A 1153433-nucleotide genomic window follows, 5' to 3' on the forward strand; every position below is an offset into this window, starting at 1 on the left:
TACAAAATTTCCAGAAGGGGCTTTTATTCAGTAGGAAATGATGTACTAATGTGCCAATTCTCAAATGCAACCCCTCTATACCCCGTTAGCATATTTTAATGATTGCAAGTGTCAGACTATTTTTATGCCGTTATAGCCTATCAACCCCTAGATGTGTTGATTTCTGGAGGAAAAAGAGATCAGCACCTTGAGACAGAGCATGAATGACCCGCAGGTGTTTCCCGTGATGAAGGAAGAGCCTAAATATAGAAAATTCAACTGTGAGAATGAATTCACACTGTTCGTGATCTGAACGTAAGCAGGTTTTCTTCCTGTGCCATTCTTCAAGCCCTGTGCCTGTGGAGCCGCACTATTTGGGTGGATGTCAGGATATAAGGTAGTTTTCCATTCTGTACGCCACTCGCCGCCTGCTTCTGGGTCATTTGACACCCGCATGCCCACACCATCCTGTTGGAAGGGGCCCAAGGGAAAGACCACGGTGGTTAAGGGCACAAAAGCTGTACTTTGCCAAGAGCAACACTCACGCCACTCCGACTTCACAGGATGGGACTCGATCCAAAGAGGCGGGCTCTTTCCCAAGGAAGCAGGCTCTCTCCCCTGGTAGAGAATGCAACTGAGAAAAGTAGAACTTGCCCAGGACCCGCTAAGACTTTCCTGGAACTTATAAAAATAACTTCCAAAGTTAGAAGGGACATTACTTCAGCTGTGTGTCCTATTCCCAATTGAAAATCAAACCACAGCCCAGAAAGTAATTTCCACCATGACTTTGAAGTGCTTCCTTGTACATTAATGACCCTTTTGCAGGTTTCAATGTATATAGGGGAAATAATTGTGTAATTGTAAAAAAAAAAAAAAAAAGGTTTAAGTTTAGACCTAAACAGCCCACCATCATTTAATTAAGAATTCTCATTTTTCCAACCCAAGGGGAGCAGTTCTAAACTTGCTTTAAACACTGTTGGCTAAGTTAGGCAGGATTTGGAGGCCCCAGGTATCTTTCTAAAGAATTGGGAGCTAATCTGGGGAAGGGAGGAGGGAAAGAGAGGATGGAACACCTGGGACTAACATCCTGAATGGCAGGGGGTGTGGCCTTTCAGAGGATGGGTCCGATTCCATCCTACACCTAAGTCATCCGACAACAACAATATGTCACCAATTGTCAAATGTCACCAAATGTCACCAAAATGTCACCAAATGTCACCAAAAACAAATGTGGCTTGAAATACAGGAAAGAGCGTGGTGTCCATTAGATGTCACATTTGGCTAAAAGTAAAGCATCTGGAAATTCTATTTTAACAACAAGTTCACTGCTGAGAAGGTAGCTGAAACTGTAAGAACTGGCATCCTAATGAGAGGCTAAGCCACAAAGAAGAGCTGATGAGTGGACACGCTTGGAATTGGGATACAGGCCATCTTGGGGTTCATGATTGCCAAGGAGGGGGATTTTGTGCAAAGCCAGGTCCACAGCTGATCTCAGCTCAAGAGCTGTGACAAGGACAAAGTCCCTAAAAGAGGAATACCCTCTTTTCACTCCCTGCAAATGAGTGAGGGGTTTCAGAGTTTTTTAATGTTGACTAGGACATCTCTACGTGAGCGAACCACTCCTTCCTTTCCTCCTTTGCATGTCTGCCCCATGTCACCTCCCGAGGCAGCCTCTTCTGACCACACCAAATCTTGCACCCTCCCAACCTGGCACTCCTGTCCCTATTTTACTTTTCTCTACGACACCTGTCGCCTGACATATGTACGTCTTACTTGCTTGTCTTCTGTCTCCCCGCCGGAGTGTTTGTTCCACGAGAGCAGGGACTTTGCCCACTGACATTTTCCCAGTGCCTCCATTTGAGGGTACATGGTAGGCCCTCAGTAAATACTTACTCCATCATTGGGTTAATTAACTGATGAATTAATTCCATTCCTATTATTCTGCTTTTTAGTGGAGCCATTTGTCACATCCTTCATCTCTAGATTATAGCTTCTTAAGGGCAAAGACTCTAAGGGAAACCTTTGGATTCCCTAACTACTTAGCCCATTGATGAATGAATGAATGAATGAATGAGTGAATGAGTGAATGAATCAATGAACCAACAAAGGAACAAATTATCTAGGGCCCAAAGGACAAATGACACATTAGAAGAAAAGGGGGAGCCATTAGGAAACCTTTGAATGGAGGCTTGGAATTTCTTCTTTAGCCCAATTCAAGCTTGTGTCTATACTGCTCGAAATGGAGTACACACACATAGAAATTTATTTCTATTTATTCAAAGCAAGTCAGAATTTTTCAAACCGAATGGGAATGTTTAAAGATGATTCTCCCTAGAGTCGAATAAATTTGGAAAACTCTTCATGTAACAATGTTAAACAGATTTCTTTATGGCAAAACTTTAATGTAGATGCTTTTAAAATGTTACTATTCATTCTGAGTGAATCACCAATATTCATGATTTTTTCCCCCAGTTTTGTTGTTGTCTTACTACCAGGTGCTCTGCCTGTGGACTAGCCATGAACGCCTCCCAGTGTTCCACAAAACAGTGTGGGAAATGTCGTCTCAACATATAGGTCAGAAATTAGCACTGGCACCTTTTTTCTCCATGGCCTTATTGATGGGAAAACCCGCTGCTCGCTTTTCTGTTTGCCGAAGAACTGACATGTTAAAGTAAAGACAGAAAGACCCAGAAGAGCTGAGCATGACTTCTGAGCCTGCCATGTGGTTAGGAAGGATCCAGCATTATTTTTAAATAATAATAGTAGTAAAGTTCTTAAAAGTCTGTAGACGTCAAGGTAAGGAAAAATGAGGAGGGTAGAGAAAGCTTGGGCCCCGGGAGGGCGAAAGAGACCCCTGTTTCCTTTGAGGGCAGAGCGTGTCTTGTGTGCTGGGGAATCCCTCTCTCTCTCACCCTCTTGGTCGCTCGCTCTTTTTCAGGCTCAAGCCACAGCTAAGGTGGAGGACAAGTTCCGTGCCCAGTGGACCCGGGCTGTGCTTCATGCCTCCTAGAGTCAGTCCTCAGAGCGCCCCCCCCCAGATCACCTCCAACACTCTGTGGCTTCCGAGGCATGGCTGGCCGAGCCCTGAGTTACAAAATGGCAACAGAAGGGCAAAAAGAAGGTCTCTCCTTCCAGCTTGACATGAAACAAGCAAACATGACGGTTCAAGGTCATGGACACCTTTTCTAATTTCATGAAGGACGTTTGTTTGCAGAAAGCTAGTTGGCTGCCAGCACAGGGCATGAGGCTGGAGCCGCCCGCTGCAGGCCTCTTCCCTAAAGGGTTTGAAATATCAGAGTCTGTCACTTCTATTCCTGTTGGCAAAGGAGACTTGGCTGGGTTGTTCTATCAAAAGCTTTCATCAAAATAGCCCATTCACATTACATAAGCACATGCAGGTTATATTTGAGAGAGAGAGAGAGACGTTGACGTTTGGGGACAAATGACAGAGCTTGCTGTATGTTGGGGACAAGTCTAAACCCCCTCGGGTGGGGAGGGCTGGCCACAGGCGTCCCTCTGCCCAGACTCCAAAGGCCCCATGGGACCAGAGAGTGTTTCTCAGGGTTGCTGTTTCCATCCGCAGTGATGGGGGGAGGTGAGCACAGAGGGGGTCTCTCCTTTGTCCTGCCCCCTCTCGGTGAGGACTATGATATATCTCCATAGTACTTTTGAGCCCAGGAGGGGGAGGCCTGTACTGGGTTGTCCTCTCTCTTCCTCACACTCAGGTAGGTCTTGGGTCCCTGGGTCCCTGGGTCCCTGAGGTTGCAGCCTTCTGCGGCATCTGGCCTATTTTTTCCCCAGAGATAGATTTCTTTCTTCTTCTTTCTTTCTTTCCTTTTCTTTTCTTTCTTTCTTTCTTCCTTCTTTTCCTCTCCTTTCCTTTCCTTCCTTCCCTCCCTCCACCCTCCTTCTTTTCCTTCCATTCTTCCTTCCTTCCTTCCCTCTTTCTTTCTTTCTTTCTTCCTTCCTTCCTTTCTTAAGATTTTATTTATTTGCCAGAGAGAGAGAGAGCCCAAGCAGGGGGAACAGCAGGCAGAGGGAGAAGCCAGCTCCCTACTGAGCAAGGAGCCCAAAGCAGGACTTCACCCCAGGACTCCGGGATCATGACCCCAGCCAGAGGCAGACACTTAACAAACTGAGCCACTCAGGTGTCCCCAACCCCCTGGAGATGTCTTAGGTTCTGAGTCTAGGAGGGCTTCTTGACCCTCTTCCCAGGCGTAGAAGGCTATTTTCTCCTGTTCCCTTCCTCCAGATATAGTGGGTCTTGAATTCTGCCCTGGGGAGCAACAAGGTTTGCTACCCCTACCCAAACAGCCTGAGACTCCTGTTTCCCACATGAACAGGTCCTGGGTGGGCTTCTGGGTCTCCTGTCAAGGCCACTGTGGCTGCCCTCCCAGGCCCACGTCCTTAGGAAGGTTTTCACCCTACCCCTCCGCACCCCAGTCTTTCCTGTGCTCCAGACATTGCTGAGTTCCGTGGAGCAGAGCCAGGCATGGGTGCCAACTCCCCTGGTGTCTGCCGCTCCCTGGGCTTCTGGGCTCTCAGAAGCGCCCACATTCAGCCTTGACAATTCATTAAAAGTTTGGGTGGAATCTTGCAACTGCTTGGAGGCGGACCCGGTCCTTCTCATGCTCTGTGCCCTGGATAAGCTGGACCTGGTACCCAGCTGCCTGTGGAGCCACCAGAGTCCCCCCAGATTCCAGGCCAGTGGCCACCTCTCTTGCTCTTAGCGTACAACCCTCTCTCCACCTTCCTGCGCCCTAAGCAGAATCGGAAGTCCTCCCCACCTCTTTCTGCAAAGAATCCAAGTGGTTAAAAGGATTACGTTTATTTTGAGTTTATTTTGTTTTGGTTTTGATACATGTAACAACACTGCAGGGTTTGAGTGCTTTGTTTTGTGTGATACTTTTACGTACATCAAACGGTACATCAAACGAAGCCCTGGAATTTCTGAGCAGTGTTTTACAATTCACAATAGGCATCCTTTCGGGGTGCATTACCTAATGACCTTCACAGTAACTCGAAACTCGTGCTTGGTATCTGGACTCACACGACCGTGAGCCACGGAGCTAAGGTGTTAACCTGGCTCTCGGGGCCAAATCTATGATTATTTTCTCTTTGACATGCTTACCCTTGTAGCAGTCCTGAGTTACACAAGCCAGATGCTCTTGTTCTTCTGTCATTTTAATTAAAAAGAAGCTTCGTTTTCGAACAGTTAGGGTCCTTGTTCAAAGAACAGAATGGAGCCTTCCAGCACAAGGCTGGCTCTTGAACCCCTCTCTCCAATCAGTTATGATGCACTGTGCACCCTGTGCCAGGCATCCTATCGGATTCAGGACTAGCAGTCATGAGACCCAGCCCTGAGTCGGGCTTTATTACCGACTTTATCCCACTTAATTCTTAGGACAGTGCCATGAGATGAGAGACCATTATATCCATTTAAAACATAATCTGGGAGGATTTTGGTGGCTCAGTCCGTTAAGTTGGCTCAGCTGGTTAAGTTGGCTCAGCCAAGTCTTGGTTTCAGCTCAAGTCATGATCTCGGGTCATGGGATCCAGCTCCGCCCACACCAGGCTCTGGGCTGGGCGTGGAGTCTGCTTGGGATTAAAAATAAATAAACTATATTTTTTAAAAAACATAATTTTGTAGTTTTTTAAATCTCTGAAGTAGTACTCATGGTTTTGTTTCTTAGAATCAAACTTTTTTTCTTTTTCTTTAAGATTTTATTTATATTTTTGCGGAAGAGCAAGAGAGCACCACCAGGAGGAGGGGCAGAGGGAAAGGGAGAAGCAGACTCCCCACTGAGAGCAGGGAGCCTGATGCAGGGCTCAGTTCTAGGACCCTGAGATCATGACCTGAGCTGAAGGCAGAGGCTTAACCCACTGAGGCACCCAGGTGCCCCATAAAAATCACACTTTATGGAAAAAATGAAGTAAAAAATAAGACTTCCATCCTCCATCCCAACACTTAGGCTCCATTAGTAACCACAAATAGGGTGTGTGTCTTATACAGGATTCTTACATATCTTTGTAGTTAATGTCTATACATACAGAAGCAGACTCCTACAGGATACATTTATAATAAAACTTTTTTCTGTCTATGTGGGCTGACACTATTTGCCACCTGATTTTTTGCACCAAATATATGTACGTATTATATATTTATATATAGTAAACACATCTATCTCTCTATATAGATATATATATCTGTATCTATAGAGATGTATATATCTTAAACATCTTTCCTTATCGGTAGGTAAATAAGCATCTACGTTAATATTCCAAGCATCTGTTCAGTATTGCCTTGAGTGACTGCTCTAAAATTTATTTATCCAGTTCCCTAATTGTGATCTATGCAAGTCGTGTTTTGATGTTGTGATTGTGTGTGTGCTGCAATAAATTAGCTTTGTGTTTTGCGGGTAAGATAATTCATCTCTATCTCAATATTCTCATCTGTGTAATGGAAATAAAAACAGTACCTCCCAGCCAGCTGTTGGGATGATAAAATGAGATCATAACGTAAAGCGCTGAGAAGAGTTCCTGGCATGTTGCAAACATTCAGCAATTGCTGAATATTATTATTATTCTAAATTTCTGTGTTCTTTTGCAAGAATAAACAATACATTTCTGTAAATGAAATTCATGTGGAAAAGAGTACAGGCATTTAGAGTTTTGAGAAACATAAGCAAATTACCTTCCTGCAATTTACTCTAAAAATGTTCAAATCACTCGTAAATAAAGGCTAGTCACAGCAACAGTGCAGTTCCATTTCTCACCCACCTAATCACCGAAGACTGAACAATTGGAAGGTAACTGTGCTGGTGAGCCTTTGGGAGAAGGTGTTCTCAGACTGACTGGAATCATCTTGAAGAGGTTCTCCTTATAATTTTGTCAGGCACACTTGGAATATCTGCAGTTTTTGTTGTTGTTGTTGTTTGTTTGTTTGTTTTTTAACAATTACATAAAGTCTAGTTTGGCCTTCAGTGACCCAGAAGCTGAGGGGTTATGGGGAGTGTCCCTCTGGTGAGAAAGTCCCTCCAGGTGTCGTGAGTCCACTCCTGGGCCCAGATGATTCCCAGGAAGAGGCTCCCACTGTATTTCAGCTCCTTGAAGTCATGGCATTAGCTCTCCAGCTGCTCCTAGGTCCATGAGCAGCAACCTAAAGGGATAGAATAAATTACCAAGCAGGAGGATGGGGACCCTTCATTTCAAGTCTCGGGGGCCAGTGCCAAGAGATTCGGCAGACTCCTTCCACCTCCCATTGTGTGAGCCAGAACAGGTTACTTGACCTCTCTCAACCTCTCTCTCCTCAGTAAAAGAATGCCAATGTCAGCTCCTATCTCCAGGGCTGGTATCTCCACAGCTATTGGCATAAGGAAGGCCTTAAGATGCTGAAGCACTCCTGTCCCCGTGGGTGACTAGCCCCTGTCCTCATCAATGTGCCTGAACTCTGCGTGTCAGCTCTTCCTGCCCATCCTCCCAGGCTCTGCCCCGTTCTCCCACAACTAAAGGGTTCATGCCTGGCTCATCAGTGGGCCTCGCTTTATCACCACAGCCGAGTTTGTTTTTGATCGACCGTCACTCATGCCCTAACAGAGTTGAATAATTTCAACGGCACTCTTGCCTGTCTCCCAGAGTCACCAGGGATATTTGGGATGACGCACAGGAATCCCCCAGCACCCAGTACACACTAACCACAAGTAATAACTTATGACCATAACTGACACTAAATTATCAGTGTCGAATGGAGAGAAGCAATCCTACCGCAGGGTCACCCTCGGTCTCCTCCCTGTCTCTGGCTCCCATGGGGAAGGGATTCTTGTTTGTGGTGTCTTGCAAAGAAGAACAAAGGAGGCCAAAAAGTAGAAGGTGGTCCCCATCATGTGGGACTAGCAAAGAAAGAGACGGGAACAGAGGCAGAAAAGCCTTGCTGGCCAAACGCCTGGGAGGGGCTGCTTTGGGAATGAGAGTGGAATGTGGGAGAAAACCATAGTCCGCTGAGGGGGCCAGCCAGAGGCTGACTCAGCTGAAGTCCATGAGTTTATGCTTTGGGGCCATTGGTTTGCAGGGGCTCCTTCTAAGACCCTGGGCAGGGCCAAGTGATACATTGACACAATCATATATGTTTTTGAAAACTTTGCAAAAGCAGGATGTTTTAACCACAGTTCCTTATAATTCTCTGTCTCTTTCCCTCCTTCCCCTCCATCACCTTTACCTCCTGTCGGGGGTGTTAGAGTGAAGTTCCTATAATATATTTAGTTGGGGTTTTTGTGGATATATTTATCTGGTTTGTGGTTACTTTTGTGCATAGTTATAATTCTAGCCAACCCAGCATGGAACAGCTGTCAGGAATAATGCTCTCCCTATTTCTGTGACTCCCCTGTTGCACTGCCTCAGTGACTGCTTCCTTGCATGAAGGTATCCTTTGGTTCTTAGCATCCCAAGGATGTATCTAAAGGAGCAACACTAGGTTTAAAATAAGAAGCAGGAGCTAGACTGCTACATCCTTCCAACATTATGTATATAAAATTACAAGCTGAGAATTCAGTTCTCATGGATGCCTTGCTAACAGGGGAGCCCTCTCCCTCCCATCAGGAGTAGATCTACAATGCCTCACAGACAGCTGTGCCTCGCCACAGCTTTTTCTTTAACACAGAATTGTGTAAATAGAATTTATCAGAGTTCCCATGTAAGTTGCACTAACCTGCAGCAGTAGTAGAAAGAGTAGGCACATCTGGGTATAAAGATAGATATTTTATCTGCCCCAAATCCTGGATCCTGTTTTCGTGTATTTGATGGATCAACTCCTTACAAAGTCTGAGGGTTCTAGGTGAAACGGCAGTGCAGAGTTGCTGTCCACACAGCAAAATGGCCTAAGTGAACCAGGTTCTCACTGAGAGCAGCACTTTTCTGTAAGTCAGCATTTGTGGGATGAGAGCAGCTCAATTACAAAATTATGTGCAATCAAAAATCGATAGCACTTTCTTTACTCTTTATAAACACTCATTTTTGCATCTAATTTTGTATTCATAATTTTGTATTCTTCTTCTTAATGAGGCCCTCCAAAATCATATAAGCCACAGGCTCCACAAAATCTGGATCTGTCCCTGCCTGAACTCACGGGAGAGAAAGGTTTTCCTTTTAAAGTCACTGAGTTCATTTCAGATGTAAATTGAAATTGTGAAAATAGGATACCCTGCTTCTAGCTCCTGTTAACACAACCTTAGTTGAATCAAGAACAGGAAATGAACTAAATTGTAGACCTTATGAGAATCTCACTGATTTTTCCTCTAATGCGCCTTTTCTGGTCCAAGGTCCCATCTGGGATTCCACACTGCATTTAGCGATTGGTTCCATTAGTGTCTCCAGTCTAAGACAGTTCCTAAGTCTTCCATCTCTCATGACTCTGACACTTTGGAAGGATGTTGCTCAGTAATTTTGTACAATGTTCCTCAGTTAAGGTTTGTCCAATGTTTCCTCAAAGTTGGAGCAAGGAGGTGCATGTTTAGCAAGAATAGGGCAAAAAGGACTTTACATCCTTTCAGTGCAACTTATCGAGAAGTTCATGAGGCCAACACATGTTATTAATTATGACAGTTCCCTTGATCATTTTGGTTAAGTTGGTGTGTCTGCTGGGTTTCTCCATCATAAATTTACTAACTTTCCCTTCTTGGTAGTAGATAAGAATCTCTGGGGAGATGCTTTGAGACTCTGCAGACCCTACTTCTCAAGCTTTCTCCCTCTAACTTTAGTATCAGGGATCTTGTCTGAGACAATTATTACTCAGATGTTTGCTTCATGGTTATTCTTTATTTCCCTCTTTTTTTTTTGTCTTTTTTTAGCAATCAAAATTCTATTTTGAGGAACCGCTGTCTCTTCTCCCCCCATTTACTTACTTATTGTTCAATTATTTATATATACCAGTACGAGATAATGGTGGCTTTTTATTTCATTCTTTATGTTAGATTTCAATACTATCATCATTTATTTTATTGCTCAAATGTTTCAGCTTTGGCCACTCTGGGTTCCTGCAGGTCAACTCCTGTGTTGTTTTGACAGGTTGTCATCTTTTTTTGAGTATTTCCTTACTTTTGGGCACCACAATATGTTCTTAGGTTCGTCTTGCATTTTCCCTTCCTCAGCACTGAGATCAACCACTTCCCCTTGGTTCCCTTTATTAGAGACCAAGACATGGGCAGCAGGTGTGCCCATTGTTACTGGGGTGTCACTGCTTCCAGGCTCTCTCAGAGGACAGAGCTAAGGAGTATATGATCAGACAACCTACTGAATGGGAGAAGATATTTGCAAAGGACATATAGGATAAAGGGTTAGTATCCAACATATACAAAGAATGGATACAACTCAACACCAAACCCCCCCCCAAATAATCCAACTAAAAAAAAATGGCAAAAGATATGAACTTCTCCAAAGAAGACCTCCAGATGGCCAACAGACATGTGAACAGATGCTCACCATCACTTATCAACAGGGAAATGCAAATCAAAACAACAATGAGGTATCACCTCACATCTGTCAGAATGGCCAAAATCAAAAACACAAGAAACAACAGGTGTTCACAAGGATGCAGAGAAAGGGGAACCCTTCATGCCCTATTGGTGGGAATGCAAACCGATGCAGCCACTGTGGAAAATAGTATGGACGTTCCTCAAAAAAAGTGAAAAATAGAACTATTCTATTATCCAGCAATCACATTACTGGATATTTACCCAAAGAATATCTGGGGTACATGCACCCCAATGTCTACAGCAGCACTGCTTACCAGAGCCAAGATATGGAAACAGCCAAGTGTCCATCAATTGATGAGCAGATAAAGAAGATGTGGAGTACACACACAAACACACACACACACACAACACACAGAGGAATATTGCTCAGCCACAAAAAGAATGAAATCTTGTCATTTGCAAGGACATGGATGGAGCTGGAGAGTATAATGCTAAGCAAAATAAATCAGCCAGAGAAGGACAAATGTCCTATGATTTCACTCACATGTGGAATTTAAGAAACAAAACAAGCAAATGGAAAAAAGAAGAGAGAGAGAGAGAGAGAGAGAAATCAAGAAACAGACTCTTAACTATAGAGAAAAAAAATGATGGTTTGGGGGAGGGGTGGCGGGGAGGAGTGCACCCGTCGTGATGAGCATTGGGTGTTGAATGGAAGTGATGAATCACTGTATTATATACCCAAAAGTAATACAGCACTATATGTTAACTAACTGGAATTAAAATAAAAACTTTTAAAAATTTTATGGAAATATAGTAACACGTGTGTGTGTGTGTATCTGTATTTCTTTATCTATCTTTGTCTACCTGTCTCTAGAAAATAGTAAGTTTCTACTAATACCTCTGATCCCAGTTTAGCACCTTCTTTAGGTAAATACATGGGAGAGGGAACTAGTGTCACAAAAATGGCAGCATAACCAATCCTCCAGAAACCCGTGGTCCATCCCATATCTGTGGGGTCTCATGGATACTTCTCAGGGGTATGCATTATTTGAGCTCCCCCCGTGCTGCCATGATTTAAAACAGACATAAGAGCTCACATCCACTGTGAATAAGTAAATCACCTTTGCCCTTCATAAAGCCAAGAACACAAAATAAAATTAAAATGACCTAATTCCAATTGCCAGTTCTCCAAATGTTATGACTGGCAAATATTCAGATAAATTAAGATGCTTGTATCCTGCTGATTTTATCTTTAAAATTATACTTTGTTGATGTTGGAACTCCACTGTCCACAACAAGTCATTGCATTTCAGGTAACAGAGCTGCGTATAATTCGAGTTAACACTTCAGTAAGGGTGACTGACGTCACGGCGTTTCGGTGCTCATGGGGCGTGATGCCTGCTGGGTAATGCAAGTTAACACAAGACTTACCAGCAATGACCCTAACGTAGAGCTAATACTCCCAAAGGCATTCAAGTCCTCCTCATTAATATAATAGGAATAGCATGCAGAAGTTTGTCTCTTGCTACACTGGTTTCCACAAGAGAAATATCCAAAGTATATAATTCTGGCTCCTTGTCCTACCTCCCACTTTTCTCAAGGAAGCTGGGGTCCAGGAGTGGATTGGGAGGTAAGGAAAGAACAGCCATGCACAGCCAGCCCATCCTCCTTCTGACAGCGAAAAGAAGAGGCTCGGTTTGCTCCTCCCAGCCCCAAGGGCTCCAAGGCCACAGCCACATAGGTGGAGGGATGATTCCTTGTCTCTGCCTGTGGTTGAGCAGGGCAGTCTCAGCCTGGTGCTGTTCCACAGCCTAAGCCATGATCTGGTCCAAGAGTTCATTTTGGGTTGCAAGTCGCTGGTCACTTGAGGCCAGAGGGAGAACAGGCCTTGCAGATTTTGAATATTAACAGTTTCAAGCAGACTCAAGACTACCCCAGTGAGATTTGATCTTAGTGAGTTATTGCAGTTTGGGGCAGTTCTGTAAAGGAAGGACAGCAGGCCCTGATCTTGCCCAGGCACAAGCTACCCACACCTTAGCAAACGCTCCCAGCCTCAGCCAACTCGGGGGGGTGGTGGGGTGGTAGGAGGCTACAAAGCACAGGCTTCAGCAAAGGCAGGTGCCACTGGGACCAAGTAGGTGCTTCAGCCAAACATGAGCTGCGCGGGAGGCTATGGGGTGCCAGCTGCTATGGCTTGACCTTGAGCTATGCAGACACAGCTGACATGTAAACATGCATGCCAGTATCACAGGTGAGGCTAAGGCTCGACCTTGACCTTGACTTCGGCAGGCAAAACGTTTTCGGCTTTTAAACTGAGAGGCAGCTGAGTTCTGCAGGGAGTTAGGTCTAGCTTTTACATGGGTGACAAGCCTGGGGAGACGGGCCACGAGAGACTGGCAGCCCGATTCCGTCCCATAAGCATGGCCAAGGAGGCAGCTGGAGGGACGAATCTTTAATCATATGGTTCCTCACTGGGCCCCGAGTTGGCTCTAGACAGGTTCATTACAAAAGCCCCGCTCTGGGTTTTAGACTTCAGGGACCCGAGCTGACTCACCTGCAAGACATGTGGATTTTTAGTTAAAAACAAATAAAAAGAAATAGGAGTCTCTCATGAAACAAAAGCTGTCATTTTGGGTTAAGGTAGAAACACAGATCAGTGAAACCGTTGCAAACCCAAAAGCTAGAAATGCCAGTGCCTCTAAGAAACACATTTGCTCAGAAAATCAAGTGGAAATCAGAATGACATTTAAAAAAAAAAAAAAAAAAAAAAGCTTTAGGCTTATAGTCAGAACAGTAGCTCTGGAAAAATCAAAATAAAATAAGGCAGACTGGGAGGATTAAACCAGAGAGAGAGCTTTCTTTAAGAGGCAAGAGAAAGGGCAGGATTTTAGCAGATGTCCAAAACTATACCGAAGGAATAAGTGTCAAGATCTAAGGCCGGGAGAGACAGATATAAACAGGAAAGAGCTAACTGCTCTCACAGGGAAATAGTGACCTTGGTTGCTCACAGATCAGAAACAGTGATGAAGGGGCGCCTGGGGGGCTCAGTGGGTTAAGCCTCTGCCTTAGGCTTAGGTCATGATCTCAGGGTCCTAGGATCGAACCCCACATCAGGCTCTCTGCTCAGCAGGGAGCCTGCTTCCCTCTCTCTCTCTGCCTGCCTCTCTACCTACTTGTGATCTCTCTCTCTCTCTCTGTCAAATAAATAAATAAAATCCTTAAAATTAACTAACTAAATAAATAAATAAAAAGAAATGGTGATGGAGTCCAGTGAAATCTGGCAGATCTGTCCTCTCAGGAGCTATGCCAGGCGGGCCTCCTGGAGGAGGTAAGGAAGAAGATATTTAGAGCATCAGAGTCAATGGTAAAATCAACTGGAAACCAGCAGGAGTGCATTCCAGGTGGTTGAAGAAAATCTGAACAGCTTCGAGAGAAGGTCACTCAGACCAGTGTGGAACACTCAAGGCGGCCTCCTCGGGTGCACTTCAGGGTGACATGGTTGGTGGGTTCCCTGTGCATCCTACCCTGAGAGGACAAGCCTCAGGAACGAGGATGCCAAGATGCCCTGAGCCAGGAGGACCGTGAAGGTGGAGTCCAGGCCCGGCTGAAATGCTCGCCTCATGGCAGAATGATCCAGCTCAGGGAGCGAGTTGTAAGGAGGTGGGCAGTGGGGGTTTGCCACAGACCTACAACGGTTGTTTTTCTTTCCTTCTTCTTACTCTGATAGCCTCACAAGTCTGTGTGGAGAAATATGTTTGAAAAATAAAAGCCACAAGGAAAGGGAAGAAGAAAAGGTACTCAGACTAAGCAACCAGTCATAAGCCAGGACCCCTGAGCCAAGGACAGGGAGCCAGTCAGCACACGGCTGAAGTTGCTGGAAACTCAAGGGGCCCCTGAAGAGTGGAACACCCAGAGCACCTGACGCTTCACCATCAGGCCCTGGAAAGGGAGTACTCCTAGTGGAGAAGCTCAGAGCATGAGCTCAAAGTACCAACCAAGCCCAGAGTTCTCCTCACGCAGAATGGGGATAAGCATCCAACAAGACCAGGAATGGGTCTCTATGGGACGAGGGATGTCTAAGGACTAGGGACTATGAAGTTCTAAGTCCTACAAGGAGGCAGCTGTGTCATGTCTCATGTGAGTAGGTGGATTCTTCCCAGATGAGATGAACACAGCACTTACATAAGAATGTTTCCATGACATATTTCTCCCAAGTTTAACTCAGAGGTCAAGGATTTGAGCCAACCAACACAGCCTGATGGGCACCTGTGGGGGGAAGGGGTGAAAGCAAGATCGTCTCCTTCCACACCATCTGTTCACATGCCCAGGTCACTGCAAGGCTGCGCAGTAGGTGTGACATGCGTGCTCCGTTATTCCTGTCCTCCTAGCTCTTGGATTATTTAAAAGAGGCACACACAAGAGACTCGGGCAACCTTCTGCATGTTAGAATCACCTGAGCAGCCCTGAGAAAGCACTGAGGCCTGGATCTCACCCCAGACATTCTGAGTGTACAGGTGTGGGAGCTATATGGACCCTCCAGGTATAACGGGATACCCAGAACTCAAAACATCACCTTATTTAGAAACAGGGTTTTTGTAGATGTCTTTAGTTAAAAATCATCAGGGTTTGCCCTAAATCCAATGACAGTGTCGTTTCAAGAGACAGATGGGACATGCAGAGCCCGGAGAAGTCGACGTGAAGATGGAGGCAGAGATGGGAAGGAGGAAGGGTCTACAGGTCAAGGAAGGCCAAGGATTCCCAGCAACCGCCAGGAGCTAGGAGAGGCATGGGAAGGTTTCTCCTTCAAGTTAGCAGAAGGAACCAACCCTGACAACATCTTGATTCTGAAGGTCTAGCCTTGAACACTGCAAGAGAATAGATTTCTGTGGTTTCAAGTCCCTCGATTTGTAGCATTTTGATACAGCAGCCCCAGGAAGCCAATGCACCAGGTGACTGTCCCACGTTCCCACGTCCCCACATTGGCCACTCTTGCCCTGTCCAGTGGAAGAGAGCCCGGCTGCACAGAGACGCCTCCATCTGCAGTGCTTCCCATCCAGACTGTGTCTGTCTGAGTCAGAGAGGAATTAGAAACGGGAGCTTGATTTCTGGTCTTTAACTTCTTTGACTTTTAACCTATAAGGGAGAAAAAAATTTTAATTCCAAGTTTTATTCCTTTGGATTCCCACTTCTTTGAAGTTTCACAGGCAAGAGGACCTCATCTGCTCATTTCATTTTATCGCCAGAAACTTCCTAACAAAGACAGGGTTTGTAATCACATAGAAGGATTTTTGGAGAACCTTTAGGATGTCCCTTGGTCATACTGCAGACGCTCTGACAGGCCATGTCAAAGAGCATGGCTGGACAGGATGCGACAGGGCACCGGAAGACTGAGTGCGCGTGCGGCCGTGGGGAAAACAGTGACCTTGAGCTGGTTGAACTCCGGCAGCATTCCCACTGAGTTCTGAGCTATGTGGGAGCAGAGGGTACTACACTCCAAGTCCCTAAGACAATCCGTTAAAGAGCAGAGCCTGGTTCTACGGGGAGCGGGGATGCAGGCCTGGCCTGATACACGTCTGGTGTCCTCCTAGGAAATGTGGGGCCTGGAGGACTGCTGTCCCACCAGGCAAGTCCTGTGGGTAATAAAGATACAAAGCTGGGAGTAGGGAAGCCACCCCTGAGCCCTTCAAGAGGGGTTTCCCCAGGACACTGCAGGTCCCTGGCCCACCTCACTACAGAAGGGCAAGATTTCTGTGGCCTTCATTGCTGGGTCTGTGCCCCCAGAGTCTATCTTTTTTCCTCTCTCTCCCTACCCAGACCTGGGCAAAGTATATCAACTGAGCGTGGGTTTGCTCTCTCCCTCTGCAGCCTGTGCCCAGGCTCACCTGCTGGCGGGACGCCAGAAGACCATATCTTGAACCTGGCCTTGTCAGTAATAAAGGTGACATTAAGGTTTCTGCCTCCTGATTGTCTGACTTAACCATTCGTCAGAAATCAGGAGGGAGGGGAGCACCCTTGGCTGACCCTGAAAGCAAAGGCCACTGGCCCTTACAGAGGCCTGGCCCTATGCTGGGGTCTATGTCTGGACCCTATAGGAATGTTACCATATTTCCGTAGGGAGTTTCCCCTACTGCTCTAGAAGGAAGACTACCTATTGTCCCATTTCACAGATGAGGATACTGAAGCACAGAGAGGCCGGGTGAGATTGCACAGGCTAGGAGTAGAAGAGCTGAGATCTGAAGGCAAGCAGTCTGATCCCCAAACCCTAAAGTTAACGAGAGAAAAGCAAACCTGGGTAGTACCAAAACCTATTCTGGCATTATATATCATATAACCTATATTAGATGGTATATAAAAATAGAAAATACACGTGGGTATTATATAATACATACGGATATCATTTGGGCATGATACTTATGAATACATATATATATACACTCACATATGAGCTTGTGAGTATATATATGAGCATATAGACACATAATTTTTTATATATATGTATTATATACAGCAAATATGCGTATCCAGCAATTTCTTTTACAAGAATCTATTCTAAGATAGAGTCAAAGAGCTATATAAACGCATATGGTAAGGCTGTTCAAAGCAGCTTCTTTTTAACAACAAAATGGAAACAATTTGAATATCCAAAATAAATGTAAATTAATTATATTATAATAAAGTCATGCAGGGGCACCAGGGTGGCCCAGGCAATTAAGCATCTTACTCTTGATTTTGGCTCAGGTCATGATCTTCAGGTTGTGGGATTGAACCCCACGTCGGGCCCCCCACTTAGTGCAGAGTCTGCTTGAGATTCTCTCACTCTGCCTCTGCCTCTCCCCGTGCTCTCTCTCTCTCTCTCTAAAAAATAAATAAAATCTTTAAGGAAATAGAGTCGTGGAACACTGGAAAGATATTTGGAAGGGTAAGGGAAGTCTCAGGGACAGCAGTAAGATTTGGAACTGGGGAGCAGACCAAAGGGTGACCAGCACCTAGCAAGGCTGAGACACCTTCAGGCAGTGAGAGCTGAGAACTAAGAAGCAGCGTCCCCAGAACATCTAGGAATTGAGGCACAGGATACATCCAGTAGTGGGGTCAGATCTACACCAAGGAGAGGAATGCGCCTCCCCCACCCCTGCACAAACTGGAAGTAGACCCTCTATAGGAAGTGAGGCCGCTGGCCTCTAGACTGGTCACCGCAGGCTTGCTCGAGGGCAGGGCTGCTTCTGAGGACAGGAAGGCTAAGGTGTTTACGTTCTGGATGCTGACACCCTGCGCCCCCTCTTCTAACAGCTCCTGGGCAGTGGCTGCAGGACCTCCCCTCCCGGCAGAATGCCAGTGGCATCTCCTCGGGAAAAGACCTAAAGACTTCAACATCAGCAATTTTCCTTTTTTTTTTCTTTTAAAGATTTTATTTATTTATTTGACAGAGAGACAGATCACAAGTAGACAGAGAGGCAGGCAGAGAGAGAGGGAGAAGCAGGCTTCCCACAGAGCAGAGAGCCTGACGTGGGGCTCCATCCCAGGACCCTGAGATCACGACCCAAGCCGAAGGCAGAGGCTTAACCCACTGAGCCACCAGGCACCCCAACATCAACAATTTTCAACGAAACGTCTAGCCATTGAAAGAGGTTAGCCAGGTGGGAAGATTGTGACCCTGTTGTGCAAACAGAACAAAGAGGTGACCTTGGAGGTAAGGCTCCTGGCTTGTGTGTCCCTCCTGGATGACCACCAGAATTGGCCAGTTTGAGGTTCCCAAACTGAACACAGTGAGAGCCAGATGGAGGAGACAGGATCAACGGAATGTTCCATAAACATGGGTGGAAATTACACCCTATCTGGGGACACAGCCCAGAGTCAGTGCTGCCAGGGAACGAAGATAAGAACAAAGCCATTGGTGTGTTGGCACAGGAAACAGCATGGTGCTGGTGACAAAGCCCCACAAGGACAGCAACCAGAATTCAGAACAAACATGGTGAGGGTGTGTGTTCACAGGGAAACTCATTTCATACCTCACAGGAGCTAAATACACCCAGGGTCCCAGTACTACCATTCATGAGCCCAAAGGCCAGTGGTTAGAAAGAACTGATGGTATGTGGATAAGAGGTAAAAATCGATCTTACTAGTTCCATTACCAGCTGTGGCCTTTTGCATTTGGTTTTCATGCATCAATGTGGGGGTTTTGTGACCAAATGAAAAACATTCATTACAACTATCGGTCTGCCATTAATGGCCACCCCTAGCACGAAATCATCCTCATGGTGCTCACAGTAAATATCCAGACAGTGGAAGCCAGGGTTAAAGTGTGTTGAGGGTTGAACTGTGGCCCCAGCAACGCTACCGCAAAAGATAGGTTGAAGTCCTTACCCTCAGTTACCTGTGACTGTGACTTTGTTTGCAAAGGGGATCTTTGAAGGCATCATTAAGACGTAAGTTAGGTTAAGGTCACACTGGAGCAGGTAGATCCTTTACCCAGCATGACTGGTGTCCTTACAAGAAGAGGACAAGAGGCACAGAGACATACACAGGGGAGAAGGTCACCTGTACACAGAAGTGGGGGGGATGGATATGTCCACAAGCCAAGGAACGCCAAGGATTGCTGGCCGAGCTCGGGAGGGGCATCAAGCTTTGACCTTTGAGCTGCCAGGAGGAAACAACCCCGCTGATGCCTTTGATTTGGGACTTCTGGCCTCCCTACTGTGAGACAAAGAATCTCGATTGTCTTACGTCACTCAGTTAGGGGTGCTTTGTCTCAGTAGCTGGAGGAAACCAACACAAACGGGCTCAAAGGTACACCCAGGGCTGGGATTGGAAACCACTCCCCTCCTGATGCTCTTCCCTCCACCTGCGTCTACTCATTTGGGAGCTCATTATCATACTCCTCGGGGGTGTGGGGGAAACAAAACAATTGATCCCCCCAAGAGAGAGGACGCTGAAACATATACAAACATGGAAATGGAGCCAGGCGCGGGGAGTCCAGCACCAACAAAGTGAGCAGCCTGGCTCCCGTTATAGATTTGTAGTCCTGGTAGTTCAATACAAGCCTAAAAGCCCTCCAACCTGATTTTCAAAATTCAATATTGGCAGAAAGGAAAATAAGCCTTTGTTTTTCATGCGTGAGGACCATTTCTCTGTTCTCAAGCTATCGAGGAAAACAAACGTGGAACCAGAAGATACCTCTTTCCCGAAGCCCTTTTTTCTGCCTCTCAACTGTGCTCTATGGTTTTTCAATAAAGGGCAATTAGGCCCGTGATGGCTATGTGGTCCCTACGTAGCCACAGGTCTGTGGAATTCGTGCACTGTGGAGCACAAATTGGTCTTCTTTAAATTCTTATTAATTAGATACCCCTTATCTGAATGCGACACCATTTCTGCCTGTTCCCATGGGGGTACCTTACGGCAGTGCTAAGCACGGCAGCATATCTGCCACCCACGCCTGCCCTCCACAGCTGGCACTCACCCAGCTGCACCTGCCAGCCAGGTAGGGCTCCTGCCGGGGGCGCTGGGGTACACTGTGTGAGGTTGGCTTCTGCCAAAGAGGGAACAGACTTCCCCAACAGCACCCAAACCCAAAAGAACCACATGGTGTGTTGTAGTACCTGCCAACCTTTTATATTTCTCTTTTTGCTCCCCTAACTGTTGTCCTTGAACTTGGCTCTACAGGATCTGAAGGAGTTCTGAGAAGAGAGCTAGGACACGTTAAAAGGTAGAAGGGGAGAAGGGAAGGGAAATCAAGGAAAATCCAAAGCTGTGAAAGGTATTCCCATGCCGTCGTATATGCTTGTTTCTTCACTGTTGTCTTAGAATTTCAGGGAGGGTCCCATTCCTGAGGGCAACGGTAACCTCAGGTTTTCACATAGACCTTCAAGACATATGCTCATGGGACTTATCCTGACTTGACCACCTAGGCTCTGCTCCTTAAACCTGATACCATGAGCAGGCTCTCCAGGCAAAGACTAGAGCGTATGGGAGGTAATTGTGGGAATAGAGAACAGTTGAACTGTGGGAATGGGGGAGTGCTAACCTCCAACTTAAGAAGCTCCAAGAGAATCTTCCTTACAGTATTGCTGCCTGTGTCTTTCTCCCACCTGGATGGGGACTGAGCCACAGAAACTCATGGCTACCCTGCTGCCCTGGGCTGGAGCTTAGAGGGCTGGGCTTGGGAGAACTGTGACCTGCTCCCCATGGGAGGCCCTGATGTGGGGAGCTGACTAGAACACGTATAATGGCAGACTAAGAGAGAGGCTACCTACCATACAGTTGCACAGACCCTCAACATTGGGGTGATACAAATTCATCAGTTTTCTTTGGGCCAAGTGGTAGCCTGATATAGCTGACTTTATGGGAACCCACCCAAGAAGGCAGCCTTTGAGGTCATGGTGACCTCAGCGGTAAGAGGCTGTGAGGTGGACCCCTGAGGCAAGAGCCAGAGCACAGGCCTTCGAAAGAGCTAATGCCTTGGATGCAACAAGAGAGCCAGCATTCAGACCCTCGTCATGACCAAGAGCTTTGGGAGAGGCTCAAGGTGGGTGAGGAATGACTGCTGTTTGGGGTGGGAGGACCCCCAGATGTAGAGCTCACATGCAGAAGCTAACCCTCCACCCATCACCATTTGCTCTGAGCTGGCTTCCCAGAGAACTTGGGACTAGCTGTGTGTGCACTTGTGGGTATGTGGACTCTAGTTCTTAAAATGACACAGCAGTCTTTCAACTCTTTTGCTATGGTCTCCGCCATCACCGTTAGCGTAGCTATTAGATGTTAACTATTAGGGTGAAACTAGATGGGAATGGGATATAAAAGTGTAGGAAATACCAAGGAATGAATTGCCATCTACTGTGCTAAGGCTGGCACATAGATGCTTCTGCTGAGTGAGCCTACGCTCTGCGATACCGTAAGGAGAGAAGCTCTCTGAAAGTTCTTTGCAGATACAGAGGCTCGGTATAATCAGTGGAGCCAACGGAGTGTCCCAAAATAGACTCCAATACACGCAGGAATCCAGCATATGATAAGGTGACATCTCAAATCAAGGGGAAAAGGTAGGTTCAGTAGATGATATTGGGGACAACTGGTTAGGCATTAGGGGGAGATGGGGAGCGATCCTTACGGCAATCTTAACACCAAAGTCAAGATGTATGGTTTGTAACAGTAGCCACTGGCCATGTGTGGCTATTTAAATCTAAACTAATTAAAATTAGGGGCACCTGGGTGACCCAGTCTGTTAAACATCCAACTTGGCTTGGGTCATGATCTCAGGGTCCTGGGTTCTAGCCCCGTGTTGGGCTCGGTGCTCAGCGGGGAATCTGCTTGAGATTCTCTCCTTCTCCCTCTGCACCTTCCGCAGCCCACACACACTTGCTCTCTCTGTCTAAAATAAATAAATAAATATATATATTTTTGAAATTGAGTAAAAGTAAGGACTCATTTATTCTCTCACATTAGCCACATTTAAAGTGGTGAAGAACCGCAGGGGGCTGGTGACCACCAGACTAGACAGCATAAAGCATAGCTGTCATCGCAGAAAGTACCATTGAACAAGGTTGTCTAGATGATTCAAACGTTTAAACATTACAACTTACCTTATTAAAGCACTAGAAGAAAAATAAACATAAATTTTAAATTATTGGAATGAAGGAGGGTCTCAAAATGATTAAAAAATGTAGATACCAGATAAAAATGGTTCCAATCCATAAGTAAAGAGTTAACATTTTCTCTGTACGAAAGATAACCTCAGTTTCACAGTGTGAAAAACCAGGGAAAGATTATAACTCATAAGCAGATAAAGAGCTAATCTCCTTAATCAAATCATAAGAAAAATACCAACAGAAAAACTTGCCAGGGGCCAGGCATGTCACAGAACCAAAGATGTAAATGGCCAAAGAATATATGAAAAGATGCTTAACCTCATTCACAGTTAAGGAAATCCAAATTAAATAATGATGACACCATCTGTTGTTAAATAACAGAAGAGGCCACTTTATAACTATCACTGATAAAAATGTAAAAGTTTGCAAAAACCATAAAAAGGTAACACCTCCCACCTATTGGAATGGCTAAAATAAAAGACAAGAAATAACAGGTGTTGGTGAGGGTTGTGGAAGAAAATGAATCTTTGTGCACTGTTGGTGGGAATGCACACTGGTGCAGCCACTCTGGAAAACAGTATGGAGGGTCCTCAAAAAATTAAAAGCAGAGCTATGATATGATCCAGCAAGTCCACTTCTGAGACTGTCCCCAAAGGAGAGGGAAACTTGGAAAGATAGCTGCACCCCCACGTTCCTTGCAGCATCATCTACAACAGCCAAGATGGCAAAACAAAATTAGGTGTCCACTAACAGATGAATGGGTAAAGAAACTATGATGTTATTCAGCCACGAAAAACAAGGAAATCCAGCCATTTGTGACAACACGGGTGGACCTTGAGGGCAATATGCTAAGTGAGATAAGTCAGACAGAGGAAGACAAATATTTTATGATCTCACTCAAATGTGAAATCTGAAACAACCAAAGTCATGGAAAAAGAGGTCATATCTGTGGTTACCAGGGTTGGGGAGGGAGGAACGGGGGAACTGAAAGAAGGTGGTCAAAAGAGGTATACTTCCAGATACAAGATAAATGGACCCTAGGGATGTAATGCACACCACGATGATGGTGCTCAGCGATGTCCTACCATAGACAGGAAAGCTGCGGAGGCAGTAGGTCCTAAAAGCTCTCATCACAAGGAGAATCTTTTTTCTTTCCTTCTTTTTTTTTTTTTCTTTTTATTCTATCTACATGAGATGACATGTGGTAACTAAAAGTTGCTGTGGCAAACTTTTTTTGATTTCACAAATCATGTAATTTAAACCCCTATGTGGTCCACATTAGACTTACACAGTGATGTGTATCCATTAAAACTCAGTAAAATTTTAAAAAATTTTAAAAAGTTTGCATGTATCATGAGCCAGAATGTGGGATTTCTGGTGGGTTCATACATGGTCGGTAGAAGAATAAACTAGAAAAACCTCTTGGGAGGCAGTTTGCCAGCAGAAATCTAAATTTCAAATGCACGTTCCCCTTGGCCCTGTATTTCCATCATTAAGAATTTACTCTGCAAATAAACTTGGAGATGCGTACAAAGTTATGTTCACAAAATGGTCACTTGCAGTGTTATTTGTTACAACAAAACAAAAATCCGAATGTCTGTTAAATGGTCTATTTCAATAAATCATGCTACAGTCGTGTAGAGAGATAATGGGCACCCACTAAAAAATATATGTGCTGATAAGTTAAGATCCCCGAGATACATAATTAAATGAAAAATGCAAGGCAAGAACAGTGCATGCTATGATCCTAACTGGGATTTTTTTCTATTTTCAGGTATACAAAATATACACACAGATTCTGCATACACACAAACAGGCACGGACACAAGGGGACGCAGGAGCCTGCTCATAAATTCTCCCAAAGAATAGAACTGGGGTGGGGAGGGACATCTTATTTTTTTCTCTTTAGATCTTTTCGTGCTTTGGAGTGTTTTGTTTAGTTTAGTTTTGTTTTGTTTTCCTTTGCAGTTTTTTTACCTTAAGCATTCATTTGTTTATATTAGAAAGGATTTAGTTTCAAAAAATGCTCAAAGCACTGCATAAATGGAAAACAGCCATCAACATCTTGCCTAAGTTTAATTCCCATAGGGAAGTATCCCCGCAGGTAATGTAGACAAAGGGACTGAAGTGAGTTTGGAGACTTAGTACAGGGTGGCGCATGCGCTGAATGCAGGAGCGGCGGCAGTCCGTCACCATGGAAGCGAAAGGACGCCCTTCCTGATATCTCAGCGCCAACGTGCCAGGCCAGGTATCACCTAACTCCAGCTACCCGATACCCGGTGAGAGGATCCAGCTCTGACTCGGGGAAGGATCTGGTTCCAGGGAATGTGGTCTTCAAGAGCAAATCATGCGACAACCCGGGAAGAGAACCAGCCGGCCCATGGAAATCCTTGGAAAATGGAAGTTGGTCCTGGCTCCGGGCTGCCCGGAGGATTTTCTGTTCCCCGGAGGTGAACCCAGCGGCCCGGTTAATGCAGAGGCGCAGAGCGGGTTCTTGGGGACAGCCGTAACCGTTCACACTGCGGTGGAGGACCCGGTTTGCGGACAAGCGGGTGTCGCTTGCAGCACACAGCCCCCCTGGGACTGAGGCTCAGAAGGCCTCTCGTGGGTCTGGAATGGCAGCCTGGAGGAGACAGGCTGGCGGCAGGCCCTGCTGGGGATGTCAGCTGACAAGTAGAAGCCTTGTTTTGTTCTCTGTAGGAACAATGGAGCTTCCACGACCCGGGGAAGTGTTCAAATGTCTCACATTCTCTAACATCCCACCACCCCCAGTTCACTCCTTTTATTTGGATAGACTTCCTATCTTCCCCGCCTTGGGTACATATTTTTCACAGTTCTCATTAAAACATAACCCCCAAAATAACATTTTCCCATTTTATTTTTTAAGGACTTATTTATTTATTTGAGAGAGAGGGAGAGTGAGCGAGAACAAGCAAGAGTGACCTGAGAGCAAGCACCAGCAAGTTGAGGGGCAGAGGAAGAGGGAGAAACAGGTTCCCTGCTGAGCAGCGAGTCCAACTCGGAGCTCCGTCCCAGGACCCTGAGATGGTGACCTGAGCCGTAGGCAGACACTGAACCAACAGAGCACCCAGGTGCCCCCCATTTTGCCATTTTAAGTCATCTAATGTTAAATGTATTTTCCACATCTCTGCATAGCACTCCTACTTATAGTTTCAGTGGACTGAAAGTCCCTTACTTCACCGAGATGACACCCTGTTCCTGTTCCTCTTTTGGGTGGCGGCACATTGCCGGATATTTCTTATTTGGTAACCAGAAAGATGAGACTCCAATGAGCATCTCCAACGTATCCAGTGCTTTCCTTCTATCAAATTACTTCCTAAAAGTGCTGAGGACTGAAATCACAGCACGAAAGACAAACTTTTTTTTTTTTAAAGACAGAGACAGCAAGAGAGGGAACACAAGCAGGAGGAGTGGGAGAGGGAGAAGCAGGCTCCCCACTGTGGCAGAGAGCCTGATGCGGGGCTCCATCCCAGGACCCTGGGATCATGACCCGAGCCGAAGGCAGAGGCTTAACGATGGAGCCACCCAGGTGCCCAGACATAAACACTTTTTCAACGTGTCGCCACATTGCTTTCCAGATGGGACAATGGTGAAAGCACAAAGCCAGGAAGGCCTTAGCATTCCTTGTCAGCTGGACTTCTATACCAAAATACCACAGGTGGATGGCTAACAAAAACAGCGATTTCTGCCAGTTCTAGAAACTGGAAGTCTGAGATCAAGGGGGCAGGGGGTGGTTGGGTTCTGGTGAGAGCTATCTTGTTGGTTCACAGATGGCCACCCTCTTGCTGTGTCCTCACACAGTGGAGAGAGAGAAATAGAACACTTCCTCTTCATATAAGGCCACCAATCCTATTGCATGAGGACCCCATCCTTATAATCGCATTTAACTTAATTACCTTCTAAAAACCCTAACTCCAAATACAGTTACCCTAGAGGTTAGGGCTTCAACACACGAATTTAGGGGGAATGCAATTCCGTTGGCAAGAGTAGCCCTGTCTCTAGGGGAGCTTCTTGACCATCCGAGCCCAGCTCCATCCAGAGATAGGTGGTTACACCAGCCACTTCTCTGGAGAAAAGCCAGGGTGTGGCATGTGGAAGCAGAATGTGAGCTCCGACCTTACAAGAGTCTGGGGTAAAGTCAACAAAACAGGGGAGAAGGGAAGGCTTTCCAATTTCCATAGCGAGACATGGAAAGTCATTCCACTTTTTTGTTTATAATCTATGATAATCATTGACTATGAGCTCAGCTGCAGTGAATTGGGAATGAGGCTATTACATTCTAGACCTGAACCTGCCCGGAAACCATCTGCTCTCAGGTTCTCCCACTGCCAATCTTTTGGGACCTTACTTCGACCGGATACCACCACCAGGACCTTCTCAGTGTCCCTGGCATGCTGGGGTAGCTTCATGAAGACAGGTGTATTTGCTTTAGAGGACCTTTAAAAACATGTGTGGCTTCTGGACACCACCAGCCCCCTGGAAACAGGTGGTGCACAAGCTCAGGCTGAGGTCAAAGACTAAGCATCACAGAGATGAATCCACACTGCATCGCCTTGCCCAGCCCGCGCCCACTTCAGTCCCCCTCCCTCCCATCATCCCACGGAAGGGCCTGTTCCTTTCAGAATAAGATGGGGAAGTGTGCCTGCAAATGAGCCATTTGCCACATCTTGTCCTCTGCTGGACCTCTGACACGTTATGGGTGTCAGCACTGGACAGCCCATATGGATTAAAACTCGGGTCATAAGGATTTTTCTGGAAAGAAAAGAGCTAGTGGCCAAGGCTGCAGAGCAGGCATGGCAGGACTAAGAACCTCTGTTCTTACTCTATCACACTCTCTGCCTAGGGGCAAACTTCAAGTGTTGCTGCCACTTCCCCACTCAGACTCATCGCTCCTTCCATCCTAAATAAAAACTCCATATCTGGGTCTAACACATGTGCAAGTAATGTAGATTTTACTGATTTTCCTTTGAAAGAAAAGAATGCCATATTTTTAAAAATAACATCTTATAATAAAATTTAACGAGACTTCCCGATTAGTCCTGTTGTTCTTCTCTATCTTTTTAATCAGACTGCCCATCACTGGGCTCCTCCCCGTCTCCCCATTTTTTCCACAGAACCTCAAAAAGTGACCTTCTATTGTCTGAGACTCTTCAACTCTATTCTTATGCAAACATTTACTCTCTCTCCAAAACAAACAATGCTATCATTTGCCAAAACTCGACCAGATTCTGCTCCTCGAGCCTGTCCCTGGGGCTTCAGCTCATATTGGCCATTAAGGCCAAGGTCAAAGACCAGTTCAGGAGCTACAGGGTAATAAACACATGAAGCTAGAGAAAGGAAAATGGAAATCTGGCCCAACCTTGGGTCCAGAAACACTGAAGCCGGTGGGAAGTGTCACTTACCACAGGTCCACCAGAGCAAATACTTGAAATGAGCTAAAAAGCCACAAGACAGTATTTAGTTACCTTCCACCACCTGGACAGCTCTGGGAAGGAAGTGACTGTTTTGTTTACCACAGTGTCCCAAGTCCGTGGCCCACTGCCTCCCACAGAGTGGGTACTCAATAAACATTTGTTGACTGGCTGATTGGCCCCATTTTTATGCTACCCCAACCGAGCTTATGAATGTGTAAATCCCCAAAAATAAAATAAAATTGCAGATGGCATATTTAACCTAAGCTCAGTTAGACACATGCTGAGTTTGAGAATATAAGAAATTGTTGTAATTTCACATGTGTACCTTAAATTAGCAACTGCTGTTTCTAATAAGATTGTGGGTGAAGTCAACTTCCAGGGGTGCCTGGGTGGCTCAGATCATTGAGCATCTGCCTTTGGTTCAGGTCATGATCTCAGGGTCCTGGGATCGAGCCCCATGTCCAGCTCCCAGCTTAGCAGGGGAGCCTGCTTCTCCCTCTGCCTGTGTGCTCTCTTTCTCTCTTATGAATAAATAAAATCTTTTTAAAAAGGATCAATTCCCAGAAAGGGAATGCTGATATCCTATGAGGGAGGTATGTTAGTAGTTCCGTTTTACAGATGAGGGAACCAAGGCCTGAAAACGACAGTAAGTTCGCCGGAGTCACACAGTGAACAATGGCAGAGCAAGATCTTGAACCAAAAGGGCTGACCTATACAAGGTTCTGTTTGTGGTCAGTTTTTGGGGTTGTCTGGAGAGTGTCCTGGACCAGACATTTTGTCCAACTGCTATCTCTGCCATTGACCTTCGGGTGACTGGAGGTTAGCTTTAAGCCACTGTTTTCTCATCCATAAAGAAGAGCCCTCTGGAGGTGCTGCGCCCAGGTCTGGCCTGCCGAAATCATAAGCACAAGACTGGTGGAGCCGATTACCACCTCCAGGAAGAGCAGTTTGGTCGAAAGCGAGCCAGGCCAGGATCCAGTCCGCTGTTGAGTCCGAGGCGGCTGACCTGCCCCGGGCCAGTGTTGCTGCCAGAAATCAAGGACTGAAAAGTTCTATTCCAGCTCTGGTGGGGGTGGGACTGGGGGAGGGGGAGAATTGGCTAGAATGCCCACCTCACTCCAATTAGGGCATTCTATGCTATAAAACTGGGAGCGACTTGATGTTTTTGATAACCAGGCAGGTGGCTTGGGATAATGACACAAGGAGGATGTCTGGAGTGCCAGAGAAATGCCCTGTGAGGAGAAGACTCACAGATTGAATTCATTGCTAAGAAACTTCTAGAAGCTGCTTTGGTTTTCAAAAATACTGTGACTTTCCTAAAATGAAGCTGTGGTCTAAAACATTATAGAGAGACATTTGATGGCAAGAATTGGAAGAGCAGCAACAAATATGTTCCCACTAAGAGCTGTGTACGTTGTCGGATCCTGTCCCCACACCATGCTGGTTCACCAGAGACTTTTGGTGGACAAAGCCTGGCTATTCCACGTGAGATGGGCAGACGAGCCTAGTGTCTTCTAGTGACGAATCTAAGGCCTTACCTGAGCCTACTGAGTCAGAACCTGGGATTTCAGGCTCCCGGTGGTCTGTGAGCACACAGAAGTCTCAGAGCCATGGGCCGTCAGGTCTTCTGTCCATCCCAGGTTTTTCAAGTTAGGAAATAGAAGTGCAGGTGAGGAAGTCACTTACTCTGGTGACAGGAAGTTGGTGGCTATGCTCAGGGAGCCCCTCACCCCTCGCTCCTGGCTGAGGCAGGATCGTTGCCACTTCCTGTGCCCCAGCACCTCCTTCTGGTTGTGAGACTGTCCCCCCCTTCCGGGAGCCCCGACAAGGATGGAGGTGGGACCAGTGGGGTGCCTCCTCAAGCAGCAGACTGAGAGGGACCCAAAACACTCCTGCAAACGAACCAAGGTGGGGATTCCCAGGATTCTCACCCAGTGCGTGGAGAGGGGTATGGAGAATGTAGCTGGTGCCTTCCCCTTCACCCCTAGGCTCACCACCAAAAACACACGGGTGGTTTTTCCCCATGGGAACCCAAGGGGTTTCTGTGATCACAGGAGTGTGCTAAGTTTGAAATGTCAGGGAACCAGGGCCTCAGAGAAAAACCCCCAGTCCGTGGATTGGTGAACAATTATCCCCACTTCCTCATCCTTTGGGGTGACCCAATGCAGTTCCCCAGAGGACCCAGGTGGACTGAACCCCAGTTGCCTATAGCAGCATCCTTCTTAGGAACACAGTCTACACTGGCTTCTTCCCCTTCCCCATCTCACTTCCCAGCAACACTCCCCCCCCCCGAGATTCCTGGGGTCACCTCTCAGATCAACTCCTTGGGCCCACATCCTCATCTCTGGGTCGGCTCCTGAAGGAGTCCCACTGGACTGCAGTGAGAAGCCCAAAGACAGTCAGACAGTTGGCGCACTGCTTTCTATGGAGGGTGATTTCTAGTACTTTCCAGAGCTGAATATTTTTTGCTGAATAGGTGATGTGGGTTTGGGGCAGAGCTGAACAGCTGTGGAGAATGGAGACAAGGGCTGGCTCACGATATCTCCATGGTATCTTTTTCTTTACCTCTCTGGGAAGTGCAGAAGCTTTGCATCTGTATACATTAACTGTTCAGTGAATGTTGGTTTGGATGGATTCAAGGTCACCATCAAGCTCTGTCCAGCTTTGCGTGATGCTCTTGGTTATACAACTGCTTCAAAGACCTGGTTGGTTAGCACATAGCTACTAAAATTCAGAAATGAGCTGCCCAAGTTTGCTGTATGTTGTTAGCAGACTCATGAAATCTCTATGTATTCACGACAGCATCAAAACAAAAGTTCTGTACTTACCCAGCTGGCCCTTCCTTAGGTATCCATAGGTTCCCCCATAGAAATATCCAAAACTCCAAGTGAGTGCAGATTAATGACTCCCTGACTTCCATTCCAGACCCTTCCTGTGATTTCCTGTGCTTTGTTACCATTAGAAGTTTGCTGTTAAGGGAATACCTTCTGAAGACCCCTCTAAAACCAGGCAGAACCCTCCAAAAGTGATGTGGGGGTCCACAAACGCTTTCTGCAGAGGGCCCGACCGTAAATAGGTTTTGCAGGCCTTAGGTCCCTGTCATAGCTCCTCACCCCTGGAGTGTGAGAGTGGCCATAGGTAGCATGTGAATGAATGGCTATGGATGTGTTCTTTTTTTTTTTTTTTTAAGATTTTATTTATTTGACAGAGAGAGAGATCACAAGTAGAGAGAGAGAGGAGGAAGCAGGCTCCCCACCTAGCAGAGAGCCCGATGTGGGACTCGATCCCAGAACCCTGAGATCAGGACCCGAGCTGAAGGCAAAGGCTTAACCCACTGAGCCACCCAGGCAGCCCCTATGGATGTGTTCTAGTAAAACTTTATTCAGACACTCAAAATTTAGATTTATATAACTTCTGCATGCTTTATGGAATAGTCTTCTTTTGACTTTTTAAAAGCCATTAACACGTGAACATGATTCTTACCTTCTAGGCCCCATAGAAACTGGCTGTGGCTGGAGTCTCGTCCATAGGCTAGAGTTTGCAGACCCGAAGCCTAGTGTTCCATCAGCACCTCTCCGCTGTCAGTGGAGGGAACTGTGGAAAGAAAGTAGAATCTGAGGGTGATATTAAAAAGAAAAGCGAAGAGGAGTGTTCTTCAGCAATTCCCTTCTGCCCACGTCATCCCTTTGCCTTCTCCTTCCATGATGAGCAGAGCAAAAATGCCCCGAGCAGATGATGCTCTCAGATGATAATGAAGAGGTGTCAATGATCCAGAAAATATTTAAATCCTTAGAAAGCATGTTGGTGCCCTGCGCTGGTGCTTCTCGCTTCTTAAGTTCTCCCCCAAAGTGAATCTAGTGGGGAACCTCATCTATGAAGATAAAGTGGAGCTTTTATGTGGAGGGAACCAGAATTGGGGATGGAGGGGTGGGATAACCCAGTGCACGCAGACCATTCTCCCACCCCTGCCAGTGGACTTCCTCGGGGGTTCCAAGGAACACCGTTTGACAACTGCTGGTCTCGGGAAAGGAGGAGGGGAGTCAAACAAATGGCTGCTGTTCCTTTCCAAAGGCAGTCCTATGATCTCGGGAGATACATGGAAAGTTGGCCTGCGTGCTGCACACCAGGTGTGCCCTGGACCCCAGCCAGGCACAGGCCAGCCCCTCCTTTGTAGTGTGTGCTCACACTCTGGGCAGTGTGACAGAGGGCACACAGTGACACAGTGGGAAGGGATCCTTGCAGTCCGCGCTCTGAGCTGGGTGGGGCGCGACTTAGCAAAGCCGCAGCTCCCAGGCCCCAAACATGCCCGGTGAGATGAGAGAGCAAGGTCAGAGTGAGAAAAACCTCCTAACTGTGCCTGTCAATCCTGACAGGTTTTTTAACGGGCTTGTCTTCCCTCCTGCGGAAAATGTCTCTGTGATCATGCTGGTGAGAATTCTGCTGTGTTTTTAAAATCCGGACCGACGCTGTGGTTAGGAAGGAAGGCACACATGCTCACACTCAGAACACAGAAAATCGGGTCTTTAACGCTGGGTGTGTCACTGCCTCCTGACCCAGCCCGCAAGGTCTGAGAAGGTTAAAAGAGATAACACCCAAACGTGCCAAGTACTTAGTGGTGATTCGATAAATATTTAAACGGAACTTATATTTGGAAACTGAGTGAAAATCGAACAACAGTAAAGCAATCCTTTTTTGGTCGATGTTGTTTTACGTACATTCAGAGAGCACGCGGAGAGGAACAGATTATCCAGTGTATGAGATCCTAAGTTTCCCACAACCCCCGAAGATATTGTAGCAGGTCATCTATCAAACCAAAAGCGTGAAGATGCTTTCAAAAATGCAGGGTGAGCGTGATGAGAGAGATACAGTTGGTAAACATCACAGAATCCGTCCTTTTAGCTGCCTCAGTAGATCCATTCTAAATCATTACTCGGTTTTCACATGATCTGGGAGACGATTATATAATTTCAAAAGTGTCTGTAAACTACTCATTTGCATCTGATTTCTCAATGTCTCATTTGTTCATCAGCCAAAGCCATGTGTATAAAACCAGCTATTTAATCTGTGCACAGAATGTGTATAAGCAAATTAATCTTCCATTTTATGAGAGAAAAATTCATACACTCTAAATTACCACACATTGCCCACATGATACACAGAAGAGATCCTTTACACGATTGTGTGAGCATGGTCTCCATAAACACCCACTTTAAAAACCACAGCAAATCTAAAGTCAGTGTGCAAAGCACAGATGCATTTTCACACCCCCGGTAACTGACATGAACACAGACTAGTGTTTCTGCAGCATGCGGAAGATGTTGAAGGCGTTGCTAGGAGAATAAGGCATCTTTGCTTATTACCTTCATCTGGGAAACAGAAAGCAGTCATAGCAGCTGGGGCCATGGAACCCATCCAGGACAACTGGCGTGTGGCTGCGTGGCCATCAGGGAAGGGGCAGGGGCATTTCTACTGAGCAGCGACTTCTGCCCGGGGGCCAGCACCCTCCTCTGCTCTGGGATCTCTGATTCCGAAAGCCTGCTGGGTCTGCAGCCCTGTTGATCCCCACCCCTGTGTGGGGCTGGGACCTGGAGGCTTTCCTGGGCTCAGTGCTGCTCCTGGGTCCGCGTCTAACAAGCAGTGAAGTTTGGGAATTGACTTCACCCATGCGGGCTCTCTCCTCTGTGCGTGAAAGGGACTCTGACATCCTGTGCGCAGCTCGATTCTGTGACACTTCAGCCTGCTGACTTTCAATTACTTCTCTTGCAACCCCTGGGAAGTGGGCTTGAGTTTTGCTTCGACCTGCTGTTGCAAGGACTTGGCTTGGCTACCAATCCCACGTCTGGATGAATACACCCAAAGGAAATGAGGGCGGGGGTCTCCAGGAGATGTTTGCGCACCCAAGTTCATAGTGTCATTATTCTCAGCGGTCAAAGGATGGAAACAACCTTTGTCTGCCAAAGGATGAAATGAATAAACAAATATGAGCTAAACAGTCTTGATATAAATTTATATCAATATATTATTTATATTTATTGATATAGATTTATATCAATAATTTATATATATTAATTTATATGTATAAATAAAATGGAATGTTCCTTAGCCTTAAAAAGGAAGGAAATGCTGCCATGTGCCACCACATGGGTAGACTTGGGGGACATCATGCTCAGCTAAATAACCCAGACACAGAAAGGCGTGTACTGCATGATCCCACTTAGAGCAGTCAAATTCATACAGACGGAAAGTAGAAAGGTGGTCGCTGGGGGCTGGGGGAGGGGGAGTGGGAAGTGTTGTTTAGTGGGTATATTATTCCAGTTTACAAAACGAGAGAGTTCTGTAGATTGGGTACACAGCTATATGATTACACGTAATGTCACTCAACTATACACTTAGAAATTGTTAAGATGGGGGGCGCCTGGGTGGCTCAGTGGGTTAAAGCCTCTGCCTTTGGCTCAGGTCATGATCCCAGAGTCCTGGGATCGAGCCCCGCATAGGGCTCTCTGCTCAGCAGGGAGCCTGCTTCCTCCTCTCTCTCTCTGCCTGCCTCCCTGCCTACTTGTGGTCTCTCTGTCAAATAAATAAATAAAATCTTAAAAAAAAACCAAAAACGGAAATTGTTAAGATGGTAAGTTTTTCATGATTTTTTTTTTTTTTGCCACAATTTAAAAACAATAAAATAAAGGCATACCTGGGTAGCTCAGTCAGTTGAGTGACTGATTCTTGATTTTGGCTCCTGTCATGATCTCGGGGTCACCCTGCACCCTGCATGGGAGTCTCTCTCTCCCTCTCCCTCTGTCCCTCCTCACCCACCCTGTCTCAAAAAATAAAATAATAAAGTAAACTGTAAAGTAAAGTAAAATAAAACAAATACAATAAAATAAAGGTCTTGCCTAAGAAAACTTAACCCTCTGCCAAGGCTGGACACCCTGGCTTGCCTGCTCTGTCCTGTCCTGAAAGCAGGAAGAGGGGAGGTCTGTGAATTTGGACAGGAAAGCACTGACATCCTTAATTTCACTAAGCTCTAAGTGAAATATAGTATCACCTTCCATCATGAACATAAACTAAAAAAATCACAGAAGAATTAGCAGTATCTGAAATTTTGCCACCAAGGGGAATCAGATATTTTCCTATAGCATTCAAATAATACAAATATCTTAAAATATTCTTCAGGTTTATCAGTAATTCAAAGTTATAGTAGTTACTAAACTGGCTGCTTTATCTTGTTAATTAGTGTGTTTATAAAGAAGTACATATATTCCTATAAACTGTTAAATATCTTGTTAACTGTATGTCAGTATAACTGGTTTCTTTCATAAGTTTATGTATTTTACTGAACAAATTTAAAAACATCAAATTAAATTTTAGATGAAAATGAGGAAAGCTGACAATGCTTCAGTTTCCCCCAGAGAGGTTGGCTTTCTATTAGCGTGTCACTAATTATGTGTTGATGTCCATACATCCAAGGGCCATCCCATGATTGTTTCAGTGAAATGTGCAAAGCCCATGTCTGTTTCCATGCATTTTCAGCGAAGAGGTCAGCAGAAAAAAGGCCCCAGAGATGCCTGTGTCCCAATGCCTGGCACCTGTGAAGACTGCCTGGCGTGACAGAAGGGATTTTGGAGGTGTGGCTAAATTAAGGATCCTGAGCTGGGGAGATTATCCTGGATCACCCCAGTGGGCCCAGTGTAACCACACAGTCCTTGTGAGAGGGACACAGGAGAGTCAGAGGGGGTTAGAAGACACTCCACACAGCTGGCTTTGGAGAGAGAGGAAGGGGCCACGAGCCAAGGAAGGCAGGAGGCCTCTTGCAGCTGGAAAAGGCAAGGAAACAGATTCTTCCCAGAAGCCTCCAGAAGGAACACAGCCTGGCTGAGCACCTGGATTTTAGCTGGTGAGGTCTCTTCCAGAGTTCTGTCTTTCAGAACTCTAAGAGAATAAATGGATGCTGTCTTACACTACCACGTTGGTGGTAATTTGTTACAGCCGCCATGGGAAGATGCCACAACACAGGGACTCCAGCATAGTTATGCTTAGCAAAGACATCCAAGGGGAAGGCAGGGTGGGAGTTTTGCTTACATGCTTGTCCTCTGAGAAACGCTACTTATTCTCTGCCTTTATACAATAACAAAAGTTTGTAGAATAATCATTACCCCCCAAAAGTACTCAGCCCCACTACCTGTGATACACCAACATTCTGGTCTGTTCTCTCCTATTCTTCATCAATAGAATTGATTTCTCAACCTATTGAAGAATCAAGAGCCATAGAAATCATCTCTGAGTGACAATTACTCCTTAATTTAGGAAAATAAGAGTGATGGACTCTTTTTTTTTTTTTTTTTTGGTGCCCTTTGTCTTTATCCAAAGGTAAAGCAAGTACCATAAAGTATCATGGCTCAGGGAAAATTCCATTCTGACAATTCAAGATGGCTGAGGAGAGGGGCAATGACCCCCATGACAAGGGAGGTCTCCCCAGTCATGAGCCCCATCCTGAGGGGAAAGGTCAAGGGTGAGGGATCCTGATTGCTACGACCAAGGAAGTTTTGAGAAGAGTAATGTATAGTGTACAGTTTTAATTTGTCCCATCTCCTTGAACTCTGATTTACTCCATCCCCACATCATTATCCCTAAAGCTTTCTAAGAGTCCTTAACAACCATACCCTTATTTTAGTGACACAGGAGCAATAAAACTTGGATTTCAAGTAGGAACTATTTGTACTTTCAGGGTGATTTTTAAAATCTGAATAAAATCCATATATCATTCATTAAATTAATTTTAGGGCTCTCCATTACACGTGAACATCTTTTTTTAATGACCTTAAGGGAAGTAATACTGATGCTCACTTTGTTTACTTTTCACAAGAGGGAGACATTCTTCTAATGCTCTTCTCTAAAAATAACTTCATTTATTTATTAAGTAGGCTCCATGCCTAGTGTGGGGCTCACACTCAAAACCCCAAGATCAAGAGTCACACGATCCATTGACTGAGCCAACCAGGAGCCCCAAGGTAGATATTCTTCTAAACCTATGAATAACTGCACACTGACCTAAATATGTCAAGGTAAGAGAAATAAAGGTGTGAGTCCTTAAAAGTGATGTTCATCTGTGGGCACCGGGATGGCTCAGTTGGTTGGGTGTTCAGCTCTTTGGCTCAGATCATGATCTCAGAGTAATGAATCAGGCCCTACGTTGGGCTCCATACCCAGCAGGGAGTCTGCTGGAGTCTCTCTCTCCCTCTCCCTCAGCCCCCTTCCCCAATCTCTCTCTTTCTCACTCTAATATCAATAAATCCATCCTTTAAAAAAATGTTATGTTCATCTTTATTTTGTTTTCCATCACCTTGGCTTGCGGGTCATGGGGTCCTGTGGTAGGATTCTGAATATGTTAGTAGCAGGTGGTGACTCACCAGCTTACACAAATCTCATGAGTTCCAGAAAGATACCTGGCATTGAGTAGTGTGGGTGGGTGCAAGGCTGATTCTGACAACTGAGGATTCCTTTTGAAAGCTCTTCTGGTTACTCATAGGTGTAGGTTCAAATGCAACAGCTACTACATATGACGGTGCCAAATAGTAAACCACCATATTACACACTGCATACTGGACTATGGCAGAATTTATTAACGTGTTATAGGCAGAATAATGAACCCCCTTTCCAAAGCTGTCCATATCCTAATGCCCAGACCCTGTGGATATGTTACCTAACATGTCAGTGAGGTATGAAGACTGCAGGGGGAATTGAGGTTACAAATAAGATGACCTTGAAATGGGGAAATTATCCTGGATTATTCAAGTGGGATCAGTAGAATCACATGTGTTCCAAAAATCAAGAGAAAGCAGCAAAAGAGGGGGTCAGGCAATGTGACAAGAGAAAAACTCAGCTCCCCATTGCTGGCTCTGAAGCGGATGCAGGAAGGGGCCACAAGCCCGGGGAGTGTGCAGGCGGCCTGGAGAGGCTGGAAAGGCAAGAAAGGACCCCACACAGATCCTACGGACATGAACGCAGCCACTGACATCTGAGTTTTAGTGTGGTGAGACCCGTGGCGGGCTTTAGACCTGAAGAACTGGAGGATGATACATTTGTGTTGTGTAAGCCCCTAAGTTTGTGGAGCAGTAGAAAACTAATAATGTTGCTTCAGAAGAGGGGTCATGGCCATCGGGTAAGAGCTGCGGGGAGTAGATAAGCAGAACCAATGTGGGGACTGGGCTCTCCTTCAAGGGGTCCCTTATTCAGGGCAAAGGCTCAATGAATGATGAACCAAGATACAAAAATGTCTTACACATGTGCTCTCACAGACATGCCACAATTCTCAGGCATTTTCACAGGGTGTAGGGATCATCTCTCCATCAGTACCTATTACTACAGTACAAATTACTCCAAAATGTAGTGGCTTGAGCAGCAGTCATCATTTATTATCTTTCCGAGTTTCTGTGAGTCAGGGATTCAGACAAAGCACAGAGGGGATGGGTTTTCTCACTGAACCATATCTGGGGCCTCAGCAGGAAGACTTGAAGCTGGGGAGCGGGCATCTTCTGAAGGATCTTTTATTCACATGTGGCCTCTCCATGTGGCTTAGGCTTCCTCCCAACATGGTGGCCAAGGACAAGTGGAAGGAGTAGGAAGAGGGTTGAAGAGGAAGAAAAGACAAGCAGAAGTGGTCTTGCTTTACATGACTCACCCTTAGACATCCTGTATCACTGCTTTTGCTGTTTGGATGGCTGGGAATTCGCACATGGAGAAAACGGGGATGCTGTCCCTCTATGCTTCCTTTAGAGAAGTGGAGTAAAACAGATTTGGATTCCATCACTTTTAGTAGCCATATGAACTTGGGAAAGTTGTGTTTTAGGTTATATAACTGATTTTTACAGATAAGAAAACCAAGGCTTAAAGATATCCTTCCTCCATTGACAAAGCATCAGACACACATCTTGTTCGATGTTTATGACCACCTGTGACATGTCACTGCTTTCTTCCTGGAGCCAAAGACTGAACAGCGAACACAAACTCAGCAGATTGGCTTGGTTGCATGGCCAAGGATGGCGTGACAGACCAGGGTAAGAGCCGACTATGTGCTACCTCCCAGCAGCTGGGTTATTTACCCACACCTGACCAGCAACTTCCCAGGGCCATCCCACTACGAGGAGCAGCTCTTCCTTCCCCTTACTCTCTGCTCAGTTTTGTGATTTACTTTGACCACAGGGATGTCTGCAGATGTGGAGTGCAGATGCTTGAAATATACTTGCCCACTGGGGATAGTTCTCATGAACCACCGCCATCACTAAGAAATGTGCATGCCTGATCTAGCCCACAGTGCCAGGTGGAGAATGAGAGCTACATGGGGTAAAGGTGAACGGCCATGGAGAGCCCAGTCAAGTCATTTCCCAGAAGGGAAAGTCCACCCAGGGGCAAATGCAAGATAAGGACATTTAATCTTGGCAACTTTCCAAATTCCCCCTCCTCCTGGTCCCTGCTCTTCTCTCCTACCCCTGTATGACCCTTCCCCACCGCCACCAGGAACCCAATGCCTTTAGGAGACACTGATTCTCCAAAACTACCTACTGCCTTCTGCAGATGACCCCATGAGATGAACTGACCTCTGTCATATTACCACCCATACACATGTCAAACAAAAATCTCAGAGCTCTTTAAAGATGGGTGTAATCTAATGAAATCAATGCAAGCTCAGGCAAATGGATAGAGTACACAAAAAATCCAAAGACACATAATGCTTCATGAATTTTCTTATTTATTTATTTGTTTATTTATTTGAGAGAATGAGAGAGAAAGAGAGAGAGAAAGCATGTGAACAGGGATAGGGGCAGAGGGAGAGGGAGATTAGCAGACTCACCAATGAGTGGGGAGCCTGACGTGGGACTCAATCCCAGGACCCTGTGATCATTACCTGAACTGAAACCAAGAGTAGGACGCTTAAACGATGGAGCCACCCAGGCACCCCTGCTTCATGAATTTTCTACAACACTTCTTAGAGATAATTTATGTGGAATAGTTATGTAGCTATGTATAAGGGCAGTTCTGTAGGTTTGGGGGATGGGGAGCATTTTGATGTTTAAAGTTATGGCTGTGAGATTATTCCTACAGACCACATAATTCACACTGCCGTGCCGCAGGAGAACATGTCTCTCTATGGCTACACACTAGCAGAACTGCTCTTAATTCACACTTTTAATTAAACATTATCAGAATTATTTACCCAACTCTAGCTCAGGTGCTGAATGTGTTCATGTGGGACCCCTGTGTCCATGTGTGTGTGTCTTTGAGTCTGCCTTCATCTGTAGCGATTCTTACTTACTCTCTGTTCATGATCTCAGACTTGGATTCAGATAGTGAACCCTAAAAGCAGTCCCTCTTCTACAGATAATCCCCTGGGACAAAAGCTCACGAAAGGTAGGTATCATCTTTTTTATCTTTGTGTTCCTAGATGTATGTAGCACCCTGCCGGGATAGAGTAGATAAAAAAAAAAAAAAAAAAGATTTGTTGAATGAATAAATGAGAAAATTAATGAATGAACAAATGGGTTGACCCTCAGATCTTACCTTGACTATTCGGCTCATGGGAGAAACTCACTACTTGGAGGGCCAGCTTGCTCTCAAAGTGAGGTTTTCACTCATACGTTGAAATCCTTAGAAGGACTAGCCATATCAAAAATGGCCAGAATTCTTGGTTGTATTCACATAAGATGAACCTATAGTAACCTTCTGGGGAGTGCCACTGGGTCTCATGTTGGTAGAAAAACTTTAATTTCAAAGCAGCTAACATTTATTGAATACCTACTACGTGCATGGTGCGGCAAGAGAAAAGTCTTACTATTTGAGAGATGTTTGTTCACTTATTAATTTATTGAATATTTCTTGCCCCTACAATGACCAAGCACTGTGCAGAAGAAAGATGGTCCTGTCTTCATGGAAATTACAATTTAATTGGGAAGCCATTCATTACACAAGCATTGACTGGGTATCTATTATGTCAAGCACTTCTTACAGGAGCTGCAAGTAGAATAGGGAACAAAACAGACAAAAATCCTGGCCTCTGTGGAGCTTATATTCTAGTGGAGGACACAGACTATACATAAGATAAACAAGGAAAGTATGTATTGTCTTAGAGAGAAGTGCTAAGAAGAAAACAAAGCAAGTGTGTTTTTTTTCCTACTGCTATTAGAACTTAGTGGTATAAACACAAATTTAGGATCTTATAATTCTGGAGGTTACAAGTCAGAAACAGGTCAATAAGACTGTGTTCCTTCAAATCATCTAGAAGAAGATCCATTTTCTTGGCCTTTCTAGCTTCTAGAGGCCACCTACATTCCTTGGCTCATAGCCCTTTCCTCCACCTTCAAAGACAGTGATGCGTAGCAATTACCAACCCCTCTCTCTCTCTCTCTCTCTCTCTCTCTGTCTCACTCCCACATCTGTCCTCCCATCTCCTTCTCTGACACTGACCTCCTTGCTTCCATCTTATGGGGACCCTTGGACCCTTGTGATTACATGGGATGCCCACAGATGGTACAGGAACATTTCCTCCTCTGAGTGTCCTTAAATTGATGACATCTGGAAAGCTCTTTGTCATGTAAGGGAACATATTTATAGATTTTAGGGGTTCGGATGGGGGTATCTTCTTCTTGCCACAGCAAGGAAGTGAAACATGAGGTATTGATGAAGAGGGATGCCATTTTATTTTACTTTTTGGAGAGAGAGAGGGAGAGCATGCATACAAATATACGCACAAGCAGGGGTTGTGAGGGAGGGGGGCAGAGGGAGAGGGAAAGAGTGAGAATCTTAAGCAGACTCCACACCCAGTGCAGAGCCCACTTGGGGCTCGATCTCATGGCCCTGAGATCGTGACCTGAGCCAAAATCAAGAGTCGAATGCTTAACCAACTGAGACACCCAGGTGCCCAGTAGGGATGCCATCTTAGGGTGTCCAGGAAGGCCTTCCTGAGAAGATGGATTTGGGATCAATATGCAAAGGAAGTGGCAGAATTGGTGGGCACGGTTGCTGGGGAAGCACATTCCTGGCGGAGGAAGCACCAAGTATAACACCAGAGGGGGGGCTGTGCCTGGCATGACAGCATGGGAGGCTCCACAGTGTGACTAAAGAGGAGAAACCATCTTTCATTGGTCTCTCATCTCTGAACATCTGTGGGCAGAGACATGGATAGTCTTTGCTCTGAACCATCTTTTTTTTTTTTTAAAGATTTATTTGTTCATTTTAGAGAGAGAGCAAGATAGTCTATGTGGGCACGTGAATCAGGGGAAGAGCAGAGGGAGAAGGAAAGAGAGAATCCCAAGGACAGGGCTCACCAAGTGTGGAGCCCAACATGGGACTCAGTCCTGATCCTAGGACCCTGAGAACACAACCTGAGCCAAAATCAAGAGCCAGCTGACTAACCCACTGAGCCATGCAGGTGCCCTGCTCTGGACCATCTCTTTAAGACCCTTTGTAGGGCAAATAACCTTGGGAGATGGAGATAGTGTTTCCTGTTCACAGTTAAGTGCAAATATGCTTACTGTCCATGATAATTAGGATAGGGTTTCCCTCCTGAGAGAACCCTTCCCATATAAAAGGTTGGGGTTCTCTAAGCTCAGGATTCCTCTCCTGTAGGGCAACCCACTATGTGTCCATGAGATCTGACCTCATGGTCCTGTGGAAACGGGGGCTCATTGATCTGGTGTATGAAAATGCTGATATTCTACCTACTGCTATTGCTGTCAAGGATAAAGTCCTTTGTTTCTGACCCAGGAGTCTCATGTCTTCTGGCAGCATCTGTGAACTTACAGCAGGCTAACTTGTTAGCTTATAAGTAGTGGGAATGCTCAGCCCCTGAACTGGTGCCTATATATGGCTTCAGAGGCCAGAGTAAGCTAGATTTCACTCTGAGTGGGATGGGAGTCACCGGAGGGTTTTGAGCTGAGGTGTCACATGACCTTAGGTTTTATAAAGGTTCACCAAAGCTGCCTTATTGAGAATATGCCGTAAGAAGCAGAAGATCAATGGTCAGGTCAATGACCTAGCAATAACCCAGAGGCAAGATGATCAGGGCTCAGCAGTGGTGGTAGAGCGGTGTGAGGAGTGGGATTCTGGATCCACTGGAGGTGAAGTTGACACTCTTCGGGGTATGAGATGAGAGGTGTCAAGTTGTTAGCTTGAGCAGACAGAAGCCAGAAGTTGCCCATAACTGGGATGGAGATGATTTCAGGGGGAGCCGGGGGAGGGGATAGCAAGAGTTCAGCTTGAGGATGTTGGATTTAAATTGCCAGGGGGCATCCAACAGATGTTGAGGCAGTTGGATATAAATTCATTATTCAGGGGTGAGGTCTGGTCTGGAGAAACAAATTTGAGGTTCATTAACCATATACGATATTCAAAGCCTAAAGACAGAGATCACTGCCTATAGAAAAGAGAAGAGGCCCAAGAATGAACATCCCCCACTCCCACCTTCCATATTTAAGAGGTTAGGGAAGTAAGCAGGAATCACAAAAGGGACTGAGAAGCCAGGAAGATAGTAGGGAAGCCTGATGAGCAGGTTATCCCAGCAGCCAGGAGAAGAAGGGGTTTCCAGGAGAGGGAGTGACCAAGGCCTGCTGATAGGTTAAGTAAAATGAGGCCACATGCCGGCATCTCAGTTATTATAGTTACTTACAATAAGTGTAAAGCCAGAGGCATATCACAGATGGAGCAATGAACTCTAAGTGTGTCAAGAACCCTGCTGGGACTTGGGGTTGGGGAGGAGGGCATGAGCAAAGGCTCAGAATGCTGAAGACGGTTTGTCTGGGGGAATTGTGAGCCCAGGGAGGGTAACGCAGCGAGGCTAGATATCAGGGTACAATACGCGGGGTGCAGGTGAACCCGGTGAAGGCTCAGCTGGCTTTGCTCAGGCATGCCTAGGCAGCGGATCTCTGTTTCCAAAAGACCCCTTGGTAGTGTGGGGGCAGGGACTCGGCCAGCGCACAAACCAGGCCCTTCGGGGCCGCCCATTGGCCCTGGTGTTCCACACATCTGCAACAATCCACTTGCTTAGAATCTGCGGGGAGAGCGGTCTGCGCGCGGAGGCGGATGCTGCAGTGCGGTCCAGCTCCGCGGGGTCCAGAGGCTGAGCTTACGCGGGGCTGGGGGCTGACGGGCAAGGGGCTGCGAACCCCCTTCGAGCGGGCGGTGTATGAGCTGTCTGATTCACACCTCAACCTTTTGATTTTAAAGGGAAAGGGTGCCTAGGAAGTCTCCGTGGTATTCCAACGCCCCTCACTTCCCCGTCTAAACTTCAGTTCACTCGTGGAGTGTGAACTCCACGCCCCCATGGCTAAGGAGGCTTTTCGCCTTCGCGAAGTAATTTCATTTAAGAGGAAGCACTCACGTCACTTTCGGAAGAGGCGAAAAGTTAAAAAATGCGGGTTGGGGGAGGCCGACCAAGTGTGGTCGTGGGACACTGGCGAGTCGCAGAGCCTCCTGCAGTCGGCCCTGGGGAAACAAACAAAAACGCGCGGGGGGGGGGGGGAGGTCGCTCCCCGCCTCCCGGTCCCGAGGCGCGGGGGCACAGGGGCCGCTCCAGGGCCCACGAAGAGGGCTGCGTGGGATGCGAGATTGTCCCGCGCCCTCGGCGCCTTGACCTGGGCCGTGCGCCCCCTCCCCGTGGTCCCGGGCGGGGCGGGCCGCGACGCGGCGCGGACTACAAGTCCCAGGAAGCCCAGAGGCGGGCGCGGGCGGAGCCTGGCGCAATTCCCCGGGATCCGGCGCGCAGGGAAGCGCCGCGGAGGACGCAGCTGCGGCGGCCGGAGGGCGGTGAGCGCGCGGGCGGGCGGGGCGCGGGCGGAGGCGGGGCTGACGTGGGCCGGGGCCCTGCGTGCCGGGGAGGGGGCCGGCCGGGCAGGCGGCGGGCGGCGCTCGGAGCGGGCTCCGCGGCTTGCGCGGCGCCTGCGGCTCGGTCCCGGCTCGGCGGGCGGCGCACGGCAGGCGCGGCTCGGGGGCCCCGGCGCGCCGGGCGGCGCAGCACGCAGAGCGCGGACCCACGCCGCGGCCGGGCGCCCAGAGCGGCACGGCCACTGCCCGGGGGCCGGCCCTCGGCCCCGGCGCTCGGAGCGCGGCGGCTGCCTGGCTTTAATGGCTGCTCGGCGGGGCAGCGCCTAGGGGTGGAAGGCGGTGAGGCGCAGGAAGGCGCCCGAGCGAGCCTCCTCCGGGGCCGGCCGCGCCTGCCGCGGCGCGCTCCATGGGGGCCCGCTGACCCGGGGCGCCGGGGCCCGCTCGCTCGCCGGCCGCGCGTCCCGGCCATGAACTGAGTCCGCGGGCCGGCCCGGCGCCTGCTCCGCCCGCTCCTTTCTTCTCGCGCCTCCTCCGCCCGCCGCCGGCGGGCCCGGCTCCCCGGGGGCTGCGGCGCCCCGGGCTCGGCGGCCCGCGGGCCCCGGGGCGCGGGGCGGCGGCGGCGGGGGGCGCGCGGCTCCGGGCGCGGCGCCTGCACCATGAACTACCAGCAGCAGCTGGCCAACTCGGCTGCCATCCGGGCCGAGATCCAGCGCTTCGAGTCGGTCCACCCCAACATCTACTCCATCTACGAGCTGCTGGAGCGCGTGGAGGAGCCGGTGCTGCAGAACCAGATCCGGGAGCACGTCATCGCCATCGAAGGTGAGGGCCGGGCCGCCGCGGGGCTTCTGGAAAGCGCGGGGGAGCGGGCGCCCCCGGCGCGGCAGGGTGCGCGCGCGCGCGTGTGTGTGCGTGCGTGTGTACACACGCGCGGGGCCGTGGCACGCGGCTGCCCCGCGGAGGGAGCTTTGCGGTGCTTCATGTCCTGCAAGGCCGGGCGACGGCGGAGGGGGAGGCCGAGGGCGCAGCCAGCTCTCCCGGGGAAGATGGGCGGGCAGCGTTAATTTGATCATGGGCAGTGGAGTGTCTCCTGTGCGAAGGTGGCTCGATGCTGCCGCGTCCCGGGCCGCCCTACTGACCCGAGCGGATGCCCGGGGACTGCTGGCGGGGTTGGTGCCACCGGACCCGTGACAGGTTACCGGGCCAGGGCTGGGCGTCTTGCTAGATGTTGAAGAGGTTTTGGGAAGTGCAGCTGCTGGGTTGGGGGCCCAGACCAGAGTACTTAGGCGGGGCAGGGCCGCCCCCTTCTCGTCTTTGCCCAGTTCAGGGAGCCCGGTGGAGACAGCTTTATGGAGCCCGTGCAGACAGCCAGCCGGGGCTGCAGGCTGTGTCATGTCCTCTTGCCTGTCCACCTGCCTCTGTGCAAAGGCTTGTCTCCCTAGTGTGTTTTCTACCAAAAGTCTGGGGCCAGATTAGAAGTAGAGCCTTCCCTACCAGGAGGACAGGGGGTCCCTCAGCCTCAGGGTCTCACTTTCACAGGCCAGAGGCCACCCCCTTCCAGCTTGTCCAGCGAGGCTGTGACCCTGCTGGAGAGGTGCTGCAGAGTTCGCCTCTCTTGGGCCTGTATTCTCTTGGGATTATGAGTGGCTCTTACCTCTCTGCTAGTGGGTTTCTGGTTGTCTCCTTGGTCTTTCCAGTTGGCCCCACCGAGATCCGCTTCGGGGACAAGGTGGGATGTCAGTATGGGCTGTGGTGTTCCACCCCAGCCAACACTCAGTCAGCAGTTTTTCCTCTCTGTTGACCAGAGATGGTACAAGGCCTGTGGGTGGGCCATGCTACGGACTGTCCTAACCAGACGCCACTGGGGCCGCTGTTGAGGAACATTGAGAATGTTCCAAGGCCTGGCAGGAGTTTGTCCAAAAGCGTGGGTACAGGCAGTCACCCAGCTCCCCTCCATCTGTGACGGCATCGGCCACAGGAAGGCTTTGCTTTGGCATCATGCAGTCCGAACTACTAACCCCAGAGCATCTTGGTTTGACACTTGGCCAGTTTAGATGGGGAGGATGGATGCTGTGGTGCTGATACTCTTGGCATTTGGCAGTGCCATGGACTTGAACCACGTCCCAGCCCGGCTGCCTGCCGATTGGCCAACTGCATCCACAGGGGACCTTCTGGTTCCCTGGGAGGATCCGAGCAGTGCTTCATCCTGTGTGGGACCTGGCTGTCAGAGCATGTGGCCGCCTTGTTGGCAATTAAGATGCTTCCAGATTCCTTGAGAGCTGGAGAGTCCCCGTGTACCTCCGACGAGACCTGTGGGAGGCCGTGGGGGCTGCACGCATCTGCTGATGGCCGCGTGATGTTGCATGAAGGTTCCCCCAGGGCCTGGGCACCGGCTTGGTTGTGGTCAGAGTGAAAGGGGTGCTGTGCCTGTTTCCCTTGTCTCTTTGCAGCTCTCTGGCTGTATCCATAGAAGTCTGATGAAACACTTGAAAAGCTAGTGGCAAGTGCTGGATGCCTTGGCTGAGAGCACCTTGTGGCCGTGCAGGGACCTCTTGCTGAGTGTGGTTCTTGACGCCTCGTTCTCATTTCTCATTCCGGAAGCCCAGCTCTGGGGTCTCCAGCACTTCCAGCAAAGCAGTCTGACTTTCTAGCAAGAGGCTGTGGTTACATTTTTCTTTTCTTTTCTTTCTCTCTTAAAAAAAGATGTTATATGGTTTCTAGATGAAGGTTTTTGGTAGCTTGATGTCTGCCTTTACTGTGTGACAAGTTAAGCTCTTTCTTGGCTGGAATCCTTGTCATTTTTAATAAGACTCAGAATCACTGAATATGAATCCTATTTGGGACTTTGATGATGCTATTATTTTTCTGTTAGAAAAAGGAATGTCTGTGTTGTGTGTGGCTGTTAATGAAGCTTAAGAACCATTCTCATATGTTTCTGTTCTTTGCTTTACTGTCAGCAGTGATATCTCCTTTCATTTGTATAGAACTTTAGCAGAAATACTCTTGCATTCATCATCTCATTGGGTGTCTGTACCAGCCCTGTGAGAATGTGGGATAGATTCACTATCTTCCTGTCGTAAAGGATGGCGGTTCAGGGAGGGATAATGACCTCCTGAACATTTGACTGAGGTCATTCCAAGTCTGTTCTGAAGCAGAGGGTCATTTGAATAGAGTGTAGATCTGTACCTCCCAAAGCACCTTACACCGCCCCTTCCAACGAAAGGTAAGTTCATCCATGATAATGAAATGTCCTTTCCCTCTGTGCTGATTTTAAGATACGGTTGTGATTTATGTCTGTACCGTTGATGTTTTGGAAATTGCTTGATTGTGGCGGGGGACATTTTTGCTATGAAAAGAACACTGTGCAGAAGCAATTTTGTGTGATTGTGTAGTGTGTGAGTTATTCACTCATATGGAACCCAAGCGTGTGGCCGTGGGGCCCAGAAACTGCAGGCGTCATTCGGAGGAGCCCAGGGCTGGAAGTGGGCACGTGCCCAGAGCATTAGCACCTTGCAAGTCAGGATGACACAGCGGCCAAGTAGAAGTCTTTCTGAATTTTAAAACAGAACCATCTGCAATCAGGAAAGCCTGTGCACATCAGGGCAGATAGTTGTTTAAAAATCATTTGTCCCACCAAACAGAAAACAGTCTGCATTTCAGAGGCTATCCAGCTCGTCTTTCCCTGCTTCTGTGAGTACATGTACAAAGTTGGATTCCTATGTACAGAGTTTCTCAGTTAGCATATTGTGAGCACTTTTCAGTGATAAAGAAAATTTTGGAGATATAATTTCTTACTTTGGCATAATAATCCAGCATTTGGCTCTGCCATAATTTATTTAAAATTTTTCTATTTTTTGGTGTTTTCAAGAATTTTTACTGTTGGTGTGAGGAGTGGCCTTGTTTGGCCAACATCTTTTCAAAACTCATTTCAAAGTGATTCTAAGTGGGTCTGGATTGGAAAATCTGTTGGTGATGGGCTAAATTGTGTTTATCTTATTTGAAAGAGTTCACTGAGAGTCCCAAATAAGAATGGGTCTGTGGACCCTGTTTGCAGGTATGGTAAATGTGATTTTGTTTTTGTTTTAAAATAATAACTTGTCAAAAAGTTTTTTGTTTTTTTTTTTTTTTCAAATTTTTATTTCAGACTTTGAGAGATTTATTTTTTTCTCCTAAATCTCTGGATTCTAAGGAAGCATTGCCTGCTGTTTTCAGATTGTCTTGGTCAGATTTCTGGGGTGTCCCACAGGGGTGTGGCATGCTCTGAAACGTAGATGGGTGGCATGGATGTTCTCCAGACCCAGACACAAGGGCAGGATCCGCTGCTTCTGGTGTGGACAGCTTGTCTGGGTTCCCCCCTTTGATTCTCTTTTAAAAAATCTGTCTGGGGTGGATGGGTCTGAGGTAAACGAAGTCAGCTGCCTTTCTTGTTAAATAAACTTGCTCTTCTCTTAGGGCTCATGTCTCTGTTGCGACTGCACAGTGTAATTCAGTTTGCCAGTAGCCGCACTGTGGTGGGAATAGCAGCACAGAGGGCCCACTTGCTGGGGTGGTGGCTGAGCCCCCAACCAGCTTTCAGGCCTCCACACCACCCCCCTCCCCCAGGTGGCCCATCAGGCTCCCTGCCAGCCCCACTGGTGGTTTGTGCAGCTTCCCCTGGAGAGAGAGGCGGGAGAGCTCAGTCACAGTCCTTAGCCGGAGAGCTCTGCCTGGCGTCTCTGGAAAGGGCACTTCGATGGGGTGGGGAGGAGGGGTGATTGGGCTGAGCCCCTGTAGCAGGGGACCTGGGAAGGTGGGGTAAGGGACCACTTAATCCCGTGATCCAGCTGCACTGTGGAGCATCTGCGGACAGCAGAGTGCTAAGTGCTTACCCTGCATCGTCTCAGTTCATCCTGCGGTGATCTCAGGATCTTGATGCCACCGCTGAGGTCCCGAACATGGAGGAGACTTGTTAGAGTTGGCCCCGGGCTGGACTGACCTGGGTGCTGGCTCCGCAGCTCGTTACAAGCCAGAGCAGAGCTCCTGGTCATTCACAGTCTCCGCAGGCTGGAAGTGCCACGGTCCCCAGCACAGCCTGCCTTTCCCCTGCCAGGAAGGGTCTGACGGTGCTGCTGGTAGCTGCGGATGTTGTTTCTCTGTAAAGCTGCTCATCATGGAAGAGCTTGTAAGAGTTGGTTTTCATATAGGACATTATTCAACCTGGTTGTTGCGTGTGTGTATGTGTCTAGGGAACAAACACCTTCTTCCTGCCATGGATGAGCACGATTTTCTTTGCCAGTATCGCCTGCATTTGTAATATTTCAGGTTTAATCGGAGGGTGCAGTTATGGGGCCTTCTAGTTATTGATATAAATGTTGCACTTTCTTCCTTCAAAATAATTCTCAGTTGGCGGTTCCTTGCTTCCAGGTTAAAGTTCATACCTTCCTGGCGTCCAGCTCCTCCACAGTTCAGACGTCCCTTCTGGCCTGGCTGATGGCAGTATCTTCCCATACCTCTCCCAGGCACAATTTTGGCCTGCCCGCTCCGTGTCCTTCGGCTCCTCTCTAGCCTGCAGGACTGGGAGCTTTCTGAGGGCAGAAATAAGGTCCTGTTCATTTTTTTTTTTAATGTCCTCAGCGATTCAGTGTGTCATGTCTGGCCCTTGGAGGAGGCCCAGGAATTGTTTGTTGACTGGCTCACTTGCCGGAGGGACTAACCTTTTCTCTGGAGTTTGAGTCTCTTTGCTCCTCATTGGTAATATAAATAGCGTTTATCCCCTGGCAGAAGTTGAGGGCGTTTTGAAACTTGTCAGGAGGGTACAAATGTTAGGGCTGGGCACCTTTTGGATCTGATGGGTTTCAGCCTGGGTGGAAACTAAACACCATGTGTTTGGGGTGGAAATGAGGCTTCTTTAGCGGGTGTAGGGGAAGGGAAGTCTCTGCTTGATGAATCTGAGAACCCTTTTCCGCCAGGCGCTCTGCACAGTGAGGGTGTTCCTTTGTGTTGGGTATGAGTGACTTTCCAGCAGAGAAGACTGACGTGATGTATCTTCACTGTAACACTGAGAGCCGTGGTTCCCCAAGTTCAAGTGCAGTTGGTTGACATGGAGGGAAGCAGACTGCTGGCCCCCAGCCCCCAAGTTCCTAGCTCTGTAGGTCTGGAGTGGGGCCCAAGAATGTGTTTTTGGAACGAGTTTCCAGAGGCTGCCAGAGCTGCTGGTCCAGGGACCACTCTCTGAGAAGTGTTGCTGTGGGTGGAGGAGCTCCGGCGGGCAGGACCTCTCTTGGCGTGGGCACGCATTCTTACGTGCAGGTGACAGGTGAGGGTGACAGGTGAGGGCCGGCCGCTGGGGAGTTCGTTAAGGCCTCACAACTTAGGCATCACGGAGAAGGGATCTAAATCCAGGTCCAAACGGGTTCACGTCACTGTTCAGGCTACATCCATGATGCTGAGTGCCTGTGAGGGAGGCAGTCACATGGGGGTGGACATGATCGGGGCATCCTGTAGGGAGCTGCTCCCGCTTTAAGGCCCCTCTGCTGTGACATTTGCTTTCCTTCCAGTCTTCTGGAGATTTTTGCGGCTTCGTTGAGTCCCCTGTGCATTTAGAAGGGGCTCGTCAAACTTCATTTGGCAGGGTGATTCTTCAGAGGATAACGTTTTGTTATCGCCAGTGTGGAGCTGGAAGAGCGTTTCAGTGAAGGAGGCGAGCTGCGTGTTATGAGCAGCCTGGGAGGGCTGATGGGGAGCCTGAAGGACGTGACTCAGAGACGAGAAGCTGCTCGAGCAGCTGAAGGAACCTTCACAACAAATCCTGGGGCCCTGTCACTACCACCTCTGGGTTTTTTTTTTTGTTGTTTGTTTGTTTTGTTTTGTTTTTCCAAACCAGACTTTTTATTTGGTTAAGACTAAAATCCCTTAGTTTGCATCCTTCTTTTTTTTTTTTTTAACCCCCTGTGTACCCTGCAGGTGTTTATAGTTTGTGAGTCTCGCTCTGGCTTGTTTTAACTACTGATTTGGTCTTGTCTCGTGTTTCTCAACATTCAAACAAACCCGTTCCCCCACCTCCCACCCCCCTTCTCTACGCTGCAGATCCTCTGAGTCCTTTGCTTAAGTGATTGAGTTTGGCAAAGCGGATCAGGCTTAGTTATTTTTAAAATCCAGGGTTCGGAGTTCTGATCTGGTGCTTAGCTGCATAATTCCTTCCCTTTGTTAAGTGCCTCTCTCCGAGGGGGAGGCCCTCTGCAGAAATTAAACCGCAGTCTCTGCAGCATCTGTTATTTTGGGACTGGGGATGAGGGCAAGGCTTTGTATGTGCCGCCGTGGGCCCCTCTTCCAGGAGTTCTGTGCTTCTGAGGGGGCTGAGAGGAATTGTGGGTTCTTTCTTTATGGAGTGGCTGCGAGTGAAGTGACTTTCCCAAGATGCAGTGATGACCCACCCAGGAGCAGGGTTGTTCTGGTCCAGTCCCTCCAGCCTCCCTGGGCCCCTGCTCTCAACTGCCAGAGGCCGGAAAGTGGTGTCTTGGTTGCCTCTGGGGGTTTCGAGGGAAGGAGAACAGTGCCACCCCCACAGAAGAGGTTGTTAATGGACCCTTTGAATAACCAGCCAAATAGTTTGTGTGCGAGGTTGGAACATTTTCCATAAAGAGCAGGCTAAATATAGGCTCCAGGGTGGGGACCCGGGTCCAAGAGGGGGCTGTCAGGCCTCAGATATTGTTTCTTCCACTGGTAATCAGAACTTGCCACCAGCCCGGAACAGGTGGCCACCCTGAGCTGTCTGGGAACAGATTGGTGTTTTTGTTTAACCAGGGCCTCATTTGCAAATTTCACACTTCTCCCGCTGTTTGGTGGGGATTGTCTTTTTTTGGGCTGCAGTGTTGGAGTATTTGTACAGTGTTTCTACACAAGCAACTGTCTCATCTTTAAAGCTGCTCATGCCGTCTGCTTGTCATTAGCATCGTGGTTTAGAAGCAGCTTTTTATTTTTCATTTTTTAAGGGTGGGAAACACTTTTCATGGTTCTGGGAGAAGAATTCAAATAATTACCGGCCATGTTCATGTTTGATTTATGTTTGGTCTTAGAAATGTCAACATTCAACAGGCTCCCGCAAACAGAACCATGTTGATTTCCAGCTTAGGACACAGCCTCACCGAAGCCACTGTTCCCATGTTCCCAGATAATAGTCTTCAAGGGAAAAGAGCGTCTTTTGGAAGTCAATTTAGTTTGAGTTCGAAGAGTTTTAGTTGACAGGGACATAACAATATTGATGAAAGGAAGAAGTTAGGATTTTTTTTTTTTTTTTTAAATCAATGTCTGCGACAAAACAAGACCCACCTCAGGTCCCTGGCAGAGTTTTACCTCTGAAGTGCAAGACCAGAAGCATGCCCTCTGCGTGAGGCCTTCAGCAAGATTTGGTGTTGCAGGTGAGCTGGTTACTTCCTGGTTTCTGTAATGAAAACGAAGTTGATTTGGAGAGAGCTGATGGCCCTGAGATTCAGCTGTTTGTGTTTCCGGTTGTCCTTTTCCGTGAGGGGAGAGCAGGCCTCTCTTCCAGGGAGGGCGCTTGGCTGAAGCCTGCCGACCCACCCTTCGTGGTGGTTCTTGAGGACCTGGGGTGCTGCAGTCAGGCATGGTTCCCTCTCCCGTTCTGACCCGGCTGCCATTAGTGCCGGCTGGTAAGCCTGATTTCAGACGAGCAAGAGTGTTGTCTCAGTTGTAGGCTCAACAACCACGTCTGGGTCTCTGCTTGTCCACGTGTTACTCTTTTGAGTTTGGGATTGCTGGGACTGGGACCACTTCAAGCTCCTGAATTTTTCTGAGCTCTTTTTTCACCTAGAGCATCATTACAGAAAGATGCCCGAGTCATCAGGGAGGAGGTTTTCACGGACTGAGCACGTGTGTGTCACTGGCATTCAGATGAACAGACAAGGCAGTCGGCACAGCCAGGACCCGTCTGGGCTCTGGGATGAGTTTAGTTATAGGAGGTTGCCTTGGTTTATTGGTGCTTTCTCCCATTGAGGGGCATTTGCATGGTTTCCTGTTTCTGGCTGCTACGAACAGCGCCGCTGAGAACATTCTCGTACTGGTCTTTTGGTTCCTATCAGGTACCTAGGAGTGGGGAGCTGTGTGGTGTTACCTGTGTGGACACAACCAACCATGAAACCAGACTGTTGGTGGGTAGGCAGCACCAGTCTGAAGAGACCTTTCATTGCTGTTCAATGTTCAGTTCATGGGGCTTAGGGACTGCCTTCTGCCTTTGATTTTAATTCTCTGCTTTGTTTGTTCATAAACAAATATTTAAGTGGCTAATAAATTTCCGGCACTGTCTTAGACTTTAGGATTTTTCTATGTACTGTTAAATCCTTGTTAGATGAATAATTACAGCTCTGTAAAGAGAAGCTGTGTGAGTGAAATCCTTCACCAGGAAGTACTTTCCTTTAAAATGTGGATGGCACAGTTCCCCTGAGGCCGGCATGAGCCCCTTTGGGCTCTCCCTGGCTCTTGGCAAATCAGTAATCAGCTGGGGTACTCATTCTGGAGGATCCCAGCCCAGTCCAGAATCCATCTCACCACCCCCATCCTGGATGTTAGGTAACCTTTGGATCTGTGTTGGCACTTGAAAGGAAACTCATTTTCAACTCTGGGCCTAAGCTGTTCTGTGGTCTTATAGTTACATATTAGCACTCCTCAGTTTCTGTTGTTTGTAGCAATTATTTGCAAGACAGGAAAGAAAAAAAGCTAAGTGTTGCCAACTCTGTTACTCTCAAGGGGTTATTTTCTTTGTTCCTTCTGTGGTGATCTGGAGCTGCCCATCCTCTCAACAAAGGCCACACTACTGACCGGGCCCAAACCTGGGAGCTCATGAGGGTGGGAGGGTGTGTGCGTGGGGGAGAGCTTCTCCAGTGGCTTCACACAAGTAAATGTTTATTTTGAGGGATGGGGGTGGGAGGGCCGCATTTATTGTCCCTGCTTAGCATGGGAAGTAGCTAGTGTGAGAATCAATAGCAAGGCTTTATGAAGCACCTACAGTGGGGCAAAGGGCAGTTTTAAAAATCTGGGGTGGGGGAGGGCAGGCAGATGTACGGGACCTGAGGCCTTCTGCCAGCACACCTTAGATCTAGCTCAGGAGGCCACAGGAATACAAACTGAGATAAGGGGCCATAGCAGTTCCAGGCTACGTGGGAGAGCCAGGGCTGCCTTGCAGGGAATGGGATTAACCCAGCTGGAGGGTGGGTGGGACTCAGGCAGTGGAGGGCTTTCCAGCTAGTGGGTAACAGGATGGATCCTCAGCATACAGAGACTCGAGGAGTCCTGGGTGACGGAGAAGAGCCTCTGCTCTCCCAGAGAGCAGATCAGGAGCACTTTTATTGGGGAACAGGAAACTATTGATTATGGATTTCCGTTTGGGGAGGGGAGCACTGTGATGCTCAGCTGTGGCCCTGTAGGCTAGAGGGGGCGTTGGTGGCTGCAGTCGTGGGGACTGGTGGGGAGGGCTCAAAACTGGGACCATCATCCAGGCTGTTATGGGGGAAGGTGGGAGCACAGACAGGCCCCAGGGGATGGTCAGGGAGGTGCAGGCCAGCAGTGTGGCCTGTGAGCCTCAGGATGGAGTGGGGGAGATGAGAGACTGAGGTTTGATCTTTGAGGTTTGTTGAAGGGATTCCAACTATGGATGTCCTGGGGTTTGGGCAGGGGGTGCTTGGCCATGCGCCACAGTTACCTGGTTTGCATATGTAGATCAGGGAATCAGCCTGTCTCTGGAGCAGGCCAACAGGCAGGCATCCGGGATGTATTGTGGCCTCTTCCTACCCTGCAGCCTTTAAATGGGTGTCCGAGGTGTGCAGATGAGAGTCCCTCCGGATCTGGCTGGTGTGCGTCTGTCCAGGAGCTGAATCTGCCCCAGGTGGGGGCTTACATGATTGAGTTGTTGCTCACAGCCCCTGGACTGTGGTGGCCCCTGAGGTCTAGCTTGACTGACCAGAGTCTCTCGGCCAGCTGTGCCTTTTTCAGAGCAGTGCCGAGGGCGTACCCCGGGATGCTTGACTGATGTATCCATCTCTGGCTACACCTGAACTTACATCTTTACGTTGGGCTCTCTACCCAAGTCTGTGGCTGTCCCGGTCTATTAGGTGTGTGTAGTTCCCACTTAATGGCTTGAATTCATAGATTTATAGAGCCAGGTGCTGGGAGTACAGAGGTGAATGGGCCATTTGCCAGGTGTGAACAGGACAGGTTTGTGCTTTGGGCCAGGTGTGTAGTGAGCTGGGGGGTATCGAGGGTGCCGTGAAGAGGCCCGGGAGCTCCTGGAGGATGCCTTGTTTGAGCCCCAAAAGGTAGAAAGCTAATGTCATGGGGGGTTGTTGACAGGGGACCCTGTCATCTATCAGGAGGCCTTGGAAAACTCTCATCTTTGCCCAAAGATGTCTCACTGTGTTCCTGCAGAAAAGTCAGTTTCCATTTTTTCACTTAGAAAATTTCAGTTTTACTGGGGTTTCTCAGTCTGTGTTTGCCTTTCTAGTCATCTCATGCTGGGGAATAGAAGAGTTACTTGTCTCTTTTCGTCCACAGTCTGAATCTACAGGTTTTTTCTTTTCCTTTCTTTCCTTCCCCCCTCCCCCGCTTTAGACTCCCCAAACCCTGCACTCTTTCCCTAGGTTCCCAGCTGGCCAGGAGACATCACCCGAGTGGTGCTAAAATCATGTGCAGTGGCATGTGGTTTGTTGTCCCCCCTGGCCCGCCCCCATGCCAAGGGAGGCCTGGAGGTGCTGGGAGGGCAACTTGTCCGGCAAGTGCTTCAGAATTCCAGAGTTCCAATTAAGAGTCTGTGTTCTTCTAGAATTCCACCTTCTCCTTCTGACGGGATGCAGGTTGCTGTGCACTCAGAGCTTTGCAGATTGCCTGCTTAGAGATAAAAGACGTAGAGTGGTACAGCTGTACTCTCGTCTGGGGAGATCGGCACCCCTCCACTTGCTGGCATTGATGCTGGGGTGTGTTGTGTTGAGCAGAGTGTGGTAAGAGGCAGCTGCGCATCTGAGTGGATGGAGCCCTCACCCACCTGTGGGGTCTCAGGCACCCCCCTTCTGGGTCTGCTTAGGGAGGGAGCAGTGTACTAGTCTAGGGCCTGGGAGTCATACAAACAAGGCGTTTTGTGACTAAGAGACAAAATTTGCAGATTAACTACAGCTTGAGCTTGAGGAGGCTTTCTTTTCCTCAGCGTTTTGTGAGGAAAATTGTCAAACACACAGAAGAGTTGAAAGAATGTTTAGAAGGGACTGTCCGTCCCCTTGCCTTCTTTCTCTCCTCGTTAGTGCTGCTTATCTCCCATCCAGCCGGAGGATTGTTATCTAGCATTTCCTCTAGATTTCAGAGTTTTCCAAGGCTCATCCGATTTTGTGATCCAAAGGATTACTGGAAATGGTGCTAGTCAGGGTGTTAGGGCACCTGGTTCGAGGTGCAGTGCCGGCAGAGAGAGGCAACGCACGGGCTGAGTGTGGGTCGCTTGTGAGGGGTCTCATTCTGCAGAGGAGTTGGTTTAATTTGGGATCTGGAAGGACAGCATTCTGTTGTGTTACTGTTGATTTAGTTCAGATGTGAACCCAGAAGGAAACTTGGACTGAATTCTGACTTGAATTCCCCATTTCAGGGTGTGTGTTTGGGAGGGCAGCCCCTCTTCGGTCCTCGGTAGTTTTGGGGATGGGGTGGCACAGAGGACTTTGGTTTTAGGAGTAGCCCATGTGTTGATATGGAAGACAGGCATTTTCTTGTTTAATAAGTTACATTGTGATCGCTTCCTGGAAGGGGAACGATGTCGTGGAGGCTGACAGCCATGGTGACTCTGTGTGGCCTCTAGCAGACAGATACCTCTTGCTTGGGGATCCAAGACAGGCTCCTGCCTCGTGACTTGCCATGGAATTCTTGGGACACACTTGTCCCTTTGGTCCTTCAATTTAGAAGGGGTTGAACTTTGATCTCAGGGTTCCCCCCGTCTCTGAAGTGACCACCACAACTGCCCCTTTCATTGCTCCTCATTCTCCAAAATGACCAAGTCTGGCAGAGGTGGGGATGGGTGGGGGGAGGAGGAGATGGTCAGATGAGGCCAGATTGCCCTAGGGCCTTGTGTTGAATTGTTTCATCCATAATTCTCCTCCCCCAACAAAGTCACGGAGTGAAATCCCACTCAGTAGAGCAGTGTCCAGTCAAGGGAAGGAAACATACTGCGTGTGTGGTGTGTAACCATGCGGTCCATGGAAGAAGTAGCACCGAAGTGGGTGCATCTCTTGAAAGCTTCCTTCTAACACCTGAGCGTGGGTTAGGGCGTGTGCGGAAGAGCCTCGTGGATGATAATCTCCAGCACTCTGCAGTACTCTGGTCCCCCAGACTTAGTCAGAGACAGTAAACAGCAGGTGTGCAGCTGTCTAACCTGGTGATGGTGTGTCATTGTCGTGGTAATGGGCATGTGTTGAAAGCAGCCAGTGTGATGAACACGTCTGTTACGTGTATGACTTATATGGCAGGTTTTAAGGCAGATCCTAGAAGTCTAATTAAGCTCTCAGTCACCTCGCTGGTTCACAAGTTTGAGGGAGCAGCCTCCAGAATGGCAGTCATCGTGGCCCTGAATGGGGAGCTGAATTACAGTGTGATTCTTGTCTCTGCAGTGTTAATCACAGTGTTAATTATAGAACCTGATTAGCCCCAAATTCCTGTTCTCCAGACTGGACCCAAATGGGGCATGTCTTCCGGGTTGTCCTTGAGCCAGCAGTGACTTCACAGTGGGCTGGTAGAGTCCCCAGCCTCCTCCTCATCTGCTCCCTGCAGTGCTCTCCGCATCCTGCCCAGAGCTGGCTGGACCGGAAGGCCTGGGGGGTGGTTACTGAGTCAGCAGATTCCCTCCCGGATCCTCTCTCAGAGCCCTCTCCGGGTGGGCCCCACTTCTGCTGGCTGGTCGGACTCTCCTCTTCCCTTCCCAGGACTTCCAGCATCTTTGCTCAGGGACCTGCCTTTGTTTCTTTGCCAGATTTCAGTTTGAATGGGTCTGTGTGTCCAAAATCTCTAGCAGAGCTCAGGCTTTAATTTCCATTTGGTCTCAGTCCTGTCTTCAGCGCAAGCAGGCTTTGAGCTAAGGGGAATTTATGGCAGAATGTGTCTCGGTTGTCACCTCTTTGTCACTCAGTGAGGGGTTGAGTTTCTGAAGAAAAGGTTGGTGGCTCCCTCTCTCCCCACTCCTTCCTTTCTCACAATGTGGGAAAGCTTCCCCGCCCTACCCCCCTCCCCAAGTGGGAAAGCTTAGCTTTTGAACATGTCCTCTGCGGTGGGACACGATGCTTTGGCCCTTCCAGCAGTTTATGAAAGCGCGATCCAGCCTCATTCATGAGTTATCATGACGTTCCCCAGAGACTGGCCTGTACAGTTCATCTGGTCATTTCCGTAACGGGCAACCCAAATTCTCCTTATAGCTTGGCTCCCCCGAGTAATGAAAGGCCTCTTGTTTCTGAGGCCTTATCTTAAATGCTGCTTGCCGGGGATCCAGGGCCATCTGCCCCTCCAGACTCCCAGCCATCCCTCCCGCTTCTCTTTCTGTCTCTGGTGTGTGTGTTTGTGGACGCATAGGGATGTCTTTCCCCCATTTTATCCCAAAAGCAGCCCAGCAGCCTTGGCCGTGATTTGTTCCCAGAAGGGTGGGCAGTGGAGACATGCGTGGACAATCTGCATGGGCGGGGGGGGGGGGGTCTGCACCTTCTCACGCCAGAGAACAACAGTTCCTCACCCTGCTGCACCCACCTGTGGCTTCTGAAAACAGTCCCTGCCTAAGAATTCTGTAGGAAGATACTGTGTAAGAGCTAATTGCAGTGAACTTTTCCAGAAACGTGTGTTTGGAAGATCCATGTTCCATGGTTACTGTTACCTTGGCTCTTGTTACATAACTCCTGTTAGATACGGGGGTTTTGGAGCTTGGGTTCCAATATTTGAAAAACATTACTTGAACTACAATGACTATGGTATTGCCTTTTGGGGCTTTCTGGACATAAAAACAGGAATTGTAATCAGAAACCTGAGTTTATTTGACCAAGAGTTTCTTTGAAAATATGCTGCTGGGACCACTCCTGACGAGGGGCTGTCAGAGGCTGCGTCCTCAGGAGAAGGGCCACCGAGCCTCCAGGCCACTACTGTTGGCCTCACGCTTAGGCTTGTTTTCCCTGACCCACGTCTGTGTTGCACTCCTCCCTCCACACGCCGCAGAGATGGGGAGGCAGGGGCTGGTGGGCAGGGGGCTGAAGGGACGGCATGTTAGACCGAGACCCCAGCCGTCTGCTTATGGAGTTGACTAGAGTCCGTCTTCTGATGGTTTCTCCACGAGCACTGTGATCTCAGGCTAGCTTCTGGCCTTTTCCCTGAGCCCGAGGGAAGCTGGAGCTGGAACAGCCCCTGGCTGGTTCTTTCTCTCTAAAGCCCCAGGCAGCCAGGTCCTACTTGGGCTGGGCTGACTCTCTTTCCTTGGGGAATTGGTTGGTGATCAGTCGTGACCTTTTCCATGCTGAGCTTCTGTACCTGGAAAGCCCCAGAGGGAGCAGCTGCTGGGAATCTGTTGGGCGGGTTTGGAGTGCTCCCGTGTTCCAGGCCCAGTGCTGCAGCCAACTGGCCCAGGGGCCTCCACGCTCTCCTCCCAGGTTGTTCCACCCCAGAACTTAGCTACGAGTTCATTTTGAGGAGGAGAAGACAGAAACCGCTCCCTGAGATTGCCCTGTGCCGTGCAGACCTCCAGGGAGAGGCTGGTGCAGGGATGTCCCCCTTGGGCCTGGGGTACAGTTCTGCTCCTGCAGCCAGGCAGGCAGCAGGTTTGCCTTGTAAATGACACCGTTTGTTGCCTGGAGGCGTCTCTGACAGCTGCTCCTGCTCCAGATTCCAGAAATTTCTACGAAACATTTCAGGAACACCCTCCCTCCCAGTTTCTTCCCTTTCTTCACTTGGTACAACCCATAACTGTTCCAGCTGTTTCCTGAGTGTGTGCTGTGCATGGGACCCTGTGGTGAGGGCTTAAACATGCTTTCTGTCCTTTTATGTAGGTTTCCCCAGGACAGATGTGGAAGGACCCTCATTTGACAGGTCAGGAGCCTGAGAGCTAGGGTTTGAACCCTTGCCTGACTCCACCCACACTTGGGAGCTGGCAGAGTTAGGGTTCAGACTCAGGAGTCACGGTCATGATGTTTTAGTGAAACAGAGAGGAAGCCTCTCCCATCAGACCAAGGCCTGCAGGTTCTAGTTGGTGATTGGAAGCTCATACCCACACCCAGTGTTTTACCTGTCGCTAAAGTTTTAAAGAAAAGCAAAGCTGCAGATCATGTTGACTGTGTCGCTGAGGTGTGATGCTGGGACGCTGAGTGCTGGTTTTGGTTGCACAAAGAGGAGACACGGTGGCAGGCTGGCTGCTTGCAGTGGCAGATCTGTGGTCTGGGACAGGGACAACTTCCAGATGGCGTGCCATTGAAAAGGCACCCAAGTCCAGAAAGTCTGCAGCACCTTTAATCTGGGTTGGTTGGAAGTATTGCTCTTAAACCGAAGCCACACGAATTATGTGACATGTTAATAATGGAGATGCTAGCAAGCAGTTAATTTTTAACACATATAAATAGAAGTTACTTTTCCTCTGCGCTATAATTAGCATAATAGGGAGAAATTGATACCCTGGGAATCAAGGGATTTGCCCGAGGTCACGCAAAGTGAGGCACTGAGCCTGGAGGTCGAATCGAGGCGCTCTCCTGGTGCTGCATTCATGGGGGAGTGGAGCCAGTTTTCCATTTGGGAAGCTTGGCACAGGGTTTACTTTTCAGCACAGGTGTGGGCTGGATGGGTCCTGGGCACGGCCCCTCTTTCCCACCGGGGCCTGGGCTGGAGGGCCTGCGCAGACTCTCCCAGGTTGTGCAGTGGTTGGTTTTCCAGAATGGGGTTCTCTGATTCCCGTCCGGGGCTCTGGCCACAGCATTCCTACCGTCAGCCTTTGGTGATGGTCTGGATTCTTACCTTTTCTGGTCCTGACCCCGTCCTGTGCAGGGAGCCAACCTCAGGGAGCTGACTACAGTGCCCTGCCTGGGGCTGCAGGCTCAGGGCCCCCCTTTTCCTCACTGGCGTTGTCATGGTTTGCAGGCTTGCGGTACTGCTAACTGGGAGTTCCCACCTGGACCGTCCATGCCGTCTGCGCCGTCCGCACAGCCCGTGCCGTTGTGTGAGGGGATGCTGTGGGCAGTTCCTGTTAAAGTTAAAGCTGGTGGGCGCCTGGGTGGCTCAGTTGGGTAAGTGTTCCACCCTTGACTTTGGCTCAGGTCAGGATCTCAGGGCGGTGAGATTGAGCCCCAAGCGGCTCCCATGCTCAGCAGGGCATCTGCTTGTGCTTCTGTCGTCCTCTGCCCATGCACATGCGCTCTTGCTCTCTCTCCAGCCCTCCTGCTGCCCCCCATCTGCTTGCACTGATGTGCTTTCTGTCACTGTGAGTTAGTTTGTGTTTTCTGGAATTTAATAGAAATGAAATAGTGCAGCAAAGCCCCCTTCTTTTCTGGCTTCACCCACTTCCTGTGGTGATTCTGAGGTTCATTCCGCTTGCTGGGTGTATTGGCAGTGAGTTCTTTTTCACTGCTGACTAATGTTCTATTGTGTGGCTCTGCCATGGTTAATCCTGTCGATGGACACTGATTGCCATGTTCATGGGTTTGGTTTGTGCAGATAAAGTGCCATGAGCATGTGGTTCTTCATGCGGCCATGTGCTCTCTTGGTAAATACCTAGGAGTGAGGTGCCCGGGACATGGGGTGGGTGTGTATCTGACTTTTAGAGAGGTGCCCAATTTTTCCAAGTCAGCCGTTTGGTTTTTCGCTCCTGCCAGCAGTGTGAGAGTCTCCGCTTGGGGCCGAGGCTCTGCAGGCTCCTGGCGGGGATGGCTTGGGGGTGGCACCTGTCCTGCAGAAGGAGGAGGGCACCTGGGGGGCTCATTTGGTGAAGCGTCTGCCTTTGGCTCAGGTCATGATCCCAGGGTCCTGGGATCAAGTCGCGCATTGGGCTCCTGGCTCAGCAGCGAGCCTGCTTCTCTGCCTGCTGCTCCCTCCTCTTGTGCTCTCTCTCTCTAATAAATAAATAAAGTCTTCTAAAAAGAGCATGTGCCACCTGTGTGTCATGGGCTGTGAGCTGTCTTGTACTAATGGGGGGTGTGGGGGTGAGGCCGAGGTCGGGGTAGAGGTGAAGTGGGAACCGGGTGAAGATGCCCAAGGGAGAGAGGCTGTGATTACACACAGTTGTGTTTGTAAAAACCAGACCCATTTGGGTGCTTCTGGGTAATGTCTGGTTATATACTGGGTGCTTCTGGGACCGTCTGGGTAATGTCAAGAGCTGCCTTTCAGGTCCTCCGCAGCCGGCACGAGGCGCAGGCACTGAGATGAGGTGGGCAGAAGGTGGTAGGCAGACATCGGTAGTCAGGCCTCCATCCTCTGCATTGCTTTGTGACCCCTGGCCTCGGTTTCCCTGCCTGTAACTTCAAGTGTTTGGCCAAGATTGGTGGTTTTTAATGGGGGGATGGGGCAGTTTTGCAGTGTTCGGGGAATTTTTAATTGTCACGACTTTGGCATCTGGTGGCCATCCTGCAGCCTGGCCTGCTACCCCTCTGTGGTTCCCTCCAGCCTCTGCTCTGCATGCAGGGCCCTGCGCTAAGCCTTACCTGGCACATGCCTTTCTCAGGGGACAGCCGCAGGTGTGTGTACCTGTGTGCTCACTGGGATCTCACCGGGATCAAGGACTTCTCAATGAGGAGGGCTGACAGGGGAATGGGAAGTAAATGGGAGCCTCTGTTGGCTCCTTCTCCCCAGAGTTTTCTAGGAAACCGACTCCCTGTGGGGATGTCTCTCTCCCATCCCGCCTCCAGTGCTGGAGTAGGCAAATTCCACCCTGCTCTTTATGACTAAGTGTCTGGCAGCCTGAGCCCAGGACAGTCTTTTTTTTTTTTTTTTTTAATTTATTTATTTAACAGATAGAGATCACAAGCAGGCAGAGAGGCAGGCAGAGAGAGCCCACCGATGGGGTCCAGGGAGAAAGCAGCAGAGAGCCCAACGTGGGGCTCGATCCCAGGACCCTGAATCATGACCAGAGCCGAAGGCAGAGGCTCAACCCACTGAGCCACCCAGGCACCCCCCCCTTCCCAGGACAGTCTTAATGAACCTCTCTGATTATTAACCTTTGCCTGGCTCAGGGAAATCACTCACTTGTTCTCTGGCCAAGAGTAAACCTGGAAACCTTTATTTGGAAGTCTTTTTGACAATTCCACTTTCTGGAGAGCTTAATTCCTTTATTTACGGGGTGAGGAGAAAACCCTGTGTGATTTCCTCAAAGAGTGGATTTGCTCCTGCGGAGTTTTACGCAAGTGCTCATGGCGCGTTCAGTGTGGGGAGGGAGATGACGGGGTGTCCACATCACTTCCTGCGCTGACGCCACATCAACAGAACACCGGAGAGGCAGATATTATCTCAGCTGGGGTCCTGGGTGTCTGTTTTTTAACTTTTGGAGGCACATCCCGAGGATGAGAAGTGGTTTTCTGGACATAGAAAAAGAATATAATCCACACACGTCCTTCTGAATTCCCGCCTTGCTTTCTGTAGTGCTCACTGCAGAACAGACCTCCGGACGGGGCCATTGCTGGCCTCACGGAGGTCCTGCCTGCCGTGCTCAGCAGCTCCCATGTCTCCGGAGAGCCACAAACTTCCGGGCCTGCCAGAGAGCCTGCCCTTTGCCTCCCTTTCCAGGAAATGAACATACATGAGTGAGAACGTTAGGAAGTGCTTTTGGATGTTCTAAGAAGAACGTACTATCCTGTTAGTAGGAGTGAGGGGTCCTCGCCGGCCTGGGTCCCTCTGCTGAGGGACTTGTCGGCCACGGTGGTCGAGGTGGGCACTCCTGGTCCCGCTCGGGACGCTCCTCTGGCCAGCTGCCATCGGGTTTGGTTGTCTGCGGTTTACTGGGCCCGTTGATGCTTCTCTAGTCCAGATGTGGCTTTGCTACTGGCATTTTCCCCACCCCATACAGTCAGAGCTCGTGTAGTTTGGAGGTGTGTGGGGTGTTGTTTTCTCCCTCCCCATGTTCCTGTCGCTGCATCAGGTGGCGGTGGGGGGGGAGTGCTGTTGACCTGCGGTGTGCTGGCCCATCAGCCCTCCCCTTGCCGTCTCCATCTCACTCACGTGCCATCCTGGAGGGGCCAGTCTTCAGGCCTTTCTTCCTTAAAAAGCCAAAAGCTCCCACAGTGTGCAGCCCCACCACGGTCAGCCTTCTAGACGATGTCGGGCTCTTCCAACCGAATAATGACCTTACAGGCTTCCCAGGTTTGGCAGTGTGATCACCCCCTGGGATTCTACTGGGATGTTTTATGGTCAGCCCGACATGTGCTTTCCCCTGCATGGTGGGTGTGCGTGTGTGTGTGACAAATGTGGGTCTCTTTTCCCTGTGATTAAGCACAGGCCGTCCAATCAAGTCTCCTCTCGGTGCGTGCCGGCTTTTCTGTGCATCTGTGCTGGATGTCCAAGGATGTTGTTGTGGTAATTCGCGTTTGACAGCTTGGCTCACCCAGAAATAGGTTCCAAAACAAATCTGGCCAGGCCCTGCCCTGCTTAAAAGCCTCTAATGGTTCAGCGGGTCTTCAGAAGGAAGTCAAGATTCCTTGACCTCATCCCTAACCCTGCTGAGAGCAAGTCATGGGGTAGATAAAGAAAAAGGAGTTACTTTGTTTAGCCCCCAGGGCCCTTTGCCACAGGCCTGCCTGGTCTTGCTCCTTAGCAGTTCCCTGGGGGCCACCCCATCCTCTTCAGACTCCCTGGCTGTCCATGTCCTGCATCCCTCAGATCCTGTGCCGCTGCTCCCCCGAGGTCATTCAGAAGGTTCCTGACCCCAGTGCCCGTGTGTGGCCTGTGCACTTTGTCTAATTGTGGGATCACCTGTCCTTCCCCAGCGTGGGCTCAGAGAGCTCTGGGGTTGTGCTCATCTGGCCTAGACCTGTGGTCATCCAGGGCCTGCTGAGTGGCGAGAGCTCCAGCCTGACCGCCTGCCAACAGAAGGACCTCAGAGGCCTTTCCCTTGACTGAGTCCATGGGTAGCAGCAAGGTGCATGCCTGCTGTGTGACATGTACGTTCTGGCATCCGGTTATCCCAGAAAAGAGGCCCTTGTCATGGTAATGAGTCGGCGAGGTGGTGCCTCCAGGAATTTGAGGTGGCCGTGGCTGCCATTTTGAGAATCGCAGAATTTAGGACACTAAAAAAAAAGTTCTTAAATTTCAGCAGTCTTTGCCCTAAGCAGATAGTCTTTGCTTTTTAGAATAGAAATTGCTTATTCTTTAATCTTGGCGGGGGGGTGAATGCTAAGTTAGTCCGTTCGGGTCTGTGGTTGAAAACATCAGAATCCCATTGTAGGTCCTGCAGGCACACGTGGCATTTCCCAGAAGGCTGTGGGGGCGCATCCACGTGGGAGGTCAGCCGGCGAGCCAGCCCTGGGGCTGGACTGAGCCAAGCCCACCGATGGGGTCCAGGGAGGAGGCACAAGTCCCGTGTCGTGGAGACACTGCTGTTTTCTTCTTGGCCACCACCCGGGCCTCCTGTTCCTGGAGAGCATTGGCCACCCCTTGGCTGCCTGGAGTGACAGCCCCACAGGGATGGTAGCAGAGAGGAGGGCCTGGCCCTGATGGCCTGTGGGGAAGCTGTCTCCAAGAGAATAGGCACAGGCTGTCAGTGGCAAGATGCTAGTCACACGTTGCAAGTGTGGTTTCAGGTCTCTGCTGAAGTCCACCACTTCCTTGTACTTCCGTTTGAGAAGCTCTGTTGAGCTGGACACTTTGTGGCTTCAAAAGAGAATGTGATGGGTTCGTTGGTGACTTCTGACACAGGTGCTCATCTTTAAGATGTACGGACATCACAGGCAAACTTACCAGCGGCTTCAGACATTTCGAGTGACTTCTTGCACATCTGAAGGATAGACATTAAACCTACAGGGAACTGGGAAGATGTGGTGGACCGCGTCGCCTTTTAAGCCTTAGTGGAAGTGAGGTACTTTTGAGAGCGGAGGTGCCTGCGGGACGTGGGGAGATGTTGCTGGGTTGCGTGTGGGCTTCGTGGACCAGGGGTCCCATGGACTGTGACAGGTGATGGGGCATGGTTTGTGCTGCTGCTTGGGACGACCGTGGAGTTTCCATGGGTGCACACTTGGCCACGCTTCCTTCCTCTCTAGACATCACTGCTGTTGCCGCATGTCTTCCCGTTCCTCAGGGCCCCCCTGTTTCTGGGCATGCCGAGCAGCACTGAATGTCCCGTGGAAGGAAGCCCTTTCCTGAGTGGTGCTCTGCTCCCCGCACAAACCAGAGATGCTCTGTGCCCTTTTCAGCTCCCAAACTCGGGAGTCTGTTGTTTGAACCTTCCTTAAGCTGTTTTCTGCTTCCCTGTCTCATAACTGCTGGTGGAGGGGCAGTCTGTGCAGGGTCGAATGGCAGGTCTCAGGAGTATGCTGCTGTTGCTGCTTTCTAGCTGTGTGCCTTGGGGCGGTCTTTTTAATTCCGAGCCTCGGTGTCTAACTGCTTTCTTCAGAGGATGTGAGTGTGAGTGCTTGGCACCCGGGCGAACGGCCTATGCTGTGGCTCTCCCTGACCGGTCCTCTTCCAACTGGCCTCCTGCCATATCTGGGCATGCATGGATGTCTGTCTGGTAGGTGTGCATTCGTTTGGCTCCCCTGGGAGACTTCAGCTCACCTCTACTGGGGATCGGCAGTGTGGACGCTCAGCCTGAGGGAGGGCACTCAGCAGGGAGGCCTTCCACCAGCTGGGTCTCCACGGTGGGATTCGCCCTCTAGTGTAATTGACCCAGCAGTTGGCCAGGCAGGTGCTGTGATGGGCACTTGCCGGCAGATGCATCCAGCATCCTGCGGGGTGAGATCTGACTGGCTGGGGTTGCTGTGGGGTGTGGGAAGGGCTTGGGGTCTGGATCTGTCTGCAGGCTGTCCTGTCGCAGACTGGCCGGCCCGAGCAACAGACGTTGACTATCTCAGTCCTAGAGGCTGGAAGTCTGAGATTGAGGTGGTGGCTGGTTTGGATTCTTCTGAGGTCTCTCTTCTTGACCTATGGACAGACACCTTCTCCTTGTGTCCCCTTGTGGCCTCTCCTGTGTGTGTGCATGCCTGGTGACTATCTTTTCTTAGGAGGATACCAGTTCCACTGGGTTAGAGCCTCACACTTAGGACCCTCATGAGTTTGCTTAGCCTTGGCCTCCCCTTGCTGCAGCTGGCTCCTGGGAGAGGTGGCCTGGTTCCCACTCCAGGATGGGAGCTGTCTGCTGTGCTCCCCTGCCCCATCTCTAGTCCTCTTCCCTGTGAAGCCAGTTTTGAGAAGTGTTTCATGCCGTCCACGAGGTGGGGCCCCATGTCTCCACGGCTGGACAAGGCCCAGGGCAGAGGACCCCTCACTGCAGGAGCAGCGAGCACGAAGAAGGGCTATCACACCAGCCTGGAAACCAAGTTAACCTGAGGATTACGGTTATGCCACCTCGTTGAGGGTGGCGGGATCGTCAGAGCCAAAACCTTGACGTGTTGGAAACTGGCACTGTTAATGAGTACAATTTTGCAGATTATGTGACATGAATCATGTTAATCAGCTTATATTCATTAATTGGTCTAATCCTCACAGCAACTCAGAGACAGATATAATTGCCAGTTTATAGATGTGGAACCTTGAGACCAAGGGTATTGAATGGTAGTTCACCACCTCCCGAAGGTGTAATGATATGCATAGAAAATACAGAATTTTGTGTGTGTGTTTGTGTTTTGTGTGTTATGTATGTATGAATGAAGTTAGAAGAAAGTCTAAAATGAACCTTTTGTGTGTTTTTTTTTTTTTATGTATGTATGTATGTATTTTAAGCTCCACGCTGGGGCTTGAACTCGCAGCCCTGAGATCAAGACCTGAGCTGAAATCAAGAGTCAGAAGCTTAATAGACTCAGCTAGTCAGGTGCCCTTGAGGTGTTATTTTCTAAAACTTATGAAAGAATTCAAACGTATGAAGAATGGGTGTAGACTACTGTAATCACCTCCTGGGTACCCTCAGGGAGCTTCAGTAATTACCAGCCCATGGCTGGTCTCACTTCCTCTGTATGCCCTGCCACCGATTAATGTTATTTTCAAGCAAGTCCAAGACACCCTATCATTTCACCCGTAAATATTTCAGTACCTGTCTCTAAAGTTGAGAACTTAAAACGTACACACTCGCCTGTGCATACACAACCATATTACCATTGTTACGCTTAACAAAGGAACTGTTCCTGGGTGCCTGACTGGCTCAGTCAGTTAAGCATCCGACTTTTGGTGTCGGCTCAGGTCATGATCTCAGGGTTTTGGGATTGAGCCCGTGTCAGGCTCTGCGCTCAGTGGGGAGTCTGCTTGTCTGCCTTTCTCTCTCTGTCCCCCTCGGATAGATAAATAAATCTACAAAAAAAAAAAAATAATAAAATAATAGTTCCTTAATGTCACCGAAAATCCCATTCATGTCCAGTTGGAAATTGGAGTACCATAATTTTTGTCTTTCACCTTGTTTGAATCAGGATCCATTAAATGTCTACCCAGTGCCACTGGGCTGATCTTCTAGGTCTCTTAATGCGTGGGTGCCATGGCTGGCTTTCCTTTCTTCCTGTGTGATATGCTTGCAAAGCTGGGTTGTGTGTTTTGTGGTGTTTCCTTAGTCTGGATTTTTTTTTTTTAACTGCATCCACTTGGAGTCATCTACATGCTCCCTTGCCTTCTCGGTTTCCCCATAAATTGATGGTTTTAGAGGCTTATTTTGGTGCCCCTTCTGGTTTGCTTGGTAGACTGTTTCCTGGGTGGTGGCTGGGCTTCATGAGGAGGAATGGACCTTCTGGTTGTCTTCCTATTGATGGTATCTGCCGCCGGTGGTCCCGGCCCAGATCCGGTAATGCTTAGAGGTTGCAGAATGGTAGTTTGTGACTCTGTCATTCATTCTGTTTGCTTGTTGGGAAGCTCTCATGGAGAAAAGCTTTCTTTATGCTGCTCTATGCCTTGTCCGCCTCTGGGGCATTTCAGGGGAAGGGAGCATTTTCCTCTAAGCCGGATGGATCCGTGCAGGGGACAAGACCCAGACCCATGGCGGATACCCCTTGCTGCAGCTGGCTCCTGGGAGAGGTGGCCTGGTTCCCACTCCAGGATGGGAGCTGTCTGCTGTGCTCCCCTGCCCCATCTCTAGTCCTCTTCCCTGTGAAGCCAGTTTTGAGAAGTGTTTCATGCCGTCCGTGGAGGTAACAGCCGGTGTTTATCTGGTCACAGAGCCCGCTGGACTGGGTGTCCGCAGGGAAGGAGCTGCTGGTTGAGATGGGGAGGTGGTGGTTTGAATGCCCCACTGGCCACTTAATGACCTCAGCAGATTGTGGGATTGGGCTCTGCTTCCCCTCTGTCCAGCGGGGATGACACCACCCATGTCCTCTGCGTTGTGTGGTGAGTGTTGAAGGGGGTGAAAAGCTCTGAGAGGGAACCACCTCCAAGCATGGGGCTCAGCACCATAGAGACGCCATGTGGTGTGTCCTTCCACTTCTCCTCGTTCCCCCAGTCATCGTGGGGGCACCCTTGTCACGTGGCATCTGTCTGGACTCAGGTCCCTGCAGCACGTGCAGCAGACCCTGAACCCAGCAATACCCACTGACACTGGGTCTGATTGCAGGTGCCGCCCGGAGCCAGTGGGCTTGCACTGGGATGTGGTGGTGGCTGGCCCGGGCCCCAGACACCCTGCCTGGCTGTCGGGTGTGACAGCACATGTACAGTGTGTGAGGAAGCTGCAGTGTTGTGTGTGTGGGAGTGAAAGTATACGTTTGTAGGAGGCTCTGACCTGATGGAAAGTTTTGAGCCTTCCAGCCAAGAATCAAGACAGGAGAGGGTGCAGGTGGACAGTTGCTCCAAACCTCTTTCTTTTAGAAGCCAGTGCCACTGTGGTTCTAACCAGGTCCCAGTGGACGTGCCCATCCTGCCCCCCTCCCCCACTCTGTTCCAGAGGCCCCTCCCAAGGGACAGGTTGACAGTACACACCTTGCTTTCCCGTAAGTGTTCTCGGTACATAAAGTAGGAAAACAGAAGGTTGTAATTGGAGAGGTTCCTGCCCCCTGAGCACAGGAGGTAACACGGATCAGAGGGAACAAGGCAGTGGGATGCATGTTGCCTTTCCCTTTACTTAGCAACCTCCTTGGACCCCACAGAATGGGGGGAGGCATTCTGTAAGGATCAGCTGGCAAACTAGATACTGAGTTCTAGATAAACTGGTGCTGCGTACAGATTCTGGGTACAATGTCTCTGTTGCAAAGTAGGATTTTTCATTAAAAAATAGGAGCTTTAAAATGCATCTTTCGTTTCTCCTGAGTCTGCAGAATGTGAATATCACCTAAAATGTCAAGGCTAAATTTCTTAAGGTGAGTGAGTGGAACAGGCTTGAAATTGAGCAAAGAACATTGAGGTGTTCATGGTAGGTCGTTGTTTCATGTTAAATTTGTATTTTATGTCCACGCCTCCTTTGAAGCTTGAGATGCTGATGTGATCGGGAGCAAACATCTCCATAACAAGACGGAGAGGACTGGTTTATGAAGGGGGCAGACAGAGTGAGAGCTAATGTTCACATGGCTGTTTTTCAAAGGCAGGACCACTCCGCCAGGTGAATGCAGGCACGTGTGGGTTCTTATGGTTGATGCAAACCTGTGGACCAGCTACGATGAGCGCCCCCGGAGCAGCCCTGTGGGAAGGCATTCGGTGTGGTTCAGATGCCTCCTCCCAGGGCAGGCCTCGGCGTGGCTGTTGCCTTTGCTGATAATCCATCTCTGTTTACTTGGAGACTGTGAGTTAGATTTTAATTTTTTCAGCAAGAAGATCATTTGAAAATATAGAACATTCCTCTTGTAATCCTGTTAAACAAAATGGTTTACGTCAAGAAAAGCCTCTTGTGGATAAGTGAGGGTAACAAGGAATGAATTAATACAAAGAAAAAAAAAACCTAAAAAAAAAAAAAGCGGTAGGACCTTTTTGAAATTGTTGTGCATAAATGAAAATCAGAAGCAGGTGCAGAAGTGGGTGTGAACAGTAGAAATGAGTGGGAAAGGCTGTCACCATCCTCAGGTTGGAAATCTGAGGCACGTGTTGTTTCTTGAGGTTGAGAATAGTTTTGATGCCTAATGAGCCTAAACGTTAAAGAAACACTTTTTTCTCTCAAATTGTAGGTGAAAGTGGGTGAGTGCTGGCAGCGTTTGTCCAAAACATTACGCAGGCAGACTTCTGTTGATGGAGTGAGACAGCGGGGCGGCGGTGGTGGCTGGCTCCTGCTGGGCCGTATCTCTCTTGTGGGCCGGGGGTGGTCTCTTGTTTCCTTCCTGGAGTGGAAATAACTGTCAAACCTGGAGTCTTCCTGAGACTGCATCTTGTGAAAGTGAAACAGTAATTCTTCTGTGTCGGCTTCGTGTTTTGTTCTGCGTGCCACAGTGATGGGCAGGGATGGGCCGTGGCTGAGAAGGGGGAAGTGGGACCTGGGCAGCTGCGTGTGGCCACAGCAGGACTCGGCTTGTCTAGCAGGCCACTGGCCGGGCATCGGTCCCAGTGTGGACTTGTGGTTTGTGTGTCCAAGTGGACCTCAATGAGGACATTACTAATAAGCAGGAAAATGCCTGAAAAATAGCCATCCTGTTACTTTTAAACAGACTCTTACTTTAGACATTTATGATTAGACATTATGATTAGACATTTGTGTGTTTATCATAGGATTATTCAAGTAGAAACAGAAAAACCCCAAACCTAGCACTGTAAGATGCTGTTTATAGGTTTTGCGTTTGTCATTTTGGGTGTGGTGTGCTTGCTTCTAGTCGCATCTTTGGACTGAGGCTCTTAGGACATTTTTCAGATGTGGTGGTCCTCCTGGCACGTATCCACCAGATTGCTTCTGTCATCCTTGCCAGCATGTGGATATTTCATAGATGGCCACTTCGTTGGACATTGAAGCTCCTTCTGGCTTTTCAGTATTCTGAACAACACAATACAGGATGTTTTCATAATAACTGCGTTGAATACTTCTTTGTGATGTTGCCCTAGATGGGTAACTGTTTTGCCAAAATTTTCTTCAATAAAAATAATGTTGTGTGGACTCTGGAAAGTTGGTACCAATTTACCCCTCCGCCTGCCAGGCATCGCATTGAGGGGGAGGTGGTGGCTGCAGGGGGAGTTAGTCCTTCCACCCTGCAAGCCCCAGGGTGAGGGGCGGACCTCCATCGTACACTCGGGGTCCCTCGCCCTGCCTCCCTCTCCCCCTCCAGCCCAGCCTTCAGTTTCTTAGGCTTCATAAGAATACTGATTATGAGGGGGACGGAGGGGGGCTCTGTCGGCTAAGTGTCCGCCTCTTGGTTTCTGCTTAGGTCAGGATCTCACGGTTGTGGGATGGAGCCCTGTGTTAGGCTCTGCGCTCAGCGTGGTGTCTGCTTCAGATTCTCTCTCCCTCCCCCTCCCCCTTCTCCTGTGCGCGCACGCACTCTCTCTCTCTGATAAATAAATAGATGAATAAAATCTTAAAAAAAAAAAGGAATATGGATTATGGACTTGTGGCTGACTTCAGGTGTGGCATTGGAGGGTGAGGTAGGGACAGGCTGCTGAGGAGCGATGGCCGAGACAGTTGGCGGAAGAGATGGGCTTTCCAGCACCTGCGGCCTGGCCGGCATCCTCCACACGGTGGCTTTGGAAAGATGCACGTGGCCACCCTTCTCGGGGAGCGTGGGTGTGCAGCGTGCTTGGGTGAGATGAACGCTTCCCATCACCGTCTGGCTGTGGCGTGTGACTTTCTCTTTCCTTCCTCGTCTGCAGGGCTATTCTGGCCGAGGGCTGCACCACACCAAGTTCTCTTGGCCAAGAGTCTGAACTCCATGTGGGGAGCGGCTCCAGGCCCCTGCTCTGCCGCTGGTGGCATATTGGGCCGCGCTGCCAGAAAGCCCCTGTGTTGCCTTGTCATAGGCAGAGCACAGATTCCTTCTGTTGCGGGAAGTGCTTGTTTTGAGTCCTCTGCAGGGAGCTGGTACTGGTGTAGTGTGTGCCAGAGGTGGTTCTGTGCCGATGGTGGTTGTGGCTGTGGTTAGTGGGCATCTCCTAAGTACCAAGAGTTCCGTGTATGTTGGCTACCTCTATGAATAAGCCACAAAATCCACATTATCATGTCATCGTAGGGATTAAGAAACTCAGAGAATACGAACCTCATGTGGAGTCCTTCCAGGGCAGGGTGGGGGTTGGAGAAGGCCGGGTTGGTGTCCAGGTGTCCAGGCCCCCTGACCCCAGAGCCTGTGGGTAGAGACTGAATGGGCAGGAGCTGCTGGTGGCTTGTGTCAGGTGTCCTTGAGGCAAGGGAGGGAGGTGCACTGCCAGCCTTGGACGGGACACTTCAGGGAGTTGGTACAGAAGCCGCAGGGCTCGGGCTAGAGGAGCTCAGCTCCTGTCCTGCGGAGCCTGAGAGCGCATGGGAGTAGCAGACATCTGCGTCCTGCGTGTTTTTATTCCTGTGTTAATCTGTCCCCAGCTGGGCAGGTCCCCTCAGGACGTTGTAAGGCAGACACACATGCACAGGAACCTTTGGGACCATCATCCTTTCCTTCCTGCAGCCTGGCCTGTGAGTCGGGGCTGTTGGCAGCATCGGGGCGGGAGGTGGGGCCGTGGAGGAGATGGGAGCAGGGCGGGCGGCACTGGGCCCGGGCCTGCCTGCCCTCCTGAGCCTTTGCGGAGGGCTGGCCGCTGTGACAGCGTGGCATCTGGGCCCAGGCCGTGTGCGCCTCCCTGAGAGATGGGTCTGGGTCCAGGATGCTTGTCTTCCAGGGCTAGGGGAATCGAGGTGGGGTATATTAGGTCCTTGCCGAGTCTTAAATCTCAGTGTGGCTTTGGGATCCCAGGAGTGGGGAGGCAGCACTTGGTGCCCGGGTGCGGAGAAGGCCCAGGGTGCCCCGCCCCTGTGTGCAGACACTGACCACGGAAGCTGACAGAGCTGGAAGCCCGAAGCTTCTGTTGAAGAACGGGTGCTAGCCAAGTGCCTGTGTGACTGCGGTGCCACAAGGGGCCCACAAGAGGCAGGTACATGAGATTCAGGCCAAATTATTGGCAGGTTCCTGAATGAGTGAATGCTGCCAGGGCTTGGCCTGTCAGTGTCCCCTAGTGAGGGTGTCCTTGTCCTGTTGGTTTGGCTCCTGCCATATGAAATCTGCCATTAGATTGTGTTCTGACTTCCTGCAGCAGGTAGTTCCCCGGGTCTGCACCAGGTTGCCGTGACCTTGGTGTCAGTTCCCTGCTGCTGCTGTAGCAAACTGCCCCCAACTTGGGGCACACATGTATTCTCTTGTGGTCCTCTCTGGAGGGCACGTGTTCTAAAGTGAAGGTGCTGGCAGGGCTGTGCTCCTTCTGGAGGCGCCACAGGACGGACCACCCCCCCGCCCCCCCCCCCTCCCTGCCATTTCTGGTGCACCCCTGTCCACCAGCCTCAAGGGCAGCAGGGTGGCTTTCCCCCAGGCTCTCTCTGACCTCTTCTTCCATCCACATGCTACCTCTCTCCCCTGCTTCCCTTTGCCAAATTGTTAGGACCCTCATGGTTGCCTTGGGCCCATCTGGACACTCTAGAACAAGAACCTTAACTCACACCTGCGAAGCCCCCTTGGTCATGGTAATGGTCACAGGATCTGGGGATTCTGATAGGCGCGTCTCTGCTGGGAGGGAGGCCTTTTTCTGGGGATCACAACAGTCCCTTCACTCTGTTTCTGAAGCTCCTGTGAGTCACACTTCCACCCAGCAGAGTAGGGGGCGTGCTTGTTGTCACTGGGGCTCAGCCTTCCCCTCAGGCTGGGGCGGGGGCCCTGCTGAGTCTGGGGCTGTCTGGTGCCATCTGCTAACTTAGGCTACAGTTTAGAAAGTACAGTTAGACTGTGAGGACCTGGATAATGATTTGGGGCACTTGGCACAGGCTGACTGATGTGTGGGCACCAGAGATCTTGACTCTGTACAGGGACGCTGAGTTTGGAACCCCAGCCCATTCTCCTGGTCCAGACTGCTGTCTGTGGGCATCCTTCACGGCCGGGCTCCCCGCCCCTTGTGCAGCCAGCCTCGCCCCTGCTCACTGCCACCGAGGAGCCTTGCTTCTTCTCCCCTGCATGGCATTTCAACCACGGCTGCTCCTGTCCCACTCCTTGTCCTTGGGGACACAACCTGCCTTTTGGCCCTGGTGTGGCCTGTCCTATCCCTTGGACACTTTTTGTGAATCCCGTGACTTGTGACTGACCCTGTCCCATGTCACCTGCCACTGTCTGCCTGGAAATGCGGTCATGACTTGTGCCTTCTTCATGTAGCGTCCCTTGGGGGATGAGGGGATTGGGAAACTGGGGTTCTCTGTCTGGCTTTGCTCCTACACTGCAGGCAGAACCCACAGCCCTGCAGGATGGGTGCCCCCACTAGCCTGGACAACTGGCAGATGCCTGTTTAGGCTTTAGACTTTAAACAGGAAAAAGAGAAGACAGGAGAAAAGGTAGAGTTGATCCCAAGAAGTGGCATTTGCCGGGAATAAATTCGACTCTTGTTCTGGTCACTAACCTATTACCTGCTCGATACAGAAAATGTGGGGCAGTGTAACGAAGGGGAAAAAATTGCCTGTAATTATTCCATCTACAGGCAACCGTGGTTACTTGGGGCGGGGGTGGGTCCTGTTTTCCCACCTTTCTGTTCTGTGAAGGTTCACATGTGTGGCGTGCTCAATGGTGTTTCCATTTTTTTGCTACTTCATCTTTGTTACACTGACATTTTCCCATCCTCACCTTCTAATTGATTATGTATCTTATGGCTGTGTGTGATATTTAATCATGGATGGATTGGAATGGACTCATCCCAAACTAGATTTCTTTTCTTTCTTTCTTTCTTTTTTTTTTTTAAAGATTTTATTTATTTATTTGATAGAGAGCAAGCGAGCTAAGCAAGGGGAGCAGTGGGCAGAGGGAGAGGGAGAGGGAGAAGCAGGCTCCTTGCTGAGCAGGGAGCCTGATAGGAGGCTCTATCCAAGGATCCTGGAGCATGACCTGAGGTGAAGGCAGCTGCCTAACCCACTGAGCAACCCAGGCAACCCTCCCAAAATAGATTTCTTTTTAGAACTTTTTGAGTGCTTCAAGTGAAAAAAAAAAAAGGACCGCAGTTAATGTTTTAAAACAGGTAAGAAGGAAACCAAATACCCTTCTCTCAGTACCCCCTGTCTCTTACCGTGTGAGGCAAGGCCCATGTGCTGTCTGCTCCTTCCTGGAGCAGGTGAGTGGTGGCTGTGGGCTCCCTTCCACGGGGCGGCTCTTCTAAGTTGGCAAGCACACGGTTTGCTCTTTGGTCTGTCTCCTCTGGTGCTTCTGACTGGGCATGGTTTGCTTTGCTCCTGAGCATAGAAAGGGACAACCCTTCCCCCAAACCTTATGTGTGGTGCCAGTCTGGTAAGAGTGAAGGGTTGCAGAGCAAACCACGACCAGGTTCATGAGCATCAGAGATTTGTAGGGATTATGGGCCCTGCTGTGGATGTTTTGTTCCAAAAAAGTTGTTTTTTCAATCTACTGGTAGTCCATTAAAAATAAAAAATGGTCAAGTTTATTAAAAACCACAGTCAGCCACCTTCTGATGAAAGAGGTTTTGACTTTTTGCTTTGTAGAATTAATGAAGATCCAGATGTTTGTGGTAGGCAGGAAATCAAGCAATTTTATAGGAAATTATGTAAGGAAGCTTAATGACTAATTTTTTTCTGGATTAGACAAGTGGAGAACAGTCTTAGGGAAATGTGTACATCCATTACTCATTAGTTTACTATATGATAATTAAAATTGTATAGAAGCATGTCAGATAATTAGAAACTGGGTGGCATTTTGTGCTAAGGGTCAAAACAGAGATTTTGCTTAGAATGTCGAGCAGAATTACACTCTGGCTCAGATTAAACACATGGCAGGCTTCCTATTCCAATTTTTGAAATCATCAGCCAGACTTTATTCTATTTTTTGGGTCTTTGTTCTTTTGTCCTTTGTGCTAATGAAAAGGAACGCTGGGAAAATGGCATTGGGAGGCCAGTATAAAATCGGTTGGGGTTTTTCTCCCTGGTGGGAACTGTGAGATCTGCCTGTCTGCTCCTTCCCCCTCAGCCACTCCTCTGTTCCTTGTTGGGCTGAGGTTTTTGTCTCCATAACCCAAGTTTACCTTTTTGTATAAATGAAACTTAACCGAATGAGTAGTTTATTTATACACATACATTCATGTATAATTTTTTACTCGTAATGTATGTCTACTACAGAGAGTTTCCTTATATTTCAGCGACACCCCGTGGCTCAGTTTCTTGGTCCAGTGACACTGGGATAGTGGTAGTGTGTCTTGAGCTGTGTTGGGAAGTATCAGCATAGTAATCCCTGGGAAGCCTTTGTAGATAAGTGCCCAGGAAGGTGGCAGCTTTCTCTCTCTCTCAAATGGTTGGGCATTTGCTTTCAACCTCATTCTGCCCTGTTCAGAGTTCCTTGGATGAGTTATCGTTCACAGCATTGACCTTTTCTCCAAAATAGTGTGGAGAAACCCCGGCAACAGTGGGAAGCAAACCCCATTCTAGAGCGATGAACATAGGGATGCTTGTTTCCGGCAGATGCCTTCTGTCTGGTTCCCCGCCTCCTCCCCTGTAATTCTGCTGGTGTGTCTGCAGATGGAGAAGGACCCACCCCCTGGCGAACATCCCCGCCTCCGGGAGCTGAGCCTCCTGCTGTCATGCCTGGTCCCTGCAGGAGCACCCCGCAGGGGGGCTGGGCGGACACCCTCAGTGCAACTCCCTGTCCCCAGACCATGCTTGGGAGGAACCTTCAGGGAGAAGTATGGTCAGGAATAGATGGAACTGTGTGTGAGTGGAGGTCCCAGGTGCCTGGTCCCCTTCTAGGCTGTTACTACAAAGGTAGTCAGAGCTCTGCAGCCTTCCATGTGGGGCCCAGGCGCAGAGCAGCCCTGGGGACGGCCTGTGCAAAGGCTGCCCTCTCTGGGGCTTGAATGTCTGCAGCCTTTAGAAAAGGTTGGTCTGCCTGATTAGTGAACTTGTGTGCACAGTGAGCTCTGAGCTCTGACAGTCCAGTGTGAGGCCAGCATGGTGTGGGGGAATGTTGCCCTGGCCGGCCCTTGCATGCTCCCACAGGCAGTGGTCCACTTTCTAGAACTTTCCCTGAGTGGGGGCACATGTGTTTGGAGCTCAGGGCCCTGGCTGGCTGGCTGGCTGGCTGGCTGGCTGGTCTTTTGAGCCCTCCAGGGTCGGCCATAGAGGCCATTCTGGCTTGCTGTGTAGGACTTAGGAGTTGGCTTCTCACCCTTGCTTGTTACTTGCTTGTCCCTGAAAGTGCTTCATCTTTTAGAGCTTATATTGCTAAATTGCATTGCATTTCCCCTTGCTCTGGTGTTTTTTCATCAAGAACAAAAAATTTCCATTTCCATTAGTGGAAGTCCGATAATCTTTCAAGGACAGATCAATGCATCTAGATGTCCAGTTTTTCTGTGAAAACTGTCTCCCTTTAGCTTCCCATGGGAGTTGGTATCTGCCTTCTTTGTGGTCCTCTCTCATTGCAGCATGATTACATGGAGCCCAGTGTGCGTGTGTGTGTATGTGTACCTGTGCATGCTTCTGCTGTGCGGTTTGTGTTCAGGTATGGGCATGTTTGTGCGTAGCTGTGTGCGTGTGTGAATGTGCACGCATATAGGCATGTTTGTGTGTGCATAGCTGTGTGTGTGTGAATGTGCATGCATGTGGGCATGTTTGTGCATAGCTGTGTGAGTGTGTGAACGTGCACGCACGTGCGCATGTTTGTGCATGTGGGCATGTTTGTGCATAGCTGTGTGCGTGTGTGAATGTGCTTGCACGTGGGCATGTTTGTGTGTGCATGTGAGCATCTTTGTGCATAGCTCTTTGTGTGAACGTGCACGCATGTGGGCATGTTTGTGTGTGCATAGCTGTGCGTGTGTGAATGAGCATGCACGTGGGTGTGGGTGTGTGAGTGCGTGTCCTGCAGGTACTGGCACTGTGTCTGGTTCTCTTGGTCCCTTGCACTGTGTAGATTGGTGGCACATGTGAACAGCACGGGTGGAGCTCCATCTGGGAGGAGAGTCTCACCAAGTTTCACAGATAAATATATATAAAGATTGATTTATGTGTTTTGGAGAGAGCGCACACACGAGTGGGGAGAATGGCAGAGAGAGAGAATCCCAAGTAGACTCCCCGTGGAGCCCAGAGCCTGATGCGGGGCTCCATCTCCCTGAGATCATGACCTGAGCTGAAAGGGAGGGTCGATGCCTAAACCGAGCCGCCCAGGCGTCCGTCCCCACATAGACGTATTTTTAACTGGGGGCCTGGTTTGGACAGCGCGTCGGCTTTTCTTAGGTTGTAGTGACTTTCTTTTCCTCCCTGTTGTCCTTCCCTCCAGCCTCTGCATAGAGCCTTGCTTTTTTGACAGGTGGGCAGCTTTGGGAGCCCAAATGGTTCCTTTGTGTATTTGTGTACTCACTCACTCCTTCACAGTTTAGCAGGTCCCTGTCGAGTGGCTCCCTGTGCTGACCCCATGCCCAGCACTGGGGATCTAGCTGTGAAGGGGACAGGTACAAACTGGCGTTCCTGGAGCCAGTCCCATTTGGACTAGGTGGAGGAGATAGATGAGAGACTGAGATGAGTACATTATAGTGCAATTTACAGGATAAGGACTGGAACACAGCAGGGAATAGTGGGGGGAGTGTAGGTCTGCAGTGGATGGCGTGAGGGTGCAGTGGAGTCCTGGAAAGAGGCGTGGCTGAGAGAGCACGTCTGACCGCAGACCTGGAGGAGGGGAGCAGGGGAGGATGGAGACCTCCAGCAGGGATGGTGGGAGCTCTGGGTAGAGCCCTGAGAAGGAGGGGCCTTGAAGCATTTTAGGACCATTTTAGGAGCCAGAGAGAGCTGTGCATGTTCTGAGAGCAATGTGAGTGGATAAAGAGGCCCCATGAAGGGTGAGTGAGCAGAAGGCAGTGGGTGGGTGGCCTTCAGTGGCCCTTGGGTAGCTGCTACTGAGCCAGTCATGGCCCCCTGCTGGTTCTGCAGACACCACCACCCCCCACGCCCAATAGCAGTCTTAGGGGCTTGCAGCTCTCTGAATGAAAACTGTCACTTTGATTCTAATGATCACTTTAAAGATGACTATTGTTGAACCTGTAGGAGCTTTCTAGTTCAGATGATGGAGCTCTGAATCCTGTCCAGTAGTTACCTCAACAATTGGGGTGTTTTGGCAGCGGGTTGGGGGTGTTTTAAGGCCCGAGTCAGTGCGTGATCTGGGGGGACGCACGCTGGAAGTCACTTGCACTTTTCTGTTTTTCTCCTGCCCTCCATTTTTTTTAGCGCAGTATTAAGTCAGCCTCATTTTAGACTTTGGGCCTCTGTCATCAGTAAAGCTGTCATGCTTTTCCCTAAAGACCAGGTTTGAAGCCTTTCTTCTAATGTTTTGTACCAGCCACACAAAGTGGCTTCATGTCCACTCTCCATTCATATTTTCTGCAGCAGCTAATATGCCTGGTGTGCTCATAATTGTTGCACATTCAAAATGCATGTGGGATCTCCGTGTATGCCCTGCTTTTCTCGGGATAAATTCAGAGAACAACTGTGAAGTCTAATCCATATCGTCATGTTGTTGAAAAGAAAGTGGGGTCAGAGGCTTATTTGGAGGCTTTGAGTGTTTGTGGTGACGCAGACGGGTGTTACTGACGGAGGACGTAAAATCTCGAGTTCCCGAGGCAGGGCAAGCTCAGTTTTCAGCTGAGGCATATTGCGTCATGGTGGTGCTGTTGAAGAAAAAGGAGCATCTGGGGCGCCTGCGGAGCTCGGTGGGTGGAGCCTCTGTCTTCGGCTCAGGTCATGATCTCAGGGTCCTGGGATCGAGCCCCTCATCGAACTCTTTGCTCAGTGAGGAGCCTGCTTCTCCCTCTCCCTCTGTCACTCCCCCTTCTTCTGTGCTCCTGCTCTCTCTAAAATCTTTAAAAAAGAAAAAAAAAGAAAAGGAAAAAAAAGGAGCGTCTTTTATGATTAGCATTATTTGGTCCCAGAGTCTGTTAGATTATATTCCGATTGTTGAGGATGCACTGCCCCCCGCCTCCACCCCGGTTTAGGAGGAAGACTCAGCCATTGTGTATGTATGTGTGCTTGCATGAACCTCTCTGCAGAGGATGGGGGTCTCCTGGAACCTTCTCTGTGCAAGGGTTTCCCACACCTTTGTTGCCTTCTTGTCGGATGCACGGAGCAGGTTGTCTGTCACTGGAGGCCTCTCCCACAGCAGGGGCCATCCCCGCCTCTGGGTCCACCCTGAGCCATCTCAGGGCCTTCATCCTCCTCCTAGGGCTCCCCTTCCCACCTTCTCCTCAGAGTTCCCTCCTCTGGATGCCTTTTCCTCTTTGAGGACAGTTTTGAAGTCTGTCGTCCAGCATAGGATTTGGTGCTCTGGAGGAGGGCCTGAAATATCAGTGGGGAAGAATTGGATTACCCTGGGAAAAAATAAGGGGAAGATGTTTTTATTTATTCATTTAATTAATTTTTTAAAAAAGATTATATTTATTTGAGAGAGGGAGAGAGAATGCATGTGTGCAAACATGAGGTGGGGTGGGGCAGAAGAAGGAGAAGCAGACTTCATGCTCAGCACAAAGCCAACGTGGGGCTCAGTCCCAGCACCTAGAGATCATGACCTGAGCTGAAGGCAGGTGCTTTGCTGACCGAGCCACCCAGGCGCCCCTTTTAAATTTTTCGTTAGTTGATTGTAGTGTTTTAACACCATTAAAATAAGTAGAAAACTGTTACTATTACTTTATTAGAGCACTTTAAACCATTTTTTCCCGGGTGGGTGGCAGAAAGAAAGCCTTGTCTTGTCTCAGCCACTTTTTAAAATGCAAGTTTTAAATTGTTTATTTTTTGTTGGCAGCACTGTGTTTTTTACACACAGAGTTCCGGACACTGTAAGAGAGCGCAGCAAATCGGTGTGTGCCTCTGCTTTCCCCACTGGCCAGTGGGGATCCCTGTGGGTCTGGAAGGATGCCTGTAGCACAGCAGTGCTTGGGGTGCAAACATCTGACTGCATCGAGTAGCGTACTCTGTGTGCACCTTCTCCTAGAGTCAGGAATGTTCCCTTCTGGGGCTGTGATTGGGGCTGCATTGAATCGTCTGTGTAGGAGATGACATGAGGGGCTCAGAGCAGGAGCAGTGCTTTGGAATCTTCTTCAGCTGGGCCAGGAGCTGATTTTTAGGGATTTCTATATTTAACCCCATGCTAATTCTTGAGATGTGGGGATGGGAGATGGATCTCGTCCCTCCCTGGGGCTACCTTTCGAGGGGCTCCTGGCCCAATTTGAGCAAAGGATGTTGGTCTCTCCTGCCTCCTGTTCTTGGTTCTTTTTAGGGTGCCGTGCTGCCATGAGTGGTTATTTCTCATGTTGCTCCTACTTTTGTAGGTTTTCTCTCTACCCTCCTTCCCGAGTTTTCCCCTGTCGCGTGGGAGGGAGGAGATCTGGGTGTGAGGTGGCACAGGTCAGAGCCCCTAGGGGCCCGCGCTAGGGGGCAGAAGCCAAGGAGATGCATTCCATCTTCACTTCTCCCTGAAGACAGTCCTCATTCATTTCTGAGGAGAGATCCTGCAAGATGCTGGTGTGAGGGATTGCGGGAGGGCCCCTGGGGCAAACGTGTTAGTATGGAGGCCCGTGTTGGGGCTGTGAGAGACTGTGGATGTGGAAGGAGAATGAAGAGCTACTAGGGGAATGTAGGTTTCCTTTCCGCCAGGGTTTTAGGCATCGGAAACTAAGCCCTTTTTTGGTCTGGGACAAGGAAGCAGCTAGTGCCTGCACCTGGGGGATCCACCTCGGCCTCCTGGGTCTCCGCTCCGGTTGCCAGTCCCTGGGTGGGTCCTGCTTCCTCCCACAGCATCCTTGGGAGTGGGGTGGGCCAGGTGATTGGCAACTGGGGGGGCGGGGACACTGGTTCTCATCCTATTTCTTCTCTACGTCTGTGTTGAGGGGAGAGTGTTATTTTTATTAAATAAGCTCAAAAGAGAAAAGAAACTGGTTATCAGGAAAGCAAATGATGTGTTTAAAGACTTCAGAAAGCTTCTCTTTGGAGGGAAAGAGAAGATGGGAAAAAAATCTCTACAAATTTTCTTACAGTGTCTAAGAGAGTAGACAGTAAGCAAATCTGCAATGAATTAAAATGGGATGCAGAGACCATTATGAAGGGATTAAACATATGGGAGAAACTGGAGCTGCTCTTAGAGAAAGGGCATTTATCTCCACCTGTTCCAGGACTGGGATGGCATAAGTGAGGAGGCAGCTCGGGGTGGCCACGTAACCTCATGGAGAAAGAAACGACTTCTGGTATTTCGGAAGGATGGAATAAAAAAGTTGCAGACCTGGAAGGATGTTTGCAGCCTTCTTTTGTTTATTTGTTTGTTTGTTTGTTTGTTTTTTTAAGATTTTATTTATTTATTTGAGAGAGAGACAGTGAGAGAGAGCATGAGCGAGGAGAAGGTCAGAGGGAGAAGCAGACTCCCCATGGAGCTGGGAGCCCGATGTGGGACTCGATCCCGGGACCCGGGGATCATGACCTGAGCCGAAGGCAGTCGTCCAACCAACTGAGCCACCCAGGCGTCCCGTTTGTTTGTTTTTTTAACCCAGCATGATTCTTTATGTGATTACTGAGCTCCTTGAACAGTCTAGATGGACATAGGTTTGAAGAGTATTTTTTTTTTTAAAGATTTTATTTATTTATTTGACAGACGGAGATCACAAATAGGCAGAGAGGCAGGCAGAGAGAGAGGAGGAAGCAGGCTCCCTGCTCAGCAGAGAGCCCGATGTGGGGCTCGATCCCAGGACCCTGGGATCATGACCTGAGCCGAAGGCAGAGGCTTTAACCCACTGAGCCACCCAGGCGCCCCTGAAGAGTATTAATTAAAAAAAAAAAAAGGTAATACATACTTGTGGATATATTGTTTTTTGTTTATTGTTTTTAAGGAGTATAGATACCAAAAGTAATTATAGGTAATTTTTCTTTGGAATATTCTGGAAATGTTTTTTCTGAATCTCTCACTTAAACAGTTGAGCACAGTTACCATGTTTAACGGTAACTGTGGGACAGGGTCCTGCATCGGGTCAGTCCAGACCGACCTCACACAAACATGAATAAACACAAGGCCTGTCTGCTTGAGGGCTGCTAACATGGACGCCTGCACTCCCACCGACTTGAAGAAACACACGCCCCCTTCTCCACTGATCCATCGTCCTCCCTCCTCCCCCAGTAACTACTGTCCTCAGCATTCTCTTCACTGTTCCTGTCATTCATTGACAGTGTTACGTGTAATAGATGTAGCCTAAAATAGCACGTTGTTGGTGTTGTCTGTCCTTGTAAGCTTTATGTAAATGGAATTTATGTGCATGTGGTGCCGCAGCCATTACGTTTGTTCCTAAGCTGTGGTAGCGGGCAGCTGTGGCTCCTTCGTTCCCACTCCGTCATGGAGAAGTCCATTCTGTGCATCGAGCAGAGTGACCAACTGTCTTCCTCTTTCTAATGGATGCATCGTTTTTTTCTTGCTGACGCTGGATGCTCTGTGGCATTTCGGGTGGATAAAGGACAGAGACCTGGAGCCATCGTTCTGTCCCAGGGAGGAGGTTGCTGTTCTTCGTGGCGCAAGGGTGACTGCTCTTCCAGCTTCAGCTGTGGGCGAGCTCTGTGTCTTTCACATTCACACATAACTGGTCTATAGAGCGGGACCCAGGGAGCGGAGTGCAGTTCAAACAACAGGGCCCTGTGGGCTGCTTGTCAGGGATCCTGAGGTCAGGCACCTGAAGCCAGAGTGCAGGGACCCATCCTGAGCACAAGGCCCAGTGCCAGGCACAGGTCGCGGCCTTGGCCTTCAGGGAGTCTTCCTTGTGTGGACATGGGGAGCACAAGTGAGTCCGTAGATGAAGAGGAAGCAATCCGTACAGCTCATTTCCTCCTGCGGTTTCAGGCAGCTTCTCTATCAGATCAGAAGAGACTAGCAGTCCCCAGCCTCCATCCCTGAAGAGTAAAATCTCGTCTTTCACTGTTGAAAACAATCACATGATGTCGGAAGATAGACCGATCCTTGAACCCCCCCCCCCCCCATAGTAACTAACACAGGAGTTTAATATGTCCATGCATGTTGTTAGAAATGATTATAAAACGTATATGTTTTACATGAGATGATCCTAAAAAGAAAGTTGATTTTCTTTCAGGCTTTTGGAAAAACCAGTTTGATGGATTCGCCGTACCTGCCTTTGTCTCCGTGAATGTCTATCTGGTCTGTCTCACTGAGCCGTTGGAGGCTGCTTAAGGGTACTTCGGCACCAGATGCTGTTGCCTGTGTGTCCTGAGAAACAAGGAAAGAATTCTCAGTAACCGCGGGGCGTGGAGCATTCTGCCAGTACCACCCCTACTTCTCCGGCCGTGTTTACGGCTCCCAGTTGTCCTATGAATGGCCCTCGTAGTCTTCTTGAAACTCTGAATTTTTATTTACCTCTGGGAGCTGGACCACCAGAATAGGGGGCACCAAACTGCAGCTGGGGTTTTGTCCTTCAGTTTTGGGATTTGGAGCTGTGCCTCTGTTGACTGAAGGCTGGGTTTTCTTTGGGATGGATGGGTGAGTGGTGGTATTGTCCTTCTCTGGGGATCGTCTGGCCCCTTCCCACATCCTGGAGTGAGTCTGTGGCAAGTCCCAGGGGTAGGCTGGGCCCTGAGAAGGAGGGCTGGCTGTCATTGCAGCCAAAGGGGCTCAGTGTCGCCTGCAGGTTCCAAGTGGGGAAGTGACTGAGCTGAGTTAATTACAGTGTAGCTATTCTGTAGGATAGAAGGTATCTGCTCATTGCTATTAAGTGTCCACTCTTGTAGAGCATGCTCAATAGGACATTGTTCAGTCGGCCTGGTGACATTCCCTGTCCCTGAGCCGGGGAAGGATTATTGGCTTTGCATCTTAACCAGGCAATGAAGGGCCCCTAGAGCGTCTAGGGGAGAAGTTGGAGGAAGATTGTTGAACTGAGCTTCAGACTGTAGCTGCCTGGGGTTGTTTTCAGGGCCTCACCCAGACCTGGAGCTGCGCCCTGGGGTCTGACAGCTTGAAGGCACGAGCAGCTCTGTCCCTCTGGGATCTCTGTGTCTGCTGGAGCTCTGCCTGGCAGGTTAAGTATGGGGTGAAGCCACACCCTGCCAGCAGCAGGAAGCTTCTCCAGGGCTGGCCTGGCCCTAGGCTGCCCTCCTGTTGGTTTCCCTTTCAAGTTTACTCTCTGTCCTGTCCTTCAAGTCTGAAGTACCTCCCTGTCTCCCCGCCCCCCAGGCTTCTTGGAGCATCCCTGCTTGGAAAGGTCATTTTTCCTGCTTTAGAAACAAAGTATCTATGTCTTAACTACCAGCCAGCTCCAGAGGGCGCAGACCATGTTACAATAGAAGGCACAGAACATGGCTGCCCCGGGGGAAGTCAGGGTGCCCCGGGGGAAGTCAGGGCCAGTCTCTGCTCCAAGACTGGGGTCTGGGTGTACCCAGACTCCTGTCTACCTCCTCCGTTGGATATCCACCCGCTCTCCCTGCCCTGGGAGGGGCTTCCCTCCTGGGTGTAGGCTCAGTTGGTACAATTTGACATCTTGTTTCCAAATAGATTGAGCAAGAGAAGATAGGGACTCCCTTTTCTGGATCTTTTTCTAGGAGTTCCTGGAGCACTTTTCAGGTGGATGGATGCTCCTGGGAAGAGAAAGAATTCTCTGGTGAAGGCAGAAAGCTATTTTTCTGATTAGATCCTATCAGGCTTCTCTAGTTCTTTTTCCAGTTCCTGTTAATTCATTTTCTTGCTCGATAGCCCTGGCAGAGCATTCACAGCTGGGACCTCAGCCTGGAGCACTGGCAGTGAGTTCAGGCTTCACGCCTTGATGGGAGCAGCGGCGGGAGCTGGGTGGTGTTCGGGAAAGCCCTTCTGAGCCCTCACCTGTGCTAGCAGGGTGCACTTCGAGATATCCAGTGATGGTGTGTGCCCTCCGGAAACACTGGCTCAGGAAGAACATCATGGGACGGATCTAAGGTGACGTCCCACCAGGGCCTGGCATCTGCTTTTGCCTGCTGCCACAGATGCGACTGTTCGTGTATCTGCCTCTGGCTCTGGTCATGCCCTTTCCTTGTGCACTGGCGGCTCTGTTGCTTCCCTCTCCCCCGTTCCAGGAAGAGCGTTTGAATGCCTGGTGACTGGGGGTGTCTTTTGATGAAGCTTACTCTCGAGTGTGATCAGTGCTTACCAAATATTTGACCTTCAGTGGCCATCTGTATGAGTGATGACTGATTGCTCAGATGTGGGTTCCACCTGTCCCAGGAATGTGATGGGAGTGAGTGGCAGAGGTCTGCAGGCCAGCTATCTGCCCAGTGGCCCATCAGGTATGGTGGGCAGGACAGAGGGACATAGGAAGCTGCAGTTTGCTTTTGTGAAGAATGTCCCTGAACCTGAGGGGCTTTGTGCTACCCTGTGGGGCTTAATGGGTCCTGGGTTCCACAGAAACTGTTTCCTCTCTAGATGAATCTGTGTGTAGTTTCTATTATGTAAGCTCAGAAGGAAAGGATGCTCTCTGGGGCTTGACCGGCTTCTGAAGGAAAGGATGCTCTCTGGGGCTTGACCGGCCTCTGTGGGGGAGAAATAGGATCCTTCCCAGAGTCATTGTGGCTGGAAATACGCTTTTGTTCACTGGAAGTCAAGCTCTCAAAGCTGAGGGTGAGCACGTGAGCCCTTTCCCTGTGAGTTTCGTCCTGTTGGCCACCGGGGTGGGGTGGTGTGTACCTGGCCTGGGGAAGGTGGGGGGCCTGCTGAACCCACCCCCATTAAGATGCCTAGAGCTCCTTATGACGTGAAGCCTTTTGCTTAAGGCCCTTGCATGCTGTAACTGTCAAACTTGAATTTCCAGTTGATTAAGGGGAATCTGTCTTCCTGTCGGAAGGTCGACTTTAAACCCTTTGTGTCAGGTTTCAGAATCGCTCTGTTTCCTGTGGGTGAGACTGGCTCAGCCAGGGTCACGTTGCCTTCTCCTCAATGGCCCTGTATTCTGTGGATGGAAGTTCTTTGTAGTTCAGTTTTTAAATTTTGGCTTGGGTTAAACGATATTCTAATGACACAAGCAGTCACTTCAACATACAGACAGATCTTTTACACCCCATGGAGTTGAATCACGATAGTCACAAGGCTGAGGTTTGGGAGAAACACTCCATCCTGGTGACTGTGTCACAGGGCCAGCGCAGGGAATCTGAGTTCGAGGTTTATTTAGAGGAAACTGGAGACAGAATTGAAACCTGTCTTGGTCTCTTGCAACCACGGATAATGAAGCAGGGGCAATAGGAGATGGGGTGTTCTGCTTCTGCTCCCAGCACCCGGTTAGACTGAGTCAGACCCAGTAACTGCGTCCTGAGGCCATTTACTCCCAAAGATGGGGGGTGTTGGGCTGTAGTGGGGGTGCATCCCTGTCGTCAGCGGCAGTCTGCCCTCCTCAACTGTGCGTGCAGATTCTGTTGGGGGAATGCAGTGCATGCCAGTTCCAGGCCCCCTGGGATGCTGGCCCTGATGGTTCCTGCCATGATCAACTCTTCTTCTGGCCCTGTCAAGAGACCGCTCTAAGATGGACAGTGCTGAGCTGTTTCTGCTCTGTTGGTGTCCAAAGCCCTTGAGGCTGGGGACCCTCATTGACACACCCTGTTATCTACCACAGCACTGAGCATTGGTTGGCACTTGCTGCCTCCTTGTCAGACACAGAGCCTGGGAAAGGTGGGGCTTCTGCTGCAGGGCAGGGCCCAGGGGACACCTCCTGACCCTGGAAGACAGGGTGGGCTGCAGACGGCAGGTGTCCCCCAGTTGGCAGAGCACGTCCCCTGCTTGAAGCTGTTTGCAACCCCTTTACACCCAGCCTTCTCAGTAGGGGTGAAAATCCGTTCCTGAGAGGGGAAAGAAATCCCAAATGCTGCAAAGGTGTGCGGCCCTCAAAAGCCACAGGACACAAACAGGTGTTCAGTGTATCTCTGCTGCTCAAGTTTCACAGGGGAGATGATGAGAATAATTCTGAAAAGGCTTTTTAGGTTGTGTAATAATGAGACACAGGTTTAGAAACACTGCTTTATGCTAAGTGTGGTTCTTACCTCCAGGCCTTTGTTCCTGGGGTCCTGTTCACCTGGATGGCCACCCCCCCCCCAACCCCCGAGGTCTTGGCCGGACCCTCCTCATTCTTGAAGATTCAGCACAGTCTTCACTTTCTCTCCGTGGTGATTTCCACACTGGGCTCTAATGGTCTGTCTGTGACAGAGGGCCCAGAGGGCAGGAATCTGGAGGCGTGGGGACAGCTGTCTCCCAGACCTCAGCTGACTTCTTGCCATCATGTGTGAATGTTGTCCTGAGCCAAGCTTGGGGCTGCAGGGAACGCCCCCGGCTGAGTGCCCAGCAGGCCCCCACCCCACCCTGATAGGAGCCATCTTGCTTCTTTCGATTATCCTGTGAAATGGAAATGAGATGCTTAAAAAATCTCTTTTCAGGGTCAGAGGGGACAAGCAAAGTGGAGGCTGCAGTCTGGAAGTAACCTGGGTTTCAGTTAGCCAGCTTGAACTCCTGGTGATGCTTGGCATTCTATCAGGAGAAGGAATCGTGGTTCCAGAAGCATGCCTGAGGTCTGCGCATCTGTCCTGGGGCTCTGTTGGGAAACAGGGCTGGGGCCCTTCCAAGATGACTTTGGTTTCTGTCCAAAACTGGGGTTATTTAGCAGCTGATGGCAATGATGGGGTGGGAGCTTATGTGGGGATTGGAGGGTGATCCTTGCGGGTGATGGTGATAGCTTGCCCCCTCCCCTGACTGGTCCTTGGCTCCCACCCGGCGAGAGGGCCCTCATGGAGACCCAAACAACGTCTTGCTGGCTGGAGACCTCTTGCTGTGCTCCACCTCACCCAGGAGCTTGCTTCACCCGTGTGTTCTTCAGTCTCTTGGCAGAATGAGAAAGTTTTATTTAGATGCTGCTGTGAATCTCGAAACAGATTAAAGAAAGTTATGGAAAATCCTGTCAGTGGAAGGAAAGCAAGCAGTTTGCGGAAGCAGAGTGAGAAGGTGGGCCATCTGTAGTCGTCAGCCTGTGGTCCACCTGCTGCTGCCCCATTAGCCGTGAGGCTGTGCAGAGGGGGACCCCGAAGGAGAAAGGGTACCTCATCTCTAGGAGGCTGTTCCCAGCTCACAGAAAACATACATTTTTGAGATTGTGGTGTAATATGGCACTGTGGAGGGATGGTTTTTACCCTCCGGTGGACAAGAGAAGTGACAGAGGCAGCAGGCTTGGGAGTCGAACCCCACGTGGTCAGCCTCAGGGAGCTAGCTTAGCCATTTGGTACCCACTGCCCAAGTTATGTACTTTCGCTTGTGCTTCTAGAACACTTTTAGAACTCTTTGAGGAAATCTTTGTTTTTTCCCTCCCCAGTACTTGAATAAAACTCCAGGGAGTTATATGCTGCTTTTAGTGACTTCTTGACTGTTTTCCCGAAGTCTTAGAAGCTCAAGAGAATGACCTTGGACTCACTGCAAGCCTCCTAGTCCTGGTTCTGTGAACACTGCTTTGCTGCTTGGAGCATGGTATAACACAGTATGAGAAACGAGTCCCGTTCTTCCAATGTTTTCCATCAGCTGCCCCAATAAAACTAAATACAGATGAGTGAGATCACAGACTTGTAGGCCACATTATCAGCCCCGCACAGGCACAACCTACCGGTGCTGTGAGATCCATTAACACAAGATTAGCGAACCCCAGGAGCACACCCGATTGAAGATGAGTGGGCCTCCGGTGTTCCTGTCTGCTGGGGTTCCCTTTGTCTGTGTTAATATGATTTCTAGGTCCTATCCCCCCCTTTTTATTTTACAGGATGTGTCTAGTGTGCTTGAGATTCAACACGGGGCTTGCCTGAAGCGATGCCATGGAGAACATGTACCTTTTGTGTTCGATTTGGAGAGGAGTCTCTTTCTCCTAGGAAATACTCAAATCCCTATGGTACCAACCTCCCAGATAACCTCAGCTTGTGTGAGTCCTTTCAGCCACGAGGATGGACTTATTTCATGCGGTTCCTGTGAGAAGCTATATTTGTGGGTGTGGGGGTAGGCTTGGGAGTGGAGGCAAAAGGCAGATGCTTGGGTGTCTGTGCTCCGAAAAGAAAAGACCCCCGTAAAATTCTCCACTGATCTGTGTGTAACACTTTGTTCTAGAAACTGTTTTATGGAAATGCATACACACCAGCAACAGGTATGATGAATTCCTGTCAGCCGGGCCTTGGGGGAGGTTAGCCTCTTGTTGCTATTTCTGTCCAAAGGTCAGGAGACATAGTTATATCCATTTTAGTGCGAGAAGACAGAGCGATTGCTCTGAGGTTCCTGCTAATTATGGGGCAGAGAGCAAAGCCCAGTGCTTTGGGCACTGATTCGGTACTTAAGACGACGGGCTCCTGTTACCCTGGTAATCATGGTGGTGACCCTTTTCCGGGTCTGGGGGCGCTCACCTGCTCTACCTCCGTGTTCCAGTTGTGAGATTCTGGTGGTGAAGCCCTGCAGGGTGGTACTGGGGGGCTCGACTCCTCGACTTGAAGATTTTTTTCCCCTCTCCCGCAGCTTACTTTCAGAAACACTGGGGTGTGCAGAAGGCCAGAAGCTCCTCAGTTTGGAGCAAAGCCTAGTTTGTCTAGCTGGGAGGCTGGTTCTGGTCTTTATGCAGATGAAAGGACCCATATTTCACTCCCACATTTTCTACATATCCAGCTAGGGGTGCTCTACCGCTGGGGTCAGCAAACACCCTCAGGCTGAGTCCAGCCCGCCATCCCTGTTTTTGTAAATAAAGTTTTTTTGAAACAGCCACACCCCTCTGTGTGCGCATTGCCTCTGGCTGTTTTGGCATCTGGCCCCCTGCAGAGGTGCCTTGACCCCCCCCCCTCCCACGCTAGAGGGACACCTGGATGTTTGCAGGAGTGTTCAGTACAGACTGAACTTGCTGCATTCTGGGGCTTGGGCAGAAAGGGAGAAACAGCCTCTAGGCATGTGGCACTCACCCAGGTGACTGAGTGTTTCACAGCTTCCCTGTTCCTCTGACATTGTGTCCCTCACGGTTCTTGGAGGATGGAATGCTAAAGAAATGAAGTTCTCCAGATCCTGGCATAGGCCTGTGTGGGCAGTCAGGTGGTGAGGGCTGGAGAAGACCAAGGCAGTTGGGGGAAATCAGTGAGCGCTGCCTGGCGGGAGGTCCATTTGCCAGCCACCTCGCTCAGGAAGGACAGCATCCGGGTTTGCAGACTGCATAAGCCTCAGGCTTGAGATCAGCCGTACCTCCAGCCACTTGTTTATAGAGCTGCCATAGAGGCTCAGAGGAGAGGCAGGGCATTCACCAGCCTGCGTGAAAGGCTCCCCATTCAGCTTCTATTTTTAGCTCTGCCAGCCTGTCCTAGCTTTCCTGGTACAAGTTGATTTTGTCTGTTAATTTTCTGCATGCCTTGTGGGCAGCTTTTGCTCCCTTTAAATTATTATTTTTTTAAAGCCCTTTTCCACCATCTAATTTTTTAAAAAATGAGCGTAATACTGTTCACATTTTAGCACCTGGGTATCATAGCGACAGTATTGATGTATCTGGGCACTCACGTGAGTCTGTTTGGTGAGCGCCCTGAGCAGTGTGTTCTATGTGGAAGCCCCATTTAAGCCACTCAGAATTGTTAGATTCCAGAAACAAGGTAGGATATATAGATAACACCCTGGCAGCAACTCACAGTGTCAGTGAAAGACCCCTGTCCCCTGGGAGCATGTTGGGGATGCGGGATGTGTGCCCCAGTCCTAAGTGCCTTTGGATCCGCACGTGACTGGTGGACATGTTATAGTTGAGAAGTTCTGGGCTGCCCCCCAATCCGTCCTCCTCCTGCTCCATACGTGGCTCCCACTGGGTGGAGGGAGTCAGGAAAGCAGGCAGTAGCAATCCAGTCCCCGGGGCAGTCACCCCAGAAGTGCAGCGTCACCTGTGCTGGAAGGCAGGGAGGGGCGCCATCCTGCCCAGTGTTGTAGACCGGCTGTGTGAGACGGAAGGCCTTTGTGGGCCCAGCGACGGGCCACGCGTTCTCCCCCTGCTGCCAAGACCCTCCCTTCTGCCGAGCTGCCTCATCAGAGGGATTCCTGACTGCACCCTGGGCCGCCACCTGCTGGGGGGACCTGCGGCCACCCTCCGGGGAAAGCCTGTTGTCAACCCCGGACGTGTGCTAGGGCCACGTCTTGGAGCCTCTGTGCCGACAGTGCTCTGCAGTCACTGTATACAGTACATTCGTGGCGAGCTCAGCCTCATGAAGTCACCTGGGTATGGTGGCTCCCGCAGTGGCACCTCTCCTTGGCTATAGCTTCTAAGGTTCTCAAACAGCCGCTGGAGCGGAAGGCCGGGGTTGCCCGGGTGTAGGCCCTGCAGGGCTGTTGGTATCTCAGGTGACCAGAGCTGACCTCTTCGGCAATGCAGGACCTCCACAATGCAGGAGGATTGGCCCTCGACTGCTGTGGACTCCTGTGGACTCGGCTCACTCTTCTGTGACCTGTTGTGTGTGAAATGACGAATATCCTGTGTGCGTCCTTGTGGTGTCAGGTGAATTTTTCGGGGTCTCTGGTGGTATTGGTGCTCTAGTGACCTGTTCCATGTCCACCTCTGGGTAGGCGTGAGAGCAGAGCTGTGGGTCGTTTTCAGGGGTGCCAGCGGGGAGCGGCTGGGGCCTGGGCAAGGAGGGGGGCCAGTATTGCCCCTGCAGGCCCGCACACTCCCAGCCTGTGCCCACAGCCTGCTGTGCAAGTGGAAGGTTGGCCCAAGGCTCTTGGTGCTCACGGTGCTCCAGGCAGCCCTGCCCGGTCAGGCTCTGTGCGCATGTTCCCACCTGAAGCTGGAGTCTCCCCTGTGTTCTTCCCTGCTTTTCTCTTAGAGCCCTCTGTAAAACTGAAGCCCTTTGCTACCTGCGGCTTCTCCCCCATCATCGTTCCGCAGAGGTCAGCCGAGAGGGCGAAGTGGCTTCTCTGCTCCTGATGGGGCTCTGCCTCTCCGTGGGCGCCAGTGGGAGCTGCCGGGAATGCCAGTGCACGGGCTCCCCCACCAGCGGGCCCCGGCCACCGGCTAGGTGAGTGCCCTGTGTGTCCGCCGTGGAGCTGTTGTGGGCTCCGCAAGGCTCTAGGGCCCACCGCCCTGGGTCCCGCGCCTGAGCAGTGGGAGCTGTAGACAGGATGCTGCAATGGGAGGGAGAACCTTGATCCCTCCGTGGATCTGAGTGTGAGCTCTTTGAGTCTGCTGATAGAACAGTGTTTTCTAAAAGTGGGCGTATGTCAGAGGGAAGGGGCAGGCTCAGCGGGGCGGGACTTGGCGGCTGGTACTCCGCGCACGGGCCTGACAGCATCGTGCCCCACCAGCCCCCTCCAGGGCAGCTGAGACCATTTGGTGGGGTCAGGCCCTGTCCTGCCTTCTCTCTCTCAGGAGCCCTATTTCCTTCTTTCCTGCTTCCTGGGAATGAAGCTTCCAGACCTCCCATCTCCCGCTTATTTTGAGCAGCTGAAGGGAGAGGAGCCAGACAGCTTCTGGGGCCCCCACGTGAGACTGATTTTCTTTCCTAGGCACAGTCTTGGACGGCATTTGCCAATGGTTTCTGAGTGGGGCATCTCGGAGAGAGAGAAGGTCAAACCCTGGGAGTTTTCTCTCGAATGTGGAGGGGGCTCACTTCTGCTCTTCCCTTGGCCAGTAGGTCCTGGAGGGGAGGGGGCGGGTCCTCCGATCAGGACTTGAAGAGGCACCCTGCACTTGGGGTGATGCAGAGAGCAGGGTAGCTGCTGCCCTTCCTCCAGCCCTGAGTGCGGGCTTTGGGGAGGGGGAGGACCTCTCGTGCACTCTTCTCCTGGTTTATTCTTCCAGCTTCTAAAAAGGTACAGGAAGTCTGCAAGTCTTCCTGGAGAACCTAGTGTGGAGGTATGGCATGACTGGTTTAAATCTGGCTACTGATACCCACTTGAGCAGGACTTGGGGACGCGTGACAGGGGTGAGTTTGAGGACCGTCTGTGTGGCTTTTAACCTCCCTTCTGGCCACACGCATCTGGGAGGCTCCACTTAGACCCACTTGAAGTTCTGCGTGTCGCTGGCACTGAGAAACACAGTTACTGCAGAGAGAAGAGAGAAGTTGAAGCCAAGAAATTTATCAAGGGACATTTTATAACTGGAAATAGTTTAGGAAACCAGGCTTGGAATGCTTCCCTGGTGTACTTATAATGCAAATGGGATTTCATTGTGTGTTTAATGCTTGCTGTTGTTGGAGGCCCAAAGACCAGTGGAATCGCCTGGTCAAATAGAACCATTGGTTCCTTGGAGACAGTGCAGAACCCTGGGGAATGGGCTTTCTGGAAAGTGTGGCATGCTTCCACTGCTCCTTCATTCGGTGAGTCATTTGCGCATCAGAAGCATCAGCGGAGCAGTTCGTGTTTGCCAGGCAGTGGGGATGTGGGGTGGGAGCAGCTCCTCCAGCTGCAGGGGTGGTGGGCCGGGGCCGGCACCTGCTGGAGGTCGGAGACAGGTGTGGCTGAGGCATGCAGAGCTGCTGTGGGTGCAGGGAGGCTTGGGCCCTGAGAATGGGGGCAGAGGAGACAAGGAGGGTTTGTGGTGGTGGGAGCAGCTGGAGAGAGCAGTGTCTGCAGTCCGGGAAGTGGAGTTGCAGGAACGCAGCTGCGGAATATAGTGCCGGAAGTGAGGGGCCTTGAGCCAGCTTCTCAGCGAGGGCCTTTCTGCGGACACAGGTGGTAGTATGGAGCGGCAGGGGCCACTTTGCTCCTAAGTGTGCGTGTGCGTACACACACAGACACACAGAGTTTATGTGGGTGTGAGTGTGACATCCCCCAGATGTGTAGTTTCTCTGAACCCCCAGTTAAATCGTATCAGCATGTAGCATTAGTGCTTCTCTTGTGGTGTTATTAGGATTGGTTAAGAGAAATAGATTCTAGAACGCTGGTATGTGGTAAGTAGTTCATAAATGATTACCGCTGTTACAGTCACCATCTTTGTCATCATTGTCATTGTCATTGGCTTTAAAAGGACTGGTTGAGCCTTGGTGTATGAGCACATCTCCCTGCCCTGTTTGGCGGGGTCATTTGGTGGCAGTGGGATCTGTGTGTGAGATGGCGGCCAGCAGTTTATATCTGGAGCCACACTAGGACGCCTCCCAGGGCTTTGGATCTGGAAGGACCTCCAACAGGTGTGCTGGGGACGCAGGTGGCAGAGCCTTCCAGGGTGCCTGTCAGCATGTTCGATGTTCCTACGTGGCTTGCCCTATGCTCTGCAGTAGAATCACCTTGAAAATGTCTCAGCTGAGGTCACTGGATGTGAGAAAGAAGCGCAGCTTGGGGATCAGAGAGCTCCTGTCCCTCCCGCAGCCCAGTCCCACTTGCCCTGCGGGCCTGTTACTGGGTGGACGAAAAGGCTTTTTTGCTCTTGATCCCTCTGGCCAGGAATTCATGGAAGCTTCCTGGTAGCAAACATTCAGTCCAGTCACTGCAAGAGACCTGCAGAAGGGCTCCTGGGAAGCGATTTTCCAAAAGTAGAAAGGTGGATAGCAAGGTAGGCTTTTCGGGAGGAGGAAGACGAGGAGGATGGAGCCTGTAAGACAGTACGTCAATCTGGCAGGTGATTAGGAACCCTGAACTTGAGCATCTCGTTTTAATTAGTGTGGGTCTGCCTGTGTGTTTATACCAAAGCAGAGTGTGGCGTGCTTAGCGGTTCCTCATGGTTTGTTTGGGTTTCTTATGTGGGAAGTCTGCTTGCAACCAGGGCTCCTGATTACATGCCCTGGGGTGGGAGAGGGGCACGGTCCTGGGAGTGCCTGGGGAGCGTGTGGACCTTCCTGGTAAGGAAAGCAAACTGGGAGGACCAGGCTGCCCCTCATAGCCCGCTAACCAGAAGCTAACCCGGGCCTCTGTTCCCCGTGCCTCTCAGGAGACCACCAGGGAGGCCTCCAGCTTCGGGGAAGGAGGGAAGAAAGTTCCACTGACAAGCCTGTGGTTGGAGGTTCCCAGAGCCTCATAAAAGTCTTGATGCCATTTGGAACCATTTTTTGAGTTTGCCAAACAAACTTTCTTTCTGGCCAATAATGTTGTAGGGAGGTCCAGGGAGGTGGTTTCCCATGGTGTGAGCACTAGGTGTCTTAGCATTTCAGAATCCCAGGGTAGCCCTGGGGTAGCCTGGGGGCTAGGGGTGTGGCGGGGGGGGGGGGGTGGTCTGGTGCCCCTAGGCAGAACTTCCAGGGCTCTGGGATTCTTTTCTCAGATGGATCATTTCCTTAAGAATTTGGGTTAATGAGGTAAGTATTTCTCATTAAAGGAGCCAGGGTCTTGCCTGCTCTGTACTAGCACTCTTTTGCCTGTGCCCATGTCTCAGTGACGCAGACTGCCAGCTGTCCTGCTCTGTGAGTCTCCCCACAGGCAGTGTGGGTCTGCTCAGCTGAGAATTGTCGGTGACACAGCCCCGAGGACCCAGCCGGCTGTCCACTTGTGCCCATTGGTCTGCATTTCCATTCTCTGAGTAAAAGCAGTCCCCACTTGAGCATCTGAAGCCTGGCTACATGCTCAGGGAGACCTCCGCTTGTGGTGTCCTGGGTCTGCTGAGTGTCAGGACTGCATGCTGTACAGGGGTGTCCCAGGTGGGACGGGGGCAGGGGGCTTGCCTCTGCAAGTAAAGGAGGTTTCTGCACAGTGCCCGCCGCCCCCTGCACCCCAGCTGGATAGCAGGAGGGATAGCGTGTTCAGAGTCTGGGCTGTGTACAGGCAGGTCTATCCTGGGGCCTTTTCATCAGATTGCTTTTGGCCGGATAGGAGGGAGCGACCCAAACGTGTGAACTTCTGCTTCGATCTTGGCAGCCTCACTCCTGAGTGAAGCCACAGTTGGCCAAAGTGCTGGGGGAAGAGAACCGGGATTCCCACCTAGCTCTGGGTGTCTGAGGTTGTAAGGCACTTGGCAGGCCGCATGCTGGTTGTCTGAGGCTTGTGGCTGGTGACTGATGCTCCTGTGGCTTCCATCAGGATGTAGGATTGGTTGGATGACGACTTGGTTGTTGGGTGTTTGGGCACCCGCTCTGTGGGTGTACCATGTGGGTAAGGCCACGGAGACTGAGAGCAGGCCTCCCAGGCCTGCCTCCCTCTGTCCTCCGGTTCAGTTGTGCGCCAGCTGGGCGCTGCTGGTTGGGGAGCTATGGAGTTGGGGAGAGGCTGCAGAGTTGCCCCGAGAGGAGGCAGGGGACGGAGACTGACGTGTGTATGGTGCGGGGCGCCCACTGGGGACCACACCTGCCCCCTGCCTGCTGACCAGCAGAGGAGCTGCCCCTTCCTCAGAGCTGCTGCCTGTGAGGCTGGTGTCACAGGAGTTGTGATGCCCAAGGTCCCCCTGTCCTTGGCCCGCACTTGCCTTCTGCATTTGAGGACTCAGCTGCTGCTCCGGCAGCCCCAGATGAGATAGGAGGGGTGCAGCCTCCACAGCCCAAGCCAGTGGGGCCTCGCCACCCGCACCCGGGCCTTGCAGGGTGGGCCATGGCTCAGGCAGTGGCTTAGGCAGTGGCTCATCCCTCCTGTGGATGGGCCACGTGGGAGTCTGGGGTGACATGACCCCGGAAGGGGGTTTAGTGGTGAGGCCACAGATACCAAATCCTGCACCCTTTCCCTGCTCAGACTGCCCCTGGGTGCCCAGGCCCTGAGTGACCCCTGCCTGGGGAGGGAGGGAGCCCAGAGCTTCCAACAGGGTTCAGTGGGAGGAGGCTTGTTTTTAATGCTTCTGTGTCCCTCCCTCCGTGTGTGCAGGTGTGTGTTTCAGTAAACGAACGTATACACGAACACGACGAGGATGCTGATGGACCCAGCTGCCTTAGAAAGTGCAGTGAGCTGCGCTTTGTCTGCCATGCCATGAGACCGTGACTCTAGAACCCCACTTGGTCATGCCGTTGAGCGGTGGCCTAGAAGTGGCAGTGAGGCGAGCCTCACGATGCGCTTGCCCTGTGCGGATGTGTGCTGACCCCCATGTGAGCGTGTTTCCAGAAGTTTGTCGTGGCTGAACTCCTGCCACAAGCTTGTGTGGTCCCCTGCTTCTGCAGCAGGAGCGTAGAAGTCAGACTGGGACTGAGGGCTGTATTAGTTTGGGCCCCACCACCCTGAGCATTCAGTAGGCTCGGTCGTGGCTGCTGGCTTCCTGGAGATGGCACGTGGAGGCAGGAAAGGCGGTCCTGGGTTTCCCAGCTGCCAGGGCTCTGGTGGGAAGGACCCCACTGCTGGTCTGCTTCCTGCTGGCTTTCAGAACGGAGGCTGTCAGGGCACGGTGCCCACGGGGGCCTGGCCGGGAGGGGTCTGCGGCACCTGCCACGGGGGCCGCACATGCCCTCCCAGGCCCCAACTCCTTCCTTGCGGTTCACAAGCGCCTCTTCCCCTGGGAAGCTGTCCTTCCGAGTGGTAATTTGCTGCTGGGGCTGCACAGCCTTGCTCGTGTACTGCAGTTGGCAAGGCCCGTGAGGGAGCTCTGAGAGCAAGAGACTCAGCAGGACGGGGTGTGGGTGGAGGCTTGGGGCCCTTTTGATTTGGGAAAGGAGTGAATCTGACCTCATTCCAGAGACTCTGGCTTGTGAGAACCAACAAAAGTGAGAACGAAGAAGTGTTGGGGCTAGCGGTGGGGTCTGTGTGCCCTGTTCCTCGTTGGCCTTTCCTCCGAGCCAGGAGCGCTAAGGGCTCCACCAGAAGGTGCCTACGACTCCCCCATGCCAGAACGTTCCCTGCTGCCCAGATGGAGAAACTGAGGCACGGAAACTTCTCAGACTCACACAGGACTGCAGTTCAGTTAGGGAGACTGGAGTGCATGCCCTGCCCCGTCCCCAGAGCAGCTGCGAGGCCACGTGCGTGCACGCGCGTGTATGCGCGTGTGTGTGCGTGCGCGCGCGCGCTCCCTGGGGCTGCGGGTGTGGGACTTGTGATGTGCAGGTAACCATTGATGCCGCACTGAGATTTGAGGTCTGTGTTGGTGCTTCCGTGGGCCCTTCCTCGTGTGAATGAGCTTTCAGTCATGAGTCACCTGCTTATAAGGTCATGGGTTTGGGTGATGGATGGGGCTGTGCTGTGGAGGCCAAGCTGCTGGGCCAAGTCCTCACATCACCTGTCCATGGGCTCTGTGCTCATGAGCCTCCAAGCGGGAGGAGAACGGTGGAGCCCACAGCAGCTGCCGGTGGAGGGATGCGTCCTTCCCTGCACAGACAGGGTGTGGCTCTGTCCACGGAGGTCACGCAGTAAATGTGCAGAGTGGTCATTATTCAGGTCCTTGGAGGCTGTGGGGCCTGTGTGTGGATGTGTGTGTGTGTGTGTGTCTGTGAGAGCCTGTGTGTGAGCAAGAGCCTGTGTGTGTGTGTGTCTGTGAGTGTGTATGTGAGCTGTGTGTGACCCTCTGTGTGTGTGTGTTTGTGAGAGAGCCTGGGGGTCTGTGTGGAGCGATGCCCCCAGGAGATGGACCCCCCTCCCGTCGTGGGAAGCACCACACTTTTGTGTACATGGGCTCTTTCACACGCACATTGCTTTATTCCCCTATTTCATGACTTCTTTCTCATCTGATTCTGTGTTGTCTTCATTGCATATCTGTGTACAGTGACTTTAGCCACTACTTTTCTCCTTATTTTAAGCCACTTTTTCTCCCTGAAAATCCTTTCTGTCACCTTTTCCTTGTTAACCATGAAAATATGCTACCATTTGTCTCTGACGGGCTTTTGTTCTCTGTGAGCCTCGGTGTGTCTCTGCCTCAGTTTCCCTCTCGTGGTACTTCTAATGCATGTGATGGGTTCTGAGAATGAAGCATGCCCAGGAAAATTATATATGTTGAAATCCAGCCTCTCAAGCCTTTAAAACTACTCAGAGCCCTTCCAGAATGTTCTCACATCTCCACCAACTTCCTTTCTCTTTCTGCTGTAACCCAGCTACCCTCCAGCCTTTGCCCTCAGGAGAAATAAGAGCACCCCGGAGATTCCAGCCCACTTTCCCTCGCACTGAGTTCCAGTAAGCATCCGCTGGTTTTCCCACAGGAACAATGTGATGATGGGATCAGGACCACATTCCTCACAGAGGACGCAGCCTTGAAAGATTTGATTGGAAAGATGCAACAACTTTGAACTGCTGTAATTTATAATAATGCAATTATGCTCTCAACCATAAATATACTGTACAAATTGACTTTTTGAGGGGCCCCCAGGTGCTATGGGTAGAAGTCGAGTGTATGTAGATGGGCTCTGGGAAATCATTACCGTAGCCTCAGACGGGTCTGTTTGTAATTAGGAAAAAGAAGTTTATTACACATTTCATTGAGGTTTCTTATAATTATTTGCCAGCTTAGAATTCGTGAGAATATGATTATGGGGGTTTGTGAGTGTCCTCAGACCGGCTGGAAGGGGTTGTGTCTTAGTTTGCGTCTTGTGCTTCTCTGTGGTCACAAATACAGGCTTTCCAGTGAGCACGACCTTGGACCAGTGGGCGCCGGCTGTGTGCTGGCGGCTTGATGAGGATGCTGGGAGTGCCCCTTGCTCTAAGCACTGCTCCCTGAGAGGATTTTAAATCACTGAGAAAACCAGAGAACACAGATGATGGAGCAGTGAAGGACAGTCCTCATCCCCGGTCCCCGGGGAGAAGCAGCGTGATGTTTCTTGGAGGTTGTTGTGCAAATTCTCTGCGCCCATGGAATTTAACATATAATTATTTTAAAACAATTTTTATTGAAATATAATTTGGATACCATAAAATGGGCCCCTTAAAATGTATGCTTGAGCACTTGAGATTCAACACCACCATCTAATTCCAGAACATTTTTGTCACCAAAGAGAGCTCTGTACCCATTAGCAGATGCTCTTAATTTCTCCCTCCTCTCAGGCCCTAGTAGCCTTTAATTTAATATCTGTCTCTGTGAATTTGCTTATTCTGGACATTTCTTATCAATAGAACCGTAGAGTATGTGGTCTGTTGTGGCCGGCTTCTTTCATGTAGCAACATGTGTTCAAGGTTCATCCGTGGTATGGCCTGTGTCAGTCCTTTTTTTTTTTAATTTTTTTAAAATTTATTTGACAGAGATCATAGGTAGGCAGAGAGGCAGGCAGAGAGAGAGGAAGGAAAGCAGGCTCCTTGCTGAGCAGAGAGCCCGATATGCGGGGCTCGATCCCAGGACCCTGAGATCATGACCTGAGCTGAAAGCAGAGGCTTTAACCCACTGAGCCACCCGGGGGCCCCTGTGTCAGTCCCTTCTTAAGACCAAATTCACATAGAGCGTGGGGGAGAAGGGGGGGGAGCTCACATTTGTTAAAATATTCATTCATGGATGGATGCTGGGTTGTTTCTGAATTTTGGAATCAGTTCTCACGGCCGTGTTTAAGGGTCCACATTTCTCTACATCCTTGCTAATACTTGTTATTATCTTTTTGATTACAGCTGTCTTAGTGGGTGTGAAGTGGTATCTCATTGCGGTTTTGATTTTTTTTTAAATTTTATTTATTTATCTATTTGACAGAGATCACAAGTAGGCAGAGAGGCAGGCAGAGAGAGAGGAGGAAGCAGGCTCCCTGCCGAGCAGAGAGCCTGATGCGGGGCTCGATCCCAGAACCCTGAGATCATGACCCGAGCCGAAGGCAGGGGCTTAACCCACTGAGCCACCCAGGCGCCCCGCAGTTTTGAGTTTTGTTTCCCTGATGTCTAGTAGTGTTGAGCATTTTTTCATGTACTTAGTTGCCATTTATATACCTTCTTAGGAGAAATGCCTATTTAGATCTTTTGCCCATATTTTAATTGGATTATTTGTCTTTTTATTGAGCTGTAAAAGTTCTTGTGTATTCTGGATTACGAGACTCTTAGGAGACATACGATTTGCAAATATATTCTCCCATTCCATGGCTTGTCTTCTCATGATGGTGTTCTTTGATGCACAGAAGTGTTTAAGGAAGTCCAGTTTACCTGTTTTTTATTTGGTTGTGTGGGCTCTTGGTGTCCTGTTTGAGAAATCACTGCCTAATTTCAGGTCATGAAGATTTATTCCTGTTTTCTTGTAAGCCTCTCCTGTTACACTTAGGTCGTCAATCTGTTTTGAGTTAATTTTTGTATGTGGTGTGAGATACAGGGTAATTCTTCACATTTTCCCTTCCCAGTGTGTTTGGATGTCTCTCTACATCGGTGTGTTCAGATCTCTCTTTTTAAGGGGGCCTGGGTCATTCCCTTGTATGGCTCTGCCGTCACGTGTTTACCGGGACTTCCATTCAGTGCTTGGCCTCCTCTCTGTTTTCCCCAGTTGTAAGCAGTGACATAGGGACTCTCCTTGCACGTATGTTAAAATACATTTTTATTTGTTTATTTTTAAAAGATTTATTTATTCTTTAGAGAGAGAGAGCATGGTGGGGAGAGGAAAGGGGGATAGGGAGAGAGAATCCCAAGTAGATTCCCTGCTGAGCTTGGAGCCCCATGTGGGGCTCGATCCCACGACCCCAAGATCACGACCTGGCCAAAACCAAGAGTTGGACACTCAACCGACTGTGCCACCCAGACGCCCCTGAAATGCATTTTTTGATCGGCCCCATCTTTCACTATTGTGGTAGGTAAAATGGTGACCTCCAAAGATGTCCATGGCCCGATCCCCAGAACCTGGGATTCTATTACCTTACACGGCACAAGGGACTGTGTAGGTGTGATTATGGTTAAGAACCTTGAGTTGGGGGAATTATCTTGGATTATCTCATGGGCCCTGTATTATCACAAGGGTCCTTAGTTGTAGAAGAGGAGAATCTAAGGGAGAGATGTAACTTTGGAAGAATGATCACATCAGATATGATGCTGCTGGCTTTGGAGAAGGGGCTACGAGCCAGAGTATGTGTGGCCCCTACAAGCTGTTGGAAAAGCCAAGGAGTGTGTCATCCCCCTGGAGCCTTCAGAAGGGAATGCAGCCGTCCCTCCCCCGTTGGACTTCTGACCTCCAGAAGTGAAAGATCCTAAGTCGTTGTTTTAAGCCTCTGAGTTTAGGAGCAGTGGGTAATGAACACATGTGGCTTCTCAAGTGCTTCAGATTTCAGGTGTGCGTTCTCGGCTAGACCAGGTGACGCTCCTGCAGGGTCGGGGCGCTGCTAGGCGCTTTGCCCACTGCCCGAGGCCTTGTGTTCTGATGAGAGGTCATTACGAAAAGCAGACCACTCTGTCTATGCAGACCCAGGCTTGCGTGTTGGGGGAAATGTGCATGCTGCCACCTTGACATCTGGGCCACGTGGAGAAGGCCCACGGGAGGAGGGGGTGGCCCCGAAGCTGGGAGTGGGGAGCCAGGAGCCGGCACACCTGTGTCTGGATCTGGAGCCGTTGTGTTGTGCTGCACTTACTGGTCTTGCAATGGCGCTGCCTCCTCAAGTCTGTTCTCTTTGCATGAACAGAGTTCCTGCCTCATCGAGGGCCACAGGGGCCTCAGTGGGCTGGCCGTGGACCTGGCCACCGTTGCCAGTGCTGTGCCCTGAATCCCAAACCACCGAAAAACCGGTGATCTTTAGAAGCTATGCCATTGGAGGGTGGCCAGGCCTTGTGCAGGAGGACAGGGAGAATTTACAGAGCCCTTCTGTTGCTTTGGGGACTGGGGCGGTCATGGCAGCTAGAGCCTTTCCCTAACATGTTGGAATTTTCCGGAATCCCTCCCAGATGGTTCAGGTGTGTAACCAGGTGTCTCCTTTCCTTGTGCTTCCTCTGGCTGCTAAGCTGGGGGTGCAGGGCTTGGACGGGCCTGCCTGGCCCCACCCTGGTGATGGGCCTACCTCGTCCCGGCCCCAGGCCAGTCTTCTCCAGGCTGCAGCCTTCTGCCTCTGAGGTGGGGATGTTGAGAGGATTAAGTAGCTAATTCAGTATTTGGAAAAAATATCTGAGTTTAAATAGAGGCTCATTAGATACCTTTTTTGGATTAGAACCGTAATTGACTTAACATTTAAGGCAGAAACAGGCCTTTGATTTAAAAACTGTTGACAGATTTGAGCCCAAGCTGCTTCTGTTTGCAGAGGAAAGCCACCGACTTCAGTCAAGTTGAAACATAACTTCCTCTATGTCCTCCCAAGTTTGACTTTTGTTGTGTTTTGTAAAACACAAGGCTTTTAATTGTAGCTCATGTTTATGGCTCCTTCCCGGCCTAGCTTGAGGGGTTTTCTTTCCTAAACAAACTAGCTAATACGTGACATGGTCGAAAGGGTTGGACATACAGAACTCTCAACAACAGATGAGAAATGTTTGAGCTTAGAGATTGAGGTGTGTATGGTGTTATGTTTTGCACGTAAAGGATGGTCTTCAGTGATCTTGAGGGGAATGGGTGGTTAACTTTTAAGGCCATTCCCCATGAGTGAAAGCGATTCCTTTATTCGTCTGTTACATTAGGCACCATTTAAACAATTCTTTCTTCTCTCATACCATAATAAGCAAGCAGTGTAGTCAAAGCATAACATATTATGGCCTGTAATCAAGTGATTATAGGGTATGAGTGTATTTTTTGCTTCTCTGGGGTTGAGGAATGAGGGAGGGATGCTAGGCATTTGTTGTACTGCTGATCGCTAATGGGTGTTGGGGGAGGGGTTAAGGCTGCCTCTTTTTGTGCATTCTGGAGCAAGGGGTGTTGTTCCTGCTGCCTCCCCCCGCTCCACCACATGTCCCCATCTGGGCTTCCAACTGTACCCCACCCTTAAACCCTGAAGTCCACCCTGCAGCTCCCAGCCATCTGCCTTCCCTCCGTGTGCCTGGAGCTTTCCAGGGGCCTTCTCATCGTCCGACCCAGGGCTGTCTTTCATCCCCTTTTCCTTAAAACCCTCCTCCCAGAGAAGCTCCCTGTAGCTTTGGTTGTGAAGATCCTCAGTCCTTAACCAAGAGTGAAGCCTCAGGAGCCAGACCACTTGGATTCTCGTCCTGGCTCTGCTGCTCTGCGGCCCGCTGACCTTGAGCCATCCCGGTGAACGGCTCCCCCATCTGTGAAATGGGGACGGCAGCAGAGCAGGCGCTCTACCTCTGGGGCTGCCGTGGAGATACGTAAGCGCGTGTGGTACGGGGTCTGCCTCACACCTCTGGCGTACTTCCCTACGTGTAGGCCGCGGGGCCCCCAACCGGCCCTCTGCCAACTGCCCTCAGCTGCTGGGCGCTGGCCCCCCACCCTGCGGGCCATAGAGCCACTCATCCCAGCACCGCAGGGTAGCCGTGGCCTGTCCCTTTTCTTCTGTGTCTGGGTCTGTTGCCTTTCCTGATGTCCCGTCGTGAATCGGCCGTGGTGCCCTCAGCTTTGGGCTGTGACTGCAGCCCACACTTGCCTAACTCCCCCTCCGGCGACGGCAGTGCCCCCCACCCCCAGCCCGGCTTCCTGAGCCCTGCTGATCAGCCCCGGTTTCCTCTGCAAGGCCACAAGCTCAGATGCACCAGCTCCTTCTGGGGAGGAAATTGGTGTGTTAATTGGATCCAGAGTCTTCGGCAAACACTGCTCTATTTTTACAATCAGACAGGAAGTTGTAGTTTTAAGATACTCTGTATCCATTAGATCCCTGGGGACTTGGAATGTTATAGTAAAATTATCCTATTCTTGGTGGGGTGGTTTTTTTTTTTTTTCCTCCTGATTTCTTGGCGAATTTGAGGACTTTGTCATATTCTCTTCATTTTAATTTATTTTGCCATGGGTTGGGAAGGGAGAGAGAGAGAGAGCAGGAGGCCAGCATCATGTGTCTGCTGTGTGTTGAGCACGGGGCCGGCTGCTTCAGTGTCCTTATTACAGCCCCTGGGAAGGAGGTGGTAGTGTCCCTGTCACAGATCAGGAAACTGAGGCTGGGGCCGGCTGGCACCTTGCTTAGGTCCCATGGCCAGAAAGAGAAGCTGGGAGATCAGTAGGACTCTCTGGTTTCCAAGCCCATGCGTCTTCATGGGAGAGAGTGTGTGTTGCTGTTGGTCTGTAGGTCTCTGCTGGGAGGAAATGACCTCTGGAGAAGTCAGTAGGTCTTCCTCTTGGCAATTACCTTTCATTCTGCATGCTTTTTTCAGCCCATACAACCTTTTAAAATCTATTTATGATCTTGACCCTGGCCTGTATTCATTGAATCTTAAAGTGGTCCAGCTACTAATGACCAAGATGTGACCTCATGTGATGCTTTCCTTGGACGGATGAATCAGGTTTCAGTTACAGCCTTGAGCCTTGCTTTGGAGCAGTCAGACTCTGGGGGATCCTGTTATTATTATGGAGCTTGTTTTCCACAGAAATTGATCTTGCCTGACATACAGTAGGCCAAGGAGGCCTCCTGGTGCCTCTGGTGGGGGAGGATTTTCATCCATTTGCTCAGACCCAGTACCTGAGACCAGCTTTCTGCAAATTCGGTGCAAGTGTTGGTACTTTTGAGAATGCCTTCTCTTCAGGGGCCACTGCTAAACTTCAGGTTCATGCACTGGTCACGCATGTGACATGGTGAGGGCCTGCCTGTTGTGAGCAGCCTTGAGAGCAGGTGTCTGCCTGGGTCCTCTCCGGGGGCCTGGCCTCAGCCCCCTGCTGGCATTTTAAGCCCTGGTGGAGGAGCCCTGCTGAGCTTTGTGGGGGAGGGGGGAGGATGGGGGGTAGGGGGGATGGGATTTGGTTAAAGGGAATGAAGGGGATCCTTTGAAAAGGCCCGTGTGTTTTGCCGGTTCCCATAGTGTCCTGCCTGCAGGTGCAGAGCTCCTGCCACCCTGAGTGCTCAGCGGTGTGACCTGCGGAAGGCGATTCTTCGAAGGAGCTAACCAGGCAGTCGGGTATTCGAACATTATTACACACTTTTCTTAGTTATTTCTGATGAAAATGTTCTTAAAAGGCCATGGGGAGCTATAAATACCAAAGCTTTTCATGTTTCTGCTATTTATAAACTTCCAAAGGATATTCTATGATGAACTATTTATTGCAGTGTTTTTTAATTACAATTTTCAAAACACAGAGAAACAGAAAGGATTTTACAGCAACTGCTGGTCTGCCTACTATGTGGATCCTGCAGTGCGCAGCTGACCGTGCGGACCCCCCGCCCCAGGGTCTTTGGGGTGGACTTCAGGGCCATTTGCAGACTTTGGAATGGATCGCTCAAGCATGGGGGGGGCGAGCGTAAGTTGAGCTCAGTATTGGTTACCGGATCCTTCTTTTGAGAAGAACCTTGATGAGCAGAGAAGTGCACAGATCCTGTGTGTGCCATTGGACGAGGGTTGGTGAACTCTTTGTTGCAGGGAAGAGAGGGCAGACTTGTCAGTGGGGATGCGCTGGGCTCCCCGTCTCTGTGTCTCCCGTTCAGGTGGTCTCCCACCTGGTGCCCACTCGCTCTGCTCCTGAGTCGTGTGTGTGGAGGGTGGAGGTCCTCGGCCGGCAGAGCCCAGGGGGGCTCTCAGAGATACTGTCCATCACCTGCTTGCTGAAAAGTCCAGCACCGTGTTGTGGGAGTGTCAAACTCTCTAAAGTCTCACCAGAGATCTGGGGGCCGGTGAGAAGGGAGCCGCAGGCCAGAGCGGAGAAATCTCTGGAAGGTTTCTTCAGGGCCAGCATGCTCACTGACGTTCGAGGAGGGCCGGGTAGATGCCCTCTGGGAGGTTGTCCCTCGACGTGTGGGCAGATGGGGTGATGACCTCACCAGTGCTGTTCCTCCTGTGGTGCTCTGAGTCTGCGGGGCGTCCGTAAGGACCTCTTTGTGATGGCTCTGGTGCCAGCAGGACCCCCAATGGCGTCCTGAGAAGGCTGCCTGCAGGCAGCACATTGTCAGGCTGGGGCCCATGTGGCATTCATCCCTGAGTGGGCCTTTGTCAAGGGTGAGGGCAGAGCGGCGGAGACAGATCCACGGGCAGCCCACAGGTTTTGGGCTCTGAGTGGGTGGCTGGCGGCATGCTTAGCACTCATCCCCCGTCCTCCAGGTCCATGGACACAGGAACCCATCTCAGTAGCACTCTTCCTGTTGAGAAGGAGGCTGAGGCTCACTGGCAAAGTTAAGGTGTGTCCAAAGCCGCTAGAACTTGGCACGTGATGGGCACCAGTGAGTCTGTGCTGGTTGAGTGTTATCTAAAGGCAGAGCTGTGGCTCCGACGCAGGATAGAGATGTTCTGTATGTGTGTTGGGCTCGGAGAGGATGTCGGTCCCCCCTATTGCTGAGCAGAGCACGAGAGGAAGACCATTGTGCATGCATTTCCGACGGCTGCTGTACCCAGTTATGGCACACGGTGACTTCAAACCACTCATGTTTATTCTTGAGGAGTTCTTGAGGTTGGAAGTCTTTAAATGTGTCCTCAAGGCTGCATTCCTTCTAGAGGCTCTAACGGGGTTGCTGTTCCCTTGTCTTTTCCAGGAAGCTCCCAGGCCCCTTCCTCCACCTTCAGAGCCAGCTGTGTCACGTCTTCCAGTCCATCTCTGTCTCTCTGTGGTCCCACAGCCCTTTCTTTGACCCGGGCTCTCCTGCTGCTCTTGAGTAGGGACGCTGGCGATAACACTGGGCCCACCTGGATAACCCAGACTGATTTGAAGATGCTTAATCAGACCTGCGAAGTCCCTTTGTCATGTGAAGTGACATACCCATACGTTCCAGGGACTAGGAGGTGGATGTTTCTGGGGCCCGTTATTCAGGGGACCGCGCACTGTGACAAAGGCTCTTAGAGCACTAAACACAACCACTTTTGGATACTTGCGGGGGGCCAGGCATCCCTTTATGTGTGCTGCACAGCGGCCTTGCAAAGTAGGCTTGTTATTCAGCTTTACAGGTAGGGAAATGGAGACTCAACTGCTGGGGCCCACAAGCAATAAGGACAGATGGAAAGAGAAGCTGGTGTGTCAGGCTTCTGAACCCAAAGTTCTGCCTTTCCCCCTGCATGAGAACAGTCTGGGAGCAAGCTGGGTGCACAGATTCAGGTGACTGAGACAAGGGAGGGTGCGGGAGGGTTGGACGTGGGCAGCAGGTGTGTGCTGGGCCCACACTCCCACCTGGGGGAGGCTCCCCCTGGCTTGCGGGTCACAGAAGGTGCTGGTCTTCTCTTGGCGCTGGTTCAGAGAGTGAGTCACGTACAGCACTTACTGCTTGGACTGCCTGTGTCCGGAATTCCCACTGCCAATCAATACCCCCAAATGGATATGATCATTTCTAAGACCCGTGCCTCCTTAATCTAGTAAGTGTAGATTTAAGGAGCTTGTAGAATTAAATATTAAAACCAGAACTGCGCATCTCAGGGGGAAGTGGTTTGCCTGCCCACGACTGAAGATACAGAGAGAACTGGTCCTCCTCTCCTTGTCTCTTTCAGGGCTTTGTCCCTCCCCTTCCTTGTTTCCATGTCATTGAAGTGTTTCGGTTTTTGAAGAGAAAGCCGATGGGGAACCATTTTCATTTTGTCCAGAACGAGTCTGCAGACTCCCCTTCCACTGAGCCTTTGCTTTATTGCGAGGCTGAGCCCGAGTAGAAGGGTTGGTGGTATTTGTGTTCTTCCGGGAGCAGTTTCTTCCAGTGTTCGTCCTGGGGGGTGGTGGTGCCGTCTGTCCAGTGCTTGTCCTGGGGGGTGATCTGTGCTGTTCGCCAAGTGCTCATCTTTGGGGAATGGTGGGTGCTGTTCGTCCAGTGCTCGTCCTGGGGAGTGATGGGTGCTGTTCGCACAGTGTTCCTCCTGGTGGGGGAGGGGTGATGCTTGTCCATTGTTTGTCCTGGGAAGTGATCCTCGAGGTTCATCCTGGTGGAGAAGGTGCATGCTCCCAACAGGCAGCTGTCAGGCTTATCAGCCCCAGCTCCATTTGAAAGCCATCTGTGTCTGCAGCCTGGGTGGGGATGGGACTTTTTTTCCAAGGCAGAGCCTCTCCATTAAGGCTGGTCTTCCTCTTCCTGGTCAAGAGGAATGTCAAAGTCAGACTATCCTTTTAAGAGTGTCTGAGAAAGCCCCTTCCTGAGAAAGACAAAGTCTAACCACACGATCTTGGGGGGGGGGGGGGTCCTTTTTGTGCTTTAAGAAGCACATTCTATGTAGCACACCGTATCATTATTACCTTGCAAAGATGTAGAGAAAGAAGTGACTCACTAACTGAAAATTCTTTTGATAATTTTCTAGGTGAGTTTGGTGGTGGTTTTATGGCCACTGATTATTAAGTGCTGATTTCTGGCTGTTATGTTAGACACTAGTTTTCAGGGTTACTTTTGTTGGGGTGTCTCATAGTTCTCTTAAGTTCAGAGATTGTTTCCAGCTTCACTGAACGTTGGATTCTTCTTCGCTAAAGTGGGGATAAGGGCAGTGCTCTGATAACATTTTTATCAGGATTAAGTGTGATAATGCTTGTCGATGGTTAGGACAGTACCTGGCAAAGCAGTATTACTAAGGAAATCTTACGTGTCTTATGTTTATGGTAACATATTTTAAATTATGTCTCTAACTAGCCCTGCATGCTCCAGTATGGTGGCCGTTGGCCACATGGAACTCTTTAAATATGAAGTGAACGAGAACTTGAGTTCCTCAGTGGCAGTGGTCACATTTTTACTTTCCCGTGGCCAAGTGTTGCTGGTAGCTGCCACGTTGGACCATGTGGATAAGGGACATGGCCGGCATTACAGAGCTCTGTTGACCAGGTTTGTCTGACTCAGGTTAAAGTATTAGCTACCTGAACTTTCTTTGTATATAAGCCAATTTCCGGGGCTCTTCTCCAGTATTTATTTTACTTGGAACAACCCTTTTTGTGTCACAGGGAGTTGTGAATTTTTGTTCTAAAGAGCTCTTTTAGAAGATAGAAGGCTGGGTTGGCTTCAAGAGGCGAACAGGGCCCTGGGGTGGTGTCAGCACTTGGTAAAGGAAAAGTGACCTCTCCTTGAGGCCTGGCAGCCCAGAGGTCCGTGGTCTACTCTCTGCGCTGATGCTGATGTGGGCTCAGCCTCTGTTTGCCTTTGAACTTCACTGCACTTTGTTCAACAGCTGCAGGGAAAAGACGTTAACCACACAGCATCCCTGAGAACCGCTGGTTTGGGGGTGGGGGAGGTCGCGCTTGGATGCTTCTCTGCTTTCCCTGCGGGTCCAGGTTCTGCCTCCTCCTCCTGGTGTCACCTGGCCCTTCCTCACAGCTGCCTGCAGCCGGCCGTGTGGGGAGACTCAGCCTTTCATAGTTCCTCCATTCTTGGAGCAGCATTCGAGGCATCGTCTGTAAATCGCTTTGGCTTAGCATCACCAGGTGTGTGCCCCTGACCGTGCAGCCCCACAGCACCTGTGGGGACACTGGGCCTGAGGCCTCCCCTGCAGGTGTCAGCGTCTCCATTACAGCACCACCTGTGTGGCTGCGTGACCCCAGGACCTGGGTCCTGCTTGCTACACGCAGGCTGGGGCGGTGCCCGGAGACTGGGGTGACGCCCATCAGCAGACCCCTTCCTGCCCTCCGACTTCCCTCCCTGCTCTGCACCGTTGGCCCCACGGTCCCAGCACCCCGGAACGTGCTGCTGTGCTCCCTCCCATGTATGCCTAATGCCCCCTTGTCTGTACCTCACTGCAGCCCGATCTCATCTCTTGGGTGAAACAGTGATATCTTTCCCCATCCGCTTGGCCACAAGGCATCTCTCAGCCTTCGAAGTGCTGCACAGCTTCCTCTCCAGAGCCAGACTGTCACAGGTATCATCCTTGGCTTTAGCCCTGCGAACAAGGACCTACTGTGTGCTAAATATGTGCTAGAAGCACACCAGACCCAAGCCTGGCCCCGCAGCGCCTCCCAGACTGGGTGTTGAGAGCCGTGAGCAGACGTTCCGGCTGACCTCCTTTTGGAACAGGAACAGATACGTGCAAATAAATAAGAAACCTTGTGCCGGCTGCTGCTAGACCTTCACCTTCCCCTCCTCCTGTCCTGCAGGTTGTCTTGCTCGTACTTACTTAAACCTTCCTTCCTTTCTTTCTTTTTAAAGCAGTTTGTCTTCAAGTCTTCCTAAAAGATTCAACTTAATTTTCATAGGAAAAAACCCTCTTACTTAAATTCTTATAATCAGTCTGTGTAATGTTTAATCAAATGATGTAATTATACTTACTCTTATTAAACGTCCATTGCATTGATGTGTGTAATACTGAATTAAGTGATGTAATTACAGTTACAAGTACAGTGGGGATACGGAGGTTTGGAGACAACAGTGAGGCTCTTGAGGACCACAGTCTCCACAGGTGGGTGTGGAAGGGTGTGGGCAGCCCGGCCACCAGTCCTTGGCATGGGTGGGCTTGGCGGGGGTTTTAGGAGGAAAGGACTTCAGTGAATCCCTAGAGTCAGGTTGGCATGGCTGGTCAAGATTGCTGTGGACACATGGAATGTGAGTTTCTGCAATCCTGTTCTCCCTGTGCCCCATCGCTGGGACGGGCCAGCCTAGAGGCTGGAGGCTGGGCTCTGGGCAGGGTCATCTGGCTGCTTGGTGCTCTGTTCCACTTTCCCCCATTCCTGGCACCACCTCTCCTCCTAGCTCAACCCTTCCCGTGTTGGCCAGGAGCCCCTGGCTTCACCAAGTCCCAAATGTCGGTCAGCTCCTCATGAAGAGAGGGCACCAGTAGCTTGGGGTCCTGCACACTGATTCGCACGTGGCCCTGGGCCTGGCCTCAGAGGTCTGGTGTCTGTAGGGACGTCCCTTCCAAGATGCAGTCGGCTTAGTGGCACTCAGCCCAAGCTGGGTTCAGCGTTGGCAGGAATGCACTCCCAGACCTAAAGAATTCAGGGCTGCATGGACTCTTTCCTGTTCTTCTGGAACATGACTGCCAGCTCTACCGTTGGGGAGTCATTCTCAAAACACCTCTTCACTCTCCACCCCCTGCCGTGGGCATTAGAAAAACCAGACATGTTCCTTTCCCTCAATGGAATGACACGAATGGAACGACTTAGTTGCATGTATCGTGCAGTTTTGTTTTGCTAAACACATAAACTGTTTCACAAAATGTGATTAGTTAAGATGCATCATCTGATAGAGAAAGTAAATGAAAGCCCCTTCTAAAGAACCTCTGACAGCGTGGTTTCTCCTTCTAATAGTCGTTATCAGATGATGCCTTCAGATCTCCTTAGAACTTCCCACCACTGGACACTGGTTTTCTGGTTTTGAAAGTTCTCATCAGGCTTTTGAGAAGGTGAAGAGTTCTCCTGTTAGGACTGTTTCGGCATGATGCTTCCCGAAGGCCCGTGCATGTGGCTTGATTCGGGGAAGGTCTGTTGCTTTCTGAGGAGACACGTCTGGAGCAGTGGCGAGCCAAGTCAGCCAGGAGGGAAGGAGCAGCAAGAAGGAAGAGTGAAATCAAACAAGATCGGATGACTGGTTTTGAATATTTTCTGAGATCTTTGATGTAGGATCTCAACTTCTGAGCTATTCTGCTCAGGAGATGAATAAGATGTGGCATGGATCATCATTCCCTACGCTGGTGTTCCGTGCGGTGCTCGCTGACGATCTGTGTTTGTATTGTCATGCATGTTAGAAAGACATCAAACGTTGGAGTTCGTGAGTGATTAGTACTTGGGATAGATCTCAGGTGTGAAAGATTTAAAGTTCCTGAAAGAGTGGGTGCGTAACAGGTGGAACTTGGCGGTGGCAGGAATCACAAACGTGGGAGATGTTGCCTGAGGTTGGGAGGCAAACCCAAGAAAGCATAGTCAAGGCTGAGCCTTTTAAGGACCAATCTGACGATAAATGATCAGAGTCCACCTCGTTGTCCCTGTCACTTCTCTGCATTGGCAAGAAGCATGCTCTGTGCGGCGGATGCTGAGGTTCTCAACCCTCGTGGTCCTCAGACCTGTCCTGCCCGGCCTTAGCTGTGTCCCTCTGCCCTGCCAGATGGAGCCGCCTTCGGGAGACGTGGAAATGCACAGGCTTGCATATTTACTGTTACGGAAGTTTTCTTCATTGCAAAGGTCTTTTTCTACTTTTCCTTTCCACATATATGTTATCTTAAGTGTCTTTCTGTTTCTGGTGTTCTTTGTGTCCTTTTTCTTTCTATTAAATACCAGCTACCTTGTTCCTGAGATCGTGGGGGAAGTCTGTCTCTTGAATGATCCCCTGTCCACATCAGATAAAACTCCCTTCTTTCTGTTGTCTTCGAAAGAGAAGCAGCTATGGAATGGTGGCATTTTTTATGAGGCACATAGCTTTCTTGGATGCCCTTCCTTTGTCCGAGGGACCCAAACTCTCTGGCTGTTACTCTTGGCCCATGCTGGCCTCCATGGTGGCTGAGACCAGGGGTGGGGGAAGTGTCTCCCCAGAGGCAGTTGTCTGGGCAGCTGCTGGGGCCTCGGGATCTAGCTTCCCTGCTCTTGCCTCGGGCTGTGGCTCTTGCTGACGGTGATGCTACGGGGAGGGGCTAGGCACGTGGCCAGGGGGACACTGTCCTGGGGATCTACAAGAAGCCGTCCTGGAGAATGAGCCTGCTGGCCAACGCTGGCAGTGAGCTAGGTCCCCAGGAAGAGGGTTAGGAGGGGCTCAGCAGGGCAGGGTTGCAGGCCACATGGGAGTGTGGCTGGATGCTTAGGTGCAAAATGGTTTAGGACAAGGATTGTGTAAAGCAGAGCCCATGGAAAACCAGCAAAGGCTTGCAAAAGAGGAAGAGGCTGAAGGAGGCCAGAAGGCTTGCTCATTCCTCCTGTGCGCCATCTGGGGGCTCACAGCCTGCCCGTGCCAGCTCCATCGGATGCGGGAAACGTGGGGTTTGGAAGAGTGATCTGGAAGGTCAGCAGCCGCATGCACAGCCTGGCCTTACCTCGCCGCTCAGGCAGGTGCCGTCAGCGGAAAGGAAGGACACTTGTGACATGTTTCACTTCACCTCTTTCCCTGTTTCTTTCCTCTCTGGTGGCCGGGCAAGCTGACATTTCGGGTTGTACCCCTTGCCACTGTTCCTTCACCTTCCTCGTAAAGAGGTGCCATCAGCGGCAGCTCCTGTGAGTCTGACTGCGACACTGAGATTTGTAAGAAATACGCACGTGGTCATTCAGATGACCGGAAATAAGTTTCTCATTAGCTTGCCAGGAGAACCAGCTAGGACTGGAGGGTTGGAACTTCTAGTCCCCTCTACACCACCTCTGGAGAGGGGAGAGGGGCTTGGAGGTTGGATCAGTCGCCAGTGGCCAGTGCGTTAATCAATCATGCTTTTGTAACAGACCCTCCATAAAATCCCAGTAGTACAAGGTACAGAGAGCTTCCAGGCCCGTGAATATATAGACACACCGGGAGGGTGACACCGTCCCCCCAGCTCCACTGAGACAGAAGCTCCTATGCTCCAGACCCTCTGTGACCTTGCCTTGTATGTCTGTCGTCTGGCTCTTCATGTGTATCCTTTGTCACATCCTTTAATAAACTGGAAAAGGTAAGTGTTTCTCTGAGTTCTGTGAGCCACTCTAGCCAATTAATCAAACCTGAGGAGGGGTGGTGGGGGCCTCTGATCTCTGTCAGTTTGGTCAGAAGCCCAGGTGACAGTGGGGGCTCACTGCTGGTGTCTGAAGTATGTGTATGCACCTGTGTGCATGTGTGTGTGTGTGTGTGCGTGGGGCGTGTGGTGTGTATGTGTGGAGTGTGCGCGACTGTGTGTGTGCATGGTTGTGTGTGCACAGTTGTATGCATGGTTCTGTGTATGTGTGTGGTATGTGTGTGTGTGCGCATGTGTGCGTGGTACATGTGGTATGTGTGGAGTGTGCACGACTGTGTGTGTGCGTGTATGGTTGTGTGTGTGTGTGAATGGTGTGTGTTGTGTGTGCACAGTTGTATGCATGGTTCTGTGTATGTGTGTGGTGTTGTGTGTGTGTGTGTGTGTGCGCGCAGGCAGGCATTCTGGGGGGACTGAGCCCTTGACTTGGGATCTGATGCTCTCCATGTAGATCAGAATTGAATTAAACTGTAGACACCCAGCTGGTATCACAGAGAATTATTAGATATGGGGAAGAACCTCCACACTTTTGGTGACCAGAAGTGTCAGCATTGAAGTCTTCTCTGTGAAGGTAAAGGAGACACACAGGGAAGAAAGACATAGTAGGGAAAATCTGCGTTATTTCCTACATAGAAGGAGGGGAAAATTGAGTTTTTTCCATTTCACCGATATTCCTTTAGAGGATACTCACAGAAGTGAGCCTTCTGTCCCACCCTCTGCCACATGCACGTACGACTCAGGCCCAAAGGTCCTGCCATCTCAGCCCGTCCTGGGGGATGCTCACGGAGGGGCTCCCACCAGCACAGCACTCCAGGACTCCCTGTGGGGCTGGGCTGTCCCTTAGGCTCTCCCTCTGGTCAGTCCTGCTTCCGCCTTCCTTCCACTGGCTCCCATCTCCCAACTGTAGCCTGAATGTCGGGCTCCACTTCCACATCTTCCCCAAGGAAAGATACAGTATTGTCAGAGTTGGGACTTTTTGGAGGTCACTTTGCAGAGCTGTCCAGTGGAAATAGAATGTGAGCCACACGAGCCCTTTAAAATTCTCCAGGAGACACATAAAGATGTAAAAGAAACCAGTGAAATTAATTTTACCAATACGTTCTGTTTAAGCCAGCATATCTGCTGTATTGGTGACCCTTCTGCTTGGCGAGTGTATGGAATGTATTAAGGAGTTGTGTTACATTCTTTTTTGGTCCTGAGCCTCTGGCATACAGTACATGTGGCTTGCTCACCGCACGTCTGCCCCGGTTTGCACCAGACATACCGCATTTGCTCAGAAGCCACCTGTGGCTGGTAGCCTCTGTGTCGCACAGCGTGGCCTTGGAGTTTTGATTTGGTCTTGTTCTTGTGTCCCTCTGCCCAGAGCCTTTGCCAGAAGCTATGCAGGTATTCAGCCCGTTGCTGAGTGTCAGCAGACTCCTGTGTTAGTAGGGAAGTCCATGGCTCCCAACCGCTGGCTGGGCTCAGTGGTGGCCCTGAGTCCTTGCTGCCCAGAGCGTGGCCGGTGGGCAGGCAGGCGATTTGCCACCCCCTTACCTCCACCCCCAGTTGTTTTTGTGGGGCCCGTTAACTGGGGACGTTCTGCTCGCTGATTGAGGCGGAAACAAAAAGTGCATTCAACACAGACGTGTCGGCTGCCTCCTCCAGGAAGGAGAGGAGGTTAGCTATTCCTGAAATGCAATCCCTCTTTCAGCCCTGCACAAAAGCCTCATGTCGACGGGCTTGGGACCTGATAGATTGCCTTTGTGCTGACTGGAAAAACCAAACACAGGCCTGGAGTGGATAGGGCTGTTAGGGGAGGCTCCTGGGGCAGGGGAAGGGGCAGGTAGTGTCTGCCGGGGCACCTGGCCTGCACCTGAGGCCGTCCCAGCTGCTGCCGTAGTGGGGACTTCAGGCTGGTCATCCCTCTTGTCTGGACTGGAGCTCCAAGGGCTCCAGCACGAGGAGCCCCGGTCCTGGGACCCCCCTCCGCCTGCATCCTCTAACCCGGGAACACTCAGGCCCTTGCCCCTTACTACTCCTGGTGTTTTGGTGAGAAGTCAGTGGTGGGATTGAGGATAGTGAGCACAACACGTGAATGCACTTACTGCCACTGGTCTGCACGCTTAAAAACGGTTAGAATGGCAGACGTCATGGTACCTGTATTTTTTCCCCAGTTTAAAGGAGGCTAGTCCTGTATGTTTAAAAGTACTTGTGTTAAAGCCCAGTCAGTTCTCAGTGTCTAGGGTCAGAATTATACACTTACTGTGTATTTGTTTCTATGTCTCTAACAGCTGTTTCTACAATGCCTCTATGTGTAGGTACAGATACGTAATTTATTTCTACTTCCTTTGACAGTCAGAGTGTTAGAGGGGCTGTATTAGTACTGGCCGAAGTTAAAAGGTATTCAGTTTAATAATCTTGGGAAGAAAATCAGGAAGCGAGATTGTCACCATGAAGCAGCTTTCCCCCCTCTTGTCACAGTGACGTGCTTCTGCTCCCGGCTCGTTGACCAAGAGGAACAACCTCAGTGCCACCTCCCCTCATCCCCTCCCGGGCCCGTGTGTGCAGCGAGGGCCTCAGCCGTGAAGGGCGTCCTCTGTTAGGGCCAGCTGGCTTCCGGCGAGCTGGGCTCTGTTTTCTGTGTGCGAGAAGCATCTGAAGGTCTTACTGTGCGGCCACACAAGGAGCGTTCTGGGGCCGTAGGGCCGCGGTCCTGAAGCAGCCATTGTTCACACTGGGAGGCTGGCTTCTAGGCTGGTGCCTCCTGTGGGAGGACCTTGCACCCCGGCGCCCCATGGCTGCAAACCTCTTCCCGTGAAGAGCCTTTGTCTGGCACAGCGCTCTGGGGACCCAGTCCAGCACGGGGCAGCCTCGCGGTGTCTGGGGCGGCCCTTCTGTTGTCGCCATCCAGTAAACGATGGATGCGGGACTGGCAGGATTTCAAATTCGCCATTTTAAAGTGAGCACTTCAGGGGCAGTGGGTCCACCGGAGTGCACGCCGTGTTGCTCCAGAGCAACGGCAGCCCCCCCGGAAACCCCGCACCCATCAGCTGTTAGCTGTCACCCCCTCCCCCCGCCCCTGGCCCCGGCAACCACCTATCTCCTCGGCCTTACCTCTTCTGGACGTTTCACGGGAATGCAGTCCTCCCGCACATGGACGCGGGTCTGTCTGCTTTCACTCGGCCTGATGTTTCCGAGTTTCCCAGGTCCCTCCATGTCCTTGTGTGTGTCATGTGTTGGGACTCTTCTGCTCCTTTTCAGGGCCGAGTCCTGGCACCACCCTGAGCCTGCACGTGCTCTGTCTTTCCCCCCAGTCTGCTGTTGGACGTTCGGGTGCTCTCTGCCTGTTAGGACGCGTGCTGCTGTGAACATGAGCGTGTGTGTGTCCTCGCGTTGTCTGTTCTCCTCTCTTCCCGATGTGTGCATCAGCACCGAGTCCCTGTCCCTGTGGGAAGTCTATGTTTAACTCTTGGAGGCGCCCCCAAACGTTTCCCCATTTTTTCTTTTTGTTTTTAATCAGTAGTGAGAATACAGAAATCCGGGCCACTTGCTTCTGTGGGGTTGAGCTGGTCCCTTATTTTTTTTTTTACCTCCATCATGGTGGCTTCTGTGTTGGTCCCCCTGGAGACAACAGGTGGATTTCCTCACTGTCTGGGGGTCTCCGAGGCAGCGTCAGACGAACCCAGAGGCCTCGGGGTGCTGTGTGGAAGTCTTGGATCACCACCTTGTACACCTGAACTAGTAGAACACTGAACTGTGCTGGAACGGAAATGCAAACACACGAACCCAAGGGTCCTTCACTCTTAGACTATGTGATACTTGTTTTGTAAAGGGATTTGTGTGGCCACATGTCTGGGCGTCCTCAAGTATGAGCGTCATTTGGGTGGGTCATTTGTCTAGGATGGCTTTGTTAATTGATAGCTTTCTTTTGTCTTTGTGGTCCCTTCTTTTTGGCTCCTCTGGCCTCTGCTGTTTTGCCGGTGGTCTTCCAGTAAGTGCCAGCAGTGGTAGCAGTGAAGAAAACCAAATAGGTGGCGCCTGGGTGGCTCAGTGGGTTAAGCCGCTGCCTTCGGCTCAGGTCATGATCTCAGGGTCCTGGGATCGAGCCCCGAGTCGGGCTCTCTGCTCGGCGGGGAGCCTGCTTCCTCCTCTCTCTCTGCCTGCCTCTCTGCCTACTTGTGATTTCTCTCTGTCAGATAAATAAATAAAATCTTTAAAAAAAAAAAAAAAAGAAAAAAAAGAAAACCAAATAGCTCACCTGGGGGGACAAGGGAAGAAATCAGGAGAAAACCCTTGCATCGACCTCCGGGTGCGAGGCAGCATCTCTCTGAGCAGCAGGTCCTTTGCCCCGGATGGGAGAGCGTGGCCCCATGCGGTTTAGGCGAACAGCCCTACGTGTAGCTTGTGTTCCCATATGTGCCAGTTCACACGGCACGTTTGCACACACTGTTCCGTGATCCGATCCTGATGACCACCCTGTGGGTGTGGGAGGTTTTCCTAAGAAATTGGCGCTCAGTGAGGTTGGACTTGGGGTGCACATGGGTGCTGGGACCTAAGCCTTAGGCTCTGACCCGAGAGTTACACAGAACTGGATCACGAAGCCGGGAGGTCGTCCGTGTTTTTAATGGATGGGGTGTGAGATTCAGAGAACTATGTTAATGGTCGTAGGTGGGTTTGGAGGACGGACCTGAAAAGATCCCACAGAAATGTGAATCCATTTTTACTAAATACACGATTTCCTTTCTAGAAGCTCAGCCATGTGCGGGTCTGTCACACACAGTTTCTGCTTGTTGGCCCCCCAGGTTGGAACTTACGCCGCGGGGTCAGTCCCTGTGTGTGCGCACCCGAAACAAAACCACTGCCCCAATTCCTGTTTCCTTGCAGACGTCTGGAGACCTGTGCACACAGGGTGCAGACCCCACAGCTGTGTGGAAGAGTTGGCTAAATCTGTGCTCCTTGAAGGGCAGCTCCCGGTGCACAGATGAGACATGGGGCTGGGGTGGGGGGCTTGCAGCTGTAGCTAGTCTCAGCTGCTGGTCACACACCTGTCGGGCAAGGTGGGCTGAGCAGAAACACCGGGAGAACAGCGCATGCAGGGATTTTAGCGGAGCTATGGGCGCCGTCTGAGTCAGCGTGCTGGCGTGGGTGCCTTGCACAGACACGCCCCACGAGCTGGGGTGCGGCGAGCCCTCAGGCCACCTTACAGGCATGTCACCTGGAAGAGAGATGGACGGTCACAGGGCTCAGCATGTGCCAGGCCAACCCACGGACGTGTGTGGACTTGCATCGGGAAGGCGGCAGGCAGACGCTGGATGGCAGGCCCAGCTGCGGGGCCCTGTGGGTGCTGGCCCGGGTCAGGAGAGGAGGTGGCGAGGCTGTGCTGGGGGACACGGAGGACCGGCTGTGGGGGGAGGCAGTAGAGGGCTGCTGCTGTGTGCTGCCCAGGTTGGGGTCCGCCGTGAAGTGTGTGGATGACAGGCTGGACCCGGACTTCACCGCACACTGGCCCTTCCCTGCAGAGGCCTCTTGGTGAGAACCGAGTGCCCCCCGAGTCCTGGCCTCACAGCCATTAGGATTCATGTTGTCCCTGTGAAGACCCCCCGCGACACTCTTACTGTTCCACAGAGTTCAGTTTTGTTACATGAACACAACAGATCACTAGGAGGCGAGACTGGCTTACCCTGTCCTCCCTGTCCCCAGTAGAAAAGGGGGGCCCGGGGGCTTGGCCAGAGGCCCAGGCTTCCAGGGGTTTCTGGGGGCATGTGCTCTGTGGCTGTGTTCCCATATGACGCCCAGTGTCACCCTGTGCAGCTTGGAGGCCTCCCGTGACAGAGCTCACGTGTGTGTGAGCAGTGATCGGATCAAGACCAGAGAACAACTGGGGTGGCGAGGTTGAGGTGGGGCAGTTCTGGGAAAACAGATGCAGGGACTCAGCCGGGCTCCAGCATCAGTTAATTCTCGCACAGTTTAATGAGCAAATGCTCACCAAATTCTTTTGTGAATGGATGGATGAGTCAGTGGCTTGAATAATTTCTGAGCAATTTGTAGGGAGAAGGTTCTACCCAAATAGAAACCTGGTGGTAATAATAGGAGTGCGTTTTTCGCTTGTTAAAGTGAGCAGACACCTCTTACCTCCTTGGTATGCACAGAGCCATCTACAAGGCACCAGCAGGTGGGAAAGGAGGAAAGCATCCCCATCACCAACAGCCAGAGGGAAAGAAAATGAGGAACAGAAGCTTTCTCTCCGCGCTGCGTCTTTCTTGGAATGATTATAGGTGTAAACACAGCTGAGGTTCTGAGCTCACCACTGCCCGATGTTCTTCAGAGTACTGGAAGGGTGTCATTTCCTTTGTCTGGCAGTCCTAACTCCCCCAAGATGGTGTCACGGAAGAGAAGAGAGGGCTGGAGGCTGTGGAAGGTACAGGAACCCACCCGAGGCCACCGTGGCCATCTACGCCGGGTCCTCCCGCTCACCCCGCAGCTGCCCAGTGTTTGGAGCCCAGTGTTCTGCTTGGAGGATTTAATTCGGCCACGCTAAATGCAAGTGATTATGGGGGTAGTGCTCAGAATTCCTTGTGGATGAAATATCGAATAAAGGGAAAACCTAGACTTTCTTCCCTTCCGGCACTTCCCTACAATTAAGGCCCTTGTACCCCATCCTTCATGTAATGCGGTCCCCCTACCCTTCACTCCGCCCCTTCTCAGTCCTCAGTGCTGACAGGCGGGAACCTGGGCCATGGTAGCACCCGTGGCTCACTCCTGCCGACACACGTGGTCATGCCTGGCCTCTGGGGAGTGAGATCCTAGTGAAAATAATCATCGGCTGGTAGTAGAGCTCAGAGATTATTCAGTTGCAGCAGCTGGGCTGCTGGACTATATTAGGTTATACCCTGTTCATTCAAATACCTAAAGTCCTCCTTGGGAAAATTTCCGGATTTCCTTAAATTCAGAGAGTGACCTAAGGTGTTATTTTTCTGTTTCTCTTTTAACCCACCTTTTTCTTGGAGGTCGTTAGTGTGAATTAAAGATCAAGCCCACTGTGTCATCACCAAGTTGAGGCTATTGACAGGCTCTGTGAATGCAGCTGGGCTCCCTGAACAGAGCTGCTGGGGATTGTCATTACTGATGGGACCCCCGAAAGACTCTTCCAGCAGGAGGGTCCTCCGTGGCCCATTTTCCTAGCTTATTTCAGAATTTTAACTAGCCTCTAGGTAATCAGCAGTCTGGATTTCTGGCTGTTCTTCACTGAAATATGGCTGTGTTTCCCTTACCTTGAGTATATTAGTCTCAGTGGGTCAGGGTTGCTGTCATACAAATACCACACTGGGCGGCTTACAGAACATTTCAGACGGTTCTGGAGGCTGAGAGGAAGGTACCAGCAGGTGTGGGGTCTGGTAGGGTCGGCTTCCAGGCTCATGGGTGGCTGCTTTCTCACTGTGCCCTCACAGGGCACAAAGGCCAGGAGTCTTCTTGGGTCTCTGATCCATTCACCAGGGCTCCCCATGTGGTGCATGATCGCCCCCTACAGGCCCTACCTCCTAACACCATTGCCCTGGGGGTTTGATTTCCAACGCAGGAGTTTTGTGTGGGACACATTCAGTCCACACTAATATCTCTGCCAGATTTTCCAAGGGCCCCTTTCTCCAAGAGGCCTGGGAAATGCCCTTTCCCAGCCCCTCTTGGGTGGAGCCCTCAAGGCCTCTGGAAGGCTGATGGACGTGTTGAGACTTTGAGAGACACCTTTCTTTCAGCGACTGAGTTTGAAATTCTCACTCCAGCTCAATTTTTTTTTTTTAAGATTTTATTTATTTGTTTTTCAGGGAGAGAGCGAGAGAGCGAGAGCGCACAAGCAGGCAAAGTGGCAGGCAGAGGCAGAGAGAGAAGCAGGCTCCCTGCGGGACTTGATCCCAGGAACCTGGGATCATGACCTGGGCTGAAGGCAGTGGCTTAACCGGCTGAGCCACCCAGGTGTCCCACAACTCAAGTTTTCAGAGGGTAGCTCTTGGCTCTTTACAGGTACGAGGACCAGGCCAGCTGATGGTGTCATGTGCCCTTTGGGAAAGCTGTATTTATATTTCGTTATTTTTCTGGAGTGAAGATGATGGGAGGAAGCAATGGTCATCTTGGTGTTTGTGCTGCTCCATATGGCCAGGAAGGAGAGGTCGGGTCCAGGTGGCACGCTCCTGAGGAGGGACCACTGAATTCTGGGGAGTCCAGAATGAAGAAAGAGGTGTGGCCCTAGGGTTTTGTTGGGGGATGGGGATTAGGAAGTATCTTTTCTTTCTTTCTTTTTTTTTTTTTAAATATTTTATTTATTTATTTGACAGAGAGAGATCACAAGTAGGCAGAGAGGCAGACAGAGAGAGAGAGAGGAGAAAGCAGGCTCCCTGCCAAGCAGAGAGCCCGATGTGGGACTCGATCCCAGGACCCTGAGATCATGACCTGAGCCGAAGGCAGAGGCTTATTAACCCACTGAGCCACCCAGGCGCCCCGGAAGCATCTTTTCTTTCTTTCTCTCTAACGTGCTGTCCTCCCCCACGTTTTACTCAAGGGAACTTTTTTAAGGTTTGAATTTTTAAAACTAGTTATTTTAATTTTTCTAATCATAAAAACATAAACAGAAAGCAACCGTAATCTCTCTGTACCGAGAGAGATTATTAACCCCCTGGTGTTCATCCTTCACGCTTTCCTGAATGCATTGTCTCCAGGGTCTGGCGCTCCCTGGGCATTTGCACATCCTGGTGATAAAGGAGGAACCCCCGAGTCCCTGGTGGGCGGGTCGGGTGCTGAAGCCAGTGATGAAGGGCCTTGGGCAAGATGGGCAGAGGCTGCTGGTGGAAAGACGAGACTGGTGGGCAAGGAGAGGAGCGTCAGCAAAGCCGAGCCTGGCCACGAAGCCAAAAGTAAATTTGGGAAACACATTTTATCTGTGTTTTGGGATGAGATGCAAAGGGAGCAGACCGCCTCCCCACCAGGGCTGTCATTTCTGCTTGGGCCCATGGGAAGGCAGGTGGGAGACGTGGGCGGGCCTGAGGGAGGCATCCCCCTTAGGTCACCACCACACTTCTCTTCCGTCCCCAGCCACAGCCTGTCCAGGGGACTCCTTTCTGGTAGGATCGGGCAGTTTCCTAGAATTCTGCAACAGATTGAAAGAGTGACTGTGTGATGGAGCTGATAGGAAATAACACGTCATCTTGGCCACGGCCATGCACTAAAGGCTGATGGGTTTGGGCTCACAGAGTCCCTCCTTTTCTTGGTGGATGTGACTCCAGAGGAGTGGTATGCCCCGTTTGCTGTGCCCCATTTACTGTGCCACGTACACAGCCTCGTGCACTGCCGCAAGTCGGAGGTGGGTTTCAATGGAACATTTGTGGTCCCAAGGAGCCTAGGCCACGCAGGACAGGGAGCTCTGTCCAGGGAGGGTCGTTGAGGTGGCTGGGAGCCATGTGTGTCATTCTTGTCCTGCAGCAAAGGAGCGAACGTTCATCCTGCACAGCTCTGACCGCTGGGATGGGGCATTTAACCTGCACACTGCACTCCTGAAGACCAGGAGATAGACCATTGCTTCTAGAATGAGCATGATGGGGGAGAGGCCTTGAAACCTCTTCACTGACTGTGAGGGCCTTTGCTCTGAAGACCCTGTCTTCCCGTGCTTTTGGAGGGCTGGGCTCTAGCAGAGGCTGGTTCTAGGCTGATAGTTTCAGAACAAGGACCCATGGTGAGTTTATGTCGGGTGGTGCAGGGCTCCAGAAGGAACCCGTGCAACGCCCTGCCCCCTGTTGGGTGCAAGTGATTGCCAGCAGGCCTCTAGTTTACAGGTATTTCATGCCCAGGAAGGATGCCAAACCCCGGTCATCATCGCAGAGCTGAGTCAGGGACATGCAAGCCTTGGTACCTTTCAGGGGTCCGACGAGAAGGCTGAATTTGGTGGAGGTTATTTAGGGAGGAGGCGGCTAGAAAGCCATGGTCTCTCAGGGCTGAAGGTACTAGGTAGGCTGTTTTCCTCGAGAAGAGGGGACCAGCTGGGAAATAGAAGGGGGTCTAACTCCTGTACTCTCCCGGGGGTACTGGGATCCCAAGAAGGCACATGGTCACTTGGTATAAGGAGAAGCAGGCTGTCTGCCAGTCAGTGAATGAACAGATGAAAAGGTCTGGGGACCGTGGCCAGTGGAGGGTGAGGAGGTGAGGGGGGTGACCTCCAGGGCCACTGAGCTTCTAGAACGAGTTTCAGGTGCCTCTTCACCTGGGCAGGTGTGTGATGGCTGATAGGCGGTGGGTGCAGGTTGTAGGTCTGTAGTTCTGTACTGACGTCAGCCACCCCCAACCCGTGGGTGACTTGGGGTTACCTGTATTTTTCAATCACTGTCAGGCCAGCTGTGTTCAGAGAGCCTTCCAGAAGATTCTGTTGTGTAGCTGATGGAAGCGATGGGTGGGTGAACGTGGACCCTCCTTGTGCAGGGATGGACCTTGTTCCCCACAAGTTCCTCCAAAGAGGCCCCGAAACGAGACTGACCACATGGGGAGCGACAGATTTCAAAATCTATTTTAGTTTTAGAATGAAGTTGAATGAGTTTATTAAACTTCTCTGGGTGCAGGGGGAGAAGTATGTTTGTTTTTGATCACATTTTTCCTTCTTGGTTTACATTTTACATGTTTCTGATGAACTTTGCTAAGAAATATTTTGGAGACTTTTACTGTCGCTAAGCAAACGATGTCTCACAGATGTATTTATAACATATTTTTCTGTGCATACAGACATATGCTTAAATATATATAGACCTGGTGTTTTGGCTCTGAGGTTTTCAAAAAATGTGTATTCAAGTAATATAAGAGAGTGCTACTGTTACATAAGGAAAAGGGTGAGCCACTAGGTCAGTTTATATATGATAGATACATGTGTTATATTAATTACAATTTTATTTCAATGGTAGGTTCACATGCAGTAAGAAATTTTTTCTTTTTCAGGTAATATAAGGGAAGTGGAGATTTGGAGATTGAGATACTTAAATGCAATCTGGTGTAATTTTAGTTCTCAAAGGGGCTTTTAATATCAGCTTCCTGCTGGAGAGCCCGGAGAACAACCTTCTCCATTGTCTTTAAGATGCTGCCCCCTTCTGGTGATGACGCTCACTCGGATACTGGCTGTTCTCAGCAAAATTGCATTCCTGTGTTCTTCCTATTTGAATATTATTTTTATGAGTAAACCTGAAAGGGAAAACTGGGATCAGCCATGGTGTGTCTTCCTCTGTCCCTCTCCTGCTCCATGAGACCTGGGAATAACTTTTTGGTCTACCATCCCGATTTCCAAAATGATTGTATTTTTTACTCCCGTGTTACTTCTTCCTTTAGCTGACATGTGAAGCACCTCTGTGGGCCAGGCACCATTATTGGCATCCCAGGAGATACGGCACTTTTGTTTTTGTAAAGAATTGGGAATATGGTGTGTAGTTTACCAGATCATTATTTCTTATGATATAAACATAATTATAAGAACATTAAAATAATTTATTTTTTTTTAAGATTTTATTTATTGATTTGAGAAAGAGAGAGAAACAGAGCACACATGCAGGGGGAGAGGCAGAGGGAGAAGGAGAAGCAGGCTCCGTGCTGAGCCAGCCGGGGGCCCAGTGTGGGACTCCGTCCTGGGACTGGAGATCACGGCCTGAGCCGAAGGCAGATGCCCAACCAGTCGTCTGAGCCACCCAGATGCCTCCATTAAAATAATTTTAAAGAAATATCCTCTCACTCTGTCCAAAGGAGGTGGCTGCAAGCAGGACCCCAGCTTTGGAGCACTTACAAGGAGGAAGAGGCACACCTATTTGCCCAAAGCTCTTGGGGGGTGAGGGATGGCCCCAGTGAGATGTGTGCGGAGCCCAGAGGAGAGCTCACTTGGATATTCCCAGAAAAGGAGTCTCAGAGAATGAGGGGCAGCCTCGAAGAAGTGCTTGGAAGAGGGGCAAAAGGGCAGCCCTGTACCCAGGGGAAGCAGGAAGTGGATGGGAAACCAGAGATTTCATGGTAGGGAGGGTAGAGCGGGGGTCAGCTAGCATGGGGATATTAACCCATGGCGCCCCGTGCCCTATGTGAATGCTGCAGTACATTCTCAGGACATATTACCAAAGTCTAGAATTCAGCTTGCTCCTCCACATGGGACCACTGTTGCCTTAAATTGCTCATATGGTTTCAGTTTTGTAAAGTAAGTATAGCACTCCAAATTGTGCTGTCTCTTGTAACTAAGTGAAGCAATGCTTTGTGGATTTGTCAGTGCCCATTATTTTATTTTATTTTATTTTTTAAAAGATTTTATTTATTTATTTGACACAGAGAAAGAGAGATCACAAGTAGACAGAGAGGCAGGCGGAGAGATAGGGGGAAGCAGACTCCCTGCTGAGCAGAGAGCCTGATGCGGGGCTTGATCCCAGGACTCTGAGATCGTGACCTGAGCCGAAGGCAGAGGCATAACCCACTGAGCCACCCAGGCGCCCAGTGCCCATTATTTTAAAACTTAAGCCTGGACTTTTTGGAGACTCCTTTTCAGCAGCAACCAGTAGATGGAGGGAGTGGGACGTATAAACAGGAAAGAGCCCATTCTGCTTGGGGACATCGTAAATCCATCTTGCTGTGGACGCTGTTGGTACTGTAGAGAGAGACTTGTAACTGATGATTTCTGTGAAATTGACAAAATCTAGCCATTGACAGCAACAGGAGGGGCCAAAGTCTGTTTTGGAAGATTTCTGGGGTTTTGTTTTGTTTAGTTTTGAAAATTAAAAATCTATACCTTTATTTGCCTTGCTAAGGACCATTTAAGAATAAGTAACATAGACCGAGGTGGGTTATTAGAATATTACGTAGAATTACAAGGTCAGGATGTTTTCTTTTCAGAAGGAAGCAATGGCGTGCTGCTCTGCATACATTGTCCATTGGGCTCAGGCATTTCTCAGGCTTGCGAGGTTGTGTTCTTGGAAGTGGTCATGTGTGTGCAGTGGTTTGCCCGCAAGGGCTCTGTGCTCTCGATGGGAGTGATGCCGTTCTTCCTTGGAAATTACCGACAAGCACAGCCTTTACTCTGATCTCACACTAAGTGCGAGTAGCACACAGCTATGCGTGAATCCCGTGAGCACCTCCGGTCTGTAGGGGATTGGACAGGAAGTCAGAACTCAGTACAGGTGCTCAAATGGAAGGCAGTGTTGGGGACAGGGTTCAGATGGCTGTGGGGCTATGGAATTTTGAGGAGTCCCAGGAGAAGGTCTGTGTCTCTGACTGGAAGCCAGGGACCTAGGAAGGAGCATCAGGGAGACCACGTATATAGCTGTTTACAATGGGATTGTATGAGTATGTATTGTATAAGTAGTGATATTTGGAATCATAGAATATTAGATCTCCAGGGAACCTTGGGAACTGGCTCCACTGCTTCTCTCCCTGTCCCAGTCCTAGAGACAGGAAAACCAGTGACGTCTGCTCAGGTTAGTGGTGTGCAGTGAATTGGATCCCTCAAATTCATACGTGGGAGCCCTAACCCCCACCATGATGGCATTAGGTCCTGAGGTTAGAGCCTGTGTGACAGGAATGGTGCCCAGAGAAGAGGTTATCAGAGGTTATCAGAGGCCTTGCTGTATCCCTCTCTCCTCCACACAAGGACCCAGCAAAAAGGTGTTGTCTGCAAGCCACGGAGGAGCTCTCCCCAGGAACAGAAACAGCAGGACCTTGGTCTTGGATTCCCAGTTTCCAGAACTCTGAAACATGAATTTCTGTTGTCGAGGCCACCCCATCTGTGGAATTTTGTCGCAGTGGTTCAAGCTGAATTGTACAGCAGGTCGATGGAACCAGGTGGGACAAGGATCAGGGTTCAAGACTCCAGGGCCAGAGGTCTTCCATTTGGAGTGATGCTTCTCCCGAAACCAGGCCTCAAGGCCAGGGGCCACTCCTGGTCATCGTCACGCCTCACCGCCAGCCCAGCAGTGGGGCATAGCATGGCTGTATGTACTAGGACTGCCTGCCCTCTTGGAACAAACACAGCTCCCAGAGATGAGGGTGAGGCTCACTTTGTCCTTGGGCCATGGAGCACTTTGTCCTGGGCCGTGACCCCCGTCACTACCCCATGAATAGTCCACACACAAGGACGCCTCCCAGCTGTGTACCCTGAACACCCAGCAGGCCCTCATTGGACGGCTGCTCTTTTGGTTCTTCCTGCTTTCCTACTGGTGGGGTGATTCCTCTGTCTCCTGGGACGAGAGCTCCAAACCCCAGAACATCAGTTCTAAGCACTACATCAAATAAGGAAAGCTTACCAGGGGAAGGTTCCCATGCTCCTTGCCCCACCCTGGGCTGGTACTGTTGTTTTATGGTTACTTAACATAGTGTGCAGGATGAGATCTAACCTTCTTACACTCATCACTCTTGCATAATCCAACTACAAGTTCACAATGACTAAACCACAGGCAATAACCTAAGGAACCACTTTAATTTAAATGTGACAGATGAGGTGCTTTTGCACAACTAAGCCAGCCTCTGGGTGTGATTTGCGGTAGTCAGAGGGAGGCCCGGGCTCTGTGTGTTTGGGGTGTCTTAGTTTCCAGATGCCTCTACTGTGCCCACAGCACAGCCTTTAGTTCTTTAAGATATTTACTCCAAGTGAAAATGCACATAACCCCTGAAGGTTGCTGAGGCTGAGTCTGGCTGCAGACCTTTTAGGCTGCCCGTTCGGGTGCTTCTCAGAGAGTATCGATCAGTCTTCAGTTCCCGTGCATTGCCCATTAAGATCAAGGCACCATGTTTAAAAAGCAGAGTTGGAGGAAACTCAGATTGGGCAGCCGGGGGCCTTGCTTTTGTGCAGAGAGCACCTTGCACAGGTGAATCCATCAGTAAAGATATGGGAGGCACAGCCCTGGTAGCTCGGTCAGAGGCCCAGGCAGATAGTGGGGGCTTTAAGAGGGTGTCACCATTGTAGACACGAGAGCAGGAGCTCTCTGCCTCCTCACCCGGAATTATGCAGTGCTTGAGGCAGGTGGGTCCAGTGGTCCAGAGTGGATGGGAGAGACTGATCAGAGGACCCTCATTGTTCCTAGAGAGTTGCTCCTCACTTATGAGCCCCAAATCCCTGGGGAGAGAGGAGTAATTGGTCATTTCTCATTTGTGAGCAGAGGGATGAACGAGGTCCCCATTCTCTTCTCACTTGCTGTGTGCACCAGATTAAGTGCCTTTATTTTAAAAGCATATGAAAAATGAATTCTTGGTTCAGTGATCCAAGTATTTGGGGCTGTGGATGGGCTCAGCTGCTTTAAATATTTGGCTGGTGCCGTGAGCCGGGAGTCTGTCTTCCTTTTGTTGATATTTCCCCGTGTGGTTGTATATACAGATGAGCTCATTGTTTTCCTCTGAGCAGGTAAAAGTGCATTTACTTAGATGCCTTTGGATACTTGTCCTAAATCCGTTTGAAATTCTTCCCCTGCTTTTATTTGTGGAAAACTTACTTGAAGCCAAGATGGAAACTGTGAGCTGCTTCTAGAAGACATCCTGGTTTACTGCAGCTGACCCCCTGTGCATATGCTGACAGAGCCCGTGCAGGTATATATTTTTAGCTGCCAAGGGTGTGTGGGCTGGATTAAGTTACCCTGTGTTTTCTTCTTCCTGTCCTAGTTTTGTAGATGGTGCAGCCATTATGGAAACCGGTGTGGAGGTTCCTCAAAAAATTAAAAAAACAGAACTACCATATGATCTAGTAATCCTACTTCTGAATATATACCTAAAGGAAATGAAAACAGGATCCCCATGTGCACTGCAGCATTATTTACAGTAGTCAACATATAGAAACAACCTGAATGTCCATGGGCAGATGAAAGGAAATGGGCATATATGTACACACAATGGAATATTATCCAGCCATAAAAAAAATAAGGAAGTTCTGCCTTATGTGAAAACATGGGTGGACTTTGAGGGCACTGTGCTAAGTGAAATAAGTCAGAGAGAGACAAATACTGATTCCACTGATGTGTGGATTCAAACACCAGACTTGTAGAAAAAGAAAAGTGGTGGCTGCTGGTGTTTGGGGGTGGGGACGGGGAGCTGTGGATCAAAGGGTACAGGCACTCACTGATGAGTAAGTTCTGGGGATCTAATGTGCCCCATGGTGACTGTAATTAACAGCACTCTATTGTATACTTGAAAGTTGTTAAGAGTGTAGATCTAAAATATTCTAAGCACAAAAAAGTTAATCATGTGAGGGAGTGAAGGTGTTAACTAAGCTCATGGTGGGGTCATTTCTCAGTGTATATGTGTCTCTGATCATCACGTTATAAACCTTAAACTTTTGTTACATGTCAGTTTTATCTCCGTGAAACCAGAATAGAGGGGGAAACCTGAGGGTTCCTTGTGAACCTACTCCTGCATTTCTCCCTTTAATGACCCCAGTGTGTGCTTGGGCCAGAACGCTTAGGAGCGCTTCCTCTGCGTGGAAAGGGACCAATGTTGAGGATGTTCAGAGAGAGCACCTGGCTGGTGACTGGCAGAACCTGTGCACTCACACCCGCTTGTGGTCAGGCTGGGAAGGTGCTTCGGGATCTCGGGCAAGGCAGTGCCTGTACCCAGGGCATGGAGGGTGCAGAAGCCATGGTGGGCTGTGACAGTGAGAATGATCATTCTGTGTAACTGACTTGAGGAAGCTCCCGTTTCCAGGTGGAACTTAAACTGTCCTTTGAAAGTAGGACAGTTTTCTTTAAGGATGAATAGGGATTAGGTGCACATTGCAGCTGCAATAAAGTGTTGTAACCCGAATATAACAGCCTTCAGGGAAGCTCCCGGGTCCTTAGTGGTTATTCATTCACCAAATGTGGAGTCAAGTCGCTAGTCCTATGTGCAGAAACTGGTGAGAAGGGGACTGTTCTGTAGGTCAGTTGGCAGCAGAGCCAGTGGGGAGGACCTAATAAGGTGGGTGGTTGTGGCTTCTCTTTATCCCCCCTGAGGGGAACATTGCCATGCTTCCCCGTGCAACCATCAATGTGCGCGACTCCAGGGGCTGCCTCTGAGGGACTGCACCGAATCGCCTTTCTCCAGTCTTAATGCCGCTCTGCTTGTGGTGATCTGCAGCCACATCAGCCTGAAGCGCGAGTCCCCTTCCTCCTGCCCCACCCAGCCCCACTTGCCCTACCTCCCCCACCTTGCCCCGCCCCGCCCCGCCCCACCTGCCCCCACTCCTCCTCGACTCAGCCCCGCCCCACCTACCTCGGGCCCGCCCCACCCGCCTCGACCCCGCCCCACCCTCCTCGACCCCTCCCCACCTCAGTTCCTCGCCACCTGCCCCTCTCTGCTTTTCCCATCTCATCTCGGTGGGCAGTGCCTGCATTTTTCCAGTTAGGCCCCAGAGCTAATACCGAGTCATCCTTGGAGAACGTGGGCTGTTTCTTCAACGGACCGCTGTACGGTCTGCCTGGAGTGCCCTTTCTCTGGTTTTCACTTCCTTCCAGTGCTTGCTGGGCTGGCCAACGTGCACTGCTGTGACGAGTCTTCGGTCCTCCCCACAGCTTTTCTTCTCTTCTTCCTTTCCCGAGTAGTCACCAACATTGAACGTGCTCATTATTACGTTGTTTTTTAGCTGCTCTCCGCTTGAGGACTGTACACTTCCGAGGATGGGGTCCTCGTCTCTTTGGGCCCCAGTGTATCCCAAGCCCTGCTTCATGGGGCTCTGGCCGAATGCGCTGGGTAATGTACCGCGTGGAGTAAAGATCAAGCACTGTGGGGGCTTGGGTTGGTGTGTGAGTCATAGATGGAAGGCTTCCAGACTGTCCTCGTAGTCTACCCCAGGGAAGGCAGTTTTTCCCAGATACCGCCTCGCACGGATAAAAACATGTTAGATTCTATACGTATGAAACTTGCGGTGATTTTTTGTTTTTAAGAACTAAAGTATCTTTTCCTCCGCACAGTGTGTCTGCATGCATGTGAAGTGTTATCCCGTATCTGCAAAGTCCAGCTTGCAGGTGCCTCGGCTGTAAAGAATTTCACAGGGGATTTGAGCACTAGGATTCTTTCGAGGTAGTGAATCAGTTTAGTTTAACACCATTTTGTCAGAAAGAGATGCATTGCACTGGTTTCCCATCTCTGAGTGAGACATGGTTGCTCGTGGGGAGTGTGGTAGTGCGCGCGTGCGTGTGGTGGTGTGCCCGCGCGTGTGGTGGTGTGCCCGCGCGTGTGGGAGTAGCGCACGCATGCACGTACACCCATCTGTGGGCAGGTGTTACTCTGGTTTCTTCTGGCATTCATGAGATCAGGCCCCCCTTCCAGTGCTCGTTCCCCATCTTGCTTTTTCTGTTGTTTTTGGAAGGTTTATTATTAGTAGATCCCTCATCTAAAAATGTAGATTACAAAACTTACATGTCAGATGCGTCTTGTTAAAAGCACCATAGCTATGCATTTCATTTGCTCACTTTTTTCCCTTAAGATACATAGAATCATTACCCTCAGAATTGAGGCGACCTCCAAAGGTGTAATTTGGCAACTCTAATGGAATTAAAAAATGTTTTTGTTCAGATTTGCCATTCCTTCTCTAGTTGTGTATGTAAAAGGAATATTGTCACTTTATTCTTTATGCCATTTTTTTGTGTCAGTTGCACATTTTTATTTCCTCTGGCAAATGATATTTAAAACTATGATAACAATAAAACTTAATAGGCAGGGCTAACATCAAGTGCTTTCCATGTTCTGTGCTATATGCATTTCACATACATCGCCTTTAATAGTATGGGTATTATAGGGACGCCTGGGTGGCTCAGCCTGTTAAGCCTGCCTTCAGCTCAGGTCATGATCCCAGGGTGTTGGGATCCAGCCCCACATTGGGCTCCCTGCTCAGTGGGGAGTCTGCTTTTCCCTCTCCATCTATCTGCTGCTCCCCCTGCTTGTGCTCTCTCTTTGTCTCTCAAACAAATAAAATCTTTAAAAAAATACCGGTATTATCACCACCCCTGTTTTACAGATGGGGATGGCCAGGCTCTAGCTCACACCCATGGGCACTGAATTTCACCACACGTAGTCTTATCCTAGTATCTGTTTTTAACCTTTTTAAAGGTAGCACTGCATCATTGAGCGTCCTATCATTTTTATCAATATCAGCTATTTTCTCTTTGCCGTGTTGTGAAATACGGATACCTAACAAGTAAAACAGGACACCCCAAGAGAGAACTTAAGGGAAGCAGCCTTTAAGAAATGGAAGCACATTTACAGAAATTTTAAAATTTTAGTCTCTACATCAGAAATTGGAAGTGTCTGAAGACACTGCTTTCCAAAAATGGCCAGCTCTGCCTGGTCGGCACATTTTTGTTGTGCAACATTTCTTCCCAACCAGCAATTAGTTGATGACTCTAGAATTTCTGCAGTGGATCTGAAGAGTTCCTGGAGGCAGCACACACCCTCTGTGCCCCGAGTTGCCATGGTAACGGGCACGCATATCCTCCTCCTGCTGCTCGGTTAGTCTCTGGGTTGGCCCATCATAAGCTCTGCAGACACAAAATGAGTTTGCCTCCTCCAATTAGATTTTTTTTCTTCTAGTTTTGAGCATTTTATAGACTTTCATAAGCATACGTTTTGTGATGAAAACAAAACAAGCAGATATGTGTCTATGTATGCAGAGGATTCTTTGGAGGCTAGTAAATATTGATGAGTGCTCCCCCAGGTCAACTGGGGCCAGTTGCTTACTTGCTGTGTCTGTCAGGCTCGGTGTTATTCAGATGTATTTACTGCTGTTCTGCTCATGGCCTCTTTCAGCCTCTTGGTGAATCTGGTACAGGAGGCAGGAGAGAGCAGGCTGCCGGAGGCTCAGGACTTGGTAGTGTGTCATTTTTCAACGAAAGCAAAAGTGGTTTGCCCCAGACGAACACAGTTCACCTGGTAGCTGTCCATCCTCTCCGGGATCTGGAGAGTGACTCTCGGTACGTAGTTCAGAGACCAAGACCTACTTTGATCTAGCCGTCAGTGGGGCTCAGCTTCCTGATGCCCAGTGTTGCATCCAGAATGAGCTGTTTAAAAAAAAAATTATGGTAATGGGGCATCACTCTGACCCCTCCATATCACCAAAGGGGCCGCACGAACCGTCCTTGGGGAATAACGGCAGAAGCAGTCCCTGGTCCATGGAGCTTGAGTGCGAGGAGCAGCACTTCTGACCCCAGATGATCATTGTTTACAAGCCCGTTTCACATGCATTATCTCATTTGTCCACTGAGGCTGGGAGGAAGGAAGAGTGGGTATGAAATCCTGTTTACATTCTGTGGATGAGAAAATGGGTCAGGTGGGTGAGGGGCTTTCCCATGTCCTCAAATCGCAGAGCTGGCACCAAAGTGAGTTCCCACGGCTCCAAGCCCAGAACCAACTCTCCCCAGACCCTGGGCTGTCCCCAAACCATGCAGGGGAGGGTTCTAGGTGGGAGACTGTATAGAAGGCCAGTGCATGATGAAGCCAGTCGACGCTTGGCTTCCCGTTACTCCAGCAGATCCCCAACACTTGCTTCGCCAGCTCCTGCTCACTCACGCCACGTGGCTAGCTGTGCAGTGGTCTTGCTGCTGTCCTGTGCGGTGTCCTTTCAGTGCTCCTGCAGGAATAGCACGCAGCGCCCAGGCCAGGAGGAGGGCCTGCTGGGTGTCGGGGGGAAATGAGGCTGACTTGGGGCCCCTCTCAGCCTTTGCTCCCCTCTTGCCGCCCAAAGGGCTGGACTCAGAGGCTTCTTTCAGCTGGCACACCATCGGGGGTCGATTTGGGCCCCCCAGAGCTCTGAAGATCCAGCTCCAAGGCGTCTTCCTGGAGATGCGGGAGCAGCAGGTAGAGGAGATGGCTGTGTAGCTGGAGGTTTGGGGCCTCAAGCCCTGAGACACGGTCCTGGGAACATTCTTTGAGTTTTTATTAGCATCTTAGAGTTTTAAAAGGATAGATAATATCTGGATGTCATGTCCCACCAAGATCTGTTGAAAGTATATTAGACCAAAAGTGCACCCACATCTTCTCAGCCTGATGTAGAAATGTGTTGCATGAATGCTGCTGTGTCCCAGATGCAGGGGAGCCGAGAAGAGCCGGCCAGGCCTATAGTCTGAGGGATGCCCTGGCCTATAGGGTGGGCGGGTGGGTCAGGCCTGGACTCCTGCCCCTGGACTGTGTAGCTCTTAGTTTGCCCACTTGTACTGTGTTTGTTTTGTTTGTTTTTGAGTTACTGATTTATTTTAGAGAGCGCGAGCATAGGGGGCAAGGGTAAGGAAAGGGAGAGAGAATCTCAAGCAGACTCCCAGCTGAGTGCAGAGCCAGACTCGGGGCTTGATCTCAGGATGAGCTGAAATCAGAGTTGGCCTGTTAGCTGACCGCGCCACTGAGGTGCCCCTGCTCGTGCGTACTTTGGACGTCATGGCCGCTGGGTTGGGAACATCCCCTGTGAGCCCCCGTGGTACTCTTCTGCCTGGTGCACCTCTGGTGCCTCCTCATTGTGCTGGGGAAAGGAGCACTGGCCAGGCATGCTGGGGACCTTCGGAACCAGAGCTCGCTGGCAGTATTCTGTAAAATTCCATGGTGTGTGTTTTTTCCCTTTGTAATCTGGCTCTGGAAACAGAGCTGCTGCTGATTGGAGTTCCCAGCTGGGAGGGCCTGGCAAGGCTTGCGCTGGGTGTGGTCCTCAGATGGAGGAGCTGTCTCGGGCCAGGGCCCCAGGGATGCTCGGGGAGAGGTGGCCTGGCCCTGGGTCTGCAGCAGCAGTAGCCGCTGCCCTACACAGCAGGCACTCCTGACCCCCCCAGTGGGGCTGGGCCTCCCACTGCCCTCCCCCAGGGATGCTGGCCCTGCCCTCTGATCAGTGGGGAGGACGTGGGGGGGCCGCCATGCTCAGAGAGGTTACTTGGTTAGATGGCTCCTCCATGGTCACAGACCAAGAGCAGTTTTCCACCACCAGTTTTCCACTGATACCTGGAAGTCAGTCTGTCGGAGGTCTGGAGGAGGCCAGGGACATGACTGAAGGGGATGCTAGAATGTAAGGGAAGGTTTGATCTGGCAAAACCCACTCTGGGGCATCCAGCCTCAGCTTTCTCTACTTTCCAGGTAACCCCCTTGCCCCTCCCCCCAACCCCTCATTACTCACATAGTAGTGCTAGTAGTAGTAGTAATAATAATAGAAGTAGTAGTGATATAATAGTAGTAGTAGTAGTAGTAGTAGTAATAGAAGTGGTAGTAGTAGCAATACTAGTAATATAATTGTATATAACATAGTAAGAATAGCTTCAGGAGACCCCAGAGGCAGGAAGCAGTGGTCACACAGGGTATAGAAGTAACATAGCACAGAGCTTGGTCGCTTTGAAGGGTGCTTATTACAGAAGGCTTGGTGGTTTCTTGTCCTTCTTTCTCGTCTTATTTTTGTTGGTTTTCTTTCTTGATGTGGGGGGTGTGGGTGGCAGGTTCGAAGCCAAGACTTACCATGCCTGTGTGTGTGCATGACTGGGGTACTCAGGCCTGGGATACAGATCAGCTGCAGAATCCCTCTCTGTGGTCTCCGGATGGGGGTCCCAAGCTCTTTGGGCCACCACGCTGATGAACAGGGGCTTGAGCATGTGGTAAAGAGCAGCCCTGTAGAAATTACAGTGAGACTAAAAGATATAGTCTGAGTTCTTGCTAGACTCATGATTTGGTTTGAAGGTCTTACTTTTTTTATTTTATTATTTATTTGAGATAGAGTGTGTGAGAGAGAGAGACCACAAGCAGGGAGAGGCAGACTCCCCGCTGAGCAGGGAACCTGACTCGGGGCTCAGTCCCAGGACTCTAAGATCATGACCTGAGCCGAAGGCAGACGCCTAACCCACTGAGCCACCATGCACCCCTGTCTTCATTTCTTTAAATAGCATTCATCAGGGATGCCTGGGTGGCTCAGTCGGTTAAGCATCAGCCTTCAGCTCAGGTCATGATCCTGGGGTCCTGGGATCGAGCCCCATATCGGGCTCCCTGCTCAGGGTGGAGTGTGCTTCTCCCTCTCCTGCTCCACCTGCTTATGCTCTCTCTCTGTGTCAAATAAATAAAACCTTTAAAAAAAAAATAAGAGCATTCATCAATTATAAATGTGATTTGAATTTTGTACCCTTGTAGGAGTTTTCACATAAATATGTGTACACAGTAGACAAAGAAACGCTTCCTTCTTCTGTCCCAGCTTTGGAACACACAGTTGCTGTTCTGTAACGTGTTTATGTGCCTGTGGGTCTGTCCTTCAGGGTCTGGGACTGCGTTTTAGGCCTGCTGGTCCGAAACCCCAGTACTGGGGACCTCCCTTGCCCTCCGTCAGTGTTGATGTTGATAATTATGTAAAATTATTCTGCTCTGCAGCCTGCCGACTCACTGGAGAACCATCAGACATGCTCGACTTTCTAATTATAATCATAATCTGAGCGTAATTTCAGGATTTTGTTTCCCAAATTGCTTATTGTTTCCTACTTCCCCTTGGCGCAGTGAAGCCTTCCACGCGGCTGCGGGAGCAGCGTTGGGCGGGTTTGCTGTGCTGGGAGGGAGGCTTGGGAGAATTTAATCCCAGTCCTCGCTTCTCATCTCTGTGGGACTACAGTGTGCGTGTTAATTGATTGCACCTTTCCCTCCTCTTGGAGCTGGTGCCTCTGGACAGTAGCCTGTTTAAAGTGGGGCTCAGATGCACCTTTTTGTGGGCAATGCTGTGCATAATCAGAGGGCCAGGGCTGCAGTGAATAATTCATGGCAGCCGGGGCTCCTGCCTCTAGTAATGAGATCTCAGGGGCAATGCCTTGAGTGCCCAGACCCCTCCAGATGATCTATGAATTGGTCTTTGCCTTTGTGCTTATTCAAACTGACAAATACACACTTAAGAACTAATCACATTCAGGGGCTAAGGGAAACGAGAACAACTCTGTGTGGGTTTCCTCAGACTCTTGAGAAACTGCCATCTTCAGAACCAGCGTAGGAAGAGTTGTGGGAGCCTGTGGACAGAATTTGGGAGTTCTCAGCCACCATATCCTGGGGCACTTGGTGGGGTGGAGGGGTGGTGGGCTAGAGGCAGTGGGGGTTGGGGGTCTGGCCTGGTGATTCTCCCCAGATGCACCCCCAACAGCATCTACCCGCCACTTCCTTGGGCTCGTCCTGCCCCCCAGCTCTGTGCTCCTGTGGATGGATAAACCAGTGTCTCTGGATTCCAGTTTCTGCCCCCACGCGATACTGCTAGCTCAGGGTTCCGTGGTCTTCACCTTCCCAGTATTCCGTGCTCTCTGCCCGACTAGGGGTGCTTTTCTTGTTGGGCCGTTCTGTGGAGCTGGGGCCCTGTTTCCCAAGGCGCCGTGAGCAGGTAAACTGCAGTGGTTTTGAAATGGCTTTACGTTTACTGTTCATCCACCTGAGAGGCTAGGGCAGACGGCCTCAGGAACACAAGCGCTTCGTAATTTGGCAGCTTACAAGAAAATGGGTCTTGCCTTGTAACCTCAACCTGTTTCCGTTCAGTGCGTATGTTAGAAGTGCCATCCCCCAAACTTTTCTGCTTCCTTTAATGAGAAGTGTTACATCTATTTGAATAGAAACTGGGGATTCAGAAACTAACATCACCACGTTCCTCTGCAGGAGAAGAAAGGCTAGGGAAAGAATTTTTAGCCAAACCTTAAAACATTCTTGCCGGTGGACGTTCCCTTTTCTCCTGCTCTCCCTTAAAAGCCACTAGATGAGGGAAAAGGAAAAATGAAAATACATCACGGGTGAAGGGGCCACGTTATTGCTTATTACTGCAGGTGACCTACCAGTAAGTTAAAAGAAGTATTTAAAATAAACTGGCAATCATTTAAGAATATTCCTTTGTGAATGTGCCTGATCGGCACATCCCTCCCCATAGGACGGTCGCTCCTCTCCTCAGGCCGTGGTGAGGAGAGGCAGTAATTAGCGGTAATTAGCATATCGCCAGGCTGGGCAGTCGGCGGTGTTCTTGCCATCTGCTGTGCAGGGGGCTGAGGTGACACCTGGCCAGCGGTGGCCCACAAGAGTTCTTTGTCATTTGGGAATTTATGGTTGAATCAAAATCTGTGCAAGGATTTTCTTCCTACAGTTAAAAAAAAATGTACATATAGATTTACACCCAAACACACATGGGTGTGTGTTCTGCCCAGATGGTTGTGAAAAGCCCCTCGATTTCCTTCATTGATGTCAGCTCCTTTATTCTTTCTTCTGGTATGTGTTGAACACCTGTAGACATACTGGGTAGACACCCTGGTGGTGCTGGCAAGCAAGCAAACAGGGTCTTCAGCCTTGGGGGTCTTTGGAGTCTAGAGGGGAAGGCACACTGGCCGTAGTCACCCTAGTAACCATAAAGTTAACAGTGTGGTCAGTGCTGCTCAGATGGGAGGTGGCTAGTGTGGGGTACGTGTGCCAGAAGTGGGATCAGGATGGGCTTCTGCAGACATGGGAGACCTTAGTGAGCTGCTGCTCTTTTCTGAGGTCTTAGCTGGGGGAGGAGTGTGTGTCATCCCAAAGGGGGCAGTGTGTGCAAAGGTCCTGTGGTAGAAGGGACGGATTTGAGGACGTGGAAAGGGGCTGTTGCAGCTGCTCTGTGGATAGGGAATGCAAGAAGCACGAAGTGTGGGCTTAGGGACTTACAAAGTCTGTAAGCAGAGAGAAGTCTTGATACCGAAGGCTTTCTGGTGCAAGGTGTTCCATCAGCTTCCCTTTGGGAGTGCTGAGGGTCCCTGCAGGAGCCTGGGCCTCCCAACCCCACCCCTGTGCAGCCTGGCATAGGATTTGGGACGTGCCAGGCACAGGGGCAGATGCAGGCAGACGTAAGCATCCGCGTGGTTGGGGAGGAGGCTGGATCTGCTGCCTTAGTACTCACCACGAGTTCTTCTGTGCAAAATACAACAAAACATCGGGTACCACGAGGTGCTTTTTCCATTTTCTCTGCCTCTTAGGAATAAACTTGGTTTTGTGGCTGTTCATTGTTTATCTGAGATGTTTTCTCTACTTAGAGCACATGCCACATGTGATAGTCTTACAACACATTCAGGCCCTCGGCCTCCGTAACCCTAGGAACAACCTCCAAACAACCAAGGCCAAGTCAGCATCTGCCTGTGGGTTGTGTGCTCAAACAGTGCTGTGCAAGATGAATGGTTTTCTGTGGGTTGTTTGGTAAAATGCAAATGACCGTGGCGTCTTGTGTAAAGGTGATGAGGGGGTGACATGGAGCTTCTGTGGCTCCATTTGGTCAGCGGCAGGTGTGGTCCCTCCACAGTCCAGCTGTGGGCAGTGGTGACCGGGCTCAGCTTGTGCAGGGCCACGTGACTGGGAGTCAGAGAAGCAGTCTCTGCAGGGCATCTGACAACAGCATCTGCCTCTTTCCACTCTCCCTTGGACTGTCTTGTAGCTGACCCCACAGAGGAGCCTGCCAGACTGTTAAAATTGGAATGATCGAAAATGACCTAAAATTGGAGGGATCCCATTCTTTACTCACAGCCCAAGATATTTTTTCAAAGGATTATCTCTCTAGTGTTTCTAGGCCGAGAATTTATTACATTTTTCCTAAATTTATCCATAAACATGGATCAGATGTACATTTGGCGTTACTCTCTTCCCTGAGCCATTGTGGCCCTATTTTTTATGCCAAGAGAAAGTATTCTCAGGCAGCAGGGTCAGCTGTGCTGTGGTCTCCTGACTTCACGGAATAACTATGCATTCTGCCTCTCTTGGGGAGCCCGGTTATTGTGAAACTAGGTCAAATTATTGTTTTTCTCTTTTTGCCTATTGCTATTCCAAAGACAGAATCCTTTCCTCAAAAACAAGGCTTGAAAGTCCGATATGCTTGGGATGGCCGTCAATGGCAGAAAATAAAAGCAGTTTGCCTTGACAGCCTCTGAGCAAGCGAGTGCTGTCTGAACAGGACAGAGACACTTTAACCAAAATTAAAAGGCAAATAAGAAACAAAATATTTACAACATATGGCAAAGGGTTGTCTTTTATATGTAAAGAGTTCTTATAAAGCAATAAGAAAAAGAAGTTCCCCAACGAAAGGAATGGGCATAGATTCATCAAAATAAATCAAGGAACAAATAGTATGTAAGCATATTTATTAGCTTTACTAAGGAACAATTTAAATGATGAGGTGATTTTTTTTTTCTTTTAAACCCAAAGTAGAATATTAAATCAGGGAAAGACTCTGTATTGGCAATGGTATATGGACCTGGATCTCTGTCTGGTCTGTTTTGGTGGTGATGACAAAACACCACTGGCTGGGTGGTTAAAAACAATAGAAGTTCAGATCTCAGGGTTGTGGAGACTGGAAGTGGAGGTCATGGCACCGGCGTGGTCCGGTGAAGGCCATCTCCTAGGTAGCCGACGGCTTGCTGTGTTTCACATGGCAGAAGGAGGTAAGGGGGGCTCTTGGACCTGTCTTAGAAGGGCATTAATCCTGTTCATGAGGGTCTGCTGTCATGACCTCATCACCTCCCAAAGGCTCTACCCCCTAAGAACACGTAATAGGTTAGTTTTCCGCTGACAAACTTTGGGGACACACATTCAGGCCATACCATTCACCTTTCGAATAAGTGGAAGGAATGTAAATTGGCATGGTCCCTTTTATATTACATTTGACACAATGTAATGAAAGCCTTTAAAGTGTATGTAGCCTTTGACCTAGCAGGTTCCACTTCTGCCTGCCAGTCCTTAACCCTGGATTCATTCAGCCCATTAAATAAAACACGTGGTGTTGATTGTATAGCAGACCTCATCCGTTTATGGCCCCAGCCCCACGTGGGGTCTCACCCTCCCAGCTGTGTCAGTGTGACATCACTCCGTGGAGGAGACCTTTAAGAAATGTGCTTGCCCTGAACAGATTCATAAGATTAACAGTAAAGAAAAAAAAAAATTTTTTTTTTTGAAATATACAATTTAAAAAAAATCCACTTTGCAGTTTAACAAAAGCTTGGGAAAGATGCCCTTTTTGTTGCATCTTTGAAGTGAGGGGGGATATGTTGTGTAATTTTTAAATGCCATTAACTTCCCTAGAGATGATTGTAAAATGAACAAATGTGAATGTGTAATTTTTTTTTTTTTTAACTTCAAGTGAATTAAAAAGTCAAAGTCACACAAGTTCTCCAGGGATTGGGCAGAACTCACATTTTATGAATTTGTAGTGCAGAAGGGAAACATTTGCTTTCATTTTTTGGCATGCTGAAGTGGCCTTACCAGGGGATTGTGACTTTTAATTTTAAGGATTAATTATAATGTGGGGAAAAAAATATTCCTAAAACCCAGAACAGATACGTGGGAGTAAGTGAGCAAGGGCAATCAAAGCAGTGATTTGTAAAAACAAGGTTCAAATGTCCGGAGAATCCAATTTTGTTCTGTCCAGAGCACAGCAAGTTACTCTTTGTACAGTTTTGCGGCACCGGAGTTTCAGAGGAAGGTAGGGTAGTGGTTGAAATTGTGAATCCGGAGTGTGCTGCTGCCTGCTGCTGCTTAGTTGTTCAGAACATTTGCTCTCGGGTAATCATCTCCAAATCGTGACCTGGCTCAAGGTTTTGGGTAGAAACGTACTTTACCTTCAAGGGGTTTGCTTATTTTTTAAACTCTTGCAAACCAGATTTTTTTTTTTTTTTTTAAATTTATGTAAGTGAGCACAGCAACTGGTTTTAGGATATGCGTGAACTTGCTTTCGGGTGGAAGTACTAAACTGATTTGGGAGCCTGAGTCTCTGGAGAGGGTGTGGGCAGCCGGTGGGCAGAGGGAGTCCCGTTTCCTGGATTAAGTAACTAACATTTCATGGAGCATCCAGCACATGTGACTTGTCTAACTTTGAGAAAACCAGCATTCGGAAGGCTCACAGTTTTGATTGCATGTATGCATTTTGAAGGGTTGTATGAATTCAGTCTTCAGGATGCCTGCAGGTTTTGCCCCTACCTGTTTTGTTTTGTTTTGTTTTGTTTGTTACTGCAGTTTCAATTTGTAAACTCATTGTATGTATTAGTATCTGTGGCTTTTGACTGTGTTCTGGTTGGGACCCAGAGCTCCAGATTGATAGGATACTGAGGATTTCTTTGTCATCATTACTGAGCCACAGGGGCTGACAATTTTCAGTAGGTTTTTGTGTGTGATTATCCAGAGCACTGGCTTTTGTGGGTCCCACCCCTACTCTGGGGAGCCGACACGTTGTGGGGCACCAGGTCTGTTCTTAAAATTTACGCCCGATCTGTCCAGCTTAATTGGCTCCCTGAAGCGTCTTTCCTTTTTTAACTTTGAATTTCCTATAGACCCATTTTACATTGCTGCAAAAATTTGGAGGCATGATTCAGGCACAGATTAACGAGCTTCAAGGTTAGGATTTATGGAGTAAAAGGGCTTTAATTATTTTTTTCTTTGTTTTCATTAAAAATCCATCATTAAGCTTATATTTAGACAACATACTGTAAATGTTTAAAATTGGAAGACTTAATTTTGATAGTGTCTATTAATTACTATTATTAAGCTCTAGATAGTAATATGTACATTTTATCAGGCTGTGGTTAAATGGCATGTGTAATTTCATTTACTATTCACCAAAACAAAACCAAAAACCAAAACCTGGGGGTATAAATATGGTAGAAAAATGGCCCCCAAGGGCGTCCACATCCTGATCCCCGAACCCTGCAAATATGTGTCCTGCATGGTAAAAAGACTTTGCAGATGTGATGAAATGGCCCTTTGGATGGGAGATTAGCCTGGGTTCGACAGGTGGGCCCTGTGTCATCACAAGGGACTTTGTAAGAGGGAGGCCTGAGCGTCAGAGTTCTCAGGAGGCGACGTGGGGGAGAAGCTGGGCTGAGGGGTAGAGCCAGGAGCCAAGGAATCGGCTTCTTCCCTGGAAGCTGGAAAAGACAGGGAAATGGCTTCTCCCTAGAACCTCCAGAAGGAGCACAGCCCTGTGGATACAGTGATTTTAGGCACAACTGATTGTGGGTGTGAGATAGGACATCTGTGTTGTCAGCTGCTGGTTGTTGATGAGTGTTCCAGCAGCGACAGAAGAGAGGTGCCATCCGCACAGGGACTTGTCCTCAGGCATCTTGCTTGGTGTACCCTTAACCCATGTCCATGGGCAGCATTTGGACATGGGCAAGTCCCCCTTTGCTATTGTGCTTTGTGTGGCTCTGTCCGGAATGTGTGCCCTGAGCGCGGGCCTTGGTTTTCCTGAGCCTGGGTGCCTGCCCGGCCCTTCTGATGTGGCCCGGCTGCCTTTGGTGACATGTGTCTTGGAGAGCTGTGTTGGATTCGCACTCCGTGAGGGATGCTGCCTTCTTGCACTTCTGCAGCACCTGCCCTTAGCCGCCTGGAGACCTCCTTCAGAACCCCATCTGAAGCCGCACCACGCTTCACACCGAGATCCCTCACCTTCCGGGAACCCGCTCTTGGAGTCCCGGTCCCGGACAGCAGCGTCACCCCAGCGGGTCCTGGGTACACCTTCTGGCCGCTTCCCCTGCCCCCCCCACCCACGGACACTGGGCTTCACACAGCAGCCAGGGGGGCGGGGGGGAGACGGCCCTCAGAACCCAAGTCAGGTGTGATCACCTCTGAACAGAACTTCCTAGAGTCGAGGTGCCCACATAGCCCTCTGGCTCTCCTGCCCCCACCCCCAGCCCTCTGGCTCCCCTTCCCCCATCTGCTGCTCTTGGCCTTGCTGGTCGTCCTGCTGTTCTTCAACACGCAGAGTCACTCTTCTGCCCGTTAGTGTTGTATACTGTTACTTTTTACTGGACAGCTTCCACCCAGTACCCTCGGGGTTTAGCCCCCCACTTTCTTCAGGCTTTACTCAGGGCTCACTGGAGAGGCCTCAGGGCCAACGCCCCAGCCACAGCCCTTCTCCCTCACCTGTCTCATGTCTCTCCATGGAGCGTAGCACCAACCCCCTGCTGCAGGCGTTGCCCTCTCTGCTCACTGCATGGAGTCTGAGAGCACTGGGGCTGTGCAGGGCTGCGGCCCCAGCCCCCAGGTGAGGGGCCAGCCCCTAGCAGGTGTTTTATCCATGTTTGATAGGTGTGCAGGTGAACGAAGCTTGCATTTTCTCCACTGTCCTCTCCCTGGTGGTAGGTGATTCTTGAACCGTAGCTCTTCGACCCTTATGGGTGACAAGTTGTTGGTACTCCTCCAACATGGAGTGGAGGTGGTGATGGAGAGGTGAAGAGGTGTGGGGGTCATTGTGAGTTCTGGAGCCCAGGGGCCCCATTTGAATCTCCGCTGGATTCCCTAGTTGGCTGGGTGACTTTGGAAAGTTGCTTAATTTCTTTGTGCCTCAGTTTGTTCCTCTGTCAGTAAAACAGGCATGTTCTAGTCCTTCCTTCTCACAGTGGGGGTGGGGGAGAATCAGTGATGTGAGTGCATAGAGCAGTGCCAGGTACACAGCGAGTGAAAACTGTCACTGCAGTCTTTCTTGCCATCCTGACTTTGGGCACCTCAGATTCTTATGTCTGCATCTGGGGAGCCCATCGACTCCTTAGGGATCTATCATGTCTCTGGTGTGGTTTCCTGGAAACCAGGGAAGGCCTCCTGCCCTTTGTGCCTTTCGAGGCGTCTCTGACTTCATGCCTGTGACCCCTCTGGTCTCTGACAGGAGGGTGGGTCATTCCCTGTGTCTGTGTTTGGAAGTGGAGTGCTTGCTCTTTGCCATGGGCTTGTGGCCCAAGTATCCGAAGAAGGAAGCTGTTCCTTCTGAGCTGTCCCGGTGTAGGAGGAGGGAGCACGGCTGGGACCACCAGGGACGGCTGGCACCATGTGGGTAGGGAGGGTGCTGCACACATGCCTCGTTCACCCCTAGGAATGGCGGTCTGCTCTGGGGACATTCCCTGGTGCCTCTTACAGACTCTGCCCCTTTTCTTGCAGCAGATGAAGCATAATTTAAACTACATATCCTGGGGTGCCTGGGTGGCTCAGTCAGCAAAGCATCTGCCTTCGGCTCAGGTCATGAGCTCCAGGTGCTGGGATTGAGTCCCCTGTCAGGCTCTCTGCTCAGCGGGCCACCTTCAGTCTCCCTCTCCCCCACCCCTGCTCATCTTCTGTCGCGCGTGCGCATGCACTTTCTCTCTCAAATAAATAAAATCTTAAAAAAAATAACTACACATCCTATCGAGTGTTGAGCCTGCTGCTGTCCAGCATTAAATCCTGTTTACCTACCCTAGAATGCCTTCACCTTCCCTTGGTGTGTGGTGAATAGGTCACACATAGACGGCCATCCAAAATGATTAGACATTCTTGGTGGTTGTTGTGTTGTTGTTTTTGTTTTGTTTTGTTTTGTTTTGCTGCACAAAATAAGATTTAGTAAAAGAACCGTGGTTAATAGCTGGTATTTCTTTTCATGATCTTCCCAGCCTTGAGAAAGGAACTTTCTGGAATGGTCAGTGTCTGCAGGCCACCCTGGCCCTCTTGCTGGCTTTCTGGTGTTGGCTGTGGTTTAGACTCTGGCATGAGCTAGTAAAGGATCTCTTGTACTTTCTGTCCAGTGAGTGGTCTGTGGCATTTTCCTCCGCCAGGGGCCCCTGAGCCTCGTGAGATGGGCCCTCTCCTCACATCTGTGTGCCCCTACATGCCTTGTTCCTGGACTCATGGTACAAAGCCAGGTGAGTGTGATCTGAAGACAGTTGTAGGAGAGGACAGTGTTGGTCCTTGCCCTGCTTTCTTTAACTGAACTCTGGTAGTCTAGTCGCTCTGATTCATGGACTTACGGCCAGTGTCAGTTTTGAAAACCAGTCCTGTAACCCCAGGAGCCCCTGGCCAGGACAGAAGCAAGCCACTCACACAGGTCTCATGAGTCAATTAGACCATAATGTTTATTGAGCGCTTACATGGGCCAGCCCCTGTTGTATGGTGAGCTTTCAGCAAATGCACACATCTCTTACACATATACACACACTGGCCCATCCTTGTAGTCCGTAAACTGTGATGTTTCTAGTCTGTTCTGCTGGTCAGGGGATATAGGACCTGGGAGGGCGTAGGTCTTGGTAGGCTGGGACTCATGCTCCTGGCACCTCCCACCCCGCACCTGTACCCTGGAGGGACGGGATGGGGGAATAGGGTGTGAGCAGTGATGCTGTCGGTTATGTGAGTATATTCTAGGGCTGCGCTCATTTTCCTGTTGATTGTCCTGTATTCTCCAGGCCACCACAGCTCTGATGTTTTCACGCATGTGGGCCTCTCCTTTCTGTTGGAACTTCCACTGAGCTGCAGAAAAGGTGTGTCCACGCTGATGGACCACTCCGCGGATGGATGCTTGTTCAGTGGTCTGTGCACGACCCAGAAATCTATGGGGTGGCAGCCTCTGGAGCAAGATTTGCTTTGCTTTATGCCAACTTGTGTAAACATTAGCAAAATATGTTTTGGGGACAGAACATGAGCTAATTTGGAAATGGTGGGTTATTAGACTCCATTTGTTCTGCACATGGTAGCATTGAAAGTTGCTGTTTCAGGCTTTCATGGTGTGGGGAGCTGTTCTGAGTCAAGACCTTTGTCTTGCCCCTTGGTCAGTGCACGTTGCGCTCCCGTCCATGTGCTGCCGGCTCCCACACTGGTGTGCGTGGGCCCCCCAGCATGGCTGTGCACAAATGGAAGGCTGGGATGTGGTGTTGGAGGGCTATGAGCTTGCACTTCTGGTTGCCTCTCAACCACATATCTAGGGTGTATTTTCTGACTTTGGGCTTTTTTTCCCCTGCTTCCCCTAATAACTCAAGACATTTTCTCTGAATGAATGACACATCTCTGCTTTCTGACAGCCTGGGTCATTCTTTCCTTTCCTGCTCCGTTTTTTGTTTTTTTTTTTTTTTTTTTAATTCTTTTTAGTATTGTAGTGTTTCTCAATATTTGTGAATCACTTAGTATTTGTAATATGACAAAAGGTCATATTTAATAAGGTATAGTACCCAAGAGGAAAATTTTGTTTCCGTTTTAAAGATGATTCCAGTGCAAGCTGCCTCATGGATAAGTTAGATCACACCGAGTGTGTCCATGAGCAGGGCCTGGGGGGGAATCTCTGACCACTAATTACTAACAGAAGAGCACTGAAATATGGCCAGCCCCTCTGCAGCCTGTGTCCCAAGTGAGGGTGCGCTGAAAAGAAACTTTTTCGCTGTTGAGAGAGACTCATGTTGTCATTTTTGAAAATGTTAACTGAGGGGCACCTCAGTGGCTCAGTGGAATAAGTGTCTGCCTTCAGCTCAGATCATGATCTCAGGGTCCTGGGATCGAGTCCTGCATTGGGCTCTCTGCTCAGCGGGAAGCCTGCTTCTCCCTCTGGCTCTGCTGCTCTCCCTGCTTGTGCTCACAGGACATACGCTCGCTCTCTCTCTCTCTCTTAAATAAATAAAATCTTTTAAAAAAAAGTGTTAAATGATTGAAATACTCAAATCCAGAGAGAAAACCGTGGTGTTACTGTGTATTTCCCTGATTTCAGATTTTACCATCTTTGCTTTCTGTGCAGAGGGTGTGTGTTTATGTTTCTGAAGTTACAGACGCCGGAAGGGCCATCGCTGGTCTGCCACACTGTTGATGGTGGCTATGTCCCTACCACCTACATCTCTTCAAACTGTGTTGCGTGTGACCTCAAACAGCATCTGGTATTCTGTGCGTATGGGATGTAAGACCCTACAGACGTAACATGCTGAAGATGCCCTTTTGCAGTTTGAGTGAAAGAAACTGTGTTATTGCATATTCTGTTTTTTTTTTTTAAATTTTACCCGCTATAGAGTATTCCATTTAGAAACTTAATTATTTCATAGATAAATATCTCTTTAAAGAGTTAAAAGTTTTATTTTACATATTTAAAAATACTTCCTTGCTGTGTATGCTTATGCTGTGAAGCCTGTGTGTGTGCTCCTGTGTTAGAATCGTGATTGCTTGTGTCGGTATGTTGAGAGTTGCCGAGGGGGCCCACATCCTGCCCAGCAGATGAGGCTGTAACCCCCACGACTGTTGTGGGCATATTTGATGGGAGGGCTCTGAGAATTGCTCCAGGTGCTGGGTCGAGACTTGGGGTGCCACTCTCTTCTCCATCACCTTGAGATCTCTGAATGTAGCAGCAAACCTCGGATACCTGGGCTGCCTGTCGGGATACTGTCCAGACAGCTCAGGTCTCAGGCTCTGGTACAGGTGCTTCTCTCACAGCAGGGAGCACAGGGTGCTTTGTGTGATGACCTGTGTGCCGAGGTGGTTTAGAACCTAGCTGGGGCAGCTGGAGGAAAGTTGCAGGTGTCCCGTGTGCCTGGGGTCAGGGCTGGCTCTGTGTATCTGGAAGAAGGGGAATTGTAAGCCTGAGGCCCTGGACAGCCTGTGACCCGTGTTTCAGAAATGTTCACATGTTTGACCGAGAAACTGCGTGGAGAGAGGTGCTAAAGCAAAGCAGAACATTGGCCAAGATAGTTGTCAGCAGAAAGCACAGGTGTCTGTTGCTGCGTTTTATAAGAGTGAAAACTTGGGAAAATCTGTGTGGGCAGATGTCTTTCTTTTGTGCGGCGGGCAGAAGTCACTGAGTACAGCGTGCATGCACTCCCTTGGAGGTTTGTTTGCTGGCTCCACGGGGAGACCCAGGTAGGGCCTGTGGTGTCGTGTCTGGCACTTGGCGAGTGCCACCATTGTTTTGTTGTTTTTTTTTTTTAAAGATTTTATTTATTTCATTAGAGAGAGAGACAGTGAGCGCGTGTGCTGGGGAGGGGCAGAGGGAGAGGAAGAGACTCTCAAGCAGACTCCCTGCTGAGCACAGGGCCTGACGCAGGGCTGATCCCACAACCCTAAGACCCTGACCTGAGCTGAAACTGAGAGTCGGCCACTTACCCGACTAAGCCACCCAGGCGCCCCGTTGCCATTCTTTTTAAAAAGCATCTTGTGCATATATAGAAATCCAGAAGGACATACACCAGAATATGAGTGATAGTGATGGTAGGTTTTATGGGTCTTTTTTCCCCTTTTTAATTTTAATTTTAATTTTTTAATTTTTATTTTTATTTATTTATTTTTTGTTTATTTGACAGAGAGAGAGAGAGAGAGAGATCACAAGTAGAGAGGCAGGCAGAGAGAGAGGAGGAAGCAGGCTCCCTGCTGAGCAGAGAGCCCCATGGGATTATGACCTGAGCCAAAGGCAGAGGCTTAACCCACTGAGCCACGCAGGCGCCCCCCCTTTTTAAATTTTTTTTTTTAAATCAAATATATATACTTTTCCTCAGTGAACACCTATTACTTATATACATGAAGTTACTTTTTTTTTTTTCCTTGGAATTCTGGCCAAAGGGAGATGAGGATGCGTTTGGAACTAGAAATGTATGCCCTGGAATCTCCTCCAGTGGGGGAAGAGGAGGGTCACCGGTAGTGAACTTGGGAAAGGAATGGCATGCTTGCTGGAGAAGAGGGAGGAGGTGAGCCAGGGAGGTACCTCATGTCCTTGAATGGCTCAGGACAGTGGCCTCATCCCCCACTCACTTGTGGGTGAGTCTCCCCCCTCACCAGGCAGGAAGGTGTCTGGAGGAGTAGGGAGCACAGGACCCTTGTGAGTGAGTCAGGGCCTGGACTGAGCTGGGTGAGTTCTTTGGGGTGGACGGAGGAAAGCACCCCAGGGCAGCAGCCTCAGGGGTTCACGGCAGGGGCGGAAAGGGGGAGTACTATGCATGGACTCCTGGATCGGCCTGCAGGTGAATGGGCCCAGAGGCCTTCAAGGGCAGGGCGTCTGAGGGAAGGAGGGAAGGAGGCACTGGAGGAATGGCTCTCAGGTGAGGTACAGTGTGACCTGACTTGGGGAGCCGGGAGGGCAAGGCCGTTTGGATGCTTTGGCCATGGCCAGACCTCCTAGACCAGGAGGAGAAGGAGGATGGGACAGACACGCAGGGGGAGTGTCTCCAGGCATGGGGACCAAGTGTCCAGCGAGGCGATCGTCACTGATAACGGGCACGAGGAACATCATGGAAGGCAGAAAATGACCCTGGGAGGATTGTTAACAACACTCCATTGATCAAGGTATCATCTTCTGAAGTATTCACCATTTTGTCACTTTATGTGGAATATTTCATTGCACCTGTTTGTCCCATTAGTGTTGTAATACATTAATGCAAAATTTTAAAACAGAGAAGTATAGAAGGGTTTTGTGCCAAATAAAACTGAAAGAAAAGTTACTTCTTTGAAAACTTGGAGTCTTGTCGTACATCCTTGTTAATATTTTGGTGAAATTTCTCCTAAACATTTCTCTCTATTGATTGATTGACTGGTGTTTGAGAGGGGGTTTGGGAGCCCGGCAGCCTGAGTGTCCAGACCTGTGCTGTCCAGCAAACCGTCCTTTGCGTGGTCTGAAGTTGACGAAGAGTGGGATGCGCGGGCTTCCTCTGTCCCCAGGTTCAGTAATGGTGCTTGTCCGGTGTTGGCGGGGCCTTATTTAGGCTCCCACTGGCGGAGGTGGGGGCGCGTTTGTCCTTCCTCCCACGTGGCCACCTTCCCTTGCCGCTGCCATGACAGTGCTGTGCCCCCACCTGCCTGCTTGTCTGTCCTTCTCCGACGGCTGGGACTGTGGCCCGTGTGCCGCCCCAGCCCGGTGCGGGGTCTGCATAATGGATGAGCCCGAGTGACAGAGTGACAGCCCGCACACAGCCTGATCAAAACAAAGAGCCCGCCGCAGAGAGACCGGCAGATTGCGGAAACATATTGTGAACACATTCCCTGCTAACTGAGAATCGTGTCATAAAACGGGTCTCTGGCCTGTCAAAAAATATTTTGACAGGGCCCTCTAGCCTCGCTCCTTCATATGCAAATGTGTCGGCAGTGCCCAGCTGGGGGGTGCCCCCCACACTGGAGGAGCCGTCCACCAAAGGGTGGCCCCATCGTCAGGGTTCACTGCTCCTGCAGATAAACACGCGGAAACTCTCTCTGAGTGTTTTCCCTCTAACGTATAAACCGCCAGCTGGGTGATGCCAGTGCTGTCGGGTCCTGGGGCTGCAGAACGGTTCCCTGAGGGTGTGAAGGGAGAAGCCACGCATGGAGCCTGGCATGAGGAGGGATGGTGGATGGGCCAGGCTGTGGGAAGTAGCCACACTGAGGCTGGGTGAAGGGGGAGCCGGGGTGGGGGGTTCACCCCCCAGGGAAACTATTGGTCAAGAGGGGGCCTGTGCCTCAGGAGCAAGCCATGGGGTCTTGGTTGTGGCTGGTGTGCCCTGCCTGGCTCACAGAGCACCCCTCTTGGGGACGCATGTCCCCCGTGCCTCTTCCTCCCAGGAGGGGCAGCCATCTTCCCCGGCCTACCGTAAGCCCTCCAGTGCCAGCCTCCCTGTGCTGGTGTCTGCAGGGGCCTGGTGAGGTGACGCAACCTCTCCCTTGGTGTCCTCCACTGGAGCGGCGGCGGGGAGGGCATATCCATGAAACGTGGTTGTCGTGGAAGTTCAGGGGTGCATGGGCAAATGCTTGGACGTGCAGGTGGCGCATGGGAAATGCTAATGAGGTGTCGGCTGTTGTCAGGGCTGGTCCTCCGCTGGGTTGTCCAGAATAAGCCTCTCGTGCTGGTAGGTGTAGAGTTATTATGTGGCCGCTTTTGGTAAATCTCATTACAAAAGAGTGGGTGGGTCCCTTTGCCCCCTCCCCCCTCCCCCATTTTTTCCCTTCTGTTGCCTCCCATGTGTATTGGACCACAACAGTGAGTCACATCGGCATGGAGACAGATCTGGGCTTTTGGAGCCACCAGCCATGTGGGACAGCCCCCCCTGGAGACATGACGGAGAAATACCTCTCAGTCTTGCTGAAGCCACTGATGGTTGAGGGTTCTCTGTCGCTGATGGTTGAAGGCCACATTGGTTCCTCTGCAGGCTGAGACTGTGTTGCCTGCCAGTTGAGAGCTAAGCCTCCTGGAAGGTCAGTGTCATCAGGTGAATTAACACAGTGGCTTTTGGATGCTGGCTCTTATCTCTGGAGCCACATTCCGGGGAGAGTGCGTGGCCGCTGCCCCAGTGCCCACTGGCCATGCTGCGGCTGAGGGGGAATGGTCAGGGCAGAGGCCTGTGGACTCTGGACCCCCCAGGATTCCTTCTGCTCCTCGTGCCGTCTGCAGCCCTGGGAACTCTGGGTGGGGTGCTGGCTGGCCAGGGACACCCCAGGGGCTGGTGGCCACGTGTCACCCAGCTGGTTTCCTGAGCTGGAATCCGGCAGGTGCTTGCAGCCGAGAACCTTCCTTGTCACCTTGGGCTTCTCTCTGGGGGGTCGAGGCTCTCTCCTCTGTTGGAACAATGCCCAGTCAGTCGGGATACATGCAGGCAGAGCCTGATGGCACATTGGTGTGCGGTTTATAACACGTGTCCTGTCACCTTGCTGTTCCTCTTGAGATTGATGGTTGTCTTAGTGCTCGGTGCAGGAGCTTGGTGGCTGGAAAGTGGAAAGGGCTGCAGTGGCCGACCTGGCTGGCCCTTCCTGTGCGGCATGGACAGCCCAGTGTCCTGTAAAACCAGAGCCCACTGTGGCGTCTTAGCCCTTCACAGTGGGGGAACTTGGGGGGGTCTCCTGAGTGTCGCTTTGCCTGAGCGCCGCCCGCCCCCCCCGCGGAGGTGCAGCCAGGTTCCCCGAGTTTCCGGAATCCTCGAGCATGGGGGACCCTCGCGCGTGGGCTGGATGCTGACGGAAGGCAGCAGCTGTGGATTTAAGACAGATGGTAGGGCTTTTCACTGGCTTGTCCCACAATCGGGGATCTCTCGAATTTCTTCTTTTTGGCGCTGGTAATAATTTATTGTCTGTGTTTGCCAATCCGTGCCTGAGTTTGCACAGGCACACCGCTCCAAGCCAGCTCCATGCCAGACAGGGTCACCGTCCTGTAGGGTCCCATTTCCCCTCCCCAGCCTTGGGAGTTTTAACCAGCAGTACCACCGCCATAGTAATTGTGGACCCCGCCTGTGGTGCTGCAGAAACAATAGAGCTCAGCCTTGGGAAGGCCTCCAGGGCATCCTCAGCCATCTTGATCTCTCCAGAAAAAGAGACTTCCCGGCTTCCCACGGAAACCAGAGCCCAGACATGGACCATCAGAAAGTTCAGTCTTGTGTCAAAATTGAGCATCTCAGGCTGTGACCTCATCCCATCCCTAATCAATTGCACCACCTTGTTCTGTGACCAGCTGTGTCCATGACACTGCAGATGGTCAGAGGAAGGCCGAACCTTCCGGGGTGGGGGGGGGGATGCAGGGCATCTTTCTGGTATGTTTGCAAGTGTCAGCAAGCCCTTCCTCAGCAAGCTTGCTCAGAGTGAGGCTTTCCTCTCCGATTTCCACACACTCCCACTTTCATTTGTGCAGCTGAAGCATAGAATGCTGGTTTTTGTGTGCATCAAAATAATATCATCCTTTGGTAGTGTTGGAATTGTTTGGCCGTTTGAACTGTCTGGTGGCGGTCAGCTGTGTGATCTCACACCTGCGTGGTTTTTCTGTGGCCCTTCCTCAGCTCGGGGACCAGCTTGCCCTCAGACGTGTGAACGTTTGTTCCCTGCTGGGGAACCTTGTGCAACCTTCTGCCCCAGGACCTGGTGGTCAGGAGGCACCTGAGGTGTGAGTAACGGGTGTCCAGAGTTTGAGCCTTGACCTCGTAACCCAGCTGTGTGGCATTAGGTGAGTGGTTACAGCTTTCTGAGCCTCTGCCTCCTTGTCTGTGAAAGGAAAGACAGTAGCTACCCAAATACCTACCCAAAGTGATTCTGGGAAGGAAGTGATACACTTCCATGAATGCACTGTGCTCACACAAGCTCCCGGAGCATGCTGCTGGTATCCCTTCCATTTCTCCTTTTCTCTGCTTCGTGGGATTTGCCTGTAGAACAACCTGGAAGAACAGGTTGCCCTGAATATTTGATAGTGCTCAGGTTTGTAAGGTGGATGAATTCTTTCATCCAAGTCATTCAGAAATTGCCCATTTCTGAGATTATTTAAATTCTTTGGCAAAGGTGGTTTAAGGCTCAGAGAAACAAGAAGATTGAAGAAAGGATGCACTTTGATTTTAGTTTTGGAAAGAATCAACTAGGTCAGCGACATTTTTTGTCCAAGTGGCAGCGTTGTCCGCAGGGCCTTTTGTAGAACTCCGCCCCTCGCTCCACCAGAGCTGTGCCCTGGGAGCCACTGCCCTGGGGGACGTGGGCTTGTGTGAGGTGGGGATAGTTGAAGGATGTTGTACTGGGTAGGACAGTTTTTTTTTCCTTTCCATGCTTTAAAATCTCATCTTCCAGAGAACAGGATTCTGGGGAGTGAGGCTAGTCTTCAAGGCTCTGTCCCCCCAGCTGTGGTTTTCTTTCCTTCAGTGAATGCATCTTGTGGGCATCTTTCCAGGACTTTGGCCTCATGCAGGGAACAGGGTAGTGTCCCGTGCCCTGTGCCTTTGGTGGTGACTACTAAAAGATAAACATAGTCCTCACCGAGTTGCTGTGGGGCTGCTGGACTCAGAGAAGGAAGAGGAAGGGAAAGCTCGTTGATTGAGGACATGACATGGTCGTGGCTGTGGGAAGGGCAGTGGATGGGCAGTTGTGAGCCCTCTGGGTAAATGTTGGGGATGTAAGAGGACTTGTGCAGAACCAAGAGGCATGTTCAAACTTTCCCCTTCTGGAGGCCCAAGTGCCCCCTCCTCTAGCCTGTGGGACGCTCCACATCAGAATCCCAGAACTCTGCTGGCTTAGTGGTGAGTCAGCCTCACCGAATCCTTGTCACGCTACTTGTGGTGGGCTGAGTTGTGTCCCCGTGGAATCCATATGCTGTTAAGTCCTGACCCCCACAGCCTCAGAATGTGATCTTTTGTAGAAGAGGCTTCATTGCAGATGTTGTTAGTTGAGATGAGGTGATACTGTAGTTGGGTGGGTCCTAATTTGGAGACAGATATGCCCCCGGGAGAACACCATGTGATAGTGAAGGCAGAGGAGCCCCAAAGATGGCCAGCGGGCCACCAGAGTCACCCTCTCAGCTTCAGAAGGAACTGACCCTGCCCACACCTTGGTCTGGGACTTCCAGCCTCCAGGACTCTTAGACCAGGGATTTCTGTGGCTTCCACTACCAGGCTGGGGCTGGGAGCTAAAACACCACCTGATTTACTGTGTGCCCATGTTGTTTGGCAGTTGTCCTTGACCTCCGTTTCTTTATCTGTACACTGAGGGTTAGACCTGCCTGATACGGTTGGAAGGTGCCCAGCACCTCCTGGTCTGTCAGAATGTAACTATGTTTCAAAGGAACGGGAAGCCAGGTGCTCTGGGCCAGCGGGCAGCATTTTCAGACCTTTACAGCTGGGAAGGTGAAGTAATGCCATGTTTCAGAGGTGTGGCCAGGAAGTACAGATGCAGCTGGTGGTGTCAGACGCTGGCGATATGGCCTGGTTGTGTCCCTCCTGCTTCCCTGGGCCAGGTGTCCTTGGCTGTAAAACAGGAAGTTAGACTAGATAACCGTGTTCAGCTCCAAGATTTTGCGACCTTGGCAGGTGAGTGTGACACTGTCACGGTTGTGGCTCTGGGAATGGGAGCCCCTGGAGGGTCCTGTCTTAGTCTGGTCTGATGCCCTGCACATGGTAGGTGTCTCATAAACATTGGCTCCAACCGAGAAGAAAACTGGAGCATGTCCCCAGGAAAAAATTGTGAAGAATGTAGAGATAAACATCAGAATGACGTGGGAAAATGCTAATATCACTTTGTTAAATTGAAAACGAGTTATAAGATGGTAGGTTAATTATTATCTCAATTTGGTTAAAAAATTACAAATAAAAAAATGGTCTGTGCATACACAGGTAAATGATGGAAGAGAAAAGGAGCACAGTATTGATAGTAGCTGTCAGTGATGGGAGCTCGCAAGTCATTGGCTTTGCTCTCTGGGATTGGGGGAAGAAGAACCTGGTGATTGTCTGGGTCTTGGAGTCAAATGTGTATCCTGGCTACCCCGTAGAGCACAGGCCGGGGGGGAAGGAGAGACCGGGAGCGTCGCGGGGAGACCGGCCAGGAAGGTCATAATCCAAGAGAGGGATGATGTTGGCCTAAAACGGGGTTTCTCGACTTGGGTACAATAGACATTTTGAGCAGGACAATTCTTTGTTGAGGGGACTGTTCTGTGTCTTGTTGGGATATGTGGCAGCCTCCCTGGCCGTGAGACCCATCAGAGGGCAGCAGGAACCTCTCCTCAGTGGTGACAACCAAACACGTCTCTAGGCAGTCCAGTCCAGTGTCCCCTGTGGGGCAGAATGGCTTGTTAGGAAACCATTGTCCTACGAAGAGCCGTGGTGGTGAAGGAGGGGGGTCAGTCTGGAGAGATCAGAGGGAGGTTGGAAGAACAGCACCTTCCCTCCTGGCCTGGGACCATGGTGGTTGGTAGGATTTGGGCTGGGAGTGAGGCTCAGGGCTGGATGGGTGACCCCGGGTGGCTCTCAGGTTCGGGGGTGGGTCTGGGGTGTGTTCTGCTTTGGCCATGCCATTGTTGAGTGTGGAGTGCCTGTGGGGGTGGCTCAGTGGGGTTGTTCCAGAAGGCTGTAGGGCCAGGGGCTGTTCGAGGCTCAGATCTGAGCAGGAGCATTCTGAGGTTATCTAGGGACTCGGGGCAAGCCTTGGGGGTGGATGAACTCATCCAGGAGGATTGTGTAGCCTGAGAAGTGGGCCTGAGATGGAGCCCGGGGAATCCCAGAGTTTCCAGGGTGGGCAGGGGTGAATCCCAGAGTTTCCAGAGTGGGCAGGGGACGAGGAGGCCGAGGGAGGAATTTGTTTCCCCGGCTGGACCTGTTGCTCAGCAACCGCTTGGCGGTGAGGCCGAGGCCCCAGGGCAGATGTGGCAGCGTGGTGGGATGACCTCATGTGCGGTGGGGTGTGCTCCCATCCCCGAAGTGCTCCTGGCCTTCGCTGGTTCCGCCGTCCATGTGTCTGGGCAGATAGGAGGTGTGTGTTGTTTGAGGAGGAGCCCGAGAGAGTCTCTCCCACTTTCTGAGCATGATGGAGCGGGGCCTGTTGTGCTGCTGTGTCTCCCAAGCCCAAAATAGCATGTTTGACCCCTGTTGCCAGTCTGTTCATTGCTGCTGATCAGAGCTGTGGGGAGATAACAGAACCAAACCAAATGGCTTTCAGGGCAGGTTGAACTGTTGTAGGACTTTTTTTTTTCTTTGATCATTTGTCAGGTGTTGAAATCTTCAGGACCTGGTAATGTCAGGAATAGGGAGTTTCCCTTTCAGGAAATTGGCATCTGTGTAGCTGTGATGGATCCCTTACGAGGTTCAGGGACCCAGGGTTGCTCAACAATCACTTGTGGTTGGGCGCCTGGGTGGCTCAGTGGGTTAAGCCGCTGCCTTCGGCTCAGGTCATGATCTCAGAGTCCTGGGATCGAGCCCCTCGTCGGGCTCTCTGCTCAGCGGGGAGCCTGCTTCCTCCTCTCTCTGCCTGCCTCTCTGCCTGCTTGTGATCTCTCTGTCAAATAAATAAATAAAATCTTTAAAAAAATGTATTAAAAAAAATCACTTGTGGTTTTCCTTGACATGAGGATCGCCTCAGGTGTTTGGTGTCCCCGTGGGATGTGGTCATCAGCCTCTAGGGCCACGAACTTCTGGTTCCCTGTTCACAGGCACTTCCCTCTTCCCTCCCGAGGTATGCCAACACCGTCACTCACTGGTGCCGTCCCCTGACTGAGGTGGCCGATTATGGACAGCCATACCACTCAGGGACCTGCTGTCTCTGCTGGATTCCCAGGTGAAACATGGACACTGTGCTGTGTGAGCCCGAGATTATCTGTCACATTTCCTGCCTTCTGTTTGGTCCAAGCTGGCCCATCTCCCAGGATTCTGACTGGTTTACTGTGTAGTTAAGAAGGAAAAATGGTGCCTAATGGCCATTATGGCCCCAGGACCGAAGGGAAGGTGGTATTCCTCCCCTCAGAAGTTCAAGGGTCGGGAGAGGCCAGCCCTACCCAGGCAGAAGGATTGTCTTCCAGAAAAGGAATGCACCAGGCGTTACCTCCCTGATCGCAAGTCACCATCTCAGGGCCCAGAGGCAAAGAAATCCTAAAACTCCCAAGTACCATTTTCCCGACCCGTGGACTGACAGGCTCAGCCTAATTAGAGGCCAGTAAGGAGTCGCGTTTCCCCCTCATCTGCCAATGGCTCTAGTCCATAAGCAGGGCGGGTCTGTAATTAAGCTGTCTAATTGGGCAGGACTGCAGAAGAAGTCGGGAACTGGCAGGCTCTGGTACCAGCCACCATGTCTGTCCCCTATCACCTTATTGAGAATGGCTTGGGGGCAAATTCTAAAGACCTTGCTGGGCATGCCCTTTGAACTTCCCTTTGGTCAGCTGGCCTGAGAAGGAGTGGGGGGAGGCGCATTCTTTCCTTTCCCAAGGAAGGTGAACTGGCTGGAAGTTTGGTGCACTGGGAGACCAGAGAGAGGAGTCCTGGGCTGTTTTTCTGGGGGTCAGGACAGGTGATGAAGCCTCCCCGTCTACCTCTGCTTGTTCTTGGGTCTGATCACACGGTCTCGGGCCTGGCATTTGCGTAATGACGAGCCTGTTGCCTCTGCCTGCAAGAGTGCTTTTCTTCCTGTGAGTTTCATTCGGGTCACGACTGGAAGGCATTTCCCATAAATCAGCCAGAGCACATGTCCTTGCCCACCAGCCAATTACAGAAATGCAGTGGGGCAGACCTGTACATTACCCAAAACAATGTATCACGGCACTTCTGAACTTTAAAAAATAGTCTCTAATCTTACCCTCAAATGTAGACAAGTCAAACTATACATAAGTATGGGTATGTCCCCAAAATGTGCATTTTTTTTAATGTGTTGTGGTTATATTTTAGGGAAACTTAAAATTAGACAAGAAACCCTGCGTGTGCGCGTGTGCATGTATGCATGTGTGCGTACACAGAATGCCTTCCTTTTCCTTCCAGCAGCATGTGGTAAATGTCAGAAAGTCGAGGTGCTGAGCTGTCGTGTCGGTGTTTCTCCGGGTGTATCCTGGGTCTCCTTTCCTCTCTCTCCATGGGGCTGCCAGCCGGGTGGCATCCCTCAGAGAACTGCTTGTCCTTTATCTGTCTAGAGCCTTCACTTTTCTCACTCAGCCTTTGAGTGACATCCTCTTCTCCGTGTAAAAAATATACATTTTATTCCGCAAACAGCTTTGCTACAACATTACCACCGTGTAGGATGTAATCAGTAAAGAAGATCCCCCACCCCCACCCAGTCTGATCTCACCAGTCTCACAGTTTACCTGTGTTCCTTTCTTCCTTTCCCCACATCCTGCTCTGACCTGGATCTGGGTGCAGAGATGGCTCCTATAATGCTGCTTAGAAACGATGGCTAGCGTGTTCTTCTGGGCAACTTAGCCTTCAGGCTCAGCATCTCCGTGGTGGCCCAGGGTCCTCTCCGCCTTGCTTCTGCCTGCATTTCTGTCTTCCCTTCCTTTCCACGAGCAGTTGGTTGCTTACTACTGACTGGCTGTTTCTGCCATCATCCACTGCCTTGTGTTTCCCCGTTGCTTCCCAGAGGGTCCCAGAGCACCCGTGTCTGAGGTGCGTGTCTCCCCACCCAGCTCAGCCATCCCAGCACCAGGGACTCCCATTCCAGGACCTGCTGGCCGCTTGCTACGGTGGGGTCTCTTTCTCAGGTGTGCGTTTCTTTCTTCCCTGAGGTCTGGGGCATTTGGTGGGGAGGATTTACAAGGAAACGTGGCTGGGGCCTTTCTGCATGTGCCTTCCCGGGGCTGTGACCGCTGGCATCACGGAATAGATTCTGGCCTAGGAGGGAAAGTCTGGCTTCGAGATCAGAAGAGCCTTCTGAGTTTCGCTGGAGGGACCGTCCCCGGTGTTCTCCAGGAGAGCCTTGGCACACCCTGGAGGCATCTGTGTCGGGATTCGAGCCTTGGTTTTTCCAGGAATTCAGTGCACAGTCGTGCTTGAACTTGCCCTCCCCACCCTCCATGTGTCCCAGCAGCTGCTGGCAAAGGCGTCCCCAGGGGGCCAGCTGTCTGAAGGCAGGCCCGCCGGTGAGGGCAGGGGAGCCCTGGCCTCCACTCAGCTGATTCACTGGGAGGTGAATCATTGTTCCTTTGGCTTCAGAAGTCACACGGCGGTGGAGAACTGTGTTTATGAGGAAGCACAGACGTAATTCTTGCTTTTAGAAGGAAGAAAATGTGAGTCGGGGATCAGTTTGGCTTTGCAGCAGATTCCCTCAGGAGGGCTGGGGAGCGATCTCAGTAACCGTCTTCTTCCTCTGCCTTCCAGCTGCAGGGGAGGGAACGGAGGCCTGGGGAGAGGGTGCCGGTGAACACATGGGGTCTCGGAAAGTATAGAGGACACTCGTGATTTTCTCTGAACTGTCTTTTAATTCAGGAAAGAGTGATCATCGTGACATGGAAGAAATGGAAGAAGCTAACTCTGTGTGTGGTGTAAAGGAAATCTACCTGTTTGGGGTTACCGAGTAAGACCCAAAACATCTTCCCTGGGGGTGCGCTGGGAATCGACCGTCTCCCATCTGCAGGGGCCCCAGGAGATCAGGTCATCATGTGGATCGTCTGTGCACAATCCTCTTTCCCTGACTTTGGACAGGAAGCCACAAAGTTAGAAGCACACCACTGAAACCTATCTTAGACATAAACTTTGGCAAACACGGCTTCTCTCCCCCTATACTGTCTCTTGAGTAGGGTCCCTAGTAGCAGAGCCAGCTGCGCATTTGGCCCTTCTGTGCCCTGTGATCCTCCCCGGAGGGAGAGCCCATCATCTAATCAGAGCTGGCAGAAGACAGAGCCCCGGGGTGTGCTGCCTGGTTTTGTGCCTGTGCTACAGGAGGTGTGGAAAGGGCAGGGAGGCAGCTCCCTGGCCACAACGTGGGGGTGCCGGGCTGCAGAGCAGAGTTCATGTTCTGGAAATGGGGAGCCTGTTAAGCCGTGCAGAGTGGACCTTGCAGGCGTCCCGGGGCTCTTTGAGCTGCTTCCACTGCAGGTGGTTGGGGAGGACTGGAGGGAATCCTTGGAGGCAAGATGAGAGGCTGGGAGCAGAAATCCTGGAGCCCAGTTAGATTTCTTCCGGATGAGATAATACCGAGGAGGAGCGAGATGAGGACACAGCACGCAGCCAGTGCGTTCTCTTTCCCTTGCACGGTCATGTGGCGTGCTCACGGATGTGTGTGTGTGTGTGTGTGTGTGTGTGTGCCCCTGGGGACTTCTGAGCGTTGGCTGTTGACGTTCATCTCTTGGACATGCTGGTGCTTACTCAGGTGGCTCCAAGGAGTCTACACCCTGCAGGCACAGAGGAGCGCCCCCGGTTATGGGAGGGGAACGCTTGATCAATCTCTGCTCTGGAATTCACGGGCTGTTCACAGAGCCTGAACCCCCTGAGCTGGGGACCGGCGGTAGTCTCTCCCCTGGGAGGGAGTCATTCAGCTGTCCATGAATGAGCGTGAGGCGAAGCTGGGTCAGACCCCCAGCACGCAAGGCAATCTCGGAGAAGAGGTTGGCTGAAGGGGCCCTGGGGTTTGACCCGTGACCCGAAATGCAGCTTGGCAGGATGGGTTGCCAAGGTCCTGCCACATGCTGTTGCACCCATCGGTGCCCTGGGACCTGTTGATTGAGGTTTCACATGGATTGACTTGCATGGGGATACTTTCCTGATAGTGCGTCATTGTTCTGTCTTCACAGAGGGACTCTGGCAGAGCAGACTGATGTGTGGGGGGCGCCGCTGGCAGGGGCGGGACTCCCCATCTGAGATGGGCACACTGCTGCCAGCCCCGCACGGTAGTGTTAAAAGCAAATACTGTGAGCTGTGCGTAAAATAGAAGGTGGGCTCACAAAACTGTGCCGAGATGCTCAGCGAGAAAGATTCAGCTAACATACGAGGAGCTGCGGGGCGTGAGTCCGTCTGTCCTGGTCAGCCCAGGGCCGGCGTCTGCGTGGTGCAGGTCACCTGGCAGTACGAAGGGTGGATGTGTGTTTGCCTTTTGAGGCACTGGCTGATGGTTTGGTCACAACTGTGTGCGGATGAGAATAATTATCACCTTGACAACCCTTCACAGTCTGTCTACCATTAAAGTGTCTAAGTGACTTTGCCGAGCAGGGGGCAAATACCTACCTGAGGCCACCTGAGTGATGGCGATGTGTCCGCTGTCATGGGAGGCCTCTGAACCTGCTTTATGGAGCTCCTCGGTGGAGGAATCCCGTCGTAGTGGTCTGCAAAAGAGATCCTGCTGTTCATGGAGTGGACTCTGACATCTGGAATGAAGTTCTTCCAGGGCTCTGTCCGATCTCATCGTTGTTTTGTGGACCAGGACCTGACAGTGTGGTAGTGGACGGCTGGCATCTCCCTGCCCCCCATTGTGGACCACACGGCCACTCACTTCCCCCTCAGGCCCCCTCAGTCTGGATTAGAGTACATTGTTGCCATTCAGTTAATGCCCCCCACCCAGTATGAGCAAAAAAGGTCAGGAGTACCGGGGTGACTGAGATTGACCCAGATGACTTCTTATCTTGAGGACAACTGCTCCCACATTATTCTTTGAAAATCCCACACGGTTGTGGGCCAGTATGGGGGAGGCTTTGGCCATGTGTCCGTGGTGTCCGCCACTTCGATCTGTTTCTGTCTTTCTGCAACTTTGGGGTCACCTCCAGCCACCCGCCTCTCCGCCTGCTCTGCAGGCCCCCCATCCCAGAGCGGTGATCTTCACATTGTTTTCTTTCCTTTTGCTCTGTTTTTGTCTAGGGTGGGTCCTGAAACTGTGCTAGTGTCCCCCTTCCCAGCATCGCCCAGGGATGGGCCATCAGGGGTTGGCCCTGTCCCTCTTCACAAGGAGATGCGCAGAGGCAGGACCAATGGAGAGTCTCGGAGGTTGGTTTGAAATTTGCCTGAATTAAAGTGCCTTAAGTGACGCTGCAAGCTCAGTGGGCGCGGTTCCTTCTCCCTCCCTTGGTGGCAAGGTTCCTCCCTGGGAAAGACAGTTTTCCATTTGCATTGTGAACTCAGCCACAGCCTAAGAAGCTGAGGTCGGGGAGGGACGTGCTGGCCTGTGCCTGTAGCCCTCCTCCTCCCCTCCTGGTTCATGTTTTCCATCGCCTCCATCAGGAGCCAGGGTTTTGCAGCCAGTCTGACCTGAGTTCAGATTCCTGTCCCTCCCCTCCTGCTCCGCTGTGCAATTTGAGTGACCCCTTCTAAGCCTCTAGCCGGTTGTCTGAAAAAGTTAGAGGGTAGAGGTACCCACTCTGTAAGTTGCCGGGGACCGAATACCAGTGGGTGTAACAGGCACACGGCCTGTGCCTGAGTTGCTCTGAGCGCCTGACCTGCATCAACTTTCCTGGTGTTACTGTTGGTCCCAGCCCTGGACACCCCTGCTGACACCAGGTCAGTGCAGTGGCTCCTCTGATGGGGTCTTAGAGGACACTCGGGACAGTGTTCCTTTTGTGAGAGTTCCAAAGGAGGGTAGTGAAACATTTTTAGAAGGTTTACTTAAAACCCCTGTGCTGGTTATGTATTGGAATTTAGTTGTATTGTTGTTTAGGGAGATGGGCAGAGGGCTCCCTGGAGGAGGTGGCCTCCTACCCTGGGAGGAGGTAAGTGTGGTTACTGGGCAGAGAGCTCCTGGAGGACTTGGTGGGGCATTGAGGACTGTCAGTTTTTCCTAAACCGGAGAGTGGGTCTAGCAGAGAAGTTTTATTTTTCTATGACAAACTAAGTCCCAGTGATCTTTTGGGTGCAGTTCTGTCTCTGCTTCCAAAGTTCTAATTTTTCCATTATTCCATCCTTGACTTTGTCACACTTTAAAAGCCTCTCACACTTTTATATGTCTTTTTAAAATGTGTTATTTTAATGATCCTTCAAATGGTGTGCCATTCTTCCAAAAATGAGGGAAATGAGGGAGGGAGGGTGGGGAAAAGAGAACATTTGGCTTTTTACTAAATCAGTCATTTTAAGACATTTGAGTCGATTGTTTATCTAAAATGTAATCTGTTACATCTGAAATGTCGGAAAAGATACCAACACTCTGTGCCCTAGTGTGGTGCTTTTGCACACCTGTGTAGAGATGCATGAGAGGGATCTGGGGGAGGCTTTTTGAAGCAGATTCCTGGCTCCTGCCCTCGGAGATTCTGATTCAGGGAGTCTGGGGTGGGGACCGAGACTCTGCATTTCTTTAAATAAAATTTTTTAAAGATTTGTTTATTTGAGAAAAAGAGAGGGTGACTGTGCACAAGAGTGGGGGGAGGGGCAGGGAGAGAGAATCTTCTAGCAGACTCCCCTCTGAGCTCAGAGTCTGATTCGGGGCTTGATCTCTGGATCCTGAAATCATGACCTGAGCCAAAACCCAACAGCTGGACACTCAACCAACTGAGCCACCCAGGTGCCCAAGACTCTGCATTTCTAACATTGGTGCCATGTATTTGCAGATGCTCCTGGTCCGGGCACCACATGCCAAAGAACACTGCCTAGAAGTTCCATGATTTCAAAGGGTACCATGCAATGTATCATGTGTCACTAGGCATCATGGGTTGATGAAAAGGAAATCAGTTAGAAATACTTCAGCCCTTCCATTAGATCATGGGTTAGCTTCTCTTGTTATTTATTCTGGAGTGCCTCTTATATCAAAGCAGTGGCTTTTTAATTTTGAGCTTGGGTTAATTTATGTAGTTTTCAAAGCAACAGAATTTAGTAAATCAAAGTGGATGACCGTGGTGGTAGGCAATCAGAAAAATGTCTTTTTGATTGGAGCATGATCTTTGGATGAAAAAGCTGAAAATAAGCATGGATCAGATCTTGGGGGAGTGAAAACATTGGGAAGGAGTCCCTTGCTGCCCTGGGAACTGGGTGGGTTTGTGTGTTCCTTCATTCACTCATTTCCCCCCCCACCTCCACACCTCCCCTGCTCTTTCCCCTCTTTCCCCATGTCCCATTGGCTGGCCCGCCCATCCATCCATCCATCCATCCATCCATCCATCCATCCATCCATCCCAGGTTCGCTGTTCTCCGTGGCAGCTCCAGGCACTGACGATGCACCAGAGGAAAAGGAACGTAAACTCTGCACATGCATACTGAAGCACGCAGCCAGCAGTGCCGTCTGAGGTCCTGGGGGTTCTTGCACGTGCAGTCACCCTCCACCCCTCCACCCTGCTGCTCTGAGGGACACCTGGCAAATAGCACACAGAAAACTCAATGTGAAAACAAGTACCAATTTTCAAAGTAGAAAAAAGCATGGTTTCTACAAATTGCAAATCTGTGAGCTTAGCTTCAGCTGCATCTAAAAGTCTAGAAAAACTTTATTTTAGCTTGTGCCCAGCTGACACAAGATGGAAACCACTGGACGGGTAATGCCGACAGGAGAGGGATTTGCTACCACTGAGGATACTCTGCCCTGGTTCTTCATATCAGCGATATTCTTAAAATTCTTTCTTTTTGATGGACTCTGATCCCCATTTTGACAAACTAAGGACAACATATTTGCAGTGAATGTTATAGATGAATGGAATGCACAAAACCCAGCTAATCTGAGATGTTGTTATTTGAGCAAATAAGCAAACATTAAAATCACTGATGACAATGACATAGAAACACCCATTTCTATGGTCTTAATTGTGGGCATCGGATGGGCTGTTACCAGAAGAAGCTTGTGTGTTGGTGGGCAAGGGTGCAGGGATGGGAAGCGTTGAACCCCCACGGTCCCAGTGATGAAGTTGAAATCATTTACCTTTTCTAGAAAGCAGTTTGGAAATGTTGAATCAATGAAAGGTTCCTACACCGTGACCTGGGAATTATGCTTCTAGGAATCTAGGCTAAATAAATAGAGATTTTCAAGTGATTGATGGGTTGGTTTATATTTTTACTCTGTCTTGTTCCAGAGAGGATATAAAATAGCCTACAGGGATGGGAGGGTGTTTAAAGGCAAGATACTGTTTCTGAAAATGTCTTATTTTGACAAAAATCAGTCTTACATCATGCCAGGTGTCTTCTAGGATGAAATGATTAAGGTTTAGTGTACCATGTTTATTTTTGGAACTTGATTTTTTAATGGTTATTTAACTGGGAAAGAGATACAGAGTGATGCTAACTGTACCCCATACTGAAGGCGGTCGGCTGACCTTCACACCTTGACTGGGCAAGAGACTCGCTGACCCGCTTTCCGGATGGCAGAGGAAAGGGTCTTGGTGAGTTCCCAGATAGACGCGCTTCAAGCTTGCCTCCTGGAAGCAGCACACCTGACCCCTATGGCTGGGCCCTGCTTCCACGGTTATCGGGGGCACCACCCAGGCCATCTGGTCACGCTCCAGCCTCTGTCTACCCCAGGCTGAGGTTCTGCCTCCCAGCCTCAGGCCCTCCCCTGAGTCCCTGTGTCCCTGAGACTCCCTGTCTCCTACTCTCACCCAACCTTGAGGAACTGCCATCAGCAAATGAGCTGATCAGGTGTCTGTGGGGTGACAACACCAATCACAACTGAAGGGAACAATGTTCTACTTGGGGTTGGGGGAGGGGCACCCATGGCAATGCCAGAGATCCCTAGTGTCATTTCATAGGCCTCATGGAACGCCGGGGATGAATCAGAGCAGGAAAGACCCCAATTCCTCCACCCGTAACAAGTGTGGGATGGCAGCACAGCACTGAGGAGGAGCAGAGCCTGAGTCCATCTCCCTCACTGTCCACGCACGAGCTCTCTGGCCCTGGGCAACTCCTTGACCTCTTGAAGCCCTTCCCTCCTCTGCAAGAAGGAAATCGGACCCAGCTGCTGCATGGGTCACCCTCTTGCTTTGTTACTTAAGGAAAAGAGGTATAGATTCACTGGTTTCTTCTATGTGATCCGTTCCAGCTTTGCATGTTATTGGATGGATTCAGTAGTAAAGGAGAAACTTTCCAAGAAGGATTTGAAAGGTGGTCACTATGAGCAGAACAGAGAGATAGCTTTTTAAGTCATTTATATTGTGTTCAGAGCATAAACAGAATTGTTGAAAAGCCAGCCTAAATCCAAGTTTAAAAATTAAAAATAACTTTCCTTGTAAAAAGCAATGTCAGTCAGTTTTCTTTTTTAATTTTTATCATGGAACCCAGGACGGAGCTTGAACTCTCACCCTAACTGATTAGCCACCCCAGGCGTCTCAACAACACAAGTCGAATTAGAAAATGCAGAGCAAGAATGAAGAGAAGTCCTCACAGTTACTGGGAGGAGGGTAGAATCCATATTCTCTAGCTGGGAATTTCAGTCTGGACTGCGAGGATGGCTTTTATTCATAACGTATATTTAATGTCATGCTAGCTCTTGTTTTTTCTGCTGCTGCTGCTTCTTCCCTGGGCCTCTGTGTGTAGCATATGAAATGGTTGACAGGAGCCCCAGATGATTCTTCTCTGCCCAATAATGTGATCATTGCGGTGGCATTTCCTGGACAGCTGGGGTTGCTTAACTTTGTAGCTACATGGTAAGATGAAGGAAACAGATTTTCCAATTGAATGTTTTAATACATGACGATTGAAAAGGGACACCATAAACCACATCACATACACTGCTGCTGATGTGATGTGATGTGATGAGAAGAAGGATTTTAATAGGTACGTCACTGTCAGTGTGGAGACCGGAATAAAGAGTGGTTCACCCAACTGAAGGTCATCCTTGGGCCTCCATGTGTGGGTTTAGCAGAGAGGAAGTGATCTCAGGACAGTGACACATAACAAGTGACAGGAGCTGGATATTGGTAGTCAGTCATGCCCCTGGCCAGTCCTGAAGGTGATGTGCTCTCATCTTAACCCCTGGGGCTTTCTGAGGACCTTCCCTTCTCCTTCCTTCCCACAGGACAGTGCTTGATGGTAATTTCATCTGAAAAGTCTCCATCATGGGTCTCTGCTATATTTTCACGGCGGCAAATGGTCTTAAGAAAATTAGAATAAAAATATCCAGCATATTCCAAGTCTCCGAGCTGCTGCTCGCCGCTTTATTGGGAGTAAGTTGAAACATTTATAAGGAGTGAGCAGTGCATTTTCAGTCCTTATGTTGTGTCTTTGTCACTGTGATTTGTATTCATATAGGAAACCCAGCAAACTTGGAAAGAAAATGACTTTCTGATTGAATCATATAATTTCAAACAAAGCTATTTCATGAATAAGGAATATTAATTATGGTACACGGAGTGATCCCCAGGTTGTTGTTGTTGTTGTTTTTCGTTTTGTTTTGTTTTGTTTTGTTTTTAGTTTTGTGTTAGCAGAAACATTTGTGCATTCCATACAAGGTCAGCATAGATTTAAAAGCAGACATACGCTTTGAAAATTTATTCATGCTGGAATCACAAACGTGGAATTAATTAAGTGTACAGAAGCTGGAAGATATAAGGGTCACTGCCTCCATTTTTGTTCTGTAAAGCGCTTTATTCCACTGGGAGATCATACTTGGCTGTCATGCATGGTGTATGGTTTCTTCATGGTGTGTATTAATAACCTGTAGGTGGAAACCATGACGGACACAAGACCGGAAAGTGACGTGCCCTGAATTTGTTTCTAGGAATGGTAATCCTAACAATGCCCGGGGATCTCTTGGGGAATCGTGGCATCATATCTCTCCTAGCCTTGATGTCTCACTTCTTTGTTACTTTTGTCCTTTTCCCTTTATTTCACCACTATCATACTCCCCACTCCCAGTTTCCAAAGGGAAAGCTGGTGGAGGTAATGGAACAGTCCTGAGTGCTTTTATCTGATCAACTAGTAACAGCTAGAGTGTTTCTCAGGGCGGGGCTGTGTGTGCATCTGGTGCTCGGCAGAGTGGCCTGTCTGAGAAGCCAGAGCACGTGGTTCTTGTGTTGTTGTCCCTGGTCTCCTTGGAGCAGAATTCCTTAGTTTGTGGTGAAGTCATCTACATTATCATATGGACGTATGTGTGTCATATCATATGTACATATGGTAGTATACATTATCATGTATCATACATATATAAGTATACATACTCATACACATATGTATGAGTACATATGTGTGTGTGTATTTGTGATACATTTCAAAAAGTATGCTTTATTCATGCTTGAGTTTGTTCAGTGGAAATTTCTAAGCTCCTTTTTTTTCCTGCCCCAGTGAGGCTCTGTCCTCCAGGCCATGGGGGTATCTCTGTTGAGAAAAGATCCTAGCCTTTGATCTGGAGATTTAAGGAAGGGGGTGGGGCCAATGCAGAATGAGACAAGGCCCTTGGAGCTTGGATACTTCCAGTAAGTGACCAGCAGGGCTGCACACACTTTGCTGGGCAAGTGAAGAAAGCATCCTGTTCCAGGAAGGCAGGTGCCTGGCATGTCTTTTCCTTCCCTGCAAAGATGAAGGAGTCGTTCTTTAAGACCCCAGCATGACCCAAGACTGCAGCCCCTGTTCCCACTGGCCTGGGGGGACGCTCCTGCTAATGACTGCTAGTGAGGATACCACGCAGGACAGAATATTGCTTTCATTTATCTGGGTGTCTTATTACCACCATGGAAACGGACATTCAGGTCTGAAGAAGACACACCTTCTTTGTAGGGCAGTCATCATATTCTTGTTTCTAGAGCTTCATTTAAGAGAAAGAAAAAGAAAAATCCAGAGAGTTTCAAGCCTAAAATCGTGACTTGTGTATGTTAGTAATGTGGTTTAACGTAATGGCATTAAGGAAATGGGAGCGTGGGGTTCAGCTTCTGCTAGAGCCCTCCAGTCAACATTGCTGACCACATACGAGGATGACGGTTTAATGGTTGCACAAGACGCGCCTGGTTTTAGGTGAATCCAGTAAGGTATTCCAGTGAAAGGCGGAAACCCAAACTGACCCCACCTCACACGTGTGCGGTTGATTCCTGGTTTCTATGAGAGGGGGGCAGGGAGGCTGAGCGGAGGCATCCCTGCTGTCAGCTGGATGTCAGGGCCGTACTTGGTCATCGGCACCCTTGAAGCAGAGCTGGCCTCCCAGTCCTGCACTTCTAACATCTAGGAACTGTTTTGTTGTTGTTGTTGTTTTTTTTAAGATTTTATTTATTTGACAGAGAGAGAGAGATCACAAGTAGGCAGAGAGGCAGGCAGAGAAAGAGAGGGGAGGAAGCAGGCTCCCTGCAGAGCAGAGAGCCCGATGCGGGGCTCGATCCCAGGACTCTGGGATCATGACCTGAGCCGAAGGCAGAGGCTTAACCCACTGAGCCACGCAGGCGCCCCTAGGAACTGTTCTTTCAGCTCGGCTGGCGGCCCGCAAGGCCTGTTGATGATGGGGCAGCTTTGAGATTTACTGGGGGGGAAAAAAAGTCTTTTGTAGATCCAGATGTGACTGTTACACACCAAATGCTCCCCTTTAAGAATTGCTATTTGCTAATCATGAAGTTTTCCCAGAATCCATATGTCCGACGAGCCCTAGCCCCCTCCCCCACTGCACGTCAGAGACTGTTTGGAGACAGGGTCTTTAAAGAAGTCAGGAAGTTAAATCAAGTCACTTGGAGGGGCCCTGGTCTAGTGTGACTGGTGTCCTTATAAGAGGACATTAGGACACAGGCACAAAGGCACCACCATGTGAAGACATTGGGGGAGACACCGTCTACAAGCTAGAGAGAGGCCACGGAAGAAGTCAGCCCTATGACACCTTGACTTCAGACTTCTACCCCCTAGAACTTGGAGAAAATAAATGCCTCTTGTTTAAACCCCCAGTCTGTGAGACTTTGTTATGGCAACGAGAGCAGACTGTGAACTTTGAAATATTTGTCTTGATAGTCAAGGTCATTAAAACCTTTGTGGCCAATGATACATTTATGGAAATTTCTCCTTTACACTTTTACCCCCTTTGAAAAACGTTTTTGCTTGTTTGTGCACACCTTGTCTATTAGCAGAATGTCTTTCGGTACTAGAAGTGACGAGGTTTTGCTTTAGAAATAATGCTGCTGGGGTGCCTGGGTGCCTCAGTGGGTTAAAAGCATCTGCCTTCAGCTCAGGTCATGATCCCAGGGTCCTGGGATCCAGCCCCGCATAGGGCTTTCTGCTCCACGGAGAACCTGCTTCCTCCTCTCTCTGCCTGCCTCCCTGCCTACTTATGATCTCTCTCTTTCTGTCAAATAAATAAATAAAATCTTAAAAAAAAAAAAGAATGAATGCTGCTGATGCTACATGTGGAGGTACTGAGTTGACAGACCTCCTAAGGTCTGCATGTCTTCGGAGCAGTGCTAAGTTTTCCAAGCACCCTGGCCTTTGGACTGATCTAATTATATCCAGAATGTGTCTGATGGTGAGAATTTATGGCTTATTTATAAGTGAGTATTTCCGCCTTAGGAAGGAGAGGTCCACAGTTGGCAGACTTCCCTGCGACCTTCCAGGGTCAGGATCAAGGGCAGGAGGGGGAGGGTTGAGAGGGCGCTGGGGGCACTGGGTGGGGAACCTGGAGAGGGCTCGCAGGCAGAGATGGGCTCAGCAGATGGGCTGGGAAGTAGATGTTGTGATTTGGAGCCACTCCGGTGTTTCTGCCACGGCTGGCGTCTCCGCTGGCTAGAGTCTCCGCTGGCGGGGATAGCAGAAGCCAAGTTAAAAGCCAGGGATGAGGGCTGAGGGGAAAGCTGAGGGTTTACTCATTTTTCCAGGGTGGGATTTGGGGATAATACTAACCTCAGGACTGGTAGCTGTCCTTGAGATCCAAATAAAAATAAAAAGATCCAAATAAAAAAGGAGCCTGTTTTAGCCTGGTCTGGTGTGTCTTGTGCTTCCAGTGCCCTATGCCTCGGAAGCAGGGCGAGGGGCTTGTGTGTGTGTGTGTGTGTGTGTGTGTGTGTGTGTGTGTATTTTAACCAGCATTTCTGCCTGCCTGGTCCCAAAACATTTTACACTTTGCTCTCTTTTGCCTTCCCCCTTCTGTCCCTCCCCCGCCCAAGCAGAGCGGAAGGACATGCCCCCGACATTCTCCAGCAAAGCTCTTTCACAGTTTTATTCCTGGCACTCTGCCTCTGTGGCCTCCCTCTGCATATCCAGAGACCTGGCTGGGCCCTCCTTGGAGGCAGGCCACATGGGGGGCTGTGGGTCAGAGGCCTGGGGAGCGGGGTTGCGGGGCTGCTGTCAGCCATTCCCCTTGCATGGACTTGGTGCTTTTCTGAGCGTCCCCAGGCAGCACTGGGCTCCAGTCTAGCTCCGGGCCTTACCCTGAGGTCCAGGATGCCTTTTCTACCGTCTGTGATGAAAACTTTCTGTATCTGTAAAAGATGTCTGATAATAATACCTACCTTATAGGAACACTGGAGAATAGAAACTGAATTAAATGAATTAATCCCTGAAGGCCCTTCAGCTGAGCCTGGCCTTGGCATGCCCTCCTCAGGCCTGGCCTCAGCCAGGGCTGGAAAGGGGGAGCTGAGGGTTGGTCTGGCTGAGCCTTGAGGCCCATTGAGGGGGGACCCTGGGCTGCAGAGGGAGGGTCAAGGCGAGCAAGCCCCTGGGGAGTCTAACAGAAGTACTAGAAGTTCTGGGGTCATGGTGGGGCTGCTGATGGCCTAGTGCCCTTTAAGCCAAGGCCAACCCTCTCTGGTCAGCGGTAGCCCTGCACAGCTAGGCTTTTTTGGGCCTTCGAGTCCTCAGTCAGTGTAAATCACTTCTGTTCTATTTCGCTCCTAAGCTCGTAGGAGAGCTGAAGGTGTGCTGCGTGCCCAGCTGGCAAAGCGTGGCCACTTTGTACATTGTTTCTCAGGAGGGAGGCTGCCTCTGGCCGGGCTGGCCAAGTGCGGACCCAGGTGACCTGCGTGGTGGGCAGGTGGTGTGAGCAGCTCAGGCCCCATGTTTATCCCCTTGGCTTGGCATTCAGTGGCACCCTGTGGATGGTGGAACATTCTAGAGCTGTGGTGTGCAGTAGTGGAGAGTCTCCGCAGCTTGCTTGGGTAAACGGCCATCTCGAGCGTTACATTTCCTTGCATATGAACTCCTGACTTCCTGACTTTTCTGGAGGAAAAGTCCTTTTGTGCAAACATCCTGTTGGCCAGTATCACGTCTTCCCCACCCAGAAGCATCCAGTGCCAGCTGTTGCTTCTCTGGAAATTCTTGGACAGTCGGTCCAGTGTAGTGGTATTTGCACACACAAATGTGGCCACCCTTGCGGGTGACTTCCCAGAGTGCATGCCCTGCACAGGGTCCCACTGCAGCTCCTGACAGCTTCCCTGAAGGTGCCCTTGGAAACACAAAAGCCAGGATTTTGAAAACTTCTCAGGTGTCACATGCCAGGGTCCAGGCCCTTAGGTCTTTGCACTGACTCTGGGTAGGCCCACAATCGTCTTCCTTTTCAGTAGTTCTAAGTTATTTCAAGTGTTCTGGTTCTTTTTGTGTTTTTTGTTTTTTGTTTCTTTTGAAGGTTTTTATTTATTTATTTGAGAGAGGGAGAGGGCGCTCACATGAACAGGAGGAGAGACAAGCAGACTCACTGAGCAGGGAGTCTGATGCAGGGCCCAATCCCAGGACCCTGGGATCATCACCTGAGCTGAAGGCAGACGCTTAGTCGACTGAACCACTGAGCCCACCAGGCGCCCCTCTAGTGTTCTGGTTTTCAGTGAGTATCTGAGCACTGAGATCAATAGCTTGCATTTCCTTCTATGTCAGTAAAAGCCCAGTACCCTGGGGGTAGTCCTGACTAGCTGAACCTTGGCCACCCTGCTGGCCTTCCTCATCCTGGGATGGCTGCTGCTTTCGCACAGTTAGCATGGCCCAGACTTGAGGGGGAGTAGGGGGGCCTTGGAGGGCTTCCTGGAGAATCCAAACCCTTCCCTTCTGACCAGTTCCCAAGTGAAGCCGCTGCTTCCCTAGGTAGTCATAGTCTAGAAACTCCCCACCCCCAAGCATGGCTTTGAGTCCTGGAAGGAGGGGCACGATCTTGTTGGGGGCAGCCACCCAGGATCAGCTGCACTGCAGGATTTTTGTGGCCAGGGGAAGAAGTGAATCGCCCTCCTCTCCGTGTCTTTCCCTAACTACTGGAGACCTTGTAGATAAGCTTTTCGGGGGTGGGGGGCTGCTGTGTGGTGTAGCAGTGTAAACGGGGGTGTCAGCCGACCTCTGCTATTACTTGCAATGTGAGCGAGGCGCAACTGCTCCCTTCCAGAATTAACCTTGAATCAGCCGCCTGGATTGGTAAAGTTAACCACCTGGCAGCATTTATTAAGTAGAACACTGATAATGCCTGGGGCTAGGAGATAAAGATGCTGGTCCTGTGTCTGTCTGTCTGTCTCTCTCTCTCTCTCTCACACCCACCCCCGTCTTCTGGGGGAAGCTGGTTATGTAAAGGGCACGCATCAGGACACAGCAGGGGGACTGATACCGAGAAGGGGTGGCCTAGGTGTGTCCCTGCAGGAGGGGGGAGGCCCAGGCCCCAGCTGTGAGTAGGACCTACCATACCAGCCCCAGCGGGAGGCTGTGGGGAGATGGGGTATGGTGTGGTCAGGACTGGACAGGAGTTGGCTCTGTTGGAATGAAGGGTCTTGGGAGGCAGCAGGCAGCCCATGTTTGTTAAGCACTGGGACACGTGCTTCATATATATCGTCACGTTTGATTGTCACATCTACCCTGTCATCACGGCCTTACTGCCAAGTGAAACTGGCTCAGAGACTTGAGATCCCTTTCCCGAAGTCACACAGGCTTTGCATCATTCTGGCCTCAGAGCTCAGCCCCTTAGCTGCTCTGCACAGCAGGGGTGGCGGGGGGCCATCCAGGGCCTGGCGTGTGGGGTATGGAGTGGGCATTCTGTCCTGCAGGTGACAGGGAGTCTCTGAGGGGAACTGTGGCCCACAGATTTCATCATGGCGGCAGAGAGGCTGGCTGTCTGCTACCTCTGGGACTCCGGTGAGGGATGAGGAGGATATAAAGGGAGGAAGGAGAGTGTGCTCTTCAGGAGGTGGGAGGAGCTTAGGAGGGGGCCAGAGGGCACACAGAGGGAGGATCAGCTTTTGTTTCTGTCTGTTATTAAGTGGGAGATAATTCAGTAATTTCCGCGCTGGCTGGATGAATGTGATGGATGGCCCACGGTCTGCTTGCCAGCTCTGAGCAGGAAAGGTGAGTGTGGCTGGGAGGCCCGGAGTGCGGCAGCTCTGCGGTGTGGTCCCTCCAGGTTCTCAGGGCAGGCTGCAGGCTAGGAGAGTTGGGATGGGTGTATGGGAGAACCAGTGCTGCAGGGAGAGCCTGTGGGGTGCTGGTGCCCAGCCTTCCCCCCCCACCCCAGTCGTGTGAGCATCTGCCTAGTGGGGCCCCGAGATGCAGACTCAGCGCTTCCACGCTTGAGCATGGGTCCAGCGGGCTTGAGTTTGGATGGAGCCACCTTTGGGGTGGGCCTGGGGGGGGGGTCTCAGAGTCATCAGGGGCCAGCAGAGCAGCGGGGGGCGAGGACAAGGGGTGTGCCTTGGCCTTGGCTGGATAGAGTAGGGCCTACAGATTGGAAAGGACTGGACGTGTCACGCGAGCCTGCAGAGAGCAGGAGCGGATGCGCTAGAAAGAGGACAGCTGTTTGGAGGCTTGTGGCCCGGTAGGAGACATTTGGAGGCTAAGATTGTGGGTTGTCACAGACCTAGGTAATTCAAGGGCGTAACCTTGGGAGGAGGCCCCAGGAGCTAGTGAAGAGAAAGACCACATGCATTCAGGAGACAGTGTGGCCTGGCTCTTCACAGGGATGCTGTACCCCTAGACACCTTTTTGGGGGGCATCTGGGAGGTAGTAACAGGAAGAAAAGGGGCCCGGGGCACGGCATGGACATCCCATTCTGTGTATGCACTCCCTGCCAGGCCACCTGGCGATGTCTTAGCTGGCACTAGGACTTTGTAGTTTGGCGTCTTTTGGGGGCTGCCTTTGATCCACTCACACTCAGGTCTGTAGCTGGGTGAACCTCCTTTTCCAGATTCGACAACTTTTGTGTTGGTAGACCAGCCACATGGCCATCTTCAGGAATATTCCCAAGAGCAGAGACGATGCTGGAGCCCTACGAATTGTCTGACTATGGCAGTGTTGTTTCTCATCCCTCCCCTTTGTCTCATGGAAGATTCTGGAGCAGGTGGTGATTTCAAGGATGTGCGCCTAGCACGGCATACACCTTAGCCCAGGGAGGCAGCTCCGGGGCAGCCTGGGCTCTCTGGCCCCCATGCCAGCGTCTTCCTGGCACTGGGCCTCCTCACCCCTGCTCCCCACAGGCCACTTGCTGATGAGCCGTGCGTGGCAAGCAGATGAGAGGACATGGGTGCTTTATTTCATCTTACGGTGTCAGAATGGGCCCCCGTGACCCACTTCCCTGCTTCCTCAGGAGCTCTTATGCAAATTGTAACTAGCAAGGCAGCCGCCACCGCTTCCGCCCCAAGTGGTGTGTTTGTCCTCTGCCCCCGGGAAGGCTGAGCCGGGGACATACTGGCTAATAGAGGCAGGAGGGTGGTCATGTGGCTCCTGCTGCTGACCAGGGGGAGTGTGTCTGGGCCATGAGCAGGCTTCTTAGCCATGTTGTTTTCCACATTTAGAGAGAAATACATCAAACCTTCGGGTCCCCCAGGCACAGAGAAAAGATCTCAGCAGACAAATCCCAAATGGGACACAGAAGTAATAACTGCCCAAATAGGCTCTTCTTGAGCCTTTAATGGTGTGGCCAGAAGTTCCCAGGGCGTGATTTGCAGATGGGATATTTTGTTTTCATGGAAGTCGTGGGCTTCACAAATCCTTGTTGGGGGTGGGGGGTTGTCAGTACAGCTAAAGACAGACTCGGTTAACATCCGCAAGTTGTCAGACTGAGGCCACTGTCCTTTGACAGCTCGTGGTATTTGTCTGAACTCGGGGGCCGTTCGGGGGTGAGGGGTGAGGTCCGTATCAGATGGTTCCCTGTGTTTTGGTTGTAAGGTTTGTAGGAAGATGCTAGCGCTGATCGTAGCATTAGAAGAATGTCTGCCAGTGGAGCCTGCAGAGGAAAATGCTACCGGACAGGCCTGGTCCCGTGCACCCTCGGAGACGGGGAAGATTAGGTAATCGGTAGGAATTCCTTGGTTCTTCTCCTCACGAATTCCGGAGCTTCTCTGCAGCTGTCCAAGGGACAGCTGCACAGTTGTGTTTTACCCTTGATTAAGTCCTTCTCATTCCTCATCTGTGTCTCCCCAGAGCGCTGAAGGCAGGAGAGGAAAGCAGGAACGTCCCCCGGGGAGCTCTGGGCTCGGCCAGTGCCCGGCACCTCAAGGGTGACTGTCACTTGTAGAGGCCGTGGTTGTGCCACGGACCACGAAGTGTGGTGGTCGCATTTGTTTCTGCAAAGTGACGCTTAACACATTTGGTTTGATTTTATCTGGTCACCTTTGCCTGGCATTTAGCAAGAAAGACCACCAAGAAATGTTTGATCTTTTCCTTTGTTTGGGAGTGAGAATCTACTCACCAGGGAGTCTTATTGGCATATTTCTAAAAATCAGGACTTTTTCTCCTTGGCCTATGTAAGTGGATGTGAGTTTTCAGCTTGGTTTCATACGCTCCCTCTTGGCTCACAGTACCAAAGTGTGGGGAGGAATTTCTCCCCTGTTCCCCATGGAGTAGACGTCTTTATTTGAAAAATGGGTTGGATCAAGGTTTCTTCTCGTCCTGGCTTGTGGTAATATAAATGAGTTCTCATTTTCCAAAGATGCAGTCTGTGTGTGAATAACGCCAGCCTGACCCAGTGCAGAGGGAACAAGGTGGGGGAGGGGACAGTGTCCTAAGGCAGCTCCAGCCCTGTGCACACGGGTGGGCAGGGGCTCATGGTGGGAGCTCCCTGGAGGTCCAGCCAGTGAGCTTCCCTGAGATTTCATAGTGTTCAGATGCTCTGAGGGGACCTGGTCAGTGCTGGCCTGCCTTCTCTGCATTCTTCTCATGACCCAAAGTCTTCAAGCACTGTGCTTAGATGAAAAACAACACAGCATTGTTTGAGATTTTAAATACTTAATATTGGCAAAACTGAGGTTTTTTTCCTCTTTCCCGCATTTTAATCATGTCTGTGATACTCACGGATTCAAACTAACTGTAATTGATGGCTTGTCTTTCACAGAATGAGGACTGGTAGTGGCCTCATCTGGAACTATTGCTGTTTTTCCAATTTTGGAAGGGTTACTGGAAATGATCGCTTCTTTTTGTTATAGAGGGACCATCTACATGTAGATGCCTTTTACATGTAGAGGCTAGAGAGGGTGGTTGCATCAATGAAATAATAAAATGAAAAGTTGCCAGGACACAGGAGCCACTCCTTCCTTCTTTCTGTGCACCTGCCTGTCCTGGTTCTCTGCTGGTGACATTTTGCTCCGCAGGAGACCCCAGGCAATATTTGTCTGCTGTTTGGGTGGTCCTAACTTGGGGAGGGGCATTCTGGCACGGCTAGGGAGAGGCCCCAGGGTACTGCTTAACATCCTCCGATGAGCAGGATGGACAATCAGCAAAGGAGGACCCAGCCCAGAGCATCCGTGGCGCTGGGGCTGCCCACCCTCCCCGGCCAAAAACCCAATTTCACCTCCTTCTTGAAGCTTTTTTTTTTCTTTAATCTTTCCCCTAGAAATAATCATCTTCCACCTTTTTCTTTCCCCCCACCTTCCCCTCACATGTAACGCTTTCTGCTGGACATTGGTCGTCTAGGACACTTGTCAGGCTTCTCAGCTCCCCGTTGCCCCATCCCTGGGCAGAGCGCTCTGGGCATAGTCAGGGTGCTCCACACTTCTGATGCCTGCTGGAGGGCGGAAAGTGGGTGAGTAGTGGGGGCTCTTGCTGTCCTGTTGAGGCCCCCAACTGCCAGGGCCCATGTTTCTGATGCACCTCGCAGACTCCTCGGCAAGCTGAGGGCCAGGCTCTGTGCCACGGCCCCACACAGGTGTGCTTGCACCGCTTGTTCTACTCCTCTGTCATCCAGAATTGGCAGGGGGCTGCCTGGAGAAGCCCTTTGTTGGCAGGACACTAAGCTGGATTTGGGGCATCATGGATCAGGGGTTGGGGGAGTGTTCTCTCACGCCTTCTCTGCCCCCCCTTCCCACAGAGGTGCCCACTCCTGGCCTCCTTGTACAAAACCTCCTGATTCTATGATCAGGGGATGCCTTTAGATGGGACGTGGACTTAAAAAAGCCCTTCCCTTCATGTAAAGTCTCACCAAAATTGGTTTTGATAAGTAGTTGCTGACCTTTTTCCTCTGACTCCTTCTGTCTGGGGCCTGCTGCTGTTGCCCATTGAGAGAACACTGTGGGGTCTCCTTTTAAAATTGAGGAGTCTGGAGGCTAGGTGCTGCCCTACAATGTCCGTGTGTACAGACATGTAGGACTGTGAAAGGTTCTCTTGGCAGTGGGAGCATTACTGGTCCTCGAGGGAGAATATAGGTGCTCAGGTGCTCAGGGGACCTCTTTCTCCCTCTTAGGTCAGAAATGTCCTTGGCCTTAGGGACCCAGCGCACTGCTCCCTCTGTGACTCATCAAGTCCTTATCTCTTTCATGGCTCCTCTTTTAACTTTCAGCTTATAAACTGAGGGAAACGGGGTCTCTAATGAGTTCAGCCCAGGCAGGGTTGGTTACAGAGTCGTCTGTCTGCAGAAACTGGACATCCTGGTGGGTCTTAGATCAGACAGCATCATTCCTGTAGTGATCAGACTGGAGTCTCATGCTGAAAGGTAAATCCAGGACAATGTTGGTTTAGCACAAATGCCTTTATTTTTGCTTCTATCTGTCTGTATCTTTCAGTCAACCCGCTGTTAGAAAATAGCCTTTTAAGGGCCCCATGCACTGGGGGAGGTGCTTTGTTGCCCCCCAGGTAGGTGTGCAGAACCTTGCAGGTTCAGTGGTTGGCCTGTGGTGGTGGCCCCCACACACGGTTCTGCTAAGGCCCTGTAAATGTGATCACTGGAGGGCAAGTTCTGTTACTGGGAAAGTCTCCTTGTGTAGCAGATGGCTCTGCTGACTACCAGCGATTTCCTTTCAGTAGGGCTTACCAGCTCTAGTAACACTCTTGAGAAATAATATTCTCATGGAGGATGTGTAATTTATAGATAGCTAGAAATGGCCCAGGACAGGGAAGTCGCAGGAGGGTGGCCAGATGATCCCATAAAACCAGAATGGGTGAGGAAAGCCAGCTGCAGGAGGCAATGGAATGGAGGGGTAGGTAGGGCTGTCCCCCACTCCTGGACCTCTCTGCAGCCCTTCCAGTCAGCACTGGAGCCCCTGCAGTGCTGAGCCTTTTCCTGCCTCCCTGTTATTTGTTTTTGATGGAGCAGTGAGATCAACCACAGGCTTGCTTTTTTTTTTTAAATAAGCCAAAATGGTGATATATTCGAAGGCACAGAAAAATTTAAGAAATGATTATTAAGAGGGGTCAGTTTCAAAAGCAGCAGAAAAAGCATAGTGCGCCTGAACGTATATAGTATGACTTCTATTTTTAAAAGGCAGGTCCGGCTGCGTGAAAGGGGATTTAGATTTTGAAGTGACAAGATCTGTCTCAGCCTCTGATTCTGTGCACTGGAAGAGCCCATGTATCCAGGGCAGCGGGGAGAGTCCTCTCCCGGTCTTTCAGCCTAAACTGTAAGGCCCGGTGTTGGAGCATTGCGATCTCGATCTCGGTGTGGAAGAGAAATGCGTGCTTGGGAGGGGAAAGCACTGAGGGGTAGTGAACCTCTCCGCTGTGGCTGGAAGAGCTTCCTTCATTCAACACCATCTGAGATTCCGAGGCATCTAAGGTGGATCAAATGGAATCTTCTACTCTGCAGCCTGCATCCTCCCACGGCAAAGTGCAAACCCTGGGCTGGATTCCAGACAACCCAACCGGCAGGAGTGGGAAGATGCCAGCAGTTCAAGATTCCAGCCCTTAAGGAATGCTATCCATGTTTCTTTATATCTTTGACTCAGATAACAAGCAAGATCTATGTCTTAATCATGGGCTGACTAATTTCATAGTAAACTTCATCGCAATATTTGAAGGTTGCCTTTGTCTTAAAAAGTGAGAGTGGATCCCAGGCTAAGTTATGAGCTCTGGGTTCTGATGGCACTCTGCATGGCGGAGTCCCTTGTCTCCACTTGAAGCCAGCTTGACCTTTCTGTCCACACAGCTGCAGGGATGAAACCATAGACCCCACCCAGTGCTTCTGGTGCTCACCCTGTAGACAGACAGACAGGTCCTCTCACCTCCCTCTCCTTCTTTATGTTAAATCACGGGCCTTGAAAACACCATTGTCTCACAACTTTGTGAGTTCTTTGAGGACAGAGACTCTGCCTTCCACTGAGTGCTGTGCAGTAGGCATCCAACATAGATTTGAAGAGTAAATGAACAAATAGAGAAGTGAATGAGTAATGGAAACTCACTAGAGTTTGGTATCTCATTAGAGTTGGTATCATTAGCATTTGATTAGTCCCAGGCTCAGTAATATTCATACATTTCTCTCTCTTCATGGTCATCAAAACAAATGCTGATGCTTATGAAGACAAAAAACACTACTGTGGCATGAGGATGGGCATAGGCAATGTGACTCCAGGCCTAGCTCTCAGCAGTGACCTGTGTAGTTTTGGGGAAAGCGCCCACCCTCTCTGAGCCCTAGGCATCCACATAACCTGATGGGCTCTGGGAACCTCATTCTGATAGCTCATTACTCTCCATTTCCCACTCTGGAAACAGCCGGTTCTTGGGTCTTATCCAAGTGGGCTTTTTATCCAAACTGAAGGTAAGACTGATCCATCCTGGGGTTCCCTAACATTGCACTTGAGGACACGTTAGAGGCACTGCTCTTGAACCCTTGAGGGCCAGGAGTAGGTGGACACATGACCCCATGATTGTGGCAGTCATGTCCAGGTGCAGCCACTGGGGGTGTTCAAATGCGTTTTAAACTTTTTTTTTTTTTTTTTTTAATGGACTTTATTTTTTAGAGCAGTTTTAGGTGAACGGCAGTATTGAGCAGAAGGTACAGATGGTTTCCCTATACCTCCTGCTCCTACACACGCATAGTATCCTCCACTACCGTCCACTACCCACAGTCCCTCCAGAGTGGTACATTTGTTATGATCAATAGATCGATGTTGGCATATTGTTATCACCCAGAGTCCAGAGTTTCCCGTAGGGGTTCACGCTTGGTGTTGTACATTCTGTGTGTCTGGGCAAATGTATAAGGACACATGTCCACCAGTATGGTGCCATTTAGACGGGTTCCCTGCTCTAAAAATCCTCTGCTTTAAAGTATCATCTTAAAAAGAAATGGCATTGGGGTGCCTGGGTGGCTCAGTGGGTTAAAACCTCTGCCTTCGGCTCAGGTCATGATCTCAGGGTCCTGGGATGGAGCCCCTCATCAGGCTCTCTGCTTGGCGGGGAGCCTGCTTCCTTTCCTCTCTCTGCCTGCCTCTCTGCCTGCTTGTGATCTCTGTCTGTCAAATAAATAAAACCTTAAAAAAAAAAAAAAAGAAATGGCTTTACCTAGGAAGCTTTCTGATCTGTCCCATTAAATCTGAATACTTAATTTCCCTTCAAGGTAAAAATCCAGATTTCCTGAGTCATGACCTCCTCCTTCAGACACCTCGCCATTCATCTTTGTGTCCCCTTCTGTGCTGTGAGCACAGTATTTGCTGAAAGGAGGGGAAAGCAGGACTTGGCGAACAGTCACAGAATCCCAGAATGATGCTTTCCCTCTAAACAGCTTCTCATGCGTCTTTGGCATTTCCAGGCCTAGAGAAGCCTGTATGAGCATGCAGCTTGATTACACAGTTGATTCATGACATTTATGACACTTTCCTATGGAAGCTTCTAAGCCACCAAACAGAAACCCCTATGTTCAGGACATCGTCAAGAACTAACAGGTTGATGGGGCGCCTCAGTGGCTCAGTCATTAAGCATCTGCCTTCTGCTCAGGTCATGGTCCCAGGGTCCTGGGATCAAGCCCTGCATCGGGCTCCCTGCTCTGCAGGAAGCCTGCTTCTCTCTCTCCCATTCCCCCTGCTTGTGTTCCTTCTTTCTCTCTCTCTCTCTCTCTCTCCCTCTCTGTCAAATAAATCTTAAAAAAAAAAAAAAAGAACTAACAGGTTGATAACTATGTGAGACTATTGTGCCACAACAGATCCTATCAAGAAACAGGATCTGGAGATCTAAGGGGTCTGTTTCAGCCCTCTACTCAGAGTTTGGGTCCAATTTTCTCCACTGCCATCTTCCAGGTGTAAAATCCGAGATGGAAGTGGACAGGCTTGGACAGGCAAGTCTTCCTTCTTCCTGCTTTGAACCACTGTGTTCTGTCTGTTACTATCAGGGGCCTTTTCCCACACCTAGGGATAATACTCCCAAAACAGCATTTTAGGAGTGGAACTGCCTGTCTTTTGCTGGAGGGCGGTGGTGTGAGTAGCACCATCACAGGGAAGCTGCCATCCTCGTCCCTCCCAAGCACAAGTGTAGTACCCAGTACATTTGTGAGGGGGTAACAAGTACTTGAGACACCTTGCTTTTTAAAGAAGTCATTGTTTGAGTTGCATCCTCTTCAGAGCTCCAAGCGAAGAGGTGAGACATGGCCCAGATTTAGTTTTGCAGGCCAAGCCCGGGATTGGAGGGCTAGGGTTCAGGCCAGGTGCCAGGCTGGCCCCCGGAGGCTCCGGTCCGCGCGGCGGCGATCCAGCCCGGTGCTTCTGCCTGCCCGCCAGGCCGCGCTCCCGCCGCCGCCGTCGCCGCGCTCCCGGGACTCGGCCGCCGGGCTGGGCGCGCGGCCCGCGGTCCCTGCACGTCGGCCCCCGCCCGCCCCGCCCCGCCCCGGCGCGCATTTCCATTTTAAACCGCCGCCCGCCCTCCCCTCGGCCGTGGCCGGCACAGCTGCCCGCGAGTCCCAGCTCAGGGAGTGGCGGAGGCTGCGGAGCTGCCGAACTGTGCAGAAAAGGCCTGAAGATGCGAGCGGGCCCCGCGCCGTAGACAATGAAGCCGCGGGCGCCGCCGCCCGCCCCGGGCTCCGCGCGCCGCGGCCGCACCTGCCGGCGAGACCGTCTCTGCGCCTGATCGCCCGCCGCTCCGCCCACCCGCCCCGCCGGCCCATGGCTCGGCGCCCCGGGCCCGGACCCCCGCACTCGGGCCGCGCCGCGCACGGGCCGGCGGGCGCCAGCGGTGTGGTCCCCGCAGCCTGAGCACAGCCCTCACGGCCAGCGGGGGGCGTGGGCCCACTGCGGGCGTGCCCGTTCTCCCGCCTCGCCCCGCGACAGCCCGACCGCGCGTCCCGGCCCGCGGCGCGCTGGATGCGGCGGGGCCCCGGCGGGCGGCGCGGTGGCCGCGGCCCCGGGCGACATGTACCTGCTGGACGGCAGCGGAGAGCCCGCGTCTCCGCCCGCGGATGCGATGCCGCGCGGGACACCCCCCAGGAAGACCGTCTACCGTATCTCCGTGACCATGGTCAGGAAGGACCAGCTGGCCGCGCCGGTCCCCGGCGGCCCCGACCCGCGGCCGGCTCGGAGGCCCCGGCCCACGCGCTCCCCGGACGCGCCCGGGCGGCTGGTGGAGGAGGCCGAGGAGGAGGCTGCGGGCGCTGAGGACCCCGAGGGCCGCCGGCCGCGCGCCTGGGACTTCCGCACCTTCCGCACCCGCAGCACCGGGCAGCTGGAGCTCGGGCGGCTCCGGCCTTGCGCACGCAGCCTCGAGCCCGCGGACCTGGCCGGCGGCCCTCCAGCCGTGGCGGAGGGGCCCGGCTCGCCCGCGCCGGGCAGCCCCGACGTGGAGGGGGTCCGGGCCGCGCCCCTGCGGCGGAGCCTCAGCTTCAGGCACTGGAGCGGTCCCGAGGCGTCGCAGAGTCGAGCCCTGGGCCGAGGGAGGCGCCACAGCAGCTCCGGGAGTCTGGCCTGGGCACCGGGTGGCGAGGCCGCGGCCGACCCGTTGACAGCGGTGGAGCCCGCGGCCCCCGCGCAGCCGGTCTCAGAGAAGCGCAACACCCTGGACGTGGGTGAGGTGCTCAGCAAGAACGACGCGCTCTCGGACCTGGAGCGCTGGGAGCGCAGTAAGAGCAAGAACCGCACGCTGGACAACAGCGACCTGCAGCGGCTGGAGCGCGCGCGGGCGGCGGCCGCGGGCCCTGGTGCCGCTTCCGAGCACCGGCTGCTGCGCTTCTTCAGCGGTATCTTCGCGCGCAGGGATGGCGCACCCGGCGGCGGGCCCTCTCCCCGGAGTGGCTCCTCGCGACCCCGCGGCTACTTCAGCAGCCTCCGGAGGGCCCCAGCCGAGGCTCACTCGTCCAGCGCTGAGAGCATCGACGGGTCCCCGCGCAGAGGTGGGCAGCGCGTCGAGGGAGGTGAGGGCATTGGTGGGAACTGGCCTGGTTCCGCAGCGGGTGCTTAGCAGAGTCCCCTGGGACTTGGAAGTAGCCAAGGGACCTGCCTTCCCGGGCCACCAGTCGGCAGGTGGCCACGCCGGATGTGAACTTGCTACTGCAGTCCGGAGGTTCTTGGCTGCCCTGCCTCCAGCTGTGTCTGGTGGTGCCCTTCGGAGTCTGTCTCCTCAGCCACTGTGAGCCTGTCTGGGGACAGATCACCTTGCCATGCGGCGTGTTTCTCCTTATGCGGAGCGGGGAGACTGGGGAACCTGTGGGCTTCCACACAGGTGGTGCTGCCTGGTCTGGAGCAGCAGCGTTTGTTTTGGTTAATCTCCACCACCCCCCCCCCCCCAGCTCCCCCAAGCCTGGTCTCCCTGTGGGCGCCGCCCTCTGCCAGTGAGGTGGTGTGGCCTCCCTGACTTGGCAACTCTCACCTATTGCGTTCCTGCTAAGGATGCTTCATCCTAGTGGGCAGAAAGACGGGCCTTTCCCCACAGCTTTCAGAATCTTAGCGGGAGAGCAAGTCTGGGTCAGGATTCTGTTTGCTAATGATGTATTGTACCATACCTGTAGGAAAATAACCCCCCACCCCCCACAGATAGTCTGTTCAGAAACTTTACTTCCCTGTTGCCTTGCACCCTCCCATTAGGGACCTCACAGGGAAGGTTGTGGAGGCAGATGTGACAGTATTTTCTTGCAAGAATCTGCTGGTGTTTGGAGATTAGGCTCCTCCAGAAGTTAGAAAACCCAGATCCCCTTCTCTCCCCATGTGGGGTCATCACCCTAAAGGGAAGAGAGAGGGGTGAGTGGAGGGGCTGGATTGTTACACTGTGCTCGCATTGGGGGTGGAGGAGGATGGCTAAAGATACTGTCCCCGTGTACTTCACCACCAAGAAATCATTAGTAACATCCTTGGTGCTGATTCCCAGACACTGCTGCTGGTGGAAATGAAGGGAGTTGAGGCTCTACAGTGTGGATGTTTAATTAGAGAGTGTCAGCTGGTAACTCAGCCCCCCTGGAGAGAATAGTCCTCCCTAGTGGACTTCACAGGTCAGCTGACTGCCTGGGGTAAGTATGCAAACAGCCAGCGCAAAGACATCCCCAACCTTGCTCAAGTATCTTTAAGGGAAACTGAAGATCAATGATGTCATGTTGTAAGATGCTTCTGATGACCCTCAAAATGCAATAAAGAATAGTTGAAATTAAGCACTTGCATATGCAGTAGAGTTTAAATCTGAATTTTCTTTTTATAGGTGAGGTTGTAACATAAAGTTATCTGTTGCCAGGCTTGTGTTAGTTAAACTTGCTGTGCACATCCTGTGGCTAACCTGCCCTGGAATATTCTAGAAGGGACTGTGTTTGACTCTGGCCACTATCCCATCCCTTCCTGCATGCTCTTCAGATTCTAAAAAATGGTGTGAGTTATTTTGTTTAAGTTGGTTGCTGTGAAGTTGCTCTTGCCCTTACTTGCATTCAGTGGAGGTTCATATCTGTAGGGTCAAGTTCTACCTGTAATAGCAGGCTTGCATCTTTGTTCTCCTGGGATTGCTGAAAATAGTAATTAGCTGCCTGGGTTCCAGACAAGTACCCATGGCTGGTGGGGAGGGGAGTAGAAATGAACACACCATTTAGAATGAACGCATTTCCTTGTGGTCCCTATTGATTCCAGTTAAAAGTATTGGGGTTTGGGTCTTGGTGATCCGGTCAGAGAGATCGATGCCTTTGGATAGTAGAGGTGTAAAGTGTGTTGGAATTTTTCCCTCTAGGGCAGTGTAAGATTAAAACAGTAACAATTATAGTAGCGCTTGGTTTGCTTGGTTTGTTTGTTTCTTGTGGCCAGCCCTTCTTAGGGTGGAATTACTTTGGTCTGAGACATCGGCCAGCACTGTGGGTTGTATGGAAGAACAGACTGTGAATGAGCTAGGTCACAGCACACATACTCCCAATTCCAGGTTCTCACTTGACTCTGAAGTTTGACGTAATCACAGAAAAAAGCCACAGTTCTCACCTGCCTTTGACTAAAAGGCCTGGAGCAGTGTCTGTGTTCTCGAGGTTTGGTAAAGTCAGTGGATCTTACGTAAAGGTGCAGCCCCTTTATTATGCTGTTCTACTTTCTACATATTTGCTGCTTCTGATGTAAATTGTTCAGAGTTAGCTGCTGTTTAAATGAGGTTTTGAATTTAGGGTAAAATGCTCTGAGGTAACATTCCGACGCAGTGGAACCCCGGCTCTATTTTCCTGGAAGTGTCTGAGCACAGGTGGGTGCACAGAGCCTTGCGGAAACCCTGGGGCCGGGGAGGTTGGCAAGACTTAGAACATTTGGATTTTAGGAAGGTCAAGTGCCATGTGTTACAGAACACCGTGTGTAGCGTGTATAGTGAAGGCGTACTGCATTCAGACACTAACAATGGCCAGGGAGCTGGAGACACTCCCATTCGGTGTGATAAATATGTTTACCATTAGAGTCTGCTAAGCTTTTGTGAGTAAAGCTTCCATCTTTAGCCCTTTTTGGATTTCAGGACTATGGATAAATGATCTTGGAACTGAAATGCAGTACACATCATGAACAGCATCTCTAGCTTTCTTTAAATCTTGGGCCACAGTGTATTAAAATTTGAAGTCCTTTCAAGTACGAAGGAAATTAGAGGACCCTTGTCATCGGGGCACATTTTCCTTTTGTTAGACTCAGCTATAAGTTTGTCAGTTGGCTCTGGGAAAATAACTTTTTTTTTTTTTAATATTTTATTTATTTATTTGACAGAGAGAGAGAGAGAGAGAGATCACACGTAGGCAGAGAGGCAGGCAGAGAGGGGGGGGGGGAAGCAGGCTCCCTGCTGAGCAGAGAGCCCCATGCAGGGCTCGATCCCAGGACCCTGAATCATGGCAGAGGCTTAACCCACTGAGCCACCCAGCTGCCCCAGAAAATAACTTTAAAAGACAAAGTCACTCTTAGGTTCCTTTAGTTAACTTAGAAATCTGCTTCCTCTTAGACAAGGCACCTAGGCTAATGGTAGGGAAGGAAGATGGTTGGTCTTTTGAAACACACACAGGCTCACACATCATGTGCCTATGGTTTTCCTGTATTCTTAAGGCATTCGGATGAAACGATCGGAGCACCTACTTTTGTAGGGTGGTTCTCTTGTACTTTCTAATCCCCATTGTGGCTTTTCTCTTCCTCTATTGCACACCTGCCTCCCAGAGACCCATGACCGATTCCTCTCTCTTAGGTTCATAACCATCAGGAGCCCCAGAAGGCTTCAGAGTGACCCTGTGTCAGATCAAGGGCAGTTTCCTATTACCTGCCAGCCCCATACCAGGGCAGAGTCTGTTGACATAAGTATAATTTAATGCAAAAAAAGATCGAATAATAAGTGATGAATTGCACTGTAGGGTGTCCCTTCCTGGCGCATGCTCTTTGCGTCCCGCCCTCCCTATAAGCAGCTGCAGGCAGTGCCCGCGCTGGGCTGGGCTGCCAGTGTCTTTGGGGTGTTCTGCTGCTGTCCACGAGGATTGATGACCGCAATAAAGTGATCACGGACAGCCCTGGCTGAGGTTAGCTTTTCAGATTAGTAATTTACAACTGATTTCTGACAGCATTGTTTTTATGAGTGGCTTTGTTCTTTAATTCCTGATTCCCTTGATGTGTATCACTCAATTTGTGCAGCTTGATAGACTGTTTCATAGTTAAAAAAAACAAAACAAAACAAGCCTTCAGTGGAGAAAGAGAGGAAGCAGTAATTAAATAAAATAAAATTACTGAAATAACTGAAAATTTTTTCACTTGATTTGTTGCTGAAAAGGACATACATGGTTTTAAAGGAGCAGTATAGTTCAGTTGCTCGTTTGAAACATTTTAAACTAATTATGTACTCCGTATTTGGGAAATCACTTGCTTTTTATAAATGACTCAAGATAGTGGTTTAGGAGAACCTTCACTGTTTTTGTTATAAGGTCGAATTGCTTTCTTGGAGAACAAGCAATCCACTTGGCATCCAGGCAGAGCTGCCCCTACGAAGGTCAGCTGGGGACGCTCTAGGCACCTGCTGAAGGCTTGGACTGTGTTTTGCTATGTTAATGTTCTCAATGTGGAGCCCCCGGTGTCAGCAGACTCACCCGTTAACACCTTCCTTTATGTCAGCCGGGGCCCTGAATATCATGCTATCAAAGGCATGTTCTCAAGTATGTCTGTCTGCCAAAGAGGCCTCAACAGTTTAAGCCTAGTCTGGCCCATTGCAGCAAAATCTGGTCGGTTATACAATTAACAAATACCTTTGTTTGGAAACAAAACTCAACTATAAAGCACTGATAGTATTTAACCCTTTTTTTAGTTTAATTGTTTTCCTGTTCATGGACAGATATTTATGGAGTTTCTGTGGTGTGTTCTGAGCAGGAGCAGGGAGCTAGAGCTAAGTCAGGCATCACGCCTGTCTTTGGAGGCCCCATAGTCTTTTGGGGGATGGGAAAGTTCCAAGGAATCACTGTTTAGGGGAAGGTACGACTCTATTTCTCTCTACAACATACTCCGTTAGAGCACTGCTAATCCCAATATGTAACAATAACCTGGTCTACATACTTGCCACTTCTCCCTCCTGGGCATGAAGCCTGTATTAGTCCTCTTCTTAGTACAGAGTTCAGAGTGCTGTTCTCGGCTCTTGGACTTTTAATAAATGTTTGTGGGAGGAATTAATGAGAGGACTGGAGACACAAAAAAGGGAGCAGATGTCCTTGAGCAGGAGAAGGAGTTAATGAAGACCTCACAGAGGGATAAAATGGTTCAGGTGTTGCAGGGTCACTAAGAGTTTGACAACTGGAAAAGAGATGATTTCCTTTCAGCAAGCTGGTTGGGATTTCTGTAGTTAACATCTAAGAAGTCATTCCTTCCTCTAATCTATGTGATTAGCACCAGCCTCAAGCATAAGAAAGGATGTTACAGCTTCCACAATGAGTTGGTTTATTTTGTTTTATTTTTAGCATAAGTTGTTTGTTTTTGATAGGAAATCTCCTTTAGGCTGTTATTTTTCTCTGTAATGATTTGAAAATCATTAATTTGAAATGAAGTCACAATGAGTAAAATAATGAAAAGTAAAGGTTTTATTTATTAAGGACAGCGATTGAGACAAAGTACATCCAGCTGCGGTCTCTCCCCAGGTGACGAACAGAATTGGGATTAAGGTCAACAGATTAGCAAAAAGAAGGGAGATTATTGTCTTTGCATCATTTTGAGAGAAGGACCATCTGCCCGCCATCGTTTTGCTCTGGGTTTTGTTCAGCTCAAATCCGAGTCGGCTCTGCTTGTTTGTAGGTAACAGCTCGAAATTCTGTTTCTCTTTAGGTTTTTCAGTTGTGGAGGCATTCACGTCAGTTTTCTTTTCTCCCGTTAAGTAGGAATTAACGTAGAGGCCTCTACAATTAAACGTATGTTAGTCCCCATTCATTTGGTTGGTTTTCTCATAATCTCTTGTTAACTTCCGTTTTTGTAGTTGGCTTTCCAATCCTAACATCATCGATGGATCTAAAGGCTCAGAGTTTATGGAGAAATCAGCTTTCCTGGGTTGGAAGGTGGATTCCTGCTCACTCATTCCAAATGGGGCCGCCTCAGTGGGAGGCTTGTGAAGGGATCCTTTGGCTTGTCCTTATCTAACAAATGCAGATAATTTTGAGAGGTGCATTTCAATTGGCAGGAGTGAAAGGGAAAGTGAGGGTCACTTTCCTACATAGTCCCTTGTCCAAGGGATCGTACTGAACGCAGAATCCATTTCTGGTGTGATAGCAGGTCCAAGACTTCGCATGACCCAGTGAGCCAGGCGTCTCTGGGGGCACACAGGACTGTTCCCTTTGTTCAGTGGGTTGTCTTTGAGTGGGACCCATGGGACACACATTCATTGAATGGATGCTCACTTGTTTGAGCTGGTTGGTCGTCAAAGGGAGTCTTGTGCTCCCTCTGTGCCTGTCATTGGCCGGGCTGCTTTCCGAGATCCTGCTGACCCACTCCAGAGAGAGGAGTCCCTGGACAATGCCGCCAGCCTTTCTGGGGCAGCTCACATTCTCTCTGGTTCCTACCCCAGATCAGAATCCCTCAGACGCCGCTTCTTCCGTGGATGAGGGTGGGGAATAGCGGCATTTATTCACTTTATACCTTCCTGCTCACTTAGCTTAGCAAGGGCTTTAAAACAACCAGAGACCTGTGAATTCTGGATTCTGGACTTAGGGATGCTTACCTGTGACTTGCTTTCCTGCAGCTTACATCCCGCTACCTTCACGGGCATAGTTCCTGCTGTGTGGGAGACCTGGAGCGAGGCTGCTTCTGTCTCCTTCTGCCCCATGCAGCAAGCTCCTCGATAGCTCCCTGGGACTTGGAGCTTGTTCTTCTGATTCGTTTAGTTCCCAAACTAGAATCCCCACCTTCAGAGAGTCTGATCTCTCTTGCATTCAAGAGCAGCTGCTGAATCTGCTTTCTTGATCTGGTTCATGGAAGATTCTGGAAGCTGAGTTCATTGAAGACACTGGAAATTTTTAGTTTGAAAGAGAAGCCTGGGAGCCTGGAGACTTGTCTGCCAGTATTTGAGAAGCAGACATAAGAAGGGCCCAGCAGTTAGCACCGATGAGGGAAACTCCTAGGGAAAGGGATTTTGCCTCAAAAGTAGGCAGTCACTTCTCAGAAGCCCTCACACTGTGAAACAGGCTGCCTTCTTATGTGGAAAGTTCCTGTGACTAGAGGTGTCCAAGCCCAGGCGAGTCTGGGAATGTTGGAAGGGGTGCTGTGTTTGTTGTCTGGGGGCTTAGAGTGGATGGTCTTAAAGCCTCCTCCCAGTTTTAAGGTCAGGAGTTCCCTTCAGACTGTAGGATTTTGATGATTTTGTATCTGGTGTTCTCTCAGAAAGTGGTTCCTCCCAAACTCCAAGGGAGATTTGTTTGTGTTTTCTTGGTCCTCTTGCCCGGCCCTCACCTGGCCCCTAGTGTGGCTCCCACTTTGTTCTACTGGTTCATCTGGGTTAGGGTAAGAGTTCTGCCTGCCAGCCAGAAGTAGTCTGCTTCCCCCACCTCCTGTCTCCCCAGCAGCTGCCCCCTCCAAGTTCCCCTCCAGTTAGCACTTCCCAAGCTCGTGTTGGGCCCATTGAGCCCCCAAGGTACGGATGCCATTTGGCACCAGGGCGGTGGGGGATGTCTGAGCATGACATCGTGGTGTTTCCTTCTTGCTCGCTTCCTCCTGGTGCTCCGACTCGGGGGTGTGAGTGATGCCACGACGCTGGCAAGAAGGAATGTTCCATGCATGGTGGGAGATACTAAGGTGCTGTGTGGGGAGAGCAGCGTGAGTTGGTGGGCGAGGTTTCGTTTTGGCTGCAGCACTCAGGCTCACACTGAGCCCTGACGTGTCACCGTGACAGCCTGAGCTCCGTCTCCCTCATGCACGTGAGGGGTTCGCTCCCCACCTGGCTGGTTCTCAGGAAGGCCCGAGGGGAGCGAGGACACCCCCTGAGCCGTGCAGCTCAGCCGTGTTGGCTTTGCTATATAGTCGCTGCCTCTGAGAGCTTTTGCAGAAGCTCCAGGGATAGAAAATACCAAGTAGGCGGCTGTTCTTGGATTTATGTGGGCTGGGAGGTGTGCCTCTGCCCCGGTGGGACGGGTGGCCTCCCCGCACTAGCTCGAGTGTAAGTCCCCCTTGCAGTTCGTTTTCAGTAAGTGACCCTGTATTTCTCATGATCTGCAGTTTTAACTGCTGCTTTTTAAGTTACTGACCATCAGACCCTCAAACCCTAAGCCGGGAGAGCAGTCCTTGTTTGTCTTGGGCGCCATCTCCCCGCCCTGGCCTTTCCTTATTCATGTCACTAGAAGATTCACTGTTCTTTGCAACATATGGGTTCATGGAGTTCCTGATCCAAGCCGAGGATGTGCTGATTCTAGAAAGCTGTCCCTAGCAGTGCCTTCCCTTACTGAGCTCCCCGGAGCGCGTCAGCTGCTGCCCCTGAAGGAAGAAGCCCCCGTCTATGTCAGTGGCTGATCGTCCTCTTGGCAGTGACTTGCAGCCTTCAGAGTAGTAAGCACTGGTAGGAGGTGTTACCAGGCTTGTTGGGTGGAGTAGTTTGTAATAAAGATCATTTGGAGCATTCCACTTATCTAATAGTATTTAGGTTTTCCAGTCTCATGACCTAGGTGGTGTCACTGGACCCACGTCGCTCCCAAGCCAGCATTCTGACTCTCTGTGGACAGAACTTCCTGGGCTTAACATGGGGTGAGGTGCTTATAAACCCATTGTAAGTTGAAAACGGCATAAGTCGAAAATGCCTTTGACAGACCTAACTTACTGGGCATCGTAGCTCAGCTCTGCCCACCTCCAGCATGCTCGGGACTCATCTGTGAGGCTGCAGCTGGGCAGACCTGTCGGACACAAAGCCTGTTGTGTGATGAAGTGCTGTCTCATGCAGTGTGGTGAGCACTGTGCTGAGAGTGACAGACCCGGGTCTGCGGACACAGAGCGCTTGTGAGTGGGTCGGCTGTTGACCCCGTGATGGCTCGCTGCCTGGGAGCCACGGCTGGCCTGCCCCCGAGAGGGGATTGGGCCGCATGTCACTAGCAAGCACGGTCTCTGCCAACCACGCTGGTTTCCGCAACCCCATGCCTTGGGTCTGTCCATACGGTGCACTGAGCTTGACTGTTGACTATGACGTAAAACGCCCATCGCTAGTGCCCGCGAGAAATCCTAGCGAGAGACCCTTTGGGTTGAACAGGAAGAGAACAGGGAGCAGACGCCGTGGCTGCTCCCTCACCCTTCAGGACTGAAGAGAGGTCAAGAGATACATGCATAAGATGGAGAACATGTGCACTGTCAGTGGACTGGGGCTCAAATGTTGGGAAACTGGGCAGCTTTGGTGGGGCTGTGAGGGAGGAGTTCGGGCTGAGCCCTGGGGTGTTGGGCTGGCATGGGGGTTTGAGCCTGAGTGCCAGTGTGTGGAGGCATCAGGAGGCATCAGGGGTCTGGGAGCCACTCTGGAAGCTATAGCTCCGGAGGGGCCCTGGGGCCTCTTTACCTCGTGATGTGTGATGGCTGCTCCTAGGCATGTCTTCTGGCCTTCCACGGGCTGGGGCAGAGGGACCCAGGTGGCCTCATCCAGTCCTCAGAGAGGCACTGAGGACAAAGTCTGGCCTACCCCGGGCCTTGTCTTTGTGTGGCAACAGGTGACGTCCGTTTAGACTGGTTCTGGTGCCCAGTGTGTCTTCTGGTAGCGCTCTGGCCCTTGTCCTCCCTCATTGGGAGCATTTGTTCTGATAGTTCTTCTGCAGAGTGTCCCTTTGGGCCTTGCTGAGAAAGGTGGGCAATTGGGACGAGAGGCTGCGGAGCCCCAGAGTCTCTGCTAAGGGCTCTTCTCCATCACCTTCTGCGTCACGCTCCAGAGGTACCGCCTGTCTATACGCCGGGCTGACCTGGGGCCACGGCACCAGGAAAGGTGATCAGCTCCCTTGACTGCGGTCTGGGACTCGGTGGCCACACACTCACCTTCTCCTTTCAGCGGTGCGGTCCGCTGCCTGGATGAGTCTGTGCTCCTTTCACACTCACTGTGGCCATCTGCGGGTCTTGCTGCAGGTGGAGAGCGTGCGCTGGTAGCACCTGGTTCCAGTCCCGTGCTGTGGTCCCCAGCTTGTTTCTGCCTCACTGCAGCTGCCGGCCATTCCCACCCCCTTCTCCCGACACAGCCAGACACATGCACACACAGACATGCAGAGCCACTCAGGAGGGTGTTTGTCTTTTTGTAGACCCGTTCAAGTTTGAAGACTTTGCCTATCCATTCTTAAACTAAGATCTCGAGTTTATGGCACAGGAGTGAACGTCAGGGGGCGCCGGGGCGGCCTGGTGGGTGAGCATCCAACTCTGGGTGCCAGCTCAGGTCATGATCCTCAGGGTCATGAGATCAAGCCCCGTGTTGGCCTCTGTGCTCAGCATGGAGTCTGCTTGAGATTCTCTCTGTCCCTCTGACCCTTCCCACCACACCTCCCCTCTCAAAATGAACAAATAAATCTTTTTTTTTTTTTTTTTCCCCGAAATGGGGAATCACATGCAACAGAACCTGAAAGCCTTATGCAGATAGCCAAATGTTGTACACCCGCATCGGCACCATGACTCACGTGTGGACACGAGTAGACTGCTACGTGTCTCCAGGACCGCTTGGTTTGGGACCTCAGGGAGGGGCAGGCGGACAGGCATGTGCGGGACACTGGGGTGTGTTTGTAAGTCCCCAGGAGCCGGGTGTCGGGGCACTGGGTTCGTCCCGTGCAGGTTCCCAAGCGCTTGGCTCTGTTTCACTGCTGCCCTCCCCACCTGCAGTCAACCTCTCAGACCTCCTGTTGGCGGGCCCCACTAGGATCTTCCCCAGCCAGCTGCCTCCCTCTCAGACCCGAGGAGGGACTGGTCACATTTCATGGTCCCGGGACCCGTGCTTTGCAGAGCAGTCCTGGAGCCAGCACGGCTGGTGACGGGTTGTCCCGCATGGCCGTGGGCGCCGCTGGAGACGGGGCTGGCGGGCTGGGCCACTGCAGTCCGAGCAGGTGGGCTGTGAGCTCACCCGTTGCCCTCCCTGCCAGGGGTTCTTGGAGCGGGGACTATCAGGCTGGATACTGTGCTTTTGGGACTGTTCCTGAACACTTAGGGACATGAAGTGGTACTTAGAGTGTTTTGGTTTTTTGTTAAAGTAGGGTTGACGTACAGTGTTGTTAGTTTCAGGCTTACAACATAGAGGTTGGAGAAGTCTCTACGTTACTCAGAACTCGCCATGATGAGTGTAGTTACCATGTGACCTTGTGACATTGTCACACTATTACTGACTGTGTTCCCTGTGCTGTACTTTTCATCCCTGTGACTTATACCTGGAAGTTTGTACCTCTTAATCCTTTTCCCTCCATCCATCCCACTGCCTCTGTCCCCTCTGGCCACCGCCAGTTCTCTATGCTTGTGAATCTGTTTTGTTTTGTGTTTGTTTTTTAAAGATTTTATTTGAGAGAGAGCATGAACAAACAAGTGTGTGCCCATGGGTGGCGAGGAGCAGAGGGAGAGGGAGAGAGAAAATTGCGACATAGAGCCCAACATGGGACTCCATCTCACAACCCTGAGATCATGACCTGAACCAAAATCAAGAGTCGGGCACTCAACTGACTGAGCCACCCAGGCACCCCTGTCTGTTTTGTTTTGTTTTAGATTCCACACCTAAGTGAAGTCATATGGTATTTGTCTTTTATGATTTGTTCAATATAACTGTTCCAGGGTCCATCCATATTGAAGCAGATAGCAGTATCTCATTCTTTTTTTATGGTTGAGTAATATTCCAGTGTGTGTGTGTGTGAGAGAGAGCAAGAGAGAGAGAGAATACAGACATGTGTGGACTTGGGTTGCATCCATGTCTTGGCTATTGTAAATAACTGTGACATAAACAGAGGGGTGTGTGTGTCCTTTTGAATTAGCGTTTTCATTTTCTTTGGGGAAATACCCAGTAGTGGAATTACCGGATCATATGGCATTTCTATTTTTAATTTTTTGAGAACCTGCATATTGTTTCCACAGTGGCTGCCCCAGTGACCATCCCCACCACCAGGGTGTGAAGGCTGCTTTTCCCCATGTGCTTGCCAACATGTGTTGTTTCTGGTGGTGTTGATTCTAGCTGTTCTGACAGGCATGAGATGATGCCTCACTGTGGCTTTGACTTGCATTTCTCTGATGAGTGATGTGGAGCGTTTTTCCATGTGTCTGGTGGCCATTTCTGTATGTCTTCTTTGGGGAAATATTTATTCAGGTCCTCTGCCCATTTTTAATCAGGTTATTTGTTTTTCTGGTGTCGAGTTGTGTAAGTTCTTTGTATGTTCTGTATACTCACCCCTTACTGGATATGTCGTTTGCAAATACCTTCTTCCTTTCAGGAGGTTGCCTTTTAGTTTTGTTGATGGTTTCCTTCCCCGTGCAAAGCTTTTTATGTTGGTATAATCCCAGGAGTTTATTTTTGCTTTTGTTTTCTTTGCCTGAGGAGACACAGCCATAAATACCTTGCTAAGGTCACTGTCAAGAGATTATTGCCTGTGTTGTCTTTTAAAGGTTCTTATGGCTTCAGGTCTCACATTTAGGTCTTTAATCCATTTTGAGTTTATTTTTGCATGTGGTGTAAGAAAGTGGTCCAGTTTCATTCTTTTGCGCGTAGCTGTCCAGTTTTCCCAGCACCATTTACTGGAGAGAGACTGTCTTTTCTCCGCCGTATAATCTTGTCTTTGTGTCGTATGGTAATTGACCATATAGGCTTGGGTTTATTTCTGGGCTCTCTGTTCTGTCCCACTGGTCTGTGTGTCTGCTTTTGTGCCAGTACATACCGTTTTGATGACTGCAGCTTTGTAGCACACCTTGGACTTGAGGATTGTGGTACTTAAGGTTTCCTCCTTCTTTCTCAGGATGGCTTTGGCTATTTGGAATGTTTGCTGTTGTTAAATTTTAGGGTTATTGTTCTATTTCTGTGAAAAATACCATTGGCATTTTGATAGGATTGCATTCAATCTGTAGATTGCTTTGGTAGTGTGGATGTTTTAAAAACACTGATTCTTCCAGTCCATGAGCAGGGAATCTCCTTCTGCTTATTGTTTGGTCTTCAGTTTCTTTCATCAGTGTCATAAATTTCAGAATACAGGTCTTCCATCTCCTTGGTGAATTTATTTTTAGGTATTTTATTTGGTACACAGTGTTTTTAAAAATGCTGCCCTGCTTGGTGTCCTCGGACTACTTTTATGTGATGGTGGATGTATCTCGTGCTCCATGTGTTTGAGGAGCATGATGACATCGTCATTGTGTGGGTGACAGGAGACCCCTCGGTTTCCTTCCTCACTGGCTTTCCGGCAGTATTGACACGCGACATGCATCCCTTCTCCCCGTCACTGATGGGCCCCAAGGTGCTTCTGTTATCTCGTCCTTGGGTGAGGAGGTGTCTTGCTGCCCGACCCACACCCGGAGCCAGTGCAGTGGCTTCACTTTTCCTGCTCAGGGGACTTCAGTGCCCATGTCTGAAACAAACAGCCTGGAAAGTTAAAGCTGGAAGGAACCTTGACCCTCCCACTTCCCAACCTTAATCCCTACACTTTTGAAGGAAAAAGCAATACCTGGCTTTTTAAAGACCCTTTTCAGGTGGGCTCCTGGGCTGCAGACAGATGCAGGAGGGGGCCTGTCCCACATGCCCTCCCCTCCCTCCCTCCCTCTCAGCCTCAGGCTTGTTTTGTTCCAGAGGCAGAACCCAAATCGGAACATTTGATAGTACTCTCTTGGGACATTTTAGGCGCAGGCTTAGTGGAAAATAAAAGTGATAACCAAGAAGCAAAGTGGTGTATTCTTAGCTGCTGACTGAAGCCCTTCCCTCAGTCCAGTAGTGAGATTGGGTCTGAGAAGTCCAAACCGATGGTTTTATTTTGAGAGTTCTAAATTCAGCCATGTAAACACTTCTGAGTCTGAGCGGGAGGGTTTGGCTTGGAGTCGAGGCTGCTATTTTAAATATGCCAGAAGCCTTCTTGGAAATCACTTGCTGCTGGTTTTCCTCTGATTAGGCTGTGAGCTTGAGATCTCAGGGGGCTCAGATTCGAAAGTTAGATCCCTGGGGTTATAACTTCCAATAAACAAATTAGAAGATTCCCCCCCACCACAGATCCCACTGCCCGGACCAGGCAGGGTCCAAGTGAGTGTTCCCCTTTCTGAGAGGGCCAGGCTGTGGGCTGCTCTGCTGCACCAGGGGAAGGGCCAGGGTCTTGGCAGATGGGTATGGCTGCTGCTAATCCAAGGAGGAGAGAGGTACGCCTTTTCAAAGGCCAGCGCTGGCCCATGACTGACTCCCAAGGCAGGAATTTCTACCCATTTCCATTACAGTAAACAAGAGTAAATTGAACACATCTTGAAAATCTGATTACAACCTCAAATTAAAGTTCATCATTCGAGATGTGTCAGCATTCTGTTGAGACATGGAAGGGTCTGTGGCTGGCCTTGGTTCCCCTCCTTCTCCTCCGTCCCCCCACCATAGAGCAACATTGGGTCTAAAATGGTCAGATCACCACGGTCAGTTGTGGGCAGGTGCTACACGGTAGATGCCAGGGGAAGACTCAGGAACAGTTACCTGTTGCTTTGGGATCCCCAGTGCAGAGTCCCCTTCCTCCCCCTTCTCTGTGTGGCCTCCATGGGGCCTCTTCCCTACCGTGCCCCCCATTCACCCATGGGGATGAAGCAGTCACCAGGCTTAGGGACAGTGGCTGATGACCTCCAGGAGGCTCGAGGCAAGGCGGGGATGCCAAAATAAATTTCCCACTACAAACAAACGTACATCGTCTTAGGAAGCTTCTCAGAGACTTGCATGCCATCATGATACCTAGTTGTAAGAGAGACCAAATTACCAAAAACCATAAAGCTGTATTCAGAGGCTGTAAATCAGTTAAACAGAATGAGTTCAGACACCAGATTTGCATATTGGCTTTGATTTTGTATATCCATCCAAGAAGCTTTGTCTTCTAGGCCAGTAACTGAGGGGCCTCCTTGGCAGGCTTCACGGGAAGCAGCCCCTGCATGGCCAGTGACCATCATAGGTAGGTGTAGACACGCACAGCTAGATCCCCCTCACCCCCACTACTGTGCCTCTAACCTCTCCCCGTGTCAGAGCTTAGTGTCTACCTTCCCTCTACTCCATCAGCTGGACCTTCTCTCTTATCTGGTCCCTCAGTGCACCCCGCCTAGGCCCCTGCGGTTCTGGGAGAGTTGATCTTCTCCTACCCCTTCCCTTCCCCAGCCCCCCACTCTCTCCCCCTTCACTCCTCTCCTGTCTGCTTTCCTCCTTCCATACCTCTACCCACTGGGTCCGCAGGAGCACGGGCCTTCCAGCCTGCCCGCTATGGCCAGGTCTCGCACATCAGCCAGAATGTGTGGCTTATGTCATCTTCTGACTTTAAAGCCATCAGGTGACTTCCACTGCCACCGTGGTACAATCTAATCTCTCTACGCCAACCATGTAATATCAATCTGCTCTTCATCCTGTTCCCCTTCATCACCCGCCTCACTGCCCTCCTGAGTGTGCCCAGCCCTTTGGAGAAGCCTTTATGACCAGCCCGCTCCCACCCAGCCTCTCCCACGTACCCTTTCGCAAGGTCTCTTGTATTCCTGCCCTGGTATCCTCATGGTCTGTCCTCCCAGACTTCTTTGTGGCCTTGTTGGTCATCTACTCTGGGCTGATGCTCCCCAAGGGTGGCATCAGCTTGGAGCTGGTCTTGGGTGCCTCCCTAATTCTTGTCATGGGGCCTGCCTGCAGGAACACTGGGTGAATGAATAAGTCAGGAAGGGCATAGTGCATGTCGTGGGCAGCTACATCAGGAAGCTGGCAGGGTGCTGTGATCCGGGGAGGTGCTGTTAACTGTCAGACTCATCTCCTCCCTTCGTGGTGTGAGGACCTTCCTGGTGGGAGCTCTGTGTACAATCTGCAGCGTTCCCCATGGGATACAGCCCTTGTGGGAGGTCAGCTGCTCTGGAAACTGGCTTGGGAAGGAGAGCAGTATGCAGGATGTTTCCTGAGTCCCGCTCTTGGGAGGATGGTGGTGTTGGGCTGCAGTGCAGCTATTAGAGGGGTTCTGGCACTGTGAGGAAGTGGGCAGAGTGGGACACTGGAGCTGGGACAGTTCTCAGAGTTGTCCCTAGTTAGGGACCATGCATTTATACCCATGACCAATCTGGGTGCCCTTCATGGGTCACGTCCTAGGGCTCCACCACTCTCTTCACTCCTGGACAGTTCCTGGAGGGGTCTCAGGTTGGAGTGGCCAGCCTCCAGTACTCCATGGACAGCCAGGTGCTTGGGGGGATGGAGGGACAGGGCGGCGCCCATATAGTCATGAGAAGATACTGCTGAGCACTCCTTAAAATCCCATTAGAAGTAGTACTTGCTTTCCTCCCAAGCTGAGAATCAATTGTAGTTAGCTTTTTGTGTGTGTGTGTGTGTGTTTTAAGATTTTATTTATTAGAGAGTGAGCAAGTGAGAGAGAGAGAGAGAGAGAGAACATGAGCAGGAGGAGGGGCAGAGGGAGAAGCAGAGTCCCTACTGAGCAGGGAGCCCAGTGCAGGGCTTGACCCCAGAACCCTGAGATCTTGACCCAAGCCGAAGGCAGATGCTTAACCTACTGAGCCACCCAGGCGTCCCTTAATTAGGTTTTTTACTTACACATATAAGATTGTCTATTTACAAGGAATATTCTTGGTTCCTTTCCAGTAAGAGCAGGTCCTGTGAGTTGCTCCCTAGCAGGTGGTAATTAATGGCTTTTCCTTTTGGAAAACATGAGAGAGTGGACACACTTATTTTGCAAAAACATATTGAACCTTTCATCAAAGGTGGAAGAGATCAGATCGCTGTCTGATATTGGAGTGTAGGTAACTGTCTGTTTAGCTTTAAGGTCAGTAGTGTAAAGAATAAGGAATACAAAGATTAGGCAGCCCAATTCTGTGCACCTGCTTGGATCCTGGTGTGATTAGACAGCAGACACATCTCAGACTTGGGACACATTACTAGGAAATTGTCGGCACCAGGAAGCGCGGGGACTCATTCCTTGTTCCCAGTTTCACCTGCATGGTGTGGCCTTTTGACTTCATAACCAGGTAAGAATCTCTGAGGACTAAGAATCACAGAAACAACGGGGACCTTCTCCTTATGTTCCCTTCTTAATTATGCTCTGTGATGCCCGGACACTCAGGCTGACCTTTGAAGCCTCCCTGGTTTGCATCCTTGGTCAGCAAGAGGGTTGACGTCTGACACTAGTTCTTGGAGGCATACAAAGGAGGTTCTCGGGAGAAGGTATTTCTGCCTTTTCCTACTACAGATTTAATATGTGCCCTCAGTGAGAACAGGATCCAGATCATTGAGAGAGATTACGCCTGTCTCCCTCGCCCCTGCCCCTCAGAGAGACCCCTGCTGTAAGGTCTCTGGCTAGACCTCCAGGGAGCCTTGCTTGGGGCTGTTTGCCTGCCGTCGAGCTCATTAAGGACCTGGTGATCGTCCATGAGCTCAGGTGATGTGTTCTGCAGCCCAGTTTTTACGCTCGGTGTGTTCTACTTAATCTGTAGTGGGACTTCTCCATGCACAGCCAGGGTGGGTCCAGGGTGTAGTGGTTTGTGGGGGTGAAGCCATTAGAGCAATGACCGGGGAGCCGTGCGGGGCGCCAGGTCAGGTGTGCTGGGGGCACCGTGCTGGGGGAAGGAGGTAAGAGGTGGGCCGTGACTCGAGCAGGTGGCCCCAGGTGAGCGCCTGTGTGCACAGGATTGTATGAGCACCGAGCCTGGGGACTAAGCCAAAAAGCAGGGTAGCGACTGTCCTTCCCAGGGGACTTCCTGAGTGGAGTGAGGTGGACGCTCGTAGATGCCACACGGCATCGTCAGCCCGAGATGCCAGTGATGCCCGTGACTGTCACCAGCCCCTCTGTGTGGACTTTGTGCTCTTGTCGCTTTCTGCTGAGAACTGAGGGGGGTTGAGAAGGAGTGTGCCCTGGGGCCCAGGATGGGCAGTGCAGTGGTGAGCACTCCCGTGACAATGAGGAGGGAGTTGGCACACTTGTTTTGTTTTCCAGTTTGTAATTCTGGCCCATGACCTGTACTGACCCCGATCGTCAGTGACTGAGGGGGACCTAGGAGTCCCACGGGGTCGTGGACTGCTCAGTGGGCATTGAGCATGACAAGGGAGGTAACCCTCGGGCTTCCATGTTCCGTGGCTGCCAGTGAGGTCCTGAATGCGAGGCTGGGACCAAGCCGGCGGAGAGGTGTGGTGGACCCATGCTTGCTGCTGGCGCAGCCCACGTGCTGCTGGGACCCTAATTCCATTGGTGGGCATCACGAGCTGACGTGTAGCGCAGCCACAGACCAGGTCGTGGCATTGGGACTTCGCTGTGCATTCCCTGTACGTGGGCTGCAGATGGATTCCCTGTTGGGGGAGGAATCAGTTAGGCGAACTCTCCAGATGAGCCCCGTCCCCACCCTACAAAGTGATGCTTCCTTTTTTTTTTCCTTAGTTTGTTTTGACTTGGCTTTATCAAAATTAAGTCGAGGGTTATTTTAGCCAAAGGCCGTGATGAGGCCGCGTGAAGGACTGGGGGTCTGTGAAGCCTCCCTGGGGTTCAGTGAGGGCCTGTGTCGGTGAGAGCAGCTGGGGAGAGCCCCGAGCATGCACGGCTGTGTGCCTACATGGATAGCTGTTCCTGGAAGAGAAGACTCCAGGGTGCGACAGCCGGAGGGGCGCCTGGCAGTGGGATTAAGGCCCAAAGAACCGAAATGACTTGCTGAAATTGCCCAGCTCTGGGGTGCAGAGCACCCCCGCAGCTCAGCTGTCCCGCTAGCTCCACTCCGGGAGTTCGCCCCCACGGAGCTGCCGCAGAAGCTGGCCAACCTGTGGGACTCCTCGCAGCCCCAGCGGGAGTGACGTGTCTCTGCGGGCAGTGGTGACAGACAGGGCGGCCTCTCTGCATCTTTCTCCCTGCTGTGGGGCAGCAGGACCCCGGCCCCCTGCTCTGCTGCCGGCAGTCCCCTGGCCAGTGAAGTCTGATGGCTCCTCCTCTCTTATCTTCAGGGTTCATTGTCCTCTGTCATCAAGCTGTCCCTTGTCATAAATAGCACATGCACCATGAATTTTAAAATGTTACTGTGTACAATTCTTTACCGAATTCAGACCACTTGGCTTAAGAATTCTGCATACGAGTTAACAGTCTTGGGTCCTGTCCTCCTGTTTCCTCAGCATTTGATTTAACCAGGGGCAGCTTTGCTTATTTCAGCTTTGTCTTAACTTCCACAGACCATGGGTGTTGCCGCCCTCCAGCACCTAAGCCGTGCGTGGAGAGTCCCTTGTCATACTTGGGTCCACGGAAACCTCCGTAAGACGAACAGCTGTGAACGATCTCAGAAAAACGGCTGTGAATGTAACCTACCAATTCTGTTTTATCTCGTAATTTCTGACTCCTACCATTTCATAAAATGTCCTTATTTCAGGGCGCCTGGGTGGCTCAGGGGGTTAAGCCTCTGCCTTCAGCTCAGGTCATGATCTTAGGATTCTGGGATCGAGCCCCGAGTCGGGCTCTCTGCTCAGCAGGGAGCCTGCTTCCCCCCCTCTCTCTGCCTGCCTCTCTGCCTACTTGTGATCTCTGTCAAATAAATAAAATCTTTAAAAGAGAATATTTAAAAAAATGGCCTTATTTCAACATCTTCCTTTTCAAGAATCCTGCAGGTTCATTTTAGGTGTTAAAATGTTTTAAAGAATCCTTAAAAGATCTTTTCATAGTTTTAAGTCTCATAAAATCTGAGGTCCTGACTGGTCTGAGAGACGAGGTTCTGCCGCTGCCTAGAAGTGCCAGTTGCCCCTGCATGAGACTGTGTGTCCCTGGCCGCAGCTGCCATGTTTGCAGGGGCCCGGGGGTCCCTAGGGTCCCTCTGTCAGGGATGCTTCCTGCCACAACCCACTGCACAGGGTTTACTCTTTCTAAACTCTTCATCACACCAGCCACACACTTCAAGTTCTTGTTAACCTTTCACATAACAGAAGCTGTTCCCTGAGGCCCAGCCAGCCACCAGTCCTGAAGGCCCGTTTGGAGCCTCCCTGTGCTGAGACCCTGGGGCGGCCATGGCCATAGAGAGGAGTTGGAGGGAGGCCTGTGCCTAAGGCTGGTCTGGGGGCCGTGCAGCAGGTGTTGGCAGCCTGGATCCCTGTGGGCATCCAGCAGGCTCTGACCCCTGGTTCACGTGGGAATGAAACAAGGAAAAAAGTCTGGTTCGGCAAGGTGTCCCAGAGAGCCCCGCACTCAAACTGGAGGTCTCCTAGGCCTGTGGTTTTACTGCCCGGGAGGGGGACAGGCAGAGTCCAGTGGGTTGGGGCCCAGGGCAAGCAAGACCAGGAGACCTCCTACAGACTTGGGCAGAGTTTCTGGTTTGGGGTTGTCTCGGTGTAGAAAGCCTGAAATGGTAGAGAAGGTTTGGGGTGGCAGCGGCTGGTGTAGCTGGGGAGATTGAGGCTGACTTTTCATAACAGTTTGGCTTGCTGCCTGATAAGATACTGGAAGTTGGAGGTATTTTTTTTTTCCTGAAAGTTTTGTGACCCTTTTGAATTCCCACTGATTAAAGAGGATCCCCAAATACTTAGTTGAGCCTCTCCTTTTTAAAACCCCTGGAGCATTTCCTGTTCAGAATTTCCTCTTTACAGCTGCGAAATAGGCTCTGGAAGGTGGACAGCCACGTCCCGATTGCGTTCTGCTACCACAGGGGTTGGCGTAATTCAGAGCCCAGCTTTGGAAGCAGTTTCTGTTTTCTGGACAGTGCCTTAACCACCTGCAAGGAACACCCTTCCTTCTCCGCAGACGGGGGAACAGACAAGGCCTTGTGAGGCCTGCTCGTCCTGCAAACATCTCACTCCCAGTGATGCTGTCTAAACTTGCCCTGACGCTATCGGGGTTGGGGAGTTAGAGCCGGACGTGAGACCCTGGTGAAGTCAGCAAACCCAGGGTGTGATGTTTTTCCAGAAAAGGCACGGGAGCAGCCGTAGGTATTTCTGGGGCCTGCGCGCGGGTGGTTCTTCCGGGGACGTCCGTGTTGAGAGGATTGGGGGCCCGTTTCTGCATGTGTGGCATTCTTGTGTTCTGTGTCTCAGGTTAACAAGAGCTGGGGGCCCAGTGCTGTCCCAGAAAGACACCTGCTCTTGTTCACAAATAAACCATGGGAGGCGGCCGGACAAGGGAAACAGGTGTCCTTCGGAAGGAAACGCAGGTCTTCAAAGGCCTGGAGCCACACCAAGAAGCCCTTTCTACTGGTTCTCCTGCTGTCCTTGAGGCTCTAGGTGGCCATCTCTTTCCCTGTTAGAAGAAGGAAAGTAGACTTCTTTCTCTGCTTTCTCATCCCCAGATCCCCACAGCCTCTCCTTTTCTGACCGTCGGACACAGTGTTCTAAGCTGTTGTTCCCACTCCTGCCACGGCACTGGTGTTCTCGGGGTTTGGGAACCAGGTGCGCAGCAGCCACTCAGGAACATCATTGAGGACAGTGTAGGGAAGGGAGCCATCATTCTCTGGAAAGTGAGAACCTTGTGGATTCCCCAGAGTTCATCTGGGCAGGCAGCATTTTGCCTTGGGGGCTCCTTAGGGGAGAGAGGAAAGGGTCCAACTCACTCCGAGCAGCGCAGCAAAGGGTTCTGGGTCCTGTCGGGGCCCCTCGGGGGAGATGCTGGGGGTTGCAATGCTGGCGTGAGTCTGGTGGTGGGATTGGGGCATCTTGGGGGCCCTGCTTGTCATCTCGCATTGGGAGGAGCTTAGGAATGGGGACGGTGGCGGGGGTGGGGGGGACTGTCTTGTGTGCGGATCTTTGAGGCCACTGAGAAGCAACGTGGACTTCCAGGGACCCCTGACATGAGTCTGGTATCCCGGTGGCTTATGCTTTATTCCATTTATTAAAGATTTCCTAGTGAAAACGAAGTCACACAGTGGCAGGTGGTACCCGTGAGCTTAAGTCCTCCTTTTGTGACTCATCAATGTATTAACCAGTTTGCAGTGGGCCTTTCTCCTGCTGTGTTGAAATGGATTTCCTTATTTTATTAAGGATGTGCATTTCCTTTCTCAGCACAGAAATGAGGCTGCAGTAGGAGCCATGGTGCCTGTTTCCTGTGGGTGCGCTTGCTTTTCCCCATTGCTTCCGTTTATATTTTGGGATTATGTGTGCATGCTCCTTCACATTTCTCTTGCTAAAAAGAATAGTTGTTTTGTTTTTTTAATAAAATCCTTGTGAAATTTAAGGTTTTTAAATAAGCATCTCAGTCCCTGAGATAATGCATTGTTTTAAAATTTTCACCTGCAATTTTAGGGTCCTTTTTTTTTTAACCCTTGTATATAATTTCACGAGTTTTGCTTGGAACCTGTATTTGTGGCCACTGGAGCCAAATGGGATCACAGAGGGGAGGAGAGACTATAAAGTCGTTCTAATTGTGGCTGCATGCTATGCTTCTGGTTGTCAATTAGGAAGAAGAAATCAGAGTCCATGGCTCTGCTGGGGATTGAGCCCACCAGCCAAAGGATGGGGGTTTAATGTAGTGAGAGATGAGTGAGTGAGATGCGGCTGTCTAATGAGATCGCTGGTGAGCCTCTGGCTGCAGGCTCTGCGCCCCGAGGAAGGGCTCGGGGCCAGGAGAGGAACTGGAGCCTCTGTGGAAGCTGGGCTGGCCTCCCTGGTCCTTGGGTAGCCAGAATCTGGGGAGGTGGGGATCCGGGAGGTGGGGCCTTGTTGCCGGTCTAGTCCCCTGGAAGAGCTCTTCTTGGTTTAAGCTTATTAGTTCTCTTGCTCTGTTCCTTTGATTAGGGGTATTTTCAGGATTTTAGAATTCTGCAGCATTCCTGTTCTATATTAGTAATCACTCATGTGGATATGATTTTTGCCTTTGCATTCTCATGTGCTGTAGGTTGAACCATAGGAAACTGTCATCTTTCAGCCACCTTTGACCTACAAAACATCAGTTACACCTGGTTGAACATAATATAAACTGAGATTGAAACTGACGATACTTTTAGCTGGTTTTACTCACGTGAGCCTTACGGGTTTCTTTGCCCTAGGAGAACTGGGGTGTGGTTTCTTGCCCAGGGCTTTTTTAGCCATATGTCACTTCGGGCTCCCCTGTGGCTCACTGTCCTTTGTGGGCCCAGGGCAGGTAGCATGTGTCTACCCCAGAAAGGGGACATCCGAATGTTCTTCATCACACCTCCAAAGGCAGCTGGGTGGTTCCTGCTGCAGGTAGTCCGGCCTGTCGCCAGGCACAGACTCTATCACGGCTTCAGGTCCTCGTGGAATCTGTGGGAAGGAAATACTTCCATTTTACCTGTGAGGACACTGAGGGTCAGACTCACAAAGTCACCCAAGGTTGAGGCCACCACCAGCTAGGACTCTGAGGCTCTGGCACTGAGTTCCTCACTACTTGGGTTGTGTCCCTGTCTTGGCTCTTGTAAATAACGCCACAGTAACCATAGGAGTGCATATGTCCTTTTGAATTAGTGTTTTCATTTTCTTTGGGAAATAACCCGTAGTGGAATTACTGGATCCTACAGTATTTTTATTTTTGATTTTTCGAGGAACCTTCGTACTGTTTTCCACAGTAGCTGCATCAGTGCACATTCCCAGCAACAGTGCATGAACGGTTCCCCTTTCTCCACATCCTCACCAACTTGTATTTCTTGTCAAGAGCCTGGATTTCTTACTAGGATTAGTCTGGGCTGAGGGGTCTGAGACAAAGTGTGGTGGGGAGTAGACTTGGAGGAACACAGAAAGGAAAGAGGGAGGGATTTAGAATCTGCTGGTGTGGATGTGACATTTGCTTGGTGTTCCCAGGAGCAGGGAAAACCCAGCCACCAACTGCTGTGGTGTTTAACAAGCACAGGGGTTGTGCATGCTCTGGAGACCATCTTCAGGGTCACGTGCTCGGTCACGAAACACGAGTGCAGCTCTCTCCTCTGTTTTCTCTGTGTGCTCCATTCGTTATGTATGTATGGACTTATTTCTGCTCATTAAACAGACTATGCTGAAGTCACATGTACTCTGGGCAATTTTCTTTCTTTCTTTCTTTTTTTTTTTTTTTAATTACTGAAATTATTTGTCTCCAAACCAAATTAGTTGTGATGGGAAAATTGCACTGTTTGCCTGGATAGCAAAGAAATTTAATTGCATTTTATAAAGAAGACATGTGCTTGTACTCATAATTTCTGTGCTCCTGGGAAGTCTTTCCCACTGGTGTTTGGGCTGAGAGGATATTGAGTCAATGGCAGAGGTGAGGGGCTAAGAGGACCAGGAGAAGACAAAATATATCCCTTTTTAACTTTAGCTTCCCCCACCGGATATGCTAATAAGATTATCCTTAATTATTTTAACTGAGATTTACTGTTATGCCAGTGGATTCGAGTGTTTATTCTTAGAGAGTGCTTATTTTCAGCAGGAAGGAAGTCACTCTCCAGCTCAATGCTTTTCTTTCTTTCTTTCTTTCTTTTTTTTTTTTTTTTTTTTTAAAGATTTATTTATTTATTTATTTGGCAGACAGAGATCACAAGGAGGCAGAGAGGCAGGCAGAGAGAGGGGGAAGCAGGCTTCCTGCTGAGCAGAGAGCCCGATTCGGGGCTTCATCCCAGGATCCTGAGATCATGACCAGAGCCGAAAGCAGAGGCTTTAACCCACTGAGCCACCCAGGCGCCCCCGCCTTGATGCTTTTCTGATGTCAAAGTATACCTGGTTGGTGCAGGCTGGGCAGAAAGGGGACATAATGAAGAGGTCTTTTCATTGGTCGATCTTACCCCTGGCATTCTGGGTTATTGCTGGAACCAAGAGGTTAATGCTCATGCCCTGCATTTAAATTAACTCAGAGGTTAATGCTGAAGGATAAGGTGTAATTTTCAGCTAGTTTGCAAAATTCTGTGAGTTTCAAGACTTGAATTTCTGCCTTTAATACATCAAGAGCATGGACGAGTCGTGCTGGAATGATAGAGAATACAAGGGCACGAAGGCAGAAACAGGTTTTCTGACGTCCGTGTGTTTGCTGGGCCTGTCTTCATGTGCGTTCCCACCACTGGGAGGTAGATGACCGGTGTACCCCCACCTACCCGTCCGTGTCCCGTCATGCCTCCACTTCTGCTCTTTGGCACATGGAGGGGGTGGGGGGTTGCCAAAGAGGAACATTTCTGGCTTAGAGGCTGGAGCGTGTTTTGTGTGGGTCGTGTAATGAGGGCCTTAAATTTCCTGGGTACACTTGTGGTTCACACAGGAATATTTTTGAGGGCAAACCTAGAGCCAAGTTCCTCAATTAATGTTAGTAGCAAGCGGAGAATGAAGGAAATTAGGAGTCACAACAAATTTCAAGAACATCCAGGCAAGGGAAACAATACTGTTCTTCTCAGAGTAAAAATTAAATTAAATTGGATAGCCTCACTTTTGTTTTCTTCTTGTTTCTCCCTGTACTCCCAGGCCCCGACCTTAGGTCCGTCCTCCTACCTGTCAGCATTAGTGGGTGTTTGCATTCCTTGGGGTCCAGAGTCTTGTCTCAGTGTGTGGCGGGAGGTGGGCCTGGAAGGGAGGGTTCTGGAAAAACAGCCTCCCTGTCCCTTTGCTTTTCTCTAGTGCTTTTCTTAGAAAAGCAGCTTGTACTCTGGGGAGAGGAGCTTTTCTCTGAGATTAAGTTTTCTGTAGCTGTGCCTCCTCTAAAAGAACAAGGACGGACTTCGGGATGCCTGGGGCAAGGGCTGTGGGCAACCGCTGAGAATGCTCTCCTGAGACCCACTGAGGGTCTTTGTGCATCCCCTGGAGAGGGTCTGTCTGTGTGTTTCAGACCCAGTGGGGTGCGTGCTATTGTGCTGTAATCGGGCTGCGGCCAGGCCATCGAGGCAGGCTGCTCTTGGGACCAGGAGAGCGGGGCAGCTACAAATGAGGGCTCCTTTCTCTGCCATGTGAATGGAGCCCCTTGTTTACATTTCGACGTTATCTGAGCTGGAGTTGGACTCAGCCTGCAGGTCAGTAGACCTGGCGGGCCAGCCCAGTACCTCAGGAGGAGGAAGCTAGATGGACGTGGGTCCTGGGGCACCACTGGCCTCTCTGCGCTTTCCTTAAAGGAGGGGGGCCTCCCTGGAGGAAGGGGAGGCAGGGGACTTTCAACTCAGTGTCTGTGTGATCCCCACGTTCCACCACACCAGCAGTGTGGGCTCAGAGCTGGAAAGTCCAGAGTCCTACTCGCCCTCAGAAGGACGAGCAGGAGTTTAGGGGTGCCGAGGAGGACTGACCACAGTGCCACGGGCACCACTCCCCATGAGGGTGCCAGGAGGATTGCAGGCACCCAGGCAGTGCCAGGACCAGCATTTTCCATGCTCCAGCCCCGAAGCCACTGTCCATGGACACGCTGAACATTCAGTGACCTCTATACTCAGGAGTGCGGGAGACCCAGATGGGAATGAACCTCGGTAGTAGTATCCATATGCACAAGTCTCAAGCCACCTCCCCCATCTTGGGAAAACAGTCTGGCCACAGAACCCCTTTCTTTTATTTTATTGCCTAAAGAGACTGTTAAAACTGATGACAGTTGATTGGGAAAAAATACAGGTTTGGGACGCCTTGGGGGCTCTGTGGGTTAAGCGTCTGCCTTTGGCTCAGGTCATGATCCCGTGGTCTTGGGATGGAGTCCCGTATTGGGCTCCCTGCTCAGCGGGGAGCCTGCTTCTCACTCTGCCTCTGCCTGCTGCTCCCCTGCTTGTGCTCGCATGCTCGCTCTCTCTCTGACAAATGAGAAAGTAAAATCTTAAAAAAAAAATACAGGCAAGCCAAAACCCAAAATTCCTGGTGGAAGCGACGCAGTGTCTGACTTCCCCGGGTCACTGGGGTCACCCTGCAGATCATATAAGGCCACGTTCCCATTTTTTCCCCAAGAGAGCTGTTGGTGACAGAAAATAAGTGTTTCGGTGACTTAATTCGCACTGCCATTCACTACGAAGGATGTTTGTTACCATTGCCCTGTTCTTACCGGGGCTCAGGCTCCCTGCTGACAGCGTCCCTGTTTACTGTTTACATGTGACATCATATCTGTGGCAAAGCAGGGGTTGCTGGGCTCACTGAAGAGCGGGTGCGCCCGACAGCCCCCAGCCTGCTGGCTTCAGTGGGGGGCAAAAGCTGCTCTTGGTCTTTGCTTTCACGAAGGTCTTTTTTCCTGCGTTCCTGCCAACGCCCCTCTGCCCACCAGCTCCACCCACCAGCCAGACCCTCGGCTCCCCAGAGCACAGACTCTTTGACATTCAGCACCAGTCCCTTCTGCAGCCAAGGTTTCGAGGTGACCAGACATGTCCGCATCAGCTGTGCCTCTGCCCTGGCTGCTAACGGCCTTCTGTCTTCTCGCAAACCCCTGACCCATCCTAAGCAGCGGAGTCCTCTGTGCTGGGCACCTCCCATGCCCCTCTACAGGGCCCAGGAGCTCATTTCTGCGTCCCCGTGGATCGTGCTCGCCTTGCTTCCTTCAGACATGTTTCTCATCCTTCCATGGGGTGGCCCCCAGTGGAACTCCACGGTCATGCCCTTTGCTTCCATTCCTGCCCCTGTGATCTAGAACATCATGTGTTTCTTTGTAAATGATGGGCATTCCTTGACTTTTGTGATTCACTTCACTTCTTCTTGATGTAATGCGGAGTGATGAAATTTCTGAATTTGTGGGAAAGAGATAGAAAGGGAATCCCATTTGGAATGAGAGGTGTTGGCCCTGGGCTGGTTGTGGTGGGAGCAGGTGGCCATGTCTTTGTGAGCTCGGCTCCATCTGTTCCTAAGTGCCTAGTACTGGCGGTGTTGTGGGGTCTCCCTGATGAGAAGGGGTGAGCGGGAGGTGTGGGGAATTGGGTTGTGGGGTCATCTGAATTGCGTGGGCCCACCTGACCCACACATATGAGGTGAGGGGCAGAGACGGCCGTCCGGGAAAGGCAGGCACCACGAGCCTGCTGGCTGGGATGGGGCTGGGCTCTGCAGAGCACCTCAAGGTGGCTGGGTGCCCCCTCCCCCATCTTTCTGGCATGTCTTCCGGTCCTGACTGCATCTTCAATGTATCATGTGTGTGTGAGCATCAGTGTTCCATTAAGTCTCCTGAACCATAAGTGGCTGTTGTGTGGGAAACATTGGGATTTTCAAAACTCATTCCCTCTGCGACTTTGTTGGTGGAATTTCAGACGAGACTCTCTTAGTGACAAACTGAGAAACAAGAAGTTGACTGACAGCTATGGGGTCAGTTCCCGGGAAGCCAGGGGCTTCCTTGATCGTCCTGCCTGTGAATGTGCAGGATCATGAGGGTCCTAGCTCACCCCCTGGACAACGCGGGCTGGTGGGGCTCAGGTGGGGATGTCTGAGGTGGGGACAGGTGGAGTTCCCGAGGCCCCTTGGTGTTGCTGGATGGAGTGTATATCATGGTTTAGGAGACAGACCCAGACTTGGGATAGGAATGGGGTAGGAGGAACATGCGGGGAGGGGGGCGTCTCCACCATCCTTGGTATTTTCCTGGTCTGGGAAGTGGCACTCTGGGGCATTCTGACTGCACTGAAGTGAGTTGTGGTGTCTGACTTTGCTTTACGTCCTGTTTTACAGATGCCTTTGTGAATAGCCAGGAATGGACGTTAAGTCGATCTGTGCCGGAGCTCAAAGTGGTGAGTGGTTCTTCTGGCCTCTGGTTGTGGTTCCTGCCCTGCAGGAGGTGGGCCTCTGTAAGGGGTGGGAGGTGGCCTGCACGCACACCCAGGCCTGCATTCGAGAGGGCCCGGCTGTCCCTGGGGCTTTGACGTGGGGCATACCTGGGTGTATCCCTGGGAAGGACCAGGTGTAGCTGACAGTTTGGGACCAGAGCCCTGAGTATATCCAGGATGGCCTTGCCAGCCAGCCCACCAGCATGGCCCTGTTCATGCCAGGCAGGGTCCATCCGCCATTTTCTCTCTCATGTCTGTGCGCTTGTGTGAGAGAGAGAGAGAGTCACACATACACGCACAGATGTGTCTGGCTTTATCCTTTGCCAGGATGCCATGGAAGGTTTCTGTGATGAGCTGTCAAGCTTTGGAATTCATCATTTAAAAAACGTGACTGGTCACTTAGCATGTTACATAGTAATAACATAAAAGATTTTGTTTTTATTAAAAAGTTTAAATACTCTTCCAGTGAGATTATTTAAAGCTTCAAGTTGCCTTATATAAAAAATGACTTGGGTCTGTTGCAACCACACCCTTGAGCACATCTCCACTGCATGTCCGCTGGCTTAGGGTGGAAGGAAGGGACCAGTATGACTTTTAAGTAAGTGTGTTCTTTGTCATGATGTCAGTGGCATTTGGGAGAAGTGTGTATATGTGTATTTATATGCATATGTATGTACACACATTTACGTGTGTGTGTATTTATGTGTGCATCTCTGTGGGATGTATGTGCTTATAGGTATACGTGTGCTATGCATATATGTGTGCGTGTATATATTTATATGCAAAATGTGTATATTTGATGTGTGTTTACATGTATACGTGTGTATGTGTATATACATATCTGTGGTGTGTACATATGTGTGCCTACACATGTGTGCATTTATATGCATAAGTAGGTGTGTATTGTGTGTGCTTACATATATACGTGTATATATGCACATACATGTGTGTATATTTATGGTGTGTATGTCTGTAGGTGTGCTTGTATATGGTGTGGGTATGTGTGGTGCATACGTATATATATTTATGTGTGTATATGTGTATACTTCTGTGGTGTGTATACATGTGTGTATACTTGGGTGTGGTGTGCATACATGTGTGTACACATGTGTTTACATGTGTGCATCGATGTGGCATCTGTACATGTGTGTGCACACTTGTGTGTGGCGTGTGTGCATTGTGTGTATACATGTGTGTACATTGTGTGCATATTTGTATGTATACTTGTGTATGGCGTGTGTGTGTGTTTGGGCTGCTCCGGTGGCGCGCCCTGACCGTAGGACGCAGGCAGACAGGCCACCCTTGTTTCCTTCCGCCAGTGACTTGCACACAGGCCTGCTCAGTTCTCCCCAGCCCCCCGCCTATCTCTGTGCGTACACAGCCTTTCCCCTGCATGAGCCCCTTCTTCCGAGGTTCGTGTTGCTGTTAGCCTCTCTGACCTTTCTGCCAGTAGCCCTCCCTGCCCCCACCCCCAGCTGCAGCCTCTGGTGTTTTGTGGGTGACCCGGCGTAGGGGCCAGACTTCAGGTTTCTCACCTCTGAGAAGAGGAGGTGGAGCCACAAGGAACGTCCAGCTTTGAAGAGAATATATGTGACTTCGGTCACCAGAAAAAACATGTTTTTAAACCTAAGAAATAAAGGTTGACGTGGGAAGAGACTCTGGGATCTGCAGGTGTGGTCATCAGGCCCTCCTGTCCTGTCTGATGTGCCCATCCCGCTGCCCTCACTGCGTGTCTTGTCGGGGCCTCCTTCCTGTTTCTCCTCGCCCTTCCTGCCGGAACCCTGACCTTTCTCTACCAGAATCCTGACCTTTCCCTGCAGCATTGCTGGAGGCTCCGTTCCTCACAGGAGATATGGGGTCTTCTGGTCCTGTGCCCCTGCCCGAAGCCGGGGTTCTGCACGACTGGCCTCGAGACAGCCACTTCTCTCCTTCGTGTTTTGTGCTGTCCTGGCACAGGATTGATCCTGTCAGGTGGGCACCTTCAGGAAACGCCTGTTGAAAAGGGGTAATGAAGATGTGGTCCTTACACAATGAAATATTACTCAGCCATCAGAAGGGATGAATACCCAGCTTTTGCATCAACATGGATGGCCTGGAGGAGATTATGTTGAGTGAAATAAGTCAAGCAGAGGAAGTCAATTATCCTATGGTTTCACTTGTGCAGCATAAGAAATAGCATGAAGGACATTGGGAGAAGGAAGGGAAAAAGGAAGAGGGAGAAATCGGAGGGGGAGACGAAGCATGAGAGACTCTGAACTCTGGGAAACAAACTTGAGGGTTTCAGAGGGGAGGGTGATGGGTGAGTCTGGTGATGGGTATTAAGGAGAGCATGGATTGCAAGGAGCACTGGGTGTTATATGCAGACAATGAATCACGGAACACTACATCAAAAACTAATTACGTACTGTATGGTGTCATAATTTAAAAAAAAAAAAAGGATACGCCTGTTGAATGAATGCTACAGAGTTGGCAACACTGTTACTAGGAGCTTTGCGGGAAGATTTACTGGTTGCAGATACGGCCTCAAACTTAAACCGATGAGGCGCCTTTCTGCCCTGCAGTCAGAGCAGAACAGCGGGCACGGTGTTGTGATGAGGCCGTGGACCACGGCCACTGTGCACGGCGGGTTGTGATTGTGTCACAGGAGCATCTCACTTCTGCTGCCCGTGAGCCACGTCCTGCTGTTACCCCCATTTCAGGAGGAGGAAGTACCCTCAGCGTCCTGGGAACTCCCCCGCAAGCCGCAGTCAGGGAGCGGCAGAGCTGGGACTTGAACCTGTGCCTGGCGTTTCTGCGTCAGCACTGCTGGCGGAGCTTCCTGCGCCCAGGGAGCCTCCTCTGTCTCGCCGCCCAGGCCACCAGCTGCTGGCCCCACGCGGCCACCGAGCGCTTGAAGGGCAGCCAGTGCGGCCGAGGAGCTGAGTATTAAACTTTCATTTAAGTTTAATGAACTGAATTTGAACGAGCCCCAGGAGGCCAGGGGCTCCCCTTCTGACGGTATTCCATTCTGTGACGGTTGAGTATCCAACCCTGTGATTCAGACTCAAGCTTGGTAGTTTGTCGGGGGTTCCACCACCAGCCACATGTGCAGATCAGCCGTGACTGAGGGAGCTCACTACTGAACACTGGTCTTCTGCGGGTATTTCAGAAGCGTGTCGTTTCCTGGAGGAATGCTCAGAGGGGTGGGAGGTGAGTCCATGAAGAGGTGGAGTGGATTTGTGTTCTCCACACGTAACGGTCTTGAGGTTTGCACATGTGCTGAAGGGTCGGCCACGTCCCGTGGATGCGGAAACGTGGTTCCGCATTTGTGCAGAGGAAGCTGTGTGTAATGGCCCTGACCTGCGTGTGGATGGATGGACCCCCCGACCGCGGAAGGGTGGGCGGCTCTTCCTCCCTGGCTGCCCCAGCAGGTCCCCCTTCGGCGCCGAGGACTTCTCAGCTTCTGCAGAAAGTGCTCCTTTGTTCCGAGACAGCCTGTGAGCTGCCATTGTTTGACATCCCCCCCCCCGAGACAGGTGGCCCCTTAGGTCAGTGCCTTCGGAATCCCTGACTCTGTCGCAAATGCAGTGGGCACATGACATAATCCCAAGCCTCAAGTGGGCTCTTTATGTTTGCGATAAATCTTCTGGAATCTGTCAGAGGAGAAATCTCGGCGTTCGTGTTCTTTCAAGAGTGGTGGGACCATGCCTTATGTTTTCTGAAGGCATGCCGTGATGAGATCATCGGTGACCAGTGGCTCTTGGACGGGGACGCCCCTCTTGGGCGGCGGGTGCTCGGTGCTGGTGTCTGGGCCAGCAGAGCCACCCTCCACGTCCTGCCTGTAGGGGGAGCCTCGGGTCACAGCCCATGTGTGGGTTTTCACTGAGTTCACTGGGATTTTTACAGACAGCCTTGGCTTCCTTTTCAGCAGACTGCACACATAGCAGGTAAGTGGTGAGGTGAGGATGACAGGAAAAGCAGTGTGAAAGGAGAGGGCACTCCTTTCCCCCGTGTGGCATGAGAATGCGAGCAGGGGCCCTGACGCTTCTCGGCCTTACCCCAAGGACACGGCCTGCAATCCAGGGACGGTGACTGCCTCTGGCCACTGAATGTTGGCTGGCCCATATGTGATTTTCCCGACTCTGCTCCCACACATCCTCCCACGAAGCTGGTAGATGATGGACGGGCTGGTTCCATTCTCACCTTTTTTATACCCAGTAGCTCTCACAGGTCTCAGTGGAGCTTTACAGCCTAAAGAGCATTTCTGTGCCTTATTGTATTCCTCCTTCCAGCTGGCTGGTAGTTTCTGCCGGTCTTTGAGATTAGCATAAGGCCTGTGGGGCTGAATATAAGATGGTCTGTGAGGCGGCCGTGCAGACCTGAGCTCAGGCCTTCCCCGGCTACCACCAGGATTGACGGATTCTCTCTTCCTGAAGGCCCGCTTCTCCACAGAGCATCGGTGTGTGCGGAATGGACGCTGTCCAGGCAGATACACAGGCCAAGCAGTGCTGGAGTCTGAGCATTTTCCTCCTTGGGAAAGAGATGCTCTAATCTTAATTAAAAATTTAATTCTGTGGCATACTGGTTTGGATTTTCTCAGCATGAAGCTGACAAACAGCAGGTGCCCTGGAGCAAAAGAATAATTAATAGGTAGAAACTCAGATTATAGAGGCCACAGGTAGAAGGAAGACATGAGTCCCCACGGGAAGGGAGATGGCTTTATTTAGGATCTGTCCATGTCGCCTGGCGTTGTGCTTCTGCAGCAAAGCCCCTCTGTTTGTACTTGTGCTTGGTCATTCACACGTTGGCTCGTTAGTGCGCCCAGGGCTGGTGGGAGGCTGTTCTTGCTGGGGTGACACTGGGACCCAGAGACAAGGTGACCCTGCCCCTGCCCATTGAGACTCGTCAGCATCGCTGGTCAGACCCATACAGCGATACTGGTAAGATAAAGGTCAGGAGACAGCATCGTGAGGAGGGCACGAAGCGGGGTTTGAGGAGAGGTGCCCAGTTGAGACTGTGTGTTAGGAAGTCTTCTCAGAGGAGGTGGCATCTGAACTGCTTGCTGACCCGTGAGCAGGAGCAGCATTTCAGGAAGTAATGGACGTGAGAAGGTCCAGGTGTCTGGAGACAGCAAGTCCTCTCAGGACGAGGCAGTTTCCAGGAGTCTCTTTGGTACTCTAGCGGTGAGGAGGGGAGTCTGTATGCAGAGAGGCCAGCTAACATCTGCCCTTGTGATCCAGTGGACAGCAGACCTGCCCCAGGAGTACTCCCAGGGAGTACGAGGAAGGTACTCCTGGGTACAGGGGCTCCATGGCCAGGAAGGGTGAGAATCTGGGATGACTTCCATGTTTCTGGTTTGAGAGGCAGGGTGGGGTGTGGCCACAGAGATGGATGAACAAACTGGGGGGAGTGATGAAGTCTGGGCGTGCTGGGGTCTGAGTACCAGCAGAGATGGTGTGGGGTGCATGTGGAGAACTTAATGGTTCTCCTGGTGGCGGCTAGAGGAGATTTGGGATCAGTAGCTTACTGGGGGTAGGAGGAACGTGGCCAGGCACACTGGGGACCAAGCATCTCGAAGAAACTAGGAGATCTGCAAGGATCTTGTGTGGGCCAAGAGGAAGTTCAGGGAGGAAGCCCAGGGCAGAAAGTCTGAAGAAAGCACAGCTCACCTCCAGCTTCTGGCGGTGGGCTGGGTCAGGAGCAAGAGAAAGGCCAGTGCTCCGAGAAACATAGTCCTTGCTGACCTCAGGGGCAGTGTCCTTGCAGCCCTTGGCTCAACACTTGAGATCTTAGGGGTCGAGGACAGGCCTGGGACGGCACGAGCGTGGCTGAGAGCCTGGCTCTCTGCTGGGAAGGGGACCTGGCTCTCACAGGAGGGGACTTGCGTCCAGAGGCAGGGCTCTTGTTTTGTTTGGGCATCTTGAATGCAGAGAGGAGAGTTCTGGTGGGGAAGGGAAAGGTAAATATACAGAAGGGGGTTCTCGCTGGGCCGCTTGCAGAGGAGGTGGAGAGAGTGAGGTCCCCGGCATAGGCGAAGGAAGGTTTTCAAGGGTCCCCCTCTGGGAGGGTCTGGCCGCCTTCAGGTCCATGTGTCAGGGCTGTGGTAAGAGCTTTTCCCGAAGAAAGCTCTGCACAGGCGACACTGCCCGCTGGGAGTAAGACGCGGCTGGTTCTGGCTGGAGCCTTGGTCCTCCTCGCTCTGGATGGGCATTTTAACCCAGTCCAGACACCTTTGCCGCCTCCACTGCGGGGCCCCTCCCTGCCCTGTATCCTGGTCCCGCCCCCCGGACCCGTGCTCCAGAGAAGCAGGCTTCCCCCTTTCCTCCCCGCCCTGCTCCCAGCCCCTGCAGCCCCCATGGTTCTTCCTCCATGTGGCTCTTTTTGTTGATCTCTCTCTGGGCTCTGGGACCAATGCCATAGTCCTGGTGGAATATACCAGAACACCCTTCTCATTCCCATATGAGTCCAGACTGCGCCGGGGCCCATGGAACCCCATGGACCTCGCTCAGGATGGTGAAGGTGTGTGGTCAGTGTTGATGGGCTGACCCGCTGTGCGCACTGCCGGTGGTGCCGCTGCCCACAGTGCCAGCACGACCACAACCAGTGTGTGCTCAGACGGCGCTGACGCGCTCAGAGCCTGCGAGACCGGTGAGGATAGGAGGCAGGGAGCTGGGCTCAAGAACCCCTTTGACTTCAGGAGAGTTTGACGAGCCAGGTTTGGTACTTCCTGCCGATGCTTGGGTGTCATCAGGCTTTGACTTACTGTACATGCTCACCTCTCTCTGTTTGCAGATTGACGAGTAGAGTGATGGAATGATAATGAATGGTCGTCCGATTCTGTGTTTCAGGGCATCGTGGGTAATTTGGCCAGCGGCAAGTCGGCCCTGGTGCACCGGTATCTGACCGGCACGTACGTCCAGGAGGAGTCTCCCGAAGGTATGCTGTCTGCCAGGCTGTCTCAAGCTCCAGAGCGTTTAGTTTATTAGATTTTCCTGTAGCATACTCTGAATCGTGACGATGATGCATCATCACATGTCGAAAAAAAGTAAAATGCCAAGCAGTAAAGATCCTTAGGTATGTTGTTTCTTCCGTAGTGTTTTTAGCTAACCGATTATACTTACTTTGGCATTTAGAATGGTAGAGTAGAGTCTTGAAATGCTGTTGAATTTATTTCTTACGTAATAGTCCTGGCGTTTCAAATGTCAGTCCGGTGTTGCCCCCTTTAAATACTGCTCGGACATTCCTCTGATCTGGGTATTGAGTTTATCCGTAACTTGTATGTACTGTTACCTGGTCCTGGATCAGAGCCTCTCACATGACCACCACATGTTTGAGTACATCCCCCCGTATATTGTATTATGAACATGTAAGAATCATTTTGCATGAGAATAAGAGATTTCTTTTGCCATTAGGCTTTTGCTTCTTCAGTTAACATATTCATATTTTATTTTTTGCTTTAAGTGAAATTATGGTAGCGGCAGGAAGCCACGCAGTCCCTGTGTCTTTAATCAATGTAGAGTTCACAGGCGGCTTTCTGAATGATATTTTCTCTCCATGTAACCTTTTACAATCCAACTCTGAGACACTGAATTTCTGGTTCCTTCTTTTTCTTACTGGCTGTTCCATTCTTTGCAGATATGGATGCAGGTAACTATACGTTTCCTTCATGGCAGCGCTTGTCTTGTTTGAAGAGAGAGGACAGGCTCGACTTCGCACTGTAGTGTTCCCTCCCTCCTCGTTCTGTGTGCCATTGATTCTGTTTCATTTTATCCTTTTGTTTAAGTTACACATTTCACCCTGTTTTGTCCCTTAGATGTGTTCTTAGCAGCAGTCCTGAATAGCTTCTCATGTTCCCTGTAACACCTGTTCTAGTATTTAACTCTTGTCCTGGAGACCGTGTAACCATTCCGAAGAGCACGGAAGGCTGGCGTCCTGGGGCTCTCTAGGGGCTCGGCCGTCATTCTGCAGGGTCTTGCAACCCTGTCCTCAAAGCCTCATGTGGTCACCTCAGGGAAAGGTCCACTTTTTCGTTATCCACATGGACATGAGAGTGTAGGGAGTTCAGACGCACAGGTTTCTAGCTGGGAGTTGAAGAGAAGCCCGCGTATCTGATGGACGGAGAATGTATACAGATGCTAGGAAAAGTACCATCTGGACAGGGTTTGGGGGAGAGAAGGTCCTGGGTCTTTCTGACGTCTTCCCTGGGACCTGTGCCTGGGCTGTGCTGGTGTTGCGTCTGTTCCTTGGTGTCTGAGCGTGGGTTTTAGCCATAGTCCTTTGTATTCCACTGAGGGGGCCTGAGCTCTTTTCTTGGGCTTTCTGCATCTTTGTTGGGGTTAGGGATTGTTGATGAGGCCAGCTGTTGAGGGACGGGCTAACCTGACCTCCCATGATCGCCTCGTGTAGTGAATCTGCACGCATTCTCGGGGGTCTGGGCCCCTGGTTTTCTGCCAGTGCTTGGGCTCTTCCTGAGTTCAGTTTGGCATCCAGTGTAGTCAGCGTGGGAGCCCCCGAGTCACGGACGCTGGTTCTTCCCCACGCGGTGCTGTGTTGTTGTTATATGGCTTTTGCTATTTTCCCATGTGCTGTTTTTGGTCTGTTCCATCACATTTGGGGCTGTGGTTTCTTTTCAAGGGACCCTTATATTTTGATGAGCATGAAGGCATTTTTCTTGAATGTTCATACTTCAGATAAAAATTATACTTAGAGGGATGACTCAAACGGTGGTCTCTGATGAACCCCCCTTCTTTGATTGTTTAACACATTTTACTCTATTGAAATTTCATGGCAGTGCATACAGTTTTAAAAATACCCCATTTTATAGGGTAGAAGCATGCATGAGCACACCAAAGGACATCCCTTTCCTCATCTGCAAAGTCTCATTCCCCACAGTGGGGTTTGTGCCCAAGGTGTCCTGGATCAGGGGAAAGACCATCCATGATCCTTTCTCTCTACTTCCAGGGACAGGCCACCTGCCTGTCCTCTCATGTGTGACTCAGGTCAGGGTAGGGCCCCCAGGTGTGCCTGAGTGGACGTGCATCGGGGCCTCTGGGTGCAGAAGGAACTGTGGGCAGGTGCTGCTGTGCGTTTGGGAACCCCATCCCCCCTCCCCTGCAATCTTTGCTTCCCAGGGGCTGTCCACTCCTGCCTTCCTGGAACCAGGCAGGTGGCCACGTCCTTGCCTTGTGGGGAGGCTGGGGTGCTGACTCCCACTTCCTGTCCCCTGGCCTGGGCGAGTCTCGTAGCAGCAGGAGAATCAGTTTGTTTCAGAAAGGGCGTGAATGACGGAAGCCTCGCTTTCTCACTGGCCACACTGGAGTTCTTTCTGGAACTGGAACTCTGCCAGGGACCCTGCAGCTGGAAAGTGATCTTGGTTGTTGTCGAATGTGAATGACATTGACGTATTAAATTATGCTTACTTCATTGAGAAGCCTTCCACCCAGAATGTTCTGGATTTGGAGTATAGCAAATCTCCGCCCAGGTTTGTGTGCCATGCAGGCGGCACGAGAAGCTGATCACAGCTCAGCCCCACCTGCGAGTACTCGCAGAGACAGAGGGTCGGGTTAGGGGCAGCAAGCTGAGGACGGATGTCTCCAGTGCCACCCTGGGGGGAGGGCACATCCCACAAGCTGTGCAGCCCTTCACTTCTTCTAACTCATCCTCCTTCCCTCCTGCAGCTGTTGGAGTGACCGGCTGCCCCCGGCCGTGCGTGGCAGTGACTTCAGGCACCAGCTTGCTGCTGCTGGTGGCCATGAAATCGGCCAGTATGCATGGCTCGCTGGAGCTCTCCTGTCCTCTCAGGGTTGTTTCTTGATTTCCTTAGCATGCAAATGTCCCTAGCGCCACTCTGACCCACCGCCGTGCGACCTTCACATTGCTGGCCTTTTTCGGTGGGGACAGCTTTCTCTTTGCAGGAGAGTTTCTTCTGCAGAAACCGGTGCGGGATGACCTGGAATTTTGGCCAAATATTCTTTTTATCAGATGGGCTGTAGCTGGGTCTCCGAGGAGAACAGCTGCTGTGTTTGAAATGGCTGATAGGTTCTCACGAATAGTCCTGTAGCAGAGGGTTGACAAACACGATTTCAGTGATTTTAAGGGTGCAGTTTAAATGAGGGATGGATTTAAATATTATGTGTGTTTTTTAATGAGTAAATGAGCAATGCAAAAGTGGGTAACTCAGAGGGGAGCCAGTGATTCCGTCCAAGTCATCTGAGGAATGAAATTTCTGTGTAAATACCCATTCAGTTGTGTGTGTGTGCATGCGTGTCAGAGTTCTAGGGCTGTCATAGCAAGTGACCACAGACAGCATGCTGTCGCCATGCTGGAGACCTGAAACCCGACAGGACGGTGTTGACCAGTGCATTCCTCTTGGAGGCTCTGACCACCGGTCTGTTCTGAGCCTCTGTCCTCACGCGGTGTTCTTCCAGTGTCCTTGTGTCCGTGTCCAGTGGCACTCTTCTCACGGGGCCGGTGGTCCCTGGATCTAGGGCCCACCCTGCTCTCGTCTGACCTCATCTTTGTCACCTCTGTAAAGACCCTGTTTCCAGATGAGGTCACATTATGGGTGTTAGGGGCGAGGACCCAAGCTTCTCTGTCACGGGAGGGAATCCCCCCACCAGCGCTGCTCCGTGTGTGATGCACAGCTGGTTTTGAAGCAGAAGCTGCACCTAGCATGGTTGTCTGCTCCCTGCGGGGGGTTGGGGGGGACCGTGAGCCGCTCTGCTGTTGCTGGAGGTGCTCACTGCTGGTGTCCTAGAGCTCTGCAGAGAGGAGATGAGCTTGCCTGTGACCTTCACACCTTTGATGGGGATTTCACAGCTGTCACTCAGTCTGTAAGGAGAAGCAGAGCAATCCGTGCCCCGTTAATGGAGCTCATTAGAATTGTGAACGATGTCGGCCATGTTGTCTGAGTGTCCACCTCACGTGCATGTTTCACGTTCACCGTGCACCCTCCCACCCCCCACCAACTGCAGACCCCCGGGACCGCCTCTTGGGTTTTTACTCTCTCCCCCTCAAAATCAAGAAAAAGAGAAAAGAAAGGAAACACAGCTGTCCAGTCTCCGCAGGAACATGTTGGACACCTGCCCTGAGCCGTGGTGCCCCTTGAGGACTGGGAGGTGGTGGACTATGGTGTTGTCGAGAGACTTCGAGCTTTAGAACGGGGTCAGTGCCCCGAGACTCTGTCTCTGTGACATCCCTGTGTTCTTCCTCTTCTCTCTCCTGCCGTGGGCCTTGCTGAACTGTGCAGAGAGCTCGGGCGGAAGGATCTGGAGCCTGGAGGAGCTCACACCGGGTAGCCGCCATGGTGGTAGTGCAGGGCAAGGGCCCAGGGGCTCCCCAGGATGAGACTCCACTGTCCCGTGGATTGAGGGGAAGATTTTACAGTCAGTGGAGGAGAGCTTAAGAATGTCCACAGACCTTTTCTCCTGTGATTATAAAACTAACTGCTCTTAGCTAATTTTCCAAGGAACTGTGGGAACAAAACGGGGAGAAAGGTGCCAGGCTGCCCCGTTCCTGGCCGCCGCTGTCCCATGTGGGTGGAGAGTTCTGTTTTCTCGGCTCCTGGAAGGAGCAAGGGCCTGCTGGCAGTGAGGTCCCTGCAGGCTGGCTATCCCTCCCCTGGTCTTGCTGTCGGCACCGCCAGCAGCTGTTTCCCAGCAGATACGTCTGTCTTGGGGTGGGAGGTGGTTCTCAGGAGCACATGGGTCTGAAATATTTTTTTTAATGAATGTTTGCTTAGTTGCTTAGAAACAAACCGTGTGGTAAACACTTAGCCATATTTTTTGGGACACATGAAGCGCACTTGAGCTGTCAGCCCCTGAAACCCTTTCCAAATCAAATAAACTTAAAAAAATTTTGTCAGCTACCACTGCTGAACAGATGTTAGGGCTTACTTCTAAACACGTCCTCTTGTGCTGTTTAAAGTCCCAATGAAAAAAAATCTGTAAACTCTAATAAAAGTTGAGTAGTTTTGAAATCCAGCCTTTTAAGTGTTTTAACACAATTTTGCCATGTTACTTGTAACTGAGTGGTTATGAGTACATGATAATTTTTTAATGAGGATTATCTGTAAACCTTGAGTTTACAAACAGCCTGCTGGTAGTTTGGTTTAAAAGATCAGGCACAAGTCCGGTCTTTTTCACGTTCTCAAATCCTTTCAAATCCGCCTCTGGCCATGGAAACATCACTAACCTCTCGCTTCCTTCCCCCTGCTCTTCACTCTGTCCTCTCATACGTAAGCCACGTAGAGGGCCAGGTGATACTGCCCAGAATAGGGGAGGGATCCTGAAATTATCCCTAGAGCCACAAAGAAACCATGAAAAAGCACGTTCTAATTGTTTTGAACAAGGACAAGAAGGCTGTAAAGTAAGAATGAGGAGGTCGTCATGTTTTTGGCATTGACAGAGCTGGCAGGACAAAATGTGTTTTTGAGTTGGTTGTTTGGAACTCAGAACACATCTTCCCATGTTGTTACAATTAGGTCAACAAGAAACTGAGGGCGTACTGAGAGCCGGGTACCTTCCAGAAAAGAGAAGAACCTTCTGTTGAGATAACTCTAGTTCAAGGCTGTGATTCACACCTGGCCGAAGGAGACTCTGTGAACGCTCGGAGGAGGGCTTGCTGGCTTCTGCCAGGAAGAGCGCCAGGTTCCCCCAGCGGCCCACAAATGCTCACTCTGGCCATGTGATGCAGAGCCCCCAAATAGCACGGTGCATGCTGTTGACACAGCTGTTGCTTTCCCAAGACCTCTTCGGACATCACACGTTGCTACAAAACCATTTCTTTAATAGGAAAAAGGAGATGAGGGTCCAGAAAGTTTCACCTTTGCAATTATAGGTCATTTTTTCCTGGAGAAATTTTAATACCAAAGGTGTGTTTTAGAGCTTCAAACGCGCAACCTCTGTATTGCAAATGGAAAAGTGGTCTTTGGAGAGTCCCCTGGTCTGTTGCTGCATCTGTCCCTGTGTCTGGCCTTGATTCTGTCATCTTGTTGGCAGCTGGCTCCCGTCTCAGGCAGTCTGAATGGCAGTAGAGCCGTCCACCACTGGTCCTGCAGCGGTTTGTTGTGATCTGGAAACCACAGGGTACACATGCATTGTGTCAGCCTAGACTGTTGGTGACCACCTTCAAGGAGTTTACGTAGAAAAGCAGGGATTTATGTAACTTGTGTGTGAGGAGCAGCTAAGAGGAAGGATTTTGTCTAGGAAACCTTGCTGATCCAAGTAAGCTCCTGAGGAATGGTCTGTCCCATTTCTTGCCTCAGTGGGCTTTGTGCTCAGCGAGGTCTCCCCACTTAGTGGCAGGCATTTCATTGGTGATCCTTAGTGTTCCCAGGAAATGGGGAGGAGAGTTGGCTATTTCTGTAGCTCCAGCAGAAGATCAGACATCTGTCTGGTTGCCTGGCTGCAGTCCCGTGCTCTTCTCTATCGTCACTGATGGGGGCTCGTAATGCAGAGCTCTTCCGTGACATGCAGACCCGTTGTCTGGCCTTGCGCCCTGAGGACCCACCCTGGCAGTCCTCCGGGTACCGTTTGACCTCACCCCTGTGCTGCTGCTGCCAAATGGCTCTGACTTCCGTGGCCCTGCTCTGGCTGTGGACCTTGGGCTTCTCAGGCATGTTTTCCTTCTTGATTTTCAAGGACAGCAAACTTTGGAATGTTATGCATTTGTTTGGATCTGAAAGTATCAACTCACAAAACTTTTTTTGCATCCCCCTCCCCACTGTTGTCTTTTTTTTTTTTTTTTAAAGATTTTATTTATTTATTTGACAGAGAGAGATCACAAGTAGAGAGAGAGGCAGGCGGAGAGAGAGGAGGGAGCAGGCTCCCTGCTGAGCAGAGAGCCCGATGCGGGACTTGATCCCAGGACCTAGAGATCATGACCCGAGCCGAAGGCAGCGGCTTAACCCACTGAGCCACCCAGGTGCCCCCCCCCCCCCCCACTGTTGTTTTAACTCACCACCCCTTCCTCCTGCTCAGGCTGCTTTACTGGTTCTAGGAAGTGGGAGACCTCAGATGCATGTGACCATGCCTTCGCTAGGTGAGAGGTTTTCTGTGGAAGGCAGCACAGAAAGGAAGAAATCCTGGGCTGAGGCCAGCCTTGGGGTGAAGAGAGGAGAGGGTGAGGGGCACGCCATGCCTGGTGCAGAGGGGAGGGTGCAGGGAGGAAGGCGTGGGTTGGGAGAAACTCCCTGTGTGGCTGTGGGTCAGGGTGGAGAGACTGACATTCCGGAGGAGGCTGGGTATCGTTTGAATGGAAGAGCTCACCTGGCAGGTATGGTTGATGAGAGATGCAGCGGTTGACATTGTCTGCAGAAAATGTTACCTCATGGGAGACCATGTTTACTAGACCGAGAACTCCCAAGTGCCAACTCTCCTTTGGGGTCATGGGCTCCAAGGACCATGAGGTGATGAGGGAGGTTAAAGTTAGCAGAAGTGAAACAGGCCAAGTGGCAGAACTACATGGGAGAATCCATGGTCAAATGAGAGTGCCTGGGTCTATGACTGTGCAGGAGTCCCCTGTCTCCAGCCTGGGGGCAGGACGTCCGCAGGTACTAGCCGTACCAGTCTCACCAGATGAGAAGCCTCGCCCAATCCTGTATGTGTGTGTGCATGCTTGCACACGTGTGGACCATGCAGATCTACCACTGATCCTACGGATGACGGTTTCATAGCATCCCCGTGAATTCTCTGGTGACTGACCCAGGCCAGAAGTAAAAGCCAGAGTCAACTTCAGTGTCATGTTTCGTGCATCCTGGGTGGCTTCCTGGAGGCAGTGTGTTGGGAGACTCTGAGGGAGGGTCTAGTCTGGGCGGAATATGAAGTGTGATGAGTAGGCAGCAGAGGCCTGTGTTCTGCTCACATGGCCCCGTGGAGCAGCATGTGTGGCCGGCATTTGTTACCCTTTTCCTGAGACCCATTTTTTCAAAGCTGTTTTGCTTATTTTTAAAAAAAATAACATCAGGGACAAAAGAAGAAAACAGCACTTGCTCTTTGAGGGCTGCTTGAGTAGTGGATGGCGTGGAGAGAGCCGGGGAGTGGGGCTTGGCGCACAGACCCGACCAGCTCGCAGCGTGCTCTTGTCTCTCCCCGGGGTTGGGGGGGGCAGGGAGCGGGCCTGGATTGGTGTGGGGGGACATGGGGGGCATGTGGACGAACTGTCCAAAACCACGTGCCGTGTAACCACGTAGCCTGGCAGGGGGGCGGGCCAGCTGCTCTGTGCGTCTTCCTTGCAGTCCAGGGAAGAAAGAGGCCTTCTTGGGCAGGGGGATGGCTAATGTAGACATGCTCTGACAGGAGTTGGGGGTCCGGCCTCTGACAGGATGTGGGGATAGGGAGGAGTCCTCGGACAACCTCTGGAGGTTGGAATGGATTCACATCCCAACAGAAGGAACTGCAGGAACCTGTTGACCTCCACACCCTCTACAGCCCCGTCAGGGATTCTGGCTGCTCGTTAGTTCTGAGAAACACTGGCCGCAGAGTGTGTTTGTGCCGTCTGGGCCCTGGGCCCCGTGCCCTGGTGTGCCCTCTAGCTTGGGCAGGCACCCGCCATGCACCAGGGAGCAATGCAAGCTGATCTTGTTCCAGAATGTTCCAGATGCAGGAGCTTCCCGCACCATGTGCAGGGTCAGGCTTAGCTGGAGAGGCAGTGACACACAGGTATGCATGCGCGTGCGCACACACACACACACACACCACACACACACACACACACACAGCACATACCCGTGAGGACACCCCAGGGGCAGTCCTGTCTCCTGCCAGCATTTTGCAGGCTCAGAGCTGTGCAGCTCACGCTCTGCGCTCCCCTCAGGTGTGCTCGCCGACCAAAGCTCCCTCTAGGATGGGGACAGAGACCTAGAGACGAAACCCGGATTCCTTCCAGTAAAGTAAATACACTGTTTCCACAGGACTGGAACAGTTACAGCGAGTCTCTAGAGGGAAGGTGGAAAACCATAATGTGCAGGCATTGGCATGAGAAATGTCAAAGGGGAGGCTGGGTCCTGCAGCGCCTGCCCCGCTCGGGCTGTGACTGCCCACGAGCTGGAAGAGTCACTGCATTTTTAAACATTTGTAAAAGTAAATAAACCAACCAAGAGGCACCCAGGGGGAAAGAAGAATACGGCCCATGGTGCCTAAACTATTTATTACTTGGTCCTTTAGTGACAGTTCACAGACCCCACGCTACAGTGTGTAGAAACGGCATCAACTCGTTAAAATGGATAGGATTTTTTGGTTTCTCTGTAGGGTTGGATCTAACAGTGAGCAGCCTTTTTTAATTTCTTAAAGCAGATACCTGATTTACACTCAGGGAATAGTGAGTGAGCAGTTGTTTTATTTGTTTTTTTGTTTTTTTTTTTTTTTGAGAGAGAGTGAGTGAGAGTGAGTTGGGGCAGAGAAGCAGAGGGGGAGAGAGAACCTCAAGCAGGGCTACCCGCTCAGCGTGGAGCCCGATGTGGGGCTCTATCCGGTGACGCCGAGTTCATGACTGAGCTGAAATCAAGAGCTGGACACTTAGCTGGCTGAGCCACCCAGGCGCCCCATGAGTGAGCAATTCTGAAAGCCATTACTTTTCCATATTTGATCCTAGGTTTGTGTATTTAAAAATAGAGTTTGTGCAACAGATTATTTTTTTAATGGAAAGTTACTTTCACGTGGATTGTGCTAGTTGAGAACCATAAATCTGGGGACTGAGGGACCACTCGCCAGCATGCCAGTAGCTGCGTAACCCGGTGTCCGGCTTCTGTTTGGAGCTTGTGGTCACGTGCCCACTACCATTCTGGCGCTGCGGCCCCGACACCTGGGTCAGGCCGCAGGCAGTGTCACTGGTCTGGGAAGCCTTGTCTCAGTATTCTGCGTGAGCCAGGTTCTTGGACCCCAGTTTGCAAAGCTCTTTGTAAGTTTACCTTTTTTGGTGCTTAAAATAAATGTGCAGAATACTAAATAAAACAACCATAAGTGTATTCTTTTCCCCCGAAGAAACTAGTCTGAGACTAAGTATATTTCGTTAAGTTCACCACACAGGTTATTTCAGGGATGGCAGTAGGTGCTGGAATGTTCAAGTCCAGCCACCGCCGTGGGCACTGGAATGTTTTCAATAAACAGTTCACTGATTTGGTTATGAATTAGATTTTACTGAGCGGGGGCCATCATTCTATGACTGTTTCCTCGAGAATGCAGTTCTGGGACTGCCCCCCCATCCACTCAGTGGGTTCTGGGGGCAGGTTCTGCACCTACTCTCGGTACCCTCCCTATCCCCCCCACCCCATCCAACACCAGGCCTGGCTCTTCTTCTCCTGCCCGCTGCCCTTGAAAACAAGCTGCATTTGGGTAGAGCTTCTGCCCGGTTCCCTCTATTCCCAGCACCAGCACTCTGCGTGGCACGGGGCAGGGCTTGCCAAACACGTGATTGGTGGTTCAGAAGGCCACGGTTAGGCGGACCCCAGTGCCAAATTGGCAGGAAGCACTTGGGAAAGGCTCACAGGTAGCAGCTCTCTTGCCTGTGCTGGGAAGAGCCGGATGGTGTCACCGGAGTGCAGATCAGATGCATTCTACCCCTTTGCTGGTGTGGAAGCCTGGCTGGTGGTGAGGAGCACACCGTGGGCTTGGGTAGGTTTGGAGAGGCTGTTAGCAGAGATTTGAGAACCTTCTCCGTGGAGCGGTTTACGAAGCACTGTGGAAGCCTTGCTATCTCATGAGCTGTTTTGACTTGGTCTCCTGGATCTTCCAGAACATGGGGAATTAGGACCAAATATTAGGCAAACTCTTGGTTTTCATGTAGGAATGGGGGCAGTGTTTTTTACTTTCTGGTTGCATCCTCCTGGATGTGCTCCCATATCACTGCCTTTGCAAGTGGAGACTCTCCCGCTAAGTGTGGGTTTGCATTTGGAAATCGCAAAATCGTCCTTGTAATGGAGCAGTCTCTAGCTGATTTCTGCCAGGTGCTTGTGACGTTTAAGGACCCGATGGGGAGCTGATGTAGGCCAGCTCCTGCCTGCTCACCTTGGTCACTTGAGTCAGGTGCTGTGATTACCTGAGTTCTCACATGAGGAAATGAATGCACCAGGAGGCACAGGTACCATCGAGGTTTGGGCCTGGGGTTGACGTTGGTGGGTGTGAGCCCAGGACTTACCCTTGGCAGGCGGGGCTGTGTCTTCCCCTTCAGTGCTGCCTGGAAGCACCACCACCCAGAATCACAACTTGACAGATCATCAGCTGGGCTCCAGGCACTTGGAAGGACCTTGGGCGGTCATGCGGTCTGAGTGTGGGCTCTGCTGCTGACTGCAGGGGTCTTGAGCCCTGGAACAGCTGCCAAGTTATTAGGGAAAATACTGAGTTCTGTGGGAGAGTGTAAGTGAGCTTTGAGGCTTTGGGTTCTAGCTTCGCAGAACAGTATTAACAGGAAAATCCTGAGTGTATGGAAGCATGAGGAAGCCTTGGCTCCTAATCCCAGAGGTAGGACCACACTGAGAGGCCTGGGTGGGAAGCCATTCGCATGCAGAGGTCTCTTTCTGGATGGCGTTCCCCTTATTTCAGGGGGGACCCCTGGACACCTTTGGGCTCTGTGGCCTCCCTGCCAGCCTGCCTTCTGGCGTTGATGACAACACAGAGGATATGTTATTCTTTGCAGTTGCTCTATTAGAGATAATTTTGGGAGGGATAATAGTATTTGAAGCAATTTTGGGGGGTTGGGGAACTCACGAAACTTAACGAGAGTGATATTGAGTCTATCAGTGGATGTTGAAAATTGAAGATTGGCTTGGATAAATCAGTCTACGTACCTGCCCAGAGTTGCTGGGTTTATTTTAGTCTTAAAAAGAGATGATTTGGGGGCACCTGGGTGGCTCAGAAGGTTAAGTGTCTTCCTTGGACTCAGGTCATGATCCCAGAGTCCTGGGATCAAGTCCCGCATCGGGCTCCCTACTCAGTGGGAAGCCACTTCCCCTCTGCCTTCCGCTCTGCCTGCTTGTGCACGCATGCTCTCTCTCTCTCTCTCTCCCTGTCTCTCAAACAAATAAAATATTCAATAAAAAAATGATTTGGAGGAGAGAACTCTCAGGATTTATGTATTAAACTGCTGGTTTGCGTATTCCTCAGTAAGATGTGAAGAAATCCTGACTATTGAGCAACAAGCCACTTCCTCGGATGTTTCGTTTTCCAGCTTCTGTTTGAGCAGCCGTTTCCTCCGACAGGCCTCTGGGACATCACAGTGCTCTCCACGGGCCATGCTCAGTGCTCGGGAGAGGCAGCCCCAAAGCTCTTTTGGGAACAGGGCCTGAGGCTCTCGGGTTCCAGTGTTATGTCTGCCTTTCTGTCCAGCTGGTTTTTGGTTTTGTTGGCTGGATGTCAGGAAACCTGAACTGCATGAGTGACACTTTAAATATATATATATATATCAGCCTGTTTGCTATTTCAAGGTGCCCTTCCACGAAATAGGTCCACAAGTGTGGAAGTAAAAGGAATGGCTGGACTTTCATAACTTCGTGTTGCGTTAATGAAAGAGCTGCTCTCCTTCCATGGAATTGTTCAGACAGGGGCCCCCCGAGTTGTGGTAAGCACTAAACGCACCATGACATCCCCAAGTTAGCGCGTGAACCGATTACTATTGCCCCACTGACCGACACACAGAAAGCTGCCCCCATACACGTGCCTGGCTTATCAGCCTTGAGAACATGGGGCACATCCTGTAGCCAGGTACTTGTCTGCATAGATTGTGGCTGGATTTCAGGTGCAGACACTCACAGGACAAGGGTTTTCAAAAGTCAAGTTCAAAGCCGCCACTCTGCTAACATTCCAGAAGGTGGGTTTCTGCGTTACGTAGGAGTTTACCTGACGAGGCCAAATCCACGTGTTCTTGGTCTCATTCAGTGCATCACTTACTTGGTTCGTTGTCACCTATAATTCACTCACCAAACCAGTTATCTGTATTTAAAAATGCTCAAATCAACCATTTTTAAAAGCCTTGAAGCCTCGCTGGAGGAAAGTTCTTTTGAGTAGCTTCGAAACCCTGCTGCCTGATAAGAAACCCCACTGTTGGTGGCAGGAGCAGTTTCCACCAGGGCCTCTGTTTTCTCTCCTTTAAAGTGGTTGAGAGTGTGTGTCACTGTTTCCTGGAACATCATGTAGTCTTTTGATCTGCAGATTCAGATCTCTCTGCATTTCTGGAAAATTCCTTTGTATTTTCTCTCTCAAGAGGCTTGTCATTCTTCGGGGGAGTTTGTTGTCAGCGACCCTGTTTACCCCCCCACCCTGTCAGCCTCATCTGTCGTCCTGTCCACTAACTCCTGCCTCGGGTTTGTCTCCATCTTTCTTATCTCACCAGCTGTTTATTTCAAGCTGTCCCTCTGTGTCAGACTCTCAGCTTGGAGCACTGTCTCTTCTGTTCCTGTTTTTCAAATTTTACTCATTTGTTCCAGAAGGTTGCTGTGGTTCTCCTTTCTTGGGGTTTGCACTTCATCTCCTATCTGAGATTCTCATCGCTGGCATTCTTGTTGTTTGGAAAGGTGTTCTTACATTGCATTAGAGAGGAAAGCACTTGTAAGGGATTTCCTTCTGCTTTTTGAGTTTTGTTTTCTTCTCCGTTGGCTCCTGTGTTCTTCGTGTGCTCCCTTCCTCTCTCCCTTCTTGCCTCTTACCGCTGCATCAGCACGCGGTGTCCTTACCATTTCTCTGCAGCATACCTCCTCTGTGGGCATCTGCCCACACCTTCTCTCTGACAAGACTGCTGCTGTCTTGATTCTGCTCTGGGGTCCCTCCGGGGTCGGCCACCAACACTAGCTGGGGCCACCAAGGAGGCTCCTCTTGCTCATCCCGAGTCCGGTACAGGCTGTGGAGAGCCCCCTGCCATCTGGTTTCCTGCAGGAGGCGATAGCCACGGTCTTGAGTGTCCTGGAGCAGAGGGCTGGACTGCTCCGCTCACACTGCTGTTCTCCAGCCCCCAGTCATGCACGCAGATTCCCTGCAGGGATGTGCTTGGGACATAGGACCTGAGGCTGGATATTCTTTTCCTGGAGAATGACTGTCCAAATGCATCATCATGCCCTACCCATCCCTGTCCTCTGCCCTCTGAGGGAACCGCCCCCAAACCACAGGGATCTGCTTTTTGTCATGGGCTGGGCTCTGTTTCTCTTGTGAATTTGAGAATGCCCAAGTATGGGGTTCCCTTCATTTATGGGGTGGGGGTTGGAATACAGACTGTCATTCCCCATTCTGGCGTTTTCTTTGCCTCCAGGGGGTCGAGGATAAGGCTCTGCTGCCTCTACCCTCTCTCCCTTCACCCTTTGGGGGCCGTTGTTAACCCCAGGGGGTGTGATTAGGGGCCCCGTCCAGTCCTCCAGTCGTGGAGTCTTCTTTTTATCCAAAGCCCACTGTGTTTGAGGATTTAGTCTGTGAAGCTTAATTCCTTTTCTCAGTGGATGATCAATTTTCTTCCTCCTGCTATTTACTTTCCCTCCTTTGTTTTATTAGGAATAAAGGAAAGGAAATTGAATTATAGTGAAGTTTGTATCTGCCATCTTAACCTGGAACTTTGATTTCTCTCCCGATCTTTGTTATTTTACTTCGATCTGGGTGAAATGAACTCATTAGAGTCCTCGGGCTGCTGGAGAAAATAGCATGTTGAACCCTCATCTCACTGAGTCGTAACCCTGAGTGCTTCACCCATGGGAGCACTTCGAGGTCGCTGCACATTAATCCTCTTCGCTGGTACAGTCTTACAGCTGTTACTGTTCCGGTTGGGGTTTAAAAAAATTGGCAAAGGAGATGAAGTCTGACTCTGTTAAATTTTGTAAACTAATACATTACCGATGAGACTTTTTTCCCAGTGAAAAAAATAGTATGTGGTCCAAAATTCCTTTTAAATGTCACAATACAGAACTTCTCCAAAACCTCTTTATTAATAAGTTATCAACTTTGGTATTTTTGTCAGACTTAAAAGGGCAAAATTCAAAAGTTTCTGGCACATTCACAATTAACTTTTTTATATTCTCCTAGGGAGAAATGAATTCATAGTTTTTTTTTTTTTTCAATGTATCCCTCTCATTCCACTTGCCTTAAATAATTAGGAAACAATAACATTTGCAGATACTCTGTTTTATCTAGTGGTTATGTGGAACAGAACATTTTGGGCAAATGTTAGAAGGGTTCTCATGGCCAGCATTGCGCAGGGAGCATAGGAGGCCCAGTCCCTGATGTATGTCCTCGCCTGAGCCACGGCTCGTGATCGCTGCCCGGTTCCGAGGCCGGCTTGCCCCCCGGAAAGCAGCGGGCCCAGCTTCATCAGCTGCTAGGACAGTGCCCCTCCCCTCTTACAGAAAAAGGAAATAATATGCTGTACAAATGCAGATTGAAACTCAAAAATAATTTTTATCCTTTGCCAGAGCATGAAAAAGTAAAGATGAAAATCCACAGTTTAAAAAAAAAAGGAGACAAAATGATAAGCAGGTTTCTTTTTAGTGATGATTTTGGAGCTGTGAGCAGAGCAAGGAAGAGGCTGGGTTCTCAGTCGGCCCCATGGGTGCTAGGAACTTCCCCGAAGGCTGTGAGGCTCATCTGTGGACAGGGCGGCATTGCGAGCACCTGTCCCAGCAGAGTCCCCTTGGGAGAAAGGAGGGCAGGGATCCGTGGGCACAACTGGGTTTGGGTCTCCTTCCTGCAGCGTGCTGGCGAGGGGTTTTCGGTCAGCGCCTGACCTCTTCCTCCCCAGGAGATGGGGATGTCGGTGACGATGTTTGCCTCACCCTGTATCGTGAGCAACAGCAGAGAGCATGTGGGGAGAACAGTGCTTTGTGAGCTCTCAAGGGTTCTAGGTCTGTTATTGGCCTTGCCTTCTCTTGCTCAGAGAAATGTTAACGATACATTAGTAGCTTTTAGTCCTATTCGCCAAAATGATAGAAACAGAAATGTCAAACATCTGTTGCAGTGCTCACTCCCAAGAAAGCTTTTTTCAAAGGAAAATCAATTTGCTTTTTTCCCCCTTAAAGCAGAAAGACAACACAGATGAGTGCTTAGCCCTCCGTGTGGGGATCGCCGTCCACAGTGGGTCGATCCCACCGACTGTGAGCCATGACAAGGAACGCACTTATTCTACTTAACCCAGCATCCCGACTTTAGAACTGGTTCCCAGGAGTGAGACCGAGACTCAGGATAGTAACCTCGACACCTTTAGAGTGTCTGATTATGGTTGGATGGTCAGAGACATTCTCCCGTCTTTCTGGAAGCTCCTTAGAAACCAGAACTGCCTTATCCTTCCCGGGTGTGCCGTTCACAACACCTGCATGTCAGCGTCCCTGTTCTCGTTAGGCGCACCCAGGTCTGCCTTTTACCCGTTTTGGGGGGAGAAATGAAGACTTCAGCTCCCTTCAGAATGCAAGCTCAAGTGCACACAAAGGTCAACAGGGGAGTTTCCTGGGAAGCCGGAAAACTTGCCTTTGGCTGAACTAGAAGTTGCATGTGAGGCTGAGTTCAGGCAGCAGAGCAGCCTATCTGTCTGTCTGTCTGCTGAGCGCCGAGTGTGATGCCGTTCCCCTCTGCTGGCCTCAGCGTGTCTTTGGAAGGACATAAGCTGAGAGGGACATCCGTTTTCCATTCCCACAGGGATGTCATCCCGGGCTCTGGACCCTGGTGCTAGGGTCGAGCCAGCAGGCCTGCAACTGCATGTGGGCCCCGTGGCCCTGGGGTCGGCACACCCCTGCCTGCTGTGCCCACTGTACCCCTGTACACAGGTGTGCTGGGCCAGCCAGTGCTGACGGTTTCCAAGACGAGGTCAGGTGTGGGGACACTTTCTAAAAGTAAAATCATCCCAGTAGTAATTTAATATTATGTAATAATAGCTGGCAGAGAAGGTTGAACGCCATTCATGTAACAAATTTACATGTTGGCCACGGGGAAGACTGGGCACTGTGTGCTGGGAACACAAAGTCGGGGAGAGTAGACCTGCAGGAAAACCATTGGAAATTGGATTATAAAATAGGCATCAGGGGCGCCTGGGTGGCTCAGTGGGTTAAGCCGCTGCCTTCGGCTCAGGTCATGATCTCAGGGTACTGGGATCAAGCCCCGCATCGGGCTCTCTGCTCAGCAGGGAGCCTGCTTCCTCCTCTCTCTCTGCCTGCCTCTCTGCCTACTTGTGATCTCTCTCTGTCAGATAAATAAATAAAATCTTAAAAATAAATAAATAAATAAATAAATAAATAAATAAATAAATAAATAAAATAGGCATAAAAAAAACCCTACATGAAAAGTGCGGTTGGATGCAGAGTTTGGTGGTGTCCTCTTAAATCTTAGGTAGGCAAAGACCTAATGCTTGGGATGGACTGGACGCTTGCTTTGAAGTCATGAGCCATGGCCTCCACTGAAGCCAGGCCAGCTTGGCGCTTCACAGGCTGTCCTCCTGAGGCTCTCCCCTTTGCATTTCTAAACTGCAGAAAACGAATTTTAAAGTCGTATTTTATTTATGTGCCAGACCATGTTTCTTCAGGACCCAGCAGTCCCATTCCAGTGGAGCCTGCTGGTGGTCAGTGGGAGTTTATTTATATATAACTCTTCTTTTTTTTTTTTTTTTTTTAAAGATTTTATTTATTTATTTGACAGAGAGAGATCACAAGTAGACAGAGAGGCAGGCAGAGAGAGAGAGGGAAGCAGGCTCCCTGCTGAGCAGAGAGCCCGATGTGGGACTCGATCCCAGGACCCTGAGATCATGACCTGAGCCGAAGGCAGCAGCTTAACCCACTGAGCCACCCAGGCGCCCTATATATAACTCTTCTTAATCTCTTTCTTTCTTCTCACACCCTGGATGCTTCAGTACCTGGCCAAATTTTATTTAATAAATCTTTGGGGTTCTTGGCAAATCCATAGGTCTATTTAATTTTTTACCTGTTGTGTATATAGTACCAGAAAAATCACATAAGCCAATTATAGGTGTCTAATATTAGTAATTGTAAGATATTGAAAAGACATGCTAATTATATACCTTGAGGGGAAATGTAAAGTGATTTTAGAATTGGGAGGGGCCTTTAGCGGTGGGAGAAAGGATCACCCCTCCTTTTAGAGGTGATGTAAATTAGGTCTGGATCCTTTGCTGAGGTTACAGAGCTGGAGATTGTAGAGGAGTAAGAAAAGAGGTCGTTGCTAACCTTCCTTGAGTTGAATACTGTGATTGAACCATCTGGAAGCAGAACTTGCCAGTAAGGCTCCACAAATATGCTAGAAAGGAAGAAAGTGAAAGAATGGTGGTTAAATTCATCCAGCACGGTCTGTGGGTAGAACATGCGAGGTGGAGGTGCTGAGCCCTATGCCATCCCGTTCCTGGAAGGCTGGGTGCTGACGCCTGCCCACTGGGCTCTTGCTCCCTGGAGGGGGACGGGGGGAATGCTGCTGGTTTGGGAGATCGGGTGGCCCCAGGGACAGGCTCCATTGCTCGCCTCCTGCTTGGAGGCCACCCGGACCGGTGAGGAATCGGGTGTGTGTGGCCATTGTGCCCAGGGCAGGTTTGTGTGCCCTCCGGTGCTGGCGCATCAGGGAGCTGCTGGGCCAGCTGGCAGGGACCCAGGGTCCCAGGGCAACGAAGAAGGGCGGGGACTCTGGGTCAGACCTGCGCCGTGGTGTGGAACTTGCAGATTGTGGATTGCCGTGGGGGTGGGCCTGCGGTGGAGGCGGGTGTGGGGCAGCCAGGAAACTCCTGCAGAAGCCTGGATGATTTAACAGATACCGACAGTCAGAATGGAAAGAGTAAAGGGGGTTTCAAAATGTTCTGGGGATAAGCTAGGTAGAGGGAGAGAAAGTAAGTGTGTGTGTGTGTGTGTGTGTGTGTGTGTGTGAGAGAGAGAGAGCGAGCGAGCGAGCGAGCTCACTCTAGGAGGGTCTTGAGGACCAAGACTGGATACCACTGTGTTAGTTTGCTCGGGCTGCTGTAACTGAGGGCTACCAACAGGGGGCGCTCCAAACAACGCAGATTGATTCTCCCACCATTCCCGAGGCCAGAAATCAGATCTAAGTGTGGGTAGGGTTGATTCCCCCTGAGCCTGTGGGAGTGGATCTCTTCCAGTCCTGTCTCAGGCTTCTCGCGGTTTGGGGGTATCTTCAGTGTTTCTTGGCGTATAAAGCTCCTGCATCCATCTTTACCAAAATTTCCCTTGTCCAGGGACTCCAGTCCCTGGATAAGGGGCCCATCCTACGCTAGTATGAGCTCATCTTAACTAATCACATCTGCAGTGAATTTATTAGCACATAAGATCCTTTTCTGATGTATTGGGCGTGAGGACCTCAGCATATGAATTTGGGGGGGAGGGGACCCAGTTCCGCCCATAACAGAGGTAATGGTGGGCCACTGCATGAAATTAACATTGCTCTTTTAGGATGTGATAATTAGCAACTTAACAGATTGAGGAGCACTTAATGATTACTGGGGTTTTTTAAATACCTGCTGGAACAACAGGGTTCCCACAGCCTCCCGAGGGCCCCAGACCTCAGCAACTTCCCTCCGTTTTCCCGAGCACAGGCAGGACTGTGTTGCTGAAAGGACATTTGTGAGGTGCTACCCAGACCAGTCCCTGCCACCAGAGGGCCCAGCAGTTGTGACATGTGAACTGCCTTGAAATCACTCAGAGCACCAGTATTTCATTTCCTGCGACGTGAGAGCTCTAAGTTCCACATCAGATCTCTCGATGGACGTGATCTGAAGTGCTGTGCTCCCTCGGCTTCTCTGTAGTGTCCATCACCCTAACTCAGGCGCTGAGATCCGGCGCTGAGATCGACCCATCGGGAGTCAGAGGGAGGAATCGTGAGCTTGTACACAGATTCCCGTGGCTTTTCCCTTGTCCCCCTCAGTGTGACCCGTCAGATCTCTACAAACAGGATGTGAGGGGAAAGGTTTTTCCCAAAGTAAAGAACAGATTTCCCATCTGACATTGGTTTTTCATGAGAAGTTGAATTCGGTTCATTCTCGCCAAGACATAGAAGGTTTCTAGCATCTCTCTCTCTCTCTCTTTTTTGAAGATTTTATTTATTTATTTGAGAGAGAGAGATCACAAGTAGGCAGAGAGGCAGGCAGGGAGCAGGCTCCCTACTGAGCAGAGAGCCCGATGCGGGGCTCGATCCCAGGACCCCGGGACCATGACCTGAGCCGAAGGCAGAGGCTTAACCCACTGAGCCACCCAGGTGCCCCAAGCATCTCTCTTTTTTAAAGGTTTCAAAAATGCGGAAGTGATCCTGATTTCTGTTGCAATAGCGATATAAGGAGGCTTATACATTAAGTGTATCTTTTATAAAAGCAAGTGATAACTCTTGGCAGAAATTTTGAATAGCACTAGTAATCCTTGCGAGTGATTGCTACCCTTCGAGTGGGGCAAGGGCCCCATTTTATAGAGGGGGACACTGGGGTAGAGAGAGTTGAATAAGACAGCGAAGTCCCTGGGGTGGCGTGTTGTGGCCCCGGGATCTGCACAGAGTGCTGGCCTGGCCTTGGAGTCTTGTGGCTGCGTCCCCATGGGGGCATGGGGACTCTGCTGGGCGCCCAAGGTTTCCTAGCTCATTTTACAATCGTGGCAGCCAGCAGGGACAGGGTGCTGTACTTTTCTCCTTATACGGAGTCTGTGATTCGGGGACCATAGGTCATCTGCCCGTCTTCTACAAGTGCAGAAAGTGGGCCGAGCTTGTCCGGATCCAGCAAGCAAACATGCCTGTCTCTGTGCTCTGCCCGCAGTCTTTGATAGTGGCCTTGCAGGGGTGGGGTGGGGGAGCAGAAGGCGCATCGGTCTGTGCTGTTGGAACATTGGAGAGTTGTCTTCGGTTTTTGTTACTGAGCAGACTGAACAGCAGATAGAGCGTGTGTGTTTTGCAGGCCCAGGAAGGAGAAGAGAGTGGGGGCGTGCATCTGCATATGTGCAGATGTGGGCCTGCTTCAAAAGGTTGGTCCCCCAGCTGGCCTGCCACTGTGCACATAGCAGGTGCCCGTCCGGAGCTGTCGGGGAGGCCCGGGAGACAGAGGGCCCACTTGCATCCTCCGGGGCTGGTGGGGACGCTCTGCCCGTGTGGTTCTCTGGGAAGTGGTCGTCCGGGGCTTAGGTGGTGTTTCTGGAAGGCATCTGTGCCGAGGACAGAATGAGAGCAGGTGCTGATGCATTCCTTTCTCAGAAACAATTCAGAATCCTGATGAGGACTGAAAGCCCAGAATCTCGAAAGTGCTTTGTCTTTGGAGGTGGCTGAGGGAACCAGAAGTGGACATCCTTCCCACGTCCAGGAGAAGCCTGGTGGGGTGGTCTGGGGTGCCACGAGGAGGTGCACAGGACAGTTGCGTGTCCCTCCCCAGCTAGGCATGTGCGGGGCTGAGATGAGAGGGCCAGCCCCCCTTCCCATGCGCACACACACACACAGCATCCCAGCAGGATCCCTGGTGGTTTCTCGCTAACACAGCGTGCTCTCTAACCCCTCCTCGCCAGCCAGCTGCCCCGCTCTGTCTCGACTTGTGCGAGAGGCCATCCGTAGTTCTGTCTAACACGTGTGTGCTAGTCGAGCGTCCTCCCCGTGCTCGTGCCCCGTGAATACGGAAACACCATTCCCATGATGTTCTGTGTTTTCCTTTCAAAAACTGGGTTTCTCTTGAGGAGAATACAGGTTCTCAGCCCTTGAATTTATCAAAATGTTGTAGATTAGGCACCTGTTGAACATGAAAAATTCATTTTAGTTTTGTGAACCCAACAAGAGAATGCTAATTCCTGTGCTGTTTCTGAACTCTGCATCAATGTGTTCCCAGGGAGAGCGAATTCCCGAATTTACAAACAAAGGCTACGATCAGATGCTTCCCTTCTCAGCCACAGGTGACCCCAGCATTGCCTGGGAGGCTGTGGACACAGGTCCTTAATGACAAATACTTAAAATCTGAGTTCAGTACTTCTTTTAAAATCCAGTGGTTGCTGGTCCTAAATACTGAGAGTTGCCTCCTGGGCGACAGCCTAGGGTGTATTTTTCCACAAGCGAAGCCCACGTCTGTTTGCCCTCCTCACACTCTGTCTTTCCTCTGTAACGAGATGTTTTGTGTGTGGCAGGTGGCAGGTTCAAGAAAGAGATCGTTGTTGATGGACAGAGCTACCTGCTGCTGATTAGAGATGAAGGGGGCCCCCCAGAGGCGCAGGTGAGTACTACAAGCAAAAAAATGGTAAGCAGCCTCTCACCTTTGCTCCCTTGTTAAGGTTCTTGTTCAACAGGTGATTCTGAAATCTGTCAGGTGTGTGCAAGAAAGGTGACTAGAGCCCCCACGAACACGTTCTGTCTAATAAACTAATTCTTTTGCTCCTTCAGACACAATCCTGGAGGGAAGTTAGGTCTGTGTGGCTGGTTTTCACTTTGTGTTTTTAAGATGGAGGGAACAGCAGAATTTGCACTGATTTGTTGACTGTTGATGTGACATCTGGAAATGTCCATAGTACTCTACCATTCTCTGTCAGCGGTTTATTCCCTAGAGCAACAGGATGATTGAGAAAGTTGTTGGTCTAAAGTCTGGAAATCCAATGGGGGCTGCCATGCTGCTTTCCAGCCTTCTTGGTGCAGGTTAACTCTACTGAAAACCAGTGTGCGGTATGGCGTGGTTTCCTTGGAGGTTCTCTCAAGGCTGGGCATCCTGGAGATCAAAAAGCTTAGATGTGGAAAACTTTTCCTTGGTTTACTCAATCTCCAGTTTATTATTTTATTATTTTACTTATGTAATAATTTACTAGCCAAGCACATATTACGACCTAAATCCAGTCAGCAGTGAGCGAATGCCTGCCCTGTGTGGGTTCGCTCCTGTCATCCTTGAGACGACCCCGGGGAGCATGCTCTTAGGAATCCTGTCTTCACGGAGGACCCTGATGCCTCCGTGGAGGGGCACAGACCAGGGGATGGAACCAGAACCCCCCGGAGATCTCTGTCTTGGCCTCTGGCCATGAGACTGTGTTGACCAATCCTTTCTTCTAGCTGTACTTTGTTCAGGAGCCTTCTTTAGCCCAGAAGCGTACCCTAGTTAAAGATTTCTACCGTTGGGGGATATCAACAAAAAGCCTTTCAAAATTAGGGACAGGATTTTGTACAAAATTAGGCAGAGTGTGTTTGAATATCCGGGGCTGGGGGGCATATCTGTTTTCCCATTACTCTTCTCAGGCACATGGAAGCCTGATCTTTGTTTTCATTGTTCCAGAATAGTTCATGCACCTCACCTAAGAGAACAGCTTCATGAACAGGATTGTAAGGCTTCTTTGTGGCTACTAGTGTCCTCTTAGGTTTGTGGAAAACCTGCCGGTTCACCGGCTTTTTGTGTGTGGCAGTTGGTGGGAGCAGCCATTGGGATGGGTGAGGGCTGGCTATGGAGTGCTCACCACCTGCTGGCTGCTGGGGCAGCCCGGCCATGACCACGGGAGAGTGGGATGTGGCTTGCTTTTCCTTTGCATGGGGGCTCACACAGCCTTGCTCCAGTCCTGGAGGACCACGAGAGCTCTCCGGGTGCTTGTGCTCGTGCGTGTGGGGAAGCTTCACTGCACTTCTCGGAAGAGAAAGGGAAAACATACCTTGAGGTGGAGAAAGGGGAAAGGAGAAGCCCCTGGTCCCCTGGGTCCTGGACCCTTTGCAGGGGCATCAGGCCTGTCCCAGGATTCATTCTTAACAAGATCCTGGTCTCATTTAATTCTGCTGTTATCATTTGGACTTCGTCTTAAATTTTATCATGTAGAATTTTCACTTATAGCTGAATCATTTTTCTGTTGCAAGTCAGAGCTTACCCCACAAAAAAATTCCCCCAGATATATCAGAGCTGATGCCTAGGCCAGTAAAAGCTTACCTAGGAACTGTGGCTTCGCAGAGAAAGTAAACAGGATTAATCTTATTTTTCATTTTCATGTAGAAAGAGCAGGGTCTTAGGTGGCAAATTGGCCTGCTCTGGATTCTGCTGTTGCAACCATGTGTGACGCTGGGGGGGCTGAGCCTCCAGGGCCCCCGTTCACCAGGCTCCAACCTTACGAGTGGTTTAAGTACTGAGTGGGCCAGTACATGCCTGGCTGTAGTCACTTGCCCCGAGTAGAAGTGATGGAGGCTTCACCTGGATGCAGGTAAAACAGGAACAAAATGGCAAGAGTCAGGCTGTTGTGGGATTTTAATGTTTTTCCCTGACTTTTGCTCGTTTTGTTGATTAGCTTTGTGTATTTCTCTAACCATGGTTTATCATATCCTCAGAGGGGGCTTTCAGAATTCACTGGCAGGGGTGCCTGGCTGACTCATTTGGTGGAACACATGACTCTTGATCTTGGGGTTGTGAGTTCAAGCCCCACGTTTGGGTATAGAGATTACTTTAAAAAAAAAAAAAAAAAAGGATTCAGTGGCAGCTGATATTTTCAGTAGAAAGACCTCTTCTTGTGAGAAGGAGTGGGCCACAGCCTGGGTAGAGGATTTCTGAGAGGCCACGGGAGCCCGGAGAGGAGGCCCCCCCGCCCCATCTCAGAGGGGTCCAGCCAGGCTCCTGGAGGTCCTGCAGAAGGGAGTTGGTGTGAAACAAAGCTCCAGCATCACTGTCAGCACCTGTCTGCCGATGTAGGGAAGGTTATTCTGTGAGCCTGGGTTTGCCTTGTGTTTGTGGGACTGTGGCTGGCTAGATCGGGGGCAGAGGGTAGACGTGCATGTGCAGGTTGTGTTTCTGGGAGTCCGGAGTGGCCTGGGTGGGAAGGGGGTGAAGGTCCACTTCCAGATGTGTCACGAGGAGGATGTTAGTGACACCAGAGCCACGTGTTATAGCCGAAGTCAGGCATCCATTGGACTTGGCCTGTGTGAGGGGACTGCCCGCCACGCACCCTGTCCTCCCGAAGACGCCGTCCCCACCCTTCCTCTCCGACAGACAGCCTTGTCACTCAGCTTCCTTTCTCTCTACCCTCTTTTCTCCCTAGTTTGCCATGTGGGTGGACGCTGTGATATTTGTCTTCAGCTTAGAGGATGAGATAAGCTTCCAGACCGTTTACCACTACTACAGTCGGATGGCCAACTATCGGAACACGAGCGAGATCCCTCTGGTTCTGGTGGGGACCCAGGGTGAGTGCCGCCCGCGCGCAGCTTGGGGGTGAGGGACCCCGGCAGTTGAACAGTGAGTGGACTCAGGGCCTGTGGTTTTGGCGTGGAGGAGTTTGAAAATGGTGTAAAGAAGAAATAATTTCCTCCTGAAGGCTTTTTCTGTGAGAATCCAGGAAACTGAAATTGTCCCATTTCCTGATTTGATTCTATGGAGAAATCACTCGGTCAGCACCTTCAGAGCAAAATCCTTTCCAAGTGCTCTCGAGAAAACAAAATCTATTTTCTCTTCCTGTCATGGGATCTCTTAATTCTTTTGGGTATGTCAGATAGTTGATAAGCAATTTAAAAGCATATTGATTTTAACTTTTGGTACATCTTTAAAATACTACTGATTTCTTTTATGCAGCAGAGTTTTGTTTTATTTTGCTCTCTTTGTTAATGTGTTATGACCTTTGTGTAATTTTTCACCTGGCAGGTACCTCAGTGTCTGGAATTACCTGTAAGAGTGCGTTTCTTGTCTTCTGCTAGGCCACTTAACACTTGGCCTCTTGCAAAGTGACAGCCCTGAAGTGTCCTTGTTCTGGATCAGATTCACTGATGGGCTGATGTCCACCATCTGGGTCTTAAGGCCACATAGAATGTTTTTAAAAATCAGATGCAGGTTGACTTTAAAGCTGCTTTGTCAGCAGTACGGTAACTTAAAAATGATCATGTCAAGACAAACTGGATTATGCCTTCATTTTGTTGTTGTTGCTGTTCATGTGCTATGTGTGTTAATTCCTTTAGAGCGTCCACATCTGGTCTGCCGTTCTGTGCCCTGATGTGAGACTTTTCTAAATGATAAACTGGCTGTGTGGCAGCAGGGACAGACGGCCAGCTGTGTGCATGGTACGGGGTCTCGTGTGCCAAGAGGGAGCTCAGGTGGGGAAGCAGCTGCCCTGCCACGGAGCGGTGTGGACCAGCCCCAGCGTGGGCGGGTGTGTCTCATGAGAACAGAAGTGGCATGGGATCCACGGAAAGCATCATCTCCGTGTGCTAGATACAAAATGTTCGAGTCGGGTTGTCGTGGGGAGAACCCCCGCCCTCTTTTAGGGAACGTGTAATGGCCAGGGGTCTCAGGACTGAAGCCTGGGAGCAAGTGCCAGGTGGATTCCACCTACAACCAGATCGGGAAGAGGTTCTTTGTGCCCAGGGCGCCCTCTAGTGGTCGCCGGGAAACCAGGGCGGGCCCTTGGGAAGCCCTGGGTTCTTGCTCTAATTCACCGAACGGCCTGTTGGAATGGGGCCTCCTGAAAATTCTGTGTTTTGTGGTGGGTGGCAGGATCTCCAGCAGGTCTGCTGAGAGCTGCCCTGAGGCTGGAGCGAGTCCTGCGGGCCAGCCTAGGGCATTTCTGAGCAAAGTCAGAAACTGGGTGCAACCGTCCCCCCGCGGCTGTCTGAGTTCAGGGCTTTGTGTCTTTGACTCACAAAGCCTTTTTTCTGTGGACTCACTGTGCTGGGCTCAGGGACTTCCTTGGTCTGGGCAGGGAGGCGATACGTGATCCACTTGTGGTCATATCGTCTTAGACAACCGTGGTTTCGGTAGTAGAGGGTGGAGTGTCTGGTCTTGGGTGTGGGGGCTGGCCAGCCCTGGCATCAGAGCATCCTGGCTCTGTGACCTGGACTGCTCCCTGCCCGGACTCTGGCTGGGCTGCAGTGCAGGAGCTCCCGTGAGGCTCCTGAAGCTCCCGTGGGCACATGAATATACTACAAGCAGTCACTTCGTTCTCTTTGTTAGATCCCGACAGATAGCTTTACTAGGTCGTGGCTAGGGTTCCAGAAGCGCGCCTCTCTGTTCCCTTCCCTGGAGATGAGCGTTGCTCTCTGTGTCCTACCACAGCTGCAGGAAGGCAGAACCATGCCTCCCCCCAGGATGGCCTACGTGTTTGTAGAGGAAGCCTGTGGAAGGCTCCATAAGACTCCGGGAAGCCCCATTGTGGTCCCCGAGGGGAATAACCCATCCCTTTTTCTTCCTGCTGGTCTTCTCAGCATTTGTGTGGAAAGGCCTCAGACGAGTGAGCACCTGAGCCAGGGAGCCTGGGTAGAGAGTGGATGCTGGCAGTCTCCTCACATTCACATTTGTCTGTGGGGCTTTGTTCATACGTCAGCACTGCCCCATCCCGAATGAACAGGACAGGTTACCAAGTAGGGACGTTCCTCACCTGAGGGGTCCTCTTGGTCAGACCTCTCATTTCCAGAGTGCCCTAGAAACCCCTGTGGCAAGAGGGTAGAGTGAGTGTAGGCTTCTAGATGGTTCTGCTCTTAGGTACTTGTTCACTGCTTGCAGCCTTGCTTTCTGTGAAGCCTGTGTATGCCTGGTACTTTTGCGTGGGCTTCATGGGATGCTGGAGGTAGAAGGTGGGTCAGGTCATAGATGGGGGACCCTGAGCTTTCCCCCACGCTAGGTGTTTGGGGTTGGAGGCCTTATCTAAGGGCAGGAGGAGTGTCTCTGCAAGACTGTGTGTTCTCTCCGGGTACAGTCAGGGAGGTGTACGAGGGTCCGCAAGTGGACAGGATACTTGTGAATGAGGCAGTTACGTGATGTTTGTTAAGCTCATTCTTTTTTAAAGGCTACAGATGATACCGATTTAAGGGAGGGGCACAAGCTGTGAACAGGTGCAGGGTTACAGGTGGAATGAGAGATGGGGCTGGTATAGCCCTCACTGATGTGTGGTGCAGGTACAACATGGCCACGGAGGAGATGTGTTGCTGCCCCTGGGAAGTCCAGATGAGACAGTGGGGCAGGCCTCTGGCTGAGGAAGGTGGGCTGCGGGACTGTTGGGGACCCCAGGTCAGGATAAGCTGGATTGATTCAATGGCATGTGTTTTCCACATTACACCAGAGCATTGAAAAATAACAGATTCTGACCTGAAAACTACCGTTTTCTTAAAAGATGCATGCACCGGGGCGCCTGGGTGGCTCAGTGGATTAAAGCCTCTGCCTTCGGCTCAGGTCGTGATCTTGGGGTCCTGGGATCAAGCCCCGCATTGGGCTCTCTGCTCAGCAGGGAGCCTGCTTCCTTTCCTCTCTCTCTCTACCTGCCTCTCTACTTGTGATCTCTGTCAAATAAATAAAATCTTTTAAAAAAAAATGCATGCACCTTTAAAAAATACTTTTTTTCCTTAAGTGTTGTGAAATACAGGTCAGATTTATTAGTCTGGAAGACAAGAAGACAGGATAGAGTGGTGTTTGAAGAAATCCTTGTAGGGGACCTTACCAGGGAGTGTTCTAGAACATTTATTGAGGTGGCACAGGCCATTGTCAGAGAAAGAGGCCTGAATCAGAGTTAGTCTTGATTTCTCTATGAGAAACTGTCAGGTCAGGCATAGCCCATGAGATAAAAATAAAACAGGAAGTAAGAGAAAAATGGGGGAAAAAATGAATAAATTATTCCCTCAAGATGACACTTTTTCATACTTACAAAATTAAATGTCACATGCATGTCCTGAGCCCAAAAACAAACACAATTTATTTATTTATTTATTTATTTATTTATTTTTAAAGATCTTATTTATTTATTTGATAGAGATCACAAGCAGGCAAAGAGGCAGGCAGAGAGAGAGGGGGAAGCAGGCTCCCTGCTGAGCAGAGAGCCCGATGTGGGGCTCCATCCCAGGACCCTGAGACCATGACCTGAGTCGAAAGCAGAGGCTTCACCCACTGAGCCACCCAGGCGCCCCAAACACAATTTAAAAAGTCGTTGCCGCCTCTATGACTTCTGCTGTGCTGCTGCTCTTCCTTTGACTAGTGGAGAAAAACCTGTCGGTGGATCTTTGTTTCAAGAGCCGTTGGCATTTTCCGTGGCGCAGGAGCCTCAAGCCTATGAAGAAAATGTCACAGGACAAAAAAGTCCCTGAAAAGTGACTGTTGTCTTACACCTTGCTCCTGACATCTTGACCTTTCTCTGTTGGCATGTGCCAGGCACGAGAACGTATGATGGGATGGGGTCGAGGCATCTTGGACACTTGAGCTAAGGAAGTCTGGTTTTTCTTTGTTTAGGGGACTGGTGGCAGATGCCCCACACCTGTTTGCTACTCAAATGTCCCCGTCTGTGTACAGATCCTGCAGGAAATGGGTACACCCAGGACTCGCTCTGTTAAGACCTCAGGTGGTTCGCAGCCCAGTGCTTGGGGCCCTCCACTGGCCCCTTCACTTCCACTCCTGTCTTGGTCTCCCGTAAACACACCAGGTGCTTGGTTGCCCCCTGCCCCAGGCTCTCCCCTTTCTCCCCCCCACCCCTCCCCGCCCCAAGTAGTGGCTGGTTGGCCTTTACCTCCTTCCTGCAGGTGGGGCTGCCCTGAACATCCACACTGAGTCCACTGACCATCGAGTGTCCTGCCCGCTTGACTCGGGTCTTACGGCCACACTGCATTCACAGCTGTTCACGTCCCTGTCTTGTTCTCTGCCTCTCCCCCAGCCAACCTGGTAGCCCTTCTGTGGGAGTGCCAAGTTTTGTCTCGATCACTGGGCATCCCTGAGCCTGGAACAGGACCAGATGCCCGAGGGCAGCTCTGTGGGCACGGACCGAACAGGTGTGTGTTTACACCTGCAGAGTGATGCTGCTGGAAGGCAGCGAGCAGGGTGCTGTGTGCACCAGACACCACCGGCCAAGAGGGAGCGTAGGCGTTCTTTTCTCCTTTTTGAAGTATTCTCCTCCAGAGTCACGTTTAACTCTCAACTCCTTTCCGGGCATCTGTTTGTCTCTGTTTCAGGAGCGGGGTCCTCTGAAACACGTGTTTACAAATGATGACTCTGCGGAATGTTTGAGATCATTACCTGGAGGATAAAGCAGGTTCTAAAAACTCCGGTTCTTAAACATGTTACCTCCCTGGGAGCAGGGCACAGGTTTTGAGCTACTTGGAGACTTGAAGCGGCTGGAGGTAAGCAGGGCTGCTTATGGTCTCCGTGTTGCTGTCTGTTCCAGATGCCATAAGTTCCACTAACCCACGGGTCATCGATGACGCCAGGGCACGGAAGCTGTCCAGCGACCTGAAGCGCTGTACCTACTACGAGACGTGCGCCACGTACGGGCTGAACGTGGAGCGGGTCTTTCAGGATGGTGAGTGCTCCCGGCATAGCCGGGTCCCCTTCCCATGGCGCGGGGTCCCGTCGGCGGGCACGCGGGCCTTGGTGTGAATCCGGGGGCCCCTCTGTGCCGAGGTGGTGCTCAGCGGCATGCAGCGGTCCACGGGGAATCCTATGTGGCACGCTCGTGATGGGACTTTCTGTGCACGGGGTGCGACACCGCCCATGCTTACTTCTGCACGTGATGGGTCACATGTATGCATTTGCCATTTCTTCTCCACCATAGCTGCTCATTCTTAACCCCAGCCCATCTCTAAAAACAGTCTGAAATATTTGCTGTTAGGCTTTGGGGAGAATAAACCAAAAGAGAGTCAAGTTTGAGCCAAAAATCCCCAAACAAACAAAAAACCCAGCACCATCCCCACATTAAGACTCATGGCTGAGAGCCAGCACCACAATTTAGGAATTGTTTCTTTGTTGCTGAATTCATTAGTGATCACCCGCCCCCAGAACAGCCGGGCAGCAGCCTGGAAGCCCTCCTGGAGAAGCATGGGGCTTTTACGGGGCAGAGACAGTCTTGTACAAGATCAAAGTGGCGGGCTGGGAAGTGGGAGGGGATGGATGAAGACATGGGGGAGGTGGTGGGAGGGAGGGAAGTGTTGGGAGGGAGGGCTGATCTCTGGTTTGGAGGGGTCCGGAAAGTCTGGGGGAAGGCAAGTCCCTAGGCCTGAAGGGACAGTACTCCCTGCAGAGGGTCCTGATGTCCACGGGGAGTTGTGGGGAGTCACTGCCAGGCCATCCCCCTGGCCCTCCATCTGGCTGACCTCTGTGGTGGCAGAGCAGACCACCCGAGCCGTGGGTCATCCCGGTCTTGCTGGCCTAGACCCCAACAAAGACATGTTTCTGCCAGGGCAAGCAGTAATTACATGCCTGCATCTCCGACTCCCCAAACCGGGCAATATATGCTCGTCTTCTGAATGTCCAGATGAGTTTTCAGATGGAATTGGAGAAATCCCATACTTGGACCATTTTTAGGACATTTCATAGATTGAGTCCTCTCCAAACCTTGCATTTTCTTCCCTTTTCCACAAGAGCTGGTCCCGTTCTCAGCTCGCAGCCTCTTTCCCTGGTCCTACCCCCTTCTCAGCCCGTGTGCCCTCTGGGTCCTCCCTGCCTCCCCAGCGCCTGTTCTGAAACAGCGGGGTCCTGCTGAGGAAAAGCACGAGGGCCTTCCTCTTTTTGGCACACATTTACAACCCCCTGGCCATCCCCCTCCCCATCCCCTCCCCTCGCTATCCGCCTCCCTGCTGGAGCCTGTGATGGCCCACGGGCACCCGTACTTATGTGAAGAGCTCTGCACGGAGGCACAGGGGGTTCCGAGGGTGGGGAGGGGGTACCCTGTGGGGCAGGCCCAAACCTTGTGGGGTTACCTCAGGTGATGGTCGCCATGCTGGGGCACACGGGCTGCTGCTGGCCAACCACCTGTGTCTGTGTCCACTGGGGCGCATGGGTGGGCTGCTCTGGTTGCCACAGAGGCCTGTGCACGTCGCCCCGCCAGGCCCGAAATAGCTCCTCTCTGGCCCTCTGCAGCAGCTTGCCCGCCCCTGCTGGCGGTTTTAGGAATTTTATCCCGTGAATGAGCTGATTCTCCATAGTGATTGCTTTACGTATGCGTTTATCGCAGACAGGAATTGTTCATCAATAAATGAGCTCATATGTAATAATTGTAAGAGTTGGTCCACACTAGGGGAGGCCCAGGTCCCGTGCTTCCCTGCCCTGCCCCCGCTGTCTGTGAGGGGGAGCACCAGCGAGGGGAGAAGAGGGAGGACCTTTCCAAACAGCATTACTGTATCCTCTCCCAGGGCTTTTCCTGCTGAGATTTGACAAAGCACCTGAGTTTTCACAGGCTCAGGAGATTTCCAATACATTTTGTTACTTCTTATTTTAGAATTAATGCATTGTTGTTAAATATTTGAACTGTACAGAGTCAGAAAAGGAAATAATATTCATGGTACTATGGTTTCTGTGACTATTATGATTTTGTCTTTAAAATATTTCTATTTATATGAAGATCAGTTTTAAAAATAAAATTAGGGCTTACTCTGTGTGTTTTGTAGGAGGATTATATCTTTTTGTGAAATCATGAGCTCTGTAATTGTTTTATCTGTGATAAAAGTTGTTGCTGACCAAGTGGGGACTATGCTCAGTATTTAGAAGCCATGAAAGTAACAGTCCATTTTAATCCTTAAGGAGAAAAGAAACCTCATAATGTTAAGAGTTTAAAGAAATCAAGGCTTAGAAAAATTACGGAGCTTAACCAGAGGCATCGGGTCTGGATGGGATGCCTGTCTTGGGACCAGGAGCCCAGAGCCTTAACCGTTCTGTCATTAAAGCCTCAGTGATGTGGGTCCTGCCTGGTCCCCTGGGGGAGCCTGGACAAGGGTGCACAGCGGGCTCCCCACCCACTCACAGACTCAGGCCATTCAGATTTCTTGGTGGACTTTTCTGGCTTCCTTTACGCCTTAGGACTTGCTTTTATTTATGTGCTTTTTGTATCTTCACATCATAGAAAGAGAAAGAACGAGCATATGGTTTCTACGTAACATTTAACTTACTCCTGAAAGGAGGACACAGGCCTGGCTCTTAGCCCAGCCAGATGCCCCTTCCTTGCCCCTGCCCCCGCCCACCAGACTTACTGGTCGACTGGCTCCCTGAGTTTATTTTTTAAGATGTCAGGGACTATAGTCTTTGCTTCTTTAACTCAGAGTTCTTAGTATCCTGAAACTGAAGACAAATTGTGAAATTAATGGCGAAAGAGAATGCCTATTATTCTCTCCAGGGTGTAGTTCTCACATGGCTCTTAGGAAGGAGTCCAGGACACAGGGTCTCCGTCAGCCCCGGGGGTGTCCAGAGGCCGTTCAGCAGGTGGATGCCCTCACCCAAGCAGCGGCCTTGTTCACACTGAGTCTCTGGTTCGGGGTCGAGATGAGGAGATGGTACAGGGGGAGGGCCCCTGCCTCGGCGAAGTGGAGGGCTAGTGCCCAGAGATGGAAGCTTGCCCCTTCCCCAAGGTTGGAAGGCAGGTTGTGAAGGACCAGGCTGCCTTGCTCCCAGTGATGCTGGATCATCGTTGATCCTGCTCCTAGCTAAGTGTGTGTGGCTTGTGGAGCAGAATGCCTGGCCTCCACAAGGGGGTTCCTGTAAATAAGATTCACCTGCTGAGAAATCACATACTCCCCAGTTCTCCTGCATCTGAGCTACCGGGCCTCACATGGGCGTGGTTACCCGTCTGTCTGTCTGTCTGTCTCTCTGTCTGGATTCGAGGAAGAGCCCTGCAGGGAGCTCCGGGCCTCACAGGCTGGACCAAGGGATTGAGGCAGCCAGGGCTGCGTATGGCCCCCCACCTGCCGTGTCTCTCCGTCTGTCCAGTTCTGTGCAGCTCTGGTCACCGTCGGCCATGTCTACAAGATTAGCTTCAGGCTTTTGTAGTTTTAACATTATAACGGTGATATCCGTGTTTGGCATGAAATTTTTCAAAAGTCACTGGTTATTTGTTCTCTTGGCCTGGATTCCTGAAGGCAGGATTACAGAAAAATGATGTTCACTCTCTGCAGATATTGTTTGTCTGGTGCTAAGATTTTTATTCAAGAGAAGGTCCTCTCGTTCTCTGAAGGAACCAGCCAAGTGGGAGAATCTCTTGCCGTGAGCATATGTTTCCTGCCACTTCAGTTGAGTATCTGGGTAGGGAAAGGCGGGTCATGTTGGTGATGGGCTGTTTCAGCCGAGATAGGGATAACCTAAAATGAATATAACTTAGTGACAGGAATAAATCCTTCCCCTAGACCAAGCCATGCTGAAGGGCAGTGAAGAGCCATGTGTGGAAGTGGTCGGAGAGCCCCTTGGACCATTTGTGTGTGCCATTTTGAGAGAAGAAAGGGGACACTGACTCCCCATATTCCTGAGGGAACATTTGGAGTTTTAGTTCCTTGAGGTTGGGTTCTGGAAGTGATGAATTCTCCTCTCTTTCCAAACACACTTAGATTTCTCAGCCTACACAGAGTGTCCCTGTTTATGGCCTATTTTGTTTTGATGGCAGTGATTGTACAATGGGTATATACGAGGAGCATAGTGATTTGGGTCATAGTGCAGTTCTCTTTTTCAAACTCAGCATGATGTAGAAGCAGTTTTTGGTGTATTATGACGTTTTGTGAAGTAGAACCAATAGACCCCCTAAGTGTTTGGGGAGGTATATTTTATAATTTTTAAATATTACATTATCTCACTGGTGTGTGATGTTTTAAAGATATCTGATATATAAAGAAAAGCGGTTTCCCTTTCATGTGGAATGAGTAAAACCTGATGGTGGTACAAAATATTTAATTTTCCCTTGTCCAAGCTCCTTTATGACTTTTTTCTCTAGCCCTCCCTCCCTCTCCTAAAATGAGCGGATAAATACTTGTATTGTAAAACAGCAGTGTTCTATATACAGGTCATTCCTGTTATGCATCCTGACGCCAGCTGTTTTTTTACAGAATGTAATACTCTTACACGTAAACTCTAAAACTGTCATCACTTGTTAAATCCGAACTGAAAACACCCTATTAGACATTAGAGCATGCTGCCTTGTAAAGCTTTAACTTCTTGTCTTAAGCTTGTTTTCATAGGATGGTAGGAAAACTGTATACAGCATTTCACTCTGACAGTAATTGTTCGGACCCAGTCAAGATCCGTATAAGCAAGATGTAAATCAATTACATGTCACTGTCTGTCTCCCTGACCCTCCCCGAGATGGCTGGGTCTGTTCTGTGTTGTTGAGAGTACTTGGGTCATTGAGTGATCTCCCGTGGAAGACCGCTCACCCTAGGGTAGATGTTCTACGTTACTTCCATTAAAAAGAGACCATTCGGTTTGAGGTGCATGAGGGTGGGGAGGCTGGCCAGTCGCCTCAGCAGGGTTCTGTGCACTGGTGGCTGCTGTCTGGGCTTCCTGGTGCAGTGTCCTGCAGTGCTGGTGTGGGCCCGTTTGAGGAGGATCCACAGCAGCCTCTTAGCATGGCCATACCAGCTCTTTACATGCGTGCTGTGGTTTACATTCTGGAAAGCACCTGCATAGAAACCATGCCTAGTGTCCCCCAACCTGCGATGGCTCACCCACACGTGGATGCCCTGTGCTGTCAGGGCTGAGCCTGGAGAGGCTGCGTGAGTGCCCCAGGGCTCTGTGGTACGTGGGGGAGCCTCAGTTTGCTTTCTGTCCTTCTCTTGCAAGGACTGATACCCTAATGTACAAAACATCCCATTTCACATTAAATTCTGCAGCTGCTTGGTCCTAATTACGGCCACGTCCCGCAGAAGAGTAGCTGTATTAATGAGCCCGGTTTGTACAACCTAATTGCTTGTGTTAGAGCATCATTAAGTGGGAGCAGTCTCCAGGGGTTTTGGTCCTGAGTGCTGCATCACCCTGTTCCTTTCCGTTTTGCTGACACCGCGGTCTTTGTTTGTGCTCTTAAAGGATACGACAATTAGGCCTCTTCTGTGCTTTCTCAGAACCAGCTTAATTTTCATTGTTGGGGTGGCCTATTTTATTATTTGTTTTGTTGCTGCTGTTTTTCTCTTTTTTGTGTTAGGGAGGAGACTGGAGCCTGTCGTTTGTTTTTATGTTTGTGTAATTCTTTTTTCAAAGGAGTTCTTTCAAAAATAAGATTTTCCGTGTTGAAAAGCAGTCCATATATATGTGTACATTGGGCACCTCATATATATAGATAGATAGATAGATAGATATAGATATAGCCAACGGAGTCATTTAGTATCTGTCAATTTATATTTTTTTATCATTTGTATATTTTTTTATGTATGTACATATGTATATGTATATTTTTTATCATTTGTAATAATGACTAATATTTATGTCACAGTTTAAGGGTTTCTAATGGACGATGGTAGATCTTAATAGGGCCTCTTTACAGCCAGCATCCAGCCTGCATGTCCTTTCTGTGCACGGTTTTCTCCACATGCCTGTGCCCGTCACCATCCCCATGCACCACCCCCCCATCGCCCTTGGCGTGGTGTGTGCTCATTCCTCCCTCCTCGTTGCACCGAAAGGTTGTACATTCAAGATTTCATGGGCAGATGGGGAGTTTATGTTATGACAGGGCAAACAGACTTTATTATGCTTAAATTACACTTTATTTGGTTAATATTTAAAAACTTCTAAGAACAAGGATGACACAAGCAAGTTGCCTCCATGTGGCAGAAGTAGGAGAAAGGCTCCTTTGACCGCTGTTGGTGAGTCGTGTAAGACGGGCTTGGCCCCGGTTTGTCAGCCACTCCGCGGTTGTCATTAAACACCAGTGTCAGTGGCTGTCACCACCGGGCGGCTTCTAACCTGGTCCCTTCCTGCAGAAATTAGAATCTGCACGTTGCCTCCAAAAGAACCGTCTGTCCCATTGTTTGTCGCCTCTCATTAAATTGAAAAGATACCTATCCGGTGTTGACGGTGTTGACTCTGTTAAGTAGACTTTGGGTTGAGCCCGTGGGTGGGGAGGGAGGGAGGGAGTGCGTGCAGGAGCAAGAAGGCCAGGGTCTGGGCGGGTCTTTCTATGCCTCGTAGCCGGTTTTTGTGTAGCTGGGAGAGTGCGGGCATGGTTCACCTTGGTTGTTTTTATAAAACATAATGTTGTCGGTGCCCTTTGTGTGTGCATCTTTAAACTCAGTGAACTTCTTAAACCGGAGAAACTTTCTCTATGAGCAGGGTTAGATCACAAAATGAAATAGTGAATTAATACCAAAGCTAAAATATCAGCATTAGCTGTAGTAAGCCATATTTCCAGAGGCTCAAAACCAAAAGAAAAACAAAAAACCCTCTTGAGTTGATATTTTTTAGGGAAAAAAAAAAAGGTTGGAGTTGAAAGCATCTTACAGATGAGCTGGCCCTCTGGTGGCCTCCCTGCTGCCCAGTGTTCTGAAGCACAGTTGACAAATGGGGGACGTGTTGAGGTGGGACTGACGGCCAGGCTGTACATGAACATTGTCAGGATTCATGTGAGAATTTGTTGAAAGTGATGACCCTGACATAATCCAAGTGTCTTAAGATATTATTATGAATTGGACACAAGCATGAAATCAGTTTGTTTCTTGTTGGAGTCTCTCTGTGTAGAAATTTCCCCTTTTGAGAGTTTCTCTCTCATCCATTGAACTGTTCAGTGGCCCCCAAAGCTGGCCGTTTATGAGGGTCTAACTCCTTTGGATGTGAGCCGATCTGCTTACCATCACCGACGCAGGTGAAAGCATTCGGCTAGGGGTATCTCGGTGGTGGGTGTGATTCAGACTTCGAGACTGCAGCTCCTGGCCCTGACAACTCAGATTCAGGTGTGAAACTGGGTAATTCTTAAACTAGTTTCTGGTGGGGCAGAGAGGACCCTGACATTTTTTACTCTTTCCAGAATAACATCCAAAGAAGTCATCTTAAAATCCTGATACCAAGGTTGTTTGTTATCACAAACAACAGGGGACAATGAATAGTCTTCCATTTCACAGTTTTGTAGACCGTTCTGTTAGGAGAGACTGTGACCGTCTCTGGAAGTTTCTTACCCCGCGTCGGAAAGGTTTCCTGCCGCGCTTCCCTTACTCCGACCGTGGGCAGGCACCACGGCTGGCCTGTTCCTGTAGATGCTGCTCTAACGCCCACCCCACCGACATGAGATCAGTAAACATACTATGCTCTGTTCTGATTTTCATGTGAAGACTCCTGTCTTCTGCTCATAGAATTAATGTTATCAGTGACACAGAAGACGGTGTGCTCATACTTTCCTGCGCTATAGCATTGTAGCCAGGCCTGCCCCAGGATTCTCTTAATGACTTGAGCCAGCTTGAATTAGCTTGATGTATCATTAATGCATACAAATGGCTCTTATTTTTGTTCATAATCTGTTCATAATGCCACGCCATTCTGCTCTTCTTAATGTTTTTAAAATGATTAAATGGTGATGTACTTTTTGACCTACTTAACCCTCCCCAGCCTCTGATCAACACAATATGAAAATATTCCTTAAATAGGATAATCAGAAATTGTTACACTTCATGGCTGTTGTTTTCAACCCAGTTTGAAGTCTTCTGTTTATAACATTTTCCCCCTAGAGAATACAGTCATAGCCAGATTCTTATGGCCTCCCCCTCACCGAGAACTGTCTGCCATTGACGGAGGTTAGCAGCACCATTAAGTTCAGTTCGTGAGAGACAAGGAAGAGTAACCCTCCAAGGAGGGAAGTCGTGAAAGTCCTTAACACTAGAAAGCATAGCTTTCCCCTATGGACACTGATGTTTTTGAACACTTCTTAGCAGTGCAGGGCTGGCCAGGAGCGTGTGGGCATCCCTGGAGACAGGCTCTGAGATCTGGCTTCGGCTTGTAGGGTTATAGGGTTAATGCAGAGTCACTGGAAGTTCTCTGAAGAGAAGATGAGCCCCCGAATGGCTGGATGGATCCTCCCTGATTTAGGGAGAAGGTAGCTGTGAGGGGTGTGGATCGCACACTTGTTTGTCTAAAGAAAAGAGCCTGTAAAAACTGCTGATGACAAAATGGGATTGTGTGAGATAGGCTAAAGAAGTTTACTTTAAAGAAGTTTAAAGAAGTAAAGAAGTTTACTAATTTGAGAGAGAGAGCACGCCTGGGGGTGGGAAGGGCGGAGAGAGAGGGAAAGAGAATCCCAAGCAGAGTCCCTGCTGAGTACAGAGCCTGATGCAGGGCTTGATCCCAGGACCCTGAGATCACAACCTGAGCTGAAACCAGGAGTTGGCACCTAACCAATGGAGCCAGCCAGGCACCCCTAAAGAGATGACTTTTAAAGGATGGATATGAAATAGGGAGGTAGAAACCACCCATCACACCACCCCCTACTGGCTGTTACTGTTAAGGTGTGGGCTGTGTGGCTGTGTCCATTATCCGCCCTTGTGACATGGCACAACCGCTTTTTCACATCAGTACTTTCTCTACTATGTATTTCCTCATTTTTGCATTTCGTTCCCTTGAGTGACCAGAAATACTTTTTTGGCCCAATCCTCTATTAGACATTGAGGGGATCCCCCCAGTTATGTGTTTGTTTTAGGATCAGTGCCCAAGTGGATGGCTCTTTACCTAAATATTTGTCTCCATCCTTTATTCTTTCTTCAGGATACAGCCCTGGAGGGGAAATTGCAGGTTCCATGGCCCGCGTGGCCTCACGGATTTTGGTCCTCGACCTGTAGGCATTCTTTGGGGTCATTCCTGCCCTCAGTTCTCCAGCGGGTGTCCTTTTTCTGTACCCTAGTCACACTGGATATTTTCAGTTTAAAAACTTTCATCATGTATAAAGAGAAAATAATCATAATTCTTAAATTTGTCTCAAGTATTATTTTCTACCTGTTAATATAAAAATAAGCTCATCGTCCGTAGTCAGGCATTTTGTTAAGAGATGGCAGTCAGTGCTTTCAGTGGGCCAGGGTCTGGCGTGTTGGGTGGCACATGGGAGCAGGTGGGCCTTGCTGCTCTTGCAGATGTGGCCTTGGTGCTTCTGGTAGGTTCTGCACAGCTGGAACACCCCAGCTCGCCATAGGGCAAAGGCCCAGAGACCTCCCCAGTTCCGTGTGTAGCCGTGACCTTGAAGTGGGGTTTCCTTGCACTTCATCCATCCCTTCTGACCCATGGTGCCACCAGCATGCTGCCTTGTGTCGCCTCCGAGGCAGACTCCTGCAGTGGGTGGGAAGCAGTGGCTTCTGGCGTTTGGACCTTCCCAGAGCTCCAGGTCATGTTGGTGCTCTAGAGGGCTCAAGGGACTCTGGAAACAGAAGCAGTTCCAGAGAGGGGCTGTGCCCTGCTTCCCGCCCCACCCCCTGCCCTGGTCATGGGGCCTCTGCTGCGGCTGGGGACTGTCCCTCCGCAGTGGGGTCCCGACGCTCAACGCACGTCACCCCTTTGGTGGATGTAAAAATCCTATTGCATTTATTTCCTGTTTGGACTGTCAAAATCTGGGAAGCACACAAAGTCTCTGAAAATCAAAGACCTAAAGCACAGGCGTGCATTCTCCCCCCTCCACTCCCACCCGCATGTCCTGAGTGGGCTCTCAGGCACAGGGGTCTCTGCCCAGGAAGGTGGGGCCCCAGCGTCAGTAACGGCGTGGTGGCCACGTTTTTCCAGGCTGCGTTCAGCCACAGCCCCGGGTAGTGGGGGCAGTCCTGTCTAAAAGAAAAGAGAACTGGAAAAGAGTTCGGTGGGGGACGTCTGGCTGGCTGCTGCACGATCAGGCCTGGTGCCGCGAGCGCGCTGGGTGGACTGCACCTCCGTGTCCCTTCCCCCCGCTGGGAGGTGGCGCTCCCTTGTGCGCGATGCGCCTGCAGGGGGCGCTGTGGTTCATCTCCCTCCGCCGAGCTGCCTGAACAGCCGCAGTTCAATAAGCATTTCTGTAGGTGATTTTTGGAATTTCAGGAAGCTTCCTCCCATTTTACTTTGTGCGTAAACCATAAGAACAGCGGTGTTGCAGTCACTTGGATGCTAGGAAGTTAACTCCGTTCCTGCACAAAGATCTCTATTAAATGACACACCGGGGTGTCTCTTGCATTTAAATTCCTTTCTCGCCTGAACTACAGACTTGTGGATTGTCCAGTCTGGAAGGGTGTGAGACCCCGGCTAGCTCGTGGTTTGTTTTCCAGCCCAGGCCAGCCCGCCAGAGAGCACGCTTAGTCGCAAAGCAGGAGCTGCACGGTCGTACCTTTGTCTGGAAATGTTGAAAGCCATGGACTGCATTTTAAAATCCAGTAGTGAGTGAAAATTCTCCTTTAAGTTAGAATTCTCTTAATAAAATTAAGCCAGGCCGCCACTGAGGGGTTTGGGGTTAAATGTGACGCTGTATTCAACATGTGAATTATTTCTGATTAGCTGTGGGCTAAACGCTCATCTGCGCACCTGGTCTTCTTCCAGGAGTAGAATATGTGGGTGTTGGAATGTTGGCTCTCTCAGATTCAGCGGAAATACCGCATAAAGGAAACGTTTGCTTTCAACCACTTGGTTTTGTAATTTAGTGAGAAGCCACTAGGGGGCATCAAAAGAGCGTGTGAGGGTGATTCTGGCCAGCGTATTTTTCCCTTTTGCTGTCACTGTGGAGAATACAGACATAATAAAACTAACATAGTGGTTTAAGAGATCATTTAGACCTGTAATAAGATACACTCCATAAAGCATCGAAGTTACTGGATCAGCAGTACAAGAACACAGAAGTAAAGTTTCATTCATGGGCATGGGGAGGAGGACAAAATAAAGATGAAATGATACATTCTGTGGTTACAGGGACTCACATCCCTTCTTGCTTTTTGCCTTGTGTGTAACTTTAGATAAGACTCAAAGAAAAAGTGACAAAAGATATGCTTTTTTAAGCTAGCATATGGTAATAAACAGACTTATTATTTAGTACATCATACTCTTTTCATAGAATTCACCAAGTTTTGCTGGCCTGATGACAGCCAGGGTGTCTCCGACGCCGGGGCTGAGCAGGTGGCCATTCAGCGCTGGGGTGGAGCCTCTGCCATCAGCCTCTCTGCCTGGCCTTCGCCTCTCCCTGCAGGGACACTGAGGGTTCTTCCTGTAGTCTGGTGTTGATGTGGAGGTCAGTGGTGAAATCAGGCTGATGCCCCTGGGCAGAGGGAAGGGAATTGATCAGTTTGAGGAAATGTAGAATTCTTATAGAGGCGAGCCGTGGCCCTGGGAGTGCTGCCCTGCAGAGGGTGCGGAGGCGAAGGTGTGGAGGACCCTTCAGAAGGCTCGTACCTGCGGCATCTCCGGGCTCCCAGCACTGAGCGAGGGGCACGTAGAGAGAAGAGTCCCATTGTTGGAGCTTGGGGTTTTTTTCTCCTCCTCTGTTTTCCTAAGGTTGAGGGCTTTTCTACTGTTTTCCATTGATTTATTTTTTGCTTTTACCCTTTATTTTCTCCCACTACATAAATTCCAGTAGAAATTAAAACATTTCAGATCATGACTTTTTTTTAAGATTTTAAGTAATTTCTACACCTAACACGGGGCTGAAACTTACACGACCGAGATCGAGAGTCACTTGCACCACTGACTGAGCCTCAGATCATGACATTTTCAGTTTCTTGATGTGGCCAGGGGGCCTTACTCCACTTCCGGTGTCTCAGGTGAGGAACACGTCAAGTCACAGTCTTTCTGTACAGATGGTTTCTTTTTTCGGATTACGTACAGCTGGAGCATTCAGAATCAGCAAGGAAGTAACATCTAGTTCAGGAGCGTTCCAGTTTCCAGCCCTGGGAATGGTGTCAGCACGGGCAGAACCCCTTGAGCACCGAGAGGACTGAGGCGCGCAGGGCGATTCCATCAGGTGAAGAGCAGCGTCCGCCGCTGGGGGGTGGCTCTCACAGACTGTGAGAAAGGTGTTTGCTCAGCCCCTGAAGATGCGAATGCTGGGGGCACACGTAGGTGGAGCAGTGGCCCGGGTTCTGGGTGCTTCGGCTGCGCTTAGTGGAGTCTGCATTCAGCCCTTCCACGGCGGTGGGTGCTCAGGACCCTCGGGAAGGGAGCCCAGTGCCGAAGTGAGGCGGCTGACTACCGCTGTGGGGGAGCCCTTACTCACCAGGGCTGCAGGATGGATTTTTCTTATTTTAAGAACAGGGAAAGCCTGCTCCTGCAGTCCAGTTTGAAAACCATTGCTCTCCTAAATATGTCCCTGATCACAGACCTCAGCACATAGCCCCACGAATCTAGTCAGTCAGAAGGGTGAGGGAAAATTCCCAGGAAATCAGAACTTGCTGGTGATGGGTCTGTTGCTGGGCATTCCCCTTCCCCAGGCCCCTTGGGCTGCTCCTGCTGGTCCCTTAGGGTTGGTGTTAGGGGGAGAGTGGGGGTGCTCCATGCCTTTGTTTTGTGCTTCTCCTAGACAGGCTGTGTTCCCAAATGGTGATTAAAGAAACGGAAGCAGGGGCGCCTGGGTGGCTCAGTGGGTTAAGCCGCTGCCTTCGGCTCAGGTCATGATCTCAGAGTCCTGGGATGGAGCCCCGCATCGGGCTCTCTGCTCGGCAGGGAGCCTGCTTCCTCCTCTCTCTCTGCCTGCCTCTCTGCCTGCTTGTGATCTCTCTGTCAAATAAATAAATAAAATCTTTAAAAAAAAAAAAAAAAAAAAAAAGAAACGCAAAGCAAAAGAAACGCAAGCAGGTAGTTCTCCCAGCTCACGAGCCTGTGCAGCATGGAAATAATTAGGAAGCCCTTGAAATGAACGGATATGTAAAGGAAATCTTTCAGCGTAATACACAGTGAACGTGACTGCTGTAAAATCCGATGGCTCTGGAGTGAGGGACAGTTGAAAAAGACCGATCAGATGAATACGGGCAGCTCCATGTGCCACTGCTCCCCGGGTCAGCTGACGGTGCCGAAGCCCAAGCAGAAGGTCTGTTCCCAGGCTTCCCGAGCTGGTCAGGGACGGAGGTGGGGAGGGAGCTTGTTTGCCGTGGCAGGGAACCAGCCCGGAGAGGCAGGAGGGCACTCGGCATTTTAGGGCCTTCGGCCGCTAAAATAACATCACATCCGGCATGGATTTTGCTTTTCAGAATTATGTTTCGTGTCTGTTTCTGTTAAAATACACGTTGATGTATATTTTATACGTTATCTATTTACGTGTACTTAAAGGTGTTTAGTTTTTCTCATTAGAATAACACCTGTTTATAAAAATAACAGAAAACTAGGGTGCCTGGGTGCACAATGGGTTAAGTGTCCGACTCTTGATTTCGGCTTGGGTCATGTGTGATCTCAGGGTCCTGAGATGGAGCCCCGCATTGGGCTCTGCGCGTTCAGTGGGGAGTCTGCCCGGGTTCCTCTCTCCCTCTGCCCCTCCCTCCACTCGCACACACATGAGCGCGCTTTCTTTTTTTCTTTAAAATAAATAAAATCTTTTAAAAAATACAGAAAACTATAAAGGAGCCAATTAAAATAAACTGTGATCCTGCTGCCTGGGAATAAACGTTTTATTGAATGTTGAATCGACTTTCAATACTTTTCAAATGGAATTGGGACTTTATTCTATGTCCTTTTAAATGGCCTGTTTTAAAAAGACCTAAGAATAGTTACTGTGTTATTTCATTTCGTCTAAAGCCTGCGTTTTTATGACCTCACTGCATTCCTTTTGGAAACTTGCATGTGCTAGCCTGGATTTACCAGTCCCAGAACTGGAAGGCTGGTCCCGAGACTCCCCTTCCCCAGATCTGTTCTGTAAGTAACACTTGAGTGCCTATGGGGTGGCAGAAATGCCCACTTCCTGCTGAGAGCATCTTAGATTCGTACCTTTTGGATCGGGTGTAGTCCGCTGGGACCTTCCCAACCAGAGCCCCTGGTGCACGGGGACACACTCCTGGGTAGGCCTCTGCTTCTCCCCGCCGTGTGCATGGGCCACCTCTCCTATCCCTCGTCACCAGTGACCTGGGGGCTACAGGCCAGCTCTGGGTAGACTTGACCACCAGAAGTCACTGGCCTGAAGACCTCGGGGGTCCATCTCTTTGGTGTAGATTCCTCATGGGAAAGAAAGAATTGATACCATTAAAAATGTATATTAGACAAAATTTACAACGGACCAGATAGGCCCTTTTTGCCCCACGCCCTTTTCTGGCAGATGAACAGAACTAGGCCAGATTCTGTAAAGATCCATCTCTAAATCATTTGTCCAAATATAAAGTCCTTTAAAATACAAGATTTAAAAATAAAATTGAGGCTTAAATTGAAGGGCAAATCTTAAAACGCTCAGAATCATTTCAGATTTATATTAAAACTACTTAGAAAAGCTGGTAGATTTGGTTTAAAAAAACAGCTTTGGTAGGTCGTCAGTCAGGGTGAGGATATTCGTGTTGGAGCCGTGGCCTGAAGTGGTGTGGGGGCTGGATAAGCCTGCGTCCCCCGCCCCCTCGCTACTAGCACAGCCTCATCCCTGGAGCCTGCAAACGGTCCTGAAGCAAGAACCAGGGACTTGCAGACGTGGTTAAGGGTCTTCCAGGGAGGGAGTGGCCCTGGATTACCGGGCTGGGCCTTGCAGGAGGGAGGCAGAGATGTGGCCGCCTACAGAGAGAGCACCCTGTGAAGGTGGGGACATGAGGATTGGGGTGCCCTGGCCCCCAGAAACTGGGTGAGGCGGCAGTAGGTTCTCGCCTCAAGCGTCTGGAGGGAGCACAGCCTTGCCAGCACCTCGATTCCAGCTGGCGATCCAGGTCTGGACTTGGTCCCCAGCCCTGGGCCAGAATGTCTCCTCCAGCCTGTGGGACCTGGCTCCAGCAGCCCCCTGAAGCTACCACACATGGAAGGAGGCAAGGTGACCCGGGAAGGAACAGGTGAAAGCTCAGGGGGAGAAATGAATCTCAGCTCTGCCCAAGGTGTGGGCTTGAGGGGCCACATGGCTGCCCTGGGCTCCAGGAGCTGCCCCCACCCCGGCTGTACCTGTGCACACCTGTAGCAGGTGCATCACCAGGAGCCCACGGGCCAGCCCTGTGCCGCAGCCTGGGTGACCACAGTCCCAGGACCACATGAGCGGCTTTCCAAGGCAGCTGCCCTCGACCCAGGGGAGCAGATGGCTGCGTGCTCACTGACAACAGGGAGGTGGGGTGAGAGCCCGCATCTGGTCCCTGCCGCAGGGAGCTCAGGCCAGGGACGTGGGCAGCCCATCCGCTGGCTGTTTACTGCAGCCCTAGTACCCTCATCTGGGTCTGTCACCCCTCGTGTGGCCAGGGGTCTCCGTGGTTTCTGCTCCCCACTCCTCACGCCACTCCACCCTCCCATCTCGCCATGCTCTTCAGTGACCTTTCTTCCTGAATCCAGAGGCCAAGTTCAGTTCCCATGCTGCCTTCACCTGGTGGCCTGGACTCACATGCACCCTTTCATCCTGTGACTCTGGACCCACCCGTTTTCATTTCATGACTCAGGGCGCCTGCTCTTCCCTGAGTTTCTTCTCTGTGCAGTCTCTCCGTGATGCCCTTCACTGAGACCTGGTCCCAGGCCACCACGCCCCTTGGCAGCGGCTCCAGACGGCATCCAGACTCATGTCGGTGACACGGGAGATGTAATTAAGGGGCAAGAAACGGGGGTTTCTGCCATGCAGCAGCAAGAAGTGGGGGTCAGGCAGAGCCCCGCGGCAGGTGTTTGCTGAGTACGGTGTGTCCATCAGCCTGCTCGCCGCATGATACCAGATTCCTGTCCGGGGCCCGGGTCTACCTGGCACCGACCAGCTAGAGCCAGGACCAGCCGTACGCTGCCCAGCAGCCTCCCCAGCGCCTAGCCCGAGACTGCCCCAGCTAGCCTTTTCAGATCAGAAAAAACATGTTTAAATTAGTGCAGCTGGTGTGGCAGGCTCTGTGGACCATTAGGAAAAAACATCCGCATATGAGTCTTAGAGTCAGAACACGTTCCCATTTGAGCTTTACTCTGTTTTGTATTTTATCATTCGGCCTTCCCGGTTTCAAAACCAGGGCCGTGGGAGATGAAGCCCGTATCCAAGGTGTCAAAGACAAACCATGAAGCCCAGGTGGGATTATTTAGCTCTTGTGTCGAGAAGGTAGTTGAAGTCAGTGACCATCCCAAGGCCCACATGTTTCTTGTAACTTTGCCAGCGACAAGACAAGCGGAGCTATTGCTAAGCAGGTGACTCACTGAGAAACTTCATTTCCTCTTAACCAACTTCCTATTTTAATTCTGGAGAGACAGCTGTTACGAGTAGGAGTAGCCGCCTGCCCCGAGGCACGTGAAGTCAGCGGACATGGGAACGAAATCTCATTTATTGCTGAGTCAGTCCCGGAGAGGCTATCGCCCCGGGTGCCCATGGACAAAGGTAAGGGCAGCGGCAGAGCCGGGCTCCATCTGGACGGGTCAGCAGCTCGCTTCCTCAGTGTTCCCAGCTGTGAAATCGGGATGCCTTCCCCCTTTCACTTCTAGGGATTCCCATAATAACCGAAATACAGCTGTCCCTTGCTTCAAGGACTTGGAAAGAAAATGCCAGCCTGTCATAAAGTAGCGGAAGGCCTGGAAAGGTGGCATGATTCTGAGCAGAAGCCTGTCCATCAGGAGATCCATTCCGCTTGGCATAGACTGAAGGAGGAGCCGGGAGGAGACGGGCAGAAGCCGCCCTCGGTCAGCTCCGCACCAAGGGCGGAGGTAGGACAGAAAGCACTGTTTGTAACCAGCTTTCCCCCTCGTGTTCCGGAAGCAGGTTAACTCGGTATCGACTCCAGCCTGACTGCCACATTCGGAACGGCTCCCCAGGACCTGTGAAGTGGATGGCGACTCCTGTTCTCCCCAGTGCCATTCCCTGAGATGGCCGGGTACTAAATGAGTACTGACCCTGGTTTCTTTTTTTGTACCTGCACCCCCCCTACCCCCGAAATGTCCTGGAAATATTACCAAAATGCTGCAGAGAGGTGTTTTTTTTTCCCCTGCTTGAAGATAAATATTTATCTCACCTGCTGGTCAGTTCCACCAAGCTCTGTTTCTGGGGGCTCTTTGCAAAGATAAGCAGCATTGACAGACTAGTTAACCGGTTAGTCCTCGAGCAAAACCTGATGTCCGTAGTCTGGCTCACGCTGATAGACAACCTTGCCATGAAGTATCCAGGTCCGTGAACTTCCTGCGTTAAGTCTCAAGAAGAAAATTCAAAGAATAGCTAGCTTTTCTGGAGATACTACGCACGTGTGTCCCTCCCACCCCCCGCAGAATATGGCATGTGTCTAATGAGGAACCCACGCCTGAAAAACCCGTAGAACAGAAATGCAGCCATCCTGAGAGTCTGTGGTATTACCCCATCCCTCCCTCCCCCCGCCCACCGCCACCACCACCTGGGAGAGGGCCGGGGTGCTTGTGGAGATGGGGACGGGCCGGTCCAGGGTGAGTGGTGCTGCAGACAGGGGCAGCGTGTGCGGGGTGGGCACCCTTCCCCCCCCAGCCCCGTGTTGTTCCAACGCCCGCACCCGGTCCACGCACAACACATAAGCCAGTGGGAACATAGGAACCCAACCCAGAGCCGTGAGGTGTGCAGCCTGAGAGCCGCTGATGGTGGAGCCACCGAGGACTGAGAAACGAAGCATTGAAAGTGGAAATAACGCCACTGCTCTGAGGTAGAGCCACTTTAAATGCAGTAATTAAAGTAGCTGCTAGGCTGCTCCCAGTTCCCTTCGCTGCAGTGGCCGCCTTTATCTTTGCGGCAGTGCTTTCATTCCAGTCGTGCGCTTCTGCGGTGTTTTCAGTGAAGTTTCACCGTAGAAAACAGGTGTAGCTTGAAAGTAATTATAACCATTTTTCATCCTGTGGAAAAGCAAGACTCGTGAGATGTGGGTGCCGCGGGAGAGAAACCCGGGAGGTGACGGAGCCGTGGGACAGTCCTTCGCGCCCCTTCCTCATGTCTCCCGGCTGGTTCTTGGGCCCTGGGAGCAAAGCCACCAGCACCTGGAGGAGGCCACGGTTCACGTGTGGGAAGACGCAGAGCTTCCGAGAGCCCGACTGGTTTTCTCATGGAAAGGATTCCTTTCATTAAAGGAATTAAATTTAATTCTGGGAAAGGCGGAGGGGAGGTTCAGGTAGTGGGGATGTGATGGTCCTATGTTAGTGCTGCAGGGGGTGGCAGAGGAGGCTGTGTCTTCTGCCAGCAGCCTCATGGGACAAACGAGGGAGGTCAGCGGGGTGCCGGAGCCCACACGCAGATACCCCCGCCCCAGTCGTCCTCCTCCGCCACCAGGCATGGGGGTGCCTGGTCACCCTCAGTGGGAGGAGACTGGCATCCATGTCCCCTTCGTTTGGTGTTCTGATGACTGACAACAGTCATGAGTGCATTTTAAGATACAGTTTTACTGGGAGAAGAGTGAAGACCATTCTTTAAAAACCATGGGTGTCATGACGTTCTTTACTCTGAAACAAGAAAAGCAGCATCTTCAGGACAGGATAAGCCACCGTGGAAAGTTCAGGAAGGCTGTCCTCCATCCGCCACCAGCACCGGGGTTCCTCCGTCCTCCAAGGGGCAAGTGCTTCCTAGTTCCCGAGCCAGCAGGGCTTTGTCACCCTGCTTTCTAAGAGCAAAAGTTCAAGGCTGTCTGCTCCAGCCAGATCTCCAGCCCACTGGCTGCACGTGGTGCATCCCAGATTTCCCAGGGACCTGGGATGATGGGTGAGCCATGGTTTGGGCCGAAATTATACATTGGTGTGATGAATCAAGAAATTAGTCTCCTGGAAGTATCTCAAAGACAGAATACTTTTAGAAATGAATTTTAGGAATTTGGGACATTAATTTTCTTCAAGGAGGTGCTGTCTGTCCTTTCGTGTATACAGACATACGACTCAATTTGAAGACCGCCTCTCGATTCTCTTCAGGCTTTCAGGTTTCCCAGTGCCTGGGATTGCTGCATGCGTCTGCTAACTCTGGTCCTTAAAGGTTCTCCTACGGTGTTTTCTGAGTTACTTGGAAAAGTATGAACACGGGGTCCTGGACCCTCAGGAGACTGGGTTTCGTTTTGTTTTGAGCACGTACTGGACTCGAGATCCTCCTTAGAGCTAATTTCACTTTCATAAGCTCTGCAGGAGCAGGGAGTGGATCTGTTTCGAAATCTGGGTCACAGAGTTTGGCATATGATGACTTCCGCACAGATATGATTTGGTGAAGAAGGAGACTGACAGGGGGGCTGGTTTGTAAACCCCATGGCGGTGGTGGTCTTGCTTCCAACCCACATTCTGAATTCAGGCAGGCCCTCCTACTCCCAGTCTCTCTGTGACCTAGATCAGCACTCAGATAATGACTATTTCCTGCTCAGAGGCCTAGGCGAGTTGCTGGCGCCTCCTACGGTGGTCTCCACGCCTGGCTGTGACTGGTTGTGACGGTGAGCTACTCTCTGGGAGGGGAGGATGGCCCGGACCCTGCAGAGAAACAAGGAAGTGAAGACAGATTTCCTGAGCTCTTCACATGGGAGAAGGCAGATGTGGAACAATCCAGAAACACTGTTGTGAGAGTTCTGCCCACCCTTGAGCCCCCAGCCCCCTCTTCTTCATCAGCAGATACCCTTGCTCCCATCTTTGGGGACACACAGAAGCTGCTGTTTCAGACGGGACGCTCCCCAGTGTCCTCCTCCAGCTCCACTGTGCCCTGAGCTGGTGGTTCCTCAGCCACTGGCTCCAACCCCTGACCGCACCCTGCCATGCCTGCTCTGCTGTGGCTGCTCTGTCGTTTTTTTTCCCTGCTGTGGCTGCCCTGCCGTGGTTGCTCTGTCGTTCCCCTTCCGTGGCTGCTCTGTCGTGGCTCCCCTTCAGTAGCTGCCCAGCAGTGCTGCTCTGCCATAGGTCACCTTGCCGGCCCAAGCCACTCCCACATGCAACTGCGGACACAGACCCTTCCTGAAGGTCGCCAGCGGCATCATGGTTGTGTAGACACCTGTCCTTTTGAGAAGGTACATGTTGGAATGTTCAGGGCTGGGGGAAATGACATCTCTGACTTAGTTCATTCAGTTAAAACAAGGCGAAATACTTGTGTGTGTCGGATGTCAATGGTGGTCATATAGCTTGGCTGTTCATTTGTATTACTACATTTTACCCTGTGCTTAAAAATGTTCCTAACGCAGCAGGGGCTTGAGGGCAGGGCTTTCCACGGACCCTCCTGGCTTTGTCCTCTGTTTGCGCTGACCCAGCCCAGCCAGCATCGCGTGGCTGTGTGACAGGCGTCTGGGTCCCTGCCAGTTGAGCTTGACACTTACTCGTCCACTGTCCACTTGGCATCCCGTGGGTATCTGAGGCACTTCTGGCTCAGCATGTGGCCCTTCCATGTACCCCGATGCTCAGACAGCTGGGGCACGTTCTGACTCCCCTCTCTGCCTTCCTCCCTGTGCCCTCCGGTCGTCAAAGTGTGTTGGTATAACTGCGTGGCTGTGTGGTCACATGTCCCGAGTGGCCCCATCCACCCTGCACCAGGGCTCCCACCAGTCTGTATACTTTGCAGGTGTCTGTCCCCCAGTCCTCCCAGTGTGGCCAGGGGGATTTTTTAATTTTTTTATTTATTTATTTTTTTTTTGAGAGAGAGAGAGCATGAGCCAGGGAGGGTCAAAAAGAGAAGCAGACTCCCCACTGATCAGGGAGCCTGATGTGGGACTTGATCCTGGGACTCTAGGATCATGCCCTAAACCAAAGGCGGTTGCTTTACCGACTGAGCTACCCAGGTGCCCCCAGGGGGGCTTTTTAAATTCAAGTGTAATTAGAGACCCTCCTGGTGTCTTTTCAGACTCCCCATTGTGCTGGGGAGACCCCAGTCTGTGTCGAGTCGAGTCGAGTCTGCATCCGGGCTCCTCTCCTTCCCTGGGGCCCTTGCTTTCCCTCAGCTCCAGTGCCACTTTCTCAGAAAGGGCTCTTTCCTCCCTCATTCAGCTCTTAGCTGGAAACCCCAAACACAGGGCAGCCTGCCCACTACCCCACCTCACCACCCTGGAGCTGGGCAAGGTGCAGTGTCCTCAGTAAATGAGGGGACAACAGGGCACCTGCTGTGAGTTGGTTATGCCTAGAGCAGGTCCTGACAACGGGATTAGGGGCTCAGCAAGCTTAGTGATGATCATGATCTGAGTGACATCCCCGTGGGAGTGGGAACTGTGTCCAGACTCGAATCCATAGCCCCAGCCCCACACCGTCTCCCCTGGCACCATGGTGGTCTCTCTGATGTGGCATATACAGATGAGGAAACTGAGTCACAGAATGGCTCGGTCTGTCTCCAGCGGTCCAGGCCACCAGTTGCAGAGCGGAGTTGGGGACTGAGGTATCTGGACACCTGTGTCCCTCCCTATTGCTCTCACCACCTTTGTTCAGGGATCAATAAATTCGAGAATCTGAATGGAGTCATTAGCAAAGAGTCCTCAGGGACTTGGTAAATTGTCGCAAGAGAACTCGGGAGAGGAAGTCCTTACAGAAACATGGAGCAGCCGGGGTTTTTTGAGTAACGGCTTAGCTGAAATGTAATTCACCCGCCGGCAGAGCTGCCTGTCAGAGTTGGGATTTCGTTTTTGGCTTCGCTTTTTGCCACAGCTTCCTTTGGGGCATTTGTAATCCGAAAGCTGATTAATACGCTTTACTCTTTGTGCCGCATGAGATAAATATTCCTCGTCCTAGCTTGTTCTCCTGAAGCTCATTAAGGAGTATTATCGGCTGCCCTTGACCCTTGTCAGAGCTCTGTGGCTTCCTGTGGTTCTCAAGCGCGCCTGAGCCGGAGCTGCTCGGGGGCCGCTAGGTGGCAGCACAGGCCCGGCCAGAGCGCCCACCGGGGGGCTTCCTCCAGGTGAGGAGATCTGCCTGGGAGCCTTGCAGTTGGAAGGTGGGGAGTTAATGTGCCTCATCAATTTTAGTTTGAAAGATACAATTAATTCGATTAGGCATAAAGTTGACGTGATAGGAAGCTGGAAGCCCAGGGCCGAGGCGTGGTCAGCTACGGGAGTGTCGACCTCCACTCTGCTTCGCCTCTGGGGCGAAGTCCTCACCAACTCTGCTCTGAGCGTATGGTTCATAAAGTTCCCACTGTTATGGAAAAATACTTGCATCATCGGTATTTCATTAAAGGTTTGGACTGCACAGTCTTGTTAGGGAAAACTTGATACACCTGTTCGCGTGAGGCTCAGAATAAAGATGTTGAGAGAAAAGGTAGCAGGTGCCTCCGGGGGCTGTCTGTCCGAACCCCCTCGCCTGCCGTTTCTTGGTACAGTTGTGCTCGATTTTATTTCAAGAAGATAGTTGGTGGTGGTGGTGGTGGTATATGTGTGTGTGTGTGTTTTTAACAGCTTTCAAAGTAAGTTGAAGAATTTAGGCCTACAAAAATTAATAGCTACAGGTAACCGCAAAAGATATTATTGGCAGATGCAGCAAAAAATATATTTCCACAGAAAATTGGATTTTGCACATAAAACTTAGTAATACTAATAAAGACAGGTCATTACCAGTTTTAAGCCAAATAAGCAAACTCAAAGAGATCCGCTGTCGGTGTGACTCTTGGTGGTTTTTTATTTTTTTTGAGAAGTGTAAATCAGCTTTAGTATAGCAAGTACACCGCGGATTTGCTCAAATCATTCCTACCCCTTCTGACGGTGGGGAGAGTTGCTCGCACCGAATAATTTACAGTCCTGTGGCAAGGTATGTTTATATTTAAGCTGTGCAACGGTGTAGCTAATGAGAAAGATAAGAAATTTATAGTCCTTGGTGATTGATAGGATTACTGCTTCGGCATTAATTGAAACCTGAGGGATCACAGCTGTGGGCTTAAGTTAGGAGGAAAAATTACTTCAAGTAAAGGAAAACTTTTAGCTATGCATTTGAACATTTTAAAGATAATTTTCCTGCTGACAGTATGGTTGGTGGTAGAAACAGTTGCTCCTTGCCAGGGCGTGGGTAATTACACAGAGATAATTATGGCATTTCCTTTGTGACCTCCCTATGGTATAGGTGGTTATAAGTGTGGAAAAAAAATTAAATACCGTGGAGTTTTTTAAATGGCTTTAAAATTTTACATGTATAATAATAAAATTCTCTATGGCTAACTCTTTGCTAAATATTCTCTGAAATATTTAAGATGGTAGGGAGAAAAAAAAAAGGCCCATACTAATAATGGTAGAGGCAAGTCTGTGCTATTAGTCATTGCCTTAAAATTTCCTCTGATTGTATTAAATCTGGGGATGTCCAAAGTAATCTCACAGAGCTTCCCTGCCTGCCACTTTTAAATGCACCATTCTTGTTTAAGCTCAGTCTTGTGAAAATGTCTAAATTTTCCCATTAAGTGCTTAAAAAGTAATAAAACTAAAGTCATTAGCCTTCACTCATCAGAGCTGTATCAGGAGAAATATTCTTTGGCGCAATAAATCTGACCAAGGGTTCGACATTCATATCCCTTGGATTCATTCCCTGGAAATGGCCATTTGAAGGTAAATTGCTTAAGTAGGGCAGTTTAAATTTTTAATACAATCTTATTGTAACTGTTAGCAAATGATTAAAGTGCAAAGGGGCCTTATATGTTCTGTAAGATTTATAATAAACGCTCTATGATGCCTTTTCTGGGCTGAGTTATAGATGTTATGACAGCTAAATGTGTAGAAAGGCCAGAAAGTCTCAAATGCAGAGTTGAGTCTTTACAGGCGACTAAATCATGCTTTCTGAATGCAGACATCTTTCCGGTGGACACTTGTTAGTTCCTGCGTTAGTTAGTGGTGCTCAGGCACCTTCCAGCTTGCTTAGGACAGGTAGCACACAGTGCCCCTTGGAATCCACTGCACAGCCAACGGCAGCGGCTTTGAAAATAAAAGAACAGCAAATTATTGTTCCCATCATCAGTTTGCTCGTGGGATGTAAATTAATCTTATCAGACGTCTCTTTCTCTGACGGAATGCCTTTAATTTATGATGCGTTCTGGCCTTTCTTTTGCACAATCAAGGAGGCCGCCAGCTACCTGTTCATGAATCGTGGCCACTGCGATGCCCTCCTTACTTTTTAGACCCGGGGATGCGATGAGATTCCTTGGACTGTCAGCTGTCCATCTGTCATGTGTGGATTTGACGTTGGAAGGCACGTGGCTGGACGGCCGGACTGGCTCTCTCTTGAGGGCCCAGCTGAAGCCCAGGAGAGCCCCGGGGGTGGGCAGGTGGCCTCGTGGACAGACACCAGGTCAAGGTGCAGAGCCGTGAGAGTGTCCCCTTCTGTTTCATGTGCATGTGAATCAAAGCCGATTTTGGGTGCACCTGTGATACATTGGCAGGGTAGCTTTTTTTAGCTACTATACATCTTATATTTTCCCTCCTCTTTTTTGATGTATTTTTGTGCATCAAAAGAGAAATCTGTTTTAAAGACGATGCTAGTATCTTTTCTCATTTGCATTATATGTTTTTGGGAGGAAGGTACTAAATAAATACCCAGATTTTCTCAACTTCCTTTCACGTGTTAATTTAGCATAGTAAATTTCCTGGGGAGAAATTTGTCTTTTACTGGGTGTCTCGTTCACAGGTGTATTTTGAGTGTCTGCAGTGAAGAGAGGACATTCCTTTTAAATTAATGTCCTTAATTACTGAGATAGATATTAATGATTTATTAACTCATACACATTTGAGTTCTTTTTATCTATCCATGTTGGGTTTTTTACCCCTTAGACTGAATTCCCAAGAGCTTCACTCGAAAAGTGTGTCTGTAAACAGATTTCTTGTTATCAGATAAAATGCGACGTGTAGCAGGATCAGTGGAGGAACTTGAGACCCCAGAGGAGAATTGACCTTCTTTAAAAAGTAGAAGTCACACTCACTTCCTTTCTCTTTAAATGGTATGGAAGCAGCAGTGTTGCAGATTTCATTTTCATAGTTTTTTGACCCTAAGATAAACCTGGTGCTGGGCTACGAAGTAGGGGAGCCTTTTGTTTCCATTCTTCAGGGCAGGTTCCGTGCCTCCCGCTGCCGTCAAACAGATGGGAGGGGACTGTGCTCAGCCGGGACTGCCGTCACTCATGTGAGTTGGTAATCGCTCTCTTAGACTTTTGGGATACAGATGATAACTTTTTGTGACCTGCCGGTTGCTGAGAGCTGAGTCTGTGAGTCTCTGACTTGTCTTCCGATGTGTCCACGGTGGGTTTTTCTGACACCATTTTCCTTGGTGAGTTTGAGCCGTGATGTATCCAGGACAGCACGCCGCAGGTTTTTGTGAGTGAAAGATGATGTGTTCTGAGGGTGGGCTAACACAGTACTTTTGAGTAAAGGAGAAAGGGCTTTGAACTTACGATCTAAAGGGTCATTTTATAACCTTTTGTCTATAGCTAATGCATATACCCCAGGTCAAACAGATTTAGAAATAGATTGGCTTTTCTAAAAATAATGGGTACTGAGTCCCTTTCTCATCCCTGGCAGGACCAGAGAAGTTGATGATAATTAGGTGTCATGTTCTCTGTGGTAGGAGATCCCCATCTTCTCTGGGAATCTGTGGAAGGCAGTGAAGGACTGTTGTGTTCCACTGGGATGAGAAGAAGACTTGGTAATGTCCCTCCCTTAGAACTCTAGGATTGTGGTGCACCAGTGATGAAGTTAGTTTGCAGACTTGTGATTGCGGACCTATCTACAAGACAGGACTGAGTGAAGAGCCAGGAAGTCGAGGATTCCGTTTACATCAAGTTCTACGAAAGGCAGAACTAACTGATGGCCAAAAAACCCAGAAGGGTGGATTCAGAGAAGAGTGAAGGACTGCTTAAGGTGGGGGGCACAAGGGAACTCCCTTGTGGGGATGGAAACTTCAGAATCTTCATGGTGATACGGGTTCCATGACTTGTCAAAACTCCCAGCAGAACTGTATAGCTAAGACTTTTGCATTTTATGGTATGTACATTTAATCTCCAAAAGAACCTTGAACAGTTAATGGGCTAATTATGCGCATGCTGAAATGTATCCCGTGAAGGGAACGGATATCTGCAGTGGGTTAGAAATGGATCAGAAGATAAGATGGATGTGGAGGGATGGGTATGTGATAAAGCTGCTCTAGCAACAACATGTCAGGAAACCTAGTGGTGTGTCAATGGGCACTGACTCATTCTTGCAACTTTTTGCACAGTTTTAAAAATTTCCATTATAAAAATTTCCATTATAATTATAATATAATTTCCATTATAAAAATTTAGGAGGAAAAATCAAAACAGTTCTTCCATTTAAAATCTTATTGTGGATATTTTACATTAAAACGGATACAGGGAAACTAAATCTCACGTCAACTACTTTCCCACTCACAGGGGGAAGTGTGCACTATTATTGGGAGCTCTATTTTTTTTTTTTTTTTAGATGAGGCTTTCTTGAATTAAAATGCACGCACGATTCTTTTAATAATTTCCATAATTCGTAGAAACTGGCAATAACAGATCGGGGAGCTTGACTTCCCCACCGTCACTAAATCACAACAGATTACAAATTCAAAATCAATCCGTATTCTCCGCTGGACTCTAATTAACACTTAAACGTTATTAGTCACAAACGTGAAATCTTGATTGGCGATGACCTCCGGTATTCTAAATGTAAATAAAATTAGATTTAGATCCTTTTTAATTACCTGAGGTGCTGTGAGTAATTACAATGGCAATTGATAAACTTCATTTCTTGTTAAAGGAAAAAAAAAAGCTTACAGAAAGTTTTTCTACACGATATATTTAACTCTTCAGTAACCACGGTCTATGGAAAAAAATTCTCCAGAGTTCGGTGTTGATGAAATGGAATTATTACATCATTTCTTCACTCGGGCCCTCGAGTGCACAGAACCACAATGCCTTGTAGTGCCATAATATCCCACAAGGCAAGACCTGCCCAGAGGAACCTTGCATGTTTGAAAGGGTGGGTTTCTGGATGTTACTGGTTACATAATAATAATTGATGGGCGGTGGGGAGAGCGTTACAATGACTTAATGCACAGAGCCCCGTTGAAGACCAAGTGGAAATCTGTTTTGTCATGTCATCCTTCTTCCTAATTGCATCACACTACATTGTATAATTCAGCCTGTGTGTCACTGTCACTTGTTTGAAGGCCTCTCGCACTGGGGCCACCACCGCTGGCTCATTATTAACGGAGCCGGGGGAGAGGAATAATTTTCTCCAGTCCCAGCCAAGACATCTTCTCTCCCACTTTAAGAGGGAAATGTCTTTTTATGGAGATTGTTGTAAGGATAATTATTTCTGGAAATAGGAAAACACCTTCAGTTGTGATAGATAAGTCCATTTTTCTCAAAAGTTAAAAGATCTCTGAAGGAGAATGTGCTTGTGGCAAACGGGGAGATTAGAGAAATGTGTAAGCTTTTTTTCTTAAATGTATATCTTCAAATAGGAAGCAAATAAGACCCAATGAATTGGGCTCAACCAATTATTAATCAAAGTCTATTTAAAAAAAAAAAAGGAAACCCAGTGACAACCCCTCACCGAATATGTCGGGTGCCCTGGTTCCAGAACCTGACAGCTCACTCATCCTCTTGTTTGGGGCCCTTTCTGCATGTTCCTTGCTGATCCTATCTCATCCTACTTTAAATTTTTGTGCAATTTCTTTGGTCTGAATAACTTAGCATAATCAGTTCTATGCATCTGTCATTTCTTCGAGGTGCCTTCCCCATTTCCATGTTTGAAGATCCTTCGTCAGTTCTGTGTTTGTGGGACCAAGCGTCCTGTGGTGTCCCCGCGCATCTGCACACTCACCTGGAGCGTGTCTGTCACCCCACCCATGAGCCCGGTTAGTAGGTTCCACCATCTGTGATTCACCTTCCAAGCAAGAGCAATGCAGAGGTCGAGTTCCGGGGCATGGCAGGAAGGGCGCAGAGCCTCGCCAGGCGTGGGGAAGAATCCAGGAAGGATGAGCTTTCACCTTCAGGGGGTGTCAGAGACATTTCTGCTCTGGAATCATCAGCTTTCTCCGCAAGACAGCTTGATGAGTTGAGAAGAAGTGACAGGCTCATTTTTCCCCTCTTTGTTTAAGCCATTCATCTTGCAGATCCCGCCTGCCATCCTAGTTGTGTTGCCCATTTATTGGGATAGTCACGTGCCTCGTCTTGAAAGACGCTGATTTGCATCCAACTTGAGAAGAAGTGAGGGAGAAAGTTAATCATCTCTTGGCCTTTTGAACGGATGTGCCCGGGGTTTGATTGCAGCATTTGGACCATTTGCTACTCAGGGTCTGTATCCAGCTCCATGTTAACCCAGGTCTTGGTGGGAATAGCCTAGGGACCCAGTACAGAAAGTGTCCCTCTTTGCAAGGTCTTTAATTTCTGCTTTCCGCACATCTTGTCTCCCTTTCAGATTAACATAACCCGCAGTAGCTCCTTTTTAGCTCTCCCAGCTACTGAGTATTTATTCAGTTACGTGGAATAATGGTACTGAATGCTAGGTGGACCCCGAGTACAGTGCTGCCCGGCCTTGTTAGCATACGGCAGCCTGTTAAGACAAGAGCACAATGTCTGACTTCTGAGCCAGCGAGCTCCTGAACGAGATGTCCTCTGTGCCCAGGTCTAGGGGACCAGCCGGCATCCCAGCCCCCACCCCGGTCTCCACACCTGCCAGAGGGACCAGCTTCTGCCACCCAGCATTCCGCTGCCCCCAGCTTGTACATGCTCAGACCGCCCACCTTCTCCTGGCTCAGAGCTGAGCGGAGACCCCGGAGACCAATGCAGCCGGACTCCGGTGCATCGGAAGGTGTGCTCGTTGTGCGCTGCTGATCGCCCACTCCGCGGGCACGACACTGCACATGTTTCATGCCTCCCTGGCCATCTTTTCCAAGTGCTTCCCATTTTTAAGGCTTCTTCAGTGTTCCCTCAAGATTTGTAATTTCTCAGTATTTCCCTTTGAGAATTATCCCAACTTACTTTTCCACCATAAACACACATGCCTTTCTTTGAAGCTATTCATGCTCCCACAGCTGGTCACGGACCTGGTGTACTGGTTCCCAGCATCTTGCCGGATTCTGATGAGGAGTGAGGAGCTTGGGGGCTCTAGGCCAAGACCGATGAGCACGGCTTCTTGACACCCTAATAAAATGTCATGGGAAGTGGCCTGACTTGTCTCCTCCACGGGACGCTCTGACAGAGGGCAGAAGCTGTGCTGGATGTCCTGGCTGCTTGCTTACCATGTGCGGTGGTGGGGACAGCAGCTTCTCACGCTCTCCCCTTGTCCAGTGGCTTGCCTGGCCCACACCAGCCACTCCATGACGTCATGAAAGAATAAGCAGGGAGTGAGTAGGGGTGCCTGATGAGGACGCTTCCCCAACACATGGACGGTAAAAGCGGCCAACCCCATGTAGTGGACATAGAGTGAGCAGCACTCAGGCATGACCAGGAGTGTTTCGGGGGCCCTTGGTACCTGTGGTGGGGAAAGTGGGGGGCAGAGCTAGGATGCCTCCTTCCTCCCTTCTGTTTCCTCGTGAGAGTCCCCATTCAGGTTCTTGGTGCCCATTCCTGTTTGGAGAGCCAGGGGACCTTTACGAGCTAGGCGGCATGGCAGGCACAAGTATACTGTGGGTGGTTGGGGCTTTCAGGAGCCTGAGCCTGGCCCAGCCTGGTGCCCTGCTTCTCTGGGCACGTACCAGTGCTGGGTGTGATGGTGTCCTCTCTAAACCTCATGTCCTAATCAGCAGTCAGAGACACAGAAGAGGTCCTTCCAGCTGGAGAGGGACTTGGATGTATACATATCGTATCCCCAAGCGTAGTGCAGACCTGGAGAATATTTAAACTGGGAACGTACACAGAGAGGAAAACCAGCCAGCAGCCGGCACAGTTAGGAGGGATGACGTGGTGAAGGTCTCCGACAGGGTGCCGGTAGGGTCCGCCAGTTGGAGAGAACGTGGCTGCAAGTGTGGAGCCAAGGGAAGACCAGACGGTGCATGGTGAGGGGAAGGCAGAGCAGCTGGAGGGTCCCCCAGAAGGTCAGGGAGTGACCATCCTGTCCTGTTGGCGCAGGGGGCAGACCGGAGCCTGAGATGCAGTCCTGCGGGGGACACCAGGCCGTGCTGTTTGCAGTGCCTTCCTTTTCTCCTGGGGGAGAGATGCTGATAGAAGCAGCTTTGAGCCCCAGCAGCCCCACGCTCACACAGGCTGTGGGCAGTACCAGCCAAAGAACACTTGACGATACGGTGTTGGGATATATTGACCCTTATTTTTCAGAGACATGAATGTATGCAGTTCTGTGGACCCGGGGACCTTATGCCCTTCGGAGCCTAGAACCAGCAAGTGGTCAGCACTGTGGTTCCCGCCACCCACTAGCCCAGCGTCCACAGCGACTGTGGGACCCATGTTCCTGTTGGCAACTGCACTTGGGACTCAACTTTAAGGGGCAATTGTGACAAGGGTAGAGCATGCATTTCCTCCAGGGGAATTTAACGTCCCCCCTTGGTCACAGATACTAACTTTATGTGAAAATTACGAGTGTGTATAAAAAACACCAAATAGACCACATTTATTTCAGCATGGGTTTCTCTAAATTTTATGTTCTTTCACTTTCTGTGAAGTGGGAAATCCAGCTGCCTTGGACATGGTAGAAATTTCCCCTCGTTCTGAAATTAATGTCGGCAGCCATGACTTTGCTCCGTCCTGAAGGTAACTGTTTATTACAGTCGGCATTTAAATCCCCCGATTAATAGGAGCAATTAAACAATAGCTTCATTTCCAGCAAATTAACAACCCTAATAGGTAATTGCGACATAAATGAAGATAAATTTGTTTTAATACAATGAGATAAAAAGAATACAGACAAGCACTGAATCTCAAATTAAGAATTCAGACTTCATTAGTTTATGGAAAACTTGAGAGCATCCCCAGAAGAGACGAAAGCTAGCTTGGCTTTTCAACCAGGGCCTGTTTTGGATTTGAGGTGGTTTTGTTGTTGTTGTTGTTGTTGTTTTGTTGTTGTTGTTGTTTTAATATAATAGAAATATTATGGTTTGTGCTTAGGTACACATAAGGTAAGTCATCAAAGGATCTCCCTGCGCCCCCCAACCCTCTCTTTGGAGGACTCCCTCGATTTTTATCCAAAGTTCGTCCGGTTTTCTGCAGAAAGCAGATGTATAGAAGAACATTGCCTTTGTACTCACCCCTAAGTTATCTTTGTTATCTTTATGATCTTTTAAGTTACAGGGTACCTTTCCTTTTTTATTAATATTTGTCATAATTAAGAAACTGTACTGGTGTTTTTTGGTTTGTTTTGTAGAGATGTGAAAACGAGCCAGGCCTGTTTATAGAACAATAAACATAGCATTGGTGGCAACGGTGGGGCTGGGATGTCCGCTTTGGACAGCAGCGGGGTGAGGTCACAGGTTGTGGCAGAGAGGGCAAGAACCTCACTAGATCCAGGATAAGGAGCTTCCCCTTGTGAGTCACTGTGCTCCTGGGAAGATCTAATGTACTTCAGAGAACAGGAACTGGGTCCAGACTGTCTCTCTCAAGAGGATCAACATACTCAGGTTTGGGGAACTGTAGCTTAGCCTGGTTCAAGTGTCCAAATCTGCTTGGAACATTTTTTAAACTGTGGAAGTTTACCTGAATCCCATCACTGAGGGTCAATCACTTCAGAAGAACGCCTTCTGGTAGCTTTGAACTGTAAAATGATGCATGGTCAGCCCAGAATTCTATCCCCTGTGGGAGTATTCATCAAGCACAAAGGAAGAGCAACAGTTCTAGAGACGAGTCTCAAAAGAGAAGGTCCAGGTGCTTCTCCGAGCCATAAGAGCCTGGCTCCAGCATCAAGGCCACAGCAGCTCCAGTACAGCCCCTCACCGCCTGCACCCCTGCCCCACACTCTCTCCCCCATCCAGATGGAGAGGACCTGCAGCTCCCATTCCACACCAGGTGTCCTTCCAAAGCCGAGGTCCTGTCACACCAGTCTGTGAGTGGTTTTGTCGGCCCCCATTGCCTCAAGGATCAAGCCCACACTGGCCGCCCTTCTTTGCATATGAGAGCCTTAAAAATGTGTTTCCAGGGCGCCTGGGTGGTTCAGTGGGTTAAAGCCTCTGCCTTCGGCTCAGGTCATGGTCCCAGGGTCCTGGGATCGAGCCCTGCATCGGGCTCTCTGCTCAGCAGGGAGCCTGCTTCCTCCTCTCTCTCTCTGCCTGCCTCTCTGCCTACTTGTGATCTCTATCTGTCAAATAAATAAATAAAAATCTTAAAAAAAAAATGTGTTTCCAGTTGCCATTTTAAGCTGCCTCTCCCACTTCCTCCTCTCCTAACCTTCCTATCTGCTCTGTGGCTTCATCTGTTCACTATGTGCCCACCTGCCCAGGACTCGCTGCGTGTCAGGCACACAGCAGTTCTAGGAAGGTAAATGAAGCTTGGCATCCAGCACTTCCAGAATGGCTTAGAGCTCCGCGGAGTTGACCCATTGTCCCAGAAGGTGAGCAAACCATACTTTCCAGTTGGCGGGATCTCCACAGTTGTGTAGGTCCCAGGCCAGGCCATGGATCCCTCTGGTTCACTAATGTCATCAAGCATCAGACAACCTGAGAGACCTTTATGAACACATCTCTCCTCACTGACTCTCTCTCTTTACCTGTTTTTTTCTGGCATTGTTCCCTCTATACCCAAAACTGATAATATAAAAATAAATCTAATAGATGGGGCTTGGGGTTCCAGCAGTGCCGAACATGCCTCCTTTCACATTGGCTCACTGAGATACTTGCGGTGAGGAAAATCCCACCTCAGATTGCTTGTCATTCCTAACGAAGTCACAAATTCAGAACTACATAGATAATTTGGTAATTAATTTCTTCTTAATTAATAAGATAGTTTAATGATCACTGAACTATAATTTAAAACTGAGTTGAGACATTAGAAGATCTTTTATTTGTTACTGGAAGATTTACAACCCCTGGTGGCTTCCGTTATTTATGGGAGTTCTCCCCATGGTTCCAGTGGAGGAGCCGTTGGATGAGAGGCGCCCCAAACGGCACCTTTGGGGGCAGCACCAAAGACAGGTGATGCATGCATGGCCTCGTCCTCTTTTGGTGCTTTGAAGATACTTCTGTGGAGTAAAATTAGAGTCTCAGTGCTAGTTGATTTTTACAAGCATGTCTGTTATAAACATTTTAAATACTCTTTTATTAGATTTATTCATACTTAAATTCCTGTCTCACATTACTTACGGTCTAGGCTTTCCATCCTTTCATTCCTCCCCTACCCCACATTCTTGGCCTCCACGTGCTGCATACAGTTTTCTGCAGTAGCTAAAAAATCATCTTCCTCAGATTTGGCTCAGTTCACACTAAACGTTCACTTGGCATCTAATTGTGGCTCTTCAGTGTCAGATCGATGTGCTCTCGGAGTGCTGTCCTTGGTTTCTCCCCGCTCCCTGCCAGTCCTCTGCTCCCCAGCACAGCCTGAGTGTGCGGGACACACCCCAGAGCCCCACTTACCCTGGAAGAGGCTGTCTGTGTACACAGTTGTGCTAAGGTAGAAGTTGACATTGTAAAGGATGTAATAATGTGGAAATCTGAATAGCAAGACATTGCACAATCTGTCCGTTAGTTACCTCTCTTGCACTGTGCAGGAGGTGGGAGTGAGGGGAGGTGAAGGGACCGGCCACCTTGGAGCCTGGTCACCTAGGACCCGTGTGGGGCGTCTGAGCAAATCACGAGGGGGAGGAGGGCTGCCCAGGGAGCCTTTCAGCAGTTCCAGCAGTTCCAGCAGCGGCCCCTTGGTCTCTGGTGGACAAGCTGGCGCTCTTGGGGTGCGAGCTTGTTGACCAGGTCATCCTTCTCTCCTCTCCTGCTTCTGGCCCTGCCTCTGCTGCCTCACAGAAGCCACGCCAAAAGTTCTCGCTAACTGATTAATTCAAGCAAATCATTTAAACCAGAGAAGATACTTCGCTGATTAAATTTACTAACGTTTATTGTACTATGCCAAAAATGTCATAATCCTTAATGAAACCAAAAAGCTTAATTTCAGATGTTGCGGAAGCCAGGCAGTGCCTTGCAAACAGCCGCTCAGAGGCAGCCCCCTGCCCCTGGCAGGAGGCCGGGCCCCCATGAAGCGTCATACGTCGGGCTTCGGGGTGTTGAGTACGTCGTCGTCTCTTGAGTGACTGCACGCCGGGCGCTATAGGAACCCAGAATCGCAGCCTTTCCACAGGGCCCCGAGCGCGTGCGTGCACGAGCGTGTGCGTGCGGCGTGCGCGTGCGTGCACGTTGCCCCCTGCGCGCGCCGCGGCGTGCCAGTGCGGCGTGAGGAGGCTCCGCGGTAGTCACCCTGGCAGCTGAGGGAACCAGGGTGCGGGGCCTCCCCTGAGGCTCCGGGCGGTGAGCGGAGGTGGGGCTCCGGGCGTGGCTTCCGGGACAGGGTGGGAGGGCGGCAGGGCTGTGCTCTGGGCCTCGGTGACCCCGCGCTCCGGGCTTCAGAACGACCACGCCACGTGACCTGTACGGCAGGCTGGCTGTGGCCGGGCCGCGAGGCTGGGGGGCTGCAGCGTGTGGTTCGGAAGGGATCCCTGCCCTCTCCGGGGTTCTGAACCGATTCAAAAATAAGACGTGGGGCTCGGGCCCCTGGAAGACCAAATTCCTGCTTTCTGTCGGTAAAGCTGTGCTACGAACTGAAGCTTGTCTGGGCTTCCCCCTTGGAAACCAGAGTCAGACAGCCTCGCCCCCCGCCCCGGCCCCCGAGCTCCAAGCATGCCGGCTCCCACTGCAGGGTTGAGAAGGGATAGCCTGTTGCGGGACAGGCCTCCCCGTGTGGTCCGGCGCCTTTATGGGGACGTTGGTAAAGAGGCCACGAGTGCTCGGGCGGTGGGAGTCTCTTTGTGGAAGGAGATTGCAGGAGTGGACGGTCTGTTTCGCTGCGGAGCTTCAGGTGTGATGTGTGTCTGCTGGGCGCCGCGAAAGAACTGTGAGCAGAACGGCGCTGTGGGGGGACTGGCCTGCAGCGGAATGGGCTTTGGGGGCTGCGGTGGACAGGACTGCTTTGGAAGCCAGTTCAGGAACCAGTCACGGAGGGCGAGGTCTTGGACCAAGGCAGTGGCCATGAAGATAAATTTGAGATTCTGGTAATAGGATCAGTCACCTATGTCCCCTGTGTCCGTCCCTGTTGGGGGTGGGTGGTGTCCCGTCATGGAGTTAGGTGGCAGGAGGGTGAGGCTCACTTGGGCCACATAGACTCTGAAGTACATCCCAGGGGAGATATGTGGTTCTGGAATGCAGAAGGGTTCAGAGCAAGGCTGTTCTATAGATCTGGGAGCCATTGGCATCGGGTGGATGAGACTGCCCAGGTGGGGGGCACGGAGGTAAAGGGAAGCTGAGGAGGGCTGTTTGGAAGCACCCAGACATAAAGAGCCAGAGCAGGGGGCTGAGCACCAGACGTTCTGGCTCGAGGAGGCAACTGGAAGTCAGTGTCAGGGAAGCACAAATGAATCAGGAAAGGAGGGAACCATCAGCCATGCCAAATGCTGCCCAGAGGTCAAGTGAGATGGTGGCCTCTAGTCAGTCACCAGTGGCCTTGGCAGTGGCAGGCTCCACCCTGGGGGTGGCAATGGTCAGGAGTGCAGTGGTCAGGAGAACAGAGGAATAGTCCAGAGAGTCCCCTGCTGGTAGAGGGCTGACTGGAAACGGAGGTTGGCCAACAGATGGACGGTACCAGTGTCGGCTGAGCATCTCCTGGGTGCCAGTCACCAAGCTGCCTCTCTTACCCGTTACCCAGATAGAATGTGAAGATCATGGAGAAAGTGAAGGTACAAAGCAAAAGGATACATAGTCCCTGTTCTGGAAGAGGTAGAATCTTACGGGGAGGCTGGTGGGGAAATGTCTTCTGTTGCCATGTGGCATTGTTGCCCCCGTAGCAGAGCCACACTGATGGCACCTGAATCCTGCTTCTGCCCCCAGTGCCCTATCTGCTCTGTCGACCTCGTCTGTGGCACCGGGAGCTGTGCGGGTGAAGTGAGTTGCTAGATGGGACTGTGTGGCCCAGATGTAAGCCACAACAACAAGGAGGGTACAGACTCGGGGGAGGCAGGAGAGGCAGGCCTGACTCCCACTGTCACCAGACATGTTCTTTCCCTTGTTCAGTGCAAATGATTTAAAAAATAAGGTCAGAGCAGAAATTGGGCATCACGCCAGGGTTTAATGAAGTCTTATTTGGGAATGATCAGAGAATCTTATTTTTATCACTAATTAAAGGGGGCTGTTTACAATAGAAAATCTTGTTTGTGGAGTAAGGAAATGTACAGCTCACTTTCCTTGTTGCTGAAGTTTTTGAATAAACTTCACCTTTTTTTTTTTTTTTTTTTTTTTTTTAGGGACACCTGGGGGGCTCAGATTTTAAGCATCTGCCTTTGGCTTAGGTCATTATCCCAGGGTCCTAGGATTGAGCCCTTGCGTCAGGCTTCCTGCTCAGCAGGAAGCCTGCTTCTCCCTCTCCCATTCCCATTTGTGTTCCCTCTCTCACTGTCTCTTTTCTCTCTGTCAAATAAATAAATAAGACCTTTAAAAATAAATAAGTAAATAATAAACTTCTTTTTACTGAAAGGATGGAAATAAGTATATGAAAGTATAATTGAGTGTGGTTTAAAAAATCATCTCAAAGTCATCACTTACATCAAGTAGGGGCCACCACCAGCCCCCTAGAAGTCCCTTAAGCCCTGATTATAGATAGATCTTTTATCTGTTATCCAAATAAAATTTCCCAATTATGGAGGAAGTGCCTTTTAAAACAGCATGGAGCATTAGTACAAAATATATGGACGCTAATGAAATTGGTTAGCAGTGTTGGGTAAAAGAGCAGACATTTCCGCATATGGTGATGACAGCATTTAGGACTTAGGTATAGTTCATGTCACCAAAACTGAGAAAACAGCACCTCCCGATGATAACGATTCCAGATTCTTAGCTCAAGTGATTGTGTTTGTGTTATTCATTTATTCACATCCATGTATTTATTTAAGACATGTAAGAGGGGCACGTGGGTGGCTCAGTGGGTTAAAGCCTCTGCCTTCGGCTCAGGTCATGATCCCAGGGTCCTGGGATCGAGCCCCAAATCAGGCTCTCTGCTCCGCAGGGAGTCTGCTTCCCCCCCTCTCTCTGCCTGCCGCTCTGCGTACTTGTGATCTCTGTCAAATAAGTAAATAAAATCTTAAAAAAAAAAAGACATGTAAGATACTTCACTTGTTGAATGAGCAAATGTAGACAAAAACTTGATAGTTAAAAACTGCCCAGCCCCTATAATCTGGGGTAATACTATGTTTTAAGTCTGTTAACATTCCAGTGTTATAAACATCATGAGTAGTTAATGATTGTAGCTCAGGAGAACAGTTCCTCTCTCTGGCATCCCACTGCCTGTGAGTTGTTGGGGAGGGAGACTCATCCATCTGTCCCACCATCTGTCCATCCATCCCTTCTTCCCTCCCTACCTACCTACCTCCATCCATCCATCCTTCCTCCCTTCCTCTGTCTCTTTCTCCTTTCCTTCCCTCCCTCCCTCCATCCTAGCTACCCTGGGGCTGGCTCCTATAAGTTCATTTGCTTTAGCCAAGTCATCCAAGGGATGGACCATGGCAGTATCTCAGCAGGCAGTGGTCACGCTAGCCTTTGCACACCTGAACGATTCACCTTGGAAGGTGTTGAAGTGAGGTACACAGAGACTCCACCTCTCAGGTCACATTGTTGGGGCATTCAGCAAGTAACAATAGCAGCACTTAACCAGAGGGGAGACACTGGTTTTCACTCTGGTGGGGAGGATGGCCACACCTTACTAGATAGTCAATTTGCCTTCTCTTTCCTGTCTTTCTATTCTTACTCTTGAGTCACATGCTTTCATTGCTCATCATTAAGTTTTCCCCAACTTTTATGGGTTATCCTACGGCTCTAAAGCAGTCTAATTTTTTTGTTCATTTGTTTTGAAGATTATTTATATCTTTTATTTGAGAGAGGGAACATGACCAGGGTGAGTGGCAGAGGGAGAGGGAGAACATCTTAAGCAGACCCCATGCCCAGCACGGAGCCTCGCAGTCTATATATTTTAGAACACAATATCTGTAAATCATTTCCTTTTGCCAATTGTTTATCGATGCAGGAAGACAAAAGTTATGGGGGAGATGGGAAAATGAGATGAATATGAGTAAAATTTCTAGTAAAGTAAAAACAAGATGCAACAGAAGTTGTCACTTTGGTTTATGTAAATAATGTGGTAGAACAATTAGAAGAATTTTAGTACTTAACAGGCACCACATGCTTCGTATAGCTGTCACTTGGGGAGAAGCCTCAGTGTAAAAACGTTCTTTTTGGCCATGAGTTCACTCCCTCCAGCCTCCAACCAGAAGAGGTGGAATGGAATGCTCATTTGCACTTGGAGTTTTGTAAAATGAGGATTTTATTTTATTTTATTAAAAGATTTTATTTAGGGGGCGCCTGGGTGGCTCAGTGGGTTAAGCCGCTGCCTTCGGCTCAGGTCATGATCCCAGGTCCTGGGATCGAGTCCCACATCGGGCTTTCTGCTCAGCAGGGAGCCTGCTTCCTCCTCTCTCTCTGCCTGCCTCTCTGCCTACTTGTGATTTCTCTCTGTCAAATAAATAAATAAAATCTTTAAAAAAAAAAAAAAAGATTTTATTTAGGGGCGCCTGGGTGGCTCAGTGGTTAAAGCCTCTGTCTTCGGCTCAGGTCATGATCTCAGGGTCCTGGGATCGAGTCCCACATCAGGCTCTCTGCTCAGCAGGGAGCCTGCCTCCTCCTCCTGTCTCTCTCTGCCTGCCTCTCTGCCTACTTGTGATCTGTCTGTCAAATAAATTTAAAAAAAAATCTTTAAAAAAAAAGATTTTATTTATTTGACACAGAGAGATCTCAAGTAGGCAGAGAGGCAGGCAGAGAGAGAGGGGGAAGCAGGCTCCCCGCTGAGCAAAGAGCCTGATGCAGGGCTTGATCCCAGGACCCTGAGATCATGACCTTAGTCAAAGGCAGACACTTAACCGACTGAGCCATCCAGGCACCCCAAAATGAGGAATTTATAACACATTTGGCTTGTCTTGGAAAGTTTCTCAGATCTTCCCTTCATGTAGAAAACTATAGAAAACACTTACAGAGCTCTCTGGACAGCCTAGCTGCATTCTGTTTGGGCTCTGCGTGCTTGCTCTCTGCAAGCTTGAAGATTCTAGCCTGCGTGGTCATCCTGTGGTATAGTGGCTCTGAGGCTGGGAGTAAAACAAAAGTGCCTCTGCACTGCTCGTCAAAACCCCCTTTCGCTACCTCCTCAGAAAAAAAAAAAAAGTACATTGGCAGTCACCCTGACAGTCGTGACTTTTGGTCTTTGGATTTCACTTTACCTGCATGACCTATGTTTTGCACCTTTGGAAGCTGAGCTTAGATTTTATTTCTGAGTTCACGTAATGATTTTTAAAATGTTCTGATATACGTCTTCAAAGACCCCAGATCGATACGCCAATGGTTTTGAAATGACAGAATGCTGCGATATTCCTCTGTAATTTAAACATGATTAGCTGATGAAGCTTGTGATCAATACACTGCGGGAAGATAAATTAATTGATATCATCCTTTCGGGATAAGAGGCCCATTGGAGGCGGGATGTAACTAATGAAGCTGCTGCTTCATCTCTGAGAGCCATTTTTTACACCCTCCATTTTCGCTTCATCATATTTACACGATCATTCATTTATAGGAAAGCCATAAGCTGTGGACAAAGCAGTTCCCTATTAAAATTTTGTTCATTTGGAAAAGAAACCATGGACACTGTGTGTGCTCCTTTAGTGTTAACAGCCTATCGCTGGGGATGATGGTGTGTTCCTTGGCACAGGCATCTTTAAAAATAGTAGCTCTCGGGACTGAGACAAGGATTGAACACCATTGAACTTCATTACAGCTTGTCCCCAAAGACACACATCTATTCAAACAAAAGCTGCAGTTCTTCTGCAGTGACACCTATTGGTGTGGGAAGAGTTTTCTTATTGTGGACTTCCTTTCCAATTAAAGGCAGCACGCTTTATCAGTGAGCCCATTTGCCAAGAGAAGTTATGGCTGGTTGAATTTAGATTTGTATTGATTAAGATAAACTTCCAATGTGTGTAGTAATGTATTTAAATAAAGTCTTTGATATAATTACATGTCCTTGGCTATAATTCTATGCAGTAGCTTATAAAGTTAAGAGTGATTCTTTAGGCTATGCAAAAAATAGATTTTTGATTTTCAAGGGGGAGAGGTTAGTTAAATTACCTTGTCTCATTTAGGATTATTTTTGCTGCAAGTAACAGGAAAAAAATCATAACATTAGAATAATTTGAACAGGACAGGTGTGTATTTTTTATTGTTTTGTTTGATGGTCAAGGCTGCTGAGGTGGTCTGGGCAGGGCTACCGAGGCTGGAGCCGGAGGGCCAGCTCCTTCTGTCTTGTGCCCCACTACGTGTGCCTCTCTCCCTAATATGGCTGCAGAGGCTACAGCTTATATCTGTACATTTTCAGCAGCAAGAAAGGAAAAGGTGGAAGGAAGAAATGGGCCAAGGGCAGCCCTCTCAAGGAAAATTCCTGGAAGCTGCTGCATGAGCCCTCTCGACAGTCATCCCCCCGGCCAGCGCTTGCCTATGTGGCTGCACTTAGCCAGGTTGCAGGAGAACAAGGAGGAGGAGGCTCTGGGAAATGCTATCTTTATTCTAGTGGTCCTGTGCCCAGCCCAGAGGTGGGAGCTCTTTTACTGCAGAGGAAGGAAGTAGTGGATCGTGGGGACAGCTGGTGGTCTCTGCCACATTCCCTGTATTTGGAAACCAGCCTCACCTGAATTCCTCTTGTCTCCCATCCACTAGTTGCCCAGAAGATTGTGGCCACAAGGAAGAAGCAGCAGCTGTCCATCGGGCCCTGCAAGTCGCTGCCCAACTCCCCCAGCCACTCGTCCGTCTGTTCGGCACAGGTGTCCGCTGTGCACATAAGCCAGGTATGTGGGGTGGAAAGGCACAGCAGAACCCGGGGAGCGGGCCAGTCCCAAGGGTACTCTTAGCCAGTTCTGAGCTGGATGTCTTTTATTTTTCCTTTTCCACTTTATAAATAACAGCATGTTGGTAATTGACTGTACATTTCCTTGAGAAACTGCTGTGGCCAAGTGGATTTTATGGGAATCATTCTTCAGTGTTTCCATCTTCGTGCTGCCTATGTTGTGAGGCATGCTGGTATGGGCAGAGGCTCCAGGTGTGCATTGCGCTCTTTGTTTTTTATTTAAATTACCCTGCGTTGGTCCTGGTTCTGGTCTGCTCGTGGGTTGAACAATTGCGGGTAAACCTCAGTGGCTAATCCCACCATATGCTTAAATTTGGTAGCACACCTCAACTATAATTACCATCTCCCTTGGTTACATCATTCCAGAGTAACATTCTGGCAGATTAATTACTTGGAAGCAAACAAAGTAATTTTCACTTTGAAGAACCAAATCCATAGTCTGCTAAGGAAACCATTGACTTGGTTTGCCTGTGTGTGTTTTTAACTAATATTTCTTGGGCATGTGTTATATTTGGACTTTTTTAAAAGGCTACAGCGAGAGGGTTTGGTATGCCACTTCCATTTTCCTTGGGGAAGTCAGTAAGTGATGGATTTACGGTAGGGGCCTATGAAGGTAGACTCAAGGATGTGGATGTCTCCACTGTAGGCATCTCATTTTCTGTGAATCTTTAAATGTCTTTGAAAGTATTTGGATTTTCAGAGTGTGCATTGGGTTCTGTCAAGACAAACCGCATTTTTTCTGCATCTGGTCTAGAGCCATGGAGTCTTAGGGTCCATTTAGTTCAGCCAACCCCTGCATCTTTCAAAGGAAATAGAACATAATTACATTTTAATCCCCCTTCCCATTTTCGAATCAAATAACAGAGACCTCTCTTTCTAAAGTCACTCTTCTTAGGAAAAAGTACTTTATGAGATGATTGGTATAGTCTACAACGAGGCCATGTTCTACTCGATGCTAATCAACTAGCTGAGTCAGAGCAGCTACCCCACCCGTCATGCAGGCTTCTCTTCAGTGTAACTTACTAACTTGTGGCTTACGACCCTGCAAAGGTGGTGACATTAGGTTCCTGGAGCGTGTCATTAGTAAAACCTTCGTTTTCCATTGTTTCAGACAAGTAATGGAGGCGGGAGCTTAAGCGACTACTCCTCCTCCGTCCCGTCAACGCCAAGCACCAGCCAGAAGGAACTGCGAATCGACGTCCCTCCCACTGCCAATACACCAACACCTGTCCGGAAGCAGTCCAAGCGCCGCTCCAATCTCTTCACCGTAAGTGTCTGCCCCAGAAGCTTGAGTGAAGAACTTCAATCACTATGCATTGATTAGTTGCTGGATGGTTTAGTGTTACTTGTAGAATCCAGACTCAGTTAACGAGACTAGCACTGATTTTTTTGGAGGTCTAACAAAATTACAAGAAGCAAGGGTTTGGGCACTGTGGAAAATGTGAATTTCTCTGTGTGCAAGGAGTTCAGATACATGTGTCAAAATGAAGAGTGAGGGGCTGTACGAAGGTATTTATTATCTCGTGGTTGTCCCGGTCTCTAGCGACAGACTTGTCACTCTGGGTATGAGATGACAAAACTGTGCCAGAATCCCCAGACGTGGGCCTCTAACCTTCCCTGTGGGATGCATCAGCGACTTCGGTGTATGGAACCCTCCCTTCTCGGGCTGGGGCTTCTGAGGATTTATCATGGGGATGAGGGGGTGGGGGTGGCTTCATCACCAGGAGGCTTCAGTGTTTCTCAGAGGCTCCTCGACAGGAAGCTCTCCATTGGAGTTTTCTTCAGAGTCATTTGTGGAGCATTTTAAACCTGAGGATCATCTCCATGGGCTTAGGTTTATGAACTCAGAATCTGTAAGTGGGCCCCAGGCATGTGCAGTTTTTAAAAGCTCCCTTGGGCAGTGGGGACACAGAGAAAATCCCTAAACTAGCGAGGAGGCAAAAGCACTCCCACCACATCCCTTCCTGTGCACCCAGCAGACATAACCAGTCAATCATGAGAGGCTCTGCAGCTGAACCTAGAGCTGCAGGCAGAACTGCTGGCTTGTGACTGGAGTCGTTTGACCTCAGAAAAACGTTTTCCCTCCCGAGACCAGGCGTGTGCATCATAAGTACATCCTTTCAACCAGTGCTTTTGCTCCCTGGGGACACTGGCAGTTTCTGGAGGAATTCTGAATTGTTACAACTGGTAGCCAGGTGGAGTCATGGGTAGCACCTGAGGTTGCTGCTAAGTATCGTACAAGCCCAGGTCAGCAGTACAGCACAGAGTTATGTGGTGCCCTGTTTTAAACCATTGGACTTCTCCTTTTGGGTAATTACCGCCGACTTAGATGCAGATGAGTCCAGGATTTCGTGTCTTGAACTAAGGGGGGCTCTGCAGGGGTGGCTGGGAGCCTAGCTGACCTGTTGCCTTATTCAGAGACAGCATTTCTGATGTTGCATGCAGCTGCCAAGCCTGGTAGACACCCATGCCTTTCCTACCACGTTTGAGGCAGTCTTCCTATTGGAGAGTTGTACTTGCCAAGATCTGCTGCCGACAGACCATCCCCTTTCCTTTGCTGCCTACCCTCTGCCACGTCAGTTCTGACGGACGCTGTTGCTATGAGTGCAGGATAAGGAGCAGACAGACCAGACCCAGACCCCAGCCTCTTGGGGTCCCTGCTTAGCCTTCCTGGGCCGGAAATGGCAGCATTCTCTGTGAGTCCTGCTGCTGGAAGAATCTCCCGTGGGGTGAGGGGTCTTAGTGGCATGGATTTCAATTTTGTGTCTCCACCCTTGCAGCTGTGAAAAGAATTATGACAGTGCTAATAAGCAAAAGCAGTTGTAGGACTGTGTGACCCACTGGGAGGGAGGTGTTCAGCCTTCTACAAGATGCAGGGGAATGCCTGATTTGGTTATAAACTCCTCTGTGATATAAGAGGCTTTCTTGTGAAATGTTTCACACACCAAGAATTAACAGCAGTTCCCAGTGTGCCCAACACTGGCAGCACTTGGCAACACCCAGGCCGGGGGAGAAAGAACGTGCAGGCTCACCACACTTTCCAGGGGCTGCATGTACTGGTCGTCAGCTTTGGTTTCCATTCTAAGGAAGACATGAGAAGCCAGGAAGTCTCTTTAAAAATAGGGCTGTTTTGGGGCGCCTGGGTGGCTCAGTGGGTTAAGCCACTGCCTTTGGCTCAGGTCATGGTCTCAGGGTCCTGGGATTGAGCCCCTCATCGGGCTCTCTGCTCGGCAGGGAGCCTGCTTCCCTCTCTTTCTCTGTCTCTGCCTGCCTCTCTGTCTACTTGTGATCTGTCAAATAAATAAATAAAAAATAAAAAAAAAAATAGGGCTGTTTGGAAAGACAGCTGTAGCATATACCCATTCCTACTCTTTAAAGAGTGGCTCTGGAATTGGAATGTGTCAGAAAACATTATCCTGGACCCTGCCCACTAGGTAACCATGACAATCCAGGTTGCATACAAAGGAAAAACTTTAAGGTAGGAAGAATCAAAAATATTAAGAACTCTGTTAATAAATACTTTCTTCCCCACTACTGTCTGCGGAGACTGGTTTTCTTGTCTGTCAGGAATATTTCTTGCCAGAGTCAACCCACATTCAAGACAAAGTGTTTTTGGAGAAGAAGGAGGGGCCAGAGGAGAACAGAAGTGAGGCATAAGGCCTTCCCCTCTTTCTCCAGGCCAAGCACGAGTGTACAAGCAGCGTGCAGGTATCCAAGAAGAGGCGAGGGCCCCCAGCAGCCCAGACTGGGCTGGGCGGGTGCGGAGCCAATAAAAACTCATCCTTACGGTTACTGAAAATCTCCATTAATTATGTTGTAATTAATGTGTCTAATAGTGGAAAAGCCTCCCTGTGAACCTGTACATGATCACTCCTTACTCTCTTTCCCTTTCAATGTTGGAAAACAGCTGGAGAGTAAACCATTTTAGAAATTGAGTCCAGCCGTGCAGCAATTCTTAAAGGGAATAGAAATTTGGGGTTATGAAGGAAGCAAATACTGCAGTGGATTTACACCATGGCATTTAAGGAAAAAGGTTAAAATCCCAGGGCGTGACCCAGGTGTTGATGTTGAACAAAACGGTGGTGGTGGTGGTGGTGATGGGGACTTGTGGGTATTTTTAAGTTCAAGATCTTAGAAATAGGAACTCCACTAGATGTCAGTGTCATCCAAGGAATGAGAAGAGGCAAATTAGTTTTGAAATTGTAGCAATTAAGAAACTAAATTCTCGTTATTACCAGTTTGCATCTACTCTTAAATATGTAAAATTCATAGACTCTTCATCCCTGGCAGTTGTTGGTAATTATTGCCTTTAATTGGGGAAATGTGTATTTATTCAAAACCATCTAGTAGGAGGACACATGTGCCCTCGGCCGAACAATCTTAGTGAGTAAAATTCCAGGCAGACTGCGGCTGTACCACCCAGATGAAGGAGCGCTATCCACCTTATTTATTAGACCGTCATAAAGAGGCCAGAGTTAATTAAGTAGTACACACATCGTTTTTCAAATACCACGCTTATAAATTTTATAAAGTAGACCTGTAATGTACCACTCTGGGCTCACATTTTGCAGTCCCAGATGTTTATTTGCATATACATGCGTTTTTAGACAAAAATCATATGCACTCTTAACAAATTATAGTAAATTTCAGATTGCTCCTCTGGTAGCAAATTGTTATATTTGTAGTAGGAATTAATCAAAAGCTTAGTTATATCTTATTTTGCTCTTTTCTTTGAAAAAAATCATTGTTTTGAGAAAAATTTTAAAAGGCTATGTCCATTCCATTTTTGGTTTTGTAACCTAAACCAAAGTGGGTTCTTAGGACAATTAATTTAGTGTAGTTGTCCTAATGTACATGTGGTTAAAATGTTTTATTAGAAAATATTTTTATGCAGAGACAGGAATAAAAAAAACATAGGCATGTACTTACATGGGGCTCATCAAACGCACACATTTTGCCGCGCCTGCCACGACTTTAAGAAATAGCACATCTTGGGTAAAAGTTGAAGCCCTGCAGGTGTGCCTCCTAGATATACACCTGCCCAGCTTCCTGCTGGAGGATCAGCATCATCTTGAATTTGGTGTTTATCATCCATCTGCACATCTTAAATTCACTCTAGTACATGTCCATCACTGGCACTGCCTTGCTGCTTTTCATACTTTAAAATAATGGTGTCCTTACATGATCCTTCTAAAAGCTCCCCATCCTGCCCGCGGACACCAGTAAATGGTGCCCAGCATACCCAGGAAGCACACTGTGAAAAGATCCCTAGAAACCCACTGTAAAAACGGGGCAGTGAAGTTGATGGTGCGAATAGCAGCATGTGTGTTTTGTCTGCTGTGGAGGGGAGCGTGGGTCCTGTCACAGTGTGTGCTAGTCAAAGTCTCACTGTGGGTTGAAGGGGGAAAGCAGGCTTCTGTGTTATAGCGCAGGCTCCTGGCAGCATTGCTTCCTGTCCCTGGACGCAGGTAGTTGATGGGGTGTCCCTCCGTGGCGTCTTGCGTCACATGAGGAAAGGTAAATATTTGTGTAAAGAAGGAGGTGATGACGAGACTATCTTTAGCCTTTCTTTCTTCACATTCGGGGCTGGCAAGGGTGACCGTCTCTCCAAGGGCACGCCGCTGACCCCTGTGCCGAGCATGGTCGACCCTTGTTAGCTTCCCGTTGTGCGTGTCTGGCTGGTCCCTGCACACTGTTATTTGTGATACGCGCAGCTGGTGCCCAGAGCCTCTTTGTATGGGAGGATTTCACGGAGCGGTTTCAGCGCGAGCAGAAGCATGTGCTGTGGCCATGCAGTCTCTGGGCCAGCAGAAGACTCGGGAGAGCTCCCTGCAGATGCTTGCGTGCCCAGGGGTCTGTCTCCGCACAGTTGTTGGGTGCCCGTTGCTTTAGCAGCCACGCAGCCTGGGGCGGGGGGAAGTAATCGTGGGGCGCGGCTGCAGCAGACCTTCTGCCCAGCAGCTGGTCAGAGCCTTAGAGTCATCGGGAATCTCTGTGCCACTTTGGTGGTGAAGTCTTCCTAACTTCCGGGGTCATTCATAGCAGCGTGTGTGATCAGACAGAGATGGGTTCTCTGGCAGCCTGCTCCCCTGAAATCCGGGCATCCGGCTTGGAGCACAGAGGGACTAGGGGGGCAGATGTGCTGCCTTGAGGAAGATGTTAATTTTTTTTTATGTTTGTTTTGTTAATTATTCTGGTTAATAGAGAATAATGAAGGTGGATTTTCAAATTTGGAAATTTAGAATTCATCAAACCCCAGAGTCCCATTAATGAGCTCTATTGATTTAAAAAAATATATATTTTTTAAAATATTATCATCAGGAGCTTTAAATCTTCTTTTACAAATGGAAACCTCAAGTGCCAACCTGCCTGTGCACTAAGATACAGCAAAAGGAGACTTGAGAGCCATTTCATAGCTCTAACTGAACATTACTAATTAAAGAATTAATTAAAGAGAAAAGTGAGCCCCTAGCCTGTAGCTGAAATTCATGACAAGGAATCAGTATTTCCTATTTCCTCCCAGCCCAAATGGACAAACTCTGTCTTACATTTTTCTGCAACTTTCAGTTTGTTACTTTTTCACTTCCCATTACCTCATTCCAGGCTTTTCTACCACCTTAAAGAAAAAAAGCACGCAGTGCCTAGCACATAGTAGGTGTTCAGTAAATGTCGGCTTCCACAGTCATCAAAGGGGCCTGTTTCCTAATGAGCACACATGCTCTTCAAAGTGCCACATCTGAGTTTACATCCTAGGGAGTTTTCTCACACCCGGTAACACTGCCCCTTTTAATATTAGAAAAAAACCTGGCTGCTCTCACACCCCTTTGAAACTGGATTTCATTAGCTCTTCGCTGCAGCACCGGACACCACGAAGTCTGTTCATTTCATATATCATCTCAGATTTGAAAAGCACATGAAAATATTTCTCCATTTTCAATATTGCGTGAGTAATGTTCCCATTGAAAAGTAATGGAGTGAAGTTGTCACTTGTCAGCACAGTTATTAAGGAGGACGAGTTTCAGATCTTTCTCTCATAATAAAATAAATCTGTCAGAAAATCATTGTGCTCACACTTCCTCATGCCATCCGGAGATGGAGACTGAGCTGTGGTGCTCCTTCCACTTCCCGAAGTCGCCTGTGCTCAGGGTTGTGGCTTCCCTGAGTGGCACGGGGCCACCTGCCCACTCCCAAGCAGGTCACACGGTGTCAACAATGCCGCCCAGGAGACAGTTCTGCTAACTTAGCAGACAGAGCTGCTCATTTTTCCCCAAGCACTGATGTGTTGTCAAAAAAGAGGTCTTCAACTTTGTTTCCCCTTTGTTATTTTTTGTGGTGTGGTGTGGTAACAGTAGTTAGACTTTGCTGCTTTCTAACTGTCCAGAAGCAGTTTAAAAAAAAAAAAAAAAAAAGTTCATGGCACCTTGATATGAATGAAGAGTGCACTATTAAATTGCTCCGCTCCATCGTTGGTAGAATTTCAAAATCCTCCTTCAGACATTAACTCAACATACACATTCATGTGGTAGGTTCCCCCAGCAAACCGCAAGGAGGCCTTTTCTCTTTGGCTGGATTAGCTGCAGCCCCAGAAAGCGCTTTCCTGTTGGGCGTTACTTTCCTATACGGTCCGTTGGTTTCTACTGATTGAATTCTGAGCTCTGTCTAAAAGAATTAAAAGGGAATTTTGCGGAGGAAAAGTAGGGGCAAAGTTTGGAGAATTCTCTGTAAAATGATGGGTTTGTGGGAGCGAAGTATTCGACAGCCCGCTTCTTGGGCTTGTGTGTGCTTGCGCCTGCGTTGTCCATGGCTTCTGGGTGCAAGAGCGAAGAAGCAGTCCGGGGAAGGTCAGGCCTGCAGATCCGCGAGCCACAGCCCTTACCCAGATGCTAACTTTATTTTTGCTTTGCAGTCTCGGAAAGGGAGTGACCCAGACAAAGAGAAAAAAGGCCTGGAGAGCCGCGCGGACAGCATCGGGAGCGGTCGAGCCATCCCAATTAAACAGGTACGCCGCTTCCCCCTTTTTTCCCTTCCTGGAGCTGGAGACACACCTCGCCTCTCCTTGCTATGATGCCAGCTCGTGCGCCAAGGTTTGTTTGATGTGCTCTGTTGATGAATGTAGAAGTCACTCACTTGACATCAATTAGAAGAGGTTCCTGTGTGTATTAAAATAGGATCATTAGAATAAGAAGAGGGAAAAATGTGACAACAGATCTAATGAAGTGCAGTCTGCCCGCTGCATATGGAGTGTGTTTCGAGGCTGAGCTGGCTTCAAAGGCTGCCTTTGTAGCTCGGCTTTGATTGGGCCGCGGGCCGCCAGTCGACAGGGGTAAATCAGATCGCCGTACAAGAGCCCCTTGTGATCACAGGAATAGCCCGATGTGGCCCTAATTTGCTCTCGCAGACGGACATCTGAACACTGTTTCAGGCTGGTTTGTAACAACGAGGCAATTAGTTGTGATAATCATAGCCGGTGTGTCAGCTGCGCGCTCTTGTTTGTAATTTGCTAATGAAGGAATTGTAACTTTGATTAGGTTCAGTTTCATTTAGACCTTATTATATAAAGGAACATTTACAGCTGTAATGTGGGGCCTTAATTAAACTTCCTCATTACACAACAGGACTTGAATTCAAGCATTTGTTTTGGCCTATGTCGCTAGCCTGGAATAGGTTTTCATTAGCCCAGAAACCGGGTACCAAATTACTTTATGTCTCAAGTAAAATGGAAGTTCACGTGACATATTTTGCTATTATAGTTCCAGAGAAAATAAAAATAAAGACTTCGACCCAGCACTGTGGCTCCTGGTAATAGCATCTTTTACTTTGTGAAAGAAGTCCAATTGATTTAGAGTGCATTCTGCTTGAGAGAGGGGGAAAAAAATCTGCAGGCAGGGTAATAGCTCTTCCTCTTATGAACATGGCTGTAACCACTTTGTTCCTCTGGGGGATTGCTCTTTGCCAGCCTCTTCCACGTGCACCCCATTTCCTGTGCCCTTCCGCAACTCCGGTTGGCTCCGGCCGCCCCTCCAGAGGGCAGAAGTCGGTGCACAAATGCAACTTCACCGTCTGAAGCAAGCCTGAAGGCCGCGTTAGCTGGCGGCCGGGCGGCCTCCGCGCGGACGGGTGGAAACAGGTCGGATAGGGGTTGAGCAGGGACTCTGGGAACATTCAGTTCCCAGGCCACGAATGTGTGGTCAGGCTCCCGGCACCATTGAGAAAAATCCTCTTCCCTCCCCTTTGCTGGCGGGCAGTGTCTTCACGCTCTAAAATGGTTTTGTTACTGTCGAGGTCCACACACGTCGTTGCTCATTCTTTTCTTTATATGCTTTTATTTAGACACTGAGCTGTCTACAGGAGGTGATTTTAATGCGTGATTTTTCTGTTGATTTTGTTCCAAGTAGGATTATGAAACTCCTTTTCATATCATTTAACTCCTTTTCTCTCATTTAAAAAATGGGTCCTGGGACTTTTCCTTTTGGGAATATTAAAACTTAATTCTCGACCATTTCCTTGATTCACGCTTCTTGTCTGTTGGGGGGGTGCCGCCCTCCACACGGGCTGGGCAGGCCCCTGGCGTAATTGGAACCTTCACTCAGTTTGTACCCTGCTCATCTGCAGAGGGGGCCCGCCATACAGACGAGGTTTTCAATCTGTGTGCCGATTGGAGTTGACCACCAAGCATAAAATGAGTATTATCCAGTCTTTGGAAGCCTTTCAGTTGTGAATGTTCTAAATAATGTCGTCGAAATCTAAATCATGGTCTGATTTCCCGATGAGTCATGGTTCAAGAGCGTGCTCAGATCCTTGTCCCTCATGGCTGCCAGGACGGCTCCTTCCTAGAAGTACACACCTGTCAGATCAGAGTCCCCCTGTGGCAGAAGCTTCCAGTCCTCAGATTCCTCATCTGTGAAATGGGCCTTGGATGATAATCAGAGCCCCTTGAAACACTGGGATGTGGAGATTCCAGAGAGAATTTTTTAAAATTCCAGCAAAACAGGATTTTCCAGTTAGTCATGCTCAGGGCACCTTTGTTGGAGCCTGTCTTTGGGTCACAGGGACTGATGTGGGTTTATAGCCGGTCCTACAGATTTATCTCACATGCCTGTGTGTGTTGTGTTTGTAAAGGATCCGAGATCATTAGAGACCCTCTGAATTCCTAACCCTTTCCGCACAGTGACTTCAGCCAGCAGAAATGAGGAGCAAGACTGCAGAGGAAGGAGCCAGGTGCTGGCATGTTCTTTCTAGATGCTCTCCAGACCTCTTGTCAAGGGAACGAACAGTTAGATGAGTCCTTAATATTGGTTAAGTGCTCATATAGTGTCCCCTTGAACCCCCCACACCGCCACAGGTGTAGCTGTACTATCCTTGCTTTAAATGAAACCCCGGGCAGTGCGAGCACTCCCCACCAAGCCACTTAGGGAAGTGATGGGGCCAGGATCCAGACGCCAGCCCCTCGCCCCAGTGCCTGTGCTTTCTCCACAGCTGGTTGGGGGAGAGCCTTCGGAAAGCTCAGAAAGCAAAGTTGTGTGTTTTAAGTAAAACAGGTGAGCCCTGACCTCAGACAGATACCTTCCGCCTATGTAGAAGAAACTTCTAAGACGGTCCCCACATTTGTCTGGGGACCACGCCACCACTCTCACATGCTCCAGGCGTGGAAGGTCTCCCTTTGCCCTGCCATGGTTTCATTTGCTACCCCACCCTTCTCCCCAGTGCAGGCCCTTGGCCTTGCCACACAGCCACGTTCAAGACTTGGTCTGGGCATGGGAGCCCCATATCCCAGTTTCTAGGCCAGTCACCCCACGGCAAAGAAACCGTCCTGGAATCTCAGTGACCCCCCCCATGGGGCTGGTGATGGTGACGGGTTTAGGACCAGCCAGTATTTTTGATCATTGCAAACTCTTTCTTCCCACTCCATACAGGAATCTTGTAGCAGCTGGTTTAGGGTACGAGCAAGGTGGTCTTCACCACGCTCTGCCACTAGACTCGCATTTGTCCAGATTGTGTTCCAGCGGATTATTTTAACCACACTTTGCTCACATTCTGCAGCTCGTTCATTTTGAGAATAGAGGCCTCTTCCCCCAGTGTGGGAGCTAGCTGGAGCATGCTAGACAAGGATTTCATCTCTTCTCCTTTCCCCCCAGTTAAAGATTCCTCATCAAGAGTATGACTGATTTTCTGCAAAATAATTTCATTTTTCGGACCTGCACGATTTCTTTTTTTGTCCTTTCTGGGACCTTAGAGGAGAATTGGGTCAGAGGGTTCTATTTTTCCTTCTTTTTTTTTTTTTTTTTTAAACTAATAAGATAAGGTCTGTTCGAATAAAAATTAAAAAGCAAAGCAAGAAAAATAAAAAAAAGCCAGAGGCCCAGCTCAGCGGCGAGTGGGCTTGTCACGTATTAATTTTTCATTGCTGTGGAGAGTTGTACATACATAATCACTTGATTGCAGTGGGAGTTAGGGAGCTCCTATGGTGTCATTTGCATAAATCTTGTTAAGTCAATGGCAGTTAATGAAGTACAAATGAGCCTGGAGAAGGTGACATGCAAATCGTGGGTGGCAGATGGGAGGTCTGTTTGGGGGACGGCAGCTGTGTGCTCTCCTTTCTTTCTTTCCCTTTGGCATTTTTTAATCTCTATATTATAGTACGGATACACAGCCTCAGCCCTGGCCTCTCCCCCTCCCGGCAGACTCCCGGCCAGAGCCTGGCCTCCTCCCGCCCCTGCCGCGCTCACTCTGCAGAAACAGACCTGATGGCCTCACCTCGCCTCCCGCTTCCTAACAAGCACTGGGGTGTTTTTGAATCTTTGAAATCTTGGTCGGCTTTTCTTATCATGCTTCCGTCATTGAGAATACATATTTCACTTGGTGAGGCAAACATGCGAGATCACTAAATGCTTGGAGAGAGTATGTTGTCTCCTGCAGGACTTTGAAGAATGAGAGTAAGAAACACTGTCTTTGCTTCATCATACTGCCATGTGGGAGTCTGGTGTTCCCCCTTGAGACAGGCCAGCGGTGTCTACCCAGCATTACCCACCTTCGCACGTGCGCCGTGGGCCTGGGGGGCAGCAGGCCTCCTGGGGCTGGTCAGGAACGAGAGGCTCTGGAGGTGGATGGGCTGCGGCAGAGACCCCTGCCCGTCAGTGCAGACCCCTCAGGCGGGCCCCCTTGGGCCTGTCTCAGTCATCTCTCTGGGTCCCTTGCCTGCTGGTTTGCGTTTTCAAGCTCTCAAGTGCCATCAGGCCTCACCATGAACTTTTAGAGATTTATGAGCAAAACATCTACTTCCTGCTTTCAGAAGTTGTTTTTTTTTTTTTTTTTTTTTTAATCTGCTTCATCAACTGGATCTTTTGAGAGAAACTGGTCTCTGTGGACTTTGAAGAGAGGCAGGCAGAGAGGCCTGTGTGGGTAGCCTGTGCCTGGAAGCCGCTGTCCTGCTCACCCAGGAGTTCCCAGGCCATTGGTCCTCGCACTGTGAGTCCAGCTGAGCACTTTCCCGGTGTGTGGGCCTGCGAGGTAGCGCCATAGGCCTAGGTCAACACAGGTTTGGGATGGGTGCCCCAGGGAGACATCAAAACCATGAAATGTCCTCCAAACACCTGACTTTAAGTCTTAATTTTGACCTTGAAGCTGGATATCATGGTCCCCTCAGTAGGAGAGCACTTTTCAACAGCCACCTGAAGCCACCAGGAAACCCTCCCCAAGCTCTCGTGGAAGGGCCGACCTGCATGGAACTTTCCAGTAGCACTCCACCACCGGGCCTGGGAACCGTTTGAAGCCATGTGCGGTTTTGATTCTCAGCTGAGTAGAAAGAAGCAATTGTCAATTAAGTGAAAGGCACCTCTGGAGTTAATCCTTTTGGTCAGCCTGCTGCAGGCCACTGACCCATGTTGTCTGGTACCTGGGATCGGCCTGAGGGGGTGGATTGTGTGGTGCTGGCAGAATAAAAGCCACCTAATGCCGCTCACTTTAACATCTCCAGGTTTGACACCAGTCACAGTTGGTCGGTCAGCTGCCGGCCAGTGCTCTTGTGCAGGAAGCAGAATTGAAGAGTGGGCTGAAACTTCTGGGGGGGTTGGGAGAGAGAGAGAGTGGCCGCACTCTTCCTCCCGGGAGTGCAGCAGAAGCCACCCAGGTCCATCCAGCCACATGCATGGCGCCTGCAAGGCGTCAGCGCTGCGGCTCCTGTCTGTCAGGCCTGACCACAGAGGGACCAAGGTGAGCAAGAGGTGGCCCTGAGAATCCGCTGTTCACCCATGTGGCAAATCAGCTCTGCCCGGGCATCGGGGGCCCATTTAGTTCCCCAGAAGCAGATAATTTACTGACGTGGACCCCAGTGCCCTGAAAGCTAATTTACCTCACTTGGGTGAACAACTCCCTGAGAGTGTTGCATCTGGCCTGGTTCACGACAGACTCAGCCAATTACAATTATTAATTTAATGGGTCAGGTGGGTGCATCACATGCTTTTAATTTGACTCCTCAAATATCAGACTGTCATTGGAAAAACCACTCAGACTTTCTGGATGCCTGGGTAGGAATTGACCGCCATCCATCTTGGACGGAAGAGGACACACACCCCGCCACCCCCAGACCCCTTTGGCTGCACGAGTGGACAACAGGGTGGTCTAAACAAAAATGCCTAAAAAGATTATGTTAACAAAAATACAGAACCCATCATTTAAATATAAATCTGCGAATTAATTTGAAATGCGACTCCCCTTAGTCCCGGGCTGCAGGGAAGTGACACAGAGCGGTGTGTGCACTCAGGTGCTTGGTACACTGTAAACTGCCGTGCAGACATGATGTGTCCTCTGTGGATCCATAATCCAGGAGCTGGGATAATAACTGACTAAGTGATTCATTTCAGCAAAATGTTGTTTATTTTCTTGAAAAGTTCAGCACTGATGGTGAAGCCCAATTCCCCACGAGCTCAGCAGCACAAGTTCATGCACAAATAGAGGAAAGTTCCCCAAAGCCAGCACTGGCATGAATCACCAGAGTTTATTTTTGTCCAGATGAATCAAGACGGTTTTTTTTCCGGGTGTTATTTCCTATCAGACACGATCAGCTTGGAACAGTCGTGTGCTCTTCCTGCACAGCTGTGCTCTGGGTACCCTGCTCAGAAGAGTCTACGAGCCAGCCAGGGCCCAGACCCCACCCTGTGTCCTCCAGGACTGGGGCGGACAAATGATGGAGTGGAGCTATGTGGCAGGGATCCTGGGAGCCCCAGGAGCTGAGGAACGGTAGATTCTCCTGAGCTGGAAAGGTGTGGGGTGAGCAGGGAGAAGGAAGTGGAGGTGGGGGACAGGCAGAGGCGGCTGCCCAAGGCAGGTGGGAAGGACTGGTGCTGAAAGAGGGTGTGAGGAGGGCAGCCTGGAAAGGCTGGGGTGTCCTGTGGCCAAAGGGTCTGGCCGGCCTTGAGGGGGTGTTGGGAGGGTTGTTGGTTTCTCAGAGTCAGCCGGGGCGGGGGTGGGGAGGCGCCATGCCATGTCTCCACAACGTGGCAGTTTGGGGGTATGAGACTGAGACAGTCTAGAGCTCAGGGCTCCATCTCCCCAAGGGACAGCTCCTGCAGGGCAGTGTCTCTGAGGACCAGAGCAGCCTTTCCTTTGGAGAGCAGCCCTTGGCCACTGATCTCCCTAATCCAAGGGTTTCTTCCCTCCTGCTGTTTTATCCCCTAGGGGTAATTACAATCCCTCAGAGTGTCAGCAGTTGCCAACACTTCCTGTTTATGCGCCAGAGATTGCCTCCCATTTAGCAGATGAGGAAGGGAGGGTTCAAGAAAAGGGAGCTTGCCCAGCGTCACACAGCACATCCATCAGCGAGAGCTGCCCTAACAGAACCGCAGACCAGGGCCTTCGGCAACACTGGTTTCTAGAGACTGGAAGTGTAGGCTCAAGGTGTTAGCAGGAGCAGTTTCCGATGAGGACTCCCCCTGGCTTGGTGTGGCTGCCTTCCCACTCTGCCCTCACATGGCTTCTGGGTGGAAGGGGTCCTGGCGTCTATTCCTCTCTTCCCCAACACCAGTCATCTTGGAAGGGGGCCCGCCCTTCTGACCTCAGTTCACCTTAATTACTTCTTTAAGGGCCCTGTCTCCAAGTATGGTCACACTGGGAGTGAGGGCTCCAGCATCTGGATTTGGGGGGCACGTAATTCAGCTTGTAACGTGGGACTGATTAATAACAGAGCTGGGGCACAAGGTCGAGTGTGTGTGTGACGGTAAGGGACACCCGCAGCTGTCTCCTGTAACAGTCTTCTGCCTTAGGCCTTCCGGACATTACAAGTTAAGGCCACTGTGTTCCTGTGCACATGTTTGAGAATTCAAAGAACCTACTTTGGGAGTTCGAAAAAACTCCATGTACTGGTTAATAAACATAGAGTAGTCAAAATATTCTGATTTGAAGGTTTTGACCTAAATCCTCCTAACTTCCAATAAAGTGAGAATTTGAAGTAAGCCTTGTGGGAACACATCCTTTCACGAAGCCTGGAGCGCCCTCTCTATGCAGCACATTTTATAAGTTAAGGCAGTAGAGACCCTTCAGGTCGTTCTAAAATAAAAGCTGCAATAATCTATGGTTTCAGTGGGCCCTTTCCCTGGCGAAGGTGGCTCCTCAGGACCGTGGGCACGTGTCAGGCCTGTAGCTGGAATGGCCAGGAAAAGCGTGTTTATTCAGCAAGTGCTTACAGTCCTGGGGTTCATCCTGCACATGTCTTCCCTTCTAGCCTTCCAGAAAAGCAAAAGCAAAAAAAAAAAATCCATTGTGTCCACAAATTACCTAACCTGTCACTGCGGTAAAGGCACAGTGCAGTGTTTTATCAGTTTATTGCAGGTAGAGGAGAAGACATCCAGAGAACACATGTCATTATTGAAGGAGAGGTGTGGCAGGAGCACAGGGACCTCACCGTGAAGGTGATGAGGGGCCATAAGGCTGCACTCATGGGCCACAGGTTTGCAGATACTACCTGCAAACCAAAGTCTACCAAGATGCCTGAGAAAATCATAGCACATCACAACCTCATTTCACTTCTGCTCCATCAAGCTGTTCCTGATGGAGGACTCTTATTTTTCCATGTGTAAGAACATAGAACATGGACTAGGACCTCTCCCAAGCTGGCTTTTGTCCTTTGTGAATAGGAAGTTTAGAGAATGAGTGAGCACCTCTCCTCCTGCAGGAAGAATCACACCGGCTGTTAGAAATCTAAGTTCTACATAAAAACAGCAGCAGTGGAACTCTGGGGCATTTGGCTGCTGGACCAGACCCTTTTCCAAAAAATGGAGATGGGCCCCCAGCTTTACCAGCTTTACTTGTGCCCTGGGCATCCCAGGCTTTACTTTACTTTACCCCAGCTTTACTTGTGCCCCGGGCATCCCGGGCGCTCCGTAGCCCCTGTGTAGGCCCTCTGTCCTCAGCAGGCTTGTACCTGTGCTTGCTCCAGAGCCTTTAGCCCAAAATTCTAGAGAAGGTGACCTTGTGAGTCTTTCCAGTCCCTGTCTCAGGAAAGACATCAGACCATGATGCTTTGGGTCTTTTTGTTGTTGGGTTTTTTTTTTTTTTTAAGATTTTATTTGAGAGAGAGAGAGCACAAGCAGGGGGAGCAGCAGAGGGAGAAGCAGGCTCCCTGATGAGCAGGGAGCCTGATGCAGGACTCGATCCCAGGACCCTGGGATCATGACGTGAGCTGAAGGCAGACATTTAACCAACTGAACCACCCAGGTGCCCCAGACAGTGATGCTTTTATCAGATAATTTTGAGCAGCAAAAACATCCTTTCCTTTCCTGCATCTCACAAGGGGACTTATTTCCAACTGACTTACTGATGGCCAGGTCTTTAAACCCTTGGTATCAAAGCTGATGCTATAATAACATATGTAGATATTTGGTGAAATTGTATAAAACGGACATGGGAAGGGCTCGGGCATGGGAAATATGTTCCTAGTTAGATCCTTTTATGAAGTACCTAGTAGCATAAGTATGTTTGTAGACTGGGAAAAGAGACACATTAAAAAAAAAAAATACTACTAATTCCTCAGGGCCTTCCCAAACCTTGTCTTCCCCAATTCAGGGAGACCTACACCCCACTGTACTTACTTGCTCACATTTCCGTCTGCTTAAAAAGTCTGCACAATGAACCAGATGGTGATTGTGTTATATTTATCATAGCAGTGCTGGCCCCCCTTTCCTCGGTGCCTGTTACTATTAGATGCTTCAATCCTACGAACTTATTTAATTCTCTGTCAAGCTAGGGCACAGCTTCTGCCAATGGGAGATGAGAAATCCAGGGTTCAGTGGGATTAAGTCCTCCAGCAGATGAGGTTCCCACACTAACCAGTGTCAGAGCTGGGATTCAAATGGAAGAGTCTTAGTGTGTTTCTAGAAAAGTTTTCCATGCCCCATTCCCCGATTTTATCCGTGCTTACAATGGCCATCTTTTCCACACCAGATCAAAAATCATGTAAATGATGTTCTCTCCTCATGGGGTTCCATGTGTCCTGTGGGGCCATCCTCAACAACCCTGTGCTGTCTGGCACCCGGACTGACCGTGGTACCAATGTGGCAGTGTGCCTCACAGCCCAGAGGTTGGCCAGACGGTCAGGGCTGTCTCATGAGAGATTTTGACCTGAACTAGCCACATGGGGCATGCGTGGCTCCTAGCTCTGGCTGATACTGGTCCCTTTAATCTGTGCTTGTCATAATCTTCCTGTCTTTGGGGCCCAAGTCAAATGCCTTCTGTTCCAGAAAAATCTTACCTTGTCCTCAAATAGGTGTGGTGTCTTTCCCCTTCCCCCTTCCCAGGACATTCCATCAAGTCTTGGGATCCTGCTGCCATCTTGTCTGACGCTCATCAGCACGTGCTTCCTTCGTGCATCCACATCCCCCCGCCCACTGCCATGTGCTCTCATGTTCCTGGAGGGGTGCTCGCTGGCAGAGCTCCTCCCCTGCCATGTCAAGTAGGGAGGCAAACAGTGGTCATAGATGAAGTAATGTTATATTTTGAAAAATGGAATAAATTTTAATTCAGTGTTCTTTACACTGAACTCTATTTCATGTACATAGAATACTGTATTTAGGTAAAAGAGAAGAGGTACATTTTTTAACTGTCAAAGAATCAAACCATCGTCCGTGACCAAAATCATTTGTGAAAACTGGTTTCTTCTAAAAGTTCTGAACTTTTCAATATTCATACATTAGAAATTCCATTTAAGTAAATATCTTCACTATGTAACTTTGTTTATAAGAATTGTTTCATGTCAAACCTGCAAATTTTAGAAACAGTGGGCTATTTTTTTAATTGCCAGATTTTTACCCCATTCTTCATTCTGTATCAGCCAGAGCCTTTGTGATTGTGATTAGTGCTAAAAACAGGAGTATGTGTGTTCTCAGTTATTTTGGAAAAATGATTGATGTGGTTTTTACTATACATTAAGTTTTATGGAAATATATAAATATATCTGCTACATAGATATACTGCTGGGGCTATAAGTGACCTAGAAGAGATGGTTTGGAAATGAAAAACAAATAAACATGGGTGGATATTTGGTTTTTCTTGTGGATGTCTAAAAAGCTTTGGAAACTTAAAACAATTAGAAATCATTTTATACTTAGGTTTGTGACTAACAAAGCATGATAGAATCCTTTTGGCAAAAGTTAAAAAGAAAGTTCTAGAAATGGATCGCTATGTCACTAAAAGTTGGCCTGGTGTTCTTGGAGGGTATAAAAAATTTTATTCACTTTTCCCCATTAATCTCTCTGCTAGAAATTTACCCCAAAGGAATAATTAACCAAGACAAAGGGGAAAAGTTTTTTAAGTATACAGAAATGTTCATAGCAGAATTATTTATAATATCAAAATCCTGAAAACTACTGATGTCCAACAAGCAAGGAATTAAATTAGTGATGGTCATTAAATAGTGCTAGAATCGGTAACCTCTAGAACTTTCATCTTGGAGACTATTTAGAGGTGTGAAAAGTGTTCATAAAACAGTAAGCGAAAGCATAAAACTATAATCAGGACATGAAAATAATTGTATATTTGGTTTAAAATTGGATGAACAGGAACACAAGACATGAGGTAGGGCTAAAGAAGAGCTTTAATATTTTTGACTCTCTTTAATATTTCTTGTGAAATAATTTTGCAAAAGCTGCAGAGCCAGTGAGAGCTCCACGTGCCCCATGCCCAGCTCCCCCGCAACACCAGCTGCTCCCTTGAGCTCAGCGCAGCGATGGCAGCCACCACACCTCAGCCATAAACCTCATTCCAACTCCATCTCCCAGTGTAGCCCAGGGTCCGTGCATGCGTGGGGGTCACTTCGTCCCCTTGGTCACCTGCACCCTGAGACTGCTCTGCGGTCTGTCTTACCCCCTGTGACTTTGATGCTGTTTGAGGAATGCTGCAGGAACCCTGCAGAACAGAGTGCCCCTCGGTGTACACTACCTGCTGTTGGTGCCCGGGTTGAGGTGATGCATTTGGGACTGGAGAACCACAGGGCTCTTCTGTTCTTCTTGGTGCCCTCAGCAGGGGGCACATGGTAATGGTGTATCTTACCCTTGGTAGCTTTGACTGTGGCCATTTGGTTCAAGTGGGGGGGTCTGCCTGATTTCTCTGTCGGAAGGGATTATTTTTCCCTTTGATGACAATGAATTGATGAATATCTTGGGGGAAATACTTAGAAACCATGCTGATAGTCTGTAAAAATATTTTTAATGATATAAATTGTATTCAATAAGTAGGTTTTAAAAAATGAAGACAATTTCCTTCTGATAAATGTGCATTGTCTTGAATAAAATGCCCTGGGTGCCGTGTGCACATTGTGTGTGTGTGTGTGTGTGTGTGTGTGTGTGTGTGTGTGTGTGTAGGTAGAGCAAAGCTAAATTTCCCTTCCTTTATACTGAGTGAATTAGAAGTCTAAATACCACGAAATGCCTCTCCTATTCAAGGAAATTTCAAGAGCAGTAGTTACATGTGCACTAGTACTTTTAAATACTTATTGGCCTTTTAGTAGTATCTACAATGTAAAAATATTTTACAGCCTGAAAGGACCACTAAAATTGTCCCAGTGTTCTTTTTACTTTCTTAATTTCTGTTTTTAAAATTTTCATTTAAATTGGATTTAACTAACATATAGTATATTATTAGTTTCAGGGGTAGAATGCTGTGGTTCATCAGTTGCATACAACACCCTCAAGTGCCCTCCTTAATGCCCAGTCACCCCATCCCCCAACCCCCCTCCCCTCTAGCAATTGTATTTCTTTCTTTTTTTTTTTTTTTTTTTTTTTTTTAATTTGACAGAGATCCACAAGTAGGCAGAGAGGCAGGCAGAGAGAGAGGGGGAAGCAGGCTCCCTGCCGAGCAGAGAGCCCAATGCGGGGCTCAATCCCAGGACCCTGAGATCATGACCTGAGCTGAAGACAGAGGCTTTAACCCACTGAGCCACCCAGGTGCCCCTGTATTTCTTTTTTTAATCTTACATTGGTTTACCATCTAAGAACAGTCAAGTGAGTGCTTCTTTCCTCCCTCCAGTGTTGGAGGGAAGGGGCAAGTGAGGATAATTTGGAGCTTACTGGGCCTTTGAGGAGGAGCTGAAGGGTCCTGGGTGGGGTAGGTGGAGGAGGGGAGGAGGAGCCTGGTTGGGGTGTGGGGAGGAGGCCTGAGGGGAGTTAGATGGGGTTGGAGATGAGGCGGAGTCTAAAGGCAGGGTGGGTGGGGAGGAGCCCTGAGGCAGGGATAGGAGATTTGAGAAGGAGCCCCAGGGGTACAGAGGAGCTGGAGCATTGGGAGTGTGAATGGACCTGGTGTGAATGGAGAGGCAGTTTGCAAACTCAGGGGGAACCAGAGGCTGTGAGCCTTGAAGGGTGGGCACATTGTAGGTTCTTGGCAGACCCTAAGAGCAACGAATGCTCAGAGCACTGCTGTGGCCTGGGTGCAGTGTCAGGTTGGTGTAAAGCAGGAGGGAAGCTTCACAGAGATTTGTTTGCAAACCAGGGTCTCTTGGGTTTGGTCTCAGATTTTTTTTTTTTTTTAATGAAAATTGAAGTTCTGCTTAAGATTTCACCTGTTTTTTAAATAATTTATCTTAGAGAATGGAGAATAAGTACATGGGTACACCTGTACGTATGTATTATATACTTGTATGTGTATGTGATACGTTAATATATAGGAATTTCATGAATTCACTGTAAGAGGGTTTTGTTTTGTTGTTTTTCCCTCCAAGCGTCCCGTTTTTGCCCAAACAGCATGTTCTGCTGGTGCTTGGGCTGTACTTGAGGCAGCCCTGGCATAGCAAACGCACTATTTCTAAAGCTGGAAAAGATCCGCATTTTGCACATGGAGAAACTGAACCCTGGGAAGGTGAAGTGACTTGCCCAGGCTTGCACCTGATGTGATGGGATCCAGGTCCCATCTTCTCTGATGCTCACTCCAGTGCTCCTTCCACTATTCACACCCATATCCTGGGCGTTTTCTTTTCCCTTGGGCTTAAAAAATATATAGAAATAAATAATGTATACATCTATCTTGGTTGTAATGTGAGTGGCCTTTTTTTCCTAAGTGGAACCTGTAAGCTTCATACTGTTTGATCCAGCTATTATAAAAGTGAGGAAGAGAATAAATAAAAATTACTACATTTGGAAGGATCTGGTTCCTAGGGGTGGATAAATCATTTGGGGGGCATTTCTCTATCCCATGGCCTCACTGAGGCCCCATCAACCCCCTGAGACTCTGTGTGCTCTCTTGTACATTTTACAGGTGAGAAAGCTGGGGCTCAGGCACCCGAGTTCATAAAGCCAGGAAGAGGCAAAGACAGGATTCAAACCCATGTTTGCCTCTTTCCAGAACATGCTGCCGCTGAGCCTCCAGCATGACTTCCCAGTTATAGTAAAAATTCAGGCACGGGCAACACCCAGACACTGCTGCAAACGACGCCCATACTGAGGGGTCTTCGGTTGGTGGCACCCGTGCTCTATGGCACAGCCAGGCCTCCCCTGCCAGAGCTCCTTCCCCCATTTCAGAAACCCTCTAAGTGTATTCCACAGCGGTTGTTTGTAATTGGAGTATCTGGAATTCACTGTGGTTTTAATTAGTTGATTACTAGTTCTTTAAAATGTACTGTACTCACTGTGGGTCTCTCAAATTGGTAACTGGTAGCTACCAGTATAATTAAATATTTCAGAGCACTTGGCTACAGTAGCATTGAACTGTGAAGAAATAATGTTGTATAGCCAATCAAAAAGAGATCCTTGTAAACTCATTTACAGCGGCAGTGTGCGTTAGGACCATCATAGAGATGCTTATCGCAGGAGAAATTAAAGATACAATTTTGTGCTAAGAGGCAATATAGAAATTAGTTCCTGAATTACTTGTTAATTGATTTGGTAATTCCCTTGGGTCTGCATGCTCTTTTTTCCCCCCTTTTTGTTGTTGCATTCAGTTAACAGTGACTGTTCCCAGAGCAATAAAAATATTTTTTACACTTAGATTAGATACGTCCTTACATCAGACTGCTAACATTCATATTTGCAGAACCAAAAAATATCTGCCTTAACTACAACCAGCATATTGTTGTTTTACGTGCACTCATCAAGGTAACCAGTGCATGCATTCGTGGGACTGGATAATTTCAGCAACACGGAAGTGTGTTTTTATGTCTTGTGTTTGAGGCGGTTTCTCTAATTTTTTTTTTTTCTTTTTCCTAATGGAAGCCCTCATTTTATTATCAACAGTGGAGCAGATTTGGCAGGCTTGATTTATGAAAGTCTTATTGTTTGCAATTCAGCAAGAATAACCGTACAAAAGACCATTTGTAGAGAAGCACAGATTGCTCCTAGAAATGATATTAGAAGAGAATGAGACCTGTTTCTCCTGTCGAGATTGAGTGTGGGTCCGAAAGGAGCACTGTGAACCCCAGGCTGGCAGGGGGAGCCTCAGGGACCGCTCCTTGTGTGGGGTCGGCCCCTCCCCTGCTGCTGGCTGACGGACGGGAAAGAACACTGGGATTCACACACATATTTCTGCTGCTTCTGTGAGGAGGCAGAAACTGTTGTCCTTTTGGATTTTTTTTTTTTTAAGATTTTATTTATTTATTTGACAGAGAGAGAGGGATCACAAGTAGACAGAGAGGCAGGCAGAGAGAGAGGAGGAAGCAGGCTCCCTGCTGAGCAGAGAGCCCGATGCGGGGCTCGATCCCAGGACCCTGAGATCATGACCTGAGCCGAAGGCAGCGGCTTAACCCACTGAGCCACCCAAGCGCCCCCCTTTTGGATTTTTGAAAGAAGAAACTGACTCCCATTTGGACAGCTACCAGCACGCTGGCCCCATTTTCATGGTGAAGAACACATTTCTCATCTTTCGGCTGTGCCTGTGGCCCAAGTGGGAACCTCGAAGACTTTGTGGAAACGTAATGACCTCAGTTTTAGACCAGTCTCTTATATTTTCTGTTGCCCTCCCCGCCCCATCCCCTACCTGTATAAATATCATTATGCTCTTGCTAAGTTCAAAGTAGTTGATTCATTTCAGTGTCTGCTCTTAAAAATATACAGTAAAAATTTATATTCAGTTAGGAAAAGTGGAAAATGTTTGCATTTAGCCTTATCTCTATTAAAAAGTACAAAGTTGTGGCAGTAAAAAGCCGTGTTTATCCTGAAATAAAAGGCATCCCAAATTTAGCTTCACACGGGAACAGAAGACGCATGCGAAATGGGGCTCCCATCGAGCAGGCCCTTTGATGAAAGAGTTATCTGGCTAGTTGTTGATTTCAGTGGACAGAGAAGGAATACTCTGTATGCTCTGTGCGCTAGACACATTCCTTCTCAGTGCCCAAAATGGGGTGGCTGGCATTTTCCTCATTCTCATGGTTTAGTCAGAGCCCATAAGACACAGTGCTGTCTCTGCCAGCAGATGCTGCTTGGGCACATGTGGTACTTGACCAAGGCTAACAGGTGCATTCCCAGCCTCATCCTCGTACACTGTGGTTTTAGTTCTAATTCTCTACCCGTTGCTTCGCTCCCGTCTACCTTATTTTAAAGGTTTTTCTCATAGAACTAGCTGTCTTGCAAGTTACTTCACAGAGGCTCCTGGGAAGGTACCTGTCTGTGTCACTTTCCTCCACTGATTATTTAAAAATGACCCAAATTTAGCTTAACCCCAGAAGCAATGGTTTTCTAACCCTTCTTCCCCAACGCTCCCAGCCTTGATGGAGTTAGATCAGCCTGCTTTCAGTTTTCAGGTGGTATGGATGGTTGGTTCCCTTGTTGGAGAATTCAGCACCAGGTCCCATCACTGACCCTAAAGTGGGCCATTGGGGGGTTTCACAACCTTGGGCAATTTTGTAGTCTTGAGTTGTGCTTCTCCCCAAATTGCAGAGGAGAGGAAATGTATCCCCTTGAGAGGTTGGAAGGACATAGCTCTAATTATTTTATTTTGTATTTTTTATTTATTTTCTGCTTCATAAGGGTATCTTATGCTGGAATATGTTTTCTGTTAGTTAAATTGCTGATTGTCTCCAAATATCGGAGCCAAGTTGGTGTTCCACTGAAGCTCGCCTTGCTTGTTTACTGGGGCCCTGACCTGAGCACCCCGGGTGTAGACCATAGGCTGCATCTCCTGCCGTGCAGGACTGAGAGTTTGGAAGCAGGAAGTGAGGGCTGACAGTGAAGCTCCAAGGTGATGAATATTTCTCCATGATATTTCTGCACTTTAATGACTATTTCTACTAATACTTGTACTAATAATTTTTAATGGTTCACACTGAGTAGGTGACATTTTGATACATTAATGAGCCTTATCAATGACTTTTAAAAGTTCTCTAGTTTGCCATGATGCTTTACCACAGCCCCCCAAAGGAAGGGTGAGAATGGAGTATCCAGAGTCATGACCCCCTGGCTATGCTCTCTGTGAGCTATAAAGAGTGGGTGTCCTACCAGCTGCTGGCTTTGAGAATAAGTCCATCACTACATTCTGTCAGAGGCGCTGAATTACTCTTCCAAGGTTTGTCATGGAGAATTTCCCTTGAAAATCATTTGCCTGTGAACTAAAAGGTATGTGCGAATCCTCAAGAAGAGTAAGCCTCAGGAATGGTTGGGGGTATTCAGCAGTGGCTGTGTCCCGCGCCAGGAGAGGGCCAGCTGGGGGACTGCTAGTGTGTATGGAAGGAGAGGCCATAAGGAGAAGCTGTAGGAGTTGAAAATGCTGGAGGTTTCGAGCAGGTAGGCTCTGGGAGAATCCTGCTGAGGGCAGGAGGCCTCCCCAGGACCGATGCTTGCCTGGGCCGCTGTGGGTCCCAATGATAGGGTGTGGGGCATTTTGACAGGATTGTGACAAATATCCCAAAGAAAGGTCAGTGTGGATAACCTTCCTGAATTTTGCTTTTGGGAGACAAGTGTTTTCTGGTTTGCTCTTGGGGTTCTGGAAAGCAATGGGCATAACTCAGGTACCTTCTCAGGCACCAGATTTGTCAGAAGTGGAAACACTTTGATGAGATAAGAACCCACTGGTGCTGTTCCCTATTCCAGGCCCGGGGGCTTACCCCCCAGTGGGCCGGCCCAGTACAATGTCAGCATCACATGGTCAGGAATTCCAAGTCTCTAGACCAGTAGGTACTTGGTAAATATTTATTGAGTGGGAAAAAAATCTCCATTCTTACAACCACCTTATAAGAATGATAGCATAATTCCCATTTTATAAACAGAACGAGTGCTCAGAGGAGTGAAGCTAGTTACTCAGTGTCATATAGTTTGGAAATGGTGTTACTTGGGCTTAGGCATTGTGTGACTTCCCAGGAGTCAGGTGTATTCTGGAAGGACCCCAGAGGCTCAGTGGAGTGTGTGCCTTAGCTGATAATACATCTGGAGCTGGTGGGTGTGGTTCAAGGTAGGATTCAGGGGTGAGTTTCCTTTGGCACATGTTGCCTTAAGAGTGGAGTGGTGAAAGGTCAAGGAGAGAATTCTGGGAGCTTCTGCTCACCCTAAGCAGGTTTCCCAAAGAGCATCCCAGGACTGTCAAGTCCACATGTTTCACGGGTGTAACCGGGTGAGGAACAGCTGACCAGGGCTGGGCCAGGCCAGGATAACAGTTACCTTTTTTCAGGACTCAATACCTTTGCTGTTCTTCCTGGCACTGGAGCCTCCAAGAAATGGTGGAGCATGTGTCCTCATTTGCAAGACACATCTCTTGGGACTCCCATTACTCCAAGGCCCTGATCATCAGTTTTGAGATCAGGTGTCAGTGTTTCCAGAGGCAGTCTCATGGACTGGTGTGAAGAGGCCAATGTAAGGCAGTCTTTCTTTTGTTCCCATAGTGTTTCGATGTCTGGGACAGGGAGTGGGGCATGAGGGGTGGCGTTAGGACATTCTCTGGAGCCTGGGCTCATTGTGCCACAGGGCTTGCCCCCCCACCGAGCCTGGCCATCCTTGGCCAGTATTGTCTGTAGGGCCTGGGGAGGACCGCCGTCTGTCACCCCTGCTCCTAGCCTGGCTATTGTGCATTTTATTTCCTGAAGTGGGGGGAGCTGGGCCACTTGTGACCTTTATCAGAACTCCATTTTATTGGTCAAGGATTAATTTTCTTCATGTCCTTTATATCACAGGCAGCATGGGCAGTCTGTCACCTTGATTTCGAAAGGCAGAAGTCTTTTTAGGACGGAGGTACTTGCTGTGTTTAACCAAGTTCTAACTCAAGTAAGAACTCTGAGCAGGAAAGGGCCATGACCGGACATCTGATCTCTTGTTAGCCGAGCAAGTACTTGATTGCCCACAAGAACTTGTTCATGTTCCAGGTGGGCCAGCATGGTGGTTTTCCTACCCTTCCTCAAAGATGAATCATGACATTAGCTTTTTTATCATAAAGTGATTTTTTTTTAATGTTGATGATAAATGCTTTTTCATTTTTCAGACCCTGTATGTAATTTGGGCCTCCTTTTCTTTGGGGGAATCCAGCCACATGAGAGTTTGGTGCTGGAGCATGATGATGACTTCTGTCCTTGCCTTGCTGGGTAGCTGCTGTGTGCTGGGCTGTACAGCAGGTGCAGGATGGACAGGAGGCTCCTTTGGGCCTCCAGAGTTTGCAATGCAGTGGGTAGGAGGACCTGAGGGTGTGGTACATGTGACAAGAGGGCTGGGACCCGCTCTGCTGGGAGGGGAGTGGAGGGAGGGGCATCGTGAACATCATGTAGTGGAGAGGAATTGTGTTCTGGGGGAGGAGGAAGGGGATGTGGGAAATGACAAGTTTATGGTGACAGACTACTACCTGGACACTCTCTCTGGGAACAGCAGGAAGGGCTCAGAGTGGGTGATACACAGTCTGGACGGCAGGCAGAGCACCATTGCTGAAGACAGAGGCAGGGAGCCAAGGCAGGAATTTCCAAAGAAAGGACGTCATGGCTCCACCCAGGAGAGAGCAGAGAGAACCGAGTGGGGAGGCCCATGGAAGATGCGGACAGAAGAGACCTCGGCTTTGGAGCTTTACGTGATGATGTCAGGCGGGTGGGACTGGACTGGGCCATTTTGGTGGCCTGGGTGGTTTGGTTTGCTCAGTAAATGAGTTGTATCGAACCAGGCCGCTTAATTCTTTTATTTTTTTATTTTTTTATTTTTTTTAAATTTCTTTTCAGCGTAACAGTATTCATTGTTTTTGCACCACACCCAGTGCTCCATGCAATACGTGCCCTCCCTAATACCCACCACCTTGTTCCCTCAACCTCCCACCCCCCACCCCTTCAATACCCTCAGGTTGTTTTTCAGAGTCCATAGTCTCTCATGGTTCACCTCCCCTTTCAATTTCCCTCAACTCCCTTCTCCTCTCCAGCTCCCCATGTCTTCCATGCTATTTGTTATGCTCCACAAATAAGTGAAACCATATGATAACTGACTCTCTCTGCTTGACTTATTTCACTCAGCATAATCTCTTCCAGTCCCATCCATGTTGCTACAAAAGTTGGGTATTCATCCTTTCTGAGGGAGGCATAATACTCCATAGTGTATATGGACCACATCTGCCTTATCCATTCGTCCCTTGAAGGGCATCTTGGTTCTTTCCACAGTTTGGTGACCGTGGCCATTGCTGCTATAAACATTGGGGTACAGATGGCCCTTCTTTTCACTACATCTGTGTCTTTGGGGTAAATACCCAGTAGTGCAATTGCAGGGTCATAGGGAAGCTCTATTTTTAATTTCTTGAGGAATCTGCACACTGTTCTCCAAAGTGGCTGCACCAACTTGCATTCCCACCAACAGTGTAAGAGGGTTCCCCTTTCTCCACATCCTCTCCAACACATGTTGTTTCCTGTCTTGCTCATTTTGCAGGCTGCTTAATTCTTTAGTGCATTGACTTTTCTCTGCATGTGAGTAATCCTTGTGGGGAAACACATGCCGTCAGGCCCAGTCAGAGCAAGGCCAGGAGACCTCTGCCTGGAAGGGCATCAAGACAGCAGACATGCTCGTTGTCTTCCTCTCAAATGATTCCTTTCAGTGAACGTCCCATAATTTGGAAAGCCCACAACAGTCTCCTCTCCTCAGGGTGGCGCAGACTGGGGAAGATGACTGTTCAGAAAGATGGACATTCTTCCCCATAAGCTTTGGAAGTCAGAGGGACTAGGGCTTCCTTCTGGGGAACTGTGTTGGGCCGGGGTGAGGTCCCAGGCAAGCCTGTGGGTGTCGCCCCTGTGTTCACAAGCTGTCCTGCACCACTCACCTCACAGCAGTTCAGCAGTGTGCCCACAGATCATTTCTTCCTTGGGCGTTTTCATCGTTTGCCAGCTGTCGGATTCCAGACACACCTCTCCATGAATCCAGTGGGCAGCTCTTACTCTCAGTCCCTGTCCACAACCCCACAGGGCTGGGGACTCGATGAGATGTCAGTGGGCAGTGATAATGGCACCAGGTATCCCCAGCAGGTGAGTCCCAAAGCATTCGTGTGAAGCTGGCGTCACATCCAATGACAGGATGTATCGAGGCCCAGGGACCTGCCGCAGGACTCATGGGGGTGCTGGTACCTCTTGGATGCTCCTCGTGCTGATTCGACCTGGTGGGGGCTCACAGCCCGGCTTTAACTTGATTGGCCCTGGCCTCCTTCCCTTCCTCCTCCTCCACTTCCTATTCTTCATCATCACAAATACACTTATAGGATGGTTTTAGGTTCGCAGCAAGATAAGCAGAAAGGACAAAAAGTCCTGCCACAGCAGTACATGCCTGTACTGGCTGGCCCACCGTTACCACCCACAGCTCACAGTTTCTGTTAGGGTCTCCCTTCGTGTGCACGTTCTTTGAGTTTGGACAAGTGTATGGTGACATGTGTCTGTTGTTACGGGATCCTACTGAATGGTTTCACTGCCCTGAAAATCCGCTGTGCTCTGTCTGCTCATCTCTCCTTCCCCACCGCTGGACACCACTGACCTTTTTATAGTGACTATACTTTTTGCCTTTTCCAGAACTATGTATCATATAGTTGGAATCATAAAGCATGTTGCTTTTTCAAAGTTGGTTCTTTCACTTAGTAATATGCATTTAAGGTTCCTCTAGGTCTTTATGGCTTGAAAGCTCATTTCTTTTTAGTGCCAAATTCTATTGCATTGCCTGGACATAACACAGTCTGTTTATCCATTCATCTATTGAAGGACATTGTGGTTGCTTCCAAGTTTTGGCACCTTGAGTAAAGCTGATTTGATAAGCACTTGTGTGCAGCCTAGGGTGTGGATGTAAGTTGTCACTCATTTGAGTCAATACCAGGGTGTGGTTGATAGATTGCATGGTAAGAATAATTTTAGTTTAGTCAGAAACTTCCAGCTGGCCTTCCCACATGCCCGTACCACACTGCAGCCCCACCAGCCATCATTGAGAGTTCCTGTGGCTCCACATCCTCGCCAGCATTTGGTGTGGGCAGTGTTTCAGATTTGAGCCGTTCTGGTAAGTGTGGAGCGGTGTCTCATTGTTTTAATTTGCAATTCCTTAGTGACTCATGATGCCAGGCACCCTTTCTTATGCTTGTTTGCCATCTGTTTGTCTGCCTTGGTGAGGTTCTGTTCAGATCTCACTTTTCAGTTCGGTTGTTTTTTTATTGTTGAGTTTAAAAAATTTTTTTTACATTTTAGATGACATTCCTTTTCCAGACGTGTCTGACATAGAGTACTTTCTCCCAGCCTGTGGCTTGCCTTCTCATTCTCTTGATCACTTCTACTCTCCTTTCTAATAATTACCCTGTAGTGTTCCTGGCCGTGAGTATCGAGGTGCCCCTTTCACTGGGATGTTGGACTTGTTTGGTTTGCCGGTAGCGTTTTGTTGATCTTTTCTTTAGCGGTTAGAATTCTTGCATACATTTCAGTCAGTATACACTGTATGTAAATGCACCCTCAAAATCATCAACTCTTGATTACATAATTGCTCAGAAGCATGGGTAATTCTTATAAGTACTTTATCGTGTTATGTTTAGAGTAGGTGAAACATTTTATAAGTTATATATTATAGGCATTCTAAACTTAATTCTAATTAATAAGCATTTAGGAATGTGCAGAAGTTCCTATGAGTAATAATTCTCCCTGTCTCGTGTTACTGTCAACATCGGTAACTAACAGCTGGGGAGTAACCAGTTGCCACTTGGCTTCTGTGTTCATTGTCTAGAGTAACCATGTGCAGACCAAGTCTATCTGAGCCTTGGGGAAGCTGGCTCTCCCTACTTTCTCATGGGCGTAGTATGGGAAGTTGCCCCCCTCCCAAAAGGCAGGATCTTCTTGGGCTGAGACAGTGTTACATCCAATTCTTGAGGCATGGATGTGCTTGCAGGGTTATGAGGCTGGGGTGCCGGCGGGCTGGGGAACTGACTGGAAAGGAACAAGAGAGCTAAGAGCAGGTGTCTTTGGAGAGTGGGTGGAAGAATTGCTGCATTTAGTAGGCAGGCTGCTGAGTACAGAGAGTCTCAGCTAGGACAGCACTGTAGAAGGACCCTTGGCCTGCAGCCAGGGTGGGGGTGTCAGCAGGAGCACTGTGTGAGCCTGCAAGACTGAGGGAGGCCAGGAAGTGTCGGGGGGTTGCAGGTCAGGACTTGGAGCTACAAGGAAGACCTGATGCCTGGGGAGGGAGGTGGAGAAGAGGCTCCCTTGAGCATGGGGAGGAGCCACAGATGGCTAGGATGGGGTAGCTCCAGAGGGGCTGGATGGAATTGTTTAGCAAACCACAAAAAACCCCGAAAGTAATACATGCTCATTGTATCAAAATTAGAAAATATGCATGGACAAAAAGAAAAAACAGTCACTCATGATGCTAAGTCTTGTGCTAACAGTGATTACCACATTATTTCGGACTCCTGTTCTATCTAGTTCATGGTCTCTGGAACCCTTTTCCATCCTGCCCACCCCAATCCCCAAAGGTCCTCTTGCTCCCCATCCCCCATGCTTTTGCAGATTCCCTCCTGTCACCTGGCCCCCACAGACCACCTGTGTCACCCTGGTTGGTCCCATCTGCTCTGGGTCCCATCTGCTCTGGGAAGGAATCTTGACTCTTGGTGATGGTTAATACCATAGTAGATGCTCAATAAACATTTCTCGAATGAATAGTTGGAAGAGTAACTGATGTGTCTGTAAGTATATTTATAAAATGAGAGCACGCTGTATGGGCCCTTTGGAACCTGCTTCTGGTTTCCAGTCTTTGAGCCCCGGAGGCATCTTTGAGGCACATTCTCCTTAGCTCCATTCACACCCCTGGTTCATTCCCACTTTCTCTCCAACTTCCCTAGCATAAATCTCCACCCACAGTCTTGATTAGCCAAAGGGCATAAGAATTTTAAATCTTTTAGATACATTTCCAAATTGTTCTCCAGAAGAAAAAAAAATTCACTCTTTTACGAGCAATGTTTCTATATACTCTTTTCTACATTTGGGTATTTTATGTATGTGTTTTTAAATCTTAATGAGTTTTATGGAGTTTTTTAGAATTACGTTTTCCTGTTTAAAAAATACACACTTCCTTTATTATTAGTTCTAAAAATTATTTTTATTGGCTACCTGTATTGTTTGTGTGTGAAGTACCTGTTCAATTGTTAGCTCATTTTTCTACTGGTATTCTCATCATTGGCCTGTTAATTCACTATTCAGTAGGCACATTAGCCATTTGCTCTAGATACATTACACATTTTCCTCATTTACCTTTTGGCTTCAGTTTTATTTACAGTAATTTTTGACATGGACAAGTTTTTCCAAAATTTTAGAGTCAGATCTTCTTAATCTTTTTTTCCTCCTTTATTAATTATGTTTTAAAGGTCTTCTCTCCCCCCAAGTTCTGGAACTGCATCCTTTTACTGTTGGGCTGCTTGATGCTTTCAGCTACTTAAGCTTTCATCAATTGAGAAGTTGAGCCATTTTCTGCTGATCCGAATGTCATCTTTTTCATGTTCTGTAAACTTTCAGTGCCTCGGGAACTTTGTCTTCTGTCCCGTTAGCAGGATCCGTGCCATACTCCTTCAGGTTACTTCTGCAGGTTTTGAACTAAGCTTCAAAATCTGTCAGGAGAACGGCTCTTCTAGGGGAATGGAGGAGGAATGGTTTGTGGGTGACCTTGGGGAGTGAAGCCAGTGCTGCCCCATCCCTTCCTTCTGTCCCTGGGAGGTGGGAGTGTGCCAGTGATGAGGAAGGTGGTCAGTTTGCAAGGGGCTAAAACAAGGAGAAAGTGAGAGAGCTAGAGGTCGCACTCCTCACCAGTGCTTATGGAGAACTTGCTGTAGGCCTGGTGCTGGAGCCAGTTTACTTCTGTCATATGGTCTTATAGAGCCCCGAGGTCGCTGTACTAGGCGATGTCACTTGCCCAAGGTCCCCCAGGTCATAAGTGCCGGGTCCGGCACCCGGGGGACCAGCATTGTGGGCTCACACTGGGCGAAATGGCCAAGATGACAGGGATGTGTGAAGCTGGAGTCTTCTAGGCCCCTCTTGGGGTCAGGGTCCGGACACAGCCCCTGTGGCTTTGGCCTTCCAGAGTCTCCATACCTTGGCTGAAGTGATATTTGGGCAGAGTCCGCAGAAACCTGGTCTCTAGGAGTCTGGTGGCTGAACAAACATAGGAGTGTCTAGGCAGAGGGGAGATTGGCCTTGCATAGGGAGGTGACTTCCTGTGCCCCATGGTCCCATGAAGGCTTTGTCTCAGGGGCTAGGCAGAAAGGCCTGTGGTCTCAAGAGCTAGGGCCACAGCCCTGAAGGCCGAGCACCACGGTGTGCCAGAACTGATTGATGTCCAGGTTTCCTGGGGATGCAGGTGCTGGAGCTAGCTATGGAAGGGGCCCTGCTGGCACCACATCCCTTTACTTTGTCAAATGAGTTCCCTCTCAGAGGGAATTTGTGACTTGATTCTCACATCACATTTTTATGTGCATTCAACATTCCAGAATATAATTAGAGCAGGTAACTGTATAAGCTCATTTTGGCCATGTTCCTATGTTCTTATAATTACAAAAGCCACCACAAAGTTAGCCCTCTTTTTACCAGATGTTTCAGACTTCATTGACAACAACACCTACTAAGAAACAGATCTTCTGTGTGACTGTATCAGGATATATATGCACACATGTATGTATAAGTGAAAGTTTTGTGAAATAATGGTTTTAGGTGCATTGTACTCGAGTTTGTTCCCTTCTGTCCTGCTTTATGAAAAGGACTGGTAGCAGCTCACAACAGTGGTTTCATGGCCCTCTGTTGGCATAACTCACATTTTTTTGCGAACACCATCCTAACGGCCTGGTAAGCATGGTAAGGTCTTTGCATGTTGGATCCACACTTGGTGTTGACTTCCGATTTCACCCTCCTAATTGTAGGGCTGGTTGACCTAGTTGAGCGGCACCCAGCCTGGGAGCACCGCAGAGTTCCCACGTTCCTCCCAGGCCACACCATCACAACAACTCTTAATTCCACACCTGCCTTACGTGGAGTATCAGTTTGAGAGGGCACTGTCTGCTGGGGTTGGAATTCATTTTCACCAGTTATGCCTTTAGCAGACTATTTTGAAAGAGGTCTCCACAAGAGGATAGGAAAGAGAATGTAAAGGAAAGGTCCCCTGAGAAGGGAAAGCTCTGAAATCAGACAGGCACTGGCGGAGCAAACAGGCTGGTGGGGGAGGCTTCGCTCTTGGGGAAGGAGCTCCTTAGCAGGAGCTGAGGTTCTGCCACAGGACAGGGTGCTGTGTCTTATAAGGCGCTCCATGGAAATCACTTGAAGCAAGCAGGACAGACTCCTGAGTCACGACACTTTCAAAACCGTTTACGTAATTGCATGAGAGCCTTTGATTCATTCACTGTGGCCAAACTCCAAGAAGCTCCATGGAGAAGATCACTTAAGATCGTGGTATCACCATGGCCCCACACCGTTGCCCCAGCCAGCCATGACCATTCTTAACACATCAACAGGGAATGCTTCATGCAGCCTCCCTACCTTCTCCCCATTCGCTCTGCTCTACCCTCCCGGCTTGCAGGACAGACTCCCTGATGGGGCAGCCTGACCACCATGTCCCCCACTGCACTGGAGTCCCACACTGAAGCCAAAGCTTGCTTTCAGAAAATGCCAATTTGATCCTGTCACCATTTAGCTTAGAATCTTCTGTGTCTCCTCTCTGCCTGCTCCAAGGTGTCCAGAGCCCCTCTCCACCACCCAGCCCTGATCTGGTTTCAGGCAGGCCTCTCCACCTTCCACAGAGAGGGTCTTGAGCTCCTAGCGTGGCTCCCCCTTTGCCTTTCTCCATCGCCTAAACTTGGCATCTGTAAGATGCCTCCCATAAAGCCCCTCTCCTTTGAAACCTTCCATGTTTACCTGAAGCGTGGATACCCCCACCCACTCCCATCCCATTCCTCTTAGCACTTTGTTCCTTTATTAAGTTGCCTGGCTCATTGGATCAACTTTCTCTTGGGGAGACCATGGAGAGTGCATATCAGGCTCTCCTGACAGACAGGAAGTTCCCTGAGGACTGTGGGTCCTTGGCTTCTGCTGCTGCTACTGCTGCTGGCATGTCGAAAATGCAGAAAGTTTACACCACATACAGTGTTCATGTGGTTTACTCATCAGTGCGTATAGACGATTAAGATGGAAAGGAATGACTGAGCCACCACATTTCAGGGAGACAAAGGAAGAGTGGCTGAGAAGAGCCAGCCGGTGACTGGAGAGGCCCTGGCTGTCACCACGATTATTAATACATTGTAAAGACATTTTGGGGATTCCGCCATATTTTGTATGGTTGCCAACAAAATGTTGACAGTTGTATTGTGGTTAATAAATTCATTTAGATTTATAAGCATTGTTTACAGAACCTGTTCGCCTGCTGAAACTCTAACAGCATCTGTTCCTTCTTACTAATTAACTGCTAATTACGAATGAGCTTTGTGTGTTTGTCAGTATAACTGGCTCATGCATTTTGTAAGGAACATTAACAAATTGATTTACATAGTGGCAAAGCCATCAAAAGAGTAAACTGAACAGCAAGCCTCTAAAGCCCTTCAGCCGCTTTCCCAACGAAGCAAACTTTTGATGCTACGGACTTGATTGTAAATTTCCTGTTACCTTAATTCTTTGGTAAAGGGACGGTGATCAAAAGCTCAATTCTTGAGTCATCAGTACATTGGTGCTGCAATGTACAGTGGGTACAATGGAGGGTACAATGTACCCCTCTGTACAGCAGAGGGGCCCCAAGGGACGGGGACCCGGGGGATGCCAGTGGGGATGCCACAGGGGAGAGTCCCTCGGAAGTGGTCCCTCAGAAAACCTCAAAACCGGTGATACTTTGTGTCAGAGTAGCAGAGTAGACGTGTAGCTCACAGGCAGCAAGGTGCCTGGCCAGAAATTTGAAATCTGTTGTCCATCACGTTTTTCCCCCTTCCTTGCATTTTTCCCAGTTTCAGACTCCACGGATGCACAGCATGTTTTTAAGAGCAGGCATTTAAAATTAACCAGTTTAGATGGCTGACTCCAGCAGTTCAGGGCTCATCGACTTTACAGGGAGAGGATGAAGGCAGCCCCCTGCCTCGCTGGGATATCGGGCCTGTTTGCATCCTAACAGCTCCAGAAGAATCTAGCCCCTTGGGGTTTTCTCTGCAGTTACCTCCTTGGTTAGAGTTAAGGGACAGAAAAATAGAACCAAGGCAAGAGAGTTTGTGAGCAGAAAAACAAGGGAAGAAATGTGTGGTACCAGTGACCATTTATTTTCAAGGTTACCTCTGCCAGTATTTCAGAATGCTGGTGTAAAGCTGGAGGTCATGAACCAGCCAGGTGGATGGAAAGTGGGTTCAAGGGTTTTGAGAATAGCTCAGGTTAAATACAGTAACAGCATTACATTAAAAAAAGAAGAAGAAGAAAAAGAAGAGGGAGCAGCAGCCCTAATAAGAGTTTGCAGAGTGGGGCGCCTGGGTGGCTCAGTGGGTTAAAACCTCTGCCTTTGGCTCAGGTCATGATCCCAGAGTCCTGGGATCGAGCCCCACATCGGGCTCTCTGCTCAGCAGGGAGCCTGCTTCCTCCTCTCTCTCTCTCTCTCTCTCTGCCTACTTGTGATCTCTGTCAAATAAATAAATAAAATCTTTAAAAAAAAAAAAAAGAGTTTGCAGAGTAAGAATGTTCAGTACAAAGAATTAAAGTACACAATGCTGGCATGAGCCTTGACACTGTCGCTCTGGAGGTGCCAAGATCCAGGCTTGCAGGGAGACCCTGTACCCCAGCTCCTCAGGCAGACAACCCCCACCCTCTCTGAACCTACAGAGTTAACTCCTCTGTAGAATGGGAATGACAGGATACCCCCCCCACCCCGCCTTGCAGGGTTGTTGGGTATGTTAGAAAGAGAATAGGTAGGGGCGCCTGGGTGGCTCAGTGGGTTAAGCCGCTGCCTTCAGCTCGGGTCATGATCTCAGGGTCCTGGGATCGAGTCCCACATCGGGCTCTCTGCTCAGCAAGAAGCCTGCTTCCCTCTCTCTCTCTCTCTCTCTCTGCCTTCCTCTCCGTCTACTTGTGATCTTTCTCTGTCAAATAAATAAATAAAATCTTTAAAAAAAAAAAAAAAAAAAAGAAAGAGAATAGGTAATCTGTGTACAGCAGGTGGCCCAAGTGATAGATCTGGAAAGAACAGTTAGCCATCCTTGTCATCTCTGCATTCATATAAAAGTAAATACATGTAAACACTATATACTCAACTTTATTAGAGTATAGTAATCATGTGGGGGAGGAGAGTCTTCTTTCTACACAGTGAATTTATTACTTTTAATTTGAAATGAAAAAACTTTAAGTGAGCATAAAGATGGAAGCTGAGGAGTACAAGCTTCAGGGGAGGGGTAGGATAGAGGGGCAAAGTTATTTTACAAAGCTATAAACGTGTTTCATGGATAGCCGAGGCATTTGATGAGTGTCTTTAAATGCTACCACTGACAAAAGAATAGGCCGCCGCTGGTCACGATTACACCTACAAAGTAATTTTGTTAAAAGTGAAAAACTACTTGCTGCAAAATTTCAGTATATTAGGAGGAAGAATAGGAGTCATGCTTTCTGAAGTAGTCATTCTTGCATTTCTTCCCATGGAGTTTTCCCATGGAGAAGTTAAGCTTAGAAAACTTAATTCAAAATAGTTGGCTCCAAAATATTACGAAATGATTGTGTGAACTACAGATAATTTCAGGTGGCATTTGCTGGTTGTATGTGTTAGCTGCCATCACTAGTTACCAAAAAAGGGACTCGAACTCACAACCTAGCAGGAAAGACAGCTTGTCTTGGTCACCATGGTCTGTATCTGACTCTCCCTCCTGCTATAACAGGAAGTCCTGGGGAACCCAGAAGGGAACATTCACTCTGCTTCTGTATTTGACACGCACTGTCCTTAGCTTTCCAGTGTTCACGGCAGATGACAGTTCATGAACAGAAAGCCTTTTCTCTCGGACCTTAATTGATTAAAGACTTGGTTTTTAAAGCATAAATTGAAATAGATACCGTTTTTTAGATTTATAGTAGAAATCCAGTTTCTAAGACTTTCTGGGTAAATTTTGCAACCCAGGAATGTACTTTTGAAATAGAAAGGGATCTTGAAGCTGCCTCTGGTGAATATGGGATTTACCCACAACAACACGCCACGTTGTTGACGGTTCTTAATGAACAAATTCCCGGTGCTGGGTATTTAACGTGATACCGGTCTAGGTTCCAGAAGATGTCCACATGGGTATTCCTCTCCCCAGGGACCTTAATCTACACTTAGCATGAAGCAATCTTGTGTAGAAAAAGCTTACAAACAATAGGATGAGTTTGGAATAAAGTAAGAACACACCGTAGTTCTTTTCCATTTAAATAGTGCACAAGGGACTTGAAAAAGTGCTTAGACTGGTGGTTTTCGATCTTGGAGATGTATCTGTGTGCGGCTCTGTGTACATACAGACACCACAAGGTACACTCCATCAGTGCGATGCCCGGGCTTTGTGAGGGGGCTTGTGGGGAAGGAGGTTCGTTGCTAATCAGTTTTCACAGCCATCCTACCGCATTAAGAACCACTTCAGGGAAACCTGAAGGCTGCTTGGAGCCTCCTCTCTGGGGTTCCTAGCGAAAGGGGTATTTGTGCTTTCACACATGAAATCGTTCCTTATTTGCAGATTATCATCATTTGAAAGACATTTTTGTAGCTTGATTTCCACTCAGAAATAGATGTCACCAACACAGGATGAGAGAAACTTAGAAAGAATTATGAACTTCTTTTTAAAATGAGAAAGTCAATGAAGGGAGGCGGCATAACCAGAAAAGGGGAAAATTAAAATCTGAAATAATTTATGAGCAAAATAATTTTCCAGCTAAGAGTATATTAGCTGTTTACTCAGAACATTTGAGAGGAATATTTAGAATCAGACCACATTGTGATCTCTGGGGAATTCGTGATCTCCCTGTAGCCCTTGGGGTCAGTCTTTCTCCTTGTGGATTTACAGTTAGAGATGCTGGAGCAGACTCCCCGTACTCCCCCGAGAGTAGGGTGACTCACCTGTTGATGGTCCGTCTTCTATGATGATACGCCGCTGTCCACCGGCTTCAGCCATTGTGCATCCATTTAAGAAAAGAAATGGTTTAGAGAGGTAAGCACAGTGACATTTATGCAGGGAGGGAGAAAACAATGCTGGTCCTCCACCCTCCTTTCCCCTTGGCTCAGAAAGAGTTGGAATCCTCCCCCACTCTTTTCTGGCCTCCCTCTTAACTCCTTTTTTAACTCCTTTCTTTAGAAGCCTTGCAAATGATAGGTCAGAACTCATCATTCATGGGCCTGGGTTTCACTAGCCATGTTCCAGCATGATGTCCTTCAGCAGTGCCCTTCCAGCTGCGGGTTGGAGGCTGATCAGAAGGAGCAGGAGCCCAGGTAGAAAGTAGGCAGAGCAGTGATCCAGGTAAGTCTGGTGGAGCCTAGAGAGGGCTCCTGAAGGCGGTGGCTGCAGGTGTGGAGGGAAGGGGACGAATCTGGGAGATTTTATGGCAGCGGTTGATAGGTGTGAAGATGAGAGAGAAAGAGGGAGAAGGATGGTGTTGAGATTTCTGGATTGATTAGTGTCAGAGAAGATGGTCCAGTCACCGAATGAGAGAAGACTGAGAGATGGGACCCCAGAAGAAGTCGTGAGTGTCAGGTGGTTTAGACATCCTGGGTCTGAAGGGCCTGCAGAACAGCCCAGCAAGCCTTCTGGTGGATGTTCTTAAAGCCGGCGGAATCCTGGGCTGAAGGTTCATGTTTGGGGACCATTAGAGTAGACGTCGTGATTGTAGACATGAGAGGATACCATTTGGAGGGATCGCACAGAACGAGAGTAGAGGGCTGGAGTGGCATCTGAGAAACATGAGGGTTGTAAGAACGGGCAAGTGAGGGAAAGCCCAAACTGAGAAACAGGAGCAGAGAAGTGGGAGAAAATCTAAGCAGCTGTGTGGTCAAAGGAAAACAGAACTTGGCTTTTGCAGACGGGGAGAATAGGGCAGGGACAGGAAGCTGTCCATTGAGGGGGGTGACGAGGTCATCGGTGCCATCCATGACGCGATGAGAGGAAGCTAGCTTACAGGCTGTTGAATAGTGAGCAGGAGGGAAGGTGCAGGACAGTGAGTGTAGACAACACTTTAAAGCCGCCTGACTGGTGAAGAAGAGGAAAAGAAGTCTAGAAGTTCTTGATGAACACATGATAGTAATGCAGTATTGAGCTGTCGTGCATTTCTGCTCAGAAGAGTTACCAGCAGTCTCATTCTGAACCTCTTGAATAGACATGCATGGGTCTTTAAGTAGTTCCTCACATACCATTTAGTGGTTGACGAATAATTACCAGTGTGTATGAAGCACTCACCATGTGAGGCGTCGGGGTATGGCGGCCAGTGTCTCCCTCACAGCTGTGAATTTCTGTTGACTTCTCTCATTGCTGGAAGAATAAATTATTTCAGGCATGCATCCCTTCTCCCAGCCTCACCCTGGTCATTCCTCACCCCTCGCTGTGTCCCGTCCCCATTCATATACGCGCAGCCCTCTCCCTTCCCCCAGAACCCCAGGTGCCCTTACCTGTGGTCTCACCTGTGCTCCTATCAATGAGATGAAGAACTCCGAGCCCTGCATTAGGAAGCGTTTCCATATTTAAAGGAAATCTTGCAGTCCCCATACCACAAGGATGGCGGATAAGGTGTACCTACTTCTACAAGGTGCCCCTCACGGGGAGGGGTTCCTCTCTCTGGAAGCGGGAGCCTGCCTGATGGTTGGGCCTCCTCCACGGTCTCCAGGTTTTGGCTTTCCTTCTGGATTTTTTGTTTTTTAAGGTTTTGTTTGTTTGTTTGTAGACCATGCACACAGGCAGGGAATGGGGCAGAGAGAGAGGGAATCTCAAGCAGACTCTGTGCTGAGTGTGGACTCTGACATGAGCCCTGATCCCATGGCACCAAGGTCATGACCTGAGCAGGAACCCAGGAGTCAGATGTATAGCCTGAGCCACCGAGGCGGCCCTTCCTTTCTGTTCTTTACGTCAGAGTTCAAGAGCAGAGCCTGCCTGTGAGAGAGCAAGGAAGTCTGCCTCCTCACCGGCTGCTGCAGCCCGATAGTGCTTGGAATGATTGCTTAGTTGCAGAGCACACACTGGGTGCTCAGGAGCCCGAGTTCTTAATGAGTGCTCTGCAGGTAGTTCTCGGGGACCCGACAGTATGGGTGAGGGAAGGGAGGGTTCATCCTTACATCTGCCAGGCTCTGAGGAAATTAGCATTTCATTCAGATGTTGGCGGCGACCCACGGTAGTGAGAGCAGAGCCTGTGACTTGGTCCCCACGGACATATAGCTGTCACAGATAGTTTGACTGGGTCCTTGTACTCTCAGTCTTTGGCAGATTGGCAGGTCAGCCGCCGGTCTGAAAGTGTTCTTGAAGGGCTGTGTTGTTTACCTATCACAGGTATGTTTTTATATTTGGGTTACTGTGTTTAAGTTTAGTTGGTCCTTTTGTATTCCAGTGGATTTAAAGATGCTCTTTTTAAAAGAGATCCTTCAGGAAGAATCCATGAAGACTCAGTCTTCTGGGAGCATGCCTCCCAGTGGGTCAGGGTTTTCCTACCCTGTCAATTCAGTAAACTGAAAATGTTTTCATCTTACATATAAAGTTTCATGTAAAATCAGGGATGTGGGTGTTCAAAGCTAAATGGAGGTGTTCGCTGTCCTGTTCTGCCCTTTCTCACTTTTCCCCATGGAGCCCTTCAGAGTCCAAGGGGTGGGTCCCGCGTTTGCCCACCCCTCCCAGCCTCTCCCTGCCCCTTATCTCCCACCCCTCCCCAGATTGTCTCTCCTGACCTCTCCTTGAGAACATTTCAGAAATGCTGCTCACTCCCCACTCTACTACGTGGAAGTGGTATTGCCGGGGCCAGTGGCTGACAGTCCCCTTACCAGAAAAGGATGCTTGTTCTCCTTACTCCTGAGGCCTGACCTCTCCAGCATGTCACAGCAGCATCAGCTCTCCTCCTCCTGTGACTCTCTGCCCTGGGGTTGCGCCTCCTCCCTGTCCAAATCCCTCCCAGAGCCTGTGCTGCCCATCTCTGGGTGCTCTGTCTTACCCAGTGCACCCCATCATCACTGGCCTCCCAGCCCTTGGCACCTGTCTGCCCTGAATTGGATACCTCTGTTTTAAGCCTGCCTGCTCCAGGATCCACAGCCTTTGGAGCTCTTCCTGATCCCATAAATTCTGTTTCCTACACAACTTTTCCACTTGACCCGAGGATGTCAGAAGACAGCTTAGACTTGGGTTGTCTGTGGTCCAACAAATAAAGATATTTAATGTGGGAGTTGCAAACACAGTACTTTATAGGGGCCGGATAGATGCACTTTGGTTGAGTACATTCTGGGGGTAGGCTTGGGCGTTTGGTTCACGGGGAAGGTAGCTTCTACTGTGGGAGCAGCAGTCACTCTCACACCCCCTATTTTGTGATCCATTTTTCCAGATGGCCCTAGTGTTTAAGGGAAGCCAGGAATCTGGGTTGGCATATTAAATCTTGTCCTTTTCAAATGTTGGCAACTATTCCAAGAGATGGTAAATACTTGTAGGGGCTAATGGAAACACTGCTGTAGGGTGGAAACAGCCCCCAAGCTTTCTCGCCTGCAGGTCCTCCCCACTTCCCAAGGATCTGGTGTCTCTAACACAGCGTGAGACCGCTTGCCCTGTCTTTGCCTTCTGGCCCCGGCTCCGTCCCATCCTGTGTGCTGCCTCAGCGCTGACCACCACTCCTCTACCCAGCCTGCTTCTCCATGGCCCAGGGAGAAGCCCTTTTTTGTGCCCCATCCCTCAATTCCCTAGGTGGCCCTCTGCACACAAACACCATAGCACTTGTCACACTGCGTGTTGACAGCTCCTGGTCTTTCTGCATCTACCTCCAAACTGTGCTTCTTGTTTGGACACCAGTTACAGCATACTGTTCGGGGTGTCCCCAGGACCTAGTGGGGACCCAGCCTGGCAGCTAGGCTCTGTTACTGAATGATCAACAAGAAACTTTCACGCCATGGGCCTTGCTTTATGCCAGGCAAGTTACCAGACCAGGAAAGGAAATGTGCATCCGGCTAAAGCTTCAGCCCAAGAACCAGGCATGTTGGGGATTAAGAGTGAGGCTGTCCCCAGATCTCAGGAAGGGGGCCAGCAGGGAGATCCTCCCCCAGACCCCAGCCACATCCTGAGTCAGATCAGGTCATGAGGCTAAATCTGTCATCAGTGCAGCTCAGACCACATTTAGGATGTGTTCACCTGAAGCCAAAACAGGCTCGGTGCCCACTTCTGAATGCACGTGTTTACAGACATGGATGCAGAAAATCAGGCTATGCCTGACACTTGTGAACAGGAAAATGGCATGTGGGATAAGCTCAGGGAGCTTGCCAAGGATGCCCTGTTCTTAGCCGTGGGTTACCTCTGGCCCTGCTGATCTACCACGGACCTTCTCTTCTTATGCCTCTGTTCCTGAGCTTGCTCATCTTTGTATCTTTCCTATCAGCAACATCCATGGAGTCACCCAAGTCAGGAACCTAGGATCTTGGAGTTTCATGTTGTCCTTCCCCACTCATTCCTGGATGGTCAGCATGTCCGGCCCACTTTTCAATCTGACGCTAACTCTTGGGAAAGCCTGCTTGGGAGGTGGCCCTTGGCTATGGTCTGGGTGCTTTGGCAGCTTCCCAGCCTCCTCAGGACTGACAAGAGTGGCTCACTGTGCCTACACCGTGTGCACACAGTATGGTTGAGGCTGAACTCCTGCTCTCCTCCTGGGAAGCTGGAATTCGGGTACATGCCAGGCAGAGGGTGCCTACAGGACCAGCCCCTAGCAAGGTCCCTGGCGCTGAGTGTCTGACAAGCGTCCCTGGTAGACAGATTTCACACACGTCTTCACAGACCATTGCTGGAAAAATTCAGGGTACTCCGGGATGCCTGGAAGCTTGTGCCTCTTTCCCTTGGATGTCTCCTGTGCTCCTTCTCCCTTTGCTGACTGCTCTGCATCTTTGCCCTGTAATAAACCACAGCCACAGTCCTGGCAGTCCTCTTAGTGAGCTGTCGACCCCCTGTGGGAACCCCAGCACACTAGCTCTGTCAAGACTTGATGTCCCTTCCTCTTTGCCAGAAACCTTCATTTTACTATGTGCTCAACCTCAACTTTCCTTCACACTTAACCATGTTTTATTGAGCATAGATAATAGATAGACAGACAGACAGACAGACAGATGAGTTTCTGGCTGAGTTTAAAGAGGAATCCTCTTAAACACTTTATTGGGTGGTTGGAGATTTGGGTCTAGAACTCAGAGGGAAAAGGTTTTGAAGGCAGCCATTTGTAGGTTCTTAGCCTGAAGTGCACAGACCCCCTGAAATCCAGATGGAACATAGGAGTTGATGTATCTCTTTCTTGGAATTCCACTGCTTTCCAGTGGGCTCTGGCCTCCCCAGAACCCAAGAACCACAGACCAGTTGGTATTCCCCAAGCTGACCATGTGGAGCCAAATGAGAGGAGACTGTCCTGCAGGCGGAAGACCCATCAGGCTGACCAGTGCCCCAGAACTCAGCAGCACCGTGAGTCTTGTGTGGAAATCAGGAGCATCTTGTGAGACCAGGTGCCCAGAAGGGTGATGTGGTTCTGTTCACAGAATTGGAAACCAAAGAAGAAAAGAGAGTTCAGATAGTTTCTCAGCCTTTTGGTTTTGGCTGAGATCAAGTGAAAAGAGGATTCCATTCAGAAAAAAAATAAGTGATTTTGAAAGGAAGCTGGAACCAAAAAACATCATCTTTTGTTTGCTCACAGGGATGCCGTTCTGGTTCTTTACACAATCGCAAAATTCAGAGCCCTCTTTCCATTCATATAACTCAGGCTTTCAATTTTGTCCAGAAGGACAATGAGTCACAGTGGAGGTGGTGTTACACTGTGCTCGTTGCTGTATTAAGCTCATACGTGGCATGAGCCTCTTCATACATTAGCTTAAAGTCCACTCTCCATGGCACCTTGCATCTGTGAAGAGGTGAGGCAGGGTTTAAGTGAATCAGATTTACTGTAAAACTATTCTAACCATAGCAGCTTAATTTGTTATTTTATCAAACAAAAAACATTTTCAATATTTTTGAATACTCCAAACTGAAGTAGCACAGCTAGCCCATTAAAGGAACTATTTCTACCATTGCAGTTCTGTTTCCAGATCCTGAGATGTGTCATTCTGGGTTGTTGGCCAAGACGGGTGACCCTGGAACACTGTGCCTCCCCATGGCGCCTCATCTCAGAGGGCAGCCTGGGACATGCCTCCCTGGGGCTCTGCCTTGTGTTTCTTCTACCAAGCAGGGCAAAATCTCGCAAAGTCACTTTGTTCCCAGCATATGTTTTACTGGTCAGTATAAGAAGTTGGACTTCACCAGGAGCCTCGAAAGCTAATTCTCATCCCAGGATAGTAAGGTCTTACAGTTTCATAGTATGGTCAGTGCAGTGGGGAGGGAGTGTTAAAACCTTTGACCTAAAACAATTTCTGGTCAGTCCTATAAGATCAGCACTGTGTGTTCACCTCTCAGAGTGGCTATTGCTGTATGTCCACCCCGTCCCCCCAGCACCGCACCAGGGACAGAGTCTGCACTTTGTAGGTGAATGGTGGGCAAAGTCCGACTCATAGTACATAGCTGCATTCTTATCCTGAAGCTGGTACCCTGTCTGTGCCGTATCAGAACGTGGTTAAGAAAAGGAGGAAAATAATCAGTGTCTCAACAGAGATTTGGATTTAGCAAAAGGGAAAAGTCATTCATAGTGGACATAATTGTCCATTGATTGTGATGACCATGATGAGATCTTAATACTGATAATGTAGTCTACTTCTAAGGTGCTCTTCTCAAAGCTCTTACTCCTCTGCCCCAACTGTGTGTACAGACACACGATCACACACCGAGAGCAGATAAAGTTTCACCAGTCTTCTGACAGAGTAGGAACTCACAGTTGCATCTTGGTAATAGATTGCACTTTTCGTCCCTTCTTATAAATATTTGGAAGCATTTCTCTCTTAATGCTTTTCTGGTTTTGGAGAGGGTTTTTAGTTGTGTGGGTAGTTGATTTCTCCTCGTCCCCCAGCTGCCCCTTAGGGCTTGGGGTCTTCATGGACCAAAACCCCTCATTCATGTGTGTGGTTTAGGGGTACCCTGGCCATGTTGTTCCTTAAAGCTCTAAGTAAAAATGACTTTGTTCCATGGCACTATGTTAAATTGGCTGGTTAATTCTGGTGTTATTTACCCTGTAATTCATTAGTTTCACCCCACCATTGGCAGCTGACAGGCCGTAATTTCACGCCTTGCAGTAAAAGATGTCTCATAATCTGCTTCATTTAGCAGCAAGAGAATTTAATGAAATTAACTGCAGTTCTAATTATGCCAGTGAATACTAAAGACTGCCATCAAGTTTTCTCAGAAAAAGGACGAGGTCCACCTCGTGAAGGATTTAGAATATAATTTCCTGGGAAAAGTTGCAAATGTCTTCCTTCTATTGGCCAACAAGGGCCAATTATGACCACACACACGACTATAATTAACTGATTTTTTTCTGAATGTCTCTCTAAGTATTCATCGTTTCCAGTCAGATTTAAAAGTGATTCCTCCATTGGAGTGGCATCGATGATGTAAACAAGCTGACATTACGTTTTGCATTAACGGGCTTTCCTCCTATGACGTAGGTCTGCACATGCCATCATCTGTGGGCAGCAGGTTTTCGGCACATGATGGTGGATATTTCCGTGAATGTACTGAAATGAAGCCTTCCTTTGTGTGGTCTGTTCCAGGCTGGGGGGGTGGGGATAGGGGACCAACGGCTGTAGCTTGTTAGCTTTTGGGCTTGGAGCATCCACCCCTACCTGGTCCCTCCCCACCACTCTCCTCCTGCACAGGTGGTCTTTCCTGACTCTCGCTCCAGCCCACTCCCTGCCCCTCAGGTAGGGGGAGAAGATGTATTCTTGGCACCCAGTGTACCCAGTCACCTGCTCGTGTGCACCTTTCCTGCCCTGCCTTCACTTCTCCCTATGGTCCCCTTCAGTAGAGGGCTTGGAGGAGAAAGGAAGACAAGCTAATGCCCTGAGAACACCCAGGCTTCCCTGCCACCACAGCCCTGGCCTGTAGGGACCCCTGCCATCTGCTGCCCCTCGTCGGGATGCAGAGGACACAAGCATGGTGGGAGTATAATGACCCCGGGGAAAACACTGGTGGCTGCACGTGAGCCAAAGGAGTGGAGACTCAACAGAGGAAGAGCCACGCCTTCTCACCTGCACAGAAAGCAATTCAGACACAGACGTGAGAAATTCTGTGTTTTATGTAAGTACTATAGAAACATCAACAGCCATGAGTTGTTCACTGCTGCCTGTCTTGTAATCACACTTACAAATGAGTGACATTTCTCACATTCTAAAAGTAATCACCTGCCTGGGAGCGGTGACCTGCTTCCATGGGCCCCCAGCACCTGTGCTTCGTGGCTCCGTGTACACCTCCCCACATTACACATCAGCACATGGGCAGGGGACTCATTCCAGGCAGCTTTCATTCCAGAGACCTCATTTGAAAAATGATGGTGAGGTTTTCCTTTACTGGAGGCTGTGGGCAGGGAGGGTTTGGCAAAGAAGCCCTTTGGGGCAGGTCAGGATAGCCACCGTGTACTCGTGACAGCATGGCTGAATACGCTTGTCCGTGACCACCCTCACCTCGATCTCTATACACAGTGGGCCCCACGCCATCCTGCACCGGGCACATTCTGATGTACTGCCAGGTCGGGCCCTCCCCATTCACTCCTGTCAAGCCCATTCCTGAGGCTCCATGAGCCTTGCAGGTCTGCATCCGTGTGGGGGCTTGTGGTCTGCTGTGGGCAGGGGTGACCAACCTGCTTGGGGGTGTTTAGCGGCTTGCTGGTGGTGCTGGACCGTGACCCGGGGTCTTCTGCTCCACACAGCCTCCTTCACCGGGCGCTGTCCCTCTCCTCCCTGACACAGCTGACCCAGGGACTCCCGGGCTGTGTTGGCCGGATGGGCCCTGGTTCTTCTCCATGCATGGAGCTCTGAACCCAGACAGTCCTTGCCAATGCCTGTGCCAGGAGCCGCCTGGGAGGCTGCCCAGGGAAGGCCAAGTGTCGGAGCATGTGACCAGAGGAAGGTAGGGATGGGAGGCGCTTCCCGAGTGCTGCATAAAAATAATTGTACTGAGATGCAAGCTGGGGGTCCCGGCGGCCTCCCGGTTGGACTAGGAGGAAGCCGGGTGTTTGGACGCACACCCGGCACATCTCGCCTGTACTACGCCAGAGGCAGTTTTGGCGACGAGCAGTAAGGAAACCTGGAGTATTTCTCTCCCGGACCCTCCCAGCTTATTAAAAGAACTTATAGACATGAAAATACATTAAAGGGGCAAAGCGGAGAGGGCGAGAGAGATTAACAGCCTTCGCTGAATAGAGCCTATTGATGAGACAGTCCTGTGGGCTGCCACTGGCTCTGCAACAAGGTGCTAGGAACTGAGAAAGGAGGTCAGGCCTGTCCAGAATTTCGAGGGGAAATGAAATTTGTATTTAAAAATATTCCCTGCCTGCCTGCTCCTTCCTCCCCTCCTCCCGTGGGGAGCTGGCGCCGGGAAGAGGCGGGCCCCCTGCAGCCTGTTCCCTTTGCATCCACGTGGAAGGATCTGCTCAGAACGCCGTGGGGCCGGGGGAGCGGCGACCAGACACGTGCCTCACCTCCGCCGGGTCTTGTCTGTATGTCTGGGGCCGCTGTGTCCTGCCAGGGTGCAGTGCCAGAAAGGGGCCCCCCCACATTGAGGCAGCTGCCCACATGCGGGGGCAGGTGTGGGTGCCTTGGGCGGTGCCGGTGGGGAGCGGGGCGCTGGCGGGGGTGCCCACGGGCGCAGGGCTGCCGGGCACGACTGTGCAAGCCGAAGTTAGCCGTCAGTCAAGTTTTATCTCTTAATGAGTAGAGACTGCTGAAGTAAGGGTTAGGTAATTGAGTTTATAATTAATTAGCCATAACCCTCATCAGATAAAGCAGTTGCGAGGAATATTTTTTTTTTATCTCCTTTCTCTCCCCAGGGCCTGCCCTTCTTTGTCCTTGCACTGACAGCCCGCACTTATCTCGGGCCACGGCCGCCCGTGCCGCCCGCCCTCCCCCGGCCGGGGCCGCGGGTGGCCAGTGGGCTGCATTGTGCTGGCAGGCCGCAATCAGCCCAGCTGTCCCGGCCATGATGAATTAGCCGGGGGGAGGCCGGCAGAGGTGGCCTCAAGATCGGCTGATAGCTCGAAGGCTGCAGCCGCTCCACCGACTTGGGCGCATCTCTGATAGACCTTTGACACCTCCCAACAAAGAGGTTAAAGAAGGTAGAGATGGAAGAATGGAGTGCTCACCAGAAAGTTGGGCAACTTACAAAAGACCCCTTAATTTCTATAGCCTGGCAATTCATGCCACAAAGGAAGGAAATCAATGAGAATTTGCCCTCTTTCTTTGAGGAGCCCTTTTTTTTTTAATCCCATTTATTGGAACTTTGTGCGTTTGGGGTACGAGCAGCGGTAAACACGGAAGGCATTCAAATCAGAGACTGGAAGGGGATCTGTCTTGTCTTCACTGCATTCCGCAGACCGCACAGAGAAGGATACCTCCGCCTCCTGTTTGAAGATTAGAAATCTTGGGTTTGGACAGGTTAAGTGAGGAATTTTTCATGCAACAAGACTGTGACCCCCTTACTGCTGATGATAAACTGAGTTGGATAAACTCAGGGCTTACAGTACCAGCTTCCTTGTGATTATAGTTTCTTTCTGATTGATCCCCAGGCAGGTACAGGTAAGTCCCCCGACACCCCAGGGATGTGGCAGGTGAGAGGGTGTGACCCTTCTTTCCACGTGCACTTGCTGTCCCTTGTAGATGATGAAGGCAACAAGGCTGTTTTTACCTGTTAGCAGAACCAGGTATCACTTCTTAAGACCATGTGGCAGTTATTTGGGAACTGAGAAGCCAGAATGTTTTACCAGACAATATGACTGAGTAATGATTTTGAACGTTAATGAAAATTTAATCAGGTTGAATATATTATTCAACCTCATTTAGGGAGTAAAGTATGATAAGTGCATTTACAAGTGCTGAAATTTATAGAACAAACGAGTTCCCTTTTTTGGGGAGGAAGACAAGAAACCTGCAGACTGATGCATGGTTAATTCAATGGGGAGAAGATGGTAGGTGGTTCCTTTTGGGTTTGGTTAGAAATACAGACTTTCTCGGGCGCCTGGGTGGCTCAGTGGGTTAAAGCCTCTGCCTTCGGCTCAGGTCATGATCCCAGGGTCCTGGGATCGAGCCCCACATCGGGCTCTCTGCTCAGCAGGGAGCCTGCCTCCTCCTCTCTCTCTCTCTCTGCCTGCCTCTCTGCCTACTTGTGATCTCTGTCAAATAAATAAATAAAATCTTTAAAAAAAAAAAAAAGAAATGCAGACTTTCCTCAGAATTCGTTTGGGAAAGACCATTCTCAGCAGATGTTTCCTGGTAAACACAGACTCTGTTCATCAGCTCCTGGTGTAGAGATGCTGGCTGCTCTCCTGGAGCCACACCTCCTCACCCATCTTTTAAGTGAAGCAGGTAACAGTGAATTTGTCAGTTCTGGGCGTTCTGTGGAAGAAGCAAAAGGCGTTTGGTGTGTACTTGTGGAATGATGAACACCAAGATGTGGAATCCAGATTGCTCAGCTGGAGAAAGTGGCGCTGCCTTGTTGACCAGAGTACTTGGGGTCCCCTCCAGGACACCCATTGTGAAAAACAGTGGCCAGCCCTGTCAGCTCCTGTCACCGCTGGGACAGTATAGACCCAGTTCCTTGCTCCTGTCCAACAGATCAAGAGCACTGTGTATAGGGGCCCTTCTGGTGGCCCCATGCAGACTGCACAGTGCAAAGCAGAGAGCTCCTGCACATCTTGCCCTGCTCTCATCCCTCCGTGGCACATGAGGCCTGTTCCCAGTGGGGTCAACTGGGCCGCCCTAGGGATGTCACCTCCTAGCTAGCTGCTCCACCCATCCTCACAGAGACGAACCAACTGACTCCTTCTTCTGCCTTAAATTGCTGTAGTCTGTGCAGGGTGACAGGCTCCTTGGCCAGCCAACTGGGATGTAGTGTGGCCTAGAGACTGGTGGCAACAAGGGCTTTGAACCCACCAGCCTGGCGCTTGGTCCTGCAGCTTCCACCTGGTGGCCATGATTTAGGGAAGTCCCATCTCCTGTCCGAGCTTCATCTGCGTCCTCCGTTGACCTGGTAGAATGATGGGCAGTCTCGTGGTAGGGTCTCAAAAATGGCTGGTTTCCCCCTGCTCTACTATTTCCCCCTTTTTTCCCCATCTATAAGTTAATGAAACAAATGACAAGAAACAGTTCTTCAGACATCCTTATTTTTGGAGCCAGTATTCTGTGAAGCGTCCCTGAGAGTATAGGTCACTTACAAGGCAGGAGCCCTGGTGGTCAGTTCTCCCTTTCGGACGTGCTCAGTGGGATCAGGTGGCTCAGAGGAGGTCCTGCCTTTCGATCTTTGCTTTCCATGGTCATCACTTCCAAAATCTCAACCTTCCTTTTTTTAAACTAGGGTGACTAATGAAACCTTTCCAACCATGAGAACGAAAAGCAGAAAGGTCTTTAAAGGAAGAAAAGATGAAGGTTGTCCTTTGTGATGTTCTCAGGCCAGCCCGAGATAACGTGGATAGTTGACATGCTTGATGCTCGTGTGGCTCTTTGTTGGGATGGCACGAGGGAGGGGCAATGGGAGGTCTGGCCAGCTTACAGACAGGTTGCAAAAGGTCTTCCGGCAAAACAGTGGCTTGAACGTGTCAAAGAATTAAGGGTAGTGTGGCAGGCTTTTCAGATTCAGTCATTAATATGTTTGATTCAAAAGTAGATATCACCTGAAATTCTAAATTCTCTTTCCTACTCTTTATTTAAATAGCACAGTATTTTTTAGACATAGTTATTAAATCAGTTATGGATTTATCAGTTTTCAAACCTAATTCTAAGCTTATTTTATCTTAGGTATGTTTTTGAAGCCTTTAAGTTGAGTTATACTAAATTAAAAATAGAGTGATTTCTGATTTAGATATAGAGACTCAGTCTTCTTTTCCTTTAGATTCATTGCCCTGAACGGCAAGTTTCTGTATTGTGAGTACATGTCTACTTGTACCCCATTCTCTTGCCTCCAAAGCACTGGGGCCACCAGGAGAGTTGAGCCTTCTCTCTCAATTCAGGTCTCAGGATGCCCAGTTGAACTGGAGATATGGTGTTGTAAATGGGCGATCAGGCATCTGGGTAGGGAGGAGACTTCTTGATCATCATGCCATAGAGAGAGACATGGAGTTCTTTACCCTTTGGGGGTCTCTCGATGGTTAGAGGCTGCTTATTCCCAGGAAGTCGTCCTTATCTCAGAAATACCAAAGACATTGAAAATTTTCATCTTAATTTAGCCTTCCTGAGACTGTAGCTCCTCTTAGGTTTGTTTGGCTCCCCATTGGCTCACCCAGAATTATTTGGATTGTGTGTCTAAGAAAATGCATCTTACCTGGTGTCCACAAGGAAGGGGTTTACTGACTCAATGATGTGGAAGGCCAACCCCAAATAATGGCAACACGAGGCACCTCTTGGCTCTCTGATCTTTTTGGGTTTGGGCCCTGCACATGTTCTGTGTGCGAAACCCGGGAACCTGTGGTTTTATACCCTTTCCACATCTAAGCCAGCAGTAGACCCAAGCAGAAGTTCCAGAAATGACTCTCTAGTTGTGAACAGCCCCATGTGGACCACCTTGCAGTCTAATGCTGACCCAGTCTCTATGACTTTGGGGATGAAATGGGCAGTGGCAAGGTGAAGACCTTGATGTAAGGCCTTATGTTGGCCCAGAGTACAGAGGCCAAGATAAGAAAACATTAACTTCCCATGCAAAGTTGGATACCTACAGCCATGTGAATTCAGGGTAGGGTGCAGAACAGCCACCAAAAAATGTCCCCTGCCCAGAGTTACCATTAAAACCTCAAATCATCAGATAATGCTGCTTGCTTGCACTTGAACCCTAAAGACCGTTTGCAGAGTGTCGGCTCATGCCGTGAGCTCTGGCATCTGAGAATCCACTTGGTTTCTGCAGTCTGGTAGGGCATATCCTCAGAGACGGCAGTGCCTGAGAGGACATGGCTGTAAGTAAACAGAGAGATACCCAAGCTCAGCTGTACCTTATTTAATGAGCCCAGGTGTATGTGGGAGCCAGGTATTCTCGGTGGCATGCCCTCATTGGGAGCTCCCAGATTCTGACTCAGCACTCAGTAGTTCACGTGAGAGGTGCTACATTCCTGGGTTGCTGCTCTTTGGAGCCTTCCCGAACATCACAAGGAGACCTTAAGACACAGTGTCCTTCTCCCGTCTGTCCCCCACCCTCCTAGGTTGCCCAGAGCACATTCACTGAGAACCATGCATCCTCCTTACAGACATTTCTTTTAAACCAGAAACAAGAGTAGAAACACACAAACACTTGAGTGTGTTACAAATCACATACAGACCTTGCGTTTCTCCATGTGTGCACCACACACGAAGGACACAGAAGAGCACAATGTCGGTTTGCCAGCCAGCTTTCAGATAGTAGCAAACACAAGGTCAGTTAGTGATAAGGAAAGATGAATAGACAAGCGTTTTCTATGTATGTCTGTAACTGATTTCCAGGAATTCAGCACAGAAGTCATTTGGGAATCAATTGAGTATAAAGACAGGTTTTCCAGTTAAAAGCACTGAAAAACCCAGAAGTGCCGAAGTTACTCCTAAAACACGCCTTTTGATCTGTGCCCCTGTGCATGTTTTTTGTTAGACTGTTTGAATGCATTAGGTGAGTGTAGCTGCGGTTGCCACTGCTGCCTGAGTGATCTCGGAATCTTCACTGACAAGGCACCATGGCTGTCCAGGCATTTCCTCTAGCTTTGCCATTTTGGACAAGTGTGTCTCTTCATTGCTAAGACCTTTAACTTTGTATACATTGAAACTTTAAATAAATTCTATCATCAACATGACTATGGAAAGGAAACTTAGTAGGGCAGAAAAGATTATAATTCATTGACTCTTCAGCTGGTAAGCACATAACTGTTCATTGGCTCAAACACATGTCATTCAGCGTTTTGGTAACAGTTCAGAAATGGAAAGATACTGCTGTAGAATATGAACATAACATTTTTTGTGAAACCTGTTTATCTAACTTTATAGCTGCAAAGTTCTAGAGGGCTTTTCAGCAACAAAAAGTGTTTTTATTTCTAAAAGATAAGGCTTGTTGTGTCTTTTTCAGAAAACATCGAGCCCTCAAGTTGGTAGAATGACACTCAGAATATATCCATCTACATGATTTTATTTAAGACAGAGTAATTTAGAAGGAAATTATGTAAAAACTATACAAAATTTAGAAAATGGACCTTTCAAGGAGTTCTTAAGACTCCTACCCCAGAGATGCTACAAAGTAATGAATAGAAATTATTTCACAATGAATTATATTTTGTGTTCACAATTATATGTGCTCATTACATGATGTGTACTTTCCCTTTGTCAAATGTTATAATGTATCCATCTACCATGAAAGGTCCATATAACATGGAAGGTGGTTTCCTTCCATGCCTATGAAATTGATGAGCTGATGAGCCGGGAGAGACTTACTCATATTTTAATGCCAACAGCAACAGTGCTCACACCCAGAGAACAGGGGCATCAAAGTTGGTGGTAGCAAGGAGTATTTGCCGCTGTAATTGACAAATAATACCCCTCATAAATACTGCCAGTCTTTTCAATTAGTTTTCATCTAAAATTCGGGCTACAAAATGATGGCCTGTCAACTGACAATGAATGGCAAAAATTAATAAATTGTCTTCTAAATAGAATGGACACTTAAGAAAAATTGGGCAGCCAATTTAGCACAGCATGAAGCGAGGGGAACCTTTTGTACTGATGCCGGGCACTAATGTCGTCTCTGTCTTTATTAATGGTGCTTGGCAGCTGCTGACAGTTTTGTTGCTACTGGCAACTTTCTTCATTAAAATTAAAGCCAGCACCAAATTCCATTAGCCGTACTCTGGGCACCTTGCATTTTCTTATACATATTGTTTCTTTTATTAACTCCCTGTCCACCCATGAGAAGTTTTAAAAGAAGTTAAACAGGAGGAATTATTTGCCAAGGCCAGGGAACCATTCTGTGTTCCTGGGGAAGAATGGCTGTTACCTTTTCTGTCAGAGCCTGCATCCTGAACTCTACAGACCCCCTCTTTTTTGTTCCCCCCTCTTTTAAAGTGGGAGCACATGACCTGGAAATACAAACTTCTTGGGGTCTGCCAAGCTTTCAAATAGGAACAGCCTATTCTAGTTTCTGATTTTTTTTTTTTCTGAGCAGTATTTTTTTTTTTTTTTTAAGTTCTGGCTTCCCGTTTCCACTCTATTTCCATAGCTGACTGTACCCTGACACAATAGTAGGTTGATGCTTGGAGAGACTTGCATTTGTCACAAATGCCTTAGAGTTATTTTCCCCAAAGGCATTACTTTTATCTGTAGAACAAATTTCAACCTTTGAAGGAAAAAAAACCAAGCTTTGCTGAACAAGTTCTCAACTATTGTCTGAAAAGCTGTTGCTGCCCTTCACAGCCCTGTAAGCAGTTCAAAGGCCTGAAATGCCTCTGCCCCGGAGCGTTGCCTCTTTGGGCAGCAAGAAGTCACAAACAGCTCAGGTTCTAGGACAGCGCAGGTCTTGCCTGCGCACTGACGCCGTCCACCACCACTGAGCAGAGGTCGTGTGGCTGCTGTGGACGGCTCTCGGGAAGGCACTGGGCTGGAATCACCAGCCACACAGGTCAGCTTCCCCTCTCCAACCAGCGTCCTAATTGCTTTCTCAGGCCCTGAGTCATGCTCAGCTGAGGGGCTCAGCCTGCATCTGCATTGTTTTTCTTCTCCTCCTCCTCCTCGTCCTTTCAACTGGTCCCTTATACTGAAAGAAACCCAGATACTAATTAAAACAATGGAGAGTTAAGTGCCAGGCAACAAAGGAAAAGGCATTATGCCAGAAAACCTGCACTCAGAAACTAACATCTGATCTCTGAGCATCCTGGCACTGGAGGCAAAAAGGAAAGCATAGTTCTGAGCTCTGCTGGAAGTCATTGCCTCTGTAGACGCATTCCCATAACCTTGTCTTAACTGACTTGAAAGCATGGATTGCAATTACTTTATTTCCCCTTACCTCAAGGAGAAAAGAGTTAGCATTTTCTGATTGTACAGGTGTCTAGTCCCTACTGTCTCCTAGTACTTTATCTCCCACCATAGATAAATATTAGCAATATCTAGGGTAGTGTTAAATAAATGAGAATCCCAACAGGCAAAGTATCTGTCTTATTCCCGATTTTAGATTTTCTTTTTTAACCTAAGAAGTGACTGAGAGTCCAGACAGTTTATAATTAAAGACTGGACGTGTTTTTGCTTTGCAGAGAGGTGGTGCTTGTTGCAATCTGTTTTTTTCTAATAAATATTTGCAACATTTTAATAGTGAAGCGAATCAATCAGGTAATTGCAGGAAGGCTTGGCTAGCCAGTCTTCTTTTTGAATAATCTTAAAAGTTAAATGAAAATCAACATGTCTGATAGCGTTTCAATTAGTTGCACTTTAAAAAAAAAAGTATTCACTAAAGATTGTATTATTTGCTAAAATGTAGATGTGCGATTATTTAATATTGTTGATGGACCTACGAAAGGAACAGTACCAAATCTCTGTCCATGTGTGTAGCTATCTGCAGCTCCAAGGGCTCTTCTCCCACTGCAGACCCCCTCCCCAATATCTGAACCCCTCAAGGAAACAATTGTTACTTGATGACTGAACCCACTAATATGTTACAGTAAATGGGGCATGAAATACAACACTTTATATATAGTATATAGTAAGTGATTCTTATATTGAAACAACAAGGCCATTTTTAACTTGCTGACACAATGTTTGCAGTGTTTCATCATTAAATTGTCCTGATTAACAATCAACTTCTATGGTGGGACCAGTAATTTGTTTTAATGTGATGAATCAGATTTGTTGAACACAACTTCATCCCCTTTTTTATTTTAAATTTTCACATTTGAGGACTTGAGTGAAATAAGGTGTCCTTCGTTTTATGTGCTCATTTCCATAGCTGCGTGTTTGACCACTGCTGAGAAATTTTATCCAGACATTTTATAACGATAAGATGTCATAGGCATCATTTGATTTTACTCCATAATCTGGAAATGCGTTCCTTGTTGATGGCAACAACAGTCCTGTCTTTCTCAGGTCTCTAAGTTGAAGAGAAGACAGTCATGGAGGATGTTAGCTATAAAACACATCTAAGCTGCTCCACATTTAGCATCACATCTGTCACCCACATATACCGCGTATAATCAGCAGGGTAATAACCTCTGCCTATGACTTGGGGCATGCGAGCTGATGACTGTCTTCTCCCTCCTTGGTTCCAAATATATGTAGACATGCCAGCTGGTTGTTATCTGTGAAAAGACCCACTGGTGTCCCATGGGGGCAACTGGTGGACTGGTAGGAACACCAGTTCTTATTCACCAAGGGAATGATTCTAAGGATGACCCTTTACCTTCTTTATGCATATCTGTATTCATAAGCACACGTGTCCATATCCATTTTATCACAATTTCCAGTAACCTGACGTTTCCTCAAATGAAAATGGTGGGGGAAGACACTGGAATCCATAGAAAAGTTCTACGTGACATCTTTGCCATAACACAACTTAAAACGCACCTTTTGCAAGGCAGAGGACCTTTGGGAACCTTTCCCTAATCTTTGTTTGAACTTAGCCCTTCAGGTAAAGGACCAAAAGCCCGGGTTCCCTCTTCATCCCAGACTACAGAGCACCTGGGTGACTCAGTCAGTTAAGCATCTGACTCTTGACTTTGGCTCACGTCATGATTGGGATCAAGCCCCATATTGGCTTCTGCTCTCAGCGGGGAGTAGCTTGAGATTCTCTCTCTCCCTTTGCCCCTCCCCACCACTTGCACACACTCTCTCAAAAAAAATCAAGTAAATAAATAAAATCTTTAAAGAGAGAGAAAAGAAAGAAATGACTGTAGTGTCTTTAGACCACCAGAGACCCTGGTGTCCTGGGTGTTCGGTGACAGCCCCCCATGTACACACAGCCCCAAAACAGGACACTGACTAGATCTGCTTTGTTTTTCCAGAAGCACAGTCTCTCTTTTTTTTTAATGAGTGTGTGATGATATTCATTTTCCAAGAAATGAAGTGGCAGTAGTGGTAGTCATCGCTATCATCCCTGGGTCAGTAGTGCCAGCAGAAGGAAGGCTTTGTGCCACTCAGATGCCTGTGGGATGTTTGCATATCAGGGACTGCCGTGGGACTCATTTTCTGTGCCGGCTCTCACGTATAGTAGAGGCTAGCTGTGGTCTGTGTTGAGAAAGCTTCTGAGGCTCTTCACAGCAAGTTCTCTGTGCTGTCAGTTCAGGGGAGGGGAGTGGGAGCCCATCTGCCAGGTGTTTGCCATGCCTGTTTAAATACTGGCCTCACGTTGAAACTTGGCTATTTGCACCAACCTTTTTCTTGTCCTAACCAGGGAGAGGGTGAGTGATGGTTCCCTCCTTGGATTTCTCCAGTAGAAACTATTCCAGGCTTGAACTGCCTTCCTCTGCCCACACCTTCATTTCTGTAAGAGATAGAGGAATCCTGAGGGCCAGGTCCTGGATAGCGTTTCTCTGTAAATGTCCCCCCATATCCAGAGTAGCGGTTTGCATTTACAATATGTGCAGTAAGACTGTTTGTGTTGATTTGGTCTCTGCTGAGATCTCTGTATGAGCATCATTCAAATCAGTTTTAACACATAGCATGAGGCACACACGTGTGGTTACAACAATAGAACTGGAGCCCTCCAGATGACACAGATCAGAGTTGGGTTTCGCTCCCCACTGATCTTGTTGCCCAGCTCAGTTACTTACTCTCCGTGGAAGCCTTTCTCATTCATGGCCATGGTTGTAACTGTTCCGCTGCTTCGTTCATTCATTCAGCAGGCATTTGGGGGATCATTTATTCTTTGCCAGGTTATAGGAAACAGAAACAGGCAAGATAAGAATGGTCTCTGCTGTTGCTCAGCTGGTGAGGTGGAGGCTAGGGAGGCAGATGGGGCAGGAGCTTGGTACGGCCTGCACGGCACCATCAGACAAAAACAGAATGGGATCCACTGGTCCAGTTTCAACTCTAATTTTCTTTTGGTAGCCACATTAGGGGAAGAAAAGAAGTGAAATTAATTTTAATTTGTTATGTCAGTAAGTATGCGAAATATATTCATCTCAACATGTAACCAACATAAGAAGTCTTCCTCTTCCTGAGCTTTCCGAAGTGGGCGTATAGTTACCCTCAGGATAGCACATGTCAGAACTGACCCCAGGTGGAATCTGCAGGTGTCATATGGGGCTTGTGGGGGCACAGAAGTGGCTGGGCCAGCACCAAGGAGGAGGTGGGGAGGCAGTAGAGGCAGGTGCTCTGGGCTCAGGGGGCCCTTGGGCACATGGGAGAGTGTGCCAATAGGGAGCTCTGGGCTCAAGGTGTCAGCAGGTTGAGATCACTCTCCCTGTGGGGCACCAGCCAGTGCTGTCCGCAGTGTGGTGAGATTTTCTAGGGCGGGAGTGTAACCGGTAGAGAAATGAGCTCCAAGGGTGGCAGCCTTAGAGAGTCGAGTGGATGAGCAAGGGCCAGAAACAGGAGTGAGAACAGGTGCATTCCCAAGGAGAACATATTTCCAGGTGTTGGTGGGGGAGAAATGACCGGGCTCCCGTGCAGAGGACTTCCAAATAGCTTCTGTAGCCATGAAATCTTCTCCATAGCTTACTTGAGCTTTGGACTCATACTCGATCCCACTTGAGTGCACAAGCGCGGTGCCTGGAAGCACTTTAGTGAACAGTGGGTGGGGGCCGTGTGGTGTTTGCAGTGACTGTGGGCTCAGGGGTCGTTTACCTGAACAAAGAAGCAGCCGCAGGTTTCTTATTATTGCTTATACAGAAGTTCCTCTCTGCTTTGTCCCTGTGTCACGGTGTAGGGGCCCGGTTTTGTGCAATGCCTGCCCGCCCTAGCAGGAGGGGATGGGACTCTACCCCTGGCCTCTCTCTGACTGCCTGGACACTGGGACGCGCTGGCTCCCTGGGCAAGCGATTGAGTTCAGGTTTATTTCATGTAGCTAAAGCTAAAGGAGGACCCTCCCTGCCGCGCAGAGCCCTTTGCAGATGGTGGCATGCTGGCCCCCAGGGCTGGCCAGGGCAGGAGGAGAGGCCGCCGCCAAGGAGGAGCCCACACCCCAGTCTGTGTCAGGGCTCGCCTGCAGGGGTGTCACCCCATGGCTGTTAAGTACAGATATTGTCACCCCTGCTGCTGAAAACCCAGTGACAGGAAGGGGTAGAATGAAAGGCAAGAAAAAAACAAGGTGTGATCAAGAGATAATATTAGCTGGAAAAATCAAGATGAGATCTGTCAGTCCAGGTGGAAAACATTTCTTTCTTAGCGTCCTCTGCTTGTGTTTGGCCAAAGGAGGTGTTTTCTCATAAGTGGTGCAACACAGAGCGGCTTCAGTGGGTTTTTCCCACGCGGGTTTAGAATTCGTCCGTTCTCATTGGGACTTAATAATTCCAGTCAGACCCAACATGAAGTGGAAATCTCCGCGGCCTTCCTCCCTGCCAACACGGTGCCTAAAGGGGAGAGAAACCCAACAAACTTTTCTCCCTTCGCTGTCATTGTTCTTGGTCTTGTTACTCAGTGGACACGGTGTTAAATCGGATTCGGTGTCCATCATTATTAAAATGTGAAGTGTGTCGGTCACAAAGCATACATTTCGGGGCAGTTAGCTGAATAATTCCTTTCTTTATTATCCCAAATTACTGCTGAGCTCTGGAGAGGGGACCGGTTTAGCCAATTATTGCCATTTGAGCTGGATTTGTGGGTGATTAGCTCCTGGTCGAATCCAGTCCCGGCCGGCGCTTTGAAGCCCTCGCCGTGTGATTTTCTCAGCAGTGAGGTAGGAATAGACGCGGCTAATGACAGCAAGGTCACACGGGTGAGCTGACCTGTGTGTGGCGCAGGTTTGGGTTTCGCAAATAGGGCATCCACAATAACAAGTGTGGCACTAACCCTGCCGTGCATAATCGGGGCTTTCTAGGATTGTCGGAGATGCTGACAGCTCAATTAAAGTGTAACCCTTTGTACCCTACAGCCTGGCAGAATAACAGAAATATTACTAACCAGCGAGGGGAGGGGGCCACGAGGGAGCTGGTTAAAGATCCAGAATTGGCTCCTCGACCCCCTCCCCCACTCCCTCCCGGCACAGAACAAGCTGGGAGAAAAGCCTCCATTTGTGGTATAATAGATCCTCTGGAGGAGGGAGACGGAGACAAATATTACTTTAAAAAAAAAAAAAAAAGGAATTCAGTTAATGTTGGGGGGGCACGTGCGGGCTCCCTGTTGTTTCTATGGAAACACTTTAAACTGGGAAGAAAGTTAAGATGGTATAATTGCGGCTGAGCTCACATGTGCTGAGCTCAAATTGGTCCGGCTCCTTCTGCCGAAGCTTACATCCAAGCATCACGTTGGTGAATTTGCTGCAAGTTTTCCGTTTGAGGAGGATCTGGGGAAACCAGTTAATTGGGATTATTTTCTTGCACACAATGAATGTTTATGTTATTGATTTACTGCTTTCACTTAAGAGCGTTTTGTGAACCTTGAGCGACAAGCTGTTCTGACCCCACGGTGTGTCTGTAGTCTTGTCATTTTTGTCACACTTGTTTTTTTTTTTTTTTTCTCTTAAACCGTGTAACATGGGGTTCGCTTATCCAGATTTGACTCAATGGCATTTTAATTGAGTCTAAGATGTTAACTCTTTCCCCATGTTTTAGGTTTTGGTTTTAGGTTTTTGATGGATCGCTTGCATATTTGGAGATATTTTAAAATGAGGAGCGGAGTAATGGAGTAATTATTATCGGGACTAACCGCGCACAAGGTACTGACAAGAGAATCTGGGAGCCCACGCCAGCATGGATAACCCAGCCCCCCACAGAATTCTCAGTCACAGAGGGAGATAACCCATGTGTCCACTTGGGGACTGGGCATTTGAGGTGCCTGATAGATCCTCGGGGAAGGACATCCAGTTGGGACTGAGAAGCGACACTCCCTGAGTGGGGAGGTAACCGCTGTAGGGACGGGTGTGACCAGGGAACTGAGGGGCACTGTGCCTTCTGCTGACGGGGAAGAGCACTTCTCTGTCCTGCAGCAGCTCCCAGCCTGGGCACGTGCTCACATGCCACCTTATTCACCTACCAGGACTGCCAAGACAAGGTGCCATGGCCCAGGTTCCTCAGACAGCAACTTTATTTCCTCACAGTTCTGGAGACCAGAATCCGAGGTCAAGGTGTCCTTAGGGCGGTTTTCTTCGAAGGTCTGTCTCCTTGGCGTGGGGATTATGCCTTCTCTTTGTCTCCCCGTAGCCTTGTCTCTGTGCTTGTCTGTGTCCTCATTCCCTCTTCTCACAAGGACACCCAGTCAGATTGGAAGAGGGCCTGTCTCACAGCCCCATTTAACCTTACTTACCTCTTTAAAGACGTGTCTGCACATGCAGTCATATTGTGAGGCATGGGGGTTAGGATTCCCACATTTGAATTTGAGGAGGACATAATTCAGCTCCTGACAGCCAGTATCTAAAGGTCTGGATGATGCTTGTTTCAGGAGAGGTTATGGAAGCCCAGAGCCCATGACCCTGAGGCTCAGGGCTAAAGGGTAGGGGCTGTTCACCAGGACGGCAGGAAGGAAGGGGAGGATGTGAGGAGGACATTCCAGGGAGAAAGAATAGAATTTGCACTTTTAAGTAAAACTGATGGCTGCTGGCTGATTTTGCACAGTTCCGTATCCTGGAGCTGGCTCCACACCCATTTTCTGTAAAGGGCCAGGTAGCAAGTGCTTTGAGCTTTCCACCAACTACTGAGCTCAGCCAGTGCAGGGTGAAGGCAGTAGCACTGATGTGCGAGAGTAGCTGTGTTCCCATTAGACCTTACTTACAAGAGGCAAAAGGGCAAAAGGTTAGATTTGGCCCTTAGACCAGGCTTGGCCAGCCCCGGTCCGGTAGGATTCCCAGCACCAAAAGTCCAGATTCAAGTGCACTGGGTGGGACATCATGTGTCAACAATGGAGGACTGTGGGGGCGAGGCCTGTGCAGATTTGACCCCCATAGGAGGTGTTGCAGTGTGTCGCTTACCGCTCATCTGAGTCCAGGTGCACTCTTGGGAAGCGTGCATTTGTTATTTGCAAGGGAGGGCTTAGCATGAGGGGAGAGCAGGGGCAGGATGGGTAAGTTTTCATTTTAGAAGAGCTGAATATCGTTAGAGATGGCAGGGAGCCTGTGACATGGGAAAAGATTGTCCCTGCTCCTGGTAGCACCCCTTTGCGTTCCCCAATTTCTGATGATGAGATTCTGTCACCTAACACCCACATAAACATGTTTTTTTAGGTGCTTTTTTGTTTTGGGGGTTTTGTTTGTTTATGTCAACACCCTCATGGAGGGCTTGATCTCACAACCCCAAGATCTAGAGTTGCATGCTCTACCAACCGAGCCAGCCAGGCACCCCTCTAGGCGGATGATGATGCTGATTACAATTTTTTTAAGTAAACCACAAGTTTAATACATGTCCTAGGAAAAATCTTGATTAGGATAAAAGTAATAAATATAAATGTGAAGACTGATTGGAGTTTATAGTCTTTGGATCTCTGTTAAAGATGCTAGCATTTAAATAAATAAAATCTTTTAAAAGGGAGGTGGCGCCTGGTGGCTTAGTGGGTTAAGGCCCCTGCCTTCAGCTCGGGTCATGATCCTGGGGGCCTGGGATCGAACCCCGCATCAGGCTCTCTGCTCAGTGGGGAGCCTGCTTCCCCCTCTATCTCTCTGCCTGCCTCTCTGCCTACTTGTGATCTCTGTCTGTCAAATAAATAAATAAAATCTTTTTAAAAAAAAAGATGCCAGCATTTCTCTGCAATGCTTTAGAGAAACAGAAATCTTTAACTGCTATAATGAGAATTTGTTACAAACTGAAGAATGTGAATCATAAAACGTGGAGGAACCGGAGCAGGTGTTTTATTACAGGAACCAAAGAAGTACTCTGACTTCACTTAAAAAAAAAAAAAATTTAGACACATTGAGCCTTTCTGAGCTCATGTGGATATGTTTAAACCATGGGAAACTTGTGTTCTTAAACTTGGTAACAAGGAAGCTCTTGGCACCACTGCCAGGGCAGCGGGGCCATTCAGTTACTGTCACCGCGAGATTCGGCATGTGCTCCCCCTTCCATCCAGTCCCATGCACGCACGGCCCCCAGCCACCGTTCAAGCCAATGAGAAATGCTCCCTGGGGAGCCAAGGTGGTCTGATCTTCACATGGAACAGCCTGCCACTGGCTGGTGCCTCCTTGCTGCAGAGGCCCTGGCCATTAAACGTCCCCCTGTGTTGCAATGAACTCCGTGCTGACAGGCAACATCGCTGTTCTGTCCCTCAAACCCAAAACAAAGACTGATGGGCCTGGTTAAGACCCCCAGTCTCTAATGCAGTCAGTAAATCTTTGTTGGTAAATAATTGCGATCGAGCAGAGTTTTAATATAAATTTATGAGTGGTGTTTCATCACAGCTCGGGGCTGCAGCAAGCACTGAGTGATGAAGTTCAGATAGCACTTACATTCGTTACATTAACTTTGTGAGTTATTTAAAGCTTGTACACTTAACATTGCTTTTGGCTTTCCATGACCTCTTGGGACTCGGCACACGAATGCACACGACTAATAAAGAGATTGCAGCCAAAAGACAATTCTACCCTTTGCTCCACCACAGGGAAAGTTCCTTGAGCAAAAAAAGCAGGAAGTGCCTGCTTGAAATTCTGGTCTTCTGGTTGTAGATCATTAAAATCACAGTCTTTCTGATGCGCCAGTAAATTAACTAGGTGGTAGCAATTAGATCAACATGTGCCATTTCCAAGTAAGATCAGAGGAACACTGGAGAGGTCACAAAGCCCTTCTCTTTCTTACTATGCAAACAGGTGACAGACATCAAAGCTTTAAAATCAGTCTGGAGGGCAAACTGATTCACGGGGAGGCGGCCTGGTGTTGGGGTTACAGGTATAGACTGTCGCCCCTGGCTCTTCCTGCTGCGTGGCTTACCTGTTGCTGGCAATTACCCCAAATCACAGTGGTTTAAAACCATAAACATTGCATTATTTCTACTAGGTCTGAGGGTCAGGCATTTCAGCCAGGCATCATGGGGACATCTCTGCCCCACAGAGGCCTTCTAGGACTGGGGCAGCCGGGATCCTTCCTTCACTACCATCTTTGGTGCCTCAACAGACGTGGCTCAGATGCCTGAGCATCGAGCCAGCAGCTCAGTGGCCATCCTGTAGTTGGCACCGGGGCTCTCCTCCACATAGCCTTGAGGTCTCCCTCTTCATAGTCTCCCCAGATGGAGAGGTGGAATTCTCACGAGGCCACTCAGGGCTCCCAGGGGCATAAAAATAGGAGTGGCCAGACTCTTGAGGCCTCAGCTAGAGCAGGCCCAGCATCATTTCTCCCACATTCTGTGGGCAAATCAAGTCAGAAGTCCCCTGAGGACCACACAGGAGGTTTTTTTGAGGGTAATCTTAGGAGACTAGCTACTTTGATCTGCCCTCCCAGCGTGCAAAGCACCCTCCCCTTGCCCTCAGATTCTCAAAATCTCGTGCCCTGGTGGCATCCAGTTCAGGCTTGAAGTCCGAGACTGTCATCTGTATTGGGTACGTGTGGATGTGTCTCCTTGGGTGTGATCCTTGCCATCTGAAGACCAGGAGGAGACAATTCACCTAACACGCACACTTGCACACACAGGGCAAAACCCTTCAGCCAAAAGGAGGAGAAAGAGGGGGCCTGTAACAGTTAGTGGTCCATAGCAGCTCTGAACCCAGCCAGGCACCTGTTGCTAATCACCCTGCCCAGGGCATGGTGGGAGGGGGTGTTCTCTCCCCAGGGACACCCTCCTGGGCCCGGAGCTCTGCTGTCTCAGCCAGCCTTCCTTTTCCTTAAGAAATGGCCTGGTTTTGCGGCTGTGTGGCTCTCTTCCTGCTTCCTGCTGGTCGTAGTTGGAGGGTCAGGGGCCTCTTTTCATTTTAGACTTGTGCTGTGCCTTTTAGTCCAGCACGGTACAATTCCTTTAAAACCTTTGTGGGTATCCTTTGTATCAGATTGTAATTTATTCCATTAGACAAAAGCCACCCCACAGGTCCTTGTCTGTGGTCCACACGTGCTCTCTAATTGGAAGGGTCTGTGAGGCCCTGCCTTAAATCTTTGTGTTCTCAAGATGAGGGTCCAACTGCCACAACCTTGCTGGGTCTTCATTCTGAGATCACATCCCCTGGCCTCCCTGGATTAGATCTTTGTTCTGAGGCCAGTTCTTACCTTGAGTTTTCTGCTGGCAGGAGAAGCTAGGAATGAGAAACGGTTTTTCTCAGTTGGTGTTTAAATTGGCAATATTTTCTCTAATCCTGCTGAAGACTGAACACCCTTGACTTTCCCTCCCCCCTCAGTTCATCGGAGCCAGTAGCATGGTGAACCTTCTGCTCTAAAATCTCCTCACCAGGTCCTGGGCTTCCCAGGCCAGCTGACTGTGCCTCACGTTCCTGCAGACAGCAGGTCGGTGGATGGCTGTGCCGCTGCCCAGCTGGGCCACCCTTTGTCCATACTCAGGTAGCGTCTTCCTCCCTGTCCTTCTTGCCTGCGTCCACAGCTGTTCCATTGCTGCAGCCTCGGCCAGCTGCCTGGTGCCAAGCCATGGGCACATGTTTATGGATTTTACTACAGCGGCATAGTGTGCTGATTCTGTTTCTTACCTATCGTTGCCTACGACCTACCACAAGACTTAGTGATTTCAGGACCACAGACAGAGCACAGCGTGGCTTCTTTCTCAGACCTCCCCAAAACACAGAACCTGCCAAGATTTCTTAACGTTTAAACCCTGTGTAGCTTGCATCCCTTCCACTCCTTCTGTTGGTTCAAGTGAGCCGCAGGTATCTCTAAGCCCACGTGGAATAATTTCCACAGGGACATGAATCCCCAGAGGCAGGGTGCACGGGGAGCCATCCCTAGAGACCAGCTGCCATGCTGGCGGTACAGCATGTAGAGAGTTATGTAAACTCTCTGCCTCAGTGGCCTCATCTGTAAAATGGGGATAATCATAGTAACTGCTTACATTGGGTTGTGAGCTTTCTCTGGGTTAATATGTGTCACGCTTTTAGAGCAGTGACAATATTGTTTTAGAGCAGTATTGTTTTGAAATAGTAAATTTTGTAAATAGATGCATAAGCCACATAAGAGTTAAAGAAAACACTAACCGCAGTGATGTCCACACTGATAGCAGGTCAGTGAGAAGCAGTCTTATGCAAGAGATTGTTTTCGAGTATACAGAAGTGGCATCTGAAAGATAGACCAAGTATGTGCTGTGACATCCTCCCGCACAGTTTTGCCCTGGGTAACACAGAATCAAAGAGACTTAGAATCATAAGGGCCATTTGCACCCACTGATGGGAACTGCCCGCCCATGTGTGTCTCTAGCAGAGAGCCTTCCGGCCTCTTTATCCTCTGGTGAGTGGGACCATGACTTCATGTCCTTTAAAAGTTGAATATGAACTGGTTTTAGATTTTCCATTTTCTTGGTACTTAAGTAGACAATGTATAAGTTCGGGATGCCAGAAGCATTGTAGTTGAAATACAGGGGCTCGGTCTAATGCAGGGAGGGGCTGCCAGGACCCTAGGCTTCTCACTGCACTGATAAAAGTCTGTCCCAAAGGGGCACAGTGGGTTCACTCTCCTTCTTGGGCATGTCGGGGGACACTCTGTTCAGAGGGGGGCCCCAACCGTGGCAGAGCAATTGGAACGTTATGCTTCTGGAAGAGTCTGGGACTAAGCAGGGGCTCCTTGTATGTAGCCATGTGACGGGATGTCTCACTGGGGCTTTGCGGTGGCTCTGCGGTTCCTCCAAGTGAGGGCACATTGGAGGGGGCCTCCTCTTTCCGTGTGACTCCAGAATTACGAACCAGGATTATCCAACCCCCTTCAGACAGCAGAGCACTGCTCCCGCAGCTCTGGCCATCTGGACCCATGGGCTCCCTGGCACACGGCTGCCTAGGCAGGACTAGGGGACCCTGGGTACAAATTGTAAAATAAATACTGGTCTCACAGATTTGGGGCTGAGTGGTTTAAACTCTGGGGTCTTTTTAGACTCTGAAACTCCCTGATTCCCACTTCATACAAATACTATGAAAAATCAGTGTTTGCAGTGAACTTCAGCGAAAAAAGAAAAAGAAACTAAAAGAGAACACGTTTTCAGTCTGCAGAAGCTACTTGCTGAGTCTTGTCATTCATCATCTGATTGAGCCTCTGATTACAGAACTTCACCTTGCAGCTGCCTCGGCTGCTCATCAGGGCAGCACGCATCTCCTCATGACGCCTCTTAGGGTGGGCTCTTGCTATCAGTCACAGAGTGGCGGGTGCGGCTGGCGGGCCCCAACTTGGGTGCTTCGCTGAGGCAGGGAGCAGGGCAGCAGAGCGGCTCTAACAGCACAGAAATCTTGGGGGTCGGGTAATGAACCCACCAGGGGCCTGGCCAGAGGGTGGAGGCATGGCCCCTAGGACGCTGGGGTGTTCTTCAGCCCTGCTGACTTGTACAGCATTTGGTTGTTATCAGAGATTATCCTGCAAGGTGAACCATAGGATTTATTTAAGATTGTCAAGATTTGGACATTCAGCTTTCCCAGCACCAAGATAAGTCAGCCTAATTTAGTTCCTTGACAATGTCATCTCTTCTTCTTGTCTCCTAGTTGGACTGTTCCCCTCTATCCCCTTAGGAGTAAGTCCTGGCAGCCCCCACTGGGGAGAGGATAATTGTGCGTATAGGATTTGTTCGTGGACCCGTAATCTAGCCAGGAGCTGTGTGGATCCATCTGTACAGAGCCCTGGGGCTTGGGGGGGTGGGGGTGTGCAGCCTGCATTTTTGTCTGAGTGCAGATGGACAAAGTTTTCTGAAGCCTGGAGCAGCTTCCTGCTACCAGTGACATGGAGGTGATCCCCGGCCCCTGGTATTGTTGGAATTCCATCTGAAACGGATGGTGGAAAAATGGGAACCCACAGGAGAACGTCTGTGAAGTTTTGTTAAGCTAAGTTTAAAAATCTTAGAAATCTGCCAGAGAGGGAAATGTAATGATTTTAAGTGAATGCTTATTTACTGTTGAATCACCAGCAGTGACTGCCCCTCTCCCTAATTCTTACTCTGCAGGGGGACCTTGAAACACCTGGGTTTGTAACCAGCATTTTCCTTTGGCCTGCCTCTCTTTGTTGGTCTCTGCACCATATTTGGTTTAGATTGGTTTTTCTTAGATTCTAAGAAATCAAGGTATGTTGAGCGGAGTGATGCTTGTATGTTTTCTTCAAATAATAAGAACGTGCAGAGGGATGACCTTCTGAAGGCTCACTTGTGAGTTTCTTCAAACTTAGAAATATTTTCCCCCAGAAACAATGTTTCAGGGGTAGTCAGGCTTCCCAGCTGGCTTGTCATCCATTATACTTGTGAAAATTGGTGTAGAAAGCAATATTGTTGGAACTTGAACTTAATTATCCCATAAAAGTGCTTCCTTGATCTTACCTTGTATTATGGTTCATGGGGGACAGCAGAATTAGGAGGTCGGGCAAAGCTGGTACACATTTGCAAGGACACTCATGGGCACCTCTTCTTCTGGAAGACTCTTTCTCACACTCAGAATTTCGCTTTGGCCTCAGCCTAGGTACACCAACTAGCATTCTTCTTGTGCCTTCTCAGTCATCCTTACCATGCTGTGAGTTTCTAAATGGGCAGTGAGAGTAAGAGCAAGCCAGGAGATGCTTCGCTTTCCCTTGTTCCACGAGGTCAGGGGCTGAAGATTTCAGAGGCAGAAGCTCAAGTTGAAATCATCTGACCTGAGAGGGTGTAGAGCTGCCCCAGGAAAGAACCCCTCAAGTCAAGGCTGAGCTCAGTGCTGGCCATGGGTTTTCACCCCAGAAAAGCCTGGAGACCACGTGGAAGGTTTGCTGGGAGTGGGGAGTTCAAGCAGGAGTGAGCTCCCATTAGTTGTCAAGGGAGGCCTGGCTTCAAATGCTGGGTGGTTTTCAAGAGGCCCTAATATGGTTCCGTTCAAGATGGATTATGTTAGCCATGGTGTGTCTATTAGATGCTGTACTAAATTTACAAATGGAATTTCATATTTAGTAAATTAAAAATCTGGAATGAAAAACTGTAATGTAAAATGCACTTATTTGTAAATACCGGAAGTTTCAGAATTCAGTTAATGTGTGATTTCAGAAAGAGAAATTTGGGTTTCCTTTTTTAAAGCATTATACCTTTGGTTCCAGGGTGCTTGCTCAGGTAAAGGAAAGGTACACCGTGCATCGTGGCAGCTGGCAAATCGCATTTGTTGAACCAGCGGCACGTCAGCCCCCAGTAGCGTCACACAGTTAAGATCTACACACACACAGGGAAATTGGTTGAACATACGTGTCATTCACAAAGTAGAGGAGAAAAGCTGAATTACCAAGCTAAAAATAAATGTCATTTCCATTTTGTGATGACAAGAGAAAAATGAATGTTTAAAATTTCTTAAATTAGTGCCTACTTTTTAAGAAAACTTACGCCAGACTTTATAATTTGTGTTTATGAATGAATATTTTCCTTCTAGGGCATGTTGCTAAAGCGGAGCGGCAAATCGCTGAACAAGGAATGGAAAAAGAAATACGTCACCCTGTGTGACAATGGCGTGCTGACCTACCATCCAAGTTTACATGTGAGTGTGACCCCTTGGCGCAGGTGGCAGGCCTGGAGTTAAGCTCTCACACTGTGTGTGTGGCGGGGGGTGGGGGTCCTAAGCATCAGGACTCTTGTCTCTGAAATTAAAGTAGTCTTGGGTCTCCTGCTCCATCATGAGGTAAATCATACGCTCCTCACTCTCCATCAGACCATGTGTCTCTCCCTTCCCCTCTCTGTCACCCAGCTCTGGTTCTCTAATTCTGCAAGGACTTATACAATAAAGGGGACAGATAAAGTAAAGTAAAAATAAAGTAAAAATTTCAGTGAAAGTGAAAAGATAAGAGCAGGTAGCAGGAGAGAGAAAAAAGCGAGCATATACCTGAGAATCTAGAACAAAATCTGAACAATTGCATCAGAACCCAGCATTCTGCTCTGAGCAGCTGAGAAAAACAGGAAAGTTAAAAGTAGTTCATAATTCAGGTTCTATCGTCAGATAAGAACCACAAATCTGTCTGTAAGGTAAGAGCTTTTCTGCATGTGTTAATAAAATGAGATATGTTGGTGATTTATAGAAGATAGATTTAAAGGCAGAATTAATTTTATTTTGGGGGGGAAATGTGGAGGACATTCTACTCATCCTGAGTGTCTTAGGAAGCCTGATAAAATCTGAAAATGGGGTGTAATGACAGTTCTCTAACAACATATTCCGTGAGTCTTGCTAGGTATTTATAGGTCTTGATGTAGATAGATATGTAGATCAGAATATATAGTGGTAGCTGCTCAGCTGATTGTATCACTGTGGTAAGCTTTTAATTTAAAGATGTCTAAATATTTTTTTTAAGGATTTTATTTATTTATTTGACAGACAGAGATCACAAGTAGGCAGAGAGAGAGGAGGAAGCAGGCTCCCTGCTGAGCAGAGAGCCTGATGCAGGGCTCGATCCCAAGATCCTGGGATCATGATCCGAGCCAAAGGCAGAGGCTTTAACCCACTGAGCCACCCAGGTGCCCCTAAAGATGTCTAAATACTTCAAAAATTACAGTTACGAACAAGAAGTTACACACAAGAATACTAAAGAAAATTAAAATCGTTCCCACAGTACCACCTGGGGAACAGGACTCTGGCATTTCGGGGCATGTGCTCCCAGCCATTTCTGAGCATCGGTGCTTTTTCCTCCCATGAGCACGCGGTCACCCTGTACACTCTGTCTGTGCCCACTTCTGTAGATGATGACAGATCATGTGCCCTGCCCGTGCCCGCGAATACGCTTGTGTGCTGCCATTATTGATAATGACATGACAGTCATGGTGCAGATATGCCCTGATTGGTGTAACGATGTCTCCAAAATGGACGTTTGGCAAATAAATTTACTTTGAATTATTTTTAATGTTTTAAGTAACTAATCAGTGTCCTCTATTGACATCCCTCTGCCCTTATCCATTTCCCTGGGACCGTTTCCTAGCAGTCATTTCCGGAGTTGAAGAGTGCTGATGCTCTCATGGCTTTGGGTATATGTTGCCGGATTCTTGGAAAGAGTGTATCAGTTTTTCTCCACCAGCAATATACCAGAGGGCTTATACCTATATTCCCATGAACATTCACCTTCAGAATAACATATCTGTCATTTTCCAATATAATAGGTAACAAGTGGTACCCTTACTGTTTCATTTGCTTCCTGGGGTGAATTGCCCTTCTTCTCCGAGTCCTCCAGCAGTGGCTTTCCCCTTCAGAACCATGTTATGAAACAGGTGTTTCGTTAAGTGTCCCTGACTTATTCTGACGTTGATGGGAATGCCTCCCATGCTTTACCAGTAAGTAGACTCCTGAGATGTCAGTACTTAATTGTACTGAGGAAACTCCTCTGTGCTTGATTTATTTTGGCTGATTTGGGAATAGAGTCAGGTCGCTTCTCTAAGAAGCCTGCGTGTGGCTGTTCCTGCATCACCTGCAGCCCACTCTCAGCCTCCATCAGAACACCAAAGCAGTGTGGGCTCATCGCTGTGTTCTCTTCCCAGCACTGCCCTGTCAGCTCCCATCTCACTGGCTCATGTACTCTTCCTCTTAAGACCACGTCAGGGAGCATAGGTCGAATTATTGACCCAGTTGCTTTGTGTAATCAAAATACTCTTCATGCTCTAAGACTCACTGACCAGGAAGAAGTGGGGTGTGACTGATGAGCATTTCGGGCCACCTTACACTCATCTGTTAAGCCCAGGCTTGATCGGAGGGACATCTGTTTCTTCTTGCCAAGGGGAAAAGGCATGAACATCAGTATGTCCCAGAAAGTTCCTGTAGGAAAGATAATGCCTACTGACTTCCTGTCCCAACCCCTCAATTAATAGAATCACAATCAGTTCTTCCAAAATTCTTCCACATGAGTTTCTTCTTGTGATGCCCCTCAGTGCTTCCCAGTTCCTTTACACACACATGTGCGTTTGCACACACATGCATGGACATCGTCAGAGCACAGAAAAAGGAGCACAGCGGGGCTTTGCTATATAATTATATGGCAGGCAAGACCAATATCATTGTAAAGTGCAGTTCAGTGAATGCCAGTCTCCTGGGAACTGAAATTACTGAAGCAGGTACGTGCCCACCCCCCCCACCCCCACAAAGGAGTGGTGTAGTCTAGAGATAGATTTTAATTACCAGAACACAGAGAGGTGGCGTGGTCTTCACTATAATCCTCCTTTGACTTTATTTCCACAACCAAGCTTTGGATGGAAGTTCGGAGAAGTGAGGTCCAGGTATGTGTTCTCTTCCAAGATAGAGAGCTGCAGATCCCCAACCACAGAGTTAGTCTGGCATTCTTTGGCTCAAAATGGAAAGACTCGTCAGAGGGATGCCCATGGGCAGAATCTACATTTGTTTTAGTGATAAATCCAGAAGCATGCAAATGTGTTACAAATTTATGTCTTAAAATTCTACACCATGAAGACTGTCCTAATTATTTTAGTCTAGGAAATTTCAAATGGTGATAGAACCCAATGATATCAGTTAAACTGATTGCACTGTGACACCCACTTCCTGGTGGTCTCTGGGCTGTGTTATGGCTGGAAATCCTTGAGGGCGCATTTGTTGTGAGTGCTTAAATACTGGGGAAATCCGCCCAGGTTAGTGGCTTTGGGTTTCATTACTGTTGGTCATCACTGTTAATGGCCGTCTGCGGTGATCCGAAATAGCATAGCCTACAGCCCGTGTCTCTCCAGGAGTGGAGGGAAATAAACCCGGCTAAATAATCTGGTATTTGTAGATAGTTTTCCACAAAGACTGACTGTATCTCAGTAGTGGAGTAACGGGGCCAGCTGCTGGTGCCTACCACTAATTTTCAATGATTAGATAGTGTATTTACCAAAAAGAAACATGGTGTGCTTTTCTGAGGATGGGAGTCTAATAATGTAATGATTCTGTAACGGGGTGAGCACTGCAGGATTGAGCACGCAGTGCTTGAGAAGGCAAGAAACACATAGGATTGGAACAGATTCTGGGCAGAGCCACACAGCAGCCCCTTCCAAACCAGTGTTGCCACGTGGCTCTCATCATGAGCACAAACGTGAATTTCTTGTGCACGTGTGTGCTGCTCATGGTCCCCCTCAGGCTGGACCCTGATTCCACCACGAGCCACCTTCAGCTTGGTGATCCTGCTTGGACCCAGGGAGCTCAGCCCGGTTCTTGCACATAGGGCAGAGTAAGGGATCGAATCAAGTGTAGAGGGAAAATAGGCTGGCATTACAAGGGCCCTTCATCATGTCATTCAAAGTTGAGATTGCCTGGGAGTATCGGCCACTAGCAGAATGCCACCGAAATTGGAGGGCCCCGTCCAGGAGGCTGATCCAGGTACCTCCGGTGTTCATTAGCCAAATGGGATTCCCGGCTGAGCTCCCCAGCAAGCGCTCCCGGACAGACAGGCCAGGGCAAGAGGGTGTCAGAACAGGTATAGAGCGTGCTGTCCCCCTAAGCCTCTCCCTTCCCCACTCTTGCTGAATCGATGCCTTGGCTCCTGCAGCCCCCGGGCAATGCAGATCTCCTGAGACCTTTGCTTGGAAAAGATGCTGGAGCAGCAGCAGATTCCAGCTTTAGCTTACCTTGGGTGCTGTGGAAGCAGAAGACTGACCATTTCTTAAATTTGCCACCAAAAAAAAAAAATCTTGGAAGTTTTCAAATGTCCTCCTTGGATGTGCTCAAAGTAAAGAAGGTTTCCCGGAGAGATGAATTGTGATCCTTTAAGAGACCAGTACGTTTTTCTTATTACACAGGTGTCCATGGCCGTGTTTGTGTAAATGATCATCCTTCAGACACCCCAAATTTCAATCCCAAGCATAAGTTTTGTGTACATTGCTGTGATTGAAAACAGCCTCTTGACAACCCAGACCATGGCTCGTGGCCCCAGCGGCGGGCCGGGCTCCGGGCTCCCAGTGGAGTGCCACGCACTTTGAAATGGCGGCTTCAGAATCAGGCTGCTGGGCATGAGCTGGGGGACCCGGCTGTGCGGCACACAGTAGGGTTGGTGTGAGGCCGGCAGGCTCGCCACATACTTGGAATGGGTTGGCTGCCAGGGACACTCCCAAAGCTGGCCTCTGAGGACGGCCCGCCTCTCAGAACTTGGAGGGCCTCCGCTGGATGATGGCCTCAGGGTGTCAGTTCCCACTGGTTCTATTGCTCCCAATCCCTATTCCTTCCCTCCCATCCTTTCCCAGCCCCATCTTCTTCTGAGGCTTCATTCTTCCCAGGTTGGTGGCTTCATCCCCAGCAGCATCCGTAGTTCATCCTGAGCCCCAGGCACAGGCGCAGATGAGTTAGGGACCAGCCGTCCTCAGGGGCTGTGACATGCAGCTTGGCCTTGCTCTGTCGTCAGTAGATGCAGGCTCTCCCTGCACTAGAGAGAGAGCCTGTCACCCTGGCCATGTTTCCTACTATTGGAACCCTTACACGTTTTTCTCATGGAGGAGAGAGTGGCTGTCTGTAAGCAGGGGTGGAACTGCCTATGTGTGGCAGATCATAGGAAGAGACAGTCTCTCTGGAAACCAGGAGGAAAAAGGGAAGAGACTGACCACCCTAACCCAGACTGAGAAAGTTTCCTGAACATTGATGGTGGCAGTGCCTCCCAACCCCAGATGTACTCCCCGTGTGCTCCTTGACCGTGTTAGCTCATGCCTAGAGGCTCAGGAGATGCCAGCAGGGCCGGCCTCCAGCAGACAGGTCCCTGCCTCCCCCACACTGTCGCAGGGGAACAGGAGGAATAAGTGACAGTCTCAGCCCTAGCTGTTCCTCAGGATGGGTGGTCACTACACTGGCTGCCAGCAGGGCGGCTGGGTAGCGGTGGAGAGGCACCGGCCAGGATGTGGGGGCAGCTGAGAGAATGCACGCTTCCTGAGCATGGCAGCAGCTGCCCCACCGTAGGCCTGGGGGCCATCCCGCCTTTTAAACACAAGCTGGAACCCATGCATCGGCACATATCCACAGTCTGCAGCATTCCTTCTGGGGAATGCATCCTAACAGTGGACACTGAGCAATGGCTGGATGGTGTCCACTCTGGAAATCTGGAAGAATCCTTCGGGTGGGAGGTCTGAGGATCATGTGTTCACTTCAGAGGCTTCTCCTGCACCTCTTTAAAACAGAGGCTGATGGAGTCCTTTGGACTTGTGAGGAAAAGCCTCTCCTCAGATTGGGGCTGCTGGGCAGGGTCATTAGTCACATGGGACGGTGAAACCTGGGGTCCAGGGTAACCCAGTTCATTTGCTGCCTCTTTCTCAAGATGTTGTTTATAAGGAAGGTAAACCTGTAACCCAGTTTAGGTAACAGGTGGCAGTGTCAGGCAACATAATGAAGCTGCTTTGGGTTTGGGGCTGCTCTGGTGGGCTGGTCGCACTGGTTAGCCCAGGACACAGGACCTGTCAGTGCCAACACCCGCAAGGCCCAGGGCTCCAGGGATAAGCGGGTCACCCGCACTCCGGTGCTGACCAGCTGAGCGCCTCCTCCACCTCCCCTTGGCATTCTGTAAACACAGCCCTAGCATGATCAAAGTGTGAGCAGAGTGTGTGGGCAGACTTTTGAGGCCGCTCTGTGGTCCAGGTTTCTGTTTCTCAGGGAATTTGTACATTTAGACGACCTTTAAAAACCCCTCCCTGCGTCACGTTCTTGGGGGAGGTAGGTCTGAGTGTCTCATTGATGACATCTCACTGGGTCACTGTCAGGGGGTGGAGGGCAGTGTGTTCTTTGGACTTAACTCTGAGCCGCAGGGAGCACCTTGATGGAAAAATGGAGGGGATAATGAGAAAGAACTCGGACCTGGGGGCTTCACAGTCCAGTGTCCCCACCTATTCATCTTTGTGTCGAGAGAGCACCATCGAGGGCATGGCTAACAGAGGTGTGTGTGCTGGGCTTCCTGAGCGGGAGCTTGTGGCCGTATGGTTGGGCTAGTGACTTCATGGGGCCCTGGCCAAGAGGCCTTTCCTGGCATCCTCATGAGGATGCGGGACGGTTGGGCACAGCCCACCTGCCTGGCATGGGCTCGGATTGCTCACACTGTAGAAAACCTCGTTCTTGGATTTCATTCCCTTTCAGTGCACATGGCCCGACTTGGAAGCAGCCGTGGCTCTGTCCTTCCCTGACTTGCAGAGCTGGACTCCTCCTTTCCACGGCACCTCCTTCCTGGGTGGCAGAGAAGCTCCCGATGCAGAGCAGCTCTGCTTTCGGTGCCACTGGAATTTGCTTGTTTTTTCCCAAGCTGGTAGAGTCAAACTTGGACTCTGAACCGTGCTATCAGAATGCTGATTTTAGTCAATTTTCAGGTGCAAAATCAGAAAATCCACCCCTCTACCAATGCAAAAATGAAGAAAAGATCTGGGATGATGTCCTGAGTGGGTATTTATCTAAAAAAAAAAAAAATAGTAACATCAGGAAAGAAAGGAAGATACTTCTATTGGGAGAACAACTCTTGCCCATACCCACTGCTGGTAATCATCATTTAAGGTACACACAGTCCTCACATAAGATCAGGACCTTTTCTGTGAATCCGTGATCAGTCCCTTCAGTGAGTTTTGCACACCTTCTAAGACAGACCTCAAATTTCTTCAGGTAGTGATTACTGAGTTATACCCAGAGAAACTCTTCATTGGTTTCCCCAAAACATTGTAGAAGTCGGACTAGCTTGAATCTAGATGACTACACAGGTAACTTCAAAGCCCAGATTTCTAGATGTCGAATGTTTTGAGTCATGGGATGACAGAGGACCCTGAGATTTCAGGACCCCCTTCTTACTGAGCAGAATAATGTCAGACATGTCCTGTCTGACATGCTACTGCAGGAGCATAATTAGTTTTATGATGAACAGTTATTTGATCTTGCTTTCCCTTTATAAGCCACAGTGTTGCAGGCTCTCCTCCTCTGGTCTATACTTTGTTTTCCAGCTGGGCTGCTTCTAATTCCAGTCTGCAGTCCATCCTGCTGGTAGACCTGCATGGCCTTCCTCCACAAGAAGTCCTCCCTGATCACTTGGCAGACCAGCTCTTCTCCTGGTGCCTTCCAGTATCTCTGTACCGCCCTGTCTAGCAAGGACCTTGCCCTGTTCCCCACTGTTTGCCCAGGACTAGCGTAGGCTAGACACCCTGGCCAGCTCCTGTGGGTCACATGCAGTCAAGTCATGGGCTCCTGCCCGGGCTGGGATCCTCACAGTGGGGACGATCCTGCCTCTACTTTGAAAATTCCAGTGGGACTGGGGTGGAGGAAATGAACCACGTTGCACATCTAGACCTCCCTGAGTGCAGATCAGCTTGCGTTGGGTGAGGGAGAACACACACATACACAGTCTTATACGAGGGCCATAAAATCTTAAAACACTGCTGAAACCCACAAATAATCCCTTTTGAAGTAGATCAGGAAAATATGTCAATACTGAGGAGCAGAGATCTGGAACTCTGGCTACAAGTGAACCTTTCTGTTCTGTTTCAGATGGGTGGAAATGGGTTTGAAAACCATGGAAGTTCCTAGAGTGGCCGGCTTTATCCGTGGGGCAGCAGAACCCCAAGTTTGCTGGGATGGGGACTGTGTAGGGGAATATGGGGGTCTTTGCCGAGGTTGGGGTAGAAGTTGTATTCCCGAGTCTGAGCGTTTCCTCGGCCTGCCCCGGGAATAAGTGCTGTCCGGTTGTCCCACCAGAGTGGTTTCCTGGGCCCCTGGTGGGAGCAGCCCCTCCAGGAGCCCCACATCCAGATCTTGCTTGCTTCTAGTCGCACTTGATGCTCTGCCCCTTCCCAGGAGAGGCATTCAGACCGCTTGCCACAAACCATGAAGGTGAGAGTAAATTAAGAACATGCCCCTGCATAGTCATGTGAGAACATAGGTCATCCGTGCACACATGTACAGAACTCTCATCTCCTTTGTCTTAGGTAGAGAGAGAAGTCACTGTGGATTTCTGTGGTCTCCCTCACATCCTTACCTCTGTCGTTAAAATTCCTTCCTTCCTTCACGTCTGACAGATTCCATCAGCATCCTGTGCTGATTCCTTCTGATGCACGGGGGGGCCCGCACTCATGACTTAGGGCCTGGCGGGGCCCTTCTGCACCATAGTGGCTGGGATGGAGCCCCGTGGCATGCCAGGACTCGGCGGCCCACTTTGGGGATCACCGAGCCCCTTTCAGGTCCGTGACTCTGGTTGCTCTGTGGGCTTCTCGTCTTCTGCCTTAGCATTGGTCTCCACCTTCTGTCCTCCCTGGGAACTCATCCAGCAGGGCCTCAGAATGGAAGTCCCATTGGCAGAGGTGATATGTCCAACCCCCCCTCTCCCAGACCTCAGGCCTGCTTGTCTGCTCTGTTCAGCCACGAGAGCACCCGGCTCCAGGTTTTTCAAAATTCAGCCACTGTCTGAGGTGCAGAGAAGGGCAGTTCTCCCCTTCACCATGTACTTCTCATACTCTTGTTACTTCTCTCCACTTGATTCTTTTAAATGCGTCAGTGATGAAGAAGATCCCCACTCTGCTTAAGATGGAGCCCTCACCTTTTCACAGGACCCGCCGGGTCTTTCTGGGTGTAGCACCGCGCGCTGCCTCTGACCCACCGCGTCCCTCCGGGCCGGACTTTCCCTCCAGCTGCTCACACTGCCGTGTTCTCTGGACTCCAGGCCCAAACACATGCAATTGCTTCCACCAGGAACACCCTCTCCTATTCCTCCTCCTTGCCACACCAACTCTGCACATCCTTCCCCTGCAGTCTCGAGAACGGCATGTCTCTGGGGTTTCCTCTGCCTGGCCTCTGGGGGTGTACTGCCATGCATGCCCTTCCCTTGCTGTGTCCATTGGTGCTCTGTTGTTCCAATGTATCCTGCAGCCTGCATCTCCCACAGGCTTGGGCAGAGACCTCCAGGGTCCTGTCAGCTTCATGTCCTTCCCATCAGCGTAGTCTTGCCGAACAAAGAATGAGGCACAATTTGTCCATGTTCTTGGGCTGTCCTCATACCAGCAGGCCTGCAGTTTCCAAAATCATAAGTAGAGGAAGCCACCTCCTTAACGCTTTAACACTGAAATATGTCACAGCTGTATTGAGGTTCCACTCAAAGAGAAGACTGCAGGAAAAGTCCAGGGTGGGAGAGGAGCACAGGATTTTGGTTTTGTCTTTTTAACTGTGGTAAAACACACACAACATAAGACTGGCCATCTTAACCATTTTTAAGTGTACATTTCAGCGGCGTGAAGTGTATTCTCACTGTCGGCAGCCAGTCTCCAGAAGCTTTTCATCTGGCAGAACTGGGATTGTCCCCATTAAACACTAAGTCCCCATCCCCTTCCCTGCAACCCTTGGGCAGCATCATTGTACTTTTTGTCCCTGTGAATTTGTCTACTCTAAGTTCCTCACATTAGTGGAGTCACATAGTATTTGTCTTTTTGTGACTTACTTATTTCATTCAGCATAATGTCCTTGAGGTCCGTCCATGTTGTAGCATGGGTTGAATCATACTCTGTTCTGTATCTTTACCACAGTTAGTTTATCCATTCCCCTGTGGATGGACATTTGAATCGCTTCCTCCTCTTGGCTGCTGTGACTCATGCTACTGCAGATGTGGGCGTGCAGATGCTGCTTGGAAGCTTTATTGTCCAAGCTACAACATGCGAGAACTATAAAGATATCCATCCTTAACCAGGGCCCACTGGGGAATTGGCCGGGCACAGTCCTGAGCAGAACGAGTCATGGAGGAACCCAGGTGGTATGAGAGCAGCCACCCAGCCCTGTTCCTGTGGGCTGCCCCTGGCCTTGTCAGAAGCCCTTGGAGCACTGGGGAGGCTGCCCTGTCTATGCTTGGGGCAGCCCAGGAGCTGTCTCTGACATTCACCCAGTTTCAGACAGTGTGGTGAATATCAGTGTTGTCAGACCCATGGAATGATCCTGCCAAAATAAGTATAAATACTTCGGGGAAATAATTACAATTTTTGTTAGAAAGAATGACTACTGAAAAACTCATACCATTTACACATACACAAAAAAAGTTAGATGCTTTTTCAAAGTCTTATTTCTGCCTGAGGAAACTCTTATTTTATAGAACGCTCGGGGTTTATAAAGTGTTTAGATTTTCAAATAAAATGGCCAGAATGCCTGCTCGCTGTGGTACAAGTTATCTTCATGTTGATCACACAGTGTGTAAGCAGGGCATGACCAGACCAAGAAAAGTCTTCATGTTTCTGTAAAAACTAAACCACCAAATATTCTAGATTCTACCTAACCTATTTTTTCTACATTGAGAAAAATCCATCTGCCTTCTTTTCTAAATTAAAAAAATAATAATATATGCGTATTCATGTGTTTCTGTAAATATGCAGATTTAACCGTGTAGCTTGCAGATTTGAGTCTTCAAGCTTTTAGAGTCGATAGGACATTGTCTTATTGGGACACAACACGGTAGTTCATCCCTTGACCCAGTCTGTATCATTTTGTTTTCCATTTTTGGTCTTTTTAGTGTTCCTAAACTGTAGCCAGAATTCTTGCAAAAAGGTAAATAAATCAAACCCATTGGTTTTCTTCTCTGACAGTCACTACAGAGGAGAACTCTCTGCAGTAGAGGATGGACGTGGGGGGTCACGAGAAATATTCTTCCTCTTCTACCAAGAGATTGAATTCCATTATGATATTTTATAAATATTTTCTTCTGTAGCTCATAACCCGGTTACTGGCTTGTTGCGAAGGTCTTGCAAGGAAGAGAGGGATGGAGGACCTGCCTCTTCTCAGGTGTGCCTGTGGCCCCAAATGGAAACCAATCAAGGTGGCGATTTATGTTCATTAAGTGCTTGTCAAAACTGAAAAATTTTCTAATCAACAGCAATCTAGCGGCAGCCCCCTCGATGGCTGGGAGTGCCACCTCGGCCGCATCGGCTCTCTGCCTGTTACAACTCTAGGCGAAAATCCGCTGATGATTACATTAGGCTAAGCTGCGGAGTAAATGAACCGTGTCTTATTTAGGTGCCACTAGCTCCAGCGTAGGCCTGCCCCGCGGGGCACTGGGTAGCGTTTTATGGCTTTAAAATTAGTGTAGCTTCCCATTTGCTGCAGGGTGCTACATGTTATGCCTTTGAACTCAATAAGCAAAGGGAAGGGGGCCTTTTGTTTTCCCCCCCCCCCCGTATTTTTCTCCCTTGCATTTTAGCAGTTTTGTTTTGCATCTTTTCCAGACGGCATTTTGCAATAAAAATGTCTGACTACCATATACATGCCTCCCCCACCAAAAAAAAAAAAAATAGAAAAGAAAGAAAGGAAAGTGGAGGGAGAGAAAAATAAAAAGTAGAACATAGCAGATGTCTGTGGAGGACAGAGTGTCTTTTTTCCTGAGCTGGGAAATTAAAAGTCGCTTGGCAGGTCACCCCTCATGGCTTATCACGTCAGGATTATTACCTCAAGTAGTAACAACACCTTGAGCTCAGGGAATGATCGCGTCAGATCGGAGGGCAAAGATTTCAGTATGTTGACTGGACAGCAGTAAGGAGAGCTGTCGTTTGGGGAGGGCTCTGGCATTCTCTTAAACAGTTTGCAAATGATCTCCGTCCATCCTCAGAACTGTCCCATGAGGGGGGAACTGTTCATCTCCCTATCTTAAAGATGTGGAAATGGGGACCAGGAATGATTAAGTAGTGTGCCCCGAGTGCACAACTCCCCAGACCCCAAGGCTGGATCCCGGGCATTGTCCCAGAGGCCATTCTCTGGCCCGAAGGAAGCTGACTTTGTCCTCTGCAGACTTCTTTAGTTAAGGAAATTAGAATATTAACGGACATGAAGCAGTAGCATCAGGGGAACAGAATTACTCCTTGAAAAGCAATGTGTCAGAAAAAAACACAGGTGTGGTGAGCGTTCAGTATGGGGGGAAATCCTTCAGTGTTCTGGTGGGCAACAGTGAAATGTGGGAGATTTCTGTCCTGCAAAAGAAAAGGTGTAGTGATCATTAGCGCCCCCCCGAGGACAGACTGTGTGTGCTCTCTGTCTTAAAAATCTGCTTTTTGAAGAGCTATGTGTTCTAGCAAATTCACCCCAAGAAGTCTGAAGTTTTAAAGAGCTTCAGATCTAATATCGCTATGCTGAACATTCCTATCTCACTCAAAACTTCCCAGATAGAACTGCTGGTCCAGTTGTTTCAAGCCATAATTAATTATTAAAGTACTCACATAGCCAAGGAACGGTGCTGGCTCCTTGAAGTTCATTGCAGTGAAATTTCACTCATGCTTGCCTTCGGAAGAGGCCTACAGTGACTAAGAAGACAGGAAGCCATTTTCATACCCGACACATTCATTTTGTGTGGGCTGGGTTTGAGCACGCATGGGTTACAACTGGGTAATATTCAATTTGAACCTAAAATGAGGAAAATCTTTCTTGCAGTGTAAAGCTCAGTATGCTAGGTCAATCAAGACAGATACAATCAGGAAGCAATAGGTATATTCATAATTCAATTTGGAGTTTTCTGCTGTTTTGATTTATATTATAATAACCTATCCCCCAGGGCTGACGTTGGACTTCAGCCCACACGTGTCAGATGGTAGTGGGCGGAGGGGCCTCTAGAGGTTGGCCCTGGCTGTGTGTGGGAGCTGTCCATGGTGCATGAAGCGCGCTGCCCCTGACCCCCCGTGACGCTTCCCCAGCCTTCCCTTCTGCTGGGTCTTCCATGATCACGGGGCCCACTAAAGAATCTGCTGTCGTAACTGTTGCATTTGTCCCGGGCACCAGGTACCTTCTTCCTGGGGTGGCCACGCGTCACATTGGCGTGTACTTACAAGCCAACGCTAGTCGAGGGGTCCTTTCAAAGGCAGGTCCAAAAGCGAAACCCTGTAATTCTGTTGGCTGTCTGGGGAAACAAAAATCATCTCTCCTAGGGTTTTCCACTTTGAAGCTGCCTCCTACCTTGCTATTGTGACTGGTCCTTTGGAGAGAAGGAGAAATTGTCTTCTTTGAGTTAAATGATCTGAAAGGACATGGCCAGAAGATTCCTCCTAGTTTTACGATATTTTCATAGTATTTTTAGGGTATCGGTTTCGTCCGCTCCTGTGACTGTATATGAGTCTATTGTTTATTATTCAGAAATGTTGGACTTGAACATTTGCTTAGGTCTCTTTGAATGGATGGTATTATGTGTGTCTTTATAGATTAGTTTCCTTTGAAAATAGTATTAAATGGAGTTGGGAATAGCAGTGCATTTAACAATGGCTTCTCTTACATACTTTTTTTTTTCTGAGCCCTGAAGTAAGGATTTTTTAAAAATAGAACTTATACAAACTACAGTTCCTCTTTGAACCTGGACATTCACGAAGTACAGTGAAAATTGGAAGAATGAGTCAATCCTTTCCTCCAGGAAAAGACAAACAAATCTGAAGAACATTTCTGGCATCTCTGCAGAAGCCCGGCTCTCATTCCCTTCCCCCAGTTGTGTGTGTGAAGCTGTTGCACACTCGTAGCTCTTGGCTATTTTGTGAATATTGAACTGGGCAAGTGGTTCTTAACCTTTGGGCCTCAAGACTCCTTTACTTTATTAAAAAAAACTGAGGAATACTAAAGGCCTTTTGTTTCTGAGGGTTATATCTTTTTTTCTTTTTCCAAGTTTTTTTTTTTTTTTTTTTTTTTTTTTTGTCAGAGAGAAAGAGGGAGAAAGCAAGCACAGGTAGACAGAGTGGTAGGCAGAGGCAGAGGGAGAAGCAGGCTTCCTGCCGAGCAAGGAGCCTGATGTGGGACTCGATCCCAGGACGCCAGGATCATGACCTGAGCCGAAGGCAGCCGCTTAACCAACTGAGCCACCCAGGCGTCCCTTTTTTTTTAATTTTTATTTAAGTCATCTCTACACCCAGAGTGAGGGCTCGAACTCAAGATCATGAGATCAAGAGTCACACACTCCTCCCACTGAACCAGCCAGGCACTGCATCTGTGGATTATACCTAATTGATACTAAGCACGTTAGAAATCAAAACTAGGAAAATTTTAAAATACATCATTTATTTAAAAGAATAATAAACCACCCTTCTGTGATATTATTACATAAATAACATTTTTATGGGAAACACATTTTCCACAACAAAAGGAAATCTTGAGAACAGTAGGACAGTCTTACTGTTTCCAAAGCTCTGTAGCTGGCTTAATGAAAGAGAGCTGGATTGTCATACCTGCCTTTGCCTTCAGTCGGCTACGATACTTTGTTTTAATTAAAGTGTATCAAGAACCTCACCTTATAGAGGGAGGTACTTTCATAGCCATTCAGATCATTATCAATGTTCTTCTAAGATGATCCATCCATATGCAACGTGTGACAGTTGCTGAGGAATGCAACAGGGAATCCGAAACCGTATCACTCACTGTTTCCTTCTCTGCTCAGTGAAGATCCATTGAACTGTCTTGCTGGTTGAATGACCTTCTGTGTGACACCATGCATAGGTCATTTCAAAAACATTGCTTAGGGATGCCTGGGTGGCTCATTCAGTTAAGCATCCGACTCTTGATTTCACCTTAGGTCTTGATCTCAGGTGTGTGAGATCGAGAGTCCCATGCTCAGCAGGGAGTGTGCTTGAGATTCTCTCCTTCCCCGCTGTGTGTGTGTGTGTGTGTGCGCGCGCGCGCATTTTCTCTCTCTCTCAAGTAATTGAAAAAAAATTGTTTAACTGAGATATGCAGCTTTCCAAATGGAGACACTTTCCATCATATAATATCCAGAAACTGTTTGGATTTATATCACCGCCCGTCTTGGGAAAGAGCATCAGTGTTTGGAAAGTGTGAAGCTCACGGTGAGAGATGCAAGTTGCCAAGATTCTCATCCTCACCGGAAACTCGGGTTCTACACCAGCTACAGATACTATCCACTCTTTTCCCTGCAGTGGTCATGCTGTTCATTTCAAGAAAATAGCTGCTGAACGCCCAAGGTTGAATAGTCATATAACGTCTGACATAGTCATTCTTTCAAGTAAAAATAGGTCCCACCAAAAAAGCGGCTAGTTCAGCTCAAACCTCAGACAACTGCAGAAATATGTTTCTGTGGGACACCCGTCCCCTTCCATGTGTGGCACCAGCACTCACACACGCTTGCCCTGTTATTACCCAAAAAATTAAGAAGATGTGTATGTACTTCAGTGTTGAAATGTTTAAGAATCAATGGCTGCCTTTTTTTTTTTTTTTTTTTTTTTTTTAATTTGACACAGAGAGAGAAGCAGCAGCAGCAGGGGAGTGGCAGGGAGAGGGAGACTGACACTGGGCTTGATCCCAGGACCCCAGGATTATGACCTGAGCCAAAGGCAGATGCTTAACCCACTGAGCCACCCAGGTGCCTCAAGAACATTCTTAAGTGAAACTTTCTGTTTGTTTTTATTTAGAGAACATGGCAATGAATACTGACAAGAGGGACTAGTGCAGTTTGGTTCTGCTGCCTGGGTTTATGGTCTAGAACCAGCAGTTTTAGTCACCAGAAAAACAAATTTCAGCTCTAGAAGAGGCGAACAGTGTCTTGGGATATTTTAAAGATAATCCTGAACCTGTGAACCCCCGGATAGTGTTTCAGGGACCACACTTTGAGGACTGCAAAGCTAGGTCATGCAAAGAGGAAAAGTTCAACATATTGACCATAGCAAGTATTAGTTTGTGCTAACAATTATCTCACCTAGACAAGCTATATTACATGTTAATATATTAAATTTCTAGGCATTTATGTACAATTAGAAACCAGAACTTATTGGGAAAACATAATGGGAACAAAATTTCTGTGATTTTTTTTTTCCCATCATTTGTGAAGATGAAGGGTCTCCATACTGTATTAAAAAATCTGTGTTAAAATCACAGGTGTTAATTACATTATCTGTCCTTGAAGATAGTCTCAAAGCCGTGTGTTTGATTCAGATGCTCTCATTCCGAGATGCCAGTCATACCATTTCTACATTTGGAGTTGGCTTTAAGATCTTGTTAACTGCTTTTGGTAATGCCATGAACACACTCAAGCAAACCCATCTTTCAGCAGACAGCCAAAGGTAACATCAGGATGGGAGGCAGTGAGAATCAATATAGTAAGAGTATTTTTAGGGACTATTGATGGATTGCTGTATTTTGAGCTTAAGTCCAGCGCCAGATGCCCCAGAGCTGACTAAGATGAACTCACCATTTACTGAGAACCGTATAGTCCATCACGCACGGAGAGGGCTCTGAGATCGCCAGGCCAAGACCTCCACACCTTTCCCTCTGCGGTTTTGGGGAAAACACCTGGGTTCCAGCAGCCTCATGCCATGTTTGGGTGAGGGCTTACTCTCCCCGCCAGAGCACTGCGTTAGCCAGTCGATGACCTCCAGGTCCTGGTAACGCATGACCATGAGATTGGAGGACAAGATTGTCAGCCACAAATCAATTAATTCTCCGAGTCCGGAGAGATGCCGTCCAGCACGGCACTAATGACTCCGCGGCCCTCTCTGAAGGCAGCCCCCCAGAAGGCTGGAGCCGCGTTAAACCGTGCTTCTGTCAGCAAGCTGGAAGCTGTGGGTCTCTGACACGGCTCTCAATTGCTAGCAGGTTTCTCTCATTGCACCTCATTTGCATCTGGGACATCAATTAGCATGTTTGTTGAGGCTAATTGAATGAAACTCAATCATAGCTCTTAATTGCTTGACTATGTAAAAAGAAATCACATTAATGCAGCTAATTAAGTGTACGGCAATAGATGCAACATAATTAGGAGCGAGAGGTAAAAAACAAGGGATGGCAAAGGTGCAGGAGTGGGCTTGCGGGGGGCCACAGTGCTCCGTTCCTGAGCTCACCGCACGTTCGGCAACGGGTCCCTTTGCTCCAGCGCCTGCTTGGAGAAAATAATCTGCACGATGAGCATGGACAACTTGAGAAGAAAAATGCAAATAGGTTTGCAATTACTACTTTTTCAAGCTGTTGAGGGGCAGGAGATAGCACCTCTGGGGGGCCTGGCTCTTGAGTGGGCCCTGGGGACTTGTTAAGTGCTGTTTAAAAGTACTTGGCTTTGAATTACCCTCATGCCTTGTTAAAGGATTTTTTTCCCCTTTTATCATCGATCAGCATTTTCTACAAGGAACAGGAGAAGGGTAGTATCTGTAATATTTGCATATCAAAATCAAGCTTGCTGTCTTTACTTCACCCAGTGAGGCCCCTACCTCAAACCTGTAGGGCCGCGTGTCCCACTTCTAGGAGGCGACATTGGTTAGTGGTCCTGGCTTTAATTCCTCAAGTACCAAGCTGGGGCAAGATGAAAAGGCTGGGTTCTTTCAAAAACAGAAAACTCAGCGTCGTTTCTCTTGGGGGAAACTTGAAGCCGCAGACGCGCGCCTTTGCATTCCACCTGTTTCCGAAGCACCATATTGAAGGGCTCTTGTAGATTAGGAAGTGCATTTTGTAAGGTTTGTAAAAATGTTAGTGGCTTGCACTGTAAGAATTGCCAAGTTTATATCCTGGTTTGTTTTTTTTTTTTAGATCTAGCTCCTCTGAAGTTTCGGTGCCTAACTCAAGCGAGAAAACAGATTCCCTGGCCCATGCTGAGCCAAAGATAAATGTGTTCCCTTGCTGCATTGTAATCCAAAAAGCAGACACTTGGTACATTTCTATAATAATTTTAAATAAAATATCATGGTTATTGTATGTTAAAACATGCCTATTAAAAGAACCCATGCTGAGGCTTTAGTCACTATCTGATTAGCCTCATTTTAGAGCCCATAAGCAATAAATGCTCAATTACACTCCTGTTATTGTATTTTAATTTGTTAAGAATTGGCATTAAAGAAGAAAGTTATAGCAAGTTGATATTTTTGAAAGAGTAACTATGCAAGAATGAACTCATTATGTACAAGCCTTAACTTCAGTGTTGAAGCTTAGGTTGGCCTATTTTCAGTGGATATTAATGGAAGTAAGTTAAAGATGTTTAAGAACAACTTTTTTTTTTTTTGTGGATGACCTTGACCCTCAGCCCTAGACTAACTAAGGATCACTTCCCTTCTGCTTTTTGTTCACCATCCTCAACACCCTGAGCTCATTCATGAGGTTCCATGTATTTTTTCCAGTCTGTCTTATCCTTCTATCTAATTTAATGGTAACAACCTTCTGTCTTTGGTCCACATCCTTTCAAAACATAGCTCTTTCATGGTTAATTATATTTTGGGGAGTTTCCCAAGCATCTTGACTTCCAGGTGGAGTCTTGGGTCTGTCAAGATGGCGGAGACGAACACCAGCCAGCCTGTCCTGCAGGGTCAGGTTGCATCAGGGCCTCTGCTCCTGGCTCCCATGGCTGACAGCAGATCTGTGGATCCCACTATATCTCTCTGGGTGGTGACTGCTGACAGAGGCCTAGCCTCCCCACTCCCATTGAAGAGCTGGTCTGTTTCTGACCCACTTCAGTACAGCTCTGGATCCTTTCTCTGCTGGTCTTTGCTCCCATATTCCTCCTGGCTCCAGCCTTGTGTAGCCTTTTGAACATTCTTTGCACGTGGAGGTCCCGTAATTCCTAATTCACCAGTAAGCCCCTCACCCTGGCTCTCATTTTCCTCTCCCATTCCCCCACCCAGCAACCAGTTCTTGGGTGGTACTTTACACTGAATTGTAAAGAGACCATCACTATCCACCTAGACTTCCCCCTGGTTCCCTATTAGCTCCTGGTCATTCACCTCCAGCATGGAAAGAATGGCAAGATAACTTTTTCTGGATACATTGAATCACTTGGGAGAAACACAATGCTTAAGTACCAGACTTACTCAGTGTTCTTTCTTTTTCAACATCCAGCTATTACACATCCATCCATGAGCTCTGTGTTTTCTCAGCACCATACCACCAAACTCTCAGACATTGTCCCGGTCCTTAGTGAAATCCTTGACCTTTTACTTAGCTTTCTCCTGAGCTCCCACCAGAGAGCTTCATTCTTGTCTAGGCACTTAGTGGTGTTGCTATCTGAGACCGAACAGTTGTTACAAAATAGTTTCCTACTGCATGGAATTTTACCTGAAACTTAGACAAAGAGTCTGGGGTCCTAGTGTGCCATGTAATAAGCAGCAGTTTAAAAAACATGATTTCATATGGATACTTATTTTCTCCAGCTGGTCTGTCCTCCCCCCAGTGGAAGCATTTCCTGTGTCTCCTTGTATTTCCAGGGTCTGGGTTAGTTCAGGACACAGAGGCTGTGATTTCAGTATAATGATGATGCCACCATACTAGACAGATCAAAACCTCATTATTTTTAAAGTGCTTACCACAGTGGAAGGGGTCATAGGATTATAACTTATGGTGTCTGATAGAACCTTGTGTCCTAGATTGTACGAGGTCTTCTTTTTAATCTCTCTTGGATGTTTAACATTTTGAACAGGATTACATGCAGAATGTTCATGGTAAAGAGATTGATCTTCTGAGAACCACTGTGAAAGTCCCAGGGAAGAGGCCACCCCGAGCCACGTCGGCCTGCGCGCCCATCTCCAGCCCTAAAACCAACGGCCTGTCCAAGGACATGAGCAGTTTACACATCTCACCAAATTCAGGTAAGCTCATGGCAGACCGGCACAGGAACCCAGTGGTAGGTGCCGCTGGTCGCGGGACACTGTGGAGCCTTGGAGATGAAGTGAGGTTAGAACCATGAACATAGTACTTTAAGGTTTAGAAACCTCTTCACTTCTGTGGATGGTCATCTTCCCTATGCCTGTGGTTCCGGGACTGCCAGCCAGCACGTGGCACCATCTTGAGTCACAGTCTCACAAACCAAACCATGAGGTTTTCCCAGAGATGTGTAGTTGGAAGTAGAGTTTTACATATGATTGAGGATTTAAGGGCCTTCTAAAGTATGTAAATGAGCTGTGAAAGTATCAAGGGCTGGTGTGTATTTGTAGTGACTAAGTGGATGAAAGTGGAAGAGCTATTTGGAACAAGATTGAAAGGAAACTATTGGACCTCAACTTTCAATTCTCTCGGCTTCATATTGTTAACTTTTATGTCATTCTTTTACACAACTTTAATTTTCTTTATTCTCTTTTGAAAGGAGATTTGGTCTTTAATTCAGGATCAGAGGAAGTGTTTCTCAAATCTAGATGTGTTTAGAAATTCCTGGCCATTGTGTGCAGTTGCAGGCCATTCAGAATGTCGTGGTTCATTTTTGTGAGACTTTGCAAATGGTTGCCTTCTGGCTTTGACCTTCCAGTGATTACTTATCAGAGAAAAGGCCTGAGTCCTCCTTCTAACACACTTTAACACACGGGTTTGTTTTCTCCAGCAAAAAGTCCCTTTTTTCTCTTTGACATACATCCAGTCTTTTAAAAATGAATTAACTGTTCTTTGGGACTTCTGGCATATGTCTTCGCTGCATCTTTCTCCTTCTGAGGTGTCAGGTGCTTTGAAAGACAGATCATGCTGACCCCACAGTTCTGTGGTATACACAGTGTTGGTTGGTGAAAGCAAGGTAGTAGAAAGGGGCCAGAACTGGGGTCCATTGGGGCTCTACTGTGTGATACCAAGTGGCGTTGGACCGCTAATTCGGTAAAGTTTTACCACCATACTAGGTCGATCTCGCCTGGCCTGTGTGCATCACAGAAATGTGATGGCAGGTAAGATAATACATATGAAAGTTTTGGGAAACTCATAAAGAACAATTCAAACATCAGATGTTATTAAAAATCCAAAGAAGTAGGGCTTTCTGCTAGGGAGACATCAATTCATTCCAAAATGGTGGTTAGGTCTCTTATGACCTGCTGACCTTCCTTCTGAGACATACCTGAAATTTCCCTTTTCGGGATGGTGTGCTAACTCTGGGATGAGAAGAGAGAAAATAAGTACCCATGGTGGAAGGAGGGATTCTGTATTAAATGAAAAGCTAATGTCTTCACTACTTTGTATTTATTAGCTTTTTCAAAAAAATATTTAGTGAGCGCCTGTCCTACGCCAGGAACTGTGTATGCTGTGGATGTGGAGACCCCGATCTCCAGAACTTACATCTGAGTCCATCACCTTAAAACGAGCTCATTTTCCACTTCTTCTAACCCACCATGCCAAACCCACCCATTTTAGTCACGTGAACAAACATTTATGGCATATCTGATGGATGCCAGGCATGGTGCTGGGCTCTGGGAACACAGAAGATTAAGACTCATTTCTGCTGTTGAGAATCTTGGGCTCTGGTGGGGAAGAAAGCCCAGCAGGCAGGTAAAGGCAGGGCTCTGAGGCAGGCCATGGTACAAGTACACAGGGGCCTGAAGGTCTAGGGGTGATGGGTAGAGTTTACCTGAGGAGGTGGACCAAGGCTCAGGGCTTGGGGGGTGCCTGTGCAGAGTGTAAAGAAAGGATGGATGGGAATCTGCCAGGCACAAGGATGAGGGAAGAGCCTCAGTGATTTGAAGGAGTTTTAAATACATAATGTTTGGAATTTGGAGTTTTTTTAATCTTGAGACTTGTGTTCTTTGGTGCTGAAATGCCCCTTGTTTTCCTCAGGAAAATGTAATGTTTGGTAAACAGAAAATACAAAATGCCTTGTAACCTTATCATATGCGTGGAGTGGCTCATGTCCTGTGCCTCGGCTAAAAGAGCATTCCTTTAGCCCCTCTTTCTTTCTCTTGAATGCCCTGGCATTGGGTGGATAGGAGGGTTTGGGGTGGTGCACAGAATCCCTTTCCCTGCTCCCACATTCAGCTGATGACGGCATGTTCTTCCAACCCTTAGCCAAGTTAATTCCTCTTAAAGGGAACCTGGTTGATGTTTACTCTTCCTCGGATCACAAGTAGGGACGTGGAAGTGGGGCTGTGACGTCACAGGAGCACAGTACCACTTTGGGGAAAGACAGTGCCTCATGGTCACAGCGGTGCTCAGGGACGTGCCTTCCTTGTCTCTGCATGCAGGTGACCTCATCGGCTGGTGGCCCTCTGTCCCCTTGTTCACAGGTGCTCTCTCACGTAAAGAACAATTTTAACTTGAAGTATGTTGATGTTATTTTAAGTGGCAGACTTTGACCTAAAAATAGGTATTATTTCAGCTGTTTTAGGGCTGTTTGCCAAAGAACTTAACACGCTACTTAACTGTATTCTTTCTCAACTCATTTGATTTCTGCTGTTTTGTTCTAGAGGTCCAAGTTAACATGGAGATGTTTGTTTCTTTTCATGCTTTTCCTTTTTATTTGTTTTCTTATCTCAATTACTGGAATAGAGCAATGTTTTGTGCCTTCCCTTCTTGTAACTTTTTCACTTGTGTAGACGTGATAACATGCATGTACCCAAATCCTTGAGTATACCATTTCTTACTGTCTTAGGACAAATGTCCCTAAGTGAAGTGACTCAGTCAGTGGTTATATACAAAGATCTTGGTATGCATTTCCAAAGTAATTTCTAGAAAGGTTTTGTTACACAAGTACCCTTCCATCTCTAAAGTGAGTATCCATTTCACCCACACATGCTTGCTAGCATTGCTGTCATCATTTTGGAATCTATACTAAAAATACCTCATGCTTTGTTTATTTGGATTTCTTCAATTAACACTAAAGTTGACCATCGCATGCCTGTTGATCACAGATATTCCTTACTTCACAATTGTTTAGATGTATCTTTTCCCGTTTTTGTATTTGGGGTTTGTCTTTTTCTTACTAGTATATAAGAATTCTTTACATGTTAAGGATATTAATGCTGTACAATATGTTCTGTAGGTATTCAGTTTATTATTTGCTTTTTAAATTTTATGGTCTAATTTACGTATAGAGGTTTTCCCCTTTTTAATGTATAATCAAGAATATATACATATAATCAAATTATAAGTCTTAGTTCTGCAATTTCTGCTTTAGATATTTAGAAACCCTTTAATAATAATCCTGAAAACAGATCACAATTCATAAATATATATTTCTGAGTTTTGCAGTTTTATTATTGTTTCTTTCTTAAGAATATTTAGCCCTGAATCCACCTTTAATTTGTTTGCATCAATTATACACAATAGGAAATCTAATTAAACTCTTTATTCAAATAACTAATTGTCCTTTCTCTGTCAAACTGTTTACTTATGACTGTGTGTGTCACCTTTATTATACAACTAACTCATTTAATCAAAATCACTGTGCTTCTGGGCTCAGGAATTTTCAGTTGACATTGTTACCATTGTGTTACCATGTCTGGATTTACTACAGTTTCTTAGGTTTATGATTCAATTTATATCTGGTAGTAATATTACTCTTTGATTTGACTGGTGTTCTTGGCTGTTGCCACTCATTTATTTTTTCCAATAAACTTAAGAGTAACTTGAAACCTTCTCCTTTCCCCAAAAGATAATCACATTGTGACTCATTGACAGTGCTTTTAATCTATCAGTTAATTGGGGAGGAACTGACATCTTTACTATATTGAGTTTCTTGTCATGGAACACAAGTCTTGCCCAATTTATTCGAACCTAATATATATTCCTCAGTAAAATGTTAACACTTTTCTTCATTTAGATGTATCATGTCTATCTGTCCTGTTAGTTTATAATTTTTGATGAAATGTGAAGCTAATTTTGGAGGGGAGAGGGGTTGGAAGAGAAGGAGGCTGTCTGTTATCTCATCTACTTTGCAAGAAATAAGAAAGCTCCGGGTGCCTGGGTACCTCAGTGGGTTAAAGCCTCTGCTTTCGGCTCAGGTCATGATCCCAGAGTTCTGGGATGGAGTCCCGCATTGGGCTCTCTGTTTAAACAGGGAGCCTGCTTCCCCCCAACCTCTCTCTGCCTGCTTCTCTGCCTACTTGTGATCTCTGTCTGTCAAATAAATAAATAAAATCTTTGAAAAAAAAATAGAAATAAGAAAGCTCATAGTCGGGGCGCCTGGGTGGCTCAGTGGGTTAAGCCGCTGCCTTCGGCTCAGGTCATGATCTCAGGGTCCTGGGATCGAGTCCCGCATCGGGCTCTCTGCTCAGCGGGGAGCCTGCTTCCCTTCCTCTCTCTCTGCCTGCCTCTCTGCCTACTTGTGATCTCTGTCTGTCAAATAAATAAATAAAATCTTTAAAAAAAAAAAAAAAAAAAGAAAGCTCATAGTCTTTATATTTTTTATATCCAGTCATTGTATTGAACTCTATGTTAGTGGGAACATTTATTCAAATGTTTCTCTTGATTTTCTAGTTTATCTTAATGCATCTCAAACTTCAGATATGATAATGCCTAATTGTATGTTTGTGTTGACTTTGGAATACCTTACTGCTTTCCTTCCTGTACTGCTCATGTACTGTCAATATTGGGTCGGCTGCATGCATGCCCAGCCCCAAATAGTGCTTTGGAGTTTCGTGGGCAGTATGAGATCCTCCCCTCAGAGACCTTGCACTCTGGTGGGGGCAGAGGAGTCAGAAGATAAACAGATAAGACCATTGAAGTTGGTGATCGATGCTCAAGGGATGAAGGGGACAGCTGGATAGAAAATCACTGGTTGTGGGGGTGGTCTTATGTTATTCCTAGTATTGGGAAATGCTTCACCAGTCTTGGAATATTGACTGCATTTCAAACATCAAAATGCTGGAAATGTGATGATCTTCATGTCATATTTTGACCAGGGCTTAGGGAAGGGGAGGAAAAACACATCCAATTAGCTGCCTTGTGTACTGATAACTGAGCCTGGGTCTCCCTTTGGGGCCCACAAGTTACGCAGAGCAGAAGAGCCACAGTGAAGGTGGGGAGGCCCCACACTCCGTGGGGCAGCTGCAGAGGGCAGGCATGGCGGGCAGAGGGACACATTCAAGAGGAGCCTGCCATCAGTGTCCCCACCTCCAATCCGATGGTGACACTGATGCTTGAAAGAGAAGGGAGTGGCTTGGGGAGCTCAGACATCAACACACAGAGACAGAAAGAAATGACAAGGAAAGGCAGTCTTGCCGTGAGGGACGTCACTGAGGCACACCTGCCCACGAGCCCTGCGCGGTTGATCTAAAGTGAACCTCCCAGTCAGCTTGGGCCACACACCTTCCAAAGGCTGCAGGGCCAGCCCCTGCCTCTGCCTGATGGACTGGTGGGCACACGTTCACAAATACGCTGCCAAGACATTTGTGGAAACCAACACTAAAAATGAGAGAAACCCAAGATAAACTGCAACTGATCCTACAAGAGAGTGAAAGGTGGGGAAGAAGGAAGACTTAAGAGGCTAATTATTATTGTCTTCATAAAAAGAAACAAAGTTTACATGAGAAACCTGGGGATAAAGAGTCCTTGAAAATTAAAGAAAAATTGATTACAAAAAGAAGAAAAATTTTTTTTAAAATTTAAAATTCAGTAGATAGGTTCAGTGCTGTAAAGACCATGGCCAAGGATACTGTTGGTGATTGTACCTGTGACAGCAGAAAGCACACTAGAGGTGATGAAGGACATGTTAGTGTATTCCATCTGAAGAGCCGAGTGTCAAGTTCAGGGGAGAGGAGACTGTGCAAACACAGATTCCCAGAAAGCATCCCAGGTAGGAAGAGAGCATGCTTACTACCAAGAGGGAACTCTTCCGGCCTGTGGACTTCAGAGCAAACACCACATGCTAAAAGACAATGGAAGAATTCCTTTCTAAGGACAAGTCATTTTGAACCTAGAAGTCTATGCAGGGCCAAACTACTATCAATCAAGTATGGAGGAAGAAAAAAATTTTTAGATGATATACAGGGATACAGAAACAAATTACTTTTTGAAAAATTTACTTAAGCATCTACTCCAGAAAGAAAGAGGAGGAAGAAGAAGAATCCAGGAGATATTTATTCAGGCCTGGTTAAATTCCCCCTTCCTGATCTCATCTCCCCCTTCTTCCAAGGTCACTCACTCAGGATGTCCATGGCAGTATCTGCCTTTCCAGGTGCTTTTTGGTTTGGAACCCGCATCACCATTCCAGTCAGAAGCCATATTTTAGTGAATCCATCCGACTGTAATTTCAGGCATACTTCCAGAGAAGACAGATGTCCCACAGTATGTTCTGACAGGAGTTGTCAGCCAGGCTGGTTTGGTAGAATCGTATCCACCCACAGTGGAATACTGAGTTGTGTCAGGTCTGAACGTTATTCTGACACTGAAGTAACAACAGGAAAACGTAATGGTCTACAAAAGGGCCTTGAGAGGCAGAAACCCTACATTGAATACCACCTTCCCTGTCTTAGGACCTTATGCAGATGAACAGCAGTTTTTTCATTGCCGCCGTGGGCAAGGTACCTACCTCGCTCTTGGGAATGCACCTTTGCAAAGTCCAGCAGCCCAGGACCAGTCTCCAGATTCCATCAGGAATCCATCATATTTTTTGTGCTTGTCACTAGTGAAGAAAAGGAAGCAAGGGGACAAAAATTTTGCGTGGATTTTTTCCATGCTGGGCACTGTTGTTTCTGTCGCCTGCGCGCAGCCCTCATGGGTCAGACACACTAAACCCATGCCCCACCCCCAACAGCATTCCCTCTGTTGTGGGAGCAGAGCTCTGCGGGACCAGCCGGATATCCGTGGGCACCGGGCTCCTAGGCCATGTCCCCCCGACTCTTTATTCCCACACTGCCCCATTTTGGTCCAAGATGCCAGATACCTCCCTGTCCCAAAAGTGTGTCTTTGTTGGGTATTTGGAACGGTGACTGTGTTTTTATCCTCAGCAGAGCAATGTGTAGGCCTTTGTAGCAGGAAATCTTGCCCCTCCTCTCCCTCCCTCCCTGCGCTTCAGGCCCCCAGCGGTTTCAAAATATTAAAGCCTCCGGGAGGGTTGAGGCTGATTTTTCGGGGGTGGGGGCGGGGATCTCGATGTGTTTTGAGTATTGAACTGCCGTTGACATCTAAAGTCTCAACCATGCTGTTTTCCTCCACACTTCAGTAATCAGGACATCCAGCAAACCCATAAAAAACCAAACTAATAGCATGAATATTCAGTGACCTAGAATACTAATTATTGTCATGAATATTAATGTGATCGGACTTGCTTTTTCCTCTCCTCTTTCTCTCCCGTCCTCTTTCTCCCTCTCTCCCTCTCTCTTTTTTTCCACTTAGCCGGCTCTAAAGATGGGTCATAATGAGAGCATTTAAGAGGGAGCGCGCTCTCCGCCGTGACAGGGACTGGGGTAATAAGGAGAGCTTGATTAACGCGGTGCACTTGGGGGAGAGATGAGAGGCTTCACGTGGGCCTGTTCGGGGGAGGCAATGAGACACCGGCGGCTCTGTTGCTGCTCCCGGAGATTAATGAGGCCTAAGAGTGCATTAGGAACAGTGACAAAGGTTTGATCTAATGGGCTCAGCCATTTTTCCTTTGAGTGACAGACGCACAGAAGTAATTGGCTGTGCAGAATGGCAGCTCATTGGCGGTACTTAAGGATACATTATCCCCGTTGTGTGGCCCACAGAGGCTGTTTATCAAAACTGCTCACACTGCAGACGCCAAGCCGCTAAGCTGCTGTTACAGTCGTAATAGCTATGAAAAAATAAATAAATAAATAACGCAACATCAGAACTAGATCCGTCGTCTCCTAGAAACAAAGTTTTTCTTTGTTTAGTTTCAAATGGTCTAGAAAACATTTTAATAACTCCAGAGTCTGCTCTGGGCACAGAGGGAACTGCATGGCTCCTGTGTGTCTCCTGGGTCGTGGGCCTCCCACGAGGGAGGGGACCTCCCCCCTACCCTGACTTTGCTTTTCGCTGTGTTTCTGCCTCAGTCACCCCTTCCTGTCGCACACTTTGGACTTCGTTTGCCACGTTAATCTGATTCATAAATCGGGTCCTTTTGCTAGCCACGCGGCAGAACGCTTGCGAATAAAAGCCTTACTGGTTGAGAATTATTTTGCTAAAAAATAATCCAAAAATCAGTATTCCACGATAATCTCCTTCCACAAACCAGGTTTTACTTGGAGTAGATTTGATGGCTTTTTAATAACTCATTATTTTTAGGGAAAGGAAGAAACATTTTGGGGCATTTCTTTCAGACCCAAAACATCAGGAAGTATGCTACTTCTGTAACTAAAAGAGACACTAAAGTTACTACTCTTCAGAAGAGTTGCAACATCTTCAGCTTTTGTGAGAAACACACTGTTATTGCTAGCTGTATCTGTCTTTAGATGTTTCCACCACTGAGGTTTAGGCAGATTTCTGTTCTGTTGTTTCCATCCTAAAACTGTAAGCTCTTTGAGGTGGAGACCATTACTTCCCTTTCTTTGTTACCCTCTCCTAGTTTCATGACCTCACAATTATTTTATCATTAAGTAATGCTACTGAGCATCGCCGCCCAGGAGAAGTATAAGGGATGACCATTGAGGCTAAGCACTGTTTGCTTTCTTTCCGTGCAGCACTCCATGGGCAGGACCGTTGGGGAGGAATCCAGGGATAAATCAGAAGCATGCTTTCCAGTCTAAGGAAACCTCCTTCAATTATTTGAACCCTAAGTGGGGTGTTCTTTTCTGTGAAGACTGACAAAAGCACCTTGATCTTGATGATTTCCATTTAAAATACTCAGGATACTGAACTGTCTTTCACTATGGGGACAGATATTCCCATAAGTAAATAAAACTTGCTTTAGAAACTTTGTTCCCCCTTTCAGAAATGTGCATGCTTGGTGAAGAGTAGTGTTTTAGCTGTTCCCATGATGCTTTCAGGACCAGAAAATGGTCGGCATGGGAAGAGCTGGAGGAGAGAGGGGCCCTGAGAAGGACCTCGTCCTTCAGGAGGGTGGCCGAGTGCTGTCTGGGGTCTGGGGAAAGAGCCATTCTGTGATCGAGCCAAGCCCATGATTGGCTTCCTTGCTGCGTGCCTGCTCCCACTCAGGCAGGGGTGTTTTCAGAGTAGTCATGACGTTCACCATATCCGAACCTTGTGGCCTGGTCTTTGGTAGTTACCGCTTGTTAAGAGAACATTTGTCGGGCACCTGGGTGGCTCAGTGGGTTAAGCTGCTGCCTTTGGCTCAGGTCATGATCTCAGGGTCCTGGGATCGAGTCCCACATCGGGTTCTCTGCTCAGCAGAGATCCTGCTTCCCTCTCTCTCTCTCTGCCTGCCTCTCCATCTACTTGTGATCTCTCTCTGTCAAATAAATAAATAAAATCTTAAAAAAAAAAAAAGAGAGAGAGAGAACATTTGTCTTTCTGGAATATTCTGGGGAGTGGTAAAAGGCCCACCTCCACACCACAGCCATGATTTCTCTATAAGAGCTGACCTCGTAGGACCGGAATGGAGGGAAAGAAGTGAGCACTTCTGAGCATAGACCCACATGACTGCCGCAGTCTCCTCCCTGAAGAGGATAATAAATGTACTGACAGCCAGAGAAACCTGCTCTCAAAATGGATTTTGGGCAAAACACCTACTGTATGTATCATATAAAGGAGAAAGAACATTTTCAAGACAGAACTGTCATCAAATGCAAAAGAAGAAACTCAGTGTTGGATGTAGTTTTTAGGAGTATAGTACCAAATTACAAAAATAGAGGAGAAGACACAGACATCTTGGGCTTTATGTGTTACAAAACATGACTGTGTGAACACTATAATCATATTTTGTTGCTTAGATTTTATTTATTTATTTATTCGTCAGAGAAGGAGAGAGAGGGGCACAAGCCTGGGGAGCTACAGAGGGAGAGGGAGAAGCAGACTCTTTGCCGAGCAGGGAGCCCGACACAGGACTCGATCCCAAGACCTTGAGATCATGACCTGAGCCGAAGGCAGATGCTTCACCGACTGAGCCCCCTAGTCATCCCTTAAAAGAAAATCCTTAGTTTTATTTTCCTTTTGTGCAATGTTGCTTATACTTTGTTATCACTGCATTGCTATAAACTCATTCCCGAAGCCATACGAGTAATGGGCGGTAGGCAGGTGAGCCCGATGTATGTACTTTGTGAGCAAACACCTCAGAGTCTGTAGTAGCAGGTGTCCCTGCCTCCAATACAAGTGGGCAAGAAAGCGCGGGCATTGTTTTCATAGTGCTGAGTGTGGCGCCGGAGAACCGGGATGACATGGACTTTGTCTTTGGAATAAATATATTTGGACTGATTTCTAAATATAATCCCTTAAAGTGAGCGCCTCCCTTCTCATGTGCTTAATATGTTCATCTTGAATTGTCCTGAACACCAGGTTTATATCCATCTCCAGGATGCAGTGGCGGCCCAGCCGTGGCACGTGAGCAGGCCCAGGGCTTCTCCAGCTCCTCTTCCTTTCTACACATCTGGTTGTACCATTCATCCACTGTTAGTACCATGTCCCAGGCCCATGGTTTCATTTCTTCTTTCCCTTTATCACTTGTGCCTCTGATGGCTTGGGCGGACCTGGTCGTAATCCTTTGGAAATTCTGGAAGACCTGGAGTGGTAGGAGTGTTGTCACGCTGTCCCGGCCCTAAGCACTGCGCAGGTCCATACAGCAGGTGCTCAGGACGCCTCCGAGAGCATGCATGTCGGCTCGTGCATTATGAGGACGACTGTAATAGCCAAATGCAGATGTGAGCAAGGGACACACGAGGAGACCCCGGTGCAAGAAAGACGTAAGGATGACATTCAGACCTTTTAGATTTTAAAGGCAAACAAAATTAGCATTATTGGCATTTTAAGCTTTTAGTAAAAAATAAACCAGAGAGAAAAGGAAAACTCACCATTGATGAAATTGATAACAGCTTATATCCACAGAGGCTTTGTGGTTTACAAAGTGCTTTATGCAATTTGATGTTTATATTAATCAGCCACATGGGGCATATTATTGTCATCATCATTAATGTTAGATCCATTTTACAAATCATGGACTGAATTGTTTTCAAGATGCCCAGGTTCCATCATCTTTTGGCCAATGGCCTCAGAAAATCAGCAATATATGCCACAAGTCAGAAAGACGTTAATGCTGTTGGACTGAGTAATGATTCTCCCGAGATTTTATCCTAAGGAAGAGTCTTAATAGAAGATGTCCTTTGCAGTTTTGTTTATTCTAATGAGAAATTGGAAATGAAGCTATCCGGAAGTAAGAAAATAGCAGTATGAATTGTCTGCCTTAAATCAGCAAGATGTCATATATCTAAAATTATTATGAAGATAATGGAACAACACATGAAGAGGGTTAGAAGCCATAAGAAAGAAGTGTAATATAAAATTACATCATTCCTGTGGCCATCACAAAGAAGAATCGATGCTCATGTTCAATAATGAGTTGATCTGTTACATGAGATTCTGGAAGTCTTCTAATTGACAGCACTCGTGCAAGGTAAGTTTTAAAGACATTGATACAACAAGAACGATTCAATGTTTTTTTCCTTGGACATCATAATCAGAACAAGGAGAAATCCAAACAAAATGAGCTATTTCTGCATTTTAGGAAATAGGTGGGAACTGGTCCCAGGACTGTAGTCCTGAGTGTGGCCACACTGTTGTAGGTAGTAGCAAACACGTCCACTGTGACCGCCGGGTCTGGGCTCCAACATTCTCTCCTCTCTGGTTAGCACGTATGGGCATATATCCCAGCGAAGAGGTACACCGCGATTCCCATCTCAGTAGTGGACGTGTTGAGTGCACTCTAACAAAACAAGCGTCCGTTTATAACAATGCAGAATCCCGGACGCCTACGTCTTTAAGATACTGAATGTGTCCTTGGAAAAAATCCTCTTAGCCTCAAGTCCTGGATGCCAAAAAGGAGGGCAGATTTCCAATGCAAATAGTGTAGCGAACAGCCCTGCTCATAGGCACTTAAATCATCCGTATCTCACTTTTTATGGTAGTGTTGTGAATTATATTTCTTTTTGGGTTTATAATTGGAGGACGAACAGATGGCAAAGGCCTATTTTGAAGTGGTGTGGCCATTACAGTAGCCTCGGTCGCCCTGCTCCGATTCCAGCAAACTGGCCTTCTTGCTCATGCTCAGCGGGCCTGTGCTTCGGAGGTTTGCAAGGCGGCCTCACACCCCAGACTCCTCTCACACTGGAGGCCAGGTAGGAATGAGAATCGACCCCCAAAACCGATCTGTTTCTCAGTTTGAGGCCTCCGAGGGTCAGGGAAAGCTCCTATCAATCCTATGCTGTAATTACGATTTGTTTTTAAAAAGGTATAAAATCCCACGGTAGATACCAATGTCTGCGTTGTACTGGGGCCCTTGTAGACCCCTCTCTGCGTCATGCTCCCTTCACACAAGGCACAGGAAACTTTGGGGTCTCTAACCTACTGGCAAGCACTGCTGCTCTTCTACAAGCTACTTTACTAGTAATTCAAATGCCAAATATTCCGTTTCCACTTTAAGCCTTTGAGAAGGCCAAGCTGTGTTTGTGAAGATGAACTAAAACGGAAAGTGCAGTGAGCAAAATTTTGTATTTTACAAGAAATAATTGTTGATGAACCTTTATTTGAATGCTATGAAAAGCCTTATTTCAGAGTATATTTTTAAAAATCAGAGCAAGCTATTTTTTATGTAATAAGCCTATAGCTTAAAAGAGGCATTCTGTCTTTGATGGCATTTGGTGGATGAAAACAGTCGTGTTCAATAGAAAACCAGCATCTTTTTCATGCTCGTTTGAGATCAGTTCAGGCAACATACTGATATTCATTCAGATATAAATGCAATAGTCACTTTGAAATGCAAATTGTTTTAAGAAAAATAGCATATGGTGGAGGTAAGTACCTTTTCAAATCAACTCTTACACTTTAGGGATATAAGTAAAGCTAAAATTATTCTTTGGGAAGAATCTGGCGCTTTTGACACATGGAAGCTGGGCTAATCAGGGCGGCCCATAAGCACACACATATCCATATCAAGGAGATGGCGCTGGGACTCCATGGATTAGCATGGTAATGTAGCCGCCCCCTGCTAATCAAGGCCAGCAGCCAGCTGATCCGGAGATGGGGTGTTGGAGGAAGCACTCTGTCTGAGTTCAGAACGGGCCAGGTAGTCAACTGTGTATATCCCCATATTTGGGGAAAAGATACTGAGACAAACAACAAATAGGTCTTTTCATGACTCCCTTGCTGTGGAAGCAGCAGCTCCGACTGTGAAGGGCTGGACCCCTCTTTGAGACTTCATATTGGTACCCCCGTCTCCTCTCCCCCACCCCCAACTCTGTCTCTCACACTTGCTGACCTGACCTCTATATCCACAGACTCTTCAGGTGACCCATTTTTAGCTTTTTTTGGGGGTGAGATGCATTATATCAATAGAACACACACAGAGAAACTGCAAAATCCTGGTAGCTAAGTGTGCAGGTGGCCCGTCCTTAGGTTGGGAAGCAGCAAGTGGCCGCCAGCCCCCACCTGTCCCCGCTGTCCGTATACACATGCGCCTGAGGGTGGTTGCTATCCCATTGCTCACTCCTAGGACCGGTTGCTTATGGATGGTGAACCGTTGGGTGGGGTCACAGCCATTGGTGCTTGGGTTGGTCTTCTCCACACATACTGTCTGTGAAGTTCGTCCTGTCGTGGCCATGTCAGCATCTGTCCTTCCTGCTTGTGTTCCACCGTATGGACATACCATGGGGCGCCTATGGTGGGGAGATGTCCACCTTTGCTGGTTCAGGGCTGTTCCAAGGAACACCACTGCGAGCATTCTTGTACAGGATTTCTGGCACAAGTGTTAGGCACTTGTGTGACTAACATCGGACTGAGTGTGTGACTTCCATTGGACTGAGGTAAAAAGGAAAACAGGAATCTAGGGAGAGAGGCTCGTATTGGACATCAGGTGAGTCAGAAGAGAGTTTGGGTAGTCCCGGGATTGCGTGAGATCCCACTTTCCACACTTTTCTGGAGGGGGGTGGTCTCCATTTCCAAAATCTAAAATAAATCTGCAGCATTCCGTAAAGTTTCTCCCACACCCTTCCAGGGGCTGTTCTTCCTGCCCCTCAGACCTTCCTATGACTCCTGTATTCCTTGGCCTTCTGTTTTGGGCACACATGGGCTTGTCCAGTCAGATAGACCTGAATGTCATATCTTGGTTCTCAGCCACACGAATGAAATTCTGCAGCAAGATGGATATGTGTTCGGATAAGTACCTGCTGGAGCCATTCAGTCTGACTGCCCAGAGAGGCCCCTCTGCCTGGGCACAGCCGCTCAGAGCTGCTCCCCATTTGAGGCTGACCCCGACTACGTTGAGAATAGTGTCCAGGTCCCCCCGTGTATCTCTATGGTCTTGGTCTTCCATGCTTGACTGCCAGGAATAGATCAGCTGTGGGCTTCTTTCACAGATGAGAACCCCAGATCCTCAGCCTTAATTAATAATATGTTAATGTGAAATGAATTACCATTCACTTGAAGATATAGGCCTAGAGAACTTAGGAAATAAAGTGAGTTTAAGTTTAGCACCTCTCTTACTTGCTTTAGAGGTATTTTCAGAAGTGGTGAGAAGATCGCAGTGTGGTCACACATCGGGCAGACTCTGCTGGGTGTGCGTGCGTACAGTCTAGAAGCAGGGGCTGGTGTTACTTGACTGGTGCCAATTCGTGACATTTCTTTCAGAAATACAAATGAAATTATGCATTAGCCTTTTTTGGATAGGGGGTGTGTGTGTGTGTGTGTGTGTGTGTGTGTGTGTAAAAATAAGCATCAGAAATTGACATAAAATACCATAATTAGATCTGTAGAGTTATTTAAGATAATTCATGAAACATTTGGGAGTAGCTGGGTTCTTTGACTAATGGTTTCACTCAGAGCAAGTCGAAATGCCTCAGAGGGTAACCACTAGCCCAGGACTGCTCCCGCGGGGAGTGAGATGCTCCAGGGGCCACAGCGAGCCGCTGAGACTACTTCCATGGAGCAATGGAGCACTGGTTTGCATCAAAGTTAAAACCTGTGTCTTAATGTGTTTACCTTTAAAGGCAAGGGCATGTCTGTGTTGATCCCCAAGCTATTTATTTATGGCAAAAATGGGATTTTTAGCCCTTCATGATTTTTTTCTTACATCGTAGTTAGTTGATCTTTTATTGTTTGGTATTTAGAAAAATTTTAACTGATATTTAAAATTGAGTATATACGAGAGATTTGCTCTCTTGGGAGAAAATCAGAAACGTTTTACTTCTGAAACAAGATTGTTCTTCAGCCAATTTTTGAAAGATTTTGTGACTCGTGGTTAGCAAAGATGAGGACTGGGCAGGCAGGTGTGTTTTCTGGCTGCAGCACTGGCCATTTGGAGAGCACAGGCACAAGCCCACTGCGGCCAGATGCTCTTCATTTTTTCAAATAATGCCAGAAACCACAGATTTTCTCTCCCAGATTCTGCCTTAAAAAATAAATCATTGTATACTCAGGAAAAATCATCTATGAGCTCAACCCAGACTCCAGGCCGCAAGTCTTACCCACATTCATGTGGCCAGAACTCGGTCACGTAGTGTATCTTGAGTCCACGGTGGGGGGCTTGGTGTGATTGCGAGAAGGAGAGCCTCACACACTGCAGGGCCCTGAGGTTGGGCTTCCTGAAGAGCTCTGCCCACCTGCTTTGGGTCTTGCGCTGAGTCGGCAGTCACACACCAGGAGCACACAGTCTTGCCGGAAGGTTCTTCACAGGTACCAGTGGGGTTCCTTGAGGATCCCCTCAGGAGCCAAACCCCAGAGCTGCTCCCCAGCAGCTTTATACATTGAACGTGCTATGCTTGAAAGTTCTCTTGACAAACAGCTGGAAGCTTGAGGACCCGGGGACCCGCTGCAGACACATGGCCAGCTCCATCACATGGGTTTCCTACAGTGTGTACATTTCATGGAACCTACTCTTCTTCCACAGTGGCTATTTGGCCTGGACACGAAGAGTTTGTTGACCTAAGACGATCTCTTTGTTGGATACCCCCGTTAGGACACTGCACGTGTTCCTGTCCGAGTTCAGACCAAGTGGGCTGCACTGTGTGTGAGTGGATACCCTAGGGCTTCTGCTGTGTGCAGTCAGGGACAGATGCACTTGGGAAACTCTGCCTTTCAAGGGAAGTATGTCAGGAGGTTTTTAGGCTGGTTGTCGTCTGGGAGCCACTCCCCGGAAGGGAAGCCACACTGCAGGCTTAAGTGTCGTCCTGGCATCATTGGCTCGAAGACAGACAGTGAAGGTGTTTGGGTACTTGTGAGCCTTGACCTTGTGTGCCTCAGGCTGGTGTAAGAAGAGGTTTTGTGGACAGAGTGCACGCTTGATCATGACTTGTCACTGGTGTGATTGGGCCACACAGAGAGGAAAGGAAAAACATCTCCTCAACGTTTTTGCCAAATGGCAGGTATGCCCACAGGCAGTTAGGCTTTGGGGCAGGGGGTTGCTGGCTCAGCGGTGAGGTCACATCTTGTGTGGATCTTCTCTTGGTCCTCTCTGTCCTCTTTCCAGCTTTTTCTTTGCCCTACCATAAAAGTATTAGCAGTGTCCTCGGGCCCCTATCTGCCGAGAATTCATGTGATGAAAGTAGAAATGGATTTGAGGTCTTAGAGTGGGTGGGGTTTGTCCTGTACATGGTTCTGAGTGTAGGTGTGCGAGATGAGGATCCTCCCAGGGAAGAGCAGGCCCAGGGTCTGCAGGTGTGGGCACCGGGGCTGGTGGAAGTGGCACAGACATCAGTGGGGCAAGGGGAGGGGTGCCCCAGCAAGTCTCAGGGACAGCCAGCCCCAGGTGACCGCCCATCTCATCCCTCTCCCATATCTGCTCCCCACTGTTGAGCCAACAGGAAGCCAGTGGTTGCAGCCTAAATGGGTACCCTCCTAGGAGAGCAGGGCAGAGGAAGGAGATGGTGGGAAGGTGGCCAGCAGACACCTATATGGACATTGGCTGCAGGGGGAGACCCACACTGCGCTGCCCAATGGGAGCACCTCGTCCGCCCCCCGAGATGGTGCCCTGCTGTGGGTCTGAGCCCCGAAGGAGCATGTGATCTGTCCCTGATTGCCACCCCCACTGACCGTGAGCTGCTCCTCTGTGTCTGAGCTGCCAGATGCCCGGCCCTTCTCCCCAATCTGCCATGGGGATCGGCTCCCGAGTGGGTGCAGGAATCCTAGCCAGCAGCATCAGTTACGATGTGTGCTTACAGGATTGGAGGACCTGAGTGGGCCCAAAAATCAGCACCTCCGTGGTAGGGGGGAAATGGCTAAACTGGCTCGGACCCTGCAGCCAGACGGGGAGCCAAGAGCAGGCCCCTGACCTGCAGTCCTGCGCGCTGCCTGAGGGCACCTTTGACAGCAGGCGTCTGAGGTGGCAAAGAGCTCCAGTTGTCGGTATCGTGTTCGTAGTGATTTCTGGGTATCTGAGCTTTAGCAGGTGCCCCCAGGATGTCGTGTGCGCCCACGTTTCCGGAGGAGCATCTGAAACAGCAGGTGTTAGGGCAGGGCCTGGGGGTCTGCATTCCTCACGAGCTCCTGGCCGAGCACTGGTCTGAGAGCCACACTCAGGAGGGTCTGGGTCCACCCATGCCCCAGGTCCTGAGGTGTTGCTTTCAGCTTTTTTCTGGAAGTGGGTAGAGCTGCCTGGGAATAGTTTTCCTCTGTGACATTCAAAGTGTGCCCGGTTCAGATAACAGCATAAAATCGGTATCTCATTTTAAGGTAGAAATATATTTTTTGAAGCATCTCATCTCTGTGGACCACTTGTTTGTTGCATGGCTCAAGTAGGCATTTCAGTCCAGTCGGTTGTCAGTAGCAGAGCCCCAGTTCCCACATCTTGATGGCTCACCGGGACCACCGGAGTTCTCTGGGAAATGCGCATTCTTTCCAGCCCCAGCCCCAGGCCTTCGGAATCAAAATACAAGTATTTTGAAGCCTCTGTTTTTAGAAGTTCCATGGGCAGTTCTGGTAATTGGCCAGATTTGGGAACTACAAGCCCGATCTATGCACTTAAAATCTTGTGCTATGAGAGCCTTCTATTAAAACAATTTGAACTTGATTGGTTCCAAACTAAAATAAGCAGGAAAGTCTAAAACAAAACAAACCTGATCTCTCTGAAGATCTGCATCCAGCACATGAATTCACTCACAGACGGTAGGATGGCCGCACTTTAGAGAAAGGCACTGAGTCATGATTTTGAGTTTATAGTTGATAAGACCAGGAGATTACTTGTTCTGATGTTGAGCTCCTGATCGCTATCATCCCACACACGATGGGACCGTTCCATCACCGCCCCATGTGCTGAGCAGTGGCGAAGGCTGTCTTTCCTCTGCTGGGCCTCTTCGGGGTAAGAGTGAGCTAACCTGGGTTAAGAGTGCATGTTTCCGATGTCTTGTCTAGGAGCTTCGATTCATGTTGACCATAAAGTAGAGCTTCACTATAAAAGTTGGCTGCCATTTGTGGTCATTTTCCCTTCCATCAATATGTGGACACAGTGGGGGCTCCTGTAGGGTTCATCTTGCTGGGACTGAGGCTTTCCCCAAAAGTGGGTCTTCCATCTTCACCTCTGCCCCACCTAGAGATGGTGTTGCGTCGGTGTCTTTTTGTTTAGGATTGTGTTGCGTGGTTAGGTTCCTTGGCAGTGCGCCAGCAGGCTCCCTAGGATCTGTTCCACCCTTGTTTTCCTCTTGAATATTGTTCTGTAGGATGCATCCATCTTTCACGTAGGCAGGACGCCAGCTGCTCTCGGTACCGAGGTCCACTACGCGCAACCACATGGACATCTCAACTGACTCGTGCTGGCTTCTGGGGTCTGCAGTCCGAGGTGGTGTTCACCTGACTTGTTTATTCCTAGGGAATGTCACTAGTGCATCTGGGTCTCAGATGGCCAGCGGCATCAGCCTGGGCTCCTTCGGCAGCCGGCCGGACGGCATGCAGCAGCGCTCCTACTCTGTCTCCAGTGCCGACCAGTGGAGTGAGGCTACGGTCATTGCAAACTCAGCCATCAGCAGTGGTAAGAGAGGGCGCAGCCCCCCGGACCCGCGCCCCCCTCACAGTCCTCGGTGTGAGCCAGGGGCCGGATGTGGCTCCCTGGCCATCCGCGCTCACTCTGGGTGCAGGCCCTATGGGGCAGCTTTGTGAGCTGGGTGTGTGTCACCTTTCATCTGCAGAGCATTTGGTCCTTGACAAAGGTTTCACTCACATCCTCCCATGTGGTCCTATCAGGGAGGAGCAGATTGCCTGCCAGGTTTGGAAAGCGAGGCTACACACACATGGTCCCGTGACAAGGAGGTGAGAAATAATCATAGCCAGTATCTCAGTCACACTTCCCCGTGAGACCCCACACCCATACTTCGAGGAGCACGGCTCATGTTCCATTGTCAGGCGTGGGGTGTGTTTGCTTTTTTCATCAAAGGAAAACACAGAATTCATTCTCCTTATTAGTTTTCCAAAATTCCTGATGCACCTTCTAAATTTGGAGAGTTCCCTGTCACCTTTTTTTTTTTGATGAGTGTGGACAGCCTTTCGGGAGATGGGTGTGGACGTCAGAAGCCACCCTGGTGTCTGGGCGGAATCGTGACTGATGTGCTATTCAGGCCGCCTGGCTTTGCAGCCACGCGCTTTGCCTGTGGCGTTCTGTCTACGGCCCGCTCACCGGTATTTAATGGAATTCCCATTGTTGTATGTCGTCTATCAGACAGGGGTTTAAAGTAATTTTAGCATAATTTGTTCTAATTAAAAGATTCGGCATCAGGTCTTCCCTGTAGACCCACCAGCTGCTGCAGCAGGACGTTTGCTGTGGGTAAACATCATCCTTATTTCTAGTTGCTTCCATCTCTCTGGTCGACCCTGCCAAGTGAGGGCTTACAGTAAGGACAGCTCCAGACTGGTTGCGGAGGAGAAGTGGAGTCCATCAAGGCCGCACCCAGGGGTGCCATGACAGTGTGGGTCTGGAAGGGTGGGTGGCATGGCGTGTGTGAACAGAGCATGGCCCCTGTGCCCGGCACGCACCCGCCTCTGGGGCCCCTTCCCCACCCAGAGGAGGATGCTTTGGCAATCGGTGTCCCCTTCCACCTCTTTAGGGCTTTACGCCCATTGTCTCAGGTCCTGCGATGCCCAAGGACCCCAGGAAAGCGGGTTCTGACTCACTGAGACAAAGCACCTGGAGTTTGGTCCCTTGGAAAGTGACATCTGAGTGTTCACCTCTGTCGCCTGCCCTGGAAGGGCCTGTGCTGGGTCAGCACCTGAACCCCCCCTCTTGCATGGCGGCCACAAGCCTGTCTGGTGCGAAGCATGGGTGTGCTTCCCTCCTTGTGTGGTTTGGATGTGAACACAGCACCTGGTCCGGGGTGGCCTCTGTCGCCGAGTGTCTGCTGCTGTCATTACAGTGAGCAAGCAGTTCCCATAATTACTGCATCATCAAGGTGCTCTTTCAGTATCGCTGGCCAGCCACGATTGGCCTGTGGCCGCCTTTCTGCACAGATGTTTCCGGAGCCTGCTGTGCACACTGCCTTGGTCCCTCCTAGTCAAGCGGGGACCTCTTAGAACTTTCCTCCTCCCAGTGCACTGTGGATCCACCACCATGGCCTGAGGAGGGCAACAGCATTGGAGTTCTCCTTATGTGCTATGGGAGTTACATTTGGGAAGAAGGGGGGAACAAAAGAGCAGGTTCTTAAGAAAGACCTCACCGCCAATCTTTGCCTCCCCTCTACTCAGAAGGTTTTATAGGGGCGCCTGGGGGACTCAGTGGGTTAAGCGTCTGACTTTTTATCTCATCTTAGGTCTTGATCTCAGGCTCATGAGTGCCAGCGCTGCATTGGGCTCCATGCTGGGGGTGGAGCCTACTTTAAAAAAAAGAATGTTTTCTAGAAAAGGCATGGGAAGTGGCATATTTGTCTAAATCTGTTCTGTGTAAGCCTTCCTGCTGCACACTTATCTCTTTGATAAAGACTCACTAGGTAACTGTCCCCCCACCCCACGTCATAGCTCTTTGCGCCTAGCTAGGCGTGTGTGCCACAGGCACTCCCCAGCACCAAAGCTTGGGACTCTGTTATTTCCAGACCATCAGTTTGGTTGGAAGTGGCTTTGCACGGAAAGAGATGGCATTGGTCTCTACACACAAATTTATAAAGTTCCTGTAAGAGACGGTGCTCGCCTACATACAAATGGTGTTTTTATATTTACAAAGTGATTTCTCATCTGTTGACATCCTCGAGTGTCCATTCTTAATGTAGCACGCTTGGTAAAACTCGTTAGACTCCCTGACGCCACAGGGCCTGAGCCCCGAACATGACACACGAGGAGCTCCAGTCCCGCCCTTTGTCAGCCCTGTGCCATGGGACACAGAGAACCTGTGGGAAAGCCTGGGCTGAGATTGTGCAGGTAGTTGAGGAATGGACAGTCCATCAAGGAAAACTGAAAGAGAATCCAACGTGAGCAATGCTTACAGACCCGGATGGGGGCGTTTTTTGGTGCCAAACCACAAGAGGAAGTTATTATAAGCATTGAGGCAATTTGGACAAGGGCTCAGGGAGAAGGAAAAAGGGAAATGCAACCACCAGGGAGTGGACGTGACATGAAGGGGCTGTTGGGAGCATGCAAGGGGAGATGGGTGCAGACTGGACAAGAAGAGGTCAGAATGGCAACATTAATTAACATCTTAATTTTAAGGCTTAGAGTTGGCATCACTTATATAGCAAAGATCTGGAAAGGCAGCAGAGCACTGCACAGAAGGAGGATTCTTGCACTTTTCCTCGATCCTTCCTGATTCTTCTATTTTCTGAGGGTTGATGGCATGTCACAACCAACATACAGTTGAAAAGGGAAACAACCGTGGTAATAATAATGAGAGCTGATATTTATGGAGGTCTTCGTGTGGCTGATGTCATTTGATCTTCAGGGAGTAGACACTGATGTTAGCTCCACTTGGTGGGTAGGGAGATGTGGGACTGTATTGCTTGTCCAAAGTCACCCTCTGGGAGGGGCCGGGATGCAAACTTGAGAACACGTCATAGCTCTTTGCGTGGTGCTTCTTGAGATGGGCTTCCCAGACGAACAGCAGCAGTCACCATCCCTGGAAGTTGGTTACAAGCGCACATTCCTAGTCTCTTCCCAGACCCACTGACTCCGAGGCTCAGGGCTGGGCCCCAGCAACCTGTGTGTTAACAAACCCTCCATGGAACGGTGTTGCGTGCTGACGTTTGAGAACCATGGCTCTGGGATCAGGCAGTGCCTGGGAGTTCACTAGAAATGCAGCCATCCAGGCCTCGCCAAGACCCGCCCGGTGGGAGCCTCATTTTCCTGGGATCCCTGGGTACTCTGGTCCACCTGGGCATTAAGAAGCCCTGTCCCCACCTGCGGTGAGAGTAACATCCTGGCTTCTTACTGCTTAGCACCATCCCTGCCTTCCGTGATCCATCAGGTCCCCAGACCCAGAGCAATTTTTAATGAACATCAGGGCATCAGGTCTGACAGGCGACTTCCAAGAAAACGTGTTTATGAATGGATTTCCAGACCTCAACTTGGGCATCAACATTCCCTGCCGTGTTGGAAAATAATCACCAAAGAAGCAAACATAATTAAGAGCTTTCTGTCATACTTTTTTCTTTTCAAGTTGCAGTTGATACAAATCCCACTCTCTTTTTTTTTAATCATTTTATTCCCCCCTGCCTGGCCCAGGTATCTGGTTTGGATGTCAGAATCATAAAAGCTTACACAGTGCTAGCAGCAGGGACAGGGGAAGCTAAGCTGCTTTTGAATCCAAATGCCCCTGAATTGGTGAATTTGCCTTCCCATTGTCATACACTTTATTATAAGACGTAATAATAACAACATCAGGACTCAATTTTTCTCTGCCCCCTCGTCCACGACTAAATTAAGACTTTGGCTCCAGAGAACTTTTGAAAGGCTCCCCCTCTCTATGCACAGGTACCCTGAGGGGTTTCTCTTTTTTAAGCAGCTGTGAGCAACTCCTAATTAGATAGATTACTTTGTAGTGTGCAAAACTACCAAACAGGAGGTTCTGGTTAAATTAAGGGGGGAGGAGAAGAAGAATCCATTCTGTGAAATGGAATGCCCCACTGCTTTATGACTATTACTGTTGTAAGGTCTTACATTAAGTACCTGAGGTTTAAAATTAAATGTCTAATATAATTTGGCATTGCTAACATGAGACCCGCATCTGCCCTTAGAGGAAATCCAGACAGCTCAGTTCGGGGTTTCAAATTGCTGTCTGCTGGCTTTCAAGCAGCACGGAGGATTGGGTCCCTCTTCGGCGAAGCGCCACATGCTGCTCAGCATAATTTTTTAAATGCAGAAACATATTCATCTTCAGCTTCGGCATTGGGAGAGGCTGTTCCCGTAGTACATGAAAAATTAATTTTTTTACATTTTTCCTCACTCTCCTAAGTGTTTGACAGAAGTAATTTTTGCAGCAAGAGGGAATAAAAACTGGTGGCTGTAAATTCCTGTCCTGCAACCTCTTGTGTAGATTCTTTATGGACCCAGAATTGATCTACATGTCAGACCCTGTTGTGGTTTAAACTGTTTATCACCGTAATGGCAGCAGTGAGCCTGTGAACACCAACTTATAATCCTGGGTGAAAGAAATTGTTGTTTGCAGTCAATGAAGGGGCAGCTTAGCTTTATTGATAGATTCAGGACAATTATCTCTGCAACAACTATTGGCTGAGAGTTTTCGTGAGTCTTATCGGGAGCCTGTGAATTTTTTTTTTTTTTTTTTGATTAATCATTTTCTTTATAGGTCGTTTTCTCTAGAAGCCTTAGCCTAGAGTTTGCATTACTGAGGGTGTAGCAGGGGACACCAGGGGGTCGTTTGTACACACTTTCTTGTCATATCTTGCTCTGAGGCTAAATGCATTTTGAGATGCATCACACCTATGCCAGTGGACCCCCAGCGTGTGTGTCTGAGTGTGTTCAGGCCAGGCAGGCCTGCCACCCCGTCTCCCACCAGTGCCAGCCTTGGGCCTCAACTGTTGGTGCTGCCACGACAGCCCTGCCCCCCACGCCTCGGCTGTCAGGTTGTTCTGCCGGCTCTACCCCATCTCCCCACCCCGATTGCTCCATTCCAACAGTTCATCTTTGCTGCCCTGGCTGGCCATCACTGTGAATACTGCATTGCTTTCAGTGATTCTAAAGCAGTTCTCTTCGACCCTTCCTCAGCCTGCCTCTACGCCCGGCCAGCAGACAGCCTTGTCATTGTGCACACACTGCACTCAGCTTTCTTCGTGAAAGTGCGGGTGTGTATGCATGTGCGCTTGTGCATCTCCTTCCAACAGTTTAATCCTGCGTCCTCCTGTTGGAATCTACCAGAATCTGCTATTGGACCACTGATCCTGAATCTGAAGCCTTTAAGCTTTTTAAACCTTTAGTTTGAACTGGTTTTTTTCCCGTGGCTATTTCAATGATAGAGGCTAGACACACACGTTTCAGTCCCACTGGTTGTGTGCCCCACACTTCCCTCTGTCTTTCCTTTCCCAGGGGGCTGGTCCAGGGATGGTCAGAGAGGGTGCTGGGACTGGGTGCCAGGAGGTTTACAGTCTGAGCACTTTTTTCCTCTTCCTGGATAGTATGCTGACAATTTTGGCGTGTTGCCAGCAGGTGGTGGTAGTGTGACACAGCCACTCTGACCATGAGGCTTCATTTGTAGGAGGGTTTTTGTGAGGGAGGAAAGGAGAAGGTTAAGGTGGGAACTGCCTTTGTAGTCAGCGGCCTCTCCGTGTCCAGAGCTTGACATCTAATGTTCATTTTCTGAGAATCACTGTTGCTATTTGATAACTGAGGTTCAAAAAGGCTGAGAAACCCAAGACTCTTAATAATTAGCCAAAATTCAAACCCAGGTCTTTCTGATGCAGAAGCTTACAGTTTCCCCCTTTGCCATTTTTTTAAAGGGAACGTGAATGCTTAATATTAAAACATTGTATCATGAAAGTTGTTTATCTTTATAAAGCTTGCTTTTAAAGAAAATAACGTTTTCCCTTCTCTGGTTTCTCCTGAACTTTTCCCTTTATCATCAGTTCCTCCCCGATCCTGGCTGGCATTCAAAAACCATTCCCTGGGGTTTGTCATCAACCTTCAGCTCAGCGCAGTGTTAAAGGGCCCGTGGGCTCTCATCTCTCAAAGCTGGACACCCCGTCTCAGCGGCTGAGGTCTGCTCCCCTCATTGGGCTGGTCTGCCTAATTAAAGGGATGACCCCAGTTCCCTCTGTGCTCAGAGCCTGCTTTCCTTTCTCTGCATGTGGCCAAGGAGAAAGCAGAAGCTTCCTGGGGTAACTGGCCACAGGGGGGAAAAGGTGTATTTTTTTTTCTCCTCTCAATCAAAACGCTGTTACTTTGTACTTTATCTCCTTAGTTCCTTCCTGCTAGCTATTTCTAGCAGCAGGAGCTGACCAGAGAAAACATTGCCCCCAATATCAGAACAGGTGCTGTGGATTTCATGCTTGAAGGCCAGCAGCTCTCATTTTGCCTAGCAGAAGTCTAGAAATCATTTTAAACGGATGGCAGAGAGGGATACTGTTGTCAGTTGCTGTTAATACCTGCCGCGAGTTTCTTAGCCCTCTCTGGCCCTCAGTATCTTCTTCTGGATCCCTGGTTCTCAACGAGGGGTAATTTTTCCCCTCTCCCCATGCCCTGGGGATATTTGGCCATGTCTGGAGACATTTGGGGTTGTCACAGCTAAGGGTCAGAGGGGTGTGCTTCTGATTTCTAGTAGCAGAGAAGCTGCTAAATTCAGCACCACAGGATAGCCCCCCCATCGCAAGAAGTGATCCCACCCAAAAATGTCATTAATACCAAGGTTGACAAACCCTAATCTAGACAAGACAACTTCAGGTCTCTGGTCCTTTCTTCCAGCCATTGGTCCCTCATGAATTAAATAATCCTTCCTGAAGAGATGGAAGTTTGCCCGCCTCCTTTCTGGAGGGAATTCCTGCAGCCAGCCCCAGGAAGTGTCTCGTCCCTTTGACTTTGAGGGACTTTGACTTTGAGACTTTGAGCAGAAGCCAGAGGTTTTCACTTCTACTCAGTCTTGCTGCCCTCACCAGCTCTGATGTTCCCTGGCATCCAGCAAACACTTGCTGCTTCCTGGGCATAAGGGCCCCCCAAGATGAGGACCAAGAATGATCCCCACTCAGGTGCCCAGAGCGCAGTGCGGGGGAGGGAAGGCCCCAGCAAGCATGGGATGGCCTTGGCTGTTGGCAGTCCTGTGTACCGCCTGTGTGAGGATGTGTGGACAACATCGCAGGCATCACATTGGTACCCTTCCGATCTAGAGACCACAGAGTGAAACAGAGGGCTGATGGCCCAAATTCAGGTTCAGTGAGCCGACTGTACAGGGCTGCAGTGGGGCAGCCAGCCCTAGACGGTGCTCACTGACATAGCTTTGTCCTGAGAGAATGGGAGGCCTCGGACCACCTTCTGTGCTCACCTCCCCTCAGGTTCTGTCGTGGGGCCCCCTTTTCAGAAACCTACATCAGATAGAGACTGAGAACTGGGAGAATGGGAGCCTCACAAACCTGGCTGCATATCTTGGGCTTTAGGATGCTTTTTAGAAATCCCAGTTCCCGGGGTTGAGGGCTGGCACCACGGTTCCTCTGGCCAGGGCTGAACCTGAGCATCAGAATGTTCCCCAGGTGTTTCAAACGTGCATCCAAGGTTGAGATCCACTCTTCAAGGGGGTTGTCCATGAACCATGGCTCTGATGAGAAACATGAGCCTTATTCTGTAGATGAGCCTGTTGATCTCGGGGCACTGACTCCACAGTGCAGGAAGGATTGTTGTGACAGTTTTGACACAAATAGCATCAGGTAACCTGACACAGCATAGTTCGAAATGATTGGCTCCAACTTTTTCTTCTTGAATCTTCTACTTTCTTATTCACCTGATGACTGTCTTTTACTTTTACCAAGGAAATAGGGGGAGGTGCTCCCTCACTCCCCATGCTCAGATCCACCCCTGCTGCACCTGCCACAGCCCTGTGCTCAGGCCCATCCCCGCTTTACCTACAGTGCCCACGGCCACTCTGCTTCCTGCTTGCACAAGGGACAAGCTGTCCCTGCCCTTGGCCAGCGTCCTCCATTCCACCTCTGTACCCATCAGCTCTCCACGTCCAAATGACTCTGTTCCTAGGTTCATCCTGTCTCCTTCCTGTGTCCCTGGCTCTCCCCAGTCATCAGATCCTGCTTAGGAGCCTGCACACCTGTCCTGACAGCTCTCCTCCTGGTGCTGGCCAGGAGGAGCCCTCAGCAGCTCCCAGGCCTTGGTCCGCTCTCCTTCTGAGCACACCTGCCCAGGACAGCTTTCCATACTCCCTGTCCCCAGTTACTCCCCAGCCACTTTCTCTCTGACCTATCCCAGTCATCCTCTGTCCCAGCCCTTCTGGAACAGTTTTCACCCATGGCCAGACCTTCCCCCCTGCCAACTCCTTGGTTCCCTTCATAATCTCCTTGCTGGAAACTCTTTTCTTGGCTTCCCCCATGACACATTCTCTGTGTTTTCCTGCTGTTTTCTTGACTGTGTCTCAGAATCATCGCCTTCTCTTTCAGACCTCAGATCCTTGATGTTGCTCCAAACATGGTCTTCTCTCCTCACCTCTCCCCCCCATCCCCCGAATGGTCCTAGCCATTTATCTAGACACGGAGGACACCCGAGTTCTTACACCCCACTGGACCACGCTCTCTTCCATTGAGCATGTGTGATCAGCCACCTACTTGAAGGGCTGTTGACCCACTTACACTTAGCATTTCCAAAGGGGACTCCAGACTTCAGTCTGCCGTCCACCATCTCCTCCCAGGAGCTCAGGCCACACACAGTTTTTCGTACCCTTACCTCACTGAATCAACTCGTACGGCTGGTTCTTTGCACTCTGCCCCTGAGTGCACACCTGGTTGCCCACCAAGCTGCCTCTCTTGCCCATGGTTCCCACCACAGCTCTGCCTTGTCAGCCCTGTTTCTTTCCCCACCGTGTGTTGTTGCTTCCGAGAGGTTGGCCAGACTCATCTTCTAAAAAAAACAAACATGAATCAGCTTGCCACGCCTCCCCACATGACACTGCGGTGGCTTCCCCGCTGCACTCGGGCTGTGTTCCTGATGTTTTATTTCTGGCTGACAAGGCCCCAGCTGGTCTGGCCCCTGATGTTTCTTTATCCCATGCCCCACCTGCCCCTCCCGTCTCCCTGTCCTTGGCTCCTGCCCGCTGCTCTGCTCAGAGCTGGGTGAGCTTCTGTGTGTCCACGTCACCCCAGTGGCTCCTCTGTTTCCCCTCCAAGCCTGCCCATACTGCCTTCTCCTCTTGGCTTTCTTGGGACCTAGCTTACACCGTGTGCCTGCCTGTTTGTTTCCCTGCCCCAGCCACTTTCTAGCCAGTCACTGTGTGGGATTGTGTGAAGTCCTCCCTCCTTGTTTTCTTGTTTGTCTTCTCTTGCAAGAAAGTAACTACACAAGGAGAGAGTCTTCAGTCTTACTGTCTCCATCCTTGAGTGCCAGAGGCCACGCCCTGCACGCTGTCCCAGTGTCTTCTCCCCAGACTGCTGGTCTCGCTCATGATCCTTGAATGAGCACATGTGGACAGGCACCAGAACATACCAGGAAAGTACACGCCCCATGCGACGCGGCGGCATGGTGGGCTGGCTAAGGTCTCTGCCCATCCCATGATAAGATTCATTGAGTTTTTAAGATTTCTCTTCTTAAACAAAATGCTTGGCATGGTGCTCCAAAAACTATTTACTAGCAGAGCTGGTGCCCCTCAGCTAGGACAGAGTATGTTGCCAGGACTTACCATGTGCCAGCAGGGGACATTAACAACAGGCTATTGGAAGCACGTTGTTCATGTTTTCAGAGTTAGTTACTGGTTAGAGTTTACAACTGAATTTCCTGCCTTTAATTATCTCAACCCTTTCTGGAATCACAAACAGAGTCAGTGCTAAATTAAGGAGGAATAATCTAGATTAGGTGCACTTCACAGCAATTATTAAATTTTCTATTTAATTTCATGTATTTCACGAATACTTATTGACCACTTACCTTGCTCCGGCTGCTTCCCCTCCCCTGGTGGGAGATCAGGGATCCACACAAAATTCCTGGTCTGTGGAGGGGAAGGGGAAAGAGACGGGGTATCATTGAGTGAACACATTGAAATAGGCTTCGTCAAGTGGTGAGAAGTAGATGGAGGGTAGAGGGTGGCTAAGACATGTGTGTTTGGTTCCGAAATCAGGTCTGGAGTAAATGTGTAAATTATTAAGTATTTTTCCAACAAACTGTGAAAGCAAATTATGCATTCGCTCATTCATTCTTTCAGCAAATACACAGCAAGCACTTTACCATGTGGGTCAGTCCCTATTTGTATTTGAAGGTGGCCCCAAGGAAGGCAGATTGATTCATTGGACCTTAAATGCTGGTAAGAACCGGTAGGCTGGAGGACGTGTGTGCACCAGTGCAGAAGGAAGAGTGTGTGCGAAGGCTAAGGTGGTATAAGGCATCATGGAGCACTGTTGAATGACAAAGGGGAAGGGCGGGGTATGAGGCATGGAGGTTGGAAGGAGAGTTCAAGTTCCGTCATGAAGGATAAGAGCAAGAATCCTAGAAGGTTTGGCATTGACCTTGAGCAGCTGGGCGCCCCTGTGGTTTTCAGGAGGAGAGTGATGTAACTTTACAAGCTGCCTGTCTAGCCAGCATGGTCCTCATCTCATATACGGAGAGGTTGGGCAGAGGTGTGCTAGGAGAGGGGACACCCAAGTCCAGGCAGGTCACGATTCTCCGGGAAGTCTAGAAGTCACTGCTGGAATTGACACTGAGACTTGCACTTCTCATCCCCTGGGTATTTTTAGTAACATCATTTCATATTGGCCTCAACCCTGTAACAATGTGTTGTTAAAATTATAAAGCTTCCTAAAATATAGAAGTCTAAAATTCTGTGAAATTATTTAGTGTTTTAATATTTTTGTTTATTGGTCCCTGCAGTTTTAGTTGCCAACTTTCAATTTTAGAGTTTTTGTTTTGTTTTGTTTTTAAAGATAGAATCATTTACTACCCCAGTATCCAATCATCTATAGATAGAGCAGTATAAAAAGATTAGTCAAATATATATGCTGTTACTCCAAATAGAAAACTTTCAGTGATCTTTTGTTTGCCACATTAAAACATCTGATTTTCTAACACTATATTTTTAAGCTGTCTGGGACTGTTTTTCATGGTTTTTTATCACCATTGAGCCAGGAAAATATTCATTTTTTATTTCTATGTTTTGCTCAGGTTCTCATCCTGTGAATCAGGTAGTTTAAAAAATGTCAATGATACTGTCTTCCTGGTGACTTTGTTCATTATTAGAATAAAACTTGATCAGATCTTTTTCAGTGTCTTCCATGTTCCCTACTATAGAATGTATAAGGACATGCAAAAATGGAAAGACCTAAAGGGCTTAAAACATTTTAGGTACCAAGAAGAAAAAAAGGAGTGGAAGTAAGACTGGAGAAGGAGTGATTATAAAAATATAAGTAATTGTGAGTTGTTTGGAAGGAGATGGATCAGGTATATAGAGTGGATGGATGGATGGACGGATGGACTGGTGGGCAGATGGGTGGGTGGATGGATGACATAGGTAGACAGGGTGATGATAGATAGATAGAGGGATAGAGAGATAGATAGATAGAGGATAGATTGAGTGGAAGGGTGGAAGGATGAGAGGAGTAGGTAGTAAGTAGGGAGATAGATGGTAGATAGGTAGATGATAGATACAGTTGGCCGCTGTGTAGTGGTTGATCAGTGCCATCCTCAAACCCTCTGTATTTCTACCTTTAGGTTTTGTGTATTGCCGTGGTTTTCATTCTTAAACTTCTTTCAATGAATATATATCTTTTGTTACATCTTTGCTTTATTATCTGACAGAAAAGATTATTAACAGAAAGTGATATTAATATTAATTATACAATGATACTAAAAATTTTATATCGTGAGGAAACAGATGGTTATTTTAAATGACCTAAAATTTTATTCTTTTATATGAAGAAACATTTTAAACATACGTAGTTATAAATGCTATTTTAATTGCTACATTATTTCTGCAGTGGGGTTTTTAAAATCTTACTACAGTTGCAGGGAAATGTTTCTATGTTTATTGCAGAGTTTCTTAAAATGTATCTTATTTACAGGAAAATAATTGTAATTGCATTTGAGATCCAGTGTGGGGGCGGACATCGTCAATGAACGTGGCATGCGGTTACCCCACCCCGGCTTGCCATCTGGCGTGGTTCGGGAGTTCTCCTCTCATGTGCTGGCTGGTCTACAGCCTGTGGTTGAGCCCACAGCCTTGTCAGTTTTCAGATGGGCCCTCCCTTTCTCACAGTGTTTGTAGATAAGTAGTCCCCAGCTGGACTCATAATCAAATCTCGAGTCGTAACTGAGATAAGCATTACTACTTTAGAAGTATTTTCTGTGTATAGTGTAATGAGAAACAGAATTACCTAATGTACTTCAAAACGTCGAGCTTGTTTTTCCAAGATCAGAAACTCAGCTTTCAACCAGCTGTTGACTCTCATTTCATATCCAGCTTTGCATTGGTGTGATAAGTCAACTAAGCATCTCTGCTCCCCAAAACCAGCCCACAGAAATCTCGTAACTGCTTTCCTTTGACATCAAAATGTCCAGGAAATCCTGTGTCCAGAAACACTACCTCAGCACATCAGCACCTCCACGCAAGATGCTTTATGGTGGGGGTGCAGAGGGAAATTGAAGTCTGGGGGCACGTCAGCCCCAATCAATCAGAAGACAGTGGCAGCGCCCACCAGACACGCGGGTCAGGCCCCCAGATGAGATTTGTATGGCAACAGCATCCATCCAGAGCACGCTTTCTAGAAAAATTATCATCGTATGATACCATCTACAGAAGTCAAGGTGTAGGTCATTACCTGAGCCAGCACCTGGTTTTTACACACGGCTCTCTTCTGAGGGCACAGGCAAGCTGTAATCCACAGTGTTAGCAATCAGATCACATTAATACCAGTTCCTGAACAAGTAATTGTTTTAAAAAAGAAATTATTTCATACGCTAGTCCTTTTTTCCCTTAAAATTGTGTTACCAATAGTCTGTTTCTTATTTAAAAGATTTTTTGATTTCTAGATAAATGGATACTAGATGCACTAGTATGAAAGCACTACCAATAAATGGATGTGACATCTGTCCTGTGGCTAGAACACGGTGTCACGCTGGTGTCGGTTAAGCACCTGTCACCCCATTCTGGGAAGCCTGCTGCCTTCCCTCTGGCACATGGCTAACTACCACATCCCTTCATTCTGGCAAGTGGCTAACTACTATTTCCCTTCGTTAATTTTTACAATAATAACTGTATTTTTCCTTCAATATAAAACATCATAGTTGAGAAAGATTGAAAAGGCAGAGAAGCTTTTTGCTTTAAAAACAAACTCCCCACAGTAAGTTTTCAGTTTGAGGGTATACACCCTTCTAGTTGTGTCTGTGTTCTTCTTTATTTGCAAAGTTGGATTATATTATAAGTGACTTTAGCTGTAAATACGTTAACTTTCCATTCTGTATAAGAACAGTTCATAAATTTGAAACAACCTCTATGACCAATAGTGAGGGACTGGATAAAGAAATCATGGTAAACCCCTGCAAGGAGACACTGCACGGCCATGAAAAGGTCACTCTCTCTGGACAGACATTCTTAGGTGTCCTTGTCCTATGGAGGTGGTTGAGCCTTGCTCTCATGCAGTTCACCCCAGCTGTACCTTTCATGTCCCAGCAGAGACCATTTTATCCATGAGGCCCTGGTGACCCTTACCTAAAAGTGCCCCCACTCCTCTTCCCTGCCTTACTTTCTCTGTACCCCTAATCACCTTTGTGATTTCTTCCTTTACTGCTTAATTTGTTATCTTCCACCACCAGAATGTGAGGGGAAGGACTCTGCCAAGTTCACAGGTCTGTTTCCCAGGCCTCGAACAGGGTCTGCCGCCTCAGTCAGTATCCACCCAGTGAACTTCCACTCAGGTTTTATGTAATGGAATGAACAGCCAAATGTTGTTATTTGCCATGTGGTTGTCCTGGATTGGGTGATTTTTTTATATTGCTCATTAAATTTACTGTACAGCTCTGTGAGGTCGTATTGTTATCCCCGTTTTTAAATGAGAAAACACAGTCTTAGAGAGTTTGAATAATTTTCCCAGGGTCACACAGCTGGGAGGGGTCATGTGTGATACAGGTGTGATGCACAGGTGGAAACCTGAGCTGTGGGTGGGGCCAGGCCGACTGCGTACCCACCCGTGTGCCCACCTGCATGCATGTGTAAAAACCCAGCTGGATGGAAAGAGTACAGACATCTCCAAGATCGTAAATGTTTTTCCCTTTTCTCTTTTCATCCTTCAGCAATAAATACATACTACTTATGGAAAAATGTGTTAAATAAAATTATTTCAATTAGGAATTCTATAGTTAGAACACACAAAGTAGGAGGTAAACATTTGCAAATCTTTCTACTTGTCAGTAGGTATAGTCAGTTCAAAACCATAATTTATCCAAAAACCAAGAGCAGTGAATCTTTCTTTGTGGTAATAGAAAGTGGTCCTTGCCTGGCTATGGAGGGCGGAAGAGCCGGAGGTAGGCATTTGGGACCCTGGGTGGTAGCTGTGGGAGAGCCAAGACACCTGCATCCTTGCCCCCATTCTGCCCCTTGCCGCACAGTGAAGAAAATTAGAGATACAGAAAGACCCAACCAAATGCAGAGCAACTGGTCCAATCCTGGTGACGCTCTGCAGAGCCTGCCCTGTCCCCTGGAGGGCAGACGTAGTTCCAGCAGTAAGCCGAATTGTTCGCAAACATGGATTGGCTTCAGGAGGAATGTGCCTCAGCCTCGAGTTTAATTATTTTGAGGAAATTACAGGGTTTCATAGTCCGTGAATGTCCTTGTCTGCCTGGACAGAGGGCAAGGCTCTGAATCCTGCTCTTGCTGGCCCCGTCCTGTCTCGGCCAGAAAGCACGCCTTGAACAAGTAGGCCTGTTCTGAGAAGTACCAGATGTGAAGTCAGATAGAATCAGACTCCGACTTCTGTGTGTGATCTCACTTTTCAAATTTCTTCCTGCAAATGTGTATTGAAGTTGGATTTGTAAGAATCGTAGCTGTAACACTTCACAAAGGGCCATGCTTTCCCAGAGGAGCTAGAAAATACTGTGAGAGTCCTAATTACGCCTCATCTCAGCCTCTTCTTCTGCATGCTGTCTCCATGTCATCATTTTGTTCTCTTTCTTCACAATTGAGCAGCTCCGCTTAAATCCCCCACGTAGCCAAGGCTATCTAGACTTGTTACTTTGAGCATGCCTAGTGAATTCCATTTTTGTGCCCATTTTGCATGAAGCTTGTACGTGCATGCTCTCTTCACTAATACCAGCACCTCCTTTTTTCTGTTTCCCTCTCAGTCTCATAAAATAAGAGCAAAATCTCTGTGGTCACCCTAGCTGCATGCACAGCCCCAGCCAGGCTATCCCTCCAGGCCTGTGGGGTATCCTTGTCCTTCAGGTAGTCACGCCTCCAAAGGTCAGGGTCTCAGCCGAATGACAAGGTGTGCTGGATAGAGGGAGACCATTTCCCCTGTGAAGAAGTGCCCCTGGATCTAGAATGAGCAAACGAACTCGAATTTCAAAGGAGAAAATACATAGATCCATTCTTCCTTTTCTATGGCCAGAACCAGGGAGTCAGAGAGGCACCAGAAGTAGCAATGGGGCCACTCCTGAGAGCCCTTGGCCACTGTGAATGGAGAGGGGAGTGTTTACTGATAAAAGCCAGTCGGGGCCGGAGTTTGAGACTGTGGAACTGGGGCGGATGCTAGGGTCTGCATACATGTGGATTGAGAGACCCTTTCCATTTCATGCCCAGACAACCTGGAAGTCCCCACTTCCTGGGGCCACTCAGAGTCTCCCGAAGCCTGTGAGCCATAGAATCTCAAAGATTAGAGATAGCTGGTCCCGGCCACTGCTGGAAGGCGGGCTGTGCCAGGGTGTGTGGGCAGGGGCAACTGGCAAGAGCGTATTCAGAAGAAAATTGTGGATCGCCTGGAACCTTCTGTAGAAGTGGGGGGAGAATAGGAAAAAAAAAATGTATTCCTCAGGAAAGGGGCGGGCAGAGCCTTGGAGGCAGGGAGGAGGCCCACATCCTGGTTGGGGAGGCTGGTGGGTAGTTGTTTCTTTTAACCTCACCCCAGGGGATAAAAGGCAGCAGTAGGGAAGAATGGGAATGAGCGATTCTTTGATGAATAGCAGGCGGCAGATTCCACTTCTCTAGCTGGGGCTGCTGCACCCTCCACTGACCCTTCCATCGGCCACAGGGGGCTGGCCTTCTGCTTAAGGAAAAGGAGAAAAATGTCAGTTATTATGTTTGGGAACACAATCTTATCTTTCATTTTATTTTACAGCAATTTCCCCAAAGATCAACCATAGTGTCTGATTGAACCATATTGACAAAATTTTTAGCCACAATAAAGAAAATGCTTTAAACTCAAAGCAGATTCCACTCAGAATCTCCAAACGCTTTATTTTTATCGTATTGCATTTTATTTTATTTTTTGCCAGGAGAAAATCCAAGTTCTAAGACAGTGCTGGAAGTAACACGATAAAACCATTGTAGTATCAGTGACATCTGTTCTTTTCTTTAAAAGAATGTTCTAGACTTAATGCTGCATTATTAACTGCTTCTTGTCAGAAGCAAGCTTAATCTTAGTTTTTACACACCATCATTAATTTTAGAGATGACAGCGATTTGTCATTTTTGTAGAGAAGACAAAATAAGAGCCACTCACTTGACCAATATTATCATCTATTGAAAAAGGCTGTACTTCAAACTGTGCTTCAGAAATGAAATGATATCTTGGCTGCGGTTCTGAACGAAGATATTACTCCTGGTATCTTTATCCATGGGGTTATTGGCAGAGACAGTTATCCTGAGTATAAAATTTGACAGGTTTTCAGTCAGGTTAAAATTATCTGTCATGTTACGAACTTTTTCTGTACTTAGCAGTCCGGGGGGATTCTTGATTTGAGATTGACACAAGGTTGTCATGACTCCCAGCTGCATGGAACACAGAAATAAAGGGCAGGTTTGCAGAAGGGCTGTGCCATTTTCACACAACCTCTTACGTACCCAATTCTTAACCATCAAAATCATTAGATTTTCTTGAGCTTTGTTCTTTTTCTCATTCTTGGAAAGGATCGCAGAGTGGGATTAAGATTGGGGTTCCCATGGACGGCTCAGGTCACGATCTCAGGGTCATGGGATCAAGCCCCACACCATGCTCCAGACTAAGCACAGAGTCCACTTGAGGTTCTTCACCACCCCCCGTTCTTCCCCCGCTCATGCGTATGTGTGCTCTCTCTCTCTAGCTCAAGTAAATAAATAAATATATAAAATCTTTAAAAAGATTGAGGTGCCCATGTGTTAATACTTACGGTGGGAAACTGGCATAAATGGGGATTGTCCCAAGCAAAGCAGGATGAATGTCACCCTAGTTAAGCTTGGGGCAGCCTTGATTTCTCACGGGTAGTACCCGTGGGAATCACTGGTTTTATGCTAGCCCCAAATCCATGGTATCCTCTTCCGTTACATGATCAGAATCCTGGCCTGGAGATGCATCACACTTCACCAGCCCGCTAGCCTCTTCGTGGACTGGGCTGTGTTTGCACCCCTAGAACTTAAAGCTTGCCAAATGCAGGAAACCATCAGGCTCCTTTGCAACAAGGAGGAATCCTGACTACAAATCATGGATGAAAACCAGAGAGCCCACTCTGATCTACTTGTTTGCCATCTGGACCTGCTGCCTATTTGTGACCCGGTAAATATTTTAAATACAGTGTTTTAATAGTGTGTCAAAAGTAAGAAGTCATTAACCTCATCTTCTCATTAATGTCACACCAGATTGATTCCAGTGCTCAATGAACAGATGACCTTACTGTCTCAACTTCTTTATTTATTTATTTATTTTTTTTAAAGATTTTTTATTTATTTATTTGACAGACAGAGATCACAAGTAGGCAGAGAGGCAGACAGATAGAGAGAGAGGAGGAAGCAGGCTCCCTGCAGAGCACAGAGCCTGATGTGGGGCTCGATCCCAGGACACCTGAGCCGAAGGCAGAGGCTTTAACCCACTGAGCCACCCAGGTGCCCCTCAACTTCTTTATTTAAATGAGTGTGTGGCCACTGCTTACCTGCCACTAGTTAGAAACATGAGTGGGTTGATAATATCTGGTTTGCCAGCAGAAGAGTTAGAGGTCAACCCCAGCCTTGGAATCTACATAAAATATGTAGCGCAGTCATTAGTCATTAGCAGCAGGTTAGCAAAATTCTGGAACAGCAGGAAAGAGAAATATTCTCTTTTCAGTAGCTGTTAAAGGAGTCATTTCACTCTTATCCAAAAAAAAAAAAAAAAAATCATGGTCCAGATCTTCACATTTGAATATTAGGGGAGGGGTGTTTCTGTATTTTTCCCCCAAATGTTTACTTTGTTAAAAGGTTATTCAGTTACAGAGCAGGTACCCAAGGCAGCTCGTGATGCAAATTTAGGTACCTTCAGCATCCGCGCGAATCAGTTGGTAGCCACATGGGATTACAGTTGGATCAGTCTGTTAGGGTTCTGCACTGTTAACTGCACCACCGTACTTTTCTGTTTCCTTCACTGCTCTTTCCCCAGGGTCTGGAACAGTACACCCCTCGAAGTAGGCACTGGGTAGTAGTTTGTTGAATCAGTGAATAATCTGCTGTCTACATACATCCATGCACATGCTCCCTGAATAGGTAGTCAAGGTCTTGCTCCTCTCTGCACTGAGCCGCGTCACCTGTGTCCGCAGTGGTTGCAGGTTGCCCTCCATCAGCTCCAGGGTTTTCTATGGGTGGGTTACCCATGGAACCCAACCGTTTGGAGTTTCCCTCACTGGCCAAGTGGCTCAGGGAGTGAGGGAGTCCCACTCAGCAACCTCGAGCCTACTGACTGGGGCTATTGTTAGGGCCCAGGTGTGGCGGAAGGGAATGGGAGTTTCAGAGGCTGGCGGGGCCTCTTTCAAGTGGCCCGGCCTTTTGTTGGAGGCACCTGACACCACAGCACTCTCTCTAGCTCCTGTGATGGGGGCATGCCACCTACCAGCAATAAAGACCTGGGAAGCTCAAGGGTCCCTTTTCATAATCAAGCTGCCTGTCCCGCAGCTTAGGAGAGAATAGTGAAATCACGTGGGACAATAAGTTTTTCAAATACTATTTTTAATGACATAATTTCTCTGACTTTGCAAATTAGCATTTGATTTCATTCAAAACAAAAATAACCATCATTGACTTGAAACAACAAAATGTTACATGGGGTGCCTGGAGGAAATTGAGATCTTTTTTTAAAAAATATAATTTATCATCTTTGGTAATAATTTATTTTGCAAAGTGCTCAAAACTGTGTGGATATTTATTACAGGTTTTTCAGCTGGCGTTTAAATAATATTTAAAGTCTCCGGGTCTTAAACGTACAATTCTAGATACACTGGATGTTTGTTTCCCCTGGCATTTAAAAAAAAAAAATTTACTCATGTTTATGTTCTTTGTGCTGCCACTTAAGTCTTGAGACCCTCTGTTTTTCAAAGACCTTTTTATTGAGCACTGATTTTTGCTGGTTGGTCCCTACTGGAGGGACACTACCATGTAAGAGACACCCACAGACAAAATCACAGCACTGGGAAGGAAGGCGGTGATAGGAGCCCTGTGTTGACAGGAAGTGCAAAGAGGGGTTGGGAGGTCATGGTGAAGGTCATCTGGTGCACACAGTCCCACTACTGAGGAGCCCTCAAGCAGCCTGTCAATAGCGCTGTGGTCGTCTAGCTGTAGTTGAGGCATATCTCAAAGTCAGTTTCCCAGGATCCATTCTAATAGTTACCAGAATTTCCCCCTATGTTTCTAATGTTATGGTATCAGTCATGTGTGAATTTTGGTGTTGAGAATCCTCAGTTTTGACTTACTGGATGATGATTATTTTAGAAAACTTGACCACCCTTTGTGGACTCGTGTTTACAATGTTCAAGATCCACACTCTGCCCTCGGTGCTTTGTGTCTGTCTATAGCATGCACCGTCCTTCCTCCAGTGCTGTGAATGCCTGTATGTTCTGTATGTCTGCTGGTAATATTTTTGCATTAGAATGTAAGCTGTTTAGGACAGGAGCTGTGTTTTGCGTACTTGGATGGTTCCAGCTCTAGAAGAGAGCTGGATGCTGGTGAGCCATTCTGCATGTCTGTCTGGCAGCTGGCCTGCCACCACACTGAGCAAATGGCTGAAGCCGTATGCTGCTCTGTCCTCATGGGTAGGGGTAGATATGAGAGGAAGGGGGGAGTCAGGCAGCCCAGGGCCACCGGTCTGAGCAGCAGGAGGGTGTTGTTGCTGTCGGCCAAGATGGGGAAAGGAGCACGTTGAGGCATGGCAGGCCAAGAGTGGGTGTTCAGGACAGCTGTTTTGCCCAGTTTACCTGTGAAGAAATTGAGGCTAACGGACATGAATTCCCCCAAGTGGCCAGCTAGGATTTTGAACTGCCTTTCTGATTGTACAGCTGGGCTGGTTCCTCTTTGTGGAACACATCGTGGTTCTCTCCCTGCCCTCAGTGTTTCCATCTTATGCCATGTGATGTAGGCCATTCAGAGGACCAGGGGCTGCTTCATGGAAATGGGCAGGGGAGGAGCTGAAGTGCAAATTGGCCAGCGGTCAGTATGCAGGCTTCAAGGACTTGGTTAGCTGGATGACCTCACACTCTGCTGGCGAGACAGGCACAGAGCTTCCAAAAGTATACAGAGCCCCACAAATGCTTATTTTCTTCAACCAACACCTCGAAAATTGTCCTAATGCCATAATTCTAAATATTCAAAAATATATGCAGAAGTGTTGGCATTGATCAAAATTTTGAAGTCCATCCTAGCAGAAGAAATAATTAAGCAAAGTGAGAGACATATTCTGTTCTTTCTGATGTTTTTTGTTTGTTTGTTTGTAACCTGTAATTGACCCTGGAGCAGTAGGATATGTCACAAGCAAATGACCTCTTTTTTCAGTCTGGGTGTCTGTGTATCAGGTTTTCGTAAAGCTGAGGACACCAGCTCCCTATTTCTTCAAATCACATGATGTCAGCAGGTTAAGAACAGGGATGTGTCATGAAGAGGCAGCCTTATTGTGGTGTATTTCCTTGAACCAGAATGCTGTGGTTGAATGTGTTCAGGACCCTGGACAGAGGCACCCGCCTACCTAGAAAGCTAGCTATTCCTGCATCAGACAGGATGCTTTCTTGTGCAGCAGTTGGTAATTTGACTCCATGTGACTTTTAATAGAAACAACTAAATTCCTAAAATGGGAAATTTACATTATCAGAGAGGGAGCAGACATTTAATTAACTTCTCTAATTGAGTTTTCTTCTCAGACATGCTCAGTCCTTCCCCAGCCTGCCCAGCCAGTGGAGCCTCCCATGTGAACCAGGATCTCTTTGTCAGTTACTACTTATAAGCACCAAACTTGAGAAATGGTTGTGGCTGATTATGTAAAAATAGAGAAGGCTGGAAAGAAACAGACATCTCTTGAAATGATTTCATTTCTACTTAACAGCCTTTCTCCGGGCATCTTTGCATTTTTCTGAGTATGCTGGATTAATTCAGCTAAAAATCAACTAGAGAACAATTTGATTTTTGATCCTCAAGTGTAAAATACTGACTTGCATTCCCTAATATGTTCCTTCCCAACATGTTCCCACATTGACTTCCTCAGGCTGTCAGCCTCACTGGACCACAACACATTCTACCTTTCATCCCCTGAGACCAGATCATGGTTTTCAATGCAAGCTGGCCATCTAGCTTGAGGGAAAACTAGAGAGACCTGAGAGGAACAAGGCCGTTCTGGCTGCAGTCATATGCTGTGCTTTGCAGGAGGTGGGGGAGACTGGGACAGCTCCCTCAGAGAAAGATGGAACATTCCGGGGTCTGCCATTCACCCAAAGCATACAGCCAGGTACTGGCACATGACTGGAGGACCAGACCGTCAGTCCCATGGATCCCCAGGTCCCTTCCTGACCCTCACTCTGATACCTTCCCTGCATCTTGCTAGACTATGATGTTGACTTGATCTTCCTTGTTTGATTGCTTCGTAGCATTTAACACAATGACCATCCCCCCCTTTTTCTCTCTCTCTCTTTTTTCTTTTCAACAGCTTCATTGAGATAAAACTCACATAGCAATACGCTTCATTCACTCAAAGTGAATTCGGGAGTTTTAGTGGATTCACAGGGATGTGCAACCATCACCACAGTCCTCTTTAGAACATTTCCATCACCTCAAAAAAAAAAAAAAAAAAAAAATCCTGCACCCTGATTACTGATCAGCATTTGTGCCACTATTTTTAAGGCTGTCACAGATGTGTTTCAGTAAGGGCTTCACATAAATGAAGATCAATTCCAATACTTTAGTTTTATTTACAGAGACATCTTGGTGCGACTGAATGTGGCCCGGGTAGGAGATGGTTCTCCCCTACATTTTCTCTCCATTCTGGCCCCTCCTATTGTATTCCTTTCCTCCCCACTTTGTAACTCAGTCTAACACTGTGGTGTCTCTTCCTTCCCCCAACACCTGTCATCTTCCTCGAACCCCCATCGTGTCCCTGCTGCCCCTTCTTCTGACACCGTGTACCTCTGTGTGAGCGCCGTGAGCGGCAAAGGGAACCGGACAATATACCAGTCTCTGAAACATCTTCAGAGATTGGGATTCAAGTAAACCTCCTCCTGTTGAAAGCTCCCGTCAAAAGGACTATGAGAAGGGGCGAGGTTTTGAACTTCACTTCACACTCACCTTTTAACAGAGGCCGGGATGTTGTGATTTCCTTGGATGGCAGAGGTGGCCTGTTCTTTATTTACCAGCCCGCACATCTCTCTGAGCTTCAGAAAGAACAGAGCCCTTCTTAAAGATCCAAATGAGCTTTATATGGTTGGCCTTGTCTCGAAGGAAATGTGTTTTAATTCACTGGCTCCTGCGTGACCTCATCTTGGGTTTTTAGAAGGTCTTAGACCTCAGCTGATGCCCCCTGCCCCCAACCCAGCATGGACAAATAGCCCTGTCTTTGATCATTTTGTATTCTTTCAATACCCCCCCCCCAAAAAAAGGATTTTTAGGAATATATGCTACTTCATACTGCCAAATGAGTAAGGTAGGGAGTATGTGAAAGGAGACAGGGAGGGCTGGTGTGCACACACCTGTCCTTCTCCTTTTTCCTGCTTCCTTTGTTTTTGTACAGATGTGTACTTCCTATGAGCATGCATTTGAAGGTTTTTGTATCTGTCTTTGACACACTGGAAATTAACAGCCAGCCAGCCCTGGGGACCATTAGCAGCTCCCCTGGTCATGTGGGCAGCTTCCAGCAGCAACTTCTTGATGTCCCCTCTCTCCAAACCAAGCCCACTAAAGAAGAGTGGTGCGAGGTCAAGCTCCCTCCAGTGCCTGGGAAGGGCCTGACCTCTGACCTGATGGGGACTGGGGATGTGTGCAGGGACAGCCAGCCCAGCCGCCGCTGCAGGAAGAGCAGTACATATGGTTGTGGGGGGCAGGGCGGGGGTCACCACCCCTTTCCAGAGTGGAGCTGAAGGAGGCCTCCCCCAGCAGACGCGTTTCCAGAGACTTGGGAGCAGCCGAGCCGTGAGAGCCACATGCATAGAGCCCCGAGTATTTGAATATCAGCCGGGATATCAAAAACCTATCTACACACCTGGCAGTGAAGGCTCCCGCCAAGGCAAGCTCCCTGCAACAGTTCATCAGAAATGGCCCAGCTAATGATCGGCTGGGCAGATAATCGGAGGAGAGTTAATTGTAAGGTTTCGATATGGCATCTTGTCAGCAGAGATAAGTTGTCACGTTTTCCACTTGAGCTGAAACTAAATGATTGTAAAATAAGTTATGAGTGTCCTTGGGCCTGTCTGCCGGAATGATAGCTAAGAATACATTCCTGGCCATCCGTCTCAAGCAGGCTGCTTGATATTTATGCGAGCAGAATGTTATTTTATTCCCCTCTGGTCATGCTTGTCAGCTCTCCGAGTGAAAAGTGAGGCGCGTCTTTGACTCATACTTCACGTACCGGAGCCTGGAGAGACTGCAGATTGTTATCATTATTGCTCATATTATATATTTTTTGGGGTGTGCGTTGAACATTGATGCCCGATTGGGAAGAACTAATGGCTGACACTGAGCGCACGGGACGGCAGCGGACCAGCCCATGCCGGCTCGGCGTCGCACACTCAGGGGACTCCAAGTCCCTCCGTCAAAGTCGGGTTCGATGTGGAGTAATGAGGCGCTTGCTTTTTTAATTTGGCATGCCTTTCTTCTCTTCGCGCCCGCCCTCCCGTACTTAGCTCTGCCGATGGTCGCCGGCTATCCCAGCGCCCAGTAATTGATAAAAAATAAAATGCATTATTTGTATTCAGTCAGGAGGAGCGGATTGCGTCCCGTGGGCTGCGGCTGGAGCTCATTTACTGCGTCTGGGGCTGGGCTTTCCGGGCCTCTTCACTTTGAGGGATACCTTGTCAGGCAAGAGGAGTCGTCGGAAATGGAAAAGCACAGCATGGAAGCCTAGTACATTTTGATTGCTCATATTTTAAACCAGGGGAATTTAAACAACTCCTCTGAAAAGGGGGTTCTCAAGATCTGGAAGCCAGGGGCATTAATACAGCAGCTCAGGACCCAACTAACTCCAAATGTAGCTCTCTCTGCCCCACCCACCCCAGCCTCCAGAATAGCCCTGCTGGCCAGAGTCGTGTCTCCTGCCACAGCCCCCCTGACCGGCCCCCAACCAAGGGTCCTGAGGCTCCCTCGAGAGCTGGGTTCCCCTGTGCCATAGCAGGCCCTTCCCACAGCCAGACCGCCCAGTCCCTGTACATACAGCCCCCTTGCCCCGCCATGCACTCCTGAGCTCTCCCTGCTCCCACTGACCATGGCCTGGAGCATCTGGTTTTTCCAGATACTTGTGTTCCTGTCCCACTCCATCCCCCGCCTCAGCCCCTCCACTGTAGACTTCCAGCCTCTAGGTGGCCACAGTGCTGCTGCCTGTGGAAGTAAATTGCTGAGGGGAGGTGTGGGGCAGGGGGGCAGAGGTGTGGGGGCACAGACACACAGACATGGGACCAGGAGGAGACAAGAAAGATGGGCTCCACCTTCACCTACAGAGTGGCCTTGAGAGTCACCGCCCCAGCTCATCACCTCCAAACCCGGGCAAGGATGGTCCTCTCTGTGGGACCTGGGCCCACTACCTGGTGCACTAGCAATCAGGCAGCAGGTGGGAAGTACTCATGGATTCCAAAGTGTTTTGTGCCCATCGGTTACTTTATTCATTTTCCTTCTTGTCTGAAATAGAATTTATGGGGCTTACAAATGCTGATCCTGCTTTTCTGTTTTCATTATGACAACCCTGTGTCATCTTAAAAGCTTATCTCCTTCCCTCCCTCCAGTGGCCAGGGCTCCTGTGTTCTGTTTGTCCCTAGCCCCACCCCGCCCCAGGGCCTTCTAACTCAGTGGTACTTTGTCTCCCTGTCACCCTCACACAGTCATTCTCTGAGTCCTCATGGCCCAACCAGTTGTCCCAAGTTACATTTCTGTTTCTCAAGGGGACCTACAGGGCCAGCCGGTTGGCCTGCTCCACCGAGGAAGTTGGGCATACAGATGGCGCCTCACCTTACTTCCGTCTGCGTGCAGGGTCACTTGTGTGAGCATACAGTGATCTGCGTGCAGCTGGCGTGCCCACTGCACGCATGAGCCCCCCCTTCCCTCTCTGTTCTGATAACATGGCCCCAGAAAAAGAGTTCTTCATGAAGACATTGAGCAAGAAATTAGATAGGCATTCCTTCGCTCATAGAAATCGGCTCTGTGATGCAGGGATTTTGCCCTTTTCTTTTTTTTTTTTCTTTTTTTTTTTTAAGATTTTATTTATTTACTTGACAGAGATCACGAATAGGCAGAGAGACAGGCAGAGAGCGAGGGGGAAGTGGGCTCCCCGCTGAGCAGGGAGCCCGATGCGGAGCTCGATCCCAAGACCCCGGGATCATGACCCGAGCCAAAGACAGAGGCTTAACCCACTGAGCCACCAAGGCGCCCCTTTTGCCCTTTTCTTGGTGCTGAACCTCAGATGCCTGGCCAGAGTTGGCTCATGTAGCACTCCATGCCCATGCAGTGTACGTGGCGTATTTAAGGCTTCCTTACTCTCAGTGTGCGTAGACTCATTCACAGAGTTAGAAGCTCACCTTGAAACAGGTCCTGGATGGCTGGAGACTTGCGTGCCCATATTTTACCAGGAAGTCACCAAGTGCTTCTCTGTTACGCAGCAGAAAGCACCATCCACCTACGTGAGTGCCCCTCAAAGGGACCTCAACTCCTTATAAAACTTAATGCCTCAAATATGCACGCAACTCCCATTTTCATCCCAAATATGTGCCAGGCTGCATCCTGGTGAAGAGGCCGAAGCAAGTCTCTGCCTCTGTAAGGTTCACATCTTGCCAGGAAGGCGTTCGTCGCCAGGGACACAAACAACTGGGTGACGGAGCGTTCCACGTAGGGAACACCACCTGCCACGTGAGGCAGTGGGACTGGATGCCAGGCAGCCGTGGACAGCAGCTCCCTGGGGGCCTCTCCTTTGGGTTCTAAAACCCACACCTTCCTAGTTTCCCTGTGATCTGACGGGCGTCCAGTCCACTCCGGCTTGTCCACAAAGGTGGGGGCTGTGAGCCGTGTAGGGTGCTGCCAAGACCCACGCAAGCCCATCTGATGGGGCTGTGATAGCGCTGGTGGCCACCGTGAAGGCAGGGCAGCGGCTGGTGGGGCAAGCTTGATGGGAGTGGGGTCAGCCTTGACCAGACACAAGCAGCAAAGAGGGGAGAGGCTCAGGGGGCTCTGCTTTAAAGAGGATCAGAAATCAGGTGGTGGCTGGGCAAGGGCACGGGGTCACGGAGGTTTTTGTTAGAAGCAGAAGGCAGTGCAGTGATACAGCACGTTTGATGCAGGACAGAATGGGTATGAAAAGCTGGGGCAAAGTCACTCCAGGAGCAAAATGGGATGGGAGCCAGCTCCCAGAGCGAGGAGGCCCCGGGTCTATGAGAACCAGGGACAGGAAGGAGGATGCTCTCTTCTGATTGCTGCTTTTTTGGTTTGGTTGGGTTTTTTTGTTTGTTTGTTTTGTTTTGTTTCTGTCTTCAGCAAAATGAAAGGTGATATCTTTATGGGGGATGGAGTGAGTGAGGTGTGGGGCATTTGGGGAGAATGGAGGGGGTGTGATACAGCCTATTGGAGAGCGGGAAGCAGCTTTACTCCGGGAATGTAATAGATGGAAGGGTAGGCCAGTGGTCCAACCCCAATGGGAATGAGGGTGTCCCTCCAGCAGGGCCTGAGCGCAGGCGCCAAGCAGGTGGGGGGTGGAAGTTAGCAGTCAAGTTGGATGAGTGATCAGGAAGGGTAGAGGGTGAAGAGGGCTGCTGGATTAACCCTCAGAGTGTGGGTCCTGGTGTAAGTGACCTGGGAGACAAAAAAATGAGACCCAGTGAAGCTGGCTTCCTGTGGTGGCCCTGAGTCAGGACCATGAGGGCCAGAGGGAAGGAGGGAGCTTAGCGAGGCAGAGGCCTAAGAGGCCAGGATGCTGAAGTGAGCGCCTAGGAGGAGCTGGACGTTGTCACTCCTGAGTGAGGGTGGGGTGAGCTGCTGCTAAAACAGGGAGCGAAGAAGGAGCAGATGCCAGGGGTCAGTGGGTGTGAGCAGGCTTGGCGGGATGGGGGGATTGCTTCACGGGATGGGGCTGGAGGGGGAGTGGTCTGCAAGCAGTGCCTAGTGAGGAAGGACACCTGCCCCCACCTGTGTGCTTCCTGGGAGTGGGACGCCAATGCCATCACCTGGGTGGGGTGGGGGGCAACTCAAAGCAGGTAAAGCAAGTGTTCCAAGAGGTTCATTGTCGTGAGGGGGTTCACACGGACAGACCAGGAGACTGAGCCGGTGACGAGGAACAGAGCAATTCAGATCCCGTGGGTCTCTCCCTGTCGCCATTTTAGACCAGTCGGTTTTTAATGGTGGGAGCTGTCCTGTGTGTCCTGGGACATTTTTTAGCATCTCTGGCTTCTACCTGCTCTATGCCCATACACCTCCACCTTGTCTCAGTCTGATAACCAGAAACATCTGTGGACATGACCAGGTGTCCCTGGGCAGGGGTTTCCAGTTGGGAGCCAGTGGCGCAGTGGAATGCCGGAGCCACAGGTGGAAGGATGTGCTGGTGTGGAAGGTGCCCATGGAAAAGAAGGCTGGAGAGACTGCTCAGGGTCCCGCGGGGGAAGGCAGGTGTCACTGCTGCCCCAGGATGCCCCTCAGCCACTTCCTTCAGGTGAATCAGAGATTTCTCCCTGAATTACAAATATTCCAGGATGCCCAGAAAATTTGGGAATGAAATCACCAAGTCCCTGTTAGTGACTTTAGGAACAGTTTTCTGCACCTGGAATGGAGGGAGATTCTTGGACACCAACACATGTCATTTTGTTCCCCAGGAGGGCGAATTATGACTAGTATTTCAGGGAGTTGAAGTAACCTTCCAAGTGGATCCTAAATTAGGCTGTTGGAGAATTGCTTTGTGTGTGTGTAGACTAAACAGGGTAGCTCATTAAGGAAAGAAAACATGAAGTAGATTTCCCTTTATTATTCAAAAATTGTCAAAAATGTGTGTCAGTGGGGCAGCCGTGTAGGCCTTCAGGGAGGTGTTTGACGAGAGCATTCAGCACTTTCTTCTTGGGCGAGTCCGAGGATCTGTGAGCGGGACACGCACGACATGATGTCCCCCGGTCTTGTCGCACCGGTGCTCACCAGCGCTTCCAGCTCAGTATTGCTGCGTCTGCAAGCTGGGGCTTTGTTTGGACTCCTCCCAGGTTAATGTCTTCCCTGGTGACATGTAGGTGGAGGTACCAGGTTGTGTGCTCAGCACGAGTGGGCAAGGCAGTGAAGGATCTGCCTTCAGATCCTTCCAGGTGAAGGATCAACAAGGTGCAGGGGGATGTGCCAGCCACGTGATGCACCAGGACTCCTTGGCCGTTGCATTCAAGGCCGTGTACTGTTACAGGGCAAACAGAGGGAAAGCGTCGCAGAAGGGACTAGAGGGCGCAGACATAGAGCCACCCCATGTGGTGGCAGCTGTTACTTGACCACATGTGAGTCAAGTGTATGTTCTTAACATCTTGCAAAGAAACATGGGTGTGTGCTTTTAGAAAGAAGTACCAGGTGATGGGAGGGACCTGGGGAAGCTTGCTGGGAATGGTGCCGACACTCCATGCTCAGCATCAAACGGGGGAAAGGGCATCTACAGCTGCTCTGGGGGACAGGCATGCTGGTTAGAGCCAGACAACTGGCAGACCTCCGAGTGCAGGTATGAGAAGCATTCATCTGGGAGAGAGCATTACAGCTGTGGAGTGACCAAAGAATTAGGATGCACAGTTGGGAATGAAAGTGGTGCGTTGAATTGAGTGGTTGCCCAAGGGGCAGAGTGAAGAAGCAAAAGGCCAGCCCTGCCATCGCAGAGGCCAGTCGTCCTTGCCCGTTCTCCTCATCTGCCTCCGTGGTGAGGCTTCAGCTCCTCAAGGGTAGGGATGGGGGAACGGTCATTGGGACATTGGGACAGTTCCATTGCCTGTCAATGTGCCTGACACAGGGTAGGTCCCAAAGAGTCAAGAGAATCAAAAATTGGCAGGTCTCTGCTATGGGGAGAGAGACTCATGCTGTTTTTCACTAATAATAAACCCATGCTGCAGTTGTACGTGACATTGAGGGTGGAAGTGAGCTAATTGGGACTCCCTCTCCCCTGTGTGTGTGCTCAGAGGCCAAGCCACCCCCAGGACACCTTCGTATGCGTCCACAGACATCTTGATTTCTCTCCTAATGGATCAGGGTAATTATGGGACGAGAAAAATAAACTAGTAAAAAGCATGGACTTCTCACTTTGCTTTTCCAGAACCCCAGCCATGCAAAGTGGAGGATTTTAAATTCATAGCCTACAGTGATCCAGAAATAAAGTCTTTTTTTTTTTTCTTTTAAATGGGAGGTGGTACATTAGAGGAAACAGCCCCATGAACTTTTAATACTGCATGCTTTGGGGCCTCCAGTCCAGTGAGCTCACCTAACATAGTACTTGTGGGACCTGGTAGGATAGTGGAGGAACACTGCTTTCGTATTTCTGCGAAGCTGGCTTTATAAGTGTTAACTTTTGCATTCTTTTGCCTTTTCTGGTCCCATGGCAGACACAGGGCTGGGCGACTCCGTGTGCTCCAGCCCAAGTATCTCCAGCACCACCAGCCCCAAGCTCGACCCGCCCCCCTCCCCTCACGCGAACAGAAAGAAGCACCGAAGGAAGAAAAGTACCAGCAACTTCAAAGCTGACGGGCTCTCCAGCACTGCTGAAGGTAAGGTTTCCCGGGGAGCTCAGGGTGAGAGTCTGCATTCCTGGAAATTAGTTTTTATTTCTAAAACTGGGGGGAGGTCCCATACCCTTTGGACCGCATATGCATAGCGATGCTGGTCACCACACGTGCATTCTGTGTGCCAGGCTGCCCCAGAAGGGCCCCTGGAGCTGCCTTGTCACTGACTGAGTCTCGAGATCATTCCACCAGATGAACTCTCTTCCCCTCTGGCAGGCATCATCTGGTAGACGGTAAACCTGTTTTCCCTGTCACCCGCCTAGTTAGGTTCTGGGTCTGGCCCAGCCTCTGCACCCTGTACTCCAACTGGGAGGGGCGCCATATTATTTTATTCTAACAAAGACAGTTCCCTTTCCTACTCCAGAAGTGTTTTCTAGTATTGGCTGGTCTTAATTCTTATAAGACGGCTACTCCAATCCTGGCTTTCAGCAACACATTATGATAAATGCTTCTTCTATGAGTATCTGTCCGTTCTTTTTGTTTTGTGGGCTCTATTAATATTCCAGTTGTCACAGTTTGTCATGGTTTGTCTTGGTTTTCCTTTTACTTGTTGAGCCCTTAGTTTTTATTCTCAGTGATGGCCAGATGTGCTCTTTCTGAAGTCACTCCTTCAGATGGATTTACTTTTTTTTATTTCACAGATGCAAAGTAGAGATGCGCATGTGTACACACACACACATACACCCCACGTTATGAGAGTGAAAGTAATGCAGTTGTAGTCAATAAGCTGAAGAAATATGTCAAAGGAAGATAAAAATTTCGTAGCGTCATTGTTTAACATGAATTATTGTCTGTGACACCATCAATAGTAAGAGTCTGTTTTCGACACGCATTCCACACAGGCGTCGGAAATACTTTTTAACTTTATATGCTTTCTCTTCCTCTGTTTCTGCTATGCTTTTCCCGAATCCTCTACTTGATTGTTCAGAACTACAATTTGCAGTGTTGGAAAAGTGCCTTCTTCCCTCCTAGTATCCAGCCATGAGCCTGGAAGCCCACAATGCATACATTAGCAAGGAAGGAATGGAGTTGATGGTGTGTGCAGGGGGTTTGTTGTTCACGTGATTCTGTGAGTTGAGTTGTGGCATGTTTCACGCATATGAGAACTCGGAGTTCAGAGTTTCCAGTGGCTTGCCAGGGTTCTCATGGTGGCAAGCAGGGAAGAGTCTGAGAGCACTTCTTCACATTTCTTACCCTGTTGCCTCCCATAGGCTGCCTGTTAACAAGTTTAGCCAGTAAAAACTGATTTTCTCCCATTATGATAAATAAGGATGATTCTATTATATCAGGAGTGGTGAAAAATAATGATTATGGATCACAGCACCCACCTAGACATTTCTGACCTTCCCAGTTGGAAGGAATGAGCTACGGATGCCCAGCGTTGCTGAGACTTTCAAACACCGCTTTAACAGAGAGCATCCGGCTGTAGAGGTGCGCTGGTGGCCATGCCCTACCCGAACGGAAGGTTGGGGGTAAAACCAGGAAGAAGCCTGGAGCCTCATCAGTCTGGGTGACATTCACCCCATGTATCCCAGGGGAGAGGAAGGTTTGCTGTAGGAAAAGGCCTCCTATCCATGTCACAGATAACCATCTTACTGGGTATGTCGTGTTTCTGTTGGACAACTTTTTTCAGAAACACCACTTGGTAGAAACTGATGATCAGGTCCACCTGTAAGTACATTACACCATTACACATATTTTACACTTTCTGCTTATATCCTACCCACCTCCTGACGGAGTGACAACTGTGTCAGTAAGATACGGACTTCAGGTAAATCAGTGGTTGCGTGTTTAATAGGACCGCGGCTTCAAACCAGCATCCCGGTCAGCCAGGCATGAATCAAGAGAGGTTTGAGATGTGTCCGTGAGTTTGGGGGACACCTGAGAAGCTCTCAGCCCATTTCCTGAGTTACTTGGATCGTATCCTATGCTGAGCAATAGTGTATAATAAGGCTGAGACAGATCCTCAACGTAAAAACAACCTTGGACCCTTTCATTAAAGGGCCTAACTGCTGCGGTGTGATGCAGACAGAAAGACGGACTCCCCGGCACCATAGAAACACCCAGATTAGAAATCGCCACAGTATCTCAAGCATGGATGATGAGTAATGGTTGACGTGTATTCAGAAATTCAACACCAGTGATCAGAAGGGAAGCTGCCCCTCACTTCCTAGTTCACAGATTATTGTGTCTATAATACCAACGTCATGACATCTTTCCAGTAGGAAATAAGGCAACAGATTCTCTATAAAAAGAAAAAAAGAAAAGGTATCATTTTTCCTAGGAAAGGTTACATACAAGATGGTAAATGAGTCATTTTTGTGAGAGGCACTATATTTCATTATTTCTAAAGTACACTTTTTTTTTTTCATGTTTTAACATCTCTGAAGTCATAAGGCAACCTACAATTGAGAATTGAGGTCATTTTAGATTTAATAATACAAAATATTTTGTAATAGTCTTAACAGCTATTAGCTCCTTTAAGTAAAGAGCGTAAACTGTCTAAACATCTGTTCTTGAAATTAAAGCTAGTTGTATATGTTTTATTTTTAGAGGATATTGTTCAATTTTAATTATAAGAAAATACTTGTTTCTCTTTCCTGTTTTATATGTTCATCAACCTGTTCTATGACTGGTTGTTTCCACTGTATTCTTTGTTGACTGACCTCATAGTGAAAAGTTGAAATTGTAGATATCAAACGTTCTCTACAAGGTGTTTGAAAAGTAGTTGAGTTATATCGTTTTTTGACATAACCTGCTGGAACAAATGACTAGATTCAAACGTCTTCAGAGTATAAGACAAATAAAATTCCATTGAAAGCTACTTTAGTCAGGGTCCTGGGAGAAAACAGCACCCTCAAGCTGGGTCCTTGAGGGGAGTTTACCATGGGACTGTCTGTAGAGGTGTGGGAAGAGCTATGGGATGGTGCAGAACCCCAGGAGTGTAACAGGCAACAGAGGGGTCAATTATCAGGACCCAGACAGAGAGCTGTTTGGGCAAGGTTAGGAGCTATGACCTTCAACAGAGGGACCTATTTAGTCTGTGGTGACCCGGAGGGTAAGGGACCCAGGGGGACCGCCCTAACTTCATTCCCTTCCCTGACTCTGATTCTGCCTGACCCCTTCTTTGACTAAATCCTAGCAGAAGCCAAAGGGCACCAGCCACACGGGTCCACCTCCAAGGCAGAGATGGCAAGAAGGTAGAGATGAAGCAGCAGAAGCAGGGCGGTGCTCATGCCTTTGACCGTGTCTCTGAGAAATCCCTGGAGAAGTCTGTGCCTCTGACCCTTGACTAAGTGCACTGGGCCAGAAGCCCCGCAAGATGGCAGAGGTGTGTGCTAGCCACCATTGTTTTCTGGGAGCCTGGCCCGAACCCAGCTGAGGGGCATGGTCAGAGCTTCCTGAGTGTACCTCCGAACCATTCCTCAGCCAGGTGCTCCACACAGGAGCCCTAGACGCTCAGCCAAGCACCAAGATTCTGGTGCCAGGTATTTCTTACCTTGGTGCCATGTTTGTCCAGAAAGTACAAGCTAACAGTATGCAAAAGCCAGAAACACTGTCCACATGGGGGCTCTTGGTGCACCTGACAGAAATAAGGGCATCCCAACCAACGAGTTTCTCGCTGGACCAGCATTCATAGTCATTGTCCTAGTTCTCTGACGCTGCAGAGTGGTGATAAACTCTACACCCAACGGAAGAATGCGCTATGACCTAACTTAAGCTGAATAGTCATCTGCTTATATGTATAACGTAAAATGAATGGAGTGAATCTAGTAAATTATAGAAGCAGAGACTGTGATCTTTATACGTATAACATAAAAGAATTCCTTAACTTTATAAACATTTTGAGTTCTGACGTCATAACTTGACCAGGTGTGTGCATTTATGTGTGAGCGCTGGAGGTGTTTGGATGATCAAGCCAGTCACTGGACTTATCTAGAACTATTAGTATCACAGAGTCAAAAACTAGGGGCGCCTGGGTGGCTCAGTTGGTTAAGCAGCCAACTCTTGATTGCAGCTCAGCCCTGAGTTGGGCTCTACGATTAGTGGGGAGTCTGCTTCAGAATTCTCTCTCTCTCTCTGTCTAAAATAAAGAAAGAACCTGTAGGGGGTAAAAAAAAAAAAGAGTCAGAAATTTAAAATAATCTAACCCCGTCCTTGTGCTATACAGGAGGTATGAGGTACAAGCTGGGGCTGTGAGCTCTGACTTTGTGAGAGTGACCTCATGTATCGTTGAAAGCAGAGTGCCCCAACAAGGTAATGGATGCCTCGTTGCTCCCAGGGCTCAGATCTGAGGCTGCTAACTTTGGGCAAGAGTAGACACTTTCTCACTGAGTTAAACTTTGAGAAGAACAAGCCTCGTAGAAGCCAACATCTTCTAGCCGTACCATAAAAAAGGTACAGGTGGTCATTACGTTTTTAAAAAAAAGCATATCCCATTTCTACTTGTACTCCTACTTAATAGACCCTTGAGAACATTGGATATTAAAATATTGGTGATCTTGATTTTAAATTGGATTTGATTTGTTCAGGATGAATTACATTTAGGAAAATGTCATATGTTCAGATCTGGGCTCTGTACTCTATGAAGATGATAGACCAGTGAAGATCAATTCAGATGGGGGCAAGAAGCACAGGCATGGGAACTGAAGCCCATGACGTGGAGGGAATCTTTGAAGTACCTAGAAGAGCTGTAGGGAAGGACAGGAGGAGCCTGGGGGCATGTGAACTGGCCTGTCCTGGGTGGCCCAGGTGGGTTTCTTTGGGACCAATGAGTGGACGCTTCAAGGAGATGGGTTTTGGCTTAGATATTAGAAGGCAAACTTTGTAAGAGGCAGGGCACCTTGCCCCCTGTGATGGCCACAGCACTGGCTGGATGGTAGTTGGGCTCTGGAAGGGTGCTGACACTCAGGGCCCTGGATTTGTTTCCAGAACCGAGTTGAAGGGCGTGTGCTTGGAAACCCCTGGGCAGTGGGAACAATGCAGGTCTTTCAGGACTTGCTGTGTTTTGGCATTGTCTCTGAATTGCCATACTCTCTGGGCATCTTCTTACTCAGGGTCCAGTAGTGAGCTTACCGCTGCAGAAATGAAACAAAGAGCCCTGCATTGCTCTGTGGTCCTAACTCTGGTGGTTCTCGTTAGTTCGACAACATTCATGCAAGTTTGCATTGAGTGTTAATTTCCCTGTTTCCCCAGTGAAAAGGTGGAAGTAGAGAGAGGTTAAGTGGCTTTCTTGTCCAGGGTCAGGTTGCTGGTAGGTGACAGAACTTTCTCTTGATTCTCTGCCTCAAACTCTTTCCACCAGGCAAAAAGCAAGTCTTTGAGGTATGTGGAGCGGCTTTTGAATCTAGGAGTGGGGCAGACAGAGTAGCTTCCTTGATATTTCTCAGATTCTATGTAAAGATACTGACTTTTATATGGATCATAACATCTAGAAGTTGTGTAGCAAAGATCTTTCTTTAAAAATGCAGAGCCAGTCTGGATTTACCGAGTCTTATTATAGGAGAGGGTATGCAGAAATCCTGTTGTGTTCCCCCCACCCCCTGCCACCTTGGGTTCACAGTGCTTTGTTCCAAAGGTCTCAGAAGGAAATTTGTTTTATCCTTCTCATTCTGATCCCTTGGTTGTTCACTCTGGGTCTTTATAGAACCATCGAATGGTTGATCCTGGATGGATATTGAAATATTATCTTGTGGAGGAAAGTCACCAACGGCCTCTCTCCATTAGGATAAGAGAAAAAGAAAAGAATTGCCCAACCCAGCTGCACTCAGTAAGCAATCAGAGGCAAGGGCTCAGCCTGTTTCCAAATTCCATTAAGTCCAAGTTGCAGAGGTCAGCCTGGATGGAGCTTTCCTCCCCTCTCACCCCGAAGAACCTGACATGGCACATCATTTTATCGTCTCAAGTATCAAGCATCCTGCACAAAGGAAGGACCACTCATTTGGCTTTTGGGGAGACACGAGAAATTAAGACTCCGCTTCTCTCTCCCCTGAGAGGCTGTTAGAGCCTTACCTTGGAGCTGAGATATACACAAGAGACGACCTCCGTTTACACCTTAAAACACCAGCGCTGGGGACTGAATTTGGCGAAAATGGAGTTTCGTCTTCACCTTCACTTAGCTCCGACTAACACAACAGTGGTTGCTATGCCCAATCAGTTAGTGAATCTTTTACCTCAGGAAAAAAATGTTTTATACATGAGGTGAGGTTTGGGAAGGCAGTCTGGCGAGGAAATAACCATGCACATGCATCGTCCAGTCTTGTTCCTGCACTTAGGGTTACAAAAAGGTGAGACCTGGGGGCATTGAAGCTCCGTTCCTCGGTGTCCATTGGGTTGTGTTGACTGTCATGCAGTTTGGGCATCACTGGGTCATTGGGGGATTTTCCATATGAAGATTGGGCGGGAGGGGCAGTTTGTTTCATTTGTTATGGAAGTGTCATACCACCATGATGTTGTTGTCCTTCCTCTCTCCTTGGCCACAGCCGACACACCAGGTAACACGCTGTGTTGCTCATGATGACGTGAGGCCAGCATAGGGTCAGGGCCAAGGAACTGCCTTCACGGTTTGTTTCCTGTCTGTGTGGTTTTCTCATTTAATTTCATATTTGGAGGTGGCTGGAGAGGGAGGGGGGAAGGTTTATGAAACCCGTGCAGGCATTACTAGCACACATCACCTTGGATTCCCTCCTTTTAATCTTCAAGAACATTCCAGCAGCATCCCTCGGGTCCGCTCCTTGTTCTAATTTTGGCAGCTGCCTTGCGTCAAAAGAGAGGAAACAAGAAGCCTCCATAATCACCAGCCATGTTTTGTAACAATACGGACTTCATAATTGAACTCCCTCGTTATTAAACTAGTTAGTGTATCTGAATCTTTGAGCAGTTAATCAGAGTGAATTGGAAAACCAGTAATTCAAGCTTTTCCTGGAAGATATTCCTCGAGTATAGCCACTCAGAGAAGGGAGCCAGGGGGGCTGGGTTTCTTCACCCTTGATCTGGAAGTCAGAGGAGACACCACATTTTCAGATGGACTCACTACTCCCCACCAACCAGGTCTTTTTTCCAAAGCGAGTTCTCAGGTCGTAACCCCAGCTCCCACGAGAACAGACTTGCTGGATTTGTGCAGCTCAGGGTTTACGCTAGACGTGGACATGATAGATGGGGCACCGTGGACTCCAAAGCTATCCTGCAGGGTCCCATCCTCCCAGCGTGCTCGAGCTGCAGGCGCCCACAGCTCCTTTGTGGGAATCGGCGGGTCAGAAATAAACAAAGATGAGTCGACCACAGCAGGAGGAGCCAGAACAGAGGCTCCCAGTCATGAGGCACCGACAACAACAGAAGGGTTTTTGATATTATCTTTTTTTCAAGTACACACAAACTAGAGAGTTAGATTGAGTTCCCTGGAAGTGCATTGGTCACCTGCTTGGCTGTCACAGTGACGGAGGCAACCCCTGCCTTCAGGATGCCCACCATCTGGTGCAGTGCCCACATCCGTAAACAGGCTGTGGCCACCGAGCAAGGCCCCTCAGGCCCTTGGGGGCCCCACAGGAGGCTCTGCAGAGGAGGTGAGCTGCTCATTCGTGGCCTGTTACGTGGAGAAGGAAGTCTCTGGTGCTGTAGAAAGTCAGGGGGAGTACAAAAAGGGAATGGTGGTAATCTTGTTCTAAGGCAGCTTGGGGGCCCCAGGGTCTCCTGCCGTCCACGAGCAGGCATAGGCTCACCTGTGAGAAATGTGGACTCCTTTGAAGGTGCCTTTCCCAAAGGACAGGGATGGGACAGACCTCAATGGCCCTTGTTTTCCCTCAAGTTAGGGGTACTGTTCTGCAGTGGGGCTTGGTTGGCAAGAGCTGCCCACAGCCTCCAGGGTTCATTGACAGACTATGAGGTGGCATGTTTCCTCCTGGAATGCTGCCTCATCTGGGACACTGAGTCACCTGAAGTTTATCCCTCAGAGTCCTTTTCTTGACGTTCTCAGAAAGTCAAAGCTGTCAGGATCCTCGGTTATTGCTTAACTCTGTGATGACACAGAGGACCCCCCGCCCCCCGCTGTGAGTGTTGTGCTTGACCAGGGCCCCCGAGCTGGGAGGGGCAAAACCAGTGCCATTCCCCTGGGGCCTTCCTGGCCGGTCAGCTTGCGTGGCCACTTTTTATACTTCTACTTTGCTACATGACTTTTGTTACAAAAAGTACCAGAGGCAAATTGACACTGTAATGCTCAGAAGAAACATGTGATGTTGTGTCTGAATCTGCCTCTGCCTCGGCCTCACGGGGACATCAGATGCTTCCACCTGGGTGATTCCAGGGCAGACTGGCCCCTGGGAGGTTCTAGCCGAGGATGCCGCAGCTCCCTTGCAGCGCTGGCAGGCATGAAACATGCAGGTCGAGGAGCCTTTGTTTCTAAGGATGTAAAACAACATAATAAAGATGGTAACCGGATGCAGAACTGGGTCTGTGTAGAAACACCTTGATAAATGGGAAGTAAAATCAAATCCGCATACACCTTATGTCTCAGGCAGCTGGGGCCGTGACAGACCCACAGATGGGCAGTTTAGATGGTGGAAATCCATTTCTCCCAGTTCTGGGGCCTGCAAGTGCAAGAGCAGGGCGAGGTCTGTCTGGTTCTCAGCAAGGATTAGATTCCCAGCTTGCAGAAGCCGCCCTCCCACATGTCCGCATGGCCTTTCCTACATGTGCTCGCTCCCTCTTCTTGTGAGGCCACTAAGTGCACTGTGAGGGCCCCGCCCTCTCCATACCAACCCTGGTCACCTCCCGCTATCTCCATCTCCAGCACCATAGGCTTCAACGGATGAATTTTGGAAGGACATAAACATTAAGGCCATACAACCTGGTGAATTCCTGTTTCTGTGGGCTGCAGTGTGCCCTCCTGTGCCACTGAAGAAAGACATTCTGTGGACTCAATCATGCAAACCAAGCCTGTTCTCCCCACATCTTCCTCCCCAGGGCCTTAGGTCCCTTGCTAGGATATATCATGAAGTGTAAGGGAAGGAAGCCAGGATTGATTCAGTGCCCACTCTTGAATGTGTGCCCTCATTGCAGCCTGTAGACAACGTGGTGGTCTTCGGGGAGTGGGTAGGGGAGAAGGTTGTCTCCTGTTTTCACAGGTGAAGGACGAGGTTCAGTGAGGTAATTGGCCAAGATCTGCAGATGATGTGAATCTGAGGTCTGTCTCTGGCCTCCAGACCTCGTGCTGTCCACCTGCACTGTCCACCTGGCAAGGACCTCAGAGGCTTGGCGTGAGGAGGAGCGCAAGGCAGGGCATGCCTGCCACTCCCCACTATGGCCTTTTAAGAACTCAGAAGCAGTGGGGTGCCTGGTGGCTCAGTTGGTTAAGCCTGACTCTTGGTTTCGGCTCAGGTGGAGATCTTAGGGTCCTGGGATCAAGTCCTGCGTTGGGCTCTGCATTACTGCGGGGGTCGGCTTCCCCCCACCCCCACTCATTCTGCCCCTCCTCCTACTCGTGTGCATACACTTTCTCTAAAATAAAAAATAAATCTTTAAAAAAACTCGGAAGCAGTGATTCCTTTGCCACTCTTGACCTCAGCATCTTTCCTCAGGACCCCTGTGGTGGCACAGCTTCTTGGCAAACACTCTCTCATGTGTGCATGCACACTCTGGTACCTTCCAGGGAAATTTGGGAGTCACTGCTTCAGCCATTCTGCAAATAGTTGGAACATGCAGGACTCGAAGACAGGCTGTCTCCTGTCTGTGACAAGGGGAGATCAGTCTTGAAACTTTCTAAAACTTAGGGATGTTTAACTCCCTCATGGACACAACAAATCCCTGTTTTTATGTTCCTTCTGAAGATGATACCTTTTTGGGGGGGACAAGGGGAGTGACACAGTTTGAAGATGGAGGGCAGAGAGAAACCCTAGACGAAGCCCCCCGCCACTGTTTGCTTGAACCCCACCTTGCTGGATTCAGGTATTCATCAGATGTCTGCCTCACGCGCTTGCGGGGTGATCGCGGCACACTCCTGTGTCGTTGGGTCACGTTAGAGAGGCTCCAGAGCAGGTGTGGTCTTGAGGTAAACTATTGCCTGAGGAAGCTTTGCCAGTGCCCTTCTGCTTTCCAGTGGCATCCCTTTCCGTCGGAGCCATGCGGTAGGTTCCAGGCTCCAAGCCCAGGGTGTCATCACCCATAAAAGAGGGAGGTTCCATGAGCCCCACGGCAGGCATCGCCACTCACACACACACAACTTACCAAGGGCTTCCTTTGTACTCAGAACATGGAGGAAATTGGCCATATGTCTGTGGGGTAATGGGCTCGGCTGCAATATGAAAATCTCTCAAATGGTTAAATTCAATGACATTACATCAGAGTTCATGAAGAGCGACAGCTGCACACAGTTTAATTCTATTTAATTTTTTTAAGGGGGAAAAAGCAAAAGGGAAAATGTTTTAGTTTCTCTTAAGCTGATTTCTCTCTGCTTTTGCCTTAAAAGTGCCTTTCTAGTTGCCACACAGTGATGTGATCATTATCTGCCACCTCGTCTCCGTGCCGTCCCTGCGCGCAGGAAAATACAAAAAGAGAGAGAGAGGGAGACCAGGGGAGCTTGTGAAGTATGACTTCCTATCCCAAGACTCATTGCCTGCGATTCGTAGCGCTTGACAGTAATGATCTTATTACAGTACTCTGGACCTTGAAGAGATTTCATGAGGAGAGAGAAAGGACAGGCCTCCGTGTAATCAAGTGGTGCTGAATATTCCACGCGTTTTTGATCACACACTGATTGGGCACAGTTTTAGCCCATCTTCTAGTCAATTATGCATGGCCCCTGTGCTCTCGGAGAGTCAGAAACATTGATGGCTGTTGTCTGGGTTTTGGCAGGCAGCCAGGGGTTTGAAGTGCCTTGCACACCATCATCCCAGGATAAGTGCTTTTTAGTTGGAATTGATTACCTTTCTTTGGGTTTTGCTTAATAGCAAAACTGCATTTGGAGAGGGCTTCAGGTGAAAAATGGACGTATTAGCCATTTAGAGCATCTCAACTCCCAGGCAATCCTTGGGCTTCCCTTGTTTCTGTCTAATTTCTGTTTAATGATATGACGTTTGATAATATTTAAGATATTCCACTTCCTTTGCCGCCAAGCACACATGTTGAGCGTGGAGGGTGGGTTGGAGTGCGTGGCCACCACGTGCGGGCTCCAGGACAGTCCGGGGGATGTGGCTCCAGGCTCTGAGGGGGTCTCCGACAGTGAGCTTCCATCCTGGTCAGAAGGCATTAATTACCTAGAGAGATCTGTGCAAGAAAATAGATGGTGGGTTTGTCCTGCAGTTGACCATCTCGTCATAGGTCACTACGGCACGCTCTGCTGCTTGATGCCCAAGAGGGCTGTTAGCTTGGGGTTTATGCAGTTGTGTACTTCCCATTATTGATCTCGAAGCCTAGTGATATTTGAAAGGATGGGATTTTTCCTACCAGAATGATCACTTGATACTGTCCATTATGAAGCTAACACAGTTAAGCAAATGATAATATGCCTAAGAGACCACGGTTATGAACCAGGATTTTTGCTTCCCTGTGTTACCCTCTGAATTCTGGTTCTTAGTGTGTAGATGGTCTCAGAATCATCAGATAGGAAAACGTCAAAGTTCTTTTTAAGTGTGTGTGTGAGACCGAGGAGTTGGACATACCAAAGCACAGTGGAGCGGAAGGAGGGAGTTGTTAGTAGATGTTTCTAGAAATCTGTCCTGAGCCTACCTCTAGCCATTGATGTAACTGACACTGGAAATGGGAACTATGCCATTTTGCCACGGGGTCCTTCAGTAACCTGACTTGACTCTTCTTAATTGAGTAAATAGGTAGCTTTGTTCTTTTTCTTGGTTTTCATTTAGAGCTTTCTTGCTTTCTGCAGGTGGGAATAATTTTCCTCTTCAGTGGCTCTCTGTAGAAGCCATGCGTCTCTGTAGCAAGGTTACTAAACAGCCCTAGGAGAACTTACCAGAATCCCTAACTCCATGTTCCCTGTGCACGTGCACAAACAGAGGGTTTTTTCCTTTCTCAGTTTCGTGAAAATGAAATTATTTTCTCTCAGTGCACATTGAGTGATGATTCTTGAAAAGAGAAAATCTCAAAACAGAAAACCAAAGTTGACCATCACTGATGGCCAGAATTGCCCCCGATTGTTGACCTTTGCACGGTGTGAGCAATTCAGCCTTGTTTGTAGCCTCATAGCCCCCATGGGAATCTCTTATTCACATCCACACTCCAAACTGTGGCTTATCTGGGACCTTTCCTAAGGCGTAAGTTCATGTAAAATAAAGGATTTTATAATAGGCTTTCAAAAGGACATTCCTTGATTTTGATAAGTTACTATTCAAGCCCTTAAAGACTTTTGTCATCTTAACCATTGCTACATTTCAACAGGTTGATAAAATGTGTTTTTATAACAACTGGAAAATGCCAAATCTGCAGTTAGCAAATAACACAAGTTTTAAAGGCCATAACTTTAGAAGAGCACGGCATACAGTATGATGATCTCCTTTCAGCCTGTAATTTTACCTGAAAAAGTGAGTCTAGTGTTTGCATTTAAAGAAAAAGAGTCAATAAACTCATACAGTTTCATCTGTGAATGCAGAATAGCTCTTGTAATTAACATGTAATTTACCCTGAACAGGCCAATCAATTGATGTAAACAATTAAAGACCAACAGCTTTCTTGAAATCTGCCCCCACCCTCCTGACAAACATTGGTTCCTCACAGTCAGGAGATCAGTCTCTTAAAGCTAGGATACCAGAAGGAGGGAGGGAAGGATTCATCTAGTGGTTGGTGGTTTGGGACCATTTTCTTAAACAACTCATAACAGTGAATGTAAGTTGTATTGTCTGTCATTGGCTCTCAGGGAGTGCTAAAGACAGATATTGACAGCATCCTTCCCAGTTCTGCCAGCGGGAATGGGAAGGGACATGGACATGGTTTGGCTGTTTTGTTTTGAGCGGCATAGAACACCCCCACCCCCACCCCGCCACCATGAGCACTCATGGAGGGGAGGAAATGAAGCCAGCCCTCAGCTATCATCTCCTCCAAACTATGCATGGTTCCAGAATGGTGGTAAAGAGCCATTGGTCTTAAATTTTGAACATTTGAAGACGAATATGTTGCTGGCGTCAGTAACTTGTTACCTTCTATTTCTGATCACAACAGATCAGATTAATTCACCCAAGAGGATTCTTTGTTCCAAGTTCCTTTCTTAAAGAACTCTAAGACATGATTTGAAGCCATTCATTTATAAGCCAAATCTAGTTCTTGGTGTCACTTTTTTCCCAAACCTCAAAGTATTCTGATTCCCCCCTCCACACTGTCAGAATCAATGAGTACATTGTGTGACTGGGATGGAACATTCCATAAGCAATCAAGGTCTACATCAAGGAAGGGCATTTACCCCTGCAAGGCCATTTGCAGGCAATTTCCAGGGAAGCAAGCTGGGAAAGGAAGTATGCATTAGGAGAGACTTGGGGCTCTGGGGATGCTGGGGCCACACGGGGGTGGGACTAGGGCCTGCAGGGGGGAAGCTGGACCCACAGCTCAGATGCTAGAAGGGGCTCCATCCAGACAGGGTTACTCTGTGGGCAGGTGAGGTTGGGATCCATCCTTCACTTCCAGCTCCTCCTCCCATTTTCCTCATTCTTGCTTCTGTTCTCATTTTACTCTTTCTTTCTCCAACTTCCTTTATCTGGGACTTTTCTTGCTTTTTTTCTCATTTTCTCTTTCCATTTTTTCTGATCTATACCTCAGTAGGCATCTTTTTCTCCTTTACTTTCTTATTTTCTTTTCTTGTGTTTTGCTAATTTTTTAACTTTCTGTGTATCATGAGGAAATACGTAACATAAAATTTGCCCCTGTAAGCTTAGGGTTCATTGACATCAGTCACTTTCACAGTGTCGCCCAACCATCACCGCTGCTGATTTTCAGATCTTTATTGTCTCCCCTTTCTCTGGCCCAGGGTGACCTCTAGCCTACTTTTCGGCTCTGTGGATCTGCCCGTGCTGGACACGGTCTGTAAATGGGATCATTTAATGTTTGTCCTTTGTGACAGGCTCCTCACATTCTGCCTGTCTCCAGGGCTCACCATGCACACATGTGTCAGTGCTCCCTTCCTTTTTAATATCGAGTCATATTCCACTGTGTGCACAGACCACGTTTGGCTTACATGGTAACCTGCTGATGGACACTTGAACTGTTTCCACTTTAGGCTGTCGTGTAATGTCGCAGTGAACATTGGCATAAAATAGCTGGTCCCTCTTCTCGCTTTTTTTATAGCGTTTATGGAAGAGTGCATTTAGCTTTTTGAAGAGTGTCCGGATTCCCTCTTTCCTTACATTGCTCTCAGCCTTTCCTTTCTTTCCTCATACGTACTATGGACTTGAAGGACCTCCCACAGTTGAATGAATCAATTTTTGTCTCCCTCTTAATTACAAAGCTAAATATATATGACTTGAGGATGTGTTTGAATCATTTCCGTTTTCCTTTTTAAAAAGCTCTAAATATTTTTTAGTTCAAAGCTCCTTTCATTGGTTTGGGAGTGTTGATGGACTCCCCACATCTGCTGCTTGGGTGGGTCACACCACCCAGCATCCTGAGCCCAGGGGCTCCCCCTGACCACACAGACTCAGAGCTGCAGGCTGGTGTCCCTAGGGGGTGTGCTCCTGTGTCCACACACCTGCCTGTCCTGGGCACAGGCATTGGTTACTGTGGTCGCTCAGACACCAGCGTGCCCTCTGCAACTTCCCAGTAGTGAGCAACCCGGTGGGTTCATGTAACCTTAAAGACAAGAGATGATTATTCCTCACTTCTGCCGACTCTGCTTTGATCAAGATGAGCTTTTCTACTTCCCTTCCGAATTAGTAACCATAGCCGTTCGCCTTTGCCGATCATCTCGCTGCAACGGAACCCATGTGCTGGGTCAGGTGTCCCGGCAACCACTGCCCTGTCCTCCTCACAGAACTTCCCAGGACTCAAGTTCTGGTCTCTGGTACCCGGTCACTTCATTTTCAAGACAACATGGGTCTGGGCACTGGCGCCCTCCTAGTTCCTGTGCATTTTGCCTGCGTGTCATTAAAAACTTTCCGGCCAGGCTGACGAAGGAATGCGGCCGATTGCTGTGGGCTCCATGGTTGTATGTTTCTCTCTGTAAAAGCTCAAATACTGCTATCTGTTCTGTGAACCAAAGTTAGTATTAGAATAGAAGCTGCTGTTTTCAGGACAAGTCAGTGCCCTTGGAAAGCCCTCGTCCCTCCCTCTCCACACTGCCTGCCCCTCCTTCCGGCCACCCAGGCCAGCAGGTGCAGTGCCAGCAGGGCAGTCTCTATGGCTCAGGCATTAGGACAGGGGCCCACTAGGACGGCTTGTCTCTGCTCCACAGTGTCTAGGGCCTCACTTAGAAGACCAAGTCCAGAGGCTAGAAATCTCTGGAATGGTTGTCAGCTACTTATTGGTGCCTGTGAGGACCTTCACAGGGTCTGTCGGCCAAAACATCTGCACATGAGCTCTCCACATGGCCGGGGCTTCCTCCTGACACAATGGCCAAGCACCATAGGAAAGCCATGTAGCCAAGAGGAAGCCATGTTTCCCTCTGCGCCTGAGCCTCAGGGGGCACACAGTGTCACTTCTCCTGTAAACTGTCAACATGGTCACAGAGTCCCACCTAGGTTCCAGGAAGGGAAGTAGGCTCTGTCTCTTGCTTGGAGTGTGGCAAGGTTCTAGAAGAGTGTGTGAACCTCAAACATTGCTGCTCCCATTATGGAAAAATCGCCACGGCTAGTAAATAAATACATGCTATGTCAGGTTGTGGTCAGTGCAGTGGAACAAGATGACGCAGAGCAGGAGGACTCACAGTCCCTGAGGGAGGGCAAGGTTATTTTCTGAGGTAGGCGAAGGGGCCGGGAAGGCTCCCTGAGGAGACCTAAGAGCAGAGACCTGGCGGAGAAGGAGAGGCTGGGAGCAGGTAGTCCTCGGGGTCCACGTGTTCCTGGCAGAGGGGTCGCCTTCCCACTGGAGTTACAGGGGCCTCAACAAATTCAGCACTTGTCCCTAGTCAGTCTAGTGACCTCTGTGCATATTTATGTTCTGCTGTATTGCTGACTTTTACCTTGATTTCAGTATCGTGATTTTTTTAGTGGTAAAATAACAGGAAAAATAATTTCATTTTATTTTTAGAGTTGTTACATGTTTATTTCTCCATTTCTTAGTAGAAGAGTCAATATAAAAATATTTCCGTATCCTCTAGCCTCTTCCCCACATATATTTGTAATCCAGTATTATGGGATTTGCCCTTTCCAAGCAGCACTGGGCATCCAGAATTTGTAACCCCTTTAAAGGTGCTCCAGAGACCCACTGAATACAAGGGGATGCTTGAGAAAAATGATCATTTTTCTGCATGCTAAAGAAGAAGAAATACAGAAGAAGTTCTTGAGTATTTTATTCTGTGTAGAATTATTTTCAGAGTTGAGAGAATGGCATTGGGAGTTTTCCAACAGTGGGAGGAAGACATGACCCCTTAATAGTGAATATTCTCCTTTCTAGTGCTCTTAAGATGAAGGCAATCACATAAGGTTATCTTGCTTCATGGGTAATTAAGGCATTTCACTCTGTGATCCCTTATTCTAATGAAGAAGAAATTTCTCTTTTGCTGAATTATTTCTTACAAGGGCTTTATTTCTGCTCATTGCTCCGATTTTGCAAAGTGTTCCTTTTACTTGTGATTTTCCCCTATAATGTCTTACTGGACTATGAGTCAGGGGGAAAAAAAAGTAAAGATTCTCCACAGAATCAAACTTTTAAAAAATGCTTAGAATCTCACTGTCCACGAAAGCAAAACAGGCGTCATGGCAAGCATCCAGATCCCTCTCTTCTCCTTCGGCTGTAGCTACACTCCGCTTGCCTGTGGCATTTGGTTTTTTTGCCAAGGACATACATGGTGGATCCAGGCAGGCAGGTAGCTATGCATGAAGAGACGCTGGGGAGGGTGAAAGTTGTGGGACCAGGCAGATAGAAGCCACTTAGGAATTCGGGCTCAGGAACCATGCGTGCTGGGTTTGAATTCAGCTCTACCTCTTGCTGGCGGGATGGCCTGGGTGAGCTCCTTGTCCCTCCCATGGCAGTGCTCTCAGCTGTGAAATGAGGGGACCGTGCCATGCCCCTGCTGTCCGAGTCACGGAGCTCTATCCTGAGTCCACAGGACAGAACCCACCCCTCATTCCTTCTCGGGAGCCGGTTCGTGCATACCACAGTATTACTCTCGGGAGCCGGAGTACTCCCCGCATGTCTGAAGATGATGCTGACTCGCCTGAGAAAGGGCCCAGGGGCCCTGTTGTTCTGACTTAAGGGGTCATTCTTTAAATTGTGCTACTTTCAGTGTCATGGACAGTAGCAATCAGAGATCATCCTTGTAAGAGCATTGACCAAAACGTTGAAGCTGCTTCTTCAAATCCAGACCTCCTGCCTGCCACCATTCTCCCCTCGCGTGGTGGGCAGCGAAAGAGAGTGGCCCCTCTCGCTGCCCCATGAGTGGGACAGAAATGGTTTCCAGGCGGAAGTGGCATGTTGCCACAGGACCCCACCGCACTGACTCCTCCCAGCCTCTCACAGCTGATCTCCAAATGAAGGCCATACGCCTTCCTCTGCCTCCTCCAGGGAGCCTACCCAGCCACAGAGGTGAACTGGAGACTCTGCACTGTCATGACTGCCATTAACATTGGAAACCACCTCCCCCCCCAGCAAAAAAAAACCCACAAAAAACAGATTTAAAAAAAAAAATTGGAAATGCCCTAATTAAAATAGTAGTAAAAGTGCATTAAAGGTGAAGAAAAACAACTTAATATTGAGGCGTGGGTTTTTATATGTACGGCCTATCAATGACTTTAACACAGACTCTGCACCTTCAAGACCCCAGTGGAGTTGTTTTCCCTCAGCATTGGCAGCAGGGGGTCTAGGACGCCCCCACGTCAGAGCTGTGCAACTGAGAAGGCCGACCCTTTGTGGCGAGGACAGGGCAACGCATTGCTTTTTCCTCCTTTTGCTACACTGCTGGATTGACTGGGGCCGCTTTTCCTGTGTCCTGTGCCCCTGCATACTTGCTGGTGTCCCCGAAAGCCCGGCGCTGTGCACACGTGTGGGGTGCTCCTGATGTATGTTGATACAGTGGAAGAGGAGGAAGGGTACCTCTGTGGGCCCACGTGGACATACCAGAGGGTTTTCCGAAGTATTTCTTCCGTACAAGTTGGTTTTATGTGATATAAACCCAAAAGTTTGTGTTTTGAATAATGAATCCAGCAAGATGCTCTGAAGGAAAAAGTTGTGAGAACATCGCATAGTCTGTTTTCCTGTTGGGAGTTTTAGTCGACAGATGTGCTGGGAAGCCCTCCATTTAAAAGAAGGAAAACAGAGTCTTCATTTAACTTATTTAAATTGTGATACCAGGTGGGTGTGGCCATACCCATCTAAACCGTAGTTAGTCCTCAGGACCATTATTTTCTTCTGGAACACATTTTGGGAAATGTTCAAACCAAAGAAGACAGTGTTGGGTTTGGGGTTTGTTTGTGTGTGTGTGTGTGTGTGTTTAAGATCTGCACCCACCATGGGGCTTGAACTCACAACCCCGAGATCAAGAGTCTCGCTCCAACTGAGCCAGCCAGGCACCTTGGGTTTCAGCGTTTCAATTGCTTATCCGACAATGTGTGGGATGTCCTGAAACCTCCTCACTGCTAATTTGGGAAAGACTGAGTGAGCACATGGGATTTCACCCATGTGAAAACCCAGAACATTCCTAGGGTCACAGAGGTCTTGAGTGTTTGTTCAGCTCTGGAAAGCTGCAGTCCCGGGACTGCTCTGGGGCAGACATCAGCCTCATGGTCCCTGGCCCCTAATTCCCAAAGAGCTCCAGGCCGGAATTACAGCTCACATTACAGATCACCTGAAATCAGACAGCACACTTTCCTTACGTGTCTTTTTTAATAACTGTGTGCTTTCATTTTATCCTTTCAAGGCATCTTAGAGAATGCTTACCCCTACTTGAATCCTTTGCATTTAGCATATTTCCACGCATGTGTTTGTATGTATTCCTGCAAGCTAGTTATACATAGGGATGTTCCCAACTTTTTCATTGCTGTGTGATAGTGGAAGGAGATAATGTCGTCTTTCTGTGCTGGTGCTTATGTTCATCTGGAACTTGCTGATGGACAGACGCATATACTCCATGGAGGCTTGCTTCTTTCCATGTTGAAACTTGAAAAATAAATCATCGTCATTACATTTAATATTTATTATTTACTCTTTGCCAAACTATACACTAATTACACTCTGTGCATTATCTTCTTTAATCCCGACTTTCCCCCCTGACCTGATGAGACAGGCATTAAGCAAGAGTAGAGGGTTCAAAAGACCAAGTTGTGTTGGTTTCCATGTTCTGTGAATTTCTCGGGGAGAGAGAGTATATCGAATGGATTTGATTTTAATCAAAACTAAGTGATACTCAGAATCAAAATGATACTCAGCATATGGTGCCATAGAAATAAGTATATTATTTTCAGTGTTGTTTCTCAGTAAAATCTTTAATTTACCTAAAAGCCATGCTAACTACCACCCTCCCATGGAGGGGGGCAGGGTTGGGGGGCTAGGACAGAAGATCTGCTTCAAGAAGCTGCAGGCTCTGTGCATCTTGGATGGGAGGCCTGTGCTGCAGCCCCGCACCCTAGGAGGGCACAAGCCTCCATAGGGCACTCGGATGCTGCTGGTCAGATGTCACCGTTGAGCAAAACTGTAAGCTGTCCCAAGCCAATGGGAAGCCCTTCTGCTCTCCTGCCGCCCAGGATTCTGTGTCTCTGTGTCAGGACCCTGCTCTCTCCGCGTGGCTTATTCATCTTTGTTCTCGTTGTGCTTCGCTCTTTCTCTCCCTGTTCTCTTCTTTCCCTTGCCCCTCGCCCAAAAACTCCATTCTGCAAATGGACTCAGAGATGGGCCTTGATAAAACACTGGCGTGTCGCCCTCGCAGCCTCCGCGTGGCGGTGTCATTAGCTCTTGCTGATTATCTGGCTGCACGAGCTGTAGCTGCCGCCGTGGCGGGCTTGGCGGGGTGCGGAGATTAACTGGGGGCTTTCCAGCCGTTTGTCACACAAATAGCGGTGCCAGTAAACTGAAAAACGATAAATCATTTTTCTCAAGATTGAAACCTTTTATCAGTTGTTTCAGTTTCATTATTCAATCAACGATTAGCAGCCAGCCATCCTCGCTCAGTCATCCACTGCGCACAGCTCCGGCTGCTGCCAGCCGAGCAGCTCACGGGCCCCTTCCTCCCACCTGTCCTTTGCTGGTCCCCGCCACTAGATAGACAAGCGGTAGCTAGGTTTCCGATGTTCCTCTCCTGATTTCCCAAAGCTAGGCTTGACACACGGTTCCTTTCTGCTGCAGATGCGAGATTGGTTGGGGTGGGGTGGGGGGAATTTTCTTTTGCCTCCCGGTGGATGTTTTATATAAGATATTTTTGCCTTTTAATTTAAATGTCTGCCATCTTGATTAGAGAAGTGAGTTGGCAATATTCTTGCTCACACCTAAGTCCTTGATATCAGGGTGAACAGGTGATGGAGCCCTTTGGCTGCCCGTTCCAGAGCCCAGTTCATCCAGAGGGAGGACGGAGGATGGCACCACAGCCCCAGGCCGGCAGGTAACTGACCCTCTGGAGATGCCAGTGGCCTGTAGTCTGTGGTCCGTGTGTGTGCCTGCTCAGGTAGAAGACAGTAGATGCTGATACTGTGGTTCATGGAAAGCAGAGTCATTCTGGAATGTCGACAGATCATGGCCATCAGAAAAGGCCTGCAAATTTTGTAAAATGGGGCTACTAAGAGAGATCGTTGCCCTTTTTTTTTTTTTTTTTTGCTTTTTCATTCAAGTTTAGTCTATCAGAAAATATATTTCTACCTTAGCTAAATGGGGAAGAGGGAAAAATCACTTAGTTTATTTATGTATCATCGAGACCCTACTTGGTTATTCTGTTGGAGCTCTCCTCAGACAGGAGTGGAGGAGTGTGTGTGTGTGTGTGTGTGTGTACACATATGCACGTATATGTGAAGACTTTAGGGAAGACTTTTTTTTTAAGAGAGAAAAAGAGCATGATTTGGGGGGTGGGGCAGAGGGAGGGAGAGAAAGAACCCCAAGCAGGTTCCACACCCAGTGCAGAGCCTGATGCTGGGCTCGAGCCCACAACCCTGAAATAATGACCTGAGCCAAAATCAACAGTTGGACCCTGAACTGACTGAGCCACCCAGGCATTCCTAATGAAGACTTTTTTTTTTTTTTAAGATTTATTTATTTATGTTAGAGAGCACAAGCGAGAAGGGCAGAGGGACAGAGAGAGAATCTTAAGCAGACTCCACGCTGAGCACAGAGCCTGACATGGGACTCCAGTCTCACAGCCCTGAGACTGGGACCTGAGCCGAAACCAAGAGTTGGGTGTTTAACCAGTTGAGCTACACAGATGCCCCAAGACTTTTAAAAATACTATAATTTTAGAAATCATTCTGAATTGTATTTCTACAACTTTCGAAAATACTTCCATACTATCTTAAGACTAATCTGTATTTTTTTCCTTGGTGGTACATTTTTGTGAGGGATGTGACTGTGTCTTATTCCTTCAGTTCCTGTAGCATCAACATCAAGATAACGTCATACAGTATGTGGTTAGTGGTTTGTCCCATGCTGATACCATTAAGTGGTCCAATTTATTGTTTAAGAAGAAGTAATTTGGAGAACTTCTCCAGCTTCCCCAGTGTAGTTATTTTCCAAGATAACTAGTAAAAACCTCTGTACTTTGTAACTGGAACACTCCCAGCCCACTCAGTGAGAAGGTTCTGGTCTCCCCGTGGATTGTAGCAATCCTGTCCCATCTGCTGAGATCCCTCTCTGCCGCCCTTCTTTGCCATCTTCCTCAACATGTGTGTGAGACACGGTGTGTGCACACCCACCCCCACCGTCACAAGGGAGTTCCTTGCTCTTGTTAAAGAGTTTCTTAGGGAAAAAGAATTTCATCTTTTTTTCCTTCATCTTTGAGAACAGAACTCCATGCATCCTCCTGTCCTCCCTGGATGAGCAGCTCACTGGGAGAAAATAGTGGAGGCTCTGAGAACTAATACAGAAGGTCACCAGGAATTATTCAGATAACACTCCAACCAGTGTTTCCCTCCCTCGTGTCTGTCATGCTGTTTGAGCTTTTCTTTCTGTGCATCTTACACTTTGCGTGGTCTTGATCTTGTGCACGCAGTAAGGGGAGGACAGCGGCATGCACCGAGGCAGACTTTGTGCCCCTCTTGGTGCCATGTCCCCTTCACGTCTTGTGGCAGCCCTGGGATGGAGGAGGAAGGGTACTGTGGCACTCTGCTCTGAGTCACCCCTTGGCCACCCTGCGTCTCTGCCAGATGGGTGGCCTGAGCATCAGCTTTCCTGCCTCACTCCCGTTCTCTGTTGTACATTACCTTGCCTTGCCCCTGCACCCCTGAGGAGGGACACACATTCACTACGCCAGCTGGTTGGGCCACTGACCCACTGAATCCCACCACAGCCTGTGACTGCATCTCCTCTATGAAGGGAGCAGTGCGTTGCCATCATGATACCATTTTCTTGGCAGTTTGCATGTCCAGCATGCTCTGTAAAATAACCACTTTTCTTCCCAGAAAGAATTAGAAAAAAATAATAAAAGAAAAACCCCAAATAAGGCATATGTGGTACAGATTCCTGTGTTCCATACTCATTCATGAAACTGATGGTTAAAAACCATAAGGCCACGAGCTTAGTACTTGTATGGTATGAGCCACTCTAGGATTCCTTTATCTTACAGTTTGGGGTTTTTCTATATGAAATGAGCCTCAGTGAGAATGGCCAATTGCGCCTCATATCTTGTACCCAAGTAAAATATATCTATTTGGGACAATATTTTGTAGATGCACTTGTGATTACACACTTGTTTTGCCTACATAACTTTATCAGTATTTCTCTGTGTAAGAAAAGGTGCTGATTTGGTCCCCTGACACTTGGGAATCTGAGCTCAGACCTTCCAGAGCAGATAACTTCCCACAGCTGTGCCTTCCTGAATTTCACAAAACCAGCTTAGCATGACTCTGGTCTTTAATTTTATTAAGCTCTTCCACTTTTAGTTAGAAAGGTGAGTTTCTTGTGCTGATTACAAGCGAAGATCTAAATTCAGCATGGGAGCAAACATTTTCTCTCAGTGGGTCAAACTCATTTTCTGATTCTTACAAGTTAATTCTGAAGATTGACTGGAGGATTGTTCAGACTTGGTACACTTTTGTTAAATATATGTTGTAATTCACTAAAGGGGAAAAAACATAATTTCAAGGTTTATAATGCCAGATGACATACAAGGAGACAGCTTTAGTATCCATAAGAGCTGGCCTTATTGAATTGCTGCCTTTAGAGAGCATTAGTTCACAAACGTACCCTGAAACTCATGTTCATGATCAGAAATTAAACAGCCCATCTCGGCACAGCCACTGGGTGGAGCGGGCCTTCAAGTTGTTAAAGAGTTTCCAGAGTGGAGGCTCCTGGGTGGCTCAGTGTGTTAAGCAACTGCCTTTAGCTCAGGTCATAATCCTGGGGTCGAACCCCGAGTTGGGCTCCCTGCTCAGCAGGAAGCCTGCTTCTCCCTCTGTTGCTCCCCTTGCTTGTACTCTCTCTCCCCCCTCCTCAAATAAATAAAATCTTAAAAAAGAAGAAGAAGAAGAAGAATTTCCAAAGCATGTGTGACACATTCTGCTCATGGCACACAAAGATTTCAAATTGTCTTTAATTTGTAAATGTTGGTTTAGTGAGAATAAGTGATACCTGACAATGAGATAATAGTTTCCTCTGTACATACTCCAAGCAGCAGAGTAATCCTTTCCCTGGGTAATGTTACTCTTGGCCTTTCCTTCTGAAGAAACAATTAAAATGATCAGGAGAAAAATATCCATACTCCTGCCCAAAGATACTTATTATAGTATTTTTAATAGACTTTATTTTCTAGAAAAGTTTTAGTTTCTAGAGAAGACTTCTAGAAAAATTGAGGCGCTACTGCAAGTAATTCCCAAACAACCTCCACACATACACACGTGTACACATGAGTTCTCTCGTTATTCACATCTTTAATTAGTATGGCATGTTCATGAGCCAACATTGATACATTCTTATTAACTGAAGTCTGTACTTTTTTTGGATTTCCAAGGTTTTTACCTGCTATCTCTGCTCCAAGATGCCTGCCAGGATACCACATGACACATGGGGCTGCGACATTTTCTCAAACTTTTCTTGTTGTGAATGACCTTGACCATTTTGAGGAGTGCTGGTCAGGCATACTATAGGATCCCCTACTGCTAGAATTCATCTAATGTTTTTCTTAGGATTAGTCTGGGGCGGTGGTTTTGAGGAGGAAGACCCCAGAGGTAAAGTGCTGTTTGGTGGGGGTGGCACCTGGGTGACTCAGTTGGTTAAGCATCCCACTCTTGATTTTTGCTCAGGTTGTGATCTCTGGTCATGAGAGCGAGCCCTGCATCGGGCTCTGTACTTGGTGCAGAGTGTCCTTGTCCTCTCCCTCCCTCTCTGTTCCTCTTCCTCTCTCTCTCTCTAAATAAGTAAATAGGATCTTTGTGTGTGTGTGTGTGTGTGTGTGTGTGTGTGTGTGTGTGTGCTATATTTGTCATGCCCTTCTCAGGGGTCATACTCCCACTGGCGTATATGACCTTGATCACTGGCTTGAGGTTGTGTTTGTTGGCTGCCACTCTGTGAAGTTACCCGCCCCACCCTCCCACTTCCACACTGTGATCCTGGGGAAGAAGCCTCTTGGTCAGCCATCCCTGAGAATTGGGGAGTTAGGCTCTTCTTCCTCTAGGGTTTGGTAACAACATAAATTATTTGGGATTCTTCTACGTGGGAGCTTTGTCTCTTCTCCCCATTTACTTATTCAGTTACTTCTTTCACATTTGCATCGACTCTTGGCTATTTCTTTTATACTTTAGATTATAATCCAGTACCACTTTGCTTATTTTGTGCTCAAATTGTTCCAGCTCTGGCCACTGGAAGTCCTTCCTGTTGGCTCCTGTGCCTCTTGTCACCTGCCCCACACCCCAACAATTACGCTTGTTTGCCTTAGCACTTCTTTAACTTCCTAGGACCATACAATGCCCTGGGCTCATTTGTGCATTTCCTGACCCAGTGCTAGAATGAGCCACTTCTCCGAGGAGCCCTGGTTCTTTTTGTTGGAGAATAGCATTGGAGACAGAGATCCGTGGGCTAGATTTGCTCGTTGTGATTGGTGTCATTTCTCCTTGGCTCTGTCCTAAGCATGGCAGAGAAGAGAGACCAGTGTGTGTGTCCTACCAGGTCTGTACCCATATCTGTAAATAATCCTGTATGTGACCATCTCTATCCATATTAAGTCAAAGAGAAGATAATGTTTTTAGTAACATGAAGCTGGAAGTAACTAAATACTTAACGATAAGAAACAGCTGCGGCTATGCCACTCTGACTCCACGATGCAGCTGTTAAAAAGAATGATTTTGAAAACTATGGTAACCTAACACCTTGCATTCAAAAGTAATACAGGTCTCTGTAGAAGTCATACGTGTAAGTGGGGTAATTATGCACACATATGGATAAGAACTTTGAAGAGGACAATGGGATGGCTCATCGTTTATTCTTATTATTAAACTGCTGTGAAGCTAACTTTGCTCCTGCAATAATATTGAAGCAGTGTTCCCATATGTTCTTGCTTGAGGCTGAATAAAGTGGGTGTATTTAGATCATTCTTACAGAAAGCAATGAGACCTTTATTGTTACTCTGCTGTGTGAGTGCAGCTCTCTCCTGGGCCCTCCTGAGATAATCGTGACCTTGTTTGTTCACTCACAGTAGCCAAGGGGCAAGCTGCAGAGCCGCAGAGTTCTGTGTGGCCAAAGCAGTTTTGCAGAAAGCAATGTGTTAGTGTTTCGAAGCATTCATGTCCATGGTAGCAAGAAGAATCAAAAGTTTAGAATTCTTCTGTCTGTCCCTCTGCTCTTTGTACCCCATCGACTAAATACATACCCGCCTATCTCACAGCTTCCGTGGTTTCTGAAGCTACAGATCAGAATTCTGTTAGGAATTTCTGGGGAAATTCTCCTGAAATGCCAAAGGTTACAAATGTTTCCTAGAAGATATTTTTGCTAGTCTTCTCGGATTCACATAGCCTATGTCTGTGGGGACTGTGACGGGCGAAAAAGCCCTGAAGAAGTGTCCTGTTTCACTCAGGCAGGTGTAGGAAGTCAGCTACAAAGATGGCAGATCAAATGCGGCATCCGCCATGGTGGAAGCTGGTGGTCCAGTGATCACAGCCCCTCAATTATAGCCCTGCAAGGGGTGCAGGCAGCCGTCATCAAATAATTACGCCTTTGATTAGTTGCTTTAACTGGTCATCGCCTTTGAAATATGATAGTGCAATTCAAGGTTTTATTAAAAAACTATTTTTTCTGGAATTGTTGAGAAAGAATTTATGTTTAAAAAAAAATCCAAAGAAAAGCCTGCGGTACATTCTCTTGGAGGAGATTGGGAAGAAAAAATGAAGAAGAAAGGAAAGCAGGGGTGGGAGGTGGGGGGGGATGAATGTTTCCCATTATCACTCCTTCCCTTGGTAAGCCGCTCAGGCAGCCTGCTGCCCAGCCTCCCCCTCCCTCCCAGTGTGGCTGGCCCTTCTCCTGCCACCCACTTCCTCAAGCCCTGAGCTGGCCCTCTGGGGCTGGCCCTTGGAGAGGGGCTGGGAGATGGAGCTGGGCAGAACCCTTACCCCATCACACTTGACTGCGTGAACACAGTTGAACCCATCTCAAAAAAGGTGTATTCCGTACACACATCATTCATCTTGGCAAAACTCATTTGCACCTCATTTTGTCCTAAGTGAGAATTTGGTTTGCTTCTTGTTTCTGTTTGGAATGCCCTGTAACACGAAATGCCATTCCCAGAGTAACTAGACCTAGAGAAAGCTGGAGACCCAGCACTGCGCATTAGCTCGACAATCATCCAGAGGAGAGTGAAGCGGGGCCCCCTTGTCCATATGATCCTTACAAGTCACCCCCACTCTCCCCCCCCAAAAAAGCCTTTCCTCCTCAAATTGAATAGCTGCTCCATGAAGACAGGGAAAGAAGTTAATACCATATACTGATGTGTTTCCACTCTCCCTCTGAGACTGTGCCAAACCCAAGATCTACACCGAGATTTATCACGAAATTGTACTCAACTTCAGCTCTTATTTTATTCTAGTCCCTGTTAAAAGTCATCCTCTTGGCATCGTACTGAAATACCCAATTAATTTTGGGTGCCCTTGAACCCTTGCCCTGCAATGCAGTGTGTTTCTAGGCCATGAGGAAAGCCGGCTCTCCACCTAATTGGAACTTCTGGTTTTATGGTGTATCCCGGAGCTTTCGCTTAGTTTTTATTTTCGCTGTTTTCTGGGGTTAATGGTATTTTCTGTGTGCATCTGCATTAACCACTATGCAGAAGCCCTTGGCGGTTCGCCTCTCCTAGCAGCGTTAAAGAAGCCACCCCTACGGAAATTGTATTTGCTATAAAGAAAGCCATTAGGAGTTATTGGAAATTGAATTAAAATTTTATAATTAAGGGTCAGTGACTTAATTTCAGGGTTTTCTTTAGTTGGGTGTTTTATCTTCTGCGTTCTGGAGCTCCTGATTAGCTAGCTCCCGTCTTGCTAGAAACTGGCAACGATGAAGTTCTTTTGCTTCCTGAGTGGACGTCCTATATTTGCTTGGCCTCCGGTTTTGTTTAATCCTCTCAAAGGCCCTTTTAATGGACGTTTCAACATGACTACTTCTCTGTGTGGCAGCCTCTAGGAAGCGACCGTTATGTCAAGCCCCTTCACAGCTCAAGGAGTGAGTTCCCAGTGCATAGGAATCTTCGGGGTTGCATCTTGTAGGAAAAAAAAAAAAAAAAAAAAACACTGCCTTTTTATAAGAGAACAGAACATTTACAGTCTTGTTGAGCAAATGAACATTTAAATGGCCAGGACAAAAGAAATCTACAATCTCTAACCTCACAATGAAATCGCCACCAACAAAAGATCACAGGGTGCTGGGCGCGCGAAACTGGAAGTGACACAGAGCCCCAGCCAGACCCACGGCTGCCCACGGGGGCTCCTGGGGGATGCTCTTTATCTAGCGTCCCGGTCCCAGAAGGCTCTGAGGAGCAGAGGCACTCCCCTCTGCACAAGTGGCATTTATACCGATGGCCTCTTTAAAAATAAATAAATACACGTCTGGTGTGGACTGGGAGGGGTGCTGTCTGACAAGGTTATCATTTGGCTTCTGTAAGAGCTACAAGCTTACAGCCCCTCGTATGAATGCAGGGGGTTATTTGTTTCGTTTGGAGACAAGACATTCTTAGAAATGAGTGACACACCTTCTCCGTCCCAACCCCTTCCTCCATGTAGGTAAAAAGATCCTATTCGTTCTCATAATTGATTCTGAGGGCTACAGCGTGCCTCATTTAGCCGGCCCTGTTCGGTTCACGCCAGGGATGTAATTCATGTGCACTTGGACATCCAACATGGCTGACAGGGCTTGGACATACAAGCTCACGGCTGCATCATTTTTTAATCAGCTATCTGAGGAGTATTTATCTAATCAGCAAAGAGCGCTGTCAGAAGGAGACCATAGGTGACATTAATATAAGTCTGTGGTCTTCTGCTACAATGATGCAGGAAGACTTTAGGAAAAGACCCTGCTTGTTTGAGCATGCCAACAGACTAAGGAGTATTTTTATTCCCTGTATAAAGAGCCAGTCCAAAATTCTCCTGCTGGAACTCTGCGTGTGATCAGTTCTCAGCTTTTTGTTCACATGCTGTAGTTTAAAAAAAAAACAGGAATTTTTTTTCTTTGCTTATAGAAACAAAATAACAATTTTTTCTTTAAAATAAAATCTGTAAGTCCCTCATGATCATCGTATGAACTCCTATGAAAAGGTATAGCTTGCAAAAATTGGGAGATGTGTCATAACTGGGAGTTGTTAACTCTAAATGATTCCAGCTACTCTAACTTAGTAGAAAGCCCTAATTTGCACATTTTCGCCCTCGCTCACTCTCCTTTGAAAAGATTGTGACTATCTGTTAGTAATTATGAGTTGAGTGTATTGTGTCATATCTCATTTTGGACTTCTGGATGCAGAATTCATCATTTATAACTCTCAGACCTTACCTTAAAGAAATATTCTGTGAACTGAAGTTAATGCCCACCTCCCGTCTTTAGATGTAGGACTCAGGATAAGGAGCATTTGAGACCCAGATGAGCTGGGTCACAGCCACCCCACCTGGCAGTGTGGCACATGCTACTGAAGAAGACCAGTCACTCGGAATGTAGATCTCTCTGGGGCAGCTTTCTGGAAGGGCCGTGTTCCTCAACGTCCAGGGGGCATACGCTCATACAGTTGTCAGCCTTAGGACTTGGGTATCATAGATCCTGCAGTCACCTCTCTTTGTCTGTCTTTGTAATTCGAAGATCACCTTATAAACTCACTCTGCTAATGTGAATCAGTGCTTCTTCTGTGCTCCTATGCCAGGGGGCTCTTCGTTCATCGTAGGGGGACGATGACAATACCACTGTTACTAAAAGGCAGGAGGCTTTCTGTCTTAGAGTTCAGAGGATGAGTCCCTACTCTCTTACCATGTCTTTTTAAAAATTTTGATCTTTTCAATGTTAGGAAACACATTCCAACCCATATAATGATGAGTTCTACGACCTTCTCTGTCATAACTCTTAACCCATCAGCCATGTGTCCCACGTACTGCCTCTTGATGTGGCATTCATGTAACAATCTGGTATTCGCCGTGAGCTCATAGTTCACGTTTTGATGCCATTGTGGGGAGACATTGGCGTCCTTTCCCCAGGCCCTGCTGACCCAAGCTGGGGTTCAGAACATCCCATTTAATTCGCAGGCTAAACTGAGAAGAAGTCAGTCTTACTATCTACATTCAGGCTGACCGTTAGTTTGCCTTACTTCTGAAATTACATGTTGGAGGGTTGTGTGTCCTTTGAGGTTTGCATTTGTGTTCTCGACATTTAAGACTGTGCGGGGACATTGTGTTGTTTAAACAGCCACAAGAGGCACTGAAAATCCTTTAGAGAAGAGACTTGCATATCCAGTGAACCCAGCAGCAGAATGGAAATACCCACAGCAGCTCATACCTGCCATCCTTCTGTCCAGTAATGTGAGATTCTGACACTAAAACAGTAGTTTTGTGAGAAGGAACAGGAGTGACAAAATCAAAATAAGTTAACCTGTGTTTAAGTGGAAGAAACTGTACCCCTGAAAATTAAAAAAAAAAAAGAATAAATTTGCTCATTAAAATAAAGATAACCCAGAACATTCAGAGATTTGAACTAGTCCACAGGAAGCCTTCAAGTATCCCCCAGAGGGCGTGGTTGTAGCATGGTGTGGGGTGGCATGGTGTGCAGTGGCACAGCTTGGGGTGGCATGGTACAGGGCGCCCAGCCAGCAGCAAGTGCGCTGCCGTGCTCCTGTGTCTGCTCAGGGCAGTGTCTCCATTTCCTTAAGAAGGGAGCCCAGGCAGCAGCCGTGTGCACACCTGGAGATTTTTATCAATGATAATATGATTGTATTTTCTCTTTGAGAAGCTTCGAAACAAGTGGACCCAGAGCAGTCAATGCCCCAGGAGACAAATGCACAGATCAGGACCTTGGTATCCTCCAGAAAAAGTCCATTTGTTTAAGGGGAAGAAAAAGGCATGACATTTTACACATTAAAATTGATTATTTCATCAATAGGTTAATAGAAAACCAGACTGCGAACTCACTTCCTGCTTCTACATCCGTATGATAATGGGCAATGGGAGTGAAAAATGCAGGGTATAAAGCAGGCGAGGGAAGAGGTCTGCGCTGAGCATCCCTCCCTTCCAGAGCGGTGCCCAGCCCAGACTAGGCCTATTTATATGTAAATGTTTGAGAAAGAGGTAGGTTTTACACTGAGCCTCTTTTGCAATTACTACTTTCTGGAACTTGTGAAACATGGGCCAAGACACCACAGCTTCATCTGTTGAAATGATTAAACACAAAATTAATTCTACAGAAGCACCCGCTCTACCTGAGGAAGCAGGTAAACATGTATTGAACATTTCTAAAGTAAACATCGGAAAACTGTGACTGGCTTGGTCCAGAAGTCGGGACATTTGTGCTGCCAGGTTGCAGCGGTTAGCTCTCTTTGCCAGGTGTGCTCACCCCTGGGACAGACCCCTTGTAGGTAGTTGATAGCCTTGGGGGTGCGGAGACAAGGGGAGCTCCTCCAGGCACATAAGATTACATCCAGACCATCTATTGCAGGAGGAGTCCGGGTCACCACGACTTTGGAGATTACAGTTCTTGTTAATTGTCAGTTTTCAAGCTGCAAAGTCATTCTGAGGTTTAGTTATGGCTTACTCTTTTCTCGTTTTAGATCGGGTGACAGCTAAGTTACAGCTCGGTTTTTGTTTTCATCAGGAACACAGAATTTGCGTCCTGAATATACAGTATGTGTCTCAGAGTTGTGCTTGCTTCCTGAAACATCCCTATTTCTTACACGTAGCTTACCTTGCACTCTCCAAATAAGTCCAATATGCACAGAAGTGCTGGAGATTCAGGTCCGCGGTGCAACTACTCATGAGGACCTGGTCATCACTATGGGTCACGTGCCGGCCACCAGAACTGCATGCACCCTTTGAGATTGAGCCTTGGACCTGACTGCGGGCCAGAAGAGCCCACCTGTCCTAAGTCAGGAATACAGTGGGGTGTGAGGGACTCCCGGCCAGCCTGCCCTGGTCTCGGGGTTGGCCCAGTTTCCCACAGTGTGCTGCAGACACCCTGTGGCAATGCAAACACCTGCCTTCCCAGATGAACGAGCGCTTCTTCCCTACCCGCAGTGAACGGTTTTCCAGAAGAGGCCCTACCAGCAGGTTGGACCACTTTCTTTTCCTGGCTGTGGTGGTGGAGAGAGAGGGCCGGTCCAGTGTGCCCTACTTCGGGAACTTCTCGAAGTTTGTGAACTGTCTCCTCTGAAGGGCTGGCCGGAACCAGCCTCTCTACCACGGGTGTCTGCTGGCCCGAGTATATGGTTGGTGGGCTGGGGGCTTGGTGAGTTGAGAATGTGTCCCTGGAAAAGAGTGTCTGAGAAGGCTGGGGATCCCTCCCACCCACCTCCCAGGACACCGCACACACTGTTAAATTCGTTCTGCATTTCCCTCCCAAGCCCAGGATTTTTCTGTGGGTAACTCACTATTTGTCTTTTTTTTTCCCCTGGGATGCTTTCCTGGGCGAGCTGAGAGCTTGAGGTGCATGTTTTTTTGGGTTCCTTGGAGCTCCATTCAGAGCCTCCAGCAGCCCCCATAGGAAGGAGAAGGGACTTTACCCTTTGATGACAGCAAGATGCTAGCGGTTTTGCTGGTACAGGCTACTCTCCAGATCAAAATAGGTGTGGGGAGAGACAGCTTCTCCGTGGGTAGCTCTGGGTGCTGTAGACCTCCCTTCTGCAGCACACATGCAAACTGCTAACCACCAGGGGCTCTTGGTTAGACATGCTCCCAGTGCTTTGCCAGATGAAAGGGCTAATGGCTGCTGGCATCATAGCTCCTTCAAGAGACGCCATCCGTCGCCAAGGAGAAGGCCAGCATGGCACCATTTGGAGGAGCCACGTGTCCAGCCCAGCAGGGTGAAAAGGATGCACGGACTTCCTTGCCTGGTTGTTTGATTTTGTACAAATCTAATGACACTGGCTAGCCCACCCCTGCCTGCTCCTGAGCTCTGCAGGGGAGGGGGGGACAGCATGGGTGAATGGGGGGTGTGAGGCCCAACACCCACCTGCCTCCCAGGATGTGCCACCTCAGGGCTGACGTCACAAGCTGCTTTGACATTTCTTTTCTCCCCTTTTCATTTGTTTTCTTTTCCTTTTTGTTTCCTCTCTTTCCCCCCCCCTCCCTCCCCTTGCTCTCGGGATGCAGCCAAACGCAAGGCTTGGAAACTAAACCGTGTTGGTAGCCTGCGAAATATTTACAGCAGCAGCAGCACCAACACTGAAGGTAACGCCACGCGCCGCCTGGAGCCGCATGCCCCCTCGTTGTGTTCGCGGACTCATCCCCGCCGTCTCTCCATCTCCCGTCCGTGTGCCTGGTTTTGCCATTCGTGTTCCTTTCAGCTTACTTAAATTTTGACCTTTCGCTTCAGTCCTAGAGTAGTGATGTTTAAATTACTTCAGAAACCTATTTTCTCCTCTTTTTTCTTTCCCTTTATACATGCGGGCACTCAATGTAATATTTCCCAAGTTATTACAGTTTTTAAAAGTGTGAGTATCAGGTGTAATGATCTGTAGCCAAATACAATAGTGTGCCGTGACATTTAAGTCACAGTCTTAATTTGTTTTGTGGACGCATACTCCATAATGCTCTGTGAGGCTCTAATCCAGAGGCGGCCGGCCCGGGTCATTTGCATGGGCTGCTATTGCTTGTAAATTCAGTATATTGTTGTGTTTCTAAAGGTCGTCTGGTGCCAAAGTTCACAAATTGACTTGCATTGCTTTCTCCACTGGAGACAGCCGCCACTGCTTTTGTATAATAGCAGATTGAATTTTTCCCACCTTCATTTGAACAACACAATTATAAATTGCCTTTTTTTTTTTATGATTACAAATGTCAAGGGTCAGAATTATTTTGATGCCAGGCAAAGGAAAACCACCATCCGCCCAAGCGCTTGTGCGGGAGGGTGGTGTACGATGTGTACGATGCAAAATAGGTCACAATCCAGCGATCTTGGTATAATAGGGGGACATTTTTTTTCACTTAAGTGCAAGCCAAATGGGTCAAGTAATCGCAAGCTCGTGCCCTAACACTAATTGACTTATTTGGGGATGATTATAACTGTAATATTTTTCTTAATGTCACTGTTTTCTGGGCTGTTGATTTTAGCGATTGCCAAGTAGTGGCATTAAATCTCTTGTAAATTTTAAATTGCACGCTATTTCTGTAAACAAGTCCCTCTCTTCACATCCCGATCATTAACCTTTGCTGATTTATATCACCATCCTCTTTTTCTTCCTTCCACAATTACTCCTGTCTTGCTGCTGAAAGCCCTGCTCTCAGCCAGAAAAAAAAAAATGAATCTGGAAAACAAAACTACATTTTCACAATGGCTTGTTAAGGACCTATTTTTTTAATCATAATTTTTTTTTCATTCCTCAAGGGGAAATTGTCATCTGTTAAGGTACCAGTGGGGCTTGACCCCCCCCCTTGGTATCTTCTTTCAAAGCATTCATTCAAGAAAGACAAAATGAGAGGGAAAAATAATAGAATTTTATGAGCGGTCACACGCAGTATGATTTTTTTGTCTTGTTTTTAAGGGTGTTAAATATACTCTTTCACTATTTTTTTAGTGTTAGTTTTTCAACTTAGGCTGCATATCATTTCTTTTCCCTGTGTCCTTTTCAGATTTGTTTTTCTTTTGTGTGTGTATGCATTTGTCATGACAAATTTGTTTATTGACTCCTGGCCTTCCAAAAAAAAAAAAAAGGCACGTCTGGTTTTCCATGTGGTCATATATAAAGTTGGGGGACAGTGAGGAGGTGGACAGACAGTTCCCCCTGGGACTTGCTGACAGCCCTTCCTGGAGACACTGGTGGGCTGTAGCCCCCGACAGGTGTGGTGATGTGCAGAAGTGGGAGCTTCTCACCTTGACCGACCAGGTAATCTGTGGCATCTGCCCTGCCTGGCTGTCCTGGCTGGGGACGGACAGTGATGTGTGCAGCTCCCAGGAGTCCAAACACCAGATGAGGCTGCATCTCCAGGCCCTTGGTCGACTGCCAGCAGCTGCTGCAAGCAGTCCCGGGGGTACTGGAGTAAATAATGACCATCAAGCCAATCCTCCCTCCCATTTTCTCTCATTTCCATTCGGCGTTGAGTTACATCTGTGAATCTTCAATTAAGTGACATGACTATTCTTCCTTTACTTTGTTTGGTAATTCTATAAGCACACCATCTCATTTCATACCACTTTTAGTCATGTTTTCCTGAATTCATGTAATTATATAAATTCTCAAAATGCCTTTCTGACCTCCAGTCTTTTGCTGTGTGATGTCATCATATATTCTCTCTCTATAAGATGATCCTTTATGAAAATTCATACCCTGAACATTTCAAGGTTGGTTATCACCTGAGGCCTTGAGTGATCTGCTAAATGTACCCTCCCCAGACGGAGTATTTTTTAAACTGGCCTCTTTGTATAGTGTATTCAGAGGTACCCTCCAAAACACCAGAAGGAGAGTTGACTCCCAAGATCCCTGGGGAGAGAGTTGGAAACTGAGTTTCCAACTCAGTTTCCAACTCCAACAAGTTTTGGGAGTTAGGGAGGGGCATGCACTGTGAGCCAGGCACCATACGAGGAGCGCGTCCATACCTCTGAGCAGGCCTCAGCATGACCTGGGACGGGGCACCTGCATCCCCCTTTCCAGATCCAGGGAGTGCAGCTCAGGTGTTTTGGGCTTGCCTGGAGACTCAGGTTGGCGGGAGACAGGCAGGACTGGAATTTGGACCTGGTAATCTCACTCTAAAACCCTTTTTCTCCTGTGTCCACTCATTCCTGACCCCTGGCCTGAATTATTTCAGCAAATCCACATGGTACCCTGCTGGTAGGTATCCTGTTGGAGACGGGAAATTAGAGTTCTAGAGGCAGAATGCATGCCCAGACAGCTCAACTCCAGGACCTACTCCTGGATCCTCATGGAACAGGTCAATAGATAGATGATGGGAGCAGGTAAGACAGATTACCCAGAACTGATGACGGAAATACCCAAGACTAGAAAACAAACAAAAATGTGCTCTTTTCTACTTTTTTCTGTCCATCAGGGTTAGTTATCTCAGAAACCGAAACGGAAACCTGATGTTTCTATATATGTGTATTAGACTAATTTTTACATCTCTGTTACTTTATAAAAATTCAACCCTGCCAAGGTTGGTGAAATTTCAGTTCCTTCAACAAGAAAGAACTTTCATTTTGCCATCTCAGAGGTTTGTGAAATGGGATGGAAGATCTGTTGATGATGGGATTCTCCAGTTCATCGCTGCCTCCGAGCCCAAGGGAGAACCACGTCCGCATCAGGCGGCTGAAGCCAGACTCGGGAATGTTCAGGTCCGAGGTCAGCGTCTTTCGGAGGAAGAATAGAGAGGGCTGAGCAGAAAGTGGGCGCTGTGTCAAGGGCGCTGTAGAAGGAAGGCCTGTGGGAAGTGTGTGCGCAGCAGCACCCCAGAATAGGGCCACACAGGGTCCCTGCACTGTCTTCCTCCGCCCACCCAGAGACAGGTGGGATTATCGTCCTCTGCAAGACAGAACAGAACTCTTCCAGGATGTGATAAAGCATAAATGGGTAAAGGAAAGATGTGTTGGGGCACAAGGGGTGTTTCTTGGGGTGCCAGGCCCACCCTCATTTTGTGAGCTGAACAAGCCACTTTGTAGTATAGGTGATGCTCACACCCAGGTCCCAGCCAGGTTCAATATTAGCCTGAGTCTCTGTTCAATCCCGTCTCAGGGTACATTTCTGTGGATCTGGGACTTGCCCGAGATGGGTCTGTGAAACCTGTTTGCACAGCTTCCCCGCGCCACAGCGGGCCAAACGGAGGGACCCTGAGGTCCCTGGCATGTGGTCACAAACGGGCCCCACATAGAGGGATACAAGCCATTTGGAGAGCACCAGCCAGCACGGCGGCTTGCCTCAGACCTCCATCTGTGTCCCTCCTGCACCGGATAGCCAGGACAGTCCCTGTCCAGCACCTGATGCCCCCAGTCGTGGTGCTGAAATATCTTTCTCCTTCAGGTCAAGGCAAACAGATGACCAGCTCATGCTTATGCACTCGCGGCTGAGATAGTGACAAGCTTGCCAGGTCTCAGGTCCCTGTCCTGCGCAGGTCTGGGGCAGAGGGAAGGGGGAAGGGCTTGCAGTCAGACAAGGGATGTTGGACGAAAACTCTGGCATGGAGTGAGGGAATATTCATTCCAGAGGAGGTATGGGGTGCCCTGCGGGTTAGTGGAGAGTGAAGCTCGACACACAGTGGAGGGGGTCAGGAAAGGCTTCACTGTCTCCGGGATTCAACAGGAGCCACAATGGACTGCAGCACTGAGCATTTTCCTGGCATCCTGCCCTGGGATTCCCAGGAAGCCCAAGGGGGAGGCTTGTATGCTCCACATTTCCCAAAAGGAGAAACTGAGGTGTGGGGAGGGGCGATCATGTGCCCCCAGAAAGCACCCTGGCAGGTGGCCACTGGGCTGGGCCCTGAGGTCAGAGCCACAGCCTGAACCCGTGGGCTCCATAACAGGTGTTGGGCAAGTGGAGGCTCGAGCAGAGAGGCACAGACTCCCTGCTCAGGCTGTGACCTCCATCGATGGCCCTCACCACAGGGAGGGGAACGAGGCTGCTCTGCCGCTATGGATGTGACCTGTTGTGTCCTTTGGTGTCTGCATCCAGCCCTGACCTCCGGGCTCATTGCCTGAGGCTGCCTTCGACACCTGGACACAGAGCTTGCCACTGTGAGTCCTTCGGACACCTGCAGCCCCACGGTGATGCTCGATCAGAGGTTCTGCACACTGCGTATTTGTGAGCAGTGGTGTAGACTGCGCTTATTCAGCCCCAACTCCTGAGCCAGATGGGGTCCAGTTCCGGAGTCTCCACGGCACCTCGGTCCCCTGTCTGCAGGCTGTGGAGATGGCACACTAACATATCCAGAGGAAGGTCACTCAGCGTCCACACATGCTGCTATTGTCCATGCCTTGTGCCAGAGCACCACCGGTCCCGTCATCAAGGAAAACTCAGAGCTTGAGAAACGTGGACATGGCAAGGAGCAGAGATTCAGCAAGAGATGTTTCCCTGAAAGTGTGAGGGGGGATTGAAAATCAAACCTCGTTTTTTCCAGACCTTGAAAGCTACCCCTCTCCCTTCACTGTCATCCTCAAAGCAGTCATCAAACACAGAAATTTGGCTTTGGGAACAGACACGCCTGAGCAGATCCCAGTTCTGCTACTTCCCAACTGTGTGGGTTACGATGACTTGCCGGGTCTGTCCTTCCCCTGCCTTGTTTTCTTCCCCCAGAATGAACACAATGAAACCTACTTGGAAGGATGACTGGAGAAGAAATGACTTGACTGCAGAGCTGGGCCCACGGTCGGGGTGAACACAGGGTCACAGTGAAATTCTTAGACTTACTTAATAGGCAGATCACTCCAAGAACACAGTCCGTGGAGAGTATCCATGGCACTATTTTCTAGGCCTGTTGAGTGTATTAGTTGAGGGCAAAATCGGCTAAGGTAGACGCTGCTCAGTGATGAATGGCACAGATTAAGAACTCCTGCATATCAATTAAGATTGGAGATCCTTTCTTGGAAAGTAACTCCAGAATTGACTTTTAGGGGAGGGAAGTGAGGGTACTTGTCTTTCCAGCCATCAGCTTTTCAAAGGGTGACCAAGACACTGTCAACCAACCCCACAGCCAGCAGTAGATGGGGGCAGCCCCAGGGGCAATACAGGGCCCGCCCAGCACAGCAGAGCCCACACACGCCTTCCACCAGGAGATTGGGGACCCTGGAAAGTGACGAACATCAACTAGAATGAGTAACAAATGATAAATGTGCAGAGCACTGCTTAGGAACCACATAAGTCAAAACAGATACCTCTGGGCTCCCTTTCTCTTTCTAAACCAAGAGCTTGGGCCTCAGGCTTTCCTGCAGTGCCTCGGCCATAAACAGGTGCCAGGAAGATGCTCGAGCATCTGTCTTCTCCATCCTAAAGTGTCACAGTTTTGGATCTGTTTATATTTTTTCAGGAGCTTTGTCTTAGGTACTTTCCTAATTTAAGAAATGCCTTTGGAAGCCAAAGCTGATAGAACAGAGTTTCATGGTGCCCAGCTCTCAGACTGCTCTCCTGGCTCTCTCTAATGTGTTTGGAAAATAAGAGAATCTTCCCATGACAACAGCCGTTAACATCCCTAACTTTGTGACTTCCCCCTGGGGATTCGCTTCTTCGCAGAATTAATTTTGCTCATGTCCTAAATTAAGCCACAGTACAACACCTCTGTTGGACTCTGGGCTAAACAAAGATATTTACCTAATTCAGAGTTTGCAAAAATATTTACCTAAATACCACAAACTGAGTGTGTTCATAATGAGCAGAAATAATGTTTGTTTGTTTGTTTTTTCTTTTCTGCTTAAAATTAACTTCTGGAGCAAGAGGAGGGAGTGTTTTTCTATGTATTATTTAGTGACCATAGGTCTTGGTTCTGCACAACCCTAGACCATATTCTTCAGGCTTTCCTTCACATTTATTGTGTCCTATGAAAATGGGAGAAATACTGAAAATTAATAGAAACTGACTTTTTATATTATGGTGGGTTTGGCTGAAACCTTAAACACATGTGGTTTTCGTAATGAAGTAAAAGATCTAGACCACGTGCCTATGTGATATATGCTTTGAAAGCAGAAATATCTCAGTATTTTACAAAATGCATGGCTCAAAAAATTAACTTAAAAGCCTGGGGCTGCATACGTTGTAACCACGAGTGATCTCGCCGTGTGTAGATTGTGGTAGACCCGAAGAGGGGGCAGAACGGCAAATGCATCCCCTCCCTGTTTCCAACTTGGACCAGCTGACCATGGCTGTGTGCAGAGTTGCGTTAGGAAGGATTCTGAGGCTGCATCAGGCTCTTCAGGATCCGTTATGGATGTCTTTCCTGGCAAAAGAAAGGGAGGGACAGCACGCCTCTGTCATCCCAGGCCAGCCTCGTGCCTCCCTCATGCTTGAAGCTGAGATCAAAGGGTGGGATGGGCTCCCAGTTGGCAGGTGGCAGAGCAGGAAGAGCAGGAGAAGGAAGCTCGTTCCCGGAGAGGACCACAAAATTGGAAGGACATGAAGAAAAGACAATGTAGAGTTTCAGGCAGAAACTGGGAGAAACCGATTTCTATGCTCGCTTGGTAATGGGGAAAAAAAAAAAAATGACTGAGCCAAACGTTGAAGTGACTATTAACCTGTTAATCCAGGTACTGTGATAGATCCTAAAACAAAAGTCCTAATTCTTGATCAACAGAAGTCTGGAGTGGAGACCACTGTTTGACCCACAGGTCTTGGCTATTTCATGGTCAGATGACTTTCAAATGGTGAGCAGCTGGGAACCCTCGGGTTCTGGGGATCCTCGACTCCTCCCCTGGCCACCTCTTCAAGGAGACCTGTCCCTCAGTGCAGAGCAGCTCTTCCCTGCAGAGTTGAGAGAACACATTCTCATCACGGGTTTGTCATGACCTATGTCAGGAAGGACGCTTAGCCTCACGGATAGCGCTGAGCTTGGGGGGCTGGGTTCCAGCTTAGTAGAGGCGCTCAGGAGAATGGACTCAGGTGCCCCATCCTGCCAGTGAAGACAGCGACAGACAGCTGACCCATTCTAAACTCAAAAGAGATGTCCTTGCTCGTGTCAAACCTGCATCTCACAGTTTCAAGCAGTTGTGTGTCCCCTGGGCACAGGGGACCAGGTCGCCTGGGCCTTTGCAAGAACACAGTGCAGTTGCTCTGTTGCTCAAACCTACCCCTGGAGACAGGCTCGCATCTGTCTGGTTCTTCTCCCCTTCCACCCGCTTGGCCAAAACGCACCCCTGGTCCAGGCGGTCTCCTGTTGGAAACAGCTTCCAAATGTAGAACAGTTGCAGCTGCTTTAAGTCCTTTAACCCTTTGTCTGCTAGGAGTCCGCAAAAATAATTGATGACTGATTGGCCCATTAACCTTTAAAAAAAAAAAAAGTTTGACAGCCCAGACTTGTGTAATGAGGAGGGATTCCTCGTGAAATCAGTCTGATGGCTGAGTTGCTTGCCCCTAAGGAGGCAAAATTAGCCCCACGGGGCCTCGTCTGCATAGAAACTGGACGCAATTAGTGTAATATCCGGTGTTATTAATGTCGTTTGGAATAATTGGGCAGGTTGATTTCGACAGGTTCATGGCGCTAAAATACTATTATAGTGGACCTCTCCGCAGCTAACTGTTAAACACGGAAAACTGTTCAAATCCCTGCGAGCCCAATCACAAAACTTTATTTAGCAGCTCAGCCCTGGAATGTCACGTCGCGAGACAACACAGTTCTTCATCCCCAGCCTCGGATATGTGGCGCTCTGATATCCCCACCCAGGGGCCGCAGACCGAAGATTACTGGTGACGCGTGCCTCTGACACGGAGAAGCCCACTCGTGACGTCCGTGCCAGTAGGCCTTCTGGCAACCTGTGTTCTATTTCTACAGGATGAATTAAATATAAGACGCTGTAGTTGTCATGAGGAGTCAGTTTGTATTAGTGGAAGGAATAATAGCAAGTGTATGTTCCCGGGGTCCACGTGCACACTCTTCACATTTTAAATGAGGGTGACAGTGAAGAGTAATGTTCAGTCTGTCTTTCTGACTGATTGGCCTCACGCTGCCAATTACTGTTTTTATCATTTTTTATCTAGTTGCGTATAACTAAAATATCAACGTGCCACTTCATTATGGGATGGAATCCTGCTCGTCCATTGGTGATTTGAATAAGGCCGTATCACCAGATAGAAATTCATGTTCATCCATACAGAAGAAGGGAAAATGTCAAAAAATCTGCTATTAATGAGTGCAAGCAGTCACTGCTATTAAGCAAGGATTAAATCAAGAGATTTACTAAGCATTGACCCTAGAAGGATGGCTGGTTAGTGTGTTGGTGTCTCCCACCAGAGGCAAGTCTTCTGTCCCCTGGATGAATCAGGATTGAGTTTGGAAACAGGTGGCTACAGCTGGCTAGAGGGGAACCTGGAGGGCATCCGGCACATCCCATCACTCCACTTTGCTGGTCGGCAGCCGTCTTACCTCCCCCGGGTGAGGTGGGGGTGGGCCTCGGCATGGAGGGGCCAAGGTGCCTGCATCTGTGGGACATATCTTGACAGGTCCCCAGTAAGAGAGGAAGGAGATCTGTGGCCCCAGCCCAGTTATGAAAACCTGGAGAAGGAGACTTGACACATGTGCCACCCACCCCCAGAACAGAGCACAGCAGCCAAGACTGTCACTTGCTCTGAGATCCTGGTATAAATGGGACTATCCCTCCTCCTGGTGCTAACCGATCACTGACGATGGCAGCTGGACAGTCCCCAGCTTATGACTGACACACCCAAGGGCATCACGTCCCGGGAGCCGTGACAACAGCTGGGCGGATGTGTGTCATCCCGTCCCCTGGCATTCTCCGACTGGACGAGCTTAAAAGAATCGACGCTAGTGACAAGCTGGGTAGAGATTTTGGGGAAACTCCTTTTAAAAGTCCCCACACCTTGCTTGTCTGACATAGGTAACAAGGAAAAGTAGCAGAAAGGTCACTGGAAAGAGGAGAGACCCTTCCAGCTCCCACTGGACACCCGCTAAGAGTTCCTTTCCTTTAAATGTTTGTTTTCAAAAAACAAAGAGCACTACTGGCCACTTTAAAGAAAGAAGAATAATTAAAGGTAATGAGATGATGACGATAGGTTTTTGTATTTTTCCGGACACGGAACTAGAGCCCGACAGTATTTATTTTGTATTTATTATTCCGTGCAGTTTCGTTGCAAAGAAACAAAGTATCCCTTCATGGAAATTATATGTAGTGTGATTAAAAATGCAATTGCTCTGTAATCCTTGTTCTTATTTTGTTTTAATCTAGGGAGGCAGAGAAAAGCCATATGGCAGATATAATTCAGTTCTAAAATTCTAACTGTATCTCTGTTAATATATTACCCCACCATCACCACCAAAAATAAAGCCACATAAAGACATTAGTATCTGGGAAAGCATATGATGCTGTAAGCATCAGCTGGGACCCCTGTGAGGACAGCAAATAGACCCCTTATTTGGAGTCTCAACCCCTTATTTGGGGAGCGAGGCATCTCTGCCGCCCAGCTCCTTATAAAGACATCTTCACCAGGGCCCAGAATCCAAAAGAAGGCTCAGAGTGGCACCCCCACTGGAGGTGACTCTTTCCTGGGACAGTGCCAGAGTTCCATCCACCTTCTCCACATGAGCTGGACCCCTCTCCTCCAACTAGCCCCAAGGTTTCTGTTGGCAGTCCAGCAAGGAGCCCCATCAGTGTGGCCCACCTGGCAAAGGCTGGCCCAGCGCCAAAGGCAGCAGCATCAGCTGGGAGCTGTTGCTGAGGCCGTATGGGCAAGACTGGAGGGCCCATCTTTTGCCACATCAAGGCCCAGCAGTTGGGGTAAAAGAGAAAACTGCCCCCAAAGAAACTATGTCAGTGTTTGACAGCATATTGAGCTTCGGCTTAGAGTGAGTCCTGTCGGAGACCAGTCCTGACGCTCCCACCTGTCCTGTGACCGCTGGGCCTCATTGCGCGCTTCCAGACACCTTAGAAACAGCACATACACACAGATGTCACAGTGACTACACTTACCATGACACCACACTTTGTCCTCATTTGTGGCTTCATTATTTCCGTGACTGTGTGCCTTTCCAGGTTGTTAGTCACCCCCAAGCCTTCCCCTGGGCAAAGCACAGTGTCCCAGGTGAATTGGAGTCTTGAGCATTTGCACCGGTGGTTCTTCATTGTGTCATGAAACTTGTGCTTTCCAGGGTTGTTGGGGCAACCCTCGTTTTCTAGACACTTCTGGTAACCTTGCCAGTCTCACACCTCTCCTCGAGAGCCCGTGTCCACCAGGCTGGGTCACAGGATGTCTTGCATCCATTTGCTCTGTGCTTTGCTGATTCTTACTGGTGTTTCATTACAATTAGCAGACCCAGCGAGGGTCTCAGCTCCCAGGAGACGAGGCGTGAAACCCTCTCTGGCCACTTGCATACTCTGGTTTGTCCATCACCTCGAAATGCAGGGTGGGCTCTGCCCTTCACCACCTGTTAGCAGTGACTTCAGGTTCCAGTGATCCTTTGTGTAGTTACTTTAACAACGAAGTCAAATCGGCTTATTCACAGTTCTTCGTATCCTTCCCTATCACAGATGGAAGGAAATATATATTTGTAAACAGATATGTTTACATATGATTTGGTTTTTTCTAATGTACAGAAATGCAACTGATATTTCTTTATATTGGTTTTACATACCGTCCATTTACTAACGGTTGTTCTTATTTTTCATAAATCTAAATTACTTGTGGTTTCCTATGTAAACAGTCCTGCAATCCATGATTTTTTTTCTTTCCAGTGTTTAGGTCTTCTATTCTCTGGTATATCTTGACCCCAGGGTTGAACAAATGCTGTTACAGTGAGCATCTTTGTTTTGAGTACCCTTTAACTATAAGCAGTGATTGCTTCTGTTCGTCATTAAGAATAATGATGCTACGGGGACGCCTGGGTGGCTCAGTTGGTTGGACGACTGCTTTCGGCTCAGGTCATGATCCCGGAGTTCCGGGATCGAGTCCTGCATGGAGCTCCCAGCTCCACGGGGAGTCTGCTTCTCCCTCTGACCTTCTCCTCGCTCATGCTCTCTCTCACTGCCTCTCTTTCAAATAAATAAATAAAATCTTTTAAAGGGAAAAAAAAAGAATAATGATGCTACGGGTTTGATAGGTACTTTTTGTCCAACTAACGGGGTTCCCTTCTAGTCCTGGTTCAGTTATAGATTTTGGTCATATATCTTTTTCTTATTTAAGTGTTTCCCCCTTCTGATTTGGAAGATGCATCTTTTACTTCTTTTTTTGTAGAGACTGACCCTGGTACTCTATCATGTGTGCCTAATTCTCGTCCTTCACGCCCTTACAGACGAGTACGCCACCCAATAACACATTGGTTCCAGTGTCCTCTCTCTGCCAGCCTGTCTCGGGTACTTTGAAATGAGACTTTATTCTCAGAAGTAGTATCTGACACAGTTTTTGCTTAGATGCATCTACATCTCTATCTGTTCAGCTGTTCACCAGTCCTTCCCTGGCGCTGGCTTGTTTTCTAGACACTTCTGAAGCGTATTTGTTAGCAGCTCCTTCAGCGAGTCTTGGTAATAGACTCTTTCTACTGTTTTTTTGGTTTTTTTTCCCCCACATAAAATATGTTCCACTCTTCTTCTTCAGAGAAGGTTTTCCAGGCTCCCACGCCTTGATCGACATTATTTTTTTCTTCCAGGACTTGAGGGTATTATCCCTCCATCTTGCAGTTTTGGTTGTTGCTCTTGAGATAATCCCTCATCCATTCTGCTGCCATTTTTTTAAGAGCAGTCTGCCTTTTCTTGCTTTGTGTTATTATGGACCCTTTTTTGTCTTTAGTTTTCCATGGTTTCGTAAGCTTCTGGTGTGGTTTTTCATGGCTGCGATCCTTCCTGGTTGATGCTGTTTTCCCGGGTTTAGAGCCCCCTATCATTCACAGTCCCGTGAGGCACCCACCATTTACCCGGTGGTCAGGTATGCATCCCACCTTCCACATGCCCCATCATTTCTGTTCCACAGCGGCCTCACTGTGTCCTCCGTTAGTCCCTCTGTCCGGCTCTTCACTCCCCCACCCCACCCCCTTGCAGCTCCTCCTTCATCCTGTCGGGGGCGGGGGGGGGGGGGGGGGGGCGTTGTTGTTAACAGTTATCATTTGAATTTCCAAAAGAACTATCCTTTTTTCTGATCTGCCTGATCAATTTTCATGGTCTCCTTTTGCCTGAAAATTTAGGGTTCCATTTTTTGTGTTTATACATTTCAAGCATAGTTACTTTAAATTAGGTATCTGTAATCCTTTTACTATCCTGTTTCCTTTGTGTTTAGTGTCCTTGGTATTGCGTTCACATGTGGTCAATCTTTGTGGAATGATTTCCTTGCAAGGACATGCCAGGAGCCTAGGAGGCTCTACAAAGACAGGGCTCATGTCCCCTTCCATCCTGATTGCTTGATTGGGGGGGAGTCACTCGAGGTTCTCTCTCCCACCTTATTATGACTACCTTGTTTGTCATGCCACCAAAGGTGTTTGCACCTTAGGGTGGTGCTTACTTATAGGCATTTAGCTCTCAGTGCTCACTGTTCTGGTGTCTGAATTCCTGGGGCCTCGGGGAGGGGGAGAGAGGGTAGGCTGGGAGATTGGGCCGTCGGTACGATAACAAGTACGTTTTGTGGAGAAGCCCTGCACATGTCTGTCCACCATATTGCAGGGCAGTATGGTTAGCAGAGTGTGTGGAAGCCATGCCCAGGCTGGTGCTCCCCTGGGAGGAGCGTGGCACACAGTCATCACATGGTAAACTCCAAGCCAGAGCCAGGGAAGCAGTCAGCTGAGGGCCAGAAGTAAGGGATGCAGAGAACCCTGCAGAGCAGGGAGTTCGGTAAACAATGCTGTAACTAATGAGATGGCCGTGGGAAGAGAGGAGAAGGTGGTATCTGGGTGATTTTGAAGGGTTATGGCAGTTTGGTTTCATGCATGGTAATTTGATGTGAGGACAAAATATTTAAAGAGTATCTGTGGGCATTTTTTAAATTCCACAAATTATTAGATCTGGGGGTCAGAGCTACAGATCTGAGAATTGTCCACATATATCAAAAATGACTGTCTATGTTTCAGAAGGAAATGAACCCTCAGAAGTGGCGAGGGGTTGGGGAAGCCCATGAACTAAACCTGGGGTATATGTTCACTGGTGGTCGGCAAAGGAGGGCTGGGGAGGAGGAGAAGAAGCTGTGATTTATAAGCTAGAAAGAAAATTCTGAGCCTGGCAAAGCAATGGCCAGAGTGCTGAGCTGCAGCCCCCACTTCCCCTAGGGCAGACATTACTAGTTGAGCGTAGCACTCATTCTCCAGAAGCCTGACACCAGCCTTGGGACCCTCCACGCAGAGGCCTGGCTGCTGCTCAAAGCCATCTGTTACAAAAAAGTTGAAAAACTGTCCTGCGTTCCTCCCGTAGCGAGTAGAAAGGGCCTACAGGTCATCTCTGAGAAGCTGAATTTCCTCCAGGCTCCCTCTGAAGAGGACACACAACAGGGGATTAACTTCTCAAGGGTATGACGTCCCAAAGTTGGTTGTTCATCTGCAGATAGCTCCGACAGGGAGAGAATCTTCTGCAAGTACAAACAGGAATGTTGGGTGGTATAGAAGATGCTAGAAAAGGAAACTTGTGTCCAGTATAAGTAGCTGGAGAAGACAAGTGGTAGGATTGACTTTGGAAGTGATGGAAAAGCCCCAGAGGAGATGTAGCAAGAGTTCCATTTGGATATTTGCAAGAAATAAAGTCTGACGTTCCTGTAACTGCTTAACTATGTTTATTCCCACAAGTAGATTTGGCATACACAGGTAAGTTCTGTTTACATAATTAATGGGACAAAGCCAGACTCTACTCCAGCAGTTGAATCTGAAAGTCTGGTCTTTGCACGAGCTATGACGAGTGTTTCAGTGGAGAACTCTCCATAACAGTAACAGCTAGAACAAAACAAAAAGTATTAGTGTCCCTGTGCCACAGACCCCATCAGTGTGTGCCCCTGCACCACAGACCCCCATCAGTGTTCTCACTGCTTTGTGCTGAATCATCTGAGGTTATGCGTGCACTGGTGCCCCCTAGATGATGTCTCCTGTGTGCCTGAACCCTTGCCCCCCTCGTGGAGCCTGGCAGTCACACACCCGAGCTGTCATCACTGGAAAGCAAGCTCAGTTCTTTTCCTTAGTTCCAGGGGAGGTAGCCAGTGATTCTGGCTAGAAAGCTTTGTGGCTGACCAGTGATGCATAAATTTAACTGAGAAACTAGTGGTTATAATATTTTTTCCCCTGATAGGTTCAAAAAATCCTGATCAGGGGGAACTTTTGTGGTGCATTTGAATTTCACAGATTAAGACAAGTGTGAGCCTATTGGGTAGATGTAATCAACAGTTGTCACATTGCACCGTGAATTAGCAATTTTTTTCCCAGTGGCCTGACTATGACTTAAGTTGTTCTTTCTTATCTCGCCTACCAGTTCACTGGGGTGGTTTTGCATAAAGTACATGAATTCAGGGTATTATCTTACAGAATTCAGCATAGAAGAGATTGTAATTTATAGTGTTAGGACATTAAACCCTGTGGATCAAGAAGCTAGACCTTTAAGAATCCACAGATGTAATATCTCAGCCAATAATTGCAAAGTACAGTTGTGGGTCAGTCATGGGAGACCTATTTGAAAGTCACAGTGAGGTTTCGGGTTTGTTTTTGTTGTTGTTGTTGTTTTAAGATTTTAGTTACTCATTTAGAGAGAGGGAGAGGCAGAGAGAGAATCCCAAACAGACTCCACACTGAGCCAGGCCTGACATGGGACTCGATCCCAGGACCCCGAGATCATGACCCCAGCCCAAATGAAGAGTTGGACACTCAGCCGACTGAGCCACCCAGGTGCCCCCACAGCTAGTTTTTAAGATGAAAATCCCAATAAGGCCATAAGTGTCCAAGGGCATCCGGGGTGGAGGGGGAACAGACCCCCTGCCTTCCTCCCCCTCCACCCTGTTCCATAGCAGATCACTTCTCTCTTCTGTGTAAACACAGGGGTCATTTGTTCTCCAGCTCAAGAGCACGGTAGATTGGGGGGGGGGGTAGAATTTCTGATGCCCCCTCACTTCTGAACTCTTAATCACCATCTCTCCAGAACTCAAGTCATAAAGAGTTAGGAAGTGTGGCATGCTCACCTACCCCGCAGGCAAGCATAAGACACCCCCCACCCAGACCCCTGCATCCTGCAATGCCTTCCAGAGGCCCTGCCCTTGCCCTTGCCCCGGAAGGGGCATACCCTTCAGCCCTTTCCCCAAGCTCTGCCAGTCTTCTCCATAGGAAGCCCAGCTTTTGGCCCCTTTTGGTGGGAGGGCCTTCAGTTCAGCCAGGGCCATGCCTGACCTGCACTTGGCACCTGCATCCCACAACGCACTGCATCACAGAAGCTTTGAACAATGCCAGGATTGTCATAGACCTTTGAGAAGCCGGTGGGAGCACTGGACCCTCTTGTCAGACAGATGTCAGTCGCGTTACCTGAGACCAGGTGCATTTATAGAAGGCCTTCAGCAGTGGTTTGGCCTGTGGACATATCCACCTGCTCTCCTTCCAGTGCTATTCAGAGTTGGTTCCAGCTCCCCGGGGGACTAAGTTCTAAAATAGTGACTTTACATGGAGCACAATACCATTATCATCAGAATGCGTATAGATGCTGTGCAAATGTGGTGTAGCCTTGTTTCCAAGGCAGTTCAAGCTCCTTTAGGGAAGTGGTTGCCCAGAGCTGGCTGTGCATTAAGAACATTCCGGTTCGGGGCGCCTGGGTGGCTCAGTGGGTTAAGCCACTGCCTTCGGCTCGGGTCATGATCTCAGGGTCCTGGGATCGAGCCTCACGTCGGGCTCTCTGCTCAGCGGGGAGCCTGCTTCCTCCTCTCTCTCTGCCTGCCTCTCTGTCTACTTGTGATGATCTCTGTCTGTCAAATAAATAAATAAAATCTTTAAAAAAACAAAAAAAAAAAAAACGTTCCGTTTCCTGGGATCGGATGGGAGGGGTCCGTCCACCACAGTGGCCGAGGCTGCTCCTCTCCTGAGACAGGGAAGCAGGGAAAGATATGATGTGCAGGATATCCTCCTTGTCTCAGGGCTGAGGGATTCCAAGGAGGCAGGGCTCTGGGAGAACACCCTCGAGAAGGGCAGGACTGACCTGCGCAGCAGGGAACTGGGCAAAGGTCAGGGGCTGGAGGTCAGGGGCTGGGAGGGCTGCTCCGGAGCCGAGAGTGTGGAAGATCGAGAAGTGTGGTGGATGTGCCTACATGCAGGTGACAGTGGCCACCTAGGCAGTGGTCTGCTCGGCAGGTCTCAGTGGTTCTCCATATGACTAATAGCTGCTCACCAGGCGATTGTAACGCAGCTGCTTCACAGTCCAGTGCCTGCAAACTACAGCTCAAATGAGACGTCGTGACTAAAACTCGAGCTCGAGATCTCTCCGTGGTTGTTGGTAACTCATCATGCTGCTTTTATGTGGTGCCCCTTCCGTCTCCGTGGCAGTAGCGGGGCTAGACAGGAACAGAGAGTCTCCCGTGGCCCAGGCTGTGTCGGCCTCAATGGCACAGGTCACTGAGCCAATATGTAACACTGTGGAGCGGGTGGCCTTTCCCCCCAGGTTAAGGGTACGGAAGTGAGCCTCGGAGGAGTCAAGAATCTGTCCACAGAGCCCACCATGGCAAGTGGTAGAGCATGATTTGATTGCAGGTCCCACCCTTCCCTATGCAGATGGTCACCCCAGTCGCAGCCGTGATGTCGCCTCAAATCACCTGGAGTCCCACTCACTTTCCAGGCGAAAGACAATGGAATGAAAGCCTTCCTCACTGAAACGGGTCTCCTGCCGATAAAGAGCAGAAACCCCCAGTGTCCCCGTTTGCCGTTGGTCTGTGGATCTTCACGCAGGTGCCTGAGAGAAATCAAGACTCTACCCTGAGATTAATGTCATTAACTGAATTTTCACCCCCACAGATCTCTCAATGGTGCAGTGAGTGACCGTGTTATTTTCCTGAGTGGCTTCCTCTGTGCCCAACACAGAGACACGGACATCACACACTGATTTTCATTTTTCCTCATCCCCCGAGCACTGATTGAAACCCAGCTAAACCATGCTGGCTTTAGGAACCAAATCTTGCGTGTTTGGAGGTCTGTGGATTCAGATCTCCGCTGTGTAGTCGGGCCGTCCTGTGTGTGCCGCCAGCCCCATGCAGGCGCGATTGAACCCAAAGGCACTTTTATGACCGAGGACGGGCAGAGGGGCTGCGATCTCATGAAAGCTAAACTCTTCATCCCCACCACTCTGTGTTTCAGAACAAGAAGAAAACTTTGAGTTTATCATTGTGTCCCTCACTGGCCAGACGTGGCACTTTGAAGCCACCACATATGAAGAGCGAGATGCGTGGGTCCAAGCCATCGAGAGCCAGATCCTAGCCAGCTTACAGTCATGTGAGAGCAGCAAGAATAAGGTAAGACCCTTAGCAGGCTGCCCCCCGAAATCAAGAGCCACTGATCGTTAAAGGGAAGTGGAGGCCCAGAGGAATGCCCAAGGGAGGGGAAGCATCATATGATGTGTGTGACTGACAGAAGCCACTTATTCTTCCGGAGTGAAAAGCTAAATAATTGAAAAGAATGAAAAAACACTTTGTGTCGATACGTATCAAGTATGAGTATCCTAGCCTAACCATGTTCCTGTGACAGAACATCCCATTTTACATCTTGACTCTCTCAACTAATCCCAAAAAGAAAGCATTGACCTTTTTGTGGTGGGTGATGAGATCTTTTAAACTCTTGTGGCTTATGCATTGACATTTACTTTGTTTTAGGCAGAATGCACTCAGGAGAGGAGAGGGAGACTTAAAAGATGCACTGTTCTCTTCTCACAAATGCACAAAATTCAAACCCATGTCAAGTTAGAACACTGACTCTTGCTATGGAAGTAAAGGAAAACAAAAGGTGCATAGATGAGTCTGTAGGGCATCAGGCGGGAGGTGGGGGGTGGTGGACAGCGTCCATTCTGTAAACTCTGCTGATGAAGCCCGCTGTGTGCTTTATTCAGTCATCAGAGGTGATTCTTTGCAGTTGTTTAGCCAGAAAAACACACAAAAAAAAAAAAAAAAAAAAAAAAAACAAAAACAAAACTGTAAGCTGCGTTTCCTAGACCACTGCTGGGGATGTTCCCATTATGGCTTTTTTCTCAATCATTGCTTCAGTAGGGTAGATGCTCTCAACCCCCTTTCTGGGACATTATAAAGTCTCGAAGAACATTTTGATTTTTTAAACTATGATCAACCAGAAAAGGAGAGAAAGAGCATTGCCCACCAACCTGCCCCCTCCGTTTGTGACCATTTGAAGAAACCTCTGCCCCTGATCCCTGCTCAGCTTAAGAAGGGAGTCTCTCTTTCAGAAAGGTGGAGTGTCTTACCTTATTACCCTCTTTAACCAGGGTAAACCAGACCACAGCCATTGTTATTATAATGTAATTTGCTTCTCCTCTTTAAAGATGTTTTATACCAGGGTGGGGAGGATCACTGCCTTTCCTTTCCGAGAACCTTGGCTTTACTGACTCACATCCACAGATGGGGCTTCTGAAGCAAATGCAAGGAAGCTTCTGGATCTCCTCATGGATGGGGATTGACGACACATATCACACACAAAACATGGGACTCTAGTTTCAGAACAGGAATGGGGAGAGCATGTGGTCGAACAGACAAACACATCCTCCAAATCTTATACACGATCATGGTATCTTACGTCAGACTTGAATCCATGCCACACTCTCCAGATTCAGGAAGACCTACATCTCCTGTCTCCTGTTTCCATGTCACGCCCCTGCCGGACTCTTCCCAGCTCTTTGGGAGAACAGACAGCATCACTCTGCACATGACACAAACACCTGCCTACAACGCTGTCCCCTTTCCCTCTGTCTACCAGCGCTCTCCCTTGGAGGACTCATGAGCACCAGGGAAGACAGACTCCTACCTGTTCCCCTGGGTGTTTGCTGAGTAGGTGTCAAAGTCTACAGCATGGAAGTCCTATCCAAGGAGAAGCTGCAGGGAAAATAGACTCAAATGAGTATGAAGTCTAAGGAATTTTGGCTGCTTGTGGATAATGCAGGCATGGGCATACATATGCTGTAAAAGTCAGACAGGTAGACAGACAGACAGACACATCCCTTTGTGTGCACATACTCCAGAAGCCAACATAAGTTGTTAAGTACACTTTGGATACTGGGATATCCAACCAAAGGGGAAAAAATCTTAATAATGCAGTTATGCTGATTAGATAATAGATACAAATAAATTATAATTTATGTTAGTAAGCAGTTGGTTGTTCCACATCGAACAGTTTGACATGAGGTGATTCAGTTTGTGAATTCTGACATAAAAATCCAGCTTATTTTAAGTATCCTCTGATACTTGTTGCGTTTAACCATTATTAAATATACGCATTGTTAGCCTTTAGAAACAGTACCTGTCCTGGGGTGCCCGGCTGGCTCAGTCAGTAGAGCCTGCAACTTTTGATCTTGGGGTCATGAGTTCGAGTCCCATGTTGGGCATGGGTTTACTTAAAAAATAACAATAATAAAGTTAGCTTAAAAATAGTACATACCCTTGTACCTAGCACCTCTGCTTCCAAAAATTTGCCATCAGTAAGTAATGACGAATGTAGGCAAAATTTTAGCAATAAGTGAGTTCTTTACAGCACTATTTACAGTGGAGAAAAATTGGAAACCACCTAAATGTCCACCAAAGAAAACTTCAGAAAGAAATTCTTATAAGTGGCATGAGATGCAGCCACTCAAAATGATGACATGGGAGAACACAGGGTGGCATTGAGAAGTGACCCCGTGTCTTTAGGCTAAAAGCACAGGTTCCAAAGCAATACAGGCTGGCCTTTTTTTTAAAGTACGTGTATGCATACAGTTGTGCTTTTGAAAACAGGTTCGAAGAATAGATATCATAGTGTTGCTAAAACTGAAGCATGGATGATCACATCAAAGCTTATAAATTCTTGGGGCGCCTGGGTGGCTCAGTGGGTTAAGCCGCTGCCTTCGGCTCAGGTCATGATCTCAGGGTCCTGGGATCGAGTCCCACATCGGGCTCTCTGCTCAGCAGGGAGCCTGCTTCCCTCTCTCTCTCTCTCTCTCTCTCTCTGCCTGCCTCTCCGTCTACTTGTGATCTCTCTGTCAAATAAATAAATAAATAAAATCTTAAAAAAAAAAAAAAGCTTATAAATTCTTAAGTTGTTCTTTTCTCCCTTGGGTATTTCTTTAACTTGTAGAGAGAAGAGGGTTAAGTATCAGTTTAAGAACCAGTGGCCCTCCTTGCCCTCCACCCTCCTTAGTGACTTTGTTGCTAGAGCAACTGAGATACTGTTAATGTGAAAAGTGCATCTCTAAGGCATGAAGTGTGGTGTGGACGTGGTTTCCTGCTGAGGAATCATGAGATATGTCTCGTGGTGCTGATTAAGCCCTGACCCATGGCTCATAAGCAGATTCTCTTCCCTTCTTCCATCTTCAGAGCAAGCAGACCCGACAGGGCATGCTAACCACTTCCATCCCCCAGGTGGTGGTTGGTCTGTGTTCACTCACGAATGATCCAGAACTTACCTCTGTCCTTATTCCCAGCAGAGTCCCCTCGTCTAACAGGTCTTAACGCAGGGCACACAGCATTCTCTGGCAGTCATGCTTTTCCCCAAAGACCTAAGAAGAGGAGCGGCTGCTTCAGACCGTCCTCATCCTAAATCTGCTGACACACAGTTTGGGTTTGCCCCGATGTTGCCAGGAGCTGTGCCAGTGTCTCCCGGGCTTCTCACCTCTTGGCTTTTTTTCCTCTATGCCCAGTCCCGACTGACGAGCCAGAGTGAGGCCATGGCCTTGCAGTCGATACGAAATATCCGCGGGAACTCCCACTGCGTGGACTGCGAGACCCAGAGTAAGTCTGGGCGGGGGAAGGCACACAGGAGGTGGGGCGGTCTGGTGACACCCAGGGCACAGTGGACCCATGTCAGTCCTTTGGCACATAAGGTTTATGATGTGACGTGATGACTTTTAAAGAACTGAAATACTCGTGTTTGGATTTTATTTGAACACAGTACCCTGCACTCAAGCCTAGGTTTACCTTCTGCCTCAGGCTTCCTGATGAGCAGTGGTCAGGCCAGCCAGGGGTTCGGCTGTGCGCCCAGATTCAGTGCCATATCCAGAAATTAACCTTTTGCTCCATCAGTGATCATATGCTTGTTTGCCTTTTCATAAAAATGCAGCGCAATTGTTAATTCCTGCCCAAAGATTTCTGGGGTCGGTTTTTTTAAATTTCAAAATCATAGGGGCGCCTGGGTAGCTCACTGGGTTAAGCCGCTGCCTTCGGCTCAGGTCATGATCTCAGAGTCCTGGGATCGGGCCCCGCATCGGGCTCTCTGCTCAGCGGGGAGCCTGCTTCCTCCTCTCTCTCTGCCTGCCTCTCTGCCTGCTTGTGATCTCTCTGTCAAATAAATAAATAAAATCTTTAAAAAAAAAAAAATCATATGTTCTGGATTTTGGCATCAAAGGTGTTTATTTTTTTAATGTGAAAGTTACTGTACACTAAAGCCTCTGATTGAACTGATAGACTTCATTTTGATTGCTTCGTGCCTTGGAGTGACCCAGTTTTACTTTGTGCTTCCTGCTCTCCAGCACAGAATACAAGGTTTTGACAAGAGGGAGATCCAGTTGAGACCAGGTGAAAGTCACTGTCCCCAGGCTCAAGTGTCACCTGGGAATCAGAGGCATGTGATGTGGTCCTGGCCGTCCTGGAGCCCAAGCCCAGTGGGCGAGGTAGGACCCAGAGACCACAGAACCTGCCACCATGGAGAAGGGCTGTTACAGGGCACACAGCAACTCAGGCAGACTTTCTGCAGGAGTTAGTGTTTCGAGGGGCACTGGAAACTCATGGGATCTGAACAGGTGGCTGGAGGGGTCATGGCATCAGGGAAGCAGTGGGACATGCACCTGCTGCTCAGGTTGGAGGCTTGTTGGAGCCAAGGAAGGTGAGGATGCTAAGTGGGGAGAGGTGAGGATAATGGAGTGGGTGGAGGGTGAGGATGCTAAGTGTGTTGGAGGTGAGGATGCTAAGTGTGTTGAAGGTAAGGATGCTAAGTGGGTTGGAGGTGATGATGCCAAGGTGGGGGAGATGAGGATGCTGGAGTGTGGGAGGTGAGGATGCTAAGTAGGTTGGAGGTGAGGATGTTAAGTTGGGGGAGGTGAGGATACTAAATGGGTTGGAGTTGAGGATGCTAAGTGGCAGGGAGGTGAGTAGGTGTAGGTGCTAAGTGGTGGGGAGGTGAGGATGCTGGAGTGGGGGTAGGTGTAGGTGCTAAGTGGTGGGGAGGTGAGGACAGTGGAGTCGGGGGTGAGGATGCTAAGTGGAGAACGTTCGAGCCTTTATCTTCATCTGTAAACACTGGGAACTCCTTTGAGTTTCAGAGCAAGAGTGAGATGAATTCTAAGCTGTGCTCGGGGAGATTGGCCTGGCTGTCCCATCTCCTGTAGATTGGAACAGAGCGGTAAAGGGAGGAGGAGGCCGCTCTCTGGGATGGTCACGTAAACAGGAGGAGGTAGGCACTAACTCAGGTTGTTAGATGAAAGGGAAGTGGGGAACCCCTCTGAGAAGCCACTGTGCTGTAGGGCAGGAACAAGAAGGGTCACCAGGCCCATGTCTATGGTCCCCAGGGAAGAGAATGGGTCTCTTCTTCAGGTGTCTTGACAAACTTCTCTAAAGTATCTTCTTTTGTTTAAAGTTTTGAATTTTACTTTCAAAATGTGTTGTGAAAGAAGTTATAAGAGAGTACTTATTAAGTGTGTAAGTGTGTTTTTATCAGAAAGTTGTTAAAGTAAGAATTTTTAAAGCTGTTAGAGCCTCTATTAGGAGAAGCATCTACAACTGTTTCCACCATACAGCCGGAGTCCCTTAGGGACGATTCTGTGGCTCACAGGCTTCGTGGTATGAGCCACACTGGAGGTCAAGAGTCCCTTCTGGGAGCAGGTAGGTTGCTCGAGTGCTGAGGTGTGGGGCCGGGGGCGTGAAGCAGTGGGGGAGACTCCTAAGCAGATATGCAGGGATGAAGGGAGCGGGGAGAGGCCAAGGGTGACAAGTCCAGAGAAAAAAGAGATCACAAGCTCCCATTCCTTAAACACTTTGTCTCCGTCAGGCCTGTGCCAAACCCGCCAGTGCGCTCTCTTTCAGTTCTTATGACTGTGAATGTTGGTGCTGCGGTCAGCCCCAGTTACAGGGGAGGAGACGGGAGTCTGAAGGGGGAGTTATGTATCCAGTTCTATATCCTGGGCCACAGAAAGAGTAAGCGGAGCTCCTTGCCTCCCTGCTGTATTTTTTCAGAGAATAAGATGGGGGGACAGAGATCAAGGACACCAGAAGGGGACACTTTAGCAAAGGCTTTTTGTTTTTAAATCAAGATACCCAGTTTTGGAGAAAGTGCTGGGAAGGGCCCCACCCCACACCCACACACCGATGATGACCTGTAAAAGCTCCCTGAGCACTTTGGCAATGTACCTAACAAGCCTCAGGCAGGCGGACGCCCTGCACTCCAGCTGTGTCCTCCCGGGACCAAGCCCATGCAAATGCGCAAAAGGCGTAGAAATGTCGCTTCACAGGTGTCCATCACCGCGCTATTGGCAGAGTAAAGAGCCAGAGCGCCCCCAATGTGCAAGACTTGAAGAACAATTCATGGTGACATCTGCTTAGTGCAGTAGCATGTGCAACCTTAAAGAGTGATGGTAAAAATTAATAAAGTTATGTAAAAAAAAATACATATTAATTGAGATGGAGAAACTTTATAATGCATTGAAAATGACAAAGAACTTAGGCAGTAAGTCAAGGAAACCGTAGTGAATCATTTCAGGAATTTAGGCAAAAAAGATCTGTAAGGATGCACTCCAGAACGTGGACCCCACCTCTTTCTGGAAGTGGTAGGGTGTGGTGATGTGGGTCGTCTAATTATTGTAGAATGGGCACCTGTGTCTTAGGAAATTGGATGTTGAGTAGCCTGTATTTCAGTGTGTGCAAGTACACGCACACATTTGTCCCTGTGTCAAACATTAAATGTAAGGAGAGGCTCTGGTTTCTGGGTGTTGAAGAAACGGGGTCAAGAAGAGGTTGCTGCTTTCTACAGGGCCCCAGAGAGCCTGATTTCACCCAGGGACCTGGTCCTGCCTGCATCTTCCCAGGGAGGGCACAGGACACCTCTGCAGCCCCCAGCATCACAGCTAGGAGGTCATCCCTCATGCTTCTAGAGGATTCTGGCAGGAGGGGGTGGGCCTGCCAGGCCACAAACGTGGGGGATGCTTCCTTGGGTTCCAGTGGGATCGAGGCTTCCCTGCTTTGCTGCTGAAGCCAAAACACAGGAAACCGTGTCCTGCCCTCTGGCCACAGGTCCTGGGAACTGAGTCCAGTTTTTGGTCCTTCTTACTGATTAAAGGTCTTTCTCTTTTTTCTTTTTTTTGTTTGTTTGTTTGTTTGTTTTCTGGTTTTGGTTTGGTTTGGTTTGGTTTGGTTTGGTTTTTTGAGAAAGGAGACATTGGGAATAAGAAAATGACTTTTTGGAGTCCCAGATAGCTTGGTGTTCTCTGCGGAGAGAGGATCAAGTTAGGGGAGAGTGGCTGCTCTCTCGGCCACGATGGGCAGCATGCTAGTAGAACAAAGGACACACTCCTGTCCTCCATAGCGTTGCTGGGGACAGAGACGGCAGTTGGCTCCAGCACCAGCCATGAGGGAATTAGCCGATAAAGGAAGCATTCCAACCCCAAGAGGTGTTTTTCATAGAAAGTGCGTAGGTAGATTGTTCAATTAACAGAAGCAAGAGAGAGTCTTGTGCATTTCTTCCACATAAATATGCACAGATAAAAAATAAGTTGACTGTGATTGAAGTGGGTGGTAGTTCCAAATATTTTCTTTCCTTGTCCTTTGTACTTGACACCTGTCTTTAAATGAGCCCATTACTGTTATCATTTTAAAGGGATCTTTAGAGAGGCTTGAGGGGGACTTGAAGGTGTGCCCCCCCCCCATTGGCTTTCTGTACACCTGAGAGCAGGGCCCTTTGCTTCATGGTCCTGTGTCTGGGGATCATGTGGGAGGAACCCTGGGCTCCAGGTGCCACAGACGCCTCTCTGGATGATTCCACTGGCTTGTGAACACCCCCCTCCCAGTTCAGTTATGTCCTCTTGAGGCTGCGGGGAGTAGGGCTTGACTATTTCCATGACATGTGGGATTTGGAGCTGTTGGACCCCCACCCACCCACCCATCAGTCTTCCTGAGAATGTGCCAGACTGCCGGGAGCAGCTTGTCTACACCTGGTAAACTCCACACCAGGCTGTGAGCTTCCTTAGTTCAGGGGGCCCATCGGTGGAGGGAGGCAGTGCTGCAGTGAGTTTGGAGAACTGTAGCAGCTGTCCCTCGAGGAGCTGCAGCCTTCAGCCATCCGTGCTTCTGGGAAGTCCTACCATAAAGATAAGGAACATGGCCCAGACCGATCAGACGGTGGGAGTCTTTGTTCAGGGAACCTGCTGCCAACTCTCCACCAGGAACATGTTCGGGAAAGTCCATCCTCCAGAGCCCTTGGGAACCCAAGAGCTTAGAGCCCTGGCATGGTGGTTGCCACTAGGCCTGACCTGCATGGACAGACCCATAGAGGCGATGCAGCCTTTCCACCGCTCCAAGACCCCTCATCCATGATGATGCCCTCCTACTCTTCCTGGGCAGAGCTGATCCCTCTCTCCTGGCTGTCCCCACTGCCCTGGATGGAAATTAGGGGCGTGAACTCCTCCCGCCATGTTGTAGTGATGTTGGGAGCAGCTTTGCTGGCGTCCCACTAGACGTCTGGGACCCTGTCTTATGTTCTTTATGGACCCCGGACCTGCACATAGTAGGGGACTCTACTCCCCTCTCCCTTCCCCAGTCTCTAGACGTCCCAGCAAAACCTGTAGTGGGAGCACATTAGCCTCTCACTTCTGTTGCTTGCTTTTTCCAATAGGCATAAAAAGAAACTGCAGTTTATATAATTATATATTTTTAAATTACAAACAAATTATGCAGTCATATCTGTAAAGACATCCTTGGGGCTTTGCCCACATGTTCCCTCAGAGAAGCCTTCCCCAACCACCACTAGGTTGAAATGACACACATGGGTCCATCTCACTCTTTCCCTAGCCGGGTTTTCTCATAACACACACTTCCCTGACACCTGGTATGTTTTTCCTGTCTGTTCCCTGTTGATCTGCCCCATGGAATCAAAGCCCTTCGCTTAACCATCAGGACAGGCCTCACGGGGAATGAGCATCATTAGCCTCGTTTCCCAAGTGAGGCCTACAGCGCAGAAGATGCTTCAAGGGGCAGGTGGGCAGGAGGGTTTGTGCCGCCAGGCTGGTGGGGTCACTGCCCTGAGACACTGGAGATAATCCAGAGCTTTAATGCCATGCTGGACTCGCCTGTAGGCCTGATGTGGCAGCTTAGGCTGCAGCGCCCCGAGGCATCCTAGTGGGAGGGAGGTGTGTGACTCAGCAGTGTCCCTGGCAATGTGGGGATGCTGACAGCTGTCAACACCTTCTCACCTATTGGGGCAGAGGTGAGGCTATCCCCCCCCACCCCCTGCAGCCCAGTGGCCATGTCCCTGTAGCCACTGGTCTTCCTGAGGTGATGGAAGGTCACAGCAACGCTTCACCTCCCCACACCAGCTCCCACCAGCCGCTCTCAGTATTTCTGATTTCCATGGAGATCTGCATGCAGTCTTTGAAATGTGCCCTGTGTGTGCCATCCTCCTCCAGGGGGTACCGCACCAGGCTGGTCTCGGAAGCTTGGACGGGGAGGGGCTAAGGCGGCACTATATGGAGTTCCAAACCAGGGGTTGGGGTCGTTGGGGTCCTATGCCCATGGGGTAACTCAGAATGGTTGCAGAGGTGGGTGGAGCTTGGCGCCTACTGAGGGGATCTTTCCACAGTCCAAGTGAGTGGCACAGGGGCAGCGGGGACAGCATGTAGAGCTTTCACCCGCTGTGCAACATGATGGGTGGGGGTGGGCACCTGGGCCTCGTGGCATCCTAGTGTGTGGGCCCCACCTCCCGCCAGCCCTGGGGAGGGGGCCTCTGCTCTAGTTGGGCCATTCCTTCCTTTGCCTGAAACTGGCTCCCTGAGGCGGGCTCTGCGGAGTCGTGAACGCGAAGAGTTTGGTGCCCCTGGCTCTGCCCGACACAGGGTGGGTTTTGCAACATGAGGCACATGTGTGTGAAGGTCTCCCAGGAGCAGCTGGAAGGCTCCCATGAGGAAGCAAGCTGTGTGCTGAGGCCAGCAGGAAGAGACGGTGGCCAAGCAGAGGGGCGCAGTGTGTGGGGGTCAGGGAACTGAAGGGCTCCTGAGAGACACACACACAAAGACAGGCTCACTTCTGATCCTGCTGGTGGGGATTGTGGGTCGGATCCAAAGGCCAGAAGGCCAGTTGAGAAGGGGCAGGATATGGTCAGATGCACCGAGGAGGCCACAGGCCAACATGTAGAACACAGGCTGTGGGGCATTGGAAGGCGAGACTCTAGATGGGAGGCCACTGTGTCCTGGTGGTGATGGTGGCATGCACCAGGGCGGGAACAGTGGAGACAAGGAGGAGATGAACATCAAGACTGAAGTACTTGGTGATGGGCTGGGGGGTGATGGAAGGATCAGGCTCAATTCCCAGAATTCCAGCTTGAATAACTGGATGAATCTGTGCCATTGGCTGGGATGGAGCTGTCCCTTGGAGGAGACGATGTTCAAGGGCAAAATGTCGATGGGGAGGTACTTGCAAGATTTCTAAGTGCAAATGTATGGTGGGCATTACAGGTTCTATTCGAGAGAGAAGCATATCCGTGTTCACTCCTGAGGTGGGCGGTGTCTGTGGATAGTTGTTAGCAGTTGGATCGTACTGGGATCCACAGGTTAGGTAGAGTTTGCTTGGAAGAGCGTGTAGAATCAAGAAATGAGCCTGCAGAGCCCCCTGAAATAAAGGACAGGTTCAGGAGGTAGAATTGGGAAGGAAATCAAGTTGGGGAGCCAGACAGGTGCTAGAAAAATCCAGAGATGGCATTGACCAAAAAGCCGTCTAAAGGCAGTGTTATAAGAAGAAGTTTCCAGAGGTCAAGTAAAGTGATGGCTGAACACCATCCTGATCTTGCCCGTCCTGATGACACTGGCTGCCGGCTCTAAGGGGAAGTTGGGGGTGGGGGGCCAGGCTGGGATTGAGAGGTACAGACTCGGAGGTGGCCAGTACAGGAGTTGGACTATGAAGGGGCATAGCGGGGGTGTTCCGCAAACTGTTCACCACCCCACCCTCTTCTCTCACCACCCCACAGAGCCCAGGCCAGCCCTCCACCGTGTAGCCTACCCTCCAGCAACTGCTACGGCTGACCCCTTCCTTCCATGCTGCCTGTGCATTTATTCCTCCAACTCTACTCTTCAGCGTGTAGTTTGCATTTCCTTATTCCGTTTATTTTATTATTATTATTTGGGACATATGTCTCCTTTTCCCAGCCAGAACATCTCTGAGGCACAGACCTCTCTTCTCCTGTATCCCCCCATGGTATCCATCCCCACCTCCCAGAGTTTGTATTAGATATAGATATGAATGAATATATGAATATATGAATGAATATATATGTATATAGATATGAAAGAAATGGCTGGCTGATTTCTGATGAAAGTAGCACAAGGCCATTTCTGGTTTTTTGTTGACTCAGGTGTACCTGGAGTAAATCTTGATTGTCCCTGGATGATTTAAGCCTTCCTTGCATCTGTTGGTAGTTAAAGCCATTGACTGTCCTGATGAGGCCTGTCTTCACAAATCAGCTGCAGATTCCAGCACAAAGCCAACCTTGGGCTTGAGTCCAACATCTTCAGAGCTGCCAGCCACTTTCACACAGGGAATGATCCAGCTCAAGGGATCCGGTGGTGTTCTCTGAACTCATTTGTTCTCCTTGGTGTGTTATCACAGCCTAAAGCATCACCATTCATTCTGCAGGTCAGGGTTGATCCAGCTGGGTCATGACCTAACCAGCGGACCCTGCCCGCCATCTTGCCAGCCGTGATAAATTCTTCCAATGGTTGCCCTTACGTAAGATCACTGAAAACCATGTCTTCATGGTAGCATGCCTGCCTTTGTCTTTGAAAGTTGCAAACATGTCCATCATATGACTAATGAAAACTCGGATGTGCCTAGAGTTGCAGGAATGGCTGGTTACGAAGGACACTGTAGCGTTGGAAGTCCTCTTGAGCATTCCCTCACTCTCCCTCTGTGAGCAGCCGTCCCCCGTGGATGCCAGGTCACATACAGTTATTTCCCATGTGCATTGGTACTCTCGAGGGGGTTGCTCTGGAGGTGTTAGAACATACATCTCTATGTCCAACCCAGTGCCTTCACCTGTTCGTCATGTGGGAAAGCCTACGCTTTGGCTGAAGCTAGGTTTTTTTTAAAGGCATCCCCAACATGTCAAACCTTTCAAAATGCCTGAATCAGCATGGAGGACTGGCATGGGCCCCATGATTCTAGGGAGGGATGTGAACAGCCCTTCACACCGGATGTGAAGTCTGGTAACAGGCCTTTTTGTTCCTGAGATGCTGAGGGCAGTTGGAATGAGTGATGATGGTCTGATGGTCCTCTTCCCACAGATCCTAACTGGGCCAGTTTGAACTTGGGAGCCCTCATGTGCATCGAGTGCTCAGGGATCCACCGGAACCTGGGCACCCACCTTTCTCGAGTCCGGTCTCTGGACCTCGACGACTGGCCCATCGAGCTTATTAAGGTGATGTCATCCATTGGGAACGAGCTGGCCAACAGCGTCTGGGAAGAGAGCAGCCAGGGGCGGACGAAGCCCTCACTGGACTCCACAAGGTAAGGACGTGGGCAGCTGTGTGGTTCTGGGTCCTTCTGCCAGCAGTTCAGCCTCGGGAAGTGACCTTCATGACAGCCCCCCCACAGCCACCCTGGCGACCTGTAGGAATGCTGAGGGGCCGGGCCACGGAAATGTCTGTTTTTAAAATTGGTTTTCAGCAGGCATGGATAATTCAGACTCCTTAATTTTTTATGTTTGTTTTTAGACCTTGGGGATTCCTCTCCCCCTCCTAGAAATGTATTAAGCTTCCAACCTTATGAATATATCACTTTAATTAATACATTTCTAATAGGAGTAAGCTGTGCTGTGAACACTAGTTATGAATTTTTGATTCTTTAATTTTGTGATTTTTCTGTCTTTGATAAGCATCTCCTCAGTTGGTTTCCCTCCCCACCCCCACAGACCCACAGCAAGCCAGTTTACAGTAACACAATATATTTTATTTTCTAAAATATATTTCCAACACAGTTAATCAGCCAAGTATGGCGTAACGTATGGTGACTCCTCATTAACGTTAATTGTTACCCAGTGTAAAAAAACGCATTTATTTTGAGCCCATTTATTTTCTCATTTTTCATTTACAGCTATTATAAACCGTTTTTGAGTACACATACATATTTAATGTACCTAAGAGGTGATAAAATAGCATGTCTTCAAGAAAGCCTGCTTCACAGAGGCAGAGTGGGCCATCGGGTCCCTGCAGCTGCCCCCAGGAGGAGGCGCTCATGGTTGCATCCCCCACTTCCTGGGGGTGGGGGGTGGCAGTACTCACTTTACACTTTTACTTCTCCTGTGTGTGTGTGTGTGTGTGTGTGTGTGGAGAGGCGAAGGGAGAGAAGGTCATTAGCACTTTTTAAATTCCTCTGGCTTGTTTTGCTGGTGATGAGACAGCGTGAGAGTCCACACAGCCATCTGTGGTGGGGCCCCACGTGATGCCTAAGAAGTCGGTTTCGTCCACTAAGCCATGATCCTTTGCGAGGAGTCGGTGGATTTTTTTTCATGAATGCTGAAAAATGAATTTGTGGTGCCACCTTCGGTTCACTTTAGAGAATGAAGTTGGTGTGTTAGGAACCTACTCTTCTCATACAGTGTCCTGTGGGGCAGGGGCAAGGGGAGCAGGAGCGCCCAGAGCCAGCCTGGCATCGCCTCCATTTGCTGGGCGAGCTCGACCATGCAGTACCCATGTAGGCAGCTTTCCTGCAAACTGAAGGAACGATAGGCTCCTTTAAACTCTTGATCTTGATCAAGAACATAGGAATTAACCATCAGTGAGTAGCATTCTTAAAAGACGAATTTGCGTATTAATATCTGTTTTTTCATAGATGTAGTTTCCTCGGAGGACATGTAGGCCTAACAATGAAATAAGATTAGAAATTGGATCAAGTTTCATGTAGGAGTGCAGAGAACTTTGAAATTGTTAGGAAAAACAATTACTCCTGCATCTTACTGTTTTATGTGTAAAAGAAGCCTATATATTATTTTTAGTTTCCAGAATTGGGCAAAAGTTTGTTTTTCCATCTGTCATAATTAGCCACCATTTAGAGTGTTTAGGCAACCAAGACAGGTGTTGATATTTTTAACTGGTAAATATTTTATAAGAATCTCATCTTCATTCCTAAGTGAGGGTTTTGTACGTGCAGGCACTTGACTCTTCTAACCTGTGTATTTGATCTGAGCTCTTGAGTGCATGACTTTCTCTTCTCTCCAGCATTATCAGGGGCTTCCTTTCCCACAAATGGGGTGATCACAGCGAAGTCCCAGCTCTCCGTGGGTCCCATTCGCTGTCCTAAGGGGCTGTCCCAAGTGGCAGTGCTCCCCCCTCCCCCCACCCCCCACAAAGGCTGTGGTGACAGTGATGCTGGGTTACACGGCAATTCCAAAGAACATGAGCCTCTTTGAGAACTGAATGTTTCCTTGTGCCTTAGTTATTCTGTCTGGCAGTTTTGTTTTTAAATTAATATTCAGCAAATAGTCACTGAGCACTTTCTCATAGAAAAGAAGTGATACATGGTGATTATTGCCCCACAGCGATTGATGAATGTTGATGAATGTTCTTGGGGCCACAGCTGAGGGTGCTGGGACTCTGGAGAATTCACACATGGGAAGTTCTTAAAACCACTGTGCTCCGGGGAGGTGTCACTGGCCAAACAATGTCTGAGCTGGACTTGAAAATGTGGGGCAATGTCTAGGCCTGGGTAGTGTGGCGTGCAGGGGTGGGCGTGGCCCAGGCCAAGTCCGGCCCACAGGAGAGTGTAGAAACTGGGGAGTCACCAGCCATGGGGTGGGACTTCCAGGTAAATGAGGAGGGGTAGGAGCTGGTAAGGCCAAAAGAGAGCAAAGGCCTGGCTGAGCCTTTGAGCCAGGGGTGTATTATAACAGTGACTCTGGGGTTTGTGTGTTCACGTGTGATCCGCCTGTTCCCAAGAGGACTAGAGGCAGCCAGCGGCATTGCTGGAAGGGATAAGATGAGGCAGGGAGACCCATTGGAAGGCTGTGGTCCTGGTGGATCCTATGAAAGCCATAAATGCTCTGTCAAAAATATAAAGAAGCAACTCAGCTTAATAGCACAGCAGTAATTCAGACACCTACCATCTTCACTACCTCATGCAATATCCTCGAACAGAAATGAAGAACTCCAAAGTTTGGGCTAGAATTTCCATGTGGAATTCAGTCCGCAACGTGAGAATGGACAGGCAGCCTGGATCCTGCCTGTCTGAGACAGGGACAGACGCCCCCCTCCCAACCACTCCCTCTGGTCTCTCTGCAGAATCTAGGATTGTTAGTACAAACAGCTGGAGGGGTCTTTTAATGTGGCCCTAAGGTAATACTAAAAAGAAATATTTTAATAAATTTTTATTTCTATCCAAGGAAGGGCCAAGTGCAATATATCCAGGCTAATTCTTTGGAAAGGGGCCCAGCTGTTTTCCCGAGAAGCTCAGTCCGTTCCATCTTGTGCAGGAGATTCATTCTGACAGTGGAATATAATTAGAAATGTGCCGTTCCTCCCCCAAACACACACACACAACCATGGAGAGGTTCAACACAGCGATCCTCCTCCAAAGAAACATCCAGTCTCCTGAAACCACCTCTCATTGGTGTCACCCAGGCCCGCGGGTGAGTTAGGAAAACAGGCGCCTTTGACCAGCCGGCTGGCCTTCTGCTTGTTGTCCCTGTGCCCCTGATTAGGGCAGCTTCGGACAGCTCATAATTGGTTCCAGTGATTCTCAGCTGCCCTGAGAACTGCCGTTCAAACTTGAGCAGCGTCATGATCAATCGAAGCTGACGGCAGTGAAGCAGTATTGACTTCCCATTCCTAAACCGGGGAATCATTAGTCAAGAAAAGCATCTTTTAATTACTCCCAGGAAGAAAAAAAAATCTTTTTGGATGGATTCTGCAACAACTGCCATTTTTTTCCAGTGCATTCGATATTAAATTTATTGTCGCAGGAGGGGAGAGGATGCCCTTCATCCCCCGTCAGTGATGGAGGTTTAATTCAGAGAAAGGAGCCCAGTAGAGGATATCGATGGTACAACAGTTAACTACAGCTGGGGTGGAATCAGAATCCCCCTCTCTAATTGCTATTGATGCCATTTAAGCACACACTTAAAATATTGATTTTAAATGGGCATGCTGAAGCAGGAGAGCCGTGGTGACAGCGGACGGGATTTGCTAGATCCTAGGGGCTAACGCAGGGGCAGTGGGCTGTGTGTGGGGGTGGGGGGGGGCAAGGGCTTCATGTTACATAGCACATGAGTGTGCAGGGGTTTCATGACACGTAGCACACGAGTGTGCGGGTCGCTCCGTGCAGTGTGTTGTGTGCACTTGGACGTGGGGCCTGGAGCAACCAGGCAGGCTCCCACATTAGGACACGTGGAACCGTCGGGCCAAGTCCCCGAGCTCGCCGTGGCCCCTTTCACATCAAGGAGTAGTGCACTCAGAAGCAGAGACAGCCAAACTGTGAAGAGTATGTTTCTTGAGCGAATGAACGAATGAGCAAGCGGATGGGGGGACACGGGAATGGGGCCGCGTGGAACCCACATGCCAGGTGCTCCTGCTGCCTCAGGGCCAGGGGTTGCTTGCTTGTTCATGCATGAAATCGGGGCTGTGCATTTGCAGCACACCGTGAAGTTGTCTGGACAAACCTCAGATCTCTTTCCCTCCTCGGCCCCGTGGGGGTGTTTGGAGGGCTACTCTCTGTGTCACTGTGGTGCATTGTTCTCCATTCCTGTCGCTGTTTCACTTTGGAATGTTTTAGGATTGCCTGTGGTGACCCTAATTTCCTCCCAGGACCGAGTGGAGCCCTCCGGTCCGTGTTCCTCTTGGCAGAAGCCAGACCGTACTCGGCCACCTACTTCGTCTTCCCCTCTCCCAACTTTAGGTCTCCATGTATAGGCATCGGGTCCGTAAGGGTCTGCAGGGATCCCTCGCGGCTGGCGTTTCAGGGCAGGTAGCCTATTTACACAGTGGTCTGGGAGCCAGCCGATTTGGTCTCAGAAATCAAAGGAGCCTGGACGTGTGTTTTCTATTCTGTCAAAGAGCCCTTGGGAGGAGCTCTAAACCCTACCGAAATCCCCCTTCCTTCTGAACCCACTTGGAAGGGAGCTGAGTTGCTGATTTAGGATACACTCTTCTGCCTCTTTGAGCGTTCTTTTTCTTTCTGTCATTGTCACCTGCACATCCAAACTCCCCTCTTGTCTTTAACCTATAAAAAGATGCCACCTTCGGGAGGAAGATTTGGGGCCGGACGTCAGAAATCTGCGTGGGAGAGACTGGCCGCGCACTTCCAGATGGAGCAAGTCTGCCCAGTGACACGAGTTCCGGTCCTTTTTGATTCGGGATCGCCACTTTCATCTTATTTATGCACATGGAGATATTGATAAAGGGGAAATGTATCCAAACTGAAAATAATTGGATCCCTACCGTTAACTCTGAGATATTAAAAGCAGTACCACTTGGCCACGTCTTTGTCTCGTTAGGTTTGATCATAAGATCACAATATAGTAATCTCGGGCTCAAATTTCTGGCATAAAGATGCACTGTTCCAAATGTGGCCTCAGGGAACATGAGTACCCACACAGCCCCAGGATTATCTCATCTTATTATTTTTCAACAGTTCTTGGCCCGCTGAGGTCAGTGTTTTGTCTCTTTTGAGTGTTCCTCTATGCTTGACACCTTTTCCTATTTTCTTTCTTTAAAAAAAAAAAAATGGGCAGGGGGAGGAATCGGGGGTGGGGGGGATGGGGAAGGACTTTGCACTGATGACCAGAACCCATCTGCAGTTGGGTGGCATCTGCTCCCCACATGTCACTTCCCTCATTAACAAGCAATTGAATTAATTAAATGCTACTCAGAACACGCATAACAAGCTACCGGCAGTGTCCAAATTAGCACTGATAATCAAGGATGATTTCCTTTATTATCCCGCTAAGTGGTGTGCAGACTCTGATCTCCCTGTCTGCCCTCATCTATTTACATACCCCCAGCTTCTGCCTTTGGAAGCGGAGGTTATCTTACCTAGTTAATTTGCCACGATCACCAAGCATGGCGGATTGATGCCCTGCCCCCGCCGCCGCCGCCGCCACAGCGCAGCCCCCTCCCCGCCTGCCCTCCCCCAGCCCCAGCCTTTGTATCTCAAGCTCACTGATAAATTAAAGGCCACCCCTGTGGTCTCTCAAGTGAGTAATAGAGGCAGAAATTTCATTTTGCAACTGGCTGATTTAATGATCCAAAGGGTAATTAATGGCCTGATTATCTTAATGTTAAATATGTCCGGCAGCAATTACTGTGACCTCCCGCTTGTCAAGGTCCGGGCTGTGCTCTTCTTTCAATTAAGTTCTCTGGGGCTTAATGGTATGAATAAACTCCTCTGATTCTATCATCCCGGACGGACGCAGAGGGTTCAGGAGCTGGGGGCTCGCTTGGAGTTTTAATCAGCCTGTCTCCTACTCCGGCGATCAGAGTTAACAATTACAACAAGGACAGCTTAACTTTCTTCTTCCCTGTGTGGAGCACCCCCCACGCACGCGCGCGCTTGCACACACACACGCGCGCGCTTTGTTGTTGTTTTATTTTATTTATTTTCTGTCGTTTATTTCAGCGCTCTGAGGGAGAATCCTGTGTGTGGAGGAAGCCGCTGGTCTCTTCCAATATAAATTATCATGTGAGCGCTGTGGTTTTTCTGTTTGACAGGCTTAATTAATTGGCAGGAGCCCCCGAAAATGACAGTGCCACTAATTGCAACTCAGAGTGCATTTCTGTCATCTTGGTGTGCCTGTCAGCGGGCGTGCCCTGGCCCTCGCCGGCACAGCGGCCACCCTCCCCGTCCAGGCGGGGACCGGCTCCAGAGCGCATGGGGACAGAGGCAGAGCTGTGGGCTAACAGGCTCGCCGTCTGCGTGCAGGACTGACGTTTACTGCCGATAAAGTTTACACGGCTGTGGCCCTGCAGACCCAACAGCTGCTTGGGGACCTCAGATTCTACTTCAGATATTTCAGTGACGTCTCCTCGCAGGCTGGCTTGGAACCAGACTGCAGGAACCATAACTCACTGAGCGCCCCCCCATGACCGGCTGGTCCTCCCCGGTATATGGTGAAATATGCTTGGTTTACCGGGACTCTTCCTGGATCAGAAATATTCCATTATAAATACGAAGCCAATTAGAAAAATGTACAAATGAGAAGTACATTAACACTGGCTCAGAAATAATGCCTGTAGATCACAGTCGACGACAGATTCAGTGGTTCATCTGGTAAACCGCGGTCAGGGGGCTTGGTGGGAATTTATGCTCAGCTGTCGTGGCCTCCGATTAAGCGCTCGTTAACAGACTCGCTCCAATTGTAAGAAAGCGGATTTAAGAAGATTCTCTCCTTACGGTTCAGTAAAATGGGATCTGCTTTTTACAAGAGAACTGTACCTTCCATTTGCCTTTGAACCAGACGGACAATGTAGTGCTCTGGTGTATTGTGGCCGCCTGCGGCCCGCAAACCCCAGGGTTTGTTTGATCCTGCAGGAGACTGAATGTGTCCTGGGAGCCAGTGTGGCTACCGGGGAGCTGTCTTGAGTTGAAAATCCCTCTCGTTTACTCTCTGAAATGGAGCGATGGGGACAATTAAGGAGTTTTTTTTATTTCTAAGAATTTTTATTGCCACCGGTAGATGTAAATGCAAGCCAGTGGCCAGCGCTGGCAGCCTCTGGGGGTCCTGGGCATGCCTGGGCCTCTAGCTCGTTGTGAGTGTATATAAGGGAACGTCACGCTAAGATTAACCTCTTGGGGCTTGAAGTACCTATCATGGAAGACATTCCAAACAATGGGCCCATGAATTCTTTCTACAACAGCTGCCTCTGTTTTTATTCCTACGATGGTAGAACATTTTCCAAAGCGTCTTTTCTTCCGGTATTGTTTTGAGTCTTTTGCAACAGAAACTTTCTCTCTTCTGGGGAACTTTCTGCTCGGTGCTGTGAGCTTTTCCTTAGCACGGAGCTGTCCCCTGACACAGGATGATCCCCATTTTCCAAGCAAGAAGAGTGAGGACCTAAGGTCCTTGTGTCATTTCTCTGGGATCCCACACAGAACTGTGGGCTGGATCACGTGAATTCAGGATCAGACCCCTGGAACCTACTCTTGGTCCTTCTATTGCTCCTGTCCTTGGTCACTCAGCCTCATGTGGCTAAATCCAGTAGCTAAATCCATGTGGCTAAATCCTGTGGCATTTAGAGATGCAGTATCCCTTTCCTCTCCTCCCCAAGGCCCCAGCTCACACTCTCGTTAGCATGGTGTCTCTGTGTATATATATTACCAGTGTAAAGCGATAATATATAAGATCACATAGCTACCATATCTCTACGCTCGTGAAATCCAGTGGCCTCGCTCATAGTTACTGAAGTATGATAAAGCATCATTCATTTCCATTTGCATTCATGGGGCAAACCTGATCTTTTAAGTCATTCAGTCATGATTCTAAAGTCTTCATTTTCTGCAGTTGGTGCTAATCTTGAAAGCTCTAAGTATCTGGATCAACCACCACAAATGTGTGGATCGAGCCCCGACATTTCATGTAACTACATCCTTCTGCCTGAGGCTCCCTCTGTCCATGACCCTGACACAGCATTGTGTGTTGAAAACATTCAGCTTCCATTTCCAGAAAGCCTTACAATCACATTTATTATCTGCATGTTGAAATGCACAGGCAGGCTGGAAGATTTCTAGTTTGGGTTCCATGACCAGCATTTTCTGAGATTTTTTATTTAAGACAAAAAACAGGGTATGTTCTCTTTTTTAATAGGAAACTACCCATTATTTCCACCCACTTGATCATATAGATTTAATGTTGAAACAATATTTATGAAGTTTCCTGGGTTCTTTTTTTTTTTTTAAGATTTATTTATTGGAGAGAGAGAGAGTGGGGGGGGGGACAGGCAGATGGAGAGGGTAAGAGGGAGATCTCAAGCAGATGCCTCACTGAGCACAGACCCCAACATGATGCTCAATCTGAGGACCCTGAGATCATGACCTGATCCAAAATCAGGATCCGGACTGTCAACTGACTGAGCCATTCAGGCACCCGTCCTGGGCTCCTTTTTATCTGGAAGACAAAATCAGCTGTGTACCTGGGTCCTGCAGACTAACAGTGAGAGAGACAGACAAGTGGTCTATGCCATCTCAGGTGCTGGCAAGGGTCTACTGATGTGGATGATGTGGTTTTGTTTATTTCCCTTTATACTTGTAAAGTGGTTTTACTACAGCATCAGCATCACCTAGAGGTGTATGTTTTTGGCCCTACCCCACACCTACCCAGTTGGCATTTCTAGGGCGGGGCCCAGCAATATGCTTTAACCTTCTGTGTGATTCTTATGCTTATTAGAATTTGAGAAGCACTGGTTCACACCAGGCAGCATAGACAAGTGTTCACAGCCCTTCCTGGAGTCCACTCCCTATCTCAGCCTAAGTCCCTGGACTTCATTCCTCATTTCTTGAGACGCAGATGTCTGTCCTCTTTGTTTACCAGACAGTTGTCTGGCCTGACATATCCAGGATGCCAACCCAGCAGGTGCTGTCATCCACAGAGTACATCTCTTTGTCTTGCCCCAGTACAAGAGGATTATACGCTATGATCAAATGTCATTGTCCCCAGGAATGCAAGGTTGGTTCAACACCCAAAAATCAGTCCATGTAAAACACTACATTAATAGAATAAAGGACACGAAGTACACAATCATCTCAGGAAATGCAAAAAATAAATCTGACAAAATTCAGCACCTTTTCATGATAAAAACACTCAGCAAACTGGGAATAAAAGGATACTCAGCCTGCATCTTAGAAAAGCCCACAGCTAACACCTGCTGAATGGTAACATACCGAAGGCTCTCCCTCTAAGATCAGGAACAAAGCAAGGTTGTCTGCTGTCATCACTTCTGTTCAACATTGTACTGGAGGTTCAAGCCAAGGAATTAGGCCAGAAAAAGAAACGAAAATCATCCAAATTAGAAGTTAAACTATCTCCCTTGGCAGATGACATGATCTGTATATCAGAAGTCTGCCAGAATCCACAATGAGTTATTATAGCTAATAAATGAGTTCAGCAAAATTGAAGGGTACAGAATCAGGTACAAAACTCAATTGTATTTCTATATACTTGGCAGTGAACAATCCAAAATAAAATTTAAGAACAAAATTCCATTTAGTATAGCATCAAAAATAATATACTTAGAAATACATTAACCTGTGTACTGACAATCACAAAACATCTTTGGAAGAGATTAAAGAAGACCTAAATAATTGACAGGACATCCCATGTTCATGGACTGGAAGACTTAATATTGTAAAGATATCAGTACTTCTTAAATTGACATACAGATTCAACACAAAATTGGTCTTTCACAATCTCAGCTGCTTTTTTTCTTGTTTTGCAGAAATGGACAAGCTGATCTTCTAGCATATATGGAAATGTAATAGACCTCCCCACCCCCCCAGACAGGCAAAACAATCTTGGAAAAGAATAACAAAGTTGGAAGACCCACACATAAAACTAACTACAAGAGTATAATAATCTAAGGCTGTGTGATATTGGCATAAGAATATGTAATACCCCATACATCCTTGGTCAATTGATTTTCAACAGTGATGACAAGACAATTCAGTGGGTGTGGGGGGAACAGTCTTTTCAACAGGTATCCAGATGCAAAAGAATGAAGTTGGACCCCTCTCTTTATATGCCATATATAAAAGTTAGCTCCAAAGGAATTAAAGACCTAAGTATAAAGACTAGAACTTTATTATAATACTTTTAGAAGAAAACATGGGTAAATCTTTGCGACCTTAAATTTGGCAATGGCTTCCTAGATACAACATCTAGAGCACAAGCAACATAAGGAAAAACAGATTGGACTTCATGGAAATTAAAAATCTCATTGCTTCAAAGGACAATACCAAGCAAGTGCAAAGGCAACACACAAGGGACACCTGGGTGGCTCAGTTGGTTAAGCATCTGCCTTTGGCTCAGGTCATGATCCCAGGGCCCTGGGATCAAGTCCTGCTGAGCAAAGAGCCTGCTTCTCCCTCTGCCTGCCACTCCCCCTGCTTGTGCATGCATGCACTCTTTCTCTCTCTGACAAAATCTTTAAAAAAAAAACAAAAACAAAACTATTAAAAAAAGACAACACACAGAATGGATGATAATATATAAAACTGTACATTTAATAATCTAGTATCCAGGGCGCCTGGGTGGCTCAGTGGGTTAAACTGCTGCCTTTGGCTCAGGTCATGATCTCAGGGTCCTGGGATCGAGGCCCGCATCGGGCTCTCTGCTCGGCAGGGAGCCTGCTTCCCTCTCTCTCTCTCTGCCTGCCTCTCCGTCTACTTGTGATCTCTCTCTGTCAAATAAATAAATAAAACCTTTAAAAAAATAATAATAATAATCTAGTATCCAGATCATATAAACAACGTTCACAGCTCAACAATAAGAAGACAAATAACCTAGGTTTTAAATGTGCAGAGACTCTGGAAAGACATTTTTTCTAAGCAAGATGCAAACACACAAAAAGATGCCAAGCATCATTACGTACTAGGGAAGTGGAAATCAAGCCCATATTGAGAGGCTACTTTACACCCACTAGCATGGCTGTAATCCAGAAGGTGGACAGTGGTGGGTGTTGGCAAGGATGTGGAGAACCTAGAACGCTCCTACACTGTTGGTGGGAATAGTAAGTCACAGAGCGCCTTGGAAAACAGCCTGGCAGTTTCTCAAAAAGTGAAACGTAGAGTTACCATGTGACCAAGCAATTCTCCTCCTAGGTATATACTTAAGAGAAATGAAAACACATGCCCGTACAAAAATTTACACTTACGTGTTCACAGAAGCACTATCCATAATAGCCAAAAAGTGAAAGCAAAACGCCCATCACCTGATGAATCAATACATAAAATAGGGTCTATCCATACAATGGAATGTTATTCAGTCATAAAAAGGAATAAAGTGGGCGCCTGGGTGGCTCAGTGGGTTAAGCCGCTGCCTTCGGCTCAGGTCATGATCTCAGGGTCCTGGGATCAAGGCCCGCATCGGGCTCTCTGCTCAGCAGGGAGCCTGCTTCCCTCTCTCTCTCTCTCTCTGCCTGCCTCTCCATCTACTTGTGATCTCTCTCTGTCAAATAAATAAATAAAATCTTTAAAAAAAAAAAAAAGGAATAAAGTACCACGTATGCTGCAATTTGTATGAACCTTGAGAACAAAATGCTGAGTGGAAGGAGCCAGACACAAGAGGCCACACGTTGTACAATTCTGTTTATACAGAATGTCCAGAATAGGCAAATCCATGGAGACAAAATAGACGAGTGCCTGCTGGGGGCTGGGTGAGGCAGGGCAGTGAGGCCTAGGGACTGGCTTTCTTTTGGGGATACTGAAAATGACCTGGATTTCCATGATGGTAATGGCTGTACGACTTTGTAAATATCCTAAACACCACTGAATTGTACACATTTAAAGGGTGGATTTTAGGGGCGCCTGGGTGGCTCAGTGGGTTAAGCCGCTGCCTTCGGCTCAGGTCATGATCTCGGAGTCCTGGGATCGAGTCCCGCATCGGGCTCTCTGCTCAGCAGGGAGCCTGCTTCCTCCTGTCTCTCTGCCTGCCTCTCTGCCTGCTTGTGATCTCTCTCTGTCAAATAAATAAATAAAATCTTTAAAAAAAAAAAAAGGGTGGATTTTATGGCATCTAAATTACATCAATTAAAAAAAAAAAAAAAAACGAGGAATTTCCAGGAGAAAGATGAGGCAAGACATTCTGCAAAAAGAGAACATTCTGGGCAAAGGTGCAGAGGCATGTGTGGTGGGGAAAGGTTGGCCCGGCCAGCCCGTCTGCCCCTCGTCCGGCATGGGGAGACAGTGGAGGAGTTTTTCCAGTGCGATACTTTGACCGGTGGTTCCACTCTAGCCAGATCTCCCTGTACTTGGAAGGATAGACCAGACGAGGATGAGACCAGGAAGAAGGTCATGCTGATCGAGTCTGAATTGGTGATCATCCATACCAGGGCCTTCGGGGAACCTGTGCGAGGCCCCAGGCACAGCCCGCCACTGTGGCACAGAATCCACACAACAAACCGACGTCCTTCAATGTGTCCTCCCCTGGGCCATGGGACAATTGCCAAGGCCATTAACTGACAAGCAGAACAAACAAGGTAACAAGTCACAAGCCCCTGACAGATCAATGTCATGATAGTAAAGGTAAAAGTTGCACAGGAAGAGGGCAGGGTAGTGGCACAGCCTGCCCAGCACGGCCTTGGCCCAGCCGTGGCCATCCTCTTGTGGCTTCAGAGCAGGATCTCTGGGCCACACCCTCCAAAACCAGCAGACAGAGCAAGCCTCCCCCGCTGCAGAGCCCTGATTTCCCCAAGAAACTGGCTGTGGTCCCAGAGAGTAGGAACAGCAGGGGCAGTGCTAGTAAAGCCACAAATAATTAAATGTCATTTGTAACTTATACAAACTTTCATCGACCTGAGATCCAGAAGACGAACATTACTGGAGTACACAGCACTCAGTCTTAGGGACTCGCTCATATGGAAAGCATCTCTAATATGCATGATCTAATACAAATGACCCTGGGGGGCAAATACATAATCATGATTACTTACTCATGACTTTCTCCTTGACGACCCCCAAGTGCCACCCTGTGTGTTTTCACATGGATCCTCATGATCTTAATGAGCTTGGAAGATACTTGTTTGGAATCAGAGAAGAGGACCCCCAGGCAGGCAAAATGTTTTATATCTAATCTAATCCAGACTTGGAGCAGAGTTAGCTCATGGACTTAACCATTCGGGGCCCCTAAGAAAAGTTGGGTGCATGACTTGCAAGAGTGGAATTCTGTCAACAAATGACCACAGTCTTGAGCCATGCCTTCCCACCACTCCAGTGGTTTTCAGCTGGGAGACATTTGGAATAGACCGTGGGGTAGGTTATGGGACTGGGGGCCTGGGATGCCAGTGCCCGGGTAGGAGGAGTCGCTTTTCCCAGAGGGACTGTAGCGCCCTGACGGAGGAACACGGTAGAGCCAACCATGAAATAAACCCGTGCTGCTCTGACGAACAGAACCAGCCCTCCCCTCACAGGCTGCCTACACACTTCCACAGACTCCAGCAGAGGCCTCTGGGGAGCCAGGACCTCTAGCAGGAGGTTGCTTCTTGGTGTGGGCAGTGGATGAACTCAGAAAGAGGAACACGTTTTCATTCTAGAATGCCAAACTGTACCTTTGTAAATGCATTAGACGAAACGAGGATAATTGTATACTCCATAAAGTTCCAAAGGAACCACAGTAGATGCTCAATAAATATTTGAGAGCCTGTGGGTTTTCTTCCCCAAAAAACTATAAAGTTAGGGCTATGACACATGATCACTAAAAAGGAAGTGGAAGTAAATGGCTGGCCAATGGCCCCAGGGAGTATCTGTCTGTTGGATGATATATGCAAAATAGTGTGAACGCCAGTCCTTGGAGAAGGTGACGAAGCAGAGTCATGTGCCCCAGCGACTTAGAGCTATGTAGAATGCAAACTCATTTAAAAAGCTAGGAGACAGTTTAGAGAGGTGTAAGGCATAGGATATCTTGAGACTTGCGGATGAAGCAGTGTTTCTGGGACTGGAATCCAGGTCCTGTCCAGGGGCTCTAACCCAGTGGGAACAGCACACCCCACGGGGCTACCATAACACAAGACTGAAGGGTACTGCAGTGTGAGTACAGATAAACAGTACAGTTGCCTAAATGCATAATCAGGAGTAAACTTTGCATCAGGAAGAAAGGTGGGATGTTATGTCATTTTCTGTCATAAGTAACTGTATAGTTCCAAAAAATTACTCTTGATTTCAAAGTTCTCATTCCCTTGTTACGTTCCTGTCCAAGACTATTCTTTAACAATCACGTTTCATCTTGACAAAGCATGTGTGAGCTTTTCTTCATCTCCTGGGATTGACCCTGTTTTCCAAAGTGCTACAAAAGCCAGTGACTGGGCCATGTCTTGAGGCAGCATCTGAGGGTGACGTCACCAGCCATCATGGTGAAGGCGACAGCTGCGCCCATAGAAAGTGAGGGTGCCTCTTCTTAGACTCAGTTGGGACAAAGCAGAGCACCCTTTCCAGGTGACATCATTGCCAAGGGGACACACATCTCTGCCACTAGGAAGGGAGCAGTAAGGGATCGAAATGTAATCGTGGTTACACTGAGAAAACGGTTTCCAAGATGGCAAGTCACCAAGAGCTGAGCAGAAGAGGCACAAGTCAGGAAGGGCCAGAATGTTCTGTGAAGTCGTATGATGTCCTACGGTTGGAATATCTAAAGTGCCCCCTGTCAGCCCACATGTTTGGCGATGGCCACGGATATGTGGTGATTCATGAAGGCCACTGCTTCTTCCATGGTCACGGGGCTTATGTGAGGTCTTCCCAACAGAATATCCTGTGACCCAAAGCAAGGTGACTTCAAGGATGGGCTTGATTCCCCCTTGGCCTCTGACACCACCCCTCACATGTCCAGCACACCGAAGACATCAAGGCCAGAAATAAGCCGAAAAGGTCCCAAAGGCCTGGGGCCGCCAGGAGAACTTGCCCAAGTAGGTGGACAATCCAGGCATTCCCTACACGACCTGTAGCCTCCAGGAATAGGGAGATCCACTGATGCTACAAAGGCCACATGTACAGGCCACCCACGGCCTGGACACTTTGGGGGCCCTTGCTACTGAGGTCTCTAACAGCTCTTGGAAGGCGGGCAGGCTCTGTCCCCGTGGTGCGGCTGAGGACATGAAGGTCACACAGCAGGTACTCGGTGACATGGAGTCCAGGCCCGGGAACCTACAGCCTGTGCTCTACACCTCGGTGCTTTGCTGCTGGGCTCCTGGGCCGGCAACTGAAGGCTGCTGCGTATAATGCCGGACAGCAGTGAGATGTGGAGCAGCAGCTGCTGGGGTCTGCAGGACGTGGGACATCAGAGGCAGCGTATCGGTGCCTGTGCCTCTCACCCCACCCGTGTGGAGCAGGCAGCTCGGGCCAGGGGGCTCGTCACTTCCCACGCCTGCACTGCTATATGGCACAGCTTTTCCGGGCTTGGTGACCATTATGCCATCTGAGTGCCATGGAGAATGCGGGCCCAGAAACACAGTGTCTGAAATCTGTATTTCATTTGTCAGGCATAGCAAACACTGAGACAGCCGGTTTCTCTCAAAAGTCAGCATCTCCATACACTGGGTTTTGATTCTCCCCGAGGCATGGTGGGTCGTACCCACCTTCCTCAGGGTGAAGAACCACAGGTCAACTTTAGGAAGCTTACAGCCTGCCTGTTGCTTGGATGCCATGTCTGCTTTAGGGCAGGGGGTACTGGTCCGTTGAGCACTTTGTAGGAGCAAAGAGAAGAAAAGAGGAATATTTTGTGATGCTTTTTGGAAATAGTGATGTTGCTCTGATGCGTACCCCAGCGTGCATGATTGTCTTCTGGGCAGCAGATCCTTAAGTGAAAAAGCCGCCTGGAGGGTTGGAGTTAAGGGAAGGCCGGGAGGCCCTTCTGGATGCCAGGAGAAATTTCTGGAAGGCCATACATCACCTCCCAGGAGAAGCTTCTGGAAGGCGACACGTCAACTCCCAGGGCCCAGACAGTATTGTTGCTGTGCTTTAAGGAGCACCAATTCCCGACAGGGCAATCTCTCAGTGTCTCTTGATCAGGAAAGGTGCTTTCTGAATTTTATTTTAAAGATAATACCAAGATAATAAGCATAATGGCTTTTTTCCTCTGTTGTGGAAGCTTTCATCAGCAGCTTGAAAGAGGACGGGGACAGTACGTAGCTTTGTGAAAAGCTCTGGCTTGGCGTCTGTGAGCTGGGAACTTCGTTGAGGCTTCCCGAGGCAAGAAGATGCCAGCGGACCACAGAGGCCCTGACCCATCTTCCATGCTGCTGTGAGCTTGGCCCGTGCAGAGCCCTGAGAGGCAGCTGCTGGTGGAGGGCCGCTGGGCTGCTTTTCCTGGCTCTCCCCAAGCCCTAGGGAAGCTCATGTGGGTGAGGGTGTGGGTGAAGGGGTGTGCTGTGCAGCTACAGAACGGGACAGCTGGTCCTGGGCCTTGCCTGCCCTCATCTGTGAATGCTAATTACACCCTTCCCTAAAACTCCCAGCATCCCTTCAGACACTTACCCTCACCTAAAACCCACTGAGCGGGTCCCCGTGGGGAGGGCCTGAGAGCCAGCTGAGGGGTGACCCCATGTGTCCCTTGGGGTGGCCAGGGAGCTCACTCAACACAGGGAGCAGAGAGCGGCTCCGGCCCGAGCAGCAGCCCTCCTCCGGAGGCCCACAGGTAAAGCCAGCGGCGCTTTGCCATGCCTCAGTGGCGCCCTTTGCAGACCCACCATCGGGCGGTCTACCCCATCCAGGCGGGTAATGTGCGGGTGAGACAGACGCAGACGTTCCGGCTTAATCACAGGCTTCCGGAAAGGCTCCTGGTTTTGGCGGGGTTGGAAAGCCTCTGTCCTGATGTCTGCACGTGTGGTTTGGAAATCGTGGAACTGGGTGAGGCTGAATGGCTCATCTGGGCGCAGGGAGCGCGCGCGGGCTTTGAGTCAGGAGCCGGCTCGCTGGCTCACACCGGCCGCCCTGTCCTCGCGTCTGCTTGTTACCCTGCGGGCCCCTGGCTGCGCTTTACTCCCGAAGCGCACTCCCTCGCGGCTGCTTTTCATCGGACTGTGACGCAGCCATCAAAGGAAACTCCCCTAAATGTTCCGTTCGCCGACAGCCTGGAAACCTTGGCTGACATGTTGCTCATGTGCGGGCGGGCTCTCAAGAATGGGAACGGTGTCTGGCCAGCCCGTGGGCAGCTGGGTGGTGAGCGAAGGGAGGCCCACAGGGGCTGCAGAGTGAGTAGAAAAGGAGCCCTTTTAACGTCCATATTGACAGCGAAGTCCTGTTCCCCAGGGCAGGCAGTGGGTCCACTTGTTGTTGGAACGGTTCGTCTCACTAATCCTTCTAGAATGGGGATGTTTGACAGTTGCCTTGGGTTGAGTTTGAGAGCCCTGCCATGAGCAGCTGGGGTGCCTGTTTATCAAGAGCCCTGGGGCTCCCGTCCCAGCCGTGGGACTAGCCCCCCAAAGCCCTGAAACTGTCCCTCAAACCCCTCATCAGCAGCAATACTCCTTTATACCCTTAAATATGATCTTTCAAGTTCCTGGGGCTTTTCCCCGTGTATCTTCTACTGAGATTCTGTGGAATGGCTGACCTGTGGTGGGTGTGTGTCCAGCAACTTCCATGTCACTGTTCGGCACCTCGGGTAGAGGTGGAGGGGCATGGTGTGGCTGTGTGTCTTGAAAAACCCCACTCTCCTTGGTTGTTTCCCTGATCCAAGGAAGGACTTGAGGTCTCGGGGTCGCATTCTCCCCTGGGGCCGGGGGTTCTCTCTGCCTTCTTCGTCACCCTCGTATGACCACCCTCCCAAGCTCATGGAGGCCGATCACAGTGCAGATCCATTCACTAAAAGTAGGGACTACAAGAAGCTTTGACGTGTGGGCTGATGCGAGCATGCGAAGGCCGGAATTATGAGTGCCTTATTCTAGAAGTCCAAGTAGAAACCAGAGGCTCCCCCAGAAGACTCCTTTGGCAGTTGTTGAGGTGAATTATGAACTCCTGGAATTGTTAGATTATTTACTTAATAAGGCAGTGGAGGGGTAATTTTTAAAATTTATTTTGAGGTAAACCTTACACACAGTGCATTGGACACATCTTGGGTATGTGATCAGTCCCACTGGGTTTTTTTCATTTGTAAAATTAATTTAAATTCCATATAGTGCTAGATTAGTTTCAGGTGTGCGATAGAGCGATCCGGCCCCTCCATACATCACCCCGTGCTCATCAGGACAGGTGTCCTCCTTCATCCCCATCACCTGTTTCCCCCCTCCACTCTGGTCCCCATCAGTGTGCTCTCTAGAGTTAAGAGTCTGTTTCTTGATTTTTTTTTTTAAAGATTTTATTTATTTATTTGACAGAGAGAGAGAGATCACAAGTAGGCAGAGAGGCAGACAGAGAGAGAGAGAGAGGGATGCAGGCCCTCTGCTGAGCAGAAAGCCTGATGCGGGACTCGATCCCAGGACCCTGGGATCATGACCTGAGCCGAAGGCAGAGGCTTAACCCACTGAGCCACCCAGGCGCCCCAAGAGTCTGTTTCTTGATCTGCCCCTCTCTCTCTCTCTCTTTTTTCCTATGTGCTTCTGTTTCTTAAATTCCACATGAGTGAAATCATCTGATATATGTCTTTCTCTGACTAATTCATTTTACTTAGCATAATATACTTCAGCTCCATCCATGTTATAGCAAATGGCAAATTTTTATTCTTTTTCATGGCTGAATACTATTCCTGGGTGTGTGTGTGTGTGTGTGTGTGTGTGTGTACCTACCACATCTTTTTTATCCCCATTCGTCTATCAGTGGACACTTAGTCTGCCTTCACATCTTGGCTATTGTAAATAATGCTGTAGTAAATATGGGGGTGCACGTATTCCTTTGAATTAGTGTTTCTGTATTTTTGCAGTAAGCACCCAATAATGTCATTACTGGATCATAGGGTAGCCCTAATTCTAACATTTTGAGGAACTGGAGGGTCCTTTTCCACTGAGTCTGCACCCATTTACATTCCCACCAACAGTGCACAAGAAAGAGTTCTTTTTTCTACACGTCTTTGCCAACACTTATTTTTGTGTTGAGGATTTTAACCATGCTGACAAGTGTGAGGTGACAGCTCATCGTGGCTGTGATTTGCATTTCTCTGATGATGAATGAGCATCTTCTCATGTGTCTGTTGGTCATCTGGATGTCTTCTTTGGAGAACTGTCTGTTCATTCTTAATTAGGTTATTTGGTTTTATTGTGTTGTGTAAGTTCTTTATATATTTTGGATATTAACCCTTTAATCTGTTAAGGTATTTGCAAACATTTTCTCCTGCAATACAAACTACTGAATACAAACATTCAGTAGGTTGCCTTTTAGTTGTGTTGATTGTTTCCTTTGCTGTGCAGAAGCTTTTTATTTTGATGAAATCACAATAGTTTGTTTTTGCTTTTGTGTCCCTTGCCTCAGGAAACATATCTAGAAAAATGTTGCTATAGCCAATGTCAGAGACATTTCTGCCTATGCTCTCTTCTAGGATTTTTATGGTTTCAGGTCTCACCTTTAGATCTAATCCATTTTGAGTTTATTTTTTTATATGGTGTAAGGAAATGGTCCAGTTTCATCTTCTGCATGTAGCTGTCCAGTTTTCCCAAACCATTTGTTGAAGAGACATTTTTCCCTTGGATATTTTTCCCTGCTTTGTCAAAGATAATTAACCATGTAATTGTGAGTTTATTTCTGGGCTTTCTGTTCTGTTCCATTGATCTGTGTCTGTTTTTACCAGTACCATACTGTCTTGATCTCTGCACCTTTGTAATACTGCTTGAAGTCCAGAATCTTGATGCCTTCAGCTTTGTTTTTCTTTTTCAAGATTGCTTTGGCTATTCGGGATCTTTTGTGGTTCCATGAAAGTTTGAGGATTGTTTGCTCTAGTTCTGTGAAAAATGCTATTAGTGTTTTGATAGGGATTGCATTAAATCTATAGCTCGCTTTGGGTAGTATAGACATTTTAACGATACTTATTCTTCCAACCAATGAGCATGGAATGTCTTTCCATTTCTTTACATCATCTTGAATTTATTTCATCAGTGTTTTATAGTTTTCAGAGTATGGATCTTTCATCTCTCTGGTTAAGCTGATTCCTAGATATTTTTGGTTTGATGAAATGATAGATGGGATTGTTTTCTTAATTTCACTTTCTGCAGCTTTGTTATTAGTGGATAGGAATTCAACAGATGTCTGCATATTGATTTTGTATTCTGCAGCTTTACTGAATTCACTTACCAATTCTAGTAGTTTTTTGGTGGAGTCCTTATGGCTTTCTATATATCTAATATCATGTCGTCTGCAAATAGAGCTTTACTTTTTCTTTACCAATTTGAATGCCTTTTATTTCTTGTTGTTGTCTGATTGCTGTGACTAGGACTTCCAGTACTGTTGAATAGAAGTGGTGAACGTGAACATGTTTATCTTGTTTCTGGCCTTAGAGGGAAAAGCTCTCCGTTTCTCCCCATTGAGTATGATGTTCACTGTGGATTTTTCATATATGATCTTCAGGATGTTGAGGTATATTCTCTCTAAACCTATTATATTACCAACAAATTGGAACAACCTAGAAGAAATGGATAAATTCCTAAAACTGAAGCAGGAAGAAGTAGAAAATTTGAACAGACCCATAACCAGCAAGGAGATTGAATCAGTAATCAAAAACCCCCAACAAACAAAAGTCCAGGGCCAGACAGCTTCACAGGCAAATTCGACCAGACATTTAAAGACAAGTCAGTACTTGTTCTTCTCAAACTATTCCAAAAAATAAAAGAGGAAGGAAACTTCCGAATTCGTTTCATGAGGCCAGTATCACCCTGATCCCCAAACCAGATAAAGACACCACAGGGAGAGGACAGGCCAGTATCTCTGCTGAACATAAATGTCGTCCCACCAGTTTTAACAAGCACACACACCTGTGTAAGTCACACTCCTGTCATCCCAGGAAGTTCACTCTCGTTCCCCTTCCAGCTAATCTCTGTGTTAGGCAGTCATGGGTTTGATCTCTATCGGGACAGATTAGTTTTGCCTCTTCTAGAAATTTACATAAATAGTATTATATGGTCTGTACTGTTTTTCTCACTGACTTCTCCCTCAAAAGTATTGAAAAGTGTTATGGTTCTATCACTGGTATATTTTTTTTGCACTCCTTATTTTTTCAAAGAAGTATCGAGAATATAGTTTCTCATCAGCCATTGTTTTTCCCATTTTATGAATTTTGAATCACTATGACCTAAGAGCTAAGTGTATGTCAGGTGCACTGTAAGTGGATCTGGTTCTGGTGCTGAGGTTCAAGGACAGACTCAGGTCATACTCTTAGTTTATACTGACTTGTCGTGTATCCTGGGCTGTTTGTGTCTCAGTCACCCTGTCTGCAAAGTAGGGATAATTACAATACCTGCCCCAAGGGAAGATTTTGAGAAGTAAGTGAGAAATAGAGGTAGTGCAGAAATATATGTAATACCAAAACTTCTAAATAAAGGTCAGAATTCTAGGTAATTGTCACCTATTAGCTCTCGTTAGGAAAGGGGAAAAAAATTCTAGGAGTTCGGGGCGCCTGAGTGGCTCAGTGGGTTAAGCTGCTGCCTTCGGCTCAGGTCATGATCCCAGGTCCTGGGTTCGAGCCCCGCATCGGGCCTTCTGCTCAGCAGGGAGCCTGCTTCCTCCTCTCTCTCTGCCTGCCTCTCTGCTTACTTGTGATTTCTCTCTGTCAAATAAATAAATAAAATCTTTAAAAAAAAAAAATTCTAGGAGTTCAGATATGTTGGGATCTGGTTCAATTCAACGAGTTTATTTAAAAATGATAGTAATACACACTTCCTGTTTACTGCAGCATCCTGAATAAGTCATGAACACATTACATCTGCAATTATTATAATACCCAGTACTGACCTAACCCCTTTGGGACAGACAAGAAGAATATTTCTAAAAAGACAGTTCGATTATTATGACATAATGTTACCATGTGTTCAGTTCCGTGGCTAAGACTACAAGTGGCCACAGATCTGAAGAAGAGAATAAAGTGACATTTCCTCTCTGGTTCTGGGGAGGCAGCCTTGTCCCTTAGAGAGATGTCCTCCTCATCCTTTGCAGCCTGCGTGTTCCAAACTTTTGAGACGAGACTCAGGAACTGCGAGAGATGTTCTGGTGTGGTCACAGAAGCCAGAGAAGCAGGGACCACCCCCGGGGCATGGATGTTCCAGATCATAGTCACTGGTCTAAGGCTGGCTGGGCCAGCAAAGGGAAGGGTAGGATGCATGCGGTCCTCTAAGATGGGTGGCTCTCACTGAAATCAAATAATTAGCTTCAAATCAATGTGTGACAACTTAACAGGTAAAAAAGATACGTTTTTTTTAAATAATAATGCTTAATGTTATCCAGGGTTTCCTGGAAATGTGCCCATGTCCATCCCCCCCCCCCACACACACACACACACTGGTGGCAGTAAAAATTGGCAAAATTACCAAAATCTTCCTGGAAGGAACTTAGCAATATGTATAAACAGCCTTCAAAACGACATGCCTTTTTACCTAGCAGTACTTCTAGCATTTATTCTAAATGATGAGGCTCTAAGAAAAGATTTCATTGCAGAGGTATTCATTGCATCATTGTTGCAAAGTTAAAAATTTTAAATAAAGCAGGATTCCAGATAGGTGATTACATTATTTATTGAGTATACAAATAAGGTATCAATTATATAAAATGCATATATGATTATAGTACAGAGTATATACCATGAAGCATTCTGAAGCCTTTAAAAATGACGCCACTAAAAATATAGTCACACAGAGGGGTAGTCACACTATGTTCAATTAAAAACATCTTATAGATTAGAATGTACCCCAGATTGCTAATTTTGACTTTCTTATAAAAGACTGAAGCCTTATTAGAAGGACTGGGGTCATATTATTAGCATGGCATCATGTAGCTGACCATGCTTCTCAGACGGCGTGAGATTGGTACTACCCAAGGGTGCACTTGCCTGCTCTATCCAAAGGCCCGTTGCTGGCGTATTAAATTAGGAATGTGCAGATTATGGCTTGCTGAGTAAGGAGGCATGAGACCCTCATACAGAATCGGTAGGTCGTTCCCTCAGCATCCCAGCTTCCATTTTGGGGAAATGAAAACCTTAGGTCATTTTGATTGAAGGCACAGTTCCAGTGTACCCCAACAAAGGAAGTAGAGCCTAGGATGTATTGTTACTTATAGAGCCCAGGAATGGGGCCAGTGGGCGGTGGTGGTGAGCCAGTGGAAGGGCAGTTTTCTGACCCAGGTCACAAGGCAACGGGAGATAGACAGCAGAGTAGCAAGCACCTGTTATGAAAGTTGTTTGGGGCTAAGGTTGCTAACTTTGCTCATGGTCAACTCTAAGTGGTTATTTTAAAAGGTGCGGGGGAAGAGTCAAGTGGGAACTTGGGACAGGCATCCTAAGCTCAGGTCCTTCTCTAAATGTCCAGGTTCTGGGTGTGAGCAGGGTGTCATGCTATCAGCTGTCTAGGCAGCACCTCAGATAGCTGTCTCCCCTGCCCGTGGGGCCCTGGCATCCCTGGCTGTGCTCGATGCTAGGAGTGGTAAAGCTGGGGGAGCGTGAAACTTGGGGGGGTGGTGTGATACTTGGATTTGAGCTGCGCAGCCATGAAGTAGGCCCTCCCTAGGTCTCCGTTTCCATTCTTATAGAAGAGCCTGGCTGTTCTCTTTTTGTTGCCATGGGCTGCATTTGGGGGGCAGAGCGGATGGTGAGGGGTGGTATCCAGAGCACCAAGCTTCCACCCGCATGATTAATCATGAGAATGAGCCATATTTACATAGACTGATTCTGAAGGACTGTTGGCAGGTGAGGAGTGTCAGTAGCATTATGAGTGCCTCAAAAGGTTCAGTGTAAACATGGAGTTCCCACAGGACCCAGGACTTCCACCCCTAGGCATATACACAAGAGAAACGAAAACATGCATCCACACAAAAACTTGTTCGCCAGTGTTCACAGCAGCATTGTTCACAGTGTTCCAGAAGTGGACACGAACCAAACGTCCATCAGCCGAGGAACCGTGTGGACTGTCCACACAATGGGCTGTTTCTCAGCCCTAAAAAGAGCAATGTACTGATTCTCGCTACAACACAAATGACCTTGAAAACACTATGCTAAGCAGAATATTGTTAGCTTCTGTTTGTATGGAACACCCAGAATAAGGCAGCTCTGTAGAGACAGACAGTGGGCTGTTGGTGGCCAGGGCCAGGTCCAAGGGAATGCAGAGGGAGATGGGCAGTCCTGCTGACAGGAGTGCGATCACTTTTTGGGGTGATGACAATGGGCCAAACTTGATTGTGCTGGTGGTCACATAACTGTGAAAATGTGAAAAACATTGAATTGTACACTTTTAATGAGTGAATTGCGTGGTATAGGGACTGCATCTCAATAAAGCTGTGAGATTTAAAAAAAAAAAATACGTCATCCGCTTTAAGTGGCAAGAAGAAGAAAAGGCAGCAGGCTCTCAAGTTTTAAGTGAAGCTGGAAAAAATCATGTTTCCACAGTAAATAGTAAGCGTTTGCAGAGCACAAGGCATTGCCCGCACAGGAAAGACCAGGCAGGGTCACCCCAGCCATCTGGCTCGAGGCAGCACGGCTTCCTCCTTTGATCTCAGTGGCCTTCTCCCCACAGAATGTGTCCAGAAGATGGGAGAGTCACTCAAGGTCAACATGCGGGATTTCTCAAGTATCCCCCAGGGTTTGGCTTGGGACTGCACGAGGGGCCCGTGCTTCCCCACCCAGGCATGCACTAGTCAGAACCCAAACATGCATCCATGCTGCTCACTGAGCCCCTCCCACCCTGGCCTCTGCAGGAGGGACTGTCCCTGCACAAGGACAGGCTGAGGCTGCCTGCGGGACTTTGCTGGCCCAGCCGTGGGTAAGGCCGGAATGGCCAGGCCTGACCATATGGGTGTGTACGTCCCAGGGTGGTTTAGCAGTGGCCTCCCAGACCCGCACCAGAGTCGTGTAATCCAAACCCCAGCATGAGTCCTGTTTGCACGGGGAACACCAGCTCAGCAAACACATGGGGCTCTGCAGTGGGCCAGGGAGCTTGTGAGCCAGTGTGCACGAAACAGGACACGGCCCCTCGCCTGCTCCTGAATGACTTCTAACGGCCTCATGAGGCCACACCAGCTTGTTAGTCTGAAAGAGATCAATTAAAGGTGAGAGTGTTAATAACAAAATTAGGAAGAAAAATTGACAAGGAATGGGGGCCATGGTTCTGAACGTCACGGCAGAGCTCTTTGCTGCCGTCCCTGTGGGGTCTACCCCAAGCTCTCCACGGAGAAGGCCTGGGGGTTATGGCTGTGTGAGGTGGGCACACAGTCGGAGTTCTCAGCTCAAAAAGCCAAGCCACAGTTTGGAATTCTCCATTGTTGTTGAGAGCTGAGAATTGTCCCTAAATGTCGGTGCTCGTGGCCATGATGATTCTCCTTCACATGGGTGTTCTTGGCCATCGCTAGGAGGGAATGAATATCAACCCACAAGAGGAAAAAAAAATCTATAACCTGTCATTTTCCATTGTCCAAAAACTGGTTTCTTCTCTCCAAGAACCGTCTCATCGTTTTCCCCTCAAATTTCTCACCATCACCACATCTCTGCCAGCACAATCCAGATGTACAATGTGAGTTCCGTCACATTTGAAATTTCCTAGCAGCTGTAACTGCTCTCTCTCTGGATAAATCGATGGGAGCGGTGCAATGAGGGCAAGGGTTAGCCAGAATTCTGCCTCTGCAGAGTGCCTGGATCAGAATGCTGCCTCCTACGCTCTCTAGCTGTGTGGCTTTGGACAAGTCTGTCAGCCTTCCCCAACCTCGTGTCCTTGAATATACTCCAGGGAGGAGAACGTCTGTGCTCTAGGAGTGTGTGAAACCCCTTCATATGACCTGGGCCAGTAAGCAGTGTGTATGTATGTCAACACCACAGCCTCTTTCAAGACCTGTGTCAACGCCACCTGCCCAGATGTGAAGCCTGTGTGGCCACAGCTCTCCTGGGCCGGCAGAGCCTCCCTCCCTCCTATTTGCCCCTGAGGACCATCACCGCCAAACTCTGGCCCTTTTCCCAAACACACACTTGGCTCCACAGCCCCAGTGCTGACCAGGTGTTGCAAGTACCTGCTGACTCAATTCAGGAAAATCAGAGCCACCAGCTTCCCGGAGTAACTCAGGGCCGTGCTCGAGAAAGGCAGAGAGAGATTGTGGAGAAGGTTATAGACTTCCCTGGGAACAGAGAACCCATGATTTTTGACTTCCAGACAGTCCTTTAGAATAGAAGACCCTCCTTCTCATTAAAGATCTAGTGACAGTTTTCATTAGAGGTTTGCCCTGATGTCCTTGATAGTAAGTCCTTCCAAACCAGTACTCCCATACCAGCTGATGAGAGGGAGCAGCTGGACGGCGTGGAAACCCCAGATTTCTGGTGAGAATCTGCAGATTCTTGGTCCGCTTGGGCACAAATCAGTGCAGGTCAGTTCATTCTGTGTCAACTCTGCAAAGGGGGGTGTGAGCAGAAGACCACCAAGGAACCCCTGTAGCTTGGAGAGTCTGTGAACCTGTCTTCCCCCCCTCCCCATTTGTAATCAGCTACAGAAGGCTTGGACATTTCTCTGGTGTGAGTTAGTGTAGACAAAGATGCGGTACAGGAATGACTTCCTAATTCTCCATGGGATCCACTAATACCTCGGAATGGGACAACTGCCTCGGGGGGTTCACATGTAAAGACACTGAGGTGTTCCTTCCCGTCCTGCACTCTGGAATGTTCACGATCAGTTTCTTTCTGGCACCACACAGGCTATTCCTAATTTCCAAAAGCTTAAACTTGGGGATTCATTTTAAATATCAAAAGAGTCCATTTGCTTTTACTAAACAACAGCCTACACCAGACCCAGCCCCTAAATGCAGTAGGTGTTTCTGAAACACACTGAGCCAAAATACACCTGTATAAGGTTTATGAAATTTAAATCAGTTGACTTTGATGCAACCCATTTTCTCAGCTGTCTTTTCCATTTGCAATTCCTATTTTTATTTACGAATGAACATAAAGACGAGTCCTCATGGAAGGAGCCAGAGAGAAAAGACCCACTTAGCACATGATTCCATTTCTGTGAGACATCCAGAAGAGGCAAGGCTGCAGAGACAGAAGGCGGATGAGGTGGTATGGGTCCAGGGTATGGGATGGAGGACTGGCTGCAGGGGGACGTGAAGCATCTTCTGGGGGAAACAGAGATGTTCTCAAACTGAAGAGCAGGGCTAGTCACACAGCTCTCTAGGTTTTCTAACAATAGTTGAATTGTATCCTTAAAACAGGTGAATGTAATGGTATGTAAACTATACCTCAATAAAGCTGTGAGGGAAACAAAAGACTTAGTACCCTCCCCCACCCCAGGGGGCACCCGGCTTATTAAGGAAACACAAGACAAAGAGGCAGCATCAATGAGGGTGAGGCCACAAAGGGGTCCCCTGCTGCAGTCATAACAGTGACCCGTATTCGTATTCCCACCTGCAAGGAGGCAAAGAGGCGGCAGGACCTCTTATCCCTAGTTTTCAAAGCCTTCGGGTAAATGTGGGACCTGCTGGGGGCCTCTCCAGGACTGGAAATGGCCTGAGGTCCTGTCCTCAGGCCCTGCGGCAGGCCTGTCACAGGCTCTCCCCAGCCTTGCAGAAGCACCTCTATCTCTGACAGCTCCTGGCAGGGCCTTGACCCCCAGGAGCAGCTGTGCAAATGTCCGATGCATCATGAAGATGCCACCATGGGCTCTAGGCTTGAAAGCTCATATCAGGGTGAGTGGTTCAGGATCTGAAACGTATCGGGGCACCTGGCTGGCGCCGTCGGAACACACGACTCTTGATCTTGGGGTCATGAGTATGAGCCCCATGCTGGGATTACTAAAGAAATAAATGAACTTTAAAAAAAAAATAAAGAATCTGATGTGTATTCAGAGAAAAGGAGGACCCTGTCACTTGCCTTGGGGCGCGCCCTGTGTCTGGACCTCCGAGGCTTATGACTGGTCCTCCCCTATGGCTTCCTAGGAGGACCTATCTAGGAGGAGTCTGACTCTGGGCTGTGCACCTGTCGGGGGACGGAACACGGTCACTGCTTCGACCTCCAGGAAGAGGGTGCCTGGGCACCAAGCACCCATCCTTGCCGCCCATTCGCCTGATGCCGCTCATCTCCTGAAGCCGGTCCACATATTGCCTCCAGGCTTGTGATTCTATAGCTGCACTCTGGCCAGGCCACTCATGGGCTCACTGACCTGCTCCGTCGGTCAGCCAGACATGGAGCTCCCAGTGTGCGTGCCTGTGCAGAGAGAAAGAGAAAAACAGAAAGAAAGCTCTGTTTTAAGGAGTTGGCTCCTACAGTTAGGAGAGCTGGCAAAGCCATAGGGCAGGCCCACAGGCTGGAAACTCAAGCACACGTTAATGCCCGGGGCATGGGGCACAGTTGTTTCTCCAGAAAATTGCAGTTGTTTGCCCCCAAGCCTGAGGCCCGGTGGATGGGGCCCCTGTCGAGGATCATCTCCGCTACTTAACAGCAGCTGGTTAGAGATGATGTTAACTGTTCAAGGCAACTCGTAGGCAGGTGGTCGATGAAATCATGGGTGCCACAGCGTGGACACCTTGACACATGAAATTGACCATGAGACTTGCCATGGCTCCAGCTGGCCAGAGGATTCCATTCCAGCAGAAGCCACACGCTCTCTATCCTTGGGCAGTGCATTTTATTGGGCCCTTTCACCTTCCCAAGGATAACCTCCCTGGAGAAGTGTGACCACTACATGACACCTTGAACAACTTCATGGCCTCGCCTGATACCAGAGAGGTGCCTACGTTTTGGTTCCTGTGACTTGGTGCTTTTATGGACTAGATTCATTCAGCCCACTAGCCCCCTTGTCGCTGTGGAGCCGTGTACTTAGCCAGGCTGTAGAGGCTCTGGCCCCATCTCCTGCCCTTGGCCTGATTATGTCCTTCTCTCCACCTGGGGCACCCCTCATCCTGTGTGCTCAAATGAGTGACAACACCCCCGGCCTTTCCTTCCTCACCCCCAGCCCTGTACTTCTTTCCAGTGGGAGGTCTGGCTGCATATGGTGACCCCAGGGCTTGAGCAGTGAGGTTCCAGTCCTGTCCTCATGAGGGGATGACACGGCAGCAGCCTGATCTGTACCCCCCACCCAGGCACACCATGCCAGTCCTCCAGAGTCTGACAGCCCAGAAGGGAGACAGACACACTCAAAATTGTTTGATGAGTGGTGCGTGGGGTGCTCAGTCAGCTGAGCATCCAACTCAGTTTCGGCTCAGGTCATGGTCTCAGGGTGGTGGGATCAAGCCCCGCATGCGGCTCTGCACCGGCTGTCAAGCCAACTGAAGATTCTTTCTCTCCCTCTCCTTCTGTATCTTCCTCCTTAAAACCATTGTTTGATGATATGATGCATGGAAACACTGAAGCAGGCAGAGGGGAATGGAGAAGTCCAGGGAGGCCTCACCGAGGAAAGCAGGGAACGGCAGACAGAAAGCTGGTGGGACAGGGAGCGGCTGTGCAGCGGTATGGAAGAGAGGCCGAGTGGGACACACAAACATGGGTTTTCCGATTGCTGAAGACTGGCATCCAGGTCAGGGAGTAGCTGGAGATAGAGTGCTTTGGGTCTGAAAATGTTCGAACTAGGGCAAGTCCACTCCATAGAGCCCGTCAAACACATAAAACTCCTGCGTCCGAGGCAAAAGCTTAGCAAAATCTGTAGCTGAAATATCAGCACCTGTATGGTTCCCCGGCCCTCCCTGCCTGGTCCCTGTAGGGTGATGGGACAGGGCGGGGGACATCTGGGCATGCCAGAGCTGAGCCCTGATCTCAAAGAAACCAGTGATGGACAGAGAGCACACTGGCCTGGGCTCTGAGGGAGATGCTCTGTGGTACAGGGAGCTCCCTCCACAAACATTCTTGGAAGGAGAATTGGAAACAGACAATTGAGCCTCTGCTGGGAAGACGAGCAGAGACGAGAGCCACCTCTGAAGACCGGTTTCCCGACAAGAGGCAGGGAGACAGGGTCACACCACCTCTCTCATCACGTCTCCAGTCTAGACTCTGTGAGGGTCCAGAACCCTCCTTACTTGGGCAGGAGGGGCAGCAGGGGGCAAATGAGGGCAGCTTGTGGCCGGACAAGGTTGGGGAATTCCCAGGTCAAATGCAGAGGGTTTCATGAGGCCTCCTGCTGCCCAGTGGCAAGTCCAATGGGCCGCACTCTGAGCGAGCTTGCCGAGGCCAGCCAGCCTGCACTCTCTGCCTGGTTCATCCATGCCCTCTCCTCCTAACAGTGTGCGAATCAGATTCCCGCCACTGCTGGGAAAAATTACCACAAGCTCAGTGGCTTGAAGTAACAGCTTTATTATCTTGCAAGTCTGGAAGCCAGAAGTCCATGGGTCGACATGACTCTGTTCCTTGTAGAGGCTCCCAGGGAGTCCATTTGCTTTTGGAGGCCACCCCCGCCCCCTGCCTTGTGGCCCTGATCCCCCTGTCCTCTGTGATCCCCCTGCCTCCCAGTGGGATCACCATGTGGGCTGGTGTATTCGTGGGAATGAAGATATGGACGTCTTTGGGGAGACTTTGTCTGTCGGCCACATTGTCCTGTCCTCTCGAGGTGTTGCAGCCACATCATCAGTCCGCCGCCACAGACGCGGCCCTCTGCATGTTTTTCTCGACCCGGATGTGGTGCTTGTGGACATACCTCAGTCTGGGGTTCAGAGGGAACCATCTGTTGCAGGTAAGACCATGCAGAATCAGGACAAGGAGCATCTTAGGCTAGAACAAAGGCATCAGGCAGGAGAGCTGGGTCAAATTCTTCCATACTTTTGACTACCTTGACTTCTTAAAAAAAAACAAAATGAGGGACACCTGGGTGGCTCAGTTGGTTAAGGGTCTGACTCTTGATTTTGGCTCAGGTCATGATGTCAGAATTGTAAGATCCATCCCGTTAGGCTATTTGTGGAGCCTGCTTAAGATTCTCTCTCCCCCTGCCTCTCCGCTACTCGTGCATGTGTGGTCTCTTAAAAAAATAACAACAACAACACTACTTGATCTGTTTACCTACTAGATGGTTATGAAGCTCAAATGAAAAATGCCCAGGGATAGATCTCTGAACTATACTGTATTTAAAATGTTGCCACTTGCTCTGTGCCCTCCATTTAACTGCAAGCTTTTGGGTGTCTAGATTGGGATAAAATGTTGACCAGTCGCCAGGCAGATGCCAAAGCTCTTGGTCAAAAGCCACCAAGCCATTAGTCAAAGCCTCTTTAGTAGAGATGCATGTCTTCCACCTTGGAATAACTTACTTAAAAATATGTGATTAGTAGAAAATATAATGTTTCCATCTGCCTGAAGTTCTGCAGGGTTTTGCCAGGCAATTATCTGTATAAAATACTTTTTTTTTTTAAAGTAGAATCCTATTGCTAATGAAACCATATTTTGAACATGAGATTTTTACAAAGAAGAAAAAAATGTCATTATCTAGAAAAGCAGCATTAGCTCTCACATTTGATGGTCTACACAGAATATTCCTCTTCTAGGGGAGATGAAAGTGGTCCCCATATATCGGCCTATGAAATTACTGTAGAATTGTGTTTTAATCCCTGGGAGAAAGCAGGGAAATGGAACCCTAAGCTGGGTTCCACGCATGGGAAGTCAAATCTGAAATGTAGAGACGGGATGTATAGGGTAGCACAACTCGTCACTAATCCAAAAGAGATACCGAAAAAGTGGGTTGTTTTCAGGTTGGAAAGAGGCAGCTTGAAAGGTAAGGCTTCCTTCCTGCAGTTTCTGCTGGTGCCCTTTTCCCCTGATCACATTTGCTAGATGTCCGTTTCTGTAAGTTTTCCCTGTAGAACAAACCTATCATTTCTCGCCACAGGATATTTACAGCTTCAATCAGTGCCAAATTCAATTGGCTTCTGATCTCATCGCTGGAAGTTATGGATGCAGATATTATTTGCACTGCGGTTAATTATGGAGCAATCAAACTTTGGCTTTTCCACTGTAATTTCCTCTGCCAGCTAATTTAATTAATCACCCCCAGCTCAGCTCTTCCAGCTGCGACCAGCAGGGTCATTAATTAGGCGTGTGGCGGTAGCTCACCGACCAGGTCCTGCTTCCAGGCTGCTGCCCATGTGATCTCTCCGGGAGGGAGAGCCCTTCCTAAGCATCCAGGCAGGATTAGGGGTGGGAAAAACATTGCTCCATCCCCTCCCAAAAAGAAGACATCTCCTAAAGGACCTGTGGGGGCAGAGAGCTGACCCACAGTGGTGACGGGCGTGGGAAGCTCTCGGAGTGAAAGCAGCCTGGGCCTCACCTTCCATTTAGACTGGCCTGGGGACCAGGGAAGGAAGGCAGCACTGATGATCACTTCTGGTCTCCCGTGTTTCGATATGGCAGCGTGCTGCCACTAATGCGGAGATCACTGTGAAGAGCTGAGTCCATGACACAGAAGTGTCGGTTTCCTTACAGGCTTGTGACATCAATCCTGTGACTTGGGAGGCTGACTTTTGCCCTGGAAGCAAGAGGAAAGGGTTATTTTGGTTATAGCCTAAGGAAGTGACTTTTTTTGGTCTGTACCCATCGAAATGGATGCCTCCGTGATGCAGGTGATTCTCCCATTGCTTTGGAGAGCCTGTTAATTTTCAAGCAGTTTCCAGCTTAACTTTTCCTACGTAAGGATACCCATTACTAAGAAATAGTCGCTGGAATTCCACATTATCGTGTGTGTGTGTGTGTGTGTGTGTGTGTGTGTACATATATAGAGAAACAATCCCCCAGATGTGGGAGGCTTTCTTATGCTTATTCTTTAATAGACTTCCTTTTCTTATAGTTATGTTTTTTTTTAACTTAATATATTACATAGGAAGATCTTTTTTAAGCAACTGGTTAGTAAGTCTGAGTTTTGTACAAAAGGATAAAGTGATGAACAGGTGTTTTCAAGAGCTGTAATAAATCATCCTAGAACAAGGAATGCCTCTTCTGAGATCCTATCCAATGCCCTGCTCTCAATTAAATGAATCAAAGAGACAAATGTGAATGCGTGCGCGCACACACACACAGCACACACAAAAGGTTCTAGTCGGGAGGGAGCAGGGCGGTCCAGCTCAGTAATTAAAGGGATAATAAGGATCCATTGTGTGCCAGGTGGAAGAAAATGTGCAGGAGAACTCACAGAGTCTGTAGGGTTGGACCTGTCTGTTCAGACGGACAGGAAGCGCCCCCATCATAAAACCCCCATGGCCTGCAAACACCAAATTTCCCTCCTGCCAGGGAATGGGGCTGGGGAGGCCCCAGCGGGTAATGGCTCCAACAGTGGCTTTAGTCGTGCCTTCCTGAGTAGGCGGGGTCCACACAGTCCTTAAACAAGTGTGTTCCGTTCTGACAGCCAGCCCCGTGACCCGCTGGCATATTAAAATTTAAATGCACAGTACATGCATTCATTTCACGCTGTAAAGACTGTTCTGGAATGAATTACAAGTGGAGGTTCCTCCGTAACATTCCCACTCTGCTACTGGGAACATGGGAGAATTTTGGAATTCTTGAGAATTGCAAAACAGCCATAATGCAAAGGTCTTCTTCAAAAAAAAAATTATTTTTGATTCATTTTTTTTCTAGAGGAACCTCTTTGGTTCAAGTAATTGCAAACCCTGGACCAAATCTGTCTTAGTCCTAGTGATAACTCAGATATCCATCCTAAGAATTGTTGTTTGTCCAATTCCACTACTGCCTGAACCAGCCCTAGGAATGGAAGGAAGGCAGAAACACCTGATTCTTTCCTTTCAGAACACTGAAGTACAAATCGGAAAACTCTTGTATTCCTCTAGGAACTCCTGCCACCACCTCCAAGCTGGTAGGTGGTTCTCTTTGCAGTGGAATGCTGTACAGGGCTGCTTACACACACTGGCTGCAGGGTCTGTAATGCTAACCTCAGGCCTCAGTTTCCCCACACATGGAACAGCAGACCCCATCCCAGGTAGGAGAACCAGCTCTTGTAGAGCACAGAGGCCCAAAAGGCTTTACATTGACTGTTTCCTTCTTATCTTGGAGGCCCTTCTACCGTGGCAGCCTTTACTGCCCCTGAAGAGAATTGCCAAGGGGAAGCTGCTGGAGGAGGGGTAGGCAGGCCCAGGCCGTGACCAGGCCCCTGCCGTGGCCCCTGAGGGCACCCTGTGGTTTTCCAGGACTCAGAGTGGCCCTCTCCACGGGCCACCTTAGGTTGTAGCCTAGCCGCCTTCCTTTGTGAAGGCCTGCCAGCCCTCAAGGAGGGCTCCTGGCGGGGACAATGGTTGTCCGTCAGGGGTAACAAATCCCATGTCCTGCCCTTGGGTTCACTGGGCCCAGTGGGGCGGGGTGATGGCAAAAACCCTGATCACTGTTGTCATTTCTCTGCTCTCATCACAGCCTTGGAGCCGGAGAGAGTCCATTCCATTCGCTGAGTCTTGAAAATCTGCCCTAATCTTCCCCTTTTCCCCTCCTGCTTAAAAACAGGCTCTGACAGTCTGGATGTTGGAAATAATTGGATTCTAAATTCTAATTCATCTGTAAAGTATTCGGTGATTAAATTAGCCTAATAGATATTATTTCTTACGTGGCTGCATAATTTTACCCTGCTCAGATCTCTGAGGCCCTAACGTCTGTCCCCCCACCCAGCCCCCATTTGCTATTGATGTGAAATTCTCAGAAGGCGAGACATAACTCTGCCTTCTTCAGTCTGTTTTCCCAGGTTAAGAGTTAAACTGATTTATGCTTAAAGGGTATTGCCTTATTGCTCAAGTGTGGTTGCACAGTGTGTGTTATTCTCTAAGAAGAGCTGGAGAGGAAAATATTATTTTATGTAATTTTGGATAATCTTTTTCTATTCAGAGACTAAGAGATATACAGACCCTAAAGCGTGTTGGCCTGCACATCTCTTATAAGTTGCATGGGGTTTTCCAAATAGTTGAGAATATATCACAGTTAAACCATGAGCTCATTCCATAGATCTTATAAATGTGAAGACCGTCCAAAAAATCTTAGAGAAGCTGAAAATGCCTTTTAGCCGGGGCGTCTTTAAGGATTTTCTGTAGAGCTGATTAAATTCTTGGCTGGAAAGGGGGGACTGCAGGACAGGCCAGACCCCGGACTTGCTCCAAAGAGGGCATCTTGGCCCATCACCCTTCTGCCCCATTTCTGTATTTCTTCACCTGAATTCAATTTCTTCAAGTGTGTGCCTCTCCCCTCCCCTCCTCCGCCTCCCACCCTGCCTCCCTGCAAACATCTGCAAATAAAATCCGCAGCTCCCTCCCTGGTTCAGTAGCTGGAAACAGCTGGTGGGTTTTGTGCAGCAGCCGAGCAGTGGGGGGACACAGTTTTGGCAAACACTCGGAAACCGGGAGAGAGGAGGCTGGGTAAAGTCAGGAAACTGTTTTCATGAGTAAATGAAGGAAAACAAAGGCTGCTCAGCAGGAACAGAAGGGACACACACCCCCTCTGAATAGCTCCCTAAAAGCAGAGCTGAAAAGGAAGAAGGCCCGTTTGCTTCTGGGGATCCAATAAATTGTTTCAGGAAGTGAAAGTCTGTCCAGGCTAATGGAGCTGTGATTGACAGCACTTCTCATTATGGAACCCATCAGGGGGCGGGGCATTCAGTGCTGTGAGGGGCCCGGGTGGGAGCCAGGGAGCCCGAGCCCCAGGTGGGGGTCGTCCTGTGTTCACTGAAAGAGTCCTGCACCCCCATCCCCTCCCCAAGGAAAGAGAACCTCATCTTTCAGGAGCTTGTCCCTTTCCTGTCAGCACATCCTGCTTGCCACCGTCAGGAATCTACCAGAATCTTCCTTCGAGTCTTTCCTGAGAGAGCCTGCTGCAAGCGCTGGTTGCAATACCAGGCAAGATGGCAGAGCATGGGTCTCCAGGATTGGCCGCCTTATGGCCTGGACCCACCTGGGCCGGTTTGATGTTAGGGATAAGGGTCCTCCTGGAGGTTGTTGATAACATGATCAGGGGCTTTTTAAAAAGCCTTTTTCTGTGTGTGTGTGTGTGTGTGTGTGTGTGTGTGTGTGTTTTGCTTTGGCTAGTTTGTGAAAGCCGGTTACAGGGGCAGACCTGTTAGACTACTAGAGACGGTCACTTTCTTTGCCCACACTGGGCCACACTGAGGGCAAATTGGCCTCAGTTAAGTGAGATGGATTAATCATTATCCAGGACTCTAGAACGGGCCTTGGGAGGTGAGAGGCCAGCCACCTCTGCTGGGAAGGGCATGACAAGCATCTTCTGTGCTCGAGACCCCATGTGATCAGAAGCGTGGGGAGACCTTGAGCTGGTCAGCATTCCCATAAGGAAGGTAACCAGACACAGCAAGTCAGATTCAATGTCAGCAGCAAGCACCGGCCAGGGTTAGGGAAGGCAAACAAGACATGCCTAGTGTCCCTGGCCTGAGGGACAGGTCACAAAGGCCTGGTTGTCCAATTTGTTGATGTACTGGGCTGACAAGACTCCCTGCTGGGGCAGGAGAGACTCCGTGACGGTCATTTCCAGAAAGCTGGGGAGCGTTGCTACTATCCTTTCATTTTGAACCTCACCCCTGTTGGTCACTCGTGGACCTCCAGCAGTGTTCCCTCTCCTGGGTCCCAGTCCCAACCTTGCCAGGTCTCCGAGAGCGCCGCTCCACTAAACATGGGACCACGGGTGGGGGGTGGGGGTACTTTTCCACCCTCCTAGGTCCAGTGGCTGGGGGGTGAGGGGGTGGGGGGAATGCTGTGAATTAGATTGACAACAGATAAAGAGGAGAAAAACCATACAAGTTTTCTGATTTTTTTTTTTTTTTTTGAGAGAGACAAAGGAGGGGCAAAGGGAGGGGGGAGAAAATCCTAAGCAGACTCCATGCCCAATGCAAAGCCAGACAGGGGATTAGATCTCAGGACCCTGAGATCACCACCTGAGCTGAAATCAAGAATCAGACACCTCGTGGATTCTACATGCAGGACAAAGTAATAAAAACTTGTCTGTAAAAAAAAAAAAAAAGAATCAGACGCTTAACTGACCAAGCCATCCAGGCACCCCACAAGTTTATTGATTTTTAATTTTAATGCATTGGGGGGGCATCAGAGAAGTGAATACCGAAGGGATGGGGAGGTTTGAGAGGTTATATGCTGTCTTCACAGGGGAAGGGAAGGGGAGAAAGGCTGCTCCTGGGAGAGCCGCTGATGTGGAGAAAGGATCAAGGGACCCTTAGGAAAATAGTGGGAGACCTGAGAGCCCGGGACAGAGTTTGGGTGTGGGGCCGACTTCCGGCCTCTCTGGGGCTAAGGGTTCACCTTCCCTGGTGGATACACCTCTTGGGACAGAGATCTCCCACAGCTGAGTTCTCTGTGATGGAAGACCTATATGTAGGCAGGTAAGAGTGGGTCAGAGAAGTCTTCTGCATTTGTGGGTTCTCAGAATGGTCCTTGTGCCTTTGTTGCCCATTTTGGTTCCCACACAGGGTATCAGCTGTCCTTGGACGGTGGTGTCTTTTATTAACCTTGTCGAGAGTCCTTAAGCACTTTCCCTTTGGAATTAGCAAAGAAGGAGTTTTCTCCTGCCATATTCTGAAGGAGTTTCCATGCACCCTGAAGAAAAGGTACAAGACTCCAGCTCTGCTGGAAAATGCAAGGGCCTACTTGTGGGGTTTGGGTCTGGTACCACCTCCTTGTGACCACCATCCTGAAACATGAGACGCTCTGGTACCCCTGTCGGTTGGCTGGCATTTCCATAAAGTCTGCCTGGTGCTATTAAGTTAGTGGATGGTCAGTGTATCTTGAGGTTGATGCCTCTGTGAACTTAAATATTTGTTGTAGTCATTCTGCCTGCAAATTGGAGATGTGCCAACACTGACCAGTGCATTGTGTGTGTGTGTATGTGTGTGTGTGTGTGTGTGTGTGTGTGTGTTTAAGGCTTTAGTTTTAAGTAATCTCTACACCCAGGCTGGGGCTCGAACTCACAGTCCTGAAATCCGGAGTCGCACGCTCCACCAACTGAGCCAGCCTGGCACCCCCATTATGTGTTCTTAATCTACAGGAAATAGTATGATTTTCTCATCTGGGTTGGCTAGACTTGAAATTTTGTAAACTAGATCCAGGGCTGTTTGTGTAATAAAAACCCAGAGGAGAAGGATTCTCTGTCTCACTCCGTTTGTTTTGTTCCCGTGAAATTAGAGCAGCAGCTATGGCAAGGACAGCTCTCTCCCCATTGTGCTGTATTTACTTATCCATCGGCCTCTCTTCACCCTGTAGCCCAGAACCTAACTCCTAGTGAGCGTTCAATTGATATTTCTTGAAAGAATGAATGCTTAATAGGGCATTGGATGATGGTGGTAATCAAATCAAATTCAAGGAACTCCCAACTAAGAGAAAAAAATAATTATATGTTTCGAAGTACAGAGGTGGAAGGGATGTCGACATCCGTCAGTTGGAGAAATGGATGCAAAGCAGGGGGATGGGGACCACACTCGGGGTATAGTACAGAGCCAGAAATGCCAGGAGGCAAGGGTGGAAGGAGACCACTCACATGGGTGGTAACCCCCAAGTCCACATTGTCCCATTTCTTCACAGTTGACTTTTTCTTAAAGATCATGTACTTCTTCTGTGATTTTTTTTTCCCCAAAGAAAACATATAAAATTAAATTTCCTCTAGTCAGTTGCTTTAGTGCAAAGAGCAAAAGACCACTCTTTCACTGGGCAGGTCTGTGCTTCTCCTCACTCAATGTCTGTGCGTCTCCTCCAGAAAGGGCGATACTACCTCTGCGCCTCTGGGTCTCACCGCTGCCAGGACGCCGGCTCTGCTCAGGCCAAGATGCTTTCTTCTGGCTCTGACGGAGATGAGCACATCCCGGGCCTCAGGGCCTGGCAGAGGAGGACATGGTGCCTCACTGAAGATAGCGGAACCGGTAATCCAGAAAGTTCCTTGCTGGCCGGTGCCTGATGAGGAAACCCGAAGTGTGGAATCTTGTTCTGTTTGGATCTTATGGCCCTGTCAGGTCCCTGTTTACCCCTCTAGAACAAAGAGAAGTTTGCACAGAAGAAGAGGGAGGTGGTTTAACCAGAAAAGCTCTCTGGAAATTACAGATTCCTGTACAGTCAGCATTAATATGCCGCTTTTCAAACATATAAATGGGGGATTGAATTGCAAGAATGTCAGCAATAAAGAGTGCATTTGTGGAATGATGACCTGATTGGCATCCCTGCCTTTTGAATGGCTGACGAGGTCTAATTGGCATAGAACGCCCTATAAATTTATTAGCGGGCCTCGCCTGTCATTGGTGGACTTTCTACTGTTAACCACCAAGAAATTACCAATTTTCAGGAGTTAGTCACTCAAGTCGCACTATAACTAGGTTTAAAAAAAAAAGTGCACACCGCTCATGTTATAAATCAGGCTTATGCCTCGTACAGAACAGCCCTCCGGCTGCCAGTTATCACTGGGATAGGGAAGTTTGGGACCAGTGGAGTTGCAGGGAGGAGCCCGTGCTCACAAGGAAGCCCACCACCTCTATGCATACTTGCGCTCCTCTCGAGCTGTCCACAAAGACCGCTGGCTGGAGCTGTCTGCTGACCTGTTGGCCAGCCCCCCTCAGTCCCCCGCCCCCCACTGTTCCAGCTGCTCAGGCCACCGATGGGCTGGCTGGAAATTGCAGTTTTGTGGTCGTTCACATTCAGGGCTTTGATGTTCTTATTGATACATTCAACCCTCGGGCACATCATGCAAAGAGGACACATCTACCCTCTTATTTCAGGAACATAATAGAAATATTCAAGAGCAGACATAATTATTTCAATTACTTCTCTCTGGTGTTTCAGACACACACTCGAGAGTCACAAATTAGAAAATAATATTCACATGTGTCTTCTAATTGGTAACAGATTAGAGGCATTTTATCTTTTTAAATAATTTCCAAATGTGCCCTGAAGAGACGGGGAAAGGAACGGAAGAAAGGTGTAGAAAAGCAAACACGGCTTTGGCAGGCCGGCGCGAGGCCCCTATTTTGGCCATGACCACAGGACAGTGAGGTGTGGGAGGCCCTTTTCTTTTCACTTGTCCAGATTTTGTGTTCATCACTTTTTTTCCTGTCAAAATACAGCAGTGATGGGGCTGCCCACGTCTGTGCCAGCCTGACTTGTAAACGATAGTCCTCATGTGTGAGTGTGTTGTAAACACGGTTCCCGCCCCTGTACGCTGTGTGTTTAGCCACGCCTTCCACATACACACAGTTGCATACCTGCACTCGGTCTTAGGTCTTATCTGCTTGCAGAAAGAAACCTAGAGTCGTCAGTGCCTTTGTGTCCAGGAATTTTGGAGGAATGAGGACCAAGGTGGCAGTGACCCCAGATCACCCAGCAGGCCGTGCTCTCGTTCACACGCAGGCGATGCTGCATTCCTCTCAGTCACAAGGGCTCTCTCCATTCCTTTCTCATAATGGAATTTAGTTTTACCAAATAATGTTTTTAAAAACTTATAGCTTCTGTGGGACACCTGGGTGGCTCGGTCGGTTAGGCATCTGCCTTTAGCTTGGGTCATGGTTCCAGGGTCCTGGGATCAAGCCCCACATCAGGCTCCTTGCTCAGTGGGGAGCCTGCTTCTCCCCCTCTGCCTCTGCCTGCTACTCCCCCTGCTCCTGCTCCCAATCTCTCTCTCTCTAACAAATAAATAAAATATTTTAAAAAACAAAAAAACAAAGCAAAATACTCGTAGCTCCTACTTGACAAAACAGTTTGGCGGCTTCTTACAAAACTAAGCACGCAAGTCCCATACAACCCAGCCACAGTGCTCTTCGGCATTTATCCCAGAGAAGTAAAAACTTAAGTTCACACAAAAACCTTTTCCTAATACTCATGGCAGCTTTATTTGTCATGGTGCAGATGTCCCTCTGTGGGATGGTTGTACACACTGTGGTCCATCCACACCACGGAACGCAGTTCAGCAGCAGGAAGGTGTGGACCATTGACGCACACAAGAGCCCAGAGGGGACTCCAGAGTTACGTTGAGTAAAAACAGCACATCCCCAGAGATTACATGCTGTATGAGTCCATTTATGGAGCATTCTGGAAATGATGGAGTTAGAGAACAGATTAGTGGTTGTCAGAGGGGAGGGAGGGAGAGAATGGGGAGGGGGGTGTGGTTTTAGAAGGGTGTGCGAGAGGAACCCCAGCAGTGGGAATGTTGTCTGCCTTGACCGTGAGGGGTGCAGCAACGTGTCACAGGAATCGGATAGGACGGCCTGGAACTAAGCAGACACACCACAGACACAGATGACATCACATAAAACCGGAGCAACCCCAACCAGATGACTGGATGGTATCACTGTCAAGATGTATCCTGTTGTTAGACTGGACTGTAGTTTCCCAAGATGGTGCCGTGGGGGGATGCTAGCTCAGACATATGGGGTCTCCCCACATTATGTCCTTAAACTATGTATGAATCTCAACATGTAAGTAAAGTAAGTACAGCAAAATAAATGGCGGCTTCAGTAACAGGAAGAGGATTCCTTAGGGAAAAGGCTCATCCCAGATGTGGGAGAGGACAAGTCGGCCTGGGACACGCTGCCATGCCGGGAAGCACAATGTTGTCAGGGTCTGAGCGGGGGCTTGTCGTACAGAACAGGGACAGCTCCGGGAGGTGCCCTGTGGCCAGCCCCAGAGCAGCATGTAAGCCTCAGAATAATGGCAGTAGGAAATCCTAGGACACAGGGACTTTTTTAAAGCCTGTGGGTCTGCGATACCCCCAGAAGGAGATGTTTGAGGGGGGTGGCTCTTCTTTACAGAAAATGCCAGCTAATAATTAGAGAGGGACTGACAGAGCTGGAAAGTCTCTGTCTTGCCTTCAAGGATGTACCAGCGGACTCTGCGGGCATCAGAGCTTTGGGGAAACCTCTTGAGGAACCAGAGGTGCAACGTCTTGAAGGGTCAGGCCCAGGCCACTTGTTAGTTATAAAGGGGGGAAGGTTCTGGACAGAGGACAGGTCTGGGGACCACTGTTTCACCTGTGCCCAGACTCGGTAGTTGGAGCACCCCCCAGTCTTTACCTCCTGATGTGATGGGGGGAGCAGTGGGCACGTGTCTAGTGTCCTCATCACAAATAAGTGACCCAGATCGAATCAGACAAAACGAGATTGGGGGACAGTGTACAATCCAAACTGCTTGGACTCCTCAAGAACCCCCATGTAATGAAAGATCAGAAGGGGGTGCAGAGTTCGGGAGGACAGAGTAAAGGAGATGGAGGAGGGTAGGGATCAGATGCAGCCTCACGGAATGACTTCTGGCTAGAGGAAACATTTGGCTCTCACGGGTGTTGGGGATCACTGGGGGAAATGGAGTATGGACCGATTACCGTTGGTAACAACGTTACGTGGATGTGAAGTGCTTGGGTCGAATGGCGGGGGGCCGTCATGATACAGGGACACAAGCTGAGTCTCACACAGTGGTGTCTGGGGGACACAAGACAGCACTCAGGTTCTGGAAATATTTTTTAATTGAAACAAAATAGATATAACATAAAATTTACCATTTTAATCAATTTTAAAGTGTCCACTTCAGTGGCATTAAGCATGTCCACATTGTTGTACAGCCGTCGTCTCCATCACCTCCAGAAGTTTCACAACTTCCCAAACTAAAACTCTGACCCCAGTAAACACGAACTCCCCGTCTCCCTCCCCCAACCCCGGTGCCACCATTCCACCTTTTGTTTCTGAGTTTGACTTCTCCAGGACTCATGTGGTCTTTGTCTTTCTGTGACAGGCTTCTTTTGCTCAGCACAGTATCCTCCGCGTTCATCAGTGCTGTAGTGTGGGACAGAATACCATCCCCTTTTATAGCTGAATGATATTCCATTGTACGGATAGACCCCATCATGCTTACTCATTCATCTGCTGATGGACACTCAGGTTGCTTCCATATCTTGACTGTTGTGAACAATGCTGTTGTGAACATGGGTGTTCAAATAACTCCTCAGTGTCCCTCTTTCAGTTTTTCTGCCAATACCCAGAAGTGGCCTTGCTGGGTCATGTGGTAATACTGTCTTTAACCTTTTGAGGAACTGCCTTGCTATTTTCCCAGATTCTAGATTGTTGACTCATTTAAATAGTGAGTGTTAGCTGTCTCATAGAACTCCTTTTTCCTAGAGGCCTCCGACATCCTACTGCATCCTGCAGAGGGAGAAGGCATGCCCCCAGGAGCACAGGGCTCCCCGTTCTCCACTGTGGCGTCAGTGAGCAGGCCCTCCTTGGCCAAGGCTCTCTGCAGAGAGGCTGGCGGACCAGGGCTCTCCAGTTAAGATGCAGGGTATCTGGTTTCTACCTTTGTCATATTAAAGACACATAATAAATTGGTTGTTGTCACCATCATTTTATAAAAGGACGTTAACATCCAGAAGATAGGAAGGATGTAACCTCAGAAGAGGGAGTGCCCTACAAATGCATGAGTTTAGCTTTATGCAAGCTCCATTACATGGTTCATGTTTTGCCACTTCTCGGTGGACTGGAGATAGCTTTGCCGCCAACTGATACTTTATTTTTTTTTAAGGCTTTATTTATTTATTTGAGATAGCGTACGAACAGGGCGAGGGGCGGAGGGAGAGGGAGAAGCAGACTCCCCAGTGAGCAGGGACCCTGGGACCATGAGCTGAAGGCAGACACTTAATCAACTGAGCCACCCAACTGCCTCACCAGCTGATACTTTAAGGCAACTGGAGTATCCAGAGGGCACCCGGGTGGCTCAGTCAGTTAAGTGTCCAGCTCTTGGTTCCTACTCCGGTCATGATCTTGTGACTGTGGGATCAAGTCCCATGCTGGTTCTGCTCTGAGCATAGTTTGCTTCAGATTCTCTCTCCCTCTCCCTCCCCCTGTTCATTCTCTCTCTCTCTGAAATCAGTCAATCAATCTAAAGCAACTAGACTATCCAGGAGCAACTAGAGAATTTGTAAGGCCTTTGTTCAGGAACCGTCAGAAATTTCAAAATGGCGTAATGTTAAACCAAGCATGGACCCTTTCTGGGACAAGGGCCCATGTGTCTGCAGATTTGCACCCCCATGAAGTCAGCCTGGGCTAGGAAAGCCCTGGCATCTTCTCTGTACCACTGTTCCAGGATTCGCTTTCCAAGAAAAAGCAGGCAGAATTTTCATGTTGCATCATCAAAGACAATGACATTGGGCATGTTAAACACTGTATCAGTTGTGGAAAATAAAACATCTGACCAGTTTCTGCTTCCTGATCCAATTAGGTAGATAGATGTTTGGTGATTTTCATGAAAGAATTAACTTTAGCTTGTTAAAGGATCATGTTTTCCTTACACTAGAGAATTCACGTATACGCTGCAGTGACTCATTCCCAAGATCCCCTCTACACTCACACGTGACCAAACTCGGAAAAAAATAGTACCTCGTGGGGATGTAGATTGGGTCTAATACTTGCAGTATTTAAGATCAGTTGAGAAAGAGAAAACAGCCATTCCTCATCTGTTGGGTTTTCTCTGAGAGGGACATCTAGTCTTCAACAGATTTTGAGTTGCCAGTGACACTGGCATGGAGTCGGTGTTGGCTGGTGTGAAGGGTCTCGGGCAGACCGGCCCCACTGTCCTGACTCTGTCAGTCGAGCCGGCTGCTGATCCGGTTTGGATCTTTCAGCACGTTTTTGTTTTTGTCTTTTGAAGAAAATTAACATGCAAACTCCTCTTGCATGCCATTTCATTTGCATACCCTCCGGAGTGCATTTTCCCTTGTAAAATCTGTTCTGTTCTTGTTACTATTGTTTTGTTTGTGTGGCCATCGAGAAAACACATCACTATTGCAATCCCCACCTCCCCCGCCCCCGCGCCCGAATTCAGAGGAAAACTGCATTAAGAAGACTCTTCATTGTTCAAAAGCATGAGTCTTGGGTCTTTAAGAGGCTGCCGTTCTTAAAGCCACTTGACCGTTTTTACCGGAAACCTGCTCAGAGCTCGGCACACATGGCCCGTGTGTCTCCAGCCTGTAACCTGCGGCCTGCCTGTCTCTCTCTGTGGCTAACGACCACTTAGCGGACAGGTCTTGGAGAAGCCACCAGGTCATGCTTGGCCGTGTGCAATTACTCCATCCTGTCCCTTGGTTTTGCACTTACGAACAGCCCCGGAATTTCTGCTCCTTGGTGTTTAAAGGGCACTGGGGCACACACAGCAGAGGCTTCTATCCATTTCACAGTATTCCGAGCGGAGGAAAAGGGCCATTTCTCTTCCCTTATCTGTTTATGATGCGATATGTTCCAAAGCGGATCCCATCAGCCACTGTTATGGTGAACTTAATTCGCTGTGATGGGGGTCCTACCACCAGGGCTGCCGCAAGGGCTGCCCAGGCGCATCCCGTTTCATGCCACATTACGCAGGATCGAGGACCGCCTCACCTGACTGGCTCAGGCTCCCTCTCACTTGGCACAGATTTATCGGGATTTATGCTCTAAAAGCAGTTGTTCACATTTTTTCTCATGCTGAAGTATGGAAAACGTCCGTTGTGTGCATGGCTACCGTTGCTGAGCCATGATTACAGTGTGAAAACATGCGCTCAATGTGCAAATTAATTCACAAACTGAATTTGTCAAACTAGCTTTGCACAGAATAATAAAGGTGTCTGCTAAAACTCCAACAAGAGAATATGTCTGGGAGTGGAATATGGCACGGGAGCACAGAGACAGAGTTTGTGAGTTGAGGCGGTTTTTCCTTTAACTTCCCACGTTTTGATGGGTTGTTTTATAATAGATGAGAAAATGGAGGGAAATCCTGAAAATAAAAATAGTGTGACTGCTTCTGGAACAGTCTGGGCATTCTGACTTTCTCTCATAATATTCCAGGTTTTCAGAAGGATTTTCTTGAAAGTCAGATGTGCTCTGAGCTGCCCTCAGTGCCCACCCGCACCACACCCCACTACCTGCCCTCATGCCTGCTCTCCCCTCTCCAGGACCAGCCCCAGCCAACTGGCCCCAGCTCTGTCCAAGGCTCTGGCAAGACGGGTCCCACCTCCCCTTCCAGTCACACCCACCTCTCTAACTGGTCGCCTTTTAAGTGGGCACTTAAAGGTTGGAGAGGGGTGGGCCCTGGGGTCCATGCTGTGATTCCAGGGCCCAGAAAGTAAATATGAGCAGATTCTCCCATTCTGGGATTAATTTCCCACTAATGAAGCCTAAGAAGGCAGTTGAGGCCACTCTTGGAGGGCCGCAGCCTGGGCCAGGGATTCCCACCTTCACTGCCAGCAATATGGCATCTGCAGGTTGTGGACCCAGAGAGGCCTCAAAGCAGCTGCTGCAAGGGAGTGGGAGTGTGCTGGGCCCCAGATAGATGGTTAAAAGCTCCAAGGGAGTGGCTGCCGGGGGTGCCGTGTGTTGTCCAAATGGGAAGCCAGGTGAGGCCTGCCTTCCAGTGGACCCAGCGGGAGGAGGAAGGCCTGGGTGGACCTCTGGCCCAGAGGTGCAGGGCTCTCCCAGCACAGTGAAGTTAATACCCGCCTTTGTCTTTTCAAGCCAATGTTCCTATGGGACCTTCAACTTCAGAGTCAGTAGGTCTTTAAATCACCCAGCCTCTCCAGAGGGGAATGGAGGCCCAGGAGAGGGTGGCTGCCTGGTGAAGGACACCCTCCCAGAGACGCCCAGGTCTGTTCTTTGTGACTGTCTGGCCTGTCGTAGACAACCAGTAGGTTGTGAGGATTGACCTGGGTCTGGTCCAGAATCAGTCGAATGTTTTCCCCTCCCCAGGTCAACCTGAGCTTGTGACCCAGCCTGAGATCTCCTTTACGTCTACTTTGAAATTTTCAAGGAGGATCCCTGCAGGTCATCCCAAAACTTGAAAGGAATGGTGTTGTATCTGCTCTATTGCTTGTAGCCCAGAGCATGCTTCTGCTCAGCCTGGCCAGGTTCCAAACAGACAGGTGCTAGGAGGTGCCCAGTGCTAATGACAGCAAAGCTACCAGGGCCCCAGGACTCAGCCTGAATCTGGACTGAGATGTGGGTGTGGGACCCCGCTCTGCTTGTGGTGACTGGCACTCTCATCCACTGCCTTCTGGGTGGAAGGGGGTGGGAGCCAGTGTGCACTGGGCAGGCAGTGCCCCTGAGGACGTGCTCCCACGTCCTGGGCTGCCCAGGGTTGCACCTGCCCCCCCACCCCCAGCCACCCGCCTCCAACACCTGCAGCTGGGCACACTTACCTAGGACTCACAGAAGTAATAAGCCTAATACAGTTGACTTTATTTAATTAATAATGATTCTGTTCTGTTCCTCCAAGCTCATAAAACACCCTGCAGGTTGGCAAAAACACTCATAATATTGATCAGAAGTCAGGAGGGATATTTATTTTGTCTTTGCCCCATGAGCATAAATCCTTGTCCGTTGCCTCCTGCTCTCTGCATGCGGGATTTACAGTGGCCAGTTTCTTAAAAGCTTTCGGTAATTAAGGAATAAATATCCATCGGTCTTTGTTGGCCGCCCTCCCTTAGCAACGCGGCCAGGGGAGAAGGCATGCATGCCAGGGGCAGCCAAGTGCTCAGTGCTCGGCCTGCAGCGGGCCAGGGCCTGCCCCTGCAGAGAGAGGAAGCCCCCTGTTTTCCTAACATATTGTTCCAGCCCCCCTTCCGTGCCTCCCTCCCAGTTCCTGCTTTGCTTGAGGCAGAAAGACACTTTGGAAATTCCTTGCTGCTAGCTAGCCCTGTCTTCCCTCTCCCATCACTGTCACCGACTCCGCAGAAGCCGAGCACGTCTCCTCCTCGCCGCTAAGGATAGCCCTTCACTCCCATATTCTCTGCTCCAGAATCTTCTTTAAAATCAGTGTTGACAAATCCTCTCCCAGCCCATGAAGGGGGAAGAGAGATGTTTCCGAAAAGAACAATGTGACAAGTGACAGGCCCCCCAAAAAAGTTCTTGGCCTTTTAATGTTTGGGGGGATGGGTTCCCATAAAAATGAACACATTAGACTTGACATGGAGGGGGCTTTCGGGAAAGGCCACTGCATGGTCACATGGAGGCGTCCAGGGAAAGTCTTGCTCATACAGAATGGAACGCTGGGGCCAGATCCTCCAAGGGTCATGGGTCCTCGAGGACCCAGCAGGGTAATCTGGTCACCGCGCCGGTGTCTGTGCCCCACGTGACTCGCCTCCTAGAGTGCCACAGAACAGTGCCAAGAGCCAATCAGAAGCTTCAAGGTTATTTGCTAAAAACTGCCTTTTCTGGGAATCCAACCCATTAACCTCATTCCCCCTTGGCAGCCTGCTGAGCCCCCCCTGCCAGGCTTAAAGTGCAGCCGATGGCAGTTACATGTGGCTGCGTCAGGATCAGAGACAGGGGCACCGCCTCAAGAGGACGCTCTCTGAGGACGGTGGCTAGCCTGGCTCTTCCTCGCTCTCCGGGTCCCCCCCACAGATCCATGAGACCTGCCCTGCACTCTACTCCTCGCTGACGGTGACCCACGGCCCCTCTGGGACACAGCTGCTGGGGGCCCTGCCGCCCAGTGTTGCTCACCTCACCGCACTCCTCTCGCGGGTCCTGGCGTCTGTGGTGTTGGCTTTGCACTCACTCTTCTCACCTCTCTGTGGTTTCCTTTCTCTTCATTCTAAATTTTTCATGGCAAATAGTTTTGGTACAGGAAAAAAAATGGGAGGAAAGAAAGGACAGCTTGTCTAGAAGGGGACTTGGCAAGCAGCAGAGGCAATGTTCTAGATCATGTGCACCGTCCAGGGCCACAGCCGCCTGCTGCGTGTGGCAGCTGCACACCGGGCCTGGGTGTGGGGCGTCTAGAGGAGCTGAGCAGAACTCACCGTTTTACTTTGATGACACTTAGACACCAGCGTGTGGCTCACGCTGCCCCGTTGGGTGACATGACTCGTTACCTGCCCTTTCCCTGAGGAAATGGAGTGGGTGTTGAGATGGCCAAAGAGAGGCCCAGCCAGAAGCCCGCTGCCCAGGCACTGACTCGGGGTCAGGTCTCCTCATTTGGGAGGCAGCAGAGCCCGGAGGAGGCACTCAGGCAGTGACCCCTGGGTCAGCTGCTTGGCCCTCACAGGTGGGGGACCCAGAGCAGCTGTCTTCACTGCTCTGTGGCTCACCTTTTTCCCTTTTAAAACAAGGTAAGATCCACGTACGTCACCAGGTGTCGTCAGAGTGAAACCAGTTAATTTATGAAAAGCTCAGCCCAACAGCTGATACATCAGAGGTACTTATAACACACAGCAGCTGTGACCTGCACGGTCACACTCCTGGTCTGGGCGACAGAGTCAAGCCATTTGAGTTGTGATTCTTGCCTGGTGTATAATCACGTGTGCACCGGCCAATTACCGAAAGCCTGGCTCACGCAGACTTGTAAACAATGGTGGAGAGACGGTGAGGGGCGCAGGGCCTGTTGCACGACAGTGGAGGGAGGCACCCCAGCGGATTCAGACAGGACACCCCCCACAGCAGCACTTCTACTCACGGGGATGGAAAGGTGCCAGCCCGGTACTGGATGACTCCAGGTGCTGGGGAAACCCAGCCCTTCCAAGGACACCCCTGCCGTTACCGAGGACGAGTGACCTTCACAGTCGATGTCTTTGCCATCATACTCACCAGCACCATCCGTGTCTTGCCCTGCTGGCCTTCTTTGCTTCTAGACAATTCCATCCCACTCTTCTCTGGCTTGTCAGTGACCTTCATGTCTGCCCCAGAGCTGAACAATGCAGGGGTCTGCCAGCACCTGGCGCAGTGGCCCTCACTCCACGACTGGATCCCATAACCCCAGTTGGAGCCCAGTGTAGCCCACACATGTTGAGTGTCCCCAGCCCTGGGTCCTGGCCACAGACCCCACTGCCCTGACCCTGTGCATTTTGTTCCGCAAGCCTAAGTGCTTATTTCTTTCCCTTGCCCTGCCCCCTTCTTGGCCATCTTTTCTTGCCTCTGGCCTGGATTCTGTCATCCACCGAGGTAGCTGCCCCCGTGGCCGCCTGTACATTACCCAGCATTTATTCACAGGCCCCCGGAGTGACTGGTGCCACACTGGTGAGATGGCACCAGCGTCCGGCTCGCTCACAGGGCCCGCGCAGGCTGGAAAGCCCTTCTGCCCGCTCCACCCGGTCCCTGTCCAGGCCACAGAGATTAGCTACAGCCCAACCAAGGTCCCGGCCCGAGCGGGTGCCTCAAGCCCATCTTGAAGGCCTGGCCTGGTGTGGGAGCCTTGCCACAGCCTGTCCTGCCCGGATGACTCTGGGCTCCCTGGGTCTTCACAGCCCAGCTGCCCTTCCCCCTCTTCTGAAACTTGGGACAAAACTGACCCATCTCTTTTTTCCCCTAAGCTTTTCAGGAAACAGCCTTTCCTTTTTGTCATGATTTCTCAAAATGACTCTGCCATCACACCTGCATTTTGCTCAGTGTTTGATATGTAGCTCTTGTGAAAACATGTAACGTGAGCCTGGCGTGACTGGGAATTCTCCAGAAAGCCAGTTTCTGTCATCATCATCATCCTCACCCTTACCCTCGCCGCAACCAGTGCTCCCGGGACTTGGGGGCCGTCCCTTTTCTGCCTCGCCCAGTGGCCCTCACTGGTGCGGGCAGCTGTTTCCGTCCGCCAGGCACTACAGAGGCAGGCTGCAGGGCCAACGTGTCCTGGGGACGTCTTTGGGGGGGCACCTGGACAGCCTTGGCCACGTCAAGGTCAAGTGTGGCAATACCTTGTCTGTCGGGCCACCGGACCAGAGCCCATCCTGTCCTAGCCTGGCAGACCCCACATGGCTCTGGGGACCATGGCTCCCCCTGTCCTCTGATCCCTAGATCCTGGGCTCAGTACCTGGCCAGCCCACAGCTGCGCTCGTGCACCGGGCATTTTCCTGGCCCCCAAACAGGAGGACATAGCAGGCCCCCTCCGAAAGGGGTTTCATTTCAGGCAGGAAGAGAGGAAAGTGTTGACTGCTGCATCTCCAATGGTATCTTTTCTTTTTATTTTTGGGGATTGGGTTAGTGTCTCTCTTCTGATGAGTTGCCCGTTCTCTCATTTTCTCTCACTCCTGTGCAGTTGATTTATTTAAAGGTGTGTCAGCACGGGGCTCAAATGAGGAGCTGGGCCTCCTTCTTTCTGCTGACGGCCGGCCATGCCAATAAGTCATTTTTTAGCTCATTAGCTAACGGAGACTGTGAGCCGCGGGCCTCCAGGGGATTGGAATGAGGTGAAGTGATCTACTGCCAGCTACGCTGCTCTTGAACTGGCCTTCCTTGGGGAGAATGAAAGGCTCGGCCAAGACAAGCGGGGGATCCCAGAAGTAAGATTGGGACATCAGAGTAACAATTAGCGTATTTGTGCTTTGGCGTCCTGGTTTCTTGGAATAAATGGTTTTAGACAGAATATTCTTTTAGCAAAGGAGTCATTAGCAGAGTGTCCATCTTTCACGTGGTAGCTGTGGGCACAGGAGCCAGATGACAGTGATGGAGGCCATGGTCATCCAGGGCTTTAGTCGGCCTGGGCTGCCTGAACAGAAGGCCACAGAGCAGGAGGCTATAACAACAGAGATGTATTTTCTCACAGCTCGGGGGGCTGCAAGGTCAAGGTCAAGATGCCAGGGTTGTTTTCCGGTGAGAGTTCTTCCTGGCTTGCAGACAGTGCCATCACATGGACGGAGATCCCCGTGTCTCTTCCTCATCTTTAAAGGACACCAGCCCCACTGGAGTAGGGGAGTATGACCTCATTGAACCCCAGTGACCTCCTTAGAGGCCTGGTCTCCAAATGCAGACACATCTGGGTTAGGACTCCGGTATATGCATTTGGGGGCACACAGTTCAGGCCGTAGCACCCAGGAAGACATCAGACATCTCAGAGCTGTGGGCTGGGGCTAACCTCACTTGGCCCCAGATACCATGACAGCCACAGCGTCCTTCATACTAGCGGGGCACCCCTCGCCCAGTGTCCCAAGCCCCTCTACCCCATGTTAGGGTGTGGGGGTAACCACAGGGTACCAGTGGGTTTGTCAGGGCCCCTGGCCTAGGGCCCTCACCTTGCCCTCCCCAGGGCATTGACAGTCCGGACTTAGAAACCTAAAACATCCAGCAGGTGTTTGACCCCCACGAACTCCTGTGCCATGGACCCCTCTTTGTCCCACACGTCACCCCCACAGGTGAGGTCACAGGTGCTCGAGAGCGGTGGTGCGTCATTAGAGACGCCATTCAATTCCATCATGACAGTGCCCATGACCAGCTCGCCCTCCAAACATGGTCACCTTGGCCCCGAGACCGCCCTGCCTGCTGCAGACATCACTGTGCCCACTTTAAAGATGAGGAAGACAGGGCCCAAGGGGCCCCTGAGGGCGTGGCAGTCGACACCGCAAGGAGGAGGAACCAAGCAGGCACACAGATGCCATGTCTCCATAGCCAAAAACCAGGGCCTTGTAGCACCCGGCGGTTCTTTCTTCCTGCCCTTGGCCACTGTGGAAAGCACAAAGGGTGAAGGTTACCCCCTCGGTTGCCAGGGTGCGTGGTGACCAGGGGACATGGGTTCAGGATAAAGGCAAGTGCTTGCGCATGAATAGGGCTTCTTGAATTAGCAAGACCCACGTGTCCTCGTCAGCGCTCTCTGCTCCCACCAGCTGGAGTGCGTGCGCCTGGGGCAGGCATGAAGCCCAGTGGCCTCCCTTAGCTTTCTGGCCCCTCCCGGTATTAGAACACTGACACCCTGCAGTCCTTCAGGGTGCAGGAGCCAGCATGAGAAGCTTCTGTTTATAAATAGCAAAGAAGTCTTGGTGAAGAGCCCTAGTTCCCCCCACGACAAAAGCCACACGTTAAGACAGCTCTAGGGGGACCAGGTGGAGTGTTGCTAGAAGAGGCAGTCCCCACCAAGTCCTTGCAGTAGTCCTTTGGGGACAGCCCCCGTAGCAAGCCTGTTCTCTGTCTCTGAGTTGGTGGAGGTTCAGAAGCCCTGTAGGGATCAGTCACCTCCCTCCAGCTCTGCAAGGTTGCAGGTGGACCAGCTGAGAAGAGCTCAGGCCTTGCGCCTTCCCTTGCAGGAACCCTCTCCAAGACCTTGTTCCTAATTTCACATACATAACATTGCGGTCTTTCTCCTGAAGAAGCTCCCAAAATAGTGTTCAGCCCCCTAAAATCTGGACCCGCGTTTGTGACATAAACAGCACCGACTTTGAAATGTAAGGAACAGTTTTAATAAACAGGACAGTCGTTGACACACGTGTCGATTGCCGTGAACCCAGGCAAACTTGTTTGTGGGGGTGACCTGACCCCCAGCCAGAAAGTCACCCTCACTTCCCCGGGAGAAAGTGCTGGCCACCGGACAGGACTCAGAAGCTGCAGTCTGTCCACAGTCTTCGCCTGCGGCATCTGAATATTAAAAAGAGAATTGGATAATTATAGTGAGGATGATAGTTACCGTGTTCAGTTCTCTGTTTTATCCCTGGGTGATTTGGCAATGCGCATTAAAATCCACCAGAGCAGAATAAAACAGCTCTGATTTTAATGCCTACCCCCAAAAATGAGAGTTAGCAAATTAGAGCTTGAAAATCTGGACACATCCTTCACTACTGTCCCTTTTCATTGCATTCACGTTTGGTTCTTTTCTTTGGTGATTTATGAATTGCATCAACGTATGTTAAATACATTTTAAATAAGGTTTTTTTAAATACCATGAGAGACATGATTTGTTTGCAGTGTTCTTTCTTTCTCCTGCCCAGAGCTTTTGTGCTTGTATTTTGTCCCAAGTGGGGACTGGGTACCGGGCTGTGTCCCGGGTGGGGTGTGTGGTGGGTTCTCAGCTGTAGCCAAGTGTTTGTCCTGGAAATCTCCGCATGAAAAGGGTCGGGGGTCACTCTGGGGTCACTCGCATGTACCAGGAAGTGAAGCAAAACTAATCCAGATTTACTCCTGGAAGAATTTGTTTGCCTAAGTATTTAAAAACAGATTAGGGCTAACCCGACACTAGATCACTAGGAGCAATGTAAACATGGGTAAGCGGTGTAAACAAGGCCTTTCTTCTGTACTTCGGAAGAAAAAATGTCATGGTTAATGAGTTTTCTTTCTAGAGTATCACGGAGGTCCTAAGTGATTCTCTGTGTGGTGTGTAGCTATGTACCCTGATCCTTCTCTGGGAGGGACGCTGGGTTGTAGGAGGGGGCAGCAGTGAAGCAGTGTGTTAAGTCTCAGGAACGACAGTCACTCTGCTCTGCAGGGCTGTCCTTTCATCTCTCATCGTCCTTGTGGAAAAGCATCTGTCCGGCTAGCCGCACCCTGTCTGCGCCCACCCCACATGCTCGCCACCCCCCAAGACTGGCACCCACCCCAGACTCACCCACCTCCAGAGCTACTTGTGAAATCCCCCTTCAGTCTCCAGCGTTTCCTCTCCGCCCCAGGCAAGGCTGCAGGGCCATGACACTGAAAAGTGTCTCTTGCACCCTGTTTTGAGAAACCAAAACCCATGAACACACCTTGCAGTTGGTTTCTTCCTTTTTCTCTCTACTTTCTCTTCCCATTCTCCCCCAGCCTTCTTATGCTCAGCCCTCATTCCAGATGTCATAGGCAGCATCCTGTCCTGCTTGGATCCTGACCCCCCCGCCCACAACCAAGTTCCCAGAAGACCAGAGCTCCTGGGGGAGGGACTCCCGCTGCAGCTCGTTGCATCTGTGACCCCATCTGAGGCCTTTCCCCTCTCCTCCTTGTATCATCCCCTCCTGCACCCCTAGCTCAGCTCTGGCCTTGGGCCCCCTGCCTTGTCTCCCGGGCTGGGCCCTCTTACACCTTGACACTCTCCACTTCAGCCTTCCCCATGTCTCCACAGAGGTTACAAAATCAAGTCATAACTGCATTAGTTTGCTTGTCTTTGCCAGATCTCTCCATTGGGGTCTCTGTGGTTTCACACGTGGGTCTATAACAAGATGTTCCTTAACCGAAGCACTGGGAGACCCCGGGGGAGTTCACACACTCCCTTCCCAGGCTCCGAGTTAGGGGCTAAGAGTTCAGGGTCACACCAGATTGGGGAGCCCCCTGGCCATCCTGTCCCCTGGCCCTGAACTCCAGCAGGGTCCTCTAATCCCAACTAAAAGCTGTCATTGCTTACAGTAGAGGGGGCTCCAGGCTGCCCTGCCATGCGTGGAGTCTTGAGCAGCAAGGTGGTTCCTCAGGCTTCTGGGCTAAAACCAAAAGAAATCACGTGAGAGCTCAAGGCCATCGGCCTCTGTGCACACCTGCAGGCATCAGAACTCCCTTCCCCAGAAGTTCTGATTCAAAGGAGGCCTGGGGAAGAGCCTGGGGATCTGCATTTCTAGCACGTTTCCAGGTGGTGCTGATGCTGCTGGGCGGGGACCCCAGTCTGGAAAACAGGGGCCTGTCCCTCCAGGGGCTTTCTTGTGGCTCCATGGAGGCACCTGTCTCCTGCTATTGCTCTTCCGCCCTGAGGCCACCAGACCACCTAGGTGCTGGAGCAGAGAGGTCTTTCAGCCTTGGTTGTCCTTCCTGGCAGTGACCGCGCCCGTGTGGTGGCTCTTGCAGGGAAGAGAAAGAGCGGTGGATCCGAGCCAAGTACGAGCAGAAGCTCTTCCTGGCGCCGCTACCCTTCACGGAGCTGTCCCTGGGCCAGCACCTGCTGCGGGCCACCGCCGACGAGGACCTGCGGGCCGTCATCCTGCTGCTGGCCCACGGCTCCCGAGAGGAGGTGAATGAGACCTGCGGAGAGGGGGATGGCCGAACAGCACTGCACCTGGCGTGCCGGAAGGGGAACGTGGTCCTGGCACAGCTCCTGATTTGGGTAGGTCGCCCGGGTGCCACGCAGGGGGCACCATGTTCTGCTCTGCAGGCATGGTTGGGGCAGAAGGTCACAGGTCTCAAGGTGGGAAGCAGTGTGGACAAGGCATGGGGGATTTCGGTGTGGAGGCCCCCGGCTTTCAGGCTCCCTTTTGTGAGGACACCCCTGGAGGGCTGAGGGAGCAAAGGGAGGAGGTGAGCGGGACACGCTCCACCTGCCATGGGTCAGGGTGTCTACAGAGTTCGCATTTCTCGTGACCCCTCTGGGTGGAGCGTGGCTGGAGGTGTCCCTCTTGTTCCTTTTATGACAGACTCCTGGCATCTTTATTTCAGAGCAGGGTAGAAAGCAAGGACACAGCTAGTTTTTGTGGTTTTCCCTTTTCCAGACACAAAAATACTGGACCCAAAGTTTGGTGTTTAATACAGTAGGACTTTAGCAAAGTGCTTCTTCTGGACTGTTCTGGCTAACTTCTACTATTTTTTAAATATCTAAATATTTTTTTATTTTATTTTGTTTTGTTTTTAATTTATATTTTATTTTTAAATATCTAAATATTTTTTAAATATCTATTATTTTTTAAATATCAATGGAAGCATTTGCCATAAAGTCTGAATGGGGACAGAGATGGGACAACATGCAGAGCAGGGCACTGCCTGGGCTGCGGGGTGGGGGGCTGCTTCAAAGAAGCCCACACCCCACGGGGGCAGCTTTCTTCGGGGCTTGGCCATTGCGGGTCCCGTGGAAGGTGGAGGAAAACTGCTACCGAGAGGTCCCTGGCCGGTGTGGAGGAAACACTTGCCCACGGTCAGACTGAATAGTGCAGTGCGGTACGAGCTGACTTTCTGTGCTCTTGTGTATCACATATGTGTTTCCTACAATGGAAAGGAATCATCTCCAAGATCAAGAAGTGATTATTTTTTGTTTTTACAGTTGCAAAGTCAGAGTAGAAATAGCAACATGACAATGATCCTTGGTCTGCCACACAAAGGAGGGGCTTTTCCTTGTAAAAAGCACATTATTAGGGCGCCTGGGTGGCTCAGTTGGTGAAGCCTCTGCCTTCGGCTCAGTTCATGATCCCAGGGTCCTGGGATCGAATCCCACATCAGGTTCCCTGCTCAGCGGGAAGCCTGCATCTCCCTCTGCCTGCTGCTCTCTCCCTGTTTGTGCTCATTCGCTCTTCCTCGCTCTCTGACAAATAAAATCTTAAAAATAAAAAGCACATTTTTTAAAAAGATTGTATTTATTAGGGAAAGAGCATGCGCACAAACAAGGGGGAGTAGCAGGCAGAGGGAGAGGGAGAAGCAGAATCCCCGCTGAGCAGGGAGCCTGACTCAGGGCTGGATCCTAGGACCCTGGGATCATTCCCGGAGCCAAAGGCTGATGCCTCACCTACTGAGCCCCCAGGCGCCCCAAAAAGTACCTTCTTTCAAAGAGCACACAGAGGGGCGAGGTGTGGCACCTGGCCATGCGGCTCCCCTCCAGCTCATGTGTAGCCCATCCCAGGGGTCCGTGTCCCTGCACGAGCTGAGCTGTGCTCCCCCATGGTGACCTAACAGCCCTCTGTTGCCTCTACAGTACGGGGTGGACGTCATGGCCCGGGACGCCCATGGGAACACAGCGCTGGCCTATGCGCGCCAGGCCTCCAGCCAGGAGTGCATCGACGTGCTGCTGCAGTACGGCTGTCCCGACGAGCGCTTCGTGCTCATGGCCACCCCCAACCTGTCCCGGAAGAACAATAACCGGAACAGCAGCAGCGGGAGGGTGCCCACCATCATCTGAGGACCGCGCGCCCCCTGCCCGCCGCACCCGGGCGCCTGCAGCCTTGCGCCCTCTCTCGGAAGTCACGACACGTGAGTCCCGTCGCGTCCCCACTCTGTTCCCGCTGGTCGCCTGCCACCTGCCCACCTGCCCTCACCCCACGCGAAATCACAAAACCTGACCGTCCTTGCGGGGCTGAAGAGGAGGCCAGGAGGCTGGCGAACGGAGTCCCTTTCATAAACTCCCCGAGCGACAAGCAGGAGCTACCGCGGGCCTCGGTTTATTGACGATAGCACACAGCAAGGGACCCCCCCCCCTACGACCCCTGTCTGGCAGCCTGGAGACCTGGAGCGCTGCACAAGGGACAGGGACAAGAGGGGGAGGGGAGGCAAGGAGAAAGGAGAAGGGTAACTCTCCTTAACCGGCAGTTAAGCACATCAGTACACTTCACCTCTACCAAACGGAACACTCGGATTTCATCTCCTCTCCGAGGAGCTTGACGGCATAAATCAGAAGCAAGCAGAGTTTGTCAGGTTTGAAGCCCCTATGATGGTATGTGTCAAATCAGTTGTAGCTAATCTGTCCAGGGAGAATACTGGCTTCATTACACTTGCATAGTTGGGTTCTTCCAGCATTACCGCTGTTTAATAGAACATGATTAGTCATCACCGAGAAGAAAGCATATTAGCTGGGGAGGTAGTTACGCAGCACGCTTCGATGATTGCCACGATGTGATTGCAATACTTCTCAGAAGCATCGTATCACCCCAGACATGTTCTTCCGAGCCCTTGGAGCCCTCCTTTCTAAATTCACTGTCATAATTTAGTATCTGTTTAATTTTTCAGTCCAAAGAGAGGAAATCAGTTGCTGAGTATTATTTGACTGGAGTCTCCTTGGTGCAAAAACAAAATGGAAAAAATAAATAAGAGTAAGTCGGAAATTCAAAAGGAAATCACGAATGTAAGCTAATAATAACATTTCGAGGCCATGTAGTAAACTCGGTAAAGGCACAAAAGGCTTCTTTTTGTAAATCTATGAGATTTTACTTCCTTTGGCCAAGGTGAATGTCTTGGGTCTCAGTCACTGCTGGGCCACTGCTGAGTGTCACACAGCCTTCTGTGTCATGTCTGTAGCTAAGATTGTGAAAATCTATTTGAATAAAAGAAGTTCATAAATATGCATTGATTTTTGTTCAGACAAATGGCACCTCTGTTAATTTATAAATTGAACTGGATGTGAACTAATAACGTGCAACTAGTTGAGATAAGAGGGTTACAGATCGTTGTACATGGAAAGCACTCCCAGCAGCAAACACTTCCATTAATGTGATCGACAGCTTTTAAAAAGGAAACTATCAGAAGACGATGGTGGTACAATTTGCTTATTAAAATCAAGAAAGGAAAAAAAAAAAAAAAGATGCCTATGAGAGAAAGGGGGGAGGGAGACATGTGATTTCTCATTGTTTAGATCTGATACCACTTCTGCCAACCCAGAGGAGGGGGCCGTGGGGAAGCCAGGGATGAGTTTCTGAGTCCCGGCCCCGGGTGCTGGGCAGAGGCAGGCAGGCCATGACCGGCTGACTCTCGGGCCCTGCTGGCACTTCACTGGGGGGCCAGACCCTCCATTTCCTCTACTTTGGCACCTAACCTGCCATCCCCGAGGTGTGGGGCGACTTCGGACTTAGCTGCCTTCAGCATGATGGCCAAACAGAGTAAAAAAAAATCAGATCACAACAACTTAGGTTAAAAGGGAAGGGGTGGCTGTGCCTGGAACCCTTTAGCAAGTCCGAGTGAGAAGAGGGCTGTCTCCCTGGCAGGTGACCCTGGGTCCGGTGTCACCCAGGAGCAGGGCCACGTCTGCCCCGCCACATCTGCCCGCAGCCTCCAGGCAGGTCTCTTGCTCTTCTGTGATAAACCTATTTTGTAAGAGTTTTTTCTCTTCTTTCACTTTTTAAGAAAAAAAAAAAAATTAAGTAGGTGGGGGAAAAAATAAAGCTTTACACAGAATTTATATGTGGGTCAGTGTTTCATGGACATGTGTAACCTTGATTCTGTTGTGTGGAAGCCAGCGGGCTCCGGGAACAGCAGGTGCTGAAGCCAAGAGGCTGGGAACCTTGACAACAGGTCCCTAATCCTACCCCCACCCCCACCCCCCCACAATTTTTAATTCTGTGTTTCATCACTGTGTAGTTATTTTAAATGTGAATAGAAAAAAAAGTCGTTGCCTATTTTTTGAAGAACGCGTCACTGTTCTGATGCAGCTGTACGCGTTCGCCTCTGCACAGCCTAGCTTCTCGCATAGACTTTATGTAGTGAACGCAGATACAGCATAAATGAAATTCTTAAATTATTTCATTGTAGTTAACTCCCACTATAGGAATGCTCTATTCATATAGCGAAGCCTTGTTTTGAAAAGAAACGGAATTCCTTGTCAGGCTTCCCTTTGAGATATATATGAGTGTGTACATATTATTATATGTGTTTGTAATATAATATTTTCCCAAATGACTTCTTTTTTCACTTAGCCTTTCACGACCTGAATGCCAGATTGGTTTGTTTCGTTTTGTTTTGTTTTTTCCTCCCTTCCCTCTCTCAGACACAGGGACTTCACTGATCCCTTCTCAGAAAACTTGACCCCTCTTCTGCTATTTTGAGCAATGTTGATCTGCGCTGGGAGGCGGCCAGCTTTCCTGAACCTGAGTTTTGGCAGCAGAGGGGAGGCCGTGGTGGGTTTCAAGGGTTTTCCTTGGGAAAAAAGGTGGCTGGTGGCTAATCTGCTTGTATTTCAGTGTCACACCAAAAGGCCTTTCTTCACTGACTGTGCTCTCATGCCCATCTCAAAACCTTGCAACACTGAGGCGGGGAGGCAAAAGTCACAAGGGCTGGTGTTAGAAATGACCGGTTCGGGAAGGGGGTCGAGTTGTCACTTTCTATTCCCATGGAAGTTCTGTGAAGTGACAGTGATGAGAAGACAGCACCGCGTCATCCCCATAGCCTGTTCTATCCAGAAGTAAGTTTCCCCGAACTTGAAACCACCTGCTGGGGTAGGCACAGGTGCCTGCGGTCACCGGGGAGGGTAGCTTCCCCATCTGGCCAGAAACTCTGCAGACGAAGGAGCCTCGATTCTGATCCCTTGAGAGCAGACTTCAAGAACTGGGTAGGAGGATGGCTCGCCAAGCCCAGAGCCCTAGTCATGGGGCCCTGGCCCCTCTGTCTCCGGTTGTCCCAGGAGATGAGCAGCTCGAGGGTGAGTGACATGTTCATAAGTCTCTGGCCCCATGAGCCGGCACAGTTCTATGTCTCCCAGGAAGAGTTATCCCGGAGAGCAGGGGAAGGCAGGGGGTCCTTGCCAATCCCAGGGCTGTCGAGGGCTCTTGCGGATTACTCTTGACCGGAACCCTAAAAGGAGCCCATTCTCTACCCATGACCCCAGGCACCGAGGCAGGGCCTTGCTCTTCTGCCTGTCTTCTGAAGTTTTGTCTAGCCTGATGCCACCTACCCAGCCTCTGCCATCAGGCCTCGGGACCAGTCTTCCCCAGTTTTGTAACCTCTGCGCCCTTCCAGAGTCATCCTCTCCATCTGCAAAGGAGCAGCCACTGACTTCATGAGGGGAGAACAGGGTCCAGTGATAAAGACAGCCATAGGGCTGAGCAGACCCAGCGTCACCCGGCTTTGCTGCCCCTCCTGGGTGACCCTGGCCAGGTCCTCAGCTTTGGGGCGCTCTTTCCTTAACCGTGAAACTGGGGGGAGTAGCCTTGCAGGATCCAATGACCCTTTGGTTTCCAAGCAGTGTGATCACTGCCAGCCAAACACCCATCCAGGGGCTGGAAGCTCAGGAAATGGGAGTGTTCGGGAAGAACAGAGATGCTGATGGCATCAAAGCCTGTGCACCCACATAGAGAGCGGCCCCCAGGCTAGAGGTGCTCGCGTTCTCCAGCCGCGCCCTGGGGAGCCCGTGACAGCATGCTCGCCAGTCCCCCTCCCCTAGGCCGAGCCAGAGGATGAGCGAGGCTCTCTGTGAGCCCCTGCCCCGAGGGGTGAGCTCCAGTGCTCACTTCCTGATGTTTATCCTCCTGTCTTCGTGGTCTGATTTTGCTTTTCCAGAGGCAAAGTAAAGGTTGAGTCTTACCCTCATGCATTCACCAAGATCCCTTGAGGCCCAAGGTGACCCCTTCTCTCTGACGCCATGCTGTGTCATTGGCTCAAACAGGCTTCCCACCCTTCAGAAGCCACCAGGAGGTTGCTGTCCACACTTGGCCCTCAGAGCTTGCCGAAGAGCACCCTGGCTGGCAGAGGTCGAGGCCCTGGGGCCTCTCGTGCGTCACTTAGACGCTTGCACAGTGAGCGGGCACCTCCCCAGAGCTGCTCTCCCTCTTGAGGCTGGCGTCCGGCTGATCTTGTGCCTGCAGCTGGTGAACGTAACTCCCCCCTCGAGGGCGGCCTTGGGTCCTACCCGGACCCCAGCCTGAGCTGTGCTCCAGCTCACCACGGCTCCAGTTCTGCCATCCCTTCCTCCTGGCATTTAGGATGCTCTGGAAATAAGAAATCCACATTCCCACCTAGGGAGGTTCAGAAGCCTTGCAGCAATGTAGAGCCTCTACAAGTAAGTATGATCCGGGCTCCAGAACTTCTCAAAAGGCAAAGATAATTGGAAAGCAAATCCATTACCCCTCCATGGGCTGTTTGCCCCTCCCCCACCTGCTCTATTTCCATCCCTCACGCGCCCCACAAGGTCGGCATGACTTTCTAGAACTCCCCTGGATTGTATTTATGTCCTTCAAGCAAACAAATTGAAAAGCAGTCAGGAAGGAATTCAAATAGAAATGTGCTGAAGATACACATCTTTCTTTCCCAGGAAATATAATTTATTTCTAACTGCCTCCCGAACATGGGCTTCACACATTGTGAAGTCCTGTCTTCAAGTGATTTTCACCCTCATCCTTCACCAAAAAGCTAAATTAGGGCCTTTGGCATCCAGACTTGGATTTTTCACTTTGGGCCATTATCAACAATGTTGCTTTTTCTTGAATTCCTAAGTGGCTTTCTTCTGGAAGCCCTGTGGTCATTGAGGCTTGGTATGGGCCCCGCCCATGCTGCGGCCTGGCCAGGCCCCCCAAGTGTGCGGCTCACACGGGCAGGGGTCTGGCTCCCCACCTGGCCCGAGGTGGGGTTGTTGGCCTGTACCCTGCACCTTGGTGGGCCCTTCACGGTTCAAGCATCTCAGGTCACCTTTCAGTCAAAATGTTGAATTGCTTCCAGTTATGCAGGAGAGATAAGGGGGAGTGGGTTCGTCCCTCGAGCAGACAGGAACAGCGTCAGGCTTTTATTTCCACTGCGACCCGAAGTGACCCTTGGGAGCCGGAAGGGCCAGGCTGCTGGAGAGGAGAGTGCCTCCCTGGCGCTCAGGGTCAGCAGGCCCACACGGGACCCTCTCCGGGAAGAAGGGACCGGTGACAGCTTAGAACTCCGATTTCAAAAACATGGGTGTTCTTCCCCTTCTAGAAGAAAGGTTGTCCTTACGGAGATTTTTTTAAGCAATATTGATGGATTCCCCATTTCATTTTGGATGTCTGCTGCTTTTTTGAGCACGGACTGACACTTCTTCCCAGTTCCAGTTTCTCAGTGTGGGTCAAGAGTGGAAAGTGGAGGACGTTTCCTCCGCATGGGATTCCGTAAGACCACAAAGTCTGGTGTTCGGTTTGCGATTTTTAAAGCACCCAAGTTCTAGAAATCGTTCCACTTCACCAGTGTGGGTAACAGCTTCCCAGGGCACAGGCTCAGGATGGCAGATATGAAAGCCTCTCCTTACCGCATTTCATTCCGGGGGGGCTGCTTCTGCTCCTGGCTGGTAGCATCTGGTGCTGGAGCTTGCTCCTGCTTGGTAAAAACGCCCTCGTCCGAGGCCCTCATCCCACCTAAAGGGCCCGTGGTGCCCAGAGGCAGGTGTGCCCAGCATCTACCCGCCATGAGCCGTTCCTGCCAAGCAGACAAACTAGGGTCTGTCTGGGTGTCCCCTGGCTCCCGGCTGCTGCGGGGTCTGTGCAGGGCAAGCTGCCTTCGTCGGGGCGCACGAGGTCAGCTCAGGGCTTGTGTTTTATTTGGACCTGGTGTGTGGCTTCTGCAGAGAACGCCCCCGAGGGTCAGGATGGAGCCATATGACAGAGACTTGCCTGTCAAAGTCAAGTGAAGTCTAACCTAGAATTCACGGTCAGTGGGGATCCCGTGTCTGTCCTTCATCTTGAGACACAGGTGAAAGAAAGTGATACTACATGTAAGAGCTTTGTGGGATCTGCCAAACGAACAACGAGGTGTTAGGAACAGCTGCCCCCAAACCAGTGTGTGCCCTGATCTCCCCGTGCAGTGTCCACAATGGCCTGGGAAGCAAATATCTGAGCTGGCCCAAACACGAGTAACAGGCTGTGGCACCAACCCCCAGAAGCCCACACCGTCAGTGATCCCACGAGTAAAATGGGGAGTGTCCAGGCTTGATGGAGGATGTCGCCGGGCTTTCCACCCCTGGTCTAGCACCCAGATGTAGAAAGCCTGAGTGACGGGCCTCTTTCAAAGACCCTGGGGCAGCCCAGCTGATGACCACTGCACCCAGCTCGTCAGCTGACATTCCAGAGTGGCCTGGGGAAAGAATCATCCCACCTGGGCTCCTCAGGGGTCGGAGGACAGAGGGGACCAAGGGTGCATGAGCTGGAGCCAGAGCGGGCAGTGAGTCCTCACTGACCACTCACAGGAGCACAGCACGCCCTCCCCGTCCTGCCCCAGGGCGCAGGGGCGGACCTGAGTGGGAACCGGGCTGCTCCATGGTGCATGGGTGACGGGTATGTTTAGAAACTGCTTTATGGCACATCACACATCTCGAGGTTAGAAGTCATGCCTTCTCCAAACCCTGAAAAAATCACGGTTTCCCTCCTCCAGCTGAGCTTTTGTCTAAAATATATCAAACTCGAGACAACGCCTGTCCCAGTCTGAGCACCCGGGTCCCGGGGAGGATGCCGTGTAGCCTTGACCAAGGGCACTGCACAAAGCCTTGGGACCCCTGAGCCGGCTGCCCCAGGAAGGACTGCAGGAGTTGGCCACTCCAGGCCCAGGCACGGCCACTTGGGTTCTGAGAGTGCTTCCTGCTCCCAGACAGCCCCCCACTCCTGCCCATGACCTTGAATGGGGTTCTTATAGGGCCACACATGTGTTTCTGAACAGGAGCCTGAGCTGGTCAAAGGTGGCAGCCAGGAGGCATCTCTTGCAGGGAACAGGGAAGGCCGAGTCTCTGCTCACCTCTCAGCACATTTTTCTGTTTCTGTAAATAGTGATGTATAGAAGATGGAAGAGCGGTCCGGGGTTTATCCAGAGATGGGTTTGGTTTCTTTGGGTTTTTTTTTTTTGGTTTTTTGGGGTTTTTTTTTTTTTTTTTGGTTGTCTTTCTATTACCTCATTCAGCAAGTTTGTTTCACAATGACTCAATGATGCTTTATTTATGTTGTTTGTACTGTAATTAAAACCATTGACAGACATTTCACTTTGCTTGTTATCTCATATGATTTTGTTTTGATTAAATATGCCAGTTTGTATTTTCCTGCATTGGGATTTTTTTTGTGTCAGCTGTACAGTATTCTAAGGGGGGGAGAGAAAAAGAAAAATGTGTAAAGTAAAGGAGAGAGGTGGCTATGGTGTAGAGGCCTCTTTCTAATAAAGAAATGAAAATATGTCTACACTGCTTCTGTGGAGGTTTTGTGGGGACTTGGGGGGCGGGGTGTGTTGGCCATTCGTCACGACTAATTGGATGTGTGTGCTCAGGCGAGGTCAGTCAGAGAGGAGAGGTGCTTAGAGAAGGGAGGCGCTGGGCTCCGGCCACCTCTCGCGTGTGGAAGGAAACGGGCGCACACGTGCTGTGGTCACAGCATTGGGACCATGAGGAGCGTCTCCCCACTTGTTCATCCCCAAGCCACTGCAAGAGGCTGTGGCTCCAGCCGGGGATTGGCTGGGCCCGGATGTTACAGAGGCTTGTCAGGTGTCTTTGCACTGGACTACACCGCCCCAGATGTGTGATAAGGACTAGGAAAGAAAACCCTTCCAGAATGCCTTTATCAATACTCTCTCATTATGAGTAGCATCACATTTTTCTCGCACAAAATACGCTGTATCTTTACCCCCAAACTCAGAAAATTAAAGCACCCAACTGCCACCACCCAGACATCACCAGTCAGCAGTTTGGTGACACCTTCCAGATGCTTCTCTCGGCAGACGGGCAGATGTCCGCTCCCTCATCACTCTTGCAGGGCAGTAAACATAAAGCCCTATGTACTGTACTGACATTTGCTGCGGAGATTGTCTCACGGCCCGGGGGGCCACAGCATCCCACCAGCCACACGAGGTCACATGGGCCCCAGCAATGTGCTCCCACAGCAGCCAGCAGGCCACAAGCAAAATGTGACGAAGGCTCCTTGTCTTACAGGGGACTCAGAGCAAAAGGAGGACAAAGAAGGTGCTTGAGGAGGAATCCGTTCCACTTACATGCATGTTGGTTCTCTTGGATCTGGTAACGTGTGCCTTCAATGACGTAAGGGACTGGGCAGCAAGCCAGGGCAGGCACGGACACCTGGAGGGCCTCCCGGACCCAGCCTCCTCCAGCCAGCTGGTCAACCGTGGTCCGTGGTTGTGTTACCTCCTGGTACCCATGCGAGGTTCTCCACCACCGGCTTCAGCATCCCATGCAGGAAGGAGAGGAAAGGCAAGGGGAGAGGCAGCGGGCAGGCCTCTCCCATCCGGTGTTGCCTGAAGCCCCACTTACGGCTCCATTGACCACCCCCATCCTTGGCCACACTGGACGAGGTCACTTGGGGCTGCAAAGGAGACTGGAGGACGTGGCAGCTCCGGGCAGGCAGGGTCTGGTGGTAAGGAAGAGGGGGAGAGCGGCTGTCAGTCAGCATGGGGTCTCCGCCCATCCACTGTGTGGGTCCCCAAAACACCCTCAATAACCCAGAACAGCGGCTCCCCCAGAGACATGTCCAGTGGGCTGTCAGCCCCACCCATGACTGTCCCCACCTTCCGTCCAGCGCTCCCCAGTCGATCTCAGAGGGTCCATCCAGGCCCTGAGGCACTCTGTCGGACCCGCCGGCCAGGTAACAAAGGCAAGACGGAAGCTTCAGATTTTACAGCTGAGATCTTGGAAAGCGACTGTACTCAGTGCTGGCCCGGCTCCGGGGGGACTGACAAGAATGTGCCACTAGGGGAAACGAAGTCAACCAGCGTTTCTGCAAAGCCATGTGGAATCGTGGAGAATGCCCTGAGAACCTTCCCTTTGGCCCAGGAGCCAGGGCCTAGACAACACCTCCATCCCGTAAACATATGTTGGTGACATGAATGAATTTGATGCCTCGGAATCTGCCCGAGGAGTAATGTGGCTATTTGAACATTTGTGAGAGATGTTCACAACTACAGTATTTATAACAACAAAGTTTGGGGAACAAGCCCAAAGTCTAACAGGAAGGCGATAGTGAAATAAATCCATGTACCTCCATAAACGGAAAGCGGAGTCATTTCAGATGTTTTTATCGCATAGGAAAGTGATAGCATGGAAATTAAAAATTAGGATACAGAATATACATGATTCTATTAATAAAGAATTTATATAAGCTGTCTTAAAAGTTATTTTTTATCCTTATTTCACATCGAGGGGGAAAAAGTCCAAAATGTTTGCGGTGCTGCCTCCCTGGGGAGTTCCTGTCCACATTTTCTACTGGATCCCATGACCTTGAGATCATGACCCAAGCCAAAATTAAGAGTTCAATCAATGCTTAACCAACTGAGCCATCCAGGTGTCCCCCTGCTCCCTACTTCTGACAGCAAGTCCGCAGTCCTAAAGGTGGTCCCTGCCGTCTGCTTGCTCTGACCTCCTGTCCCTCCCCTGCCTTCTCCTGCTCCTCTGCCCTTCGTGGTCAGCTCCAGCCACGCCCCGTGTCCTGGCCTCTCCTGCTCCAGACCTTTATCTACCTTTGCCTCCCCCCGGGAAGACCCCGCTGTTTGTGGCTAGCTCCTTCTCATCTTTGGGGTCTCAGGTGTAACGTCCCTCTGAGAGACGTCTCCCCACCCTAAGCCCAGCTCGGTCAGGCCTCCCTGCACTGGCTCTTGGCACCCTCCCTGACCTTCACAGTGCATTTCTCTGTGGGAAAGTTCAGCCCGCTTCTGTGCCTCCCTCGGTTCCAGGGCCCTGAGTCTGCTTGGGTCTGGGCTATAGGCCCCATCAAATACCACTGACCCAAGGCGTGCGTGAGGAAAGGAACAAGCTCCAGCCGCCCATGGCCTGCACGGCCTGGGGCACTGGGGTACCCAGGGTCCACTTGCACCAACAATGTTCCTTTTAGGAACCGAGCCTCGTTGCCACCATGAAATGTCTGAGGAGGGTCCTCGCTGGACACCCGGGGCCTGTCAGAACCATCCCTACCAGGCCTTTCGCAGTCCCACAGCTGTCCCAAGGCCCTCGGGTGGGACCCCGTCGTGGCAGGTGGGCCCAATCTGGGGGTCGATGTCTGGAGCTCGCACCCCCAGAGACGCCCCGATGGGTCCCAGCCTGTCCCCTGCCATGGCCTGAATGGGGACAAAAACCTCGCTTGCCAGGCGTGCCAGCGGTGAGACAGAGCTCCAGTGGCCCCACGTCCCCAACACGTTCCCAGAAGCCGCTGAGCCACAATTTATCACCACACGTGTCCAGTAAGGCGCCTAATTGGCCCATAAATGTGGCCCAATAACCGCGCCTGACACCCAGAGACACTGCGGGCAATTAGCCCTTATTTATCTGCATGTGGCACTGGCCACTTGCTAGCTCCGCACACGTTCACGATCTGTTTATTTGCAAAGCTGGAGGGACACGAACCTCATTACTGCATGAGACAGCACGGTACCCACACACACCCATTTGCCACGCACCCCAGACACACACACACACACACACCCCAGACACACAAACACACCTCACAGACAGACACACACACACCAGATACACACACACACACACACAGCCCCTTGAGACACACACCCCCACACACATACACACCAGACATACCACAGACACATACACACCAGACGTGCACACATGCTCAAGACACAAACATACTACACACACATGACAAACACACACACCAGACACACACTCCACACACATTGTAGAAACACACCCTATATACCAGACACAGACCCACACACATTCCACAGACACACACACCCCAGACATACATATACACACATACCACACAGACCACAGACATACACCAGACACACACACATCCCAGACACACAACATATCACAGGTACACACACATCTTGGCACACACACCACATACACACCACACACATATCACACGCACACACTACACACACCGCAGCTGCATACACAGCATATACACACCACATACACATCAGACATACATACCTTCATACATACACACCACGCACACACACACACCACACACTACACACCCCCACATACACACCAGAGACCCACATGCATACAGAGAACACACATTCACATGCACACACGCACGCACACAGACACACTAGCAGGGACGATGGGAACTTGGCATCGCCCTGCTGTTGGCTGAGGAACTGGGTGACGCATGTGTGTGCAGGGCCTTCTCTCATGAAACACTCAACAGATCAGGCCCCAGAGCGGCTGCCAGCTCCTGGTGGTCTGTCCAGGTGACTCTGCACCAGGCTGGGGCAACTGGCCCAGGACCTGTGACCTGGTTCTGTGGAATTTCAAAATGCACAGAGATTTGGTCACTTTCGTTCTGTGGCATTCATCTTGACTTTACCCAACCTCGCTCAGGAAAACAACTTCCTGAAAACACACGATTGGCTGGACGTGGAGTTCCCCAGAGACTGGGGGCTGCAGCTCCTCCCAGCATCTGAGCCATTTGGTGTGGAAGAGATAACGTGACTTTTGAATGGGAGAATGCCACACTCATCGCCACGGCCACGTACTGGGCTGGTGAAGGTGGGGGCTGTGCTCCCAGACAACCTGGGCTTCGAGGCCTTCCGAGCGCTCATCTGTAAAATGGGTGTAATTTGTGAAGACTGAATGAGTTAACAATACATGGAAACAATACATGGAACCATGCTTGGTCCTCAAGAAGCTCATAGCAAGTATTAAAACTCATCATTATTGTCACAGAAAATTTGGAACATCCAAATAAGCAACATCGTACATAACATTAAAATTCCCCCTAATCCATATGCAGGCAAAAAAATGTTATCTGAGATGGAAAGATGTTTATACAGCAGAGGGAGAAGTAAGTTATCTGACAGTTATCAGACAGCATGGATAGTGTGAGTCCTTTCTTAGCAGGAAAATATGTAGAATTACATATATGTAAACATATATATTTTTAAAAAATCAAAAAATAATAAAAGAAAAAAAAAACAAAAAAAAACAAAGGGAAAAAAAAGAAGAAATAAACAAAATAAACATATATACCCAGAGACCCTCCAGAAGAACATGCAGGAAGTACTGCTAGGAGTTCTCGCGGAGATTAATCTTGATTTTAACTCGTTCTCTGCCTGTTTGAATTTTCTGATTCATCTGAACATTGATGACTCCTGTAACTATTTTTTTTAAAGATTTCATTTATTTATTTATTCATTTGACAGACAGAGATCACAAGTAGGCAGAGAGGCAGGCAGAGAGAGAGGGGGAAGCAGCTCCCCGCTGAGCAGAGAGCCCGATGTGGGGCTCGATCCCAGGACCCCGAGATCATGACCTGAGCCGAAGGCAGAGGCTTAACCCACTGAGCCACCCAGGTGCCCTCCTGTAACTATTTTTAAAATAAAGAAAATGAAAAAAAAAAATAAAGAAAATGAAATGAACAATTAGGACCTGCCCACGCCAGATAGTTCACTCCCCACTTGAATGTGTATCCTTCAGCCTTCTAAATTCATACATATGTGTCCTTTTATTTAAAACATAAAATAGGGGGGGACCTGGGTGGCTCAGGGGGTTAAGCCTCTGCCTTCTGCTCAGGTCATGATCTCAGGGTCCTGGGATCGAGTCCCACGTCAGACTCCGTGCTGTGCGTGGAGCCCACTTAAGATTCTGCCTCCCTCCCTCTCCCTCTCCCCACCTCTCTCAAACAAATTAATCTCCAAAACATAAAATAACGTTGTTCAAACTATTCTGTAGCCTACTCTTCCCTTCTGTCCTTCAAATACTGGTTTTGAAGGTTTCAAGCCAACAGAAAAGTGAAACAATAGAGTATTCCAGAAAACACTCTGAGAAACCTCACCTGCAGTCACCAGTTACTCACATTTTCACATCGTGGGGATCTTCAGATCAATGACACACAGACGATACAGACGACATACAGATGACAATGACACACACACTAGGCGGAGCCATTTGAAAGTAAATTACCAACATCATGATTTTTCACCCTTAAAAAAATAAGCACAAGGACTTTCCCTGTCGTAACTACAAGACCATTATCACTCCCCAGATAGTTACCATTGATGTGATATAATATGCAGTCCATATTCAAATCTCTTCAATTGTCCCAATAATGTCTTTTATAGCTGATTTTCTTCTCATCCAAGATCCAATCAATAATCACACAGAGCCCTTAATTGTCACGATAACCTACTTCTTTAAACTTAAATGAGCATGAACAACTTTTCATGTCAAAAAAAATAGCTAATATGATTTAAACACTCACCAGCCAGGAAGGAGGCTGCCTGGTTCCTGGCGCTTCACCAACACCAGGACTAACATTTTATTTAAGTTTTTTTCCGTTTTAAAGGCAAAAATGAGGATCTCTTGGTTTTTCTGCATTTCAAGACTACTGGGTTGCGATTCTCTTATGTTTAATGACCCCTGGTATTTTGGTGTTCCCCCTGCGTGTTCTCTCCTCACTTTTCTTTTGGAACATTTATCTTTCTCCTAATGCCATGTGAACGTGGAGGGCATTACCAGCTACAGGTCACATGTTATATAATGTTTCTCATTGTTTCCTTTTAGAACTTTGCAAATTTTTAAGGTGCTGAATTTCGACACTTGTGACCTCAAATCAGCATTTACTTTTATGATTCTTGGCCTTAGTGCTTCCCTTAGAAAGTCCTTCCTCACCTCCATTTTTCTTCTAGTACACTCCTGTTGTTTTCTAGTACTTCGTTACAATTCAACTTTTCATCTCTCTTCTGTTTGTGAAAGTTGTATTTTTCTCCAATTAGTTAGCTAATCATACCAATTCCATTATTTTTTCTTTTACGAATTACATGTATAAACAATAGGAGGGATCCTTATTAATGAATGACATGTAAATTACTGAATTTCTATGTAATAGAATAATAATTGGCTGTTAAAAGAATAAGGTAGGGGCACCTGGGTGGCCCTCTGCCTTCAGCTCAGGTCATGATTCCAGGATCCTGGGATCGAGCCCCACATCGGGGCTCTCTGCTCAGCAGGGAGCCTGCTTCCCCTTCTCTCTGCCTGCCTCTCTGCCTACTTGTGATCTCTCTCCCTGTCTCTCTCTCTCTGAGTCTCTCTCTCTGTTAAATAAATAAATAAAATATTTAAAAAAAAAAAAGAATAAGGTAGGTCCTGACAAGGGAAGATCTCTAGGATATATGCTGAGCAAAAATTCATGCTGCAGAGCAGTGCACATACGTGTCAGATGTGACTCCCGAAGCAGAGGTGTATGCGTGTGTGTACACACATACACACACACAAGACACTCTCTGGTCCCTCTTGGTCGTCTTTGCTGCCCGCTCCCCCTCCTTATTTCACTTCCAAATATTGGGAGTCCCAGGACTCAGGTCTTGAGCTATCCTGTACCTACACGACCTCCCTAGATGATCTTATCTAGGCCCAAGGTTTTCAGTATTTGCCCCTGACTTCCAAATTTACCTCTAGCCTTCCCTCTCTCCTGAGTTCTAGACTTGTCTATCCAATGCTAAGTAGATACTTGGATGGTGTATAGTTAGGAATGCTTTGGGCTACAAATAATAGTAACAGAGGCTTAAGGACATTACCCCTTAAACATTACAGAGGTTTAATTGTATCACATAAAATATTTTGAGGCAGACAGTCCAGGGCTGGTGCTGTGGCTCAGCAATGCTATAAAAAATAAAATAAATCAGGGGGCACCTGGGTGGCTCAGTTGTTAAGCGTCTGCCTTCGGCTCAGGTCTTGATCCCAGGGTCCAGGAATCAAACCCCGCACCAGGCTCCCTGCTCACCAGGAAGCCTGCTTCTCCCTCTCGCTTTCCCCCTGCTTGTGTTCCCTCTCTCACTCTGTCAAATAAATAAATAAAATCTTGAAAAAAATCAGGTTCTTTCATGCTATTATTGTTAGCAACATGGCTGCCACAACTCCAGACATTGCATTCACATCCATGGCAAAATCCACATCTGTCCTTTTGATCAGGAAAACAAAGACATTTCCAGATTTTCCACCATCCTCCAGCTAATTTTCCCTTTATGACAGTCTCATTGGCCATATGCAGAGACATTGCAAGAGCAAATATGGTACCTCTCTTTTCCAGCCTCCGTTCTGTGGGTGGGAATGAGAAAATAGAGGAATAGGTGTTGGGCTGGGCAACAATAGTGCCTCTGATACCCAACAATCACCTCAAGTACATTTCCCCAAACAGAACAGTATTCCTTCCCAATAGAGCCCTCCCACATCTGCCCTGTCTGAATAAGTAGCATCTCATTTTTGCCAGTACGTCTTGCCCACATGCACAGGAACCATCAGGGACCTCTCTATGTATCAGTCTGATCTGTCATCTCCAAAGATACACCCTAGCACTGACTACCTCTCATTCTCTCCAGCTCGGCACCCTAGTCCAAGTGCCAGGTTACTCCCATAGCCCCAAGCTGCTCTTCTTGCTTCCTCGGCTGACCCCTGTGTTGAATCTCCATCAGAAGCCAAAATAACCCTTTTAAAATGTAAGTCAGTTCCTGAAACTTGTGCTCTCAATGCGGATGGCTTCTAGCATCCTTACGATAAAAATCTGGTTGCTCACCTTGTCCTGCAAAAGTCCCATGTGATCTTGCCCCTCTCCTCCTCCGACCTGTCCTCCACAAGCTGCCCTCCCACAGCCTCGCTCTTTCTCGAATATGCCATTTGATGGCCTTCCCATCTTTGCACGTGCTGTTCCCTCTCCTGTTCTGTTCCTTGTCCTGCAACAAAGAGATCAGAGTTATATCCAGGTTCTAGGAAATGGATCAGAAGCAGATGGGAATTTAGAATATGATAAAAGTAGCACTTTGCATCAGTGGAAAATATGAACCATTTAACAAATGAGGAGGGACAACTGGCTATGCTTTTAGGGGCAAGTATACTTCAACTCTTACCCCCCATATGCAAAAATAAATTCCAAATAGATTGAAGCAAAATGTAAACACAGAAGGTACAAGAATATTAGAAATGTATGGAATATTTTTATAATCCTGGAAAAGCCTTGTCTCACTGAGATATAGAAACCAAAAGCTTAGAAAAATGGACAGATTTGATACCTAAAAATGAAAAACTCTTATATAATAAAATGCATTGTTTTTCTTTTCTTAGAGCCATCCCACGCCCTAAGGACTTTAATTACCTAGAGGAAACACATAGGACAGAGAAAGAAACACTACTGGGACAATTCTAGTTAGGAAGGCATTTTGTAACAATATTCACCTGAAGCCTTTCAAAAAGTCAATGTCAGGGTGTGCCTGGGTGGCTCAGTCAGTCGAGCATCTGACTGGATTTTGGCTCAGGCTATGATCTCAGGGTGGTGAGATCAAGCCCCATGTCGGGTTCTGTGCTTGCATGGAACCTGCTTGAGATTCTCCCTTCTTCTCCCTCTGCCCCTCACATTTGTGCTGTCTCTCTCTCAAGTAAATAAATAAATCTTTTTCCAGAAAAAGTCAGCGTCAGGTGTGTAATTGTAGGGTAAGAGAGACCAAAATCTCTAACAACCAGGTGCTGTTTATGAAATTGACCAGATGCTGGTCTTTCACAAAGCTATCTAATGTGAGAAGGGGGCGCCTGAGTGGCTCCATTGATTGGGTGTCTGCTTTTGGCTCAGGTCATGGTCAAGGTCCTGGTGCTCTCTCTCAAATAAACAAATAAAATCTTAAAAAAAAAAAAAGTGAGACGGTTGAGGAAATCCAAACACAGGCTGGACATTAGATACTGTTGGAGAATTCCTGTTAGTCTTCTCAGGCCAGTGATGGTTTGAGTCAAGGGGGCCAGTGTCTTTATTCTCAGAAGATGCACAGAGGTTTAGAGTGATTCAACAGCCATAAATAATAAAAATAAGTTAACCATTATATAGTATAGGCAAAGGGTATACAGATCTTCACTTGCTGTTCTTTTAACTTTTCTCTGTGTTTGAAGATTTTCAAAGGAAAAATTGGGGAACATTTGTAGTTAGACAAGGTGTGATAACGAAATGGAGTAGATGTTAATCAGTTATGAAAGTGAGTAATAAAGAAACCCACTATCCCAGTGCCTCCAACGGAGATAACAACTGTCTTGAATTTTGTGCCAATCTTTCCCTTGCTTTAAAAAAATACTTTAAGTCATAGAGCACGTTGGTTTTGTTCGTTTCTGAGCTTTATAAACCTGAAATCCTACTTTTTTCCACTCAACTGATTTTCTAAGATTTAGCTAGGCTCTGTGTCGCTGAAGTTCATCCATTTGTACTGTTCCAGCACGTGAATGGACCACAATTTGTTTATTCATTCTCCTCCTGATTTGAGGTTCCGGTTTTTCCCGTCACCAAGCAGGCTGCCAAGAATGTTTTCATGCAGGCAGGTCATGATCCCAGGGTCCTGGGATCGAGCCCCACATCGCATCGGGCTCTCTGCTCAGCGGGGAGCCTGCTTCCCCTTCTCTCTCTCTCTGCCTGCCTCTCTGCCTACTTGTGATCTCTGTCTGTCAATTAAATAAATAGTATCTTTAAAAAAGAAAAAAAAAAAAGAATGTTTTCATGCACTTCTCCAGTACAGATGTTTGAGAGTTCCTGCAGGTTTGTGGTCTCCAAGTTTTCCCTCCCTTACTCTCTAAAAGAATTTGAAGAATTACGTATCCTCTTCCATTTCTTTTTTAAGATTTTATTTATTTGGGAGAGAGAGAGAGAGTGAGCACAAGTGGTGGGGAGGGACAGAGAGAGAGAGAGAAGCAGAGTCCTGGCCCAGCGGGGAGCCTGTCTCGGGGCTCAATCCGAGGACCCCGAGATCATAACCTGAGCCAAAGGCAGATGCTTAACCCACGAAGCTACCCAGGCGCTCTGCCTCTTCCACTTTTTAAAGTTGAAATGTCAACTTTTTATCGTAAGTTTCAGAGTTGGAAAGGATATAACTTTGGTACATCTGAAATATTAACATCTTAAAATAATGACAGTATTTTCTAGATAAAGTAGTTTTATTTCATTGTGTTCCAAGTGCATTATCCTGAACATCATTCCTATTGTATAAGGAAAATAGCAAAAATAAGGAATTTTGTCAAAGAGACAAAGAAGGAATATATCTAATCTGATGGTGCATGGCTAATAAATACATTGTTCTTTGTCTCATTTTGGAATTAGCTCTTACAGCTTTTCAAGCTAAACCACTTTAAAAAAAAAAAAAAAAACTGTCCAGGGGCGCCTGGGTGGCTCAGTGGGTTAAGCCGCTGCCTTCGGCTCAGGTCATGATCCCAGGTCCTGGGTTCGAGCCCCACATCGGGCTTTCTGCTCAGCAGGGAGCCTGCTTCCTCCTCTCTCTCTGCTTGCCTCTCTGCCTACTTGGGATTTCTCTCTGTCAAATAAATAAATAAAATCTTTAAAAAAAAAAAAATTCTTCCCGGTGCAAGTGGTGACTATGCTAGCGAGAACTGAGGAACGTGTAGAACTGCTGTATTATACATCGGAAACTACTATAACAGTGTATGCTAATTATACTTCAGTAAAAAAACAGGTTAAACTAGAACTGTGTCCAGCAGAGTGCAAACACCATAGCAATTTTCCATCACTCACCATCCCATTTAAAATTACATGACTAAGGTCTTTGAAGATCAGAAATCTCAGCTTGCTCCCCCTTTTCTCCCTTGAAGTTGTCCTTCTAGTCATCCTCCCCACAAAATGTAATCCTAATACTTGTATCCTAAAAGATAATTCACTGGTCACCTCATTGCACGTCTCTGCCATGCAGATATGTTTATAACACGAATTTTTAACTTATTTTAACTTCCCATGACCCTATTGATCTACTTGTTAAACATTATTTTTAATAATGCACCAGCTAATCACTGGATTGGTTCTCCTCCGTGTCTTTGAAGACAATAAATTGAAACGACTTGCAGGAAGTTTATTAGACAATCACTAGTCATTCTCTGTTACAACGTTGACATCAGAATCTCTCATTGCACCTCTGGCTGACAGTCTAGAATATTCTTTACAACCTGGGGTGATGCACCTAAGATTAGGCATAGTGGAGGGAGAGTGGAAGAGGGTGTCGTGGTGAGAGCAGAATGGGTAGAAAAGAGGACATTTGGAAATTTCACTAAATAGGTTTCCTCAAAACCACCAGTTTCTCATTACTCCTTGGAAAGTCTTCATATGCACCAGTGTTCTAGAATAAATACCTAAAAGTAAAATCACTACGTGGCTGTGTATGTGTTTGACTTCACAGTATGAGAGACAAATCATTTTCCAACATGGTTGTATGAATTTACATTCCCACCATCTGTATATGAGGGTTCCAGGTCTCCACACCTTTGCTACCACTTGGTATCATCAGGTTTTTAAATTTTTGCAATTGGATAGATGTCAAATGATATTTCATAATGGCCTTAATTAAATTTATCTGGTTTCAAATTAGATTGAGCATATAACATAAATGTACTTGCCAATCATATTTCTCATCTATGAAATGTGTAATTTTCTTATTTCTTACTGATTAATCTGTTCCTTTTTCACTAGTAGCAGCTCTTTTATTGTTCTTTATACCAGTTCCATACAACGATTTTCTTCTAGTTAATAGCTTTTAAAAAATGCTCTCATTCGATGAACAGTGCATTTTGAAACCTGTTGGAGAAATCTTTTAGAAAACAGCAATTCTTCCATATTTGTTTCTTCTTCTTCTTCTTCTTTTTTTTTTTTTTTAAGTGGAGCTTGAGGGATGCCTGGGTGGCTCTGTCGATTAAGCGGCTGCCTTCAGCTCAGGTCATGATCCCAGGGTCCTGGAATCAAGGCCCACATTGTGGTCCTTGCTCAGTGCGGAGCCTGCTTCCCCCTCTCCTTCTGCCTTTTGCTCCCCCTGCTTGTGCTCTCTGTCTCTCTCTCTCTGACAAATAAATAAAATCTTAGAAAAATAAATAAAGTGGGACTTGAACTCATGACTCTGAGATCAAGACCTGAGCGGAGATCAAGAGTCAGATGCTTAACTGACTGAGCCACCTAGGTGCCCCTATTCTAATTTTTTTTTTAAATTTTGTCTTTTACATCAATATATTCAAACTATTTTTAATTTGTGTGTGGTGTATGAGGGAGCTTTTTTTTCTGGAGAGATAATCAATTGCTTCAACACTATTTATTTAAAAATCTGTGATGGAATGCCTGCATGGCTCAGTCAGTTAAGCATCTGCCTTTGGCTCAGGTCATGACCCTGGGTCCTGGGATTGAGCCCCACATCTGCCTCCGTGCTCAGCAGGGAGTCTGCGTCTCCCTCTCTCACTCCCTCTGCTTGTCTTCCCTCTTTGGCTATCTCTCCCTGTCAAATAAATTTAAAAATCTTAGAAAAAATAAAAATAACAAAATAAAACTCTGTGAATAAATAGGGTATTAAACGCACTGGGCCTTCAGTTCTGTTTCGCTGTTCAACTGGTCTATTCCTGTGGTAATACTTGCATTTTCTTAATTACCAGAACTTTATAAGACCTTTTTAAAAAGATTTTATTTATTCATTTGACAGAGAGAGAGATCACAAGTAGGCAGAGTGGCAGGCAGAGAGAGAGGGGGAAGCAGGCTCCCTGCTGAGCAGAGAACCCAATGTGGGGCTCGATCCAAGGACCCTGGGATCATGACCTGAGCCGAAAGCAGAGGTTTTAACCCACTGAGCCACCCAGGCACCCCCATCCTACAGTTTTGATAGGAATGATTTTGAATCTTATGAACTGATTTAGGAATAATTGACACATTTATGACACTGAATCTTTCCATTCACAATCATCGTGCCTCTCTCCATTTATTTTTATATTCCTTAATGTCTCTCAAGAAAATTTTGTAATTTTCCCAATTACCTTATATTTTGTTTTTAAATGTATACTTTCATTTCCCCCTCTTCATTCTTATGCCTTTTAATTTTTCTTATCTTACCGCTTTGGTTAGGACCTCTAGATACAATGCTGACTAAAAGTAGTAATAGTGGTTTTCTTATTCATTTTTTGATAGCAAAGTTTATTGCTTAACAAATTTAAAATAGACTGAGAGAAAAATTTGCCCTGCCTCCTGAACCTGGATCCCTTGTCCCTCTTGTCCACAACCACCTCTCTGGCTCCTTGAAGACTGGTTTTTGGTGGCTGCTCAGTCATTAGTTATTGAATGGATGTGCTTCCTCCAGCCATGAATGAGGGCCACTTCACTGTATCAGTGTCTGATACACCCCATGTATCAGTGTCTGGTCTTACTAACTTTTTATATCATAAATTCTTATATTATTTTTATATTACAAACTTTGTTAAAGGATTAAAGTGTTATTACATTTTGGTCTTAATTTATATCTCCTTGAGTCTGACCAATTTTATTTTATTTTTTTAAAGATTTTATTTATTTATTTATTTATTTGAGAGAGACAACACAAGCTGTGGGTGGAGGGTAGAGGCAGAGGGAGAAGGAGAAGCAGACTACCTGTTGAGCAGGGAGCCCAGTGTGGGGCTTGATCCCAGGACCCTGAGATCATGACTTGAGCCAAAGGCAGATGCTTAACCAACAGAGCCACCCAGACATGACTGATTTGGGCCAATTTTATACATTTATTAGCAATTAAAGAAAAAAAAAAGTACTCATTGCTCTGCCCAAACCCCTCCAGTGGCTTCCTGCATCACTTGACAGAAAATCCAAACTTCTTTCCAGAATCTCCAAAGCCTTTCATGATCAGGATTCTTGACTTCTACCTCTGTGACCCCAAGGGTCCCACCCACCACTCCCCTCCTCGCCAGTCTGCTCCAGGCACAGCTGTCTCATTGCTCGTCCCTCTGCCTGGAATGTTCTTCCCCCAGATCTGTGCATTTCTTGCTCCCTTCTGCTTTCAGGGAGCTACCCACTGTCACCTTATCAACAAGGCTGTCCTGACCTTCTTATCTAAAATAGCACCTCTCACCCCTTGCCTCTTTATCTAGCCTTGTTTTCCTTCCTATCACCTACTTGTCTGTGTAATGCCTGGTATTATATGACATTCATTCATTGGTTTGTTTAATGTCACTCTCACCCCCTGGAATGCCAGCTACATCCCAAGACCAGAACAGTGTTTGACAAGTAATGTGTCCCCATAAATATTTGTGGTATCGATGGGTTTGCTTTTCACCTTCCATGAAAGACCCATCCACGCCCCTTCCCACCTTCCTTTCCCTTTTATTCTAGTCATTAATGTGGAAACATGTTTTTGACAAGTGTTTTTCCCAGTTGCTCCTGATATTTTTAATTTTTTTATGATCTTTTTAATGAACAGGAGCTTCCGTTTTTTACGTAGACAGCTTTGCTCTTCTTTCCTTGCATCCTCCCCACTCAGCAGATAATTATTTAGCTAATCCTCTTTTCTAGGTTCTGAAGGTTTCCTTTTATACACTGAATTCTGTAATCCATCTGTAATTGATCCACAGTAAGGTGGGAGGTGAGGATCTTTTCTGTCTTTTCCCCCAATTAGCCAGTTTTAGCAAATACCACATATGCAATAATTCTTCATTTTCCACAGATTTGTGGAGCTTTCTTTATCTCAAATTCAATCTTCATATATTTGAGTCTATTTCTGAGTAGCTAGTCTGTCAATTATATAATGTAATCCCAGGAGCACTAACCTGCATCCAGTCTGTCTGGATATAATTTCTCAATCTATTGATTGCTAGCTGTGTGAACTTGGGACCATATTTAACCTCTGTGCCATGGCTTTGCCATCTTCAAAATATGGGTGACAATAATACAAAATTGCCCCTTCGTAGGTCCAAGAGGCTAGCCATTACCAGCCATTTCTTATGGTTAAACATAATACCTACCTCATCAGGTTGCTGTGAGGATTCAAGTAATTAACGAATTTCAGGTGCTCAGAGGAGGGCCCATCACCCATGGATGTCAGTTGTTGGCTCTTATTAGAGCAAATGCCCTCCTCATTACGCTTCTCTTTAAAAATTCCCCAGCCACATTCATCTTTTTCTTTTTCCAGATGTATGTTGGAATCATTGGCTCACTTTCAGATAAGTCTTCTGGGACTCTGGTTGGGACTGTACCGAGGTAATCAATTCACCTGGGGAGCCCTGGCGGCTTTGAAATTCCGTCCTCTACCCAGCCACGGGCTGGTCTCCAACTGACTCCAGCGTCCTCCCATGTTTCTGTGCAGAGTTGAGGGAGGAGCAGGGTGAAGCATCTGGGGATTCTCCTGCCTGGAGGGAGAGTCTGCGGGTGGGGGAGGGTAGATCTGACCTAAGGACTGGGGTGGGGGACACATGGGGTCATCTTTTACTAAATCTTTATTTCAAGACCAAGGCAACCCTGTCAGGAAGAAATCATGTCAATGAGAACATTTCCTGAAAGCATCACTCAATTCCTCCAGCGGAGGCTGTGGAGATGCTGGGGGAGTTTGGCCAACTCCAGGTCTCATGGGCTGAATTGCTCAGAATCTGTGGGCTCTGACCTCACCAAGGACTTCGTTAAACATCTCCAACTTAGGCTGTAAACCCCACCATTTACCTGGCTGTCAGGTGGCTGGAGCGGGGTAACACGTAGTGGAAGGACCATTATCGTTAGTATTACTGTTGGTCTTGGTATTGTTCATTCATTTTGAGAAAGCTTTCCAAAGACCCAGTGACCAGGTGGGAGCCGGGCCAGCACAGCCCCCAAGAGCTCCAGGATGCCCAGGGCAGGACACCACGGAGGCCCTTGTGTCCCCAAGACACACCGAGGGCCTTGTGGTCCTAAGCCCAAGGAAGTGGGATGCTGAACCGAGGAGGTGTGTCTCAACCTTTGGCAGAGCGGGAGTTGTCTCTGAAAAGAGAGAGACTGCCCCCCAGGTGGGTTCATTGTCAGCTTCATAGCCCAGGGGCCCTGAGAGCTGTGTTTCCACAGTAGCCAGCCCAGCCACTCAGCTGGGGGGTGTGTGTGTGACATCACTGCTACAGCTTCCGAAGCAGGACGTGACTTATCCGGAGCAGGGACACTGGAGCCCAGGGAACATCTGTGTGGAGGAACTGAGTGACCCCTGAGGGCACCGAGTTCTAGGCAGCGAGTCTGGGAGAGGCTTGGATGAAAGCCCTGCTGTACGGATTCCGGGGCTGCCCGGAGCTGCCCTGCACAGACTCACTGCCCAGGGAGCTGGGAGAGGGGCTGGGGTGAATGCCCTCTCTCCCCATGGCCTCTGCTCAGGCTCCCCGAGCCTGTGTCCCCTTCTTGTCTGTGCTCACTGGGGATGAGGGCCTTGCCTTTTGCCTCAGGGCCCACTGGTCTCCCACGATCAAAGTTGCTGTCTTACCCTGGCTCTGAGGGCCCAAGGGTGTGTCTAGCAGTGTCCTGTCCAGTCTCCCATGCCTAGCCTGGTGCAGAGAACAGAAGTGTTCTCAACCAGGGACAGTTCCCCTCTCCTTGAGGGCACTTTCAGTGGTCACATGATGGGTCACACCTTTGGCGTTCGTGGGACAGTCCTACACCACCACAAGGACTGTCGTGCCACCAACGCCAGACCATTGGTGGGGGAGGGGCTCTGCATACAGGTGGTGCCAGCGCAGGGAGAGGGAAGCCTCCCGTGGTGTTCTCAGGAACCCGGGCCACTACTAGGGTCTCCTCATCTCATCCCCAGATGGCCTCCTCTTCACAGCAGAACTGCCTTCTGGAGGGAGAGAGTAATTAGGGGAAAGAATGGAAATCTCCTGACTTTACAAATGTGACTTTGCAAAATGAGGCAGGAAGACAAATCTGTCTTCACTGTTATTCATTAAGGAAAGTCCTTTATAAATCCCAAATTAACAATTTCTCATTTAAAGATGGGCGATTATCATTCTTTTCTGGCAATTTGTAGCTTTCAAAATGCTGAAATATGGAAATTATTGGCAAGCAAATTCCAGCCATGTTCGTGGAAAATAGGAACCCACTTCAAAACTATGGATAAGCATTTTAAAAAATGATTCATCCTCTAAAGTCTAAGAGCAAAAATCACAAGCCTACATGTGGAAGCACTACTTCGTATGTTTCAGATGACCCCATGAAGGTCGGCACTCTGGACGACACAGAGCCCCATGTTACTAGAAACGGAGTCTAGCCAGAGGGCACACAACCCGGAGATTCGCTGACCTAGGATTGTGTCACCTCTGCGTTTGCATTTTGCCTTTGTCAATGCTCAGCTCCTACCAGCTTTCTAAATAATCCCTCCAGACACCTCTGGAGGGAGATGGGTATCTGTGCAAATGAGTAACTGCAAATATTAGGAATGATGAAGGCCCTTCTGAAACGAGACTTCACGTCATTAGTCTTGATTTACACAACCACTGAGACCTCCCCTGCCAGCGTACTGCTGAAGACTAAGAACTGGCCAGAGCAGGACTCCCGTGGACAGCCACACTGCCCCCTCCCTAGGGGGCTCCTGACTTGAGGGGGTGTGCTAAGGTATCCCCACAGGGGTTGAGATGGTCTTCACGGGTTAACAGAGGAGGCAGCCTGCTGAGGTCTGAGAGTTCACTGCCCAAGGACTGGAGCCCAAGGCAGTCTGAGTTTGAGACTGTGTTCCAGGCCCTCTGTGGGCTGCTACCATGGCCAGACGTTACTGTTCCCCTCCTCTGTGTTACATCATCAACCTCCCAGAAAGCAAGACATCTTGAAGTTTCCACCCTGTGCTGGTCATCTGGCCAAGAAACAGTGGTTCAGATGGCTGGACTGGTTTGTTCGAGTCTAGCTAAGGGGAGTCTTTATAAGGATCAGCCCCTCCCCCCCACTTCCTAGGCCCTTTGCCATGTTCTGTGCTCCCTCTCCCCCAAGATCTAGCCAATTCCAGATGCTGGACTTTGTGAAGAGAAAGGAAAACTTGAAACAGGCCCAAAGCGCCCCAGAACCTGCCCGCCACCCCAGATCCACCAGCAAGAGTGCTGTCTGTAATCCCTTTCCCTCCAGCGCCCTCCATCTCTCACCTCTTCCCCAGCAGGCCCATGGCTTGCCTCCCCAGGACCGGGGGGAGGGGGGGGGGAGGGGGCAGTAGTCTGGTCCTCAGCACCCAAGCGCTTGTGCAGACACAGAGATCAGGTGTGGCAGTGGTCCAGGATAGACCACCCAGCTGGAGGCTCTTCTAGTGGTCTAGCCACTACCTCTGCAGCCAGGACTGCCTCCCCCAGCGGCTGTGAGATCTGGGCGCCCTGGAAAGCGTTAAGCGCTGAGTACAGCTACTGCCCTTCCGATTCTACTTGCACTCCAGGCCCCAGCTACCTTGGCTGGCGCGGTGGGAGGGGTGTCCTGGAAGTTTCCAGGCTGAACCACCCAGTTTGGGTTCAGACACCTGCGCTGGACTGACCCTGCCTGAGGGAGGCCAGTGCAAGGCCTGATGGGGTTACCCCCTCCACCGCTTGTTTCCTTCCGGGGTGTGACCAGGCTCGGTTTTTGTTATTCAAAGAGAGGACCGCGCTCCCACCCTGGGGTCAGGCGGCCACTTCCAAACCCCCCAGGCGCTCAGCCCACTTGGGTCGCCAGGCCAGGTGCTTGGGTAGAAGTCAGGCTGGGGGCGGGGAGAGAAGGAAAGGGCAGGGGATCTGAGCCGGCGGGAGTCCCCCGGGAGAGCCGGTTGGGGGGTGGAGGGGTGAGGGTGGGGGAGGGAGGCTTAATGCGATTGGGTTGGTGTAATCCCATTTCAGCCTTTGTCGTTAGGCGGCCTCGGAGACCGAGCTGGGGGGCCGGGCCCTTTAAGAGGACGCGCGGCCACACCAGAGACAGACCAGCACGACAAAGGCCCCGAGGGATCCAGTGGCGGGAAATCAGGAGATGGAGGCGGGTGGAGGCGGGAGGGAGGGCGCCCGGCATGACGTCTGCCTCCAAGGCCAGGACCTGCCGCAGGCCTTAGCCTGGACGCCAGGCCGCTGCCTCTAGCCTTGGGGGGTGGGGGGGCCTTTAGGCAGGGCTCGCAATACTGGGCGCTGGGCCCGGGAGAGTTACCCCAGAAAGGTCTGTTAGGGTCGAGAGTGAGAATCGCGCGCGGGATGGGCTGCCGCGCCCACCGAGGGCCTCCTTGCCTCCATGGAGCTCTGAGCTGCGGGAGCCCTGGGGCCCCCAGATCTGTTCCTCTCCCCTTTGGGGCCCAGGGGGCGCACGATGGTTTCGGGCAGAACAGGCTCTCCTCGTGGTCTGACGACCTCGCCCTGAGCTACCCTGGCCTCTGCTTTCCCTTCCCTACCCCAGCGCATTGCGCAGCTCCGTGGTGGACACGCGGATGTCGATGGGGGCCTGTTCCAGGAAGAGCGCAGTGGGCAGGGGTAGGCCAGGGCCCGCGCACTGGTGGAGGTGGGAGTGTTGGTGGTGGACTGTGGGATCGGGAAGGAGGGAACAGCCCAGAGTCCGCACTCGAGGATAGCCCAAAGGCCAGATGGGGTCTGGCGGGGCTGGACATGGACCTGGGGAGGGGGGCGGGTCATCCCAGAGACTAGAAGTGGAGGTGATGCCTGCATCGTGGAGGTCTGGGCTGTGTGGGGAGATCTCAGAGGCCAAAGGCGATGAGGGGACATGGAGTATGGGGGTGGAGGGTGGGGGCCAGAGTCCAGACTCTGGCCTCCAGGCAGCAGGGTAGAAACTGGGTGGAGCACAGAGGCCCAGGCCCTCGAAATGGCTTCTGGTGGTGGAAGGTAGGGTTGGTGAGTTGGAGAAGCACCGAGGCCAGACTTGAGTGCACAGTGGGCTCTCAACTTCCATGGGCACCTCTGAATGGTGTTTTTGGTTCCTCCAGTGGGCTGGGGTCTCTTGGCCATTGGGGATCCAGGAAGACAGAAAATCATGGCAAGGCAGGTTGAGACATAGCAGGGAATCCCACAACTCCATGCACTCACACCCGTGCTTGCCCCAGAGCCCACTCTGTGGGGAGGGAGGCCTTTGCAGGGACCTTTGGGTCCGAGCTAGAAATCTGAGCAGCGTCAGGGAAGGTAGCAGCAGCAGCAGCAGCAGCACGTGCCCCGGGTTTCTGGGACCCAGACCGGCCTATGACCCGCCCCTAGCAGGGCGCCCATGGTTGGGGGCCTGTCCCCTCCTTGTGGCCCGGAGCTGGCAGTGCGCACCAGGCGTAAAGTGTGCTTCCTACCCCTGGTGCCACCAGGCTGGGCGCTGGCAGGAGACTCTGGGTGCAGTGACCCCAGTCTGAGGCCAGTCGGGGGGAGTGCTCTCCCTGACCTTCTTCCAAAGCCACAGAGGGCGGAAGTCAGCTTAGTTCTCTCACTTCTGAACTATTCAAATAGGCAATCAATTTTATGATGTAATTTATAATTTATGCAGGTTGTCTTCATACATATGGTGTTGCTTTTGTGTGTCGGGGTTTCAGGTGCTTTATTACTCTGATGGTGTGATTTGCATTCATGTTAGGTTGCCAGGATCATATTTCTCCTGTTTACACCATAAGGGCCCAAAATGAAGATTAATGCCTCCTCCCTTCGCCTGGGCCGCTTCTGGTAGACCCCAGACCGCAGCTTTCCCCTTGACCCCAGAGCCTGGCTCCCCGACAGCCCCGCGCCGAAATTCAGGAGAAAGAGGCCCTGTCCCTGGCGTCAGGGCCTTCCAGGAAGCCGTACCTTGCAGAGGGCCCAAGCAGGCCTCCTGCTCAGACCGCGCTGGAGCGGAGGCGGGGGGTCTCCCGGGACAGAAGCAGGCATGCGCCTACAGGAGCCTCCTTCTCAGGGAGGCCACGGCTGGGTGTGGGCAGGCTACTTGGCTGCGTGGTCACTCCAGTATCCTGCAGGCGAGAGGAGAGCCAGTTGAGGTAGATTCCATGACTGGGCCTCAGGAAGCCGCCTCCAGCTTTCCCCGGGCAGCGAAAGAGATCTGGGAAGGCCCAGGATCAGCGAAGGTGGTGACCGGATCTGAGGTCCACTGGAGTGAGCCTCCTGACTTCCAGCGTATGCAGATGCCCCTGCCAGGAGGGGGACAGTGGACTACTCCACTTGGGACAGGACCGGGGAGAGGGAGCAGTCGCAGGAGCCCTCTGCTAGGCTAGGCAGGCACAGCTGAAATGATTAAGCCAATTAAGCTCAAAGAAACAGAAACGAGGCTAAACGGGCTTTGACCCCAGAAACCGCAGTCTTGGAATGCAGGTGCTCAGGCCGGCCACAGGCTCAGCCAGACTCTGGGTGATCTTGGGAGGCACACCAGACTCAGAGGTCCCCCACCCTCAGCTGCAAATCTCCTGTGAAAGGACGACCCAGGGGGCTGAAGGCTAGGAGGCAAAAGCTGAATGTGGAGGCATGTGCTAACTCTCAAGAATTCCCTCGTGGACGAGGTTGGGGAGGATCCAAGTGCTCGTGGCCCAGGCTGCCCCAAGGATATCCCCAGCCCCGGCAGGGAAAGTGGGAGAGGTTGCTTGGGGGCAAGACCAGTCCCATGAGGGCTCTGTTCAAGGAGGTGTAGATGTGTTTTCAAAGGATGCTTGGTTCTCCAAAAGGGGGGGGGGGTTGTCCAACTCCCCGGAGATCTAGGGCAGAGGGTCCCCGATAGGGTTGATGTTCCCTTACCCTCCCCACTACCCTTGTCCAGCTTGGTGCACAAGGGGTGCCGGCAGCCCCCCGGGGGCTCTAGCGGATGGCTGGGGGCGCCAGGCCGGGAGCTCCCAAGCGTAATTATTTGATCTGCAGATGTAAGTGGAATTTATTGTAACAACAAATATAGTGATGTCAAAACCCAACCTTGGATTAAAGCCGGCAGCCAAAGGGGAAGTGTATTAATTTCCAACAGCATCTCAGGCCAGAGCCTATTAGAACAAGCTATTCTTCAGGCCCCCCCATCAGAATTAATCATTGGGAGTTAATTTGAAGCTCAGACAAGTTGCTGTTAATTTAGTGCAGGGAGGACGGGATGGAATAAAAAGCTGAGGTGCTGGCCGAGCCTCGTGGGTCTCATTAATCAGCCAGCTGAGACGGCCTGGCTTGATTACAATTTGCAAAAAAATTCATTAGGGCCTGGGCGATTGACAATTTTTCTCTCTGCCTGTGATGTGACTCATTAGGCAGCCAAATGAAAGCCATGATGACGGCCATGATGACAGCGGCCATCAAGCGCTGCTTGTTTATCTTCCTCCCCTCGGCCTGTCTCTCGGGCCTCGGCCTCCGCACCAGGCTCTCAGGGGCGCCCCGGCATTGGGGGTTGGGAGGAGGGGCGCAGCTTCCCGAGAGAGCAGAGGGGCTCCACGTCCCCAGGCTGGGGGAGCTCCGGCCCCTCTCCTCGTGCTTCCGAAGGGCGAGGATCTCACAGCTGGGAAGGGCCAGGGAGCTTTGTTCCCCCGCCCACCGGGGAGGGGATTCCCGGAGGTGGCCCCCAGTTTCTAGGGAGCTTCATTTTCCCGAGAGGTTCGCGTAGCCAAGGCTCTGGGTCCCTCTGTCCTTTCTGTAACTACCATGGGCTTTCAGAGAAGATGGGTGGGAGTTACACCTGTTAGGGTGTAAAGGTATAGGGGAAGCGGGGGCGCTCCAGAATCTGACCCCGGGTACCCCGCTCTCGATACCCAGGGTTCTTCCCGCAGGCCCAGAGTGCCGAGTGGGGGCGCCCCCGCCCGGGAGGCCCCCGCTCCTTCCGCTGGGACTCTGCACCACCAGCCACTGTTGCGCCGGGGTCGCCTATCATCCTGACTGGCTCAGGTGTGCGGGGTGGGGTTGGGGGGAATGGGACATGGTGGGGGCGGCGTCTCCGCTGGCCTCGAAAGCGCGGGGAGGCGTGTGGCCGGGGGAAACCTGCCTGAGTAGGTGACGCCAGCGGGTGATCCGGGTGCGCGCACCAGCTGGCCGCTGGCGGGATCAGGGGGAGCGGCCGGGCCTGGCTGAACCGGAGCGGGGCCAGGGAAGGACCCCGGCGCAGCCTCCACCGCGGGCCCCAGGGCTCTTGGCGGGGCGGGGGGCGGGCAGCAAGAATCCCCTAAGCTCTCCGCGCCCCGAAGAGCCGGCTGAGGCCTTCGGAGGACCAGCCGCTCCGCTGTATTGTGCTCGAAAACCAAGTCTGGGCCATTTTCCACGCCTGGAAATCTTGGGAACACGGCGGGAAACGCTGACTCCGTTGCCTCCGTCCCTCACCTTGTGCCTGAAGTGTCGACGGAGGCCGCAGTCCCCACGGCTCCCCGCAGCGGGGAGGTGACAGGTTGTAAACGGAGTACTTTAGGTCAATACTAGTATTGACCGAGGACGCCGTGTCTCCCCTCCCAGGGTTGCCACCCGTGGTGGGTACCGCGCGCGATTGCTTGGGAGCCTGCTCCCCACGCCGAAGGCCGAGGTTGGCGAAGCCTCTGGCTTCTTTCTCTTCGCCCTTGAGGCCACAGGTCAGCGGGCCGCACTTCCTGTCGCTCGCTCGCTCCAAGCCCCTGGAGAGTCCCGGGCCTGTTCGCGACAATCTCCGGGGGGCCTGGCCTGGCGCTTCCGGGTCGGGAAGGGAGCGGGCGTCCAGGGCGAGGCTTGGGGGCGCGGTGCCCGGGGCTGGGGGCGGTGGGCCTCGGGGGCCCTTCCCGCGCTCTGTGAGCCGCCCGGCCCAGGCAGGGAGCTGCCCAGCTCTCAAGTACCCCTGCGGACCCAGCCGCCACCCCGTGTGCGCTCTTCTCCGCGACCCTTTTTGTGCTGCCGACCTCCCCAGAGCCCTCGGGGTGGGGCGGTGGTCGAGGCCCGCCCCTCCGACCCGGCCTGGAGAGGGAAGCGCGCTGGCTGCCGACGCTCTCCGCATGCCGGGTCCTTGGAGCTGGGCGCTGCCGGGAAGCCCAGCTCTGTTGGGTGGGTTTCTGCTCCCGTCACCAGATAACGCCCGGAGCCTGATTTATGGGCGCTTGGCCCAGCTTGGGGCGCGAGCACCGCTCCTTTTCCGACCGGGGATGTTGGTAAGAAAACGCGTTTCCTCCCTGGCAGTGGTCGGTTTAGAGCATCAGGAGTCTGTGAAAAGCCACCAATACCCGCGCTCGCTTTCCCTCCTCCGGGAGCCCGCCGCCTCCTATGGCCGAAGTTTGCCAGCTTCCTAGGTATTGATTAGAGCAGGCAAAAGGGAAGAAGTCAGCTTTCTAGGATGAAAAGGAGGCTCCCTTAAATTTAAAACCCAACTAGAGCTCTCGCTCTCCACTTAAAAACCTCGTAGTAAGGAAAAGGTGGCTGGTGTCCAGCCAGCCTGCAGAGACCAGGACAGGGGACTTTTATCCAGTACTGGCCCCAGACCAGCCACCTGGCCATAGCCTGGCAGTGCCCTGGAAACAGTCAAATCTGGACACACTTATGAGACCCAGAGATTGGTCTTTTTTTCCCCCTTCTCTCTCTCTCTCTCCTTTTTATTATTCACAAGACTGCGATTGTTTAAATGTCATAACTTATAAGAAAAGAAGCTACATTGAAATAAATTAAACACAACGGAGACGTGCTTCAAACATGGCTCAGATAGGATGTGCAACCCCAGGAAAGAAAGCCAGGCAAAACCAAAGCAAAGCAAATCTCCCGGATGCCCCCAAAACATCTGCTTTTCAGTCAACTAAAAAAAAAAAAAAACAAAAAACAAACAAAAACAAAAAAACAAATAAACAAAAAAACCCCAAAACGAAGATAGAACCAAAAATGAGCGTAAACCCCATGGTTTGTTCTGGAGTGTCATGTTTACCTTTGGAAAAGTATGGAAAGGAGGCTGCTATGCATGGAAGATTACAGCAGAGGGTTTGTTTTTCTTCTGGAATGTGAGTGGAGAATATTACTGGGTAGTTTGGTCCTATGACTTTCAAAATACTGCGGCTGAGATCCAGTTTATATAGATATCTATGTACAAAGTAGGATAGTATAATAAATATTTAGTGTGTCTTCAGGTGTAGCTGTAGCCCCTTCAAAAGCAGTCTTTTAAGCCTTTTTAATGAATATACTCTCAATGTGCTTGGGGTGTCCAAAGTTGGGTGGGGGTGACTTTGAGTTTTGCTTCAAACATGGCAGAAGCCACCGCGGTTCCCTCCAGAGCTGTGGCTTCTCCGCGGTGGTCCAGGCCCCGGGTTCTCCCTGGATCCTCAGGGCCGGGCCTGCTCCAGCTGCTGATGCTGACTTCTGATGGCGAACCTGCTGACGTGGACGGGGATGGGGACGACGATCTTGGGGTTCCTGGAGGGCTCCCCTGTCTTGGAATTGGCATTGCCAGCCTTGACGCGTTTCCACTTGGCCCGGCGGTTCTGGAACCAGATTTTCACTTGCACCTCGCTGAGTTTGAGGGCGTGGGCGATCTGCGAGCGCTCGGTCAACGAGAGGTACTTTTTGCAGTGGAACTCCTTCTCCAGCTCGAGCAGCTGCTCACTGGTGAAGGCAGTCCGCCGCCGCCGGTTCTTGCCCGTGGACGTGGTGCTGCCCGCCGCGCTGCCGCTCGGCGGGGTCTCCTCCAGCGCATGGCCGGGGTCTTCTTCCTTGTGAGCCGCCTGGCCAGTCAGATTGTCATCCGAGCTGTAGTCCAGATCACTCTCCAGTGAGAAACTCTCCTCCTTGCCCTTCGGGTCGTCTTCCAGCTTTGACTCGTCTTTCCCTTGCCCTCTGACAGCCCCGACTGAAAAGCAAAACCAAACGGCATTTTATTACATTTCGCACACTGGCCTTCCTTTCCCCTTCCCACCGTCACTTGGGCCTTTTCCCCCCTTAGCGGATTGTCTTTCTATGACATTAACACATTGTGATTTCCTGGCCTTTGAGGGGCAGAGGAGGGGGGGGGGGCGTGAGAAAGCTCAAAGGAGGAAAGAAGACAGTACAGACGACGGCCCTTTGCCCAGAACCATCACTCAAGGGGCCCCAGGCCACGTCTGCACCCTCCCAGCCTCCAGCAGCTTAAGGCAAAAGTAACAGGAGGCCTGAGGCCCAAGAGAGCATCCTCTTTGTCCCCAGGGTGGGGGCTGGGTGAGGACGGAAGAGGAAATTCATGATCCATCTTGCCCCCACCCCCACAGTGAAAATTTAGTGAGCCTCAATTACATCGCAGTCAAAGTGGGGACACAGGGAGGTATAGATCCCAGACAGTGTCTTTTTTTTTTTTTTTTTTGGACAGATAATGTTGGCAAAAGGGAAGTTTTGAAGCCTTAGGAGAACTTCCCACCAGACACCGCAACACACAGGCAGACGCACAGCCTCCCAGGGATCTGCTTCTCCCGGACAAGCCCAGTAAAGGGGTTTAATAGGTCTGGGGGAGTCCAACCCCGGCGCCCCCCCCACCAGCACACGCACTACTGAGGCACATAGCCCAACCCGCCATCCCTAAAGGCTGAAACCTATCCGGGGCCCCAGGTCACGGCTCGCAGTAGGGGGTGGTTAGACTCCTCCAAACTCGCCGCCAGCCAGGTCAGACGCCCGGCGCAGCAGCTGGCCCCGGGAGCTAAATGCCACCCCACCCCCTAGCTTGTTGCTCGGCTCTAAATGCCCCCCGGAGGCCTAGCGGCACAGCTTGGCGGAGTCCTCCTGCGGCTCAGGAGGGGGAAGCCGGGGCGGGGTGTCGGGAGGGGGCTCGGCCTCGCCCCCTCGGCCCCAGCGGGAACCCTGAGCTGGCTCGCCCCCGCCCCCTCCCGCCCCCGCGTCGCGCGCGCCGCCGACTCACCGAGCGACGCCTGCACAGCCTCGGCCGCGGAGAAGGCAAGCAACGAGCCCTCCTTGGCCAGGAAGCCTTTGCCGTCCTCAGTGTCGGCTTGCAGCGCCTCCGCCTTGTCGAAGTTGCCGCCACCCGGCAGCGGCTGCGGCGCGAACTTGCGGGCGGCCGCCGCCTCCTGGTGCTGGGGAGACGCAGAGAAGCCTCCAGGCAGCGTAGCCATGAGCGTGGAGGTGAGCGCCATGCCCTGCGCCAAGCTGGAGCAGAAACCGGTGGGCAGGCTGGGGATCTGGTGGTGAGGGTGCGCGGGCGGCAGCGCGGGCTGCAGCGCGGCCTGGGGCAGCGCGGGTGGCGGCGGCGGCGGCGGCGGCAGCACCACCGGCCGGTAGGGCATAAACATGGGGTAGCCGGTGTAGACGAAATGGCCGGGGCTGGGCTGCGGCGGGCTGCCGATCAGCGAGTCTATGCTGAAGGCGGTACTACTCCCCAGCGGGCGCTGCATCATCATCAGCGACGGCGGGAACGCTGCGCTCATAGACGCGCTCGGGAGAGGCCAGCGAGAGGCGAAAAGTCCCCGCGCCGCGCCGCCACCAGGAAGCCCCCCGGGCGCTGGGAGCACAGCCGGGTGCGCTGGGCAGGGGCCGAGCGGAACCCTGAAAGCAGGCGCCGCCGACCCTCAGTCCTAAGCGGGTTGCATGCCCGGCGGGAGAGCGTGCGGGGGGTACTCCGGGTGAGGCCGTGCGCCCCGGAGTGGAGAGGGCACCCGGGCCCCGCGGGCTCGCTGGAGCCGCTGCCCGCCGCTTGCCCGTCGGAGCCCGCGCGAGTCTCGTCTGCCACCCTCGGCCCCGGCTCTCAGCCGTCGGTGCGTCCGTCTGTCGGATCCGCAGTCCGTCGCCTCCCGCGGGCCGCTGGGGAGCGCGCGAAGCTGGCGCACTTGTCTTCGGCGGGCGCCGCCAGCACCTTTAAATCGCGCTCCTCTTTCTCATTCACATTTTGCCTGCTGCCCGGCCGGGCTTACCTCACGTGGGGCCAGGCTCCACCGCCTATTGGCTGCGCCGGGAGGGGGCGGAGCGAAAACGAGGCTCCGCCCCTTCCACCAGGGCTGGCCCGGAGCCGGCTGCGGGCGCCACCGGCCAAGCGCGCGGGCCCGAGAGCCAGGACCTGCGCGCCGGGCCCGCGCCGCGCAAACTTGAAAAGGACTGTGGGCTCCAAAGCTCCAAGGCTCGAACCCCGCGGCCGGACATCCTTGTCGAGGCCGCCTCCCAGGGCAGCTTCCGGGGTTGGGACCTACCGCGGCTGGGCCAGGGGCGTTCTATTTCTTCCTCAAATGCCCTGGAACAAACCTGTCCGTGGCTCTCCCTAGCGTTGGGTGCCGCTGCTGCGCCCGTGCTCCAGAAGAGGTTCCCAGAGTTGGGAGCAAGGTCCTGCCCCCTTCACATCCGCCCCCTGGGCGCTGTTCGGGAGCTGGAAGGCCCCAGCCACCGGCTGGAGCGGGCCGGGTTTCTCACTGCGCCCCCCGCGCTCCCGGGCGGGGCGGGGAGGCTGCTGGTCCCCCCATCCCGACCTAGGCCCTCCTGTGAGCGATCCCTTCTCATTTTTCATGACATTCTTAATCATCGCACCTATTTACACACTTTGCCTGCGCGCACCAAAATAACAGCCACGATAATTATGATAATAAAGCGAGTCCTTTATCTGCTCCATCCTCGGGGAGGAAGGGGGAGTTGCTGTGCCTCCAGATTGTATAACGTGAGATTATCCTGATGAAAGCTTTATGATGTTTGCTCAAATAAAAGCTGCGTTTTGTAAATAGGCGCTAATTAAGCACGTTGAGAACCGAGGGAGCGCTCACCCTGGCGCCGCCACCCGGTTTCCTGAGTGAGGACTCGAGGGCGCGCGGTTCCCCTTTGCCTACTGCAGGATGGAGCGGATTCCCTCAAGATGTATCCCCTTCCTCGACAATGGTAAAATCCCAGAATATGGGAACAAGGGAACTGGCGGGGAGAGAGTGGGGGATAGTGAGGTGCTTATCCCCTTCTCTATGACAAAACCAGAAACTTGCAGTGCTCAAATTTCTCTTAACGGAATCGTTCGTGGCCAGGGCTGCCCGTGCAGTGCGCGTCAGTGCGCGCGGGGCTTCCACGCGCCTCCAGGGCCTCGGCTCCAACTTCCCGGGTCTAGACGCTCACCCGGAGCGGCTGAGGAGCACCTGGCTCGCGAGGAGAGGAGAGAAGGGCATTGTTATTCCAGTCATTAAAAATCAGCTCACGCCGAGGAGCTAGTGGTTGGGGAGTTGGCCCGTGTTGGACGTGTGTTATGTATCACTTACAAGCACATTTAATTGGGAGATAAAGATAAATCGATCTTTATGAATTTATCGACCCTATTCCTTGAAGCTCTTCTTTCTCGTTCTTCTTTCTCCCGCTCTAACTCCAAGGCCCCCAGGGGGACGTCTTAATTCGAGAGTACCTCTTCAGCCGTGGGTCTGGCCAGGAACCCACTGCCCACCCAAAGGGCCCTGGAGGAAAGAGAGGAGGGTGCATCCCGGCGCCCCCGAGTGCTGGGAAAACTCGCCGGCCCCGCAGCCAGCCGCCCTCCTCCCGCTCGCCTCCTCCCCCCCGCCCCACCGCCACCCGGACAAAGACGTCTCGAGCGCGTTTCCCCACTCCAGGCGGCAGTAATAGATGGCTCCGGCGGCAGGCGGTTTGAAAGGAATTCATTAGGACGCCGCTGACTGTACCGCCTGCACTCCCTTCACGCCCAGACCCCGAGGTGGCTTAGGCGGCGTGAGGGGGAATCGGTGGAATCCGCGGGGCAGGAGGTGTCTGTGGGGTCTTTAAGCTCTATCCCTCTTTCTCCACTCCTACAAAAGAAGAAAAAGAAGAAAAGGAAGGGGGGGGGGGAATCGAAGCCCAGGGCAAAAGGCTGATTCTTTATGAGCATAATAAATACTTCCTCTCATTATGGGATAGTTACAGGCACAGAGTCTCTGGTATGGTTACCTTGTTTTTTGAATACTAAGAAAAAATGTTCGACTTCTTGCTTGATTTACGTTGCTACAGCCGGGTCTCTTCGCGGCTTGACACTGGCGTGTGTGTGTAAGCTGTTACTCATTTTACCCGAGCAGATTTGCCATCCACTTTGCTATTTCGCAGTAAAAATATTGTTCTAGGGACTTCCGTCGCCTGATTACCCTCCGAGAGACAGGGATTCCTTTGATTATTTTGGTGATAATTCTACATTTAAAGTTCAGCAAGAAGATTTAGGTCCGCTGAATTATAGCTACACTTGAAATAATTTGATGGCATATTATTTGCATCCATAAATTGCTGTGGAAAGTATTGACTGCGGGGGTTATAATACTAATCTTCTTTTATTAGTGAGTTCAGAGAATTCTCATCAATATGAATTTTATTTACTAGTGTGCTTTTTCTCGAATGCAATGCGGTCATATTTTCTCATCTAATGCTTAACTGCTCAGAAAACGACTGTTCGCATCATAAAAGGATTCTTGTGTTTCGCCGGTGATTAACAAGATTCATTCGGGGCACCTCAGCTACCTGCAAAGCATTCAGAGCACGGGGACTGCGGAAAATAAAAGCCCCTAGAGTTCTTCCTCGTCTCCTCCGAGAGATTTATGGGTAGCGAGCGACAGGTACAGGGCTTATCCATCCTTCGGATTCCTACCTGCTTACCTCGGACCTGCCTCAAACTGCAGAACCATTGGGGTGACTCGGCTCGGCCCAAGCTGCGCAGGAAAACCACAGATCTTTGCAACTTTGCCTTCAGAGGTACCCCCACCCCCACCCCCCAGCCCCCGCGCGCGCTGCCTCGGGTTCGGAAAAAGGAAGGACACAACCGCAAGCACATCTGGGTGCTCCAACTCTAGTTAACTTCCGCGAACTTTTTTTTTCCCCTCTCAGGAAGACTCCCGCGGGGATGAAGCTGGCCCACCCCTTACGCACTTTCCTCGACCGATGCCAAGCTGGTGTCAAGACCGTATTAAGCCACTTAAAACCTCAGACGTCAGTAAAAGTGATGGTAATTAAGTTGTCTCCACGCTTCGGGGCTGTCCCAGTCAACGTTCGCGTGCAGGTGTATGGGGGCTGAGTATAAAATGCTAAACGCACAAGTAAATGAATATTCATGTGGCAAACTTGCGTCGGCCCGTGGAGTCCAGCCGGGAGGAGGAAGCACGGCGAACCGCGCCTTTACAAACCGCGGGCGGGTGGAGGTCGCGGGCGGTGGAGGAGAAGGGGCTTCGTGGGCGCCCTAGGTCTCCGTGGGTGCGGAGACACCCGCAGACCCAGCGGGCCGGGTGCTCCCGCCCGCCACCCAGTCCCGGGAGAGAGGCTGGTTTCTGTGGCAACCGTGTTGTTTTTATTTATAGAGACTTTGAGTGGCCTGATCATTCGGTCATGGCAGCGGCTCTTGCTCCTGGCAATCGTTGGGAAATAGCTTGGGATGGGTTTTATTTATGGAAGGGCAATTGGGATTCACACCCAGCAAACCCACAACAGTCCCTCCCAAGCCCAAGACGCACTTACAAAGGGGTGCTTGTGTAAAATTCCCCATCAGACACACCAATTTGCAAGTAGCAGAAAGCATTGAAGCCTCATCTTTTTAAACTATTTTATTCAGCTTTTTTTTTTTTTTTTTTTTTTTAAATCTGAAAGCCCAAAATAGACTCCATGTGGTTCTAAGTGAAGTCAGCCCTTGGCTGGCTTTGAAATAGCTCCTGCAATTATGTAAAAGAGCCATTCACTAACAGGACGGAATTAAAAGGGATCTCGCCTGCTTCCCTTTCATTGCTAACCTCTCCTGTTTGGCTTTTCAAAGCGCTTCCAACACGATGTCTTTCTCCAGGACAAAAGGCAGAACAAAAAAAGTCCCAAACTTGTAAATTGAACGTCAAGGGAACTTTAAACAATTTAAAGCCCATAAATAATGATAAAGGGGACTGGCAAAAAAGGCAAACCCATTCAATTAATAGAGTTTCCCAAGCAAAGATCAAGTGGTTTATAAAATGAAAGTCTTTGGTTTCATTATTCTCCTCCTTGACTATGCAGAGAGCAGGACAGGGGGTTTTCTAAAGCGCCCTGAAGAAGAAACACTTTGCGGGACTGTGTGTGCTGAGACATTCTTATGTAGAAAGTTTTGCTTTTTGTCCCTCACCCTCAAAGTAGCAGAAACAAACCCGCAAATCGGAAACGTAAAAGGGAGGAGACTGTGTGTGTGTGTGTGTGTGTGTGTTTTCTTGGGGGAGTTGGAAAGTGTTCCCCGCAGGCCCGAAGGCCGGGGAACCTGACCCTTAACACCTGTGCGGCCCTCCCCACCCCGGTGCGCAGTAACAGACGGAGCCACGGGCTCGTGGTCTGTGAGCCGTGCGGCCGGGATGAGGAGGGTTCTGCGCCTGGGATCTGCGGGCCTGGACACGCTGACCTGTCACTCCAACCTGGGCTCGGCTTCAGACACCGGGCCTAGGCGTCCGAGGGCGCAGGCGGGGGTCCTAGTTGCTTTTGGGAATAGACCCACAGGTTGGAGTGGGGAGTGCGTGACCACTGGGGGTACTGGATGGCCCGGGAAGCCCCGAGCCCGCGCACAACGCTAATCGCCCCGCGAGCACACAGTCCTGGGGGCGGGGTGGGGGAAGGAGGATCCTTGGAGGGGATTGAGGCTGGCCGCCCCGGGGTTCCCAGCGTCGGGCAGAGGCCGGGGCGAACCTGGTCCCAGGGCTGCAGTTGGGGAACGGAAACTGAGGCGCGGACGACAAGGACTGCGAGGGCTCGTGCGGGGCCGCACAGGACGAGCGTCCACTTGGCTGGGGTCCGGGGCTGGCTGCTCCGGGGGCCCGGGAGGCCGTGCGGTCTGCGAGACCCTGGCCCTGGGTCGCTGGGGAGGGAGGCTCATGGCCGCGCGGCGTTTCTCACCTGGCTCTATCTCCTCCCATCTGCCCCCTCGGATTCCCGGGGCCCCACCTTTCGGGGACTTCAAACGACCCCCAGCTACCGGGCGCCCGACTTTCATCTCCCAGCACAGCGGGCATTGTTTGCGGGACTTCACAGATATGCTAATCCCGGGGCCGCGAACCGGGCGGCCTGGGAGGCGGGCGGAGGGCACGGAGGGGTGAGGAGGGGCGCAGCCGGGATGGGGGCCTCGGGGACCGCCTGGCGAGCAGGCCTCCTGGGACGCCAGGGGCCACTGCGGTGCCCGCGTCCCGGCCCGTCCGCTTTCCCCTGGAAGGTCCGGGGCAGGACACGGCTGGTGTCCGATGGATGCTGAACTTGGAAGCGTCGGGCTCAGCGGTGCACCCCGCGAGCTCCCAGCTCGGGAGAGGGGACCGCGTGTCAGGGAGAAGCCGGCCAAGGACTCGCGCGCGTCACCCCATGGTTGGCGATCGGGAGACCCCCAGATCCTCGAGAAGCAGGGCCCCTGCCGCCTCCCCCCGACAGCCCAGACACCCCCGGAGGTGGCATGTCTTTTTAAAAAGTCGCGGTTTACCTCTACTTCATCCATTTAACCCTTTCGAAACCACCCTGGAGGGAACCAGAATGTTTGGGTCAACAGTTACGCACATCAGGGGCTGTGCTGCAACTCTAACTTCTGGGGGACCGAACAAAAAGTGGCCATCGCTGGGAGGCGGAACTCTGTTTGCCCTCCTTGGAGAACTACTTGCAAAGCAGAGCCCGCGCTTGCTTTCGTTCCTGCCCCTTCAGATTGGAAAACAGCACCTAGAGAGGAGGTCACCAAACTGGGGCGAGGCCTTGGGTGTAAACGCAGGGGAGAGAAGTTGGCTAACTGGGGAGGGAGCATGAGAATGGCCTCTGTTCCTCTTGTGGATTTCTGCGGGAGGTGGGGGGGGGGGATGTCTTTGTAAAATTGCACTTAGCTTTAACCTCATCTGGAAAAACTCCAGGTGACTGCGTGTGTACCTGACCAACCTAGCTCCGCTGAGGTTTCCCAGAAGGACAGTTGTGACTAGTAGGGACAGCAACTCAAGGAGGGCCACCTTAAAAGTCAGGCTTTCCCAAGGAGAGGGTGGAAGGGATCTGTGCTGTTGGGGGCTGGGGAGAGCCCTTCTATTAGCCCACAATTGGAGGGAGCTCACAATAGATGACAACCCCTTCTAAAAAAGCAGACAGGGGCACTTGGCTTACAACAGAACACCCAGCTTACAGAACCAGGGAAAAGAAACGTGCTTGCTCCAAAGCCACTGGGATCATTACATTCCACGTTGGATGAAGAGCCCAGTGTAGATCTTTGACTCTCATTTGAGGGGTGAAAAAGACATTGAGCACCAGAGTCAGTGGAGACTGGCCACGGGACTTAACACTCCTCTTCACCCTCTTTGACTCACCTATCTCCTTTGCTCGCTGACCTGAGGTTAGCTGTAGGCCACTGGCCAAAAGAGAGAGAGCCGATTTCCTTCAGCGAGGCTTGAGAAGTGAAAATGTCAGCAGGCACCTGTATTTGCCAGGCTGGGACAAACCAACACCATTCCCTAGTTACATATACACACTCACTGTCTTTATTCCCTCCGCTACTGCCTGGAGAAGCTTGCAGTGGTAGAGGAGGGAGAGCGCCCTTGTTTGTAGGCCTCTCGATTGTCCCTGATGCCTCAGGTTCCCTAAATATACAGCCCCTTGGTGGTGGTGATTGCAGAAATAATTGGAGATACTCACCTGCCAGACCTTGGAAACAGAAGAATCTTGGAATTTCCCCCACTTGTCATCTGAAAAAATACAGGGGAACTGAATTGCCTGACTTTGCTGCCAACAGTGATCTCCCTTGTGGGTGTATCCTGAAGTCCCAGAACTTTAGGGAAAGAAGGAGCCAAGAGCAAGGATAGAGAGCAAACGCCAACATCCTGAAGTATTTTTAGCCAGGGCCCAACCTGCTAGAACACACACAGGAGAAAAGGGAAACGAGGAGAGAGGAGCTCCTTCAGGCCCAGAAGAAAAAAATCAAGAAAAACTCAAATGCTGTCCCCATACTGTCCTAGGGGATGCTTCTGGGTTTTGCAGGAAATGAAAACATTTCTTTTTGTGGGGCATGTTGCCTGTGTGTGTGTGTGTGCGCGCGCGCGCGCGCGCGCGCGCGCGCGTGTTGAGAGTGCCTGCCTTCCCACTCCCTCCCTTCCTCCCTTCCATCCTTCCCTTCCCTCACTCCCTCCTTTCTTTCCTCCCTCCCTCTTTCCTTTCCTCCCTCTTTCTTTCTTTCCCTCTCTCCTTCTTTCCTTCCTCCTTTCTTTCCTCCCTCTTTCCTTCCTCCCCTCCTTTCCTCCTTCCTTTCAGCAGGGAGTTAAAGAAAACCTGTTGTTCATACCTTACTATCTAGTGTTTATTCTGCACAGTGATTTTGAAACATCCTCCGAAGGGAAGTTATTCACGTGAATGTCCACACTGAGGGTGATGGCTGCCTGCAAGGACATTGCCACGGACAACCAAGAGAGGGTTTCGGAGGCTGCTTCTAGGGGCCCTTATGGGTGTCTGATGCCTGTTCAAACCAGCCCGCAGCAGAGCGGCCATCCAGAGTGGTGACAGAAATGACAGTGGGGCAGGGACAGGGTGTGGGGAGTGAGCCTCCTGCAGCCCTCTGCCTCAGGCTCTCCTTCCCCCCAGGGAATATGTGAAAAACTAGGTTCTGCTGGGAAGTGAGCCAAAGCCAGAAGCAATCCTGCTCATCTCCACCCGGACAAACCTTCTGTTCTCCATAATCTGGGACAATAATGAATGGTAAGCTTCAGAACCAGCAGAAATTGATCATGGTAGCTCAGAGAGGGAGGGTGATTGACATCATGTGACCAATCTGATGCATCCACTGAGTTCAGGGACTTCCCCTCCCCCGCCCTTGCTCACCATGCCCTCTCCTTCTAGTCATTATATTTTGAGAAGATGACTATTTTAGAATCTGTTTGTTAGTGTGATGTGATACTCCTAGCTTATCTTTTGCTTCTTATAATTTCCCCCTGTTCTGAGTTTCTCTCAGACCCACTTAAATTGCAACAAAGAGGGGCACCTGTGTGGCTCAGTGGGTTAAAGCCTCTGCCTTTGGCTCAGGTCATGATCCCAGGGGCCTGGGATCGAGTCCCACATGGGGCTTTCTGCTCAGTGGGGAGCCTGCTGCCTCCTCTCTCTCTCTGCCTGCCTCTCTGCCTACTTGTGATCTCTGTCTGTCAAATAAATAAAACCTTTAAAAAAATAAATTGCAACAAACACCCACCACCACTACCAAAACCCAAGAAAAACCTCAGGAAACTTAAGAAATGAGAGACTTAAAAGTTCAACTTCATTCTAACCCAAAAAACATTCCAATTCAGTTCATTCGTATTATTGAATGTTACTTGGAAATTTATACTTTAAAATGTAATGAACTGAATACTTGTATTTTGCAACACATATTTCACATTACATATTTTCAATTTAATGAAGTAACAGGGCTATTTCCTATCTGTAAACAGAGCTCAAATGTGTTATTATGTATTTTAATAAATTAATGAGGGAGTGACAGGAAACATTTTTATTTGAGGCTTCACAATTTCCAAAGGAGTAACAGCCTGAAAAGCGACGTGGGTGTGCAGAGCGTTCAGGGATCCACATCGCCCCCTATGGGCCATGGAAGTAATGGCATCTGCTTTGGAGCCTGGGTTCCGCTGTGCTGCGGGAGTTGGTGGATCCCCGGCTCCCCTTCTCGCGGGATAAGAAGGACTGAGAAGTCTATTTTTTTTTTCCCCATGCCTACAACTGCATAAGAAAAAATGCATTTTTCTTTCTTTTCTTTTCATTATAAACATCTAGAGCACAAGAGAAGCCTTTGTCACAAAGAGGGGGAAAATTCAGACACACAAAGTGCTAGGAAATGTGATCCGATTTTGGATGTGATAATAGGAACCCCACCTCGGCTGTCTTTACAACCCCAATTTTCCTGACTCTGACTCATCTTGAGCAGCCTCATACAGGAAGTGGTTGGATAAGAAACCCTCTGACATCTGGGCCTGACCCGCATGGACGCACCGCCCAGCACACCGTGGCCTCTGTTGCCCCACCTGCGTAATGGGCGGGGGACCCCGGCTCTCTCCCACCAGCGGCCCGACTGCGTTTCTAAAACGGGGGTCATTAATACAGCGCTTCCGCCACGGTTTGTCGCGGAACCGAATTAGATCGCGTGGCATTCCTAGGCAGGGGGCCTGGCCCGGAATGGTGGCGTGGTAGGGTAGCTGCATTGCGCCAGAGGCGTTGCGGAGTGCTGTATGGATGTGGGGCAGCCTGGGGCGCAGGCCTGCGCTCTCAGAGGGAGAATATCGGTTTGAGGGCAGCCTCTGATCACAAGACTCTCGAGCATTTAAAGACAAACCATAGGCCACCCATGGAACAGGCTGCAGTGTAGTATTGAACATGCGCGACTACTGGGGGATGAGGGGTGGGTTGGAGGTCCCAAAGCACCGCCCCCAGGTCGGTTCAGTGTCAGCCCCTCTGCATGCACTGCAACATGCACTGCAACAGGCGCAGAGGCAGTTCCTGGCCCTGGGAGCTTTCCTGGCAGTGGGCCCTCGTCATCAAATTGAGCATCAGAAGGGCATAAGGCACTATCTTCCTGGGAAGATTGCCTCTATGTCATTTTAGATTATTTTATTTTAAATAAAAGCTCTGTAAATTCTGTTAACGTAACAAACCCTAGATCCCCAACTCTTTGGGGGAGGGGATAGGCAACCCTTGCACTTTGCCCTCTTGCTTCCCCCCAAACTCCATGTCCCCAGGGCTCCCATCGCGATCCCACCGTCAGAGTTTTGAACGTGGCTGGGGTACTAGGGTGGACGAAGCTGGGGGACCAGACGCGGGTGCGCGACCAGGACCAAGGTCTGACCGTCCTTTCCTCTGCTGGGCTCCGTTTTCGCGGCAGGACCCTGGCTCGAGGGCGCCCCCTGCGGGCCTCGGTCGGGATCGGTCCCTCGGAGCCGGGGAGGCCTGCTGTGGCTGCTTGGTCTGGAGCGGCGCCCGGCCAAGGTCCCGGCAGGCTGAGATCCCACGCACTCCCGCACTTCTGGTCTCTGAGCAGCAGGGCCCCGAGTCCTCGTTTCCGGTGTGTGTGCTGGGGGCGCTTTTACCGCCCCACACCCTGGCTTTTTTTTTTTTTTTTTTTTTTGGAAGGAGCAAACATCTCCAGTTTTAATGTGGCCCAATTATCTCCTTTAAACGACTTAAAATGTTTCTCTTTAACTCATTTCAATCTAGTAAATATGCTTCAGCAAGTAGCTAATTTCTCAGGGATGGCTTCGCCTCGTCATTTGCATATAAAGCGCGTCGGGGGCCGGCCCCCTCTTGGGGTGCCCAGGTCTCAGGCAGCTGGGTCACCTCCTCCGGGGGTGACGCCTGGGTTTGGCCCGGGAAGGCGGAGGCCTGGGTCCGCGATTGAGCCCGGGAACCAGAGCAGCAGCCGGGGCGGGGCACCTGCCCCCTCAACCTCCAGAAAGCAGCCCCTCCTCTGAGCGTCCCCCTCCGCGCCTGCGGCCTCGGTATCGCCCCCAGGTCCCCGCTCGCTCCCGTCCCAGGGAGGGGCCTCTCCTTGGATGCCACGGGGGCGCTAGGGTCGCGGGCGCATTTATCCCCAAGTGCGTTTATTAAATCGCGTCTGGAGATAGATGGACGTGGATACAGGAAAGGAAATCGCAGCGCTCAGTTGAGCAATCTTCTGGCTTTAAATTCCGAATAAAAGTCTCAAATATTCCCGGGTCAGGGGGGCACTGTCTCATTAAAACCACTCTCGTCCTGAAACTGCAATGCAGACATTAAAGTGCAGTATTTTTCAATTAGAGCTGACGAATTCAATCAAAATTCCATAGATTAGGATGAAATGAGGCATGGGTCATTTACAGGGGAATTTAATTGCCGAGCCATTAGACAAATAGTATATTTGCCATTCCCGCGTTATCCATCATTTTCGACATCAATACCGGGGCCGCATCTCCCCGTCCCGCAGCCGCCCGGCGTCGGCTGTAAACACTCCCTTCCCTGTATCTTCTGATTATATCTGATTTCATTTAGGGCCATGGGGGATTATAAATGTTCACGCAATCAAGTTCATTAGGACTTCAAATCGCATTTCTGATTGGGATCGCTCTACGGCTGTCCTCGGTGCGCCTTTCAAACCCCAGGACGAGGCTTTCAAAAACATCTTTTTGAATTCAAAGCTGCACATCCTTTTGTCTTCCGACGTTCCCTCCCGCCTCCTCCTCCCCTGGGCGTCCCCGCGCCCCTCCGTTCTCCTTCACGGGGGAGCAGTCCCCGGACCCCACCGCCCCTTGAGCTGGACCTCCGCGCTCCCAGGCCCGCCTTCGAGACCCCCAACGCTGGGCGACAACCCCCCGCGCGGCCGCGGGACGCTCAGGACCCCGGAGGCATGAGCGGCCCGCGGGGGGTAAAGCCCCAAGCGCTGGCGGATCTCGGGCGGGTGCCCGGCCCTGCTGCTCGCCCCAGCCCGGCGCAGCGGGGAGCGAGTGGGGCGCCGCGCACCTTGGAGTCTCGTGACCGCAGGCCTCTGGGCGGCGGTGGGCCGGACCCTGGGGACGGACACCCGGGACCCCTTTCCTGGCTGGCCCCTTTGAATCCAGAGAGGAGGGCAGGGGCGGACTCCAGCAATTCTCTTTTCCTATTAGTGCACCCAAGAAACAAAGGAGCAGACTCTTCTGGGGAGCGCTCGGCAAGGAAGGCTGGAGACATCCCTTCCAGCACAGTTGAAAAATAATAGCTTAATATTAACTGCTTCTCATAAAAATATACTTCCACAGTGATACAGTTACAAGAAGAAACCCTCATTTTACCCCCGTACTTTGCGCTCATTGCTGTTAGCTGCCTCAGTAATTTAATTGGAATGAAACGTGAGAAATGTGTCATTTTTGAAGAATTTATGCATCACTTCCTAGAAATCTCATTGTGTTAACTAGGAGCCTACTGCGTTCTGTTTAGAACCCATAATCACATTTTTATGTGTCTGTATTACCAGTTAATGTGACCTCCTGTCTTTAGCAGATAAAAAAAATTATTCTTTTTCTATAACATCTGCATCCAACCCTGGTTTGCATAGTGTACGTGGAAACCCTGCGTCGCCAATGTTCTGCAAACTTACCAACTTTCTCTAGAACAGGGCAAAGACATGTGAATGGAAAAAGTGCCTACTAAATGAATAATTACACACCAAATTAAAACCCTGCATTAAACATAGTCGACAGCAAATACTGCATTCTCAATCATGTTTATTGCTTACAAATTGCATTACAAAGAAATCTACTCTTTTTATTGGCGTGATTAAGCAGAGTGTTAGGACTGCAGAAATACCATTCTGTTAGATTAGATGGAGGCTGGAAGCTGGGCTAGTCCCATTGCCATGGTGAATGTATAATTTTGTTAAAGAACACGTTTAACACACAAATGAGGACTGTCTGTCATTATGGCATCATAAAAGAGTCATCTTAAAATATATTTATTTATAAACGCAGTGCCTATAAAACGTGCATATTTAATACAAAGGAAGTAGGCAATTCCATAATCAATATTTTAATTACTGAATTTTTTATGATAGTAGCGCAATTCTATATGATACGTCACAATTCTGTAGCTTTTCTATATTCTCCTTCCCTTTTTCCTGTGAGCTAAAATCTCGTTTTCTTGTTTTTAATTCTGGGGAGAGCGGGTTGGTGGACGTGGGTAAGACCGTTTGCTTATGGCGCCACCTGCAGGATTCTATGAAAATGCGTTTCAATCCTTGCAACCCTCTGCAGGGCTCTAGCAATGTGACCCCAGGCTTGTTTTAGCAATTCAGTGAAATTAGTTTTTGTTTTAAAATAGAACGATGTTGACAGTTTGAAGACAAAATCCTGGCGTCTGAAAAGTAGACTTAAATCCACAAGTAAGATGCAGTATTGATCACAGTTGATAATTTGGGGTTTCTGACTATCCCCAAGGGCACATCAAAAATTTGAGTAAGGAATGATTCATTCTTGAAATAATGGGATAAAAGGTGCAATATTCCTGGTTTATCACTTGGTCCTTGGGCAGCCCTTAAGAGATGAAAAGCACTTGGCAAGCTAATAATATCTGCGATTACAGTGATTAAGCTTCCCCTCAGCTGGCCCGCATCAGGACCGGTCACTGGAGCAGACCAGCTCATTCTCCAAGCCTATATTTTACATCATTTTTGTAGAGGGTTAAGTGTCCTTTGCAAAAGTTCAACAGCCTGCTCCATCAATGTGTGTCTAAAGGGTTATTTCAGAGATTGGAAATGTGGCAATTATATATAGTTACTGGGATTAGCAAATGCTTCTTCCTAAGGAGTCAGTGGTGTTGATTTTCTTGAAAACATGCTGCATTGATGATTATCATGTAACTTAAAATTAAGCAGACACAAAGACTGTCAAAGACCAGCCCAATGTCGTGTTCAGAATTTTAGGCATAACACGTCCCAGGGTGCTGTGTCCACGTACTGACCGCCCATGGACTGTGGATGGTGTCTAACAGTCCCGTTGTGCTGTGGATGGTTTGCCCTGGGCAGGACACAGCCAGGGATGCAAGGAGGTGGACCTCCTCAGGACCACCGCTGCTGGAGAACCTCACTTGTGTATTTTTGAAATCTCAGGGGTTGGATGACAAGTAGTACCGCCAAAGACACTCAATAAAAGCGGAAGGAAACTATTCCTCTGTTATCTTTTTTTAGTGGAAACTGCATTTAGTCTTTTGTTACCAACTGATTTTTGAACTATGTGAATCCATCATTAAAAGCTAAATATGAAGTTAAAAAAACAATTTAGGTCTTATAGAATTGAGTTTATGTAATATACTCAAAGAGAAAAGTAATGATGTCCATAGGAACCGCTTAAGAATGGAAAACATTTTTAGATCCTTTAATAAAAAAAAAAAAAATGCCAGGGTACATTTTGTTCACTGGAAGAGAAGTCAGCCAGGATAATTCTAGCTTTAAAGTAGAATGTCTTGGGGCGCCTGGCTGGCTCAGTCAGGCAAGCCTGCGACTCCTGATCTTGGGGTCATGCATTTGAGCCCCATTGTTGGGAGTAGAGATTACTTAAAAAAAAAAACTTTAAAAAAGTAAAGTAGAATGTCTTTTTGGATATTTATTTCACCTAGCTTACCTCTCTCCCACCCTCCCTCCTCTTCGTCCTGTCCTCCCTCTCCTCTGTTTCTCTCTTTCTTTTCTATGTAGAATTATGCAAGTCTCGTTGATTCCACAACTTCTCAATACTTGTAGCTCATACTTGTAGCTCATACTTGAGAGTCATCAAAACAAGTTTTTTTTTTAAATGCAGATTTTATTTATTTGTAGGAGAGAGAGAGCACAAGCAGGGGGAGCATCAGGCAGAGGGGGAAGCAGGCTCCCTCCAGAACAATGAGCAGGGATCAGATGTGGGACTCAGTCCCCGGGGATCATGACCGAGCCAAAGACAGACACTTAACCAACTGAGCCACCCAGGTGTTTGCAAACAACACATTTTTGACAGGTATTTTATTTTTGGCCAAACAAAGCAAATTGCTAGCTGTAATTGCATTCTGCAAAACTGTGAGTGACTTTCATGCCATCTGATGATTAAGGTAGCCCCAATCACACGAGGCGTCTTTGTCCCATACAGCCATGACCATCATTCGGGAGCGGTATTTAGCACTTGTGGACGGCTGCTGGAACCCAGGGGATTTGAATGAATTTCTATGGCCAGTTTATTTTCTGCCTTTTCTCGTGATGTCAGGTTCCTGATGAGCTGGAGAACTCAGGAGAGCGTCGCTAGATTCCTGTTGTGCATGGGCGTGGGTTGACCGAGTATGGAACTGGCTGGTGGAGTGGGGTGAGGGTGCTTCTCGTGGAAATTCCATGAGGGTACTTCTCGTGGAAGTAGGGCACAGTGGGGAGAGGGAGGGATGGGGAGATGCCTGAATGCCCACCTGCCCTGGGAATAAATCAGCATCTCTCATTTGCTGCAGAGCCGAAGCCAGAGGGAGGGTGGCTGAGAAGGGGACCCTTCCTCTCCACAGCCAACCCCACCACGTGCCAGTTCTGTCCAGCAGCCTGGCTGACGAGTGCGTCTTCTTTGCTTGGCTCTGAGCTGTCCAAGGAGGAGGAGGAACCTTTGAGCCTGTCTTGTTGAGGATGGGCCCTCAGCACCAAGGTGGGCAGGCTCAGTCAGGATGGGTTAAAGCAATGAGCAAAGGACTCAATCGGTGAGGGATTAAACCCAAGGACTTTTTTTTCTTTAAAAATTGTATTTATTTATTGAGAGAGAAAGAGAGAGAGATAGAGAGAGCATGAGCAGGGGGAGCAGCAGGCAGAGGGACAGGGAGAAGCAGGCTCCCCGCTGAGCAGGGAGCCCCATGTGGGTCTCGATCCCAGGCAGACACTTAAATGACTGAGCCTATCCAGGTGCCCCCCACCCCTCAAAAATTAAACCCCAGGAACTTTAGGGATTAGCTCTTTTGGGAACATCTACATGTTCAAAGAAGTTCTTGGAAGAGAAAACTGTGAAGAAGGAAGAATTTCCTCGAGGCAGCTATGGGGAGCCATCCGGGGTTCCTTCTGTGAATCCTATTGTCATTTTAAGCTGTAATTTGGGGAAACCTAATAACTGATCATCATTTATCAGTTTAGAAAGGTAAGGTCAGTATGTTTGAAGGGGCTCTGCTTTGTTTCAGGACTCTAAAATCTCTGTAAATGTTAGTGCATTTCAGAAATACGACCGGATTGTTTTCTATGGTGGGCAGTATGGAGAGGCGGCTGGAGATCCTGTCCTGCAAGGACAGCGTGTTTGCTCAGCTTCTCATTTGCAAATCTGATGAGGACAGGGCTTGCGGGGTGGAGTGGTGCAGTGGTTGTGTTTCTTACCCTGTACTCTTGTCCTTCCTGCTTGTTCTTATAAATAACATGACTTTGCCTTTTCCCTTTTTATCCCTTTCTCGGGCCATTTTCTGCTAAAAATAATGCAATCATAATAACAGAAGGAACCGTTTATCGAATTTCTACTCTGAGCCGGCTCTGGACCTGGGGCTTTGTGCTCTCTGCACTCAGTGGGGACAGCCACCAGGAGCAGGGGTGTCACCCACGCTGGTGATCCACACTCCACATCACCTCCCCCTAATCCCCCTCTCCCCTCACTGTCCAGACCTCCGTAGTTAGGATCTGCAATTCGACAATATCCTTTCAGAGCTGGAGAAGCCCTGCCTTCTGCCGATACACCTTCCAGCTGAGCAAATCACATCTGGTTTCGGTTAAGTAACTATTCTTGCTCCGGTGGGACAGCTCTGGGGTGGTCACGTGGTCTCCCACCCGTCCCACAGTGTGCCGTCTGCCTTTCCAGGGCAAAGCCATCTCCCCAGAGTACCACTGTGACCACATCTGCTCACCTGCTCCGTGGATCCTCGTGGCTTCTCTAGTTCAGAATCCCTGGTCTGGAAGCCAAGGTCCTCCCGGTCTGCCCCCATGCTGTCCAGCTCTTTCTTCTCCTAGTTGTCGAAGCATGGGGAACTTCTCCTCCAGGAGGAGGACGGATCTCTGGTCCTCCTTCATCCCCCATACCTTCCTGCATGCTGCCACCTGCCTGGGTAGGGGGTGCTGTGTGAGGAGTCCTGAAGTCAGGCACACACAGGCCTTTTCTGGGTTCGGTGAGTTGTCTGTCTTAGGAATGTGGGTGGAGCGCCTGGGTGGCTCAGGCAGTTAAGCATCGGACTCTTGGTTTCAGCTTAGGTCATAGTCTCAGGGTCATGCGATCGAGCCTTGTGCTGGGTTCTGCACTGAAGGTGGGGCCTGATTAAGATTCTCTCTCTCCCTCTTCCCCTCCCCTACTCATGCTCTCTCTAAAAAAATATAGCATATTAATAGAAAATTTGAGATCTAGTAAGGCCAAGAGATCAAGATACAATTGCCATTGAAAAGATAGTTTATTACTCATCATTCCCAAGAGAAGGGGCCGTCATACCATGGTGGGGGGGTCACATGGGCACACACTAGGCTTGCTCAGGCAGTTGGGGGAGGGGATGTGGACAGAAGCCTTTGTTGTGGTTTTCATGGATGGAACAGGCCAGGCAGGACAGACAGGCTTAAGACCATCGCGTCTGAATAGTTTCAGCAGGCTCTGGGATATAAATAAGGGCTGTCCCTATCTCTCTGGCACCTGGCCCTGGGACAGTTAGGATGGGTGGAAGGTAGCCCAGAGTGTGACAGCCCAGTAGAAGGGGTGGTTGGGGGTGTGTATGTGAGCTCTGGACTGGTCGGTTTGCTTTTGGAAAGCATGCTTGGGGTAAGTCGTATGCTGTCTGTGGAACTGGCTGACTCTGGGAGAAGCAGTCCCTCCAAGGTCAGCCAGGCCACGGATATCAAAGCACCAGAATACGGAAAATGAAAGAGATGGTTCATATAGTCCTTGATCCTTAGAACATCTCTCTTGCTATGTGATGCTCAGGCCGGGCTGATGGCAACCTCTAGCAACCCGTCTGTCCCTGGCATCTGGCTTCCTGGGCTGCTGGCCACTGGGGTTTGGCGAGGGTGTCAGAAGACTCACATGGGGATCACAATGTTGGGCTCACCACCCCTCCGATGTCCTTTAGGGAGTTCTGGGCTGTAAGGTGCTGGGAAGCACTGGTGGGCTCCAGAAGGGCACTCCTGTTGTGGAAACAGGTGTCCTCTCTCAATAGATAGACCTGTCATGTGTTGGGGACAGAGCCTTTCTAGGTGGCCAGGCTCCAGGAGGGGTGGGATGCCCCTGTGAGGCAGACAGTCTGTTAACCCATTGCAGGGGATGTGTGTATACTTTTTAGTTCAACTTCTGTTGAGAAGTACTTTCTGATACAAATACTATGATATTTGCAGTCTTGATCCTCACAAGCGACCCTGAGAGGCAGAAAGGCCTTTTAGGACCCATTCCATTTCCAAGTGAGCATGAAGCTCAGGGAGGCCGGTGCATCCACGGGGTGGGGGGGGGGACATGCGACCCGGGTCTGCCCCCTTCCCCGCGGTGCTCTCCTCAACATACAGCCTTCACTGAGGGCAGCGGTGTGAACTACAGCCTCAGTCCCAACATTCTGGTTTTCAGTGCAAAACACCCTCTGGTTCCAGAAGGAGGTAATTTTGCAGGGACTTTGGCAAGGGTAACAGGGGCACGAGGTGAAAGCACTTTTTGCCGAATAATTTCCGAATGGCACAGCGGCAAAGATGCTGCAGACAGCGTGGGGTGTGGGCCAAGGCCAAGAGGGACTGGTAGAAGGCCTGGTGCATCTGGAAGGAAGGCAGATGGAACATAAACCTGAGTGCATGGACCCAACAGCCAGAAGACCCCATGGTTGCCATGCCCTCCACCAAGAGGGTGTATGCACTTTTTGGAGGTGCGGTTCCTCAGGGGGTCCGAGGATGTCTGTTTTGGGTGGTAGAATGGGTAACACAGATAATCTCCTCACATCCTGCTCTACTCCCCCCACCCCCGCCCCCTGCACAGGGCATTGGCTGTTGACCCATGTGGATGGAACTCAAGTCAATGAGACATGAGGGGATATCTTCTAGAGGCTTCTGGGAAAAAAAAAAAAACGCCCTCACTCTTTCTTCAACGACAGTGACTGTGGACTCTGTTGGGTACAAATGTGGTTCCTGCCACTGCCTAGGCCATATCTAAGCTCTCACAGGGAGAAGGAGGACACACAGAGTAGAGCCTATGGATTCAGGTGGCTCTGCATGCCCCTCTTGGCGGGGGGTGGTTACTCAAGTCCAGCTGGGTGTGTTGGGTTTCTGCTCCTTGCAGCCAACAGCACCCCAAATATAATAACAGCTCTTGGCTGCATGATTCCTCCCAAAGAAAACCAGCAATGCTCAGCTACGCTTCCACACTCTCCCTTTCTCCATCTTTCTTCAGATGCCTTATGCTTCACTGGTTAAGTGCCCACGTGCACATGGTGCGGGGAGGGAGCTAAAGCTCGGGGCTCTTGTACTGAGGGGGAAGGAAGGGCCGCTGCCTTACCTGAAATACTTCCTCAGGAATCACTTCCCTCCAGGACTCTGACACACGGAGCTGAGGGTAGGCGTTGAAAAGAGTCTCAATAACCCTGGGGGCTGGTGCACAGGTCTTCAGCACCTGTTGGAAGTGGTGGGAGACCAAGTTCACGTTGACTGGGTTTTGGGTCCAGGTAGGGGACAGGGCCAGCTGATAGGGAGGTGTGTTTGGGGTCTCCCTTCTGTCACTTCCTGGCCGTGGGACCTCACTATGCCTTAGCCACATGGGGAACAAGAACCCTCATGGTAAGAGGACAGCAGGGTTCCCAACAAGCCCAAGGCAGTGTTCTGGTGGGGGGAGGCACGGGGGTGCTGTTTTAGCCTAGGAGAGCTACATGTCCCAAGTCTGGGCTTGGGAACGGCTTGCTCATCCTCGTGCCCAGGAGCAGCATGCCCATGGCTCCGTGGGCTCTCCTGACCTCTACATTGTTGCTCAGAGCAAAGGAGGGAGGTTCTGCTAGGGGCAGTGGGAGGAGTTTGGTCCAAGGATGGTGTTCGTAATTTCTTATCTCAACTTTCTTATATGTCAGGACAATGAGGGAGAAGAATGGCTTTGTTGTTGAATTTCCTCCTGACTTGGCCTTTCTATTTTATTTTCCGTCCCCACTGGCAAAGGATTCCTCTTTTCTTATTAGCAAATTTTACAATTCAGGTTCATCAGTTTCATCATGAAGATGAGAACACTGTTTGCTTTTTTAAAAAATACATTTCTTGTGATGGTGAATGTCAGTGAGCACAAAAGTAGACCCAGTGTTATGATGACCTCCACGTACCCACCATCAACCCATGCCTCGTCCCACCCCATCCACATGCCCGTCATCTCCCCCAGTATTATTTTAAAACCATTGCAATGGATCCTGTATTTTCATCTGTAAAAATTTCAGTGTGACTCCTATAGGACACTGTAGGAGAAATACAACATCATTATAAGACTTGAGAAATTAACAAGTTTCTTAGCATCTTCAAATATGTGGCCAGTGTTTAAATTCACAAATTTCTCTTAAATGCCATTGTATGAAAAAAAATTGTTTGAATAAGAACCCAAATAAATAAAGAATAAATAAAGAACCCAACAGGATTGAGATTGGTTGATATGATATATTATCAGATCTCCCATTTTGTGTCATGTTATTTATTTGTTGAAGAAACTGGGTTATCTGTCTAGCGGAGTTTCTCGGTATTTGAATTTTGTTTCTGGTATTCGTGTAGGGTTTGGGAACATGACGCTCTTCATCTGCTTTTTGTAAATGCATAGTTGGATTGGGAAGATTGATCAAATTCAGATTTGATTTTGGGGAGGTGTAGGGCAACTTCATACTCCTCTGTTTTTGAGGTTTACGATTTACCAAGTGTTGTAAAATTAGTATTTCTTCACTGAGAAAACTGAAGTTAAGCAATTTTCTTACAATCAGGCACCAAAATATCTACAGCAGACAATTAACAGGCAGGGCCAGCAGCTGAGCTCACTGGGGCTCTGTGAACAAGGTCAAATAGAAGACAGACCTGAATCACTCAGTACGGTTGCTCCATTCACAACTTGCCGAGCTTCCTTCACATATGAAACCCCTTTTAAATATATTAAAACAAAACAGGAAATTAATATCTTTTTGTTTAGAGATAAGCACTATTAGCATTTTGTATATACTAATGTTTTATGCATTTAGACAAAAAATTAATATATACAGTTAAAGTGGAGTAATACTGTGCCTATTATTTTGAAACTTGATTTTTGTCTACTCAACATCAATTGTGAACAATTCAGAAATTATAAATAAGCACTTCAACATCATTTCAGGGGCCATATATTTTATGAATATATTGTAATATATTCAATGAGGTGATTATTGTAAATGGATGTTATAAACAATGAACACTCTTGAATATCATTCTTTCTCTTTCTGCCTCCAACCATTCTTATTTAGATAATAAGATAAGTCTGTTCCCTTCTGACACTGAATTCCTAGAAGTAGAGATGTAGGATCAAGGAGTATGTACATTTTAGAGGTTTTAGCACATACTGTCTAATTGTAAGTGTGTAAATTATCACACTTTTTGAAGAAATGAGTATGAGAGTGTCTCTTTCTCCACTACCCAAGTCATCTCATTAATTATTTAAATTTGATAGAAAAAGTATGGAATATTTACATTTTGGTTGACCATTTCTCTTCCTTTATAAATTGGTAAGTTATTTCTTTTGCTCAGTTTTTCTATAGTATGTTCATTTTCCACATTGATTTGTATATACACTTTATTAAGGTTATATCTTAGTCATTCATTTTTGCAAATAATAGTATTTTCTCCTCTCAGTATAAATATTTCACATTTATTTTTCTTGTCTTATTACATTGACCAGAGTTTTAAAGTTCAATGTTAAAGATTTATTTATTTATGAGAGAGAGAGAGAGAGAGGTTAAACACGTGTGTGGGCAGGGAGAGGGGCAGTGGGAGAGAATCTTTAAACAGATTCCCCACTGAGCTTGGAGCCTGACCAGGGGTTCCATCTCACAACCCTGAGATCATGATCTGAGCCAAAACCAAGAGTTGGATGCTTAACCAAATGAGCCACCTAGGCGCCCCTAAAGTTCAATGTTAAATAACAATACTGAGGCATCATTATCTTATTCCAAATTTTAACAAAATTATCTCTAAAGTTTCACTATAATAACCTTGGATATTAGTATCAGATAGACAATCTATTCTCAGTGAAGGAAGTAGCTCTCTATTTCTAAATTACTACACATTTAAGGATGTATTTTTTGCCTTTTCTAACCAAGTTGATACAAGATTTTCCAATACTGACCCATTTTTGTCTTCATGGAACAGACCCTGTTTGGCTATTCTGCATAAAATGGCAGATTCAATTTGCTAAGATTTCTGTATTTAAGAACTGAATATGGTTTGTCATTTCAGCTTTTTTGGCTTCTTTTGTCAGATTTTGATGTGAGTTTATGCCAACTTAGTCAATTTAGAAAATTTCTATCTTTTTAACTCCTGGAAGATTTTATTTTATTTATTTTTTATTTTTTTTAAAGATTTTTTTTTTTAATTTGACAGACAAAGATCACAAGTAGGCAGAGAGGCAGGCAGAGAGAGGGGAGGAAGCAGGCTCCCCGCTGAGCAGAGAGCCCGATGTGGGGCTCGGTCCCAGAACCCTGGGATCATGACCTGAGCCAAAGGCAGAGGCTTTAACCCACTGAGCCACCCAGGCGCCCCTGGAAGATTTTAAAAGTACATACTTATTGGAATTAAGAAGGCATAACAGATCTTGTATTTAACATTGCCTAAGCCTAGCCTTAAGCTGCAGGTAATATCAAATTATTATCACTTTATCTTCCATGGTTATTGGTATACTTTGTTTTGATTATTTCTTCTTCTTCTCCTTCTTCTTCTTTAAAGATTTGATTTTTAAGTAATCTCTGCACTCAACATGGGGTTTGAACTCACAACCCCAAGATCAACAGTTGCATGCTCCACTGACTGAGCCAGCCAGGTGCTCCTTGCTTTTTTCTTGAATCAAGTTTGTTAATGTATACTTTCCTGGGAAACAATCATTTCATTTTATTTATTTTTAAAAAATTTAATTCCAGTGTAGTTAACATACAGTGTTATATTAGTTTCAGGTATACAGCGTGATGAGTCAACAATTCTATACTCAATGCTCATCACAATGAGTGCATTCTTGGTCCCCTTCACCTACTCCACCCATCCCCCCCACCTCTCTTCTAGTAACCAGCAGTTCGCTCTCTATAGTTAAGAGTTTGTTGGTTTTTGTCTCTTTTCTTCTTTGTTCATTTGTCTTGTTTCTTAAAGTCCACATATAAGTGAGATCATATGGTATGTCTTTCTCTGACTTATTTACCTTAGCATTTTACTCTCTAGCTCCATCCATGTTGTTGCAAATGGAACAATCTTCATTTTATTTTATTTCATTTATTTTTTTTAAAAGATTTTATTTATTTATTTGAGAGAGAGTTAGAGAGAGCATGAGAGAGGAGAAGGTCAGAGGGAGAAGCAGACTCCCTGTGGAGCTGGGAGCCCAATGCCAGACTCGATCCCGGGACTCCGGGATCATGACCTGAGCCGAAGGCAGTTGCTTAACCAACTGAGCCACCCAGGTGCCCAATAATCTTCATTTTAAAGAAATTTAGCGGGCGCCTGGGTGGCTCAGTGGTTAAAGCCTCTGCCTTCGGCTCAGGTCATGGTCCTGGGGCCCTGGGATCGAGCCTCACGTCGGGCTCTCTGCTCGGCGGGGAGCCTGCCTCCTCCTCTCTCTCTCTCTGCCTGCCTCTCTGCCTGCTTGTGATCTGTCTTTCAAATAAATAAAAATCTTTAAAAAAATAAATTTAGCATTGCATGTATATAGGAAATAGATGGCATGTTGATACAGGATCTTTCTGGGAGGAATTTTAAAAATTTTTATTGATTTTTTATTTTATTGTTTAATTTTATTGGTACAGCGGCTATTTAGCTCCGTGTGAGTACAGGGGAAGTCAAGGGACAGCGCCCGAATGTGGAGCTGGAAACACAGCCCTTTCTGCCTCTGGACCTGAAGAGTAGAGAGTCGGGTGGGCTGTGTATCAGGAGTAGTGGTCCTGGGGCGCCTGGGTGGCTCAGAGGGTTAAGCCTTTGCCTTCAGCTCAGATCATGATCTCAGGGTCCTGGGATTGAGCGCCGCATGTGGCTCTCTGCTTGGCAGGGAGCCTGCTTCCCCCTCTCTCTCTGCCTGCCTACTTGTGATCTCTCTCTCTTGTCAAATAAATAAACAAAAAAATCTTAAAAAAAAAAGTAGTGGTCTTGGATTGGGGATACGCATCCAGCCTACGGCAGAAGGGGGCCCAATCGGAGACATCCTCTGACCTCACCCTCCTCTGTCTGTCTGCTGGGAGACTGTACTGGTGAAACCCAGGAAGGCAGAGGGCCCAGAGCCTTGTCAACGTGTCCGTGCAGGTGGGGAGAAAATCTGGATGGGAGATAACCCCACTACATCTAGAAATAAGCATCCTTCTCTATTTAAAATGAATATATATATATTCATATAGTGATGAAATAATTGTATTTCCAGTGTCATTCCTTATTTAGTCTTACTGGAATTTTGCTAATTTTTTTTTTCAGAGAATCTCCTATTGGCTTTTGTTGACCCATTCTCTTTTAAAATACTCTAACCCATCAATTATTGTGTTTATTGTTATTAATTCCTTTGTCTGTTTCTTTTTGACTCCTTGGATTGACCACTCAGCTAGTTTAGTAACACCTTCCCCCTTGAGTCATAATATAGGCAACTTTCAAAATGGTGCGGATTTTCCTTTGAACATAGGTGTGGTCATAGCCATTAACTTTTGAGGCACAGTGTTCTACCTTTCTTAAATATTCTGCAATTATGTAACTGTTGATGTGGTAGTTATTTAGAGGTTTGCCATGCAATTTTCAAAAGTTCATTTTTTAAAAATTAGCTGTTTGGTATTAATTTTCTGGCTTATTGTATTATGGCTTTATTTATTTTTTTAAAAGATTTTATTTATTTATTTGACAGAGAGAGATCACAAGTAGACAGGGAGGCAGGCAGAGAGGGGAGGAAGCAGGCTCTCCGCGGAGCAGAGAGCACGATGCGGGGCTCAATCCCAGGACCCTGGGATCATGACCTGAGCCAAAGGCAGAGGCTTAACCCACTGAGCCACCCAGGCACCCCTTTATTATGACTTTAAACAATGCCTGCTTTTGGAGTACCAGAAGTTGTATTCTGTTTGCAGCATTCAATATTCAACATGCACTTTTCTCATTTACCATTTGAAGCTTCTACTTTGCCCACTTGATGTGTGAAAGACAGATGTGTACTAAAAATCATCTCGGATTATTATTTTTAATTTAGTTTCTCCATTTTAACATAATGTTTCTTTGGCAGATAGGTTTCTAATGGTTACATCTTCACTGTGAAATATATATATATATAGATGTATATATATCTCTATAATATCTATCTCCGTCAGTGAATCTTCTCTTCCCTTCAGTCTGTGTCTCTCCCAGGAATTCTTCTATGTTGCATATTGATATCGATCCGTCATTTTCTTTTCCTTTTATTTTTTGCTACAAAGTATCTCTGCCCGCTCTTTAATTTTAACATTTTTTTATTCATTTTGTTTGAAAGTGTTTGAGAGTCTCTGTATTGGTAACAGGGCAGTTTAAGAAATTTATATTTATTGTTATAAATAATCTATTTGGGTTTACTTCTGTTTCACTTTATTCTTTTTAAAAACATGTTTAAAAGATTTTATTTATTTGAGAGAGAGAGAGCATGAGCTGGGGGAGAGGCAGAGGGAGAGGGAGCAGCAGACTTCCCTGAGCAGGGAGCCTAACACGGGGCTCGATCCCAGGACTCTGGATCATGACCTGAGCCGAAGGCATACAGTCAATCGACTGAGCCACCCAGGTTCCCCTCATTTTATTCTTTATGATTTTTTATGCTTGCTTCCCTTGTTGTCTGATTTTCTTTTATACAGATTTATATTTTGCTTGTGTTTATTTTTATATTTTGGAAGTATGTATCCTATTTAAAATTCTACTAGTGCTTACCTTCAAAATAAATAATGGCCTATATTTTCTAAAGATCAAAATCGTATCTTTTGTGTTCTAGATGTGCTATTATCCCTACTTTCTCATTCCTCTCATAACCAATTCTCCTTTTTAAAAAAATTTATTTATTTATTTATTTGAGACAGAGAGAGAGAGAGAGAGAGTGTGCAAGGGGTGGGGAGGAGAAGAAGGAGAGGGAGAAGCAGACTCACTGCTGAGCAGGGAGCCTGATGTAGGGCTCGATCCCAAGACCCAGAGATCAGGACCTGAGCCGAAGATAGACGCTTAACTGACTGAGCCATCCAGGCGCCCCAATTCTTCTCCTTTCTTAATAAGATCTGGAGTTTTAGTCCCAGATTATGATTATTACAAGATCATATTTTATGTTATGTATATCTTTCAGAAATAATTTTTGGTATTAGTGTTTAGTTTTACAACCTGCGTTTCAATTACTGAAGTTGTTTCTATTTCACTGGGTTGTATGTTCACCTCCTGTCCATGAAGCCATTTGTCCTAGATACTTACCAAGCTCCTGCTAGAAGCTGGGGATTGTGTTATGTCTGCATGATACAGTGGCAAGATCTGCCCTCACAGACTTTTATAATCTCAAATAAAAGAAAAAACACAGCAACAATAGAAAACAGGTGCCCCAGTACCATAGAGGGGAATCACAAGGTACTAGACATGGTACCTAGGTGATACCTGGATTTGCTGTGGGTAGTGAGTTGGTTGGTCAGTTAAGACCTGCTAAGGAGGGGCGTCTGGGTGGCTCAGTGGGTTAAGCCGCTGCCTTTGGCTTGGGTCATGATCTCAGGGTCCTGGGATCGAGTCCCACATCGGGCTCTCTGCTCAGCAGGAAGCCTGCTTCCCTCTCTCTCTCTCTCTCTGCCTGCCTCTCCGTCTACTTGTGATCTCTCTCTGTCAAATAAATTAAAAAAAAAAAATCTAAAAAAAAAAAAAAAAAAAAAGACCTGCTAAGGAGGAGGAATTACAAAAGTATGGAGAGTCCTGAGGACAAGAGTGTTCCAGGTAGAGAAAACAGTGACCAAACCTGGGAGGTGAGGAGGACCTGAAAATGTTAGCCAGGTGCGGAGCTTGATGTGGGGAGTGTGAGCCAGAGTCTGGGGATGAAGGCAGGGCATGGGGAGGAGGAGTGCCAACCACTGTGATGAGGCTGGACATGACCCTGAGGACACAAGGGAGCCCTGGGGGACTGCGAGTTGGGGCGTGACAGGATCAGATTTTAATTTCACAAGCATCACCATGGCTACAATGTAAAGAACAGTTTCCCAGGGCCATATTGAAGGGTTGGAGTGCAGCTTAGGGGACATTTCCACAGGCTAGGAGAGATGGTGGTGGCCAAAACTCAGTTGGTATGAGTCAGGATGGAGAGAAGAGGATGATCCTGAGAGACGGTTAGGAGGTGGAGTTGTGGGAATCTACGAACTTGAGTTTCCCAACCCTGAGATAGTCTTTCACCTCATCTGTCTCTCTTTTAAAAATAGGACAACAGTTTTTTAAAGATTTTATTTATTTATTTGAGAGCGAGAGGGATTGAGAGAATGAGTGGAGGGGCAGAAGGAAAAGTAGACTCCCCATAGAGCTGAAATCCTGATGTGGGACTCGATCCCAGGACCCTGGGATCACGACACGAGCTGAAGGCAGAAGCTTAACAACTGAGCCACTCAGGCACTCCCTGTCACCTCATCTTTTTGACAACTGGTGTACTTTCACCCCACGGGCCTTCAGCCCTGGGCACTTGAGACAACCTACCCTTGTTAAGCATATTGACGGGCTGGGACTGCTGCATCCTGTGGCCAGTGCTCTACCTCGCCTTGTGCTGTGTCGACCACATCTGACACAGTCAGGTCCTCCTCTATGATACGTTCTTTAGCTGGTTTCCAGGAAGCCTTGCTCTCATTCCACCTCCCTCATTGGCCCCTCCTGTTTCCTTGGCTGTCTTCTCATCTCTCCTTCTTCTTGATGTTGGAATGTCTCTGCATTCAGCCCTTGTTCCTCTTCTTCTTCTGTGCATTCTCACTTCCTGGTGATCCCATCCAGTTTCCTGGCTTTAAATCCCATCCGTATGTAAAGAAGGTGTAGTACATACACATAATGGAATGTTGCTCAGCCATAAAAAAGACTGAAGTCTTGCCCTTTGCAACGACAAGGGGCTACAGAGTATGATGCTAAGTGAAATAAGTCAGTCAGAGAAGGACACATGCCCTATGATCCCACTTACATGTGGAATTGAAGAAACAAACAAAGAAGGAAAGAAGAAAAGAAACAAACCAAAAAACCCCAGACTCTTAACTATAGAGAACAAACTGGTGGTTACCATAGGGGCTGTGAAGTGGGATGGGTGAAGTAGGTGAAGGGGACTAAGAGTGCACTCATTCATCGTGATGAGCACTGAGAAATGTACAGAATTGTGGAATCACTGTATTGTATACCTGAGACTGATATAACACTAGGTGTTCATTATACTTGACTAAAAATAAATAAATTCCACCCACATGCCATTGGCACTTGAAAGTTGTATTTCTAGGTCAGTCAAATCCTTCCCTCAAGCTCCGGACTGGAACAGCCAACTGCTTCCTTGGTATCAAAACAACCCTGAATTCTGTTAATTACTATACCCACAATCTTCCCACTTCAGCTGATGGCAAACCCATCTAACCAGTTTCTCGGGTTGAATGCCTTAGAGTCATCTTTGACCCCTCTCTTTCTCTCACATTACACATTCAATCCACCAAGATATCCTGGTCACTTCGCCTCCAAAATACAGCCAGAATCAGAGTGCCTCCCTCCCGCTTGCACCCCTCACGTGGATCCTGGCAACAGCTCCCTAACTTGTCCCTCCACTTTCTGCACTCCTCCTCCTGACGTATTCCCTCAGCACAGAGGGCAGAGGGTCCCCATCAAATGTTAGCAGGTCCTGCCACTCTGCTCAAAGCCCTCCATGGCTAAAGTCATGACAGTGCCCTATAAGTGCCCCATACGATTAGAGCCTCTCCTCTCCCTCTGGTCTCATCTCCTACTGTCACTGCTTCTCTCCACCATCAGCCACACTAGTCACCTCATTCTCAGGTCAGGCCCACTCTAATCTCAGACTGCATATTGGCTGCTGGTCGGCTGGCCCCTTCCCCTGTAATACTTGAAACGCCCATGTCCTCACCTCTCTCAAGTGTTGACTCAAAACCACCCACCCTAGCTACTGCACGTACAACTGCAACTGCTCACCTTTTCCCTTACTTTTTCTCTCTCTAGTCCTTATCATTTTATTGGCCTGTTCATTATGCTTGTGGTTTAAAGACTGTCTTCCCATTCGACTGTTAGCCCCACAAAGGCAAGAATACGTCTTCCCCCTTGAACTGTCTACTCATATATCCAAAACACCTAATATGTTGCTGACACATGGCTGGTGCTCAATAAATATTTGTTGGCTAAATAATCAAATAAATAGAAGTATTTTTTTGATGCATTAGGAAGGCATATCTTATGAGCCCCTGATACCTAAAAGCGTTTTACTTTTGCCATCAAAATGAAAACCATCTAGGATGAGTCTAAAATTCTAGCATCCAAACTTTTTTTTTTCCATTAGAGGATTTATTTGGAGAGCAAGTAAAATGAGTCCATATGATTAAAATCTAATTACAAGTATACAGAAACCTTCATTACTACTACTTATCCATATTAGCATAATCAAATTTTTAAAATTAATTTATCAATTTATTATAAACATATAATGTATTTTTATCCCCAGGGGTACACATCCAAACTTTTTCTTTAAAAGTCTGAAAATGATATTTTCTTGTCTTATGATACTATAGCAGCAAAGAAATCAGAGTCCAGACTGAGTTTTATTCCTTTATGAATAACTGTTTTCTGTTCACATACTTGGCAAGATATTTTCCGTGCTTTTAATGAATACTTCTGCTAGAATGTATATAGGAATGTGTCTCCAAGGACGCCTTGCTGGCTCCGCCAGTAGAGCATGAGACTCTTGATCTCAGGGTTATAAATTTAAGCCCCATGTTGGGCATAGAGATTACTTAAAATTAAAATTCTAAAGAAAAGAAAAGAGAAGAAATTAAAAATAAAAGGAGTGTGTCTCCCATCACTGATTTACAGAGGGCATCCATTCAACTTCTAGGAGTTAAGACTTCTAGTGCAGCTAAATTTTCTTCTATTATGTCTTTGATTACTATATCTGATCCATTTGCTCTAGGCTCTTCTTCAGTAATATCACTTTTCTGTAGGTTGACTCTCTACACTCCACTCTTCATGACCACTTTTTCTTCTATTTCTTCATTTTGTTTTTTTCCTTTGCACTTAGGAAGAGGTTTTAATATTAGTAGTGAACACACAGTGGTTGATTTTCCAACAGTCCAAAGGATTAGTATGATTCAGTCACAGTAACTCCATTCTCCTTTTCATCACTGGTTTGGGAAAGTGCATGTTTAAGTCAGCCTGGGCCAGTGAAACATGGGAAGACCTCCTCAGGGCTTCCAGAGAAAAGCAATTGGATACGAAGCTGGCTGGCCCAGTTGTTGCTGGACGCCATCTTATCACAAAAGCTATTTTGAGGACAAAGCTAACTCACTGAGGTTGGACAAACCTGATTCCTTGATAGCTTCGTGAGGACACAGAAACAACCAGTCGCAAAGCCTGCCTTGCTTCTACATTTCTTGTTATATGAGATACAGTGGAGTCTGGAACCAAGTAAGGGGCTGCCCAGTGGGGGCTGTGACCATGAGGAGGAGCTGTTGGGGTACCAGAACCTTGGAGACGCAGGTGCTGCTGGCGAACCTACCAAGGCAGAGAAAGAGGAGAAACACCCTGGCTTCTTTTTCCCTCCATGCCTAGTTTTCCATGGTGTCACCTTTTGCTGAAGCCGGTCAGAAGCCAGCTGGCCTGGGTCTCTGAGCTCAGCTTGAAAGTTCTAGCTGTGCTGCCCTCACCCCCTCAACAAGTCGAGTAGACCCCAGGGGACACCAGGGAAGGGATCTGAAGCAACATGTGCCACCAACCCAGCTCCCTCACTTAAATCACAGGCTCTGTTCCTTTTATGTATCTGTTCTGTTTTCTGCTTCCCTTCATATACTCGCCACCCTCCCCCGTATGACCTTGTCTCATCCATATTCCTTTTCACGTCATTCTGCTGCCTTGTCCCCATCATAGGCTCTGTTTTTAGGGACGTAGAGGCTATGTCTTCTTGCACTCTGTAGGTGAGAGCACCCATGGCACACAGTTTCTCAGACTTTCTTCTGGATCTTCTGATGAGGGGTATGGGTCGCCTTTCTATTCTGTGGATGCTGTCCCCATTTTTTGTTTTTCTGCTCCCATTCCCCGTCATGGATCCATTTATTTATCTCCCTATTCATCTTCGGTTAAGGGAAGATCAGATGCGAGGTCTGTTAACATGCAGGGGAAGTCCGTGGTGCTGTTCTCATTCCACCAGGGGGGGCCTGTGGAGGGCCTGAGCAGAGGTAGGCTCACGAGGATGGTGCCCAGCCTCCGTCTGCTTCCACATTCACCTGGTGACTGCGCCCCACCCCCACCGGGAGGCCTCTTCTCCTACCCTCTTCCCAGCAGAGCTCTCAGGTTGCTATGCAACCCGGGTTCCTCGGTTTCCACCTCTGCACTTCCCTGCATCTCCTAGAATGCACTGTATCTCCAAAAACATCCCCTAATGCCTGTTTGACCTCTAGAATATTTTTGTAGCGACTGCCTGATTGCCTGAAAACTCGGGGTGGTGCAGCACAGGAGCGGGAGCTCCCTGACTCAGACATGAGGTCATCGTGTTGGGGCCGCGGATCTGCTTTGCGGCCCCCTCCCTTCCCGTCTTCCTTCCCTCCTCTTGCCTGTCTTTGCAGCTATGTCGGTACGAAGACAGGAACGGCTGCCCTTCCAAAGCCCTAATCACCTTACTGCTGGAAGAACGATATCTCTGGGCGCCTTTCTACTCGAAACTTGTTTTTTTGTTTCAATCCCTTCCTGTTTCAAAGTCAGACATAAGCCAGCTTTAGAGTAGGAGAGAGACAGAGGGAGAGCCAGGCAGGCAAGCATCTTCCCACCTGAGCCTCGCCCAGTCTTATCCCTTCACCACCGCACAGGATGCCCCCAACGTGTGGCTATATCTGGCTTCCACGAGTCACCACTAACGTGCCATTTTCTGGGGCGTGGCAGTCTCTGATTTCAATTGTCTCCCTTCTGCACTGGGAGGAAACCACACCATGAAGAGGAGCGGTTCACACTGGATCCCTCCAGATCTAGTCTCCCAAGCCATTCCTGCTTCTTCTGACCTTCCCTCGACACCATCACCCGGCCACTGGCCCTGCCCTTGGCCCTCTCCCTTGTCTCTGCAAACTGTTAAATGGTCCCCAGGGACTACACGTGACAGGAAAGGCCTCTCCCACACTGCCCCCCCCAAGAGCTGCCGTCCCTCAGCAGATGCGCCCCCCTCCCTGGGGCCCCTCCTCCCTGGGTCACAGACTGTGACCAAGTCTTATTGCCTGTCTCTGGGAATTCATTTCCTGTCTCTCCTCAGTTCCACCTCTCTGGGGCTCCCCGGCCCTCCCCCATCCCCCGGCACTGTGTCCCCTCACGTTTGCCAGGCAGCTGGCTGCTTCCATTATTTTTATGCCAACACAGTTTAAAGATCTCCGCCGCCTCCGTGCTGTCTGCGGAGACGCGGCAGTTACACTCCTCTGACATCCTGGTGTCATTAGGGTCCACGCGCACTCTCCTCGGCTAATGAGGCGGCAGAAAGAAAATTAAGGGGAAAAAACCACACAGGCGCCTTGCTCTATATGCAGATGGAGAAATGAAACAAGAGCAAGAGAAACAGAGGTGCACCATTTACGGGAGCTCACCTCCCTCCTCCCAGGGGGAGGGGCGCATATGCCACTCGCTCACTGGAGACGGAAATGGAGTCTGGTTTGTGACTACTACCACCCCGGGATTCGCCCCGTGAAAAGCTTGGGAGGTTGGAGAACCGTGAAGTCACTTCACCTTGCTCTGTACTTAGGTAAAACGCAAATGCAAAAACTTGGGGCCCATCCTTCCAGCATGGTCAGTGCTGGGAAGGTAAGGCAAGACCAGAGCTCTGCAGACGTTTCTAGAATCTGTCATTCTCACGGCCAACCTTCGTTTCCCCTTGCGGAAGCTATCTGCAGGCCTCACTTGGATTGCCACAGCAGCGTGTGCTTTCCCACCCATCCCCTGCCCCCACATGTTCTCTATACTTCTGCAGAAAAATCAACCCCATGCTCATTTGATTATGTCACTTCTGCTTCAAATGATGTAATACATTCCCATTGCTCTTTTTTTTTTTTAAGATTTTATTTATTTATTTGACAGAGAGAGAGATCACAAGTAGACAGAGAGAGAGAGAGAGGGAAGCAGGGTCCCTGCCGAGCAGAGAGCCCGATGCGGGACTCGATCCCAGGACCCTGAGATCATGACCTGAGCCGAAGGCAGTGGCTTAACCCACTGAGCCACCCAGGCGCCCGCTTTTTTTTTTTTTAAGATTTTTTTTTAAATTTATTTGTCAGAGAGAGAGAGAAAGAGAGAGAGAGAGAGAGAGAGATCACAAGTAGGCTGAGAGGCAGGGAGAGGTAGAGGGAGAAGCAGGTTCCCTGCCGAGCAAGGAGCCTGATGTGGGACTGGATCCCAGGATGCTGGGATCATGACCTGAGCCGAAGGCAGCCAACTGAGCCACCCAGGCGTCCCCATTCCCATTGCTCTTAAGACAAAGGCTAAAACTCTTAATCCCTGAAACCCCTGCCTCTTGCCCCCTCTTACCGCTTCCTTCTAGCTCCTGGGTCATCTTTCAACTGCCCCTACTATAGTGCTCTTTCTGCCCCAGGACTCTTGCCTATGCTGCCGGGAATGGCCCTTCCTTTCTTCACGCAGCTGAGTCTTCAGCCTTCAGGTCTGGGCTCACTCCACACGTGCCCAGGGGAGTCTCTCACCCTGCCCTCTGCGTCAGCCAGCTCAGGCCCCCATTTGGCACTTTCGAGCCACACGGGTCCTTGTTTGAGCAAGCTCTCCGACCATGGCAACTTCACACTGAGCATGTAGTGGTCTGAGACAAGGCTGTCCTCCACTCAGGTGACTGGCAGCTCCACTAGGGCGGGACACACGCGAACTGCCGACCAACATGAACTCCAGCACTGAGCCCAGGTGTTCTGAGAAATGTCTGCTGAAGGAGTAAGCAAGTGCAGGGGGAAACAGCCTCTGTGTGCTGCTTGGTGGAGATGGCTCATTGCTACTGCTGTCCCTGCACAGCCGGCTCTCCTGGGCCGAGTCTGGATCATTTAGACAGCCCAGCACAGGGGAACAAGGGGCAAGAGATGTGAGCAAAACCCACATTCCAGACCAAGCATCTGACCCACTATCCACTAGTGACAGTTGCAAAACAAATTTGGATCTGCAGGTGTGTGTCACCCCACCCTCCTACCTGCTCTCCTGCAGGCTGGCGCCCGCCTACACGGACAGCTTCCAGGATTCAAACCCGGCAGCAGCCTGCCACCACGCCTGCGCCTGCCCTCGCGCCCCAACGTCTGACTCCGGTGTTAACTAGCGGGCAGCCGGGCAGAAAGGCCTGGCACTGTCAACATGCTTGCTTCCCAAGCTGTGACACCACTTTGATTTTCGGGGCAGAGCACTGCGCACGGCTCCGATGGATGCTCCGAGTCCGCCCGCTGCGGCGACGGTGCCTTTGTCTGGGCATGGGGGAGCTGTGATTTATGTCATAAGCTCGCTGTGAAACCTTTGCCTCAGTAATTCTGAGCTCCGTGGGTGTCTCTTTACATCTATTTAAAGCACGGCTGTTGCCCACGGACGGCGTGCTCTGTGACATTCCCCGGTGCCTCTGTGTACGCCCCGCCACGGCGCTGAGTCTTGCCGGCAGAGCGTCTTTGTGGCTTGGTTCAGTGTTTGCTGCGCACTCCACGAGTCTGCTGAGCAGTCGGGTCTGTCCCTTTGATGCCCTGCGTGGTGATTAGACCCCTTCCCTGGTGGACCACTTGCAGGGGCCTGGGGGGAGGGACGGGCTGCTGCCTGATTTCCAGAGTTCGCTGTGTTTGTCCTGGGCAAGGCTAGAACAAACGCGGCCACCTGCATCTGTTTACAGGATTCCCAGTGTGGCGGTCAGTGTGTTCCCCTTTGAAACCCGCTCCAGACCTGAGCGCCAGGGGCTGGTGGCTGTGGACCCCATCGGCACTCCTCTGTGGGGTGGCCCCTAGAGGTGTGGGGGATCTCAGCACGAAGAAGTCACATCCCAGTTTCCAAAGATCTAACCCGCGGGGGCACTGGCCCTGGAGTTGCTGGAGCTCACTTCATTCATTCAACAAACACTGATGGAGGAATTGCCCTGCGGCACTGTGCTCACTGTGGGGTGGGGGAGACAAGGTGGCAATGCTTTTTTGTGAACACCTCCAAGTGTTAAGCTTTCTCAAGAAAGCTCCAATCCCTTCCCAGATGGTGTGAAATGGCTGAGAGATCTATTGTCACTTTTAGGAGCCAAGCGCTTCTCATGGCTTCTTGGTCGTTGCTGTATAATGGCCTCCGAGTTCAAACCTGCCTGAAGCTTGCCCCCCACGCCCCTCGCCCCCCACCTCAGTGGCCATACTCTAGTCTCATGTGGCTGGCGAAGCATGGGGGAATCCCAGGAGGGGGCCCTTGGGGGCCTAGGAGGGAGACATTGTGCCTTCTCCTGCATCTCGAAGCGAAGATAGGGTAATTCTTAGAGCTCTGAAGACAGAGTTCAGGTGCTGGAGGTCCTGTCCCCAGGGATGATGTCCGTGAGGCTGCACCCAGGACTTGGAAACCTACAGAGATCACTCAGATCGTATGAATCCCAGGCTAACAAAGGATTACGACTCATCACTACTGAACTATATTGACTTTTATCTTTTAAAGAACTTGCCCCCAAATATTTTTCACTTTTGGCCTATGCGTAAGGACATTTATTTTGTTCTGTTTGTTTCTTGTTCCTTCTTTATGCAGTTTCATGCCAGGAAGGGTGAAGTGAGCTTCTTGGTTTAATGCAAACATGGTGTGACCCGGAGGGGCAGCAGGGATGTCCTGTTCCCATTGCATTGGCTGACAAACTAAGATCGCTAATACGGGGACACATTGCAATGTAAATGATGACTATGAAAGGTAAGTGGTACGGAATATGGAAATGCCGGTGCTCCCTTTCAAGAGCCTGTCATATTGAAATTCTACATTAGTGGAGTGCCATGGAGAACAATTCAAAGACACTGTGAGAGGTAGGGGAAGAACCTTGTCACAGTGCTGGTGAGGTAAGGACACACTGAGGGAGTTATGTGGGTGGAATTTCCTCTCTTTCACCTATGTTTTAGTAGACACAAGCGTTACTCTGAATGCAATGTTGGCATTTGAGAGAGATGTGTGGATTTCACTATTTCAGACCATCTAGAGTGCTGTCCTCTTAAAAGTAGAAGCTTTTCAGCTATTTGTTCAAAACATACCCAGCCAAAGTGTGTCTCCTGCATATGATCAGTGAGTCTGGGGATAATTTTTAAGTCGAACACTCTCAATTTATACCTAATGGAATGACTTCCTTTCAATGGAGTCTTTTTAGGAGGACAAACCCTTATTCCAACCAATATTTGGGGGACCTTCCTTTTGGAAATATTTTCCATCTTCTAAGTGCTTTCTTTAATGGGCAATCCTTACCCTTTATCTTTGTCATTTCATGGTAGATCTGATACGAGGAAAAAGTGACAGGCTGCTTCAGAGTCAAGTCTGCAACTTGGGGCTGAGACCTCAACACAGCCCTAACCCTGAACGGGGCATTTCACCTGGCTGAAACCCAGGTGGGAGAACCTCATGGGCCTGGGTCACGTGCCTGGCGTATTTCGCAGGAGTGTGGTGTGGACTGAATGTCAGGTATTTGCGGACGTGTCAAGTGCTTTCATTCAAGTCATTACTAAGGTAGGTAGCCAGATTGGGTATTTCATTTTATATCGAATACTGGACGGACTTTCATTGTTTATCAATTAGATAAGCTGCCAAAACATTTTGAGCCATGAGGGCGCCATCCAACTAAGTGTCCTGCGTCCCCAGTTTATTTAAAAACAACTATATTTAAGTTGGCTCTGCACCCAATGTGACGCTTGAACTCACAATCCGGGGATTAAGAGTTGCAAGCTCCACCCAAGGAGCCAGCCAGGCGCCCAGGCAACTGAATTTTCTAGGGACTGGCTTAGGGACACTTGCCCTTCCAAGTGTGGCCCCAAGTCTAGCAGACCCCGCCTCACCAGGGAGAGCTGCATTCCCCTACCTCCCGCACCCGGGGAATCAGAAGCTGCAATCCCTACAAGTTCGCAGGCGCAGCTAGCCCCCAGCTGCAGGCCGGTCCCGGGGCCCTCTTACCTTGGGGAAGGCGTCGGGCCACACGGCGGGGGAGCCGTGGTTGAGCAGCTCCTGCACCGTGCGCTGCGGGCCGGGCTCAGGAGCGCAGGCGGCCGTCTGCAGCGCGCGGGCCAGCGGCGAGGCCCCGCCGTAGTCGAGCGCGCCCGCGTCAGCGCCGTGTCGCAGCAGGAGGCGCGCCAGCCCCGGGCACGCGTGGCCGCAGGCCTTGTGCAGCGGGCTGCGCTCGTCCTCGTCGCGCGCGTCCGCCGCCGCCCCGCGCCGCAGCAGGAGCGCGCACAGGCGCAGGCGGCGCGCGTGCTCGTCGGGCCGCCGCGCCGCGCCGCACGCCGCGCTCAGGGGCGTCTCGCCGCGCCCGTTCCTCGTGTCCACGCGCGCGCCGCAACCCAGGTAGAGACACGCGTGCTCGTCCAGGCCGCGCTGCGCCGCCACGTGCAGCGGCGTGTCCCCGCCCGCGCCGCCCGCGCAGTGCACCGAGGCGCCGTGCTCCAGCAGCGCTTGCGCGCACCTGTGGGGAGGCCAAGGCGGGTCACCGCGAGGCCGAGGTGCGCGACCCCCTCTAGGGCCCCAGCTGGCGGACCCCCACCCCCGCGGCCAGATGCTCCCTGATCGCCACTGCCACCCCTCCACCCCTCCAGTCCTCTACCCCTGGGGCAGGTTGGCTCCGTGGAAAGCAGGGGCGGCTCTGAGCTCAGCATATCCGTACCCAGGCTCTGGGAGGTCAGACTGAGCTGAGGGGAGGAAGTGAGAGTCTGGCCGACCCTGGGGCTTATAAGTGGTGGAGGTAGCTGGAAGGTTTCCGAAGAAGCCATGTGCAGAGTAGGACCTTATGAGGAATTTGTAACTGCTTGGTGCTGCTTGGGAAGGTAATGTGGTTCAAATGGCAGTGCTCGAAGCACTAATTACCTGGGCTCTTCTTTGTCATAGCTGCCAATCACAGAGGGCCTGGGAGTCCTGGTTCTAACGAGGGTCCTTTAGACCATCAGGCTCTTTCTCAGTCTCTGCTGTAAACTGTTCATCTTTGGTGATGGTGTGAGGCAAGGCTTGCCTTGCTCCCACAGAGGGACTCTATGCATCCTTCAAGGCACTGACACCGATTGGTTCTGGGGTATCCTCAGACAGGGCTAGAAGAAGGAGTAGAGCATATAGCCATCCCTAACTAGGGGGATCCCTTTGTTTCAATCTGACTTTCCTTGGAGACTGTGAATCTTGGCTGGGCCCATCTGGGTACAGACCCCAGTGGTCTCCTGAGGGGGGCGGTGTCCTAGATTCCTGTGGGACACTGTGGTCTCCCTCAGAGGTGGGAGTTCTCTGCTGCCTCCCAGTCCACCAGCTGATCCCAAAGTGTCCTCTTCCTCAAACACCAGTGCTTCTCGGGACAGCGGCTTCCTCAGAGCCTCTTGGCACCTGGGGGAATGCCACACACCTACCTAAGGGCAGATGGCACGCTGCTGACTGGGCTAGGGTCATGCTGGGCCTTGGGCCTCGGACCCCGGTGGGAAACTCTCGGCTGAAAGCAGGAGGCCAGTCTCACAGCCTCTCCACCACGGGGCTGGCCCTTGTCCTCTATGGGCACTCCTAAAACACCAGCCCCACTGCAAACCCGTGCTCCTGGTCTGGACAAGCTGTGAATGTGTTTGCCTTGCCCAGGGAGCTTTTGGCCTTTCTAGCTCGTCCATGCCTGTCAGTCCCCTTCTCATCTCCGCCCTGCTCAGACTTGGGTTGTAGGCCCCTCATCTCTCAGCCCTTCCTGGCCGTCTTCCTTCCTGAGTGGCACTGTGGTCACTCTTCTCAGCATCCCAGCCCCTGGAACTGAGGGCATGTGGCCATCCCTCACACCAAATGTGGCTCGTGAGCCTCTGCTCCCTCTCTGTTTCCTGTGTCCTCTCCGTCCGCCTTCTGGTCCTGCTTTATTCTGAGCTCTGGCTCTCTCAGGAGCGGCCACCCATCCTGCTTTCTGCCCACGAGTCCATCCTGACTGCCACTGGGGTCTGTTTCTGCAACGATTGTTCTGTCCTTTCCACATGTGCCTGGGGGAGGGAGTCCCCTCTCCATCGTCTGCCCCCAAATTTAACCCTCTTCAGCCTCCCTGTCTTGTTCTGTAAGTTATTGGCTCTTTGCCTTTTCCTTGTCACCCGGCTGCCCTGCATTTCAACTGGTCACTTGGCCCCATGGACTCCTACTCGTTCATCATCACCGGAAATGCTTCTTCCTTCTGCTCCCACCGTCACCGCCCTGTGTGGAGGCCCACATCATTTCTAACTGAGCTTTAGCTGAGGACTCCTTCTCTGCCCCCTGCTCTAATCGAGCAAGCTCCATACCACCCAGAAAGAGCCTCTCCAGTGTGACTCAGCCATGTGCCAGCTGAAACCCCGAGGGCTCCTCCTGCCTGCTGCACGGAGCCTGTGCTCGTTTCCCCCTCAGACACAGGACGCGGTCTGACCCAGCTCCCACTGGCCTTGCGGCTTTAATTCCTGGAGCTCCAGCCTGTGTCTCAACCCTGCCTGGCTAGGTGCGGTTCTTAGAACACACCTGCTGTGTCGTGCCCTCATGCCTTCTGCATGCGGCTCCTTCGTGGGGGTGGTGCACACATTCCTCACTTCCCCTCCTCTTCATCTGCGATGCCTTCCCAGCACCACCAGCAGAGGGTTACCCCCCTGTGTTGTCACCATATACCACATACATGAAGTGCTCGGGGAATTGCATTTATCACACCAAGTTTCAAACGTGCATTAGCACGTCTGACTCCTCTTTTAAGACGGGTGGCTCCCTGAGTGTAGAAATGGGGTTTTATTGGTGTCTGTGCCTCAGTGCCCACGGCAGAGCTAGCCCGCTGTGGGTATTCCCTGAAATTCAACATGTCGCACCAACACATCTGCTTAATGACTGTTTTTCAGCTCTCCTTTCTGTGGTGGCTCTTTTTCCTGTTATTTACCTGGCTGGGGCTCCGAAGGAGATCCCCCAACGAGGGTTTCCAGGCTTTGAAGTGGCTTCTGTCCTTCCGTCCCATTCGTGTCTCTACCCCGGGTCCCTCAGTATTTTTTAATTCTGTCTCTCTAGTTCTCTAGCCTCCCGACAGCAGTATCTGGAGAAGTAGTTTGTCTTGGGGGGAAGAATCTTTACAAACAAGTACAGTTTAATGTGAAATGTCCTCCGGGACAATAACCAGCTAAGAGAGGATGCAAATTTCACAATCAGTGTTTCACATTTGCTTCCTCCTTGCCTCTCTGGGAGGCATTTTGAACATTTTGAGCAGTGCAGCAGGAGGTGAGAAATCAAGGGTTCTGTCTCATTTTGTCCCTGAGCCTGTGTGTGCTCACAAACAATCACAAGACATTTTCTTTTACTATTTTTTTTTTTTTTAAAGCAGCCTAGCTTTTCCAAAGAGGTCCACGGGGAAATACAGCCGGGCCTCTTTCCCCCATCCAGGGCTTCACCGGCGGAGGGCCAGGTTGCTGTTCGCAACAAGGATACCCTTTAGAAGAACGAGGGCACCGGCCCACCCTCTGGAGGGCTGCAGGTGCCCTTTTTCGTTTTTAATGAAGAGCTTCTAATTGGCTAAACCTTGGCACTTCCTTCGAGCAGGTAATGATGTAACTTGCAGACCACAGGCACGAGAGAAACGACACAAACAATTGACTGAGGCAGATCTAGCTGGCACACACTGAGCAGTCATCAAAAATGAAGGTGTGGGAGCCTATTTAATGACACGGAAAGCTATTTGCAGTGGTTATGTGAAAAGATTAGGTACAAAATAGCACTGAGCAGTCTTGTGTGTGTGTTTTTTGTTTTTTTGTTTTTTTTTTAAAGCAGAGATGCATAGGCATCGATCGCAAGCAAGCCTGGAAGTAGGCTGATGTCTGTTTACGTATGGCTGATGGGGTGAGGGGTGTTCTGATTTCCTTTTTGCTTGCCTATGTTTTCAAAATTTGCATAATGAATCAGAGTTACCATTTGAGAAGGGAGCAAGAGAGGCTGATAATAACAGACCCGTCCCCTGCCGGCTGTTGGCAACAGTTCCTGGATTCTAAGAATGTCAGCTGAGCTTTCCAGGTTCCCAGAATGAGCTCAGAGTTTCCATGGCTCTGTCCAAGTCCAAGCTGCGCTTCATAGAAAGTATGTATGGCCGTACCCCCGAGAAGGTGAGCCTGAAGGCGGGCAGGGGTGGTGATAAGCAGAGTGGTAAGTGATAACTGTCTTGGGGACCTCCTAGACCTGACCTTGTAGGTGTCAAGTTCTCCAGCGGAAGAAGAAATAGCCCAGGGAGGAAAGCCCCACCCAAGGTTTTGCACAACTGTGTGGGCAACTCAGCTTTGGCCGAGTCCTTTCCTCGGAGGTAGGTTTTGTGAGTAGGTTTCCTGCTATCCTGATAGGCAGGCAAGTCAGGAAGGCCTGGGGCCAGTGTCCAACGGTCACTGTCAGGGACCAAGGCTACATTTCCATGTAAGCATGTCAGAACGACTTGTCTCTGTCTTATAGGGATTAAGGAGACACTGTGTGTCTGAACAGCCTCTGATCCAAAGCAGCTGGGGTGAACACTAACAACCCCCTCCCTCTTCTCCATCCTTGATAGTGATCATGGTGACAAGGGCCCGAGGTTCATAATACGCAGAAAGTTACTTGAGCCAAAAAGCAGGAGTTAATAAAGATGAGCCCACCAAGGGCTATTGAATCAGTGTCATTTTAACTTATTTCTAAGTGGGGAAGTAGGGTTCTGAGCCCACATCCCACACATGGCTCCCATCTACCTTCCAGCATCTTCCCGAGGCCCCACCTGGTTCCCTCCCAGGTGCGGAAGCCCACACCAATCCTTCAGCCCGGGCTTTTCTGCTGTTTCCTCACTCCCTTGACACCACCTGCCAAGCCTCCCCGCATCCCATGGGATAATGCCTGCTCAAGGCTTTCCTTCTTTCATCCTCCCTCCTCCTTATTACTTGGTTTCCACAAAGTCCTCTACAGTGGGATTTCCCAGCCTCTGGACCTGAGCTGAGAGGTCCCCAGTACTTGATTTTTAAATTTATTTTTAAAAAATGTTGTCTGCGGTTTTGCAACAAATCTACACCATGGGCAGAATTTGCAGGTGGGGAAATTGAGGCTTAAAAGACCAGTGACTTGCATAAGACCATACAGCCAAGGACTTCCTCCTCTGGCTCCAAAGCTCTGTCACTTCACCCACCTGCTGCCTCTTCCCACTGGTATCATCTCTTACTCTGAGTCAGGAGTGCAAGGCATTTTCCATAAGTTATTTCTGGACTTTTCTGCCAGTGGTTCATGCATTCGCTCATTCATTCAGTAAGCGGGGAACACCGTCTGTGCTGTGTTCAGTACCGCCCTCAAAGCAGGGAGAAGTGTGTCTTGTCTAAGCACGTCACAGGAATTTCTGGAAAGACTGAAGGCAGGACCCAGAAGGCAGGACAAAGCAGGGGAGTTCACCGGCCTTGGGGACTTGGTGCTACGGGGCAGGTGACAGCATCCTGCTTCTCACCCAGTCGTGCCAGCAGCTCTGCATGAAAGATCTCATTCTTCCCAGCTGGACTCAGTTTTCGAGGTTTGGGCAAGGATCTCAAGGGTTACGTGGGAGATGACGGTGAACCCACAGCCAGTACATCGTGCTTGGGAAGGGAGCCCCAGCTATCCCTGGATAATAGCATGACCCAGCAACCACCAAAAACCAGTACTGAGAGAGCAATGCAACCAACAGGGAGAAGGAACTGTTCAAAATCAAATGAAACTTAAGATCCAGAAACCTCACTTAATCTTTCTCGTGGGGAAACAGACACAGCTCCAATGTTCGCATGTTAATCATCTGTCTCCTGAGCAGTGTTTCCTATGGCCGGAGGTCGCCAGGTTCCTTGAATAAGCCTGACTGCCCTTCCCCATTCTCCTTCCATGACTGTTGTCCAGTCCCCCTGACAGTCAGAAGGGATTTCACACTGGTTGATGTGCACAGTGAGTGTTATGAACCAGTCTTTTTGGATCATCGTTGCTACTATGTTTCCTTTTCAGAGCTGACATGCCTGGTGATGGGCTGGGGACGGGTCCCTGGGGCAAGGTGGCTGGAGCCCCAATGCTGGGTCCCTTGGTGGGGGCTGGAAGCCATCATTTGAGCTGTGGGCAAGTGCCAGCCTATGGGAGGCAGGGGACATGGGGGAGTGACTGAGAGGAAAATACAGCCATGTTTTCTAATGAAGCCATTGCAAGAAGTTTCCCTCCTGTGGATAGACTCCCCAGCTGGCTCTGAATGAAGGACGGGGAAGTCACTGCCCTAAGACTTTGATGGAGGAGCAGTTCCACTTTATTTCCCTGGACCTTCTGCTGAGGCTCTCCTTTGGGGACCTGCCACCCACCCCTTTCTGTTTGTGGTTTCTTCTTCTCTTTCTTCAGGGATGGTAAACTGTGAGACTAAACAGGCATACATGTTTACAACTGAAATGGCTGATGTGCATGGACAAATCCGTAAGGGTAGGGGGAAGATTGAGAGAGCAATCGGCCGGCCATTTCCATCCTTATGGTTTCTCTCGGAGCAATGGCCATCACTTACATTTTTTTCCTGAAGTGATCGATGGCTGTGGCTGGTGATGATATTTTGGGCAGAGTCTCCCCAGATTGCAAGTGAAACCCTGCATTTTGGCGAACTGGGAAATGATTTAAGGAACAAACTGAGAATTCTGCTTCGCTTGCCCCTGAAGTAGTACCTGACTTTCTAGAAGCTTCACTAGTGTCCCTTCCTCAACAAGAAATAGACAACCCCTCTCTCCTCCCAATACACTGGATGAAAAGGAAGACCCAGAATCATCAGAATGGTGAGCAAAATGAAGAATGAACAAAAGAAGAAAGCAAGACTTGACTCCCTTTTAAAGCGGGTGTAGGGATAAGTTGGGGGGGGGGGCTTTGAATTGGATGAGAGAAAAGTTTTATGTAGGTATGCATGCTTGAATGCCTGTATGTATGGATTTTTAAGGTGAGGGAAATTTTACAGACAGAGGAATGCACTGGTCTTAAGACTACCGTTGTATAAATTTTGACAAAGGAATACACTTGTATAAGTAACATCCAAATCAAGATGTCAAATGTTTCTATCATCCAAGAAGTTCCCTTGTGTTTGTTATGTGTCAGTCATCACCCCCATAGACAACCACTCTTCTGATTTCTCTCATGATTTAGTTTTGTCTTTTCTAGAATTTTCTCCTTTTTGGTGTCTGACGTCTTTTGCTCAGCGTAATGTCCGCGGCGTTCATCCCTATTGTTGCATGCATGAGTCACATTTTTATTTCAGAGTCATGTTTAATTGTATGGATATGCCACACTTTTCAAATTCCTTCTTCTATTGAGAGTGATGGTCACTTGAGTTTTTCTGTTTTTTGGCTATTATGAATAAAGCTGCTATGAACATTTATTTTTTAAAGATTTAATTTATTTATTTGAGAGAGAGAGAGCATGAGCAGGGAGAGTAGCAGAGGGAGAGGGGGAAGCAGGCTCCCCACGGAGCAGGGAGCCCAATGCAGGACTCGATCCCAGGACCTTGGGATCATGACCTGAGCTGAAGGCAGATGCCTAATCAACACCCTGCTATAAACATCTTTGTGTTAGTCTTCTTGAGGGCATATTTTCTGATTTCTCTTGGGGAAATATCTAGAAGTAGAATTGCTGGCAGGTGTGTAGTTGATATTTAATATACATTTAATGTATATAAATGGCCAACATTTTTGGAAGTGATTATATTATTACACACTCCCAACAACAGTGTACATGAGTTGTGGTTGTTCTGAATTTTTCCTGATGTTCAGTATTTCTCAGTGTTTTTGATCTTAGACATTCTAATGGGTGTGAAAGAGTGAATTTTTCCTCGTGGCCTCAATTTGCATTTCCCAGATGGCTAATGATGTTGAGCACCTTTTCATTGGCTTATTGGCCATTTATATAACTTTCTGGAAGTGTCTGATCAAGGCTTGTACCCTGAGGGTAAAGGTTTGATTTGGCCTGCATTACCTCTTTTCCTTCCTGATGATGAGTTATAGATGTTCAAATAGGACTTGGCAAGTGACCAGAAAGCTGACAAATCTGCCTGAGAGGCCATCCAGGGTTGGTGGGAAGGGGCGTAAACCTGGGATAGTTCATGTCTGAAAGGTGGTGACTAGATAGAGTTTTTTGAAAAGAACTTAGGTGAACAAGGGAGAGGTGATCTTTCAGCATTGGCCTTTCTTACAACACTTGGCTTTTGGCAATTTCCACCGTGTGCCACCTTACTAGCAAAACATGGGTCCTTGAAGAGGCTCAGTTTCCTGATCTGCAGACTGGGGATACCATGCCTTGCAGGTCTGCTGGAGGACTATGGGAATTAAGACCCTTGCAAGTGCTCAGGAATGTGTGAAGTTCTGCAAATAATCAAATCACCTGATGGGGGCAGCCCCTCCCTGACACCTTGCTCTTTAATACCCTTCTGATGCCTCAAACACCTGTTGGATCAGGCCATGTTTTCTCCCCTCAAAAAAATCACTCACTCATTTAGGGTGTGGAAAGTGTGGACAGTTTTCTGGATTATGTATCAGTGCCTGAAAGCCTGGCTCCTTAGGCAGGTAACTCTTCTGTTATTCGGTGGAGACTTTGGGGTTGGTGTGGGGACTTTGAACAGTTATCCATGCTTGAACCTGACCAGAGAGTGCCTTTCTTGCCTCAGGAAACCTAATACCCTCTTTCTCTCTGCTTGGATTTCAGCCTGTCTGGTCTGAACCAGAAAAGCATTGTCCAGTGATTTTCTTCAGTGATTTTTAAGGTAATTAGCTCCTTTCAGATGTCTAACTCTGGCTTATGAATTATATTTTATTAAGTCAAATTAATCCAGCTGGGACAAAAAAAGTTAACATGCATGCTTTTTACTAGTATGTTCATGAAGAAGAGAGTCCTCCTCACTTCTATTTAAGTCCAGATAACTTTACATGAAAAAAAGAATCAGGACTCTACTAATTCTTTTCTCATTTTAATTATTTCAGAATTTTAAAAAGGGTCAAGGAGAAGAGCCTGATAATAAATAGGGCGAGGCTGACATGCAGGCTACTAACGTGAAGAGAGTAACTTTACTGGAACTTTTCTTTTTGGGAAAATCTCTTCAAAAGGCTCCTAGATTAAAGCTTCGATATCCCTTTTAGTGTGTTGAATTCTGAATTCTGAAGCTTGCTGGTTGGAAAGAAGCACAGATAATTTTTCTTTTTTAATCCCAGGAACTCAGAGACTCAAAGGTTTTAAAGTCTTGCACCCTTGGTGAATTGCTGACTAAAAGGGGTTGGAGCAGAAGTGGGTCCCTAGGTGTGGAGACCATTGTCATCAAGAGTAAGAAGAAAATGAAATGGCTCTGTATGTAGGTCAACGACCCCCTCTCTACTGTAAGGTAAAAAAATTAAGGATGACCTAAAATCTACTATGTATAAAAGATTCTGGAGAAAGTAGCTCTTTCTTGTCAAAGTGATAATATGTTTATACTACCTGAAGACAGACCTCCTCGGAGTCTAACTTTAGGGGAACTCTATAGAGCTGAAAAGCTGTGGTCGAAACCCCAAGCCCTTTCTGACATCTATTACCTTTTTATCCTTCAAGGTAGTGGCTATGTTATTGTAGAGGTGTTCAATGGAATCCACCAGCATTTCCCATTATAATCATGGATATTGAAGGGATTCTAAGTCAGCTGTTGCATAGTTCAGCCTGAACTTCTGGGATATTCATCACTTATCTCAAACTTTCCCCTACTAACCAGGATTTAAATAAGTCAAGACTGTCAAATGAAAGCACCAGGGGGAAAGATTCACATTGAGAGACATGTAGAGGCAGAAGACAAATGAGAAGAAGAAAAGGAGGAGAAATGAAGACAAAAGAAAGGAGATTTAAAAAGCTCCCCATTAATTCAAAAGCATTTTAAAAAGTCCCTATTAAACAATGTTCTGGACCTGTATGATTCCTAAAAAACCAGCTCAAGCCAGGAAATTAGTTTCTATCACACAGTGTATAGCTCTGGTGGTCTGTGTACATCTCAGCTCTTTATGATATCCAAATGTGAGCTTGTTGGCTTATTGGAAGAGCTGTTGAAGGGATTCACAATAATTTGTACTCTGAGTAGGTGTTTCTATCTCCTTTCTTAGTAAAGAGCAGTATTTTTCTAATATTGTAAAATGGGAGGTTGGAGCCTAGGGTGTGAAGCCAACTTGGTTTTAAAAACTCTTTTTAGTTTAAAACTTAATTTTAGATTTACAGAAGAGTTGCAAAGGTAGCACAGAGAATTTCCAAATGCCTCTCACCCAGCTTCCCCTAAAGTTGAACTAGAAAGTGGAGAATGCCTACAGCTGAGGACAGAAATGGATCATAAGGTCTGAACTTACCAACATGATTGGAAAACACTGAACTGCTTGACCTCTCAATGGACCTCTGGGCTCCCAGATGGGGGCTCTGTGAAGAGATCCTAGGCAGAGAGCAGGGGACTCTCTGAATTGAGGAGCGGGATCTAGGAGTCTGGGGAGGCCAAGGCAGGTGGCATTTGCAAGGCTAAGTACTGGGCAGGGGTGTCTTCACAGAGAAAAAATCTCTGCAGGGGGTCCCCTTGAATATGCATTTGATTACTGGTTAGTGTATGTGTGTGAAGGAACTGCTCATGACTGGGGAAATAGCACCCCCCCCCCCCCGAAAGTGTTAGAGGATATTATGCCCATAGCATGTACAGGTTCAGGAATAGTGCCTGTCTCAACAACCAGAGTGTAAAATCTCATAAATAATGGGACATGGATTGGAGTACTAAGAAGAGTGTTGTCTCAGTAGTGGGGAAAAATTAACCTTAGACTAAATACTGCTCTGATCAAGACCCAAAAATGTTATAAAGTATTTCTAAGTAACTTTATATTCCAGAGCAGAGATCAAGAATATTGATAGGGATACAAAAATACCCAGCACCCAGTGAAATAAAAGGGGAAAAAAAAACACCTCAGTCAATTAAAACTGACCTAGATGATAGACTTAGTAGATAGGTAAACAGTTACTACAATGGTTACCATATATTTGAGAAGCTAGAGGAAGGACAAAGCATATTAAGTAAATGTGGGGGAAGATAATAAAAGAAACCCAAGATTGGACTTCTAAAGTTGAAAACCATGACTGAGATGAAAAATACACTGGATGGGAATAATGGTAGATCAGGTATTTTAGAACAAAAGATAAGTACAGAAGAAAAAAGTGAACAAAGCATGGGTAAGCTGTGCAACCTCAAATGGTGTCACATACCTGTAATTGGAGTCCCTGAAAGGGAGGAGGGGATCGTACAGAAAAAAATGTGAAGAAATAATTGACAAAATTTTTCCAGATATGATGCAAAGTATAAGCCCATAGATCCAAGAAACTCACTGAATCTTAAGGATAAGAATCATGAACATCAAAACACATTATTATCAAATTTCTTAAATCAGTGATAAGGAGAAAAGATTTAAGCTAGGGAAAGGACATTATTACAGAAGAACAAAGATAAAGAAGACAGATTTCTCATTGAAAAATGCAAGTTTAGAGATAATGGAGCTGTCTAAAACACTGAAGGAAAAAAACTCTGCCAACTCAGAATTCTCTACCTAAGAAAGTATCTTTCAAACACTCAGGTGAAATAAAGATGTTTTCAAACACACAGACACTGAAAGGATTCATCACCAGCATATCTTCACTCAAAAAAATATTTTAAAAAAGTCCTTCAGGCAGAAAGAAAATGATACTAGATGAAATCTTTGATCTATACAAAAGGATGAAGGAAACTGGAAATAGGAACTCCCTGGGTAAGCATAAACACTTTTTTCTTATTTTTTCAATATATTTGAAAATTATTGACTAGTTGAACAAAACTTTAACAACTTATTGTGGGAGTTGTATGTAGAAGTAAAATGTGTGATACCAATAGCACAAAGGCTAGGAGGAGAGAAATGGAAGTATATTGTTGTACTATATGTGAGGTAGTATGGTATTACTTGAGAGCAAACTGATAAAGCAAAGATGTATCCTATAAACCAAAGCAACTACTAAAATAACACAACAAAATGTTGTATAGGATAAGCTAAAACAGGAGATAAATGAGAATCACAAAAAATCCTCACCTTTAAAAAAATAAGATTTTATTTATTTATTTTTTTATTTGAGTGAGAGAAAGAGAGAGAGCACGAGCAAGAAAGATAGACAGAAGGCAGAAGGAGAAGCAGACTCCCCACTAAGCAGGGAGTCCAATGTGGGACTTGATCCCAGGACCCCAGGATGATGACCTGAGAAAAAGACAGATGCTTAATTCACTGAGCCACTCAGGTGCCCCCACCCCCCAAATCCTCAATTAATACGGAAGAAGGTAGAAAAAAGGAAGATAAAGAGAACAAAGAATGGATAGAAAAAAATAGCAAGATGTTTGATTTGAACTTAGCCATGTCAAAATCACATTAGATGTAAATGATTTAAGCATCCAATTAAAAGGCAGAGACTATCAGACCAGATTTAAAGAAAGAACCAACTATAAGCTGCCTACAAGAAATCCACTTTAAAAATAAAGACACAAACTGAGGTTGGCCTCCAATCAACTCTAAGCAAGAAACTAAGACCTTCAGGGGTGCCTGGCAGGGGGCACAGTCGGTTAAGCACTGGACTTTTGTTTTTTTCTCAGGTTGTGATGGGGATTGTGAGATGGAGCCCGGTGTTGGGCTCCTTGCTCAGTGTGGAATCTGCTTAAATTTCTTTCTCCCTCTCCCTTTATCCCCCACCCCAACCATTCTCTAAAATAAATAAATAAAGCTTTAAAAAGACCCCTGAGGCCTTCATTCCACAGTCCCTGAGGAACTGAATTCTGCTGATGACCTTATGAGTTTGGCAGCAGATTCTTTTCCAGTTGATTCTCCAGTTGAGACCCTGGGCCTTGATGACATCTTGATTGGAGTCTTGTGAATGACTCTGAAGTACAGAACCCAGCACAGCCATTCCCAAACTTTTCACTCATAGAAATTTTGAGGTAATACATGTGTGTTGTTTCAAGTCTCTAAGTTTGTGGTGATTTTTTTTTTTTTTAAATTAGGATCCAAGCCCAACATGGGGCTTGACCTCATGACCCTGAGATTAAGACCTGAGCTGAAATCAAGAGTTGGGGGCTTAAATGTTTGAGCCACCCAGGTGCCCCTGTGGTGATCTGTTCTGGAGCAGTAGAGAACTAATGCAGATGTTAAAAGATATACTAATGAAAACACTGTTCAGAAGCAATCTATATTAACATCAAACTAGATATTTTAATATGAAACTAAGTAGACTTTATTTTTTAGTTACTTTATTTTATTTTTAAAAGGTTATTTGAGAGAGAGAAAGTGAGAGAGCACAGGGTGGGGAGGGACAAAGGGAGAAGGAGAGAGAATCTCAAGCAGAGTCCACACCAAGGGCAGAACCTGACATGGGGCTTGATTTCACAGTCCTGAGATCAAAACTGAGCAGAGTTGGACACTTAACCCACTGAGCAACCCAGGCACGCCAAGACTAAGTAGATTTTAGAGCAAAGAATATTACATGCCATATGCAACTGATGAATCACTACATATTACCCCTGAACCCAATAATAGACTGTATGTTAACTAACTTGAATTTAAATAAAATCTAAAAAAATTATCTTTTCATAATGATAGAGGTCATTTCTTTAAGAGGACATAACTGCTAAATATCCATGAACCTAATAACAAAGTTTCAAAAGATTTGAAGCAAAAACTGATAGAACTGTAGAGAGAAATAGACAAATCCATGATTGTAGTCAGAGATTTCAAGACCTCTTTTTCCATATCTTGTAAAAGAAAGTGAGCAGAATATCAGTAAGGATATGGAAGACTTAATACTATTTGGCAACTTGACTCAGTTGACATTTATAGAATACTTACCCCCAAACTGTGGAATACAAATTCCTTTCTGGTGTACCTGGAACATTTGCTAAGACCAAATATATTTTGGATAATAAAAGAAGACTCAAATTTAAAAGTACTAAAGTGATACAAAGTAAATTCTTTAATCACATGGAATTAAATTAGAAATCAATACTATAGGTATCTGGAAAATACCCAAATATTTGAAAACTAAATAACACACTTTTAAATAATTATGATTCAAAGGAAAAAAAGAGAAATTAGAAAGAATTTAAGACAAATTGAAAGTGAAAATATGACATTAAAATTCGTGGGATTTAGCTAAAGTAATACATATGGGGACATGTACAGCACCAAAAGCCTATATTAGAAAATTAAAAAAAATTGTCACATCAATGACATTAGTTTCTATTTTCAGAAATTAAAAAAAGGAGAGCAAATGAAATTCAAGATAATTAAAGAATGGAGGGTAATAAAGACCATAGGAGAAGTTAGTGAAATAGAAAACAGTAAAACCAACCAACCAACCAACCAATGAATTAAAAAGCAAGACTGATCAGGGTAGAAAATAAAAGAAACAATATAATGAATTGCAATATCATTAATGAGAGTGATGCTATTACTATAGATTCTATAGATTAAGAGGATAATAAGGAACAACTTATGCCAATAAATTCAGCAATGTTGATGAAAGGGCTGAATCTCTTGAAAGATACAAGCTATCAAAGCTCACTCAAAAGGAAAGAAATATTTTGAGTAACACTATAGCTATTAGAGAAATTGGATTAATAGTTAAAAAGAAAAAAGACAAGGAAGAGACACTTTTCAACTCATTTTTGAGACCAGCATCTCTCTGACACCAAGATCAGATAAACAGATTAACAGAAAAGAAAATTACGGACAAATATCTTTCATGAACATAGATACAGATTAAGTTATTTTTCCACTTAATCAAACCAAAGAATTTATTAAAAAGGATAACACTCATGATTGAGTGTAGTTTATCTCAAGAAGGCAAGGTTGGTTTAACATTTGGAAAACAATCACTGTGAATCACCCTATTAACAGACTGAAAAAACACACCATATAATCATCTCTAAATGTGCAGAAAAGGCATTTAAAAAATCCAATATCCATTCATAATAAAAATGCTCAGGAAGCTAGGAATAGGAGGGAACTCTGTTATCTGAAAAAGTTCATCTACAAAATCCAACATCTAATATCATACTTAATAGGGAAAGACTTAATGCTTTCCTCTAAGATCAGGAATAAGAAAAATTTTTTGCTCTTTACCACTTCTATTCATCATTGCACTGGAGGTTTTAGACAATGCTATAAAACCAGAAAAAGGAATAAAATGCATCAACAGAAAAAGAAATAAAACTCTGTTCATTCAAAGATCACATGGCTGCCCACATAAAAATCTTATGGAATTTCCAATGAGTTACAAGAACAATTAGTGAGTTTAGCAAGGTTGCAAGATACAAGATCAATATGCAAAAAATAAATTATTATTTTATATGATAGCTATGTATGATAAAAATTTAAATTAAAAAATACCATTTATGAAGCACCAAAAAATAAAAAAAATATTTAAGGAGAAATCTGACAAAAACATGGCAGCTCCATATGCTGAAAACTAAGAAACAGCAGAGAGAAATTAAAGAACTAAAGAAATGGAGACCTTGGGGCACCTGGGTGGCTCAGTGGGTTGAGCCTCAGGTCATGATCTCAGGGTCCTGGGATCAAGCCCTGCATCAGACTCTCTGCTCAGCGGGGAGCCTGCTTCCCCCACCCCTTCTCTGCCTGCCTCTCTGCCTACTTGTGATTTCTGTCAAATAAATAAATAAAATCTTAGAAAAGGAAATGGGGAGATTTATTATGTTTGTTATATCAATTCTCCCCAAATTCATAGATTGATCCATAGATTCATAACAATCCCAGTGAAAACCCTGAAGCCTTTTTTATACAAATTGACAAACTAGTTTTAAAATTTATATGGAGGAGCACCTGGGTGGCTCAGTCGTTAAGTGTCTGCCTTGGGCTCGGGTCATGATCCCAGGGTCCTGGGAAGAGCTCCATATCCGGATCTCTGCTGGGGGCGGGGAGCTTGGGGGGGCAGGGGGGGTGGGGGGGTGGGGATCGGGTGGGGGAAGCCTGTTTCTCCCTCTCCTACTCCCCTTGCTGTGTTCCCTCTCTCGCTCTGTCAAATAAATAAATAATAAAATAAAATAAGATAAAATAAAATAAAATAAAATTTGTATGGAAATGCAAAGAGCTAGGATAGCCAAACAACTTTGAAAATGAACAGTGCCTGAGAACTTCTACTACGTGACCTCAAGATCTTCTAGATCTATAATATTCAATACAATGGGGTATCGGTGTTGACACTGACAAGTAGATCAATGAAATATAATATAAATATAAGAAAGGCTCTGCTGTGAAGCCCTGGGAATCTTGCATGTATCCATACAGGCCATGGAAGCAGAAGTCTTGACCCACTACTGATGTAAGTCTTGGCAGGACACTCAGTGATCTTTATGGATGGGAAGCTTGTAAAGTGCTGCTGTAGGGCCAGTGTCCACTTGCTTCACTATCATGAGAGTTTTTCATTATCTTTTGGGTTCTGGTGAGGTTTGGGACTTCCTGCCTTGCCTCCTGAGAACAAAGCTTCAGACTATAGCACCGTTCAGCTGAAGTCTCCAGTTGGCTGCTCAGCAAATGGATATCCTATAACTCACACTGCTAATTATCTGGCTCCTTTCCTTTAGGTGTTGTCCCTCCTGATGTGTAGGAGGAGGCGCTGGCACTTTTGGCTATTCCTCTCTTCATTGTTTCTATAAGTGATAAATGGGCTGAATTTAAGGGTGACTCTTTGGGTCTTTACCAACTGAAACAGTCAGACCTCATCCTGTCCTGTGTGCACATGACAAGAGAGTCCAGAAAGAAACCCACACGTATGTATAGTCAGTTGCTTTTAGATGAAAGTACAAAGGCAATTCAGTGGGGAAAGGAAAGGTTTTTTGCCAAATGGTGCTGGAACAATCGGACATCCACATGCAGAGAAAAAAGCTTTGACCCATACCTCACACCATATCCAGAAATTAACTAAGCATGGGTCGCAGACTTAAATGTAAAATATACAATCATTGCATTTGTAGAGGAAAATGCAAGAGGAAATGTTTGTGACCCTGGGTTAGGCAAAGATTTTTTTTTATATAATAATCTAAAATAATCCCTAAAAGAAAAAAATTGATAAGCTGGATTCCACCAACATTATGAACTGCCGTTCTTCAAAACACACTTTTAAGAGAAGAAAATATAACCCATGGATCAGAAGATAAGATTAACCAATTACATGTCTGGCGAGGAACTTGCAGCCAGCATATACAAAGAAATCTCAAAATTTAAGAAGACAACCCAATTTAAAAACATGGGCACAAGGGGTCAACAGGTTCCTCATTAAAGCAGATCTAGGGAACTCAAATAGGCACATGAAAAGATGCTCAAATCACTTGTCATTAGGGAATTTCAAATCAAAACTACAATAGTATACTTCGACACACCTTTTAGGATGTCCACAATTAAAGGGTGACCGCGCCAAAGGACTCGTGAGGGTGTCAAACAACCGGGACACCATTGGTGGGAGTGTAACGTGGCACAGCCACTTTGGAAACCAGTTTGGCCGTTTCTTAAAAGGTTATCTTTTAATCACATCAGAGCATAGGGGCCAGCCATTCTAATCCCAAGTCTACAGCCAGAAGAAAGGAAAGCATACGCCTGTACAAAGGCTGGCACACAAGTGTCCGTAGCGGCTGTATTTGTAGTAGCCCCAGACTGGAAACAGTCCAGTGTCTTTCAGCGTAGGAATGGATAAACACATGATGGTGTTCCCATACCGCGGAACACCAACTGAGCTAGGAACAGGAGTGAATCATGGATCCATGAAATCGCATGATGAATCTCGAGGTAATTACGTTGCATGAAAGAGATGGGACAAAATACAAAAGTCTGGCAAATTCAGACTAAATTATAGTGGCCAAAAGCAGATCAGTGGGGGTGATGGAAGAGATAGCAGGGGGCAGGGCACCTTGGGATGGGGACGGGTGCGTGGGCTATCTTGATCGTGGGGACGGTTCCACGGATGCATATGTAGGTCTGTATGAGGCAGATCGCACATTTAAAATGCGCAGTTTACGTATGCTGACCACACCTGGGTCAAGCTGCTTAAAAAAATGTGTTGTTGGAATATGGCTCCCTTCAGCCGCTCGGAAGACCCGGCGGTCCTCGTGCCTCTCTGAGTCCCTGTTCTCTCCAGTGATCCTGGGAGGTGGTGCCCCTGCTTCGGTCATAGCCCTCCGCGCCTGCTCTGACCGCGGTGATTTTATTCAATCCTCACCCGGGCGAGAGAAGAAATGATAAGCCCGAGGGCAGGGACGAGAACGTTTTGACTAAAGAAGTGTCAAGATGACAAAATGCAAGCTGAGAAACCCAAGCCTAATTCCTGCGCTCCGACGCTGTGGCACCCCGCCGCCTCTCCCAGGGCGGCGGGGGGGGGGGGGGGGGGCTCGCGGGCCCGCGGGGACGGAGACCCTGCAGCCTCAGCCGCGGGGCCCGACGGGCAGCTGCGGGACTCGCCGAACCCCGGCGCCTGGGCGGGCGGTGGGCTCCGGGCCGCGGCGCCCCTGCAAATGCCGAGCACAGCTCGGCTTCCTGTGGGACTCCGAAGCCCCTCCCGAGGAGCTAACCATTTATGTCACACTGTGACAATTATTCTGCATAAAATTATCATTAAAAACCCTAATTTTTCAGCCTCCAACCCCGCCAGTGGCCTTTTAGCATTCTTCAGCGCCGGCGTCTGCAGGCCTGTGATCACGGCGCTCATTACCTCGGTGTGGGGCCTCCCGCCTCGCGCTCGCAATCAAGCGCTAATTATACCCGCCCGGGGGCCGGGGGCCGGGGGATCGGGGTCCAGGGTCCCGGGCCCTGGGCCCGGAGGAGAATCCAGTACTCTCTGGGGCGTGGCAGGGTCTGGGTCTGGGGTCTTAGGGGTTCCGTCTGAGTCGTGAGGCAGGGGCTGGGGTAGGAGCTCAGGTCGGTGAGGGGTCTGGGGTCTGGGGTTCAGGGTCTGGGTAGGGTGGTGGGGGCAAGGGTAGGGACCAAGGGCGGGTCGCGCGGTCTGGGGTCAGGGCGCAGGGGGTGTCTGAGGCCCGTGGCCGGGCTGGGACCAGTTGGGTTCTGCTGCGGTGTGGGGGAAGGGGGGCAGAGGGTCTGGGGGCGGAGTCCGGAGGTAGGGGTGGCTAGCTGGGCCCCGGAGCGGTGACAGCGGCCCGGGTCCGGATTCCAGGTTGGTTGAAGACGCGGGGTGTGCCCGGGTCATGGGGCATGGTCTGAGGCTAAGTGCTGGGACCGGTCTAGGGGCGGCGGGAGCTCGGAGGCGGGGCCGGGGGCGGAGGGACACGGCCGGCTTCTGGAAGCCCGGCCCAAGTCGGCTCCTGGAAGCCCGGCCCAGGTCGGCTCCAGGTCTGCGGCCGCGGTCTGGGGCCCTGCCCGGCCGCGCATCCTTACCCGAGCGAGGCGGCGGTGCGGCAGAGGTGCAGGGGCGTCAGGCCCTCGGCGCTGAGCAGGTCGGGGTCCGCGCCGTGCTGCAGCAGCAGCTGGGCGCAGGCCGTGTGGCCTCCCAGGCAGGCCTCGTGCAGGGCTCCCTGGCCGCCCGGGCTGGCGTCGGGGTCTGCACCGCGGCTGAGCAGGTGGCGCACGCAGGGGGTGTGGCCGTGGGCCGCAGCGATGCACAGCGGGGTGGTGAGCTCGCGCTTGTACTCTAGGGTCCAGAGGCCTGTGGGAGAGGAGAGGTAAAGTGAATGGAGGAGCGGAGAGTGGGCAGTGTCCACTAAGGACGATGTAGGGTGGAACCATCTCTTAGAATTAGCCACCAGGTGGGCGTGTAGATAAATAAAGATACATATAGACCAAAGAGAGGCATATAAAGACCCAGAGGGCTGGGATGGTGTGGATATCTCCTACCCTAGGGAAACGGAGGTGGGAGGACAAAGGCAGACAGGGGCAGAGAGAACTCTTGAGGGAAAACCAGCGCAGGAAAGTTGGAAGGAGAGTCGCGAGGCCCAGGAGAGGTGGTGCGGAGGAAGGTGGAATAAAATAGAGACGGATAGGGGCCACAACCGAGCCAGAAGGAATGGAGGGTACCGAGAAGCAAGAGGGTCTTGCCAAATATGGGGAGACAGGGGCCTGGGCTAGGATTTGAGGAGTGAAGAGCTGACCCAGTGGGTGGCTGGTGGGAGGATGTAAGCCAGGAATTCACATTTTCCAGGCTCTGAATTCGGGACAGCTTGAAGCAGGAGAGTGAGCTGTGGATTTTTCTGGAATCCAGCTCTCTCTCACTGAACCCCAAACTTATCCCTTTGTCATTAACAGAAGACAGCAGACAGAACAAACTGACCTGCCGAGCCAAGGTTGCTCAAGGAAAGGCCTTACAAAGTTTAGTCCTCTTGGAAGTGCTGGGTTTCAGAGGCTCCCTTTGATGTGGTGTCCACATTCAGCACAATTCTGGTTTGTTTCTTTGCGCTCTTTAGGGTTGTGTGTGTGTGTGCGTGTGTATAGGGTTGCTCTTTCTTGGTGGATGAATGAAGCGGGTGCTATACATTGTACTTGTCTGAAAACTTTGGGCTTTCAAAAGGCCCGTGGAAGGTTGTTAGCGGCCAGGAGCGCTCGTGGAAATGGGGGAAGCAGTCCCCGGTGAATGCACTTCAAGGGACAGGATTTCACATGGCAGGGATGCCTTCTGATAATGATGGAAGAATCGATATCATGGCTGTAATGAGCTGCAGAGGAGACCCTTTTCAGAGGCCACCTCCTTCCTGGGACCCATGCTGAGCCAGTTTTGAAAGACCACTCATAATTACCTACCTGTATGTAGTGAGGAGTTCCAGCCTGCTCTGGGTCCCCAAGGCCCAGCCTGCGTGCTGTTGCCCACTCACTGGGGGATGTGAGGCCTATTGTCCTGGCAGTGGGTGATGGTGGCCAGAGGCCAGCTCCTGGTTTTGACTGTACTCATTTTCCTGAGCTAGGAAGTCTACTCACTGGGTGGGTTGGTGGGCATCTAGGAAGGGGGTACTCCATTCTCCAGGTCACACTAAGTTTCCAGCCCAATTCTGCCCACCCCAGCAGCCCTGTTCACCCACCCTGGATTCCTGAGGCTTCCTGTGGACTGATGGAAGGGGTCTTGGGTGGACCTTTGGCTCAGTGTGGGGTCAGTACCCCTGTCCGGGTCCTGGGAGAAGGTGATAAGCTTCCACAAGGCCTTCAGGAAAACCTGACTTCTGAGGCAGCTGTCTGGATCAGAAAGCTTGCATCCGGTGCCTGTAATCTCCACTCCCACTCCCTGGTCCAGGTTCTGGCACCAGGAGGAACAAGGACATAGGTTTCTCCCCATGTAGTTCATCCCTCCTCAAGCCAACACTCTCCTTGGATTGCGAACTAGAGGAAGCCAGCATTCCATCCTGGATGTACAGAGGTGCTGGGGGACAAGCACTGTGAGCGGGCTAGTGTTACCCCCTTGCCCATGGCCCCCTTCAGGGGGAGCAGTAACTGGCCACCAGCAAGTCCTCACATGAGAGAGGGTGCTGTTCCCAAGCCATGTTTGGTCATTTCTGAGGCTTGGGTGAGCTGCGGGGAAAGCGGAGTGGGTAAGCGGAAAAAAGTAGGGAGTGCAGCCATCCCTAGGGCCACCCACCCTCTCTTCGCAGTCCACATGAGGCCAGAGACCAGCCCTGGCTCTCAGGGCGGCCCCTTCCACTGCAACATTTTATCGCCTTGGTGGCTGGGATGCCCTAAGTTTCTGTGGTTTGGGTGTGCCGTAGAAAACCAGCAGAACTCACGGGGTGGAAAGAGTAAGGCAGAAAAAAGGAAGGAGCCCTTAGATTCAGACCATGGGTTAACATTAATGCTTATTTGAAACTGCAACATTTGGGGGTGGGTGGGTGTGTCCAGGACTGGGAGGCATGGGATTAAAAAAAAAAAAAAAGACATTGATTGAGTGCAAGCAGTTGGCATTCTTGGCCGAATCACCACCCAGCTCCTGGGAGGAATGCCTTTCCCCTGTCTGGGGCAGATGAAGGAGGGGAGGCCCAGAAGGGCTCCAGGACCCCCTGAGCTGGGGGGTGGTGTGACCCAGACTGCAGCTGCCCTTGCCTTCCCTGAAGCCCGTGCCGCCTCACTGTTTGCACCGAGCTGCTTAGCCCTTTGACAATTTGGGGTTTATTTCCTTCTCCCTGGGTGGGGTATAAACGGAATGGTGTCTGTTCTTTGGAAGCTGATCTTCTGCATTCTTTGCCTGCCTGAACCCACAAGTAAGGCACATGGGACATGGGACAGTGGCCATTGACCCACTGACCACAGAGTGTCATATCATTTTGGTCTGGCTGGGCTGCAGTGGCTTCCAACACATGAACCCTTTTGGTAAATGTCTTGTGTCTGGAGACCGCAGGGCAGGGGCGGTGGGGAAGGATGCTCAATGCAGAGTGCCAGCTGAGAATACCCTGGCTAAAGCCTGCTGGTCAGCAAGTCTCCTCAGACCGGGTGGGTAAATGGAGGGTGTCTCTCTCCTTGGGGGAGTCTCTTGCAGACCCAGCACATAGTGGTGTTCAGGCGGCAAGAATGCCCTCAGATATATGACTTAGGGACCTCTGATTTCTTCTTCTTCCTCCCCCATTCTCAGGCTCCCCTGGGTTCTGGGAGGAGCACCTGCTGAGGGCTCTCCCTCTGTTGATGCTGGCTGTGCCCCAGCCACCCCGCTGTAGCCGTGGTGTTCACAGGTTCATAGAAGGACCTGAAGCAGAGCTGCGTGCCAGGGGACCTGCCTCCCTGGCTGCCAGACCCAGGCACTGGCAGATCAGCTCCGAAACCAAGGCTGTCTTTTAAAGATGAGAGGCACCTTCCAGCATCAGATGGGTACTTCTCACCCACATTTTGGCCTTTCCAATTTGATTTCTCACATCTCATCATCTAAGACATTGTGCTGACCAAATTTCATTTATAGACATCCCTCGCTCGTGTGTGTTAAATGCAGCGCCAAAGTGAGCAGTCTGGACCCCAGAGTTCCTCCTCTGGAGGAGAGTTAGTAGCTCCTTAAGTGTACACAGCTGAGCTTTAAAGGAGAAAGCGTACCTGACAGTCCAAATGTGGCTGGGGATGTCACCTGCCACTCCATCTCATCCTTCTTGATCTCAAACACCACGTTGGCATCGTGGAAGGAGCGGTTCATGAGTTGCTGCAGACGGCTCAGATCTCCCATGACCAAGGCAGCATGGTACTGGAGCACTGGGGACCCAGCTCTCGTCTGAGGCTCTTTTTCCATCTTCTGAAAGATTTGAAGTTCTCTAACTGGCTCTGGCCATCTCTCCATTGCAATGCCCTTGGTTTCAGAAAAGCTCTCCAGGAAGGCGAAAGATGGTCTTACGGAGTGTGAGCTATTTCTATTGTCATTACTCAATTGTCATCCAGCCGGGGCTCGGTGCTGGTGTATTTATAACTCCTGCGGGCTCCGATGTGATCATGGTTACTTGATACGACCAGCGTCGTGTGACCACTGACATGCCCGAGTGCTCAGCCACCCCCTTGTGATTATATAGATTTGACTTCCAGAGACAGATACATCTGTTTATCTCCAAAACAGCTCTCCACAGGAGGGCAGGCACCCGACAATGGGCGGGGCTCCTTTTCCTGCTCTGTAGGGTGTCTTCTTGTTGTTGGCCTATCGCTTTCTTTGCTGCTGTGGACAAGGGTGGGCAGACATGTGTTCTGAGGGCTGTGTGAGCCCTGAGCATGTATAAGGAGCCCCAGCTGGATGCTGCAAACGACCAGGCTGTCCCCAAGTGTCCCTGGGAGGGAGGCTCCATAGGGTAGACCACGGATTCCCAAAGGCATCATCTTGGGCCCCTGGTGGCTCATGAATTTCTTTTAGTTGTTGAGAACTCATCCCCAAAGGCCCATAGAAATGTCACAATCTCTGTTTCCGAAACAAATGGGAACAGCTGTTTATTAGCAACTTACTAGTTATTTGCTACAGTTTAGTGCAGGGCTTTATTTTGTCTAAAAATTAATAAAATCACTTTTTTCATAATATGGGTAATACACATTCTTACATCTTTTTTTCCCAGTTCTGGTTTTTCTCCCACTAGGAAGTTGGGATGGGCCACCTTGGTTGGGCTATAGCATTCTTTGCCATGTCCGTGTCAGTGATGATAAAAGATGTGTAGCTAGCGGCTAGAGGGTGGACGGAGGCTCAGGGAGGGTGCTGCTTGGATGGGCCAAAGGGGACATGGTGGAGCACGTGCCTGGGACACTGATGCACAGAGATGCTGAGGGAGGGGAAAGAACAGCAGCCACCATCCACGCGGCTCCAGTGTTGGACACGCATCCATAGGATCGGACACACCCCCGTGGGATCCTGTTGCTCTATGGTGTTGCAGTCAAAGAAATGACAGAGATGACAGGAAGAAAGACTTGAACTCAAGGAATTGGGGTTGTAGGGAAAGCGCAGGCTTGGTCACAGCCAAACTTCTTAAGCACCCTCTTCCCCTGTGTTTCTGTCTCTTGATCTTTGTACCTCAAAGCGCCCCTTGACTCCTTCTGTTCTTCTAAGCACGCCCCCTCCCGTCCCCCAGTCTCAGCAGGCTGTCTGTGTTGGCTCTTTGTTTTGAACAGTAATTCACCAAGACTTTCCACAACAACAGCAGGCCCAGCAGAGTACCCTTGATCTTCCTTAGAAGAGGTAAAGGGTGAAGGCGAAATCACCTGCATTTATCATTTAATACAGATATGGTTCTACCCTGGTTATAGAGCTGATTTGCAGGCATAAATGCACATGCATGGACTGACCCACGGCCTGGAGTTTCCCTCACGTGGTAGAACTCAGATCTCCTCTCTAAAGAGGGCTGTGGGGTTGCTGGGAAGAGGGAGATGTGCTCATCTGTCTGGTCACTGTGATGCCTTCATGCAGGCAGATAAACAGTGTTGACTGTGTCCCCAAAGCTGAAGGGCTCTCATTGGTGACACACAGGGTGCAGATAGGAGAGACTTGGTCACAGCCTGAGCCAGCTGCCATGGGGCTGCAGGTTAATGATCCTCTCTGTGGTTGTCTGATGTCTGGGCCAAGGCTCAGTACAGAGGGTGCCGAAGGGTCCATGGAGTTCAGCTCTCAGGGCTCAGGGTGAGTTGCAGGAGGAGACTCTTTCTACCCAAATATCCTCAGCAAGTAGCTTTCTGTCCGGGACCCCCATAGGTGGGCAGCCTTGATGACATTTGCAGAAGAGGAAATCAGGACTCCGAGGTCCAGGTAACTTGCTCAAGGCTTCTCGATCCTGAGATGGTCAGCGCCCAAACACCTGACTGTGAGCATAAGAACTTCCTACCTAGCCCTCACTGCTGCCGTTGACCATGACACATTTTAGCACAGGGATTAGTAGTCCTCTGATGGTGTATGGTGTCTCAGGCCTCCAAGTGTATGTACATGCTGTCCCCTGTACCTGGCATTCTGGTGGTCCCCTTGTCCCCTGGCTGGCTCCATTCTTCAATGCTCAGCTTAGATTCCCTTCACTTCTGTGGCTAGTCCTGTTGTCTGTTCTGGCACTCTGTCCATGGTACCTGGCTCACTGTTGATTGCTGCTCCTGTCTCTGCCCGCCACTGGACCATGAGCATCAGCTTCTTTATCTGCATGGGGGTTCTTAGTACCTAGCACAGTGTTGTCACTGTGGTCCTCAACTGGTCCTCAGTGGAGACGGTGAAAGAACGAATGGATTGATCTCTTTGAAATTTGCTCAAGTGCACTGAAATTCCTCTTGTTCTTGGCCATCTGCTACCTTTTTCCCTTAGGGAATTTAGGTGGTAAACTAGCCCCATGGCTGGCCAAGGACAGGGTCTCAGATGCTGGGGCTAGGGGTTCTGCCTCAGATCTGTGAGCTTCAGTGTACACCCTACCTTTCCCCACATGTCAAAATGCTTTACCAAATTTCATAGGACTGTCTATTGAATGCTTCCTGGAGGCTCTTCATTTTCATATTCCACTATAATTAACACATGGCATTATATTAGTTTCCAGGGTACAATAGAATGATTCAATAATTCTATAAATTTCTCAGTGCTCATCATGGTAAGCATACTTGTTGAGCATCTTTTCATGTGTTTGGTGGCCATCTGTATGTCTTCTTTGAAAAAATGTCTATTCAGGTCCTCTGCTCATTTTTTTTTTTTCCTCTGCTCATTTTTAATTGGATTATTATTATTGTCATTTTGGTGTTGAGTTATAGAAGTTCTTTATATATTTTGGATATTTACCCCTCATCGGATATATCATTTGCAAATATCTTCTCCATTTCAGTAGGCTGCCCTTTCGTTTGTTAATGTTTTCCTTTGCTGTGCAGAAGCTTTTTATTTCGGTGTAATCTCAATAGTTTAATCTTGCTTTTGTTTCCCTTGCCAAAGGAGACATATCTAGGAATATGTTTCTACGGTTGATATCAGAGAAATTATTGCTTATGTTTTCTTCTAGGAATTTTATGGTTCAGGTCTCACATTTAGGTCTTTATTTCATTTCGAGTTTATTTTTGTGTATGGTATAAGAAGGTGGTCCAGTTTCCTTCTTCTGCATGTTGCTGTCCAGTTTTACCAGCACCATTTGGTGGAGAATGTCTCTTTCCCACTGGATATTAATAGATTAATCAACCATATAAACATGGGTTTATTTTTGGACTCTATTCCGTCCTATTGAACTATGTGTCTATTTTTGTGCCACTACCCTACTGTTTTGATTACTACAGTTTTCTAGTGTATCTTGAAATCTGGGATTGTGATACCTTCACTTCAGCTTTGTTCTTCTTTTTAAGACTTCTTTGGCTATTTTTTTTTTAGTTCTGTAAATAATGTTGGTATAGGAATTGCATTCAATCTGTAGATTGCTTTGGGTGGTATGGACATTTTTGACAATATTGGTTCTCCCAATCCATGAAAATGGATCCATGAGGGTCCTTTAAAACGTCATTTCACATGTTTTAAATTTTACTTCCCTTGTCTCCATCAGCAGTGGCAAAGAGAGAATCAGTGTCATCAGTGGAAGAGCTGAGATTTTTTTCAAGACTGCTCCCATGTGCCTGAAACACTGCTGGTTGCTATGGACAGGGTAGTGGTAAAGAATATAACCACGTTTGCAAGGAACTCACAGCCTCCATCAGACATAAGAGGCTTGTGCATACAGAAAATGACAAAAGGCAACACTACATAGACCATATCCTGTATCAGTTGTACACTAGCATAAAGCCAACCACTCTCCCCACTTCATTCATATACTAGGCAGTTACTCTATTTGTTCTTTGGATTTTTCATTTCTGTAAGCTTAGCCATTTTGCCATGTTATTTTTCTCAGACTAATTGTGATTAGATTCATTTCAGAAGGACTTATTCATACACAACTATAATATGATCCAACTTGGACTTCACTTTAAACCAGAGAATTCCTTTGTTCCTGATGTATTTTGTCATGGGTTATTTTTAGAAGGGGTGGGAAAATTGGAGGTGAGTCCTGGGATAAGAGCCATTCTGGCCTGTGTTCTGCGATAAATTTAGCTTTCCATGCATTATATTTGTCAACAGCGCCCTAAATATCCAAGCTTGATTTCAGCGGGTAGAGAGTAGCAGTCCAGAAACAGACATGGTTCTTTGTGAGAGCTTTAAAAATAGCCCACAGGAGACAGCATTGATTTTACAAGTAGGACATGTAGATTAGTTCAGGAGCATGACGGAGGCGTCTTGTTTTTGTTTTTGTTTTTTTAAAGAGCAGCAGTAGCCATATGTGGTTATATGTTAAAAAACAAAATTAAAAAAAAAACACAAAAAACTCTACAAACATTTAAAAACAAATCCAGTCGTTCCTCTATTCGTTCAATAAGCATTCATGGGATATTATGCTCTAGAGTGTGTGGTTAGGTTTTGGGAATACAGAGACAAAAGATATAAGAATCCTGCCCCCAAGGACCACACAAGAAAGAGCAGTGACCACAGGACCCTAACATAGAGGAGTTTTTTAGTCCTCCTTCCCACCAGCTGAATGATGTCCTTTGATGACAGGTGAACAGCACTGTTTCCTGATCCAACACTGGGCTCCTTCTTGCCCATTGTACCACAGCTCTTTCCATCCATACCTTGCTTGGGTTGGGCCATTTTAATTTTATTTTTATTGTCTTCACCCTTCTCAGCTTAGTCAGAGCCAATGCGTAAGCTTTAAGATACAACTCAAACCTTATCTTCTCTGCCTATTTCAGTCCATATGAAAACTCAACTTCTTCCAAGAGTGAATTTGTATATGATGTTGCTGAGCAATTATTAAAATCTTTGAAGAATTATGATAAAACAGAAGGACCAGAAAGACCAGAGTTTTAGTTTTCAAATAAATAAAGAATTTGATCCCTCAAAGTCTGAATTGACATCAGTGCTGGGAAACATCCCTAAAAAGGATGAAAAGGATGGTTTGGGAACATTTAGAAAAGGGAGTGGGGATACTTGGAGCTCTGTGGGTCCCTAGGAACAGGTCATGGTGGATAAAAGAATTTTCCTTTGTGACATGGAGTCATTCATTAATATGTAGATGGGATGTAGGCATGGGGTATAGTTCCACCTGCAGTGGAAAGTTGAGAAGGTGGGAAAAAAATATGGGTCTTCTTTTAGGAAAGTCTTGCTAAAAACTCCAACTGGAGAAGTAATACACATGGCATGTGCAGAGCAGGGGTTCAAATCTTGGCTGTCAAATGGAACTACCTGGGGAGTGTTAAAAAGATACGGATGTCTGGATCTCACCTGAGAGGTCCTGGTGTCACGGGGTGGGGAATGCATCCTGGGCATCAGGTCTGTTAGATATGCCCCCCCCCACACGGCCACAGGGACTTCTAATGTGTAGACAAGGTTTCCCTCTGATCCTGTGCAGTACGCTTATGGATGACTTACATGGCATATGGAAAGGTGGATATCCAATTGATGAGTGACATGGATCATGACAATCACAATTGCAAAAGATCTCAACAGGCCAGAGCAATGGGCTGATTCCATTGATGCCCCAAGGTGACCTTAAAGCCCCAGCCACATAGGATCCCATTGTCCTCTGGGTCACGTGGCTGAGACCGTTGCACGCTGCTGGGGGCTCCCGTTTGTGGTACCAGGATTTTCTTTTTCTTGATTTTAGGGTCAGAGGTTAATGGTGCTAGGTGACATAAACACTGCAGATTATCTGACAGTATTTTAAACCATTCAGAGAGCATCTTGGTCCAGAGAAACTTGTGTCAGTCAGAGAAACTTCCTGGGACCCTGGCAGCACCTCTGCTTCGCCTCCTCATGTTTTTCTTGACCTTCCTGTCTGCTCAGACTCTGTATGCTCTGCCCTGCCCCCACACTGGGGCACAACATTGGCTCTTGAGTTTTTTTTGTCTGGTTTGTTTGCTTTACATCCACTACCAACATCATGTAGGGAGTTTGGTGACTATCCTGAAGTTATGAAGGGTCCGGCACCGGGTGCAGTCTTATCCCACCTCTCTTCTCCATCTGCACTTCCTCTGTCTCTGGTGCAACCACTGAAGTCCCTCCTCCCCTCCTTTCCCCTTCATTGTGGTTCCACACATTCTCAGGCCCTGCCAGTTCCAGCTTTTTCTCCAGAGACCTGGTCCAGGAAATTCTTCTGAACAAATACCGTGTCCTTCTTGAAAGAGGGGGACTCTGATGAAAAGAACCTTCTCCAAATCAGTATGCTTAATAGTTTTGGTTCTTCAGAGGAACTATCAAATGGTACTTATCTGATGGAAGAACTTCATTTGTATCTGTGGACCCTTTCAGAGTACTACACAGATTTGACTGTGGTGGCCTTTTATTGGAGTAATCTTGGGAAAAGAAGGACAAAAATCCAAATACGGGTGGATACCCAGCTTCTATCTGGACAACTCAGTGAATGGACTAAATCTCTCTAATAATTGCCCATGTAGTCAGCTGGACTTGAATATAATTTTGCAAAGACTATTTTTTGGATTTGAATTATAAACACGTTTTATCCATAGGAGACACAAAAACTGAAGGGCCGGTAGCTCATGAGAGGGAGTTTTGGCTTTGGAATCAGATAAGATGAAAAAGTAAAAATCCGCCTTAAAATTATGAGATATACAAATGGTACCGTTTGAATGATTGGTAGTTCTTATTCTCAAGTGATGTCAGGATCTTTGTATTCTGCCATTGAACTGATGAATGATTTTCTTTTGCTCAGAAGTGTCTGAGGATGAGCTCTGCTAGTACTCAGTGGAAAAATCTAGTTGAGCTTGAAATGTGGGTTTTATTACAGGGTCAGACTGTTTTTTCTCCAGGACAGAGACTTTCCATGTGTTCAGGCCACGAAGTAGATTTTCGCTCCCTGCCATTTCTTTGTGTTCTTGGAGAGAGCCAAATGTGTGGATTCTTTCCTGGGCCATTGGGAAAATGTCTGCTTCCTTCTGGGGTCAAGTGTCCAAGTAAATGGTTAAGTTAAGACAGCAAGTCATTCCCCAGGTGGACGTTGTGAGATTCTGAGCACTCTCTCAAATATGTGAATATGTATTGTTAGCCTGGTCAGTTCATACTTCCTACACGAATCGTTTCTCTAAATGGACGTGTATGAAATTCGATCAGACCCTAGATGTTCACATTACTACAGCTTGGCCAAGAGCTAAGGTCTTACTGTGAATCCACTTTCATCATAAATCATTTTATCTTGTTTTGATCCCCACTGTCCCATTTAATTTCTAAGAGCCACTCCTCCTCCATCCCCTCTCCCTGTAGCTTTTTCAAATAATAAAAAAAAGTTTTTAGAATAATAAGCTAGGCGGGTGTGTAAGGCTCTGCTTTCAAGAGCTCCAGGACACATTCACCCATGTACCAGAGTTAGTCACACAGACATTAATATAAAAAATGTTAAAATATCTCAACCTTTTCTCTGAATAACAATGTTAGCATAGCACACCTCATTTAACAAAACATTAAAACATTTTACTTCCTCAGATCAAGTGTATCTATTAATAATGACTTAAATTGTCTGTACTGATTTCACATTATTAAGAAATCTCATTCCCATCATGTGGAAGAACACAATATGGCGGGGGGGGGTGTGGACGGTTTGCGGTGGGAACACCTTGCTAACCTATTTTGCCGACATGGCTACCCAGCCCAACTTGGATCACGCAAAACAACAGAGTCCCTTCTCATTATGAATGCAATCTTATCCAAAGGTCAAGTGCTGCTTTCATCCAGAGCCCAAGAGAGCTTTTTTGGAAGCTCTGAACCAAAGGTGCCCTTGAGGGCTGCATATCCACTGTGGTAGAGTGTGAAACAGGGCCGCCAGATCCTGAACACACAGAGTCAAGAGTAAATAGCCCTGGAAGGACATTTATAGACTCAGGGGACGTTGCTGGAAAACATATTTTTGAAGCTTTCCCTGATAAAGGTGACAACGTTTCTTTACGACTGTCATGGGGATTTAATTACATGATAAAATTGCAGCTCCTGCCTCTTGAGACAAATTGCATGTTAAGACTGATTGTTTTTTATGAATCTCACACTGAGAGCGAAATACTTCTCTCTTGAAGTTGCTTTGATATGATCGTTATGTCCTGTCACCCTTCATATCCCTTCTAGATACGAGAACTTGGCTGATCCTGTGGTTGAAGAAGGGGGGCTCCCAGTGGGCTTGCTTGGTTGCTTTGCAGCTCGGCATGGAGCAGAGTGGGGCCAGTTTTGTCTGATGGATTTAAAGTTGGCTTCACTCATTTTTTAGTTGGTAAGAAATGAGAACTTTGGGCTTCCAACAGAAAGATAGGAAAAAGGCATTAAAAGAAATGAAAATGACTATTACAGACATATATAATATATAATTTTACTAATTGCAAAGGCAAGTTAAAATAAGATTTTTTTAAAAAGATTTATTTATTTATTTATTTGACGGAGAGAGAGAGATCACAAGCAGGCAGAGAGGCAGGCAGAGAGAGAGGAGGAGAAGCAGGCTCCCTGCCAAGCAGAGAGCCCGACGCGGGGCTCGATCCCAGGACCCTGAGATCATGACCTGAGCCGAAGGCAGAGGCTTAACCCACTGAGCCACTCAGGCGCCCCTAAAATAATATTTTTTTTTAAAGTCAAATTTTGGAAAGCTTCAACGAAACTGATGCTTCTTAATTTGCAGGTAGAAGGGTACATTTCTGTGCAATTTGGAAATATTCTATGTTGAGCTGATACATATAGGGGATTTTCCAGGTGCTAGCAGCCTAGCAGCCTACAGAGGCAAAGAGTAGAAGCCCTTGCCTGTAGGAAGTGTTGCACTTTGTGGAGAGATAGATGAGGCAACCAGTAACTAGTGAGTGGGATGAGATCACTGCCAATGACAGGTGCAGGTCTGATGGGTAGAATGCAACAAACAGAGCATTATAGTGATGGGAAGTAGGGATGGGACAGACTTTCTCCACAGGAGGCATCTGAGCAAAGCACAGAGGGGGTTGAGGTACAAGGCTAGCTCATGTCCCTTGGAGAGTGTCTGTTTCCTTTCCTTAACCTATAGTGGGGATGAGCAACTGTACCCTATTATTTGTGGCTGAGCAAGAGGCAAGGTGTAGCCTCAGAACTGCATTGCATGGGGCCATGAGTGCCGTCTGAAAGGGGGGTCAGGCAGAGGAAGAGTTGTGGGTAGTAAAGAAAAGCAGCATCCAGCAGGCCCAGGGGGTCAGAACATAAGTGAGTGGCAGGGACTAGACCTTTGTTGGACATGGAGAGGGGTCGCCCAGACCCTACTCTTAGGGAGGAGTTGTTACCCTGATGCAACTCCTTCGGGGTTTTTCTCAGCTGTAGAGAGCTGCCTTACTCCAGAATACACCTCTCAAGGCAGCCAGATCCCATGACCACTTAGGTGTGTGGAGAGGTCCTGACATCTTGACCCGATGTGGGAAAACTGTGAGAAGGGTCTCCGCTCCAGAGCTCCCCTAGGGTTGGCTACACATCGCACTGTGCCTCCTGTGTCACAGATCAACTTCTCCTCTGCCAGTCTGATTTTCTCCCTCTCTTCACAGGTGTTCATGCCCTGCAAATATCCTGTGAGGCAAACTCCACTCAGCATCAGACTGTGAGCTCCTGAGTCTCTTGGACCACCTGGAAGGATGGGGTGGTGGGTGTGTGTTGTTAGAGCAGGTGAAGACAGGAGAGCAGAGAGATGGCCTACTCAAGAGCCAAGAAGGGTGAAGGGATTGATAGTGTCATTGGGGTATTTTTTTTTTAAAGATTTTATTGATTTGTTTGACACAGAGAGAGCGAGCGAGTGAGAGAGACAGAGAGCGAGCACCAGCAGGGGGAACAGCAGGCAGGGGAGAAGCAGGCTTCCTGCTGATCAAGGAGCCTGATGTGGGTTCGATCCCAGGCCCCCAGGATCAGGACCTGAACCAAAGGCAGGCACTTCATTGGCTGAGCCATCCAGGCTCCCCTAGGGGATGGTTTTAACCAGAGTTCCTAAGCACTAGTTAAGCACCTGGGATTTTTTTTTTTTTTGGTCTCAATTTGCCATGGGTTGATTCTTTTTTAAAGTACAATTAAAATTAATTACAAGAAAAAATATAATAGAAAAAAGTCCAGTCCGGCAATCACACACTGTCATATTGTTAAGTTGCTGTCAATATTTTTAAAAGCTTACTGTCAATTTCCATGGCAAACACTTGGCAGAGTGTCATCTGCCTCTCACTGTGCTCTGACTAGTGCTATTTTCCATCACTCACCGGGGTACAGGGCTGGTGAAAGGATGCTGGCAGAAGTGCTTAAGGGTAAGTTAGCTCCTGGCACATCTTTCAGGCCCTTGAACACTTGCTATAAAATTTGAACTAGAAGGTATTGGACAGAGGTCACTAGACTTTTTCTGCAAAGTGCCAGAAAGCAAACATTTTAGGTTTTGTAGGTCGTATGGTCCCTGTGGCAACTTCAGCTCTGCCATGATAGAATGAAAGTAGTCATTGATAATATGTAAATGAATGAGCACAGCCAATCAAACCTTACTTGTAAAAACTGGCAGCCAGGACTGGGACCATAATTTGTTGGCCTTTGCTGTAGGCAGTAGGGAGCCACTGCAGGTTTGTGGGAAGGGGAGAGACAGGCACCTTCAAATAGGAAACAGTCGTTGCACCCTTCTCTGTGTGTGCCTTTCCCACTCCTCACTTGAGTGAACCTGCTCTCTCTTCTCAAGGCAAGCTCAACTCAACAACACTCAGCAGAGCATCCAGGTACCCTGGCACACATTTGACATATTTTCCTCACTTATATCTCTCTTCTGGTTTGCTGAACTTCTTGAATCTGTAAATTTATGTCTTTCATCAAACTTGGGAAATGATTGGAATCTATTTCTTAAAATATTTCTTCTGCTCCATTAGCTTCCTTCTCTCTTTCTTGGACTCCATTTGGCTATATTGGATCTTCTAAATTGTCCCACAGTCTCTGTTCATTTTCTTTTCTATCATTTTACTTGCCGTTCTTCAGGTTGGATACTTTCTGTTGATCTATTTTCAAATTCATAGACCCTCTTCTGTTAAGTCCATTTTGACTACAACAAAGCCAACTCTAACTTCAAGAGTGGTGGGTGAGTTGTATTGCCTTAAGGACTCAATTAATAGAGAAGGAAGCACCTCCTTGGCCCCAGTCTCTCCACTGCCATCCTTCCTATTAGAAGATCTCATTCCATTGCTGAATGGATCCTCACTGCCTTTCCAAAATAAGTGTAAACCCTCGTCTAGAATTTGTGGTCTCATGTTGTGCTATCTATCCCAACTTACTTGCCTCAACTTTTCTCCCCCTACTCTGATTTACACAGCCTAATTTCCAGGCAGGTCCTTCTTCATTGCATAGGGTGTTGTGCCCCAGCATGCCTCACTTTTTCTCAATCTACTCCCTCTATTTGGATTCCCTTGCTTTTGATCACAGCATGTTGAGAACATATCCATCTATCAAGGACCAGCCCAAGAGAATTTTAGTGTCCCCCATATGTTATGTGGCCTGTTAATATTTATTATGTACCTACTGTGTGCCAGAATATGGTGAATAGGACAAACCCAGTCCCCGTTCATATCCAGTTGCTGAATTCAGTATTGGAAGATAATGGGCAATGAGATGGAGAAGTAGAACCAAGCTACAGGTAGTCATTTGCCACTTCCAATTAGTGCCTTAGGAATGTTTTTCCTGAACAGAGCTCACCATTGCAGGAACCGCCATCCTCCTGGGAAGGAGAAAAGCCTCTTTGCTATCATCCTCATTTCTTTTTGTTCTTTCAAAACTCTCCAGTGTGCTTGGGAGTGATGCTAATAGAAGTATGTCATCAGCATACATTATTTCTTTATTAGCCTGTTTCTCAATTTTGATTCTGAAAATATCCTGATTTAGTCTAATTGCAATTTCACCGTGTTCCACAGGCAGTGACAATTCATACTGGGGGAGCTGAGACATGACCCTGTAGGATTTTTCTTCCTGCCCCATATGCTCTGAAACTGGACCATTAGCTCTAAGGCATGCATCTCATCTCATCACAGTGACTCAACCTGCTTCTGGGGAAGAAGAGAGCCTAGGGTGTGTATCTGGTTGAAAGCAAAGAAATATCTTTATTCTAGGTGGTGGGAGATATTTTTCTGTATCTAAAGCAAAGGCTAGAGCCATTTTATTCCTAAATAATTTAACTATATTCAAAGATAATCTGATGTTATTGTAGGAAAGTGTATTTCTAATAAATTCCACTTGATCTGGGTGAATCAATTCAGGCAGCGCATAATTGAGTCTGTTAGCAAGGACTTTAGCAAGAATTTTGCAATCAGTGTTAATTAAGAAGATGGGACAATAATTTGTGCATAATTCCGGATCTTTTCCTGGCTTGTGAATCAAAGTAATAAGAGCAATGCTCCGGCTGGTGGTGGGATAGTGTCATTAGGTGCTGATTTATAAGTACTTAGAAAGGTTTAATTTCATTTTGCTTCGAGCAGGGTCTCCCTGCCCCCACATCGTCTGCTTAGGGTGTGCAGCCGAGATGGTGGAATGCTTCCCTCTCTATCCTTCCCTGTCACCGCTGACCTCCTGCTTTCCATTTCTGTTTTATTCGGCAGCCAAGGACCCCATTTATTCATCCATGTTTTTTCTTAATACTCTTACTTGAATTATTTGAAGACAGAGACTCCATGCTATTGATGTGTGTGGGCATGAGTATATATGTGTGTAAGGTAAAGTAAAAGGGCTGTATGCAGCTTCAGTGGGGGAAATTTGTTCATGGATCATCCTGAAAAATGTGTCTGGGTGGGTACGTATCAAGAGCCTTTGACTAAAACTCAGGAAACATACCTTGTTTATACACTGCTGCTAACTGGCTGTTGACCAATGGAGGAACAAATGTGAGCCTCAGTTTCTCCATCTGTAAAATGCAGCTGTAAGATGGGTGAACTACAGGTATCATGGAATTCTGGGAAGAGTGTTGGATTTATACTTTCCACCAGCTGTCAGGCCTCGGGTGTGTAACATACCCTCTTAGAGCCCCGTTTTCCTCAGCTGGGTAAGCAGGAAAGACAATAGCCCTTGGGAAATATGGACTTAATGAAGGTCCTTGATACCGTGAGTCCTCTCTCTTTGCCTCCACTTAGGGTTGGTTCCAGTTCTAACATGCTCTGGTTTGGGGATGTATTCTCCCTAAAGATTAGAACAGGCTGGACTTGTGCCAAGCCGCTGCTTATTTGGTGCATTCAAGTTCATAAATCAGTCTCCCACCATGCTCCAGGAGAAACCTTCTTTCTCCCATTGTTGTGGAGTTAGCCATTCCTTTGCATGTGGGGTGGGGTCTACACAGGGCTCTGTTTGGATGCTCCAGGCTTCCAAAGGCAACGGGGTTTTGTTAATGGCCTCCACAAACACAAGTCATTGGTCTCAAAACCTTAGCACAATTTATAAAGACCCTGAGAGATGAGCCAACCAACCCCATGTTCTTAAAGTGAGGATATTAAGGTTCAGAGAGATGGACTGACAAGTTCAAGGCCATGGAGGCAGTGGTAGAGCCAAGGCAAGAACTGGGTCATCTCGCTGTTAGTTTCTTGCTGTCCCCAGCACACCATTCTCAGAGCCACCAGCAACATACATGCTTCTGTCATTACTTCAAATATGACTCCTACAAGGGAGGGGCTGTGCTCATTTCACTGACATTTGACTGTTGGGCTTGTCCTGGGTGATGTTCTCCTCCATGCACAGGGAAGGGGTGGCAGATGTGGCCCAAAGTGATGGTGGACTCAGTGTCAAGCCTACAGGGGTGCTGGCTGGGTGAGAAGTTGCATTGCACAAACAGACCCCATTTTGACGTGTATGCCTATGCCTATCACACATTCCCCACAATCAATCCCCAAGTGTATACATGCTGCTGGGTGCGATCTCTTAATAAAAACCCAATTAGTATTTCTTTAACTTGCCTCCAGATGCTTAAATACCATTACCCCAAACACAACATCATGTCTCTAGTTTTCTGTTTCAATCAAGAATTCAAGTAGCATCTTGACTTGTATATAATATATCAGCAGCAAAATCATGGAATGCTGACATCCTTAATAATAGCAATTAGTAATCAGTTGTTTCTTAAGTAGTTTGATTACACCAGTTACCAAATTGTACAGTAGATGCATTTGGGGGCAAGAAGGGTCTTGCCACCCCTCCCCCCAGCCATCCTTTCTCCCTTTCCATGTTCTTGGTGGTTAGTGAACTGATAGGCATTGAAAGATGTGAGGACAAATGATGCAATCGTCACTAATATTAAAATATTATCCAAAAGTAGAATTAAATATTTCTTTACAGAAAGTCTAACCCCAGTAGTATCCATAGGAAGGCAATCCGTCATGTCAGCAAAAGAGCTTAGACTATCTGTGCCAGGCAGCACACACAGACTTTGAGCTCCTTCTCAGAGCAAAGACCCTGTGCTAGGCTCTGGGTACCAATATGTGTTCAGTAAGGTTCTCACCTTCAAGGAGTTGTTTTTAAGTTTTAAATATCTGGTGGGTATAGCAATTAGCCCAGCAAGGCCATGTGTTTCCGTAACTAATGGAGACTGAGGCCATTGTATCTTTATGGAGGAGGAGAGTCTGTGGGCCAGGTGAACAGGGATGGTCCTCTAGTGGAGACCATGCACTGAGCAGGCTCTGGAAGGAAGGGGTGGCCTAGGTGAGCAAAGGAGGTCCTCACGTGCCTCAGAATTTGGGTGCAGCCCTGGTGGGGAGGTTCCTATTGGAATGGGGTGGGTGGCATAGATGGGGGAGTTGACTATTGGACAGCTGTGTGCTTGGTCCTGTTCACCTTCTCTCTCTCTCTCTCTTATGCGCACACACACACACACACACACACACACACACACACACATACACACAGAGGTGGGGGGAATGCCCCATTCCTGGTCCATCCCAGTCCATCCTTGCAGGGGACATGTGAATAGTGTCTTTAGGGAAATCCCAGCCAATGACCTTTCCCCTGCCTGTCTGCCAACTGTGTACAGAGGACACATGCTGCACTTTGTCCCATGATCTGTTAGGGCTAAAATTTCAAGTTCCTCTGACCTCAGCCCTCATCAAGGGGGGGGGGCATCTACACCTGGGGAAACTTCTCCAGAAAAAGCTCCTCCCACCATTTTCTCAGCTGGTGCCTCCTTTCCTCATGCTTTTATTGTGATGCTGACATGATGCGTTGGAATAAATTATTATTGTTGTTTTGTGTTCCCTTTGGTTGAATAGTAAGTTCCTAGTGCAATGAACATGGGGAGTTCACTGACAGATAAGGTCCTTGTGTGTTCATAGTGACAAGCACAGGAGAGAGAATGGTTACTTTTCTTTTTCTTATTTTTGCAGATTGTCATCTTTGGAACTAGACTCAAAAACCTGTAACCAGGGTTGTTCTTGGGATGGAAACTTTCCTCCTCTTCCCTAAATGCATTTGTCAACATGCATCTTGGCTCCTGCCTCTCCTGGCCTGAGTGGGCATTCCAGGTGCTGGTCCTCGTTGGCCCAGCCCCATCTCCCATCTTCATATTTCTCCCCTGGAGGAGAATAAGTTCTTCACAGTATCCATTTCCAGTATGGGCTGTATTTCAGCATATTGCCATAAGTTCTGACCACTCTTCAAGCATTCTAAAGACCTCACATGTATATTTAAATCCAAACAGCTCTTGTTCCTGACAAGGATAGTCCTCAAGGACTCAAAGTTGCCTTGAGAAAGAGCTCATTTGCTCTCACACTCAGCAAAAAAGAAATCATGCTTCACTGCAGGCTGTGACAATGAATCTTTGGGATCATTGCCTCAGAGAAGCACAGAGATGATGGGACCTCAACATTGATCCAAGTCAGCGTTTCCCAAGAAGCACCTACAAACTACCAATTCCTCTGGTGACAAAACCACACCAAGCCTTTAATATACCATTGTGCCAAACTCCAAGCGTATGATTCTGCAGGAAGCATCTCCCAAGTTCATTCCATATGGACCTCTGTTTGGGAAGCCCTCATTGAATCTCATGTCACTGGCCCAGAAAGGGAAAGAGACTTTCCTAAGGTCACACAGCTCATTGGTGGCAGAGTCCAAGTTCCCTTCAATATCCCGCTCCATGGCGGGAGCTTCTCCAGACCCCTGGTGACCGCTCGGGGCTGATGTGCCTGGGCTCTGAGCCTGGGAGTCATCCCTCGTATCACTCTTGTTTATGTTCTCCACTCTCCCTGTTGCCAGGCACACAGTAGGGGCTCAGCACACTGTCACAATTAGGTCCCTCTGTTTTTGGTCTCCATTGGTAGCACCAGCCTCTACTTGTCACCAAGACCTTCCCATGGACCCACCCATGCAGTTCTCATCTTTATCACTGACCTTTGTGTTTATCCTGCTCTCTTGGTTGAGACCCTTGTCATCTCTCACCGATAAACTGTCTTCAGTCACCTTCTAATTAGGCTCTCCTTCCTTTTCTTGTTTCCTTCAAATACTGTTTTCACATCATGCCCGGAGCAGCATGCCCAGAACACAAGACTGAGCACACTGCACGCTCTGCCTTGGATTCAAGGCCAGCCCTCTTTCCCTATAATAGATACACTGGTAACAAGATGTGCCTTAATCATTCAGAGTATGATCACCCTGAAATGAAAACAACCCTGAAGTAACCCAAGCCCTTAAAACATGTCATCAGCAACGAATTGTTCTTGCCTTTCTAAATGGTGCACTTCAGCAGGGAGAAGTATATACATATATGATTTAGGATGTAATGGGTTCATCGTGGGAAGGAACGAAACTCTCTTAAAACAAATGTCACTGCTTTCAAGTGTCCAGCAGAGTTGTGGTGGTTGGGGGACAGTGAAGATGGGGCAGGGCAATTAGTAATGTGAAAAGAATGATATTTTAAATTGCGGATTCCAAATACACACATCCCCAACCAGCATTGATGGCTTTGTAAAAGGGGATGTCGAGGGGGGACTTGCTTTTAAGCATAGCAGAAAACAGAGGGCATGACCATGGGATGTAACAAATGTAGGCGGGGTTCAGGGACGGCAACCAGGCGTGGCATAGACAAAGGGGGAACCCTCATCCCTGTGTCTGAAGGGGCAAGATGGGAGGTGAGAGCTGTCAGCCAGGAGCTGAGCTTTTGGCACAAGGATAAAGCCATTTGCTGCATCCAACAGGGGTCAGAATGCATGAGGCAGGTGATGCAGTTCAGAAGGTCAGCTTCATAGACGGGCACAGGGCAGACAGGGTGAGGTAGGGAGGGTGGCAAACACAAAACATAGAGCTCAGTGCTCCAGGCGAAATTGCAGTTTATGATGACCGAATTCCCTCCTCACACGACAGGGCAATCTCTTGCACTGGGCAGCGTCCCAGGTACTGGCTTGATGAGACCACAGTGCCTGTCTACGTGAAGCTAAGATCAGAACAGAGGCGTGTTGTTCTTTGGGCCTGTGGCTCCTGGACCCTCACCCTGATCATGGCCACAGATACTAGGAAAACCAAGGAAAAGAAGAAGCAGGAGATGTTTTCTCCCTATAGCCTAATGCAGCTCGCTTAACTCCCCAATGAAAGGCCGCCAAGGGGGTACACCCATGCCATGAGGGAGCAGAGCGATTGTCACCCCCATCCAGACTGATCTGGATCTCCCTCTTCATCACATGAAAGCCCCACTGGCTAGCACCAATGTCCCGTGAACACTCCTTTTTGATATATTTTCTGCTCGTGGGAGCATGTGTGTATGTGTGAGTGTGAGTGTGTGTGTGTGTGTATGTGTGTGTGTGCAGGTGTACATGTGTGTACATGCAGGCATGTATGACAGGACTCAGTCTAGTGGGTTGACAAGAGCCTTCTGTACACCTTGTAGGGGCCAAGCACCTCTGACAAGCTAGAACACAGCCCTCATATGTGCAGCATAAGGAATAGCATGGAGGATGTTAGGAGAATGAAGGGAATACTGAAGTGGGGGAATCAGAGGGGAGACAAACCATGAGAGACTGTGGACTCTGAGAAACAAACTGAGGGTTTTTTGGGGGTGAGGGGTGGAATGATGGGTGAGCCCGGTGGTGGGTATTAAGGAGGGCACAGATTGCATGGAGCACTGGGTATTATATGCAAACAATGGATTATGGAACACTACATCAAAAACTAATGATGTACTGTATGGTGACTAACATAACACAATAAAAAAAGAAAGGAAATCTTGCACCAGGGCAAATAGTTCCATTTTTTATACAAATAAGTTCTGCAAAATGACAAAAAAAAAAAAAAAAAGAAATGGGAAGAGATTGCTTCCCTGAATAGACACATCCCATGTGTACAGGTCTACAAAGAAAAAGAAAGCCCTGTGGCTAAGACTTTGTCCTGACCTGTACCAGAAGGATGGGTGGGCAGGCAGAGGACAAGGACCAGTGCACGCTTTTTCAGTTGCTGGCTCAAGGATAAATATTCACCACCAGCAATGTTCAGGATGTGGTGAGACACACGTTCTCACTGTCGGAGGAAATGGAAACCCTTTTAGAAAGCAGTTTGTTAACTTTTCTGTCCTTGTTTTCTTGTCCTTGTAATTCTGCTCCTAGGAATTTATTTTAAGACTATAACTTGATGTGTTACAGGTAAACAATGAATCATGGAACACTACATCAAACTCTAATGATGTATGGGACTAACATAACACAATAAAAAATAAATTATTAAAAAAAGGATATTACCTGGATAGGAAAAAAAAGCACCATACGAAGGCTGATAAAGATGCTAATTATGGCATTAATTATGGTAGTAAAAATGTAAACAAATATTCCTTTCTTGTTGGCATTCGGTTTAAGTATTTTGTGATTAATCACCTCAATAGGTGATTGAAATTAAGAACACTATGTAGCGTCATGGAAAATACTTTAGATATATTAACTCAACAGAGCAGAACACAAAACTAACATTGTGGACATGGCTATAAGGGAGGGGGGAAATCTACACATGCAGAAAAAGTGGAGAAATGGAAACAGGTGTGTGGGAGGACGGGGGCCCCAGGAGTGCTTGTCCTCTATTTAAATTGTTTGTAGCAGGTACCAGGGGTTGCATAGCAACACACATGGTGCATGCAGCCAAGTGTGTACGTATATAAACAAGAACCAGACAGGCAAGCCTCCAGCATGTGCCATTTTCACCCATTCACCCTTCCACCTCCAGGAACAGCCCACCCCTCATGATGGGGAATTCGGTGTCAGACACACGCTGGTTACCTACGAGCGCGCCAACGGGCAGCTGAGCCGCGGGGTCCTTCATCCAGTCATCATTGTCCAGTTCTATCACGGCGTCCACGTGCCCCACTTCTGTGCAGATCAAGTGGCTCACCCTCTCCTCATCCCTGGCGTCCAGGGCAGACTTTAATCTCCTCACTAAATCTGAGTGGAGCGGGTAATCCGGAAGGTGATCAGAGTTGGACATCATCATGCTGTTTGTGCATGGACCAAACTTCTCAACTGAGTCCAAAGGTAGCAGCTGTGGCGCGCAGGGCACTGTGGGCATTGCTTTAAATAGAACAAACCCGGCTCGCCTTTCAGCTGCTGGGGAGGGTCATTGGCTGGCAGCCCTTTTCTTCACAGGGCCATGGGAATCAAACTTCCTGAAGGTCTCCGGTTAAGATTATTCTAGGGATGGAGCAGTAGACATGTTGGTAAGTGGAGGAAGAAGATAAGGGGACAGCATTTTAAAAGAGAACTCTCATAGGTACTGTTGTGCAATGCCCTCTTTCAGCAAAAGTGAGATTTTCTCATGAAACTGATTGAAAGGAGAAGTATTACCCAGTGGTCCACTTTCCTTCTTTCCCTGAACATTGACATGATGTGTGGAGATGTGGCAACCATATTATAGCCATGAGGTGAGAGTCAAGAGTGAAGGATCAACATACTGAGGAGAATGGAATAGAAGGAGGGGAAGAGATGGCTTCTCAATGACATTTCTGGACCTTTGCTTTAGCTCTGGGCCGCCAACGACCAGACTTCCCATCTTTATTCCTTAAGCACTGTTCACGAGTTTTTGTTGACTTGCACCTCATAGTGTTTCTGGTTGATGTATTCAGTCTACCTTTAAAATCATGGCAATGTCCTGGTTTAATCTAGAGATGCAGCACAAGAATGTCATAAATAATGTGGATGATCTCCCCAAGCCTTCTGGTCTCTGGCCCTTGAACTCTTGCCTTCAATGATAAAATCCCACTGTATGTTGCTTGGACAGCAGCCAACCCCAGAGTCTTTGAAGAAGGAGCAGTGGCATGGTGGGCTGGGGTCATCAATGAGCAAGTGGCCAATACCCCTTAATGGACTGCCTTCCAGTGTCACAGGAACTGAAAATAGACCTTGCTGGAGACATTCTGGGAATCTTGGAAATGGGTTTAAAATTTTTTTTTTAATTAAAGACTTTTGTTTATTCATTTGACAGAGAGAGATTGCAAGTAGGCAGAGAGGCAGGCAGAGAGAGAAGGGGAAGTAGGTTCCCTGCTGAGCAGAGTCTGATGCGGGGCTCGATCCCAGGACCCTGAGATCATGACCTGAACCAAAAGCAGAGTCTTAACACACTGAGCCACCAGGTGCCCTGGAAATGGGTTTTTGAGATCTTAACTCAATGGATCAGTCTTCAGTTCAGATGTCTGACCAACTTGTCTAGAGGGTAGTTGCCCTCTGATTCTTCCTTTGGCCAAAGAATTATGAATTTTGACAGGAGAGATTTTTGAACCTGAATTTCCAGGTCCAAATGCTTGGCAGTATCAAATGTCTTATGTTTAGAAAGAAACATAACAACACAAGCACCATTTGTGTAAATGCAAAGAGAGGGAGGGTAGTGGCCAAAGGAAAATTATTGGAATTTTGTAAGGTAATTTGAAGAAAAAACCCGAGAATTATTGAGATTGCTATCAAACTTCAAATCAGAAGGGAGGTAAAGATGAAGCACTTGTTAGGCAGATAATAAGACGACAAAGCCTCAAAATATGGCACTCACTGATCTTAATTACCAAGCTATCTGCTGGGTGTTTAATCAGTAGCACATATACTATGCTAATTATTCTGGCTAATTTTGTTATAATGTAATTCTTTATCAACCCTGCTATGTATAAATTAGGAATTGAAATGTAACTAACACAAATTATATTTAAGGCAACATGAATTTCTTTATTTCAGTGTGAAATCTTTTAATCTCTATTTCTTCATCTCTCCTTTTTTTGATTAGCCCATGTGAACCACCCCCTCTACTGTCCACCCTGCCTCAGTGCCCAACAACCTAACTATTATTTGAAGAGAAAGAAGAGTCCAGCACGAACATTTCCCCCAACTTCTTGGAAATCTTATATATGACTATCTCCTTCAGTGATTGTCCTTGGAAGGTACAGAACGTATTTAAGCAATCAACGGTAGACAGATACTGGCTTTCTCTGAATGAGATAAAGGTTGTATCACTGTTCTACCTTAATGTTTAAATAATCATCAGAGGGTACCATAATTCACATATTTTCAGTGATATATTGTATGTGACTTATGTCAATTTGTTTACAAATGTGTTTAGTTGAGAACTAATAACACAGATCCTCACAGAAAAGCACAAACATTATCTAGAGGTTTTTTTTTTTTTATGTCATTTGAGCTTGCATCCAAATTAGGTCAGGCTGGTACAGAAGTTGGTGGAGCTATGCAGAGCCCACTGGCATGCCTTCAGACACTGCCAGACACAGAGGTTTTGAAAAAAAAAAAAAAAAAAAAAAGAATCAGTATTTTTGGTTTTGAATTATTTTGGAGCAAAATAACAATGCTTATTGAATAAAAGGGTACAGTGTAGTGAAGTGTGTAAACCTGGCGATTCGCAGACCTGTACCCCTGGGGATAAAAATATATGTTTATAAAAAAAAAAAAAAGGGTACAGTGTGGTTCTAATTTAGTTTCAGCACCATCAATGAGAGTCAGTTGCCAGCAGAGGGTCATGGTGTGGGAGAAATGGCCAGTCCGAAGTACTCAGATCCCATTGTGACCTCAGGGTAAGGGACAAGCACTGGGCATATCCAGATTAAATCGAAGTGACCAGGAAGTGAATCCAATTCTGATTTCTTCTTTGAGCCTGAAATGCCCCTGCTATTTCCTGAGGTTCTAGAGAACTACTCCTTTGACCTATAGGTTCCCACTAGGAGGCCCCAGTGGCTCATACTTCACCTTTGAATCCAGCAATGGACCTTCCCAGCTCAGGGTTGCCCTGGGGTTCCCTTCCCAGGCCGTACTCCCTCTCTCTCACCATTCTGTCCTCTCTCTGGATCCTGCAGCCTGGTTTCCAGAGTCTACCATTTCCCCGCTCCAGCAACACAGATGCTTCTCCCTGTGGTCAGAAGCTTTTTAATTTGGCTGAAGTTTCCTCTAAATCCCTTTTTAATGGGTCTGTCATAGGCTTTCAGGCCTGATGGTTTCAACCAGGACATTTGTGTGGAATGTATTTACCGTTGTGTATCTGGACTGACTTGCCCATCAATCTCCTAGGCCATGGGGAGCCACTTTGTGAAGTGGCATTGTGATGTGGTCTTTATGGGCAGCTCTTTGTGCAAGGAGAAAACAGAAGCCCCTTTCATTCCCTTTGTATTTTTGGAGGCTTGAAACAACGCGATGGGATGTGGGCACAAATAAAATGTGATGAAAGCCATTTACAACTTTTGCAAGGTTTTTCTTTTTCTTTTTTTTCTTCTATTGGGGCATGATTTGTGATGGCACAAGGATGGAGTTGTACAACTGGAGATGCAGACATTTCCATTAATGAAACCCTCAAAGACAAAATAACAAATGAGTTTCATTCAATGAATACGTTTTGAGCCCTACTGTATGGCAGGCTCTTCTCCATGTGCTAAGGGAGCATAAGATATGATATACTACATACTGATTATATGGTTCATGACACACACCAGGCACTCTTCTAAAGGTATTGCATACATAAACTCATTTTCTCCTGGTAACAATCTTGCAAAGTGGTGCTATCATTATTGCCACTGGGCAGAGGTAGAAACTGAGTAAGTGAAACAATTTGCTTTCTAAGTAGCAAAGCTGCTAAGTGACAAAGTCACACTACTGCTAAGTGGCAAAGATAAGATGCAAATAAGTACAGTCTAAGTGTGCTCCTTAAAACTCCAGGTCGAGCTTCTCAGTTGTCTGACTCCTCCCTGAAGATCCCATTCTGCTCTCCTGTAGTCTGTTTCATCCTCATCCTTCCTTTCTGTTATTTTGTCTTTTTTGAGATGGAGTCTTGTGAGAAAAGATGAGGAAACAATGGGAGGAAGGAGAAAGACACAAGGGCAAGGCATGCACCGAGAGTATTTGGGGAACTTTGGGAGAAAAAGGTCTATGAGCAACTGTCACGTATGCAGGAAGTGGACAAAGGAAGAAGGCATCTTTGGTTGCTGGATGGTGTTCCCTTAAGCCAGACATTGTGTTGAGACTGGACCACCAGGGTCATGGCTTCTTAAGAGTATCAACAGCTAATTACGTGTATCACTGCCATTGACCAAGTGACAGTGAATCATCCATCAAGCACGATGATGGGAGGTGAGAAGTTTGCCTTCTGAAAAGTAAACGTGGAAATCAACCTGATGGAAAGCAGACAGTGCAGTCACTTTGGGGGTGCAGAAGAACAGTTTGAGGGCAGCAATCTGCTTTCAAATTTTAACTCCTCCTAATTCAGATAATCTTAGCAATAAAGGAAAAGGAGAAAAATGGAGAAAATGTATGTCAGTGGTTGAACTTAGAGCAGACTGCATCACCATGACAAAAATTCTGAGCAATTCCTCTGAGAAATAGAGCAGGCAAGATTGAGAAAGGGCTGACTAGCTCACTGTGGGCATGAGTGAAGGAAATGCAGAGAGGAGCCCTGGGATGAGTATGGGACTGATCTTGCCTCCTCAGCAGGTTCAGAGAGGGGCCCTGAGAATCACCTGTGTCCAGAACACCAGCATCTCATGTCACATTCTATTCCTGATGCAGGCAGGGGACCCATTGGCTTCTCAGCAGGACAGTCATGTGTGTTTCAGAAAAGGGCCCCATATTGGCCATTTCAAACTAGGAACAATCCAAATGTCATCAACAGTAGAATGGATAGATAAACTGTGGTATATTCCCACAGCGGGTAAAGATAGAGTAACGAGGAGGAATATACCACCGTTACTTGCAATAAGGGCTTGACTCTCAAATACAATGTTGAATAAATGAAAGTTGCCAGACACAAAAGAATAAATGCCATAGGACACAATTTGCCTAAAATTTAAAAACAGGCAAAGGTAAACTATAGGGATGGAAGTCAAGACACTGATGACTTTTTCAAGAGAAAGAGGAGGTAGTGAGTGGGAAGGGACATAGAGGAATTTCAAGCAGTGTTTTACTTCTTGAACTGCTTGATGGTTACAGGGGTGTTTGAGATAATTCATCAGACCGTTATGTTGTCTCTGTGTGAACTTTTCCATATGCATCTTGTACTTCATAATATAAAAAAGATAGTCATAGAATGTTTCAAAGAAAAAGGCAGCTGAAATAGATATAAGACAGAAATATTCTGAAGAGCTTTTGTTGAGAATTTCTTCATATTTTGAAACCAAAATATTAATGGCCCAGGAGAGGTGGAGTATGGTTGACATACTCTGGTTGGATGTATCCAACTCACCCGCTCCAAGACAGATGAAGAACTGGACTTTCCATTACAAATACCAGGAAGCTCCATGGGGACTGATTCAGGGCTGAGGGGTTCCTTAGTTCATCTTCTAGACACAGTGTTTCAAAGGTCAACTTGTCAGCTAATCAACATCTGGTTTGGATGATATTTGTTGTTTCCAAGATTGTCCAGTTTTTCCCTCTCCCTCTCATTGACTTATCACTTGTGGGAAACTCACTGTTAGTCTGAATGCTCAAAATCCTACTGAAAAGAGAGCCCCTATAAATCAATTAGAAAAAGGTAGGCAGCCTAGAGAAAAAGTGGAGAAGAGACTTGTGATGGAATTGTGGTGTGAAGATAAACACTTCTGATCCAAGATGAGACTGGACAGTAACCAGTAGAACACTGCCCAATGTCCTGGGTGGTCCACTATTATATAACAAATAAATACCTGTTGCACTTTGCAGTATGCAAATGGACAACACATAGTCTTTTCAGATGTCTCTGCAATGTTTATTGATACATAGACATTTGTTTATATCCAAAGCCATATGGAAAGTATTAATTAATAAATTTCTAGAGAAATGTATTTATATTCTCTGACCACAAATATATAAATTGAGAATTTAACAATATCTTTTGGACAAGCAAAGATCATCAAAGCACTTGGGTATTAAAAACAAACAATTTTTTAATGAGGAGCTAGATGTTATAAGATAAATCAGTGATAAGAAATTGTTTCAGAGGAATGACAATAAGGGCAACGTATAGCAAAATTTACCAGAGGTGGCCAAAGCCATCCTCAGAAGAATATTCATAGCCTTCAGTGTTTTTATTATGAAACAAGAAAGAAGGGAAATAGAGGAACTAGGCATTCACCTAAACAGCAATATAAAGGTAAAACCAAGAAAGCAAGAATGTAGGACTAATAAATTTAGATAAGAATGACACAGAATAGATATAAAAATAGTCAAGATAATTTAAGAACTCAACAATATTTTGAAAAGAAAATATATAAAATAATAACCTCTAGCAAGATTAATAAAATACTAAGTGAACAAGCACAAATACATAATCTTAGGGGAAAAAAGGCTATCTCTAAATAAAGGACATAGTTTTCAATCTTCAATCTTCTTAAAATATATTTTAACTCATCTGAAAGTCTTTTTTTTTAAGTGGTATTTTTCACATTTTTAAAAAAGATTTTATTTATTTGACAGAGAGAGAGATCACAAGCAGGCGGAGAGGCAGGCAGGGAGAGGGGGAAGCAGGCTCCCCACCAAGCAGAGAGCCTGATGTGGGGCTCGATCCCAGGACCCTGAGATCATGACCTGGGCTGAAGGCAGAGACTCAACCCACTGAGCCACCCAGGCACCCCGACTCATCTGAAAGTCTTTTTTTTTTTTTTAAAGATTTTATTTATTTATTTGACAGAGAGAGATCACAAGCAGGCAGAGAGGCAGGCAGAGAGAGAGGAGGAAGTAGGCTCCCTGCTGAGCAGAGAGCCCGATGTGGGGCTCGATCCCAGGACCCTGAGATCATGACCTGAGCCGAAGGCAGCGGCTTAACCCACTGAGCCACCCAGGCGCCCCTCATCTGAAAGTCTTAATGAAATGAGTGATTTTTCAGGAAAATGAAAAGAAATAAAAATGAAATAAGGAAAAGGCAGAAAACTAAAGTACATCAATTTTGTTGATGAAACTAAAAAATTCTCCCAAAGAAATATTCATAAAAGGCTCCAATAAAACACAACAAACATAAGAGCAATCATAGCAGGAACAATAAACAGAGGTAGACCAACATCAATTACAAATACAATTATAAAAATGCCATTAAAATATTGACAAATCAAATCCACCAGTCTGCTGAAAGAATAATACACGTGACCACGTAGTGTTTATTGTAGGATTGCAAAATTTAACTTTAAAAAATCTACTAGTATTTTTATCTCACAATATGTCGAAAGAGAAACAATATAGTTATCTCACTAGATGCTAAAATAACATTCAATGGCATCTAACACCCATTTCTTAAAAAAAAAACCCTTATTTACTTATTTATTTATTTATTTTAAGTAATCTGTACACCCATTGTTGGGCTTGAAGTCAGGACCCTGACATCAAGAGTCACATGCTCTGACTGAGACAGCCAGGCGCCACATATTTATTTCTTATTTCTTATTAAAACATCTAGTAAGCTAGAATTAAAGGATGTTCTCTTACATGATAGAGGTTATCTTTCTAAAAGTAACAACTAACCTCATATTTAATGCTGAAACAGAGATATTTTTACTAAGATCAAGAACAAAACAGGAAAGCTCACTATCATCCCTTCTTCCCTGTCTCAGTTTGGGATCAATTGAAAGGAGGCATCAAACAGATGCAGCTCAAAATGTCAGCTTCATTACGATAAAGCCAACTGAAGAAGGTGGCTTCAGATCTGAAGCCAGAGAACCTGGCTAGCAATCCATGAATTAGGTGAGATGCACAGTCACTGGCAGCTCTGACACTCCTTTCCCCACCCACACCTGACTAGGACTGACCCTTCCTGGAAGCAGAAAGATCAGAGCGAACCCTCTCAGATGGGCAGACCCATAGAGAATCCAGAAGGGGCTGAGCCATAGAGCCATCTTTTCCCTAAAGATATAATAAAATGTTCCCAAGGGAAAAGACAGGAGATGAGAGGGAGGCCAGGAGCGAGACAGAAGATCAAGTTTTGCATGTGGAAGCATGAAGCCAAGGGGACCTTTGACTGTATTCTGTACTCCTCGTGACATTTTAGCCAGTGTGATGAGCAGAAAAAGAAATAAGAGCAGTAAGTATCTTTAGATAAATCAGAATGATCAATTATTATCTGCACATGATGCAGCTCTTTGGAAAACCCAAGTGAATCAACTGACAAAAATATTCATTTGAACTTCCAAAAATGTTCACTAAGCTGGCCAATTTCCCTCCCCAAATGAAAAAATTAATAATCTGAGGGTTTTGAAGGGGTGGGGGGTGGGAAGTTGGGTGAACCTGGTGGTGGGTATCAAGGAGGGCACGTATTGCATGGAGCACTGGGTGTGGTGCATAAACAATGAATTCTGGAACACTGAAAAGAAATAAAAAAATTAAAAATAAAAAAATTTAAAAAATAATAGCTTATTTATATATTCTGTCAAAGTTAGAAAATTGGGCAAGGTGTGGAGGAGGGAATCCTGGAAAAATAAATTTATTCCAATGTCCAAGAAGCTACAGTGATTTGTAAAGCGTGGTTGTGGCAGAAGAAGGAAGGAAGATCAATGGAAGAGAATAGAAAGTTCAGAAACAGAACCAGAAAGGTTTAGAATATGAAATTAGGCATTTAAGTCACTGGCAAGGAAGGGTTTCAATAAATAGAGCTGAGATAATTGGAAAAATAAAATATCAAATTTGTCATATTATACACCAAAAGAAATCCCAGATGATTTAAAACTTTATTTATTTTAAAAAAGATTTTATTTATTTGTTTATTTGAGAGAGAGAGACCAAGAGAGAGAGAGAGAGAGCATGAACAGGGAGGAGAGGGAGAAGCAGAATCCCAGCTGAGCAGGGAACCCAGCGTGGAGCTTGATCCCAGGACCCCAGGATCATGACCTGAGCCAAAGGCAGATGCTTTACTGATTGGGCCACCCAGGTGCTCCTAAAATTTAAATAAGGAAAATAAAACCATCTAACCATTAAAGGAGACTATAGATGCATACTTCCATTACTTTGGGATGAAAACGGTCTCTCTAAATATTAAAATAAGGGCAGAATCTGAAAGAAGACAGATTTGCCCAAACAAGTTTAAACTTTCAAATATCAAAAGCCCTAAAAGCAAATGGGCAGAGCACTTGTGAGAAATATGAAAGATGATCAAACCTTCGTATGTAAAGGACTTCTTATAGTAGTCAACAAACACAACTCCAAATCTCCAATGGCAAAAAAGGGGCCAAGAATATTTATGGATTTTTCACAAAAAATAAGTTAACATGCCAACAAATTGCTTAAAGTAATGTTAAACTTCACAAACATTCAGAACAATGCAAATTAAAACAAGATATTAAACTGACAAAGTTTCAAAAATGTTTATTTGTGTGTTGAGGTGACTATAAGAAAAGGAGCATTTACAAACACTTCTGGTGGGTATAAAATTTCTGGAGGTCAGAATGTATAGTGTGATTCTACTTTTGGTAAAGTCTGTATGATATTATGCTTAGAGAAATATTTCAAATACTGTGGTTATCTTTAAATGAGCATTTTAGATTTTCATCTGTATTTTCTGTTTTCCGCAATGAAACAATTACTTTCGTAATCATGCTGAAAAAGCTATTTTATTTTTTTTAGAGGAAAGAATACACACGTGTGCTAGTTTAGGACACTTTGAGGAGCAATGGAAAGACAAGAGCTTCCTCAGAAGGTACACAGGGACAGTGATTAGAAGTGTGGGGCAGGGGCGCCTGGGTGGCTCAGTCCTTAAGCGTCTGCCTTCGGCTCAGGTCATGGTCCCAGGGTCCTGAGATCGAGCCCCACATCAGGCTCCCTGCTCCACGGGAGGCCTGCTTCTCCCTCTCCTACTCCCTCTGCTCTGTTCCCTCTCTCGCTGTGTCTCTGCCAAATAAATAAATAAAATCTTAAAAAAAAAAGATTTTTTTTTTTGTGGGGGCAGTGTGGGAATTAACAGACCAACAGAGTGGGGGAAATGGTGGAGAAAGGATCCTCAGTGGATATTAGATCTCAAAATTGTTGAAGCTGCAATACTGTCACTGGGAGGATTGTGAGCCATTTCTGCAGTGGGATTTCTCTTTGGGAGGGTCTACTTGGTGAATCTCTGCAAATTGGAAACAACCCAAATATCCAGCAATAGGGAATTGGCTAAGTAAATTATGGCACTTGATTCAGTGGCATTGTACGAAGCCAGAACAATGCTGTGGTGGTAGAATATTCAATGGCATGGAAATTTGTTCACAGTTTATTGTTAGTGAAAATCTTGTTTCAAAACAATGCACATGGCGGACCAATATTTACAAAAACACGCATTTAGTTAAAGAATGTATTTTATTCTGCTCACTTAATTCCTTTTTTTTTTGTATAATGAGCATCTATTTCTTTCAGAAGAGAACACACAATAGATAGAGTTTATATAAAAATGTAAAAAGGGAGAATGGTTTTCTGGCCAGCAAGATTCAGCTCTGAAATGACTGGATGAATCCATACATCCAAGAAGGAGTCAGTTAGAAGGGGGTTGATCAACAGAAGACAAGAGGAAAATACTACCACCAAGTCCTGCTCAGGGGAGAAGACCTCTGGCCCCTGGACCCCAAATAGAAAGACCCACAGGCCAGTCCATCTACTTTTCAAGATGGAAGCTTGAGGGCACCCTAGCCTCGTACCATGACACATTCCAGTCATCCCATTAGCCCTCTAGATTTGGTACAGGGATTTGGCTTGCATTGACTTGCATGATTATGGAGACTGAAAAGACCCACAATCTGTGGTTGGCAAACTGGAGACCCAGGAAGGCTGGTGGTGTGTTTCCAGTCTGTTTGAAGTCCCAAGAGCCAGCAGAATCGTTGTGGCAAATTCCAGATTGATAGTGGGGGAAGCTCAGCACTCCGGCAGAGACAATAGCTTCTCCCTTCGGTGCCTTTGTGCTTTATGGGGTCTTCGATGGAGTGGGTGAAGCCTGTGGAGCTCAGTCTTTGCCCAGTCTTTGGAATCCAGTGCTGATCTTGTCTGAAAACAACATCAGAGACACACCCGGGAGTGATGTTTCACCAGATATCTGGGCCCAAACCAGCTGACACATAAAATTAACCTTCCCAGGGATGGACCTGTAATTGTGAGATGCAAAGATTTGAGCATTTTATGTTCTAGCAAGTAAAACCTTATATAGAGAGAAATATCGGAAATTCTCTGGGAAGGAGAAGTAAGTGATGGAGTTAGGGCTGGTGACCAGAATGAGTCAGGGCTGGTGACAGAGCGGAGGGGCTGGTGAGGGGCCTGAGTTGGGGCTGGTGACTGGAGCGATGTAAGACTCTGCTGCAGAACGGCAGGAAATTCCTGATGCTAGGGAGGGAGGATGGGATAGATGCCCCAGAGACGAGTAGGTTTGTGCCCAGAGTCCAGATTTTTATGGGAGGAGGTCTAATGGTGTCTTGTCTTTGGGTGAATTAAGAGAGTCTGTGCCTGAGAGAGGGACGAGAGATAGGGGAGGGAGTGTGGACACTGTGGGAGGCCACGGTTAAGGCTTGAGACGAGAACCAAACCAGGCCCTGACTTGTGCCTCCTTTAAAGGCTGAATAGCCGAACAAAAGGCTTAGGTCGATAAAGTCGAGTAGCACTGAGAAAGGGTCTGTGCTATATGTTGTGCGCTCACCTACGTGACATCCCACACGTTCGCTAGTCAGACAGAGACGATTTGGCCGGGGTCAGAAATTCTTGGCTGGTCCTTGCTGTCCTTGCACGGGCTATAGACTACACCACTGTAAGACTGAGCTGTGCTCACATAAACTATGTCTTGAGTGGCCTTGAAGTCAGTACATCTGGCGCTAGAAGGTCTGCTATTGATGTCTAGGAAATAGATAATGGGAAAGCTTGAAGGATTTTCTGTGCTTGTTACAAACTCTTTAGTAATCAACTAAAAATAGACACTTTTCTTATGATTGTTTCTGTTAGCTATAAAATGCCTTGCAGCCTTGAATAAAATTGGCACTATTGGACATCCTCCTTGGTGCTCCTCCTGTCCCCATCTCTTTGTCTCTTAATTTCTTTTCAGCATCCTCTTACCCTCACGTTCCTGGTCGATTTGTCACGCTGGCCGCGACAGGACACAGCAGTGGAAATTAGAAATATCTGTTGTGGTTAATGGAAGGGGTTGATCAAGTGCAAAGAGAAAGTTGGTGGATGGCATTGCCCGTGATTTTTTTTTTTTAGGTTGTCTTCTAGTTTTTTTTTTAATTTTTAATTTTTAAAATTTCTTTTCAGTGTACCAGAATTCATTGTTTATGCACCTCACCCAGTGCTCCATGAAATACATGCCCTCCATAATACCCACCACCAGGCTCACCCAACCTCCCACCCCCCGCCCCTTCAAAACCCTCATTGTTTTTCAGAGTCCATAGTCTCTCATGGTTCGTCTCCCCCTCCAATTTCCCTCAACTCCCTTCTCCTCTCCATCTCCCCATGTCCTCTGTGTTATTTCTTATGCTCCAGCAGTAAGTGAAACCATATGATAATTAACTCTCTCTGCTTGACTTATTTCACTCAGCATAATCTCCTCCAGTCCCATCCATGTTGCTACAAAAGTTGGGTATTCATCCTTTCTGATGGAGGCATAATATTCCATAGTATATATGGACCACATCTTCCTTATCCATTCGTCCGTTGAAGAGCACCTTGGTTCTTTCCACAGTTTGGCGACTGTGGCCATTGCTGCCATGAACATTGGGGTACAGATGGCCCTTCTTTTCACTACATCTGTATCTTTGGGGTAAATACCCAGTAGTGCATTTTCAGGGTCATAGGGAAGCTCTATTTTTAATTTCTTAAGGAATCTCCACACTGTTTTCCAAAGTGGCTGCACAAGGGAAGGAAACAGACTGCTCAAGCTCATCACGTCTTATGCTTCTCTCATCTGTCGGGATGGGTTAAGGAGAGACATGATCTCTCTCTCAGTAATCTTTAGTCCAAAACCATTGGCTCAGGGAACCCGTATTTTAGGCTACAGAAAGGCTTTTAGAGCAAGGATCTTGGTTCTGGGACCAGCTAGATAGAAGGCATGATATGGAACTTGATCAGCCTGACCGGTAATGGTGGGGAGATGACTTCTTGCTGTAATCATCAGAACCTACAGGCAGGTGGCATTTGAATGGATTCTTATGAAATGGGGAGGCTTTTGGTAGATAGCCAGGTCTGTGGAGGAGGAGAGTGAGCAAAGGGATGTGGAGGGACGATTAGGTGTGTAGACCAGGCCGGCAGGGGTGGAAGTGTGTGTGGGTATGGTGTCACAGGAAAAGGACACCGGTCAGCATGCAGGGTCTTAAGTGCCAAGGATTGGCTGTTAATGAGCAGCTCTTTAAGTATTTAAATGACCAGAGTGGGGCTTTGGGCAGGTTAATTTGGCATAGTTTGTAGGAAGGAGAGGAAGGGGAGCCTCAGAATAGGGGGCAGGGCCCCGTGTCAGAGACATCTAAAAAGAGTAGCTAATGAGTGGCAAAACAATGAGATTAAACAATCCATGTGATTATGCATTTAAACTTCTAATTTTAAATCCAGCACCCTAATTAAGCATAAATTATTTTGCCATTCAAATGTATTCTGGCTTGAAGCCCCCTCTCCGTTGGTGGTGAGAGGGGAGGAGGGTGGAGGGGAAGTGAGCACAAGTCAACAATCCAGAATTATCTTTACTTCCCACCATAGAGTCCTGAAGGTTTACAGCCATTCCCCAGGTATCTTATCTTCTAAATTGGGCTCGCCCTTTGCCATCCTGGCTGATTTTGACCTTCTCTGAAAGGTTGCCATTCCAGGATATGGACTGTGTTCTTAGCGGCCCTCTCTCCACTCCTCCGACATCTGCTGCAGGCAAGGGTGCTGGAGGAGAGCATGGTAGAGTCCAGCCAGAATGTGGTACAGAAGGGTCTGGGGTCTTCATTCCAGAGGAAATTAGAAGCCCAGGATCATCAAGAAGAATTTTTAGGCACCAGTGAAGCTCATCTAGGACATCTTTCCATCAGGAGGGGACGTCCACACCCAGCGTGGTGGGGGTGGGGGAGTGGGGGTGGGGTTTGATGAGCAGCACCGCTGAACTTCTATGGATGCTTAAGACTCCCTGAAGGGAAAGTTGGGCGGAATCAGAGAGCGAACACAGAAAGGAGGGGACACTGGTTTCATATAAAGGTGCATGTGAGAACTTGTGGTTCTGCCCATTTGTTGCTTTTCCCCGAAGACTGATGGGCCAGGGGGTTAATCTGTCATGCAGTGGGAATCCCATTGTCTCACCGGTTCTACCACTGAGGGGAGAAGTGTGTGCTGGGAAAGAAGAGGGCGCTCTCTCCCTGGGTGTCTTGCCAGATGGTCTGGGGTTGCAGGGATCTGGACCACTGGTTGCTGAGGATAGCTCTCCCTGAGTGGGAGTACATCACCCCTGAGTTTGGGACCACTCAAGTGTGGAGGTCAGCACAAAATAAAGAGTTGTCAGCTTGCAAGAGTCTGCGCTAAATGCCTTCTCTGTTCCTGACCCTGGAAGAGGGCAGGGACCATAAAACCACACAGTTTCTCCTCCCTGGGTTTTATAACATGTTGGCAGGACAGTTAGACAACTAGTCCTAAATCTAGAGAATGTTTTTAGTGGACTATGCCAAAGGGAAAGTGGGAAGAGATGATATGTAAGTGAAGGAATTCATAGGAAGAAAGGTTCATGTGATTTTTGGATTTATTCTGAGGACTTCCTGGAGGAGGTGTGAGTGAGCAGAGCATGGTTTGGAGAGAGGGAGGGGAGGGCTTTGTGGTCGGGACACTGGGGTAGCAGCAGGGCCAGGGTGGAGAGGGTAAAGAAGTGATCAGGACTGACCGATCAATTCATTAACTCCACCAGTGATCCTCTGGTCCAGCCCTGGGCATGGGGGCATAGCCACCAACCAAAGCAGCAAGGTCCCGACCCTCGCTGAGTGTCCACCGTCCGGGAGACGGAGGGTGCAGAGTGCCCTGGAGGAAAATCACAGGGCAGGAAGCGTGGGTGTCAAGGATGGTTTCTGTTTGCTGTGGGTGGTTAGGAGAGCTCCTCGGATGAGGTGACATTCAGCAATGCAGAGGGAACGTGGGGGGAGAGAGAGCCTTGCAGACAGCAGAGGGGAGAGCGTCCCAGGCCAGCGGAACAGCAGGTGCAAAGGTCCCTGAGCAAGGAACATGCTAGGTGTGTGCGAGGAGCAGGGTCGGGAGAGAGAGAATGGGGACTAAGTCCCGGAAGGGCTTGATGGTCATTGTAAGGCTGTGGGCTGCTCTGCTGAGAGGGATGGGAGGTGCCTGGAGGGTCTGGCGCAGGGCGGTGACTCTCTGCCTCCCAGCTGAGCGCAGGGCCGGCTGTAGGGACGAGGGTAGAACCCAGGACACAGGTGGGAACTCACTGCAGAATTTCAGAGGGGAGTCGATGGCGTGGACCGGAGCATTTTCGGTGGAGGAGAAGGCAGGAACTGGGGGTGTGGGTAGATGTGGAAGATGGAGGAGACGTGGGGTGGAAACCCTTCCCTAGGATGAATGAGAGTTCCCTTCCAGGGTCCCTGAGAGGGGCAGGCTTCAGTGGGGAGCCAGGGAGGATGTCTTCAGGGTGCTTTGTGATCCGTTCACAGCTCCTTCACCCATTCCCTGGCAGGTCTTGGGCCAACAGTGGGGACAGATGACCCTCTATCCCCGGCCACCCGGCCACCTGCCCACAGCTGCAGGGACGTGGCTGCTGAGCCCAGGCTTCCCAGCAGGGGGCAGCAGTGGCCAGCGGTCAGTCTTCTAACTGGCGGGTTACTGGCCCACGGCTGCTAAGGCCCAGGCTCAGAACGTTCAGCACCAAAGCCTGGCAGGAGAGGCTTTTGGGGGTGGTGATGGGGCATAGCCAGCAGGATGCTGTCTGTCTGTCTGAGGGAGGAGTGGGGTTGGCTATAAAGCTGGAACCCCAAGGACCTGGGATTAAAATCAGTCAGCTTGAGACGGGGCCGAACCCCCTTGCCATCTTAGTCTTTGGAGCCAGTCCAGGTTCACAGTTTACCAGCCACGTGCCTTGGGCAGTTAACTGATTTTTCTGTGCCTTCGTTGTCTCCTCCATAAAATGGGAGGAATGTAGTGCTTTCTGGTTCTGATACGTGAACAGCGCTGGCCCATGACAAGGGCTCAGCGAATGTTCCTTTATGGTTCTATGAACATTGTTCAGTGAGGCATGAAGGTGGCACCGTCTGTGTACAGTGGGCGTATCGGGACCTTTGGGAGCACGGGAGCCTCTCCCCTTCCTTGCAGGGGAGAGGGTATCTACTTAGCTCATAGCTCATGTGTGCGACAGTGCTCCATGCTTATCCCTTATCCCTGGGCGGCCATAGGTTAGATGTTCAGGTGCTGTCCTCCCAGGGTTCTTGGACTGTAGTGACAACCTCACTGGGGTTGGGGGGGGATGTATCAAACAGCCCCAAATATCCAAGTTTGGCTGTAGGACATGGGGTGGTGGCCTGGGTCCGTCCCTTCCTGGTATGATGTGTGGTCTGCTTCCCCAGGTGGGCTTGGTTGAAATCATCTCTAGGGTCCAATGTGGTTTGGAATCCCCTTGATGTCTGAGCAAGGTTCCTACTTTGCACCCCCAACACAGTGTCCACCAGGTCTGGTTAAGATAAAACAACCAGCGAACTTCTACTCTGCCAATAAGTCCTGAATTTCTGTTAAATCCCTGCTCCAAAGCCAGCTTTTCCTGCTGCTCGGGAGTCCAGAGGAGTGTTGCCAAGTGGATCTAATCGAGCTGGACCCAGGTGCTGGCAAATAGGACGACAGTCTTCGCTTCGCAAGGTAATGAGATGTCGTTGCCAGATTGTTACTCTTCGGTCTTTCCTGGAGGTTTGGGGAATCGACATAAGGCTCCAAGAAGAGCAGATTAAAGTGTGTCTGAAAGGAAATAGCCCATTTAAAAAAATATGGTAAAATATACATAGTATAAAATTTGCCATTTTAACTAATTTGAAGTGTATGGTTCAGTGGGTTTCAGTATATTCTCACTGTTCTGCAACCCTATCCACCATCTCTTTCTAGAACTTCTGAAATCCTCCTAGACAGAAGCTCTGTACCCAGTAAACCCTAGCTCCCTCTTCCCCCATCCCCAGCCCCTGGTGACCATCTCCCTACTTTCTGTCTATGTGACTTTCATTATGCTAGGGTCTTATATGAGTGGAATCATATTTGCTTATTTGTGATTGCTTATTTCACTTAGTATAAGGTCCCCAAGCCTCATCCATATTGTAGCACGGGACAGAATTTCCTTCCTTTGTAAGTCTGAATAATATTCCGCTGTATAGATAGACTGCATTTTGTTTATCCACTTATCTGTTGGTGGACACTTGTGTTACTTCCATCACTCAACTCTCATGAATATCATGAGTATCTCATGAATATTGTGAACATGGGTGTGGACATGCCAGAAGCCCGTCTTGTTCCTTCTTCTCACTGTGGGCTCTTACCCCTGCTCAGAGCAGCTGCAGAAGTTCCTCTCCCCGGAGCTGGGGCTTCTCTCAAACAAAGAAATTCCAATCTGTTTACTTTCTCAAACACCCAGGTGTCTTCCAAAATGCTGCAACATAGAGCAGAGAAGAGATGAGTGTGGTCTGGGAAATTGTAAGCCAGGAATTCCTGAATGTCCATTTCTAACAAAATAGAGTCTTAATAGCTGCTGATAGCACCGTGTGTTGGAGTTAGCACTGGGTATTAGGATTAGGACCACATCCTAATGGAGCCACCAGGACACATTAGTTATGTTATGCACACACCCACCCCCCTACAGATAAGTACAGACATTAATCTGTTGAAGAGCATTGTATAGAAATAGTCTTTCAGAGCCTTCAGAAATCTGGCAGAAACAACTGAGATTTTGGCCTGTGTGTTTGGATGCTCTTCTTGACAATAGTTTTCCAGTAAGTGTAGCTTATTCTAAAGGCTGTTTCTGCTGGTCTTTCTGTGAATGTTTGAGGATGCACATCTCCTGTTTTTTTTTTTTTTTTTTTTTCCCCCTGGCAGAGATGCGTGATTTCTATTCCTCTAAAAGCAGCACTGAGTTTTTTAGTTAATTAAATTTAGTTAAAAGGAGGGAAAGTGGGCAAAAGACGCGAACAGACATTTCCCTGAAGAGGAGATGCAGATGGCCAATCAGCCCAGGAAAAGAGGTTCAACATCGTTAGTCATCAGGGAAACACAAATTATAATGACCACACGATATCGCTGCTCGTGTATCAGGAGGGCTCAAGTAAGAAAGAGTGACAACACCAAATGCTGTCAGAGCTGCAGAGAAGCTGGATCCCTCGGCCATCGCTGCTGAGAATTTAATACGCTGCAGCCACTCTGAGAAACAGAATGACAATTTCCTATAAAACTAAACATGACATTTTCACAGACCCAGAGGTGTCATTCCTGGGGCGTTTATCCCAGAGAAGTGAAAACTTATGTTCACACCAAAACCTGAGTGTGGTGATGGGCGCAGCAACATGGATGTGAAAAAAATTGCATAGAACTACACACACACACAACTACAAGTGAAACTGGAGAAATCTGAATCAGAACAGTAGAACGTGCCTTTGTCAGTGTTCTTGTTGTGACATGGTGCATTGTACTGTCATTTTACAGGACGTTACCACCAGGGGAGACCTGGTGGAGGTTGTACAGGATCTGTCTGTATTGTTTATTACAACTGCATGTGAATCTACAATTATCGCAAAGTAAAAAGGCTAATAAAAAAAAAAGAGAGGGCTGAGCTGTCAGACTTCATTTACTCATTTTAAGATGGACATTTGCTCCATGCAAGGGTGGCCCCCACCCATCCTGATGCTCATGGTGCCTGTAAAGTCACCAAGGACCTGGGACAAGCCTGGTCAGCATCAGCATTTGACTTAGTAGATGAGGAAACACTTCTGGGCAGGTTGCACCAATAGGCAAACCTTCTAGGAACTGGGTCTTTTCTCTATGAGATTTGCAGATGTTTAGGGAGAAAGGGAAAAACACAACTGTCTACAAGCATGTGTTCAAATTTTAATTTGAAATTGGAGCCATGCAGTTGTGTTTGCAGTCAAAGCTCTAATACGTATCTGGTTACCTGAGCAAAAGAGAGATTGCAGAAGGAGGACACATAAGGTGGAGAATACATTAGAGAAAGAATATGAGACGGTAGTGTGGGTGTTGTCCTCATTGTTGTTCTCTGCAAAGTGGGGAAACTGTCCATAAACAGACTTGGAGCAAGAGCAGAGGTTTCTGAGGGCTGTGTATTTATCAGTCCTTCAGGGGCTGGAGCCCTTTTGTCCACTTACTTAGAAGGCCCTGTGATGGCCTCAATTAATGCAGAAGAAGATCTTGGAGAACGTTGGCAATCGTTTCGCATTCTTGGTGAAGTTGTTTATAATAATCTACCAACTGGGGTTGGCCATAGACCATAAGTCTGTGTCCCCACCAGAATTCCTATGTTGAAATCTATACCCGCCCCCCATACCTGCAAAGTGATGGTATTGGGAGGTAGGGCCTTAGTTCATAAGGGTGTTGTTTATAAGCCACTGAATCTATGGTATCTTTGTTGTAACAGCCCAGATGGATGAATACAAGGTTAAAAAAAAAAAAAAGAATCTGGCAAATAGCAAGGCATCAGAATGGCTCAAAACAATGACGACAACAACAACAACACACACACACACACACAATCCTAGTGGAGGTAAGAGTAGGGAGCACACGAAACTCATACTTTGCTGGTCAAGTGTAAATTTGAATCACCACTTTGGAAAACTGTTTGGCATTATCTACTAACTATCTACTAACGCTGAAAGCTTCATGTGCCTTTGAGTCACCTGGGATGTAAAAAACTGCAGATTTTGTCCAGCATCCATTCCTGATTAAAACACTTCAAAGTATAGGGATAGAGGGAACATTCCTGAACCTCATAAAATCTATCTCTGAAAGACCCACAGCAAATATCATCCTCAATGGGAAAAAGCTTGCAGCCTTCCCGCTGAGATCAGGAACACAACAAGGATGCCCACTCTCACCACTCTTGTTCAACATAGTATTAGAAGTCCTAGCAACAGCAATCATACAACAAAGAGAAATAAAAGGTATCCAAATTGGCAATGAAGAAGTCAAACTCCCTCTCTTCGCAGATGACATGATTCTTTATATGGAAAACCCAAAAGACTCCACCCCCAAACTACTAGAACTCATACAGCAATTCAGCAACATGGCAGGATACAAATTCAATGTATAGAAATCAGTGGCTTTCTTATACACTAACAACGAAAATACAGAAAGGGAAATTAGAGAATAGATTCCATTTACTATAGCACCAAGAACCATAAGATACCTGGGAATAAACCTAACCAAAGAGGTAAAGGATTTGTACTCGAGGAACTACAGAACACTCATGAAAGAAATTGAAGAAGACACAAAAAGATGGAAGACCATTCCATGCTCGTGGATAGGAAGAATAAACATTGTTAAAATGTCTATACTGCCTAGAGCCATCTATACTTTTAATGCCATTCCAATGAAAATTCCACCGATATTTTTCAAAGAGCTGGAGCAAATAATCCAGAAATTTGTATGGAACCAGAGGAGACCCTGAATTGCTAAGGAAATGTTGAAAAACAAAAATAAAACTGGGGGCATCACATTACCTGATTTCAAGCTTTACTACAAAGCTGTGATCACCAAGATAGCATGGTACTGGCATAAAAACAGACACATAGACCAGTGGAACAGAGTAGAGAGCCCAGACATGGACCCTCAACTCTATGGTCAAATAATCTTCAACAAAACAGGAAAAAATATACAGTGGAAAAAAGACAGTCTCTTCAATAAATGGTGCTGGGAAAACTGGACAGCTATATGTAGAAGAATGAAACTCGACCATTCTCTTGCACCATACACAAAGATAAACTCAAAATGGATAAAAGACCTCAACGTGAGACAAGAATCCATCAGAATCCTAGGGGAGAACATAGGCAGTAATCTCTTCGATATCAGCCACAGCAACTTCTTTCAAGATATGTCTCCAAAGGCAAAGGAAACAAAAGCGAAAATAAACTTTTGGGACTTCATCAAAATCAAAAGCTTCTGCATAGCAAAGGAAACAGTCAACAAAACAAAACCCATGGAATGGGAGAAGATATTTGCAAACGACAGTACAGACAAAAGGTTGATATCCAGGATCTATAAAGAACTCCTCAAACTCAACAGACACAAAACAGACAATCATATCAAAAAATGGGCAGAAGATATGAACAGGCACTTCTCCAATGAAGACATACAAATGGCTATCAGACACATGAAAAAATGTTCATCATCACTAGCCATCAGGGAGATTCAAATTAAAACCACATTGAGATACCACCTTACACCACTTAGAATGGCCAAAATTAGGAAGACAGGAAACAACATGTGTTGGAGGGGATGTGGAGAAAGGGGAACCCTCTTACACTGTTGGTGGGAATGCAAGTTGGTGCAGCCACTTTGGAGAACAGTGTGGAGATTCCTCAAGAAATTAAAAATAGAGCTTCCCTATGACCCTGCAATTGCACTACTGGGTATTTACCCCAAAGATACAGATGTGGTGAAAAGAAGGGCCGTCTGTACCCCAATTTTATAGCAGCAATGGCCACGGTTGCCAAACTGTGGAAAGAACAAAGACACCCTTCAATGGACCAATGGATAAGGAAGATTTGGTCCATATACACTATGGAGTATTATGCCTCCATCAGAAAGGATGAATACCCAACTTTTGTAGCAACATGGACGGGACTGGAAGAGATTATGCTGAGTGAAATAAGTCAAGCAGAGAGAATCAATTATCATATGGTTTCACTTATTTGTGGAGCCTAACAAATAGCATGGAGGACAAGGGGAGTTAGAGAGGAGAAGGGAGTTGGGGGAAATTGGAAGGGGAGGTGAACCATAAGAGACTATGGACTCTGAAAAACAATCTGAGCGGGGGGTGGGAGGTTGGGGGAATGAGGTGGTGGGTATTGGAGAGGGCACGGATTGCATGGAGCACTGGGTATAGTGCAAAAACAAGAAATACTGTTATGCTGAAAAAAAATTATAAAAAAAAATTAAAAAAAACTGCAGATTTTGATTCAGTAGGTCTGGGGTGGAGCCCAAGATGATGTATTTCTAATACCGGTTTTGGAGACAAGCGGTATCGGCATCATCTGAGAACTCATCATAGATGCAGAATCTTGGACCCCATTCTTGACCTGCGGGTAAAGAATCTGCATATCTACCAGATTAATGGGAAACTTAAGTGCGCATTCAGCATGAAGAGGTTCTGCTCAGGGACGCAACGGTGCAGGCCATTGTAGGAGGCCCTGGCTGCCGGTGACCATGTACAGACAGCAGCTGCACCGGGTTATGCTGGGAGCCCTCTCATGCACTGATGTTGTGCAAGTCCCTTAAGACCAACCTGGATCATTCCTCCTCTATCTTTCGGGTGACTTTGATAACCCACCATCCTTCCCTTCCCTTCCCCTCCCTGGTGGTCTGCTTCCTATTGCATAAACACAGTCCACTATGAACTCTTCCTACTTAACAGGCATCTGTTTTGTGCAGTGGGCCTTCTCCCCACCTTATTATCTGTGTTCCCTAAAATCCCAGGGACGCTAGGAAGAGATGGGATCTGGTGGGGAGGATCTGAAGACATTTTGTTGACCTCCAGCCACCCTAAGGCACCCTGGAGGCAGCCATAAGACACCAGCCTCTAGTTTCAGCTGCCAGCACCCACCAGGTCTCCCTTCACAGAAGGCAGGCCCTGGGCTCCAGGGATGATGTGCGGGTAGAAATCTTAGGAGAGTTTATTGACTTAATAATGCCAGCATGACACTGGGTGTCGCACTGTGGGTGAAAGCACTGTGGGGTCCCCAATGTGTCTACAAGTAGCCGACTTTTAAGAAGATTTTATTGGCCCCAGTGTACTAATAGCTTTTCCACTCTCCTGGTTTGGCTCCCTTCTTATCACCAAGACAACCTCCATTTTGTAGGGATTCATCAAGGCAACCTGGAGGAAGGCTTTGACAAATGTTCCTGTTACAGGGGCTTAGATCTTCCCTCCACATCTGATGGAAATCACTAGGATGTCAGCTGAGATGTGTGCACATGTGTCTGCATTTGGCAATGATGGTGGTGTGAGAAGGTAAATGCATGGGTCATATTCCAATGTAATGGCCAGACAAAAAGAAAATCATGGGCAAACACAGTTATTTGGCTCTGAAGAAGTCCCATCCAATCCTAGGTCTGATAAGGAGAGAGGAGAAGGAGCAGATGCCAAGCTTTCTATTCTTCTGTATTCTTCTGTATTCCTTCTAAATCTGTTTGAATATTAAGCCTGTCTGGTTAATATTCATCTCTTGAAATATTGGGAGATATTAACTTAACTTGTGACTGTGACTCTGTGTAAATTATCATAGATGTTGAAATAGTAATACCCCCTTCTTTACAGCATAATCCTGTCTCAACTGGCACCCCATTCTCTCCACCATTATGACACATGCCCCTCTAATAAAGTGGCTCATCTTTATGGAGATGGGGGATTGACCTTGACCATCAGAAGTGTTGGTTTTCAGAGGTGAGTCTTGTCCTCCTCCTGCCTTGGGCATGCAGTACTGCCTAAGTGTTCAGGACTCAGGAGAGGACATTAAGATGATTCATCTCATCCTGGATTCTTGGTGCTAAGGATTTCCTGCTTCATCTATCCCAAGAAGAACCACTCTGAGCACTCATCTCCGGCACCCCCTCTCCACCCTATGCTGCACCAGTCATAACTGCTTGTGGGAAGGTAGAGCACCATCTGGGGAGTGGGGAGGGGTAAAGGAGGAGGCTGGTTAGTGCAAGCCTCTTGCCCCTTGAGCTAGGGCAGTGCTTACAAATCTCCACTTGAGGGCACTGTGATCACAGTATTTTGCTTCAGGGTCCCCTTCAACTGGGCCCTTGGGCTGGTGACCAACTGGTCTACCTCTTCATCAAACTCTCAGTGTGCTGGTTGAGGAATGAGAACATTTCCATTTTCCTCAAGCATGGAGGCCTTGAGGCAGGTGACTGGCATGCCCATTGTCTCTGCATAGAGACAACATTGGATGTCCTTGGTCATTGGGGAGCCACGTGAGTGAGAAGAGTTGGTCCCATCTCTGCAGGGGTTGTCAGCTCTCTGGTGCTGCCAGTGCAGGGGTGGCTGTTCCAGGTTAATCTGTGATTGGTGGGAGAGAGCCTGGGTTATCTTCCTCACAGGACTGAGGGCCTGGGTGGAGAGCCCAGCCTAGGAAGCCAGGCCCGAAGTAGCGCAGAATCCTGTCTTCCTGGGGTCATCTCTGTATCATTTGAGCTCAAGAAGATCTATCATTCCTTCCCTTCCTGGAAAGAGGAGAAAAACTAGGGATAGGCTTCACCAAGACCAAATGGAGTCCATATTCAGATTTTGAGCATTTGGAAGATGGCATAGGCCAGCCTCTCTAGGAGCAAACTGTGCCCCGACAATCCTGAAGTTCTCCGCCCACTGAACATGGCACCACCACACTCCAGAGACAAACACAAAACCTCAGTCATTCCATTTTCCATCAGCTCATTTCCACAAGCATTATTTCATCCGATGGCACCATAATCCTTCCCTTGTGTATGTGTGCATATGTATTATGCAAGATCCAAAGTCACTTGATGCCACGAGGAACATAAAAACTCTGCATAGGGCAGAAATAATTTGCAAGGCCGACTTGGGTAAGAGTGTTCTCAAATGAACTCCAGTGGACCCACAGCTTTCAGAGGTGCATGCAAGCCCCCCTTTGAAGAGCTGTGTAACAAAAGGCCCTGGCTGGGTGCATTATAATTTGTTCCAACTAGTTCCAAGGTACTCATATTTTCAATGATGTGAGGAGAAATACTAATGTCACAGGACGTGGGCATTGTGCTTAGAATAAATACACACACAAAAGCTAAACGTGGGTATTTTGGATGTCTTGTTGGGGAGGATGTAATTGCATTTACCTTACAGAACACTTTGAAGTGGGAGACTGACTGTTTTATATAAAGGTAATGTTCCCCATCAGCTGATCTACCAGTTGCAGAATTCATGCAGGATCAATTAATTCCCATGTGGAGTAAAATCTGCCTTTCAAGAAGGAGGATGTCATCCTTTCTTTGGATGTTTAATTAAGCACTGACTCACTTGTGAGGATGATGTACTGTGTTCAGAGGGCCCTGGGAGTCCCCCAGGACTCCTGTGGGTCTGGGCTGCTGAGCATGGTCCCCTACCCCTACCCGCTATGTACTGCGGGGAGATCTAGGTGTTGGGCTGGTATCAGCTTCTGCACAGGCCTGGAGCTGCGGGACTGCAGCATAATGAGAGCTCCCCACCCTCTGAGCCTCATAAACACTGGAGCCTGGCTGGTGGGGTGAAGCGCCACATCCCATGGAGGATGGGTTGGAAGTAGCCCATGCTACTTCCTACCTAGGGTGAAGTGTTGCTCCTCAGTTTCTCCCTGTCCCAGGTCAGAGTGCTCAGAGTGGGTGCCTTGCACAGGCCTCCTGGCTGGCCCTCAATCCCAGCCTTCTTGTCAAGGATGAGCTTGTTCTCCATCTTCCCCACATCATTCACATTTCTCCAGACCAGAGCTGAGCTGGTTCTGCTTTGATCCAATATTCCCACTTTCCTAGGGGTCCCTGAGGCCCAAGAGCTGCTGTGTCAGGTGACAATGGCCACAGTTTAGCAGATATAAGGCTACTGGACTGAGAGTCAAGAGAGCACAGAGGAGAAAAGGAATGAGGAAGACCAGTGGGACTGCAGGGTTGGCAGGTAGGTAGAGATGTATGTATGGGGATGGTTACTGATGCTCCCCTTTGGCTCCCTGGGTCTCTTCTTTGAGGCCAACTCATGCTTGGACACCCAAACACAGGTCTTGGGGTGCGACATAATGCCAAGCCAGGCCTGGAGGGGACAGTGGGGATGCAGGTGAGGGTCACCAGTAAACTATGTAGCCTCCCTATGTCTATTTCTTCTCTTCTAGAATTTCTACTCTGTGGATACTGTAAGGTGCTTCTGCCTTGTTACTTCCTGGGCCTCTAAGTAGCTGGGTAAAGCATGCTTATTTCCCATTTTATTTTTCATCATCAGTCAATTCTTTAAAACTCACATTTTGTGTTGTTCAATGTGATCTGATTTTTATTTATTTTAAGAGATTAATTAATTTATTTAGGAGCAAGAGAGAGTGTGGGAGGAGGGGCAAAGGGAGAGGGAGAGAGAATAACCAAGCAGACTCCCCACTGAGCTTGGAGCCCTGTATGGGGCTCGATGTGGGGCTTGATCCTAAAACCCTGTGTCAGACCTGAGCAGAAACCAAGAGTCTAATGCCAAACCAGCTGTGCCACCCAGACATCCCTGTTATCTGCTTTTTAAAAACATACCATAGGATTCCAGGTGAGCTCCCTAAGGACATACAGAGATAAGGTTTTTAGCACAAAAATTGTAACTAAAGTTGACAACAGGGTAGAGATGGTATAGAATCTGCTTTACTAAATCTTTTAAATGCACAGCATTTTCTTTCTAGCCTGCTTTCACACAGAGCAAGATAGAGGTCCGAGCCTCCATTTTTAGATTTTGATCTCATTTATTTTAATTTACACTTGCTCATCCTAGTGTTTTAAAAAATATTTTATACTAATTGCAAATGCATTAGTTAATTAACTGCAAATGCATTAGTTAATTAATTGTGGTATGCAGTAAATGGGAAAAGTCTGGGAAAAACTGCAAATGACAAGGAAAATAAGCACTCGTGTACCCCAATTCCTGGAGGCCCCTGCTTTTCTCATTCTTTGTGTATGTGCAGGCACCCTAAAATGCATCACCCTGATCATAGTTCATCCTTGGAGCTGTTTTTGTTTTTTGTTTTTTTTTAACATGGCAAATACCAAGGGAGATTTTCAGAGGGAAATTTGTAGCGCTACAAGTTTATATTTAAAGGAAAAAAGGCTAAAAATCAATGAGATAATTGTCTTCATTAGAAAAAGAAGAGCAAATTAACCCCTAAGAAGTGTGGAAAGGAAGAAGTGGTAAAGATAAACTCAAAAATTAGTATAATTAAAACATTACAGAAGCCGACTCCTTGAAAATGATGAAGCCCTGAAGAGATAAGCCAAGGAAAAGGAGAAAAGGCATAAATAACCAACATCAGTTTTCTACATCAGGTCCTACAGACTTTAAGGATTGTTAGAGGGTACTGGGAACAACTCTCTGCCAATAAATGTGAATGTTTAGATAAATTAAGTGAATTCCTTAAAATATTCAACTTACCAGGGACGCCTGGGTGGCTCAGTTGGTTAAGCAGCTGCCTTCAGCTCGGGTCATGATCCCGGTATCCTGGGATCGAGTCCCACATCGGGCTCCTTGCTTGGCAGGGAGCCTGCTTCTCTCTCTGCCTCTGCCTGCCACTCTGTCTGCCTGTGCTCACTCTCGCTCCTCTCTCTCTGACAAATAAGTAAATAAAATCTTAAAAAAAAAATTCAACTTACCAGACGGACACAAGAAGAAATAGATTCTGAATTGCTTTATAATACTTTTAAGAAGTTAAGTTGGAAACTGAAATCCTTCCCATGAGGAAACTCAATTTGCCTGTAATGCTACCAAAACTTTTTAAAGGAGATGTAAAGGTAATTTTGCACAAATTCTTACAGATAGAAAAAGAAAGAATTCTTTCCTACTGATTTAAAGAGGTCTTGATATGAAAAGCCAACAAGAACATTGTGAGAGAAGAAAATTATAGAGCAGTTTTATTTAAGAACATAGCTGGAAATATTCTATGCAAAATATTAACAAAGATAATGCAATTATTATAAAAACACACTTCAAATGCAACCTTTTACTTGACAATGAAAGCTGATTTAACTCTCAAAACGTGATACTACACGTGTGTCAGAACAAGTAAATTATAATATGGTGGCAATGAGACATAAATGCGACAGAAAGACTGTAGCAAAGTATGCGAAGAATCAACTAGCTGTTGCATAAGACACAAAGAATCAACTAGCTATTGCATAGAACACATAGAATCAACTAGCTGTTGCATAGGACTCAAAAATGTGTAACCACAAAGAAAAAATTGATATGTTTAGTTACATTCACATTAAGAACTGTTCATCAAGACCCCTTGAAGGCAGTGAAAGGGTAAGATGGAGAGTGGAAGATGATATTTGCAGCCCACGTACCTGCAAACAACTTCTTTGCAGAACATAGAAAGAACTCTAAAGCTGGTTAAAGAAAAGATAGACAACTCAGCAGAGAAACAGGCAAGAGACTTATCAGGCATTGCACAAAAGAGTAGATCTCGATGGGTCCCTAAACATATGAGAAGGTGAGCAACCTTGACAGTGAGCAGGGATAAGGAAGGTAAAGCCACTGTTTGGTGCCATGACACCCACTCCAGAGGGGTGACGACCCAAAGGGCTGGCCACACCATGTTTGGGAAGGTTGTGGAGCAGCATGGGGAGATCAAGACGGCTTTCTACACCTGAGGATGCTCTGGGGCGAGCAGCTCTGAGCTCTAACTGTTTACCTAATTCATAAGCGCTGGGTCTTGCATCTCTTAGGATAAAAACCTTGGCACTCTGGTGCCATTTACTGTATATATGCCAAGGACATTGTGCTGTGATATTTTGGGTGCCTTCTCCGGGATGCATCCGGAGGAGGTGTCGTGAACTGGGCCATGGGCCTTTTATCACAGGTGTCCCTGATGACCATCACAGGTGAAGGTTTTACAGATCTCTGTCTCTGGGCTGCTTCTGTCCTAAGGGCAGTAGGAACTTAGAGCTAGAAGGATCCTTATCTCTTATGGAGCACACCCCTGTCTTTTATGCATAAGGAAACACACATGGCACCCAGGGGCCCACAGGATGGGTCCCAGATCACCCTGTATTCAGTTACCATACTACTTCTCTGAGTCTCAACCTTGGTCTTGTGGTATTGGGGAGGAGCTCTGTGACTTTGGGAAGACTATTAACCTCTCTGAGCCCTGCTGGTGAAGTGGGGATGACTGGTTCTGGTTTTTGGTAGAGATGCCCTTCCGGCAGGTGACCGACCATGCCTTTAGCCGTGGGACCTTCCTGTCGCTCCCTGCTCTAGGTGCAGCTGAGTGGGAGCTGTGGTGGGCGGGTCTGCTCAGCCTTTCCTGTTGTGAAGAGTAGGAAGCAGATGTTTTCATGGCAGACTCACTCGGTGTAAGCTCACCACCCCCACCCTTCTGGGGCCAGGACCACCTGCCTGGGAAGCTCCCCATTTGCTGCTTCCGGTCCCTGCTGCAGCCCAGGGTGAAGCGTGAGGATCTGGGAGGCGTGGTGCCCTCAGCCCAGTGGAGGAAATGGTGCTTGCAGGAGGTATGTGTGTAGTGTGTATGTGCATGTGCATGGGGGTGTGTATGTGGTTTGTGGGGGGTACGTGCATGTTTGTGTGTATGTGTTGATATGTGTGTTTATCTCTTTGTGTGTTTATGTTCAAATGTCTGTGTGTCATGAGCTGTGTGTGTTTGTGTGTCATGTGTGTTTGCATGTAGTGTGTACATGTGCTGTGTATATGTAGGTATGTGTGTGGCTGGCCTGGTCCAAGGTCACTCAGCTTCTTTGTGAATTTGGACCCAGCCCAGCCCAGCCCGGCCTGTGCTGCTTCCCAAGAAGCCACACCCCTTCCCCGCAGGCTGAGGGGAGCCTGAGGAAAGGTTGGACAGAGCAAGGCCGGCCAAGGACTCTGGAGATGGAGCTGGGGTATCCAGGAGGCAAAGCACGGAGGTCTACCGGACCCCCAAACTGGCCCCCAATAAGGAAAACAGAGTTGCATGAAAGTCTTGGAGATGGAGGGTAGTGGGGGGACCCTGCAGAGAGTCCCAGGCTTCTCACCTGACCCTTTATTTCACCCTGGCCCTGAGAAGGTAGGAGCTTCCCTTCCCTAGCCCTCTTTTGTTGCAGCACAGCACTATCATCTCACGAAGGTAGAGACCTCCGTTAGAGCACCTGCTCTGCTGGGCGGGATCTATCTGGGGCATCTGAAGCAACCAAAAAGCAGGTGATATTCACCGAGAACACAGATGGTGCTGGGCCCCGTGGCAGGTGCATCGGGCACAGCTGGGTTTCCTCTCCCGGCAGCCCAGTGAGGCAGAAACTGAATGCATGCCCATGGGGAACTCAGAGAGTGCATGGCCAGTAGAGAGCTGGGATGAGACTCTGCCCTGGGGTCTGCCAGGGCCTTTGCTCTAAAGCACTAGAATTGACTGCAGGGATTTGACTTCTAAGACTGTAATCCCTAGTCCAAAAGAAAGAGTGGGACTGTGCCTGGCTGCCACATGGAGGAACTAGGCTCGTTACTTCAGGCAAGAAAACGGCAATCTGACGACAAATCAGAGTGTGGGGGAGGCCAGAATACACCCCCCACCCCGACCCCTGGACTCCCATTTCCCTCCCCAAAGTCCACTGGGAGAAGCCGACTCCTGAACAGCCACAGGGCAGAAACCCTACTGAGTGCATCCCATGTGCCAAGACCCCGAAGCACACGGTCTTAGGTAATTACATAGCCACAGAGAGCAGCTGCTGGGAAGAGCTAAAGCATCAGACAGATCTGCCACTTCCACCTGGAGTCTCAGATTCTCCATCCCAGAGGGGTCCCTGCAGGGACGAAGCCAGAGAGCGGCAAGCCTGATCCCGGAGATGTGCCTAGAGCGCAGTCACGCACCCGCATTGTGCGATCTGGTCTTGCACGTTCATTGCACACCCATTTTACTCAGTCTCTCCCCCCACTCAACTGCAAAGCAGTTCGCTCAGGTTGTATCCTGGTGCTGCCACATAGCAGGCGCTTAGTGCAAGACTTGGAAGATAAGCAAAGAAGCGCTTTGCTGTGGCTGTGAATTCTAATGAAACGGAATTGTTCCAGGACTGTGCATCCACAGGTGATTCTAATGGAGGGATTTTGGGGGCTGGGAGCCACTGCTCCGGGCCAAGGTCCTTTTGGTCCTTTTTCCAAATCTCACTGCCCAGGTGGCTGCTCGCTTCGTTCCAAGTCCACCATCTCTTATTTCCTCCGCTGTCGTTAGCATCACCCCATGCGTCTCTTCAAGTCTGGACTTTCAAGGACATCGGAAGCCACTTCTCTCAGAGGTTTGGGTCCCCTAGTGTCATTAGTGGCTGAAAATAGTGTCACTTTTGTGAAATAGCCCTGTGACGCCTACCTCCATGACTGCCCTTGTGTTCCATGTGGACGTGAGCTTAAGAGCCTCCAAACAGCATGAGAGGGTTCTAAACTTGCTAGTTCCAGACGGAGATGTTTGTGTAAGCCCCAATGGTCTTGGGGATGCCTTTTAGGGAACGCCGTGTAATCAGGCTTCTGAACCTGAAACCTGCTCATTCCTCAGGGCAGGCTGAGTGCAGAGCCACCAAGAGATTTCATTCCACTTTAATCAGATCCCATTCCATAGAACGCTCCTGTAATGAGGGTTAATGACATTAATTACTGTCCCCTTCACTTAAGAACACGCTCAAGAGGAGCTAAATGTCACATAATGGCCCAGGAATAGCTCAGGCCCCAGCAGAACTCCCTAGAAGAGCCTATGGCTCTTCTTTCTGCCAGCCTCTCCGCCCTCCACTGCACACACCTCCTATTTCTCTTTCCTCACGTCATTTCTCCCATGTCTCTGTTGGTTAGAAATAGGAGGTTCCTCATTGCTGCATCACCTTTCCCAGGGACTTGGGAGTTTTACACTGACCACTGGCAGGATCATAGCTTGTTATCCACTGGGCAGGTGCCCAGTTTTGTAACCTGCCCCGTGGATGATAACATAATGGGCACTCTCCTGCTGGACAGGTGCGCTTGGTACCTTTTTCTTTTTCTTTTTATCTTTCTCCCTTCCTCCCTCCCCCCTCCCCTCCCTCCCTCCATTCCTTTCTTTCGATTTTATTTGAGAGAGAGAAAGACAGAGAGAGAGAGAGAGAGAGAACAAGCACGAGCAGGGGGAGGGACAGAAGCAGAGGGAGAAGCAGGTCCCTGCTGAACAGGGAGCCTGACATGGGGCTTGATCATGACCTGAGCTGAAGGTAGATGCTTAACCAACTGAGCCACCCAGGCACCCTTGGGCACCTCTTCCGAGGGCGATCTGGCGAGAGCTACTCAAATATAAATGTGCAGGTAATTTGATTTGGTAATATTGCTTCTAAAAATTTATCCCATGGATTTTTTTCTCCCATACACACCGAGAAAGAAGAATGTATAAAGGTATTCATTAGGCACTGATGGAACAGCAAAAGGGTGGACAAAACCTAAATGTCTGTCGGAGACTGGTAATGCTGTATAAATAAATAATTATGCTATATTTGATCTATCCATCCATCTAAATTTTGCTGTGTCCATAAAGCGGGGCAGTATGTAACTGACATAAAATGAGGCCAGTCTGCATGTGCAGATATAAAACAATACCCAAGGTATATTATTCAGTGAAAGGAGCAAGGGGGGTAAAACAATATATCTGTGATATATAATTGTGTGGGTAAAAACAGTGCAGTATACGTATGTGTGAGCATACCACACACATGTACACATCTCTTGCCATGCATCTGAAACAGGAGGCGTGGTGTGAATACCACCTATGCTGGGCTACGGCATGCCAGGCTCCCACGGGGGGCCACTTGTGCAGAGCGGGGCGGCTCCTATGAGTGGGGCGGACCTTGCTGGGGTGGGAGATAGCGTTGTTCTCAGGAACCTGGAGGCAGAACTGCCTGGATCAAGCCATGGGGACATCAAGGGAAAATCTAGTGCTGTGAGAGGCAGGAGGCCATAGTTTGGGAGGAGACCGTGTGACCACAAAAGATCCCATCTCAGTGTGAGTGTGCCATGAGGAAGAGCAGGGGACATCAGGGAAGTAGTCAGGCTATCCTTACCAATTACTCTAAAGCTGAACTGTTGAAAACGTAGTCACCCTAGCCACGTGAGGCTTTTTAAATCAGCGTGAGAGAAGAAATCCGGTTCCTCAGTTGGACCAGCTACATTTCGAGTGTTTTGTAGTTGTGTGAGCCTGTTGGCTACTGCTGTGGGAGAGTGCAGACCTGGACTCCCATTTTGGTCCTCCTGCACAGGGGCTGCTGGAACGCATGTGTATGTGTTACACTTTTGCCATTTAATTATTGTTTATTAAGGCTTATCAACACAAATTTGTAGGCGTTCTGGCCAAGTGGGCTTGTTGTCAAAGACCAAGTTTGTGGTCTTGTCTACTCATAAAATGTTACCACTATTTTTTTACCGTTCTCATGATTTTCCCTTCGTGATGGTGCAGATAGATCCTACTCTTGTAATGAGCATCAAATGCCAGAGCCTTCAAGTCCCTTCTTGGGTCATAACCAACAATCTGGTTCATAACCAACAATCTGGTTCCCATGCTAGGTGACAGGAAGGGTCTTGGTGCCACCGTCTAGGACACATGGAAGTTGAACTGCTCTCTGAGGTTGGGGTGGAAAGTCTGCCCATCTGTCAAGCCACTTTGGGCCTTGGCCAGATGCAGTCTGAAGCGGGTAGTGTGGGGCAGGCCTGCCATCTGTGGAAACCACGGTTCCTTCTGGAAGAGGAGGCAAGTCTGCAGCAGGCCAGTTGGAAAGCCGAGGTCATTTATGAATGCAGACTCAGGAGACTGCCTTATGGGGTATGCAAAGCAGTCCTCAACACACGGACCTGTGGCTGTCTCTGTCCTAATCTGGGCCTGTCTCCCATGCAGACACCAGCTGTGGCAGGGGGGATGTGCTGGGGACCAGAAGACTCCCAGAAATACAGGGCATTGAAGAGGTAACCTACTAGGAACTAGGAAAAACCCAGAGAGATAGCTTGGTCTTCAGAGAAGGAGATTTTCCAACCTTCTATGCTGTGACCAAAACTGTCAGATAGGGTATTCCTAAATTCCAGATGAAATTCAGTTAAAGTCTGGGGCACCTAGGTGCTGTAGTCAGGTGAGCCTCTGACTCTTGTTTCAGCTCAGGTCATGATCTCAAGGTCATGGGATCAGCCCCATGTCAGGCTCCGAGCTCAGTGCGGAGTGTGCTTGAGATTCTCCCTCTCCCCATCTCCCTGCTTGTGCCAACTTGCTTTCTCTCTAAAATGAATAAATACATCTTTAAATAAATTAAATTTCAAATAAATGCAGTCTGCTTCTTCTGCTGGCATTCCCACTGCAACTTAGAAACAGGTTACTTACCATCTTCTACCAAACAAACTTTCATCTTCATACAAAATTTAAATTTATCTTTTGACCATTATTTTTCTGTTCTTTAGTCTTGTTCTTATTTAACTTTTCTTGCTTCTTCATTCAGGCTTCCTCATTTCCACATCTACCCCATGTTTATGTAGTACTTTTCCTCTAGCCATCGGCCTGCTCCTGTTCCTGCACTTCTCAAGAGCACCAGTCTGGGAGGGAGGATGATTTTAGTCCCGCTGTCCCAGATGTCCACTGTGTGACCCTGGGCTTAGGTTCCTCCATCTTCAAAGTCAGTCGTTCATTACGCCCAGTGTGGAGCCCAACATGGGGCTTGAACTCACAACCCTGAGGTCAGAACCTGAACTGAGATCAAATGTTGGATGCTCAACAGACAAGGCCACCCAGGTGCCCCTAAACTCACCAATTTTAAACATTTTTTTTGGCTCCAGCAACCAAATTACTGAGTCGGTTCAAAGACAACAGTTTTTATTCCATTATACAAAATAGATTAATAGGCAAAGAATTAATGTATTAAAATATGTGTAAGATCATACACAGTATATATGGATTAATAAAAAGCCGGAGTGCTGGTGACAGACTCAAATTACTTACTAGTTGTCAAGTTAGAGTATTTTCTAACTATCACATTGTAAATTTGTCAACTAGTACTGATGAAGTGGAAAGACTATGTGCAGAGTGGATTTCGGTTACACACAAACTTCACACAAACTGAGAAGCAATTAAGAGCTCTAGAAACAATTGTGATGGACATCAAACTTGGTGTGCAGCCTCCTACAGACGTGAGTGAATGCAGGGGCAGATGAGCTCGGGGCATCGGCCAGGGTCTTCCTCAGACAGGCAATGGTGAGCCTTCTCCCCGGCGGGTCAGGTTCACCTCCATCCCTGAGACACTCAAGGATGGTTCCTCAGAAGGGCATTACTTTTTCTTCTTCTCCTCTTTTCCCTTCTTTTCCTTCTTTTTCTCTTTGTCCTTTTCTTTTTCAGTGTTCCCTCCCATTAGTGCCAAAGCTCGCTTTTTACCCATGGGGGTTTTGGCATACCAGTCCTGAAACAGAACAGATGTTTAGGAAAATATCAAAATGGCACATATTCAGGAGAAGAAAAGGAAAAGCGAATTGGGGGAAAATTGGAAGGGGAGACAAACCATGAGAGACTGTGGATACTGAGAAACAAACAGTGTTTTGGAGGGGAGAAGGGGTGGGGCATTAGGTGAGACTTGTGGTGGGTATTAAGGAGGTCATGGATTGCATGGAGCACTGGGTGTGGTGCATAAACAATGAATCTTGGAACACTGAAAAAATAAAATTTAAAAAATGGCATGCATTCACTGGAATATTCTTAAAAGTAAAGAAAAGCTTGCTAAGAAGGAAGGGGCAAGCAGCCATCAAACTTTGGACATTTAATGTATATTTAATACAAATTCTTTTTTCAGGGAGTTTTCCAACCTGTATTTTGACACAACTTGAAATTTCTACCTCAAGGAATTAACAGTTTCAGAGAATCACAGTCCAAATCTAACCAGCAGCTCTTCCTTTCAACATCACCTATCTTTCTGGGGATCCTACTCTATCCAGAGGGCGTGGGCTTTCTTGGTAACGTGAATGACCCTCTGTGGTTCACACGTGGGCATCAGAAGTTGGACTGGTCGCCACGTGGGAGCCATGGGAGGCCACACAAACACTGGGAGGGGGACTTTTGAAAACATGGCAGAAGGGCGCCTGGGTGGCTCAGTGGGTTACGCCGCTGCCTTCGGCTCAGGTCATGATCTCAGGGTCCTGGGATCGAGTCCCACATTGGGCTCTCTGCTCAGCGGGAAGCCTGCTTCCCCCTCTCTCTCTCTGCCTGCCTCTCTGTCTACTTGTGATCTCTCTCTGTCAAATAAATAAATAAAATCTTTAAAAAAAAAAAAAACATGGCAGAAATACTGGAGCTGATATACCAACAGAGCACCTCGTGGTTCCAGCTGGCCCTGTGAATGCATTTTCCTCAACCTTCACTTTTCATTTGAAAGCTGAGAAGCATTTTAGTTTAAAACTTTATAGTAGTAAAATATTTCACTGAATGACTGCACTACAAGCTGTTTATCAATTCTATTAATGGACATATAGGCCATTTCCAACTTTTTGTTAGGAATTTGTATGTATCTCCTTGTATACTTATGAGGAAACTTCTCTATGACATATACATAGAAATGGAATTCCTGGGGGTGGGGTAGGACATGAGCTTCTTTAGGTTTTTTTTCTTTTCAAGATTTTATTTATTTATTTGACAGACAGAGATCACTAGTAGGCAGAGAGGCAGGCAGAGAGAGAGGGAGAAGCAGGCTCCCTGATGAGCAGAGAGCCTGATGTGGGGCTCGATCCCAGGATGCTAGAATCATGACCTGAGTGGAAGGCAGAAGCTTTAACCCACTGAGCCACCCAGGCTCCCTGAGCTTCTTCAGTTTTACTGGTTATTTCTAAATTGCTCTGAGTGGAAGGCTAGCTCAGTCTTTTTAAGTCTTAAAGTGTCTTTATTGTCTCCTGTCTCTTGGGTGCTAGTTTAGCTGGGGATAAATGTTAGGCACACAGTTACTGTTCCTCAGCACCTTGCAGAAATGATTGTGCTGTCTTCTGGAACAGATTTCTGTCAAAGAACTGCAGGACCTCCCCATTGTTTCTTTGTAGGCCATTTGGCATGTTTGAAGACTAGCTTGTTATCTTATTCCAAGATTCACAGTAATTTATGTTTGTGTGGATTTTTAAAATTTTTTCTGCTGGTCACTTGGAGTTCATTTTTAATCTAAGAACTCATGTCTTTAATTCAAGAAAATTTTCAGCAAATCTTTTTTCAAATAATTGCTCCTCTGATATTTCTTCTATTATTTTCTTTTAGAGCTTCTGTAAGTTAGCTGTCAATGTCTTCAAAGGTTCTTAATTGCAGTTTATGGATTTCATCTTTTTGGTTTTTCTGTACTGTCTCCAGAGGGAGTATCCTCCAGTCCATAAATTTGCTCTTTGACAATGCCTAGTCTAGAGTTCATACTGCTTTTATTTTTGCCATTTCAAATTATTGTATTTTTAATTTCTAAGCTTTCTTTTGTGATTTTTCCCATAATTATTTCTTCTTATTCCATTTCCGGCTGTCTTTGTTTCAACACTTAGTGTACATTTCTATCGGAAAGGACACCTTCATTTATTTCTTCCAACATCTGAATGAATTATATTAATTTAAACATCTTTGTCAGGTTGTACCTGAATTTTTATTTTCAGGTTCCTTTTGAGTAGGAGGCTCTGTTTTGTTCTTTATCTTTCTCATTATTTCTCTGTCCCTTGGTACTGCTTCTAAACAGTCCTCTAAAACCAGATGCAGAAGCACATCTTGTAGTGATGCTTTGAAGTTAATGCTCCTTGGTGATGTTGACATACCACAGAACTAGTCACAGCGGCAGCAGGTATTGCTTCTTCATTCTCTATGGCCCTAATCTCTTTCTTGTTTCCTAGTCTTGACTTTTCTCTATGCTGCATGCCAGGCACATGGCTGTTCCTGTGTTTGGGATTTATCTTTGTTTCTGGCTCTTGGGGATTATTCTCATCTTTCTTTTCACTTTGGCTCTGTTTTCAATGTAAGGTGATGAACTCCTAATTTACTGAGGCACAGTATAAAATATGGGTAATAAAATTGCCTTAGGACTATGGTTTGAATTTCAGCTCTGTTCCCTTTTAGCTGTGTGACTAGGAGCAAGTCACTTTGCCCCCCCTCGCCTTTTTTGCCTGCTGTAGCAAATTACCGTGAACTTAGTGACATTAAAAAAAAAAAAAAAAAACAACTCATTGTTCTTTGGTCCTGAAGTTTGAAAGTCCGAAATGGATCTCACTGGGCTAAAATCTTGGTGTCTGCAGGCTGTCATCCTTTCTGGAACTCCAGGGGACAATCCACTCCCTCATCTTTTACACTTTCCTGAGACCACCAGCTCTCCTGGCTTGTGGCCTCTCCACCTTCAAGCTAGCAACACGGGGCTACTTGGGGTACCAATGGGTCCTTCCCATGTTGCTAACTTTCTGGTTCTCTCTTCTGATTCCCTCTTCTACTTTTTATCGTTATGTTGGACTCACCGGTATAAATAAGGATAATCTATTTTAGGTTCAGTGGATTAACACATCTACTCCATCTGTACCTTAACTCCTTTTGCGGTGTGACCAAACATATTTATAGATTCTAGGGACTGGGATGTAGACATCATTGGAGGGCCATTATTCTGTCTACCATACCTGTCTATGACTCCATTTCCATTTGTAAAATTGGGAGACTATAAGGTCTAAATGAGTTACAACAGCACCTGGCAGAGAATTAGTCAGTAAGTATTAGCTAACATCATTATGATTATTATCATCATCATCCTTAAATATTTTCTCCATCATGTCCACGAAGCAGGGTACTATGTGTTTGGAGAATCTGAAAGATCCTAGTCTGCACATTGTCAGAAGCACAGTTAGGTCCAATTTCTCAGAGCAGAAATGATTGGAATGAGCACAAGCAACTTCAGCCACAGTATCACATTATTCACCAGCGTCAAGTGTCAGCCCATCTATCCATCTGCTCTATAAATTTGCCACTAAAAATGTTTATTGAACATCTATTTGGGGCTGAGTGCTGTACCAAGCTCTTCAGCTACAATAAGAAGCAGAAATTGATGGGGGAGGGGGCTGGCAGTGATGGTGGAAAAATGATTTAGTTTGCTAAAAAAAAAAAAAAAAAGAATAAAGTGATCAAATAGGCCAAGAATGGAAGTGAGAAGTGTATGTGTTCTCATCTCAGATTATACAATGGTAACATTTCCTTCTCTTTCCTTCTCTTGAATAGTGTGATCAGTTAGTTACTGGACCTCCAGTACATAGAACAGAAAAACTTACACAAATCACTTTGGAAAGTTAAAAACCCAGCTAAGAGAAAGCATAGGTTTTACTACCCCAAACCCAGCTCCTCAGAATGAGTAGGAAGATGATTATTTTACAAAAGAAAAAAAATAGGAAAAGAATAGGTTATATCACAAGAAGAGGGTAAATATTTGCAATTAATTCTAATAAGGTTTAAACAGTTAACAAGAACATTAATTCAAATCCTTGGCAAAAACTCCAGCTTGGAGTTGGAAATATTTCTTTGCTGTTTTGCTAGACCCTTTTAAGCAAAACTATAGCTGATGGCCCAAATCTGGCCTGGTGGCTGTTTTTGCAAATTAAGTTTTATTAGAACACAGCCACACCCATTCATTTACATACTGTGTATGAATGCTTTTGTACTATGATACAACATTGAATAGTTGTAACAGAGACTGCGGAGCTCTCAAAGCAGAAAATATTTGCTCTCTGGCCCTTTATAGAAAAGTTTGCCAATCCTTATGCTAATTTTTGTGGGAGATCAGTATTGTGACTCTTTTCCAACTTATACTGAAACATCAGCAGCAAAGCAGGAGGGAAACATGGTTTTTAGAGTTGGTGGAAAGTGATATATTGCAGAGGGAAATTTTCCTAATCTTAAGCAGGCTTCCAGACGCACAAAGCTTAGATGAGAATTCTGATACTTTTTCTGATGATTGCATGGCCAGTGTTGTGGTGGGTATAACTGCATGGATATAATTTTCCTCTTGTTTTCTCAGATGGACAAGGAAACTGCCTCCAGGTCCAGAAAGTGAACACCGTCGTATTCATTTTGATTAAAAGGAGTGTGAAGTGTGCCTGTTGGCCTGGGCATCTAGGTTTTCATGGTGATTTGCTTGGATAAGGCACATAGCTTTCTGCAACTTCTTTTCCTCCTATAAGAGAGGGATTTGGAAGAGCTGGTTCTCAGTTTCCTCTAGATCTAAAAAATTCTATGAACATCACAGATTATAATAAAAAAATTAGAAAGTCAAACTTTGGTGAGTCCTCTTGTGATTCCCTATTGCAAATGCAGTGAAAAATGAAGCATGCCACAGCAAATCTGGGACAAAACTATCATGGGCTTGAAATGCACTATTTAGAGAATGGTTTTCTTTCTGCACAACTTGTTCCATGACATGAAATATGAAGTAAAATCCAGTGACCCAAGGGGAAGGTGTGCATACATGTAAGTATGGTGTGTGTGTGTGTGTGTGTGTGTGTGTGTGTGTGTGTATGTGTATGTGTATGTTTGTTTGAATCCAGTGGTTTTAAAACTACTATTTATTTATTTTAAAGATTTTATTTATTTATTTGACAGACAGAGATCACAAGTAGGCAGAGAGGCAGGCAGAGGGTGGGGGGAAGCAGGCTTCCTGCTGAGCAGAGAGCCCAATGTGGGGCTCGATCCCAGGACTCTGGGATCATGACCTGAGTTGAAGGCAGAGGCTTTAACCCACTGAGCCACCAAGGCACCCCTCAAAACTACTACTTAATTCTGCAGTTTGGCTGTTAATTGTGGTTACAGACCACAATTTTTCCTAAATCTTGGAAGATATGTTTTACCAGCAAGGCTGGCACGAATTTGTGATCTAAAAATTTCAGGTTTCCAAAATTCATTGTATATGACAAATTCCTGAAATTCAGGAACCAGAGGGAGGAGGTTATGTGACAAGTGTCTGTGGCGAAGACCTGACCACATAGGTGTTCTGTTTACCTTAAAGCTCTCCTCTTCCTCCTGGTACACGGGACTCATGCTGGTTAGCGTTGCGATAAACTCCACTGCCGTGAGCGGTTTGTAAGTTTGCTGCCGGATTCTGCGGTCTGTGAGCACGCCTTTAACCACCTCGACTATGTGTCCCTGGGTGAAACCATCGGTGATCTTTGCCAGGCAACTTATATTCAAGGCGTTGGTAATGATGCCTCCGTTGCGTTGAATGATCTGTTTCCACAAAACTGTTGCATCCAAGATGGTGGAAAAGACACAGAGAACAAGGGTCACCACAGGGAAAGCAATATTATCTCCTTCTTGGTACAAAGCTGCATGTCTTCAAGAAAGCAATGTGCAGGAGGAATACTCCATTTTAATTGTAATTCAAATGATCAGAAAGCCACAGAACGGAATACTTTTTTCCCTCTGAATGATTTCAACCCTAAGACCTGCATATTGTTGGCCCTGAGGTCCTAGACCCACAAAACAAGAAAAAATGAAACCACATTCAATAGAGTTTCACTGTGGTATCTTCAAAGATGTTCAAAATCTTTCAAAATTGGAAATTCAGATAGGGTACATATGGGATCTCTGCAAAGTTCTCAAATACTCTGCAAAATTATATTTTGCAAAGTATTTTTGAGTAGGAGTTTGACTTATTTTTTTACTTATAAAGATTTTGTGCATTATTTTTATATGTGGGATTGGAATTCAGATTCTAATTTCCATTCATCATCAGTGGGCTCAGTTCCCTTCAGGTGCAATTTGACGCTTATTCTCCCCTTGCCCCCCAATAATTGTAAATAGGCAGTGGTTTACTGAAATCCCATGGGTGGGTGCCCAGTGGTTCTCTGGGTTAGTGGGACCTGGGGTGACAGAGAGATTTTTCTTAGAACACAGGGATGTTGTGAAAATGAATTACGAAATTACTGAACTTAAGAGAGAGAATGGACTCTCACACAGCATTTGCAATAATACTAAACTCAGGGAACTGCAGGCATTCCACAGAGAGGGAAGTACGTGAGAGAGTCCCGGTGGCTTGTTTCATTGTATCTAGACAGTAAGAAAGGTGAGACTTTGCCAAGGCCACCTGTCTCCTAGTTGTTCTCAGTGCTGGAGTGCTGGGAGGATCTGGTCAAATGTTTCTCAAGCATTTTGACCTTCTTCGAGGGATATTTGAAACAGTTTTTTTTTTTTTTTTAAAATGACCATTACTATATAATCTGGCACTGTTGGATCTGTTAAATGACTAGCTCATCCAAATACATTGATCCACAAATACTTGACAAAATGAAAAGGAATAGGATGACCTCCATGTGTCTATGAGCTTCATCACATAGTGAGATTTTGGGTCATGAGTCATTTCAACAATCCACCTCCACCAGAGTGATGGGGGTGGTGGTCCTTGGCCTTGTGGTGAGCCGAGTTGCTGGCAGGCATATTACCCTGGGCCATATTGTGTCTATGCGTAAGGTTATGTATCAAGGGCCACGTGGGCCACCAAACGGACCTAAAGCAACATCTAACCCCCCACATCTACTCTGCTACTTTCTTAATGGGTGTGTTTGACCTTGAATTCATCTCAGGGTTCCCTATAAAATGCGAGTAGAAAGATCTGCTCCTCAGGCTGCTGTGACAAATAAATACAAGAATGTAGAGAAAGGGGTTGGAAGAGCACTGATTTAGCATATGGCGGGCAGTTTACTTTCTTGCAGCTGTGTCACTGTTGTTCTTGTAATTATCATTAGTAATTCCATTTTGTATCAAAGTTTCCCAATTCTCATTAAAGCATAAATACAGAACATGTCTAAGAATATATCTGTACAACCTGGACATAACTGAGGTCGAATTAGAAATTAGAAAATATAACCCACGGGAAAAATAAGAACAATGACCAGGCAGCGTTATCCCTTGGGATCTAATGTGCCCCAGCCCAGATTTATAACCCTGAAAAACAGTATGTCCAGGTCTGCATGGTGACTGTGGAAGCTGAGAAGGGAGCTTGCTTAATGCTGAAGCACAGGGCACAGTTCCCCCAGCTGAGGATCCAATTGTTTTCGCAGGCTGGGAACTCAGAGAGCTTCTGACCTGGGCATCCAGGCAAACTTCTTCCCAATGGTGTGGACGTGAACCAGTGGGTAAGCAAACAGGGAGGGCGAGGGCTCCCAGAAACCAATGCCCAGCTCCCATCCCTGCCTCTCTGCTAAACTGCAGCAGTCACGGCCACCCAGCCTCCCAACACAAGAGGTCTCTCTGTAAGTAAAGATTCTTTAGAAACAGAGCAAAAAACTATAATTACTCTGGTTTAGCAAGTATGTGGGAACACACTGTTGATTCTTTAAAATGTATGGTACTTGATGCTTAAGTAGAGTTTTGGCCAAGGGTCCTCATAATACACACATCATTGATTTCCCCCCAAAGCTCACCGTTTGTTAATGGAGGTGCAGTAAGGGAAAATGTGGAGGTGGCCACAGCTACAGCGGGGCTTGGCCACTTGCCCACAGTCTCCTCAAGATCCAGAGAATGAGGAAGAGAATCACTTTGACTTCTCGTATTTGATGAACTAGACTTCCTTTAAAAGAACAGCCTCTACTGCTTCTACAAATCCACCCGCGGTGGGGTTAGGACGGGGGTCAGGAGCAGAGTGAGTCAAAGCCTGGGGTGGGGGCCGTGGATGTGGGAAGCCCACAGTGAGCTCTGGAGCACAAGCTGCCCAGTCTTTGGCCCAGGAGTGCAGGTGGAGAGGACGAGAGCACAACAGAATGGGGGCTGGCTGTGGGTGTGTTGGGGAAGACGGGATCAGTGAATGGAGTGTGGTGAAGGGAGCTGAGGGGCTCTCCAGACCGAGTGCACAGACTCCTCACTTCTTCAGGCTAATCTGCATTCTCTTTCCCTTCTTTAGACTGAAAAGAACCTGGTCTTTGAATCTCCTTTCCTGCTTTTGATGATCCAAATGGATTCTGTCCTTGCTCCCAACTGTGTTCTTGAGATGATGTAGTATCTTAAAATTCATTTGTTATTTGTGATTTTACAAAAGCCCAGGAAGTGATAATAGGATTTGGATGAGCTTCTGGCCTCTGAAGACCAGAATTCTAGAAAAATCGGAAGATGTGGACTGAACTCATCCGACCAGACACTGGGTCTGGGGAGGAGGTCTATGATAAATTGGGTTATTAGTGAAATAGACCCCCAGGAAGAGAGACGAGAGCAGGAAGCATTAGGAATGTGGGGAGAGGAGGCCCAGAGGGACTTCTGGGGACTAGACGAGGCATTAATCAACCTTGCGGGTGGATTTTCTTTGCAGACGTTTTGAAGGAAACAGCTTGATTTGGGGAAAGAAGGTAGATATTGAATTCTATTTGGTAAACCTTAAGGATTGTGCTTCCTCAGGCTGACCCACCCTTTCCTTCCCAGCGTTACTCCCCCACCCTGCCTGGAGGGATTTGAGAAGAGGGAAGGTGAACGTTCCACAACACCTCCCTCACTCTGCTGCTGGTAGATAGATGGCCAGGCAGAGGCCCAGGTTATGGATTTGCAGCCCATGCTTTATGGGCTGGAAGAGACCATTTTTGATCACTGCAAAGACAGGAACAGTCTTTCTTTAAGACGGATGTCCCAGCCACCGTGGCTATGAAAACTTCAAGGTCACTGGAGGAAATGCTGGGCAGCATTGTGACGTCAGCAAGAATGGCTACCTGAACAAATCAGCCACCACGGAAGACATATGTGAGAAGCATGTGGTGTAGTGGACAGAGCCTTGGGCCCAAGCAAACCCCTGCCTGCAGGTTTATCATCTGCCCACGGGTGAGGGGATGCTTTCTCCTTCCTCCCGTGTGATGCCGCCACAGGGAGATTCAGGTTGGAATCTGTAATATGATCTGTGTCCTTACAGATGCCTGTCATTTTAGCAAAACAACACAACTGTCCTTGTTATACATCAACAGCTTCATTTTTAAAGGGCCTGTGGTTTTGTCAAATAATAGAAACTATTCAATCCAAAGTCAAGAATAATGCTCTGTTCCCCTCAAATTAATAACACCATAACTTATTCCATTAAGAGAGCTCAAAATACATATCTACCACAAAAAACCCCAAACAAAATCAAACCCTGGGATCGTGAGAGGAAATCTACCAACAGAAATGAGAGAGAGAAAGCCAGGAGAGGGGAATGTTCTGTGTGGACTCCAGGAGGAGGGGGAGATGGCGGGCATCCACTGAGCTCCGTGCTGAGCCTTTCCTTGGTGGGACTGCACAGCCCTGCTGCCTTGAACTCCAGTGAGGCCATGGGAGTCATTCTGGCCAAGGCAACAGGAGTGAAACAACAGTTGGCCCTTCTGGGTCTTGCCCCTGGAATCTCCTGTGAGGCAGATACTCTCTCTCCTGTCTTCTCTCTTTTCCTTTGATGCTGGCTGATTACAAAGGACCCAGTGGATGTCCCAGAGGCTCCAGGGGATGAAGAAGCCACTAGAATGAAGGAGGAATAATCGAGAACGACGTCCTCCCGTACTTTGTGTATGACATGGATTTGTGAAGCCAAGCTCATAGCTTATCAAGGAAGAAAGGAGCTTGCACAGTACATGGAGTGGCTGATGGTTCTCTAGCAGATAACATGGGCCAGGAGCTTAAGATGAAGCAGAAAGGGTTTTGGGGGTGCTGTTGTGACTGGAGAAGGCTGCCTAGAAACCGAGTCTGACCTGGTCATTTTCTGCTACCATAGGCTGCCTCACCTCCACCCCTACTCCACTGGGGGCACCTTCCTGTCCATACCACACTGCTGCCCCCACCGCTGCCCGTACCACCACCTTCCTGTTCCCTGGCACCAGGCTGCCACCACCATCACTGCCCTTTGCCACACTGAATCCACCATCACCGTCTCTATACCAAATCTGCCATTACCACCACAAGAGGTAAAGATGACCCTTCCCTGAGCTGCCCTGTAGTATTCAGACCCTTGTTTGGTCCACTGCCCTTGAATCTGGGCTGGCCTGGGACTTGCTCTTGACCCGTGGAGTTTGGTGAAAGGGACTTTGTGTGAAGTCTGAGGCTGGGTCACAAGAATCTCTCCAGCTTCTGCCTGAAACTTTTGAAACGTTTGCTCTCAGGATGTTCTCTTGTGAGACCCAACCGCTGTGCAGGGCAAAGCCACGTGGAGAGGCCAGGTGTAGGCTGTCTGGCTGGCAGTCCCAGCTGAGCATCTAGCATCAACTCCAGTCATGGGCGTGAACAACCACGTATGTCCGGCCCTGTCGAGTCTTCAGATGAAGCCCAAACAGACCCCCGACAGCAACATCCTGAGGAACTTGAAGGAGAACTTGCCAGTTGAGCCTGTGAACCCTCTGAATCATGGGATGGAATAATCAGTTGTTTGAAGCCACTGGGGTGGTTTGCTCGACAGACACAGGTAATAGAAACCACGCCTGCACCACTGTGGCCACTCATGGCTGGGTCACACTCTCCTTCTCCATAACCATGGCTGCCATCTTGGCTTCTTCCCTGGGCAGCACCCTAGGGCTCCCCAGGGGGCTGGTACAGTGCTGAGTGTTCTGCTGCCAACCTCACATAAGGGTTATGACAGCCCTGGGGACTAAAGGGTCCTTTGTACGGAGCAAACAGTGGAGGCTCAGAAGGTCCACTGAGCTGTCCATGTCGTTGCCAGCTCTCCCAGGCAGAACCTGGATTCAGAATTATGTCTCCTTAGGGCTCGTACTTTGTGGCTTTCTAAGGTTTCATTGCACCATCTCCAAAATCACTTTTTTAGTGTCAGTTCCACTTAAAAATACATTTCAAAAGAAGGAGATTTTGAATTTGTCTGTTCAAGGGGCAAAACCTCCAGAGGCGCGCTGTTAGTGTTCATGGTTATTTTAAGTAAGTCAGCGCGCTCCTGGACGAATACTTTGAGACCGGGAAACTAAAACAAATCATCCTGTGGGAGACACCGTCACTGTGGGTCCAAGGCAACTCACCCTAATCCACCTGTTGCAAGAAAAATCAGCACCCGCAACAACTCTCGTCACCTTCAGGGCCCCAAATAATAATCCCTGTCCAGTTTCCTTCTGTCCTGGGTAACAAGAACGATGTGACAACAGGACAGACAGACACTCTTTGCTCTCATGACCTGGTCGTTCGTATTTATGGCCCAGGTTCTGCCCCTGTCCGGGAACCTCCTCCAGCACACGGGCTCTTCCTCCACCACTGTTCGGTCAGGGCTGGGTTCCCGGGGTTCCCGCGCTGGCGCCACATGCCTGACACCACCTGGCCCACCCTTTGCCACCCCACACGGGAAGGGGCTGGGGTACTTGCCGAATCTTGAAGCATAATCTGGTCTGGGGACCAAAATAATTTTTTGGTAAACTTTGCAAAAAGATTGAAGTTCAGCATCGAAAGGGCGCTGTGTTGTCCCCACAATCAGAATCCTGTCGTCTGGTTTCAGGAGTCTCAGGATTTTTGGAAGCTGTTTTTTGAGGCGTTTAGGTTCCATCTGGGAGAAAGAGGGAGAAGGGGAACATGAGCTCACATGCGGGGAAAAAAGAATTCAGGACAGAAGAACACTTACTCTCAGAATGCCCTGGGGCACGCATTTGTCTGAGTGAACCTCAAAGGCTGGGCAGACACGATTCTCAGAGTTCATCCTGGTCTGGGTGGTTTGAATTGCAGTCTCTTCCTTTCCTCCACCTCCAGCATTCAGATTCGGAAAAGGGGAAGGAAGGAGGAAGCACCTGACGTATCTTTCTAGCACCTTCACCCTTGGAATGGGAAGCAGGGCAGCTTTCCCAGTGGAAGGAAGCTGGCTGGAGGGAGGGGCTCGGCCGTGGCGATCCGCGTTCCTCTGAACCATTCTGAGGGTGACCCCAAAGCTGCCTTTGCTGCTAGCCCTGACTGCGAGCCTCCGAAGGTCTGGATCTCCTGTCTGGAAAGTACCTGCTTACAAAAGAGTGTGACGCTTCTGTCTCTGAAGCAGTTTGGAAAGAGTTTGAACCTGTATTATTTTAGTAAAGTCTCAACACTAACTAGGGAGAGGAGCAAGATACGAGGGACCCCAGGGAGGATGACTTCCAGCCCATGGGGGTCAGATTTGGCCACGTTGCCATGGCGATGCACCAGCTTTCAATTAGCCTCCACCGGCACAGCCACATGAGGAGGAAGTGTGGGGGAGGAGGAGGACGGTTGGGGTGATGGAGAGAGCCTCTGCAGAGGAGCCCCGAGCGGGCTCGGCTGTTTTTGGTCCCACTTGGCTCGGGGGTGATTGAGCCAATTAGAATCTGAGTGTTGAGCAGGAGTGACAGAAGCCAGTGCATGGCTTTTCCAGAGCAGAGCAGGCCTGATCTTGCTGTGACCACCCTGCAGGGACTGGCCCCTGTTGCCCAGTCCGGTTGTCCCTGTGTGTCCCTGCACAGCCCAGCCCAGCCCAGGGACAGCCCTGCAGGCAAGAAGGGCCTGTGACCCTGGGGGGAGAGCAGGTGTTCGATAAGCCCTGTGCTCAGGAATAACAGTGAATGGCAGTGTATTGGGGCCATAGCTGGTGGGTGCAGTGACAGTGCTGGGGACAGTTTGCAGGGCCCCTGGGACAGGGATGCTCACTCGCTGTGATACTCTGTTCCATGGGAGGCCCTGAGCAGAGCTGGGAGTCACAGCTGGGCCCACCAACTGTCCTGCACAGTGGAGGGGGGAGTCAGGTGTGACTGAGCACCCTGGAGGGCAGGGGCACCCCAGGGGAGCTGCACAGCCCTGGGGTGACTGTTCTGCATCATAAGGCTGTTGGCTGTGCCTGCTCGCAGTGGTGGTTGGCATTCTTCTTCTTCCTTCCTTTTGACCAGTGAGAAGGCCCCATTCCACGTCTGGATTGACAAGGTGCAGGAGGGAGGCCAGGTGGGAAAGAACAGGCCCCTGGAGGCCGCAGGGATGTTAGGAGGACAGCCTAATGGGAAGCTGCAGAAACATGGGGAGGTCTGGCCCCAGCAAGGCACAAGGCCGGGGACTTCTGTTTCTGTCTAAGGACACGGCAGGAAGCTGGACCTCTCCGATGTCGACCATGCACTTGCCACTTCTTATGTCCAGGCTGCTTATGCGTCTTCCAGCTGAATAATCCTAGTAAGTAGGAGGTGGCGAGGGCCTACTGGGTTCCAGGTACTTCTCTCTCCACAACATGGACTTCCCACTGAGTCCTCAGGACCTCCCCCGGAGGGAACAGTCCTCCCCTCACTCAGAAATGAAAACCTTGGGCCCAGAGAGGCTGAGTGATGTCTCCAGTCCCAGAGTAGATGAGCAAGATGACTCCCAGGCTCACGCTCCTCCCTCTGCTCTGCTGGGGTCCCTTCCCTCCCAGAGGGGATTGCCAGGGGCTTGAGTGTCCCCCCCCACCCCCATTCCTCTTCCTGGGTAAGGGCCTATCTCAGTGGAGGGTTACAAAGGAGAACTAAAGTATGTGTTTATTATTATTGTATTGTGTTATGTCATATTTTATTATTAGATATATATTATTATGATGTATCCATATCAGCTTTATAGAGGTAGAATTCACATACTGTATGATTCATCTATTTAAACTGTATAACTGAGTGGTTTTTTAGTATATTCACAGAGTTGTGCAAACGTTGCCACAGTCCATTTTAGAACATTTTCATCATTCCCAAAAGACTGCCCTGTAGCAGTCACTGAATGCTCCCACCCTAACCCCTTCCTCCAGACTGAGGCAGCCAGTTATCCACTCTGTGTCTCTACAGATTTGTATATTCTGGATATTTCAGAGAAATGAGATCATCCGGTATATGGTGTGCGCGCATGTCTGTGGCTTCCTTCACTTTGTATAGTATCTTCACGATTCGCCCATACTGTGGCAACATTCATACTTGCAGCATTGGTTACTTGCCGCGTGACAGCCATTGTCCAGATAGGCCATATTTTATTCATCCCACCATCAGTTGATGGGTGTCTGGGTTGTTTCTACCTTTGGGCTCTTGTGAATCATGCTGCTATGAACATTTTACTTGGGCTCACACACACAGGAATTGAGTTGCTAGATCATATAGCTATTTTATGTTTAACCTTTTGAGGAAATGTCAGACTTCTTTCTAAGTGGCTGAGGTTTACATCTCCCTACATCCTATGAACACTTGTTATTATGTGTTCTTCTGTTCTCTTTCTTTTCCCTTTTTAAAAAAAATTTAACTACCCTTACGGATGTAAAGAGGTATCTCATTGGGATTTCAATTTGTGTTTTTCTGATGGCTGATGACATTGAGCATCTTTTCAGGCATTTATCAGCCATTTCTTGACTTCTTCAACTCCTTTGTCCACTTTTTAAAAAATCGGGTCATTTGTCTTTTTATTATTGAGTTGTAAGAGTTCTTTATATGTTCTAGACACAAGTCCCTTGTCAGATCAATGATTTTCAAGTACTTTCTTCCATGCTGTGGGTCGCCTTTCTACTTTCTTGATGATGTCCTTTACAGCAAAAAAAGTTTTTAGCTTTGATGAGATGTAACTTATTTTTTCTTTTGTTGTTCATATTTTCAGTGTTATATCTAAGGTATCATTGCTTTAAGGTCACAGAGATTTATGCTTCTATATTCTTCTACAGGTTTTAGAGTTTTAGCTCTTCCTTGTAGGTCTTCGATGCATTAGGGTTTGATTTTTGAATACTGTGTGAGGTAGGGATCCAACTTTATTCTTTTGCACATGGCTATGGAATTGTCCCAGCACCATTTATTGAAAAACTATACTCCCTCCATTGAATTGTCTTGGCACCTTGTTCAAAACGTCAATTGATTGTAAATGTAAGGGTTTATTTTTGGACTCTGAATTCTATCCTGCTGATCTATATGTCTCTTCTAATGCCAGCACCACACTGTCCTGCTGGTACAGCTTTGTGGTAAGTTTTGACACTGGGAAGTGTCAGCACTCTAACTCTGTTCTTCTTCTTCAAGATTGTTTTGGCTTTTGGAGGTCCCTTGAATTTCCATATGGATTTTAGGATCAGCTTGTCAATTTCTTCCAGTAAGTCAGATGGCACTGTGATGGGAATTGCATTGAATCTGCAGGTCAGTTTGGGAATTATTGCTGTCTTAACAATATTAAGGTTTTCAGTCCATGAACTTGATATATCTTTCCATTTATCTAGCTCTTCCTTAACTTTTTCAACATTTTAGTAGTTTTTGGGGTCGAAATCTTGTACTTCCTTTGTTAAATTTATTCCTAATATTTTATTCTTTGATGTTATTATAAATGATTTCTTAATTTTAATTTTTGATTTATCATTGCACGTGTATAGAAATAAGTTGCTTTTTGTGTATGGATCTTGTGTCTTGCAAACTTGCTGAACTTGCTTATTAGTCCTAATGGTTTTTAGTGGATTCCTTAGGATTTTCTATATATAAGATCATGGCATCTACAAATAGAGATAGTTTTACCTCTTCTTTTCTAATGTGGATACCTTTTATTTCATTTTTTCCCCCTAATTGCCCAGGTGAGACCCTCCAATATAATACTGGGGAGAAAAGGTGATGTTAAGGGAAAAGCATACAGTCTTTTGCCATTAAATATGATGTTAGCTGTGGATTTTTTGTAGTTGCCCTTTATCGGGTGGAGGAAGTTCTTTTTTTTTCCCTATGTCATTGATTTTTCTATTATGAAGGGTTGCTGGATTTTGTCAAGTGCTTTTTCTGCATGTACTGAGATGATATGGTTTTTGTCTTTTCTTCCAATGATATAATAGTATATTACATTAATTGATTTTTGAATGTTAAACCTAGGGTAAATCCCACTTGGTCATGGTGTATAATCCTTTTTTTATGTTGTTGGATTCAGTTTAGAGAAGACTTTTTATAATGTAAAACAGCAGAGAAAGAGATGGAATTTTTACAGCAAAATAAGTCCTGGAAGCTGGGCCTGAGGCCAGACCACCAGGCATCTTCCTATCATCTCCGCCTGCACCCACAGGAATCCAGAGCCTGCTCCAGCCCCCGCCCCAGGAGGAAGCAATGGCCCTGCATGATTCTACCCAGGAGAACAGAAGAGCTTAAAAGGGGAAAGCACAGGAGAGGGATGATGGAATGAGACTTCCTGGAATCCTAGAAATGGATAGCTCTCACAATGAGAATCAGGATCTGCTCATGAAGGGGCTGCTCCTTAATCCCCACCCCAGGTCTCTGCAGAAATCTGCCGTTGCTCAGACCCAGCCTCTGGGCTGTCCTGGGACAGGGAGGGGTGTTTGCTGGGGCTTAACTTTGATAGTGAACTTAACCTGGGGGCCAGGCTATGTGCAAACTCCCTCCCCTCTCCACCAAAAACAAACAAACAAAGAAACAAACAAACAAATACCCAAGGAAGAAACTCCATAATAATAGGCAGATGATATGGCAAATAGTTAAATGCACAGCTTTTGATTCAGACATATTTGATCACAGTCTTGGTTCTGCTTTTAACAGCTGTGTGACCTTGAGCAGATGACTCAACTTCTCTGAGCCTTAGTCCCTAAATCTGAGAAATGGGGTAATCACAGAGCCCAACTTATAGGGATGTTGTGAGGATTGCATGGCCTAATGTGTCTGTCTGATGAAGTGCTTATTAAGGGATGATTGTGTCTTATTCTGAAATACACATGTGGGTGGAACCAATGCCAAGTCTTCTCTACTGGAGAGCAAGGTGTTTAAAAGACAGAGACAGAAAAATTGGAGGCTTTGCAATTTGGAGGAAACTAGCAATTTGCTAACAGAGCACACAATGACTGTGTAAAAAGTTCCCATCAGTTTCTGTTATATTAAATGATAATTTTTCATCTACTTAGTTCTGAGAAACTGCCTTTGGGCCCCACATTGCTGAAGAAAGCCCTCTGCTGAGATTCTGGAAGAAGAGACCTCATGAGAATATCTATATCTGTGTCAGGAAATAATCCACTGCACTTCTATGAGGCTCAGCAAGTTTGGTGATATTCAGGGTTCATTTTACCAGAGCGAATCCAAAGCCCTCTTATGAAGCATGGTTATTTTAGCCCCCTGAGCCACACAGGCACCCCTGAAGCATGGTTGTTTTAAGTAAAACTAACCTTTTGAAAATGCAGAAGCAGCAGCACTTTGGGGAGTGGGTCATGAGGGAGGAGGGTTTGGGCAGGCTTTGTAGATTCCATGGGAGGTTTCCCATGGATGCTTGGACCTGAGCCTCAGGGGAGAGCACTGGGCTGGGGATGGGGTGGGGCTGTCATTGGTTTGGGGGTGATTTTTCAAGCCATGAGATGGTGCCCAAGAAAGGCAAGGTGAGAGAAATAGGTCAGGGGCCTGGGATGGAAACTCGAGGAGACAGAAGACACAGAAGGAGGAGACACAAAAAAAAGTGTTGGTGGGGTATTAGGCGGCCAGGGCTGTGGAAGTTAAGGGAAGACAGAGTTTTACAAAATGGTGAAATTCAACCACCTCGAACATGGCATGAAGAGCAATGGAACCGAAGTGTTTGTTGGCAAAATGGATGTCAAAGAAAAACTTTCTGAGAGCAGTTTCTACAGAGTTGGAAAGCAAAAAACAGACAGTGGTGGGTTGAGGAGTGGGTGGGGACGATGAGAACAGACTGGTCTTTTAAGAAGCTTGATGGAGAGTAAAGCAGGTGGCAGGGGTGACTGGGATGTGCCAGGTGCACATGGCAGCTGCCCAAAGGCTGGTGGAAGGAGGACAGACCCCAGGGCCCCAGTGAAGCTGGAGACTGCACTTCGTGTGGTGAGAGACTTGCTTGTGTGGTCTGAGCCCATCCCCAGCAGCCTGGTTGCCATGGTGACGGTGGGGCCGGCTGCCTGTTCCAAGGCAGATGATCTTGCTCCGTGCACATCCGGAAATGGCAGGGACCCCTGAACTTCATTAGCCTGTTTCTGATAACAAATGTTGATCCTGGGCTGCAGCAAGAGTGACACCCTTGCTGACAGAGCGGTGTAGTCCCATTAGAAGGGGGTGAAAATGAAAGGCGAGTCCATTCAATCAGCACTCCCCTGCACCCGGGCCACCCCTGTTCCAGTTCAGAGGCCTGTCCATTAGGCACGAGACCCTGGCGCCTATCCATCACGCCAGCCAATGTCCCTACAGTCACCTGGCAACATCCATGGCCACAGCCTCAATGTCCAGTCCTGCCAGCCCCCGCATGGCCACATTCCCATGGGCAGTTTCAAATTATTGCTTAACATCCACACGGCAATTTCCATTTGCCGTTCTGTAGTCAGCTCCCCAAAACCCCACTGCAGCCGGCTCCAACAAAGCACGAGCTTCCCTCTCGGAGGCCTACCGTGATGTCGGAAAGGCTCCTGCTAGATGGGGGACGAAGGGTAATGGTGCGGAACATGCAGCTGCAGCCTGTCTGGTCTCATTCTTTACTGCCTTCCCCTCGTCCACAAACAACTGCCTGGCAGTGTGAGCTGCACCCAGTGGAGAGGAGGGCTCTGCTCCCAGGAGGAGGAGAAGAGAAGGGGGCTGCTTGTGGTGGGGAGGGAGGGGCATGCTGGGAGCTCAGACATTCCCGAAAGTCTAGAGGTGAAGGACTTTCCGGGCTGTTGAGAACAACGGGGGAGAACGAAGGTGTGGGCAGGAGTGTTGGAATTCTGGAGCAGGGCACCTCGTCTCTAAGACCAGAGGACCCCACAGGCAGCTTGCAGGCTGTGGTCTGGAGTGGCCTGTGGGCTGGGGAGATGTGGAGGATGGACCTGGGTGTCCACATGGTAGGCGGAAGCACGAGGGAGGGGAGAATGCCTGGCACTCAGTGGCATCCCAGCTGGGAGCACCGTCCAGATGTGGAGAAAGGCCTGGCCTTTGCGTTCAGACAAATGTGTTTCTGGGTGCCAGCACTATCCCCAACCTGCTGTGGCTCCGTTGGAGACTTTGTCATCTTATGCAAAACAGGAGAAGACCGCTTCCTTCCCAGAGTTGCTGGAAGCCTCCCTGACATAGGAGTTGTGCCCCTGGGAACCTCTTCCTCTTGTTCACAGCTGTCCTAGATGTTGGGCCTGCGGTCCCTGCCCCAGAGAGTTCAGCTTCCCAGGCTGAGCCAGGCTCAGTAGCCATCGTGCCCAGGCTGGACTTCTTCTTTGCTTTGCTGCTCATGACGGGGTGCTCCTCATACATTTCATGACCTTGGGAGACTTAATCTAAATGTTGAGGCATCAAGGGGGCAGTGAGTCACTGTGGTGAGCGAGACTTTTTTTTCAAGGGGAGATTCTGGAATCCCTCTGATCCAGGTGGCAGTCTCGAGGGGGCTGTCTATTGTAGTTGTTGGTGGTGGGCTTGGCAGCCTCCTGGTTTCTTTGCAGGTGGACTTCCTTCTCTGTGCCTCAGTGTCTTTGGGATTGTGGAGCCTTTGGGACAGAGGATGGACCATGGCAGAAGGAAGGCTGTAGGCTTTGCCCAGGGGTGGTCGAGTGAGCAATGAGAAGCTGGTTGTGATGCCTCCTGGGTTCCTGTCACCTGTGGATGCCCTTGGCTTTTGGTGGCCAGCTTCAGAAGGCAGGTGGAAAATGATGCTCCAGCAGCTCCAGCCCTGGTGGCTGGAGGACTTGGTAAGAGCCTAAGTCAGAGGCTGGGTGTGGGGACAGAGAGCTGATGTGGCCCAGGCCTGGCCCCAGCTCTCTAGGAAGGAAGCAGGGGCAGCCTGAGGGGCAGGCCCAGGACTTGGGGGTGAGTGGGGACACCTGCTCCCATGTACAGCTAGAGGACGCACACAATGATCCCCACCCCATCACCCCCGCTGCCATGCTCTCCTGCCAGATGGGGTATTCATGCCTCCTATAGCCCTGTCTGTACCTGGGATGGCTCAGGACATTTGGGAACCCAAGGACCACTTCGGTTTGTTGCCCCTCAGGTGTCCTGGGAATTACCTAGGGGTGTGATTCATGCCCTTCAGCACCGTTAATTCCCTTGAGGGATGGCAGACTGTTGCAATGCAGAGCTGGAGAGAAAAAGGTCTGACTGGTCCCCTGCAAAGACTCTGCCACCAAAGGCCTTCATTTCTTACCGGAATAACACTAGCCCGTGGCTATATTTGTGGGAATCGGAGCTTGGGCTGAGTCTCTTGGGATCAGCAACAGTGGGGCCGGTTTAGGCGGGAGGCCTGGAGACACCGTGCTTGTCTCTCCTTTGCCGGCTGCCTGCCCTACACCAGGGCTCCCTCTGAGGGAGATGTCTGCCAACCGTGAGGCATTTCATTTCCTACCATCAGCCCTTCCCCCAGGGCTCCTCTGGCTCTCTTACGAATGAGCATTTTGGATTCATCTTGTTCCCCACAGACTCCGGGGTACAGACGAACAGCCAGAGCCTGTGGGCAGGCATGGCAGAGAAGGGGGGGCGCTGAGCTGGAGGCTGTGCTCTCTGGAAACCGTTAATTAAGTCATTAAGGAAGTGGATGCTCAGAGAGGTTAAGTTGCTCTCTCACACACACAGCCAGCTCAGGTGAACAGCACAGTGAGCCCCGAAACCACGTCTCCTACTCCCCAGGCAAGGTTTCTGATGATGTTGGGTGTGGGGCACCTTGGATTACACATGCCCGGAGGTCTCTTTGTCTCTTTAGGTTTCTGATCGGGCTCATAGTAACGCCTGCCTTCATGTGTTCCTGTGGGGTTGGAGGGGGAGGGACTTTCGTCAATGTAGCAACTTGGCCAGCAGAGGGAGTGAAATCTCAGATTCCCGGATTTAATAATGAATGAGTCCTTTTAAGAGTTTCTGAAATGACAGGGCAATCAAGGCTCATTTGGGGAAGAAAAGATGGAGCTTTCATTCTTTATCCAAATCATCTCTACCTGCTAAAAATGATGTATAATACATAAGGATTGAAAGTGATTAAAATCCTTATGAATTTAATCAGAAATTCACAGTTAACCACTATTTGCTTTGGTGCAAATTGATGTGGAATAACAATCATGTGTATCTGCAATTTTTTTTTAACTTGTGGGAAATTTGCTGGTGATTTGTGGGGGGAAGTTCGGGGGAGGGGGGCCTTCTAAAGGAGAGAAACGAAGGAAGGAAGCTGTTGAGAGGGCGCTCCCCGGGGCCCCCAAACGCCGGCACTTAGCAGTTCTGTCGAAGGTCTTTGTTCATAAATTTCAAGCCTTTGCTATTTATTATTATGAACAATAGGAAATCCTAATAATAACTCCTATGTGTACCATTTGCTTTAACCAAGAAAAATTTTCTGAATTGTTTCTTACCTCTGAGTCACATGTTTGGGTCCAAAGCTCTTCCTCCCCCTTCCTTCCATACTTTCCTTCATTTTTTCCCCTAATTACTCCTCATAAAATCAGACTATTGAAGTTTTTCAAATACAGACATGTAGAGGGCAGAGAAAGACAGCTGCCCCTTCATTCCCTTCCTCCCTTAAAGAAGATGTTCTTGAAAAGTGGAGACAGTCCTTGGTAAGGGTCCCCTGAGGGGAGGGGAAAGAAAAGGCCAAATGGAGAAAGATCAAGAATCCCTCACCATCCTTTCTGCGCTGGGGACTTTCTTGTAGAAGGTTTTTTCTGTGTCTCCTATCCACACCACAGAGGGTTGGAGCTCTCGGGCCACCTGCAAGGAGAAGGAGAGCCTTGGCTGTAAATGCATTTCTCTCTTGGACTGACAGACAGTAGGACCCGATGGCTCCCCAAGATGGCTCTCGGGGGTAGGGGTGCCCAGAAGGGCTCCAGGGCAGGACCGCACCCCTCCTGCACAGCAGGATGGGGCACCACATGCCGGTACCGTCTGTTCTTCCCTAGGACCCGGAGCCTTGAATCGGTTCGGCTTGAAATCAACCAGTCGCGTTCTGCGGCAAACCGACGGGCATTTGGGCCTTGGGTTTAATGACCGCCTACTTGCTGCTCCCAGGTTCATTCAGACTCGCTCATCGTGAGAAAAGCTGTTTCAGCACAAGGGGCCCCCATGATGCCATTTGTTCGCTGCTGCGCGGCTGTGCCTTTGTGCCCGAGGTTTTGCCTGGAAGGTGGCTCTGAGCCCCTCCATGGCGGGCAGGGCTTCGCGCCAGCGCTGGGCCTTACTTACTGTGGGCCTGGGAATAATTGCCACTCACTGAACAATCTCTTCAAAGCACCCCCACGATAGCAAAGTTTGGGTATTTTTGCAACAATATGTGCTTTGTGCAAAACCGTGACCAGATAAAAGCTGTCTCCAGCCACGGCAAATAGAGCCTTATGTACTCCTATTTTTATGTATCTTAAAACATCAATGCAGCTGGCGTGAGTGATAACCAAGACGGGCATTTAGTAAATGATGGAAAAGTCACGAGGCGCACGTGGCCACGTCTGTTCCTACAGCATCAGGAGCCACGGCGAGCAGATCATGCCCGCGTAAAGACAGGAGTGCATGGAACCTGATCCTGGTGCCAGTATGAGTCCAGGGCCATGAGCCTTCACAGCCCCACGCTCACCAGCACTTTTGGACAGAAGCAGACTAGCCAACCCCTGTTTGGTAGGCCTTAATTTTTAGACACAGAGCCACAGAGTTTAAGAATCCAGAATTGCACATTGTAATCCCAGCTCCTGGGGGATGTGGTGGGTGTGACCTTCACGGTGAGTCAGTGAGCAGCCGTGGGCCTAGCCGGGGCCACACGTGTCACCCATGGCAGCACATGCACCGTTGGGGCCAATGTTGATGCAGCATGGAGTCCATACCCTGGCCACTAGATGACAACTCATTCACGCCATGGCCCTAGGAGGCAGGTGCCTCTCTGCTCATCCAGATTTTACAAATGGCGAAACTTAGCTGAAAGACGCCAGGGGACCTTGTCCAAGTTCACACAGCTGGAGAGTGGCAGAAGCAGGCTGCAGAGTTGGCTGGAAGCATGGCCATGTCCACGGGTTCCCTCCTGTACCCAAGCCAGACCCTGGGACCCCCTCCCCAGCTGTCCATTCTCTGGGCTCCTTGTCGCCCCTCTACTTTACAATGCCCCTGGCCTGCTGCAGAGGGCGGGGCCCACGGAAGCATTGTTCTGCTAAAAGCTATTTTAAGTCCAAAGCTTCCCTACTTCCAGTCCCCAAAGAAAATAAGAAAATGAGATGCTGGGTTTTAAGCTTCTTAGAAAAGAGACACTTTATAATGACAAAGGCAAAACCTTATTCTTTTCACTCCCTTGGAAAAATCGTAGCTTTGGAACAGAAAGCTGCAGCGGAACAGTTTCCACATAAACTGTTGTCTCCCGTCTTTGGCTAAATCGTGTGGTCGCTGGGGCAGCGGGCCTCCCCCCTCCCATGTCCACTTGGCAAGTGGCAGCTTTTCCACAGCCCACTTTTCTTAATGGGAGTTGCAGATGTGAGCACCGAGAATTGCTGTGGGACTTTTCTCCTTCTGCTTCTAACGAAGTAAGCCACCTCAATGGTCCCGAAATGCAGGAGTCTTCTTAGCTGGGACAATTTTGAGACCAGCAGTCTCACTTCCAGTACCTGGTTTAAAATTGTTCTGTTCATGGCATTGCATTGAACGTGCCTGCCCACAATTGTCCTGTGAACTTGTCTGCGCCATTGGGCTGGTGGGGGAATTCCGCACTTCCTGTAAGAGTGCACCTGCATCTGTGAAGGAATGGCTTTGACGGGACTGTTCACCTGCTTTGGGGCCCACGGGGCGCCATAAAGGACCTTGGTGGTGACGTGGTTTGGCAGGGCTCAGTACTTATCAAATGAAGAAGACATTTCCCCAGCGAGTGTTTAACAATAACAATACAAGGAATAATTGTGGGCAAAGAGCCTTAATCTCCACGACTTCACTGCTATCCTCACTTGCCATGTGCCCCATCCTGTGCCAAGCACGTCCCAGCTTCCCCCCCCTTTATACATGAGGTCACTGAGTGGGGGGTAACACGCTCGTCAGCACTGGAGAAATGTTGGAACCTGAAGTCAGACCTGGCTCTGCCTGATGCCCCCGGGCTCTTCTATTAACCAGGGGTCACATTGCCATGTCACCATGGTAGACAAGATGTCTGGTCAAAAGCATCTCATTAACCCATTTCCTTCTCTGCGCCCTGCCATTCCAGACAGAACTCTAAAACCATTACTGTCTTGTCCTGCCGGGTGTGCATTTTCCATTTTCCTGACCTTCCACAGTGGCGAGCTGGCCCGAGGACACCTGGTGATGATGGCGCTTAGCTCTGGACTGAGATGGGAGAACGGAACCTGGGTCTTCCCATGCGGACAGCTTCTCCCACCAGGAACCATCTAAGGGATGAGACTTTTCCTTGGAGAAAAGAAGACTCAAGGTGGCAAGGGAGCTGTTTTCAAATAGTTGATGGGTTGTCGTGGGAGGGGTAGATTGGCTTTACTGTTTTTGGCTCTGGATGTGGAAGGAGAGCTGTTCTCATATGTTCCTTCATTAGTGCCTCTGGAGGAGCTCTGATGTGCTAGGTACTGTGCTTGGTGCTGGGGTCCCTGCCCTCAAGGCTCTGTCCATGGGCAGGGAGGGAAGCTTGTGAGGGTGGCCCAAGGAAAATGGGGTGTCAGCAAGGACCACTAATGACAGAAAGAGGGAAAAGTGGGTCAGACAGGCCACCAGGAATGGAGATCACAGATAAAGTTTAGAGCAGACTGAATTTCTAGTGGTCTCTAGAAGATCACAGAGCTGAAGAGGGGGACACACTGGCCATGCTGGGGATAGGAGCCAGGGCACAGGGTTAAGTGTGCCGTTGTGGGGATGCATGGGGTCACAAAGTCATCACAGAAGCTGTCACCATGCTACGGAGCTTGCTTTTATCCTGGAAGCTGTGGAGGGTCTGTAAGGGACTTGAATCAAGAACTTTGATCCTAGTCGTGTTCTAGAAAAATCCCTCTGGCAGGTGTGTAAGGCATGACAGGCTGGACAGCTGTTCCTGGGGAACTGGGAATGTGGTTGGTGGGCATGTGGGACTGGATGGCAGGGGCTCACAAGTGAAGGACGAGAGTGGAGAAGCCCAGTGTGGGCTATGGAATGGGGTCAGGGGTGAAGACGCCGATGGAACAGGAGGGCTCAGGCTATGGGGTAAGAGCAGCACCAGAGAGAACAAAGGGCATAGAAGGGAGAGCTGTCCCCTGAGCCCAAGGAGGTCAGAGATCCAGGCAGGCAGAATGGGCAACCATGGCCAGCGCTGGCCTGAAGGTCTGGCATTCTGGAGGTCACTGCTGGCATTGGCAAGGCATGGAAGGGACAGAAGCCGGGTGATGGGGGCTGAGATGTGAATGGTCAGAGACTGAGACAGGGAACATTCTTTCAGAAGGATGGGGGGGTGCATGGAGACCAGGGGTGGCATGGAATGGGAGGGGAATCAGGAGAGGATGACCTCAGAAGGAGAAAGGCTGTCCTCCTCCTCCAGGGAGCATTAGGGATGGGTGGTTACTGATGCAGGCTACATGTCTATGAGACAACAGATAGTTAGAAATACAAAGGGAGGACAGACTAAGCTTTGAAAACATGGAAATTGGTGGAATTTTGGTTCTTTCTTATTGTTATTGCAAGAGCAGTATTCATTAACATAATTTTCAGAATACATATTCAGACACAGAGACAACACTCTTTGCCTCCTCCATTCAAGTCACTCGTCAAACATTTCCTGTCTTTACAGACTGTCTTCGATGTGTGTATTTGCCAAAATGAGATTGTTCCTCAATCAAATCAGCTTGTTCCTCACACTGTTCCTGCATTACCTTCTGGCTTACCCAGTGTGAAATTTACTTCTCCAACATCATTTTAACATGAAGTCCCATAATTTATTGATCGACCCTCCTGTTTTTGAACCTTTGGGCAGTTTCTGCCTTCTTATGAAATTAAACCATGGTTCGATGAGTTTGGGGGACACATGACGGGTGCTTTCCTTAGAACGAGGCCACACCCGTAGCTGCTGGGTCTCAAGGCTTGTGTTGTTCATGTTTTCACCCGCATTGCCAACCTGTCTTCCTGGAGAGTCTCTGCTTACACCCTCTCCAGCCGTGGAGAAGCGGATCTGTTTTTCTACCTGCCTCTCCTTAACGAGTATTAACAATAAAAAACTCTTTGCCAATTTGTTAATGAAAAATGGTATCCTTTGCTCTTTTGATTTTCATTTAGCAATGAAAAGCCTTCATTTAAATTACCCACAGATAGTTTGAGGTCCTGGGCAATTAGATGTAATTAATTCATAACTGAACTTTTCAGAAGTTCCACCGGGCAGTTTGCTTCAGCTGCCAGTAGAGGGCTCTTTAATCCTATCACATTTAACTTCAGGGTTTCAGTTTTCTGTCTTCTGGAATGAAGATGGGACTTCCACCAACGAGTGTTTTTTCAAATTTGGGGGTGCTCTAGTGATCAATTAAAGACCTCTCCTTCTACGTGAGTTTGATGGCTTTGATCTTTTGCAATCTCTAAAGAAACACTGTCAAACATTCACCGTCAGAATGAGATTCTCTTGGGTTACGATATGATGGCTCCACAATGAAAATTGTTTGTGTTTGGCATGCTTGAATTACCAATATGATTTGTCCAAATGACTCCTGGAAGCTTCGAAAGTTCTCTCTGAAAATGTTCTACTTTACTTGCCTTAGAGAAACTGATAAAAAACCAGCTATTTTTTTCCCCGATAGTTGAGTCTCAGTTTACCAAACAGAATAGGACCACCCACTCAACCATCCAACCACACATCTACCCACCCATCCTTCTATTTACCCTTCCTTTGTCTATCCATACATTTATCTACCCCTGTTCCATCCACACATCTACCCACGTATCCATCCATCCATCCAACCATTTGCTGTGGTGAGATCAAGCTGTGATGTATCAAGCTCAGTGTTGGGAGACAGGACAGTCTGGGGTCCAAGAGACATAGTCCCTGCCTGCATAGAACATGTAGTTTCTCTGTCTGAATGGGTGGTGCTGGGCACAAGGAGGCAGCCAGCAGTGAGCTGCTGCCAGGCTGGGGAGGAGTTGGAGAGCCGTGGGTTACTTGGGGAGAGGGGAGGCTCATGTTCCCAGACTGGAGTCACTTGAATTCCATTTAAATACTTAAAATGTGAGCACATTTTGTTCTGTATTTCCACTATTTAAAAATATTTAAAAGTTCAATTTCCTTGCATTAACTTTTATGAGATTGCAGAAATTACTTCAAGTCCTCACTGGGTGTCAGCTGGGAAAACCATAAATGATACTCAAAGGAAGCGCAGAGGTGTGCTAAAGAGTCAGGAGCCCAGGTGGGCTGATCCTGCATGGAAAGGAAGGTAAACTGAGGCAGAGGAGAGGACCAGGAGGGAGCCAACGTACAGGTCCAGTTGATAGACTGTGGCAGACACCATAAGGGGAATCGGGTTCGTGCTGGCCACAGAAAGACATTGACGTCATTGCTGATTGTTAGGCTGTATTCAACGGGTAGGTGTCTGAATGCTGGCAGGCACCAGGCTTACAAATCACCTGGACTTCCCTTTGGAGCCCTTCTCCTCCCCAGCTCGCTCTCAGCCATACTAGGGCTAATGGTGTCACACGAAACCGCCCTCTGAGCTGACTCTGAGCAGCAAAGGGGTTAACGCCTATGTGCACGGCCATCCTCAACTTCCCATGGCACAATCTAGCCACACCCAAGGCCTTCCCTGCTTTTGGTGTTTCCAAATTGGTTAACAATCCTTTAATACCTGTGGATTGACCCTGGTCCTAGCCCACCCCCATTAGCGTTCCAGGGAACAAGAGCAGATGGACACAGTATTTACGGTGATTTATAGCCCACAGAATGTCTGCACTTCCTTGCTGACAGACAACGCTTGGGGCACCCACGGTCCAGGGCCCTCCCTCCCTGCGGAGTCCACTCAGCCCTCCATGGGCAAGTGGAAATGTTCTGTAGCTTCCACTCAGTTTGGCTGTGAACCTAACAGTGCTCTAAAATATAAAGTCCATGCTAAAAAAATATGGGAAAAAACAAAACAAAACCCCACCCCACCAATCCAAAAAAACCCATTCTGAAGTCCCTTCCTCAATCTGAAACCATCTCCATGATGCAGTGAATAGTGACCTGGCCTCGGATGGCAAACCCATTTGGGACTTGGGGTCACCAGTCCCTCTCTTCTCTTATTTTCAGACCCTGGTGCTTCACCAGAGCTCCTCAATTCTGTGTCCGTCCCGTCTTCCCCACTCCTCCCTTCTTTCACAGGAGCGGCTCTGTGGTTTGGGGTCAGATGTGGTACGTGTTTGCTTTATCCTGATTGAATCCCACCTTGTGAAGGTGACTCCCATAATTATTATATTTATTACACATCTATGTGTTTGCAAAAAACCACCCACAAACAACCACAATGTCTCTGTTCGGGTTATTAACTGGGAGTATAGGTTTCCATGAGCTATAGAAACATAATTGGCTGGGCTCTCCATCACCTGACTCCTGTTCCAGCTGTTCATACCAGCACATCTGGGCAAGATCTATTGGCACGTGGCCACAGGCTGTTGGCTGTGAGCCCAATGAGGAGCCCCTGGCGGGTGATGCCAAGGCACGAATGGCATCATAACTTCTTTTTGTCCCGATGTGTAGGCCAGTATGGGCCACGTGGTCTAGACCTGTCACCACTGGGTGTGGGGGGGCATCCTCTCTCTAGGTCTGGCTATCGCTGGAGGAAAGGGAGGGCTCAAGGACCACAGGGAGAAGAAAATATCTCTCTCAAGACCGGGAGCATGAGATAGGAGTTCTCTGCCTGGTCTGCCTTCCTGGCTCTGGAGGCCTCCTCTTGGCCTTCTTGTGGGAGGACTAGAAGTTCAGGAGAAGAGTTTGCTGGACAAGAGGAAAAGAGGGAATCCAGAAGTCATGGAAATCCACCAGGGGGCCAACAGCATGTGGGAGCTTCCAGTTCCTCACCTTTTTATGCTGAAGTGTCCCCAGCTGACACTTTGACCCAAGAATGTCCTTGCCCTTGGGTCACTCACTGTGAGGGCATGGCAGCCACAGGCTGGGCACGACGGAGGCTTCCTTTCCCCAGCAGCCCATTGGGAGCCAGGTGACAGCTCTGGGGTCAGATGTGGGCTAAAGTCTAGATGCCAGCCTTTTTGTTCTTTTGTAGTTTTGGTCAAATTTAGCACTCTGAGCCTCACTTTTCTTGTCTGCAAAATGGAGACTTTAATTCCCGCCTCATCTGGGATTGGTGCGGTTGAAAAGGAAAGTGTGTATAAAACTCCTTCTCATGTGTCAGACTCCAAGCGAGATGAGAATCCTTCCTGCTTTTCCATCCTGATTTACCGTCATGAAGACCCAAGGAGGCTGGTGCCTTGCCTTGATAACTCCTTCCTTCCTTCCTTCCTTCCTTCCTTCCTTCCTTCCTTCCTTCCTTCCTTCCTTTTTAAGATTTATTTGTTTTAGAGGGAGAACAAGAGTGCAGGGGAGGAGAGGGGCAGAGGGAGAGGAAGAGTGAATCTTTTTTTTTTTTTTGAAGATTTTATTTATTTATTTCACAGAGAGAGAGAGAGAGCGAGTGAGCGAGCGCACAAGCAGGGAGAAGGAGAGAGGGAGGGATGAGGGAGAAGCAGGCTCCTTGCAAGAAAGAAGCTCAGTGTGTGGCTCGATCCCAAGACTCTGGGACCATGACCTGAGCTGAAGGCTGATGCTTAACCCACTGAAACACTGAGGTGTTTCAGGAGAGTGAATCTTAAGCAGAGCCCACGCTGAGCGTGGATCCCAGTGCAGGGCTTGATCTCACGACCCTGAGTTCATGACCTGAACTGAAACCAAGAGTCGGATGCTTAACAAATGGTGTCACTCAGGCGCCCCCTTCCTCAGTAACTTTCTATCAAATATGTATTCAATACTAATAATTTATCACATTTATTAATTGTTAGATATATTTCTAATATTTCCCCGCTAGATAGATGTGTATTATTTTCCACGTACACTTTTAGTATAAGAGGGAATTTGAGACAAGATGTGCTTATTTGTACAGTAAACTTGTTTCTTCAGGGAACTCCTTTACCCAAACTGTTAATCTATTAGCATTATTGTGTGTAAAGCAAAGGAACCCACCAAAAATAGCGATCAGAGAATGGACTTGAATTGGAGGCCATGGAAACAAATCCGAGGCTCGTTTCCGTGGTGTTTCCCAGTGAGCAGAGTGTGCCCGGTGAAGCCTGAGGTGCCACCGGCCAGAAGGGCGGTTAGGAGCGGTTTCCTAAGAGTTGCATTCTTATATTCCTGGAGATTAATTCAGAGATAGGAATTCTTTTTTTTTTTAATTTTAATTTTATTTTTTATAAACATATATTTTTATCCCCAGGGGTACAGGTCTGTGAATCGCCAGGTTTACATACTTCACAGCACTCACCATAGCACATACCCTCCCCAATGTCCATAACCCCACCCCCCCCAACCCCCCTCCCCCCATCAACCCTCAGTTTGTTTTCTGAGATTAAGAGTCACTTATGGTTTGTCTCCCTCCCAATCCCAAGAGATAGGAATTCTTTATAAGGAGGTGTTTATGAGTAACAGGCCCTTCTGTTATAGTTCACCTTCTCATGCAAATGCGTGCCAGGCGCAGCCCCTCCATGGCTCACATAACACAGGAATGCACTATGGCTTCCTGCCCTTGATTTTCCGGCACAGGCATCACTTCCTACTTTTCTGTGGTTAATTGAAAGCAAATACTTCTTTGCAATGCAGATAGCGGTTCTGTCAATCATGCCAGGACACAGTGGCCCACCACACGTGGCTTCTAATTGAATGACACCCACTCCGGAGACCTTTACGTCTTTCTTTTATCGGTTATACACACGGTGAACGTGAGGCTTAATGAGGCAGGTGTCAGGCACTCAGACATGGAGGGGCCTCAGTGGATAAAGACACTCTTCCACATTTTGAAAATTGGATGTTCAGCATTTTGGGGCCCACATGATGTCAGAATGCAATGTTTCTAATAAATGCAAAGATAGCTTACTTGATATCAAGATAAACTCTCAGCAGCGGAAATGACAACTTCTTGAGAGAGAGCCGTTGGCTCTGTCCTGGGGTCATACCAGGAGCAAGGGAGCCATGTGGTAGGAGGGAGAAGAGGCTCACTTCAACTAGGTCTACTTCAGTCAGAGGCAGAATAGTGTAGTGATGACACCCGGTGGCTCTGGACCCAGACCGTGTGGGCTCACATTGCAGCACTGCTGGCCAGGGAAAACTTCTTCAATGCCTCAGTTTCCTCATCAGTAAAATGGGGATAATGACAGTGCTTCCCTCCTAAGGTTGGTTGTGAGGACAGAATGAGTTAATTTACACAGAGATGTGCTAGAATAGGATCTGGTATATATGGATGCTTATGAAATGTCAATATTTTAATATTTATGTGCTTCTGTCTGTTACTTGACAATGTCAACAAAATTAGGTGTTTATTCGGGGTGGCAGGGGGAAGCAAGAGGGTAGGTTTCTTTTGCTTTTCCTCTGAAGCACTTAGTGCTTGGGGCTTGGTCGGTGAGCCCATGAGGCCATAAGCCAGGCTACTGGGCTTTAAATTCCAACTCGTGTTTAAATCCTTGGCTAGCCTCAGAAATGTGCTTGCACGCTGGAAGATTCCGAGAAGCTCAGTGGAGAGCAACAGCCAGAAAATTAGAAGAACTAAGCACACACCTTATCCTTTGCCAAGTTAAAGGCACTTGTTAAACTCCTCAGGCTTTCCATTTAAGTTTCATTAAAGTGAAGATGATGTTCTAGGACTAAGAGATTCACCTTAGACTAAGGGCAAAACCAAAATAGACCCACAATAACAAAATGGAAAACAAAACCTTTGCAAAAGCTCAAGCTGATCAGCCAGTAATATAACTGCCTGTCAGAACAAAAGCCCAGCATGCCCAGAGTATCAACAACACATCATCCACAATGTCTAATATGCAAATAAGGGTAATTAACGATATGAATAAACAGGAAAATGGGACCCACAGTCAAGGAAAACAGTCAAACAGAGAGAGAGTGACTCCAAGATGACCCAGTGTTGGAATTTGCAGACTAGAACTGTAAAGCAACTCTTAAGTTGACTTAAAGGAAAAGATAGTCATATTGAATGAATAGATGGAGAATTGCAAGAAAGAAAAATCTATAAAAATAAGCAAAGTTAAATCCCATAACTGAAAAGCAAAATGTCAGAAATACAAAAGATATCCACAAGATAGGCTTAATATCAGATTGGCAATGCTAGAAGAAAATACAGAGTACAGACTAATAGTAATTATCTGATGTGGCAACTAGAGAGAACAAGACGTGAAGGACTCGTGGAACAACATCAAGCAGTCAAATACACGTGTGACAAGGGCACCCAAAGGAGAGGACCAAGAATGGGGCAGAAAGAATATTTGAAGAAGTGGTGTTCCAAGTTTCCAAAATTTGGTATAAAACATGTATTTATGGATTCAATGATCACAGTGAGCCACAAGCAGTTTAAGCCCAGAGAAAAAACAAAAAACTCCCAGTACCTCATAGTCAAGCTGAGGAAAACCAAAATAAAGAAAAATACTTACAACATTCGGAGAATAATGACACATGCACACACGAGATCAACAGTTCAAATTTCTGATAACTTTTTATCAGAAATACGGAGGTAAGAAGATAGATGGAATCACATCTTTAAAGTGCTTAAAGAAAAATATAACCTGGAATTCTATATCCAGCGAAACATGCCTTTACAAATGGAAGTGCTATAAAGGCATTTAAAAATAAATCAAAAGAAAGCTAAAAAATACTTGTTGCCACCAGACAGCACTGAAAAAAAATGCTGAAGAAGTCCTTGGGCTACAAGGGAAATGATACCACGTGGGAACCTGGATGGGTGGAAAGGAACGGAGATCACTAAAAAGAGTGATTATGGAGATGAGTGTAAAAAGCTAAATCCCCACCCCCCCCACCATTCAATTCCTTTACAAGACATATGACTATTTAATATAAATAATGCAAAAATGGTACCACTCTATTGTGTTTATAACATTTCTAGATGTAAAATGTATGATAAAAACATGAAGGACACCGGATAACAAATGGATTATATTCTCACATTTTATGTAAAATAGTACAATATGAAATCTGCATACACGGTGCTAAGTTAAAAATGACTATTGTAGTCTGTAGAGCAATCCCTGGAAAGGAAGAAAGAGGCACTGCTAAAAAGACAATAAAGGAATCCGAATAAAGTAATAAAAAGTACTGAGTTAACCCAATAGAAGACAGGAAAGGACAAACCGAAGAATAAAAGAAGAGATGGGGCAACGGAGAACAAACAGCAAAATGGCGGAACTAACACCATCAGATGATGACTGCGTTTAGTGTAAATGGAGCAAAGGCTCCAATTAAATGGCCTCTGTTGTCAGGGTGAAGAAGAAAGCAAGACTCAACTACGTGCTGCCCACGAGAAATGCATTTTAACTCTAAAGACAATGAAAATAGAAGAGTTATCAAGAGAGCTCCATTAGTATTAAGTGAGGTGGACCTCAAGACAAGGAGTATTGCCAGAGACAAAAAGGGACATTTCCTAATGATAAAATAACCAAACAGGAGGTCGCACCAATCCAAAATGTGGACACATCTCCTAACGGTGCTTCAACATATGTGAAGTACAAACTGACAGAATGAGAGGGAGAAATTTGGAATTCTATGATCACAGTGGGAGGTTTCCACACCCTGTGGCACTAAGAGATAGGACAAGTAAATGACAAAAAAAATTAGAAAATGGTTCATCTCCCCCTCCAACTCCACCCCCCCTTCATTTCTTTCCTTCCTTCTCCTGAGAGACTGTGGGCTCTGGTTAACAAACTGAGGGTTTTAGAGGGGAGGGTGATGGGGTGATGGGTGAGCCCAGTGGTGGGTATTAAGGAGGGCATGGATGGCATGGAGCACTGGGTGTTGTACACAAACAAAGAAGCATGGAACACTACATCAAAAACTAATGATGTGCTGTATGGTGACTCATAACATAATAAAAAATTATTGAAACTTAAAAAAATTAGAAAATGAATAAGCAGGTCACAGAACAAGAGACAATATTTGCAATATGTACATCTGGCAAAGATCTCATAACCAAAATATACAAAGAACGCTTGAAAATCACAAGACCAACCATACAGTAAAAAGTAGGCAAATGACTTGAACAGATATTTCAAAGAAGTTAAACGAGGACCAAAAAACCCGTGAAAATGGTGGCCACACGGTTGTGTACATTTTTCAAAGCTTGCACTTAAGATCCATCCTTAAGATCTATGCATTTCACCTTGTACACGTTTTGCCTTGATAAAAATGGTGCAGGAGGGCGAAGAGGAGAAGGAGCTGGGTTTGAACCCCAGCTCAGCCACATGCTCTTCGTGGCCTTGGGCAAGTTACTGAACCTGTCAGAGCCCCATTGTCTTTATCTGTAAATGGGATGAGGATGGGCTCTTCACGGCCCGCTGTGAACATGCAACAGCCCCGTAAAGAGGTGACACAGGTGGTCCCTACGAGGGGAGGGCTGTATTAAACAGCTCGGCGGTCTTTACTCCCCGCCCACCTTCCTCCCCTCCCACCTCCCAGGTCTTCAAGATTCTCCCTCTAAGGATTCCTGCAGGGTGAGCAGCAGGGGAAAGGAGAATGGGAAATGTCCCGATCCGCCACAAGGGTAGGGACCACGAGGCTAAGAGAACAAAATCCCATTGCCACCATAGCCTCACTCCAGCGGTCAATGTCATGTGGAAAAGGAACCATTTCTAAGGGCAACTGCTTGCATATAAGCCCCAGAGCCCCCCGAGAGCTGATGCACAGGTGACACCGTGCCCCAGGTGTGGGGGTGTCCTTGCTAGGCAGTAAAAGCTGGCTGATCCGGCATTCTAGCAACTAAAAGTGAATTGAACAGCATAGAGACAACCTTCAGGTACTCAATGAAATAAAAATTAAATCTGTCCAGTTTTAATATTAAATATGAATATTCTGTTATAAGTGCTTGAAAACTTGGTAATCCATTTGTGAATATATCATCTCCCCATCTACCTATCGACACCTGTCTATTACCGTCATTACCCATTTCTAAACCATATCAGAGAATCTTTGCTTTTAGGGATGACAGCATCATTTGGTCTGACTGCTTCCTTTTCTGGCATAAGACAGAGACACAGGGAGGTGAAGAACTCTTCTAAGATCTTGGAACTGTGTAGTATATGGATCTTTTAGGGTATCCTGTCCTGCAGCCCAGAGATCATGGAGCATGGACGCCCCTGTGGTCAGCTTAGCTTCCCACAGGCTCCTTGGGATCATCTGTGTGAGGAGCAGACATGCCCAAGGAACCACATACCTTGGCGACTCATGCCATGTGTGAAAGAACAACCGCCCCCACCCAAAGCAAGTGGCTGACACTGTTACCAAAGGAAGGGGGCTGGAGGTAGAAATTGTGGCTTTCGATTTCAGGGACATGTGGGGGCATTCAGGGAGGATTCCTGCGGCAGGAGGAGGCTGATCTGGACGGGACAGTAGGGGTTATTTATGTAAAGGAAGATGCTGTTTCTGCCTGTTGTATGCTCAGCCAGCTGCACAGTTGAAGTGATTTATAGCAGGATGCGATGGGGGAGTATAGGAGAGATGGGCGTGTCAGCCTTCGGAAATCATCTGCAAGGGTCCGCGCTCATGGGCGTCGGGGGTTAATGGCAGGATCTGAACGTGTAATCTGAACAAGAAATGCAACCAGTACCTTGACCACCACGTGCAGCATCATCTGCAGGCCGTTTTTGCCAGGGTACTTCCCCGCAATGTTGGCTGCGGACAGATTGAAGAGGTTGGCTCCCGTTTCGGTGCAGATGGCGTGGACCAGCATTTTCTTCCCTACCCCCGATGGCCCTGCCAGCAGCAGGGATTTCACCAAAGGAGCCTTCTCGTGCACTGTTGCAGAACCTATAAGACGTAGAGGCAGAGGCTCTAAAATTGTGCAGAGAAGCTAAGTGGCACTGAAAAGAGCGTCCCTCAAGGCTATTCCTCCAGCGTGTGACCCCAGTTTCTGCAACAGTGATGAATGTGTCCAAAGCATTTCTAACTGGAGGCACATCCCTGGTCTGAGTTGGCCGGTGACGCCTTTGATTTTGTATGTCAGGGCTAGAGGTGGGGGCCACGAACCACCCTGCCTATTCTACACATGCCTTCCCTGCTGCCCCTTTCCCTAGAATTTCCCCCCAACTCATCATTCTAAAGAGCATTCCTGCAATAACTTACCTCTGGCGGGTTTTTTTTTTTTTTTTCCCTGGCGGGGGTGGAGGGTGTTTCTCTGCTTGTCAGCAGTGTTGCTACAGTCTTTGAAAGCTTAGGAAAAGGAATGTGGACACGCAGCCACAGCCGGGGAGGGGGGATGGGAATGTTCCTTAGTGGTTCTCAGGAGAGAAAAGGGAAAAGCAAGAGGCAGGTGTAGTGGCCAGACTTCCTCGGTTCCAGCCTGTTGATGAAGGGTCTGGAGTTACCATGCGGACACTCGGAGGTCGGCCACACTGTCCATTTCCTCCGGCCCGAGCGGGACTTGGCCTCCAGCATCTTCCACCATCCTGAACACAAGTGGAGTGCACACTGGCATGAAGTAATTATGAAATGAAATCCTGGAAAGTGCTGTGATCAAAACATCTCCTATCATGTGACTTTGCTTTGGGGAGCCACTGGGCACTTTTTGATGAACTGGAATATATATATCCAAATTACGATTATTATTGTGCTTTTTCTTCTTGTGTAAGTGAAAAGATACAAAAAATTTATCAAATAATCAGGAATAATTTTTATGGTTACCTAACATAATCTTGGAAGCCAGTTTTGAGCAAGTTCTGTTTAAAATGCAATGACACAGACGTGCTTTATTTGTGGTCAGTGAGGAGTACAGTAATGTAATATGATAAGTGATTCTGTTGCTCACGATCGGAGAGGGACGCCATTCACCCGGTGGTACATGTAGCACTGGTATTGGGGGCTGGTGCATTCATGGCCCTGGCGGGGGACTGGTGGGGAAAACTCAGGACTTATTGTCGAGAGTTTATGGCTGGGACGGGAGCTGAACCTGAGCAGACGTGATCAGAACAGGAGGCAAATAGTGCTGAGATCTGTGCAAGCCGTGGAGGGTTCAGAGAAGAACCTTTTTCCAGGTCGGGGGATGGGGACCTCAGGCTGGACTTCTGGGAGAGCGTGGCACCTGAGCTGGCCTTGGAAGCAGCAGAACTGGACCCTGTAGACACAGGGACCCTTGAGAAGATGCTGGGTGAGGAGGCACAGTGACTGTGGGCCTGGAGAGGGAGGTCAGACAGGTCCTGGGGAGTGGCAGATAATTCTTGCTAGTGATATAGCAGGGGGACAGCAAGGGGCTGGGGGGGTAGACTGATGCCGGCTTTAGGGGTCCCTGGAAGGCAGCTGGCGTCGCAGATTTGCCAAGGGTGCTGGCTAAGCGCCCTTCTCCCTCTTTTCCCTCCACATTCTGGGGGGCAGTCACATTTCTGAGAGCGTGTGCGGGTGAACGCTGACCAGATGCATCCTGGGTGCTCCCTTATCTGCCCGGGGGGCTCGGAAAGCTCACGCCTTGTCCTGGGAGCCCTGGCTGAGGTTCTTCGGGTTCTGGAGGCCAGTGGATACTCCTGCTGCCTGGCCAGGGTACAGAATGGCCGCACGGCGTGTCCTTGGGGCCCTCTGCTGAGTGGACAGGTTGGCTGGGACCTGAACACAGTGCCAGCAAACACAGTTCCTGTTGTCATTGGATATGATTTTAGATTTACGAAATTTAAAGGGAGCATCTGAAGGAAGATCTGTGAATGTCCTTGTCTGTCTGTCTGGTTTGTGCCTTGCACACACACACACACACACACACACACACACACAGGTCCCGAGAAGAAATGCCTGCTGGCTCTGGGACCCAGGGAGGTCAGCAGCCTGTAGGGACTTCAGGTTCCTCATCAACAAGAGAAGGATTCAGGTGGGATGTTCCCCGAGTATCCTTCTTCTGAGGCTTTTAAGCCAGCTTGGAAATGACATCCAACATTTTGTTTCCTGGAGTCAAGGATCAAACATACTACCCCCCTCGCTGATGTCTTAGGAGTTCCAGTGATGTCTTGGTGCTCTCAGCTCGACTGTTTCCATCTCACTGTGATGAGGGTTGAGGGCTCATTGTTTCATTTGCATGGGCCTCATAAATATTGCATATTTATTTTGTTGACCCCCGAAGTATCATACACTTATATTTATGATATGTTTTGTATATATAAAATTGATGTTGACCCCCAATTGCACTTATTACTTCTGACATGAAATTAAAAGAGGAAGGGACCATCTCTGGCCCGTAGGTCTAAGTCAAAGTGGAACAATATTGTAAGTGCCCAAACTATTCTCATATTATTTTAAAGCCAGTTAAGCAAATAAAACACGATTTCTCTTTCAGAATTGTCATCAGAGGCCAGCCCAGATGACTGAGGTCATACCCATAAAAAGGTTGTTAAAATGATAAGAGAGAAGGAGAGCAACAGAGAGCTCTGTGACAGAGGGCCCTGCCCTTCCCGTACCTGTCGCCACACTGCAGAACTCTGGTCTGTTGGTCTGAACAATCACAACCGCATCTCACTTAGCAGTTAGAGTGGGTATCAGTGAAAACCGGCAGAGCCTTGACCCTTTAGATTCATGAAACACACTTTCACTGGTTCCTGAAAGGCTGGCTTTGTTAAGGACCTAGTAACAGAAGCCTGTGTGTAAAAGGCAAGCCTAACATTAGCCCTTTGTCTAATTTGATTAATTTTAATCAAAGGTGCTTGATTGCTGATGGGACCTTCAGCCCAGAATGTTAAGCAGGTGCCCAGAAGTGGTGCACACGTGCCCCCTATGTAGGACCTTCCTGTGCTCTCCAGGATCAAGGTCACAATAGAACTACCCTCCCTCAGAGTGGTCAGCATGAAGAGATCAAACAGGAAGATACTGCCAAGGCAGCAAGCAGTTCATCGCTGCCTCTAGGAGACGTGCAACGGGGGCGCCTGGGTGGCTCAGTCCTTAAGCGTCTGCCTTTGGCTCAGGTCAAAGGGTCCAGGGTCCTGGGATTGAGCTCTGTATAGGGCTTCCTGCTTCTCCCTCGTCCACTCCTCCTGCTTGTGTTCCTTCTTGCTGTGTCTCTCTCTGTCAAATAAGTAAAATCTAAAAAAAAAAAAAAAAAAAAAAAAAAAGGAAAGGAAATGCACAATAGGGTGTGTGGAGTCTTTACCTAGTGGCAAGATCCCGTAGAGGGCGATGAGCTGTCTGACGTCCAGGAGGGAAGGCATGGGCTCTATAGATACCTGGCGAAGTGTGGTCCCCAGGTAACTGTACTCGCCTGGGGGAACAGAACCAGAGGGTAAGTCAATGGAGACTGTGCTGGTCTGAGCGGCGTGATCTTGGTACCTGTGAAACTAACACAGAATACACAGTCAACATGTCTGAGCAAATACAACAGTGTTGCTGGGAGTCAGGGAGAACACCTCTTCTCTCAGACCAAGGCCTTAGAAAACCCATCCATTCCTGAACGCTCTGCTCTCCAGGCTACTGGAACGGTGCATTCTATTGAGTAGGACACTAACCTCCTAGGATTTCCAAAACTGACCTTGGACTTTCGAATACACGAAGCAGAACAAAGTTCTAAAATGAAGGACGTATAGAGTAGACTAAAATGTGGTAGGCTTTATTTCATTTATATTTCTATTCCAAGCGATGATGTCTAACATGGGCATAAACTTTAAACACAAATTATGTAAGATCAATGTGGAATTTGTACTGGAGCAGGGTAAATCTGAACCTAAAATGCAATCATTTGAAAGGAAGGATATGAGTCTAATTTAGGATAAATAGAAACATCTCCTTTTGCGGGTCATATTCATTTACATTTTTATCATTTTCAAAGGATTACCAAAGGAATAATATAGAAATAAATCTTTACAGGTTTAATTAGAAGGCATCAAAGGTCTTAATTGTAACTAGTCATAAATCTGAAATGTTATTTTCTAACTAATTTAGATAAGGTCACCAAGAAAATTAGTTTGGCTGTCTCCATTTGTCACGAGGACGGACCCTTTATATGCTCAGACAGTTCTCTCTTGATTTGTACCAGAATCTGAAGGGAAAATATTCAATGCCTGAGTCACGGAATCTTGATCATTTTTTTTTTTTTTTACTTTTTCTTTCTATAAGAAGTATGGGTCTTGCAGAATTTCGATGTTCTATACATATGTCCGACAGAATGCTCTTACGTGTACGTGAACTGAGAAAACCTTTAAAGCATTTTCAAATGCTAAGAAAATTAGAATTAGAGACCAGATAATGCTTGCTGTTTTGTTGTGGAGGGCAGGCTTTCAAAGCTTCCCTGTGGAAAAAAAAAAGTCCTTGGCAAGGACAATGGGTATTGGTGGAGAGAGTGAGTGATAGTGAAAGCTTCCATTGCGACTTCCGATCCCTGCGCTTTTTAATGAGCAGGCCATAAATAGGAGAGTGGTTAATTTCGCCTTCACTAGAGCAGGAAGAGATCCTGTAGCCACCATTAAATCCAGTGCTTATTGCTATAAACATGACATTAGAGGTGATCTGAAAGTGACCCCAATTTTCCTGCTTAAATAAATCCATTTTAATACCCAGATGCACCATATTTTCTAGAACCTAACAGATTTCATTTAGATACATCATATTAAGTTGAATTAGTGGGTGTTGCTTCTGATGGAGTGAAGGACACCACCAGCCCCTGCTGCTTGGCAGGCTTTGGGACTCATCCTGAAAGCATGCTGCTGTGTTTTGCTATTCCTGGCGTGGATGCCCTAAACCCTTCCCATCTGCTCAGGCAGAGCTTAGAAACTTCAGGATTCCCCACACAGATCCCAGGTCTTCTGCCAGAGAGGGAAGAAGGAGATGGTGGATGAAAAGGCATTTAAGTACAAAGCATGAACAGGGGCAAGAAAGCCTACAACAGTGGATGGAAAAGGAACAAGGAATGTCTTACTGGTCAGACTGGGTTTCCTTACAATTCTTATGTGAAAGGCAGATCCCCAATATCGCAGTATGTGACCTTGTTTGGAAATAGGGCCGTTGCAGATATGACTAGTGAAGGTGAGGTCATTAGGGTGGGTCCCAGTGCAATATGACTAGTGTCCTTTATAAAAAGGGCCGTGTGCACACAGGTGTGAAGATGGGCACAGAGACAAGGAGACCTAGCAGAACGCCAGAGGCTGCAGCAAATCTCCAGGGGACAAGACGAGGGGTGAAATGATGAGGTCGTAGGAGCGCAGGGACCGCAGGGTAGCCATGCAGGAGGGCTGGCAGTCGGAGCAAGAGAGACTCGGGGCCGTGGCAGGGGAGGGTGGTGTGCAGAGAGACTAGGGCAAAGCAAGAGCTTCTCCTTCAGGCTCTCAGAAGAGACCACCTTGCCGACACTTTGATCTTGGACTTCTGGCCTCTGGACTGTGAGGGAATGTGTGTGACACCTGTTCCAGCAGCCCTAGCAAACTAGTACAGAAGGAGTAAAATAATGGAAGACAACGGGGACATCAAAGCAGTTAAAAAAAATGAGAAATAAAAAAAACTTGAGAAATAAGGATGGGATCAGCCTCTAATGTTCCATTCTACCCCCGACACAGCATTAAAAAGAGTATGGAGAGCATTGTATAATAAGTCCTAACTTCTCAAGCACGTTCTTTGGGGACCAAGGGCGAGGGGCGAGGTCCAAGGGCAGATGTTGCTGATCAGTGTTTGCTTCTCCCGACCCCTCGCCGCCAAGTGCAAGGATGCCCTGCCACCCCTACTCCAACAGGGCTGCACACGCACCGTCTCCCAACGGTGAGGATGGGCACACGTGTTACACGGTGATGGGTCAGGAGTACGGACTGGTTCATAAACTGTATGTTGGATGCTGGCCGCCTGGTTTCCAGGACGAGGTCAGCAGAGAAACCGCTCTAGGTCAACTCCATGTTGGGAGAGCTCAGCCGAGATTGTGCAGGACATGCCAGGTATCAGCTATTCCGAAGCTCTGGGGGTTTCATATGTGCAGACGTGTAAGTCAAATCGTCTAAGATATTGAGTTTTTTCCTCTGTCAAGCAGGCTCTGAACACCAAGGGGAGTGTGGGAAACACCAGCTCTGGCCTCAGGTCAGTGTCCCCCCAAAGGCACGGGGACTGAAACATGGGTGGAGCCGGATAGTTTAGCAGAATATTAATTTGTGTCTGTTCTCTCTGTATTTTGGCCTTAGGCAGTGGCCCTGCACTCATGCTTCTGTAATGTGGATTGGTGGGGGGAGGCCCCTAGAGACACCATGAAGTCACAAGCCCTCCGATTTGCAGCCCCTCTCCCTACCCCACTCCCCAGCCTGCCAAAGCCTGGGCAAGAATGCCACCACCAGCAATGGCGGTATATGTTCCGGATGCCGCATCTCCTACCTCACTATTTCCAGTGATTTAATGAGGCGGGTGCTGTGACTTTTCCCCTAATTGTGGAAACTGAGGCACAGAAGGATCACATAAAGGACAAGCCTCCTTCAGAAGGTGAGGGATGGGAGAGGGGACATTCTGCCTTTCACATTTTATTTCTCTTAAGGTATTATTTATTCATTCTTTGATTCATTATAATTTATTTTCCAAAGTGATTTTTCTCTTTATTTCTAATATTCCTTGAGTTTTGTCCACTCATTTCTGAGTTTTTCTAATTTCCATTCTATGTATAATTCTTTTTTTTTTTTCATTCTATGTATAATTCTTGTATGTTATGTTAGCTTGCTTGAACGAGTGGGTTCCATCTTTTTGTGATGTTAATTTGTTCCTTATTCTTTCTTTTTGATAGAAACATTGCATGGGCTTTGATCTTGGATGTTTCCATTGCTTCATTTCATGTGAGACAGTATTTCTCTTACTTTTAGAAGAAAGTTTGGCACAGGGTAGCTTTTTAAATGTCACAGAGCCCCCTCTTCTGTTGTTTCCAGATGAATTAAAAGCACAGTGGTGTGCTTTTCTGAGGTGGTCATGCCTCTCCTAGTTCTGGCTGCAGCTGCTGTCTTGGTCCGGTCTACCACCCTGTGAACGCCTGCTGGTCATTTTTGTGTTCCTCTGCTCTGTGTCCCCAGTGGCTTGTACTTTGGGATTTCAGGGGAGACCCTGTCATTTAGTTTTGGTGTAAATGTTGTCCGTAGGTTTCTGGTTTTGCTATCTGGCTGCTCTGCCAATTTTTATGTAGGGATTTGGGACAATCCACTGTCATCTTTCAAGCTAAGGAACTTAACTGGGAAAAAAATTAAGGAAAACATGGAAACGCCCTCATGGCAGTTTGACTGATTTTGTTTTAGACTGGGTCATTTTCTTTTTCTTTTTCCTTTTGATTTTTTAATTTAAGTTCTAGTTAGTTAACATGCAGAGCAATATTGGTTTCTGGAGTAGAATTTGGTGATTCCTCGTTTACATACAACACCCAGCACTCATTACATCAAATGCTCTCCCATCTCCCATCTAGCCCACCTCTCCTCCAGCAACCCTCAGTTTGTTCTGTATCTTTGAGAGTCTCTCATGGTTTGTTTCTCTCTTTTTCCTTTTCTCCCCACTTCCATCTGTTCATCTGTTCTGCTTTTTAAATATGTATGAGTGAAATCATACAGTATTTGTCCTTCTCTGACTTACTTCACTTAGCACAATACTCTCTAGATCTATCCATGTCATTGCAAATGACAATTTCTTTTTGATGGCTGAGTAATATTCCACTGTATATAGACTACATCTTTGTCCATTCATCAGTTGATGGAACTTGGGCTCTTTCTATAGTTTGGCTAATGTTGATAAGCTGTTATAAATATCAGGGTGCATGTATACAGACCCTCCAGATCTATATTTTTGTAGCCTTTGGGTAAACATCTAGTAGTATAATTGCTGGGTTGTAGGGTAGTTCTATTTTTAACTTTAGAGGAAACCCCATACTGTTTTCCAGAGTGGCTGCACCAGTTTGCATTCTCACCCACAGTGCAAGAGGGTTTCCCTTTCTTCACATCTTCATCACCATCTGTCATTTCTTGTGTTGTTAATTTTAGCTATTCTGACAGGTGTGAGGTGGTATCTCATCATGGTTGTGATTTGCATTTCCCTGATGATAAGTGATGTTGAACATCTTTTCATGTGTCTGTTGGCCATCTGGATGTCTTCTTTGGAGAAATGTCTATTCATTCGACTGGGTCATTTTCTTTACTTTCTTTTATTTTTTTTTTAAAAGATTTTATTTATTTATTTGACAGAGAGAGAGATCACAAGTAGACAGAGAGGCAGGCAGAGAGGGGGTGCATCTTGGTTCTTTCCACAGTTTGGCGACCAGAGGTGGCGGGGGAAGCAGGCTCCCTGATGAGCAGAGAGCCCGATGCGGGGCTCGATCCCAGGAACCTGGGATCATGACCCGAGCCGAAGGCAGAGGCTTTTAGCCCACTGAGCCAGCCAGGTACCCCACGACTGGGTCATTTTCATGTGAGGTCTGATTGCATTCACTTTGGGCTTAGGTGTCATAAAGATGTTGCCTGGAAACTGACAGATCAATGCAAAGTCCAAGGTGGGTAAGAAATCAAACAGAAGATGAGAAATACATCCATCAGTTTATTTTTGGAGACTCCACCTTGTGCCAGGCACGTCTAAACACTAGAAATTCAGTAATGAGCAAAAATACAGGATATCAAAGGAAAAGACAGACAAGGAGAAGTCAGAGATCCCAACCACAAGGAAAGGAGCAGTATTCTGTTAACGATGTCATGTTTTCATAAGAACAGAATTAACAGAGCCAAATCAAGGGAATCCAGGAGAAAAGTCTTTGGTAGTTGAACAAGAAGCACATTAAATAAATAGAAACCCAATATACATTCCAGTATATGTCCTGGTAAAATTCTTATACTGTTAGGAAATACAAATGCTCCCAGTGCCCTAAGGAACTATGGATCTATTTCAAAGGCATTAAAATAACTATTTTTTGATCAGAGGGAAATGCCTTCTTGTTCCTACAGGCCAAAATTAGGTCAGTGTGTAATATAATACAGTGAAAAAGAAAGGTTCCATGTTTCTACACTGATACCACAGCACATTAAAAAGAGGGTGGGGAGGACACTTCTTTCTAGAAAAATGGCACCTACTAGACATAGAAGGGATGATAGAAATAGATCCCCCCATTTTACAACTACCCTAGTAGGAATCGATGCAGGCCAAGAGCCTCAGTGGAGGATAAAACCTTTAAGCCAGCTGGGAACGGAATCTCCAGAGCCTGGAATAATTCTCCCCAACCCCCGGTTTTTCATTAACTAGGAAGCAAAGAGTGAAGCTTAACAGTGGAGAAGTCTGGGGAACAGCTCCTTAGCCGGTGATGGTACTTAACATCCCCAGTGATGGGGCACACGTGCCCCCAGTGTTAAATACTGAGAAGGACATAACATCAGCTACATAGTCTACTTTCAGAAACATTTAACCCGAATCTAGTTAAGAGCAAACTGTCAAACCACTTCTGAGAAGGACAGTCTGTGTGACAGCTCAGGCTCTGACAATGTCAATGGGGTGAAAGACGTTGGGTTGGAAGTTGTTCTAGATTAAAGGCATGGAAGACGACTAAACAGATTTGAACAACACGGCCAAGGTCCTTGATTGGATTTTGGATTCAGAAAGACAAAATTGTATAAAGAACATTATTAGGACAATTGGGGCCGTTGATTGCTTACAAGGTATTAAGTAAGAACATTGTAGTAATGTGTGTGATTATTCTTTTGTGGTTATGCGGGAGAATGTCTTGGCTCATGGCCGATGTGAGAAAGTGAACATTATACCTGCATTGGGGTGCTGGGATTAAGAAGAGTTTTAATCTTTGAGTGTGTTTTCGGGTCATCATTTGTTTTTTAAAAATTGAGAGAAAACATTTGTTGGAGATAATGACAGCAGATGTCCCCCCCTCCTTCCTCCCAGCTACTTCTGTGGTGAACCTTTCTGGAGGGAATTCCTCTTGTGAGAACTGTGTGTTGTTCAAGTTCCAGGGGCTGCTCCCTTGGGGCATTTGTTTAAACCTGAAAGTATGAACGCTTCTTCATTTCCTCAATTTAGCTTATGCCAGACAGAATGCCCCAAGGAACATGGCTAATAGGCTCAAAACCCTGCTTCTACCACATTCGGGGAGAGAGCTGGACCTGTGAGTTCACGGCACAGACTGAATTCAAATCCATTCAGTCTAACAAAAATCTACTACGAGCCACTATGGGCCAGGTTTTGCCTTGGACAACAACACAAATGAAACCTCTTGCCAGCTGTTGGGACTTCAAAACCCAAAAAGTGACATAGGCGGGACATACATGTGTTAATTTTGGTGAGCCTTACCGATGTAATCAGAGAGGTTAACTTTCAGAGCCTGGATCAGCAGCCCTTCTTCCACCAGTTCCTTATACAGAGACTCAATGGTCCTGGTGATAAAGCAGACCAGCTATTCCATGAGCAGACACATCACACCAGCATTTCCGTTAATCGCCACATACGCAGAGAACTTCCACCAGATCTATTTCTAAGCACATTGGTATGTATGCAAATAAGTTGATTTTTGGAAGCATTTCTACCATTTGGGGGACATTCTAGGCTTTAAAAACAATACTTTTGCTCATCCACGTGTACGTCTGACGTTTCCCACTAATAAGAATTATATTCGTGGGCATCTGAGACCAGGTATAGCTCCTACAGCGTGCCCTTTCATTAGTCCTTGCGATGGCACCGATATGAATTAGAAAGTGCCCAGTAATAGCAGCGCAATGGGCCCGCGATTATATATTCAGTTAGCATCTGCAAGCCGTAGTAGATCATTAATCCTTTGTGAATTGATGTTTCCTTTTAACCCAATAGCATAGTAGTTCAGAAGAAATATCTATAAAGAACAAAGTCTTATGGGGAACTAATTCTACTACGAAGGATAAAATGTTTAACGCAGTGAGTGTGATGATTTTTCTGGAGGATGTTATACTTTTCTATAGTGTTTACAGATGTCCAAACCACTCCCCTAAGGGGGCCTTGGGCATACAGCCAGCACACTGGTAATTTATACTAATTGAAGAAAAAATCAAGACAGTATCCAGCTTAATGAATGAAACTCCCAGTGAAATTAACTGGGGCTTGGCTTGTAGGAATTTAGATAGGTCAAACTCAAATATTGAGTTTAATCCTTTGAGATGTTTTGTCTATTCCCTTTTCATTTCTAGGGGCCTTATGCTTTAGTTCTACCCTAGTTTTTAGAATGAAGGGTTGTAAAAATAACTATATTTAACCAGTTCTTTGTTCTATGATCCAGGTTAGTAGGATCAAGAATATCAGTTATATTTAAGCCAAATACCATTGAGATAAATGTTAATTAAATGACCCCAGTCTTTGATTGACTGGAATTGTATTCTTTCAAATATGTTTAAAATAGTGTTTAAATTAAAATAGCATTTAAAATTCTGCAGCAAATTAAGGAGGTTTTAATTGTAATGGGATTTGGGATAACAGTATCTGACTGTCAAGAAAGTACCAACTGTAGGTTTCTAACTAGAATACTGATTTAATATAAACATACAATATATGCATACAACTCTCAAGCAGAGTTTGGGAATGTACCCCTGCTAGCCAGGGGATGACTAGGAAATACTCCCGAACAGGGGCACAATACGTGGTCTCCATTAACAAAGCCCATGGGAAGAAAGGTATACCTTCAGAATGATTTCTGACATTCACTTATTAGAGACTGTATTTTTTTTTAAAGATTTTATTTATTTATTTGACAGACAGAGATCACAAGTAGGCAGAGAGGCAGGCAGAGAGAGAGGGGGAAGCAGGCTCCCTGCTGAGCAGAGAGCCTGATGTGGGACTTGATTCCAGGACCCCGGGATCATGACCCGAGCCTAAGGCAGAGGTTTTAACCCTCTGAGCCACCCAGGCGCCCCAGAGACTGTATTTTATTTTATTCTTATTTACTTATTTAATTGAAGTATAATTGACATACAATATCCTATCAGTTTCAGATGTGTATCACAATGATTCAATATTTTTATACATTACAGACTGATCCCCATGATGTCTAGTCCCCATCTGTCACAATATGAAGTCATTACAATATTATTGACTATATTCCCTATGCTGTGTAATACATACCCATGACTTATTTTACAAGAAGTTTGTGCATTTTGATCCTCTTCCCCGGTTTCACCTGTCCCCAGGCTCCCCCAGCCGGTGACCACTAGCTTGTTTCCTGCACCTGTTTTGTTTTGTTTATTTTGTTTTTTAGATTCTAATACATTCCTTGAAAATATTTGAAAACCTGGGTCCTATTTATTTCCAATGTTAATGCATGGAAGGGCCATTTCAGCTTAAAAAACGAGCACTAAAAATGATTCATGAGTATCAGAGTTTGGCCAGTGGAGCTCGAGGCAATGGAAATGCCCCTCAATGAGGCAAAACCCCATCCTTCCCTTCAATGAGCACTTGTGAAGTGCCTCAGGGGGCCGGGTCCAGGGCAGGGCAGAAAATGGGGACCATCTCTGCCCTCCAGGAGGGTCCGTACTCCTCCAAAGTTGGATCAGGTTGCTGCTTCTTGAACAACTTCTTAAGACCCTCCACAAATTTTGGGGTGCTTGGGTGGTGTGGTCAGGTAAACATCCAACTCTTGATTTCAGTTCAGATTATGACTTCAGGGTCATGGTATTGAGCCCCAAATTGGGCTCCACGCTTGGCACAGAGTCTGCATGGGATTCTTTCTCTCTCTCCCTCTGCCCCTCCCTGTGCTTGAGCATTCTCTCTTTCTATTTCTCTCAATAAATAAATAAAATCTTAAAAAAAAAAGAACCCCACGAATTTTAAAACTTAAAAAAAGGTCACATGATTTCAGAGGTGACTCCAGTGTTCATCCTTTGGCATGTATCTTTGCAGGCTAGGAGGCCACTCTTTATATAGGACTGCAGAGCAGCCCAGCACTCCCAGGGTGGAGGAGGTGTGGTGGGCAGAGAGGGGTGCTATTCTCAGGCTGGGGCCGAGGACTTTGGCTGTGACCTACCCTTTGCTCTAGGGTTGGGGGGAACCCTCCATGTGCAGCACAAGTCTAGAGCACACCTCACCTGTCTGCTGTCAGGTCTTTGTCCTTCTTTCCTCTTTTCCCTTTTTTGCCTTTCTTCCCTTTCTTTTTCTGGAAAAAAAATGGAAATAGCCAACAATTTAGTAAAAACAAGTGAGCAAATAAACTCTAGAATTTAGGTAGGGCGGCTGTTTTTGGTAATGGTGTCAAGGAATGGGATGGGAATGTCCATTGTGTACACTGGACGTGTGACAGCCAGCCACATTTTCTTGGATGGAGGGCTTGGCCTGGGAAACAGCCTGTTGCTTATGTGGGCATGTCCCTGAGTGAGTAGAGAGTGAGGTCATCCCTGTGAAGCCTGCACGGGGCCTGACTGCCAACAGGCATGGAGTATCCTGGCTCTCTTCTTGTGGGCTCTCAATTACAAAGGATGAGAGCACCATGTGCCCAGGCCATCAGGCTGTGCTGGTCTTTGACACCCAATCGCATGCCCTGTTAGCATCCAGCCCAGAACTGGTTCCCCGAGGGCTCTGCATTCTGATCACTGTGACAGCTGGAGGAAAGAGCTTGGAATGCGATCTTTCTAAAGAACACTGCTGCTGATTGCTTCATCACTCTGTAAAGCATCCATTGGTACCTGCCCTTCGCACCCAGGATGATGTTAAAGTTCATCATGGTGGATGGTATTTTTCCAGCCTGCTGCTCTCCCTTTCCTGGCTCATCTTTCTCAGACCTCCTCGGGCCAACCCTGCTCCCCATCACATAGACTGACTCTTAGGCACTTTCTTACTATCTCAGCATCTTTCATTCCTCCACGTCCATGTCCTCACTCACTCATTAATTTCATTTCAGTATAGTTTATGCTCAGTGAGTATACTCACGTCTGGGCTGATTGACTTTTGCATTTAATTTTTACATATAACCATATAACCAGTGCCCAGTTCAACATCTAGAACATGGTCCCTTCACCCCTGACCTATCTCTCATGCTGCTCTCCAGTCTGTGGGTAGCGGTTCCTCTGACTTCACAGTGGAGTCACATTGCCTGTTGGTCTACATGGAATCGTGCAATGCAAACTCCCTATATCCAGCTCCTTTCAGCCAATGTCATGATTACAAGGGTCACTTATGTGGTTGCACATAGTGATACATCATGATTTTCAGGTTTTTACACATTAAAATTTTTATTTTGAGAAAATGGTAGATTCACATGTAGTCATAAGAAATAATACAGAGATCCTGCATAACTTTTACCAGGTTTCTCTCAATGGTAATATCTTAGAACTATCCTTATAAGGACATTGGAACCGTCAAGATACAGAACATTTTTTCCACCAGGATTCCTCAGGTGGCCCTTCCTTGATCGACTCACTTCCCTCCCACGGATACCCCATCTTTAACCCCCAGAAACCACAAATCTCTCTTCCATTTCTGTAATGTTGTGCTTTGGAGAATGTTGTATCAACAAAAATCACAGATTATGTATCTTTTAGCTTTTCACTCATTGTAATTCTTGGGAAATTTGGCCAGTCATTGTATGTATTAATGGTTGTTCTTTTTTATTGCTGTTTTCAGTTTTGAGTTATTATGAGTTAAGGTGCCATGAATTCAGTTTTGAGTTCTGAATTAAGAGGTGTGTGTGTGTGTGTGTGTGAGAGAGAGAGAGAGAATGTCTTTGGTTTTCTGGGATAAATGCCCATGAGTGCAATTGCTGGGTTGTATAGTAGTTGCATATTTGGTTTGCAAACAAAGGGTAAAATTGCTTTTCAGAGTGCCCATAGCATTCCGCATTCCCACCAGTAATGCATGAGCGATCTAGTTCCTTCCCACCCTCTCTAGCAATCAGTATTGCCATCCTAATAAGTGTGTGGTTATTTCTCATTGTGATTTTAATTTGCATTTCCCTCATGGCTAGGGGCATCATTTCCTGTGCTCATTTACCCTCTGCATAGCCACTCAGGGAAGTGCCTCCTAGTGTCTTTTGCTCATTTTCTTTCTTTTTTTTTAAAAAAGATTTTATTTATTTATTTGACAGACAGAGATCACAAGTAGGCAGAGAGTCAGGCAGAGAGAGAGAGAGGCAGAGGCAGGCTCCCTGCTGAGCAGAGAACCCGATGCAGGGGCTTTTGCTCATTTTCTAATCAATTGTTTTTTTAACTACAGAGTTTTGAGAGTTCTTTGTATGCTCTATGTTACTAGCTCTTCCTCAGATAATGTTGTTTGCAAATATTTTCTCCTAGTCTCTAGTTTGTCTTCTTATGCTCTCAATAGAATCTTTCATGGAGAAGTTTCAATTTTGATCAAGTCCAAATTTTCCTTCTATGAATTCTGCTTTTGGTGATTTTTCCTAAGAACTTTGCCTTGTCTTAGATCCCAAAGATATTCTCCTATATTTTAATAACACATTTTCCGTTTAAGTGTATGATCCGGTTTGAGTTAGTTTTTGTACAATGTACGAGACTTAGATAAAGGTTCATTTTTCTGTCTGGGGATATCTAATTGTTCCAACCCCATGTATTGTAAAGGTTATTCTTCCTTGAATTTTTGTACTTCTATCAAAAGTCAGTCAGGAATATTCATGTGGGCTTACTTCTGGGTTGTGTGTTCTCTGTTCTTTTGATCTATGCATCTAATCCTGTACCAATAGTTAAATTTAATTCTATCATTGCCATATCTTTTTTCTATTTGTGCAATCTGTTCTTTTTTTCTTTTCCTTTTCCTTTCCTGTATTCTTTCTAATCAATCAAGTATTTTTTACTTTCTCACTTTATGTTCACTATTACTTTTTGTTATATATTTTAGTACTATTTAGAGAATTACAAAATATATTACTAATTTATTACAATTTACCTTAAGTTAGCACTTTATGGTGCCCCAAATGACACAATAACTTTACAAGTCCATTCACCCCTACTTACCTTATCAATTGCTGTTGTCACATATTTTATTTCTATGTTATAAATACATAAGACTTTGTTACTATCCCTGCCTTAAAAAACAGAATATTCTAAAAGTAGTCTTTTATATTTTCAACAGCTGATCATTCCTTCTTACGCTTCTTTCCATTTGGGATCATTTTCCTTTAACCTGAAAAATATCCTTTAACTATTTTCATATTGTGGATCTGCCACTGATAAGTTCTCTAAGATTTTGTTTGTCTGGGAGCATCTCTATTTCGTTCCATTTTTGGAGGATATTTTCTCTGGGTCCAGAATTCTAGGTTGATAGCTAATTTTTTCCAATCTCTTAAGAAGCTATTCATTGCCTTCTGGCTCCATAGTTTCTGTTGGGAAAGTCAGCAGTAATTCTTATTTTTATTTTTGTTTCCTTGAAGGAAATGTGTTTTGTTTTATTTTCTTTTTTTAAGATTTTATTTATTTATTTATTTGTCAGAGACAGAGAGAGCAAGTGAGTGCACAAGTAGGCAGAGAGGCAGGCATAGAGAGAGGAAGGGAAGCAGGCTCCCTGCCGAGTAAGGAGACTGATGCGGGACTCGATCCCAGAATCCTGGGATCATTACCTGAGCTGAAGGCAGTGGCCTAACCGACTGAACCACCCAGACATCCCGGAAATGTGTCTTAAAACAAAACAAAACAAAACAAAACAAAACAAAACAAAACAAATATAAACACAAAACAAAACACAAACTAGTAAGATTTTGCCTTTTATCTTTGACTTTTAGCATTTTGACTATGATGTGTTGAGATGTGGTTTTCTTTGTTTCACCCTATTAGACCTCACTAAGGCTCCTGAATTTGTGGCTTCATGTATTTCATCTGATTGGGAAAATTCATGGACATTACTTTTTCATATATTGCTCCTTTCCCATTCTTCTTTTCTGCAAGCAGACATATAGTGCAACTATTGACCATGTCTCAAATATCTCTTATTCTCCTTCTGTTCTTTATACTCTTCTTCTTTTTATGCTTCAGTTTAGATTTCCTATTGGTTGGTCTTTAAACGCAACCTGTATTCTGCTATGTCCATGCTATTGTTAACTAGTTCAGGGAGTTTTTAATTTCTGTTAGAATTTTCAGTTGTAGAATGTTCATTTGTTTCTTTTAAAAGTAGATTTTCAATTTATTTTTAAATATGGCATTCCTCCCTTTCCTACTTATAAATGCAAGCACTTGGGAGTGCAAAAAATAGAGTCAGCCAAGGATTTTACCCTTAAGGAACTTCCTAGCTTCTCCAAGAACTCCTATATCCTTAAAACCTCTGTGATTATGGCAGGAGAGGAACTTAGGAAACAGAGGGCCCCTGAGAGGTAGGACCTCATCCAGTGATGTCATCATGGGGATGACAGCACATCCAGAATGATCCAACCCTGCAGATCTGGAAACTTGCCTTTGCCAGTACAGAAGCTTTGACTTGTCTTGTTCTCTTCTGTACTCTGAATGCCTTGAAATATACCTGGCATACAGTGCCCAATAAATACTTATTGAATGAAAAAAAATTAATACAGATAGTCTGTCCCCCAAGCCTTATTTTGGACCTACGAATAGCAGGAGAATGTGGGATAGACTGTAATGTAAATTTATGAATTTAGAATGAGACATACAATTGCTAAGAGAATCAGACCGTGGACACCTCCATCTTATAGAAAAATCAACATGAAACTATAGTAAGTCATATGAAGGTTGATTGGAGAATAAGGAATCAACAATGGAGGTGGCTGCTGATGCTATAATGTGATATCCTGAGGCACATATTTAGCTTATAGGGATCAATCTTCATGGGAACTAGATTTGACTAATTTATTTGATATATGTATTAAGGACTTGCTTTGTGCCAGAAAGGGGTACAATGGTGAACAAGCAAAAAAGACAATCATACAGTGCCTGCACTTATAGTCCTCTAGTAGGTTCGAGAAAGAAGATACCAATAAAATGATCTCACTAGTAAATATAACATTAAAACTCTGATAAAGCATCAGGAAGACCTAGTACACATGCCATGTATATACAGAGAAAGCAGACCTACTATGGATGGCTCAGAAGGCTTCCCTGAGGAAGAAAGGCTTGGACTGAGACCTAAGGGATGAATAGGAGTTAACAAGGCTAGGGATTAGGGGCATGGGAGTAAAGATAGTTCTTGAGGGAGAACAGTATGTGCAAAGGCCCTGTGGTGGGAAGGAGCACAGTGGGTTTGGAGAACAAAGAGGAAGGTCAGGGTGCTAAGGTGTAGCTGGGAAGGGAGAGTGGGTGAAGAGTTTGGGGAAGAAGGCACTGGCCAGGTCAGACATGCCCTTGTAAGCCTGGCTGAAGACTGTCATCTTTGTTTTCAGAGGATTAAAATGCCATGGAACAGGTTTAGCATGGAATGATAAGATCAGATTTGTATTTTGAAAGGAAGACTCAGGCTGCTGTAAAATCTCTGGTCAAGTCACTTTCTCTGGAAGATGATGGATTAATACTGCCTAACTCTATCCCTCTGAGTCCTTTCCCCCCTTTTCTATGTACAGGGTAAACTACTCCCCTTCTGCTAATGGTCTTTCTGAGGATGGGATTTGGTATAGTTAATTACGTTTCAGTTAACAAAATAAACCACATTATGTCTCCAAAGTTTATGTTATTGGATTGGAATTTGGGACACTCAAAACTCCATAGTTACACAAGTACCATCAATCTATTGGGGTGTGCTTAGGCATACCCACTGCATGTTAAACCAGCTTAATTCCAAGAAGGAAATTCACAGTGACTCCTCCCTGTGACATCCTGAGTCATGACATGGAACAGGCACACACCGGACTGTAAGGAATGAGAGGTGGCAGTCATATAAGAGGGTGAGGAAGCCCAGTCTGATGTTAGGCCTGCACAATGATACTTGCTGGGTAAAAGGAGAAAGACTATTTTCAGCCAGAGAGGTACGTCCACTTCTTGCCTTCATTTCCCATTTTGTTTGGCTTAACTGCCCTGTTCAATCATCAAAACATCATGTTTTCATGTAGGTGTGCAGACATTAATAGAGTCAATGGTGTCATCAATAAGTGTCCTCACTTACTGGTGAGAGAATAACCTGCAGACCACCCTCATTAGCCTTCAGTGATGTATCCTCAAGGAGGGCTATCAAAGACACTCAGGTGTTGAACCGAAAAGTCAGAGTTAAACTCAATACAAAATGGATCGGGATAGCGTTATCCTAAGGGGACTGGTTGAACAGACACTCACGTAGTTGGATGTATGAAAAGCTCTAAGAGAGTACAGAACTGCAAGAGGGTTGATCAGCCATGGATCCGCAAGAAAGCCATCAAAGGGGCAAAGATTGCCTATCCACCTGCTGACACTGCCAGAGAGGGGAAGTCTGGCCTCTCTTTGGAGGATTCTGGCCCCAATGGCAGGGCTGGATCTGGAATGAAAGTGGAAGTAGGGGTCTAGGGTAGGTAAAGTAGTTCTTTCCTCCTGTGTGTCTCCTTTGCTCCCATTGACTACCACATACACAACACTTCTGACACCAGATGTGTATGGGTGGGTTTCCCCCACCAAGCAACATCGGCTGTCCTACAATTTGACTCCATTCCGATACCACCTACTTAGAAATAGCACCAGATCCTACAGGCTGAGGGCCCATCCCACATGAGTACTCCCCCATCCCCCACGTCAGGCTCCAATCACAAGTCCATGTTGTCATCCGTGTTTCTGACCCAGTGGTTGTAAACATGAGGTTCCCATGACCCCTTCTTTGAGTTCAATTACTTTGTTACAGTGTTTCACAGAACTGAGGGAAACACTTCATGTTTACCAGTTTATTAAAGGATGTGATAAAGGTTACAGACAACAGCCAGACAGAGTGGCACTTTGGGCTAGTTCTGGGAGAGTCCTGAGTGCAGGAGCTTCTGTCCCCATGGAGTTGGGGCAATCTGCCTCCTTGTGCATTCATGTGTTCACCCTCCTGACATTATCGGGATTTCATGGAGGCTTCCTCACACAGGCACAATCAGTTATTAACCCCCTTTCCAGCCCTTCTCCCCTTGCTAGAGGATGGGGAGTAGGGCTGAAAATTCTAAGCTTCTAATAATCATGCTTTGGTCTTCCTGGTGACTGGGCCCTAGACAAGAGCCATCCAGGAGCCCACCCAGATATGCTCCAAGTGCTCTCATGACGTAAGGATTTACAAGAGATTCGGGAGCTCTGTGCCAGGAACTGGAGGCAGGGATCTATATATTTTCTATTCTCTCACAGGGTCCAGTAAATGAACTTTGAATAATATTGGGATCTAATTGGCTACTCCAAAACACTGTGAGATGGATTGGTGGCAATTTAAAATTCAACTCATCTGAACCATTACTCACAAAGAACTTGCTCATTTCCACAGGTGGCTCTTACAGATCTTCCCACAGGGAGAGAGGGGCAGACATTGGGCACATCACTGGCTCCCCTGGTGGTCCTCATACTATCTGCGGGACCTGGGTAATGCGAATCCGCAGTGAGGACGCGTGAGGCAGGTTACTCTCAGACTGTTGGATGTCTCCCATTTATGAACCCATATCCCTGAGGACCGCATGGTGGAACAAGGCACGTCCCTCTAAGGAAGGCGTTTCCCTGCGCAGCAGCCTGGGTGGGGCCGGTGTGCCAGGCAGCACCCCGGACTCAGCACTGGGATCCCGGGTGGCGCTCTTGCTGTGATTCAAATCTGCGTCTCCCTCATCCCTCCCATGCTTACTTGCTACTCACCTTTCTACCCCCTTTCTTCTTTCCTGCTTTGACGGGATACTCTTTTTCTCTGTCCACAGCCAGTTTCAAGTTTTTTAGTTCCTGTCGCATTAGCTCATCCACCTAGATGAGTACAAAACACACTTTTTTTTTCTTTAATTTTTATTTTTTCTGCATAACAGTATTCATTATTTTTGCACCACACCCAGTGCTCCATGCAATCCGTGCCCTCTACAATACCCACCACCTGGAAAACACACCACTTTTGAGTGACTTTGTGTGTCTCGTGTTTTCTTTGTGAAGTTTAAAAATAGCTTAAGCTCTGGGTTGGTCGTGGATGGGAAATGGTGAAGAAACCCAACGGTGGCCGCTGATGACTATCTTCGTGCAAAGTGTGGTGTTACCTGCACTCTGATCTCCGACTCCAGTTCCTTCCGTTTCTCTTGTTTGATCAGTTCCGGGTCATAGTTTTGCGGGAAATTCCACGACTCGTCTTTATTCTTCCACAGGTCTGTGGTCCGGAAGGATCAGGAAAAGGAAAATGATTTTTTTTTCCAACATGAGGATGAACAAAAACTATGATTGCAATAAAAAACTCCAGTTTAATTTTCTATTCTATTGCATGGAATACAAGTTCAAATAAAATACTCAAGCAATTATTGATGGCAGAGCGAAGAGATCCATGTGCTTTCTCCCCCCACCAACTTCCCAAATGGGAAAATGTACTTGTATAATATCTAAAAAAATGAAGAACAAAACTGCTAATGTGAAAACATGAAATAAAAAGTATGATAAAAGTATTATTCTTCCAATGACTAGAGCCATGTAAAAAATAATACATTAATCATGGGATTATATAATTAGACAAATGTGGGATGACTATTTTTGTAATATGTTTTATATTACCCTCAGTTTTCAAACAATTCACTAAATGTGGAAGATTTTATTGCAAGCTGAATCCACCAGCAACTGACTCCAGCCCCTTGTTAAAAGACAACACTGAACATACAAGCACCCATGACTTCCCCCGGACAGCTATATTTTTAAATTACTTTGTGGATGTGTTTGAAATCATACATGTTTTGCATTTCCCTTTTGCCTGGCCCTGGCAGTGAAGAGGATGGTTAGACAAATATGACCTTAGAGGAAATAAGGATAATTTTGTATCACTGGAAAAAATTGAACTATAGCTCATTTCTCAGGGGGGGAATTCCAAATGTGTGCCAAGGTACAGCTCAGCTGGATCCTGGCACTGGGACATGGGGTGGTGTCCTATGGAAAAAGAGACTTGTCAGTCTGGGAAAGGAGATCTTTTCCCAGAATCTGTGTTCAGAATGTGATGGAAACTTGCCAGAACTCAACCTGCAATCACCACCCAGCTTGGCTACCACTGGGAGCTCATCCTTAGGACGATGACGCTCTTCAAGTTGGGGAGGCAATGGAGGGTCACAGGAACCGGGCAGAGGCCTCCCCCAACCTGTCTGATGATGGCTCCACTTGGGAAGAAGGGGGACAGTGCAGGGCTGGATGACATTGAGCATGTGAATGAATGGGCAAAGGTTTCTCAACCATGACCTTCCCTATGGGCACAGAAGGGGCATCCTGAGACTGGCGGGGAGTGTGTCCCCCTGAAGCAGCTGACTGAGAAGGGAGGGACAGTCACAGTAACAGAGGGAAACATATGTCTGGGTGCTGTGGAGAGCAAGCAGTGTCAACCATGAAGACAGAATGGAGAAGGTACTTAGAGAGATACCTGGGCAAACACATGAGTAGGGAGGGTCAAATCTGCAAATCTATCACAGGGGTCTGGGGTCAGCAAAAGAGACCAGAGACAAAAGAAAGGACAAGATGTGGTGTGACCCAGGAAAAGTTGCAGATCCTGGAGAGAAGGTCAGCAGAGCAAGGAGATTCTGATGCACAACTCAAAGTTGGCGGATGGGCACAAAAAATTGCCCCAAGGGCTTTGGCTAACTGATACCTGCCCAAGGATGCTGCCCACGCTTGGGGTCAGGTGGAACCCCTGTCCTACTGGTTATCTGCGGTTGGTCTTATGGTCTTCACCCTCCTGATTGACAATTCCTACTTCCTGAGGTGGGGGGGTGCTCTGCAGGACAGCAGTGCCCATAGCAGACACTTTCTTGCCAGCAAAAAGGAGGCAATGGGTACCTGAGGACCAGTGAGTGTGTCATCTCAGGGTCATCAGTCAGGACCCTGTGGACAGGAAAACTATAGGAAGATGGGACGTGGAAATGCAGCTCCAGTTCTCCAAAAGTGTGGAAGCCCCAGGCTGAGGACCCTACAATGCTTCTGGTGGTTGGCATGGAAATTTCCAGAAGTGGAAATGGTCACCACAAGGTATTGCCACACACAGGTCAGGCAGGCCCACCTCACTCCCAGCCGTCCTGTGGAACAGAGTGTTGGCCAGAAAGGAGCCTATTTGGAATTCGGGTCCAGCGAGGGCTCTCAGCCTCCCTCGGCTTCCTGTCAGAGAATCAAGGGTGGGGTGGGGGGTGGTGCCTGGGCAGGGCTCTGCCAGTTGCTGCACTAGTCAAGGTCTCTGCCATGGTCACAGCCTATGGTGTTGCAAATCTAGGGGGACAGATTTTGGAAAATGAGGATGATAAAAGGACCCAGTTTCTTCTGGGGTGGCTACTGTAGACTTACAAGAAATAGACAGGGACTAAGTGACAAACATGGTACAATTTTCATAAAGTCTATTCACCCATGTGTCTTTCCCCATTGGGGTGGCCGCGTGACAGGTGGCCCTGTCTTTGTGGCAGAGATGATGGCAAGGGATGATGGGGCTGGGAGTGGGTTTGGCACCTGTCTCCTAGATGGCTGCTGTCTGTGGATGACCCCAGAGGTGAGGATGTCATCACCTGGGAGGGGCAGGTGACCCGCTTGGAACAGAGTTCACATCTCCATGAAGACCAAGAGGGAGAAGACCCAAAACAGACGGGATGGAGGCCACTTCTGACAGGAGTGGGCACACAGGAAATTGCTAGAAAGTTAGGAGCTGAATTTTTATTATTTTAAATAATCACTCCTGTGATTGAGTGCCAGCCAGAGAAGTCCATCCTGTGTTTTACAGTCAGGTAATGAAAAATACTGCATTGCATAAATTGCCTATGTCAGCCCATTGATGTAAAACATGTTTTAAGTCATTAATTGAGTTTATTCTTGGCCCCGAGCCCCCAGCAGGTGGATTTTGTGGTTGGTCTGTAAGGTGCGTGTTCATTTACGGAAGAACTAAGTAGTTTACATTTCCCTTATTTGAAGGTAACTGTCCTTTCAGAGTGCCTTTTCTGAAATGCACATGAACTTAAATTGTGGAAAACTTTAAAATGTATGAAAACTATGATTTTTCTTCCATGTGTGAGATTGTAAGCTCTTCTCCCTTTGAAAACACTATGAAGGGTTTAAACGTGTTAAAACATGCTATTTACCAGTAACTCTTGTTTACCAGATGTCCCCCTTACATGATCATTAAATCTCCCACGGCAAAGCTCACCTGTTTCTATTAAGATATTTTTAAAGCAAAATCCCTTTGCTGAGGGGAGGTAGCTACTTTGCTTTCTCACTAGACAGACTTGCTAAAATCTGGAAGCGGTGCATTTCCTAAAGAAAGGGATGCAGACTATTGAACAGGAGGGAACACGAGGCGATTATTGATGTAAAAGCACCTCGCAGCAAATTCTCATTCTGCGGTTGTAACTGTGTCTCACGAATAAAGCAGTACTTAGTGGCCTTTGCTGATTTCACCTCGACCACCCTTTGAATGGTCCTGGTTTTGCGCGGAAATTTTGCTTTTCTCATGACACTTGGGCACAGGGCACCTCTCAATCCCTTCAAGAATTTCATGGACATTTACAAATGCAGGAAGCTTTTCAGGGTCCTCAAAGCACTAACAACTGCCCCAGGAGCTTTCATCCCCAGAGTGTGAAAAGCTGGCCAGGGCAGTTTCTCACGTAGGGGGGTGATTAAAATGCTAATGTCTTATTTGCAAAGGAAAACCTTTGATTTTTGAGAAAAGATTTCTAAGATGAAGACATTTAATTTCTTTAAAAGACCAGAGACCTGGCAGATAGCACAGGAAACGCCACAAACCCAACTAGGAAAATGGTCCTTCACACTTCCTGCTCCCAAGTGACCACTGCCTGTGTTTTTTTTTTTTTTTTTTTTTTTTAAGCCTTAATGGAAACAGATATTCTACAAACAGCGTAATGGAAACATATTACACAAATGGTGTGGAAAGTCTCAAGAGCTTTCCCGAGTGGGTCAGCAGGTCGCAAGCCTTGGTTTCCCACGGGAATGTCAGATTTCCCCCAAGTTAATTTTTGCTTTTATCAAAATAATACAGGCACATTGTTTTAGACTGAGTCTGATAATATGGAAGGGATTATAACAAAAAACAGTCTAATTCTGCTTTCCAGAGAAATTGCCCAATGGCATTCATTCCTGTTTTCATTCATTCATTCATTTAAAATTGTGAGGAATAGTTTCAGATTTATCTGCAAATCTGATGTATGCATAAGTTTAATTCATGACTTGATGGAGCCTGATTGTGGAGCAGGCACTGTTCTCAGAGTAGGCAGATAGTGGGGGGCCTTGTCATCTGGGACCACGCCCCCCCACGGGGAAGCAAGGAACACCTCCATCCCCATAGATGGAGGTGAGTAAAGTAGGGTGGGCACAGGGTGAGACTGGAGACAGCCCACAAAGGTCTTGGGGAAGGCCTGCAGGGACCAGCATTCCAGGCAAGGGGAATGGACAGCACCAGGTCTCTGAGGTGGGACCGACTAGCTTGCTGGTGGAAGAGCATGGAGCCCACGAGAGGAGGGTGTGAGGCCCATGTGAAGCGGTCTAGCTTCTCGAGAACTCTTCGAGCTGTGTCTCTGTTGTTATACCCTTGTCATGTGCTCACACTGCTACTTCTTGATTTTTGAGTTTGAGATGGGAGCCCCTGACTTCCTATAATGGCAGAGGAAGGCCTGGCTGTCCCTCACCTTCCTGTCTTTCCCCTATTCTCTCCTCATAGTTATTTCAGAGGGAGCCAGGCCCTCCACGCACTGAGGGAAACTGTTGCCTGAAAGAGGACTTCAGCAGAACATGAACGGGTCAGTGACCTGATGTGTTAGAAGGTGCAAACGATGACCTTGGAGGTTGGTGATCGATGTGTAGCATATGAAGCTATGAGGGGTCTGTAAAGAGCAAAAGAAATGTGGCACAGAGCGTGTGAACAAGAGGTTGGTCATGTTGCAAACACACCTGGGTTCCTGTGGCATCCATGGCACGGCGGTGACCTTGCCACAGGACGCATGCAGCTCCTAGCTGACCCTTGGGTGTTGTTGCCGCCAGCCTAATTTGCACAAGCCACTCAACTTGTGCCCCTGTCCCGTCCCAACCACCTCTGCCACATCCTGTATGTTGTGAGTAGGTTGATGGTGGTGCCATTTTTGTATCTCCACAGTTGCCTTGCACCTGGCACACTGGACACAGAGGTTGTTGAATGAAGATGAAGACATAAGGGTATGAATGTGTCTGATAGTGATTGCTTTATAATGATTTGAGGCCCCTGTACCCCAATGTTCATAGAAGCAAGGTCCACAGTAGCCAAGCTATGGAAAGAGCCCAATGTCCATCAAATGGATAAAGAAGAAGTAGTATAGATATATGATGGAGTATTACTCAGCCATCAAAAAGGATGAAATCTTACCATTGGCAGTAATGTGGATGGAATTAGAGGGTGTTATGCTGAGCAGAATAAGTCAGTTGGAGAAAGACAAATACCACATGATCTCACTCACATGTGGAATTTAAGAAACAAAACAGATGAACATAGGGGAAAGGAAGGAAAAATAAAATAAGACAAAACCAGAGAAGGAGAAGAACCGTAAGAGACTCTTAACCACAGAGAACAAACTGAGGGTGGCTAGAGGGAAGGTGTGTGGAGGGAGGGAGTCACTGGGGGATGGGTATTAAGGAGGACACGTGATGTGATGAGCAAGGGTGTTAATATGCAACTGATGAATCCCTAAACTCTGTCCCCGAAATTAATAATACACTATATGCTAACTAACTTGAATTTAAATAAAATGTTAAAAAAAGATTTGACTTTTCAGACTTGAGTGGCAGCATGTGTTCTAACAGTGCCTGCCAATAGAGGGTTGCTGGGTCACTTCTTGCCATTGTCGTGACGATCGAATGAGACGAGCATGGAAAACACAGAGGCTTGTGTGCTTTGGGCATCTAATAACGTGAGGTTACTGCTTTGACCTCCTTCCTCCCCAGTTAAAACAGCTGCTAGTCCTGGTGATGTCCCCTCTCCCCACCGCCCTGGTTCAGCACCATGTGCAGGGTGGGACCCGCGCCGTTAGTGGAAAGTGAAAGAATTTTGGGTGGAGCATGGATGTTTTTCTTTCATACAACTAGCATCTCAGACCTGAAACGACATGGATCTTGTGGCTAAGGGTGAAGCTCAGTTTATTGGGGTAAAAACCATGAGTCAATGAAAAAATAAGATAAGTAATTAACAGTACCAGTGCTGTCCAGATGAGACCTGAGTCAGGGAGGAAGCCCATGTGTGACTGACATTTGGAAACATTCTACTCCATGTCCCTACTGCATTTTTTAGCAATTATCAAAGAGGACCAATGCCCGGGGTCATCATGGCCCGTCATTCAGTGTTGAGATTCATCCTGAGAGTGGAGTGAAGCCAAAGGAGCTGGGTAAGTATTCCAGTAAACTGTAATAGAAATGTCTGAAAGACCACTTCCTACACTTGCAGCTCCCCTCACATTCTAGCTACTATGCTAATTATGCTGAACAATGGACAAAAGAACTCTGTGTCGGTTTGCGGGCACCTGTCTTTGTCTGACAGGATTAGAATATCTTATTGTACATCTGGTATTGATTTTCTTAATTTAAACAATCTAGGCCAATCCTTTTCGTTCCCAGCAAGAGAATGTTCAGCTGAAGTCCTACAGTTTGAAAACAGAATGGAGGGTTCGATTGTGTTCTCGTACTATTCATATCTGGTCTTTTACCGACTCTATGCCTTTAGGCGTCTCGAAGGAATTTTAAAATAGAGATGGACGGAAGGTCTGGGCCATGAGCTGTGTGTTTTCAGCCTCTCCCTACTGAGCGCCTAATTCTGGCCCTCACGGGCTGGATGCGGGGCCAGGGGTCATGCTGGGCGGGCCGGCAACTCCCCGGGAGGCCCACATGGTCTTCTAAACCAACCTTTGTACACGTTATTTCCTTCTTCCATCGTGGGAAGGAAAACACTTGGTGACATTTTCCAGCCCTCATCTTCTTCCTGTTGAAGAAGAATGAGATTTCTGTTAATTACAGGGCTGCCGTATCTATCCGGACGAGACAGTACACGGTGAACATCCTGACGACAGGGCTATCGTAAGGCACACAGGCTCTTTCCTGGTTTATGAACTTGCCCACCCCCCTGGGCAGTTTCCCTGCTGGCCAGTCTGAGCAGGGAGTGTGGTGTCCACCAACCAGGGCATGGATGGTTCTAAAAACTTAGCTCCACCTGCAGGCTCACTGAGGTGCCCCTATTTCAGTCACCTCTCCCGGGGTACCCCAAGCCCTAAGTCTGTTCTGTTGTCTGATGTTCTGGTTCCTTCTTTGCTCTGAAAGCTGATTCCCAGCCTGAATCCTCCCGCCGCCCTCCAGCAGCTTGTAGGTTCAAATGTCAGATTGGTCACTCAGAGGCTTTCAGATAATCTGATGGTTCCCTTAGGGTCTGTGTCCTTGGGGTGGGGGTGGGGTTACTGTGATTTGGAAGAGGCTGATCATTTCCCACTCAACTAGGAGTGAAATTATACATCAATTCTAGATCCAGAAGTGGAAATCGGCCCAGGAGCTCTCATTACTATTAACTATATTTTAAAATAAAAATGCATCAAAAAAAGTGATAGCTCATTGCAAAAAACAAACAAAACCTCCTATTTTCAAGCTTGCTTGCATTTAGAATGTCATTTTACTTCTCTGCTCACACTTTTCTCTCCATTCATTGAGATTAAGAATCAAAGCTACTAAAAAAAAAAAAAAAGTTACTCATGTCTTTTCGGGATTTGGAGTGCTGCTCCTTTCTGGAAGTAGTGGTTTTTGAGCATTTCAGACAGAAGGAAACGTAAAGAAAACTCACATACTTTCTTCTCAGAGGAATGCATTTCCACATAAAACTTTACATACAATTTCAGGCAGTCTATCCTTGTGGTCTCAGTCTCCTAGGTTAAGGGTGTCTGTTTCCTCTGGAGATCAGCAGCTTCTCACTTCCTCTTATCTTCCCCTCTCACTGCCCCTCAGTGGACACAGAAGATGCTCAGAACGGATGTTTCCATGATGACATCCTTATTCCCGATAACAGCCTCTGGAAATTCACAACACTCATGTCTCCATCTTTGTGAAGTAGTACAAAGTTTTGTTTGAAGTCCCCTAAAATACCATAAGAGTGTGGTTGGCTCAGTGCTTCAGTCTGGAGCACCTCCTTGGGTCAGGCTGCTGGAGAAGGGGCACTGGGATCACAGAAAGGCTGGGTGGCCCCTAGGACAAACAGAAGCTTTTAAAGCTAATGGTGCTGTATGCGGGTGTTAGGCTCTTCCCAGGATTCAGGATGAAGTTAGAATGTAGAGGAATCTTCTGTATTCACATGATCCTATGTTCTGGCCAGGTAAAATCCATTTAAAGTAGTTCCAAATGGTTTAACATATGGCTTGAAAAATAACAAAGAGAAAAGGATTGTAAGGATGGATTGCACAGTGCTCCTTTTCTGGCTCCTGAAGCCAAAGAGAGGTCCACATAGCTGACTTGTTAGGCTAATGGTGTAACTTTGATACTGAAAGCCCATTTGCAAAGATGGCTATTGGTTTGCGGAGAATGTCCTCTTGACACTAGCATTCCCCTCTATCACATAGTCTTAACACAGATCTTCTTACCTGTGATCCTTAACACTTTTAGAGATGGTTAGCAAACCAAAGATCCAAAAGAAAGACAATTTTTTTGCTGATGAATTTTAAGAATTCTTTATATATTCTGGATGCAAGTCCCTTTGCTAGATCTATAACTTGCAAACATTTTCTCCCAGTTTGTAGATTGTCTTTTCATCCTCTTCCCAGAGCTAAAGTTTTTTTTCTTTTTATTACAATGATGTCCGATTTATTAATCTTTCACTTCTATGGACACTTTTGGTTGTCAAGTTGGACTGTGTGCAAAGCCCTAGATCCTGAAGATATTTTTCCTCCTCTTTTTACCTGAAGGTTTTATGGTTTTACATGTGAGTCCATGATCCTTGTTGAGTTAATTTTTGAATAAGGTACAAGATAGACATTCCTTTTCTTGTCTAGGGGTGAAAAGATTAACTCTTGTAAAGCCCATCTTTGAAGGTGTTTACAGTGCTTTTATGTTTTCCCTTTACTAGCTCTGAAGATGAAAACCCCTAGACCAATCTCTTGGCTTCTGTCCTTCAGCATCTCAGTATACAGGGTCACTGGATGGATCTAGACATGAAATTGAAGACTTTCATGCTTCCAATGTTAAATTGCTTGCAAAGTTTTTTGTTGAAATGGTCAAATGAATGTAAGACTACCAGCCACTGTTATTTTATTTTAATTTTTGTACAGAGAGAGCAAATGCATGTGAGCTGGGTGGAAGGGAAGGGGGGCAGTGAGAGAGGGAGAGAGAGGATCTTAAGCAGACTTCCCCCTGAGTGCAGAGCCTGACCCGGGGCTCGATTTTGTGACCTTGAGATTGTGATCTGAGCTGAAATCAAGAGTCAGATGCCCAACTGACTGAGCCACCCAGGCGCCCCATAGTTATTTTACTATACTTTATTTTATTTTACTTCGACCCTCTCTTTTCTCCTACTGTCAGCCCCACAGTAAATTGTAAATCCAAGCAGGGACACTGAAACCTACAAATTTTCACCTTTAAACTTCCTCCCAGTTACCTTCAGGCTCAAATGTCTCAAGATTCTATAGGGACACTCACTAATCCTGAGTCCTGAATAACACAGTATCTAAGGGGAGCTCTCTCCTGCTGCACAAGGGTCAGAGGGAGAGAGGTTTTGGGCAGATCACTCCAAGGCACGTTTATTTAGATGGAGGTGACCCCAGGAAGGGGTTTAGGTAGGAGATGAAGTCATAAAAGCATGACCATGGGTCTTTGTGATTAGAGAAGAGTGTTACTCTGCTGCTCCCTATGAGCCCAGATGTTCATACCACCAGCTGGATGTACCTTTCCTTCTTCATTATTTTCAGAAAAAATCAACAAGGTGAATAGAACTCACTTGCTTTGCTCTCAACCTCGTGAATGACGTTTGGCTTTAAATGCATCCTCCCATGTGTGTGGATGCAAACTTCTGAGGGGCTTCGGCTGCTGGCCCACACTTGTCCTTGGATGAGACATGGACTTGTACTAACCCTCCTTCCCATCTAAGCCTGGACCTAATGGTTTCCCTGTCTTGGTTACTCCCTCACCCACAGGCCATCCCAACCATAGCCACAAACCACAAACCTTAGACTATAACTCACACAACTCAGGTTTGCTCAAGTCACTACCCCTGGGATGACTCTTGTCTCCTCCAGCAGGTTCTGCCCTAACAACCATGGCTGTTCCAAGCTTTCCCAGCCCCATATCACACCCCCTCCCTAGAGTCTGTCATCCTTGCTCTGAAGTTGTCTTCTGGTTCTCTGGTTCAGCAATTGCCTGGAATCCTTCCTGTAGTTCCTGGTCCTTGTCCAGCCTTCAGATTTACCCACCACTAGACCCATGTCAACAGCCCCTCTGGGGCCACTTAGACTCATTTGTAGACATCTTGTGGACTGACGAAAGTTGTACTCCTATGATATTTTGACAAGAGTCTATTTTCCATTTATGGAGGTGAGTGGAAATATTCAGATAATCCTTAGTTTTTTGTTTTTAATAGGGGGTCTTTACCAAGTTTTCTGACTTTATATGGACTAGTGATTGAGAAATGACCAAATTTATAAAAATACCTGAAGGATAATCCCACAGCTGTGCTGCAGTGAAGCAGTAGGGGTGAGTCAGTTACACAAGCTAAACAAAACTAGTTTCCTCTCTCCTCTGCCTTACCCTTTACCCAGGATGAATAATAGATGCTTTTCTACAGGTCAAAATACCAATTCTCATACAAAGATTTTGAGTAGCTTGTCTCAAGAATGCTTCTAGAGGCCTTGGGATTGATTCTAAAATAAGATTTTTAAAAGTTAATAAAAGAGATAATCTGACCTCAAAGATGAGTAGCAATATAATGTAAATATATCAATTTCATTAGAGATTACCATTTATGATCACGTTGTTACTGTGTAGACATGTACCTATCAAGAATAAATTCAGTTCTAAGTAACTGTGAAGGATTTTGCCCTTCATTTGCAACTACTTCATAAATGCTGATGTACTCAAACTTCTCTTTTTGTCTCAAACTCTTCATCATTAAATGACTCTTTAATAGCTAGTTAATAAAATACCTTCACTCAACAAAGACCAGATTGTATAGCTGATAAGTTCAGAATTTTTATGGAACAAGCTTCATTAACAGTGAATTTTTAATTAGCCAGTGTCAAACTCCCTAATGCATATTTAGAGGAAGAGAATGCTTAGAATAAAATTGAAATTCTTCCAATTGTCCTTATTCTTTGGCACAGCTTCAAAATTATCTTGCAGAGTGAGAGGAGGGCTTTAAAAATTAACTAAGAAGTAAGCTCTCTTCTTATTTTTTTCTGCAACAAGTTAGAAGATTTGGGGCACAAGCAGAGCAGTAGGGCAACAGGTGGCCTTGTGGGTTGGGTTTCATGGAAACACTCAGATGGAGGCTGTGCAGGTGGTTTACTGGGAACACCACCCACAGGGATGGAGAGAGAGAATCAGCAATGGGCAGAGAAGCTGATGCAAGTGAGCTGTGATGCAATTGGATGTGAGATGTCAGCTGACCTCACAAGGAGCCCAGGAGCTAGGAGAATGCTTCAGAGATGTCCCAGTGTGGGGGCTGGGTCTTTGTACCCAAACATGGCTATCCTTGGATGCAGCTGCCCGGGTGGGTGGTGTGACTTTGCATGGAGCAGCTCCTTTAGACTCGGAACAATTCCTGGGGAGGAATTAGGTGAGGAGTCAGCACAAAATACTGAGCGGCGGGGGACTGAGTTGGGGACTACAGTGGAGTGGGTTGTGAGCAGTGAGCGGTCTCTCTTCTTTTGTTCACAGCAATGGAACATGGTGAAGGAGAGGGACAAAGACAGATGGGGGCAGTTGGATGATTTCTGCTGATCATGGTACAGAATATGAGCCTTGCAAAAGGGGCAATTGCCTCCAGATGGGTGGCTGCAGTCATGCAAGGAATTTTTAACAAAATGTTGTCTTTCATAAATGCAAAATGTTGCATTTATGTGGAGTTTGGGTATTTTTTAAAATTTAAATTCAATTAGCCAATCTATAGTACAACATAAGTTTCAGGTGTAGAGTTCAATAATTCATCAGTTGCCTGTAACACCCAGTGCTCATCACATCACATGCTCTCCTCAATGCCCATCACCCACTGACCTCATCCCCCTAATCCTTCCCTCCAGCAACCCTCAGTTTGTTTCCTATAGTTAAGAGTCTCTCATGGTTTTTCTCCCTGCCTGCTGACTTCCCATTCAGTTTTCCCTCCCTTCCCCTTTGATCCTCTGCAGTGTTTCTCATATTCCACATATAAGTGAAACCATGTGATAATTGTCTTTCTCTGATTGACTTATTTTGCTTAGCATAATACTTTCTAGTTCCATCTGCATTGATGTAAATGGTAAGTATTCATCCTTTCTGATAGCTGAGTAATATTCCATTATATATATATATATATATATATATATATATATATCACATCTTTATCCATTCATCTGTTGATGGATAAGTGATTCATTTTAGACCCAAACACACCTCCAGATTGAAAGTGAGGGGGTGAAGAACCATTTATCTTGTTAATGGACATCAAAAGAAAGCTGGGGTAGCAATCCTTATATCAGAAAATTAGATTTTTTTTAAAATTTTTTTATTTTTTCAGCATAACAGTATTCATTATTTTTGCACCACACCCAGTGCTCCATGCAATCCATGCCCTCTACAATACCCACCACCTGGTGCCCCCAACCTCCCACCCCCCACCCCTTCAAAATTCTCAGATCGTTTTTCAGAGTCCATAGTCTCTCATGGTTCACCTCCCCTTCCAATTTCCCTCAACTCCCTTCTCCTCTCCATCTCCCCTTGTCCTCCATGCTATTTGTTATGCTCCACAAATAAGTGAAACCATATGATAATTGACTCTCTCTGCTTGACTTATTTCACTCAGCATAATCTCTTCCAGTCCTGTCCATGTTGCTACAAAACTTGGGTATTCATCCTTTCTTTAGAAAATTAGATTTTAAATCAAAGAATTTAGTAAGGGATATAGAGGGACACACTATATCATACTTAAAGAGTCTATTCAACAAGAAGATCTAACAATTATAAATATTTATGCTCCTAACTTAGGAGCAGCCAAATATATAAACCAATTAATAACAAAATTAAAGAAACATATTGATAATAAAACAATAATAATAGGGAATTTTAACACCTTGCTCACAGCAATGGATAGATCATCTAAGCAGAAGATCAACAAGGAAACAAGGGCTTTGAATGACACACTGGACCTGATGGACTTCAGATATATGCAGAGCATTCCATCCTAAAGCAATAGAATACACATTCTTCTCAAGTGCACATGGAACATTCTCCAGAGTAGATCACATACTGGCACAAATTAGGTCTCAACTAGTACCAAAAGACTGGGATTATTCCATGCATATTTTCAGACTACAATGCTTTGAAACTTGAACTCAGTCACAAGGGGAAATTTGGAAGGAACTCAAATACTTGGAAGATAAAGAGCATCTTACTAAAGAATGAATGGATCAACAAGGAAATTGAAGAAGAACTAAAAAATTCATGGAAACAAATGAAAATGAAGACATAACTGCTCAATACCTTTGGGATGCAGCAAAAGGGGCCCTAAGAAGGAAGCACATAGCAATATAAGCCTTTCTTAAAAAATTAGAAAAGTCTCAAATACACAAACTAAGCTTACAACTAAAGGAGCTGGAGAAAGAACAGCAAATAAAGCCTAAACCAAGCAGGAAAAGAGAAATAATGATTAGAGCAGAAATCAATGAAATAGAAACCAAAAGAACAGTAGAACAGATTAATGAAACTAGGAGCTGGTTCTTTGAAGGAACTAACAGTATCAAAAAACTTCCAGCCAGATTTACCAAAAACAAAAGAGAAAAGACCCAAATTAATAAAATCATGAATGAAAGAAGAGAGATCACAACCAACACCAAGGAAACACAAATAATTTTAAGAACATATTATGAGCAACTATATGCCAACAGATGAGGCAATCTGGAAGAAATGGATGCATTCCCAGAAACTTGTAAATGACCAAAACTGAAACAGAAAGAAATGGAAAACCTGAACAGACCCATAACCAACAAAGAAACTGAAGCAGTCGTCAAAAATCTCCCAACAAGGGGCGCAGGGTGGCTCAGTGGGTTAAAGCCTCTGCCTTTGGTTCAGGTCATGATCCCAGGGTCCTGGGATTGAGCCCTGAATCAGGCTCTCTGCTCAGCGGGGAGCCTGCCTCCTCCTCTCTCTCTCTGCCTGCCTCTCTGCCTACTTGTCTGTCAAATAAATACATAAGATCTTAAAAAAAAAGAATAAATAAAATCTTAAAAAAAAAATCTCCAAACAGACAAGAGACCATGGCCAGATGGCTTCCCAGGGGGAATTCTACCAAACATTTAGAGAAATAATACTTATTTTTCTGAAGTTATTTCAAAAAACAGAAATGGAAGAAAAACTTCCAAACTTGTTCTGTGAGGCAGACAAAGAGCCCACCAAAAAGGAGAATTACAGACCAATATCCCTGATGAACATGGATGCCAAAATTCTCACCAAGATACTGGCCAATAGGATCCAATGGTATATTAGAAGGATTATTCACCACGGCCAAGTAGGATTTATTACTGGGCTGCAAGGGTGGTTCAACATTTGCAGACCAATCATTGTGATACATCACATAAATAAAACAAAGGACAAGAACCATATGATCCTCTCAACAGATGTACAAAAAGCATTTGAGAAAGTACAGCATCCTTTCTTGATTAAAACTCTCCACAGGGTAGAGATAGAGGGAATATACCTCAATATCATAAAAGCCATCTATGAAAAGCCCACAATTAATATCACTCTCTTTTCCTGTAAGGTCTGGAATTTGGGTATTGTCATTGGTATCCACCATCCTCCTTTTCCTCCTCCTTACAATTTCTGACTCCTTGGTCCCATCACTTGTCCTTGATGATGCAGCCTGTCCTATTTCTGTCCTGAACTCACCTCCTGGAATATGAGGAGTGGCCCAAAGTGACACTGTTTGAAATCTGATTTCTTTTGGGTAGTAAGAAATGAAAACTTCCAATAAAATGCATCCACTACGTCAACCTGAAGTAAAAAGTTAGAACAAACACACTTTGGTTAAAGTAGGGATTATTTTGACTTTGCAGTGGTCGCCTGGTTTCTACCTTGAGGAAAGACCAGGCGGATCATTTATTTTGAGGAATAAAAATTCAAAGCTATAACATAAGTGAATAACACAAAGTATCAAAGTCACTGAAACCACCTTTATCCTAATAGGTATTTATTATAAGTCATAGAGAGGATGATGACTGGTGATCAAACAACATAAAAAAATATTGAAAAACAGTTGATAGAACGCTTTCCTAGGAAATGAACTACTGCAGTCTCAGGAGATTGGAGATCATGTTACTGGTTCAAAGCAAAAAAGCCACTTAAAAGAAAATTTCTTTTAAAATTCCAAATTCCTTACCTTGTTTTTTTCCTTTGCTCCTTTCTTTTCCTTTTCTTTTTTAGGCTTCTTGGGTTTCTTGGCCTTCTTATTCTTTTTCTTCTTTTTGTTTTTCTCTTCTTCTTCTTGGTTTGCAATAATATCTTCAGTAACCTGGCAAGAAACAAAAAATAAGCATCATGATTTCATGGAGCCTGATCAAGACAAGGACTGCTTTCCCTCTCCAGAAGAAGTATTTGTGCTGATCAGTCCCCGCTCCCTCTCTGTCTTGCTCTGGGTCTGAGGTCGACCTTCATGGGGACATCACTGGCTGCTGCCTGCCTCTGGTTGGATTCATCAGTGAGACAGAAGTCGAATCTTGGGGCGGGGGGGCAGATAAGTGGGAGGATGGACCTTTCTGAACCCAGTCCCCCATCCCCCAATTCAGGGCTGCTCTGGCCACCAGGGGTCCCATGAACATGAGGGAGGTGACGGCTTCCTCAGGATCTCTGCCACAGCCAGGAGGCCAGGCCCTACCCCCGCACATCTTCCCCAGTGGAGCTCAGAACACCCCGAGTTTCCTGTCTGAAATCTGCCTGACAATTGCTCTTGCAGTCACTTTGCTTTCCCATAAATGATCATGCCTCTCTTCTCAGGGTTGGTTTCTTTCCTCTGTGATTTAATTTGTATTTCCTACAGTGACAAAATCCCACTTATCAGTTCACCTCGGATTAGCATCATTGGAGAATTAGTAAGGGTTTGTAAAAAATGATATAATCTGTTCTATACAACAGATGTTTGCTGAGGTCCTGCTTGCTGAGGTCTCCCAGAGAGTGACTTCTGGGAGACATGAGGCTGTGTAGACCCTAGGACACATTGCTGGTCATGTGATCAAGGTAAGCGGCGTAACATCTCTGGGACTTAGTATCCTATTTTCATTTTCTAAAATCAGGTCAGTACTTCCAACCATTGGTCTTTTGATAAGCCAAGCACGGTTCTAAGAGCTGCACAAAGATGAACTTGTTTATTGCTAAATGCAGCCTAGGTATGTGAGCTGTTACCAGCCTGTTTTATAGATAAGAGAACAGGGCAAAAAGAGGTCAGTCTCATGGCTAGGGACATACAGCAGGTGAGTGCTGAGCTGGGATTCAAACAGGGGCTAACCAGGATGAATTTCACAATGTAGAAAGAAAAGAGGCAAGATGCTGAACAACATACATAAGTTTATTCTTTTGTATAAAATGCACATGGTTAAATAAAAGAATAACACCCTACAGTTTCAGGATATATATGCACATAGGCAAAGTACAAAGAAACACAAGGGAATGACAAACACCAAATTCAGTGCAGTGGTTACCTCTGGAGAGCAAGGTATGCAATTAAACAAAAGGGCTAGTATCATTCACTTCTACTAGGTTGTACTAAACCATCCTCCTGGGATCCAGTTACTTGTTTATGCCTTATTAATGATTTACTACAGTGCTGAAGTTTATTTTCTAGTATTATGTTTTTGATATTTATACCTATGCTATTCTTAGGAGTTTAGTTCACAATTTAAAGAGTATAAAAGACAGTTTACCGTGAACAAATCAGGATATTCTGTCCCACCTGGAATTAAAAAAAAAACCACCACTATAGTCATTGGACATGTGCCCCCTTCCCACTATCCTGAGGCCAACTTATCCCCTAGGTTCCCACGAAGCTTTCGGTGGGATGAGGCTCAGGATAACGGTCTGGCGAGCGTAAGAGGTGATGTATGTGTTGTGCACATTATTTGGTAATAAAAAGCGTGTCTTTAGGTGGAATTAAAAGTCCTTGGTCCAAGTGGCATTGTTATCCTTGGGGATCAGGCTCACTTTAATGCATGGAGCCAAATCGTGGCTGCTCAGGACTTTTATGTTTGGAGCACTTAGAAAGCGTGAGCATTTTTTTTGGTCCTTGGAAGTTTGGAAGCTTTCAGAAAATGTACAGACAGTTTTTGAAAAATGACCTGATGTATAAACTGAGCAGCTACAAGGAGGAGGAATCCTTATTTGTGGAACACGCAATTCAGTGCATCTTGTAAATCCTTCTCCATTGTACTATTTACTTCCTCTATCTCCTCAGTTTATTAATTTAATACTTTGATAAATACATTCACATGGCCCACAATTCAAAACTTACAAAAGATCAAGTCCGGAAACCTTCCGTTCCCATGCTGTGAGCCAGTCAGCAGGATCTGCTTCCAGAGACATTTTATATAGCTATATGCAAATACACATGTGTACACACACACACACACACACACACACACACAGTTGTGTTATGTTCCCCGTCACACGCTTGAAAATGGTGTGTGATTGGAATTTGTCTCTTTTTTAGCCAATGTTGAATTTGTTTTGCTCTTGATTTTCAACTCAAGCAAAATCTTCCAAAGTACACAAATATGTACATATATACACCCAGATACACACTGTAAATATAGATGGGTCATTTTGTTTCAATGTCAGTGTCTCATACACACAGTCCTTTTTGTGCGTTTTCCTCCTATGCATGTCCTTGGCTTTCTTAGTGGTACATAAAGAGCTTCCTTGCTCTGTTTTTATGGGTGTTCTGTAGATGATCTGTCCCTTCCTTGCCGATGGAATTAGGTTGTTTCCAATCGTCTGCTGTTACTAGTAATGCTGCATACATAAATGCCTGGAAATACCATTTTGCAGGTGTATGAGCATATTGGCAGGATAAATTGCTAAAAGTAGAAGTGCTGGTTCAAGGATATGTATGTATATTTGTAATACTGTCCAACTGCTTCCATCAGGCTGTGCCAATTCACACCTCTGCCAGCCATGCGGGTGGGTGCTGATTTCCCCATATGCTCTGACATAGTGTGACACAGTGTGTTATGTTTGCCAACTGAAGAAATGGTCGGCCGTTGTCGTTGTTTTTTTTTTTTTTTTTTTTTTTAAGATGCCAGTGCTGAATTTATTTTGCTCATGTACATTAGCTACAGCAAAATCTCCCAAAGTGAGAAGAGCACTTATTGCCCTATTAAAGTAAGCCACCATATTTTTGGCAAACTGTGGGGTCTGAAGGCCAGATCCATTTTGTTTTATAATAATATAATATATTATAATTTTATTGAGGCATATTTTACATGGCCTACGTCCATCCATTCCAAGGGTCCGAGTCAATCATTTTAAGTACACTTACCTAGTCGTGCAACCATCACCATAGTCAGTTTTGGAACATCTCCAGCACCCTAGGGTGACCTCTCATGTCCACTCTCAGTCTCTTTCCTTTTCCTTCTTTCTTTGCCAGGCCCCTGCTAATCTCCTCCCCACCTCTATTCATTTTGTTTGGACGTTTCCTGTGAATGGAAATGTATAATGTGTGGTCTCTTAGGTCTGGTTCCTTTCCCTCTGCATCATGGTTGAGTCTGTTGTAGCGAATCTCGATTGGTGTTTCCTTTTTTTGTAGGAAATCTAAATAACATTCTATTGCCAGACGCGCCACAGTTTGCCTATCCAGTCATCACCTGATATTTGGGCTGTACCAAATTTTTGGCTATTATGAGCAATGCTCCTATATTCTCATACAAACTTCGTTGTGTGGACCTATTTTCATTTCTCTTGGATAGAGTATCAATAGTGGACTGATGGCTCATTTGGTAATTTATATTTAACTTTTAAGAAATGGACAAGCATTTCCCAAAGAAGCTGTACCATTTTACATTCCTCCCAGCACCACAGGAGTGTTCCTTTTCCTCTACACCCTCAAATTTTGTTACCGTCTGTCTTCTTGATTATGGCCATCCTAGTGGGAATGAAATGGTCTCACTGAAGTTTCAAGTTTTATCTTCCTAAGACTAATGATGTCAAGCATCTTTTTATGTGCTAATTAGCTATTCATATATGATCCTTTGTGAATTATCTATTCAAGACTTTTGCCCATTTTTTGATTGAATTGTTTTCTTATTGAGATGCAAGATTTTTTGTTTATCCTAGATACAAACCCCTTATTAGGTATTTGTTTTCCAATATCTTCCCACAGTATGCTTTTGTCTTTGCATTTTCTTGACGGCATCTTTTGAAGTGCACAAGTTTTTAATTTTGATGAGGTTCAATTTATCAATTTTGTCTGTTTCATTTCTGTTATATGTGTGGGGTTGATCATCTCTTTATATGTTGAACACCCTTTATTATGTTTCAAATCCATTTACATTTTCTTTTCTGAGAAATGTCTGTTCATATCCTTTGGCCTTTTAAAATATTGGGTTATTGATCTTTTTAAAATAGAGCTGTAGGGGCTCTTTATATATGAGAAAAATGATCTCTTGTGTATGGTCCTCATTACAAGTAATTATCCTATGTGTCATCTGTCAGACTTGGGGTCTGTTTTGCCATGCAGGTTAGAAAACTTTTGTGTGTGTCATTTAAAATTTCATTTTTTTTTCCCTTCTACGACCCCTGGGTTGTGCAACAGAGGTAGAAATGTCTTTCCCACTCTTGAGGTGATAACATTTCTTCCTTGACCTCTTCGAATTCTTTTGTGTTTTTGTTTTGTTTGGCATTTAAATCTTTGGTCCATCTGGAATCATTCTCGGGTGAAGGATAAAGAAATGGAGATTTAATTTTCTTTTTTCCAGACGAGAACCTGGTTATTCTAATCCCATTTGTTAAAATTTCCCCCTTACTCAAGAAAGGCATGATGCCATCTTTATTATGTACTAAACTGGCCTATGGATTTGGGTATATTTCTTGACTTGTTATTCTTTTCCACTGATGTGTCTTCCTACTTATTTGCTTGAGCTAATGGGATCTTCATAGCAAGGCTCCATACTACTCGCTTCTCCTTACATTGTGTAATTACATTCGGAATTTTACTGGTTATTCTTGGCTATTTACTTTCACCTCAAGTTTAGAATTAGGCTGCTCACCTTCTGTGTGGCCTGCCCCTGCCCTGAAACATAATGCCATTGGTATTTTTGTTTAGATCATATCACACGTGTGTTGATGTTTGGGAGAAGTGAGGTATTACAATGTGGAGGATCCCTACCCAAGGACACAGTATGCTTTTCCCTCTTTCCATTTGCATCCCTCATACTTTTTAAAAACTTTTCTTCACAGAGAACACACCTTTATTGTTAAGTTTGCTCCTGGCTGCTTTATCTTTGTGTTGTTGGTGCTGTTGTAAATGGACAGTTTTGTGGTATTTTCTATCGAGCTGCTGTTTATATGCACCAAAGCTTTTGCTCTCTGTAACTCCCTGTATTCCTTCTCACACTGTTTAATTTTCAATTTATTCTGTTTGCTTTCTAAGTGTAGGGCATACCTGAAAAGTGATCATTTTGCCTCTTCTTTTCCAATTTCTATATCTCTATGTTCTTTTTCATGTTCAGTGGTGTTCAATAGATCCTAGGGAAATCCTTGCACTTTTCATGACATTGGTGGACTTTTCATGGCCATCCTTGTGACTTTCATGACATTGGTGGACTTTTCATGGTCATCATTGTGCCTTTCACGACATTGGTGGAATTGTTTCTAGTGCATATCATTAAGCATACTATTAGATCTTGAACTAAGAACTGCTTTATCTAATTAAAGAAGTATCCCTATATTCTAATTTTTTTTGCCTTACTTTTTAAAATCAAGAATGAATGTTGAATCTGCAAAAGGCTCCATCAGCCTCCACAGAGATGCACTCAGGGTTTTCCATTTTGAATCTCTTTATAGGATGCAGTGTATTCGCAGACACCCTCAACAGCAGCCATTCTTGCATTCTGAATAGATGCCACTTGATTGTGGTGTTCTGCTTCCTTAATGTGCTGCTGGTTGTGGTGTGCTAATATTTCAGTTTGAATTATTGCATTAATACTTGTAAGGAAGACTCATTTGCAACTCTGTTTGTATTCAGTCTTCTTTGGGAGCATTGGTGTCAGTGTGATTATGCTCACTTTGCAGAAAGTGTTTGTATTGCTTGTTTTTTTACAAATACAAAGTGGACTCTTCATGCACACACTCTAATGATTATGCTTTGTCTGTTTCTTCATCCTCCGTCTCTGCTCAGTGATAATTATCACGAGCTCCTGTGGAGATATCCATGTGTCTGGCTGCAGGTACACTCCATGGGTGACCTCATCTAATTGTTACATCAGCCCAGGGAGGAAGGCGCATGGGGGAGGAGCCCCCTGAGGCTGCAGACCCAGCAGGTGGTGGGACTGTGGTCCATCACCTCTACCCTGTCCCAACTCTTCTTCTCCTGTCTTTACAAGTCATGCTTTTTGGCCTTCTTTGCCTTATTTTAACATATTAACCAGATGTCTTCATCTTCTTTTGTTTTTAGTCTACATGAACCCTCCTTTTGAATGTTTCTTGTATACAATGTAGACATCACATCAATATGTTTAATCCTGTAATCATTAACTTTCTTTTTTTATTTTTTTATTTTTTTTATTTTTTCAGCATAACAGTATTCATTATTTTTGCACCACACCCAGTGTTCTGTGCCCTCTACAATACCCACCACCTGGTGCCCCCAACCTCCCACCCCCCACCCCTTCAAAATTCTCAGATCGTTTTTCAGAGTCCATAGTCTCTCATGGTTCACCTCCCCTTCCAATTTCCCTCAACTCCCTTCTCCTCTCCATCTCCCCTTGTCCTCCATGCTATTTGTTATGCTCCACAAATAAGTGAAACCATATGATAATTGACTCTCTCTGCTTGACTTATTTCACTCAGCATAATCTCTTCCAGTCCCATCCATGTTGCTACAAAACTTGGGTATTCATCCTTTCTTTCTTCCTTTTTTTTTTTTTTACAGCTTTATAAACATATATTTTTATCCCCAGGGGTACAGGTCTGCGAATCGCCAGGTTTGCACACTTCACAACACTCACCATAGCACATACGCTCCCCAATATCCATAACCCCACCTCCTCTCCCAACCCCCTCCCCCCATCAACCCTCAGTTTGTTTTGTGAGATTAAGAGTCACTTATGGTTTAATCATTACCTTTCTAAACTAACACGAAACACATTTGGTCCCTGGCTGTGGGATTTCAAGACACAACTTGGGCCTGACAATTTAGCTACAGGGGCAAGACCTCACCAGGTAACAAAGGGAAATAACACCAGGTCAAAAGGTTAGTCACTCAAGGCAGGACTTGATGAACCCCCAAACAGTCAGGTGTAGAGTGTGTGGTCACTTGACTTCTGAGGAAGACAGGAGTCTGTCAGAGGCTGGAACGAGGGCTGAGGAGCTGGTGTCAGCTTCTGACAGGAGGTGGGGGAAGAGCATGACCCTCTGACACTAACGGCTCCCTCAGGGGAACAGAGGGGGATGGGAGGCTGACTGTGGGGACAGTAGTGCTGAGGTGGAGAAACCCTGATTGTGGAATGCTTTATGCCCCTTAACTAGTTCCCTCCTCATGAACAGTAGCTTCTCTCTGCGTCTGTGTGATAAACGGTGTGGCCACAAACAGCTGTTTCAGTTTATGGCACAGGTCAGCAAATCATATTGCATGGGCCAAATCTGACCTGTTGGCCAATTTCTAAATAAAGCTTTATTGGAACACAGCCATATCCATTAATTACCTCCTGTCTGTGTCCACTTTCATGCTAGAATAGCAGAGTTGAGTAGTTGTGCCAGAGAACGTGTGTTCCACTGTCTCAAATATTTACTATTTGGCCCCCTATGGAAAAAATTTATTGTCTCCGGTCTATGGCAACTCGTCTTATTATTTGCTTCCTATAAATTCCTTAAATAGCATTTATGGGTCAAAGAGTAGACACAGTAAACATCTGATGAAGTATACTTGGTCCATGTCCTTCAAAAAGGTCATGCTAATTTATGTATTTATGTATCCAGCCACAATGTACGGGAGTGACCTTTTCCCACATGCTCACCAACTCCTGCGATTATCATGATTTAAAATTTTTACCAATCCTATAAGTGAAAAGAGCTATAGTAACATTATTTTATATTTGAGTTTCTTTGATTGTGAGTTTTCAAGTTTTGAAAAATAAGTTCACATTTTTTTGCCTTCTTTTCTATTGAGGTGTTTAGATTTTTCTTATTTCATAAGAACTCTTTATATATGAAAGATAGCCATTATCATCTATATTGCAAATATTTTCTCCACTTTATATGATTTTAATTCCAGTTATGATATTTTTTGCCACTTGAGTTTTATGTGGTCCAGTATATTAGCTTGAGTATATGAGTAAGTTTCACTTTTAACATCAATGCTTCTAGTACTCTGCTGTTGAGCACAATGCCAACTTTCTCTTGGTTTCTATGACAAATACCCTGAGGTTAAGAACAGTTTTCCTATTTCTAGTTTATTGAGGCTTTTCTAAAGCAGACTTACATGTCAATTTCATGCCACTAATGCATTTGCAGAGATGTTTCTCTGGAAGAGCATCAATATGGTAAAGAGTTGACTCTTGACAAGTGAACAGGAGTGAAGCAGGGGACAAAGGGGAGAAGGCCAACCTGGGATGAGGAGAGCGCGTGATGTGCACAAAGGCACTGAAGGTGCAGTGACACAGGGCACAGGGAGGGTGGGCCAGTGGATCACTGGGGCTCATGGCAGGACAATGGGGATGAGGGAACAGCAGATGATACCAGGAGGCAAGCAGGGACCACAACATAAGGGGCCCTTGAAATCAAGCTGCTCAGAACTTACCAAGAAAGTAAGCCCAGTGTGTTGTCATGTCTCTTTCAAAGGTAAGATAGTAGGAGGGGTGATTTCATTTTGAAATACATTTAGAAGTCCACAATTGATGAAACATTGAGATATTTCCATGTAAATATTTGCAGGAAAATAACCCAAACCTAATGACAGTATGAACCCATTCAGGTTACAGTTTAAAGAAATGGGGTTACAATGGATTTGTGTTTTCTTTCTCAAGCATCTCTGTACCTGTTGTGGGGTCTTGTTGGAAAAGATAATGGTCGACCCTCCTTCTTCCACATCAGGGTATTCAGGAAATGTGCCAGTTAAGTTCCTGAGGAAGAAAAAGAGGGAAATTAAGTAGGAATGAACCCCATCCTCTCTGTTATATTTCCCACTGGCTGGCTCTGCTCACTGAAATGGGGGACAGTTCTTAGGAAGGAAGCTCCCTGCCCCTTGCAGCCAGATACTCTGCCTTGAAGGAACAGTAGACCCGGCCATATCCCTGAAGGTCTGTTTCCTCCACGTAACTGTTGTTTCGAAATAGACACACCTCTCTCTCTCTCTCTCTTTTTTAAATTTTTTAAAAATTTCTTTTCAGTGTTCCAGAATTCATTGTTTATGCACCATACCCAGGACTCCATGCAATACGTGCCCTCCATAATACCCACTACCAGGCTCACCCAACCTCCCACCCCCCTCCCTCTAAAACCCTCAAATCGTTTCTCAGAGTCCACAGTCTCTCATGGTTCATCTCCCCCTCCAAATTCCCCCAACTCCCTTCTCCTTTCTAGCTCCCCATGTCCTCCGTGTTATTCCACAAATAAGTGAAACCATATGATAATTGACTCTCTCTTCTTGACTTATTTCACTCAGCATAATCTCTTCCAGTCCCGTCCATGTTGATACAAAAGTTGGGTATTCATCCTTTCTGATAGAGGCATAATACTCCACAGTATATATGGACCACATCTTCCTTATCCATTCGTCTGTTGAAGGGTGTCTTAGTTCCTTCCACAGTTTGGCGACTGTGGCCATTGCTGCTATGAACATTGAGGTACAGGTGGCCCTTCTTTTCACTACATCAGTATCTTTGGGGTAAATACCCAGTAGTGCAATGGCAGGGTCATAGGGAAGCTCTACTTTTAATTTCTCAAGGAATCTCCACACTGTTTTCCAAAGTGGCTGCACCAACTTGCATTCCCATCAACAGTGTAAGATGGTTTCCCTTTCTCCACATCCTCTCCAACACACGTTGTTTCCTGTCTTGCTAATTTTGGCCATTCTAAGTGGTGTAAGGTGGTATCTTAATGTGGTTTTAATTTGAATCTCCCTGATGGCTAGTGATGACGAACATTTTTTCATGTGTCTGTTAGCCATTTATATGTCTTCATTGGAGAAGTGTCTGTTCATGTCTTCTGCCCATTTTTCGACATAATTATCTGTTTTATGTGTGTTGAGTTTGAGGAGTTCTTTATAGATTCTCGATATCAGCACTTTGTCTGTATTGTCATTTGTCAATATCTTCTCCCATTCCGTGGGTTGCCTCTTTGTTTTGTTGACTGTTTCCTTTGCTGTGCAGAAGCTTTTGATCTTGATGAAGTCCCAAAAGTTCATTTTTGCTTTTGTTTCCTTTGCCTTTGGAGACATATCTTGAAAGAAGTTGCTGTGGCTGATGTCAAAGAGGTTACTGCCTATGTTCTCCTCTAGGATTCTGATGGATTCCTGCCTCAGGTTGAGATCTTTTATCCATTTTGAGTTTATCTTTGACACACCTCTCTTTAGAACAAAGTGTACTTTTCTCCTTCTTCTTCTTCTTTTTTTTAAATTATTGAGGTACTCTGTGCTTGAATTAGGAATGAAGACAGAAGCACAAATCACTTCTTCCTGTTTAAAATTTAGGATAAACACAGGATTTTGAAACTAAACAGAAGGATGGAGTTGTTCGGATGACAAATTTAGTAATAATGCATGAAATACACAGAAAAGCTTTAGGTTTCCATAAGGCTAAGGCTCCATTTCGTATGAGTTCCAAATAGTAATTTTTTGTGTGTAACCGTACAATTTCTACATTTTAAAAAGCAGACTTTGCAATTTAATATTGAGGAATTTCAGGAGGCATGTGTAGTTACAATTTCTAAGTTCCACGAATCCACTGAAGTAGAAAAATCTAAGGATTAGAGGAGACAACTGTGCTTATAAGTTCTCAAACTTTTGACCTTTGGAGCCCTTTATATTCTTGACAATTTTTGAATATCTCAAGGAGCTTTTGTTTATATGAGTTATAGTTATTGATATTTACTGTAATAAATATTAAAACCAGGAAATTTCTAAAATACACATTTTAAATTCACTTAACAATAACAATAATAAACTCATTATATGTTCACATAAGTGACATTTTTAGTATATGTTCCAAAACAACAACAAAAAAATAGTGAGAAGAGTCTTCCTGTTCTGCATCTTTGAAATCTTTTCAATGTCTGGCTTGATGGAGGGTAAGCGTGTGCTCATATGCGCTTCTGTATCCATTCTGCCGCCTGTTCTGTTTCGGTTGAAGTTTGGGAAGAAAATCTGTCCTCACATTTGACACATCTCCTCATATCAAAATCACACTCATCCATAACTCCACTGGTCTCAAAACTGAAACTCTAAGTAATGGGAAGCTCTCAGGCTCACAGAGGTGATTACGAGATTTCCAAAATTTTAATTTTTGTTAGGTCAGAGCTTTTCTTTCAGGCTCATTTGGTTCATTTTTGAGAAAATGTCTCTCAAAAGTCAAAGTTTGTCAGTTGTTTTCTAGATTAAAAATGATGTTCAGTGGATAGTGGCTGGTTCAGCTGCAAGCAGATGACCTCACAGGTTGACTTCCTCATGGCCACCATATTTCCACGAGCTTCCCAAGACTGCACCCCTGATTTCATCACATAGCATATGAAAAATCTGTGTAGTCAAGGTTCAAGTCTTACTATAATTATTTTTTACTGTGTCCTCAAGGATATTGTTAAATGAAACTGTTTTTTAAGGAAGATGCCTAGTAGTGAGGGCCACAGTGATTCTAAGTAGGGGTCACGGCTTGGTTCATGCTGAGAAGTCAGCATGCTCTGCTTGCTGGGGCCCCATTTTTCCTGTGGGATTACTCAGAAAACATTTTAAAATAGTCACATCATTGTCTGGACAAAATATCTCAGGTCTCTTGAACCTTTCCTGTGTGCTCATTCAGTAGGAACATGACTCAGCACCTCAGCTTTGTTTTGAAAGGAACTGAACACAATGGGGCACGTGTGGAGAAATGTAAGGACAAGGACGACAGAGGAGATCACACACTAAATGTGTAATTCTGTCAATGGGGTTGCCACCATTGAAGCTACTTCGGTGGCCTCATGCACTCATTTACCCATCCACCTCTGTCCATCCAACCACCCATCCATCCATCCATCCATCCATCCATCCATCCATCCATCCATCCATCGATGCTTCCTCCCTTCATATAGTCAATTAACAAACACCTGATGAGTACCAACTAGATTCTGGATGCAGTGATGGGAAAGAGTGATCTGAAGGTATTGAAATGTCAGCCCTTGCCTAGATCCCTCACCTTCCACCATCACATGGCTGGTATGTATAGTTGACCTCAGACACTGCTTGTCCACAAGACTCAAATCTCAATGCTTATTAAACTGCCTGACCACCATCTGTCTTGTTCTGTGTATCACTTGGCCTTGATGGGTCTTGGATAAGAACTGTGAATACACTTGGACTAAAAGCTCTAGCATTCTCTGTTCTTTTTTTTTTTTTTAAAGATTTTATTTATTTATTTGACAGAGATCACAAGTAGATGGAGAGGCAGGCAGAGAGAGAGAGGGAAGCAGGCTCCCCGCTGAGCAGAGAGCCCGATGCGGGACTCGATCCCAGGACCCTGAGATCATGACCTGAGCCGAAGGCAGCGGCTTAACCCACTGAGCCACCCAGGCGCCCCGCATTCTCTGTTCTGTACACCCACTTGATCATTGCCCTGACAGGCAGCTCACCTTTACAGGCAGCTCCACTAATTTTATTTCCATACTTCAAAGCTTGAGTGTTTTTGAGGACAGAGAACAAACCTAGAAACTTATATAAACTAGAACCCAAAATAATTTACATGTGCCATTTCTAAAGTAGAATTCTTTAAAAAATTTTTTTATATCTAAAATTTTTTTAAAACATTTAAAAAATATATTTATTTATTTATTTGACAGAGAGACACAGGGAGAGAGGGAACACAAGCAGGGGGAGTGGGAGATGGAGAAGCAGACTCCCTGCTCAGCAGGGAGCCTGATGTGGGACTTGATCCCAGGACCCTGGCATCATGACCTGAGCTGAACGCAGACACTTAATGACTGAGAGCCCCTAAAGTAGAATTCTTTTTTAAAAATTTCGTTTTATTTTATTTCTTTTTAGTGTTCCAGCATTCATTGTTTTATGCACCACACCCAGGGCTCCATGCAATATGTGCCCTCCCTAGGTATACCACCAGGCTCACCCAACCTCCCACCACCCTCCCCTCCAAAACCCTCAGATTGTTTCTCAGAGTCCACAGTCTCTCATGGTTTGTCTCCCCCTCCAAATTCCACCAACTCCCTTCTCTCCAGCTCCCCATGTCCTCTGTGTTATTCCTTATGCTCCACAAATAAGCAAAACCATATGATAATTGACTCTCTTCTTGACTTACTTCACTCAGCATAATCTCTTCCAGTCCCGTCCATGTTGATACAAAAGTTGGGTATTCATCCTTTCTGATAGAGGCATAATACTCCACAGTATATATGGACCACATCTTCCTTATCCATTCGTCCATTGAAGGACATCTTGGTTCCTTCCACAGTTTGGCGACTGTGGCCATTGCTGCTATGAACATTGGGGTACAGGTGGCCCTTCCTTTCACTACATCAGTGTCTTTGGGGTAAATACCCAGTAGTGCAATGGCAGGGTCATAGGGAAGCTCTATTTTTAATTTCTCAAGGAATCTCCACACTGTTTTCCAAAGTGGCTGCACCAACTTGCATTCCCATCAACAGTGTAAGAGGGTTCCCCTTTCTCCACATTCTCTCCAACACGTTGTTTACTGTCTTATTAATTTTGGCCCTTCTAACTGGTGTAAGGTGGTATCTCAATGTGGTTTTGATTTGAATTTCCCTGATGGCTAATGATGATGAACATCTTTTCATGTGTTTGTTAGCCATTTGTATGTCTTCATTGGAGAAGTGTCTGTTCATGTCTTCTGCCCATTTTTGATATGATTATCTGTTTTGTGTGTGTTGAGTCTGAGGAGCTCTTTATAGATCTTGGAGATCAGGCCTTTGTCTGTAGTGTCACTTGCGAATATCTTCTCCCATTCCGTGGGTTGCCTCTTTGTTTTGTTGACTGTTTCCTTTGCTGTGCAGAAGCTTTTGATCTTGATGAAGTCCCAAAAGTTCATTTTTGCTTTTGTTTCCTTTGCCTTTGGAGACATATCTTGAAAGAAGTTGCTGTGGCTGATGTCAAAGAGGTTACTGCCTATGTTCTCCTCTAGGATTTTGATAGATTCCTGCCTCACATTGAGGTCTTTTATTCATTTCGAGTTTGTCTTTGTGTATGGTGTAAGAGAATGGTCAAGTTTCATTCTTTTACATGTAGCTGTCCAGTTTTCCCAGCACCATTTATTGAAGAGACTCTTTTTTCTGCTGTATATTTTTTCCTGCTTTGTTGAAGTTTATTTGACCATAGAGTTGAGGGTCCATATCTGGGCTCTCTACTTTGTTCCACTGGTCTATGTGTCTGTTTTTCTGCCAGTACCATGCTGTCTTGGTGATCACAGCTTTGTATTAAAGCTTGAAATCAGGCAACATGGTGCCCCCAGTTTTCTTTTTCTTTTTCAACACTTCCTTAGCAATGTGGAGTCTCTTCTGGTTCCATACAAATTTTAGGATTGTTTGTTCCAGCTTTTTGAAAAATGCCAGTGGAATTTTGATCAGGATGGCATTGAAAGTATAGATTGCTCTAGGCAGTATAGACATTTTAACAAGGTTTATTCTTCCGATCCATGAGCACAGAATGGTCTTCCATATTTTTGTGTCCTCTTCAATTTCTTTCATAAGTGTTCTGTAGTTCCTCAAGTACAGATCCTTTACGTCTTTGGTTAGGTTTATTCCCAGGTTTCTTATGGTTCCTGGTGCTATAGTAAATGGAATTGATTCTCTAATTTTCCTTTCTTTATTTTCATTGTTAGTGTATAAGAAGGCAACTGATTTCTGTACATTGATTTTGTATCCTGCCACATTACTAGAATTGCTATATGAGTTCTAGTAGTTTGGGGGTGGAGACCTTGGGTTTTCCATATAAAGTATCATGTCATCTGTGACGACAGAGCGTCTGACTTCTTCATTGTGAATACCATTGAATACTTTTTATTTCTTTTTGTTGTCTGATTGCTGTTGCTAGGACTTCTAGTACTATGTTGAACATAGTGGCAGGAGTGGGCATCCTTGTCATGTTCCTGATCTCAAAGGGAAGGCTGTCAGCTTTTCCCCATTGAGGATAATATTTGCTGTGGGATTTTCATAGATCGATTTTATGAAGTTGAGGAATGTTCCCTCTATCCTTATACTTCTGTCATTTTAGGGTGGAGTGTTCTGTATATATCTATGAGGTCCATCTGGTCCAATGTGCCATTCAATGCTCTTCTTTATTGATTTTCTGCTTGGATGATCTATTACTGAGAGTGGCGTGTTAAGATCCCCTACTATTAATGTCTTCATATCAATATGACTCTTTATCTTTTTTTTTTTTTAAAGATTTTATTTATTTATTTGACAGAGAGAAATCACAAGTAGGCAGAGAGGCAGGCAGAGAGAGAGGAGGAAGCAGGCCCCCTGCTGAGCAGAAAGCCCGATGTGGGGCTTGAACCCAGGACCTGGGATCATGACCTGAGCCGAAGGCAGCGGCTTAACCCACTGAGCCACCCAGGTGCCCCGACTCTTTATCTTGATTAACAGTTGTCTTATGTAGTTGGCTGCTCCCATATTGGGGGCATAAATATTTACAATTGTTAAATCTTCTTGGTGGATAGACCCTTTAAGAGTGATGCAGTGTCCTTCTTTATCTCTGACTATAGTCTTTAGTTTAAAATTTAATTTATCTGAGAATTGCTACCACAGCTCTCTTTTGAGGCCCACTGGCATCTTTCATTCCATCCTGTATCCTTAAGTTCCCTAAAGTAGAATTCTTAATCAGATTACACATCCATTGTCATAGTAAGATTTAAAAATATTACATTTTTCATAGTACCTTTTGGGCAAAAATAGTATTAAATATATTTATTCTTTTTCTTTTTTAATTTATTTGATAGACAAGTAAGCAGAGAGGCACGCAGAGAGAGAAAGGAAGGGAAGCAGACTCCCTGCCGAGCAGAGAGCCCGATGTGGGGCTCGATCCCAGAACCCTGGGATCATGACCTGAGCCGAAGGCAGAGGCTTTAACCCACTGAGCCACCCAGGCGCCCCTAAATATATTTATTCCTTTTTAAATTTTTAAAAAAGATTTTTATTTATTTATTTGTCAGAGAGAGAGCGCACACAAACAGGCAGAGTGGCAAGGAGAGGCAGAGAGAGAAGCAGACTTCCCACTGAGCAAGGAGCCTGATGTGGGACTTGTTCCCAGGACCCTGGGATCATGACCTGAGCTAAAGGCAGCGGCTTAACCCACTGAGCCACCCAGGCACCCCTATATTCATTCTTAACAGATAAAAGAACATATTTAGTTTTTTTAGTCACATTAAATATTTCCTGATATTCTGAAATTGGATGTCTTGACCTTAAATAACACAAAAACTGTTGTAGGGCACACATTTAAGAGATATATTTATATGTATTAAAGAGATTTAAAATTCACATCTAGAAATGACAGTGTAGCCTGATAGGTTTGTCTCACTCCCCCACATGTGTACACACATGCGTGCATGCATACTTGCACACACACACAGGTATGCACGCACGCACATGCACATGCACACACGCACACACACACATACGTGCTTCCCTGTGCTCACTCCACCCCATGTTCTCCCTCCCTTAGTGAGGAGATCTCTGTCCCCAGAGATTGTTGTTGCTTCCCTGCTTCGGGAGATCCCATGTGAGCCCCAGGTTTGCCCTGACTGGGCTTCTCTCCTTAGCCCTGTTCCTGTGACCTGGTCACCTAGAGCATGCCATGAGAACACAGGTCTTGAGTTTTGTTTTACGTTTCCTTGGCTGCTGGGTTTCACATTTTTGGTTGTGTGCAATGGCAGAGATGGGGATGTGCCTTCCCTCTCCTGAGTCAGGGTGCTCAGAGCTGGACACATTCGCTCTTTCCCACTAACCACCATCAGGAGAGCTGTGAGGTGAGGAGTGTTTCAGCATTCTGGGCTCAGCGCCCTGGGAGCTGTAAGCCCTGCGGCAGACAGACGGCTTTGACTTGGGGACGATGGAAGAGAATATCATTTTGGCTCCCACCATGTTCCTGGCAGAAACAGCTGGGGGCTGACAGCATTAGCTGCAGGTGACAGGCCCATCTGGGGACTCCTGGGGGAGTAACTGAGGAGCTCCAATGATACGGTGTCAGGAACGATTACAAGTGGAAACAATATATCTGGTTTCTGCTGGACTCCACTCCCCCTACAGGCATGTCATTCCTGTCTTCACCTTCTTCATGGTCCCTGCATCACCAGGGGTGGCAGCGGTCCATTCAGTTGGGCACAGACATGGTGTACGCCCACCACCCACAGGTCCCTGTCTGGAAATCCTGTCGCTGTGTTTAGGGCTGACACAGGGTGGGAACACTGACTTATTCAAACAACTGGAATTGCAAAATGATGGGAAATTCTCCTGCCCACCCCTCCCCAGGACTCTGTTCCTGATTGCCTAAATGTGTCCTGGGCAGAGGAGAATGGGGAGCTGCCATCAGGCAGAGACGGCTGGGGGACAGAACCATTGCTCTCCAAGATAGGCCAGACTGGTCCTAACTCCCAGGACCTCAGAATGTGGCCTTACTTGGAAATCAGGCCATTGTGGATAGCATTAGTTGAGAGGAAGTCATACTGGATGGAGTAGGGTGGACTCAAATCCAGTATGACTAGTGTCTTTATAAAATGGGGAAATCCAGACCCCAGGGCAGACACATACAGAGGGAGGACGTGTGAGGACACAGGGAGAAGACAGCTATCCATACGCCAAGGAGAGAGGCCTGGAACAGTTTTCCCTCATAGCTCGTGCAAGGAATAACACGGCTGTCACCATGGAGGTCTTGGATTTGGAGCCCCAGCCTGGGAGGGAGGGAATTCCTACTGTTTCAACAGCCCTACTGTTTCACAGCCCAGGCTGTGGTCCTTGTTACTGTCACCCTAGGAAGCTAATCCATGAGTTTGGCGATGAGTTTGCTGCGGCTGACTTCTGCGGATGTTTTACAAATTCCATTCCACTCTCTCTGGATCTCTTGGATGGCCTAATTCTCTTTTCTGGAAGGTTTTCTTTCTTGGCTTCCTCCTACCTCTCTCATCCCTCCTCTGGCTTTTTAGGCAACCCCTCCTCTGCCTCACACAGAAGGAGCTTAGATTGGATGGCCTATAATCAATATTTGAGCCCTCCACTGTCCCTTCTTTCTGAAATGAAGTGCTAATTGGATTCCCTCCATGCTCTCCTGCTCCTGCTGACCACCTGCTTAGCCTGCTGGGCCAGGGCCTCCTCATCTTTCCACTTGTAGGTGTTGTGAGACCCAGGACTCCATCCTTAGGCTCTTTTCTGTGCACACCCATCAGGGTCTCATCCGGTTTCGTGGCTTCAAACAGCACTGCGGACGGACTTCACCTCTCCCAATGCCCAGTCTCCTGCTTGTCTGTTCCCTGCGCCACAGACCTATATTCAGCTGCCTGCCCAGTACCCCCTCCAAAATGCAGTGAGTTCTTCAGGCTCTGATGGCCCAGACTCAACTCTTGTTCTCATTTTGTCCCCCCAACCTCCTCCTCCTCTCACATTTCCCTGTTTAAGAAAATGGGAACTCTTCTAGTTGTTCCAGAGGCAAAAGCCTAGACTCCTGCTCACGTGCTCTCCTCTTTCATAACTCTGTCCAATCCATCTGCCCACCCTGCTGGCTCCACCTTCTGATCACACCTGCCGTCTGACCACCTCTTACTGCTTGTGCTGGTCCCTCCACCACCATCTCTAATGCCTTCCTACAAAGTACTGGATCCCAATAGGAAGTCCCCACAGCTCCAGTTCCCAATATACTCCTCAAAGCAGCCAGAGCGATCCTTTGAAAACAGAAGCCCTATCATGCTCTGTTTCTGCTCACAAGTCTGCCAATTCTCCTGCTCAAAGTGAAACCAATGTCCGTATAATTAGGTTATCCTCTGTCCCTGCTTACAGGTCTCATTCATTATGCAATTAACAATGCACCCCCTTTCCTTCTTAAGTGTTCTGTTTTGGATATTAAATGACATGGTTCCTCCATTTGCAATGGCCTCTGTAAGAGTCCCCTGCTGTCTCCCTGGCTGGACCTCCAACACCTTTCACCTACTTCTAGCCTCTCCTCAGTCTACCTGGATTCTCCCTCCTCAGAGACATGCTCGCCCACAGAGACAGCACACGCTCTCATGTCATCCTATCTGAGGTCTTTCCTGACTCTCTCTCTCTCTCTTTTAAAAAATATTTAATTAATTTATTTGACAGACAGAGATCACAAGTAGGCAGAGAGGCAGAGAGAGAGAGAAGGGGAAGCAGACTCCCTGTGGAGCAGAGAGCCCTATTCGGGGCTTGATCCCAGGACCCGGTTCATGACCTGAGCCAAAGGCAGAGGCTTTAACCCACTGAGCCACCCAGGTGCCCCTTTCCTGACTCTCTTGCATAAAATAAAGTTTTCGGCCAAATAAAATATGTGTCCTCCCGTCTGATAGCCGAAGGCCTTGCTGAGGTAGGTCTATCTGGGGTGGAGAAGAACAGTGACTTTTTGGATAATTACTTTGGTTTCTCTTTGCAGTTTGGAAATTCCTTTAATAGACGCAGGGATCTTCTCTCCTTAAATGTTAACACAACAGTCTCTGCAAAAGGATTGTGTTAGACACACTGCCTCTGTACATCATTATGGAAATCATGGCTTTCCCTCAATTATACTTTGAAACTTGATCCCAAAGGCATTTGATTATTCTGAAATTTCATCATTTCAGAATGATGACATGCCGAGTTAATGCATAGCTTGCCCTGCAATGCCTTTCCCACACACCCCACACCCACCCCAACATTTGTCCTCCGGTTGCTGCAACAGGCAAGGTAAAAGTGGGGGCTTCCAACCGGCGCCACACCACCTAATGGAGCAAGTGATGCAGAAAATGGGACTCGGCCCGTGGCGGCATGAAGGATGGCCTGGACCGTGCATGGGACGTCTGCCTCGGTTCACCAAGTCTACAGAGCAAGATGGAAAAGGAGAAGCAAGAAAGGGGGAAACTGTCCGAGAACATGAAGCTTGAGAACCGGATACAGAGCTTGAGAAGACTGGATTCGTCAGATATTTCTGAGTCTTAGCATCGAGTCACCCGCACGCAAATGCCAGCACATTCCATGGGGGTCACATTTATTTTAAAGCAAGAATTCAGCTTCTTGGGACAAAATTTAATTTGTATTAAATTAAATCTGATTTCCAAAAGACAGTCTTTTTTTTTTTTAGGTGATACATTGAATCTTGTCCTTAAAAGTACTTAGAAAGATTTGAACGCCAACATTGGAGGTGAATATATTATGGATCAAGCTCTAGGGACTGTCTTACAGTTTTCAAAAACAAATGACACCTGCATAGTTCTCAATCTGGACTACTCCAGGAATAGTACAAAAGAAGGAAGCCGAGGAGCCACCAGGTCCCCATCCCTGCCAGAGAATTAATCTTCAGGGGACGGTACGTTCTAGTTGTTCCAGAGTTGGACAGCTGTGGTGGTCTGACTTTCCTTCCAGCTTCTTCTGTCATTCTGGTTCTTGACTCTGTATTGCACGATCAGAGATATTTAGGGTAATATCCTCTCAGCTCCTAAGTGAGGTCTGCACCCATCACACCTGCTCTCCCCTGACTGAGCTTCCGTGTAGGTTTCATAGGTGTCAAACGATCCCACTGTTTGGTCCTAACCTGTTCTCACTTGGTTCTCCCCAACCCCCACCCAAATCCTTGGGTGGTGATTTCTCTTCCAGTCCCTGTCTGGGGCCCTACAGATATGGCTAAGAGGAGCTCCAGCCTGAGGCACATGAGACCCAAGCTGCCATTCTCCCCAGAGACCAGTGGCCCTTCCTGCCCACTCTCCATCTCCACAGTGGGAGGTGGGAAGTATCCTATATTTCACTTTGTACAAATAGCATTTGCCCGGTATCTGGATTGCTCAGGCAATGGTATTGTCCTTTCCTTATTGTGCCTGAAATTTGTTTCCACCAGGGCGCCAGAGTCTGGAGGCAGGGGCTGGAACTGGGGCACAGAACTGCCTCTTGGATGCTGAAGGGCCAACCTGGCCTGTCTGGAGCTCCCATGCCCTGATCCAACCAAGTTCAGGTCACCCAAGTTCACGTTTCACTTGGGCATTTCCTGCTAACTACACCCACCTGTTTGGGAAAGTCAGAGGCTTCTCACAGGATGCCCGTGTTTCCTTATCTTCAATGGAAGAGTTACAATTCGGTATAACCCCCCACCCCTGGTGGGCAAGCAGTGTGATGGCAGCAGGGAGGACAGGGGTGATGGCAGTGCACTGGGAAAAGCCCCCTGGTCACACCCCAAAAAGAAGAGAATTCACACCCAAACATGCCACGTGGCTCCATCTTCCCGCACCAGGAAATGAAAAAAGGAAAAAAGATCTGTCAGCTGGGAGCCCAGTGTGTTGAAGAAAATGTGATCAATGAGCTATTGTCTCAGTTTCTGTTCCAGGACATTTGGGTGGTTATTTCCATACCTGAAATAACCACAGAATGTGTACTGACAGATCTTACAAATATTATTTTAAATATTTCCTCATGCTAAATTTTATCCATGAGATTACCCCAGGGCATGGGGCACGCTCCCCTCCTGGCTGTATGTTGGTTCTCCTGAAGATCTCCAGAGACCTGCTGCTGATAGAAAGCTCTGGGTGAAGAGACGAGAAAAGAGACCCGACCCTGACTCTGGCCACTCCTCCCGTGGGGAACCCCCCTCTCCAACCGGCTTCTCTGGTGAACCGTTCACCTGTTGCACCAATAGGTTAGCTCTCTCCTTCCTCTAATGCCTTCATCATATTGCCATGATGGGTTGTGACCCGTTTGAGTGTAACGGAAGCCAGATGTGAATTTGAGTTTCTTTGGCTGCTAGTGAAGTTGACACTTTGCTCTGCACCCCGTGCATGTGTGTCTCCTCATTTCTTGGATCCACTCATGTAGCAGAAATTCTAACAGCTCATATGCTTGTTGCACGAATGTTTACAACGCATTTTCACACATGCCTTTCCAAAGGTACTTTCTCATTTTTTCCTTACAGAAATTCTGCGAGATGAGCATTTCTCTCCATTTTGCAAAGGAGGACATTTGGAAACTCGAGGGTTTAAGTGACTTATCCTAAGGCAAATGCTTCCTTATGGGAAGAGCCTGGATTCCAGCTTGGACTTCTGCCTGGATGCCCAGGGCACCCCTGCTCATCACAATCACTCGCTGTGTTTGCATGATCCCTTAGATAAGGGATTCCTACTACTATTGCTGTCGTGTGGGCTCTAAACACTTCCCACGTTGTTTGCCCCAACAGTTCCTCTGTTATGACTCTTCACAGAAATGAAAGCAGAGGTACTCTGTGATGTGCCATTTGTACTAGTAAAAACTGTAAATAATAAAATCTGTAATAAAATCCCACAAATAATCGCCCACTGGGGAACTGTTCTATAACTATGGTAAGGCCTCGTGGTGGGACTCAGCTTCTGGACCTGACTTCATCTGTTCTTTACCTGTTCACAGCGGGCACTTTGTAAACACTTGTATGGATGAATAAATTCAGCCCTCACAAAGACTAATCTGTTTCTATAGGAATAGCGGGGATGTTAATGGTAGAATATCAAGGAGAAAGAACAGGCTGGGAAGTGATATGTGTTATAGAAGGAAGAGGGAGGAAGAGAGCCTCATGGGTGTGTGTTTCTGTCTGCAGGTGTGTGGAGACCAGTCAACAGGGACACAGTGCGGTGAGCTGGGGTCACAAACAGCTGTGGGGTTGGAGGGAGGAAGGCCAAGAAGCTCTTCCCTGTATGTTTTAATATTGTACTCCTTGCTATAGCATATGGGAATTATGTTGATAATTAAATAAAACAATAAATGAAAATAAATTCCAATAAAAACAAATGTCATATTTGGTTGGTTTCCTTTTATGTCTTATCTTGGGCATGGATTTATACAGACTTTGTGAATTGTACAGTAGAATCAGTCCAATTTTCTTTGACAATATTTTTGTTTCTGTTAGAAAATTGTGACCTATCTCTAGGAGGGCTAAATTCTCCATCCTGCTTTCCAATCTTTTTTGACCTTAATAATTAAATCAATCCAATTATTGCAACTATGTTGTTTGTATTCTATGACTTTTTACTTATCATACACTATTTATTTCCATCTGTTTGTCAGTGCCTGGGCTCTCTGCTTGGCTCTACTAATCTATGTTTTTTTGTTTTCATATCAGTATAATATATTTATTTTATTTTTCTTTATAATATACTTGGAAACACAACGCCATTTGTCCTTCCTGTTCTTCTTCTCTTCCTGTGTTAATCCTAATGGTTTCAATAATTATGTTTTCAAGTTCAATAAATAATCCTGTTAGATTTTAATTGGAATAGCAGTCTCTCTATAAATTACCTAGAGCAGACGTGTCCTCTTTCCATTTAACCAGGAAAGTGGACTATTTGGCCATTTATTCAAGTCTCATTTCGTTCCATCCTTTTAACATTTATGGACTTCTTAAATTTTCACAGATTTTTTTTTCATCTTTAGTCTATCATCGATTTAAAAAAATACATTTTGTTACTTTCTTTAAAATATTTATTCTCATTTCTTTCTCATGTCATCCTACTGAAAACAATTTCTATGATTATTAGGGGCAAAAGTCATCCATACGGTCCTCTCCTTTCATGGGAAGGCCTACAGTGTTTCTTCATTAAGTGCAGGGCTTTATTTTGTTTTAAAGAATACTGGATATTTCATTCATTCATTTACTTATTTATTCACTGATTTGGAGCTTATTTATTAAGGATCTACTATGTGCCAGACACTGTTCTAGGCACTGGGAGAAAACAACAAATAGAAGATACAAAGGTCTTTGTTTTTATTCAGCCTACACTTCATTATGCCAGGAATTAGTCTTTGCCTTTCCATTTTTAAATTTTAAAATAAGAAGTAGGTATTGATGCTATGAAATGGTTTCTCTGAATGAACTGAGATGATCATATTGCTTTTATGGGTATACATAATATTGAATTTTCCTACCACTTAATTTTTTATGTTTGTGGGAATAAACACTTGTGGTCTGATTTCAAGCCACTTGGAAATCTAAAAGTACTCTTTGACATAACAACTGAGCCAGAGACAAAAGTCAAAACACAAACAGGTTGGAGATGGACAACAAGAAGAAAATCATGACATGTGATTTTTAAAAAAATCCTACAGAATGAGGAATCAGCACCATAATTGCATGCCTCTAACTTCCTCTCTCCCAGATCCTGCTGGGACAGGTCTGGGAGCGAGAATTCCTAGGGCGGGGGCTCCGGTAGAGTCCTCACAGCACCTGCTCTATGGAGGGAGGTGTCTGGGGTCTGATCTGGGCATCTGGGAGCTGCGGGTCGGGGTCAATGCCGCAGGACAGTGAGGCCAGGAGTGCGAAGGAAGCTGCTGCTGGGTCATGACCCGCCTGAGGGTTTTAAAGGATGTTTCTTCCTCTCTGTGGTGAGCAGACTGAACGCAGTACCTGTGTTCATGCCACTGTGTGTTTCCTTCCCCTTGAGTGTGGGTGGGACTTGGTGGCTGGCTTGTAACCAATAGGACGCAGCAAGCACAGCGACTGGATGTCACTTCTCTGATTGTTCTATGATTGTTCTATGCAGTTTTAATTGCCACCTTGCTCCCAGACTCTCTCCCTTGCTTGCATTGATGGGGTCCGCTGCCAGACCAGGAGGCCCACCTAGCCAGGACCTGGGGGTGACTCCAGCCAATGGCCAGGAAGCACCGAGGCTCCTGGAACGGCAGCCCATGAGGAAATGCGTGCTGCCGGCAGCCATAGGGCTTGAACACTGACGAGACCTTGTCTGCAGCCTTGTTGGGCTCCTGCAGCCCAGACTCCTGATCCACTGTGGTGGTGAGACCCTCAATGGGTGTGGTTTCCAGCCTCTAAGTTTGTGAGCAGGAGGAATCCGTTAGCAGCAGTAGACAGTGAATGCTGTCATGCTGAAACAGATCTGGGGGGGCAAGGGCGATTGCAGGGATGAGTTAGGAGGCCATGCAGTCTAGGTTGGGGCTGGTGTGGCACACACCAGACCCAGTGGCAGCGAAGATGGAGGCCTGAAAAGGGGGTGGGTTAGGGGCATATTCTGAAGGCAAAGCCAACGGAATTTTCTGATGGACTAGAAGTTGGGCAGAGAGGAGAGGTGTCACGGTCATGGCAGGGTGGGTTCTCCATATGCTGGGATGGGGAAGGCTGTGTGGGTGCAGCTTTGAGGGAGCGAGGGTCTGGACATGTAGAGCCTAGGAAGTCCCCTGGATACCCGTATCTCCATGTCTCTTGGGGCTGAGGACTCACATTTGCAAGTCAATGAAGCCTGGATGGGATGGAAACCATGTGCCCAGATGAGATTGCCAGGGAGACAGAAGGTTCGGGAAGGCAGGCCTGGGTCCTGTGCCTCCGGCTGTTGAGGTGGGATAGAACAGGGGGGCAGGGAGCCCGCTGGGGTAGCTTCTATCAGCTCTTCCTGTCCAGGATTTTTTCCCCCTCTTGTTTCAGATGATTGTACTCTATGATGTAACCAAAGTCAGCCTCAAGATGGAGTGTGTGCTAGACAAAGCTGATGATTTCATGGAACCAGGGGAGACTACTTCAAGTTTGATGGCCTTTCCAGCAGGAAAGGGCGATGTCCTCGGCCCCCAGCTGACAGGTCCATTCCCCATGTTGGCTGCTGCTAATCTTCCCCGTACCCTAATCTTTCACTATAGGTGACAACCTCTAGTCATTGAAAATGCAGTGTCATTTCTGGGTAACCGGATCTGGTAAAAGTAGCGAAATGAGTTGTAAAGAACCTTCCATAGTAGTGTAGTCATTAACACTTATGTGCCTGGAACTTGATACCATCGTCTGTGTACTGCTTCCAACAGTCCTATAAGGTAGATACTCTTATTTTTGTCAGTGGTTTTCAGAGAAAACTGAGGCTTGGCAAGTTTCAGGGACTTGCCCACGCAGAATCTAACCCAGAGCAACTCCAGAACCTTCAGGACCCATGTGGACTGAGCTCATGGTGACGGGAAGCAACGATCGGTTGAAGTTCCAGTAATAAAAACGTAAAATAAAGCTTTAGACACAGTAAAGCAGCATCTGGTGGCTAGAGGCATCGCAAAGACAGTTGTTTCCTGGAAATGAAGGAAGCCAGGCCGCTGTGCCGGTTAGCTGTGTGGCCCAGCAACGCACTCCGTCATGGTGGGACCTCTTTTCTTTCCTCAGCCACACGGTGTAGCTGAACTAGGTTTATGCCTTCAGTTGTTATAAAATAAGTATGGTGTGCCTCTTAGATCATTTCTAAAGTTCCTTTCAGCTTTAGAAACTCTATGATTTATATGTGACGGAAGTGGGAAAAGAAAGGCAATGTTAGTTTCTTACGGAATCTACTCCATGATTAATGTTACTTTCTTATAAAAATATATTTGATGTAGCCATCTGACTTTGTATGCTTTTATGGAGGAAGCTTAAGGAGAAAAACACCCGTGCCTTATTATATCTTTCAGTTAGCGAATGTGAGGTACAGAACTCTTGGTAAAGTGAAGGCCTATTAAAAATTTATGCATATTGTCAAAAAGTCTTGCACAAACATGAAAATGACCAGCCCCAGAGTTTGCAGTGATTTAGAAAGCAGAACTACTAAAATGATAAATATTTCCCCTGAGGTCTGACACTGGGCTTCAATGGGTCCCACCATTTCAGACTCCCAGGACAGAGATTTATCTGTGTTTCATCAAGTATGAAAAATATATGGATGGAGGGGCTTCCGGCCGCCCACCCCCCCAAGTCATCCAGCTACCTCCATTAATGTCAGCAGGCTCATAAATTTCTCCCGTGTTCTAAAGAAAGCAGCTTGTGCCACTGCACAGAAGCCTCCAGAAGTGTCACTTGCTGCCTATAAATTCACTTACACTCAATAAAGGCAATTGGCTGCATATGGACTTAATTACCATCGCCCTCCTTGGGAAACTGAGGGGTTCACCATTTCTCAAAGGAGAGAAGGAAAAAGGAGTGTGCAAAGCAAGGCAGTTTCATGGTGGCACATCACAGAATCTGATTTATTCATTGATGTTTCTACTTATTAGTGGGATATTATAAGAGTTATCACTCAAGATGGAAACTTCCTTCTTGATTTGAAAGTAATACCTTTGCTCATGCTTGAATCCTATGGGAAGCTCCCTGACCTACCCCCTGCCCATTCTTTTTTTTTTTTTAATTTATTTATTTGTCAGAGAGAGAGAGAGAGAGCGCACAAGCAGGCAGAGTGGCAGGCAGAGGCAGAGAGAGAAGAAGGCTCCCTGCTGAGCAAGGAGCCCAGTGCAGGACTCAATCCTAGGACCCAGGACCTGAGCAGAAGGCAGCCGCTTAACCAACTGAGCCACCCAGGCAGCCCTCTCTGTCCATTCTTATTTGAGCAAAAGAGACAATATATTAGTGATCACGTAATTTACTATTTTGATTACTCTTTGGTTGAGAAGATGACATATACAGCTTACTTTCACTTTTCTGGCTTAAATATTTTTTTGTAAAGAGAAGTGGATACCTAGGCAAGAGCGAAGCACTCTAGGAAGGAAAGCCGAGATTTCCCATTTAAATAGGCAGCTGCCAGTTTCTGTCCACGCACTCCTACTTCAAAACCCCAGAGTTGTTCACCGGCCAACCCTTCCTCATTTAAGGAGTCAGGCATTCTCTTGTCTATCCCAAGACTCCAGGAAGCCTCGGAGGGTAGTTGTAGGAGCAAAAGTGTAAGTTAGCAAAACAGATGCGTATGCTCTCAACTCATTTCTTAGGTGCCACTTTTAAAAACAAATAATCAGTTACAGACAGCAGCAGAACGAATTCTAGAAAAGGGCAGCTTTAGGGCATAAAGATTAATTCTGAAAATTCTCTGACCTTGCTTGGTTAAGTGGCAAATACGGATTTGTGAAGCACGAAGTCAGGATGATTTCCATCTGAAACAACACATACATGTTGACACATGTCACCATAGGACATAGAAAGTAAGAGTGAGCTAAGTCAAACCAAAGGGCTCTCTATCCAAGGAACACTCAGCCTGTCCTTGGTTATGGTGTATTAAGCACTGGAAAGTGGATGGCTCTAAAGTCATCTGGCTTTCGAAGTTAGTGACCTCAGTCGGTAGACTTGCGGGCTTTCACTTTCCAGGGATAATATTGGTTTTAATTTTTTCAGTAGTGCTCTGCCCCTCCTTCAGGTGATTTCCTACATAGTCCCCTTCTCTAGACGGAGTGACCAGTGTGGCCATAATTTGGGCCCAGGGCTACTCCAAGTACAGTCCCGGGGCAGGGACTTCAACATCACCCAGAGCTCGTTAGAAACTCAAAGTCTACACCAAAAACGCAGGCAACAAAAGCAAAACTAGACAAGTGGGATTGTAGTAAACTAAAAAGCTTTTGTATAGCAAAGGAAACGGTCAACAACATGAAAATGCAACTGATAAAATGGGAGAAAATATTTGCGAGCCATATATCTGACAAAGGGTTGACATCTAAAATATATGAGGAACTCCAAAAACCCAATATAAAAAAAAAAACTGATTAAAAAATGGGCAAAGGAACTGAAAAGACATTTCTCAAACAAGGATATAGTAAGGCCCAATGTGTGTGGGGGGCACACTAAAATAATAGAAATATATATATGTCTCTGCCCTTAGTTCCTCACACAGACTCCTAAAACCCTTGTCATTTCCTGAGTGATCGGAGCACCAGGACCATCCTTTGTTCTAGTAATTATTCTTTGACCCCACTTCCTCACACAGGGGCTCGTAAATCCCTGGGTGATGGGAGCATCTTTTGTTCCACTGAAACGATGTCTGGTGGGTAGCTGAATAGGGGGCTCACCCTGAGGAAGACGGAGCCATGCGAAGCTTGGAACTTTCAGTCCCACTCTCTGCTCCCCAGAAAGCAGAGAAAGGATGGAAACTGAGTTAATGATCAGTCATGCCTACATGATGAAGCCTCCGTGAACATCCCCAAAGCATGGGGTTTGGAGATATTCCAGGTTGGTGAACACGCTTGGGGGCTGGGGGCCTCCCCTTCCCTACTCCTCGCCCTCTGCATCTCTTCCATTCAGATGGTCACCTGTCTCCTTTCATTATAGACCAGTACATGTGTTTCCCTGAGTTCTGTGAGCCCTTTTAGCAGATCATTGAACCCAAGGCGGGAGTCGTGGGAACCCCAACTTAGAGCTAATCAATCAGAAATAAAGGGGACAGCCCGAGACCCGTGACGGACATCTGCAGCAGAAGCGGTCTCGTAGGACCCGGCCCTCGGTCTTTGGGGTCCGGTGTGGTCTTCGGGTCGCGTCTAAGCTGTGCTGAGTTATGGGGGACCTGGTTGGTGGTGAGGAAAAGTGCTCCACATGTGGAAAATGCACACAGCTGGTGTCACAGGTGAAGGGAATTCCTGTGAGCGTTAAATGGTGGTTGTCAGGGGAGGGGTTAGGGAGGAGCGGCGTGGCTATTAGTCAAAGGGTACAAAGTTCGGGTCTATGGCCCAGCACTTCTTGTAGGTCTAGCTGTATGCTTATGGTTAACAATGCCGCATTATATACTTAAATGTTAGCTAAGACGGTAGATTCTATCTTAAGGGTTTTTAGCGGCGCAGGCGCGTGCTCGCGCGCGCACACACACACACACACACACACACACACAGTAATAAAGTAAAAAGATTAGGAGGTGATTAAAATTAAAAAAAAAAATGCAGGCTCTCAGTTGCCACCCAAGTCCTTCTGGGTATGAGGTCCAGCAACCTGTGTTCCAACAGGCTTTCCAGCTAATTCTGACGCAGCCTCCAGTATGAGCTCCCCCGCAGTCTGGCCCCATATTAGTGACAATATTTAGTTAGACCTTCGGTATTCCCTGCCCATGAGCTCAGCTCGACTCATGTATTCCATCTGTTGAATCCCAGGCCCTGTGCTTGGCTGGAAAAGGACCAGGGCAAGACATCACTGTCCCACCCCCCAAAAGCTTGTGGTCTTGTGGGACAGACACAGAAGCATGGCAGAGTGGAGGGTGCAGTGGGAGCTAGGGTTATAAGCTGGAGTCGTCCCCAGCCCACAGAAAGGGTGTCTGTCTGCTGCATTCACAAAAGAGCCTCAGGGCCTGTCTTTTAACAGGACTTGGCACCTGGACGGAGCACGAGAGCTCGAGAGCCCCTGGCTGATTTAGCGTGACAGCTGGCACAATGCACGTGATTTCACGCAGGGGGTGCACCTGTCCCCGAGGCTTCGATTGGTAGTGCCGAGCACTTAATTTCTTGTCCCACCTCTTCTTACATCCTGTGCTCACCCGCATGTATTTTCCACCAAAACAGATTGCAGAAATGTTATTCACCTCCTGGTCTGAGCAAACTACATGTGTTCACGTCTTCTCTCTAGACCTCAGCTGTGCTGTTTTACTGATGATAAAATTTGAAATAAAGAGCTCCTCACTCACCTCCCTGGATGTGACCAACCCTTTCCCTCCTATATTCCATTCTGGAAGTTATTCCTGCTTCATGCAGGAAACTCCAGGGAGGGGTATAAAGGAAAGAACCAGCTGTGGGCCCTACTACCCAGACGGTGTCTGCCACGTACTTTCTAGTGATTTCTTCTTGACGTCTTGAAAAATCCTCGGAGGCCCCAGTTCTGAACCCTGCCCTGAAACCCGTTCTGGTTTTATAAGAAGTTTGCGTTTCTGCAAGTCTTCACACCGCCGGGTTTCAGTTCTGCAAGTAAATACCTAGGTTTTAGCCAACTTCTTGCTTCTCAGAACGCACTCTGAAATCTGTAAGATAACTGGGGCACGCCAGGTCCCCAGAATCCCACAGTGCCTCTCCCGCCTTCTCCCTACACAGGACCATTGCCATGCTCACTGTGCAGATGTCTAGGAGGAGGGGAAAGAGAAGGAATCAGAAAGGAGAGCCCTGGGTTTCCAGGTAGTATGGAGTGAGCCCCGTGGACTCCCATAACTGTCAGCTTTTCCTACAGGATGACACTGCATGCAGGACAAGGTTTCTGCTTCTGGAAGGCTCAGAACAAGGAAACACACTTAGGGGTGTGGGACCATCGTGGTTTTTGAAATCCAGAGACCTGAGTATGAATTCAAGCCCTGCCTCTCCTGAGCCACGGGCCCTGAGAGCACCACTGGTGCAGACTTTCTAAGCCCTGGGATTCCAGAAGAGCACCCATGGGAAGCTCCTAGTGCAGTTTCTTCTGTAGGAGAGTGGAGAGCCACAAAGGCCGAGACAAACAGACCCGCGTCTGAAGGAATGAATCATGGTGGAAGCTGGTGTGGCCCTGAGGGCTTAGGATATCCAGAAGGGGACCACTAAAGACCAGATCGGGGCGAGACCCGGACAGCCCTCCACTTTCCCATGCCAGCAGGGAATGGGCGTTCTGCCTCCATCCAAACCACTCAACCTCAGCGAATTTCTGCTCATGGCCTGGGGCTCTGCTGGCCAGTGAGCATGGTCACCCCAGTTTTAGATTCTCCTCCAGTGTGAGTTCCTGGTGCCCGGACTCAGCCACACAGAAGTTCTCTATGTTCAGGACCTAACACACCTTAAAGTGACAAAGCTTAAACTGCAAAACGGTGCACAAAAGGACAAATTTTACTGCATTTCAATGGTATCTTAACTTTAAAAATGAAACAAGCAAACAAAGCTCCCGCCACCCAAACAGAGCATTCCAAGACTTCTTCCAGAAAGAATGCACATTTGCTGGTGATCTGTAGACATGTCACTGCTCTGCCCTGGGGATCTGAAGCACATTCCGTGCTGTCTAATTCTTGCTTGCCTGCCCTGTTATTATCCCCTCAACGTTTTCCCCACCCCCAGCCCCGGCAGCCCTGCCTCTCCCTGCTCCACCACCAGCCAGTCTCTCTCTCTGGAGATTTCCAATGCAGCATTTCAAAAAGATGCTCACAGCTGGGATTATAAATTTCCCACACCCGGGAATAGAAACTGCAAATTTTGTGTCTAGAAAATGATGGCCTTTCTCTATGCTTGACATAATTATGGAGGGTGTAACACGTGACACACATGTGTCCCCAAGGATTTTATATGAATTAATCGATTTTATCCTACCTGTGAGTTAGGTGTTATTAAGATTCTCCTTTTAAGATGAGGAAATGGAGGCCCAGAGAGTTTAAGTAACTGGCTCAAGGTCACACAGCCTTTAAGTCCCAGAGCTGGGAGTTGAAACCACGTTGCCTGGGTCCACAACCTCTACTCCCTGTCCACTACGTTCCCAGCCATGTCCACCCCACTGAGGACCAAAATCATCCCAAGCCTTTCCTCTTGACCATCCCTCTGGACTGTGTGTTGGCTTAAAAAAATGGAATAAGGCTATGTAATTTACATCTCTTGCAGATTCCTTAAGAGTATGTGGATTAAAAGGAGTTGGCTAAAATCCGAGAAGTGCCACTGGGCCGATCCTAGAGCTAGCCCTCTATCTGGGGTGTTACACTCTGTACTGAAGGGTGAGCTGCACTTTGGGCCTAGTTGCCACATATCGAGGAAGTGGCAATGCTCTGTCACAGGACAATTTGCAATTTGCAAAGACCCGAAGGCTGGGGTCAGCCCTGGTTTTCAGGTGGCCTGATGCCCATGAGGGCCGGTTCTTTGGTGGTCAGAGCCCACAGTCCCTCTCGAGGGCTGGCTGTGAGCAGGCAGCCTCCCTGGGGTTCAGCGTTCTCACACCCCTGAGGCGCTGGAGCGGGGCTCTTCTGAGACCCTTGATGACACTTTAAAATAAAGCTTACTGAAGGATTTTGAAACATCAGTGACAGTTTATGACGGATCCCAAGCCAAGAGACATAGCAATTGTAGCAAGATATTTTCTGAAGACAAGTGTCCCCATGATAGTGCTCTCCAACATGGTAGTCACTTGTGACATGTGGCTATCTCAACTTCAATCTAAATTTATTAGAATAAAATAAGATTAACCATTCAGACCCTCCCTAATTACCTTGTAAGTGTTCAAAAGCCACATGTGGCTTAGGCTACTCCGCTGGACAGAACAGAAAGGCTGATGGGACAGGGCAGGTCTAGAGTAAAGCACTGTTCTAGAACAAACCTGTGTGGTTCTGTCCTTCATCGAGAATGCTACCATGAAAAGGAGAGGAGTGCATATCTCAGAGCTGTTGAGTGGTGTGGTCTGCTGAATAGCGGCTCCCCGAAGTGCTGGGTCCTGACCCCTGGAGCCTGTAAATGTTCTCTTACATGGAAATAGGGTCTTTATTGTAAATGGGGTTAAATTAAGGATCACGAGACAGGGGGATTATCCTGGGTTATCTGGGTGGGCACTAAAAGCAATCATAGTAATAGGCGTCCCCCCAAGATCGGAGCACAGAGAGATTAGGGACACACAGAAGAGTGGAGACTGAAGGGACGCAACCACGAGCCAAGGGATGCCAGCCGCCTCTGGAAGCTGCAGGAGGTGAGAAACAGACTCTCCCTTAGAGCTGATGGGAGAGGGTGCAGGGGCGGGGGGGGGGGGGCAAACCGCCCTGATGACACCCTTGACTGCACATTTCCAACTTCCAGAACTGGGGGAAAATAAATTTCTATTGGTTGAAACCACCAAGTTTGTGTCATTTGTTTTAGGAGCAATAGCAAATTAATGCACAGTTTAAATTAATGTGTACAGCACTTGGAATTCCTGGGACTGAATGAACACTCAATAAATGTTAGTCTCCGTTATTATTATTGTTATTATTTTAGATGAATATACACCGAATGTATCCAGTCAGCAAGTGTTTCTAACTACAACGGAGGCCAGTGGTGAGCTTGGGCAACAGGCGCCCACCTTTGAGCAGGGTCCCAGGGGTGTGAGGAGGGATGGAAGGTTGGGTGGAGGGAGCTGGTGCTTCCTTGATGAACAAGTGAAGCGCCCACCAGCTGAAATCATGTTTCCAAGATTGCAATATTTGACAAAAACAGCTATTCTGAATAGTTCAGCCTCTACAAAGGACCAAAAACGTAACTGCCTCATTATCCAGAAGATTCTTGGCAACTGGTGTGAATAAAGTGTGAAGTGAAGGGAAACACACCACAGGAGGTGAGTGTCAGCCTGGAGCCTCCCCAGAGGGAAGGAGCTGGAAGAGTAACTCCAGGGACAGGGAGAGAGAATCAGCCACATTTTTACCATGACTGCATATTCAAGAAAATCCAAAGGAATCAACTAAAGGACTATTAGAAATAACCTGAGAGTTCACTTAGTTGATGGTGCAAATATATATATATATATGATATAAAAGTTAAAAAAAAAATAAGATTAGCACTCACAGTCCGGAGAACACAGTAGTATTGTAATAACGCCAGGTGGGGATGGGTGGAGACGGGTGGGGACTACAGTCATGATGAGTGTTGTGTAACGTATCAACTTGTCGAGTCCCTATGTTGCACACTGAAACTGATATAACATTTTATGTCAACTATACCTCTATAATAAAAAAACATATAAGTAAGTAGAATATACAACAAATAATAACAGGAAATGATATTTGGAGAAAATCTCATTTGAAATAGGAAAATACCTATGAAATTCATAACCTCAAAGAGAAACTGATGGGGCCCAGGTGTTTCATCTGCGCCATCTCATTAGCCACCCTCAACAACTGCATGTGGCAGGTGTGGTGACTTCCTGGTCCAAGGTGGCCAGGGTGGGGCTCAGAGGCTCCCAGGGCACAGAAAGTGGGCAATGGGTTCTTAACGGTTGTGTGATTTCTCTCCTTCTGTGTCTTTCTTCCTCTTTCTAGCTTTCTTAGCGGCCAGCTAAAAAATCAAAGGCAAATGATAACTGACATGTCATTATTATAATAATGTGTCCAAAACAGCTTTAGTATCAGTAACACAGATGACTCCATTTTAGAAATCACTTAAAAAGATGACATCACAGAGTGAAACATACAGGACAGGGTGGTTCACATAAGAGATGCCAGACTGACAAAACCCAAAAGAGTTTCACACTCCCCACAACGCCCCCTCCCCCCATAAGAAGACAGGTGCAAATGGAAAGATTACCAAGAACATTTTTCTTTTATCAACTTGACAAAAGATTAAAAAGTAAGTAATTAATTCAGTCACTAGTAAACCCATGCTGTAGAATGCTAAGCAATCATTAAAAACATCTTCTGGAAAATATTTTAAAGACATGGGAGAACCCAGGATTAACTTCAGAAAAATTTTAAAAAGTCATAAAAGTGAAATAAAATATATATGTGAGAGAAAAAAGACAGGAGGAAATTTACCAAGAACTTCTACAGTAGCGACTTCGGTGTGCTGAGGTCAGGAATGATTTTAATTTTCCTCTCCACACTCTTCCCTATTTTGTGCATTTTCTACATAAGCAAGTGCTACTTTTAATGTTGGCAAACCAGGATTCCTTTAAAGTAATTTAAAAATTGACTTACAAAACAAATCCGAGTATAATTTAGCAGCTGTAAGGACTGATTAAATAAGCTCAGCATACGTATTCTAAATTGTTGGGAGCCTGAATTTAATTGTTACTTCTGGCAACTTTTCCGAGTTGTCATCGTGTGTCCTATTGGAATTTAGCCCAAGGACTGATCATGTTTCAGGTTTCAAAGACAGTATTTGCTTTTTATTTGTCTTTGTTAAAAAAGCAAGGAAAAGGATTTTTATCAAAGTCAATCAGATAAGTGTAACCCAATTATGAAAATAAATTTGCCCTTGACCTTACATCACTTAAAAAAAGAGGAATCTTTATGTTTTTGTGAATGATGCCCAGCACACCTGTGGGAGCTGCTCTAACCCGGCCTCCAAATCATCAGGCCAGTGGCATCAGGATGAAAAATTCTCAAGGGACCAGCCAGTGAGGGCTGGGTCTCCAGAGGAGCCCATAACTCCTGGAACAATGGAAGTTCCCCTCCTAGGATGACACCAGGGCCCGCCAAGTCCTCCATGAACCTTCTGGAACACAACTTACATTTCCTGCCAGCCTCATGTCTCCCAATTCTTTTATCAAAGGATGATTTCCAAGAGTATTATGCAAGTATTGCATTAACCTACTTTTTGAAAATTAGGGTTTTAAAATTCTCATTATTTATTTTGAATTATCCCAAATTGATTGCTCTCTTTCTTTGCTTTTTAGTATATTTTTCATGAAGCTTTTTATCATAAAAATAATACTTGTTAAAAAATACTCCCAATAGCACAGAATATAAAATAAAAAGTAACATTACCACGCTAGTCCCTAGGCGTAGCCATGCTAACAGTTTCCAGTGTTATCTCATTCCAGAAAATTTCCATGCATATACAAACATACACTTAATAAGTTAAATATGTGTATGAATGTATGTGTGTATGTACGTATATATTTAAAGATTTCAGCTTATTTTGGGTTATAATTGTACACAGTGCTTTCAACTTGGTTTTGTCGCCTAGCAGTAAATAGGACTTTAAAACATAAAGCATCATTTCATTTATAGTAGACGTATTTGTGGAGACTTATTCCCCACAGTCCTGAGAGGAGGGGAGGGAAGATCCTGGTAACTGAGGGTACTGAGCGTGGGGCATAGCCTTCTCACTGTAAAAATGAATTTTATTATAAACCTATGTGATTTCATCAGAAGACTCCATTCTTTTGAAACTATGCCTTTCTACCTAAATGTCCATGATTGTACAAAATCGCCCCAGGTGGGGCACCTGGGTGGCTCAGTGGGTTAAAGCCTCTGCTTTTCGGCTCGGGTCATGATCCCAGGGTCCTGGGATCGAGCCCCACATCAGGCTCTCTGCTCAGCGGGGAGCCTGCTTCCCCCTCTCTCTCTGCCTGCCTCTCTGCCTACTTGTGATTTCTGTCTGTCAAATAAATAAATAAAATTAAAAAAAATCGCCCCAGGTATATTTCCTCTGGACACAATCATGTAATTGGATAAGAGTGGAATGCTGCAGAACCGTGGCTTGCATGAATAACTGCTTACTCGTGGAATTCACACACTTCTCAGCACCAGGCTCATCCCCAGGGCTTGCCATGTGACTGGGGGAGGGACACTTGAGCGAGCAGGTGGCTACTGGCCGGTAGAAACAGTCATGGCCTGGTGTACAGGTCTAAGTGTCCTGCGTTTCTTAGCAACCCCATGGAGTAGGGGTGAGTCTGGTCCTCATAGCACAGATGGGGAAACTGACCCCCAGAGAAGCCACACAACTTGCCCAAGGCTAAATAGCGATCTCCAGCCTCTGCTCTTAATCATTATGCAAACTTCCAGGGGCAGGAATGGTGGGCGCAGGGCTAGTCAGAACTCAAGCACAAGACAGGGAGGAATTCTGGAGGGAGACTCCTCAAGGACCCTAAAGAGTCTCAACTTGAACAAGAAGTTAGTGAGGCAGAAGGGGGTGGGAGGAAGCCAGAGAAGGTGGATGAATGGGGACACTGGCGGTGTCCTTGAGCCTCACCCTGTAGGGGTCTTGATGAAGGAGGGGGTGAATGCTGAGATTCCAGTTGAACCCCCAGAGTGGCTGAAGAAAATCTAGGAACATCTGGGTCGTGCTTGTCTTCCTGGGCATGCAGCTTCTTGCTGGACAGGGATGGTGGGGTTCAGATGGCGGTGAGGAGGGCGGGTATTGGTGGATGAGGGTTGGAAGGAGCCTGTCCATGCCCTGAGGCTGTGCTCCTGGGGGATGTGGAGTTCCTGGGGGATGTGGGGTTTCTGAGGGAACTGGTATCTCAGTGAAGGTGTGTGCACTCAGAAATAAGAGGCCAGGATTGTGGGTGCCCAGTGACTGGGGGCATGTGGCAGAAATCACAGGCTGTGGAAGGAAGCCCCCCCAAGGACCAGGTGGGTTGGCCACGCTGTGTTGGACCAAATAACTAACTTCACGCCTCCGTGGCTGGCCAAGGCAGGGACAACAGCATGTGCTCAGACGTCATTCACTCTTGGTCCAGCCCCCAACTGGTGAAGTTAGGGTTTAACCTCCCTTTGTTGTCAGATGCCATAAGGGGAAGAAAAGTGGCCCAACATTCCTGATAGGCATTTGAATGGACTCCAAATACAATTCACCTGAAAGAGACTATTTCAAACCAGAAGACACTGAGTTACCTACAATGGACAAAGCTAAGTTTTCTTTAGATTGTGAGCAGGAGAGTGGGTAGTCCGAGGACAAGGTTATCGAAGGGAAGACTGGGTTTTGACATTTGGATAACAGAAAAACATGCTCCTTTTAAGAGCTAAAAACACAGATATCCTTGCTGATACAACGCCATTACATTTTTAACAGCTTTATTGATGTATAATTGATATATAGACACATGAAGTGTACAGATTGGTAAGTTCTGACTCCCTATACCCATGAAACCACCACCAGAATGGGGAGAGGAAGGAATGTGATGGAAAAAGGAGGATGTATGTGGACATATATGCCTCCCTCTCTGTTAATAGCTTAATTCACTTTTCACTGTATCTTTTCACTGAAAATGTCCCGTTTTGCTATAACATATCCTTGACAAATAAGATATCAGAAGAAAAGCTCAGCAGTTTAAGCAATTTTGAATTTTTAAAAATCATCAGTATTTTAAAATTGTATTTGTACAACAAAGGACAGAACTCCCCAATTAAAAGCAATTAATTGTTATATCAAACATTCATCAAGTTTGTTATAAAACTTCAGTGTTATTGGGATCCCATACAATGTTACTACAAGAGGATTTATGATGGCTGAAATGTCTCTAAATCATTATAAAAGTAACTGATACATATTATCTATCGCTGCCTAACACATTACATCAGAACTTCATGATGGAAACAGCAAATGTTTATGTGGTCACTGTTTCTATGGGGAGGGACCAGGTGTGGCTGTGCTGGGGGTCCCTGCCTCAAGATCTCCCACCAGGCTACAGACCAAGCATCAGCTGGGGTTCCAGTCTCATCTGAAGGCTCACCTGGGGGAGAATCTACGTCCAAGGTCATCCCATGGCTGTGAGCAGAAGTTAGTTCTTCCCAGGCTCCTGGACTGAGGCCTTTGTTTCCTTCCCTCATGGGCCTCTCCCCTGGTCAACTCACAACTGACTTTTCTCAGAGCAGTGAGAGACAGAGCAAGACAGAGGGCTAGAGAGGCGGGCAAGAAGGCAGTGACACTCCATCCCCATCCCTTCTGCCATTGCTTTTCCTTCAGAAGGAAAGTTTTAGGTACAGATTCCACTCAAGGGGAGGACATTATGAGGAGCAAAGGGTGAGGTTACCAGAGGTCATCTCTTAGGCTGCTTACCATGGATATGAATATCTTTTAACGTCATTTTTTGAGATGAAGTTTGATTTTCTGCTGCAGACAGCTTAATTCTCTGGTTCTGATGAACAAACTGAAGCAAGGGTCTGAGCATCTTGGACCCAATGGGAAGCAGCGAGGTGCTCATTAAAGGAAACAGATGGCCAAGTCTGGCCTCCATGGCTCCCGGGACTGATCACTATAACCTGCCCTCATTTTCTCCCTCTCTTGAAATAAAATAGATTTTAAAACTGCTTTAACTAGGTTTTCTACAAAGTGTTTGTTCCACTGTGTGGAGACTTCCGTGTTCCACAGGTGTCTGTGCTGCTGTGTGTGCTTCTCTTAAAACCAATACCTTTAAATCATGTAACATTTAAATCAAGAAGACACTTCCTGCAGGGAGGCCTGGGGCCTTGTCCCCTGAACTGCTACCCAACCACCCACCCACCCACCCATTTCAAGGAGGCCCAGGGCCTCCCTGTCAGTTCACAGGTTAAGCAGCTGTCTCAGAGAATTCTGACAGAGTGGAGCTGTGATTGAGAATCTCAAGGGTTACCCAAGTAGAGAGGCTGGCCAGACCCTGGAGTGCAGGGCAGCAGAACCTACTTGTGCCTGGACTCCTTGGCTTCCAGACAGATCTGGCCCATGAAATCCACCTGTGACATTCAAGTCCATGTGATTATAGGAGCATTATATGGACCTTATTATTTGTTCATTTATTTAAATGAATATTTTCAATGTTATTGAAAATATTTTCATATTGAAAATAACATTTATATATATAAGTATATATATTTCAAAGTTATATATATATGTATATATATATTTCAACGTTTTTTTAATATATATATATATATACACACATATATATATATACACACACACACATATATATTAGGAAGAGAGAGAGAGAGCACACATGTGCAAGTGGGGGTGCGAGGGGAAGAGGAAGAGGAAGAAAGGGAATCTACAGCAGGCCATGGCCAGTGTGAATTTCATATTGAAAATAACATTTATATATATATAAGTATATATATTTCAAAGTTATATATATATGTATATATATATATTTCAATGTTTTTAAATATATATATATATATATATACACACACACATATATATTAGGAAGAGAGAGAGAGCACACATGTGCAAGTGGGGGTGTGAGGGGAAGAGGGAGAGGAAGAAAGGGAATCTACAGCAGGCCATGCCCAGTGTGAAGCCCAACACAGAGCTCAATCCCATGACCCCAACATCATGACCTTAGTTGAAATCAAGAGTCAGATGCTTAACTGACTGAACCACCCAGGTGCCCCATTATAAGGACCTTATTTTAAAAAAGCAAGCACCAGCACAAAAAGCAATCTCATTAAAAAAAATTATCATATGGTTTCACTTATTTGTTCAGCATAACAAATAACATGGAGGACATGGGGAGATGGAGAGGAGAAGGGAGTTGAGGGAAATTGGAAGGGGAGGTGAACCATGAGAGATTATGGACTCTGAAAAACAACCTGAGGGTTTTGAAGGGGCGGGGGGTGGGAGATTGGGGGAACCAGGTGGTGGGTATTAGGGAGGACACGTATTGCATGGAGCATTGGGTATGGTGCAAAAACAATGAATACTATTACGCTGAAAAGAAATTAAAAAAAAATTAGCTCCTGAATTCTTAGCCTTGACATTTTACTCTTCAAAAGGAAGCCCAAAATTCCATGAATCTATATGGACGTGTTTTTGTACTTGAAAACATCCCAGAGCCTCAACCCCTGTAGAAGAGCCGTCAGGATATATGTCTGTGTGGCTCACATTTACCTGCATTCAATGAACCAATGTCGGATCTGGTCTTGAAGGTTCTCCTTGATGTCTGGACCCTCTATTAATTTCAGGTCATTCTTGATTGTAACCAAGGCTTTCCTGTAGTTCTCCTCATGCTTTACCTGCGTCTCATTCCTCAGGGAACTCACCTTCTCAGCCTGGATTATTGTAGCACTGACTTCGTTAAACAGAGGAGGTGGATCCTGAAAACACAAGCAAAAAGGTTTGAGATCATAAAGGTTATTGTGCTGGTGAAGGGCATCAGATGCTAACATAGTATGTCAATATCTTTGATGCTGTCTTATCAAGGCCTGCGAGAAATACACGGAAGGAAAGAATCAGGTGTGGCAGGAAAATCTGAAGAAATGATTTACCACTATGGAAAGGATAGATGGGGATGGCTTCATACCATTTCCCAGAATCTGGGGGGTTGAAGTTAGCTTGAAAAAGGTGTAACTAAGAAAACACTAAGAAAATAGAGTTCAAACTCCTGAAAGTGTTTCCAAATCTTCTTGGTTCATGGGAAAACAAAGCATATAGAGGAAGAAAGAACCTGAAGCAAGACTGGTGAAAAGTTTGGGTGCTTTGATTTCAAGAAAAACTATCCCCGAATCGACTCGGCAAACATCTGTTCTATTGTTAAAGACCTCCCAAGTAGGAAATTCTCAGCTGACTCCAGACATTCACCCTGATATTATATCTTTTTTTTTTAGAATGTTCTACTTCAAAATCTGATTAGCAAGTCAACAGAAGTCTGGCTATTAAGCACCAATCAAACGCTCAGTGCTGGTCTATGTCATCTACCATCTTAAGAGAAAATACAAAATCACTTTGAGGGGCGCCTGGCTGGCTAAGTTGGTCTAGCGTATGATTCCTGATCTCAGGGCCATGAGTTCAAATCCCACATTGGGTGGAGGCCCTACTTAAAAAACAAAAACAAAAAACAACAAAACCAAGCCAAACCACCCTAATCATTTTGAGACATAATTCTTATTTTCTAGAATTTCTAAAGAGCTGGAGTTGGCAAGAGAAGAGTAACCTAAAACATAGTGGCAAACAATGTCAGATAACCTAGACCTTCCAGCATGGGTTTGGATGGAAATTTCAAACTAAAACAGACTTGGAGAAGGAAAACATGTACGGGACAGATGTACTTGGTATTCTCCCTCAGCAAGATGAAGGTCTGTTTCCTTCACGGATAAAGGATTTGAACTCTGAGCAGTTCAAAGTCAGCCTGGGCCATCCAGCAAATAAAGGGCATGGTCACTGCTGCAACCAGCCCATGATAGCTCATGAGAGCCAACTGACACATTTTCTGGAATATGGCAACCTGGTTGTTAAATACAGTCATTCTAAAATGCGTAATTGTAGTAACTTATGAAGCAAATAATAATACAAAGTTCCCAATACTCAAAACTCATCGCTTCCTAATTATTTTGCTGGGTATTACTGTATCATCTATGTTCTTGACATTATTGATGTCCGTTGTATCTCTATGGTGAAAATACTATATAATGGTATGCCAGAATGTGTATCTTCCCAACTGTGTTATTCCCGTTAGTAGCTTGAATGGGCTACGATGAGAATATTTACACCATGGAAATTAGCAAATGCTATTTAAATTTAACCCTAAGTTGTTCTGATTTCTCTGTTTACTCTTTGTCTTTCTTGTGTTCCGTTTTCATTTTGCACATGCATTTCATCGCACATGCAGTGATGAACCTTCCAAGTACTTGCCCTTCTGAGGTGTTGCCTTGGGCCCCTCCCACCTGAATGGCAGTGTGGCAGCTTCCCTGGAGGAGACTTCTAGGAAGCAGAGCCTGCAGGGACCGGTTTGTTGGACACTGTTGTTCCTTGTGGATAAGCTCTTCTCCCTTCTGCTTTATACTCGGAGCTCTGAATGTTGATTGAAATCCGACTAGCTGTGGGCAGGTCCTCACTCACCCTAGTCTCCCTTTGGCGGGTTCACTCAATATAGAAAATTATGTCTTCAATTCTGAAAATGTCCCTTCTGTTATTTCTTTCCCCCCCATTTCTCTCTCTGCAATAAATATTAGCTAAAACGGCAGGCCACCGGATTAATCTCCCGAAGCTCTGACTTTCCTCATCTATGTTCCTTCTCCCCTTGATCTATTTGCACTATGTTATAGGAGGTTCTTGAACTTTATCTTCCAGAACTCATTTGGTTTTCAGTGATGTCCACTTATTATATGCATTTATTTAACATTTTAGGAGGGGTGATTGTTTTGCCTTTGGGGGCATGATTTTTATTCTCCCAGAATTCTTTCTTATTTTATTTTTGCTCTCTTCTTGTTTTTAGTAGTTATTTTGTTTAGGGAATTTTTTTTTTAAGAGGCAACATACCCTCAAATACAGTGGTGAATAATTTTTTCCAAAATCCCCCCCCACCCTCAAAATTCTGGAGGGCTTAAAAAACAGATTCCCAGTTTCATCCTGGCAGTGAGGAAGCAGGAAGAAACTAGTAGTTTTGGAAAATCCTTCAGGTGATTCTGGTAATTATCCAGGGTAGGGTCTAGTAACCTGTAGCCCACAGGTCAAACCTGACCCACATATATGTTTTTGTAAATAAAGTTATATTGGATCATGGCCAAGCTGATTCATTTGCATACTGTCTGTGACTGCTTTCACACTCCAAGGACAATGTTGAATAGTTGTGGCAGAGATTGACAACTAAGGAGAAGGGGGAGAGGGAGAAGGGGAGGGTGGAGAGGAAGAGGAGACAGAGGAGGAGGGGCTGTTTCACAGAAAAATTGCAGAAGATGCAGGAATCCTTTGCTTCTGAGTGGACACTCACTCTATGGAAGTAATCCTTCAATCTTTACAATAATCCGGCCAGGCAGGCATTTGTAGAAGACAAAGAAATTAACCAGAGAGGCTAATTAGCTTTTCCAAATTCACACAGCTGGAAAATGGAAGAGGCAGGAAACATCCCCAGCTTTATCTGACTCAAAGCTACGCTGCTCCGGGGTTTGGGACAACAGCCTGGGTGCGAGCTGGGGCTCAGGTGATTCTATAAAATCACCTGATTTTACAATTTTGGGTGATTTTGTAAAAGCCATCGACACTGGTGAGGCTGTTTCCTCCTCTTTAATGAGTACAGCAGCAGACTGTGAAGACTCAGGGGAACACCTTTTGTGAGGTCCTGCTACAGAGCCTGGCACTGAGTGACCTGTCCGTGCATTTCCTGCTGTTACGGTGACTGTCACCATAACGTCAGGTGCACCAACGTCTAAGCATGTGAACCCAGGAGCACTAGGAGTGACTGTTCAAGGAAAATTTCAGGGATAAGAGAAGAACTTTAAAGTTCATCTCAAAAGCTCTGAAACAAATCCAAGACAAAATTCAAGTATAGGACAAAATTTTGCCTCATTTACAAAGGACATTAACAAAATCATACATTTAAACCAATTAGCAGGAAAAAAGATATTCTTAAAGACTCAATTGACACCATATACTAAAATAAATTCAAAATGGATGAAATGGGTAATTCCAACAAGTATGCAGGTACAGCCCCAAACCCCCACACAATCTCCAAGAGATACCTATGACCCTCTAGGAGTGATTTCTCAACTAGAAACTGCAATCGAGGTGCCATTAGAACATAGCACCCAATTAACAACACGAAGTCCGTGAAAAAGATGAAAAAAATTATACACATACTATTTAAAAATATGCATTAGAAAGTCTAAAGAACTAATCCAATTGTCTGAGTTTAGTATAATGAAGATATACAACTTTCATGGCAGAAAAAAATGCTAAAACTGCTTCAAAAGTGAATCTAGGAGTGCTGTGAAGTGTGTAAACCTGGCGATTCACAGACCTGTACCTCTGGGGATAAAAATATATGTTTAAAAATAAAATAAAATAAAATTTAAAAAAAACTAAAAAAAAAGTGAATCAAGAATGAAAATAACAGGATGACTTTAAAGAACAACGTTCACAACAAATGATCTAAATTCTCTCTCTATGCAGTTGCTCAAGGCATGACTGTATTATGTATCTTGTGCCCAAATAGAAATTTCCTTTATTTAATCATTTAAAAAAGTACCTAATTCTGATATCTTTCAGGTGATATATTTTTATTCCTAGTGTTTACATTTTAACTGTATGAAATGGGAGTTTGTAATCACGGAGTAATTTTTATCTGATCTCTGCAATGACTATTTTAAAGTTCATTGTTTTCATGAAGATGTTAAAATGGCTCTCTACTACAAATGACCCAAATTTCTTTGTCGGTGATGAATGTGAAAAATTGTTTTGGAATATTGCATTAATGTTCCGATTCTCTACTCTTATCAGTCAATCATATGGTATGGCTTTACCCCAATGGCATTGTTTTTATGGTAATTTACAGCAGATTTCTTTCATAGATGGACACGTACAAACTACATTGTAGCTGGTCTTTCTCCCTTTTGTCCTCTGAAAATGAAGCAATGTGCAGGTGACCCTGATTTGGGTCTTGGCAATAGCTCTATAACACGATGGAGCACCCTACCAACTTCCTAGTGCTTCCTAGCACCTAGCGAGGGGAGCAGAGAAATCTCTCAGCTCTCACTAGATTTTACAAGAACCCCCGTGGCGCGTGCTCTGTCCTCTGCATTCTACCTCTGCATTTCCTTACTGATGTTCCATCCATTTTGGAGGTAGAAATGAGGACATGACTATCCCATTGAACAGATGAGGACACTGAGGATCGTGCCTAAGTGGCTCTCCCAAGTCATTCTACGTTAATGAAGAAGCTAGCAGTAAGGTTCCCTGAGTCCTTCCGTTCTGTGTTTCTCCTATTACACCATGCTGTGCCGTTAATATGTGTGTATTCATGCGTGTTTCTTGATATAGACTGTCTCTGACAAAAATACATTTGGGGTCATTTGTAGCTTCTTTCTCTAGTTGCTTCTGAATTTAAAGGTTATAATATATTTAGGTCCTATGTTAATGAGCAGCTTTTCCTTTGGGCTAAAACATCTTTTCCTCGTTAGGAACTTTGGTCATACAGAATTCAAATTTGTTAACTCACCGCATAAACAGCAACTCATTTAAAAATAAATTACGAATATTAAAGGGAAATAGAGAACATGATAATACACTATACATTGAAATACATCAGCTGTAGAATAATGCATCTTAATGAAGGCTTCCCATGTGAATAAACCATTATATTTACAAGCTTTCCATAGTTAATGACCCAGAACGGGATAGCGAAACCTATGTTTATAGCAAGGTCCTCTGTCAGCAAAAATATACATATTAATAATTGATGTTGCTGTAAAAATAGGACGTCTGATGATGCTTCCTGGGTTTGTGGGGAAATAGGACTCCACGGTCCATTACCTTAAAATGCTTATCTAATGTTTGATGGGCTTTGTCTTTAAAAATCCTTGTTCAAATTAGTCAGATAAAATGGACATTTGTCCACATGAAAATCTGTTCGATTTATTAGTCATAGATACACTTGCAGAAGAGGGATTTAAGGCTGGCATCATTCTCCAGAAGCTCATTGTCTTGGTGGCTTTTCATTCCTCATGGTGGCCAAGTTGGAGCAGGGAGGGGAAGGGGAAGCATCTATTCCAAGCAAGTGGCCATTCCGGGAAATCTATGCACGGATTAATTAGCTCCAGCGTCTCCCGAACACAGCGTGTGCTGCTGTTCATTAGGAAGCCGTGAGAGGCAGGCTCAGGGGGCCCCCCACTCCCGCCACATGCTTCCTGCTCTAATTTTGCTCATGGAATGCACGCCTTACGCTGAGGAGGGGGGCTGCTCTTCTGCTGGTCCATTGCAAGATGGTGCGTGTGGTGCTCCTCAGTTCATGAAAATATGCCATTTTGTTCCATTATTTCGTTTAGAGGAACGCATATATATTTATGTGTCTGCATTTATACAAAGACACCTACTTATAAAGATGAACCTGGCAGGAGAAGTGGGAAAAAACTGTACGCAGAGCCCCCGCCAGTGGTTTTCTTGGGCTCTCTGCTCCTGGTGATGATGGTGGGTCCTTATTTTAGGATGCCACAATTTAAGTGGGTGCAAAACTATTAAATAATATATATGTATGCAAAACTATTAAATTATATATATATGTATATATACATATATATATATATATATATACATATATATATATATTTAGCCCACAAGCTAGCTTCTAAAAATTTAGTCATTTGAGGATCTGCTAAGTGAGGAGCAGGGCCAGAATGGGTAAGTTGAGTTTATTATTGATTAGTGATAGAACCCTTAGATAGAATCGGCTACTTTTGTGTCTTACTCTCTTGAAATATTTTTTTAAATAAACACTTGGATAATGGCCCTTCTAGGTCAGGAGACCCGATTTTAAGTGATTTACAAATATTAACTAATTTATTCCTCTTAATGGCCTCGTTTTTTTTTTTTTTTTTTAGTAGGTGGCATTCTTATCTTCATTTTATAGGGAAGGAAGTGGAAGTACTGGAGGGTCACACAGCCCCATGACCTTGCCTGTGTCACATAGCCCTGCAGGGCAGACTGGGGCTTTGGCCCGCCAGGTCTATTTCTGGCATCTCTGCTCTGACCCTCTAAGCTCCACTGATAGGTTTCTTCTGCCTTAACCCACTTTTGTCTGAAAATGGGTTTTTTAGGGATACTATAGACCATACATTTTAGAAACCGTGCATTTGTAATTTTGATATATTGCTGATCTGCCCTGCAAAGATGTTAGAGGATTTTTCTCTCCCCGCAACAGTGTAGGACAGAGCCTGTCTTTCCATCTTTTGCCAACATGGTGACTTTAACTCTTTCGGTCTTAGCTAACTTAAATAGGTTTAAAAAAATTGGCAATTTGTAAGCATATTGAATCATGAATGATGTGGACCTCTACACCCATGATATTAAACCATTTGAAGAAAAGCAACCACTAACGGTCCCCTGGCGCTCATTGCGAATGTGTCAGAGACTATTTTAAATGCTTGACAGATATCAATTTCTTTAGGAATGAACACATATCTAGGAGTCAGGTGCCACAACCATCTCCGTTTCACGCATGTGAAAACCACGGCGCCCAGAAGTCAAGTCACCACCCAAATTCCCCCAGCTAGGAAAGAGGAGAACCAGGATCTGAACGTGGGCAGGAGGGCTCCAGCATTCATGGCCCAAAGCGCTCTACCTGCTGCATTAGCAGACTGTGTAATGGGCCCTAATCTAAGATAGAGGAGTATGAATGTCCTACCTCAGGATGTAGGTAAAGAAACCATGGGATCAGGTGACAAAGGGAGGGTAAGAAGAGAATTCTTTTCATCATGTAACTTCTGATGATCTGGGGACCCAGGACAAGACTAAAGCAGAATCACAACAGTAACAACATCAAACTAAAAGTGCCCAAGTAGCTAGACTGTAAAATCCCATTTAATAGAAAATGGTGTCCTCCCTCAAGCTCTGATCTCCCTGCTCAGCCTAAAAGCCCTTCATGCACCCCTGTCCCTGCCTTTCCTGGTTTGCGAACTTTTTTCTGGGGCAACACACATAGTGTGGGTGGTGTGTGGGCGGCACCTGCTGTCTTTGGGATCCTCAGAATTCTCCCCCCACAGCTATCTGAGGTGGCTGCAAATTAGATTCAGACACCGTGGGCTGCCCCAACTCCATAGCTTTTTGAGATCCTACTTTTAACAGACTAATTTCAACTTCATAAATCTGAGCAGCAAATAACAAAGGCCAAGAGAGTGTATATTTGGGAATTGGTGGCATGTGTCTTTTAGGCAACGACTTATTTTGGAACATATTGTGTTTCATTACAGATGAGAGTTATCACACTTTTTCGTGATTCAGTAACTGTGACACTGTACTATAATTTTCCAAGAGGATCAATGTTGGCCACGATTCCCTGAAGGCATATCGTATCCAAGCTCCTGGATAGGCCCTTTACCTCTAAACTCTCTTGAAGCCCTTCTAATAGCTTTGTGAAATAGATAGCAGCATCCTGCTCTTACAGAAGAAGAAACTGAGGCTCGGAGGGAGGGTGAGTATGTTGCTCTAACCCCCTCCCCCACGTGCCCCGTGGTAGAGCTGGGTTCCCATCCCCAGCTGGCCATGCCATATGCTTGGGTCTTCATCATCATGGTGGACCAAACCCTTCAGAGCTGGTGCCTGAAGACTTGCACTCTTTTCTAAGAGGATGCCTCCCCAAGAGACACTTAGGGAACAGCTCTTTTGCCTTTAGAAAGTAAAATAAAACTAAAACAAAGTAAAACAGAGCCCCAGATATAACAGCAAATCTGTGTTTTGGGGAATAAATTTATTTCTAGAAACAAACATCATTTGAAGCCAACTATAATGAATGATAGACATGACCACGTGGGATGATGTGGATTTCGGTTGAAACTAAAGTGTGACTGTGAGGGGCCCTTCACTTTGATCCTTCATGCATTTTGGCTTTGACAATAGTTCCTAAAGAGCCCATGACTGTGGAGGGCGCCGGAAGTACCGCCTTCCCAAGGGGATCCTTCACCAACCTGACTTTTGAGAATTCTGTGGGTGCCCAAGCTCCAACTTTGGGTTATTTGTTAATCAGAAAGACCATAATGACCTAAATAATCAATAATATAGCTTGTTTGATTTTAGAATCTGAAGGTAAGCAGGGTTTTATGGTGCTTCGAGGCCTTCATGGACTCATTTCAAAGTGACAGTTCCTCCTCTTTAATAAGTGTCTCCCAGTGTTCTTTCTTATAATGAAAACACTGCTAGCTCCAGGGTAACATAAAATATATGATGGGCATGACCGTAGGACAAATTATTTCAAAGAGATCCACAGAAGGAAATGTATTACATTCATTAAGTTTCCTTCCACTCGATCCACTCCATTGGCTCTGCCAATTAAAATAACTGCACATGAATTTTTTAGAGCGCTATTTATTTTCTCTGTAGATTTTAGAATATAAATATTTAAAACGGCAATATCAAAAAAATAATTTGTATGACAATGGGAAAGGAAACGTTTGGTCAGGAATGGAAGACATAATGATATCTCCTGTTCTAATTCTGGTTTCAGTTACTAAATACCTGGAAACAGGCCAAGCTTCCCAAAACATACAAATACTGTTTTGATCAGATACGTCAATGGTTTATTCATTGGCGTGATGTAACTAAATGAAATAATGGAAAAGTGAAATTTTAAAATGAGTGGACAATATCTTCATTAGTGACAGAGTGGGAAATAGATTCAATTGAAAACATTTCTTGGAGTTGGGATAATGGATTTTCATGGTTATCAGCCAGAGAACAGAAGATATCATTCTTTTAAGAATTGAATCCATATATTTCTCAATGGTGTAAAGTTTCAGTAGAACACACACTAGCAGGAGGAGAAGTACTTGAAAAGAAAGGCAAACTGAAGAAAGTCACATTTAACACGAAACAGACAAGTTGGTCTCTTTATAGTATCTAAAACCCTATAATGCTGAAAAATTAATACAGACTTCTTTGATTTGAGCTGAGCAGATGCAAACTCCAAAGTAAAACAGAAAAATTACAGTAATAAATGTGTAATTCTATCTTTGTGTGCTATCAGTGTAAGCAATTAAGACTTCAGGATGAAAAAGAATGCTGGGCCATTCTCAGGTTTCTGGAATGCTACATGTAGTAGATGTTCAGTAAATGTATGCTGAATTAAATGGAAAGGGAAAATTTTTTTTAAAGATTTTATTTATTTATTTGACAGAGAGAGAGATCACAAGCATGCAGAGAGAGAGAGAGGGAAGCAGGCTCCCTGCCGAGCAGAGAGCCTGATGTAGGACTCGATCCCAGGACCCTGAGACCACGACCTGAGCAGAAGGCAGAGGCCCACTGAGCCACTCAGGTGCCCCTGAAAGGAAATTTTTGAATCAAACTACTAATGTAAAATTTTGTATCAAACTTAGATGATCTTAGATTGAATCTTCTGACTGCTAGTTTAGTGTTGAAAGTAGAAAGGTGGAGTTCACCATTCTGTTGATCATGACATCTTGAGTCTGTGTGCCCCTGAAGGGTGGGACAGAGAAACACATTTGTGTCATTGTCTATCTCCCCATCCGTAGGCACCAAATGGTGTGGAGATCTCAGGAGAAAAAAAAAATGATTCTACAGCCATTTGCTTTCATTTTAAATGTATATGTTCTCCCAATTATTGCAGTAAAATGTAAGCATATTGGAAAATACAAATACAGACAGAAAAAAATCTTCTGAAGTCCCCACATTAAAAAAAGAGCGCTATTTGAATGTGGTATCTTTTCTTTCTTTTGCATGTGCATAGATGTGTGAATATATTTAGTTGAAATCATATTCTATGTATAATTCTACACCTTGAATTTTCACTTAGAGCATTTTCATGTCATAAAAAATTAGTCACGAACATGTTTTTCCATGGTGACATACTGTGGCATCAATGTAGGTCCACCAGAAGTTGAGGACTTACGTCCCTACTCTGATGGGTTTTATTCCCAATTTTTCATTATTAAAAAGACACTTCTCAATATTTAATTTTAATCAAATTTTAATTAAATTAAATCATTAAATTTATTTTATTATTTAATTAATTTATTATATTATTAATTATTGTTATAATTATATTATACATTATTATTAATTAAATTAAAATTAAAATTTTAATTAATATTTAAATTTTAATATTTAATATTTTAAAAATAAATTAAAAATTTAATTTTTAAATTAAATTTTAAATTAAATTTATATTTAATTAAAATTATTCTTAAAAAGAACACTTTTTAAGGAGACTTCCATGCACATAAATCTCTACTTCTGATGATTTCCTTAATACAGAAATAGAGCATGGGGGCGAAGGGATTTAAATATGTTAATGAACTTGGGGCACCTTGCTCAGGGTCTTTTAGAAATGCCGAGTTGATGTGACTCATGGTGTAGGAGAAAGAGTGTCTCCTCCTACTCTTGTCAATAATTACAATTTGAAAAAACTTTTTTTGTTTGCTTATAAGATAGAAAGAACTTACCCTATCTCACCAATTCCAAGATGCATAGTTTTGCATAGTAAACTAGTTTTCCTGGTTAAACGTAACTGAAATCAGGGATGGATGTGTCTTACCATCAAGGTTGTGTTTTGGCTTATTCGACAATATTTTCTTTCTTTAAAAGTACATAAAAATCATGATGCAGCTTACAACTGATAACATAAGGATTCAAGGAAATGCATTATCACATGTAATTTTTAACTTGTATTTTATGACCACTAGTGATTCATGATTCTTATAGAACCACTTCAGTATACATTTCAATGTCCTGGTCAATTAAAACAATTTTTTTTAATCGTGGTAAAAAGGCCATAACGCAATTTTATCACTGTGGCCATTTTTGAAGATACAATTCTGTAGTGTTAAGGGTATTCACATTGTTGGGACACAGATCTATAAAACTTGTAAATTTTGCAAAACTGAAACTCCATGCCCACTGGGTGGCATTTGCCCCCTCTCCCTCCCTCAGCCCCTGGCGGTCACTGTTCTATTCTGTTTCTGAGTCTGACGACACTAGGTGCCTCAGATAAGTGAAATCACACAGTATTTCTCTTTTTGTGAGTGCTTATTTTACTTAACATAATGTCCTCAAAGTTCGCCCCTGCTATAGCATGTGGCAGGATTTCTTTCTTTCTTTCTTTTTTTTTTCTTAAGATTTTACTTATTTGACAGAGAGAGAGAGAGAGAGAGAGAGTACAGAAGTAGAAGGGAGATACAGAGGGAGAAGGAGAAGCAAACTTCCCGATGAGCAGAGAGCCCGACATTGGGCTTGATCCCAGGACCCTGGGATTACAACCTGAGCCGAAGGCAGACACTTAACTGACTCCCCAGGATTTCCTTCTTTTTATGACTAAATAATATGCCACCCAGCGAATGCGTTAAATCCTAAAAATCTCCAGGGTGCCTGGGGTGGTTCAGTCAGTTAAGCGTCTGACTCTTGATTTCAGCTCAGGTCTTGATCTCAGGGTCATCAGTTCAAGCCCTGCATTGGGCTTTGCACTGGGCTTGGAGCCTACTTAAAAAAAAAAAAGCATATATATATTTATATACATATTTATTTATACACAAATACACATTTATATTTATATACTATGTAAATATTTATTTATATTTATATGTACTATATAAATATATATTTATATGTATAATATTTATTATATTTATATATACTTATAAATATGTAAATATAGACGTAAAGATAAAATCTGTGACAGCAGGCAGAGACTGCTTGCCCACATGGCTCTCGCAGCGTGACCCAGCAACAGCACGGTACAGGATGGGTTGTGGTCCCCAGCGGTCTCAATTTCAAAAATAAACGTTGACTTATCTTTTAAATTCAAAGATCAAAGGGAAATCAAGAATGTAGGTGATCAAGATCAAGGTGTTTCTCAAATCATGTAAGGCATACTCAGGTACGATTTACCATAGTTTTTTTGGACAGTAAAGGCAGGACGTCACAACTGAGACTTTCTGAGCACGTGCAGTGGTCCCATGCCCCTTCACGGGGAGACTATGCTCTTCCGAATGTCTGGAACCCAGAGCTGAATTCCTTCCTTGAGCAAAATAATTCACAATTTTAATTCTGTGCTGACAACAGAGGTGGTGCACAGAGGCCACAGCTGGAGGTGGGGCGGTCCAGGATGTGGGGCCGGAGGGAGACATAAGACATTCCCAGATGAAGCATACTCACCACGCCATTTGTTATTTAGAACGTGCCGTCATCAACTTGACGCAAGTTACACAGTTATATCCTGAATGCGGGACCGAATTATAGTTATTCTATATTTAACAATATCACTGAGAAGATCTTCTAATGTATTTAAATCTAAAATCTCAGAACAGAAAATCTAAATAGTTCATACCCGAAGACCTGATGGAAACACAGTGTCAGCGGACATGTTTACGACTGATCACAAATCAGCGGAGCTGCCTGCCTCCCTGCTCCTGCTCAGTCACACACTGGTGACCACTCGATTTCTCTCCTCTAACAGTGAGACGTGGGAGTGCAGTGTGAGCAAATATAACTCCCACAGAGGAAGAGAAGAGTAATATAACAAAACCCACATCCCTTCATTGGTTAAAAAAGTACAGATCACATTATTATTATTATTTTTTTTACTTAGAGTATTCTCTGCATATTAACTTACAAATAGAAAGGAAAATCTTAAATCCTGATTTGTGTCCTATTGAGATACACATTTTATAAGAACTACTCAGAATTGGGAAAAGGTATTACGAATTGATATTATTTAATTTTAAAGTTTTTTTAAAAGTTAGTTTCCCGGGAAGAATTTAGTGATTCATCAGTTGTGTCTAACACCCAATGCTCATTCCTTCCCGTGCCCTCCTGAATGCCAGTCACCCAGGGACCCCCCCCCCCCAGCAGCCCTCAGTTTGTTCCCTAGAGCTCAGCGTCTCTTACACGAAGTTTCAGTGAAAAGCGCTACAAATTGCTTAAACCATGATTCCTATCCTTTTTCCCCTTTGACAAAATTCTGAACACATATTTTATCTGTAATTTTTTAGACATAAGATATATGTTGAAGATAGAGAAATGTAAAAATAAGTAAAAGCATAAATTTAGGATCACGTGTTCACACTCACACACTTTGCGCCACACATTGAAGCCCTAAACATCACTCCTGAACATACACAATGGGGTGTTTTTTTTTTTTTTTAAGATTTTATTTATTTATTTGACAGAGAGATCACAAGCAGGCAGAGAGGCAGGCAGAGAGAGAGGAGGAAGCAGGCTCCCCGCTGAGCAGAGAGCCCGACGCGGGGCTCGATCCCAGGACTCCGAGATCATGACCTGAGCCGAAGGCAGCGGCTTAACCCACTGAGCCACCCAGGCGCCCCCACAATGGGGTGTTTTAACTGTGTGAACTGTTTCTGGACACCAGTCTATGACTGTAAAACTACCCTAATATGAATATTTATATATTGTAAACTTTGCTCACTTTCTTCTTTTTTTTTTTCAGCAAAGAAGTTGCAAAGGGTGGGGATTTCTGAGCAAACAGGTGTTAAGTGTTTTAACGTGTGTGATGAGACAAACTGTCCCCAGTGGGTGGGACTCACCCTGTGACTGGTCCCCATGCAACCCTCATCCCTGGGTCCTTTCCCAGACTGGGCATCCCTATGCCAGGTTCATTTTTCTTTCATTAGCATAGATACTTAAAGATGGTGTTGGCCTCTGTTTTGGATGGTGTTGGCCTCTGTTTTGAAAATGTGTTGCTGTGCTGGCTCTTCCCGCCCACCCTTCTCCCTCACCCCTGCCTGGTCACCCCTGCATCCCTGAGGAGCTCCCCCCACCTCTCTGTCCCAGTAACTGTCCTGTGCGTCCAACTCCTCCTGGCCCTCGGCTCTCACTGGACTGAAACGAACCCCGGTGCTCGCGAGACCTTTCCAGCATTTGCTGCGGTGATTGTTTTATTGAGGTATTTTATCTCTTTGATCTGTTTTGATATTTAGACTTCCCTAGATAATCTTCTCTGTTCAGTATTTTCTAATTTGTGACCGTGGTCATGCATGATACTAATAGTTTTTTTTTTTTTTTAACGTATTGGTATCTGTGGTTAAATAGAGTGTATTTGTGTTTTTATTTCTTCTTTTAGCCTCACCAGAGCTCGGTTCCTGGCCAGCATTTTCAAAGACTAGGTCACAGTGTTTACCAACATTATCAGTGCAGTGTTTTTCTCCTGGCATGAAAACAGGGAGCCCCGAATAATGTAGATCATTCCAGTGCACCAACTCAATGCTGTTAACAGGCTTTCTTTTCCTTTAAATTGTAATATCCTTTCAGGGACAGCGAGCAGGTCAGGAAGCAAAACTCGCCAGATTGGTCACCATCTGTGGTGGTAATTGGCTCTGAGAAGAGCTGGCATGGAGGGTTCGAGAGCTACCTTCAAACCCTTGAAGGCTCGTCAGGTGACAGGGCAAGCAGACACGTTCTGAGTTGCCACCGGGGACAGAACCACAGCCAAGCTGTGGCACCCATCGGCAAGCAGCCTTTGGGTGAATGAAAGGAAGAAGCTTCTAGAATGGAACAGAATGGGCAGGCCTGGGAAGCAGGGGCTCTACGTTCAGGAGGGGCTCAGGCAGAGGACAAACGAGACCTCCTCAGAGGCCTTTGGCTTGATGATGCAGATAATGTAGAAAAGTCCTTTGCACAGATGGAGACTCTAAGCCAGTCCCCAATGACCCCCACGTCCTGGTGTGCATCAAGCTTGCTTCTAACCCATCACCCAATAGTGATGCACACCACTTCTGTGGTCATTGCACGAGATTGTAGGCATCCCCTCTCTCCCTTGCTAGCTCTGGTAAAGCAAGTGACCACATGGAAAGGCCCACCCGACATGGAGCTGGGGTCCATCTCCAGTGAGCAACTAGCAAAAAACAGGCCTTCAATCTGCAGCCCATGAAGAGCTAAGTCCTGCCAACAAGCACACAAGCCTGGGAGTGGATTCTGCCCTGCCAGGCCTCCAGTGACACCCGGCCCTCAGACTTGCGAGATCCTGAGCAGACCATTCTGCTAAGCCCAGACCCCTGACCCACAGCAGCTGAGGAGATGAGTGTGTGTGAGCTGGTAAATGGTGGTAATATTGTCACAAGGCAACAAATGGCAAACCCATGCTCTTGGCTACAGATGCTCAGGAAGACATACATCTTAAAGAAACTTCTATGCATATCCTGTCTGCAGGAGGACTTACCATCCCCAGGAAGATCATCTCCTCTTCTCTCTGTTTCTTGGTTTTCTGGCATTGACTAAAACCTCGCCAAACCTAAAAGCAAAGAAATGGTTACTTGTCTAATACATCAAAGAAATAAATGGTATAATCACTGTCTTGAAGACATAATCTACACCTTCACGTTCATCCCAGCATTACTGACAATAGCGATGACATGGGAACAACGGGTCAGTTGATGGATAATAAATGTGGTATATATACAAAGCAGAATGTCATTCAGCCAAAAAAAGAAGGAAATCCTGACATTTGTGACAACATGCATGAATTTGGAGGGTAGCGTGCTAAGTGAAAAAAGTCGTAGAGAATGACAACCACTACATCATCTCCCTTAGCTACAGATTCTAAAATACCGAATTCTAGAAACAGAGTAGATTCGGGATCACCAGGGGCTGGAGAGTGAGGAAAATGTGTGCAAGTGGCCAAAAGATATAAACTTTCAGTTTTCAGATGAATGAGTTCTAGGGGTCTATGTACAGCAGGGTGACTGTAACCAACACAATGTTGTGTCCTTGAAAGCTGCTAAGACAGCTGGTCTTGAGGGTTCTCACTATAGAAACGGGTAATTATGGGATGTGAGATGTTTTAATTATGCTTACGGTGATCATTACTTTGTAACATATATGTCTATCGAATCATGATGTCAACCATCTCAAATGTGTGCAATGTTTTATGTCAGTAATGGTGGACGAGGCTGTGAGAGAAGAAATGACTTGTAATTTTGTGTTTGTTTTTTTTTTTTAAGATTTTATTTATTTATTTGACAGACAGAGATCACAAGTAGGTAGAGAGGCAGGCAGAGAGAGAGAGAGGAGGAAGCAGGCTCCCTGCTGAGCAGAGAGCCTGACGCGGGGCTCCATCCCAGGACCCTGAGATCATGACCCGAGCAGAAGGCAGAGGCTTAACTCACTGAGCCACCCAGGCACCCCTGACTTGTAATTTTGGTTAGGGACAGTCCCCTACCTGGGTTTCTTCCAGAGAAATTTCCAGATTTCAGGAGTGTAGGGTTAGATCCAAGGGGGGCACTTTATAGTTTTAAAAGAAAAATTTTCACTCAAATGTGGGGAAATAGAACATGGTCATGTCCAAGACTGATAACAGCTCAGCTCTGAACTCAGATGCTTGTTTACAACTTCCTATCTTCATAGAAACTTGAAAGGAAACAGTCTGTTATGGGTCCCTCCATTCCCTGCCTTCCACCCCCATTCAGACCCCAGCAAGGACGGGGTCCTGACTCTGGCTGGGGTCTGTGTCCTCCTGGTGACTTCCTTCTCTCTCTTTTCATTCTCATTTGTCCCACATGCCAGCTTCTACATTTTCCTGCAAGCAACCTTAGCCTCCATTTGGGATGAGATAAGGTGCAAACTCACGGTGCTCATCTGGGGAGGAAACCTCAGGCCCACTTCTAAAGGAAACATTGATGTCCTGGTGCTTAGTGACGGTCACTGGCATTATGAACAGCACACACCAGCTCCGGCCAGCAGGTGTGGACCCTTGCTCCCTTTCTGTGATTATGTCTATGTGTGAATGCACATTGAGGATATAAACCCTCAATGAATTTTCTGCCACATTCTTTCCCACAATTATCAATGACCTTTAAAAATATTTGAATGAGATGCCCTGCATTTTATACGAATTTATAATAAAATCTAAAAAAAAACATGACCAAGCTTAGTTAATGGTTTCTCCAGGGCAAGATTAAAAAATCTCTCTGGAATTTAAAATCCAGCTCTATTAAAGGTAGGATTTTGCGACTTGGGCTTTCCGAGCTCACCCCTGACCCTGGGGTGTGTCTCTGGCTGTGTCAAGACACCTGTCCCCAGCTCCCCGAGCACCACACACACCTTCTGAATCTGCAGTGCAGCGGCTCCCATGTCGATGACTTTCTCGCCAAGTATCCTGGCTTGCTTCGCTCTGTATTCTTGGAGGAAGATCTGCTTCATGAACATCGCTCTTAGGCGACCTTGCCGTGCTCGCTCAGCAATCTGGATTAGTTTAACAGCCTCTTCTAGAGGGATACTCTTTGTGGTGTATTTCTGTGAAAACTTTAAAGTTAAGTCAATGTTTAAACAGGTTAACTCCATCAGTTGGTCCCAGATACATCATGTGCTTACTTTTAACACTACCTTGCTAAGAGTTCCCAAGCTGTTAATCGAGAGTCTGATGGGGGTTTAATACTAATTATCTCACTCATCAGTTATGTGAATTTTGATAACCTGCCATGCTCGGGCTCTGGTTCCCTATTTAAGAAACCCCATAAGCGTTCCTCTTCCATTCCGAACAAAATACCAATTAGTTCCATAATATTTTAGGTTGGCAGGAAATTATACCAGGAATGCCAATAAAATGAATTTAATAAACCTCAAAATTGCTTTTCATGTTTTATTAACTTAGTAGTAGAAACATATAAATTAAAAGCATATCTTTAATACGAGAACTTAAAATTTAAAAATCCTATGAAGTAAAATGCTGACATCAAAATCCATTACAGGATGATCTAGTAATCATGAGTAAGGTTAAAATCATTTTAGGAGTATTCAATTTATATGTGAAATGTCTTCTAGTCCTTACAAATTTGCATTTCAAAACATCCAAATGGGATGGGAAGATTATAATTGGAGAAACACCAGGGCTCGGGTGGTAAAATGTTGCCTTGGGGGAATCAGGTGGTCTAGGGGGAGGCAAAGCCAGGTGTGGGACTGTGTGGTTTCCTGAGGAGAGCCAAGAGCAAGGTTGCTGGGGCATCTGGAGCCCTGTGAGAGCTCTGAGTGGGCTCAGGGGGCCCTCTATGGCCCTTGGAGTGAGGGAGAAGCTGGGGATATGGCTTGGCTTGGGTGAAGCCTCATACAGGGACAGAGGCAGAAGAGAGAGGCCTTCAGAATCAGAAAACTCCTGATCATGGGCTGAATCTTTGCCTAGGTGTCAGAGGGCAGGGTGGCCCCTTTATCAGGCCATGGTGCCGGGCACTGAGGCCCCAAGTGTGGGGTGCTCCGGTTCATCCGCAAAGCCCATTTGCCATGATGATCTCTTGTCTGTGGGGGTGGGGGTGGAGGGGACAGTGTCCAGGAAGGAGCAGGGAGAGGGAAGGGGCATTTACTGAGTCCCTACAGAAGCCAAAGGCTTTTCACAGATCATTTTGGCAAATGCACAAAGCAACCCCAAGGCTGGTATTCTTCTGACCAGTGAAGAGTTAAGAAGACTGAGGCTGACCGAAGAAATAGAATTGACATGAGCTGCCATGGTTAGTAAGGGGTGGAGCCACTCTGAGCCAAGACTGACCCTCTTCCCAATAGAGTATCCACGGATCCTCAGTGTGGAACCCTGGTTCTCTTCGAGGGGGCTGTTTCATGTAACATTTCCTCAGAGTTCGGTTTTTGGTGAGATCTCGTCACCTCAAATTTGCAGTGAGTGCACATTTCCAAAAATGCACTCAGCAGGTTAGAACAGAACGAATATCATGGTGGCATTGAACCGGACAAGGTCACTCTGAAAATCATTACAGCCCTTATTGAAGACTTCTGAGGGTTTGAGTGGTCTGCTTAATATGACAAAGATTTTTGAACATTTACGGAAGGCCCAAGAGTAAATACTAAGCACTAGAGATGTAGGACTGGATGGTAATAGTTGCCTCTCAAAATTCTTTTTGGGCTGTATATTGCATATGTCTTCAAGAAATAAGCAGCTTGAGGTGAAAACAGGGTGTCACGAGGCACTGAACGGTATGAGAAAGTCACACAGATGTCAAGGGCTGTTGCCCAGAGCCCGGCGTGTTGCCGACGTTGGGCCCACCAGAAGTCGGGGCTGGGAGGGAGATGGACGGCTCTACCCAGTGGAGCCAGCCAGGGTTGCCTGCTGAGAAAGAAGGTTCCCCGCTGCTGACCCCGCCCCAGCAAAGAGGGACAGCAGAAAGAAGAAACGGCCAAGAGGAATTTTTAGGGTTTGACCGTAGTGTGTACAATGTCATCTCCCTCCTCCACTTCCCCTATAAAATCCTCTGTAAATTCTGCCCTGCCTGGCAACGTTCTGTGCCAGGGGATTCCTTGGGGAGCTGGGTGAAGGGCTGAGTGCCTCCTTCTGAATGATGTGTGGACTGAAGGCACCAGCAGGTGCAGGACGGTGAGATGACCCCTACTCAAAACAGCCCTGGACCGACTTCAGGAATGGAACGCAGGGGGAGGGTCGGTCTGTTAGGGGAGAGGTGGAGGAGGGAGAGACGGTCCTGAGTCAGCTGGGTCGGCGCAGGTTGCTGGAGGGATGCTACATCAAGTTGGGCTCTGCAGAATGAGTACCATTTCCACAGGCTGGGCTGTAGGGAGAAGAACAAGCCCTCTACGCAGCATGAAGCATGCCCGAGGCTGAGAGAGCGCAGGGTACCGTGCGCCCACCCCCGTGTGTCCCGCGGCAGGCAGACACGGCACATCCTGTTCCTGCCCCACTGTCCTTCTGGTTGCGCTTGGAATTTCCCTTGGCACCAGGACCCAGGATGACAACACTCAGCAGGACCTGTCTGTAGGAAGCTCTCATGTGCTGCTTTGCCCTGGGCACCAGAGAGTTACTGAGAGCGCCTGCTTCACTCAGAATAGTCCCAGCTTGGATGGCAACTGCCACCTCCCTGCATGGGCCACGACCAACCAAGGCCGTGGAGCACTGATGTGCGGGAGGCAGCAAGGGCCACTGAAATGCTCAAGCGGACTTGCCAAAAGGTGGGTGCAGCAGTGCCGTGCAGAAAAGTCTGGAAGGGAATGCTTGATGGGTCGGTTATCTTAACATTTAATGATTTCACGAGATAACATTCCACTTCTGACTTTAGGTTAGGGGTCTGAGATGAGAACTCAAGCCGAGCTGATAAATCTACTCTGTCTCAGAGATGCTGACTGAACCAACAAAACGTTAGGTTTCAATCTCTATTTCTAAGTTCTTGGAAAATAATGGTTGTGCGTCATCGAAAATACACCCCCAAGGGAAGCAACTTCTTACACATATAGAATAGCAAGAGTGGCGGGTGCTGCTTTCCTTCCACTGGAAATAATCTGTCTCCCATACAATCAGGATGCACAGAAAAAGGTTCTATCAATTATGGAAGGATGTTTATAAAAATGATGTACAAACCTTATTGGGAATATCTAGTCCAATGTCGGCTAGTATCTGCGCAAGGATTTTCTCTCTTCCTTTGATGACTTCCAGCTTCTCTTTCAAAAAATACTTGGGAATGGGAATATCTAATTGTTGCTAGAGGAGGGAAAGAATAAGCCAAAGGGCACAATTTTGTCACATTTGGTCACAACTGTCACTTTTGTCACAATTCCAGAACTTAAATCTGTCTAAACTATACAGTAAGGACTGTACACTAAAGGGACACACTTTACCTCCCATCCTGATTTAAGAGGTGATGAGGCCAGTGGCGTCAAGAGAATTCATCACCATTAAGTAGACACAGAATCACAAGGAAAAACCATCACCACGGCCCTTATTTTAATCATTACAGTAAAACTTGAGAACTCACATTAGTTAATTCTCAATTAACTAATGGTAACTTAATGAAGGCCTTTAAAGAAACATAATATCATCTCAGCCTACCTAAAATAATAATGCAAATTAAGATAGCAAAGCATTGTGATGCAGAGACCTTTGAATTCAACTTCATAATTTATCATTAGCATCATTATTTGCATGTAAGTGATCACAATTTTTTCCTAATAATGTGTTTTCATTTTTGTCTACATTACCTGAAATTATAAAAATTACTGGTAAAATTCATTTGCTTTAGTAGGAAACTTGTATTTTCATGCAATCAATATAAACTCCTGTTTCTCATTTATGCATATTACCAAATATTTCAGTTAGTGGAGGCCACACGAATATTTCCCAGCCCAAGTTCAACAATCAGGAGTGCAGAAGAGATTTTCAGGGGTATGGGATGGGCCCTTGGCCATCCCATTGAGAAACACTGTCCTAGACTCTCAGACACTCCTGGGTGCCTTCTGGTAGACCAGTTGGCCCAGAAGAGCTAAGGTTCTGGTCCTCAGGTTCAGCTTTCTTCCCATTCTGGGGTGACTCTCCACACCTTCTCCTCATCCAGGGGATTTTGAACAGGCCTTCCCTTAAAGAAGCATTATAACGTAAAGGAGTGTCTTTTTTAGGACTTGGTGAGATGGTATCCATACCAGGTGGCAACCATTTTTGAAAACCAAACCTTTTAGACTAATGGAGTTTTGGGGTGAGTCCCGGGGTTCACTGAGTGAGTGAGACCTGGGAACGGAGGGCAGTCAGAGGAGAAAGATTCCACTTTTATTCAATGTTGAGATTTTATTTATTACCAAGTACGTTTAAGTGCTGTACTTTTCCAACTTTTAAGACAACATTTTCGTGCTATGGCTCACCCCTGTCCACTAGTTAAGATTTTGAGGGGCAGGAAATACAGCCGTTGAGAATGAAGAGAGGGGAGACACATATCAGTGGCCTCCATCCACGACACCCCGAACATCCATCTCAGATACCCTGGGATTTCCCATCCTCTACAGGGCGGAATAAAGGACACTTCTTGTGGCAGAGAAACTCTCTCTCTCCCTGAGATATCTCTCAACATCAGGAACCTGTTAGGGAGGCTCCTCACGTGGTAGGCTGCAGAAACACTCTTCCGGTTAGTTTGGCCACAGGGGACAATAATGACTTCTCGGACCCAGGGCAGGAGCACAGTGGAGAGTCCGTCAGCAGCAGGGATGTGTCCAGGGATGAAGAAGGCTCCAGGACTTGGCATTTCCTTCTGCTCTTCTTGGTGAGTCTGTTTTGTTCTGTCTCTCTCCCTCTTTCATGCTCAGGAGCAGCTTTCTTCATTCTTCCGAGCATCTGAGAACGAAGTCTCCAACTACTCAGAAATCTGGGAGTCCCTGGTTCAGGCTCTGAGGCAGAAACTGGTCTCTCTGTCTCTGTTTCAGAATCTCAGAGGGAAGGCTCGCCTGGCGCCACCACCAGTACCCATCCCTGAGATGACCAGCTGTGGTTGGACTGGGGGGTCATATTGTACGGAGAGCTGTGTGTTGTGCAGGTAGTGGGCACAGGGGCCCAGACACAGGGGTGCAGAGTTGAGCCACGTAGGAGCTCCCAGAGATGGCACATGTGTCTCCCTAGCCTGGAACTAGCTCCTGGGGTCCAAGCTGCTGCTATTAGACGTGCCCCCTAACCATCTGGATCCCCGTGTCATCACGTGGCTCACCACGCATCCTCCAGAAATGGTAGGAAACACAGTTGAGAGTCTCCTACTGGGAAGGCTTCCTGGACAATGTCCTTCATTCGTCACCCCTTTCAGTGTTCATGGTCTTTGAAAAGATGAACCAGGTGAACCAGACAATCTGAAGGAGCCCACCACAGAAGTTTCATAAATTTCTTATTCTCCAGCTTCGAGAATATTATTTAATATTCTTGGCATTAAGTTAACACATTTAATACTGATTTATTGATTCAATTTAGGGATATGATTTAATGACTTGATTTCATGTTTATCCTCAGGTGTTCTTGGTAGACTCACCCGGGTGAGTCAAGTACACCTGATTGAAAAATTGCTTTAATCCACGCCCTTATAAATGAATGGCAATAAACATTAAAGTTTTGGAGGGAACTTCAACATTTCCAGTCATTCTAGTTATTCTTTAGAGTCCATTCCAACGAAGTGCAGTAATAATGCTAGGAAAGTCTATTTCAGAAACAAACATAACCTTTATAGACTCTTGACTATTTTCAAAAGAAAGAGGCATTAAATGCCAGGTAGAAAATTGAACACTGTCTCCTTTCAATTTTATTTTAGGGAAATGTTCCTTTCAAAATGAAGACTGAGCTCACAGGATTGTGGCCCTGAAGTGAGCTCTCTGTCCACTGGCTGCTGGCAGACTCATCCAAGGAGTCTGGCAGTGGGTGTCTGGTGGTGAAGGTTGGGAGGACAGCAGTGAGGCAGAATGCTCATGGCTCCAGGACATCAGAGACAGGGAGGATGCTCTTCTTTCTTTTCTGAGGCTTGAAGGCCTATTGCCAAAAATCCCCGAGTCACCAAAGACCCAAAGCAAAGGAGGAGACACAAGCACCTGGGAAGAAGGAAATGGCCACCCATTGGCTGCTCATCCCGAAGAAGATGATGGGAAACAGAGGCCAGAGGGAGATGTCCTTTGGAAACAGAACTAGGGGCAGTGGGACTGGAAATTGGGAGGGTTTGTGTCTCAGGATATTTATGGAAGAGTTGGCCTACTCCAGCCAACAGACCTGGGCAGACCCATGGAGACAAGGAAGACAACAACTTCAGTGTCCAGTGGACCCAAGGACTGTGTGAAGATTTGTCTATACCCAAAGCTACAGGAACTCAATCCTTGTCCAGGGTGGTATGGCCCAGCTGAAGGGCAACACTTCAACTTTTCATACAACAACCAGCACAGATGTCTAGAAAGTCTGTAGAAAATTGGTTACAGGCCTACATGGCTGATTTAAAGCAACAAGAAACAGATAAGAGAAGAAGCTGAGTACTTACAGGAGCCAACTTTAGATCCTGTAGGATGTCATCAAAATAATGAAACTCCGTTAATTCCAATTCAACCATTTCATTCTTCAGTTCCAGGAGGCGACCCATCACTCCATCCAGGATTTTTCGGATCAGTATTCGCTTCTGCGGGTGGACAATCTGGTCATAAACATCCTCCAAGTTTCTGAAGATCTGCACGTATTTTATGTAGAAGGTGGCTAACATTTGGAAGATGAAAATTTGATTGCTTTGGGATTCCATCATGTGCTGAGACTCTTTATCAAGCAAAGAATTGAGGGTTTCTTGGGTCTGATGCCACATCTTGTTATACATTCTGGTGGAAGACAAGAGAATAAGTGAAAATTCCTTTGTGAGACATATGAAATGGGCATCCAGAATAACAAAACAAACGTGAACCAGGAACACGGCGTGTAGTTCCCTTCAGACCATTTATGTCCTATTTCGAGGTGCAAGTGATTTTCAGACATGACCACCGTTACCATTATCAAATGCATAGCTTAAAAATCCTTTCACCTCAATGATAAGACTAATTCCTCACTGTACCTGCAAAACCAGCATTATTACACCCATTGCAGAGACGAAGAAGCTGTGAGTCTGAATTTTGCACGGACCTGTCCATACATACAGCTGGTGGGCTATGAGGTGGAATGACCACGTTGGAAAGGAATTCTGCACCACCTCATAAAGTCAAACACAGGCAGCCCCTATGAACAAACAATCATTCCCCAGAGAAACTCTTGTAAATCTGTATTGAGGATGAACATAATAGTGTTTCTTTATAGAGTCCAAACAAGGAGATAACCCAACTGTTTATGAATGAAAGAATGAACAGATAAACTGCAGTGTATTCACAGTGGACTAGTCCCCGCGATGGAGAGTGAATGACTTACAGCTCTAAGCAAAAACTATGAACTTGAGACCCATAATGAGAGACATAAGAAGTGAGAGGCAGCTGGCCTGGGACTCAGGACTGCCTGAGCGGGCTCCTCGTCTTCATTTGAGTCAGTGGAAGCAGCAGACAGGGAGCTGGAGGGCGGGTGGAGAATGGGATGCAGGTATGTCCTCTCCCACTGCTCCCTGGCCAGTTAGCACATGGTTGGGAGCCTCCTTCTACCAAAGGCTCAAGGTAGTGGCTGCTCTGCGTTGCTTGCCTCAGGACCCTTGTTGGTTCCTCGAGACTGTCCCCATCTCTTCTGCCAGTCCCTTTCTTAACCATCCTGCTGAGTGTGCCATCCTTTTCCAGCCTGGACCCTGACCAACACATCCAAGGCAGACTTTTTTTTTGGTTGACATTTTGGGTAATTTTTTGCTCTCTTTATACCCAAGAACCAGATGAAAAGCTAATGGAAAGTTCAGTGTGTCTGGGAAGAGGCTTATTATCTCTCCCAGGGGTGAGAAGGTGGGCAAGAACCCGGCCCTCTCCCTGGGATGAGGGGGAAACCCACAACCCATTAGGTTTTTCCCGTGCTGGCCAGGGGGCTCATTCTCTGCCTGAATGGAGCCAATGGGTCAGGAAGACACCCTGACCGTCACCCTGACCTTCCAACCCCACGCTCAGCTGTGTGTGGCATCCCCGGGGCCAGGCTGCCTACACAAGTCTCTTCTGCCAGCACAGGGGCAGCTGGGCACCTGCTCTCTGTAATCTACCTACCACCTTTAGCCCCACCTCAGAAGGACCAGACCTTGTCTCCTCTCTTCCCAGGGTTCTGCTGGAAGGTGGGCTTTTCCTTGCTCCCCCTCTGCTGGCCCTCAGGTCCCACATTCTCTGGCCTGCCCCCTCACCCTCATCTCACCTGCTTTCCCTCTTCTATGTTTTCATGGTATTTTCTGGAAAATGCTCTAACGTTCCCTTAGCCCTCATGTGTTTATAGCCTTTGACATCTCCTGTTGCCATGTTGGAGGTGATTCAGGAAGAGCAGGGAAGAAAATTGCTCATTCAATCCACCGTGTTTTACTGGGAGTCCCTCACTGACCTTCCCAAGGTCATTAGCAGGCATCTCTGCTAGGTCCTTTGCTCTGGTCCCACTACCTGCCCTTCCCTACTCATGCTCCGCACTTCCCTCTGAGAAATGGCCAACATCACTTCCTGCAGTTGACCACATGCTGTGACCCTGGTCATGCTCCATGAATGGGGCTCCCGTCACTCTCACTGAGGTGGGAGGAGGTGGTCTGTTCCCTAGTGTCTGAACCCAGTCTATGGGATTCTAAGCTTAGAACCATTATTCAGCACTGTACCACCACCTTTTCCTTGACCAAAAATAAAAGGGACACCACCATGACCAGAAAATACCTAATTGCAACTCTTGCCAAGATGATGGGATCAAAAGCTTCTGCACAGCAAAGGAAACAGTCAACAAAACAAAGAGCAACACTTGGAATGGGAGAAGATATTCACAAATGACAGTACAGACAAAGGGCTGATCTCCAAGACCTATAAAGACCTCCTCAAACTCAACACACACAAAACAGATAATCATGTCAAAAAATGGGCAGAAGACAGGAACAGACACTTCTCCAATGAAGACATACAAATGGCTAACAGACACATAAAAAAATGTTCATTCATTAGTCATCAGGGAGATTCAAATCGAAACCACACTGAGATACCACCTTATACCAGTTAGAATGGCCAAAATTAACAAGACAGTAAACAACATGTGTCGGAGAGGATGTGGAGAAAGGGGAACCCTCTTACACTGTTGATGGGAATGCAAGTTGGTGCAGCCACTTTGGAAAACAGTGTGGAGATTCCTTAAGAAATTAAAAATAGAGCTGCCCTATGACCCTGTAATTGCACTACTGGGTATTTACCCCAAAGATACTGATAGAGTGAAAAGAAGGGCCATCTGTACCCCAATGTTCATAGCAGCAATGGCTACGGTCACCAAACTGTGGAACGAACCAAGATGCCCTTCAACAGACGAATGGACAAGGAAGATGTGGTCCGTATATACTGTGGAGTATTATGCCTCCATCAGAAAGGATAAACACCCAACTTTTGTATCAACAGGGACAGGACTGGAGGAGATTATGCTGAGTGAAATAAGTCAAGAAGAGAGTCAATTATCATATGGTTTCACTTGCTTGTGGAGCATAAGGAATAGCACGGGGGACATTGGGAGATGGAGAGAAGTGAGTTGGGGAAAATTGGAGGGGGAGACAAACTATGAGAGACTGTGGTCTCTGAGAAACAAATTGAGGGTTTTGGAGGGGAGGAAGGTGGGAGGTTGGGTGAGCCTGGTGGGTATTATGGAGGGCACGTATTGCATGGAACCCTGGGTGTGGTGCAAAACAATGAATTCTGGAACACCGAAAAGAAATAAAAGAAAAAAAAAGATGATGGGTGAGAAATTTAACGTGAATATTTGAATGTCCGTTCGCCTGGTTGCAAATGAGGTGAACCACCTGCATATGGGTTGTGCGTAAGTTCTGTTCTCAAATTATTTATCCATTTATTTTGCTTGTTTTTCCTCTGGATTGTTTTTCTATTAATTTATGGGGGTTCTTTAAACACAATGAGTGTCTATGCATTCCTTAACTTGCCTTCTAGCTGAGAAGCTGCTGTCTTATCACCCACAGCCCAGGGCAGGCTGTAGGCACATGTCCTCCACCTCTGTCCTGCTGGGAAGGGCAATCCCACCCAGATTCTTGGGGGTCCAGTTGCAGCCCTCTAGGCTGGTTTGGAGCCAGGCCCCGTAGGAGCAGCGATCCCAGAGCACTGTGCCAGTGCCTGACGAGGCCTCCTCCTCGTGCCTGCTCACTGCTGTGTGCTCCCATGCTCGCTGTTCCTGGTCCAGAGAGTTTCAACTTGCCTTAAAAAATTTCTGATTCTTTAGTTTTTAAATTTAAAATATTTTCATTTTATTTTAAAATGTACTATTCTACTCAAGTATAACAAATACACAGTAGTATGTTATCAATTAATACAAACTTAAAAGAACAAATAAAAACTTTTTTAAAAAGACTTATTTATTTATTTCAGAGAAAGAGAGAGATTTATTTCAGCAAGTGTGTGTGGCAGCAGGAGGAGGGACAGTGGGAGAGGGAGACAAGCAGACTCCCCACTGAGCTCAGAGCCCCACACAGGGCTCCACCCCAGCACACTGAGATCATGATCAGAGCCAAAATCCAGAGTTGGATGCTTAACCTACTGAGCCACCCAGGAGCCCCTAAAAATAAAATTTTTAAATAAAACATTAAAAAATAATTTTTTTACATGTCTCATTTTTATGTTCCTGGAACAGAGATGGGAGACTCATCTTCTTGACCAAAAATCAGAAGCTTCTCTGGGTGTGTGAAGAGTCTTTCAGGTTCAGACAATGACAACGATGATGACGATGATGATGATGATGACGTAAAGAGTTCAGAAGTTCATAATGCTGGTCACCGTCCTAAATGCTTTATAGGCCTCAGCTCACATAAACCTAACAGCCCCCTCAGGCAGGTGCTTCCATCACTGCAGTTTACAGACGAGCTAACGGAGGCACAGCAAAGCTGACCCACGTCCAGAGCTCATAGTCTGAGCCCCTCTGTGGTCCCCATTCTTCAGGATGAATGCAAATGAGGGTGATGAAGCAGGTGGCACAGTTGTGATGGGCCAAGATTTATGGTTGGAAATACACTTTTTTCCCTGCAGCCCGCCCCTGAGTTTGGATACTGAATACTGCCTCGGGCATGCCCCCGGAGGTGCGAGAGTCAGATATCTCCAAACTTGCACATCTTTAAAAACCATTGCTAAGCAAGATGGCGGAGAAGTAGCAGGCTGAGACTACTTCGGGTAGCGGGAGATCAGCTAAATAGCTTATCTAAAGATTGCAAACACCTACAAATCCAACGGGAGATTGAAGAGAAGAAGAACAGCAATTCCAGAAACAGAAAATCAACCACTTTCTGCAAGGTAGGACTGGCAGAGAAGTGAATCCAAAGCGACGGGAAGATAGACCGCGGGGGGAGGGGCCGGCTCCCGGCGAGCGGCGGAGCAACGGAGCAAAATCAGGACTTTTAAAAGTCTGTTCCGCTGAGGGACATCGCTCCAGAGGCTTAACTGGAAGCCCAGGCGGGGTCAGTGCGGCCTCAGCTCCCGCAGGGTCGCAGAAGGATCGGGGGTGTCTGAGTGTCGCAGAGCTTACTGGTATTAGAACGGGGAAGCCGTCTGCAGAGACAGAGCCAAGGAGTGACTCTCAGCTCGGGGTTGCCTTGAACTGGTCGCAGGCTCGGTCAGCTCGGAGCGTGGCCGGAGGCCAGGGTGGCGGGAGACATTGGGCGCTGTTCTCTGAGGGCGCACTGAGGAGTGGGGCCCCGGGCTCTCGGCTCCTCCGGGCCGGAGACCTGGAGGCCGCCATCTTCATTCCCGTCCTCCGGAACTCTACGGAAAGCGCTCAGGGAACAAAAGCTCCCGAAAGCGAAGCCGAGCAGATTACTCAGCGCAGCCCCAGGTAAGGGAGGTGCAACTCCGCCTGGGGCAAAGACGCTTGAGATTCACTACAACAGGCCCCTCCCCCAGAAGATCAACGGGAAACCCAGCCAGGACCAAGTTCACCTACCAAGGAGAGCGGCGGAATTCCAGAGGAGAAGAAAGCAAAGCACGGAACTCATGGCTTTCTCCCCATGATTTTTTAGCCTTGCAGTTAATTTAATTTTTTTTTCTTTTTCAATTTTTTTTTCTTTTTCTCTTCTTCTGCTGAATTTTTTTTAACTCTTACCATTTTCTTTTTTTAACGTTTTTTAAATAGTTTATCTAATATATATATTTTTTTTCCTCTTTTTATATTTTTTCTTTATTGGCTTTCTTTTTTTTAATAGTTTCTTTTTTTTTTTTTTTCTATCTTTCTGAACTCCTTTTTATCCCCTTTCTCCCCCCTCACAATTCGGGATCTCTTCTGATTTGGCTAAAGCATATTTTCCTGGGGTTGTTGCCACCCTTTTAGTATTTTACTTGCTCCTTCATAAACTCTTATCTGGACAAAATGACAAGGCGGAAAAATTCACAACAAAAAAAAGAACAAGAGGCAGTACCAAAGGCTAGGGACCTAATCAATACAGACATTGGTAATATGTCAGATATAGAGTTCAGAATGATGATTCTCAAGGTTCTAGCCGGGCTTGAAAAAGGCATGGAAGATATTAAAGCAACCCTCTCGGGAGATATAAAAGCCCTTTCTGGAGAAATAAGAGAACTAAAATCTAACCAAGTTGAAATCAAAAAAGCTATTAATGAGGTGCAATCAAAAATGGAGGCTCTCACTGCTAGGATAAATGAGGCAGAAGAAAGAATTAGCGATATAGAAGACCAAATGACAGAGAATAAAGAAGCTGAGCAAAAGAGGGACAAACAGCTACTGGACCACGAGGGGAGAATTCGAGAGATAAGTGACACCATAAGACGAAACAACATTAGAATAATTGGGATTCCAGAAGAAGAGGAAACAGAGAGGGGAGCAGAAGGTATATTGGAGAGAATTATTGGAGAGAATTTCCCCAATATGGCAAAGGGAACAAGCATCAAAATCCAGGAAGTTCAGAGAACCCCCCTCAAAATCAATAAGAATAGGTCCACACCCCGTCACCTAATAGTAAAATTGACAAGTCTTAGTGACAAAGAAAAGATTCTGAAAGCAGCCCGGGAAAAGAAGTCTGTAACGTACAATGGTAAAAATATTAGATTGGCAGCAGACTTATCTACAGAGACCTGGCAGGCCAGAAAGAGCTGGCATGATATATTCAGAGTACTAAATGAGAAAAACATGCAGCCAAGAATACTATATCCAGCTAGGCTATCATTGAAAATAGAAGGAGAGATTAAAAGCTTCCAGGACAAACAAAAACTGAAAGAATTTGCAAATACCAAACCAGCTCTACAGGAAATATTGAAAGGGGTCCTCTAAGCAAAGAGAGACCCTCAAAGTAGTAGATCAGAAAGAAACAGAGACAATATACAATAACAGTCACCTTACAGGCAATACAATGGCACTAAATTCATATCTCTCAATACTTACCCTGAATGTTAATGGGCTAAATGCCCCAATCAAAAGACACAGGGTATCAGAATGGATAAAAAAACAAAAACCATCTATATGTTGCCTACAAGAAACTCATCTTAAACCCGAAGACACCTCCAGGTTTAAAGTGAGGGGGTGGAAAAGAATTTACCATGCTAATGGACATCAGAAGAAAGCAGGAGTGGCAATCCTTATATCAGATCAATTAGATTTTAAGCCAAAGACTATAATAAGAGATGAGGAAGGACACTATATCATACTCAAAGGAACTGTCCAACAAGAAGATCTAACAATTTTAAATATCTATGCCCCTAACGTGGGAGCAGCCAACTATATAAACCAATTAATAACAAAATCAAAGAAACACATCGACAAGAATACAATAATAGTAGGGGATTTTAACACTCCCCTCACTGAAATGGACAGATCATCCAAGCAAAAGATCAACAAGGAAATCAAGGCCTTAAATGACACACTGGACCAGATGGACATCACAGATATATTCAGAACATTTCATCCCAAAGCAACAGAATACACATTCTTCTCTAGTGCACATGGAACATTCTCCAGAATAGATCACATTCTTGGTCCTAAATCAAGTCTCAACCGGTATCAAAAGATTGGGATCATTCCCTGCATATTTTCAGACCACAATGCTCTAAAGCTAGAACTCAATCACAAGAGGAAATTTGGAAAGAACCCAAATACATGCAGACTAAACAGCATCCTTCTAAAGAATGAATGGGTCAACCAGGAAATTAAAGAAGAATTGAAAAAATTTATGGAAACAAATGATAATGAAAACACAACGGTTCAGAATTTGTGGGACACAACAAAGGCAGTCCTGAGAGGAAAATATATAGCGGTACAAGCCTTTCTCAAGAAACAAGAAAGATCTCAGGTACACAACCTAACCCTACACCTAAAGGAGCTGGAGAAAGAACAAGAAAGAAACCCTAAACCCAGCAGGAGAAGAGAAATCATAAAGATCAGAGCAGAAATCAATGAAATAGAAACCAAAAAAACAATAGAACAAATCAACGAAACTAGGAGCTGGTTCTTTGAAAGAATTAATAAGATTGATAAACCCCTGGCCAGACTTATCAAAAAGAAAAGAGAAAGGACCCAAATAAATAAAATCATGAATGAAAGAGGAGAGATCACAACGAACACCAAAGAAATACAGACAATTATAAGAACATACTATGAGCAACTCTACGCCTACAAATTTGACAATCTGGAAGAAATGGATGCATTCCTAGAGACATATAAACTACCACAACTGAACCAGGAAGAAATAGAAAGCCTGAACAGACCCATAACCAGTAAGGAGATTGAAACAGTCATCAAAAATCTCCAAACAAACAAAAGCCCAGGGCCAGACGGCTTCCCGGGGGAATTCTACCAAACATTTAAAGAAGAACTAATTCCTATTCTCCTGAAACTGTTCCAAAAAATAGAAATAGAAGGAAAACTTCCAAACTCATTTTATGAGGCCAGCATCACCTTGATCCCAAAACCAGACAAGGATCCCAACAAAAAAGAGAACTACAGACCAATATCCTTGATGAACACAGATGCAAAAATTCTCACCAAAATACTAGCCAATAGGATTCAACAGTACATTAAAAGGATTATTCACCACGACCAAGTGGGATTTATTCCAGGGCTGCAAGGCTGGTTCAACATCCGCAAATCAATCAATGTGATACAACACATTAATAAAAGAAAGAACAAGAACCATATGATACTCTCCATAGATGCTGAAAAAGCATTTGACAAAGTACAGCATCCCTTCCTGATCAAAACTCTTCAAAGTGTAGGGATAGAGGGAACATACCTCAATATTATCAAAGCCATCTATGAAAAACCCACCGCAAATATCATTCTCAATGGAGAAAAACTGAAAGCTTTTCCGCTAAGGCCAGGAACACGGCAGGGATGTCCGTTATCACCACTGCTATTCAACATAGTACTAGAAGTCCTAGCCTCAGCAATCAGACAACAAAAGGAAATTAAAGGCATCCAAATCGGCAAAGAAGAAGTCAAACTATCACTCTTCGCAGATGATATGATACTCTATGTGGAAAACCCAAAAGACTCCACTCCAAAACTGCTAGAACTTGTACAGGAATTCAGTAAAGTGTCAGGATATAAAATCAATGCACAGAAATCAGTTGCATTTCTCTACACCAACAACAAGAGAGAAGAAAGAGAAATTAAGGAGTCCATCCCATTTACAATTGCACCCAAAACTATAAGATACCTAGGAATAAACCTAACCAAAGAGACTAAGAATCTATACTCAGAAAACTATAAAGTACTCATGAAAGAAATTGAGGAAGACACAAAGAAATGGAAAAATGTTCCATGCTCCTGGATTGGAAGAATAAATATTGTGAAAATGTCTATGCTACCTAAAGCAATCTACACATTTAATGCAATTCCTATCAAAGTAACATCCATTTTTTTCAAAGAAATGGAACAAATAATCCTAAAATTTATATGGAACCAGAAAAGACCTCGAATAGCCAAAGGAATATTGAAAAAGAAAGCCAAAGTTGGTGGCATCACAATTCCGGACTTCAAGCTCTATTACAAAGCTGTCATCATCAAGACAGCATGGTACTGGCACAAAAACAGATACATAGATCAATGGAACAGAATAGAGAGCCCAGAAATGGACCCTCAACTCTATGGTCAACTCATCTTCGACAAAGCAGGAAAGAATGTCCAATGGAACAAAGACAGCCTCTTCAATAAATGGTGTTGGGAAAATTGGACAGCCACATGCAGAAAAATGAAATTGGATCATTTCCTTACACCACACACGAAAATAGACTCAAAATGGATGAAGGATATCAATGTGAGAAAGGAATCCATCAAAATCCTCGAGGAGAACACAGGCAGCAACCTCTTCGACCTCAGCCGCAGCAACATCTTCCTAGGAACATCACCAAAGGCAAGGGAAGCAAGGGCAAAAATGAACTTTTGGGATTTTATCAAGATCAAAAGCTTTTGCACAGCAAAGGAAACAGTGAACAAAACCAAAAGACAACTGACAGAATGGGAGAAGATATTTGCAAATGACATATCAGATAAAGGGCTAGTGTCCAAAATCTATAAAGAACTTAGCAAACTCAACACCCAAAGAACAAATAATCCAATCAAGAAATGGGCAGAGGACATGAACAGACATTTCTGCAAAGAAGACATCCAGATGGCCAACAGACACATGAAAAAGTGCTCCATATCACTCGGCATCAGGGAAATACAAATCAAAACCACCATGAGATATCACCTCACACCAGTCAGAATGGCTAAAATTAACAAGTCAGGAAATGACAGATGCTGGCGAGGATGCGGAGAAAGGGGAACCCTCCTACACTGTTGGTGGGAATGCAAGCTGGTGCAACCACTCTGGAAAACAGCATGGAGGTTTCTCAAAATGTTGAAAATAGAACTACCCTATGACCCTGCAATTGCACTGCTGGGTATTTACCCTAAAGATACAAACGTAGTGATCCGAAGGGGCACGTGCACCCGAATGTTTATAGCAGCAATGTCTACAATAGCCAAACTATGGAAAGAACCTAGATGTCCATCTACAGACGAATGGATAAAGAAGAGGTGGTATATATACACAATGGAATACTATGCAGCCATCAAAAGAAATGAAATCTTGCCATTTGCGACGACGTGGATGGAATTAGAGGGTATCATGCTTAGCGAAATAAGTCAATCGGAGAAAGACAACTATCATATGATCTCCCTGATATGAGGGAGAGGAGATGCAACATGGGGGGTCCAGGGGGTAGGAGAAGAGTAAATGAAACAAGATGGGATTGGGAGGGAGACAAACCATAAGTGACTCTTAATCTCACAAAACAAACTGAGGGTTGATGGGGGGAGGGGGTTGGGAGAGGGGGTGGGGTTATGGATATTGGGGAGGGTATGTGCTATGGTGAGTGTTGTGAAGTGTGTAAACCTGGCGATTCGCAGACCTGTACCCCTGGGGATAAAAATATATGTTTATAAAGCTGGAAAAAAAAAAAAAGAAAGAAAGAAAGAAAGAAAGAAAGGATGAATCCCCAAGTTTTGTAGCAACATGGACGGGACTGGAAGAGATTATGCTGAGTGAAATAAGTCAAGCAGAGAGAGTCAATTATCATATGGTTTCACTTATTTGTGGAGCATAACAAATAGTATGGAGGACAAGGGGAGATGGAGAGGAGAAGGGAGTTGAGGGAAATTGGAAGGGGAGGTGAACCATGAGAGACCATGGACTCTGAAAAACGATCTGAGAATTTTGAAGGGGTGGGGGGTGGGAGGTTGGGGGCACCAGGTGGTGGGTATTGTAGAGGGCACAGATTGCATGGAGCACTGGGTGTGGTGCAAAAATAATGAATACTGTTATGCTGAAAAAATAAAAAAAAATTAAAAAAACAAACAAACAAACAAAAAAACCATTGCTAACGAAAGAACGTTCTGCCACATGGCTTTATGAAGCGAGAACGTTTTCAGAGGCAGTTCGATTCCACTTAGCACAGGACTTGCCCCTCCTTGCAGAATAAATGACAATTTATTAGAAACAACCCCATCACAGAACAGTACCAGTAGCAGCTTCTGCCTGGTCCCAGCATCAGATGGCCTTAAAAAACGAGGCAAACAGGACAGGGGAGGTGGAGGCAGAAACTGAGCGGACAATGAAGGCTGCCTTATCAAGTACCTGCGCTGGGGGAGGTAAAGCTGGGAAGGATGCCGAGAAGCGGAACATGTTCCTAGATGACCAAAGCCCAGACTTGGAGCAGTGGAGGGGGGCGGCATACCCAGGGGTCCCCTGACCTGGCCAGCTGCCCAACCAATGTTACATAAAACAGCAAACCATGTGGTTTGTTTTGTGGCCGAAACCTGTCAGGACAACATTACAGAAGAAAATTATAGGCTAATTTTGTTTAGAACTGGGATCTGAAATTCCACTTAGCAAACAGGATTCAGCGCCAGATCAAAAGCGTTGTTCCCGTCATCCCAGGAATCTGCGAGAGTTCAGCATGGAGACAAGCTGAGCTAAATACAGCAACAGAACAGTACAAAGCCGAAGATTATTTCCACAGGATGCCAAGAAAATTCTCAATAAATTTAATTTATGGCATATGCCTGATTAAGAAGACCATCCAGATACCCCAAAGAACAAATGCGGTCAGCCCTTCAAACACGCTGAATGCCAGAGACCAAAAATATTTTCAGGAGACACACTAGAAGTCTAAAAGACAGGAGTGAAAAAGAATGAAGCAGACAGAAAAGGGATTCATACAAAAGATTTAAGAAACTGCTTGTAAATGACACAGCTGCAATAACGAAGGAACTCGATAACAGAATATAAGAAGTCAGCTGGGCAGCAAAGTTGCAAGCCATCAATAAAAGCCACAAACATTGAACGCAGAGAAAAATATGAAAAAGGAAAAACAAACTCCCTTTCCCAGTACTGATTAAACATCTAAGAATGAATATGGTAGGAGCCACACAAGAGGTAACTGAAGAAAATTCTAGAAGGCTAGCTGCAGAGGATCGGACCAGGCAGAAGCTTGGAAAGACAAGATGAAAAGAAAGCAGACTCTTGAGATTGACATGCAGATTTAACACCACTGAGAATTTGGGAATATAAAATATTCCCAAATAAATAAATCTAGTCATAACTTCCAAATGCGGGGGTGGGATCAGTAATGAAAAATTAGGGGCATTTATCAGACTTCAAAGCACTGAGCATACCAGTAAGCACTAAGGTTGTGCAAGACCCCAGGGAAGCTGCCCCATGAGGTGCAGGTGGAGTGACCTGAATCTTACAAAGACCCATACCCATCCTGAGCAAGGGATGTTGGGTAGAGGATGCTTCCACCAGGGGCGACCACACCCACACTGATGGAGGGAGCATGCCCAGAATTTAGGAATGCCCAGACTCCACTCTGGGACAGACCCAGCCAGGGGAAACCTTGCTGCCCTAGCTCAGTGCACTCATTGGCTTCCACCCAGGGTCAAAGAAGCAGAAACCCCTCCAGGGCCATGGCTGAGCTGACCGACCCCTGGAACTCTGGGTTGAGGATTCTCCTGGCAGCCTGAGCCTTCCAGGTCCCGCCTTTGGGCGGCAGCCACTTCCTTCCTCACCTGGTGCTTCTCTGGAGAGAGTTGCTGGAGACACGAGGCACCGGTGATTGGGTGATAGGAAGCATGAGGCAGCCACGTGAGCCGGCCCACCCACATCATCACCCTGTCCTCTGGACACTGACCTCGGCGTTCCTGCCTTCCAGGTTCCCTGCTATCCTGGGCACCCACTGGCCACAGCCCCACCACTCTCTTCACTGCCAGCAGCCACTGGCCAGCCTGGAACCACCCCCCGCCCACCCGCCACCGCCCACTGCATGCAGTCACAGCCCAGCCTCGCTGCCCCACGGTCCCTGCATCTTTCTGCGGAGCTGGTGCCCAGGAACATTACGTGAGACCTCGGATGCCGCAGGACGTTTTATGCTTTTTTTTTTCTTTCCAAATAAGAACATCACTGAGATATAATTCATATTCCATAAGTTTACCCTTTCAAAGGGCACCCATCAATGGGTTTTAGTATATTCACAACGACTGCCTCTATCTAACTCGAGGACATTTTCATCTTCCCGAGAGGAGCCCCTGTCCACTGTCCCCCCAGCCCCTGGTCACCATTACTGTAACTGCCGCGGACATTTCACATAAATGGACTCACACAGTCGGTGGCGCCTTTTTGCAATGTTTGCAAAGTGCGCATGTGCAGAGGCCGGCACCGGGACCTCGCTGCTTCTTGATGCGGTCCAGGCACGCCCCTGACGGGCATGGGGGCCGCCTCTGCCTCCTGGCCATTGTGAATGAGACCCCAGTATCCATGCATTTTTATTTTTATTTCCCTTTCGTCTGGCCAGGAGGGTTTTAAAGGCAAAGGGCCGTAAGGTTAGAATCAGAAGCTGTCTCCTGACCTAGTGGGTCTTAGGCTGGCCACAGCCTCCCTGCACTTTCACTTCCTCCTCACGGGTAAAATCTGGACAGGGACACCCCTCTGGACACCTGAAGGGGTTACTATGGGATGGGATAACTGATGTGAAAGTGTTCTTGAAATTTTAAATGCACCTTGTAAAGAAAAAGTGGTATTTTATCCATGGGACTACTTAGAATATTATTTTTTAAGCACACGATTGATTTCAGACTTGGGCATATGACAAGAAGTGTTACAGATTTTGAAGTCAGGAGGATTGTGGGTGGAGAAGATGGAATATGACAGCTGAAAATGGCCAGACTGTTATTTACATAGCTTGGCAGATTTCTGTAGCTGGGTGAGTGGGGGAAGGGAAGACTGGAGTATTCAGACATACAACGTGCTTCGATGAAAAATCTAAATCTTGCAAAATGGGAATTCTCCCCAAGATATTTTATACAGGATAAATCTTCAGATTCTTCCAATACTATGTGGCTGTTTGTCCTCTTTCCAGAATATTCCCTTGGCCTTCTTGCTTAAGGGAGAGGCCCAGCTGTCCTTCCCTGCAGCCCTCACAGGAGAGGATCCTTTTCTGCCAGAATCCTCCGACAGCTGTGGGGATTGGGGGGGGGGGGTCAAGGTCCTTACTCCTCACTGCCACTTCCAAATCAGTCTCCCTGCCCCCCCAGCTTTGTATCTCATTTAATCAGGTGGCATCACCACTGCCCCTTACTGTCACCATCGTCTACCCCCTGCACCATCTTTCCAGGACCTCACAAGGTGTCTACCCATGAATAGTATTTACGGACAGACTCCTCCCTCCTCAATTCCCTGTGATCAACAACTCAGCTCCTCCTTTGAAGCCAAGACCTCCAGCTACCTGCTGGGGCTCATGCCCCCACTGGCAACATCACCCCACTACTCCCTCCTCTTCCTCACCCTTTCCTTTAGCAAAGTAACATGCCATTGCCTCCCTCTTTAAAAAAAAAAAATCTGTCTCCTGGCCCATTTCCCTGAATCAGGTTTAGCAAAACTCCTTTAAAAAGTTGGCCATGCTCACTGTCCTCCTGTTCCCTCCCATTCTCAGCAACCTTCTAACTCCATCCCCCACGAGGTCAAGGGAACCATGGGACCCTACCTTGCTAAATGGATGGCCACTTTGGTTCTCTTCTGACCTGTCTCAGCAGTGTTTGAATTTGTCACTCCCTCCTCCCAGAAACATTATTTCCTGTTCACCTAAACACCACGATTTTGCTTCCCCCTCATGGATGCCACCTTCGATCCTTTTGCTGGTGTCTGCTCCCCAGTCTCTTACCGCCGGATGACCCCTTCTCTTTGTCTACACTCATGACGTGTCAATAAAGCCCATCTACATACCAACACCTGTTGAGTTTATATTTCATACACAGACCTCTCTTCTGAACTCAAGGCTTGAATATTCAACCACCTACTTGATCTCCAAAAGGCACGTCAAACTCAGTATGCCCCAAACTGAAATCCCGATCTTCTCCACTGCAACATCTCTGCAAGCCCTTGATCTCTCTGCCCTCATTTCCTCACTCATAAATATGGTTAGTAAGAGCATGCCTGCCGCTGGAGGTAGAATGCCTGGGAGGGCACTCTCTGCTTGCCCGGAATGAACCCTTTAGCCTCTCCGTCCCTGATTCCTCTGTTCTGCAATGGGAATAACACCATATACAGGTCCTGCGTTACTGGGTGTTGTGAGGATCACACGCGCTGCCATATTTCACACACTCAGCACAGTGCCGGCAGACTCAGAACCGGTAACACGTCCGAAATGATCCCGATGAAGACCACAGAAACACGCCGCTGAACAAGTGCTGGGCAAGCAGCTCAGGGCTGGGCACATACTCTTCCCGGTACCCTACCACCTGACTGCAACTCCTTGAGAAAAGCAGAGTGGTACCAGAAAGCTTCCTCAAGCTCCTTCTTGATTTAATACGGGACCTGGGTGTTTCTACCAAGCAATCCACAGATAACCGAGAAAGGCGAACAAAAAAGCAGGCGAGGTACAGAATGTTTTGAAGGTGCTGCTGTTTCAAAATGACAGCAGCCAGGGCATAAGCCACGGGCTCTCGGGACCTCATGTCCACGGGGCGAGAAGGCAGTGCGACGGGGGGGATGGAGACCCAGGCGTATGGCGTTCCTTGTCCACAAAGACCTGATACTCTACCCTGGGTCCGTCTTCATTTGCTAACACATGAAAAGGAGGGGAGAGGAGAGAAGAAAAGAAGGAAGAGAAGCAGGGCAAGCCATCTTTCCGCCTGAAGACGTCCGGCCCACGTCTATAAGCCGGCCGCCCATCACTTACGCGTTCGACATGGCTGACTACTTTCTCTCTTTCCCTCGCCCGCCTGGTAGCTCTTCCGTCTCTCTCCGAAGGGCGGCCGGCAGCAGGCGTCGGGACACAGGGACACAGCCACGGGCGTCCACGGAGAGGTCCTTCTGGAGGACGGCGTCGGGGTGGGGGCTATCCTCCACTCTGGGCAGGAAAATGCGATAGCGCGTAGGCACAGATAGGTTCTGAAACCTTCCTGTAGCCCCTAGGCTGGACGCAAGGCGGAACCTAGCAACCGAGACGCTACGCTTGCGCGGTGCCGGCTCGCCGCTAGCAAGGGGCACGCCCCCCCTGAGCTCTACGCGCCTGCGCTCTGGGCTGGTTTCCGTGGCAACCGAGGAGCGGCACGGCGGGATTCAGGTCTTGCGGAAAGGAGCTGCTTCCCGCGGACCGGAGCTCCCAAGATAAGGGGCTGATCTCCCTGTGGACCCTCCCGGACACCAGTCCCTGGGGTCCAGCCCGGGTCCCTTCCGCCGGCTCGTCGTCCTCCACGCCTTATTCCCGCTTCCCTGTTTGCCCCCTTGTCATCTGCCTTCCGATATGTGGCCTTGGACAAGGGCCTTGATTGTAGCCTCTATCTTCCCATCTGTAACATGGGATAGCAGTCATTCATTTGTTCAGAACTTGATTGGGCTTCTCTCCGGGGCAAGCGCAGACTTAGATTCTGGTGATACAGGGTAGAAGCAGTCATGGACTTCTGGGGCGAAATGAAAGTGAAATGAGGAGCTAGAGAGTTGTACATGAAAAAATGCCATGTGGATGCTAGTTATTAGCAGGTTGCTATGAGTGTCTGCTTCCACTGCCCTTCTTTCTTCATCTTTAGTAACTATTGAGATTTATTTGCAAATTTTATAACCTGCAATTCCTACAGGAATACTTTCAGGACCAATACAGTTGAAAGAGCATGGGAAAGGCATCCCCATAAAAATGACAGGGTGATCTGGATGACAGAACCTCTCTCACACATGAAATGAACAAAAGAAGAGCAAAAATAGAGAATAACAACAGAAGAAAAGAACAACTAAACAAAAAAATTAAGTACAACTTTGCGCCATCAACTTCAAAAAACTGTACTCGGTGAAATAGATGTCTGCCATGGAGAATGGTATCTGAATCTCATCTCCGTTGCCCAAAAATCCCCATGAGGGAAGAAAACCAAGTAGACAAAAATACTAAGATTTCTCACTAATGCCTTTTGATACAAAGAGGACATGAATCTGCAAAGTGAGATGAGAATGTGGGCACAGAAGCAAGCTACCTGGGGAAATCCAGGTGAGACAAAACTATCACTAGTAGAAAACAGCCCCTGCTGCCCACAGGACCTGACCAGAGCTGGGAAAATCACTAGGACTTGCCACTTTCTAGGTCTCTGCACTGTACAGAGGCAAAGATTCAAAGTCCAAGGACAGTAGTCACAGAGACAGGGTGGGCTCCTAATAAGGGTCCAGAAGTTGAGCAGATCTCTGGAGCAAGCAGAGCCCAGGACCTGCACACATCCAGGGGTTCAGTCCTAATCCTCAGTGTGTATCCAGGTCACAGAAAAGTAGATAAAAATGCCATCTTCCAACTTTCAAACTCATTCAGATATAGTGAGAAAGGAGTCAAGGAGAATTTGCTCACATTATATCTGAATAGAAGATTCACAAAGAGCAACTCATGTTAGATACAAATAAGACAGAAGCAACAAATCCATTATCCAAATCTAAGATATGAGTAACAAGGTAAGAGGGGGGGGAACAACAAGAACAAAAGAGAGATGCCTGGGTGGCTCAATCAGTTAAGCATCTGCCTTCGGCTCAGGTCATGATCTCAGGGTCCTGGGATTGAGCCTCAAGTTGGGCTCCTATGGGGAATCTGCTTCTCCCTCTGCTTCTGCCCCTCCCTATCCAAGCTCGCGCGTGCACTCTCTCTCTATCAAATAAAATAACATTAAAATTGGAAGGGGAGGTGAACCATGAGAGACTATGGACTCTGAAAAACGATCTGAGAACTTTGAAGGGGTGGGGGGTGGGAGGTTGGGGGCACCAGGTGGTGGGTATTGTAGAGGGCACGGATTGCATGGAGCACTGGGTGTGGTGCAAAAATAATGAATACTGTTATGCTGAAAAAATAAAAAAATTAAAAAAAATAACATTAAAAAAAAAGAATTATGGCATGGGTGAGACAGTTGAAGAACTTAGTCTTGAAGAAAACGTAACCAAATAAAAGAAAATTCTTCACATATGTCCCATGTTATAGAATAAATTAATAAGAACACCAACCTAATAGACTAAGTGTTGGGAGAAAAGATAAAACAACACAATGAGAAGAGGGAGATGATACAGCTAAGACAACCAAATGAAAATTAAAAAATAGCCAATAGAGAAACCAAATTAGAAAGACCAAAAAGCAGACTAGGGCACAATTCACCTGGATTACTGACTTACAGGAAAAGCTTGGATCAACTACAGTGAATGTGCAGGAAAAAGACTCCATCATTTGAGCAATTAGAAAGGGGTTAGTTGATATTCCTTAAAAAAAAAGTCCTCTAATATTAATTTTTTTTCAAAGCTGTAAGGAAATGCCTTTGAAAGAAAAGAACCAAAACAGCAGATCCAAAGTTCTCACTGTGTTCCAGGAAAAACTGGTATAGAACAAGCAACACCAAAGATCTCCCGGATGTGTGATTGAACTTCAGGGAGAAGTGGTAGGGGGATCTGGTGGCCTCAGATGTCTGCATGGTAGCTTTCAACATCAGATGAAATGATAGCAACATTCGCAAAGGTTTTGGAGAAAAATGTGACCCAAGATATTTCTGCTCACTGAAGTTAATATTCCCGAATATGAAAGCCCTCTGGAAATACAGCACTCATGCATAAATTGGCATGTTTTCAAACACAAGTGACCCAATGTCTGATGGCTTGAACAATAAGGATTTAGAATCTCCCTTCCAAGAATAGAGGCGAGACAATTTTGGACTGGTTATTCCAATGGCTCAGTGACATCATCCTTCTTTGGTGGTCGTTTGGTCTTTTGGTGTTGTCATCCTTAAGATGTTGGATGACTTCCCTCATGGTCATAAAATGTCTGCAGTGATGCCAGACATTACAACCTCGCTCTGGGATATCTCAAGAAAGCACAAGACCAGCTGGGAAATGTGAACACCATTATTGTCTTAGAGAAATCATGGATTACCTGCATTATGAGAGAGAGATCAGTGGATAAAAGAACCAAAACAGGGCTCTGCCAGCCTGGAATCACGCAATATGGCCGGTCGTGTAGGGAACATTCAGGAAAAGCCATAACTCGAGCTCTTCTAAAAAATAAATCAGGGGCACCTGAGTGGCTCACTGGGTTAAGCCTCTACCTTCCGCTCGGGTCATGATCTCAGGGTCCACGATCTTGGGCTCCCTGCTTGGTGGGGAGCCTGCTTCCACCCCTCTCTCACTGCCTGCCTCTCTGCCCACTTGTGATCTCTGTCAAATGAATAAATAAAATCTTTAAAAAAAGAAAATAAATCAATTGAAGGTGCAATCCAGCAATCAAAAGATGTAAATCACGTTCAAAGGATGAACAAGTGCTCAGTTGTGGGAAGACAGTGCAGCAAGGTCTCCCAAAGTCTACAGAGCAGGAGAACAAATAGAGATTTCTCTGATTATGTCCCATGAGCTTTGCAGGTGCTAAGGTGATCCACTAACTGGCTAATTACTATGTGCCGGGGACTCTGTGGGACTGGATGCATATTCATACACTAAGCTGGCCTGTTAACATTATGAGGTGGGCAGTATTTTCATCCCTATTTTACACATGTGAATCTGAGACCGAGGGAGGCTATGTCTAAGGCCACACTCCAGGAGACAGTGGAGTTGGCATTCAAACCACCTGATTATCTCACTTTGAAGACTATACCTCTGACTATTATCATTTTGTTGGGAGTAAAAACTATCTTAATATCTGTTAAAAATTGCATTCTGTGAGATGAATGCTACTAAAAACAGTGGTTCTCAAATCATTTCTCCTTTAAGAAAAAAAAAATGCTGCCTAATCAGGGAGATAGAAAGTGACTTCGTCCTCAACATTCGATAATTTATGCAACTTCATGATCAGACTGCCAGGTCTATGGGAAAATGTATCTTGTCCCATATGCAGTTGCTCAGGCAAATATTTGCTCACGTTTGTTCTGAGCAAAGCACAAGTGTCCCCATGGCACGGCTGAAAAAGATGACGGATCTCGCTGCATTCTGCTTGCAAGGAGTAGGGGCGATAACCATCCAGAGGAGCTCAGGCTTCCTTATTACAGGCTCATTTCTTGGAGGAATGGGAGGTCTGCAAGAGCCCTCAGACACCGACCATGCAACCGGGTCAGGTGCTTCAAGCCCCAGGACATTCCTATCCCTTGAGCGCCTCTTCGCTGCCCACACGCCGGCAGGGATTGCGACCACCTCGCCCCTCTCGAAAGTCCATTCTGGTTCTGTAGAACTCACTGTTACCCTTTTGCATCAAGGCTCCAGGCCAAGCAGAACAACCTTCTTTTAGCAGAGCAGCCTCATAAACATTTAAGCCCCCGCATCCCTGCCCCGGTCTCTCTGATTACAGGGCAAGCTCCCTCAAGTTCTTTAGGCTCCCCTGCCATCATGGTCTCCGTTACGCCGTCCTCAGTGTCCTTCTGACTTAACCCCGTGAAACAGAACCTCCCCTTTATCAACATCACACTGTTGGCTGAGGCAGGTCGACCGGAACTCTCTTTCTTGCTGTTTCCTGCTGAGCCCCCTGAGCCACCCAGTTCCCTGATGGAATGTTCTCTACAAGAAAGCCAGGGAACCCTAGCACAGCATGGGAAGTACGTCTGAATTTCCACCAGCTGACAAGTTAGACACCTGTCCCACTCCGCTGCCATCTGGCTGGTGTGTCTCAGCAATCCCGGGAGATGAGGGTTTGGTCAAGCACGCTGCTGGTAGGAAGCTCTGTGGTACGGACAGTGTCGTCCCCAGGTAGGAGGCTAGTGACAGAATTTAAGATGAGGCTCATCTACTCTGTCTTGTTTTTTAGAGAACCCAGAATGACTCTTGTCTCTGCTTCCTTTAATGAGAACTCACAAATCATTTTAATGGTCTGTTCTGGATCCATGTGAGGTTTGCTGGACCAGCACCTGACCTTCTTTTCTTCCCAGAGTCACCAGCCACTCTGAAAATACTACGTTCATTTTGTTTAGTGACCATACTCCATGCTCCGCTAGACATCTGAGGCCCAAATCATTATTCAAACTCACTTTCCAGTAATTTTCTCTAAACTGATCAGTACCTTTTTCATAGTTACTGTGTTTTGTCCTAGTAATTGATGTTTTATTCCATTTTAGATGTAAATGTCTTTTTACACAATCTCCTAATCCGACTGACGGGTCTCTGGGGAAGTCCATCTTCCCACCAGTCTTGATACGTATGAAATCATTTGGGCAAAAGTTTACTGATGCTGGTTCTATAAAAAGCCCAGCACTCGACACTGTGCAATAGAAAAAAGATGATTCTGATATGAATTCTGTCTTCAAAGAGTAGAGCAGAGGAGAGCAAGGTCAGAGGTGGCCCAATGCCATAGCGTCAAGTCATCTGTGAGTTTGGTACTGAGAGGGCCAAGGGGCCCTTGGGAAAGGGGAACGTATTACACAGCAGATGGGATCTGAGCTGGCCATGCCAAGGATGAGCGGGGCTGTGGCCTGAGGAAATAGAAGGAGAACATTCCAGGCAAAGGAATCAACATGGGGAGAGGCATAAGAGCAAAAGTGCGGGGATACTCTCATTCAAGAATCAATGCTTCTGTCTGACCTGGGAACAGGTTTGGCATCCTAGACCGGGGCTAGGGGTACGTGCTCCCCCCAACCCCCAACCGGAGCTGCCGAGGTTTCGCTGAGCAGGAGAGCTGACATGATCATGGGACACAGAGACCCTAAAAGACAGGGGGTACAGGGGTGTGGATACACAGAATGGGGAGTGAGCATATTGTGGATTGTGGAATAACTCTCAGGCATGTGAAGGAACGATGTGCCAACCCCTGCTACAACACAGAAGAAATTAGAAAGGCCTTAGGCTGAATGAAATAACCAGATAACAAAGGACAAATACTGTGTGGTGTTACTTAGTATGAACTATGTCTCGAGGCAAATCTATAGAGAAGGCAGTGGATTTGAGAGGTTACCAGGGGCTGGGGGGAGGAGGGCATGGGGTGTTACTGCTGAATGGGTGTGGAGTTTCTGGTTGGGGTGATGAAAAAATTTGGAAATTGTGCTGATGGTCACACAACATTGTGAATATAGTTAATGCTACTGAACTGCACACTTCAAATGGCATATACGTTGGAGAGCTGGCGAAGCTCCGTGAGGAAGAGGAGACGTGAGAGCAGCTCGAAAGGGATAACCAGGACACAGAAGCTGCTGTGAGTTAGGGGGGATGAGCTCATTTTACGGGTACATGGAAAGAAAGACCTGCAAGTTGTACTCCTCAGCCAAATGCACTTGACTGTTAAACCCTGGTCTAGAAGTGGCTGTCCCCCCAACCCCCCATTGTGCATGAGTAGCCCTTCAAACCTCCCATCCTGCTTTCCCTTCCTGGTTCTAGTCCTCTCCCTCTGCTATCACAGCAATTGGGACCCTACCTGCGACTCAGGATGGTGGCATTTGGCCTTTACCAAATCAGGTGGAGTTGGCACAGAGCACACTCTTGGTAAGTCTTGGCAAGTGTCCGAGGGAAGACAGCCCATCCCTGGCTTCTTGCCCACGTGTCCAGGGGCACAGGTGTCTCTTCTCGCCTTCGACCACTAGCAGAATCAGGCTTTTCACAACCCTCCCTCACCCCTGCCCATTACTTAGAGCATACAGTGTGACTCCTGGAATGGTATGAAATTGCCATGTGCCAGAAACCTGGGTGGTACGTCGCCGTGTACTTAGCATTCAGGAGATCCAGTTCATGAAATGTTTTCCAGAAATGTTTCTGGAAACTCAGTGCTTGAACATTGTTGGCATTTCTCACTTCCTCAGCGATGCCATAGAAGAGTTGAGTCCTCCAAAGACGAGTTTACCTGGCTTGTGAGGAGGCTGCCAGTGAGGCTGTCTGATGTGACTGAGCCCGCTGCCGTTTGATGGGACTTCCCGGCTCTGGGACAGGACCCCCCAGACTCTGACTTTGCTCCCATAGGTGTCCAGGTAAGCCCCCGGGTCTGCAGAACGTGAAGGCAACATAGCTAAAAGGGGAAGGAGTCAGGTTCAAGTTGAATTTGCAGGCCTTCTCTCCCCTTCGATGTAATAAACCTTTCCAGTGCTTCTATGTATAAAATGTCATTCTGCTCAAGAGGTGTATTTTTAAATGTCAGTTATGAAAACTTCTGCTGTGACATACCACCTTTTATGTCCGATGTTCCATCTGCACGAAAGCAAATGCTGACGTGCTAAGCTTGTCACATTCACACATGTAACTGGAAATGAATAGAGTATTCATTTCACTCACTCATAGTTATGACAGTATCACTGGCAGACCGTTGGTGTCCCAAGACCCAAGATTCACACTCTTGACTCCTCCTGACCAGGCTCCAGTGTTGGTGATGTATTATAATCTATAGCAGGGACAGTTCTATCTGCCTCAAAAGATGATGGTAAGAATTAAATGAATAATGGATGTAGGGCACTTGGCACAAGTTAGAACCCACCTGCTGTTATGTAGCAGCTAATCCCTTAAGCCCCTGGGGTTGCCAAGGTGTCTGCTCGAAATCCACATCTCAATTAGCAGTTTTTCTAATCTGGGGGTTATTCAGTGATCTTGGGAGAAATCCCAGATGTCAAAGATCTGTCCCATACAGGTTGCCTGGTGGAGCGTTCATAGCATAGATATTGGCTTCATGATAGTATTAGTTATAAACTCGGCTCCAACGGCTGAAGTCTGCTTTGCCCAAACAGCAAAATTGTGGACTGTGAATCTTGGCTTCTCTCCAGTCTATTACAATAACATAGCAAAGGATATCGGACTGGAAATGAGTCTTATTGGATGGATTGTGTTGAGCCCATGCTAGTAAACAGATTTAAAATGGATATTAGTAATCCAAGCATTATATTCTGGATGGAATTCCAAAGATAATAGAAGATACAAATAGCAAAGCTCTTTTACGTCAAATAAACATCACTTCCACTGGGAAATGAGTGTGTGTGTGTGTGTTTCTTATAGGCTATTTTATTATCTATAAATAAGACTGTCCAGTGTGAGAAAAAAATAGAAAGGAACTAGCCAAAGACAGGATGTTTTTAAAAATATTATTATTATTATTATCCTGTTTTTTTCTCACAAACACTGAGGCAGCTTTTGTAACCCAGGTGCAAAGGAGGTCACTTCTCATTGTTTGAACACCTGCTGTCTTTTAAAATGAACATGATTTCCACAGGCCATTGATAAATTTGGTCTTAAAACCGCCTCAGAAAGGACTGTCTGCTTGTATTTTGATAATCCTTCTGAATAAGTAGCACGTGTTTGTCCAATTGGTTTTGTTTTGTTTTGTTTTGTTTCTGTTTGACTCTCAAACCGTTTCCCTCCTCTTGTGCGATTTTCACAATGCTTCTAATAAAACAATAGTTCTCGGTGCCCAGAGTGGAAAGCTAATTGCAAATAACAGCTGCATTGTTCGTAAAACAAAGTGATACGTTAATGAGAGGCATTTAGAATCTAGAATTGCCAGTGGCCCCAACTGCATCAGTAAGATGTGGTTGAACAGAAGAGAAAATATTTAGTCAATCTCTTCATTTATCGCAGTTCGCTGCTAGACTTAATAGAAATAGAATCGCCGTTTTAAAAAAATCAGGCAGAAGGCTAGTACGATTTTTACATGCACATTTCATCTTCTGTCAGTCTTCTGGCTCTCGGCTTGTCCTTGTCTATTTATATCTTCTCCCTGGAAGTGCACTACTTCTGAGAAGAGGTGTTACCCTGTACCTGGGCAGGGCACCAGGATGGTGTCATCTGTCCCAACCATACCCAGTGCCTCCTGTTGATGCCATGTGCTGAGCTGCAACATTAAAGCCATCCCGGGAGTTGTTTACATCTGCTTTTCTAAGCTAAGGACACTCTTTCAAACTTTTTTGCTGTCCTAACATGTGAAATGTGGATAAACGTAGTAAGAGCTATAACCTTTAAAAGACTTTTTATTATAGCAAGTGCAGACGAGGGTGTGGCTCTTAAGCACACAGCTCAGTGAATTTTCTCCATCTGGAAACACTCATGTAATAAGTACAGAGATCAAGATATCGAGGAGCAGACTGCCAGGAGCTCCTCTGTGACCTTCCTAATCCCATCCTGTGTCTTTCTCCCAACTACTGCCTGTCTGACCCCAAAGATTACTTTTTCCCTTATAAAGGAAGACTTCCTGTATACATTTTGAATGAATGGAGTTATCCGATGTGTATTCTTTTGGGTCAGGCTTGGACCTACTTGGGAATGTGAGATATATCCACATGGCTTCAGGTAGAGGAAGCTGTTTTCATTGCTGTGTAATATTCCACTGCATGATCAGACTACAGTTTCTCTATCCATTCTACTGCTGATGGACAGTAGGATTGCTCCCAGGCTGAGCTTATCACCAATGATTTTTTTGGTCAAAAGATTTTATTGATTTATTTGAGAGAGAGAGAGAGAGAGCGAGCGAGTGAGAGTGATGTGGGGAGGAACAGAGGAAGAGGGACAAGCAGATGCAGCGCTGAGCACAGAGCCAGATGTAGGGCTCAGTACCACGACCATGAGATCATGACCTGAGCTGAAACCAAGAGCTGGATGCTTAACTGACTGAGCCCCCATGTGCCCCATGAATAAGTCTTGCATGCGTATTCTAGTATACAGGCACACCCCTCCCTGGATCGCAGGGTGCACGCATGGTCAACTTCAGCAGGTATTGCCCAAACAGCTCCCCAGTGTGGTTGCACCAACATTTTTTTCAGGTTTTCTTGTTGTTCCACATGTTTACCAATACTTGGAATTTTCTTTTTCTTTTTCTTTGAAATTGTGGTATCATACATCTTGTGGTCTTGATTGGCATTTCCCTGATGAGTAACGGTACTGAGAACCTTTTCATATGTCTCTTTGGCCATTTGGATATCCTTTTTTTGGTTTGATTTTTGTGAAAGCCCAGTGGAAATCATTGGTCAATTTTTTTAGAATTTCTTTTCCTTATTAATATTTAGAAGACATTTATGTATTCTGACACAAATCCATGCTTAATATATTTGTTGAGAATAACTCCTCCCACCCCATGGTTTGCCTTTTCTCTGTCTTAATGATGTCTTCTGATGAATGGAATTTCCCAGTTCTAATAAAAGCCTAATATATCCATGTATGTCTTTACGATTAGTGCTTTTTCTGGACCTGTTTAAGAATTTCTTTGCCTACTTCAAGGTGATGCAATGTTCTTCTACATTCTCTTCCAGAAACTATATTGTTTCATCTTTTCACATTTAGATTGAGAATTTATTCAGAATTAGTTTTTCTATGAAGTATGACATAGACATTAAATCTTGTTGTTGTTTTTTTTTTTTTTCTGTATGAACGTCCAAATCTACTAGCACTGTTCATGAGAAGACCACCTTTTCTCCCCACTCTGCCATGACACCTTTCTCATGATTCCAGGGTCTGTATCAGTGTGTATGTCTTTCCGAGTGGGTGCTGAAGTTCCTTGGGTGTTTTTCGAATCTTTGGGATGATCATATGATTTCCCCCTTTATTCAGTTAATGTGGGGAAGTACACTGTTTGATTTTTGAATGCACATCTGGGATGAGCCCCAGTTGGTGGATTATCCTGATTACAGACTGCAACATTATATATATAAGATATTGTTGGGGATTTTTGCATCTGCATTCATGAAGGTTATCAGTCTTTGATTTTCTTCTGATCTTGTGTGAAGTTTTTGCTATCATGGTGACATTATGCTCCAAAAATAAGTTGGGAAGTGTTCCTTTTTTCCTGTCCTTTTTAAAGAGTTTGTATAAAGTAGTTATTATTTCTTTCTGAAATGTTTACTAGAAGTGATCTGGACCTGAAATTATCTTTGTGGGAAATTTTCTTTTTTATTTATTTTTTAAAGAATTCAATGTCTCTAACAGATACAGTGGTATTTGGATTTTCCATTTCTTCTTAGTTTTGGTAAGTTGTGTGCTTCAGGCCACTTGATCATTTCATGTAACTTGTGGAATTTTGATATTAAATTGGTTGTAATATTTCTACACTGTCCTTTTAATATCTGTGTGATCAGTGATGATATTCCTTTTGTCATTCTTAATATGTGTGATTTGTGTTTTCTCTCTTCTTTTCCTTGATTAGTCTTACTAGGGTTTCATTATTTGTATTAATGTAGTCAAAGAGCCAACCTTTAGTTTTATTAAATATCTCTATCATTTGTCTTCTGTATTAGCTATCTGTCTCTGTGTAACAAATTATCCCAAAAGTCAGTGGCTTACAACAATACACATTTATTCTTTCGGCGCCTGTGTGGGTCTGAAATCTGCTCACAGCACAAGGGTGACTCTGCCCACAGGCTCCTGACAGGCCACACTTGTGGGATCATCTGGGCCATGGTCTCATCTGAGTCATGGTCTCATCCGATGTCTTGGTCCCGAGGTCAGTGTGGGTGGCATCCAGCTTAACTGGGAGGCTGTTGGCTGGAGAACTAAGTTTATCATGAGCTGTTGGACTGGGGAATTCTCTCTGGGTAGGCTGTCGTCTGGAGGCTTCCCCTCAGCTCATTCCCACATGACTCTTTCCATTGGGCGGCTTACAGATCAGAGCTGGACGTGGTCAGAGTGAGCAAGCGAGAGACAGTGAGCAAGACAGCAGCCCCAGTCTGTCTGCAACCGATTCCTGGAAATGACTGCATCCCTTCTGCTTTTGTCTTCGCTTGGGTTCTGCACCACTTGTGGTTTGAAAACGCTTGAAAAACAGTTAACACACAGCTTTTATCCAATTGTTGCTTACAGCAGGAGGACCGGCACTGGAGTAGTTAATTCATCAGGGCTGGACAGGACTGTGATTATTTTATCTTAATAAATAACTTCCTTTACTTTTAGGCTCACTCTTCCAAAACACTGCTAGATCGTTTCCTTGACAGATATTCTTCCTTTATACTGTTCACTTCAGGACTATTTTCTCAACATCTGTTCTTTTCATGCCCTGCCTACCTCTAGATTTAATGACACATGCACTAACATAAAATGGATAAGAAACAGCAACATCTGCATTCAAAGAACTGATAACCTTCCTGTGACTGTAACAGCTTGGATTAGAAATTCATATCAGAAAAATGGTGGGTCATGCCTGAGGTACTATGCTATAAAATCATTATAATCTAGGGTTTAAGTGAATGATGTATAGCCAAAATGATTTTCAGTTATTTCATTCAACTTTTTTTTTAACGTTTTCTCCATTTATTACTATTAGTGGTCATGAGAATTCCTTCTAATTCTCCACTTCAGATCGAGAAATCACTGGAAACATGCATCCAACTCTAGTTCCCTCGCGCAGAAAGATTTGGCATCAGAATGTCCAAAGTGTTCATCCTTGACTTGAGTGTAGAGTCATTATCCATATTCCCCTGTAGAGACCTTAGGACAGATGAGAAGGAAAGAAAATGTCCTGCAAGCCTGAAGATGCAGCTTGGAGGACAGGAGGTGAGATAGGAGAGGCCCTGCTCTGTGGTTCCTTTCTCCGTGATACTAAAATGAATTGAGAGACCGCATTCCCCTGCTGGGGGTTGGATGCTGGATATCTTCGGGCTCTGAAAGAGGTCCTGCCTTCCTCAGGGTCAGAGGCTAGCCCAAAGGCCTTGTCCTCGCTCTCTCACACTGGCTGGTGTGCTAGTCTGGGATGATCATGAGCCAAATCAAATCCTGTACGTTCACCTGCTGAGGAACGAGTGGGATGACCTTTATTTCTGCTTGTTTTGAGGCCTGGATATATTAGCAAGAAGCTGAACTAAGGGCCTCTTTCCCTTTTTTGGGGGGCTTAGGGGCTGTATTACCATTAAATAATATAATGGGTGCAGAATTCAGGCTGAGGTGAGTGGAGAAAATAAATGGTCAGAGGTGAAGACAAGGCAAAAAAGGAGAATTAGATAAAAATCATAGACAATGAGTCTGTTTTACTTTTCCCTTGTTGTACAATTTATTATCATAAACTCAGGGCCTTTCAGTGTCTGGAAGTTTCTGCTGGTCAGAAATCCCAGCATGGCTCAGCTAGGCTCTCTGCTCAGGGTCTCCCAAGGCTGGAATTGAGTGCTGGCTAGGCTGCATTCCCTTCGGGAGCTCTGCCTCCTCTTGCGAGCTCACTCAGGTTGCAGACAGAATTCAGTTCCCTGTGGTGTGGGACCAAGCCCCTTTGGAACTCAGATCCTAGAAGCCGCGCTGAGCACCTCTGCCAAGCTGACTGGGGAACTCCCCTGTGCGCTACCACGGACAAGCTTAGAGGTTGTACCCCGATCAAGGGATGTCATCTGGGCATCCATCCACAGTCAAGGGGAAAGGGTGATCCAGGCGTATCCACCAAGGTTGTAGCCATCTCCGGGTCCTTCTGATGGAATTCTACCTGCCACAGGTTATTTAATCAGGTGGTTAGAAAAACAAACAAACAAACAACAACAACAACACTTTGGCCTAGAAAAAAATTAGCAGCCATCACTTGAGAGGTAGAACTCTTAATGTCCAGCTTCAAAATATGGAGATATGATACGAAATCTGTGTCCTATTTGGGATTGTTGAAGGACTGCTCATGGGAATTGAACGCATGCGTGTGGGCAGGTGCCTGGGTGTGCAGGAAAATATCCCCTATCAGATGCCTCCCTCTTCTGCATTTAGAGGTGAACCCAACCCCCTTTCCTGTCCCAAGAGACCTTGGTTTCCGTTAGGAAATTAACACATTCCCACTAGTCTTGTAATGTCTTCTGCACCTTATTGTGGCTCCCCGCCAGTTTAGAAACTGTCTAACTAGCGAGTTTGCCCTCTGTTCACTTTTGCATTCACTTCGGTGTCACCAAAAAATGAAGTGGAGATAATCTGCCATAAACGCAGCCCATTCTGAGGCAGCGTGTGTTCTTTAGGCAGTGGAGCGGGCTCTCTGGGAGGCCCTTTGCAGCAGATGCGGCCAAGTTCCTTAAGGAAGCATTTACGGAGTGCCCGGGGTTAAGCAGGAACAATGTCTGCAAAGTGAAGCTGCTCTCCAGGATTTCTGCCTTCCCAGAGACACTTCCGTGTTAAAACAAAACAAAACAAAACAAATGCACCCTGCGTAGCGGTGTGGGAGGTTTTCATAATGGCACAAGATACCATTTTGCACTACGTGGGCTTTAGAGTCAGAAAGGAAAAAAAGATACTGGCCGAGCATATCCTTTCAAAATTCCCAGTAGTAGCGGTTGTCTTGAGGGGGACGTGCGTGCGTTCATAGTGCTGGCCTCACTGCTGGAGGGAAGCCTGGCTCGCAGGAAAATCTGGGGGTGTGATGATCTCTTGACAGAGGCAAGTGGTGTGGGGTTCAGGTGCCATCAGGAGAGAAAGGCTGCGTGCACGGGCTGGAGGAGAGGGCAGGAAGGCTCATTGCTCATGGCATCTGATAAACACCACAAATCAGGAGATGAAGGAATTATTAGCGGCACGTTGACCTGCTATGAACTCGTAACAGGTTAAGAGGCATTATTGATAGCTTTTCTCATTCTTGGGACTCAGAGAAGGTTACCTTTTACTTCAATGTAAACACACTCAGAATGCTTTTAATAACAATCGCCAGCCATGTCTCAGCGGAGACTAAAAATCCCTGCTTGGTCCGGTTTTCTGATGCGATGATTAAGGCTAGGTTTGCACCATGAGCTCATGTAGTATGGAGTCCTCGGAATTTCAGGCTGTTTGTCAAACTAGGGATTTTTCTAATCTCCTCAGTGAAAGATTAGCCAAAACATGCACAAGAACCACCACGTCTTCTTTCTCAACACTGATGCCTTCTTCTTAGAAAAAAAAAAACAAAAAAATTTTTAAAGTAGGCTCCACGCCTAGCCTGGAGCCCAAGGCAGGGCTCAAACCCAAGATCCCGAGATCAAGACCTGGAGCCCGCCCAGACTCCCCCAGAAAACAAAATTTTAATTCTGTTTCTTCTTCACAAAACTACTTTTTCCAAAGTGACACCTGCCCGAGGAGGGTCAGAAATGGCTTCTTGGGGTTTATCCTCTTACTTTTTAGAATTTTTCGTTGAAGTATGGTTGATGTATAGTATTATATGAGTTTCAGGTGCCTGACACAGTGACCCAACAGTTCTGTGTGTGACCGGGTACTTGACACACGGAGTGTAGCCCATCTGTCCCCATGTGACGTTACTATGACATGATCGACTATACTCCCTCTGCTGTGCTTTTTGTCCTCGTCGTGACTTAGGTTCTAACTCCAAGTCTGATCTCTTGCAGTTTCGCAGCTAAGAACTGAGGCCCCACTGCCCGCTCTCACCTCATTCGTAGGGGACCCCGTGAACCCCACGGCTGCCACAGACCTCTCCTACCTGTGCAGTCTGAACTGTGCAGTCCCCGCTCTGAACTTCTGCAGGGCTATTGTTTATTTTGCTTAGCGTGTAAGTGGCAGAAAACCACTTACCAACTCCAATTGGCTTAGCAAAAAGGGATGTTTGTTGACTTGCAGACCTGAGGGGGTCGAAGTCCAGGGTGCCTTCACACAAAGCTGGTCTGGGTTTGTCCTCTTGCTGACACATGCTGGTGTCTCAGCCCCCACGTGGTGGCACAGGGCAGAACTCTTCCCCAGCCTGTGTCAGCAGCTGTGTTTCCATCTGAATCAAATAATTTAGAGGATTCTAGGACCCATAATATTTTCCTTTGGATCACTTTATTCTCCTCCTCCTTCTTCTTTTAATATTTTATTTATTTATTTGAGATAGAGAGAAAGTGAGAGAGAGAGCACAAGTCTAGGGACAGAGGCAGAGGGAGAAGCAGACTCCACGCTAAGCAGGGAGCCAGATGCGGGGCTCGATCCCAGGACCGGGATCATGACAGGAGCAGAAGGCAGACGCTTAATGGACTGAGCCACCCAGGTGCCCCACATCACTTTCTTCGTACTATTGATCCGTGTCTGTGTGTGAAGACACACCTCTTGCCCTCTGTGTGATTAGAAAGTCTGAGTACTAGAGTACCCTTCCTATCTCTCTGGGCCCTGGAAAGTCCACAAATGATTTCTGTTACTACTGACTGAAAGCAATACTAATTTAGTACTTGTGACCAATGCAAATGCCTTCCTTTAAAATTATTGCTGCATTTCTCCGAGAGGCTCCATTCTCCTCCTGAGCTGACTCAGTGCAACAGGAGTGTTCTTCACGCATCTTTTGGGACCAACATCACCTGTTCACAAGCAAGGTGATGTCTGTTAGGTGTCCTTAACAAACGTGAGTGTTGATGACTGCACAGCAACAAACCGGGAAAAAGCACCAACCCTCAGCAAGGCACAGACACGAGCTGTGCTAGAGTTTTAAAATCCCCGGTGTTGGGTTCATTCAAAACCCAAGAAATGTGGTATTTTCATGTATTTGCATCCTAGCACCTGATGTGTGGCAAAGACTGCCTGTCTTTGGCCAGTTTACAAGGAAGAAATAATTCACTTTGTTGAATATTTATGAATATTTGGTTTGATGGAATGAGTTCAGAGCATTTGCCAAGATAACATATTTTTTCCATGCAACCAGAAAAACAGAACTGACAGCCACAGTTCGAATAATTAAAATCATTCTTTTTAGTAAAGTGAAAAATACCTCTTTGCTTTATCAAATAGACTTAGTTTGCGTGGCAAAGGGCTCAGTGTTGGTGTTCTGTGTTTTTTTGGAGCCCTGAAAATCTGGGAGTGCATCACCCCTTCCTGGTCTTCCCTTCTTGAGGTGATGGAGCCTCTCTGTGTTGGAGACTATTCTGCTCTTGGTCTGTAGACCTTCCAAGAAGAGAAGGGGGACTGAGACAACATGGAGAAAATAGAAAACACAGAACAAAATGGCAGACTCTAAGCCAACCATATCAGTAATTGTGCTAAACATAAGTTGTCTAAACGCCCTGGCCAGGAATAGGCTAGATGTGCCTTGAAATGCCTTGGATCTCCACCTGGAAGAGTCTGATGAGGCAATCTGGGGCCCTGTTACAACCTACTGTTTTATTTGTGTGTTCTCCAGAAAGGAAAAGCTCCCAGTTCCTTCAGACATCCTCATTGTATACGTTGTCCTTCTAATCCCACCAGTAGACCTGTCCACGCTTTAGTGGACCAAGCTCTAAGGTGGGGCTGGTCTTTGTGGTTCCCTGCTCCTCGCCACTCAGGTCCTCATCCTAGAAACAGCTGTGACAGTATTTCCCTTACAAAACACTTGGTGTTGTTTTGAGGACAAAATAATGTCAAATGGCTATTTGTAGTATTTTATAGTTGATAAGCACTATATATCCACACATACACACATACCTCATTTAGTCCTCATAATGAAGCCAGCTTTATTATTGTTATTGTGTAAATATGAAAATGAAGGTCGTGTAACATCGTAAAATCACGTAGCAAGTGAGTAGCCGAGCGTGTACTTACCCCAAGACTTCCATGTTCTAGAGGCTCATGTAACAAAAGATTGAATTTGAAGAAGTCTTGTAAAGTTCCCACTGGAACCACATGGTAAAAACCAAATAATCCCACTCCAATTAACTTACACAAAAAGAGGAGAATTCATCAAGAAGATTCAAGGACATATCCAGAATCCAAAGTTAGCTTGACTTTACAAGGGTCAGAGTTCCAGAAAAACTGCCAGGACCAAGGACAGCTGGCTTTGTTCTCTAGCTCAGGCTCTCCACGGAGAGGTTTCCCTCCACAGATCTGTCCTGTCCTTCACTCCGTTCTCTTTTGTCACACTTCAAGACTTTCTGCAAGTCCATGCAAGATAAAATACAATGTACATTCTACTACACTGTGCCCTGAAGAAGAACACAGGCTGCATTACGGAAGGGGAATTATTATACATTAAGTGGAAACCACTAGTCATTTTTCAACAAGGTAAAATTATTTTTCACCCAGTGCTTCCTACTGAATTTCATCCATACATTGCCATCTGCATTACTCAAAATTTTTCGAATAGAATCTTCTTTTTTTTTTTTAAGATTTTATTTATTTATTTGACAGATAGAGATCACAAGTAGGCAGAGAGGCAGGCAGAGAGAGAGGAGGAAGCAGGCTCCCCACTGAGCAGAGAGCCCGATGCGGGGCTCGATCCCAGGACCCTGGGATCATGACCTGAGCCGAAGGCAGAGGCCTAACCCACTGAGCCACCCAGGCGCCCCTCGAATAGAATCTTCTTAACATAGGATTTCTAGTACATGGAATTAGGACTGGTCATCAATATTGAATAGGAAATGTAACCCACACGTCAAAAATGGATGGGCCAAGTCTTTTTCTATAAGAGAAAATATAATTAGTATTCCACCAGTATATGCACATCTTGTAAGGATAGAACTGGGAAGAAAGGCTTCTGTGGGCAATTCCCCGCACCTCCTGTCTTATCTGCTTGGGGAAGGTGTCTGTGCTGCAGCTCTGGCTGCATGGGGAGTGTCAACCAAAAGGTAGGGACAGCTGCTGCCCCCCGCTGAGGCCATAAGTCACCTGTCCCCACTCCCAAACCACATGGGGCTTCTTATCTCACTTCCTCATGGATGCTGTCTCTCTTCTTTGAAGTCCAAGAGCTCTCCCCAGCTACCCCTTTCCCTTCTTAAACCCTAAAACGCTACATCCAGATGTCCAGATTTCAGATGTGGACAGGGTCTGTGGCAGCCTGCTGCCCCTTGTTCTCTTAGAACCAGAGGAGTTTGGTAATGTGGAAAAATCACCTCCTGGATGCCTAGGGATGGTCTTTTCTTGCATGTCCCCACTTGACCCTTTCCCAGGCTCAGCGCCCGAGGCATTGCATCTAAGGTAAGCAGATGTCACAGCTGTCCCAATAGGTCAGGATGCACAAAGATAGACCCTGTCATGTGGCTACTCCCAGGGGAGGGGTTTGCAGCCCAGGGCACCAGAGTACCTCTATTCCATCTGCTAGTCTGATCTCCTCGGAACAGGAGTCTGTTTGCTCTTCTTCCATTGCCAGCCGCACCTGCACTATCCTCACGGAGGAATCATGGGCCCAGAGTGCAATTTAGTAAATGTTTTTAGTATGCTGTCCCAGACTGGGTTCCCCAGAGCAAACTCTGTGACAAGGAATGGAGTGCAAGTGTGTGATTTGGGTGGTGATCCTGGAAAGCTCTAATGAGGGGAGGGGAAATAAAATGGAGAAGAGAAAGAAGCCAACAAAGGCATATTTTCCAGCGGTTTCCACTGTGGCAACAGGGACTCACTACTGCTGAGGGACACTGGCTGACCACACAGCCATCGGCTCATGGTGCAAGGAGCTGGTTATCTGCCAGCTGGGGCCACCTTGCCGTGCTGTCCCCAGCACAGAGGGAGCTCTTGGGTGGAGGGACAGGCACCTGCGGTGGGAGGCGCTGCCAGCTCTGGGTGCCTTCTTGGTCACCAGCGTGAGTCTTGGGTGAAAGACGAAGGTATAGACCACATTGGAAGGGCACAGGGCAAAGGGCCAAGATCAGCACATGTTGGAAGAAATGCAAATTAAAACTACTGTTATTGTTTTCAGAAATATTGTCAATTCCAAAGTCTCTGTGGTTGGAAAGAACACAAGATCTGGTGAGGATTCTCAAGAACCAGCTCAGCTACACATCGCTGGTCAGAGCATAAATCAGTATAAAGTTTGAAAGCTCTTTGGCAGTGTGTACTTACAAGTGATTCTCTTTAATGAGGGTAATAGCAGCATAGGCCTTCTTGTCTGATGTAGATAGTCGAGGTAGAGGAGATGTTTAGAACAATTTTGCTTTGTTCTTCAGTGGAGATACGGAGCCACTAAAAATGAATTGGAAACTGACAATTCTCCTCCGTCCCTTTCCCTAACTCATCTTTTTGCCATTATCATCCACTGAAATGATGTCACACGTGGTTTTAAACCTCTTTAGTGTCTATTTCCGTGTGATCACGTAAGCTTCATGCCTTGTGTATGAGCACCTGAACCATGCCCAGCTGGAGCTCAGTGAAAGCAGGCAGCACCAGGGAGCGGTGGTAGGAATGGAGGGAGGAGATCATCTTTGCTGACCGGGCATTGACCCATTCACCCAGTCCAGTGAGGTTCTCGGCAGGACGTCTTGGTGAGACTCCCTGGTGTCACCTGCGACACGTACCAGCTGATCAGACCACCACGCTGTGAGCCCCTGGGGTGGTGCTGAGAAGCAGAGCTTCTGTCACCCGAGCTGGATTGGCCATGACCGAGGAAAGCCCAGTCTCAGCGGGGGCATCCCAGGGGAAGGAGAGGCTGGCGGTGGCTTCTTCGGCAGCCAGCCATGGGATCTCAGTGTTGGAATCCAGGCCCTTTGGAGGGCAATCTTCTAAGTCCTGATCATGGTGGCTTTTCTGACAGCAGGTTTTGCACACTGGCCAGGGGGATCCCCTAGCTGGGGCAGTGGAAGGAAGTGGGTGCAGAGTAGCGGGGAGCCATGTGGGGAGAGGGGGACTGACATAGGGAAGATGGGCAAGGTTATAGAAGGTACTTCCTCAGGCTGGCCACCACTGCGGGCTGTGGGGTTCTATTCACCAGGATCCCCTTAGGAGCTACACAGAGTCTGCCTCTAAGGGTGGTCTGTCCAAGTTCGGAAGATGCTGCTTCTCACCATCAGGGGAGACTGCAAGGGGGTCACTGCCTTGTACTTTCCAGCCTTTGTGCGTGGGCGATAGGCAGGTGTTAGAGGCACAAAGCAGCCTTGGGGCAGTGGAAGCAAAGTGAGGAGAGTGAGCCCCTGCAGGAAGCCACATGTTGCAGGAGAAGGTCAGGGAGGAGGATGTGCAGGGGTGGGGTGGGAGGGGGGCGGTTCAAGGAGGGGCCTTTGGGAGCTGGTCTTAGGTCCTGGGATCCCAGGACCTGATTTTAAGCCAGGCCTTTGGTGTCAGGACTGAGCAGCCTCTGGGGCTGTTGGGAAGTTTGCTGGTGGCATGTGGGTGGCCAGTGCCTTGTATCTAGGGTAGCTTAGTGACCTTTCGTCCTGGGTTTCTGTCTGGTGGTCTGGTTCTGGAGCCACGCACCTGGCCTGTGAGTGAAGAAAGGCAACCCTCCAAACCTGAGACTCTAGTGTTTTCACCTGTGAAGTGGGAGTGGTAATTTTGACTGTTCCTACCTCATGGGTATTTTCAGATAATAATCAATGATCCACAGTGAGTTTCCAAGGGAGGCACTTTGCAGTTTGCAAATCACTGTCCAAGTGTGAAATAACTCTGCTTGTAACACTTGTCCCACGCTTGACACTTTATATACATAGTGTCATTCCGTCTTCATTGCAGCCCCGAGGTGAGTGCTACCATCATCCCTGTTACAGATGAGGCTGCAGAAGCTGGGGGAGACCAGGGCCTTGCCAAGCGGGGCTCTCCTCACTCCTGTCTCTGTCTCTTGCCCCAAATCTCTCACCACGCAGTGTCAGCCAGCCGTGTGACACCGTGTCAAGTGTCCTAGGATTCGCACCGTGTCAAGTGTCCTAGGATTCGTGCTCAGACTAGAAACAATCAGGTGGTTGCCCAGGCTGCTGGGTGCTGCGGGGGGAATGGATGGGTCAAGGTTCTGGCCCCTGCAGCCCCCCTCAGCTTCAAGGGCCAAAGGCCAGAGGGGTCATGGGGTTGGGGGGAGGTGGAGAGTGGGAAAAACATTGGTGGTGCTTAGTGCAAGGATTCCTGACCTGGGCTCTGGGAGGAAATGTGGGGGCAGTGTCTGAACCCCTTGCAGGGGTCTGGAAGGCTGGGTGCACATGGGTGTACGTGCACTCTCCAAGAAGCAGTTTTCTGATTTGTATGAGGATCTTAATGATCCATCACCCAAACGTCTTACAGTCTCTTTAGTCGGGCCATCCCAGCGTGACTTCCAAAGGGGCAGGGCCCCCCTGTGCACCCCTGGACACGGTGAGACCCATCCAATGCATCCTTTGCAACAGCTGAAATTCCTCGTTTTGCTTTGTTAATGCATCCCACTTCCAAATTTTACCTTTTTGTCTTTTTGCACCTGTTATCTATGAGCCAGAGTTAGAAAGCATTCATGGAGAAGAGCAGGGAGGGGGAAATGCATATTAATTTTATGTTCCAAATGTTCCCTTCCACCATCTTATTATTTTCTGTGCTTTCCCCAAAAGATATAATTTTCTTGTCAAAGTTCGTGTCTCTCACTGATAGATATTCATGTTCTTTCCAGCAAGTGAGTGTGCCTCTTTCAGGGAGTCAGCTCTTGTAAATTACACCCTCATTTAGTTGCCAGGCGAGAAAGGAAAAAAAAAACCACTATTAAGAAAGTGTTTATGTTTGGGAGGTTGGGGGCACCAGGTGGTGGGTATTGTAGAGGGCACGGATTGCATGGAGCACTGGGTGTGGTGCAAAAATAATGAATACTGTTATGCTGAAAAAAATAAAAAATTAAAAAAAAAAGAAAGTGTTTATGTTCAAAGTAGGCATTCTAAAAAAAAAAAAAATGTTCTTTAAAAAATAATTCCCCAAACAGCTCTTAACAGGTTTTCCTTGAAGGGATTCTCTTTGTTACCGGTGTGAAGGCTGCATAAACAGATCAGACTCGCCTTGCTTGTGGGATGCAGTAAGTATCAGAGCTGTCACACCTGCTATTTGACTTCTTGGAAACTGGCTAAAAATCTTGTGTGCTGTAATCTCCTCTTTGTTGAACCGTGATTGAGCGTGTTCTGCAAACGAACAGGAGCTCTAGACATCTCCGGAAAGGAAAAGCAGAACTGATGCAAATAACCCACATAAAGCAGCGCGCCGTAATGACACACTGTCGCAACGGGCAATAATGACAGAGTGGTCCAAGGGATCCATTCAAGCAGGAGATTGGGCTCTGTCCTCCTGGGGTGCGGGCCCCCCACCTGAGCCTTGTAGACACAGCAAGCTTTGCACCCCTGCAAACTTTTGAGAAATCCAGGGCAAAGCCACATAGCAGGGATGGGGTTCTGCGTGCTGGAAGGGGTCTGGGGCACACGTGTTTTCTCTCCCCTTCTCTGAGAAATGACTGGGGGTTAGACCAGCCCTGCAGACCTGGGTCAGAATATGCCTTGCCCTTAGAAAGGTCACAGGAAACCACAGTGTGGACTTGCCAGGTAAAACAGGATATCTAGTTAATTTTTTAAGAAAGATTTTATTTATTTATTTAAGAGAGGGAGAGAGAGACATTGTGCACAAGCAGGGGAAGTAGCAGGCAGGAGAGGGAGAAGCAGACTCCCCTCTGAGCAGGACCCTGGGATCATGACTTGAGCAAAGACAGATGCTTAACCAACTGAGCCACCAAGACATCCCCGGATATCTGGTTAATTTTGATTTGCAGATGAACAATGAGTAATTTTTTAGTATAAGGGGGTCCAATGTGTGTCTCTGCCATGGATGTCCCAAATATTGTATGGGACATACTAACACTAAAAAATTATTTGTAGTTTATCTGAAGCAGAAACGTGACTAAGTGTCCTTTAATTTTATTTGTTCAACCTCGCATCTGAGGCTCAGGACAAAGGAGGCCCACACAGGCTGCGCCGGTTTTCCTCACTGATCGAGTCTGTAGGAATCTTTAGGAAGCTCTCAGGTTCTAGAACTTCACATAGAGGGAATCAAGCCAGCATCTTTTTCTATGTCTTTTCTCAGAGAGAAGGACCTTTGAGTTATTTCCAATTCCTGTTGATTCTGCTGTGCATTTTAATGTGCGTTATTATTATTATTATTTTTGGACATACAAATTTTCATTTTTTTTTGGGTAAAACCCTAAGAGTGGAATGGCTGGATCTTATGGTAAGTGGATGCTTAGCTTTGTAAGAAAATGCCAAATGGTTTCCCCAAATGGCGGTACCACGTTATACTCTTACTAGCTGCCTTGGTCCATTCCAGCTGCTGTAACCAGACTGGAGGGCTTATCAACAACAGAGTTTTTTTCCTCCTCGCAGTTCTGGAGGTTGGAAGGCCAAGGTCAAGGCACCAGCAAGGCTGCATTCTGGTGAGCGTTCTCTTTGTGGTTCATAGGCGGGTCCTACTCACTGTGCTCTCAACTAATGGAAACGTTCAGGGAGCTCTGTGGAGTCTCTTTTATATGAGTGCTTCTTCAGAGGCCTGAGTCCCTAGGACCTGCTCACCTCCCGAGGCACACTCCCTCCCCCCAACACCATCACCCTGGGCACGAGGAGTTGCGCACACAAGTCCCGGGGTATTCGCAAACACTCAGACTGCAGCACCGGCAGCCCGGCAGGACCCCACCTGTTCACATCCCGGCCAACGCTTGGAACTGCCTGCTTAAAACTTCAAGTATTCTAGTCATTGCCAAATGGTATCTGATTGTGGTGATGATTTGGTTATGCTTAACGGTCATTCCCATCGCTGAAAGAATCATCCCGTTCTTTTGCCTATTTCCGCTAGGTTTTTGTCTTCTTACTGAGTTATTCATTATTTATCCATTCTGGAATCTCGTCCTTTTCAGATACGAGCTCCTGGTTTTCGGCTTGACTTTTCATTTCCTTAATGATGGAAAGGCAGTGGGTTCTACTGTCAATTAAGTCCCATTTGCCGACTATTTTCATTTATGGTGCTTTTTATGTTCTAAGATATCTTTGCCTGCTTCAGAGTCACATAATTTTCCTACAAAAGTGGGATACTTCGATCTTTGATATTTAGGCTTGTGAGCAATTTCGAATTAATTTTTGTGTACGGTGTAAAGGAAGAGGGGGAGGGGGGAGCTTCCTTCTGTCCCCAGTGCTTGACTAAAAAGGATTTTTTTTCCCCTGTCTTGGTTGAAAATTAATGGAGCATGTGTGTGTGTCTAGCATGTTCTGCTCCATTGCTTCCTGGGTCTGTCTTTACAGTGATGCCATCCTGTCCTGGTTACTGGGGTTTTACGGTAAGTCTGGAGATCCCCGGTGCCCAAGTACTGATCACAGATGACTCTGCCTTCTGGGGGAAGCTGAGGCAAGATCAATGGGAGGGAAACCTCCCTGCACAGTTCCTTATTGATGCCGACCTATGGCTTCGTCTACACCTTTATGGAAACCCACATCTTGTCCTGCAGTTATCTTGGGCTGCTAGGTAACAAGCATTGACTCTGGCCATCTTTAGAAAGGTCACTCCAGAATGCTTACTTCTTTGTCTTTCCTCCCTGCAAGAAATGGTTTTCTCCTTCTATGATATAAAAATAAACTTTGTTCAAAGTTCTGACCAATAAAATGAACGTGGCATTTTTAACTTCCTACCTTCCAGGTTTCTCTCTCTTTTGCTGCAAAAACCTCACCACAATAGACAAATGCCAGTGTTCCATGTCCATCCCCACAGGTGTCAGCCTTTGGTTGCTGTCTCAGAGCTCATGGCCAGTGGAGCAGGAGGCGTCCCGTGTCTGACATGCTGACATACTCCTGTCGGCCTTCAGAGCACTCCTCCGCAGCCGTTAGGGGCCCCTCCTGGTTTCTCCTGCTCAGAACGTGCATCTGAATGAGAACAGTAGCCTCGCCTTATGATAGGGAAAAGCTCCATTAAGTTTTCTATGGTCAGTGCTTGAAAATCTCAATACTTTACTGAGAGTAAGAGATTGCTTGGGTCTCAGCCCCCCGTGAAGATCTGTGGCTTTGCTTCTGTGAGACTCAGACGGTGGGACCACATACCCACCGAGGGCTTAATGCTTGTCAAGGACACAGGTGAGGGACAGGTCAGCCCACGACTCCTCTTGGTGATGAGCACCGAGGGCCCAGCCAGTGTTGTGCAGCCGAGCAGCTGGCTCATGGTCCTTGTCCTCATTCTTTCCAGGGCCATACTCCACAACCTCGTGCTGGCAGCTTGCAAACTGCAGTGATGCACACGTTTACAGCAGGGAAACTGGCAAGGGCCACAACTCTGGGGGGAATTTTCCCCGCAGAGCGGGCAAACACTTAGCAGCACGTCCCTGGGTTCCACCTTCCTGCTGGTGGGGAGACAAGTGGCGACTGAGTTTTCACACAGAGGTTTTGTGCAAGGGGCAGAAGGGCTCACACCGCCGCAGACAGCTGTCTTAGGGACAGATGTCTTACCACTGGCGACAGAGTTGCCGGAGCACTCTGGATTAACAGAGTGCACTGTATTCGTTTGCACCAGCTTGCAGAACGGCTGTGATGGGATCTAGCCCCAGCACAACCTTGGAGCCGGTGTGCAGAGGGGACTTCGGGTTAGGAAGTTGCTGCACGGATTCTGTGCTGAGCAGCATCGTGGTGTTTCCAGAGACGTCCCATTTCAGACAGAATTCAATGTAAATGACAAAGGTACATGACATTTCTTAGACGCGGCACAAACCCGGAAGGAAAGCAGTACCGATCTGCGACGGCACTTGTGTACGAGTGACTGGTGTGGAATTCCTCCCCCGCGTTCTGAGAGATTACTGTGAAAACTCAGAGCAGCTCCCGCCTCTTTGCACTCTTGGCCATGGCTTCCGTTCTCTAGTGGGAATGACTTGTCTAATACCCCGTGAAGACCACTGCAGCTACAAAGAAGATGGTTCTTGGCCTCCAGGAGTACAAGGCTTTTGAGGGAGAGAGAGAAAGGAAACAATTACAGTCTAGAGTGATTATAGGCTTTACAAAAGCAACAAAGAAATCAGGAAATCTTTCTGGATGATGCACTGTTTGGAGTATATGATGATGAGTGGGGTTATCCTAGTGGGTAGGAAAGGGAAGCTGCTCCAGTACAGGGGAGAGAAAGTGCACAGGAAGAGACTTGTGCCTTTGGGGATCTCACCAGAGCTCAGCATGTGGGGCAGCAGCAGGTTCCCATCGGGGAGGACAGGGCTCACGTGGTGTGGACCCTAGGAGAAGGAGGGAACCTCTTTGTTTCAGTTTCAACTATGACCCCCAAATGGGTGCCATATTTCGAAAGGGGGATTTGCAGCCACCATGCAGGAGCTGGTGAGGACAAAAGCTGTCTTACTTCTCTTAACTCTTCAGCCACACTGAAGCTGCAGAAAAGGGGTTGGAGATGAAGAGAAGACATTGGGGTTATTAATGCACTGTGTATTCTAACTCCATTGCCAGGGACTGGATGGGTAAATACACATGGGGTAGAAAGAGAGGGACGCCCCCAGCCTCCTAAGTGGGTGCCCAGCCAGGATTGGGCCCAGCCTGGCAAGGAGGAGTCACTTTAAATGAAATCTCACATCTTGATTAAATCACCACACCAGTCATGTTAATTACGGACGGGTTTGGGAACTATTATTGGTTGGATGTGACCAGAATGGTGATGGTCCTAAATTTTTATGACCTAAATTCCATCCAAGGGCAGGGCAAGAATCGGCCTTTCAGAGTAAATCTGAGGGACAGTGTCCCCCCCCCCAATAAAATAAATAGGATTACTGAATTATTCTATCTATGGCTTATGCTCATTAATGTCATGGTTATAGATATGCAGCGTATGTATGATTTTTTGTCCTCTGGGAGAGGGGTCTCTAGATTCATACAGATTCAGAGGGGCTCAGGATGCAGAGAGGTTTTCACTGCTGTTGTGGTCACTGAAGGCCACTCAGCTGGGTCATGGGCCATCATGAGAGCTTTGTCATTGCCATGGCTTCCTTTGTGGGCAGGGAGGCTGTCCCGGGGATAGTTCCAAGTCTGGAGCACTTATTCCTGGGAGTGTAGAGCTGACGGCAGACAAGAGAGACATGGGGAAGGCCGCATGGATGGGAAGAGGACCTGCTTAGAGGGTGACTGTGAAGGGGACACGTGAAGGTGACCCCCAGTGTGTAGGTTGTCCACTTGGATGGATTATGGGCTTATGACTGAGCTGGGGGATCAGGAGAGGAGGAGCAGATTTTACAGGGGGAGATTTGGGCTTAACCAAAAACTTCAAGCATAGCAAGAAAGGGGTACATGCAGGTTTGATGCTCAGGAAGGAGACCCGGGCTGCATTTGGAAGAAAGTAGAGACACAGAGTGTAGGCAATTATTTTAAGGAACTTGGAAATTATGGCAGAAATCTACAAGACACAATGTGGATTTTGTTTTCTTTTAATTGGAGACATTTGGACGTATTTATGGGGGAACAGGGCCACTGGTTTTCACCCTAAAGAAGAGGAATCTGGTCTACAGATGGTGGCAAGCCACCAGAGCTGGGGTAGGGGGCAGACATAGGACCTCCGGGAAGCCTAGCACCTTAGAGGCTCGTGTTTCTTGTTCACTGCAGTCCCTCAGGATGCTAGTCTTTGCTTCCTCTGAATTCCGGGGGATGCTCTGGGTCTTTTCTACCCATTCTTCATGGATGGAAACTTAAGTGAGGCTGAGAGAGCCTCTGTTTCTTGAAACTGAAGGATAAGAGAAGCAATCTGACTTTCGGGGGCTTGGTCACTCTCATAAGCTAGGGTAGTATCATTTGCAACTCTGGAAAGCCCACCATGCTGGGCGTTCACTGCTTCCCCCCTCAGTCACCCTTCCCAGAAATACAATTGCCATGTTTTCCACTTTATGTGTCATCTTGAAGTTGTAGCCATACTCAGTGTCTCCATGTGACATCACTTTAACATGTTGCCCCTGTCCGTAGGTCCTTGGAACCCTCCATCAGCATCATAGTTAAAGAGGAAGATGCTACTTCATACCTTTGACACCCCACACTCCCAAAGCCGGATGCTGTAGCCATATGATAAATATTTTGGTAATTATGGTCAAGATATGGTAGTCAGGATGGACGGAATATTAGGAATCCATGCAAATTGTCCATAAGAGGAATCGGTGGCAAGCCGAAACAAAACACTTCTCTTTTGATTGTGGTTCACACCAACAAAGGCCAGGAAGTTCACTGGGGCCTGAGGTTCTACTTCCCCTTCCCCCACCGACACTTGACTTCACCAGCACACAGGGGATGGGGGCATTCCGGATGGACTCTGGTCTCAAGACAGCCACTTTTGAAAGCTCTGAAACAGGCAGATTTGATGGCATGTCACATGGGATCTCCTTTCTCTGGGGATGGAAACTAAAACCCCTGGGAATATATCTTGTAGATCTTCTCGGGGCAACTTCTCCAAGCCAAATACTTGTGGATTACTAGAAAGAGAAGTCATGTTTATTTATGAAGTGATTTGCATGGTGCAGGCCATCCCTGGTGAATTTCACATGCCTCCAGCCCATGGTGTGATGAGAACTGCAAAGCCCCGAGTTTATAGCATGTGGGAAAGGAAATGAAGCTCAGGAACAGCTGTTCTCTGCGTTATTTTTTAGTATGACTACAAAGGAGGGAGCTGTACTTTGACCACAAGAGTTTTGCTTCCTTTTCAGAGATGCAGTGTGTGTGTGGCTGGAGAAAACGCATGGCAGCTCTTTGTGAATGGTGAAGCATTTTATTGTTTATGTTATATTTATTATTTATAATCAACACAGAATTCATGTGGTCTCACGAGAAACCATGTATCTGGTGAACTGTGTTGAACTTGCGAGATGAAGACCATATTTCTTAACTGAGTCATTGGTAAAACAGGTCCTTTGATGATGGGTGTGCCCACAAGGGGGATTGGCCTGGGTCAGGCTCATTCTGGAAGGATGTCTCCTTGACTTCAGGGGCCACAGATCTCCTCTCTGTCTCTTAGTCTCTGTGTGCAAGGGTGAGGCTCTTCCACTTGTTACTTTGACACATAGCTACTTTTCCACTACAAATTTAATAAAATTTAATAAATTTAATTTAATTTATAAATTTAATAAATTTATTTATTACAAATTTAATTTAATAAATTTAATAAATTTAATAAAATATATTTATTTACAAATTTAATAAAATATATCAGTGCTGGGTGGTCACAGTGAGAACCTAGATTTAAGGAGGCAAGGGTGTCCTCTGAGACCTAAGTTGAAAAGTGCAAGGCTGGATGGACACCGTTCACCCTGGAGTGGGCACCCATGTCTGCCAGCGTGGCCACCCTCCTGAGTGAGGGTGAGGCACTCAAGGAGGAGGGGACATTGGTCAGCCCGGTGGGACGTGGGAAGCTGGGGGTTGGTGAGGACATGTTGCTCCACGTCCCTCAGGGAGAATCCTTCTTCCCGCACACTTTCGTGGACGACATGGAATGTCTCCTTTCATCATTTCAGACCTCAGCAATGATGACTCTACAAAATGCGGAAAAACTATTAAAATGTAAGTAAAGAAATAAAAATTGCCCAGAGCATCTCCACACCAAGAAAATGACACTTTAAAAATATGATACTTCCCCCCCCTTTAACATATTTCTAATCATACTATGAAAATATAAACACAGTTACTAAAGTTCTGGCCCTAAATGAGAGATGCTCTGAAGGGAGGAAATTTGTCTCTGTGTGTATCTAGAAAAGAATGTATATTCCTTATTAAAAAGGATAAACTCCACAAATACATAATCAGAATCTGAATTGTTTACCCATAAGTATTTTATTTTCTTTGCTCATCTTTTCTTCTTACATATCAGACTTTTTTTTCTGGGATAATTTTATTTCTTCCTTTGAGAAAGGTTTGTTGGTAAAAATCTCAATTGTTGATAACCCCAAAGATATTTTTGACAGTATGCATATGTGATACGTTATCATAAAAATGGTCTTTGGAAAATGAATACTTGGAACTAATTTTTAAACTGAAGCACATCTTTTGGGATGATGGAAGTGTTCTGAAATTTGATTTTGGCAATGGTTTCAAAGCTTTATAAATGTATTAGAGATCACTGAATTGTACACATAAACAGATGAACTGAATGCAAGTACAGCAAGTTTTACTTTACTTATTTACTTATTTTGTTTATTGACTTGTACTTATTCTTTTTTTTTTTAAAGATTGTATTTATTTATTCGAGAGAGTGAGAGTGCAGATTGGGAGCCAGAGAGAGAGAGAGAGAGAGAGAAAGCACAGGGAGGGGAGGAGTGGTAGAGGGAGAAGGAGAAGCAGATTCCCCACTGAGCTGGGAGCCTGATGTGGGGCTCACTCCTAGGACCCTGAGATCATGACCTGAGGGCAAGGCAGACTCCTCACTGACTGAGCCACCCAGGTGCCCTATCCTGCTTTCACTCTTAATAGATAATCATCCTGGGTTGACAGTTCCAGATTAACAGCTACTGTCTGTCATCATGTTAAAGTTCGTATTCACCTGACTTCTGGCTTCCATTCTTCTGGTGTCTGACAAGTCAGATTTCAGGCTGATTGCCATTGCTTTGTGAGAGTCTGTCTTTTCTCCGAGGTTTCTCTGATGATCTTCACTTTTGACTTTAGCACTCTGAAACATCTTCGTAATGCATCCGGGTGTTGAGTGTTTCGTGTGTGTTCTGCTTGAGGGTTCTTGTGCTTCCTGACCCTGTGGGTTTGTGTCTTTCATCAGTTCTGGAAAATTCAGGATTGTTTCCCCCAATTACTGTGTCATCCTCTTTCTCCTCTGTCTGTCCTGGATCTTCCATTAGACATATGACAGGCATTTCTACTGGCCCTTTCTATCTTTCCTTCTTCATTCCTATTTTCCACGTCTGTGGTTTTCCACATTCCTATTTCCAAGTCTGTGTCCAATAAGTCCAGTGTCTGTGTCTTTGCAGGTTTGGATTTGCCATTTGTCATGTCTGCTGATTCCATGTTCATGGTACCTTGTTTCTTCATGAGCTTTGTGATTTTTCTAAGTTTATTTTATGTTTATTTTTTATTATTTATCTAATTATTTATTTTTAAAGATTTTATTTATTTATTTGACAGAGAGATAGAGAGAGGGCACAAGTAGGCAGAGTGGCAGGCAGAGGGAGAGAAAGAAACAGGCTCTCGGCTGAGCAGGCAGCCCGATGTGGGGCTGGATCCCAGGACCCTGAGATCATCACCTGAGCTGAAGGCAGATGCTTAATCAACTGAGCCACCCAGGGCCCCTATCTTTTAAATTTCATGTTAAATTTTATTATTTATTTATTTGAGAGAGAGAGAGAGAGAGAGAGAGGGAGAGGATGAGTGGGGTGAGGGCAGAGGGAGAAGCAGGATCTCCACTGAGCTTGGAGCCCAACACAGGGCTCAATCCCAGAACTCCAGGATCATGACCTGAGCTGAAGTCAGACTCTTAACTGACTGAGCAACCCAGGTGCCCTCCTAGGTTTATTTCGCTTGTGAACTCAAGACCAGTGCTCTTCATCTCAGGGAGATCTGAGGCCTGGCTTGAGAGTGCATTCTTCCAGGAAGCATTTGTGTTTGCTTTAGTCTGCCTACTGCAGGAAAGTCCACTTCCTACCAAATTCTCAGTCAAGATATATTTGGACCACAAAAGTGGGAGAAATTAGGCCACAAATGTGCATAAGGTCTGGGCTGTTTTTATGAATTTTTATCCTTTTCTCCCTAACGAAGACTGAGATTCTTCACCATCTTTTCTTTCCTTCCTTTCTTTCTTTCTTTCTTTTTTTTTTTTAAAAGATAGCCAGAATACACTCATGCACACGAACATGGGTGGGAGAGGCAGAGGGAAGGGGAGAGAGAGAATCTTAAGGAGGCTCCACACCCAGTGGGAAGTCCAATGTGGGGCTCCATCGCACAACCCTGAGATCATGACCTGAGCTGAAATCAAGAGTCAGATGCTTAACGGACTGAGACATCCACCAGGTGCCCCTTTCACCATCTTTCTTAATCATCCAACAGAGAGGGTGGCATTGTGTGTGGAGGACTCTGATCTAACCTCTCAGCTCTGTCCTTTGTCCCATCTTCATGAACAAATCAATCCATCTAGAGGACAGAGAGTGGACATTGCCAACCTCTGGACAGAAGCAATTGCTCAGCTTGGAAAGCGGGCCCCGTGTGATGCAAGAATGCGAAGATCAGGGAGTATTACTGAAGACAATCACAGACATCAGCTTTTTCTGACGTAACAGCCAATAAAAACTCCCATCAGCACAGTGTAGTATTTATTTAATTGTAATTTATACTTACTGGATGAGTTTCTTGCCAAGTAGCTTATTAAAAGCTCATTTACATGTATCTAAAGAGGACATATTTTATCATTCTGGGATATATTTCCTAAACAAACAACAAGGGCCCACACATTTATGCTACTCTTAAAAACTTTAACTTAAGCAGCTTTTAGTTAAACATTATCATCATTTAATTAAATATAGAACCTTAGTTATCTTCGTTCAACTTTGGGAGAATTTGAGACTGCTTTAGTGAGTTACTAAGAACCCATGACAGAATGATAAATTTTGTTTCTCTAAAATGAGGGGACCCCTGGCTGGCTCAGTCAGTTAAGCATCTGCCTTTAGCTCAGGTCATGATCCTGGGGTCCTGGTATTCAGCCCCACGTCAGGCTCCCTGCTCAGTGGGGAGTCTCCTTCTCCCACTCCCTCTGCCCCCATGCTTGTGCTCTCTCTCATTCCCTCTATCTAAAATAAAATAAAATAAAATAAAATAAAATAAAATAAAATAAAATAAAATAAAATGAAAGGAGGTAAGCTCTTCTCTTATCCAATAAGATTGAGTTGAGGTGTTTCCAAAGGTTAAAACACTTCTGCCCCCACTCTCTCCCTGTCTGATGGGGCTTTGTCTGAGCCCACAATTTCCATGGAGCAAGCTTCTCCTGCAGGTCTAGCTCAGCTGGGCTCAGGCTCTTCTCTCACCCCTGTCCCTACTCTTCAGGCCCGAGGTGGCTGAGCAAAGGGGGAGCTTTCACCTTTGCCGGCCCCTGGACTGCTTTGCAGTCTCTGGTTGGTCTCAATAAGGCTGCCCATAATTCTTTATAGGTCCCTACCCAGCCACCCTTCTGAGTGTCCTCTGCACCTGCCAGGAGGGTGACTCTTGGTACCTTGTGTTCCTCCTCCTCCATCCTCAGGGGCCCCCCCCACACGGCGCACTGGCCTGTCTCCATCTCTCTCTTGCTATGGGGGTGGGAGTGGGGGCACCCGCCGCTGCATTTCACATCGCACCTAAGAGCTGGTCTCAGAGGACCCTGGGTAAGCCGATGGGGGGCTGCATGACCAGCTCCCGGCTTCTCCTTTGCCCCTCAAACTCCAGAGCCCTTCCTGCCCGGCCAGGTGAAGTCCCTTGCTCTGGTGTCTGGGGATCCCACTGGTGACATTGAGTTGAAGGTGGCTGCTCCTGAGGCCAGCCTTGTGGCTGCAGGATGGGAGATGTGCTTCTGCCCCCTCGGCCCCCAAGGAGGAACTCAGAAAACATTTCCCCATGAAACTCCGAGGCACACAGTGGCTGGCACACTGCTGTGACTGACATTCAGGTGCTGTTTTGGGAGCTTATGTCCCCAAGCACCCTGTCTCTGTAGGACAGTGGAATCCAGGTACCCGCCAATGCCTGTGCTAACTGACCCCCTACATCAGGACAGGTTATGTTGGGACTGTCACCTGCTCTTTCTCCCCGACCTTAATCCACAGAATGATGGCTTCCAGGAGGCAAAACAGAGTATTTGCAAACAGGAAAATGTGCTCTGGGCTGTTTGCCTTCATTTTTAGCATCTACCAGCACTGGTTTGTATTTGAGCATGGAACCCCAAGACCTACGTCTGCCTGATCCTGGGCCTGGGGTCCTCAGATTCTTGTAGCTGAGGCCCAGAGGGAGGCCGGTCCTTACTCTGTCTCTGCACCAGCCTGTCCTGTCCCAGGTTGTGGGTTGGAGGCCATGGGTCTCACCTGCCTTGGGACTCAGGTACCAGTATTCGGAGCCTGGCCTTGATTCTTATTATCAAACTCTTCTTTCTATCACCATGTTACCAATTGAAATGGGTCTCTTCCCCTGATGGGACTTTCTGCTGGGTTTCCTGCCCAATACCCTGATTCAGAGTATTTATATTTTTGTGGTGGAGGCAGGGGGGATTTCCCAGAGCAAGTAGTGATTATCTTCTAAGACCTGTATGTGCTTAGTGAAACCCCAGGAGGAGATGTGAGGAGGGAGGGAGCACTTCCTAGTAGGTGACTCTGAACTTGCCCTTGGGTGTGCATGGAGGTGGTGGCGAGGGACAGAGGCAGGAAGAGGCAGGATCTCTTCCCACCTGCCTGTCATTGGTCTTGTTCATTTCTTTCTATTTCACATGGTGAACAATTGAGGAAATTAGTAAAATCAAAAGTAAGTGAATGTCAACATTGACCCCACCACCCAAAGAAAACCACCTTGGGAGTTTTGGTGTGTTTTCCCAGGCTTTTCCTCCTCTGTTTTTTTTTTTTTTTTTTTTTAAAGATTTTATTTATTTGGTGCAGAGAGAGAGACACACAGAGAGAGAGAGAGAGAGACAGAGACAGAGATTGCAAGTAGTCAGAGACAGGCAGAGAGAGAGGGGGAAGCAGGCTCCCCACTGAGCAGAGAGCCCGCTGTGGGGCTTGATCCCAGGACCCCGAGACCATGACCTGAACCGAAGGCAGAGGCTTAACCCACTGAGCCACTCAGGCGCCCCCCTCCTCTGTTTTATTCTTTGAGAGTAGTGATCGCTATGGGCTGCAGGGACCCAGAGCAATGTCTGCTTTGGTGGTGGAGGGATCGCTGTGTTTGGAAAAAATCTGTAAATGTCTGCTCTTGTCAAAAAATTAGATAAGAGATTCTCAACTCTTAAAACTGAGGGTTGCAGGGGATGGGGTGGGGGGATGGGGTAACTGGGGGATGGGCACTAAGGAGGGCATGTGATGGAATGAGTACTGGGTGTCGTATGCAACTGACGAATCCCTGGTTTCTACCCCTGAAACTAATAATACACTAGATGTGAATTAAATCTATTTTAAATAAAAAATTAAGGAAACATATCCCAATGAAAGAAATAATTAGAAAACATGGACGGTGATGACACTATCAGAATAGGGAAATTGGAATCGTGTGTGTCTACAAAGCACGTACATAGCAAGACAGTGGGTGATGCAGACTGTGCAGTGCCAAGCAGTCCCCGGGGCTGGAAGCAGGGGGTCATGGCACACTCAGGGACACCTCTTGCCAGCCTATTCCCAGGCCCCTTCCTGAGCCCCAGAAGAGGACAGAGTCTCCTGGTTGCTCCCATTATCCCATCGTTTGGAACATTTGTAGAAATAACCCATTTTTTTCTTTTAAATTTACTTATTTGACAGGGAGAGAGAGATCACAAGTAGGCAGAGTGGCAGGCAGAGAAGAGAGGGGGAAGCAGGCTCCCTGCTGAGCAGAGAGCCCAATGCGGGACTTGATCCCAGAACCCTGAGATCATGACCTGAGCCAAAGGCAGAGGCATTAACCCACTGAGCCACCCAGGCACCCCTAGAAATAACCCATTTTAACGGCCACTGGGTAAACACATTTCTCTTCCCATTCTGACTTCAAGTTCTCTTTGGCACATCCCCCCTCCCCTGCACTTGGGGGTTGACAGTGGCCTAGGTGTTTTCTATTTATAATTTTGCATTCTTTTTCTGAAAGAGAATCACCCAAGTTGTATCAGTCCCACAGCACCCGGATCCACCGTTAAGGAAGAAACAGGGTTGCGTGGAGTTGGTGGCTCAGCGAGGCACACCGGGATGAGGGTGGAGAGCAGGGTGACAGTCCCCTGCTATCTGCTGCCTGATCCCCCCAGAGGCCAGGGTGCCCTGGAGCCTGTGGATGTGTCCGCTGGCTCAGCCTCCTGGGTGGGGAGCAGGTGGAGGAGGACCAGGGGTGGATCTAAAGGGCAAATGAAGCTCATTGACACCCCATGTATTCCCCCATGTAAAGATAGCCACTAGTGACATTAGCACATTTTATGCTCGCGATCCTTTAAAGAGAGCTCTGCTAGAGGTGGAAAAGTCTAGGATCTGGAGAAGCCAATGAAGAAGAGCCAGAACAGAGAAGACAGGTTCCAGAAGGCTCTCAGTCAAGAACAACACTGGCTGAGCTGCAATATGACCCAGTTGCTCTGAACAGAATCACATGTCCAGTGAACTAAGGCACAGATAGAGAAGCTCCTGGTTAAAATCTGAGATGGATAAGGAAACTCCTCGTCCGTGGGCAGCGCATGAGACACTGATGGTCAGAGGCCTGAGGGACGGGCTGTGCACCATGGGGGCCCTGAGAGGCCTGTGTTCAGAGCTTTTTTTGAATGAGCCAGTACTGGGCTTCTGGCGTTAGGTGGTTTGGTTTGTAAGCATCTATAACAGTAAGGGGAGTAGAAAGGGGTCTCAGAAAAATAGGACCTTCAGGGGAAAAAAAAAAAAGAAGCGTTCTGTTTGGCGATATTTTAATTATTTCATCTCAACTTGTTTCAGTCGCTGTGGGAGATTTGTCCCGAATTGTTATTCCGTTTGTGTAGGTCTTTGTTCTGAAAATTCCTGCACGCTTGCTCTCCGCACCATCACTAGACAGGGCCCAGGACAAAAGCTCACAAGCTGTTTTTGTTTCTGAGGGACAGGACACAGCGTCCTAAGGAGCAACTCCAAGACACAGCTGGGAGTCTGAGCTGGACTCCTCTTCAGTGGGAAAGCGTAGTTTGGAAAGGCTTCCAGGTGATTCTGATACCTGCTCCATCTCCCTTTCTGGGAAAATAAGTGATTAAGACACATTCCCTTACCCTCAAGGGGTTATTAATCCTTACATTCTATATAAATAATATGATTTATGATTAAGGCCTGTGCCCACAGATCTACAGGAGGGGTCCCTGGATCCACGAGGGGGTGATACACTCTGAATGGGAGGGAGAGGAAAAGCATCGTGAGGAACAAGGCAGGTGCCTCCATTGGGGTCCAAACAGGAGAGAAACCACACAGTAGCCTGAATGGAGAGGGTTTAAAGTAAAGCATTCTAAACTCTCACAGAATATTCAAGTAAGGAGAGAATGGCTGGCAAGAAGTAGAGAGAACTCTCAGGAAGATAGGACTGGCAGATAGAAGAGCAGCCCTGGGGTGACCCAGACCTCTGCTGAGACCCAGACCTCACAGCATAGGGTATGGTCAGGGCTTCCCAGATGCCTGAGATGTTGCTATGGCGACTCACTGCCAGGACTTATCAGAACTCTGTCCTCTAGCGCAATGGGGAGAGCTGTTCTCGAGGAGATGTTTCATGACAGGCAACCCAGATTTTGTACAAAAAATCCCGCCCGCGTTTCCGCTACAAAACCATGTTGGGTGTTGTGGGAAGCTGCTGGCTGTTGCTTTCTGCCATGTCCATTGGGAACTCCATAACCCACAAACCCACATTAGGAAGCCACGCCCCTGTGGCCCCCTCCATTGACAAAACTCCACATCAGGCCAACTGACACAGTAAAAACATTTAAGGGGCTCATACCCATTACAGAACAGTAAAAAGTGTGAGTTTGCTGCTGAGAGGCAGTAAGTCCGTAAGCATAAAGCAGGGTTTCACTGAATATCAAGTTGGAGAGGGACTCTCAAAGCCCTGTTGTATCCCAATCCTCACATCCCCACTGAGTGGTTGTTAAGTTTGTGAGACATCCACAGCAAGGCACCTACCACCACCTGGGATGGTCAGACAGCCCCTCCTCACCCTGAACCCCCGTCTGTCTCTGGTTTTGGGTCTGATTTACCTCACATCTGCCACCTGACATGATGTAAGCTCTTCAAATATATGAACCTGGTCCTTCTGTTTTGCTTCTTCCCCAAAGCTTCTGTCTTTTGTAAGCTACCTGTCTTACGACATCTATAACAATTCAGAGCCTTTTCACTCTACCAAGCATGGCGGTGAAGGTACTTCCATGAGTTTGGGTCTCTTTTCAAGACTTGGTCATATCCACCCCCCAAACCTGTTCCAATGTGCTCTGATTGTACAAAATAGAGCACTTGTAACTGATCTGTCTTCTTGGCCACAGGGATTAATCTAAGTAGTGACTCCTGATCTATGTCAGAAATGGTGCTTTTCAAAATGGCGGTAGGAAAGAGAAGTCTCTTTTCACAGCCAATGATGAAGGAAATATCTTACAAAACCAAAAGCTGCCTCCAGGCCTGACTATAGCCAAAGAGAATGCATCCAAGTTGAGAGGGATGCAGAGATGGCAGACAGAGAGAAAGCACCTGACGCCACTGGAGTCCCCCGTGCCCACCATCATCTGTGAGGCCAGCCCCAGTACCTTTTTGCCTTGGTTTCATTATAGGAGCCAATAAATTCTTTTTTTCTTTTTCCTAAACTAGTTCAAGTTGGGTTTCTGGCAATCACCAACAAAGAACACCAACTCTACCTTTCTTAACATTAAAAGAAAAAAAAGGGCAAGGGTGTCATTGTCTCACTTCTTTGATACAGGGTTTCTGTAGAAGCTGATATAATTTTAAATAGTAACTCTGGGAATTTGTTATTAATGATTTTTAGAAAAAGTGTATCTAGAAAAGCTGTCTCTTCCCTTTTCTTTCTGAGCAATTCAGTCCTAAAGCAATTAAGTCTTTCCCACAGTGGGAAGCCAGGGAGACTCAGGATGGGATAAGCAGGGCACTCTCACAGGTCAGTCCTGCGGTGGGTGTTGAGGCCAAAGGGAGTGAGGAGGGCATTCACAGAAGGGGAAGAAGGATGATGAGTTCTCCCAAAGATGTCCACATCTTTGATCCCCAAACACATTTTTGGTTCCTCCAAACCTATGAATATTACCTGGATGGCAAGTTGTGATTAACTAAGGATCTTGAGATGGGAGATTATCTGGATTATCCAGGTAAATCCAATGTCATCACAGGTCCTTACAGAAGGGAGGCGGGAGATCAGAGTCAGGAGTAGGAGATGCGAGGACAGAACACAAGGTTGGAGTGACGTGGGGAGTGGGCCAAGTCAGGGCCTGCTGGTGGCCTCTAGAAGTTGGAAAAAGCAGGAAAGTGTCTTCTCTGAAGCCTTCAGAAGGGAAGAATCTCCACTGGAACAATGCTTTTATGATGTCCAAAAATGTAAGAAAAGGTGATTTGTTACAGCAGCAACAGGAAAGTAATAACAAGGGGAGTGATCAAATGAATTACCATAAGGATAATGGAAGGCAGGACTGTCATTGAGAAGGGAGTTGGAATACACATTAGCTGTGAGCACATTTTGCACCCAGATCTTGACTTCTAAATACCACTGTCTACTAAGGCTCCTTGGAAGGCTGATACCAAACTGGGTTAGGGAGAGTGCAAGATGAACCTGGGTCATCTTCTTGTGCCAGGAAACAAAGGAAGTTCCAAAAAAATGATGGAGGTATATTAAAAGGACACAGATGCCAGTTCCCACTGGCCAAATCAGGGAAAATTCTGAGCTGCAGAATAAATACTAAGAGTAATGGATTATAACTCACCAAGACAGGAAACTATGAGTTTGTACGGATACATATAAATAAATGAATAAATGGAAAGTTTGAGGAAGAATGACATATTTGTACAGATTCAAGCTATCTACTCTCAGAATTACATAGAAAAGAGTAACTACAGTGGAAAAGCCTGACAGACAGTTCTGAATCAAGAGATCAGAGTGAACCCCATCTGTAATGGAACAAGTTGATGTTGTTCACCGTTTCATGGGCTGCAATGAGAACACACCTTCACTTCTGTGAAATTCTCACCCAAAACTTGTAACCTGAGCCTAATCAAAAGGAACCATCAGATAAAACTCAGATGGAAGGATAATCTGTAAAATAACCAGGTTGTTATTTTCAAGCAGTTCCATGTTACAATTGTCAAACGAAGTCTGAGAACGTGTGCCGGACTGAACTAAATGGAAGAGAGGTAGCTGCTCAAATGCAACACCTGATTCTCTGCAAAAGGTATTATTGGGATAATTGGCAAAACTCGAATGGGATTTGCGCACTTGGAGGTAGGAATGTATGGATGTTAACTTCCTGATTTTGATGGTTGCATTCAGGTAAAGAAAGAGGATATCCCTGTTTGTGAGAGTCGCACACGTTAAGTATTGCGGGGATGATAAGGCATCATGTCAATAACTTACTCTCAGATGGTTCGGGGAAATAAACGAGTTTTTGTTCTTATCTGACTCTTGATTTCAGCTCAGGTCATGATCTCAGAGTCCTGGGATCGAGCCCCACGTGGGGTTCCATGCTCAGTGGGGAGTCTGCTTGAGATTCTGTCTCTCCTTCTCCCTCTGCCCCTCCCCTCATGCTCTCTCTCTAAAATAAATAAGTCTTTAAGAAACAAAAATAAAAATAGGAAGGAAGGAAAGAAAGAAGATGGGAAGGAAGTCTCCGTTGCTATTTTAACATCCCATGGTGTTAAGGTCTTTAGAAGTATTTTCAAACCTAGGTGGAAATGAAAATGTGTCACTCTTCATATATAGGAAATTTGCAATCTCAAAACTCAAATCAGCTGAAATAATTTTATTAGCTATACTCAGATATTTCTTCTTTATCTTCAGGTTAGATATTTTTGGGCTGAATCATTTTTAGGCTTTGAAGCTAAAATCTATATATTGAAGTTTGAGGAGTGTGAAATCACAGTACTTTAGAATGTTGCCAAAGGTTTCAGAAAAATGAGACTTAGGTTTGACCCGACATGCCTGGTATCTCATTAGGAGCTCCATGCTTTGATATGCTCTCCTGGAAGAAGTTTCCTGGACTCACTCAGAGATCAGAAAACATTCTTCTCTGTGTCAAACTTCACAACGAAGTGGAGAGAAAGCCAGTCTTCACTCAGAACTTTCAAGTTTTTTCCCGTTTTCTTAAAATTTAAAAGCTAAAATGAAAAATTTCAAACACAGAGAACAGCAAGTAATGTAAAGTATACCTGTGCGCTCAACCAATAACATCCAACAAATGTGAATATTTTGCCTAAAGAAATAAAAATGCCGTAGAAATCTCAGATACTCCTGTGTATACACTCCATTCCCTTTCTCTGTCTCCCTCCTCCGAGGTAACCATTGTCTCCAAGTTGGCATATAGCCTTTCTTACTTCTAGGTAGGCTTTTTGCATAGTTCTATAAATAATGTGTACTTTTCTGTGAATTCCTTGAAACTTTAAATAAATGGTGTCACTTCATGGTTACATTGGGCAACCTTTTTAAAAATTGAGGAAAATTTCAGGAAAAGCACAGATCTTAAGCGTACAGGTGATAAGACATGATAAATATATATGCCCAATGTAACCACTGACCCAATGAATATATAGAACATTGCCATCATCCCAGAAAATTCCCTTTCTGTTAATCCCCACCCCTATAACAACAATTATTTTACTAATTCCACTATGATAGTAGTAATATAATCATTCTGAAATTTTGCTAATTGCTATGGTGCCTTTGTCAAACAGCAATTGCCTGTGCATGCAAGTCTATTTTTGGACTCTCTATCTTGTTCCCTTGCTCTATGTGCCTATCATGCCAATTCTACCCTAGATTGCTTGCCATGGCTTTATAGTAAGTCATGAAATCACAAAGTGAGTCCTCCAACATTCTTCCATTCTGGGACAGATTGAGCTATTTTGAAGTCTGTCGAATTTCCATAAAAATTTAAAAATTAACTTGCCATTTCAACAAAATAATCCTCTGGGATTTTGATTCGAATGACATAGACTCAATAGACCAATTTGGGGAGAATTGGCATATTAACAATATCGAATCCCCCAACCCATGAACATGGTATATCTCTCCATTTGTTTTGCTCTTCTTTCTCTCAGGGCTGTTGTTGTAGAGAGCTCATGTGTTTTTTGTTAAATTTATTCCTAGATATTTTATGGGTTTTGGTGCTATTATAAAGGAATTATACAATTTTGTTTTCTAATTGTTTGCTGCTGATATACAGAAGTGTAACTGACTTTTGTATACTGACGTGATACTCGGAGGCCTTTCTAAATTTACTACTTAGTTCTTGAAGTTGTTTTGTAGATTTTTCAGGATTTTCCGTGTAAATAACCGTATCAGCTGCTAATAAAGGCGATTTTACATCTTTCTTTCTAATCCATATGTCTTTATTTTTTAAAATCTTCCTTATTGGCAATAGCTAAGACCACCAGTATATTGCTGAAAGGAAGTGATGAAAATGGAAGTAGAGTGTTCAATTTTTCACCATTAAGTATGATGTTAGTTTTAAGTTTTCATACATGCCCTGCATCAAATTCATACATATTCTTGTATAAAATTGAAGAATTAAATCAAGTCAAAACCATTCTATTTTTAGATTGTTGAAGGTTGTCATCACAAATTGATTTTGAATTTTGCAAATGCTTTATTTTGTTAACTTAGTGAATTATATTGATTTTCAAATGTTAAACCAATCTTGCATTTCCAGAAAGAGCCCCACCTAGTCATGGTATAATACTATATTTGCTTTTTTTTTTTTTTTTTAAGGATCTTTATCTTTACATTCATGAGGGATATTGATTTATTATATTCTTTTCTGCTCATGTGGGGTTATTTCTGGTTTGGGGAGTTCTTATAAATAGTTCTACTATAAACATTCTTGTGTATTTCATTTGGTGCAGTGTATACATCTTTAAGTTATACCTTGCAATGAAATTCCTCGGTCATATGTATGTATACATTCGACTTCAGTAAATACGGCCAAAATGATTATACCAGTTTATACCTCCACCATTGAGATACAGACATGTCCCTTGAAGTGTGGGCTGTGAGCTATTTGCTACTAGTCTGCAAAGAAGTAAGGTTAGAAACTGAGAGTTAGGAACCATTCAGGAAGGTTTAAAGAAATGTGACATTCCTGTGACATACAAAAACATGGTCAACAGCCTTGTGTGACAGGTTGCTGCATAGACAATTCATATGTTTCACTTGCATGATGGCACACAGTGGCGGGAGCTCCTCGCTAGTCACGCTCAGTGGGACATGTCTTGGTGTGCATTGCATGGGATATCTAAAAAAAAGAAAAAAAAACACAAATTGCATGGGGTACTGGGTGTTATATGTAAACAATGAATCTTGGAACACCACATCAAAAACTAATGATGCACTGTATGGTGACTAAACTAACACAATTAAAAAATAAAAAATTTAAAAAAAAAATGAAAAAACAGAAACCAACAATAACCACCCCCCCCCAAAAAAAGAACACTTGTCCTTCACCTTTTAGTCTGAGAAGCACTGATGTGGGAGCATTCTGGTGGTTCCACATCCTTGTTAATATCCCTAATTTTCATGTTAGCCTTTCAGGGAGTGTCCAGTTGTAATGACACTGTGTTTTAATTTGTATTTTTCCAATGTCTAAGGAAGTTGCATACTTTTCATATTTTTAGGGGGTCATAACTTGGTGTGAAGTACATATTCACATTTCCCCCTATTTTCAAAATCTATATTTTAAGTCTTCCTAAAACAATTTTTGGAGATCTGTCCTAACTGACCCCTCAACCATTTCTGAGAGGCAGAAGGTGAGTGAAATATGGGGAGGGCAAGAACCTAACTCAAAAGTGAGATTCTTCTGAGTTTATTCATTCAGTTAATATTTAGGAGCTCCTACCGTGGGCCAAACAGCCTGTGTGACAACGGGGATAGAGCAGTGAACAAAATAGCAACATTCTTACGCTCAAGGAATTTATAGTCTAATAAAGACAAATACTAAACTGGAAATTTTGGGTGGCAGTAAATTCTATGAACAATATAGGATAATGACTGAATAATTGGAATAGACCAGAGCAGTGAAAGGTTTTTCTAAAAAAATATATTGAAGTCAACATTAGAATAACAGGAAGGACATAACCATACAATGGTCATTGGGAAGAGCTCTCCAGGAAGAGAAAATGTCAGGTACAAAGGTCCTGAGGTAGAACTAAGTAGGTCTGAGTATTAATGAGTGGGTATTCTGATTTGGGTCAAGATTGACCTAAGTGGTACCATTGATGCCTAGTACAGTGGGTATGGGTGGCATGTTCCCAGACCCCTTTGACCTCCTTGTATGTCTGTGTCCACTTAACATGGGTTTCCTGCCCAGGCCTGTGATTGGGACGTATCTTTGAGAGACTGACCTCAGGTTCCTGGAGCTGCTTTGCTGACTCAGGGTGGGAATAGGAGGAAGGGGGAGGCTATGTTCCCCACCTTCCCACCAGGCAGCCCCGATCCAGGGTTTGAAGGGTGTATGAGTATGAAAGCCAGCATCCTTGCCTGCAGTTGGTTGGGGTGAAGTCAGGGTGGACCGCAGGCTCTGGAGGCTCATGAAGGGGGTCAGGCTGCAGCTGAGACCGGGCCAGGATCATAGCTTTGGTTGGGTTTTCTCCTTCCCTTGCTAGTTTCTTCTGGAGCACTTCTATAATAAACAGGTTGCCCCGAATTCTCATCCAGGGTTCTGCTTTTAGGAAGCCCAATTTAGGACCGCCTGATCTATATTTTGCAATGGGTTTTCTCTTTTTCTTTCAAGAATATGTCTTCTGTGGCATCAGATGACAGCCGGTGTTGTGAAGTCAGACAAATCTGGATTTGAATCCCCTCCATTCATTAGCTTGGACAGGTTAACCACTCTCTCTGGGCTTTAGCTTCCTCAATTACAACAGTGGGACAAAAATAGCGCCAGCGTTGGGTCACCTTAAAGAGTAAATGAAAGAATGTAGGCAAAACACTTAGATCAGCAAAGAGCTAAACGCTCTTATTATGAAACCTGTCCAGGCTTTACCAAAGGGTTCATAAAAAGTTGCAAGCCTTGGGTTAGATACCTGTTTTAGTCCTTAAAAAAAACACGCTATGTTATTGGAATTGCCTCAGGCCAGGGTGGGACGAGGAAAGGACCGGTGAGGTGTCTCTGATATACATCCTTTCACTGAATCGGGAGACGAATCTGGCAAGAATAGAAGGTTTTATAATAATTATTATTTTTAAAAACTATTTTATTTATTTATTTATTTGAGAGAGAGCGGGATAGGGAGGGAGAGAGAGAATCTTATGCTGACTTTGCATGGAGCCTTGAGCCCAGTGCCAGGCTCTATCCCATGATCTTGAGATCACGACCTAAGGCGAAATCAAGAGTGGGAGGCTTAACCAACTGAGCCACCCAGGTGCCCCTATTATAATTATTTTAAAGATAGGAATTTCCTAATCAGAAAGGCTAAGCTGCCTAAGGAGACATGGTGTGTAAGTTAGAGCTCCAAGTTACACCTGTCTGGAGGGAGCCCAAGCTGGGATCCCGATCTCCTTGCGGGGCTGGGCTCTTTCTTTACTTCTAGGTCCTTCCCCCAGAGAAGGGGCTTGTGTCTGCTCTTCAGAGGAATGTCCAGTGCTAGCCGAGACCACTCCCACCGGGCCTAGGCACTAGGTGCTGCGGCTATTTCCTGGGGCATGAGTCCCGGAATCTGGAACGTGATATTCCCTAGGTTGGAGTGAAGACCCAAGGTTGTGCAAAGTTAGCCTGACGACTTCAGGCCGATGGTGCCCTTGTGCGTCTCAGGGGCCACAGCTGCAGCCGCCAGAGTCCACGCTGGTTCCATTCTGACCGTGCTCACTAGGAGCCCAGACCCAGAGCGTCCAGGACAACAAAGCTTTTAAAGTGAGGTGTGGTTTCAGTCCGCAGGCCCACTTGGGGTGCCAGAGCCCTGCAAGAATAGAGGGTTCTATTATCAGGATTTTGTGGGCAGGCAAATCAGGTCAAGGGGGAAAGTCTGTTCCAGGAGCAGTTTGGACACAGGGAAGGAGTGCGGGCTTGGCCGAAAACCACATTGCGCATTCCACTAAGCACTCTGGGGGAGAAAACAAAGGGAGAACTCAGTCCTGAGTCAGCTGGGACAACTCAAGCGACAGCTGCCCAATCCTGCCTTCTCGGACTTTGCTAGTGGGGGTAACCAAACTCATTCCTGCCAAGCTAACCCCTGTGCGTGACGCTGTCCTTCCGCAAAGCTGGGGCAGCCCCGCAAAGGTGCCAAGAGCCTTCTGAGGGCCTGGGGTACTGGAACCCAGTCCCCTTACAGGAGTACTCGCTTGGCCTCTCATTTTCCCCAGGGCTGGCACTGGGGGCGGGGGCGGAGGCGGGGGCGGGCCCCTGGCTCCGAAAACCCGGTGGGGAGTGCGGGCCCCATGGCCTAAACTTGTTTTTTTTTTACAACTATGTCGGGGGTTCCCTCTTCCTCCTGGGCGACTGCATCCTGTAGCACGTTTCTGGTCCAGGCGTGTTTTAAGAGACAGCAGCCTTAATTCAACGCGGATTCCACTCCTGGCCCAGAGCTTCACCCTGGCGTCCGAGCTTGCCAAAGTAGAGACGCGTTTTCCAAAGAAGAGATTGTCAAGTTCATGGGAGGAGAAAGCGAAGCGTGTGCTCTCTGGCCGGCGCGTCCCTGTCCATAGGGCTCAGACACAGGGTCACGCACAAGAAGAAACCGGGACCAGAAAGTTGTGAAAAAGCATTCTTGCCCTAAACCCTGGGCGTGCGCACACGGCTGCCCGCGGTTTCTCTTTAGCGAGATTTCTCGCCAGGCGCCTGGAGGTGGAGTTCGGGTGCGCAGGCGACAGGGGGACCCATGCGGGGCCCGGGCCAGGGCCCTGGGGGCAGAACCCCCTCCGCGAGCCGGGGGTGGGGGTGGGGGTGGGGGCGGGGCGGCGGGGAGGGGAAGCGGAGCAGGTGTGCGCTTGGCGCTCGCATTTGGTGTTCCGCTGCGGGAGAAAAACGGGCAGCTTTGATCTCAAAAGAGTATTTCTTTTGTTACGGGCTTTCTCCACGCCAGGGCCTTCTAGCCACAGGAGAGTTTGACCCCCAAACCCTCTGGGCTCGGCGTTTGGCTGTCTCCTGTTATTTTCAGCAAGAAGTAGAAAAAGAATGTCAGAAAGTTTTAGCTGGGGAGAAAGTGGGAACATGCGGGCGCCTCCACGCATATGCGTCCTTGGGGAACCCCAGGAGAAGCAGAAAGCAAGCCAAAAGCCAAAACGTGGCACGTTAGTGTAGGTGAAAAAGCTCAGTGAGCACGCGTTTTAAAAGTGAAAGTTTAGGTCATTTGTTTCATGGTCGATTTTTCTAAATAGGGTGTTCGAGGTGACTATCCTTTGGAACACATTTTTGTGGACAGAACTTCAGCTATACACTTCTGGATGAGAATGTAGATTTCAGTAATAATAGCAATTAGTAATAATAAAGCATTTGCCAAACTCAACTCAAAAAAAAAAAAAGACTGTATCAAAAGACATTTATTATACCCCTAATGTGTGCCTGGCCCTGGGTAGGCATTTCAGAACGCCATATTGTTTAGATTTTCAAGGACTTTGGGCCTGAATCCTTTACAGATAAAAGTATTCAAATAAAATCTTACAATCTATTTCTAAAGCCCTTTCCCCCACGCTTGGGGTATATAAAACGGCCCGATTAATCGCTCCTACCAAAACTGTTACTTCTGTTTTGGAGGAATTAACAAAGAAAACCCAGGACAAATAAATCAACACCGAAGTTCAGAAGGTCAGAGCAATTTGTCTTGGGGACAAAGTCTTCCCTTGAGCTAAGAGGCATTCAAAGGAACTCTTGGTGGTAATGGGATTATTAAAGATATACCTGAGACCAGATAAATATTTGATGATTCTGCAAAGCTCTAGGGTTTCTCTGCCGTTTTTTTTCTGCTGACACACGTTCCCCCAGTGGGGTCCGGACCTCGTGGCTTCATTAGACCTTGCAAGTCAAGGGCGGCCGGGGTTTCCCGAGAGTGTGTTGTGGGGTGCAGAGCTGCGCGGGAAAAGACAGACCGGGGTTTAAGAAGGGGTGTGCGCGTGTGTGTGCGTGCATGAGCGCGCGCGCGCCTGCACGTGTGTGTGCGCGGGGTGGGGCGGGGGTGGTGGCGCGGGCCGGGAGCGAGGGCAAAGCGGGTTCCACAGCTGCCACCTAGAGGCGTCTTCCTGCAGTGTATATAACGCGGGTCCGCCGCCCGAGAGCTCAGTCCTGCAAACTGCTCAGCCCCGAGGCGGTGAGTGCCGCAGCCGCGCAGGGAGCCCTGAGCCCTGAGCCCGAGCCCAGCCCCGGAGGTAAGGAAACGGCTCCCCGCAACCCTGCCTGCGAAGGAGGGCGAGGAAGGCGGGCAGGGTTTCTGTTCTCAGCTAAGCGCTCTTTTTCAGAGGCCTCTTTCTGAATCGCCTTGATGGTTGCTGAGAGTCCGCAGGTCTGGTGTCTGAAAGCCCGGGCTGCAGGCTGCAGGGCTGCTTTGCAAAGCCTGTCTGCTAACTTGGGGGCTGCCCCTTTCTGCGGCAGCAAGTAAAAAGGCAGATTTCCTTGAGTCACTGGTGGAAGAGACGCTCCGTGTGTGCCTGCTGGCTTTAGGAATCGGGTGTTTATTTGTTGCTGTGAGTGTTGAAGCTCGGGTAAGGGGGAGGACTCTGCAAGAAGTCTGCAAGAAGGCAGACTGTCGGTTCTGCTTGCTGGGAGTTGGCATAGGGAACCGCCTGGCACCACGGCTGACCTCTTTCACGGGGAGATCAGTCGGGACATAGATGGACTTGCCAGGAAATAAGCAATTGCTGAACGATGTGAACTTTAGGAGGGGGCATCCTTGAGTGAAGCAGGGAACTGTGCTGTGAATCTTTGTGAGTCCAGAATGTATTGGAATTCGGGGCTTTGCGGGATTCCCGGCTCCTGTAAACCAAGAAGCTGGAAGGGCGAATGTTAATTCAGCTCCGTGTTTGTGGCTTTGACTGCATCCTTGCTAATCTGAGTATTTATTGTGCTCTTGGAAGGTAAGTCCAACTTCAGTTAGGAAAAACAAAACAAAACAAAACAAAAGCACACACACAAGTCCAGGATTTTGTAATTTAAAATATACCCTTCAGGTAAAGCATGACTTTTGTTCAGTTCTGTTAGCATGCATAAAGATTCAAGGGGTGACTGACAGTGAGAGCTTTGGAGTGAGGTCAGGGGTGGGTGGTTAGCCAAGACTTGTAACTTCCAGGGAGAATGAGAAGTTGTAAAAGTCAGACTAGCTGTCTCCCTCCCTCTTTCCCTCCTTCTTTTCTGTCTTTCTCTCTTCTCTTCTCTTCTCTTCTCTCCTTCCCTTTTCTTTTTCCTTTTCCTTTTCTCTCTCTCTCTCTCTCTCTCTCAATTCACTTGCTCACAACAGGATCATTAGGTTTCCCAGAAGTGGAAGCGGGTCCTCTGACATAGTTTATAGCTCTTTGAAGCTATTTGGTGTGCTGACATGCCCTGAAACTTCATTCTGCAGAATCTCAATGTGGTAACTTTTTCTTTTCTCTTTAAATGCAGATGCTGCCTTTGTGTCCTTTTATTTATTCCAGGAAAATGCGGAGATCAAATAGGCTTGCCTAGAAAAGAAAGTGGAGGCTGCCCGGGTCTGTCCTTTACTTTCTGTAGCTTTTAAATGGATAAACTGCCTGTCCTTCCTCCATCAGCACGCGAGTTTCCCCAGATGCAAAGCCTTTCTCTAAAGCAAAGTTGCACAGGGGAGCTCTAGCTTGGAAACAATTTGCTCTTTTTCCCCCTTCTCTGCCATAAACACTTGAATGTGCGCACAGCCTCCTGGGGATTGGTGGAGGGGGGCGTGTGGAAGAGCAAAAGAAAATTGAGAAATGCCTGTATTTTGCTGCCTGTCCATTTTTAAAAAGGGGCACGCATTGCAATCATAGTTTAAAAAAAGTTCCAGAGAGTATAGCCAAGGCAGCATGCCGGAGCTTAACTAAGTCAGGACTTTGGAGGTGAGTTTTTCCCTTATTAACAGCAAGTCCTGGGAGAATTGAGAAGGTATTATGGTTTCTAATCAGACCCAGAATAGGCAGAGTATAGGCTTTCTGGATGAAAAAAAAAAAAAAATCCAAACAAAAAAACCTCCTTCATCAGGAACAGTGGCTTTTTGTGCGATCATCTAGGGAGAGGGGCTCCTGTTTTCAGGGAGGTGTGAGGGAGCTGGCTGAAGTTACTCAGACCTGAGACCAGCCGACCGTCATTCTAGAAACCCTGAGTAAACTAAGGAGGAGAAAAACCACCAAGACTTCAGGCCTTTAGATTTTTCTTAGTGGTTTTTGCCGGGCACAATGGAATTTGGAACTAAAAAGAACTGAGCTTTACTTTTAGGAACAAGAACAGTGTTAGAACGCCTTGCTAGTCGAGTTCTATGCATGTAGGTAGAGTTTAGAAAGAAACCCAAGGCTGACTCACATCAAGTGTTTTTCAAGTCCAGAAAATTATAGCCCTGGGACACATATTTTCTATTAAAGTAAAAACAAACAAGCAAGAAAAAGAGAGAGAGAGAAAGGAGAGGGAGAGAAGAAAAGAAAAGGGAAAAAGGGGGATTATCTGATTTTGAATACTTGATGGTTTTCTGCAGGGCATATTTGATTTTTTTTTTTTTAACCTAAGGATCGACTAATTTAGAATTGGGGGAAAAAAAGTAGGTGCTTTCCTTGTTAAAGTAATGAGGGGATTGCATATTTTTATGGTGAATGTTTTGCTGAACCACAGGTAGGTTTGGGAACTGACTCGGTTTTGTTCTAAGCGCTCCAAGGGTGGAGGGACTAAAAAGTGACTCAGGTGGCTTTAGACCACCGTTGGCTAAGGGACAGCTAAAGGACTGTATGTCGGGATAGCCAGCATCTTTGAATTTTCTTATGGTAACAGATACCTTTGCGGGGATCATCCCTGAGTTTTATGAGAAGAGGCCAAGATGGAGTAGCCTTCTCCTGGGAACCCTATTGTGTCTGGCTCAGAGCCTGGCTGACCTCCCACTGCCTCATCCAGGTCCTGAGCTGGGTGGGAACGAGGGCTCTGGTTACACTGGGCCAACCCAGCCTGCAGCTTTGTGTCGTGGATCTCTGGCTCTGCCTTTCTGGGCACAGCGTTGCTTTCCCGTGGGCAGCTGAGCACAGTAGACTAGATTGGGTTTCTGGACGTAGGGTTCGTTTTCTTCCCCAAATACTTCAAAGTGGGCGAGGATGCCCCAACCCGTGCGTTAACAGGGAGTACATTGAGGACCCCAGTGAGAGGTGGCTTCCCTCTGAATCAGAATAGGGAGTTTTTCTTTTTCTCTTTGACTCTCTATTATTTTTGAGTTTTCTAATGAATTAGAATTAGAATTTCTAATTTCTAATGAATTAGAGCAGTTCCCTACTTGAGTGAAATAAGTTGCTGTCAAGACAGCCTTGTTTCTGTTTGCTTGGCCCTGGGGGACAGACTAGTTCCCGATCTGCTGTCAGCCCTAGCAGATGGCGGCAGGGAGTCTGCCGAAGCTGAAGCTTCTCTGGTCTTTCCTGTAGATATAATGCAGCATCGGTAAAAAAACAAAAACAAAAAACAGCAACAACAAACACATACATAAAAATCAACCCTCCCCCTGCCCCCCCGCAAAACCCTGACCCCAATGATGTACAATCGCCTAATGATTTTTTAGATGTAGTGTGGGTTCTCCTCACCTGAACCGAATGCCAGCTAGCGTGGAAGGCTTGGGACTCTGGCAAGGAGGCCAGAGCGTGCCTCCCCTGGGGGAAGCCCCTGGAGAAGTGGGGAAAGTGCGGAGAGCAGCTGTGTGCCACAGACCAAGATGAGCATGTCTCTTCTCCTGGCCTGGGCATGCTCTGAAGGTCGCAGCAGTGAGAAGCCAGACGAGTGATCTGGTCTGAACAGCACTGAATGGCTCTGTGAAATTCCCTCCTGGGAGGACATAGATCCCAAATTGCAGAAAGCCAATAAAAAAAGGTCACGTGGGGAAAAAAAAAAAAAGGTCACCTGGAGGCAGAGATCCTAAGGAGCTCCAGCGGCCAGAGGGCCCCTGACTGTTCAAGCTGGTGCTCAGCCCCGACCTGGCAGGTGTAACCTCATCTGCACCACTGGGGCCTGGGCAGGAGCACCTTCCTCCAGCCTGTTTGCACCCTGTCACCAGAGCTGGCCTTTAACTGCCTGCCTTCGGCCTGGTTTGTGTCACCTCTGACCACCGGCCCCTCCCCAGAGCCTTTTCTGCTGTAAGCTGCTTCCTTGCTCAAAATCTCTCCTGCCTCCTGCATGGGCAGGCCCAGCCTGACTCCCCCACTCCCCCCACTCCTCCCCCTGACTCTGGTCACCAGCTTTCCTTTGTGGGGAGCTTGGCCTCAGCCTGATTGAGTGACCCCCCCCCCATGGTATTTCATTGATTGTCTCACCCATCCATTTCTCCTTGAAGGCCTCCATAAACCACTTGAATGGAAATCCCTCACCCTCCTGCTCTGGGGGCCACTCACCACCACCCTGCTGCCTTCTTGCCCTTGTCGGTTGGCTGGCAAGTTCTTGGGGGATGGGCCACGGTGATCCCTGTCTATTAGCCCCAGAGCAGTGCCCCTCACAGAGGAGGTTCCACAAACATTCGGGGGCATGAAAAGGCTGATATCTGTCTCAGCTTGATGAGGGGTACTGAAAAGTGTCTTCTGGACTCCTGCTCCCGGGATGGCCTCAGACCCCTGGTCTTGGTGGAGCCTGGTATCACTGCTGACCGGGAGTTCCCCAAACACCTGCCTCGAGCTAGCTGTGGGGCCTGAGGATGAAGACGTGGGGATGCGGAGCTTGGGCAGGAAGAATGTGGCGCAACACAGCCTGGAGATGTGGGTCCTGGTTGGGGCCGTGGCAGGAGAAACGGGACACCTTCGCTGGGATAGGAGCGGCTAAAGGGTTGGTCGAGAAGACTCTTCTCGGTCTGTGATGGGAATTTGCAAACACGCTGAAGCCCATTTTGGGGAGAGCAGCCAGTTGCTTGAACATTTGGCAGGCTCCGTCACAGAGGGACTGACTCTGGGCTAGAGAGAGGGCCTGTTCTCTGCAGGCCGACTGCCACCCCGTGCAGACTAAGCTTGGGGACGTCTAAATCTGGCCTGACTGCCCTCTCCCTGGGTGAGCTCAGGCCACCATTTGGAGGCAGTGACATGTTGCCTGCCAGTTGCTGTAGTTCACTCGTGGGAGATACTTGGTTGATGAATAAGGAGGCTGAGAAGTGGGAGGCACATCTCCCAGAAAAGTTCTCCCATTGATTCCCCAATGGCCTTTTGCCATTGGGAATTCGGGTGGTGGATCAGTCCCTTTGCAGACCTCAGGCCGGTGGGGAGGACCAGCTAGATGCTGGGTCCGCCGTAGGCCATAGGAAACGTCCCTTCTTGTCCTGGTGGAAGTGGGATGCTCCCTGCATACGGGGGTGGGAAAAGGTCCAGAGCATGTGGCTACTGTAGGGAGGGGGGTCAGAGAGAGCACGGGAAGTGCCAGGGAGAAGTGAGCAGACGGGGACAGGTCCAGTTCTCTGCCCTCAGTTGGGTGTCTGGGCTCTAGCACAATGGAACTTGCACCACCCATGTCTTGTGAAACATCCCTCCATCACGATGTACTTAATTCTTAATGTCAGATTTCAAATAATACCGAAGTTGATGGGGTGAAATTTACAGTCCCCTCTTGGGCCTCCACCCTACCCTGCCTGCCCAAAGCTTTATCCTTCTTGAAGGTTTTTTTTCTATGCCTCTGTGCACGTGTATTTACATAAAGTTGCTCCTCCTTTTGGCTCTGGTTTTTCTGTCCCCCAGGTCGTTCTCGGTCTGTGTATCTGCCTCTGGCCTCTCCCTTCAAGTATGCTCTAACGTTCTATCTTCACAAAAGCAGATGCCCCCATCTTACGGCTACAGTGGATATGCCCTACTTTATCAAACCATCCCTCTCCCGATGGACATCGAAGTTGCCTCCAGTAAACATACCTGCGGGGACAGCTGGGGACAGTTGGGGACACAGGAATCTTTTGAGAGGTGAAATATGTGAACTTGTAAAATCAAAAAGCTGTAGAAAATTCAAAGCCCTGTTTTTTTCCTTCTGTCAGGACCTTTTAGGCAGATGCCTTAGCACTTAGTTGCAAGAGGGTCCCATCCTCCCTCCCGCCTGCCCTGGTTGGGGGCGGCTCTGAGCCCTCAGGAAGGCAGGCAGTGTTGACTCTGAAAGGTATTCCTGAGCTCTGGCCCCAGGCTGGCGGGAGTGGAGGTGCTGCCTTATCCCAGCAGAGAGAGGTTGGTCCCCGTGGGAAGAGGGGTCTCCTCCAGGTCCGGGGCAGACCACTGCTGCCTCCCAGGATGAACACACCAGCACCCTGGCCCAGAGGCCTGGCCACTTAGACGGGAGCACGGATCCTTCCGGATGGATGCAGAACGTGGTGGTGGGGGGGCTGTCTGTATACCGGTAGAGGCCATCTCCTGCTTTTGCTGGAGGGCAGCCAGAGTGCTGGTGCAGGATGCTCAAGGAGTTAAAGTGGCCCCTGTGGTCCATTGGGCTGCCCCCTCCCTCTACCAGGACAGGAAGAGAGGTTTCCCATGACAAAGTGAGCTTTGTCACCAGGCCTTTGGAAACCTGGGATCTGGGTAGACACTCCATAGTTTGCCATACTGATGGCTCTGTAGGAGCCCTTGTGAGGATCTCAGCCAGTGGCTGAGGAAGATTCCTCTTTCCAGTGGTGGCCACATGCTGTCGCTGGAATGGCATGAAGTGGACCGATGCAGCCCAGCCCTCTTGGACACTGGCTCAGGCAGACGGGCCTCTGCTGCAGGCCACACACGGCATCCATGCAGATTGTCTTTGTCAAATCATATTCTTTCCTGGAAACAGCCCTGGATTGTTTCCAAAACCAAATGCAGGAAAAATACCAAAAGGACAGGGGGCTAAGCTGTTGTGAGTCCCGTTTCCCTCTTTAGTCCCCTGTTGGGATTTGCAGGGAGTTTGAGGACCACAATTTGTTTCATCTTCTCTCTATGCCTCCTTCCTTCTCTTGACCACTAAGGCCTCCCGCCCTGGGAGGGAGGGGTACCAGGGGGTCCCCCTGGGGGAGGTGGTGGTCCAGGCACAGGCCTCGGGCTTCAGCTTCTGGGCTGATGGTTGGTGGGAGATCAGTGATTGGGGCCCAGCTGGCTTTCACGCTCGAGCCAGGAGCTTTGGAGCCTCTGCTCTCTCCTTCAGCCCTGACTGGAAGAATCTCACTGGGGCCCCCCAAGGGAGGGGAGAGGACTGCTGGAGGGGAGCCTTGCCCGGCGAGCAAGAAATGCTTCTAGCTCAGAGGACCAGTGATCGCTGAGTCGGGTTTTTATTGCCCAGAGGGCAGAGGTGGAAACCAAGGATGGAGCCGAGCCCTCTCCCACCATGGCTGGAGCTCCGGGAATAGCAACAGTTGGCAGCCCGGGAGGGTGGGTCCCGACACCTTGACCTGGTAATTTCCAAAAAGGTGAGAGGCAGGGGACTTCTCATAGACCCCTGCCTCTGCACGGGTCTGACTGTCCACACTGAACAGTGCCCAGGGTCTGTCCGCTGAATGGCATGGGAGGCCTGAGCTCGGTCACTGACTCCTTGTGGTGAGCAAAGAGCTGGGTGTACTTGGACCCAGTCAGGCTAACCAGGGCTGGGGCTCATTCCTTCCTTTCTGGCCCGTGGACAGCCCCATGGATGGCCCCATGGACCGCCTGGACCCTGGCCTCTGTGGCTTCCAAGCACGCCACCAGTCCAGTGGGTCGGGGAGTCCTAGCTCCTCAAAGGTGTTCTCTGTTGCCCCTTGTCCCCACGTCCTTTAGGGGCCTTAAGCTGCCTCTTAGGATAGAGTGGTCCAAAGTCTCATAATGTGAGGATTTTGTCCTAAACATGGTCGTGCTGAGTCTCCCTGGGTGCTCCCTGTGCTTGTGTGGTCTGTCTGGTCTGGCCCAAGTTGCTGGTCGTAGGGCATGGGAATCCTCCTGCTGGGGTGCTCCGAGGACCACCAGGCTCCCCGGCTGTGGGTCTTGCCTCTGCCAGCTCCTCCTGGGCTGCCCAGCATTCTCCCCTCGGAAGTAGGGACACGGGAACCTGCTTAGGTCACTGGGAGAGGGACAGACGACCACTTCAAACCCCTAGAGAAGAACTGCCCAGAAGCCTGCAGGTGGTCTCTGCTAACTAAGATTTAAGATGAGGTCACCTGCTGTGAGTTTTGAAACTAAGGAGTGGGTCCTGGGAGGCAGCAGGATGTCTAACCCATCAGGGATGCTGTTCATTTATTCTGAAGGTGAAGCTATCAAGCTGCCCGTCTCTGCTCACCCCTGCGTCTCCCTCCAGGAAGGGACATGGATTCCTCAGGCAGTAAGAGGTGGTTTCAATGTGGAGTGAAAAGGGGGACTGTGAGTTTTGCCAAAAGGATGAAGGAGGGGCGGGGGTGGAGACTTACAGAGCATCTCCTATGCGCTAGATTCTGGAGTGGGTCCCTTTGTTCTTGGGTGCCTCTGTGAGATGGTGCTGGTGTCCCAAGAATGCAGCCCAAGACAGGTTAGCAAGTCAAGTTAAACAGCAATGTGGAAGGAATCAGGATTCCTACCTAGGAAGGTCTGGTCTCGGGATGGGTGCTCTTCCCAGCTACGTGTCTACATACCGTTAGCATAGCCACCTGCGTGCTGACCAGTGGCCCAGGGTCACCCATCTTCCTGTGTGATCTGGGGTCCACTTTGGATGAACTTAGCACAGAAGCTCGACTGGGGTCAGTCATTAGCTATGACCCGTGAAAAGGAAGGACAACCATCTTCCCATGTGAGGTCACTCCTAGCGGGATACCCCTGTTCCCAGGGTCACCCAGTGTGCAGCCGACCCAGGACCATGTCCTGCAGGGATTTCAAGGCCCTCGAATGGGTGGGGCACCAGTAGAAGACTGCTCCCGGGAACTCTCCTAACTGGGGCGTTTGAGGGGAAATCATCATTTCTAGGTGCCGTGGTGGTACTTTGGAGCTGAATTCTCTGTGGACAATAAAACGGTGACAGTTCAGAGTGTTGGTCAAGTCAGCAGGAAAGAAAGTTGAGAAGATTGCCCTCCCACCCCAGAAGTGCAGCAGGTGGTGACTTTTGTGCTCTGGGTGTTGGCCCAAGTTGCTCTTCAAGTAGTTGGATAAACAAAAGAAGGGGAAAGTAGGCAGTGGACAGCTGGGTGGCTGCCCTTCGTTGAAAACCCGAGGTCTCTGCAGGTTTGGGGTGTAATCAAGCTGTGGGGTGTTGCACACCTGTGGTCTTCATGGCTGCACACTGAAGGTGGCCCATGACCCAGGTTTCCACGTACATTTTGCAGGAAGGTAAAATGAACCAAGTCCAATTTTTAATGCACACTGGGAAGGGAATCTCAAGCATTCTCATTAGGACACCAGAGCAGGATACTTATAATAGAGCAGTGCTAGGAACAGTGGACTCTGCTGTCCTTTGGAACATGGGGGAGAATGGCGCCACTGTCCTCTACTAAGACTGAGCGAGTGGCCAGTGTCGCCGTGGCTGTTAGATGTTTCTCTGGCCCCCGGAGCATGCCGATCTCACACTGTGGGCATAGCCAGGCTGGTGATGCCTGGGGAACACCGTGATACAAAGACAGAGAAAGCAGGCCCTCCTTCTTGCTTAGGCACCGTGCAAACTTAGATACCGGTCCTGTTTTTTGTTGTGCGGAGCTCTGCTGGGCTGTTTCCTTTTCTTCTGTTGGGAAGACACCACCGAGTGTGCGGAGCACTGGAAAAGCGCCTTGACCGGGCCTCCGGTGTGTCCTAATGAAGCCACTTTTCCATTGCATTCTCTCTGATCTTTGCACAGGCCCTTTGCTTGCTGCCCGCAGCACCATGGATCTGCACCTCTTTGACTACTCGGAGCCAGGGAACTTCTCCGACATGAGCTGGCCTTGCAACAGCAGTGACTGCATTGTCGTCGACACGGTGCTGTGTCCCAACATGCCCAACAAGGGGGTGCTGCTGTACACGCTGTCCTTCATCTATATCTTCATCTTCGTGATCGGCATGATCGCCAACTCGGTGGTGGTTTGGGTGAACATCCAGGCCAAGACCACCGGCTACGACACACACTGCTACATTCTCAACCTGGCCATCGCCGACCTGTGGGTGGTGGTCACCATCCCCGTCTGGGTGGTCAGTCTCGTGCAGCATAACCAGTGGCCCATGGGAGAGCTCACGTGCAAGGTCACCCACCTCATCTTCTCCATCAACCTGTTCGGCAGCATCTTCTTCCTCACGTGCATGAGTGTGGACCGCTACCTCTCCATCACCTACTTCGCCAGCACCTCGAGCCGCAGGAAGAAGGTGGTCCGCCGTGTTGTCTGCGTGCTGGTGTGGCTCCTGGCTTTCTGCGTGTCCCTGCCGGACACCTACTACCTGAAGACCGTCACGTCGGCGTCCAACAACGAGACCTACTGCCGTTCCTTCTACCCCGAGCACAGCGTCAAGGAGTGGCTTATCAGCATGGAGCTGGTCTCTGTGGTCTTGGGCTTCGCTATCCCCTTCTGCATCATTGCCATCTTCTACTGCCTGCTGGCCCGTGCCCTCGCCGCTTCCAGTGACCAGGAGAGGCAGACCAGCCGCAAGATCATCTTTTCCTACGTGGTGGTCTTCCTCGTGTGCTGGCTGCCCTACCACGTGGTGGTACTCCTGGACATCTTCTCCATCCTCCACTACATCCCCTTTACCTGCCAGCTGGAGAACTTCCTCTTCACCGCTCTGCACGTCACACAGTGCCTGTCGCTGGTGCACTGCTGTGTCAATCCTGTGCTCTACAGCTTTATCAATCGTAACTACAGGTACGAGCTGATGAAGGCCTTCATCTTCAAGTACTCGGCCAAGACAGGCCTCACCAAGCTCATCGATGCCTCTAGGGTGTCGGAAACAGAGTACTCCGCCTTGGAGCAGAACACCAAGTGACGTGCTCTGCGGGGTCTCGGGGACAAGTGTGTTGCTTTCTCCACAGCACTGGCTTGTGTCGTTCCCAAGAGTAAAGCAAGGTGGCTTTGGGGCTTGAGGCCGGGGTCGTGAGGAGAGGGGAGTGGGTGCCACCGAGCATCCTTCCCCTTTTTCTTGGGTGGCCGCGGTGGCTGTCACGGCTCTGTGCGTGCGTCCTGCCGTGTGCAAGGCCCATCATGTGTCCAAGTCTGCCGCAGGGCAGGCTAGCCTGCACTTCTGTACAATAAGACGTTCTGTGTTCCCTGGAGGTTTTATATGGTGATTTGTATTTAAATCTTAAGACTTTATTTTCTCATTATTGGTGTACCTTATAAATGTATTTGAAAGTTTAAATATATTTTAAATATCGTATGGGAGCTATAACGCGGACATGTATCCAGAGTGTTGTAGTTTTAAGGCTAGTTTGATTTCAGTTTTGACTAAGGATGACATTAATTGTTAGCTGTTTTGAAATTTTTATATATATATATATATATATAAAAATCTATAAATCTATGCCAGTCGTGGCTGAAATGTTTTATTTACGATAGTTTTCTATCTGTGTGGTGCTCTGTACTGGCATGGGATACAAAACAGGAAAGACTCTGTAAAACAGTTTGTGATATTCATAGTTTTGTAAAGTTACCTTAAAAAAGCAAAACGGGGCAGACCTGTTCCAGGCTGCAACACTGTGCACAAAACGAACAGTCTCATTTTGGAGAGTTCTCTCAATTTGTAAGTTATTATTTTTTTTTAAATAAAGATTTGTTTTTCCTAAAAAGGCATCCGAGTGTCCAAGTTAAAAGCATGTCTGGCATTCAGGTGGCGTGTGTGATAAGAATAGTACCAATCTCACAAGGGGAGATGGAGAGGAGAAGGGAGTTGAGGGAAATTGGAAGGGGAGGTGAACCATGAGAGACTATGGACTCTGAAAAACGATCTGAGAATTTTGAGGGGGTGGGGGGTGGGAGGTTGGGGGCACCAGGTGGTGGGTATTGTAGAGGGCACGGATTGCATGGAGCACTGGGTGTGGTGCAAAAATAATGAATACTGTTATGCTGAAAAAAATAAAAAAATTAAAAAAAAAAAAAAAAAAAAGAATAGTACCAATCTCTACTGCATGTCAGCTTGACCTAATATGCTTAAGGAAAGAGCGCTACCATAAAAGCAAAACCCAAGGGGTTAACTTGGATGCAATGACATAAACAGAAAAATATTCGAGCATATTGAGGGTTTTGGTTTTTCTAAAAAAAAAAAAAAAAAGCAAAAAACTGTCATGCAGCGTATTTGCGGTAACTGTGGTCTTCAAGGTCACTCTGGTGCAGGAAGGCTCTCGACTGCTGTTGGCCCAGAGCTGATTGGCGCCCAGGACTGGGGTCGTTTGTTGTTTATGTCCTTGTGTGTCCCCAGGGCCACATGTCACGACCCCTTGATGCTTCCCTGCTATGGTTCTATGGTTTAAGACCTGTTTTCTCTTTCTGTGTACAGGACAAATTCTTCATTTAAAAGATAACACCCATTAGTGTCCCTCTTCTTGAGGCCAAGCAAAGAGCAAATTATCAGCCTGTGCATTACCAAAGAAATCCACTTTACAAGAGGCTTGGAAGAGTGTGGTCGGGATGGTCCATTTTGCTGTGCCCTCACGGATGACTGGGGGTCCACGAGACAAAATGATGGAGGCCTTAGCAGGCGGGTGCATCTGGGCAGGACCTGGGGGGAGGACCTGGCTCCCCTAAGCTGCCCTTACCGCCCCCACCTCTGATGGGACTGATTTGCGTGGGAGCTATTTGCCAAGACAAGAATGGACCCTGGCTGGGAGCTCTGCTCTTACCTGTGAGCTTGGGGGCTGCTACCCTACCTTTGTGCGCCTCATCTCCACTCCCCGCAACTGCCCAACCTCTTAGGGCCCATAGATGGAGACTGCTGCATGAGGGCTCCTATGTCTTCAAAGGCTTACGGCTGAGAGTTCTCAAACCAGGGTTATAAATTACTCTAAATACGTACCTGATACACACACGGTCTTGGGTGCATATGCGCCTTGCCTTGTTCCAGACAGGATTCCGGTGGGGTAACAGTAGTGTAGCTAGTAGGACAATAGCTTAACTACAGACCAGGATCCTAGGAGCCAGGGCAAGCAAGAGTAGATGGCACAGAGAGTCCAAGAATCCTGCCCCAGACACATGTTCCTGGCAATAGGAAAGGGTTGTGGTTTGCTCTGAGCTCCCTAGTGGTCCAAGTCCAGATAGAAACCCTCTCACCAAGAAGAAAACGCAAGGTGGGGCATGAGCCGTAATCTCTGCCGTGCGGCAGGTGGGATGTAAAAAGTAATTCCACCGAATTTCTATTCTGAGGACCCATCTCTGTCAATTCAGAGATGCTCCCCACCCCTGCCCAGTTACCCTGGGATCTGGGGGAGGTGGTGATATAGGGAGGTGAGGGGCGGTCCTCACTGGTGGACTGTCCCGGCCCTCTTCTGGTTTCTGACCACCCTTCCCCCACGAGAATCACCCACCTGCCCTCTTTGCCCTGAGGGGTGGAGGGAGGGTGCACAGATGCTGAACTGATTCCAGACAAACCATACAGCACTTTTTGCTCTGTGGATTCCCATCTCCCCCCACTGCCCAGGCCCCAGGATACTCCGGGTGCCTTCAGACTTCCATGGGTTCCCTGGTGTGCAAGCTCCGTCTCAGCGATGCTACAGTGACTAAATTCTCTCTGCTCTTAGAAATCCTCTTCTCTGCCCTGCCTGGGGCTTGAGGACTTGCTCTGGTTCATCCCGGTTATCCAGGTCTTTGGAGCACCTGGACTTCCCAGGTGCTTTGGACTGTGGCATTGTGGGTGGAGCACGGAGGCACAGGTCAAGGGCTACAGAACTCTGGGGGGTGGGGGAGGGGTGGGGGTGGATAATCAGTTTATTAGAGGAATTCCATTCCACCCTTGTGGATGTGGATGTGGACTTGGGAGAAGGAGCTGTGTGCCAGGTTTTGGATAGGAGTTGGGATCTAGTGGGAAGAAGGCTGGGGCAGTAGCCCCTGGCTCTCCTCAAGTTCATTGTCCAGAGAACCCAACGCTGACATTTCTCCCTCTTGAGGTTCATTCATCTGGCATCCTTTCTGATGGGAAGAACTTTGAAAATGCCAGCCTTGCGAGATGGTAGTGAAGCTGTTAGTAATTTCATGCATGATGGCATCTGGACCCCAGGAGGGGTGGCTGGAGCTCCAGCAGAGGGTGGGGTGTGGGATGGAGAGAAAATCGGCCCGGAGCCCCAACCCCACTGGAGAGAGGGGGAGTCTTCCCTGCTCTCCCACCTCCCTCTGACCCTGCGACCTGATGGCAGTGTGCATCAGGGAGTGCCTAGTGAATGCTTTCCACATGTGGCAACGTGTACACAGCTTCCTCTGTCCCTGTGAGTGAAGAAGAAAAGTATTGCAACTGAAAACACCACATGTAACATCCCGCGGGCATCAAGGAATAAATCTGGATGGTCCCTGGATGATGAATTTCAGCCTTCCCAGTAGGCTCAGGGCAAACTGGCATGAGACCCCTGTGGACACTTGTGTTTTCTCTTACTGGGTCACGAGAAATTCTGGAGGTCTGGAGGCAGCAGCTTGAGGATGTGGCCTACTTATGAGACACCTGGAAATTCTGCCTCACTGGGCTTCTCCCTGGGTCCAGGTGACTTCCTATCCACCTATCCACCTATTCCCAAGTCCAGCATCTCAGAACCTGGGGACCCATGGGGAGCTGTGGATGTGCACCTGGTAGGGTTGAGTGCAAGGGCTGATGAGTGCAGGAAGATCCCTGGAGTCCCCTTGTTGAGGTTTGGACTTCACTCCTGAACCGCAGGCTTGTCTCTGGGTGGTTGCATGGCCCTGACATTTCCATCCTTTCCGGCTGATGGTTTCTGGGGGGTTAAACGCTTGAGAAGATCTGCCAGTGTCATAAAGCCCTTCCCACCCCACGTCCCAGGACCAGAACTCCCAGCTCCTTACGTCGGGATGGTGCATGGATACACAGTGCCTACAAGCAACGCCAAATGTTGATCCCAACAACCCTTGATACAGAATGATAGCAGTTTGGGTAAAGCATGATAGGAAACTGACTTACTTCTTGTAGGCAGTTCGCATTCGCAACCATTCTTCAGTTTCCTGGGCTATCACCCATCCTAAGCTGGGAAGACCTGTGTATCCGACCTCTGGTGCACGCTCACACTCGCCGGGCTTGTTGGACGGGTGTGAGTGGGTTTCTGTTCACCTGTGTGTGGGTATACCTTGCCATACCCACGGCCTCTGTCCAGATTCCTCAGGGCCCTGATTCCCAAGGACCGAGATAAATGACCATGGGGAGGATTCTTACTGAAGAAGGGGGTGGTCCTCTGTATGGGATGGGAAGAGTGATGGGCAATTTTGGCATTTTTCTTATTTTTCAAAAGCTTCGTTTTTGCTGGCTTTTCATATGCTTATTCCCTCAGGCCTTTCCAGGCAGGATTCAGAAGGGCTGCCAATCATATGTCATTTCTCCCGATGTGTTGGGGGACATGCGGGGATCATCGGGCGTTTGTCACAAGACAATGTGCCGAACGCCACGGAATGGAAAGATCTGGATTTCCATAGTTATTTCCGGAACTAAACTGATTGAAATCATTTCCTAGGTAGGTCGGAATCTTCCCTTTAACAAGTTTCAGAAGAAAGAGCAAAGAGAGCGTCGTTGTGGCAATGGCATTAAATCTGCTTGGGTGACTCAGAATGTATGTTGGCACGGCAACCTATCATGGGGCGAGCGCAAACACGACGTGTCGGTGGCTGCCGCCCGTCTGAAAGAGCCCCGGGCTCCCTGAGACCATGCTGGATTTGCTTCCTTTTAGCCTTTCACATGAAAGCGTTTGAAGCTAATCTTTTCATTCCCTTTCGCAGCGCTGTAATCAATAGGAAGAACGCATTAAAGGTTTTCCCGCCGCCGCATTTCTCAGGGTCGTTGTTGAAAGTGCAGATTGTGTTTTATGCGGTCCCGTAATGAGAATTTGAATTTCGTGTGGAGCCTGAAGTGTAAATGAAAAGTCGTCAGTGGCCCAGCTGTGCCACCGATGGATGTCTTTCTCCGCAATTTATTCCACACTTGTTTCCGTTAATGTATTCATCCATCCGTGCACTGGTTCATTCAGTCTCGGATCCGACGAGCTTTGTGTAGTGCCCACCGTGTGCCAGGCACTGTGCTTGTCTTTAAAATGTCAGAGACGGCCGGGGCTTTGTTTTCCCTTTTGATAGGCTCCCAGCCTGGAAGGGGAGATGGATGATGAGACGGAGAGAAATCGTTATAGGGCAGCATGGTGAGAAGGATCCTGGTGGTCTTTTTCTGGAAATATTCAGAGCTGACGGGAGGGAGTGAGCCTTTACAGAAGGAGTCAGGGAGGCTTACAAAGAAGGGTCTTCCTATCCCAGCCCAAGGACGGCCAGACACCAACAGGCAGGCCCGGGGGACGCGGGGTGGGACAGCAGCCATCGGGAGAGTCACTGGGATGAGGGCACTGTTAAAAGAAATGGGTTATGGAAAAGTGAAGACATCCAAGGGGGTGGCCAGAAGTTAATGAATGCTGACATCATTCATCCCTGTGTGATAGGAGCTCATTTCAAAGTGGGAATTAAAGGTCTTAATGGCCACCCCCCACCCTGAGGTTGGAAAAATGAGGCACAGGAACTTCGGGGGAAATGAACTTCGTCGGAAAAATGAGCACAGGAACTTCGGGGGAACGGCAAGAGAAATGTTGGGGAGAATCTGCACTCTGTTCTCACCTGCTCTGGAAGGCACATTTCCAGCCCTGGTTCCAAAAGGAATGGGCAGTTCTCTGTGAGCTCGACTTCTCTCCGTGTCCTGCTTGGTGGCACCTGCTGCGGGTGACAGGCGCCTGCCAGGTCTTTGCTGAGGCTTGTGGAGGGGACGGAGACCACATTGTAAGTGCTGGCCTCTTGCCGTCGAAACTCAGTGTTTCCATTGCCGTTTCTCCTCCCATCTCACACAGGGTCTTTAGGCTGGGAGTTTGGTTCACGGCCACGCATAAAACATACTCGGGGCCCCACAAGAGAGGGGCAGGAAGAGTGCGTATCCCATGTGCCCAGCTGCCCTTGCCTTTCTTACCTGGTCTGTGCCCTTGACATGCACCTTCAAACTCCATCCTGGGCCCTGGGGCTCTGAGTCTGTAACCAAGACTGGAAATGTCCCGTAGCTAATGCCTGGGAATGTGGGAGTGTCAGGCTCCAGCCCTGCTATTTTGGGAGGGTAAACTCAGTGTGTAAGTTGTTACCCCAATTCTCCTTCCATTGGCTTCACCTCCATCGGCCTCTTCCCTTCTCCTTCCTGCTTCCCCACTCCCTCCCTGGGGCATCAACACTCAACACTGGGAGCTGTGGGGACAAAATACCATGGACTGGTGCTGACCAGGGAGGCTTCATCCCAAGGCTTCTCTTGGCTTGTGGGTAGCTGCCATCTCACTACGTGCTCACGTGACTTCTTCTTTGTGCACATGGCCGAGGGAGCAAGCTCTTGGCATCTCTCAGGACCAGGGCTCCATCCTTATGACTTCATTTAATCTTAATTACTTCCGTAGAGGCCCCATCTTCAAATATAGCCACCTGGGGAAGGGGGAGAGGTTGGGGCTTCAATATATGATTTTTGTAGAGGGAGGGGGCACCCATATCTAGCCCATAGCAGACAGGGTGTAGTGAATGAAACAGGAGCATTTATGGAGCACTAACGGTGCGCCCGGCCCCTCATCGGCATTCTCAAAGTTTAGCCGCAGAAATGGAAAGACTCACATGCCACCATGCCCCCTTTCTGCCAGCTGGGGCTGGCACGCTGATGAGCATGTCTTCCCTTTTTGGAGAATGGAAGCCTGGGACTGGGGGATGCAGGGGCTGGTGAGGGCTCCCTCAGTCTGCCCGTCCAGCCGTGGATCTGGAATCTGAGTATTTACCGTCCCGTGCAAGGACCACCTGTGCACACGGCTTCCTGTGGGACTATGGGGAGACTGGTTTCTAGGGCTGCTGTGGAACAAACTGGGGGGATTATGGCCACGGAGGCCTGAAGTCAGACATCAGGGCATTGGCAGGGTTGGCTCCTCTGGATGAATCTGAGGAACCATCACTTTCTGCCCTCCCAGTGTCTGGGGGCTCCAGGTTTTCACTGGCTTGGGGATGAGTGACTCCCGTTGTGACCTCTGGCTTCACGTGGTTTTCTTTCTCTGCATCTCTGGGTTTCCTCCTGTCCTCATGAGGACACCCGTCATTGGATGGAGAACCTTTAATTATCTCTGCAAAGATCGTCCTCTGATCAGCCCACATTCACGCTCTGGGTGGACAAGTGTTATGTAGGGTATACTAGTGAGCCCCCACAGGGGTGTTCCTGCCCACGCACCCAGTGGGCAGACAGGTATGCCCCTTGATCCCAGCCCAGCCCTGCATGCATATGGCTTGTGTCGACTGGGCTCCAGCCAAACCTTTCTCCTCCTGTCTTCCTGTTTGCTTGTTTGGGGTTCTGTCTTTCCCATCGGGGTTTTTCTCAAGTAGCTACTGACCTTTGGCAATCTACTCAGGGTTCACAGCGGATGCTAAAAGAGTCACTGGGAGCGCTGTGTGGTAAGGAGGGCCCTGGTGGCCATGAACCTTGCAGGAGAACTACTTGGCCAGAACGAGAGGCTTCACCACAGACACCTGAGCATCCATGCCTCGGGGGCTCTCTTCCCAGGCTAGCCTGTTTCCCCAGATCCTTCCGTCCCTCCATCTGGGAGGTGTAACCCTGAGACGGGGCCTTCCAGAAGGGAAGCAAGAGAAGGGGATGGGGAAGTGGGCGGGGTGGGGGAGTGTCCCAGCCACGTGACTTTGGCTTAATTGTACCAATTCTAGCCTTAGCCTCTCACCGCTAGCTGCTCTGCCTGAGGCCCCAGAGCCTAGACTCTGATTCAGTTTCTCCCCGGGAGTCACCTAGTTCAGGGTGGACAGGGGAGGCTGGTCTCCCGACTACGGAGTAGGGGTGGGGCATGAGGGTCGAAGATGGAAGTGTTTTTAGAGCCACCCAGGAGTATCTTGGCTAAATGTTCTATACCTGGCTCGCTGATGGAAAGAAGAAGTCCTGATTTCTAGTATCCTTTGATTCTTTTGGAGTAAATATTCCCACTGTGGCCGATTTCCCACTCCCTGAGTGATGTCCCCAAAGGCAAAGTAGAGGCCAGCGGGTCAGTGGCACGCCTTTGGTGGCCCTTCCAGCAGAGGGATGCAACCCTGCAGATCACTGGAAGAGCACAGAGAGGAGTGAAATGGAACAGAAGAACCAGAAGTGATGTGTTCTGAATACTGATTACCTTTATTTTTCACACATTTATTCTGAAGTTTACATAATTAGTTTTAATAATGACTGTGCTTAGTACTTGACTCACAGAAGTTCTAGAAGTGTGACCATTGGCTCCTGCCATGGGGCCACGTCCTGCCCTCTCACGGGTACCTGACAGCTCAAATTTCTAAGGCTTTCGGGACTTCGAGGCATAAATAAATGCGTTTCTTATTGGTTTCTCTCTCTGCAGGACTTCAGATTTCATTCTGGGTTTGGAAGATAGTGAGTCAAAGATGATATACGTGTCTTTGTGTGTTCATTTGAATTTTCTCCATGAATGTTGTGGTGAGGGTTTTGGAAGATACGCCAGTAATTCCTTGCTATTGTTTATAATCCTTTCTATTAAATTTCTCTGTTCTGATTTCTTTTCCTGATTGGGCTGACTGATCCAGAGCCATGGGGTAAGTCAGTGCCTGCGAGTGTCTGATGGGTTTGCCGTCCCCACAGCATTGGCATCCCCCCATCACTCTCCTACCAGGGCTCTCAGCTCAGTCTCACATGTTGGTTGTCCCCTACCTTGTCCTGTCCAACCGACTCATCCTTCATCTGAGTGTCAGACTTGTTCTCTCTGGTGCCCTTCACTCTGGGGACCCCTGGCCACAGGCTTTTGGTCACTCTGGGTGGGTAGGTGGTCCCAGCAGTTTGGTGGGGGCAGGAGGGAGACACCAGGGCAATTTTCTCCTCCGTCCCTGCTGTGGCTCCCTCCTCTGTAGTCCTCGTGTGCACCCATGGGGCCTGGCCATGGGGAATCTTCTGTCAGGTGGCCTTGACCTTTTGGCTCGGGTAACTCACCTCTTCCAGGGTCCCACGGGCCCTAGAGGTGGTGTCCCCTCCCTGACACTGATGGCTGGGTTGCCTCATTGTCCTCAAATGTCTTCTCAGGGCTCTCAGAACCTTTTATGAAGTCCCACAGGCTACATTCTTTCCCTCAGTGGCTGGTGTGGTCTCCTTGTTCTCGGCTGAATCCAATGAGTTCGTGAGTCCTTCCCCGAACCTGACCAAGTCTCCTGCCAAAGACAGGGTGGGTGTGGGAGCACCCTTGACTCTCACTCACCATTCCCTCTCCCTTTGCACTCAACATTTTCCTTGTCTGTTTTCTTTGGAGTCAGTTCCAATACTTGTCACACCATGGGTCAAACTTTACATTATTTCGGATGCTGCCCGTGGAGACTCCTGCAACCTCAAATGCCTCCTAGTTAGCCCTCAGGGGGTCACATCTGCCTGAGGGTGACTAAAGGCCAACAGAAGACTGGTGGTCTTGGGCAGCTGCCTGCGACGTGTACTAGAGAAGGAAGCACACCCCAGTGGCCTGAACCAGGCTGTGGAATTCCAGCAGTGGCCAGTGAGTAATTAGGTGTGGTCACTGGTGGTTGGCCTCGAGGCTGACTCAATCCATTCGTCATCTCTGGGCTACTCAGTCTCCGCTGACTGTGCCTGGTCCTTGTCCGGCTTCAGAACCGGACCTGAATGTTCAGGCTGCATGGTCACAGGGGAGACTCTGCCTTCTCAGATGGGAGCCCACAGGGTTCAGGCAGCTCTGTCTTATGGGGAAGAAACAGACCCAGCAAGTACAAGGGTTCTGGTTGAGGTCAGCCAGTGAGATCACTGGGATTGGTTTTAGAGGAATGCATTCCAGTGAAGTTTAGCTCTGAGCAGCATAGGCTCCAAGGACGCAAATACTCACGCTGAGGATGACGAATGAAGGGGATGCCTGCTCCTTTGTGTCCTGGCGATGTTTCTCCAGCCCTGGCAGAGTCCCGGAGCCTTCCTTGAGAAAGAGGTCCCTGTGGTCAGACAGGTTTTGTACCTGGGCAAAAGCTGATGCTCAAGATGTCCCTGAGTAAAGAAACCTCAGCTTTGTTGGGTGCATGGAGCCCCATCCTTATGGAACTTGTATTTCTGGCCCATGGAGCTGGGTTAGCCTGCAGTGCTAATATTGAATCTGGCAGAGGTTCCGAGCTTGGCAACAGGGCTTCCCGCTGGGAAGGTTTTGATACAAAAGTGATTCCCAGAGTCTGCCTGTGGCTGGTTTGGTTTAAGGGCTCCAGGGTGAACCCTACAACCCACACTCTATAAAATTTTTCCAGGTGATTCTGATCATCCTTCAGGTCAGAATTTGGATTCACTATGCCTATGGAAGTATTTTAGGGACCACAGAGACCAATAGTTGAGTTGTTCTTTTGTTTTGATGTAAGTCTGAGCATCCCAGAGGTGAACGGGAGAGGGAAGTCTGGGGTGGCCCATGTCTGTCGTCAGCCTCACCCCACGGGTAAGCATCCTGGAAAATGTCGTTTCAGGATAGACATTGATAGAGCAGTCATGACTTTCAAGGGCTGGGGAAGGTGGGGGGAGGTAACTTTACCCCGGGGGCTTGCCCTGGTGCTGAGTGGCAGGAACGTCCCCCACGAGAGTCACTGCCCTGGACTGCGGAATTAGCAGCCCTCCCTTCGGGAAGCAGCAGGAGGAAATGGTCTCCTCCGTGAATGTTTACTCATCCCTGGCTTGCCCAGCATCCAGGCCAATGCTTATAGCACATTTCCACCCAGTCCGGGAAATGTGTTCTGTGCTCTACATAACATGGAAAAATCAAGTTGTGGGAGACATCTGAGAAGTGTGTGGAGCCATGTAAAACTACTTTAGGAAGAGCCCAAGGCAATGGATTAGAACGGAACCGCAAAGTACCTCTTAGTAACCGGGAAGGCAATTAGGCGTTGCAAACCCTCACAGAGGGGCCCTTGAGCAGTGGGCCTGGCCACCAAATCAAAAGTCACGAATGTGGCCTCCGTGTAGGACAGAGTCACCTGCTCTCATGGAATGGAGCTCCAGGCAGTGGTGATTCCAGTAGAACCAGAAGCACCCTGCCCAGTGGACCCTGAGGTGAGCTAGCACCAGGCCGGGCAGGGCTCCATGCCACCCTTTCCAACCTCGTGTGGTTCAGCTTGGCCGCACACAAGAATCTGAAAGGCAGTTGAATAAGTTATGCTTAATAAGTGTCTCATCCTTAAATTACGTTTCAGGGTTGTTTAAGGTACCCAATTGTGCGTTGGTCCCCCAGTACTTTCTTGTACAGAAAACTCAGGAGTTTATTAATAATACTTCACATATATGTATTGTTTTTTTTTTTTTTTTTTACCTCCTACCCTCCACCACCAAGGCGCCTCAGGGGTTTTGAGGAGCAGACAACCCAGAGAAATGTGTGGTGGCCAACTCAGAGGTCACCGGTGAGACAAACAGCAGGTATGAGAATTGTCATGAACTCTGACATCGTTCTTGTCCATCTGGGTTTTACTCCCCACTTATCTCTGTGTGACTTTGGGAAGGTTACCTAAGTTCTCAGAGCTATAGTTTCTGGGACCATAATATGGGGATGCTGGAGGGATCTTCTTCACGGGCTCATTTTGAGGATGAAACCCAAGGAATTGCACAAGCTGCATGGCACCCAGCCTGATAGAGGTACGTCCTCACGATAGGGCAGGTGCCGCCGGCAGACGTTAATTCTCCCTTGGGCTTCCCACGAGCTTTGTTCTGCCTGCCTTCGCTTCCTTTCTTCCCAATGAGACATGGGGGGCCTGGGCCGGGAAATCTCTGCTCAGCCAATGTCCTGCACGGAGCCTGGCTCTTGGCTGCTGGCTCAGTGTGGAGCTGTTGAACAGACAAACGGATGAACGGTACCCTGAGCTTGCCCTCCATGATATCGCCTACAGAGGGAACGCACTGGTAACAGACGCAGTGGAAGCAGGGACATGATCGGTGGGTTAAGGGATGGTCTCCTGCACATTGATCTGTGGCGACCCTCCAAAGTGAGCAGATGGGGCGCCCGAGTCCACAGATGCTCATCTGAGCAGGAGGCGGCCCTGGACTTGGCCTTCCCATAATGTCCAATGGTTTGCTGCTCAGAGACCTGGAAACCAAAATACTAAGCTGTGTATGGACTTTCTTTCCTCTGCGCAGTCACAAGGAGTATCTTCGTGTGTTTTGACTTAACCAGTAGTGTGAGCCCCATGCAACTGAAAAACAAAACAAAACAAAAAAGGAAAAACACTCCTGTTTTCTGAGTGTATAAAAGCAGGAGTTTCTGGCAGTTTTGCTCAAGCTTGGGGTGTTTTGGAAGCTCCAGCCGAGCATGCCACGGGAGCAACCACTGGAGATGGTGGTGTGGGCGCCGTTGACAGCAGGTGGGGAGAGGAAACTCCAGTGTGGATGATCAACGCTGGGCTGAGCCTATCACCTGATCTGCATCCGGGCTTTGGAGGGAGGTGTTTTTATCACCCCATTACGTGCATCGAGGGACTGGCCTGAGGAGGTAAATGGAACCTAAGCCTGATGGGTTCTGAGGCCACTCCCTTAGGCTGCCCCTGGTTGGACTCGGTCTCAGCAGACTGTGTCAGGGATCCAGAGGGCATTCTGAGCTGGACAGCCCAGCTGCCCAGAGCAAACCCTGGCACTGCCAGGGACCAAATCAAAAGTTTTACCAATTTACAAAAGAATTTTCTTTTTCTTCTTTTCCCTCCCCTCTGAGCTATGGATTTGAGCATAAGTCTTTGATTCTTCATTTATAAAAGCAGATACCCTGATGAAATACATGTTTATTTTACAGAATTTGCCGAAGTCAGAGGTTATCCAAAGGCCAAACAAGATTGCCATCCAGGAGTAGTCTTTGAAGATAGTTAATTGGACCTTTGGGGGTCCTACTCAGAAGGAAGGACCGATGAAGCAGTAGGTTTAAAACTAAGCAAAGTTCATCCATTTCTGCTTGGGGGTTCATTTTCCCTTCCTTTCACTCCCATAGCTGGATTTGGTCTTCTAAGGTTACTCTGAGGTTGCTAAACGGGCAATTCATTCTTTTTCCTGACAATGTAGAAAAGTAATATTGATTGCCATATGGATGGAAAGCTTATTCTTAGATGCTGGATCACTGCCATAAAGATATGGTAGGCGATGACGGCGGAAACCCCAAACCACGTGGCTTATTTTTTGGTGTAAAATCCTGAAATGTCTGAAACTTGATACTGTTTTTCGGGGAGGCCAATCAGAGGCTGCACTACTCAGTGAAGATCCTTCAGAGAGAAGGGCCAGGCTTTTTGCTGCATTTCTGATCTTTGTTTCAATAAGCATTTTTGTAATGAGCTATTCATTCATGGGCAGTGTCTACTTTTGGTTACTTGATCCAGAAAACACCCAGATGTTCAGATGGTCAGCAAGCGGAATGTTTGCACGTTTTTCTGCTTTGTGGCTTCTCATTCAATCCTATTCCGAGAGCCGACCTCGCTGCGGGAGGCAACCTCAGCACCTCCACAGCTCAGGGGTCTCGCATGGTGCCTGGTAGCACAGGTGGCCTCACAGAAGCGCACTGACTCCATAGACAAGGGAGTGACAGCTCTTTCTGGAAGTACTTTCCTTCAGCTGGGGAACATGTGGCCCAAATGCACCCATTTGGATTTTAACGAAGCTCTGAGAAGCTGGCCAAGACTGAGGGGATGACGATCGTGGGGGTCAGGTGGTGTGACTTCGGGCCAGATGAAGTGTGCTTCACTCCACTTTGGGCTGCGTGTCTCCAAATGTCCCTGGCTTTCAGGTGGGCCAGATGACCCCAGGGGACCAGTCCTCACGGGGATTCCTCCAGCTTGAGTCTTTGAAGCCAGGAGCTCAATGAGTCAGGCTTTCGTTTCAGATTTCTGTGGGATGGACCACCAAGCTCACAGCTGGGCTCTGAGAAGCAAGTGCCGCCCATCCCCCAAAGCTGGCTGTCTCTGCCTGCAAACTGCTTGTTGCTGTCTTTCTAGCATGTTCTGGTTCAGAGAAGGCATCAGAGCTCAGGAATCAAACCTATCTTATTCAGCCCCTCTGAGCCTTGACTCTCTCCTCTAGGATATGGACTCCGCTCTGGTATCCGTCTCAAAGTGTGCGGTGAGAGGTGATCTAGACAGTTCTGCGACAGTCCAGCACCTCGCACCTGTCCGTCAGCGGCCCCTCCCCGGCCCCCTCGCCTGTCTGCCTCTTCTCCATCTCTTGCGGCAGTGTGTGACATTCTCATCAGGGGATAGCTGGGAGGATGTATGGGGAAGCCTGAGACAGGCAGGCCTGGAGGCTGTTGGGAATGCCTGTGCCTGTAGGCGGGGCTCGGAGGCTATCGCAAGAATCCTGGATTAGCTTCATTCGCCCATCAGGACACTTGGCAGGTTTAACTTATCTGGACGCGGCTGATTGCTGTGCACCCTTCATGGTCCCCTCAAAGAAGAATTCTTTCCGTATTATCACTCTCTTTATACAGATTTACTGGAGATTGTTTGTTCTTATATTTCAAACGTCAAGTTCTTTTCCCATTTTAACAGCCCCTTGAGATTAGTCTTTAAAACCCCACCCTGTGGTTACGTGTATAATATATGAGGAATTCACATATTTCCAAAAATTGCTAACAGTGGGGAAAATAAAAAACAAATTCTTGACCCCACCTATGATGACTCAATTGATGTTACCCTCGGTCTTAGCCGGGCCCTGAGTATGTCGTGGTCAGCAGGCAGCATTCCCTGAGGTCAACTAATTCGGACTGTGGTACATCACCAGCCAGGCAAAGCGATGGGGCTCCAGCTTGCCCTACAGACCCTCGAGGGCTTCCTGGAGGAGGTGGAATTCTTTGAGGGAGCTTCGTTAGAATTTACCCCACATGTGTTTCAAGGCTGCTGTTCACTCTGCTCGTCCTTGAGCCCCCAGCGCCTTCAGTGCCTCAACTTGAGGTGATCTCAGGGGTGGCAGAGAAGGGACAGCAAAAAACACCTTTGCTGTCAGGCACCACACCCACCTGGGAGCACCTGACTGAGAAGAGAATGGCTCTGGGTTTTGTTTCACTTGTGGGTTCTCCAACTGGTGCTGTAGTTTTCACCTAAAAGGCATTGGGAGGAGGGCGGTAGAGCCATTGTACAGGAGATGCTCCCTTTCACCTTGATGTCCTCGGGTTCTCAAATGTGCCCAGCATTCAGAGGAGTCATGTGTACCTGCGGGGATAAGGAATGAATGAATGAGACCCGTGCCTTTGAGAGAACAAAGCTGTCACTCATTTGGGCACAGCTGACTGATTTATGCGCTTCCACAGAGCTCTCAGAAATTTGGCCAAGACTTCCCACATTCAGCCTTGGGGCGGCTGCTTTCCTGAAAGCAACTATCCGCAGGTTCCCTAATGAAAACCAAACAACGTAACCCGTGCCACGACTCACCAGCGACAGCCAGCACCCCAGAGTGGGCACTAGCAGAGACCACAGCTGGCCTCCACAAAGGGTTAGCAGGTCTCTTTTGTCAATCGGGGAAAAATATTGGCTAAGGTGAGTTTTCATTCATCTTGTGAATTTTATCATTGTAAACACCTGGCCGCCCTCCTGGGGCTTTTCACACTTGGAGATTTATCATGACCAGTCCCTGGCACCTGGGGCACAGAACATCCATCCCCCAGAGCTGTGTGAGTGCCTGCCCCTTGGCTACGCTTCCTACTCTCTTAAAGGGACAGTTTATCAGTCATTCTCAAATCAATCAGTGGGCACATATTTCCATTTCTGGCACGAGTATAGATTTCCCAACACTTACTTTTCTTCTGCACTTAGAATTTTTTTGTATCGTTGTTTATAAGACAGTTCTTTTTTCCTCTGGTGTCTGAGCAAATACCGTGGTGGAGAGTTTATGGAATTTTGAGAAGAGGGGTGAAATTGAAGCTATTTTTGCATTGCTCGGGGTCAGCGGTGCACAGAAGGTGACATTTCCTACCTAGTGGAAGAGGTCTGAATTGAGAGTATGGAGGTCTGGGTTGGGTTTCTGCCCAGAGACCCTGTCCCAGCTTGCTTTTCTGGAATATGCCTGGGAGCATGGCTCCCCCATTTAAGGATCCAAGAATTTATGGGGGGGCTGGTGAACAGAGGGGACTGCCAAGTTTCCAAAAATGCTTTTTGTCCTAAAGAAAACCAGTGAGAAATTTAGCAGATGATTCCAGGTGGTTAAATATTTTTCTCCAGACATTATAGTTCCTTTATGGACTCCTTTATGGAATAATTTAATAAGACCCAGGAGAGGGCAAATAACTTATTACATGGTTTAATTAATCAAAAGCCATCTTATCCCTCCCCCTCAACCCAAGGGATTTCTTTAAAACACTAGGGGAAGCGTCCAGTGGTACAGTGAAGCACCATGAAAATATCATGCCTGCAACTGCTCTAGGACACATCTCCTTGGCTCATCTGTGAAGCTTTTAAACATTTCAGAAAGCTGCTCATACGTAAGAGAGGCCCAGGATACTTAGAGGACACAGTGGCCTATGTCAATGGAGAAAAGAACTATGGTGTTAGAGAATAATTATAATTTCTAGGATTCATGTCTCAATACAATTGTCACCCCTAAAAATGTCCAAGGCAATTGCCCACCAACTTCTAGACAGCACCGATTTCCTCCTTCAGAAGCTAAATAAAGAAATAATCTAATGATTCCAGACTGTTCTTTTGCCTGGATGAGCCTCCAGCTAGGCCTCCGACCTTGTGGTCCCAGCTACCTGAGAGCACTCCTTGTCTCAAACCGGCCTTGCCCTTCCCTCATCTGCTCTACAGCATGCTGGGTCCAATATGATAGCTGAGAGCTAGCTACCTGATTTTATTTCCATTTACGTTAATGAGAATAAAACACATTCAGCTGGTCGGTTGTGGCAGCCTGTATTAAAGCATTCAGTTGCTATGTGTGGTTCATACCTCTCTCACTGGACAGGGCAGATTTCTCAGCCATCAAAAAAAGAAATCTTAGCATTTGCAATGACGTGGATGGAACTGGAGGGTGTTAGGCTGAGCAAAATAAGTCAGTCAGAGAAAGACAATGATCATATAATTTCACTCATGTGGAATGTAAGAAACAAAACAGAGGAGCATAGGAGAAGGGAGGGAAAAATAAAATAAGACAAAACCAGAGAAGGAGGCAAACCATAAGAGATTCTTAATCATAGGAAACAAACTGAGGGCTGCTGGAGGGGAGGGGGATGGGAAAGTGGGGACGGTAACTGGGTAACTGGGGGATGGGCATTTAGGAGGCCGTGGGATGGAACAAGCACTTGGTGTTATATGCAACTGATGAATCCCTGAACTCTACCTCTAAAACTAATAATACATATGTTAATTAAAATTAAAGAAAATAAAGAACATTTTCTGGATCACAGAAAGTCCTACTGGGTCGTGCTTCTCCCCAGGGTCCATACTGCAGGTCCCCAGCCTGGGGTTGATACACATGTCCCCATTCGGTCCCATCCCAGAATAGTTACTGTTGGAGAAAAATCCCAAGAACATGTGGCCAATCATACGGATGCCTTTTAATGCAGGTGGGTACCCCAGACCCTTACAGTTCTGTCCTTCAGAAACCTCCTCCTCCCTTCCTACTCCTACTCCAGCCCCCAGCCACGTGTCTGGACAAATGACCTTGCCTGTTCCACCCTGAAGCAGAAAGGGCTTGCCCTTAATCCGCTTTGGAATGTCCACCCCCGCCCTACACTGCCCTGCCCTTCCTTCTTCCCAGGAAGCTCCCTTACAGCCTCTGCTCCTGACCGGGGAGTACCATCAGGGGCTTTGCTCATGGCCCTTTCCCAAATGTGCCCCTGTGGACGTCTCCCGGGGCTGCCCTCACCAAGTACCACAAATTGCCCCTTGAGAACAAAAGAGATTTATTGTTCCAAAGTTCTGGAGGTTGAAAGTCCAAAGTCAAAGTGCCAGCAGGGCCGTGTGCTCCCTGAAGAGTGTAGGGAGATTCTGCCCCTGCCTTTCTCTCCGTTTCAATCCTTGGCAGCTGTCCTTGACCTTCTGGGCTTGCGGATTCATCCTTCTAATCCTCTGTCTTCACGCAGTGTTCTCCCTGTGCTTCTGGCTCCATGCAGCTGTGTTGTCCTGAGGACACCAGTCCTGCTGGACGAGAGCCCACTTACTCCAGTGTGACCTCGTTTCAACCAAGAACATCTGCTGCAAGCCCATTTCTAGAGAGGTCACAGTTTGAGGAACTGGGGGATAGGACCTCAACGTATCTTTTCAGAGCAGGCATGATTGATCCACCCATCACATCCCCCAGGTTCGTGGTCCCCTCTGCTCTGTGCCCCAGGGCGTGACCCTTGTGGCTTGGCTCCTTCGCTGTGCAGTTTTGTCCTCGGTCTTTGGATGGCTTTGTCTGCAGGAGTCTCTGGGAGATCAGAGGTGAACAGAGACAGACATCAGGGCTTTCCTTCCATCCCTCCCTGTGTCGATGCTGTAGCTTTGAGACAAATGTCCTCTAATGCACAATTTCTCAACCCCCAAGGATTTATTTGTTTATTTGAGAGAGAAAGAGAGAGAGAGAGAGCAGGGAGGAGGGGTGGAAGGAGAGTGAGAGTGCCAAGCAGACTCCAAGCTAAGCGTGGAGCCTGACACAGGGCTCGATTTCATGACCCTGAGATCATGACCTGAGCTGAAACAAAAGATGAATGCTTAACGGACGGAGCCACCCATGCGCCCCTCTAATGCAGGACACCTTCCCTACGTGGTTCCCATTCTTGCCTGATGGGGGCATCACTGTTTCTTGCTCTCTTCCGTTTGGGGGTCTGAGTGTTTAATGACTGTCCTTGGGTGTCACAGCATATCTTCTTGTTCCTTTAATGCTGCCCACCATTCTCTCCGTATTAAATTCTGTCCACTATCCCAGGTGAGGGTGCCAAATGTTTTCTGCGAGATCTTGTAGGATGGCTCATATCCCAGCTACGCACTACTTCCCCTTCTTCTGCAAAAAGTCTTGAGTTTCTCACATGGCAGACATGCTCTTTACCGGAAACAAAAAGAAGAGGAAATTGTCAAATCTTCCCTGGACGCCTGGTCCCCCGAGGCTGCTGCCCCATCCGGTCTGCCCTTCACCCCAAGCCTCCTGAAATGTCTTTCCTCTTGCTGGGTCCACAGCCGGCCCTCTGCCTGACTGCATTCAGTCTAGCCCCAGCTTTGTCCCTCCTGCTCCCGGAAGCAGCCTCTGCTTTCAGCAGGTAAATGGCCTTGCCAGGGAGAGCATCCTCGCAGTGGGTGGGGGGGGACAGGAGGCTGCCCGCTGCTCCCCTTGATCTTCACAGTGGTCCTCACCCCTTGCTGGTCTTCTCCAACTCACCTGCGTCGTCTCCCTGCAGAATCCCTTGCTTGTCTGTGGGGGACGTGCTCCTCTGCCCAGGGCTGCTGTAACAACGTACCACGGACGGGGCTCCAATGACAGAAACTTCCTCCCAGGTCTGGAGGCGGGAAGTCTGAGATCAGGGTGCTGCGGGGGTTGGTTCCTGCAGAGATCGTGCTCCTTGGTGTGCAGATGTCTGTCTTCTCGTGGTGTTCTTGCCTGGTGTTTCCTCCGTGAGATCCCATTCCTGGCTGTCCTTTGGTGTGGCGACAGTTCCCATAAGGACACCAGCCAGACTGGAACAGGGCCTTGTCTGAATGCTTTAAGTTATGTGCCTCCTTAAGGGCCCAATCTGCAAATATGGCTACCTTCTGAGATATGGGGGCGAGGGCTTCCATAGACGGACTGGGGTGCAGGTACCATTCACCTGCAACAGATCTTATCACAGGTTGGTTCCAAATTCCTCTGTGAGTCAGTAGACACCTTGCTCTGTGTGTCCAGTCCCCACCTGCTGTCTGAGACCCAGACCCGTGTTCCTACCCACTCTGGACACTTCATGGGTCTTCTCAGGAACTTGAGCAAAGCAGGCTGCCCATACCAACTTTCTTTCCTTCCCCTGCTCCCAGCCCCAGGAGTTGAGACACTCCTCCTGGCACTGGCTGGAAGAGGAGGGACAACAGCTTGTGTACCAAGCAGTCATTATTTCTCTCACAGTTTTGGGAGTCAGGAGTCTAAGATCAAGGTGCTGGCAAACACGGTTTCTGGTAAAATCCCACTGGCTGGTTTGTAGATGGCCACTTTGTCTGTGTCCGTACATGACCCTTCTTTTTTGTGCATGGGGTGGGAGGTGGGAGAGAGAGATCATCTCTGCTTGTAAGGCCACAGCCCTATCCCATCCAGGGCCCCACTTGTGACCTCATTTAACTTCAATGACCTCCTTAGAAGCCTTGCCTCTAAATACAGTCCTATCGGGGATCAGGTTTGCAATATGTGAATTTTGGGGAGCCCAGCTGGGCATGCAGCAGAGGCATTTGGGGCTCAGATGTTGTGGAGGGGTACCCAGGGTGGTACATGGAGCTGCGACTTGTCATCTGGATGATCTCAGCCGTGTCCATTTACCTGTCTGACCTCCCAAGAGGTGCCCTGTTCATGCCCTGGGGCTGGGGTACCCTGAACGGAGGCTGGCTCATGGTGGGGGAAGGTGCCCCATCCACACGAAACATTGTAACATATCCCACATCATTTTGGACAGTGAGGTTTGGTGACAAAAACGTGGAGACGGTGAAATCACCAGGACAACAGACTTGTTGCCGTAGTAACACGTCTTTCAAGAAAACCTTGTCCCTAGAGGTAGGCCTGGTTGCTGACATTCAAATACCTTCACGTTTCCAATGAATGCAGTTCTTTTTTCCGTTTGACTGGGAGCTTAATAGTATTACCACTTAATGAATTCCAGATGAGAGATCCGAAGTACCAGGACCACAAGCCTGACCTAGATGTGCGTCAGGCCGGCTGGGTCTCACGGGTGCCCCTCCTGACATTTCCGCAAGCCAAACAGGAGATAACAGCCCAGGTTTTGACCATTAAAAACGAAATCATAGTCTCCAGTAATAGGTGTCACTGACATTTTCGGGTCTTGACGTTATTTAGCAAGTCTAGCAGAAATGAAAGGCCTCTGAGAGTCCAACAGAACCCAAGGGCCGTGCTTCTCCTTAGGCTTGTTTATTTTGCATTTAGTTTTCTGAAATACTCTGAAATGATCGAACATCTCCATTTTCCATCAAGTCCTATGAGAAGAATGCTGGGTCTGCCTGCATTGTGTGATTTTGGCTGATATAATACAAGCTCAGATCTTATGATAACAAAAGCACCCAAGGGGCACTTGGGTGGCTCAGTCAGTTAAGCGTCTGCCTTCAGCTCAGGTCCTGATCTCAGGGTCCTGGGATCAAGCCCCGAGTTGGGCTCCCCGCTCAGCGTGGGATCTGCTTCTCCCTCTCCCTCTGCCCCTGTGCCTTGCCTCTCACTTTGCCTCTCTCTCTCTCTAAATAAACAAAATCTTTTAGAAGAGAGAAAGACATGGAAAAATGAGAAAAACAATGGAAAGGAAAGCCATCACCCCTCCGCCCCATTTGTTTATGTAATGCTGATTGTAGAAATAAAATGAAGGTTTTCAAAGACAGCTCCTTAATGAGATGTTACTAAATAAGAACGGGGCCCTGCCTGCAGGTGGGAAAGATCCGTGGGAGAAGGTCCTGTTCCTTAGGTGCCACCAGTGCCCTGAGGATAATAGCTGTAGCTCACGGGGTGACCGCTCTGCAAGATGGCACGTCCTGATTGCTTCTGCCAGCGTGCCTGGGGTGATACGCAGCCTCGGAGCATGGGTCTGCTTCATTCCAAGACCTTCTTTTCTTTCTGGTAGAGTGGGCTGGGTTTTCTTTTGGATGTGACTTAGGATGAATCAGAAAGGGGGGTTTGCTGCTAGCTGGTGAAGGTGAGGACTTACAGGGCGCTTATGGGCAGGAGTTTTTCCACGTGCTTTATGTATTAACACGCATGATGTCACATGGGAGAGGGGCCGGCTTCTCCTGTGGTGGCCCCGCTTTTACTGGCCCATGACATGTGAGAACACAGTTTGGCGGCTTGCCCTCTTCACGGTGCCTGTCTGGGGCTATTCGGGAACACGAGAGTTTAGCCCTCTAGCATACACACTTATTCTGGAAATTAGTGCCCCAGAGCAAATGTCATGTTCTTACAAACAGAACACACCCAGAAGGTACATGAGTGGAAGGCATGGGCCACCTGTGGTCTTAAAGGGGAAGATTTAGAAAGACGAGGTCCTGGAGCTTTCTTCAGACCACTGAGATACAAGCTGCTGGCAGCCACAGCAGCGCATGGAAAGTAGGGTTCCATGGACACGTCCATCTTGACAGGAAAGAGACAAGGAGGAAAGCCATGCTTTGGGCAGAGAGGAGCCAGGCCAGCGGCAATCAGAGAGCCTCACTGGAGGGACAGTGGGGGAACCACCCAGGGGGATGTGTACCCTTAGACGCTGGTGTTCTCCGTCCCAGACTCAGTGTTAGGGTTTCTCAACAGAGCAGTCCTCTGGTGCTGTGGTCCCACAAAGGCTTTAATAAAACAACATCAAGTTGATGGTGAGCTTTTGGTACTGGACTTGGTTCAAAGGCAGGCGAGAGGCTGTGCAAGTTCAGTGACACCTACCAGCCCTTTGGAAATAACCTTTCCTGATGCCTCGGTCTTGTGTCGTCAGCTCAGCCAAGTCCCAGTCCAGCCACTCAACATTACGTGCTAATTACCTTCAGTGTCAGTAACGATTAGGCATCAGTGCAAACCTTCTAGCCTGTTTCTTGGTGGTGGACGGCTTGAGTGAACTAATTATGTCCAAATGTATTTTGCTGACGATCTTGGGCGGGTGGTACCCAGGGGCCTGCAGGCCTCCTCTTGCACACTCAGACCCAGCGGAGAGTTGGGAGGGATGGATCAGGCTGCCCTGCTCTCAAGGGCATGGCGGTGTCGGGTTAGAGGAGCTCTTTTTTGGGTGGAGCTGTGGAAGTGAAGTATCTGTAAGTGGGGGACGAACGTGTGGTCTTCCTCGCACCTTTGGCGATGGGCGTGGCTCACCCACCTCGCTTCCCTCCTGCACGGAGACCTGCAGGCTTGGCTTCAAATCCTTCTAACACAGTGACCACTGTTGCTCTGCTGATCGGCTGGGTCTGGCCCTGAAGGAGAAATTTGTCAGCCACCTAGGTTCAAGGGGTCCAGCACTAAGGAAGGCGGACATTTGCGGGGGGTCTCCCATTGGGTCATGCGGGGGCGGAGACTGGGGACCAGACGGCTTGGCTGTTGCCTACTGATTGTGTTCAAGTCTGGCCTTCGATGCACATAGAATTGAGCTCACTGTTACTTAACCCAGGGTCTGACTGTGACGGACACCAGCTGGGGTTCTCCTGCCGTGTTAGATTGTGTGTTCCCTGGGGGCAGGCTTGAACCCCATTCCCCTCTTCACTGGCCCCAGCACCTGGACATGGCATGGGTTTTTCAGACATGTGCACTGAGGGGCTGGCCTGGAACGGGAGGCCCTGTAGAGATGAGGTGAGCAGTTTACTCCAAGGAAAGCCGCCAATGGTCTTTCTTTACTCAAGTTCCAGTTTTCTTTTTTATCTTTTGGAAGGACAGTTCGGGGGCTCCCAACAGGTTTCTGCTGTGAGTGGCCTTGCGCACAGGAGCTCAGGGATGGCTCACCTGCCGCCTGTCTGCACGTCACCTAGACCGGCATGGGGCAAGTCTGCAAATAAGGTTTTGTGGGTCCTGGAAATGTCCAGATCTCTCGAAGCATACCCAGAGGCTCCCAGGCTCATGGAACAGTTTCATAGATTGAAACAAAAACCAAAACCAAAACCCAATTGTTGCCTCCGTGCCTCCCCTTCCCCTCAGGGAGGTTTAGTGCTGTGTCCACACGTGGCTCCCACAGGAAGTCCTTGGGTAGCCCGAATCCTCAGTGCCATTCACCCCAGGGCTCCTTCTTGACCTCCAGCAGGCCTTATTCAGCATGATGCAAATGGGGTGCTGCCTTCTGCTCACCCCTCCTGGTCTCTGCCCTCTGCTCCCCATACCTGGACCAGAAGCCTGGGGTCCTGGAACACGCAGAGGCTCCCTATTCCATACTTCCGAACAACTGTGCCCTGGGCTTCTAACTCTCCCTTCCCCTGGGTTGTAGAGCAAGAAAGAGCTTGTTTTGCCTGATGGAACTCTGTCCCAGCTCTCCAAAGGGGCAGCCTCTTCTTGGCACTGCCGTCCTCACAGGAGGGCCACAGGACACAGAAGCTGGGCTGTGTGTCCACATGTGCCTTGCTCAGAAGTGGACCTGTCCAGCCCTTGCCCCTAAGGTGAGGCCCTTCACCATCTCTGCCTGTGCTCATGGCACAGTGAGATTCAACGAAAAGCAGCAAGACCCACAGTCACGTTTTCTAGTTGGTCAAGGTTCCCTACTTATCTTCTGAGCTGATTACTAAGACCAAGGAGATCAGCAGTTTCTCCCTGCAGGGACCAGGGACAGTCCTGTGAAGGAGTCAGGAGACCCTGGGCTGAGATGCACCTGCAAAGAGCTTCTTGTTGCCTCGATGCCTCCTTGAAAGGGTATCCAGAGCTCTGTCCGCCTTGCGGGGTGCATGCAGTGGGTGTGTGGTGGTGGGCAAACTGAACTGGGCGGGGAGGGAAGGCATAGCCAAGAGAATGTGTTTCCAGCTCTGGGTGGGTACTTGATGCTTATTCTCAGAGCCTTCTAGCCATTCCAGTCTGATCTACAGACGAGGAGGCTGGGCTTGCGTGTGGGTGCCCCGCTGGTCCGTGGGGAGGGGGAGGGGTCGTGCCGGGGATCCGGCTGCATGTGCAGTCTCTGCCGGGCCTGCCTGTCTCTTGCTCCGGCCACCCAGAGTGCTTCAAGCCTGGAGGGAGGCCATGGGCTCTCCTGACCCAACCCGCTGCAGCTGTCCCTTCACTTCTCCATGCTTGCCTGCAATATATGAGTCTTTCACACCATCTGCTGGGGTAGTTTTCTTCTCTAGGAGCCTCTCCAAGGTTGGCATTTGCCAAGGCCACCAAATGAACATCTCATGCTGCATTTTACCTAGCCAAAAAAAAAAAAAAAAAGGAATTATGTCAGCAACACGCCATTATTGCAACAGCAACAAAACCCACCATCTTTTCAAAGAAAGGAATATTATTGGGAGGATTTAAAAACCATTTGGTGTGCTGAAAATAGATTTTTGGGGTCTGGAGGTATTGTGTGCATGGGTCTATGTGGGAGCAATGGGGAGAAGGGGCACTCCCTGTCCACGGGGGTCATCACTCAGCCTATGATCGCTCCTGGCGTCTCCATCTCCTCCCCACTGACAGAGAATGTGCAGGGCAGTCTCACGAGTCCTTCCAAAGGGCCCCCCAAGGGCTTGATTTTATGAAATGGCCATACTGGGACCTTCTCTATGTTTCTGGAAAACTGCTGTCCCCCAGTTCTAGAAATCCATCCCACTGTTCTGTGTCCATGCCACAGACACGCAGGCGGCACGTTCTCTCTGGGGCTCTGCCGTAGGAGAAACGTTCTCTGTCTTGGCAGGTGGGCATTTCCCAGAAAACGAGGGCTGGGGGATCTTCATGTCCTGGAGGTGCAGGGGAGCCGAGCACCCTGGAGCCGAGCTCTCTGTAGCCACCAGGGTCTTCCCTCTCTGCTGAGGTTTTCTGGTGAGAATATTTGCCTCTCCACCTTATTCCTTGACTGTCTTTTATTTTATGCTTCAGTGGTTTTTGGATTTATTGCATCTTTCTTGGTGTAAATTGCCCCAAACCTTCTCTGGAAGTAAGTCACTTTCTCCTCCATCACTGTGCGGGCTGGTCGGTGGCTTGGCTGTCACGGGAACTGAGCATTTAAGGAAAGACAATGCCAGCATCTGGGAAAGGCTTGCCGTAACTTCACTGCTGGGAGACTCACCGTGCTCATCTGGGAAAAGGAATAGTTACCCCAGGACCTGGCAAAAATGGGAGATATGGGTTTTAAGTTGCCGAGCTGGGCTCACAACAGGTTTCTTAGATGTTCCTGTCCTTCTGAGTGGCCTTGGGTTGGTGTGATCAGGGATGGCACCTACCCCGTCACAGGTCACAGGGCGTATGCTCGGAAGGGCCTGCCCATTCTGCCTTTGCCCTCTGGAAATCCTATTTTACCCCTGGATCTGTGTTTTGTCAGTACAGTCTGATGGGACGATGGAGCATGTGCCCCCTGCACCTCCCTGAGCCCCCAGTTCCCACCCATCTGGCTCAGGCACCTCCACGGTGCTGCACCCCCGGCCGAGGCCTGGGTGGTCGTGCGGCTGGGCCCGATGCTTGTGCAAGCCTGCAGTTCCCTGACACGTATCCCTGTGCCCAAGTGAGAGGGACATAAATAGCAAGTAAAGCCCACCGGGATAGGTTGAGAGAGAGGGAAGAGGCAGAGAGAACACTTTTGGACAAGTGAACCCGTGAGCTGGTTTTGCACTGGGCTCCACAGATCGCGTGGCTGGCTCTGGGGCTGCTCCTGGCTCCCGAAGGTATGTGAGTGCTGAGCCCATGAGCCGAGGACTTGTGTAGCCCGGGTCCCCGCCTTCACCACCTGAGGAGGGAAGGAAGGGGGAAAGAAGGACCGCAGGTTGGTCCCCGAGGGCTGCAGCAATAGTGAGGCATGGGCTGGGCACCTTCACACAAGAAAACATGTTGTCTACAGTCTGGAGGACAGAAGTCTGGACCTAGGTGTCGCGGGGCCCATGGTCCCCGAAACCTGCAGGGCAAAGACCTGCATGCGTCCTTCAGCTTCTGGGGGCTGGCGGCCACCCTTGGAGCTTGTCAGCTTGGAGATGCCAGCCTCCCTTGTCGCAAGGCAGCCCCCTGCCAACCCCTGGGTGTCTGTGTGTCTCCTCTCTCCCTGCAAGGTCACCAGAGGTCTTCCAGGGGCTATAAGTAAGACCGGCAGTCGTGTGATCATCACACATCTATTTGCGACAATTCTGGTCTAGCTCGTGGGCCACCTCCCACCAGGGCACTGATCCCACTCCCAGGGGCTTCCCCCTCATGACCTGATCCCCTCCCATCTTGGTTGGAGATTGAAGGCCCACCCAGACAATCCGGGAGAATCCCTCCATCTTGAGGGATGGTCACAGATCACAGGGAGTAGGACATGTCTGATTTCCTTGGCAGTGGGTTCGGGTGGGGTGGTGGTATGTTACCAACTTGCTGGCAGGCAGGAGACAGTGAGGTTGGGAATGCATTATTGGAGGCCCTTTGTGTTTGGAGAAACTGAGTTAGTGGGGGAGGTGGAGGAAAGAAGCCGTGGAATCAGAGGGTCCCTGATCACATGGAAACCAGCAGTCCAGGGCCGGGGTGGGTATCAGAAGGGGAAGGAGGTGGCTAGGCTGGAGAAAGCTCAGGGTTTGGCCTGACTTGTCCACTGGGGTACGCTTGGTGCCTCAGACTGTGGATACAGTGCCTGGTGCCAAGTAGGTCCTCAAGTATTTTTTTAATGAAGGAATACATGAAAAGAATCTTTCTTATGACAGAAAGCACAGGGCTGGTGCCCCTGGGTCCTCGTTGTCCCTGAGCTGGGCCTGTAAATCCCCGTGGGAATCTGGGACAGGGGCTGGGCCTGACCTGTGCCAGAAATGGGAACTGGGCCCCAAGAGAGGCCGGCCTCTCCACCTGCTCTTTTTCAGAGGCTCAGGGCCGCCTTTGGAGCACGGGATTTGTGCAAGGTTGCACTGCACCCAGAGAAAAGGTGAAACCCGTAGAGGGAATACTGATGGGGATTTGGCAGGCAGAGGGGAGAAGCCCGCGAGATTGAAGGCTTTGGGTTCTGTCCCACTTTCTGCAGGAGAAGACGAGAGACTCAGCCCCAAGCATTCGTTCCCGTAAACCAAGGAACAGATTCCACGCCAACCAGCAGACTCTTTATTATTCAGAAACCATTCCCCCTCTTGGAGGCTTTCCTGCTTCTGAGACAGACCCAGAATGTCCCCGCGTTCCAGCTCTAACCCCAGACTCGCAGCGGACGGAAGGGCCAACCCGGGGCCTTGCGGGGCCATTGGTGTTCCGCGCTCTTTCCTGCTCGCTCGTCTAGCAGACCGATGATTCACTGTTGCGGCTGGAGGCCTTCACATTTAATCACGTTTGCTTGCAAAGTAAACGCGGAGTGAGACGTCCAGCCGAAGCCGATCCCGAGGCAGGCGGAGAGAGACGAATGGCAGCGCCGTCCCTGCAGAAGGCTGCGGGGCTTCCGGCTCCCACGGGCCCGCGGGTGCTGTGAAACCCAGGCTTCTTGAAATTCCAGTGCGTGGTCGGTCACATGCACGTGTTCTCTCCCTCGCGAAGGGCTTTGAGATTGGATTTCTTAGACTTCTGAGCAAGTTATTTATTTTTCGGCCCCTGCAAGTTAGTGCAAAATAAGCTCTGTGTAAGCCTCTGTTTACTCTTTAGCAGGAGGGACCCCGGGCGGCAGATTTGCTCACTGAATCCGTCCTTCATTCTCTGACCCAGCGCCTGGGGTGTCAGCAGTGCGCCGGCATGAAGATGAACTGGGCCTGGACTCTGTTGGCCAAGCTGCTGGGGGAGGAGCCTGCAAAGTGCCTCGCTCGGGCTCCATGGGGGATGAGGTCTGTGTAAAGTGTCTTGGGCGCACCGAGCATGGGGGGACCATCGGCCCTGGGAAGGGCAGGAGGCCTCGGGCGGAGGGGCATTTGGTGGGGTCTTAAAGGAAGGGAGGTGATTGGTTTTTCCAGGAAAGAAGTAAGTGACGAGGGGAGCCTTGGGCCCAGTGGGAAGGCCGGGGCTGCCTCTGCCCCAACCCCAAAGTCTGGTCACGTGTCCATTTAGGGCGCCCGGTGGGCAGGGTGAGGGGAGAGACAGCTGGGGCGGATGGGGAAGAGCTGTAAGTATTTGCTTCCTGCAAGTAAGAGAATAGTAGCAAAGGTATTTAAACAGCAGACTGGCTGGGGCAGCTTGACCGGTGAATTAGGGACAGGGGAGCCTGGAGGCTGGGAGGTCCACAGAGCGGTGCTCCCACCATTTTGGGCAGTGCTTGGAGGATTGCCATTCCGTGGAGGGAGGAGGGAGAGGACGGCCGCTGGAGGTGTCTATTTAGAGGGTATGATCTGGGCTGCACTGTGTCCCCCCTTCGTTTGGATATTGAAGCCATAACCCCCAGTACCTCAGAATGTGACCATCTTTGCTGACCTTAATAATGAGGTCATTAAGGCACAATGGGGTCTTTGGCGTGGGTCCTGATTCAACCTGCCTGGTGTCCTTGTAAGAGGAGGAGATTAGGGCACAGTCGCAGGGGGAAGATGGCCCCTGCAAGCCGCAGAGCCTCCCGGAAAACCTAAGCCCCCTAGCAGTCTGGTGCTGGGACACTCAGCCCCCTGGACTGAGGGAACTGTCGTGTCTAATGTTGATGCCCGCTGTGGCTCTTGGTTGTGGTGGCCACTGACAAGCATCACGGGGAGGGAGGGCTAGACGTGGGTCCAGCTTGTGCACCATGATTTCTGAGACAGGTGGAGAGTTTTGCCATCATCTCAGGGACACGGGAGAGGAGCAGGGTTGAGGGGGGAAGGATCTGGTGTAAGCTCGGTGGACCACTCCAAGAGGCTGTGGTGGGGTGGGTGGGGGTCCAGAGGAAGGGGCTGGAGAGGGCAGGGAGTCATGCGGGAGATTGGAGTGGCGCCAATAACGTCGGGGCTGGCAGGAGGGGTGGGGTGGGGTGAGCCACAGTGGACAGCACAGCCGTGGGTCTTACCAGGGGAGTGATGGGACCCTCTGAAGATGGGCAGAGAGGTGACCAAGTGAGGCTGGTGGGAGCACTCCCCTTCTCCGAAGGAAGAAGAGAGAGCAGTAAGAGATCTGAAGGTCTGAAGGTGGGCCAAGTTGTTGGCCCCGGCCATGTGAAATGGGCCTCTGCTTGCCTCGCGGGGACTTGATGATGCTGGGCTCCACACCCCCCACTTCTGGCCGCTCTGTCCTCTCTTCTACCCGGCCGCTCTGTCCTCTCTTTCCCTTCTTTTCTGACCAGCCATAGTTTCATTCTGATAGCCCATGGCCTTTATATTTCAGGGCTGGATTTTGTGACCTTCGCAATTCCCTACATCCTCACAGCTCCTCCCAGGGACATGGTGCCCCTCACCCACCCACTGCCGGAGCTCAGAGGCCTGGGCAAGAACAGCCCCGAGGAGGTTGCGGCCATTGCTGGTCAGGAAGAGCAGGGAAGTGTCCTCCGTTTTCCTGTGCATCCGGCTGAGCTCTTTCCCCCGGGCATCATCAGCCACCCCAGGAGGGCACCCTCAGCAGGGATGGGAAGCAGCCTGTTTTAGATATCCAGTTGTGATGACGGGTGTCCCCTCCTGCATGTAGCCCGAGAGGGCTCGTGGCAGGACGTTCACAGGTGGATCTTGTTCTGCTGCGAGTGGGAACAGATGGCACCTCCAACCACAGATGGGGAGTGGGGTTCAGACAGTGGTATTGCCTGAGAGCACAAGGGGAGGCGGCCGAAGGGGACGTGCTGCTTTGAGAATCCAAGTCGGAAATGCATGCTCTTTCTGACTTGTGCTGCTCAGCGCCCAGCAGGTGTGCCTATGCATGGATGAGGCTGGGAGATGGTTCGGTGTGAGGGCAGGTCGGGCCACAGGGGCCGCCTGCAGCTCGCTGGCTGGAGGCTTTCTTAAGGACTGACCTATGTCCCTGAGCTCACAGGCGGACACCAGGTGAAACCTGGTTCCCTCTCAGAGACTGGGGGGCTGAGGATCAGGGACGGGAAGTGCCCGACCCCCCACAGGACCCACGTCCTCTCATGGAGTGGAGTCATGGCAGGTCTAGAAGGGCAGTTCAGGGTCATGGGGACCCACCCTGGGAGGTGCTGGAGGCTTTATCCTGGGAGGAGGGGGACGGAAGGCTGTCCAGGGGCTGAGTGTGGAGACACTCCTCACCCTGCTTCCCGTTTACATTACTTGTAAACTAGGACTAAAAACAATAAAAATAAGTAGGAAATGATACTCAGAAAAGCAAATGAGAGACAAACTACAAAAGAAAACTGTGACTGAAGCAGTGGAAGCCAGGCAGAAAGGTTGGAAACGGGTGTCTCTGATGAGCTAGGATCAAATCCATTTTCTAACGTGGTCTGAGGGGTGTTCGTGGGCCTGGATGCCTCCACCTCGTGGGGTGCAGGGCTGGCCTGGAGCGTGTGTGCCCAGCGGCGGCCAGTTCCCAGTGTGGGACGGGTGCCTGGGCCTCCCTCCCTGGCCCCTCGAGGCACCTCTCTGTCCCTGTGGCTCGCCCTCCACAGGGTGGGCTTTGTGTTTGGCCGCAGAGATGCTCGGCGGTGGGAGGCTGCTCTGGCTGGGGCGCAGAGCCCGCGTCTCCTGGTCCAAGTCACTCACATGGTGCCCTCTGAACCTGCCCCATTCCCCTCTGCTCCACCCTGCTGCTGGCGTCACAGGGTGCAAACGCCAGCAACCGCCTGCATACCCTCTCCCGTGACACGGGCTGTTCCAGACATTCGGTTTGCTGAAGCACCTCCGGGTCCAGAACATCCCGGCCGGCTGGACCACACAGTGCTCTGAACTGCTGAAATGCGGCCTCGTGGGGGCTGCCTCTGCGTCCCAGCGTGAGCACCAGATGGCTTCTCCTCCCCTTGTCTGATTAGGAGAAGTGCCACCATGGAGAACCCCGCTATGACTGATTTCCCCCATGACGTGACCTAATGGTGCTCACATCAGCAGATAGGTGACACAGACTTCTCTCCAAATTCCTTCCACGAAAAAGTGGGTCCTGACTCAAGGCCCACGAGGCCTCCTTTTAGCTGCCAGAGGAAACCTCTCATGCTTCCTTTTCTTGCACAGTCTTCTAGAAGGCTCTGTGCAAAAGCTTGCTCAAATGTACTGAGCATCTCATTTCCAGGAGTTGGAGGGATTGGCGGTGTCTTTCCTTCAGACATGGCCAGCTTCTCCATTTGGACTGCGTGTGTCTTCATTATAAGATACTCGGATATCTTGAGAAATAGGCAGCAGGGGTTATTTCAAAGTCTTAGGCTAAGGCCCAGAAAAGCCCAGCTGGGTAAGGACAGCTGGGAGAGCTGGTTTCCAGGCCGCTCATCTGAAAGTGAGGTGAGGGGCACCAGGTGGTAAATATAGAGTCAGGACATCGGAGTGGCTGCTCCGATGTCCTCAGGCCTCCAGATGGAAATAGCCCATCACGTCAAGGCATGGACTCCCCGGAGCCGTGTGCGGCTCGTATCGCATCTGCAGGGTGGCCCTGGGTCCTAGGCTGGATGTGAAGAGGGCAGGGGACAGGCCCAGTGTGCCAAGCTGGATGGGCAGCACTGGTCAGGGGATGAGAGGGCAACCTGGAGGCAGTACGTGTGGATGTGGGTTCGACTCATTCTGTGTGCTCCCAGATGAGGGGGTCCAGGGCAGGAAGCCAGAGGTTGGCTCAGTGTAGAGAGGTCCTGGGTCATCAGTGGCTAATGTGAATTAGTGGTGATGAGGTCCCAGTCAAAGGAGGCATCCAAGAGGAGGTGTTCACCCACTTATCTTGGACTGTGTAGAGATGTGCTTGAAATGGGGTTGAGCTCCCAGCCTTGAGAGTCAGTCACTCCACATCCCCTGGACGTGGGAAACCTTGGGAATACTGCCCTGGAGGCTGCTACTGGCCTGCCAGGTGTGGGTTGGGGAGCAGGTTCTGGAGGAGAAGTGGGAGGCTGAGGACTTGGAAACCACCCGGGGTCCAGCTGGGGAGGAGGAGACGGGGGTGGTACCGTGCGCTGGTTGCCTCCTCGTGTCTAAAGTTGAACCCTTCTTGACCCGTGGCAATTCTGTCTGCCAGAACTGGAAACCTCGGACGTGCTCTCCAGCTTTATCTTAAACTTCCTCTGGGTGGTTTTGGCCTCAGAAATGTTCCTATTTTAATATATTTTTTTAATTCCATTTGGTGACTTGCCTTATTAGCTACTGTACGTAGGGGGTGAGGAGGGACTGTGGTGGATTTGTGGGTGCTGAGCTCAGGACTGGGAGTCTAGGGCTTGACGTGCCCCTAGGATGTTGCTACGCTATTCCACAGCTCACTGTCCCAGACTCTGATGGAGCTCTTAAGCGCAGAGTGAAGGCAATCACCGCCCTCTGTCCTCAGGGAGACCCATAAGTTCTCAGAGGAGGCAGCCTGGGGCTGGTGGCTCCTGGCAGAAGTCAGAGGAGTTCCACAATAGAAATGTTGGGCGCCAGGGGTCCAGGGTGAGCCCTGCTGAGCTCCCACTGTGTGCCAAGCACAGGTAGGTATTGGGGCACAAGGAGAATAAGATGGGATTCTTGCCCTTACGGGGCTCAGGTTGGGGGTGGTTGGGGCATCATGGGGAGGCAAACACAGACCCACTCTCAGGTGCCACCATTACCCCATGACACGAAAAGTGCCCCGGAATCATGCCACGTGGAGGTCCCAGTTGCCGGAATTGGGGGTGTGTGGCAGGAAGTGGGCTGTGAGCCTGGGTGAGTGGGGTCACCGAGAGGGGTGACACCCCATCCCATCAAGGGAAACAAGGCCAACCAGGCAGCTGGGGGCCCGGCATGAGCATCCCCTGTGCAGGCAGAGACACGGGCGCCTTGCTTGGCTTTCTGCCTCCCTAACCCTGGGGCTGTCGACGGCAGCTTTCCCGTTTGTTCGTAGCTGGAAAGCAGCGCGGTTGGGACCAGGCTTCCTGATGCTGATTTCCCTGTAACTGTTTCCATCTTCTTAATCCAATTCAGCACCCGTTCTCAAGTGAGCACTTCGTGCAAGCCCAGAAAGGAGTGGGCAGTGAATAGTACAGCCTGGAGGCAGGAGGGCAGAGGAGGTGAGAGAAGCCGGCCCCATTGGTTAGGGACGTTTACACAAACCTACAAGTGAGCAGAGGCGGGCAGGGCGGGCCCTCAGGGAGGGTGGGCTTCTTCTTGGTGGTGGGCCCGTGTGGGGAAGACAGAGCGGGGGAGCTCTTGGGGCCCTTCCAGCGAATGCAGAATCCAAGGCTTCCTGTGTGTCCCGAGGGACCCTGCTCCCCGTTGCTCAGAAACCATCCCTGCCTACCTCGTTGTCCCTTGTCTGGCGAATAGAGGCTGGGGGAGGCGGTCTGGGCAGCCCCCCCTTCTCAGGACCCTGCTAATGTGGCCTGGCCTGGGTGGTCACCATTATGGGCAGTGGAGCCTTCTAGACTGAGGGCCATTTGTCACCACCATCAGTTTCCAGGAAAGCACCCTGGAGGTGGCCCCTTCCCTCCGGGGTGCCAGGATCTCAGCTCCTTAACACAAAATCACCTGGAGTGGGTGAAAAGGTGGGAGGGGGACAGCCGCGATGGTCTCACTTAGGGAATCTGGCCAGCATCTGAAGGCCGACCTGCATGGGGTAGGGTCTCAGGCACCTCTGGCCTCCTAGTTCCGCCTGGCCAGGCTCTCAGTGGGCAGCTGGTGCTGGGGGTGCTGTGGAGGAGACCAGAGCCCAAGCTGAGAAGAGTTCCAGCCATGGGACTGAATTTCCCTCTAGGGTCCACATATCCTCATGTTCCCCAGATGGGCCTCAGAGGCTGGGGATGAGGGATGGGCTATAGGACAAGGAAGGGGCACTGACAGGACCATTCTCCTATTTCAGCTGGAGAACTGTTTAGATTAGTTCTACTTTTTGCAATCCTACATCAGATTTTTGGGGGTCAGTGCAAGCTTCTCTCTGCTTAAGGAATGTTTGAGACCTTCCAGGTAGCAGATGAGGCATCTTCCTGGATGTCCTGCACCTGCCGGATGTCTTGTTACTCCTGCCCTACCTGCTGTCTCATGTCCAGTCAGTGCCCCTCCTCCCAACCGAGATGGGAGCCTCCAAGGGCAGGAGCTTCCGCTCCTCTTGCTCATTGTCGTGCCCCTCACCCTGGAACCTGGGCCTGGCTCACGTCTGCTTGGGAAGAACATTTGTTAGATCATCAAGCAAGTTCTGGAATAGGAGTCAGGACACCCAAGTATGAAGCCGCCCCTACTGGGTGATAAAACTTGATAAAGTGATTTCATACCTTTGAGTCTCAAGCTTTCTCATCTGCAAAATGGGTGCGAGAGTGGGGCTGATGCTCTGCACTTGTGGGACTTGACATCCCCAATGCTCTGACGTCTCCCGTGCTCCCCAGGAACATCCCAGGAACCAAGCCTGCTCCCCCAGGGCTATGGCCTGTGAGCCGGGAGGGGACTAAGCCATCCTAGGGCCGCAGTCACCTGAGATCAGACCCATTGCCCGCCAAAGGAGGACCTTGGCCACCAGCTCCCACTGCCAGGGGTGGATGGATGCTTGGCAAGGTGACAGATTCCTTCTTGTGTAAGCTGGTCAAACCTCGACCTTGGAACCCACAAATGCCAAGAATCCTAGGTTATTCCTCAACGGGGTGGCATGTTTGAGAGTAGGGTGACTGGGCCACTTGACGTGAACGGTACCTATCAGTTTTCACTCTGTTTTCCTGTCTGTAGAACTTGAGCATTTACCTGGATGCACTTTGAGTCCCCATTCCATCCTCTTCATCCCTTAGGGTGGCCTGGGGGTCTCAGTGAGAAGGGGGCACAGGGCAAGGGTTTCTCCAGCCTAACGTGAGGTTCCACGTTCAGATCCAAAAGCTGCCTTAGGATGGGCTAAAGGCACTTCTCCAGAAAGACAGGGACCTCCAGCCACAAATCCAGGGAGAAGTGGCTGTCAGGGTCCATGCTTGCTAAGGAACCCTGGAGGCCAAGGGGTGACTAAGGGTGTAGATCCTATCTCCACGGAGGGTCCAAGGAGGGAAACCCTTAGCTTGAGGGGTGTGGCCAGGGTAAAACAAGTGTGTGCTCATTTGCTGAGGAGAGGGAACTGGTGTCATATGATGGGAATTGGGGCAAGCCGCCCTGGGGACAGGCTTACAGTGCTGGGATCAGGGGGAGGGATGGTTCAGACCTTCCTTGGCCCGTGGTCCCTCCGGGTGTGGCTCTCCTTGTACGCTCCCCACACCTACATGTCTGTAACTCTCCACCCTTAGAGCGGGTCTGCCCACTCCCCTGTGAAGGAGGCAGGATTGTGCAAAGCAGGTGCTGGTCTTGTCCCCAGTGCCACATTCAGGGGACATTGGTGGGAAAGTCATTGGGAGCAGCATCTGTGTCCAGGACTTTCCCTGTGCTGACTGGCAGCTGGTGGCTACCAAGAGCCAATGTCAATAAGAAGATAACGGTGTTGGGTGGGACCCCAGAAAACAGAAGTCTCCAGATGAGTGCAGAGGAAATGCTGGCTGCCTTTTTTACCTCTGTCCTCTTGAGGCCACCAATGTTTGTTATGGGGTGTGGGTGCCCAGGGAGACTGCAGCAGGTGACCCCCAGTGAGGGCTTGTGTCTTGTGGGTCAGGTTGTCTGGGTGACCCAGAGCAGGTGACTCTCTGGGCAGACTTTCTGTCAGACTCTGGGAGTTTGGACCCCCTAAGAATGGTGCAGGGAGGGTGAAGAGTTTGTCTTGGTTTGTTTGCTTGGTTCAGTGCTGAACCCTTATGTCCTTGTGTCCCGGGAACCCCCCACAGCCTCGGGCTGGCCAGGATGTTGGTAGTCCCCAATCTGGAGTGAGTAGGGAGGCTTCAAACCCCCAGAGTCTGGGTGTAGCCGAGGGGGTCTTCCTGTGAGCAGGAGGTGAAGGGAATTGGTGTCTGCAGGAACAGGGCCCCAGGGAAGCTGCAAAGACCCCTTTCCCAAATTCTGTCTCATTCTGATTACAGCATGTAGACACAGTATTTGGGGGGTCACCATTCGACCTACAAAACTCAGCCTCACAGAGAAGTTGGGGTGTTTTGGCTGGATCCGGGTTTGCTCTGCTGAGCCTGCCCAAGTTAGCTTGTTCTAACCACCTATGGAGCTGGGTGTACCCATGTCCCCCGCGGTCCTGCCTGCCTTCCCCAGAGTCCAGGGGCTGGGGTCCCCAGCCTGACCTTCAGCTTGGCAGTGGTGCATTTTCTGGGGACCCAGACCTGACAGAAAGCTGTTTTGCTGGAATCTGGGATGGGCTTTGTGGTGGACTCGGTGGTGAAAACCCTCTTTTAGGTATTTTGCTAAGCCAGTGCTCTGGGCAGAGCAAGTGGAGTGATTCATTCTTTGACCCTCTGAGTTCAGAAGTCAGGCAGCAGGGTCTGTCTGCGGGGCCCTGGCCCAGTGTGCTTGGGGGCCCGAGGCTCTGACCCTGAGCTCCCTAACCTTGGGGTTAGAAACAAGGACCCCAATGTTCCTTCTGCTCCCATGATCTGCACCCCGCTCTGCTCAGAAAAAAACAGGTTCAGGCTTGGCTTGGATTAGTGGCTGGTCATGGCAATGAACCCATAGAGTGCCACGTCTCTCCCGCACAGTTCTGTTCTCTCCACTTCCTGCGTCCTTTTCTGGGGCAAACTGCTGTGTGACTCTACCTTTCTTGCTGGGCAAGGTGGTGCCAGGCCCGGGGTCCCTATTCCAGGCCTCGCCTCTGTTGCTCATTGTTTCGGGAGATCTCAGTCTCTTTGCCTTTCTGCACATTGTTTTCCCTGATGGGCGTTTGTCTTTGCTACAGTAAATCACCCCTTTCCCATCATTTCACGTCATTTTTGGGGTCAGGGTAATCATTATCACTAAGGAAAGGATTTTTTTCTTTTTATAATTTGACCAGGGTAAGTTTATTTAAAAAAAAAAAAGATTTGTTTATTTGTCAGAGAGAGAATGAGTACAAGCAGGGGAAGTGGCAGGCAGAGGGAGAAGCAGGTTCCCCACTGAGCATGGAGCCAGATGTGGGACTTGATCCCAGGACCCTGGGTTTATGACTTGTGCCAAAGGCAGACGCTTAACAACTGAGCCACCCAGGAGTCCCTGACCAGGGAAGTTTAAAAGCAAAGGTGTGGGGCGCCTGGGTGGCTCAGTGGGTTAAGCCTCTGCCTTCAGCTCAGGTCATGATCTCAGGGTCCTGGGATCAAGCCCCGCATCAGGCTCCCTACTCAGTGGGGAGTCTGCTTCTCCCTCTCTCTCTGCCTGCCTCTCTGCCTACTTGTGATCGCTCTCTCTGACAAAAAAAAAAAAAAAAAAAAAAAAAAAAAAAAAGACAGACAAGGGCAGGATAGAAGGCTGATCTTCGTGGTTTTATTTTCTCCCCTTCTGTTGTCTGTTCTGATCCACTTCCTCTCGTGCTCCTTCCTCTGACCACCGCCTGCCCGGGCAACGTCCCCAAAGGGGGTGTCCTTCACCTCGGGGTAGTTTTACCATTTACCTTTTATTTTCTAACAGCGGAAAAAGAAACATTTGCTTCCAAACGTATTCTTATGATATCTTTTTGGAACTCAGGATATGTGGGAAAAGTAGAAAGTTAACATTTTTTTTTTTTTTTAAATGGGCTGTTTCTGGCAGCCTCAGGTGGAGATAAAACACGAAGCCCTTTCATGGGGGCGGGAGAGTGACAGCAACGAAGTCGGGTTGGGAAGGGATTTAAACAACACACACTGTTGGCTTGCCTGTATCTTTAAAAAATGAGGGGATAATGACCATCATACTCCGTGCCAGACAAGGCCCTTGGCTCCTCCAACGTGCTGTCTTGTGGGATCCTGATGGCCTTCCCAGGGGGTGTCTTTATCGGCAGATTTACAGGGACTGAGGCTCTGCTGTCTGTCGATGGGCTTTCATTAGGACCTGCTTCAGATCCCTGTGTATGCGGCACCAGAGTCTACACGATCTCTTCGGGACGCGGAGCCACAGGCAGGCTCCTGCCTCCATCCCCTCAGTGAGGGGCTGCTGGGCCCTGGATCTGCCTGGACTGCCTGCGACCCCTGTCTGCCCAGGGCCTGGGGTTCAATGGGCGCGGTGGTCCACAGGCAAGACCTCATAACCGGGGATGACCGTTGGTGTTGTGATGAAGCCCCCGCTGGAGGGACACTCGTTTCCTGGGGGCCAGGGCGGCTGCTCCGAGGGGGATTCAAGAGGGAGCCTCAAGAGTCCGAGAGGGCACGTGGGCCTGGGCGGGGGCAGGCCAACAAGGCAGAGAAGGGGGTGGCGGAGGGGTGGAAGGGGTGCAGCGTGGCTGCCCGCGGTGAGGACGGTGTAGCAGAGAGGGGCCACACCAACCAGTCTTCCGGACCTGAGCTCAGACTCTGGGTTTCTTCCTAAGGACAGAGGTTGAGCACATGGTGATTTTAGGTGGGGAGTGGCTTTCCAGGAGTCACTCCTGAACCGGCCACATGCCTTTAGGCTGCAGACTGGTGGGGCCCGGGCAGGAGGTGGCAGGTGGCTGCGCCTTCATGGCCTCCACCCTGAGCCTGAGTCCTCATCGCCAGCTCGCCCCAAAGTACAGAAATCCCTCGTGGCCACAGACCAAGGGTCCAGGCTCACCGTGGACGTTGTCTCTGTGCTGTCGACTTCTGCCTGGGCGGGGGGATGGGGTGGGGATTTAAAGAGGGCTGTCAGGTGTTTGTGGCGCATCTGTCCATCAGTTTGGGTTGGTCTGCTGTTCTCATGGCTTGACCAGGGTTGTGGGGTTTGGAGGGAGCCCACAGAGCTGAAACACCCTTCTTGTCGCATCATGTCTAAGGTCAGTACTGTCGGCACAACATGTTCCTGGGGCGGGGCAGGGGGCTGTGACCCACACACCCATGACAAGCAGAACAGTGGGCTCTGGGACTTGGAAAGGCGTGAGACAGGTGCCCCTCGAGGAGCTCCCAGCCATGGTATGGAAGGGACGGAGGCATGCAGACCGCTATGGTGGGGTGGGGCATGGCCCGTGACAGGCTTGAGAAGGGGAGAGGCACGAAGGGCAGAGAGCGGCGGAAATGAACTGACGCTGTGAGGTGGGAGCTGTCAGAGGAGGCTATATGGACACTTTGTTGGAAAGGGTTTCTAAAGGATGGTCAGGCTCATGGTGAGGAGGGGTGTGGCCTGGTGGCTCAGCACATGGATGGGCACTGGACTGGAACTGGGCTGGCTTTGCATTTCTAGGGCATAGTGTTGATGTGGCAGTGGGGACGTGGGACTGTGGAAGGCCTGCAGGTCATGCCAGGACTTGGGCCTCCTTGCGTAGGCTGAGAGGTGGTGGCTGGCCCTGGTGGAAGCAGGTGTGAGAGGGCAGTGAGGAGCTGATCATCTCAGGCTCCACCAGAGGCAGGGGAGGACCTTAGCCGGGACAGGGCAATTGGGAGAAAAGGATCAAATGAGTCAAGACATTAAGAAGGGAAGACAAACGGGATTAAGTGGAGACGGGGCCAGCCTGAGACCTGAGGGGCAGTGGTGGTCCCTTCCCCTGGGCTGGACAGAAGGTAGGTCTGCTCGCCCTGCCAGGGACCGCAGGGACACGTTTCCAGGTGACAGGAAGCAGAAGGGGATCAGCTCCATCTACAGAGTCAGACACTTGTGGCCAGATCGGGGATGGAGATTAGAATCTGTGGGTCATCTGTCTGTGTGTGGTGGGGAGCTGGGTGAGGGCCCGGGAGAGACGGTCCTAGGACACACCCATAGGAGCCAGTCAGGAGCGGGTTTCCTGGGACCTGAGTGTTGGCCTGCAGACAAGCTTTAGAAATAGGCAACCACACCAACAATATTAGATGTTGCAGGTGAATATCATTCTAGTGTCTTTACGTTTCTGGAACATTTATGTAGTAGGATTAGAGGCTAGCTCTAATGCGTTATAAACCAGTTTCTGGGCTCTTTGCTTCCTCGTGCTTGGGCGTCTTGGCAGAAGAAGCTGTACCCCTTTCATTGACCCCTAGGTCCTATTTGACACCCCTCTGCCCGACCAACTTTCCCTGACCCCCTTGCTACGGCAATCTGAGCCCACCCACCCAGTTTTTTTCCACTGGTGGAAAAAAAACCAGTCCTAGCTGGTGTTGGTCATAGTCACGGGGGCATCTAGCAGCTCACAAAATGGGAAGCCTCTTTCTCTGGCATGATGGGCTGAGCTGGGTCGGGAGCCTGGATCTCCAGCTGGCCTCCTGATTTCTCAGGTCTCGAGTTTGCACATCTGGGGGACGGCTTCTACGTGCTCTCGTGCTCTCGGCTCTAGGGACCCCTCTCCTTTGTTCCTGCGCCATTCTCTGCTAGGCTCTGAAATGCAGGTGACGGATTATCCACTTGGCAGGTTAATTAACTTTCTGTATTGTTCTCTCCCCGCCCCCTCCCTCTTCCTCTAAGTCAGTGGCAAGCGGAGGCTGAGGCAGCGTACTGTCCCGGCCATGTTTTCGGCTGTCATTCCTTCAGTCTTGGATCAATGGTCTGGAATCACAGATGTCTCTTCCTGGATTTCTGTAATTTTTCCAGAGGTTGATTCAGGCTCCTCCTCGCCGAGCATCAGGCTCGACTCACCGGAGGAGGAGAGCGGAGCCCCCGGGTGCTCATGACAGCTGACATATTCCCCACAAGCTGAGGAATGAGTCCCATTAAATCAGGATTTATGATCAATCCTCATAAATTAAGGCTGCCTCGTGAGCCCCAGGTGAGACCCTTGCCAGTGAGTCTTTGTTAATTAGCACGGGAAGCGTCCCTGCTTAATCAGGGAGAAAAGCCAGCGACCATGTTTGTTGAAACCATGTCCTTCCATTGCATGGTGGCTGTCTCTCATGCCAGCGGCACAGACCCGGGTTGGGTGGGCAGCTGCCTACCGTGGGCCACACTATGGCTAGGGATAGACAGTTAAGACCTAAGCGGGGGAGGAGTCAAGATGGCGGAGAAGTAGCAGGCTGAGACTACTTCGGGTAGCGGGAGATCAGCTAAAGAGCTTATCTAAAGATTGCAAACACCTACAAATCCAACGGGAGATTGAAGAGAAGAAGAACAGCAATTCCAGAAACAGAAAATCAACCACTTTCTGCAAGGTAGGACTGGCGGAGAAGTGAATCCAAAGAAACGGGAAGATAGGCCGCGGGGGGAGGGGCCGGCTCCCGGCGAGCGGCGGAGCAACGGAGCAAAATCAGGACTTTTAAAGGTCTGTTCCGCTGAGGGACATCGCTCCAGAGGCTTAACTGGGGTGAAGCCCAGGCGGGGTAAGCGCGGCCTCGGGTCCCGCGGGGTCGCAGAAGGATCGGGGGTGTCTCAGTGTCGCAGAGCTTACCGGTATTAGAACGGGGAAGCCGGCTGCAGAGACAGAGCCGAGGAGTGACTCTCAGCTCAGGGTTGCCTTGAACCGGTCGCAGGCTCGGTCAGCTCGGAGCGCGGCCAGAGGCCAGGGTGACGGGAGTCATTTGGCGCTGTTCTCTGAGGGCGCACTGAGGAGTGGGGCCCCGGGCTCTCGGCTCCTCCGGGCCGGAGACCGGGAGGCCGCCATCTTTATTCCCGTCCTCCGGACTCTACGGAAAGCGCTCAGGGAACAAAAGCTCCCGAAAGCGGAAAGCGCTCAGGGAACAAAAGCTCCCGAAAGCGAACCCGAGCGGATGACTCAGCGCGGCCCCGGGTAAGGGCGGTGCAACTCCGCCTGGGGCAAAGATGCTTGAGAATCACTACAACGGGCCCCTCCCCCAGAAGATCTACGGGAAACCCAGCCAGGACCAAGTTCACCTACCAAGGAGAACGGCGGAATTCCAGAGGAGAAGAAAGCAAAACATGGAACTCATGGCTTTCTCCCCATGATTTTTTAGCCTTGCAGTTAATTTAATTTTTTTTTTTTCAATTCTTTTTTCTTTTTCTCTTCTTCTGCTAAATTTTTTTTAACTTTTACCGTTTTCTTTTTTTTAATGTTTTTTAAATAGTTTATCTAATATATATATATTTTTTCCTCTTTTTATATTTTTTCTTTATCGGCTTTCTTTTTTTTAATAGTTTTTTTTTTCTTTCTTTCTGAACCCCTTTTTATCCCCTTTCTCCCCACTCACAATTCAGGATCTCTTCTGATTTGGCTAAAGCATATTTTCCTGGGGTTGTTGCCACCCTTTTAGTATTTTACTTGCTCCTTCATAAACTCTTATCTGGACAAAATGACAAGGCGGAAAAATTCACAACAAAAAAAAGAACAAGAGGCAATACCAAAGGCTAGAGACCTAATCAATACAGACATTGGTAATATGTCAGATATAGAGTTCAGAATGATGATTCTCAAGGTTCTAGCCGGGCTTGAAAAAGGCATGGAAGATATTAAAGCAACCCTCTCGGGAGATATAAAAGCCCTTTCTGGAGAAATAAAAGAACTAAAATCTAACCAAGTTGAAATCAAAAAAGCTATTAATGAGGTGCAATCAAAAATGGAGGCTCTCACTGCTAGGATAAATGAGGCAGAAGAAAGAATTAGCGATATAGAAGACCAAATGACAGAGAATAAAGAAGCTGAGCAAAAGAGGGACAAACAGCTACTGGACCACGAGGGGAGAATTCGAGAGATAAGTGACACCATAAGACGAAACAACATTAGAATAATTGGGATTCCAGAAGAAGAGGAAACAGAGAGGGGAGCAGAAGGTATATTGGAGAGAATTATTGGAGAGAATTTCCCCAATATGGCAAAGGGAACAAGCATCAAAATCCAGGAGGTTCAGAGAACCCCCCTCAAAATCAATAAGAATAGGTCTACACCCCGTCACCTAATAGTAAAATTGACAAGTCTTAGTGACAAAGAAAAGATCCTGAAAGCAGCCCGGGAAAAGAAGTCTGTAACGTACAATGGTAAAAATATTAGATTGGCAGCAGACTTATCCACAGAGACCTGGCAGGCCAGAAAGAGCTGGCATGATATATTCAGAGTACTAAATGAGAAAAACATGCAGCCAAGAATACTATATCCAGCTAGGCTATCATTGAAAATAGAAGGAGAGATTAAAAGCTTCCAGGACAAACAAAAACTGAAAGAATTTGCAAATACCAAACCAGCTCTACAGGAAATATTGAAAGGGGTCCTCTAAGCAAAGAGAGACCCTCAAAGTAGTAGATCAGAAAGAAACAGAGACAATATACAATAACAGTCACCTTACAGGCAATACAATGGCACTAAATTCATATCTCTCAATACTTACCCTGAATGTTAATGGGCTAAATGCCCCAATCAAAAGACACAGGGTATCAGAATGGATAAAAAAACAAAAACCATCTATATGTTGCCTACAAGAAACTCATCTTACACCCGAAGACACCTCCAGGTTTAAAGTGAGGGGGTGGAAAAGAATTTACCATGCTAATGGACATCAGAAGAAAGCAGGAGTGGCAATCCTTATATCAGATCAATTAGATTTTAAGCCAAAGATTATAATAAGAGATGAGGAAGGACACTATATCATACTCAAAGGAACTGTCCAACAAGAAGATCTAACAATTTTAAATATCTATGCCCCTAACGTGGGAGCAGCCAACTATATAAACCAATTAATAACAAAATCAAAGAAACACATCGACAAGAATACAATAATAGTAGGGGATTTTAACACTCCCCTCACTGAAATGGACAGATCATCCAAGCAAAAGATCAACAAGGAAATCAAGGCCTTAAATGACACACTGGACCAGATGGATATCACAGATATATTCAGAACATTTCATCCCAAAGCAACAGAATACACATTCTTCTCTAGTGCACATGGAACGTTCTCCAGAATAGATCACATTCTTGGTCCTAAATCAAGTCTCAACCGGTATCAAAAGATTGGGATCATTCCCTGCATATTTTCAGACCACAATGCTCTAAAGCTAGAACTCAATCACAAGAGGAAATTTGGAAAGAACCCAAATACATGGAGACTAAACAGCATCCTTCTAAAGAATGAATGGGTCAACCAGGAAATCAAAGAAGAATTGAAAAAATTTATGGAAACAAATGATAATGAAAACACAACAGTTCAGAATCTGTGGGACACAACAAAGGCAGTCCTGAGAGGAAAATATATAGCGGTACAAGCCTTTCTCAAGAAACAAGAAAGGTCTCAGGTACACAACCTAACCCTACACCTAAAGGAGCTGGAGAAAGAACAAGAAAGAAACCCTAAACCCAGCAGGAGAAGAGAAATCCTAAAGATCAGAGCAGAAATCAATGAAATAGAAACCAAAAAAACAATAGAACAAATCAACGAAACTAGGAGCTGGTTCTTTGAAAGAATTAATAAGATTGATAAACCCCTGGCCAGACTTATCAAAAAGAAAAGAGAGAGGACCCAAATAAATAAAATCATGAATGAAAGAGGAGAGATCACAACAAACACCAAAGAAATACAGACAATTATAAGAACATACTATGAGCAACTCTACGCCAACAAATTTGACAATCTGGAAGAAATGGATGCATTCCTAGAGACATATAAACTACCACAACTGAACCAGGAAGAAATGGAAAGCCTGAACAGACCCATAACCAGTAAGGAGATTGAAACAGTCATCAAAAATCTCCAAACAAACAAAAGCCCAGGGCCAGACGGCTTCCCGGGGGAATTCTACCAAACATTTAAAGAAGAACTAATTCCTATTCTCCTGAAACTGTTCCAAAAAATAGCAATAGAAGGAAAACTTCCAAACTCATTTTATGAGGCCAGCATCACCTTGATCCCAAAACCAGACAAGGATCCCAACAAAAAAGAGAACTACAGACCAATATCCTTGATGAACACAGATGCAAAAATTCTCGCCAAAATACTAGCCAATAGGATTCAACAGTATGTTAAAAGGATTATTCACCACGACCAAGTGGGATTTATTCCAGGGCTGCAAGGCTGGTTCAACATCCGCAAATCAATCAATGTGATACAACACATTAATAAAAGAAAGAACAAGAACCATATGATACTCTCCATAGATGCTGAAAAAGCATTTGACAAAGTACAGCATCCCTTCCTGATCAAAACTCTTCAAAGTGTAGGGATAGAGGGCACATACCTCAATATTATCAAAGCCATCTATGAAAAACCCACCGCAAATATCATTCTCAATGGAGAAAAACTGAAAGCTTTTCCGCTAAGGTCAGGAACACGGCAGGGATGTCCGTTATCACCACTGCTATTCAACATAGTACTAGAAGTCCTAGCCTCAGCAATCAGACAACAAAAGGAAATTAAAGGCATCCAAATCGGCAAAGAAGAAGTCAAACTATCACTCTTCGCAGATGATATGATACTCTATGTGGAAAACCCAAAAGACTCCACTCCAAAACTGCTAGAACTTGTACAGGAATTCAGTAAAGTGTCAGGATATAAAATCAATGCACAGAAATCAGTTGCATTTCTCTACACCAACAACAAGACAGAAGAAAGAGAAATTAAGGAGTCCATCCCATTTACAATTGCACCCAAAACTATAAGATACCTAGGAATAAACCTAACCAAAGAGACTAAGAATCTATACTCAGAAAACTATAAAGTACTCATGAAAGAAATTGAGGAAGACACAAAGAAATGGAAAAATGTTCCATGCTCCTGGATTGGAAGAATAAATATTGTGAAAATGTCTATGCTACCTAAAGCAATCTACACATTTAATGCAATTCCTATCAAAGTACCATCCATTTTTTTCAAAGAAATGGAACAAATAATCCTAAAATTTATATGGAACCAGAAAAGACCTCGAATAGCCAAAGGAATATTGAAAAAGAAAGCCAAAGTTGGTGGCATCACAATTCCGGACTTCAAGCTCTATTACAAAGCTGTCATCATCAAGACAGCATGGTACTGGCACAAAAACAGACACATAGATCAATGGAACAGAATAGAGAGCCCAGAAATGGACCCTCAATTCTATGGTCAACTCATCTTCGACAAAGCAGGAAAGAATGTCCAATGGAACAAAGACAGCCTCTTCAATAAATGGTGTTGGGAAAATTGGACAGCCACATGCAGAAAAATGAAATTGGATCATTTCCTTACACCACACACGAAAATAGACTCAAAATGGATGAAGGATCTCAATGTGAGAAAGGAATCCATCAAAATCCTCGAGGAGAACACAGGCAGCAACCTCTTCGACGTCAGCCGCAGCAACATCTTCCTAGGAACATCACCAAAGGCAAGGGAAGCAAGGGCAAAAATGAACTTTTGGGATTTTATCAAGATCAAAAGCTTTTGCACAGCAAAGGAAACAGTGAACAAAACCAAAAGACAACTGACAGAATGGGAGAAGATATTTGCAAATGACTTATCAGATAAAGGGCTAGTGTCCAAAATCTATAAAGAACTTAGCAAACTCAACACCCAAAGAACAAATAATCCAATCAAGAAATGGGCAGAGGACATGAACAGACATTTCTGTAAAGAAGACATCCAGATGGCCAACAGACACATGAAAAAGTGCTCCATATCACTCGGCATCAGGGAAATACAAATCAAAACCACCATGAGATATCACCTCACACCAGTCAGAATGGCTAAAATTAACAAGTCAGGAAATGACAGATGCTGGCGAGGATGCGGAGAAAGGGGAACCCTCCTACACTGTTGGTGGGAATGCAAGCTGGTGCAACCACTCTGGAAAACAGCATGGAGGTTCCTCAAAATGTTGAAAATAGAACTACCCTATGACCCTGCAATTGCACTGCTGGGTATTTACCCTAAAGATACAAACATAGTGATCCGAAGGGGCACATGCACCCGAATGTTTATAGCAGCAATGTCTACAATAGCCAAACTATGGAAAGAACCTAGATGTCCATCTACAGACGAATGGATAAAGAAGATGTGGTATATATACACAATGGAATACTATGCAGCCATCAAAAGAAATGAAATCTTGCCATTTGCGACGACGTGGATGGAACTAGAGGGTATCATGCTTAGCGAAATAAGTCAATCGGAGAAAGAAAACTATCATATGATCTCCCTGATATGAGGGAGAGGAGATGCAACATGGGGGGTCGAGGGGGTAGGAGAAGAGTAAATGAAACAAGATGGGATTGGGAGGGAGACAAACCATAAGTGACTCTTAATCTCACAAAACAAACTGAGGGTTGATGGGGGGAGGGGGTTGGGAGAGGGGGTGGGGTTATGGATATCGGGGAGGGTATGTGCTATGGTGAGTGTTGTGAAGTGTGTAAACCTGGCGATTCGCAGACCTGTACCCCTGGGGATAAAAATATATGTTTATAAAGCTGTAAAAAAAAAAAAAAAAAAAAAAAAAAAAAAAAAAAAGAAAGAAAGGATGAATCCCCAAGTTTTGTAGCAACATGGACTGGACTGGAAGAGATTATGCTGAGTGAAATAAGTCAAGCAGAGAGAGTCAATTATCATATGGTTTCACTTATTTGTTGGGCTTAACAAATAGCATGGAGGACAAGGGGAGATGGAGAGGAGAAGGGAGTTGAGGGAAATTGGAAGGGGAGGTGAACCATGAGAGACTATGGACTCTGAAAAACGATCTGAGAATTTTGAAGGGGTGGGGGGTGGGAGGTTGGGGGCACCAGGTGGTGGGTATTGTAGAGGGCACGGATTGCATGGAGCACTAGGTGTGGTGCAAAAATAATGAATACTGTTATGCTGAAAAAAATAAAAAAATTAAAAAAAAAAAAAAAAAAAAAAAAAAAAAAAAAAGACCTAAGCGCCCCAGTTCTAGAAGCCTCAACACCATGGCCATTTCTGGGTATTCCGTTTTGCTCTGGGGTAAAATCAGAAATCAAAGCCATCTCTCTCTTTCTCCAGAACTCACACACACTCACACTCGCACACACCACTGCTCTGAGCTTGTTTCTTGCCGGGTGTGTGCCCGTATCAGCTACAGAGCTTTTCCTTTCATGTCTTCATCTCTAAAATAGGGGTAGCATGGTCATAACCCCCACCACCCCCACAGCTGGTTGAATAGTGCCTCTGCCCGACCCTGCCAAAAAATACACCTGTATCCAAACCCCTGGTGCCAGGGAAGGTGGCCTTATTTGAAATTAGGTTCTTAGCAGACACGATTACTTCAGGATCTTGAGAAGAGGTTATTCCGCATGAGGGTGGGCCCTAAACCCTAGGACTGGTGTCTTTATGGGAAAAGGAGAGGACAAATGGATGTGCAGAGAAGAAGACCATGTGGAGAGGTAGGAGGGAGGCAGCTACAAGCCAGGGAATGTCCGGAGCCTCCCCAGGTCAAGAAGACACATGGAGGATTGTCCCCGTGACCCTAGAGAGCACGACCCTGCCAACACCTGATTTCAGACTTCCGGCCTCCAGAACTGTGTGAGAAAAAAATATCTGTTGTGTGAATCCACCCAGTCTGTTCAGCCCTCTGCTCCCAAGGAAGTGGTTTGCCGCCTGCCCGGGGTTTCGCGGCCCCGCTGGGGCTCCCCTTCTGGTTTTTGCTTCTGGATGTCGCTCCCTCAGAATCTCAGGAATCTCCACCAGGTCACTGACCTTCCGAGCCAGGAAGGAGAAAATTATTTTCAATGATTTTAAATGATTTCACTATTTTACTATTTCACTGTAAACACTTTGGGGGTGTTGGACAAGTCATGTCAGCTCTTTGTGGGGTGTGTGTGGATTCCCACAGTTATGGTTTCAGCCCCCGACTGGCAGGTGGTTGGAAACTGTGCATCACACCAGCACCCTGATGTCAGCTTCCATCTTGCTCATGTGATAGAGGAGGTGCTGGGGCCCCAGAAGAGGTCAGCGTAATGGCTGGGGTCACAACCACTTTTCCTGGACACCTTGTATCAGAGTATCACCTGGATGGACAAATGGGCCATTTATTTAAAAATAAATCTGGTCTCCAGAATTCCACCAGACGAAGTGAGTCAGAATCTTCTGGATGTCACATGCTTGCTGGGAGTCTTTGAGAGCTCCTGGGGTAGCCTAGGTGAAGTGGATCGTCCGTGCTCAGGTCACGGGAGCTCCCTAGAACCAGGGACCAGTGTCCACGGTCTGCTCCCCTGAAGAAGCTGGTTCAGTGGGGGCTCTCAAGGGGGACTGGAGCTGCCTCCCCTTTTGCATGGCAGACACTGAGAGAAAGGAGCTGCAAGGGTGCTGGTCCTTCCAACCACCCATCACTCCTGAGCCCACAGGGCAGGCGGGAGACCTCCATTTTGGAAAGTTCTCTGGCAGATTTGAGCCTTGTAGAAACCTTCAGATAAAGAATGCATTTAAGTGGGGGATCTGATTAAAGCTTCAGAATGAAGTCTAACCAATTTGTTCAAATAGTAAATGAGGCTTTAAATCAGAATGATTTTGGCTCAGATGGCCTGGGATCCTGGGAGCATCGAAGAGTAAGAATCCAGGCCAGAGCTGCAGAGTCCGCCGCTGGAGCTTAGCAAGGAGTAGCTGGAAGGTCATGGCTCGCGTGCGTGTGTGCATGTGATGGCTACATTATCCGTATCATGTAACCACATACACTTCTCGTTCTCATGTGATGGCTCATTTTTTTTAGATCAACAGATCCTTTGCCAGATGCAGAAAATCCTGCATTTACAAAAGGCCCCCAGAAAGCATTTTCTGTGAGTGTGCTGGGGAGGCCGCTCAGGCCCATGCAGAATGCTCTCTGTAAGAGGCTTCTCTGTGGCCGTGAGCCACTTGGCATGACAGCTCTCCATTCCAGGGTGTCCTCCGCAGCTGGAGTCAGGAGCACAAGCTTGGCTCAAGGACATATACTCTGGGCAAGGTGAGCAGAAGGAAGGGAGCAAGCGTGTGGGGGGGGAGTGCTGTGTCCGTCCTGGCTCAGGGCCCATGTTTGACAGGTCAGGAGTCTGTCTGGGCCTCATCCTTTCCCCTGAGGAAGGAGAAGCTGAGCTCTTTTTCTAGGAGGAGTCATAGTGTATTTGGAAGCACACAGGATGAGATCTGGTCTTAGCACTGGGGACAGCGTTCAGCCTAGACAAGACCACCTCGCCATCACATTTTAATGTGACCTCCTTGGAGCTCTGCCTTTCTGGATGACCACTTTCAGGGCCTTCCCTCCCGCCACTTCTCTACCTGTCCTCATTGCCTGGGTATGTTCCTTCTCCTGTTCTCAGTTCCTTTGTGGACTGTCCTCTTCTCTCCATCTCCCAAGGGTCTGTCCTGAGCTCTCTTCCCACTCTCCTCACCACAGCCTCTGTTCTCCAGGAAGGCTGAACCCCACTGTTTCTGAGCAGGCTTTCCTGTCACCTGAGCTCCAGTCCCACACATGACTCAGGATGTCTCCATGGCCATGGGGAACTCAGTGTTTCCAAAAAGGGATTCCTGTCATGAAGCCAGAAGTCCCAGCAGTGACCCGGACTGAGTCTTCTCCCTTTGCATCTTGTTCTCTCTTCCTTGGACCCGTATCTGTGCCACCTCCAGTGTGGCTATTCTCAGACCAACCTTCTGAAAGCCTTCAGTTGGATCCCCTTCCCAGCATGGTGCACGAGTCCTTCTCAGCTGGTCCTTTCCAACCTCTTCCACCATCGTACATCGATGTTCTACTTACACTGTCATTTGTGACCCCTGTTCTCCAGTGCGCCCTTTGCCTAGGTCCATCTGTCCTCCTCCTGGTGGACTTCTAATCATCCTTCAAGACCCTGCTCAAATGTACCTGGTTTGGAAAGATTTCCTGAGTCCCCAGCAGAACCCATTGGTCCTTCCACTCTGAGTTCTGCCTCTGTCTCAGCAGTGTCTCCTGTGTTGGGCTCTCCCCTCCCCACTTTTCTCCTCCTGAAGGTCATGCATCTCAGGGCGTGGACACTGTTCTGTTTATCTGCTTGTCTCTTGCCTGTCCTCACTGCCTCACTCCAGCACCCAGGCAGATCCATCAGCTGGGCTTGGCGGCGACTTGTTGAAGGCTGCTGAATGCAAATCTGCAAGGCAGGGCTTGGGGCCAGGCAGAGGGACCTGGATGTTCACATTCTGTTCAAATGTTCCCCAATTCCAAGAGGTGATGGTCGTTCTGGTTACTCTTGCAACATTGTCATACCTTCTTTTTTCTCTTTCTTCAATTTTATCATTTCTTCCCTCTCCATCTGAGTCCCAGGCAAGAGGGGAAGAACTCATGGCCAGTTTGGAGCGTGAGCAATGAGAACCATGGAAAGGAGGGGAACTGGTGTTTTCCTTCTCTTCTTATCCTGTCTTTTTTTTTTTTTTAAATCCAGATACAATTCACGTTCTAGAAAATGTACCCTTTCCAACTATACAAATTAACTGTGTGTGCGTTTTTATAATATTCACAAAGCTGTGCAAATGTCACCACTCTGACTCCAAAATGTTCTCATCACCGCCAAAAGAAAGTCATTAGCTGTCACCTGTCACTCCCCCTTTCCCATCCTGTTAACTTCTCACCATAGCATTGTACACATCTTTTTTTTTCCCTTGAGATAGCATAAAATTAAGAAAATTTTAGTTCTAGAAAATTTTAAAGGACACATAGAACCCCATCTTCACAGACTTAACTCTATGGAACCATGCCTCTGTATATAGGGATGTAGGATTTACTATTTACAGTGTTTAGAACTATGCCTGGGGCATGCTAAAGGCTATAACTGTGTTTGCTAACCACCTAGCTGAGTGGCAGTGTTATCAGCAGAGGTAGGATTTCAGGACTCATTATAGACACACGGATTCCAAGTTTTCTCTACAGGATCTAATGGAAAATCCCATCTGTTCAATTGAGGACAAACACCGGATTTGAAACACAAGGATGTCTCTAAGAAGGGGATGATTCCTTATTAAATATTGGAAAATATTCCTAACTTCCCTCCAGAGAAAAGCCTGGAAAAAAACCAATTTCAAGAAAAATGCAGTCCAATGAAAGTGGAATTACAACATTTTGCTATAATTTCAAATAAGTGGATTCTTTCCATTTGATATCAGTTGTATTCCCACTGGGCACCTCAGTATCGATATTTCCTACTGACATCAGCAAGGAGCTCTGGGCACGCTGGGCAGTCCTGCAGTGCACGGATATGCCACTCTCTCCTCTGCAGGATGGCGAGCTTTTAACAACGTAGGCCTATGACACAAGGTTTTTAGAATGAACTTAAAAATAATAATAAAGCCTAATTCAGCTTTTGGCATTAATTTCTTGGTTGCTAACATGATGCATTTCTGTAAGAAGAGCTCATTTCATGACCTTTAAGGACATGATGTATCTAACCTGTAGGTGCTGGTGAGAACAGCAGAGCCAGCTGGAGGCTCTGGGAGGAATTCCATCTGGAAGGAAGCATGATGTGTCCAGAGGGCAGCGGGGTCTGGTGGAGTCAGTGCTGGCGAGGGTGTGTGTATAGTGGCAAGACTCTGGACTAGGGTGCAAATTCAGGCCAGCAGATGGAGAGGCTGGAGCTTCCTGGGACTGAACCAGCAGGCAGGAGTCAGTCCAGGTGGGTGGCTTGGGCAGAGAGCAAGGGAAGCAGAATGCAGACCTACATGGGGACCCAGATTCCTGAGGTGGCTGAAGGTGGTAACTTGGCCCCAGGAGCTGGAGCTGGCCAGAGCAGAGCTGTAGCAGAGTTGCCCACCTGGGGCCAGGTGGGCTGAGGACAGAGCAGCCTCCTCAGCACGCAGAAGTACTGTAATATGAGTGCTGGCAGGGGGCGGCTGCAGGGGCTCGGTTGGCTGGGGTTATGAGGACAGGTGAGTCTGAAAGAACATCTGATTGGTCTTTGCAGTGATGGGGTTGTGAGCATTCACACCAGGTGGCCACTCTTCTCTGGCAGTGTTCCCACTTGTTCTGTAAGTAAGGTCCATCTAGTAAGGACTAGATGTGTCGGCCAAGGCCATACTGGTGAGAAGACATCTGATGCTGGCTTCAGCATGTGACCTCTGGAATAAGGCAGGTGTGGGCTCAAATCCCAGCTTTATTACTTGCCAATGTCGTGGCCTTGGGGTTGTTATTGATCCCTCTGGGACAGGGCTAATTAAAAGCACTGTTATAAGGATGCATGAGATAATGTTGGCAAAGAGCACCCATGGTTATAACAGATGAAGCCCAGGAAGGTCATTCTCCCTGATTGCACTGGCTACCTACAATCAATGCCATGACCACAGCCATCTGCCCTGCCATTAGTTTACTGGCCCCCACATCCGTGTTTCTTAACTTCTAAAATGTTTTGAGTCACAAACTCCTTTCAAAACCTGATGAAAACTCTGCCTACTCCCTCCACAAAAATCCAAGCATACATTTTGCAAGGGATTTCAGAGGGTTCACAGATACTCAAGTTGAGAATCCCTGCTCTTGAGTTCAAGGCTGGTTTTATAAGTGTCATTTTGCCAGTCACTGGCCATATGTGTGTGCAATCCTACCTTAACATTCTGATTTGTGGAACTGACTTGGTACCTGATACACACTGTGCCCTATGCATTGATTGATCAGCTAAGTAAGACCATGACTCTGGCATAGCCCATGAAACCCCTCTACTCATTTCTGGCAGCTATCTGGACAGCTTCTGAGCCTACAAAAAAACCCTGCTGCTTGGAAGTTAGGGGGCCCCTTCTCCTTTTTGTCCTGCTGAAACCATCTTTCCACAGGGATACATCAAGTTATGATCTGAACATGCTGTGTTGAATTCTATCATAGGTAGACATCAAGTTATGATCTGGATCTGACCTGCCTTTATTTCTGGTTTCCCTTCTAATTTCCCCTTTCTACAACTTCATAAAGTCCCATGTTCTCCTCCCCAGTTGATGTTTGATGGGAATTCTGCATGAAGAAGACAATGAGATGGGATGGCTTGATAAGCAACAGAGTAGTGTGCATCAATAAAATAAGTAATGGGGAAGATCTTTAAGAGTTGATATGATATGATTTCCAGATTGGGTGAGGATATCTCAGGTGCAAAAGACTGTCAGAAAGGAGGAATAAGAATAGATGATTATATTTGCATATTGTGCAAAAGGAGGCACAGAAATGGCAAAGTAGAAGTTAGTCAAAGTGGTGACCTTTGGGGATTGGGTAAGAATGGGGTAGAGAGAAGGGATGGAAGATAGGTTGTTTGAGTATAATTTTGTATATAATTGTGATTTTTGCACTGTACATATTCTAATGTTCAAAAATAGAGTTTAGTTTTTTGTTTGTTTGTTTGTTTGTTTGTTTAGAGAGGAAGGAGCAGAGGGTGAAGGAGAGAGAGGGAATCTTAAGCAGGCTCCATGCCCAGTGCAGAGCCTGACACGGGGCTCGATCTTACGACCCTGAGATCATGACCCAAGCCCAAATCAAGACTCAGATGCTTAACTGACTGAGCCACCAAGGTGCCCCTCAAAAATAAAGTTTAATATGAAATGATAAAAAGAAAGCAAACTCTAGTATTAAAAACATAAGCTAATTTAGCTGTGTGTCAAATTGATAATTCTAACTGTACAAGAGAAAATTTAATTCAAATAACTTTGAACTTGGCTAATTAGATTTGTTATTGCAAGTGGCATAACTTCTGTAATTATGTAATTTCAAATTACTTGTAAATATTTTGGGATAGATAAAAGACATGAGTCTGTCCATGTTGGGGTCCAGGGCTCTCACTGTGGAAGAGGGAGCTGTGAATATGGGATGGGGCAGATGGAGAGGAGCCTGTGGTGTTGGGTTGATCCAGAAGTATCAGAGTAGAATGTGTATCTATCGGTTATTTGGGACCAACAGCACAGAGGTGCAGTGACATTCCGGTTATGATGGGCACACCTACCACCCAGATATTGGCTTCTAAATACCGTCCTCCACTAAAGGGAATCAGAACTCTTGGAGAGATGGCTGCTGTCTGCAGGGAGGCTTACTGAAATCAGGAATGTCTAACCTCAGAAGCCAGGGGGTTGCTCCTGGGCTCGTAGGAACCTATGAAATCACAGAACAGGCAAGGAGGGGCTTCCAGTAGACAGTCCATCTATCAAAACAGTAACTATGTATGGCAACAACACCTGGGTGGTGTTCATCCCCAAACTATTAATAAAGGGGAAATGATCAGGCAAATCCAGAATGCCAGACATTCTGCAAGACAACCAACCTAGACTCCATTTAATGTCAGGAAAAACAAACACACCAGAGGGTGGTAGATGGAGGACTGTTCTAAAATAAAAGAAAGTAAGAAAAAAAATGAAAACAATAAAATATGGTGAAAGAAGCTTAACTGGATCCTGGGGGCAAAAACTACCACCTCTGTAAGAGGCATGCTGGGACAAATGGGGAAGGTGAACAGAGCTTCAGAATGGAGGGTGCTTTTCCGTTCTGATTTCTATTTGTGGGTACACTCATGACGTGTGGTCCCCTTGGGAATAGTGCTCCCAGAACTGAGCATCCAGCCTGTTGGGGGCCTGGGGCTCCCTCCATCCCTGTCAGCTGGGAGGGTCCCAGTGGCTGTCAGGAGCCTACCAGTTCTCTGCATGTCAATGTGTCCTTCCCTGTAGTCCTGCCTCATTGAGGGGGACCAGGTCATTCCCCTGCTCCTGCTCCAACTCTGGATCTGCTTTATTCTATCATCCCATAACCCCTCCAGATCCCTGGAATGTACGGAAGAAGATTTTACTGGTGTAGCCAAGTCCTTGCAGCCAGGCCACAACTTTTTTTCAATGGGTGGGTTTCTGCCTCATAAAACGCCTTCACGTGTAAGCTGGTCACACTTTTCACTTTTCCAAACAGCCCTGTTTCCTCACTTCCTCCATGGGGGGTTGGATCAATGTGCCAGGATGAGGCAGGGATTCTGAATTCCCAGACCTTGTGGGGTTGATTCTCCCCTAAAGGGCCATCGTGGGCATATGAAAGGAGTCCATACTGGGGGAGTTAGGGATTGGGGTCTTCGTGAGCTAGTTGTGTATCCTTGGGCTCCGTGGTTGGTCACCTTGGGTCAGTGGACTTGGTGCTTCTTTGTGGCACCATGGCAAACACCGGAGTCACCTGTGGACCATGAACAGCAAAGGAAAATCAATACCACCAAACACGTGGCTGGCTCCAGATCCTGGGGGCTCTTGTCCAGCAGGCCTGGGTGGGGCCTGCAGGCATGTACTTTTAGAAAGTTCACGGGTCTTCTGACACATGTGTCTGTTGGAGAGCCACCAGACCAGAATGACATCCAACAGAGCTCTTTCCAGGGGAGGGGCTGGTAAGTGACTTCCAAAACGTCTCCGAGGCTCAGAAAAACAACAGCAAAGGAGTGACTCAGTGCTTGGGTCATGCACATTCTTCCCGGGTGAGGCTGAGCCACCCCAGAGCCCCTGCTCTGTGCTCCCATCTGCTGTTCCCCCAGATGCATGACACCCCCTCCACTGGGCAGTGGGGGGGGGATGTTTTCATGTTCGCTGGCCGGCCCTGGGCCTTCCAAGGGGTCATTTGAGCCTGAGTGGGACTGTTAAAGAAAAATAGTGGAGGGGATGAAAAATGGGCTTGGTTTCAAAGAAGTGTGTTTGCAGACAGGGGAGGGCAGTCTTCCCGGGCAGGCTTTGCCTCCGAGTGCTGAGTCACGACCCACCGCTGGCTCAGCACTGTTTCACAATCAGCCTCGGGGTTCACTTGCATCAGGCCCATTCCAAGAAAAAGCCCAAGCCTGGCCTAGCAACGTGCTTTTTTGGTGTGTTAAACACAAAGACGAATTATTCAAAATATGAGAGAAAACAGTCTTGCAAGTGTTATGGGCGGGTTTCCTAAGAATCCCTTGGAGATTTTGGACCCCATTTTTTTCTCTGGTTCTATTAGTTTGTAATACTGTAGCCCAAACAGTTAGCAGCCCTGGAAAACATTTATCAAGCTCCTAGTTGCTCCCTGCCTGGTATCTCAGGCAAACACCTGGGCCCTTCTCTGAGAAGCCCAGGGGAAGGTCACTGATGATCACGTGGGAGGGACTGGAGACCCGCCTGGGGTCCGGTGTCCTGACATGTCCATGGTTTCTGCAGCTACTTGCTCTCTTGAATGACACCTCCTGGCCCACCTGGGCCTACCAGGCAACGTCTTTCCACCTTACCTTTCGAGATTTGGTCCCTCTGAACAGGAGTCTGTAGCTTATGTTGACATCGGTGAGAAAGCAGAGCCAAAGGTTTCATTAAAATACGGACTGAACAGGTGTACAGGTTAGATGGTGGCCTCTGAAAGGTACATCCATGCCCTGATGACAAGTACCTGGGAATGTTACTTTAATTAAAAAATGGAGTAAGTAAAATATACCAAATTTAAGGAGAGTCTTTGAGGTGAAGAGATTATCACAGTTTGTCTGGTAAGTCCTAAATCCAGTGACAAGTGTGCTTGTAGGGACGCCCAGAAGGCGGACTGGAGTGAGGTGACCACATGCCAAGGGACGCCTGGGGCCACCAGAAGCTGGGAGAGGCAGGAAGGGCCTTCACCCAGAGCCCGTGTATGTGGCTCTGCTGCCAGCTTCACCTCACGCTCTGGCCTCCAGAACTGTGAGAATTTCCGTTGTTTGAAGTCATTCCGTTTGTGGTAATATGGCAGCCCCAGGAAATGAAAACAACGGGTGTGTGCACACACATGCGTGCGCGCGCGCACACACACACACACACAGACACCCTGGTGAGTGTGCTACACACACAAGACCTGGACTCTTGATAGGAGCCAGAGGGCAGCTAGGATGGAGGGTGCAGCAGACACCTGGACCATCTCCTCTTGGAGCCTATACCTCCCTTCCACCCAGGCCCTTCATTCTGCCCAGCAGATGCCTACTAGTCAGTCTCAGTCTCCAGGTTGCTGCCCAGGAACATCACATCCTGCCCTCAGTTCTGTGCCTCGGCACACCCCCACAGCTGAAGGGGCTCAGCTGACTGGTCCGAGGTCCATCGCCCTGACCCCTAGGCCACTCCCTGAGGGGGTCACTGTCCTGTGGTTCCAGGGACTTTCTCCTTCTGGAAGCAGCTCAGCCCTCCTGTCATGTCTGCCTCTGAGGACCCCATGCTGCCCTGAGTGGCCCCTGATGTCTCACCGACTACATGTCCCTGTCACACAGCTGTCCTCTGAGCCTTTTTTTTCCCCTCCTTGAAATATGTTCTGTGTCTCTGTCCTTTATCATTTGGATTTTAGAGATGACTTGAGCCATTTTGGATTTTGATGAAGAGTCTTGATGATTTTTCTTATCCACTTTTAGGTGTTGGGGATGTCAATGTTTCCTTCCTGAGACTGAAAACGTAAAGGTTTTCAGCACATTATTACAGCTATTATTATGTTCTGAATGTTGTTCTGAGGGTAGTAAACCCTAAATTTACCATGACTATTATATCTAGAATACGGATATAATACCTGGAGATCACGCATTTTGTCACTATTTTATCTCCCAGCCTTTAGAGTTTGACATTCCCTGAAAGAGTATTTTCTTTTAATACAGCTTTTGATAAGACAGTTCTAGTTAGAACAAATACTTCTTTTTTAAAAAAATTTATTTTTTAAAATTTATTTGAGGGAGAAGGAGAGAGAGAGCGTAAGAGAACACAAATTGGATGGGGGAACAGGCAGAGGGAAAGGGATCCGCGGACATTCCGCTAAGCAGGGAGCCCAACTTGGGCTCCATCCCAGGACCCCAGGATCATGACCTGAGCTAAAGTCAGATGCTTAACCGACTGAGCCACCCAGGGGCCCCTAGAAGAAATACTCTAAAGAAAACTAGAGAGATAAGTGAGTCATGACTTCACAAGGGGCCAGGTGAACCATAACTATCTCTTTTCTGTTTCATGTCAGCTCCTACCATGGCTATTAATTGAGAAGAGTATCCTGGAGTTCTGATTGTTTTTGCTCCTTTATGAGGGCATAGGAAGACTTGTTTTAGACGGGATTAACCACTGTTAGCCTCACTATGGCCCTCCTGTTCACAGAGCAATGGGGATTCTTTTCATTCCAGCCTGAAATTTATCTTCTGATTTTCTGCATGCACTAAATGCATTCCCTTCATCTCCTTCCCCATCCATCATGGTGGAATGCTCCAGTCATGGGATCTGATGAGAAAGGTCAGATGGGACACCTGTTGGATATACTACTTTGTCAAATAATAACCAGAAAGAAAATAATTGAAAGAAGACAGACAGGAATTCATTACTAATTATAGAGCAAGGCCATCTTGGCTTCAGATGCAGAGTTCAAGAGAAGTATATTTGCGAAGTAAGTAGTATTAAAAAAGTTTATGTTTTGGAGGACAAGGGGAGATGGAGAGGAGAAGGAGTTGAGGGAAATTGGAAGGGGAGGTGAACCATGAGAGACTATGGATTCTGAAAAACGATCTGAGAATTTTGAAGGGGTGGGGGGTGGGAGGTTGGGGGCACCAGGTGGTGGGTATTGTAGAGGGCACGGATTGCATGGAGCACTGGGTGTGGTGCAAAAATAATGAATACTGTTATGCTGAAAAAATAAAAAAAATTAAAAAAAAAGTTTATGTTTACAGGTTGGACATAGTTCATATGTTCTGTGAGACTTCAGAATTATAAGCCATCAAGGAGATGCTACGAGAGACCAAAAATAATTTTATCTTTCATCATGGGTAGCTTCACTCTTAAAATAAAGTCTTCCCAGTCGTGATGTCATTTAATTACTAATAAAAGCAATTATATTCCCATCTTGCAATGCTCTCAAATAGTTATTCTTAGAGCCTTAAAGCCAACGGAATTCACTGCATTACTTTGGGCTGACTGCAGAGTCCTGAAATCAACCACCAAACTTGTCCTTTGAAACAAACAGACATCAATTAATGGCGGGTCCCCCAGGGCTGCTGTTGGAGACAGGCTAATGGGCACATCCAGAAAGACAGATGCTACCTTGGCTCCAGAACCTTCCCCCATTTTATGACTTGCTACCACCCATGGCCAAGGCGTTTTGCTAAAGAGTAGTTTGTAGTTTGTTTATTCAGTTTTTCACTCCTGCTTTTAGGAAACTCAGAGACAAGTTTACTGTTCACGGACAGTGATAATTTCACACCCACATTCTCTGCTCCTTGAGATGGTCTCTCTTCTGCTTTGATCTTACATTTTATGTGATGTTCTTCAACAGTGTGGGACACCAGGGCCCAGCTAGGAACTGGCCTTCATTTTCTGATAGAGGGGTGAAGCAAGCCAAGTGGGGACAAGGAGCTTTGGTAGACTGGGCTACTGTGGAAAGTTCTAGAAATGGGGTAGTTGTGCAGTAAGCATTGTAGGCACGCCTCTCCCAAAGTGCCTCTGGTTCTTCCAACATGCATTCCCCACTCCCACAGCACCCCCATGACCCTTGCCCCAGCCTCCCACCCCCCACCTCAACCCCTCTGCTCCCAGGATTACACATGGAGACAGCTATTGCTCTCCCTGCAGAGGGGCTGTCTTGTCTCGCTGATGAACCCTGGCTGGGCTGGACTGCTACTGAAACAAAAAATAATGTGTGGTTTTATTACCAAATTCTTGAACAGTTTATATGTATTCATAATGGGAGATAAGGTGAGTAAAATAACCCCATGTCCATAATTCTTCTGAAACATCTGTTTTCAAAATATTGTTTTACCCAGAGGGTGCCACCTTCAAATAGTTGAAACAACTTCTAGAAGGGCCAGGCTGTCAAGCTTGAGTTTACTGTATGAATTGTAGTTGAACCCTGCAAATATGATTCACTCAATTGCCATCCTTTTCTTCATGTCCATATTTCCGAAATAGCTTTTCCTAAGTGAGGTCCAGAACCACTTGCTTTCGAATCATCTAGAAATCTGTTTGGGTTTGCTCCAAACCTCCTCAACTGGAAATTTTCTGTATAGAACTTGAGTTTAACAGGCTCCAAAAAGATACTAGGCCAATATACATTTTGAGACCCCCTATATCAGGAGTTGGCAAATATTTTCTTTAAAGGCCTAGATAGTAAATGTTTTAGGTTTTGTGGGCCATAGGTCCCGGTAACAGCTAAACTCTACCATAGCAAAACACAGATAAATGGACATGGTTGTGTTCCAATAAAACTTAATTTACAAGAATAAGGGGTGAGCTAGACTTGGCCCCTGGGCGGTAGTTTGCCAACTCATAAATTAGTGAGTTTAGAGAGTGGAGACCATATCTTTCTTGCTTACCATTGCACAGAATTCAGCCAAATCTGCATCATAAAATAATCACTTAGTAAACACCGAGTGCATGAATGAGTGGACCTTGACTTCTTAAGGTTGTCTAAAAATTTACATAAACTACAATTCACTCTTTCTGGGGTGCGATTCTAGTATTTTGGCAAATGCATCATCATGGAACCACCACTGCAATCAGGATAGAGAGCTGCTCCACCCCCGCACCAAGTCTCCCCAGCTGCTCTTCATAGTCACACTGATCTGTTCTCTGTCATTACAGTTAGTTAGGTTTTTGCCAAAAGATCAAATACATAGAATAATGCTGTGGGTAGTTGTTTGAGTCTGGCTTCTTTCACTTAGTACAGAACAATAGTGATTCATTGATACGTATATTATATGTATCATTAGCCTGGTCCTTTCATTGAGGATCAATATTCTGTTGTATGGGTGGATCAGTTTGTTCACTCATTTGCCCACCGAGGGAAACTTTGGTTGTGTTCAGCTTTTGCCAATTAGAAATAAAGCTGTTATAAACACTCCTGTACAGGGTTGTTTTTTTGTCTTGTTTTGTTCATTTTTTCCCTTAATTTAATTTTTTCAGTGTTCCAAGATTCATTGTTTATGCACCACACCCAGTGCTCCATGCAATATGTGCCCTCCATAAAACCCACCACCAGGCTCACCCAACCCTCACCCCCAGTCCCTCCAAAACCCTCAGTTTGTTCCTCAGAGTCCACAGTCTCTCATGGTTCTTCTCCCTCTCCAATTTCCTCCAATTTCACTTCTTCTCTCCATCTCCCAATGTTCTCCATGTTATTCCTTATGTTCTACAAGTAGGTGAAACCATATGATAATTGACTCTCTCTCCTTGACTTATTTCATTCAGCATAATCTCTTCCAGTCCCGTCCATGTTGATACAAAAGTTGGGTATTCATCCTTTCTGATGGAGGCATGATACTCCATTGTATATATCACCACATCTTCTTCATCCATTCATCTGTTGAAGGACATCTTGGCTCTTTGTGGACACATGTTTCATTTCTCTTGGGTAAGAAATTCAGAGTGGATAGTTGAGTTGTATGGGAAGAGTCTGTTTAACTTTATTGGAAATTGAAATTTCTTTGGAAAGCTGTCTGATTTTGATTCCCACAAGGAATGTGTGAGATTTCCACTTGTTCTATAACCATGCAAGCACTTGATATTGTCCATTCAAAAAAAATTGTAATCATTCTGGTAAGCATGCTTGAGGATAAATATTCTGTTGTATGGGTGGATCAGTTTTCTGTGGTATCTCATTGTGGCTTCAATATGTATTTTCTTAAGGAGGAATGATCTTGAATATCTTTTAATGTGTTTATTTTCCACCTGCATATCTTCTTTGGTAAAGTGTCTGTTTAAATTTTGTCCATTTAGAAAAAAATTGTTTTGGTTGAATTTTGAGAGTTGTTTATATATTCTTGAAACAGGTTCATGGTCAGTTACATGACTCACAAATATTTCCTCTCAGTAAGTGGCTTGTCTGCTCTTTCTCTGCCATAAGACAGATGTTTTGGAATTTGCATGATGTCCAGTTTTCCCCCGTTTTCTTTTATGGATTGTACTTTCATTATCCTAACAAAGACCTCTTTGCCTAACACATGATCACAAATTTTTTTTCCTGTGTTTTTTCTAACCACTTTATAGTTTTACATGTTACGTTTATGTCTATGACCCACTGACTTAAGTTCTATATGAGGTGGCAGATGTAGATCAAGGCTTATGTTTTGCATATGGATGTCACAATTTTCCAGCACTATTTGCTGAAGACTATCCTTTCTTCCTTGAGTTGCTTTTTCACATTTGTTGAAAATCAATTGACCATATCCATGAGGGCCTATTTCTAAGCTCTCTCTTCTGTTCCATAGATCTACAATGTCTATTTATTTTTACCCTTCTTTAATTCTTGATATTAATAATCTGTATCTCCTCTCTCTTTTTTCTTTATTAGTCTGGCTAGAGGTTTTATTAACTTTATTGGTCTTTCTAAAGAACAAGCTTTTGGTTTATTTTTGTCCACTGTTTTTTTCTATTATAAATTTCACTGATTTCTGTTCTGATTTTTATTATTTCCTTCCTTTATTTGCATTTAGGTTTAATTCATTCTTCTTTATTTATTTTACTAAGGTGAAAATTTAGATTAATGGTTTTAAATATATTTCTCTAAAATATACATGTAATGCTATAAATTTTCCTCTAAGTATGATTTCTCACTGCATCAAATACATTTTTGTTTTATTTTCATTTTCTCCTAGTTCAAAATGTTTTTTATGACTTCTTTGAGACTTCTTTGATTCATTAGTTATTTAGAAGGCTATTGTATAATTTCCAAATATTTGGGAATTTTCCAGTATTCTATCTGTTACTGATTTTCAGCTTAATTTTATTATAGTCTGAGAATATACTTTGTGTGATTTCTATCTTTTAAAATTTGTTAAGGTGTATTTTATGCCCCAGAATGTAGTCTATCTTAATGAAAGTTCTGTGTGTTTTTGAAAGGAATGTATACTCTAATGTTGTTGGATGTCAATTAGGTCAGGTTGATTGATAGTGCTGGTCAGGTCATTTACGTCCTTCTTATTTTCTATCCTCTCTGTCTGTTGATTACTGAGAGGGGGATGTTGAAGTCTCCAGGTTTGTGAATTTATCGATTTCACCTTTCAGTTCGATAAGGTTTTGCTTTGTGTATTTTTCCATCCTATTATTATGTGTATACATGCTTAGGATTGCTGTCTTCCATAAGAATTGACCTCTTATCATTACATTGTGTCTCTCTTTGTTCCTCATAATCTTCCTTGTTTTGGGAATTTGGCTTTGCAGAAGCTAATGTGGCTACTCTAGCATGTCCTAAATTATATCTATGGTATATCTTTCTTCATTCTTCAACATCCAATGCTTTTGAGTCTTTCCTTATTATTTTATTTTATTTTATCTATTTAGTTTTTAAGACTTTATTTATTTGACAGACAGAGAGTGAGGAGAGAGAGAGAGCGCACAAGCAGGGGGAACAGCAGAGGAAGAAGCAGAAGAGACTCTCTGCTGAGCAGGGAGACCGATGCAGGACTCGATCCCAGGACCCTGGGATCATGACTTGAGCTGAAAGGAGATGCTTAACCAACTGATCCACCCAGCACCCCCTGAGTCTTTTTTTTTTTTTTAAGATTTGTTTATTTATTTATTTGAGAGGGAGAAGGCATGTGTGTCTGCATGAGTGGGGGGGAAGGGCAGAGAGAGAGAGAGGAAGAGAATCACAAGCAGATTTCCTGCTGAGTGCAGAGCTGGACTTGGGGCTCAATCTCATGACCTTGAGTTCATGACCTGAGCCAAAATCAAGAGTCGTTTGCTTAACCTGAGCCACCCAGGCACTCCTGTATTTGAGTTTTTATATTTAAAATGTTTCTTATGGCTAGCATAAAGCTGGGTCCTTTTATTTTCTCTTAATTTACTTTGACAGTCTCTTTTATTTGTTGTGTTTGGACCATTTGCATTTAAAGTGATAATTCAGGGGTACATGGATGGCTCAGTTGGTTAAATGTCTGACTCTTGATTTCAGCTCAGGTTTTGATCTTAGGGTCATGAGTTCAAGCCTTGCATTGGGCTCTGTGCTGGGCATGGAGCCTACTCAAAAATAAATAAATAAATAAATAAAATTAAAGTGATTGTTCATATACAGGCATCCTTGCTTTGTATAGTTGTGTAGAGCTGTAGAAATGACCATGGAAGCTGAAACCACATGGAATGATCTCAATCATCAATGTAAAAAATATGATGGTTCCATGAACTCTAAAACTATATTGTCAAAACGTTAAAAACTCTTATATATTTGGTTACCAATATATAGGAAAATGAAAAAAAATAGTAAAACTAATATTTACTTAGAGTACCATAATGTAAAACATTAGGAACATTGAGAATTGAAGTGTTTCATTCTTTGTCAAAAACTATCAAGTATGTGAACAGTGCTTGCCTTCTTCTCACTTACAACTTCTGTAGGTTCTGAGATCCTCTCTGTGCTTTAGCAGGTTGCCATTTTGATCAGCCTCCAACATTTTCTCCTTTGCTTTTGTATGTCATGACATATCTCTGGGTGTTGATCCAGCACCATAACACTGGGAAATCCTCATCGTCTTTGTGAGAACCACTGTCCTCATGTGCATTGCACGTGTGCCTCACTAATTTCCTGGTTTGCATGTGGAGCCCCTTCATGACAGCAGTGCCAGCATTGCTGTGGTCATCTACTTCTTCTATAAATCCATTCATGTTCCACTTGAATTTTTCCTGAACAAATTACTTCTCACTTATTTCATGCACTGTCATGTACGTTGGCCAATTTCCTCTTTTGATTATCTATTCTTGGGTGTCTTGGTGGCTCAGTTGGTTAAGTGTCTGCCTTTGGCTCAGGTCATGATCCTAGGGTGCTGGGATCAACCCCCACATTGGGCCCCTGCTCAGTGGGGAGACTGCTTCTCCCTCACCATCTGCCTCTCTCCTCACTCATGCTCTCTCCCCCATCACTCTCTCTCTCTCAAATACATAAATAAAATCCTAAAAAAATGATTATACATTCTTTGTAAATACTGCATGGTTTTATCACTGGAACAAAAGGAGACAACAGAAATAGACAACTTTGCTATCCATGAAGCAATGGGCAAAAGAGTGATCATCCACCATAGATTCTGGAAGAAATGATGATATTGGTGGCTGATGTGACACATGTCATTATTTATGTCAGGGTCTGCAGACAGGAGAGCCAGTGGTGAAGCCTGTGCTCTATGTAATTCCTCATAGTTAACGTGCCATGGGAGCTGAACATAGAAGAGTGTTGTTGGGGGGCTGGTCTTACTGAACTCAATTGTTCTTGTCTCCCTTTGTGCTTCTCCTCAGAGTCTGTCTCTGACAGTAACTCAGCTATTGTCTACTAGTATTGTGGATGGAGTCTTAACCAGGTGGTTTAGGGAATGGGGGAGGGGATTGCATCACACACTGGATGGGATGTCACTGTTGCTATTTGGAAATGTCATTCCCAAGATGAAGGCTTTGTTCTGTAAGGAGGAAGTTTTAGTTGGATTAGACACTCCTTTCTTCCTCCTATAAGGACCATGAGAAGTATCAGGGTTACTCCCTTTGCATTCACCAATCCTCTCTATAAAAGCTGATTGGAGTTCCTGGTGGAAAAACCTGAAGAAGTGTGGGTATTTCTCTAAAATTGTGCCCTCAGGAGCTTCTCACTCAGGATCCCACACTCAGAGTCCAGCAGTTCCTCAAAATTCCCTATCTTAATGTTCTTACTGGCTTGTGGCATCTGGTAATTTCTGCTCCAAGTTAGTCAATCTAAGGTCCTCCATCTCCTCAGGGCACCTGTTATTTCAGATGTCAGGGTGGTGGTTTGCCCCCAGACCTCGGTTCTCTGAATGGTCCAAGAAGCCAATATTCAGTTCATCCTGCTTTTCTTATTGCAAGGATGGAATGCTAAGCTCTTTACATGTCCAGCTAAAACCAGAAGTCCAGCAAAGTCATGTTGGAGTTTCCTTCTCAGCTTCCTGGTTGTGAGGCTCACAGAGAAAGCGAGGTCACAAGTGGAAAGCCATTAACTAGAACCATTAGCAACCTGGTTCTAGTCAGATCCAAAGGGTTCAAGAAGGGCTGGAGTCATTCCCTGTCATAGATAAGATCTCTGGAATTTTTTCCCTAAGAAGCCTGGGAGCATCTACAGGACACTCCAAAATCAGTCCACATGCCTTGTTAAACACCTATAGTGGTTGCATCTCACCACATCTTACCATTCCCAATGTGTGCCCTGAAATGCTGTTTTTGGGGATGTTAATCAGAGTCATGGGATGTTGGGGCAGGCAAGGGTGGAAACTAGGAAACTAGTTTGGGAAACTGGGTTGTACCTTGTGGGAAACTCTGATTCCAGGGTTCCAATCCTTGTACCAAGCTGGATTCTGGGACTGAGGGAAAAAGGTGGGAGGGTTCACTGAGCAAGTCTCCTCCGAGACATTAATAGGGATTTGACTGTGTCTTGGGTGAATCAAAGGATTCTAAAGACATGAATTGATGTGGCCAAATTAAATACCTATATAAAAACTCTTGAGGAAAAAAGAATCCAAATGTGTACTAGATTAACTGAAGCAGATAAAACAATCAATGCCCTTAAAGATCACACAAGAGGTCACTACCCTGGGAAAGCTTTGAAAATTAGAAAACTTTGAAAGTTAGAAAATCACAGTCTGAAGGCAGAGGCTGTGTCCTCCTGAACTGCACCGCCGAAAAGAAAGAATGTTCACCAATTATCTGATTTGGAGGGAGCTTCCCCATCAGGGTACAGGAGTGTCTTCCAAAGCATATGGTAAGAGCAGTCACACATGAAGGTGTTAATGTATGACACCTACAAAATACAAGCCAAAGTTCTTTTGGAAAAATTTTAAGGATTCACTGGCTATTATCCAAGGCAGCTTATTTTCCAAGAGAAAAAGTTCAAGATAATGCATTGAGTGCTCTTTTGGCTGAGAGACCCCCACACAACTTAAAAAATGAGAGTTCTTATCTGAGACCAAAAATATTGAGGAAGAATTTTAAAGGTTTCTAAAGTATCTGTCTGTCCCTGCTGTTGCTGATGGGGCATTTGGCAGACCTGAGAAAGCAGGAGCACTGGGGCTGTGGCCGATGGGGGTCCAGGGTTCAAGGCCCTGGGGCAAGAGCCTCCACTAGGTCTATCCTTCCCCACATGGAAGCTGTTCACTGAACATGAGAAGGAGGGGCTGGCTTTGATCCAACCTTGCCAGAGAACGGAGGGCGGTTGGCCTGGCCTCCATCTTCCTTTGTCAGATAGCACAGATTCCAGGAGCCCTGGGGTGGGGGGCAACCTCTGGGAGGAGGACTCTGTTCTTCCCCAGATTGTAGACCAGAAGAAAAAAACTGCCTAGGGTTCTTCCCCACTTAGGAGCCCACCTCGTCCAGTACATCTTCTGAGGTGCAGAGAAATAGATCTACACCAGGCACCATCCATACAGCATGAAAGTAGAAATGTGTTGCTTCTGAGTTGTTTCTACCTTCAATGAGGCTGCGTCTGAAGATCCAGAACCATAGTAAGGCACTTTTCTCTCTACCAAAGTAATTTTTGTTTTTTTCTTTTTAGTTTTACTGCTGTTAGTTTTTATTGGCCCAAATGGAAACTTGATAGGATTTTGTTATTTTTAGATAATGTTTTATAAGTGGAGATTATTTAAATGTGACTCATAAATTACTTGATTCCATTTTATTTTATTTGAAGATAGTGCAATTAGAGTATCTTTACTGTTGTTAACAAGTCCACTAAAATCATCCAAAAGCATGGCAAGAATTTTATTTTGAATAGAATAATTTTGAAATTTGTTTTATTTTGGTTTCACTGTTGTTAAGTAACTATATAACATCTCAAATGGAGATTTGATTCACAATTTCTAGGATGGTGTTTTATAAATATATATTATACAAGCGTGAATCTTATTAGTCAGTTGTTTCTATCTTATCTTATTTGTAGATGGTACGAAAGTGTTTTTCTTACTGCTATTTAACAATATCTTCTATTGATCCAGAAAGAGTAAAGTTTTGTCTCCCTTCGAAAGTAATGTTGCATTTGTCTTATTTGACTTTGATTCTGTAGTTAAGTGACTATACGAGTGCTCAAATGGAAGCTCAGTAGAATTCTAGTTCTTAGGATAATATTTTATTTTATGTTTTAAATATTTATTTATTTATTTTAGAGAGAGAGCAGCGGGGAGGGGCAGAAGGAGAGGGGGCGAGGTTCCCAAGCAGACTCTGCTAAGCGCGGAGTCAGATGCGTGGCTTAATCTCATGACCCTGAGATCACGACCTGAGCTGAAACCAAGAGTCATTTGCTTAACTGACTGAGTTAAGCACTGAGCCACCCAGGCCCCCCTAGGATAATGTTTTATGAATGTAGCTTATTTAAAAGTGAATTTCCCAAGTGCACTGTCTCTTTCTCCTCTAACGTGTGTAAGAGGAGTACTTCACTTGCTGTTCAACAAAGCTCATGGCAGTGTAGTGTAGTGAGAATTTCATGTGATCTTTCTCGTGTTTGGAGGTATTTGAAACTTAAAGTTGATTTCTGTTTACCAAGGGAATAATTTACTCTAGTTATAAGATAACTAAACAAAATTTGATTTTAAAATATAGTTTTGGAAACTTTGATATGGCCAAAGATCCCTCCTTCTGTATTCATTATGAATGGTAGGGTGTATGTAGAGAGGGGTGTGGTTGGGGTTATGGAGGATCCTACAAAAGCTTTGGATTTTGCTCCTCAGTTTCACCCTTAGAACTGAGGAAGAATGACCTGAAAGAGGCCCCAGTGCCCAAAGCTAGAACAATTTGGCAACAAAATTGATAATGTAACATTGGATTATAACATACAATGTAAAGTAATCACACATGACTCCATGCTGGTGTAAATAAAAAATTGAATAAAGATATGAGAGAGAAGAAACAAGTCTTCCTTGCAGAAGAATTCAAAATCAGAGATATATAACTCCCTTTCCCAGAAGAGGAGCTGAAAATCCTCTCTCCAAGTGGGCAGACATAATGACTGGCTCCCAAAAAACAAAGTATGGAAAGGAAAGGTCCTAACACTACAGTGAAGAGGCCTCACAGATACACCTTAAGTAAGTGATCAAGGGTAGGATCTCCAGTGATAAGTCACACTGATATCACGTCCCTTTTGATGGGATAAGTTCACTGCATATCCATGGATTCTTTCCCCAAATCCATGACCCCAGTCTCATCATGAGAAACTATTAGACAAACCCAAATTAAGGGGCCCTGCAAAGTCCCCTACCAACACTCTTCAAGTCTATGAGATCACAGAAAGGAAAGATGTATGGACAGGACATCACAGATCAGAGAAGGCTGAGGAGACATGATTGACTAAATGCATTTAGGAAAAGGGTATTAGTGGAAATACTGGTGAAAACCAATAAAACCTGGAATTTAATTGAGAATAATGCACCAATGTTAATTTCTTAGTTTGGACAAATGTGCCTTGGTCATGTAAGATGTTAATGTTTGCAGAAACTGGGAAAAAGGTAAACAGGAACTCTCTGTACTATCTTTGCAAATTTTCTATAAATCTAAAATTATTCCCAAATTAAAATCTGTTAGACTTCTGAGCCCAGAAAAGATGGTGTAGGTTCATCTCCCTGCTGTTCCTGCTAAGCACAGCAAAACCCTGGACAAAGGCAATAGACAATTGACCCTAAGGTGACTCTGAATATCAAAAGGAAAGGACTGACTAGTTGGGGGCCTGGCTGGCTCAATCAGTTAAGGGTCGGACTTTTGGTTTTTTGACTCAGGTCATGATCTCAAGGTCAGGAGATCCAGTCCTACCTCAGGCTCCATGATCCTTCTGCTCCTTCCCCCACTTGTGCTAGCTCTCTCTCTAAAATAAATAAGTAAATAAAGAAATAAATAAAATTAAAAAAAAGATACAGAACAGTTCCATCACAAGACTCTCTTGATCTACCCTTAAAACAACAAGAAAAAAAAAAAAAAGACTGACTATGACCCTTAGGGATTGAGGAATAACAAGTAGATGTGTTCTCTGGGTTTAAAAATTTTTTAATTTAAAAACAATTTTTCTTCATGTCCCATATATCCCAGGCTACATGCTAGGGGAGCCTGAAATTCAGAACTGCCAGGAGAAGTAGACAACAGAAACACTAAGACAATCTTGGTCTTTCTGGCCAAAAGACCAAGAAACAGACTTCCCAGCAGGACAGAAAATTTTTTGGCAATATCCTTGTATGGATGCCCCCCACCTTCCACCCCAAGGTGGTGTCAGCAGAGCCTGAGAACAGAGGGCAGATACCCACTCCTGTTCCCCACTCTGGGCAGGCACTGAGGACCTGGAGAGACATTCCTTTTCCTCACTGTTTTAGTGTCCGTGAAGGCAAACAGGAGATTCTAGGTTTCCTCTCTCATGGCAGCTGGTGTCCACCCCTCCTCCCAACTTAGAGACTGAAAGGAGAATTTCAGATGGGAGGGAGCTGCAGAAAGGGATTTTTTTAAACCTGCATAAGACGTCCTGGGCAGACATCTAACCACTCAAACATGAAACCGCCCTTAATAAACATACCAGAAGGTTTGAGAACTGGACATGGCCTCTGAGCAGTGTACAAAGTAGACCAGAATAGCACTACAAGGGCTCCAATCCAGATTGTCACTGGAACTACAGCCCACGCACATAGGCCAGGACCTGTGCACTAAATATAGACTGAGTGATGGCTGTTAAAATAGGAGATTCATAGAAGATCCAGATTGCCTAATGCACTATTCAGATGTCCAGGGTACAGCAGAAAATCACTCATCATAACAAGGTGTTCACTGGAATGTGCACTGGACAGACTTGCATGATCACACCGGTTTCCCTGGGACAGAATACCTCCCTGTGCATCAGTGTTCTAAAGTTTCTAATGTCTCTAATGAGAGTGCCCTTGGACACCTGCTTTGGGGAGGTGAGGAGTAGAGACCCTCATGGCTACTTGCGGGGTGTGGGAGGCAGGGAACTGAGAAGGGTGAAGGAGAGTCAGGTAGCAAAGGAAGGGAGGGTTGGATTAAGGAGCTCACACCATCACTTTCCAACAACATTGAAACAAAATCCTTTCCTTGGGTTCTTTACACCATTGACCATTTTCTATTGAAAATACTCTTGATTTGTGTTCATGGCCAAAAGCAATAAACAGACACTTGATCATTACTTGGATGTCTCTTCTGAATTGATGGAAGGATGAATGATTCGTCATTCCTAAAGAACTAAATTCATAAATCTCCATATTAAATCTCACGACAGAAGGATGCTGCCCCACTTTCACATCTCCTGTAAAACCTACAGCTCATGCTCCTTTGATCTGCAGCGTCCCCTCTGTCCTCAGCTTTGTCTAAGAAATTCGATATTTGGGAGACAGATCTTGTCTATTCTTTTTTTTTTAAAATATAATAAGCAAACTTTTCAAACACTTTAAGGTCATTAAGAAGCAAAATACCTTGGCCACATGACCTCAGTTATCCCCCACAGAAACACTTCCATTCAGTAATGAGAACGGAGGGGCAATACAACCATTGTGGAAATGGAATACAGCTTCCAGCTTAGACTACCTAAGATTGGTTAATGTCCTTTGCAGTTTACAAAGCACTTTCACGTACAACAGTGTCTTGTTTGAGCCATGTATTAGTCAATGTTGTGCCCCGTGGACTTGCAGAGAGGTTTGTTATCACACCAGTCATGATGAATGGGTTTCCCATCATTAGACAAAGGTTGAGTTAAATCCTTCATTTTAGAATTAGGAACTTTCTCCAGATGTATTTTCATGGCACCTTTTGTTTTAAAAATGCCAATTATGCCCAAAGCGTTCTGCTTTTGACTGGCTTTTAGGAAACTTAAAGGCTCAATTTAATGTTAACTTGTTATAATAAGCTCATATCAAGATATTGAGACACCCAGCCCTTCTGCTTCTTTAAGATAGTTTCTAATTGTACTACTTTTCATTATGTTCCATCATGCTTTTAGACATGAAAGGGGCTTTGGATGTTATCCAAATGGCAGTAGGAAGCCATAAAAAGGTTTTGGCAGGGAGATGACCTGATTGAATAAGGATTTAAATGGATCATTCTGGTTGTCACATGGGGAATGGAGTGCAGTGGGCAGGCATGGGGGGAGGGACATTGAGCGTGAGACCAGAGCAGAGGTTTGGAGCAGGTGTCACAGAGGAGATTGGCAAAGGAGGACAGGTTCAAGGCAATTTTGGAAGTAGAACTGATAGGAATTAGTGGTGGTGTGGCAATGGGGAGACTATCTGATGGATGGCCAGTAAAAGGAATGGAGTACAAGAAGGAGTCTGGGGATAGAAGGGGACGAGCAACCATGGTGTGGTACTTTATGGTAATATACTAGACTTCTCTTATCTGTGAAATTGTGGGGAGAGGAAGACAATGAATCAGAATGTGAAGGGAGTTTGCATTTCTCAAGGATGTCAGGGACACATGCACAGACTAGTGCTGCTTGTCAAGTTGCTCTTGTTACCAGTGTGTGTCCCTTGGTGAGGGAAAGTGTTTCTTCTCTGCGGAGTTGTGGCTAGGGATCTCCCACTTGTGGCACAGAAAGAAAACCCCTCGGCCCATGGTGGGAGAGGGGGAGGCAGGTGTTGCCCTCTCAGGTCTATCTTGGTTATCAGTCACCACTCTCTTCCTTTTTCCCTCCCAGGGTGAGACGATAAGTGGGCCCACTAACTCAGTGTTTTGAACGTTGTGTCCTCTGTCTTATCCCATCTCCCCAGCTTAGGGATCCTCCCCTGTGACTTGCACCTCTTCTAATTGTGTGGGAGAAAGTGGCATTTTAGCTGGAGTTATGGACTGATCGCCATGTTGCTTTGATATCGGGATGGCTGCTTCTCTTTTCCCTGGGACTTCACTGTCTCTGCCAGGTTCTTTCTGTGGGAGACGCCGGTCTGTCTTTCACCTGGTGTAAGTCCAAGGCTGCAAAAGAGGTATGGGGAAGAGGAGAGCAGGCAGGCATGACCTCTCATGCCACATTTGGCTGGTCCCAGGGCAGTGCAACTGTCTGCCATTAAACAGAAACCTCTGAGTTACAATTAGGTGAGAGAGTAAGAGGATGTTCCAGACTCGAGCATCTCACGGCCAGGACCACATGGCACTCACCCAACAGCATTAGTTGGATAAACATCTGTTTCTATAAGATATTGTCTACAGTTTCACTTAGAGAGCTTTTCTAACCTAATTAGGTGTGTCAACTCTGTGGCTGTAATCAGTGCTCTTGGGTTAACCTTCATAAACAGTCAAATTTAGATGGCTTTATGGGCTGTCTCAAGGAGTCCTTGGGTTCCACTAGACATGACAGATTACCGCACGGTGTAACTGAACTGTGCAGCCTGCTGACCTTTAATATGCACATTAATGGAGATTGAGTCTTGGCACCACCTTGCTGTTTTGGCTCTTGTGTTGCCTTTGTACATTAAAGTATGGATAATGTCTAGCAAATTAGAGTGACCTGAACTGGTTCCAAGTTATGAGTTCTCAGTGAGTTTGCTTAAGAAGGAGCCCAGCAATTAGCTCTGAAGTCATTCTCATCTCCCATTGCCTGCCCCTCACCTACCCCCTGCCCTGGCCCTGGGTTAAGTGATGGGATTACAAATTAACCCAGCTAGAATGGCCATCAAGATCAAATAGTGCACCTTGTCTCCTCAGAAATCCTGAAGAATGAATGGCCATTGTTTTTCTCCCCAACTCTTCCCAGCTGTTTGTCATTTGGAATAAACATGAAGGAGCAACATGAGTTAGAAGGGGGCTTCGGGTGGCTTTGGATGTTTATACGAAGTTATCTGATGTGTTATGGTAAAGTTCTCTCCCTAACCTTTCTAGGTTGTTACTGCATTTCTTTTCCTTTTATAAAAGCATTTCTCTTCCTGATGGTTGATCTTGGGGTCCTCATTTGCTCAGACCCTCTCCTTGCCCTGGGGAGTTCTAGCGGAGTGTACCTTGTAAACCTGTGTTCATCATTTCATCAGAAGTGGTCAGTTATTTTTTAAATAAGGAAGCAATGACCCAACACTACAGGTCAACCTACGAAGCTACTAAAGAGAAATCTGAAATTGTAAAATAAGTTGATGAAGGCAAGTGAAGTGGAGTCTGTTGTTTTTGGAGACACTATCAATATTCAACTGTAATAAAAAATGACTGGGCAAAAGCAATTCTGATATATAATAAAGATTAGCCTCATTTTATGAGGCAGGTTACTCCCTAGTTGAGAAGAGTTGAAGAAACATAAATTGCCCTTCCCTTTTCTGGGAGATAAAAAGCGCCTTTCCCTCTTCAGCCTTTGATGTTGGGTACAGCGTGTGTTCTTTAGGGCTCGTGGTTGAGAGCATTAAAGTTTCTTGCCCTCTTTTGCAGCAGCTATATCTTTTATATATATGTTAAAAAAAGAAACTCGAATTTGCTCAAACTCTCCTTTGTCTTTTCCAGAGCTGGATTGTCTGGTTCTCTTCCTGAAAAATGTTTTTAATCCTTCAGCCTTTACGAGACAAGAGTAAATAAGATACGTCGGGGTGCTAGGGAGGTGGTGTTGCAGGGGAAGAAGAACCCCAGACGGAGTGTCGTGCCCAAGGCTGCTCACACTGGCTTGCAAGGGCTGGAGGCTTAGTTTTCAGCCATTGGAAGAGCTGGTTGATTTCACATGGGTCGCTGGAAATTGATCGTGGTGGGATTATTCATTTGGCAAGAGCGCCAGTCGTGGCTCTTCATGCCAACCACCCATGAGGTTATTAGCATATGTCCCTAGACCACTGCTTCTTCTGGAATAGACCACAATCTGGGTGCAGAACCCTTCTCCACCATTAGTGACTCTGATGGCAAAGTGGGTCATTTCTCAGATGCTTGGGAATACACAGAGGCTCGGGGCCGGGGGGTGGGGACGGTCGGTCTAGGACTGGGGGTCTGGGTTATCAGTAGCCTTCACTGCTGGGATTCTCTCACTCGCACTCTGACTCCGCTGAGTTCTGGGAACAGAGAGGCTTCTTGCTGTCTGTGCACAGACAGACCAAGCATTTAAACAAAGGCAGGTGAGCTCCTGGGACAGCAGGCAGTCCCAAGGAGCAGCAGGTGGGGGGGCCAGGCCTGGCACTCAGTCTTGATTCCTTCACCTGTGTGGCTGGCTGTCATGGACAATGTCCAGGTACATCTGTTTTAGGAATAAAAACAGTGTAGGAACTTCTTTTAAAGGACTCATTTCAATCCAAGCCACCAATCTTACCCCTATTGAAGAAGTCAAGCTAAAAAGATGTTTCTGAGAAGCCTCAGGCAGTGAGGGGCAGGAATCATGTCCTTGGCTTTATATCCCACGTTCAGGGCTCTGATAATGAAATTCCATGACACAGGAGACCTGGGAGGCATGGACGTTCTTCTTGTGGATTTCTGAGTTCTCGGCAAACCAGAACCAGATGCTTTGAAATCTTGGGTCAGGTTTTCCCGGGCATCCTTAAACCAGTCTGCAATTCTGGCCATTCTACAGCCAGCAGCAGTGAGGAGTCTGAAGGCTGGTTCTCCATTTTTAGAAGCCTTCCCTTGCTTCAGGCTGTCAGACATTTGTTTGATGAGGTCTAAGCACCAATTAACCCGTTTCATCTGAATGTTGACTATTTTAGCTCCTCCCCCTTCCTCCGGCTGGACAGACAGAAACCATCATTTCCAGGTGGAAAGAACACTCCATGAATTTCACTTATGAAGCTGTCCACTGTGAGTACGCTCCACCCCAAAGGAAATCCCAAAAGGAGCCCCGTTTCTGTGGCCTCCCTTCTGCCCAGCTCACCACGCCTTGCTCCTGCATTGCCTGGGAACTGGGTGTCTTGATACCTTCGTCTTCACCATCATCGAGGTGATGTACTATTCATTGAGGACATTCCAAATACCACATTTGTTTGTTCTCGTTGTTGCTATCCTGGTTAAGTTAGTCTTATGCTCTTAGTAATTTCACCGTCTGAACTGAGCAGATGATCAGGGAAAAGGTAGGAAATTCATGAAATCATTAAGGTTAGGACCTTGCAGATGAAGGATCCCAATCAATATTCTGCCCTAGTGGTTCTCAACCAGGTGACTTTGTCTCCCGAGGGACATTAGCAATGTCTGCAGACATAGTTGGTTGGGTAGCTGGTCACTGCTGGGAAGAAGTGTTGCTGGAATCTGGTGGGTAGAGGTCATGAGGCTGCTACACATCCTACAGGGCACATCCTGCCCCTCCCCCCATAAAGAATGATGCGGCCCAGAACATCCTTAAAGCCGAGTCTGAGACATGCCAGTGTCTACCTAGTGAATGAACCCCTTCCAGCCTCAGACTGGACAGCTCCAGGGACAAAGCTGCTCAAGAAACTGTGCACAGGAGAAGCACCTCCTACCCCAGACCCACCCATGCTGTAATGAGCCGGTGACCACTGGAGAGAGCAGGTGGGACCAGGAGACCCCTGGGGACTCAAGACGTCCAGGGGAACCTCAGGTATGTGGTGGCTATCTTCCGTGCACAGAAGCGCATACACACATTTATTAAAAGAGAGGTGGTTGCAAAGGCAGGTATAGAACAGGGACACGGAAGCTGTGGCGGGGTCGGATATGGCTCTCTGAGGACGACCACTAGCTCTCACTGAGGGAGGGTTCATGCGAGCCCTTAAGTTCACAGCGAAGAAAATCCGGAGGTTTCCTCCATGGACTTTGTTTACTTCTGTCCTAGCCCCCACTCCATGCTGTTCCTGTGCCGTTGAATTTTTGGCCCCAGCGGCGTTCACGCTGGGCCGGGAGACGAGCGGGGACAGTGAGGGTTGAAATTCCAGGAGCAGACCTGCGGGACGCTTCAAGGCCAGGAGCACCGTCTCCCTGGCTCTCCTCCCGCTGGAACAGCCTCGGCATCCCATCAGTGGGACCGGCTCTCACGGCCAAACCTGTGAAGCTTGCCAGCAAGGGGAGAAGAAAAGGCAAACCATTACTGCGAAGTTTAGGACATAAGTGGGGAATGAGTGTGCGTGCATGGCTTAGAGGATATCATTCCTCTCCCAGAAACTCTGGATCGCCCTGCAATAAAAACACGGAGCATCCGGCTCGGGGCTGAGAAGGGCCTGGAGTGTCTCCTGGGGGTGTCTTTGAAAGGCTGCCCAAACCACAGCCCTAATCACCGAGGCACGTGGCTGACATTTTAGCAAGCCTGCCTAGACTCTCACGGAACAGAGACTCGGGAATATTGTCCCTTCGGAAAGCCGCTTCCCATTCCCTCTCCTACCCGCCCGGTTCGGGCAGGTGTCCCTCCGTCCGAGGAGGATGTTTGTTTGCACGGTGGCCGGATACCAAGGGCATCGCTCAATACTCTTTTCCAAGGGGTGGGGCTCGGGAATTTTGGCATCACGGTGTGTGTTGCTGTAACAATAATGTTTTACACTAATAATGTTGCTTTCATCCAGATGGGTTTGAAGCATCCTACAAGCTTTGTTAAGTAATTAGAACAAGTTTTAGCAGTTTAATTTGTCTATCGTTGAGCGTAGTTTCTCGGTGAATCATGGGGGGTTTTTGACCACACACAGCAATGGGATATTGATCTGGGATGGGGTAGAAACAAGGGTTTCAGCTGAGCTTCAAGGAAGCCAAGCCTTGGTGTGAACTGGAAAAGCACCAGGTCCCACGGTCTTCTGTTGTACACGGAGTGAGTGAGCACCGAGATGAATGGATGCGTCCAGTGTCTGGTGTTATAGGAGAGGATCAGAGAGGTTATGCAAGTGGTCTGAGGTCACACAGCTAGTGGCTGAAGCAGGCTTGAGCAGTCTGTCCCCCGCAGCAGTGCCGATCTCAGAGAGAAGGACAAATTCTTCAGGGCTGGAAGACCGGTCTCAGGTGGTTTTCTAAGGAAGGCCACTTTTCTCTTCCTTTAAGCTAAGAGATGGATCTTGAGCAGTGGGGTGGGGAATGGTTTGTTCCTCTGTAGGATGGAAGCGGGGGAGCAAGCTCTGGGCGAGAAGACAAATTGCTCTCACGCGGGCACCATGCACCCGGGACAAGGGGACGGTGAGGCACACGTGTGCCCCATCTTTCCTCGCCACACCCCTATGAGGAGGCCAATCTCAACTCCATTCTGCTGCTGAGTACATGAAGTTTTAAGGAAGTGAAATGATTTGCCCAGACACAGCACCCCGAAGGTGGTGCTCTTTGCACTGCCCTCCCACCCGCCATGGGGGGAGCACCGTGTGGACAGCTCCCCACGGCTTTCCCGGTGGCCCTCACGCTCTCTTCAGGCACCTGCACTCTTCTTCTCCTTTTACCCTGAGCCCCTGTCATAACACCTGGCAAGGGGCGAGCACCTGGCAAGGGGTCTTTGAAGGGCACCCACCGCATCCTATGTGCCCTTGAAGACTGACCTTGGCTGTCCTGGCTTGACAAAAGCTGTCAGGAGACAACTTCCATGTCATCTCATCACTTCCTAGGGAGGTGCCCGAGTTGGGCGTGAAAAGTGCCACCCCCAGGGACGTCCCTTCCTCATCCCTGGAACTGGCGAAGATGTTAGGTTACATGGCAAAGGAGAATTAAGGTTGCTAATTAGTTGATGTGAATGTAGGGAGATCATCCTGATGGCCCTGGTGTAATCACAAGGGTCTTCAAAGTGGAAAAGGAAGGTGGGCAGGTGAGCCAGAGTCAGGTGTGAGGACCAGACCAATTCTGGTCACTGCCACTGCTGGCCCCGAGCATGGGCTGTAGTGGAGGCTGGACCCTCATCATCCGGGAAGATCCCTGTGGTTGGTGGAGCTGGGCACTGTCCCCTGTGTGTTTCAGCTAATACCTGCAGAGTCTGTGTATTTAGTTATGAGCAAATGGTCCAGAAAACTAGGAAGAGGCTGAGCAAGGGGGTTAGTCCAGGTGTTTGACTCAAAGGCTCAGGATGTTTCTTGATGTCAACATTCGTTCATTTAATCATTCATTCAGCAAGGATCACTGGCCTCTCCAGGACCAAACAGGATTCTAGGTGCTGAAGATGGGATTCAGGTGGACAGGTGCCTTCCTGTGTCTTCATAACACACACCCTCTCTCCGGGGGCAACAACGTTCGACGTCTCAGAGCCCAGTGGGTTCAGGTAGGGATGGTTTTCGTGAGTGAGGGTGACGTGGGCACTGGGCTGCCCTGCAGGGGTGCAGGCCCGGTGAGTGTGGCTCACTTGGATTTTCAGAGGAAGTCGGATACCTGGAATTTTGAAAATGTGAGCTAGTTTATAAATATTTAAAATGAGGATGACATTTAAAATACTGGCCACCAACTTGATTTTACAAAATACTGGAGACAAACAGAACCCTTTGAGGAGGCTGGATTCAGCCCATTGTCTGCTGATTTTGAGCACTGGTCAGAGTTGGTTTTGCTTGAACCAGAGCAAACTGCAGATATGCCCCAGAGAAGAAGGAGCGAGGGTCACTGGAACACGCTGAGCCCTCGGTGCCCAGCCTTGATCAAACCTGCGGTTACCATGCCAGGTCAGGTGTAATAGCATATGGACCTGACTGCATGCCTGAGAATCGTGCTCCCACAAGGATTTTCCACATTTACTGGTAGAATCGTTGCTGTTGTGAGTGGTCCATGGGTTACAAGGCACGGTCTTGAGGACTTGAGTAGATCTGCTTCTTTAGGACTCAGGTGGTGGGTTTTTCGGTTCCGTCTCAGCCAGCCACACAGCTGGACTGTGCTCAGCGTCCCTGTGTTCTTGGTAGAACCCAAGCTCTGTGCCCTGGGCACCTGCCTTCACATTCAGACGGAGCCAGTGGCTCGAGGGGAAGCATGAGTTTGGCTTCACCTGTCCGTGAAGACAAGGCCGGGACAAGGCCGGGAGGAGCTGGGTGGGGATGGTTTATCATGAGCGTAACTGGGTCTATCCTGACGGACGACATGGACTGGCTCTGTGGTCCGCTGTCCCCAGCTCTCATTGGTCAGCGGCCCCTGTGACGATGGCAAGATCTCCCTGGAGCTCCTGACCCCGGAGCCACAGGCTCAGGCCACCCAGGTCACCTCCTAACAACTGAATCACAAGAAATTCTCTGTTTGTCCATCTACTGTGTTCTGGTGGTCCTTGGCGATGCAAGACCCAAGACCAACCTGGTCATCTCTTGTAGGGAGTTGCTGGTCTCCCTGAGCCTGGGCTCATTGCCTCTTCAGGTTCTGTCGGAACGTCTTGAGACCGGCTTCTCGTAGGCGGCTCACCCCCCCTGAGCCCCTGGCCTCCCCCTAGTCCCTACTAGAATTCCACAGAACCTTCTATTAATTACTCAAAGCACAGCAAACATGGTGCTGTCACAGCACATGCAACTTGACCGTAGACTGGGCCAGCAGGGAGATTCTGATGCAGGAAAGTCACTGTGGTGGGGACGTTAGGGCCCCACTGGCTCCATCTGCCCTGAGCTCTCCCCCCATTGTTGTGCTTCCTACCTCCCGGACCATGCCCTCCCTTTCCGGAGTCCACACTCCCAAGCACTTTGAGGGACAGCGTTCTCCCCACCCCCTCGGTCCCACTGGGGCCCCTGTCACCATGTCTTCCCTGTTACAAATGTGCCAACAACAAAGGCAGCTTTCACATTCTTCCAGCACACAGCAGTCTGGCTCCTGGGTCTCTCCAGCGCTCCCACCCTGGGAGGATTCCGGCTTTCCCTTGCACAGTGAGAGTGTTTTCTCATCATTCTTCCCAAAACAGAGTGGCAATCTGTCTCCAAAGATGAAGCCAAATGACCCGCCGGAGAGGCAGGGCTGTCCTGACACTGTACATGGCGTCACTCCCTTTGCAGCTTGTAAGGGCTTCTGAAGCCAGGTACTCAGCCTGACTCTGAGCAGCGTGCTCCCAGCTCCTGTGCTGGCAATCTCCTTGCTTGGGTCACAGATCTGAGCCTGGGGTCCCCATCCCTGAGTCATGTCAGTGTTCCCGCAGCAGGCTGGGGTCCCCTAACCAGCCAGGCTTCTGTCACGCCAGGCAGGTGCACCGCTCCCTGTCCCTCACACCAGCTAGCGACCCCCTGGAGGGCTTGGATTTTCGTGACACAGGACACCACCAGGCTGGAGGTAGAGTAATGAGTTTCACTCCCCGTTCCCTTCAGCATATTCTACACCACAGCCCGAGGACGGACGTCCTGTCTCGGGGCCAGGGATGCAGACTCCCTGGCAGCAGCACGGACACCTAGCAGATCTCCTTGCACAGGAGCCGGGGTTGTAGGGAGACTCAGCACACCCACCATCCCAGCTCCTCTCCAGACTGGAGGTGGGGATCCTGACCAGGCATGAGGCATCTGCTGTGTCTGGGGCCCCATGGACTTCCGGTGGTGTTTGCAGCCTCTTAAGAGCTGAAAAGAATGTTCGGGTAAGCCTGTAAGGTAAGCCTGTAACCCTGCTCACAGTGCAGGGCAGAGACTGGGGCTCTGGCGTCCAGCGCAGTGGGAACTGTGGTGGGGCCCCACGAATTAACACCTGGACAGCAGCTCAAGGCCAGGCTCTCTGATGAATGTCTGCCCCCGGCACCCACGCTGCTCTCAGGTCTCTTCTCCTATGTATCATTTCACATCACAGCCCATGCACATCGACCCTGAGTGTCCTTCACCTCCTTTTAACGGCTTGTAATTTACCCCTATTTGATTAGTCATTACAAGAGGGCATTGGGATGGGTTAGGTGGTGTCTCCCCAGATTCATATATTGGTATCACAACCCCCAGAATGTGACTTATTTGATGACAGGGTCTTTACTGAGGTAATCCAGTGAAAATGAGGTTATCCAGGTGGGCCCTAAACCCAGTGACTGATGTCCTTATATCAGGGGATATTTGGACACAGAGAGAGATAGACATTGAGGGGGGGACCATGTGAAGACATGGGGAGGTGGTGGCTGTCCACACGCCAAGGAGAAAGGCCTGGGACAGCCTGGGACTGCTGGGACTCACAGCCTCAGAGGGAACAAGCCCGGCTGACACCTTGACCCTGGACTTCTGGCCCCCAGAGCTGAGAGACAATGAGATTCTGTTGCTTTAAGGGCTTCAGTCTGTGGGACTTTGTTCTAGCTATCCTAGCAAAGGAATGCAGACCTTGTCATGTGTGTTTGTTATGATAGATAATCCCACGAGAGCATCTCCACGCCTGTGTGAGCGGGGTATGAACCTTTGCTCCTTCTCCAGGACCCACTCACATGCCCCTGCTCCCCACAGCCCCTCCTAACCCCTCTGTGGGTTAGGACAATGTGTCCCCCGCCTTCCTCCACCAGAGCTCCTGTCCCAGGCGGCGGTCGGCACAGAACTACAAGGCTGTGGGTCCTCTTCTCTTTGCACCCGTCATCCTGAGCTAGCGTGGTGGAGGACAGATGGGTCTCTGCTGCACAAAGTTGGGAGTGGCGAGGGTGAGGATGCCTCTGGGCAGTGGCCACACTTGGTGGCCAGTGGGGACAGTTTTGGGTTCTGGCTGGTCTTTCTGTGGGAGCCCCACCTCAGGACCAGGCAGGACTCGGAGGTTCTGATGCCCACGCTGGCTGACATGGAGGGACCTAGAATGGTGGCTCTGCGATGGGACCCCGGCAATGAATGCAGCCTCAGGCCTGCCAGCTGGGCCAGCAGGAGAGGGAGAAGCCACCATCATGGACACAATGCGTGACCTGGCCGAGAGAGCCCATCTTGGGGCGAGTCTTGCTGTTTGACCCAGAGTAAGCTGATGGCGTGTTAGTGTCAGTACCATGGAATTCATTTCATTGTGGACGTGCTAAAAATCTGCTGCCTACAAGTTTAGGATGCAGGTTTGAAATTGAAATGTCAGTCTTCCATAGATAATAAAAGTACAAGACGTTTACTGTGCTGCCAAGTTTTATCTTTGAGGAAAAAAAGGAGGTTCACTGAACATCAGTGAGCTTGAACCTCCTCCAAGTGACTGGGACTCAAGGAAGTTTCCAGGTGCAGCTGAAACTCTACAAACCAAGGCCAAGTTCCAGGCCTGGGGCTTGAACAATTGTCGTTGAGAACTCTGTGTGTGTGTGTGTGTGTGTGTGTGTAGGCACACATGTGTGTGGATGTATGTGCACATGCATGTGTACGTGTGCAGGTACACGCAGGTGCTGCACTCTGCTGGGCGGGGACTCAGGTCCTGAGATCCAAGGGCTCAGTTGGGGTCACCCTCTCCAACAACAGGGATGCCAGGCCTGCCTGCCAGGGGCCTGCCTGCTGGCTGAGGAACAGAGCAGATGATTTCTTGCCCAATGAACCCATATGTTGTCGACAAAGGGCATCCACAGGTAACCTCCTCTGTGGCCTGATGGTTGCACAGGCTTTGGGAGCCACGTCCCTGGTACAGGGATTTGGGCAGTGCCCCTGGGGTGTCTGCATGTGGTGTTCTAGGCTGTGCATGTGTGGGGGAGTTGGTGTTTGCATGTGTGTCTCTGAGTGTGAGTGTGTGTAAGCCTTTGCCTGAGTGTGCACACGTGTGGGTGCTTACAAGTGTGGGCATGTACATGTGATTGTGTGTACGAGTGTGTGAGCACTTGGGTGTGCACACCTGTGCATGCCTATGTGTGAGTGTCTGCCTGAGTGTGAACGTGTGCATATGTGATGGTGCATGTGGGCATGCGTGTGCACTGGTGTGAACTTCTCTCATCTCTCCCCACCGTGCCACGAGAACTTTCCCGATTTTATTCTCTCACATTCCTCCGAAGTTCACACGGGGGCTAGAGACCGCCAGGCCTTGGCTTTGACACGAGTCAGCTCTGACCTTTCTGGGCACGGATGTGGAAAAGGGGATGAGCGGTATTTACGCTAAGATTAGTCCACCGGCGGGACGGCTGGAACAATGAAGTGAATGTTCTACATTTCCTCTGGCAGCCGGGGAACATCGGGAGGACAGGATGCTCTCGGGAAACCTTCGTTCACGCCGGGAAATGAGGCCAAATAACAATTTCCCCCTCCTATTTGGGAACTGTTATTGCTTACTGTATCAGGGCAAAGCACTGGGAAAGAACCGGGGTTGATAATTTAATGGTAAACCTTGGTGGGTATGATGGGCTTAAGCAGACAGGACTCCCAGATGGTTTTGCAGCTGCTGCCTGGTGCAAATCCGGGAAGCCTGATGCAACGATGCACCATATTCAGGTCGGGGGTGTGACCACCAAGGGTGTGGGAATCTGCATCTTTTGTGAGAGAAGTAGGCAACAAGTGCCCACGGCTCCTTATAGCCCAGTGCTGAGCGCCTTGGTGCATGACTGCCTTCAGTCCTCACAGTGAGGCTGTGTTTAATGAGCTGCTGGGGAGGCTTTGGGTCCAGGACCCTGGGGGCCAGCAGAGCTGGGTGTGGCTCCCTCTTTGTCATCAGGCCCCGGGGTGGGATGCACACATCTTTCACCTCCTCTCAAGCAGGAGGGTACTGCCTGCTGATCTCCTGATGAGCCAGGAGGAGCGCATGATGAGCCTCCTGATGGACCCAAACTCCATCGCCTGTGTCTGTTTTCTCTTGAAGTTGGTGCAGGCCTGCAGACTTCAACCAGCCCACGTTCAGACCCCTGGCAGAGCTCAGACTCGCGGGGTCCCATCCACTCTCTCGGGGCTTGGTGTAGGGGGGCTCCATGGGGGAGATGGCAGCTTGGAAAGCTGGGAGGATGTAGTGTGGGGCTGGTTGCATGTTTGACTCCAATTCTGTAGTTTGCCAAAGGCCATACTGGCGGGCGTTTATTTTCTGTCTGAAGATCACTTAGAGCATTCAGATGGCCTTCTCATTTGCTGCAAGCTTGTGTTCAGGACGGAAACCCTGAGTGTGCGGCTTTGTGGACTCATCTCCTGGACCTGGTATGTTCCCCCATGTATCTGCCCAGAAGCCATGCGACTCGTATTTTCAATCCAGAGGTCTTTCCCAGGCCACCCCTGCAATCCATTACGGGGGGAATGCCATCCCCTGCCAAGCGTATCTGGAAACATACCTCTGAGTACTTATGTGAACGCAAGAATTAAAATACTTTCTGAATTAAAACATGGGGACACACAGGCTCTGGGGTCTGCTGCTCAAAGTGCCAACAGCATGGAATGAACGTGAAATCATTTTCTTCTTCCAGTGAGGAGGAGATGGAGGAAACATTTAGACATTGGGTTTGATGAAAGAATGTTGTTCCTGCACTTTTATTCTCGGGTGTGATGAGGGTTTGAGCATCACTCTGGGGCTGATTCCTCCTGGAACGAGTCCCTCTGCCCCATCCCCACTCAGAATGCCATGGAGAGAAGAGGGGAGGTTGGATCTGCATTGCCATTTTGCTGCTAAGGGCAGGGCGGTGTCGGGTGGGACTTGACTCCCACAGAATCAGTTCATGAAACTCCAGGATCGGTTGGGGTTTTCTGTGCACCCCGCTATCTCCCCTGATGGGTCTCCTGACAGAGACTGAATACGCCACTTCTTAGTAATGGTGATCGCCTCATGTTGTGTATCTTTAAGACTCCAAAATCATAAAGCACACTTTCAGGCAATGCAAAAGGTTTGAATTTGCCATTCTAACCCTCCTTCCAACTCATGAAAAATCATGATTTCTTTGTAAGATGTTAGACATTAAAATACATCTAATTTGATTGTACACATAGCATTCCCTGATCAGCCCAGAGAACAAGTTATTACCATGCAAAGGCAGTTTTGTGCTGCTGTCGCTCTTGCTGTGGGAACTTAAGAAAGGGGATCTTGGTTTTTATCCATCCTCGTCAATCAATGTGGGGGTTGATTTTGTGATATTTATACCAATTTACGTCCAGGTGCATGAATTGTAGGACAACGCAAACAGGCTTATGGAACTTTTATTTATATTTTGTACTTTTGCTTTCCTCTATACCACAGCAATTTAAAGGATAGAAAAAAAAATAAATGAATGGTATGGAAATTCAGCTGAACAGTTGGCTCGAAATAATAGAACCCTTTCATGTTACTGTGGAGTTCCCTATTCATGAATCATGATGCCAAGTTTGGGCAAATACGCCAAGTGTGGATTAAGTTACAGCCAAGTATGTTGGCTTTGCCCATTCAATTTATTCTTGGCAAACTTCAGGGAGTATTTATAATAAAGTCCCATTTCGAACATTCTATTGCCCCAATGGAGTTCTAATAACACAGGGTATTTATTTAATGTCTAACTCGAGGAGTTCAAAGCGCTTTATAGGCATTCTTTGACTGATCTTTATATCCCTGCAAGATTTTACAGATTGGAAAAGTCAACTGAGGCATGGAAACTTGCTTGAGATCACCCAGGAAGACCTCGGATTACTCAAGTTAATCACACACCTCCCGACGTTTACCTCAAACGGCGATGCATTCCCAACCTCTTATCTAAATGGTGTTGAATAGAAAAGTATTTGTTTATTCCTCCATGGAGATCTTTAATTAAGGAAAGTGAAAACCCCACAACACTTACGTTTGTATGTCAAAGCATTAATTTGGCACAGTATTTTTCAAGTACTTGGATTCTCTGGCGAGGAAGTTAGTGTTTTAGTAGCTAGAGAACCAACAGTTTGGGAGGTGTCCCATTTGGATAAGTACATCGTGGAGATTTTTTCCATGGCTTCCAGAGCAAATCACACTAGGCCTTGGGTGTGTGTGTGTGTGTGTGTGTGTGTGTGTAGCAGGGAATCACAGGGCTGAGGGGTGGATGGTATCAGAGAGATCGCCAGCTAGGAAAGCCTTCAGCCTGAGTGTTACCACCATCCAGGCATCTGCTGTTCTCAGGCACCAGCTCGAAGAGGGTCTGTTAGCATTTTCTTCACACTTCTTACGTTTGCCAAGTTATACTTGTGTTAAATTTTATACTGTGTCTGAGATGGAGAACATGTCACATCGAGCCTTTGAAGATGATTAAAAGAAGCAGCAGTGTCCCAGTCTGAGTGCTCACTCAGGGGTCTGTGTGCAACCATGTTCCACATGCAGCAAAGTCATGTTTTTTCCGCAGATGCTTCTTTGAAATGTGGTGTGGAAAGGCCATTTCACCTGCTTGCCCTGATGAGCCCAGACCTGGTGTCTGCTCCCCCAGCCCTGGCACGGAGCTGGGGGAGCCCTTCCAGGGAGGCTATAGTCCCTGCGATCTGTTTATCTTACAGTGGACGCAAGGTCCCAGGGTCCACTCTGAGACTGCAGGTAACGGCCAGAATTTCAGCTTGCACGACTGTTCCACGTGTTCTCCCTTCTTTGTCACTTGGGGAATGACATTCTGGAGTGGACAGTAGCTGGGGCCAGTTCCACCCATGGATGGAAAGGCATGGGAGGCGGTGGCGCTAAGATGCTGACTCAGCAGAAACGAGTCTGATCATGGGTGCCCCTCAGCCCTGTCGTGACTGTGTGGGAACCAGTCGCTCTGATCCTATTACGGTGGTTGGCATATGCTAGATGCTTGAGACCATTCTTGGCATGCGATGAATATCTCATTCGTGTCCTAGCTATTGTTATTCCCATACACGTCGTGGGGTAAGACCAACCCTACATCTACTCTCTTGCTGCAAGATTGACTGTAGGACAAAACTAGGTAGGCCAATACCACCAGCGCTGAGTCGTGGAGGTGGGAGGCTCTGTGGCCTCGAATGTTGAGGGCTCTCTGCTGGGTATGGTGTAGGTGAGACAGGCTGCTGAGGCCCCAGGAGGCACCTCATCTTTCCCCAGAGGTCAGCGAGGGCCCTGGGTGTTGGTGGGTGGTCTTTCCGGGAAGCTCACCACAACCTGGGCCTCAGAACACAGGGTTTAAGGTGACACTGGGTCCAGGGGGAGTCACCTCTTGTGTTCCCTTGGCCCTGCCTGCGGTCACCTAACTTCCCTCAGTGAGGCCAAATGGAAAGCCAGTTCATGTGGAGCTTGTCTCCAAGGGGTTCGTCCAGACCCCAGGAGGATCTTTGACTTTCCGGGGCCTGTTCGTGATCCGCAGTCTCACGTGAGGTGGGAGGTAGTAATCCTCCAATTCGGTAGATAGGAAGCCAGCCAAAGCCACCCTGGGTGCTGGACAGCTGGCCTGACTGGACACCTGGGTCTCCATGTGAGGGTTTCCTCAGCGAGAGGAAACATCAGGCAGGAGACCAAGGGACTGAGCAAGGCCAGCACCTACCCTGTAAATCTTCAGGGGCCTGTTGGCCCTTCTGGCCAGACGTCATCTTGTGACGGCCCAGACCTGCATCCTCACTCGTGGGAAGATGGCCACATCCTAGAAGGAAGCAGACTCATGTTGCAACTGACAGGGAGCAAACACATTTAGCCGAACTTAACACAGGACACAGGAGGGAAACGTACACATCAGCTTCTTTTCCCTTTTACGTAATTAGCCTAGTCAGAGGGGAATTAGGACACGGCCAGGCAGAGATGAATAAGGAAATGGCAGATTTAAGAAGTGGTGAGAGAAAAAGAAAAAAAAATGGTAACAGAATATAAAATATATAAAATGGATTAGAAGAGGTTAAAAAAAAAATCAGTCAGAATTCCAAAAGCTGAGTTTGGTCATATTGAGGGTCTATTTTTAGGACAAGGTAAAAACATGAAGGAGGACTGCTAGAAAACATGTATTCACTATGGGTGAGATACAGCAGGGTTTCTGTGTGTTGATGACTTCTGCTCCTCAGGAAAGATTTGTAACCCTAGGAATGATGCGCTTCCTGCAGATGACCGAGGTCACCTACTAGACCTTGCTGGAAATAAACAGTAGCGGGAGACCATCTGTTGCATTTTGAGAGATCATGTAAGACGGGGCGCCTGGGTGGCTCAGTAGGGTAAGCATCTGCCTTTGGCTCAGGTCATGATCCCAGGGTCCTGGATAGAGTCTCATGCTAGGTTCCCTGCTCAGTGGAGAGTCTGCTTCTCTCTCTGCCTCTGCCTGCCCCTCCCCCTGCTTATGCTCTGTATCTCTCTGACAAATAAATAAATAAATAAATAAGAGATTACATAAGAAAAAAAAGGTGAGAATTTGAATACTATAATTAATAACTTTGAATTGAGAGCTAAGCGTCAAAGGGTGTACTCGCCAAAGGGAGAATCCAGCACCTTCTAACTGACCCAGGGGCATCTGCAAAAATTGACTTGATATTTAACTATTAAAAAAGAAAAGCTCAATAAATTTCAAAGAGCAGAAGTAGTACTATCCACATTCTTTGATCACAATTCAGTAAAACTTGAGAGAAATAAGGAAGATATAAACAGGACACTGGAGCCCCCCGGAAAATTAAAACAAAACAAGACAAAATAGAACATTCCTACATGATGGATGGGGTAAAGATAAAATCAAAACCACAAACTATTAAAATATTTGATGTTCTGCAAAAATCCAGTATCAGTGATGAATGATAACTTTGACGGCATTGATTCTGACAGTGAAAAGTGGAATATCCCAAGTATCTACCACGGAGGGGGAGGTTAAAGACGTTATGGCTCAGTGTACAATGAGCCAGCTGGCTGTGGAGACATCTTTACTGGCATGGAAAGATGCCCACGTTTTATGTAAGAAAACCAGGACTATAGAATCATTGCACTTTTTAAAACTGTGGTTATGTTTTATCATGGGTGGTAGGATAATACACATACTTTTTTTCTTTCTGCTTATGGCTCTTTTCCACTTTGTCTTGATGGGTGTGAATTAATTAGGTATCAAAATAGACAAACATATACAGACGCAAAGGGGGACGAAGGGGACAATTTGACGCATGACGGCCGAGGCAAACATCCAGCGATTTCCTGAGGTCCGGGACAGTTCACCGCGTGGACTTGGCTGGTATGAGATCTTCAGAGAATGTATGCTCAGAACACACTTGTGTAGATACATTTTCATGATCAACTTTATGGACTTCTGAACAAGTCCCACTTGATGTTTTCCACTCTTTGCATGATAACCGGGACCTACTTACTAATCCTGAAACCAGTTGGTAAGGTTTAACTTTATTTCCAGAAATTCAGTGGCCTGTGTAGACAAGACAATTGCCCTGAGCCATGTTCTGAATGATGGCTTCAGGGTACAATCACCCAAGACACCACAACATATGTGTTGGTCCAGAGTATAACTGCCAGAGATTCTGATGGATAGATTAGGTGATTTGGATAGATTTGGAAGCTATCTGCCTCCTCCAACCTTGGATCGCCTTAGACTGTATCTATAATTATGGCTCTCGACACATCAGTAGATCTGCCCATCATACGTCTAGGCTGGTGGGGATTCTCTTATACACAACCAAGTACTTAACAGCTAGGGCAAATATTTGGCTTGGAAATTGAACAGACTCAGTTTTCGTACTGAGAAACACTAAGCAAAGTGCAGTGGCCTTAACTTGTCAGTGATGCTTCCAGCCCTGTTCAAGTTGGTTTCTCAAAAATAGAACAACATGCACACCTTATGGAAATATTGGGGAAAAAAATCCACATTTCTATAAAGCAAACCACAAACAGCAACAGCAGCAACAACAACGAAATAAAGAATACTAGGAGAGATCCATGGGTTTATGCAATTCAACCATTATTTGCAGGACCTGATCACAAGGAAGGGTTAACAAAGCATTTCTAGGAGAGTGGTCTCATGAAGCCACAAGGAAAGCATCTAGTTTGGAACCACAATAGGTACAAGGCAGTAGTTCAAACTGAGAAAGGATCGCTCACTCCCAAAAGGAGCAATAAAGTGGTTGGATTGGAGTAAAGGAGGTTACTCTAGAGTGCAATTGTCAGGACCCCCCACTCAGGGCATGAGATTTAGCAAACAAACATACAGAACACTCAGAAATATTTGATTTTCAGATAAGCATTGACTCAGTTTTTTTAGGGTAAGTATGTCCTAAATATTGCATGTATATGTCAAAAAAATTCATTAATGATCTGAAATTTAAATTTAAACTGGGCCTCCTCTATTTTATCTGGCAACCCTTTCCCTCTCCACCACCAAGAATGGCTTAATTGGTTTGCAGAAACAATATTCATGGAATCACCTTTTCGGCTCTCACTTAAGACATTCTTGACCCGAATAAGTCTGTTGCCTGTTACCCCTTTCCATCCAAACAATGTCCTTGGTAATGTGCTTTCTGTCAAGAGAACTGTGACGCTGTTTGCTCAGTGTAACCTGGCATCGCAGGTGATGGGAAGTACCTATAACCCAGTGTCAGGACATTTTATAGCGTCTGTAAATCTCCTTTGGAAATAGGGTGCATGGGCATCTTGGGAGGGTGAGTAATCCAAGGCCTAAATACTCTCCCATCCACCTGGGTGGCTCAGTCGTTAAGCATCTGCCTTTGGCTCAGGTCATGGTCCCAGGATCCTGGGATCGAGTCCTGTGTTGGGCTCCCTGATCAGCGGGAAGTCTGCTTCTCCCTCTCCCACTGCCCCTGCTTGTGTTCCCTCTCTCACTGTCTCTCTCTCTGTCAAATAAATAAATAAATAAATAAATAAATAAATAAATAAATAAAATCTTAAAAAAAAAAGATAAATACTCTCCCATCCCCAAACCAACTTTATGAGAACCTCAAATATAAGAACCCCCTGAAGGTTATTTATTGAATTTATATATTAATAACACCATCTAAGCCATTTTTGGTATCTTTGTTGGTGTTTCATTCCACGTGGTGGGGACCTATCCCTTAGTGACACTGTTCCTTCCTCCCCTGTTGCAGGGAGGGGAGTAGGACTAGCACATTACTTTCCTATAGGGAATCGAACCCTGCACCATCTATGCACTAGGAAATCATAGTGAGGCTATGGTTCTAGGATTATTTTATGCAAAGACATCTTTGTGCATTTCTGCTCCTTATTTTCTTGACTGTGTCTGAGCTGGCTCTAGGCACTGAGATGCCAGCCAGGTCTCTGGCACTGGGTGGTGGGCAAGGCTGGGGCCAAGCGACACACAGCTGAGCAGTACCGCCAGGATCAGAAACCCATCTCCCGAGGCTGGAAGACAGGTTTGGAGGGAGAAGGGGGCAGACCTTCATGCCAGTGCCTCTGACTTTTCTTTCTTTTCCTTTTCAAGTCAGCTGAAGGTTCAGGCCTCCACAGCAAGCCCTTGTGGGCAGAGCAGCTTGGTGCTAAGGAATGTTGTAACGTCCAAGGGGGATGTTGCTTAGGGAGGTCAGGCTTGACATCTCCCAGCTCTGTTGCCAGAACCCTGCTTCCGAGCTACCTGAAATGCTGGGACTCTCGGGCTAATGGTTTTGGAATTACTTTGTTCATCATGGAATACCAATGCATTGAGAAGTCGATCGTGTTTTTCCTGTGCAGTTTGTAGCTGAGGAAATGGGAGGTCTCTGAGCTGTCCCTCCCAGGGCTTCTGACCTTCATGAGCAGTTCTGAGAAGGGAGCTCACTCGTGGGACACCTGGTCCTTGAGCCAGCACTGCCGACAGCCTCTCTGCCTGATTTCGCCAGTAAGGACCAGGATGAGACAGGCCAAGTGTTAATCACACTTGCCGCTGTTAGCAAGAAGACAGAGTCTGGGTCCTTGGGGTTTGCCATCCTGAGACTGCTTCCTTCCCAGCAGGGTTTCTCCAATGGAAAATTCTGTGAACAAACTTCTAGAAAACATCAGTGAGAGACGTAAGCAGACAGATTATTTCTGGGCCAGGACACTTCTCAAGGAGAAAGGAGACAGTGCTCCTTTGGGGGCGTATTATTATTTGGTTTCTATTTACTGGCATTGACCAAGAAGAAAGTGGGTGTGGGTCCTTTTTAAAAGGGGATTTTTATTCTTGTCTACATGGACTTGAGGAAAAAAAGACGTGAGGTACAGAGACACCTTGATCTGCCCGTTTCTGGGAAGTAAGTGCCTGTAAAATGAAGTTGGCTTTGCTTCAAAAAGAAAACAAAACAACTTCATAAATCCTGGCCCTTGGGCTGGGCCTGTCATGGAAGGACTGAGCTGCTGCCCACCAGCCGCGGGGTGTGCCAGGACCTTCGGCTCAGTGCGGGCTGGAGGCAGGGAGTCATCCTGCAATGAGCAGCCCCATCCCCCTCTGTCTTTCGATGAGCAAACTTGGCCAGAGCCGTGAAGTGAGGCCGCCTGACGTCGTGCTTGCTGTGAACGGCAGGTTGGGAGTTGGTTGTCAGAGCGTCTGTCTCCAAAAAAGTTCTTTGCCTACAATTAGAGGCAAAAAGGTGAGCCAATGTATGTTTGTTCTGAGTCTGAATCTCTCCCTAATTATGAATCCTGCCCACCCAAGAGTCTGCAGCCTGCTCTTCCCAACATTTTCTCCCATAAGAATAGAATTAGGGGGGCGCCTGGGTGGCTCAGTGGGTTAAGCCGCTGCCTTCGGCTCAGGTCATGATCTCAGGGTCCTGGGATCGAGGCCCGCATCGGGCTTTCTGCTCAGCAGGGAGCCTGCTTCCCTCTCTCTCTTTCTCTGCCTGCCTCTCCATCTGCTTGTGATCTCTCTCTGTCAAATAAATAAATAAAATCTTAAAAAAAAAAAAAGAATAGAATTAGGGTTTTCCTGCTGCCACTTCTAGTGTCACACACTCTTCCTGCTTGTGTGTTGAAGAACGTGGGTTTTGGAGAGCTGCGGTGAAGAGCCTGGGATCTGGGGAACCGCGGTGAAGAGCAAGGTTCTGGGGAAGTGTTTGAACCCCACTCTCTCCCCTTCAGAAGACTGTGTCTAAATGCTCTAGTTCCTCTTCCTCTTCCTCTATAGAGGGAGGTCATGCTGTCTGCCCCTCGGGGTTTCTGGAGGCCTGAAATGAGAAAGTTCTGTGGGACTTTGGCATGTGCCAGGCGCAGGGAAGGAATTAAACATTTAAGAGAAGTTAATGATAATACTACCAGATTAACAATGTTCACGTATCTCTGCCACTGTACTGCCTCAGCCAGACATTTGGGTTTTGAACATTTTTCCTCTACCTGGATTAAAAGACCTTCTGTGCATGACCTGTGGGCACTAGCCACCCTGTGTGAACAGAGGGACCCCGACATCACTCCATGAATAAGGCTAGTTTGGTGCTGCTGGTGGAGTGAACCCACGGCCCAGCCACTGGCCTGGCATCGCCCCAGTGTAATAGAATCTGGATGGTAGGCTGTTCTGGCACATTCCAGCTGGATAAGAAACCTGGGCCAGCTCACCCCTCTGTGCCTCTTAAAAGATACCAGAAGCCTGCATGCATTGATTACAGCAAACCTGGTCCCAGAACTTTCTGAGGGTGGAAGATTTCTGAGTCTAAGTCAGTTATAAGCCCTACCTGGAGTGCTCAAGGCATAAGGAGAAGGTCCTTTCATTCTGTCATCACTTGGTCTCTGCTCTAGGGAGGCACCTGGCCAGCCTGGTCATCCTCTAGGGGCCCCGTGTGAGAGAACCTGGTCTCTACCTGCCGTGTGACCCAGAAGGTCCAGACTGCAGGAGGAGCCAGCCTCATTAGGATACATCTTCCTCGTGGTGCTCTGAGCCTGTCCCAGACCAAGCCTCTGGGCCTGGATTCCCCTGCATGTGGATGGTCTGGCATCTTTCTCTTCCTTCTTGCTTCGTGCAAGTCCCAGGACAGGGGACATTTTCTGTGGCCTTCTGCCATGTTCCCCTGCCATCTTCCCCAGCAACCCCCCTCCCCCACTCATCTGCTCCAGTTAGAGTCTCAAAACCTGTTACCTCTCTGTCCCTCCCACCCTGCCTCCCCTCCCAAATGTATCTTGCATGCTTCTGCCCTTCTACTTTTCTCCACATGCTGGGGATCCTGGTGAGAAGCTGTGTCCTCTGCTCCCAGGCTGAGCCATGATGCTCTGTCTTCACACAGCAGCCAGGGTAATGTTTAAAAAAAATCCCATCCCCTCCCTCCTTAAAGCTCTATAAAATGTCAACACTGCATTCAGAATAAAATAGAATAACATTCTAACTCCTCATCGTGGTCAATTCTGGCCCCATCTGGTCTCCCTGTTCTCCTCTGAGCACTGTCGCGTCCCTCTTCCCATACTTTCTCAGTTTCTTCTCATCACTTCTTATGGCAAGCTCTTTCCTGCCCCAGGACATGTGGCAAGTGCTCTGCTGACTCCCTGCTCCCCACTCTATGAGCAGGGCTCCCTTCTTCTCACCCCTCACATCTCGGCTTCAGGGTCACTCCTCAGCTATGGCTGATCAAACTTTCAACCGGGTTTCCATGGCTTTTCGGTTTTCTACCACGTGACTCCCATCTTTGTACACAGCAGGCAGCAGATTCACTCACGGCCTCTGAGGAGGGGCAGAGCCTCCCTACTCATCACCGCATATGTCCTCTGGGGCCCGTCAGCCGGTGGCTCTGGGTGGGTCCTTGCACACACTGGGCTTTGCTACAAAGCTGTGATCACTGAGACAGCATGGTACTGGCATAAAAACAGACACATAGACCAGTGGAACAGAGTAGAGAGCCCAGATATGGACCCTCAAACTCTATGGTCAAATAATCTTCGACAAAGCAGGAAAAAATATACAGTGGAAAAAAGACAGTCTCTTCAATAAATGGCGCTGGGAAAATTGGACCGCTATATGTAGAAGAATGAAACTTGACCATTCTCTTACGCCACTGTTACCCTTCTGACCACAAACCGCGTTCCCACGCCGCAGCCCGAACAGCTCTCATTCCCCGTCCTCCTTCTATAATCGTCCAGAACCACATGCCAGGTGTTCGCCCAGCTCAGGCAGAAGCATACTGGACCCCTGGAAGCCACTCATGCATTTCCATACCTGACTTCCTGGGTGTGTGGATGTGTGTGTGTGCACACGTGCCTGTGCACCACTCTTGCCACTACATCCAAGAGTGATGTCCCTGCTGAAATGACCTATGGCAAGCCAGAACCTCTTGTGTTGGACCCATAAAGACCCAGCCCAGGATGCTGGTGCCGTCGGGAAGGCCGACTCGGTAGCGTGGCCATGGGCTGAGATGTGAGCCTGCGTTCCTCCCATGAGCTCCCTCAGCCCCAGGCCTTGGGCCCACAGCAGATCCTCCTCCAAGCAGACCTTTCTTAACCTGCTAGGGAAGCTTCTGCGCTCCCTCCAGGCACAGCTGTGAAGTCCTTTCCAGACAGAAAGTGCAGAAGGGGATGTCTCTGAGGTCACGCAGGCCCTTCTTGCCTGCACGTAGACTGGGGCTCTCCAGCTGGGGAGTCCTCGCCAGGAACTGATGTCACTGGCTGCTGGCTGGAGCTGGAAATCAGGGTGGAGGGTAAATGGTACAGAGCCTGGGCCAGAGCCAGGGCCGGCCCCATGGCGGCGGGTCATAGCGGGGCTCACCTGGATGTGTGTGGAGAGGGAAGGGAGGAAGATGGGTTTCAGAGGTGGGGCCTTGGGGCTGAAGGCAGAGAGCACAGAGGACTCAGATGGAAGACTCTGGAATGTAGGACCAGTGTCAAGGGTCAGGGGACGCGTCGGGATCACTGGTGTGGGCATCATGCCGTCTGCAGCCACTCTCGTTGGGGTTCCAGCCAGTGCCTGGGCTGAACTCCCCCAGAAGCTCGGAGAGCTGACGCTCTGGTGACAAGGACGCCTCCTGGCTGGGTCACTAACATACCTGGGAGTCTGTCCCAGAATAGGACGCCCTCCCTTTGGGGCTTTATGTTGCATGCAGAATAAATAAGCAATGGGGAGCCAAGGGGTTTTGTTTCTCCTTGCCAATACTGCTGGCATCAAAAGCATGGGTTTATCTGTGACTCGGGGCCCTCCCTCTACTGCTGGCTCCTGGCCTGGGGCGTATCAGACCTGAACATCTGCCTGTTGCCTCTGGCCCTCTCCTTATCTAGACTGCTCTCCAGGACACGGGGTCCAGGGGCTGTGGGTGGGTTCCCGTCCCTGGAGGGCCGTGCTTTGCCTTTGCAAGAGCACCCAGAAAGCCATCCATTGAGATGAAGCCGTGGGCGGTGCCTTCCGCGAAATGATCAGTAAACTTCTAATGTGTTCTGAGAACATGGGCTCTCACTCTTCAGGGTTTTTGAGAGTCATAACTGTGATTCAGCTCCTCATGGAGACTGCTACGGAGACTGTGCTCATTCTGTCTTCCAGCTCCTTCATCTGTAAAAATAATCACGAGGTCCCCACCTATCTCCACAGAGAGTTCCTGAATGCCGTGGGAATTGGATGATGTTTGGGGAATCGTCCCGGTTTCCAGGGCAATGTCTGGGCTGGGAGGGGCCATGAAATGTGGCTGGGGTAGGGTGTTGTAGGAAGGTCCTGGAGGTGGTCCAGGTTCTCAGGCAGGCCTCAGCCGTGACCTCATTAGGAGGAAGCAGCTGCACCTGATAAAGGGGTTTTATTGCATTTCCCCTGATGCCCTAACTCACCCCTCTGTCCCCAGGGTCATAGGCTTGGGCACAGCACCCTCCTCACTCCTCTCTCCCCTGCATGGCCAGGCTTCAGGGGATCTAGGAGAACTGGGATGGTCACTGGCCTGGATACGGGACCCTGCACTACCCACAGAACTGTGGGTGCTGAGGGTGATCCTCTAGGGGGCTCCCGGGTGGGGTCTGTGGGATCTGTGGGGGGAAGCAGGTCGCGTTCCCAGCTGAGAGGGCCCAGGACTGCTGATGTGGGGTCGAGCATGTTGAACTAGTTTGAATCCAAATGAAAGCATATCCAAAGTATGACAGGCATCTTATTATAGAAATACACTGGGTGGGGGAAGAAGCCAAGTGGCTCTAGGACCACCCGGGGGGACAACGGGTAACAGACAACAGACGGCCCACGTCCCAGCTCACTTCTCCAATCCTGGGAACTGGAGAAGTGTTAGAACCTTCCACCTGGAAGTGAGTTATTCTTCACCAGCAGCAAGCAACTAGGGGCCCCATCTGTTGTGGCCCCTGGTACAAGTGGCCACACGTTTGCCCCGCCCCTCCCCCAGGACTGGGCACCCAGAGGTTCCCCTTGGGAGCCACTCTGACTCCCGCTGGGTCAGACGGCCCCTGTCTCCCCCACTCTTCTGCATGTGGTTCAGAATCTGAGATCTTGCTGGGGTACCTAACACTTTGGCCAAAACTTGCAAGGTCACCTCTTTATGCCTGACCTCTGAGTGATTCCTAGAGGATGTAGGGGAGTTGAGGGAGGCCTTGGAATCAGGGCATTGGAGGGTACATGCTGCTCTGGCAAGGAGGAACTTGAGCAGGTCCTGCCCCTCATGTGTGGAATGGCTGCCCCGTGGCTCGGCCATCTGGCTGCTGTAGGTCATTTCCACGGCAGATTTCAGGGGCAGAGTGACCACAGCCTTTGTGATCTAGTAAGATACGGAAGAGGTCCCTGTCATGGGGTGGGGGGAGGTGCAGGCCATCCTTGGAAGCAAGATACACTCGGCCTCTCTGAAACATGGCTCCAACTGAAGCAAGACGTTTTCCAGCGGTCTGGTGGGGGTGGGGCTTAATGAGAGCTTGAACATGCCTCCTTTCCTGGTGGTGAGGCCAAATTAGGATTTGGAAGGTGGTTACCAAGTGGTTAATTCAGTGAGGAAGAGAAGGGTCTGAACCTCAAAATTTTCCTAGAAGCATTTTTCTTGGGAGACTCCAAGGAAATGCAGCTCCTTGCATGGAAACCCTGAGCGGTGCTCAGAGTCTGGGGCTCAGAAGACCCAGACTGCAGGATCCACGGGAAGGTCCCGGGAAGGAGGATTCAATGGACACAGAGAGAAAGCTAGCCCTCCTCTCTCTGCTCTGACCGGTAGGATCTCGTCTGCTGCTGCCTCTCTGTCCCTCCTCTTCCAGTCTGTGCACCACCATGCCATCCCTTAGCAGAGGGCAGAGTGCACTTGAATATGGATCCCACACACCGTGGCAGTGAGATCTTGTGTGGTTTTAACTGTTTTGTTTGTCTGTAGAAAAGGATGGCCAGTGGGGGAAACGCAGGAGATAAAGGTGTACAGTGCTGGGGGTGGTGGTGGTGCCCAAAGCTTGGTGGCTTCCGCCCTTGCAGCCCTTTCTCTACCCCCTCCCATGCACCTCACGGCTGTATACCTCTTCTCATCCTCTAAACCAGGGGTCCTCAAACTATGGCCCATAGGCTGAATCTAACTGTGGCCTGTTTTTATTAATAAAGTTTTATTAGAACTCAAACATTTGCTTATGCATTGTCTATGACTGCTTTCCCATTGAGTTGTTGTGACAGAGGTCTACGGCTCTCAGAGCCTAAAATACATACTATGGGACTCTTTACAAAAACAAATGTACTGATCCCTGCTCTAAACTCAACATTTGGGATGCCTCCAAATTTGCCTTCCTGGTCTTTTTTCATTTCCTTCTCTATCCTCTCCCTTGGTGGTCTTTTTAACACGAAAGCATTATTTTTCACCCTGTTAATTTGCTTCCACATCAAAACTTCAGCCTTTCTCTTAAAGTCCAGACATACAAATACTCATTGACTAAATTCAGCATGTTTAAACTGAAACTCATTATCATTTCCCCCAAATCTGCTTCTCTTCTGGATTACCCTATTTTAGTTAATAACAACTCCAATCCACAGAGCTCCAACCCTGTGGTCAGTGGCATTTGCTGAGTCTCTCAGACTTTTTCTGCTTTATCTCTCTAATCTGGTAAAGTGCTTGTCACCTGAGGAGACGGGAAATATCCTCTTCACAGGGTAGGGAAGTAGGGACAGAATGGGTTAATGCTTGTACAACATTCAACCCTAGGCTGACACAGAGAAAGGGCTCCTAATCCATCTGGATGGATGGATGGATGGATGGATGGATGGATGGATGGATGGTTGGATGGCACCTGGGTGGGACAGAGGGTAGGTAGATGAGTGGATGGTTGGGACAGGCTCCAACAGCTACATGAAGTTAGATATGGGTGCTGATGTCATGACAACTCTGCTTCAGGAAACTAATTATGGCAACATTGTACTAAACTGTTTAGAGGGAGGAGGGCTCGGAAGAGCATGTCCTCATCCCAGGTTACTAATGGTATCGGCACTACCTAAGATGAGTAAAGGTGAGAAGGAGCCAGGAAGATGCTGCTGGAGGACTGGATGGTGACCAGGGCTACTCAGGCAGAGGAAGGAGACAGAGCAGGGAGAATATGAGGGACTCAGCAGAGGCGACTGCATACTTTGAGCTCTGGGGACTGGGGCTACTGTTAACCAAAATGGGGTAATCCAGAAGAGAAGCAGATTTGGGGAAAATGGTAGAGAGTTTGAGTTCAGACATGCTGAATTTAGTAAATATGTTCTTGAAAACGTCCCATGTTCTAGAAAGAGACTTAAGGTAACTTATTGAAATGCATGCTATCCAAGTGAAGGAAGTTAGGAATCCAGGGCTATGGGAACAGGATGAAGCTTGGAAGGTCACTAAAACTGAGCTGAGGAGACTGAAGAGAGGACGAGGAGGAGAACCGTCCACCTCCCAGCGCTTGAGGGAGGGGGCCCAAATGGGCTCATATTTGCAGAACACTCAACTCTGGGTGGGCACAGAGAAAGGCTCCATGAATGCTCACGATTCCTTGCCGTTATCTTGACTTTATTCATTTATTTATTTAAACATGCATGACCAGCCTGATAGAGTCTAAGATCCCTGAGGGTAGGTGCTGTGAGCTGTGTCTTATTATAATCCTCCTTCCCTTCTCCTTATCGGTCTCCCCACCCCCTGCCCCCGGCTCTTAATATGCAAACATGGTGGAGTAGTTGTCACCCAGTTAGTCTGGATGACTGAATGAGTGACCGGGATCCCATTAGGTTGGCTCCTGTCTGCACATCTGGTGCATGGGCGCAGTTTCTGCCATGATGTGACCCTGGCCACAGTTCAGCCCCAGAGCAGATCCAACCTCGAGCACATGAGCAAGGCTTGGCGTGTGCACTGTAGGAATGGAGTGTTGGAAGCGGGACCGGATGGGCACTCTGGGGGCAGAGGAAAGGGGCTGTAAAGTTTGTTGAATGTTTTATTTAGTGTGAAATTATTTCTCACTTTATTTGAGTTTTTTTCCTTAGCAGTAGGCATCCAGAGCCATGCTTAATTTAAGAATGTATCTGCTTATTACATGCTGTGATTTCCAATCATAAAATCTCCTAGAATTGTACTGAAAGTTGGCAGAGGTAAACAAACGATATGTAATCCCTCCAAAACTGGGAATTTTGGATGTCAAGTAATGGATTGTTACATTAAATTTTATTATTATTACTTTTGTTATCCACGTGGGCATTTTATAATTGAAAATTAGTATACTTTTTAATATAAAAAAGATTTTTGGGTCCTTAAAAATACACCCACTTCTATTTTTAGGTTTTTTGAAAACCTGATTTCTGCAAAGTGAATACCTAAAATAATTCTTTCCCCTTCCAAAATTTGGGGAGCAACTTTCACTCAGGAGTCAGGGGAGATGTATTCAACTAGGTCTTCATTTCTGTGCCTAGAGGGAGGAATTTATCTGCCTCCTAGGAATGAGGTCTGTGTATTATTACTTACTCTGCAATGTCCAATTTGGTCTTTGATCTTTGGGCCATTGTTAATTTTATGGTTTACACAATTCAAAGTGTCAGACAACTGCGAAGTGTTTGCTCAGGAAAGAAAACCAGAGCAGAACGCCTCCATGGCTCAGCAGCCCTCGCGAACAGGCAAGTCTAGAGAGACTCCAAGCAAATATTTGCACAGCAAATTGCATATTCCAAGGCTATGTACTCAAGTGAAACTCTTTTTTCAAGGGCCCCAGAGACTCAGGCGTCCTGCTACCTGCCTGGGAAGGTAGTGGTGGGTGATTGGTCCTCTTTGATTGGCCTGGAGTGCTCTGGACACACAGAGCAAACACACAAGTGTGTCCTGCCTGCTGTGGGAACTGTGTGGGTCTCTGCTCCTCATGGGATGATTTGGAGATGCTCCCTTGGGTTCCTTGTGCAGGATTGGCGGTAGGATGGGTGTTTGGGCAGATCAGGGAGTGATGCAGTGAAGACTTGATTTTGGAGTGGGAATTGTGAGGAAGAGGATGAGCATTTGGTGAGTGCCACTATGTACATCACTAAATTTCAGTTCTTGTTTAATTTCCACAAATGCCTGTTAAGGGCTGGAGTTCCCCATTTTGTGGCATAAAAGTGGGCACCCTGTCCAAGGTCACATGACTGGTAAGGAGCAGAGCTGGGAGCTGTATTCAAGAGTGTGGGGGTTCCAACTCCCTGAGTTTTGCACAGTGTCACAGTCTGGCTTGACTTCTCCTGCTCATTAGATGAGTCCCCCACTCAGGGGCAGCCTGCCTGGCCTTGCAGCTTGAGGATGGTTCCCAAGTTCTCGTCTCTCTCATAAGGGCGGGGTCAGAGTCCCACAGACCTATGATCTGGATACTCATTCTTCGCCGGAGAACAGAGGGGGTCATTACCGCAAGCTGGCTCCTCTGGGCTGGCCCAGGGATGGATTTGGGGATGCTATAGGAGTTCTAGAGACAAATCAAGGGCAGCCTTTGATCTAGGGGCTCCTTGCACAACTCTCCTTGGGGTAACTCCTGGTGAAGACAAAGTGTGTGATTTGGTCAGGGGTAGAAAAATATGTGGGTGTGCATTGTATAAAACTTTCATGCCTGTGAGAGGTCCACAGATGGTTTTGTTGCTGGGGCCTCATGATCTATGTTATAAGGCAGGTGCTGGCCAGCGAGCAGTCCATGGCCCATAGAATTTTATGGAGTCACGAGGGAAAAGCATCCTTTCAAGCCACAGAGTTAAGAACCACATGCATTTTTCAGGCCTCCAGCTCCTCTGGTTGCCAGAATGGAACTCATGAGTATTTGGGGTTCAGGTTCCAGGCACAGTGGAGCATGGGGAGCTGGAGGGGAGTGCAGAGTGCAGAGGAAGAGAGGACATGCAAGGACAGAGTGGGCATGCAGCCAAGAAAGCCTGGGGCACTCCCCAGCAGCTCTTACACTGTTGGGCTGATGATGAGAGTCTGATGGGTGGTCCAAGGTAGAGCATAGGTAGAGTCCTTCAAGGCAATGGGCACCCAGACTCCTGTGGCTCAGCCTCCAGGAGGACAAAATCATACAACCACCTGGGCACTGAGACTGTGTTCTCTTGCATAATAGCAAGGGGTTTGGATGTTTTTTGGGTCTACTTTAAGAACCTAGTCTTCTGTATTTGAATCCAAATCATTATGTGGTGTTTCTTTAGGATCTCAGTCTTCAGAGGGTAGATAGTGAAATATGGTTTGAGTTATCTGTTTTTTTTTTTCGGCTTTTTGGCTAATATCAGATGTGTATTTCTTACTTGAAGCTGAAAGGAGCATGGCTTTATATGGACATTTTAAACTGACATTTCACTGGACACCTTCAGGTGTCAAAACGAAGCAGAATTAACCTTTCTGTCCTGTTCACACATTATAATTACTACCACATTCCAATATTTATGTACACTGCTGGGTTACCATTTCTAGAAGGTCTTAATCAAATGGTTGAAAAAATACATTCTGCCTCAGGTCTGTCAACTGGCCAGTATTTTCCTATTATGCACAGTTATGACATGTACCATTATTAAAGCAAACCTGACCTTTCTAAAGGAAGGCCCAGTCAAATGTCATATTCAGTATTCCAAAATGGCCTTGTAAAAATGCATGAAAGCAATCTTGGGAGAAGCCATTTTCCAAGAAAAGCCAAGTCAGAATCTTGTGAAATCTTGCTGGGTTTTAGTTTTCTCTATCAGATTACATCCTGGGTTTCCGAGGGGATTACAGATTACAAACCAAAAGGAAGGCCTTTTTTTTTTTTGAGTTGGAAGAAAAGCAAATAAAATATGCAACATGTTTATATTTCCAACAGCTCAAGTATACACACACACACACACACACACACACATCCCCACACGCCACTAAGAACATAAACTTTTTAATGAGTGCCTGCAGTCCTATCATTTTCTGTGCACGAGTCTTTAGCATAAAAATCAGATTGCATCTGGAATGGTTCAACAGTGGAGAGGAGCTAAAGGCCCCGAGAACTCTCTGCTTGCCTGAAACCTGTCCCATCTCCTTGACAGTGACCATGACCTCTTTCCGTGCGTGGCCAAACCACCACTCCCACGCCCCACCCCCGCCCGCCACTTGGGAGAGCTCTCCAGCTCTCCCTCACTTACTTGCCCCAGAAATGCATTCACATCCTGGTATTTATGCCACATGAATGCAGGTGTGTCTGTAGGAAAATGGAGCAAGCAGACACTTTCCAGAGGGATGACCTCTGCAGTCCTCAAAAGACACCAGCACCCATGGACATCGCATTGCTCTTTCCATTTCCAAGGGGAAGCTCAGATGCCCCATTGTATTTCTCAGTCTTCATTGAACTCTGAACTCTCAAGAACACTTGGGACTGCTTGTCCTCTGAGTTGGATATTAAAATCATGGCTTCCATGATTAAGACCCGGGCAGAGGAAGATGAAGGATCTATCTATTTCGTAAAACTACTTACCTATGGATTTGAGACTTGCCTCCCATCCACCCACTGCCCACCATTTTCCTCTGGGATTCTGGTCCCCTTTGCACTGCTGCCCACACATCTCCTGGAAATGGTCTCTTTCTGTAGGGCTGACCCTCCCTCCTGTCCTCTCAGCCCTCTGCTTATTTTGTTCGGCTAATGCCTTTGCTATGTGAACCTATTTTGACTGGTTCTCCAGTCAAAACTGACCTCACCCAGATGAGGATTGCAATCCTACACCATCCTCCCTCCCTGATCCAACCACCCTGTCCTGGCAGAATTCCCCACTTTCCCCAGGGGACCTTCTATGTTAAGTCAAAAGAACATAGACGACTTGAATGCACTTAAATGTCACCCACCCATCTTCCCAAACGAGACTGTGAACATCTTGAGGACATTTCATTTGTAAAAAATATTTTGTGTCTTGCCGCATGTGATTACAATACTTGCTTGATTGTTATTGGTTGAGTAAATAAAGGAAGGCATGAGGCATGCATGAATGTATGAGTCCTGCTCCCAACTCTTTTAAAATGTAGGGCAGTTTCCATTTTATCTGTCATGGATGTAACAACACTCATTCCATAGATTCTTCTGATAACGAAATAAAATACCAGGGACACCAGTTTGCATTAGGCACTCAGGAAACACCAGCTCCCTTTCCTGGCAGCTTTCAGCACCTTGGTATCTTTCTATACATTTTGGTATTTTGTACTTTATATATATTTTACTGTTACTGTTCATATCAGCATTTTACTAGTGGCTAGGTGAGAGTCTGTATCTTACCCCCGGTAGAGGGATGATGTCCTGTGTGTGTTGGTATCTCCTTTCTCCCCAGTGGAAGTTCCAAGCATAATTTCTGCTACTTGAGGAAGCAGGTGTTTTTTTTTTTCTGAGTCAGCTGCACTCATTTCCTCAGGGGCAGTGAGGGCAGGGGCAAGGCCCTCACCTTGTCACTCCCGAGACTCACCTTCCATGGTCCTGCATCATGGCCTCACCTGGGGCCTGGACCATGGCAGGACCCCCACCCAATCTGCCTGGAGGCTGAGCTTCATCCACAGGTCTGACCCTCCCATCCCATGGGCTGGCCTGTGACCATGACCTTGGCTAGAACCTACAGCGTTGATATACAGTAGGTCATTATCATCCCCCAGAACCTGGAGGAACAGGTATGTCCTAGGTCATGGTGAGAAATATAGTTTACATCCAACCTAGTGTACATGCATGCGTATGTACACACACACACACACACATACACATGCGCATCCCTGAAGCAGACATCTTATAAAAAGCACAGACGATGTATTCTGATATTCTGTTATTTTTATTCCACTCCAGGCAAGCCTAGTCTATTTCAGTATTTTAAATGCTAGCTGTGGTTCTCTACATTGATTTCGCATTAATTTACCTCAGTGGCTTGAGACCCTCTATTAGCAAAATGATGTCTTAGGCAATTACCCGGAAGACCAGAGGGGGAGTTTTAGCGCTGCTCTATGGGCATTAGGTGAGCTTACGCAGTTGGTCAGACTTCATGCTACAGTGGCCACAAGTAGGACCAGGACTAAGGTGAGGCAAGAAAGCTGCCTAATTTAAAGGCACAGAATTTAAGGAAGTTCTCAGTTTCCAGACTGCAAACCTGAGGGTAGGATCTTACGTTTGGTACCCTACCCTAGCCCAAGCCTGGTCCCTGTGAATAATCATTCTGTTTTACAGATGAGACCTTGTCACAGAGGGGCCAGGCCGTGGCCTCGGCCCCGGTGGTGGAGGCACCTGGATCGGGCTGACTTCCCAGCTGTTGTGAGCTTCCTGCCCAGCCCTGTGGGGGTCCTTGGGCACAACCACACTGACAGCAATGGAACAGTCTCCCTTACGTGAAACAACAGGGAACTACATTCGGTAGCACGCAGTGGGGCCAAGTGGAGATGAACAGGTTAAGTTTCTGCAGTCAGGGTTGGGTATCTTGGTTTGGTGGTTTCTTAAAACACAAGTCATATTCCACAGCCCTGAGGCTGGATAGGCTTAGCCCTCTGTGTTTGTGAATGAGTCATTTCCCACCCACCATGACCTGGAGTGTGGTTGATGGAGGAGAGAGTCAGCAGGACAGCTGGAGCAAATGCCCGGGGGGAAGTTCTGGAATGAGCAGGCCTGTGGCCCCAGGCTCAGCTGTCACACAGTTTAACGTGTCTTAGGTTAGAGGCCGCAGGTGGCGTGGGAAGAACATAGGTAGCCCTCATCGGTGTTTCTTGGCCAGGCACCCCCACTCCCCTGAGGTCCCCTCACTGTCCACTCATCTACCCATTCATCCCTCTTCCTTCCCTATCTGCCTTCATCCTGCTTCCCTTCCTGCATGTTGCCGTTCCCGCCAGCTGGGATGCTGTGGCTCTTCGCAGGTTCAGAGGAAGCCTGTCTGCCTGGCATAGATTGTGGCTGGTTTTGGCTAAAAGAGCCCGAACTTGCATCTGACCTCTGGGCTGCCAGTCCCTTGTGAGCTCATGCAGGAATGATGACTTCATGACTACCTCCAGACACCGCTCTCTCTGCAGCTGGTCTATCAGCCCCTTGTGCAAGGACTGGGAGCTATAACGTGTACTGAACACCTTCTAAGACACCCAGCCTAGCCGAGTGTCACAGGGAACGCAGACTTGCAACACATATTTGTTCAAGGACTAAAGATCACATAAGGACAAATCCAATCAAGAGAATCCAGGCAGTAATTGAGGAAGTTGGTACTGGGTCCCACGGGGGAATGGAGGCTTCAAGTCAAGGGGAGAGGGTCTGTTTGCCTCTGTCAGTGGCTGAGAGTTTTAGTGGGGATGGAACCTAGATCCAGCTTTTGGTTAATTCACTGAAACTTTCTGACCTTTAGTTTCCTCATCTATAAAATGGGGGCAATATAACCCTGACCTCCTTGGTGGGTTTTGAGAGTCAAGTGAGGTGGTGAGTGTAAGACCCAATCATAATGAGGAATATCAGCTGGTAGTTTTGCAATTTGGGCTTAGCTGTGTCCTTGGCAGAAGGTGGCTGCTCTGCCACACCTCATTACAAGTACCTAGGAACAGAGCTGTCCAGGGCTCCCTCTTGGTGGCCTGCCCTTCCCCACAGGGTGGCTCTCAGAGACCAGGCTGTGGACTGTCGACCAATGCCTTCACCTGCACTTGGCAGTCCCATCTGAAATTTGCCAGTGGCTGTGGATGAAACTTTCCCTACCTGAAGTCAAGGTGGGGTTCTGACACCAGAATTTTGTTTCCTCTGACACCAGAATTTTTAACACTTTGAAGTCGAAAGTAGTCTTCAAAGATGGGGAAGACGTGCACCTCCATATGATTTTTGTCTAAGGAACTATAAATGAAAGTCAGACAAACTCTTTCTCTCTCTTTTTTTTTAAGATTTTGTTTATTTATTTGACAGAGAGAAATCACAAGTAAGCAGAGAGGCAGGCAGAGAGAGAGGAGGAAGCAGGCTCCCTGCTGAGCAGAAAGCCCGATGTGGGGCTCGAACCCAGGACCTGGGATCATGACCTGAGCCGAAGGCAGCGGCTTAACCCACTGAGCCACCCAGGCGCCCCTCTTTCTCTCTTGATCACCTACACCACTTGCTTTGAAAATTTGGAAAATACAGAAAAGTGAATATATATACCCATACACACCAGCCACAGTGTCGCTAAACAGAGGGGAGGCATTGTTAATATCTCGTTGTACTATAATCTGTCCTCTCGAATATGTTTTTTTATGTAAATAAGGTCCCTATATAGGTAATTTTAGATCTTTTTTGGTTGTTGTTGTCTAACATTATAATATAAATATTTCCTGGCCTTAAAGATACTTGGTAAACAAACTAAAGTCTGCATTGCACAGCATTGGCTATATGGGTCATGATCTATTCACCCTGCCCCATAATGTTGGACACAGATTGTCGCAAAATTTTCTCTGTGATAAATACTGGTGTGGTAGGTGGTGGGAATGTATTTTATATCAAATTCTCCCAACACCTTCCCTGGAAAACATTTTACTTAGGTCTGATGTTGCTCATAAGAAGGGAGAGATGGGATGTTTACATCCTTCCCAGAGAAAATACTTGTTCACAGGCTGGCCTTTGTCATTGGATGGTGTCGGTGGCTTCCTGGGCTCTCCAGTGCCTGCTGTAGATTTTCCACGCAGAGGGGAAATGCCGATGTTCTAAATCATGGGAAGTAGCATACTTATAACAACAACAATGACCAGGCACTGCAGGTCACCGCCTTAATCCTCACTATGGCCCCGTGAGGTGAGTGTGGTGATGGTTTTTACAGATGAGCAGATGGAAGGTCAGAGACAGTCAATAACTCACCCCGAGTCTTGAAGCTGGTGAGTGGAAGGTAAACTTGGAAAGAGCCATGCACACACTCCCTGGGGAAATCACGTCCAAAGGAAAGAAAACAAAGCCAGTTGCATTGACCCAATCGCCTTGCCTGAGGAGGGGAGCTGGGTAGAGACAAGTAAGGATGTATCAATTTTTCATTCGTGAAGCTTGGTAATCAAGGATGCAAATTTTCCTAACTTCCATGCATATACTCATTCTTCTGGTCAAGGACTCATTTAGTTATTAATTTGATCAACAGATATTAATTGAGCCTCTACCAGATGCCAGGTGGGGAATGTAATAGTGAGCAAAGCAGGCTGTCCCTGCTGACTTGTCAGGAGGCTGATGCTGGATCATTTCACACACATGTGCACACGTACCCACACGTTAACTACAACTGTGATAACTGCCCTAAAATGCATAAGTTTTTCTAAGAGGTCAGCGGGGAGTTCCCTGGGCAAGGAATATTTACTGAAACCTAGGGAAGAGCAGGAATCAGCCAGGCAAGAAGGAAGAGGCCACATCAGCGGCAATGGGAGTGTACACCATCTCAGAGTCAGAAGAGCAGGGTCTGTTAACTACGTCAGCTGGTAGACCACATCTAGCCTACCACCTGTTTTGTCAATAAAGTTTTATTGGAACTCAGCTATGACCATATGCTTATGTACTGTCTGTGGTTGTTTGTACACTACAACAGAGACCTTGTGGGCCACTGATCCTAAAATATTTACTATCTGGCCCTTTATAGAAAAGGCCCAACAATTCCACCCCTGGAGAAATGGAATATTGTCTGCGAGGTATGGTGAATGAAGGGGTATTAGCCCAGCAACAGAGGAGGGGTGAGCCAATAGGCCTTACAGGGGTAGGAGGCCACATGCAGAAGTCTGATCCTTTCCTGAGCACCAAGAGGGAGACATTGAAGGTTTTGCACAGAAAAATATGTGGATGTGTGATTTTAAAAGATTACACTTTTCACCTAATGGTCCCTAATGCTGAACTTTCAGGCTTCCTTTCCTTGGTTTATAAATAATAAGTGGTCACTTAATAAATATTTGTTAAATATAAGAAGAAATCATTGCAAAAGGTTTCAGTGGTAATCCAATTTAATAGGAATACAATAATTTAGTGAGACCTAAATTTTATATGTGCACTTCACGCTATTTTTTATATATAATTTTAAATGTGCACTTATTTTGTATGTGCACTTCATGCTATTGTTTTGAAAATGCACATCCTGTAAATAAGTCTTAAGTCTTTTATTAATGCTGTTCACAATGTTGTTCTTCTTTGTGCAGATTCTATATTTCAATATTTTAGCTCAAAACAAAGTAAGTCTATGGAGGGAAGAGAGCTGTAATGACAGAGCCCACATTTTTGTTTTCACTTTCAACATGCCAGGTTCCTTTGGACAAGAAGCGTGGTTACCCAGCTGAATTTGGTGTGAGTCCGAAAGGTAGAGTTTTAGCAGGAAGTTTGGTCTAATACATCCACCTGCTTACTGGGAGTAAGGTAATGTCTATAGGTGTTAAAAGTGTTGGTTACTTTCTTGAACCTGATCCTGCTAGATGTTTATGAATATCTCAGTCTGACCATCTGGTCAACCTGAAAATTACTCCAGCCAGAGTGAGCCCCCGGGGGCCAAGGAGATGCTCCCTACGTGTACACATTCACACAAACGGACACACATGTGCATGCATGTTCTGACATACTAGATTACTTGAGTTGTATTGGTCAGTGTGATACTTAATTTTATGGGTCAACTTGACTGGGCCACAGGGTGCCCAGACATTTGGTCAAACATTATTCTTGGTGTGTCTGTGAGAGTGTTTCTGGATGAGATTAACGTTTGGATAGGAGACTGAGGAAAGCAGATTGCCCTCCATGGTGTGGGTGGGCCTCAACCAATCTGCTGGAGACCAGAAGGAAACAAACAGGCTCAGTCGGGATGATCTCCTCCTGCCTGACTACCTTGAAACAAACATCAGTCCCTTCCTGATTTTCAACTCAAAGTGAAAAATCAGCTCTTCTTAGGTCTTGGGCCTGCTGGCTTTTAGACTGGAACTACCCATCAACCCTCCTGGGTCTTTGGCTTGTCAGCTGAAGATCTTGGTACTTCTCAGCCTCTGTAATCATGTGAGCCAATTCCTTATAATAATCTCTTTATACAAATGTCTTTCTGTGTGTATATATGCACATATGTAGATATATGTATGTGTGTGTATATGTCTGTGTGTCTATGTGTATTTGGCTCCATTTCTCTGGAGAATCCTGGCTCATAAGTATTTTCCTCAGTCGCCACCTTCCTCAGCTTACCCTCTGCATTATTATTCTCTTAATGTTTTCCTTTGAATTGACTTACTTACTTTTGTAGTAGGTTATAAAGGGAACTTGGTATCCATGCTTGAAATTGAAAAGCACTATCACCACGAACAGAAGCCAAAGAATGTCGTGCCCTTGGGTTGTCACTGTGACCCACGTAGGCTCAGCCTCTGAGGCCTGCTCTCTTTCTCTGTTAAGTAGGGAGATTAGCACATGTTGGGTGTTAAAGACAGACTATCAACAAAGACAGATGCAACATCAGTGAAGTTCTCACCATGTGATTTATGATTTTATGCCTAATGCTTACCCTGGACAGGCGCAGAGGCTCGTCCCGGCCCCTGTGAGCTGACTTATAGTTTCGGCTTTCCTCAAAGGTGGAGGTCAGCAGAAGGCCAGAAAGTGGTTGTCTTTTTTTTTTTTTTTAAGATTCATTTATTTATTTGAGGGAGAGAGAGAGAGCGGTGGATGGGCAGAGGCAGAGGGAGAGGGAGAATCTCAAGCAGATTCCACACCAAGTGTGGAGCTTGACACAGGGCTCGATCTCATGACCTGAGCTGGATTCAAGAGCTGGACGCTCAGCAGACTGAGCCATCCAGGAGCCCCCAGGAAGTGGTTCTTAAAACTTTCTTTTAATATAGATCTCCAGAGGAGATTTAATATATTAAAACTTTCTTTTAATACAGATCTCCAGAGGAGTTTACTAGAAATGCGGCTCCTGGGCCTCCCATCCCCAGGGCTTCTGATTCAGGGGCAGGTTGGAAGCTGACCCAGTTCCCAGGTGCCGGGGTGTTCTCTCGCCCATAGTGGCGGCTGCTCTGAGAAACAGCTGAGGCCTGATCCATGGAGGGTCTGGGATGAGCACAGTCCCAGATGAAGGGCCTCCAAGCAAACAACCATAAGTTGCTCCCAAACAACCCGAGGGAATGTTCTGGCTTCATTCTTACAGGGATGGTTTGGAAAAGTAATCTGTATGCTACAAACGTGCACATAATTCCACCTCTTTCTAAGAGTGATTTTTGGCTTGAAGCATTCTATTGCTGAATTCCTGGAATGAGAAATTGTTAGATCCTTACTTAAAGCAAAGAAAAGTAAAATACAGAGTGCATTAAGAATTACCGGAAGGGAAGAGAGGCATATGCTGTCTGATTTCTGGGTTACCAAATAGACTCAGGCAATGAGAAACCAGCAATTCTCTTCTCCTCCCGGGGTTCATTTTCATTCCCTGTAATGGGCTCCATGGGCCTGAGAGGATATGTCCATATATGTTCAGGATATGTCCTGGAACCTGTGAATATTACCATATATGGCAAAAGATGTGATTAAATCAAGGATCCTGGGAGGAGGAGCTTGTCCTAGACTATCCAGATTGGTCCTTAGTCCCATGCCAAGGTCGTTAGGACAGTGAAGTGGAGGGAGACCACACAGATGGAAGAGAAGGGGGAGGCAGGCACCCTCAAGCCAACGGACACCTGGAACTGCCAGAATCCAAAAGGGGCGAGGGAGCATGCTCTCCTGGGCTTCTCAGAGGAAGCATGGCCCCGACAACACCTTGACTTTGGACTTCTGGCTCCCAGAACTGTGAAGGAATAAATTTCTATTATTTAAAGCCACCAAGCTTGTGGTAATTTATTACAGTAGCCTCAGAAAACTAATACACAACCCAGAGCAAGATCTAGGAATGAGACTCAAGGGGCTGTTGATACGACTCTCTATAAATAAGGCAAAGCTCACGGTTCCCTGGGAGGACAGTCAGACCAAATTACTTTGTTATTCATAGAATACTGACACACACACACACCCACACCCACACCCACACACACACACATGACTGTTACACAAATGTGGCTTTTCTATGCTCTTACTTGGGAAGGTTTGCCTGAGCTAGCAACCCTGTCCTCTGGCTTTGGCTATGGCCAGTCAGTCACGGACCATTCTTCTCCACCCCACAGGACACACAGACCTGTGGGCACCGTTCTTACCTGACATCACGAGGCATTTGGGATGGAAGATGGGCTCTCAGGAAAGGTCCAGAGCAGCACAGCCCAACAGAAACACAACATGAGCCACATACATAACCTTAAACTTTTTTGGAATCTCTATTCAAAATATTTTTTAGAAGGTGAAATTAATGTTAATAATATAGTTTATGTAACTCAATATATCTCAAATATTATCATTTCAATGTGTACTCTATAAAAATTACCAGTGACTCTTAATCTCACAAAACAAACTGAGGGTTGATGGGGGGAGGGAGGTTGGGAGGGGGGGTGGGATTATGGACATTGGGGAGGGTATGTGCTATGGTGAGTGCTGTGAAGTGTGTAAACCTGGCGATTCACAGACCTGTACCCCTGGGGATAAAAATATATTATATGTTTATAAAAAATAAAATTTAATAAAAAAAAATTACCAGTGAAATATTTTATATTCTTTTTTTCCCCCCTGGCGTTAAGTCTTTGAATCCAGCATCCATTTCACAGGTGAGTCTCGATTCGCACCTGACAGGACAAGTGCTCGCCAACCCCATGACGAGACGCTTCCATGCTGGATGGTCCAAGGCTAGGGCTCACGCAGCTATGGAACCGTGGGCCCCAGGGGCTGCTGTGATCCCTCAGCTCTGTTTTTAGATCCACGTGGCCCCTGACAGCGATCCCTTGCAACTCTTTCCAAGGAAACCAGCCTGTGTGGTTGTGGTTTGGGGCTGGGGCCATGCAAAAACCCACGAAGGAAGATGCTCCTGAGAGCAAAGCAGACACCAGAGTGACAATGACAGCCACGGTCCACGGATCTGCCAATCTTGCTATCAGTTCTGTACAAATTCCTGGGCCCTGCGGGGATTTGATGCGGTTGAGGTCCTGAAAGTTCTTAGATCGTGAGACCTTCTAGACCAAAATTCCCTCCCGTGGCATCAGTTCGTGAACAGGCTGGCCGTGCCAGACTTGAAGTGTCTTTAGAGAGAGGAGGGGACGAGAAATTGGTTTACCTCACTTTGAATGGAAAGTTAATTGCTTTTTGGAAAGTTGTTTTCAGCCAGATGAGGACCACACAGAGGAAAAAGAAGCATTGCCCTCCGATGGGAGCTGAGCCAAGAAGGACAATAGCCGTCTGCTTTTCTGAGTCTGATGGACATTGAGGGCAACCCAAGGCGGGACCATTGTTCATGCTGACAGCTTAACAGCAGGCTCGAGGAAGAAGAGGCCGTGATGGCAGTGGGGAGCCATAAACACTTAATCCGTCACAGAAACTTCGGGGGAATCAGGCGCCATGGAGGCCAGACCTAGCCCTTAATTGTCGGGTAATTCGCTGTCTGGGGCTGCGTGTCTGCACGGTGTTGCCGCCTGCGTGGGAGCGAGGGCAGCACAGGGAGGGCATGGTGGTGTCCGTGCCCCAGAGCCATGGGCAGGATGATGGATACCCACCTGTCCACGGCGCTGGTCTCATTTATTCAAATTAACAGGTGCCCAGAGCCAGAAGAGGAACGGATCTGGACTCAGACGAAGATGAGTTGTGGCAGAAATGGAAGCTACAACCCAGAAAACCGACGTCATCTGGCCGCTGGGATTTTATTACCTAATCACAACCGTGAGCTTGGACTTCTGGAAATGTTTCTGTGATTGACTGGGCACCTGGTCTCCCCTTGGACTTGTTGGGATACGTGTTTAGCGATGCGTGTGGGAGCAACACAGACTGTAACGGGCATATCACACCCTTCTCTTTTTCTAGCATGTTCCTTCGGTCGCTCTAGTACTGTCAATGTTTCGCTGCTGATGACCAGGCTTCAATCATAATATTAAGCCTAAGTGACAAGCTGTCACCCAAGACCAGGGGCCAGCGTTACTTAAAGCCCTCAGCGATGGCTAAGCATCTCCTACCAGCTACTAGATGCTGGTGCTCTTTGGAGGCCGGCATTGAGTGCCAAGTCTGGGAAAGGAACCAGCAGGGTCATGACCCTGGGGTCCTCTGGTGGCCGTCAACACCTTTGTCTTGTGTATGTTCGGGTCCTGGTATTTGCCTTTTCCCCCCTTGGCTACATCTTTAGCACCTTGACTGAGGGCATCCACTACAAGCTCTGATCATTTTATTCTCACCACCCCTGCATTCCCAGAAGCAATTCTAGCCCCGCGTCGCTGGGCATTCGCCCTGGCTTCCAGGCATGCAGTGTGCAACTCACATCCTCCTGGCCCCCCGTGTGACGTCTGCCTGCAGGTGTCCTTACCTGACGGCTGGCATCCAGCACACAGAGGGTATTTCCTGCCCCACCTGAGGCTTCCCCAGCGGGCAGACTCTGCACGGACCCTATGGTATGGGCTGGTAATATGGGAGTTCGTGCCTCAGACAGTTTCTCAATCAGCAGGGCAAGGAGCCAACCAGTGGCTGAATTCTTTGCCTGAATCCCTGGAGGGATTATTCCTGAGACATTCTCTGCTTTTCTCAGAGGCTCCTACGCGGCATCTCCATGTTCCTTTCAGAATGGACACCTTAGTAACACAGCTCATGTGGCTTCTTATCTTCCGTGGCTTCCCTCCAGCCCTGCCCACTGCACCCACAGTAGTCTTGCTGCTCAGAACTACATTTCTAGGGTCTCTGATTTTGCGGGGACATGGAGGATGGGGAGAACCCGGAGTCCTGGCTCCCACCGAGGGTCACCCCTCCTAGTGACTGCACATGTCCAGGGTACTGGGTGCCACACGGAGTGCTTTGGAAGGATCACTTGCTGTAATTCCACCATGCTTCCATCGGCAGGGGCTCTTTCGATCCCCATTTTGTAGAGGAGGATGCTGAAACCCAAGGTCAAAGGATGCACTCAGCCTGATTAGACAGCTCGGTCTGGGATTTTAATCCAAGTGGTCTTGGTCCAGTTTTGCGACACAAAATACTGCCTCCACAATTAATCAATTTAAAAAAATAATAATGAATTTGCCTTGTGCTCTTTGAGCCCAGGAGTGCACTCTGCTGAAATGCTGTGTGGGTCTCAGACTCTCTGCAATCCAGCTTCTGCTGGAGTCAGTGAGGACAGAAAACAAGGAGACAGTGGTGGATCTAAATTAATATGGAAGGAGGACTGGCCCACTCAGTGCCCTTAGACTGGTCATTTTTTAGGATAATTAAAAATGGATTGAAACCCAGAGATCCCAGGCTTCCTGCAGGACGTGTGTTTCCTCTGAAGGCAGCCTATTAAGGGCTCTCCTGCATTCTTTCTGTGCAATTTGATGGTGCTGATAAAACCATTTATCATCATGCGAGCTGCTCTATCTTATTTGAGAATATGACTGGAGGCCCCGAATTTAGCAGATCCTGACATGCCTTCATTAGAGCATCCCAAATCTGGGCCCCAGCTTCTGCTGCAAGGTGGGGCGGGACTCCAGGAGTGCCTGCCTACAACCTCTCAGTGGTCCCCCAGACACAGCAACAGAGCAGGACAGAAAAAGGAGAAATCCTGTGTCTTCCCTGGAAAGCAGAAAGGCTGCCATCAGCAGGCTGGAAGGAGGAGGAATCTCTGCAGGCTGGAAGCACTGAGATGTGTACAACCCAAAGAAGCAGAATTCCTACTAGACATCCCCTGAACCCTGGAACCACCGCCTTTACTTTCCTCTGCATATACAGGACAGCCCAGGCAAAGTGGGTGCACAGATTTTCTTAGCCCACAGTGATGGATATGGTGAAGGATCACAGCTGCTGGAGGCCCAGGGCTGAGCATTTTGAGCTTCTCTGCTCCCCTTCCCCCAGCAGGCGGGGTGCTGTGGTGACTTACAACATTGCTGGGCTTCCCCTTGTGAGCTCATGTCCCCCCTGGTACTTCAGGTCCCAGGAATCAGCAGGGCCCGCGTAGCCAGGACGCACCATGGTTGGTGCTTACTACGGGCAGGTTGCACCTGCTGGATCGGCGTCTGTTTCCGGTGCTGCTCAGCTATGGAGCAGAGCTTGTACAAATATTCCCAGGAAGTAAAGTTTTCATTAATATGGCCTTGGTTATTGGCATTAATAAACAAAACTTTGTGTGTTTCCCAAAGGAACTGTGCATTTTACCAGGCCCTCTTGTGACCCAGTTCCCAATGGACCTTAACGTTTGAGCTTAAAGTAGGAGGCGAATGTCTTACTTGATATAAAAGGGTCCTGTCAGCAGGTCAGGGGCAGGTCAGAGTCAAGGCCATCAGGGCCCCATTTACAACCCCCAAGGTAAAGGGTGTGGGCAGGAGAAGGAGGAACCAGGGGCCAGGAAGTTGCAAGGCACTATGCACTGGGGGAGGAGTCCACCCTCTGCTCAGACCCCAGTGGGACGCTTTGTTCCCCCCCCCCCCTCAAAGAGCTCTAATGCGCTGTGGCCTCCTCTGAGGCACAGAGAGGAGGTTCAACTCCTAGGGAGGACACAACAATCCCCCAGGCCTCTGTCACTGCAGTTCCAGGATCAGTCTCATTTTGGTAATTAAAAGATCCCAAGTGGTGTCCCAGCAAAACTCCCTGGATGAGCCTGCCTGTCTGGGTGAATGGCCTCCTTGCGTACTGCAGCACTGACCCTATTGTGACTGCTGCCTCTCCCACACAGAGCCGTAGCAGATTTGCAGCCCCTGCCAGGCACCTGATACTAACAGGTGATAACACCTGATACTAACAGATACTAACCTGATACTAACACCCCAAAGAGTTGTGGGGTGAAGAAAGGGCTGAGACTCAGGGTTCCACAGCCCTGAGCAGCCCGTACCAGGCAGACTAGCAGCTGGTTGGCCCTGCCTGTCTGTGGGCCCCTGTCTGGGCCGTTCTACCCACAGTAGTTTGCCGACAGGGCTGGTGACTCATAGATTTGTCTTCTCAAAAGTCAGTGAGCTTTTTGGAAAGGGCTTATGCCCTGTTTGTCTTAATACAGATAACCCTTGGGCTAGTGGCCCGGGATCTCTAATTGTTCACTGAAAGAACGGATGGATATTGGATGCACAGCTGGATGGATGATGGAGGACGAAGACGTGTAAGTAGAAGTCAGATTTGGAAACAGCCAGCCTATTTGTTGATGTTAGAACTCTGCTTTGTGTAGAAGTTATGTATTCTGTATTGTTTTTATGTGAGTTTCTTCTGTATTAGCCCTCATTTCAAATATAAAGATGGATAGGATTTTTCTTTTTTTAAATTTTTATTTTTATTTTATTATTTTTTAATCATTTTTTAAATTTATTTTCAGCATAACAGTATTCATTGTTTTTGTACCACACCCAGTGCTCCATGCAGTCCGTGCCCTCTCTAATACCCACCACCTGGTTCCCCCAACCTCCCACCCCCCCACCTCTTCAAACCCTTCAGATTGTTTTTCAGATTTTATTTTTTATTTTATTTTCAGTGTTCCAAGATTCATTGTTTATGCACCACACCCAGTGCTCAATGCAATATGTGCCCTCCTTAATACCCACCACCAGGCTCACCCATTCCCCTACCCCGCCTCTAAAATCCAAACTGTGGAAAGAGCCAAGATGCCCTTCAACAGATGAATGGATAAAGAAGATGTGGTCCATATATACAATGGAATATTACTGAGCCATCAGAAATGATGAATACCCAACTTTTGTATCAACATGGACAAGACTGGAAGAGATATGCTGAGTGAAATAAGTCGAGCAGAGAGAGTCAATTATCATATGGTTTCACTTACTTGTGGAGCATAAGGAATAACATGGAGGGCATTAGGAGAAGGAAAGGAAAAGTGAATTGGAGGAAATCGGAAGGGAAGATGAACCATGAGAGACTGTGCATTCTGAGGATAGGATTTTTCTTAATCATCCATTCACGCCTTCATTCAGCCTTCATTGATTTGTTAAGATACGACATCTAGTGCTTCTATTATTTAATCGAGGAACCTGAGCACTAACTTTTAAGCACTCATTCCTGATTTAACTTTATGTTAGGCTTTCTCTACAGGATAAAATTCAGGATAAGAGTGACTCATGTTGTCCTCGAGATTTGCAATAAAGCAATGCTTTTTGAAAGAGAGTGACGTCACCCTAATAGAATGAGGTAGATAATAGAACACATTTCATTTTTTTTACTTCTTAGAAAGCATAATGCACGTGTCTCTTTGTAATTTATTTTTCCAATGTTTATATCTATCTATCTTTCTATCCATCCACCCATTCATCTACCCTTCCATTCACCTTCCCATCCATTCATCCATCCATCCTGTAGGTTCTCACATTTATAGACACATAATTCTTACTCTTTCATATGCTGCATAAATATTCAAACACATACATATTTGTTCCCTATATATACAGTAATATTTAAATACATAAAATGTATGTGTAAAGCATACCACATATGTATTTTACATTTTTAAAAACATTTTTATTTATTTATTTGACAGACAGAGATCACAAGTAGGCAGAAAGGCAGGCAGAGAGAGAGGAGGAAGCAGGCTCCCTGCTGAGCAGAGAGCCCGATGCGGGGCTCAATCCCAGGACCCTGAGATCATGACCTGAGCCAAAGGCAGAGGCTTAACCCACTGAGCTACCCAGGCACCCCTGTACTTTGCATTTTTTAAGAGTGAATACTGAACGTTATTAATGAGCCAGTTCTGGTGACTTTGGATACCAGTCTTCTCTTTGGGTGCTCTTACTCTGAGCTCACTCACATTGAAATTTTCAGATGCATGGGAATGTGCTCCGGGCTCATGTGGAGAGTCATTGGATGCCCCATCAGGTTGGGTCTGGTCCCAGAGTGGCAGAAAGCACCCCAGCCTGGCAGCCTCTCTGCCGTGACTAGCGATGATGTATGGCTGTGCCACAGTCTGTTATATCATGTCTGTTGATAACTCTGTATAATTAATTTGATGCCATCTGATGCAGCAGCAGGTTAGACATTTAAGAAATAAAAAGTTGCCCATGCCCCACAGAGCACATCTGTTTAATGGCATAATTCAAATTAATATCCAACAATCCCATAAAAGCTCCTGGAGCTGTTCTGCACTGATGTCTGGCGTCCTCCCAATTGCCACGAACGAGGCTCCTGTCGAGCCCCTCAGCTTGGCAGCCCCCGAGTCTATTCACATGAAGCATGTATTTAAAACCTTTGTTTATTTTTTAAAATTTTAGAATGGAAAAAAAAATTTAGAATGACACAATGGTAAAAATAGCACACAGAATTCCTGACTGCTCTTCCCCACTTCCGCAATGTTAAGGTCTTACAAAATCATAATGCAGTTACCAAAACCAGGGACTTACGGTTGATGCAATCCTATTAAGTAATATGCAAAGCTTATTCAAATTTTACTAATTGTCCCCTGATATCCTTTTTCTGGTCCAGGATTTATTGCCATGTTCCTTAGTCATTTCCGGTATTGGAGCTTGCTTTTGGTCTTTCTTTGTCTTTTATGACATTTTTTATGACAATATTATTTCTAATGGCCCATTCGTTTGTTTTTTTCTGTAGTGTTCCTCAATTTGAGCTTTCTGTTTCCTCATTATAAGATTGAGGTTACACACTTTTGGCAAGAATACCGCAAGAATGCTAATGGTTCTTCTCAGTGAATCATAGTAGGAGTCCACACAGTAGCGATATGTCTCATTACTGGTGCGGTTAATCTGGATCATTTGGCTAAGGTGATGTCTGCCAGGTTTCTCTACTGTCAATTTATTAATTGGTGTGTGTGTATTTAGTAGGTATTTTGTGTGGGATAATTCAAGATGACTCAAAATCCTGTTTCTCATTATCCTTTGGTCCACTAATATTTGTGTCCATCAATGATCTATGTGTACTACAACTATTTCTGTTGCAAAATGGCAATTTTCTGTTTCTATCTTATATTCCTCCTGTATTTTTTAATTCAAACTCTAGCTTAAGGAAGAGCTGTTTCTTCTCCCACTTAATTATTTGTGTGATTATTTCTTTAAATCAGTATGAGCTTATTCTGTGGGTTATAAGTCATCAACATCATTATTTATTTTTTGCTCACACTGTTCTGGATCTGGCTTGTCTATTGGAAGTGTCTTCAAGATGGCGGCCCTCTTTTCCCGTGTTTCTTTTTCAACGAAGCTCTATCATTTTTATTTATTTATTTTTCTTTTTAGCACTTGTGTGAACTGTATTTTAAAATTCCAAGATCTGTGACTGGTGCTATCATGGGTTGAAAATAAATTAAGGTGAGACAATATGGCATTTTTCTTAGAGTTTAAACTAAGTTAGATAACAGTGTCTCCAAACAGAATGTCATTATACTTTCTTAGGTAATTACTTTTTCACGGCTGAGAGGATTTTCTGTTGTTGCCTCACTTTGAGTGAAATGGATTCTAGGCCAAAGGCTTTTTCCCACATTATCTGTGGAACATCTCACATGTGGTGGGCACTTGATACTGTCGGTATACTGAGGGAGAAGGAATGACTGAGGGACTTGGGGGTATGGATGAATGTGCAGGAGAGGGAACCCAGTGTGGGGGTGGCTCAGAGGGTGGCTTCTGGAGTTTGACTCTTAGGGCAGCTTCTCCCTCTGCAGTGTGCACCACAGATCACCTGGCATCTTATCAAAAAGCAGATTTCGATTCTTTGGGTCAGGTTGGGGCCCCAAGACTCTGCGTTTTGGACAGACTCCCACCAAACTTGGATTCTATTTGTTGAGGACCAGACTTTGAGTGGCAAGTTCTCCAATCTGACCATGTCTACTACTTGCTATGTAGGCAACCTCATGTGGTTCATTTGACCTCTTTTGACCTTGGTTTCATCATCAAGTGGAATAACCATGATGGCACCTCTCTCAGAAGACCATGGCTAGAATTAAGAATGATGGTGAATGTGCTGGCATATAGTAAGAGACGATTTATCATCATACATTGATACCTTCTCATGGCAACAATAAATAATAGTTATTCTGGTTATTGCTTATTTCTTTAAACAGCAACTCTCATTAGCTTTTTCCCCTCTCCAGCCTTCAGATTTTCTCATGTCCCTGGAAGAAGCTGGTGGGCAGAGAACCAGTTTGAGCACAAAGTTCCTTGGCCCAGCCAGGTGAGCACCCTTGGAGCCATTTATCCATATTAGTGGGCAGAAGTGACAGGCTGCAGAGGCGAGACAGAGCCTAAACTCACTGGTGGGACCTGGGGCAGAAATCAGCACAGAAAGCAAACACACTTGTGTTTGCTTCTCTCATTGGTGGCTTAAGGGACTGTCTGGAGATACTTGACTTTGCAAAGCATATTGATTCTCTCTGCTCCTTTCCTAGGCAGTGGGCTCCTTGGCTGTGTGAGGGGGTAGTTCTCTCTGCTGGGGACTGAGCAGAGAATGGGCAGTCACTTGACTGTCACTCTGCATGGGCATCTGGCTCTTTTTTTTTTCTTCTAACAGAGCTCAAGTTATCTACTCTGAAGAACAGAGAGCAAATGTGGTTGTGTGTGGACCTGCCCATACCTGGCTTTTCCACAGGTTCTTTAAACCTGGGGGTGAATTAGAGTTGAGTGGGTCTGTTGTGGACACCAGGCCCTGGGGGGCATGATCGTTACTACACATTTCTGAGGGAGGAATTAGATCACCCACTCAGCAGAGGAGCACATTCCCGCTCTCAGAAGGTGAGGAGAGAGTCTGGAGTCACTCGAGAGTGGCAGAGTCAAGATACACCTGGTTTCATCAGGTCTCCAAAGTGCACTCTTTCTGCCATAGGAAGCAAGTCGGTCACACCTGTACCTGTCCTCTAGGGGCCAGAAGACAGCATGGGGACAGACACGGACCTGGTGTGGTTAGATGTTTTGTCCACAGGACCTACGGAAAAACCCTGTCCTCAGGATGCCCATAGCCCACAGCACTAACCTGAGCTCTGGTGTTTTGGAAACTGGGAATCACTCCACCCAGGCTGCTTGGCACACATCTCCTGCTGCATGCATGTGGGGCTTAATTACAAACACTTGTGTGCTGCTGATGGGGGGCTAAGGCACTGCTCTCAGCTAGGAGGAGACACATGTCTGCATGGGAGTGGCCTCTCCCTCCCTCTGATTTAGTCTGACATGACTAGAAGCAGTGTTTCACTCACATGCTGGCACAGGTGTTCACTGCCAACATTTCACTCCACGTGTGCCTGCTTACAAGGGCGAGAAAAATACAGTTCTTGCAATGTTGGACCCAGGATCCACATGGAGAGGGAGGCATGGCTTGAATTAGCATTGCCTCAACTCAAGGGGCCCAAAGACCACGGGAGTGGTGTCTATAGAGGTACCCCAAAAGTCTCCCATGTAGAGCTTATGGCAGGGGATAGACTAGCATGACTCCCATGTGGGTTTCAGAGGTTTAACAGTGAGCAAGACAGATAAGACCCCTGATATCATGGAGTTTACGTTTTTGGATGGGTTGGATGATTACTAAATAGAGAGACAGTTTCGATGAAGAGAATAACCAGGGTGACATGATGGGGAAGGCGGGCACTCAGGACAGTAGCCCTCGGGACATGCCATTTAAATTTGCCAGCATGATGAGAGCAGCTGGCCATGCAGAGGTGTGGGAGAGGACTTCCCACAGAGACCGAGTTCAAAGGCAGAAGAGCGTGGACAAGTGTGACATGTTTCCCTGGGGTCTAATGTCACAACTGCTGTCCCTCTTATCTCCGGTCTATTATGCAGGGGTGATGTGACACGGTGGAGAGGGTGCTGCTCATGGGTCCCACAGACGGGCTTCACTTACTCTACCACCAGCTTTTTGGGTGACTATAGACATGCCAACTTCTTAGGGTCTCAGTGGTCTCATCTCTAAAATGGGAACAACATCCTCTTTCTTGCAGATTGGGAGGAATGTGAAACACATACATAAAACATGCCAAATACATGAAATTTATACACACAACTGCATGATACCTGTGTATGCTTGTTGCACATGCATTCTTGGGGAAGAGACAGGCGCGTGTGCCTGTTGCCTTCTGCGCGGCTGCACCCACGCATCCCTGCAGCTGACTCCCTTTTGAACCACAGATTCAACTAGGATTTATGAAGGAAATAAGGCAAAGGAAACAAACATTCATTAAAATCTGATCATTTCTTGTTTTCTGCTTAATGCTGTTTTCCTGAGCCATCTGGGAACAATTTATCGAAAACCATAATTGTGCATTAAATATTGCGATTTGTTCCAGACTCCGTGTATGGAGTAAACCATGTAGAGATGGATTGTATAGTCAGCACGTCAGGCAGCCCTGGAGCTTTTGTTACTGAGACATGTTTCCTGGTCTCCACGGTCCCCTCCTGTCTTTCAGAATCCCCTCAGAAAAATAAATGCTGGTTTCAATAAACACTGTGCTGAAGAAAAAAAAACAGCTCCAGTAAAAGGCATCTCTGTGACATTGAAGGCAGCTTGGGACAAGGTCTGCTGAGAAAGGCATTTTCCCCTGATTCAGGTTGAGGGTTGCAGGGATGTCCCCCAAGAACCCTGCAGCTCCTTCTTGGGGAAAGAGAAGCATTGTCTACACGTCATGGACCTTTAGCCCCCAAATTCCCACCTGCCATTAAGATGGGCCCTACCTAGGACAGCTCAGCTTCTGCAGCACCGGTGACCACCCTGCCTGCTCTCTGCAGCCCCCTAGCAGGTGTCTGCGGAGGAGAAGTTGGGATGGAGGCAGGCGGGGCTGTGGGGCTATGGGTTTCTGGCCTGGGTGGAGGGACCAGATCACTGTCAGCCATGTGGCTGGGGGTTCAGCCAAAGAGAACTATTTACCCAGCCTTGAACTATGATTCAAGTATAAACAAAAAGAAATTGCCACTGCTGAAAAGGTGGATAAGAAAGGAAGGGAGTAGCTGAAACTGGGGAGATGCAAACATGTGAAGGAAACTAACAGGAGCTGCGAGTTATACTGTGACTTAATGCAACTTGAGAGAGAGTTTAGGACTCCTGTGTTCCATGCGCAGATGCCAGCATCTTGAGGGTTTAAGGATCTTGCTCTGGTTCCCCACTGGCAAGTCTTGGGGGGGACTCAAACCTGAGTCCCTTGTTCTGCGTTGGAGCGTTTCAGAAACTCTGGGTGCACAGTGGTCTCTGGGCCCCCCTGCTCTCCCTGGCACCCTACCTGCCCTTCTGTGCTGCTATCCCCTGTGTGAGGGGCTCCCGGTGGTGTCATCCGAGGCTTCCTGAGGGCAGCTCAGCCCAGGGCCCTGGTCTGCCCCTGAGTGCAGAGTGGCGGGGACCAGAGCGAAGGGATGGACAAGCCCAGGGCCCACCAGCCTTTCCTGTGTTTCTGTCTTGCATCCCTCGGTCGAGGCAGGCCCATCCCATGAAGCAGCTTTCTCCCCCCAGAACGGCTGAGCATTTCCTTTCTTCTTTGTTTGCTTTCCTCCCCTCTCCCATCCCACCCCCACCTGGTTTGTTGAGGGATCTACTCTCAACTCGTAGTCAGCGAGTGGGACTGCGGGAAGAGGAGGTGCAGAACAGGCGTGGGAATTGGTGCTTCTCCGGGTTCCTGTCCATTGCTTGCCACTATTGTCTGCGTGACCTCTGGCCCACAAGCACCAGGAAGGGACAAAGCAGTATTGCAGTCTGTGACCTTCCTGTATGGAGGTTGTCTGCGAAAGAAGAGGGCAGAGCAGGAGGATGGGAGCATCAGGGGACCAAGTGGGCAGCATGGTCAGCCCTGGCCCAAGCTTGGCCGGCATTGGTGAGGGGAGGCGGGGTGGCACCTGCTTCTCATTGTCAAGGTCCGAGAAGACCTCAGCAGTGAAGGAACATAGACCCTGGGGATAGAGGAAGCCAGCCCAGAAAGTCGCGGCCAGCTGTCCAGGTGGGAGTGGGCAGCGTGACAAGGAAGCAGGTGTGGCGGCATTTTTCCCGCTGCACATGCTGGCCCAGAGCGCCAACCATCCGGTGAGAGATCAGAGAGGGATCTGCCATCTGGATGACCGAGGCAGGCCCTGCGAACATGGTCCCTGGAACCCTGCCTGCCCGACATGCCTCGGGGCTCGAGGGATTGCAGACAGACTGGTGGAGGTGGGCAGACGGGTTTCACACCAGATGAATACGGCCCTGCACCTCGACCTGGTCCCGTCTCAGCCTCAAGGAGCTGTGTGTTTGTAGACGGACCTTCGATTGCATTCCAAAAAGTAAGAGTGTGTGTCTCACTTCTGTTTAATATATACAATTACCAAGGATTTACCTATTTATACGGACACATTGCATGCCCAGAAGGTACTCTAGAATGTAATAAAAGTAATAAACCACCAAGTTAAAATTGTATTTGGTGGTAGTTTCTTCCCTTTATGTTATAAGCATTTTCTGTAATCATCTGAGGAAGCAAATGCCACCACTAAAACAAACTGTGAGGAATAGGATACCCTATTGAAAAATATTTTAAGTGTGTTTAGACAAATTTTTGAGAGTGTAGTGTGGTGAACCCCTTGAGTTCCAGGCCTGCCCCCCTCCCTTTGCTGACTGTGTCCACCTGCTCATGACCTTTAATTTTCCCATGCCTCCATTTCCCCAACTGGAAAGTGAAAATCATAACAGCATCTCCCTGACAAGGTTGCTGTAGCAGTGAAGAAGTCAGTTTTTACACCGATGAAGTGTACTGTTAATGGTTTCAATTTTTTCACTGGCATATTTATAATTCATTACATTTTGAACACCACATTTTTCAACCATGTACACAGCACATTTAAATAATTAGGCACTAATGGAGAAGAAGGAGAGGTGGTAAGAGAGTTCTTGACACTTCTGTTGCTCCCAAGGAGAGCACGGGGTCCAGCTGTGATGCAGACGAGGACCTCGAAGTCAGAAGCTGCTGCTGGACTGTGGCCTGGCCAGGGAATGGATCCTGCTCATCTAGGGAGGGAAGATGGTGGCACAGCAGGCCCGCGGGGCCTGGGGTCGTTCAAGGCTGTGAGCTTGGCTGGCTGGCCTGGCTCACATCCCTGGGCTCATGTCCCATGAAGTCACAGGAGCTGGGGGCTGAGCCTTGCCCTCCCATACCGACATTCCTCCCATTTTTAGCCCTGCTAAATCTGTGAGGAGGCTCTGTTGGACAGAGCAATTCCCAGGGGCCATCAGGAGAAAACTTTTCTGCCACTATGCTCATGCTGACTATAGTTCCTTCCCAAGCCAAAGTTATGGGCACCTAGGGATGGTGGATTTAGTATATAAAAATAGGAGGTGCCCAAGGGAAATTGAGTGTCAGGTATGCAACAAATTCTTTCTTATTCTGAGTATGGCACACGCAATATGTGGGCTGTGTGTCTACTAAGATTGTTGGTTGCTTCTCTGAAATTTAGCTTTCACTGGGTATCCTGTATTTGATCTGACAGCCCTGGCGTACCTTCTGAGATTTATTTAGATAGCACTGCAGGACATGGTGTTGGAAGGGGAAGGAAAAAATATCCCATAGGGAGATAATTTAAGGCAAGGGTCAGCAAATTACAGACTGTGGGCCAAATCCAGCACCTCCCTTGTTTTTATAAATAAAGTTTTATGGGGATGCAGCCACACCCATTTGTTTATAAGTTGTCTATGGCTGGCTGCTTTCTCACCATAACTACAGCGTTGATTAATTGTTTCAGACCCTATAGGGTCCAGAAAGCCAAAAATATGGGCTGTCTAGCCTTAACAGAAAATGTGTGCTGACCCTAGATTTAGGGCATCGGAGGGAGGAAGTGAGGATAGCCACCGAGAGCCAGGCCTATTCCAGACACTGTGTCAGGCCTGCAATTACCCACCCACCTCTCAAGCTTATCCTTTCCAAAACAGAAGGACTGAGGCTTGGGTTGGTGTTCTAGTGCAGGCTCTTGAGGACCCAAGACACGGGGCAATTCTAAGGGCAAAATCTCAGAGACCCAGCTTCTGGATGCATCCAGCTGAGGACATCAGAAGGCTTCCCTCTGCCTCTGGACAGCAGGGCCTCAGGCCTCTGGCCACCACGAGACCAGGCCCTATTCTTGGAAGCTCCTTTCCAGATCACTTGTGACCTCCAATGGCAGCCTCCACCTGGGAGTAAAGACATTCAGGCCTAGTATGACATACTTCACCTCACTGTCTGATCTGTGCATTGACCCTAAGAGAGAAGGAGAATCTAAAGTAGAAATCCAGGACTCCCAGGTCAGGGGCCACTGGTAGGACAGCTGATGTTGTCAAGTGGGGTGGGTGCACTGGGCAGATGGGCTCACTATCCAAGGCAGTCAGGTGGCCTGTGAGTGATGGGGACTATCTTCACGGCCCAGATCCCAAGCGTTTACCTCCTTCCCGAGGTCAGGGCCAATAATGAACGACCACTGCAAAGAACATTGTGGGGAAGAAAGCCTAAGTGCAAGACAGGGTCTTGGCAATCTGGCCTCTGAATCCAGCTCTGGGGAAACAGCCGCCAGTCATAGCGGACAGACCATCTCCAAGTGCCCACATCCCGGGAGGCTCCTCAAGGTAGGTGTGTGGGGTCCAGATGACTGAGACAAAGGGTGTCAGGTGCATCACCTGCCCAGAGCCCTGTGTCCATTTAGGGCACCCCAGCAAGGTCTCATCTGTTTCTCTTCACTCTAAGGGTCATGAATTTTATTGTTCCTCCTTCTCTGACTGAAAGGCAATATAGATATGACCTGCGGGAAGCAAAGTGGAACTGCGCTTACCCAATGTCCCTGGGAGGGCTTCTGTAGTTTATTCTCCGACCAAGGCTCACTGTCTATCAGGTGGAGATGCTCTGGCCTCAAAGGTACACATGGAGAGAAAGGGGCAGATAGTTTAAAAAAGCAGAAAGAAGAGCAAGCAAATCACAACAAGAAGTAGGGGAGCCCATGAATTTCCCTGCCTTAAATACACCAAAGCCCACTCATGATGCCTTATTTGAGACGGAATGACTAAAAATGGCCGTTCGACTTCCTGTTACCCATCCATCCTTCCTGTATGTCTAGTGTTCTTGCCAGAGGTCACCTGAGGGGATGTGTTAGCTCTGGGCAGCCACAGGTTGGTCCTATGAGCCCAGACACTCAGCCTCTGCTTCTTCTCTTCAGTTCAATGCTTCCACATCCACCATTTATAACTTGTGGAGGGAGGGATTAATTCACTCACTCTCTCTTTCCTTCATCTCTTTTGATCATGTATGTAGTTCCCTATGATGTCTGATGTCTCATACTGTTGGATTAGTCCATTTATCTAGGACTAAATGGCTTTTTAAAACCTTTCCATAATCCCAATATGTTGAACAGATAAGAGCTAGGTGATACTATTCAGGCATAGCCAACTTATGATTTATGCATTCATGTATGTATGTCCACCTTTGGGAATCTTTGTAGCTTCCTGAACTCTTGAGATCTTGGCAATCTGTGAAGGCATGGCTGGAAATCCCCCTACCTCCTGCATCTCTCCCCTGAACCCCCATCTTCATCCCTTCCTAACTGCTCTCTCAGGGTAGGGGGTCGTGTCCTGATTATTTCAGTGGAATGTTTAGCTCCAAGCCTGGGAATACAGCCCTTAAGGGGCACTTGTTTGGTTTTAACAAAATTCAGTTGAATTTCCCAGCATCCATGGGTATTAAACGTGGACTGTAAGGTTATCAATCCCCACACTCACCTTCATTTTCATTGATAAAAGGCTCAAATAAATAGGAGACTTTGCTGTCTAGCTGTATTATACTGGCTCTTCCTGGACCCTGGGACCATCAGGCTGGCATCCAAGGTGGTTCTCTGGGGGAGAGCCCAGCAGTGTGAGAGACAAGTACCAGGAGCCCCTATGGGCAAAGTTGGTAAACATCCCAGCTCCATTGATGTTTTATTCTTTCCTGAAACCAAGAACGATGACAGAATCCTAGAGATGAAGGTCCTCTTTCACACAAATCTTGTGAGGGCTCACTCACTGTCCCCCTGAAGGATTGCTTATATCAACATCCCCCAAAGTGGGTTGTATATTGAACCCATACCCACCTTCCTGTTACCACAGAGCCTTAATCTGTAGGTGTAGGAACTTAGCCCAAAGTCTGTCCCACATGTCTTCCCATCAAGTATTTGAAGATGGCTCTCTTGTTCTCCTGAAGTCCTTCCCCCCCACCACATTTTCACCTGCCCTTTCAATTTTTTCTCATGAATCATGGATTTGGGGTCTTTCCTGGGGAAGCCTTCTGTATACCCTCCAGCTTACCAGTATCCTTCTTAAGATTTGGTATTCTTAGCTATCCTGGCACTTAGAATTTGTACTTTCTGGGGTAGAACTGAGGTGACCATGCTCTTCGATCTAGATGCCATGCTCATGTCATTCTGGCATTTTTAACCAGTACAACATAAAGCTAACTCAGGAACTTTGAAGTCTACCAAACTCACAGAAAGATCTAAGAATTCTCACATACATGTTTCTTCAAGTCAAATCTTTCTTATTAAATACATGTTTAGATGTATTTCTAAACCTGTAATTATTTTTAAATGATCGCTATTAAATTTCTTCCTGTATATGTACTCTCACTGTAGTTAGCATTCATTTCCAGACCTTCTCTAGGCCATTGCAGTGAGTTGAATTATGTGCCCCCAGAACATATCTTCAAGTCCTAACCTTTTGTACTGGTGAATGTGACTTTATTCAGAGATAGAAACTTTGGAGATATAATTAAATTAAAATGAGGTGACACTGGAATATTGTTGGTCTCAATCTAATCACTGGTACTGCTCTAAGAAGAGGAAAACTTGACACAGAGACACAGACACAGGGAAATGCTATATATTGATGGAGGCAGAGATTGATGTGATATTAATTCCAAGCCAAGGATAATGACAACCACCAGAAGCTAAGCAGAGGCAAGGAAAGATCCTCCTCTTAGTCTTCAGAATGAGAGTGGCCCTGCCAACGCTTGATTTTGGATTTTTGGCCTCCAGAACTGCGAGAGACTACATTTCTGTTTTCACCCTCCCACAATTCCTAGCACTCTGTTATGGCAGCCCCAGGAGACCCATACAGTCCATGACTGCATCTAACACTCTCCCCAGCTTCGTGCCCTCTACCACTTTCGCAAAATTCCATGTTTCTACTCATGGACGTCTCCGGGTTGATCAACATGGGAACTCTTCTTGACAGGCTGGAGCCCACTGGAGTTGGTCAGATGTTACACATTGACAATTAGCATTTAGAGCCACAGCCCTGTCTTCTGTTCTCCACTAAGAAGAGTGAAGCTTCTCATGTGTGTTGACAGTTACTCATTCATGCCTTTCGGGAAATGACATGTAAAGGCTATGGTGGCCGGGTGATGGGCACATTGAATTCAATGTCACTTCCCAATGTTCCAGCTCTGTGAGTGGCCCTGTGGAGATCCCAGGGGCGGGAAGGTTACTCTGAAATGCATCGTGGAAAAAAACAAAGCCACGTTTCTTGACACAAGTATTCGAAACACGGCAACAAAAGACAAAACATGGGTACAAATCATGCCATGTGAAGGTTACAAAATCAGTGAAGCAGTACCCTCCAAACCATGGAATCATAGAATGTGTGTTCTGCAATCATATTCTGGAGGCAGAGCGGAGAGGTGGTCTGAGCTACACACACAGGCCGTACCCATCCTCTGTCCTCTCACTTGGGAAGCATCATGAACTTGAACTTACGCGGTTTTTGTCCACCGGTGTATGATATAGAATGAAGGTGTGCTCTGTGGAAACAGTCCCCCTAGATGTGCTTTAAAATGTGGTTTCTGTGAGTTTGGGGAATATCACATATTATATTCTCCTCCTGAAGAGTCATTTTTCAACTGCAGCCACACAGCACTACAAAAATGCTGCAGTAAATAAACCTATTTAAACTGTGTTTAATCTGTGATTTATAAGCTTGTTTGCACACAGGCATCTTTTGTTATTTAATACCTATTACCATCCTATAGAATTACCGCTCTACTGGATATTTCTTGGGAAATTTGGTGGCAGAATTTTCTCATGCATTAAGATCGTCTTCTTTGTTTCCAGCTTTCTCACTTTCCGTAGGATGGCTAAGTTGCAGGCAACCTTGGTCACTGTGGGACCACGTATGAGAGCGCCAGCCAACGTTCCCTTGTAATTTTTGTTAGTACAGAGAGATTAATAGTACTAGAGATCAGTTGTAAAACTATCATTAAAAAATTTATCAGCCTTGGGCGCCTGGGTGGCTCAGTGGGTTAAGCCGCTGCCTTCGGCTCAGGTCATGATCTCAGGGTCCTGGGATCGAGTCCCGCATCGGGCTCTCTGCTCAGCAGGGAGCCTGCTTCCTCCTCTCTCTCTCTGCTTGCCTCTCTGTCTACTTGTGATCTCTCTCTGTCAAATAAATAAATAAATAAAATCTTTTAAAAAAAATTTATCAGCCTTAATGGCTCTTAAAGAAGGAAACATGAGTATGAGTTATATTAAAATCCCAAAATTTTGAATTCCTTTTGCAAAATAATTCATTCAGTAATCTGTGCTAATTTTCTTCACACTGGGCTACAGGGGAGTGAAAAATTCTGAAAATGTCCACCTTGCCCGCTGACCTCTGCCACACACTGACATTGTGGGCAGATGGAGACGCTTACTACACTTATCTGTGGATGCCTGAAGCCTGTACTTCTCGCTCTTCCTGGATCTGCTCAGACCTCACTTTGATCATCACCTGCTCAGAGGGAAACAGGTGCTGATTTTCCAGTATTGCTCATTCTTTCACCACTAGAGGGTGTGTATATGGCAGGGGGGCTGGGGAGGTGTGGGTCTGATGGGGAGACCCACCTTGCTGATTTATCAGGTACAGCTGTGTGTGTCTTTGTCTGTGTCCTCACTGTGTCAATCAGGGGAATGTCAAGGCCACCCCAGGCTTGCATGCACAAAAGGGGATTTCAAAAGCAGGAAGCCTAGAAATATGAACTGAGGTCCAAGGAAAGAAGAGGAGGAGGGGGTCCAGAAATGGGGGATGGTGAAAGTGAGCAAGGTCTGGCAAGATCTTGAGATGGGGACCAATGCACAGTAGAAATCTAGTGGGCTGTTCCTCTCATACAACCACGCTGGAGACACAAGGAAGGCTGAGGATGGTGGGAATGATGCCCACCTTAGAGTCTGAACCCACTGCTTTTTATATCCTGTGGGAGTCTCTCAACCTTAGTCATCCCTGGCCTATCACTCAAGACATATTTATGTATCAGACAATAACCAGCATTGGTGAGGATGTGTGGAAACCTCATATATGGCTGGTAGGAATGTAAAATGGTGCAGCCAGTTTGAAAACAGTCTGGCAGCTCTTCAAATGATTAAACTCAGAGTTATCATACAAACCCAGCAATTCCACTCTTGAGTATTTACCGAAGGGACATGGAAACAAATGTCCATACAGATACTTGTGCATTCGTTCTATACCAAGTGGTCAAGGGGAGGAAAGAGAGAAAAGGCAGAAGGGGTCAAAGGGAGAAAAAAAAATCAAATGTCCATTAGGTGATAATGAATAAACAAAATGTGGTCTATCTGTGCAAGGGCATCTTATTCATCCACGAAAAGGAATGAAGAGCTGACACCTGCTGCAGCTCGGATGAGCCCTGAAAACATGCAAATTAAAAGAAGTCATTGACAAAACCCTACATCTTAAATGAGTGCATTTGTATGAAATGTCCGGAATAGGCAAATCTATTGAGGAGGGAAGTAAAATGGTGGTTGTTTAGGGTTGGGGGCATAAGAGGGTAGGGTGTTGATAGCTGAAGGATACCGATTTCTTTTGGAGGTGAAGGGAATGCTCTAAAATTAACTGTGGTGAAGTTTGCATACTTGTGAACATGCTAAAAATCCCATTGAATTGTACACTTTAAATGGGTGAATCATGTGGTGTGGGAATCTCAATAAAGCAGCTTTACTAAATGAACAAAAACACACCTGTCCGTAGAATGCCCTCAGAGGGCCAGAGTATGCCAGGCACAGAGGCTGCAAGAGGAGGACGTCGAGACACCAGCCCTTAAGGAAATCTGGGTCTGAGCTGCAGGAAAAATATTTTACCACATACTTTAATAGCATTTATTGACTCTGACATAATACAAAAATGTCTGCATGAAAGTAGGTGAGGGTGTTATTTTGAACTCTAGTATGTTCTTTTGGCAGGATGTAATGGTCAGTTGGGGAAAGGTTGGAAAACAAGTGAAATAGAATCCTAACAAGTGCACACAAAGCCCCAGGACCCACAGTGGAAATGGACTCTGGCATGAGCACCAGGACCCCTGGTGCAGGCAGCTCCTGGGGCACCCCAAGCCGGGACTCAGCTTCATCAGGTGGGGATGCACTGCTTTCATGCCCCTGGCCTTGAGGGTGGGAGTGCTTTTGAGGGGACAGTTCTTCAGGCTGCTGACCCAGCTACTGTAGAAAAGGATGAGGCTGGCCAGGATGACACCCAGGAAGGGCTTGACCCTCAGGCCCTCAGGTAACCAGGCTTTCCCACTGCTACCCCCCCCCATTCCTGAAATGTAAACTTTGCCATCTGATGTCTGCACCACTCCTTTGCACCCTTCCCCACCATCTTTTCATGCCAAAGACCATGTTTTATCTCCTTCCAAGAAATATAGGCTCTTCAAGGGTATGGCTTTTACTTTTTGGGGGGTTCCCCAGAGCACACAGTATTGGATAGAGAGAAGAGCATGTGCTTGTAACTATCTATAATAAATATTTGCAGAGAATGCTAATGGTTTTTATTTGCCTTTTCCAACTACATTTTATGTTTTTACTAATCTTTAATTAAAAAGAAATTCAGACATGGAATATATTTGAAGGCATGGCCAGTTCCCAAACTGTCTGTACTTGAAAATGTTACAATTCCTCTCTGCTTCCCCTCCACCAAATGTTAGCTCTTGTGATTCTTGCCTGGTTTGATTTTACATTTGTTTGTTTTCCTTTCCAATTTTCTGTCATCTTACATTCCACATTATTGGTATAGCTAATGGAGTTGTCGAGTACTGTTCTTTGAGTACAAAGATGTCACCAGTAACTGACGGCCAGTAGAACATGCACTGTGAGTAGCTTCTCTGACTGGAAGGATTTATTTCACTAAGTCATCACTGAGTAAGTTTCCTCAGGTCAAGAGGTTAGAGAATGAATGGATGGGCAGATGGATGGGTGGATATTGGATGGATGGATGGATGGATGGATGGATGAAGAGATGCATGAACAGGTGGGTGGGTGGATGGAGAGATGAATGGATGGGTATGGGGGTGGATGGATGGGCGGTAGGTGGGTGGATAAATGGACAGATAGGTAGATGACTTGGTAGGTGGATGGGTGGGTGGGGAGAAAGTCTTATAGCTACAGGGGATATTAGCTCAAATACCTCTTTCCAAGGGAAATCATGTTATCTAGTAACAGTTGTGTGGACGGTGGAGTATAACTGTCTTGGTTTAAACCCCAGCTTTGCTGCCGCTTTGCCATTAGTCTTTGGTAAAGAACTTACTGTCTTTGAGAATTCATTTATCTTATCTGTAAGTTCCACATAATAGCAGTATTTACCTCTTGTGTTTCCCAAAAGAACCTCAGGAGGTAATCAGCACAGTGTCTGATACATTAGCAAGTGCTCAAACTTGATAAGTGTTACTGTTTTTATAATTGTTAGTTAGAGTTGAGTGAGGATTTTCCCCGGAAGTTTGAGGGGATTACCTGAGTCTCACACAGTTGGTGAGATCATGAGAAACAGGGTCTCTCTGATTCTGAGGCAGTGCCTTTCCATTCTGAAATGGTGGCTTTCCGGGCAAGAATATTCAATGGCCAAGAATCCAGGAAAACAAACAGAGCTCTAAGTGGCTAGCCTTATCATATAAGGATGCACCCATATATCTAAGGTCTATAATATTGTCTTCATTTGTTTAACAAATATTTCTCAAGTGTTACCATGTTCCAAGCATTGTTCCAGGTGTTAGGAATTCAACAGTGGGAAAAAAATGAAAATAAAGCCAGACAAAATCCCTTTCTTCATGGAGCTTATGTTCCCGTGGGGTTGGGGATATAAAATAAGCAAAATAAGCAAGTAAGATATGCAAAGTGTTGGACTGTGCTAAAGGCTAAGGAGCAAAACAGAGGTAACAAGAAAGTGTCTCAGTGTGTATGTGTGTATGTTATTTTAGACATGGCGGCCATGGAAGAGGAAATGATGGAGGAAGCCATGGGAAGATCTATAGGAACAGCACTCCAGGGAGAAGGAAGAGCACATTCAAGTGCCTAGGAAGTGGGATTGAGAGCAGAAATCAGTGTGGCTGGAGAAAGTGGGAGGAGAGCAGTAGGAAAGTGTGAGGGGCTGACAGAGGAGTTGATAGTTTTTGGAAGAAGTTTGGCTTTTCTAGAGTGAGGTGGGGAGCTTTTGGAGGGCTTTAGGGAGATTTGACCTCTATTATTGTCATTATGAATTTAGTCTTTGGTTATGTGTTACCATTGTTTCCTCTTTCCTTTTCTTTCGAAATCACTTTGAGGTAAGGCAGCTATTTGGAAACCAAAGACCATAAAAGGGATTTGATCCAGGTCACCTTGGCTTGTAGGAAAGATGTCAAATCCATTCAGTTTGATTGTGACTGGAATCCTGGCTCCTGAGCCTCCCCACCCATCCCATCCCACTCCCCCACACACCACCCCATTCCCCTGCACCCCATCCCAGCCTAGCTTGCTAAGCAAAGGGCAGTGTTACCTGAGGCCCTACTTTCCTCCCCATCACTCCTGGGAGCATCCCCTGGGGCTGCTGTTCAGTGATCACCTGGATGGGTGGGTGAGGGGATAGAGGAGTGGACACAGCTAGGAGGACAGTTGGCTCTGGGGGTGACCCTAGGTAGTCTTACTGTTCAGAGCTTTTGCTTTCCTCCTACAGAACTGTAATTCCATTTACAAAGCTGCCTGCTCCTCAGCACAGAACATGTACCCACCTGCATAGCCTCTGACAGGGTACACAGCTTCTGACGGGGTGAAGCCGCTGGAACCTGACCCCTTCGAGGTCCCCGTCAAGCCTCTTGCCACCGAGAGGGGGCTTCACCCTCCACGTGATTTTACAGTGCATTTCTCTTGCTTTGCAGCAGTGAAGACAGAGGGTTAGGCTCTCCTCCCTCAACTAGTGTTCATATTACTCTGTGCTGTGCCATGAAGCAATGAGGCTGCACGGCAGGTGTCCTTGTCCTGGACCACACACTTCGCCCACATAAAATGGCCAAGCAGTGGCTCCTGGGTGTTGATATTGCCCCTCCATTCCCTCTGCTTAAACGACGGATACATACTTTTGCTTTTCCCCTTTTCTGAGTCAGCTTGTTTAATGAGTCTTGGAAGGAGAATTTGGTTGGATTTATTGTACAGTCAAAAATATGTTCCGGGACCTCCTCCTACAGACACACTGGCTCTCTCAGAGGCAAGGAGAGCCTGAGCTGCTGGGTGCCTTTATGATCCTTTGATGCGTTGTTTTGTTTTTCTGCTAATGATATGTTGGTTTTTCTTTCCTGCCCCACCCCTAGACCCTGTCCCGCCTAGAACCTTCAAACCTAGTTTTCTGGAATGTTAGTAGAGCTTGTATGAGAGACTGACTGCATTTGCTTCCTGAATTTTCTTGGAAAGGACTTTGTAGTTACACACTTACCTCTGAGACATTCTATAATCTGCTGATGATGCTATCATGGTGATGCTGTTTGCTAATAGCAATATTTTAAGGGTAAAGCATTTTGGTATCTTACAAAAGAATATCAGTGTGTCTCCACAGCCTGGTCTCCTACTGTGGGCAAGGATAGGTCATTGCACCCAAGTAAGCACTTTTCCAGGAAGCCCCAACGAAAGCCTGCTCTTCCCTCTGGATGTCTGCATACCCGTGGGAGGCAAGGCACCACCAGCCTGGGGAGATACACAGGAGATGCTGCTGTGGGGAGCAGCCCAGGCCACTGGCTCAGGACATTCTGGAAGCAAACATGCACTCATGTTCTCCAGCATGAATTTAGCTCAAGGAATAAAAGTGACCTTAGTGGTGCTTTCAGCATCAGTGATGAAGAGGTGGACAGATAGGGCAGGAGGACCTGGGATGGACAGAGTGAGCTCCTCTGGTGGGCAGAGGACAAATGTGCTCCAGGAAGAGTGGGGTTCTTCCACATCATTTGCCTCTCTCTCCCCACTGGGTGCATGAATCTAAGTTACTGTTAATGACTACTTTTTCTTTCTTTCTTTTTCTTCTTCTTTTTTTTTTTTAAAGAGAGAAAGTGCATATTCTCTGACTCCCATCCAGAGAGCAAGACCTAGGGTCCATTATCACAGACCACACTCCTGCTAGGGCTTTGACTTCAGAAGTACTAGAGAGGTCTATAAGAGAATACCTTCTCACCTTCAGGACAATACTGTTGTTGCAATAGAATGACAGAAATATGCTGATTTTTGGGTGGGGAGGGACAGGCAGAGGGAAAGAATCTGCTTGACTTATTTCTCTCAGCATAATCTCCTCCAGTCCCATCCATGTTGATGCAACAGTTGGGTATTCATCCTTCCTGATGGCTGAGTAATATTCCTTGTATATGTAGACCACATCTTTATCCATTCATCTATTGAAGGGCATCTCGGCTCTTGTTATATGTAAAAAATGAATCTTGGAACAACATCAAAAACTAATGATGTATTGTATGGTGACTAACAGAACACAATGAAAGAAAAAAAGAAAAAGAAAAAGGAGAGAGAGAAAGAATCTCAAGCAGACTCCCCATTGAACACAAAGCCTAACTCGGGTCTCAATCTCATGACCCTGAGATCATGGCCTGAGCCAAAAACAAGAGTCTGACGCTCAATCGACTGAGCCACCCATGTGCCCCTGTTAATGACTATTTTAAAAAATACAGTATCTAATTTCAAAGCATATGATCTGTGATGGAGGGTCTCTATCCCCCAAATGTTAACAACACAGCAAAATAAGTTAGCAAGAAGAAGATGAAAACACATGCAGGAGAATGGGCAATACTTGTGGAATGAGCAATTTGGTTCAGAAAATAGAGGAAAAAATGGGGAAAAATTACATCATGGTTCCCATTATCAGAAAATAGGAAGTATTTCAGTTCTTTGGGATTGACCAAATGTTTTCTGGCAGTTGATCAAATGTGGGAGAATGTTTGTGACATAATGAGAAGAGGCCTAAACTGTGTTTTTACAGGAAACTCCAGGGTTGTTTTTTAATGACTGTTTCTTCTTTTAATTATTATTATTCAGTTTTTAAATGTCTATACTGCCTAGAGCAATCTATACTTTTAATGCCATTCCGATCAAAATTCCACTGGTATTTTTCAAAGAGCTGGAGCAAATAATCCTAAAATTTGTATGGAATCAGAAGAGACCCTGAATCGCTAAGGAAATGTTGAAAAACAAAAACAAAACTGGGGGCATCACGTTACCTGATTTCAAGCTTTACTGCAAATCTGTGATCACCAAGACAGCATGGTACTGGCATAAAAACAGACACATAGACCAGTGGAACAGAGTAGAGAGCCCAGATATGGACCCTCAACTCTATGGTCAAATAATCTTCGACAAAACAGGAAAAAATCTACAGTGGAAAAAAGACAGTCTCTTCAATAAATGGTGCTGGGAAAACTGGACAGCTATAAACTCGACCATTCTCTTACACCGTACACAAAGATAAACTCAAAATGGATAAAAGACCTCAACATGAGACAGGAATCCAGCAGAATCCTAGAGGAGAACATAGGCAGTAACCTCTTTGATATCAGCCACAGCAACTTCTTTCAAGATATGTCTCCAAAGGCAAAGGAAACAAAAGCGAAAATGAACTTTTGGGACTTCATCAAGATCAAAAGCTTCTACACAGCAAAGGAAACAGTCAACAAAACAAAGAAGCAACCCACGGAATGGGAGAAGATATTTGAAAATGATAGTACAGACAAAAGGTTGATATCCAGGATCTATAAAGAACTCCTCAAACTCAACACACACAAAACAGACAATCATATTAAAAAAAATGGGCAGAAGATATGAACAGACACTTCTCCAATGAAGACATACAAATGGCTGTCAGACACATGAAAAAATGTTCATCATCACTAGCCATCAGGGAGATTCAAATTAAAACCACATTGAGATACCACCTTACATCACTTAGAATGGCCAAAATTAGCAAGACAGGAAACAACGTGTGTTGGAGAGGATGTGGAGAAAGGGGAACCCTCTTACACTGTTGGTGGGAATGCAAGTTGGTGCAGCCACTTTGGAGAACAGTGTGGAGATTCCTCAAGAAATTAAAAATAGAGCTTCCCTATGACCCTGCCATTGCACTACTGGGTATTTACCCCAAAGATACAGATGTGGTGAAAAGAAGGGCCATCTGTACCCCAGTGTTTATAACAGCAATGGCCACGGTCACCAAACTGTGGAAAGAACCAAGATGCCCTTCAATGGACGAATGGATAAGGAAGATGTGGTCCATATACACTATGGAGTATTATGTCTCCATCAGAAAGGATGAATACCCAACTTTTGTAGCAACATGGATGGGACTGGAAGAGATTATGCTGAGTGAAATAAGTCAAGCAGAGAGAGTCAATTATCATATGGTTTCACTTATTTGTGGAGCATAACAAATAACATGGAGGACAAGGGGAGATGGAGAGGAGAAGGGAGTTGAGGGAAATTGGAAGGGGAGGTGAACCATGAGAGACTATGGACTCTGAAAAACAATCTGAGGGTTTTGAAGGGGCAGAGGGTGGGAGGTTGGAAGAACCAGGTGGTGGGTATTAGGGAGGGCCCGGATTGCATGGAGCACTGGGTGGGGTACAAAAACAATGAATACTGTTACGCTGAAAAGAAATAAAAAATTTAAAAAATAAAATAAAATTTTAATTTCAGTATAGTTAACATACAGTGTGGCATTAGTTTCAGGTGTATGATATAGTGATTCAGAACTTCTATATATTACAACAGGTGCCCTTCTCAATCCCTATCACCCGTTTCTCACATCCAACCCCCAACCCCGCTCTGGTAACCATCAGTGTGTTCCTTACAGTTAAAAGTCTGTTTCTTGGTTGGCCTCACTTGCTTTCTCTCTCTCTCTCTCTCTTTTTTCCCTTTGCTCATTAATTTTTTTCTTAAATTCCACATATGAGTGAAATCATATGGTATTTGTCTTTCTCTAACTTATTTTGCTTAGCATTGCACTCTCTAGCTCCATCTATGTGGTTGCAAATAGCAAGATTTCAGTCTTCTTTATGTTTGGATAATATTCCATTTTATGTTATATATTACATATACCATATCTTCTTTATTCATCTATTAATCAATGGACATTTGACTGCTTCCGTAACTTGGCTATTATAAATAATGTTGAAATAAATATCAGGGTGCATGTATACTTTTAAATTAGTGTTTTTGTGTATTTTGGGTAAATACCCAGTAGTGCAGTTACTGGATCTTAGGGTAGTTCTATTTTTAATTTTCTGAGCCCCCTCCATACTGTTTTCCACAGTGGCTGCTCTAGTGTACATTCCCACAAACTGAGCACGAGCGTTCTTTTTCTCCACATCCTTACCAAGATTTGTTGTTTCTTGTGTTAATTGATTTTAGCCATTCTGACAGGTGTGAGGTGGTATCTCATCATAGCTTTGTTTTGATAATGAAGATGTTGAGCATCTTTTCATGTGTCTGCTGACCATCTGGAGGTCTTCTTTGGAGAAATATCTGTTCATGTCTTCTGCACATTTTTTTAATTGTTTATTTGTTTTGTGGGTTCTTATGACTATTTTTTAAAAAGATTTTTATTTATTTATTTGACAGATCACAAGTAGGCAGAGAGGCAGGCAGAGAAAGAGAGGAGGAAGCAGGCTCCCCACTGAGCAGAGAGCCTGATGTGGAGCTTGATCCCAGGACCCTGGGATCATGATCTGAGCTGAAGGCAGAGGCTTTAACCCACTGAGCCACCCAGGTGCCCCCTTATGACTATTTCTTACAGTAACCCTTGATGAAAGGACAAGGCACGGCCTTAACGTGTAACTGAGCAGTGAGGACTCTGGATGAGGTTAAATTTGTCACTCAGGCACATAGCCTGATATTCTAACTTGACACAAAAACTAAATGTAAGAGGAGCAAGAGGAAGGAGGAGGAAGCCTGCATCTAAAATGAGTCCTCAGTTCTCCCAGTGGTGGGGGCTTGTTTGTGCTCTCGAGAAGGGCCTGAGCTCTGCAGTTAATTAATAATCAACTCCATGCAGCTGACTGAGAGCAAGCCCATGCACTTGGGAGTCCAGAGATTGGGGCAGTGCGGCCAATTCTGCCCCTCAGTGCGAAGGAGGGGAAGGCTGCTGTCCTCAGTGTGGGAAGGCCTTTGCAGAAAAAAATCTTAAAATTTTCCTTAGGAAGTATCTTTGGAACTGGTTTAACTTTAGATCTGGTCTTTAATGAGAGCCCAAGTTTCATGCTCTATAGAGTCTGCCAGATAGATGAGACCTGAAATGTTTTCAGAGAAAATCTCCCACTTGTTGTCCCTGGGGAGGTCCATGAAGACCTTGAAGACCCATCCTTTTATGTGGTTGGAGCAGCTAAGGACTCCAAGGAACTCACCAGTATGGCTGAGTTTTACATGTTGACTTGTCCGTGAACTTACTGAGCAACAATCCATTGACTTTTGGAGAGTGTCTGCTAAGACAATGACTTTAGGTCTGGGGTAATTTGACTTGAGTCATTCTTCCTGGTTGTGGTTAAATCCTCTGAGGTCATTCTTGGTTCATGGCAGTAAAACTGTGTCATCAGCAGAAAGGAGATATATCTTCTTCCATATTATGCTGGGGACATACATCCAGTTCTTTAGAAGCTATGTTAGACTAATATGACACAAGTTCATGGGTGAGGATAGGAGGAGAAAACCAACCCTCAGCCTGGTCTCACACTGCTTGCAACCCTGACCCTCTCTGTTGGGTCACCATTCCTGTGTTTTTCTTATCCATGTCATGGTTTTTAGAAACAGAGCTTGCCAAAGCCCTTAGGGATGATGAATTCTATAATTGTTTTGTTGCACTTGTTAAATGACAGTATTTCAGCTGACTAAACCTAAAGATCAAACCGGCTTTATCCAGTGACTTTTGAATCAGGCAGCATCCCATTTTGCGGTAGAATGGAGCCCTGCCAAGCTGTTAGAAAAGAAAGGTTTTTAGAGGTGGAAAGGGGGAGGATAAAAGAAATTATTAGCAAAGAATGCGTTGTTTCAGGCAAGGTCACTCCACTGAGGGGAGCGGAAGGGCTTGCAGGGTAAGATTACCCCACTGGTGCTGACCAGGTAATTCCAGGTCTACGGGTTAAAGGTCAGATTCTTGGTAAGGTTGGAACTGCTGTTAGGTTAGTTATTAAGTCTTGGTTGCTGACTTAGCACAGGTGACTCCATTTTGGACCTATTGTCTCCTTTTTAACAATTCCCGTCTTCTGATCAGGCTCTGAGCTTAACTGAGAGATGTGATCAAAATTTAAGGCATTAGCTCCACTCTCAGACATGCCCTGTAGTTCTCACAGCTTCTGTCCATCCTCTGCATGGTAACCATGGGGCCTGACGTGATTTGCTTAATCTTTGTGATCTTCACAGTCTTCAGGGTAACCATTTTTAAGTTGATCATTCTCTTTGTTCTTTTTCTGATCTTCCCACCCTCAGGGAGATCATTGCTTAGTGGTGGGTGGTGTGAACACATATTTAAACCTTTTGAGGGAATGCAACACATCAAGGAGATGATTATGATTATTGCAAGCAGGATAATTCCCAATGTTTGGGGTATAATTCAGAGCCATGGTTCCCAAGACCCAAACCAATCAAAATCAAATAAGTCAAAGAAAGGCCTTGGTGATGGAGTCACCAAGTTTCTTGGAGCAGCTAAGGTGCTCTTATGTCACTGAGAGTCAACTTTCTCAGAAGTTTTCATCCAGGTGCAGCAGGTGGTAGTGGTCACAGACAGTCACATCCTTACTCAGCTAAAAGATAATTGAGGGCTATGCTATAGTCAAGAATAATTTGGGCCAGAGAGTCTAAGGATCTTTGTTGGGCAGCTGTTGTCTTAGCAACAAGTTTTGCAATATTTTCCAGACTTAAGAGACATATTTGATCACATTCTCATTCATATTTAGTCCTGACCAGAGGAGTACAGCCTGCCAAAGGAAGTGAATCTTGAATTATGAATGCCTCCTGGGAATTCCTTTTTAACTCGATGATGTAAATCCAGGGGAGTTGACTGGCAAGGTGACTCAGATCTTTTGCGCGAAATTGGGGGCACAGGTAGAAAACCTAAAAGCCAACTATTCAGACATTCATAGGCTCAAGGAGGATGATAACCAGCAAGATAAAGATAAACCCAATCAGAGCATAAGCCATCCCAGCTAAGGTACTGCTGTTAATGACATTAGCAGAAGTCAATGTATTTACTGCTCAAGGAATGCAAAAACCGACATCAGGGTTTGCCAAGGAGCCAGAAAGAACCAAGAAGCTGTCTTGATTTTCCCATAACCCTCACTGTCTCCTGAACTGACAACCCTTGGTGCCTATTGTGACTTCTCTGACTCGGGAGCAGATTGTTGACATGTTGCAAAGACAGCAGGATGGCAAAAGTCCAGCGATGAGCAGCCATTTTTGCAGAAGCAGAGTGGAATTCGTCCACTTTTGCCACAGCCTTCACAGAGTCTGTCACTACTGCTTTTGCATGAATGTCAGCTGGGGCATGTCCCTGATGCTCAGGTTCCATCTTTTTAGCGTGAGCCTCATTTTATGATGTCAATTTCAGAAAGTAAAAGAATGGCAGTAATAATGGTTCTTTACTTGATATCCATTTTCGACTGGGATCCCAATGGACTGAGGAAATCCCTTTATTTCCATAACATCTCCAAATTATGGATGGCCCCAAAGACATACCAATAGTCAACATAAATACTAACAATTCCTTCTCCTGATTCTTGGCACCCTCCTGGGAGGGCACAGAGCTTTCTTGTCCGGTGGATTCAGCCTGTGCGAGACTTCCTCTCTCAAGCAGCTCATATTGGGTGGTAACAGCTTAACCAACTTGGAAATTCCCTTTCTTATTTTGTACAACAAAACCTGTCAACAAACCAAATTAGACCAGGATTAGTCAAAGGAGTGTCTGGTAAGTCAGGCTGTGGTGTCACGAAACAGGAGGTCATTAGCTTGCAGTCATGGGGCTCGCCTTCATCAGGCAGGGTTAGTAATGGATGGGATTTATAACATTGCACCATATAGGCTGCAGATTAGGTGGTGAGAACAGAATGATTTCCTAGGGAGTTAGCTTCCTGGCAGAGATGCGCTGGGTCAGTTCAGAATTAGGAAACCTTTGAACTGTGTGAGGACTTTGTGAATAAAGTCATCTTCTCAGGTTAAATCCACTGAGGTATCTACCACCTTTGCAACTGTGACATAGACTTAAGGCAGTTGGGATAGGCATGAGCAACTGAGTCCGGTTGTGTGTTATAACAGGCAGTAGGCTGGTGTTCACTGCCACATTCTTGTGTGGAATCATCAGGACAAGGTTATCTCTTTCGGGCACAAATAAGGTGAAGGGTTTGGAGACAAAAGTAGCCCTAGGGCAGGTTACTCTTATAGCGCTTCTGAGTCTTACAAGGGTCCTGCTCCTGTGTGTCTTCCTATGGAAGGGGTTCTGGGACTGGAATTTCAGGAAGTTCCTAGAGTGAGGAAGCTCATAGAGGAAAATCAGGAGCCCATGGTCTACAATAGCCAGCCATGTCTAGAAATCCATGGAACTGTCACTTAGTCATGGGCCTAGGACATTCTTGGATTAGCTTAATCTTTTCTGGGGACAGCTGGATTCCTTCAGCACTTAGATTATGATGTAGATAATGAGTGATGTCTAGAGATCATTGCAATTTCTCTTTAGAGACTTGATGTCCCTTTTTAGTTGAGTGTTGCAGCAAGTACATGGAATCCTTTGTGGATGTGTCTTTGGGAACTGAGCACAGCAGGAGTCTGTCCCTGTACTGTAGAGGGTTGACTTCCTGGGGAACAGGAAGTGCTTCACGTTTGGTGGGGCACTTAGGAGAAATAAGAAGGGACCTCATGGAGCCCCTGCGGCATGACTTGTCCAGGTACAGTATTGATTGTTCCAAGTCAAGGCAAGCAGATATTGGCTCTTAGGGTCCACAAAGAGGCTGAAAAAGGCTGGGAAAAGGTCCACTATGGTGAACCATTCTGAGTCTAGTGGAACTGGTGACAGAAGGGTGTTTGGGTTTGGGATAACTGGGAAATGGGGAATAAGTCTCTAGTTAGTGGCTCTCAAGTCCTGGACACATGGCCATGCCACCCATTAAGTTTTCTGCCTGGCAAAATTGGTAAGTTGCAGGGGCTGAGACAGGGAGTGGGCAACCCTGGACTTTTGATGTTCATATAAGTGCTGGTGTGGACTCAGGCAGTAATAACTACTGAGGCAACTTTGCAAGAGGGGTAGTCATATCTACCTAAATCTTTATAGTCTCTGAACTTTGTTATTCTCCCAGTGTCAATATTAGAATCAGCTCACGTAGTTTTGGGCACCTTGATTAAATCAGGGGATTTTTTATTGGAATCCTTCCCCTTCTATATCACAGACAGATTGTAAAGAACATAAAAAATCAGAGTCAGGTTAGCCGGGAAATTCTAAGGCGAGGTCTCCATTGCAAGCAATGTGTATTAGTTCTTTTAGATTAGAAAGGAAGCCCCTTCCCAATAGAACGAAGGGGGCTGTATCATACAGCAGAAAAGGCTGCTGCTCAGTGCAAGGTCCCAGAATCATTTATACTGGTTGAGGCTGAAACTCCCTCTAAACTGGACCAGACACCTCCACTATGGAAACATTTTTCTCACTCCTAGAGATTTGTTTTCCTATGAGAGTGGGGTTTAAGGTAGCTCCAGTATCTAGCAGAATTTGGCAAGTTTGTCCATTAACTTTATTTGTAGTTTCCCCTTTGCTGTGTAAGGGTATTTCTGATAGCAGTTTACCAGAAGGTGCTTCAGAGCTGTATCGGTTTGGGGAGGAGCTGATCTGGGGGCTCTCACTTTGGGACATCGAGGAATTTGCATAGAAACTTTGAGAACAATCTTTTCCTCAGTGTCCCAGTCGAGTATAAAGGGCCATCAGCCCCTGGGACAGACTTTTGATGATGGGCCCCTACAAGATGTGATGTGGGAGGTCCAAGTGTTACTTTGATCTCTGGCCCTGAAATGTTGTAGCTGTGCTGCCATTAGTTTGGCAGACCTCTGTTTATAATCTTGGTCCAAAGTCCTTTCAAAGCGTTCAGCTATAGTCATGAGTTCAGTCAGGCCTATGGCCTCCCATCCTCTTTTCTGTCTATTATTAACCTACAGATCTTGGGAGATAATTCATTTACAAAGAGGGCAGCTAGAGCAGGTGGGGTGGCCTCTTTTGTTGTATGGAATCCTGAATTCCCTAGGAAAAGCACTTCCAAAATGGCTTTCCGTGTGCCACGGGTTCATCTTTCTGATATGCATGTTGAATAATAAGCCAATCAATGTGGGCAGGGAAGGCTCCAAGAATGGCTTAATAAAAAAATATGTTGCTATATTGCTAGCTTTTCTTGGTCCAAAGAGGACATTGTTGGAAAGTGAGGATCTCAACTATCATCCTTGGAGTTATGCCGTTCCGCTTCCAGCATCCATGTTTGAGCTTCAGCAGGTCCCACTCACGTGCACAGGTGGGTGAAGGTCTGGCAGCTCAGGGCCATAATCCCTGATAAGGATTCTAAACTCTTCCAGAAATGGTTGGGGCTTCTCCCTGGGTTTGGGAGATGCTTTAACTAGGGCCTTCAGTTTGGTTGTGACCAAGGAGCGAAAGTGTATGAAGAGGATCACCGGCAACTTTGAGCAGTTTTATTTTAGGAGGTAACTCTTTAATCATCTCGTCAGAGTGGAAAGGCAGGTCAGACCGAGAGCCAGCAGACCAGGGGGACTCAGGTAAAGAAGGGCCAGGGGAGCAGCAGGGGTCACATCCGTCCTGTCATCTTTTGTTTTAGGTTCCTCTTCTGTCTTTCATGTTTCACTGGCCTTTTCCAGTGAATTTTTCAATGAGATTATTTTTGAATCTTAAAGACTTTTGGACACTTTTGCATGCCAATTAAAGTAGATATCACATTTTGTTCTTACAATTGGGAAGTCTTACTTTTAAGTGCATTTCTTAAATGACTGATCTTGTCTAATTGGAACGTTCTCCAAAGGGTCATTGTAAGTCTATGTTGTTTTCAGTAAGATTTTGCCATTTTTGTAGATATTTATAACTTTCAGGACCATAGTTTTTAGGCATAAATTAAGCAGGTGTGTCAGAAGGTGGTGCCTTAACTCTTCAGGGTTTAAGGGTTCCATTAGCTAATCTTCTGGGTTTCTCAGAGCCAATCTAATACAAGAGGTGTGCCCTGTGTTGGAGATTGTGTGGTGTTTTATAGTGTGCCTTGCTGCAAGGAAATTTTCTTGTGGTTGTTGGGTGACCTAGTGTCAGTATACGCAGTTCTGTGACCAATTTATCCCATCTCAGGAGGCTCCTTGAGATGGAGAGTACTCTATCAGGTTGTAACTGCTCAACTTGTGCCCACAAATTTTTGCAGCTTTCTGGCTTTTGAGATCCCCTTTATCTACACAAAATAAGAAAAACAAATATGTGCACCTTAACATACTAGCAGTAACCAAGGGATGTTACTGAGGACTGGCTGAGAGAAGCCCATGCACACCGTGAGTAATTCCCAGTGTGGATCAAACCAGCAGACTCCAGCATGCAGACGGCAGACAAACTGGGGAAGGGGTTCCAAATGACTAAACCAAGCACTAGGCATGCAGGTTCCAGATGGAACATATGGCCAGCTCAAGCTGACCTTCTAAGCTCTGGACTGGAAAGTGATTAGATTACAAGATCAGTGTAGAGAGAGTATAACTCAACAGAGAGTAAATTACCCACAGTCCAGGAAAGTGGGCAGAAAGACAGTGAACTCAAAAAGGAGTTTGCCTGTGTTTCCTGTTGTCCTTGAATGCCAACAGAATTTCACTTCTGATCCTGCCTTTGCCACCAAATCTGTCAGACAACAGAAGTTCAACTGAGTATATTTAAGGATCAAATTGGCTTTAGTCAATGATTTATGAATCAGGCAACATCCCATGTAGCCAAGCTGTAGGAAAGGAAAGGTCCTCGAAGGTGGAAAGGGGCCAGAAAAAGGAAACTATTAGCAAGGAATGCATTGTTTCAGGCAAGGTCACCCTCCTAAAGGGAGTGGAAGGGCCTGTGGGGTGGATTACCTCACTGGCACTAACCAGGTAATTCCAGGTTAATGGGTTAAAGGCTAAATTCCTGGAGAGACCAAAACTGCAATTAGATTCGGTATTAAGTCTTTGGTTCGCCTCTGTGGGGCCTAGCACTAGTGACTCCTTTTCGAGCCTTTTGTCTCCTTTTTAGCACACTCTACAGCTTTGGTTTTTAATTAGCTTTTGATTAATGAATTACAACTTATTGACTTACTCAGCTCTATGAAAGAATATCGTGCTACCAAATTCATTCCCTGGGCCGTCCCGAAGAATACCCAAGGAAAATAACTGGAATGCATTTCACAAATGCAAACACGCTTCAGAAAAATCACCAATACGTCCCATTCACAAATGCTTCTGTGTGCCAGCTGCCCTTCATTAGCTGTGGATATTTCTTAGGCACTTCATTCTGACCACAAGTATGAGGTTGCTGACCATCGACCGTTCTCTCAGAAAGAGCTGCTAGGCACAGACGCTGGAGTCAGCACATAGGCCCTCAGAACAGACCCCTTGGCTGGGAGACAAAAGAGAGCAGCCACATGCATTTATCAAGGCTTTAATGAGGGCTACAGATCCCTATTTCTGTGCCCAAAATACTAGAACAAAACACAACATGGTCAAAGATGCAAAAGTGGGGGAAATCCCTTCATTCAGAAAAAAATTAAAGTGTGATCGTTGAAAGAGGTACAGAGAGATGCAGTTTGCTGAGTTTTTCTGAGGTTATTTGCTTTAAATATATTCCTCTGGTGTTTGCCCCAGATTCCTACTTGTCACTGAACTTTGGCTGATTGCCTTGAAGAATAAGAATGAATGGAGCATTCACAGAAGCTGGGGCCTGGGACAGCCCCTCAGCGCCATTGCCAAGGGTCCTTGTGTGCACAAGACCTCTCCCCGCCCCACCCTCAGGTACCCACACTTCTCAAGGAGGATGTTCCTTAGTCAGTGCCGAGCTTCTGGAATGGAATTTAGCCTCCGGACCGCAATTGTTATTTTTCCTCCAGCTAAAACCTAGTATTCATCAAGCTGGGTGGTCTGTTACAATGTAATAGCTATAAGAATGTGAGTGATTTACAGAATTCATAGACCTTATCACCAAAGGGGCAAACCAACATGTGCTTCGATTCAGGGCATAGATGTTTGTTGTTAAAAGATTATCCTTAAGTACCATTCTTAGGTGGCCAGATAACATTTTCAGAAGTTGTAGATAATTTTAAGGAAATATACTAAAGCAGATTTCTGTTTCTATCAGCAGCTTCTGACTTTCCCTCTTCTTGTCCCTAGGACAGCTTTATCAAATTTCCTGAGTCGTCCTCCCAAGAAGGAACTCTGGATAATAGATCCACATGCCTATGTCGATGTACCATCTACCATCGTAGTCATTGATCGGAGGGTCTAATCCAGTGATTGCTGGCCATTGGGGATTGCCTAGATTAACACTGGTAGATTTTTGGAGAGGCATATCTCTTTTTCTTGAATGACAATGCGACTTAAAAAGACAAGCAAAGGGTTAGAATTTCTTGACATTTGGTGGGTGTCTAAGGTATCCTCGTGAGGTTACCTAACAAGGAAGTGCCAAGTGCCGACTAACAGGAAAGGCTACTTGCTGGGAAAGTGATGTCAAAGAGACCTTGCAAAGGACAAGAGTCCTTGAGGCTGTGCGATGGCATTCCTGTATGGGATGAAGTGTTCCTGGAATGCTCAACTGTTGGAAGCCAACTGTTGGAAAGATGGAATCCAAGGTTACTTTATTTTACATCTAAAAATTAAGGGCAAAGTTCACAAAATTTATATCAATTTATATGTTTGTGCCTTCTAATTTAATTATTTTGGGTAACTCCTCCAAACCGAAACCTGCTGGAAAGGAAAGTGCATAGTGGGTGGCATCTCTGTGTATCTTAAGACAAGGGTATGTAGGTCCATAACCCCCTGCCTGCAAGCTTTCAATGGAAACACTGGAAGATTTGTTTTTCTAACTGTGTTCTGCATTGCTCCCTCGGTTTGCACCAGTACATATCTGTCTGATGAGTGAGCTGCACACAATTTCAGGTAAGGAGGGCTGGGGCATGGTTCACAGCACACGAGGGGCCTGACACACACAGAGCCCTGAAACCCAGGCGTGTCCTGGCTCGCAGGGGCTCTGCCTCATACTTGATGAGAGTTCTTACCATGAAGATTGAGCCCTGCGTGCTGGATCCTGCCAGCTCCTCAGGCCTGTGTGAGGGGTGGCTGTGCTTGGAGGATCTCTGGACCAGCATGTCTGCTCCTTTGCTGGAGATGACTGATGTTTGGCGTTTGTTTGGAATATTGTTTCCATGATTCCTTTATTAAAATCAGCTGTGTGGGACTCCCCACAAGTATTCTTCGTTTGACAAACTGAGAAATGTCAAATAGTGAAAGTGTCATTTGAGTTACAAAATGGACAGGCAGGTCCCCACATCATTTCTCGTGAAGACATACTGATGGGACCTGTCTCTCTAAAAATACAATGGAAAAAAGAAACTTGGGTTAGAAAACAGAGGAAGAGCAGTCCAGGAGGAGGGACGTGCTGGGAGAACAGGTCAGCATTCATCTGAGAAGGAGTCATAAGGAGGTCCTTGGTTTTCTAGATGAAGAAGAGTGAAGCGAAGGGATGGGGCCAGCTTCCCCAAGGGACAGAGCTGATTCTAGAATCCTTAGCTCTGGATCTTAGTCTATAGATTCTTGTACTGAAACTTGGGGTTTCCCAGTGAAATAGAAATTGAGCTGAAAGAGGGAAGACCCAACTGTTTACACACATCTCCCCTATGCTGAGACACACACTCTTTCCATGGGCTCCAACTGTCATGGCGGTAGATGACACCTCTGTCGGCTGAAAGCCCGAAGCAGCTGCTTCTTTCTGGGGGGGATGGTTGTCACTACAAATCCAGCTTGACTGTCATGTGTCTTCGTCGTTGGTGCTCTTATTTTATCCGATATAGGATGTGCTGGTGTGTGACCAGCTAAAATGTGGCACGCTAACTGTGTCACATGGGGCCTCGGTGCCTCCAGACCTTGGATGGAATGTGCTGGATGCAACATCAGAAGTCCTAAATAACTGGCAAAGAGTCCATAATTGGGTTCAGATGCTTCTTGCTTGGAGTCCTCTAACCTTATTATTTCCATGGAATTCACAAAAGCAATTGGTGTCCCAAGGGAAACTCCAGTTTGCTGTTGATCCCTCAGGCTTTTGCATTCACCTTGAATTTGGGATCTCATTACCTGCAGAAGCCCTTTCCCTCCACTGGTGATGCGCTGACCCCAGGCTCTCCCGTGAACTCACCAGCCCCTCGGTACTGGCCTGTCCAGACCTGGGTTGTGCTTTCCTTGCTGCTGTTTTACTGTTGTGGGTTTGTTTTTGTTTCTGTTTTTTCCTACTCAGGCTCATCTTTTCTTTGGGTGTCAACATTATTACAGCCTAATGTTAAAACTCCCTTTTAGTTTCCTCAAATCACAACACCCACCCCCAAATCAGTTAGTTCACTTAAAAAAAACTATGTGTTATAAAAATGAAAAATCACAGATTGTTTCTCTCTTCCTGGTTTGCTCTCCTGAACTCAAGTCCGCTGACAATTTTCTAAGATCAAACCACAGAGCACCACTACACCGGGAGGTGAGGGTGTTAGTTCCTCTCTATTTCTTCCTGTGCATGGGATGCGTGCTTTCATACCATCTCATCTTGCCTGACGGGCGGGGGTGGAGGGAGCTCTGTGCTTTTCCCAGTTACCGCCAGTGTCCTGGATCTCACTGGTTCTTCAGAGCACCTGGGTATGAGGCAGGCCTGACTTCATCAGTCTCCTAGATGGAGGTGACATGGCAATGTAGCACCATTGGATACTGGGGGAACCGGACGTTAGGGCACCTTGCACTTCCCATAACTTAGAGCACCCTGGGACCTGTGTGGGGGTGACTGTCACGAGGAAAGAGGGAACGCTGGTGAATCACCTGGTGAATCATGTAGTCCTCCTGGCAGGACCTCCATGGAGTGTCCACCCCCATGGTGGTGGGGCTGGATGGGGGTTGGGACATGGGCGAAGCTGCTAAAAGCCATTTCCTGGATTCTCAGGCCATTCTACCCCACATTTAACCATTTCTCTGAAATCCAGAATCTAACTCGTTTTATGTGGAATTGTTTCCTTGTTTTTCCTATTTTAAAAAATATTTGCCAAATTAATTAATGGTCAGCATGAACCAGTCAAACGGCAGCATGGTCTGGCAGGAAGCATTAGGAGGATGGGGTCTGTTTTTATTCTTCTAGTACATTTCTGCATTGACCCTGAGTGGGGTTTACTTTGTCTAAAATTGCTATCTTTCTCTCTCTAAAAAGAAGAGGTAGGCTTGAATGATTTTAAGGGTCATTTTCTAATTACCTAACCAGTAAGCTGACATATAATTAAGTGTGGGGTGAAGTTGTGTGTGTCCAGGAGCGAAGGAAATTATGGGGAGGGCAGTGGGGGACAGGTGTCCCGGGGGCAGCTGTGATTGGCCCCTCAAAGGGTCAGACATGGGAGTGTGTGGACAAGTGAGGACTATCCTGAGTACTCAGAGAGGGAGGTGACAGAGACAGAAGGAATCTGAGAAGGGGGGAATCTGGAAGGAATTTTTTACCCCACAACATGTAAATAAAAATGTGGCTTTCCACACCCATGGGCTGTAATGACAAAGGCAAAAGATGGGACTTTCCTGTTTTTAAAAGAACATTCCTCTCAGACCTTTTGATGTTATCCCCAAATACTCTTTCATCTCTTTAGTTATGCCCCCAAGTGACCCTAAGTCCCCTTTGGCAAACAGAGCCACCAAGAAGTGGAGTTTGGGTCAAATTCCCCTGATGAGAGGGGAGGACTCTGGACTGGAAGGACTGGTGCTTGCTTGCCCGGGTCCTGGGCCCTGTGGTCTCTGCATGGAGGGAACCCTCCCTCTGAAGCTCATCAGGGCTGAGGGCCCTCCTGCTGCCTTCCCCAGGGAGTGGCTGGTACATCAATAGTCAATCCCCAACCTCTGGACTGACTGTCTAGGGCAGGGCCTGAGGGTCCCCTGTGCTGTGGTCTGGGTCTGGTGCCCTTGCCCATAGCCTAGGGTCTCATCCCCGCTCCTAGCACTGTAGCTGTGATAGAAGTGTGGGTCATCAGGCTGGGGACAGACCTTCTCTCTCCTGTCGCTGCTTCAGCGGCCTGTGCTGATGGAGTTCAGGCAGGAGTGTCCCCCTTCCACTGAGCACACCGGGTCATTAGCATCCAGGGATGTCAGGGAAAAGGCCTTAGATTCCCTCACTTCTTGATTCCATCGTTCGGGCCACCAGCAAGGGCTGCCTGGCTGGGATTGGAGGAGTCATCCTTGTCCTGAGGGGCTAGTCTCTGACGCCTGAGATTTGCTTCTGGATGCCTGTTCCACCCGCCCCCAACCCCTAACCCTGCCCACTGTTCAGCTCTACACATGGAGCTTGGTGGGGTCAGGCCACAGAAGGGCTGTCCCAAGAGCCAGAAGACCCTGCCACCAACTCTGCCCCACTGTTTTCCTTTTTTAATTCAGAATGATGCAATGGGTTTAGCCCGGGGGGCCGTTGAAAGAAGAAAACCATCATGATTAGGAAATGCCGGCATTAAATAATTTCCCTGGGCTTCATTTCCTCTCAGAATGGAATCTCAGCAGGGGCTTGCAGGCTCCCAAGCCTTTCCCCTTACTCAGCTGTTTCAGATCCAGTTCTAGAACCTTCCTTGATCCTGGTGGTGAGCATCCCCGCCCCCAAACCCTCCTTGGAGTCCTGGCCATTGAGCTGAGATATTTTAAACTCACAGAAGCTTAAGGCTAGAAAGCATTTTGACAGGTACCCCCGGCCAAAGTTAAATGCCTTTTCTTCTGTTTTGCTGAGTGGTTCCCCTCCAGCACTCTGGCTCCCAACGCAGCCCTCACTAGGCAGACCCTTCACAAGCAGCCCTTGTGGGGCTCTGTCCTGCAATTGCTCACCTGAAGCTGGCCAGCCACTGGGTCCTCCGGTCATCAGGTTGTCAGGTCGTCGGGTCCTCGGGGGACCTCTGGGAAGGTAAATAGGCCCAGGCTTCTGGAAATATCAGTGGAAATAGAGCGGCGCCTTGCGTTAAACAAGAAATGAATGGCATCATACCTCCGAAAGGTAGAGCATGTTCCAGCCTACCTGTATTTCAAACAGCGTCTACAAAAGCATTTACTAGAATATTCTAGCTCTGACCTGGCTGGGGCCGTGTGATGTGTCAAGCCTGAATGTTTCTTACACTGACTAGGTCAAGAGCTGACTTTTTAGGCTGGGGTCCATAGAAGTCACTGATACTTTTCTGCGAAACACTCTTTATTTGATATTTGCATTGATTATTTTAATTGGTGGATATTTTTTATGGGTAGCGAGGGTTGGTTTAGTGGGGGACAGGCCGACGTGCTCTGTGCTCATATGGATTTCAGTCCCCCAGGGAGGTGAATGGTCCCAACCACACAGGTTGGTGTTTGGGTACAATTGTGGGAAGTGGCCTGAGGGAAGGAAGGCAAGCTTGGAAAGTCACAATGGGGCAGGAAGGGATTTCCGAGGAAGGGATGTTCACATGGAGCCCTATGGGGTTACTGCTGTCAGCCAGGAAGGAAGAGGGGTCCCAGGAGAGAAGAAAGCTGTGGAAGAGCCTGGTCCATAAGAAGAGCATGGAGGAGATGTGGTCCACCGGCAAGAGGGAGCTGCCATGCACAGGGGCTGGGAGCAGGTGTGTCGTGGCCCTGCAGCCGTGGGAACTCTGTCCAGGCTTTGAGCCCAGGCACACTCTATATCAGAGGTGCTTTTCTCAAGGGTCACCTGGGATGCCATGTGCAGACTAGAGTGGCCCTGACTGGAAGGGGAGAGCCCAGAGGAGGTTGAAACCCTCATCTGGGTGAGCGAAGATGAGGTTTTATTTTTTTATTAATTTTTTTAAAAAGATTTATTTATTTATTTATTTGACAGACAGAAATCACAAGTAGGCAGAGAGGCGGGGTGACGGGGGGAAGCAGGCTCCCTACTGAGCAGAGAGCCCGATGCGGGCCTCGATCCCAGGACCCTGAGATCATGACCTGAGCTGAAGGCAGAGGCTTTAACCTACTGAGCCACCCAGGCGCCCGCGAAGATGAGGTTTTAGTGGGAGACTTCTGTGCTCATGGGAGAAGTCCAGGTCGGAGACACCATGGGATACTTGCCAGTCTGCAGATGTGGCCTTGAGTGAGTAAGTTTTGGCCAAGATCTAGAGGAAAGCTCACAAAGGGAGTAGAGAGAGGCCAGCCTAATCTCTAAGTGGGGGCTCCAAGTTGGATATTCATGGGCTCCATGGGTAAGGATGCCAGGGCCCCACTCCCTGTATGTTCCTGTGCCTGGCCCTGCTTTCAATGATTCATGGGCCACCTCTCAGCCATATGAAGTAGCCTCCACTCCCAATATACATATAGAGAAACTGAGGCACAGGGGCATGAGGCCACCCAGCTCTGGCAGTCTGAGCTCTTCACCCTCCCTCTCCCCCATTTGGGCAAGCTCTCTTAGAGAGGTCTGTGGCCACTACTCCGTTCAGCTGGTTGTTGGCATGGGAGGGATTTGGGTCAACAAGACCTTCTGAGTTTTTGAGATCTGGATTTTTATGTAGTCTCCTCTTTTTCAATAGCACCAATCCCTTCACAGTTTTCCAAAGCACTGTTGGAGTCAAAATCAGGGGAGGGTACTTCAGTTTTAAGTCTTTAAGTCAAAGGTCAGAAGGGGAGGAAGGGCTGTCACAGGTTGTGGAAAACCAGGGGTGGCCAGAGGGCCAGGGTGTCCTGGGCCACGTGGGCTGAAAGCAAGTGACAAGGTGCCATGCAATGTGTGGTTGGTTTCTCTCCTTGCATGACTCTCCCCTCATCCTAGGAGCACATTGTCCTGTTTGTGGACAGTTTCCTGAATGTCCTTTCCCTTGGTGAGGTCCTTCATTCCTTCTGCATTTCCAGGCACGAGGCACTGGGGCCTACATTGATCTAGGTCTGGGATTGACCCCTGTGGCCAGCAAGCCAAGGCTGAGTGAAGTAGGAAACTGGTCCCAGGAGGATCAGGTGACCCGAGGACCCACCCGGCAGGGGGTGAAGACCCACCACCCACCACTCTCATAGGTACAACCGGGCTCACGGAGAGTTTAGTTGGGTCCACCTAGGTGGAAGGAGTTTTCAGTGTTTAACACTCATTGGATTTCACGTGCAAATTTGAATTTGGGGTCTTTCTTGACAGGTGATGGTGGGGAGTGTGGACATCTTCCCCAAGGGCCATGGTGAGTTACAGTTAGATAGCAGCTGGCCCTTTCGGGGGACTCTCTCTCGAGTTAATCACAGACCCCCACCGCAGCCCCACGGTCTTCCACTTGACTTGCTTTACCAATTTCCCTACCTGCCTATATTCTCTGGGCAGATGAGTTTGAGATGCTCCTGGAAAACTCAGCAAGTCAGTCACAGAGCCCAGGGCCCAAGGTACCGGTGGAAGGAACAAATGGATGAATGGATTAATGAATGACCAAGCACATCCCCCTATGACAGCCTGACCTGCCCCATCTTATAGCCCTAGGGCATGAACTCTGTATAGGGGCAGAGTTGGGATGTGATTTCCGGCTCCTTACCCCTCACTGGGACCCCCACACTGATTCCTGGGTCTTTGTCAAGTACCACCCACACAAACTTGGGGAGGAGAAATTCCTGGCAAAAATTAGTCATCCAAAAAGCAGTGGGTATGCCTCCTTCACTTTCCCCCAAGCCCCTAATTCTGCATCTATTGCATAATAAGAGTAGTAAGCACACTGGGGGCTCTCTGCTTCTGGGGTCTCCCCCACTCCCCACCCTGTTTGATTCCCATTCAGTCATTTCCCTTCAGACCCAGGCTTGGGGTCGGGCTTGAGCTCCACCCCACAGCAGTGTCTGTGCCCAGATGGAATGGGGTCGCCAGGGAACAACATCCCTGAGCCAGCCCTCATCCGGGAGCCCAATTTTCTCTCTCCCTGCTCACCCCTCATGACTTCCTTTAGCTGCCTCTTGCAGGCCCAGAGGGACAGAAGAGTCCTGGTCCCTGGCATCTGCATCCTACTTTCCACTGAGGATCCCCCAGCTGAGGCTGGGCCACCGATCAGACTTCAGAAACATCTGAGCCAGCCCCTCCATGCCACCTTCACGCTGTGGGGCGGAGGCCTGTTTATTTTGGGTTTGATGAGTAAATCATGTGGAACAGATCAAAAGCTCTGCTGAAGTCAATACAGATGACATCTGTCACTTCCCCTAATCCCTCAGGCAGGGGGAGAGGGGCTTGGATTAATTAGGCTCTTTAAAACATTTGCCAGCAAATGACTCAATGCCCTCTTCTTTTAGTGCACAAGCGAGTGAAAATAACACTTTTTCACCCTTGTTTTCACATTTGAAGGGTCAGGTTTTGAGGTCAAGTGTCCACTGTAATCCTTTTCTCTTTGAAAATGCACAGGTAGCATAACCACTAATATTTGAGCATGCCCATCGTTAAAAACAAGTGTTCACGTTTCTTATGAAACGTATCGGCTTCCATAAATCAAGAGGCTCACAGACATCCAGTAAGTGGCATTGTCTGGACTGAGTTTCCCTGGACTGACAAGGGAGGCATGCATTTGGGGTGAGAGTCTCTGGGAGGCAGGGATGAATCCCATGTAATTAAATGGTACACTGCTCTCTGTTTATCCACGTAAACACGGCTGTGCCTTGGAGGACACGCCACACACTCTTGTCTTCAGAGGCATGTGTGAGACTCTTATTCTTCCTCAGGAGGTGGCCTGTCTCCACAGTCCTGACTTTGGGAGAGACACGGCACAGGGCAGATCCGACACCTGCAAACCCTAGACTCCTTGCTTGTCCCATCTGGGCCCCGCCCCCCAACACAGCCTTTTTTCATTATCTCTTTGTGTCCCTATAAAACAGTGTTCCCTGCTATCCATTTGACCTGGGGGCCTTGGGTCTTCATCCTATTTTGTTTTCCTGGAACTGGCTTATCCTCATTCAGTCTTCTCAACTGACTCTATATAAAGCCAACCTTCTGTATATTTCTGCCTTGATGCCTCACTGGGGGGGAAACTGAGGCAGGACAGAAAGAGACTTGGGCTTTCAGCCAAGAGACCCAGACTTGAGAACCAGTTCTCCAAGCACTACCTGTATGATCTGAGAGTCATTTGAGGCTCCGAGCTTCTGTTTGTTCCTATTTAGAATAAGCATAGCAATATCTTTCTTATAGAGTTGTTGTCAGGATTAAATTAATATAGAAAAAATGTGTGCAGCTCAATCCCTGCACATGGTGGTGCTTAACAAATGTTGGGCCAAAATCCGTGTCCTGAAAGTTGTACAATTAAGCCATGGAGGGAAACATAAGGGCTTCCCTTCTGCAATAATAAGAAATTACTGCATAAACCAAAACATTGTCATGGACTTGTAGAGGGTATCAAGCTATGTGACGTAAGTCAGACTGAGAAAGACAAGTACCACTTATGATTTCACTAATGTGTGGAATCTAAAAAACAAAACAAAGGCACGAACAAAACCAGAAACAAACTCATAAATACAGGGAACACAGTGGTGGTTGTTGGGGGCGGGGTGTGAAACAGGTGAAGGGAACAAAGAGGTACAAACTTCCAGTTATAAAATAAACAAGTCCAGGGGATGGAAAGCACAGCATAGGGAATCCAGCCCGTAATGTCATTGTCATGCTGTATAGGGACAGTTGGGGATCATGCTTATTCTGGGAGCACTGAGCAATGTGCAGACTTGTCCAAGCACTATGTTTTACACGTGAAACTAGCCTAACCCTGAAAGCCAACTATTCTTCAATAATGACAGAAAAAAAAAAAAAATTCTGGAAAGTCTAAGTCCCTGAAGGACTGTCCTTTTCTAGGTGATCAAAGGCCAGTTGCTAAGGTCAGGGGTGGGCAAGCAGAAGAGCGATCCTGCTCGAGAAGGACAATCTTTCTCTGGTGAAGAGGAAGTGGGAAAATTGCATCAGTACAGTGGACTCGTGAGTCTGTAGGAAGTCTGACGTAAAGAAAACTCTCTCTGCAAGCCATCTTCCACGTGGGAGTGACACCAAAGGACCCAGTGGTAACCCAGGGCTGAGGCTGTTGACCGATATGATGGGCTGTTCCCCCAGCTTCTCAGCCTTGAGATGTCCCAGCCTGAGCTCTTACTGTGGTGAGGTCATGCAGTCCCCAGGTTTTTAAGTCTGGGGTCTCTCCAGTGGGAGAGGTCTCAACCCTCACTCAAACCTTTTGAAGGTAGAGGTGAACTAACTAAACTGCAACCAAATTTCCTCCCAATTCAACTTCTGAATCTCTCTGATTTCTTCTTTTGCTGTCAGGCAGAGAGAGGACTCATGCAATTCAATTTAGGCTCTCCTGGATAATTCAGGATAATCTCCCTGTTTTAAGGTCTGCTGATTAGTAACCTTAACGACATCTGCAAAGTCTTTTTTTGCCATGTCATTTGACGTATTTGTGGAGTAGCACCAGGGAGCAAAGGTCATGGGGCCCAAATTCTGTCTAGTATACTTCCTGTTCTGAACCAGTAATTAACAGACAAAATAAAATCCTCTTAAAATTACATACATCCGGGGCGCCTGGGTGGCTCAGTGGGTTAAGCCTCTGCCTTCAGCTCAGGTCATGATCTCAGGAGCCTGGGATCGAGCCTCGCATCGGGCTCTCTGCTCAGCAGAGAGCCTGCTTCCCCTTCTCTCTCTGCTTGCCTCTCTGCCTACTTGTGATCTCGCTCTCTGTCAAATAAATGAATAAAATCTTTAAAAAAAAATTACATACATCCTTCCAGTCTTAACTAGTCAAGTGAGGAGGATAAATAGACACAATTTTCTTGATCCCTGTTCTTGTGGTACTTCCTTTCCCCACTGTTCACCTTCTAGCAAGGTGGGAGAGGCCCTGAAGGACAAGGTCCTGGCTTGCATAGCCCACTCAGCAAAGTAGGAGGCCAACAGCTATGTGACCCTTATTTTCCTAGCTCTCCTTGATGCCAACGACTACCAGCATTTATCACGTTTATTCTGTGCCAGGCATTGTGCGAAGTACTGTATGCACATCATTCCTCATTTCATCTTCAAACAACCCCATGAGAGTGGTGTTACTAGAAGGTGGTTTAAAAGTTACCTGCTATTCCTGGGCCAGGTCTCTGCTGCACATGGGCCCTCATCCCAAGTGGTATATGAGGGTCACTTCCTTCCACATGTGGCTGATCTCAGAGACAAGGGCAGCAAAGGGTTCACCCTCTCCCTACACCTTAGAGATGCTTTGGCCCCTGGTGCCATCTGCTGTCTGCCCAGCTGACCCATTGCTGCACTCACCTGACCACACAGGGCCAAGGGACCAGTCCACACTCCTGGTCGGAGGTTTCCAAACCATTTTATGTATGGACAGGTTTAGAAACATTTCCAATCGAGACCCAGAAGGTTTTGTTGGGAGTAGGGGGAGGGTATGAGGGAGAAGCAGATCCACACCTAACCCCCCACCTCTTGCAGGAGCTCAGAGGGAACCCTTGGCGTGAAAGTTGGTGCCCGAATAGAATAAAGAGATAACCCTAAGGGGCTGCTCTTCCCTTATATCTTTCCCAAGGGCCCCTGGACCTGCTACAGGAAGGTCTAATTCTTCTTATTGATTAGTAATTTGTAACACTAGAGATTTTTCTTGAAAAATGATATGAGGCAACTTACAATAACACATGTGAACTATGACAAGATAGAGGATAAATAGAGAAGTGGACATGAGTGGGAAGTAAGGTGAGCATTCAATGTTCTGGGCACTTTCAGAGATGGGCCCAGGCTGGCCTCAGAAGTTCTAAAAACAGAGGGGTTCTAGGGTCAAATATGTTTGGGAAACTGCTTACTTTGTCTGAGCTTTGGGGACTTAACACACACTTCAGAACCTTAAGGGATCTTGGTTTCCTTATGGTAAAGAATCCAATTGATTTGTTTTCCATCTCTCTCTCTCTCTCAAACACACACACACACACACAGCTTGTTCTTGTTTTTCTGCTATTGAAATTATGAGATGAACCGAATATACTGTTTCAAACCTACTCTCTCAGTTTTGTAGCATAAACATTTTTCTGAGTCACTAAATAATTTTTCTCAAACACATTCCTTAATAGTTGCATTAATCTGTATCATGATTATACAATAATTTATGTCCCCAAATCCTGTTATAATATGTTTAGGTTGGGTCTTATTATTATTATTATTATTTTAGCTTATAAATAGCCCTGGATATATAGCTTTAGTGCTAAATCTTTGTAGAGATTTGTGATTATATCCTCAGGATCTATTCTTTCTTTTGGCATTTCTGGGTCAAAAGGCATATGGATTTTAAGATTCTTGATATGCACTGCTGTTGTTGAAACTTTACAACAATTTAATCTTATTCTATAATTAATTTTGAAATAATTCTATTTGTTTTTTATTTTATTTTATTTTTCCAGTGTTCCAAGATTCATTGTTTATGCACCACATCCAGTGATCCATGCAATACACGCCCTCCTTAATACCCACCACCAGGCTCACCCAACACCCTCCCTCCTCCCTTCCAAAACCCTCGTTTGTTTCTCAGAGTCCACGGTCTCTCATGCTTCATCTCCCTCTCTGGTTTCCCCCAATTCACTTTTCCTTTCCTTCTAATGTCTTCCATGTTATTCCTTATGCTCCACAAGTAAGTGAAACCATATGATAATTGACTCTCTCTGCTTGACTTATTTCATTCAGCATAATCTCCTCCAGTCCCGTCTGTGTTGATACAAAAGTTGGGTATTCATTCTTGCTGATGGAGGCATAATATTCCGTTGTATATATGGACCACATCTTCTTTATCCATTCGTCTGTTGGAGGGCATCTTGGCTCTTTCCACAGTTTGGCGACTGGGGCCATTGCTGCTATGAACATTGAGGTACAGATGGCCCTTCTTTTCACTACATCTGAAATAATTTTAAAGAAACAAACAAAAAAAAACTTGCAAGAAGAGCACAAAGAACTTTTCCTCTGAATCATCTGAGAGACTGTCACAGCCATGTGCCCCATGGCCTACAATGCTTTGCTGTGTGTTTTGTGCAAACAAGGTGAATCTCCCACCTGACCACAGCACAGCCACTGAAGTAAGGAAATTAAAGTTCCTGTAGTATTGCTCTCTGATTTCCAGACTCCTTTCACTGGTTGTTCTAATAATGTCCTTTGGAGCCAAACAATTCAACGCACATCATGTGGTGCCTTTAGTTATCCTGATGCTTTCAATACTCTTCATTCTGGAACAATTTATTAATCTTTCCTTGACTTTTATGATCTTAATGCTTTTGAAGATTACAAGCTCATTAGCACAGGACACCCCTCAGTTTGGGTTTATTTGATGCTTCTTCACAATTATATTCAGATCAAATATTCATATTTGTCAGGAAAATCACAGACACAATGTTGTGCTCTTCTCATCGCATCCTGTCAGGTGGCAAATGATTCTTCTTTATCCTGTGAGTGGTGACACTGACATTGATTATTGGTTGAGGTGGTATTTCTACTGTAGAGTTCTCTACTGTGAGGTTTCTTTCTTCGTCTTTGTAAGTGAATAAATATTTTAGGAGGAGATATGTGAATTTCCTATTTCTTTTCACACTTTCACCTACTCATTTTAGTAACCACTGATTTTTTTGGAAGAACTATTACTATAGTACTTGCCAAAAATTGTGATTTCCTAATTCCACTGTATCTTCGGTATTTAGTAGTTGGCTTTCAACTCTGATACCGAGCTTTCTCTTTTCCCTATTTATTTGTGGGGTTCTGTTTCATTCCATGGGTTATCGTATATTGGCATCATTCCTTATTTTGATGCTCAGAATGTGCCATCTTTAGCCAGCGGGACCCCCCTCTCCCTGGCATCTGTGTCTTTCTGTTCTTCAATATAGGTCTGACACCTCTCACCTTCTGTTACAGTGAGGTGTTTCTAACCTTCCTGCCTTGAAATCAGCCATTTTTCCATGTGGTTTTAGTTCCTTTCAGTGGAGAATGACAATTAGACACCAATATCTGTGTATGAGGTATGCTCATTGGTACTGTAGTATTGCTGCTTTGTGTCTTCTCCGAGGAAAGAGCTGGAATTATACATACACAACTTCACAAGGATACTTTAATTCCAATGCTATGCTGTTGGAACCATCTTAACTTTGTTCCTGTATTTGTTTCTATATTTTATTATGCCTTATCACCAGTATATTTGCTTAGTTTATTCCTCATATATAACCAATCTTTGACCCTATGCTCAGCTGCACCCATATTCTACATGGACTATCTCCTCACCTGGCTCTACCTGTGACTCCAGGATGAAGATGCTACCACCAGGTTGGCTGCTTCATCCTATACTTTTAGGCTCTCTCACCCTGCTGGGACAGCTGTCAGGAGCTTCTACTTGACCACGCCCCACCTAATGGCTATTATAATGAATTATTCAGTGAGCAAAGAAGGAAAGAAGAGTGGGTTATGATTATTCTTACTGAGGGTAATCATGTCAATAAGGAAAGGGGGAAATGATTTTAATTGTTTTTGTATTGGTATTTAATTTTTTTCTTAACAGAATATGCACTAATTATGAAATAGGAAAATCGAACAATTTTGAAATATGATGAAGACACAAGTTAAAAGATGAAACTGTATGTGGAAGGCTGGGCACAGTGGGACTACAAGTTTGGTTCTGATAACCTCTCCTGAGAAAGGAACCAAATAAAACCTTCTGACATCTTGTTTATGAAAGGACTGGAAAACAGTAAATAAAGTGTCAGAAAATCAATACAGAAAACTCAGCAATAAAAAGGAACAAAATATAATATGTTTTAGTTATAGTACATTAAAAATTGTGGTCTTACCCTGAGAAAATACAGATGATTCAACATCAAACAATCTATTCCTATCATTTGTCAAGTTTAGAGACTAAAGAGAAAAGCCATGTGATGACCCTAGGTAATGGTAAAAAAGCTTTTGGTAAAGTAAAAAACAGAATCTTTTCTGAACTGTATAGTAAATTGTGAATAATAATAATTAATATCTATCCAAAGAATATCTATCCTTAAGTAATAATTAATATCTATTCAAAAACCATAGCCAGCACTAATGAGGATGTATATGGTATTTTGTCTCTAAAATCAGGAATGCACCCACATTTCAGGTATTAGAGAGGTTGCCCAGTTTTGTCTTGGAAAGTTGAGAAACTTTGCTAGAAAGTGTGAAATAAATGAGATAAATGTGGAAAGGAGGGGAACAGTTTATCTGTATGTCATAGCATCTAGTAGTGGTGCATTAATTCAATATGGTGACCACATACACAGTATTATCTATAAAATTTAAAATCTCTACTCTACTTATAAGACATAAGAAAGAACTCTATAACAACAAACTGCTATGATAACTTGGAAATCAGTTTCCAAACAACATTGGCATGCTATAGGAAAACTAGAAAAGTAGCTCCAATGAGAATGATTATCATGGATAAAAAGAAACAAGTAGTTTCATCATCATCATCAATGTCCTTTAAAATTTTTCAGTCTAAATTTTTGGAGCTATAGTTCTTTTTGAACATTAATCTTTTACTTGCTCAATGCTCATGTATTTACATGTTAGAGAATAGTCTTCATTATATTTTAAAATAAGGTTTGTTATAGGGGTGTCTGAGTGGTTCAGTTGGTTAAGTGACTGCCTTTGGCTCAAGTCATGATCCTGGAGTCCCCAGATGGAGTCCCACATCAGGTTTCCTGCTCAACAGGGAATCTGCTTCTCCCTCTGACCCTCACCTTCTCAAGCTCTCTCACTCTCATTCTCTCTCTCAAATAAATAAAATCTTAAAAAAATAAAATCAAAGTGGCTGCAGTGTAGAGATTCCTCAAAAAATTAAAAATAGGGCTACCCTATGATCTAGCAATTACACTACTTGGTATTTATGCCAAAGATACAGATGCAGTGAAAAGAAGATCCATATGTACCCTAATGTTCATAGCAGCAATGTCCATAATAGCCAATCTATGAAAGGAGCCAAGATTCCCTTCAACAGATGAATGGATAAAGAAGATGTGGTCCAAACATACAATGGAATATTACTCAGCCATCAGAAAGGTTGAATACCCAACTTTTGCATCAACATGGATAGGACTGGAGGAGATTATGCTGAGTGAAATAAGTCAAGCAGAGAAAATCAATTATCATATGGCTTCGTTTACTCGTGGAGCATAAAGAATAACATGGAGGACATTAGGAGAAGGAAAGCAAAAATGAAAGGGGGCTGGAAATCAGAGGGGGAGATGAACCACGAGAGACTGTGAACTCTGAGAAACAAACTGAGTGGTTTAGAGGGAAGGGCGGGTAGGGGGATGGCTGAGCCTGGTGAATGAGTATTAAGGAGGGCACACTTTGCATGGAGCACTGGGTGTTATATGTAAACAATGAATCTTGGAACACTGCATCAAAAACTAATGATGTATTGTATGGTGACTAACATAACACAATAAAAAAATCAGGTTTGTTGTAGAATAATCTTGAAGTCATAAAATTTACCTGTAGCCATGTAATTGCCACCACAACCAACATGGAGAATATGAGCATCCACACTAAAAACCTCCCTTGTGCTCCTTGGCAGCCAACCCTTCTCCCTATTCCCAACCCCTGGCAACCACTGATTTGATTTGATTTCTGTCCCCACAGGGTTGCCTGTTCCAGAATATCATGTGCATCAAATCATACAGTTCATAACCTTTTCAGTTTGCTGCTCTTACTCAGCATCATGCATTTGAGATTCACCCATGTTTTGTATGTATCAGCAGGTCATTCCTTTTTACTGCTGAGTAGCAGTCCATCATGTGGATGTAACCACAGTTTACCTGTTCCTTGGCTCGGGGACATTTGGGTTCTTTCCAGGTTTTGACAACCCTGTAAAGCTGTTACAACATTTGTGTAGGTTTTTATGGGAACATGTGTTTTCATTTCTCCTGGGTAACTATTGAGCAGTGGGATTGCTTGGTTATATGATACATCTGTGTTCAGTTTATTAAAAATAGCATTTGTTTTCTTATTTTTGGCTCCATGTTATCTTCCTTACCTTGATTGACTCTTCATGGTGATTTCATTTACCCATCTTGTCCCTTCACATGGGCCTCCTGACATTGAATAAAACCATCTCTCTCCATAGTTTTCAACTCTGATTACTCATCAGAATCATGTCTACAATGTAAAAAACTGTATTATGGATGCTGGGGACATTTATTTGGCCTGAGGAGGAAAGAACCTTTCATCTGTGTTTGAAAACGCTTCATGTGTCATTCAGATTTTATCAGTCAAGGTTGAGAACTCCTGTCTGAAGTATATCATTTAAAATAATGAATGAAAAGAGAAATACTAAAGATGGTAGAACAAAAGAAAATGTAGGAAGGACAGACAGATGATGTGCACTGGTGATGTCCCTTCACCTTTTACAACAGAGAATGAGTACATGCCGCATGTGGAAGCAGGCTTGGAGACAGATTTCTAAGTACGTTGTTTAATGTTGTAATGGTGGCTGTGGGAATAACCCAAACCAGAAGCTCTTACAGAGGTTGTCTACAAAATGTGGGGTGAGAGGAGGGGGATATAGGAAGAGATTTTTACTTGTCATTTAACATCTTTCTGTATTGTGTGAAGTATTTTCTACCAGGGTGATGTGTTATTTTTATAATAATAATTTAATATTTGATTTTAAGTAAAGGATCAATTGCTGTTATGAAGTAGGTGTTGGAAGGCATATTGGCAGTATGTGGGGGGGTGATATTTGTAGGAATAGGTTCCTACCACAAGTGCCAGGCAGGGAGAGTATCCAGAATCCACAGAAGCCAACTTTACTGGGGTGGGAAGTCTCCACTGAGGAGGGAGGGTGTGTGTGTGTGTGTGTGTGTGTGTGTGTGTGTGTGTGTGTGTGTAGCAGGAAGGGCTGTGCTTTGTGTGGAAGGATGGGGTAAAGGCTCTAGGTACTCTGTGGGGTGTGGTCCTCTCAGCTCTTTTCATTCACTGATGGGGGATTGATGATTTATGGAGAAGAAGCTGGTTGCAGGTTCGAGGGGGCAGCAAATGTCACAGAGTCAGTGAGAGATGAGCAACAATCCTGGGTCATAGGAATAAGGTTGACCAGATGGCTGAATTTTGGGATGTCTGGGTACTTCATCTGATTATCTCAGAGGCTGATACTGAAGACAGTGAGACATTGGAACATGAGTCTTAAAGACCACAAGTCTTAAAGACCACACCCTCCCATCACTGTGTGAACCCTACTGAAGTCCCTTGGAGCCCCAGAGACCTGTGGGAAAAGCAGTTGTGATTGTCTTAAAATAAGGGTGCAGGTGTAGGATTGGGGGGGTTAAGTCCTATTTGTCCCTTAAAGATCTCTCTTACCTTTTGGTTCTCAAATTATAAGGTGCCATCAATGGGGTATTGCCAAACACCCCCAGCATCCTGGCATCGTACCTCTGCTCTACGTTCATGTTGACCTCATGTCCCTGGTCCCTTACCTTGCAAGAACTCAGGAGTGATGCCTCCTTCACTTGTGCTCCTGAGTGCTTCACTCACTGCATCCACACCCTGGCCTTGGCAACAGGAGGCACTAAGGAAATTGCTAGTCACTTTCTTCTCGAGCTTATAAACAGAACTCTGTTTTCAGTTCAAGAATGAGGGAATAGTCTTCTTCAACATGGGGAGATTTTCTTTTTTTCACCTCCAGAGTACTTTTTTTCTGGTTTCCCCTATATTTTTGATAGTCTGCAGTAAGTAGAATACTTGAAAACATTGAGAAAAATAATGAAAATAGTATAACTATCTGGGTATTTTTAAAGAAAATCCAGCAGAGGAGTTTGTCCCTTCTGGAGGCCATCATGGGTGCACACAGTGGGACAGAAATGGCCTTCCCAAGGTCTTGGACACATTTTTATGATGAAAGCCTTACTTTCATGGGGAGTAAATGATATAAAATTACCATGTGTCTGCTGCGGAGTAAGAGAAAGGAGAAGCAGCATGTAAATGAATCCTGTTTGCTGGATATATTATGGCAGTTGATCTTTTGTGCACCCCAAAAATCTAAAACCCCATCAATTTTTCTAAATTTGCTTTTGCAAATCAGTGAAGTTTAAGAGTAATGTGTTCACTTACATACAAATTACATATATATAATTTCAAGAATGTCTGAGTTCTAATTATTTTACCAAAAGGTTGTTCTGTCTTACTCTGCCTATCAGTCCTGTTGGGAAAATGAAGATCTCATCACCTACTGGGTGAGAGGACAGTGCAGGCTGTCTTCACAAATTACTAAACTCATGGCAGCCCCAGAGCTTCTCATGTTGCTGGGAAACACGTGGGCACGCTGCACCCCTCTTTAGGAAATACGTACTTAGCTACGTGACCATCGGTGTCTCTCCATCAGTTCCAGATGTGGGTTCATATCATCCGGGCTGTGGTGTCCCGTGAATAACATGGGTGGACTCCGTATAGGCCATGCATATGGTTGCCACGTGTAGCGTTCACCGTCTCAGGGGCACGATGACAGCAGACCGCACTTTGATACGGTTGGGGGCGAGTTTTTTCCTTAGCCACATAAGCGTCTCATTCGCCTTCTCCAACCTGAAGCATCAGATTTAGGACCCAATAAGCAGTTACCCGGACCTGCCTTTCCCAGTAGCATTTCTTTTTCTTTCTTTTTTACAAATTTATTTACTTACTTTTTAGAGAGAGAGAGAGAGAGAACAGGCACACACAAACGAATGAGTGGGTGTAGGGGCAGAGGAAGAGAGGAAATTTCAGGCGGACCCCCTGCTGAGTGCAGAGTCCGACATGGGCTCAATCCCAGGACCCTGAGATCATGATCTGAGCTGAAATGGAGTCAGATGCTTAATGAGCTGACACACCCAGGAGCCCCTCCCGGTAGCTGCCAAGGAACCAAGGGATGGGTGGTGGTGGCTAGTGTGGGAGGTGGTTGGCGTAGGTCAGATCAGTCCCCCTTTCCCACACAACCTCCCAAACCATTCCAGACCTTGGGAGGCATACCCCCAGGTGCTCCCCGCAGGTGCACTCCCAGCCAGCCTTTCTGCCTCTGCTTTCCTTCTCTGTTTCTCCTGTTCCCTACACAATGAGGCTTCAAAAGGCACAAGAATATGCCTGTTCCCACTGCCTAGGTGGGGTTGCTGAGTGTCTCTGGTCCCGGAGTCACCTTGAGCAAACTTACCCCTTCCCACCCCGCCCACTTACCCCTCTGCACCCCCGCTGCCAAGGAAGCTTCCAAGGCATGGAGGCTGGATGCATCCTCTGCCCTTTAAATCCTCACAGAGGTCAGCCGTAACAAGCAAGTCCATGCACCGAGATGCTGGTGGGGTGCTGTCAGGCTGGTGGCTTGTGCTTGCTTCTTATTCTCTCCGGTGCACTCTCTCAAACCATTCACGTATTCCTAAACTTGTCAGTCCTTGCTTTTTGTTTGCTGTCATTTTTAAAAAGAGAGATGAGAACTCGGGCATCCTAGCCGGCTTGGCCTGGGATGAGCTCCCTGCACCGGGCCGTATGGTCTAGATACCAGATCCTAGGGAGGGTTAGCCAAGGGCTGACCCCATGTGTGGACCCTCTATCTGCAGCCTCCCAAGGGCACCCTGAGAAAGCATCCTGCCGGACAAGTGTGCTCGTAGGAACCTCACCTGGTCCTGCCCATGTGTGGTCGAAGCTGCAAGCTGGAAAACCAGGTGAGAGAGACCCTCTTCCTACAGTTGTGTCTCTGGGAAAACAACATCCGGTGCTGGGGAGCCGGCTGTGGGAAGGGTGGCAAAGCTGCAGACGTCCCCTCCTGGGCTTTATCGTGAAGTGACAGGTGGTTAGTTTGCGTGTCCAGCTGAAAGCACCGAGAGGCCAAGGGGATGGCCCAGTGGGCGCTCAATGTTTGCTCTTCCCGGTTTGGGAGGTGAAGATGCGGATGCCCAAGCCCTCTGCCCCTGCGTTATCGTGCCAGGAAGTGCGCAGTTGCCGATTTTGTGAGTGTGACGGCAGACACCAGCACTAGTCTCTGCTAAACCACTTCTTAAACTTCTGGAGGAGACTTACTTCTCCCAGGACTGGTGTCATTGGATCCTGCCAGGCCCTGCTTTGCACTCCTAATCCCTCTTGTTTACAGTGAGTTTAATCTCCATCGTACTTAGCGTTTGGCTGGACAGAACCCCCCTCTCTGGATCCAACTGTGTGTCCACATCAGTGAGGTCCATGACAAGGGTTTTAAAGGTGTCTGTCTCTTGAAAGAACGGACCGTTTTCAAAGCTTTAAACCTTTCCCCATAAACAATCCAGAAAGGGCGCCAGAGGCTGGAGAGATAGGGGAACACCCAGGTACAGGATAAACCACGTTTTCAAATGGAAAGTGAGTCAGTTTCTCTATGCCGTGCACACCTATGAATGGACCCAGATGAGTTTTATGAGTTTTGTCCTTAAAAAAGCACGAGAAATTTGATCCATACAGCTCCCAGATTAATATTTCACTCTGTCCTGGCTTGGGGACCCCCAGGTCTGTGTGTGTCTGAGGCCGCCTCGAGGGGCCAGGGTACCCAAAGCGGGTGGTCTGCCAATGCCGTCAAGGAGCCTGGGGTGATTACTGACAGAAGACGAGGAACTCCTTGTTTATTTTTATGTGTGTTGGTCCAAATGCAAAGCTGTTTTCATATGGGTGACTTGAGTTGAACTCAACCCATCAAGGCTTTTTAAAACTGTAGTAAAATAGACGTGACAATTCACCATTGTCACCAGTTTCAGGGTACACTTCAGTGGTGTGAAGCACACTCCAGTGTCCCCAGGACACTTTCCTTGTCCCCAGATGAAACTCTGCACCCATTCAACACTACCTACACCCCCCGCGAACCCCCGCCCAGCGCTCCACCATTCTTCTCTCCGTCCCACGAACCTGACTGCTCCAGGGACCTCCTATAACTGGAGTCACACAGTATGGGTCCTTTGCGACCGGCTTGTTCCACCCAACACATTGTGTTCATGGTTCACCCATACTGCGACAGTGGTCAGAGTTTCCCGTCTTTTTAAAGGCTGGATAATATTCCACTGTATGCGGACACCACGTTTCCTGTAACCATTCATCTCCTGATGGACGTCTAGATCATTTCCACCTTTGGCTGCTGTGAACAATGCTGCTGTGAACACGGGTGTGCAGACATCCATGTGAGTCCTTGCTTGATTGCTGTGCAGGATGTACCCAGAAGCAGAATGGCTGGATCGTATGGTAATTCTGTGCTAAAATGTTGGAGGGACTGCCGTGCTGGCGGCATCATTTACATTCCTACCAACAGTACGTAAGTGTTCCAGGTCCTGCACAGCCCTGCCTATGCTTGCTAGTTCTGTGTGTGTGTGTGTGTGTGTGTGTGCACGCTTTTTAAAAATAACAGCTATCCTAATGGGTGTGAAGTGGTAGCTCACTGTGGTTTTGATGTCTCTTTCCCTAATTAGTGATTCTGAGCATCTTTTTACATGTTTGTCGGCCTTTGTGTTTTGTGCATATGTGCATGTGAGTCCTCTGCCCATTTCTGAGCTGGGGTGTTGTCTGCAGATGCTCGATGACTGTGGGAGGTCTTTGTCTGCTCGGGATGTCCATCCCTTATCGGATAGGTGATTTGCAAATATTTCCTCCCATTCTGTGGGTTGCTTTCCGCTCTGTTCCCAGTGCCTTTCCAGGATGACTCCCCAAGTGTTCGTTGGCATATTCAGCTCCTCCCCACTGCCTCCCCCCACTGCCGCCGGTCTCTGTGTGGAACCCAGGAAAGTTATAGGACAGGATGTAACCCATCAGTGACCTTGCTCCCTGGCCACAGTGGGGTGGGAGGCAGACAGATTTTAGGATAAGATGCCGGGCCTCTCAGGACATAAAGGGAAGCTGGTAGACAAATCCTGACATTATTTTTAATCATCGTGTGTTTATGGGATGCCAGCCCTCACCAGGTCAGGAGGCAGGATCCACCCTTGGCATCTTGGAAACCCAGCACCTGCCACTGGGTGCCTCTCCCGGCTCTGTCCAGGGAATGAGCCCATGCAGCTCAGGGTCCCATGGCCGCATGACTGTGGCACAGGGGTCTGTGGGTCTGTTGATTTGCGACCCCGAATCTGTGCCTGAGCTAGCCATCAGTCCCACTTCCCGGCTGCAGCCGGCCCTCTGAGGCTAGTTGATACTCACACGGAAATTAGAAACCATGAAGGTCACAGGTTACACATGAAAGAATCCCTATCTGCAGGGAAACCTGAATCCTTTCATTAAGTAATGCCTTCCAGACATCTCCTGCCCTCCATGCCTCCCTGCATTTTAGACCCCAAAGCTTGAGGTTAACCTACGGGCCTGCCCCATCCCAGCCTCTGAGCTCTGGAATTAAATCTGCTGTCCCAGCAGGCACTGACCCATCTGCTCTGCAGTCCAGCTCTGAGATTCGGGGCACCCTCTCTCCTTGTTGGTTGGCTGCTGCTCCCTGGACTGGCTCCAGGCTCTGAGATGAGCTCCTGGAACCCAGAATGCCCCACTCCTTCTTGGCCTCCTCCGGGGCTGGAGTCTTCTGACAGTACAGAAATGCTAAGAGCCCACACTTGTGTCTTAACATGGAAGCCTTTCCCTCCGTGCTGCACCGTGTTAGGGAAGAGCTGGGCTTGTTCCCATATCTCTCTGGCTTATGTAGTTTTCCTTCAAGTGGTGGCAGGAACAGAGCATGTGATCCCAAATAGGCAGTGGTCACATATGGGGTGTGATTGTCACCCCATTCCCCAGAGGGCTCTAGGCTTTGGAGATGACTCGTGTCTGCCTTTAGAGCCAAATGACCAGGGTTAGGCCACCAACCCCCAGGAAGGGAGGAACCCAGAACTGCTGCCAGAGTGTGACTTCCCTGGGGAAGCTGAAGTCCCAGCTCTGCACCCAGGCTGTGCAGGCCACCCCCCACGATCGTGTCCACCCTCCCATCTGGATGGGGCCCTGGGCCTTCTCCCTGCACCACCCAAGGGCGTTCTCTGCGGAACACCGGCCCCCCTCAGAGTATCCTCCCACCACTCTGTAGCATGAGAAGTGACTGTGGTTTTTATAGTCGTGTTTCATCCCGGATGAGCAGATGCTGGCTGTGGTGTAAAGGGAAGAGGCAGAGGAATAGTTTCTTGGGGAGGAAGGGATTTGGCCTGGGCTCAGAGGACCAGGTAGGGCCTCAAGGAATGGGGAGGGGCTCCTGAGGGCGTGGTCTGCAAACGTTGTGTTCAGGGGGCAGGTGGGGTGGCGGGGAGGAAGGGGCTGCATTGGGCCATCAGAGCTGAGGTTGGGGGAGAACAAAATGGGGATATTAGGGAGGAGTCTGAAATCTGGAATTTGTCTTGTGGGTAAAGGAAAATTCCTGCAGGGACTTGAGGGTGGGTGCTTGAATCATGAACTGCTTAGGGCCAGGAAATCAGAAAGAAGTGGCAGCTGGGAACCCAGAAGTCCAAACCCAGGCCTTATATGGCCAGTTAAGTGTTTGCGTCTGTGTGACTCAATGGTGTCCTTTGCCATGAGGGCAGGGGTCCTACTCGTCCTTGTGGTTCTCATACCCATGATAAGGGCCTAGACCCAGACTGGGGAGTGATGACAGGGCAGGTAGGGGACGAATCTTTGGGCGGCAGGGGAGCAGAAATGCTGGGAGGTGAGCCCAGGTAGATGGGCTCTGACTCCCCTGGCGCTCACTCCTGGGAGAACTGAAAGCAGACATGGAGCTACCAGGAGTTTTAGGATGGAGATTCCTTCAGAGGACATCCAGGGGTCAGCCCCATCTAAGGTGAATGAATGGCTGTCATCAGGGATCAGCTCTGAGCTAACTGGAGAATTCTCACGGGGCGTAAAACACCTTCCCTTTGGGCAGTTTCGGCCCTTAAGTAGGGATGAGGAGAAGCGGTCCTCCCCTTACTGGCCTGTGCTCTGGATCCTGGACGAATAGGAACCGAAAAGGCCAGGCAAGAGAGACGCCCCCTGGTTGGAGGATACACAACCTGTGCTCCTGGGCATTTGACCCCCAGATATGGCCCGGACATGCTGAGCTGGCTGGGGTGTGACAGGGTGAGTCTGCACTGGGGCAGGTCTGTGCAGAGAGGAAGAATGCAGAAAATGCTTGCGGCACCTGGTTTGGAAAGAATTCCTGTCCCTGTCCGTAAGTGCCCTGCCTGGGTTGGGAGCTGCTGGCAGGCCCGGGAGCGGGGGAAGCTGGTGCTCTCTGCTCCCTGTGGCGGGTTAGCCCCCTGCTCCCCAGGTCGACCCTAACATGAGTGCTTCTGAGAACAAGGTGAACGGGGCCTATAAACATCATGTGCATGGACTTCTAGAGAAACAAGGAGGTGGACCTTCTGTTGAGTTTCCTCCGCAGCAGCTAGGGTACCCGACAAAGTCAGGGGAGAATCTTTTTCTGCTTTATGTCGGAAGCTGTATGTGTCTCTCCACCAGCATCCATATGTTCTTGGGCTTTGCTCTGGGGGGAACCAAACATCTTCCTGAAGAAGGGTGGGGAGACCCTGACCCTCTGGACCTTGTTGCATCAAAGGGGATTCACCCCTAATTCATGTGTCGGGCTGCTCAGACATCATTCCAGTCCCCTCCCTGTGCATTGTCCCTGAGCTATTACCATCACTGTGACTTCCTGGAAGTCTGACATGCGTATTTATTTCCCAGATTGGAGGTTCTGCAAGCACCCTGCCGAGACACAGAGGCTGATGTGGCCAGAAGTCTACTTATTTATCGTCTGTCTTTTCCCCAGCGAAACCCCAGGTGTGGGTGCACACGTCCAGCTCTGTTTGGTAGGTTCACGCCCCAAAGCTGACCCCACACAGGGCTCTTGCAAGGGCAGCTTGCTCTGGGTGGCGTTTCTATTCAGATTTTGCCAGAATGACCATCTCCCATGCATCTTTAAGACTTCTTTCTGGTGGCTATTCCTTCCTGTAGTCTCTGTCCTGCTGCTGACATGGTCAGTCCTGTATGTCCAGCACTGCCTCGCGCCTGGTGACAATTTCTGCCCAGCACCATCTCCCAGGATCACTGTGACCAAGCACTATGAAATGTCACAGACTAGTCTTTATAGCTTTGCAGGCAGCAAGTCCAAAATCAAGGCCACAGCAGGGCTGAGCTCCCTCTTAGGGCCCTAGGGGAGGGGCCTCCCTGCCTCTTTCATGCCCTGGTGCCTCCTGGCATCTGTGGGGTTGTGGCTGTGTCCCTCCAACCTCTGTGTCATCTTCACTTAGGGTTTGCCCTAGTCTAGGATGACTTCGGGTAATGAAGGTAACTTAATTACATCAGCAAAGATCCTTATTCCAAACAAGGCCATGTTCTGAGGCTCTTGGCGGTCATATCTTTAGTTGGCACCACTCAGTCCACTGCAGGTCCTCTGTGGGGGCCTGGGGATTTGAACACCTCTGAATGCTCTGCAGAAGGGAAACAAGGCCACGGGCAACTCATGTATTTTTATCAAACACGCTTTCCCCATGGAAGAGGCACAGGATCCCTTGGAAAAGTCCTCAGGCAGAGCCTAGGTCAAGTGCTTGACAATCATGGATCAGCTGTGGCCAGGAGGGTGAGGGGGGAGGCCGGTGCCCCTCCCTTGGTACCCATGCGGACAAGAGGGGAGAGGGGCCAGGGTGTCACTGGTTGGGGAGATGTTTGGGGATCCCTGGAGGGGGCCAGTGTGGTGAGGTATTGGCCAGAGTCCCTCTTCTGAGTGCACAGAAGCCTTGCTGGCTGTCCAAGGCCAGGTTTGACAGGGGTCAGAAGGGACCAGCTGCCCCCAGAGGAGAGTTAGAGGTAGGTCGGCCACCCTGGCACAGCCTTTTAGAAGGCACTTAAGAGACCATGGTGCTCTCTGGAGCAGCTTTGATGATTTGGGGGTGGATGCAGAGAAGAAACAGGGTCAGGGCTGCTTGTGATTGGCCGCTTGAGTTGGCTTAGTCTGGTCAGTATGGTGTGATGACAGCGTGTTTCCACTGAGGATGTGGGAGACAGCAGATGGGCACTGGGTCCCAGCTGGGGACAAATGGCCATGACTTTGCTTTTACCTCCAAAGAATGCCATCACCTGTCCTCTCCACTCACTAGCTTGTCCCTGAAAAGACTTCTCCTTGTCACCCCCAGCCTGTGGCCCCAGCACTCTGCAAGCACCCAGGAAGGACCAGCCTAGCCTATTCTTTTCTCATCTGGCTCCATGCAGCCTCTGTGGACCGCCAGGCTGCCCTGGCAGAGCCACGATCATCCTTCTCGAGACAGCTGCAGCTGATGACATCCCGCTGGATGGCGCGGTCCCCAGACTTAGATGTTCCCTTTCCTGTTTACATCAAAATCCATGGCTGCACTCTGTAAATCTGGAGTTTGGTGGTGATGGAGCTGGAAGAGTTGTTCTAATTTATGTTTTTGCAACTTAGGATGTGATAGATCTATGTTCTGTTGTATCAACAAGTGAAAATGGAGGACTCCAATATTTTTCTTATTAAAGATGAGATCTTTGCTCATTGAAGCTATTTGGAAATTACGCACAAGTGTAAATAAGCAAATTAAAATCAGTTGTGGAATCCCCATCGCTGTTGACATTTTGATGCATTTTCTGCACGTTTTTACACTTCCTGTGACAGTCACCATGGAATGTGCATAGAAATATCCAGGAGGTCTTGTGAGAATTCAGATTCTGATCCAGAAGGTGCAGGGGGAGTCCAGGATCCCACCTGTCTGAGTTCCAGGCCATGCCAATGCTGCTGGTCTGGGACCCACACCCCCGTGGACTGGGGGTCAGAGCTCAGGCGGCCATCCACATGCTGCCTTCCCCCTACGACAGCACTGGGGAGCAGATCCACTGACCTCTCTACGTCTCCGTGTCCTTACCTGTAAGGGGGGGATCGCACCCACTGCAGAGATATTGTGTAAAGAATAAGTGAGATGGAGTATGCCAGCTTTCAGCTGTTGTTTGGCACAGAGAAAGTGCTCAACACATTGTAACTGAACTAAAAATGAATGCATTATCTCCTAGAACTCTGTAGCTTGTCCATACGGCTAAATATTCTGCTTGCTTTCACTCAACATCATATGGTGAACATTGTTCCAATATTAAAAATTCTCTGAAAACATCATTTTTAATAGCTGTGTTTTAATGGCTCCCACTGTGTTGATGGACCATAATTTATTTGAACATTTAAGATGTAGAAATAATTGTTTACTTGTGTATATCTTATAATCCAATGAAATCCTATTAACATAGTAGCCATTTTATAAGAGAGGAGAGTTCTGGATCTTTTTAATAAGAAAATGTGCGTTTTGCTTTTCTCCCCTGGAAAAAAGGGGTCACAAGGCATTTTGAGACAATAGTGGTAACAATTTATAGACCTCGGGTAAGGGTTTTTTTTTTTTAACGTTCTGAGGATTCTTTGCACCTATAGGCTCTTGACAATGATAGGAAAACAGTGATATTACTGGAAAAATCCCCATGAACCAAAAACCAAACTTTACAGACCTAGCTACACTAAGTAAAATCAGGGATTTTCAGACAAAAAGGATATTTCATGTCTTTGCTTCTAGTGATGGAGAAAATAACTATTAAGAAGCAAGTGAGTGAACCATGAGAGACTGTGGACTCTGAGGAAATAACTGAGGGTTTTGGAGGGGAGGGGGTTGGGAGGTTGGGTGAGGCTGGTGGTGGGTATTATGGAGGGCACGTATTGCATGGAGCACTGGGTGTGGTGTATAAACAATGAATTCTGGAACACTGAAAATAAATTAAAAAATAAATTAAAAATTTAAATAAAGAAGCAAGTGAGTGAGCTTGGGAAAAATCTTGGGAAAAATTTGGGGAAAGATTTTCAGGAAGAATTTTAGACATTTTAGGCTCCTTTTGCACTTGGAAAGGTTTTTGTTGTTGTTGTTGGTGGTGGTGAGTTTTTTGTCACTTTCATAGCCAATAATCTATTCGCAAAGACATTTCATGGGATACTTCATCAACCCTGGAGAACAACGTCTACTTGGAATCCATCTCAGGCATTTTATGGGGTACCCCCCTCTCTTTTTTTTAAAGATTACTAATTTGTTTATGAGAGAGAGCATGAGCAAGGGGCAGGAACAGAGAGATACGGAGAAACAGACTCCCTACTGAGTAGGGAGCCTGATGTGGGGCTTGATCCCAGGACCCCAAGATCATGACTGGAGCTGAAGGCAGGTGCTTAACCTACTGAGCCACCCAAGTGCCCCCCAGGGCTTCTTCATGGGCTCATGGAGCCTGGCTTTGAATGTGCGTGTGGTATCTCTTCAAAGGGACACCATCTGGCGGACGCCCCGCAGGCCCAGCTATCAGAGAGAGTGGCTGCCGGGGAGAGCAGTATGGACCCTCAACTATGGTAGAATAGGACTCAGGAAGGACTCAGGAAGGTTTTTGTAGGACTCAGGAAGCTTCCACTGATGGCAGCTTTTGCTTGTTTGTAGCTGAGGATAAACATTGATTTTCTTAGAATCTTTAACGAGGACTATGAAACCTTGTGACATTTACGGACTATGAGCCAGGGAGTGGGAAGGTGGCTTGTGGCCTCCATTCATTTCCCCTCCAGACAGCGAGGGACCCTTGACAACCATCTTTCTACTGAGACTCATGCCTGGCAGATGTGAATTATTCCAGAAAAGCCCTGTAGGGAGGAGCTTCATCCCACCAAATTCCATTATTCTCTGGCTGCTAGTGCTCTCCACACACAGGGGCACAAACTACACTTAAGCACAAACATCCAATTTTTGCTGTCTATTCCGTCATCCAACATTCACAGGAGTTTGGCAAGTGCTCTGAATCCCAGACCTGCCTGTTTAACCCTAAATCTGCCTTGGTTGGATGGCTGTGCTGGGTTGTCTTCCAGGGGAATTTGTCAAGGTCTGAGCCTTGCTGCTGGTTTCCAACGCGCTTGGGGTCTAAGCCCACCAGCGCACATGTCCATTCAGATTCTGCAATACATGTTTGACTCTTTCTCCTCTCTTACGGGCATTCAGGAGAAGTTTGGGTTTCCCACTCAGATGTTCCTAGGAATAAGTCGTTTTTTCAGCTCAACTCCAAAAGACCCCATGACATCTTCATCTACCTGTTGCTATTTATTTTTTATCAGTGATCATGTTTAGCCTGGGCAGCATTGCCAGGAAAAATATTATTTCATTGATTTTAACATCTGTTCACATAAAATCTGATCTTCGAATTCACCGGGTCCTGTTCTCTGACAGCAATATGTGCCATGTGCCCCTGGGACAGTCACACCCATGTCTACAACCAGCAGAAGTTGTTTGGAACCTTCATGGTATGTGTGCTTTGCTTTGTTGTTTTCCAAAGCGATGCATGCTTGCCTTAACACATTTATGTGATGCTGAAATATAGGCATGAAGGAAAGTTTCTCTGTTCTTCCTCTCTGCACCTTTGCTCTGCAGGACCCACTAGAGTGAGGTGCTCTGGAAGGTTTGCTGCTCTTCCCAGACATTGGCAGCTTGCCAGGATTGTGGAAACCTGACATCCCTATTCTCTTGAAGTAGAATATGTTTCTTTGGTGGACATGATAACCAGCAAACCACAGTTGTAATTTTCTGCTTAGGAGGGGTGAATAGGCCGAGCCAGGGAAGTTGGCTCAGGCACATGTCTGCCCTGCTGCTCAGTGTCAGACACCAGGGTCCCTCTGAGGGGCACCCTGGGCAGGTCCCTCTGCATGCCTGAGAGCACACCGCCCCCCCCACACAACAAAAGGGCCATTGGAGGGTGGGGTGAGTGGCAGTGTTGTCACACAGGCCACCATGTGTCCTGGGCAAGAAGAGTGATATATAGGTTTCATGACCTGGTGCTGTGACCTGGACAAGAATGAACCCTTGTTCTATTTCATTACTACTCAAAGTCATGTGACTGTCCTCAAATCCCAGCTCCATGAGAAAGGACAGCGCTTGTCCCCATGTTGGGCCCTGAGACATTCATGGACCAAGTCCCACGTAGGAAGGAGCCAGGTCACAAGCACGTCACAAACACACAGGGGCATTTTGCTCTGGGGCTGTTGGCTATTCCTGCGGTGAAAGAAAGACCTGTGCTTCCCTCAGCCTGACTCTGGAAACATGAGTTTTTCCATGGAGTGGGAACCCACTTGACCTGCTGAAGGTTGTTTTAGAAGACACTTGGCTCAAGAACATCTTTAAAAACTACCGATGTGAACCATGTCCCACCTAAAGAAAATATTGATCTTTGCCTCCCTTCGTGGAAGATGCTGGTCTGTGGCCTTATATACCATCTTCCTTCTTAGAAACTGCTCTGTCATACAAATGAACCCCAAAGTTGTTGTCCCCTCAAAACACCTTTCCAAATTTGTGCAGAGGTCTATGTGTGGAAAAGACACTAAAAGGCAAAGGGAAGAGCTGAAACCTTACCAGACATTTGAAAATATATTTAAAATTTTTAGTTGTGGCAAAATACATATAACAAAATTTACCATATTAACCATTTTTAAATGTACATTTCAGTAGTGTTAAAGACATTCACATGGCTGTCCAGTCAACCCCACTCCTTCTCCAGAACTTTCTCATCTTCCTAAAGTGAGACTCTGGACCCACTTAGCAACTCCCCATGTCCCATCCCCCCAACCCTGGTAACACCATTCTCCTTTTCGTCTCTGTGAATGTGACCCCCTACATACTTCATGTCCATGGAATCATGAGCCGTTAGTCATTCTGTGGATGGCTTATTTCACTTAGCCTAATGACTTCAAGATTCATCCCTGTTGAGGTATATATCAGAATTTCTTTCTTTTTAAAGGCTGAATCATATTTCATTGAATGGATGAATCACATTTTGCTCATCTGTTCCTGTCAGTGGACGCTCAGGCTGCTTCCATTCTTTGGCTATTGTGAATAATGCTGTTATGAACATGTGTGTGCAAAGACCTCTCAGAGACCCTGCTTTTAATTCTTTGGGCTACATACCCAGAAGCAGAATTGTTTGGATCATATGATATTTCCATTTCTAATTTTTTTAAAGGAAGCTCCATATAGTTCTCCAGAGTGGCTACACCATTTTCTGCTCCCACAAACAATGCACAAGGTTTCCAATTTCTCCATGTCCTTAGCAATACTTGCTTTCTATTTTCTGATACTAATCATCCAAATGCATGTAAGGTGTTATGTCTCTTGGGTCTTGACTTGCATTTCCCTAATGATTAGTGATATTCAGCATCTTTTCATGTGCTTATTGGTCACTTATGTATCTCTTTGGAGAAATGTCTACTCAAGTCTTTGTCCATTTTTTTTTAAGGTGTCTTAAATTTTATTTTTTTTATAAACATATATTTTTATTCCCAGGGGTACAGGTCTGTGAATCGCCAGGTTTACACACTTCACAGCACTCACCATAGCACACACCCTCCCCAATATCCATAACCCCACCCCCCAACCCCCCTCCCCCCATCAACCCTCAGTTTGTTTTGTGAGATTAAGAGTCACTTATAGTTTGTCTCCCTCCCAATCCCATCTTGTTTCATTTACTCTTCTCCTACCCCCTTAACCCCCCATGTTGCATCTCCTCTCCCTCATATCAGGGAGATCATATGATAGTTGTCTTTCTCCGATTGACTTATTTCGCTAAGCATGATACCCTCTAGTTCCATCCACGTCGTCGCAAATGGCAAGATTTCATTTCTTTTGATGGCTGCATAGTATTCCATTGTGTATATATACCACATCTTCTTTATCCATTCATCTGTTGATGGACATCTAGGTTCTTTCCATAGTTTGGCTATTGTAGACATTGCTGCTATAAACATTCGGGTGCACGTGCCCCTTCGGATCACTACGTTTGTATCTTTAGGGTAAATACCCAGCAGTGCAATTGCAGGGTCATAGGGTAGTTCTATTTTCAACATTTTGAGGAACCTCCATGCTGTTTTCCAGAGTGGTTGCACCAGCTTGCATTCCCACCAACAGTGTAGGAGGGTTCCCCTTTCTCCGCATCCTTGCCAGCATCTGTCATTTCCTGACTTGTTAATTTTAGCCATTCTGACTTGTGTGAGGTGGTATCTCATGGTGGTTTTGATTTGTATTTCCCTGATGCCGAGTGATATGGAGCACTTTTTCATGTGTCTGTTGGCCATCTGGATGTCTTCTTTGCAGAAATGTCTGTTCATGTCCTCTGCCCATTTCTTGATTGGATTATTTGTTCTTTGGGTGTTGAGTTTGCTAAGTTCTTTATAGATTTTGGACACTAGCCCTTTATCTGATATGTCATTTGCAAATATCTTCTCCCATTCTGTCAGTTGTCTTTTGGTTTTGTTCACTGTTTCCTTTGCTGTGCAAAAGCTTTTGATCTTGATAAAATCCCAATAGTTCATTTTTGCCCTTGCTTCCCTTGCCTTTGGGGATATTCCTAGGAAGATGTTGCTGCGGCTGAGGTCGAAGAGGTTGCTGCCTGTGTTCTCCTCAAGGATTTGGATGGATTCCTTTCTCACATTGAGATCCTTCATCCATTTTGAGTCTATTTTCGTGTGTGGTGTAAGGAAATGATCCAATTTCATTTTTCTGCATGTGGCTGTCCAATTTTCCCAACACCATTTATTGAAGAGGCTGTCTTTTTTCCATTGGACATTCTTTCCCGCTTTGTCGAAGATGAGTTGACCATAGAGTTGAGGGTCTATTTCTGGGCTCTCTATTCTGTTCCATTGATCTATGTGTCTGTTTTTGGGCCAGTACCATGCTGTCTTGATGATGACAGCTTTGTAATAGAGCTTGAAGTCCGGAATTGTGATGCCACCAACTTTGGCTTTCTTTTTCAATATTCCTTTGGCTATTCGAGGTCTTTTCTGGTTCCATATGAATTTTAGGATTATTTGTTCCATTTCTTTGAAAAAAATGGATGGTACTTTGATAGGAATTGCATTAAATGTGTAGATTGCTTTAGGTAGCATAGACATTTTCACAATATTTATTCTTCCAATCCAGGAGCATGGAACATGTTTCCATTTCTTTGTGTCTTCCTCAATTTCTTTCATGAGTCCTTTATAGTTTTCTGTGTATAGATTCTTAGTCTCTTTGGTTAGGTTTATTCCTAGGTATCTTATACTTTTGGGTGCAATTGTAAATGGGATGGACGCCTTAATTTCTCTTTCTTCTGTCTTGTTGTTGGTGTAGAGAAATGCGACTGATTTCTGTGCATTGATTTTATATCCTGACACTTTACTGAATTCCTGTACAAGTTCTAGCAGTTTTGGAGTGGAGTCTTTTGGGTTTTCCACATATAGTATCATATCATCTGCAAAGAGTGATAGTTTGACTTCTTCTTTGCCGATTTGGATGCCTTTAATTTCCTTTTGTTGTCTGATTGCTGAGGCTAAGACTTCTAGTACTATGTTGAATAGCAGTGGTGATAACGGACATCCCTGCCATGTTCCTGACCTTAGTGGAAAAGCTTTCAGTTTTTCGCCATTGAGAATGATATTTGCGGTGGGTTTTTCATGATGGCTTTGATAATTTTGAGGTATGTGCCGTCTATCCCTACACTTTGAAGAGTTTTGATCAGGAAGGGATGCTGTACTTTGTCAAATGCTTTTTCAGCATCTATGGAGAGTATCATATGGTTCTTGTTCTTTCTTTTATTAATGTGTTGTATCATATTGATTGATTTGTGGATGTTGAACCAGCCTTGCAGCCCTGGAATAAATCCCACTTGGTCATGGTGAATAATCCTTTTAATGTACTGTTGAATCCTATTGGCTAGTATTTTGGCGAGAATTTTTGCATCTGTGTTCATCAAGGATATTGGTCTGTAGTTCTCTTTTTTGATGGGATCCTTGTCTGGTTTTGGGATCAAGGTGATGCTGGCCTCATAAAATGAGTTTGGAAGTTTTCCTGCTATTTCTATTTTTTGGAACAGTTTCAGGAGAATAGGAATTAGTTCTTCTTTAAATGTTTGGTAGAATTCCCCCGGGAAGCCGTCTGGCCCTGGGCTTTTGTTTGTTTGGAGATTTTTGATGACTGTTTCAATCTCCTTACTGGTTATGGGTCTGTTCAGGCTTTCTATTTCTTCCTGGTTCAGTTGTGGTAGTTTATATGTCTCTAGGAATGCATCCATTTCTTCCAGATTGTCTAATTTGTTGGCGTAGAGTTGCTCATAGTATGTTCTTATAATTGTCTGTATTTCTTTGGTGTTCGTTGTGATCTCTCCTCTTTCATTCATGATTTTATTTATTTGGGTCCTTTCTCTTTTCTTTTTGATAAGTCTGGCCAGGGGTTTATCAATCTTATTAATTCTTTCAAAGAACCAGCTCCTAGTTTCGTTGATTTGTTCTATTGTTTTTTTTGGTTTCTATTTCATTGATTTCTGCTCTTATCTTTATGATTTCTCTTCTCCTGCTGGGTTTAGGGTTTCTTTCTTGTTCTTTCTCCAGCTCCTTTAGGTGTAGGGTTAGGTTGTGTACCTGAGACCTTTCTTGTTTCTTGAGAAAGGCTTGTACCGCTATATATTTTCCTCTCAGGACTGCCTTTGTTGTGTCCCACAGATTTTTGAATTGTTGTGTTTTCATTATCATTTGTTTCCATGAATTTTTTCAATTCTTCTCCTGGTTGACCCATTCATTCTTTAGAAGGATGCTGTTTAGTCTCCATGTATTTGGGTTCTTTCCAAATTTCCTCTTGTGATTGAGTTCTAGCTTCAGAGCATTGTGGTCTGAAAATATGCAGGGAATGATTCCAATCTTTTGATAGCGGTTGAGACCTGATTTAGGACCAAGAATGTGATCTATTCTGGAGAATATTCCATGTGCACTAGAGAAGAATGTGTATTCTGTTGCTTTGGGATGAAAAGTTCTGAATATATCTGTGATGTCCATCTGGTCCAGTGTGTCATTTAAGGCCTTTATTTCCTTGTTGATCTTTTGCTTGGATGATCTGTCCATTTCAGTGAGGGGAGTGTTAAAGTCCCCTACTATTATAGTATTATTGTCGATATGTTTCTTTGATTTTGTTATTAATTGGTTTATATAGTTGGCTGCTCCCACGTTAGGGGCATAGATATTTAAAATGGTTAGATCCTCTTGTTGGATAATTTCTTTGAGTATGATATAGTGTCCTTCCTCATCTCTTATTGTTGTCTTTGGCTAAAAATCTAATTGATCTGATATAAGGATTGCCACTCCTGCTTTCTTCTGATGTCCATTAGCATGGTAAATTCTTTTCCACCCCCTCACTTTAAATCTGGAGGTGTCTTCAGGTTTAAGATGAGTTTCTTGTAGGCAACATATAGATGGGTTTTGTTTTTTTATCCATTCTGATACCCTGTGTCTTTTGATTGGGGCATTTAGCCCATTAACATTCAGGGTAAGTATTGAGAGATATGAATTTAGTGCCATTGTATTGCCTGTAAGGTGACTGTTATTGTATATTGTCTCTGTTTCTTTCTGATCTACTACTTTTAGGGTCTCTCTTTGCTTAGAGGACCCCTTTCAATATTTCCTGTAGAGCTGGTTTGGTTTTTGCAAATTCTTTCAGTTTTTGTTTGTCCTGGAAGCTTTTAATCTCTCCTTCTATTTTCAATGATAGCCTAGCTGGATATAGTATTCTTGGCTGCATGTTTTTCTCATTTAGTACTCTGAATATATCATGCCAGCTCTTTCTGGCCTGCCAGGTCTCTGTGGATAAGTCTGCTGCCAATCTAATATTTTTACCATTGTACGTTACAGACTTCTTTTCCCGGGCTGCTTTCAGGATCTTTTCTTTGTCACTAAGACTTGTCAATTTTACTATTAGGTGACGGGGTGTGGACCTATTCTTATTGATTTTGAGGGGGGTTCTCTGAACCTCCTGGATTTTGATGCTTGTTCCCTTTGCCATATTGGGGAAATTCTCTCCAATAATTCTCTCCAACATACCTTCTGCTCCCCTCTCCGTTTCCTCTTCTTCTGGAATCCCAATTATTCTAATGTTGTTTCGTCTTATGGTGTCACTTATCTCTCGAATTCTCCCCTCGTGGTCCAGTAGCTGTTTGTCCCTCTTTTGCTCAGCTTCTTTATTCTCTGTCATTTGGTCTTCTATATCGCTAATTCTTTCTTCTGCCTCATTTATCTTAGCAGTGAGAGCCTCCATTTTTTATTGCACCCCATTAATAGCTTTTTTGATTTCAACTTGGTTAGATTTTAGTTCTTTTATTTCTCCAGAAAGGGCTTTTATATCTCCCGAGAGGTTTGCTTTAATATCTTCCATGCCTTTTTCAAGCCCGGCTAGAACCTTGAGAATCGTCATTCTGAACTCTATATCTGACATATTACCAATATCTGTATTGATTAGGTCCCTAGCCTTTGGTACTGCTTCTTGTTCTTTTTTTTGTTGTGAATTTTTCTGCCTTGTCATTTTGTCCAGATAAGAGTATATGAAGGAGCAAGTAAAATACTAAAAGGGTGGCAACAACCCCAGGAAAATATGCTTTAGCCAAATCAGAAGAGATCCCAAATCATGAGGGGGGAGAAAGGGTTTAAAAAGTGGTTCAGAAAGAAAAAAAAGAAAAGAAAAAGAAACTATTAAAAAAAGAAAGCCAATAAAAAATATAAAAAGGAAAAAATATACATATATATATTAGATAAACTATTTACAAAACGTTAAAAAAGAAAACGGTAAAAGTTAAAAAAATTTAGCAGAAGAAGAGAAAAAAAATTGAAAAAGAAAAAAAAAACATTAAATTAACTGCAAGGCTAAAGAATCATGGGGACAAAGCCATGAGTTCCGTTCTTTGCTTTCTCCTCCTCTGGATTTCCACAGCTCTCCTTGGTATTGAAACTGCACTCCTCGGTAGGTGAACTTGGTCCTGGCTGGGTTTCTTGCTGATCTTCTGGGGGAGGGGCCTGTTGTAGTGATTCTCAAGCATCTTTGCCCCAGGCGGAGTTGCACTGCCCTTACCCGGGGCCGGGCTGAGTAATCCGCTCGGGTTTGCTGGGTTTGCTTTCGGGAGCTTTTGTTCCCTGAGCGCTTTCCGTAGAGTTCTTTCAGAAAGTGGTTGATTTTCTGTTTCTAGAATTGCTGTTCTTCTTCTCTTCCATCTCCCGCTGGATTTGTAGGTGTTTGCAATCTTTAGATAAGCTATTTAGCTGATCTCCTGCTACCTGAAGTGTCTCAGCTGCTACTTCTCCGCCATCTTGACTCCTCCGTCCTCCTTTGTCCATTTTTAATTAGGTTGCTTGTTTTCATTGTTGTTGTTGTCAATGATGAGCTGTAGGAATTCTTTATATATTCTGTATATGCACCCCATCAGATATACAATTTGCAAATATCGTCTCCCATTCTATTTGTTGCCTTTTCATTGTGTTGATGGTATCCTTCACTGCACAGAAGTTTTTAAAATTTTGATATACTCCAATGTATCTGTTGCCTATAATACAATTTTAAGGATTAAAAACTTCTTTTGGTCAAAACATCGAAGAACCAGACAGAAATGAGAAAGCACCTCGTGACAACAGATTTCCTGTGACTTCTGGGGGTTGCCAAGGTAAATGAGAAATTGCTGTGTGGTGTATGAGGGGAAGCCTGTGTCTGTCTGACTCTCCAAGGGATGAGCAGCCTTCAGCTAACATTCCCTTCGTACCACAAAATCCACAGGGCTCAGCAACCGTAACAGCCCTGAGCTCAGCTGTGGAGGCTTACAGGAGGAAATGCTCTCTCATTTCAGAAGCACGGACTCCTGGCCCACCAGAGAACACAACCCTGCTTGTATGTGTCATTTCCATACATCTGTGCACACGCAAACCACACACACATATACATATACACCACAAACTACACATATACTATACGTACACCACACATGCATCATATATGTACACACTCCACACACACCCTGCAAACACCACAAATAACATACCTTACACACACACACACATTCAGGTATAGATTATCTCCTAATTTTTTATTCTTCTGATGTAAACATGACCAGATATCCCTGGCTTTAATTATCACTACATTTTTGGAAGTTTTATGTCGTACATGCTACATATTGTGTTTTCTGTCAAAACAGAAATTCTATCCAAGACTGGGGTTCTAATTCCCGAATGCACTTTGGTAAGCATTCTGAGACCTCACTATTTTTCTGTTCACACTGTAGGGAAAGAATCCTCCTGAATCCCTGGAAGCGTTGCTTCTGTCTGGGGCCCCTCTCGCTCTTTCTCCAGGTACTGCCTCAACCTCCTGTCGCTGCTCAGACCGGAAGCTCCATCTCGGACACTTCCAGGACAACATCCTGAATTTGAGGCTGAGAATGTGGCCAGTCCACAGACCCCTCAGCTCAGCACATCAGAATAAGAGTAGTGTCCCTGCTCATCCTGGGCACTCTCCTGCAGTCATGTTTCTGTGGGTGGCAGAGTCACTTCTCAGGGCCTTAATGTTTTCCGATGTGCCCCATCCACCATCCTAGAAGCTGTCACTTCTTGAAAGTCAGTGCCTTTCTAGAAAGCTCCCAGCCTCTCAACCCCTTTCATCAGCATTTGCACTGCCTTTCATCCAGGTCTCTTCCCTAGCAGATGGCCTGCTTGCTTCCCATCTTTTCTGCCTCTTCTCTTCAGTGGTTACCACTGGCCATCCCTTCCCAAGAAAGACAACTCCCTCAGCCTGCAGTCCCCAGGATAAAAGGACAGGATAAACCCTCTCGCCCCCCTGCAGGCTGGAGCAAGAACTACCAGGATCCAGCTGGAAAGTGTCAAGTCTGAATGAGAATGTGAATCCCTCCAACCCCCCAGGGGCCAGGGCAGCACCCCCGCCTACCGCTCCAATGGCTTCCCTTTTCACCACACCAAACACTCAGCCAGTGTTTCAGCAGATTGGAAAACAAATCTCAATGCTGTGGTCAGGCAGGGGAGGTGGCCCTGGCTGGTCTCAGTGAGTTTACGGGTAGAGTGTGTGGCAGAGGGAAGGGACACAGCAGGGTCCTAAGGTAACCAGCAAGTTCAGCAGCGAGAGCCACACTGGGCAGCAACCTGTTGGCTCAAGGCTCACTCTACCTTTGTCCTTTCAAATAACACTCCAGGAGACAGGGCGCCGAGGAGTGACTCTGTAGAGCAGGGGGATCAGTTTTCTCTATACAGCAGAATAGGGCAGTAAGTGGAGAGCGGCTTGCTGGTCTGCAAGGAGGAGATGGTTGCATGTGTTCACATCCTAGCCCCATTTCTTACATTCCTTCTTTCCATTCGATCAGTTTGCACACGGTTTGCATGTAAAGCTGAGCTATTCTCACGCTCACCAGGGACTATCACCTTTATTAACTCTTGTAAGAAAACAAACATTAATTGCGCGAGCTGCTGTCGAAATATTGAGTACAAGTAACCGTTTTGGGGGCAAAAACATTTCTCTCACTTCCCATGTCTCTTACATTCCTTATTTCATCATTTTCCAGGATCTCCAAATAAATCCTTTCCTGGAATCCACAAAGCATTAGGATTCTGGGGACAAATACACTTTATTTGATAAGGAATGAGCTCATGCAGCTCTCCGTGGCCATCGGTCAGGAGTTGAAATCACTGCCAGTAAGAACAAATCCCAAAAGAAGCAGAAATACTATGCACATACCCTTTGTCTCTGATGTAATTGATTTTTAAAGTAATGCAATTAAAAAAATATATCGGTTTTGCAGAGATCCATGCCATAAGCCACATCATTGATACCCATGAATATTTGGCCTTAGGTATTGTTGACATATCTCTTGACCCTGTCATTCTGAGACCCATGCTGCCAGGGCCAGAGTTTCCATGGAGAAGTCTGGCCAATGAGACCCAGATCTTCCAGATAATGTCTACTTCATCCATCCATCCATCCACACGTTCACTCAACAAATATATCCTGAGCTCTTATCACAGACAAAGCACCAAAAAAAAAAATGTATTTTTTATAGGAACATGTGGTAACTATGTCAAATGTGAAAACAAAGGCAACTGCTAGGCAAAAATCATTGGCACTCTTGATCTGAAGAAACAGCCCATATGCATAGGAATTGCAGAATACAGGGGGTGACCATTGTTGTGCACGCTCTGTTGAGAATGGCAGAGACTAGCTCTCACTCGTGGACATTAACAGTCCAACTCTCAACCTGGGGATTGTAGAATCTGGTTCTTTATGACATGGAGTCAAAGGGGTCTGTGTCCCATTTGGAGTCATCAGCTGCTTGTCCATCATCAGCGCTGAGGGTTTCCAGAAAGAGAACAGATGAAAAATGGACATGGCAGCTGACATTTTAATTCAGACCACGTTTGTTGGTTGAGTTTGATAAACTTGAGCCAGGATCCCTACTCTGAAGGCATGCAGAGTCCAGGGTAGATGAACAGTAACCCTGGGTGACCCATCACTGGTAGAGCTAATGCCAAGGTACCCTCTAGCAATTTGAAAACCAACTTAAGCTGGGTGCATCTGATCTCCCATGTGAGAGCCTTCCATGTGGACTCATTCCATGGAGCTGCCTGGATCATTTTGTGACTTTTGTGGATAAGGAGGCCCTCCAATGTTAGCAGGTTGGGGTGCTGGCTGCTCCCTGCTTTCTCTGTGGACAGCTACACACAGTCAGTACCCCAGGTCGGGGAGCTGTCTAGTTAAAAGCCACCCAAAACCCAAAGAATCTTCACACTGGAAAGGGCTCTAGGCATTGTCTAGTCCCTTACTTGAGGTCATACAGGCAATAATGGGGGCAACAACACTTTGGCCCAGTGTTGCAGAGGTCAAGAGAGGAGCATGGACACCATGGCACTGACCACTTTCCAGGGAAGCAAAAAATTACCGAAACCCCTTCTCAGGTGCTCAGAATATTCCCTTGGTTCTTCTCTTTGGCTCCACTTCTCACTCCCTGGCCAATGGAGCTGTTCTGTTATCCCCATGAATAAAGCACACTCTGATCCAGCCACCTCTTCCCTAGTCCACCCATCCCATCTCTGTCTGTGCTATTATAGCAGCTTCCTAATCTCTCTCCCAGGGGCCATTCTGTCTCCTTCCAGTCATTATCCAACAGTAGCCTGGCCATCAGTGGGGGGTGGGGAGCAGAAGTCCCCTGTAAAACAGCACTTTCCCAAGCAGAAGGTGGCTCAGATGCACATTTCATTCAGCCCTACGTGACCTGGACTTGCCCGTTTTCCCCCCTTGATCAGTCTGCTTTCTCTTCTTGGAGGACGCCAAGATTATTCGTCCCTCTGTAATTTTGTGCTTGCTGTTTCCTCTTTCTGGATGTTTTTCTGCTCCTCTCCCAGATACTTACAAGGCTGACCATTGCTTCTCATGAGTCTTCCTCCAAGTGGCCTTCCCTGACCATATAGCCTCAAATATCCCCCTCCCGCAGCCCCATGGTGGCTGAATTCTATCACCTGGTGTTATTGCCTTTGCAGCAATGATCACTGATCAATTTATTTTGTTTAGGTATTTGTTTGTTTGTTTCCCGCCCCTTGTTTTTCCTGTGCACTTCCATATCCCTTATGGCTCTGTTTTCCCAACACATGTGTGTGTTCAACCAATACTTGCAAAATGTATTAGCTAACTATTGCTGCTGTAACAAATTACCACAAACTTAGTGGCTCACAGTAATGCAAATTTATTCTCTTACAGTCTGGAAGTCAGGGGTCTTAACGTCAAGGGTCAGCAAGTGTCCTTTTTTTTTTTTTCCCTCCTTGGGGACTATTATTCCTTGCCTTTTGCCTACATTACATGGCTTGTGACCTCCTCCTCACATCACTTCTACCTCTGCTTCTGTCCAGCCATCTCTGACCCTCACACTCTTGCCTCCTTCTGATAAGAACCATGGTGGCTATACCAAACTCATCTAAATAATCTTTATCTCAAGTCTTTCACTTAATCACATCTGCAAATCTCTTTTGCCAAGTGAGGTCACACATCTGTAGGTTTCAGGAAGTAAGATGTGGACATCTTTGGGAGTCCATTATTCTGTCTACCACACAAAGAAGAGAACACAATGCATGCATGTGCTGGTTTTAAAATTTGTCCACAAACTGGTACTCCTCCCTACAAGAAATGGAGCTTACTTCCTTTCTCTTTGATTGTAGGCTAGACTTAGCTGCTTATTTCTAACAAATAGGAGGTGGTGGAAATGGGTTTGTAAGTTCTTGGAGCTTAGGTCTAAACTGTGAGTTTCAGTCATACAAAGTGTTATGACCTCTCCCTGGTTCACTCTCTCAGATCACCGGCTCTGGGGGAGACCAGTTGCCATGTTGTAAGGATTTTCAAATGGCTCTGTAGAGAGGCCCATGCACTAAGGAGCTAAGGCCTCCTGCCAAAAGCCATGTGATGTGGCCATCTTGGAAGTGGATGCTGAACCCCAGTTGAGCCCTTAGGTGACTGTAGCCCCAGATAACACCTTGACTGTAAGCTCATAAGGACCCTAAGCCAAAAGCACCCATCTGATCCACTTCCAAATTCCCGACCCAAAGAAACTATAACATAATACACATCTTTATTGTTTTAAGCAATAAAGTTTGGGGCAATTTACTGTACAGCAAGATAACTAAAACAATAAGCTATGTCAGAATCCCTCCCCCTGCCCCCAATAAAAGTAGTACATTATTTTGTGCTTCAGTAGTCTTTGGAACTCTCTTATCTAGTCAGGACCCCATACCACCCCGAGGGACAAGATGACTAGAGTCTGGTTCTATGACCACACTCTTGGGATGATGGTCTCCTCAGAGTCATCTTCAGAGTCTGCCTGGAGCTTTAGTATAGCACACATAAGTCAGCTGAGACTCTGACTCAGAACAATCCAGGAGGAATCACTTTCAGTGTAGTTCCATTTGTCAATTCAGTTCTTTCTTCTTGGTGTGATCACTGTCATACCTTCTTCTAGATTGCTTTTCTCCTGTCTTCTTTGGTTGCTGTTATTCACAAGTATTATCTGATGTATCCTGGCTACCAACCAACCTGTCTTCCCTCCTACTGTTTCCTTTACCTCCTTGTATTAACAATATCCACATGCCTTATCTAATGGCCCTTTGGATCCCCCCAATCTTCAGGATCCTCCTAGATGGCATGACTGACCACCCAAGAAGACACCTTGCCTGATTCCTGCCTGGACTCTCTCTGCTGTTTGCTAGATGTTTGCATCAGTCAGGATCAGATAAACTATGCTGGCAGTGCAAAGAAGCCCCAAATATCAGTGGATTAAAGAGCTATTTCTGTTTGTTTTGTCTCCCTGTTCTCATTTCTGCTACATGTTCAACACTGTTTGGCTAGGCAAACAGGCTTATCTAGATTTCATGGATTCAGGTTGAGGGAGCTTCTGTCTCTATGTTCCCATGATTAGTAAGGCAAGAAAAAGGGGATATGTTGAAATAACACATTTGCTCTTAAATCTTCTCCTTGGATGTGATATGTGCTCCTCTGATCACATTTTATTTGCCAGAGTAAGTCACATAGCCACAGCCAACTTCAGAAAGGGTGAAGTGCAATCCTAATATGAGCCTGGAAAATCAATAACTGGGGATTTTTGGTGAGTATCAGGGATGTCTTCCTGGTCCTTGGCCTGCCTGACCTGTTTCTAAGCTCTCTAGTTCTGCAGACAATCAGATACAATTCTTTTACTTGCAACACAGAACTCTAACTCAAGTTGACCTAAGAAGAAATGAGTTTAATGCCTTATATGGCTGGAAGTCCCAGTGATTGCTAAATCAACCTTTAGGGGAAACCAGTTCCAGATACTCAGATAACATTGACAGAAATTGGTCTCTATCCCTTGGTTCTGTTTTCATCTGAGCTGGTTTTATTCTCAGACAGAGTCTCCCAAAGGTGGAAGCTCCAGGCTCGTTGAAGGCTGAGACACTCCCAGGAATCCTAGTGAAGTCCCAGGGCTCGGCTAAAGTTGGTTGGCTGGTTTTAATCATGTGCTGCACAGCTCAAATTAATTAACTGGTTGAGCATGTGTGACATCTCATTGGCCAGGCCTCTTTTATGACCTTTGTCTATGTGCCAAGGGTGGGTTAGCCTTGCATGAGCTACCTGGTCAAAGAGTAGAGTAGAGTGGTTCCAGAAAAGAAGTCAATGCCTTACAACCTAAAGAGGGGCAAAAGGGTATGGGACAGACGGAAATATCAGACGTCCTCCACAGATATTGCTCATGCATTTATTTTATTTCTCGGGCCACAAAGAACTCACATAGCCCTAACCTCTCCCACCAGCCCTTATTGCTGTGGCCTCCCTTCTACCAGGAGCAAGCTCTGATTTGTTCTGGGCTGTCCTTGGTGGCAGTCACAGAAATAAAGTAGCCCCAACTCATCGTGTCCTGGACAGCACGGGGAAGCCAAGAACCTGATGGTGGTCTCTCCTGATTTAGGTCCAGACATTGCACCTTCTCAGGTCATCAGCAACCAGATTCAAATATAAACCCTGAGTTTTCTAGAAAGCCAAGTTCAAGAAGATATTTTAGAAGTCGCTATTGTGAAAAACTCATGTCCCCTCTCTTCTAGCATTATAGATGGAGACACGATTCTACTTTGAGCCAAAGGTGCCCAGATAACCAGGATGGAGAGATAATGCTGGCCCCGTTTTAGCCAGCTACACCTATGTGGTGGTTATTTCTGGAATGCTTGTGGGCCATGCGAAAAGTCTGACAGAACACTTTCCATAAAAAGAGGAGGATGAAGTATCTCCACCAACCACAGACCTAGGAGCTGCATCCATGGCAAGAATTTAGAAATAACTTCCAAGTACATGGTTTATAAGCCTCTGGAGAGGGAAGGTGATCATTTGAAGTCAGTGGGAGTTCAGTGAGGGCCAATCATGCAAGATTAGTTTCATTTCCTTGTTTTGACAAGGAAATTGGACTCACAGAGCTGAGGCCTTCTGTAGACATAATATATCTGGATTGAAAACAGCATTTTTGGAAGTTTCTCATGACATCTTTTGGATGTATAAGCTGGGGGATCACGCTGGATTGGTAAGGGATTAGTGGGGCTCCAATTAGTGGGCAGCCTTCAGCTTTCCACAGGGCTTTGTTATTTATCCTCTATTGTGAAATATCTCTGTCTATAATTTAGATGACTTTGATGGCACATTGGGTGTTATTATTAATAATATTAATATTTCTTATTAATGAAAACAGTGACCATGGTGACAGAACTTCCACTAACAGTTACCGAGTGCTCATTGTGAACAGGCACAGTGCCCGAAGTATCATAAGGATTCTATTATTAATGCCCCATAATCCGTTGAGGTAACAACTATGACTTTCCCATTTTACCAAAGAAGCAAAGGCCGGCTCCGGGAGGGAAATAATTTGGGAAAAGACAATTTAGCCTGTCTGACCCCAAGCAGTTTACAACCCAGTGCCCAAGACAGGAGGGGGTGGGGGTGAGGGTGGAGAGGGTGGTTGACTTTGTTTCATTTCCACGGGGGTCCCATGCAAGCGAGGGGGCTCAGAGGCTGGAGTTTCACTGCAGAAGCCCTGCTCACAGCAACCTTCCCTTGGGAGCCATCATCTTGATCCTGGGGAAAGCCTGCCCAATTTGAGGAAGACCTCCAATGGTCTGGCTAAAGGGGAAGTGGCAATCCAGGACTGGGAAGAGGGGATTGGCAAGTGATGAGTGGGTATCAGGGCCTCTTACAAAGGGGGAGCCTCAGGGCAGCAAGGGTGTCAGTGCAGGCTGAGTATACATTGTGGCAATAAGAGAGAACCCCAGATGGAGAGTGGGCACCTAGGACCCCTATCACTGGAGGATACTGGAGGATGCTGGATTTGGGCAAAGCAGGTCCTGACTCCACGGCCTGATGGCAGTGGACGGTGCCATCTTTGTGCTTCAGTGTTCGAGGCACAGGGTTCTCTTCAAGAAACAGGGAACAGTGGTGCCTCGGTGGTTCAGTGGGTTAAGCCTCTGACTTTTGCTCAGGTCATGATCTCAGGGTCCTGAGATCGAGCCCAGCATCGGGCTCTCTGCTCAGTGGGGATCCTGCTTCCTCCTCTCTCTTTGCCTGCCTCTCTGCCTACTTGTGATCTCTCTCTCTCTTCAAATAATTAAATAAAATCTTAAAAAAAAAAGAAAAGAAACAATTACACGTACTAAATCAGGTAAATGAGTATTCTTTTGTACTTGAAATCACAACAAATCACACACCTTGAAAAGCAGACACGTAACATGTAAGTTACAAAAACAGAAAAATGATCCTGTTTTATGTCATTTGGAATTATAGTGAATATTCATACCACCACCCAACCGTTGTCTATAGTACGTTGCCCTTCCCTTTGGCTGCATTTCCTTTGTTTGGGCCTGCATTTGACAATAGTTTTGGATTATTACTTTCTTTAGGGAGACAAAACAATCAGCTTAGACCTTCCCTTGGCAGGGTCAGTCAAAATAGTTTTGTGTTCTCGATGGTCCAGAAATGTTTCCTTTGGTTTCACGCACCGTCATCGATCACAGGTAACATCGGGGGACAAATACTGAAGATTCAGGTGAACGTTTAGGATTGTTGTCAGATTTGGAAAAGTGGCTGTCACAATTCTTTCCTGTATGATTTCAGGGGGTTTCTATGTCTGCAGTCCCAGAAGTCATTCCTCCACCAGGATGGGGAGCAATAATGTAACTGTCCACAGAAATGGACACAAACCACAGAAAGATAGCCCGTGAACACACATCATTTTCCCAATTCAACATCCCCCTAAATGGGTCCTCCAGATGCCCTTGGCCTCCCTGACACCAGCAGCAATCCAGTGGAGAGGAAAGAGTGGGAAGAATAGTAGTTTTCACCAGTGGCACAAACACATTACTCTGCAAATTGTACAGAACGAATGCCTATGGGAACACATTGCTAGGCCCCCAGGACCCTGAAATGGATGTTGCGTCTTCATCACACCCATCCATCTTGCTGATGAGCTGGGGGAGCTGGTTGGCGCAACGCCCAGGCAGGGCGCGCGTCCAAGTGGCTGCACAGGGCTAGCAGAAGCTGGGGGGAGTGGGTTGCAGGCAGGCATGTGGCAGACAGGACCCTGAGTGGGCCCGGTGGGCTTAGCTCCCAGCTAGGTTCTCTGCCACCACCTAACGTGTAAGATGTGACACGAAACCTGTTTGCTTGCCTTTACGTGTCACACAGTACAAACAGAATCCCGTCCTCGACGGGCTAAGCTTTTTGGGTCTTTGAAACCATCACTCATAGTATAGTGATCTGCACAGCAGCCAGGAAAGGATCCATACGAGATCTGGACACAGGTTTAGATACTGTTTGTTCCCATAGACCCAGGAGTGCTCCGTCCAGCTCTAGGTGATCAGGAAAGCCTTCGATTCCCATTCATGGGATAGTGACAACTCTTCAAGAAGGCTCACTCTGGGGGAGCCAGAGAGGAGCAAAGGGTGGAGGGGCATTGCTTCTTTTTATTTTCTTGCTCTGCTGCAGGGGGGAGCATGTTTGCCTGCTGTGAGTGAGGAGCAGAGGCAGGAGTGCCTGGAGTACAGGAGGGAGCAGAGCCCCAGGCACAAGCCTTCTTGTCCAGAGGCTGTCAGGCTTCCTTGTTTTGTTCTGATGCTGACGTTCAGAAGAACAAGACCTGCTGTCGGAACAAGGCCTCGTTTCTCAGGTTCACGCGTAGGAATGTATGTGTCATGGCAGAGCTGCGACCCCGATGAAAGATATTTTAGTTCTGAGCCCGTTATTCATTAGTTTGATTGACTGATTGATGGATGGATATACCTAACTCTTGCCACAAATGACTTTAGGCATTTTTCACAACATGGATTTGTGAACCAGGAAAAATAATAACATGTGAGGACCGGGGGCACCACGCTTGGGAGAGGAGCTCAAGATGGCAGAAGTGTGGGGATTGAGGAGGCAGAGGGTAGGAAGGCAGACAACAGACACGGGGCCACCCGTGGTATTCGCCACACCAAAGCTGAGACCAAAGCTGTGGATTCGGCTTTCACGGTCCTGATGGTCAGAGTAAAAACAGAAACATGAATCGATTGCCAGATTCGGGAGTCCCTCCCTCAGGCAAGCAAATATTTCCGTGTTTGTGTGTGTGTGTGCACGCACACGCATGTGTGTGTCAACACCATCTTTCACATGGACTTTGTAGGTGATGTGACTCACAATGTCCTCAGTCACTAAGGCTCTTTCTTGGGTCATCGCTATAGACCTGTGCAGAGCTTAACAGCAAAGTGCCGCTCTGACAGAGGAGGAGGCCAGGTAACATAGACTGTGCTTCCTGTGGAAAATTCTAGAACCTGTGGAGGACTGCCTGGACTCCGTGTCTCTCAAACATTTCTCAGTGGAAGCTTGGATAAGAGTTGATCTAGGGACAGATGGTTGCTTTTGAAAAGTGCACCAAACCCTTCGTGTTATTGGCTGAGGTCAGACCCAATTACCTCAGAGAGAGTCCCATTGAGCATATGTTTTTGGCACTGAGGACCCAAACTTAAATTTTCCCTTAAAAGTAAGCAGAGGGGGATTAAGAACACATTAGAAACCAGTGGGTTTCCCAAAGTTTATCTGAGACAGAACAATGGAGAAATTACATTAGATGGAAGTTTCTTGAGATTGACTCTTCATTATGACCCAGGGAAAAAAAATCTCAGTAACATTCCCATAGGACATCAGTGTTGATTCCATATGATTTCTCAATGAAGCAGCAAGAAGAAATTCTTGCCAGTTGTGCCCTTAAAGAGGTGCATGAGATGACATTTTTTACAGAACCTCCGCTGGAATGAGGATTTTAGTTTGAGATGAGTTGCCATCTCGCTCTAATCTCTGGCAATAACTAACTAGCGGGTCTGTAGAGATTCCTCCTGGCTCTTGCCCTGAGCTTCCTGGGCAGAGGGGTGGGCAACAAAAGTGCTGCTGAAAGCCATTCCAATGATAAAGGGGGGGGTGGGCACAACAGTCTTGTTTGATGCCACTGGAATTATAGTCTGATTTGCCAAGAGACTTGATGGAAGCAGTGGTGTCTAGATGGAGTTCCCATGCAGTGCTTATCCTTCAGCCCGGCTGGGTCCTCAGTCAGAGGCCAGGGAAGATTCATGGGAGTGATAAGCATTGATTTGTTGATTTAGGTTTCTTCAGGGGCACCTGGATGGCTTAGTCGGTTAAGCATCTGCCTTTGGTTCCGATCACGATCTCAGGGTCCTAGGATCAAACCCCGCATCGGGCTCCCTGCTCAGCAGGGAGTCTGCTTCTCCCTCTCCTACTGCTCCTCCCCCTGCTCATTCTCTCCTTGTCTCTCAAATAAATAAACAAAATCTTAAAAGAAAAGAAAAGAAAGGAAAAGAATTCTTCAAAAGGGGTTAAGGAGTACAGCCTGGCTTAGAACTTCGGGAACCTTTCTGAAAATCGTGCTATCTCGACCGTCCGTCTTGACGTGAGCTTTGTCCTGGTGTCTTTAAGCTGAACGAGCTTGTAGCTGATCTGTGTTCAAAGAGCTCACCACCTTATGTAGCATTCAACCCAGAGCAATTTTTAGCAGTTATGCCTCATTCCTTCTTCTTTTCCCTTTCATAGTGCCTTGAGAAACAATGAACAATCTTGTTCTTTTCAGAGAGGATAATTGCCCATGATTGTGGAAGAAAGCAGGTTTTGTGCCAAGTTTAGAAGCTCACGTGACTGCCTTGTGTAGGGCAGCTGCGTATGCTAGCAGGATTATCCGGAAGCTGGATTTGCATATCTAGCTGAGGGGGGGCCACTGGGATGGCGCTGCTCACTTTGAATAGTGCTCTTACCTGCTAACGAGTTCGAGGCCTATCCAATCTGCCTCAGCTACTGTAGGTTGGATGTTGGCAAAGAAGTCACGGTGTACCACACCCCACATGCCTGTCCTTGGGGCCTGAGGTGAGGTCATTAATGTGGGGAGCACAGAGCTCATTCTGCCTGCATGAACCCCTCCCTTGTGCTTGCCATGATCTTCATGCTAGGTTACAAGGCAAACGGTGACCCCTTGAGAGGATACATCTTAACCCCAGGACCTTAGGGCATGACCTTATACGGAAATTGGGTCTTTACAGAGGCAATTGACTTTAAACGAGGTCATTAGGCTGGGCTCCAATCCAGCATGCCTGGTGTCCTCATAAGAAGGGGACATTTGGACACAAGGCAGGACTGTGTGAAGAGCCACAGGGAGAAGGCCATGTGGAGACTGGGGTGAGCAGTCTGGGAACATCTGGGGCCAGAAGAAGCAGGAGGGATCTTCCCCCTCCAGATTTCACAGGCAGCAAAGCCCTGCCGAGTCCTGAATTTCGGACCCCCACCCCGTCCCCTGAACCGTGCGATGATAAAGTTCTGTCATTCTGAGTCACAGGGTTTGTGTATTTTGTTTTGGCAGCCATAGGACCGATACACTAATCAATAATATTATTTTCATTTTGTGGAGGAGGAAACAGAGTGTAAGGACTTTCTCCAAGCTCATGTAGCCGGTGTTATGGAACGGCCCCAAGGATGATGTCATTGTTAGAGTTTCTTGGTGCCTCCCATGCCCTGGGTGGGGAAGTTGCCAATTGATGACAACCACTAAGGGTACCAGCAGCCTTCCTTCGGGAGGGCGGAGGTGTGAACATCACAGTCCATATATCTTGCATTGCTGCACAAAATCTCCTTCCTTTGTGCTTCACCATCTATTCTGTGCACAGACTCGGACACTGAATGGGCAGAATGGGTATGACTATAAACGATGAAAGCCCTATCTGGAGACTTTGGCCCCTGATTTCAGCCAATATACAGAAAAAAAAAATAATAAGATGCACTGAATATCCCCCTTTGGATGATGTGGCAGAAGTCAGAAGGCATGTCGCTTAGAGATGAGAGGTAGAGCCCCCTTGCAGAGCCAAGGGAAGCACTCAGCCCCATCGGCTCAGGAATCAGAAGATGGTGTCTTGACAATCAGCGCAAGTAAAAGATTGCAAGATGCAAGATTGTAGGGGCGATCAGCATCTTTCCTGATTACAGCCCAGAGAAGCCTGAGTTCAGGTGCTCAGGGAAACAGATTCCAGGCTGTGGGCAGGAGTCCTCGGAGGGGGTCAGCATTGTATGAAACAGACGAGCCTGCTCCTGCACCATCGTATTTCCGGCAGCTTCTCGATCACGGCAACCATCTGCATAACGCAGGCCCTCTTAATCCATATTTCAGTAATTGTAACCATAGATCACAGAAATTCATTCGCATGGCACACGAGATAAGAGATGAAGAAACTGCTTTATGCATGCAAATCAAACCCGCTTGTATTCCTGAATATAATGATGAAAAAGAAAAAAAAAAGTGAGCTTCCAGATGTGCCAGAGAGAGATTTTTAAGACGTACAGTCACCCCGTAACACATTCTGATGAATTTTTCAGAGATGAAATATGCCTTTGATTAGGGAAGGTTTTTTTCCCTTTTTGATAGGTCCTGTGTGCATTGGGGTACTCATTTAGTCGTGATGTCCTATGCAAAGTGCAAGGATAAAACCACTTTGATTTATGATCATGGTTATTAATTTCTGATGCAGCTTTTTGGTTTGGATTATTTGGAGGTGGAGGGATTTGGCAACCTTCATGAGAAGCCAGGGAGATTTACTGGCATAAACATCACAGCAGAGGTCTAGCCATAAATAACAGAACTTCTAAAAGAAGCATTAAATCCCACATTATTAGTAGGTACAGGAAGAAACTTTAAAATGTGAAAAATCAGTTGATACAGACTCGATTTTCTGCACAGGTTAATTCTGAAGGGAACCTTTGTGCAGGGACTAGACATATTTGTTTGTTTGTTTGTTTCTCGTGAGAACTCTGATTCCAAACCCTTCAGTAGAATGGGGTGTCTCCCGGATCCTGCTGCAATCAGCAACTGAGACCATACCTGTGGCTCATTTTGCTAATGGCCAAGGGTCACAGAATCTGACTTTGAGAGCTTATGTTCCATTCCCTCATGCAAAAACACACAGTAATGAAGCTATCCCCAAATCCCAGCTTTGGGAATACATGCCAAATTCGTATAACTTTGAGTTGGGACATCTCAGGGGATGTCTTGTTCTCAGCTTGGGCAAACAGCTTGGGGGCTAAGGGTGAGGACATCACGCTGGCCCGTCAGAGCTGGAACATGGGGAATGAAGGGAGCTGGGAACCTGGTGTAGCACTGGGGAGGGCCAGCCTCCCCTCACCAGGCCTGCTCTTCTCAGGGTGGTCTGGCTGCTGTCTGTGACCATGGGATGTGCTGGCCTGGGGTCTCAGGGCAGAGCCATGATTCCAAGGAAGTTCTGTGATCGCTCAGAGAGCAGGTCTGGTCTTCAGGGGTGGGTTTGGCTGGATATACCTGGGGATCCAGACATGATTCAAAAGCTTGAGTGGGGCCCGGGTGGACTTCAAGAAACAAGACGTCAAGCAGGGGGCAGGAAGCCTAGCGAGGCAGGTGGTGGCATCATGGGTGGGGCGGGGAGGTAAGGGAAGAAGTCCTCTTCCTGTCTCAGGATTTGAGACTTTCCTCCAAACACCAAGAGTTGAAGGAGAGTGAGAGTGTACAGAAGCCAGCATCTGCTCTCCCTTGGGCATTTCTGGAAAAGCAGTAACACTTTCAGAGAAATGGCCCGCATGGCAGTGGAGTTGTGCTGGTTCCCAGGACCCTCTTGGCCAGCCTCTGCTTGGCCTCCTGAGTGTACCATGGTCTCCCCTGCCTTGCTCTTGGGCACTGACAGGCTGCAAGCTTTTGACCCTCTCTGCTCAGCCAGGCGGAAAAACATGCCTGCTTGGGATCACTTATCGGATAGTTTCCAGAAAACCAGCACGTGGGATTGTCTTTTATCAGCTATGAACCAGAATGGGGCCAAGGATGGGTGGGGTGGCAGGGGGAGAGGGCGTGAGGTGTAGAAGCCGGAGGAGCTCCTGAAAACCCACCCAGGGTGCATCTCAGGAGGGAGGTCTGAGAACACAGAGCTGCTTTGAATAGCTGAGAAAATGTGCAGAAGGACCTCTAGCAGAAAGCCAAACTGGGAGGACACCCTGTCTTACTGTTCTTCTAAGGTTGTGGCAGGGAGGGAGGGCCCCTCGTCTGCCAGTTTCTGTCAGCCTGGTTTTAAATTGCTACCCCGAGACTGTGGCCACCCTGACCTTTGGCGGGTCACCTGAGCCGGAAAGCTCGGGGCTGCCCCTCTCCCTGTAAAGCCAGCCAGCTTAGGCCTCTACAAGTGTTTCTGTCAAACAGAGAAACAGACAGACCTATTTCCTCTGAAACACTGGTTAGGATTTGATCTTCGAGTGGGAGAGAAAAACTCGATTGCGGGGAAATGCACTTTTTATTTTTTTATCTTTTCGGTGTTCCAAGACTCATTGGACCACACCAGTGCTCCATGCAATATGTGCCCTCCTTAATACCCACCACCAAGCTTGCCCAACCCCATCCCCCTCCCGTCCAAAACCATCTCAAGTGATGAATCATAAAATTACCCTTTATTCCCTCCCAAGTCCCACCTGAGTCAGTTAAGTTTAATGAAACAACTGGTTCACGTTACAACTAAAATTCAGGCAAACCAGATTTTTTTTTTTCAAAGTTGGAGAAGAGTCAGAGCGGTCATCATTCAGTCCACATCGTTAGGCTGGGGCCCAACTGCTCACCCCCGAGGCTGGTGCGTTTGAGTGGTCCCACACTGATGCAGGGGATAACATGTGAATTTGGAGGATTCTTCTGGGAGTGTGTTTTTTTTGTTTTTTGTTTGTTTGTTTGTTTTGTTTGTTTTTTGTTTTTGTTTTTGTTTTTCTTTTTAAGTGTGAGGCACATTCAATTTGGAATTCTCTGTCGTAGTTAAGATCTGGGGAAGGGTGAATTTTAGAAATAGAAGCCAATGCAAATGTTTCATTGGAAATACGGGGAAACGGCTTGAGGAAAAGTCTGTCAAGAAACAGAATTATGAGATCCTTGAGAAGAGGCCACTCCTTCGAAAGCTGTCTAATGCCTCGTCGTAAAGCCTTGGGGAGAATCTTCTGGATTGCGCCTTAACCACAAGCACACGCAAGCCGGACAAGCCGTGTGTGCAGGAAGATCAGGGGAAGTCATTGTATCTTCTGGCCCAGCTCTGGCCTCACGTCCTTCTGGGCATGATGCCACCTTCCCAGCCACCTGCCAGTGGGCTGATGCCAGACTCTAGGGAGATTTCCATTTTCTTTTCCAGCACCTGGGCTTTTCGTCTCCATGTTCACAGGTAACAAAGGCACAAAAAGCAGCTTTCAGGTTCTCTGCCTTTTCCCTTTTCCTTGGATTCTATCCTGCCAGGATCTTGAGGTGCTGACAGCATCTTTCTGACAGAGCCATCCATCCCATCTGTACTTGGATGGACTCCCCTCATCTCTCTGGAGCCTGGGGATGCTTTACTATTCACCTGCTTTGTCTCCATGAGTGAAGAGCCCTCCTGGTCCTCACTGTGGAATTGTCTCCCACAAGGCTGGGGTCCCCAGGAAGTGTGCTTTAACAGGGAGGGTGATTGCCATCCCAGAACCCCTCCCCCAACTCCAGGACTTGAGGCTCCATTGCAAACAAAAAGTGGCCTTGTTAGCACTTGTCAGAGGCACGTGCAAGGGGCATCCAAGGCAGACTCAAATTGGCACCCAGGTGGTTTTTTTCCTAAGGAGAGTTTGAATACACGGAGTCTGGGAAATTGTGCCAAAACCACAAAATGAATCAGCTCTCTCTGATGAAATCATCTGATTTTTCTTTCTCAGGCGCATGCCAGGAGGTGAGGGAAACATGTAATGAAATCGGTGGCTTTGGAGACATCTGATTGGACAATGGCACGGCATCAAACGTGTCAAGGGCATTTGGTGATGCCCTCCCCAAGAACAGCTAGCTGGCTCTTTCTTTTTTCTATGGTATGAACACGACCTTCAAGTTATGACAGATCCTGTTGCGTGTCTGGAATGTAAGGGAGTATAATTAGAATGAGCTGTCCATGCAGAGACGCATGGAGAGGAGGTAGAGCCAGAAATGAGTCAGAGGGGTGGGGAAGTAGGTGTGGCACATGTGGGGCTTGAGGACGGAGGGGCATGGGGCCTGCGGAGCACTGTGGCAAAGGCCTGTCCTTTGGGTGTCGTGAGTGTCAAGGTGTGTGGACAAATCCTGAGATGGAACCCTGTGGAAGCGCCGTTATTCACAATGGCTCACATCTGTCATCTGGGCTGGGGCAGGTCCTGGGGCCAGAGGTGGTCACAGTTCAGGGACCAGCACAGCAAGAAGCAGGGTCTAGCGTCTACCCCCTGGAAGCCATGATGAGTCTCTGCATCTGAGCCTGAGTGCTTGGTCAGGTCACAGGGCAGGAGGCCAGGAGCAGGGGCTACGAAACCAGTTCAGAGAGATGTGGGCAAAGAAAGCAGCAGCCATGGCCTCGAGGAGTGGAGACTTCCTTCCAGTGAGAGCATTTACTCTACTTTGCTTTTGTATTTCCTACTCCCCTGTTCTGTATTTTTTAGAAAAGGACACACCGAGAGATAGCCAAGTGCTTTGATACAAAAACATAACTCTGTCCCATTCCTCCTTTCTAGTCTCCTGATTCTCTTCTTTCATTACTATTTTTTAGAGATTTTATTTATTTATTTGACAGACAGAGATCACAAGTAGGCAGAGAGGCAGGCAGAGAGAGAGAGGAGAAAGCAGGCCCCCTGCGGAGCAGAGAGCCCGATGCAGGACTCGATCCCAAGACCCTGGGATCATGACCTGAGCCGAAGGCAGAGGCTTTAACCCACTGAGCCACCCAGGTGCCCCTTATTACTAATTTTTAAAGTTCTTACAGTACGACATCTTCTTTGTGGGCTGATGGCGGTGCTGAGCAATCCTCAGATCCTGTCCGTGTGCACAGACATCTGCCCCATCGTCTGCTCTAAATGCTCCAGTTCCCACGGGATAGGACAAAACAGAGATGTGGATTCTTACACACAGAGAGATTGTGACTGCAAAAATTACATGCCTAACACAAGCTGGTGGGAACTGTAGAAGAATGCCAACAGTTAGCTTTGGGTGCCAGACCTTTTAGGTGATTTCCTTTCCTTTTTTTAACTTTTTATTTGTTTATTGAAAATTTCCACAAATGCCTTTGCTCTGCTTTTATAATGAAAAGTCAATCAAAATTAAAACCAAGGCAAACCAAGCCAGCGATCATGAGCAGCGTGAGGAGGTCAGGCTGTGGCCCTCCCTGGGCAGGTGGGTACGTCGAAAGGAATTCTGGTCACGGGATGCTGGCGAGCGCTGTGTTGTCAGTGTTCAGTCTCCTTAGAAGAACAGGGATGCGGGCCCTATGAGGGCGTGTGCTTGCTTGAAAGTCTCCACCTTTGGGTCTTGCCTCTGACCACTTCCCTCTCACACAGAGGCCAGCAAGAAGTGGTCAGACCAAAAGGACCTTCCTTCTGTGCACAGCTGTTTTGTCCCATTCTTGCCTTATGAAATTGTAGAAACTCATGAAGTCATGGAGTATGAGAGCATCCATTTCAACCACTTCATGTTACAAATGAGGCTGCACAGGGATATTAAGCAGCGTCCTTCAGATTACAAGAGGGTTTGGACTGGGAAAATGCATTTACTTGTGTTTATAGTTGGCTTCTCCACATCCATCACTTCTGTGCTCATTCATTTTGCCATTTTTGTGGGAGAGACGGTGGAATATTTCATCAGAAAATAGGACGTAGCCACTCATGTACAGTCATTAGGATTAAACCGCAAATGCCATTCCCCAAATTAATTTGGTTTAGACCTCAATAGGGAAAGTGCCTTCCTGGGCTTCATTTTTCACTGCAGAAGAGATCTCACTCATTCCCTCTGCAGCCTGGGTGGCCTGGAGAGGGGGGCCGGGGGTCAGGGAGAGGCTGCTGCAAGGCGCCAGGGTCCGGGGTGCCCCAGTGTGGGCCTGGGAATCCATGAGGACCCCTTATTAGGATCTGGGACATTGGAGCTGAGTATGAAGAGGAAGAGAGGGAGAGGGGCTCTGGCAGGGGTGCATGGGGTGAAGGGGAAGGGTCAGCAGAGAGAGGGGTGTAGGAACCAGCATTGGGGAAGCACTTACAGGGATCCCCAGGCTTCAGCTGTGCCCAGGATTGTGTGATGTCTTCATGGTGTGCTTACAGTGGGGGTTCATCAACTCATCTAAGTGGAGTTTGAACAAATGTTAATATTTTTCCCCATTTGCCTCCATAACCCTGCATCTTTGTCTCTTCTCCCCTCTAGTCTCATCCTTCACCTGCTCTCCAGCCTTTCCCTTTCTCTCATTTCTTGGGCTCTCCAGGGACTCTGTCTTCCACCAGGTCAAGCCCATCCCCTGGGATGTCCCTGGGAGGCCTCTTCTCTATCTAGCCTCTGATCCAACCCTGGCATGTCACCTTCAAGGCAGTGTGTCCCAAACCTGCTGATGATGTGAGCAACAGTGCATGTACCATTGTCTGAGCTGGGTCGTTGGAATGGGGTGGAGGCTGAGGAGGACTGGAGGAGGGGAGCAGGTCAGAGTCCCACCGCAAACAGAGGCACTCTCGCCGTAAGGTAAGTACCAGTGGGAGTTGTTTGCAAGAAGGAGCCCAGAGTAACCAGAGCTAGAAGCTGCTGACTTGGTCCCTTCACTGGCCTGAGGGGAGGAGAGACAGAGAGTAACCAGGGGCTGGAGGGAGTGCAGGTGTGGAGCCTGTTAGATGCTGGTTAGATGCCCACTCCAAGTGAATGGAAGGGCGAGCACCACAGTCCACAAGTCTCGTCCAGACTTCTGAGTGGAAGGTACTTTGAGCAGTTAGGGTGAAGACTCAGCTGTCTGGAGAGGGACAGGGACCCTCAGTTGAGGGACAGGGATGGTTTGTGGGTGGCAACCTCACTGTGGAGAAGAAGGGAGACGGGGATGATGCCTGATCCCTCCCTGTCTCTTTTCTCTGTCCGATCTCCAGCTGCTTCTCATTGGCCAAACCCAACCAGAGCTCATGTGTGGGAGTCCAGCAGGTACACATCCTGGGGCCCAGAGCAGGTGACAAAGCATGGAGGCAGGAACTGCAAGGGAAGAGAACACCTCGGACCCAGTCACAAAGCTCCAGATGGTCGCCTCAGAGCAATGGGTGTTCTCTTCTGTGAAAACCAGAGCTCTGCCCTGGCCAGCCCCAGCTCCGCTCCTGCTCCAGGGGCCAGCCTGTTTGTGCCACCCTCATGTTCTTGGTGCCATCCCTGGGCAGCTTGGGTTCAAGTTTGCCAGTGCAAAGCACTCCTAGACACCCTGCCCTGATGCACGCCCAGATCTGGGGGCTGAAGCATCCGATTTAGAAGTTGAAGGGTTTCTTCCTGCTACAGGATGCTCCTAGAGCTCTTTGTCCAAGGGCGTTGGGCTCACAGGAGAGAGTTTGCTCCCACAGGCTTGCTGTGGCCTTGCTGTGCGTGGGCGGCCTCTGCATTCACTGGTAGCATTGCTGACCTTGAGAATAGGCCAGAGAATTTCCTGACAGACACACCTAGGGGCTGTCCCAGACCAGGGCTCCTTACTGGTCATTCACTGTGCACAAAGCACCAAGGGCCTGAGGGATGCCTGGGTAGCTCCTTGGGTTCAGCGTCTGCCTTTGGCTCCGGTCATGACCTCGGGGTCCTGGAATTAAGCCCCGTGTTGGGCTTCCTGCTCAGTGGGGAGTCTGCTTCTCTCTCTGCCCCTCACCCCACTGGTGCACGCACTCTCTCTCTCTCTCTCGCTCTCATGCTCTCTGTTTCAAATAAATAAATAAAATCTTAAAAAAAAAAAGCACCAAGGGCCCATGACTTTCTAAGCAGCCCTCCACACCTCCTTTCATCAAAACATTATGGTAATTTGGATAAAAGATATGTGGACTCTGAGATATGAAAGGAAAATTGAAAAATCAAGATTAATAAGTTAATAATTAAATAAACTAATAAAATTTGTACCCTTTCAATTTTATACAATCCGATTTTCTGTCCTCTAAATATATGCCTTTTGGTGGTCTCAAGTCCCATTTCCCCTCCTGAAATTGCCTTTCTTATAGGTTCAGCCAAATTTGACTCCCTTTGTTTTCTTTAGATTCCTTAGGATTCAGTAAGGCTGCGTCTAAGGGCTTGACAACAAGTCCTAAGCTGGCCAGTTGTCTGCGAGGTTGTGTTGGAGATGGAATTTGGGATGAAGAGTTTGTTGGGGGTAATGGCTGTGACAGCTAAGGGGAGAGTGTAGGATTGATCAGGCAGGGGTTGGGGGGTTATCAGGCTGTGGTGCAGACCCAACTGTCTCTGCTCCCCACTGAGGAGGGAGTGCTGGAGCAAACCTGCCCAAGAGAAGCCCTGCGTTGGGTGGGAAAACCAAGCCCTTGCATGGCCTTGCTGGGTCATTGGCTGTGGGCCACCTAAGAGGACCATGATCTTGCCTTAAGCCAGAGGTGGGCCTGAAGGAGCCAACAGCAGGAGGTGTCAGACCAACATGCCTCCCCACCCCCAACCCAAGCTGGCAGAGAGTGCCTTCCCGAAGTTTCATCCTAGTGGTACGTGTCCACGTCAACAAGCCCTTCCTCTGAATCTTGATAAAATCCTGCTTTGTTGGCCACCATATTCGTTGATAAAAAGCAGATATTCACAAATGGAGGAATCACATTCAGGAGGTTAAGACGCCCACATCTGGATCCAAACTCTGGCCAGGGGATTTCCTGACCCTACTTACCACTTTTATTCTTGCTGGAGCTTCCTTGTGAGGAACTCTTCCATGCTGACTTTTGTTGAAAGCTGTAGATCTCTTCCTACTGGACGACCTGATAAACCCCAGGGGTTCTTCAAGACAGGGTCTCATTTCCAGAAAACAGTGGCCTCTGCAGGTAGGAGACGGTAGTGCACCCTTGGGAAGGGGTGTGGCGTGGAGGTTGGAGCTGTTCATCCAAGAGGCTGATAACAAGAAACCAGGTCTGCCAGGTGCACATCACATATGTAGTTTAGATGGGCCCAGGCCCAGGAGACGATAACAGAATGATTAGTATCCAGAACTATGCTCCCTGGGATTGGTGTTTGTTCCATAATTTTCAACTCAGTGGATGGTCTTTAGTTCCCACAGTTGTGGAGAACTTTTCTGATTATGAATTATTATGAAGTGGTATTTTCAAAACTGCACTCTAAAAATAATGGATTTGGAATGGTTCAGAGCAAGCTTCTAAATATTTCAACACTGCCTTGCATCTTTGTTTCAACTTTTGCCTACTCAGGCTGAAATTGCTTAAGATTTATGAATCTGGTAAAAGAATGCGCTGGTGTTAAAGTCTCTACAGGAAAAAAAAAACTAAAATAGCATTAATTTGCACAATTTGGTAATTACGCCATGAAGCATTGCGGAAGATTACAATGATCTCATCAAGGCAATCAAAGGATTTCATGACTGGAAGGGCATCGATTTTCCACAGTGATTTCAGAAACACATGTCCTGACACGTCAAATCCCCTCTCTTTCCAGAATGGTCTCAACTGTTTAGGCTGGTGACCCACGGCCCATTGTGAAACTTACAACTTATGAGAAACTTAAAGCCTATGAATCAGGAAGGAAAACACAAGGTCTGCTTTCCCTGGTTTCTTAGCCACCACATGTGAGTTGTGAAGTTAAGAAAAAAAACCTTTGTTTTCCTTTCTGACAAATGACCCCATTTTATCACATTTTATCTCCTTTCAGTGCAGGGATCCTATGACTTGACCCTCCCAGTTGTCTTTGAATCTCAATGCCCCTCAGAGAGTGAGAGGCTAAACACGAGGAGACAGCTCATCACCTCAACTTGTGTTGTTGTTCAAACAGGCAGGGTGGGTGTCCGGAGGGCAAACACAGTGCTCATCCCCTGAGGTGTCACTGCAGGTCTTCAGGGGCTCAGACAGGGAAGCTGGAGTTAAGAGGAACTTTTTCAGAGCTGGTGTTGGCCAAGGGCAAACAAACATATTTCTCTTTCCAGCATAGAAGGCAGTATATCAAATGAAAGTTATTTGTGTCAGAATTGTTTCACTGAAGATTAACTGTGCAGTACTATGCTCCTTTAGTCAGTAAAAAAGTGAGTATTTATAGCGTGTTGTATGACACAACCCCGGGTTTACGTTCTTCATTTATTATCGAGTGTGTATGAGTGTGTGAGTGTATGCGCATGAGTGTATGTGGGGGTGAGCGTGAGAGCAAGTGTGTGTGAGTGAGTGTGAGTATGTGAGAGAGTGTGAGTGTGTGTGTGTCTTTTTTACCTCCGTCCATCACCATCACTGGCTCTAAATTTTTCCACACTATAAGAAGGAATTGGCAGGAACTGAAGTGTCTAGTTTCCTGTGGTTGCGGTAACAAATGACCACAAACAGGTCACAAAGAGGGTGATAGAAAACAAAATAAATTTATTATCCTACAGTTCTGGAAGCTGGAAGTCAGAAATCAAGGTGTTGAAAAGCTGTGTCCCTTCTGAAGGCTCAGGGAAGCCTCCCTTGCTGTCTCTCCTGGCGTTGGGCCGTTCCTGGCGATCCCTGGTGATCCCTGGCGATCCCTGGTGATCCTCGGCCCACAGATGGGTCACCACTGCCATGCCTGCCTCCATCGTCCCTTGGCCACCTTCTCTGTGAGCATGGCTCCTCTGTGGCTCTGTCCCAAATTTTCTCTTCTCATCAAGCCACCAGTCACTAGGGCCCATCCTGATCCAAGATAACTTTATCTTTCTTTTTTTTTTTTTTTTAGATTTTTTATTTTTTTGACAGAGATAGTGAGAGAGAGAGAACAAGAGAGAGCACAAGCAGGAGGAGCAGCAGACAGAGAGAGAAGAAGAAGAAGGCTCCCCGCTGAGCAGGGAGACAAATGCGGGGCTCGATCTCAGGACCCTGGGATCATGACCTGAGCTGATGGCAGACTTCTTAACCCACTGAGCCACCCAGGAGCCCCTAAGATAACTTCACCTCAACTTGATTGTATCTGCAGAGACTCTCTTTTCAAATAAGATCACATTCACAGGTACCTGGGGATTAGGACCAGAACAGAAGTTTTTGGGGGATCCAGTTCAACCCGCAGGAAAAAGACAAGCATTCAATTAAAAGGTGGGCAGTTTGAGAGCCCCTGTAACAGATTTGGTTTCAGCTTATGGCCCTCTCTCATTCACTGATGGGGCTTCTTGGCTCTCCCGTGGGGTCATGAGCCATGCCCAGACTCGGTGGGGGACAGGCATCCTGACCAACCAGCAAGGTATCCCGATGTTCTGTGGACATGGGAGGGGGCACCGCAGCGTGTACCCAGCTGACCCGCTAACCTCGTGCATTGTTTCTTGGCTGAAATATTCACCCCTGAATGTTACATACCTGTATTCTTTAAGTGAACCAATACCTCAATCCCCATATTCAAAACCAAGCTCTTCACTTAAATCTGATTACACCTCAGCTCCAAACAAAGATCTGTGATGCAAATGAGAACACTCACTTAGCCAGTGTCCGTGGGATGTGCAGGCCGCATTCTGGTCACCCCCACGCAGATACAGGCACGGAAAGTACATTTTCAAAACAAGATGTGGGCTTCCTGAAATTACATAATAAATCCATGACTGGGATGCTAAGAACTTTGAAAGTTCCCTGGAAAGGAGAACAGAGCTGTGTTTCTTTTACTTTTATATTATTACCTTATGTTCCATGATTATTGAGAAACCTTAACAGAAGAGAACATATTATGTCATTTATCCCCGAATTTTGTGGGGCTTATTCATAGATTTCACCTCCTATCATGCAAATGGAAGATGAACGCATACAGCATCAAGGTCACTGTATTTGTCTGCTCAGCCTGTTGTCACAAAGTGCCACTGACTCGAGGGGTGACACAATGGAAGTGTGTTTGTGGCACTTCCGGGGGCTGGAAGGGGCAAAGTCAAGCTGGCAGGATGGGTTTCTTCCACGCCTTCTCCCGTTGGCTGTCGTCTTGCTGCACACTCATGGCCCTGTGCTCTATGTGTGTGTGTCTCCCCAGTGTCTCCTCCTCCTCAGAAAGGACACCAGTCCCCTGGCATCAGGGCCCCAGACTTCTGTCTTCATTTAACCTCAATTATTACTTTAAAGACCCTATGTCCAAACAGCGGCACTCTCTGAGGTAGCGAGTGCTACGGCTTCAACATGGGGATTTGAGGGGGACACAATTCAGCCCATAACACTTTCAAAGGACCTTACAGACATTCTTTTCTAGAAGAACGTGCATTCTATGATTAGTCAAGCTAAGCAAGTCTGTGGTAGCAGATTAAGATTTTCTGTCTCAGGGCTTAAAATAGCGAGGTTTCTTGCTTATGGTGTCACTGGTTAAGGGAGGGTCTGACGGGGTCTGTGGCTTCTGGAACGTGAGTCCGTGTGTGGCCATGGCAAGGACAGCTTGTAGACAAGTCACTCTCACATGACCTTGGCAGTGATGCATGGACCTTCTGGCCACCTGGTCCCAGGGGCTGGGCAATGTGGGGAGATACCATCACTAAGGACAGACCCCTGAGCTACTGCTTGACAGAACAGGCGAGTCGAAACCATTGCTCTAGGTCATGACAAACCCATGTCATATTTTGTTCTCTATATTCTGCCTGTGGTGGGGGGGATCAAAAATGAATGGAACATAAAAAAAATATTTTTGTGTTAAAAACTCCCAAAGTGTTGTCCTAGTGTGTTTTGTTCTGTAATGCGTTTTCCCAACAACATTGGATGAAAGGCTCCCTTGTGAGGCCCCCAGGATATAATGACAAGACACAATTCCAGACTTCAAGGAACTTTCAGCCTAGAGTTGAAAAAGCTAATAGTGTGAGAAGAACTATTGAGATGAACGTAAAAGCTATGCTAAGTAGAGGGAATCTGCTGAGGGCTTTCTGGGAAGACGTCTGGACAGATGCCGAACACTTGTGAACAGACAAGGGAATGTGCTCTCAGCAGAATCAACAGGTGTGTGTGTGTGTGAGAGGTGTATATGGGTCTACTGACTGTCACCTGATTCCAATGGGGGATGGGGGCTTCCCACGCCTCCAAGAAGTTCTCTGACACCAGCTGGGCATCTTATAATTCAACTCAATCTGACACTGTCTACTCAGAGACGGCATCAGATCCCAGAGCACAGGGCTCAGTCCCACAGACTGACATCTGTGCCAGGTACCAATTTCAAGTCCTGGTCACCTGGACTGTCACTGGTCATCTGTGCTGCTGACCTACCAGCTCTAGATCAGCAGTTCCTACAACCCTTTTCTTGGGTTCGATGAATTTGCTAAAGCAGCTCACAAGGGTCAAGAAGCCCATTTATTCACTAGATTGTCAGTTTATTATAAAGAATATTAAAGGATACAGATCAACAGCCAGATGGAGAGATACACAAGGCGAGGCACTGAACAAGGAGCTTATGTCCCCCTGGATTTGGGGGCCCAGCTTGTGGTCTGTGGCACCATACTGTTTCACCAACCTGGAAACTCTCCCCATCTTGACCCGCTGGGATTTCATGAAAGCCTTATCACACAGGCCTTATTGAGTAAACCATTGGCCATTGGTCATTAATTGAACCTCCAGGTCCTCACCCCTCCTGGGAAATCAGGGGGTGGGACAGAAAGTTCCAGCTCTCTATCCCTGGTTAGTTCCCTTGACAACCATTCTCCACCATAGTCAGGGGATTTCCAAAAGTCACCTCATTAAAATAAATTCATTCCTTGTGGGAAGGGGCTTGTTATGAATAATGAGACACCCATTCACCTTACAGCTCTGAATGAATTTCAGGAACTGGAGACATGAGACCAAATGTTATAACAAAATATGTTCCCATTGCACTCACTGCTCAGGAAATTCCAAGGGTTTGGGGAGCTGTGAACCAGGAACCTGCAGGAAGACCAAGATATGTATTTATTATAGATCACAAGGCAGTGAATGTGGGAGAGAGGGTGAGTGTGTCTGTGGGTACTGGTGTGGGCTCCCCTGTATGGAGCCCCAAGGAGCTGGACCCCTCCCTCTGTCCCTGCACGTCCATCACACCTGCATGGCCATCCTGGGCTCCTGGGCCATTTACAAAGGTTCAGGCGAGGTAGGCAGAAACCAGAGGGTAGGGACAGGGGGATCAGGATTCCAGCCGTGACTTCCTTAGAATTCTGGTTGTTTGATTAGTCCGCCTCTGTCTCTACCCTCCAGCTCCCTCTCTCTTCCTCCAACTGGCTTGAAAACACCGTACTGAGGTTAATTGAAACAGAATTGTGGAATTGTTTTTTGGGTCCCTTCCAGAGTTGAGCCAGATGGAGTAGTTGTTTGGACTCATCTTCCTAAATTAGAAAAGCATCGCAGAAAATAGAATCGTTATATGACTCTGTCCTACCTTTTAACAGCTACACAGAGAATAAACCCACTCTTGTTCATTTGTTCCTTCTAGCTCTAAACACTGAATTCCAGGTTTCAGAATAGCTAATGTAATCATTTAAGTAATGAGGTAAAAACACGTAAACACATAAAACCCCAACTGGCCCCAGAATTCTTCTTAAGGAACTGCTTTCCTTGAAGAGTTATATGAGGATTAAATCAATAGAGAACGTGGAACAATGCCTGTATGGTCAGTCTGTATTCAGGGTGGGCTGTTATTTGGGAAGGTTGCCCCACGTGGCCAGAAGAGGAGGGTGGGGGCTCGCTTCGGCAGCACATATACTAAAATTGGAACAATACAGAGAAGATCAGCATGGCCCCTGCACAAAGATGACACACAAATTCGTGAAGTGCTCCCTATTTTTTTGTCATGATATATTCAGAGCCCTAAATGAGAAAAACATGCAGCCAAGAATACAATATCCAGGTATGCTGTCACTGAAAATAGAAGGAGAGATAAAAAGCTTCTAGGAAAAACAAAAATTAAAAGAATTTGCAAACACCAAACCAGCTCTACAGGAAATATTGAAAGGGGTCCTTTAAGCAAAGACATAGGGGTCTTTTGCTTAAAGGGGTCCTTTAAGCAAAAACATAGATCAGAAAGTAATAGAGACAATATACAGTAACAGTCACCTTACAGGCAATACAATGACACTAAATTCATATCTTTCAATAGTTACCCTGAATATAAATGGGCTAAATGCCCCCAATCAAAAGACACAGGGTATCAGAATGGATAAAATACTAAGACCCATTGACATGCTATCAGCAAGAAACTCATTTTAGACCCAAAGACACCTCCAGATTTAAAGTGAGGGGGTGGAAAACAATTTACCATGCTAATGGACATAAAAAGAAAGCTGGGGTGGCAATCCTTACATCAGATAAATTAGATTTTAAGCCAAAGACAATGGTAAGAGATGAGGAAGGACACTATATCATACTGAAAGGGTTTGTCCAACAAGAAGATCTAACAATTTTAAATATCTATGCCCCTAACATGGGAGCAGCCAACTATATAAACCAATTAATAACAAAATCAAGGAAATGCATTGACAATAATACAATAATAGTAGAGGACTTTAATGCCCCCCTCACTGAAATGGACAGATCATCTAAGCAAAAGATCAACAAGGAAATAAAGGCCTTAAATGACACACGGACCAGATGGACATCACAGATATATTCAGAGCAATCCATCCCAAAGAAACAGAATACACATTCTTCTCTAGTGCACATGGAACATTCTCCAGAATAGATCACATCCTGGGTCATAAATTAGGTCTCAACCAGTACCAAAAGATTGAGATCGTTCCCTGCATATTGTCAGACCACAGTGCTCTGAAACTAGAACTCAATCACAGAGGAAAGTTGGAAAGAACTCAAATACATGGAGGCTAAAGAGCATCCTACTAAAGAATGAATGGGTCAACCAGGAAATTAAAGAAGAATTGAAAAAATTCATGGAAACAAATGAAAATGAAAACACAACTGTTCAAAATCTTTGGGACACAGCAAAGTCGGCCCTGAGAAGAAAGTATATAGCGATACAAGCCTTTCTCAAGAAACAAGAAAGGTCTCAAGTACACAACCTAACCCTACACCTAAAGGAGCTGGAGACAGAAAAGGAGGGCGGATGTGAGCAAGAGGGAGGGAACGAGTGAGCATGGAAAGGCATGCCTGGAGGGGAGGCCATCATGGGCTTGGGGTCAACATTCTAGAAGACCAGTGTAAGTGGTTCATTTGGACTTTGGTGTGTTGAAGTCGTTAAATTCTGTCCTCGTTTTTTTCATTTTCTACCCAACAGATGTGACCATCTATGCCTCCAGATACTTTCGGTGAACAGTTTTCTTGATTTGTGTCACCTAGTCATTGAGGTAGGAATGGGTGTCTGTTTTTTATAAAGGAAGAGCTGATTTCAGCTGTATGGTTTTGAGGAGGACTTTATTGTTGTCCATTATTCCTGGATCCCAAGGCATCACGTTTTGGTTACATTTGTATCCCCATGTGAGTATGTTGTTGACTTGGTAAGTTCTCAAAATAGAGACAATGCACAATATATCTGAGACTTCCCCAGAAGCTCAGGCTGCGGGGACAGCTCTCAGGAACAAGCAGGAGAAGGGGACTCGGATTGTATGCTGCTGTCAGGTGGGGCCCCCCAGGCTCTGATATCCCCGGTTTTACTTCCCCCATCAAAGGCTGGGGCTTCATGTTAAGGTAAAACCCAGAAGAAAATAATAACTTTGAAATTAACCCAAGACTCCCTAGTCCATCGCAGACTATTGGAACATTTCTTATCAACCATATACAAATTATGTGTTATATTTTAAATATATGCTGATGGAAGAACAAAGGGAAAAGTGGTTTTCTTATGCTCAATTATTTTACATATGATCAGGTTGCACTCATTCTCTCTCTTTTTATTTTTGAAAACAATTCAACTTACTATAAAAATAATGTAAGTTCATTGAAAGGGGGAGAAGATCAAAACACGGAGGTAAGTGAAGAGAAGAGGGTAAAAATGTCTCTTTAAAGACCTGTCCTTCATGGTATCGATTGCTTTCATGTTTGCAAAGGCACTTCCAGATAACTTCTAGTCTTGCTTGTATTTCTTTACAATGGTTAGGTTTCAATAAACAGGCTCTTTGGTAATGGGCTCTATTCACTGAGCAGTAACAGTTGGCAGAAGATCATCCGTGGTGGTTCCAGAAGATTCCATCATGAGGACGGACCACAATCAGCCAGCGAGTGCAGAGCTGCTGACGTTTGGTTGTGGCTACAGTTGTTCCATGTTATCGCCATCTTGATTAAAATGACCTTGACATGGGGCACCTGGGTGGCTCAGTGGGTTAAGCCGCTGCCTTCGGCTCAGGTCATGATCTCAGAGTCCTGGGATCGAGCCCCGCATCGGGCTCTCTGCTCAGCAGGGAGCCTGCTTCCTCCTCTCTCTCTGCCTGCCTCTCTGCCTACTTGTGATCTCTCTATCTGTCAAATAAATAAATAAAATCTTTAAAAAAATGACCTTGACAAGCAATAAATTGATCTTAATAACTAATAACCAACAAACACCATCCTTAATCATGTTCTTTAACAAGGAATGCCAAGGAACGAAAGTCTAGGGCAAAAGACCTGCACATTTTAAATCTCTGGGTATTTATTGCTAAATCCTCTGCCCTAAAAGTTGCACCAACTTATATTTTTGTATTGGAGTATGGAAGGGGCGGGAAAACTTTCCATGTTTAAAGTCACACAGTTCCTTGCTTCCTGGGAAGTTCACATTTTTTTCATGTCTTCATTATCCTTTTGTGTTTATTTCATAAGAACTTCCTCCTCAAAAGATAAACAGCTTTTCAATTAGTATGTTCTTATTTTTAACTTTTTAAAAATTCTGCATTTATTGTTCATACTCTATCTTAAAAGAGGTTCTGACATGGTTTTTTTTTTTAAGACTGAAAAAATAAAAATAAATTAAAAAAAAAAAAAAAAAACCTGGGTGCCTGGGTGGCTCAGTCAGTTAAGCCTCTGACTCTTGGTTTCAGCTCAAGTCATATCTCAGGGTTGGGAAATCAGCCCTGTGTCAGGCTCCATGCTCAGCAACGAGTCTGCTTAAGACTCTATCTCTCTTTCTCCCTCTACCCCTCTCCCACTTGTGCATGCACACACACACACACACACACACACACTCTCAAATAAATAAATATATAAAAAACTTCAGAAAAAAATAAAAATAAGACCAAGCATAACACAAAGGGAGAGAAAAACAAAAAAGCAAACATACATAGTATACCCAGTATATTAACTAAAATGGAATGTTTAAACCTGACCTTCCTGAGGGACAAAGCAGATAGGGACAAGCAACATTTTACCTGGAAAAGAGAACATTTTCTTCAAAACAGACCAAATGAATTATCCTATTAAAATTTAAAGGGATTTACCACAAGAACATATTTAAGAGATTCCGAAGATCATTATGGAAAATGTCTTCAGACAAGGGTATTAGAACCCCTGTAGTTGTAGTCAAGTAATTCCATAGTTGTACATGTGAAAAGAGTTACAAAAAGCATTGAGCTCATTGCTTCCTGGAATTTGGGCTCTGGAGACCTTTTAAATACAACAAACAAAATAAAGGGCATTGGCCCCAATAAAATCCCCAACTTCTAATCTTCTCATGTAAAGATGGTCAATAAGATAAAAAAATTAAGTAGTTACCACTTACCATAATAATAATTTCAATCCTGATAACATTTGATCACTCCTTCTCCATAAATTCGACTGGGAAGCTGATATTATCGTAACAGAGAGACAGTTCCCAAACAGCACATTACAGACACTGTCGTCCCCAGTGTCTTCATTCAGCCGTACGCTCCCAGCACGCTTTCCGCGGACTGACACCAATGCACGCGCTGGTGTCTGGGACACACTCTGACTCAGAAAGCCGAGGCGAAGAAAACACAAATGCATTCCCCGAGATTACCCCGCTAAGGAAGAGCAAAGCAGGGGTGAAATTTCCAGACCCCTAACTTCGAGGGCCACAAAGCAGGAAACTCCAGAGTGCAAGGGGAGAGGCAAAGGATCAAAAATATGAACTCTGGTGCATAATCGCTGAAGAGGTGTGGAGATCGGGTTCTGTAGTCTGGGGTGAGGACCGGGGAATGGCACCCAGGACGTGGGGAGCCTTGCAGGTGTGGGATGCAGTCCCAGGCATCAGTAACTGATGGGTCAGGTCTCGGGAGGTGCCAGGAGCCCATGTAGAAACTGGAGTTTGAGGGAACAGCTGAGGAGCAGGACCGCACAAGCCCAGGGAAACTCTGAGGTTCCTCTCTGTTCCTCTCTGCAGTGAGCCCTGAGCCCTGGGGCTCCCTGATGCCGAGGAGACGGGAGTGTGGTCCTCAACTGTGTGTGGGCTGCTCCAGGAGCCCTGAGAGAGATGACCCTGGGGTATCCCCACTCCACATTGCTTTGGCATGAGGCAATGGCACTCAGCCCCCCAGTGGTTATGCTCCCCACCCCCAGGAAGGGACTGCCTACCTTGGGCCAGTGCCTGCCAGCAGGGCTGGGATCCTCCTCCCTTCTGCTCCCAGGTGGGGGGCAGCTCTCTGGGTATGGTTCTTCCCTCTCCCCTGAAGCCTTGTCCCTTCTTTTTGTTTTGAAAATCCATCCCACACCTGCAGCACTAGGAATACCCATCCTACCCCCTTCACCTGGAGATCTGGGGACTGGAATTCACTGCAGCGGATCAGGGGAGACCCGAGCCCTGGGTTGGGAGGCATAGCAGCGGTCAACCTCTTGGAGAAAGGGGAAATGCCCCTCATGCTTTTGCCGTGAACTTGAGGTCCTGAAGTTAACTGCTTAGTGGGTCATTCTACCCTTTGTAACACTTTCCCTAGAAAGACTGTGTCCTCTTAGATATTCACTCAGGGTGGGGCGCCTGGGTGGCTCAGTGGGTTAAGCCTCTGCCTTCGGCTCAGGTCATGGTCTCAGGGTCCCGGGATCGAGCCCCGCATCGGGCTCTCTGCTCAGCAGGGTGCCTGCTTCCCTTCCTCTCTCTCTCTCTCTGCCTGCCTCTCTGCCTACTTGTGATCTCTGTCTGTCAAATAACTAAATAAAATCTTAAAAAAAAAAAAAAAAAGATATTCACTCAGGGTTTCAGGGAGGAGAAGAGAGTTAACCCCTGGGTGGAGGCATTTCTGGTGGAGGTCACACTTAGGAGCTGGCTGCAGGTGGACAGGCCAGGCTGGGGATCGGCGCCGGCTCTGTGCGTGCCGGGCTGGGGAATGTCGGGGAGGGTACTGGGATGATGACGCTAGTACCCCACAAAGCTGCTGCCTGGAAGGAGAAACAGGGAAAATACACTTCAGCCATTTAGAAAGAAAGTGTTTTAAAAAACAAAATAATGGGGGTCCTGGGTGGCTCAGTGGTTTAAGCCTCTGCCTTCGGCTCGGGTCATGATCTCAGGGTCCTGGGATCGAGCCCCACATCGGGCTCTCTGCTCAGCGGGGAACCTGCTCCCCCCTCTCTCTCTGCCTCCCTCTCTGCCTACTTGTGATCTCTGTCAAATAAATAAATAAAAAATTAAAAAAAAACAAAACAAAATAATGCACTTTTAGAATTCTCCCATCAGTTTGGTTTATTTTTTCGAAATGGCTGCAGCTCATTCTTCAGAGGGGAAGCAGATGAAGAGCAGGGCAATGTAGACCTCTGGCCCGGGTCTCCCCGGTCCTGTGCAAGGCAGGCTCAGCAGATAAAACTCCCGTAGGAACAGCTCGTGGGGGCAACTGAGGCAGAGAGCCTGGGGCCTGGGAAAGACCCATTATAGCATCTTAATACAGGAATGTTCTGATTCAAGTGCTGACACTAAATATAGCTCCAAATAAAAGTCCATGTCTAGCAACACACAATGTAAGGATGATTTTTTTTTTTCAAGCAGAAAAGGACCTTGGAGGGTGGTCACTTTCCTCATCTAATTTTTCTTTTACTTTTTTTTTTTTTAAGATTTTATTTATTTATTTGACAGACAGGGATCACAAGTAGGCAGAGAGGCAGGCAGAGAGAGAGAGAGGAAGGGAAGCAAGCTCCCCGCTGAGCAGAGAGCCTGATGCGGGGCTTGATCCCAGGACCCTGGGATCATGAACTGAGCCGAAGGCAGAGGCTTCAACCGACTGAGCCACCCAGGCGCCCCCTCATCTAATTTTTCAGAAGACACAGCTGGGCAGGGGAGTTCCTGAGAGAATGAGAGTAATAGGCAGAATTTCTGGCATGGAAAGGGCTTTACATGAGTGCCAGCCCCTCTTGCCCTATTTCAAATCCTCTTCCAGTTCAAGGTTGAGCCAGGGGAACCTGGCTACTTGTAAGCCTTCAGGAAGAGGTGAGAATGATCTGCACAGAGCTTATGTGTGTGTAAGTGCTGCTTTCTTCACCAGAAAGCTGGATTCACTCTCCTGGAGCCTCTGCCAGAATCAGCATCCAGTCGATGTGCTCCATGAGAGCTTTTCCTAAAAGTAGTATTGGCCTACGCTCATCTGAATTCTCTCTTTCCCGAAATGGTTATCACTAAAGTAATAAAGATTTCATTTAACCTACTCACCCCACTTCTCGGAGTTGATCACTAATTAGCAGTCAGTGATTTGGGTTGGGAGGTGTAGTGAGTGAAGTGGTTCACAGCCTCACTGTCTCTATGAGTCCAAGCTGGGACTCCCCTGGCTTTCTTCCCCAGGAAGAAATGGGGGAAAAAGTGTGTCTGCTGGGCAGCCAGCGCCCAGTCTCATGGTCTTATGGTCTCAGGGCCTGACAAGCACCCCTTCCACCAAGAAGGCACAGCCCCAACCAGGACACCTGGTTTGGCAAGTTCTATGTAAGCTGAATTCCTCTTTCATTAGCCCCTCTACTGGGGCTCTTGTGCAGTGAACAACCCATACAGCCACACCTGGAAATGCTGTTGAGCCACAGAGACACAAGTATCAGGGTAAATTCACGGGGTGGAATATTACACAGCTATGAAGAATCAGGTTGTAGGCAGATGTTTATTGAGAAAAGCAAGGCTTTCAAGGTAATGCTGCAAAATAAAGCCGCAGACCACAATGTAAAATGTAATTACAGACACTGACACATTGAAGAAAGACAGAAAAGGCATAAACCAAAATTTTAACCATCCTTATCCTTAGGAGACAAATTTTTCCTTAGCAATCTCATATTTTAAAGTTTCTATGTGTATAACTTTTGTAATTAAAACAAACTCAGGCCCGTTCTCATTGTTCATGGTAGCTATGTTTGACAGAGGGCCACAGACTCTCAACTCAGTGTGTGTCACACGGATCTGCAAGTCTAGATTTCTATATCTTCCTCAGGCCCTGGCTGTGGATGTGACCTCAGCACGTTTGGGGGGCAGCCTTAGTGGCCTGCACATCTTCTCTTCTCCATGCACTGGGCTGTTTACTCTGAGCCCTGAACTCACGGCCACCAGCTCCATGACACACGCCGCTCACCGAATACATGCATTTTGTCCTGAACACATCCCAGCTTCCTGGCTCCTAGGAACATGGGGAGAACTTCAGGGCTATACTTGGGGGCCATTTTCAACAGTGAAATCGCCAACAAGAGCACGAGAAAGCAAAAGACATGACACTAAATAGACCACAAGAGGGATACACGCCCACAGCACCGAGAGCTGGGACCTGGGGGGTGGAGGACCCCTGTTCCTCCTCAGCTGGGGACAAGGCTCTGTGTGGTTCTAAGTTGTTGCTGCTCTGGGCATGTCCAGAAAGACCGCAAAACACCACAAGTATTTGATTTTGGAGTTACAGAGAAATTTTAGCAAGAAAGTGAACTTGCAAAGATAAAAAATTAAATAAATTTTTTTTAAAAAGAAGTGAATTTGCAAAGATGAAATCAGCAAATAAAAAGGTCCAGCAGTAATTAAAAACTAACAGCTCGGGTTTTCAGTGCATCAGTATCAAGTGAAGTCATTTCGATGACATTTTGGGTCTTCTAGATAAATCACACGGATGCAAATTCACTAAATTACCGCTTTCTGAATGCAGGGCTAGCATGCCATCAACGAGGGAATCATAATCCATAAAATTTAATGACATTTAATATGTTTTATGTTAGAGAGCAGTAATTTCCAATCAAAATCATTATGTCTAGGTTTTATTTTTCTGCACAGAATTTTATGCATAAAGCAATGAATCGAAGCAACATGTGCTGAAATCCACGAGCAGCCCTGGTGACAGAGGGGGCCTCTGGCAAGGCGGGCAGGGTTGCTGTGGGGAATTCCACACTTGGGGGGGATAGTATTTCACTTCCCTTGGCTTGAGCCCCACCCAGCACCTGGGAAAATAGACCCCCTCCATCCCACCAGGCAGCCCTGCCTGCCAGCACAGCTTCAGAAAGAGATTTAATTTAATTAACAGAAAACAGCATCAATAAACATTAGCTCAGTGAGGCTCTCACGGTGACTCCAAGGCCGCTGGCTCAAACTATTGCAGAACACACCCTCTGTCTTGGCAGAGCTCCCCAACGTGGTGCCTCTCTTACATGGCCCTCTGGAAGCCTCCACTATCCCTTGAGAGCCAGACACCATGGATTCCTCCAGCCTGCCCTCTGCTCTGTCACATGTTAGAGTCACCACCTCCTTGCAAGGCAGAGAACGACTCCCCGTGGCACTGGGCCCAGGTGCAGGGTAGGGGGACCCGTTGGCCAGCACAGCCTTCTCCTCTTCAGGCTTCCTCCCCCTGGGGTGCTTGCACTGTCTGCATTTAGGAGGGGCTGACAAAATGGGGAGTCTTCAGCAATACCCCAAGTATAGAAAGGAAGGTATCAACATTTGTGAGCAGAATGGTTCTTGCAGATCCTGCTGCACTGTAACAAGATTAACGGTCACTGTAGTTGGGGGTTGCTGGAGAAGACAGAAAGGAGAGGTTTCACCAGGTTATCTGCTCCAGTAGGGATAGCCGGGACTCAGCAGGGAGTTTGCCTGGGACCAGCTGAGGGAAGCGTGCAAACACTATTCCTTAAGAAAAGGTCAAGATAGAGACTGGTCTGCCCATGTGACTGAGAAGCTGAGATCAAGCAAGAAAAAGTAAGAAGACGCTCTGAGGACAAAAGGGCATCGCGTTTGTGTGGGGCTTATTGTTGGCCAACAGGATTCCGTGGGGGAAAGCTGGGAGCTAGGCTTCCAGCCTCATTATTGCTTTTTAATAGTAATCACAGGGTTATTCCTTTAACAGTTGACATTGGCACACACAAACGATTGTAATATATAAGAAAAAAAACATTATAAGGAAAACTACTAAAGAGATTTAGCACTGCATTTCTGTGCCTATTAAAACAGCCTTAATGTGCTTCAGCTCTTCTAGACACTGGAGTGTTCCGAAGGCAACATTTGGGATTGCGAGTAGGAAAAGGGGTTCCAGGAATGACAAGGCAAAGAGAGGTGACACATTGATGCATGTTGGAAATGGAACTTGGCAAGTTCTCATGTGCGAGGAGGTGGGCAGATTAACACCCTTCACTTTCCCTCAGAACCAAGAACGGCCAAGTCTTCCTAAGCCACACTAAGGCGTTTGCCCATATGGTGGGACATTGTCAGAAGGACCAGGCACCCCAGAGCCACTACCCAATGCATAATGGCTGAGAGTTGGTTACTGTAAGGTGGACCCACCTGTCCTAGAAGGAGATTCCATCCAATTTGAGAACAGGGCTCACATGTTTACCCCCATGTCCTTCTCCTTCACTCAAAACTTTATGAAAATACCAAAACAATTTCATAGTAACTGACTCCCTAAGAAAGGGACCAAATATATGCACACGTATGTATGTAAGTGGTTCTCTAGACTCTATACACATATGCACGTACGTACACCTACCTCTTGTTCTCTCAGATGAGGCTTTACATGGTGGTTCACTTGTCTGTTGTCTGCCTCCATTTTCAGGATATAACTGCTATTTCTAGAAGAGACCTTGTGTACTGTGTTCACTACTGAAGCTCTAGGGCATATGCTATAAGCTGAATGTTTGTGTCCTTCCAAAATATACTCCTGGAAATCTGATATTTCAAGTGGGACCTTGAGGAGGTCATTCGGTCAGGAGGTCATAGCCCTCAACAATGGGACCAGTGCCACTTATAAGAGACCCTGAAGATCTCCCTTGCCCTTCCTGCCATATGAGGACACAGGGAGAAGGTGGCTGTCTGTGAGCCAGGTGACAATACGTCACCAGACACCCGAGCACCTGGTGCCTTGGTCTGGGACTTCCAGCCTTCAGAATGGTAAGAAATAAATTTCTATTGTTACAAGTCACTGGCTGATCTTACTTTTGTCCCAGAAGCCTGAACAGACTAAGACAATATAGAACAATGCCTGGCACACAACAGGTAATCAATAGGTATTTGTTGAATAAATGAATGGACACAGGAATAACAGTTCTGGAGTTGACTTGTGTCCCATCAGGACTGTGGTTACAAATGGGGGCACTTCATGGAACACATTCTTTGTCTTCCCTGATCCTTGGACCCCTGCCACTGCAGGGAGAGTCCCCTGTCTCTGTAATGATTGGGGACCTTCTCAGGATAGCTCACAGACCTCCCCAAGGTCTGGCCGGCTACCTGACATGAACCTTCTCTAGCTCATTCTGCTGTCCCTTGGGGTATGCTTGAGCCCACTGGATCTCGATGGTTTTTCCTGGTGGCTACAGTGCCCAGTAGGGCTATTCTTCCCAGTCAAGCACTGCAAGGTCCCCTGGGTCTGGGACTCTGGGTTCTAGAGTATCATGTGGACCCTGCTGCTGTTCCCATCCTCTCTTCCTGGAGCAGCCCACCTCTCCCAAGGCACGGGGCAGTGACATTTTCAACAAAATGGAGGAGACACCCCCCCCCCCATTCCCATGTGTTGTCTGAAGCAGGGAAAGTGCTGGGTGGCCCTTTCAGGTTTTGTCCCTGTCCTTGCCTTTCTATGGATCTCTAACATGAGTCCCTGGGGCTCAGGCCATAGGCTGCAATGACATTGTAGTGGTGTGCTCAGGCCATTATGTCAAAACATTGTAAATGGCGGGGGGGAAGAGTGGGGGTGTTTAAAAAACAGGCTTCTATTTCTCATAGTCCTGGAAGCTGGCACTCTGAGATCAAGATGCCACCCATTCTGTTCCTGGTGACATCCCCTTCCTGGATTACAGATAGATCCCTGCCTCCTCCCTGAGTTCTTGAATGGAGGAGAGAGTGCTCTGGTGTCTCTTCCTCTTCTTAGGGCCCTGACCCTTGTGAATTAGTGCCCCACCCTCATTGTTTTCATATTTCATCTGCCGTGTCTGACAAAGCCTAATCAATAATGGCCTCTGCTACCTTCGGGAGTCCCCCATGAGTAACTTCCCAGCATTTTCCACTGTGGAAACAACCAAGTAGCCTCTTCAGTACAGCTTCCCCAGCTTCACTTCCTCAATGGGCAGAGAGGCCTCCCAGGTCCCTGAAGGCCCCTGTTGTCTTGACTAAGCTGCCAGGGATGACATGTGAGTAGGGACTTCATCACATGAAGGGTTGAAGACTAGTGGGGCCACAGCCGCTCCTGCCTGTTCATTCTGTGATCACAAAGCTTGATAATGGGAACTCTTGAGGATGCCTGAACAAGACCCAAATATTTTGTCCAGGGCATGAACCAAGTGTGGCAGGTCAGGTGCTAGTAGATGGGACAAGAAAGTGCCCTGAACAGCTGACCTCATCTCCTGATGGCATCCTCCAGGTCATGCCTGGAAGGTGCTAGCAGGACAGAGAAGTTTTCTTCCCAGATGCCCCTGAAAGGCCAACCGTGCATCTTGAGAGGCTCCAGGCAGGGATCTCAGCTTTTAGGGGCCACCTGTGTCACAGGAGATGTGTTAAGGAGGGCAACAACTCTAAGCCAGGAGAGCCACTGGTCCCAAGGTGGCCCTGACTTGGGAAGGGGCATAGAGTTAATAGATGGTGTCTCAGTGCCTTCCCAGGAGTATGCACACATGGGTGCAGTATTTAGTGACGTTGCTTTGACTGTGGATGGAAAGCAGCTCTGGTGGCATCTGTAAGTGATGGCTGGGTCTTCTGGTACCAGCTCCTCCTCCAACACATCTCTCTCCTCCTGGATCTTTTCATTTGATCAGCTGATAAGAGAGTGATCAGAACATTTATAAGGAGGAAGTGGCAGTGGGAGGAAGAGGGACACCACAGGTCAAATCAGTTGACATCCTTGACATCAATAGGGCAAGAAATGACTTTCAGTGAAAGTTGGCTCCGCCGAGAATGCCAGATTCCAGAAGTAAGCTGAGGCAGAACCCAAACCAAGTGCATCCGTCAGCCCAGAACCTAAGCCCTTCCTGCCCTTTCCACTCTGGAGGGCAGCGTCCACTCACTCTGGGAGGATGAAGGCTTGGGCAGCAGCAACCAGGACTCATGCATGGTGGGCATCTGAACATCTGAACCATGTCCCAACACCCGCCGCTGCTCAGGTGACATCATGCTTCTCCTGGGCCCTGCAATGTGCAGAATCTATCAGGGAGGTCAATGCCCAGAAGAAGACTTTTGGGAAAGGCGTGACCCAATTTAAATAACATTAAGCTTAGAAATCATTGCCAGTAGATAAGGAGAGAGAAACTGAAGAATCTTAGGTCTAGGAAATAATGCCATCTTGGAAAAAATCTTTTTAAAATAATGAAACAGCTGCTTCTGGACCAGAATCTAGTCTTTTCTCATTCAAACAACTCTATCTACCCTACAGGGCCAGGACGTTTAGGTGCCGAGGGAGCGAGGACTTGGAGCCCTGCCCTAGCTCTCTGTAGGAAGATGTCTGTGGTTTAGGGCAGGAAGTTGTGGTGTCAGAATTGGCTGAACAGTGAGAATGAAGCAGAGACAGAGTAACGAGCAAACGTGAGACTTCAGTGTAGT

The 1153433-nt window shown here is 47.8% G+C and overlaps 5 protein-coding genes, 3 long non-coding RNA genes and 1 other non-coding gene across 23 annotated transcripts; 5 read left to right on the forward strand and 4 right to left on the reverse strand.

Moving 5' to 3' along the window:
• Positions 1 to 44342: 44342 nt before the first annotated feature.
• AGAP1 (ArfGAP with GTPase domain, ankyrin repeat and PH domain 1) lies at positions 44343 to 564515 on the forward strand. 11 transcript variants are annotated; one of them, XM_047721462.1, is made up of 21 exons: positions 44954 to 45084; positions 61375 to 61520; positions 216905 to 216963; positions 223827 to 223914; positions 224614 to 224625; positions 246017 to 246102; positions 248876 to 249017; positions 253961 to 254095; positions 295312 to 295439; positions 296610 to 296765; positions 303405 to 303497; positions 366197 to 366301; positions 386061 to 386229; positions 405228 to 405386; positions 435668 to 435829; positions 468865 to 468942; positions 486631 to 486785; positions 490163 to 490253; positions 498995 to 499217; positions 554876 to 555131; positions 556704 to 564515. In XM_047721462.1, the coding sequence occupies exons 5-21, from the start codon at positions 224616 to 224618 to the stop codon at positions 556905 to 556907; spliced, it is 2352 nt and encodes a 783-aa protein (XP_047577418.1). In that variant the 5' UTR covers positions 44954 to 45084; positions 61375 to 61520; positions 216905 to 216963; positions 223827 to 223914; positions 224614 to 224615; the 3' UTR covers positions 556908 to 564515. The 11 variants fall into 11 exon arrangements, with proteins under 11 accessions (XP_047577414.1, XP_047577415.1, XP_047577416.1 ...); XM_047721458.1 differs by lacking the exon at positions 61375 to 61520 and having other exon boundaries at positions 44343 to 45084; XM_047721451.1 differs by lacking the exons at positions 44954 to 45084; positions 61375 to 61520 and adding an exon at positions 187209 to 188765.
• On the reverse strand, positions 487809 to 490134 carry LOC125095255 (uncharacterized). Its single transcript, XR_007125827.1, has 3 exons — positions 489929 to 490134; positions 488299 to 488366; positions 487809 to 488166 (listed from the first exon to the last, which is right to left on the reverse strand). It is a non-coding gene; the product is annotated as an uncharacterized LOC125095255 (long non-coding RNA).
• A 25026-nt stretch (positions 564516 to 589541) lies between the features above and the next one.
• GBX2 (gastrulation brain homeobox 2) lies at positions 589542 to 592794 on the reverse strand. The gene is made up of 2 exons (XM_047721463.1): positions 591841 to 592794; positions 589542 to 590805 (listed from the first exon to the last, which is right to left on the reverse strand). The coding sequence occupies exons 1-2, from the start codon at positions 592361 to 592363 to the stop codon at positions 590282 to 590284; spliced, it is 1047 nt and encodes a 348-aa protein (XP_047577419.1). The 5' UTR covers positions 592364 to 592794; the 3' UTR covers positions 589542 to 590281.
• Positions 592795 to 609736: 16942 nt separating this feature from the next.
• Positions 609737 to 672780, reverse strand: ASB18 (ankyrin repeat and SOCS box containing 18). 3 transcript variants are annotated; one of them, XM_047722205.1, is made up of 6 exons: positions 672529 to 672780; positions 652902 to 653046; positions 649287 to 649554; positions 629833 to 630337; positions 611822 to 611935; positions 609737 to 611088 (listed from the first exon to the last, which is right to left on the reverse strand). In XM_047722205.1, the coding sequence occupies exons 1-6, from the start codon at positions 672733 to 672735 to the stop codon at positions 610903 to 610905; spliced, it is 1425 nt and encodes a 474-aa protein (XP_047578161.1). In that variant the 5' UTR covers positions 672736 to 672780; the 3' UTR covers positions 609737 to 610902. The 3 variants fall into 3 exon arrangements, with proteins under 3 accessions (XP_047578161.1, XP_047578159.1, XP_047578158.1); XM_047722203.1 differs by lacking the exon at positions 652902 to 653046 and having other exon boundaries at positions 672525 to 672780; XM_047722202.1 differs by lacking the exon at positions 672529 to 672780 and having other exon boundaries at positions 652902 to 653625.
• A 34613-nt stretch (positions 672781 to 707393) lies between these two features.
• IQCA1 (IQ motif containing with AAA domain 1) lies at positions 707394 to 863009 on the reverse strand. 2 transcript variants are annotated; one of them, XM_047722651.1, is made up of 19 exons: positions 859598 to 859680; positions 846426 to 846750; positions 843023 to 843142; positions 839758 to 839949; positions 837878 to 837949; positions 822160 to 822365; positions 789884 to 789968; positions 781025 to 781156; positions 772339 to 772414; positions 765501 to 765607; positions 765118 to 765219; positions 757489 to 757556; positions 754736 to 754818; positions 747618 to 747725; positions 744108 to 744307; positions 729964 to 730050; positions 719831 to 720008; positions 713537 to 713775; positions 707394 to 707969 (listed from the first exon to the last, which is right to left on the reverse strand). In XM_047722651.1, the coding sequence occupies exons 1-19, from the start codon at positions 859660 to 859662 to the stop codon at positions 707841 to 707843; spliced, it is 2574 nt and encodes an 857-aa protein (XP_047578607.1). In that variant the 5' UTR covers positions 859663 to 859680; the 3' UTR covers positions 707394 to 707840. The 2 variants fall into 2 exon arrangements, with proteins under 2 accessions (XP_047578607.1, XP_047578608.1); XM_047722652.1 differs by lacking the exon at positions 859598 to 859680 and adding an exon at positions 862762 to 863009 and having other exon boundaries at positions 707395 to 707969; positions 839758 to 839958.
• A 48439-nt stretch (positions 863010 to 911448) lies between these two features.
• ACKR3 (atypical chemokine receptor 3) lies at positions 911449 to 923070 on the forward strand. 2 transcript variants are annotated; one of them, XM_047721742.1, is made up of 2 exons: positions 911449 to 911614; positions 921153 to 923070. In XM_047721742.1, the coding sequence occupies exon 2, from the start codon at positions 921179 to 921181 to the stop codon at positions 922265 to 922267; it is 1089 nt and encodes a 362-aa protein (XP_047577698.1). In that variant the 5' UTR covers positions 911449 to 911614; positions 921153 to 921178; the 3' UTR covers positions 922268 to 923070. The 2 variants fall into 2 exon arrangements, with proteins under 2 accessions (XP_047577698.1, XP_047577699.1); XM_047721743.1 differs by lacking the exon at positions 911449 to 911614 and adding an exon at positions 911655 to 918780.
• A 38765-nt stretch (positions 923071 to 961835) lies between these two features.
• Positions 961836 to 976724, forward strand: LOC125096179 (uncharacterized). The gene is made up of 4 exons (XR_007126094.1): positions 961836 to 961909; positions 972598 to 972828; positions 975280 to 975496; positions 976644 to 976724. It is a non-coding gene; the product is annotated as an uncharacterized LOC125096179 (long non-coding RNA).
• A 121178-nt stretch (positions 976725 to 1097902) lies between these two features.
• On the forward strand, positions 1097903 to 1101249 carry LOC125094961 (uncharacterized). Its single transcript, XR_007125750.1, has 3 exons — positions 1097903 to 1097980; positions 1099473 to 1099597; positions 1100921 to 1101249. It is a non-coding gene; the product is annotated as an uncharacterized LOC125094961 (long non-coding RNA).
• A 39043-nt stretch (positions 1101250 to 1140292) lies between these two features.
• On the forward strand, positions 1140293 to 1140399 carry LOC125096553 (U6 spliceosomal RNA). The gene has a single exon (XR_007126236.1). It is a non-coding gene; the product is annotated as a U6 spliceosomal RNA (small nuclear RNA).
• The last annotated feature ends 13034 nt before the right edge of the window (positions 1140400 to 1153433 follow it).

This window comes from Lutra lutra, chromosome 3 (genome assembly GCF_902655055.1).
Source record: "Lutra lutra chromosome 3, mLutLut1.2, whole genome shotgun sequence".
Lineage (NCBI taxonomy): Eukaryota > Metazoa > Chordata > Mammalia > Carnivora > Mustelidae > Lutra > Lutra lutra.

Coding starts and splice junctions, on each gene's coding strand:
- AGAP1 (XM_047721451.1), top strand. CDS start 187,772: ATGTACCTGCTGGACGGCAGCGGAGAGCCCGCGTCTCCGCCCGCGGAT. Junction 254,096..295,311: donor GGAGCGGGTCTTTCAGGATG/GTGAGTGCTCCC, acceptor CCCATCCACTAG/TTGCCCAGAAGATTGTGGCC. Junction 490,254..498,994: donor CGTGGACTGCGAGACCCAGA/GTAAGTCTGGGC, acceptor CTCTTCCCACAG/ATCCTAACTGGGCCAGTTTG.
- ASB18 (XM_047722205.1), bottom strand. CDS start 672,735: ATGATGATGTCCAACTCTGATCACCTTCCGGATTACCCGCTCCACTCA. Junction 611,936..629,832: donor GGCCCGACGCCTTCCCCAAG/GTAAGAGGGCCC, acceptor CACTTCCAACAG/GTGCTGAAGACCTGTGCACC. Junction 611,089..611,821: donor TTCCTGAGGAAGTATTTCAG/GTAAGGCAGCGG, acceptor CCTTCCTTCCAG/ATGCACCAGGCCTTCTACCA.
- GBX2 (XM_047721463.1), bottom strand. CDS start 592,363: ATGAGCGCAGCGTTCCCGCCGTCGCTGATGATGATGCAGCGCCCGCTG. Junction 590,806..591,840: donor GGCTGTGCAGGCGTCGCTCG/GTGAGTCGGCGG, acceptor TTTGCTTTTCAG/TCGGGGCTGTCAGAGGGCAA.
- IQCA1 (XM_047722651.1), bottom strand. CDS start 859,662: ATGCTTCCTATCACCCAATCACCGGTGCCTCGTGTCTCCAGCAACTCT. Junction 822,366..837,877: donor AGATGATCTTCCTGGGGATG/GTAAGTCCTCCT, acceptor TTGTGTTTTCAG/GATCCACCTCCTCTGTTTAA. Junction 772,415..781,024: donor GAGCAAAGGAAAAAAACAAG/GTAAGGAATTTG, acceptor CTTCTTCAACAG/GAAGAAGATGAGGGCTGGAA.
- ACKR3 (XM_047721742.1), top strand. CDS start 921,179: ATGGATCTGCACCTCTTTGACTACTCGGAGCCAGGGAACTTCTCCGAC.